The sequence below is a fragment of the Cricetulus griseus genome, chromosome 6 (assembly GCF_003668045.3).
Source record: "Cricetulus griseus strain 17A/GY chromosome 6, alternate assembly CriGri-PICRH-1.0, whole genome shotgun sequence".
NCBI lineage: Eukaryota > Metazoa > Chordata > Mammalia > Rodentia > Cricetidae > Cricetulus > Cricetulus griseus.
The window spans coordinates 115501386-116654818 of NC_048599.1; the positions used below are offsets into that span (position 1 = coordinate 115501386).

General features: G+C 41.0%; 5 protein-coding genes and 1 pseudogene across 27 annotated transcripts; 4 read left to right on the forward strand and 2 right to left on the reverse strand.

Moving 5' to 3' along the window:
• Positions 1 to 53923: 53923 nt before the first annotated feature.
• On the reverse strand, positions 53924 to 269029 carry Pkp4 (plakophilin 4). 18 transcript variants are annotated; one of them, XM_035446069.1, is made up of 22 exons: positions 268869 to 269029; positions 201652 to 201788; positions 147098 to 147210; positions 123229 to 123263; positions 105375 to 105500; positions 105073 to 105260; positions 101959 to 102508; positions 97249 to 97437; positions 95560 to 95776; positions 88763 to 88895; positions 87332 to 87545; positions 74529 to 74712; positions 71661 to 71778; positions 70314 to 70505; positions 69982 to 70155; positions 67142 to 67292; positions 64048 to 64243; positions 60688 to 60772; positions 60462 to 60579; positions 58019 to 58147; positions 56326 to 56399; positions 53924 to 54921 (listed from the first exon to the last, which is right to left on the reverse strand). In XM_035446069.1, the coding sequence occupies exons 2-22, from the start codon at positions 201781 to 201783 to the stop codon at positions 54676 to 54678; spliced, it is 3564 nt and encodes a 1187-aa protein (XP_035301960.1). In that variant the 5' UTR covers positions 201784 to 201788; positions 268869 to 269029; the 3' UTR covers positions 53924 to 54675. The 18 variants fall into 18 exon arrangements, with proteins under 18 accessions (XP_035301960.1, XP_027276183.1, XP_027276191.1 ...); XM_027420382.2 differs by having other exon boundaries at positions 53924 to 54924; XM_027420390.2 differs by having other exon boundaries at positions 95560 to 95779.
• Positions 269030 to 269145: 116 nt separating this feature from the next.
• Ccdc148 (coiled-coil domain containing 148) lies at positions 269146 to 551090 on the forward strand. The gene is made up of 15 exons (XM_027420392.2): positions 269146 to 269650; positions 342248 to 342310; positions 343190 to 343308; positions 352357 to 352460; positions 357058 to 357140; positions 357333 to 357481; positions 358492 to 358587; positions 358667 to 358848; positions 381228 to 381366; positions 385149 to 385355; positions 447467 to 447607; positions 472989 to 473107; positions 542867 to 542984; positions 546237 to 546377; positions 550882 to 551090. The coding sequence occupies exons 2-15, from the start codon at positions 342259 to 342261 to the stop codon at positions 551026 to 551028; spliced, it is 1797 nt and encodes a 598-aa protein (XP_027276193.1). The 5' UTR covers positions 269146 to 269650; positions 342248 to 342258; the 3' UTR covers positions 551029 to 551090.
• Positions 551091 to 575007: 23917 nt separating this feature from the next.
• LOC100759430 lies at positions 575008 to 575424 on the forward strand (annotated as a pseudogene).
• Positions 575425 to 579052: 3628 nt separating this feature from the next.
• On the reverse strand, positions 579053 to 615554 carry Upp2 (uridine phosphorylase 2). Of its 2 annotated transcripts, none has more exons than XM_027420393.2 (7): positions 615490 to 615554; positions 606655 to 606772; positions 599073 to 599231; positions 596565 to 596679; positions 591812 to 592021; positions 589486 to 589632; positions 579053 to 579204 (listed from the first exon to the last, which is right to left on the reverse strand). In XM_027420393.2, exons 1-7 carry the CDS (start codon positions 615549 to 615551, stop codon positions 579053 to 579055), a joined length of 963 nt encoding a protein of 320 aa, XP_027276194.1. In that variant the 5' UTR covers positions 615552 to 615554. The 2 variants fall into 2 exon arrangements, with proteins under 2 accessions (XP_027276194.1, XP_035301908.1); XM_035446017.1 differs by having other exon boundaries at positions 606661 to 606772; positions 615490 to 615551.
• A 194867-nt stretch (positions 615555 to 810421) lies between these two features.
• On the forward strand, positions 810422 to 929661 carry Acvr1 (activin A receptor type 1). 3 transcript variants are annotated; one of them, XM_035446227.1, is made up of 11 exons: positions 810422 to 810553; positions 859901 to 860135; positions 876251 to 876324; positions 896484 to 896747; positions 898631 to 898842; positions 902161 to 902260; positions 907544 to 907690; positions 913153 to 913428; positions 917560 to 917757; positions 927631 to 927761; positions 928449 to 929661. In XM_035446227.1, exons 3-11 carry the CDS (start codon positions 876258 to 876260, stop codon positions 928581 to 928583), a joined length of 1530 nt encoding a protein of 509 aa, XP_035302118.1. In that variant the 5' UTR covers positions 810422 to 810553; positions 859901 to 860135; positions 876251 to 876257; the 3' UTR covers positions 928584 to 929661. The 3 variants fall into 3 exon arrangements, with proteins under 3 accessions (XP_035302118.1, XP_027276195.1, XP_035302119.1); XM_035446228.1 differs by lacking the exon at positions 859901 to 860135 and adding an exon at positions 831757 to 831834 and having other exon boundaries at positions 810481 to 810553; XM_027420394.2 differs by lacking the exon at positions 859901 to 860135 and having other exon boundaries at positions 810439 to 810553.
• Positions 929662 to 1058137: 128476 nt separating this feature from the next.
• Positions 1058138 to 1100665, forward strand: Acvr1c (activin A receptor type 1C). Of its 3 annotated transcripts, XM_027420398.2 has the most exons (8): positions 1058138 to 1058366; positions 1078993 to 1079232; positions 1085790 to 1086020; positions 1089327 to 1089494; positions 1090773 to 1090929; positions 1093040 to 1093164; positions 1094579 to 1094709; positions 1100540 to 1100665. In XM_027420398.2, the coding sequence occupies exons 1-8, from the start codon at positions 1058213 to 1058215 to the stop codon at positions 1100663 to 1100665; spliced, it is 1332 nt and encodes a 443-aa protein (XP_027276199.1). In that variant the 5' UTR covers positions 1058138 to 1058212. The 3 variants fall into 3 exon arrangements, with proteins under 3 accessions (XP_027276199.1, XP_035302649.1, XP_035302650.1); XM_035446758.1 differs by lacking the exon at positions 1078993 to 1079232; XM_035446759.1 differs by lacking the exons at positions 1078993 to 1079232; positions 1085790 to 1086020.
• Positions 1100666 to 1153433: the final 52768 nt, after the last annotated feature.

Sequence of the window (1153433 nt, forward strand, 5' to 3'; positions counted from 1 at the left end):
ATTTCCTAAAAGGAACCTAGTGCCTCCACAGAGTGGTGCCAGAGAGGGCCACCCAGGGAGCAAGGGTATTTGCCCTTGATATCTGGCAAAGGGACACTTTCACTCCATAGTGTGAATGGAAATTATACAGGAAGTCTGGACTCTGACCCCACCCAAGAGTGATAATGTGTCCTCCGACCCTTTGCCTAGTGGACAGTCAGGACTTTTGTCCTCCCCCAGTGGTAATGAGAAAAGTGGAGGGAAAATCAAGATACTCAGAGAGAAAGGGAAATTGACAGAATTTATTGCAGGCAGATGTAGTCCAAAAACATGGCCAGAAGAAGCTTTCTACACAGAAAGGGTCTCATTTTTTTTTAAAGAATAAATTTTGGACTATTAAGGAGGAAAGAATATGATTGGGAAGATGTAGATAATTACAAAAGGCTTTGCCTGTTTTCATAGTTTTTTAAACTATGATGCTTGAAGTAAAAACCACAACCGTTTAATGTGATTCTAAATGTATATAGATAAAGCATTTAAAGCAATAATATTTTATAAGAGGTAGTCATAAAGAAATGTAAGAGGGTATGATAGTTCTAAACTTTATTCACATTGCTAAAATGATACCAATAACCATAATAAATCATGTATATGTAATGCAATGCCTACAGTAACTGCTAAAATGCTATACCAAGAGATAAATATACTGAAAATGATACATAAATCTCAGTGGAATTCTACAAAATGTTCAAAGAATCTGCTAGGAGGTGGGAAAAAAAACTGAGGGTCAATGAAATGGCTCAGCAGGTAACATCACTTGACACCAGGCCTGATGACCCAGGTTTGTCCCTGAAGATCACATAGAAGAAGAGAATCAGTTCCTGAAAATTGTCCTCTGATCTCCATGCATGCATGATGGAATGTGTACACCCACACCCATACCCAAAGGAATGAGTAAATAAAAATATTTTAAAGAAAAGAAATTGAAAACATGAGAACAAATAGAAAAGAAATAAAATGGCAGGCTAAGTCCTGGCATATTAATAACTGTAAGTGATCTAAAATACCACTTAAAGAAAGAGGTTGGATGAATGTATTAGTTACTTTTCTGTTGCTGTGGTCAAACACCATGGCCAAAGGCAATTTTTAGAAGATACAGTTTATTTTGGCTTTTGGTTCTAGAGGGATAGAGCCTCTCATGGCAGCCATGGTGGCAGGAGCAGAAAGACCAAGAGCTCCCATCATTAGAAGCAAGCAGGCAATAGAAAGAAAAACCTAAAAGCAGGACAAGGATATATCATCTCAATCCCAACCAGTGATTTACTTCCTCCAGTAATGCTACATCTCCCAAACCTTGCCCAATAGCTCTACAACTAAGAACCAAGTGTTCAAATACCTGTGCCTTGGCAGCATTTCTTATTCTAAACATCAAAATGAGTGAATAAAAGATATCACCTATATTCAGCCTACAAAATTTCTTTAAATAACACAGTAAAGGCTATTTAAAAGCAAAAGGATAGAAACATTCTACACTCATTAGGATGGCCATTGCTAACACACACACACACACACACACACACAACAACAACAACAACAACAACAACAACACACAAATAGTACTGGCAAAGATACAGAGAGAAAACTTGGAACTCTGTGTGCTGATATAAAATGGTGAAAATACACTTATAATGGAAGACTTTAGCACCTCACTCTCACCACTAGACAGGACCACCAGACAGAAATTTAACAAAGAAACAAAGGAACTAACAGAAGTTATGGCCCAATTGTGATTAACAGACATCTATAGAACATTTCATCCAAACACAAAAGAATATACCTTCTCAGCGCCACATGGAACCTTCTCTAAAATTGACCACATACCCAGCAACATAGCAAACCTCAACAGCTACAAAAAAATTGGAATAACCCACTGTATCTTATCAGACCACCATGATTTAAAGATAGAATTCAACAACACAAATTGCAGAAACCCTATGAATCATGGAAATTGAACAATGCACAATTGCATCATTCCTAGGTCAAGGAAGAAATAAAAAAAGAAATTAAAGACTTCTTAGAATTCAATGAGAATGAAGACACAACACACTCAAAGTTATGGAACATTTTGAAAGCAGTGCTAAGAGGAAAGTTCATAGCACTAAGTGTCTACATGAAGAAACTGGAGAATAGTCACACTAGAGAATTAACAGCACAACTGAACTGAAAGCTCTAGAACAAAAAGAAGCAAACTCACTCTGGAGGAGAACTGAGGGCTGAAATCAAGAAACTGGGAAAACAATACAAAGAAGCAATGTAATGAAGAGTTGGTTCTTCAAGAAAATGAGCAAGAAGAAAAACCTTTATTCAAACTAACCAAAAAGCAGAGAGAGAACCTGCAAATTAACAAAGTCAGAAATGAAAAGGGGGACATAACAATGGACACTGAAGAAATCCAGAGAATCATCAGGTCATACTTTAAAAACCTGTACTCCACAAAATTTAAAAATTTAAAGGAAATGGACAATTTTCTGGATAGATATCACTTACCAATGTTAAATCAAGAACAGATAAGCAATTTAAACAGACCTATAAACCCCAAGGAAATAGAAGCAGTCACCAAAAGACTCCCCCTCAAAAAACAAAACAAAACAAAAACAAAAACAAACAAACAAACAAACAAAAAACCCCCAAACCCAGGATTAGATAGTTTCAGTGCAAAATTATACCAGAAATTCGAAGAACAGCTAATACCAATACTCCTCAAAGTGTTCCACAAAACAGAAGCAGAAGGGTCCTTGCCAAACTCTTTACAAGGCTACAATTACTTTGGTACCCAAGCCACACAAAGACACACTAAGAAAGAGAACTACAGACCAGTATCCCTCATGAACATTGATGCAAAAATGATAAAATACTGGCTAATTGAATCCAAGAACACATCAGAAAAATCATCCACTATGATCAAGTAGGCTTCATCCCAGGGATGCAGGGATGGTTCAACAGACAAAAATCCATCATTGTAATCCACCAATAAGCAAACTGAAAAAGGGAAACCACATGGTCATCTCACTAGATGCTGAAAAAGCGTTTGACAAAAATCCAACACCCCTTCACGATAAAGGTTTTGGAGGACTCAGGGATAACAGGAACATACCTAAACATAACAAAGGCAATATACAGCAAACCAACAGCCAACATCAAAATAAATGGAGAGAAACTCAAAGCAATTCCTCTAAAATCAGGAATGAGACAAGGCTGCCCACCCTCTCCATATCTCTTCAATATTGTACTTGAAGTTCTAGCTAGAGCAATAAGACAATGAAAGGAGATCAAGGGCATACAAATTGGAAAGGAAGAAGTCAAACTTTCACTATTTTCTGATGATATGATGTGGTATGATAGTTTACATAAGTGACCTGAAAACTATACGAGGGAACTCCTACAGCTGATAAACACCTTCAGCAAAGTGGCAGGATGCAAGATTAACTCAAAAAAATCAGTAGCCCTGCTATATACAGATGATAAATGGGTTGCGAAAGAAATCAGAGAAACATCACCCTTTACATAGCCACAGACAACATAAAATATCTTGGAGTAATGCTAACCAAACAAGTGAAAGACCTGTTATAACAAGTACTTTGAGTCTTTAAAGAAAGAAATTAAAGAATATACCATAAAATGGAAAGATCTCCCATGCTCTGGGATATGTAGGATCAACATGGTAAAAATGGCAATCTTGCCAAAAGCAATCTACAGATTCAATTCAATCCCCATTAAAATCCCAGCACAATTCTTCACAGACCTTGAAAGAAAAATACTCAACTTTATATGGAAAAACAAAAGACCAGGATAGCCAAAACAACCCTGGAGGCATCTATCCCTGACTTCAAGCTCTATTATAGAGCCATAGTCCTGAAAACAGCTTGGAATTGGCACAAAAATAGACAGGTAGACAGACCAATGAAATTGAATTGAAAACCCTGATATTAAGCCACACACCTACAAACACATGATTTTTGACAAAGAAGCTAAAATTATACAATGGAAAAAAGAAAGCATCTTCAACAAATGGTGCTGGCATAACTGGATGCTAGTATGTAGAAGACTACAGATAGATCCATATCTATCACCATGCATAAAACTTAACTACAAATGGATCAAAGACCTCAACATAAATCCAGCCACACTGAGCCTCTTAAAAGAGAAAGTGGGAAGTACCCTTGAATGAATTGGTATAGGAGGCCACTTCTAAACATAACACTAGTAGCACAGACACTGATATTGACAATTAATAAATGGGACCTCCTGAAACTGAGAAGCTTCTGTAAGGCAAAGGACACAGTCAACAAGACAAAATGACAGCCCACAGAATGGGAAAAATATTCACTAACCCCACATCAGACAGAGGGCTGATGTCCAAAATATACAATGAACTCAAGAAACTAGTCAGCCAAACACCAATTAAAAAGTGGGGTACAGAACTAAATAGACAATTCTCAATAGAGGAATCTAAAATGGCTGAAAGGCTCTTAAGAAAGTGCTCAACATCCTTAGCCATCAGGGAAATGCAAATCGAAACAACTCTTGTGATACCATCTTACTCCTGTCAGAATGGCTAAAAAAAAAAAAAAAAAAAAAAAAAACTCCAATGACAGTTTATGCTGGAGAGTATGTGGAGAAAGGGGAACACTCCTTCACTGCTGGTGGGAGTACAAACTTGTACAGCCACTTTGGAAATCAGAATGGTGGTTCCTCAGGAAAGTGTGAATCAGTTTATCACAAGATCCAGCAATTCCACTCTTAGGCATGTACTCCAAAGATGCACATTCATATAACAAGGACGTCTGTTCAACTATGTTCATAGCAGCATTATTTGTAATAGCCAGAACCTGGAAGCAACCTAGATGCCCTCAACTGAAGAATGGATAAAGAAAACGTGGTACATTTACACAATGATGTATTACTCATCAAAAAAACAAAACAAAACAAAAACAAAAACAAAAATAAAACAATGGAATCTTGAAATTCTCAGGCAAATGCATGGAACTAGAAGAAACCATTCTGAGTGAAGTAACCCAGTCACAAAAAGACAAACATGGTATGTACTCATTCACATATGGATATTAGACATAGAGCAAATTATTACCAGACTACAGTCCACACCACCAGAGAAGCTAGGAAACAAGGAGGACCCTAAAAGAGTCATGCATGGTCCCCTGGAGAAGGGGAAAGGGACAAGATCTCCTGAGCAAACTGGGAACATGGGGGGAGGGGTGAGGGAATTAGGAGAAAGATAAGGGGAGAAGAGTACACGAGGGAGCAGGAAGATTGAGTTCGGGGAAGAATAGAGGAGGGCAAGAAAAGAGACACTATAATAGAGGGAGCTGTTATAGGTTTAAGGAGAAACCTGGCACTAGGGAAATTTCCAGAGATCTACAAGGATGACACCAGCTAACAATCTAAGAAATAGTGGAGAGGCTACCTTAAATGCCCTTCCCCAATAATGAGATTGATGACTACCTTATATGCCGTCCTAGAGCCTTCGTCCAGTAGCTGATGGAAGCAGAAGCAGACACCCACAGCTAAACACTGAACTGAACTCTGGAACCCAGTAGTAGAGAGGGAGGAGTGAAGAACAAAGGGGTAAAGACCAGGCTGGAGAAACCCACAGAAACAGCTAACCTGAACAAGGGGGAGCTCATAGCCCCCAGACTGATAGCTGGGAAACCAGCATAGGTCTGAACCAGACTCCCTAATCGTGGGTATCAGTTAGGAGGCCTAGGCAATCTATGGGGCCTCTGGTAGTGGATCAGTATTTATGCCTAGTATACAAATGGACTTTGAGAGCCCATTCCATATAGAGGGATACTCTCTCAGCCTAGACACATGGGGGAGGACCTAGGCCCTGCTCCAAATGATATGACAGACTTTGAAGATCCCACATGGAAGGCCTCACCCTCCCTGGTGAGCAGAAAGGGGATGGAACAGGGGGTTGGTGGGAGGCAGGGGAGGAGGGGAGGGAGAGGGAACTGGGATTGACATGTAAAACAAGATTGTTTCTAATTTAACTTAAAAAAAGAAAAACAATGGTGAAAGTAATACAAGAGGCCTTTAGATAAGCATGAAATTACTACAAACAACAGTTTTACCCCTGGGAATCCATGCAAAAAACTGAGAACAGGAACTGGAAGAGATCCTTGTACACCCGTGTTCCTAGCAGCTTTATTCCTGATACAAAAAGAGAGAAGCAACTATCTGTCCCCATTTGTTCATCAATGGATGAAGGTGTAAACAGCACGCGCGCGTGCGCGCGCGCGCACACACACACACACACACACACACACACACACACACACACGGGGGGGGGTAGTCAACTGTAGGAAGAAATTCTGACCTCCTACAGCATGGATGGGACTTAAGGGCAGGACGCTAAGTGAAACAAGCCACTAACAAAAGGGCAAGTTCCATGTACTTTCACTTCCCTGAGTTGCCTACAACAAATTCCTAGAAATGGAAAGTGGTTGCCAGGGGCTGGGGAGAGAATCAAAGGGCAGTTGTTGTTTAATGGGTTCAGAGTTTCAATTTGGAAACATGGGAGAGTTTCTCAGAGGTAGTTTGTGGTGATATGATCAAAGCGGCCAACAAGGAAGCAGACAGAAAGTATGTGTTATATGAACATGGACAAAGGAAAACTATAGAGTGACTCTATTAATAGGAAACAATTCAGATGTCAGAGAAAGTAAATACCAGAGAAACATAAGGGCACTATAATGTAGCCAGTTTTCCAATACAACGTGATGATTTTAATCATGTGTATACCAAACAACAGAGACACACATACATAAAACAGTCACTGATTGAATAGAAATAGAAAAGTCCACAGTTAAAGGTGGAAACGTCAACACCCCTCTCTCAGGAATTTGTTTAGATACCCAAAGAGAAAATTAGCAAGGGTATAAAAGCAATACGAATCAACAGGTGGTAGCCAAACGTAGAAGAAACCTCCACTCAACAAGAGCAGAATGCATGCAGCTGCCCACAGGCCTTACAACAAAATACACCACAGCCCAGGCTGAAAATAAAACTTAACAAATGTAAAAGAACTGAAATCATTCAGAGAGTAACTACAGTGGAGCACAATTAGAAATCAATAACAGGAAGACAACCGAGAGTCCTCAACATGTGGAAACTAAGCAACACATTTCAAAGTAACCCATGGGCCAGAGCAAAGGGCTTGAAGGAAAGAAAAATACCTCAAACAAAGACAATGTCTCAGTTACTGTTCTATTTCTGTGACAAGGTAGTATGACCAAAGCAACTTACAGAAGGAAGAAGAAAGAGTTTTGGGGGTGGGAGCTTACAGTGACCATCACCGTGGGGAGGATGGCACTGGAGACACAAGCATGAGGGTGTCTGTGCGTGAGTGAGAGAGAGAGGGGGGGGAGAGGGAGGGAGGGAGGGAGGGGGGAAAATACAAGCTAACTGGGATTGGTGTGGGCTTTGGAAACCTTAAAGCCCACTGCTAGAGACAAGCCTCCCTCAACAGGTCACACCTCCTAATTCTTCCCAAACAGTTCCACCAACTGAAGACCAAGAATTGGCTGTTCTCATTTAAACCACCACAAATAGACAAAGCTGTGCTGATAGGAGGTTTAGAACACTGAATGCACACATTAGAAACAAAGCTAAGTCTGGCTGGCAAGATTGCTAAGTGGGTAAAGGCACCCCATGTGCAAGCCTAGTGACCCAAGTTCAATCCCGTGAGTACATATAAAGGTGGAAAGAGAGAACTGACCCCACAAAGTTGTCACCTGGCCTCCACAGTATGCCATAGGGCACATCCCTCCGTAATAATGTATTTAAAAAATAAGTGAAGATGTCTGCAATTAATGGTCTTAGCTGTTGTAGAGAAACTTCAGTAATCTAGATGAGGAAAACAAGCCAACCAACAAAACCCAAAGAAAAAAGAAGGAAACAGTCAAGTAACATCTGAAATTCATGAAATTAAAACACAAAACAATCCAGAAAAATCACTGAAATGGAGCTTGTTTTTTCAAAGAGTAATAAAATTGCTATTTTAAAAGCAAAATTTGCAAGAGCTCAGTGGTTAATAGTACTGGCCACTTTTGCAGAGCACCTTGGTTTGGTTTGGTTCCCAGCACCACCAAAAAGGGACTCATAACCACCCATAACTCTGGTTCCAGGGAATGCAGTGCTCTCTTCTGGCTTCCATGGGCCCCAGCCATGTATGTGGTACACATACATACATGGAGGCAAACATGCATACACAGAAAGTTAAAACCATATTTTTTAAAAAGTAAAACAAGGCAAAACACAAGCTCAATATCAGAAATCTTAAAAAAAGCAATTACTCAGATCTTGCAAGTGTCAGAAGGTTAATAAAGGGTTGCATGATCAACTCTATTCATGTTTGACAGCACAAGCAAAACAAACCACTTCTTAAAAAAATATCCAAACCACTATCATCCACCAAACAGGGTGTTTATAGTCTGAATAGCCCTGTAATATTGAGAGACTTGAATGTATAATCGTACCTGCCCCCCAAAAAAGATATCCCCCAGCCCAGATGATTTTGCTGGAAAAGTCTATCAAATATTTAAGGAATTATTAACAGCAATTCTATACACTCTCTCTGCTAGAAAGCAAAGGGGAGGAGAGGTCTGAGAAACTCATTTTATGAAGTGGGTATTACTTGGATACCATGCTGTAAGGAGACACACACCGAGTAGAACATTTAACTTCAAAGATACTGACAGTATCTGTGACTGGAGACAGTGTAGAGAAATGAGGTCTCCCCTGGATTGCTGGTGGGAACACAATGTGGTAGAGCCTCATGAAAAGCAGTTCGCATCTTAAAGATATGCAAACACAGGGCTGGAGAGATGGTTCAGTGGTTGGGAGCATTGGCTGCTCTTCTAGAGGACCTGAGTTCAGTTCCCAGAACCCACATGGCAGCTCACAACTGTCTATAATTCAAGTTCCAAAGGTTCCAGCTCCCTCACACAAACATGCAGGTCAAACACCAATGCACATAAAAATAAAAATTAAGCCAGGCAGTGGTGGCACATGCCTTTAATCCCGGCACTTAGGAGGCAGAGGCAGGCAGATCTCTGAGTTCAAGGCCAGCCTGGTCTACAGAGCTAGTTCCAGGACAGCCAAAGCTGTGACACAGAGAAATCCTGCCTCAAAAAACAAACAAAAAATGAAAAAGAAATTTAAAAATTACCTTAAAGGTATGTAAACACACAGCTCCATCCAAGCCAGCAATTGCACTTGTGTTTACCCCAGAGGGGGTTAACAATTTATATCCACACCAATAACTGTAACATATCAATTCATAGAAGCTCTTTTGTTTTTTTCACTTGTTCTGACTTTTTTAGAAATGGTTCTGATTCTTAAGATGGAGTCAGACTGGTCCACCAGTACCTTATGTTCTTTAACCATTCATCTCTGATGGACACCGAGGGTATTTCCAATTTCTTGTACTTATGAATAGAGAAGCATGAACATGGTTGATCAAGAGTCCTTGTAATAGTATGAAGAATTCATTTGATCTATGTCCAAGAGTGGCATAGTTGAATCTTTTTTTTTTTTGCAGATTTTTTTTATTTGAATTAGAAACAAAATTGTTTTACATGACAATCCCAGTTCCCTCTCCCTCCCATCCTTCCCTACCCCGCCCCAACTAAAAACCTACCTATCACATATTTTCTGCTCCCCCTGGATGGTGAGGCCTTCCATAGGATGTTATCAGAGTCTATCGTATCCTTTGGGATAGCATAGAAGCTCTTTTGTAATTGGAAACAAACTATATGTACAATGGATGAATAATTAAAATGTGGTATATATATATAATGGGGTGCTATTCAGCAATAAAGAGGAATGAATGATTGATAAAAATGGCAACCTATATTATCTCCAGTCAATTATGATGAGTAAGGAAAAGCAAGTTATATACTCAAAGGACCCTTTTATATGAAATGATACAATTACAAAAATAGATATGTTAATGGATGCTTAGAATTAAAAGGGAATGAGATTGGTACAGAATGGACAGCTTCAAAGGGCAGGTTGTAGGCATCCCCTGGTCAAGATACAAATTGTGTCAGTGTTCTGGTGATGGGACTTTAGTAAAGTTTCATTTTAGTTTTCCATTGAGGCAACTGGGTAAAGGATATATGATGTGTCTGTACATTTAGGTCAAAAATATTCAATGTAAAAAATCTAATCAAAGAAATCTATTCTGAGTTGATCATCAAATCATATATACATGTATGAAAAACATCACCCCATAAATATGTACAACCATATGTATCAATTGAGAATAAAGTAAAACTTAAAATCATCCCACATGGTTATTAGAAGAGCAGATTAAATTAAAATTCTCCATCTGCTTAGCATGATTGGCACTCACTCAGGGCTGGTGATTGTCTCCAAGGCAACTTGCAGTGAGAAGCTGGCCATTCTAGATGGCTTAGTAGAGGAGGCAGAGCATATAGAGAAGCAATGGTCTTGAAGTTGAAAACCCAGCTGTGAGGCTCAGTTGCTTAGTTATTATTACTAGCTTGCGATCATGGGAAGTTCATGAATGTTGTTGTTGACACAGGTCAAGTGGAGACAGCCACATCCTCCAAGATACTGGGAATTGCAGGTGAAACCTCCAACACAAACATCACCAGCCATTAGTCTGGGAAGCCCAGATTCAGGCAGACTCCACACTCTGACATTGCTTGGACAATGTGTATTTGGAACCTCTGCAACATAAAGTTAAAACAGTTATGAATTTAATGCAATAGCAAAGTTCTATCCCACCATGAAGAATTATGTCTCTCTAAATGACCCAGGTATCTTTTTGGCTCAGTGATTCCCAGAAATAGTGAAAATTTGGGTGTCTCAGAAACCAGATCTCCTTCAGAACAGGCAAATAAAGGGCTGGTGCTGTGTGTGTGTTGCTATTTTCAGATGGAATCTTGCTATGTACCCCAGGCTAGCCTTGAACTCACTTTATAATTCAAGTGAGTCTCATACTCACAGAAATCTTCCTGCCTCAGTCTTCCAAGAGCTGGGAGTAGAGACATGCATCACCATACCCAGGTCTATTTTTAATTTTATTTTTGCAGTGTTCAGAATTGAACTTAGGGTCTCACATGTTTGGCAATTGCTCTACCCCTGAGACATATCCCTAATCCCTTCAATCATTTAAAAAAAGTTGACTGTACATGATTTGGCTGAGAAAATTAAGATACACCAATTTAATGGAATATTAAAGATGTTTCTGAAGACTTTTGATGCCTATAAATGCACCCTTATTTTAATGAATGAGAATGCAGATTTTCCAAGAGTAAATTAACAAGCTTCATGGTATAGGAGCAGTCTTAGCTTTATAGAGCATTGAATAGATGTACACAGCATTTGTGCGCCCTTCTCCCCTGTTGCCACGGTTATTATATCCTTCATCGCTGTTCACCGATGAACCAACAACACCTATCAACTAAAGCCCATAGTTCATACCAGCGGTCCTTCATGCTATTCTATGGCTTTTGAACACTGTGTACTGTCACATAGCCATGATTACAGCAGTGTGCAGAATACCTTTGCTCTCAAAATCACCACAAGTTTTCAACTCATTTGGATAGAAATCTGGGTGGGTGATCCCTGGATATCAGGGGAAGAATATTTTAGCTTTGTAAGAAACCACCAAGCCATCTTCCAGACGGCCAGCACCATTTTATACTTCCATCAGTGGGCCATGAACATCAGCAGCAGCAGTTGGTGTTGATTTGCTTGGTTCTTTTTTTGGGGGTGGGGTGGGGTTTCATTCTGATGGGTATGAAGTGGTATTTAACTGCAATTATTCTCCCATGTTAGCAGGAGGAAATTCTGGAAAGTTAACCACCCAAATGCTGCCAGCAATTATGGCTGGGCAGGAGTTTTCCAACCTTACTTTTGTTCTTACTCTTAAATGTATCCACAATGGTATTTACTGTACATTTAGTTGTAAAGGGTTGCTTCCTTATCTTTGGTTTTTGACGATTTGAACATGGTGTTTTTGAGTGTAATTTTTGGAATTATTTTTCTTAGTGTTCTCTGAGTTTCCTGGTTCACTGATATTAATTTTTAGGAAATCCTATTACTTCTGCTTCTGCTGCTCTTTCTCCACCTCCTCTTCCACCCCTCCTTTCCCTCTTTTTTTCCTTCCTCCCTCTTTCTTTATCTCATTATGTATTGTTGTTCCTTTCTTATTTGCCCTATATAGGTCTTGTATATTCTGCTCAGTATTTTCTCAAGTTTTTATAGGCATATCATCAAATATACCATTTTTTCCCTGTAGCAGTGTTTGTCAAAAACATCTTTATCTCTGTTACAGTATTTTTAGAAGTCCCTGGTCTTCCCATTTTATTCTTTAACATTCATCTGCCGGCGTACATTACCCACCTATCCCGTGTGTGTTGACAGCTTCTTCACTAAGGGCTTTATGACAGAATGGGCTTTAGCTTCTTGGCCTGACTCAATGAGCTAGGCTTGGCTGCTTCTTTAGTCTTCTTTAGCTGTACCATTTGTGTTTAGGATGCCTTGTAATTTTTGGTTAAAAAGCTAGACATGAGGCGCTTGCTAGAAGAAATGTGAACTGAGTAATGAGATAGTGAGGTGTGAGGGGAGAATCCAAAACAGGAGTTGTGAGGCAGAATCTGAATCCTAAAGTTGGTCTTGACCTTCGGCTGAGCCAGTGGCTCTGGCCTGACCTTCCGGAGTGCTTTACAGAATCTGCTTCCCTGAAGCACACTTTGGTGGGACAGGACAAGAGGCAAGAGCACCCCCATTAGACATTTCCTTTCTTCCTTGTGGAGCTGGAGTTGACTTTCCCTTTCTCCCAGCAGGCTGGCCTCTGGGAAAGTCTGTTTTCTAGAAGGTGGGTCTTGCTAAGGGCATGCTGTTGGGTGTTTCAGAAACAGCTCTGAGCAGGGAGCATGAGGGGATTTTAGCAGCTAAACTCCTAGAAATAAGCCTTCCAAAGCACAGAGGCCTAGCCATCTAGGGCCCCCTGGAGTTTATAATTCTCAGCTTTGTCTACCTTTAGGCTGCAACAATCCAAGACCACAGCTAGCAGCTCTACTGCAGAGACAGCTCCCCATTAAGCTTCTCTCGGGTCTTACTGTAAACGGTGATGCCCAGATCTTCACTTCTGCCCTTCAGAATGAGGAACTGCTCATTTGTCCTGTCACTTCTGTTCATTCTGTTTCTTCAACTTTTTACTAGTTAGGATGGGGCAGCAGAATCATGGCTCCTCAAGTGACAATGCCATCGGAGGCCCAAAGGGCTGTTTGTGAAGGCTGTGGACTTGCTGTTTCTTCAGCTCTCTGTTTCATAGGCCACATGACAAACAAGCTTCTTAGACTTTCCTTTTGGACAGCTGCCACCAGGGCATCTGAACAGAAAACCTCCTAAGGGTGGGTCTCTTGGAGCAGTGGAAGGACTTGCTAAAAGCAGCAGTCACTAGGTTTCTCTTTCTTTGTTCAGTCTGCTGCCAGCCTGCTTTCCACAGGGAACAGACTTGGGAACAGTCCCCTGTCCCTTGCAAACTCTTTCACTGTCAAAGAAGATATTTGCCGTGAGCTTAAAAACCAAACAATCTCGAAAGAGAAGTAAATGAGCAGTCTGTGCTGTCTTGGGGAAAACATGCCTAGGGATGTTTTGACATGTTTAATCCTCCCGAGTTGCCGTGGCTCTTTCAACAGTACTTTAATTTCATTTTCTTAAGAACACAGACTTGGAGAAAATTTAATTTAAACAAAGACTGTCTAGGTGCTAACTCTGAATACCCTGTGTTCAGGAGTACCACAGAAGGGGCTGGGGATAAGGGCTGAGCTTCTTACCCAACCAGCTCTCTGGCTTGTGGTGTCAAATCTTCTAAGCCGAGGTTTCCTGCTCTCTAAATTAGGGAGAATAGCAGCCACCTCCTTGGGCAACACTGTATAAATGACATGATGCAGGAAGCTGAGGGCATGGGAGAGGATTAGTTAAAGCTGCTGTCGTAGAGCTTCTTTGCCTTCTCTGGGGCTGTTTTCTAACACCAAGATCCAAAGGGAGACTGGGAAAGAGGAACAAGGAATTACAAGGTGAAACTTCCTTTCTCCTTTACAGGTTCAGTTCTCTACTGTTGTCTGACAAACCACCCCACAAGCTGTGCTGCAAAGCCATCTCATGATGCCTACCAGTCAAGAATGAGAGTAGGTTATGGTAGGTAGGCCTGCTCCCTGCTCCGTGGTGTTTGGGCCCAGGGTGAAACTAACTGAAGGTTTCTCCACTCAAACATCTTGGCCTTTGGGCTGAGATTGCTTGAATGAAGGCTGAGAGGTTTGTGATCATTTTTCCCTCCCTGCTCTCTCAATGGTCCTTCCCTTGATCTCTCCACCATAATGACCTCAAGATGGTTGGGGCTCCTGGCACTATGCCCCTGTGGACAATGCGGAAGACCATGTGACCTGGCATCATTCCTTCTAGTCTACTGACAGCAGTCATACAAACGTATTGAGGTTTAAGGGAAGGAAACATCTGGTTTACCTCTTGGTGGGAGGTGTACATGAGCTTGTGGCCGTGCTTTAAATGAAAACCACCACTGAAGTCCCCCTGGGGGCTCACATAATCCTAACACTGGAAAGCCAGGAGGATGGCAAATTTGAGGCCAGCTTGGGCTACATATCAAGGTCACATCTCAGAACAGCCGTCACCAACCAAAACCATGAAGAAAACAAAACACTGTCACCAAAAATCCTGCCTCGGGTACCATGGACTCCTGATAGACCCTGGCATTCCTCTTAGTTTCATGCGTCTGTGCACTTTATGAGGGGAAAGGCTCTGTGTGGGAGGAACGTGGGAGGGGAAGGAAGGCCCTAGTTTCTGGAATCTAAACTCAGCAACAGAGAGCTGGGAGGGGTAGGTTCATCTTTGTTGTTTTCGATTCCCTGCAGGGCTGCTTGGCTATTTAGGAGTTAAGAGTGGACACTATGTCGGGGGTGAGGGGAGGGAGAGGGAGAAGGGACTTACATGTGAAACAAGCCTTTTCCCTAACTTGAATTAGTAAAAAAAAATATAAAAAAAAAGAGTGGACACTATGTCTTGTATTCCAAAACATCTATAGCCACCACTCCCAGTCGAAAGGCATTCCTTCCTAGGGTGTGGTGGGCTGAAAAATCACACTCAGAGGAGACCTTATTTCCTTATTAAGGAGAAAGTAGAATCTCCTTTCTTTCCTTCTTTCTTTCTTTCATTCTTTCTTTTTTTTCTTCCTTTCTTTCTTTCCCATTTTGCATTTGTGTGTGGTGTGGGTTTTTGTAGATGTAATTAGCGAGAGAAATGAAATTAAAACTGACTTATAGCTGTTCCGAATCTGGGAGAGGGTCTTCAGAGGAAGAGGTGAGAACACAGGAGAAGGTCATTGAGTGAAATCATCAGGGGGCGGGGCACTTGATTAGCATGTGGAAAGGACAGGGGCAGGTGTTGATTTTTAATGCCATAAGCCAAGGAAAGCCTAGAGCCACTAAAATTTGTGAGAGGCAGGAAAGGGTCCTCTCCTACATCTTTGATAGGATGTTGGCCTAGTGGCACTGCTGGGCTCTGTGGCTATGATAAATAGATTCCTGCCTCAGGTTCCCTGGCACTCATGACACCCCTAAAGCTGATGTGCTGGGCATGCAGAAGAACTTTCTGACAGGACCTGCAGGTCCACAGAAGCATGAAAGGGAAGATGGTCACCTTGGTTGGGTCACCACTGCTATTTGGGGCCTGCTAAATTTTTTTGTGACAGCTAGCCCAGCATGTAGGATGTTCAACAATACCCCTGGCATCTTCTATCTAGATGACAGTACCCTGCCACTCCAGGTGTCACCCTAAGACACTATCTAGCTTTGTCAGATGTCCCCTAGGGAGGCAAAACAGCTCCCTGGTGGAGAGCTGCTGCAGGAGATAGGCAAGCTGTGACCATGGAGACAACTGGTCTGAAGAAGTGGAAACAGAAAAACAATTACGTGTCTGCCTCTCAGGTTGCGGGCAAGCTGGTGGGTCAGGTAATAGATTGATGGGATGGTGCGTCGTTCGACCTTTCTCCTGCAGATTGGTTTCTCCCTTGTCCTGGACACATTCAAGGATCATCTCCAGAGGGACCACAGGCTAGTTCAGAGGAAGACTGAGCAATCAGGAGAGGTTAACAAGCAGGTGCAGAAGTCAGAGGCCTTTTGCTGTGGTGCCTGCAGGGGCTGGGCTGGGGGACTTTGGAATTCAGTCCCTGGAGCTTGGCTTCTAGGGCTGGGACAGGGAGTACCACAGGCCTGATCTGGTTCTTGAGTATGCCGATGGCAGGCAGGGAGACAGAGGAGAGCAGAATTGAGCACAGGGAGACAGGGGAGAGCAGGGCTGAGTGAGCACTGGGAGACAGGAGAGGAGGGTTGAGCACAGGTCTAGCTCATAGTACTTAGTACAGGTTCAACATAGCCATAGGTTTCTTTCTCCCTTTAATCCTTTTTATTATTTTATTTTATTTTGTGTGCATATGTGCAGAGGTCAGAGGACAGCTTGTGGCAGTCAGTTCTCTTTGCATGATGTGGTAACAGAGCTGGGATTCAGGTGGTCAGGCATTGTTGCTGACAGTGCTTCCTGAGCCATCTCACTGCCTCCTCCCCTTTTCATCGTGACTTCACCATTCCTTTCAGAAGGAGTCGACACAGTCATTAATTGTTCTGTGCAGCAGTCTCTTCTATTAGCTGTGTGTGGCTATTAGATGATGTGTGGCTATTAGAAACCAGGAGTGAGCTCAGGGCCCACTGGATGCCATGCCATTGCTATGTACTTCTCAGAGATCCCCAAGGAGAAAGAAGAGAGACACCAGGGAGAGCCACAAAAATGACCGTGTCAAGCTAACAGAGATGTTTGTTTTATTTTTCTTGTGTCCTCGCTTCTTTGAATTTGTGCACCTGAGTCAGCAAGGGCTGACAGCACTACCCTGCCCCATCTCACCACCTGGCCGTGCTCAGTGTATGTCAGCCGTTTCTCAGGGTCCTGGTAGCTGAGCGACAGTGAAGAACATTTCACTCTAGACTTTACAGTCCTGGCTTTAGTGCTGGGCCCATGCATCTCACACATACAGGCACATTTGTACTCCCTGTTTACTAAAAATGCACAAGAGCCCAAGTCACGTAGGACCTCAAGTCCTAAACAACTGTACCCCCAGCCAGCTCTGCTCAGGTCCAGGGAGAAGCTGCTCCACATTTGTTGCCATAGAATGTTCAGATCCCTGGAACTGAGACTGAAAATCACAACTGTGTACAGGGCTGTGGCAGGAGAAAGGCAGGCACGAGGATGCTCAGCCAAGAAGTGGCATCCCACCATCTCCAGAATAGCAATGCAACAAGTTGTGCATCCTAAAAGGGATCAGATTCCAACTGTGACAGGTTCTCATTCTGCATGTCCTGCTTTTCTTTGCAATTTTGTTTTTATTGGATAGGTCAGCACTTTATTCTGGATTGAGCATTAGCCTAGTGCAAACACAGTTTTGGAAGGTGCTGGTAAGGGAGCCCCTCTCATGAGCTGAACTTGTGATGTGGTGGTCCACATTCTATGAGAGGAGAGATACCTAAAATAAAAATCTACCCTGCCATTGTCTTAATGTGGGACCGCTGTCTACTCACTTGAAAACCTCATTTGTATCTTTCATCTTCCTGCTTTCTCTGGGCAATTTCTTACTACTCACTTCACTATCTTTCCCTTCAATTGACTTAGATGTCACAACAGGGTTAATCTTTGTATCTAAGAAATCTCTTTGTGTATTTTTTAAGCATGATTGGTCATTTTTAAAGTGGCTCACTCTGTTAAATATTGCTTTGGAATTTTACCTAATAGTGGCATTGGGCGCAGTGTTGTGTGTGGTTTCCCCCTTTACCTACACCTTCCCAGTGCTTATCTATCATCTTTGTTTTGTTCATAGGCGTCCTCACTGGGGCAAGGTGCTATTTCATTGTGCTTTTGATCAGAATTTTCCCAATGATTACAATAAAAGCAGTCAATGTGGGACATCTCTCACAGAATGTCTGTTTAGATTTAGTGGTCATTCAAAAAGCTGGCTTATTTATTTTTATGTTGTGAGATTTTGGAGTTCCTTATATGCCAGAAATACACATCACAAATATTTTCTCCCATCTGTAGGCTGTTTCCTACTCCGCTAATTGCTTCTTTTCCTGTGCAAAAGCATTTAAGTGTGATGTGTTCATGTTTTCTGTTTGTGCTTTCATTTCCTTGCTTTGGGGTCTGTCCAAAGAACCCTTGCCTATTCCAGTGTCCTGAAGCATCCCTGTGCTTTTTCTCCTACTAATTTAATAATTCTTAGTGTAAGTCTTTGAGTTCAACATGGAGTTGAATTTTTTTTAACTCTCTAGAGTCCTGTTTTACTCTTCCTCACATGGGTACTTAGCTTTTCCAGCAGTGTTTATCTGTTGGAAAGATCGTTCTTTTGTCAAAAAATGTTCTTAGCACCCTTGTTGGCCGTGGATATGTGGATTTACTTGTAGGGTTTTATTCTGTTTCATTGGTTTAGTCTGTTTTTATGTTTATTACAATTTGTAGTATGTTCTAAAGTCAGCTAGTACAATGTTTCTTACATTGATCTTTTTATTAAAGATTTATTTATTTATTTATTTATTTACTATTTATTTAGTTGTGTATGTATTTGTATGTGTGGTCCCATGTAAATTTTAGTTTTTTCCTAGTTCTGTGAAGAATTCAACTGGTATTTTGGTATGAATTGCATTGAATATGTACATCTCTTGGGATAGTGTGGTCATCTGGACAATGTTGATTCTTCCATCCATGAACATGGACCATCTTTCTGCTGTTTTGTGTCCTGTTCAATTACTTTTATCAATGTTTTATAATTCTCATGATAGAGAGCTTTTACCATTTCTTTTTTTTAATGAATTGGTATTCCTTTATTCTATATCTAAAATCCACATATGCGTGAGTGCATACAATGTTTGTCTTTTTGTGATTGGGTTACCTCGCTCAGAATGGTTTCTTCTAGTTCCATCCATTTGCCTACTAATTTTTTTGGTAGAAATGCAATGTTACCATTTATTAAAGATAAAAAGCAAATTTTCATGCTAATGCGATGCATATGCATTTCTTTTAAATTTAGTCCTAACTTTGTTTTTGCAGCTGTTGTGTGATTGCTTTCTTGGTTTGTGTTTCAGAAAGTTTATTGACACAGCAATGTTACTGATTTTGTATATTGATTTTGGTCCCAAAATTTTGCTGGATTCCTGTATCAGTTCTAATATTCTTTAGTGGAGTTTTGTGGGTATTCTACATATTAACCCATGTCATCTGTGACAGATTGACTTCTGGTTTTTCAGGTTGAATGCCCTGATATCTTCCTCTTACCTACTTGCCCTGGGTGAGGATTTCAGAGACCATGTTGAGTGAAAGTAGAGAAAGTGATCCCTGTCTTCTAGAGCTAATCTCTCAGCTTCCCCATTCAGTATGATACTAACTGTTGACCTATTATGAATGAACTTTATATGGAGAAGTATATTTTTCCATATCTCATTTGTTCAGTATTTTTCATCTCAAAGGAATGTTGAATTTTATCCAACATTTTTTCTGGATCTATTGAGATGAGACCATGGTTTTTGCATTTCATTCTGTTCATGTATATTATGCTTATTGATTTGTAAACATTGAAGTATCCCTCATTTCTGGGATGAATCTCGTGATCCTCCTCCTCTGCCTCCTTCAGCAAATCCTACCAGAGTGCCCCACCACAACCAGCTCTAGGATAAATCTCATTAGGTCATGGCAAATATCTTTTCAATGTGTTAATGGGTTTTGTTTGCAAATATTTTATGAAGGGTTTCTGTAGTTATGTTCATCAAGGTCACTGGCTTGTATTTTTCTTCTCTGTGTGTTTTGTTATCTTGTTTTTGACATCAGGGTCAGGTTAACCTCATAGAATGGTTTGGGATAATTTTTTATTCTTATTAGAAGGAATTCTTTTTTAGAATTCATTACTTGTTTTTATTACTTCGTTACTTGTTGGTTTCTTTCAGTTCTCTCTCTTTGTTTTGTCTTTTTTTTTTTTGATAATTCACACCATGTAATCAAAGTTGACCTTGAACTTACTATGTAATATAGGCTGACTTTGAACTCAATTTTTCTCCTGCCTCAGCTTCCCAAATGCTAGGATTCTAGGCCTGAGCCACCATGGCTGACCCAGGTTTTCTATTTCTTTATGATTCTGTTTGGAAAGGTGTGTGTATCTAGTTTATCCTTTCTCTCCTGTAGTTGCTAACCATCTCTGATGATCCTAAGGGTTCCTGTGGTCAGCCATAACATCTCCCTGTAGCATTCTGTCTCTGATTCTTAGTTTAGACAAGATTTTTTCTCTTTTGTTTATGAACCAGCTCTTCATTGTATTCATTGATTTTCCAGTTTTGGGCACAGAGTCTTGATGTATTTAGTTCAGACTGGCCAGGAATTCATAATAGTTTTTCTGCCTCAGCCTCCCAAATGCTGAGATTGCAGACATGAGGTACTGACTAGCTGATGGATTTTTTTTTTCCTGCAACAATATCTTACTATGTAGTTCTGGCCAGCCTGAACTTGTGTAGATCAGGCTGACCTTGAACTCATAGAGATCTTCTTTGTTGCATAATATTTGTTTATACTGTGTGAAGCTATGTTATTGTGATTGGTTTAGTAAAGAGATGAATGGCCAATAGCTAGGCAGGAGAGTATAAGTGGGACTTCCAGGCAGAGAGAGGTAGAGGGGGAGGAATCTAGTTACGGGGGTTCTGGCAGCAGTCTTGGAGCAAGTTGAATGTGCCCTGCTGAGGAGAGGTAACCAAGCCATATGGCAAAAATGTAGATTTTAAAATATGGGTTAATTAAATTGTAAGAGCTAGTTGAAAATAAGCCTAAGCTAAAGGCAAATATTTCACAATTAATATTAAGTCTCTGGTCATTATTTGGGGGCTGGAGATCTAAAGACACTCTGACAAGAAAGCTTGCTATACTGCCTGCCTAGGCATGTGTCACCATTGTGTGTGTGTGTGTGTGTGTGTGTGTGTGTGTGAGAGAGAGAGAGAGAGAGAGAGAGAGAGAGAGAGAGAGAGAGAGAGAGAGAGAGAGGGAGGTTATGTAGTTGAGGCTGGCCTTGAAACTACAAGCCTCAAGCTTCATCTTCCAAGTTCTAGAATTACAGGCATGTACCACCATGGCTGACATTTTGCGCTATTATTTTTAAATCCTCATTTAACTTAGTTCTGCTGTGATCTTTATTTACTTTTCCTGCTGCTCATTTGGCACTTGGTTCGTTTCTGGTTTTCTACTTTCTTAAGCTGCAGTGACTATTTATTTAAGCTCATTCCACTCTTCGGATGTGAGCTCTGACCACTATTCCCTTCCATCTTAGAGTCACTTTTGCTGTTCTCTCTAGGTTTCAGTAATTATGTTTCTTTCATTGTTTTAAGAAATTAATTTTTTGAAACAACCTAGATGCCCCTCAACCAAAGAATGGATAAGGAAAATGTGGTACATTTACACAATGGAGTACTACTCAGAGGTAAAAAATGATGACCTCATGAAATTTTCAGGCTAATGAATGGAACTAGAAAAAATAATCCTGAGTGAGGTAACACAGACTCAGAAAGACAAACATGGTATGTATTCACTTGTAAGTGGATATTATATGTAAAGCAAAGGATAACCAGACTAAAGTCCACAGCTCCAGAGAAGCTAGGTAACAAGGAGGACACTAAGAGGGCCATATGAATCACCTTGGGAAGAGAAATTAGATGACATTGGGGCAAACTGGGGATGGGGATGGTAAGGGGAGGGGAGGAGGATGAGAACAGGAGGGAATGAGATGGCCTAGGTGGGAAGGGATGCAGTGGAAGAGCGATGAAAAATGTATTGTAATAGAGAGAGCCACTATGGGCTTAGGGAGAAACCTGGTGTTAGGGTAACTCCCAAGAATCCAATATCAGAAAGATATTTGGTGTGAGTTCATTTTTTAAAAAATAGGTTGAGTCTTGGTTTGTGGCCTGTAGAATGTTCCACCTTCTGATGAGGGACCCCAGCTAAGACTCCTAGCAATAGTGGAGAAAATGCCTGAACTGGCCTTCCCCTGAAATCAAATTGAGGAATACCCCAACTATCGTCATAGAGCTCTCATCCAGTAATTGATGGAACCAGATGTAGAGATCCACAACCAAGATCCAGGTTGAACTCTGGGAATCCAAGCAAAGAGTGGGAGGAGGGAATATATGAACAAGGGAGGTCAAGATCATGATGGAGAAATCTACAGAGACAGCTGAACTAAGCTTGTGGAAACTCATGGACTCTAGACCTACAACTGTGGAGACTCCAGGGAACTGAACTAGGCCCTCCATATATGGGAGACTGTTGTGAAACTTGGACTATCAGAGGGGCCCCTCGCAGTAGGACCATGTTACAAGCCTGGTACATTAGCGAGCTTGTTGGAGCCTATTCCTTATGGTGGGATGCCATGCTCAGTCTTAATGCATGGGAGGGGGGCTGGGCCATGCCCTAACCTATTGTACCACACTATGTTGACTCCTCCTGGGAGCCCTTACCCATGAGGAGGAGTGGACTAGGGGTGGGCTACGGGAAGGTATGGAAAGGTGGGAAGAGGTGAGGGGGTGGGAGGAGGGATGGGAGGGAGAACTGTGGTTGGAATGGAAAATGAAATCAAAAAATAAAAAATGGAAAAAAAGGAATTAAAATTTTTCATTATATATATCTGGGTGTTTTGTTTGAATGTATATCTGTGCACCATGTGTGGAGGCCAGAAGATGGCGTTGGATTCACTGCAGCTGGAGTTATAGACCGCTGTGAGCTGCCATGTGGGTGCTGGGAATTGAACCCAGGTCCTCTAGAAAAGCATTAAATTCTCTTAGCCACTGTGGCATGTCTCCAGCCCTTAAGAGAATTTTATTTTATTTTCTCTTCATCTTTTCCTTAATACACCCACTGCTTGTTCAAAAGAAAGTTGTTTTACTTCCTCGTACTTATGATTTCCACGGTTTCTCTTGCTCTTATTCTGCTTTGCGTTATTGTCAGAAAGATATTTGGTGTGATTTCATTTTAAAAAAAAATTGGTTGAGTCTTGTTTTGTGGCCTGTAGAATGTTCCACCTTCTGATGAGGGAAAAAAAGTGTATTTGGTAGCTGTTGTCTGGAACGTTCTTCAGATTTAGTGTAGGGAGCTATTTAACCCTGCTATTTCTTTGTTTGGCTTTCTTTACTGGAAGTGCCCTGTTAAAGCCCCCCGATGATGAATGAGTTGGCATCTGTCTCTCCCAGTTCTTATTCATGTTCTCTTTCCATATGTGGATGCTTTGATGTTAGCTGCATCCCTATGTAGGACTGCTATTCTACTTGCTGAATTTACTCTTTTAGCTCTGCAATGGCTTTCCTTGTTTCTTTTAATGCTTTTGACTTGAAGTGTGTTTCATCTAATGCAAGTATAGCTACTACTATTTCCTTTTGGGTTCCATGAGCAGGTGATTTATTATTCCATCTTTCATTTTCAGTCTATGTGTGTCCTTAGAGGTGAGATCATGTAATCAATCTATATTAATAATGTAAATAGTCTTGTCCTTTTAGCCTTTCAGTCATGATGTCTGGAAATTCCTTCTTCCCTCCCTCCCTACCTTCCTTCCTAATCTTTTTTTTAATTGATGGAGTCTTGTTGTGTAGCCCAGGCTGGCCTCCAACTTTATACCATTCTTTTTGTTCAGGCTTCTGAGTCTTGGGATCACAGGTGGGGACCAGCATGTCTGCCTTTCTCCTTCATCCTTTGTTTCTCAGGTGAAAATCTCGTTCACTCTCTAGTGCTGTCTGGTTTCTCCTGAGATGTCCACAGTTAGTATCGGGACACCCCTGTTGTTTGCTCTAGTCTCTTGAAGACTTGGGAGTGCTCTCCAGCTATTCACTCTTTTAAGGCTATTTCAAAATTTCCATGAGTGTTCTTTCTTCCTTTTCATTTATTTACCCTTCCCCTTTCTCCTGTTACTATATTTTCAAATAGCATGTCTTTGAGCTCACAGCTCTTTCTGTTTGATGTCTCCAACAACATTTAAACTTTCCTTGACTAAAGTTTGCAGCTTATAATCTTCTAGTCCTTCTATTCCATATCTTTGTTAAAATTTTCAATTACAGTGTTGAAACATTTCCCTGTGTTTTGCTGAAGCTTCGATAAGTTACCTTAAAACAGTTGCTTTAACTTCTTTGTGAGTTTTTCTAGAATGAGCAGTCTGGCCAATTTCTGGTCTATTCCTCCATTAGCTGGAGTAGAAGTTGAATAGACAGGGGCTACCACCCAGCACTGGAGCTGCTCCAGAAGTCTGGTTAGAATTGATGCAGCTGGAACCCAGGTCTATCCCAACAGCACACCAGCCTCCACCTGATGCTGGGTTCTGAGAGAGACAGAGGATGTTCTCAGCCTTCTGGCTTATACATAGTGTTGGTCTGGGGAGAGGGACTGTGGAGCTTTGCCTAGGACTGGATTTCATTGTGGTGGGTCTGGTACTATGTTTCAAATCTCAAGCCTGGACTTTCTTCTCTTTGCCCTCTCCAAGTGACAGGTGTGTCTCTGCTCCAAAAGATTAAAGATTTGGGCATTTCTTTCCCCAGCCTTCTTCAGTACATCTATTTACTTTGTTATACTAAAATCAGGCACTGTGGTCTCTTGCCTGATTTCCTTAGTTCATATCAGTGAACAGTTGTGTTACCTGAGTCTTTGGAAGACTATCCCTCATTTACCATCTTTCCTGGTTCCTATTTTTGTTTCACAAGAAACCACCAAACTATTATTTTTACATTTTTGTATCTTCTTTGTGTATGTGTGTGTGTGTGTGTGTGTGTGTGTGTGTGTGTGTGTGTGTGTGTGTGTGTGCAGGCATGCCGTGGAACATATGTGGAGATCAGCAGACCCTTTGTGAAAGTCAATTCTCTCCTTCTACCATGTGGTGTCAGGGATGGGACCCAAGCATAGTGGCAAGTGTCCTTGCTCACCAAGTCATCTCACCAGCTCCTAAACTAACTTAGAAAACCACTGTAGCATTCTGTATTGACACTAGCAGTGAACAGGCATTCCTATTTCCTCCACACCCTTATCAGCATTTGGTGTCATCAGTGTGGTCCTGGTTACTCTAACAACTGTGGAGTAGTATCTCTCTGTTATTGTAATTTGAAATTCCCAGATGACATATAATGTCTTATTTTCATACACTTACCAACTATCCCCATATCTCCACCCCCCCACACACACACATACATGTGAGGTGTATGGAGTTTTTCCCATTTTAAAATCATTTAAACTATTGATGAGTTTTAAGAATTCTTTTTGATAACTCTTCCTAATCAGCTGTGTTGTTTACAGATATTTCTCCTCATCTGTGGCTGGTCTTTTGTTCTCTTGATAGTATCTTTTTTTTTTTTTTTTTTTGGTTTTTCGAGACAGGGTTTCTCTGTGTAGCTTTGGAGCCTATCCTGGCACTTGCTCTGGAGACCAGGCAGGCGAACTCACAGAGCCGCCTGCCTCTGCCTCCTGAGTGCTGGGATTAAAGGTGTGTGCCACCAATGCCTGGCCGCCTGGTGATAGTATCTTTTTTTAAGAATACAAGTTTTTAATTTTAGGTCAACACATGACATGCACTAGCTTGGCAAATTCACCAATCAACTCATTGTAGAGGGGAGTAAAACTGACTCAGATGGCCATATCCTGTGTCCCAGGCCACCCTGTTAGACACTGACCAAGTCAGGATCTATATTCTAACCACTTAATTTCAAAAATCAAACTTTGTTTTCTCCACGTGAGAGGTGTTTCTGTTTCAGGAGAGATCTGGACAATTACCTTTCCAGCCTTCTTTGTCGCATCTTGTCACATTATTACACTAAAAGCAACTCTACAAACTCCAGCCTCACAAACACAGAGTCTTCCAAAGGGACCAGAGATCTAGCTATAACTATGGCATGAAGCAGGGTCCTTAGGGACTCCTTTTCTCTTATTTTGGCCCAAGGGAGGAAATTTGCTTGCTGTGTCTGGGAGTTTGCCTTAAGTCTCTGCTATGCTCTCTGCTCCCCTAGACCCTTCCATCAGTGACTCTCAGGGATCTGGTGAAGGGAAAGGGGCTCTGCATTGGAGAACAGGCAGCATATGGTTTTTACACTCAGGTCTGTTGTTTTTCTTTCCCTGGGTTCAGGTTCTCTTTTGTGTCTAGGCTTCAAACCTCCACGGGGCAAAGATAAAAGACTGTTTCATCTTCTCCTATGTGTGAAGAGGAACAAAAGATGAATCTTCTTGGCTGCCTCATATCATGGAGCCATGGGAACCCTGCAGGAGAACAGAGCATGGATTATAGATAAAGCTTAAATCCATTTTGTGCAGGAATTAGGCGGCTTACAAATGAAAGCAATATCTGTGTTTGGACAATGACTGTCTTGGGGCCCTATGGCTTTAATGAAATTCTATAGATCAAAAATCTTTAAAATCCTCTGAGGCAAGAATGTACAAGCTGACCTCTGCTCTGCTGGATCCTAGGAGCCACAGTGGACAGTGACTGCAAGCATGGAGGAAGGAGCGCTAGCTGGGGGTTGATGGGCAGGCTGAGCTCACAAGAGGTGCATCCCCATCTTGGGGAATTTATTAGTCTTAGGAGTAGGGAGACATCTTTGTCTCTACTTCTCTCATGTGTATGCAAAGAAGGAAGGTGAGCCAGTTATCCAAAGCAGTTGTTCTTGAAGGGTAGTATAGATCCCTGGGGTCCAGAGACCCTTTCAGGGAGTCTCCAAAGTCAAAACTATTACACTCTTGCCATTTCCTTTTTTACTTTATTCTTTCATGAGCACATAACGGTGTTGAGTGGAGTCTCCATGACCTGCAATGTCACAATAGATAGCTGAAGTTGGAGAGAGAATCTAGCTAGACACAAATGAGATGCATAAAACTAAAGCAAATAAAATCTAAATTACATTTTTGTTTTCTGTTTCTTTCTGTAAAATGAGTAATTACTGTGGCAATTTATTACAGTGGTGATTTATATACTGGGTTTAGTTTTGTAAATTTTTTTTTAAGTTTAAGAGTTTTAACTTTCTTCCGTTCTCAAATGCTTGTTTTGCTGAGAATCAAATCCAATACCTTGCGTGTGCCAGGCAACCGGTCTCCTAGTGAGCGATGCCACCAGTCCCAGAGTTTTATGTCTAATATCATAAATATAAATACAGAGAACACTCACCCACAAATGTTCTCTAGGGTACTACTGAAGTTACCTTGTGTACAGCACACATGTCATTAGTGTCTCTGGGCTACATTATGTATCCACACTTGACTGCTACAGAATAAATAAATGGGTCTAGATGTTTAGTTAGACTATTTAAAATTTAGTCTAAGAAGGTATATTTTAATTAAATGCACACACTTGTAAGTGAAAAAAAAGAGTTTTGAGTCACTTATGAGCCAGGGGAAATAACTTTTATGTACTCAAATTTCAGGAATACTGTATTTCTGAATCTGGTATTTACTGTATGTCTTCTTGAAGCCTCCAATATGAACTTTAAGGCACTGTGAATCTCTGTAGGAAATACACCACACTGCACTTCCAGACTTATTTAGTCATAAAGTTTCTGTTAGTGATATTGGATAGATCCAAGGGCGAAAGGAGCACACTTTGGGAAAATGCTGAACTTGGCAGAAGAACGAACTGGTCTGCTGAGGCACCGGCCACTGATAGTATCCAGGAGTATATAGAAAAGTCTTGGTAGTTACTTTTCTATTGCTGTGATAAAATCATGGCCAAATTATAGAAGAAAGCATTTCATTTGGGGCTCATGGTTCCAGAGGGTTAGAGTGTCCATGACCATCATGGTGGCAGAGACTATGGTAGCAGGCAGGCATGAGGCTGGAGCAGTAGCTGAGAGCTTATATATAACCCAAAAACATGAGGCAGAGAGAGAGAGAGAGAGAGAGAGAGAGAGAGAGAGAGAGAGAGAGAGCTCAATAACTGAATGTCAAGGGCTTTTGAAACCCCAAAGCCCACCTCCAATGACACACCTCCTCAAACAAGGCCACACTTCCTAATCCTTTCTAAACAGTTCTACCAACTAGGACAAAGCATTCAGATATATGAACCTATGGGAGTCATTCTCATTTAAGCCACCACAGCAAGGAGCCAGCAGGGCTGGATGTACCCTGTAGTGTGGGAATGTGCAAGTGTGATTTCAGTGGGGAGTGATATAGACTGGGAAAAATCCACCCCAACCTGATGGTGAGTAGTGAGGCAGGGGGATGGAGAAGAGATTGTGAAACTTTGAAGGGGGAAGCAGACATGGAGGCTTTCTGGATTTGGTCAGAAGCACAGGATCCTGGGGATGGTAAAATAGAACTATTCATGGGACATCATGCTGTAAGGGTTGGGAAGCTCTGGTTGACCTATCACATTGGAGTGAGCATCAGTGGCAATCCCACCTTGGTCAGAAGAGCATGGAGCACCATAAAGCTGCTGACAGGACTCCTAGGCCCTCCTTTTTGGTGCTCCCCAGCAGGCTGGCAGTTGCTAACTTGGTAGGTAACACCCTGACACCAGGCCACTGGGATAGGTTTCTTAAATTCCCTTTGGTGATCTTTCTCACCTCTGAATGAAGTCAAGGCAGTAGATTTTTCTTCTCAACATTCTGTTGAGGTAATCTATGTGAGGACTTTATTTATTGTGTCTTGTGAGCCACCAGGCTAAGGAGAACTCACTCTTTTGTGTTTTATGCCCATGAATAGAACTGATAGGCTGTGGGAAATTCTCCACTGTTGGGTCCCAGACCCCATGGGGTCTCTGTGAGTTGCTTGTCAGCCAATAACCACAGGTGCATCCTGTGTCTAGTACTGGCTTACAGCCCTGGCCTCACCCCACTACACCTGGGAAAACATGAGCTCTTACACCTGGGGTTTTTCCACTGTGCTGTAAGTGTGTAAAAGGCTGTTCTCTCCCTGGAAAACAACAAACGAATAAAGATGGAAAGACACACATAGCACACGTGGCTGGATGTCTCTGTGTTTAACTAAATCTCCAGGCTTTTGCTCGATACTCAGACTTAGTGACAGCACAGACACCACAAGTGGAGATCCCCCCGAGATCAGGAAAGAAAGGGGACCCTGAGAGATTGACCTTGGAAGGCTGGCCAGCAAGTAAGGTTTATGAGGGTGGATTAATGAAGGTACCAGATGAGTGCCTCAGCTCCTGAGAGAGCTGGATTGTAAAGGTACTGGAAAATGGGTGCCTCAACTTCTGGAAGAGTTGGATTGGAAATAGAGAAGTGCTATCTCAAAAAGAAAACTACAGTTAGTGGAATTGTTATGAAAAGTAAAAATAATAGAAAAATAGAAAATGAAAAGTAAAGTTTTAAAAAGAAAATAAAAAGTAAAAAATACACAGAGTTTTAAAAAAGAAAATGAAAAGTAAAGTTTTAAAGAGAAAATGAAAAGTAAAATATACAGAAAGTCCAGTTACTGTATGCTTTTGTGCTGTCTTTGAATTGTTCAGTTGCTAAGGAAAGAGCAAAAGCTTCTAACAGATATTTGATTACAAATGCTGCTGAATTAATCCAGCTTATATATTTTAAAAATGCTTTGACTTCAAAATTTAAATATAAGGGCAGGTTCCTTTGGAAAAGGATTTCTGCTTTTGTTTTCACAGAAAATAAAAAGCTGTAGATTCCTTTCAGACTAACATGGTTTGATGAAACAAGATCCCCTGAAGCAATGGCCAGGTGATCCAACATTGAAGACACCTGGGATGATGCAGTCACAGACCACTACAGTCAGGATTTCTGGATTTTCTTAGGATCCCCATGGCATTTCAGCGACCCCAATCAGCAAGAAGCAGTTTGGAAAGAATGATGCCCACATTCCCAAATATTGTATATGAATGTATATTTTCATTTAAATGGGGTTGTTTATAAATGGTGATGACCAGGGATATTAGCCAGATGGTAAAGACTAATAAATTGACCTTGAGAGTAAATATGTATTTAGAGATATGAGACAGAGAACTGTTAGTCAGATGATTGTATATTTACTTAGATATATTTTAATAGCCAGAAGAGCTGAAGTAAAGCAAAAAGCAAGTACAGAAAATTTTAGAGTTTAAAAGTTTGAACGGATCCTTCCCTCTTGCTATATCAGAGCTGCCCCGGGACTTGGGGAAATGAAGGTGCCACCAAGCATATGAACAGGACAGAAGGAAATAATTTGCTCTTGAACTGGTTAGCAATGTAATAGAGACCAGAGACCTACTGAGGAGCAGCTAGATGAAAAAGAATACACAGGGCAGAGTGATTGGGATGAGTATAAAGTGAGAGTTGCTAAATATCAGGATGGAGAGTCTTCTTTGCCTCCTTCATTTTAAACTGGGAATACAGAGAGACAAAAACCCAGTGGTAAAATTTAGCAGCAGCTAAGAGGCTTGAAAGATTTAGTGAAATCTCTCTCATAGGAGATAAGAAATTTGCAGGTTTCCTCAGATCAGAGAAATGTTCCTTTGTCTGGGAAAGCAACAAGCATGGGTCAGACTAAGGTATAGACACCCTTCAAGTCATGGAGGGCAGCCATAGCAGATCAGGACTCCAATGCAAGCTAATATTAGACAAGCAGTGGATAGAAAGAGATGCTCAGGGATTTCAGACATTTCCTCTATAGGAACATAGAGGTACTCAGAGAAACATAAGCAAGATGTAGACGTTGATACCATTTAAGCAGCTCAAGGAACTAAGAATGGCTTATATTCATTATAAATCAACAGTGATTTTCACCCAGACTCTGATAGGAAATATTGCTGTAGAAGCCTTACCCCTAGGAATTTGGAAGCAGATAGCCAAGGCCTGCCGGTAAGGGGGAGATTATTTGTTATAGAGAGCAGGCAGGGACCTAGGGAGTTATTTCAGAATTTGTCTCCTGGCCATTGTGGACATTATCCAAAAAAGTTAGAAACACAGGTATTGAACCTTTGATTTTGAAACAGCTAGCTAATGAGAATGCTATTACAGCATGCCAGGCCACGCCAATGCCTCACAGGAAGAAGGCCGACATAGACAAGTTTATTAAGATTTGTTTAGATATCAGACCGGCTTACAATCAGGGATTATTGATGGTGGCTGCCTTGCAGGAACTTCAGTTAAAATATGTTATGACTTCAGAGAAAGCAAGGAATAAGGAGAAAGAAAGGCACAAACCCTTCTAGAGGTCGCTTTGGATGTGGTCAAAGAGGACACCAGGTCGGAAATCAGACTTATGCCGGAGATTCAGGACAGAAAGGCAGCCACAGATGACCAACAGCAGGCCAGAGGGCAAAAGGCAGGGAAGCCCAAGGCCAAAGCCTAGGAAGCTCAAAGTATTGACAGCTGCCGCCTCGGCAGACGCCCAGCCAAATGTTTAGAAAATGCTATTAACACAGCCAGTCAGAAACTGTTTTACGACCTTGTGGAAAAAAAGAAAGGCAACGTAGAAAAATTTGGATTTATTCAAATTTTGGATGCTCATAATTCAAGGATTGGCTATAGCTGCTATGTTACAAGAGATTTCAATTAAGGATTTTTCATTTCAACAAACTAATCATAATCTAGGCAAAAAAGAGAGATGAGAGATGTATGTATGTTCTGTGTGTATGGTATGGCCACACCAGTATATATGAAATGTGATTGTGAATGTGTGAATGTTGACAAAAGGAACTGCTTGAATTGCTTTGGATATGATTAAAAGGATACTTGAATTGCTTCAGATAGAGTTAAAAGGTCTTAACTAGAAAAGATTGGCAATTTGAGCCCTCAGAGCCAGTCAGTGAAAAAATAGCAAGCACCTATGGCATTGACTTCAGAGCAAAAGAAATCTATATAGATGATTCTATAGGGTTTAACAAAGGAGAGGTTACAAAAATCCTCCTAAATTTTTATGGTTAAAAAAGAAAATCTAGGTCCAGACTCACCTCACCCTTGTCTGCTCTCCACCTGCTGTCTGAGTGAGTCTGGGAGCTGCTCTGCCTCCAACCTCTCCCATCACCCCCAGCTCGCTTTTGCCTGAGCACCCCCTGGACAAGAGTAGACTTGCTCAGACCTAAAGGCCCACCCGGAGTCCAGACATACCTCACCCTTGTCCACCTATTGCCCTCTGCCCTCCGGTTGCCACTTGAGCCTGGGCCTGCTGCCTGAGCCTGAACCCTCTGCCTGCCACCTGGGAGAGGGAAAGACCCCACCAGCACCCACTGGAAGAAGGGATGGGAAGATGACAGAGTAAGAACACACTCAATAACAGAAAGACCAATATGACACCACCAGAATATAGGGACTCCACACCAGCAAGAACTGAAAAGCCCAATGCAGGGGATGAAGAAGGGATGGACCTTAAAAATTGTCTTATGAAGATAATAGAGACCATTAAAGACAAAATAAGAAAATCCCTTAAAGAAATAGAAGAAAAAACAAGCAAAAAAATAACATGAAATGGAGGAAAAGACAAACCAAAAAATTCAAGAAATAAATCTCTTAAAGAATCTAAAGAAAGCCAAGAAACAACAACCAAACAAGTGAAGGAACAATTCAAACCGTGAACTGTTTGAAAGCACAATTAGAAACAATAAAGAAAACACAGATTTGGGGATGCTGGAAATAGAAAAGCTGGATAAAAGATCAGGAACCACTGATGTAAGCATAACCAATAGAATACAAGAGATGGAAGACTCATTAGAGGATATGCAGTCATCGACCAAAGAAAATCTCAAGTCCAACAAATCCCTAACACAAAATATCCAGGAAATATGGGACACCATGAAAAGACCAAACCTAAGAATAATAGATATAGAAGAAGGTGAAGAAATTCAGCTTAAAGGTACAGAAAACTTATTCAACAAAATCATAGAAGAAAACTTCTCCAACCTAAAGAAGGATATGACTATGAAAGTACAAGAAGCTTACAGAACACCCAATAGATTGGACTGCAAAAAGAAGTCCCCTTGCCACATAATAATCAAAACACCAAACTTACAGAATAAAGAAAAAATATTAAGAGCAGCAAAAGAAAAGGGCCAAATAACATCCAAAGGCAGACCTATCCGAATTACACCCTACTACTCAATGGAAACTTTGAAAGCCAGAAGATCATGGATAGATGTTCTACAAACTCTAAGGAAACATGGATGTCAGCCCAGACTACTGTATCCAGCAAAGCTTTCAATCACTATAGATGGAGAAAACAAGATGTTCCATATCAAAAGCAGATTTAAGCAATACATATCCACAAATCCAGCCCTACAGAAATTAATGGAAGGAAAACTCCAAGGTAATGAACATAACTACACTCAAAAAACCATAGGCAATAGATAATCCCACTTTACCAAACACACTCACATACACATACACACACACACCTCAAAAAAAAAAAAAACCAAAAAACAAGCAAAAAAAAAAAAAAACCTGGAGAAATCCACACACAATAACACCACCACCACCAAATCCAAACAAACAAGAATCAACAATCAATGGTCATTAATATCCCTCAATGTCAATGGCCTTAACTTTCCTATAAAAAGATACAGGCTAACAGATTGGATACAGAGACAGAATCCCTCCTTCTGCTGCATACAAGAAACACATCTCAACTTCAAAGACAGACGGTACCTCTGAATAAAGGGTTGGGAAAAGATTTTCCAATCAAATGGACCCAAGAAACAAGCTGGTGTAGCAATCCTAATATCAAATTAGACTTCAAACTAAAGTCAATCAAAAGAGATGAAGAAGACATTTTATGCTTTTCACAGGAAAAGTCTATCAAGATGAAGTCTCAATCCTGAACATCTATGTCCCAAATACAAAGGCAGCCACATTCATAAAAGAAACATTACTAAAGCTCAAATCACACATAAAACATCACACACTTATAGTAGGAGACTTCAACAACCCTCTATCACCAATAGATAGGACCAATAGATAGGACCACCAGACAGAAACTAAACAGAAACAAAAGAACTAACAGATGTTATGACCCAATTGGGTTTAACAGATATCTATAGAACATTCCACCTGAACACAAAAGAATATACTTCTTCTCAGCACCACATGGAACCTTCTCCAAAACTGACCACATACTCGGCAACATAGCAAACCTACACAGATACAAAAAAATTGGAATAACACCCTGTATCTTATCAGACCACCATGCTTTAAAGTTAGAATTCAACAACAACACAAATTGCAGAGACCCTAAAAACTCACAGAAATTGAATAATGTGCAATTGCAACATTCCTGGGTCAAGGAAGATATAAAGAAATTAAAGACTTCCTGGAATTTAATGAGAATGAAGACACAACATACCCAAACCTATGGGACACTTTGAAAGCAGTGCTAAGAGGAAAGTTCATAGCACTAAATGCCCACATGAAGAAACTGGAGAATAGTCATACTAGAGAATTTACAGTGCAACTGAAAGCTCTAGAACAAAAGGAAGCAAACTCTCTCGGAGGAGTAGATGCCAGGAAATAATCAAACTGAGGGCTGAAATCAATAAAGTAGAACACTACAAAGACTCAATGAAACAGAGTTGGTTCTTTGAGAAAGTCAACAATATAGACAAATCTTTATCCAAACTAACCAAAAGGCAGAGAGAGAGAGCATGCTGATTAACAAAATCAGAAATGAAAAGGGGGACATAACAACAGACTCTGAGGAAATCCAGAGAATCATCAGGTCATACTTTGAAAACCTGAACTCCACAAAATTCGAAAATCTAAATGAAATGGACAATTTTCTGGATAGATATCACTTACCAAAATTAAATTAAGAACAGATAAGCAATTTAAGCAGACCTACAATCCCTACTGAAATAGAAGCAGTCATCAAAAATTTACCAACCAAAATAAGCCCAGGACCAGATAGATTCACTGCAGAATTCTACCAGAAATTCAAAGAAGATCTAATATCAGTACTCCTCAATTTGTTCCACACAATAGCAGCAGAAGGGACATTGCCAACCTCTTTTTATAAGGCTACAATTACCTTGGTACCCAAGCCACAGAAAGACAAAACAAAAAAAGAGAATTACAGGCTAATATCCCTTATGATCATTGATGCAAAAATATTCAACAAAATACTGGCAAATCGAATCCAAAAACACATCAGAGAAATCATCCACCATGATCAAGTTAGCTTTATCCCAGGAATGCAGTGATAGTTCAACATACGAAAATTCATCAATGTAATCCACCATATAACCAAAATGAAAAAGAAAACCACATGATCATCTCGCTAGATGCTGAAAAAGCCTTTGACAAAATCCAACATCCCTTTGTGATAAAGGTCTTGGAGAGATCAGGAATAACAGGAACATATTTAAACATGATAAAAGCAATAAACAGCAAACCAGCAGCCAACATCAAACTAAATGGAGAGATACTCAAGGCAATTCCTCTACAATCAGGAACAAGACAAGGCTGTCCACTCTCTCCATATCTCTTCAATATTGTACTTGAAGTCCTAGCTAGAGCAATAAGACAACAAAAAGGAGATCAAGGGGATACAAACTGGAAAGGAAGAAGTCAAAGTTTCACTGTTCGCAGATGATATGATAGTTTACATAAGTGACCTGAAAAACTCTACCAAGGAACTACAACAGCTGATAAACACCTTCATCAAAGTGGCAGGATACAAGATTAACTAAAAAAAAAATCAGTAGCCCTACTATATAGAGAAGATAAATGTGCTGAGAAAGAAATCAGAGAAACATCACCCTTTACAATAGCAACTAACAACATAAAATATCTTGGGGTAACACTAACCAAAACTGAGAAAGGCCTGTATAGTAAGAACTTTGAGTCTTTAAAGAAAGAAATTAAAGAATATACCAGAAAATGGAAAGATCTCCCATGCTCTTGGATAGGTAGGATCAACATAGTAAAAATTGCAATGCAATTGCCAAAAAGAAATCTACAGATTCAATGCAATTCCCATCAAAATCCCAACACAATTCTTCACAGACCTTGAAAGAACAGTAATCAACTTCATATGGAAAAACAAAAAACCCAGGATAGCCAAAACAACCCTGTACATTAAAGAAACTTCCGGAGGCATCACCAACCCTGACTTCAAGCTCTATTATAGAGCCATAGTCCTGAAAACAGCTTGGTATTGGCACAAAAATAGCCAGGTTGACCAATGGAATCTAATTGAAAACCATGATATTAACCCACACACCTTTGAATGCTTGATTTTTGATAAAGAAGCTAAATTTATACAATGGACAAAAGAAAGCATCTTCAACAAATGGTGCTGCCATAATTGGATTGGGACTTGTAGAAGATTGCAGATTGATCCATATCTATCACCATGCACAAAACTTAAGTCTAAATGGATCAAAGACCTCAACATAATTTCAGCCATGCTGAACCTCCTAGAAGAGAAAAGGTAGGTGGCATCCTTGAACAAATTTGTACAGGAGACTGCTTTCTGAACATAACACCAGTAGCTCAAACATTGAGATTGACAATTAATAAATGAGACCTCCTGAAACTGAGAAGCTTCTGTAAAGCAAAGGATACCAGAGTCAGCAAGACAAAACACCAGCTCACAGAATGGGAAAAGATATTCACCAACCCCACATCTGACAGAGGGATGATCACCAAAATATACAATGAACTCAAGAAGCTTGCCTCCAAAACACCAAACAATGCAATTAAAAGATGTAGTGCAGAACTAAATAGAGAATTCTCAACAGAGAAATCCAAAATGGCTGAAAGACACTTGAGAAAGTGCTCAACATCCTTAGCCATCAGGGAAATGCAACTCAAAACCACTCTGAGATACCATCTTACTCCTGTCAGAATGGCTAAAATCAATAAGACCAAATGACAATCTGTGCTGGAGAGGATGTGGAGAAAGAGGAACTCTCCTCCATTGCTGGTGGGAGTGCAAACTTGTACAACCACTTTGGAAATCAGCATGGCGGTTTCTCAGGAAAATGGGAATGAGTCTACCACAAGATCCAGCAATCCCTCTCTTGGGCATAAAACCAAAGAATGCAAACTCATACAATAAGGACATATGTTCGACTATGTTCATAGCAGCATTATTTGTAATAGCCTGAACCTGGAAACAACCTATATGCCTCTCACCTGAAGAATGGGTAGAGAAAATGTGGTATATTTACACAATGGAGTACTACTCAGCAGAAAAAAAAACAATGGAATCTTGAAATTCTCAGGCAAATGGATGGAACTAGAAGAAACGTTCCTCAGTGAGGTAAGCCAATCACAAAAGATAAACATGGTATGTACTCACTCATTTTTGATTTTTAGACATAGAGCAAAGGATCACTAGCCTGGATCACATTCCATACTGACAGAGGAGCTAGGAAACAAGGAGGACCCCAAGAGAAAATTGCATAGTCCCTTGAAGAAGGGGATGGGGACAAGAACCCCTGACCAAATTGTAGCCCTTCAGGGAGAGGAAGGGGAGTCTATCCAGTTGCTGTTGGAAGCAGAGACAGACACCCATAGCTAAGCACTGAACCACACTACTGGAATTCAGTTGTGGAGAGGGAGGAGGGTTGAGCAAAGGAGCCAAGACAGGGATGGAGAGACCTGTAGAAACAGTGGACCTGACCTACTGATAGAATGGAGAACCTAGTCATAAAGCTGGGGAAGCAGCACTGTACCAAACCAAACCCTCTGAATGTGGGTATCAGCTCGGAGGCCAAGACAGTCTATGGGTCCTCTATCAGCAGAGCCAGTCTTTATCCCTAGAGCACAAATGGACTTTGGAAGCCCATTCCCTATGGAGGGATACTATTGCAGCCTGGATACCACAAGGAGGGTCTAGACCCTCCCCCTAACAATATGATAGACTTTGAAGGTCCTTGGCAAAGGGCCTCACTATCCATGGGGAGGAGTTGGGGGATGGGTTGGGGTGGGTTGTGGTGGGTTGGGTGGGGAACGTGGGAGGATGGAAAGGTGAGGGAATGGGGGGGATGGATATGTAAGTATGAGTAATTAAAAATAATAAAAAATGAAAAGAAAAAGTAAAGAAAATTTAGAGAATAAAATTAATCGCTGCCCTGTTAGACCCCCCACCTGGGAAGGAGTCAATATAGATACAAATTAGGCCGTGTCAGCTAAGATGCAAATGAGGCATTGGCAGCTAATGAGAGCTTTACAGGTTAGATTAGAAAAGACTACTCACAAACTTCAAGTGATTTTCAAAAGTAGTTTGGGACATATATTATAGCCTAAAGAAATTAAGCCTCCAAAATTAGAGATTAGAATGGATAGTTTGCAATCTTTGAGTGATTTTCAGAAGTTGTTGGGAAATATTCAATCCTTTTTAAGGGCATCTACTAATGATTTAAAACCTTTAAGTAAGATTCTAATTCAATTCACCTAGACCGTTAACTAAAGAAGAAAGTTGCCCTGTTTGGTGGGTGACACAAGAGCTCATTCAGACCTTCCTGGCCCATTGGCTGGAGGGAACGCATCAATATATTAACAAAGTTGGTTGCTTTATCTCAGGTACAGAGAGCTCTGCAGTCTCATGACTTTCATAATCAGAATAGCAAAAGAAAGCAATTTGGCTTAACCAGAGAGACTGCTCACCAAATCGTCAAACAATTCGAAGTGTGTCCACAGTATCTCCCTGTGGCTGATTTAGGAGTGAACCCTTGAAGCTTACTTCCTAATCATTTATGACTAGGTAATGGATGTTACTCACATTACAGAATTTGGCAAGTTAAAATATGTGCACATGGCCGTTGATAGGTATTCAGGTTTCTAACCATATAAATAATTGTTTAAAATGTTTTGCTTACATGGGAGTTTCAAAACTGATAAAAAACAGACAATGGATCTAGATATTCTTGTAAGGCATTTCAGCTATTTTGTACTCAATAGAAGATTGATCACAGGGCAGGTGTTCCTTGTAATCCTCGGGAACAAGGAGTTGTGGAGCGTGCTTATAGCTGCTTGAAAATGTAACTTCAAAAGATTAAACAAGGGGGGAAGTAATGTCTCCAGTCTCCACATAATGCCTTAGACAGTGGAGAAGACCTGGTCCTGCCCTAATTTGGGGTCGAGGGCATTTTGTTCTTTCTTGCCGGAAAAGAATAAAGCGAGATAGCTGCCAGAACGTTTGGTGAGATGCATGGAGCAGAGAAAAACCAGACCTGAGACCGTGGGAGCCTGCCCAAGTCAGTTCTAGTGAAACACACTGAACCAGTGTTCCTGACTCTTAATGTCATCGAATCTATAGTTCATGAAAGAAAGGAGGCAGTGGGTTCTAGAGTTCCAGTTTCTCAACAGGCGGGCCCTCTTGCAAGTTGATGGACAAAAAAGAGACTTTGGCACTACTGTTGGGGTGATTGCAGCTATTGCTAATACAGCAGCCATTATATCTAGGATTGCCATCTCACAGTCTGTAACTACAGCCAGCACAGTAGATAAACTGACAGGGGAAGTAACAGAGGCTTTTAACACTCAGAGTCCATAGGTAGGAAGTTTAAATCTTAACCAACAAATTATACTCATTAATTGGCCAATCAAATTATTAGGATAAATGAGACCCTGGTTCCTCCATCCTCTGGAGAGATCATCCTTAGGGGATTGCAGATGGCAGGCTGTTTAGTCAAAGAATGGGCTGGGTCCTTATCTCTGGGCCTTGCAGCCATAGGACTTATTATCATATGCTTCATTTAGTTAAGGCGCCTTAGTGCTAGAGAAGCCTAGGCTCATATTTGTCATTCCAAGACCCAAGAGAATCCTTCAGCTCAACTATGGTTGAGCCTCCAGAAAAATTAGGCAGCCAATGATGGGTGAGACCAAGGGGATGCCAGCCAACCTAAGACAGGAGGGTCTTTCTCCATTGGGTGATGGAGTGATTTCTCCATTAACGGGTGATTTGTCCATTAACGGGTAAGGTTGGCGTCAACGTCCTGGTCACCTAACACAGGCGCTAATTTATATATAAAGAAGGGGGAGATGATGGGTCCCAGCCCCCATGGGGTCTCTGAGTTGCTTGTCAGCCAATAACCACAGGTGCATCCTGGGTCTAGTCCTGGCTTACAGCCCCAGATTCACCCCACTACACCTGGGAAAACATGAGCTCTTACACCTGGGGTTTTCCCACTGTGCTGTAAGTGTATATAAGGCTGTTCTCTTGCTGGAAAACAGCTGACTAATAAAGATGGAAAGACACACATAGCACAAGCGGCCAGACATCTCTGTGTTTAACTAAATCTCCAGGCTTTTGCCCGATACTTGGCCTTAGTCGCGGCATGGATGCCACACTCCACTCTGGTTTCTCTGGTCTCTCTTGTGGATTCTGCTCAGTTGGGAAGTGTACCAGCTAGTTTTATGTCAGTTTGACACAAACTATAGTCTTCAGAGCAAGAGAACTTCAATTGAAAACAATGCCTCTGTAAGGTCAGGCTGTTGGCAAACCTGTAGGGCATTTTTTTAGTTATTGATGGAAGGGGGCCCAACACAATGTGAGTGAAGCTGCCCCTGGGCTGGTGGTCCTGGATGAGTATATATACATATGTGTATATGTATAAAAAAAAAGCAGACTGAGCAAGCCAGGAGGAGCAAGTCAGTAAACAGCACCCCTTCGTGGCATCTGCATCAGCTCCTGCCTCTAGGTTCCTGCCAAATTTGAGTTCCTGCCTTGGTTCCCTCAGTGGACTGTGATTCAGGATATGTAAACCAAATAAACCCTTTCTTCCCCAAGTTGCTTTTGGTCATGGTGTTTCATCATAGCAATAATAACTCTAAGCAGAAGTTGGAATACTGCCGTGACACACCTGACCAGATGGTTTTGAGAGGACTGTGGAAGGACTTTGGAACTTGGGGCCGTGTGCTGGTTTGAATGTACCTGGCCTCCATAAGCTTATAGGGAGTGTTACTATTAACAGGTGTGACCTTGTTGGAGTAGGTTTGGCCTTGTTGGAGGAAGTGTGTCTCTGTGGGGGTGGGCTTTGAGGTCTCCTGTGCTCAAGCTAAACACAGTGCCACATTTTACTTCCTGTTGCCTGTGGCTCAAGATGCAGAACTCTCAAGCTCTTTCTCCAGCACCATGTCTGCCTGCCATGATGATAATGAACTAAACCTCTGAAACTGTAAGTCACCCAAATTAAATATTTTCATTTATAAAAGTTGCTATGGTCAAGGTGTCTCTTCAAAGCAATTGAAACCTTACTTAACTAAGACAGGCTGGGAAAGCCAGTGAGTGTTAGTGAGCTGCTGTGAGAACTTGGAAGATTAGCGGATAGTTCTGAGAGCAGTATAGATGATAGAGGCTTCGCTTGTGAAGTTTCAGAGGGAAGCAAAGACTCTACAGGGACCATTTAATATTTCTAAGAATCTGTGGTTCTAGTCTGCTGGGGCTGAAGAATCAACTATAATTAACAAGAAAGCAGAACCAACTGGTGATTTTTTTTCTGGGACAATGAATGCTGGAACTGAGAAATTAGCAGTGATTCAGCATCAACAAGTTGAAATTTGGGAAGTGTGTCTTCAGGGTCAGGCACAGAAGCTGTGTGCCAGAGGCTGCCAAGGGTTATACATTGCGCTGCAGCTGAACTCAGTATTGTGAATCACCCATGTGGTACTGGTTTTGAAGGCATGAAGGCCATGGAGAGCAGCTGGGGCTTGGCACTGTGTGGCAGGACTGGAGTCCCTGAAGAGTGCCCAGGAGAGACTGTTGGTAAAGTGAAATCCAGTTGCGGCAGAAGACCCCAGCATTTTGGAGATGCCGGTAGTAAAGGATGACCGCCAAGGACACCATCAGAAGTGGAGTAGAGCATCCTGAGCCTAGAAGACAGTGGATTGCAGAGGATAGAGCCGAAGAATTGACCTAGGGCCTTTGGAGGAGCCCATAGATGTGAGTGAAACAGAGTTGTTTTTACACTGTTGCAGTTTGGTTTACTTTGGATTGTGACTGTGCCTTGGTTCTTCTATCTTGCCATAAGGAAATGTTTAACTTATTTTGATTTTACAGGAGCCCACAGTTGAGAGACTCTGAACCTTTAAAGAGCTTTTGAATATTTTAAAGAGATTTTGAACTTTTAAGAGTTTGAATTTTTTTTTTTTTTTGGTTTTTCGAGACAGGGTTTCTCTGTGTAGCTTTGGAGCCTATGCTGGCACTCGCTCTGGAGACCAGGCTGGCCTCGAACTCACAGAGATCCACCTGCTTCTGCCTCCCTAGTGCTGGGATTAAAGGTGTGTGCCACCAACGCCCGGCTTAAGAGTTTGAATTTTTAAAGTGTGTTTTATACATTGGTGTTATTAAGGTGTGGTTTTCTTTGAATAAGAAAGGGAAGGTTATAGCTTAATAGCGATGTATTTGCATGTCTAGTTGAAAGGGGTCAGTTGTGCTGGATAGTTTCATGTCAAATTGACACAAGCTGTAATCATCTGAGAGGAGGGAATCTCAATTAAGAAAATGCCTTCATAAGATCAGCAAGCTTGTAGAGCATTTTCTTAGTGATTGACAGGGAGGGCCCAATGAGAACAAGTCATTAAGCATAACTCTTCCATGGCCTCTGTGTCAGCTCCCGCCTCCAGATTCCTGCCCTGTTTGAGTTCTTGCCTTGGCTTTTCTTAGTGGACTGTGATTCAGGGTATGTAAGTCTAACCCTTCCCTCTCCCAGTTGCTTTTGGTCATGGTGTTTCATGACAGCAGTAATAACCTAAGACAGCGAGGTCAGCTTAGACCCACATTATGGGTTTTGTTGTCTCAGAGTCCATGTGGGGTTGGGAAGATAGAAGTAGGAAATCCACTTTCAATCTTGAGCTCAGTCATTCATTCCAGAATGAGGTCTCTGGAAGCTTTGCCTTGTGTGTCCCTTGTGTCTAGAGTATTGTAGGAGAAAGAGTTGAAGGGATTCTTTCTCACTTGGGTTTTTTTGAGGATCAAGACTCTTGTGAGTCAGAATATACATACCCACAGGCTTTAATCCTTTAATCTTTCAATTCTTTGGCCCAGGTTAGCAAGGTGGGATTTTTCCTTGGTTCATGCTAGCCCTGAGGCACTAGAGACAAACCTCCCCCTTCTTTCCCTCTTAGGCTTTGGCTTTGACTCTCAGGGAAGAAGACTGCTTTCTCTTTTAGACATCAGTTTGGTCTGTGTGCACTAAAGATGCAGGCCACAGGTTTGAGGGTGTTGAGCTTTCTGAAGGCTCAGGTACAACCCTATTTTTGTCATGTGCGGGTGGGAGTGGGATGCTGAGGGGATGCGTGTTGGAAGATGTATTGACTTTCTCTGTTTTCAGGTGCCTTAGGAATGATAGCTTCATTCAAAACAAAAATCAGGCTTTTGTAGATAGCAGGGTGAGCCGAACTCACACAACCAAGACGTCCAGTCTCCCCCAAGTGCAGAATGGCTTGAAGATCCCACCTTGAGAGATGGGTGTCAAATGCTCTGGACTTCACCTGGCCAGCTGAGCCCTTGCACTTTTCTCACCTCATCATCTGGCCTCTTCTGGAATGTGACATGTCCCCACAGTTTCATGCTGAGTGATGGTCGGTGGGGGCTGCCTCTATCTGGGGAGTTGTGGCCAAGCTGCAGGAATTAGATCTCTGAGAGTGCGGCTTTGACTGTTAATACCTGGTCCCTGGTCCCACGTGCCACCCTCACCCTCTGCTTTCACCATGAGGTGGAAGGCTTCCTCTGCCACATTCATCTCACTCCCACAGTGTTTTCCCCAAGTGTATGGGGGCCAAGGATCAAGGGCTAGAGATAAAAGAAACCCTCCTTCCTGATGTTGCTGTTGAAGACATTGTTTACCCAAGCAGACGCTTGTCTAGCCCACCTTTATTGCTTTTGAAAAGCAATGAAGGTTAAAGATGTCTATAAAGAAGATAAGAGAATGTTTCTACATCTTCCAGAATGTCTGTAATGCCAGAAATCCCTCTTTGGTGAATGATCTGTTGCCAGGGATGATCTTTTCCCATAACTAGGCAGGTTAACCACACTTGTCTCAGTTGAGGCTGATAGCCCCATTTCCAGGCCAACTGTCCTCAGGTGAGCTGCTTCTGGAGGCTGAAGAGGGTCAGTGGAATTGGACAGAGAGAGGTCTCTCTCTTTTAGAAGTCTTACACTACAGATCTGCTTCACTCAGGTCACTTGCTGATTTTCTTTTTAAAACCTGTAACTGTTGACATGAGTCAATATAATGTTTTCCTAGTTAGCTTTACTAAGGCAATGTTCAAACTGGTTTGCATTCTTGAAGCCTCAGTAGTTTGGGAAGCTATTGGAGACTCCTGTCTGATAAGAGGGGTGGCCACGGGTTTAAGTGGGCATTAATTTAGAAAACACGGGGCCCAAAGGTGACACTTTTCAGCTTTCCCCGGGGAAAGGCTAGGCAGACAGAAAGTCCAGGCTTCAAACCCCAGTTGGTGTGACCCTGAGCCACCTGTTACACTTCTGAGGGCAACTTTCTCTTCTCTTGTAACCGTGTTGGGATTTTTATGAGTGAAATAATGTGGGTGAAGCTCATGACACAGTCCTTGACACCCAAGAGCCTAGAAGATGCTCAGTGTATGGGCGTTACTGTTTTTATTAGGAGAGGTCAGATGTCTGCCATGTATTTCACCCTCACCCTCCGGCAGTAGCTGGAACCCAGTGTAGCTCCTCACTTCTTCTCACTCTTTACCCTTTTCCTGAGCTCAGTTCCCTGGGTTCTCATTCGTGCAGACCCCGCCATTCTCACAGGTTCCTTAGTGCCTTTGCTTTAAATAAAACCAAAGTTTAGTTCAAGCCCCCTGGTTCTCTGAGGCTGTCTTTGATGGCACATCCCAGACATGACAGTAGGTCAAGGTGTCCATAGTCTTGGGGCAAAGGTAAATTCATCAGTCTCCCAAGCTCCCTACAGGGTCTAGAATATTGTAGGAGGACGTGCCAGAAACAGAAATGAAGTGACTCCCCTGGGAGGCTCAGGATGCAGTAACACAGCCACAGGCTTGAGGGAGCTAGTCATGAGGTTAGGCACTGGCCGCACATGATCGACAATTATTTTGAGACAAGATCTCTCTGTATAGCCCTCTCTACTCCATATATAGACCAGGCTGGCCTCAAACTCACGGAAATCCATTTGCCTCTACCTCGTGAGTGCTTGGATTAAAGGCATGAGCCACAATGACCTGCTGCACCATTATTTTTGTTTTTTAGCTATAGAACCCTTGCTAAGATGATCTTTTATAGAAGATTCTGCATGATGCAATGGATGAGGGATCCAGAACCTTAACATCTGTGAGATTCACCATGGTCAGAGACTGTATACTGCCATCAGGTGGGGTTCCAAGTATAGATCTCTGATGGTCACTCATTTTCCTCTATTAACCTTTAAGCTATGAATTGTCTGAGGTTCTTACCTAAAGTTGGGATTTTTAAAATCTAGCTTTGTTGACTTTCATGTTTAGGAGAGATGGGTACAATGCCTTCTGCTCAACTATGGATTAATATAACACAGTTTGGATGTTCCATTTATAGGAATATGTGGATAGAAGTTTCTGTTCCATCTGTCCTGCTGCCCTTCAGCCCCAAATAAATACATGGAGAATTATATTACTTATAAACTGTTTGGCTAATGGCTTAGGCTTCTTACTGGCTATCTCTTTCTTAATTATTGACCCATTTCTATTAATCTAAGTATTTCTACATGGTCTTATTTTACTGGAGAAGGCTCCAGCATGTTACTCCTTCAGCGACTACATGGCTTGTCCCTCGAAACCTCTCTCTGTATCCTCTCCCCAGAATTCTCCTCGTCTGATAGCCCTACCAATACTTCCTGCCTGGCCAACCAGTGTTTTATTCATCAACAAATAAGAGAAACATATATGCAGGAGGACAACCCCCATCAGGAATAGAATAATAGCAGTATAGAAATCACCTTATCACACCATTGGTAATCTTGGACAGAGACTAAGAATACTTTTTCTATCCATCCCTTATTTCCCTCACTAACAGAACCCCCTACATGAGTAGAACTGGCAAGGGGTCAGGTCAACAGCTTTCCAGTTTCCCTTGTAGGTAGGGTGTCCAGTGAGATACATGGGTAGGGATTCTAGGCAGCTTTCTTAAGAGACTGATTCACCTGGCAAACTTTACTTTCTCAATTTTTTTTTACTTGATACAGAATGTGTCTGTGTTAGTTGGAGTTCCAGAAGCCAGAAGGGAAGCCATGAGAGTGAGGGCACACCCAAAGGGATAAAAGGACAGAACTTTGGTCTATGCAGACATTGGTGGAACCACCATATTAATTTTAGAAGACCTTGTTTTGGTCACCTCTGAATGCAGTGAAGAAGAGATACAAACAAAACATTTTACAACTTGTTTTGTAGAATCAACCACAATTGCTGGGACTTTGTTCTTCCCAGCCAAACATAGTTCCGCAGTTGAGTTAGCTTTCCACCATTGTGGCATAGCTGTTATAAATCAAGTTGAAAGGAGGAAAAAGGATCTGGAGTGAGCTCCAGAGGACCTGAGTTTGGATCTCAGCACCCATGTCTGCTAGCTCAAAACTGCCCATAACGTTAGCTCCAGGGGTTCTGATGCCCTCTTTTGGCCTCTGAGAGTAACTCTCTCTCTCTCTCTCTCTCTCTCTCTCTCTCTCTCTCTCTCTCTCTCTCTCTCTCATACATAAAAACAAAAATATAAAAGATTTATTTTGTTTTATTTTTCAAGAAAGAAAGATTTATTTTAATTTATAGTTCCAAAGTTTTCTGTCCATGGTCAGTTGGCTTTGTTGTGTAGTTTCTGTTGGCCTGGTGGCAATGCAGAACATCTTGGGAGAGCCTGCAAACTCTTTACCTCATAGTGAACAAGCAGCAGAAAGACAGGGGCTCTGGGCTCTCAATACCAGCTTCAAGGGCACTCCCCCAGTGACCTAACTTCCTCCTACTAGGTCTGCTATTGAAGTTTTATCACTCAGTAGGACCACAGGCTGGTGATCCTTCCCCCCCTCCCCCGAATGGGCTTTTGGGGGAACGTTGAAGGGTTAGAACATAGCATTCTTTTTCTGACCTACAAAAGTGCAATCCTGTCTTACAATGAAACACGCATTTATCCCATCCCTGAGAGTCCCCAAAGTCTTAACTGTTTCAGTATTATTGAAAAGCCCAAGTCTGAATTCTCTCCTGAAACTCAAAGTAAACGAGCTGTGAGCACCCATAACAAACACTAGTAACACATTTAAATATACAAAGGCACAGGGTGGGAAGAATAGGAAGATATACCAATCCAAGACCAAACCCAGCAGGTCAAACATGAGGTCCTGTAACAAAGTGGGACCCATGATGTGAGCAACAAATGGCTTTCACAGGCCTATCCCCACAGCCCTCCTGGCTGAAGCCATTATGACCTGTTTCTTGGGTCCCTTTTCCTGGTTGAGGCTTCTCTGGTCAGGTGGTCCACACTGCTTGTAACTTCCAGAGATCTCTAATGCTTTCACTTCAGGTTCAGACATTCCACTCTTGGGGCCTGCATGCGGCAACTCTGAACCTGGGACATGTTGCTTAGCTTCCAAGTCTTTCCTTTGAAGTCTGGTAAGCCTCCTACCCACAGCTCCTGTATTCTGCAAGCCTGTAGCTCAACATCATTTGCATGCTGCCTAAGTCTGCTCCTCCAGTGAGCCACAGGGCTGTAGTGGCTCCAGAGTAACTTAATGACTGAACATGGGGAAAAGAAATCCCAGGGAAACTATATCCAGGTAGCTCCATGCAGCGGGCTGCTGCAGGGGTTTCTTTCAAGCTAATTCCTGAGATACCCTTAGGCATGCATCCTGTTCTCTAAATTCAGTGTTTTACATCTTTCTCTTTTTAACATCATGCCACCTCCCCTTTCCATCCCCTCCAAGGTTGTCTGCCCTCAAATTCCTGGTCTTTTTTCATTCATTTTTATTGACTGTTGTTATTTAGGGGGTGAATATTATATGGATACCTTGCTGAGTCTGTGGAGGGCTGCCTGTATGTATATGTCTCTCTGGCTGACTGCTTTGTGTTAGATAAGCTTAGGCTCATCCCCGAGGAAGACTTCCCCCACCCCCAGCAGTCTTTAATGAAGAGCCTGTAGCTCTTCATCTAGGGGTAGAGCCCTGTGAGATTCCCCCCATGTGCACTGGGTGTCTCCCTTCCTGTTAGCACAGACTTCAGGCCCAGCAGAATTCCCTGTTCTTCTTTAGTCCTCAGAAACCTGTAGATCTACAATGATGACACCAACTAATCTAAGCAACAGAGGAGAGGCTACCTTAAATGCCCTCCCCTGATAATGAGAGTGATGACTGACTTAGATGCCATCTTATAGCCTTCACCCAGCAGCTGGTGGAAGTAGAAGCAGACACCCATAGCTAAACACTGAACTGAACTGGAATCCTGTTGCAGAGAAGCAGGAGTGATGAGCAAAGGGGTCAAGACCAGGCTGGTGAAACCCACAGAAACAGCTGACATGAACAAGGGGGAACTCTTGGTTTTCAGACTGATAGCTGGGAAAACAGCATGGGACTGATCCAGACCCCATGGGTGTCAGTGGTGTCAGTGATGAGCCCTTGGAAATCTATGGGGCCTTTTGTAGTAGATCGGTACTTATCCCTAGCATAGGAATAGACTTTAGGAGCTCATTCCATATAGAGGGATACTCCCTGAGCCAAGACACACGGGGGAGGGCCTAGGTCCTATCCCAAAGGATATGACAGACTCTGAAGACCTTGTATTGGAAGGCCTCATCCTCCCTGGGGAGCAGAAAGGGTAAGGGATAGGTAGGGTGTTAGTTGGGGGGCTGGAGCATGGGAGGAGGGGAAGCAGAGGGAACTGGGATTGACATGTAAAATAATCTTGTTTCTAATTTAAATAAAAAATGGAGAGAAAGAAAAAAACCTGGGCATACCTTAATGCCATCTTTCTCACTCCTGGAAAGGAGTAACAGTTCACTGGGATTGGTCTGGGACAGCTCCAGGCCCTGAAGAATCCCAAGAAGAGCCCCTAGAGGGCCTGCTTCCTCCCTGAAGTCATTTTATTAGATTAGCACTGAGTGGATATGGCAGACTATTAAGGCACCAGGAGCCAAACACATTACATTTCATTGCCAGCAGACAACAGCACATTTCAGGGTGCTGCCTTCTGGGGAGTAAACAGTTACAGGAGATTTGTGAAGGGAGAATTGGATACTTCCCCTCTGATTTCAGAATTATACCTTTGACCCTGCATAAGCTGTGATTAATTTTATTTTCTGAGCCAATGCATTGGTCAGCACTGGCATGAGCTCTCCATCTATGAATAGAGAGCAAAATAGTGCATCATATCATTAAGTCTTTATCAAAATTCCCCTAAATGGTGGATGGGAGTTTAATAATGAAAAAGCTAGTTATGGCTTATGCAAATGATTATGACAGTACAGAATGTTTTTCAGTGATTTCAAGTTAGAATTAGGCAACAGCAATAGGCACAAACAGCCACTTAGGGGACATGCCAGCTGCTCCTAGAGAAGCTGCTGACATAAAAACAAGGAAAGGCACTAAAACAGACACAATTCAAGTCATAATTTGCTTGCTAAAAATTTCCTTTTTGTGTCTGCAGCCTTTGAGGAGGGTCCTCAATGAGGGCATTCATAGTGACAGCCAATCAGATTGAGCTACCATGTGAATGAGCAGTAGACTGCTGTTACAGGGTAAATCAAGATGGAGGTAAAGCCAAGGGCTAGAGGGAGATTAAAGTGTGCCAGACTCAGCTGAGCCGTGTTCTCCAGGCTCTGAGGCCCAGTTCAGCTCTGGGCATGGATCGGCAAAGGGAAGTCAAAATCTCTGTCAAAGCTGCTCTGGAATCCCCAAGCTCCTCTACCGTCCATGTTCTCTAAATTCGCCTCCAGCTGCACATGAATTAACAGTTAAGTTTGCTTCCTCCCCAACAAGGGTCTCCTTGACTGGAAGCAAAGCTCTCCTTTGGTTTCCAAGTGCCTGAGAGTCCAAGACCCTGTTCTGTTTGCTTTCTGATGAAGCCTCTCTGCAACTTGGCCGAAAGGGCTCTGGTCCCGCACTCCTTCCCTGTGTAGTGGGGGGAGCTCTGAGGTGGATGGGGTGTTTATTTACACATCTCTTTGGATCATTAGGTAAAAGGGTTCCATGGTTCTTTCTCTTGGCAATGCTTTTAAACACAAGGAAGCCTGAGCCTTCTTAAATTACTCTCTTGTCAACACACATAAATCTGTACAACCGCAGCTTGTCCGAAAGCTGCCCGAGTGGTGCATTACACATATATTTTCCAGGATTCTTTTTAAGCGCCCAGAAAGTAGCTGTTTTTTTTTTTTTTTTAATGGGCTAGTGTATATAACTAAGGCATTCTTTTTCTAGAACCTTTGCATGAGAAACTAAGTGGCTATTTTGTTAACGTTTGTAATAAATTGCATTTTTCTTAACTCAAATAACTATAACTTTAATGCTAGGTCAATGATTATGTCTCAGGCTATGTTATTTCTTTACTATTATTAATGTATTGGGGTAGCTTTATTAGCATTTATTAATTATACATAACAGATTTTACTATAATGTTTTCATACATATACACATTTTGATCATACTCACCTTTCATTATTCTATCTTGTCCCTTCCCCCTCTGCAGACCCTTCTCCCAACTCCTCTCCCTTTTCTGTTGAAGTTCTTTTGGGGTGATTATTGATATAATTTGATACAGTGAAATGTAGATCTGATGTGTATATTTGGAAGCCTTGCTGCATGTATGCACTTATGTCATTTCCATTCCAAGCAAGACAGAGGACATTTCCATCATCCAGAATAGTTCTTGCCCATGCCCCTCTCTGTGGACAATGTGGTCCTCACTGCTATTATTTTAAGGGAGTCTTCCTGCTATTGCATGAGAATCATTCGGCATGTACACTCTGCCAATCTCTTCCTTCTTTTGAACATGTTTTTTTTGGTATTTGTCCAGGTCATATTTGTGGCTCATTGTTTATTGTTGACTAATATTTTAAGATACAGATACATGTTGCAATTTTTCCCATTCTTGGATAAAATTTTTGTTTATCCATTCTGCTGGAGGATAGCTGTGCTGCCTCCAGTTTTTGGCTATTAGGAATAATGTTACTATAAACAGTAGTATTCAAAATAAAGGGAATAAATGAATAGTAATGGCCAAGTTTTCAAATGTTTTTCTTTGTAGTTCAGTTTGATCATGGAAACAAAGCCACAAACAATCTGAGGGATTGACAACAGTGTTGATTTAAGGGTATTTTGAGGCCTCACGATGCTAGGATCCACATGGGGACAGATGCCTTTGTTAGTAGACATGGCTCACAGAGCGAGTTCCCATCACTCACAATGGAGTGATCAAGATTCACGCTTCTCTCAGTGAGGCTCATGTGACATCGTGGTGGACAAGATAGATTTGGGTACATTATTATTCTTAGTAGCTATTTCAAATATTTAAATATTGTTGTATGTGTTAATTGTATGTGTGTAATCACATGCACCATGGCATGCATGTGGCAGTCAGAAATCCTCTTCTATCTTCATGTGGGACTGAACTCAAGTTGTCAACTTGCCTAGTAAGCATTTTATGTGCTGAACTATCTTTCATGCCTTAAATATTCAATTTATGGTTGTTTTTAATTTATGGATAAGAATAGTTCCCTTTGGTAAATTTGAGGTTAGTGATGAACAATGTCTAATAGACAGTATGTAGTTGGAACTCAAATGACTGAATTTGCCCCCAGCATTCAGTTTTTAGACCACATGGCTACCCCTGCCTTGGTCACTAACTGGCTGTGACCTTTAGTAATTTAGTTTGTTTCAGTGTTTATAAAATGGAATATCATATATTGGCTATGAGGGTGAACTGATCATGTATGTGTAACCATCAGTACTTAGGAGGACTCAAACACTTAGTATTTCTGTACAAGAATCAGCAATAAAGTGGACAAACATTGTCCAGGGATTCATGATGGGAGTGCTATGTGGTCAAGATTTCCAGTACTTAGGAGGAGCTCATGATTTTCCAAGGATGTAACCTTAAACAAATGGGCATAGGCAAAAAATATGCTCTAGGGGGCTAGAGAGATGGCCCAGCAGTTAAAAGCACCTGTTGCTTTTGCAAAGGAGCTGGATTCTGTTCCTAGCATCCCCATGCTCCCAGCTACCTGCAACTCTAGTTCCAAGGCATCTAATGCCTTCTCCTCACCTCTGTAGGAATTAGGCACATATGTGGCACACATACATGTGTGGAGGCTAAACACACACACACACACACACACACACACACACACACACACACACACACACACACCACACACACCACACACTCCAGCAGAAAAAAAAAGTCTCATGGCTGTCTAAGTTTAAGATAGTGTTCTGTGACAATACTCCACACTAACTGCTCTCTCCTTGGCAAACTCCATATCCTGACATCGAAGTCTAATGCTTTGGCTGGAAGGCTGGATGGTATCCAGGAAATGAGAGGTCTGCACATGTCTGCACTGCACACTTAGTGAGGGCACTCTTCTGCAAGAAGGACTGAGGCTTGGGCCATACCATGTGTTCCACTGGTCATGGTGGGTGGCTGGAACCTCACCTAATGGAAGTTGTTCAGATGTCTTGAAGGTGGAGTCAGGGTGAATAAGCCTTGGTCTAGCTTTCTGACCTTGGCTCTGTTCAGGACTTATTCTCATCTGACCCTGGCTCTGCAGACCACACACTTCTTGCTGTGGGCTGATGCTATTTGGTACTATCAGGATCACAACAATGACTGAACAGTTTTAGCAGGTTGTGTTTGTTCTCACTACTGGAGCGGGGTGAGCCTATCTTTATGATCAATGATGCAATTCTGCCTACAATTTCTTTTCTCCAGTCACAAGTTAGGATATTTAAAGGCCTCAGATTTTCTGCTCTCTTCTCACCATGGCCCCTTTCTGGCTACATCAGGTCTTACAGGAGGCCCAAATGAGTTCTTCCCAACTGTGATCTGCATTAGTTGCAATAAACGCTGCCAAAACAGTCACTAAAAGAAACAGTTCCTGTCAGTCAGCTCTGGAGGTCCCAGTTTTTCTGCCTTTTAGCAAACAGCCTTTACTTAAACCTAGATACCAAGGAACCAGGTTCAGGAAGGTGAGATCAAATAGGTGTGAAGTCCAAAAGTCTGTGTCAGTTCCTCAGGAACATCCAGTGACTTGTCATATAGAAAGCTGTTTTCTCTGTCCTGCCAGGGCACATGTGGCAGAGAGCATGACCTGTCAGCCATCTTAGGTGGTCTTTGCAAATGGTGAGCTCAAAAAGGCTCACCATTTGTAGGATTCAGCTACTTTCCTGCCTACATTGGACCTATTTTACTTTGAATCCTAACCTCGGGCTGTTTTCAACCCAGGAAAGTACTGTTTCTTGGGTCTCTCTATAGTCACAATGCTGCATGCTGCAGAGTAACATTGGGACATGCCTATAGACCTCAAAATGCTGTCTATAATCCAACAAGTACTGAGCACAATAATTATTTAGAATCAGTGTTGGCTTCTAACATTGATGCCAAGCAAGCAAATGCCCAACTCTCCATATGTAATGATTTAGTTCCAAAAAAATGATGCTGTAAGTGGTCCTTACCAATGTAGTATGGCCAGGATGCCAGATGTAAATACCCTTCGGTGAAAAGAGATGTTAAATACATCTAGAAGGTTGGAACAAAGCAGAACCCACTAAAACTGGAGATAAAATTAAAACAAACAAAAACTCCAAGAAATACATAGACTAAGGGGCAGTAAGGTAGCAGCCACATCTTCACTGCCCAGTGTGGCCCACCTCATAAACAGACTTAATCTGTTTTCCATATCACACCCAGAAAAAGAGGACCAGACCACATTTCAAGGATGAAATTTCCACATTTATTATTCTTCCATGTGCATAGAAAATGGCAGTGAAGTGTCCTGTGAAAGAGGCGGGATGAGCATGGCGCTGCTGTCACACTGAGCTTTGTGCTTCCAGGGGTCACTACTCACTGAAAACAGGATGTCAGAGTTTGTTGTCAACTGGTAATAGTTCCTTGGGCTTCCCACTTGTGTTTTAGGCTGTCAGTTCTTCAAATCTCTTTTCAAACGACACACTGCATTACAAATGATGGCACTTAACCAATGTGGCATTTCCATATTTACACCAACAGAATAAATTTTTACAAGACATAATAGCATACAATCTTGACATTTAGTAATAGCAATAAAACATGAAGGGCATCCATTTTATTATTTTTTTTCTGTACAAACTATCTGAACATAACTTTATTCACATTAAAAAAATCATCTGTAATTTGATTTGACCTACACATACCCCATCTCATTTCACCCATTTCTCAAACCTCTCATCACATCACCCATACCTTCACCACTAGAATCTACAAGTAATTAGACCTAACACCTACACAGAGCTTAGAAAGTCCTCTCCCAAGGGTTTCCTCACTTCCCTGAAAATTCCTCAAAAAAAAAAAAAAAAAAAAATACACTTCACTCATTCCTTCCATTTCACTTTCCACATTTCATCATCAAATCAGCAAGACGGACTTTTCACCTCAATCCAAGCAAAAGTTAGCAAGAAAGAGTCCCTCGCCAGGCGTCTTGATGCTACACCCACGAGTCTGGGGACCCTGGGTACTGTTCGGCTCTGTAAGAAGGTCGTTTAGTGGAATAAAAGTCTACGTAATTTGTGGTTGATTTCAGTCCATACTGTGTTGAGTAATCAGTAGAAGCTGGAAAGTGAACTCGGTCATCAAAATAAGGGTCTTCATAGCTACGAGGAGACTGCAAGTACAACCTGTATGCATCCAAGGTCTTCCTGGTGGAGTCATCTTGATAGTACAGCTGTTGGTGCTGCTGGCAAAATGGAAAGTCGAGTAAGGGAGAGCATTTTAAAAACACACATTGAAAGAACACTGTACATCAGTTTCACATTTTACAGTTCTTTGTGGGCTAAGGGTGGTGGTGGGGGCAGCTATTTCAGGTGCACACCATGTTTACTCACAGTAGGGAGGATTTTAAATTATGTTTATAGGCAAGCTGGCTTTGTTTGTTCAAGTCTTGCCCTGAGGCCTCAGGAGAGTTTAGGCCCTCAATGGGAGGTGGCAAGGGATGTGGAGGAGCCTGTTATTTAGGGACCAAAAGAGGAGGCAGCTTTTGCACAGGAAAGTTAAGCATATCATGGACATTCCTGAGGGCCGGGGATTTGGTTTTAGATATTCAGATAACTATAGGATTGTATGTGAATCCACTGCTTAATTTTAAAAGACGTAACATAGTGTGATGAACTCTGCTGTACAGTTTATTATTAGAGGACGAGCAATCTCAAGGCAGGAAGGTAACAAAATTAGCAGACACATGAGCAAATAGCATTGTAGAGGCAAAGACTTCCAATAAGGTCCTTTGAAGAAAGTGAAGTACCACATGTTATCCACACAGGGAACCCGGACCCCATTTCCTTTTGTGCTGTCTTAGCTTTGACCTCACCACGATGCCCTCAAATTATCACAGCTCTTATGTCTGTCTGCATGCTGCCCAAATTCGCCCCCTGCCCCACAATCTTGGTAAGATTGAAGAATTTACCATATAGGTATTGGCATCTGACTTTAAACTCATTCTAACATCATGGTATTTCAGAGTTAAAAAATATACTTAGCTAACTATCTCCTCTTTTAAAAGCAGAGTTAGATTTCTCTTGACTTAAAGGTTATAGTGTCGATAGGGTCTTAGAACACTTATTTGGAAGGACACAATGCAGTTCTGACTGGGAAACCTTAGCTTTGTGGTTGAAAGGGGTGTGTGTGGCAGTACAGTTCCAGGGGCTAGCTCGGGAAGACCCTCTTAAGTGGGCTACAGACTCAGGGTTTTCAAAGCATGGAGCTTGGATGAGAAGGAAGCCATGGTGATGGAGGATGAAGTGTCCAAAGAGAACAGGAGGCTGCGAGGTTTGCTCACCAACTTTGTCTTACCCAGAGAATAGAAGAGACTTTCTAGGTTAATGGAAAACAAAAAAAAGTCAGAGAAGGAAACTACTGGACAAAGAGCATGCACTAGAGGTTTCTCGCATCCTCGTCAGAGGCATGCAGTCTCAGAAGCACTGATGGAAACAGTTTATCTGAACCACACGCAGTCTGAGAGGCAAAGCTCCTCAGGGGAAGCTCCTTTGGCCCTGCATCGAGGAGGCCCAGCTCTCACCGGTGGTCCCCTTACTGTGTGACTGCTAACCAGCCTTCTGTACAAATGACATTGCAAATTCACCTGTAGCCGTCTATTTTGTTCTCTTGCTGGTGAGGAATAGGAACTGATGTAAATTGGTGAAGGTTTGCTGGAGCCTGTAAGAAAATAGTTTATTAAATTAAAACTAATGATTATTACACTGGTCCACCAGGTTGTGTTGGTCCTGTGTCCCTAGTGTCAGCTCAGGCAGAAGGGCAGAAGCCTGGGCTCCCTGGATTTGGACAGCACATTCCTGGCCTGGGAGGCCAGCAGCAAAAACAGGCTGCGTGTGTGGTAGCAAGAAGCATGTAAATGCAGAGCCCATCCAGAGAGGGGCCGTCTCAAGCTCTGCTCAGTGTCGGGGGGTTTCTGCAGTTGGAGTTGAGCAGGGCACAGCTCCCTGTGCTGAGCTGAGCAACATCCCTCTTCCAGGGCCCTGAGCCACAGCATGAATCACAGAGATGGGAAATGCAACATTAGAATGCACCTCATGCCTTCAGAGCAGCTGTGATTCAGACCCTGGGTTGTACAAAGGGCAGGCATAGGCAAGCTCAAAGCAGCGAGTTACACAGAGGCACAGTCCTGGGTCTGCCACGGTTAAGTATGTAGTAAATGGAAAAGTACTTGGTTAATCGGCAAGTATCTTCAAGAGCCCAGAGCAGACTCCTGATGACATCACTAGGTGCCTTTCTATTACTGCTAAAACTAGGAAAGGTTTTAATTTTTTTTAATAAGGAAGCTAAAGCATACTCCAAGCAAATTAAGTTTATTGAAGCAAGCAAAGATAAAGGATGAGTGCTCAAGAGGCAGTCTTTACAGTGAAGCAGGCTGCTGCAGACCCGAGGTCTCCTGCTTTCAGCTTGTATGTGTGTTCCCTTCCACACAGAGCCTGGTATTTGAAATGGAGCATCTGCAATTTTCTGAGCTATTAATTGCCATGGTAACAATACTTGATTAGTAAATAGTCCTGTGAAATCACAATTTCAAAGACAACAGAATAGCTTAGACTCCTCCCCCAGCAGTAGTTAAGTTGCCATCAGCTTTCATTTATTTCTTTTTAATAAATAGGCATTTCCCCTTCCCTCCCTCCCTCTTTTTTTTTTTTTTTTTTTTGAGGAAATAGTACTTTTTGTTTTGCAGTAGCTCATGACTTGTTCTGGAGTAGTTTTAATTTGTTAAATATTTGAGAATGGACCAATTACCTTTTGGGCTGGCAACTGCAAATTACTTTTATACACATCTTTCTGAAGAGGATATAAAAGTATTAACACCATAAGATTATTTTTGTTCTTAAAAATAATCCCCCTTGAGGAAAATCATAGTCTATAATTCACTCAAACTCTTTTCCATGAAAATGTAAATGGACTCAATTGCTATTGATGAGTTTGAGTTTAGAAATGGGTCAGTCTAGAGGGTCTATGCAGCTCCTGCAGAGCTACATGCATTGGGCCCTTGGTTCTGATGCATAAGGGACTCTTGCTAGATCAGGAGGGGACAGGAGCTAAGAGAATGACACTCGGGGCAGCCAGAAGTGGCTGTCATATAACTATATTGGCTTGACTTATTTAAAATAAGCAGAAAAGGCAATAATCCTGACATTAGTAGAGAAGGGACAGGGATATGTTTGCTGCTGGGAGACCATCTCCATATAAGCATGGGCTACTTTTCAGGACACTGAGTACCCAGAAATGTGGTTCCTCCAGGCATTGCATCACACACCCAACTGACTTCTTACCAGGGTACAGGCCTTTATGTGTGGTGTCCCCTTGGCTATTGTAATACTGCATAGGTGGCTGGGTCCTATCGTATTCAGAGCGAGGCTCTCTGATTCCTAACAGTGCTGGTGAGGAAGAGGTGCTGCCAACTGAAGGGAGAGGCAAAGGAAGGAAAGGGGAAGAGAGAGAAATCAGATTGTCAGCTCCAGAAAACAAAGTGGTCATTAGCAATGCCAGTCAAATCAGCTCTTAGAGGTACTGAGGGTGAAGAACAGCCAGACCCCGAGGACCATGAACACATCCTACATTCCTGTACCAGCAAGGGGCCGAGAGTACAATGTGGCAGACAGCAGTGTGACTCAGAGCCGTGACGCACCCCTGGAAACCTAGTGGAGTAACTTATGAGCCACGCAAGAGTTAGTTCTACTTGACGATCACAGTTTAGCTGCTTATAAACTATCAGCATTTATGGCATGTTGCAATTTTTGATCGTTAAAAATTATCTATATGCATCTACAAGTGCCCAATCTATAACATGTACAGTTCTCTTCATGGTGCTCTAATGTCAGGAGATCATGTGACCCCTAGTCCAGGTGACTTCTGATCCTAGCCTAGGCCACATATCTGATAATGACTAGCCTTTTACCAAAAGGGTCCCCTTTTGGACAGTTTTTTTGGGGGGAGGGGGTCAGGAAGGAATAAACAGGTCAACAGGTCACATGAGTCCCCCCTCCTCCTTTTCCCCTCACTAACAGTCTGGTTTGTAAGAAAGCTAATTACAAATAAGTGGCCATGTCTTTACTGATTCACTTGAAAGTGGTGGTCCTCCAGCCTTAGCCCCTGTGGCTCGGCACAGCCATGCTTCAGAGGGCTCTGGCAGGGCAGTTCTTTTCATGTGCCATCACTTCACAGACACCAGGCTGCCTGTGTCGAATAAGGTGAGCATGTGCAGCTGTGTCTCTGTGCTACTTCAGCCCCCCTTTGGGAAGATGGCAGTACAGGAGAGACCGGCTTCCCTTTGGGATGACACTAACAAGGCAGCAGGTGTGTCCATAAGCAGATCCCTCAGCAGTGCTGAAGGATGATGATCAGCCCTCAGACAGCTGAGACAGGAGTGGCACACATTTTTTCCTCTGAATAGAATCCAAGGGCCACTTAGGGACTGAGGTGCGGGCCACTAGCACTTCTGCTTGTATGTTTAAGAGGTCCATGTAGCAAATCTATTGCAAAGTAGTTGTGTGCCAGTCTGTCTGAGATGATTCTGTGCTTGCTCAAAAGCCCCTTGTTTGGCAGCCACCTCTACTGGCTTCCCTGACACCCCTATTCCTGAGTCTTTGGATTCACTGAGCATCTTTTCTTTTTTTTTAAATAAAAGAACAGTAAGAGGGCTTATCAGGGGTGTCCAAAACAAGCAAAGTTCTTGTTGAATGAAACAGCTCATAATTTTAAAGCAAGACATATCTACCACACACAGTAAGTGTAGATAATGTCTTAAAAAAATAATAAAAAAAAACCCCAAAAAACAAAACACCAAACTAAACACGCAAGAAACTTCCAGCACAACCACAGACATTCAATTATGTGGCTAGATCCCCTGGGCATGGATATTAGTCTTTTTTTTTCACATTTGTCCACATGAGCGATAGGATTGTCAGAGGCAGCACAGCTGAGGACAACAGATAATATATGTGTGGGAATGTGTGATTGAAAGCCAAATCAAAGCAAGAAGCATCATTTTTCCTGTTTCAGTCAGGTAAGAATTAAATTCACAGCACTGGTTTGACTTCACAGTCACAAGGTTTCTTTACATGCAATTTAGTGTGAAACTCAAAACATTCTTTTCATTAAGCTAAACTCTGCAAACGGGTGGGCGGCACAGTTGCCAAGACTTCAGCTTAAAACTCCACAGGACTTTCTAGAAAGTCACACTGTGAGGTGGGGCTGGGTGGGTGTGGGTCTGCAAAGCAGCCAGGGCACGTGTTGCTACAAAGCTAGAAAGACCCCAGGTCAAGGAGCCTGTTCCTCAGGAAACTGAAAAAAACAAAACAAACCAAAACCTCTGCCCAAAGCAACAGCAGCAGCAGCAACAAGGAGACTTAACACTTATGCAAAGCTGGCAGAGGGCACAGACATTCCTAGTCAGCCAGTGGGTATTAAATTACCCTCCACCTCCCAGGACTCTACATGAGGTTACAGGTCTAGCTGGTCAGATGCAGATGCCAGGGTCCTGCCCCAAACCTGGTAAAGCAGCCACCTTCCAGGTCTGGCGACAGGTCCTTTTTTTCTTTTTCTTTTTTAAAATGTACTGCAGCTGATGTAAGCCGTATTTCAAATGGAAGAAAGGAGGCTGTTAACAGTGAGACTGTCAAAGCAGACTCTCGGGTTGATAGGCAGTGCTGAAGTGCCAGGCTGAAACAGCTCATGCTCTTAGAACAATGCTCTGTTACACAAATGCCCACTGACCTGACTGAATGATGGGTGACATCTGTTGGTTGGTGGTGGACAGAGAAGGGTGTGACTTGAATCGGTCTCGCTCTAGTGTGGACACAGGTGTAATGAAATGGTTCTGATTCCACCCATCCTAGGGAGTCAATGGAAAAAAAGAAACGTCTCAAAATGAGTAACAGTACTTCACTGACATAGTAATTAGGAATGTGTGCTAAGAGAAAGGTCGGTCTTGGATGTTTACCTTTTTGTAAATGCTCCGGAGGTCCCGATACTGCCACAATGTATTTAAGACCTGGGCTGCCGCCTTCACCACTTTCAGAGAGGATCTGGGGAGAGACAGTGGTTTAATGAAGATATGTAACAAGGCCACTCACTCTGTGAGACTCAGGCTGCAAACCAGCAGCCAAAGTCCTAGGATGGATTGTGTGCCGAAAGTGGAATCCTGAGAAAGATAAGGGTGCCTTTTCACCTTTGCAGCACAGGGGGAATCCCCTCAAAGCTGTTATCCACACCTCCAATTTCTTTCATCTCCTCTTAAACACAGGCCTCCATGCTATTGTATCCAATGATCAGGCTTCAACCTCATCCTCCCTGAGTAAGTAGGGGCCTGACTCTTGCCTGCCTTTTATCTCCTTTGACTGGGTCTCCGAGTTAGAGTTACCGCAAGCTCCTGGAGACTCAGTTCTGGTTACTTCTTTCTGGGCTCCTTTTGGGGTCCTCATCTCTCTGACACCTGTCAATCTTCTCTTCTATAAACAAGTCATTTAGATGCTGCTGACTCCCAAGTGTATTTTTCCAGCTTGAGTGTAGGCAGGGTACCTAGGCTGCTCCTCTCCCGCTGACCACACATTCACTAGATGTCTAATAGTGACATCCCAAGCATCCAAGTCCAGAGAAAATCCCTGGAGGCCCTCCTGCAGGCTTCCTGGCCTTGGGATACTACTTCTGACAAAAACTTAGGAGTCATTCACAACACTCCCCTCTCTTGCCACACACTTATCCATCAGTAAATCCTGTTGAGTGCCTTTCACTCCCACCAGAGATGCTGCTGCCTTCACCACGGTAGCTGCTGCACCCTTGTCTTTAGTCTGGCTGGGAGAATGAGGTCACGCTGGTCTTTCTGCAAAGGGAAAAGACCATACCATGTCCTTCCTCTGCTCACTGCTCTCCAATGGCTTTGGTTTTATTCAGAGGTTGAGACAAGTAACCTACAAGGTCCTATTGCTCTGTGACTCTACTTTTTTCTTCTCTCTCATGCTAGCTATGTCTCAGTTACACTGGGTTCTGCTGTCCTCCCTTGGCATAGCTCTCTTGCTGAACCTTCTGCTCCTGTGTCTCTGACCCCAAGAGCTGCCCTGGCCGTCCCTACTCCCCCGAGGTCTGCTCCCTTCGATCACCATGAGGCCTTCCCAGTACATTTCTTTGTCCTTGACACACTCTGTCACCTTCCCTGATTTTGTCGTTTGCCCCTGCAGGCACCATTACCAAGCTCTGGTGCTGTTACTCACTGGGCACCTCATCTGCCTTGGCCCTGGAATGCTGTTTTGTGATCTGATCACTGATGTAAGCTGGGCACTGAGAACAGCACCTGGACATCAAATAGGCAATAAATACGGGGGCAAACTGTGAGGGAAGTGAAATGCAGGGAAATCAATCACAACTTGATTTGGTTCAAGACTTCCTTCTTTCTTTTCCATTTTTAAAGGGATTTATTTATTTTTATTTATGTGCATGAGAGTTTTGCATATATGTATATGTACCATGTACATGCCTGGTGTTCTCAGAGCCCAGAAGAGGGTGCTAGAGACCAAACTCAGGACCTCTGCAAGAGCAGAGAGTGCTGTTAACTAAGCCATCTTATCAACTCTGCTGGGTCCAAGAAGTCCTGAGTTTTTGGCTTTGAATAAGAGATTAGACTTAAATACATACTTATGTGTATATTGCACACAAGCACAAATGCATGCATTCATGCACGCCTTGTCATTGGCTCAGCATTTCTACAAGGCGAATTTTTTAAGAGTGCATAGGTGATCATATGACTGTGTGTGTGTGTGTGTGTGTGTGTGTAGGCTGCAGAGGGAGCCAATGGAATGAGATCTTAACTGTCTTAAAAGTTTCATTTTCTTAAAAGAAAAGGCAGAGTGTGGTGGCTTACTTTTGTAATCCTAGAACTCAGAAGACTAATGCAGGAAGATTGGACCACATAGTGAGTTCAAGGCCAGCCTGAACTACAGGGTAGAGCCTTATTTGAATGAAAAAAAAATAATCAAAACAAACAAACATATTATATGCATTTGTTACTAATGACATTTTAAAAATGCAAGAAATAAGGCTGAAAGGCAATGCTGTTTCTGCTGACAGATGTGGCTTCTATCAGGTAAGGCTATGGTTTCCTGCATTATTCTGACATTTTAAGAATTTCTTCAGAGGTATCAACTGTAAGACTAGTTAAGCTGTAATGTGAATCCCAGCACTGCCATCCAGCTAATTAATAAAGCATCCCTATGTGCCACATGTTACCAGGGCCAAGTTTTGTTCTTGTTGTTAAGGATACAATAGCAGATAAAAGGACTAAGTCCCAGCCACTGCGGGATTGAGATGCTAGAGGAAGACTCAAATAACACACCTGGGGAGTGAGTCAGTGTCAGAGAGAATGGAGAGGGGAATGGGGTGGAGAGAGAGTGGTTGCTGACCTACTGTTGGGAGAAGGTACTGGAATTCCCACTTGCATTTGCTGATCTGACACTAAGACAAATTTAGTCACAGCTACAGCCCCACGACAAGAAGCCTCTATGTCGCTACTGATTCGTTCTGCCCACTTGTGCTGCTTCATCTGTTACTGTCATCCAAAAGCAAAGGGAGAAGTGTGACCAAGCCCAGAGCACACTCATGCAGTGGTGGTTTCATGCTTTCTGGGTACTTGGCAGCAGAATCAATCTCAAAAGCCACGATTTAAAAAGACATTCTTGCAGAATAGGCCTTAGGCTCCACAGAGTCCGAGGTGCAAATGAAATGGTGTCTCTGAAATTGTCCCCACCCTGTGCTTTTGGTTCTTCTGGGAGCTGACATGAACAAATGTGGCTTTAGAGATGGGTACAGCCTGGGGATCTGAATCTCCTGAAAGTTCCTATCCACAAATCCTAACTCTAAGTGTGACAGTGCTGGGAGGTGCAGTGTTTGGGAAGAGTTACCTGGAAGAAAGTCTTCCATGGGAGAACAAAGAGGTCACTCTCTATAAAACCAGAAAGGGGCTTGCACCAGACATCAATCTATTGGTGCCTTGATCCTGGATTTCACAGATGTCAGTATTATGGGAAATAAACTATTGTTCATAAGCTCCCTAGCCCACAGCATTTTGTTACAGCAACTTGAGTAGACTAAGTCAGAGAGCGAGGAGGAGTGAGGTACACTATAATAAAGGGAATGCTAATACATGTTAAAAAAGCACCCCCTTCCACCATTACCGGTCTTAAGTTGATGTAGACTGCTTAGCTATTCAGTAGCAAGTGAGAAATCCAGAAATAAATCCTTGAATTAGGTGTGGATCCTCCAAAGGCCCTCACCCCAAGACAGTCCAGGGACCAAGGCACCACACACTTGCCTGTCTCCTCTGCCTTTGGTTATGTTCACAAGCTTCTCTATACCTCCTGAGTCAGCCAGCGCTTTGGCATTCTCCATATTTTTGCTGGTGACCTCATGAAGAGCACAGCAGATTGCTGCCACGGTCTCATCGGACAGTATGCTGGGGCCGTTGCCGCCTGGAAGCCGGTTGACCAGGTCTCGCATGGCGTATTTACCTGCCGGGTGCACAAGACTAGGGTCAATTTTTCACAGGTTACTGTTGTTGAAAATCCTGATATCCAGAGGTTTTAAAAAAATGGATCTTCATTCAAAAGAGACAGGAACAGGAAAAAAAAATTCAAAGCCCACAGCAAAGAAGAAAAGCACATATGTGACTTTGAGGGAAAAGTTAACGTTTACTCTCCTGTCATTTGGACAAATGACTACTTTATAAAACATTACTGTCACTTGCTAAAAAAACATTAGTCAGTGCTTAGGAGTCCACTGGATGCCGTGCCACATTCTAAAGTAACGGCTGTAATGAAATATTAGGCCAGAAATTTTGTTCTTAGTTCCAGTGTATCAAAATACTTCAATTTCTGTTCAATGCTATTTAAAAAATGTTGAGTCTGAACTAACTAAGGTTGCCAAAAGTACTTTGCATTACTAAGTCTTTCTGGGGGAGTCTAGCGAGTTAACTGAGAGCAGTTAACAAAGGTGAGGGTTATGATGGCTGACCTGGCATCAGCAGTTAACCATACACTAGTTTATTTAAAAGACACCAGGAAAAAAATATCTTCTACTGGAATTCCAGGTATATTACCTCCTAGAGGTAACAAGTAATAATAGAGAAAATACATGAGAAGACAGGGCTGAGGGAGTCTCCGCCAGGGAAACAATTCTTTATAAACACCCAAACAGAGATTATCTCTAGTTTTTTTCAGTTTCAATTATCAACTGACAAACTGGGATAAATGCACTACAAACAGAAGAAATTAACTAAGGCGAAAGTAAATATTTTCTTAGGGTCGCTGCCATGCTAACTAGGGTTTTCATCAAGGGCCTGTTTATCTGCAGTGGTGGAGGCAGCAGGCGGGTCCTAACTGCATGCATGTCTTTTCTTGTGTATCACAGGCAAAGCTCGTCAGAACAGAGGCTGTTATGAGTGGGGAAACAGTGTCTCTGGAAGCCTAGAAGATCAATGTGGATCTTGAGGAGGGTGAGAAGTTAGCACTGGTGATTTCGGAATACTCACCAATGGCCAGCATGTATGATAACACGTGACTAGCCACGTTTCTTAGCAGTAGAAACAGTATATAATCTTCTCATAAGAAATTCAGGGAGTATAGATGTAACTTCTAAGTCTAAGTCTGAAGTAAGTGTGGGAATTGGGCAGGGTGAGGCCGTAGAGAGAGGCTCAGTGAGACCTCTCTGTGGGGCTGATCTGCCTCAAAGGAACGGAAACATTCATCTGGACATTAATCATTTAAAATGGCATTTCTGCCAGGCCATTCAATTTTCAGTTACGCTTTTTCTGGTAGGAGTAGGTTTGAACCTAGGGCTTTGTGCATGCCATGGAGCCTACCACGAAGCTACATTGCAGCCCTCTTTTTATGCTGAGATGGGTCTCACTACTGCAGATTGACTTAAACCTATTCTGTAGGCCGGGCTGGCTTTAAACTTGTCATCCTGTGCTTCTGCCTCCCAAGTAGCTGTGGTTTACTAATTTGCTGCACCAGGCCAGGATCCCAGCTAATCTCTTGTTGTTGTTGCTGTTTTTTGTTTTTCAAGAAAGGATTTCTCTCTGTAGTCCTGGAACTCTGAGCTCACACTTGGAGATCCACCTGCCTCTGCCTCCCGAGTGCTGGGATTAAAGGCCTGCACCACCACTGCTCCGCAAACACAGTTAATCTTAAAGCTAAATATTATTTTCATTCTCTTTTATGTTTTCTCTTACCCCCACCCATCCTGCCTCCCTTTCTATTATAGTATGTGTATCTTAATATATATTAGGTCTAAGTTCACAACAATGCTTAAAAAAAAAAAAATTTCCCCTTTCCCCATGTTACCAGCCACTGGGCTGGCATGAAGCTTGAGTGGATAGAGGGTACTGTCCTTACTTCTCACTTTCTCTAACAGTGACCCTGCAGGCATTGCCAATCTCCTTTCAGACATTGGCAGAGAGGGAGCGCCTACTGCTACCCAGAAGCAGGAACTGAGTAGCAGTTGGGCCCACAGGACTCCTGGGCTATGAGGCCAATGAGCTGCAGGTTCAGAAAGGAGGTTCTGGTCCATTGAGTTCTCCTCCTGTTTCAGTTACTCCTCAGACTGTTTGGGGTAGGGCAGAGCTTAGAGACCAGCAAGCTGCCTGGTGTGCAAAGGTGATGAAATTGCATTCTCCGTTCTAAATTTGTGGTGTTGTGCTTTCTCTCTGAGACCCAGGAGCAAAGGCCTCCTAAAATAGTGTCCTGGTGGCCTAGTCCTTACCTCCCCTCCATCCTGACCCTGCCTTGGGATGGGATGATAGTGGTTTGTCTCTGGGTGAGCATTCAAACAGACCCAGGAGGAAAAGCCACATAGTATTCACATGGTTTCTTATTAGAAGATGATAGTATTGGCAAGTTAGCAGGTATCAGCACAAATACTGGAAAAGGAAATTGAAATTTTTTTCTTGTTCTTGCTGTTCAGGATATAACTTCTCTTAGAGAATAGAGACAGCAAATTCATCAAGCAGTGCTGTTATGTACACCTGAAATTGCTGGAGATCTCTGACTTTTCTGGAAATTTACCTTCTCAGATCAATGTTTAATTAATGAGCCTGTCTATTGTTGAAAAAGAATAGCTGACAAGCAGGGACTCCAGATATGCCAGGAATGGAGGAGTAGACTCAGGTATAGTGTTTTTTTTTTTTTTTTTTGGTTTTTCGAGACAGGGTTTCTCTGTGTAGCTTTGGAGCCTATCCTGGCACTCTCTCTGGAGACCAGGCTGGCCTTGAACTCACAGAGATCCGCCTGCCTCTGCCTCCCGAGTGCTGGGATTAAAGGCGGGCGCCACCAACGCCTGGCAGGTATAGAGTTTTGTAACCACCACAGTTCGTACTTTCTTTCGCAGCGGATCCTGTCACCAGCACATACCTATGAGCTCCTTGTTTCGAACGTCCAGTGCCATGTTCCTCAAGGCAGTGGCCACAGAAGACACAACTCTGTCATTATCCATCCTCAAAAGCTCAACAAGGATGGGGAGCCCTTTTTCTTTCCGGACAGCTGCCCGGATGTATGCTGCGAACTGGTGAGCAGAATAAGGCATTAGTGAGTGAAACATGGAGATCCACTCTCACATGCTATAGCAATCTGAAAAGATAAACTAAAATGAAATGTTTTCTCTCCAGTGGAGATTAAATCAGTGCCACAGTTTGGGAGAGAGACAGGCTGGGATGGCTGATTTAAAAAGAAATCTCCCAAGATCTCAAACTACCATCTGTCAGTTCTGTATAGGACACAGAACTCTGTGTTTACTTTCCCTCACAGATATAGAAACACAGTTAAGGAAGAAGACCCTGTTTTCTTGGCAGTTGGTCCCATGCCAGGTCCAGAGGCTAGAAGTGGGATGGCAGAGCCAGTCCCTCAGCATCCGTTAGAGGGAAGCCTGGCTGGCTTCACTGGGCTAACTTATATTTTAGGACATGCTCCAACAATATTGGTAGCCAGTCAAAAAGATTGCTGGAAAAATTTCTATATGCAGAAGAAAAAGAATTCTCCAGACACCAGGCACCATAATTCATACCCATAGAAAAAAGCAGGTTAGGGTGCAAAAGACATTCTTACTCAACATTAACAGGCTACTTTTTGTGCTCCCTGTGAACTGGAAAGCAACACTAATCTGTTACGGAAGAAACAACAACAAAGCAATGTTACAAAATAGACTAGGAGAATTCAAAGAAGTTGTTCAAGTAATAGCTAATATTTTCCTGCTGTGGACAAAGCATGAAGGCAGAGATCCATTAGCTCATGAGGACTAAGAACCATTAGCTCTCTGCAATTACTGTTAATGTTAAAATATATGATTGACTGCCCAGTTTCTTGAATTCTAACAGAAGATTATCTAATAATATACATAGCAGGAAAAGATACCTTTCAAATATTCAATTAGCATTCATTGTATTAAATGATAACTTTTATTTTCCAAAATCAAATGAAATTTACAGGGAGGAAATAAGTACAAGGCTTGCTACTGCAGAAAGCACTGGGCCAGTGTGGTCAGCTCCCTGGAACTATAGGGCCCACTGCCTCATGTATCCTCTGGAGATTGCCTAGCCCAGCCCAGCCCAGCCCAGCCCAGCGAACCTTTCCCTAAGCAACTGTCCCTCGATTGTATATGCAGCCTTGGCTACATTGATATATATTTCTTAAGTTGTAATTATGTGCACATGAGTCTGTGTGCACAGAAGAGGGTATCAGCTTCCCTAGAGCTGCAGTTAAAGGCAGCTGTGAGCCTCTGATGTGCTGCTGGGAACCTGACTCCTGACCCCTCAACAAGCTTTCTTAACTACCCAAAAGGCCTGAGATTTTGAGTGACTACTTTTGATACTGAAAACCACTTAAATACAATGTTTGTATTTAAATAAGCTTGCAATATGACTTTTACTTACTGAATGATCCAAGAAATTAAATTCTACAAAACTCAATCACATGCATTTTAATTATTATAATTTTACCATCAAGCAATCGTTAATGGCAGGAGCTGCTCTTAGCCTTCATTTTTTATCATTTTGCTCAGTGCTCCCCACCACCTGATAAGGTGAGTACAATATTCATTTCATCCCACAGAGGAAGATGTGGAGGCTTGGGATCCTCCATCTCTGCTCTTAAGAACTGGGGTTCTTCAGAATCCAGTCAGCCCCTAGCACTAAGCTATAAGCACTTTAGGAACAGCAAATAACCACACAGGCTTGGATAACACCATACCACACATATTTGTATAGACTCTACAGAATTCAGTCATGGAGAATAGACTCTACAGAGTTCAGTCATGGAGAATAGAGTCCCAAGGGGCCTTGTTTTGGGTAGAGTGGGACAAGGAGCCAAAACAAGCATTATAATCACCCTTTCACACAAGGACTGCCTGGGAAGACAGGAGATGACATCTAAAGTTTTAAGGAATTGTGGTAACAAAAGGAAACCATTTCCATGTTCACAAGGTTGCACATGTGTAAAGACACTTCCTATGTTCTGGAGGAGTCTGGAAGATGGGTGCTCATACCAGCCCTGCCTGACCTCCGCTCGAATCAGGTACCCATCTTCTCTCACTGTGATGCATGTGGCAATGGATCCCATGAGGAGCCTCAGCCTCTACTTTTCCTTGACCTCACCCATTGCACAGCCATAGATGTGGCCCAACAGTGTCTGCATTAGGTTATTTTTGTCACTCTTCTGCTTAAAAGTTCAGTGCTCCCTTGTCTATGGCCAGGTCCCACTCCTGAAGCTCACCATCCAGTTCTGGATATGATGGCCAGCTCTGAGGCAGCCACTCCTTGGCCTGTCTGCTTTGCCTCAGAGCAGCCTGTAGTGTGAACCCACTGTCCTTTCCTCACAGACCTTTTTCCTACTGTCCCGTTAATCTCTCCATCACCTCCTCCTCTCCACCCGACCCTGCTAGCTTAGTTTGTTCAGCCTGCAGAAGCCTTCAACTTCTTTCTCCTCTCTTCCTCCCCTGCTCCCCACCAGGCCACCCTGGAAGTCTTTCCTGGCCACACAACATGGATCTTGTGGACACTATTCTATTTGCTCATCAGTCGGATCCCCAGGGAAGGGACTCTATCATACTCACTTTAGCCCAGAGTGATTTCTAGGCTCCTCCCCACACCCTCTTAACCCCTTTCTAAGGACAAACTCTATAATCAAGTGTCCCTTCCACCACTGTGGTTGACCTGACCACAAGGACAGAAACAAATGTGGACAAGGAGGAAACATCCCACCTTCCAGTTGCCAGCAGAGAGGTTCTGGAGAGATCCGGCAGAGCCTTCCAAGGTGGCTGGGTTGGAACTTTCTGCTAACAGAGTCAGGTACGGTTTTACCACTGACGGGTGCCACAGCATCTCCACCCCTTTGGGGGACTTGGACAGTCCAGGGATAGGCCCAACTCCATCCCACTGAAAGACAAATGGTACACACTAGGTGAAAAGGAAGTGGACAAGGTCTCTGACTGCTGAAACTATTCATTTTGATGGACTTAGCTAACTAGCAACAATCTTTTCTGCAAATTATATGACTTCTCACTGTCCAATGAATAGAGAAGTAAAATGCTAACTTGATCCTCTTGTGGAGTTCTCTTTTTCTTCTTCTTTTTCTTCCCCCAGCAGCTTGGTTCTGAGTCTTTGCTGGGAGACTCTTTTCCTAGTAAGTCATCCAGTTCATTTAGTCCGAGCAGTCGGGCCTGCGGGACTTCCAGCTCCAGCCGATATGACAGGTTCCTCAGGGTACACACACAGTTCTCCACTGTCTGAAACGCAACACAGTGTGTAATTAAAAACATCACCCCAAACACTCTGCCACCGAATATACCAACAGGAAATAAATGGAGAACATAAAGGAAGTGCAGCTGTATTTATGTAACTATGACACAATCTAAGGAAAGAAGTACAACTTGACAATGTTGTGGGCCAGGGTGCAGCTGTAGACCAAAGATCTGGCTTTATGCTGACTAGGACACATCAAGCCTGTTCATTGTCACACGGCACTCATGATGCTGTGGCCATACTCCGGCCCCTGTGCAGACCCTCAGCAGCACAGTAGTAACTCTACCTCCGCGTCTGGGACCAGTCCTATCACAGGTTTTACTTCTGCTGCCTCCTCAGTTTCTTATCTCCCATCTCTGAGGAATGCAATAATTTCTTTCAGTTGACATTTTGCCTTCTGCACCTGGTTTTTTGTACTTTAAATCTTTAATTAGTGGCCAATTGTTACTTCAACTCAGATGTCCAAAGTCAAGGTTAGAGTTGGCCCACCTGACAGTTCTCCTTCCCAACTTGCTGTTTCAATTTCATCTTCAGGGCTTGTTCAAAGAAGCTCAAATTAAAAACTTGGCTGTTACCTTGCCATCCCCCCCCACCCCGCCCCCCGCCCCATGGCTCATTATCCTCTTCTCTCTCTCAGATTCATCTTAGTGACCCAAGATCTACCAATGGTCTCTCCTCACCCAGCCCATGTCAACTCCACACAGCATGCACACCTCAGAACTCCTGGTATTCTAAATCTGTCTTCCTGTCTTCCAGAGCCCCTGGGGCAGAATGTACTAGAGTGTCACAGAGGAGACAGGAGGTCACGTAGAAGACTTGAGGTGGGGCTAGGGTGTATCCATGTCTAGAAGTGGGAAATGTGGCATGGAAGAGAGCACAGGGCTGTCACCTGAAAATGAGCACCTGGAACCACAGAAATCCTGGACCTGTGTGAGATCCTTCACCACAGTCACTCCATTTCTGTGGTCCTAGGCCTGCTTTGCTGCCACACCCATCTCAACTTGTCATGCTTAGAGGGGCTCATCCTTTGGTCCGGAGAACAGTTCCAAGCTCTAGAATTTCAGAGACTGGATTGAACGCAAGCAGTTAGGCAGCGGTTGTCACCTGCTACATGGAGTGTAGGTGGCTAGGACACTGACCTTGCTGTCATAATCAGAAGTGTTCACACATGTGTGGATCACATATAGCAATGAGTCCACCAGCCCTTCACAGGACCGCATTTGCTTTCGTGCTTCCTCTCCTGCAGAGCTGAGGTTCCTGAATGGACAGAGACATGGGAACTGTTGAGATCAACAACTTACCCTTCAGCCATGAAGCCTAACCTGAATGATCCCCACTCAAGAATGGCAGCAGAGAGCAGCCATTGCAAGGTGACTTGAGATACTTGAGATCCTCAACTTTAGCATCTGAAGCATTCTCAACATTGGCCAGAACCGCATTACCCCCACAGACAGAGAGCATGACAATTAACCTCACAATTCTCTGAGGCCATTATTTAGTGGCCATCTTCACCAGCTTCATCATAGGCAAGTGGAAGAAATAAAAATAATTGTCTTAGGGTTGAGATGAAGAAGCAATGAATTGTACATTAAAGCAAATAGAAAAGTGGCCAGCTACATAGAAGGCAGGATGTGTTGCCCACTGCAGCCATTGTTTTGGGGTCTGTTCTTCCTCTTATGTTAGCCATTAGTTCTATATTCACATTATATCAAATATGCTACATGAGATGCAACATTATACCACCAACAAGCAAACCCAATCAGTCCCAAGTTTTAATCCTTTCAATTCCAAAAAACCCAAACAAACCAAAAACCTCAAAATTATTTTGGGTCTCATTTATTTGAGGTCTTGTTTTTGTTTTCCCTTCTTTGCCTTCCTTCAAAGATGGATACCAGATTATAAGTCTCTATTTTTATGTTACATTTACAAGAGTTCTTAGATAATTAACAATGAAGTAAGGCAAACTGAGAATTTGTAAAACCAAACTGAATGGATCTCTGGTGCATTGCCCCACCAACATAGTCAGTCATTCAACAGCTGACCCCTCCCTCCCCTTTCACCTTCCAGCTTTCCTCTGGGGTCTCTCCTGAGAGCGAACTCCCTTGGCCTTAGCTTTGGTTCCTTTTGTCTTTATCTTTGTACTTTCCTGGGTGCCTTTTTTTTTTTTTTGGCTTGGTATCTTTATCACAACCTATGACCCATGATGACCAAATGTCTGTCTTTGCCCGACCCTTGAGAACACATATATCTGATTTATTGACATTACTACACAGATAGCTAATTCAGTTTCTCAAAATGGACATGGCCAAAACTCCTAGCAACTCCCCCACTTTCCTGATTCCAATAGTACATTCATCCAGGAAGCTGGTCAAAGATTGAGGTGTAACCCTTGCTCCATCCCCCATCTCTTATTTCAACCCATTAGCAAGCTCTGTTAGCTCTTCTTCAAAAAGAAGAGCTTCTTCTGTGGCATGCCTGGACCACTGTGGCAGTCTAATCTCCTTTCCATCTCTGCCTCCACTCAGTCCTCCCCATCACCCCTGCTTTCATCTCACATGGCTTTCCACAGTAGTTGAAATCAAGGACAAGCTCCTTCCATTTGACCGAGATTAGATGCCATCCATAGCCACTCTGCCCTTTGTTCCTGGAGCTAGCTCATTCCTTTACATCACCAGTGACTCGTCCTCTAGACCCTACTCCTCAGATGAGTAGCTTCTGTGGTGTGATGGCTAGTCTTGGTTGTCGGCTTGACTACATCTTGAATTAACTAAAACCCAAATCACTGGACACAGCTGGAAGGGATTTTTCCTTGATTACATCAATGAAGTGGGAAAACCCACTTCTAATCTGGATCTTGGAGGGGGGAAGTGAGCACCACAGGACTCACTAATAGTTCTTTCTTCACCATTATTTTTTATGGTGCCTACCGTCATCTTCCTGTTCTCTATTTGGGTCTTATTCCATACTGGTTTTACATAAGTGGCATTTACTGAGGATTACAGCAGGTCGTGCAAGAGCCAGCCAATGCTGTACCCTGATGTGGGTACTCACTGCCTAAGGGGTTGAGGAGTGGGGGGGGGGTGCGGTGGGGGCGGATCACACATCCCTGGATCTAGGGTGGGGGATGGAATGCTGTTTCCTGATGACCACAGGCTAAATATCCCACCCAGGACCAGTGACACAAGTGCCTTCTGTCACAGTGCAGAAGGCTTTGGAAGAGTAGCACAGGTCCTCTCCCTGTGGCTCCAACTCTCTGCCCCAGAGGTGCTTAGATGTTTTATTTTTGCTATTCCTTTCAGGGTTGGGACTTGAACTCAGGGCCCTGTGCCCTACAGTACTATCACCTCTATTTTGTAGATGAACACTAAAGCTCACAGTGGAACAGGAAAGCTGGGCTCTGCAGGTCCCCCTGCCATTCTGCCAAGGCTTCTGTTTCATGTGCCTAGAGCAACAGGAGGCTGGGGAACAGGGCCACATGTAAGTGGCTAAGCAAACAAGGAGCTGTTCTGAAAACATAAAAGAATCACAGATTTTATGTTAAAGGTAATGACTAATGAACAGCATTTGGGCTCGCTTATTTATAGAACTCAAAAGCAATAGCTGTTTAAGCCACACAACTCCACTTCTCTTTAAAAGTAACAAAACAAACCTGAACTTCAGTGACCATAATTGGAACTGAAACAAAAACCAGGCCATACCAGGTCTGTAATAAGTCTGTAATAGTCAGAAAAAAGGCAACTACAGTAGAAAATGCTGGATTGCTGCAGTGCCCTCAGACTAACAGACCTTCTAAAATAATTCACAGAAGAGTCACATGTGAGACAGTTGCCTTGGGCCACCAGCCTGTGCTCACTGTGTTTCCTCACACAGTGACAAATTCCACACTTTGCTATGAAGGAGAACCATCACTTTCTGGATGTGTAGCCAGAGAGCAGCACCGTCTATAGCCGATTTACTTATGACACACATTCTTTAATCACGTAACTAATTGGGAAGAAAGTACTCACCTCAGGCAACCTGTCGTGTTCCGCAGAACCAGCGAGGTCTGAAACTTAATTTTATGATCATCATCAAAGGAAGAGTTATTCCACCCAGAATGTGGAACGATCACAGTGTTCGTTAAGGTTGAGAGAGCATCTCGAATGATTGTCATCTTTACAGCATCGCATGACGATAAATTCCAAAGAACTCCTAAAAAAGAGAAATTTCAAGTAAAAATGATCAGATTCTGCAGCTTTAAGACTGAAACAATCACAGGAGCTCTAACCTCCGGGAGCCCAACCTGCTTCCCACATCTATGCTCCACATTTGCCACTGACCTGGGATGGACCTGTGCTAAGTGCTGGACACACACATGCTGGCTTTTACAGCGTATTTCAAAGTCTCAAGACTCAGCTTTCCAATTTTAGAGCCCCATTCATCTATTAGGCAACTGTGGGCAAAGTAACTATTCCCAGGGGGAGGGTGACACAGGGAAGTAACCCAAGTACAAGGGTCATAAATACAACATGCCTGTGAGCTTCATAGAGCTTGCTTGTCTTGCATTGTCCCTTACACTCAATGGCTGATATGACAAGCTTCCAGAATTTATGACTTAGACAAAATTTCTTTTCCCCAAAAGATTGGCATATTTCTCATTAAGCCTCCTTTCTAGTATTTTTTTTTTTTTCAATTTTCACTTCGTTAGTGGGAAGCCCAGCTTTAACAGAGTTCCTGGAAATACAGTGTAGTATAGCATCCTACAGTAACCAGGAGCATGAAGGGTCATTGTATTTGCCTCATTCTCCTCTTTAAAGAGTTTTATTGCCATGTGATTGAGAAGTGCAAGTACTGCCATTCCCTTTTTCATATAGGAGAAAGTAATAAATGAAGTGTGCTAATGCACTGCCATAACTCCTTATGATTCATAGAAAAATGGGAACGAATCTGAGAGGTGGCTTGTTTTGCCCAGAAGTCTCTCAGGGCCCCACACTCCTGATGCTTGTGACAAGCTTCTCCAAAGGCTTCACAGAACCGTCAGCACTGGACACTTGTGGGCCTGTGGAGAGAAGGGACTGACAATGTCTGCCTTTGTCTATGGGCCTCTGAACAGAACTCATCAAGCACTGGGCCAGACAAGACTGAACACTGCTGCTCCAAATGCTGTGACCCAAGGAGCCAGCCTGGAGCCAGCCTGAGCAGCCTTCTCTGGATGTAAATTACGAGGGGAGGTAGCAAGCAGACAGCAGCTTTTGTCTCTGTGGGAGGAGAGGAGAAAGCAAAGGACAGCAGAAGAGTAAAGAACAGACCCCGAATGTATGCCCAAGGGCTGCCTTCGCTGCAATCCCTATGCTATAAAGATGTGGTCAATAATGGAGACTGATGCTGTGTGTGTTTTGCTCTGCCTCTGTGCCTACTCCTCTCCTCTTTGATTTCTTGACCTCATTAATTTGGTTTCTCCTCCTACCTTCCCCAAAGACTTCATTCTGAGCACAGTCTCTCAGAACTTTATCTTGCATGGTGCCCATTTAGTTGGATCCTGGCTAGTTCTCCTTTAAGAAGGGTGGTTTGGTATAAAAGGGAGATTTAGACAATTCAGAATCTGGAAGATAAATGCCTTGCTTTGTTTCTGAAAGCTGATTCTTCTCACTATGACCTTTGTTCACATACATAACTGTATCAAGGCATACAGACACAAGGTTGTACTGAGAAATCTGCACAGATGTGCATGGGTGCTTAGGAATAGAAACTCAATTCCACTGTCAGAGTTACTTCTCTATGGAGTGTTTTGGGGCAGTGGTTGGGGTCTGGGGGCGGGGGTTTGGCCAGATTGTCATAGCTGGGAAAGAACTGACTCTGAATATGAATGATCACATTTATCTTTGCTCCATAGTGGCCTTCACTGTATTTCTTTTCCCATGTAAGACATTAGCTGGACATTTTCTTAGGGAGAATCATTAGAAGACAATGATAGATAAGAACTGAGAGTCAGTTCTTGGTTGGTCTGTGCTGACCAAGGAACAAGAGAAAAGGAAGGAGACAGAAGAGTGGCTTGAGGCATAGCAGGGTGGGGTAAAGGCTTTAACAGTCCCTGTTAATGAAATCATCATACCGAACCCAGAGTGCTAGTTGTGACTACCCAGGAACACGAGCCAGCCACAGTGGCAGCACACAGCTCCCTGGCTATTGATGGGGAAAATGGTATTACCCAGAAACCATCCCCGCTGACAATCTTGGAGCATGTGATTCCTAACATGACTGCTGCAATTCTCTTTCTGTCAAAGCCTTTCACATTCCTCATTTCACAAAGTACAAATCCTGGGACAGCTTCGTTTTCCAATAAGCTACTTCCTTCTTCACAGAATAAATGCAGTCTAGTCAAGTTAACTACAAGGCACAGTTTATGCAAAGCAACAGCCATCATATCAGAGGCTGTAAGTATGAAATCAGATGTACAGTTTGCCACTCACTATCTATGGGGGTGGGGAGTGGGGGTAGGACAGATGGACAATGACGATGACTGATTCTAGGTCCCCTCTGTGGTTAACAAAGTGGACAGAAGCTCAGGTTCTTTGCAATAAAGAGGTATTTGAAGTGTGTGCATATAATCTATGCTCACTGTCTACTGTAAATGCTGTATCTCTCAGCACATATACCCGATGCAATGTAAACTCTATGTAAATATTTGTTATACTATAATTTTTATTTGTATTTTTTTCTGTTGTATTGTTTTATTAATATTGTCCTGCTGTAGTTGACTCTGTGGGTGAGTCTTACAGACAGGAAGCTAGTTCTTTATCTCTACAAGGAACTAAACAGCCTCCTCCAGAAACTTCAGGTGAAATCACAACTGAAAAGGGGAGGAGGGTTCAGGATGAGAAATTACCTAATGCTGGCTCCAAATTCCCTTGTTTTTGTTCTTTCTGCCTTTGTTGATAGCTACTCCTAAGCTTTGTTTCTGGCAAGAGGGTATTTTTCATATGATGGGATCTCCTGACTTTTTTTTTGGGGGGGCGGGGAGAGTACTGAACTAGAATTTTCCTTCTTTTTCCCAGAATTCAGAATGGCCAGTAGACTTGTCAGCCAGGGATCTTGACATCAGATAGTATCTTCAAGTTAACAAGAACAAAACCTTCATCACCTGATTTATGGTGGCTTTATTTTCCATGTGCTTAGAGCCAAGATGTCCCCAACAAATTAACTTTCCCAGTCAATTACTTTGGAGATGTGCAATTCTAAATGTGGATTTTCTTAAAGAAAGATGAACACTTATACTTTTAAATTTATTTAGGCATGTGCGGGCAGCTACCTAACTTTCTGTTCCCTTCCATGTTTTGTTAAACATGTGTAGGGTAGTTGATAACCTGCACATACTTGTTGATGGATTCATCTTATGTCTTGTATTTGTTTATAAATGCCCCTTTTGTTTTCTGCCTATCAGGCATAGAGGGCCGATGGTGACTTTTCTTGAAACAATATTCAGGAGTGCCTTTAAGGTCCATAACTGCAGAGAAAGGGCCAGAACAGTGTCTGGAGATTCATCAGAATCTGCTGGTGGATATAGGCTACCTTTCACACTGACCCACTTTCTCCAGGTTCCACCTCCCATCCCTTAGACTGTGAGGCAGAAAGGAACAGGGCTGCCAAAATACAAAATGTCACATTGTTTAAAGACATGCAGCCCTCTAGTAGATGAGCTGATTATGCCATCTTTGGATCAGCTGGGGTTACTTAGTGCTCATAAAATTGACCTACCAGTGACATACATTCAGGCTTTCACTTCTGCAACCAAACAACTGGTCCTGTTTATTTACGACTTGAAAAAAAAAGGAGATTCTGGTTTGCCCAGTATGTGGTGTTGACACACACAGCAGTGGCTTTACTGTCCTTATAGTCCGTCTACACGCCATGCACCACACCACCCTCTCCTTCTGCCCTTTACAAGTCACCGGAGCCCATGGTTGGCCGGAACTAACCACTTCCAAGGCTGTAGTAAATTTTTAAGGCACTGGTTTTGATTCCTACTCCTCAACCCCACAGTACAGTTCAAAACAACTAGTTCTGGTCAACAAATACTAGAGGAAAAGGGCTCAATGAGACATAAAGGCCTGAGTTAGGGCATCGATGAATTTGGCTTTTCTATTCAAAGTCAAAGCACCATTCTTCCAGTTGGCTAATAATCCCTGAGTACACTCCACCCTGCTAGATTAGTAAGAAAGCCATGTTCTCTCTAGTTTCTCTAGGGATTCAGGACAACGTGCAGATTCTTACAAGGGCTGTGAGTGATGAGGAGAAAACACAGCAGCTCCCAGATGTAGCAAGACTGATGAGAACACAAGGAGCTGTGAGCCTGGCATTCTCCATCAACACTAGGAACCTCAGCTCTGACATCCTAATACAAAATCTCCAAAATTATGGAGTGACACATTCCATTACCTCCTTGCTCCCAAGGAAAAAGTTAAGAAGTTAAAAGTAAGCTATAACTTGATTTAGGAAGCTGGAGGTTTTATTTATTCAAACAATTAGCTTTGTTCTGAGGATTGAGAATATACACATACATACAAATGAACTTAGAAAGTATTAGGGATTTCCGGGTGTATTATAGAAAATGCTGCTTATTCTCTACCACAGAAAAAGTAGAGATAATCACGAGTAACCAATAAGCAAAATGAAATGCTGCCATGGGAGATGAAAGTTTGTTTTCTTCACAAAGAGCGAATAAAGTAATTAAAATACCATTTCACATCAATCCTACGCTGCAGAATTTTGAAAGTGCCTGTGTTTAAAGCTGGCTGTATAACTAATCTAATGCCCAACTGATAGTTTTATTATTCACATTAGAAGCTGATTTTGCTGATTAATTAAAATAATAACAACTACTTGAAAGTGCAATTTTAAAAGAACATTAAAAAGCAAATAACATTTGAAAAGTGCTTTCGCTGGCGGTCTGAATACACACCAGCCGACAAACTTGTTTCTTTCTCTGGCAGGAAGGATCATTTTAAGCCATTTATGTTTATATCGCATTCAGCTTGGGCTCTTTCCAAATTACCGGAAATCAAGCACCTGCAGACACTGCCAAAGGAAAAGCCTAAGAAGCACCAGTGCTCTTTATATACCCCTGGCTGTACCTTGTTCCTTCCCATGAGTCAGCATAATTTCTGCATCTGTCTGGAAAGTGAACATACAGTGTCATGCATGCTAGGCCATGCTCTGCCTCTGAGCCATAGTTCCAGCCCTGAAAGTCAGTTCTTGATGTTCTTTACTTCAGCACCTTTCTCAAGATGCCCACAAGGTAATCAAACTTCTCCAACCTCAGAGATGAGGATGAAGGTGACTTATCTTCCTGTCCAGTGTTCATGTGGTAGCTGAATAGGAATGGTGACCACAGGCTCAGAGATTTGAATGCTTGGTTCCCAGGGAGTGGTACTACTAGGAGGTGTAGCCTTGTTGGAGGAAGTGTGTCATTGCAGCTGGGATTTGATGTTTCAAATGCTTGAGCCTGGCCCAATGTCTCTTATCTCTTCCTGCTGTGTGCTGATCTGAATTTAGAACTCTCAGCTAACTTCTCCAGGACCATGTCTGCTTGCATACTTCCATGCTTCTCGCTGTGGCAATGGCCTAAACCTCTGACCTGTAAGCTAGCCCCAATTAAATGCTTTCCTTTTAACAGTTGCTGTGGTCATGTGTTTCTTCACAGCAACAGAACACTGATTAAGACAATGCCTTTGCTCCTGCTGCCTGGGGCAGCAACAATGCTCAGTATAGACCATGTTGCATCCATGGGCTCATGGGAACATGGTGCTGTCATGTACACCCATTCTACAAACATTCTTGAAAAGCAGTGGTGGAAGCATTATAGGGCAAATACAGTGATACAAGGGCTTCAGATTGTACGCAGGGAGGCTGTGCGGCATTGTGTACACCCACATGTTGTTGTTGTTGGTAACTGGGTAGGAAGGGGGTGTGTGTCTCTAATCCAGGACCACAGCCTGCTCTGAGAGTGTACTCACTATTATTTTCCAGCCAGCCTTTGGCTGAAATGCTCACAACCTGGGAAAGCCTCACCTCCTCTTCCCTGTGCTGCTCCCTGAAGTCTCCCCCTTGTTCCAGTGGGGCTCTTAACGAACCTCTGTGGCTTCTTGTTAGGGAAAAAGTAGTAACGGATGCTACGGAGAGTACACTCAGCCACAATATGGCCACCTGCTACTGCCTGCCAGTCTTAAACCTACAAACTGTAAATAACTTCTACCTTCTAAATTTATACCATCTCCACCCAACCGCCATACAGGCTAATATAAAATGCAAAATTTGAAATGCTTTAAAAGCTGATTTCAGAGTTTTAGATTAGGCATGCTAAAGTAAGGTCTATGTAAATATATTTAAAAACTAGGTAATTCTTTAGCTTGAAGCAGTTCTGACCCCTAGAATTCCATGGAAGGGATATTCAACTTGCATAGATCCGTGCTGTCTAGTAGGGTAGCTGCCAGCCACAAGAGGCTAAATAAACAACTGAAATGTGGCTAGTCCAGATTGATTTGTATAAAACACACATTAGAATATAAAGACTCGGTATAGAATCAATGCAAAGTATCTCACAATTGATTTTCATATTGTTTAAAATGGGCATATTCTAACTATTGGGTCAAATACAATACATTAAAATTAATTCTACTGTCTTTGGTTTTGTCCTTTCTTAAGATGGCCACTGGAACACTTTAGAAGGGCGTATGCAGCTCTGGCCACACTTCTATTGGGTGCTGGCAGGTCCCCCGTTGAGTTGCATGCTCTCAGGAGGCCTTATGACAATGTAGGAAGAACAAGGGGCACAACTTGACTATGCCATCTGCCAGGCGCTCCACACACCTCCTCACAAAACCACAGAACAAACACAGGTACCTTTTGTCACCAGGGAAGCAAGTATTCCAGAAAGGTGATATGGCTGGATGCTTGGGCCTATAAGGAAAGCTGTCCATGAAAGCTGCAATATGAAAGGTAGGGGTCAGAAAGAAAAGGGGTGGGAGCCCTTAGGAAGACTGCCAACAATGAGGAAGAGCAAGATTCAGAGGTCTCAGGGATAGCCTGGAAGGTGGGCAGACCAGACTGGGAATGACAGGTGGGAGGTCTGAATTAGTGACACTGAGTCAGATATGGCAGAGCCTGTGTCATGGGACAATGGTGTCTGGGTGAGGTGGTGAGGACCCAAAGGAGTGAGGAAGTGAGAAAAAGAATTACCTGTGACAAGTTAGGGCTTGATTCAAGCCGCTGGTGGTATTAAAGATGAGGTGATGGCTTGCATATGTGCAAAAATAGGGTGCTGTTGACAGAATAAGGAAGTCGAAGGGGTGCTGAGGAAAGTGCACTATCAAAACGCCTGCCATTTGCAGCTGCAGACTAATCACTCAAGCTTTCTACAGGACCACTATGCCATCAGCAAATTATAAAAAATGAAATGGAATTGGAATAATGGGAAAGCAATTATTATGAGAGGGACAAAAGTACTGTCTTCAATTATAAAAAAAAATTGCCTTTCTGTGGATAAATTCTGAGGAAAAAAAATACCATGGTGGCACACAATAATTTCCAGGGTTCCGAAGGTTTGACACCTATGGGGAGGGCCCAATGGCCCTAGAGCAGACTGTATACTGCTACTCTTGACTTAAAGGCATGGGCCATGGCGTCTTTCTTCCGGATAGGCCTTCTGGGTGGGAGGCCTTTTCTTGGCTCAACTGGCTTTGGCATGGCTCTGTCTGGCTCACCTCAGAGCTCCCTGGAATTTTCTATACATTTAGATGCATAGTCTCTGTCAGGTGTGGCAGAGAACTCCCTCAGGTGTGATTTTCATGGTGCAGGGGTGGCCTGAGTCTGAGGGAAGAAAGCTTCCTAGAAGACAGCTGTGGAGAATGGAACATGGGGGCTAGCTGCAGCTGCTGCCCAGGGAGGGCCCCGCCTATGTACTCAATCTGAAGGTACTTGCTTCTGCTGCCAAGAATTCTTCCCACATGAAGGTCATGAGAGGGTTAGCTCTTCAGTGTCTGTGTTTCTATGGCTTTCTAAGTCATAAGGGTTGGACTTCCAACACTAGGAATCCCTTTACAGGATCTCACTTGTATCTCAGCATGTTCTCTACTGAGGTAATTTTGCCACTTGGTAGGTGTTTTGAAACCACCACGTGGTTATGTAGTTCAATGTTCCTGGGCACAGTATTTCTTCAGGAGATATGCTTACAATCAGGAATGCTGAGAATTGCCCACAGGGGACAAAAAGCCAGCTCCTTCTGTTGGAGTCTGGAACATGGGAAACAAGGAAGGTTCTGAGGCAGGGCTGGCAGGAAATGCAGTGTCCCCACCTCCCACCCTTGTTCTGCTGCTGACACTTTCAGATTCTGACAGAGAGTTTGGTCATTTACATGAGCAAGGAGATTTATCCAGAAAGTCACTTAAGACATATATTCTACACCTGACTCTGTGTGCAGGGACAGTGTCTCACCTCTACCTGCACTAAATCGTCAATCTAGCAGTCTGGTGGCAGCAGCCCGAATCGGACTGATGGGGTGATATGGAATCTCCATGTGTGGGTCCCACTATCTTCGTATTTATAAGCTGTCTAGGCTACTGAGGGAGCATACCATCACAGGTCTTTCCTTTACTGGGAAATCTTACTCTGACCAATGTTGGCCAACCAAGTTCTCCAAGTGACTTCAGTTTCCCACTTGACTGCCTCATTTGCCTAGCACTGAGAAGTTCATACTGAGATATAAGGAACTATTCCAAGGGTGCATCGGAGTCAGATTGTCATTCCTGACTGACTTAGAAGACTAAACTCCCATTGCAGCAAGCTGAAACTTTAGTATGATGTCAGGTCACTAGCGTGGCATGACTATTGGTGGAGTTCAAGGAGAGTGGCATATAATGCTGGGTAAAAGTCAAGTAATTAGATACTGGGATTTCCATTTGTTGGTACCCAGGAAGAAGGGAAGTACTTTAAAAACAGGCATTTGCATGCCCAGAGTTTCTTCTGTTTAGCATTTCTCAGTAGCCTGCACTGGGGGACAGAGAACTTTTTAACCTGTATGTCAGGAACCAGAAGTTCTGTGTCCAAGTTTCTCATCTGTGACTCAGGGTGGGCAGCTGCTCCTCTGTGGAACAGATCTCTTTGGGGCATTTTCTTGTTCTAAGTTCTTTATGAACTAAGAGCTGGCCCATCTATAATGAACTATTTTTGGATATTAACAATTAAACATATTTTTTGGGTTATTTTCTCATTACAAATTTTTATGGCTTGAAATGAGATAGAGAAAGAGGGAGGTGGCCATAGACTAATGATGAATGATTTTGTTATTATTATTTTAAGTAGACCAGGTGGTAAGGATTCTTACTAATTTGGGCTGGGAAGTGGGAAGGGTTGTTGCTAGATTTCTGACAATAACACACAGCTCTTCATAGCTCAAGTGGTCCAGAAAAGCAAGACAGAAAGTAATGGACTGTCTCCTGTCTAGATCAGGTAACAAATGGCTTTATAAAAGGCTTATTAATGAGGTCATGGAAGCAAGAATAGAATTTTTCATCCAGCAGTAATGTGGCTCTTTATACTACTAATGATCACCTCTTGCCAGGACCTACTGCTTGCTAAACCTTTTCTTGGCTTATCTGGTTTTCCTTAGCCCAACACTATCTTTAAAAAAAAAAATTAATATCAGTTACTACACTTAAAGCAAATGCAAGACATCATTTCCAGAATAGTTAAAATTTCTTCACTTGTACAGTAAAAATTGTCAGACTGAAACAAAGGGGGCAAGAGGTGGGAAGACTTTAGACTTGATAAAATGATGAGGGAGCTGCAATGGGAATCACGTTCAGCATGGTGTCGGCAATGCATGGCTCCAATGTCAAATTTCAAGACCATCAGTGTGGAAATATTCTACTAGCCACATGAGTGAATAACTACTTGCTAAATTGGAAAGAGTGAATACAGGAGTTACATGAACTCAGTCTATTACTACTGAAGAACAAAGGCTACTTTCTGGTACTTAACACTGGCATTAATAGGGGGGAATAACAGTGTAACAGAGCTGGGACATCTAGTTCATTACACGGCAAGCTTCCAGATTCTTTATATGTCTTCTACTTCTATAGTTTTAAAGAGGATGTTTTCAGAATGCCCAATAACTATAAACTTGTATTTCCCAGCTCATCAATACAATTTAATAATCCTGAACAAATGAACTGATCACATTTTTTTTAGGGACAAGATGCTTCCAACTTGCCATCATAGTTGTGGCCCAGAAGACAGTGACTTTCTAGCCCAATGGAGAGACACTCAGATTTTGCAGTTTTTGTGTTGAAGCACAGTAACAGGCAAAGCCCCTCGGGGAAGGGAGGTCCACTCAAGGTACCCTGCACACAGCAGTAAGTACCTGCAAAGCATAGTCTATTCCATTATGGAAAATGCTCAACACAATGAAGAAAACATCAGAGTCATGTTACATGTTAGAGAACCATTTTAATTAGCAAAGACAGCCATACTGTCTTGGGAAAATAATCTTGGCAAAATGCTTTGGATTCCCTTGCAAATGCAAATGTGGCCAAAAAATACATGCCCCAGGCAGTTAATTCACTTAAAGCAAATGCAAGACATCTTTTTCAGAATAGTTAAAATTTCTTCACTGGTATAGTGAAACAAAGAGGATAAGGGGTTGAGGGTGGGGAGGATGACAACTTTAGACTTAATAACTAGGTTGAATTACTTACTTTTGTGAATAACAGAAGACCTACTTTCAAGTGAACAGTAATTTCTCCAATTTATTACAGTTTATTGGCCTTAAACATTTTGTGATTCTAAGTTGACTTTAATTATCACTGATGAACTCCTAGTCCACACCTGCACAGGCCAAACCCAAAGCCTGTAAAGCCATTGTCTTTGTGGATGGCACTGGCTGAATACTGAAAATCAGACAGATAATACTGTTTTCAGGGAGGGTTTTCTAGAACACTGGCAGCTGTGTTTCCCAACAGCTCCTGGTGAGGAGGGATCAAGGAGGCTGGTATAGGGCAGAATTGGTCTTTCAGGCTGTTGTTATGAGCTCCCCAGCTTTGTGTCCTTTGCCTCCTCAATCCTAACAAATGTGCTGTTGCTTTCAGAACAAGATTGATGTTCAAGCTTGTACTCAGAAGTTATACAAGTTTCCTGTCCCAGCACAAGCTGGTGGACGTGCGTGGTACAGAGACTCACGTCTTGCTTGGGTGTCGGATCAGGCAAGAGGAATTTGAGACCCCCTTCAACCTCCTGCAATTCTGCAGCTTAAAGAACTTGTAACTACTTGACTTGGAGAAGTGTTAATGAAAGAAGGATTTAAGATCTCTCTAATGCTTTCTGTTAGAAGACACATACATGATGGTTTGCTCTTCTTACATTTCTTGTGAATGAACATCAGGAAGTCTAGTACTACCAAATGTTCCGACCGAGAAATGGGACTAATTTTCTCCCTAGATCTTGGGCTTTAACATATGTGTACAAATATCATGCCCACCCCCCCCCCAAGGAAGTTTTCTGGACTCACAGTATCACTTGGTAGTTTCATATTAACCAGACAATGTTCACAAAGAAAGCAAGCTGAGAGCAATAGCTTTGGGGAACTGGAAATACATTTCTTATGTCTTCTACATATGAGATCTGAATGATATGTTTTCATATTGATCATTCACTTTCCAATATTTTGGAAGGACTATCTCATAAGAAATCATTCCTCTTAAAATTATTACTGGCTACAGTATATAGCTATAAAGTGAGTCTTGATTTCCTCTACTATATACATATGGTTGAAAAAAATGTTTCTTAAAAGTCAAAAAAGTTTCTGGCAGAGGGCTCCAGAAGAAATATCACAAGTTTGTAGTTTTACATTGGAAGAGTCCATGAAGATACAGGTGTCTTAAAATATACACTCACATTCTTCAAGGCCAGGGCCCATACTTAGAAAACATTGTGTTTTAAACAAATAGAAGAGGCCAACATGTAGGAGTGATGAAATGAGGGAACAAGTATCTAAGTGAGCAGTTGGCCTATGTGCCCCAGGATAGAGGACCTGAGTCCTTTGGAAGTCCATACTGTCTTTACTTCAAATCAGTTTGACTTTTTTTTCTTTCTTTCTTTCTTTTTTTTTTTTTTTTTTTTTGGTTTTTCCAGACAGGGTTTCTCTGTAGCTTTGGAGGCTGTCCTGGAACTAGCTCTTGTAGACCAGATGGTCTTGAACTTACAGATGTCTGCCTGCCTCTGCCTCCCAAGTGCTGGGACTAAAGGTGTGCGCCACCACCGCTGGGCTTGACTTATTTTTAAATAATAAAAAACAAAAAAAGGAAATCACTGAATTTTTAAGTACTTTTCTTCATGTTTAGCATTAAATATTATAAATCCTTTGAGGTTTGCTCAGGAAATACAACATAACAATTTCATACAAGGAACACCTTATCAGGGAAAAGTCCACCAAGGTCTTGTTTCCTCTATGAGAAATTATGAGAGAAGAACAGAAAAGAAACCACATATTAGGGATGTTAGGACCATGCCATGAAACATCTAGCTACTTAAACAAGGGAACCAAGTGTGAATGCCTAAGTACTGATATGCACATTAGATGCTATGGAGAGAACATTGCAAATATCTTCTGGTTGCATGGCCTCCTCCATAGTTGAGAGCAACAGCTAACCCCAGCCACCTGCCCAGCACATCATCTATCACTTACAACACTGCTTCCAATGGCTTCTCAAGGCCACCATGCAAGGGCACAGTCTAGAATGTTTCCAGCATTCCCTCTAGACAGAAACACATTTCTACCCACCTGTAACAAGCTCTCTTACTTCTGCATCAATAGATTTTCTCAACAGTCGCAGCAAGGCAGGGATCCCACCAACATTCTTCATTGCTATTTTATTTTCATCTGTAGACTTGCCAAACACAAGGTTTCGGAGGGCACCGCAAGCATTCTTCTGAACTTCCAAAACTCTGTGATCCAAAAGGTCAACCAAATGCTTGATTCCTCCTAGCTTGTACACCTGAAATGAAAACAAAAATTAGGTACCAGGCCTGAGGGATATGCAATAAATTGAGGCCTGGACAAGTCTGCTACGGTGAGATCATGGGACATACCTGCTGAAAATTCCAAGGCCACTATTTTCCTGTGCATAGGGCTTAAAGAGAAGGGAGATCTGGGGGACTGGCACCTGCATGTAGGCCACAGTCATATGCCAGGTGTCTGCATACACACCAGGCCCAACACTTTCACTGTAGCAATGTGTGGAGTGAATACACAAATGCAGCCCACAGACACTGAGATGCAATATGAGAAGGGATTTCTAGACCTGTTCTCCAGGCTCCTCTCTTCACATTCTTTTCATTTGGGAATTCTTTCACATTTTACTTACATGCTGCTAGGATTCACGTTCACCTTTAGGTCTGTAGCTATTATGTTGTTTTACATATTGAGCAGATAATAAATGTCACTGCAGGAGGATAAGGCCTGAAATATTAACAAAATCTGCATGCTACAGAACACTAGCCAATAACCAGTAACTCACTGTTTCCATAAACACCAAAATACTTGTCATGACCAGAATCTTGTGAGATATAGTATCTGCATAGTTCAGTGAATGCAGTAATTTTTTTTTAATCAATTCTTTGAAAATGTTTCTAAAGTTCAGATTACAGTGAGTTTTCCTTTATGTTTTATAAATATGCTAAGTGGGCGAGCTTTGACAAGGTCAAAAGCACTCCAGACTTTCCTGAGAGGCAATGAAATCACAGTCAAGAAGGAAAGGGGGTCTGGAATCACTTCAAAAAGAAATTTTATTTTTAGTATTTTTCATGGTGCTAAGAATTGAACTTTAGGGCTTTGCAAGCAAGTACTGTGCCATCAACAACACCCTCAAACCCTAGTCATTTTGTAATTATTTCTATTTTTCTAAAAACTGTTATTACTTTATGTGTATGGGTGTTTTGCCTGCATGGATGTATGTGCAACATGTGTGTGCAGTACTCATAAAAGCCTGAAGAGGGCATTGGGTTTTTGCTAAATGGTATTACATATGGCTGTGAGCTGCCATGTGGATGTTCAGAAACAAACCTGGGTCCTCTGGATGAGCAGGTAGTGCTGTTACCCACTGAACCATCTTTCCAGGCCCCCAAGTCCCCAGTTATTTTTAAATAGAAAGCAAGCAGCTGCTAAGTGGAAGTCACAGTGTGCCCACATCACAGTAGGCTCTGGGTCTAGTACCTCCATCTTCACTTTGTTGTCACCGAAGCACAAGTGTTGTAGGTAGGCTGCGGCATTTGCCTGGACGGATGGGAACTGGTGTTGCAGCATGTGAATAACTTCAGGCAGCTCAGGATCACGCCAGGCAAACTCCCTACATGGAAGAGATATGGCTTCAGAAAGGAAGCTCCAAGAGGCACAATACATTTCTGATAGAAGGGAAAAGTTTGGCAGAGGCAGAATTAGAAGTTACAAAAATCCTAACATATTTATTTGGAAATGATTTCTCCCAATCATGTATACAGAGGCCCAAATGCTTAAGATCCCAAAGAAATCATGGCACACAGACACAGAGTCAGGGGACCGAAGGGAATTTTCAATATGGACAGGTTTTCCATTTCAGTGTTTCTCCTCTGCACTTTAATCTTATGCCTTTCTACCCATCTGAGAATGCAGCAGATGCATCGCACAGGTAAACTCATGCAATTTAGCTAAGTGAGATGTCATGCCCAAGGAAAGAAAGGCCTGATGGGAAAGGACAGATCTGTAACCAGCTGCTAATCACAGATAAGGTGGGAAGTCACAGTGATTGTTCAGAAACTTAAATATTCATAGCTGCTTTTGATTATGAGACAGAAACACACAGGAGTTCAAAAAAAGAAAAAGTAACTTGTCAGGAGTGTTCTGTTCAGGGAAAAGCATTTCTGACACCCCTGGCCTTTATATTTTTAAGAAAGTATATTATTATTAAGCAGTCTTTAGTATGTCAAGAATCAGCAACATGAGTTCTGGGCCAGATACTATCCTGGGTGTGATGGCTTTGTTACCCCCAACACCATATGATGTGTACATATGAGAGTCCAGGGAGCTGCTTACACAGCCAGTGATTAGCAGAACAACACCTGTGCACCTCCACCAGAAAATACAATTTTTGTTGTTGTTCTATAATGATGTAATGAGCATATCACTTACTATAGGTTCTTTTATACTTTATTTTCAGGTAGCATCTTACTGTCAAAATATTCTGATGTCATCTGACTTGCCTATTGTTTGGAATCTTTGTAACATGTCTATTTTACATGAACTCTGGCTGGAGAGATGGCTCAGTGGTTAAGAGCACCAACTGCTCTTATAAAGGACCTGTGTTAAATTCCCAGCACCCACATGGCAGCTCACAACTGTCTGTAACTCCAGTTCCAGGGGATCTGATGCCCTTACATAGACATACATGCAGACATAACACCAATGCACATCATTAAAAAAAAATCACATAAAAAAGGGAATGATGAATTCCCACTAAGATATTAAAAATCACTTACAACAAATTGAGACTTCTATTGGTGAGGTTCGTTTTTTTTTTTTTTTTTTGTACATGGATTCTGATACACATCATTTGTGGTAGCCTATTTGGATGCATCCCAGTTGTCCATCAAAGGGGCCTAAATTACCTGTGATGTAGTTGTGTAATGGAGTAATACTTGCCAATGAAAAGGAGTTGACTGGTATGCTCAGTAGTGTATTGGCTACCACAGTATATGATGCAAGATGCCACTGAAATGAGCCAGCAAAGCCAATTGGTACCAACAGGGTACCAATTGTAGAAGTAACTGTCTACAGAGCAAGGGGTGAGGTTGCAGTTAACTAGAAAGTATAAGAAAAAACTTTCTAGAACAATGGGAATATTTTAAAACCAATTTTAAAATTTTTTTTTGTTGTTGTTTTATTTCTTGAGACAGGGTCTTACACTCTAGCTCAAGCTGGCCTTAAACTCACAGCAGTCCTCCTGCCTCTGCTTCCCTACCTGCTAGTTTATAGATCCCAGTGTCACTTGGATTGGGAAAGCTCCAGGCATTAATTTTTCAGTCCTCTTCAAAGGGCATCTGTACATATACCCCCCTATGCAAACAAATATTTGGTGTATCCCTATTGAGTTATAGGAATCACCAAGGCTGCTAAAGACACAAATGCCCATTAAGACATGGCCTTTAGACACAGGGCCCTGTGTGCCAAGCTCACAATGCTGTCCTTCATAGCAATGGCACAAGTTAGCATTTATCCAGTTTACCTGCATCAGGCCCTGCCATTTGCCTTTATTGCTCCCCTGAGGCAAATACTACTAAATACCATGGGATACAGACAAGGAATTGGAGTTAGTCAGTGGAGGTTAGGAAACCAACAGTCTATGTGTTCTTCCCTACAGGAAACAGAAAGTAAATGCAAACTATGAAGCAGGGAAATGCAGCTTGACCATGTTTACAGGGGAGATAACAATTCGAGAATGTGCTGGAATCAGAAAGGACTGGTGGTAAGGCTATCTACATAATTGCTCAAAACAGAGATGCCTGTGACTTAAGTCTTTCCCACATTCCCCACCCAATCTGCCAGTGGGCTCAGCTATCTGTCCTTTCTCTTTCCTAAACCAGTTCAAGACTCTTAGACTTTCTCTCTGCTTCAAATACCACCTTTCCTGGATTCAGTCTTTGTCTGGCAGCGAGATGACCTAAAAATTCTCCAGAACCCACAATGCTGGGTAGGTAGCTATACCATTCTGCTTGGACTCCAGCCTCAGAAGGTGCAGATGGGATCCCACAGCCAGCCGGCTAGCAGACACATCACTGATATGAAAACCTGCCTCCCTGAGCAAGTAAGTTCAAAGAGTCTCTGAAGAGGATTCTCAACGTCGACCTTCAGCCCTGCGCACACCCACACATATGCTTTGGCTGAAACTTTAGGGTTTCCAATCACTGTTATTTTGGAAATCAGCTGATTATTTATAGTACAGTTCCCTCATCTGTAAAGTGAGAAGAATAAAACTGTTCTCTACCTGCTTATGAGAATGGCTCTAACGACTAAGTGTGGTTTGCAAAGTCATTAACATTCACCTCTGAAAAACAAGGTCTTCCAAGAAGGGACATTTTTCTAATAGTCTCCTTTTTGTACATTTCTGATTAACCATGTAAAGTCTACTGTGTAAGGCTGTGTTGTAACTGACAGAGTGCCAGGAGTGTGGCCTAATCCTCCTTTCTGATAACTCACAATTTATTGTAAAAATAAGAGCGCTTCCAGTAGGAGCAGGGCAATGGTTGGTATCAACATCACCCTTGACTTAAGCTCAGCAGAAATTTACACTGTGAAAAGTGCTAACAGTTATCATGTTAACTGCATGGCATCACTGCAACAATTTGCTTAACTACAACCTAAGCCTAGACTTTTCTTTTTAGTTATGGTTCTGTATTTTGATGTTCCATAAACTAATAAAGAAAAGTGAGGTAAATGTGTGAGGGAACTGTTTATAAGCCCTGGATGGGTAACCTAAGAATGAAATCCTTGAGAGGAGGCAAATACCCAAGAAATCCCACGTCTACCTGGCTTTCTGCTTAGGGGCATTTTCTGCACCACAATACAGAAGGTTGAGGCTAAAAGAGTATAGGATGAGTTTGTTGCACTGGGTTGAGAGTAGGGATGAGGACTGACAGTAATGGTGGACTGGAATTTGCAAGTGCTAAATAGACAGGGTACTAGTGAGGTAAAGGCAGTGCAAGCACAGGGCACCCAAACAGTACTGGTCGGTGCAGTGAGTATTGTAAGACAGAGATGAATGCATAATAGGTGATACTGGACTCCAGACTTGTTGGAGTACAAATGTGAGTACCTCAGAATTTAAGTCATAAGCCCACAGAGGCCATATTTGAGCAGCTAGGACCATGCCACAGAATAAGGTTGATATTCTAGGGCTGAAACACATCTGAAACAGACTTTTCAAAGAGCAAAATGAGTGTTGGTGGTGTCAAAAGCATCTGCTGGTAACTTAGTTATCTGCAGCAAGAAACTTAGTGCTGTAGCGTTATCATCTAATCCGGGATCCCTTGTTCACAACAGCCAGCAGATAATCAAAAGTCACTGGAGATGATGTGGTAAAAAGCAACAGTAGAAAGAGGACCAGAGGCAGCCCTGACCCTGGGCTTTTCAGTGAGACCCTGTCACAAAAGCCAGACCACACCAAACAAACAAACAAACAAACAAAAAGATGATAATATAATGAGCAAGTAGAGGGGACTCTTAACAGAGAAATGGGAACCACAGAAAAAGAACCAGGTTGATTAAAAAAAAAAAAAAGTTCATGTATTTGAAATTAAAAACAAAACACCAATCAATGCATAGGCCAGACAGATATCAGGCTACAGTTAACAGCAGGCTATGTTTGAAGACAGACCACGAGAAGCTATGTGACTGAGGGAGCTTACTAACACTCATGATCACAATGTGACTGTACTGCTTGTAACTAGAATCCCAGAAGAGGGAGTTTAGTGCAGACAAGAATTTAAAGAACTAAAAGCTGATTTTTTTTTTCTAATTTTGGCAAAACCATCAATCTACATTCAAAGAATTTCAGTGAGCCCCAATCACATCAAATGCAGAGACCCACACTTTAGCTCATCACAGTAAAATGATGGAAGCAGAGGAGAGCAACAAAGGAGGCTGAGAGGAAGTATATTACACAATGAGAAAAATACAAATAATTTCTTATTTCTCACCAAAAAACAACAGATGTCTGAAGATAATGAATAACACCTTTTAAAGTACTGAAAGAAAAAAAATCACACTTGTAAATCTTGAATACCCTGAAATGTGAGACAAAAACATTGACGATAAACCGAGGCTGAAAGAAATCAAACCAAATTCTTCAAGCTGATGGATGTGAGACAGACAGAGACTTAAAATATCTGCTTTTATTTGTTTTCATTTCTTTCAAAGTGACCATTTTCAGTAATAATAATACTGTGTATTGTAGTTGTTCAAATGCACATGACAGTGACATAAGGTCAGGGGTAGACAAAGGGCCAGCTGCCAAGCATAGCCTGCACTGAAGGAGCATGCCTTCTGTCACCTTCTATAAGAGATGTTCCCACATTGGTCTGTGCAGAAAAACAAAAACAAAGCAAAATAAAACAAAACAAAAAAAAACATTTCTATATAGTTATAGTTAGTTAACTTTAGTTGCCAAATCTTTTTAAGCTACAGCTGGGCCTGGTGGTGGGCATCTGTAATCCTGGCATGACGCGGTAAAACGGAGGTAGGAAGATCAGGTAGCCAGCCTGAGCTTTACAGCAAGAGCCTGCCTCAGAAGACCAAACAACCAAGCAAAACCATAAAACAAAACAGAAAACCAAACCTAAAAAGCAAAGTTCTTTCAGATTTCCTTTTATATGGTAAACATCAGTAACTTCCAGCCTCACAGAGAATTTACCAGCTAATTATGTAGTAAGAGGAGAGTTTGAGGTGAATAGAACCGTGAAAGTTGTTATTTTCACAACTGAGTACTAGCAGTTGTTGTGATTCTCATATGGATATGCAGTCTTCATTCATCTGGATCAGGGTCAGCTATAGTAAATGTGCCTGTTACTGTAGGATGACCGTCTGTCTGCTCATCTTATGAATGCCATTATCGGTGAAGTCGCACATAATCAAAGCTCGCTGTAATAGTTTATGCATTAGACTATGAAATTACCATAGCATGAATAGCAAAAGTACATTACCATACATGAAATTCTTGTTTATAGTGAATCAATTTATATTAGAGGTCAAAGCTGAAGTCTTCAGGGGTACATCTTCAACTTGAAACTCTAATCACACTTCGTTGCTCTTATAGGCAGCTATTATTATCTTGCAGGTCCAGCTAGGGTATCAAATCACCTTGAATTCAGAATACCTTTGGGAAATTTTGCATGTGTTGGAGACCATAGAATTTTGTCATTCTGAAGACTTTAGAAAATGAAATAAGAATATTTCTGGCAATTATATAGTTCTTTTTGAAAAATCATGATAGCACCAAGTAGCAAACTAAGACTACAAAAACAAATTGTATGCCTAAGCCCCAAAGAATTTTAGGCATAAAAGCAAATTCATAAAATGGCTTCAATGCATCAGCGGCTTCCCATCCACCTAAAGCACCTACTTATTCTATTTAGTGACCTCACTAATTTTAGTTCATAATCATTAGAATAAGCTGGTGGGTTGTTAAATCCAAATAGATAATTATAACAACTTCCCAGTGAAACAACTGTGGGCGAAGAAGAGTGAATGAAATCTTGCTAATAATATACGGCTTAAAATAATACCAAAGTTGCTTAAAACTTAGTAATGATTCTATTCTTTCAGAAATGAGAATTCTCTAGTTTTGAAACATACTTTCTGAATATTTTAAATGGATTTCACTAAAGAGGAGGCCAATTTTTCAGACTCAATCAAGTACCAAGTGGCTCATATTTACCTTGGAAAATGTCATATATATGTGGCCAAACAAGATAAAACAAGAATACATGCCTATTATCTGTCAATGTGTTTTGCCCGTGAGATGCCAATTTCTTATATGCTATGTTCTCCTAAATGGCACAAAGCTTTGCAAGGGACCTCATTAATATAAGGTCTACCTAGCACTGGCTAATACAACTGGAGATGTATACATCTTATCTAATTCAGAATTACTATATGAACTTTCTAAATCAGGTAGGCAAAGCGGGGAGGGGGATGACCCTTCACAGTCTTTTGTCAGGGCCTTCCACATAGCTACCTGAGTAAAGTACCTATATGATGAATGCTTCATATATTCCAATACACCTGTGTGCTCTTTAAGTCAAATAAAGCATGGAAAGTGGCAACCCAGCTTTAAGACACAGTCACCCTCAATGAGTTACACAGGTGGACGTAACAGAGATAAGGAGTTGCTGATATCACCAGACTTGATAGATTAAAAAGACATAGCAGTGGACACCATTGGTGTGATATGGAGCATTCTGCAGAGTCCCCCTGGTACTTGCCTGGGGTCCTTCTGAATGCTGTCTATTGATGGGGATCTCGTGGCACCATCATCAGCTGGCCCTGTGTGCTGCAGCCTGTTGTAATTGCACTCTTGGACTCGGTACTGTATTGGCCTGTAGGGCTCCGCATAGGTAGCTGCTGTGTTCAGAGCATAATTGTTTCTTTGGTATGTAAGGGTGCTTCGTTGGCTGGATGTCCTTTGTAGATTTCCAATACCTACTACAAAATCAGCATTTTGAGAATGATAAATATGTTCTCCACAGAGTTGCACTTTTCAAACAGAGAATGCTTTTTACTTTTAAAACATTTAAACATTTGGCAATTACATCGACTGTTTATTTTTAGATTCATAAACCTAGCTTACTGGCACTAAAAGAGGTACCAAGAAAAGAGACAGTGGAACTAGGAGTCTGCTTATAGGCTTATATTAAGATTTAGGAACTTAAAACTTCAGTAAAAGTACATGAAATTCATCTCAGAAATGAATGGCATCATGTTTATTTTTAATTTAGTGATTAAAAACAAGATTTTTTACAAGTTTTTAAATATCCTACTTCTATACCTACGATTCTTGGTAAGACTAGAAAATAAAATTTATGTCACATGACAAGTCGATTTTATTTCTACAGCTTCTCCCAGAAATTCTTCCATGATGTTATTTATGCACACATCGACTGTGTGCTGCCCTGGACACTTCTCCCCTAATTATCAAAACAGGTGTCCTCCCATTGCTGTACCCGAAAGTCTTTCTGCAACCAGATGGCTATTTCCCTTTTCTCAGTCCTCTCATAGAATCCCTGCTTACAGAGCCTAAGAACAAATGACAATTTCTTCACTAACGCTAGCTATCAGAAGGAAAACTCTTCAGTAGGTCGAACTTTCCATTTCGGTGAAACAGTGCCTTTCCTTTCCTAATGATATGGGAGGGGTTTCCCTGCTGTGAGACTGTGAGGGATCATCACTGCTATCTGGACTTACGTGCACATATTATGAGTCTGTAAGATTTGGGGCTTTTACTACAAGCTGCCTTTGAGACTTTGCAAAAGCAGTCCAATGGCACCTTCTGACAGTGCACACCATAAGGACGGTAGCTTCTGGTTTAGCAGACCCTGAGGTGTAAGACATAGATAAGCATTGTGGTACATGGCTGTGAGGCTCAGTAAGCTGTCTATACAGGTTCTGACTGCATTCTGTTGGGTTTGAGTCTCTCATAGTGGGTGTCTCTGTCACAACATAGAAGTGAGTATTCTGAGGAAACCAACACTGGAAAATACAGTGAAGCCAAATCAACTTCACCTCCAGGCCAGCAAAATCAGCCATCAAGTCATTCATCTGGATCATTTTGACACCTGGTTCAGGCAACAAACATCACAAAGAAATACAGTTGCCTTTCTCTATCTGATATGTGTCTAACCCAAGGGAATCATATTTACAGCTTCCAAATTTATCCCTAAATTAACAGCACAATCACTACCTTCATTGATTAGTGTACACTGTGGTAAAAATATATTACACCTAAGTATTTGCTAAATGAACTTCTGTTTTACTGTTCATTGATTTGCTGTCACAGCCGCTTATCTGACAACTAAACGGGCAACACAATTTCCTTCTAATGGAGAACCCAACCTCAGTAAAATCCCTCTTTTGTTGGGCCAGGGAAATCAGGAAGGCAGCTGAGCAGGGCCCACCTGAGCCTGTGCGGTACAATGCCGTCTGCGATCCTTGCAGTTCCACAGTTCCATGGTTTGGGCTGCGGTACACTGGACTGTAGTAGGTCCTCCCTTCATAAATAGGAGTAATATGCAAGTCAGGAGACACAGCTGAACGAAGCTCTTGCCCAAGCTGACTGTGCTGGCTGGCATAGGAACTCCGTAAGCCTAGAGGTAGGAACATGGCATCATCAAAACTGAGAAAAATCACAGCAGAGGTTAAATCATATACCCCAGGCTAGAGAGATGGCTCAGTGGTTAAGAGCTCTTCCAGAGGACCCAGTTTTAATTCCCTGCACCCACACGACAGCTCACAACTGTCCTTAACTCTGGTTTCAGGGGGTCTGACACCCTCAGACATACATACATGCAGGAAAAACACCAATGCACATGAAATTAAAAAAAAAAATCATAAACCCCAATTCAAGTCTCAACCAACAGGACAAGTGTTAGGTCTGAAGATGAAAACTACTGGAGTTTAACAATAGTGATTCTCAACCTTCCTAATGCTGTTACCCTTTAATACAGTTCCTCATGTTGTAGTGACCCCAACTATGAAACTATTTTGTTACTACTTCATAACTGTAACTTTGCTACTGTTATGATTTGTAATGTAACTACCTGATATGTGACTCCCCCAAAGGGACCCTCATGTTGAGAGCTGCTGTTCTACAGGGAGAAGGACCTGGTGTGAAAGGGACTCTGGGCAAGGTGTGTGTTTTTCTTTGTTGTTGTTGTTTTTTAAAAAAACAAAACAAAACAACTTTCTTGGTAGCAAGAGAGAAATTAATATCCTAATAAAAGTTTATGGTTTGATTTGCTAAAACCCACTCTCCAACTGTGGATTACTTTATGACAGTGACCAAATAGAGAATGCCCCCATATGAAGATCTCAGTGTCAGGTACTGCATAATGACATTGTGATCAGTGATGGACTATCTGTCAGTGTTTCCATGCGACTATAGCACATGCTGACATCATCAGCTTTGTTTGTACAGAAACAACATAGGCCGGCACACATCTCTTGCTGTACCCTGCATGAAGGGAGCCACAGTGTGCTAGCAGCAGTGTGACCACTCTTCTGCTGCCTGCAGACATGTTCCATCTCACACCGCTATATCCCAAAGCCTGAGACACTACATAACATGCCTATCAGTAAAAGCTGATGTGTAAGAACTGTTTGAAATCTATTAATTCACATATGGTTTGTATGGGAGAAATACTGCAAAGTTAACAGCACTAAAATCTGAATACTATTAGCAAACGAGTAACATTATGAAATACTGTTTTACTATTTGTGATCGCTATGTTTTCCTTTCTTAAAAAACAAAATAAAGACCAAACTTCTTGTTACAGGAACTCAGCAGTCTCATTGACCATATTTCTAGTATAAAGGAAAATGTAAAGGTACTATTTAACATTATATGATTTAAAATATTTTGATTCAGATTGTAATGTTTACAGATGGGGCTCATGACAGAAAGGGGATTTCAGACATACATATTTTGTTTTTGTAAATTAAATCAGTGTATTTCATATTATGCTGATCACATGTTTGTGATACGTCACTATTAGTAAGTAAAACCTATCACTTCATTAGGAATATTAACTAAGATTACCTTCCAATTATAAGCGAACGAAGTCAGTATGTATATGCTTTATAAAAAAGATCATTCCCACCTCATTAGCTCAGTTAATCAAATCACAAGAAGAAGAAAGTGGAGTGGGCCATTGAGATTCAATGGATTCTCATTGAATCCTTACCATGCAGGATTCGATCTCTATAGTTTCTGCATGGTAAGAGAAGTGAATCCGATCACACGACAATGAGAATATATATACAGACACACACATACCCCAAATGAGCCTGAATACATGCTGCTCAGTGAGGACTGTTATAAGAGTTTATAAACACACAAAGCTCTACAGTGATTGCTGCCTATCCTAGTAGGTACCTACAACATAGCATGGAAAGAGGCAAAATGAACAACTGTGAGTGATACTGGGTCCCCCACCTACTAAAATAAAGTGCACAGGTTCAAACAGTATTTTAGCTGGGCTATCATCTAGCCAAGTGGTGTCACTGCAAAGCTAAGAGCCCAAAGATAAGTGTATATGCCCTACAATGGTGCTTCAAGGACCAATGATAGAAAGAGTAGATACTCTATAGTATCTTTTACTCAAAATCAAAAGTTTCTATTTGCAATCTCACAAACATCTTTATGTTTACTTATTGAAATGATGATTCCATGTGACTCAAAAATTTGTATTTAAAACATTTAAAATAAACAAAATTTATCTTTCAAGCATTGACTCTTTTTTTCAAAATTCTCCAGACATTACATAATTATACCAGAATGAGTGTTTTGGCCATATATATTTTTTCTGTGGTAGGAAATACGTTTTTATACATATTATGACATCAATTAACTTACATTCACAGCTAGACATGGTGGCACAAGCCTTTAATCCTAGCATTTGGGAGGCAGAGGCAGGTGGATCTCTGAGTTTGAGGTCAGCCTGGTCTACATGGTGAGTTCCAGGTTAACAAGTGCTATGTATCCAAAGCAAAACAACAACAAAAAATTTACAATCACCAAATGAATCCATAGGGTCAGGTAGACAGGAAACAAAATCTTCCTGAGAACCCTTTGTTTCACTCAAAAGTCTATAGGTATTTCCATCAAACTCAGCAATGAAAGGCTGATTCTTACATATGTGTTTTATGTATCCCCCCCAGAGAGAGAGAGAGAGAGAGAGAGAGAGAGAGAGAGAGAGAGAGAGACAGAGAGAGAGACAGAGAGAGAGAGAGAGACAGAGAGGAGGGGGAGAGGGAGAGGGAGGGAGAGAGAGACACCACTTTTCATAAGCTGGAAATTCTTCATGGCTCTTCTACACAAACACAGATGAGCACAAGTCCTCAGAGTCACTCATCCACTGGGGTTTTGGGGTGGGGGTGGGGCACTTCATAACTGCTTCCAACATGACTTGGTTGCATGCTTTTCAGAGGTCTGCAGAAAACCCTTAAGTCAACCATATCTCTCTGATGGCAGAATGATAAAACAGGTCATTTTACAACTAGGAATTTCTCTGAGTTCAATCCAGTTTCACCACAAATGCCTCATGAGAATGTGTTAAATGAGAAAAAGCTTAAAAAGGTTTCACATTTTCTAGAGGCCACATGGTAAAATATATTAATTTTATCCTCAAAAATATTTTAAAAATTTAATAAAAGGCCCCCAAAGCAAAATAGCAAGAAATACAATGGAGAAACAATGTAACTTATCTCAAGTGTAAAACTTCTTATACATTATAAAAATTACAGAAGACCCAAGACTGTGTTTTCATGATAAAATGGACAATAAACATAAACTTACTCATAACCTAGTAATGGCCCCAGTTACAGTGTCTTACCCACCAGATTGGCCCATTTGAGGTAAGAGTGACAGTATAAGGCAAACTCAAATTACAGGTCAAAAAATACAAATGCATGATGCTTTCTTGGAGGCCAACCTGACAGACTCTTTTAAGGTAAAAGTATGCACCTATTCTGATAGAGCAATTCAGCTTTGACCAATAGATCAATTCTGTACTTATTTACATGAAAGAATGTATCTCTGGTAGCTAAAGATAACAGACAATGTGGAAGCAGTTAAATAAACCATATCACATATATAAAAGGAGTGTTGTGCTTCTCTTAGAAAGAGTGTGAGCCCTCAGACACAGAAGACATATGACAGAATATTCCCCCTACAATACATTCTTTTCTCGGCCACACACATTCAGACTGAGCCAGTATATGTGACTTGGTGGGGGCAGAGAAGGACCTAGAGACTTCTGCTCTTCATCTCAACCTTTCCTGTATCATTTTAAATTTTACCACTCTGTATATAATTTGCATTTAAAAAATCTTTCTGGCAACACCTATGATCAAACTCAGGACTTTGCACATGACTAGGCAATCACTACCACCACCCACCACCCCCAGTCCTAAACATAGGTTTTTCAAAGAAAAATTTCTCTTTCCAAAAATAACAAAAATCATTATGGAATATAGAAAATCTTTATGAAAATCCCCTAAAGGGGATAGATATAATGCCAGGAACCCCGTGTCTTTCTAATTTAACCCAAATGGCATTTAAAAGAAATTCGTAAGGGCTTTGTGCATTTCCCATCAGGGTGCCCAAATCAAGACAGTAGGGTATGAGGTTCATATTCTAGTACACACAACTATAGCATTCCTCATGAAAAATTCAAACAGGTATTCTGATCCCACCTTTTAATACATCACCATATCATGATATATCAATATATCATGAGGGTGCATGCAGGTAATCCTAGATGTTCAAAACCAACCCTTCATTAGAGTATAATACTAATAAAGAGTTTAGGGATCCAGTCAGTTCTTTTAAAACTCAGTGCATGCGTGCACATACAAACACACACATATATACAATCACACTTTATATACCATAATATTTTGAGGGGAAAAATTAGATGCCTTACAAAGGAGTTCTGATATATTACACAATTTCATACAAAAAAGAATTAAAGCTTGAAAAATAAATTAACCTTAAATTTATAATAACTTTTCAAATAAAACTACCTTTCCCCAGTGACGATCATGTCTGGGTGAGCATGGGAGGACTCACACCCTGGGCTCTGTGCAATGCTGTCACCCATCCTCACCTGTCAGGCTGTCTGGCCGTGGTGGAACCATCCTCTCATATATGTCATACTGCTGCTGCCCGAATTGGTCCATGTCATGAACAGTCCTTTGCAATGAAGGTCCCAGATGCTGTGGTACGGCGGTCATCCCCGAGCGTTTGGGGGAGGACGACCCCACTTGGCCTTGGGATGGGGAAGCTACTCGAGTCTGGGCATCTGTCAGGGTCAGTGGGGACCCCACCCTGGTGGTGGTCTGGTACTGAGGGGCTGGTCCGTTAGGATTGGAGGTCTGTCGAGAGGTGACAGACCCCACCCGGCGCACAGCTGTTGGGGAGGCGGGTCTCTGTGAGTATGGAGAGGCGGCCCGCTGAGCAGGGAGCGTGGTGGAGGAATAAGCACTAGGGTTCAGAGGTCGGGAGTCGGTCACTGACGGAGAGCCAAATCCACTACCCAGAGAAGTTCTCAGTGACCCCCTTGAAGGAGACACGCCTGTGCTGGTGACATAAGAAGGAGACTGTGCTCTAGATGGAACTGAACTAACTCTTCGCATGGCCCGATTGGCTACTGATGGCTGATGAGAGGGGGAGAAAAGAGAACGGGTTTATCCAGGGTTTTGTGTCCATTGTCATCACAGAAATAAAAAACGCACATAGCTCACATAGAATGTGACTCTCATCTCAAGCACCAGAGCTTCGGCTCTGCATTGAGGGTTAGAGTAAGATCTTAGCTTTTGCTTCTGCTTTCTTTGGAGATGTAATTTGAACATTAAACTAGTCAGTAGAAGAATTCTGAAGACATTTAATAGCCCTTTTTTGGTATTTATGTTTTTCACTTGTTGCCTCTCTGCATTTTCCGACATATGAAATACTTTAACTCCAAGTGCTACAAATGACTTGTGAACACGAAGGACCCTGGGGCCATGTGCTTGCATCATTCACTGGAAGTCAAACTGTGGCCAAGGCAATGCATTTTGTAGAAAACAAAAAATGTATTTATTTCATCTCTCAGATTAAATGTAGCTGAGGAGTATTTATGGACACCTGGCCTTTATGGGTTGGCTCTGTTAACTCGTGGGATGTGTTTTTTTCCAGTGTCTAATACATGAATATTTGGATAGTGCCTGGGTCTAGCTCTTCCCTAATAATTTAGTTCAAGGAGAAGCCTGGCCAGGCATATGTCCTAGCCAAATCCTTAGCTCTACTTTTTTTTGACCTCGGCTGATAAATGAGCCCTTAGCTGTATGTTAGCTGGTGGATTTAAAGAGATGCCAGTGAGATACCCCAGGATCTGTCCCAGTAGAAGGAAGCTCTAAGCTTTTGTTGCCTTTCTTGGACTTAGCTAGCTGGAAAAGACCAAAAGGAAAATGAACATTTCTGCCATGGAATAGTGTGTGCTATGAATCTGTAGGCCTCTTCACACAAAGGGTATCAGGTACCTTTCTTGATGCTGTGCAACAATGAAGAACAGACTGGAGAAGTGGCAGAGGGGGGTGGGCACAGGGAAAAGGCAGGCAGGTCAAGGGATGAAAACAAGCCTTAGGCTCTGGACGACAGGCCCTGCTTAGTTATTTTTGGAGTGCAGCTACCATCTATCTCTACCCATGTGTAGTCGTGATGGTGAAAAAGGAAGCAGGGATGTGTGAGGCTTTCTGCAGCCTCATATACCACAAGCAAGCTGTCTGCTGAAACAGCTCAGGTGGGTTCAATTTCAACACTTTGGGGACAGTAGTGGTGGTGCTAAGGGGATGTGGGAAGGAGAGAATGTGGTAACTAAACAAGACAAGAGGATAGGGCTTACAAAGTTAGTGTTCAGGTGGAGAGGTTGAATGTGTGGTTGGGTGCTAAGTGTCAGCAATGCACTGACAAATGGAGTAACATCCAGCTTAGATGGTTAGACAGGGGTGCTGTCCAGACTCTATGCAAATTAAGTCTGGGAGACTTACTTTGAATACCGTCTTTCAGCATTAGGGACAAAATCAACTTGATACAAGCTTTTACTTTTTTAAAATGGCATGATCATGACTAAGGATAAAATTGTAGCTAAGGTTATTACACAAAAGAAGACTAGATGGCAGCTGGTGTGGAGACCCACCAGTGCAGATGGACATTCAGAGCTGCTCAGTGGAGAGTGCCTCAAATATCACCACATACCTCTACCAGTCAACAAGGACATGCATGGATACTGTGCAGGCTGGGAGCACAGCCTTGTATAGCTGTCTACAAGGCTAATATTTCTCTTTAAGCTTAAAAGTCACACGCTCAACTTTTCCTAAATTGATGAGCAAAAATGCCCATCACTATATCCCACCACTTTCCTGTAGCTCTGGAAAGTTGACCCTCTGTGGTGCGCCCTGCAGTGTTTCTGGGGCTGCCTTATGAGGAACACGGTAACCATCCAACTTTTATGACTTTTTTCAGCAATGAAAGGATTTCTATGGTGCTTGGACAGAGCGTTAGCCTCACTGGCTAGCTACTACAGCTCTTAATCCTTACATAGTCTGGTGGCATGATGTGAATTAAGTAGCAATAGGGAAGCAAATGAATGTTCAAAAATATGTATGCAATACTGTATTTTTGCCTATCAACTGAGTCCAAACTTAACAGCGTGGATATGCCTCCACACAAATGGTCCACACAATGGCTCTAGAAGCACGGGGATCCAGAAAGAGAAACACCCTTCCAGTGAATAGCTTTAGTGAAGGCGAACACTTTTGCTTAGAATAGACTAGATCTCATCTCATGGAGGTGGAGGATGGTTTTTTGTCCTCTGAGACTTTCTATAGCACATTTTCATGCTAATATTGCTAAGGATTAGGAGCCCCTCAGGAACTCTGTCATTCCATGCCATCCTGACACTTCCTCTGGACTGTTCGTATCAAATTTCTTGTTTGCAGAAGAATTGCTCTACTTCATCTAGGAACTTATAAAAATTGATTAGTAAGAGGAAATGAATTCAAACAAACATAATTTCAGGCTTTATGCACAAAATATCTTCAATATGGCAATGCAAACAGTAGGCAGTAAAATCTAAGTACAGTTTTTCATGCTTTCAATTACATATGTTAGTTCTGCTCTTAGTAAGCAATGCCTCTAACCATTACATAACTAAGAGGGTATAGCTAGATGTCTGGCTTACCTGAACCAGTGTTTGTCCTTCAGCTCTCGAATTCCTCACCACATGGTTACTTGTTGGTCCTGTGAATGGGTGCTGTCTACTATCTGCCTTGTTCACGGTTTGGTTGTTGTGGAAACTCCCTGCTTCCTGGTACCCACTGTCAGAATAAGAATTCATTTGTGTAGAACTTCTTGAGTTTCCCAACGATCCTGCAAGAATAAAACAGTGGGAACATCCTCAATATACATGTCTGAGGCTCACTTTCAAAGTGAAAATGTGAAAAGAAAATCTAATGTTTAAAATAGAATACAACAGACCCTCACTTTCATGGAGAGACGTCTGTTCTGGCGAGTAGAGTGTCCCTTGTTCCTGCTCTGTCCTGATGAGATAGTTGTTGGGGTGGACAGTGTCAGAAACTCTAGGTTTGCTTACACCAGTATTTGGCACATCTGTAAGAAAATAAGTTTATAGTTGAATTTAATGACATCACAGAAGCACTTGCTTGATAAAAGGTATAGACTTTGTCAATAGCATCTTATAATCCACAGGTTACTAGAAGGCTCTGCTCACTTTAATAGTATAGTTATTTTAACTTTATCTATGTGAATGTGTTCCCATACTCAATTTATCATTATACTTTCTTCAGTTTCAAAATGTTGTTTGTTCTGGTTACAAGTCCCAAGTTAACTTATGTATTACATTATGTCAAAATCTTTGGAAAATGCATCTCTCACAACTTCCTCCAAATACATTCAGAGGTAAGAATGATGGCCAAATATTAGGGGGCGGGGATATAGATCTCAAGTGTTTAAAGCAAAACCCGAGAGTACTCATGATAGACTCAGTGATGAAACTTGGAAGGTAAGATGGGTTGATGGTACAGTTTGTGTTGCTTTTGGTCAAAGGAGGTTTACAAAGTATTGATCCACAAGTAACAGAGGCACTAACATGTTACCTATCTGTTTCTTTGTCCCTTTAGTTTTCCCCAGAGGAACATATACAAATCTAACCTGATAACTGTTCCTTCTAATCAGCCTGTCTCTCCTATAGCTTGTTTTATTTTCTACAGTGTTATTTGCTACCTTGAACTTAAATAACAATCACCATCACCCAAACCAACTCATTAGCTTCTCCATCCCAACCTTTTTTTATGCTGTACTTAGCTCATGCTGTCCTTTGCACACCACTCAGATAGCCTCTTTTCTCTAAGACATAGAACATACATTTCTCTGTGTTTGGGCTATCACCATTTGATTTCCTTTTTCAGATTTAACTTTTATGGTGCTAATACACATTTCAGAAATCCTGCTTCACTTTCAAACATTTCAGCTAATTCCGAGTCCACTCTGAGCTCAGAATACAGCTCTAGGGATTTCAATGTCTTCATTTGGATTTCTTCCTCCTTTCCTGGGGACCTATTATATGCTACACTGTGGGAAACTCTTACTGTCTGTCTACTAAAATCTCTAACTTCAAGGAGGCAGGCTTTTGTCTCATTTGTGCTGTTGTCTCCCCAGTGCCTCGGGTAGTACCTTGTACTCAGTGGGTGCTCAGTAAAAGTCTGTTGAACAAACCTTCTGAGTAACACTAGCAGCTTTCCTTTCCTGGGTAAGATTCACACAGTACCATGCTCTACCTTTATTGTGTAGTCAATAAAGTTGACCTAGTTGAGCCGGTCTAAAGGTGCATATGAGGTGCAAGAGAGAACTTCGGAATCCTAGTGCATTCTGAGCCTTTAACTTGATGTCAGATTCTAGCCGAAGTTCTGTTTCCTAGCCTGTGGGAAAGGATGCTGACATTCTTCACAGGTGCTTCTAACAGTTGGAGTTCTTATCCATCATTTGACAGTACATCTCTAGGTGCTAGAAATCTGTGACAGCTCTGAATTCTCAAGTCTGGAATTTAAATGTAAGACTTCAGTTGTGTGTGGCCTCTCTGATAGATGGTAGAATACCGTCTAAGTCAGCGCTGCTGGGGATTTAACATTGAAGTAACATGCTTCATTTGTAAATCTTCTACTAGGAGTTTTTAGAGTTCTGCACATGTTATACAGGAATTCCTAAAGGATTCTGTCAAGACTTCCATAACACACAGAGAGTTACAGGGAACCAGAACAACTACAGGGGCGACAAGGGCCATTCACTCAGGCAGAGAATACTGGGCAGGCACAGGGAATAAGTAACAATGTTGCCAGAGAGACTGTTGCAGTCCCAGGCTATACACACACACACACACACACACACACACACACACACACACACACACACACACACACAGAAACACATGCCCATCTTTAAGAGAAACAGACTTTAAGACACCCCCCCCTCGTGTGTGTGTGTGTGTGTGTGTGTGTGTGTGTGTGTGTGTGTGTGTGTGTGTTAGTGTGTTACAAAGACTGAACTTAGGGCCCCACAGATGTTATTCAAGTACTTTACCACTGAGATATATCCTTAGCACTAGTTTTAGTTAAAGCCTAGAATGACAATACACCAAGGATTTGGGTTAGAAATACCAAGTGGTATCAAACGTCTCAGCAAGATGAAAAAGTTTCTTCACAGAAACCCAAAACACTCAAAGTTTGTATTTGGCACCCTTAGAAAACAGATAGAGAGCCAAACTTACAACTATACAGAGCTATTACCTAGAAAAAGAGAGAGCCACACCTTAAATTTTTATTGTACCTGGGCTACTCTGTCTTGTTAGCCAATGGAATATTATCTCAGAAACTATGAGACACATAGCTAAACCTTTCTTCATGAGAAACATACAGGGCTGGGATGTAGTTCAGTGGGCAAGCAATTGCCCAGCATGCACAAAGTCATAGGTTCATTTCCCAGTACTGAGGGGAGGAAAAAAGAATTGAATTCAATTGTAGACTGGGGAAACAGTCAGTTGGAAAAGTGTTTGCTTTGCAAGCTTGAGGGCCCGTTCAATCCCCTAAGCCACATAAAATGCCAGAATGGCAGCATGTACTTGTAACTGTAGCACTGGGAAGGTAGAGACAGGAGGGTCCTGGGGGTCCCCAGCCCGCCAGTTTATTAACTGGTGATCACCAGGCCAATGAAAGACTGCCTCCAAGGAGGTAGAGTTCCTGAGGATGATATCCAAGGCTGTGTCCTGGCCTCCACATACACACACAAACACATCTGCACATGTACAGGCACACACAAATACTCCTATATACCCACAGACATACACACATTAAAAACAAAACCTAAACAAATTGAGAGAAAATACAAATAGGTATAGTGATTCTACACTGGTCACACTAAAAAACGAAAACACACACACACACACACACACACACACACACACACACACACACACACAGACAAACAACAAAAACAAAAAACAAAAAAACCAGAAAAGTAAATCAAACAGTATTACCCTAAAGGCAACATTCTCTATGTGCCCTTGAAGTCTTACCATCTGACTAGTTCTTCTATTTTTTAATTCAGTACCTAGGAGCTTAGTACAGACAGAAAAAGGTACTAGTAAGACAATATTGCCAATACCACATTGCCACACTAGCAGAGTCTAAACAGGAGAGCCAAGTAATTGGCTGAAGAGAGGGAAGAGGTTTTGTATCCCTACTCTAAGCAAATACGACAGGTAGAGTTGTGACAACTTGATAGAAAGATCTATTTAAAATGATCTGTAAATCAATCAGGCTTTATACCATGCATAAGCTCCTCAGTCATTTTTCTCTTTCTGTGAAGTCCATCAGTAAGTATTCATTAAGACAAAAGGTGCTGAAATGCCTTCTCTGATTCATTACAACAGAGTTAAATGGCTTTCAAAAATAGTTTTGCTATTATTCACCGTGTTCCTTTGAACATTTATTCATTTACAAAGCATATACAGACACACAGAAATGCATGTACTCACGGTCACAATGCACCAGATAATCAGAACACCAGTTTCCTAATTAATTGGCAATTTTCCTGATTAGAGAATGGTGGGGGTTGTATGTATCAATTATGTATTACTTATGCAATCTTACTTGACAACATAGCTTACATGGAAGAAGGTACCAAGCTAATTCAGAAAAACCAGAGGTATAAAGAGCAGCGTGAACCATCTCATGACTAGTACTGTAACCTAGAATGGCATATTTGGTCAGGACAAGAAATCCAAACATTTCAAAGATGAAGAGCATTTGAGAGCTACTTTTAACTGCATCCTGAACAACATATTACTCAAAAGACATCACTAACATGTTTTCATGGGCATTTTCAAACATCAGTTAGCATCTTCCAAGAAAGCGTGTATCTAAAAATAGAGCCTGAACATTCTTTAAGGTACAATGAGATCTCCTTCTTCATCTAAGAATGGAAGATTACTGGAATCATGGTCCTTCCCACCTGTCAAATTTCATCTGAATGCTTAATTTTTTTTTAAAAAAGGTGATTAATTAAAAAAGTTTCATCTATGAAAAATACTAGCAGGCAAAGGATAACAATGAAAAGCTGACATGTTATTTATCTTAGGAAGTTCCTAGTCAAAGATGGAATACTACATAGATTGTTTTTATCTTTTTGGCAATATATACCTCCAAACATATAACACACAGAACATTTGCTTAGACAAAGTGTTCACTAAAGAATGGAGTCATTAAAATGGCTCTGCTTTGTTAAGCCACATGTCACGCTGTCAGACTGTATGAGGCGAGGGAGGTCTGCACTGTGTAAATCACCATGGAAACAGGAACCTATTGCTCAGTGGAGATTTCTGGCATATACAGCAATGTAACTAGTCTTTCATAGTCCAGTATGCTGGAACCTCAGGCTGGGTTCTCCTTGCTGTTCTCCCTGTCTTCCAAGTTATTATGAGGTTTAGGGGATGGAAATTTCTAAGGGTTCCTTCCAACTTAGGCCTGCAAACTGAGGAACAGCAACGACCTTCCTGACAGATTCTGAAGCTCTCACTCCTGAATCAATCTCAGATTCAGGAGGAGTCTATTTTCTCCAAGCAGATGTCTCAGAGGCCTCCAATGCTCAGATGCAAAGCTCCAGAACAAGTTCTGAAAGAGGACCTAGACTTGGTACTAAAATGATTCCTCCTATTTAGTACTTTGTGGTTTGTAAGATGTATCCCAACAGCAGACAACCAGAAACAGAGAGGGAAGGAGATCACATGGAAATACATTTGGGATGAAAGTTCTACACAGGGTGATAGAAACATGGAATGCAGAAATGTTTCCTGGTACATGGAAAGGAGGCAGGCTGATACATAGAAGTTTGCTGACTCAACTCAACTAAAAGTTACTGTGTACATATATTACACTTTCAAGGCTCGAATTTTAATGGAAGTGCAGACTTAAGAGAAATGGTTGAAGTCCATGTTTCTTGAAATTATTTCTAGTCTGGTTTTCTTCACTATGGCTAAGTACTAATGAATATTTATATCATTTTTAAATATTCATGATATCCCTGAAATTTTGCTCATTTAGAAAATGCTATATGAAAAGCTCTGGGAAATAGAAAACCATTGATGAAGTATCTTCTAATTCACCTCAAATTGCTCAAACTTAAGTTCACTCTAAAAGCTTGCCTGTCTGTGTCTCATTTCGTGGCTGAAGCAACCTTTTTGTTTGCTCACCGATACAACGATGCTTTGACTTCTAAAATAATAAACTCAAAAAGTACTCTAGTTCTATGCGACACCAGAGACACCTCTTGATAGATACTTTAAACTCCTGAATTTTATCCTAGAACATGAAACCATTAAAACAATTTCAGGGGGAAAAATGAGTAGGGATTCCATACATAGCCATGGCAAAATGAGTGTTTATTAGCTATTTTTAGTCTGTGCAGAAATTAAAACACAGGTGTTTAACCTGACAGAACACATGCTTTGTAACTATAAAAGGAAAGCCAGCAAAAAAAAAAAAAAAAAAATATAAAGTGTGGAATGAATGGACCAGACACAAAGTTTAACAGCTGAGTACTACTCTGCAATGGCCATGGGCCTTGGCTTCATTTTGGGAAAGTTGAAGGAAAAAATTAAGGAGCTGGGTATGGCAGTGCATAACTATAACCTTAGCCCTTAGGAAGCTGAGGCAGGAGTAACACAAGTTTGAGGCCAGGTGGCTACAGAACCAGATCATCTCCACACAAAGGTTAAGGGATTCATGGTGATGTAAAACGTTATTAACCCATGGGAAATACAGCTAAGTATTTGAAGTCACTCTCAAATAATTTTTCACAGACATATTTTATTTCTTTTGGAAAAATGCCACCAAATATAGAAATGAGACTATGGGGAGGCTGGTGAGATGGTTCAGTCATTGTGAGGGCTGGCTGCTCTTGCTGAGGACCCTGGTTTGGTTTCTGGCACCCATGTCAGGAGGCTCACAGTCACCTGCAAGTCCAGCTCCAGGGGATCTGACACCCCTTTCTGTTTTCTGTGGGCACCTGCATTCACATGCATACACATGTATTCAAAGAAAATGTCTTAAAATAAAGAAATGGGAGTGAGTATCTAAAATCAGAAAATGCAAAGATGCTACAAATTTCTTTAGAGAAAAGCAAAGCCAGGTAGGCATGGTGGTGTACCAGCGTAGACTACCTGAACCCTATATCTACAAATAGAACAAAGTAAACCCTGTCTCCACAGCAAGCTGTAAAGGATGACACTCCTTAGCAAAGAACACAGTCTTCTGAAATAAACTTTTCTACTCTTCTCCAGGATATCTGCATGGATAAACTCATCAAGGCTATGTCAAGTGTCGACTAGTGTACAGCAAGGAAATGGGGGATTCCAGGTGGTAAGTCCAAGTAACAACCACAAATAGGACCTTGGGCTCTACATTGAGGAAGGAGGGGAATGGTAAGTTCTCACACTTGGTTATTTTTATTACATTTTAGAAAATTAATGGAAGATTCTTCACATATCACAAAAGTAGGAGAAAATTTAAATATCTATATCAAATGGTAAATCTTTACACCCTGTGCTATCTCTATTTAAGCTTTGGGGATGCACTCATTTAACACATAGAAGTGTCTCAGAAACAACCAGACATGTGTCTGTTGAAGCAAAACTCCCCTATTCTTATTTGATGATGGCTCAAGCACAAACAATAATAACTCACAGTAGAAAGTCTGATTTTTTTTTCATTATACAGCTCCAGGATCCCCAGATACAAGAACTTGTGGACACTGAAGATGTTTATGTGTTTCTTTTTAGTGTGTGAGTGTGACTGTCAGTGTATGTGTATGTGTGTGTGTATGTGTGTGTGTGTGTGTGTGTGTGTGTGTGTGTGTGTGTGTGTGAGAGAGAGAGAGAGAGAGAGAGAGAGAGAGAGAGAGAGAGACTCATATAGCCATCCAAATCTGGACCTTTATATAAAATGAAGGGCAGTTGCATCTACCCACAACCTCCTATACACTTTATATCCAGATTACTTATCACAACCAATAAGATGTAAATGTTAATCAAATCATTGTACTGATTATTTAGAGAATGATAAGGTGAGGTCCACACAGACACAATCATCATAGCCTAAACATTACACATCTGAGCAACATGATTTCAAATATTTTCTGTCTGCAATGGGAGGACAGTGCAAGTGATTTTGCTTAATAAAAGTTCATTGGTTGCGCACGCCTTTAATCCCAGCACTCAGGAGGCAGAGGCAGGCGGATTTCTGTGAGTTCGAGACCAGCCTGGTCTACAAGACCTAGTTCCAGGACAGCCTCCAAAGCCACAGAGAAACCCTGTATCGAAAAACCAAAAACTCAACCATACAAAAATATATGAATTAAATAAAACTCACTTGTCGGAAAACCCATGTCATTTGTTCCATAGAAAGTTTCTTTCTGTGATTTATGGGTGAGAAAACCCTGAACAGCCAGGGCAGTGGTGGTGCATGCCTTTAATCCCAGCACTCAGGAGGCAGAGGCAGGAGGATCTCTATAAGTTCCAAGACAGCCTGGTCTACAAAGCAAGTTTCAGGACATCGAAGGCTACACAGAGAAGCCCTATCTCAAAAAACCAAACCAAACCAAACCAAAATCATACAAACAAACAAACAAACCCAAAACAAAACAAATTAAAACCCTCTACAACACAGCCAACCTTTTCTGTCTTTTATCCAGGTCACTCTGATGTGTCATTTTAACCAATATTTCAAGTGATTTATGTAAAGAATTTATATTTAAATTGATTAAAGTTCACACTTCTAATACTGTCCATTTATATTTTCCTTTCTTTGTTACAGAATCTTAATACCTCTTTTAGCAAATCATTAATCTCTAAATGCTTCCATGTCCTTTTATAAAACCAGGACACTGTACAACTGTTGTTACTTTAATGTCATATAATGACTTCACACTCAAATTTTTCTGGTGTTTTGAAAGTGTTAGTCAGCTCGACAGAAGACTCTGTCTTCTTAGTACAAGTGGTACTTAAGCCCCTTTAACATAGAAAGGGATGACCACTGCTAATTTTCATGTCTTGTTTCACTGAGGGAATCACAGCAATAAATTTGCTTCATAGCCTTAAGATTATGGGCACTTTGTTCTAAACACAAATTCTGAAGTTAATTCTGTGTGGTGAAGCCTGAGCACAGAGCTTAGATGCCCTACGGGTGATCTGATGTATAGAGAAGTTTGGGAACATCTCAGGTGAGGGCTGGAAGCCTAATTACTTCAATGAGGTTAAAGAAGGTTGCTTTCTGTTTGTTTGGGTAGTGGTTATCATATTAATTTTAAAAAGAAAAATATGTATGATTTTTTTCACCTGTATATGAATCCAGAAGGAAGTAGACCTGGCAGGATACATTACAGTAATTCAGTTATTCCAAGGTCATGATATTTTTCAGTGTCTGGAAGAACTAATCAAATAACGACTGTCAGTATGTATTGCAATTTCTATGGAACACTATGGTTTACCAATATTTAATAACGAGTTCTTTAAATGATTTTATTGTTTAGTGTGTCTATAAATTTAATGATATAAGTAAATTTAAAACCAATGACTTTTAAAAATCTTATTTAAAAACTTAATAACTTACTGAAAATTTAAATATGCATCAAGATTTCCATTCCGGTACTCTGGTAATACTGAGCACGTGGAGAAGGGAACTCTAGTTGGCATCCACAGTGGAAGAGACCATTAAGCATTTTCAATACGCAAAATACAATGTCAAAGTGTAGACAGGTGCTCTGCCCTAGCAGTCCCAGTTCTAAAAATCTATCTGACAGAGACACCTGGATATGCTAAGGAGATCGTCACCCATTTGTCTGAGTGAAAAACGGAAAAAGGATACCACTCAACTCTTAAAAAGACAAAAGCATATCTTTATATCCTTACATAGAAGCACAAGATTTTTACCAGGTTGAGAAGGAGGAGGAGGAAGAGAAAGTCAGAAGGCAACAAATAGCATGTGGTAATTTTTGTGACGCAAACTAAATTCACACCTGTGCTTATGTACAGACACAGTGCAGAAAAGAGTATCTGGCATAAAACACACCAGCTATTAGTCCTCCCTGTGTCGGTTGACAGAGGAGGTGTGGCTATGGTATGGGAAGGTGAAGAAATGAAGCGGAGTTTCTCTTTACTACGTTGTTCCTACACTTTTAAGTTCTAATAAACAAAAAGCATATTTTACTTTTGAACAGTCCCTTCTGTGTCTGTGCCTAAGTCAGGCCCACATAAATAAAGGTGGCTTCAAACTTGGACCCAAGTTTTGTTTTCACAGGAATCTCTTATCTTCCTGGCATTTAGAAGAGAAATAGGAAGTGAATGAATGTTAAATGTTGTCATTTGTACAGTTGATAGCCACAATAAATCATACCACCCAAGATCTTCAATAATACAGTAGTCATTTTACACATGAGTGCTGATTTAATAGTCTATTTGTTTCTATGTACAATGTAACACTGCTTCCTACTGTAGCCCCTTCATGAATTTGCCACATTTCTACTGAGGCATACCCTGCTCCCATTTAAGCTCCTGGCTTATCTCATGATGAACTAAAGCTTTTTTGTGTTGCAAATTACTTGTTCCAGATGGAGAAAAGACAGAAAGAAAAATCGTCTTAAGTCTAGTCCCTCATTTATCTTCAGCATTTGTGTCTGGGGGCTTACACCCACTCTTATGGCAGAACTTGTATCTATACATTTTAAAAAAAATTCTCTCTATAAATATAATGTAGATCCTACCTTTGTAGTCTTAAACTTGGCAGAATACATTAACTTCTAATACCACACAAGGCTGAAATTGGTGGACAACATTTATACACTGCATATACAGTAAATGTATAATATATAGTACTGTGAAAAAGTAAATAATTGCTTTAAAATTTCTATTTTATTACAATCCTTTCCTGTCCCTTCCACATTCATTATCAAATATCAAAAGTCCTTACTACATAGAACTAATGTTTTCTCCCCACTCATCTGAATCTACTGGGCACATGTAATGCCCCATGGGTCAACTACAAGTTTCCCTAATTTCTTATCTTGTGTCTTTTGTTGACTTATTTTTTTGTAATACCCTAATCTTTTGGTCTCTTGAATTTCTTACTTCTGAGTACCAATGCCCCCTCATTTACTTAATATTCATTAATTTTTTTGAATACTTTTTTCTAGGAACCATGATAGTATTAAAAACAATGGGCCTGGCCAGGCATGGTGATTCAGGCCTATAATCCTGGCTGAAGACTGAAGCAGGAAGATCCCAAGTTAAAGGCCTCTCTAGGTTACAGAGTAAGTCTGAGGTCAACCTTAGTACAAGGGGGCTGGGAATGTAACTAATGGTAGCTGGTAGAGGGCTTGTTTTGCAAGCACAAGGCCCTAGTTTCAATGCCCAATATCAAAGAAAAAAGGAAATCCCTTTGCCCCTAAACAAGAACAGTAAAACAATGGTTTTTATTGACTGTGTGGTGGGTGGAATGAACCAGGGCCTTTCAGCTTTGCAAGGTGTGTGCTTCTGGTCTAATCCAGTTTTCTGAGACTGACTCCTCATCCCCCGACTTCTCACAGAAACCACTCAAACTGGCAACTTCCCAGATTATAGTGATTTTTTTTCCTGGAACAGAAAAACTGTGAAATTGTGACTTGTAGCAACTTACATTTTACAAGCTCTGGCCAGAGCATGTAAGCAACAACCAGTGAACAGTGACAAGAGAACTAATCTTGTCATCTTGGCTTCCTAAGTTTCTTTCTGACCGCCAGACACTGTTCCAGTTGAAAAAAAAAAAAAAAAAAGAATTGATGTGTTTTACCCCTATAAAAAAAGCTACACCCAAATGTTTCTTTTCATAAAAGATACTCTACATGGTGCATTTATACTATGAAAGAATCTGTGCCTATTGAAAAGTTTAAATTTCAATAGACAGTAGTAATGCCACTGCTGATGTAATTAATCAGATCAGGCTGAATCTGTAAGTCCAAGTTTAATCTGAGCAGAGCAAAGCAACTCCTTGGTGACCCTTAGGAAGGCAGGGGAGGAATCACAAGGCAACCAAGGCTACCCGGTCTTATACAGCCTGTAGGTGTTGTCTTGAGCAGCCCCAGGGAGGGGCTCTTTTGGTGGGCTTTCTGGGGGGGGGGAGTTTGGAATGGGAGGAGTGAGATCACAGTGGGGAATGGGGCCCACAGCTGAAGATCCCCAACGCCTATGCTGCCATTCTTGCTCCCTTTGGCCCTTTATTATTTAGTACATGTTTTCTGGTATTCTGATATTATTTTCTATTTCATTATATACTGTCTTAAAAGTTACCTCAAGCTTTGAAGGGTCATAACCAATTGTACAAATATATGACATGTTAAGAGATATGCAAGGATAAATGATGAAAAATGATACACTTATCAAACAGAAACAGAAGGCAGCATGGGATGACACTCACTCTGAATTGTTTGAGCAGAACGCAGGTTACCAGAAATGTGAGACTAAGAAAAGCGTAGACACACAAAACAGTAAAATCTCCTCTCCACAAAAGAAAAAAAAAAGTGTACTGATGTTTTATAAAGTGATGTAGAAAATGCTGAGTAATGAAGAGGCCACAAAGAGCAGAGGAAGCTCAGTGCTCCAGAGTATGATCATCACTTTGTAGGCAAGTGATACAGACCCACAGGCTGCAGGAGTTAGTTGGTAAGTGCCATCTCTTCCTCATCCTTTGGGAAGTGTCTCTTTACAAAAAGTCTACCATTCTTAGTGCAGGGTAAATACCGTACATCGTCTACCAACCACCAAGCAAAACCAGACTTTCCTAGGCTGAATTACAAAGAAATGGAAGTCTTTGTGCTTAGTGCATCCCAAGTTCTTCCTTAGATCTAGCTGCTGTTAAGTTGGCTATTTAAAAACAAAGTCCAACAGCTGGGCTCAGTTTTGGCATTTCAACAGAAGGTAGCATCCTTAAGAGCTGTGCAGTGCTAACAATTCACCTTCTTCCTGTAGGGCTTTTAAGGAAATGAACTTTTCACATCAAATCTGCAAAATCTTATAGAGGGAGAAAAAGGCAGAGAAACTGTCTGTGAGAAAATGCAAAACATAAAGATGAGAACAGTATCAGACCTTCAGCAGCATTCCTTCCGTGTAGTCCTTTCTTACATAGGCAGCCAAGGAAAAGAATAAAGGTGTCTTTTGTTGAGACCAAGCCAAAGACACAGCATACTGAAGACCTTTGAAATATTTTCCACATTTAAGGCCATCCCTGCTCACTCCGGGAAAGATTTTCACAGGACATTCTGTCTGTGCTTCTACACACACAAATTAATACAACAAGGTTTACTACAGCAAAAAGAACATCAAAACTGTCATTTTATTCCAATTATTAATCTACACACGAACTTGTAAAGGGCATCTATTATGTGCTAGAAAAAGGAGGACAAAAGGAATTGGACTGTACTTTTATTCATAAAATCAATTTTCAGTTTTCCTGCTCTTGTAGCTGTAACTAACTGTCATGGCCACAGTACAGATGCCGTAAGCACAGCTAAAAGTAGGCTAATATTAGAAAAATATGATTAATTCAATGAGGCTAGGGAAAAGCACATACACTGTCATTTATGGCTGCTAGATCTGAAAGTGAAAGCCACCCTGAAAAGCACCCTGAATATAAGGCAGGGTGGAGTAGAAGTTTGGGCTATGGTGTTCTGAGAAAAATAAGGGGCCAGGTAACTTGGGGTGTGAAGAGGGATCTAGCTGTGGCGAGGGCAGCAGAACTGCTGAAGTTCTATCACGCTGCTGCTGCTGCTGCTGCTGCACTCAGGGGATATGTGGGCAGCATTTAATTGTTATGTATTTAATATAATGCTTACACATGTAAATATCTTATGTATTCTTCCATTTTACATATAAGGAGATGACTGCACAGCTTACTGGGGCGATGAAAAGCTAAAAAGGAAAACACGTACACACATACACACACATCCCTATGAAAAATGTCATGCACATTAATGGATATTTGCTACTTGTCCATGACACAAATCCTGAAGATGGTGACCTAAGTGTGGAGATGAGAGAAGAAGGGTCCAAGACGTCCTAGATACTCCATCTCTCATCGTGTGTCTTCATCTGTCTGTACTGTGCATTACCCCCACACAGGAATACCCAACACCTGCCTGGTGTTGGTAGCTAACACTCTCTAGCTGTCTGCCCTCTCTAGCTCAGGAAGCTATGCAGCAGCAGCTGGGTAGGAGAGAATGTCAGAGGAGACAGGTGCCACCCCATCTCAACTTCAGACATCATTTCTGCCACAGTGCATCTTCCTGATTCCAATGAATACTGAACAACTCCCACCCAACCCCTGTGCCAACTGTGTGAACTCCAAGACTCTAACAAAGCCGAGTACCCTGTTACCCCCAGCCCTTGGAATGGTGGCAGACATTCAGCAGCACCAGTCTCTAGGGTACTCTACTATCCAGCTGAATCTCTCGGCTCTTCCAACCTTGCTTTCATAACTGCAGGTTCTATCAAATTTCCTATATTGAACTAGCTAGCACAGATTCTGCTTTCCCAGCCAAAGTCTGAGGCAGACAGTGATACAGCTCTTGTAGCTGGACCATAAAGAACTCTTACCCATCAAACAGTAATCCTCCAACAGGAAAGAACAGTACTCATTCTTAGGGAAATTTATATTTTCCAGATACAAAAGTCATTAGGGAGAAAATGGAAGAGACTAATATCATAGACTTGGAGGGAGGGAAATTGAATACAATCTTCTGGGAAAGCAACTTGGTTACATACATCAAAGACCTTAACAGCATAAATATACCTTACATACTTTTCTTCCTAAAAACCTAGTAGATACATTTTATATACACTTATATATCATCACAGTTATTTATAGTAAAAGTCAGAACAAATTGTAATGTCCAATAATAGAGACATATGCAGATAAGGAACATATTTATAGTTCCCTTTTCTGGCAACTCCCTGTCAGTTATGGTAGTCACGGTCTCTGTTGTGAGTCTCCATTAAATCCTAAGATCTAAGAGGGCAAGGCTTCCTCTTTAAATGTTATCATTTGTATGCTACACCAGTTCAAGGCTCTCAAGAAATCCTTATTATGCAATACTAAAGATGAGTTCACAGAAGAATTTGAGACTCAATAATAGATACTAAGCATCTGGGGAGGCAGAGGCCAGACTGGTCTATATAGAGTTCCAGGCCAACTAGGGATGTACTGAGACCCAGCCTTAAACAAACAAACAAACACACAGCTTAGGTACAACATACAGAAAAACTGAGATGAGATTAATTATGAGTAATTATTTTATATTTTCCTATATTTTAAAACATCTTCTGATGGGTATGTGTATAGCACATTTAGAATCAGGAAGGATTTTTTTTATATAATGAAATAGATAGGAAAGCAGCTAGTAAGATTAAAGTACAAGCTTTGCCATTCGCCACTGCTTGAAAAACAGAAACCAGAAACTTACCCAGGAAAAAATGATGCTGGCCATCACCGAAGTGCAAATAAAAAATTAGGAGATGTTACATCATATCTGCTAAGGTAGCTATAGTAAAAAAAAAGTACCAAGTGTGGGAGGGGATGTGGAAAGCCCTATACTTTATTAGTAGGAATGTTATAGAGGTCCAACCACACTGGCAAAAACTCTGTTAATTGCTTTAAAGGTTCAACGCTGGTACCAACTGACTGGGTGATTCTGTTCTTAGTTACACGCCTAGGTAAAAACACATCTAGAGCCTTTCATAAATAATCATAGCAATAGTCAAAAGGAGAAACAAATGCCTATCAACTTATGAATGGATAAAGAAAATGTTCTCCAATAGCCCAGTGGAAGTTTATTTATCAGTAAAAAGGAACTGAGTACCGACACAAATAATGAACCTTGAAAAGATGATGTTATGCTAAAGAAGTCAATTGTGGTGGGCCATGTTACATAAACCCCCTAACTGAAATATTTGGAATAGGCAAATTTATAAAGAAAGAGAATGGGTCCTGCTCAAGATTAATAGTTTGGGGTAGAAAACAAAGCTGATGGATAAAACATATGTGGCATCTTTACAGGTAATGATAATGCTATGAAATTAATTATGGAGATGGGTGCCTAATTCTGAATATATAAAACATATTGACATGTGCAGTTTAAATGTGTAAATTGTAGTGCACGTGAATAATAGCTCAAGAAAGTTATTATATCAAGAAGATAGAAAGAGCTGCAAGAGGAACAATATGATCAGAGTCACATTATACATGTTAAATCTGCAGTAAAGAAAATCTCATAAACACTGGGCATGATGAATTCCAGCATGAAGGGGCTGAGCCAGGCCAGTCTGGGCTATGACTCAATGAGTTCCAGGACAGCCTGGGATGTACAGAAACTCTCAGTCTAAAAAAAAAAAAAAAAAAGAAGGAGGGGGGAAGCATGGCAGCAGCAGTTGTGTGTGGCTGGCAAGTACAAAATTTACAACACTGGTAATGTCCTGTTAGGCTATCAGGAGTGTCTAACCTTTTGTCATTGCAACATGACACTGTCATCTACCAAGTTCATGATCAAGAGTAGGCAACTGAGAGAGAGAAGCAAACAAACTCATAATTTCATAAAGTTTTAAGTAAATTTCCAATTTTCATGGCCATTCTGGAGTGCATGGTCTCATAGACTGCCTTCAGTGTAAGGGTTGCAAGAGCACTGAGGAAAGTAGGCAGGAATCAAAATAAGCTCTTCAGAGTTTTAAAAATTACAAGTATGTATTTTGTTTCTCAATTAACACATTTACCCTTTTACACAGAGGGTTATCTTCAATATTTGCTAAGGATCGGGCATTTTCTAGGTCCTGGCACAGAGAGGAAAAGGAAACTTTCCAAGGGCTCCAAATTAATTGTGAAGTTAATGTACATGCCCTTAAACCTTCCTGACATTTATTATTCATTCATGTATGCGTGTCTTCATTCACTCAGGTGAGCAGAGCAGACATGCTTCCTGACCTTTGTGATGACCTGACATACTGTGACAAAGTAGGGAAATAACACTAGTCCCAGCTGATGCCCTGGGGCTCCCCAGGTTTCAGATCATCTCTGATTATCTCCCAGGAACACCTGGCAGGGCTGTTCTCATGGTTCCAGTCTTGCTGTCACTCAGAAGGTCCCATTCACAGCATGATGAAATCTGGGTGTGTGGGGGCTATCTGCTCAACAGGAGTGTTTTCACACTAGACTGGGGCTTATATTCACATTTATACCTAGTTGCTGATTTTTCTCCTTTGCATCTATTACCATCAACTCCAGCATGCCCAACACCATAGTCCAAAGTGTCCCAAAGACTGGCTCTCCATCCTGACTTCCCCAGTTTTTCAACAAAGCCGTCCTCCTACTCAGCATAAGACCTCAAGGTTATCAGCGTCTTTTGTTCACACCAATTCAGTCTCCAAACCCTTAGCAATAGCCCAGTCCAGATCTACACCAAATTAGGCAGTAAGTTTCCAGCTGGTCTGTCTTTGCTACATTTTCTTCCCTCCAATCCATTACTATGCAGTTTCTAACACGGATGCTTAAAAGATTTGACTCTTCTTAAAGGATATTCAGGGTCTCCTCATAACTACTGGAAGATTTAACCTCCCTGCTGTTGGGCCCTCTAACAGCTACACATCTTCTCCCTTTCCAAACTAGTTTCAAATATTCCCACACAATGCTGTACTGTGTATTATGACTGGTGCAGACGTCTCCTCTACAGTCTGGTGGAGGTGAAGACCAAGTGGGCTTCGGGCTCACCTTCTTCAAATAGCACTGCCCCCTTTTTTCAAAGGTGGCCACATATACTTTCATGAAGGATCTTTCCTTTTACTAACAGGCTATATGTAGGTCTTGCAGGTAGGGAGCTTTTCCATTATCTTTGACATATCAACAGTTTGAACAAACAAACACTATAGAATCTACATGGATGGCATCGGAATTCTGTGGCAAACTCTAGATAAACTTAGATACCGGGCATCTGGTGCTCTGAGTTTTCTTTGAGGCCAACTCTTGCTCACCTTATAAAATCCCATATGGCTTGTAGTGGGAGGGCAGGTGTGCTGTGCTACTACTGTTGCTAAGCAGGGTTCACAGCATCCAGCATATGGCATAGGTGCTTGATTACCACATACTGAGTGAAGACTGAATATGACCCTTGTGATAGGGGCAGGTACTCTAAGCAATGAAACTCATCTTTTATGTGGCAAGTTTAGGGGAAAATATACACAAACTACATTAAAGCCTACTAGGCTACATTAGCAGATATTTTATATGTGAGTATATAAAATGAACATTTCATGCAACTCTAAGCACGAACAATAAAAATCTGATGGAGATGAGTAATTATCCTTTTTACAGTGACCTTCCTGGTGCCCCTCTGTTTCCTTATAATGAAAAGCTTCAGACACACAGTTGATAGTAGGGGAACTGGTGTACAATGCTGTAACTTTCAATTACATGAAAGGGTGAAGGATATTAGAACCACTAATCAGAGTGAAGTTCAGTCTCAATATTGCCAAAAGCTCTGCTTGGCTTATTCCACCAAGAGATAAGAAGTTAAAGAATAATAGGTAGGACTTAGGGAGTTAGCGCAGTGGTAGAGCATTAGCCTAGCATGAACAAGGCCCTGGGTCCAGTCCTAACTCAGGGTTTATGGGGTGGGTGCTAGCTAAATGCTTTTTTGGTATGTATCTAAAACACAAAACACTTTTTCATATGATAATAATAATTAATTAATAAAAACATACCTGTTGATCTCCAAGGAAATGACTTTTCAGTTGAGCTAGAGAAAAAGAAAAAAAAAAAAAAACATTGTTTTGTCATAAAATTTAACTGTGCAAGCACACCAACCCTCTATTTGTTACATCTAATTATATAAAAGTATAAAAATATCAAATAAAATTCAAAATTACCCTTCTAAATTATTTTTTAAACTGTATTTAACGTTCTACAGCAATTTGGAACAAATCGTATTTGTACTTAGAAATTAAGCAAATCATAATGAGATACAGAAAGATTGAGCATATTAACAGAGCTGGTATTTGTGACACTACAAAATCACATGTGTAGCACATACATTTAAAAAGACCAAAAGGCCACTAACATGCTCAAAGGAAGCCACGAGAGACTCCAGCAGACATGCGAGATAACAGCGGCATGCTTTGAATGAAAAGCTGCCTTATAAAAAGCTAAAACACATTCTTAGACCAGCACATTATAAATGAAGATTTACAGACCAGGACTATATTTGAGTTAGATAGTTTTCTTGACTTATAACAGCTGTTCTCAACCTGTGGGTCACAACCACTTTGGGGACTTACCAAGGGATTGCCTAAGGCCATCAGAAAACACAGATGTTTATATTATGAATCTTAACAGTAGCAACATTACAGCTATGAAGTAGCAATAATAATAATTTTATGGTTGGGGATTACCAATATATGAGGAACTGTGTTAAAGCCTCCTTGTCCTTCTCTGTCATGCACCAATTAACACAGGGCATTATGGCATTAGAGGACAGTAAGTGGAACATAGACTAGATAATTAAACATTTGTCAAATGTAAATTAAAGCCCTTAAGAGATTATTTCCATCTTGATTATATTATTTACTTTATCTTATACACAATAATTTTGTCAAAGGGCCATCAGTAATTTTATCTTTCAGATAAAACATGCTGGCAACTAGAAATACTAAGATCAAACCTAAGATGTTCTGACTCCAAAGTCAGTGCTCCTAAACAGTGACACAGACAGAACACACAGGCATATGAACACATGCATGTGTGCATAGGTGGGTGCGCGCGCGCGCACATACACACACACCACACGCCCATGCATGCATGTATGCTTGCAAGTACAAGCACACACACACAGAGAAAGAAGTCTAGAAAAGATAAAAAGTGAAGTTATTCCTTTGGGGTAAGACCACAGATTTTTTTCTTTCTCTTTTCAAAAATTTGTGCTTTTACCTTTTTTTTTTTTTTGAAAGTAGAAAAGCAACCCCAAATACTCTGGGGGAGTATTTAATCATTTATGAAAAAGAACTGTAACTCTAGGCTTAAATATACAAACACTTTAAAGAAGCAAAGATGTGGAGCTCGTGAAAGGTCCAGAGCTGTCTGCTGCAGTGCTGCCTTACTGTCGATGGGACTTTTGCTGGGTGAAAGTGTGTGTGATTTGCCCTTTCTCCACCACAGGCACAGCAGTTCACATTGCAGGACGTGGACTCCGTTTTAAGCAGGGTAACTGCTCCCATGAATGGAGGCAATCAGGAGTCCAAGCTCCAGGAGTTGCTCCAGCTAATGTGCTCTTATTCCACTTCAAAAGGGACAGCTGGGGGTGAAGTAGTGGTGAGCAAGTCTTAGGAAGGGCTGTTTGTCTTGTTCCTGGTAGCAGGTCACCGCACTGCCCTTGAGCTCAGAAAGTGGTTTCTTTCTTACAACAGATTTCAGTTTCTTTGTATTTTTGTTATTTAATTTTACTACCAAAATTAGTTTTTCAGATACTAGGACTGGTAATGCCACACTGTGTAACTGCCAAAACAATCACATTGTATGTCAATATGAATACACACTGCCAACCAAACTGCCATGCAGAACTGCTTAACAGAGCTCATGTATCTTGGGACTACCATGAAAGGTTATTAAGCTCTGAGTTTTAACCTGCATAACTTTAATGAAATGCCTTATAATGTTTCCCATCTTTACAATTATTAACCTTATTGTGTCACTCTGGGCTCCTGCTCAGAGTAGCAGAGGCTGTGGCTGTCTGGCTCCTCTCTGTTCCATGGGCCTAGCATCCTGCCTGCCTGGCACAACAGGGGATGCTTTACACATCACTTCTTCACAGAATGTGAAAAACACTAAGCAGCTCACTGTTGTGGGTAATGAGGTAAATCTTGATGGAGAGCTGTAACTTTGTTCAAGTGGATTAACAATAATCACCCTTTGTCACCAGTAGCTTTCTGGGGAAGGGCACAAAAATCAAATAGCATTTTGCTGCTATGCTGAAAAGGCCTCAGGTCCCCTAAATATAGCAGGGTATCTCCCAAGTCAGTGGGAATCTTCAGCTAAAGTTACCTTTTCTGTTTCAATTTAAAGTAATATACACAATTCATTAGGAAAACAAGCTAATAATGAGCATTAAAAATAAGCCAAATTGCCAGAGTGTATTTGGAAGTTCTCATATTACCGAATTAACTTGATGAGAAATTGCTGGTGCTGTGTAGGAACCATGGTATATGTTCTTGAAACACTGTCTTTTGAAAGCATTCACTTTAACCGAGTCTCAAACTGTTCATTGTCTATGACTCCAGGAATGAAGAACAAATACATGAAATCTGAAACGATGTTTAATACAACTCACTCTGTTTTAGAGCTAGTGGAGGCAGATCCATGTTAGAGACACCAGAGGCAGCTTCAGCCAAGAGGGAAAGGCCTGCTTCCTTCTTTTTCTCCTCTCTTCCCACCATCTATTCCTAGAAACACTTCCCAACCAATGCTGGCTGTCTACCATGTGTCTACAGGCACTGTGCCCACAAGACTCCACCCTGGCTCCCTTTCACGTCCCTTCTGAAGATGCCAAGCAGCATGTGTTCCAGGAGCTTCCACTGGAATGTGAAAGACATTCAAAACACAAGGACTGAATCATCAACAAGAGTTTTATGTCAATAGGAAGACATCGTCACAATTTCAAATAACTTGACTATCAACCATTTACAATGGTCCATTCATATGTTTAGAACGGTCTAGGTCAAGAGATAAACAACAAATAAAAAGAAAATCGCTGATAAATTAACCAATCAAAGGTTTGCATTTTAAGTAAAATATTAGTTTTTAAAATTTAGGCAGAGACTATGCATTTTGTTCTACATAGAATAGGTAGCAAATCACTATAAAATTCTATACATATGAAATTAGTTTTTATTCATAGATAAAAATGGCCACTCAGAGCTGTGTATTGTGTTTGAAAACCCTCCTGACTTTGGTCTTTTGTCAGGAGTTAGGAAACTTGCCTGCTCATACTCTACCAATGCCAGAGGACAGTCTAGTGAGCAGGCTACAAGAAGTCATGTGAGAGGAATGTGGTGGTGACCTGAGTACTTGCCATGGACACGGCCATTGCAGCAAGCACTGTTCCTGGCCACCACGATTCAGAATCTGGTTCATGTGCCTTCCTGTAGATTCTATGAATTGATATCTAGTCATCTCTTTCTGTTTATGCAAACCAAGGAGGAGGGTTGTTGGTAACTAAACAAACAAACAAAAAAAAAAAACCACACCTGGCTTATCATAAGACTAACATATATACACAGTCCTGTGAGATTTCCAACCATACTTCATGCTCAACATGTTACAGTTCTTTCTTGGAAAGTGAGTCCACTCTAGTTAGGACCATGGGGATCACTCAACCAGAAAAGCAGGAGTTATTTCACTGTCTAGGGGCCCTTGAGTCTTCTTCACTTACACAAATGCGGCAGAAACCGACACATGGACACATGGCTCTCACCCCACTACCAAGGACATAGGTTGGGCCTTCGTCCTTTTATCCCAGTTTGGCTGGAACATTCTCTCCATCTCTACTAACCAGTCTTCATGGTTTTGATTTCTTATCCTTTCAGACTCTCTTTTCTACTGTTGCTACAGAGTTTTACTGAATGACAATAAATGGATGTCATTCTCCCACTGCTAGTGGACAAACAGATCTACAGAAGACAAAATGCAAACATCTGAGGGCGGCACAGAAGGTCCTTGCCACCTGGGTCCTTTGGTTTGCCCTTTCCCACACAAACTTACATTCCAGGAACTTGCAAGTACTTGAACTTGCCTCATATGCCAAGCTGCTTCACACTTTGAATGCTATTTTGGGGGAAGAATGTGCAGAGCAGTCTAAAAATTCTTTTAAGAATTGTTCAAATGCCAGAGCTGCTGCGCAGGTGCCACGTAACTATGTATGTACGTACCATGTACAGGAAACTGAGCACTCTATGAAGTTTAACTTTACTGTGTGTCGCTTCCTATAACAGCAAGAACATTCTCAGAAAATGCTCTACCTCTCCTCCCTAATGGGAGCCAGCCTACTTGGACACTACAGGGTAAGCACTGGGAGGTCACAGTGAGAACAGAGTGCAGCCACCTAGTACCTCTACCATGCCACCTCCCTCCCTCCTTCTCAGGTTTGCATCTATCACTCAGAAGCAAAGAACTTTCATCAATGGCTAACAAAATTACCCACAGTTGCCCAATAGCAAATTCAATTTCACTCAGGTGAACTACTCCAAAAATTGTCTTATCTGTAAATCCAACATGGGTAGGTCCCACTGTCTAGACTGTCTGCCCACTCCTTGATGACCACCAAACTCCTTCAAGAATTATCTTGATGAGAGAGAATTTATTCCTGTGCCTTTGTGTCAAGGGAGTGTCCAATCACTCCCTTTAGTTTTGTACTTTTCATGGTGGTAGTTGTGGTATTTGTTACTGGTGTCTATCACCATATAGCAGCTCTTCTGGGTAAGTCTGTGCCTCAACTCTAACCAGAATTGAGTACGGCACTGGAGTGCTTGCCATCTGAATTCTTTTGGTTGTTAGGCGTTAAAGGTAAATTCTAATGGATTTTCAATCATCTGCTTATAAAAGAGGCATTATACTCATTGTATAATGCAGTAGGTTTCTTGAATGTGATTGGCTTTTTGCTGAGAATAGAACTTTTTAAATAGAACACCCGTAGAAAAGGAAAACCTCTACTGACAGGTGATTTTCCCTGTCCCTGAACTCCCATCAGACATGTCATGTGCTCACTTTATACTAATCCTTGACATGTTAAGAAGTAGGCCTCCCAATGCTATAAACCTCTGATGTTCCAAGAACTATTACCATCCACCAATAGGTAACTGTCCAGTTTAGCTAGTTTTGTTTTTCCTGTGCTTGGGAGACAGAGACCTTGTCTGTTGCTTTTAGGTAGACTGACTAGGAAATGCAGTCTCTACATTAGACTCATTCTTTGCCAGAGGGTCAGAACAAGTAAACATCAGACAAAATTAAACAATAAATCTTGATTGTTCATCCTCAAACAAGCACAGATAGCTTCCATTCTTACACTAGGCTAATGAGGAACAGAAAAGCCAGTAAGTAAAATAGATGACAAAGGAGCTGTGCTGTTCCTACTTGTAGAACAAGGAAGCTACAAGACAAACTGATATCATCAACCCCAAGGAACACTGATGACCCTGGTTTAAAAAATTCATTAGCCAAGGCAGAAGAAATTTTTAGCAACAGTCTGAGAGCAATTCTTGGCATTTGGGAATATCTTCCAAAGTTGCTTGGTGTACATCATCAGCCTCAACAAAGAGACTTTCCCTCTTCTCATGTCTTATCAGTAGGGCAGCCTTCTATCTGGAGCCATGTGATCTGCCTTCAATTCTGTTAGCTAGAGACCAAGAACCATTCTTCCTGGCTTTCATGTAGTTAGCCATTAGTCTTCTCTCTTCCAGAGGCAGTTCCCAACATCTCAGTAAGGAGAGAAAGTGAAAACATGACAACAGCAATAATTCAAGATTAGTTATGTTATATGTTGTGACTTTGAGAATGGTGCATGTTCAAAATCTCTGAGATGTAACAAGTAAGACAGGGCAAAGGGTCTCTTCATAATTATTTGTGTGATCTGAGAGTGATGCAGTTACGGAGAGACTGCACTCCAGAATAAGAATGATGCCACTCACATAGGACATAGCAATTCCTGACACGAGTCTTGAGCTAGCCCCACTTACAGACAGGCATCTGCTTTGGTCCATCTCCACTCCAAACCCAGTCATGAGTATGAACCACAGAGGGGCAATAAGGTGGCTGGAGAGGGGCAGACCAGATAAATACTTCAAGGATTGTAGGAAAGGGGCAAGGCCTGCCATCTAACTCAGGTGTTTCCCTTTCAGGTGCACTTGACCTGAAAAACCTGTCTGTGAGAATTTGAGTTGCCAGTTTCAATATTTAAAGAATCACAAATGGTAGGGGTAGCAAAGTGTAGTCTTGGTTTTCTTTGGCTAGTGGGTTTGGTAAACTTTGTGGTCATCCATTGTTTCATTTTTAATCCATGTTGCTTTTCTACTTCTTGATTTTTCATTCTACCTTAAACTCAACCTAAATATTCTACTGTAGTTTTAGAGCCCTTTACAACAGCTTTCTAAAGTACATTCCAGAAAAAGGTTAAGGTATTAATAAATAATATTATTACTAGTCTCTCAAAGAGAAAATGACTTTTTGATGCACAGTGCAAACATTAAAGGTGGAGGAAACACACCGAGCAACAGAGGCGAATACATTTTAGATGATGTTAAATATTCTTTGACAAAAGCATTTTGTGTGAGTGCTTTGAATCTATGAATAAAAGATTTAGAAGACCATATGGGAAGCGAGGATCAAAGAGGATGTGTTACTAGACAAAAATGAGACAAACAGTTCCCTGTGGCATCCCCATAAATTACACAGGAAGTGAGACTTCTGCTGAGGCCCACCCCACAACAGGTGTCCTGATTAGTCAAAGAAACCCAGAGAGAAGGGTTTTCTAACATCCCAGCTAACATCTGAAAAGCTGAAGCAAATGGAAGGAAAATAGTAAGACGGCTAACACAACACCAGACTTTTTTGCAATGGATTTAGTCATGACCCAAGATCCTTTTCAGGCAAAAGTGCAAGAATTTAGGCAAAAGTTCAGTTTAGGAATTGACAGGTGGATGGGAATTGTCCGCATTTATGGCCTGGAAAATGCTGTTGATTCCCTGCTTATCTATTCAAACTCTCCAAAGACGAAGACACAGAAAGAAAAACTATGTTCAAAGAAAAATGGTGTTTATATAAAAATGCCTTTTCTTTTGGAGTCAAGACAATCTCAATCTTACAATCTTAAATGAAGGTGGCAATGGTGAGGAGCAGCAAAAGGTCACACACCCCCACCAAAAAAAAAAAAAAAAAAGAAAGCAAAATTTTTCTATTTCTCTACATGGCATTAAATACAACACAATTCAGGAATGAACTGTACAGATTGAAGAAAAACATTGATATCCACAAACCTAGTTTATCAGTATAAAGCTTTGTTTTGATGCACACAATTTCATTTTATATAGTCCTTGGGGTTTAGAATGTGCAGGAGGGCTGGCGAGATTGCTTAATAGGTTAAGACACTGTTCTAGTCCAGGAACCCACAGAAGGTGGAATGAGAGAAAGCTGTTCTCTGATATCCAAGTATGCATGGCATGTGTGCCCACCCCACACACATACACAATAATCATAAAGAAAAGAAAAAATGCATTGGAAATTTTACTTAATGTACAGACGCCAATGGCTGATGTCTGGTGTCTTCCTCTACTGTTCTCAACCTCATCTTTTTTGAGACAAGGCTTCTTACTGATCCAAGTACCCTGGTTGGCCAATGCATCCTTGAGACCCTCATCTCCCTTAACAGTGCTGGGATTATAGATGTGGACTGCAACACTGGGGACCTAAACTTGGGTCCTCACAGTTGCACAGCAAACATTTTCACAAAATCTATAGTCTCCTCTTTTGAAAATTCATTTCTAAAAGAAACTTAAGGCTGCATTTGAAATAAAAACATTTATTTTGCTAACCAGACACCTCTAACTCCAATGATTGGAAGGCTACAGCAATATCATCCATGCAATGTATATCTAAAATAATTTCTGCCTACTGACTAGTCAGACCAATAATTTATTTTTAGATTATATAAAGAGCAAAGGTTCTTTAACTTATAAGAGAAATTTTGTTCCAGTTATGAAATTCTTAAATTTCTACCCTGTTCCCATTTCTCGCTGTAATCACATTCTCAACTCTTGATTTATAGACCAGGGCCGTAAGCAGCTATTTTTGTGCTGAGGGAAAAATGAATTCACATGTGGGAGAAGAATAGATCTAGCATCATCAATAACTGTCTAGGGGAAGAACAGAGCCTGGAGACAGTCAATATCCAGCCACTACTGCTCTACACAGCAGTGTCTAAAGCCCAGATGAGGGGCTTTGGAATGCTTAAAGCCCCTGGTTCATCCCACAGTCTCAAATCCACTTGCTGCCTTCTCTCTACTTAGCACTGCTTCCCACATTAAGTGCATAGGATTTCCAAGCTACAGAATAGGAATGGTGGCGGCAATGGGGGACATGAGAATGGATCAGAAGGGTCTCTCAAGACAACTTGAGAGATGATCTGTAAACACCCCTCAGGTGGCCAGGCCCTTCCAAAGTACATAAAGAGTGTATATAGTGCATGTTCAAGGATGCCTTATACCTCTAGTGGAAATCCATAAAGCCAATGCAGTGTACAATGTGACAGAGAAGAGAGCTGACTAGCTTAATCTTTCACGTATGCTAACATGATCCATAAGGAAGGCTTATGGAAGATACGGAATGAACTGTAAATTATAATCTATAAAATTTAAAACCAGGGCTGGTAAAGTTGCCAGGTAAAGGCACTTGCTGTCAAGCCTGATGACCTGAATTTGTTTCCCAGGGCCTACAAGGTAGGAGAGCACTGACACCTACATTCATGCTGTGGAATGTGTACATGCCCTCAAACAAATACATGTGGTAAAAAACTGAATTTAAGTTAGGCGGTGGTGGCACACACCTTTAATCCCAGCACTTGGGAGGCAAAGGCAGGCAGATCTCTGTGAGTTTGAGACCAGCCTGGTCTACAGAGTGAGTTTCAGGACAGCAGGGCTACACAGTGAAACCCTGACTCATAAAATCAATCAATCAATCAATCAATCAATCAATCAATAAAAGAAAGAAAGAAAAAAATTAAAAATCAGAGCTAATAAGCAATCTCCCTTTAAACTTTCAGAAGAATTTAAGTCCCGACTATGAAATTTTAAGTGTTAGGAAATTGCAATTTCTAATAAATATAACCATACTAATTTTATAAAAATGCAATGTGATATGAAACATATGTGATATGAAAGGAAGAATGGGGAAGGAGATTTGAGAAAAACAAGGAGGATGGGAGGGTGGTATGGAGAAAGGGTGGGGAATAATTAACAACACAGAGGTTTGAGAAAGCCATAGGAAACCTACTACTTTGTAAGTTACACACTTGTACACACGCATAAAAGATTTTAATTGGGTTACCCTTCACAGGGAATAATACTTCAGAAGACTGGGCTACCACATAAAAAGCCAGTTCCAGGTGTAGGATATATCTTTGTTTGAGATTAGAGTGTCCTAGAGAGCCCAAAACAATACTGGTTATGCAGCTGCTGGTGATTCCCCAGCAGAACTTGATGGTAAGGCCCTGTTGCTGAGAACATAACTTTGGTCTCAAGGCAATGATTTGGAAGCTTCTTCTATGTTGGCTAGCTTTCAGTGCACCAGAGGGTGTCATTCAGGTTGCTGGGGGAGGGGAGGATCTGATGGGGGATTGTTATTAACAGCCAAGCCCAGCTGTGGACCTGGTGAGCTACAATAATGACAAGCATAGCAAGATACACCCATGGGTGCAATAGTGGCAGTAGGGTCGCCAACAACTTTCTGATAGAATTTAGGGCCAGTTCTATGGTAGGAAACAAATGTCTTGTACTGTAAATCTGTCCAAGACTGGGGAGCTCATAGGCCCCACGGGTGAACCTACTATTATTATTTTGTAAATGGGCCTATATCAAACAGTCTTTTAACATCGTATCTCTATACCCAGAGGTTAGTGTAGCTCTGAGACGTCATCAGAGAAGTTTCTCTGTGTAATGGAAGGTGGTTAATGCAGAAACTCACAAGTGGCCAATCTGCAGAGGAAAGACATCTGTGAGGTGCTTAGCCACAAATGAGATGTCTACAGCACATCCCCTTCCCTCGAGTCCCAGGAATCACCAAGGATCTTGGAGGGGGCAGAAATACTGTAAGAGCCAGAAGTTAAGGAGGACCACAGCAAAATAATACCTTCTGCACATGATGGGTCTGCTGCACTCGACCAGCTGTGGTTGCTTGCAAAAAATAAAGCCTGTCAACTGTGCAGCATGGATGGTGGTGGGACATTTGAGTCTCCAACCTTGGTTGAGGAACTACAGACAGCTGGGGTTTGAGGGAAGGGAGAGTCTCTTTTCTTTAAGGTGTGGCTCCTGGCAAGCAACTGGTTGCTTTGTCTCTAAAAATTCCTGTCCTGTTTGAAATGATTTCACCTGATTGGTAGAATACCTGACAGCCTGAATCTAATCAGCTCACCAGCACACTGCCATTTACCATGCTCTTCTGTCTCCTGCATTTTGCAGATTGGTATTTACATGTAGGTGCTGGAGCAATTTTTGGCAAGCAGACACCATGACTACTCCGTACTTTACAATATGTCACATTGAACCATCAATTCCAGACTTTTAGCAGTCTCCCCTTCAATGTCAGTATATGATGGAGATGTGGTATCTCACACTGATGCTTTCACTGAGAAACATGCCACCTACCAGCTTCAGCAGACACCGACGATCATTAAGTGGCTTACTCTGTTTGTGGTTGAGAAGAATCACAAAAGGTTTTATTTATATGTGGACTTATTCAGAAGCTATCATTTTTAATAATACTATCTGCCTTTGTATTTATGTTTAGAAGACATACAGTGGCCGGGCGTTGGTGGCTCATGCCTTTAATCCCAGCACTTGGGAGGCAGAAGCAGGTGGATCTCTGTGAGTTTGAGGCCAGTCTGTTCTACAGAGCGAGTTCCAGGACAACCTCCAAAGCAATACAGAGAAACCCTGTCTCGAAAAACAAAACAAAACGAACAACAACAAAAAGACATACAGTGTGAGATTGTTTTATATCTTACTCAAAAATCTTCTGACTCAAGTATTTTGTCAGTGTTGTTCAGCAAGCAGATCAACAAATAATTGACCTAGCCTATAGCAAAGATCATAGCATCCTAAAACAGTAGATATTGTTTGTTTTTCAATTTAGGAAAAAGGCTGGAAGGTACATATACACATCATCATGAAAGATAGTTTTGGTTGCATTACAAGCCACCTACCCATGCAAACCAAATGTTGTACCAAAGATTTTGGTAGATGGTAAAATGTGCAACTGTTCAATGTAAGATTTTTAGCTATGAAAATCTGTAGCTTAGGGCTTTTCTCCCTGTCAGTTTTTAAGAGCATATTTCTCTCCATTTAATTGTGGAGGAACACAAGCTCAGGGTAGAAAAATCTATGCAAAACCAGATTAGATTGATTTGTTATTAAGTATATTGTGAAGCCCTGGGGAGGACAGCTACAGGAACAATTCAGACATTACCAAGCTGGCAAATAGATCAGGGTTTTTCTTTTCCCCCGGGCAGACATGCCATGTTCATCTTTATGGCAAGTTGACTAACTGCTGAAGATGCGCTAATGGATGGCCCTCACTTTTAGGAAGATAATCACACTTTCAATTTTCTTTTCCAAAAATCATTGCATTAGAGCAATGTTGAGCAGTTCTCTAAAGGGCTAAGGAAACATTTTGCCACACACATCACTCTGCTCTGACTGCTAAGTTTAATGGTAACCACCTTTTAGCTCATGAAGATCAAAGTAATTCAATGAAGGTATGGTAACATTTTCTCCCTAAAACAATCGACAGCATAGCTGCATTAAAGGTTTTCAAGGTTGTCTTCCAGAATTTCTGAGCTAGTACTTACACAGCTTCCTGTACTATGGCTGTGATTAAATAGCAGAAGCAACAATGGCTACTGCAGTTTCAGGTGGGTAAGCACAGTGATGGAGGCCAGGGATTTAAAAGCTTACGTCCTATATTGAGTGTATTTATACAACTCAAGTAGTATGAGGGGAGGGGCTTAAGTTTTGCCTAATTATTTATTGGTACCCCTGTGAAAAATACTATTGCTAAGGGGAAATGACATCTTAATGTTAGGTGTGCAATAATAATTAAAATCAAATCAAACCAAACCAGAAATCAAACTCTACTGAGCAATAATAAGATGAGTCCAAATATCTCCTAATGCAACTGCCAATCCCATAAGAGCAGCTGGATGGCTATTCTTTTCTCTACTGTGCTACTATAAATAAACACTTTTTACACCCAGGGATATAATAAGGAGGGTAGTTTGGGTAGCCAGTATAATCTGTTGAACACAGAACTCCCACGAAGTATATAGTGTCTGCAGCCATGTTAAGCACTGCAATATTTGCATGGTATTATACAGTGACAGCTCTACTAGAGTGGAAATTTCTAAGAAGAGACATACAAATTTGTTGCGTCAGGCTAGCCCCAGGTTTAGTGAGACACTGTCATAAGAGATAGCAGAATATCTGTGATGTTCTCCTCTGCCTTCTGTACACACACAATCAATTCCACATAAACTGGGAATGCAAATACGAAATATAAAACTTTATAAATATAGGGAACATCTTTTAAAAATACATTTGAGCTAGCAAGAAGTCTCAGGCAGTACTGCTGCCAAGCCTAAAGATTCCAGTTCAATGACTGCAGTGCGCAGAATGGAAGGAAAGAGCCGGTTCCTGAAAGATGTCCTGGGATGTGGGGAAGTTGTGCTTGAACGTGTGCATACGTGCATACGTGTGTTATGCACACACAACATAATAAACACACTAATGTATGGGGCAGGGTGGTACAAAGCAGTCAATGTACAGATGTGCAGAGCAGTGGGTAAGAGGGTAGCTGACTCTGGCTGACAAAAACTAATTGCATATGTAAACGGCTGGTAGAGAATATGTCCAATATGTCCCAAAATAAATGGTATGTTCCTAAGTGACAGACAACTATACCAATTAGTCTAATCTCATCATCTCTGAAACATACAAACATATGATATATTATATGTTAAGAATAAAAAATAAATTAAAAAGGAATGTTCATTTCAGCTTAAAAAAAGAGCTGACAGCTTAATATTGTGATATAGCAATATCAAAAATATAAGCAAAATCAAGCAAATATAAGCAAAATATAAGCAAAATATAGCAAAATCAAAAATCTATATGTACCAGTGTAGATACATCTCAGGAAGAAAAGGCAAATGCAGAATTACATAGAGTATATTATTTGTATTTGTTAATCAATTTTATATGTATGAGTGTTTAGGCTGCATGTACGTCTGGATACCATGAATGTCTAGTGCCTGAAGAGGTCAGAAGGTGATTTGGATCCCAAGAAAATGAAGTTACAAAGGCTGTAAGTTACCATGTGGGTGCTGGGAATTGAACAAGGGTCCTCTGGAAGAAGAGCCAGTGTTCTTAACCACTGAACCATCTCTCTACCTCCCTAAATGTGCATATTTAGAAAGTAACAGAAAATGCTATCCATATGTGAATATGAAGTATCTTCAATATAAAAGTACACAAAGTTCATTAGAAGACAACACACCAGTGGCTGGCTATAGGGAAAAGAGTGGGCAAAGGAAACTTGCTGTGCTCAGTATTTTTTCTGTTAAATAAAAAATGGATGCCAATATAAAAAAGTTCACAGTAATTTTGAGTTCTGGGTATAAATATTCACATTTGCCACATCACACTCTTGATTTGGGGCTATTGGTGTTTCTTAAAGATTACAAATATGGATAACTTTATAGTGAGATCCATAAAACAACAGAGGATGACTTTAGAGTACTCTCCTGTTGTGCTTCTGATATGGGAAAGTAATTACTTATTTTTTTTCCACGAAGCACCCTGATGTTCTACAGTTTCTATTTTGTAGTCTGTTTGAACATACTTTAAAAATATACATATAGATTTTAAAAAGCCTAATGATTACAAGGGAATGCTAACAATGTAATTCTTAGTTTGGTTCAATAACTCATTACTGTTAAATAATTTAGGACTAGTAATTATAGAATATGAATTATGAAAATTGCAGAAAATGAAATAATGTTATCTTAATTAAAACAGTTTCTTAAATTAGATAATAGCATGGTACATATACTTTACATGCATGGATTTCTGAATTTTTAACAGGTATTTTCCTCTTCATTAATTAGAAAAAATTAAAACAGCTGGGCTGCTTCCATATTTAATCAAAGACACTAGAACAATATTAGAATAATCTGAAACTTTGATGCTAACTACAAATAATTATATTTGTGGCTTCTCCCAGCTATCACCCACTCAACATTTTTAAATGCTCAGTGTCAGAGATGGTGAATTCATCTTACAATAGTTACACAGGCCAATTAAAATGCTTTGCTGTATAATGTTCTAGATCCATAACAGATTCTATCTCATATGAAAAATATTTGGCCTACCATTCCAATAATACTTCCTTGTGTTCTTAGTTAAAATGGGTATCTAGAAATACTGTCCACATGCCCTTGGGCTTGTGCCCTACAGAGTCTCCATGATCTAAGTTTAAATAAAATGTGTGCAACAGCCATCACTTAGATATGTATGTCCTAGATAAAATGTGCTTGTGGCTTAAGTGGCAATGAGAAGTAGTAATTAAAAATGCCTTCTGGAAAACTGGTGCTTAGCTAACTGCCCCAGAAAAAATGACTTCTGAAGAGCTGAGGCCAGCCAGACCAGGCAAACTTATTTTCTTCCAGTGTGAACTCCTGCTTAGAACAGGAGTTCTGCCATAAAAATTCAGTGTTACTCAATTTCCTCTTAAGAGTGTCTACATGATAAATATTCACTGTTCAAATCCCAAAGAGTGTTTCTGAATTATATTCAAATATTAAAGAGTTTGTTCTTCATTTAGTCTGATTTAGAAATGATCTCAGGGAGCTTTGACCTTTGACCATTAAGGGAGGCACCAGTGACTAGGAAATGTACTGTACTAAGTACAACACCGCTGAAATGGCCTGGCCTGGCCTACTAAGCACAAATGGCAATCAACAATAAAGAAGGACTGTCATTTCAGAAATTAGGGGAGGGAAAGAAGTCCAACAACCTCAGACAGCAGGAGGATGATTTACAGATAGGCCCAAAGGAATCTCCCTTGGGCTTGCCAGTGCCCCTGACTCAAGAACAGCTGAAGCAAATACCTTGGGCTTTCCCATAAAAGTCAAAGGCAGCACCCTTCACAATGTCCAATAATGAATGACAAGGACAAATTGGTATATTCACATAATCCAATATTATTTGTAAATGAAAAAGCAAGCTATATACAAAATGGATGAACTTTGAACATATGAAGTGAAAGGTGCCAGGTACAAAGGACCAAATGTATAACAGCATGTATATACAATAGCCAGAATGGAGTCATAGCAACAGGAAATAGCTCACAGCATTGAGAGAAGGAAAGAGAGGGGTAGTAACACTAACGGGTGAACACCTTTATGAATGTACTAAAACCCACTCATCTCTGTACTGTGAAAGTACAAATTTGAAGGTTATATAAAATTATCTCATTAAAACAATCATCTAGCAACAATAATAAAAATCCTCCAAGTTTTGAAGGCTAAAGCACTAAATGTCAAAGGGACAGAACACTTTCAAACATCTTCCCAAAGTGGTAAATTAAGTAAGTAATAAATGTCAAGGAACAGACAATCTTTTCAAAGACAATTTCAAAGAAGGCATTATTTGAGGCAGTTTATTTTTACAATGATTTAAAAAAATATTCACTGAAAAAGATCTGAACCATGAAGAAAGCTTTGCTGCTACTATCAGTCCCAAAACACTTTCAGAATTTTTAGTGTTATCAATGGAGGCCTGATGGGCACCCTGATGACCTATAAAATGCAAAACCACAAAACTTTTCCAAGGGCTTCAGTGGCTGTGAGGAATCAACTCTTTTCATTAAAAGCTAACAGTTCTTTCCCTAGGTGGCAAAAGAAGACAGTCAAGGCTGCACAACCTTTTGTGAAACCATCAAGAGTTCTTGACTGGGACTCTAAAGTAAGATGAGAGAGATAATCTTGGGGTGATTGTTATGTCAGTAATGTCAACCCTGCCACCCACACCTCCTTTTCCTGTATGCAGGTATAAGGACAGGGATTGTCTGTCTGCAGGCTTTAAGACAGTGAAGTGAAGAACACTGTGTTTTCTATAAGTGCATCTGACATCACATGAGAAAATAAAATTCAATAGTATGCAACTACTAGTTTCTTTTTTACTTCAATATAGATGCAAATTGAGTACTTTTATCTTCATCAATGAAAATGTTGTGATTTATAAGGTAAAGTATGAGAAACAGACCTATAGCTTGCAAAGAAATACACTTTCACCAATTAAAACTCATCAAGAATAGCCGGATGTTGGTGGCACACACCTTTAATCCAGCACTCGAGAGGCAGAGGCAGGCAGATCTCTGTGAGTTCGAGGCCAGCCTGGTCTCTAGAGCGAGTGCCAGGATAGGCTCCAAAGCTACACAGAGATGAACCTTGTTCACGCTGTCTCAAAAACAAAAAACAGAACAACAACAACAACAACAACAAAAAAAGCAACCAACCAACCAAACAAACAAAAAAACTCATCTAGAGTAACTGAGAAACAAAGACCAGCAGTTAAGGCAAGTTTCTGGACAACAGAAACTCATATCTCTTACCAGAAACAGTTATCAAATCCTGCACTAAAACTTAAAGAGTCCTAAGGATTTTTTTTTTTTTGGAGGGGGGGGGGTTCGAGACAGGGTTTCCCTGTGGCTATGGAGGCTGTCCTGGAACTACCTATTATAGCCCAAGCTGGTCTTGAACTCACAGAGATCTGCCTGCCTCTGCCTCTCGAGTGCTGGTATTAAAGGCGTGCACCACCACTGCCCAGTGGGGTCCTAAGGATTCTAAGACTCACATTTTCAATTACTAGCTTCTCTCCTAACTGTACTTCCTATTCTTGCCCAGTTTTGTGACCCAGTGAGATGAGCGACTAGTGCAATTTCCTTGACTGAATGAGATGTGAACACAGGCATACCTTGAGCACCTGAAGCCCGCTTTCTTCAGCTGATCGGCAGGATTTCCCCTGGCCACCTTTCCCTCACTGTGCACCTGTCATTGGAAGGCTGCAGAAATCTCAACCTGCTGCCAAATGAGCATCCCTGGGCTCCAGGCTATTGCTTCCCTGGGATTTCTTGGACAACTGGGGGACCATTAAAAGTTGTTCAACTAATAAGCCTGGCATATCAGAGTGTAACTTGAAGAATAAGATGAAAAGTTACTCATAGGAAATACCTTCGTTAAAAGAAAAAAAACTGAAGAGAAAGAAATGTAGTAAGGTTTTAAAAGTAGTTGTCTCATTTTGGGGAGGATGATGAAAATAATCTTGGTGGATTGTGGAGGTGGCCTTACAATTCCATACCAATTGTGTCAGCTAGAAATCATAAAGCTGTACTACAAAGGGGTGGATTGGCTGCGATTTATACTTCAATACACCTGACTTTAAAATATAGTAGTTATCTCTGAGTGGCAGAATTATGGATTTTTTTCTTGCACTTTACAAATTGTCTAAGGTGATCATTATTTAACTCCAGTCAATAAAATACACACTGAGAATATGGTCTTGGTTACCCAATTCCCTCCACCCCTTTCCATGCTCTTGGGAACAAAGGAGAGCAGGTTCCAGGGTGAGCAGATGGGCACAGAGTCCAGGTGGCAGAGTCCTGTGGTAAGTACCAGGTGTTTCTACTGCTACTTTAGTCAGTTAAACCTAAACTCGGCTACTATGAGCACAATCCTCCATTGATGCCACGGGAGAAATGGACCAAATCCCATGTTCCTCAAAATCTGGAAGTGAAAATTTACAGGACACTTTCTTTCTCCGTGTGGCTCCTGTGTGCTGTGAGGCTTTCTCACGGCATGCTGTGCTGAGAGACTGCAGTGCTTCCTGGGAGCTGTTTCTGTCAGTAAGGCACATATAACACACCTGTGCAATGAACTGCAACACAGGACACCTCACATCTCAGCATCCCTCATTGTCCATGACTCTCAAAAACTATGCAGACAGAAATAGTCATGGTAGGCTGCCTGCTTAGCGGACCTGAAAGCAATTCATCTATCTTCATGTGCTAAATATCACCCTGAGCCAAGCTTGATGTCAGAATTGGCCCCCAGGGGAATTACTTTTAGCAAAGGTGCCATTTCATCTATCTATAGTCCATTTAGCAATGAGGAATGGCCCTACAAGCTTGTTTGTGCAATTTCTTGGCAGAGACCACTGTGGGTCAAACAGTGCTCTCCTGATGCGATCACACAGGAGAAATCACTGAAGTCTTGGTACCCAGGACTGGAGGATGCTCCTGAGCAGCCTGGTTCATTTCCCTTACACGCTAACATTGTGACATTTGTTAGCCAGGTTTGTTTCCAATCCTGTGCACACTTAACATCAGGACTGCTTCTGTCTCCAGCATGGCTGCTGGGAAGCTCAGGGCAAAAGCATCTCTCAACCTCAGCAATGCAAAGTATGCTGCATGTACATTGTGTTGCTGTTGTTCCATTTTAATCTTGGCTTCATCTTATCTTTCTAAATTTTACCTCCACTTCCCCTAATCCTCACACTTTATTTTTAGCTTTTGTATTTTCAAAGATGCTTCAAATGTGTTTGGATGAGATGAAATATTAACTAGACAGCTACAGTGTACTCAGAATGAGTACCTTCACCCACTTTCAGGGCTTTTCACGGTTGCGGTGATGATGTCTAGTATCATAGATCATTTCTGCATATAGATGCCATAAAGTCCACACCAGGAGCATTATAAAGGTATCAATACTGCTAGTTTATATGTATTAGGATGCCAGAAATGAAGCAAGTGGAAAATCATATAAAATTAGCTTTTCGCTGCCTTATTTGGAACACTTCTGGGGTAACTAAGAGGAAAATCTGACCAATTTCACATGAGATTGTTTTAAAATCCTCAAAGGGGCACACAGCAGGTGAAACTCAGGTATGAGGGAACTCAGCTGTTCACTGTTAGAACAGTATCCCTAGGAAAGACCTTATTGTGCTAGCTCGTTTTTATGCAGAGAACAGAGATGGCAAAAAATGTGGGCAACTGAAAAGTCAATAAAACATGCTTTTTAAAAAATTTCCTTTTGCAGCATCTTTAGAAGACAAAATGTTAGACAATCTAACAGATTACTGTATCTTCACTGACAACTAAAAATCTTTGAACATATCCGGCGGCTGACAGCAAAAGGGGATGTGGGTCTCAGAACTAATTTCTACGTATATCTTTATGCTTTGGTTCCACAGTGGACAGGCAGTGAGGGGCCAGAAGGCAGCAGGAGTGTGTCTGACACGACAAACAGAATACAGCTATTCTCTTTCTTAGCAGCCTTCTTTAAATGGCTCCTGGCTGGTGTGCAGCAATGCTGGCCTTGGAGGTCAGCGGCTATGTCTACCACATTTGTGGTTCCTCTGGAAAGCACCCTTAAGATGTGCAGAAGGCAAAGGCCAAGGACACCATGCACGCAACTTGCAAAGCATTCTCTGATGAACTCCAAAGCTGCTATTCCTCAGGAAGGACCATTATGTGCTTAACAAGCATTTGGGTGGGAGCTGGCTTGCTGAGCCACTGCTGTGCAATGGTTGGGCCTCACACCTCAGTGAACTAACACAGGCACAAAGAAACAGCTATGAATTTGTTTGAAGGCAAATGGCTTGCCTCAGGAACCTGGGAAAGGCTGTGGAGAGGGGTGAGGCATTTAGTTGGGCCATCAGGAATACAAGGGAATCTGATCTAGGAAGAGACTGGAGTGAGTGTAGGGAATGGAGAACCTTGTCCCTAGTTGTAACTCTACAGATCGTGTAACACGTTTGTTTGGCTGCCTAGTTCCTTCTCATTCTGTTTTGAATCCACCATCACAGCATTCTATGGCTCTCTAAATGAGGTTCCCCACAACCAACGGCCAGCTTTACCTGTGTGACTGAATGAAGCCCTGGTGATATGATGTCTTTGACATTAGGCAGTAAGAAGCAAACATGAAACACACAGAAAATAGAAAATAAAAATAATTTATAGTAATTATACTATTACCCACAATATGTATTTTATAGATTTTAAAGCAAATCTATTTAATTATATCATTCAATTATATAGTCTTAATTAATACTTTAAAAATTAAACTTTACTAGCCATGCATATAACAAATACACCCTCACTCAACAGATGTTAGCATTTTGTCATGTTTGATCCAGATGGCTCTGTTAAACACAATTTTACAGATTTGGCCAAAGCTTAGCTCTTGGTAACTTCTTCCCTTCTTTAAAAAGGTATTGCTATCTTCAATTGGGGTTGTTCCAAAATACTGTTTATGATCTTTTCTCACATGAATTCAATAAAGAACAACTTCAAGTGTTAATCATTAGCATGGGGAAAGATTTTCTAAACAGAACACTAATAGCACAAGCACTAAGAACAACAATTAATAAATAGGACCTCACATAACTGAAAAACTTCTGCATTGCAAAGGACATGTCATTTGGACAAAGTGGCAGCCTACAGAATGGAAAAATTTTTACCAGCTACACATCCAACTGAGGACTAATACCCAAAAAATATAAAGAAGTAAAAAAAAAAAAACAACTAGATATCAAGAAAACAAATAACCCAATCTAAAAATGGGGTAAAAAGTTAAATGGAATTCTCAAAAGAAGAAACTCAAATGGTTGAGAAACACTTAAATGTTAAACATTTTTAGTCATCAGGGAAATGCAAGTCACAATTACTTTGAAATTTTATCTTATACACATCAGAATGGTTAAGATCAATAACACAAATGACAACTCATACTGGTGAGGATGTGAAGTAAGAACACTTCTCCACTGCTGGTGGGGGTGTGATCTTTGCACAGACACCATGCAAATCAGTTTGGTGGTTCCTCAGGAAGATGGGAATCGATCCACCTCCAGATCCAGCTATAACATTCTTGGTCATATAACCAAAGGATACTTCAAATCCTACCACAAAGACACTTGCTCAGGCTTGATCATTGCTGCTCTACTCATCCTAACCACAAAATGGAAACAACCTAGATGTCCATTAATAGATAAATGGGTAAGTAAAATGTGGTACACTTTTGCACAATGGTAAAATATTACTCTACCATTAAAAATTAAATTTGTGGGTAAATGCATGGAACTGGGAAAAAATCATTTTGAGTGAGATAACTCAGACCCAGAAAGACAAATACGGTATGTATTCCAGTATATGTGGGCATTAGCTGGTAAGCCATTGATAAGCAAGCTACAATCTGTATAACCACAGAGGTGAGGTAGAGAGTGAGGATCTCATAGGTGCTGGCCGTAGGAGGGGAGCAGGGGAGGCAGAGGGGAAATGGATCTCCCTTGGAAGGGGAAATAGAATAGATAGCTATGGATAGACAAAGAGGGGGGACGGTAATGAGAGAATCAGAGGGAGGGGGAGGGACACCTAAAACTAAGGTCCATTTGAGAGATTGTATGGAAACCTAATGCAGTGGCTTTGGGTTTGGAGAGCTGGGAACTGACTCTGTTTTTCTGCATGCTGATTTTTTAGCCATTGTCAAGTTTTTTTTTTCCCCCTCAAGAAAAATCTTAATGCAAACCTTTACCAAATCAGAATGTAGTGTAGCATGTAAAACTGCCCCTCCCCCATGCATCCCTTCTTGTGTCTGTGCTGCTTTTGTGTGCTGTGACCTCTCATCAGGGCTCCTATGCTCATATGAAGGGGATATCGCAAGTGGATGCTCCTGTGAACGGGTATACACTGGAAAATCACATTCTTCTGGGGGGTTTATGCTTTACAAAATCTGACTGTGAGCTCATCCCTAGAGGTGAACGTTACAAAGATGGGGATTCCTGAATAATGTGGGCAGTTTCACTACAATCCAAATCCACACACAGTATGAGTATGGTGTTTGCCTTGTGTGTAGCCCTTTAGGGTACAACTTAATGAGGTAATCCAATTCAAATGTACTAACTTGTTCATACCCAAGTCTTTATTCCTTGGTTCCAGCATGGAAATTAAACACAACTCCAGTTCTTATCTCAGGGTCTGATAATTCCCAAGCCTCCTACACAGGCAGCTCAAAACTTAGTGGTTTTATTTGTTTGTTTATTTTTCATTTTATTTAGACATCAACTTTTATTATTGATATGGAAATTATTTTTAGAAGTTTAGCAGGATAAATCTAATTTTTCTGAGTCTGCTATTGCCAGGACCACACATTCTGCCCAGTCCCTCTCATACTGGATTAATTTTCTTACTAATATAAAATCCTATTTTTCTATTCATCTGGCCCATCCTTTATGAACACACACAGAGCATCATATTCCTGAATCTGTAGATTTCCCTTTTTAATGCTAAAACTATTGACACTTAAAAAAAAAAAAAAACTATTGAGTAGAATCACAGATTATTTTTGCTTTTATAATGTCCCTTTCTTTGGTAAATTGTTTCACTAGTTACCAAAAGGCACAATTTATAATGTTGTAATATATACTGTATATCATATACCATATGAATATATATTATAGTTTTTATAATATTATACCTTGCTTATGTAGTCTTAGTATAAAAGACTTCCTAGGCTAACAAGATGGCTATTGGGTGACTAATGACCTGAATTTGACCCCTGGGACACACATGGAAGAGGGAGAGAACCAACTCCTGTGAACTGTTCTGACTTCTACATGTGCACTCCATGGCCTGAGCACTCACACACATACACACTCACATACACAAAATAAACAAGTTTTAAAAAGGGAAAAAGGAAAAAAAAAAACTTCCCAGATATTTACAAAAAAATATGACTAACTACATTTACACTTTCAGCAGTCCAACGGACTTTTTTGTATGCTTTATGTTTGAAACACAGCAGCATACACACCTGTCAAGGTTGAGCTTGAAACATTCATGTAAATGAAGTCTAAGAGTTTACAAATCACACCAACCGCTAACTAGAAAAGAAAAGCTGCAGGCAGCATCTTATTCAGCAAAAAGACGTCTCCAATGAGCTACAGAAGAAACTGAGGAGAGTAAGTCAGTAGTTAGAGATAACTGATGTGATGTGGGGTTGTAGTGTGCAGGTCCCATATACCAACCTTAAAAATGCAAACTTTAAAAAAAATAAATGTATGTGTCTAGCGATATGCAACTTTTAAGAAACAGATATACAAATAAGCAGTGATTAACACATGCAGTATAAGGTAGTAATTTACACAATAATGATCTTTTTAAAGAGTAGAAGTGGCCATTTAAATAAAAAAAATTGTGACCTTAAAAATATGACCATTTTATACTTACCATATTTGAACACTTTGGATTATTTCATTGTAATTGTTGTTTGGAGCAGTTTCACAGATTTTAGAAAAACTGAAATTGAAGGCATTTCTAAAAGCCAACTCGACCATACCACTTAGAAATATTTGTTAGTTTTAAGAGACAATGCCATGTTGCCCAAGCACCAGCCAACTCTTTACCAGACAGCTAGCCATTGACTGTGATGTGTCCATCAATGTTGTGCATGCAAGACGTCACGCCTTTGAAGGCAGCAGCCCTTTCTTGCTGCATGAGCTTACCAGTGCTGTATCACACACCTCAGCACAGGACTGAAGAACAATCAATACTGTCAGCAGCTTCCCACAAGCAAAATAAATACACGTTTGGTGTCAGATTCTGAATGGAAGTTAATAGGAACAGCATTCTCCAGGATTGGCCACTGCAGCCCCGCTAACTTACTGAGACAAGTAATTTGGGTGCATAAAGATAGAGCCACTGGCCCTGTACCTGGTGCTGGCGATGCTTGGCGATTCTGCTCCAAGCCTACATCTTTCTAGCTGACTGGCAACAATCTGCCTTTCCACTTCCAGTTCTCGGGTGAGTCGTTGAAACTGAAGCTCCTGTGATTCAAGGAGATAAAAGGCATATAAGGTGACCAGGTTTGCTGCTCAGAAAAATAAGAACTCATGTTTGTCACAGGAAACACAGGAACATACCCATCACATAGAGCTACAGTGAGGCATGTGCAGTTCGGGTCCTGAAGGGTATGAACAATTACCTATGGACATGTGGGTGTCTGCGTTATCAGCTCATTTGGAAATGAAAACATGTAGATACCTATGTGTCCTTTGTTTTCAATTCTAGTCAAAGTTTTAGCCAGTACTTTTACAGAGTGCTATATTAAACTAAGGGTGTGCAGACACCTTACCTGATGTTTACATGTAAATACACCAACCATCCAGAGCTCCTTCTCCTCAATGGCTAATTTTTATATCTCTCCTGCTTCCTGCATATCAGGACCGCACTAAAACCACAAATCTCCATGATGGGGATCACAGTACCATGTTCGATATAAGTCACTGCACCATGGAAATATATGAACCCCACTGTAAGTATCCAGCTGTATTCATTCTATAACATAACCAAAAAAGATTGCTTTCCTCAAAATGTATTTATATTGCTACTCTGCCAAAGGAAACAGCAAATAAAAAGGATATGCTGTACCATGGACTCTGAACTTATACGGGGAAGTGGGAAAGATATCTAGAGAAATATTCTTTATGCTACATCAGAAAAGCAAACCAGTTTGATTATTAAGTAATTGTATTTTATAAGTGCTTCTCTTTGTTAGCTTGAGTGGACTTGATGAACAGGGAGCATATCATGCTATCAGACACCGGAGATCAGACACATTACTTACTAAAACTTTAAAGTTACTGTTAGCGTCTGCAAAAATACACCAAGGTCTTGTGCACCATAATAACTTCTTCCCACATGTCTATCCAACTGCAAGCAGTTTAATTTGATGAAGAGTACTGATTTGAAATAGCAGGCACATGAACAGTAAGGGAATAGTTAGGACTATGTTAATATTTGTATGCCATAAAATTTACTTAAGTCTGTAAATTCTTTGCAATGACTACTGACTACTTGACAGCATTGGCTTTGTAAATTTCATGGACTATTCTCAAACTACTTATATGTACATTTAATTTTTGTAGCCTTTATTATAAAAACTTGAATATTAAACACACACACACACACACACACACACACACACACACACACACACAAATTAACCAGATCTAAGGTCTACATACAACTCACTGAATTTCTACACAGTTGGAACAGAAACTTAGAATGGTAGCTAGAGATTCTCATTCAAACTTTATTCAGTATTAAATATATTTATGCACTTATCCACCACTAAAATAAATCATGACAGAATTAGAACTAGAAAAACAATTATCTTTAATATTCTTTTATAACTTGTATCTATTGCCTGCTTTCAGCCCTTCCACATCCTCATATTTAGCGTTTTTTATTTTCCTTATTCATGTGTACAGTACCCACATGTGCATGCATTTATATATACATAGATTCTTGTCTACATTCTGCATGACAGAGAACATGCTAAGTTTTTTTTCCTTTTGCAATTGTGTGACCTTGCTTAATATGATATATTCTAAGCTCATCCATTTTCCTGGAAATTTTAAATTTCATTTTTATTTACAGCAGACTAGTACCAACACACAATTTTTTCATTATTCATTCATCTGTTAATGGACAACTAGGTAGTCTAATTCTTAGTTTTTTACGAATAAAACAGCAGTGAACAAGGGTACAAATATCTCTATAGTAGAGTATGGAGTTCCCTGGGTAGATGCCTGGCTGGGTCACACAGTAGTTCTATTTTTAGGAGTTTTTGTTTTGTTTTGGATGAAATCTCCAAATCAATTTCCACAATGGCTGTATTAATTTGCATTCCCACCAACACTGGATAAGGGTTCCTTTCTCTCCATATCCTCTCTAAGATTTGCTGTCAAATTTGCTGATGATGGCCATTTTGATAGGGGTGTATGAGGTAGAATCTAAAATAGTTTTAATTTGTATTTCCCTGATGGCTAGAAATACTGAACACGGTGGTCATTTTATTTTTAAAAACTGTCTATTTGGTTTTATTTTCTTGGTATTTAATTCCTGGAATCTTCGTAAATTTTGGATGTCAGCCCCTTGTCTGCAGTATAGCAGGTGAAGGTTTCTCCCGTCCTGTGGGCTGCCTGGTAACTATGCTCTTTGAACTTCCTCCAAAGTTTAGGGGTTTTGTGTGCATGCATGCATGTGTGTGTGTTAGGGGTGGGGTGGGGTAAAGTGGAGACACAGTTTCACTATCTCTTTAGGTGGCCTTGCTTGGCCTGGAACTCACAGAGATTCTACTCTTGCCTCAGACTCTCAAGTGCTGGGATTAAATTCAAGTGCCACCATAACCCAGTTAAAATTAAGTTCTTAAAAATATATCTAATCAAAGATGGGAAAGACCTTTTGAAATCACAGAAGATACCAGACAACAGAAAAAAAAAATCCATGTTTCTAGATAGGGGAAATTAATATTATGAAAATATCTGTGCTACCAAAATTAATTTACAGAATTAACACAATACCATTAAAATGTCCATGTCATATTTCAAAGGTTTAGAAAAAATGATATAAGAATTTATATAAAACCACAAAAGACCACAAACAACCAAAGTAACCCTAAGGAGTAAGAACAATACTGGTGACATCATAATTCCCACACTCAAATCATACTATAGAGCTATAGTGATGAAGACAGCCTGGTACTGGCATAAAAGTTGATGGGTAAACCAATGGGATAGAACAGAAGAACTGGAAATAAAACAGCAAAGCTATATCCATGTAATTTCTGACAAGATTTAAAAAAAATACACTTTGCGGAGGAGGGATAGACTAACAAATGGTGCTGGCAAAATGGGCTTTCTCCCTACAAAAGAACGAAGTTAGAGTCTTATCTTTCTCACCTTGTACAACAATCAATCTAAAAGGGATCAAAGATCCAAATTTAAATCCTGAAACACAGAAACTTGGCAAGAACTTTTTCAACAGAACACCAACAGCTCAGGAACCAACCCCAAGTATCAACAGATGCGCCCAAGGAAAATAATAGTTTCTGTGCGCAAAAGGACACAGCACTAGAATAGTTAAGAGGTGATGCTAAGTGCTCATCACTCTGATGCTAAGGTTCTTTCCCAGTGAACTCGGTGTTACAAGCTCATTGGATAAGGTAACATGAACAGCAGCTAGTTAACAGTGCAGCACAAGGACTACAATGGGGGTGTGGGGCAGTGAAGACCAGATGGGCACATGCCTTGCTACTCTGTATCAAGCTAAATAAGCTTAGGAATTGGCACCATGCTCACCTCACAATGTTTTGGGGTGTGTGTGTGTGTGTGTGTGTGTGTGTGTGTGTGTCTGTGTGTGTGTGTGTGTGTGTCTGTGTGTCTGTGTGTCTGTGTCTGTGTCGTGTCTATTCTCTTATATATTTTATTCCACTATTTATTAGATACACCTCTCTTCACAGTACTTGGCTAGTTGTATCAACTTAGTCCAGGAAGGGATCATTCCCAGATCCCCAAATATCTGTTAACATCGTTTTTTTTTTTTTTTTTTTTGTACCCTGCTCTTGATGACAAATAGGGATTGGGGGCTGGCATGCTGATTTCCATTTAGGGCCATCCAAGTTACCACACTGGAGTAAGATTTCAAATAAGAACACAGCCATGAAAAAAAGAAAGTTCCTTTTATAGAAAAACATTCCATCATGGTAGATTTTTAAATCATGTGTGTGGCATCTTCTATGACTTCTGAAACAACCTTTCAAGGGACTGTAGAGAAAATTTCTACTTGGAGTTAGGGACAAGACATAGTTTCTCATAATTCTGTACTCATAGCCAGAGGCAACTGACTTTGCCCTGGCCTAAGACATACTTGGGCCAGACAGTGACCCACAAGCTCACCTGCAGACTGGCTCCAGGAACCAGGAGTCTCCTCTTCTCCCTCGCCTTGCCTCCGCCTACCTGCAGTACTTCCTGAATCAGGTCTCAAGGTCAAGTTCCTCACACAGAAACCACCTCCATGCAAGCTGTGTGTCTAGGCCTGGGGGCTGCATCAACACTATGTGACCAAGTTTGTTGGGGGAGTTTATAAACTGTTCTGGAAGCTGTGCTCTCCAGTCGTTGCCATACGTGTGAAAAGTCATTAATAAACACTAACTGAACTCCTTTTCTGCTTAATTAGGAGCATTGGTATGGGTGTCACTAGGAATACCAAACCACCTCAGAAATGTCCACAGGTGTGAAGTGCTTGGGAGGCCCCTGTATCCCTGCTGGAACTCTGGGGTGTCAACGTAAAAGTTGGGATATTACTTTAACATCTTAATGAATAGAATAAAGTCTATATTATATCTCTACCAGTCCCAGAGTCCACACAATTACTCACTAATTTATCAAAACCACCCTACTTATGCGTCCATAGTTCTCATTAGCAGGACATCATCACAGTGCCAAAGGCAGAGTACCAGGGAGTTGGACAGCATGGATCAGCAACTGGTACCTAATAACTCTGGGTACTTTCAGATAAAGTATATACTTGTCTTATTTAACGATAAATATTATTTCTACAGAACACAAGTCAAGCACCATATGTAACTGGCACCCAAATGGACAAGCAGGTTATAAGTATTTGATAATTCTGTCCCTATTGCTTTCTGTGACTGAGTGATGAGGAAGATAGCCTTATGTAGTCATACAAAACACATCCAATGGAATCTAAAATAACACTCATTAAGATAATTAGGCTGTTATATCATTTAGTCCAGCCAATAAAGCCACAGCCTTATAAAGACAGTGAAGGGACCAATATGCTCTAAAAGCTAATCTGTGTATGCATTGCAAGGCTCTTTATCTTAACGTCATCACTGTCATAAATACATCGATAACGATGGAGAGAACATCAGACTCTTCAACTTAATGTCACTGCAGTCATAAATCCATCCATAAAGACTGAGGGAGCATCAGGACAATAGAAATGATGCTGCATCTCATGATGACAGTGGACAGGCCTGCCCAGTTCAAGGAGAAGGGTTCACTGCCCTAGCTCACTTAGGAGCTACCAAGACAACAAGAACCTCTCCTGCTCACAGTCACACCCTCTGGCTGGGCCTTCTGTGGCTGCTGACTATAAAGTCCTAGAAAGGCTGGAGCCAGAGAGGTTTCCTTCTGGGTGTGGCTACGGCTTTATCAATCTGCACAGAGGTGGATACCCTTCCTGTCTTTCCTGCTGCTCCTTCCCTCTGTACGGGCACTTGCCTATGATAAATCACTCCAGAAAACACTCCAGGGGCCCCACCTTGGCCGGTCTCATGTTGGCTCCTTTTTCACAGCGATAGAAGTTTCTTTCACTTAGTTTCTGAATATTGTGACATACTTCAGGTACATGGGGGAAAGTACAGATAATAAAGCAGTCAGCTACTGTGAAAGCAAGTAACAGGTCACTTATAGCAAGCCTCACTGTTATGCTATTATCTGTTTCAGGTGTCTTAAGAGGAAAAATGGTATCTTACATTAAAGTATAGCGACAGCCCTGGGTTTCCTTCTCCAGGATCCTACTCTTCTCTCTTCACCCCTCTTAGAAGAAATCAGTATCTTGGATCTGATGTATATTATTTTCATGAATATGTTATTGCTTCTACATATTTATATTTATGTAAATGGCATACTATACAGTCCCTTTGCAGATCGCTCTTAATGTAATAAGAGTCTGAGTTATCAATATCAGTGTGGGTAGCTCTTGCTCATTAATTTTCATTGATCAATAATACTCCACTTTATGATAACACACACATGTTTATGTTCTCATCATGATGGACCCACAAGTTGTTTCTAATTGCTTATGCTATTACAAGCATTCTGTAAAACAAACATTCTTGATTAAACCTTGTGCATACAAACCAGACTTCTCCAGAGCAGATAAGAAGGGTTATTTCTACATTTAAAGGTATACACATCATCAATTTTATTTCCTAATGGCTGCTGGATTATCCTTCAAAGTAGCTGAACTTCCACCTCAGCCATCATATAGGTAGTCTCAATACTCCCACTGACTGCATTGGATTTGGTATCTCTCATCCTTTTTGGGAGTCTACCTGGCTTATGCTCTAATTTTTATTTCCTCAATAACCAACATTTACTTCCTAAGTGTACTCGCCATTTAGGTTTTCCATATTCACAAGTACCAAACTCTCAGAGGAAAGATTTCCCTTATTGCTACCACAGTCCCGCTCGTCTTCTATGGAAAACAGGCCTCACATCACCCTGTGGTAAAGCTCTAGCCCTCAGACTCTCCACTCTGAGCAGCACAAATATGCAAACAGCAGACAGCAGACAGCAGACAGCAGATAGCAACAAGCTCATGATTTCAGGTGTCAGTCCATCACGGTGGGGAGGAGCAAGACAAAATAGTAGCCAGAAAGCAGAGAAAAGGAACAAAGGAGGGTCAAGGATAATACCAATGACCTATTTCCTGCTGTGAGGTTCCACCTCAACTTTCCAGAACCTCCCAATATAGCACCACCAGCAGGGGCACCAAGCCCTCAATGCACGGAGGAGGTCAGTTTTACTTCTCAGCGGAGGACTGTCATTTCAGTTTCTGTAATCCATCCTTCCTTTCTAGTTCAGCTCAACAATGCAGTGTAATAGCTTTATCCGGGCTATTTGTTCCATTCAGATGGAAAACTGATTCACATATTGGGTCTACAATATAGTTAAGATATCTCCCCCCCCCCCCCGTTTTGTTTTCCTGAGCTGTAGCCAAGAAGAATTCCTTAGTATTAAATCAACAGTGTCTTGTTTAGGTTTTAGTTCATGCACTGGGTTTGCCCTAAAGAAAATATTTTCTATTTCTGAGATTTCTAGCCCTGCCTCTTTTAAACGTATTCATCTGTTCTTAGAAGTTCATGTGGCCTGAAATCTCTTTCCTCCTGTTCCCCTTCCTCTTCAGGTTTGCACCTATGCCTAAACTTCCAGCTTTGAGTTCCTCCTCTTCCTCCTTAAAATGATTTTCGTGTTCCTTTCAAATGGCAACATCAGGAATTCTGTTCAACTGTGTACAAGGCTACCGTTCTTGCTCTGGCTTCCAGAAGTATACAGCATTAGAAGCCTCCACTCCCTCCTCTCCTGACAAGCAGGAATAGCTGCACTTGGTTGGGTCTCAGCTTCAAAGGCTGGTGCTGGTCCTAAAATCAGGGCAGACTTCACCTCCTGTGGGTGCCTACTCTCTCGCCCTCATTAAATCCTCTCTGATGGCCGGAGTGCCACGCCTCCCGACCCTTTCCAACTGTGCCCCATGGAAGTTTCATTGTGCTTTACAAACATTCTTTATGAGCTGTTCATCTGTTACCCAGAATACTCCCCACCTCTGGGTTACTAAGAATACTCACCAGGCTTCAACTGCAATGTAGTTCTTTCCTAAAAATACTTCTTTTTCCTACAACTCGCTCTGGTACAGACTATGCACTCCTCCACACCCGACACCGAGGTGCCTTCCAGAAGGGAGGGTGTTCTCTTGGCTCCTTCCAGGCTCTACTTATTAGCATAATGTGTTCATAGTATTCCTCATCCCCTGCGTGTTGCATAATCAGCCAGTCAGCAGGCCTGGAAACCATACTCTGTCTTACACTCTCTTCTTTCCCCTACTGGTACAGGCCGTGAATTCACCACGTGTGTGTGTCAAGGTTCACTGTGCTTTGAGGCAAGAGCCATTCGGCCTCATCTATACACCTGCATCTGTTGTGTGCTTACTCCTAGCTGCCTGCTTCATTACCACAGGAGAAGCTATATGACAGTTACTATGACGGTGGTGCTGACAGTGAAGAAAGAGCGGTCAGCCTTTCTGTTCAGCCAATGAAGTCTCCACATGCTGGTTTCACATTTGCAGGCACTGCAGGTTCTCTTCCAGGCTTAGTGGAGAGCATGGCCCCTCCTGTCCAATGCTTCCATCTCCAGGCCTCCTGGTCACCTCTAAGATCTTGCTCATCTCTCTGTGTGTTCTTTAATACGTCTTCTCATTTAATACTGAGATTGTTCTCATCTGAAGACATAGCACAGGCTTCCTCCGTCTGTTTCCTTCAATGACCTATACTAGTTTTTCACTAATGATACTTTACACTGTCTCCTATAACAACAGAGTATCATCCAAGGCACTAAAGTCATTAACACCCTGGGTCCTAATTGAATCAAGGCACTAGGCAAGATACCCCCATTCTGACGACATATTATATGAAGACACCCCCATCTTTCCTATAGTCAAAAGATGAGTGAATTAAAGAGTCATCTATCATTGCAGACCTTGAGGTAGGCACAGAGAACAGTACTAAGACTGATCTTGTGATACTACCCACCAGCAGACAGAAAATCCCTGGCTGGATTTCAAGTACTGCTCCCACCAAAACCACTAAGAAATTCTGTAAAATCTAAATATTATTTTCTAATCTAAGTGGCACTGAAATCAAAGCATCCACATTTACAAAGGGTCCTTGGATTTCTCAGTTTCAAGATCTTAGCTAGTAATGTAGAGATGATCCAGTGTCCGAATCATCTATCACAAGTTAATGTCTAGATGGTAGTCCCCCAATCAATGAACAGTTAATCACAGAAATAAGTAGGAACATCAGACTTACCCCCCCCCCCTTGTACTAGCCAGTTCCCTCTGAATAAAAAGAGACTTGAAAAACTAACACTGTCTTTCTCAAATGGAAACCATCAGTGTCCCCCAGGATATTAATAGATCTTCCCCTGGGATGGCACCTACATGAAACTATTCATGATTTCGGATACTTGTAAGACAATACTCTTCCTTATTTGTTCCACACTCCTGAAACATGACACTCCTGTGAACGCCTACCAACCTCCTTCATTCCACAGTAAAGTCCTGGCCATGGCATCTGTTCAATTTACTAACTCAAGAGTGAATCAAACACTTCATTCATTATTTTATGTAATATGTAAAACTGATTGCAAAATTTCTAAAATTTATTTGTAAATATTTTATGTAAAGGCCTGGATAATATCTTATAGACAATCCTTTTTGAGGTCCTTAAAGCATTTGAAACACAACTCCTTTAAAAGATAGCAAAGACATTTGGATGAAAATATCTGTATATAAAACTATGTTCCCCTTTTATCTGTCACAGAGAAACACAGACAGAGGTGGAGCTGGATCTTAGTTGCCCAACACTTCATTAACTCTTAACAAATTAGCTGTGAGGAGTCTCACAGAGATATGGTTTTGTGAATTTAATATTGAGTGCATATTTTTAGAGGCATTGTGCATTGTCCCTAATTTCAGAGGCACTGTTCATTGTCCCCTCTTCTGCCCACTGCAATTATTTTTCTTTAACCATCCAATTCCCTCATCTCTCAAGTCAGCTCTATACCCTTTGTAAATCAGTTTTGAAAATTGATTTAGCAGTCTAGGGGTATTGTCAAGTACTGAACTAGTAATGCCTTCTCATTTTCATTAGCTTCTCTCTTAAAAAGGTATATGTGTGCTATATGAGAAGTGCATGTATATATAAAAGAATCAGTAATTCTACTTAAATCTTTGACTACTTGAGGTTTTCCCAGCATGGTTAAAATTCTTTATATTTGCAAAAACCTGTTGTTAACTAAACACTGAGGCAACAGGATATGAGGACAGTGAGTACTTGGAGCCAGTGTGAGCTGACAACTGATATTTTCTTCCAATACTGTAGTGATTTGGTAGAATTGACATCTACACCATGCTGTTCTTTTCTTTAAAATGTAGTATCTTTGTTATTTATTTCTTTGACATACAATTAAGAAATTATGAACCACAGTAACTTTGACTGACTTCCTACTACATAAGTATTTTAAAACTATTAAGATTCAAGACATAGCAGCTGTGGTAGCTCACAACTTTAATTCTGGCATTTGGGATACAGAGGCAGCCTGGCCTCTAATTCATAGAGACCAACCAGCCTGGTCTACATAGTGATTTCCAGGCCAGCCAGAGTTACATGGTGAGACCCTGTCTCCAAATACAAACACATACACAAACAAAAAGATACATGATACATGTCCTCTAGTGTAAGGTGGTTATTTGGGAGTGAACTGATCTGCACAATCCAGGATAATAATGCACAGAGATCATCATTTGCTGAAATGGAAAACTATGGAGAATAAGTGCCTAATCTCTCATTTTCTCTATGCAGAGTATTTCTTGTATACACAGCCAAAAATATAAAAGTGGTAAGAGAAAACAATCTAAATCTAACCTTCCTTTATGAAATCTCACAAATAGCACCACAAAATAAGAAGCTAGTTTTTTTTTTTTTTTAAATGGGTTAGCAATGAAAAATTAATAGGAAAGGAAAATACCATCTACTTCAGGTATGTTTTCTTATGACCATGCTAAAGTTGCTTTTGTGGACAGTCCTTCTGCTCTAGCAGAATGTGGACACGCTAGTTCTGCTCTTACAGAATGTCCACACACTAGTTCCTCTCTAGTCATTGAAACCTTTGTAGAGGGTAAGTGATTAAAGAAGTGGGTTGTTTTTTCCTTTTTGTCTACTTAATTTTGTAAAATTTTCATTTCATGGATGTAACTTCATTAAGAGTATCATTCATTTTTAAACTTTTAGAACTTACCTTGGCTTCTTCAGAAATGTGATTAAGAAAGACCAATGATCTACCCATAGCTATAAAGCCAGTTACTCTTCAAGGACCATTAGAACGACAGGAGAGGCAGGCCATACCTAGTGATGACTTAAGTCTAGATGCCCATTTCAGTCTCGATATCCCTCGGCCTTTTTTCTAAACATGTGCTTTTCCCCCTGGCACTCACTCCTTGTTGCTGGTCAACTACATAAAAAAAGCCATTTGAGGATGGCATAAGTCAGTCATCAATCTCATCAGCGGAGGACCTCTTCTCTGTTGCTTAGATTGTTACTTGGTGTCATCTTTGTAGATCTCCAGACCTTTCCCTAGTGCCTGATTTCTCTGTAAACCTAAAATGTCTCCTTCTATTATGGTATCTTCTTTCTTGTTTTCTTCTATTATTTCTCCGACTCAACCTTTCTGCTCCCTCATGTCCTCCTCACCCCTCCTCTTCTTCCCTTCTCATTTTCCTAGTTCCCTCTCCCCTCCTCCCATGCTCCCAATTTGCTCAGGAGATCTTGTCCCTTTCCCCTTCTCCAGGGGACCATGTATGTTTCTCTTAGGGTCTTCCTTGTTTACTAGCTTCTCTGGCAGTGTGGACTATAGAATGGTCCATCTGTCTTATATGTCATCCTATAGCCTTCATCCAGCTACTGGTTGAAGTAGAAGCAGACACCCACAACTAATCACTAGACTGAACTAGAATCCAGTTGCAGAGAAGAACGAGTGATGAGCAAAGGAGTCAGACCAGGCTGGTGAAACCCACAGAAACAGCTGACCTGAACAATGGGGAGCTCTTGGTCCCAAGACTGATAGCTGGGAAACCAGCATGGGACTGATCTAGACCCCAGGAACATGGGTTTCAGTGAGGAGACCTCAGAAATCTATGGGACCTCCTGTAGTAGTTCAGTACTTATCCCTAGCATAGGTGTGGACTTTGGGAGCCCATTCCACATACAGGGATACTCCCTGAGCCAAGACACATAGGGGTGGGTCTAGGCCCTATCCCAAAGAATATGAGAGACTCTCATGACTCCCTATGGAAGGCCTCATGCTCTCTTGGGAGCAGAAAGGATATGTGATAGGTAGGGTATTAGTTGGGGGGCAGGTGGTAGGAGGAGGGGAGGGAGAGAGAACTGGGATTGACATGTAAAACAATCTTGTTTTTAATTCAAATAAAAAATAAAATAAAAATTATAAACAAACTAAAAAAAAAGCCAATTTAACTTAATCTTTTGTGGCCCTTATAGAACATCTTTCTGTTCCCTATTTATCTGATAAAGTAGTTGAGCAGGCACTAAGGATGTACTCAATGGCAGAACATACCCTAACCCTGACTTTGACTCACTGCAATCCTACCCCATGAATAAACATTCCTTTTTCTAAACTCGAGTTAGGTCTACATGGCTAGCACTGTGGAGGAAAAGAAAAAGAAGAAAAAAAATTCTTAGAAGTGGCAAATTTGACAAGATGCTGTCTGTTAATTTTTCAGATAAATTTACTTGTCTGAATCTCTAAATTAGCACACTGGATATTTTTTTCATCTCATATATAATATATGATCACTTTTGAAGACATTTATTTGCTTATGTCTGGTACAGATATAAGCTGCAGTCATGGGTCTATATTTTCTCTTATCACAACATTAAAAATAATGCTGGATGCTACGGAATGAGTGCTGACTGTAGGCCAGGCATTCTGCATATGCGTTTCTGTAATTCTTATTTATGTGTGCATGCCACATCACGTGTCAAGGTCAGAGGACAGTTTGTGAGAGTGAGTTCTTTACTTCCACCTTGCTGAGGTCTTCCTTGCTATTTCTGGCATGCTGCACACTTCAGACTAGCCGGCTTAGCAAGCCCCTGGCTGAGGTTCCTGTCTCCACTGTGCATCTTACCACAGGAGTACAAAGATTACAAACACATGGTACCTCATGTGGATTTGTATACAGCAGTTCTGGGGACTGAACTAAGGACATCAACTGAGCCATCTCTCTGGCCCTCATTTTCCTTTTGTTTTTAAGTTCTTAAAAAGGACAAGCTAGCTTTGAGTGGGGCAGCTGTGGGGGCAGTAGAAGTATGCTAAGCTACCTGTGGAAGGTTACAGGACTATGATGAGAGAAGGCAGAGTAGGAACTCTATACCCTGGCTTTCTCCACAGCAGAAGCTGAAAATTTTGAGCAAGAAGCTCATTTTCTGCTCTGTAAGGTTATATTTAGAACCGTAATTAACTTTATTACTTCAAAACCATCTCCCCAAATCAAATAAAGTCCTAGAACTTAATAATAAGTAAAGCACCAGATGCCAAGTATACCCGGGCAATTCCTAATGACAAGGTGCGATTGCAGAGTGGGAAAAGACTAGTGGCATAATGAGAGCACAAGCTACTTCAGAACCTTGGTCCACACACACACACATACATGAAAATAGCATGCAAGCATACACAATAAAAAACACATCCATTAAAAACATGACCTGGAGCACTTTTATAACCTTAATATAGGAAACCTCAAAACTGTAAGGGAAACACCTCTACACCTAGGAGAGCGTACAAAGAAAGTCAAATAAAGGCTAGAGATGCAGGTTAGTGGGGGATCACTTGGCCAGCACTACAGCTGTGCGACTTGGGGGTTCCACATCTAATACTACATAAGAAGTTCAAGGAAGAGAGTCTGAGGCAGGGAGAGACATGAGAACAGTGAGCAAGAGAGGACAGGAGAGCGGGTACAGAAGACAGCTAACCTAAAATAAAATGTGAAAGCTAATTAAAATATTGGGAAAACTGCTGTAATTTACTAGTAAGGAGAAATAAAATAACAACACTGTGCCATTTCTCATGACACTCGCAAACATTTTAAAGTGTAGTGCCATCCAGGGCTGGAGTGGAGCCAGGGTGCTGGGCACCTATACAAGCTGGTAGTCAGGGAAGTTTGCTATAAATCTTTGGAAAATCAATATGATAGTAACAATTCAAACAAACAACAAACAAACAAAAACACACATTTCTCATGACCCTGCAGTTGCAATTTTCAGTATTTTGTTCATGGAGGTAGAAGAAATACACACAGCATCACCTCTAGCATTGCTGGCAATAATGTCCCACACACCCACATAACAGCATTTTAACCACAGCACCTCACACGGCAGCACACTGCATAGTCATTAAACAGAATGAGTTTAATAGTTATTTCTGACCTCAGAAGGATCATTAAATGTGATTTTTAAAAGAGACAAATGAAGAGCTGACTAAAACACAATAAGTAAAGACCTAGAATCTGATTAGGTTTGTTTGAGTATGGAGACAACTGTTGGAGGGCCTCAGAGACAGATCAGCATTATTAGCTCAGGAGGGCAGGTCTGACAATGCGGAGAGGTATTATTTGGATTTCCATATTACTGTATCTGTTTCATTCATTACAGATAGCATTTGGCTCCTTTAAATTAAAAATTTTATTCATAAAAATAAAAAAATAACAAAGTGAACAAGCTAAAGAAATGAAGTAGTGTTATTTGCATCTACCAGAAGATTAGAAACAGAGAACACATAAAAAACACAACATCACACACATACACACGCACGCATGCACGCACGCACACCTTTGATCTTTAACCTCAGCACTCAGGAGGCAGAGGCAGGCATATCTCTGTGAGTTTAAGGCCAGCCTGGTCTATAGAGCTAGTTCAAGGAAAGCCAGGACTATACATAAGAAACTATGTCTCAAAACAAACAAACATGCGTTAGATGAAATCCCAGACAAAGAATTTGAAAGAACAAACACAAGACATCCACAGAAACAAAGGAAGCTACAAATAATCATGAATGTATTCCCAAGAGAACAGCTGATGAAAAGTGAATACACTATAGGATGTGGAAGTCAATAAGGAAATAGAACACCTGAAATAACAGAAATGAAAACTCAGTAAGTCAAACACAGAGTTCCATGGAAACACTTATAACAGAATGGATCACAAGGAGGACAGAATTGAACCTTGAAGATACAGTAGAGGAATTTAAATATTCAGACACAACAAAGATAAAAATTAACAAGCAGAAAAAGAACACTTAGGATCCTTGGGATACTATGAATATACCAAATTCATAATCATGAGCAAAGGAGAATGTCACACTAAAGCATAGAAAACAGTTTCAATAGAACCAGAGCAGATAATGTACAAGTCTAGGGAAGCAGACACTGATTTAGCTCCAGGAGGCATTCAGAACACCAGACAGGCCCAGAACTTTCGCAAGTAACACTATAGTCGAAACACTGAATAGACAGAACAAAGAATGTATATTGAAATCTGCGAGAGAAATGTCAAATAACACACAGGCCCATTAAAAAACATAAAACAAAAAACTGCTTATTTCTCAACAATTTGTTTAAATTTATTCATGTGAGTGTACGTGTGTGAGTGTACGTATGTGTGAATGCAGAGGATAGAGATAAGGAGATGGGGTTAGATATCCTGGAGCTAGATTCCAGGAAGCTGTCAACTGCCTGATGTGGGTGAGGGGGAACAGAATTCAAATCCTCTGGTAACTGGAATACTACAAACACACCCAATGCAAAAATAAGGGTAATTTAAAAGAAATTACACATAAACCTCCATGTACTCTTCCCAACTCAAAAAAAAAAAAAAAAAAGAAACCTAAAACATCAAATTTAAGTCTCTGATTAAGAACAGCAAGTGCTCTCTTAACCACTGAACCATCTCTCCAACCCCTTAACAGTTACTTTTAAAGTCAAGAGAGCTCTACAAGGCATATTTCAAATTCTGAAAGACAAATGCCACACAAGACTACTCACCCAGCAAAATTAGTTGTAAGTATATGAGAAAGAAAGACTTTCCATGATAAAATAAGCTAAAGAAATTCACAACCACTAAAGCAGCTCTGATGAGGAGGTCATCCAAAGGAATCATCTGGATGGAAGAGAGAGGCAAATACACCTGTAAGGCTACAGGAAACAAACCACACCCAGAAGCCAGTGAAGAATAGGAAAATAGTGAACATGATTCTCTCTCTCTCTACACACACACACACACACACACACACACACACACACACACACACACACACACACAAACCCAAACAAACAAATCAACAAAATGATAGGAAACAATATAACTCTGAATATTACTCAAAAGATAACCAGAGGAGATTGGATAAGGGAACAGGATGTTTGCTGCCTCTAAGAAACGCATTTCACTGTCAATGACAGATGCTATCTTACAGTGCAAGGGTGGAAAAAGATACTCCAAACAAATGGATCTAAGAAAGAAATGGGCTTCACAGTTCTAATGTCTGTCAAAACAGGATCTAAAACCAAAATTACAAGTGACAACGATATAGTGTGTATTATCTGACCACAGTGCAATAAAACAAGACATCAATAGCAAGAGAAACTATGGAAAAACACACAAACTCATGGAGATTGACCACCACAGTACTGATTGATAAAAAGAACAGCAAAGAAATCAAGACTTGGGGAGGGGGGTTGTTAAATTCTAGCATCAAATGAAAAAGAAAACACAATGTATCAAAGCCTATGAATGTCAGTTCTAAGAGGAAAGTTTATACTTACAAATGTGCACGTTACAAAATCAGAAAAATCTCAAATATGTTAACAATTGCCTGAGGCCTTGAAAAAAAAACAAAATAAACTTTCATCCTATACAAACATCAACTCCAAATGGATCAAAGATCTTAATGTAAGTCCTGAAAACTGAAATTGCCTGAGTAAAAAGTATGGTAAATATTTAAAGGCATAGGAAAAGATTGAGTTTATTCTTAATAACACACACACACACACACACACACACACAGACACGGATATGAGTTCAGGTACTCATAGAGACCAGAGTCTTCAGAACCTCTGGAGCTTGGGTTACAGCTGTGAGACATGTCATGTGGGTGCTGGGAAATGTACTTGGATCCTCTTCAAGGAGAGTATGGATTCTTAACCACTGTACCATCTCTTCAGCCCCCAAGAACTTAAGGACTCCAACCGTTCAGAGAATAATGCCAACAACTGACAAGAAGGGTCTTATGAAATAATTTGTTTCTTTTCAGCAAAGGAAACAATCAAATGAGGAAATAATCTAAGATAGGAGAAACTAAGCTGGATGGAAGAGTAACACCTATACTGTGTAAGAATTTAAAAATCTGAAAAGATGTTCAACATTAGGAGACAACAGAGAAATACAAACTAACAATGCATCCAAGATTCCATCTCAGTCAGAATTACAGTCGTTAACAAAACAAATACCAAATGCTCCTGAGAACTGAAGAAAAGGAAACATTATACACTCTGTTGGGGATGTGAATTAGTTCAGCCACTATGGAAATCAGGATGGGAGTTCATAACAAACAACAAACACCCTAAAACAGGTGGGTCATATATTTTTATATGACCCACCTATACCTCTCCTGGGTATTGACCCAAAGGACATCAAGTTGACACACCACAAAGGTAATTGCAGATCAGGGTTTACTGCAGCATGATTCATGATAGCTAAGAGATGGAACCAAGCCCAGAATCCAGGAACAGAAGAATGGATAATGAAAATGTAGTATGGAAGTACAATAGGATTTTTTTCATTCATAAAGAACAGAGTCCTATCATTTGCCAGAAAATAGGCACAACTGGAAATATTGTATTAAGTAAATCAAATCAGGCTCAAGGAGACAAATACTATGTTTTCTCTCATATGGTTCCTAGATTTTATGTAGGTGCATTAAATCATGTGCTCATAAGTCATGAAACTGTCTGGGGGAGCAAAGAAGACTAACACGGAGGGGTAAGAGGAGAGTCAAGAGAAAAGAGATGTATATGCTCAGCATGCAATATATACTTATACAAAACTGAATCTCATATAAGTGAATGTCTTATATGGGAATGTCTTTACATAACACAGGACCATGCGTAATGAATAATATATACAACAACTATTAGATTTGTAAATAAAATAGACCAAGAGTTATTCGCATCATGAAACCATAAGTTATCCCAACTTTTACTACTTAATTTTTTTACTTGCTTAAATTTTGACCTCTTAAAAAGTGTCTTAAGAATCAAGTTTCATAAAGGGCATGGAATATATAACAGTAATAAATACGTTATGTAGAAATATATGCTGGGTCAATGGACTGATTTAATAATAGGTTCCACTTCATATGTTTCTCTTGGTGCTCCATCAGATAAATTAGTAAAGGCAATCTTTATAAAGATGCTGTTTGGCTCACTGTTTAATTGTAATTAATTTTATTTCACATACTGTTAGAATGAAATTGCTGTAACCCTCACCATTTACCGTCTTTTGAAGTTCTTCATCTTCTCAAATTGAAACAACATTTTCATTAGAAAATAATGCTATTATTATCCCCACACCTTGCTAACAGGGAACCACCATTTTGCCTTTTATACAAAACTGAATCTCATATAAGTGAATTAATACATTATTTACAAGAGGGTGGAGAGATGGCTCATCAGTTAAGAGTACTAGCTGTTCTTCTAGAGGACTGGGGTTTGATTCCCAGTATTCACATAGCTGCTAAGGTCCATTCCTAACGCCAGTTCCAGGGGGAATCTGATAACCTGTTCTAGCATCCACAGGCAATGCACACATGTGATGCACAAACATACATGCAGGCAAAACACCCATTCATATAAAATAAAACAAGTCTCTTTTTAAAAAGGTATTCACATTTTGCAACTGGCTTATTTTACTTAGCACCAAATCCCTAAGGTTGATTTATTCAAAATTTATTTTCCTTTTAAGGACAATTAATATTTCCTTGTACATGGGGGAGAGGGAAACAAATACAAGAGAAGGATGGGAGGGTAAAATAAGGGAGAAAGTTTGAAAAAGTTATAAGGAATCATACTATTAACTACTTAAAAATATCTGTAATATACATTGGTCGGTGTAAAATATACAAGTAGTGTTGAAATTAACTTTTCACATCTGGGCTAACAATATTCTTCCCAGTAGCCATAAACCATCTAACAAAAACCTAACACCAGGCATGAGAAGCTCCATTTTGGATTGTCTCTTGGTTTTGTCATGCCCCACCTCCCCCTCCCCCACCCCTCACCCTGAGGAGAAAGGTAGGTATGTCTCTATTGTTGAAGATACCATGCACTTCAGACACAGGGCCCAGAGGTCACTAAGATGGAAGTGGCCTAAAACCATCCTCCCCAAGGACTTGTTTACATGATATCAGAAGGTGCCATAAAAGCTTCCTAAGGAGAGAAGCAACCAGCAATCCTAGCTAAAGAAATAATACTGGCATTCATACTTTGGTAGTAACCAACAGTTCTCTAATTGGACTTAAGATGTGCTCGAGAAGAGAGAAATCATGACTACTCAGGACTAGAGAAGTCATGGATTTTGGAGAATCTACAACCACCACTTTACTAAACTAAGATTTATACATGAATATGGGTGCTCCTCACCTTCTATTTACAATAGACAGAGATCATTAAAGAAAACCACAACCAATCAAAATACAGAGCTGTAGGGCAATTGATACACCTACAAGGCAACTCTCACATCTGAGGCAGAGAGCGTTGTGAAAGAGGAAGCAGAAAGAATCTAAGAGCCAGAGGACCAAGGAATTTGTTGTGAGAGTGCATCTACTAGTAATGGAAGAAGCAACAGTCATTAAATCTCACCAACGTGGCTGCCTAAACATGATGTGCACAAGGACAACAACAGGAAACATGCCAAAGTAGACAGTGAAAAAGTTGAGGAGACAGCAACCGTACACGAAGAGCTACAGACAGCCAAAGAAGGCTGAGAATGGGAGAAATAGTCCTTCCCAGGGAAGAGCACATCAATTAGTTATCTAGTACCAAATGGTTGGCCCTTGAAATATATGTACAAAATAACACTTTACAGACTGACCAGGATGCACTCACATATTTAGTAATTATATCTACACACACATATATGAATGTAACAATAATTTTTCTTTAAAAAACAGGTCATGAATTTGAAACAGAGCAAGAGGTAGGGAGTACAGGGGTGGCCTGGGAGAGAGAAAAGGGAACGGAGAAATGATATAATTATATTATAATCTCAAAAAATTAAATTAATTTAAAATACCTGCCATTTTTTATCCACTCATTTATCAATGGATACTTGGATTGCCTCTACATATTTTTAATAACCGAAATTCAATACAAAATTTAAGCCAAAACTACAATTAAATGTATTTTCAGATTCTATTTCTGTTTCTCTCCCAGACTACTATTTATATCAAAACACTATTACCTCTTGTCAACTTTAGTAGTGAAAGGTCTTACCCACCAGGATTAAGCCAGAGATAAGGCTTTCATCTCATCATTCACTTCTTTATGGTTCAAGTGCCTTTTAAGAGCCTGCAGCACAGTGAGCAGAGGAGCAGATGCAGAAAAGGCCACAGGAGAGTACAGGTGCTGTGACCTTCATCGTTCAAGTAAGTGCAGCAGAGCACCCCAGGAAGCCCAGCTGGGGCCCCCAGAAGCAGAGTGGTCTAGGCTGACAGGGCTCTTAAAGTGAGAAAATGACTCAAGATTGTAGAAAGAGAATTAAAACTGAAAGGTCCAGTCCAATTTTCAGGTGCCAAGCAGAATCAGCTGCCTGGAAAGTCAGAATACTCGAAGATACAGACAATGAGATAGATTCCAGGACATGACACCCATTTCCAAATGCCTCACTGGGGTGGACATTTAAGGACACAAGTTAGTGTGTGAAAACTTTGGTGGGCTTGCATCACAGAGGCTAGCCTTAATGTCCTAGGGTAAGAAGTAGCACATATTTTCTACAAAAGATGGGGAGTGGATACGTCAGGCACCCTGCACCATAGATCTCTGTCAGAGAGTCCTTCCTCACTGTCCTGAGAGTGGGAAAGCAGAGGGTCACACGGATGATTGTGACCATGCTACAAACGTTCTTTTGATTATTTTCATCCCTAAGAAAATGGGATCGAACAGTCTTAGTTTGAGGCCTGTAAAGTAACATGTGAAGTTTAGATCTGGTCTGTGGTCATAGTTTGCCAGCTCCAGTTTTTGAGTTTGAGACTATTTATTATCCAGAAGCATATAATTAGAGGAAAATTAGAATTAAGAATTGACGGAAACAACCAGGCTTGGACTTTGTCAGTAACTAACGGTATAATAATGGGCAAGTCACTTTAACATCTATCAACATGGGTTGTGTCATCTGTAAAATGGGTGCAAAATACACAGAAGAGTTGATGTGAAGGCTATAAGTACACTGTAAAGTTTAAATACTAGATACTTAAATATCTAAATACGAAAGCTGTTCTCAAAGAGGTGAGATTTGAACTAAAAAATAACTTTTCTTTCTTTTGTAGAATGACAGAATCAACCTGGGCTCTTTTAATTTTTTTATTGCATTTATTTATTTATTTGAGTGTGTGTGAGCATGTGTGCAGGTGGAGAGTGGAGAATAAGTTGCAAGAATAGCTTCTCTCTCTCAACCATGCACGTCCTGGGTATTGAACTCAGGTCATTAGGCTTGGGAATAAGCAACCTTACCTGATGAGCCATCTTGTCAGCCCAGAACGCAGGCAAACACTTCACATTGGGGCTACATCCCCAGCCCGTCAATTCATTATTTAAGTATCCTTCTTAAGAGGAATTTAGGGATAAATGCCAAGTCCTAAGCAGATAACACAATGAAGCAACTTGTGCCATAGACAGATGTCTTATATCACCTTTACTTGGCTCAGCACTGTACAGTATTAGACCAATCATCTTCTGATTATATTCTGCTTCCAATGGCCCTACTTTGTCATTTTTTGTTCTTTCCTCTGAGTACTCATAAAGAGGATCCAATTTTATCACAAAACCACAAGAAGAAAGTAATGTCTGAAGCACCACTCAAGACAAATGACTGAGACATGAGTGCTTGCTGCTCACCACCATTAACAATGCTCCACTTTGTAGTGGTTAAAGTACAAAACAAGTCATCTACATAAACTAGGTGTCCTCCTGACTCCCCTTCCCCAAGTTAAAACTATAATTTCTCTATCCAGTCGGCCTGAATATATGAAATGGCAGGCCAGGGATAGGGATTAAATTTTGAAGTTTTTCTTTTATTGTTCAGGTTTACTATTTTTCATTATTTTATTCTATTAAATTCTTTGTCTACTTTATAAAATGTTGGGAAACAACTTCTTTTGCATTTTCTTTGTGAAATTAACTCTAGTTTTCCTGTTGGCAGCTCCTACCTCCTGTTGAGGAATAGGAAAAAGTCGTTGACTTTCTTAACTGTCCTAGAAGCAGAAGTCAGCCTTGAACCTCATGCCCACTGTGAGTCTCATGGAGTGGTTCCTGAAGGTCAGAGTAGAGAGGCCAGCACATTGGCTGGAGCCTTCCTTTGAGGTACAGCATCCTTGGGTCTAGATGCCTGCACATGCAATTATGGAGAAGGCAGGCTCCTTTTGAAAAAAAAAAAGGGGGGGAAAAGGAAAAAAAAAGGGTAACAGAGTCTACTATGGAGACTTCCAAGCTTTGAATGAGAGAGAATACTGCATAGGGCAGGATACTGTGTCATCACAATTCACTCACGTCTCCAGGGGAGAACAGTGGATCTGTGAACGGCTACAAAAGCCATGAATTGATTAGGGATTCACAAGGCAACTTCTCCTTTTCATAGGAAATAGTCCAGGACATTTCTGCAGATCGCATTGGCACTCTAACTCTAGAATCAAGACAAGACATTCCATTCTTGAGGGTAGGCCTATGCTATTTCCCACAGAAGGTAAAGGGGAAACCAAGTTATCATCATATCAGGTGAAAATGTTCCCAGTATTCAGGAGGAGATTGCTTTTCTTCTACTGAAACACTGTGACTCTTAGCCATTTGCTGAAGACCTTCCAAACTGTTTCTAACTCATATAGCATCCACCTCCAGTATTCCAGCATCACTTGTTTTCTCTTTAAATGACCATCATCAGTTCTATCATCACAAGCCCTAACTGCCCAGTCTTCCGACTTCAAGATTGTTCTTGCTTCTCTTTCTAGACACACTTCTTGAAATGGCTCTTATTAAGTCTTATCTCCTCCCCAACTCTGCCATGTATCTGCTACTATAAGGTCTTCACTTACTGTTCTGTCCAGTTTCCAATGCTCTGTGTGTTAGTGCTGTAAACTAGTGGGCACTATTTACCTTGGCCACCTTGCATCCTTCAGAATGACTCACTTCTTGACATTCTCTTTTCCTTTCTGGGTTCATGGGAGCATGTCCCTCTTCCCCTGCCATTTTCTCTGGAAGTGCTGTTTCCCCTTTTAGGATCATATTTCTTCTCTACCCCTTGCAAACAGTGGTGCTTCTAGTATTCAGTGCATGCTAGGGTTTCTCCATGGGTGATTTTATTCAGAGAAACAGCATCACCTGATATTTACTGAACACATACTATATGTCATTTTATTTCAAAACTTTAAATTTCACCTAGGAAGGCAGTGGCTTTTCAGTAACTGTGCATTTGAGGAATGGTTATATTTATCCCTCAGAAGAGACAGCCACTCTGGGATTAAGTTACGTATCTCTGGTCACATGGCATACAGAGACTGCATTCCCAAAGATTCATGTCTGCACCTATGTTCTTCATGTTTCTGCTGCTCTGTGCCTCCGAGCAATCACTGTGTAGGAGCAAGCCTCTCAACTTAAGCCTAGTTCTTCCAGTGCATATTTGCATGTTCGGCTATCTAGTGGGACTCTAGGATGGCCTACCTGTAGGTTTTGACACTTTGAGTGGTCAAAGATCAGAACAGATCCTGCATATCAGATTCATTGCAATTCATAATAGAAGCAAATAACAGCTATGAAGTAGCAACTAAATCATTTTATGGTTGGAAGTCACTGCAACATGGGGAAATGTATTAAAGGGTCACAGTATTAGGAAGATTGAGAACCACTAGCCTACACAATCTCAAGCAAACACCTCTAGAATACTACTTATGTAGTATTTACTTCAGGGAAGTTGAGGACCACTGTCTAAGAAAATAATACAAGCCAAAGACATGCATTCAAAGTCTCCCCTTTGGCTTATTTGGCTCTGTCATGACTCATCTTTAACTTCATAACTGTGATTCATATCTAAATACAATGGTACTGAGAGAAGAAAAAACAAAAAACAGCAATGGTCTAAACAAACCACACAGGTTCCTAATCTCCAGGGATGCAGGTGTGGACATAGAGAATCCAGCTCGATGATATTAACTGTCTTCTCTGGAATTCCCATTAGATAGCACTGCCTTCTAAGACAACCAGCTCACTCTATGGTAAGACAGTAATGCTGGCAGTGGCTCTTTAGATGCTTGGGAACACAAATAAGACTTCATGAGAGCAAGCAAAATAGGAAGCGACTTATAGCTTTATTTATCTGGATTTCTCCATTCTAAAAATTCTCTGAGTTCTGTTTTTAAGTTCATTATTGTCAATGTATCTGATTGAGAAAGAAGCTAAACAAGTCTCAGGTGAGACTGCACCATAGCAACAGGCCTGCCATGAATTCTTTGGGGAGCAGAATTTCACAGAAGTATGTGATTGCCTATTCACACTCTTGATTACAACACATCGAGCCATTAAACTAAATTGTAAGCCATTAGTGTATTACAGGAACTTTGAAAAATAAGCTACCCTGCATGAAGGTATTTTTCACACATATATTCACATTGAGATGTGTTTAATTGTTTGTAGCCCTATTTCTCTTTTATTTAGAAAACAAGGGAACCATCTAAGCTATTTCAGAACTTGACAATGTCACAGTGCACTAATGTGATAAGTCTGGCACTGCCCTTTATCACTGGTAAAAAGCAAATCTTCCTCCAGCTCCCACTTTGGGACAAAATACAAATTGCATTCTTCTTAGAACTTGATCAGTGGTTGAAATGTATCTTGATTTAGGCGAACAGTGCCAGCACTGTTCCTGGACCATGTCTACTGACTTGGTGAAGACAGTAGAGAACAAGCACTAGATAGGAAAGGCGTCTCTGTCAGTGGGTTGACAATGCTGTCAGCTTCCACACAAGCTAACTACAATCAGGGGAGGGGGCTGTGTAAGGATACAGATGGCAGAGGCTACAGTCATCACAATTGTCAGTAAATCAACCTAAGGCAGATGTAAATTACTGTGGACCCTTAATATTACCCTTCCTCGCTCACTCAGCATTTTCCACAATTGTGAGGTAGACAGAGTAAAATGTTTTAGAGATATTTAGATCAAAGGACAAAAAAAATCATTTATGTGACATAATCTTTATGCAAGCAATTTTCTGTTAATTATACTAATAAACACAACCAATGGCGTGAATCTAATCCAAATGACTTACATTTGGATTTGTAATGCACGGTGTGGCATTCCAGTCGCAGATCTGCTTTCCTAATTACATTCTGCTTTGGTAGTGAAGTCAGTTTACATTTCTTTAATATTATATAAACAATATATGAAAGGTGGGGTTCCTAAAGCTTTCTGGGCCGGAGGACTGTATGTTCAGTTGAAAATCTAACTCTAGAGAAAAAAGCACAAAAGCAACAATAGCCTGAACAATCTCAATTTCTAGTCACGTTATGGGCATTTCATATTTACACAAGATTGGCATGGCTTGCTTGGTATAGGGTAATTTTGGCTGATACAGGAGTTGGCTATAGAAACTTGGGAAGCCCAGTATCACTTCACTGAATAAAAATGTGCTTGTGTTTATTTAACTGAATATGGCTTTTAAAAAGGGACATTCTCAAAATCTACTTATCCCATTATGGTATTCTGAACCGTACCGTGTATACTAGAAAAGTGCAAACTGCCATGATTAAGGGACGCAAGCAAAGCTGCAGGCATGATGTGAGGCACTGTTGTGGTTTTTGTAGCCTACTGTCATTTTACCATTCTACGACTCTGATTTTTCTCTGGGGATACCTACAAACCAGGTGAACTTAGTTTTTGGAGAATATCGTTGGCTGAGGTACAACGAAAGTGGTGAGACCAATAGGTAAGTTTATATTTAGTGAAGATGAAAAATAATTTTTGGATGGGTACTAAGAAAGTGAATATAAGAACAGGAGCATATGATCTGAAAATCCAAGTACAATGTTTAAAGAAGTCACTGGCATAGAAAGCCTCGGGACAAGATGAGCTACTTAGGTAGACTACTCAGTGACCCAGAGGTGAACTCCTGAAGACGGAAACCAGCTTAGTCTTCAGTACCGGAAAGTCTGGAGAGCGACAGCACAGAGGAGGAGAGTATAGTGGTACAACAAGCCATGGACATTTCAGGAAGCCAGGACTTGTGCTGGGTAAGCAGTTGTAACAACTGGGAAGCAAGAACGAATGTTGACTCTACACACTGTACCTGAGAGACCTGCAGGCTAAAAGAATCACCAGGTACCTCTACGAAGAGCTAAAGGGAAGATGGGTCATCTTAGGGGACAACTAGATTGCTATTAAGCCCACGAATGGGGAAGAGGGGAAATGCACAGAGGTTATGGATATGGGAATAACAGCTGACCACGGAGGGAGTGTTCCAGAGGATGTAGGAGCTGGAGAGGGTGATGGTGATGGTGATGGTGATGGCTCATCAGACTACTCATCAGACTATCTATTGGGAGGATGAGAGGTGGCAACTAACATGCTAACTGGACAGGTGTGGAAGTCTTGTTAATGGGATCCACATACTGTGAGAGGGGATAATTTTAGCCCTCACAGCCTCCAGAAATGTGTAGTTTTCTGAGAAGCAGCAGCTGTGCATAGTTGTGCACAGCTGTCCTGTTGGGCTTCAAGGGTAGGACACTCCTAGCTTTGGTCACTTGTCCCAGCTGTGTCTGACTTGATAGTATTAGGGGGATTTTACTCTGAATGTGAAAGCTGGAGGTGAGCGGGGTTTGGAGCCAAAGGAAAACTCCGATGGTACTGTTCCTGGCAGCCAGTGTCTATAGTTACTGTGCCCAATTATATCCCCCAGAGATTACCAAATAAATCACAACCAGGAGGAAGTGAAAAATCAAAGCAGGTAGAAATAGGGGAAGCACAGCCAAGGACAAGAAAGAGAAAGGGCACAAGCCATGCTTGGCCTGAGTTTATGAATGAAACCAGTGTGGCTGAAGAAGAAAGATGAGCGCACAGAGAAATCATGGGCCTGGTCATGAGACTGGCAGAGGTCAATGCAAGGACATTAGTCTCTGTTCAGAGAGGTCAAAGGATGATCTGGGTAGAAGAGGTACCCTGACTGACTTCCTGTGTACCAGGACCCCCATGCTGAGAGTAGATATGGAAACCAGAAAAGAAAAACAAAACAAATTAAACAAACAAACAAACAAAAAAAAAAACAGGACACCAAAAGAACAAAAACCAAAGGAACATTAGAAGCCTTCGATAGTCTGGGTAAGGCAAGCATGGAGACTGTGCAGGGATGGAGGATGATGCTGAGAGGTCCAGAGCAGATGGATTCTGGACAAGTCGGTAAGACAGAATCACACAGGCCTCTTTTTTTAATTCAAGGAAAATATTTATTCCTTTCCCTTCTGAACAGAAAGGCATTATTGTCCTCATGTTTTAGCTTCAGGATCTTACCTGTTTGAAAAAGATTTTTAACAGAACATCCAGTCCTAGTAGGATCCCTTCTTCTACAATATCATTCTTTTTCATGATGGTCCTTTCATAACTCATCCCTTTACCTGTTGGTTTAATGGCTGCCTCTCCTCACAAAACAATAAATCTATTGAGCTATGAAGGGAAACATGGGAAGGGAAACATTCTTCAGTCACCCCATGAGCCAGATCCTCAACTCTCAGCTTCCTGTATCTGTGAACACTACGGGACCAGGAGCATGACTTTAGGTCATGAATACAGGTCACGGGAGCATTTGTGAAATATCAGTTTATAGGTACATAAAAGGACATGTATTTCCTCAAACACCGTGAACCAAATGTGATGCTCCATGCCATCAGGTATCAGCTACTCAGTTGCTCGAAAAGCTGTGCTGGATCCAGTCACTGCAACACCAGGGTGTGGGAGCAGCCTGGCTAACACAGGTAGATGTAACTACAGGATGAAAAGCAAGAAAGCAGCAAAAGTCAATCCACTAAAAAATGTATACAACTTGTGCCGGGTGTAGGTGGCGCATGCCTTTAATCCCCGCACTCGGGAGGCAGGGGCAGGCAGATCTCTGTGAGTTCGAGGCCAGCCTGGTCTCCAGAGTGAGTGCCAGGATAGGCTCCAAAGCTACACAGAGAAACCCTGTCTCGAAAAAAGCCAAAAAAAAAAAAAAAAAAAAAAAGTATACAACTTGTATGATAAAACAATATCTAACATCAAAATCCAGGTATCAGATGTATAGAATGAATATCTATAAATTTACCATTTTTAAGAGAAGGAAACAGTATGTAAAAGTAGAGCCAACTGCTTCTTTGAAATAGTTTATGACTCCAATAAATAACATAGGATTCCCAAAAATCAAATGAAACAGAAAATAAAACATATTTAATAAAATTAAATGTAAAAGCTGGCTGTACTATAAAAAGGTCACCCAAAATCTTACTATAAACATGGTTCAAACTAAAAAACTTTATTATGTCAGTTCTGAAAGCCAGAAATTCAAAATCAACCTCACTGGGCAAAATTCCCACTGTTAGTTCCTTGCCTCTGGCAGCTTCTTGTGGCTGCCAGGTTGCTCACTGCCCCCCCCCATGCCATTTTCTGGGGGCATCTTCACACTGCTTTCTCTGCATGCATGCCAAATCTCTCTGACTCTCCCTTATGACACTTCTGATTACATTTGGGGCACACCTTAATAACTCAGGGGAATGTCCTAATCCAAGTATCCTTTTTCTAAGTAAGAGAATATTGCAAATGACCAGATGAGATGAGAGCCCAGTTTCCTTTATGTGAAGGAGGCATAGAATATTCTGGACACCACAATCTATTCTGTATGTTCCAAGGATTCCTATCCATCTTAAGTGCAAAACAGTGTGGACAATAACACCACCCAGAGAAGTTTCAGCACAATACAGCATTAGCTGTATATTCTAAATCTGATTTTTGCAAACCACAAAAAAAGTCATCTCTTTTGATAACATGACATCTTATTTCCTGAGCAAGTAATGTTCTATTGGCAAGTAGTGTATCTTTAAGTGTTCTCCTTTATCCTCTATTAGTTTGTGAGTTTCTTATCTTACATTAAAGACTTTGATCCAGTAGAAATTGATTTCTGTTTAGGGTGTAACCTAAACAGACTATTCTCCTATATATGGAAAGCCAGTAAACCTGTTGTGTGTCTGTGTCATGAAAGTAGAAGAGAAACTGCCTAGGAATGATGATCAAGAGAAGGCCAAGGCCAGGCAGTGATGGTGTATGCCTTTAATACCAGCACTCGAGAGGCAGAAGCAGGCGGATTTCTGTGAGTTTGAGACCAGCCTGGTCTACAAGAGCTAGTTCCAGGACAGCTTCCAAAACCACAGAGAAACCCTGTCTCGGAACCCATTCCCCCAAAAAAGAGAGGGCCAAGAAAATGGGGGGCAGGGAAGGATTAATTGAAAACGGTCAACAAACACCATATGTGCACAAAAGCTTGGAAACAAAACAAAACAAAACAAAATCCTAAACAATAAAACAAAAATCCCAGGTGTAAATTCAATATGGACAATGACCCTGGTAAGACCTAGGCTTAGATTATGCCTCCCCATCTGGTGATCTATAAATTCAAGGTAAATTATCTTCTTCCAAAAGATAATGTTGGGACAGTTATGGAGGTCTCATTCCTCAGAAAGACAATAGGAAAAAGAAAGGACTCACTCATCCTAGGTGGTCTCTAAACTAGACAGGAAGGATTTCAAGGTCTCAGGACAGCATTCTGACCTAGGTTTTATCCTGGAGTCGCCCTCCCCTTCCTCGTTTTTGCACAGGGTAATTTTTCATGAGCCCATCTTCTGCCTGTGGATTGTAGAAGCTCCACTTCTCTTGTCTGTGATGACAAACCATTCTCAACAATCCTATGAGGCTCTTGCAAATTGCTGCTATTAAAGGAGCAGGAGCCTCACAGATTTTCCTGGATAATGTGACTCTGCTTTCTGCTGAGATGGCTGAAGGATCTGTTTGCAGTATGCCTCTGGCTACCCTTTCTGCCTGAAACCTGTGCTTTCCCCACAGGGGATAAAATTTTAGCATCATTTGCAAACTGATAGGTTGAAGATTCCTCAAATCAACCTGTAGTGTATTTTTGCTTTAATTTTCCCCACAATCAATGTTTTTCTTCTTGTATTTTACTTAGGAACACCATGAAGGAGCCAGACCACACTTTGCTAGGAATCCAATAAATACTGGTCCATCTATTACATGCTTTCCATAAAAGTGCAACATTTCAGCTAATTTGATACTATGACATAGTACTATACTATTTCATTTGTCCAGTTTTCAGTTACATGTTCTTAATAGTGAGCCTTAACTGGGCTATTTTCAATATCCACATGTTCATAAACACTTGTTTAAAGCAATCTCAGCTTTTGTTGAATGGCTCTTAAAATTCTTTGTGACAACACCCATTATCCAGTTTCACCTTGAATTACACCTTTTTAGACATCTGTTACAGGAACATGACATCCCCTGGTCCTGAAGACTAGAAATTAGTCCAATGGGCCAAAACCAACTTTTAAACTCTGCTTACATTCACTCACTTTATCCCTGACATGTTCTTGTGGTACTTGTCTCTTGTAGCCTCTGGCCATACAACTGCAATCTTCGTATCCATCTGTATATTGCCTTCTTCCATGTGTGACAAATCCCCCTGATCTTGGCCATTGTATAGATTCTTTGTGGTGGCATTTCTATTCACTGGGGTAATCCAAGATAATCTCACTATCTCAAGGTTCTTAAATTAATTATACCCATAAAGATATCTCTGATAATATTTACTGGCCCCAGGCATTGAGAAGCCTATGTAGTTGGAGAAGCATCTTATTTTCGTAACGAAAACCATAGTACGGAAGTATAGTATATTGATTACTAACAGTTTATCATATCTATAAACAAATGTTGACACAGCTCTCTCAAAGTGACCATTTGAAATTTAATATTGCAATAAAATGCTGCAAAATTACTTTGCTTTCATGTTAATGCGACACATTCACTCTGAGTTTTCCATCTGCAAATAACTATACCTACAAACAATTTTGAAATGAGGCTGACAGTCCATTAAGTATAGTACGCACTAATGAGATATCATATGCAAGTAAGCACAAAGATTGAAATATACTTCTGCCACGAGTAAAGATATGTAGGACCAGTTACACCATGTCTTATAAAGCTATTCTTACATTCCTGATCCTCAGGGTAAGGAAGAGCAAGGTGACCCAATTTCTCAAGGAAGAGCACTGGCTGAGGTGGCTTCAGTAGCAGGCAGCTAAGATCCTGAAAGCAAGATCAGCTTTCCGAGAAGGGATGCACCCAAACTCTATTTACAAAGAAAGCACATTCAGACATTGGTGTTGCTGTGCAAATTAACGCACTTTCTCTAATAACCCAGAAGCTAATAACATAGTTTGGAGCCCTTTGCCTCCAGCTGAACACCTAGAGAAAAATCATACCCTTCACTACTTGAGTTGTTTTTTGCTCAGTTGACCCAGACCACAACCCCAATGAGGATCCTAGCACCAGGAAAGTTGAATGCTCTTTTCTATTTTCTCTTAGACAACAACCAGCACTGTATTATATAATCCAGTGTGTTAAACTAATACTTAATGATGAAAGTGAAAACAAAGTCCCTATTTGCAAAATCAAGTCTAAAAATGATAATTCACACTTCTCAGTTCGAATATAAAGCCACATTTTTATAAAAAGTTTGACTAAGTAACAAGGCTACTTAGTCTGGCTTGTTTTACACATGTTTAAAAGGCCAGGTATAGGCTATCTGAGATTTCCCTGGGAAACTCTCTATTTCCTCCAAGTTTATGTTTTTCCCCAAAGGGTTCATTTTACAAATCTGAACCACCAATGAGATAAGCACTAAATACTTAAGAGTGTCCAATCTTGCATGAATTCAGCCAGCTAGAGACTGTGTAAGTGATGATGCTGGGTTTAAATAGTTCCTTACTGCACATGGTTACAGCAGCTTTTCTGCTGGTCTAAAGAGAACATTAACTTCAAGAGTGGATGTCAACGAGGAGGCCTCTGCACCCTATGGGGCCCCTGGTAGTGGATCAGTATTTTTCCCTGGTGTAAGAAGGGACTTCGAGATATGAAGGGATGCTCTCTCGGCCTGGACACATGGGGGAGGGACACATGGCCCGGGCCAGGATGATGTTGTGGAATTTGGGGAGCCCCCGTGGAGGGCCCTACCCTCCATGGGGAGCAGAAGGGGGTAGGGGTGGGTGGGAGGCTGGGGGGTGAGGGGGAGAAGGAATTGACATGTGAAATTATAATTTTGTAAAAATTAAATAAAAAAAAAAACAGAAAAAAAAAGTCTGCCAGGTTGGAAAGAGTCCTATAAACATTAGACTCCAAATGGCCAGTGTTGTTTACTGCAGCCGATTTATCACAGGACCAGAGGTTATTCCACCATCACATCAGCCTGACTTGGAGGCCAAGTTTGTCTAAGGACTCACAGCCAATATTAGAAAACTCCTGTACAGAACCTTTTCTAGGGTGACAGAAAATTCTGATCTTGGGGGTGTGGGGAGTAGAGGAACAATGTTGGCACTGAAACCCTGCGCATGCCTGTTAAGTGCTCTATCACTAAGCTACATTCTCAGCTCAAGATAGTCTGTATCTGACCGCAGGTGGTGACATGACTAGGTTCATGCATGCCAAAACTTGTAGAACTATACATTTTAATGCAGAATTTTACTGAATGCCAATCAGAGCACTGTAAACTTGCCTAAAGAACATGCACCCCTGAAAGGATATGTGTGATAGGTAGGGTTTTAGTTGAGGGGGGGTGGTAGGGGAGGACGGGTGGGAGAAGGGAACTGGGATTGTCATGTAAATCAATCCTGTTTCTAGTTCAAATTTAAAAAAAAAAAAAGTTGAAAAAAAAAAAAAAAAAAAAGAACATGTACCCCTGTCTCTATGTGTTCTGTCCATTAAGTCATACCATTTTCTCCTTCTGGTGCTGCTCTAATCCTAACAGTGCTGCTACATACTCACTCACAAACTGTCCTCTGTATTTGCCATAATATTTTCCCCTATTAATATATCAAAAGTTGTCATTGACAGAATAAACTCATATTTCCTTGATGGCATATATATGCTTCGGCAGGTATACTTGTCTGCCTGGCATTTTGTGCCAGGTTAAACAGTATCTTTTATATCAGTGATACCACTATGAAGTAATGTGTTACTTACCTAAGGCTGAACATTTTAATATCATATATGTATGTATTATGTATGAACTTACAGTTTTCATAATCTAGTGGTTCTGTTTCTATAAATTCATAAAATGTTAGCAGTAAAGGAAACATGCTTTATTATAATAAACTTCTATATCTGTGTGTGTGTGTGTGTGTGTGTGTGTGTGTGTGTATGTGTGTGTGTAACAAATAACAACCAAAGAAAAAGAGGCTATGAATTTGAGTGGGGGCAAAGGAGTAGTAGGAGAGTTGGCAGGAGGAACAGGGAAAGATAAAAAATTATGTAATTATGTTTTAATTTTGAAAAATTGAAAAAAATAAGTAGATTTGTAACAATGGTAGCAACATTTATAGAGTTATGTAATATAAAGCAATTGCTTCAGTTAGTACACAGAAGCCAAATAAAAATATTTCTACAGAGTTAAGATTTCACATAAGTTTAAATTTAAACATGAATTCTGTTTTATATAAGTAAATATGAATACTACTGGTCAAATCTTAAAATACTCTTGAAGTACAAGACATTATTTTTACGATGATCTTGGTTATCAAAAAAAAAAAAAATGAGTCAGGCCTGGCTTCACTGAAACTCCCAACACAAGCTCCTCTAGAAAGTATAGCTAATCTGACAGCTAATCTGAATCTTGTCTGTGGTGCAAAAGACTTACATGTAATTCCAGCCATAGTACATTATGCCCTATACATTCCACATCAATAGAAAAACTCATGTCAAATTATTTGAATCTAATATGAAAATTATATTTCAATAGCTTCATCCAGCCTTCGAATAAACTTGAACTCTGCCCTTGTGCCTTGTCGTGTGAGCTGATGGGAACTCTTCCCTGGTTCCTGTATTTCTGACTTCAGTTAGATATTGCTTTGTAATGTAAGAATGCCTATGCTCCAGCCACTCCTGGGTTTTACCTCAGGAGTTTGCTGTCTTCAGATGTTTACACTCTGGTGCAAGCCAAGTTTTACCATGGGTTTCTCCCCACCCTCCTTTAAAGACATTTAAGTTATTTTTAGACCTAAAGTCAGCTTTATTAATATAGCTACAATAAACTGCACCCACAGTACGGGTGTTGAGTTTGATTAGTTTCCTAAACATCTACCACAACAAATCATAGCCAAATCCCATTAGGATATTCCCATCACTGTCATGCCTAACTGCCTTAGCTCTTCCCAAGGCCATCTCTCCCAAAGGTCACACCTTGGCAAACATTCACTTTCTCTTATTAGAGATTTATTTTTGCTAAAGTTTTATCTGTACAGAGTCATGTAGTAGGCATTCAAACACCTGACTTTTTTGACATTGAGTTTCTGAGACACATTCGAGTTTATCATGGCTGGCTCTCTGACGTGTTGAGTCTTGTGAGTATTGTGCACACAGTACTCACACAGGTGAGTGCACAGGTGAGGATGTGGTTTCTAGTATGGCTGACACTTGTGAACAATGCTGCTCTAAACATTCATATGAACATACTTTTTCATTCTTTCTTAGGTTATATCTAGGACAACTGTGTCATAAGGCTAAATCTATGTTTAACAGAAAACTTCCAAACTTTTCTCACATAGTTGTACATTTTATACTTATTACTAACAAAAGATGTTTAAACACATAGTTGTACATTTTATACTTATTACTAACAAAAGATGTTTAAAAAAAATCCTGAAACAAAACAATAGATGGTACAATGAATTGCATAGTGGGCTACAATTTACTGACTTCTGTTTTGGCCTCTGTATAAAAAACAAACAAGCAAAATAAAAACAAAAAGCAAAAAACCCCCAACAAAACAACACACTAGTTCTATTTTGCTTTAAACTCTATGTGCCTTCTATTTTGTTTTCTTATCTTACTGTACTGGCTAAAATCTCAAAGGGACAGCATCCCTCCAGCATTAAGTTTGGTGCGGGCATTTCCCAACACACTTCATCCTTATTTGCTAAGACATGAGGATGAATGGGTTTTGAATTGTATAAAATGCAAATTTCTTCATCTCCTGAAATAATGACATACATTTTCTCCTATTGATATGACGAGTTTACACTGCTTAATTTTTAATTGCTAACCCAACCTTCTATTCTTGGAAGTACCACACTTGATCTTGATCATATGGTGTATGCTCATTAAGTGATCATATGTCATAGAATCAAACTTGGTCATATGTCATCAACTCCTTTACAGGGAGTATTGACATATGCAGAGTTTTAGTTTTTTTTTTTTTTTTTTTTTTTTTTTCCCTTGTCTCAATGATTTTGGTTCAGGCGTTAAGAGCACTTGCTGCTCTTTCCTGTAGAGAACCAGAGTTCGCCCTCCAGCTCCCACATCAGGCAGCTCCCAACCTCCTAACTCCAGCTCTAGGGGACCCAGCATCCTTTTCTGACCTCCCTGGACACCTGCACACATGCACACACATACACATGACTAAAAATAATTTTAAAAATATAAGTCATGTTACATTTCTTATACACATTTATTTCATATGTTAAGATCTAGTTCATTTTTTTCCTTTCCTTTGTTAGGCTAATTTTCTATGTCCAAGTACCCAAAAGAAAGACCAATCTCATTTTTAAGATGGTTCTTTTGGTAATATTACTGAAACACACAATTCTTACTTAATACTTACCATTTAAGGATGAGTTCAAAGGTCAAACCAGAGAGGTGATGCGAAAGGCCATTTTCTGAACTGCACATCACACCACTCACTGTGGTTCTTGTGAGTGGGGCCACTGTCTGCTATGAATCAAGTTCATCTTCTAATGAAGGAAAGGAACCACCTGGCTCATGCTTGCCTTAGGCTTTGTCAGACCAGCTTGTGCCAGACCTTTCCCTCTCTGAATGCTAATCCTCTGCCACTCTGCGAAGCTCCAGGCCAAATCTTCTGTCTCTGTGGGTTTAAAGCAAACACCTGGCTCCACCAATAACCTGCACCTTCCTCAACGCTGCCCAGTTTACTGTGCTATATTTACCTCCTCTCCTGAACTGCACAGCTTGAAAGGAAATCTTTATCTCACAAGTGAAATTTGCCAGAATCGACACCTCACTCGGGCTGCCTACTGTGACGCTACATCATTTCTTGGCTCCTGCCCTAAGCTGTTACTTTCCTCAACCCAATCCCACATTTCTTTCCTGTAGACCTAGAAGGATAGCCAACTAAATTGCTTGTGATGACTTTGTGAAGAAAGAGCACCAAAGCTTGAGGTTTGGGGTGGACTGGTAAAGCCTACCCCTTTGGTATCGTCATCTGAGTACTTTCTCATACAAGCATCCCAAATGAGTTACACAAGACAGTGTTCACATCTTGCAAAAAGAATAATGCAAAATCTGAAGATATGCTGTATCTAAGCCACAGAAAAGCATGACAAAATAAATGGAGAAAGCAGCTCATATGGCCAAGGAATCTAAAAATTATTACTATTTGACATTTAACTTATTCTTATTTATACCATTCAAAATATATTACAAGCCAGGTATGGTGGCACCTACTCAGGAAGCTGAGGTAAGAGGGTCACTGATACCCAGGTAAGGGTCATCTTCAATGGGCACTGCAGCTATCCTCTGTTTCACAGTCACAGATTAAAAACAAAACAAAATAAAAAAGCCCTAGAAGTACATTATATAGAATCCTCTTCTGAAAATCCAATTCAAATAAAACATAGATGAGTAGCACAAATTCAGTATACAATTTAAAATAATCTGACAGTCTAATACAGAGAGTTTGATGGTTGGTATCCAAATGTTGACATCTATTTGCAGATATAATCTACTGAAGAGACACAATTTAAACTGAATTTAATTTTTTTCAAGATTCAAATCAGCGAAAACAAGCCAATGTCAGTATCTACCTCAGCTAAAAATATGATTCAAATTTTGCAGCAATGTCAAAGGTATTGCACATAAACTTTCTTTGACTGATTATGAGAAATTGAACACATAGAGTAAAAATTGGGCCGTGGGAATTAAATGAAGAAAGCAATCATAATTCTTGGCATTTATGTAGGGATTTTGCCTCCATAGAATTTTCATAAACATTAAACTAATTAAATTATGCAATGCACTTGTGGAATCTCATCATGAGAACGTAACTAGGGAAAAGTATGATGCCCAGGCTTGGGAAGAACACAGCCCTAGGGGGTATATTTGCATATATATGTATTTATGTGAGTGATTATAATTATTCACTGATATGACTAGAAAGTGCGAGTTTAATGCAGGTATGATGAGGAAAATCCATGCTTTTGCACCTGCTTAGACCCCATAATTGTTACACTCAGTTACACAAAAAAGCATTAGCCTAGGAAGGTTTTATTAGCACCCGGGAATACTTGACAAGGGTACATATCCTCCAGCAGTGTATAACATAACACAACAAAGTTACTTATCCACATATTAAAATTAAAAAAGCTCTTTTCTCTCTCCACTGCTCAGATAGAGTTCTTCTGGTGAGAGTGTATAAGGAGCATGGGGACATAGAGAAAACAGCTCCTGGGACTCGTGGGGACAGTGGGGGCATAGATGTCTGGCAAGGAAGCCATGTTCCCCATGGGAGGTGCCACTTCCCAAGCTTTAGAGCTGACTGGAAGTATTGCCCAACTGGCTAGGCTTTGATGCCTGCAGTATACATGTGGAAGACACAGTTTAGGCCCACTTTCCTTTGTACTCTGGGGATATAATAAGGGGTGAATGTGGGTACCAGTGGCACCATGCATTCCTGGGTGAAGGACAGAAGAACCAGATCCCAGTCCTGTGTATAAGAGGCCTTTGAGAGTAAAGGCTCCTGGTGGGACACTGACTTTCATTCACTCAGTCCAGCTTCTGTAAATGGAACTTCACTGCTATGACTCCCCATTTTAACCCAGAGGTCAAGAGGGCTGTGTACATGCAGCTTTCAGCCCCCTGAAGTCTCTGGAGGCTATGAATGCAAATCCCGAAACAGACAGTTCTGTGAGTGACAAGTGAGCTGAAGCAGTGGCAGGGGAACTTCCTGCATGGACCTCTTTGGAAACAAGACCTTCTGGCTTCTAATGGTGTGCTGGATTTGTGCCGCATTCACTCAACAGTGCCAAGAACACAATAATTAACTATTCTCCCAATTTCTTCATGTAGCCTACCTAACAACAGAATGAAGCAAATGTAAAATGAAATACGAAGGTAGCTTGGAGGGGTGAAGAAGAAAGAATATGTATGTGAAAGCAACAGAGATATCTAATTTGAAAGTATGAGGCCTAAATTACTCTGATCCTTATTTCTTAGTATGATACACCCCAAATGAAAATCACCATATTCTCATTTTGCTGTTTATAATAGCATAACAATGCTTTGGGTAACAGTTCTCACAAAATTATTTCTGGATTTATAAGTGCTTTACTTCTTGAGAGTCTCTGGATCCTCCTCTGTAATCAGCTATCTAAATTCCCTCTCCTTTATTTATTTGTTTGTTTTTCCAAGACAGGGTCTCTCTGTGTGGCCCTGGCTGTCCTAGACCTCGCTCTGTAGACCAGGTGGCTAAATACTCTTACCTGCCTTGTTGGACTGGCTTACAGACTCTGTACAGCTAGGAGAGGTTTGTTCCAATGAAGCAGTGACCATGGTCAACAAGACAGCTTTGTAACTAGTGGTGGATTGGAAAACCAAATCAGATCCTAATTATTTAAGCGTCCTGTAGCTCCCTACAGCTACTTAATCCTCTTATATCTCAGTTCTCTCATACTTAGAAGTGCATAATACTGAAGTTACAAGATGATGGGGAATTAGCAATATATAACCTCAACACTAACTAGTACAGTGATGACTGTTAGCACTGTCCCCCTAACTTCTCAGGACTGTTAACTATTGTACTTCAAAAGCATGGCTACCTTGAGCTGCCAAGATGTCTGCTCAGTGGGTAAAGGTGCCTTGCTTGCTGCTGAATCTGATAACCTGATTTGGATTCCCTAACCTATATGGCGGAAGAAGAGAACAGACTCCCAAGTAACTTATATTCTGTCCTCCACATGGTAAAGTCACGTGTATGCTCATGTGCGTGTACACACACACACACACACACACACACACACACACACACACACACACACACACACACACACACTATATCTTCAAAACCATAGGCAACTAAACTATAGTTTTTAAGCTGTGGTAATAAGGTGGAAGTGAGGGTCTGAAGAGCCCAGGTAGCATCTTTGTATCATTTGAAGAGTCCAATGGTACTGCATGCCTATGCATGTGTGAACACGTGGTGTGCTTCAGTGCATGTGTAAGTGGTACAGGTGAATGTATGACTATTGGAATGGAGTTAATAGTCAGATTTCAAGTTATTTTATAGTTTTGCTCATACCGAGTTTTACTCGTACTCGGTATGAGCAAAACTGGGCAATTTTTAAATTTGAAAACTTAAATATGATTTAGTCGACAGTATTTTCATACTTTGAATACACCAGGTGTTCTACTGGGTATTAAGAAAAATGCTGAAGAAGATGGATGAGTTTTCTGCTTAAAGATCAAAATGTTTCAGGTTCAAAACCTTTTTCTGTCTAACTAGAAGAGGAATATTTTAGTTTTGATTCAACTTTGAAATTTGCTCATTTTCCAGTTACAGAGGAAATAATTTTCAGGCAATGGGAAAAATTGTGCTCAACAAACTTACAAATGTAACTTGAGATTCTGAGAAGTTTAGAAAGAAAACTGATAGTTGTTATAAAAATAAATTGAAATTGAAAACCCAGGATTAGTATAACAATTTCCCCAAACACAGGAAGAAGAAAAAGAAACAAAACATTTAGGTTATCACAGAAATATTAATTACTTGGTATACTTAATAATTCCCGTTATTATTTTATAAGGTGGTGAGAACATAGAAGTTCAATAGAAAGACTTGGTTTGTGACATTTCATCAGTATTTATAAGATGCAGGAAATCAGTATTGTAAAGCCTAAAGATAAAGTTAATTAAATATTTCAAAAAAGAAATGTATAGGCAACACAGGAAACATCACATTGTATCCTCTGTAGTACTTTCTTACTATATATGTTTGAAGTAAGCAAAACTGTTCCAAGGAAAACAAGAATGAGAGTACTGATTCTGACTTTGGTTCTTTATGGTCTGCTAACCCAACACCACCAGTCCAGCCCAAATCAAAGGTAGAGATAGCAGCACCAGCAGGTACCAGAGCTCTTTCATCCTTTTGTGCCCAAAGCTGCTGGCTGGTGATGGTTATTTCTGCTGGGCCCACAGCTGCTCACGGGGGAGTTGTAATTCCCAGTTTAGGAGCAACCAGGAGCACGTTGCAATCATGTGAAAAGGGAGTCTCTTCCAGTCATGTTCTTCCAAGGAATGTTGTGTGTTGCCCACCAGGATGGCAATGACAGCAAAGCTCCCCAGATTCGCTGCTCCCTGGTCTGTTTTCATGACTGGTGAATGTATTTCCATATTGTTTAGTCAAAGTATCAGGAGGTCTCTCTGTTAACAGATGCAAAACCTGGCAGCTTTAGGACAGGGAGGACTGTTAGTGCTTGGCTGCCTCACTCCTATTCCAAACTGGGAACCACCTGAGTGAAACTCCTGCTGACACAGCAGACTTGACAGACCAGGCCTTCTGGACCGTGCCCTCTTGCACCACTTTGTTTCTCTGAAGTTGTCTACTGCCTGAGGGGCTGAAGGAGACAGGTTTGCGGCTCATGTGGTCTTCCTGGAACTGAGCACGTGGCCATGACTGGTTTCTAACCAGAACTGGAAGTTTAGGAGTCAACAAATACCAACTAAGTACTTATCATGTAGTAGATCCCATTTCAGGAAGAAATGTTTGTTGTGTGCAGGATAGTTTTGTCAACATGACACAAGCTAGTCATCTGAGAGATGGAAATCTTGATTTAAAAAAAAAAATGCCTCCATAAAATCAGGATGTGGGCAAGACTGTAGGGCATTTTCTTAATTAGTAATTGATGCAGAAGAGCCCATCCCATGGTGGGTGGTGACATCCCTGGGCTGGTGGTCCTGGGTTCTATAAGAAAGCAAGCTGAGCACGCCATGAGGAGCAAGCCAGTAAGCTGCTCCCCTCCATGGCTTCTGCATCAGCTCCTGCCTCCAGGTTCCTGGCCTGCTTGAGTTACTGTCGTGATCTGGAAGGGTCAAGCTTCCTCCCCAACTTGCTTTGGGCATGGTGTTTCAATGCAGCAACAACAACCCTAAGTAGGATATGTTGTGTTTGTGATTTGTGTGGTGGTGGATGAAACACCAAACTGGGAAAAAAAAAAAAAAGCTATAATATCAATACTCAGCAAGAAAAACAGGCCAGGGATTACTTTGCTGATCAGTTTGGTATATATTTTATTTGTAATGTCTTTCCTTCTTCTGAGAAAAGGTCTGGCTATGTAACTTAGGATGGCCTAACTTGTGAGGCTCCTGCTTTATCCTCTCCAGTCTGCCCCTAAAAGATCTTTCTTTTTTCCCACTGGCATGGAAGACATGCCATACAAATAGGAGCTTCCTAAGCACATGCTGGGAGCACCTTTGGGGCCTATATTAAAACTGAAAATATTCAAAACCACAAGAAATCATTCCTCCTTGTAAACTTATATAAGCAACTGAACAAACTGTTTTTAGTAAGGTATGCCAGGATGCTTAAAGCTCAAGGTAAATTATTAACTATTTGTGTGGGTTTAGTTAATGGGCCAGCAAGACTGTTGCAGCAATCCACCCCATGCCTGGCATGGCTCACAGTCATTAAACAATTAATGGCCTCTCAGAAAACCTGCAAAGCCTGCATGCATTTCAACTGAGGGCTTCTAGGGCAGGTTTGACAAGGGAAACAAGAACTATCTTAACTCAAAGACAAAATTGGGAGACTGGGAGAAAAGATCTTTCATAGACGGAGATGGAAATAAACTTAATGCTTAGCAGGAAGTAATGAGCAGCAGAATAAAAAACACTCCTCACTAGGGTGGAGGTGGCTTCCTTCTGCTCTAGCAATTTCAGGGACAATTGGAGTAACATCTTTATCACAAAAGCCCCCAATAAATGACAAAACTTCAGTGCTCATAAACACTCAATACATGTGACAGCCCTATTCCTGAATGGTGACTTGACTACCTAGTAAATACCCAGCATTTGACTAGCATTTCAAGTAGGGGATGTCAGTAGAGCCCATGAACTGGGTAACACTACTGTTGGTTTCACAGGAAGGATTCAACCTAGGAGAGGTGTGTGGCTTACCGGGAATCCTGAAGTGGTTTGCAGGAGTCTACATTAAATTTCAGGTTTGTTTGAAACCAGTGTCTATATTCTCTCCACTATATCATGATGTCCTTAAGCTCTCTCCTAAATTCGCTAGGAACAGACAGTGAAACACGAAGAGACTTTACTGATCAGGCACAACTATCCAATGATAAGTGTAAATAATAGTGAAAGCTGTACTGTGGTGTTCAGGGCTTCCTGAAAGCCCCTGGGTGCTAGGGGTAGAGGGCAATGGGAAGGTTCTGGCCCCTCAGAAACACCTACAAGAATTTTCAGCTCAAGGGTAGGAGCTACTTACTTGGCTCAGTTCTTGGTAGCCTCTCTCTGAATGGGTCTTAGGTAATTACCTGACATTAATTATTCTGGTCTTGCCTTTCCAACATGACAATTCTAATCTGGAAGGTGAATCAAAACTAACCGTAGTGGCAGACAAAGCTTTCTTGGGGTGTTTAAAAGCTTTATATAAAGCTCATTTGGGGCATTCAAGGCATTAGCTGACAGTAACAGAACAGCAAACAAGATTTTGCAACTTGCAATGTTTATGCCCCATATATTCTGCTATTGTACACTTCAAGTCTTCCTGGTCTAAATGATTCTGTAGCTAGACCTTTTTGTAGACAGAGCTGTATGCAAACTGGCTCCATATTTTTTCCATAATACTAGCAATAAAATAAGATACTCCTAATTACTATATTCACCTTCTTCTGGGTAGAAATATATCAAAAGGGAAGATTTCAAATCTACCAGTAAGAGTTCTGCCAGTACTAATAAAACAGCCTGAGTGATTTCACTTGGCTTGGAGTAGATCCAGGTTACAGACGGCAAGAATAGATTAAGGGCATGCGTGAACACAGCAGTGACAAACTCTCGCCTGCTTCATAAAAGCGCCAGTGTTTCTTCAGGCATATATGTGACTCATGCCATATTTTCAATGAAATATGGCTGGAAGCATTTAAAAGCTAGAAAATATACTTCTGTCAGCACCAATACCTTTTCCCTCCAAAAGAAAGTTGTGACATCATTTCAAAATATACCACAGTGTATGAACAGGTTGCTATATAGAACGGGCCAATGCCTGTACAAGCTGAAGCCTGTGTGGAGTGGCCCTAGCCAAGCTCCAGAGACCATCATTTTACTCAAAAGGTATCTATGGGTATCATTTTTGCCTCTTGAGACAGAGTCTCTGTAACCTAAGATGGACTCAAATTTGTAGCAGTCTTTTTTTGGGGGGGGGGGAGGGAGTTGAGACAAGGTTTCTCTGTATTGTTTTGGAAGCTGTCCTGGAAGTCACTCTGCTGACAAGGCTGGCCTCGAACTCACAGAGATCTGCGCCACCAACACCCACTGTGGCAGTCTTCCTGCTTCGGTTTCCCTGGTACTAGGGTTACAGGCAACAGCAACCACAGCCAGCAAATTATTATTTGAATAAATCTCTTTTGATGTTAACCTCATATAAATTGGTGTCTCTGGTAGCAAGGGAAAATGAACTATCAAGTACAAGTCATCAAAAGAGATGTCTCCAGGTAACCTTTTTCTTAACCTTGGTTATCTCCCCATTCCATTATTTTCTGGGTGAAGAAAACATCTCCCTTGCTTCTTTGTCTCTTCTAGGTGGCAAATAATATGATTAGTATATTTACCATTCATGTTTGGATTTTGTTCCAATCTATTTTCCATGAAACTTAAGCATTTACAACACATAAGTACTCAATAAATACTAAATAAAGTTCAGACACTATTCTAGTCTGTAAAATATAGCCAACGGTCCCCCTTACAGTTTATAACTTGAGGTAAAGATTTATCCAGGAGTGAGGTTTTATACACTTTACTGTTCCTTCCTTTCTGAATGATACCTTGTGTGCCTCCCTCCAAGGTAAAGAGTAGATATAGCCGAGGAGGCTCTTAATGGAACTGAATATTTACTACAAAAATTACAAAGGAGTCGAATGTGAAGAACTAGTTTACAGTTCATATCCCACAGGTCTTGAGTCACCTTGAGGACATGTGACTCCATGGGTCCACCTAGCATGTGACTAAACCTCTGCACCCCCATATCTGAAACCCTTTCCATTGCCCAGGTCAGCGGGTCTTGTTTCTGAGTCTCTCTCAGTCTGGATCCAGACCTTTTTTAAGGAATACAGCATGAATATGCTACTCCTACTACCTTTCTACCCCATTCCCCCTTTTTAAAGACAGGAAGGATCTGGTGTAGCCTGGTTGATTCCAAACACCATACTTAGGCAAGGGTGACCTAGAACTTCTGACCTTTCTGCTTCTATTTCCCGAGTGCTGCGATTACAAGCATAGACTACCACCTGGTTTGTGTACATGCCATGCTTGTCTGCCATCACATTTTCTATTTTTTAGGCAAGATAATCAAGCTCATAATCACAATTCATCCAACAAGGTCCCACATCTTGTAAATGTCATAAATTCATCTCTCTTTCCTTCTCTGTCAACTCTTACTTTAATAACATCTTTTATTCCTCGCCAGTCATCTTATTTTGTAGCTTTAGAATTTTATAAAAAGCAAAATGCTTTGTAATAAGTGTAGAAAACATAGGGAGAAAGCATCTTAAGATACGTTCTTATATCTCATTAATATATTCATGTAAAAGGCTATATACATGAATATGTATTTCTATACTAAAACTGGTAATTCTATATTTATGTTTCATTTTAACCCTAATTTTTCTCCCATACCATTAAAAATCTGTAATAATGTTTGCCAGTCATGTGCATGTAATACAATGCAATGTAATACAATTCCACATGTACAAAACAATCATATCATTAATTTTTAGGCATTATAAATGTCACTGTGATTAACATCTTTGTACTAATATTCAATAAATTATGAGAGGCATAACCATTTTTAAGGTCTTTAAAAATCACTACAGACCATTGAGTGCTCTCCAATGTTTGTGCGTTGACTTTCATAGGTACCCATGGAATTACCATCACTTCCCTGCTCTTTGACTGTACTGTTAGCATCACGATGGGTAGATATTATTTCAGAACTAAACAGAATCCCTGTGGTTACTACATTATGACATGTGCATCTTTCTCACCAAGGTCTTTGTTTCTATTAATTCCTTTTCTATGATTTCCTCTTGTCTACCACATGCCTTCTGTTCTCCAGTTTTCTGGAAGAGGTCTTCAAATATATTGTTGCCAATGAGTCACTGTTCCTGCCTACCCATTCTTCTGTCTCACCAAATCCACTGCAATCTTTAACTGATTCTTGTGCTGCATCCATGGAGCACGACATCCTGAAAACCAATCTCAGGTCCCTGTAGGTTTCTGTGAGTTACTGAGCTTTCCTGTGCATCCCTTTCCTTGTGTCTAAATGGTGGTAGTAATAATAACTGTCTAATTAAGTGTTTTTAGTAACATGCAATAGAAAACACCCTACCTAATTTAAGGGTAAATAAAAAAAGATATTGGATAGCTTAGGACTATGTGATTACCAACCAAATTTAGGAACATGGTCAATGCATGGAACAAAGAGATTGAATGGCTCTAAAATAGATGGATTTTTACTATAATAACTCAACAGGCATGTTGGGTGAGGTGGTACACGCCTTTAATCCCAGCACTCGGGAGGCAGAGGCAGACGGAACTCTGTGAGTTCAAAGCCAGCCTGGCCTACAGAGCAAGTTCCAGGACAGTCAGGGCTACACTCCTCCTGTACACAGCACATCCTCAGACTGGACCCCGATTCCAGAGACCATTTATTCTTATGCCACACTAACGTTGGTTAAAACTCTTTTCTAAATTTCTTTTCATTTGGCAATGACAGAGGTAACAGCAGTTCTAATAATAGTAGTGGTGGCAGTAGGGAGAGAAGAAACAGTCATTTATTTAGAAAGCAGGGGGCCAGTGAAACAATGCAGGGCTCTGTCCTCACCACAGCAGAGCTGGCTCAGATGGATGATCCACTGAGCCTTCTTTTTTTTCCATTCTTCTCTAGCAGTCACCTTGCACTAGAAACCAAGCCTCCAGCTCCTCTCATAGTAAATGCATTTGTGCACTTTCCCTTCTTCTTTCTCCCCTTACCAACAAGTGGTCAAAGGCTTTTTAGGGGAAAGTAGAAAGCCTTATCAAGTACTAAAAATTGTTTTCAGCCAGGCAATGGTGGTACACACCTTTAATCCCAGCACTCAGGAGGCAGAGACAGGTGGATCTTTGTGATGTCAAGGCCACCCTGGTCTATGGAGCAAGTTCCAGGACAGCCAGGGCTACAAAGAGAAGCCATGTCTTTGGGAGGGGGTGCATTTGTTTCCATAAGAAACAATATTCAAAATGATAAACAGTTCCACATGACAAAATACATTTTAAATATAAGGCACATTGGCCCAGTCTGTACTCTGCAGATGACTGTTCATATTCATCCTCCAGCCTTCAAGGCGTCTCATCAGTCACTCAGAATGGAGACAACATCAGTAATCATCAAAAATACTTTTCCACAATAATAAGAATTCACTACCCTGTGAATTCCATGAGCAAACTGTAATATAAGAAATCAAGATCCTGCAGTTAAAGAACTTATTCTATATACTTAAAAAAAAAACAATATTCTTATTAAAGAACAAGTAAAGAGAAATGTTACAAAGCACTGGGAAACAGTTACAGCTTTAAAGTAGGAGACGTGGGAGGTAGCCACAATCCAGAATGAAAAATGAAAGCGAGACTAATTTAATTTAGACCCTGGGGGGAAAAGAGACTTGATTTTTATTTTAAAAGAAGGCAACTTATGGCAATATTTAAGGAGATGAAAACTGTTTGTCACGTCAGCCATGAAGGAAAGGCACTCACAGAAGGAAGATGATCCCAAAGTGCCAAGCAAGCTCTGAGAGTCGGAGCAAATGCCTCCCGAATGCTCACCAGAAGGCTGGGGCAGAGGCCAGGAGCCCTGGCCAAGAAGGAAGGGCTTTAGGGAAATCGGCAGGTGAGGTATAGTGCTGCTCCCATAGATGATGTCCTATGGTGAACACTTCACTGATGGCATGCTGCTTTATGGGAAGTTGTCTAAGAAAACTCAACAAATGAACCAACCAATCTTAAGTTGGTTACTGGGAAGAGGACAGGGACAGGAGTATATTAGGGAGTAGAATATGATTGGAATATATTATATACATGTCTGAAAATACTGTAATAAAAGCCATTATTATATATAATTAATATTCTAGAGACATTTTAAAACTACCAGCTCAATAGTTTAAATATTGAAATTACTTAAACTATTATGTAAGTATCAAAGGAAAATTTATTTTTCAAGTGCCAAAAGATTCCAATACCAAATACACTATCCTATTTATAAATGTAATATGTATATCTTAAGTATGACTACTGAAGTATGATCATATTAGAAATAACTGTAATATGCATTTGTCTTCCAGTTTCAGTGAATCATTTCAATTTGTTTACAAGTTGTTCCTGTTATATGTAGCCCCTAAACCCTGAAGATTTGAAGAATAAATTCAAAGACACTACAAGTAAAGATAGATTTATCCTTTAGCTGCTTTAAAAGCCTTTATATTTTAAATGCTTTTTCTTAGGAATGCCTGAAACAAAATAATTATAACCTCAATTACTTTGCTAAGGTACAAGCAGATCTAATCACTCTGGAAAAACAACATATCCATAAAACACACACAAATGAAGTAAGACATATGGACTAATTTCTTCTGCAAAGTAGCAAAAATGGCAACCTAGAAAGCCAACATGTTAGCATGTAGCCAGGTACCATCAGAAAACATGCTTGCCAAAGCTCTGAGGCAGCTCTGGGGCTCTACATGAAAGGAAAGGATGTGTCTGAGATTTTTTTCCCCCAAAACAACAAATCCAATCACAGAGAATGAAATTCAGAGTTGAGTGATGTTGCTGTTCATCTATCTCACCAATGCAGCAGTCACTAACTGCAAATTTAGTAGTATAAAGTGTTCCCAGGCAGCAGGGAGGTTATCACCCAGATGTATTTGACTCTGAGAGGGAATTGTGGACTGGGTTATCAAACTGAACGGAAAATTATAATTTAAGCATGAAAAGTCAGGACAAGTTTTAAATATTAACAAAGGAAAAATATTCTATTACTTTCCAATGTAAATGAAAAGTATTGCTAAAAATTTAAAGTTAAAATACCTAAAGCAGTAGATACACAAATAACTGACATGGTGTGTGTGTGTGAGGGCATGGTGGGGGTGTTGTATGTTTGAACACAAGAGGAACCAGAGTGCATAAGATAGATCTGGGGTTTCACGTGTCAATTACTCGACACTAAAGTATACAATACTCTTTGTGCCTGCACATTCTTCTGAAAGGAATATATGAAACAGATCACCTTTACAGGGTTAGGCCTCCTTTACAGCACCCCCTTTTCCTTGACAAAGAACTTCTCCCAGTAGGCTTTTGATAAATATTTTTAACTAATTAGAAGAGTGTGCATGATCTCCTTTTTTTTTTTTTTTAGTTCACCTACAAGTAAGCATGTTCAGACACTTCTTATGAACTCCATTCTGTGTATGTGAACAGCTAGATGGACTCTACATAAACAAATCTCTACAGTCAAAGGGCACTGCCCCCCAAACCCTAGTGTCAGCATTCCTAAAAATGAGTTTTCAACATGTATGTATAACTCAGATCAGGTAGACCTGGGAATGTTACCAGGGATCCAGCCAATCACTTGCAGGACACCAGAAAATGGGTGTGCATGCTTGCTGCTAGCTAACTCACAGACACTGTTCTCATCTGCATCCATGGCACACACAAAATGTCCAACTTCCATTGCTGACATGCAACTTCAGACTGATCTCTACAGAGTCAAGGGAGTGTTCAGAATTCTTGAATATAAGCCAGATAATGTCATGAGAGTGCTATCATTTAACCTCATTTTTAACCTTACTTCTACATACTAAGAAAAGCTATGAATTTGATAGTGCTCACAACACACACACACACACACACACACACACACACACACACACGCCCCACTAAGAGAAATCCAGCCTTACCTTGAGCTTCATGATGCAGCTCAGACATGAGAAAAATAAATGTAAGTTACAATCATCACAACTGCCAGGATCAATTAGTTACCAATAGGAGAAATAAGCAAGTTCCAATAGGGAAAGTAAAAAGTCTGGGCATTGCACTTACAGTATAGTGCTTTTAGCTTAACCATAAACTGTGCCTGTTTACAGCCGGTATGAGAATGTTTTCTGCATATGGCTTAAGTGTGTCAAAGAAGACTATTCAGTGTAAATCAACTCAGGCTGCATAAAAGGAGGCTGCAAAGAGAGGCAGGTGCAGAGCAGTGCAGTTGTTTCAGTTTCAGAGGAATAAAGTAAATAATTGCACTAGAGTCTGTTGAGTTCTGGGCACTCTGCCATACAGGAAGGGTGTGCAATTAGTGAAGCTAAGATTGCCATGTAAAAATGAAGTAATATCAATAGGACACGCTTGGGCTCCAAATTCCCTGGTTTTATCTTTACATTTTAAGGATCCCTGGCCTCATTTCATTCTTTGATATTTAACTACCACTTAAATAAATATGGGTGTGATGAAGGTCTACTTGTAATTTCTACAAAGAGCCGGAACATGTTCTCTTGAAAGATGGCATCTTCCTTGAGAGCCTGACAAAGGAGAACACAGTAATCCTCACTCATCAAAAATGACAAAAGTACTGCACAGGGCAACTAACTTAGGAGCATACCAGAGCAAAGCTGCACACAGCACCTCAGCATATTTTACCAGAGCTACCCTTTGCATCCCATTTTGTGCCATCTGATTTCACCTCAATCTTAAATCTGGATTCCAAGTTTCTTAAATCATCAAAAAAAAGAAAAAAAAATTAAAGGATGTGGTTTATGGGTATAGTCCCCGAGGCAAGTTCAAATGGAGACCTCATTCATTCACACAATTTACAACAGAAGATGAATGCATCTAGTCAAAACACATACACACAAATTAATCTTGCATCCTATATAGAACTGTGGAATTTATTAGTTAATCCTACCCACGATTGGCCATATCGGCTTTTATTCTGAAGAATATTTCTAAAACCACGAGATAGTAGCTTATCTGTTATGAAAATACAGTGCACTCTGCCAATAGACTGAGCACATAGCCTGTTGCTCACTGCAGGGAGAGGAACAATGAGTAGTCATTGCCTTACCAAATTCCTATTTCAAGGCTGACTCTGTCATTTCAGTCTGGTTTTCACAGGATGCAAGGCCCACTGAGGGCACCATATTTGAACATATTTCTTCATCTACCGATTGTACACAGTACATTAAGCTAGGGACTCAGCAGTACAAAGGTTGCCAGAGACCTAAATACTATCATGATACAGTACAGTCCTCCTTGACTCGGAAGTCATCTTGGACTCTTGTATTCTTATCGAGCGATGAATTAAACAGCAGAACCAGTCAAAAGATCCTGATTATAGGCAACTGGTAGCCGTGGTTCAAATGACACTTCCTGTAAATTCAGATTCAAGTCCAAGGCCCTCACTGCTGTTATTTCTAGAAATTAGCTTGTATTTCTCATAGAACAGAAGCCCCAAATCAATACCATAACCCATCCTTTTATTATCTGTGCTTAATTATCCACTAATTTGGACATGTGGGAAATGGAAGCTGTATCATCTGTGTCAATGTCAGTAGATGTGGAATAAAAATGTATAGTCAACTATGTAGATGGATTTAATTCCTAGATCAATATGGGTACAGGACAATTAAAACTGTCTAAGAACAAGAATGTATACAGCTAAGTAAGGAGCTGTCTGGGAGATGAGACTCTTGCTTACCATGTTTCTGTGAATTTGACACCAGGTCCATGGTTTTCACAAAACAGCAAGTTGGTAATAAGGCTATCCAACAGTCCTGAGTGCCTTTTTGAACAATCATTTATTGCAAGACTGATATAGTAGGGGGTGCTGGGAAGAAAAACTTGTAACACATATAAAACACTACTCTGCCCTTAGGGAGCCAATTATGTAAGCCCAAAGCAGCATAGATTAGTCATGGTCGTGCTATAGAGCATGAGGGATTGGGAGAGACGTGATTTCAGGCCGGCAGAACACGTCTTCATAAAGGAGCTAGTCTTTGATCCAAAGCGCGTTCTTCCCATCTGCCAGAGGGAGGACTTTTCCTGGACCTTGCTGACATCTATGTTGAAAAGCTGTCATTTCATGAAAGGAGAATGTAAATTCCAACCTGTGCCAGGGAGCAGTCACGTGGCACCTGTTGCCAAGGACCCGAGAAAGCACAGCCATTTGAGAGAGAGGGTCTCTGTTTTTGTTACTATTGGAAGTCAATTCCAAGTATTTAACAGATTGGTGACTATTGAGACCACTACAGGCTGTTTACCTGTTTCCTGCCCTATCATGCCATGAACTGCCCAAAAGGAGGACATATGAGGTATTTTAGTGGCTTATGATCTCTGTTATTGAAGAAGAATCCAGACTTTTCCTCTAAAAGTCTACATGAGTGTTAGAGGCTCTCATTTTCCAACTCTTTCAGCAACTGCCTTGATGCTTTCAATGTTTGGGATTATAATAAAATCAACAAGTTAATAATTTACTTTTACATGACCAGATCTCATAATTTACACACAAAAGTGTTTTCATTTGTGAGGCTACCCTGGTGAAAATGAGCTTAAGGCCATCTGTTAAACAAGATACTAGCAGAGCATAAATACCATTTAATGCTCAGACAGAGTTTTAATCTGCTGATATCAGTGTCCAAAAGAAGGCTCATGGAGTCCCTAAATAAATGAAAAGCAAAGCCACCAGCTCCTTCTTGAAGCATTTTATACATGGTGGTGGTGGTGGTGGTGGTGGTGGTGTCAGCCCTTCCTGGGTACCAAGTACTGCTGTACACATTTTATATACATGAATACCATCACTGTCATTATACCCATTCTATAATTGTAGACACTGAGGTGTAAAGAGGCAAAATAAACACAAAAAACAAAAAAGCACAACCTCAAGATGATACAGCAGGCAGAGAAGCCAAGATAGAAGGTGGAGCCATCTACCCAACTGAACCTGGAAGTACACTTAACTTCCTATGCCCTAGTACCAGGGCCTTACTGAGATGTTGCCGCCATCAAACTAAGCCCATTCCTGGAGAACAGCAGGGATGGCCCCATCATCCACATCTAGGATCAGGGCAAGGCAGCAAAGCTTTCTAAGTAATTATATGTCCCATCTAAGAACACTGTTCTTTGACGCACAACATTATCAGCAGTAGTCATTTTGCTGGTATGTAACATGTAAGCTAAGAAGGTGATTCTTAGAATAAGAAGGCAATCAGCATTATTTATTCATATTTAGTTTTCCTGTGCTCTATTCCACTGGGTAGACAACAGGAAGGGGCATGTTTCATGATAGGATCAAGAAGCTTTTACTCAAGTATATGTTGCCTAGTTCTGAAAAAGCTTATGGAAGATAGAGTTAGCTATTTAAAACCAGGCATCTATCTTATGCATGAGACAGATCAGATTCTCTGAAGCAATGATTGAAATCCTGAATGCTGAGCACTGACAATTTTGAAAATAAACTATGTATGGAAACACAAATGTGTATTAATGAACTCAAGCTTCTCACGATATGAAAAGACACAAAGATAGAGTGTGTCTTCTATCTGCATGACAAATGACTATTCTTTCAATACACAGCATGTGCTACCCTTTGCTACCTCAAGAAATTGGAGACCTACTTGCAACATCACACAAATATTCATTCAGATACATTATATCACCAAAAGATAAATTTTAAAGAAAGCTGATGCGACTACAGAATTCCCTAGATGAAATAGATCACAGCACTTTCCCTATTATCTTCAACACACAGGCTCTCTAGTTTCCAGGTAAATGCAGTGTCTCTGCTGCTTTGTTTAGTGCACGTGGTTTCCAGTTTTAAGTCAGTTCTGTGTATTTTGATCAGTTTACCGTGGGATTCATCACAACAGTGTAAATGCCTCCTTAGGTCAGACCCTGACAGATACCAGGGCTACAGCAAGAGCCATTTCTCCTCAATGAATGACCCCAGGACTTACAGTCTAGAGTAAACAAAAACACCCTGATGACACTTTTCTCCTATCTTAATTTTTGGGAGCAATGGGAATTAATCTAGGGTATCATGCATGCCAAACAAACACCCTACCACTGCGCTGCTGCACTAGCCCTTCGAACTTTTATAGTGTTTTAAAATCCCCAATTTCAGTAAGGAAGATATTTTGACATTCTTACTTTAATAATTTCTAAAACTGTGGTTCGTAAAAGCATCGCTGTCATGCCAGGTAAGGAGTAATCCCATGCAGAGTTCCTAGTTAGGGCGAATGGTGAAGTAATGGTATGTTAGCGGTCCCTCATTCTTTGTCATCATTAGTCCTGTGTGCTGCAGAGGCAGCGTTTGGAAAACACTATGAAATTCAGTTTGCTTCTGTTGATATAAAAAACACCCTGTATTTTAATTGTAAGATTTTTTGAAAAGAACTAATATATTATTTGAGCAGAATAACCTTCAAGAAGGGCACATGAATTCTTTTGGAGGCAGGCAGAAAACTATTCCTAGAGGATACATCTGCATGTACCTTATTAAGCCTTCAAATATTAAAAATTAAATCTGAGAGCCCCAGTTTCTCTAAGCACTACAGATAAGACCTAACTTAGAAGGTCACTTGGGTTTAAAGGACAAAGCATTAGTGCCTTAAAAATTAACATAGACACGAGATGGAAGCAAGTATGCACATGTGACAAATTTTAGAACATTAGCTCACAAAATGAATTACTTGGATTTAGACAAACAAACATATACAACTTTTACCCCCCCCCAAACCACAGAGACAATCCTAGTACCTATATTAAAATGCTCAGAGTATCTAGACAGCACAGGCCAGAGTCCTGATGGACAGTCAGCATTGTGAAAGACGCCGTACACAGCTCTGCGCGCATGCACACACTCTGCAATGTGGGAGACAGACACCGATCACCATCAAGGTTGTCCTTACTTGCAGACGCACAAGTATCCTGCATGTTCCGATTCTGACTGGCAGCTGGAGCAGCTCTACATGCCAGTCATCCCAATGTACTCAGGGATGTAAACACCTTATAATTAGAAAACGTGAAGGCATCAAGGACGTTAGACAAATTGAAAACACATCCAAAGATTAATTTTTAAAGGCATTGAAGAAATGTCATTGCAAATTTGAATGAAAGGGTGTACCTGTTCCTTCACGGAAGCTAGAATAGTGGTGGCTGTGGTCTCGGGTTCCATGCCTGGGCCAGTAGAGACAGCTTCCTGGTGGGTCTGTGGTTGCCCCTCCTCCACCAGTGAGGCCTGTTCAGGGGCGGGCATTCCTCCTGCAATCAAGCAGGCAAAGGGTTAACACTGCTTCCTGAGTGCCTCAGGGGGCTGGGATTTGCTTATGATCACTATATATAGATGGTTCCTAAGAATTACAGTGGTCTTCTACAGAATGACCACAACTCTAATAACAAAATAACAAATACTTGATAATATCTAACATCATCATATAAAAAAAAGGGCTGGAGGAGGACTTTTTAAATGACTCAATTTTCTAGGAAAAATGTACACAAAAGACATCTACAAACATGAATTGACAGAAAAATACTTAATCAATTGTAGAAGCTTAGACAATAGGTTTATGAAAAGAATTTGAAACTCAAGAAAAGCTTGAAAGTTAACAAATAAAATGCTATGGCATTGAAAACAAACATTATGCCTTAACAACTTATAATGAGGACACCCTAGGTGGGGTTCTCATGACTTGGTTTCATTTACATAATCTTACCTCTCAAAGAGACAAGAACTTGGGAGATGTCAGAGCCCAAGGCCTGTGACAGAGTAGGTTCTTAGCACGAAATGCAATGCCTCTCCTAAGACAACTCTACCATGTTTACCAGAAGACTTGCTGACCTCTTACAGACATTCTACAAGTTTAAAAAATAGCAGGAAAGAAAAGATGCCATATTAAATCTGCAAATGCTCTAGTAACTTATTTATATGTCTACTTGAAAGAATGCTATATCACACCACAAGACAAGACCAATGCTACATAGAATTAACCATCCTGACCTCTGGGTTAGCAGAGAGGGGTCTGGCTTCTGGGTTTCAGCTGATGGCTGTTGCATTCTTAGGCACAGGAAAATTAACACTGCATCTCATAGGCGTATTCATGCCTCCTCCCAAGATGAAACCACACTCCTGAGGCTTTCTTATGCCTGCTCTAGCAGGTGAGCCCTTTGTTTCACAGTACATAAGCGTCAGGTTGACCCTAATCTACAAAATGATCTGCTCCCATAGGACTGGTGGGGGGGGAACTTAGTTCTTGGATCAAATGAGTCTAAGATGAAAACCCGGGAACACAGAGGCAAAGCACCACTAGTCAAGCCCCACATTCTTCAGTGATAAAAATGGACATGCTAATTTCTTACAATACAATTCAATGACTTTATGGCAATCTTTACCTTTTATAATGTGTTTATTGAGATGTAAAGCACATTCAAAACACTAGCTGGATAGAATTCTATTTTTTACCAAGTGCTTATCAAAAATAACATCACCAGGTCTATTGAAGAAAAAAATATCACACAGACAGCTTAGGGTAGCAGTCAAGCAAAGTAGAGAAATGAAAGCATTCTGGCCACTGAGGAGGGGAAAAAATCATACACCTTAAAATTAACAGATGGTTGTGAAGAACAAAAATGTTACTATGCAACAGTGAAACAAATAATGTCCAAACCCAAAAATTTTAAATGTCAAGAGTATAATATGAAACAACCAATGTGTCAGAAGGAAAAGATTTTAAAAAGTCAGCAAGAGAAGAGTTTAGAAAAAAGCAAAGAATTCATTCTATTACACACAGTACACACTGGATTTAAAGGAAGATACCAAATTACATTACTGTATCCCTGAGAGTGTATTGAACTTTATTTTATAATGTTTATTTTGGTGATCGTAACGACCCAGGCTTACTGAAACGTGATGAGCATCTTCAGAGTACAACTCTGAACTCACTCATATGCTATGCAGGGTGGAAAGGGATTGTAGGTGGGAGGCAGTTATGCCTCATCATCTCACTGATGCAGCAAATTATGAATCAGAGAAGGCAAATGATGACACAATACTGAAGTCAATAGAGGTTCAAAGAGCGTGTTCATGAAGGAAACTACTACAATGCTACAAGAGCTTTCTTGGCAAGGCCATTTTATTTTGATTCCTCAATAACCAGGAAACAATGTAAATGAACATGAACAGCTATTGGGTGGAGAGTGGAGACACTTAGTCTTCTCTCTATGACAAGGACTATTACCCAAAAGGAAATCTCACACTTAGTAAGGTTTCTTGTCCATTTTTTTATCATTCTTATAATCATTGTTATAATCATTCTTATAATATATAGAGTTGAAAATAAAGCTGAGTGAAGCTAAAGACAAAAGCTGACACCTGTTTTTGCCAAATCCAGAGATGAATATTTATAAAGACTAGGGTCAAAAAATGCTAATAACTCTTTCCATCGGTTGGGGAAAAAAAAACAAAACAATGAACATGCACAGCTAAAAGACAGTGAGAGAGTAAGCTATGTCTTCCTCAGCACAACTTGCCAGGTCTGAGTGATGATACTGCAGGCCTGAGAACACTGAATCATTTCAGGGGCTTTCCAAAGAACCATGGGGAATGGAAGTTGTGCCAGGAAAATGGAAGAAGGAAATGCCATGCCTACAATTTTTAGAAATGAGAAGGTAGGTTCCTCACATTAGAGATTAGAGAGAGTGTTGGGGGGGATTCTTCAAAGAATGTTCTCCAACAGTGACTTGTGAGAACTAAGAGGTTCATCAAAAGAAGTCAGGTTAAGCTTGTCTAATTTCCTTCCTTGGCAGTGTAACCATGGAAACGAAGTGTGTCTAAATTCTAGTGAGGCATGCACAATGTTAAAAGTCCCCTATGATATACTATAATTAACATAGAAATGGGGCTGAACTAAGGGTAACTGCTGACTTGAACAATCTATAAATACCTGAATGAAATTTATCAATCTATACAGGATTCTAATGTAATGTCAAAGTTCTGAACTTGACCCAATCCAACCCAAAACCTTCACCAATGACACAAATAATATGCAGAGCATGTTTAAAATCTTCAATAACTAAGATGAATATTGAATTTGCCAAATAACAAGTGCATTAATGAGCTGCCTCTAACTAGATAAAAACAGCAGGATAAGGTACTGTATGAAAGTCAGCTCAGCAACATGCTTCATGGAGGTGCAGATACTTTATTTAAGTTCAAGAGTGGTGCATAGACCAAAAGGCTAAGGTGATCTACATCGATTAGGAATTTAGGAAGACTGTAGAGGTGTCTGATGGAACACACACACACACACACACACACACACACACACACACACACACACACACACACACACTTACTTTAGGGGGCATATCTACTTCCAGTTATTGGTAACACATCCACAGGAATGAAGGGTAAATCCATTCAGGAAATGGTGAGTGGCGTACAAAAAGGATTCTGCCATTACTTACAGGCACAGGAAGTGATGTGATGAATGACACTAGTTTTGTTCCTTATGAACTCAAAACTTCATAGAAGATACAAAACTGACTCTCAGTGGAACAAGGAAAGGGAGGAAAAATGTTGACCCCAAGCTAAGGCCTGTGCAACAAGTAGATCTTCTGACCCTTGTGCAGGACTGTTATGGACAAACAAGGCTAAGCTCTACATGTGACAATCCTGGGAACTAAACTAAAAATGGCTTTGTAACAAAAGTGTATGAATCTATATTCTATTTTTACACATGGAATCAAATTTGAATAATGGTTATACTGCTATGAATTAATATTTGAAGACATGGGGAAACTCAGAAAGATCTTTCCTTTTGGAAGTGTGGTTCGAATGTGCAAAGTATCACACCCTGAAAGTGGTACTAACCCACCATGAGAGGTGCTGAGCCCAATATGGGTAACTGGGCAAGGATGATGGCTGGAAGTGTTGCAGTAGAAGCAAAAAACTGAAACTGGCACTAGAACGACTTCTATGTTCCCTGTTGTTAGGAAGTCCCTTATGAATCACCAGGCACTGTCAACTATACCGCATTGTCCCTTCCGAGAGATGCTGGAGACCAGGAAGCTTCTTTATGTGTCGGAATTAGCTTCCTGAATCCAGTGCTCTTCCTGCCTGTGCCTTCAAGTTCGGGATTATGGGTATGCACTGCCATGTGTGCCTTGCAAGCTACACTGTTAGACTCTACTCTTTTGAGCTGCCTAAAACATTTTTGGGGGGGAGGGGGAACAGCTGAGTAATTCTGGGTTTTCAAGGTAAGAGTTAGCAAAGACAAAGAAGTTTTACTGGGAAACTAATGGTTCAGTATTACATGTGTGTGCACGACTGAATTCCAACCAGTTAGTGGGCAATCATTTTTTTTTTTTTCCGAACTGACAGGTCTTATACACTGTGTGTGTGATAGGTCAAGGCATTCTTTGTAGTTTATAAATAAGATATATAGGCAATTTATGACCCAATACACATAATTACCTTTATCAGATATTAATGCATAAATCATCTCTGCTAAATTTATAAGATGCGACATCAGTTCAATACTAGATTTTCATATTTATTCCCTTCTAATTGCCTCCCTGACAACTCTTAGTCAAATATCCAAAGCATTCTTTTTTTTTTTTTAACAAAGCAGTAAAAAGCTGGACTCTGTATATTTTCCCTTCCTTTTTGAAATGGTAATGTGGAATATAAGCTGTATTTCCTGACTTCATTTAGAACATTCAGGAAAACATGTTGAAGAGAAGCACAATACATTTATGTGAACGTTTTTAAGACAAAATAGTGCTATTTAAGTAAAAAATTAAGAGAATTTAAGTTAAAAAAACATGTGAACATGAAAATCTGATTCAAATAAGTAAAGACACTAATGGCACAGGCTGATGAAAATATTTAAGGACGAAGGTGAAAAAATTATAGAATAAAAGAAAAAATAGTAATATTATGTAGTAAAGACAAGTTTCTTTTGCTCTGTTTATAATAAAACTAGGATAACATTGCAGAAGCAAGCACAGCCCTAGGAAAATGAGAATGTGTCTACTGAGGTGAGCAACTTCAGGCCCTATGATGGAATCTAAAGTACTAGATAACTAACTACTCAGTTACAATTTTAAAATATTCTGGAAATAGAAGCAGTACTAAAACCTCCAATGTTTTAGGAGGATTAAAGGGACATAATAATAATCCACAATCACCCAGTTCATCCAAAAATACATACTTTTTGGCAAAAAACTGTATAGCAGGGAGCTATATGCCAAGTCGTAGAGTAATCCTAGAGAATAATCTATGCACACTTAAGTGTTTTGATTTATGACTTTTATGATCAGAAGATCACTGCTAGGCATTTAAGTAAAAGACTTCAATGAGGCCTTGCAAAGAGATGATATTTAGATGGCTTGACAGTGAAACTCTCAATTCTATTAGTAACTGGAAAATGCAAATTAATAATGCAAGGAGCTATCAATACACAACTACCATAAGATCAAAACACTTAACTTCAAAGTTTGGCAAGGATGTGGGGAGGTAACTATGTGCTGTTGTTAAATATGTAAGAGGACTTACTATTTTGCAATACAGGTAAGCATTATTTAATAGAACTGCCTACACAGACATCCCATACTTCAATAATCCCATTCTCAATTAGGTAGAGACTCTCTTGCCCCCCAAGTACCTGGACATTCTAGTACTTGTCAAAAGTCATAAATTGCCAATAGTGAACAGAATCAGTAGGATAAATAAAAACATCACAGTATACTCATGTGATATATTTCAACCTAACCCAAAATAAATCACAGCTCTATAAAACAAAAATATCCTCCCAATTATAATGCTCAATGAAAGCAAAGTTGCAAAAGAATATACAGTGGAAATCAATTTCTGCGAAGTTTAAAACAAGTAAAAGAAAACCATATTACTTAGAGAATATAGTCACATGCATTCATAAATAGCAAACAACAACAACAACAACAACAACAAAAAAAAAAAAACCCACCAAGAATATCAGAGCAGCAGCTGTCTCTATGTGGATGAAGGGAGTGAAATTTCACGTGGGTCTGTGCTTTGCACTAGTGGCCTGACTGGAGAAATAATCATGTGGGATGCACTGGCTTTTAACTATTCTTTTAATTGTATTTTTTCCCTATTCACTCTTCTGTGGCCTTTAAAAAAAATTAAATGGAAAAGGTTAAAGACTATCAGATTGGGGCTGGGGAAAGGCTCAGCAGTTAAAAGTATGTGCTGTGTAAATACGAAGAATTTACAAAACCCATGTAAATGGCAGGTGAGCAAGATAGTCCACCTGTAACTCTAACCTTGGAAGGCACAGAGGGAAGTATTCCATAAGCAAGAAAACTAGTCAGGTTAGCCAGACTAGCTTAACTAGCAGCGAGATTTCTGGATTTATTGACAGATATTGCCTCGAAGTATAATGTATTGAATAGTACAGGGGCTAGTAGAAGAACGACCGAGGAAGATTCTTGACAGCAACTTCAGGCTTCCAACATGTGCATGCACACACATTTTTACCTGCATACACGTAAACACACACACTCACACACACTCACACACACACACACACACACATACAGAGAGAGAGAGAGAGAGAGAGAGAGAGAGAGAGAGAGAGAGAGAGAGAAAGAAGAGAGAGAGAGAAGACTAACAGGATTGAGCCTATGATACTAGGTAAGACCCTAAATTGAAACACTTAATAATTGCAAATTTATAAGCAACACAGAAACACTTCCCAGATTATAGCTACGTGTATCTATTTTTTTTTTTAACTCTTTTAAATAGTAAAAGAGAGGGCGTTGGTGGCACACACCCCAGCGCTCGGGAGGCAGAGCGCTGTGAGTTTGCGGCCAGCCTGGTCTACAAGAGCTAGTTCCTGGACAACCTCCAAAGCAATACAGAGAAATCCTGCCTCCAAAAAGCAAAATAATAATAATAATAATAATAATAATAATAATAATAATAATAAAGAGACCTAAGTTCCCTGCACTATTCAATAATGAGTAATTTCTGAAATGAAACACAGTTAATGCTCACACGCATCTGGCTATACACACTGTGTCCAGTGGGGATGGGGCCACCAGCTGACCAAGCACCTGTAACAGAACAATACTGTACAACTATTCATAACAAATAGGAATGTCGTCTTGATAAACATGGATCACACTTAGCTACTTTCAACTCTTCTCCAAAATATCTTACTTCTCATGAAGAGCAAAGAAGGAAAGAAAGGATATTTCCTTTGGAAGGCACTCCAGGCCCAGGGGGTTTGTTTTTAAGGACTCAAGGCAATTGTAGTCTACAGATGCCATATGGAGGGGAAAAAGAGAGGAAAGGGAGCCATAATAGTCCAGGATGATGCCTGGAATTTAATGTACACATACACATGATAATGTAATCACAGATCAAGAGTATGGTTGGAATTCTAGAGGGAATGAATGGGTGGCCTAAGGGGTAAGATGAACACACATTACCCTCTTCTCTAGCTCACAGCTCCATCAGATATCAAAGAGGCATTTTTTCTCTTTTACGATAAAACAAAACAAAACAAAACAAAACAAAACCCTACTCAGTCTAGAAATTTCAAAAATGCCATCAGTGTGCCAAAATTTCGGAAAGATAAGAGGTTCAGATCCATGGTAAAGCAACCAGAGGAAACCCTGCCACAGCAGAGGCAGGCTGGGCATCTGGTGGAAGTGAGTGGTGAAAACTTGGAGTCTGACAGACAGCTGTCTCTAGCAGCAGAGCTCGGAGGACCAGGAGGAAAGTTCATTCAGGTGGACAGCTACTGTAGAAAGTGCCCAAGCAGCTTCCGTACACAAAAGTAGACGGAAGCCTCAGCTGCTGGGGCCCAGGAAGAGCAATGTCCCTAAAAAGAAGACAGTAAAGGGCACATGGCACTAATACTAAGTGTTCATACTAAGAGCTGTGTGTCAAGGAGAAGCCACAAACATTGAAGGAAATAAAGCTACAGGTTAAAAGGAAGTAAATCTGGTTGAAAGAATGAAGAGCAAAATAATATCTGAGAGGTTTCCATGATGAGATCACAAAATTCCTGGATTCCGTAAAGAATCAAAATGTTATTTCAGAGGGGAAAAAGAATAAAAGAAAAAAGAAGGAAATGAGATCATTTGGTAACAAACTTGTTCTCAATTATAGAAAATACAACAAAAGCTTACAAATGCTACTAGATATCATGAAGGCAACAAAGGGGCTTTCTTTTGCTTGCTTTTTGTGTTTTAGGTAGGGCCTCACTATGTAATACAGGCTGTCTTCAAACTCAAGTTTGTTCAAATGTGATGTTGAACTCGAAATCTTCCTGCCTTGGCTTCCTGAGTACTAAGATTACAGATGTGCACCACCATACTCTGATAAAATAAAGGCCCTTTAGGAAACACCAGAACTCAGAATCTTTTAAGGGAATTCTTCAACCAAATCACAAATACAATGGAGGAAAACTCAGTATAAAAGAAATAGTACTGAGCAATACATAATTAAGGAAAACCAAATCTCAGGAAACCCAACTTCTCTGTGATAGCAATGTGAAAGGCGTGATAAGGTGACAAGAATAAAGTGTACCAATGTCCTTACTTGGGGAAAGAGTGAGAGTTGGATGAGCCTCTAAGGAGAGGCAACCTTCGCTCCACTCTCTGCATCAGGGACTTGTTGGGTGAGTTGTTGGGATAATCTTTCTGCATACTGTGTGAAGATTGTCTCTGTTTAACCTCAGCCACCTAAGGCACCTTCTGATTGGCTTAATAAAGAGCTAACCGGCCAATTGCTAGGCAGGAAGAGGATAGGCAGGACTTCCAGGGAGAGACAGGAACTCTGGAAAAGAATCTCAGGTGGGGGATTCATCAGTCAGACAAGGCAGAAGCTGTATGGTACTGAACAGAGGTAACAAGCTACATTATTAAGTTTTAAGAGCTAATTGGCAACAAGCCTAAGCTAAGGTCAAGCTTTCATAATTAATAAGAAGTGTCCGGTCATTATTTGGGCGATAACAGTCCGACTATATGAGCAAGCCCTCTACATCAGGGGCTTGTCCGTGGCTTGCTCTGACCACAAGCACAAATGGGACCTTATTGAAGTATCAGAGACTACAACTGAGGAGGCCTACTAGCTGCTTCTCTTGGAACTGTTCAGTCACTGTGCTGTGAGGAAGCTCTGATGCCATGGAAGGAGCCATCCCAGTCATCCCAGCCATAAAGACAGACATGAAAGACAATCCACCTCAGACCATCATGACTTGACCAATTCAATGGCTGACTGCAGCTGCCTGTTGAGCCGAGCTAGCCAAGACCTGCAGAGCAACCTCCTTGACAATGTGAGATGCTGAGAAAGAAAGGGTTGCTGATTAAGCCACTGTCAGACACTGAAGTGTGACAAGCTGATACACCCACGAGGACAGCAGAGAAGTAAACTATAATTTACATATTTTAAATATCAAAAGATTAAAAATTAACATTTTATGTGCTGATTTTTTTTCCCCGAAAATATCACTTATTTACATTTCAGATCTACTTTACATGTGACACTATCAATTAGGTATTATTTAAAATAATAGAGATAAGATTCTGGCTATCAATCTACCCCCAATCTACAAGGCAACACAAGACAAATTAGTAAATCACTATAATAAAATGCAGCTCCAGGAAATGGGGAACTTGGCGCACACAGTAGACAAGCAGGTACCAATGGGGCCCAGATAGGAAACCACCCACCTATTTTTAAAATCTTATTAAGCTTTTTTGCCAAAAAATTTGCCTTAGGTTTGGGTTTTCTAATCTCCATAGACTTTTGATTTCCTGTGACTCACAATTAAAGGCATCGTAAGTCATCTCAAACTCAATCTGTTCAAAGATCTGTGTCCTTCACCATTTTTCATTTCTAGTGACAGTGTTAGCGAAGACTGAAGTGTAATGAAATCACTGGTGGGGCACATATGGAGGCTTAGAGATACGGTGATTGATACCTGAATTACTCAAGGCAATTAAAAAGAAAGGCTGTTTAATTGAGGACTTGAACACTTAATAATATTTATACAGGCTTATGGAATGTAAAAAAGTTTGTAATGTAGTAGCAGCTTTTGTCTTCCTTAGTGGTTGTCTTTGTATTTGATGATATTGGCTTTTCTTCCCTTATAGACTACCTGAGTGACTTTTCAATGTCCTGCCTGTGATTCCAGATATTCTGCACTGGACTTCAGTTTGTTACAAATTAATTCATTTGTAATTTAAAATTCTCCAAGTGTGAACTGTTTCTTGCTTCTCAAAACCAGCTGCTACAGCTGGCAATCTGGGTAGCACTGTGGGCATCTCCAAACTCTCTGCTATTCCACACGATGCTCGATGCTCGATGCTCGGAAAGCCTCCTTTACTGGCAGCCCCTTGGAGCATGTGAGAAGTGCACAATGCCTGGGCTGTTCGAAGAGGCTTCATGTACATACAAGCTCTGGTGCTTGGTGTCTGAGAAAGTTTCAGTCATTAGTGTATAGCACCACAATGACCCTGAGAAATCACAAAACTGACTTAATCCCACACTCCTCCCACCCCCACTCCCACCCCCAAGAGTGGGGCTACATCTAGGAACTTGCACATCCAAGGCACATGATCCAAATCAAAATCCAGCCCCAAGTCCTTGATCTTGGTTTTTAATAGGACCCCCCGACCCCCCACCACTTTCTCCTGAAGATTGTTTTGTTAACACTTTGAGCCTGAGGAACATATGCTGGGAAACCCTTCCACACGACCATAAGCATCAGCAGTGAGTCAACGGCACTGGAAAGAAACAATGCTCTATCCCTTACAGCTCAACTCTGACTCCAACTTTTCAGTGTTGGCAGCATATTAAAGTAAAGACAGCCATTAAGTATGTGCCTGCTAGTTTTTATGTCAACTTGACACATACTAGGGTCATCTGGGAAGAAGGAATCTTCATTGAGGAAATGCCTCCATCAGATTGCCCTCACCAATTGTGGGGGGCGGTATTTTCTTGACTGAAGACTGATTTGGTGGGGCTCAGGTCACTGTGGGTGGTACCACTCCTGGGTTATTTGTCCTGGGGCATGTAAGAAAGCTGACTGAGCAAACCATGAGGAGCAAGCCCTAAGCAGCTTTTCTCCATGGCCCCTGCTTCAGTTCCTGCCTCCACATTCCTGCTTCGAGTTCCTGCCCTGACTTCCATTGATGATGTACTGGAGTTGTAAGATGAATAGACCTTTTCCTTCCCGAGTTGCTTTTGGTTATGGTGTTTATCTGAGCAATAGAAAGCAAACTAAGACAGTTCTTTAATAATGGCATAATAAAAGCTATACTTTTTAAATTAATAGTAAATGTTTCTGCCAACAGAATTAAGTGTGCATTTGTGTTTTGGCTCTAGGATGGGTCCTAAGTTTTTGAAAGCTTGGTTTATGGCTATAGGAATGAATGATTTTCTAGAAAGAGAACCCAGTCTGATCCAGGGCTGCTTCAAGTTTTAATTATTTTTTTCATGCACATTCATGTGGAGTTAGGCTGTGTATACAACAGATATTAGTATGCATTTAAGCAGATCAATTCTTCATCTGGGATACATTACAACCCGCTTTAAACCGTCCACTTTATGGCACTTCAGTAAATGTACAGGTAGAAAAGGAAGTTGACAGCTTTGAACTGGAAAATCATCAAACATTAATTACACATATGTTTAATGTCTCTTTTAATAAACACTGATTTAAGTAACGATGCTTTTAATAATTTACAGCTTTTAAAGTAGCCCTTGGGAGTAAAAAGAGAAAACTATTAAAACACACACACACAAGAAAAAAGCAGTGTAATATAATAGCGACAATGCCTTTGTTTTCTGCCCTGTCGTCAGCAGGCTGAATGAGGACAGACAGACAGACAGCTTTCAGTCTCTGCTACTGTGTGTTTAATACCAGTTTTCAAGGCACAAGCACATGCTCCCATTTAACATCTCCAAACAGCTTTTCGAAGGAAGAACAAGGGAAAGTATCAGTCTTTTAGACAGAACTTCTGGACTTTGATGCTCACAGGCAGAGAAAGCAACAGATTCAACAGCAATTACTTCCCAGTGACAGATACTCTGCAGGTTCTTGAGGGCAGGTGTTGCTGTTGTGGGGGTTACCACTGCGTTGCTAGCACCTGGAAAAAGTCTGAAGCAGAGGAAATGTTTAGTTAGCAAATGTAGATTCAAATGGAACAGGGAAAGAACAATACATTCATATCTTTATGAAAATATCACACTATATTAGGTGTCGTGATCATAAGGTGAGGAAGAGCCCCTGGTCTAGCAGGGAGGAAAGGAATAAATAATGAGACAAAGGGCAATGATAAAAATGTATGAAACACACCACAGCAGGAGGGAGATGAGACCAGTGTGACATGATGGAGAGAAGTCATTAGAAGATGAAAGTTACTTGAAAAACAGAGGTGTGAGTCTCCCAGTGTGTTTTGTAAAGAGAATGCCAGAGTCTAAAGTTGGTGGAGGAGGAAACAAGAAGGCAGCTCTGGAGATGAGAAAATGAAGGAGACAAGTGGACAAAGAAAGACATGAATCACCTACGGGCAGTTGAAGATGATACTGGGTGCTGAAGAGGAGTCAAATGAATATGTGCCAATAACTGGTGGAATGTGCCAATGTGACCTGGAAGTAGGTAGCATTAATAAGGACCTAGAAGAGTAAAACCCAAACAGCATCCTCTTGGGAAGGGATGGAGAAAAACCTGGAAGGCCTGTGAGAACTAAACAGCCACTGTGGGTAAAAAGCGTGGTTGACCAGAAAGCCAAAGCCTGCCCCAGAAAAAGAGTTATTCTGTGTCCATCCCACATTGAGTCCCCGAAAAACAATGACAGCTACAGTTCTTTGATTGTCTTAGAGCACACATAAGGAAATCACAACCATGTACACTGGTATTATCACCTAATGCATCCTGGCACAAGAGGCGGGCTGAAAAATCAGTAAAAAAAAAAAAAAAACGGCAGTCTCGGCTACATCAGTAAATGCATTCTCCTCAGGAGCCCCACACACTGTAAAACTAGAGTAAAGGAACAGACTATACCATCTAGACCAGAATCGGAACACAGCTATTATTCATAATGCATGGTTACCATCAGAATTCCAGAGTGAAGTGGTGAGTCTAACCTACAAGAAAAAAGTCTTGGGTTTCCATCCTGTCTAGGTAGATAAGAGATTACAAGAAAGATCTTGATGCTTAAAGGCAGTGATGGTCCTGAGAGATCTCCTGGCCTCCTCTATACCAACAGTCTAGGTTCACCAAGGCAACAGCTGCCTTCATTCCAAAGACGCCTGTCTAACCAACACAGTCATCACATGATCATGAATTTAGATTTTATATAGCACTCCCAGGTCTTAAATCTGTAACTGATGACAGCTTCAGTATTGTGGTTTCAGGGTGGCCTTGTTGCTACTTCTAGTTGGTCTCAGGATAGCATCAGGTTGACCATTTGTCCACTCCACTTCAGAAATTTCTAGGACTGCCATAAAACCAGTAAGTACAAAAAGGTTAGCATCCACGAGTAACACTTCTACTAGTCACACTAGAGTTCAAAGTGTTAAAAACTACATACATACTCAAAATGTACAAAGCTACAGTGGACAGAGAAAATGCTTAGACATACCATGGCTTGTCAGTCATAATCTGCCCATTCAGACAGCAGAGGCCTGATAACATTCTACACGCCAGCTGTCTCATGAACCTCGATACCTGCCTGATAATAGCTGTGTTCATGTATCAGTGTTACCACAAATACACTAAAGAAACTCTATCCTTTCTCAATTCACTGGCTTGAATCATCTTTTAGAGAATGATATTGTAATTTCACTCAGGTCTATTTTTAACTTTTGCTTTCCAAAAGTAACATTTAAGTTTTATGAAAAGTACAATTTCAAAACCAAGGGCCAGAATAATATGGGGTTTTGTTTGTTTTTCAAGACAGTCTTTTTCTGTGTAGCCCTGACTGTCCTGGAACTTACTATGTAGACCAGGCTGGCCCCAAATTCACAGAGATCTGTCTGCCTCTGCCTCCCAAGCACTGAGATTAAAGGTTTGGACCACTACATCTGGCTAGAGTTCCGTGTTTTATATACAATGAAAAGAGACCAGTTTTGTGCAGTATCCCTATTTTGTATAATTTAGCTGAATGCTTGTCCTCATCAACATAAAGTATTGTGGGTCTCATCTATACAATGTGTATGTAATAGGACACATATAACACTATCTACAAACTTGCATCAAGGACCAGAAACATCTCTATACAATGTGTACTGGAATATTCTTCAAAAACTAAGTTATAACTTAGACCATTTCTTCCTGGTTTTAATACAATGAATTTTAGCTATTTGTATCACTATGTATGATTTCCTGAGAAGTTATTTTTCCTAAACTTCCAATATTTGGTTTAGAGCATTTAAAGCAAGATGGACATTTTTGTGCAAAAGCTTCTGTGAAAATGACTGAAAAACAAAAATGTTTTGTTTTGGAAGTATTTTTCTAACTTGCTCTCTTCCATCCCTCCCTCCTCTCTCATATATACCTGTTTCCATTTGCCAGAAGGAATTTAGTCAGGTGACACAGTTGACTGCATAGATGCACATTTCTTCTAAAGGACACATTTATTTGAATACTGTAAATTACAGTATTGTGAATCCTAAACTAGTGAAAAGGCACTCTTTTGATCAACATAATACAACATACAGTGAAAACAAAGGGCCCTAGGAAGGAAAACACTGTGCTTACTGGTCATAGGGACTCAGTGGATTGCCATAGGGTCTGATGACCTCAGCATGTGAGCCCTGCCAATCTCTAGGACTGTCCCTTCACCTGGCTCTGGCTCACGGAGGCCCTTCTGTACCACTCTTCCACCTGAAGTTTGAAGAATAAAGAATGCTGTGGGAAAGCTGGACCTGTAGCTCTTTGGGGAGAGTACATGCTTACCAAGGTCCTGGATCATGGCATGTTGAAAAGACCCAGGACAAGGGGGGGGGGGGGTGTGGAGAGAATAAGGAAGCATGATGGAAGTAGAGAAACCACTAAAATAATCAAAGACAAAAATTAGGTAGTAATTCGGAAAGAATGTCTCTGCATCTCCTGGTCTCCAAGGTGGAATGCTCAATGCTCACTTCCCTTTCAAAATGGCTGCTCTGCGCAGGTCTGCTCTCAGAGTCTTCCACACTACAGCCCCCACCCAAGCTCCTGCTGTCATTTTAAAGTCCACACACAGGAGTAAATCCAAATGGACTTGTCACCAAGTCATCCTTTCTTCTATACACATCTCTAAGCCAGTCCTGCTTAAGAAGTCACCTTCCAGGCCACCAAAAACTGGCCTTTCATTTCTCGGTGGATGCCTTCCTCCCATCTAACCAACCCCATTTGCCTTTAAGCAGCACCCAACGTCCATCTTTACCCACTTGCTCCTGCTCTTAGAGTATTTCTTCATCTCCTCAGATTTAAGCTTGAGACCTGGATCCCTGTCTTCTGCCTGTGTCTAACATTTGTGCTGAGGCATGTAATGAAATGGCTGCTGACAGAAGCAGCTTTCCTATCTGAGGAACTGAAAATAGAAACTGGCACTCCACTGTCAAGCAGGGGAAAATGTTTAATATATTGGGTTGCTCATATCCAGACACACAGAACCACCGAACAACTTGCTGCCTTGAAGAAGTCTTTTGTTCATTACTTGGCACTAAAAATGTCAGAAAGAATCACATTTCACCTTTGATTATTCTAGCTGAGCAACTTGTCTCCTTTTAGATGAGAGTTTTGAGTTTCTTAAAAGAAGAATTCAGAGAAATAACCACAAGTCAAGGAAGCTGCATTCCATTACGAGGACATAATGCAACCATGGTACAATGGAGCCACACTAGTCTTGCTACATTTTCACCTGCACCGTGAAATGCTTTAATAGGACCCTGTCAATTCGAGCTATCCTCCTAGCAACAACTCAAAAAATGCTATAATCAGCGTCTTGAGTATGCCTCACAACCTAAAACATCCCTGACCAGGATGAGTAGGAAAATGAAATGACTCCATTATTTCACATTTGGAAGACTTCATTTGTTACCACCAATAAAAATACATCTGTACCCTGATTTAATGAAGAGATCAAAAGCAGTATTACATATTCTGAGAACATGGTAAAATACTCCAAAGACTTAATTATATTTATATCCTGTAACCTTGCTACTTTTAAATTTTTGCCTTACTGTATGCAAAGAAAATTTCAGGCTAGTAAACTGAACTTATTACAAACTCATAATTTGTCATTGCAAATTCTAAATTAACGATATAATCAGATCTCAAAAAATGTTTTGAGCTTAACATTATGAGGGTCCTCATGTTACTTCTGTGCCATTTTAAGTCTTGAGGGGAGGGGTGTTTAATAATGTGAAGATGATAAACTATAGTTCACTGAAAAGTAGATATTTTCCTTAAACAGTGAAGGAACTACATACAGTGCTCTCTGAAAGGAGAGGCATGCACAAGTTTACCTATGAGTTGCAGAGTGTAAATAAATGACAATTAGTAAATATTATGGTGCAAAGAAAGAAAACGTGTGTTAGATGGTTGTCCAAGCCACCTCAGAATCTCTCCACAATCAGGATAATAGAAAAAATATAAAAGTGTGATGCTCAATCAACCTTAGAATTACAAAGACAATCTCAAGTACCTTCTACCTTCACAGATGTATGTATGCTCACAACTCAGAACAACAACAGCAATGTACATAACTTGACCATCAAATACCATGATAAATAAGGCATTCAATTTACATTTGGTGGAAATGGAGCAATCTGGCACTTTGATGGGGCAGGAAAAGAAACTGAAAGGCAATCTGTTCACTTTATAGCCCAACAATTTCCTCTCCTGTCTGAATCACTACACTACCGAGAGTAGCTGGATCTCTCAGCATCAGTTTCCTACCTTCATGTCAACTATAAGCTGTTACAATTCCATGCTAGAATTGTCCTCAGGAATTAGGAATTGCTTCTAACTTTCCCTCACTGGCATCTTCATCTCCATTTTTAACATTTACAAAGACAGTCTCAGAGCTAAAATGCCCTTTGCATAGGGAAAACCAGACATCACTGTTAGGAAAGGCAATGGCCACCTTGGGGCAGAGCCACACAAAGCACAGGTGGAGCAAACCCATACAGCGGCAGGGCTAGGGATCCTTCAGTCATGGACAGGAACTTACCGCAGGCTCACACCACAAGGCTTACACCCAGTAACCCAAGTTTGGAGAGTCTTTTTCATACTGTGTGCCACATTCAAGGGCATTCTAAAGATCCAAACACTACTACCTTAATACAATGATTAAAGCAAGTCACCCACCAACTTTGCTCTTCCGATGGTGGTGATCTAAACAAAAGCTCAGGGGAGATACCAACACTTTCTTCACAAAGGTCACAATGAACTGGGGAACATGCCCTAACATAGGGAACCAAATCTATGCCTGTACCAAGAGCTGCAAGGGTTCCTCAAGCAGTTCTTTTTCAAACTGAGGAAACGAAGGCTGGCTGGGAAAGCATCAAATCAAACATGTCAGAGTTAGGTGGGTGTGCTCATGTGGTCATGATGGAGTCCCAGTTCCGTGGTACTCTGCTGATCTTCACTGCTGTGACAGCTAAACCTCCTGGTTTTTCCTTTGGCTAACAGCTGCCATCAGTGGCTACTAAAACTGCATCTTAAAAGCACCACCCCACTCCCACCTCAGATCTAGGCAGTGGTCAAGTCCCAGAGAGAAACAATGAGAAATAGTTGTGTTTCTAGACTTGAATTTCTACTTGATTTAGTATGTGAAACGGATTGATACACTGCCCCACGCAGAGAAGATGGTAAACTGTGAAAATGATGGGCATCTGACTTTGGATTTCAAAGTAAAAGAAACAGCAAAAGAGTATCAAGAGTGGACAGGTTTGATGCTGACCAGGGAAATAGCCTGCCTCTCCCCAGCCTTCGGATAGCCCCACACTGCTATTCTGAAGCAGGGTTGCAAATCAACAAGAGTGCACCTTCCAGTGAGGTGTAATTGTAAAGAATAACCGTAAAATAAATAGAGCTTTTAGAGAACACCTACAAAGTTCTGTTCTTGACCGCTTTTGATGTACCTTCCCTAGAGAAAAACCAAATATTTTTACCAGCAGTCATCTGGCTTATCTACCCTAAGAACATGCAAAGTGAAATTACATCCATGGAAACTTCTTGGCAAAATTTCACAGAAACACATTAGCTAGAGGGAAAAGTTCTACCCTAAAGTTCTTTCATACCCCCTTCAGGATGCTAGACTACTCCACATTTATAAAGTATTACTAAAGGGTTAATAAACAGGCATAAGAATAAAACTTCAAAAAATTTCTCAGATCAAAAAAATAAACAAAAACAAAAAAAACCCACAAAAACAAATAAACAAAAATCCCAAACCAAAGAAAGAGTATTTAAGTCCAGCAGACACCCACTCTATCACCAAAAAGGCCAGGTACTAAACACAGGAGTAATTAATAGGTGTAGACTTTGGGAGCCCATTCCACACAGAGGAACACTCCCTGAGCCAAGACACACAGGGGTGGGCCTAGGCCCTATCCCAAAGGATATGATAGACTCTGATGACACCCTATGGAAGGCTCACCCTCCCTGGAGAGCAGAAAAGGTAGGGTTTTAGCTGGGGGGTGGGGAGTGGTAGGGGAGGACAGGAGGGAGAGGGAACTAGAATTGACATGTAAAACAATCTTGTTTCTAATTCAAATTTTTAAAAAAAAGAAAGAAAAAAGAAACCTCAAGGTGTTGGGCGTTTATGGAAACACATCTGTGGCTAAATTACATGATAGTACCAAAGTAATGGCTGCAACTCTAGAAATGGAAATTCCTTGAATACTGAAGTGGGTAACTTTCCCCTCTCTTCCTTACTTTCTGACTCCTGTTACTAGACAGCACTGAGAAAAACACACACATAAATGCACAATAGAGAACTTATTCTTCCAAGGTCACCTTTACTCTGTTCAAAAACAATGAGCCCAGTCAGGGCAGCTTCCCAAAGCATTCAAGGCCATTCCAGGTCAAGGTCACACTGTAAAGGAAGGCAGCTGAGACTCAGAGCAGGGACACAACACAGCTGGTCCAGTCTCCTCAGCTGCTCTATCGGCACTCAAGGCAGGGTTCTTGACTACAGCGGGTAACCAAAGTAATAGGATTCAAAAGGAAATGTAAGTCTGTCCCCATCTGACTTAAAGCTCTTTATTCTTATAACCAGTCTTTCAAGATTCACACTTCATAGTGTAGCTTGAAGGGAAAAAAGTTCAGGCTGAAGCTGGGGACACCTGCACATTTGCTTAATCTTCAGGAGTAGTCTCTCTGGAGAGACAGCAACAGAGACCAAGCCAAGTCGGCTCCACACTATTACTTTCTCTGAATGTACCACACCCTGCTGTGCCCCACCCCAGCTCTGTGTCCCTGACCTTAGAAAGATGGGGAACATCACCTAAGCCCTCCCTCTCTTCCCCTGCACTCACTTCCTTTAGAATTGATTTACATGGATAGAAAGGAGGCTGTCTGGTGGTTTATCAAAACAACAGCAGTTTCAGGCACGGGATAAAACCTGGCCCAGGACTCAGGTTCAGGGTCCTGATTCTTCTTGCCCAAAGTCTAGGTATTTTTTAAGGCTGTCTGATTTTCCTTGAAAGTCCCCATTGGGAGCTGAGTGAACTATGACATACTAATGATGGTTTCTCATTAGACTAAGAATCTGACTCTGCAGCCAAGAGCTCAGTTTTCTGAAAGTATCCTAGACATGAACAGATCCTCAACAGACTCAGACTCAGGGTGCCCTAAGCTGCATTCAGTCTCCCCAAACATGCCTGTTTAGATAGGGGACCTTTCTTTTCTTATTTATTTGTTTGTTTGTTTGAGACAGGGTTTCTCTGAAGCTTTGAAGTGTGTCCTGGAACTAGTTCTGTAGACCAGGCTGGCCTGGAACTCACAGAGATCCACCTGCCTCTGCCTCCCCAGTGCAGGGATTAAAGTGCAGTGTGCCACCAACACCTGGCTTAGTGAACCTTTCTTAATCAGAATAGAAGGCAAGACTAAAAGTATCTAATTCAGTCTTGCAGTGGCCTGGTCAAGCAAACAGGAGCAATCTACCACTAAATCCGTGACATCATGCTGGTCAGTACCAGAAAGGGAATGAGCTTCTCTTCCCTTCTACTAGGAAATGCAGACTCTTCCCTCTATTTTCTGTTGTGAAAGTATTTTTGTGACATAAACAAGTCATTTGGTAATCTATAGGAACTCTTGTCTGCTATAATCAGCAGACCACCAAACAAAAAAATAAGAGATCACTCCCTTCCATCCTTCCTTCCTTCCTTCCTTCTTTCTTTCCTTCCTTTTTTTTAAAGACAGAGTCTCACTGTAGCTCTGCTGGTCTGAAACTCAAGATGAAGACCCAACTGGCTCAGCGATCCCCTGCCTCTACACCGAGAGTGACAGGATTTAAGATGTACACCACCATGCCCAGCAACTTTTGATATTATAGATGTTTTCCCCTCTGAAATAGCTGGGAAAGTAACATTTCCCATAGTGTGCTGCCTAGTTTTTATCAACTTGTCACAAACTAGAGATATATGTGGGAAGAGGGAATCTTCTCTTTTTTTCTTTTTTGAGACAGGGTTTCTCTGTATAGCTTTGGAGCCTTTTCTGTTACTCTGTAGACCAGGCTGGCCTTGAACTCACATAGATCCACCTGCCTCTGTCTCCCAAGTGCTGGGATTAAAGGTATGCTCCACCACTGCCCACCCAAGGAAGAGGGCTACCATTGCCCAGCCAAAGAAGAGGGAATCTTAGATGAGCAAATACCTCCATATGATTGGCATGTAGGCAAGTGTGTGGTGCATTTTCTTGCTTGGTGGTTGATAAGGAAGGGCTCAGCTCACTATGGGTGGTGGCACCCCTGGGCAGGTGGTCCTGGGTGCTATAAGAAAACAGAGTGAGCAAACCCGAGAAGTAAGCCAGTAAGCAGGCAGTCCTCTTCAGTTTTTGCCTCCAGGTTCCTGCCTTGAGTTCTCCCAGTGATGGACTGTGAAGTGGAACTGCTAGCTGAAATAAATCCCTTCCTTCCCAACTTTTGTTCATGGTGTTCTTGCACAATAGAACTAAGACATATTGCAGGAGACTTGTTTACACTGACATTCCAAGACTGCCAATAAAATTAAACCTTGAATCAGAGGGTGAAGTCAAGGTTTAGCTGACCAGAACTTGCCAGAGATGTTGGAGGGCCCAGGGAGCCAGATCTAGAGATGCACAGGTATTATTAGGGAGAGAGCTTTCCAATCTGGGAATTGTGGAGTGTAGGTAGGGCCAGCTGATTGTTTCTCAGCTTGCTCTTTGGATTTATCAGGTTTTATCACAATTTCTGACTCCTGGGTTTTTATTAATAATAGAATAACTTAGATAAAAAAGTTAAAGACATTGGTTGTTTTGGAATTCTAACAAATAATTACGAGTTCTTATGAATTTATAAGCAGAGCATGGAAATAATACCTACCATGCTATCGTCTGTATCCCTGATAACATAATAAGGGTTTGCACATCTATAACCCCAGTGTCTGGGGCAGGGATCGAGGCAACAACCAGGTAGAGTCCCAAAACTGATCAACCAGTCCAGTCAACCTGTGAATGCCAGGTCAGTAAGAGACCCTATCTTAAAAAATGTGGTAGCATGTGATCAAGGATGTATCTGTACACACACCAGAAAGGAGGGGAGGGAGAGGAGAGAGACAGAGAGAGACAAGGACAGAGGAGACAGAGACTGACTGGGAAGTTTACAAGGCCAGCTTGAAAAAAACGAACTCTAATCATCGCTAAAGGACCTTTAAGTTACTATACCTGAGTCTAATAAGTAATTAAGTGCTACTAGCAAGTAAGTCTGGCAAAAGCTTAGTTCAGCTTTAATTTCTCTCCAGTTCTTGCTGGCGAAGGGTTAAACCATCAGTCAGACATCTTTCTCAGGGCCACGAGCATGAAGAACATAGAAATGGCAACGATCGGTAAGTCTATACACTGCAGGAAAGGGGGCAACTTGCCATTTACTCACTGAATACCAATTATTTATCAGGCACTGGCCATATATCTTTCAGGAACCTGTTTATAATGACTTCCTAATTCTGATGCCAAATCCAATGACAAAAGTGACTGAGGATGTTCCATTCACCGTCTGTCAAGTTACCAAAGCAGTGAGTGTGCATTTCGGTGTTTACCATGTGACACCAGCCATTCTGTGAACATCATAGAGACTTTAAACATAGTTGAAATGACATTCAGAAAACAGCAAGAAGGAATGTGTGCTTGAAATGCAACCTAAAACTGGGTAAACATTAGGGTCTATGGGAAACCACATGGATCCAAAGTCAGAGATTCTCATAGAGTGTCTTGCAGCATCAGCAACAGCCCCGGGCAGCCGCAACAGAAACTTCAAGTTCATGGCAAAGAATTTATGAACCATCCAGTTGTCTCTGACAGACACTAATGGGGAGAGGCTCTCCTGAATTACAAGTCACAGGTAATATAATAAAGTGACATCATAACTGTAAATATGAAAATATGGTGTGATTTACACTAACAAAAGTTCTAACAAAAACATCAAAGATTATTTCTCTTTAGCTACAAAAATAATTCTGCATGTTGACATCTATGACAATTAACTAATGGACATATAGTTTATTTATCTTGGGATAATAATAGCTCTAGGAAAACAAGTAAGATAATCTTTATACAGCTGCTAAAATATTCTAATTAAAACTGTAATGTCCAAAATTTTGCATAAAATTTCAATGAGATTGGACTGGTCTTAATTTTTGGGAGTCCAATTTGGAAACTTAAACAGATAAATAAATAATAAATATAAATAAATAAAATAAGATTTTGGATTAGGGAGATGGCTCAGTCAGTAAAGCCCTTACCTTGAAAGTGTGACCACCTCAGTTTGGATCCCCGGGACACATGTAAAAAGTCAGGAGTCAGAGACAGCTATGTGGAAATCAGGGACAGACAGATCCCTGGAAGCTTAGGCCAACTATGATAGCCTGTGTTGTAAAGTTCCAGAACAATGAGAGAGAGGACAGATTGTCTCAAACAAAAAGGTAGAAGGTCCCTGAGAATTGAAACCCAAGGTTGTCCTTAGATCTCTATACTCACATGAAACATTCACAAGTGTATATACACATGGATACAATACACACAGAAAATTACTCAACAAAATACAAATTTAAGCTAATTCATTATAATTTCATTTTTTTGCTAAAATTACTCTTTATCTGATAAGATTATGCATTAGAGTCACCCACCACCCTAAGTTCTTCCGGGGGCATTAAAGCAGTTCTTTTTAAGTCCTTGGAGTTTTGAATCCCCAGAGAGCAAGGAAAATCAAGGTAAAAGGAGAAACAAGGGAATCTGCTCAGCTGAGGTGTTATCAGTCAAACTCCAATATTGAACAAGCTGAAGACAAAGCATTCCAAAGTTCCATCTACTGTGTCTTTTAGATGAGGTGACACACATTTAGAAAATACTAGAAGCAGAGCAAGAGTATAGTTAACTTGATACTGCTTGCATCATCTGACACATGTCACTTCCAGGAGTGTTTCCAAGTCTGCACATGTGCTATGGCTCAAACTTTTAATTAGGCTGAAGAATCCCTACAACAAGAGGTTCTAGCTAGATTTATGTAAAGCAGATGTGGCTAGCAAAGCTAAGCAAGTTATAAGAAAGGCCTAAAGACTGTAGCACTCCCCACCAAGAATTCCCACAGCATTCTTAAGTATATAAATAGCAGATCACAGAGCAGAAAGTCTCAAGGATTTGTGCCAAAAGTTTATTTTAAAACAGGTTGCTTACTATGTCTACTTTCATTCTTTTAGAGGAAGAAAAAAAAACACCTCTAGTACACTGTTGGTTTTGAACAAATATAAGCAAGCATTTTATTTTACATCACTACCTTCTACATCACTGTCTTATGGAATATTAGCTTTACTATGTAAAGATGTGTTGCATTTGTTTATGTTGTGGAATATTAGTTTAACTATGTAAATGTGTTGCATTTTTTAGGGAATATTTGTTTAACTATGTAAAGATGTGTTGCATGTGTTTATCTTGCCTGCCCAAGGCACCTGATTGGTTTAATTAAAAGCTAAATGGCCAATTGCTAGGCAGGAGGTGTAAGAGGGAGTACGAGCAGAGAGAGTAAGTAGGAGGGGGAATCTGAGAGACAGAAGGAAAGAAATGGGAAGAAAGAAAAAGAGATGCCAGGGACCAGTCATACATGGAGGAAGCAGGAAACACATACAGAATGAAAGTTTAAAAAGTCCTGAGGCAAAATGTGGATGAAGAGAAATAAGTTAAAAGAGCTAGTGGAACAAGGCTAAGCTAAGGCTGAACACACACAGTTAATAAGTCTCTGTGTCTTTATTTGGGAGCTGGTTGGTGGTCCAAAGAAAATTCCAACTACATCACTGTTAGCATGTGAGCTGGCACAACTCTGTGAAACACCATAGATATCCATCTGGGTATCCTCCTGAAGGATGGAGCTATGTGTTCTCCAGGAAGCTACTTGGGCTGTATGACTGGGATGGACCAGGAGGTAGTCAAAAGTAGTTGCAATGATCCACACAGAGTGGGACCTGGGGAAGGAGAGGGATAATCAGAAGCAAAGGGGTGGGGGGCTAATGGAGAATCTGTAATTGAATCTGAACACTCAAGGGATTTAACACACTATTCAAATGAAGGTTTCTAGACCAGGCACTACTGTGGGAACGAGGGCTCTACCTTATTTCTAGGAGCCTATTGAGATGTTCTCCCCATTGAGGAACAGGAAGATAGTGTCTAAGAATCTGAGAGTTCATACAGACTTAAAGCTGGTTGTTAATGAAACTGGCAATACCTACTGTGTCCAGCACCTTATTTCTAGAACACCATCAAGGTCCTTGCTTGGTCTCTAACATCAGCCAAGCCCAGTTATAATGGCGTCTAAAAGATGGTTCCTAATCTATACTTATTAAGTGTTTCAAATGTCATAATCATGTTATTTTAAATCTAAGTGAATGATCTATTCTTCACTAAATGCAGCAAGCCAAATAAATAGCTTTTGTTTTGAAGTTAAGTGTTTCCAGCCGCCGCCCCCCCCCAAAAAAAACCCTCAATTTCAAGTACATTTATTTAATGGAGCACATTTGATGCTGCTTAAATCTTATGCAGACACCGCCCAATGCCAGCACACAAGACTCCTAAAGTACATACTGAGGAAAGTCCCTGGGCTATTACAAATGACCCTTCATCTTTAACAATACTAGGCAGTAATGTGTCTTAGACAAGAAAGCCTTCCCTGGGCAAACATCTGCATGATGTCACTGTCTGCCAGAAGAAAATAATATAAAAACCATTCAAGTGCCAGCAAGGAGGCTCAGCAGCTAAAAGCACTTGCTCCTCTAGCCTGACCACTGAGTTCAAGCCCCAGAGCCTACAGTAGGAGAGAACCAACTCCTGAACACTGTCCTCTGACCCCCACACGTACACTGACATCATGTGTGTGTGACACAATAGCAGATGAAAAGACGTTTAGAAAATGACTCAAAATAGGCACAAGTAACAACCATGCATTCCTCATAAATCTATATGATTTTGTCCTGCCCTCAATGAAGTGTTTAAATTTCCCTCTTCAACAAAACACTCAACATCAGATGGCAACATAGGAGTATGGAAGTCCTGAGGCACAGCCTGTTTCACAGGCCCTGCAGCAATGCTTGAGGCTCGGGCTCAGTGGGCTGCACATGTGCCATAGATGGGTGTCAGCAGGGGGGATGAGCAGCTGCTACAGGAGAGCAAGCAGGAGGCTTCGAAGATGCACTAAAGCACAATTCTGAGTAATGTGGCATCTGTGGAATGCTGAGAAACAGAAGCACACAAACCAACTTGGCATGGGGCTATTAGAAATGAAATGGTTCATTTAAGTGACGTCAGTGGATGCCCAGAAGAGGACGGGAAAGCAGAGCTGCAGGGCAACAATTAATGTTGGGGTTTGTTGTTGTTTTGTTTTATTATGTAAAGGTTCTTGCTGGTAATATATCTCAGAAGTACAACAGCCCTGGGAGTTAGTCCAGCAAACAGTGAAGCCTGCTGAAGGTAGAGCAGTGTTCAAGGGGAGCTGCTGGGCTGGATTCTTCCTTAGGGCATTTCCAAGGTGTCTGATGTCCTTATCAAGTTCAGCCACAAATTCATCTGTGTCCAGGTCTAGAAGCCATTAGAAATACTGCTAGGTTTCTGAGGCCTCAGATTAAGCAACTGCCCTGCAAAACGGTTTCGAGCATCAGCAGCAGTAACCAATCAAGATGGTTGGGCATGAAAACTTGGGTCTATCATAACCCTTGGATCCAGGGACTAGAAGTTCCTAACAGTCCAGCTGTCCTGGGGGAATCTCCTTTGCCCTAGCCCACCTGCCCACCCAGAATCCTTTCCCATATTCAAAGCTCTTGCTCTGGGTCAACCGTGTAGGAGAGCTGTCACTGACTTGTTTAATGTCATAGACTTTGACTTGTAGGTACCTCCCCTGGAGACAAACAGAGGCCATTACCTATCTGAAGGCTTCTATGTTTCTGGGCATTGCTGTTATGTTAAATAAGCACAACATTTTCTGTTGCTCAGGGAAACAAAATATCTGTAAACATGGAAAGCTTTTGTGCTTTTTCTTCACAGAACTTGGGTTTTTAACGAGGATGGGTTTTCTTTATTTTTTCTATTATGCATGTTTGCCAAAGAACAAAAACATATTTTAAGGCAACAATAAAAAATTTCTGCATGCTTAATAATAATCTTGGCTGGTATAATTCTTCAAGGTTGTCACTGCTGCAGTTGTCTGGATAACCGCTCTCTACAGAAGCAACCAAACTGACGAAGGCCTTCATATTCACTGCTGTCATGAGTGTGTGCTGCACTGCGGTTAGGACGTCCCCGCTTCCCGAAGCAGAAACAGAAATGATGCCAGTGCTAAAAACAAGGTAATTAGAAAACAAACACCCGAGATTGGCCAGCACTGATTATTCATGAATGCAAAATGTACTAAATTACCTTACATACTGTCCATGAGACAGCCACCAACTTACTGCTCAAAATGGCTTTTTTTTTTTCCTGCTTTCCCTCCAGTTAGCACACTAATTAGAACAGCAGAATTTCTGGGAATTACCATCTTTCCTTCTGATATACACCGCTACCCATGGTTAACGAAATGACAGGTTGAAAAGTTGGGTCTGGAGGATGAGATGTCTAATTCATTCATCCCTCTTCCTTAACTCACTGTAGTCAGTAATTCTCCAATCACTCCTTTATTCAAGAAGTCTAAAACTAATTTACTCAATAAATTAAATTAATAATAAATTAAAATAATTTACTAATAAACTGAGGGCTGTTTTTGCTTGATCCAAGTATTTGCCAGTATTTTTTTCTTTCCAGAAATAATTGACCTAATTTTAACTGAGTAGAAAGAGTAGGTACAACACTATGATTTAGTACCTACTAAACTGTCACAAAGCCAAGCCATCACACTTCCAAACCACAGTAAGGGTCAGTGGAGCTCTGCTTGGCCACCCACACCAACACAAATATCCGTACAAACCAAGGACTCAGGCCCAACTATCCTTCGGGGCTGTCACAACACTGACCTCAGTTATTCTAACTCAAGAAGGTACACACATTAAATGTTATCTTCCCAAACTCAGCAGTTTCTCTCCAGATGGAGACAGAACTGGGCCTGTAAGGAACTACCCTCTACTAATGATCAGGAGACTGGGCAAGGTGGGCCACAGGTAGTACTGGACAACCCAGGGCTGAGCTGCAGGCTGTGCTCTGGATTTTGAGTGGGGGATTGCTCTGGGACACTGGGCACGTGGGTTGACTGATATATACCATGGGCAATGTTCCTGTACTTGCCAAGTCATTGAAAAATGGACCAGTTTTTCTATTTAAAAACACCAGTACTCTGATGGCTAATGCTGGAGGACTGTGAATCAATGTCAACTACAAGTTCCAAGTCAGCCTGGGCTAGTAAGATAGTCATCCCAAACACAAAACCAAACCAAAAAGGAATAAGTAGTTGTATGGATTTAAAATTAAGCTTCCTTAATTCCCAGTTGATAACCACTTGCAATGAAAATTTCGTTTTCTCCAAAGGAGTCTCACTGGGGGAAGCAAAGTACTCTGAACATTAAGCTACATGTGCAGCAGTAGGTGATCAACAGAAAACGAATTCAACAGAATCTTTGGAGGTTCCATGTCTCACAAAGTCATGTTAGGACTTATCCTTTTTTTAAAATTTTATCTTACTATTTTTCATTTTTATTTCATCTTTTTATTATATATCTTCATTTTATTATCTTTTTCTTCAGGTCCTTTTCATATAAATTAGGACTTCCAGTTTAGTGTTTTATGAGACTCCTGAATGTGTGCAAATGAGTGGATTTCTATTTCTTGTGCCATTTCTTGGGATCTTCTCCTTCTGTTTGTTTGTTTTGTCCAATTCCAATGTGTTAGCTTTTGTTTTAACTTACTATATAATTTTTTTTAATTATTATCCTTTAGAAGCCTCTTAGTTTTATAAGGAGGGACAGAAAGGGGTGAATCAGATGGGAATGTAGGTATGGGAAACTGGGAGGGATAGAGAAATGGGAAACCATAACCAGAATATATTATGTGAAGGGAAAAACTATTTTCAATAAAAGAGAAAGAATGGAGTTTCCTGAACTAGACATGCTGACATATCCCTATAATCCTATCTCTGCAGAGGAGGAGGCAGAAGATCAGGAGTTGAAGACCAATGTGGCTACATGATACCCTATCCAAAACTAAACTCACAAAGCTCCACCACCTTTCTCCGAACCACCACAGCATACGCTCAAATTGCAAGAAACCTAAAGTGATGCTGAGGTCCCGCCTAGAAGCACCACAACAAGGCTCCTTGACTGGAATACTTTGTACCACATGCTTCTAACCTACTGGGATTACAGAGCACTAGGCAGATACTCCAGTTCCACAGGCTATGCTAGGGAGTTCTCTGTGCTGACACCACCACAGGCTCTGTGGCACAAAGCTGTGCCTGGCACAACTTCATCAGCAAAAGTATTTCTACCCTCCCAGTCCTGGCAGAGTGCACTGTTTCATATGAAGGCCTGGAGCAGGAGTGTGTAACAGCAAAGCACAGACTCAAGGGTAGTAAGCAGTGAAGCTTCTCTGCCACCCACCTTGCCTCAATTGTTTAACAATGTAGCCCCCTCAGAAACATCCTATCAATGACTACCAGGTCACCATCAGCACAGTAAAACTAGATTCCATTCAACTTACCTGGCCCCATCCTCACTAAAAGCCCTCTCCCATTCATCATTTATGTCTTTTTGGCTCATATTCTGTCCTCACACTTTCTACCACAATCCAAATTAAATATATAATATTCAGAATGAACCCCCAAGCTCTCCCCTCCCTTCTGTTTCATTGGCTTATCTTTCCTGGCTGGGCTTTCAGTGAATAAGCACTGCTGACCGGGTATTTTGTCAAATGTAACTGTATTCTGTGTGAGATGCTGGCTTCCACCTTCATCACTGATATGTTAATGCTACAACAGCAACATCAGCAACTGTAGACTGAATGCTTCCTGTGAGTCCAGCAGCGCTAAGCACTGTGTTGCTTTTATGACTTAATACTCCAGGCAAACTCAGTTACATATTATCTTTATTGCACAGCTGAGAACTGAGTCAGAAATGTAAATAACTTGCTTAAGGTCACACAGCTAGGAAGTGTTAGGCTGATCCAAGGCTGTCTGCCTGATGCCCAAGCCTTAACCAACCTCCTAGCAGCTTCTAGGAAGATAAAGAGACATTAAAACAAAACAACAAAACAAAAACACACACTTAAAAAAAATAAAATGGGAGGGAAAAGATTTTAAGAGAACTTAACTCCTTGTTCAGTATTTATTCATTTTCTCTGTGTGACTTGTGATTTCTCTGCACTGGGCAACAAAACACAAAGAAACTAAAGAGGAAAAGGAAGAGCAAAGGGAAAGGGAAGTTGGACATGTAAACTATGCAAAAGGACAAGGGCAAAGCAAGGTCTTTCAAAAATACAGGGATACAAATGAGGCCTGACAGAACAGGAGCCACCACTGCGGCCCGCTAAAAGTTACTGCTTGAGCCAGGCTTGGGGGTGCTTGTGACCCAGTGGACACTGTCATAGGAGCAAGTTTGCAGCCAGTGAGTACCAGGCAGTCAGAGCTGCACAGCAAGAAAGAATAACTAAAAATGTAATTTAAGTTTTCATAGTGTTCAGAATCGAAGACGCAGCTCAATGATAGAGCACAGACTTTGCACACACAGGTTTGGCCCCTAGGATCCTCCAGCCAACATAAGATAAAATAAAAAAATTTAAATGGACTTATGCCAACACCACTGACTTGGTAAAACAGCAAAGACACTGACCCCCACACATACCCTCTTCTTTCAAGCACAGGGCTGTGACTAACCTAGAAGCACATGGGAATTGTAGTTCACAATACAATAGACTAGCAGAGACAATCTTAGTCCTTACAGTACATTGGCAGTGATGAGCCTAAAGCAAGTGTGTCTTCCCCAAGGTTTCTGGTGCTTTCTGAGAACTTCCTCTAGGAATTGAAGCAACCTTCAAGTTATCAAGCCTTCCAAGTTATCAAGTCCTTTATTCTTTCCACTCGCCATCAATCTGTGACAAATGGCACTCGTTTCAGTTTTTTTCTTTGACTACTATTAAGACAGAACATTTAAAGCAGCAATTTACTTTATCCCACTGGACATTTTCAAAACACCCACAGCAAAGCACTGTTCTTTCTTTATGGATTTGAAAAGAAAAATAGGCTCAAGGTATTTAATATATCTGCCCAAACTTACTTAACAAACAGCAAAATGATTTGCCTCTATGTTTTCAGAGGTATTGTTTATTTGCAAATTAAAATAGCTAGTAAGTTAATTTTCCTTATAATGAAAATATTTAATACCTTGAAATATCTTTGCAGTTGGTTTAAAAAATTACTATTAAAATCTAGATAAGAAATTAAATAATGAAAGTGATCTATTGCTATATTAAAGTGTTTTAGTACCTGTGATTGCCTAGGTCATACATTTTGCTCCAAAACAAATCATCCTAATGTTATTAATCATTACTTCAGACACACAGAGCCTATAATTTGCTCATCTGTTTTTACATAATTGAGACATTTTAAATTACTTTTCCATACTATTACAAATAACTATCATTTATGGAACATTTCTGGCACAGTTCACATGTCGACTAGACGTCAGGTAAGACTGTACAAGGGTCACATTTGTTAGTGTAAGTTAGTCTTTCTGGTTTTATGCAGTCACCCCGAGGTGAACTGGCTTTCACAATACACATAATGAAGATAATGGCATCTTGTCCTCAAGTGTTGAAGACAGGGAAATCTCAAGTGGTGTGACAGTGAACATCACCACTGAAGCATAATGAGAAACATGCCAAGTGTAAACAGCTTTTCCCTCTTCTCAGTGAATCATGTAAAATTCTGAACTTTTAAAAGGAAAATGATCCAATTTCTGTTATAGCAAGAATCTCCCTATATCCTGATAAGTCTGAAAATGTCAGCTGTTTTAGTGATTTGTATCTCTGGATTCTGTTCCTTTCTTCCTCAAAGACCATGAACTTAGCAATACAGTCAAGAATCCCACTGGAGAATGAAGGATTTCCTTAACTAGGGTTTTCACTGTTGTGATAAACACCATGACCAAAAGCAACTTGAGGGTTTATTTCAACTTACACATCCTGGTAACAGTCCATCACTGAAGGAAGTCTGGACAGGAACTCAAGCAGGGCAGAAACCTGGAAGCCTGAGCTGATGAAGAGGCCATGAAGGGGTGCTGCTTACTGGCTTGCTTGCCCTGCTTTCTCAAACATCCCAGGATCACCAGCCCAGGAGTGGCACCACAAGTGGGCAGGGCCCTTCCACATGCATCATTAATGAAGAAAATACCCTAAAGAATTGCATATAGGCAACCTGGTAGAGGCCTTTTCTCAATACAAATTCCTCTTCCCAGGTAACTCCAGTTTGTGTCAAAAAAAAAAAAAACAGGACAAATATAGAGGAAATGGGTCTGTCTAGGGAAGGGACATTCAGACAAGAGCAGTTTGCAAATGATAATCAAAAGGCTGGCCAAGGTTCACCACATCAACCACCAAGTGCTAGCTAGACATCTGGAGGGACCAGATATCCTGAGACCTTCTCAACCCAAATTTACTAACAGCATTGTATCCTAACACACAGAATGTCAGAGAACATTAGTTGTCAGCCAAAGGTTATGTAAGTACATAAGTACAATAGCATTGTGCAGCAGGCCCGGAGAGTCACTGTGACAGGCTAAAGCAGGAAAGCAGAGGGCCAGCCTTAAGGCAGGCACAAGTCAAAAGAAAGCATAGACCTCACTCAATAGCTGGTAGGTTGAGCTGTGGAAGTGGGTTCTAAGTGACTGAAGGAGGGTACAGGAAGATTTGGCCATAGAACAAAACAAAAGGAAGAAAATGTGAAAATGAGAAAAGTATTTCCACTAGGGGGAAAAACACTTGCACTAAAAATCAATTACTTAATCGATAAAAATCGAAAAAGATAAAAGATTGTCTAGCTTATTTTAAGTATTGGAAAATTCAATTGTATAGCACATGATCAAAAAAGAATGAAGCAAGGACTTAAAAATACATAAGTATTGTATACCTTTTGGTAGTATTTTAATTATATACTTCTCTGTTAAAATTTAAGCTTAATAACTGAAGTAATAGCCAATATTAAATGCTAACCATTCTGAAAATGTAGGTTATGCATAGAGAGAAAATAAAAGCTATGTATAAAGGTTATACCTATGCAGTTGATCTCATTTTCATGAGAAAAAAAAAAAACTACAAGGCTATTTTTAAGAAGCAAAATTGCAAGGGGTTCAACTTTCTCATTATTCCACATTTTCTGCTGTCAGCAATACAACATTTTTATAAACAGAAAAAAACGTACCCTATGGAAGTAAGCAGAAGAAAATGGGCCAGCTAGAAACACCATTAGGAGGAGTAGGAAAAATAAAAGGAAAGAGGAATTTCAGCAGGGAGTAGGTGGTCTGCTGGAGGCCTTATATAAGGGGGTGGCCTCAGAAACTCTTGGGCAAAGGCTGAGCCCTGAAAGAGGACTGAGGAGAGGGGCTGAGGACAGGGGAGGGACTCAGGGACCAGGACAATTCTATGAAGGTGAAAGTAGACTACTAATGTTAAAATCTGTGGAGACAGAAGATGTCTAAGAAGTAACCAACAGAGAAAAGTAACTAAGGATAAAGATGAGTTTCCAGTTGTGTTTTGTTGTTATAATTTTTGTTTTTGTTTATTGAAGCTAACTTGAAGTAGGCTATAGACTGGGAGAAAGTGTGAAAGCTTTGTAATTCAGAATTCTCCACTTAATACTTCCTACAGTTCTGTTTTGTAGGACTTCTGAAACAATGGCGATATGCCTCCCATGAAACTCCAATAGAAGCAATTATATTACCGAAAGGAAGGGTGGCAAAAATACTTTTAAATTATGTCACAATGCTTGTTTTTCTGTTCAAAGGTGCTTTTTGAAAAATAACAAATTCAGTATAGAATACACATAAAAGTAAACAGGGATTGGAGCAGGTTCATGAGTAAGTAGAACAGAACAGTGCAAGATAGAAATTGACAGGCTTGCTGGGCCCTGTGTGCATGCTGGCCTCATTTTAGACAACGGAGGCCATGGCAGACAGTGTAGTAATAATATGCCATAGACTGTAATGGCAGAGAGCTAAAAAGTAAAGAGGGAAGACTATAAAGTAAAGAGAAGAAAATTCTGATCAGGGATGAGTGATAGAGTGTGCCTAGCATGCCCTAGGCGGGAGGATATAGTCTGCAGCACTGCAAAATCAAAAGAAAGAAAAAGAAATCATGAAAAGCACCTCAGAAATTGAGGGGGATGGAAGAATATGAATTAAAACCTATTAGCCACCCCAAAAGAAGAGAACAAAAGGAAATAAGAAAAATCCATTAGTAAGTTTTCCATAGACGAAGGAGCAAAATGCCCTAAAAATACTCAGAATGCACAGACTTCTCTAACGTAGACACGAGACCCATGGAATCTATCAGAAAAGTGAGCAAGAGCCATGAACAAAATGTATAGAAGAGGACATCCAAAAGGTAACAAGCAGATAAAGAAATGTGGGACTTCATTAACAATCAAGGCAATAGAAATGGAAAATGAGACCATTATACTTAGCAGATCCCAAGGGCTGTTGAAGGGTACAGGAGCACACAGTCAGTGAACCCAGGAAGTACAAACATGAATTAAAGTATGCAAACTCTATGACCCAGCATATTTCCAATGAAACCATCACACAGGTACCAAGAGGACAAGCAGCCTTCTTATCAGTGATTGGATGTGGAAGCATACATGTATATCTGAGGAACTGAATTGCGGTCTGAAACAGCAAGTTAATATAGACACAAAACCAGGGATGCATTTTTGAAATAAATTTACTGAATGAATTACTGAATACTATCCATGTAGTAATTTACATGCTATGAAATACCTAACATACAAGAGTACACATTACTTCAGAAATGAAGACATTATTGATTATTCTAAAAATGTACTGAATGCATACCATCCAAGAGCATCCACTACAAAGAGAAACCCTAAACATCAGCAAGTACCTACAAAGCTACAGAAGATGCAGAGAAAAGGAGAAAAGAAGTTAATAGAGGAAACACTGACATAGCCCTAACAAAGGGCCATCAACAGGGCTGTGAAATACTACTTCCTTAAGTCCACCTAAACTGTTTACAAAATAAAGCTAACAACATGAACACAGTAGGGGGAACCAGACAAGGAGACAATTGGAGCTCATGTTTCCCTCAGGAAGGTTCCAGATGCTGGAAACCATTCCCCACATGTCACTCCTTTACCCCAACTTGCTATTTCCCATTCCTAAACTTCCGTTATCAGACAAATCAGCTATTTTTACCACTTTAAGTCCAAAACACATTTTAAAAATAGTATTAGAAATAGAAATTGCTAGAGACTTTCAGAACATATGAGAAAGATACACCATCTTCACTTACGTGAAGTCCAGTAAATATGGTTTTCCTTATAGCTGTTATATTTGTTTTCTCTCCAAAAGCTTGAAGCTCAATTTTGCACCTCTACTATCATGCGGGCACCAACCACAGCCTCATGGGAAGACAGAGGGTCATCGAAAATCCCACACATCAGTGTGTTCACATTTGTATATACTGATCTGCTGGCACAGGTATTGTTTAGTAGATAAATTTACACATTTTGGCTACAAACACCCCAATTTCACCCTTCAGAAAATCCTAGGTAGATGCCATCTGTTACCAAAGATCTGCACACCTTAAAACTGGATGAAAAATTTCAAATAATTGCCACTGTTTCACCTAGCATTCCTAATCTCTTTTTAAAGTCAATGTGAGATTAAGACTTGCCTATTTTCTTCTGAAGAAGACTGTCCACATTGGTAACTGTTTTCTCAAGGAGGAGACTGGGGACAGGGGAGGGAGGTGAGCAGGGGGGCTGTGCCCAGTGTTACTATGGAGCCTATTAGAAGATGAGTCACAAACTCCCTCTAGGCTACGATCTTCAACTATCTTAAGTTTCAGAGATTCTTTGTGTTTTAAACATATATACCCTTGTTTTGTTTGACAGACACAGCTTTTAAGATTATTCACACAGATCCCAAATGACAGGGGAAAACTGAAACCACACCAATCAAATGAGGCCTAAGTTCAGCAAATGAGCACCATTTAGCTTGTGATATAATGACAGTAAAAAGATGAAGTAATCTTTGGACCAGTGTGCAAAGGCACCAGCAAAAACCCACCGGTCTGTGCAGAGCTAAGCAGCTGCAGCAGGAAGAAGAGTTTGTGGAACACCTCCCATCAGTATTCTGTGTGCACTGTTAGACATGAAGAGCATTTCAGGGCACAGCAGATGCTCTCAGGTACCATGTCAATCTCACAGGAGGCACAAGATGCATGCAGCATACTCGCTTTCTCCAGCAGGAGTGTTGAAAGGAATTACTGACAGATTTTAGTTTCAGGAATCTCTTAATTAATAGGGACACAAATCCAAAATGTTGACAATAAAACTAGAACTTAAGTATGAAAAACAAAATTCTAGGAGGTTATCATTAATAGTATCTTTTAAAAAACTGCCCAAGTGTGCTGATATCCAGAGAAATAATATCAGAATGATTTAAATATTATATACATCATATCATATTGATAGCATGTGGTTTCTGAGAACCGGGATGGTTTTTTGTTTTTGTTTTAAATAAAACTTACACATCAAAATGCAAAATAGTAGGTCCCTCAAATTAGTGGATATGAAGAGTTTTATCAAAATCTTTAACCTCAACTCCATTCATGGTAGACATGAGAAGATAATGTTTCAGAAAGATAGTAGCCCTTTCACTGGCCAGAAATGAAGACAAGCCTTTTTCCAAAACCTCACTGCCTGGCTCATTCATTCCAGTTTGTTTCCACACACCCTGGACAGCTCCTTTTTGAGCCAGAGTGGCCTTCAGCCTTTCCTTGACTGACTGCTGGGAGTGATTCTAAGACCCTGCATCAGAAAACCATCAAAAACCATTGCTGGCATTGATTAACATTGACATATTCCAAAGGCTAGAAACATGGTCATTTTAAGTGGTATACCATCCAACTAAGGATATTCTAACCATCAGAACTGATCAATGGGGGATAGGAGTAGCTCATGGAAGAGAACTTGTCTAGCATGCCAGAGGCCCTGGATTCGGATCCTTGGTACCAAGTATTGCCAAACCCCAAAGTGACCAATAAATGTAGATAATGGTCTAGAGAAGAGACTTCAAAAGCATCTCAGGGGGTGGGACCCCTGTGAGGGTCTTAGAAGCAGCCTGGGCATTCTAGGGAAAAAGGACAACATAGGGATATGGCTAAAACAGTATGTGAATGGTAAATTAAATGTTGGGGACCTTCTTCGTGAGTGCTTCCTACACAATTTAGGAGTGATGGGATATTCATGACATAATAAAATGGGAAGGGCACATGAGTGAGATACACACAAACATGCATGTGAATACACACACATACACACACACACACACACACACACACACACACACACACACACACTGATATAGGGAGGCAGTGTTTCTAGAAAAGATTAAGTAAATGAGGCCAGTCTGGTCTACACAATGAGTCCCAGGACAGCCAGGGCTACACAGAGAAATCTTGTCTCAGAAAAGTAAAAGGAAGGGAGGGAGGGAGGGAGGGAAAGAAAATCCTACTAGAAACTTGTCTGGGAGTGCTGAAGGAGAGGGTGCTAATACTAGGAGCATCCAACAGCTCAACAAATCTTTGTTCAACTGTCATATCCTGAAACCCAGCCCCCATTATTTCTTACAGTGTCTCATGAAAATGATAAATTTAATTTTAGCAAATGCAGTATAGAACTTGGACTACACAGTGCCTAGAAATAAGTTAGCAGGTGGCAAAAACAAATTCTAGGTACAGAGAATCTGATTTTACTTGTAATAATTTCCTCACCATATTTATCCCACACAGATACTTACAAGACAGAGAAACCTACCAAGTCACTGTTTTCTGATCTTTAGTTCATTGGCTACCAAGAGAGCCATGTCTATGCTGTGCATCTTGAGAACAAAACAACCTCATGCAGAACTCAGAGTGGCCTGAAGCCAGCAGGAGCAGCATTTGCAGAGACAGTCTGAATGTTTGCTTTTCAGTGGAAGTCTACCTCAGCTTCACTTGAACAACTCTGTAAACACTGTGTCTAGCAAACTCAAACCTTAAATTCCCTGGTACTCTGTACACAGGGCCCCTCCCTAGCTTAGAGCAATGGCAGTGAAGCAGACTGTTTTCATAGAAGAAAGATTTGGAAGGTTTGGATTCTGACTCAGTTTACCCACTAGCTGCAAGAGTGCAAGTCACCATCTTTCATGCATAAAACACTATGATTATAATTTTAGCCACTTCCAAAGGGTATGGTGAAGGCAACCAGTAGATGAAGAAATACACAGAATCACTGTACAGTTCACACAGCTGTGCTCTTAAAAATAAAGTTTTGTGTCCATTCCAAACATTGTATTCAGGGTATGTCACATGCAATTGTTTCTGTCCCATAACCCACAAGACTGGTATGAAAATCACTACTGCAGGGAGAATCATAATATGACAAACCCCACATTCTGGCCACTTACTTCTGCCCCCTCTGTCTAACATCTGTATATCTTACATGAGCATGCTGACATCACATATTTCATAAGGATTATCTAGTTAAGATCTGGTAGAAGAATTTGAAGCTATATGGGAAACAATTTATGTTGAAAATGCTTCTGGAAGTTATTCTCCACATGCACAGCTATTTATTCAACCCATGGGGACTAACAATAGATTCATTCAACTAGATGGACCTCATGTTCATACTGATCAATATCCCAAGCCAATGGAATTATATTATCCTGTACTTCACGAACAATGGCCTATTGCCAGTGACACACATTAGTCTAGCTTTCAAGTAGCTTTCTAGACTGCTTTCCATATTTGGTTGCCATGGTACCAGCTCTAGTTTATCATACTGTATTTATCCATTCTCTGCCTCACAGTTTAGTCAGGAAGAGCTAGATTTGAAACATGGGTCAATATGTTCCGAATATTTCCCTCTCCTGTATGTCAGTCACTTGACCTTCCATGGCTTAAAGAACCAAAGTCTGCTCCAGAATCCGGCTGATAACTGTAGGTTTTGAGGGCCTCACAACCATTCAATGCTTTGTTCATTATTCTTTAGCTTCACTGAAACCTCAGAATCCCGTTGTCATTAATTAGCCTTCAAAAAAACACATTTGATTTGATACCTGGGAAACAGTCTGTTGAAATTTCTGTATTATATTGTAATTTATTACTGTTATAATAATTTCACAGGAAAAAAATTCTACCTTGAATAACACAGTTAATACTGCCCTGGTACTTTATATAATTTAATAAAATTTTCTCACATCTACATATATTCAAATAGAAAAAAACTACTTTTAATTGTAATTATGAAAAGAGGAAGTTAGAAATTGGATTACAAAGGTGTCTTCAAAGTAATTTTACTTAGATTGCAAATTACATAATGTTAGATAATCCAATTCTTATCAAATTTAATTTCTGTAATTCTTTCATTTGAACTCTATTATCCCACAATTATGGACTACAAAGACTTAAATAATAATAAAATATTCACTGTGGTCAAAACCACGATGTGCATTTCCTTTTATAAAAAAAAATACTTCTGCTATTAAAATTGCTTTGAAACAATTACAATAACTCATAATATAACTTTAATTAAGTTACATGTGCCAATGTACTTTATATTACTGACATTAAGAATGGATATCATTAAATATAAGTAACACCTCCCTGTAGGGAGACACCCTAGCCCCGCCCAATAGTCCTGGGACAGGTACCAGGTGGACCCGGGACTCGCCCATAAGGGTGTGGTGAAGGAAAGCCGGGGTGACGTAAGGGAGCTTCTTAAGGGGCTGCACGTGGGGACCCTGGCCCCTTTTGTTCTGGCCGCGCTTGCTGGGTTCTATAACCTAGCTCTGGCCTGTGTTTTGCCCTGGTGTTTTCTTGAATAAAGAGACTCTAATCCTTACACCTCCCTACTCTTAATTTTGTTCCTGATTAAAACAAATCTCTAGCTATGAAAGTTTTTCTGATAGCAAAACCCAAAATGTATATGTAAATTTTAATACTACTTCATCTTTTAACAATAAGTGAAATGTTTAAGTAGTTTGCCTACAAAACATGTCTTGAGCCAAGTGTGGTGGTTCAAGGCCTGTAACCCTAGCGCTGGGACTAAGTGGATGGGGAGATGGCAGCCTGTCATGCATGGCAAATTCCAAGCCAACCAGAGCTACATAGCATAGACATCTCAAAGACAGACAAACATGGGACTGGAGAGATGGCTCAGTGGTTAAGAGCACTCGTTGCTCTTCTAGGAGAACCAAGTTCAATTCCCAGCACCCACATGGCAACCCACAGCTGTTTGTAGTACCAGTTCCAAGAGATCCGGCACCCTCACATAGATATGCACTAAGGCAAAACAACAATGCACATAAGATAAAAACAAAAATTAATTATTTTTAAAGAGACAAACAAGTAAAAAAAAACAAAATGTCTTATTGTTAATTCATTTCCATTAACTGATTTAACAGATTAGACACTGGCCACCTAGACATGTCAGATGCTTGTAACTAAGCTCTAAAAATGCAATGACATAGTTCTCCCATGCAATTTAATCTTATAAGGAGACAGAGTTCAAATAATTCTGTAAACAAATCTGACATTATGAACAGTGGTATTATGAGCTACAGGAAAGCCTGTCTCAGGTAGTTAGTGGATAGCAAAGAGCATAGACTATAGAGTTAAGCAGAAGAGACTGAAATCCAAGGCTGTCACACTTCCTAGTTATGTATTCCTGGGTGACTTGCTTCTGTGGTTCTGTGTTGGTATCAAAAAACATGATTAATAACACCTGGGTCATGGGACTATTGTAGTTCACATAAAATATGCAGGGTAGTGCCTACTAACTAGCAGGCATTCACTAAACAGTGGCTATTATTTTAAGAGAAAATGGAATTCAAGCCAGGCTGTCATTTTGGAACCTCAGCTTAGAGAGGAAGGTGTCTCAAGGGTAGGAAAAGCCATGGTCAGCTGCTATGAGCCACTTAAACTCTTCTTTTTTAAAGATCTAACATTTGGAGAGAGGGTAGGTACATGGAAGCCCAACAAGATATGCTGGACTTGTCTTTATGTTCAGGATGGCCACCAGGAGATGTTCACTAATACACGTTCGTTCTTCTAACAAGTACATGTGGGCCAGCTGGTACCCTGCTGACAGTTTTAATGTTTCCAGGACCAGGTGATCACCTGTGTACCACATGAATACATCTCTAAAGAATAGATTCATGACTAGATAACCACTTACAGGGCAGAAAATCCACTCATTATAATTGTCTAAAATGCCATCTGGTACAGAGGTTGATTATCACCATCTCTGTCACAGAGGACACACCAGAGGGTTCTTTAGGTAAGGTCTACTGTGAGAAAGGCACTTGCACAAATTCAACAGGAACCTGGCATTTTAGTATCAGAAGTTTGGAGTGTGCAAGTGAAGGAGAAACACTCCCTGAGAACGCACTGTATGAATGATGGAAAGAAATCATCAACATCTCTCCGCTCACCACCTGAGAGCAGCCATGGATAGCTGGCTAGACTAGCCATGTCTGAGTTCTCTGAGACAATCGGAGTTGATGGTTATTGCTCAGGGTCAAGAGGCTGGCTTTATTTTAATGTCTGCAGATTCTCTCTACAGTGTCTCAGCCTGGCAATTAGACAGGTAATCAAATGGAAAAAAAACAAAAACAAAAAACAGAAATGCCAACAATATTTTTCACTGACAATTTTTAAGGTATTGGGCAAACTATAATGAAAACTAATACCTTTCAAATGACCTGGTTCTCTCTTGATGTTAACTGTATATTTAAACACAGCAGAACATAATTCCAGATCCAGTTGGGTTTTTGTTTGTTTGTTTGTTTGTTTTTTAAGGTGTTGCATGTCTTTAATCCCAGCACTTGGGAGGCAGAGGCAGGTGGATCTCCTGGTTTGAGTCCACCCTGGTCTATAGTACCAGTTCTAGGACAGCCAGGACTACACAGAGAAACCTTGTTTGAAAAGCTAAAGAACAAAATTACAAAACCTCAGAAGGGCATAAATCTTGGCCAGCATTGTGGGAGCAGACTTCTGTGCTGTCAGAGTGCACACTGGACTGCCATGTCCCCCACCCATCCCCACTGCCTCCGCCCTGTCCCATGTGTGGCTCCTGAGCGCTTGACATACTGCTCCTAGCTCTCAGGAAAAAAAAAAAAAAAAGGACTCTTTTTAAACTTTATTTTTGAAAGATTTGTTTTATTTATGGGTGGCTTGTATCTATGAATGTGGGTGCCCAGCAAAGCCAGGAATGGGCATGAGAGCCAGTAGAGCTGTCCTTACAGACAACTGAGCCACCCAACATGGGTGCTGAGAACTGAACGTGGGTCCTCCAAAAGAGCAGCATGAGCTTGCAACAGCTGAGCCATCTCTCCAGCCCCATGCTCTCTTAAAAGAGATATTTTAAATATCAGAATGCAACTCCTGGATATCCTAAATTATACAGAAAACAACAGTGAACAATTCCATAAGCTTTACTGATGTTACTCTAAGTATGGCACAGTAATATATGGCTAATTTTAACAACAGTGTTTTCAAATCTGACACCAGAGCTATCGGCTAATTTGGCACAGTCACAATAATATATATGGATGAATAATGTTCATTTGCATAACCAGCTTTTCTGTCTTTATGTGCTGTGTGGCAGTTAATTCTCTACATACATCTTACTTATATATTATCCTTCAGTCCTACAAAATTCACTCTCCAAAAGTAATCCTGGGGCTTGCAACAATACAAGCAGTTAAACACGAGCACAGAATTTGAATAGACCATCTCTAAAGAAGATAAACAAATGTCCAAAGAGCACATGAAAAGATATGCACGTCTCTAGTCATTAGGGAAACATGAATGGAAACCACATAGAACTATCACTTACCACCCATTAGCAAAGCTATAATTAAAGACCGATAATTAAGTGTTGTGAGAAGGGAGAGGACCCCAACTCAGCTGCTGCTAAAGTAAACTGTGCAATGGCTCTGAAACAATTTGGGAGTTCCTCAAAGTTGAAGTTACCATAAGAGCCAACTATTTCTCTGGCTCTGTGTCCAGAAAAACTGAATACAGTTTTCACGGTAAAACATATACAAATGTTCATGATGCCATTCCCCATGATAGTCGCAAACCAGAAATGAAATTTGGATTTGCTACAACACATATGAATCTTGGAAACACTGCTAGAAGCAGCCAGAGACATAGCCAGGCATGGTAGGGTATACACCTTTAGTCCCAATTCTCAGAAGGCAGAGGTGTCCTGGTCTACAGTGAATTCCAGGATAGCCAGAGCTACATAGGGAGACTATCTCAAAAACCAACCAGACAAAATTAAATAAATCATAAAAAAAAGAAAAGAAGCCATATTCAAAAGGTAATACACTACGTGGCTGTGTATATGAAATGTCTAAAACTAGAAAACCCACACACCAACTTGTACGTGGGCCCAGTTGCATTCTAGAATTACCTAGGGGTGATAATGATACAACTTCATGAACAAACGGAACCCTCTCAACTACACTTAAAAAGCAAATTTGGGGATGAATGGGTGTATTTTGATTGTAAACAGCAATTTCTCACTAAAATTCATTGTTCTGAAATTTTTACTAACTTCTTATTATATAATTTGTTGTTAAATGTCTTGAAGCAGGGATTATCTCTCAAAAGAAACTGGCCATTTTAGCAAGTGTTTTTTCTGTGAATATATGAAAACAAAGGTTCTATATGGGGAGTAAAACTTTGAGTTAATTATTATTTGAAACTAAGCGTAGAAGAGCCATGTGACTGTGTGAGCTGGCACTGACTTCTGAGCAGACAAAGGCAGGCATGTACAGAGCAGACCTGGGCTGCCCTCTGCAACGCAGCAGCTCAGACCTGGGGCTAATGAGAATCCAGGCTCTCTTCTCTCTGAGATCTGCAGCATTCAGTGATTGTAAGCAGGAGAAAAACTGAAATTTACATTTTTCTTTTAGAAGTTACAAATAGGAGTAAAGAAAGGAATAAGGGAAGAATACTGGTGTATAAAACTTAAACATCTCTCAAAGTGGAATCATAAATGCTTTGGGAAAACATTCCCATATCAATACTGGAAAAACATTTGCTTGTCTGGGTCGTATCTAAATCCAGAGACTTTGTTTGTTTGCTTTTCACAATGTGATTTCTCTGTGTCGTCCTGGCTGTCTTTGGCCTTGAACTCAGAGATCCGCCTGCCTCTGCCTCCTGAGTGCTGGGATTAAAGGACTATGCCACCACTGCCCAGGGAGATTCAGAGATTTTCTTAAACACATCCACATGGAATAGGTCTGGGGAGATGGATCAGTGGACAAGCATGAACAGGAACCTGATTTTGGATTCTCAGCACCAACAGAAAGGCTGAGTGGTGACTAGTGTCTGTAATCCCATGGCAAGGAAGAGGAGGACCGAGCCAAGCAGATCCCTGAAGCTGTCTAGCTAATTGGCCAGTATGTCTCAAAAAAGCAAGGCAGAAGGGCTGCTCAATCATGAGATGTGGAATTCAGATCCCAACACCGAGGTAGGGCATAAAGCCTGTAACTCCAGCTCTGAGAAATTGATGCCCTTTTCTGGCCTCTAGGGAGGTGAACACGCACACGCACATACACACACACACACACACACACACACACACACACACACACACACACACACACACACACACACACACACACTCTCTCTCTCTCTCTCTTTAAAAAAAAAAATAGTGAGCCAGACACTGGTGGCTCGTGCCTTTAATCCCAGCACTTGGGAGGCAGAGGCAGGCGGATCTCTGAGTTTTGGGCCAGCCTGGTCTACAGAGCCAGCGCCAGGATAGGCTCCAAAGCTACACAGAAAAACCCATCTCAAAAAAACCAAAAAAAAAAAAAAATTAAAAAAAATTAAAAAGGCAGTGATAGAGGAAGACACTGACATGTACTCCTGATCTTCACACACATAAACATGTATATACCACACAAGTTCCACAGAATATAATGCCGTGTGTTAAGCTAATAAAGCTTAACAGTTGTTATTAGATATACTCTTTTCTAAATTGATAAAGACATGAATCTCACTTGGGGTATGGAAATGACAATCTAGTTATGCACGCTTAATAGGAATACATCAAGGAAAAAATGAAAATTTAAAAACATGCTACACAAAGAAAGCAAGTATTTAATATTTAAATTGCAAGACACTAAAAAAGACAGAAAAAAAGGTGTGGCTTAAGTAATTCCTACTAATGGAAAAATAAAAATAGCAGAAACTTCCTGGAGAATGAGGGCTTGGCAGCCCAACCTAAGAAAGGAATGGGAGCAAGTCCCTGCCATGAAGCTCATTAATGGTGAGGAGGGTGGCTGATGAGAGCCAGGACCACAGCAAATGTTTTCTGAATCTAAAAGCCTGTGTTTATAGAAAAACACATGTGCGGCACACCCAGAACAAAATGAATATGATAAGCCTAACTTCAAAAATCATAGGCAACTATGCAAAAAAATCTTAAAATACAACACATATTTTCACAGGCATTCATGTACTGCTACTTTCCTGTTTAAAATATTCTTAAAAACTCAGACATTAATGTCTACCAATTGTACATGCTCTCCAATTCAAATATGGCTTTGAATACTCAACAAAATATCTGTGTAATACACATTTTGGTCACATAGATGTAGGTAAACTTAGTAATAACTAGGTGACCCTATCAAGATTATTTAGAAAACTATTGAAAAGAGAGAGGAAGAGCAAACCACTGCCAAAGTTAAATGCTGGGCAGTAGGTGGGTGGCAGTGGATGGGCCTGCTGATGACCCATTTATCCTGAATTAGTACAGCACCAAGGCCAGCACTGTGTTAGCATGTTAATGGCTTTCAGCACAGGGAGTTTAAAGACCTGGCACACTGCTGGCAGAGTTCAGAGTGTCTATTAAGTTCTGAGAGTCAAAGCCACAGCATGTCACCTGCTTTTGAATGTTTCACAACATTGTAACTCACCAGAGAGAAGGTCAGGCACCAGCTTAAAGTGATTATTGTTAAGATTCTGAAATAATTTTTCTCAATGATTCCCTAATTAAAAAAAAAAAAGATGGCATTGTCTACAAGAAACTATAATTTCTACTGTACAATTTGTCTTGTAACTAGCATGAAGTTGGTTTTAAGCTTCATACCACACCCTTAAAAAAAAATAAAATAAAACTGCAAATGTATGTTCTCCAAGGTTCCTGATCTATTTTAGGAGACTGGGAGCATTTCTAGCTTGAACTGTGAATTTTTCTTTAAAACACAAGAACTGAGTAGAATAAACTTCATCTCTCTCTTGGTTACATGTATGAATAATACTACCAGCTTATTTGCATCCCACAGGAGTCAGTCACTACAGCTGAGTATGTGTGAGGCTTTCCTTCAGGGACTCCTACATTTTTTGTTTGTTTGTTTGTTTGTTTAGGGTAGAAGTCAGAGGTTTTCTCCTTCTACCATGTGGGCCTGGGGATCAGACTCGGGTGGTCAGGTTTGGTGGCAGGCACCTTTTCCCACTCAACCATCTTGCCAGGCCTCTAATTTAGCAATTTTAAAATGCTAACTGTTCCTGGGAAATTGGACCTCTGCCTAGTCCCAGCTAGACAACGAAACTTCAGGGACCCTGCCTACGCCTGTGATTTCACTCTTGTGGCCTCTGCAGCTGACCTCCGAGAGAGAATCAGGTCATAATTCAGATAGGTGCTGCAGGAGCTGATATTTCTGCTCTGAGGAATTCCCTTTAGGATTAGCTTTTTCCTTATCTGCAAAAATCACACCTCTAATTGGACTAGCCTAGGTAATCTCCTGGGTTTGGGGGTGGAGCATGAGGGTGAAATGGATTCCTATACAGAGTAGCTGATAGACAACATATGTTGCCCAGGGAAGCGCTGTTCCATATTAATTCTAGACCCACTTTGAGAAAGTTTCCATTGGCCTTGAAAAAACTGGGATTAGCCTATTTACTATGGTCAGAAGAATTTCCTCCTTGACTAGGGCATTGATGAAGACATATTATAAATTCATTATATATATTCATTATATATATATATATATATGCGCATTGGCTCCCATATATGTCTTACTCATCAGGCATAGGGCTATGCAAGTAGACATTTACTTGGGGCACATTTTGCTCAAACTGTAATGTGCAAGGTTTGGACTTGAGAGCTAGGGTAGGTACTGCTACTTCAGAGGTTCCTAACTAGAGCACTTTAGGGGTTTTGGTGATGCAATTACTGATCTCAGATCTTACTTTACTGGATATATATAGTGACTGACAGACAACACCAAGTACTTTTTATTCTGAATTTGTTCCTATCCACTAACAAGTTCAGGATAGTTACCTAGAAGGGAAGACTTTGGGATGAACAAATTATAGCTAAACAGTAATATAGTGCTTGACAACTATACCTATCTGGACAGTGTGAATTCATATATAAGATATTTATATACAGTAAAAGCAATCTGACATGCAGGCTCTAGGAAGCAGTGGCTGGCTGGCTTATGTGAGTTCATTGTATTCCCAATGTAAGCAACTCAGCATTTCACAGGACCACTCTGTATTCTGTAAGACTGTAGCAGCAGAGCAGAACTACATTTTAACAGCCAAACCCTTTTCCGTCTCCATTTCCAACTTAGATTTAAGATACCATACTTGAAGCAGCAAACTACTTAGACCACATTAAAAGAAGATAAAACCTGACACAGATGATTTTCATTCACCTGTCACATCCCCTCAGCAAGTTCTTCTACATAACTCCTAGAGGCTCATTTTGCTGAAAGTCTGCCTACTTTAGCTCCTCACACTTGCTTGTTGACCCTCAATGCACACTACAGAGATGATGTAGTACTAAGGATAGCTACTTAAATGAATCAAAAAGATTTTCCTAGGTTAGAGCATTTCATCAAAAGTTCAAGGCCACAGCAAGACTCAGCCTCAAACAAGCAACAATAAAACAAGTAAAAAAAAATTAAGTTCAACACTGAGTTCGGGATCAATCACTTGATTCCTATTACACTGAATATTTAAGTCACCAGGCACACTATTGTCTACTGTTTGCTGTTTAGATAACAGTATATTTTAAATATGAAAAATTCTGTGCTTTGGCTATGGTGGTACACTCCTCTAATACCAACTCAGGAGGCATAGGCAGGTGGATCTCTGTGAACTAGAGGCCAGCCAGGACTAGAGAGAGAGGGAAGGAGGGAAAGAAATTGTTACCTTATTTTAAAAATGGTTTTAATATCAATTATTGGCTATATCTGGATTCCATAAAATTTGTAGATTGAGTTTATGGGGTTTTTGTTTTTCAATCCTTTAAAATTTAAAAATACAAAAGAAATTCACATAGCTAAATCTTAAAATGAAGCATAAAAATTAATCAGTAAAATGAAAGCTACAGTGCTGGAGAGATGGCTCAGTTGTTAAGAGTACTTTTTGTTTCTTTTAGAAGATTCAAGTTTTGTTCAAGAACCTACATCAGGCAGATCACAACCACCCATAACTCCAGGGGATCCTCCACCTTCTGGACTCTATAGTCCAGAAGGACACTTGTAACACACACACACACACACACACACACACACACACACACACACACACACACACACACACAAATTTTATATAAATAAACTCAACAAAATGAAATACAGCCCGGCAATGGTAGCACATACCTTTAATCCCCGCACTCAGAAGGCAAAAGCAGGCCCGTCTCTGTGAGTTTGAGGACAGCCTGGTCTACAGAGCGAGTTCCAGGACTGCCAGGGCTATACAGAGAAACCCTGTCTCAAAAAACAATAGATAGGTAGGTGGGTGGGTGGATGGATGGATGGATGGATGGATGGATGGATGGATGGATGGATAGATAGATAGATAGATAGATAGATAGATAGATAGATAGATAGATAGATAGATAGATAGGAAGTACTATCAAGAAGATCAATACATCCTTTATAACCTGAATGTTGGAGATATTAACACGCTAAGTGGCTTAAGACCCGCTATTTTCAACTTTAAGACTTGAAGCTGCTTGAAGAACCAGATGACACAGTGGTATGAATAGCCCAGACTACAAAGATAAATAACATGACTGTCATTATTTCTTGCCACTCAGCCTAAAGTTGTGTCTACCAATTAGCTTCTCCAGGGTAAGAACTAAGTCAGACAAAGTGATGAATGAAAAAATGTGCTCTTCAGAGAGTGACCTGGCTATCTTATCCCTTGAGTCCCTTGAAACCAAGGGACTCAGCTGACAAAACACATCATTCCTACAAAGAATGCCCATGTGTACATATATACAGACTGGATCTCTGAGAAAAACAGACCAAGCCTCCTGATAGAGCACTGCTGAAGAATCAGATCTCCTATTTGTGCCAAGCATTTGGCTGAGTACTAACAACTAAAACATAAGTCAGTTTTGTAATGTTTTAAGTTTAGATTTAGTGAGAAGACAGCCCATACCCAGTGTGAAAACAAACAAACGCTAATAGAAGGATTTAAAAATGAGGCCAGGAGTTCAAATGCAAAGATGAGCTTCTTCAAAGAGCTTTTAAAGGTACGCGCAGGGAGCTGGAAAACCAGTATTGTTCTAGTAGAGACTGATTACTAATACCCAAGTAAAGCAGTTCACAGTTGCCCCTGGCTCCTGCAGGATCCAACACTTCTGTCCTCCATGGGCAGCTGCACTTGCATGCACACTGCCCACCCCTACCCCCAACTAAAAATAAATCTTTTTAAAAAGGTATGTAACAGTTCTTCTAATAGGAAGAAAGATGGGCACAGCGGGGTAATGCTCATTTGTAACCCTCTTCTTGAGAGGCTAAGAGAGGAGGACCTCAGACTAGGCTAGGTTAGGTAGTACAGCAGGACTCTCCCTCAAAACAACAAAAACAGTTGGAGGAGGGAGAAGGGAGAGGGGTTGGTGGAATGCCTCAGGACATTAGTGAAAACCTAGGACATTGTCTATCAGCATTTCTAAGCCATCCCATTTTAAAAGCAATTTATCTAAGTGTTACAAAAACAACCTCAAGACTCTGCTCCACCCTCGGCAAGGTCACCAACCTACACCATTCCTCAAAGAATATTACCATGCATGGAGAAATCCCTGAGAGCCTTGAAGGCTAAGGAGAACTATGGCCAAGAAAGGCTTTGGTAGACAAAGTGGTAAACTAGAGAAGTTCTGGGCATGCTCCTGGACAGTGTGAGGATGGCCAAACAACAGGATAGCGGGGGGGGGGGGGGGGGGGGGTCAGAAGAGGATGGGTCACCAATCACATGAATTCTTTCTGAATGTTACATCAGTGTGGATGCTTAGGCATGCAAATTTAGGTTTTGCTTAAGATCAGGGGAAAACCCTACATGAATAGATTCCCTGGATTAAAGTTAGTATCAGATTTAATTTTTACAGTCAAGAACAATTAAATTGTCTGCTCGTATTTTCTGGATCATGAGAGCTATTCACATTGAAATGTCTAACATTTTGCTCGTTGTTAAAAAAAAAAAAAAAAAAGCCTTCAAGTGCTGACATGAAGTTATGTGCTTTATTTCAAAGTGTGCACACCACTGCAGTAGCGTGCCGGTGCACATGAGAGGAGACATGCTCTAAGTGAGGCTGCTCGCCTCCATTGCTTGATTTGACAGAGCAGGAGCACCCAACTTAAATATCAATGAATGCCTATGTGAGTCTTCTTATTCACTGCTACAGAACCAGGACAATGTCTTTCCTCCATTAACTGTCATTTATTGAACTACGTATTATTTTAAAGAAGAGAAGAACTAGTCACTGCAAAGTAATTCCTATTTTAGATACACCATTAAACTTAACAAAGGCACGAAACACTTTCTGATTATTGAAAAATTAAACATGCCTACATTATTCAGTCTCGTTCTACATGTAGGTAACTTTTAAAAATCCCTTACGAGATGCTCCTGAGGTGGACTGAAACACCCTCTTCCTCGGCTCTTTTCCTGCTTCTGAAAGCTTCAAGCAGCTCAGCATAAGAGTGGAAGGTAAAATGGACCAAAATAGGCAGAATAAGTCTTTTTTTTTTTTTTTTTTTTTAGGCTGATCCTATCAGTCCCAATCGCTTTATAATCCAACTGAGATAGGGAGGGACCTGGGCAATCTCAACCTGCACCTCCTATGGGAAAGGCCATCACCTCACATTTTGCAAAAGTAAAAAAATAAGACCATAAACTATGGCAGAGACTACTGTCACATTTTCCATGTTAGAAGCCTAAATTTTACAATCCAAGTATTTGAGGCAACTCATACTGTATTCTGCATATCTTTTGCCATGAACCAAGTTTATGGAAATTTTAAAACCAGATATTTGTGTTTCTTGTAAGGTCAGGATTAAAGAGAAAAGCCAAGAGGAAATGAAGTTCTGCCTTCCCTGTGGCTGTGAAGCAGGGTGGCCCTCCCTCCAAGTACTAAGTGAACTGTGTGGGGTACCTTGTTCTGTAGATAACGGCTTCCATGTGTGCTGGGGAGTGTTTTCATCTTGATTTCAAAAGTAAAGCTGAAAATTAAGAGTCAGGACAACATTTCCTCCTCCTTTTGTCCCCAGAATCTTGTTTAATTTTTAACCAAAGCTCCTTAAAGGCAAGAGCACTGCCATTTCTGTCCCTGCAGGTCTCAGCACAGAGACCTGTACTGGGATGGGAAGCAAGAAACCAGAAAACTCAAGTCTGCTACACAGTATTCAGTGGAAGAGGGCTGGAGAGAGTCCTCAGGTTAAGTAAGAGGCCTGATCTTGCAGAGGATGCAGGTTCTATTCCTAGCACAACCATCTCTAACTCCAGTTCTAGGAGATCCAATGCTCTCTTCTGATCTTCATGGGTATCAGACACGCACATGGTGCACATACATATGTGCAGGAAAACACACACAAATAATAAAACAAATGTTCTGGAGGGCCCAATGCTTGCTTACTTTTACCATCTTCAAGCCATTGTACCACCAATGACAAAGAGACAGGCCATGTTCACAGTTGCACCCTTTTCCCCACACCTAGCAAAGGGCTGTAAAAATCAATGGTTATTGGCTACAATTGACAGAGTTTACTGAAAGTGCCAAAGGTTCAATATAAAATAATAATAATAATAATAATAATAATAATAAAATACATTTAAAAGCTTGATATTGGAGGCTGGAGACTTGGCTCAGTGCTTAAGAGCACTGACTGCTCTCCTAAAAAACTGAGGTTCAATTCCCAGCACCAACATGGCACCTCACAACTGTCTCTAACTGCAGCTCCAAGCAATCTGACACCCTTACATGGACGTACATTCAGATAAAACACTAATGCACAAAATAACAATAAATTATATTAAAAAGCTTGATATCAGTGAAAACAAGTCCTCAATTTACTACTTGATTTAGAGTAAGAATATATGTATTTGGCCTCTGTCCCCAAGTTCCAGGCACAGGAACTTCTAAAATTCTTGTTGATTTTTCAGAGTCAGACAGGTGACAGAAAGGAGAATCTTTTGCTGTCATGGTCCCTCTGTCATGGCAGAGAGCTTCTAAGTCCCTTAGGACCTCCAGAATTAGTGTCTGTGATAATGTGTCCTAGAACTACAAAGCTATGCTACCTTGCTTAGTCTAATAAGCATCTATACATTTTTTACTGGTTTGTTTTGTTTTGGTTTTGGTTTTTCGAGACAGGGTTTCTCTGTGTAGCTTTGGAGCCTATCCTGGCACTCACACGGAGACTAGGCTGGCCTTGAACTCACAGAGATCCGCCTGCCTCTGCCTCCCGAGTGCTGGGATTAAAGGTGCGTGCCACCAACACCAGACTGCATCTATACTTTTATAATTTATTTGTAAATGGCCCCAGTTCCTCTGTATGCCACTTTCAATAGAACTTTCTGCAACGTGTGCCTGCGTAAGGCTTCCAATCTGGATGGTATGAATACAGGACCACATTTTCAATTTAAATAGCGCAGAAGGCCAGTGGTGCCATATGGAACAGCACAAGTTGGTAGCTTCAAAAACACTTATTTTTTTTTCTTTGTTAAAATTTAAATTTCAATAAATGTGATTTTTTATGGTTTATAGCTTTAATTCTTTGATATGAGATAGTATAGTATAAAAATAAAAGGTAACTCAGAAAAGCAAACCCTGCCTATGTTGTAACTATCTGTTGTGGGGTCTTTAAAATACCTCATCATACACCAAAGCTGGAACATAACAAGTACTTAGCAAATCCACAGATGAAGGTGAGGCCATGTTTTTCAGTCCATCTCAATTAGGTGCTAATCTTGCCCTCCAGACAAAACTATTCTCCAGCAACCTCAACATGAAATGTTTCACTTGGGATGGAAAAATGTGACAGCAGGAACCAAACCTTCCACTAAAACACATTCTATTTGAAGGAAACAGCCAAGAGAAGGGCAAACCAATAGAAACCAAAGTCCAATATAAGAACAAAATTATCATGGGAGAAAAGCCTGTCAACAAGAAAAAAATTGCTAAACTAAAGTAATGGCTCTGTAGGTAGAGGTGCTTGCCCAAGCCTGAGGACTTGAGTTCTGTCGGTAGGCCAAACAGAAGACGTGGGACTGCAATAAGGTGTTGAAGGACTCAGGGTTTGTGTAAACTTGGCGAGAAATGGAAAACAGTAAGTGGAAAGGAAGGTTCAAGATTAGAGTTTTGAGCCAGGTGTGGTGGCTCACAACTTTAGTCCCAGCACTAGGGAAGCAGAGGCCAGTGGATCTCTGAATTCTGGGCCAGCCTGGTCTACAGAGTGAGTTCCAGGACAGCCAGGGCTACATAGAGAGACCCTGTCTCAAACAACAAAATTAGATTTTGACAATGAAGGGTCTTAAATGGCGTTCTAGAAGTCTGCACATGATCCTTCAGGATCATCAATGAAGAGATACTGGAGCCAGAGGAAAGAGCAGTCTCTGAGGGTGTAAACAAAGTCTTCAATTATTCACTCACTCACCGCAAACATCTGGGGCTTACTAAGTGTCAGGAATACTGCTGGGTGAGAGAATTACAATGATGCCTGTGACATAGCCCTGACCCAGCGAGGCTAACAGAGTAGCCAGGAAACAGCAAAGAAAACAAGGACAACACCATGTGATGGACATTCATAAGGGAGCTGGGCACATGGCATTGACCAGTACAGAAGAAAGCCTTACATCTGGAGCAGAGTAGCAGGAAGGGCCAGGTAAGGTTTCATGTTGGCAGGATCATTGAAAGGGGAGGAAGAAAGATTACACTGAACAAATAAATGAAGAAAAAGCAATTAAAAAAAAAAAGGATTATATAGCTATAATTTAGGATTGCTTATGGAGTCAATGTATGTCTTTTCAGATCTGATTTCAGAAGGCTGAAATACTACTAACGAACAGAAGCAACACAGAACAAAGAATAAAACCAGCTAAATAATATGTATAATGTTACTTTAAATTATGAAATAAACATGTTTGACATCAAGGTAGAAAAGACATTAAGAAAAATTAATCAGATTAACATAACAACCATGAAGATTTTATTTAGGCCAGAAATGACATCAGCATTTTTCTCTAGCAGAAAGTGTACACAATAACCATGCAAAACAATAATGGGAGGGGGGAGGCAACAGAAACAATACTTTAGAAAATGTTTCAGGAAAAGGAAAGAGTCCCACCCAGCTTTGAAAGCTTGATATCCGAGGTCATTCCAAACACACAGGGTACCATCTTCATTTTACATCCACACTGGTCAGGCCTACTAGTCTGGTGCATGGAAATGTTTTTTCTTTCTTTCTCTCTCTCTCTCTCTCTCTCTCTCTCTCTCTCTCTCTCTCTCTCTCTTTCTTTCTTCTTTCTCTTCTCCCCATCCCCTCTCTCTATGTGTTTGTGTATGTACATGTTTTTGTGTGTATGTGGGTGTGAACATTTGTAAGTGTGTGGAAGCCCAGAGGGCAACCTCCAGTGTCATCCTAGAGACATGATACCCACTGCTTTTGAGGCAGGGTCTCTGAGTGGCCTGGAGCTCACAGAGAAGGTTGAGCTCCCTTTTAGACTCTGAGGGTCTAACCCAGGTCTTCATGCTGACCAGGCCATCAATTTACCGATTAGAATCTCTTTGAACTCTCAATAAAAATATTAAGCATCATCACACATAGTACAATTCTGAAGAGCCAAAATTAACAATTACATTTAAAAATATAACACTGTTATAGGAAATTAAATATAGCTGTTCTCTAAAATAATACACACTACAACAGAACCAACCAAACAACTATGAAACCAAGCAACTATGAATCCTACTTAAAATCAATTGATGACATCGTGATAAAGCACAACAAACTCACAGGAAATAAATTTACAAAATAATAGTGAAAGACATAATTTTATAGACAGGTATTTTTTTACTTTTCCAAAGTAATAAATTTAATTTTTAAAAAGCTTTCATCTTAACTTATCAAAATATCAGAGCTAGTATGTATGCTGTCTCATATAGCTGAGTGTATAATTCTGGAGAGAAAAATTCAAAAATATATAATTTGATGAGATGCATGTATTTGTGGGCTTTTTCTCAGATAATACATACTTGTTAGCACAAGAATATGGATACAAATATCAACAGAGCTGGAGCAGCTCATGGGCAGAGTTCTTGCCTAGCATACCTAAGGCCAGAAAGAAAGGAAGAGGGAATTCTGTGAGATCATCCTGTAACACCATCTATGACACTTGCCTTATAATTGCTGTAAATTAGAACCTGCAAGTGAATAGTTTAACAAGCTGCACATTTATATCATGATATCCAGTTACATGGGATAGAATATTGCTGAATGAAGCAACCTGAATAAAACTCCAAAGAATTACAAATGGGAAAAACAATCCAAAATTAAATGCCAATTTGACTGGACTTATAATAACATTCTTTTTTAAAAAAACTTTTTATTTCATGTGCACTGGTATTTTGCCTGCATGTATGTCTGTGTGAGGGTGTCAGATCTTGAAGTTATAGACAGTTGTGAGCTGCCATGTGGGTAATGGAAATTGAACCTGGGTGCTTTGGAAGACCAGCCAGTGTTCTTAACCCCTGAACCATCTCTTCAGCCCCATAATAACATTCTTAGCACGACAAAAATGATAGAAGAGAAAGCCTCCAGGTATTAAAGGGGTGGCACAGATGTGGGGTATACCTGTAAGAGGTATACCTCTAAGAGGCTTTATGGTGATGGGAATATGTGGTGTCTTGACTGGGTCTATGTCAGCACTGGACAACAGTTTACCAATGCTAGGCACTGAGGGAACCTGGGTAAAGGCTATATCAGATTTTCCTGTATTATTTCTCATAAATATATGTAAATTCACAATCATCTCACAACTGAAATTTCAATTAAGGGTTGGGGAGATGGTTTGGTGAGTTTGAATGCCCAGAACCCAAAGGAAAAACAAAACAAAAAACATGCTGCAGCAGGAGCCTCTGCAATCGTGGTGTGCCTCCGGGAAGACAGGAAGTGGGCACAGCACAATTCCCAGAAGCTCACAGGCCTGGCACGAACAGCTAAAAAGATGACACAGAGACCTCCTGTCAAACAAGGTGGAAGATGAGGACCAGCCAAAACCCGAGGGTGCCCTCTGACCCACCCCTTCCCCCACAATTTTTTTTTTCAATGTAATGAAAAGTATACTTGAGCTGGGTGGGGATGCATGACTATTACCAGCATCACAGAGGGTAAGACAGGAGAATATCAAGTTCAAGATTGACCTGGGCTATGCATCAAGACCTTGTAAAAATAGTAATTTGGGGAACAGATGCCAAATCTGTTGTGGTGGTGTACACCTTTAATCCCAGCACAGGAGTGAGAAGCAAGTGGATCTCTGAGTTCTATGCCAGCCTGATCTACAGAGTGAATATAGGGCAGCCAGGGCTACACAGAGAGAAACCCTGTGGGGGGGAGAGAGAGAGAGAGAGAGAGAGAGAGAGAGAGAGAGAGAGAGAGAGAGAGGGAGAGGGAGGGAGGGAGGAAGGGAGGGAGGGAGAAGTAGGAGGAGGAACTTATTGAAACTTTATTACATCAAACACTCGAGGAAAGACGGTAAGATATATAAGAATGTTTCTAATGACACTATTAAAGGTTTGGTCTGGTTTACTTTACCTTACAAGGTCAAAACAAGATTTGTAGATTCTCATTTGATTTGCATTATTTCAGTGCCAAAGATACTCTTAGGATTTAATAACATCTTCCCTTCCAAAAAACTCTGGACTTTATATGCATGTTTATCTTTAATCTGCTAGCTACACACACAAAAGGTATTACAGACTGAGCATTCCTTATCTAGAGATCTGAAATTAAATCCTCCAAACTGAATCCTTTGAGTATGATGTTAGCACCCAAATGTCCTAAATTAGAAAGCTGGAGAGATGGTACGCCAGTTAAGAGAACTTGCTGTTCTTGTAGAGTCTTGGGTTCATTTCACACTGGCTGGGTCAAAACCACTTGTAACTCCAGTCCAGGGGCTCCATCTCCCACTTCTGGACTGGAAAAGCACCTGTACACATTCAATACACATACATGCACTCAGGCACACACATACAAATAAAATGAATAAATTTTTTTTAAGTTCTAAGTTTCAAGACACATTGCATGTGCGGGTGAGACTGTCAAAGAATAAATTTAAAATATTCTTAATAATTTTTAAAAGTTGCAGATTTTGTGCCGGGCAGTGGTGGCGCATGCCTTTAGTCCCAGAACTTGGGAGGCAGAGGCAGGCGGATCTCTGTGAGTTCAAGACCAGCTCTTGAACAAGACCTAGTTCCAGGACAACCTCCAAAGCTACAGAGAAACCCTGCCTTGAGCCTCCCCCCCCCAAAAAAAAAAAGGTTGCAGATTTTGGAACAATTTTTAGTTTGCATTTTCAGGTGGGGAGGTTAACTAGTAAAGTCTATTCAGATATTACAAATTTAATGAGTAGCTCTGAAATCTAAACATTTCTGGTCCCAAGCATTTCAGTTAAGATACACAATCTTTACTAAGTCACAAGAGACAAGCTATCAAGTTTGCTCAGTATCAAATTTCCAAAACCTGACCAAGCTGGTCCTGGCACCTGACAGCTGCCTACTGATAGTTTCAGAAAGAGTACTGTATCTCTGTGGTTATATTCCAAACAATTAGGGTTGTATAAAGATGTATCAATCTGTTTGAATCTTTCTAATTCTGTAACCAGGGAATTTGACAAATGAATTCTTTATCTAGTAAATGGCTAGAAAAGAAATTTTTGAAAAAGGAAAAAAAATTAAGGGTTTCATTGAAGTACAATGTACTATAAACACAAGTCTCAGACCAGTTTACCAAAGCAACATGAAAAAGAAGGGATTGTTGAAAAGTGTAGGTAATGTTTCATAACTCATTCCTTCATTCTTCATCCCGTAGGGTTCAAGATTGGTCACAGGAAGACCTAAATCCTTGCTGCTGAATAGTTCAGGGGGAAAGAACCATTTGCCCACAAACTGACATATACCCACTGGATGCTACAATAGGTTTACAATTTTAATTCATCTATTGAAAATTGTTTTTTAAATTCTGAAGAATATTTTGGCAAACTGATACTTGACAACATGTGACAGATTTCAGATTGACAAAATTTTATCTGCAAATAGCTAAGCTAGGCATTTAGCAGCAAAGGTAGTTTTCATCAGTCTCAAATTAATAGCTGTCCTTTATAAAGTTCAGGTGGTGTTTCTGATTCCTTACTGTTGTGTTAAAATGATCTCTTGCTGCTTCCTCAGTTGTTGACAATAACTAGAAATTTTCCATCAGTGTTTGAGTCCAAAAGTCAAGGTAGGACTCAATGAGACCTTTCTAGCACACATCTTGGGAGATTTTAAATCATTCTTTTATTTGTAGCAATGGAAAAGACTATTATTAACAGCAAGTTCAGACTTATAAAGATTTATAAATTGCAAACAAGATGAAAGAAAACAAAAATACTCTAAATTGGGGTATTTTTTCAGAAAAATAATAACTTACTAAATGGCAAGTCTTGAGTCATCAATTACTGTCACAATTATGGTATTTTCATTTTGGTTAATTATTTTACAGAGCTATTAAGTAAGTTGTTTCAAGAGAAGTAAGTAATCAGATTCATGACGGCAGCTTATTTTGATGTCACTATCCTATTGTTGGAAGGGAGTGCCTTTTGCTTTTAAGTCTTTTACTAAAAATAAAGTCAATGACAGTGGTCAACACATCTGATTTGGATAATTTTTTCAAACATGTAATCAAGCCAAAAAGCTAAATTCTAGTCACTTTACAGTTCATCCTTAACAGTGATCAGACAATTTTACATGCCTGTTTATAAACAAGACTTCTAGGTTTGGTTCATGTGTGTTATCTTCCAGAACCAGGCTTGTGGATGATTCTTAAAGACAGATCCCACACAGCCCATGACACTCCCTTCTATTGCCACTCCCAAGGCCCAGCAAAATCTCACACAGCAGACAACTAATGGGTGTTGGCCAAAACAAAAGAAAACAAATCACTTTCAGTGAGAAGTACCTTTTTGAATATGAGTTTTTCAAATTACAGTAACAATATCTCAGAGATGGTAGGGCTCCAACAAATATCTGAACCATCATTTTTTTTGTACTCTCCTTACTTAGATCTCTGGCTGTGTGCAGGGTTAAAAAGTTACCTCTACCTCACCTTTGCCTCCTGCATGGTCAAGGATACAAGTGTCAGAAAACAAGGTTCTTTTCATTGCAAAGTAATTATTCTTAACTTCCATTTTATGAGTATTTATGTTTTCTGTAAAGGTACAGACACCAAATGGCCTGCCCAAATGTTTACTTCAGTTATGACACTAAGAATTCATTTAGTAGTGCATATATTACTGCATTATTCATTTTGCCCTTTGAAAATAACACATTAAGGGAAATGGCCAACTTCAGTGCTTTTAAGCTATTATTTTTAAAATATATATATCAGCTCTTTAGCCCCCACCCCTAACCCACCACACCTTTGTAAGAAAAGGAACAGGACATGGATAAGCTTTCTCCATTAAATTTTTTCTTCTTACTGAAGAACACAAGACTAAGTAACGCCAGCCAGTTGAAATCTACCTTAATTTCTGAGTGTTGATAATCAGGATATACCGTAGGGGTTAAGAGTTGAGTTTAAGAAGTCCACATTGTATATAAAATATGGAACAGTAAGACCCTATGATCATGGAGTATTCACAGAAAATATCTTTTCAGAGGAACAACTGTGTGTCCTGGCTGTTGAATTTCCTTGAGGGCTTAATCTAACCATCCAAGCAAATAATAAGAGGGACTTCCTCATGCCAGCAAGATTAGTTCACTCTAGCTACTACCCTTTGTTTCCCTAAGCTTCTATTGCATGTCTGGAGAATTCAGTCTTGAAGCTCCAGTGTCGATGTGGGACTGGTGGTTAACTAGTGAGTCCTCGGGGGTAGGGCTGTGACAGAGTGCAGCATCCTAAGAACTCTCTGCTCAGCTCCTGATGGCTGCTGCCTTGCTGAACCTCCATAGCCTCATTCCTTCTATACATCACCACTGCCACACAACACATAGCAATCCTAGATTCATGTACTCTGAACACCCATGTCACCAGGAGCTGAGAATTTCAGGTATACAACTTCAATATTGCCTCTATATCCCAAAGGATAAATTGTAATATAATAAATTCTTACGAAGACAATACCTTCTTGCTGAGGAAAACAATGTAACAGAAAGAAAATGTTTAATGCTCTAAGAGCTGTGCAAATAAGTAGCAGAAGTACTCAAGAGACCACAGTCCAACTCCCTGCTTTGCATAAATAAGAAAACTAATGCCCAGGGGAAATAGTGACTAGCTCAAGGGACATACTTGCCTGTTGGCAGAGCCACAACCAGAACTAGGGTCTCTTGTTATCTTTACAAATGACTGTTTGTTGATTTGCATAACCTATCTTTCAATTTTTTTTTAGTAGTTTACTTCCCCCCCCCCAATCTACTTTATGTTCATAGTCACTTGGCTACAGCACTGAAAGCCTGTCAGTCATTTGGTCCACATAGAATAGACGCTACACAGGGTCTTGGAAAGCAACACCATAAGAAGAAAAGTAATGCCATGTATTTATGTGCTGAGCCAGGCCTTGTTGTACAGACTTCACATGTATTAACAGATTTAATCCTTCCAATCACCATGAGGTGGGTACTTAGAGCACTCCACTTGACAGATGACCAAAACCAGACCAAAAGATTAACTGTAGTGCCAGAACTGAATGACCTGTGGCTGTTAATGATGGCGCATCACTTGGCGGTACTTTCAAGAGCATCACTCACTGTCAAGTACTACAGTTAACCTTGCACTAGCTGTGGGTTGTGGGTGAGACCTTAGAAACATTTATGATTTACCCTCTCTCCGCAATTCTCTAAATACTATTGAAAAATAAAAATCAAATGAAAACAAACAAAAAACCCTACCAAAACTAGGGCCAGCAAAAAAGGGAGATGGCTTAGCAAGTCAAGCCACCTGCCAGCTGACTACATTCAATGCCTAAACTTACATAGTAGAATATGAGAAATGATTCTTTCAAGATGCCCCCTGACCTTCACACATGTGCCATGGCACAATTCTGTATCTCTACACCCCTACACACACACACACACACACACACACACACACACACACACACACACACAATTTGTCATTAACATGAAGGAAATTCTAACTTCAAAAGCACCAGGCAGGCTGGGCATAGTGGTCCTGCCTTTAATCTCAGCACTTGGGAGGCAGAGGCAGGCTGATGTCTGTGAGTTTGAGGCCATTTTGCTGTACATAGTGAATTCAAGAACAGCCAGAACCGCATAGTGAGAACCTGTTTCAAGGGTGGGGAGCCAGACAGAGCTGGTGGGAGGCTGCGATCTCATTACTCTGAAGACAGGCGGACTGCCCTAAACTTGAGACCAGCCTGAACTATACAGTGAGTTCCAGGCCAGCCTAGGCGTCAGTGTAAGACCACAACTCAGAAAAACAATAACAAAAAATCCCAAAATGGAACCCCTGCTTGCCTGTTGTTACGATTTGAGATATTAGTGCTGGGCGTTGGTGGCGCATGCCTCTAATCCCAGCACTTGGGAGGCAGAGGCAGGCGGATCTCTGTGAGTTCGAGGCCAGCCTGGTCTCCATAGTGAGTGCCAGGACAGGCTCCAAAGTTACACAGAGAAACCCTGTCTCGAAAAACCAAAAAAAAAAAAAAAAAAAAAAAAAAAGATTTGAGATATGAAGGGAAACAAGATGATCTGTATGCATACTTAGGAAACTTGAATCTTGGATCATTGGTATTCAAGGAGGAGAATGGCTCCCAAATGTTAAGGAATTTGTCAAGGTGATAAAGTTTAATGCCATTATGCCTCCTAATTTATCTCTCCCAGTTTGGAAAATAAGAAAGAGCACATAATTGGTCAGATGGCCAGGTTCCATCCATCTAAGTGTTTCAAAGTTTGTTAGATGTACTGTTATGTTTCTACGAAAAATTGAATTCCAAGTTCCAAGACCAGGACCCAAAAGCCCTCAATGTACTTGGATAGCCCCAGATCAACTACAACCACACTTTACACAACAGCATTTTATGACAAAATACACACAACTCTAAATTCTATCCACCACATCAACTCTAGGTAAATGGCCTTAGTCCCTTAAAAGGGTTTCCCTTCTACCAACCAGACAATTGTGATGGTGTTGGTAGCATATGGTCACTGGGAGCCCAGATTAGGGAAACAGGATCCCTATCTAGGATATTAGCAATCATTGAATTCATATGTAATACATAAGATAACTGTGTTGGCTAGTCTTATGTCAACTTGACACACAATGTAGAGTTACCTAAAAGGAGGGACCCTCAATTGAGAACATGCCTCCATAATATCTGCCTGTAAGATATTTTCTTAACTAGTGATTGATGGTGAGGCAGGGCTGCCCATTGTGGATGGTGCCATTGCTTAGCTGGTAGTCCAGGTTTCTATAAGAAAGAAGGCTGGGCAAGCCAGTGGTAGCAAGTCATGGGCTCCGCATCAGCTCCTACCTCCAGGTTCCTGCCCAATTTGAGTTTCTGTCCTGACTTTCTTCAATCATGAATAGCAATATACAAGTATAAGTCAAATCAACCCTTTCCTCCCCAACTTATTTTTTGGCCACGGTGTTTTGTTGCTGCAACAGAAACCCTAATAACAGTAGAAATTATTCACACTGTGGTTGTCACAGAAAGAATTACTGGCTCCTCTGCTTTCCTTCTACATTGACAGCACTGAGCTCTGCGAAGGCTATCTGCACAACATCATCTATCCAACTAGGCACTTTTTAGTGCATGAAAATACTTCATATGATATGACTAGGGGTTCTGAGACTTCCATATTTTACATATTTTATACCATTAAAACCTTACAATCCAGCCCCTGTTGACAATTTATCATCAGTCATGAATCATCATGAGTCATATAATATGTTATCAAGGCTATGAATAATAGAATGATCAGCAATGTAGCCAACATTTATTAGCATATCAGGTAAAAGGAAATCTAAGCTATAGAAGGAAAACAAGAAAAGCAATTTAACCAATGCATATGTGAAGCACTTCTAGGTGTAACTGAGGAGTACCTTCTTGTTACACACCCCCAATTTAGTCACTGTAACATAGTCCCAAAAGATTAAGTAATTCCACTGAATTATTAAGTGGCAATGTGAGAAGCACTTCAGTGCTGTGAGACCATCACATACAGAGCTGTAGGTCTTGGCAACTTCAGGCCTGATCCCCTTACTCTTCTCTCTCCTGGCATAAAGATGGCCAGCTGATGGCCAGCTGATGACTAGCTTGTCACTTCTTGAACCTACATGAAGCTTGATATCCATGCGCCTTACAGTTTTACCTTTACAACTATCTGTGGTTAAAGTTTGGCTATGAAACCATTATTTAATTCTCCAGACACATCTTGTCCACTGGTGTTCTGTTTCAGAGCCATCTACGCCTTCTGTGCATAAAGGTGCTAGAGTTGATTTTCCGTATGGAAGAAGGAATCATCCCAGAAGGCTGAAGGCAACTTTCCAAAGTGACATACAACTCCGTGGATGTTTATGTTCTAGAACAACTCTACAGCAAACTCTATTTTTCATCAACTAAAAAAGAAAGTTGTTTTCCACTTAGATTTAATTTACTTCTCAAAGTAAATTAAAAACATTAGAATACAGACCATTCTCAAAATGTCTTGACTTTGAAAGCAGTCAGGTTCGGGTCACAATTTGCCAGGTGGTTGGCAAATGCCAGCTAGGAAAATCTATTTAAATAGATCTCTGGATAACTAACACGGGGGGGGGGGGGGTTGTTGTTTAAAAGATGACAACAACTAGATGTTTTAAAATCAACTTAAGGGCTGAAGAGATGGCTTAGTGGTTAAGAGCACTAACTGCTCTTCTGGAGGACCAGGGTTCAATTCTCAGCAGCCACAAGGCAGCTCACAACTGTCTGTAACTCCAGGATCCAACACCCTCACAGATATAGGCAAAACACCAATAAAATAAAATAAGTTTTAAAAAATCAACTTAAGTGGTTTAAAATTTTTAAATTTATTTTGCCAATTTGTACAGAAAATAAAATAGTAGCTATGATTTAAAGCAGACTTAATCTAAATACTCAGGTTTTTGTTAGATTGAAATCCGTAGTGGGTTCAAGTTTATATTATGTCAGATCCATTCATGGGATTATCTTGGTTAATGCAGTCTGTAAATGCAGCCTGAAAATGCAGCAACAATGTGTATGACTTTCTGGCTCAATAGCAGCTTCTTCCTTCTTTCAGGCTTGCCAGCATTATTTCCCTGCTATTCTACCTCCCTCCGTAAACATCCCTCCCATTTGAGTCTTCCATATGGTATTTACATGCCAAATGCAGCACCTTCTCCTTATATAAGAAGGTAAACACTTTGGCCAAAGCAGTTTGATATTCTCAATCATTATAGACTATGAGCTCCGTCTCCTTAAAGAACAGGATGTGTTTCCAATTGAAAGCCTGCTTTTATCTGAAGCAGGTGAAACTTATCTGCTCAATCATGCTCATATACACTCTGTATATTTGAACGAAATTTTCCATTTCTGATTCATCAGAGAAACTAAATTCCCTTTTACATTTTGGGGAGCAAGAGCAGGGCTTGGGGTCTCAAATTCAGCAGGTGCTGAGCAGCAGAATCTACCTTCCCCTTCTGCTTTAACTTTCTAATCTTGAAGTCAAGAGTTAAACTGTTATAATGTATTGTTACATAATAAAAGTTTCCCTTAGGCATTTACAAACACTTCCCCAAATCCTCCACATTGTTCCTGTAGGCGAATTAAACCTCTAAATTAGAAGGTTCTCTGATTACAGACATACCTGAAAAACAATGTAGCAACTAGAAGATACAACCTTTCATTTCATCTCCCTTGGGTCTCAGCTAAAATGCCTGCAGACTTTTCAATGCCCTTGGTGCATGCAAAATAGGGGTGGGAAGACAGGAGATTGGTTGGACAACTGACTTTTCATTTTACTGAATCCGATACAAAAATAACCAAATGCAGGTTTTTCTAGTACCTGCAACCCTCAAAGCAAACAGTGTGGAATGAAAGTACACAGGGCATGCTTAGAAACAGCCAGAAATACTTCCTTCAGACATTGTTCTTGCTTTCACGTTGCCTTTTTCCATAACACAACCGTTTCGCAGATATCAGAAATGAAGATACTTCCATGCAAAATACTACATCTAAAAAGGGATGAATTCTACTTTCTCAAAAACAAAACCTTAGCCTCGGTTCTGGGAAAACACATGTCAGAATTTTGCCTTTCTGTGTTAACTGACCAAAAAAAAAAATGTATACTAGCCATAATTAATTTTATACATATTTACCAAGCTTTAAAAGTTGTAGGAGTGTGCTTTTTATTCAGTAAAACTCGGTGACAAAGAGAAAAATGACCCCTTCCACAAATAAATTACATCTTGAAATATACATGACTGTGATGTCCCCGAGTTACTTGCAGTGGTAATTTACACGCCCCGAATTTCACTGTACCAGACAGTTCTATCTGTCCCATCGCTGGCCAAACACTGCTGCTCTGTTTCTATTCATTATACGAGGCCTAAACACAGCCCAGTATGACGAGGGAAAATACTCCGATCCTTATGACAGCAGTGATGCATTCAAGATTTCTAGCAGTACAACTCGGACCTGGAGCACTAAAAGGCATTTTCTGATACAGCTAAAATATGTTGGCTGCAAGCTCGTCACTCAAGAACATTCGGCCCTGTCTCTGCGGGTATTCAGAAAATCCTAGTTTAAAAAAAAAAAAAAAAAAAAAAAGCGCTACCCAAACCTTGCAAAACCAAACTTGCCAAGAACCTTGTGCAATGATCAATAACCTTGGCTACACTGACACCCAAATTCACGGTCCTGGAGACCAATGCAGCAAAAACCCAGAACCATTGCTGAGCCCCAAGAAACTACCGCGCTCCCCTCTCCGCCGCCCTCTGCCGCAAGGAGAGAAGCGGAGACAGGACAGTAAACGAGGCTCACCAGCTCTGAAGATGCTCCGTGACCTCTGGCTGCGCGGGGAAAGCAGGGCCGGGAAGGCGCTAGTGCGGCCGCGGCCCGCGCGGACTCTGTCCCTGGTGCATTCCTTGCATTCCAGCACAATCTGTCGCCAGCCTACGAGCTGGCAGCGCGCGTCGCCCGTTGGACACACACACACACACACACCTGCCTATCACGGCACCCGGAGCAACCGCGGCGCCTCCGCTGCCTGCGCTCGCGGGGTGTCGCACTCAGCCACCACACCGCTAAATCCCGGCCCCGCCGCTGGTCCCCTCGTTTCCCAAGGAGCAGGAGGGGACAGGGATCCCCCGATCCTCCAATGGGTGCAGCGGCCCCTCTCCAACTCCTGGCAGCCCGAGGAGGCAGGGCGGTGCGGGAGGGCGGCCCGTAGCCTTGGGGCTGGGGCGCCCGCGAGGGAGGAGCGTGCGGTTTGCAGCCGAGAGCTGGGAGCCCTGGACCTGCCGTGCGGTCGCCACGAGCACCAGTACGGCTCCAAGGGCCAGGGCGATACGCGGGGCGGGCGTGGGAGGCAGCGGTAAGCGGTTGCTTCTGAGGAACGAGGGACGGACCCACAGACGGCTGGCTCCTGGCGCGACGGCGCGCGGGAGCCGCGGGGCTCAAGTTCGGGAAGCGGTGCTGGAGGAGAAGCGGCCGCACGGAGCCGTGCGGGGCAAAGTTGTGCGCCGCCGGGGGGAGGGGAGAGGCGAGCGGGATGGCGGAGCACGCGGCGGGGACGGAGCGACTGGGGCCAGGGAGCCGCGGGGGGCGCCCGGCCGTCGCCAGGTCCCGGCTCGGCGCGCTCAGGGCAGCTCGCACCCCGGAGCCCCGCGCCCTCTCGCCAGCAGCGCGCACTTACTTTCCAGCTCAGGCGGAGGTCATCGTCGCTCCAGGAACCAGGGACATCCGCGCCGAAGGGTCGCCGCTGCGGCACCGGAGCAAACTGGCAGAAGTGCGGCAACCGCGCCGCTGCCCGCCCCTCCCTCCCACCCGCCCCCTCCCCGAAGAGGCTCTCCCACCACCCGGTGGCGGCGGCAGCTCGCCTCTACCCCGTGCCCATAGTGCCGCCGCCGCGGCCAGCGTCCACGCGCACTCAGCCCCGGAGCCACTCAGACTGCTCGGAGGCCGCCGCCCCGCCGCCAGCCCGCCCGCCCGCCCGGCCAGTCCAGGCACCCGGGAACGTCAGCACGCCGCCGTCCCCAGACAGGCTGCGCGCCCGCCCCATTGGGCGGAAGGAGAGGGCCGGCCCTCCCCATTGGCCCGGCCCTCATATTGAACGAGCCAATGGGAGCTGCGGTTTCAGGTCACCATGGAGACCGATGCTGTTAAGAGCGAGAGGGCCAGGAGAAGGTGGGGAGTGAAGATGAAGGTGTCTGTGGCCTCCGGCGCAGGAGGGGGCGTGGGGGAGGAGTATTAGGGGATTCCCAAACTAGAGCTCTGGAGTCGGGCGGGTCTTGCTTTTGACTGTTGCCAAGACTGTGCATGGTAGGGCTTGTCCCTGGCGTCAAAGGCAGAAACAACTGAGCCCCTGGACTTCTGCTTTACATTGAGAGTTCAGGAGTGGGCGTTTCATTTTTTTTTTCCTGCATCTGGGGAGCCTGCCAGGCTATGCCCTTTGACCTTTGACATCTGTGCAGCCCGGTGAGTTCCCCTCCATTCCTTAAACCTCTGCTTCTTCCTGACGTCACAGGGTCACTTGAATTCTTCCAACCACTCCCCCTTCCCTGAGCTGGATATTTCTTCGGATTTTTGGTTCCTCAAGCCTATCACCCCCCCTTCCCAAGAGAAAGAGGATTTCTTACCAGAGGTATTTTGGTAAAGCAACTGGATGGGATTGTGCCAAAGATCAACCCACAACAGAATGAGTTAGTTCTCTGCTTCCCAAAGCAGCAAGTCACTGATCTCCCCCACCCCTCTTGTTCTGTGTGTTTTCTGCACTGAGCTTGGCAGGTGCAGGTTCTTTCTAGTATTTCACGGACTGGAGCAGTGCCAGTTTCCATCCTGATGATTTTGCAAAAGAAAAGAAGAAAAAGATTACAAATGATGGATTATTTTTTGCTTTCTATTTTCCAGATTATTTCTAAATTTGATAAAGAAATGATTAATTGGGACATGGAATCAGTACTCACCCAAAATCTTGACCCTTTAGTGATGAGTGCTCTACTTCCACTTAAATCATTTTGTGCTAGTTTGCTTGTACTAATTATTTTTGATGAGTGATGATTCTAATTAGATACTACCCATTAATCTGGAACTTTTAGACATGATACTACTTTTAAGCATATATAACATGATACTACTTTTAAGCATAATAACAATCTAACATGATATATTTATCTTCCATCTTTTGGTGACTTTGTTATTTTCATAATATTCCCTTTAGTTAAAAAAAATCATGTTTATGCTACTTTCCCTAAAAATAAAGGACTATATTAATTTTTTCTTGTTATATTGTATGGGAAAATGATAGGAATTTTGAAATTACAAATATTTTGCTGAGAGAAACAGATTACTGTGTGTGCAAGCAACATGTATCTAACTTACATTACATTTTAATTGGATGGTATGTTTTACTGTTGGTTTTTGTTGTATAAAATATATCCTAAGAAATGTTAATATGGCGTCTTGCTTGGGAAAAAATATCACCTTAGTACTTATTGTAAACTTGAATTTGACTGTCCTATGCAGGGTTGGACTGTGGAACAAAATAGGTAAGCCTATGAATATATCACTTAAATATTTTAGAATTAGGGTGGAAGCAGAGAGCATTAAGGTTGGAGATATCTCATGGTTTGTCTTTTGGGAAATTAGCAGCTTTTGAGTTTTTCTTGGTTTTGTTGTTTTCTTAATGTGTGTTTCTTTATAGGAGAATAGAAAAACGTAAACTTTGAAGGTCTATAAATGTAAGACATTTTAAATGTATAGTCAAGATACCAATAATTTATTTTTTAATTTAAATAATACAGAATGATGGCAAAAATGGGTGTCTCACTTTTTCCTTTGTCAAAAGAAGAAAAACAGAACCAATTTTACTTCTAATGATCATTTTCTTTTGTATTTTTCTCGAAACATATATCTGAGAAGTATTTTCATATTGTTTTTATGTGTGCAATTTACATGTCATTTCCATTTTCAGTAATTAAAATGTTGCTGAAACCTAACAGGAGTAATGGATGTCCCTAAATCAGTTGCCATTCAACATTATTTTTTTCTTGTTATATTTAGTGGGAAAAAATTTGAACTTTTACTGCTAAGCAATGCTGGTTAAAGTAAGAAAACACTTTGTTCCACTAAGAGTTGATGCTACTCAGAACCTGTCTGGCTCCTACATTCCTTCCACCATCAGGATTGTGATAACTAGGACTGTCTCATACTCCAGAGGTGCTACTAAACACACAGAACTCTTGCGAACAGGATTTTTCTCTGTTGGGTTATACTTTCTCAGATTACCTTTTATACCCGCTCCTCCCAAGCTTCTCCCTTAGCCTCCCAATATCTGGCCTTTTATGGAACCGTGTTGCTTATCCTCCCTCTCTATCTGCTGGCCTTTCCTTTCACCAAGAAGCAGAACCAATGGGAGGCCACCATTTTTTCTTCCCAGATGCTTTGACTCTTGAAGTTGTTCTAAAGATGGTTCTGTCTCTCTGCAAAATCACAACTCATTTGGCTAAGTTCTCACATATAACAATGTCTTTTGGACCAGGAGTGGGGTACATGCCTATAGGTGCAACACTTGGGGGCCAGAGGTGGTAGTAGGATCCTTATGTACATAGTAAGTTTCAGGCCAGCCTTGGTGGCTACATGAGATCCTGTCTCAAAACATACAAATACAACTTTGCTTAAAACTTGGCAGGATTTGTAGTCACTGGAAAGGGGGGGGTCTTTTTTGAAAAGTTTTTATTTTTATGTGAATAAATTTATTCACTAGAAGACTTTCATATTCAGAGTCTTATCACATTTAAAATGAGAAACATGAGGCAATGAGAGCTAAACTGACCAATGATACATCATCAATAAGGGCTAAACTGACCAATGATACATCATCAATAAGGAATTAATTATAACTATCACTGATATGCTGATTATAGTGCTTAATTCATTTTTAAGAATTTTTTTTTGAGACAAGGTCTTTCTTTGTAACAGCTCTAGCTGTCCTGGAGCTCACTCTTGTAGACCAGGCTGGCCTCAAATTCACAGAGATTCTCCTGCCGCTGCCTCCCAAGTGCTGGGGTTACACCACCAGCAGCCAGCCAAAGTATTTTTTTTTATTTAAAACAATTTTTAAATTTAAATATATTTTGATTTTATTTTTCCCCTCCCCCAAGTCCTTCCAGATCCTCTCTTCCTCCCTACTCACCCAACTTTAACAACAAACCCTCCCAAACAAAGAAAATGAAACACCCCCTGCCAAACAAAAGACAAAAGCTCTACTAAACTGTAACTAAATAAAAGCATACAAAAATACTGTAGAAGCAGGGTATTATATGTTGGACAGCTACTCCTGGGCATGAGATCTACCCTGGAGTGGTTGATATACCCACTGTTACTCTATTGGAGAAAACTGATTTTCCTGTTCCTAGCAGGTATGACAGTTCAGCTGTTATCTTTACCCTAGTTGCTGGGTTTCCATTCATTCATTTTTTTAATATAACAAAATAAAATATAAAAAGATAAAACAAAAATTATCACATTGATGTTGGACAAGACAAAACAACAGAAGGCAAAGAGCCCAAGAAAAGGCACAAGAATCAGAGACCCACTCATTCACACACTCAGGAATCCCCAAAAATCATACTTGCTGTAGTTGGAAGTCAGTTTCTATAAGGATGTGGGAAGACCTATCTACCTGGATGTGATCTGTACCATGTGTCTGCTGGGCTCTGCAATAAATGAAACGGGGAGATAAGCATCCCTGTATTCTCTGCTCCTGGCTGCATGTCATGTCAGCTGTCTGGAGCACCTGCTGCTGTGACTTCCCTGGATTGGGGCTATAACCTGAAACTGTGAGCCAGAGTAACCCCCTTCCCCCCAGCTGCTTTTGTCAGATATTTTAGAACAGCAATAGAAAAGAAGCTGAGACACCCCCAATTCCAGGCTCTCCTAGAGGAAGGAACCTTTGTCAGCCAGCCCGAGGAGCCATAGAAATGCAAATGGGCTGCTTCAGCAGCGGGAGCTGTATGTTAAAGGTCTAGGTCTGGCTGCTGGCACTGGTAGAAAGAGGGGGCCTCTACTTCCGACTGATGGTGGACAAGATTTAAAAAGATTCAAGAGTCTGGATGACTTCACCTCAGGATCAGAAGTAAACAGCAGAACCCCAAGGAGCTTTCCAATACCAGTGCAGAAAGTGGACCCAAACCTAACGAAGGTCAAGAGACTTCAATGTTTACCATTTTCATATTAGTTCATGATAATTAGTGAAAGTTGTCCTTTTCAAATGCACCACAGGAAGGATAGAATAGAAGATGTCTCTGATATCTCTACAGTAGGTAGGAGCAGTGGAAACAAAAACTCGGAAAATACACCAGCGCCAGTAGCTTTTATTATTGAATGTTTAAACAAGCAGGCAGGTGGTGAATGAGGAAAAGAACAGCAGTGCTGAGCCTGGGGACAATGGCTAGGGCTTCAAAATAGCTCAGGTGGTTTCAGGATCTGCTGTGCCTCACCTTCAGCCACATTATATTAAATATGCAAATCCTTCAACACCCTAAAGACCCAACTGGATTTCCTAGCCTTGTCCCCAACCCCCAATCTCAGGCTGACTTCTGCCTGGCACTTGACCTTTTACCCCCTGGTGTAAAATGTGTTCCTGTGTGAACATTTTCCCCAAGAGTATCCTAGCATGTCCCAGACTATCCCTTGGAAGGTCTGGGGCCCCTGAGGTATGCCCCACAGTAAAAGAAGCCTATGTTCATTAATCATTATTGTCCTTACTGGAAGCCAATTTCCAACTATGACAAACAGGAATCAGTGTGTCCGGAGGTAGTTAGAAAAAAAAATTAAATAGTCAATGTGGAAAATAAGAATCTATGCAGAGTAGAGATTTCTCCTCTGTAGCCCTCAAGGACAGCAAGGCCTTGGAAACATGAGAACATGAGTGGAAACACGCGTGAGATGAAGTAGATTCCTGTGCCTTCTTCACAACTCAGGCTGTAGAACTCTGTTTATTAGAGAAAGCCATTGGAACTCAACTTTGCAAAGATGTTTAAATAAGAGGCACTTAATTTTTGTCTTCATATGAAACTCCGCAGTTGTGCTGTCTCTCAACACAAGATAAGATCATTAGAATTTAATAACTCCACAAAGTCAAAACACCATCAAACATTTGGTATGTATAACAGACATCTGTTGTGTGATGATCAGGTGTTCTAGACCTGTCCCCACAAACTTTGAAAGAGACAACCCACATGACTCATGATCCTCACCCCCTCCAAACAACCTGATTGGGGAGGGAGGGCTAATTGAATGTAGTCCAGCCACTGGCTGTTTACCAATGACTGTAAAAGCTTCAGCCAGAGTCTTCTGGCAATGTGGAACTTAGACAGCATGCCGTCTGCCTTGGTCCTGTTGTTGACTCAGCTGCTATTGAAGGAGACTCCAGTTTGTTACCTCAAAATACCACCTAGGGACTGGAGAGCTAGCTCAGTGGTTAAGAGCATTTATTAGTCTCACAGAGGACCTGAATTTGGTACCCAGCACCCATGCCTAACAGCTAACTACAAACAGTAACTCCAGACACCACTAGTCCCTTCAAGCATCAGAATTCAAATGCATATTCCAGCCCTGCCCCTGACACACACACACACACACACACACACACACACACACACACACACATAAATAAAAATAAAATACTTTTATTTTTTTATTATTTTTCAAGACAGAGTTTCTCTGTAAGAAGCCCTGGGTCTCCTGGAACTAGATTTGTAGACCAGGATGGCCTTGAATTTACAGAGATCTGCTTCTGGAGCCTCCACACCTGGCTCCAATTTTTTGTTTGTTCTTAAATAGGCCACTTGAACATAGCCTTTGCTCTAAGTTCTGGTTCTGTGAGCAAAGGTGGGGGTGGGGCACAGAATAACAGAGCCACCAGAAGACTAAGGTCCTCCTTTCCCCCTTAGAGATCTTCATGTAGGCAGCTAAACAAAACTGAACATGCCAGGCTTCTGAGATGGCTTGGCAGTTCAGGTACCTGCTGCCAAGTCTTATAGCCTTAGTTCAATCCCTGGAGCTCACAGTGGGAGGAGAGACCCAGTTCCTGGAAGGTATCTTCTGACCTCTGCACTTCTGCCATGGCACACAATGATAGTAAACAGGATATGTATTTTTAAATACTCAGACAAAAAAAAAATGGGAAGCAAGGATACTGTGTTTAACAAAACTATCCTTCAAAACTGACTGTGACAGTCCTCATAGATAGACCTATGTTGAGAATGCACACACAGCAACCAGCTTTGTGTGACACTTAGAGAAAGAACCATCAGACAAGGATGGGGAACCACACAGCAGCCCCCTTTGGGAAGCAGAGTGCTGAAGTTTTGATCTGGACTATTGCCCCAATCTGTTAAGGACTGTTCCCAGAGTGGAACTATTGCCCCGGGGTGGTAACATGCCTTTGAACAGGTTTGTAGAGTTGTGGGGTTCCAGTCTTCTAACTCTCTTAGCTTCCAGGCCTCCTCTTATGCTCCCTATCATGACACCGGCACAGGTCCCAAGGCAATGGGGCCAGACCACTGTGGATGGGAAAACATGGGCCAAAAAAAAAAAAAAAAAAAAAAAATCCTCTTTAGAAGCTGGTGATGTTAAGTATTCATTGTGGCAACTGAAAGCTGATTAACATATAGCCGTTTCCTAGGTGCCATCCTGGGATAGCAAATGATCATTAACAATGAGGTGGTTGCAGATGATTACTAAGTATGAATCTGCCATTATAAAAGGCTCTTGGAAGTTTTTCCTAAAGTAAATGATCAGAAAATAAGACCCCTCATATTCTTAACTCTAGGGTGCTCTCTCTCTCTCTCTCTCTCTCTCTCTCTCTCTCTCTCTCTCTCTCTCTCTCTCTCTCTTCCTTGTTCCTATTCTCTCCCTGGGCACCATTTCCTCTGCCTGCATACCTGCTCTCCTGACTTTGCCTTTACAAGGCCCTTGTGTAGCTTGTTACAGCTTTGCACACCTGAGAAGTTGGACAGGGAGAATGAGTGAGCAGCACTTGCTAGTACACTGTACTGCCATAAACCAGGAGTCAGAAACTGGTGTATGTGTGTGGTGTGTGTGGGGGGCACAGATGCAGAAAAGCCAGTGATAAGAAACAGCCATAAATGTATAATAAAAAGCTCAGTAAATTAGCAGTAGAAGGGAACTCCTCCATATCATAAGGAACACGTGTGAAAACCTGAAGCCAACGCTGTGTTCATGACAAAAGACACTTGATCCCCCTAAGACTGACAGTAGAGTCTATGGTCCCAATGAGAGAAAAATAAAAAAAGGCTTAGTAACAATTGGAGAATCGGATAAGGGCATCCAAAGGCATCCTTACTGTTCAGCACTGTGCTTCACATTCTAGCTACTGTAATAAGGAGGTAATAACAAATCTAAAGGCATACAGATTGGAAAGGAAAAGAAGCTAAATCTACCTACCTTTGTTTACATATGCCATGATCCTGTCTATAGAATATCCTAAAGAGTACACATGCATGCACTAGAACTAATAGATGAACTTAGTAAAGTTACAAAATATAATCATTTTATAAAACCAGTTACATTCCATATGCTTGGGATGAGCAATCTGAATATCAGCAAAAAAATTCTACTCATAACATTGTTATTCACAACAATAAAATGCAATATTTATGCATGCATTTTCAAAATAAAGCATAATACCTTTGATCTATACATTCAATATGATCACTCTCAAAATCCCAGCAAGCATTGTTGTAGCAATTGATCATCTTAAGATAGGAACACAGAGAAACAAGACTACCTAACCAATTTCTGTGGAAAGAACAAAGAGTAATTACAATATTTAATTGTAAATCTTACTATAAAGTTGCAACAATAAATGGCATATTGGCATGATAGCCCTGTAGATCAATGAGAAAGCAGGCCCAAAAATTAGCCTTTACATTGTGGTCAGTTCCTTTCAGCAAAGATGCCAAAACACATCAATGGGGAGAGTCTTTTCCTTTTTTCTTTTTGTATGTGTTTATCTATTCACATGTACATGTGGTTGTATATGCATATGTATGAACATGAATGTTGAGGCCAGAAGTCTATATATGATAACATCTTCTATTGTTATGTACCTTATGGTTTGTTTTTTTTTTTTGCTTTTTTTAATTTGAATTACAAACAAGATTGAATTACATGACAATCCCAGTTCCCTTCTCCCTCCCTTCCTCCCCTACCACCCCCCAACTAAAACCCTACCTATCACATATCCTTTCTTCTTCCCCTGACTCAACCTTTCTTCTCCCTCATGACCTCTGCATCCGTCCTCTTCTTCCCTTCTCATTCCCTCCCCCCTCTTCCCATGCTCTCAATTTGCTCAGGGGATCTTGACCCTTTCCCCTTCTCCAGGGGACCATGTATGTCTCTATTAGGGTCCTCCTTGTTTACTAGTTTCTCTGGCAGTGTGGATTGTAGGCTGGTAATCCCTTACTCTAATCTCTAAAATCCACATATGAGTGAGTACATATCATGTTTGTCTTTTTGTGATTGGGTTACCTTGCTCAGAATGGTTTCTTTGAGTTCCGTCCATTTTCCTGCAAATTTCAAGATTGCATTGTTTTTTTTTTCTGCTGAGTAGTACTCCATTGTGTAAATGTACCACATTTTCTCTATCCATTCTTTGGTTGAGGGGAATCTAGACTGCTTCCAGGTTCTGGCTATTACAAATAGTGCTGCTATGAACATCGTTGAACAGATGTCTTTGTTGTATGAATGTGCTTCTTTTGGGTATATGCCTAGGAGTGGAATTGCTGGATCTTGTAGTAGACTCATTCCCATTTTCTTGAGGAGTCACCATACTGATTTCCAAAGTGGCTGTACAAGTTGGCACTCCCACCAGCAGTGGAGAAGTGTTCCCCTTTCTCTACATCCGGGGAGAGTCTTTTCAAGAAATGCTGTTGGGATGATGATATTGAATATCCATATGCACAGCAATGAACTCAAACTCTTAACTCTCACCGCACAGAAAAGTGCTTATGGAATATCCAACACACACACACACACACACACACACACACTCTTAAAATAATATATATATATATATATATATATATACATATATATATATATACTTAAAATAATTGTTTAAGTAGAATATTTTAATAAACATATAACTAGTCTGTTCAAGTGACCAGTAAGCACCTGAAGATATTCTCTGCATCAATCATTGGGGAAATCATAATTAAAACCATAATGGAGTTCTAGAGAATGATTATAAGCTTCTTGTTGGAAAGTAAAATGACATAACTATTTCGAAAAATGATGTGACGATTTCTTGAAAACATAAATGAAAGTTTGCCATATGACCTTTCAATTCTTCTTCTTCAGGAAAATGCATGTTATATAGACTAGGACATGAAAAAAATAACAGTAGAAATTACTATAGTGAAAGCCTGAAAATAACCCAAGGTTCCTTCTACTGATTATTGGCATAGTAGAATACCATTTTGCTATAGTAAGTATGAGCTATGGATAAATGCTGGATGGATAAGCCTCTAAAGCATGTTAAGAGAAAACAAAGCCATGTACAAAGGGCACTGTGGTATGTCAGTTATGTAAAACTTTCACAAAGTTTAAAATATATCATCGGTGATCACCCTTAGCCTGAGATGGAAGGACTGAGCAGGAGTTAAGAATAAAGGTTTCCTAGGAAGAGAAAAATACTCAAACTGGAGAGTGGTGATGTTTGTACAGCATATTTTTTTCTTAAAAATAACTATATATCTATAATGGATTCAGTTTTGTTGAATAAAATTATGTCTCAATAAGGCTGTTATAAATAAAACCTTTTTTAATAATGGCAAACACATCCTTAAAGCTCTCGTATATGAACACAGTAAATCTGGAAGTAATTTTGTCATGATTGAAAAGCCTCCAAATGACATTTCATGGGATTTAGGCCTCATTTATTAAACATTAAAAAATACCAAAGAAAACTGGTTCACATCAGGAAATCCAGGAATTTACTAGAGAAAAATATTAAACTACAACCATTGCATAATTGGTGAATATAATTTAAATTCGGGTGCCTTAATTGGGAATATGAAGCCAATATTGTAACTTTCCCATGTCTGTTTCTGTTTTAGCTGTTTATATTCATTGAAGTAGGTATGGGGAAAGAATCTGATCTTGGGTTGAGAACCCTTCCATTACCTGATATCCTACCAAGATTTATAAGACAACAGTCTCTATCAAATAAGTCTCCCTAAAGTTTATGTGAATTGTCAACATTACTATACTTATCAGTAATATATATGTGTGTGTGTTTCAATATTTGCATTTACAATTTACATAATATTAGAATGGCATTAGATTTAAAGAATTTATATTAAGTACTTTAGAAATCACGTTATTGTGTTTAATAATGGGCTTGTGCAGTGAGTGGGTCATGTTCAGTGTTCTAGCTTGCTTCTTGTTGCTGTGAGAAAACACTGACCAAAATCAACTTGATGAGGCAAGACTTTATTTCAACTTAAAAGTTACGGTTTATCATCCAGAGAAGCCAAGGAAAGAGTTGAAGGTTGGTGCTTGAAGCAGAATCCAGGAAGGAGAGCTGCTTACTAGCTTTCTCCTTCTAGCTTGCTCAGTTACCCTTCTTATAAGCCTAGGCCCATCATGCATAGGGATGGTGCCGCCCACAGTGATCTGTACCCTCCTACATTTATTACCAATTAAAGAAGATGCCTCACAGACACAGACACAAATCAATCTGATCTAGGCATATTTTCATTTGAGGTTCCATCTTCATAGGTGACTGTGGGTTGTTTCAAGTTGACAGCTGAAGTTAACTAGGACATTTAAGCACCTCAGCTTTACTGGAATATTTGTATACAAACTTTTATTTTCTGGGTTTTGTTTTGTTTTGTTTTTCTGATGTTCTTTTTTGTGAGTCCCAGAAACTTGAAATAAGTCTCCAGTAAACTATACTCTGATGTTACTCTCTTGCTGTCTGTCTGTCTTGATGAAGCTTAGGTCTCTGCCTCCACACAGTCCCAGGTGAATCTCCAGCACACCCATCACTCAACATTACAGAGCATGTTCCCACCCAAGGACAGTCAAGGTGTCTGAGGTGCTGCTGGGGAAGTGGTCATCTTTGGACACATACTCGTTGTAAATGTGAATCAGAAACAACAAAAATACACAATAAAGCAAGGCAGGAAATTTCTACACAGTAGATGACAAAAGGAAAACACTAACCCCACACAAAACTAATGCATTTATGGCCAAATAGAAATTCTGATTGTAGGAATTCTCCTGGTAGCCCTGGAGCTTCCTTTTCCTGTAAGTGGCCTGAGGTGACTGTTGAAGACAGTCACTACTCTCTTGACCCAGAAAACCCTACAAAATCATACAAATCAAGAGATTCAAATCTTCATTTCACTTTAAGAACACACAAGGACTTGCCCATGCTATCAAGAGTACCATAATCAAAAAGCCAGCAAGTATCTGAAAGATGTCACTTTTAAGGAGCAATGTGTGCCTTTCCAGAGGTATAATGGTGGAGTTGGTAGGTATGCCCAGACAAAACAGTGAGGCTAGACACAGGGCTGGTGGCCAAAAAAAAAAAAAAAAAAAAAAGAGTGCTGAATTTTAGCTGCATGCTTAAAAATGCAGAGAGTAATACTGAACTTAAGGGTTCAGATGTAACCTTAAGCATCTTAGATGTGCCAATGACTTTACAGAGCACAGGGCAGGATTAGCCCATATATAAGATCCCCCTCATAAGGAACAAAATATTTGAAAGCCAGAAGGGGAGGGTGCACAGTAGAAAAAGATATTCCAGAAGAAACAAAAACTTATGGCACAGAAATAAATTCAGCATAAAATAAATGCAGATAAATAAATAAATAAATCCCTGGTTTTAAAATCTGTTTCCAATGACTTAGTGGGTGCTTTGGAAAAGTCATCTACCATGCCCTCTCTGTCACATGTCCACAGAATGAGGCTCTCTCAGCTGGTCCTCTTCTCCTAAGCATTAGTTATTAACTTTACAACATTGTATAACTTCTGAACACTAGCACAAGGATGCTGCTGTGCTTTGGGGGTGATGCTGGGGTCCCCACCTGACACCGATCGGTCCCTCTTCCTTCTGTTTGTTTGCAGTAGGCTTGACAATACTTCATCTCTACTTTGAAAGGTCACAGTAGCCTGATCAGCTTGCTCAGCTTCTCCTGAATCTCATGCTGAATTGAGGAGGATCAGCCTTGTCGGACCACGGTTGTCTTGGACACACATGCTTCCATTGAATATTCTGATTTAATATTATTTGACTACTTGGTTTTTAAAATTATACAACTTCAGGACTAGGAGAAATGTCAGGGATTATAAATGAGTATTAAAACTGCCCAAATAACCCGTACCTCAGACTTTCTGTCAATCTTGTTGAATTCTGTGATGGAAGAAATAAATATTAGCGACATTCCTGTTTGCTGCATGTTTATAGATGACTGGCTAAGTGTTCTGAGACTAAAATAATATAAAAATCTGAAATTTTTGTAAGAATTAAATTATTAGAGATGGTTCATCTCTATTACCCCAGCGCTCTGGGACAGTAAGTCAAGTGACAAGTTTGAGGCCAGCCTGGATTTAAGAAGAGGAGGAGGAGGAGGAGGAGGAGGAGGAGGAGGAGGAGGAGGAGAAGAAGAAGAAGAAGAAGAAGAAGAAGAAGAAGAAGAAGAAGAAGAAGAAGAAGAAGAAGAAGAAGAAGAAATGAAGAAGTACATTGGAAGACAATTATGGGAAGAGCCTAAGAATGCCCCTTCATGTATAACTAAATGACTACTTGGTGCATGCTTCTACACCTTACTATTCATTTCTTGAGAAGAGGATAAATTGTTACTTTTTACATTTGTTTTCTTCAGTGTAGGCACACTGTGATTATTATTCTGTCCTAGAAATTAAGTTGTAACCTAAGGAGTACTTTCGTGCTTAAAGCTGCTAAGTTGTGTTTTACTTGGCTGGTGAAAAGCACTGAACCCCAAACCAAGCAGTCTGGATAGGTTCTCATCCTCACTTTTTGGGATCCTAGACAAAGCATTTAATCTTTCTGACCCCTTATTTACTGATCTTTAATTGGATTGGTCAAACTAAAACCATTTCTGTGCCTAGGTACTGTAAGACCTTATTCTAAATGTGCGGTTTTTGCTTTTGTAAGCATGTTGATCAGGCTACTATAGCCCTAAAATCTACTTTCACCATCTTTGTTTTCCATTTTCTGTATAAGCTATCTTTGTTTAAACTCCTTCCTGTACTGTTTTTCTTTGTTCAAGATATGCCTTGCACTTTTGCCTGTGTCTTGCCTTCCTTCCTATAACTCTGTGGTCTAACCCTTACATAGGAGTATGTCTTACTGAAAACCAAACGGGCAGGACAGGGGGCTCAGTGATTAAGAACACTTGCTGCTCTTGCAGAAGACCCAAGTTTTCTTCCAAGCACCCATGTCAGGTGGCCCACAAATGTCTAGAGCTCCTGCTTCAAAGGATCTGACACCTTCTCTTGGCCACCGTGTACACATGCACACATGTGGCACACACATATATACATAAATGAAAAGAATAAAAATAAAGTTTTGTGGGGTCCCACAAAAGAACAAAGAACTACAGGCAACTGATGACTGCTGAGAGAGGGAGAAATAGCCTTTTTCCAGGGATAAGTCCCTTAACTGGTTATCCAAGACAAAGTAGAGAGCTCTAAAACCATATAAACACAAACAGCAACATCAAAACGTACTCAGCAGGTGTACTTGTATATTTGTGCATACATATATGCATATATAATGTATATAACAATAATAAAGAAAAAGTTATCAATTTGAGAGTGGATGGGGACAAGTGAGGGATTGGAGGAGGGAACCTGACAGAGGAAGGTAGAGAAGGAAGGGAGAAAGTATTGTAACTCAACTTTAATTAAAAATGTATAAAAATTTTAAAATACTAAATAATAACAACAAATCTTTAGTAAACAAAACTACACTAAAATTTGTGAACAAAGTTGGACAAACCTATAGTTCCCAGCACTGTGAAGGTTGAGGCAAGAAACACCTAAGTTTGAGGCTATAGTGAGTTATGGGCAGCCTATGCTACACAGAGAGACCCCATCTCAAAAAGGCAAAACAATGGGCAGTGGTGGCTCATGCCTTTAGTCCCAGCACTCAGGAGGTAGAGGCAGGCAGATTTCTGGGAGTTTGAGACCAGCCTGGTTTACAGAGTGAGTTCCAGGACAGGCTCCAAAGCTATACTAAGAAACCCTGTCTTGAAAAGCAAAACAACAACAAAAACAAAACAAAAATAAAAACAAACAGACAAAGCCAACCAACCAACCAAACTACTAGAGGTTGACAGATTAAAAGTACCCTGCCAGTTTCCTGTTCAGGCGCCACCACCTGTGAAGCATGTGCCCTCCAAGTGGGGCAGAGGCTGGGTATGGGGACTGTGGAGTAGACAGCCTAGGTTTGCCTCTGCTCTGTTCTCTCAGCACTTGTATCAACTCGGATCTGTTTCCTCACCTGCAAAGAGGAAGCAAGAATATCATGGAGGTGTCATTGTGCAGATGAAGTGAGGAGACTTCTGCAGCTCCCCATAGGACAAGTGATGGCTTTGGTATGTAACTGTCGTGAGGGAGCAGCCTCGGACAGAGGATGCTGTGGTAGTTCTGGGGCCTCTGAAACAGCACCCCGTGTCCTACTGCCCGCTGTTTCTCACCATGTTCTTACCCTGGGGTGTTCATATTGGGACAAACGTTGAAGAAGGAAATTACCATGATTTCTGGGTGATGTTCTTTTCATTTCATTTGAAGCTACCTACAGCAAAAAAGTTTTTCCCAAGTAACTTTTCTGTTGTTGTTTTTGGTTTTGTTTTCTACCATGCTTCCCAATTGGCATGCCATAATTATTATGCTCTAAGACATTAAGGCGGTAGGGTGGAGAGGCCCTGAAACAGTCCTTAGACAGCCATATCATCTATCATTCCATTTGAAAAGCAGCACATTCAAAAATTGTTCTCAGTAAATGTTAATTGATGAAAACATTTCTGCACTAACATCCGAGGAAAGCAATATGTTCTTAGCTCTTTCAGAGCACAGACTAATCTAGCCACTCAGGAGAATGCCAGTTATTTATTTTCTATACAACCATTAAAAACCTTTGTTTTTTTATACCAAGGCTTTTTCATTCTCTATCAAAGCAAGTCTTTAAAGATGTCCCCACCCCCACACACTGCTTTTTTTTTTTTATAAGGGAAAGCCAGCTGAATTATTTAATAGGGCACAAAGACTACTTTCCACTTCAATATTTAAATACACGTGGGCTTTAAGGGTAGTATTTACACATTTTCTAAAGTGTACCATTATACCTAATGTTCTAAAGAATGAGCAAAACAAGTCACACACAAAAATAAAGCACAGGAAAAGATCGTCACTGGTGTACTAAAGTTCTTTATTATTTATAGAATTATATGTTGCACAGACCTGCAACATGGGAGATACTAAATCTTGATGAATCAATGAGTCATTTACTTTTGTCAAACTCTCCCAGATGGAAACAAAAAAAATAAACACTATTGATAAAGGATCAGTTAGTACATAGATTTTATCAGATTTTAAATATTCACTTGAAACTATAAAACTAAACCCTACATTTCAACAAATGCAGAAATTATAATTCCCAGGCTCTAAGATGCCATACTGGAGTTTTGTCTTTTGAGGAAAAACTAGATCTGCATATTTTATTCAAATATAAATGTAAGGGAGAGATGTATTGCATAATAATAGTAAAAACAAGACTTCACAGAGGCAAATTTCTGTAGCTTAATGCTCAATCATTTAATTAGAGAAGCAGCTTTATATTTATTTAGTCTTGGTTTTTTAAGACAGGGTTAGCCCTGGCTGTCCTGGAACTCACTCTGTAGACTAGGCTGGCCTTGAACTCAGTGATCCTCCTGCCTCTGCCACCTGAGTGCTGGAATTATAGGCATGAACCATTATGCCTGGCAAGTATCATTTAGATGCCTGAGAAGTATCATTTATATTAAAATTTTTGATGTGATACTCAGTTAAGAAATGCTACTGCAGCCAGTCCTGAAGCTCTAAGAGTTTCTTTTCATGCTGATGGCCATTTAGATTTTTCATCTTTCACGTTGGTGCATTGGCACCAATAAAATAAATCCCCCATTTCCAAAGCCCGGAGGAGCCGTGCTGACAACTCCCCAGTGTGTTCAAACACAGGGCTGTATGTGGTCTACTCACTGGTACTATACTGGTACCTCAAGATTTTGCTTTGGAGAAGAGGAGGATAAGGGCATAAAGAGTATATAAATATAATTAAAGGATACTAGACATGTTTGGAACAATTCCACAATGCAACCCATTATTTTGTACAATTAATATACACAAGCATAAAAATGTTTCGCTTAGGTTCTATGAAGTCAGTGGACTCTGTTCACACAGCCTAGACAGGCGGTTCTCATCGGATATTTTGTACTTCTAAGATTCTTTTTGCCTCTAAAGATTGATAGAACTGACTAATGTAATTATCCGGGCCTGAAATGTCCTCCTTGAACTTCTAAATAATTGAGTAATTAATTGAACAGATAATTAGGCTAGTCAGATTTTCTATCCTTCCAGAGTCCCTTTTGGTAATTTGTGCCATCTAGGCATTTATACATTCCATTTACATTGCCTAATTTCTTGATGTGAGTTGTTTCTCTTTGGTGTTCGTATAGTTTACCTTGAATTATTTTTGCATTTTCAGCTGGTATTTGTGTTTGTACTTAAAGTGAGCTTTTTTTTAGATAGCTCATGGTTGGTCTTGCTTATATGTTGATTTGGCAGTGTTTATATAATTTATCTCTAATGTATTTATCAATATTGTTGCAGTTAATCCTACTTATTGAAACTTAAGTCAACTGTTTATTCTTTCTCTCTATTTTTACTTCTCTTTTGAGTTGAGTACCTTTCTTCTATTTTAGCTCTACACTAAAAGATTCATAATTATACTCTTGGTGATTCCTCTATAATTTGTAGTTTAATTCATCTCAGTCTACAATAATATTTACCATACCTAATCTTTATCTACATATGATGTATCAATATATAATTTTCTTTGTAATATTTTCCCTCTTGAATAACTTTTTTTTTTTTTTTTTTTTGGTTTTTTGAGACAGGGTTTCTCTGTGGCTTTGGGGGCTGTCCTGGAACTAGCTCTTGTAAACCAGCCTTGTCTTGAACTCACAAACATCCGCCTGTCTCTGCCTCCTGAGTGCTGAGATTAAAGGCATGTGCCACCAATGCCTGACTTGAATAACTTTTTTTTTAAAGATTTTATTTATTATGTATGCAACATTCTGCTTCCATGTATATCTGCACACCAGAAGAGGGCACCAGATCTCATAACTGATGGTTGTGAGGCACCATGTGGTTGCTGGGAATTGAACTCAGGACCTCTGGAAGAGCAGTCCGTGCTCTTAACCTCTGAGCCATCTCTCCAGCCCTTGAATAACTTTTAAAAAACATTTCCGCTGGGCGTTGGTGGCGCATGCCTTTAATCCAAGGACTCGGGAGGCAGAGGCAGGAGGATCTCTGGGAGTTTGAGGCCAGCCTGGTCTCCAGAGCAAGTGCCAGGATAGGCTCCAAAACTACACAGAGAAACCCTGTCTCGAAAAACCAAAAAAAAAAAAAAAAAAATTTCTATGGTTCAGGTCTCCTGTAACAGTTCATGTTTGTCTTGTTAACATTTTTATTATTTTTAAATTATATGTATATGCAAATGGATATGTACATGTGAGTTGAGATGCCCGAGGAAGCCAGAGGCTCCCTGTGCTCCTGGAGGTGGAGCTACAGGTGGCTATGAAGCTGTGACTGGGCACTGGAAGAGAACTTGGATCCTCTGCAAGATGGTACACCCTTAACCACCGAGCCTCTCCAGCTCCTGGGTAGCAGTCCTTTTGGTGCAGTTCACATAGTTTTGCTTTCACAACTCCTTTTTTTTTTAATTTTAATTTTCCATCTCATCTAATGAAATTCCCATTTCACAGACTGTAGTTTTTTAGTCTCTTAAAAACTTCAATGGTTATTTTTCTTTTTTCATTGTGTCCATATTTTTTAAACCTTGGAAAATATATCACTCATTAATCTGTTTTCAAGTCCTCTAGTACTAATCTTTTTAAAATATTTTTAAAAATTTATTATTTTTTGCATTCCAATCCCACTCCCTCCTCCCTCCTCTCCTCCTGCTCTCCCCACTTTTCCCCCACTCCACCCCCCACCTGCTCATAAGAAAGGATAAGTCCTCCCCGAAGAAGTCTAGTAAGTCTGTTCCATCATCTCGTTGAGGCAGGACCAAGGCATCCCCACCCCTCACCCCCACTTCCGCCCCCACGTCTAGGCTGAGCAAGGTTTCTCTCCATATAGAATTTGTTCCACTAAGTCAGTTTGTGCATTAGAGTTAGATCTTGTATCCACTGTCAATTTTGCGGCTGGGGCAATATATAAGGCTTCTAGTACTAATATTAAAGCTTTGTCTATTTTCTGTTTTTATCCAGTATATTGGTCAATATTTTCTGATTCTTGGAGTTTTGAATGTTTTTAAATTCATAAAAGACATCCAGAATGTTATATTTTGTGAATGTCTAGATATTTGCTGTGATTATTTTGGTTTTTCGAGACAGGGTTTCTCTGTGTGACCACCCTTGCTCTTCTGGAACTCACTCTGTAGACCAGGTTGGCCTATGTCTCACAGAAATCCACAACCACCTGGCAAGCAAATTCTGCATATTTTGATAGCTGAAGTTTTTCTTTTAGTTTTAAAGACTTTAATTTTATTTTATGTGAATAAGTGTTTTGCCTGTATTCATGTTTGTGTGATGGTGTTGGATTCCCTGCAACTGTAGTTACAGACAGTTGTGAGCTGTCTTGAAGACCAGCCAGTGCTCTTAACCACTTAGCTATCTCTCGAGCGCCTTATTCTTTTCCCTCCATGTATGTCTGTACACTATGTCTATGCCATTGTCCACAGTGGTCAGAAGATGATGTTGGATCTCCTGTGCACATGCTGTGGGAAGCTTTGTGGGAGCTGGGAATTGAATGCTGGGCCTCTGGAAGACTAGTCAGTCCTTTTAACTGCTCAGCCATCTCTCAGTCTCCTCTGCAGTCTTTCTAATTAACGTTGGGCCTGGCTTTAGTCAGCTGTCAAAACCTACAGACACAATTGTGTTTTGCTTTTATGATTTGATAGAATTGTCTGCCTGAGTAGTTTTTATTTTACTGCACTTTAGCCTTTTGGGTAAAGCATGAACTTCTGGGGTCTCCGCTGATTGGGTGGAGTGAATAACAAAAACTTGCCATGCTGACCAGTAAAGAAACGAAATATTTCCCATCCTGTATTAACTCAAATAACTGCTCACATCAGGGGGCATGTACTTTTTTCTTTATACACTCAACTACAGCAAAAGCTCATAAAGGACCTTCTGTAGGTAGTGAATATGATCAAAGTACATGCACATATGGTAATGCCATAATGAAGGAAAGGCAGACGAAAAAAGTAGGAGGAGAAGTAGGAGAAGGGACAGAAGGGAGGGGAGGTAGGAAGGAAGGAAGTCCCACAAGCCAAGTCTCAGAGCTGATACTCTGCCTTGCTCACAATACTAAAGTTTTCTCCACAGCTTCTGTCCGTAACCTTCTCAATTGCTCATCTCACTGCTGCCCCCAAGTCTATTAGGACTTGAAAAATTCCTCCCTGTAGCAGGGTCTAAACCCTCTCACTGCAGAAATCCATGGCAGCATGAGTCTCATCCAGCTTGTTTCTTTCTCTTCAGTGATCAGACATGTTCTGTCAGATCAGCAGTGTGTGAAAACATGGTTCATAGCGAGAGTGTGTGAATACGCACGCGCGCGCGCACGCGCGCGCACATACACACACACACACACACACACACACACACACACACACACACACACAGAGTTCTCTAGGTGTTTACAGTGGAAGGATTAAATTTGTCCTTGGTGTTCCATTGTGTCTAAAATCAGAACTCCAGTTTAAATTCTGAATGGTGTCTTTACTGCCTTCATCTGTGAGAAAGTCACTTCAGCAAACTGCTGCATTTGTGGGTGTGTACATGAGAGTGCACAGACACCCTTGCTTCCTTCTTTTTGAAGAGTTTCTTCCCTTCTACTGGTTTCTAGACTATCATACTAATATGATCTCTTTTGCTGTTTCTTTTTAAAAAACCCTTCTCAGCTCATCACCCTTTACCTGGGAATTATATCTTGGAAGTTTTCAAGACTTAGCTGTAAGTAAGCTGTGAGTACAATTTCTTTTTATTTCATAGTCTCTCCTGAGTAACACCACCTATAATGCTAATATCAACAAGGGCCAGCAAACCTCTGTCCTGTCCTGTTCCTGCCTGAGCACATGTCTCTGAGGAGACTCAAAAGCAAGGTAATGAAATAACAGGTTCTTCTCTGCTTCTCTGGCACCTGCTTCCAAAATTCATTCTCCTCTAGGGCTTTGTTTCAAGACAATTAGATGCTAGTGTCTTGTCCTTACATGGCTTGGGTCCTGGGACCCTGACAGAATGAAGAAATGATAAACACACAGAAAAGCTGGAATCGGGTGGCCTAGGCTCTCTGATGGAGAAGCTGCAGCACCCAGAAGCTTAGCATGTTTATTAAATACCACTGAAGGGGAAGGCAGGGCTATTGCTTACAGCTGAACAACAAAGTGGGGTTATTGCATACAGATAAACAAGGAGGCTGCGTTATTGTATACAGCTGGACAGGAGCCCAGTTAAGTTAATCCAAGTAGGAGCAGTCTCTGTAGGGAGTGGACTTCAGGCTGTACATATCTTTTTTTTTTTTTTTTAATGGTTACTCCTTTTCAGGTATATTGTAGGGAGTTCCTTTTTTTTAAGATTTTATTATTTATTTATTTATTTATTTATTTATTTATTTATTATGTATACAACATTCTGCTTCCATGTATATCTGCACACCAGAAGAGGGCACCAGATCTCATAACTGATGGTTGTGAGCCACCATGTGGTTGCTGGGAATTGAGCTCAGGACCTCTGGAAGAACAGTCAGTGCTCTTAACCTCTGAGCCATCTCTCCAGCCCCAGGCTGTACATATCTGAAGGGAGAAAGCCATGGATATTTTCTGTAGACACTGAAAACATTCCCATTTAGACCCAAGGAAGGCTTTGACATCCCTCTGAGCCTTACCCAGGGTGGCTTTGCCAATCCCGTGGCTCTGAGGCATTGGTACCTAACATCATGGTGCCCCTGTCAACCACACAGATTCACTCAGGACTTTACTGGCTCCCCACATCTTCCCCTTTCCTTTTCCTTAGATGTTCAGAATGGATCCTCACGTTTAGTCTCGACACTGGACTGCAAGGATGCAAGAGGGAAGATTCCAGTAGCCTCCATACCCAACAGAAATAGCAAATTCAAGGAATTAATGTCTCAAAAAGGACATTTATTCAGCATTAGCAAAAGAAGGGAGACTGCTGCTTTTCTAGGATATTTGGAATTGGGCACAGCCATGTGATCCTTAGTGTGGGACCAAATTAATTCCCCAATTGTCCTGTCTAAATTGAAGGGCTGTATTCCACCTGGAATAATTGAGCAGCGCCTACTGGGATTCCAGGAGGTTAAAGAAATGCACCTTCCCAATCAACAAAATAAAACAAAACAAAAATGGAGAGCCTCGATATAGACAGGTGTGGGAGGATGTGACCAAACCACTGGTGAAACAGTTTAGGCCAGGAGGTATTTCCCCCAGCGGGTCCTACCAGCATGGATACAATTACCAAGCCCATCAGAAAAGTAGACAGTGGATGTTTTTACACTGGGGTCTTCAAAAGCAAAACAAAAAGCAGCTAACATTTAAAGCCACCAAAATTTTTCCTGTCTTTGGCTGTGTGCCTCCTCCATCCAAACCATTCCACTCTGTGGCTATTGACCATTTTGTTGCCCTCAGTTCACCAAATCTGCTGTGGCACGCTGGTCTTCATTGCTTTTGGGCTTCCAGGCTCCAACTCTGACCAGATAGGCTCACAGTTCAGGCTTCTGGACAGGGTCACCTCACCCAGTGTCTGCTCCAGCACACACAGCTGGCCAAGCAGGCAGGCCCTCATCCCACCCTGGGCTTCTCCACTACACATCCCTCAACCATGTGCTGTTTGTTTTCTGGCAAATGTAACAGGAAAACAGTTCAATGGAAAGCAAAAATGTCAACGTGCTTAGGTCTCTTGGCCATGTATTGCCCCCTTGATTCTTTCTTCTTTAAATTTTTTTTTCAAGAAGCCAAATTCATCACCCTGCTCCCTGGAAACCAAGGGCACCCCTCCCTAACATAGGCCAAGATCTGCTGAAGCAGCAATGTTTCCACACATTTTGTAGTTTTCAATAATCTCCCCCAAAGCACCTCTGTTTGTCCCATATTTTACAGACACTTAGAATTTCACCCCCTCCTTTACCTTTACATTTATCTTTACCTTCATTTGTTTGCTTCTCTCAGGAGCCTCTCTTACTTGAATATTGGGAGTTCCCATCTTAGTTTCTTTTTGGGGGCCACATACTGTATGGCTTCAGGTACTGACCTAACCAGTTAGGGAGGAATCAAAGAGGACAGACTCACAGACAGACAGGCTGAGATCTGGGCTCTCTTATGGAGGAGCCACAGTATCCCAGGAGCCCAATGTGTTTATTATATACAGCAGAACTGGGCAGTGGGATTATGCAGAAAGCTAAAAGAGGCAGGATTATTGCATACAGCTGAACAAGGAGACAGGTTTAACTGATTGGATGGGTACAGCATCTGTACTGTGCAGCATCTTCAGGCTGTCAGCATTTGGGGAAGAAAGCTATGGCAATAGTTTCTGCATATACTGTTCACATATCTGCACTTGGATCCAAGGAAGGCTTTGCTGTCCCTCTGAGCCTTACCTGGGGAAAAGACTTTGTTCCTCCTAAGGAACTGAGGCATTTGTCCTTGATATGGTCATGCCCCTGTCAACAACACGAATTCACTCAGGACTCCACTCATCCCCTGCTTATTAGCTGTCTAGTTGTATTGCTAAGAAACCAGGGGAGATCTGGGACAGTTTCTTCTTACTCCTCTGACGCTCTTAGGAGTAGTATGTCCTGTAGATTTTCCTCTTTGAAGTCCTTGACTCTCTCCATTTCTCATCATTGTCACTAAAATGCAATCTCACATCTATCCCTTCTGATAATACCCAAATATGTTCTTTCCAATGTGAAGATCTGGACATGCTACTTTCTTCCTTAAATCTGCATGATGGAGTCTCTTGATTTTAGGCTAGACTTTAATCCTAAGGTCTAAAGGAATCTATGAGCTTGGCTCTTGACTACCCCTCTTGCTCTTCTGTGACCACAGTATCCCTTGACCCTTTCTCCAATCCTGCTAATGTACCTTCAGTTCAGTTTCAAATGCCGGTTTCTGCCTGCACACGAATCTCTGTAAATGCAATTTTGTTAGCATGAAATGTCATTTTTATCTTCAAGCCACGAATACCATTTCCAAGACTTAAACTAATCTCACATCTTCAAGAAATACACCATTGTATGTAATTGTGTAAAATTGTTAATGCTACTTTGTGTAGGTTTGTGTTAATGCTACTCTGTGTCCCTGTAGCTGCTCCCAAATAATCACACAGACACTTATAAATGCTTGGCCGATAGCTCAGGCTTGTTACTAACTAGCTCTTACATTTTAAATTAGCCCTTATTTTTATCTATGCTTTGCCACATGGCAGTACCCTTTTTTCAGAAAGTTCATCTTGCTTCTCTGCCAGTCTCCTTAAAACTCTCCTAGCATTCTCTTAGTCTGGTTCTCCCACCTAACCTTATCCTGCCTAGCTATAGGCCAGTCAGCTTCTTTATTAAACCAATCACTGTGACATATATTCACTCAGTGTAAAGGAATATTCCACAACTTTGTTCCCAGTAAAACTCAGACTTTTAGCACTATGAGTATACTGGTAATGTTTTTTGAATGCATGAATATGTAAAATACTCAATAATTACCTTAAAAAACAGAATCATGAGCATAATAGATTAAAATGAAAACATTTGACTACTTTATTAATGACCTAATGTGTATAATCATTTTATATATTCTAAATGACAGGTTTTTTATGCTCTCATTGTGAGAGAAAATTACTGTTTACTTTGAAAAAACATGACTAAAATATTCATCTTATGGTTTCTGTTTATAATTTCTCTTTTAGGTGAAAAAAGACTACTTTCAAAATATTTCAGTTTTAAAACATATATATATATTTTTTTCATAAAGGATAAAAATAGCAATCAGTGTCTAATAAGGGAAGGAGTTTGTAAAGGTGGTTGTAACAACTATCCCCTTTTAAGAACACACTTAAAGTCTGAGACTGTAATTTTCTACAAACATTAAAACAATCAAAATCAAGTCAATTATCATTTCTTACTACATTGTGGTAAAAGTAAATAATAATAAGAAAACTTTGTAAACTATATAACTTCATGAAAACAGGACAATATGCTCTGAGTAAATAGTATAAAAGTAAAAAGATGATAAAGAAAAATTTTAAATTTTCTTAAAATTAATGAAAATGGCTGTGCAGTGGTGGTGTATGCCTTTAATCCCAGCACTCAAGAGACAGAATGGATCTCTGAGACAGGCAGACCTCTGAGTTCAAGGCCAGCCTGGTCTACAGAGTGAGTTCCAGGACAGCAGGGCTACACAGAGAAACCCTGTCTCAAATATATATATTAATGAAAATGAAAACATTCAAACCTCCAGGGCAAGCCAAATCAGTAGTAGGAGAGATGCATACAGCAACCAATATGTAGACCACTAAAGCAGAATATCAATTATATGAACTGACATCTACCTCAGGTAACTAGAAGTGCAATAGAAATCACACCCAGAATAATAGGAGGGAAAATAAAGATCAGAGCACAAGTAGAAACCCTTAAAAGGGTAAATAGGTAATTAAATGAAGAGTTTGCTTTTCTAATAATATACAATTGACAAGCCCTTAGCTAAACTAGCTACAAAACTAAGTGACTCAAATAAAATGAGACAAAAATGTAATCAGTATAATTGACAATAAAGAAATTCAAAAGATTATAAAGGATTGTCATGAGCTGTATACCAAAATTTGAGGACATAAAATAAGCAAAATTTTAATGCATTAACCTTTAGGAAGACTGAATTTTTGGAGATACAGAGACTCTGACCAATAGTGAACAATGAGACAGAAGCAGCAATAAAGAGGGTCTCACTAAACAAAATTCTACTCACAATACATCATATACATGTGTGAAATTTCTAAATCAATAAACAAATCAATGTCTATGATGGCTCTACTACTGAGTTATACCAGAGATTCTTAAATGGTTTAGACTTATTTACAGAGAGAATTTTTTGGAATTCCTTCTAAAAAGCTAGTATTCAGCTGACAGTCGAATGCAGAATGACACACCGACAAAAGGAAACTATAGATGAATATCACCCATGAACCTGGATGCAAACCTGCTAGCAAATGGAGCCAGGGAGATGGCTCAGTGGTTAGGAATGCTTGCTGCTCTTGCAAAGGACCCAGGATTGTTTCCTGGAACACGTTTGGCAGCTCACAAGCACTTGTAACTCCTGTTCCAGGGATTCAACACTATCTTCTGGCTTCTGCAGGCACCAAACATGCATGTGGTGCACATACATACATGTAGGCAAAACACCCAAATACATAAAGCAAAATCAAATCTTAAAAAAAAAAATACTAGCAACTTCAATCCAATAGCACATTAGAAATAATACTATAGCATTTTCAAGCCAGGGATGCGAGGACGGTTCAATGTATAATGTCAATAAACATGCTATTCTGAACCTAAGGGATGTGTCTAAGATAGGGAATAAAGAAACGGTGCCCACTCTCACTCATCCCTCAATCAACATGGCCCTCAAAGTGTAAGCTGGAGCAATCAGGCAAAAGAAAAACAATAATCAAAGTTTTCCAACCTGTAAAGGAAGCATTCTAATGCTAGTTTGCCGATGACATGGTTGTATGTAGAGAAAATCCAAAAGCGCCTCCCCATACCTCTTGGAATAATAGTGAACCCAATAAAGTGACAGGAAAGAAGCTCACAGAAAAAATCAGTACCATTCGTATTTACTATACAGTGACAAATTATCCAGAAGAAATCACCAAAGTAATCCTACTTATAATAACTACAAAACTATAAAAAATATTACCTTGCAATGAATTTAAACCATTCTGGAAGTCTCCACAGTGAAAATACAGGGCATTTGTTCTAAGGGATTAGAGAAAATATCCACCAAATGAAATGATGTTCCATGTTCATGGGTCACAATAAATGCCATTAAAATAGCCAGATTACCCAAGGTGTTCTACAGATTGAAAACAGATCCATCAAAATACTGAAGAAAAAAAAAAGCCTTTCATCCCAGCACTCGAGAGGCAGAGGCAGAGGCAGAGGCAGAGGCAGAGGCAGAGGCAGAGGCAGAGGCAGAGGCAGAGGCAGAGAGCAGAGAGGCAGAGAGGCAGAGAGAGAGAGGCAGAGAGAGAGAGGCACAGAGAGAAGAGAGAGAGGCAGAGAGAGAGAGGCAGAGAGAGAGAGGCAGAGGAGGCAGAGGCAGAGGAGGCAGAGGCAGAGGCAGGCAGATGTCTGTGAATCTGAGGCCAGCCTGGTCTACACAGAGGGAGTTCCCGGACAGCCAGGGCTATACAAAGGAACTCTGTCTCAAATAACAAGAAACAAACAAACAAACAGGCTGGAATTTGTTCTAACACTAAATAGCCAAAGCGATCTTGAGACAATCCAACAAACAGGCCAGGAACATCGAATTGCTGATTTTAAAGTGTGATCCATGCTATGGTAAAGTAAAAAGTGTGTCATTGGCAGAAAACCAGCCTCACAGACCAGAGGAATGGAACCCCAAGTCCAGAACTCCACATATCTTTAGCTGATGGGTCTTTGGCAAAGGTGCCAAGAACACACACTGGGGGAAGGATGGCATCTGAAAAATGGTGCTGGGGAAACTGGGTTCATGCATGCAGAAGATTGAAACTACAGCCACATCTCTCATCTCATAAAAACATTCAAAACAGACAACTTCTTAAATATAGAACCCCAAACTAGAACCACTGGAGGAAGCGATGAGGATTTTTTAGGCAAGACTGAAGCACAGCCAATAAAGGCAAAGCAGACAAGAGATGCCATCACCTAAAATCATGCACCCCTAAGTAAACAACACCTCGATCATACACCTTCTGAGTAGGCAGAGCAGTTGCAGCCTGTATTGCAGTTGAAGAACAGATTGACGATGTAGTGCCTATACATGGTAGAATAATAGGTAGACTCTGCAAGAGCTCAGATAACTCTAGAAAAAACAAAACAAAACAAAACAAAACAGCAGCAGTAACAGCAACAAAAACCCAACCAAATAACCAGATTGAAAAAGAGGCAGTAGACCTAAACAGACAGAACTTCAGACACACAATAGGTATGTGGAGATGTTCAACATCACTAATCATGGAAACCCAAGTCAAAACCACAATGAGACATCACCTCATGCAGTTCACATGACTGGCCTCCAGACAAAAGGTGAGTGCTGCCGCAAATGCAAAGAAAAGGCAACTAGTAACACTTTGGGTAGAAATATAAAATTAGTGCAGCCATTATGGAAAACAGAGGAGCTTGGGGAAGTTTCTCACCAAATTAAAAATAAATCTACTGCATCATCCAGCAGCCTCAATAGTGGGTGGATATGTGGCCAAACAGAAATGAAATCAGCATGGTCAAAGAGGCTTCTACAACCGACACATTGACGACGGCACTGTTCACTATAGCCAAGTGCAGACAAGCAAGTGTTCATCAACTAATGAACAGCCTAAAAATGTGATCAAAGGAAAACGTTGAATGCTATAGTAATCAAGTAACTTGTCAGGATCTAGGAGATTCAAAACCTGTTTGCTTTCTGCTCATCTTCATGAGCAAATTCCTCATTTTATCTTGGAAAAGTGGAAGCTGACCATGTATTGGTCTTCCTATGCACTGTAATACATCACACTTAATTTCAGTGTTTTAGTACATTTGCAGCTGCAGCCAACATGTGGCATCAAATTCAAGCATGGGGTGCTCTTGCCTTTAAAAAAGGTCTCTTCAACATCAACGACCCATTCTTAATACAGCCATCCCATAGTAATTAAATTTTCTTAGAGCTGCTTGATAACTTTATTATTAGTTCTTTGGAAATCAATAGAATTATTTTGATCCTTGCTTATTTCCAAATATTAAAACCTAAGCAGTTTGCCCTGTTAGCTTAATTAGAACATGGTGGTGTTGTTGACCACCATGTGATTCTAGTGACTGCTTGTAGAAAATCCCCTATGAAAGCTCTACCTGATACTGCCCCTCGCTCATGTTTCAGTAGCTTCTCTAGTTATCAAGCAACACGAAAGTAGAATTTTTATGGTGCTTCTATAATCTCTCCAGAATGAAGAAAAAAATGTAAGAGGTGGTTTTCCTAGCTCCTTTCCATTTAACCTTCCATGAGTGTCTGGGTGGGTGGGTGCACGTGTATTGTGTTTGAGAGCTCAGGTACTCATGTGGAGGTCAGAGGACGACCTTGGGTGTTGGTGTTCCCCTTCTGCCTTCTGTTTATTTGAGACAGGGTCTGTTGTTTTATGGCTGCTTACACCATGCTTGCTGACCCACAGGCTTCTGCCCATTCTATGCCCACCTTCCATTTCTTTATAGGAACACTGGCATTTCAGGCACACACTACCACACTTAGCCTAATGTGGGCCCTGGAAGCCAAACTCGGGTCCTCTGGCTTCTGTGGTAATGACCTTACTCACTGAACCATCCTTAGGTTCCCCTTTAATTTTCTAACAGTTAAAAATGTGTTTTTTCCTTCCTTAGTATGCTTGTATGCATTCACTCAGTTGTTTGTTAGCAAGCATTTATTAAATACTTTCTACACGCAAGTCTTTCTGGAAGATATAATGAATAAACTAGACAGAATATCATATAATTTCTATTGTAGTGTGGAAAAGACAAAACAATAGATACTGAGAAATGCTTATAAAAGGTTTTTCCCATAAGCAGTTTGGAGATAGTTAATACTACTGGACAGGATTATCACATAAGGTTTTTTTGGTGGAAAGGACATTTGGACCAAGACTTTGTGAGACTTACTAGCCTTTTGGAAGCTGTTCTCTAGACACTTGCACCAGTTGTAGGGGCAAAAATGAATTCAGGAGCTTCCTGGGAAGAGTGAAGGCATGGAATAAGTGGGGCAAAAGGTAGAAGATTTCAGACAAGCTGAATGTCACCATTGATTTCTTTGAAATGCCATTGCTGACATTACAGTTGCCTTAGAGTTAATTGTAGCTCACTGATGCTATTTGGCCTCAGAGAAAAACCATGTATTATGAAATTGTAGAACTGAGAGATTCTTTGGAAATTACTGAACCCAACCCTTTCATTTTAGGGACAAAATGAGAATTTGAGCCTAGAATGGTTAAGTGGACTGTAGGAGGTTACTTAGGGCAGAACAGCTAGGGTTTGAGCTTGGCCTTTAATATTACAGGGTCCAGTGTTCTTCCTAGAAAACCAGCTCTTTGTTTTCTTTCTTTCTTTTCTTTCTTTTTTTTTTTTTTTTGTTTTTTCAAGACAGGGTTTCTCTGAGTAACAACCTGACTGTACTTGAACTGGCTTTGTAGACAGGCTGGCCTCAAACTCACAGAGATCTGCCTGCTTCTGCCTCTGGAGTGCTGGGATTAAAGGCATATACTACCACCATCTGGCTAGAAAACCAGTTTTTAAGAAACCATTTCCATTTTTTTAAATTCACAGTATTTGTATGGCATGCCTGCTTCTCATTTGATTTTTAAAGAAAACCAGATAATTATAATTTATCCAATATTTAAGAAGAATTAATTGTTTCTGATTTGGATTATGTATAGCCTTTCACTTTTTAAAAAATTTTATCTATTTGTTTTCCCCCTTCTACCCTGTGGTGCTGGGAATCAAACACAAGGTTGTGCAACTGATGAATACAAACAAACTAAGAATAAAATATAGACTGTAGACAGCATGAAGGCTCAAGCGTGCTGTAGAATCCCTCAAATGATGGGCTCTTCTAACACACTTGAAAAATAGTGCAAAGTTGTATCTGCCTGGGTCAGATTTGAGAGGATATTATTAGTTTTTCCTCCTTGTAATGTTTCCGATTTTGAAAAATGATTACGACTTATGCCTTATTTATATAATGAAATATTTTAGATGTATTCCTAACCCATTGACACTTTTTTTTTCTCAAAGCAAATTGGAATTTTTAACTGAGTTTTGTGAGGATGGATTGTTTCACATTACAACATCACTGTTGTCACTGTTATTACACAATGCTCTAGAAATTTCCAAGCTTCCTCTACAGAACTTGACCATATCAGCACTACCCTTTTAACAATCTCCTTTTTCTTGGCCAGTTTTTCACAATTCTTTTCACTAAGAATACTGTGAACATTTTGAATGAAACATCTTCAGTAAATATTTCAAAGAGCATACCAGCACTACAGTGAGCAATCACAGCCCAAAGCCAAATCTGGACAGCAGTCTGTTCATGAAAATAGAGTGTTTCTGGAACCTTGCTCTTTGGACCACCTATCATCTGGGGCTGCTTTGTTTTAAGACATGGTCTCATGGTGTAGTCCTGGCTGGCCTGAACTTGCTTTGTAGAACAGGCTGACCTAGAACTCATAGAAATCCACCTGCCTTTGTCTCCCAAGTTTTGGGACTAAAGATGTGTGCCACTACACCCTATCTGTATCAAGTTTTATGCTATACAACAGAGTTAAAATTCAGCAAAGACTGAATGAACAGCAAGGAATAAAATATTTATTCCCAAGCCCTGTACAGGAAAAGTTTACACACACCTCTTTATTTATACACACACATGAGGAAAGAAATATCTAGAGCAGAACAGCAACCTGAGGGAGACCTGTGCCTCACCTGTCTCTCCATGCTCACCCCTAACCTAGAACCGGGTATATAGTATATACTGGACAAATATTTGTAGAATTAAGCCAATTTTGTTACCTTAAAAAATTTAAAAAACGAAATAATGAAAATTAAGAAGAGATTTCTTCCCAGTATGTTTTCACTCAAGTGGCCCCATAAGCTAGCTGGACAACCCAGTAAAGTGACCAGCACAGACATCTCCCTGGAGTGATTTGTAACACATTAGAAAAAATCCTTCTCATGCAAAAGTGATTAGCTTAATAGGATACTATTTCTGACACCCCCGGCTACCTTTTTAATGGTTTTGCTTTTTTATGGGAAGGTCCCTTTAACAATTTCTTGACACTTTAGGCAAGATAGCTCATTAAATTCCTAGTCTTAAATTCATTTTCCACAAATATGTTCAGTAAATGTATTCTAGTTCCTGGCTTGGAAAGATTATTTGTACATATAATCTTGGAATCTGACATCTGAAATACAAAGTTAACTTTAATAATTCTTATATTGCTATAAAAGTGAAGCTGTTTTAGATATCATAGTTCATCAATTATTTTTATTACTCAAAATTTCATAAGGAAAGAAATCCAACTTTGGGTACATGACAGCCCTGTTAAAATTAGGGCAGATGTTTCTCCTTTTTAAAGAATTATTTTTGTTATCTTTTTATTGTGTGTTGGTCTGTGCTTATGCACATAAGTTTGCAGTTGTCTGTGAAGGCCAGAGGCATTAGATTCCCTAGACCTGGAGTTACAGGCAGTTGTGAACCACTTAGTATAGTTCTGGGAACTGAACTAAGGTTCTCAGCAAGAGCAGTATGTGCTCTTAACTGCTGAGCCATCCCTCTGACCCCAAGTATTTCTAATTTGTTCTCTTCCCTCCCACACTCCTCTCTTTCACTCCTTCCTTCCTTCCTTCCTTCTTTCCTTCCCTCCCTTCCTCCCTTTCTCTCTCCCTCCCTTCCTTCATTTACCCCCCTTTTTTATTCACTATGCAGTGTAGGCTGATCTCAAATATACTGTGTAGCCCAGGCTGGTCTTGGACTCACAGCTTTCTCACCATTTCCACTCAAATACTGAGACTATAGGTGTGCACCCCCAGCCCCACGCTTTCCAACAAAACAAAACAAAACACAAAGAACTTTTATTGCATTTTTATTTATTTATGTTTGTGCTGGGGGCGGGGCTTGTGGAGGTCAGGTGACACCTGTGGGGGGCTTGTAAACATTAGGTGACACCCTGGACCAGGGCTTGTGGAGATCAGGTGACACCCTATGTGAGTCAGTGCTTCTGTCTTTGCTGCAAGGGGTGGGAATTGAACTTGTTGCGGATTTGGAAGCTGGTGCTTTCACACGCTGAGGCGTTTCTTACTCTTCCCTTTGTAAGTCGTGTGTGTGTGTGTGTGTGTGTGTGGTGTGTGTGTGTGTGTGTGTGTGTGTGTGTGTGTTCACTGAGGCCATCAATGAGTAACAGCTTTAAAATTTAACAAAAAGTACCTGAAACTGTAAAGCTACCAGAAGAACAGGACAGAAACTTCTTGATGTTGTCCCGGGGAATGAATTGTTGGATATGACACCAAACAGTTTGAGGAAATCATTAACACAAGTTTTAAAAGTCCTGCATTCTTTATGTCTGAGAAGGTATAGCAAGATACGTGTGTGCGGAAGGGGACAGCCCAAAAGCCAACAAAGAACTCAGTTCAGAAATGTGCAAAGAACATGACAGACTTTTCAGTGGAGAAGATGTACCAATTGCTGCCAGGTATTTGGCAGAGAGCTCAACATGACTTCGCAGCAGAAAAGTGGGAGTCAAAATCTCAAGGAAAATCACATGTGATAGATTGGCCAAGAAAGTTTGTTGGTATCAAAAAAGCCAAGAGAGTAGTGTTGGTCATGATGTGGGAAAAAAAAAAAGAGCCCCTTGTAACACTGCTGATAGAATGTAAATTGTAAAGCTGTTACAGAAAATTAAAAATGAAACTACCCTATGATCCAGCAGCCATGTGGCATTGTTTACAATAGCAACATAATGCATGTGAGCAAGCTACATTTTAATCAGTGGTTGAAACAAAGTGCATGCGCTATCTTCCTATACTGCCATGTTCTCATCCTTGAGGAAGAAGGACTTTCTGCCATTTGTTGATACACAGAGAAGCCTGGGGACCAGTTACCAACATTAGCCAGGCACAGAAAGATAGATTCTAGAGAGCATGTTTCTATGTGTCTGAAATAGTCAAACTCATGGACTCACAGAGTATGGTGGTTGCCAGGACAAAACAGGGAGAGCTTGATAGAAAGGTACCAAGCTTCAGTTACATGTGATGGATAACTCTGGAGAGCTAATGTACAATGTGACTAAGGTTAGCAATGCTGCACAGCACATTTTAAGCGTGCACACACACACACATACACACACACACACACACACACACACACACACACACACACACACGTATATATATGTGGATATATGTATATATAATATCTAGTTTGATCATCATAAAAATGGAAAAGTGGTTATATATGAGGCATGGACTTACTAATTTGGTTGTGATTATTTCATGTTCTATACAAATAAAATATTCCATTGTACATCTCTAATATTTGCAGAATTTGTCAGTTATACTTCAGTAAAGCTATAAAAATGCTTTCACATCTTCTGAGTCGAGTAGCAAGTGGTCTGATTGGGGTCTGAGTACTTTGCTTGAGCCCATAATGTATGTGCTCCTACCAGTTACTTGAAGTGATGGTTTTTGTTTTTGTTATTTTAAGTTAACATTTCTTTTTCTGTGTCTTAGGTTTATTTGGGTCAGAGATTCCCTCTGAGAAGTTGATGAAATCTGTGTAATCTCTCACCAGGAAAAGTAACTAAAAAAATTGTTGCATATAATTACGAGGCTCTGCAAACCTCGACATATGACGATGGACTCCAGCCATGGACCAGTTTAAGATCTATTCTTCAATTTTGGCCTACTTAATTTTTAATATTGTTCTATATGTAGGCATCTTAACTTGCTCTAACTTTTTTCTATCAGATACTCCACTACCCAGAAGGTAGTGACTTCCTCACTGTCCTGACTTTGTGTATCTCTTTCCAGTGAACTGGGTCATATATTTCCAATTTCCTTGTTATGTTTATTTAAAATATTTTTTTCTCATGTATTTTGACACAGCTCTAGTATTAAGGGATGATGTTGATTGAAATATTTTTTAAAAAGTTTGTGTAACATCTGAGGGACAGAGATTGCTTGGATAGGTTGTCACCCCCCCCCACACACACACACACACATAACCTAAGAAGGAAGACACCTAGGGGAAGAAGGTGAGGTGACTAGAGGCCAGCAGTGAAATACTGAGGACAGACTGGAGTCAAGTGGGTGAGTACAGAGGAAGCTGGTGGCATTGCCACGATCTTTGCTTCCCTTGTTTTAGAAATGAAAATTCAAGAAGGGAGATGAACAGCTTGGGTGGCAGATGGCGGCAGAGAGAGCCATTCCAACCCAAATTTGAGGATTGTATCAAAATCCTAGGCAGAAAGAATCTTGTTTCCTTCAAGGTCTTAGGTGAGGTCAAAGGAGAGGAAAGAGAGAGATATTAAGAAGCATGGGGAGGGAAAGGAAAAGTTAGAGGGAAAGGGGAATGGGGGAGGAGGGAGGGCATGCTGGAGGAGGGAAACGGAGGTTGAGGAAATGTTTTTACTATCGGGCGAATGCATGCCTGCTGATTACTGTGACAGCATAGCCTGCCTGTCTGGGGCTTTCTCAACAATGTGTACCTAATGGTGTTTTTGTTTTACTTTGTTCTGGGTTTTTCTGTTGTCGTTGTTTGTTTATTATTTTTAGAGAGGTTATCATTTGAATTTGGGCTAGCCTATAACTCACTATATAGACCAAGTTGGCCTCAGTTTTATGTAGTCCTCCTGCCTCTGTCTCCTAAGTTGTGAAATAACAAACAGGCCTGTGCCACCATGTCTGCCTCTTGTGACTTTTCTAAATGTTCAGTTAACATTTTATGAATTACTATGCAGGGGTGGGGTGTATAAAATAAATGGACTAGTTTTGTACTAGTATGTCTTACCCTGCCTCAGTCTCATACTCCCCCACTGGGCGCTTTTGTTGGCGTTTGAAGCAGATAGGTCTTGCCCACTGTGCCCTAGTAATACAGCACAGTTGGCCTTTTAGCAACCACTTTTGTCTATCACCATCCCTGTGTTAGCCCTTGCTTTAGTTGGTCAAGTTTCCTGTAGAGGCCCCTGTGTTAAGGGTTGACTCCAAGGTGATGTGGTCTTGGAGGTGCAATGGACTTTTAATAGGCAGGGCCTCATGGTGGTTCTTATGGTGTTGACAGTATGACTTTGAAGGGGATTATGGGAAGTGGTCTTGCTCTCTCTTCCAGACTCAGTTGTGAATAGTTTACTCCACCAGGGGCCTCCTACAAAATTGGGTTTTGTGTCTATGATTCAGTTAGCCAAGGACATATGAGTCTGGATAAGGAGTTTATGGGTCAGGTATGTTTGTGAAATATGCATGTGGAGAGACAAGGATGCTGGTCCAGTTGGATGCATCACATAGAATCACCTTGCCAATTATTAAGGAAGTTTCTTTTTTGGAGAAACTACTCTCACATTCGGTACTAGTTTGTTTCTTTTCCCCCAAAGTTGTAAAACGAGTTTCAGAAATCACATTATGCACCTAATTAACATTCCCACTTTAATATATTTATTAATCCTAACGTTAAGTTGCCTAAACCTACTTTAAATATTATATCCAACCATTATACTTGTCCATTAAATGCCATGAATATAAACAATTAATTTTGATGGTTCTACTATAACCAAATGTCAAATAAATAAATGAGATAAATCATTAGCTTTGGGGGAATTTACAAACCATGATTCAAATTCATTAAGCTTTTTTTTTTAAGATTTAAAGACTAAATAGTCAGCCTTATAATATATTTTATTCACTTAATTAAGCAGAAAATATTACATGAGTATTTTTGTTCTTCCAGCTTTTGCTCTATTTGCTTTGGGAAATTCAGTGAAAACCTGGGCAAGAGGGACTTTTTGACCTGATATGAGCTGTGGGGTCTTTCTTTGTATCAGGGTAGATTGTCTTCAAATCTCACCCACTCTTTCATTTAGACAGACTGGACATTTTATCATTGTAACTAATGAAGTTTATAGCTGTAAAAAAGTACTGAAGTATGTACTTACCCTATGCTTAAACTTTTTTTTTTATTGTTTATAGGTTCAAAGCAGTGCAGAGGGCTCTTAATTTTCTAAAAGATGGACAATTTAAACATTCTTTAATTTTTAAAATGATTTCTTTATGCTGTTTTATGTATATGGGTGTTTTGCCTGCCTGCATGCGCAATGCATATATGCCTGGACCCTCAGAGGCCAGGAGAGGGAGTTGTTTCCCAGGAAACCGGAGTTACAGCTGCTTATGAGCCATCATGTGGGTGCTGGGTACTAAACTTGGGTCTTCTGCAAGAGCAACAAATGCTCTTAACCACTAAGCCATCTTTTCAGCCCCCAAATTCTTTAATTTTAAACTATATGCTATGATATAAACAAGTTTCATGATTAGATCTTCCTTGTTCCTTTCAGATTCAGTGGAATCGAGCTTAGTTGTACCTTCTTTATCCTTTCAGTATCTGCTAATGACAACAAACAAATATGTGTTCTTATTTCTCTTCCTTCCTTTACAGAACAGGCAAAGTTTAAAGAGTCTCCCCAGAGTTTTCTTCTTAATTTGACTTATTTCTCAGTTGGTAATTCTTTGCACAAAGAATTTATTAAATTATCTACACAGATTCAAGATCTCCTTAAAGTTGTTGAAATTAATAATATGGTTTTTCATTTAAATTTGTATTTAACTGATACATAAAAGCAACAATGTTATTTATTAATGGGGTGCCATTACTGTTTCGGCATATATAAATATTGTATGATGTTTATGCATCAAGATAAATATATCTATCTCCTCAAACATTTATTACTTCTTTGTGGTGAAACATTCAAGACCCTTTGTTCTGGCTTTTGAAATACACACCCGGCTTGCAGTAGCATACTAAACCTTTTTTTCTTTTCTGGAAACAGAGCCACAGTATATAGCCCAGGCTGGCCTGGAACTCACCATCCTCCTACCTCTGCCTCTGAGTGCTGGGGTTGCATTGCCACTATAGCTACACCAGAGCTTCTTAGTCCAATCCAACCCAGCTTTTCTCCTTGCCCCACTTCCCACCTGCCTGCAATGAGTGTTCTATTCCCTACGTTTATAATTTGTTTTTTTGAGGTAGAATGTCACTATGTAGTCCCAGCTGGCATGGAATCCACTGTATAGAAGAGGCTGACCTGAAACTCAGAGATCCACTTGCCTGTGTCTCCCAGTTGCTGGGATTAAAGGCATGTGCCACACCTGGTTCTTGAATTAGCTTTTTTATATGCCAAATTTGAATGAACTCATGTGGTACTTATTATTATCTTCCTGCACCTGCCTTATTTCATGTGACATGATGAATTCCAGTTCTGTTGTTGAAAATGGCAGTCGTTATATTTTCTGACTGAATAGTATTTTACTTTGTATATTTAGCATAGCAACGTGTTCTAGAGTTAACATTAATAGACAGCACTCTTTTTTTTTTGTTGGAAAGAAAATTATTTTACATGTCAATCTCAGATCCCTCTCCCTTCCCTCCTCCTCTGCCCTCTCCAACTAACACCCTACCTATCCCATACCCTTTCTGCTCCCCAGGGAGGATGAAGCATTCCATAGGGGGATCTTCAAAGTCTGTCATATTCTTTGGGATAGGGCCTAGGCCAACCCCCTTGTGTCTAGGTTCAGGGAGTATCCCTCCATGTGGGTTGGGCTCGCAAAGTCCATTCCTATGCTAGGGATAAGTACTGATCCACTACAAGAGGCCCCATAGATTTCCAAGGTCTCCTCACTGACACCCACTTTCAGGGGGTCTGGATCAGTTCCATGCTGGTTCCCCAGCTATCATTCTGGGGACCAAGAGCTCTCCCTTGTTCAGGTCAGCTGTTTCTGTGGGTTTCACCACTCTTACAAGATATCAGAATGATAATTTTCTGAAACACAGTGCTTAGGTTGAGGACATCAGAGAGGAACTCATTTTTGAGGTGACTAGAGTGTTCTGGTGTATTATTCACACTGTTAAATCTATCTGGTTTCTAGAATGTTCTGGTGTGTTACTCACTCTGCTGTATCTGCCTGGTTTGATGATATGGCTTCTCCCCATGCCATGTTTCTTCCCAATTTTCAAATTAATTTCTCACATAAAGTCTCACTAGGAAACTGTGAACTGACCTAAGAAATAATTAAGAGTGACTTATGATTAATGCAAATTTGAAAACTTGTCCTTCCAAAGTGTTAAAGTGGTGTTGCAAGAGTTTGAGTAGTTTGAATTTACTGTGCTAAATCAAGGCTGATGATGTTAATGCCGGTCTCTAGTATGGTCATGTGATTCGCTGACTCTGAAGCTATGAGGTTTTGAGCTGCTTAAGTCTTTCTGCCCCTCATTGCTCTTATTTCTCTGTGGTGATTATGAAGATCTCCCATCCCTGCCACTAATTGCTATGAGATCCACCTCAAAAGTGCCCAAGATTGCATGATAAATATGCAGTTAGTCTTGAATGGGATTTTCAGTGAAGATAATGACAATCTTACCTTGTCGGGCCTGTGGTCTGCACCATGCACTGTGCTAAGCTCCTTATATGTGCAGTTTATTTTATTCCTTATGTCTAGAAGAACTTCCAGGAGGCAGTAAGCATTCTGTAAATGACAACAGAAACTCAGAAGGTTGTTCTTCCAAAGCCACACAACTAGTAACTAGGTAACTTGAATTCAAGCTTTTTTGGATCCACACAGTTACTACTGTTCATTGCTGTGTCATGGGGACCAGTTTGCATTGATGCCCAAGCTATGTTAACAACATCTGGGTGAATCTTGACTCCTGACTTCCTTTGTATTAATTTTTTCAGCTTATTTATCTACTAAATACATTGTTTTATTTCTTAAAATAAATACTAAGATGAAATGGTGTGTGTGTGTGTGTGTGTGTGTGTGTGTGTGTGTGTGTGTGTTGACACAAGACCAATAATTTTGGCAGTGCTACTTTACAATGGCTTTTTAAATGCTAGTATTAAATGCCATTTTTAATTGTTTAGCTTGGTGGGTGCATTAGAGACAGTGGTTCTCTGTTTCACTTTTGAAAAGCTGCTCTCTGTCAGGTTTGTGAAGAGCTTCATTGTTTAGTTCACCCAGAGGTCAGTAGTTCTAAAAATACTTTTAATAGGTCATGCAATAGCTATTTTGTATGTGTTGTAGGGACTTGCCCTCAGTGGTTGAGATGAGCAGTTTTGTGCCTTCTTTGTGTGTGTGTGTGTGTGTGTGTGTGTGTGTTGCCTGTGTGGGGTGTATCTTGTTTGAAAGCCTGAGGCTTATAATCTTACAAAACTAAACTCTTAAATCTCTATTTTGTGAAATGTCTATTAGATATCATTGCATTTGACAGATATTTTGGCTGTAGAACTTCAACATATGGGCATTTGGTCAGAAATGAAAGAAAAAGGGGGTCTGCGGTCATTTTGTTTTATTAAAAAACATTGAGGCAATTGACTTCACTCAGGCTGACAGCCTTTGCAGGTGACTTCAGTTTCTGTGTTGTCAAACCTAGCCCAGCTTCTTGCTTGTCCTGGGAGACTGCCTCTTTGCTCTGGGTTTTCCTCTCAGTATGATGAAGTGTTAAGGTTTGTACATTTCAAAACAGACTATTTAAAAATGAAAAAGCCACATCGTTTAGCACGCTGGATTGGGAACCTTAGCAACCGAGTCCCCTCTCAGCCGGAGAAAAATCTCTTAAAGCAAAATCACATGACCCACAAGAAAACTATTACTTCAGTTTGAGGTGGTTTATTCTGCTTCTTAGTCAGTCCTGAAAGCAGGGCATTAACTGGAAGGAGCTTGGCAGAGCTGTTTAGCCAAAGGTTCAAGTTCTAAATCCTGGCAGAGAACATTCCTTTGAGTTACATTCTTCTATGACTTTTAAAAGGCTGCTTTTTACTATAACCCTCCATTTTCACCGGCAGAATTGAGATTAATACATCCTCTGAGAGAGAGAAAGTATTTTAGATGAAGTTGTTATAAACCCTATGGTCATGTTACCTCATCATTTCCCTCAATTGCAGCCATATGGAATTTGGGGTGGTGGAGGTAGAACTGGGGGTGCCTTGACTGACTTTTTTTTTTTTTTTTTTTTTTTTGCTATGCTGGTCTGGGTTTTCAAAAAAATTATTATTTTTTAAATTGTGTGTGTCTGTGTAGGAGTATGCACATGAGTGTAGATGCCCATGGAAGCCAGAGGCATCAGATCTCTAGAGCTGGAGCTACAGGCAGTTATTATCTGCCCCGAGTGGGTACAAGCAAACAAACTCGGGTCCTCTTCAAGAGTGATATGTGCTCTCAACCACTGAGCAGTCCCTCCAGTCCCAGGGCCAGGTTTTGACATACCTTTTAAGTTCAACCAAGACACCAAAAAGCAAACAACAACAAAAGAGAACCTTCCTTAATCAAACAATGAGAAATATACAACAAATACCCAACACAGCTGGAAACTGTTGTGAGCAGAGTGCAGTTTCTGGATGCATTGCAATGAACAGTGCCCCAATCTCTGAAGCTCTAGCAATCTCGATCACTTGATTAGTTTTATACCTTTTGGCAACTGACATAATCTTCTCATTTTTCTTTTTGTCTGTAAAATAGGACAATAACCCCAGTCTTGGGTCATGTGGTAACTATGAGAGTATTTTGTAAAAGACAGATTAAGTACATTTTGTGGGTTAGTGGACCCACCTTGAGTGACCTAGGGTATTAGCTACACTCTGTGGGGCCACAGAAGGTGGCATTCTCACCCCCTTCTGGCTCATCCCTTGCTTTCGGCCTTTGCATTGGTTTTGTACTTGGACCTGGGATGCCCTGTTCTAGCTTCAGTTCACACTGTCTGTATCCCTTCATGGCCTTTCCTATCTACACTCCCAGAGAAGATAGTCCTGCCTTTGCCTAGTCAGTTCCCCCTTGTAGCTACTTCTCTTTCACCCGGAAGTGTTCTCATGTCAAGTCTATAGATGCTTACCTTCTCTCTGTCCCATTCCTACTGCTGCCTGCCTTACCACAACAGTTTCTTGCAGGGATCTGGAGACCCATTTTTGCCCTTTTCACCTGGCCTTGGGTGTGGATCCACTTTGCTCATGGTCCTGTTGTCATGGACAATGGGAGCCTTCTTACTTCATCCTGTGGAGCACTTCCCCTGTGCCATTGCCAACAGGAGATGGAAACTTGCCACTTTTGGAAGGTTCCATGCAACTACAAGTCAACTTCAGTTTCTAGTTTGAGAAAGCAGAAATAGGACAGTCATGTTTTTACCAATAGCACTGTTCATTGCCATGACAGTTAAAATTTATTGCCACTTTTTGCAACCATGTAAAATATGATTTTTTTAAAAAAATACACACTGTATTATTCAAACCTTAAAGCAACCCTATGAGATTACTAAGTTACTATTTCCTATATTGACTTGATAAAACTGAGGCTGAAGCAGTGAAGACGCCAAACAACTAGAGACGCCACATTGAACGCGGGTGTGTCGGGTTTCACACTCTGCTGCTACATGTTCTGGATTACACTGATTAGCTTGGAGGGCTGAGGCCTCTGACTTGAATGCAGCCAGGACAGAAGTGAAAGGTGGTGGATGGGCAGGACTGGCAAGACAGCAGCCTGTGATGCTGGGGACCTTCTCCCCAGTGTTGGTTGCTGTCTACAAGAGCTAGTTCCAGGACAGGTTCCAAAGTTACACAGGGAAACCCTATCTCAAAAAACCAAAATAAATGAATAAAATAAAAAATAAATAATAAAAAATAAAAAAGGGTCACTGCTAGTCAGCTTCCAATCTTCTGAGGAAATGAGATTTTTTTGGAGGGGGCATAAATTTAAAAAGATGGAGCTTTGATTTTATAGTTATTAACTTCCTAGTAATTAAATATTGACATTTAATGGAAAACCTTTAGAAACCCAAGCAAAATACTGCAAAGGTTAGAGTAATTATGTCTGGGGACTGAGTTTGTTTTGGCTCATTCAGAGTTTGGGGTTAGGTCTTGCAATGTTTTACTATTTCACTGCATAGTAGCATGGGTTAGATGTCTTCTTTGCTTTTCACCAGCAGTTGTATCATGCTGAGTCACTCCATGAATTACTGCTTAGGCAAAGACTTTGAGCCAAGCCCATTTGGTTAATATTGCATAAAAAATGAAAAGAAGTAACAGCAAGAGAAATGACTAAGTACCTACTGTGTGCCATACACCTCACAAGTACCACTTTAGCTTAATCCCCTTAGCATTTCTATTTGACACATAAGTAAAGTAAGGGCAAGAGATCTGAGTGGTTACGAATGGCAGCAACAAGACATGTGTTGGACAGTGCAGGGCTCATGTCAAGAGGTACACTATTCTGAAGGCCTCATTTGGGCATGGGGCAGGCTCCCTGTGCTCAGGATGAGTTTTCAGTTTCAATGGAGATGTTCCCTTTAATCAAAATGCTGTCTGTACACTACCAGAAATCCTTCTCTTTTACACTGTCACCCTGCCTGAAATTCTAGCCTTGAGGGATTCCTTTGTGCTACTAATAATGCCCCTGGGAAGGTTCCACAGCAGGCATTCTTCTATCGCATGTGGACGTGGTTGCTCAGGTTACCTCCTTCCAGAATCTGGCTGAAAAGAATGGGAACTTTCCTGGACAGTGGGAGACAGGGACCATTCTGGGAATCATGAGTCATGGCTCAGTCATGGTGGCTGGACGGTGGAACACAGGAGTGCCCGAGCAGCTCTCCACCTGCTGCTGCTGGAGGAGGATGGCAGGCATGGCGCCTGTTACTTTGCCTTTGAAATTTTTTTTATCATATGATAACAAATTTATAAGAGGACAAATGACAGAGTTTTGTTGTTAGAGTACGATAAGTAAACCAATTTTAGTCATCAGATTGTGGCAGAAACAAGGTAGCATGTTTACAAAGTGAAAATCTGTGTGAGATGAGGCACTTGCAAGAAAGCAAGAGATGGCTGCCTGGCTCTCCAGGACCCCTCTGTGGAAGCTTTGCCTTGGTTTCTCGTATTCCTTAAGTGATGAGGAAGATGGGGTTTCTCAAGCTGTCTTCTGCAAAGGAGAGTGAGAGGCTAGAAGAGTGTGATTCATGGCAAGGATCCTCTGCCCTGTGTGAGGCCTCAGTACTGACTGCATTTTATTACACAGCTTTGGCCACAAACATCCCCTAAATGTTTACTGTGCCAAGTCTGATAGAATTTTCTCATGCCTATGTGCAATATGAATTGCTCCCATATTTTTGGAGATTCCAGGGAGTTCAATTTTCCTCTCCTTTCACTTTGGAAATACAGTATGAAAAATTTTGTTCTTTTGTTGTCATTCAGATGCAACTTGGCATCATGAACTCAGTCCCTTAATTATTGTTCAGTGGAAATTGTTGCTTTATTTAAACAGTAAATTGTCTTCCTGCAATTCTTGAATTTTCTAAAAATGTAAGAGTAACATTTGAATGTACTCATGCATTGGCATTTATAACCAGGATTTACCCTTGGAAAACAATCTCTAAGTTGTGGATACTGAGTGTGATCAGGCTCAATGATATGAGATCTGAGCGTGGCCATTTGTGCCCTCTTTGGTCAGTTCTCAGATTCCCTTGTGGGAACTGAAGTGTAAATTTTACAAAGAGGACTATCATTGCCTAGGAAATCTAGGAGGCTTTTTGGCTAAACTAGTGGCCAAATGGCAATGAGACCCTTTAAAAATCAAGTGTGTTATGTATTATGGTTTGAAATAGTTCCTCCAAAACTCCATGAGTTGAAAACCTGGTGCAACCTTGTTGACAGGTGAGACCCTTGGGTGGTAACTGAAGGCAGAATCCATACAAGAGCTTAATCCACACACAGATCAAAATTATGGATACAGTAAACTCTCTGGCAAGCTTGGGTGTGTCTCACCATGTGGTACCCTCTGCCATATCATTATCCATTCAGAAGACCCCACCAGTTGTTATCCAGATGTTGGAGCCATATGCTTAGATTTCCCGTCACCAGAACCGCCAGTTAAATAAACTTCAGTTCTTGACGAAGGACTCAGTTTGTAATATTCAGTGACAGTAGCAGAAAGATGAACAAAGCCATTGTGGGATTACTCCATTTGTCTAATCCACAGCCAGGTACTGGTAAAGGCTTTTACAGGAAAACTGCTTTACTCTTGGTGATATACTTGGAGAAAAGAACCATTTATTAGGTTCCCAAGAAAGCTGGTAGAGAGCAGTGCCTTTTAATATGACATGTCCTTCAGTGATTCCTCTTTAAAAGCTTGTCTACCTCTGTGATCTGTTCTCTCACCAGCTCGTCTATTTAACGTTGGCTGCCCCCTTTCTGAATTGAAGCCATCCATGTTCTTGGCATCAACATGTTTCTGTTGAGTCTCTTTTTATCCATTTTCTACTGTTTTTATCTAAGGCTTGGCCCCACTTGGCCCCCCTAGTCTGCAGTCACATGGGATACTATTCTAAACATATCATGTGTGGGCGTGTCCTGGGTGGGCGTGTCTATTTCCCAAGGCCTTCCCTCCCCAGACTGTACAATTCAAGGCTCACCTTACAAGGAAACTGCCCCTTCCTTTTCCAACTTGGTCTTCAACCAAAAGCAAAATTAGGCTGTCGACCTGGGGACTGCAATGGCACATTGTGTATCTCTTGAGAGTCATGACCCCTGGCTCACTCTGCAGGCCAGTGTTCTTCCTTGTGGAACAATCCAGGCACTGTTAGACTTTCTGTTTAACTCAAATCCACAGCAGTCTAAATACGTTTTTCTACTCTTTAATGAGTGAGTCATCCTGGCACTTTCTCAGACTTTCCCGGTTATTCAGACTTCTTTCTGCACAGTTACTCACACTCAGCATTTTAGGAAATGTTGTAATTACCTTTATCTGGCTGTAAGAGGATTTACAGATAGTGTTAACGTCTTTAAAAGCTGAAACTACCTCCACAAGATGGAGAGGTGCCCGGTGTGCATCTGGACAAAGACTCCCTGGATGGTAACTAATACCTGTGATGTGAGCCTGGAGAGTAAGGGAAAGCCAGAACAAGGTCCTGTTCTCGGAGGGGAGTGGGGGAGGGTTCATTGCCACAGTGTGGTATGTGGCTGTGGTAACCATATACAGTGAGCTGCCATCAGACCTCCACAGATAAAAACAGTAACAACTATAGTGTGGCGATGTCTTTTTTTTTTAATTTTTATTTTATTTTATTAGTTCAAATTAGGAACAAGCTTGCTTCAGATGTCAATCTCTTCTCCCTCCCCTCCCCCCAACATCCCACCTGCCCCTAGCCATCCCCCTCCAATCCCCAGGCAGGGTAAGGCCCTCAAAAGGGGCTCCCCAAAGTCTACCACATCATCCTGGGCCAGGCCTAGGCCCTTCCTCATGTGTCCAGGTCAAGAGAGCATCCCTTCATATGGGATGGGCTCTCAAAATTCCTTCTTCTTTTTTTTTAAGACCTTACATATTTAATACAGTGCATTACCCCTGTACAAATGGAAAAAAAATTAAGTTCAACATTTCTAGAACAATATGGGTGTTAATTTTTGTACAATGCCAACTGAACTTGGTAAACCTGTGGTGATGTCTTATGAGAGATTTAAAATCACCAAGTTCATTGGAAATGCAGATTGATACCAACTACTGCTACTTCAGAACATGGTTTTAAGGATTGAAGTGGTCCTGAGATAGCAGTGAAAGTAATATAGAAGTATAGAATATAAATTGTGGATGTTGTGACATAATGTGCTTAAACATGTCTTCTTGAGACTCTGTAATAACAATGCTGGGTAGCACTGGCTCAGCTGATGGTACATGGGGCCTGTGCTTCATTCAGCTCCAGCACAAGGACTGGGGCAGGCCATAAGCTCAGCACGGATTGGATGAGTGAAGAAACCAGTGGACAACCACAGTAGGAAGGGGATGCTCTGCAGAGAGACCCCCCCTGAAGTGACCTCATACTGTGGGTGAGGAATCAATTTGACCATAGCTACCAGTGAGTCAGCGGCAGGAAATAGATTTTGTCTGAGATGACATACAAATTATAGCCCCATACCATCAATGTGCATGATGAGGTCATCACTTCAGTCTTTCGGGTAAAGAATATCAGGTAAAGGGAAGAATCTGAAACCACCCTCCTTTTCTTTTACCCCTCCCCCCAAACACAGCCTGATCTTCAAGTCCTCATCCAGGTCTTGCCACTTCACACCTCTAGTTTTGTCTCTTTTGCTATGGAAATTCTGTTGCCTGAAAGTCTTACCTGGGTCAGTATCTGTGGCTGCTCACTGCCCCATAGTAACTGACTGCTACTTTATTTACATACATGACCCTGCAAGGCCATGTTTAATGTAGTTCGCCTAGCATCTTTTGAGTTTATGCCATGACAATTACACTAGGAAATTTCATGATAGACCATTTGGTGTCACACACCTTTAATCCCAGCACTGGGAGGCAGTGGCAGAGGCAGGTAGATCTCTGTGAGTTTAAGGTCAGCCTGGTCTACAGAATGAGGTTCAGGACATCTGGGGCTTAAACCCCCACAAAAATTTCATGCTCAATCTTATTTATCTTATTATTTAATGATCTTTGAAATTTCTAGGTTCCCAATAGAGGAAATCTCTATCATTTTATTCATGAGCAATAACATTAAGTGCTGAAATGAGCATTGTAGGGTAACAATAAACTGTGCTTTCATAAGTAAAGGAAGAGCTTGCTCAGTTTTTCCTGAGTGAAACCATTTAGATAAATAGTAGTATAGAATAAAGCCTCATTACTTTGGTAGTGAATGTTTAATTCATCTATGTCATTGTGATTTAATGTTCTCTAGGATTTTATAGTACTTAAAACTGACCTAATATATTTTAAGACTGTGAATATAGACATTTTACAAATAATATTGATCTTTTAATTAAAGTTCATGATAAACATAGACTATTCTTTTTAAACACAAACATTTTTATTGTATTTATTGGAGAAGAGCATAACAGTCATCAGTAACAAGGGGGAAGTTGCCATTAATGCCCCATGAAGGCAGGGGATGTGACCCTTGTATCCCCTTCTGCAGCTCTTGGAGCACCAGCAGGTAATAAGCACCCAATATATCATCGTCAAATGACACCATCCACATATTATAGTGCTGCCTGCCCAGAAAACAAGTTTTGAATAATGGCTATTACTTGAGCAATAGCTTTCAGTTTGTGATGTGGGAAGCCTCAGTGCTATATGGAGATGCTGAAGGATTCTGCAAACAGTAAATTACTTTCTGCCACATCTTACACATTGCCTGGGAATATTTGTAAGGATTCTTAGTTATAGCACAGTCCAGTGTAGGCAAAACAAGAATGCACTGGTTGAAGAATACCAAGAAGGTAGTGAAGATGGGAAGGAGAAAAGGAAGAGGAAGGTAGAAGAGGAGAAGGTGGTGGAGAAGTAGCAGCAGCCACAGCTGCCACTATCACCAAAGAAAGGACAGGGTGTCTAGGCACAGGGTACCTACCGGAAGGTCTTCACCCTAACTCTGGGTGGGAGGAACTCACTGCAGGTTAGTGTTAGTGGGAAGCATGCTTATGAAGCTGGAAGGTTTGGGTATTAGAACTGATCCAGGTAGACTGGCTCCAAGCTTTCTTGGGTCTTGACTTTAAAATCTTGGAGGAGAAATTCTGTTTATGATAGTTTCACTGTTAAAGATATCTGAAACCTGTTTTACTTCATTATTTTGCAGCTCACCACTCTCTCCTGATCCTACAAGCTTTTCCCTATCTGGTCCTGCTCAGCACCATTGCATCTATTCCAAACTTGGACTCTTTACCCAGCCTTTCCCCTATTAACTCTCCCCTCCTCCCACCAGGCCCAGTTGGCTCTGAGATTTCCCGGTCAGTGTGTTTGGTAGGCCTTCGATGCTTCTACTTGACCTTCACTGAATACTCCCCGATGAGAAAAATGCCCTTCCAACTTTGTGTCTGGGAGAAAAATGTGCTTTATAGTGTGTGAGTCTCAAGGCCATTAGATGAAAGATATTTTTAAATCTACTTTTTAAAAGGTTTTCATTTATGGACAAGAGGCAGTTATTCGATGTTTGTTGTGTTGTAAGCACTATGTGAATGCAGTAGAAGTTCCTAAATTAACTTCTTTCACAAAGCAAACACCTTTAATCACCAGATACCATTGAATGTTCTCTGATATAAAAGCTAAAATGCGATGTTGCTCAGTAAGAACACTCAGGGGTGTTGAAGTATGGGATGCTGGGTATGGTTCTTCCTTCCTTCCTCTGGACAGTCAATTAAGACTTTTGGTTCCTTGCCTGCAAAGGTGACCCCAGTCAGGTCAGACAGTAACATTGTGTTTCTGTAACCACAAGAGGTGCTAGCTCACTGTTCCTGCCTATAACTTCAGTGCTAAATTAGAACACGTGAGAAATTTTTGTGTCCCCCACCCAACACACACATGCCTTGAGATAGTCTTTCTAATTTTTATCCCCTGCCATAGCATCCTGAGCAGTTGCAATAAGGTTGGGAGCAGTTGCAGTCAGTTGCAATAAGGCTGGGAGCAGTTACAGTCAGTTGCAATAAGGTTGGGAGTATAATTTGAATCTTGGTCAAGGCCATGCCCAGAAAAGTCCAAGATGAGCCTGGGAGGTTATATGCTGTTCCAAGAAGCAAGGAGGAAATCAAGGAAGATTTCAAGTACACATGATTGTCCAAAACCATATATGTATTTTCATATTACTGATATATTTATGATTTGAATTAACTACCTAATGTTGATTATGATTAGCAAGAACTACAATAAGAATGTAGCAGATTGTTGGGGTAGAGATGGGTAGAAAGTAAAAATGCTCGAAGGTGGATTCCAACTGAACTTTACTGTGACTATTGGGAAACATAAAATATGTGGAAGGAGAAGGAGCATGTGTATGGCAATCCCAGAATGGACAATTCAGTATCTTTAGGGATTGTGTTAGTTACTTTTCTGTTGGTATGGTAGAACATCATGATTAAAAGTAACTTAAGGAAGAAAAAGTTGGCTTTGGCTTATAGTCCCAGAGGGGTAAGAGTCCATTATGGTGGGGAGGCATGGCAGCAAGCAGTTGCCATGGCAGCATGAGCAGGAGGCTGTAAGAACACATCTTCAATTTTTAGCATGAAGCAGAGAGAAAAAAAGATGATGTAAAGTGAGGCTATGAAATCTCAAAGCCTGCCCCTGGTGATACACTTCCTTCAGCAAGGAAAAACCTCCTGAACATCTCCAAACAGCATCACCAACTTAAGAACAAGTGCATATTTGAGCCTGTGGGGGACATTCTCATCTAAACCACCACATTCTACTCTCTGCCTCCCAGAGGTCCATGGCCATCTCACAATGAATGTAGTCCAACTTCAGAAGTCCACATAACCCTTCTCAGTTTCAACACTTTGAAGTTCTAAGTCTTTTCTGAGACTCAAGACAAAAATAAGCCCAGTAAAATCAAAAAGCAACATACGTAATCCCAACATACAATAGCAAAGAATATGCGCTCCCATTTCCAAGATGGGAATGAGGGCACAGTGAGGACATACTGGGCCAAAACAAGACTAAAATCCACTAGGGCAAATAAATCCTGTAGCTCCTTGACTGATGTCAAACCACTTACATGGCTCCCTCTACCCCAGCTTTGCTGCCTGCCACATATATCTCTTTATTGGGCTAGCTTCACCCCCTTAAGCAGCTCTCCTTGGCAGATATCTCATAGCTCTGGCATCTCCAACATCTTGGGGTCTCCACTGCAACTCAGGCTTTACTTTGTCAGTGTCACACAATGGCCTCTCAGGGCTTCCTGCTCTCTCAGAGCCTTCATGCAGGGACTCCCCTGACACACTTTTCCAGGCCTCAGTGACTTCCTAAACAACAGAGGAAGAGTCCATGACCCCTTCACTCTTGCATCTTTTGTGTCTCTAAAACTCAGACCCTTGAACTGCGTTTGGAATGACATTTTTATTCAGTTGCTTTCTAGGAGCAGAACACTCCTGAGGCCCCCTTTCCCAAGGTGGAAGCTCAGCTGGATGAGGTCTTGCCCTGAAGGCACTCTTTCAAGAGTTGTCTCAGTAACTGTGCCAATCTCTTAGACAGTTCCAGCCTCTCTTTCAACACAAGCCTTGGCTGCAACATTAAGCTTCCTGGTATTCTTTTCCTATCTAAATGATATGTTTGTATTTCCTTCTCTGACACTTGCTCTTTTTCATAGTTGACCCATATAATGGAAATCAGTTACAACCATGCCATAGACTCAATGTTACGCTGTCTCAAAATCTCATCTCGCCCCCAAATTAGTCAATTACCATTTAATTTAGCTCTATGCAAGTTTTTAAGGGCAAGGACAGAAGTAAGCCAGATTCTTTTTTTTTTTTTCAGATTTTTTATTTGAACTAGAAAAAAGATTGTTTTACATGACAATCCTAGTTCCCCTCTCCCTCCCCTCCTCCCCTACCACCCCCCCCAACTAAAACCCTACCTATCACATATCCTTTCTTCTTCCCCTGACTCAACCTTTCTTCTCCCTCATGACCTCTGCATCCTTCCTCTTCTTCCCTTCTCATTCCCTCCCCCCTCTTCCCATGCTCTCAATTTGCTCAGGGGATCTTGACCCTTTCCCCTTCTCCAGGGGACCATGTATGTCTCTCTTAGGGTCCTCCTTGTTTACTAGCTTCTCTGGCAGTGTGGATTGTAGGCTGGTAATCCTTTACTCTATGTCTAAAATCTGCATATGAGTGAGTACATACCATGTTTGTCTTTTTGTGATTGGGTTACCTTGCTCAGAATGGTTTCTTCTAGTTCCATCCATTTTCCTGCAAATTTCAAGATTCCATTGTTTTTTTCCGCTGAGTAGTACTCCATTGTGTAAATGTACCACATTTTCTCTATTCATTCTTCGGTTGAGGGGCATCTAGGCTGCTTCCAGTTTCTAAGCCAGATTTTTTAATGAGGTAGAACAGGAATGGCCTCTGGCCCAGCTACCACATCACTTTCAGCACTCCTGTTTTCTAGGCTCCTATTACAACAGACAGTGATGAAAGCTCTGTTTACTGCATTCAACTGTTTCTCTAGTCCAAAGTTACAGAGTCTCCCACTTTCTTCTGAAAACCAACTTGCTCAGGATCTTCACTGCAACAGTCCATTCTCAGGCCCCAGCTTCTCTGTTAGTTACTTTTATGTTGCTGGGACAAAATACCATAACCAAGACAACACAAGGAAGAGGGAGTTTATTTTAGCTTACACTTCCAGAGGGGTAAGAGTCTATCATGGTGTGATAGGTAGACATGGTAGCAAGCCGCAGGCATGGTGGCATAAGAAGGGAGCTGTAAGATCACGTCTTCAAGTGCAAGCACGAAACAGAGACAGCAAACTGGAAGCAGAGCAAGACTGTGAAATCTCAAAGTTCACCTCTGCCAATGAGCTTCCCCCAGCAAAGCCACACTCCTAAACCTTACTAGACAAGCTTTCATCTGGGGAGCAAGTGATCCAATGCATGAGCCTAGGAGGGACACATTTTATTCACACTCCCACAGGAACAGGGTATTGATATTTGTTAAGAATTGTGGCAGAAGTTGTAAAAGGAGTTATTAATTGGTTTATATAATAAAAGGACAGAGTCAGATATAGAGGGAAATGCTGAGAAATCAGAGAGAAGGGGAAAACCACAGCACACCTTACCTCCTAAGCATCTCGGCAGAGAAGAGAGTGATTTCCTGTTTCTTCCTGCTTGTATCCTGTTTCTGCCCAGCTATATCACTTCCTATCTGTCTATACAGACCTCCAGACCTCTATGGTTAGCTAGTGGCAATCTCCTTCTCTGACCCCCAGACAGGCTTTATTTTCACGAGAAAGATATCATCATAAGAAATAGTATGAGATAGAAAAAAAATGAGCTTGGGCACCAGGACCTATGAAGAGATGGACTTTCAAGCATCTCTTGGTGGGTTGAAGGGTTCATGAGAAAATTTCTTAACCTGATCATATATATGATTAATTTGCCTTCATGATGTATGTTGGTGGTGGACCTGAAGAGGGCCAACCATTTGTCTTTCTCCAGGATTTCTTCCTTTCATCCTTTCTCTTTTTCTTTCTTTAATAAAATAAGCATAGTAGGTAAAAAAAAAAAATCATTGATATGGTAACAAGAGTGAAGCCAGTAGTTTGAAAACCTATTTGTGGCTGATGAGTTGGCTCACTGGATAAAAGCATTTGCTAGCAAGCCTGATGACTTTAGTTCAAGGCCCAGATCCCAGATGGTGGTAGGAGAGAACCGACTCTCACAAGTTGTCCTCTCGGTACTATGTGTGTTCTGTGCCATATATGCTCCACCCCATGTACAAACTAACTAAAAGAAAACAAACAATCCAAACCCCAAACATGTAGTTTAACCCTTTTCTAAGTGTGAATGTTTAAATGAGTTATTTAAGCCCTCTGAGTGTTAGTTTTCTAATTGCAGTGGGTCTAATTGCAGCTCTTGTATGGTGTGATGTACACTATTGATGTTCTCTTTTAGTTTTCTTCTGCTTTTGCTCACTCCACCAATTTTTTTTTATATCAGATGAACATTTCTATTGTAGCTAGAGAAATAAAAGCTACCCTCTAAAATCTTGGCTGGGCGTACTTTAACCAGTTTTGTATAAATGGGACAGTAGAATTAGAGTGAAGAGCCAGCCATTAGTCCCTTAGGGTCTTTGGAAGATGCTGAAGCCAGGAAGGAAGCAGACAAAACAAGGCCTTCCTTTTCATGATGCCCTTGTTTGGCAGATGGACAGCGCCAGACAGATGGTGATGGGTCATGCTCCTTTTCTTTTCAAGTGGCCCCATCTTGCCAAAGGACACTTGGTGCTCCAGGAAGGATGCTGCACTCTCTAAAGAGATGCCAGAAGGCTTGTTTGACCTATGGAAGTGTGAAGAGATGAAAATTCTCTGCAGGTACCATAGAAGCTTGACTAAGATGCAGCCCAAGAGAGATAAAGGGAGGCTGCTATCTAGTCGGCATTTGGACAGACTGACTGAGCAATTTAGAAATGCATCACCTCATTTGCAGCACAAGTCTGTCTCAATCATTAAATGTTTTCAGATCATGTACTTTTATGGATTTTTTTCAGGTTTTCTGATAGTCTATGCCATCCTATTTAATCAATCCCTAAAAGGAAATTCTTTCTTTAAAAACAGTATTTATTATCCAGATGTGGTGCAGTCCCAGCACTTGGGAGACTAAGGCAGGAGTGATAACTGAGTGTTTTGGGTCAACCCAAACTAAAGATGAGAAATAGGGATCTTTAGTATATGTTACACCCATAATTAATATCCTGGTTCTTTTGTGTGTATACCTCTGATTATAAAATTAGTATGAATTCCTGGAAATGGAAGCACAGGCTTTCATTATACATCACCCAACTAGCTTCCAGAAGGTTCCACCAATGTGTATTTCCTGTCTGGTATCAACTGAATGTTATTTCAACTACTTTTGTCAATATCATGACATTGCTATTAAAAATTCTTTGCGTTTTCATATAATAAGCAGTAATATTAGCTAATGTATTTATATTTACAATGCCAAACACTATTCTAATACTTTCTGTATATGTAAGAGGCAGAATTCCAAGAGAACCTCCCACAGAAAACCTACCCCCAGTACATACCCCATGTAACTCTTGAGAATGTGAATATGTCACACTCTCTGTTCTGTGGTATTGCTATCTTTTATGTTACCAAAGAGACTAAAGAGATGCCATTAAGGTCCCTGGTAATTGACAATTAAGATAAAATGCTTCTGACCTTATCACTTGAGAAGAAATCAAAGGATTCTAAGTATGGCAAAGAGTTGATGAGGGGGCGACTTTGCCTGGTTGCCTTGAAGGTGTAGCCAGCCACCAGATAATGAAAGCAAGCAGCCCACTGTCCCCCATCCTGGCTTATAATAAGCAAGTACATGAGAACTTCTGTCCTAACACCTCAGGTAATTGCATCTGACATTGACAGTATTGCAAGTAGGTTTTTGCTCAAGAACAGTCTGGTTTCCACTTTGGTTTCAGCTGTGCCATACTCTGAGCAAAGAGCTCATCAGAGCTATGCCAGACTTCAGAACTGCAGCATCATGAGCTAAGACAGGGACACCGATTTCACAAAACCTGGGGCACAGAAGCCAGGTGGGAGGAGATTCATTGGCCAAATCTGAGGTGATTTGAGCATCAAAATAAATGTGGTAGTGTAACAGGTCCCCAGACCCTAGTAGGCACCCAGATCTTAGCACAACTGACATCATGATGGTAGTACCATTTGGGCCATAAAACTTACCACATAGGTAGCACCATCTGCCAAAACAGACAAAGAAAAGATCTAATCCACTGAAGTCCATAGTTCTGGAAAAGTCTCTAAATGTACTAATCTTGGTTTTTAGCTTATGTAGTTCTGCTTCTGGCTAACTGTTCTTGATAATTGAAGTATGTCACCCCAGGGTATGGTTTTGTGCTTAAAAGCTCACCCTAAGAAAAGTTTTGGTGTACACTGGGATCCCAAACACCCAGTGTAGTTGGCCACTGGCTAATAAGACTTTCTAATGGCTTAACCCCTATGTCCAAGAAACCTTCTCTGGTGGCTACCCCACAACAGTAGCTGATGATAACCGATTGGATACAGTGAGTCTCAGTAAACAAATGCATAGATTATATATCTAGCTAGTAAACTTCATTTCAGAGTTACCTCTATAAAACACTAATTGCAAGCAAAACGAGTAAGTTTTTGGTGGGATTTTTGATATAAACTGCTTTAATTAAACATTGGAAGTGACACCAGAGACAAGTGGGAGTCAGACTGCCCTATGAAGAGGACATCATTCCTGTCTCAGACCTAACACACATCTAATCATGAGGAAATACCAGACAAAACCAGCTTGAAGGACAATCCACAGAGAAAACTGGCATGTAATCTGCAAAGTGTCATGATCATCGGTGTCAAAGGCAGACAGAAGAGCAAGACTGACTGAAAGAGGTTAAAGAGACATGGCAACTAAACGCAGGGCTTGATTCTGAAAGGGGCCTCTTGCTGTGAAAGACATTGCTAGAACAATCAGCAAAACTTGAGTGACAATGGAGGACGAGTTGATAGCAATATTACCGATATTAGATCTTGCTGAGGGCTGTCTAGTGGCTACATAGAAGATTGTTTTGTTTGTAGGATGACACTCTCAAGAATGTAGGAGTGGTGGGTAATGAGGGCAGCAACTTCCATGAAATCGAAGTCTCCCTCAGAAAATAAATTTCTTTCCATAAAGTCAGTGGTGGTTTCAAAATAAAGAGTTAGTTCAAAATAAAACTTTAAGAGGAAACTTTCTTTTTCTTCTTTTAAAAAATATGATAAATACAGAGCAAAAATTATTGTATTTACATTGATTTTTTTTTCCCTGTGGCATTTTTATGTGTAGTTTTGCAATCATTTACAAAGCATGTATGTGTATATTTGTGTATACATAGTAAATATACACATGCATGTGTTGGGGTTCTCTAGAGGAACAGAACTTATAGAATGAATTTTTATATAAATGGGATTTATTAGAATGGGTTACAGGCTGTTGTCCAGCTAGTCCAACAATAGCTGTCTACCAATGGAAGTTTCAAGAATCCAGTAGTAGTTCAGTCCACAATACTAGATGTCTCAGCTGGTCTTTAGTATAAACTGGAATTCCAAAGAAGTATGCTGTAATGCCAGTGAAGGAATGGACTTGCTAGTGAGAGCAAGCAGGCAAACGAGAACAAGTTTCCTTCTTTCATGTCCTTTATATAGGCTGCCAGTAGAAGGTGTGGTTCAGATTAAAGATGGATTTTCCCACCTTAAAAGATTGGATTAAAAGTGGGTCTTCCCACTTCAAATGATTTAATTAAGAAAAAATTCCTCATAGGTATACTGAGACCCCTGAATTTTAGTTAATTCCAGATGTAGTTAAGTTGAAAACAAAGAACAGTCATCACAAGTCCATCCTTTGTCAACTAGACACACAATCATATCTTCTTATGTCATGCTTAATTTTTAAATGAAAACAATATCCAGATCATAATTACACCTAACATGATATAATTATCCTATGTACAATCACAAACACATTATATGTTTAATGAGGTCATAATTATGCACCATAATATATTTCATACCACCACAAATGCATGATAAATTTTAGAAGAGGTAGCAATGTCCCTGGAGGGACACTGTGTTAGTAACTCAAACTTAAATATGATAATCACTGATATTGTCTTAATACATTCCATGATAAAGAAATTGAGGAAAGACAATACAAATATCTGTACAAAAATATTCTTGTGGTTGGCTGTGTTGATTCACATGCCTAAAAGTAAGTCAATCATGATGTTCAAGCCAACATGAACTATAGCTGACTAGGCTGTTGACAGGCTCATCTCTGTGGCTGTTGTTACCAGATAAAGGGGGACTGGAATGCCTGCTGGGAACACAGAAAATACTCAGGAAGTCACTACAGGTGTTCTGATTTTTCACTAAGGCAACACTAGGTAGCCATTTTTTCCACATTAAAATCTTTAACAATTGGCTTGCAAAAAAAAAATCCTAAAAATAGGATTATCATGCATGGTGCCAAGGTGATAACTTACTGGAAACTGTGTGGCAGGGTTTTTCTTTTGATGCATGTGTGCATCCAATAATCTCTCCCTCTCCCTCACCTCTCCCCCTCTCTCCCCCTCCTCTCTCTCTCTCTCTCTCTCTCTCAAGTAACAGAGACAGTTCAGAAGTGACAGATCCACGTCTGGCTGTGGTGCATGTCCTTAATCTCAGCACTCAGGAGGAAGAAGGCAGGTGGATCTCTGTGAGTCCTAGGCCAGCCTGGTCTACAGAGTGAGTTCCAGGACAGGCTCCAAAGCTATAGAAAAACCCTGTCTCGAAAAACCAATAAAATAAATAAATAAATCTTTTAAAAAGTGACAGATCCAAGGACACACAGCAGACACAAAATATATGCTGGTGGTGTGAGGGATTTGATGAGTATCCTCTCTGTCCAGTTAAAGAAGGGAGCTTTATCTGCTCTCTTTCCCTGTGAGCAGCTGGGCCAGTTCCCTGATACAGGCTGGCAGCTCCTGCCTCTGAGCCCAGTGGAGCTCTGCAAGTCTTCTGCTTCTGCTGAGCCCGGCACCCTCCCAGTGGATAATACCACTATATCCTTTAATAGGCAGCCAGCGGAAGGTGTGGTCCAGATTAAAGGAAGATCTTCCCACCTCAAAAGACCTGGATTAAAGGTGGGTCTTCCTACTTTACAAGATCCAGATTAAAAGTGGGTTGATGGGCAGTGGGGGAGCACTTCTTTAATCCTAGCACTTGGGAGGCAGAGGCAGGAAGGTCTCTAAGCTCAAGCCCAGTCTGTTCTACAGAGCAAGTTCTAGGACAGTCAGGGCTACACAGAGAAACTCTGTCTCAAAAAAATGTATGTGTCCCACTTTGTATGATTTAAGAGGACACACACACACACACACACACACACACACACACACACACACACACACACACGGTGTATGGTTTTGTGTGTGTCTCTCTGTGTGTATCTGTGCTGGTGCCTGTGTTTGTGTGCATTCACCTGTGTGTGCATATGTGGAGGTCAGAGGTCTACCTGAGGTGTACTCCTGTATCTTTCCACCAATTTTTTTTGAGACAGGGTATCACTGTTTTGGCTAGAATGACTGGCCAGCAAGCTCCCAGGGGACCCACCTGTATCCAAGTAGTATTTGGAATGCCAATATTGAGTGATTTTTACCACTCACTCTTCCTCAAATCCCTAAGTGAATCTATGACTGCCTCACCTTGTTCTACCACTGCAGATAATGGAACAAATGGCATATACTTGCTGCTTACGTTTCTAGGGTGGTGAGCCAGCGTATCTGATGTCTGATGAAGGTGGGTTTTTCACTCTGAGAGGTAGCCAATAACGATGGTAAAAGAAATCACATCCTTTAGTCTCCTTGGGACTCTAGTTTCCATGAAGAGAGAGGAGTCTTTGCCACATCCTAACTTCCTATAAAATCCCTCCTACTAACATAATCCCTTTTGAGCTGATGTCAGCATTTAGACCATAGCATCGAGGTCATCTCTAATGGGCTATTAGGAGTATGCTTGCATGTGTGTTCTGATGATGACATGTGCATATTTCTAATGAATTTATGTAGGACTAGAATATCAACGCAAAACCAGCCCAACAATTTTCCCCTACTAATGATGTATTCAGTTCTTCTTCTTCTTCTTCTTCTTCTTCTTCTTCTTCTTCTTCTTCTTCTTCTTCTTCTTCTTCTTCTTCTTCTTCCTCCTCCTCCTCCTCCTCCTCCTCCTCCTCCTCCTTCTTCTTCTTCTTTTCCTTCTCCCTCTCTCCCTCCCTCTCTCTCTTCCTCCCCCTCCCCTCTGTCACTGAGCATTTTCTTTTCAGTTTTAGCTACAGTAGCATGCTGATGGTGCTCTCATGTTGTGACTTAAATTGGATTTTTTTAATGAGTGAAGTCAAATGCCTTTTAGTGTGTGAAGTTGTCTTATTTGTTGTGGACTGTCTGTTCAGCTTTTCTGCTCCATTTTTTATAGCTTGTCAGCTTTTTTCTTATTAATTTATATGTGTTTTAAAATATACTTCTGGACCCATGCTTTTATGAGGAAAATGCTTGAACAGCAAATACATTTCCCTAATGTACAGGTTGCCAGTTGCATTTTCATTTCCTTAAAGATGTTCTTAGTTTAATATTGTCCAACTTGCTACACTTTTACTTTGGGTTAACATTTGGTAAAGAATTATCTTCAGCTCCAGGGTTCTGGATGTATTTATTTATTTATTTGTGAGAGAGGGGAGTGGATCTCATCTTATGTATCCCAGGCTGGCCTCAAATTCACTGAGTATCTGATGAAGATCTTGAACTTCTGGTTCTCTTGCCTCCTCAGTGCTGGAATAATTCATACCATACTTAATTTTATGTGTGCCAGGGATTGAATACAGAGTTTTATGCATGCTAGGTAAACATTCAACTGAGATACATCTCTGGCCCTTTGCAAGCATGGGTGGTCCCCTCCTACACTCATCTCACTCTCTCTAGGTATATGATCCTGACCTTGGATTCCCTATCCCTCTCTCCCAAGTTTAGAGGTGTATACTACTGTGCTGATCTTTATCAATTTGATTGAGCATATTGTAGTTAATCATTTTAATTTATCTGTCATTGATTGCTACCAACAAGTAGTAGTTACATTAGATATTCATATTATTGACCATTACAGTTTTATTATTTATTTATTTAAGGCAGGAATGTATAGATATTTCTGGCCTCGAACTACAGAGACCCAGATGCATCTGTCTCCTGAGTACTGGGATTAAAGGTATACGTCACCATTCCTAGCTTGAATCAAAGTCTTTTGATGGTATATTCATTTTTCTTTTAGATTTTTTTTTCGTTTTTCAAGACAGTGTTTCTCTGTGGTTTTGGAGGCTGTCCTGGAACTAGCTCTTGTAGACCAGGCTGGTCTCAAACTGACAGATACCTGCCTGCCTGCCTCTGCCTCCCGAGAGCTGGGATTAAAGGCCTGCACCACCACTGCCCAGTTTAGATGTATTTTTTTTTTTCAGTTTAGATGTATTTTTATCTTATATGTATGAATGTTTTGGCTGCATGTATATCTGTGCTCCACATAAGTGCCTGATACCCTTGGAGACCAGAAAAGTGCATCAGATCACCTGACTGGAGCTACAGATCACTGTGAGTTGACTTGTTGGTGCTGCGTACGAAATCCAGGACCTCTGCAAGAGCAACAAATGCACTTACCCACCGGACACTTTCTCCAGCCCTTGAGAGCACATTTAAATTCAACAAGAAAATCCTATGTACCTAACTCCTCACTGTCCCTGAGTTGCATGATGACTGGTCCCTTTTACCTCCATTCCTACTCCACAGGCAAAGTCTAGACTAGAAACTTATACCTTTCCTCTCCCTCGCTTTAATGAAAACAGATTTTTTTTTTTTTTTCACAAAACAACTTTAAAATCACTGCTTGGATGACGTAACATGATTCTTTCACAAGAGGTTGTGAAGTCAGAGATTGTTGAAGCATTGCCACTTCCATCAAGGGTAGGTTGAAACTACCTTGGAAAGGGGTGGAGCCAGGCCGCCCCTAACTACCTCACCGAGGTACAGTACTACACTTCCACACATCAATCCATTTGTAAGGACCCGACTGGGGTGCACGGAATGTGTCCTACTGAAGATGATTATCTCAGTAGACCATCAACAGCTTCAGAGCCACCCCACTCTACCTTCTCCCAGCTGCAAATTTGCTATTAGAGAAGGAGGAGACAGAAGACACACACTCCCCACCACCCCATGACCCAAACTTGAGGTGCCTGGAAAAAGGAAACAGGAAGAAAGTGATTTTCTTTTTGTTCCTTCTTTGCTTTTCTGCCACCTTTTTTCTCTCTTTCCCTCTAAATATCATCTTAACACCTTTAATGGTGATAATATTTCTTTTCTTTTCCTTTTTACTTAATAGCATAGAAATCTTTTCAAATCCCAACCAGCAGTAACACAAAGTGAATAAACATTTCTTACCTATTATAAGTATTTCATTCATTCATGATGAATTAGTATCTACCATACTACGGCACAGTCACTGAGCAGTTTCATAGTCTTTGTTGCTAATAGATTGCTATTTTTTATCGAAATTAAAAAACTTTCATATAACATTTACAAGAAAATTGCTTCCTGTATAATTGATCCTTTGTGGGAAAACTATTCATTCTAGAGCATTACAAACCCACAGACATATTCTTTTGCCTTGCGTCTTTTTTTTCTTTTGTATTGCTTTTTAGCAGTTTAATTAAGTTGTGGAGTGTTTTTTTTTTTTCTTTCTTCTTCCAGAACCACCCACATACCCTTTTATGCACTTTCCTCCAAATATGTTGAAACTGAATGTTCTACTCTAGTGAAGTTTTTAAATGAAGGATTTTGCTAGATGGCAATCTCTTGTGCTACTTGTGAAGAGCAATGACAATGATAGTTTCTAATACATCCATCTATAGTGTTGTGTAGTTCTCTAAGCTGCTTTAAATGGATGGGCCCTGAAGGCTCTTTTGTTGCGGAGGGTACTTCATATTATCCGAGAATTTTACCAGTTGAGAGTTTTGTGTAGTTGGAAATTACAGAGCTTGACCACAGAAACTTGGGGATTTATTTTTCCTGTAATACCATGTCCAAAGGGAATAGTGCAGGGTAAGTACAGCAGAGTCTTGATGTCAATGGCCCAGCTTCCTCTAGGGTTACTTCTCCGTGGTTCTTGTCCATGCAAATAGTCCCTCTATAGTTGTTTCTCCATCTCTGGATTCACATTTGCATTTCAGGCAGGAAGAACAACGGGCATCAAAGGTGTGTGTGTGTGTGTGTGTGTGTGTGTGTGTGTGTGTGTGTGTGTGTGTGTAGGGGGGCTGTAAGAGAAAGCATATATGGCCCCTGATTTCTGACATCTCATTGCTTAAAACCCATTGGCTGGAGCTCTAGGATGGTCACATACAGCCTCAAAAGAACAATCTTCTATCCTTGAACAAACCCAGGATCTAATAGGAAGGAAGATGAAAGTGGAGAGTGGATATTAGCACATTACAGTCTCTGCCAGTTTCAAACTTCAGATGGTAAAATTTTCTCAGCAGTAATAGGGAAAAGCACACCAAAATTCCATTTAATTATTGAACTTCATAACCTTGCTTGTGGCCTTGGCATGAACAGTTTTCTTTTAATGAACAAGCTTGTAATCAAGAGCAATGCATTTGTGACAGCTAATCACAAGAAAAAGGACAGGGTTTTAATCATTCGGTTAAAGGAGGTGTCTGAAACAGTTTCTTTAGCAAATCACATCAAATCTATATGAAATTACATGAGTATATAAAATTAAAAGTAAAGTTAACTAGAAATTTCAGGCCGGTTGTCACGTCATTATTGCAATTTCGTAAGGCCATTATACTCCAGAAAGGGGCTGGAGAAATGTTTCAGTGGTTATGAACACTGGCTCTTCTTCCTGAGGACCCTGCTTCAATTCCCAGCACCCACATGGTGGCTTACAACCATCTGTAATTCCAGTTCCAGGTGATCTGATGCCCTCTTCTGGCCTCTACAGGCACCACACATACACACATACACAGTCACACAGTCAAAGCACCATTCACATCAAACATATGATGCTCTAGGAAGTGATCTGGGGCGGCGGTGGTGTTATGAAGTGATTGACAGATGACCAGGTTTGGGGGCCCTGCAAGTAGAAACCTAACAGAGTGATTGGGGTGGAAAGGGCTGGTTTAAATGAAGTGGTGAAGGAAGGAGTCTTTACAGAGACCTGGATACAAGCTTTTCCCCTTAATCTAGTATATGGTAGATGTTCAGTGAACATTGGAGTAAATGCATCAATAAAGGAAGCAATGGGGATATTCCCAAGGTGCCACCATAGGACAGGAGGGGAAAAATCATCTGTCTGAACTAGAAAAGTCCCCAGTAGCATGTTTTAGATGAAGGTTTAGAAGTACAGGTCAGAGAGGTAGCTTTGGGAAGGGCATTCCAAAGGCCAGTGATAGTGTGTGTGCAAAGGTAAGGGGAGCATGCAAAAGAGTTCTCAGATTCCTGGTGTGGAGAAAACAATTCCTAAAGAGCTAGTGACTTAAATAACACAAACTATTACCATACCACTCTGCAGGTCAGACCTCCAAAATAGGTTTCAGTCAACAATATCAGGTTACCAGCTAGGATTTGGGATTTCTGAGGGAAAGAGAATCTGTTTCCTTCCCCATTTGCAGCCTCTAGGTTACCAGCATTGGCCTCACCCCTCCATCTTCAAGTGATGTGTTGCATCACTCTTATTTCTGACCTATGCTTCTATCCTCATGTCTCCTTCTCTGGCCATGATGCACTGCCTCCCACATATAATGATCCTGTGATTATACCAGGCACCTGGACAATCCAGCATCCTAACTGCTCTCTGCTACCTTCATTTCCCTTGGCCATGCAGTGAGGCACAACACAGGTTCTGAGGGCTAGGTCCTATGTGGACATCTCTTGGGGTACCATCATTCTTTCATGCCATTGTGTGTTTAAGGATCTTCATATGGTTTAGTGTAAGATAACCAAGAGTCTAGATTATTGTCACCCATGCTGAATTTGCACTCTATCCTAGAAGGTAATAAGAATCTACTTGGTATGATGGATTTCTGGTCCATTTGGATTTTTGAGACATTACTCATTCAAGCAGTTGTCCGATGGAAGCTGCTGCTAGGAGAACAGATGAAAGGATATTGCAGAGTTCTATCCAGAAGACGAGAGCAGTAAGTGATGTGGCACCCATACTGCCAGAGACACCAGAAAGGATAAGAAGGAACAGGTGAAATTCTCACAGCAGGTCCTGGTGCTCTGGAAAGTCAATTTCCAAATGGCATCAGATGGTTGATAAAGTGTCAAATGTGAGGGTGTCCAAATGGCAAGTCAAGGAAGGAGGAGAGGTGGAGAGTCTCCATAAACAGCAGGGTCACAGACAGCTCCTGTCACATCAGCCCCGTGTTCAAGGGCAAAATTAGGAACAAAATTTTATTTTTGTATTTCAGGCTGCCCTTGAATGTATCATGCTCCTACCTCAGCCTCATGAGCGCTGGGATTATACCTATCACCATCGTCACATGAAATTGTAGGTTTTAGAAATGATTACTTTCTTTCCTCAAGCTGATTTACCCAAACTGAGACCCATCATGGTTTCTTGTCAGAACGCCTAAGACTATCAGCACAATCTGTGTAATCCCATCCATTCTTCTCTTCTACTGTGTAACGAAGAGTATATTGTCTTAAGATAGGTGTATATTCTTTTTATCTTAGGCTATTAAAATTATTGCAATAGCTTTGGGAGTTATAAAGGGAGAAAAGGGCCTGAGGGACCCCATTTTGGCTGCTCTCACTTCTTTTTTCTGTGGAATTCTAGAGATTTGCAGAGACGGGCCCATCTTGGCCCTTTCCCTTGGTTAACTGCCCTCTCTACCCAACTCTGCTCTCCAACCTGGAAAAGCATTGGGTTAATTAGGTTTGCATTTTAATCATTTTTAAAACAAAGTTTATTAAATCTCTTTGAACTATTGCAAACATAAAAATAGAGACATTTCCGAAAGGTTGAGTATATGTGGAGTTTGCTTCATCAGCCAATGTTTATGAATTACGAGAGGGGCAGAGATTTTATAGATTTCTTGTCTGATTATTGATTTTGCTTTGCAGTAAAAGGGCAGAATTAATTTTTTTCTAGAAACGTTTCTTTCTTGGGACAACACAATGGCTCATTGGGCAAAGGCACTCAGTCACCTGCAAGCCCGATGGCCTGAGTTCAATTTCTGGTACCCACATGAACACTGTCATTCTTGTGTATTACTCTCTGGCTTCCACATGTGCATGCTCTCAGCAGGCCCACATACCCCACATACAAAGTAAGTAAATTAATGCTTAAAAATTAAATTAATGCTTTTCTCACATGCCTGTTTTCAGTATATTGTTGAATATATGCATTGTATGGCCATTGAGGTCCATGTTGATTTATGTACAGTGGGTAAAGTCATAGAATGACAAGGAGACATGGTCAAGTTATATTATTAAATAAAAACAAATTCATACAACTGTGCATATGCCATTATTACATTATGATGCAGATTACACTAGTACTTGTATGCACATAGAAATGCTTTGGAAATAATTTCTAAGGCTAAATGTGACTGTGTATCAGGACTGAATAGAACCAGGCAATTAATGTTGTTGTTTTTTGAGACAGGGTTTCTCTGTGTAGTCCTGACAAACCTGGAACTCACTCTGTAGACCAGACTGGCCTTAAACAAACAGAAACCCACCTTCCTTTGTCTCCTGAATGCTGGGATTAAAGGTGTGCACCACCATTGTCTGGCCACCAGACAATATTTTAAAAAGTAATTTCCTATGCAATTTGACATTATTTTAAGTAATAATTTTATAATTGAAAAAATAAATTAAGCTGTTTATTTGTCATTACAGAACATTAAAACTGACCTCGAGAATTTTTTAATTGTAAGATTTGAAAACTATATTTTAGTATGTCCCATCTTTTAGAAAGATTGTAATAAATAGCTCAAATTTGTTTTAGTGTAATTATACTCACACATTTACAAGTTCATGTCTTAAAAGATTCTTGATATCATAAAATGTGGTTTCTTTTATATCTGCTAAAATGATAGAAACTGCAATAGAGTCTTCCAAATATATGGTGAAATGACTACTAGCAGCTGTTGTGGAACAATCTTTTTGTATACTGTGAAGATGTGCTGCGCTCATTGGTTTAATAAAGAACTAAATGGCCAATAGCTAGGCAGGGAGTGGTTAGGCGGGACATGCAGACAGGGAGAGAGCTTGATGAAAGGAGGGCAAAGTAGACAGGAGATGTGGGGAGAAGCAGGATGAACATGCCATGTTTGAAAAAAAGGTACTGAACCACATGGTAGTACATAGATAAAAATATGGGTTAATTTAAGTTATGAGAGCTAGGTAGTAACAAGCTTAAGCTACTGGCTGAACTTTTATAATTATAATAAGTCTCTGTATTGTTATTTGGGAGCAGGATGGTGGGACAGAATATTCCACCTACAAATGGCATCTAATGTGGATGTTTGAATATGCAAACATAGGGCCTGAGGAGGCAAAGACAAGTTCTGGACAAGGAGCTGGATGTGGATCCCTAGTTCTGCAGTTCCTCAGGATCAGTGCTTGCATCAGGAGATGCAGCTCCTGGGGAAACCGGCCAGTGATATGCAGCCGAGCTGAGCTGTGCCAGTGCCTGACATATAGCAGCTTAAGACTTGTATCATTCGATCAGACAACAATGCAGATGCTCAACTAAAGACAGATACAGACAAAAAAGAAACCTCTAAGCAGGCTACAGTTTGTTTAAAAATGTACATATGCTTAAGAAGAAAGGTGAAAGGTTATAGACAGTCATAGAAAAATATAGTTTAAGAATAATAAAGTCTTTAAAGAGAAGTAAAATAAAAAAAGCCATGTTGAGATGGAAAATACACAGGAAGTCTGGATCCTACATGGTGTTGTACTGAGTTTAAATTTTTTGATTGCTGATCAATGGGAGCTCCTAAGAGACATCCAATTTTAGAGGCAGCTGGATTAAACCAACCTATATGTTTTAAAAGGGTTTTGACTTCAAAATGGAAGTCAAAAGGTGTGCTACGGGGAAGAGGTTATGCTTTTGTTCCCACAGAAAACGAAAGACTGTGGATTTGTTCAGGGTTGAAGAAGATCAGGTTTGATTGACAAAGACCCATGAAAATCCTGGCTACAGACACAAATAAATAAGCCTAGAAAAAGTACAAGACAAGTGATGTATATTTTACATGCTCAGACATAAAACAAAAAATCATCTTTGGCTGACTTGTGTACAACATACAGTCTATACATGTATTAATACACACACACACACACACACACACACACACACACACACACATCCTTTGAAAGTTTATGTATTTTCAGAGCATGGGGACGAGACACCAATGAAAATGGATGGCCCAGGTGATCCAACACTTAACAGCTTCAAGGCTGCTGGCTGAGTTGGTCCAGCCTCAGGGACTTCTCCAGCCAGGACTTGGCCAATATCCTGATTTTCTTAGGGTCCCCCAAAGATTCAAGCACCCCAGACAGAAGGAAGTAGTCTAGAGGAAACAACACTCACATTCCCAAGAGATGAATTATGGATGCTTGTCATCATTTGGGGGGGGGCATTGGTTGCAAGTTGTTATTGGTAGTGGTCAAGAAAAAAATCAAAGGAAATTAGTTTTAGGGATCTCATTCTGAAGAGAAAATGGGGAGAGATATAGAAATGATAGGATAAAGGAGCATATTTTTGAATCTACATTTTTCCTTTTCTTTCTTTTTTATTTTAATTATTTAAATACCACTCATATTTACATATCCATCCCCCCATTCCCTAGTCCTCCCAGCCTCCCATATTCCCCACCAACCCATCCCCTAACTCCTCCCCAGGAACAGTGAGGCCCTCCACGAGAGACCTTCAAAGTCTGTCATTGTTTGGGGGAGGGCCCAGGCCCTCCTTGCTGTATCTGAGCTACAACAGTATCCCTCCACAGGAAATGGGCTCCCAAAGTCCATTTGTGCTCTAGGGTTGAAGACTGGCTCCACTGTTAGAGGTCCCATAGACTGCCCTGGCCTCCTAGCTGGCACCCACATTCAGAGAGCTTGGTTTGGTCCAATCCTGTTTCCCCAGCTTTATGACTAGGGTCTCCATGTTATCAGTAGGTCAGGTCAATGGTTTCTGCAGGTCTCTCCAGCCCTGACTTGGCTCCTTTGCTCATCCCTCCTCCCTCTCCACAACTGAATTCCAGTAGTTTGGTTCAGTGCTTAGCTGTGGGTGCTTGTTTCTGCTTCGAACAGCTACTGGATGAAGGCTCTAGGAATGGTAACCAAGGTAGACACCAATCTCATTATAGGGGAAGGGCATCAATGGCATTTTCACTGCCTGGAGTCTTAGTTGGGGTCATCCCTGTGGATCCCCTAACATTTCCCCTGTGCCAGCCCTCTCTCCATACCTGTACTGTCTCCCTTTATTAAGGCATCGTCTTTCTTGCCCTCCTCTATTCCTCCCCTGTCTCAGTCCTATTGTTTTTCTCCCCCCTTCCTGTCTCTTTTTTAAAACTTTCTTTTTACTTATTCTTTGTGTCTTTCACATCATGTATCTTGATCCTACTCATTTCCTGTCCCTTGTTATCCACTCTCTGACCTTGCAACCTCCATCCCTAATAAAATAAAATAAAATTTAAGAGAAAAAAGGGAAAAAATCTCATCATGGAAGCTGTAGTGTCACATAAGTGAGTCACACAGTAAACCCTTTATTCATATCTCTTTATTTGCAAGTGTTTATTGTAAAGGGTCATTGGTCTGGTTTGAGGCCTCTGGTTTCGGCTACGTTATTGATACTGGGCCTTCACTGGTACTCCTTTTGTTTATCCTGCTGTTGTCCTGTGTCATAGAGATCCTGCAACTTTGGGTCTGCAGGCCCAGCCCCTTCACATGTTCTACCAGATCATAGATGGGGTGGATGTTGGTGTGGACCAACTCAAAGTCCTGGTTCTGGGCCTGGGTAGTTGCAGGGTTGGTGAGCCTGCCAGCTGTCTCCCATCCACACCACCAGGGTAAGCTCTCCATCATTGGCCCTGCTAGTTCATCCTAGGCAGTAAGCAGCAAGGCAGGGTCAAGTCTCCAGTTTTCATACCCTCAGGGTTGGCTTTCCTACACCTACACCATCAGAGTCAGCTCTATTGTGCTACCCAGGCAAGGTGCAGGGGCTTTTCCTCTGAGTGCTGGGGCAGGGACAGTTCTCCCACTCTATGACCTCAGGTCTCCCACCTGCCATAGGCAGTGAGGGGTAGGGGTGGAGGCTGGGAGGGGGCATCTGAAGATCCTGAGTTAATTTGTCTCTTTTAACAAAAGTTCAGATTCTCTACAAGATCTGCAAAATGGAACTTTATGTTAAAATGGTTTTCAAACCTCTTGCCACTGAAAAGTTATCATTACATTGTATTTAAAAGTATCCGTCCTATATTCTAAGACACTTTTCCTAGATGCATTAATTTTACATGTTTTCAGTAATTAAGTCTATGTAGAAAGCTTATCATCTTGACAGCATTCAAGCACTTTCTTAGCTGTCACATAATGTTAGCTTGGGGTACTTTCTAAGAGCAAGCGTTCTAAATGATTTTGCGTGGGAGACCCAGTTCAAGCAATAGTTACTCACCCTAAAGCCTTAACCACAGGCTGAAACAGCCACTTTGGATATTAAATGGCCTGAGTATCATGCACTTGTTTTGAGGGTCGCTTGACAATCCTTTATCTGAAGTGCATGGGAACTGTGTATTTTGTTCTTCAGAGATTTTAAGAACTGTGTTATATAGCAAATAGTCTCTGGATTATTGAAAACCCTAATGGAGCTAGGACAGTTCCTTACAATGAAATATGCTGCAAGCTTTGCACAATATATGAAAGTTCACAGTGAACATGGCAAATTTGTTTAGTTTAGGCTTGCCACCAAACAATTTCATCTCAGATTGGGTTTGCTCACCATACTGACAATGAATTAAGCCTTATTTCCAAAAAGTTTTATTATGTGAAGTAGCTCTGCTAGTCACTGGCTGTCAGATCTTTGTTGTTCTCCTGAATCTCAGGCATCCCAAATGCTAAAAGGAGAAGCTGGACCAAGTCAATTTTTCTTACAATTTCTAAATTCTAAATCTGAATGTCTACTCAGTTCTTTGACATAAAAACACCACAAATGAATCCATTTTTTTTTGTAATGCCCAAATTTAATCATTCCTTAGAAATGTACAATAGTATTGAATAGCAAGTAATTATGTCAAAAGCTTCAAGAATGTATGAGTTCTGTATGGTTGGGCCAAGCTAGATTTCAAGTTCCTGAAAACAAATTAGCTTTTGCTTACAATATTGATTTCTAGAGGTCATTCTAGGGTGAGATTTTTATACTCATACTCAAAATTTGGGGCTGGTAAGATGGCTCAACAGGTAAGGACACTTGTTGTCAAGCCTATTGACCTAAGTTTTATCCTTGTAACTTATGTGGTAGAAGGAGAGAAGCAACTCTGCAAGTTATCCTCTGATTTCCCCATATGTATCATGGCACACACATGCTCACTAATGTGCGCGTGCACACACACACACACACACACACACACACACACACACACACACAAGCAAGTAAATAAATAAATGTAAAAGTTAATAAAACTCTGTGTAGATGGTAAGGAATACTGTTTATTCCTAGGAAAATCAGGAGACCAGATTATACAAAACCAGGTATTATACAAAACCAGGAACTCATAAACCTAAGTGGCTGAAAGGGAAATGGAAAGACTAATTTTGCTTAAGATCATGCAGTTTGAATCTCAATGCCAAGAAGAAGGAATTCCAAGTCTAAAGGGGCGAACTATCCATTGGGAAAAAACTAATCTGTGAACCAGAGGACTAGTGGGGTCTCCTAGATAAAGACTTAAGACAGGGTAGTTAGATGGAAGAATACAGTGAAAACATAGACAAGACATGGAAAGCCTGAGCTGAGAGCCTCAGGTAGGTGTAAAGAGGACACTGCTTCTTTAATGTGCCTGGCACCCGTATTATAACATGAAAAGAAGTATTGGTTTGTTGCTTGGCATAGAATTCTCTTCAGTATTTCTCCATTTCCTCTGGTCTTGCTCCTGGTTGCTTCTTTCACTTAAACTTACCCAATGGGCCTAAAGGACATCTATGCCTGTCATCTGTCTGTAAGATGCACTGTTTGAACACATTAAAAGAAATCAAAAGTCATGATTGGAAAAGGGGAGCTACTGTGCACTTAGAAATCATTAACATCCTTCTGAGTTTTGAAGACATCCAGAAACTTTTTAGTCATGTCCTCAAGTAGAACTTGTTGAAAACAGTATATTTTATGTAAGCTCTGTTAAGTTTTATTACTGTGATTAAGAGCATGACCAAAGGTTAAGCAGGAAGAGGTTAGGCAGGAAGAGGTTGATTTATCTTGCTGGACTATAGCCTGTCATCTAGGAAACTCAGGGCAGGAACTCAAGGCAGGAACCTAGAGACAAGAACTGTTTACTGTCTTACTCCCCCTGGCTTGCTCAGCTAGCTTTCTTATACCACTTGCCCAAAGGTGACACCATTCACAATGAGCTGGGCCCTCCCACATCAATCATTAATCACAATTTCTCAACAGAGTTTCCTCTTCCCAAATGACTCCAGCTTGTGTCAGGTTGACAAAAAATTAAGAAGGATGATTTGCATTTATTATTTCCTTGTTTCTGTGATAAAATGTCCCTTAAAAGCAACTAAAGGGTTTGTTTTGGCTCACCGTTTGTGGGGTATATTCCATCATGGAGGGAAGGCATGATAGTGGGAGGATGAGGCAGGTGGCTGGTCATCTTGTGTCTACAATCAGAAAGCAGACTGAAATGAATGCTGGTGCTCACACGCTGCCCTTTCCTGTTTAGTCAGTGTGGGAGTTTGGCCCATGGAACGGTGCTGCCCATATCTTCCCTTCTTAGTTAAACTTCTCTGTAAGCTTTCTCACAGATATGTCCAGAGGTGTGTCTCCTAGGTCATTCTAAATTCAACCAAGTTGCCAGTAAAGAGTGACCATTACAAGATGTAGGTGGAAAGATGATGTAGTGACCATGTTGATTGAGGGAGACAAACATCAAATTAGTAATTATGCAAGGGTGATGACAGATAGGCATTATCCTGGAAGAGACAAGAACAGGATGAGAGAAGCAAGAGGCGCTCTCTAATTCTGATGGAGAGATGTGGCTATGTCATTCAAGCAGGAGGTGGCTTGATTCTTACCATGATGGTGGAACTGAGCAGATAGGATGTGAATTTCAGAAGAAGCTTATTGGATAAGATGGGAGTGTGAACAGAGAGCAGCCTTAGCGAGGAGTGCTAGAGTTAATAAAGCCTTAAAAACACAATGTTTGTGGTCAAAGACGCATGAGAAATTACACATTAGAGTGTATAACCTTATTCACAAGGCCGGTGGGCAATTTACACATGATACGTTGGCAGGGTTTTCAGAAAGTCAGGGACCTTTGTTATTTTTAAGATTTAGGTTACTGTAAGCACCAGTAGATGTGAGTAGCTTTCCCTATTGTATGTGGAACAAAAATTTATGAAATGAGGGTGCAATAACTCAACCCCGTTTAATTAACCTGTCTGCCGTGGAGGTGAGTTTTTTTAGAGTTTTCAGTACTGCTGCAGATGAGTTCTCAGGAGGTTCTGAGGGAGATTTGGTTGTGCAAGGTGTTTATCAGGACCCACACCTGTGAAAGAAGTTGGGGGGCGGGGTGAGCCAGGATGGAACAAATGAAAAGTAAGGCAACAGGAAGCCATAAAGTACATTTTCCTCATGAGGGCATTAGGTGTTAGGTCAAGCTTGCTTAATAACCTGTGTTTCTTAGTCAGTGGTCAGGGGCTGTCTGTCCCCAGAAAGGTGTCCCTTTAGACGAGGCTGTTCTCTACAGCTAAGTCCAAGACTGAGGGAGGTGACAGCAGAGGCTGCCTGCAGACCAAGTTTCCACAGCAGTAAGTCACTCCTGGAAAGGGCTGAGGACCTGGCTGGTGCACTTCTACGTTCTCCACACTATTGCAGTAGAGGTGAAGAGTTCTGTCTTCAAGGTTGCCACCCCCCCCCAGAAATTCAAAACAAATGTCCCTCCCTAATCATCTGTCAGAGCAATCGCATGAAGGAGGATTAAGAGGGAAAAGAGTAGGGATGACCAAGAACAAGAATGACACAGAAGAGGGCCTAGGAAGAGGGGCTGGTCGATAGTGCTTGCCACATGAGTACAGTGACCCAGTTAGATCATTAGTTCTGTGTAAAAGCTTGCTATAGTCTCAGTACTGGGAAGGCAGAGACAGGCTGGTCAGTATGTGCCAGGCTCCCATGGGAGACTCTGTTTAAACAAAAACATGGAGGTTGACTATTAAGAAATGTTGCCCTCTGGCCACCACTTGTACGAGTACAAACATGTGTACCCCCCACTAGTGCACCCTCATTAGGTGCACACACACACACAGATGAATGGCATAGAAAAAATACCCTGGAATATAGGGTTATGACAGCCACTCCTGTTTTCACTTTTGAAAGTTATTAAGTCAACACATCTCTAAAAATATTAGAAAATCAGTCTGTGAAATGTCTCTTGTTCCTTGACAGATACAGAAAGCATGAATAAAAGAGATCGGCCGCTCATGATGATTCAGAGAAATGACAGCTCAGGTATTTTCCACCATCTTCCATCTGTCCCTTTTGATTTACAGTGTATTGTGCAGTTTAAAATGAAACAAAATTAGAATGCTGATTTCTAAAATTTTAATAAGAAAAACTGGTTTTGCCTACACTAAATGACTGGCCAGTTCTGTTTTATCACAGCTGTGGCCAGGACATCATTGCTTTCTTTTGATATGTTTTTCCCAAAGACATTTGGGATTCTCTTATAGCAGATATTAGTTATTCATATTGATGCAAACACGCACTTTTGTTAGAATTATTTGGGTTATTGTGATTTATGCCTTGGCCTTAGTGGACCTCTTCCTGTAATTTATCAAAAAAGGTTAATATACTAAATTAGGATATTTATGTCTTGGGTGGAGAGTACACAAATATTTTATGTGGTTAGAATCTTATTTGAGCTATTACATATTTAGTTTAGTGATCTTAAAAAGTCTTTTCTCAAATTTATCTATTTGAGTTAGAAATTCATTGATGCTTCAATATGTATTTGTGTAGTTTGCTTAGCAGAGATGTGGTGCTTAAATATTTACTGTTGATATGGAACATATTTTTTAAAAAATGTCTGAAATACAAGTAGACTGAGTAGCATTATAGTTTCTAGCACTGGCAACTTTCTATCTAGCACACAAAGAATTGACTTTCTATGTTCCTTGGGAAGCAATGCTCTACAAGGTCTGCAACAGCTATCTTCTCAGAGGCTCTAGACACAGAGTATTAAGTACATCATGACTGTTGTAACCATCTTTTATTTGCTTTTAAAAACAAAAGCATGATCTAACCTCAGTATTTTCCCACTATCTAAATTTTGAATTTGAATGATGTGACACTATTTCTCTGTCATTTTTATGTTTTTACAAAAACCAGATAACCTGGAGTATATGAAAAACAGGATGAGAATCTTCAGGTATAAGCCAGCAGACTACCAACAGTTACATGCCTTAACCAGAGCCAAGAAGTTAGCGTCTGCTTCCACAGAGAAGAAGGTTAGAGGTTCTTTTTTTTAAGTTTGGTAAATTGAGTTGCTAGGAGGGATGGTAGTATTTATATTGAAAATAGAAAACAAGTGACTGTGCAAGTAGTTTTTAGAACCTCCAACTACTAATGATAGTGAGCAGCCACTAACATCCATTGGATGTCCTGACAGTGATGTGTTGTAATTTAGATGTACTACAAATTCTTAGTAACATTATTATGAAGTCTGTATTCAACCTTATTTTTGGAAAGATGGTTATTCCCTTAGCTTTCAACAATTTTCAACTTGGTAGGAAAAGTAAAATATTCTGACAAGCCATGGCTTATTTCCCATTCTAGTGCTCTTTCTCCATATAAATATGCCCTTGGGGACCAGAGAGATGGCTCAGTGGGGAAAGGTGCTTGTTGCCAATCAGACAATCTGAGTTCAATCCCCAGGACCCATATGGGTGAAAGGAGAGAGCCAACTCTTTAAAGTTGTCCTCCGGCTTCATGTTCATGCTGTGGCACATGTGTCCTCACACATACACACTGAGTAAATGTGAAAAAATGCTCTTGTGTATTATCTATTCTAGAATTTTATTTATTTTCCCCCTGGAATATGTGTCCAGTGCCATGAAAAGGGTAACCTTGACTAAATCTGAGGGGGTCATATGCAAATGATCATGCATATACTTTGGAGCTATGAATCTCTGAGGATTACTCATGTGGTGTATTTCTCTTGTGCAAAGAATAGAGTTCATTAAAAATAGCATTTTGTGTTGTTGTTGCTTGGTTGCATTGAAAAACCTGGTTAAGCAATATACCAATTTACAAGTTTTCATTTATATTTAAAGTTTTAGGTTTTGGATAGTTTTGCATGTCTTTTATTATTAATATTAATCTTTTAAAAAGGCAATTCTTCCAAATGCAAAGCACATGTAATACCTTAGCTTAGAGAAATTGCATGTTTCCATCAGCTATATCACTGCAAACTAAGGCAGGTACTTAACAAAGTGGGGCATGGTTTGCTTGGCTCAGGTTCGAGTGTAAATTATTGTCATCATAAGAAGACAATTCTGGGTCTGGAGAGATGACTCAGTGGTTAAGAACAGTGACTGTACTTCCAGAGGACCTGGGCTTGATTCCCAACAGCTTACAACTGTCTATAACTCCTATTCCAAAGGATCCAATGCTCTCCACTGGTTCCACAGGCCTTGTACAAAAGTGATGCATAGACATGCATATAAGCAAAACACCCATACACACAAAATTGAAATAAATAAATCTTAAAAAAAAGAAGACAATTCCATTTAATTTCACAGAAAAGCCCCATGACTATCTTCCTGGAAGAACTACCTGTGGCTTGTGTTCTGAGACTTCACCGAGTTAAAATGTGCACATGCATGCATGCATGCATACATACATACATACATACATACACCCACCCCCACCCCCATCCATCCATCCATCCATCCATCCATATATCCATACATACATCTACAATCCATACTTACATATTTTACATGCATTTTATTATTGTCCACTACAAGAATGACTATGAAATCCCTTATTTATTTGTTTCCTCTTAATAGTTTATCACATTATCTTTTTATTATTTCCTATATTAGTTAATCACCTATTTAGCTTGCAGACACATGTGACTAACCTAGTCTACTCCCTTACCCTTGGTGGAAGGCACCGTTTACTGGGATAAAGAGGCAGTCTGTTAAATAAACCTGGCAATAAAGTAATATTAAATACAAACCACAATAAAAACATGTTTCTCATTGTATAGTAACTAGACCTGATCCTAAAGGAATGGCTATGAAAATTTATTTTTCATTTTACATACCAACCCCAGTTCCCCCTCCCTCCCCTTCTCCCACCTCCTCACCTCCCCCTGCTTCCCATCTCCCATCCACTCCTCAGAGCGGGTAAGGAGGAAAGACCTTTTTAAAAGGAAGTACCACTGGACTTGAGATTGCAAGGTCAGTTAAACATTAACTAAGCAGAGGCGGGGAGACACCCCAGAGTGTAAAGTGCTTGCCATACACACATGAGAACCTGCAGGAGTCCCAGCCTTCAGAAGCCACTTAGCAGCCAGATGTATCTCCTGTACTTGCAATCCCAGCCCTTTTACAGTGAGATGGTAGGCAAAGAAAGGAAAATTCTCTTTGTTGTTGTTGTTTTTATTATTATTATTACTACATTCCAACTTCAGTTTCCCGTCCCTCCGCTTCTCCCACCTCCCTACCTCCCCTCATCCCACCCTCCACCTACTCCTCAGAGGGGGGTAAGGCCTCCTTTGGGAGTCAACAAAGTCTGAGGTACCAAGTTGAGGCAGAACCAAGCCCCTCTTGCTGTATCAAGGCCAAGCAAGGTATCCCACCATAGGGAATGGGCTCCAAAAAGCCAGTTCATGTACCCGGAATAGGTCCTGGTCACACTGCCAGGCCCTGTCTCCCCAAACAGATCAAGGCACATTCAGATGGCCTAGTTCGGTCCCATGTAGGTTCCCCAGGTGTCAGTCCAGAGTCCATGAGTTACTGCTAGCTCAGGTCAGCAGTCTCTGTGGTTTTGACCCACCTTGCTCATCTGATCCTTCTTCCCACTCTTCAATTGAACTCCAGGAGCTAAGCCCAGTGCTTGCTTGGCTGTTGGATCACTGCATCTGCTTCCACCCATTACTGGATGTCAATTCTAGGACGGGAGTTAGGCTGGTCACTAATCTGATTACAGGGGAAGGCCAGTTCATGCATCCTCTCCACTATTGCTAGGAATCTTAACTGGGGTCATCTTTGCAGATTCCTAGGTGTTTCCCTAACACCAGGTTTCTCCCTAACCCCATAATGGCTTCCTGTATCAAGATATCTCTTTCTTTGCTTTCCCCCTCAATCTCTCCCTCATCTTGGCTATCTCTCTATCCCTTATAATACAAGGAAGTGTCCTTTTACATCTTCAGTGTCTTATCTGTTGTTTTGCATTTTTGGTTAGTAAAAACGAACGTGTTTTGAGAACTGCCTCATAGCTTTCTAATCCTTTGATTTTTCTTCATGTAATTTACATTTCTATTATATCTGGATTAAGGAATATGTATTATGAATTGTACATGAATTCTGAAACTTTTTCTTCTCATTCAACTTAGAGAATTTACATTGACATTTTGCTTTAATTTACTTTCTAAGACAAAAATAATTTCTAAATAGTGTGTCGTTAAAAGACTTGGGGCTTAAATAGAATTAAATAGCTGAGAATTAAATAAGGCTCTTAAAAATATTTTAGCCTTATAGATGTTTATATGCTAAACAGTCTGTACTAACTAGAATTACCAATGCTATCTCTGTTAATCTTGATTATATTATTACTTACATTTTTATAAAATATGTACAGGCTCAAAGAGCAATTCTATCTAATGTCATATAGAAAGCAATTCACTCTGCGTATTTTTATTAATTATGTCTATTTTCCTGTTCATTTCACGGCTATATGTGTTCAGTTTTTACAGATGAGATTAACAGTTTTAACAGCCATTGTTAATGGTCAAAGAACTTTGCTCTGGCAATATTAAATAGACACAGAATGGTAGGATGTTGACATGTAGACCCAAAATTAAGAATGGCACCTCAAGCTAGATCTGGACTTCTCAGCTGCTTGCCAAGATGTCGTTACTGACCTAGGGGTGTAGGGTAGATGTGATGCTGTTCTGTATTACCCCTGTGTTATTGAACATGAGTATCTGATACCAGGTGAGACTCTGAGGTAATTATCAAGCTTCCCAAAGCCCAATCTCTAGTCCAAAGCTGCAGAGTGGACCTGGAAACTGAGGCCAGTTTGTTGTACACTGTGTTTCCGTTTGCAATTTATTAAGTTTATAAAAGTCTTCATAATTATTTTGATTTGACTTTCTTTGCTTTGGGTGGGCGTATCTTCTTTTTTGTTGTTGTTTGTTTTTTGAGACAGGGTTTCTCTGTAGCTTTGGAGCCTGTCCTGGAACTCGCTCTGTAGACCAGGCTGGCCTCAAACTCACAAAGATCCACCTGCCTCTGCCTTTTGAGTGCTGGGATTAAAGGCGTGTGCCAACACTGCCCGTGGATATATCTTCTTGCTCAATTTAAATATTCTTCCATTAAATCTTTCTAATCATATAGAAAATTACACACATGAATACAATTAGTTTGAATGGAATGCTGAGTCACTATGTGACATCTTCCAGCTTCAAACAGGATCAGCTTTGGCCTTGGCTTTGTTTATGATGTTACCACACCTTCTCCCATATTAAACTATTCTGAAGCAAATCATTGATGTCATAATATTTCATGTATAAACATTTAGTATGTTATTCTAAAACATTAGAACTTAAAAACCCTGTCATACCATCACCATGTATGAAAATGTTAACTTCTTAATAATTTGATTTCCCTAGTTAGTATTATTAAATTTCCTTGACTGCTTCGGAAGATTATTTCAAAATTTACTCAAATAGGCATCTGAATACTATGCAGACATTGCAATTCATTTTGTAATTTTGCTTCATCTTGTTCCCTCCATCTTCTTGTAGTTTTATGATTTTATGTCTTGAGGAAGCTGCATTATTGGTTGTTTAGTTCCTTACAATTTGAATTATGCTGACTTCAGCAATATTCTGTCATTAAACATGGTTTTCTCTTTGCATTTCCTGTACATTGGTAGTAACATCTAGAGAACTGATCAGATTCAGGTTCCATTTACATCGGAAAGAACACTTCCTGATGGGATTTTTTTTTTTTTTTGGTTGTTGTTGTTCTCCAGTCTTTTTTTTTTTTTTATTGTATATGGTGCTGCTGTGAATAATTTTGTACAGTTTCTTTTTTTTTTTTTGAGACAGGGTTTATCTGCAGCTTTGGAGCTTGTCCTGGAGCTCTCTCTGTTGATCAGGCTGGTACACTTTTGCCAAGATTGTTTTCAAATCTATTTCTATAAGTGATGTTGTTGGTCCTAGTTAATCATACAAACATCTTATTCGTAGTCATATTCCCTTCGGTGGGGTTTGTATCATTTTCCATTCCCATTAGAATTTAAGAGGGCACTTGCTTCACCGGAGCCTTGTGCACTGCTTTGTTAAATGTCTGAGTCCCGCCAGCCTGACAGATGAGGAACTGCATCTTAGGGTAGTTTTGTCCTTTGTGCTACGTTGACAGTTCTTTATTGCTAGAGCTCATATCACATCCCAGTGAGTTTTGTCAAATGTGTAATCACATGCACTGTAGCTCCAGCTGCACACTGCCTACAGATGTTTAGTTCTGAACTCGGACTCTGACCTATATGCCTTTTGTAGTATTTCAAAAAGCTTAGTTGGGGTTTCAAATCTTAGATAATCAGAATGAACCAGATGCAGCAGACTTGTTTTCTGACCTTAAAATGAGTTCATTATTTTTGACATTTTTTTCTTCAAAGTATTTTAAAGCATCAGCATTCTGCATTAGCTATTGCCCACCTTAAAAATTTTTTACATGGCTTATTGCCCAGTAAAATAAATTAGTATCACCTAGCAATATCAGTTGATGAAGATACAACTTTAAATCTTTGAGTTCTTTTAAAGGCTTTGTTTTTCTTCACTTGTGGCCTGAGGATAAAAGTAGAGTCAAAGGCTGAATTTCCAAAAGAACAAAACAAAAACAAAAATTAAGATGTTGTACAAAGTATTGGAAGTGTCTACTGAAAATAGTAGCTTGATTTTTGACTTTTATAGTTTATTTAATTGGTCTTTCTCTGGGCCTAAAGGCAACAACATTGATTTTTTTCCTTAAGCTATAAAAAAATATGTTCACATCTTCCACCAATATGTTTTAATTTTTTGTACAACATGGACCAAATATGTCAAAGGAATCTAATTTTAAAGTTGTGTCTGTTGCAAGAAACTTTAGAGACTGTAGATGCTAAAAATTTGAAATAAGTTTTAGACATTCTTAACTCAAGTGCTAGTGTGTCAGAAAGTAGAAATACCCCATTCTTTTATTTTTCAATAGGTAGAAACTGTATGTTTTTACCAGTCTCTTACTGACGTTTTCCTTAAACTTCATAGTTATAACATTCTCAAGAACTTCTGTGGAAAAGGTTTGACTTCATCTTTTTTAAGTCATTCTTTGGATTAATTTGTTTGCTCATGTCCCTAATTTTGAATCAGAAACCAGAACAGCACAAAGATAAACTCAAGGTTAAAGTAATCAGTGAACAGCAGCTGGAAATAGCATGCATTATGAGATCCCTTTTTGGAACTTGTCTTCTCAAGTTTTTAATATCTTCATTATTGATATTTTACAGCTATTAAAGTACTGAAGTAGTTTAGTAGCAGAGAAATTATGAAGTATGCATATTTTTGTCCAGTTTCTGATCTGTACTTTCTGTTTTAAAGGTTTGCTTGTTTTATGCTGTAATTGTGTGTATATGTGTGTCTCTGTGGGTTTGTGCATACAAGGCCAGAAGAGGTTGTAAGATCCCCTGGAGCTGGAGTTACAGGAGATTGTGAGGGTCCATGTGGGTGCTGGGAATCAAACCCGAGTCCTCTGCAAGATCAGCCACTCTTAACGACTGAGCCATCTCTCCAGCTTTGATTTGTACTTTCATGCATTTCTAAAAGTGTCAACATGAAATACAAAGTTCAGAGTACACATGGCTGTACACAGAGTCTAAATAAGAATCAGGTACTGCTTGAGGGGTTGGAGTCCAGCAGCATTTAGTGTAGGAAGATGGTCATCCAGATGGTAGAGCTATAGAGCTAAGAAGCAGGGGACTGTGAGGCAACATAGAGGTGAACAGCTGCTGAAACCACTGCCACCCTCAGGTCAGAGGGGTGAAACAAAGCGGTGGGGTAGTACCACATCCCATGGGAGGAAACCTCTGAGCTCTTTGGTACCATGTCCAGGGAAAATTGGGTGCACTGGAGAACTCAAGAATCTACTTGTATCGATATCTTGTCTGTACTCTAACAAATAAAGCTTGCCCGAAGATCAGAGGGTGGAGCTAGCCACTAGCTAACCGTGGAGGTCTGGAGGTCTGTACAGACAGGAAGTGATATGGCTGGACAGAAAGAGAAAGTGATAAGGCAGGAGGAGACAGAAGCTCAGTGTCTTTTCTGCTGGGAAGTTGAGTAGGTAAAGAGGCTGTGGTTTTGCTCCTTCATCTCTCTGACCTCTCAGCATTAGCCCCCATATATCTGACTCTGGGAGTTTATTATTAAGACCTACTAGAACTCATGCTACACCTTCAGAAATGAGAGGGGTGGTCAGTGCTTTAGGAGGAGGGGGATGATATGTTGGCCTTGTCTTGTCTCCCTCCCTCCAAACTTCCATAGCTGGCATCTTTCTTTGTCTGAACACATCTAGAAGTCAAAAGGGGCATCCGAGGAAGAGACAGCGTTATGCCAGGGCACAGATCAGGGAGATGGCAACAGACTCACGCCTGATAGAAGTTGGCTTCAAAGTCCCCACGCACTTGTGTGCGGCCATGTTAAAAGGCCATGGAACTCGGAGAACACTACTTTTAGTTGAACAATTAAGTTTCCCTCTTCCATAGTCTTTCAATATTTCTTTGTTAAGTACCATATAATAACTATCTGCCTGAGTCTGAAAGGTTTATTTATAAAGCTGTGAAGCTGAATTATTGCAGTTGTATATTCCAGGTCCTGTTCTTGAGGACTGAAGCTGGGACTGAAGCCAGGTGATGTGGGATGTCTTTCTGTACATTTTGAATATGCGTTACTTTGATTCGTTGATGAATAAAGCTGATTTGGCCAATGGCCAGGCAGAGTAGATCCAGGCGGTAAATCCAAATAGATACAGAATGAGAGAAGTTGGAGTCAGGGACACCATGTATCCTCCGGGGAAGCAAGATATGGGGTAGCAAGCCATGAGCCATTGTGGTAAAATATAGAATATTAGAAAAGGATTAGTTTATATGCAGAGCTAGCCAGTAAGAAGCCTGAACCATCAGCCAAACAATTACTATTAGTATTTTTTCAGGAACTGGTGGGTGGGAGAAGAGCCTCCATTTACAGCCAGGTCCCCTACCAACAGTTTTAATGAACCTTTCCCATCTTACAATGAGGGTTCAGATTAAATCCAACCCAACCCCCAAGGGCCTACAGGTGTGATATTTACAGCTTTGACTAAATCTTTGAACCAAATCCTCTGTCCTTTGGGCATCCTTATGTATAAAATGGGAATAATGCTACCTAAAGACCTTGAGGGAACATGTGTTCAAAATGGGGACAAATGTATGGGAACTCCTGAAGGCTTCCTTGGGAATGAGGTGGGAATATAAATTATTTAATAAAAACAGAATGCAGAATGGCACTGCTGGAGAGAGTAGTCATCATTTAAGACCAGTCGCTGCTATGCCAGGTGACCTGGGTTTGGTTTACAGGATTCAAATGGTGGTGAACAACCATCAGTAATTCCAGTTCTAGGCGATCTGACACCCTCTTCAAGCCTCTGTGAACATGTGGTGCACAGACATAAATCCAGGCAAGACACACATACCCATAAAGTAACAATAAATAAATATTTAAAAAACAAGCAAAAAAGCAAGCAAGCAAGCAAGCAAACAAACAAAAACCCACAACAACTTCACCTTTTTTTGCATACCTTAAACAGGATTCTCAAATTGGCCGGCATCCAAAGCCATCTTATCTTCCTTTTCATTGATATTTTGCTTTTTGAGACAGTCTCAAACTCTCTGTTTAGCTAAGCTAGCCTCGAATTCATGGTTCTTCTGCCTCCATGGCCTGAGGGCTAGGATTATTGGCATGCACCACAGGTGTACAACTCTCTTCTCCCTGATATTAAATTCAGTACTTATTTTAGGTGGATTGTGTGTTAGAAGATGTACCGGTGATGACTGTAAAAACAGGAAACCTTTCTTTTCTGGAAATACGTTTTAAAAATATGGTATTTTTAGTACTTTTCTGAGAAGTTCATGCATGTATTTTGAGCATATTCACCACTTTACTCCCCCCCTCCAACTTTCCCCCGGATCTGAGAAAAAAAATTGTTTTTAAAAGCTCCAACATTGCTATTCCTTTGTTCGTCCTCTAAATGTAGATCAGAAAAGCTGTGGAGACTTCAAAGGCGGCTAAAGAACAAATGTTGATGAAACAACACAAGCAAGTGTGGTGGCAGGAACAGGAGCGGCTGAAGGGAATCAGGTGAGACTGGGGATCCCCCCCCCCCACACACAGGTCAATGGTCAGGGAGTGTGCTGATATGTGTTTGCTTCCTGATGTGGGGTAAAGACAGGCATCTCTGCTTGCTACTCTCTTTTTTGCATTTCAGTCCCTGGCTTGGCCATGTGTATGTACATATCACATGCTGCTGTTTGACTTACATGTTTCTTCCCTATAAAACAGAGGCTCCTTGGGGGCAAACATCACAGTCATCTTTTCCCAGTGGGTACCCCAGAGAGGATTAATAGATGCTCTCAACACAGAGGAGCTCTCCATGTTGGCTTGATATTGCACCAGGACTCACTCAGTTTTGATCTGGGGCCTATTGTTATTTGTAGCAGCCAAAGTTGAATTAAGACAAAATAATAATTTGATATTTGATCTTAATTATAAACTCTGCAAAAATAACTTCCTTTTCAAAAGTAAAGATCAAAAGAGAAAACAGACATCTTTCTCCCTGTTTAAGGCTAACCCATTTGCTTTGGACAATGTAATATTTATAAATTATGCTTTTAAAATGTTACTACATGTACTTGTTCTTGGAAAGATAGAGCATTGTGATCTTAGTCTAAGTCAAGTTGCCAAATTTCATTCTCTTTGCTTCAGACTTGTGTGCTTTCATGTCAATAAGAGTTTTGTACTCTGTGCAGTGATCCCTATATGAGAGGAGTAAGGTTCATGATTGACGAGGGTTTTAGATTATGATACAACTTAAAACAGAAAAATAAAATGCTACAAACTGTACAATATAGTTAAGCTATAAAAACCAAATCTGATAAACCAAATCCCTTCAAATATCACCTCTAATAGAGAAAAAAAAATATTCAAGGGCACTGAAAAAACGTTTTGAAAATTTTCATGACTTGAAGCACAATAAAAAGGAAAGCCAATTGTTAACTTTAAGCATAGTGGTCACCTATACAAGCACACACAAAGGAGGGCACTGGGAAGGGTTTCCTTTTTTTCTTCCATTTTGTACATTTCGGTCATTGTACATCCTCCCTAATGTGTGGACTGAGTTGATCTTGAGCCAGATAGATGAATCATATGCAGAGCATTATGGAAACTCATTCTGTTGGCTGAGATGGAAGGAGAGAGATGTTGGAAAGGGATGACCCCACTGTCTGCAAACTTATAAGGACTAAACACTGAACACAAATAAGAATCCTAAGATAATTTTCCATGTTCTTCTAGAATGTAAGGTAATTTAAATACATATTCAGTGACATTAAAAACTAATAGCACAAAGAAACTTCTCTAATGGTAGGGAAGTTTCTAGATGTATGGAGGATGTAGGGACATTGAACAAATAAGTAGTTTAAGTGCTGTATTTGTCTACCTCAGAAAATGTGACTGGCACGCTGGATGGCACCTGTAATCTCAGCAGTCAGGATGCGGAAGCAGGAGGATTACTACAACTTCAAGGCCAGTCTGGGCCAAATAGCAAGTTCCAGGCTAACCTGGGCTATAAAGTGAGACTGTGTCTCAAAAAGTTTTAAAAATGAACACACACACACACACACACACACACACACACACAAACACACATAATCTGTACTCCCTTAATAAGGAAAAGATTCTTATGCTTTACCCAAAGACCTCATTTAAGGACCTCAGACCTGTAGAAGATAAGGGGTACAATAGTGTTTAACCTCTACTTGGTAATGAGTATGTACCAGCCAACAAAGTTAATAGTTACTGTGATTAACCTCAATCTGGAAAAAAAAAAAAAAACAAGTAGGCCTCATTGTTCCCCTGCTGCTGCTCAGACTTCTGGCTGGGTTTAAAGTGCTAAAGTGTCTGCAAAAGGTAAACAAGCTAGCATGTGGGAAGCCGGAATTGAAATTGGTATTTGTTTCCTGTGTTCCATCATCTTGGAGCTGACAGGCTTTTCTTTTTCCCAAAAAGGGTCCATTCAAAAATCAAAGTAGATCTAGTTCTCCAGCCTTGTTAATAAAACCAAGGGAGGAAGGGCTGGAAGATAGTTTGGTTGGTAAAGAGCTTGGGAGGGAGCCACAAGGACCTGAATTCCATTTCTAGCACCCCAATGATAAAAAGCCTGGCAAGATGGCCCACATGTGTTCTGATGAGGTGGGGACAGGAGGATCCTTGGAGGTGACTGTCGAGCAAGTCTGGCTGACTTGGTGAGCTCCAGGTTGAGTGAGAAACCCTATCTCAAAAAATAAGGTGGAGGGCTAGAGAGTTGACTCGGGTATCCAGAGCATTTGTTGCTCTTGTTGGGACCCAGGTTAGAATCCCAGCACCCACAGGGAGCCTGGCAACTGTCTGTAACTCCAGGCCCAGGGGATCTGAAGCCCTCTTCTTATCTTCAGTGGCACCAGACATATATGTGGTACACCTATGTACGTGTATGCAGGGTGCACATACATACATGTAAGCAGAACACACAAACACATAAAATAAGTAAATTTTAAAAATTAAAAACAATAGGGTGGAGAGTGATTAAAGAAGACCCCTAATATCAACCTCTGACCCATGGCCTCTACTGTGCACATATACGCACACACAAAGAGGCACAAGTTAGGGCCCTGAAATCTGTGCTTAGCGAACTAGATAAAACTTCCAAATATCGAATTTGTTTAATATTTAAACTTGTAAATTTTTATTTGAAGTTTAGCCGGCTAACTCAAATCCTATTCCCCTTGGACTCTGCTACATGTTCCCAAGAGCACATGTTGTTATTTTTTTCCTTCCGTGACACAGACTGAGCTTTGGTGCAATCATTTGTAGACAATGAATTACTGTCTGCAATGCAACCGTTTGTAGATGGGTTGGCCTGGTGAAGCAGACCTCATCCTTGCCTGGGAGTTCAAAGTTCTGGGTGCAGACTTAGTTTCCCTCAGATCACAACTTCATTTTTCTGGTGGTATGTGGACTCTTGCTATTTCCTCAGTGCCCCTTCCCCCAAATAGAAGGAGTGGTTGTGTAAGTGCTACCTTTGTGAGCAAACAATGCTGCTTAAAGTGAATTCTGGTTTGTCTTCATGAAAATGCACCCACCGTACCTTCAAACCCAAAAAGAAAAAAAAAATGCCAGGTGGTGGTGGCACACACCCCTTTAATCCCAGCACTCAGGAGGCAAAGGCAGGTGGGTCTCTGTTTGTTCCAAACCAGCCTCTCTACAGAGTGAATTGCAGGACAGCCAGGGCTACACAGAGAAACTCTGTCTCAAAACAACAACAACTGAGGGAGGGAGGGAGAGAGAGACAGAGAAACAGAGACAGAAACAGAGACAGAGACAGCGACAGCGACAGAGAGAGAAGAAAAAGAAAAAGCACCCACTCTGCATTTAACAGTTGCAGATATGCTCTTAGAAACAAAGGCTGGAGAATGGCTCAGTTGGAAGAGTGCTTGGCTAAACACACACAAGAGGCTGAATTTGATCCCCATAAACAAGGTTTAAAAAATCTGGAAGTATAGCAGGTACTTGTGAACCCAGTGCTGCAGAGGTGAGGGTAGATGGATCCCTGGCTCACTGGCCAGCACGTCTAGCCACTGAGTGACTCCCAAACCAGTGAGAGACATTGTCTCCAAATGGAGAACAGTGACAAAGGAAAGATACTTAAGGTTGACCTCTGACCTCTTTGCACATACACCCAAACACAGGAACATCAGTACTCACATTTGAACATGTATGCACACCCTCCACCATTTCTGGAAAATCTACCTGCTGGGAAACGAAGAAGTATCATTTATAGTAGCCTCTCACCTTTATTCACATATGAATTAGCTTGGAAGGTGATGGCACATATGAATGTACATACTATCTAATATTACAATGTGAATTATGAAAAGCATTTGGAAATAGTGTAAAATATCAGTGAAAAACAAAGTAACCTCTCAAAACTACAGCATAAACTGTTAAATATGCTGTTATTCCAATTATATAAAATACAGGTAAAGAATAGAAACCTGTTTGTAAAAATGAAAATAATAATCATATTAAAATATTATAATTGCCACTATTTTCTCATGCCATTTTAATATTAAAGTATACATCAGCAATAAATCTCCGATTTAGCTGCATAAGCAAGGGGTACAAAAATTTTGGTTGAATGCCTGCTAGAGGTGAGAATGGTTTTACTCTAGAAATGACTTTATCTTTAAAAATGTAGTAAAAGATTATAGATTTATTGATCATTACTGGATAAAACCAAAATATGCTTTTGTTTCTGTTTGCCTGAGTCAGACTCCATCATCTCTGACCCTTAAGTGGCCTCCTTGTAGGTTCAGGCTGGCTTTCTCCTCTTCAGCTGTGGTTGCTACTACTCAGCCTCATCTCTAACCTGCTGCTTTGGGAGTCTTTCTGAGCTGAATCCTGAGCAGGTGGGATGGCTTCTCGATGCCCTGGTCTGATTAGTGTGGTATGTTGCCAAGACCTGCAGGGGCCACTTGCCCATGCTCATCCTGTTGTTTCTGTCCAGGTTAGGAACATGGCTTGAATAAATGAGCAGATGAACACAACCAAATTCGATGGACTATTCCTATCCCACTCACATTTAGACCTATATGCGTGATTATGACTATAAAGAAATTGATTGAGATCATGTCTGTTTCAGATGTAAATTGGAGTCTGAAATAAAATCTTGTCTCAATGAGGAGAGCATTGGAAATGAATGTTTTTGTGAACTTGTGAATTTTGGTGAGTTCTCTCTCTCTCTCTCTTTTTTACATATAGGGGGATTTTGTTTGGAACTATGAAGGTTGGCCACTCGCTTTGTGCTCTTTTAGTAATAACACCTGTCTGATTTTTTTGAAACAAATATGAAAAGTTTATAAACTATCAATTTGTTCTTTACTTTGTGTCTCCTTGATTCAATTTCAATTCACACAGAGGAAGAGCTGTCAGAACAATGGTGCACATGCCTTAAAGCTGTGATTGACCCTGTTCATCAGCTAAGAACAGACCTGAAAAGACTGCACCACACTTCCCAGGATGCAACCTGCCGTAAGAGGTCTAATTTAGCAACGGTCCTGAAAAAGGTCCGTATGTTTGAAAACATAATGTAATATTTTATCTTTCTTTGTCAAAGATAGAACAGTTTAAGCAAACACTTGCCTTGTGTGTTCAAGTAGAGGACACTACAACATCTTAAACATGGGCTTGGATATGTTTATCCAAGCCTGAAGTTTAACTCATCCTCCTGCTTTCATCCCTGCCTCTCCTCCCAGCACACTTGATGACCCTGCCAGTACAGACAGATCAAACTGTTGGAATACTGAAATTACCTAGGGCTCTTCTTATTCCTTAAACTCACCTGCAGCCCCCTACACTGAATCTTCTTCCTTCTCCAAGGAAATCTCTTACATGACACTGTCCCATCCCACATGAGCTTGGTCCCACAGAGGCTGGCCTTTGTGCTGTGCCCTTCACATTATATCAAACGTTACTCTTGTCTCAGAGCCCTTAGGTGAGCTGTTTTCTCTGTCAGGCTGTGGCACCTTCTGCCCTTTAGTTCTTTGTTGACCAGGTAAGTCTCAGTTGTTCCTAACTACCACTCTGTGCTCACACCTCTTTCCTCCTTTGCATGCCTTTGTTGACTAGTGTGTTGTGCTAGTAGGGACTGAACTTTCATCTCTCTACTTGTCAGCTCCTCTATAGTATTACACTGCATTCACAGATAATCAAAAGCTTTAGCTATGCCTATACTGGAAGCTATGTCTTGTACTGTAGACTAGCAGCAAGGATTCTTGAGAGCGAAGGTGTGATTGAAATCTTACCATCAACAATTACCATCACAACACAGGGCGTCTGTGACTATTAGGTGGCAAGCCCAATTTTGGTGATAGGTCTGGAATCCTCACTGAGGCTTGCTTGTTTGATGAACCTTGGCTGGCTGGCAGCTCTTTTTCTTCACAGATCTTCAAAAGAATTTTCCCTCCTCTAATTTTTCACTACCCACTGGCTTCTGAGACTGTGTCTTTCAATAGAAATAACCTTGAGTGAATTGCAGTAATTTACACACTTCCTGTCCACATGCTGCATCCTCTAGGTTGACTGTGTCAGGAAACAATCCAAGGCTGACTTTGAAAAACTTGATCAGGAGCAACAGAAAATAGAAAAAGACCTTTCGGACTTGAGTGTGAAGGTAAGTGTGATGCGACACGTGATTGGCTCTTTCAACCCATTTTTTCATCTTTGCTAAATATAATAATAATTCCTTTCAGTTACTAGATTGTTCTACAGATGAAAAGACTAACCTGCTCACTGAACAGCCTGCAGAGTTAGAGACTTTGGAGTGCCCATACCCTGATCTGAAATCGTCAATCCTTAATGAATTCTGGAACTTTACAGAGAAATATCAAAAGAAACTTGAAGACTTTGATCTGCAATTAGAAGACATAAGCAGGTGATCAAATATAACTCCTTGACTCCTGAATGCTGAATCTGAATTTGTGTTCAGGGTCACTATACTTCTGATTTAGTGTCTTCTATTTATATGTGATTGCAATATAACCAATACAGTTTTGACCTAGTTTGTTGAATAAAAAGAATGGGTTTTATTTTACTTTATTATCTTATTATTTTGATGCTGGGAATCTAACCTGGGGGCCTTGAACATATTTGGTAAGTCCTCTACCACGGCACCACACCTCTGCCTTTGGTTTTTGAGACAGGGTTTCAGTCTGTGTGGCTCGGTACTCACTTTGTAGTGCTCTCTGCTCTCATATCTATGATGTCCGTCCTTAGCCTTCCAAGTGCTGGAGTTACAGACATGCTCCATATATCCAACTGGAAAGACTGTTGTACTTTTACTTTGCTTTTTCTTGCTTTCAAAGTATTTCCTTGACATCAAGGCTTATAAGGATTTTATTGAGCCTGGTGGAGTGGCATACATTGTTAGTCCTGGCCTTTGGGAGGCAGAGGCAAGTGAATTTCTGTTCTGGAAAAACAGAGATGTCATAAATTCTAGTAACAGCCTGTATATTACCCACAATGCTTTTTAATATAAATGATGATGTGTTTTATTTGAAGAATATTTATTGAAAAATCCTTAATCGATAGTGGTCTCTGTTGAGCTTCTTTGAAAAGGTTCATAAAGGAGGTTCTAGATTAGTCTAGAAGATGGCCTTGCCTCTTAGAAGGCTGGCAATATTAGGGGAAGAAATGAATACCTGCTCCCTAACCAAATATGACTGATATACAGACATTAATTGGAGAAAAGAAGAACAGTAATGTCAAATGAATTTTCAGGGATGGCTTCTTAAAGGAGGAAAGATAACTTGAACCTAGAGGTGGTTTGCAGCAGTCATCTGCTGCTCTGTCCATAAAGGCATATGAATACACTCTAATCAGTACAGTGGATGACACACTTAATCATAGCACTAATGCAACTTCCAGTTTATCAGGATATCACTTAAATAGGACTGTTTTCCTTTTTGCTTGTAGTTGTTGGGTCTTGGAAGAATTCCCAGGGTCTGTGTATGTGTACATCTGTAGGAATGTGTGCATACTTTATTTATTCATATTTCATTTTATTTATTTGTTTTTTTTAAATCAGGGTTTCACTACATAGCTCTGGCTGTCCTGGAACTCACTCTGTAGACCAAGCTGGCCTTGAATTCACAGAGACCTACCTGCCTCTGCCTCCCAATTGCCGGGACTTAAAAGTCTCTGCTGATATGCATGTCTGAGTGTGTGCATACTTTATAAGGACTATTTGTTCACATTATCATCTTTAGCCAGTGTGACCTAGGTTTCTTGTTTGCAACTAAAAACCTTACTATTTGATACAATTATTACTCAAATTCCATGATTTATATTAAGGTCACAATCCTCTTAACCCTCCTTAATTCTTTGCTTTCAAACTTTGCATAATTATTATTAGATAATATATCTCTATATAGAAGCTTATTGTAACTTACTCAGTCACAAAATGAATCTCCTTCATCACAATAGTTTCTGTATCTCAAGAACACACCACACATTGTTTTAATAGTTATTTGTTGTAGCAATGAAAGACTGAGCAAAAACCTTAAAAGGACTGGCTAGTTTTGTAGATTATGTCCATAGAAGTTATTTTCTAGGTGGAAAAGCAGGAAAATGTACATTTATGAAATGGGACACTATCTAGGAGTTACTGAGATTATAAAGCCGAGAAAAGCAATATATAGTTCATCTCGTGTGAGGCAGGGAGGGGGAAGCTTCAACACAGTCACTCGCAGTTTTGCCTTTGTTTATGTGAAGCAATACACAAAACTCAAGAACATTTGTTGGCTCTGGGGGAGGGGGAGACTGCAGGTGAGCTTGCAAGTACACACTTGGCTAAAACAAGTAACTTTTTAAGACAAAAAAAAAGGTTAAAAAAAAAGCAACAAGTAGAAGAAACATTGGCAACACTTGAGAGGAAAGATATTAAACTACCTAATATAGAAAGATATTTCGCAAATTAATTGAATAATAACCATCAAATTAGAACAAATACAAAGGAGATGAAGAAGAAAATTATTCTCTTTCCCTGTAAATACTTATTTAGTGTCTACAAGCATAAACAAATAAAACTCTCAATACTTGTCATCTTAGTTCTCTAGTGCTATGAAGAGACACCATGACCACAGCAATTCTTATAAAGGCAAGCATTTAATTGGGGCTCGCTTACAGACTCAGAGGTTTAGTCATTATCATCAAGGGTGAGAAGCATGGAAGCATGCAGGCAGACATGGTGCTGGAGAGGTAGCTGATGTGGATATACCAACAATCTGTTAGTTTATCTGGATCTGCAGGCAGCAGGAAGAGAGAGCTAGTGACGTGACTTGAACTTCTGAATGCCCACTCCCAGTGACACACGTTCAGGAGCAAGGTCATACCTCCTAATCCCTGTCAAATGGAACTACTCCCTAATGAGCAATCATTCAAACATATGAGACATGGGGGGCCATTCCTATTCAAACCACCACACTTGTGATCAAGTTGGCAGCACACAGAGGTGTGGACATAGTTCATAAGGCAATTATGTTCTACAGTATTAGAAGCTGGTAAGTGCTACAAAGGCATAGATTAGAGTCAGAATGTGCTGGGATTTTAGAAGGTAGATTGCCGTTCTGTAATTTAAAATAACTTTGGGACTAACTCTTAGTTGGTGAGTTGGTGACATTGATGTGAAATCATGAAGTGTGTTGAGAGAGTTGGTCATGCAGACATTGGGCATGAGAGCAGTGTAGCCCATGTTCAGTATGTCTGACAAGGTTTCAGTGTCCAGGGAAAGATGAGCAGAATCATTGGATGATGTTCAAGAGGTAAGAGTGAATAGCAAATTATTATTATTATTATTATTATTATTATTATTATTATTATTAGTGTGTGTGTGTGTGTGTGTGTGTGTGTGTGTGTGTGTGTGTATTGCTGGGGGTTGAACTCAAGGCCCCTTGCATGCTTGGCCAGTGATGTACCATTGAGCCTATCCTTACTCAACAAGTGGGTTATTTAGTAGCAGGGCTGTGGTGGCACACTTGTGTGGCAGAGGCAGATGGATCTTTGTGAGTTCGAGGCTAGTCTGGTTTACAGAGCAAGTTCCACTCACTCGCTTATGTTTTAATTTCATTTAAAATGGGAGTGACAAAAATGTGTTTGATGCTCATGGGGATAATCTAGTAAGGGATAAACTTTAGGGGAGACAAAGGGTAGGAGAGAGGGAGACACAGAGAGAGAAAGAGAGGAGGGAGAGAAGAGAGAGGAGAGAAAGAAAGAGGAGAAAAGGAGAGAGAGAAAGGAGAAAAGGAGAGGGGGAGAGAAAGAGAGAGTGAGGAGGAGAGGAGAGAGAGGAGGAAGAGGAGAGACCGAGTTGTTCTGGGTTGTGAGGAGGCTTAGCACAGGTGATTTGTGTACCATAGTGACTCAGGTGGGGGCAGGAGTGGCAGAGCATATGATTCAGATGCTGGGTAATGAGATGTCACAGTGGCCTTGGACTTCTCAGTTGTCATTCTAAACACATTCTAAATGAGTCAGAAACCTATGAACCTCTCTACTTACCAAAGAAATGGAAAATAAAAAACCCAAATATTGACCTTGTAAGAATGGCCAAACATATCATAATTTTACTCAGGGTTAAAAATAGTATGGGTAAAATGGCTATTTACATATGATTGGCATATGGTATTTTTCAAAGCCGGAAGATAGTTTTCAAAGGTCACTATGGCACCAGAAATCTTTATATGGGGCCAGGAACAGTAAAGTGACTGTTACACAAGCATGAGAACCCAAGTTAGATACCAAGAACCACATAAATGGAAATGAGGTGACACATCTGAAATTCTTGTACTGAGGAGGAGGACACTGGAGGACCCCTGGAGCCCACTGACCGGCTAGTCTTAATAACTGGTGAGCTCACGCCTGCTCACAACACTATTAATATAAAGAGACTAATGTTTGTCTCTTCAGGAATAATAAAGACAAAACCATTAAAATGAAATAAATATTTGATTTCAAGTATTTTCACTATTAATTTTTCCCTTCCTACTGGTAGCAAAAACTTCAAGACTACCCGTGTGGGTTAGTGTTTTGTCATCTTGACATAAGTTAACATCATCCGGGGAAAGGAACTTTAATTGAGGTATTGGCACCATCACATTGGCCTATGGGCATGTCTCTGAGGCATTTTCTTGATTAATGATACATGTGGGGGGCTGCCTCACTGTGGGTAGTGCCACCCTTCAGCAGATGACTCTGGGTGGTATAAGAGAGAAAGCTGAGCAAGCCATGGGGAGCAAGCCAGTAAGCAGCACTCCTCCATGGCCTCTGCATCTGCTCCTGCCTCCGGGTTTTTGTCTGCCCTTATGATAGACTATAAATTGTGAGATGAAATAAACGTTTTCTTCCCCAAGTTGCTTTTGGCCATAGTATTAACCACAGCAATAGAAAGCAAACTAAGACACTACCTAAATAGTCAACCATTAGGCAGCGGTGACATCTGGCATGCTGAGTCCATACAGCACAGTACCACGCTGTTTCTAATCCATAGGGATTTTTAATGACACAAATAGCTGTAATATGTGCTAGCTCTAATATGTGTTATATAAGTAAAAAGCAGGTCACAAAGTAGTTTATATAATATAAATTCTCTTGGCGTTTCTTAAAGTTTGACATCTACACCTGTACACCCACAGAAAAAAGACTGGAAACCCTGTCATTCAAATAAACAACAACCACAGTCACCCCGGGTAGTGAAATTATAAACATTTTGTCATATTTTGTTCTTATTTTATAAGGCAAATTATGGGCTTAAAAATTTAAGGTAAAGGTTCAATAGATCATTGATATTTAATGAGTACCTATTGCATGATATGACAAGTACCCGTGATTTTAATCCTGAGTTTGTTTCATTTTAATAGCTGTGTTTTGTCAGGTGAGGCGCACCCCTTTGTAAACTCAGCACTCAGGAGGCAGAAATCAGAGGACTGTGAATGTGAGACCTGCCTGGACTACATAGCCAGACCATATCTCAAGCCATGAAAAAATCAAAGGAACAAACAAGAGAGCTGTTGTACTCATTAAGTAGCCACAGTTCAGAGGAAGGAGGGCCATTTCCCTAGTTTTGAGCCCTTTGTAATTCAGTGGATGAGGTACTTTCTGCCTATCTAAATAAGAAAGCGATTTACATATGCCTGAAAGCTGGTCAGCCTTGTGTCCTAGATCAGTGCTGCTTAATGGAAATATATGAGCCACATATGTAATTAAAATTTTAACCAGTTGTGTTAAAAAGTTAAAATGAAAAAGGTGAATCTTTCAAATATATTGTAACTAATATTTCCAAAATATTATAATTACAACAGACAACAAATATTTTAGAATTATTCATGAGCCTTCACACATGCTGTTTTTTTCATAGTTTTTGAAACATGCTCATAGGACAGATCATGCTAACATAACCATGACAAGCCACACACATGTCTGGTGGCTCAAATCTTGGACAGCATGGCTTTAAAGACTTGTCTCATTTACTACAACACAGTATAAAAACAATCTGAACACAATAGAGCCTCACCCTTCATTCATCATGCAGGCAAAGCTCTTTAGATTCTGCTTAGCCTGTGTGTCATTAAGAACACGGAGTTGAGTTTAATTGCTTGTTTTAGATTCCAAAGAGATTGTGGCTTTAATTTCCTCACATTTAGATGAATTAATCATATAGATGAGACATAATTGTGTGATGGTCCATTTAGCTGTGTCAGATCCAAAGTCAATATGTAGACTACGATAGCAAGATAACAAGTAATTTATAATTTTTTGTTGATGGGTATATTAAATTTTATACTGTTGGCTCATAATTAATACTCTGAGATCTGAATCTGAATGCTGTTTAACAACAGGCCCTCACAAATGCTCTAGTGTTCTGTTTTTCAAATTAATTATTTACTACATTTACCATTTTTGTTGGTACCATTCAAGACAGTGCTTGAAATAGTACTCTGTGAAAATTTTAGTTGGTGTATTCGTCTCTGAATTCAGAAATAATTTACATTACAGAAAAATATAAAAATAGAGATACATGAAGAAAAGAAATGATGTTAGCATAAATCTCAGAGTGACCTTAGAGTAAAAACTTTTGTGTATTCCAGATATATGAGTATTGTTTATGAAAAGGAAAACTATGCACATAGCTACCACTTCCCTATTTAATCTCCCTCTTGCTGTTCTTTTGTTCAGTGGTGTTTGCAGACTTTCTCCTGCATTCTAAGTCATCCACTAGATAGCCTTTGTAAGCAGTTTTTTTTTTAAATTAGATGCATGCTAGAATAATGTGTGATTATATCCTACAAATTCAACCAATTTTCCATTTTTGAGTAGTAGTTATTCTACATTTTGATGTTTGCTTTAGAAACTTGGAAATGGATTGGTTTGTCCAGTATTTTTTTTAATAATTCTGTGATTATTCTGTTTAGATGGATTTTAGAAATAGAGACTCTGAGTCAAAGGGTGTCAAGAATATTGTTACACTTCCAGAAAATCAACCAAAGTTCTGTTTTCTTTTTGTTTTCCTTTTAGTTTTTTGTTTGTTGATTTTTTTATTTTTAAGTTTTTGAGACAGAATCTCATGCAGTACAGGTTGGCTTCAAACTCATGTGAGCTTGAGCTTGAGCTTGTGCCATGCCCAGTCAAATTGTAGCAAGTTTCACTATTTGGTTCATCTTCTAGACTTAGTGATGAGGACTTAGATATTGCCATCCTGAGGAATATCACTAGGGTCCTGCTCATGGTCTTTGTGTCCCCATGTTTACCAACATGGTGTACCTCTTACAATGTCCTTAAGTCAAAAGAGGAGCACATACATTTCTCCTTGCATCAAAGCAAACCGTATACTTATACTCTATTGCTACTAAAGACAAACGGGGGAAAAGTCAGCATCAGAAAATATCATGGCCTCGTAAAAGTTTAAACAAACAGATGCTTGTGCATGTGTCTGTTGCTTGAAGAAGACATGAGAGACGAAAGCAAGGGGAGTAGCATAATGGAGATGACATGGGTTCACTGATAAATAAGACCACAAGCTAAAACATTGCAGCTTTCACACATATGCAGAGTGCCTAAGGTCAGTTCCATGCATGCTCCCCAGTTGTCTGGTCAGCAGGAGCTGTCTCTGACTCTTTTGCTGGCTTTGGGTTCCCTATTCCTCATACTTGGTTGTCTTGCCCAGCCTTAATACAAGGGGAGGTGCTTAGTCTTACTAAACTTGGTATGTCGTTTGGTTGATATCCACGGGAGGCCTTCCCTTTCTGAATAGAAATGGGTAAGGAGTGGAGTGGGGGTGAGGGAAGGCAGAGGGTTGGGGGGGGACTGGGAGGAGGGCAAGATGGGAAACTTTGGTCAAGATTTTAAATAAATAAATAATAGTTATAATAAAACATTCTAATTATATAAAACAACAACAAAACATTGCAGCTTAACCACCAGTGGGCATTTTGTCCTAAAAATGTACTGTCAGAACTGCTGGGAAGGTTCAGTGCCTAGGCACAACCAATAAGATCTGCATGTGGACCTGTGTTGGTTGTGGGCCAAGAGTGATTAATAAAGGGGGAAGTTCAGAGAGAGAGAGAGAGAGAGAGAGAGAGAGAGAGAGAGAGAGAGAGAGAGAGAGAGAGATTCTTTGACCTTCAAAGGTTTGGTTAGTCCCATTGGTTAGTGGACCCAGGCAGCCAACATTGGCCATTTCATTTCCCACTTTCCTTGCTGCAGTCCCAGGGGAAATTCCCACTCATTGTTGGCATTCACATCTGTTGAGGGATCAGTAGTCATGGTAGACAATTTTCTTTTAGTCATATAGCTTTAGTGGTATTGTTTTAAAAGAAAATTTTCATCAAAATTACTAGTTTATAATTCAATATTATCGCATACCAGAGACCACATTTGGCAGTTATTCAACCTACTTTGGCTTTGTTGCAAGAATAAAATATATTTTAAATTATCTTGCCTATGGCAGAATGTATCCTATCAAGAAAAATCATCAATCACATTTTTAAAGAAGATTAAACATGTTTTTATTTATATGCACACATATGTGTGTGTGTGTGTGTGTGTGTGTGTGTGTGTGTGTGTATTGTATGTGAATTTACTCATGCATATAATGCCTATGGAGGCCAGAAAATACCATCTGATCCCCAGAGCTGAGTTATAGGCAGTTGTGGGCCACTTGACCAGAATGCTTAAAGCTGAACTTGGGTCCTCTGCAAGAGCAGCAAATGCTCTCTTGCCATAGTGTCTAAGTTTTGTGGGATATGCCACAAAGTTCTCTTGGAATTTCCTTTGTTTAATTTTATTTACATGTTAGGAATTGTAAAATGTAAAAATAACATTTGTTATGTGCCAATGGCCATGTCAGACAGAGGATCAGCAGGTGGCAATTGAAGTTCAGGTATCAGCCTACCAGGAGGAAAATCACTGATTGGCGGATCTCAGATAAGCAAGGCCCTGAGACTACAGACTCCATATCTTTTGTTTCTTCTGTGCCTTTACATTTTTGCTGCTGCTATCGTTCTCTGGTATCTGACATGGTGGGAATGGGTGTAGGGAGAGCCCCACTGCCTGTAATGTAGTATGTTTAGCTCATGGAAATATACCATTCTACTGGGCATTTTTTTCTGTGTATTATTATGAGGATGATTTCTTCTTAAGCTGTATTGTCTAAATGATAATAATAATGTTAGTTTAAATAGAATTTTCATGATAAAAAAACAAACAAGGAGGTGTAACACAGCTAGAGCATGAGTTTCTATTGAGGAGCTGTAGAGACTGTGGCTTAGGTTAATGATTAAGAAAAAAAGTTGAGTCCAGTAGCCCAGCTAGTTTAAGTTCATTTAACCTTAATATTGGGAGATGTGTTCACAGGTTTCAGAGTGCATCACAGCTGAAACAAAGCTTTGAAAATAACTTAAAGTTAGACTAAGATGTTTTGTCAAATAGCTTTGAAATGAAAAACCCAAGCAGACAATCTAAAGTTTTAGAAAGGCACAGAATTGAATCAGGAATTCTTTAAGGTCAGGGAACAAGAACAAAGCAGCCCAGTTATCATTAGCTGACATGCCTTTCTTGCTAGCATTGGTTGATGACCAAAGGTGGTGCTTAATTTCTTATACCCATTTCTGCCTCAATCTCCTGATACAAGAAACTATTGATGCATGGGTATGCACCCTAAAGATTTAAAGTAGAGCTGTCTGATTGTTCTTCATATAAAAGTTTAGGTTTGTGATTCTCATAAGGTTCCTTTTAAGATTACCTTTTACGATAATAAAGTGATTGGTCCTTTCTTTGTAACTGGAAAACGCAGCCTGCCAGTAAAAGAATACCTTGCTTACTTACACTCTGTTAATCTATAACAAGTTGCTTGGGTATGAATGTGTGTGGGTTCTTGGGGATCATTTCTTTTACACCTGTAATATGTTAAATGTTTAATCATGTAAGGGATATGGGAAATGTTTTTTTACCTGTATTCATCACAATTATTCACTTGAAAATAGAATGTAACCAAACTGTAAGTTTTATATTGCCTGAAACATTTTGCTGGGTTATATAAGCTGTAAAGGAAAGAATAAAGATGGAGTTAGATAGAAGGAGAAGGAAAACATAAAGAATAAGAGAGTTAAAAGGAAAATATCAAGAATGAGAGAATAGAGTAAGAAGAAAAACATCAAGATAAACAGAAAAGACATTTCTGAATAGAGATAAGAAAAGTGAATATAGAATTCGGAATGGAGAATACAAAAGAATTAAAAAGGAAATCATCAAGAAAGAGTGTCTTAAATCGAAAGCTCACAGTATGGGGAAAGATATTCACCAACCCCACATCTGACAGAAGACTGGTCACCAAAATATACAATGAACTCAAGAAGCTAGCCACCAAAACACCAAACAATGAAATCAAAAAGTGGAGTGCAGAACTAAATAGAGAATTCTCAACAGAGGAATCTGAAATGGCTGAAAGACACTTAAGAAAGTGCTCAAAATTCTTGGCCATCAGAGAAATGCAACTCAAAACAACTCTGAGATACCATCTTACACCGGCCAAATGGCTAAAATCAAAAACACCAATGACAATCTATGCTGGAGAGGATGTGGAGAAAAAGGAACACTCCTCCATTGCTGGTTGGAGTGCAAGCTTGTAAGACCACTTTGGAAATCAGTATGGTGGTTGCTCAGAAAAATGAGTCTACCTCAAGATCCAGCAATTCCTCTCTTGGGCATATACCCTAATAATGCACGTTCATACAACAAGGACATATGTTCAACCATGTTCATAGCAGCATTGTTTGTAATAGCCAGAACCTGGAAGCAACCTAGATGGCCCTGACCTGAAGAATGGATAGAGAAAATGTGGTACATTTATGCAATGGAGTACTACTTAGCAGAAAAAAGCAATGGAATCTTGAAATTCACAGGCAAATTAGTGGAACTAGAAGAAACCATCCTGAGTGAGGTAAACCAGTCACAAAAAGACAAACATGGTATGTACTCACTCATATATGAATTTTAGACAAAGAGCAAAGGATTACCAGCCTACAATCCTCTTCACCAAAGAAACTAGTAAACAAGAAGGACTCTAAGTGAAAAATGCATGGACCCCAGGAATGGGAAGGGGCAGGATCTCCTGAGCTATTTGGGGGCATGAGGGTAGGGGAGAGGGAGCTGCCAGAATGAGAGGAGGGGAGAGGAGGAATTGGGGGAGCAGAAATGTTGAGTTGGGGAAGAATAGAGGAGAGCAGGATGAGAGACACCATATCAGAGGGAGCCATTATAGGTCCAAGGAGAGATCTGGCACTAGGGAGATTTCCTAGTGTACAAGCTCTACACAAACTGACAATCTAGGCAATGGTGGATAAGATAGCCTAAATGCCCTTCCCCTATGATGAGACTGATGACTACTTTTTATGCCATCCTAGAGCCCTCTTCTAGTGGCTGATGGAAGCAGAGGCAGACACCCATAGATATGCACTGAACTGAACTCTGGAACCTACTTTCAGAGAGGGAGGAATGGAGATCAAAGGGTTTGGTACCAGGCTGGTGAAACCCACAGAAACAGCTGGCCTGAACAAGGGGGAGCACACTGACCCCAGACTGCTGCTGTCTGGGAGGCCAGCAGGGAACTGATCCAGACCCCTGAACATGGATATCAATGAGGAGGCCTCTGCACTCTAGGGGGCCCCTGGTAGTGGATTAGTATTTTCTCCTTGTTTAAGAAGGGACTTTGAGAGCCCATCCTACATCTCGGCCTGGACACAGGGGGGAGGGCCTAGGCCCGGCCCAGGATGATGTGGTGGACTTTGGGGAGCCCCTGTTGAGGGCCCTACCCAGCCTGGGGAGTGGAGGATAGATAGGGTGGGGGTAGGTGGGAGGTTGGGGAGGGCTGGGGGAGGGGAGGGAGAGGGAGAAGGGATTGACATGTGAAGCAAGCTTGTTCCTAATTTCAACTAATAAAAAAATTATAAAAAAGAATGTCTTTTCTCTTAACCCTCTCAGATAAAAAACGTCATAGTATGTGCTGACTCTGTAGATTCCATCTGAGCCCTGTGCTGCTAGGCTCCCTCCCCTCAACCCCCCTCCCAGCAGTGACAATTATGTCTTTAATTTAACAATAGCCTTTAAAAATTGATTTTTATTATTTTTTGTGCATATGTGTGTGGGTGCACATGAGTGTAGGTATTTCAAGAGGACAGAAGAGGCATGCAGTCCCCTGGATTTGGGTTTTAGGTGGTTATTTACCTGATGTGGGTGCCCAGAACCAAACTTGGGCCCTCAGCAATAGTTACGCCTTAACCTCTGAGTCAGGTCTCCAGTCCCTCAGCAGGTTTTACTGTTAGCATCACTACTGTTTATACCTGTCTAACAAATCAAACCTAACCAAACTAAACCAAACCAAACCAAACTGACTAATGAACAAAGCCCCTTTCACTTTTAATTGACCTGTAGCAATTGTACATATTTATGCAGTGTGAAATATTAACACACACACACATATACACACTGTGTAAGGATTAGATCAGGGCAATCAGCATCTTTATCTCTACACATTTATTATTATTCTGAGTGTGGAGCAGTAAAATTTTCTCTCCTAGCCGTTTGAAATAATTTGATTAATTCTTGTCAATCATCACCGTCCCATGCTGTTCTAGATAATCAGAATTTATTCTTGTCCCAGTTCAACCTACAACTGTTGACCATCCTCTTTCTCTGTTTCATTTTCTCATAACCTCCCTGGCTGTGGTGACCACCGTTCTATGTGCTGCTTCCTTGAGACCAACTTTTAGCTTTCATATGTAAGTGATGTCATGCAATGTTGGTCCCTGTGTTTTAGCTATTTTGATCAATATCCTCCAGTTTCATCCACAGTGCTGACAATGATGGAGTTTCAGTGTTCAGTTTTGATAGGTGTAGTGCTGACCTTCAGCTGTCAACTTGATCACCTCAGAGTCACCTCAGAAGAGGGACCCCTCCTCTTCTGGAGAATTTCCTCAATCGACTTGGCCTCTGCCTATGTCTGTGAGTCATTTTCTTAATTGCTAGTTGACACAGAATGGCCCAGCCCACTGTGAGGGGGTCATCCCTAGGCAGGTGGGCCTCAGCTATGAGAAAGCTAGCTGAGCAAGCCAGAGGGAGTGAGCCGATAAGCAGCTGGTTCCTGTTTCTGTCTACGCTTGATCCTTGCTTTCCTCAAGGAAAGACTGTGGCTTAGAAGTGTGATCCAGGAAAACTCTGTTCTCCCCAAGCTGCTTCTAGTCATGATGTCTATGACAACCACAGAGAAGCAAACTAGGGTGATAGGTTTTACACATATACATATCCAGATATTTATCTATTACTCCCAGATTTCCAATTTATTTGTGCATAGTCTTTTATTAATTTTTATATTTCTGTAGAATCAGCTGTCACTTTTTTTGTGCTTGATATTTTGTTAGAATTTTTCTTTTTCCTATAAAGTAGTTTGTTAATTTTGCTTATCTTTGTTAATCATTTGTTGTTTTGGTTTGTCTCAGTTTCTTTTCTTTGCTTTTTCTTTTTTCTATCCTGGCCTTTGTAATGTCTTCCTTTGTAATATTTTTGGATTTGGTTTGATTTTACATTTCTTGTTCCTTGAGTGGGATCATTGGGTTATTTATCTGAAAGCTTTCTAATTTTCAATCTAATTATGTTTGTTTCACTCTAACTGAATGTTCTATCATTAGATGTCAATATAGTTACAATTGTTATTTCATTTTGTTGAAATTGTCCCTTTATCACTAAATTGTGACAGTATTTTTCCACAATATTTAACTCAAAGTATTTATTTTATCTATTACTTTGGACTTCTATTTGCATGATACTTTTCCTGTTCTTTTACATTCAATTTCTGCATTTCTTTATTGGCTGAGTTCAGTACAGCATGAGGCTAGGTCTTATTCATTTTTCCCAAGTAGCCAGTCTATGATGGTTTTAAAAAATATTTGCATGTGTATTTGTCACATCAGTATACATGTTCATGTGTGCAAACAGGTGTGTGTGTGTGTGTGTGTGTGTGTGTGTGTGTGTGTGTGTAGGCCAGAGGATGACATCCAGTGCCTTCCTCATTACTCTCCACAGTATTTCTTTGAGACAGTGTCTCTCACTGAACCCGATGCTCACTAATTTCACTAGTCTAGCTGGCCAGGAAGCTCCAAGAGTACGCTGTTCTCTATTTCCCCAGTGCACTCTCATGCCTGTTTTTTCTTTTTTCTTTTTTTTCTTTTTACATAGATGTTAGGGATCTGAACTCAGATCATCTCCCCATCCCCAATCCATGTTTTTTTTAATAAAGGATTTAAATTCATTTGCATTCAAGGTTATTTTTGAGAAATACTTTGTCCTGTGATTTTGATATTGTTTCCCCCCTCAGGTTCTTTTGAAAATTTCTTCCTTTCTCTCTTGTTCATCTGTGGGTCTCCTTCCATGCTGGTAGAGTTTGGCTTTCTTCTCCTTTTCTCCTGTGTATCTCCTCTATTATTGAGTCTTCAGCTTTCTATGTTTCCAAGATGGTAGGGAACATCCTTCATGTTTGTGTGGAGTAACCTTGAGTGTTCCTTGTAAGGCCCAGCCTGGCAGTGATGAATCTCCTGGTGTTTGTTTCTGAAACACCCCATTTCTCCTGTATCTCTGCAATTATCTTTACTGTGTACAGTGCTTCAAGTTAAACTGTGTTGTTTGATTAGGACTCTGAATACTCATGCAGTTCTCTCTTGGTTTGTAAAGTTTCTGTGGAGAGGCTTGCTCTTCGTTTAATAAAGTTCTCCTAAGACTTTTCATGTTTTTCTTGCCATTTTTAGAATCTTCTCTTTGTTATGTACTTAAAAAATGCATGTGTGTGTAAGGGTCCAAGAAAATGCTGAAGGAAGACCCAAGACTCAAATAGTATGCAAGAACAAAGAACATTTATTTCCCAGAATATACTGAGTTGGTCACCTGTACAAATGTCAATGACCCTGACAGGAGCATGCAGGCTCCTTTTAAGCACAGTTAGGAGAATTTCACTAACAGTTCATCTCAAAATGATCAAGCAAGCAGCAGTTACCCTAGTTTATTTTTGATTGGCTGAGGTTTTTGGTTTTTTATCTTTGGACATACTGGGTCAAGTCCCGGCCTGTTTTAGGGGGTTACAGGAACTGTTCTCTTTTGGTCACAGTCTTGTAATACTGTGCGGCCTGGCTCAGGCCTTGTAATGGCCCTTTGTTGAAAAGAACTTGTTTGCTTTAAAAAAAGGCAACATCTGAAGCCTAGATCTGGTTGTAAAATGGGGGGAATTTGGACCTCTCCTATGTGTGTGCAGGTTAAACGATGGCCTCAGTGTCGTCCTTAGGAACACTGACCACTTCTTTTGAAACAGACTCTCTTAATGGTGTTGAGCTTACAATTAAACAATACTTGTTGGTCATTGAGCCCCCAGAATCATCCTGTCTCCACCTGCCTCCGTCTTCTGTTGGAATTATAAATGAGTGTAATCATGCCTGGCTTTTCCTGTGCTGCTGGAGTCAAATTCAGATTGTCATGCTTGTGCAGCAGTCCCTTTACTGAGCAAGCCATCTCTCCAGCCCTGCCTTGAACTTCTGACACTCTGTCCAGAATATATTCTCAGAGAATGTGTCTCTTGGTCCCATCTAGTAGGGGCCTTCTGATCTTCCTGGATCTAAATGTCCATCTTTTGTAAGTTTCAGAAACGTTGGCAGTTATTTCACTGAGTAGTTCCTCTGTATCTTTTCCTCTCATCTTCTGGAATACCCATAATGCAAAGGTTTGCTCTCTTAATGGTGTCACATACATCTCAAAGGCCCTTTCCATTCTTTGTAATTTGTATTGCTTTTCTTCTTAAAGATGTGTCTGGATTATTTCAAACTATCTGTCTTTAAATTCAGAAGCATTTTCTTCTGCCTGATCTACTGCTGAGGATCTCAACTATATTTTAATTTTATTTATTGAGTCTTTAGTTCCAAAATTTCTAATTGATTCTCTTTTGTTTTTATTTGAATTAAAAATGGATAGATTTGATAGATATTGAATTCATATTTTCTACTGTACATTGTTTTAAAGTATATATACACTGTAGAGTACTTTAATGAAATTTATTAACAAATCTATTGCCTCATACAGTTGCTCTTTTTTTCCATTTAAAATTTTTTTATTTCATTTTACATTCCAATCACAGTTCTCCCTCCTACCCCTCCTCCTACCCCTTGCCTCCTCCCACCCTCCACACCCCTATCCCACCCCAATATACTTCTTCTCTTGGGTAAGGCCTCCCATGAGGAGTCAACATAGTCTGGCACAATAGTATGGGGCAGGGCCAGGCCCCTCTCCTATGCATCAAGACTGAGCATGACATCCCACCATGGGGAGAGGGCTCCAACAAGCTAGCTCATGTACAGGGATAATATTGTGTTCCTATCAACACCCTACGGAATAAGCTCCAATAAGCTAGCTCATGTACCAGGTTTGTATCATGGTCCTACTGCCAGGGACCCCTCAGCTAGTCCAAGCTTCACAACTGTCTCCCTAGTTCAGTCCCCTGGAGTCTCCCCAGTTGTAGGTCTAGAGTTCATGAGTTTCCATAAGCTTGGTTCAGCTGTCTCTCTAGATTTTTCCATCATGATCTTTACCTCCCTTGCTCATATGTTCCCTCCTCCCTCTCTTGGACTGGATTCCTGGAGATTTTCCTGGTTCTTGGTTATGGATCTCTTCATCTGGTTCCATCAATTACTGGATGAGGGCTCTATGCTGATAGTTGGGGTATTTATCAATCTGATTACAGGGGTAGGCCAGTTCAGGCATCCTCTCTACTACTGCTAGGAGTCTTAGCTAGGGTCCTCTTTGTGGATTCTTAGGAGTTTCCCTAGCACCAGGTTTCTCCCTAAGCCCATAGTAGCTCTTTCTATTAAGATATATCTTTCATTGCTCTTCCACTGTATCCCTTCCCACCTTGGTCATCTCATTCCCTTCTGTTCTTTCCCCCCTCCCCTTCTCCTTAACACCCCTGCCCTCCAGTTTACCCCATAGAGCTCATCTAATTTCCCTTCCCAGAGTGTTCCATGTGTCTCTCTTAAGGTCTTCTTTGTTACCCGGCTTCTCTGGAGATGTGGATACAGTTATGTAGCCTGGTTATCCATTGCTTTCCGTCTAATATCCACTTATGAGTGAATACATACCATGTTTGTCTTTCTGAGTCTGAGCTTCTGAAGATGGAATTTCTGTTCCTCCTGCTCCTGCAGTTGTTCAGTCCCAAACAAGCACACAGAGGCTCATATTAATTATAAACTGTTTGGCCAATGCCTCAGGCGTCTTATTGGTTAGCTCTCTCCTAATCATTAACCCATTTCTATTAAACTATGTATTGTCACGAGCTTACCCATAATGCTCCAGCATGTTATTCCTTCTGTAGCTACATGCTCTCCCTCCCTCTCTCTCTCTCTCTTTCTCTCTCTCTCTCTCTCTCTCTCTCATCTCCATGTTTCTCTTCCCTGATTTCTCCTAGTCTGGTAGATCCACTTACATTTCCTGCATGACTAGATCTTCCCTGTCCATAGGCTGAAACAGCTGTATTCATCAACCAATAAGAGAAGCATATATTCACAGCATACAGAAGGACATCCCCTATCAGGTTACCTCACTCAGGATGGTTTTTTCTAACTTCATCAATTTGCCTGAAAATTTCATGAGGTTATCAGCTGCTCTTTTTTTTAAAATTTATTTTTGTAACTAGTATATGAAGTGTAGATTTCATTGTGGCATTTTCCTTCCTGATTGTTTATTTCTTATGCTAATTCTTTGCTGAATGTCACACTCACATTACACAATACTTTTGTAGTTGAATTGTCTGTATTTTCAATTCCTTTTCAGATTGTTCTTTCATGTCTGTTGCTAATGAGTCATATGTTCCCTTGAGATATCCTGTGTGTCACTTTGTTGTGTCATAGTTCTGTGTCCCTACATTAACATTCGTGCATCTGACCAGTTGTCTCTACCAGTTGTATAGGGTAACTTTTATGGTAAGTCTTACTCCTGATGATGTTTTCTGGGTGTTGTTTGGACAGTCTTCATTGGCTGTGGTTTTAGTTGGGCGCTTTCCCATAGTGTCTGTGTAACTTCTTCAGTTCTTATCAATTTTGGTGATGACTACAGGTGTTTCAATGTTCAAACTTTCAGGATTTGTGGGATTTTATCACCAGCTGGGATATTCCTCTCTCTTAGTTGGGGTGGGTTTATTGCCTACACTGAGTACAATGGGTTTGGAGTACCTATCTGTTTCTGTGGGTTTTGGGGATGTCCTTAGTGTCCCCATGTGTGTTGCTTCATACCTAGTATTCAGTCAAGGTGTTGTCAGTATCTTAAGCCTTCACTATGGTGAGAAGTAGAAGCTTAGTGAATAGTGAGTCAAACAGGGCTTTTTGGAATGACTCAAGCACATGCAATTTAGAGAAAAATCAGCCAGGGTCAAACTGAATTTTCCCAGTTTAGATCTTTTGTTTTATGAATGATCAGTTTTGCCTCATCTTTTAGAAAATCATAATGAAATGGTGTGTGTGACCTCAATGTTTGGAGGTGGAGGAGGTGGGGGGGGACTGAGTGTCACGTGTCCCACTCTCTGCACACTGAAATCCTGACCTGCTAGAAGAGCTTGGTAAAATGCACACTGAGAAGTCTGGGTGTACTCTAAGGAAAACGAAGTTACAAAACACATTGAAGTATAAAATTTGGATAGACCAATAAAATAGAAATGGTAAATAGCTAACAAACTGTTTTTGGTCTGAGGTATTTTTTAATTAATTAATTTATTCTTACATGTATGGCTGTTTTGCCTGTACTTATGCCTGTGCACCATATTCTTGCCTGGTGCTTGAAGAGACTAGAAGGGGACATCAGATCCCCTGGGACTGGAGTTACATATTGTTGTGAGCTTCGATGTGGGTGCTAGGAATCGAACCTGGGTCTTCTGCAGTGCTCTTAAATCCTGGGTCATCCATCTCTTGAGCACCTGTATGCAGTAATTTTAATTGTAAAAATTTAGGATACTTTTAGTGTTTTCTTTAGAAAGGTTTAGAAATTAAACAAATATCTATTTCAGAAAGATAAGGAAATTTTTTTATTAGCCCTGTAACTTAGTGTGTTTTGTTGCCATAATCACCAGTGAGTTGGTTAACTTGAAAAGAACTTTGTAAGGTAGAAGCTAACTCTGTCTTAGTTATTTTACAAATTTGTTTTTGTAATAATAAAAATTCAAGGTTTGATTAGGAGAGATGAATGTTCAAGTTTTAGTTTAGAAACACCCTTATGTGGAATATCATTTTATTTTAGTGGCTAAAAGGCCATGTTTCTAAGAAATGGCTGCTTTGTTACTCTGAGGAAAGTTTTCTATAACACTCACTCCTTTTAGATTTTACTGTGCCAGCTCTCTCTGTCTCTGTCTCTGTCTGTCTCTGTCTCTGTCTGTCTCTGTCTGTCTGTCTCTCTCTCTCTCTCTCTCTCTCTCTCTCTCTCTCTCTCTCTGTGTGTGTGTGTGTGTGTATGTGTGTGTGCACATACACGTGTAGGTCTGTGTGCAGTGGCGAATCCTCTCCGTTTCCTCTCAAACAGCAATCTAATGGATATATGTGGTGGTGCTGTTATTATTGCCTGTGTATTTGCCTTAAGATTTAGGCCTGCTCCTCTGGAAACTGCTATAACTATTCTATAAATGATAATATTATGATATTTAACATGCTATTTCCTTTTAGCATGTTAGTTTTTTAATTTTACTTTTCATGTACAAGAAAAATGACTTACAACTCGTGTAATTTTAGTAAATAGAGAAAGACAGTTGAGATGTGAAGCTTCTCAAATCAATTGGAAGGTCAAAACGGATGTCATTGTTATACAGGGCATATTTAGTTGGAAATATCTGGTTGAAATGTTTTATAGTCCTCTCATACATTTAAGTGGCTTTTAATGTCATTAAAATAGCAACTAATTAATATATTCAAGCAATTTATAAAAGTGAACCAAATGCCACAAGTTCTTCTGCTGCTGTTGTGCTTATTTATAACAGTGTGTGCTGCTTAATGTGTGCTTGTATTTGAAAAGCATTTCAGGAAATGTTTGCTATTCACACTTTGTGGACAGCTACAATCTTGTGCCACTATTCAGTAGGCGAAGCCATCAAAGTAATTAGTTTAAATCTACTTCTCCATTTATCAAACCATTCAAACTGTTCTTGAAAATTATGCATAAGGTTGATTGTAGATTATGTTAGGCTGATTTCTGCAGAAACAAAACCAAGACGGGTTCCTAGAATGACAGAACTATTAGAAAAGGCTTGGAGGGAGGCAGATTAGTGGAGCAGATACCTTGGCAGGAGGGCATCTGGTGGAGGCTGACTCTGATGTCATTTGAACTAAACTGGTGTCAGCGTTGGCCCCATTGGAGGGAACTGGCTGGGAAAACCTTGTTGACCTATGTCTATCATTCAGCTACTATTTGTGCTTAGCCTTGGAAGCATCATGGAGGGAAGTCTCAGAGTGGGGTGTTTCCCCTGTGCCCAGGAAAACTTTCCACAGAAGAGAAGGGTCTCTAGATGTCACCAGCTCAGACTCAAGGCATCTTGGTAATGGGGTCTCCCCTAAGAAACAGTCACTATTGTATAGATGAACAATAGTTTAAAAGGACAGAAACTTGCTGGATAAAGGCTCTGTCCCTTTCCCCTCTGGAGAATATCCACAAACATAGGAATTAGATAAGGGTGGAAATTCAACTATGTTCAGGGCGCTTTGATTTTGGAAATAATTTAGAACATTAACAAGGGCATGGACTTTAGTTCTGTTCTTCTATTGCTTGTGGGATGATACTGAAGAATTTCTCCTGCTAAGTGCTGTTAAAATGCATCCATATTACAGTGAATGAAAATGGTCCTTGAAAGAGGACCTGAGGCATTGTCCTTGACAACTGGAGGGCATTTTAAATGCCAAGTGCACTCAGGAAAGCTTTTCTCCTGGGTTAATTTCCCTACTTGAGAAATTTATTTGCAGAAGATTTTGGCTGTCTGCACATGCAGAACCAATCCAGTTGGAACCAAAATACTTGGTGTGTTCATGAATGAATTCATTTTAATATCTCTCCTGCATTAGATTATTATGACATACTGAAAAATTTCCTGTTGGTGGGCTACCTCTCACCCTTTCTTTTCTTCCCTTTATGTAGTAGATATGGAGAATTTTCTCTTTTAAAATTTTTTTCTCATGCTCCTTATCAGTGTATTGAAGAAACTAAGTGACCTTGTATGAGGTGGTGGAATTCCCATTAATTCATTCACTCTCTTAAAGGGCATCTTATTTTCTTAAAATTGTCAAATATTTTTCAGAGGCAGAAAGATATCTGAAAAATTGAGTTGAATAATCTGAGTTGTAAGATCATTGATACAGTAGAAATAAACAATGGCAATCCATCTTAGATCAAAGAAGTATTCGTTACTATTAATACTTCCCCTGATTGCATCTGTATTTGATTATTCTAATTTACTTAACAGGAGTAATAATAACATGCAAATAAAATCGGAATATAAAGAGGCATTAATCAGTTTAGAGTTCAAATTGACAATGCAACTTTTTCACTTTGCATAGGACTTTGCCAATACTTTATGCAGATCATGAATCATCCCAGTGCTTAGAAGTGCTGGCAAGGAGGGGGCTGGAGAAATGGCTCAGCAATTAAGACTACTGCCTGTTCTTCTAGAGGACCAAGGTTCAATTCCCAGCACCCACATGGCAGCTTACAACTGTCTATAACTTTAGTTCCAGGGATTCTGATAGTGTCGCACCAATGCACATAAAATGAAGTTAAATAATTATATAAAACAGTGGTGGGAAGGGACTAGGCAGGTTGGAACAGACTGGACACATGACTAGGACAACTTGCACAGGTCCTTCCACCAAGTCACATGACTTTGATTTCAAACCCTGAAACCCAAATGGCAGAAGGAGAGAACCAACTCTGTGTAAGATTCCTATAACTTCCTGTGTACTCATGCACACATACACAAAATGAATGTTATGAAATCTCAATAAAAACCCAAGTTATTTATTTAATTATCAGAAATGTAGCATCATTGTTTTTCTTTTCATTATCAGTCTGTAGTATTATCCACAAAGCATGAGGTAAAGAGAATAAAGTAAAAGATTATTTGACTTGCCTTGGAGCTCAAACCTGTCATAACTGCCACTCTCAATCTGTCTTTATTCTCCTTTATGTAAAACTTTCATCTGTTTATATTTATGTTTTTCTCCAGTGTAGAAATGGGAACTTTGTTGAATAAGAATTTCTTTTTAATCTTTATCCCTAATAACTATTTTTCCAGTGTTTATCTATGTCATTCACTGGTGACGGTTTTGAAATATTGCTAAAGGCATAACACTAAGAGAGTATCGTGTCTCACCAACATCTTCAAGTTATGCCTGAAACTATGGCAAGATCAAACCAAGCACTGAAAAAATTCACTGTATGTGGGCTTAGTATTTCTCTGGAAAGTGTTCAGTGGTTACCACTGAGGAAAAATGCCTCAGTTTAGCATGTTGCTGCATTTCCACCATCCTTCCTCCTGGGGGTGGGGGGTGGGGGGTGGATCTGGGGGTTCTCTTGAGTCCAGTCTGAACAACATAGTGGGACCCTATCTTCAAAGAAAGCTTCATCTTCTGTGATTATCATGACTTGCTAATTTAAGAGTCCCTTAAATGCCATGATTGTTCACCTCTGCGTTGTGACAATTTTTATTGCTTCTAGAAACTTCCAACTAAGTGAAGAAGAGCAGTGGATTTACCAAGTTGTCATAGACCAGTACCCTGGAAATCTCCTTGGCAGAAGGACTCTGTACTTGGACATGTTACAAAGATACTTTCCTCGCAAATCTAGGCATGATTTGGTGAGTACATCCTGATGGTGACTATGTATATCCTATATGCCTGTGAATTGCAGTGTTTAGTGATCCATAATTAGTAAGACAAATGTTACATAGTTGTGGTTTGAAAGGAAATGGCCCCCGAAGGGAGCGGCACTATTAGGAGGTGTGGCCTTGTTAAAGGAATTGTGTCACTGTGGGGATGGGCTTTGAGGTCTCTTTTTCTCAAGCTTTCCTCAGTGTGACAGTCAGTTGACTTCCTGTTGCCTGCAATACATAGCACTCTCAGCTCCAACACCATGTCTGCTTGCACACTGCCATGCTCCCCTTCATTTTAATGGACTGAATCTCTGAAACTGTAAGTGAGCCACCCTCAATTAAATGTTTTCTTTATAAGAGTTGCAGTGATCATGGTGTCTCTTCACAGCAATGAAAATCCTAAGACACTAGTGCTCTGAGAATTCTTTATTCCCCTACTATAGAAGATACTACTACAGTTTGCAAACCTGTGTGGGTCCTGTTTTAAGTCTATAAAGTCTGGGGGAAGGTCAGGGCCGGTACACTGTACTCACCTGCCTAGAGACCTTCACCATAGTTTCCCAGCTACAGAGCAGCCCTTCCAACCCTGGAGTTCACAGCATCGCTTACTTGCTCACTATGGAGATTCTGTCATATCTGGCTCTTGCCCGAAAATGGAATGCCTGCCTTCTACCCACAGAGCCTTCTCCCCTTCAGTCCTAGGCCTAGGAAAACCAGGGTTTATCCTGGAAAATGTTACTAGCCTCCATCACCACAGCCTTGCCAGATTCCCACATGGTTCCAAAAACATACACTGCTTCAGGGACCAAAGGCACAATTGAAAGTTACCTGAAAAGAAATTGAGAAATTATTATTTCATTCTGAAGTGGGCATGACTACAAATGGCAAAAATCTAGAAGTTACCATGTCTCCATTAATTTAGTATAACTTACCTTATAATGCATATGTAACAAGCATGTGCAAATTTAACTTTTAAATGAGCTGTGCTATGAAATATCATGTTTCACTTTTGCAACTATTTCAAATTAATATCCTTCTCCATTCCATTCTGCAACCCCATGTAGTAAATATCTATTTTTGTTCATTTAATTTTTAGAGATTAAAAACAGTTTTATTTATTCTTTGTGTCTTTCATATCACTCATCTTGATCCCATTTATCTCCATCTCTTCCATCTGCCCTCTGACCTTGCAACCACCCCCCACCCAATACAATAAAATTTAAGAGAAAAAGAAAAATCTCATTGTGGAAGCTGTACTGTGACACACAGTATACCCTTTAGTCAATATGTCTTTACTCAAAAGTGTTCATTGTAAAGTCATTGGTCTGTTTTGAGCTACACCATTGATACTGGGCCCTCACTAGGTCTCCTCCTGGATATCTTGTTGTCTATGTTGTGGAGATCCTACATGTTTGGATCTGCAGGACTGGCCCATTCATGTGCTCCTCAAGATCATAGATGGGGTGAATGTCAGGGAAGGCCAACTCGTAGCCCTGGTTCTGAGCATGGGTAATTTCAGGGTTCGTCAGTCCTCCAGCTCTCCTCTATCTTTACCACCAAGGTGAGCTCTCCAGCATTGCCCTGGCCAATTCACCCTGTGCAGCAAGTAGCAAGGGGCAGGACCAGTTCTCCTGCTTTCATTCCCCCAGGGCTGGCTCACCAACCTACACCACCAGGGTCCACTGTGCAGGGGCCACTCTCCCAAGTGCTGAAACTGGTGAGGGGCAGAGACAGCTCTCCCACTCTCTTGACTGAGGGGCACAGGTAGTGAGGGGTAAGTGGGGCATTTCTTCCTTACTGATACTATTGTATGGCAGATGAGGGGCAGGGCCAGATCTTCTGTACCCACTTTCTTGGGTCTGGCTCACCCCACCGGTTGCCCACAGGGTCAGCTCTGCAGTTCTGCCCAGGTGAGGTGTAGGACTCACTCTCCAGGGTGAGGGGGGCAGGGTTAGCTCTTTCGCTTGCTGCAGGTGGCAAGGGGTGAGGGAGGGCATCTGCCCCTCACTTATGCCACCACATGGCAGATGAGGAGGATGGGACCAGCTCTCTCGCTCCCATGCCCTCAGGGCCAGCTCACCTGTTTTCCTCTGCAACTAGCATCAAGTGTAACCTGTGCCCCCTCAAACAGGGTTAGCTCTATTATGCTGCCCAGGCAAGGTGTAGGACCTGCTCTCCCTAGTGTTGTGGCCAGTGAGGGGCAGGACCAACTCTGTGCAGTCCTATCCTCTTGGTCTTCAGTATTATCAGGAGCCATGGACACACCAACACAGACTGGGGCTGCCAAGGGTTACAGACCCAGATTTAGACCTTGGGAGCAGGTCAGGCCCACACATCACCATGGCCCCGGGTGGCAAGCAGGCTACTCACCTCAGCCCACTCCTCACTGTCTTCATCTCTTCAGATCCACTTTTCTCCACAGGACATGAACATATGAAGCTGCCTTCCCTCTCTCTCCATACCCCACTATATATTTGCATACCATAACAGCGCTGGACTGTTGCAGGGCAGGCCCAGGAGGTGTTATCTCCTCCATACCCTGGGCAAGTCACTCAGAGACAGGCATGTGGGTCTCCTTCCCTCGATCAGTCTTAATGGTGCTGGGTCTGGTTCCCATGTAGTAAATATTTAATTTTGGTCTTTAAGTAACTCATTACAGATCTTTCAAAAGTGCTTAATTGATCAAGTTAGTGGTTTCTTTCCATTCCCTATTAGTTCTGTTTTCCTCTGCAACTAGCATCAAGTGTAACTGTAGAGTTTTATATCTTATTACTATTGATGTGATAAAGATTTACTTTCTACATTGGATTGATTACCATATATTTCTGCACCGAGTGTGCTTCATTTCCTTGATGCTTGACAAATGTTTAGTGTATTTTTAGCTTTATAGAATAAAGCTAAGAACTTTACAGAATGTGTTTTGCATCTGGTTAAAGTAAGACCCTGGTCTGTTTTATCATGATCCTAATTAATTCTTCCCAAAGCATTGCTTTACGTGGGGCATATATTACCTTGTTTTTGTCTCCCAATGCCTAGCCACTTAGGGACCAAATAATTCATCAGATTCAGAGGTGTGGGCCATACTAGAAAAGTCAAAACTCACTTCTAGCAGTGACTGTCATTTTTCCTAGACATGCCATATTTCCCCCTGTCTCTGCCCTTTCCCTGGGACTCTGTGCTCCCCACGGTTACCATTCATCATGGGAAGAAATGTCTGCTGTCTGTGTGAGAACCCATGTCCCTCATGGGGATTGGGGAGAAGGACGGTGCCATCACCCAAATTACTTGTAAGCAACCTAACAACTGGGTACTTTAGTGGTTAAAGCAAAACTGTGACTTTCTAAGATCATGATGGCACTAAAAACATGTTTCATCAAAGTATGTTGTTTAACTGAAATATAATGTAATCATTTAAAATACCAAAATTGATTTAAAAGTGGAATATTTGAAGTTACATATGGGAGACAGTTTGCTCTCTGTTGAAACATTACCATTTAGAATCAAGAGTCATTTCAGGGACCACCTGGCCTGCTACCATCCTATCAAGCAAATGGAGGACTTAGAAAATCAAGGGACATCATTAGTTACCAGTTAAGCACAGTCTCTGAAGACTCGAGCTTGTGTCTTGTTCCTGGTTATGGTGAGAATGTGTGTCCCTAGTTGTTCAAAATCATTGATTATAATGAAGCTTATCCACTTCATAACAGTGACATAAAATACAGGACCATTTCAGAGCAATAAGTAACTGTTGTCTGTTACCTTTGAAGGTAGAACATGAGAAATACTATGACCAGTATCACTTTGCTGGAGAGCAGAGAAGAATCCTGATTGACAGTTGGACTAAGAGTAGGAAAGACTTTATACAGAAAGCTATGCTGACCCTCCTTGAGGCCTGTGCAGCCCATGAAATGGAGAGCATCTTGGCCAAGGACAGGAAACGGCAGCAGGATCTGTGTGCTGATCTGAAAGCCAAGGTAAGGTGCCTTAATGGGTGCTTTGATACCAGGGTATACACTAAAAATCTACCAATGCCAGCTGATGGTGGGACACACCATTAATCCCAGCATTCAGGAGGCAGAGGCAGGCAGATCTCTGAGTTGAGGCCAGCCTGGTCTACAGAGTGTGTTCGAGGACAGCCAGGGCCACACAGAGAAACTCTGTCTCTAAAACCAAAAATGAAAACTAAAACAATAAACAAAAAAGTCTATGACTGTTCAAATTCTACCTGAAGCTCACTCTCTGGAAAGCACATCTTGATGAAAACTGTTGGTTTGAACAGTAAGATACTGCAATTCATTAAGGTAAAAAAAAAATGGTCTGCAATCAGCAATTTCATAAAACTCAACCCAAGGTTACTGTAACAGGGTATTAGTATTGGAATTTTGATGGTGACATCTAACACCTGCCATAGGTGCTGTCAGGTGTGGCTAGATGAAACTGTCTAACCTGAGCCAAACTCCATTCACATAGAAGAGTTGAAAAGGCCACGAAGATTCATATAGAACATGTGGAGGCAAGCTTGGTGGCCCTGTGTGACCCTCAGCAAGGTGTAGATGGGGCTTTGCTCCTCCTCTGACCCAGTGAGGGGGCTTCTGTATGTATGGAGAACTTGTGGTTGGAAGGGTGGAGTGTGGTTGTCTGCTGCACACAGGTAAATACAGAGATGCTGTCTCATGTGAGAACCAAAGGCATGCTCTGCTGGAGTGTCTGCACGTTCCTCTGCAGTCACAGGGGCCATAAAACAAATTGTGTTCATGCATGTAGCCATCTCGGTTTACTGCTAAGTAATATAGGAGGACACAACAAGAAATTTATTCTCTTAATAGAAAAAAAACCTGACAGATATTATGGCATAGTTTTTTTTGTAATTTTTTTTTGTTAGTTCAAATTAGGAACAAGCTTGCTTCACATGTCAATCCCTCCTCCCTCTCCCCCCCTCTCCCCCCCAACCCTGCCCCAACCTCCCATGTGTCCCCCACCCTATCCACCCTCCACTCCCCAGGCTGGGTAGGGCCCTCAACAGGGGCTCCCCAAAGTCCACCACATCATCCTGGTCCTAGGCCCTCCCCCCATGTGTCCAGGCCGAGATGTAGGATGGGCTCTCAAAGTCCCTTCTTAAACCAGGGAAAAATACTAATCCACTACCAGGGGCCCCCTAGAGTGCAGAGGCCTCCTCATTGACATCCATGTTCAGGGGTCTGGATCAGCCCCGTGCTGGCCTCCCAGACAATAGTCTGGGGTCGATGTGCTCCCCCTTGTTCAGGCCAGCTGTTTCTGTGGGTTTCACCAGCCTGGTACTGACCCCTTTGATCTTCATTCCTTCCTCTCTGAAACTAGATTCCAGAGTTCAGTTCAGTGCATATCTGTGGGTGTCTGCCTCTGCTTCCATCAGCCACTGGATGAGGGCTCTAGGATGGCATAAAAAATAGTCATCAGTCTCATGGTAGGGGAAGGGCATTTAGGTTATCCTCTCCACTATTGCCTAGATTGTCAGTTTGTGTCATCCTTGTAGATCTCTGGAAATCTCCCTAGTGCCAGATCTCTCCTTGGACCTATAATGGCTCCCTCTGATATGGTGTCTCTCATCCTGCTCTCCTCTATTCTTCCCCAACTCAACATTTCTGCTCCCCCATTTCCTCCTCTCCCCTCCTCTCATTCTGGCAGATCCCTCTCCCCTACCCTCATGCCCCCAAATAGCTCAGGAGATCCTGCCCCTTCCCATTCCTGGGATCCATGCATTTTTCACTTAGAGTCCTTCTTGTTTCCTAGTTTCTTTGGTGAAGAGGATTGTAGGCTGATAATCTAAAATTCATATATGAGTGAGTACATACCATGTTTGTCTTTTTGTGACTGGTTTACCTCACTCAGGATGGTTTCTTCTAGTTCCACTCATTTGCCTGTGAATTTCAAGATTCCATTGCTTTTTTTTTCTGCTGAGTAGTACTCCATTGCATAAATGTACCACATTTTCTCTATCCATTCTTCAGGTGAGGGCCATCTAGGTTGCTTCCAGTTCTGGCTATTGTAAACAATGCTGCTATGAACATGGTTGAACATATGTCCTTGTTGTATGAACGTTGCATTATTAGGGTATATGCCCAAGAGAGGAATTGCTGGATCTTGAGGTAGACTGATTCCCATTTTTCTGAGCAACCACCATACTGATTTCCAAAGCGGGCAAGTTCACACTCCCACCAGCAATGAAGGAGTGTTCCTTTTTCTCCACATCCTCTCCAGCATAGATTGTCATTGGTGTTTTTGATTTTAGCCATTCTGGCCAGTGTAAGATGGTATCTCAGAGTTGTTTTGAGTTGCATTTCTCTGATGGCCAAGGATTTTGAGCACTTTCTTAAGTGTCTTTCAGCCATTTCAGATTCCTTTGTTGAGAATTCTCTATTTAGTTCTGCACTCCACTTTTTAATTTCATTGTTTGGTGTTTCAGTGGCTAGCTTATTGAGTTCATTGTATATTTTGGAGATCAGCCCTCTGTCATATGCAGGGTTGGTGAAGATTTTTTCCCATTCTATGGGCTGTCAATTTGTCTTACTGACTGGGTCCTTTGCCTTACAGAAGCTTCTCAGTTTCAGGAGGTCCCATTTATTAATTATAGATCTCAATGTCTGTGCTACTGGTGCAATGTTCAGGAAGCGGTCTCCTGTGCCAATTTGTTCAAGGGTATCTCCCACTTTCTTTTCTAGAAGATTCAGTGTGACTGGATTATGTTGATATCTTTGATCCATTTGCACTTAAGTTTTGTGCATAGTGACAGATATGGATCTATCTGCAATCTTCTGCATGTCCGAATCTAGTTGTGCCAGCACCAATTGTTGAAGATGCTTTCTTTTTTCCATTGTATAGATGTAGCATCTTTGTCAAAAATAAGGTGTTCATAGGTGTGCGGGTTAATATCAGGGTTTTCAATTCGATTCCATTGGTTCTGTTTTCAGAACTATGGCTCTATAATAGAGCTTGAAGTCAGGGATGGTGATGCCTCCAGAAGATCCTATATTGTACAGAGTTGTTTTGGCTATCCTGGGTTTTTTGTTTCATATAAAGTTGAGTATTGTTCTTTCAAGGTCTGTGAAGAACTGTGTTGGGATTTTGATGGGGATTGCGTTGAATCTGTAGATTACTTTTGGCAAGATTGCCATTTTTACTATGTTGATTCTACCTATCCAAGAGCATGGGAGATCTTTCCATTTTCTGGTATCTTCTTTAACTTCATTCTTTAAAGACTCAAAGTTCTTACTGTACAGGTCTTTCCCTCTTTTGGTTAGTGTTACCCCAATATATTTTATGTTGCTTGTGGATATTGTGAAGGGTGATGTTTCTCTGATTTCTTTCTTATTGCATTTATCATCTGTATATAGTAGGGCTACTGATTTTTTTGAGTTAATCTTGTATCCTGCTACTTTGCTGAAGATGTTTATCCGCTGTAGGAGTTCCCTGGTAGAGTTTTTCGAGTCACTTATGTAGACGATCATATCATCTGCAAATACTGAAAGTTTGACTTCTTCCTTTCCAATTTGTATCCCTTTGATCTCCTTTTGTTGTCTTATTGCTCTAGCTAGAACTTCAAGTACAATATTGAAGAGATATGGAGAGAGTGGACAGCCTTGTCTTGTTCCTGATTTTAGAGGAATTGCTTTGAGTTTCTCTCCATTTAGTTTGATGTTGGCTGTTGGTTTCGTGTATTTTGCTTTTATCATGTGTAACATGATATGTTCTTGTTATTCCTGTTCTCTCCAAGATCTTTATCCTGAAGGGTTGTTGGATTTTGTCCAAGGCTTTTTCAGCATCTAGTGAGATGATCATGTGGTTTTTCTTTTTCAGTTTGTTTATATAGTGGATTACATTGATGGATTTTCATATGTTGAACCATCCTTGCATCCCTGGGTTGAAGCCTACTTGATCATGGTGGATGATTTTTCCGATGTGTTCTTGGATTCAATTCACCAATATTTTGTTGAGTATTTTTGCATCGATGTTCATGAGGGATATTGGTCTGTAGTTGTCTTTTTTAGTTGTATCTTTGTGTGGCTTGGGTATTAAAGTGATTGTAGCCTCATAAAAAGAGTTTGGCAATGTCCTTTCTGTTTCTATTGTGTGGAACAATTTGAGAAGTACTGGTATTAGCTCTTCTTTGAATTTCTGGTAGAATTCTGCAGTGAAGCCATGTGGCCCTGGGCTTTTTTTGGTTTGGAGGCTTTTGATGACTGCTTCTATTTCATTAGGGTTTATAGGTTGATTTAAACTGCTTATCTGTTCTTGGCTTAATTTTGGTAAGTGACATCTATCCAGAAAGTTGTCCATTTCCTTTAGATTTTCGAATTTTATGGAGTACAGGTTTTCAAAGTATGACCTGATGATTCTCTGGATTTCCTCAGTGTCCATTGTTATATCCCCCGCTTTCGTTTCTGATTTTGTTAAATAGCATGCTCTCTCTCTGCCTTTTGGTTAGTTTGGATATAGGTTTGTCTATCTTGTTCATCTTTTCAAAGAACCAACTCTTTGTTTCATTGATTCTTTGTAATGTTTTCCTAGTTTCTACTTTATTGAGTTCAGCCCTCAGTTTGATTATTTACTGGCTTCTACTCCCCTGTGGAGAGTTTGCTTCTTTTTGCTCTAAAGCTTTCAATTGTTCTGTCAATTCTCTCATGTGACTGTTTTCCAGTTTCTTCATATGAGCACTTAGTGCTATGAACTTTTCTCTTAGCACTGCTTTTAAAGTGTCCCATATGTTGGGTATGTTGTGTCTACATTCTTATTAAATTTTAGGAAGTCTTTAATTTCTTTTTTTTATTTCTTCCTCAACCCAGGAATGGTGTAATTGGGTGTTATTCAATTTCTTGAGTGTGTAGGTTTTCTGCAATTTGTATTGCTGTTGAATTCTAGCTTTAAAGCATGGTGATCTGATAAGATACAGGGGGTTATTTCAATTCTTTTGTATCTGTGGAGGTTTGCTTTGTTGCCAACTATGTGGTCAATTTTAGAGAAGGTTCCATGTGGCGCTGAGATGTGTTTAGATGGAATGTTCTATAAATATCTGTTAAACCCAGTTGGGTCATAAATTCTGTTAGATCCCTTGTTTCTTTGTTAAGTTTCTGCCTGGATGTCCTGTCTAGTGGTGAAAGTGGGGTGTTGAAGTCTCCTACTATAAGTGTCTGTGGTTTTTATGTGTGGTTTGAGCTTTAGTAATGTTTCTTTCACAAATATGGGTGCCTTCGTATGTGGGACATAGATGTTCAGGATTGAGACTTCATCTTGAGGCACTTTTCCTGTGATGAGTATGAAATGCCCTTCTTCATCTCTTTTGATTGATTTTGGTTTGAAGTCTAATTTGTTAGATATTAGGATTGCTACACCAGCTTGTTTCTTGGGTCCATTTGATAGGGAAATCCCTTTACTCTGAGGTAACGCCTGTCTTTGAAGTTGAGGTGTGTTTCTTGTGTACAGCAGAAGGATGGATTCTGTCTTCATATCCATTCGGTTAGCCTGTATCTTTTTATAGGCAGGTTAAGACCATTGACATTGAGGGATATTAATGTCAATTGATTGTTGTTCTGATTTGTTTTGGATTTATTGTTGGTGGTGTCATTGTTTGTGGATTTCGCCCTCCTGTTTCTTTTTGTGTTTGGTAAAATTGGATTATATATTGCCTATTTTTTTTTGTGAGTGTAGTTATCTTCATTGGGTTGGAGTTTTCCTTCCAGAACTTTCTGTAGTGCTGGATTTGTGGATATGAATTGTTTAAGTCTGGTTTTTGTCATGGAATATCTTGTTTTCTCCATCTACAGTGATTGAATGCTTTGCTGGGTACAGTAGTCTGTGTTGCCATCCATGCTCCCTTAGTGTTTTTTGTAGGATATCTACCCATGAACTTCTGGCTTTCACAGTTTCCATTGAGAAGTCGGGGGTGATTCTGATAGGTCTACCTTTATATGTTACTTGGCCTTTTTCCTTTGCTGCTCTTAATATTTTCTCTTCATTCTGTTGGTTTGGTGATTTGATTATTATGTGTCGAGGGGACTTCTTTGTGTGGTCCAGGCTGTTTGGTGTTCTGTAAGTTTCTTGTACTTTCATAGGCATATCCTTCTGTAGGTTGGGGAAGTTTTCGTCTATGATTTTGTTGAATATGTTTTCTGTACCTTTGAGATGTATTTCTTCACCTTCTTCTATACCTATTATTCTTAGGTTCTGCCTTTTCACAGTGTCCAATATTTCCTGGATATTTTGTGTTAGGGATTTGTCAGACTTGAGATTTTCTTTGGTTGATGACTGTATATCCTCTAGAGAGTCTTCAACAACTGAGATTCTCCCTTCCATCTCTTGAATTCTATTTGTTATACTTACATCTTTAGTTCCTGATCATTTATCCAGCCTTTCTATTTCCAGCATCGCCTCATTCTGTGTTTTCTTTATGGTTTCTATTTCAGCTTTCATGCCTTGAACTGTTTTGAGTGCTTCCTTCACTTGTTTGGTTGTTTTTTCTTGGCTTTCTTTAGATTCTTTAAGAGATTTGTTTATTTTATGAATTTTTTGGCTTGTCTTTTCCTCCACTTCATGTAATTTTTTGCTTGTTTTTTCTTCTATTTCTTTAAGGAATTTTCTTGTTTCCTCTTTAAACGTCTCTATCATCGTCCTAAGATAATTTTTGAGGTCCATCTCTTCTTCATCCTCTGTGTTGGGCTTTTCAGATCTTGCTGGTGTGGAGTCCCTAGATTCTGGTAGTGTCATATTGTTCTTTCTGTTGTTGAGTGTGTTCTTATTCAGTCTTCTTCCAGTGGGTGCAGGTGGGGTCTCTCTATATCCTCTTGTCACCCGGTGGTGTGTGTTGACCAGGACTTCAATGTCTGGAGCTCTGGATGGTCTTGCCTCTCCTGGTAGTCTCCTCACTTAATAAGAGTTGGGCCGGCAGTGGAAAGGGGAAGGAAGAGTGAGGTGTTTCCAGACTCAGGGAGCTCCTCCCTACCAGTGTGGGTCCACTCTAAGCTGGCACAGACCCAGAGAAATCCTGGGTAAATGGTAAGTTGGGTAGTAATAGGACAGGAATAGAGGATACACTCACCTAGTTAGGGGTCAGGCCGGCAGAAGAGGCGGAAGGAAGAGTGAGGTGTTTCCAGTCTCAGGGAGCTCCTCCCTGCCTGGGCCATGGTATAGTTTTAATATATCTAAAAACAAATGCTTGTTTGAAAACATTAGTGGAAATGCTTGCTTGGTATTTTTTTAAAGTAGGAAGATTTCCTTTTCACACAGCAGAAGTTTGGAACCTAAAAAAGTAGGAGTTGTCTCTTCTTGGCTGATCTACCCCAGGCTACGGAGCCAGCACGCATTTCTCATCCTTGGAGGTTGATAGGGAACACAGGCTCAGGGGCTGTGGCAAGTCCTTCAACTCCTTGCCTGCCTCTGCTATTAGCCCTTGTCTTGTGCTGGGAGTGGTGTGCTGCCCTGTAACTATATGTGCAGCCAAGCTCTTCCATGAGCTATGGAATGATGCTTACTTATTATACTCCATGCAAACATTGAGTACGATATAGTGCATATAAAACAAATTTCTGTGGCTCAGAGGCTTGCTCATGGCTCTCTTTAGTCAATCCTGCTCCCTCACTCCCTCTTCTGACTTCATCTCTGTGAACATGTTTGGTCTACTACAGTGGTTTGATGCACATCAAACCATTGAGGATTCAACCTTTACATTTCTTATGCCCATCATATCTGTTTGTTTCATGTTGGAAAAATTGCTCTTTTTAGTGTTGCATAGTATTTCGTATTTATACAATACAGTTTATTTCTATGGTTTCCTGATTTTTTTCTATTCTGAATGCAAGTGGGCTTGCCTTCCTGAACAGACATGCTGGTTTCTTTTGGGTCTGTGAGAGCAGAATGGGTAGATCACAAGGTTTCAGTGGATGTAGCTTGAGTAAACAATGCTAAATAGTTTCCCAAAGTGGCTATACAGATTTTCAGCCAACATCCTTCATGTCATGATTTCATGAGCATTGCCTCAGCAAGTCTTGAGTTCAAACTGGTAAATGAGGACCTCACTGTGGCTTTCACATACATTTAAAATAAGGACAGCATCTATGCTCACTGCCAGTGAACCTTCCACTCAAGTCTTAAACATTTCTCTCATAGATCCCTTTCTTTTCTGTTCCTCATTGTGTGCTCTTTGTGTTCTCTATACACATTCTGTTTCTTTTTATTTTCTCCCAATCCACTGTTTGTCTCTTTACTCTCTTAGCAATGTCCTTGGAGGAGAAAAACTGGTAATGGCATTTTGTCTCAGCAGTTCTTTCATTTTTATCCCCATTGCAGATGCTGTTCACTTGTGTTAGTCCTTTTGTGGCTGTTGTGATTTTGTTTGTTGTGTGGTAGGGAGCTTTAGGCTTTCTGGTTACTCTCTGCCTCTGAGAGAATCATTTAGCTCTCACTCTACCTCTTCCCCTGTACCTGTAAGGTTGTCACCATACATTGCACAGTACCTGTAGGGAAGAGGTACTCTGCCTTCCTCATTCATCCACAGTCCCTGGACTTTGGGGCTCAGCCTCCCCAGTGAGCCTGAGGACATTTTCCCCATGACAAACTGCCTGGTGCCTATAATGATGCTTGAGAAGGAGATACTTTCTTGTCATGCATAGATCTTTTCCACTTCTTTCCAGATCCAGGGGCTCTGTTCTCCTGCAATGTGGGAGTGCGGCTTTTCCCCATGTATCTGTAATAAGGCTCCCCCCCATTTTCAGTTGCTCCCTTGCACACCTGCCCTGCCATCAGAGGCTTCCTTTCCTTGGAGACCCTGACCCCAATATTCTTTTTGAGCACTCTGGGACCAGTGTGGCAGAGAGCAGGCACAAATTCCCCAGTGTCTGTCGCTTCTGCTGCCTCTAGGCTTTCATGCTCTGCTAAATCATCAAAATGTGAAAATCATTAAAATTTATCAATTCATTACAGAGGTCTAGCTGCTATCTTCCTGCTCCCATGTAGAGTGGCCTCATCTTCCCCGCGTACTCTGCCATAGGTGAGCCACCTCTCATGCATGTCATGTGTCCTAGAGGCCTCTGTCCTAACTGGATCATGGTACTGGATTACTAACCTGATGGGTTTGTAAAAAAATCTGTTGTAGGTGAACCAGCTTTTAAATTTTTTTTCTTTTTCTTTCTTTTTTTTTTTTTTTGCTGTGCAAGTAGGAGTGACGTTCTTTTCAATAGTCTATACCTAAATGGAAGCTGGAAGATCTTAGGAAACACTACTCATCAATTTATTTTTTTATGTGCCCTAGTTAGAGGGTTGGCGGTTGCAAGAGGTTGTTGTCAAGGGTAGCGTGCCTGGGCAGAATTTTTGTGCCTACCTGGATCCCCCACTAAAGGTGAATGGAACCCCCAAGTGGCAACCTGATAGGCTACTCAGATGAAAATGTGCATGGCCCAGCAGGGACATTTTTCTAGGGACAGTCCAGCTAGCAATCATGGTGATGGGATTGCTAGGGTAGAGTCAGCATTAGCCCCTGGCTGGGTTCAGTTGTAACATGTCAGTGACATCAAAGGCAGTGTTTGTCTCTCCTTGTCTTGCCCTTCCCTCTTCCTTTGCCTTCCTGTGGGTCCTGGAGGTCAAAGGTTCCAGGAAATGGAAAGAGAAGCCATTTTATGATCGTGGAGGAAAGGACCCTGGTCTACTGGACTGGAAACTGATTTCCAAGAGTGTGTTTTATGCCTGATCTACCAGAACTGGACACTGACTTCAGAGTGTTTTAAGATTTACAGCGCCTATTCTAATTTGGATCTGGTGATGGGAGGAATGGGGGCTCCGCAAGTCACAAAATAGGTCTATAAGTCATAAAGTGCTGCTTTGGTTATTTCCCACACATCACACTGTCCGCATGTCATCAGTCTACTGAGTGCCAACAGCTCTCTGAACAGTCTTTCTGACAGTCTGTTCAATCCTGAACTTCAGCTCTGTTTGAAGGTGATGCTGCAGTGCCTGGCTGACTAGGAGAGTTGGTTTGATGTGTCCCTGAAGGTTTGTGCATTGGGAATTTCCAGAGGAAGAAGACCCTTTTGGAGTTGGACGGTAGTTAGGTCTTGGGAACACTACCCAGGAGGGACCAATGCTGTTCCCACAGTGTTGATTTGCTCTTTTGAGAAGGTGCTGTTTAAAGCAAGCACATGCCCTCTGGAATGCAGTCAGCTCTCGTTCTGCTTTTCCATTATGAGTGAAGCCCCCAGACACCCTCACTAGGGTACCAGTACCATGCTACTTGGACCCTCTAGCCATTGGAATTGTGAAACAAACAAAATTCTTTAGGAGTTATTTAACCTTAGATGTTTTGTTATAACAACAGAAAACAGACATGGGCGAATGAATGCATCCTCCAACGGGTAAGTGGGATAAAAAGTAGAGAAATAGGAACACAAATTTGTGGTGAAGTAGATTTTATTGTCCTTCAGATATAGTGTTATCATCAGACTTTGCATTCCTAATGAGGGACAAAGATTCAGTAAATAGCTGGGATGAAAATATATTATGAAAGGAAAGAGATAAATCTGTACGTTGTACAGTAATTTACAATGTTCAATTATGCTTACAATTTTTGACATGGAAGAAACCATGAGATTTATTCCTTCACCATCAGTTTACAAAGCTGAAAGCTGAGTCCAGAGAGATGAAGGAACCGCCTAAGGTTCACACTAGCTCATTCGGCTTGAAATTCAACACTATCTGTCTTGGCCTCACACAGGTTTGCATACAAGAACACTACAGAATAATAGAAGATATTTATTATGCTGTTGGCCCCAGGTGTGCCATGTATTAGACTCGCAGAATGTGGGAAAAATATTACTTCATTGTATCATAAATTTGACCTTTCAAAAACTAATACACTAGCTATAATAAACATTAATTAAACATTTAACCATAATTTTGTTCTCAGACTTGAAATTTCAAAGGTCTTTGTGGGGGAGTGAATTAGATGATTTATGTCTTAAGAAAAGCATTAAAGAAATTTTGGAATGCCAAATACCTGCTCTTTTGTCTTCTTGATGGTTTGTCAGTAATGGTTGCTGTAGCAAAGTAGAGCTGGTTAGACCTCTCATTCTCAGGATGAGCTAGGGGAGAAGCATGTGCTCCTATTTCCTGCTCCCTCAAACCCTGCTGTCCTTGCACTGTGTCTAGCTCAGACCATCCTGTTCGTTCTACAGGCCATTCTTCCATTCTGTCTGCAGAACTCAACTGAGGAGGCTTCCCCGAGATGTCTAGCCAGTGACTTTCTCTGCTTCCACGCTGAGTGACCATTCACTGCTGTGGAGAAGACGATACCCACCAGACTCTGATGCCATCTGGGAGGCATGCCCTCTCCCTGCCCACTCCTTTGTGACTATTAGAATGGCTGCTTGCACTTGCTTAACACTATGTGCCCAGATGCCCAGACTCAATGACAGAAATCTCATAGCTGTCAAGAACATTGTATCATTGGGAAATAAAATCAGCCCTATTAATTTCTTCACACTGTGGGTCTTTCTGCTCTTGGTGGTGTCAACCTTCCTGGCCAGGCTTCCAGTGGATGCCCCCAACAGCACCACCTGCATGTTCAGGTCCAGTTTTCCCTAATGCTTCCTAGTTTCCCACCTGACACTGGAGCCTGACTTTCTGCTTTTTGTGTTTTCATGTTCCTTGATCTTTTTAGTGTTTTTCTCAACTTATAGACCCCTTCCTCTCCAAGGGAACCTCTTGTCTCAAAGTCATGCTCTGCACCTAGGGGGTCCATCTTTGCCTTCATGTGAAGTCAGCCTTCCTACATTATTCTTCCTGGTTCTAGGGAGTCCATCTCTGTCTTCATGTGAAGCCAGCCTTCCCACAGCACTCTTCCTGGTTCTTAGACCTCTATAGTTTTCTGTTCAAGGTTATAAGTGACCCAAGTGACCTAATCCATTAGAGGTTTTCATCCCCATGCTACTCCTCCCCATGTACTCTGTCCATCACCCACCTTCTCACTCTTTATTTTCTTGAGTTCAGTTAAGGGATTCCCATTGCTGAGTTATGTGTCCATGGCCACACAATTCTAAAACTGTAGTATCCTCTGGGTTTCTTCCTTGGCTCATTGTTCTTCTTGCTTTGTTTCATTGGCCACTCTTTCCTCTGATACTTTTCCAAACTCTGAATAACTCTCTCCTGACTTTGCCTAGTGACACACTGATTATATTAATTTTAGAAGTCTCCAGATGCTTCAAAGCCAACATCAAAAATGGAAATCTTGAGTTTCCTGTGGCAAATTGTACTTTTCTTCTGAAACTTAGCTTCTTATTACCCCTCCCTGTTCTATGCATGTGATGATGTTGGGAATATGCCTGATTTAACTCTATACCCCTCCTCTTTCCATCCTTGGGTCAATGGCTCGTTTCCTAAACTATGTACTCTGACACTTTGTCTTACTTTACAGCCTTTTCAAGTCTTTCCCTTAAACAGGAGGCAGAATTCTCTGTCTAAAATTCATTTCAGAGCCTGGAGTGATAACATAGACCTGTACGTTTTAGCAGTCAGAATTGGTGGCAGGACTGTGAGTGCTGGGTTACCTGGCCCTGGGCTATACAGCAAAACTTGTTCTCAGTTCTTAGTAACAAAGACAATTTAAAAATAGTAGTAGAATGGGGCGGGGGGGGGAAGGGGAGGATCATGGCGGGGAGAAAAGTAGATTTTTTTGTTTTTACAAAAAAGACTTTTTTCTACTTTTGCTAACTCCTTCTTAGCTTGCCTTGGCTTATAATAATGGGCAAACTTCTTGGCGTGTATCTGGGTTTTCAGTGAAATTGATGAGACTCCCGTCTTAGCCTCCTTTCTCAACACCCTCCACTCTACCTTTTGCAAGTGAGAAAGACGAAGTCACTGGAATCCACTTTCTTGCCTTCTGCTACTTCACTGAACACTGTTTTCTCTCCCAGTCCTGCACTTTGCCTGTTTGGCTTTGTTGGTGTGTTTCTCTGGTCTCCCTTTGCCTGGTCATATCTTGACTAACTTCAAGACTTAGTTCAAATGTTCACTGCAGAAAGAATTCATTGAGTCTATAATTAGATTTAATACATTCTTTGTTCTCTCTGGCTTCTGGTACCTGACTCTGGCTTGCCAGTAGTTATGATTATAGCATACTGAAAAATCCATGTCAACAACAAAACTGCAAACAATGCCCCATTTTCTTCATCTTGGTACTGTATAAACCTCCTCCCCCCAATACATTTTCTAGTGTTTAGACTATGATAGGTCCTCAGTAAATTCTGTTGAAGTGAAGTGTATAAGCTTCAGGCATTTCCCTCCCTTCTCAATACTTTCTGACATAGTGATGTTTCTATTACCTTCTTTCTACTTTATTTATGAGGAAGCTTGCTGTAAAAGCAAGTATATCATGTGCAAAGTCATTAGGAAGCAAAGTAAAAGGCTTAATTATCAACACTGAATATGCTAAGATGTTAGATGTAGTTTTAAAAATAAAACTTGGTTACCTTTAAAGCTGGAGTATGTATCAGGTTTGAATCAATCAAACCACCCAGCTCTTGATTTTCTTCTTGCTGTCTCATTTCTGTGACCCCTGTTCCTATTTGTAATTGACTGAATGACCTGGATATGAACCTCTAATAGTGATGGGCATGAGATAATGTGAGTTTGACAATGGCATTTTGAATAGGCATAATCTGAGTTCACTCCCATGATGGGGCCCCTCACAGCATCAGTTCTCTCCATCACTTTCTCTTGCTTCAGTTTCCTTTTGTGTTGGAGACAGTCTTGGAATTGGGTTCAACCAATCAGATATGAAGTACTCAAAGCCAGGGGCGATGAATGACTGCTATGGGACTGAATCTCACTTAAATTGTAAAGTCAAATTTGTGAGGTTTTTTTTTTTTTTTTGACAACAAGTGCATGGTTGTGAAATAAGAAATATTCATCCTGAATTTCTTCATAGACTATTTTGAGTGTGGAATGGGCAGGTATCACATGAGTAGAGAACAAAACATTGTTAGGATAATCTGAGCTGCAAAGGCAGCTGGGTTTGAGGTGGGGAGGATTTTAGAGATAACTTCCAAAACATATCTAGAGACAATCTTTAGACCCATTTCCATCCTGTAACCTCAGAATGTACAGGGAGGAATGCCAAGAGACCAACAAAGAATAGATGCTATATAGCTTGGAACTGATAGGGATCCTAGGTCAGAGAACAGTGCTGGACAGGTTCAGAATTGAAGTTCTAGCCCAGTCCAAGTTGGGGACCAGAAGAAGCCAGAATTGCTAGGCTGCAATTCTCAAAGAAACCTTCCTTCATGCCTTACTTTTTTCCAGATAGAACTCACCTTCTAACGGTTCCATAACTGTCTAAAGCAGGATCATTGCTTTGAGACCATGAATACAAACACATGTGTTTTCAGTGACAGTCACATTCAAACCATTGCATGGTATATGCAGGAATTGATCCTGCAGATACAAAAGACCCTCCTTTAGATTATCTTTGAGATTGAAGTGGTCCCTAAAGCTTAGTTATCAGCCACTTGCCTAAATGACCATATACAGGGAAAGGATGTGTTCATCACGTAGTAACCCTAGTGTCCATAGATGCTATTTACTTTTATTTATTACTTGCTGAGTAATAGAAGGCAGAAAAGTTGCATCTTAGATGTTAGTTATCCATAAATAATATACTTCCTTTGTTACAGAAGGGGTAAAAGACATTAACTGGAGAATTTAGTTGTCCAGAGTGCCACATGAATTAAAGCTTCAGCAGTTTTTGCCAACTTAAGGCATTTACTTATTGATGTCTTGGCATGAATAACTGTGCCATGTACCATTAGCATAATCTGTGTTATCATGGTGTTCCTCCTTGTAGGTTCTTCAATGGGGAGGCATTCATAGAGAAATTCCTGTGGGGAATACATATGTGTAACATTGAGAGAGGCAAGGGAGCTCCTAGGAACCCTAGGATCAATGCCAGGAAGTCTTTCTTGGGTCACAGCAGCAGATAACATTTCCTGTATGCAGCTGCTTTGCACTGTCAGTGGGTCTTGGCAGGTAGCTAATTAAAATTCCACAGGGTTTGAATACTTGATGAATCTACATACTATTTCCAAGTAAAATATTACAAGTAGTCCAACTCTTAAAATGCCTTAGTTTTAAAAGCTGATTTGTCTGCGTTGGGTCTAGTTTATACAATTTAAAAGAGGCTGTACCTTTTAATGTTCTTTATGATGAGAGCCTTATATCTCAGTGGCAAGTCATAACAATATCTCACAAGATGTTTTGCAAATGAAGATACTTGGTCTAGAATATAGATGTTTGCATCTTACTGTGACTGTGTGCAATAAAAAATAAGTCAGCCATAATATCAAGTTCTGGATAATTAAAGAGGGGAAGTCACAACTCAGAGTTGGAAAATCATGGTTTTAAAAATACCTGTGAAAAAATAAATGCATGGCAATTTAAAGAGAACCCTAAATGTGTCCAATGGAAAAGAATAAGATTTCCAAAAATAAATCCATATATCTTAGGCCAGTTGGCTTTCAGCAAAAATATAAAGCTAATTAATCCAAAATGAACAATTGCTGTGAACCATTGACTATCCACATTACACACAAATACCTCAATTCATATCTCATGCTCCTTACAATAAATGATTCAAGGATCATAGACCTCCATGTAAAGATAACCTGGAGGGAAATTTTTACAATCCTGAGTTGGAAAAAGATATCTTAGATATTATGTATTATGAAAATATGATAAACACCAGATGTATTATCTCCAAAAGAAAAAAAAATGATTAATTAGATATCCTCAAAATGATCAAAAGACACAAACAAGACAATAAAAAGACTGGTTAATCAACAGAAGAATGTATATTTATTGTATAATGAAAGAATTAGATACATTTTATAAAGAACTCTCAAATATTAATGATAAGAAAATAATTCATTTTTTATGTTTTTTCTTTTTTAAAATTCTTTAATTACTACTTATATTTACATATCCACCCCCCATTCCCTCATTCCCCCAACACACCCCCAACTCCTCCCCAGGGACAGTGAGGCCTCCCACCAGGGGCTTTTAAAGTACATCAAATCATTTGGGGGGAGGGCCTAGGCCCTCCTTGCTGTATCTGGGCTACAATAGTATCCCTCCATAGGGAATGGGCTCCCAAAGTCCACTGTGCTCTAGGGATAAAGACTGGCTCCACTGTTAGAGGTCCCTTAGACTGTTATGGCCTCCTAGCTGGCACCCACATTCAGAGGGCTTGGTTTGGTCCAATGCTGCTTCCCCAGCTTTTTGACAAGGGTCTCCATGCTATCAGTAGGTCAGGTCCACTGTTTCTGCCGGTCTCTCTAGCCCCATCTTGGCTCCTTTGCTCATCCCTCCTCCCTCTACACAACTGAATTCCAGTAGTGTGGTTCAGTGCTTAGCTGTGGCTGTCTGTTTTTGCTTCGAACAGCAAGAGGATGAGGGCTTTCCTTCCTTTCCCTGCCCCCGGGCTCCCACTTTGGTCAGGGGTTCTTGTCCCCATCCCCTTCATCGAGGGGCTATACAATCTTCTCTTGGGAAAATAATTCATTTTTAATGTGTGTGTATGTGTTCTGTTTGTGTAGTGTGAATGCATGTTTGCATGTATGGAGTATACAAGTGTGGATGAACATGTGTTTGCAGGCATGTAGAGGTCCGAGGCTGGTTCTGGGAGTCTTCCTTAATTGCTTTCTGTAATATTCAGTTGTGTCCACTGCTGGTTTCTCTCTAACCATCTGAAAGGAAGAACACATTTCAACTTTGGACCACTCATGACTGATCCCAATCCTAATCCAGAATACTCAGTAAATGCCACCATTAACCTGTGCTGTGGGAGGAATTTTGTTGTACTTATGTGTATTTTCTGATAATTTACTTGTGTTTCACATCACTCATGTCTTCAATGTTCACAATTAAGCAAATTGCACTGTTAAGTCTGTTGATAGTGTTAACTTCCCTGAACAGTTGCACATGAGATAGTTCCCACCATTTTTATAATGCCAGAGCTCTCTCTGTGTTACATAACACACACACACACACACACACACACACACACACACACACACACACACACACACACACACACACACACACACTTTTTGCCATTAGGATCTCAGAGGAGAGGTCTGCCTCTTGCAGTTGCCCTTTTCTTGGGCAGCATCATACTGGGCAATCATTCGGCACCAAGTAAAGGGAGAATTGTGTAGAAAGCTTCAAGTACCAACTCCTTGCTTTCACCCTAGACAACATGGGAAAGCATTCGTCAAAAGTCTTGAGATAGTGTTGATAATTTGCAAACATGCAGACAAAGATTATCTTTTAATGTATCGTTTATTTTCAAAGACCTCTTTGGGCAACAAAAAAAGAAAATAAGCCCATCATTTATTAGAGAAAATCTTTGTTTCTATGTCAATGATGTTCAAGTATATTCTACCTAGCAGAACATCCAGCACTCTGGGGAGTGTCTTCTTGGTGTTGGCTATCAGATTGTGTGTAGCCAAAATGAGTCCAGTTAGAGTATTTTCCAATGGACTACTCAACAACAATAAAAAAAAACATTATGAAAACATCTAAAGTAATCATTTGAGTCTTTCTTTTGTGTACTGTCCTGTAACCATTTGGCTGTAGTGCCTTTATGCAATGCAAATTCTTTGTTGAGTGAGAAAGGCAGACTAGGAAAGGAATAAAGTTAAATGACAACTGCAACAAAACCCTGAGAAAATGCTCTGTCAGTGCCTGAGGCGTTTGTGATAAAGAGAATCAAGTTTCCAGGCATGAAAGAGGCACACGAGATAGTTAAAATTATTCTTCTGGGCTCTTTGCCTAGTTCTTTACTTTCGCAGGAATGGGATTTGTAAAAGGTATGTCTTGAATGCCTGAGTATTTGAAAGCAGCTAAGTTGCTTATTACTGATAGTATACTTTCTGATTTTTACAAAATTATGTTTCTTTGACGCGATGTAAGTCATTCGTTTCCTCATTCAACAACAGGCTTTTGTACATGGTCCCCCATGTGTCAGGCACTGCTATAGGTGCATTCATTAAGAAATGAATACAACATCCTTACAAATCTCAGCTTCCTGTAGAAGAGACATGGACATAGATACAGTCAACTCGAAGTGTGGTTAATCCCATGGGAGAGAGCTGGTAAATAGGAGGGAGGAAAGAGTCTGTAGGAGGGGTGGGCTGTAGTGGTCAACATTAAGGGGGCTACCAATTAAGTAACATCCCAGAGAGTGGTGTGAGCTTTGTTAGTTTTTCTTTCAGATCTTTTTCTACATTTAAATTAGAAACAAGCTTGTTTTACACATCAATCCCAGTTCCCTCTCCCTCCCCTCCTCCCCTGCCCCCACTAACCCTCCATCCATCCCCTTTCTGCTTCCCAGGGAGGGTGAGGTCTTCCATGGGGGGGGATTTCAAAGTGTGTCATATCATTTGGAGTAGGGCTAGGCCCTCCCCTGTGTGTCTAGGCTAAGAGAGTATCCCTCTATGTGGAATGGGCTCCCAAAGTCCATTCGTATACTAGGGATAAATACTGATCCACTGCCAGAGGACCCATAGATTCCCCAGGCCTCCTAACTGACATCCACGATCAGGGGGTCTGGGTTGGTCCTATGCTGGTTTCCCAGCTATCAGTCCGGGGTCTATGAGCTCCCCCTTGTTCAAGTCAGCTGTTTCTGTGGGTTTCTCCAGCTGGTCTTGACCCCTTTGCTCATCACTCCTCCCTCTCTACAATTGGATTCCAGGAGTTCAGTCCAGTGTTTAGCTGCTTCTGCTTCCATCAGCTACTGGATGAAGGCTCTAGGATGGCATATAAGGTAGTCATCAATCTCATTATTGGGGAAGGGCACTTAAGGTAGCCTCTCTACTATTGCTTAGATTGTTAGTTGGGATCATCCTTGTAGATCTCTGGACATTTCCCTACTGCCAGATTTCTCTTTAGACCTATAATGGCTCCCTCTATTATGATACCTCTTATCTTGCTCTCCTCTATTCTTCCCCCTGCTCAACTTTCCTGCTCCCTCATGTTCGCCTCTTCCCTCCTCTTCTCCCCTTCTTTTTCTCCTAGCTCCCCCTCCTCTCCACCCATGCTCCCAGTTTGCTTAGGAGATCTTGTCTCTTCCCCCTTCTGTGGGCACCATGTATGTCTCTCTTAGGATCTTCCTTGTTCCCTAGCTTCTCTGCCGGTGTGGATTGTAGGTTGATAATTCTTTGCTCTATGTCTAAAATCCATGTATGAGTGAGTACATACCATGTTTGTCTTTTTATGACTGTGTTGTGGTGTGAGTTTTGTAAAGCAAGCACAGGAGGAGTTCTAGACACTGGGAATGTATAGTCAATATCTTTTTTTCCATTTTTTACCTTTTGATTTCATTACATTGCAACCACAGTTGTCCCTCCCACCCCTCATTCCATCCCCCCACTTCCTCCCCGCTTCACCTCTCCCAGCCCAACCCCAGTCCACTCCTCCTCACAGGTAAGGGCTCCCATGAAGAGTCAACATAGTCTGACACAATAGGTTGGAGCAGGGCTAGGCCCCCCACCTTGCATTAAGACTGAGCATCCCACCCCACCATGCACTCAACTCAAATCTACGTGTATCAAGGACCTCAACATAAATCCAGCTACATTGAACCTGATAGAAGAGAAAGTTGGAAGTAGCCTGGAACACATTAGCAGAGGAGACCACTTGCTAAATATAACACCAGTAGTACAGATACTGAAAGCAACAATCAATAAATGGGACCTCCTGAAATTGAAAAGCTTCTGTAAGGCAAAGGACACTGTCAATAAGACAAAACGTCAGCCTACAGAATGGGAACAGATCTTCACCAACCCCACGTCTAACAGATCTCCAAAATGTATAAAGAACTCAAGAAACTAGACTTCAAAATACAAAATAACCCAATTGAAAAATGGGGTACAGAGCTAAACAGAAAATTCTCACCAGAAGAATCTCAAATGGCCAAGAGAAATTTAAGGAAGTGTTCAACATCCTTAATTATCAAGGAGATGAAAATCCATTTTTCATAAACAGTATATCAGTGTACAAAATTTCTTCTTAATTTATAGGTCAGAGAGTAAAGAAAGACAAACAAAAGGGGTGCTAGATCTTTCAGGGCCTTGTGAACAATGTCAAGGAGATAGTGTTTTAGTGTATGTGTGTGATGGAGAGATGTTAGATTTTGGTAGAGGAGGGACATGCTTTCTGATATGTGATAACTGGAGTTGGTGAGAATAAAGATGAAAAGAGGTCTAAGGGCAGCTGAGCATCTATTGCTATAGTCTAAGTGAGGAGCGGTAGTCACCACAGTGACGATCATAGGGTATAAGGGGCAGAGGGCATTTAGGAAACTAAATGTACAGGACTGTGTAAGGAAGGAGAAGGAGACAAAGGTGCCATGTTTCTGATGTCATTACCGCATGGATGAAGCAGGTGCAAGGATGGGTGAATTTGTTCATTCAGTGAATAGTTCATGAGAGCTGGTTTCATGCTAGCACTCTACAAAGTTCATGGGAAAGAATCCAAAATCCCAAACCTTGTGGATCTCACCTTCTGGAAGTTTGAGTGACATATAAGACAAATGAGCAGTATCTATGCCTAAGAGTGGTGAGTGCTAAGAGCAAGGGAGAAATGTACTAAGCAAAGAAATGTACACAAAAACTGAGAGGGAAAGAAGTTTAGTCACTTCCAGACTGGGAAACCTTCTTTCGAAGGTGACAGCAGGAAAATCTTGGAAAAGATAAGAAGGAAACAGCTAGGGGAAATGTTGTCTACACAGGAGAGCTACAAACAGAAAGGTCTTGCCTGTGGTGTTTACGAAGTGTGTAGGCACCATTGTTCTTTACAGTTAGTGCTTTTATATTTTGTGCAAGAAATCCTTTCTTACCTTTAAGTCTGAGAGCCCCTGTTCTTTTTAATCTTCTAGAAGTCTTGCTACTTTGCCTGAGATACTCAGGCCTGTGATCTACTTGGACCATTTCCTTAGTGCAATAAAATAAAGGCATTATTTTATTTTTTTATCATAAGGATACCCAGTTGTCCTAGCAGTTTATTCTGTCCTTTCCCACTGCCCTGCTGTTCCATCTGCACCAAATGGAAATGACTATAAATGTGTGGATCTATTTCCAAACCCTTCATTCTGCTTCGTTTGTCTATATGTAATCATGGGCCAGAGTTATCCTGCCTTAATCCTCATAGCTTTATAGTTACTCTTAATTTATTGTAGAGCAAATCTTCCTGCCTTGTTAGTCTTACTAATCTTCCTATGTCTTTTTTTCTTTCTCTTCATTTTTTATTTAAATTAGAAACAAGATTATTTTACATGTCAATCCCAGTTCCCTCTGCCTCTCCTCCTACCCTCCCCTCTCCAACTAGCACCCTACCTATCCCACACCCTTTCTGCTCCCCAGGGAGAGTGAGGCCTTCCATAGGGTATCTTCAGAGTTTGTCATGTCCTTTGGGATAGGGCCTAGGCACATCCCCATGTGTCTAGACTCAGAGAGTGTCCCTTTATGTGGAATGGGCTCCCAAAGTCCAATCCTATGCTAGGGATAAGGACTGATCTACTATAAAAGGCCCCAATCTTCCTATGTGTTTGTGTTATAGGTCATGAGTTTCTTTTTAACTTTATTTTTATTTTAAAACATTTTATTAATTATTTGAGAATTTCACACAGTGTATTTTGATTATATCACTTCCTCTCCCAAGTCTTTTCAGATCTACTCTCATCCCCCCACCCAATTTTTTGTCTTCATGTTTGTTGTAAAACCCATCAAGTCCTGTTTGTGCTGATCATTATTCTCTCTGACATGTGGTCATCCAATGGACTATGGTTGACCTACCAGGGGCCACATCTTAAAGAAAACGGACTCTCTCTTGGAGCAGCAGCTATTACTTATCAATATATGCCCAGCTAGGGATGTTTCATGCTCACCTCCACCCTCCATGTTGGGATTTTGTCTGGCTTCAGTGTGAACAGGTCGTGTGTGCAGTCGCATCTACAGAGAGTTCATATGTGTAACTATTCATCTGTGTCCAGAAAATATAGTTTCCTTGTAAGTCATCCATTACTCTGGCTCTTATAGCCTTTCCATTTCCTCTTCCTCAATGATCCCTGACCCTTTGCAGAAGGGTGCATGCTAAACCATTTGGGGCTGAGCATTCCCCAATCTCCTATTCTCTGTACCATGACTAGCTGCAGGCCTCTGTGTTAATTGCCATCTACAGTAAAAGGAAGCTTCTCTGATGAGGGTTAAGAGATGAATTAATCTATGGATATGGTAAGTTGTTTATAATATAGTCTCCATTTATTAGAATAATAGTATGATCTCTCCTATGGTCCATGACATGTCTAGCCACAGGTAATTTGTTCTAATAATGGTGCCAGGTATGGGTTTTAAGCAGGACTTAAATACAGTCAGAAGTGGTTGATTACTGCTTTAACATTAGTACAGGCCACCAGTTCTTGTTTGTTGCTTTTATGTTCTTCAAGAGAGGGTTTCTCTGTGTAACAGCCCTGGCTGTCATTTATAGACCAGGCTGGCCTTGAACTCACAGAGATCTACCATCCTCTTGCCTCTGCCTCCTGATTGCTGGGATTAAAGGCATGCCCCACCACACCTGGCTCAGGCTGTCATTTTTTTTTTTATCACTTGCTTCTAGTCTGCTAATGAATTTATCTGCTTTATTTTTTTTTAAAAAAAGTTTTAAGCATTTCTATTACCATATACTAACCATACATGACAATGGGTTTCTTTATAACATATACACACATATATGTATATATAATGTATTTTTAGCATTTATTTTTGTATATGTGTACAGTATATGTGATGTGTCTGAGGGTGCACCTGTTCATGCTGGGAGTTAGAGAACAATCTCAGCTGTCAATCCTTATTCCCACTTTTGTGTGGATGCCAGGGATCTGGACACAGGCTTTCTAGCAAGTGCTTTTACCCACTAGCCATCTTTCAATAATTTTGATCATATTCACTCCCATGGCCTTCTGTTTCCCCCTTCCACTCTCACTAATTCTCTTCTCCCTAACTAGTGCCCTTTCTGCCACACCAGTCTTTGTTAGGGTTTCTATTGCTGTGAATAGGCACCATGACCATGACAGCTGTTATAAAGGAAAATATTTAATTGGGTGACTTACAGTTCAGTGGTTTAGTGTCGAGACCGCCTCGACCAGTAAGGAAGATGCAACGCTGAGACTCTTCCTTAAGCAGTTTATTTAGGAAACTTAAACAATCTTCTGACCCCAGAGAAAGCCAGCCCACAGCTTAAAAGCACTCTTGCCAGCCAACCCCAGAACGCCATGTGGCTAAGGCGGATAGGCTCGAATTTGTTGATGCAAGTTTGAATCTTAGACCAAGCCAAATAAGGAGTTGTTTATTCCAGAGAGCGCTCACCCTCGGGATGGTTGAAGGCAGAAACTGGCGTCATCTTTAAGGCGCTGTGCATCGCAGCTCTCCACAGTTGCCCCTTCTTTATTAAAAAAACAGAGCGGGTGAAGATAGAGGCCCGATCCCCAGTGTGTAAACATGGGATAATGTATTGTAAACAAACTCTATGCTTGCGGTGACCCAAACCCATCCCGTACCTATTTTCCCAGGGGAAGGATCTTGGGTACAACCTTTATGTAATTGGGCTTGTCTTCCGAGGGCAGCCTAGTCACATACAAGCAAACCCTCGTGCAGTGCTTAGCCTCGTATCCTGCTTAAGAGAGCATTTTAGTTCTTAATAGTGGCCAACCAGGCCTGGGGGGACTGCCCTGCCTCTATGGCAGTAAAGGCTTGAATAATCATAGCTGCATCGCGCTTTTGCGTAGCCCTAATCCTGTATATACACCACAGGCAGACCAGGGAGACGATAATCAAGAGGCCTGCTAATGCTCCCATGCCCGCCCACTCTTTCAAATGGTCCATGGCGGAGTTCAACTAGGAAGTCAGGCCACTCGAAAGGGATAGGTCTATTCAGGTGGAATTTACATGCATGATAGCCATCCTGAGTTTTCTCATGGTGTCTTTAAACTTGGATGACCAATTCTGTAATAGAAATTGAGATAATCTTTTAAACTTCGATTGGTGGTAAAAAGGCGTGGGATCGTATAACTGAATCGGGTATCCTGTTTGTTGATTAACAAAACGCCCTTGGCCGAGCAGCATATCTTTGTCCCAGGCTGCCGCTGGACCCCTGGCAACCCGGTTTGCTGTCGTTTGTTCGTCTGCAAACTCATTAAGGAATGCCTTCCATTCCAGGTATTGTCCTGGGCTGAGACAGGCGTGGACTAAGTTGGTCCAGTTGGTGGGCGTCATATAAAGCCTGGCAAGGGACTCAACCAGAGCCACAGTGAAGGATGCAGTAATGCCATAAGTCCTCACCGACTCTGCTAGGGCCTTGATAGTTTTAAAGTCTAAAGGCTCGTGATACCTCTGCCCCTGTGAGTCTAAAAATATCGGGCAAGCGAGGCACAACTCTGAGCGAACTTCCCGCCAGACCTGAGGGCAGTGTGAGGCTCCTTCGCCATCGCCTCTACCATCTCCTTTCATCATATTGTAAGGAGGTGGTGCGGACGGGGTTTCGGTTGGGGTTTCCCTTTCATTTTTAAGCGCGAGGGACCTTTTGAACTCGTGCTTCTCCCGTCTCCCTTTTATCCTTTTTACTTTGGTTTTTTTCTGGCTATTTTATCAGTGTTTGGAGCTTCTCTTTATCCTCTGTGTCCCCCTCGGAACTGGAGGACTCTGTCTCCTCCAATTCCTTAAGACTTGGGTAGATTTTCTCATTGTTAGCTTTCTCTGATCGATCCTCCTGAAGGGAGTCAAGAGCGGCCTGTCCCTGTTCAACTGCCTCACTGCATCTCTTGTCCTCCAGGCAGCCTCTCACTAATCTCCAGATAGAACGGACACCCGGCTTCAGCGTCCCCTGTTCCCAAGCAAAATCTAGGTCCCTTCCCAATTTTTCCCATGAAGGGACTGTAAGCTGTCCAGTGTTTGTAAACCAGGGTGTTATTATGTCCACCTGCTCTAAATAATTATCTAGAGTGCTTCGTTTTAGTTTTAAGCCCTTTGAGTGAAGCAACTCATTTAGGGCCATAAAAATTGGGTGCGAGATCGATGCGCCCATATTTAGCATAGCACAAATTTTCCCCCCTTTTCTCTTTATCTACGGAGAAAGGAAAACTTTATCATGGCTCTAGTTGTGGTCCGTAGATTCCCCCCCCCCCTTTCTCTTTACCTACAGAGAAAGGAAAACTTTATCACCACTCTAGTCACGGTCCGTAGATTTTCTGCCCTCTTCATGGGCCCTTAATTTTATCCCTCTTACCTGGGACTTACCAGTGCACTGCCCTGGCTGCAGAAGGTTCTGAGTCTCTTCAGAGAAGGAATTCCCCGTACGGGCCACCACTTGTCGCGACCGCCTCGACCAGCAAGGCAGACGCAACGCTGAGACTCTTCCTTAAGCAGTTTACTCAGAAAACTTAAACAATCTTCTGACCCCGGGGAAAGCTAGCCCACAGCTTAAAAGCACTCTTGCCAGGCAACCCCAGAACACCACGTGGCTAAGGCGGATAGGCTTGCATTTGTTGATGCAAGTTTGAATCTTAGACCAAGCCAAACAAGGAGTTGTTTATTCCAGAGAGCGCTCACCCTCGGGATGGTGGAAGGCAGAAACCAGCGCCATCTTTAAGGTGCGGTGCATCGCAGCTCTCCACAGTTTAGTCCATTATTATCATGGTGGGACATGGTGGCATGCAGGCAGGCAGACATTGTGCTGTAGAAGGAGCTGAGAGTCCTACATCTTGACCACCAGGCAACAGGACGTGTTCTGAGACACTGGGTGTGACTTGAACGTGTATGAGACCTTAAAACCCGCCTCCACAGTGACACACTTCCTCCAACAAGACCACACCTCCTAATAATGCCACTCCCTATGAGATTATGGGGGCCAATTACATTTACACTACCACATATCCTATCCTCTCTGTGTGTCCAATGATTTAAATTTAGATTGCTCATATGAACATAGTTGAAGGTCTATTTGTATGAGCTTGGGCAATTTACCAGTGGCTATACCATTAAGACACTGTTTCCCTTCCCACAGCAGCCATTAAATGTCCTAGTTTCTCAGAGAGAGGTGGTGCATCATGAGCACTCTTCCAGGCTGTCATTAACTACTTACAAATCCTAATGGAGGAGTGAGGCCTCATCAGTAACCCCCCAATCTATGATAAATGTTGATAGGCTCTGTAAAGCAATTGCATCTGTTGTGAGTTCATAGGTGGAACAGCCATGTCATGTCAGAAAATGTTACATAACATGCATCCCTACCTCTGGCTCTTACCTTCTTCCTGCCTCCTTTCCTTGTGGTATTCTCTTCCCTTAGCCATAGGGCAAGTGCTATAGATACCTCTTTATGGCTGAGCACTCAGCAAACGCTTTTCAGCACTTAGACTAGTTGTGAGTCCTTATAGTCACTGCCGCTCTGACATTAAAACTAACCGATAGCCATAAGCATAAACATTTAGAAGGCAGTTTAATGGGCACATTATGTTCATTTCACAAAAGAATAGTAGCTTGCCCACTAGAGCCTAGGACTTCTCCTGCCATGGCTTTTGACAAGGTTTATAGTACTAGGCGTGAATCACCTCCTATGGAACAGTTCTCAAATTTTATTAGAAAGAAATCAGTTATCTCTTGTGCTGGTTTGAATGAGAGTAGCTCCCTTAGGCTGTTTAGGGAGAATTAGGAAGTGCCATCTTGTTGGAGGAAGTGTGTCACAGAGGTGGGCTTTGAGCTTTCAAAAGTCTATGTCAGGCCTGGTTTGCTTTTTCTTTCTCTGCCTTCTACCTGTGGATCAGTTTATATGCTCTCAGCTATTGCTCCAGTGCTGTTGGGAGCCAAAGATCTCAGGGCTTGGCATGAGATCCTAGGCCATTCTTGGCCGGCCACATAGTTGTATATTAACCTTTACATAGCAGCTCCTTAGAACCTCAGCTCAAGAAAAGAAACAACTTGACCCAGTCCTCCACCCACAGTCTCTGTCACCTAGGCAACCCTTCCTGGACCTCTTACTCATGAACTCTTTACCCTGCCAAATATCCTCTTTATGGCTTCCTAATATCCTGCCTACACTAACACTTGCCTACACTAACACCTGCCTACAAACAACCCATTCTACCCCTCCCCATATTCTGCTCTGCTGACTATATAAGCTAGGCTGAGAAAAAAAAATAAAGTTTGCCACTGATAAGAATCCTGTCTGTGGACATTCTTTCTGTGTCACTTGTCCCCATTCTCTATTCCTGACTCTCTTACCTCAGGTTGACATCCTGCTGGTAGGGACACATTGCCAGGCTGGTCTGTCTGTCATGATTAGCCCTTTGAAAACTGCAAGCAAGTCCCCAATTAATGTTTTCTTTTATAAGTTGTCTTGGCTATTTTGGTGATTTGAATAGGTATGGCCCTCATAGACAAATGTGTTTGAATGCTTGGCTTTTAGGGAGTGGCACTGTTAAAAGGAGTGGCCTTGTTAGAGTAGGTCTGGCCTTGTTGAAGGAAGTATGTCACTGTGAGGGCAGACTTTGAGGTCTCATATGCTCAAGCTGTGCCCAGTTTTGAACACAGTTCACTTCCTGTTTCCTGTAGATCAAGATGTATAACTCTCAGCTCCTTCTGCAACACCATTTCAGCCTGCATGTCACCCTGATTCTCACCATGATAATAATGGACTAAACCTCTCAAACTATAACCCAGTCCTAATTAAATGTTTTCCTTTGTAAGAGTTGCCACAGCTATGATGTCTCTTTACATCAATAGAAATCCTAACTAAGACAGAAATTGGTCCCAGGGACTGAGTTATTGCTGTGATAGACCTGACCATGTTTTTGTTTGCAGGAATATAGCTTTTGGGCCTATGAATTAGAAAAGCAGTTGAATTCTTTAAATGGAGCTTAATGGACCATTCTAGTAGGAACTTGGAAGGCAGTGGTGCTGAGGGTGATTTGAACTGTGGGGACCTGGCCCACGAGGTTTCAGAGAAGAATATTACAATGTGGCCGAGAGATGGGTCTTGTGATATTTTGGTGAAGAAAGTGGCTGCTTTTTTTGCCCTTGTATGAAGAGTCTGCCGGAGGCTAAAGGGAAGAGATTTGGATTAAATCTATTCACAGAAGAAATCTCAAAACAACCTAGTATAGACTCTGTTGTGTGATTATTTGTGTTGATTATAATAAAGATTTATAATGAGAAGGAGAAAGCTGAGCAAAGAAAAACATAAAATATACAATTTGAAGAGATAATCAGATTAAGAAATGGAATAAAATGGGTGTTGACTTCAGGGCAAGATCCCATCCAGTTAAGTTTCCAACTTGCGAAAAGAAACTAAAGAAAAGCTAAGAGCCAGGAGTGGTGGTGCATGCTTTTAATCCCAACACTCCTGAAGCAGAGGCAGGTGGAGCTCTGAGTTTGATGCCAGCCTGGACTAGAGATCCAGTTTCGGGACACAAGCTTAGACAATTAAGGAAACCATTGAAAACAGAAAGCTGGTGAAGATGTAATTGAACCAGGGGTTCGTGTTCCAGAACCAGTAAGCAGCAGAACTTGGGAGCTTTGGCCATGTGGTTCTAGCTTTAGAGTCAAGGATAGAAGAAAGGGGTTTAGGACCTCTGTCATTAAGGAAAGCTTCTGAGGCTATGCATATGTCAGGGGTGTCTCTGAATGGAAGCCTAGAAAGGCCATTGTGTGAAGCTGTGAAGTTGAAGCCTGGATTGCCTTGAAGAACCCAAGATGCTAGAGATTCCAGAGTTGTAGAAGGAGAGCAGTTAAGGAAAGCTGTTAACACAGAGTGAAACCTACCCAATAGAAAGAAGTGTGTTGCACTCAACAAAGACGAATGGATTTGGAGTATCTCCATCAGATATGGAGATACAGAGTTTGGAGTTTCCCCAGCTGGTTTCCTCCTATCCTCCCTTCCCTAACTTTTGGAATGGTTATGTATATCCTGTGCATGTTGGAAGCATGTGATCTGCTTTTTTATTTTGTTTTTTTTTATAGGGAATTACAGTTAGGAGATTGCAAGAATCTCAGAAGAGACTTTGAGCTTTGGGCTTTTCAACATTCTTGAGACTGTGATAGACTATGTGGACTAAGTTGAACTAAACGCATTTTGCATTATGTTTTGGTTACAAGCCTATTGGGGTCAGGGAGTGGAATGTGGTGGTTTCAATAGGCATGGTCCCCATGGACTCATCTTTTTGAATGCTTGGCTTATAGAGAGTGGCACTGTTAGAAGGAGTGGCCTTGTTGGAGGAAGTATGTCACTGTGGGATCAGGCTTTGAGGTCTCATAGGCTCAAACTATGCCCAGTGGGGTTCACAGTTCATTTCCTGTTGCCTGTGGATCAAGATGTAGAACTCTCAGCTCCTTCTCCAGCACCATGTCTGCCTGCATGATGCCATGCTTCCCACCAAGATGATAATGGACTAAACATCTGAAACTGTAAGCTATCCCCAATTAAATGTTTTCCTTTGTAAGAATTGGCATTGGCCATGGTGTCTCTTCACAGCAATAGAAACCTTAACTAAGACAGTCATGGTGCCTCTTCACACCAATAAAACAGTAAATAAGACACCTGTCAACACTCATGCCACTATAGCATCAGTGGGTGCATCTTGCCTGGCAGGTCAGTGTTGTCCACAGCTTGGTAAGACTTGATGACTTTTCTTCCCAGCAGCACTACAAAAGCTACCCAGCAGGGAAGAAGTTTCCCAGTCAATTTTGGCCTGATTTATCTATGTCCTCCAACCAGCGTATGTGACATCTTTAGCAATAAGGCCTTATCTTTTTGTTCTGATGGACCACCAAGAGCAGTGGTAATATCCTGTATTGTTTTGCTGGCTTAAGAGGCCTCCCTGACTAATAACTCATAGGCATTAGCTCACCTCTGGCAATGAGATTTTTGTTTAACAACCCAGGTCTTCCAGGAGCAGCTTTATCTACTCACACAGAACACCTCTGTTAAAACGCTTAAAGCTTTTTATTAGTGTATATTCGTTGAGTAAAGTGATGAGTTTCATAATGGCATTTTCATACATCATGTGTACCTTTCCTTCCACAATTTTAAATGCCATGCTTAAAATTTCTAGTTCAACTCATATCTCTATGATCATAGTACATATTTTGGTTTTATATCTGCTTCTGGTAATTTTCACAGATAACTTTTTGTCCTTGCTGATTCTGTCTTATCGTGTGTATTTTTTATTTTATTTTATTTTATTTTATTTTTGCGTCTCATGCTCCGGCTATTGGATCAAATGCTCCTGGAAATAATGTTATACCAGATGACTTCATCCTGTTCCTAGGAACATATTCTCTCTTTCATATGCATGAAAACATTAAAAGCCCAGGACCAAAGCTTGAAAATAACTTTATTTTTTCAAGGTGGGGTCTCATTATGTTGCCTAGACTAGGCTTCAAGTGTCAAAGATTTCTGAATCACTTAAATTATTCAAGGCCCCATCCCTGAGGTCATTTTGATCAGACTTCTTCCTTCATGAAGGAAGAGCTCCATACCTTGTTCTAGGCTTGCTGATCTATAGCAGCTTCTAGCAGAAGTTCTTCTGTGGTAAACCAGGTTCTGCTGGAGCATCTATTCAAAACTTGGTCCTACCCAGTCATTCTGAGAGATGCTACTCCTGCTGTCAACAGGTGACTCATTGCTCACCTTTGACAAAACTTTGGAGCTTTGAGAAGCCATCAAATCTCAATTCCATTTATCACATATAACTGCCTAATATCTTGTTAGTGGTTGGTATTGCTAATTTAAAAAATCTGACTGGCTATTTTTTTAGCCATTCAGAAGAACATTCATCAATCATTATTGATTCCATTTTCAAATAAATTTAATTATATTTTAAGAAAGAAAATCTTTACTACCTGCAGACTGTCTGTGGATTCAGTCATGTAGGGATACCCTAGTGACTGAAGGTTATAACTGTTCAAGCATTGGCTAGACTACTGATGCTAGTTAGATTAACTTGGCTCCAGCTACCTGTAAGTTTGTTAACATTGAACAAGTTACACAACCCTCTAAGCCTCAGTTGCTTTTGAATAAAATAGAGAATAAGCATAAAAGCCTCATCTCACTGTATTGTATTAAATGAGGCCATGTGTATAAACAAAATGGTACCATCCCTGGCATTTAGAAAACTCCTCATAGCATTTGGTCATTACTTTGTCTATTTGAAAACCATTGGGGGGGATGTCAGTAGTAGGCAGTGGGTGAAGATTTGTCAGGTTATTGTGGCCAAAAGGAAGTTCATCCCTTTGTGACTTCTGACCAAAGCATTTCTTATTCTCCTCTTCCTTCTTCTTCTTCAGTTTATTATTATTTTTTATGTGTATTGGTGTTTTGCCTGCATATATGTCTGTCCCCTGGAACTGGAATTACAGTTGTGAGCCACCCTGTGGATGTTGGGAATTGACCCTGGATCCTCTGGAAGAGCAGTCAGTGCTCTTAATCACTGAGCCATCTCTCCAGCCTCCCTTTTTGGTTTGTTTGCTTTTGTTTTGAGGCAGGTTTCTCTGTGTAGCCTTGGTGTCCTGGCACTTGCTCTATAGACCAGTTTGGCTTCGAACTCACAGAGATCTGCTTGCCTCTGCCTCACCAGTACTGGGATTAAAGGTGTATACCACCACCACCTAGCTGCAAACAGCATTTCAACGCACCTTCTCACATTTGGAGGAAGATCATGTTTTCTCCTCTTTCCAAAGAGCTGAGATAGAGGTATAATGTTTGGTCTTTGTCCATTTGAAAGCATAATGAAGTTCAGGGTGACTGAGAACACTATAAAGGCAAAAATATTTGCAAAGTAGTCTCCAGGAGTACAGGAAGACATATGTCATCTCCACTGAATGGGTATAGGGAGAAAAGGCTAATGGGACAACTGTCCAGGTGGGCATTTATCCCAGCAAGGTGGACCCCACAAAAGAAAATACTGGAGAAGAAAGCCAAGTCTTGGCAAGCAGGAAAGATGGCCAGATATAAGAAAGAAACAATTGAGAAGATGCTGGAGTAGGGGAATATCAATCCATCATATACAACCTTCATTAGAGACCACTTAAGTCATTAAAAGGCATCAATAGTGTATTTAGGTAAATTATTATTCTCCTCGATTATGGGACATAGTTTTGGTAGATATGAGTCTATGAGTATCATGAATGTTAGTTATTACCTGAAAGAAATTGTGATTTAAAATACTTCACCAAATTGTTAAAAGGTCTTTCATAAAATGTTCAAGACCGCTGTGAACTGTCAGTCATTCAGCTTCTGATCTGCCCAGCTCTCACTTGCCCATGGTGTCACCTACCTGAGTTGTAGTGTGTATTCATCTGTCCTGAGTAGCTATGTGCAGTGGCCCTGGAAATATTCTTCAATTGTGACATATTTAATACATTTTCAATAATAAGTTGCAGGTCATAATTGGATTTAAAGCTATAATTAGTCTTAATTTTGTTTCGTAAGCGACTCTTGAATGGTAGTTTCTGCCGTAACATTAACTGTCTGTGTTGATGTGGCTAGATCACAATATCCCAGGGCCTCAACTTCTTCATCTGTCAAAGAAGAGAGTTGGACTAAATTATCTCCATCTTTAAAATTCTGTGATTTGCTTGTAAAAAGCCATTTTAGTATCTCTAGTAGATTTGCATGTGTGACTGAATTTCTAGTGTTAGCCGGGCAGTTTGCAATTTGTATTTATAGGCTGGCAATTAGCATGAAGCTTCATCCTTTTTCCATCTGTCGTACTAACAAAGAATACATATTCTCTAACAAACGTGACCTTTAAATAATGGTGCTCAGTATGACCTTACTGATACCTTCGCTGCCTGTCCCAGAGCCATTGTTATCTGTGTATAAATAACCACATCAGATGCCTTCTTAGTTCACAGCATTTCAGTTGACAGAAAGGAAAGTGCTCATCACTGATAATGGAAACGCCATTGTGGAGATCTGAATGGAGTCTCAGCTCACCTAACGTAACCCGTGTGCCCAGTGTTAAAGTTACCTTAGCAGTGAAATGAAACAGCCTAGAATGTGAACCCAATGAGCTTGTGTTGCCTCATCCCGACCTGGTCACATTCCTAAAAATGCTTCAGGTCAAATAGTTATTTTTGCAAATAAGTACCAGCATTTAAAGACAATTGATTAAATAAATTAGTTTTACTGTGGGGAGAGGAGAAATGATAGGGGGCAAAGAGAACAGGAAGAGTGAGACCAAGCAAGAGAAGTATTATGCCAATTCTTTCATTTCAGAGTGAATAGAGGTGCAGCCCACCAACTCCTTGGTTACTGACAGGTGCTGATGCAGATAGATGTCCACAGGGATGCTGCTCAGAGCTTCCGCTACAAGGAAGCCTTCATTACAATGAATAATTTTTTGGAGTCGTCATGACTGCTTATACTTTTCTGAAGCAATAATAGTTTCTCCAGGGATTTTCTTTTTTCAATTTAAAATTTCTCCCATCAAGAACCTTTTACAAAATATATTGAATAAATATAACCAACTGCAACCCCAACTTCCAGCTGTCATCAGAGATCTCCAAAGAATATACTTTGATTTTAAAATGAGATTGACAGGGACAGAAGAATAAAGAGAATTCCAATAAGCCACTGAACTGTTAAGTCCCTTTGTTCACACCAATTCCCTAGTGTGCAGTCACAGAAAAGTTACTATTAAAGGATTCTTTTTACTTTTTTTTTTTTTTGAGAAAGGAAAAACCTAATTGCTTCCTAGAAGCAAATGGCATAGTATCCACTTGTGCACATAGGCACTCTGGTTGCAAAATGATTATATTGTCCAAATCTAAACAATGCAGCAATCACAGTTATGTTAGGTTCCTTGACTTTGAAAAAATACTGTAACATATGTTTCTCTATCATTGATGCTATTGTAAGAGAGACGACAAATAATTATCTGTGAAAAACAGATGAGGTCACTGAGTCACAGAAAACTGACCAGCTGGAAACGCTGGAGCTCACTGGCAGTTTTCTTAGGAAGGAAATTCCTTTTGCAGGTTCTTGACAGTGACATTTCTCATAGGTACAGGATTGCTTGTGGGGTAGGATTAAAAGAAAACTACTGCCCAGATAAAAACGAGCAAAAGTGTTAATTTCTTCTCTCTCTTTTTTTCCCCCCTCTGGCACCTGCCAAGGTAAAATGAGTTGGCCTTGTTCATTCACACAGATTTGTGGCTAGCCTTTCTAATAACTTTTGTAGATCATGTAAATCCATTTGACTCTGATCTGGTCATTTCTTGAACCTCTCTCATCGTGGCTTTTTTGGAGCTTCCAAGACCCGCCCCTTTTCTAGTCTACGGCCACTTGTCTAATTTACTTGAACAACAGTCACATTCTCCTACGGTGAGTCCCCTAACATCATTCTTATGATCCAACATCCATATTCAAATAGCAACCTGACACCACCCCTCTGACCCTGTTGCTTCACAGATCAAAAGATTGGTAAATGACGTCTCATGATGTTGGCAGTGGTGGTCAATTCCTTCAGAACCCGTGTCCTTGACTTGTAACAAATACTCTGTAAAACTCTCGAAATGAAAGCCACAGGAAACATATGTAACCTATAGGTGTCACGTGAATATTAAGTCAATGTGATGTAAAAAAGAAATAAAACTTTAATACCAAGTATAAAATAATATGAATTTGATTGTGCAGATGTTGGATGTGTCACCATCAGAAAACATGCTTGCATCTATGTGTAGAGTGACAGTGACTGTGATGGCTGCAGCTATAGAAGGACTTAGGGGTTTATGTTCACAATTCAAACCACTGAGTAGTATCACTGTTAGTGACATAATTTTGTAAAATGGAAAATGCCAGGCACGTGATCTGTAACACTCTTTCCAAGCTTTAATGAAAACATGACTCTCTAGGAAATCTCTCTAAAGTACAGATTCTAGGGTGGAGCCAGAGATTATGCATTTCTTTCAAGCTCATAGCTGATGCATAGGTCCATATACTATGTGTTGAATTATCAAGCCCTAAACTAGAGAGGCTTGATAATTATTTGTATCTAGATACAACGGGATCAACTGCAAAGGATTAAAATCTCGATGTTCATGTAGTACCTGTGGCCTAGAGTTATCTGTTATTGAAGTAACCTCTCCCGGAACACTGTCATCGATATAGCAGCCGCAGCAGCCTGGGAACCTAGAATAGGGGCCAGAAACTGCCTGGGAGACACAACATCTTCTCTAAGGAGATGGTGGCTGAGGTTTGAATCTTCTTCAAGGGACTGATAGTCTTTTGAGGGAGTGCAATGGTCTTCAGAGGATGCTTTATAGCAAGGTCCATCCTGCCGAACTTAAACTGTGCCTACAACCCCATGCTGCTCACCTCTCAAGGTATTTGGGTACTTCAGACAGTAAAGAGGTAATGATAGAGGAACACTGACTCCTCAGTCTTTCAATCAGGAAGTTGAGTATGTATGACTCATGTGTGTAAGGAACCCAAACTCAGGGTGGCCAGGAGGGAATCCAGTACAGGCCTGTCTAGCTGTTCTAGTGTGGCCACTTCCTGAGAGAAGGGCATGGCATTCAGAGAGTTCTACGGAGAGATGCTGCAGATGTAGCTGATGTGAGAAGAGATGACAGGTGCTCCCAGGTCTTCTGAGAGAGAGAGACAAGGTCCTGTTAGACACACATTCATTATTATATCCCCTACTAAGCCCCAGAAGCACTTTGGCAACCCTTTATGTTGAAAGTAAGTGAGTGCGATAGAGGATACGTGATGCACAAAGCTAATGTGACTTCTTGTGTAGTCACAGGTTGAAGAAACCTGAGACATTGGGTGTAAGCTGGAGGAGCTGACCATAAAACACCTCCTCCGCTGCTGTCCCCTAACTCTGGCACCTGCCATCATCATAATGAACACATCTAACTCTTCCTCATCTTTCTTTTGACAGCATCTATAGCAGGTCTGTATGACTCCTATGAAAAATCTCCTGATCATGGCCAGGTGCACACCTTCAACCATAATTTGTGGCACAATTTTTATTTGACCTGTTTTTTTATAGTAGGTTATTCAATTCTCACATTTTCCACCCTCTTCTGAAGTCATGATGTCACATTAGAAGAAAAGTGAATCCACCTTTTAGGCCACTAAGGCTTTGAATCTTTATTTTAATTGACAAATAATTAGTGCTTACACTTAACGAGGTATAGTAGGCTGGTGTGGTGTTTATAGACATTGTAGAATGACTAAATTAACCTAATAAATACAATGGTTACTTCAGCTACTTGTTATAAGTCTAGTTTTTGAAGGTACTTTTTAAGATAAAGAGATACATTATGAATTCCATTGTTTCATGCCTTCCCATTGAGTGGGCAGAAGTATGAACGCTGACACAGTTGATTCTAGGCCAGCTCACCTTGAACTTCCACTGAATATTCCGAAAATATGTAATGCCCACATCAGGCTTCGTATCAGCTGCTGTGGCCTCTGCACTAAGATTGTATATTGACTCTGTCTGAAGCGGGGGAATCTGTGCCTTTGTTTGGAGTTCTGGGTCTACCCCACCCTCCAGAGAAGAGTGGCACCCGTGGTAGACAGTTAAGCTTATAGAGTTTCTACCAATGTCAAAGATAAGAATCACCAAAGTATAGGCAGGCATTGTGTCCATTTTCTTACATGTTTTCATTCAGATCCTTTATTCTACTTCCCCAGAACCATTCTTCACCTTCAATGAACGAGTGATGCAGAGAGGGAAGTCTGCCCCTCTGTTGAGGAGGCCAGTTTGCACAGCACCTGGGTATCAGTCCCTGTCCCTACTACTTTCTCTGCCTGTCCCTGAGATTGTCCCAAGATTATCATTCTATTTGAAATTGAGCTAGAGCCTTTCAACTTTTCTCCAGAAATGCCTGCTCTAAGTTTGAAACTATCTTTGAATACTGTTTTTAAACCTGCCTAGCTCCTTTCATCTCTTCTCAGTGATGGCTTGTAATTGGCCCTGATGTTAGCCAGCCAAGCTTCAGACTTGTGTTTTCACTGGAGGAGAAGGAGGGCAAACAAAGATCAATAAGTATAACTCGAGGTCCTGTAAAGAGGCACAGAGGATGCAAGATGCCTCAGATTTACAAGCTGATGTGGCAAGGGAAATGAAGAAAGCAGAAGAGGGATTTACTTTTGTAACAAAATAAGCACATTTGGTTTTTAAAGTTATTATTTAAATGATAGATATGCCCATAAATAAAAATATGAAACCTTTTCATCTCATTGGATTTCAGTATAATAAAAATGGATATATTGCCAGCTACTCAGATAATGGTGAATTATTATCTGAGAGATTTAGAGAATACAAATAAAATTCTCAGTGTAGCTAAAAATTGGCTTCATTAATCCCATTAGGTGGTGAAAGTGAAGGTGATATTGATTAAATTGAAACAATGAGTGGGTGTATTTCATGCAGGCAGCGGTGCTTAATCATTACAAACATTAAGAATATATTTGTATAATTTTCTCTTATGTATGTTTTGAAATCACATTCCACTTAGATTGCTCCTTTTCCTTGGGAGTGTTTTGCCAGCATTTACCTGTGAAGCCTCGTCGCAGTCCTCTGATAGGATGCACATAGGTGGCTCTGTCTACTCATCAGTTCTTAGAATAAGAAAAATATCCCCTTCTATAAAGTGCCTGTGCATATAATCAATATATATATATATATCAAAAGACATTATGTGCCTGAGTTGAGTTGGAAACTTGGGAAATGCATCATTTTGAATAGACCAGCTGTATTTATCAGGGTTCTCTAGAGGAACAGACTTATAGAATGAATCTTTATATATATATATATATATAATATTATATTATATATACATATATAAATATATATTATATATATATATATATATATATATATACATTATATATATATATATATATATATATATATATATATATGTGTGTGTGTGTGTGTGTGTGTGTGTGTGTGTGTGTGTGTGATTTATTAGAATGACTTACAGGCTGTGGTCCAGCTGAACCACTAATGGCTGTCTACCAATGGGAGGTTCAGGAATCCAGGAGTTGTTCAGTTCATAAGGCTACATATTTCAGCTGGTCTTCAGTATAAGCTATAGTCTTAAAGAAGCGGGCTCTAGTGCCAGTGAGAGTGAGAGCAAGCAGACAAAGAGCAAGCTCCAATCTGTTATCTCTTTTATATAGGATGCCGGTAGAAGGTGTGGCCCAGATTAAAGGTAGGTCTTCCCAACTCAAAAGATCTGGATTAAAGGTGTATCTTCTCACATCTAAGATCTGAATTAGAAGAGGGTCTTCCCACTTCAAATGATTTAATTAAGAAAAAATTCTTCACAGGTATGCCTGGTCACTTAGATTTTAGTTAATTCCACATATAGCCAAGTCAAGAAGAAGAATATCTGTCACACCAGTTTTCTTGTGCTTGCTAACAAAAGCTACAACATTGTGGTAAGCCAGAAATAGACTCTGCTGTCAAAGTGGCAACAAGCCAAACTTTTTACTGCAGATCACTCTTTCTGGACAGCTTTGGAGGGGGTAGACTTCATCTGTACGATCTGGCTACAGCTTCAGTGGCTGTAGTGATCAGGATTCTGGGAACAGGCTATCACTCTTGCTTGCTGTTTGCCCCCCTCCCCCTGAGTGACAAGATCATTGTTGCTCAGGTCCTCTCCCCAGGCCTGCTGTGGACCCTTGTGGAGAACAGCACTGCCTCCCATTAGAGATGACTTCTAGGCAAAGCTACCTCAGTCTTGTACCAATTCAATGAGGCTGCATTACAAAATGTACAAGCAAAATAAAGCAGTGTAGACACACAAATTACTTTAGTCCTCATTAACTTTTAAGCAGGTTGATCGTACTGCTTGTGATAAATCCAGAATATCATACTCCCATGTCTTCTTGTGATTCCAACTGAGGAAACATACCACCACATTAAAAAAAATCCCACAATTTAGCTTCACTGAAGATATGACTGAAAATGATAGTCACCATAGGGGAGAGGTAATATGTTCTTTTGTCCATTACAGAGTTAGTGTAGGCTCTGGGCTCTGTTAATTACTTTCCCTTAAAACTAAAGTGCCTCCAAAGGTGAATTCTGAATATTTCCTAAAACATAGTTCAGTTAAGGGCTTCCAAACAGGTGGTTGCATTTGGAAAATGATCTCAAGGAGGATAAGCAAGGCTTTGAAAGAGTCAGACAAAAGAGAAAAGGCCATTTCCCAAATGTGTTATTTGCTGGTCTTTTTTTGGGAGCAACACTGAGCCTCCTGTGCGGAGCCCCAGAGAGCATGCTCAAAAACTGTTCTTTCAAAGGATGAATGAGAAGGGGGTACTGTAGATGGAGTTTTTGTTCTGCCTGGTTCCACAGCTGTTTAGCCCCAAATAAACACACAGAGACTTATATTAACTATAAATTGTTTGACCAATAGTTCAGGCTTCTTATTGGCCACCTCTCTCTTAATTATTAACACATTTTTTATTAACCTAAATATTTCTACATAGTCTTGTATTGCCAGATAATGTTCCAGCCTGTTACTATTTCAACAGTTACATGATGTCTCCCTGGCTGCTTCTCTCTACCTTCCTCTCCCCAGAATTCTCCTTGTCTGGTGTCTGGTAGCCTCATACTTCCTGCCTGGCTACTGGCCAATCAGTGTTTTATTCATCAACCAATAAGAGAAACACACACACACACACACACACACACACACACACACACACACACACACACACACGGACATCCCCCATCAGGGTACCCTCCCATCCAACATCGGCCACAGGCTGTGCACCTCCCTTGTTTTTCTAAATGTGCACATTTGTTACATTGAACAGGCTCCCACAAATATTTCACATGGGGCAAGAGGATAGGAAACCCGGGAGCAGAATATGAGAGGTAGTAGGGTACAAGTGAGGTGAGAAGGAGCTGCTTCTGGGGCATGCCTGTGAGCATCTGGTTACCACAACACCTGCAGCCAGAAGTTTGGTCAAGGCCAAAAGGTGCAAGAAAAGGTATTCAGCTGGACAAAAGGAAGTCAAATGCCACCTTACATGAGTAGTAAGGTTTTTACCAAAAAGAAATGAGATGTTCTAGTTCCTTCACAATCTCAGGTCTGAGCTGCTGAACCAGCCATCTCCAATAGGCACAGTGATTGAAGGTTTAGAAACGACCTGACTTGTGTAGTTGACACGCAGTATCCCGCAGTTTCTGCCAGCTAGCATTCTTTCATTCACTCACGGGGATTTTCCAGAAGCACACTAGACATTGAACCGGTTGAAGTTAACACCTTGACTATTCATGAGGACTGAAAGGCAACTTCCAGATTGAATATCTATGTGTTTTACGTGAGGCATTCACTTTCCAGGATGTGAAGTAACTTTCTTGAACAAGAAAGCTTAGTTTGAATTCAGATTATTGAGTGGAAAGAGCAACAATGCAGCTAAACATGCTCTGTTAAGCAGTGGACTGCAGGCTGGAGACTCCTGTCTTAGGCATGCTTTGGCCTCATTTCCATACTGGAACAGACTCTACCTCTTCAGATCTGCACAGCTACCAGATCCTGAGTGATTCGCTGTTGAAGAGTCTCATTTGGTTATCATTCAGCCAGAGAATCTAGTCAACAGTTCTGAGATTTTATTTTTTGGTTTTTGTTGTAAACCTGAATATTTTTACGTGTTTCTTGAATTCCTAAGAAAAATGTTATAATACTTACTTTATAAATCAGGAGTCCAATTATAAGGTGCTTTAGAAATCTTAACATAATTGGAAAATATATTACTTAGGAAAATGTATTACCATAGTAGTTGCCAATGAAAACTCATTAATTAAAAATGAAGACACGAGGTAAGTGCTGGTGAGGATGCCAAGGGAAGGGGTTCTGTCAGCTGCTGGGAATGTAAATGACCCTAATGACAATGATATGGAGGTTCCTTAAAGAATTGAAAATAGTAGGCTGGTAATCCTTTGCTCTGTGTCTAATATCCATTTATGAGAGAGTACATACCATGTTTTGTCTTTCTGTGTCTGGGTTACCTCATTCAGGATGGCTTTTTCTAGTTACATCCACTTGCCTGTGAATTTCAAGATGTTATTGTTTTGTTTTGTTTTTTACTACTGAGTAGTATGCCATTGTGTAATATACCACATTTCTTTATCCATTCTTCAGTTGAGGGGCATCTAGGTTGCTTCCAGGTTCTGGCTATTACAAATAATGCTGCTATGAACATAGTTGAACAGATGTCCTTGTGGTATGAGCGTGCATTCTTTGGGTATATGCTCAAGAGTGGTACAATCCACAACCCCAGAGAATATAGGAAACAAGCAGGACCCTAAGAGAGAGACATACATAGACCGCCCTCAAGAAGGTGATAGGGACAAGATCTCCTGAGTAAATTGGGAGCATGGAGGGAGGAGAAAGAGGAGAGGAGAGGGAGAGTGGGAGGAAAACATGAGGGATCAGGAAGGAGAACAAAGAAACAGATACCCCAACTAGTGGAGAGGCTACCTTAAATGCCCTTCCCCTATAATGAGGTTGATGACTACCTTATATGCTATCCTAGAGCCTTCATCCAGTTGCTGATGGAAGCAGAAGCAGACACCCACAGCTAAACACTCAGCTGAACTCCTGGAATCTAGTTGTAGAGACAGAGGAGTGATGAGTGAAGGGGTCAAGAGAAACCCATAGAAACAGCTGATCTGAGCAAGTTGGAGCTCAAAGACTCCAGATTGACAGCTGGAGAACCTGCATAAGACTGAACTAGACCCCCTGAACATGGGTGTCAGTTGGGGGCCTTGGGCAGTCTATGGGGCTGCTGTCAGTGGAACCAGTATTTATCCCTAGTGCATGAACTAGCTTTTTGGAGCCCATTCCCTATGGAGGGACACCTTGCTCAGCCTAGATACAGGCTGATGTACACATACAAATGATGTGACAGAGTTTGATGATTTCCCATGGGAGGCCTTACCCTCTCTAAGGAGTGGATGAGGGATGGGATGGGGAGAGGGTGGGGAAAGTGGGGGAATGGGAGGGAGAAGGAAATGGGATTGGTATGTAAAATAAGATTGTTTTTAATTTAAATAAAAAGAATTAAAAATAGAACTACCATACCATCCAATAGTCCCTTTACTTCGTGTTTTCCCAAGGATGTGAAATCAAAGGCATTGGCATTTCCATGTTCATTTCGGCATTTTAAAAATAGCCCCGATATGTGTATGTGTAATGTAATCCAGACACAATGAAATATTCAGCAAAGAAAAGAAAGCAATCATATCATCTATGACAATGGGGATGAACCTTGTGGGCAGTGTAGTCAGTAAATTAAGTCAAACAGTGGGTTTCAAATACTATGCTAATACGGTTTGTAAGTAGGATTTAACACTGAAAAGGAAGCCAATGGTAGAAATGGGGTTAGTAGGTGGAGGAGGGATGTTTGGTTCAAGGCAAACCTTTCAGCTGTAGGATCAAGAAATTCAGATTTAATAAGCAGCATGGCGACCATAGTTAGTAAAGCTGAATTGTGTGCTTGAAATTGGCTTAAATGTTCTCTCTACAAAACCAGACCAAACCAGGGAACCACTATTTAACTAAAATCATTATGACCATTTCACACACTATTTCACTGACAAGTAATCACGGCGTGGGGCTGAAGAGATGGCTCGGAAGGTAAGTGCATTCTTGAAGAAGACCCAGGCTCTGTTCCTAGCACCATATGTCCATCCAAACTCCAGTTCCAGGGAGTCCAGTGCCTTCTTTTGACCTCCTTAGGCAGCAGGAACCCAGAAGGTGTACATACATACCTGCAGGCAAAGCACACAGACACATAAAATAAATAGATCTAATTAAAAAAATATAAGTACAATGCATACCTTAATAGCCTAATTTACTAATTATATGCCAGTAAAACTAGGAAAATAAAGGTACCCAAAATCATGTGAGGGGAACACAAAAATGTCTAACACATGTGTTCATGCAGAGTAGTAAAGAAAAATTTGATCTTATTTTATTTTATTTATTTGAGCTATGGTCTCTCTCTGTAGCTGTAGATAGCTTGGAACTCACTGTGTAGACGAGACTGACTTGGAACGCCCACGTCCACTTGCTTCTGTCTCCCTAATTCTGTGATTAAAGGCAGGTGCTACCATGCCTGATTTTTAAAATGCCGAGGAAACTAAAACCTCAGTTAAGATGCCACTGTATTGGCTAAGAGTGAGTTAAAACACTTATTTCCCTCCCAAATGACCTCTAACAAACTAGAACAAAGTCAAGTGCAGGTGAAGGAAAAAGCAACAGAGGTTTTGATGGTATGTGACACAGTTATACACTTTACACGTGACCCTGGAGTTCCATGGAGTATCAATCCAAGTGAAACAAAGACACGTTTACACAAAACTGTACATATGAGTGTTCCTAACAGCTTATTTGTGATCTCCACAACTGGAAGCAAATGAGGAATAGATAAAGCCTCCATAGTGTGTTCATGCAATGGGATACTTCCCAAGTTATTCTAAGAATCAGTACTCAAGCATGCAATAACTGGACGAACCACGAGTACATGCTGTGGGAACAACAAACCTAAGAATGCACCCAGATTTGTTCTTTTACATAATATTTGAAGCAGGCAAAGCAATATGTTACAGAGAACAAAGCTGAAGCTGTTGCAGTGTGAGGGAACAAGTGACTAGTCTGGGAGAAAGGCAGGGTAGAGGCTCCTCTCCCCCACCCCAACATTTCACATGTGTATGTGTGTGGGTCCATCCTGTGTGTGTGTCTGTGTATTTGAGTGCAGGTGCCCAGGGAGGTCCAAGATGTTCAATCCTTTGGAGCCAGAGTTACAAGGCAGTTGTGAACCACTTGATGTGAGTGCTGGGAACAGAACTGGGGTCCTAGGCAAAGTATGTACTCTTTGCTGCTGAAGCATCTCTTTGCCCCAAAGAGGCTTACAATTAAAACCAAAGGTTTATGTTCATAAGGGAGCAAAGTTAAATCCACACTTCAGATCTTTGATTCACAATTTTCCCTATTTTTTTAATAAAAAGAGGGAAAAATTGGGAAAATGGCATAGTCACATATCTTATTTAGTTGTAATACTGTTATGTGTATAAAGTATCTAAAATGTTTAGGATCCAAATTGGTTTCTTTTTCATTTTGATCACACACACACACACACACACACACACACACACACACACACACACACACACACACACACACACAGTGCTTGCTAGTTTTAAGTCAACTTGACCCAAGCTAGAGTCATTTTGGAAGAGAGAACCTCAACTGAGAAAAATGCCCCACTAGATTGTGGGCAAGTGTGTGGTGTATTTTCTTAATTGGTGATTGATATGGGAGGACCCAACCCATTGTAGTGGAGCTACCCTTGAGCAAGTGGATCTGGGTGCTATGAAAGGCTGAGCAATCCACCAGGAGCAAGCCAATAAGCAGCACTCTACCATGCCCTCTGCATTAGTTCCTGCCTCCAGGTTCCTATACTGCTTGAGTTCCTGTCCTGAATTCCTTAAGTGATAGACTGTTACCTGGAGGTACTTGCTGAAATAAATCCTTTTCTCTTCAAGTTGTTTTATCACAACAATAAAAAACCTAAATAAAACATATATGAGATATTTTGGGGATAAAACCTAAGTTTAAACATGAAATTCATGCATTTTGTAGATGCCTAGTACATATGGTCTGAAGATAATTTTACAAAACATTTTAAGCACATTTAGACTGTAAAGTGCTGCATGGGGTCAAGTGTACAATTTTCTATTTGAGGTATCACAAGCATGCTCAAAGGATCTCAGATTTGGGAGCATTTAAGATGGGGGGGTCAGATATACTTACTATGAAGTGTCTGCTAAGAAGTGACAGGTGGAGACAGTTGTAAAAAGCCAAGTAACTCACCTTCCGTGCCCTAAAACTCTCTAGTCCAATAGGAAAGTCTATTTTATTTTTAATAATTTTGATCCATTTTGGGGAAAGGCACCAAGGGCAAAATGATGGTCATATCTCTTTGGATCTGGCATAGTTTACAGAGAAAGACATACATGAGCTGAGTGTGGTGTAATAAATAATAAATACTTGGCTTTTACAAGAAGGGGTACATAGGTGTAGTGGGGCATTACCAAAGTAGGAGAGCTGCTAACAGTGGCAGGGCACATGTTGCATGGAGTTTGCCATGAGGAAAACCTAGGCTGCGTTTAGCATAAATAAAGAAATGCTCATTGATGGATAATGAAAGACCTGATGTCTCTTGCAGGGGCTGGGCTTCATCTACTAAAGGATAGGTTGAAACTTGGTAGCCTGAACATCAGAGTGGGGTTTTAATTGTTTGGCTTTTAAGAACGAGGGCACATTTGCTGCATTAAAATTTGGCAAGTTCTGCATACAAATTCAGCTGCTAAAAACTAGAATATCTAGTTTTGATCTCTTGATGCTTCTCTTTGTTCTCACATGGCAACCAACATCTGACCAGGAGCAAAGGTACCTAGGTGCCTTTAGGTGGGGCATGCTTGATTCTCATCTTGTCCTAGTCACTACTTACTGTCTTAATGCCTAGTTTCCTTCCTTTCCATTCGTGTATGTGAACCCCTGTAAAGGATGAGGACTGGATAATGATGTGATCTTATTTTTCACCATGGAAGGATTCAACATAAATTCTAGAGTGGGGAGCCTGTTGGGAAGCGATCATTAGATTAGGAAAGAGATGGTGAACATTTACTTGGATGCTATGCTTTTAGTAGATTATGGTCCATCTCTGGGGCACAGGATTGGCAGCCGTATGTAAAAGCCACCAGAAGAGGGAGCATCTAGGGTTGCTCTTGACTTGGGCAACTGGGTGGCCTGTGATGCCACCAACTTAGTTAGGTAATTCAGGTTTTTGGGGAGGGACTGTGGTTCTGTTATCAATTTGTGGTTTTTAGATGTCTGCTAGAGTCCTATAGTTAGCTGGATGTATGCAAGTAGTACCTCGGACCTGGGAGCTATGAGCCCATTTGTGGTACTGGAGGTCCTGTGTGCTGAGTGATAAGGAATGGGCAAATAAGAAGACACCATGGAGATGCCAGAGGATTCATGGAGAGTGTGGGTCTAGCTATCTAATGGAGTTGTACAGTTGGTATTAGATCTGTCATGTTCCTAAGTTTAAAAAATATGCTTCTAATTTGATTATGAGTTAGAATCACTTTCTTGTTAATTTTGCAGGCTATGCTTTACTTTATAAACAAATGACAATTCTTTCCAGGATTTAAACTCCTGCCTATGTGATCTATGAGTATAGAGGATTACATGCATGGGAAAACCAGAATACCACAACTCACTAGACTTGTTGGAAAATACAAAGTTATTTTCAATGTTAAAGAAAACCACAAGATTTTCACATAAAAATGTATAGAATTACTAGGCAGTTGCATTAGCTCTGTTATGACAGATAGCATCTTTTTTGTTTTTCTAGCTGAGAATAATCATGAGTAAGCAGATGCCTGCAATAGGGACAGCCTTGAAAGACAAAATTCAAATTTCTAAATCTCTCAACATAAGTGGCAATTAGAGTCGCACCATCATGCTTTATGTCTTCTGTTTAATATGGTTTTATGGATTAGGACAAAGTAGTCTCCTTGGCTGAATAGTATGGAATCTTCTGCACTGGCTCATATCTATTCCTCTGGGGAACATAAGCAGAGTGTTGGGGAGGTTGGAAGAATGCTCAAATGAGCTTCAGCGAGTTGTCATTAACAAGTAAAATTGTCTAAGTCTCGAACATAAAATGAATGGATTCCACATTGTTTAGTGTTTATCTACTCAGAACATTCATTTTAGAGGTTTACTGTGACTTTATGGGAAAGAATAAGATTCCTCATTTCTATGGATGTTTTGTAATACCACCATAGCCTCCTGCCTCTTTCTTAATGTCTTTTTGGAAGAATTTCAAGCTGGGGGAGTTTAGTTTCTCACGAATGCTCAGGTAATGGATGTGTTAAACTTCCATTATCATTTTTGGTGATACTCTGAGAGAGGCCTCTATGCATAATTATAATTGGTCCTTAATTTTGTGTTTTGAACTTCATCTTCCTGTCTTCTCCCCCTCCCCATGTGTTTGGAAGATACTGTCTTTTCCCCTCATTGTACTCTGCGTATGCTTTCTAGAAAGAGGTGTTCAGGCAGTGGACATATATCTAGTTTGAAATGTTTATTACTGAGTAAGACAAGTGAAAGGGGCTCTGCTGATGATAATGGAAGTCACTTTCTTTTATGATTTTCCCCAGTTAATCTTCTTGTGATCTCTGTTTGACTTCTCTGCTTGGCCTCCTGAGTAGGTGAGATGTAATGAGTTTCTCATGCAAAGAGTTTGTAAGTCCTGCTATGATCCTAAGATCATCTTTTGTTGATTCTGTGCTCTGTTTAGGAAGAAGTGGGTTCAAAGGGAAAGAATATTCTCACTGAAGGTGTTCTATTAGGGTCTTCAGAAGGTGGGAGTGCATAAAGTATAATCACTCTTACACACTCTAATTGTTTCCTTTAATCTCCGTTCTCAACGGTGTTCTCCATTTCACAGCTCCAAAATAGTCTTGCTTCCTAAAAAGAAGTGCTCCAGTGTTCAGTGACCTATGAGAACTTCTCTTGAGATCCTCTTCATTAAAATAATAACTGTAGTGAAAATCCAGACTGTTGGGGTTTATATTTATGTTAACATAGACCTGTAAATTTAAAATTGGTTACTGAATTACACAATAAGCTATAGGTATCTTCTCCTTTCCCTTTAGGCATTACAGTCCCCTAATTACAAGTAAAGATTTTTAAATAGCTTCTTCTCAACAGTCCATTTCTCTTGCATTAGTTAAGTGAATGCCTTGTTAGGCAAATATCCTAGGTATTTTATTTGTACTTCATTTTTAACTGTAGCCAGAATAAAGATCTCAGAGCCAAAGAGTTAAAGGGACCTTATAGTTTCTACGGTTGGGTTGCTTTGTCATACAATTATGATGCCAGAATTAAATTTAGAGCTAGGCAGAAAATTATCTTACTTTTCTTAAAAGATGTCTTTAGGGGTGAAGAAGACATGATGGGACAGGGAGGTTGAATTGAGGGAAGAACAGAAGAGAGCAATATAAGAGATAATATAATAGAGGGAGACATTGTAGGTTTAAAGAGAAATCAGGCACTAGGGGAATGTCTGGAGAGCTACAAAGATGACACCAACTAACAATATAAGCAACAGAGGAGAGGGTACCTTAAATACCCTCTCCTGATAATGAGATTGATGTAGTCATCTTACTAATTCATATGCCATTGTATAGCCTTCATCCAGCAGTTGGTGGAAGTAGAAACAGACACCCACAGCTAAACCTTGAACTGAACTGGAATCCAGTTGCAGAGAAGGAAGACTGATGAGCAAAGGGGTCCACACCAGGCTGACAGAAACCCACAGAAACAGCTGACCTGAAAAGGGAGAGCTCTTGGTCCCCAGACTGATATCTGGGAAACCAGCATGGGACTGATCCAGACCCCTTGAATGTGGGTGCCAGTGAGGAGACCTTGGAAATCTATGGGGCCTCTTGTAGTGGATCAGTACTTATCCCTAGCATAGGAATGGACTTTGGGAGCCCATCCCACATGAAAGGATACTCCCTGAGCATAGACACAAGGGGAATGGCCTAGGCCCTATCCCAAAGAATAATACAGACTTTGAAGACCCCCTATGGAATGCCTCATCCTCCCTGGGGGAGCAGAAAGGGTATGGGATAGGTAGGGTGTTTGTTGGGGGGGGGCAGGGGAGGAGGAGAGGGAAAGGGACCTGGGATTGACATATAAAATAATTTTCTTTCTAATTAAAATAAAAATTAAAATAAACCATAATAAAGGGTATCTTTAAGATCACAAATGTTTAAGAGTAAGTTTTATTGAGGTACATTTAAAAAATTCAGCATGATGGCTGTGTTTGTTAGGCTTTTGTCATCTTGAAACAAGCCAGGGTCTCCAGGGAAGAGGGAAGGCCATTTGAAAATGCCTTCCTCAGAATGCATGTAGGCAAGCATGTGGGGACATTTTCGTGATTAGTGATTAATGTGGGAGGACTCAATTCACTGTGGCTTGGGCCACCCTTGGAAAGGTGTTTTAGGGTGTATAAGAAAGCAACTGTACAAGCCATGGTGAACAAGTGGTTTTGGTGTCAGTTTATACCTTGACCACCCACAGTGAGGGAAGTGTTACCTGAAAGTGTAAGCTGAAATAAGCCTGTAGGAGAAACGGTGGCCAGCCTACCCAAGCCCAATCATCCTGCCCCTGGTGCCCAGGTCACCCCGCATGAGCATGCCCGTTCTTGGCAGGCACTTACTCCCTGAGCCAAGCCAGCTTTTACACCCAGAGACAGAGGGACACCAATGAGGAAAAGATAATGCAGCAGAGTCAGCTGCCTGAGCCAATAGGACCCTGGGAGAGGGTATAAAGCATGTTTAACTTCCTTAAGAAACTAGTCTGCATCATGCTTTGCTGCTGCTCACTGACTCCGGGGCCTGAGTCCTTGGTGCTGTGTCTTCTCACCCCCTCCCCCAAGGGGTATCTGAGAAGGGTAACCTGTAACATAAGCTCTTTCCTCTCCAACTTGCTTTTGGTCATGGTCTTTGATACAGCAATAGAGAGCTACATAAATATTGTCTTCTGAATACGGGGAATGGTTAATACGATTGTGAAGTATGCATATGAAGTCATTCACGAACAAACTTTTTATATAAGATAATTACTCATTGTACTTAAAGTACCTCCAGTAAATATTTGCTGATGTTAGGCATTGTGATAATTTCTTAGGGAAATATAAGACATACAAAACAGTGTCACCTCTCCATCAGGGATATGGCTTTACACATGTATACAATAAATGCACATATATATGGTATCAAGCACAAATGGAAGGTGGTATGCCCTTCAGAGAAGTGAGGCCTATTTGAAAATTTTAAGTCATTGGTCATACCTTAGACAGAGTGTGGCGCTCTGGTTTCTTACTCTGCTTACTTCCCGGTGGCCCTGAGATGAACCACTTACCTGAGCCATGCACTCTCCTCCATGACTTGTGGCTTTCACAGGAGCAATGGGATCAAGTGGACATTGACTGAAACTTCTGAGTCTGAGCAAAACAAATGTTCCTTCTTTCTTTCTTCATTATGTGAAAGATTGTGTTATAGTAACAGAAAGCTGATGAATGTGATCTCTATTCATAGAGTTTAGAACATAAACTAGAGTCTTAATGTGGAAACTATTGGACAAAGGAAAAGGGTGTGAAAAGGAATAAAATATGACTAAGTCTGTAGTTTGTAGTTTCTCTGGCCTCAGTAAAGAGGGAGTAGCAAGAATGGATTCAGGGATTTTCTCATACAGTAGGGCTGGTCTGAGATGGTCTGGGAGCTCAGTGGGTGTGGCCAGCAGGATTTGTGTATTTGTAAATTATGGATGCACGATGCTGAAGTAATTCCTGAGTTCTGGGCAGATGCAAATGGATGGTGTTTGTAAGTGTGCATTATTATTACCCCACTTTAGATTAACCTGCAGTTCAAGATAGTTAAACATAATGCTCCAGGGAACCCATTAATAAGTCACAAAGCAGAACTCAAACACTACTTTATGGCTTCAAATCCTCATTTCTCCAATCAGAATTGATTTCAGGAGGACTGTGCTCAATGCATGATAGCTTTTTCTTTAGACCATGGAGCTATAGCTTCTTAGCCTTGGGAAGCATTAGAGAGAGCTGCTAGGGTTTCCAAGCTCTTTTGACCGTGACCCATAGTGAGAGGAATATTACACCACAAATGGACACACACACAACGGAAACAAAATTTTCTTAGAAATACTACCACTGCATTACTTGAAGTGTGCTGTTTTCTTCTGTTCCCATTTATACAAAAATGCTAGTCACTATTCACAACATTGATTTTATAATACAAATTATATACATTGTTTGAAAAAACACTGAGCTAGAACTCTTACACTTTATAAGAACTGGAAAGTGGTTTTTAAAAAGAGAAACTATTACTGATTTCTCTCTTATTTTAAATTGAAATTATTTTTATTTCGTAAAATATGTTCTGATCATGGTTTTCCCTTCCTCCTCTCCTCCCCATCTCCCTACCCATCCAACTCCACATCTTCTTTCTCTCTCTCTATAAATCAAACAGGCAAATAAAACAAGAAAAAAAAACCAGAATAAAATAAAACAAACAACAAAAAACAAAACACGGACATGAGACACACACACACACACACACACACACACACACACACACACACACACAGAAAACCCATAAAAACACAAAATAAGACACCACAATATTCAGTCAAAAGCCCAGTAAGGAAAATAATTAGAAAACACAAAAAGCCCCTCCCAAAATACCATTGAGTTTGTTTTGTATTGGCCATCTGTGTCTGGGAATTGGGCCTTTCCGTAAGTATTGTTTGTATATCCAGTGAGACTCCATTAGAGAAACACTTGACATTTGGAAATAGCTTCTGGGTTAGGGATGGGGGGTTAATGTCCACTTCTCTCATCATGTGACCTTGGACCTATGCATGCTGCCACATTCTTTATGAGTTCAAATGCTTTGATCCTGTTGTATCTAGAAGGCACTGTTTCCTTGGTGTCTTCCACCTTCTCTGGATCTTACAGTCTTTCTGTCTCCTCTTCTGAACAGCTTCCTGAGCTCTGAGGGAAGGGGTTTGATGAAGACTTCCCATTTAAGACTGAGTGTTCCAAGTTCTCTGCACATTGTCCAGTTATAGATCTGTGTGTTAGTTCTCATATCCTCAAGGAGAAAGCTTCTCTGATGATGGCTCAGCAAGATTCTGATCTACGAGTGTAGTTAGGAGTCATTTTATTGCTATGTTCCTTTGGCAGAACAATTAATATTTGGTTTCCCCCTAGGCCTCAGGTTCTCAGACCTTAAATCCAATCAGAGAGATCCTTTGCTCCCATCACTTTTGTGTCAATATTGCACCAATGTATCAGGCAGGCAAGTCGCCATTGGAGATTGAGTTTTGTAGCTGGGTCAATGTTTATTTTTCTCCTCTGGTAACATGCAAAGTACCTTCCAGTACCAAGAACACTAGTCAGTATGGATGAAGGCTCTAGTTAGGCACTGATATAGCTTATCCTGTTCAATGAGCTATGTGGCTATTGTCTTCTTCAGTAGGGATTTATCATAAACTCGTGGAGAGCAACCAATAGCCTTGACAATCACCTGAGTTGTTTGGGGGTTTCTATGAGGCCCTTTGGCCAACAATTCAGATGTAACCCATTTCTGGAGGTTTCACTTGGTGGCAAAATATATCTTGTTGGTGCTTTGCCTCCTTCACCATGTGGTGATTTTATTTAGATTTTTTATCCATCTCCACCCATACAACGTGTGTGTGTGTGTGTGTGTGTGTGTGTGTGTGTGTGTGTGTGTGTGTAGAAGCTTCTACTATAGTGGCCTTCCAAATGATGCCTCAAATGGCCCTTAGTGTACCTCTCTGAATTCCCTTTCTTACTCCCCTCTTCTCTCCCCCTCTGTTTAATACTTTCATTCTAGTGCTCCCCGCCCCCCCATACCATCTCTCCATCTCTCCTTGTTTGGGAGATACTTCCCTCCTCCCTAGTCCCTTACTCTATGTCTAACCTTTGGTTACACAGCTTGTTAAATGCCTATCAAAAGTTTAAAAGCTAATGTCCACATTGGAAAGTGATTTTCTAAGACTTAGCAATTAATGAGCAAGCAAGTTTCTGATTCCTCTATCAGACAGCTTGGCTTTATCAGCTTCTTATATAAAACTGTCCTGAAGGCGTGTAAATTTTGTCCTTTACAATCAAAAAATGGACAAACAAACAAATAACCCTGCTGTTGATTGTGTTCTGCTTACTGGCATTTAGTTTGTTTCTGTTTTAGAAGTCTTGTTTTATACTAAGGTAAGGTCATCCAGTGTGCAATTAAGTCAAGCATTACATTTTGTTTGAAAAGTAATGGATATGGAACAGTCAAGATAATAAAGAGTGCACAATCTCTGAGAGTCTGAAAAAGACTAATAAAAAGCCATGGAAAATGGAAAGCACTTATCAAAGAGGGGTGATAAAAATGCACTTATGAAGTTACCCAAGAACCCAAAGGATAATTGTAAAGTAAGAGGAAAAGCCAAGTGGTGACTAGAAAACCTTAATAACATCCGCACAATCACAGGGGCTGTTTCTTGAGTGAAGTTAAACAGAAATGGGGCACATAAGATAGAAAAGCCTAAGCCTATAGGACTGAAAAATGGTGGGACATTTGGGGAAATTTTTAATGTAGCTTTCAAACTGTTAAAGGTTTAATAAAATGAAAATTTGACATTTATTCAGCCGAACTGAATTTGGAAGCTTATAGTAACATTAAAGGAAGAGAGAAAGGATTTCCTTATTGCTTTTTACATATATACTCTAACCTTTGTGGAAACATGAGATGGGTGTTAGAAATCCTGACAAAGGTTCTGGGTGTTTCCTCCATCAGGAAAGCACTGATAAAATCCAGGAAACACAGACACAGGCAGGACTCAGGACTAGGGGCCCTCCACAGTGGAGGCACCAGAAAATGGAGAATGAGGTAGAAAACTCTCTTTCTGTGGCCAATCCTGGGGCATACACATAAATGGCATCCTCTTGCTTCTAAGTATATCTCAAGAATATGGTCCGTGGGACAACACTCTAGGAGTTTACTGAACACTTACCAACTCCCCTCATGCATGTAAACTCCAGACAACACAAATATACAACAGCTCTTACAAAATTGGGAGCCCTTCCAAGGGTTTGATGCATGTTGTTTAGAAGAGTGACAAGATGGGGCTGGAGAAGTGGCTCAGTGGTTAAGAGCAACAAGATGGCAGGAGAATAGAGAACAAGCATCTGGTCTGGGTGTGGTGAGTTAGAGCCTCAGGAGAGAATGACTCCTGGCTTTGCCCCAAGTAGGGTAAGGAAAAGGTAGGCAGATGAAGGATTAAAGGCAGGCTTGGGAATTTTAAGATTATATCACATCAGTGCCCTAAAAAGCATAGCATAGGCCAAGCATACTATAAGCCCTGGCCAATGTAGCTTTTAATGTTTTATTATTGTCAGTTTTGGGCCCTGAACAGACAGGACATTTTTTATGTCTCCTGAAAATAACTACAGCTTACTTATGCTTCCATAAGTGTGGCTGATGTAACATTAATGTTTAATTATCTGTAATTGTTCAAAAGGCCTATAAAGTACTGATTTTTCTCATTGCTATTCATTATGCTTGCAAATTATACTGCAGAGTATGTCATGATTTGTGACCTTTCTATATAAGGGAACTGTGAAATAGAATCAGAATAACAGGCACTGTTGAGGCCACCCAACTCAGTCTTCCCTTTAATATGTGAAAACTTTGAGAAGCATTTGTTCAGAATAGGAGTATTGTTGATTAGTTTGTGTTCAATATTCATTTTCTTTATATAGTAGTGACATAATGGATCTGTTTTTTAAAGCCCACAATTTTGATGTAAAAATTGTTAATATTGTTACCTTGACATTAATTCTATTGACTGCCTTTGAAGTGTTCAGGGCTTTATTTTTTTAAATTCTTTCATTACATTTTTCTTTTGAGAATGTATGTACATATTAACTTCAATCTAACCATTCCTTTTGCTTTATGGCAAGAGCAAAGAGTACATGCTAAGCATCCATTCTAAGTCCTAAAGTTATTTGGAGCAGATGAACACACTCATGGTGTTCTTTGTCCTCTCTTGGGCTAATGCCTCATTCAGAGATGGCACACATGGCAGAAATATTAAAGCATTAACTAAAGACCTAGAAAAATGTCCTACAGTTAATAATCTGAGTAACACTTTTCTTAAAACATGCACCTGGCTACCAGGGAGGAAATGTTCTTTCATGGTTATTATTGTCACACGGTTATGTTCACATGCTCTGTTTAGAGCTGTGTAATTAGCAGAGCCTTTAAAATGAAATTGCCAGAATGTTCTTCCGAGCTATTCTTCCTTTCACTCAGCATCATTCAGAAGGCTTCTATGCTTTTTTAGCCTATTGTGCTGCTATTGATCCCTTTGCCCACCTGCCAGCTTTCTTATTATTAGACCTCTCAGAAAAAATATAGCAAAAAGCTGTCTTTCTCTCCGCATCCAAATCTCTTTTTTCTGAGGATCCACTGCGGAAGATTCCCCCCCCCCCATGCCACCCTTTCCCACCACTCTTCGCCTTATCCATTGTGTGATTTGAAAAGCCCCGTGGGACTGCGCCCATTGTTACAGAGCCTAACACTCACATCAAGATCATACATCTGGTTTCTATAATCATGTTTCTGGGTACAATTATAATCACAATCAATGTCATGAATTACTGACTTCAGGTTAACGTCAGAGGCCCCCAACTGTTGCAGCTGTTCCAATGGGAAACAGAAGCAGCTTGGCTTCTGAGGGCTCATGTCTTACTCTAGGTTCCCTGGCCCCATTGGTTCTTTTTGCTCTTGTTCATGTTATCTGACACATGTAACCAACTAATCTATCTTCAGCCTTTAAAAAAATCAACATATTTTATCTTTTCTGGAGAATAGAAGAGGAATGCTTTATACTTGCAAATACCAGGAAATGGCAACTTAGGAAAATAGTTGGGCAAACTGTTTAGTTTAGCTTGGTTAATTACATCTAAGGTCATTATTAAGAACCTATCATGTGCTGCTTGACAGTATAAGAAGGCAAATGTATGAAATGTGTTCTAAGTGGAAACAATATGTTTAGCATAATTAGTGAGCAATTATGGCATGGTACATGTGATGGAGAATGTGTTTTGAAAGGTGTGGGCCATGATTTGGGCCCAAGCTGAGGGATAAGCATCTTCTGAAATAGAGGGAAATCAAGGAAATTCCAAGGAGGGAGTGTTTCTATCTATCACTCCTTGAAGTTCAGAATAAGAATGATTAGGGCATAAGAGATGAGTCAGTGGTTAAAAGCAATGGCTACTCTTCTAAAGAACCTATGTTCGGCACCGCCAGAGAAGCTAGGAAACAAGGAGGACCCTAAGAGAGATATACATGGTCCCCTGGAGAAGGGGAAAGGGACAAGATCTCCTGAGCAAATTAGGAGCATGGGCAGAGGGGAGACGGAGCTAGGAGAAAGAGAATGGGAGAAGAGGAGGGAAGAGGAGGACATGAGGGAGCAGGAAAGTTGAGTAGGGGGAAGAATAGAAGAGAGCAAGATAAAAGATACCATGATAGAGGGATACATTATAGGTCTAAAGAGAAATCTGGCACTAGGGAAATGTCCAGAGATCTACAAGGATGACACCAACTAACAATCTAAGCAATAGTGGAGAGGCTACCTTAAATGTCCTTCCTCAATAATGAAATTGATGACTACCTTATATGCCATCCTAGAGCCTTCATCCAGTAGCTGATGGAAGCAGAAGCAGACACCCACAGCTAAGCACTGAGCTGAACTCCTGGAATCCAGTTGTAGAGAGGGAGGAGTGATGAGTAAAGGGGTCAAGGCCAGGCTGGTGAAACCCACAGAAACAGCTGACCTGAACAAGGGGGAGCTCATGGATCCCAGACAGATAACTGTGCTGGGAAACTAGCATAGGACTTATCCAGACCCCCTGAACTTTGGTGTCAGTGAGGAGGCCTCAGCAATCTATGGGGCCTCTGGTAGTAGATCAGTATTTATCCCTAACATAGGAATGGACTTTGGGAGCCCACTCCACATAGAGGGATACTCTCTCAGCCTAGACACACTGGGGAACACCTAGGCCCTGCTCCAAATGGTATGACAGACTTTGAAGATCCCCCATGGAAAAGCAGTGGGATAGAGGGTTAGTGGGGGGAAGGGGAGGAGGGGAGGGAGAGGGAACAGGGATTGACAAGTTAAACAAGCTTGTTTCTAATTTAAATAAAGAAAATAGAAAAAAAATGACCTGTGTTCATTTCCCAGGACGTACATAGTTTCTTATATCTGTCTGTAGTTCCAGTTTCAGGAGATCTAATTCCCTCTTTTAGCTGCTGTAGGCATCAGGCATGCACACGGTGTACATATACACATACAGGCAAAACACTCATACAGATTAAATAAAATAATTTAAAAGAGTTGGTGTCAGTGTACAGTTAAAAAGAATAAGAATAAGAATGGTTGTATGAAGCAGAGCCAAGAAACAAGCTTGCCTGGAGATTACATATGAGCAAGATTAATGTGAGTGAGAAAATCAACTTAATCAATTGACATCACCCTCATGAACCTTCCAGTCTTGTTCAATACATTTGGCCAAAAGATTTTGAGTGAACTAGAGAATTACAACCAATCTCAATGATTTTGAAATTGATTTATCATAAAGAAAAGCTCATCTAAGCTTAAATATATAATAGATATATAACCACCAAATATATATATATATATATATATATATATATATATATATATATATATATATATAAAATCGTGTTTTATATATCAACAAAGATTGTGAAATGCAAAGAAACAATTGTATTGTTGGGCTTACACAATGAAAACAATACATACTCTGGAGAGACTTGTGGTCCCACTGACAGAAGAAGGTATTTGAGAAGAGACATGTCCACTGGGCTTGGTGTGAAAACTGAGGCAAGACCTCAGGCCCCAAGTTTAACTTTGGAAGTCTGGATCCCAGAAATACTGGCAAATAGGAATGTCCTCAAGAACTTATGAAGAGCTGGATTACAGGTAGAAAGAGCTGATTACGTAGATTTTGCTGTTAGACTCCACAAAACAGTATTAGAAAATGAAACAGTAAAACTAGAGGTGAAAGAGGGTAAGGGAGAGAGAACCGTGCACACTGTTGAAGGTGCTGAAGAGAGCTATGTCATGGCACACAAAGGAAAGAATCTTCTCCTTGCCAGGATGGTCAACAGGTGGAGGAGAGAACAGAATTAGCCCTATGAGTGTTCAGGAGGGAGACTGTTGGCAACAGTTGTCAGGACACTTGATTTGGACTGTAGAAATTGCAGGTAAGAAAGAGATAGACTTAAAGGCAAGGTATGTAGCAGGATCCAGACACAGATGATGTGTTCTAGGTCCCAGGTCCAAAGAACTCAGCCATGCTGATTAGATGATGAGGTAAATGCTGTACCTGCAGGCCAGGAGGTGGCGTTTTCTTGCTTATTCTCATAGGTGTGGCAAAATAGACTTTTAGAAAATGAAAAATTTGAAGTCAATATAAAATATTTAAAGAGCTAAATGGTTTAGAGACACTTTAATCATATTTGGATGACATTTTTTTCAATTTTCAATTTTGTGTGTTATTAATGAATAATGCTTGAATCAAATACTTGCAAAAATTATTACTTTTTTTGATTTTTCGAGACAGGGTTTCTCTGTGGCTTTGGAAGCTGTCCTGGAACTAGCTCTTGTAGATCAGGCTGGTCTCGAACTCACAGAGATCTGCTTGCCTCTGCCTCCCGAGTGTTGGGATTAAAGGCATGCGCCACCAATGCTCAGCTGCAAAATTATTACTTTTTAAAAGAGGAGTTTTGCACTCTTCTGTATTTTTCCTCACTGCTTTGTCAGTCATGTGTGAACAAGGATCAGAAAAATGTTTGATTTCATTTTTCTTTAATCTCATTTGTTTATTGTTTATAAAACATATATGTTTAGGTAATCCAGACATAGAAAGACAAACATGTTATGTACTCACTCATATATGGTTATTAGACATAGGGCAAAAGGTCGAGTTGGGGGAAGAACAGAGAAAGAGAGCAAGGAAAGAGATACCTTAATAGAGGGAGCCATTAAGGGCTTAATGAGAAATCTGGCACTAGGGAAGTCTCCAGGAATCCACAAGAATGATCCAAACTGAGAATCTAAGCAATAGTCGAGAGGCTACCTTAAATCCCCTTCCCCTATAATGAGATTGATGACTACTTTAAATGCCATCCTAGAGCCTTCATCCAGTAGCTGATGGAGGCAGAAGCAGACACCCACAGCTAAGCACTGAGCTGAACTCCTGGAATCCAGTTGTAGAGAGGGAGGAGTGATGAGCAAAAAGGTCAAGACCATCCTGGGGAAACCCAGAGAAACAGCTGACCTGAGCAAGTGGGAGCTCATGGACCCCAGTCTGACAGCTGGGGAATCAGCATAGGACCGAATCAGGCCCCTTGAATGTGGGTGTCAGTTGTGGAGACTGGGCAGTCTGTGGGACCTCTGACAGTGGATCCAGTATTTATCCGTAGTGCACAAATGGACTTTGGGAGCCCATTCCACATGGGATACTCTCTCAGCTTAGATACACAGAGGAGGGCCTAGGCCCTGCCCCAAATGATGTGACAGACTTTGTAGATCCCCCATGGAAAGCCTCACTTTCCTTGGGGAGAGGATGGGGATGTCAGTGGGGGCATGGGAGTTTGGGAGAGTGAGGGAATTGGGATTGATATGTAAAATAAGGTCTTTCTAATTTAACTTTTAAAAAAGCATTGTTAAAATTTTGAATAAATGTCTTCCTGCCCTTAGCACACACACACACACACACACACACACACACACACAAAACATATATGTTTATTAAAAATGTATTCAGCTTAGAAAGGCTATATTAACTTTACCCAGCCTAGAAAGGTGAGAATAAATTTTTAAAACTCTTACAAAATAATGTTGTGAGGCTCTATTGTCATGTGGGCAAGCCTCCTTCCAAAAGTCTCTCTTTTCATAGATACACAGACACTTTATGCTAATGAGATCATAACGTGGTTTTATATTGTTTTCAACTAAAATATTATAGACATTTTCATAACAACAAATATAGAAATACAGTATTATTCATCAATCATAGATATTATATGGCTGTACCAAAATTGATTTAAGCCAACTTCTATTGCTGGGCATTTAGACTTTTCCCAAATTTTCTGTTTTAAACTACACTTCAGAGAGCATTGCTATGGTACATTTTTGTGCATTTGTCTAGTTAATGGTTGTTTTGTTTGTTTGATTTCTATTGCTGTGAAGAAACACAATGACCAAAAGCAACACAGGAGGGAAAGTGTTCACTTCAGCTTACAGCTTATAGTTCATCAGGAAGGGAAGCCAGATCAGAAACTCAAGCAGGAACATGGAGGCAGGAACTGAAGCAGAGGCCATGCAGGAATGCTGCTTACTAGCTTGCTTTCAATGGCTTTGCTCAGCCAGCTTTCTTAAAGAACCCAGAACCACCTGTCCAGGTGTGGCACTGCTGCTAGAGAGCTGGACCTCCCCACATCAATGTCCCACAGGTTTGCTCTCAGAAAATTTGATGGAGGCATTGTCTCAATTATGGTTCTCTCTTCCCTGATGACTCCAGTTTGTGCCAAGTTGACAACAAACAAACAAATGTAACAACAAAAAACCTCAATTGAAGAAACAAAAAACAAACAAACAAAAACCTTTCCAATACAATGATCTTTGGATAATTTCCTGGAGTCAAGGATATAAATTAACGACTATGTGTATTTTATATTATGATATATATTTACATATTGGCAGAAGCTATGAAAAGTATTTGTCTACCAATGGCACATATCCATCCCCAGGAAGTTCTTTTCTATGTTTTCATCTTAATGTATGCTCACTTTCCATGCTTATGAAGTAAGGAAGCTGAAATCTGTCAGTACTTCTTAAACCTTTTAAGGTCTTAGGACCAACTCCAGAATTTGGGTGGTAGTTGTATATGTGAATCGGTGAATGTGCCATGTGTACACATTTTTTATGTGGGTACATGTCCATATTTGTGTAGAGACCTGTGACCAATATTGGGTATCTTCCTTGATTGTTCTCTAACTTACTTTTTAATTTTTTTTCTTTTGTATGTTTGGATGAGTGGGTACACTTGTGCCACAGCATTTATATGGAGTCAGGGGAAAACTTATATGAATGGAAGATACTTTTCTGACCCATGTGGGGATTGATGTCAGGTCATCATGCTTGACAGCACATGCCTATAATATACATTTACATATACACACATGTACATATATACATATACACACATGTACTATATGTATGTATGTATGTATGTATGTATGTATATATCATCCTGGCTGCAGTTTCCCATCCCTCCTCTCCTCTCTTCCCAGTCCTTCCCCGAATCCCTCTCTTGTCCCCATTCCCAAATCTACACCTCCTCTGTTTCTGTTCGGGAAAAGGCAGCCCCCCTGCCCCATGGATATCCACAAAACATGATACATCAAGTTGCAGTAAGACTAAGCACCTCCCTATGCATTAAGGCTGCGCAAGGCAACCCAGTATGAGGGATAGGGTCCCAAAAGCAAGCAAAAGAGTCAGAGACAGCCCCTGCTCCCACTATTAAGAGTTCCACAAGAAGACCAAGCTATTATAAGTGTCACATATATGCAGAATGCCTAGGTAATTTCCATGCAGGTTCCCTGGTTGTTGATTCAGTCTCTGTGAGCCCCTATGAGCCTAGGTTAGTGGGTTTCGTTGTGGTGTCCTTGACCCCTCCTCCTTGCTCCCACAATCCTTTCTCCCGCTCTTCTACAGGATTTCCCAAGCTCTGCCTAATGTTTGGCTGTGGGTCTGCATCTATTTCCATCAGTTTCTGGATGATGCTTCTGTGATGACAATTGGGCTAGACACCAATCCATAAATATAGAAGAATATTGCTAGTTATTGTTACATTGACCTCTTTTATTTTTATCTCCAGATGTGTTTGGTTCTATCCTAGGTCTCGGGGTCATCAGCCTGTGGGTCCCGGTACTCCAGGCAATGTCACGGGTGGGCTTACTCTGTTGGCCTAGAATTTTTTGGAAGTCACAGATTCTTTGCAGGAACATCATACACTTATGACTGAGTCCAGCTAAAGAGGGTCTGAATGAGTTATCTTAAAGCTGCTGTTTTCTCGACGAGTTGCACACATATATCCTCATATGCACATAAAACTTATATGTATGTTTGGAAAAACTTGAGTCCTCCCCGACACGGACACTTGTCCCATGTGAATCATGGGATAGTGCATAGTTATTGAAATGAAGGGTTTCTATGTGTTTCAGGTTTCTCAATGGCGAGCCCACCAGGAAGAGCTAGCAAGACTGGAAATGGAAATTTCAGTCAGAAGAAGAGAAAGGGAAGAGGAGAAAGAGAAACTATGGAAAAAGAAGGAATTTCTACAAAGGGAAGAGACGAAGACAAAGGTAAAAAAATCAAACAAACAACAACAACAACAACAAAAACCTGTTTCTCTGGATCTGTGAGTGTCACTTATTGCTCAATTGAGCTTTGATTTTCCTTGGTGTTTGACGTAGAATTCCCCCGGGCTGTTCTGGGAACATTAGTGAGAATGGAGCAAAGTCTTGCTTTATCCTACATAAGTGTCGCAGACTGTGAGCATGGAAGAGAACCCATGTTGTTGCCTTGCCTGAACACAGGTATCTGTGACTAAGTTCATTCTATATTGGGGGGAAGAGGCAAGATTTGTGGCTATTGTTAAGGCTTGCGCTAAGAAGGGACATGGTAATACTTTCAGTGAACTGGGAGAGCCTTTTGGCTTATGGTAATATAGAGAATGACAGCCTGAAATGTACTTGCTGGCATAATACACTGTACCAGGGACAGTGTACAATTCATGGAATGCCATAAAGCTCTTACAGACTTTACTTCTTGACTTATTACTTGTTAGATTTTTTTTTTTTTTTTTTTTTTTTTTTTTTTTTTTTGGTTTTGGTTTTTCCAGACAGGGTTTCTCTGTGTAGCTTTGGAGCCTATCCTGGCACTCGAGAACAGGTTGGCCTCAAACTCACAGAGATCCACCTGCCTCTGCCTCCCGAGGCAAATGCTTGTTTCTAAATTTTAAAAATACTCACCAAGATCTTGTCCACACCCCTAACAAGTGCTGCCGGTTTACACAAGATAGATGTGCTGGAGCACTGGGTTCATTCTGTTACTATGGAATTTAGACTGTTGCTACAATAAAAATTTCAGAATTTGCAGTAAAGATATTTTAGTTGAAAATGTTATCAGAATTATCAAGCCACATTTTATGGATCTGATGACTCTGAAAATTGTTCACAAAAGGTAGCTACCTCGTGACCAGTGCAATGAAAGGAAATCGATTTGCTGGCAGAGCCCCTCCAGTCTTGGATACCACGACCCAGAAAGTTCACCTGTATTGACTTGATCTGCATGATGTGAAAAATGATTTGTTTTCAAAAGCTGCTTTTAATGCTAAGAATGACTGATTAACTCATGGCCACTGGTGGACTACCTTTTGTTCTTATGACCATGTTCACATTTTGGATTGTGTGATCAATGGAGTCTGTAAAGCCCCTGTTTAGGAGTTTTTCCTTCCAAGCGCAGTACTGTGGGATAAAGGAGCTATGAACTTCTAGTTTATAAGCCAGTTTTGCTGGATGTCTGACTCTTCACTTGTCATTATCTTGACGTGGGCCGTGCCCTTTCACCAGCAAGCTGAGTGAAGTGGGAAGCAGCATGTGTACAAAGCAACACATTGAAGGTTCTGTGACCACTTGGCAAAGTCAGCTGCTCCCAGAGTTTTTAATTAAAAATTGAATTCTGTTTATTCTCCGAAAGAAGTAGATTGGATGATTTTTATCAGGCTCTCATGAAAAAAGGTGATTTTTAAAAGGAATAACTGTACAAACATCAATAATTACTAAATATTGATCACATTTCAGATAATGTTAAGTGAGCTGTGTATCTTTTGGGGACAACTTAGCAATTATTTACTATCATGAAAGCACAGTATTTAAAGTATATTTCCCTAGTTTTGTCTTCTATCTAGGGTGCTCTCATAGCATTTCTTCATAAGTATGACCAGAGAAAGCACTGAATATCTAAGCTTTAGTTATACATAGTACCACCTTAAGTGTCATGTGAAGGGCCTTAAGTAAAGGCCCATGTTCGGAAGGTTTGCAAAGACCAAGACAAATGAAATAAGTCAACTATTAATAATGGGAGGGAGCACATTTAATTGTGGAAGTTAGATTCAAGTTGGGTAGTTGGCATGGACATTCAGGAGATGGTGTCAGGGCATGGCTCACTGTCTTCTTTGCAGTCACTACATTAGATTTCTAGAAGGGAAAGAAAGGATTTTTAAAAGGTGAGAAAGACTTTCTGAACTTTTAGAAAGGGATGACACTTGGCTTCAAACACCAAAGAAATCGAACAACCAAACACAAAAAGAGTAATGGATGGAATGATTGACAACTGTGGTGGCCAAGGTGATGGCAGGACTAGTAAAGCCTAAAACAAGAAGGCACCATGGAGATCAAGGAGAACTCCAGAGACATTAGTTGCAATATCCTTCCCACATCTTATTAGCAAGCTCTAATCTATACCTACGAGCATTAAGGAAGTAGATGCCGAAAAAATGGCAAGATGTCCATATGCCTAGTCCATATGGGGATCCAGCTGCATTTCACTAAGCTGCCTTCAGGGTCTTACTCTATTGTCTTGCATGGTGAGGAGGGGCATATAGGAAATGCAAGACCAAGATTTTATATGAGTGGAGTTGTGTCGACCTTGCTGTGTTTCTGATGTTCTGAGATTTTATTTCAACCCTGAGAAACTGTATAGGACCAAGGTATATGGTTTATTTCACTTATTTCTTTCTTATAATTTTTTATTTAGGAAATATTTTTAAAATACATAGATCAATATAATATTGGTACCCATCACCTAGCAGTGAAAATTTTAATATGCTTTACATTGTGTCACATTTTCAAAACAAACATGTAGAGTATTACAAATTTGAAGTAATTTCTTAAGGCCTTAGTCAGCATCTCCCTCACTTGTTTCTGTTATCCCAGAACAATTTATAGTTGTTAAAACATTTTAACATGTAGGCTATGATTTAATTTTTTTCACAAGCACCATTCTGTAACACTCCCTTTTCCCATTCCAGCTTGTATTTTAAATCAGTTCTGTGTTAACAGTATAGAGCAGAGATGATTTGTGTTTTTAATTGGTGGCTAGTATTCCATAGTAGACACAGCTGCCTATTTCTCTATTTTGCTTAGTGGTATCAGTTCAGCCTGCAAAGTTTTGCTGTTTTGCCTGATGTGTAGTTGTAGCAACCATGCAGATATCCTTTGACCTAACCAGAACTTTCTCTAGGTACTTCTAGGTGGAAAATAATTATGTTACAGGATCAATATATTGTTTTTTATTTTTATAATTGTAATTAGACCAATTTTAAATTATAAACAAGCTTCTTTTACATGTCAGTCCCTGTTCCCTCTCCCTCCCCTCCTCCCCTGCTCCCTCACCCTCTATTCCATCCCCTTTCTGCTCCCCAGGGAAGGTGAGACCTTCCATGGGGATCTTCAAAATCTGTCATATCATTTGGAGCAGGACCGAGACCCTCCCCTGTGTGTCTAGGCTGAGAGAGCATCCCTCTATGTGGCATGGGCTTCCAAAGTCCATTTGTGTACTAGGGATAAATATTGATCCACTACCAAAGGCCCCATAGATTGCCCAGACCTCCAAACTGACATCCTTGTTCAGGGGTCTGGGAGAGTCCTCTACTGGTTTCTCAGCTATCAGTCTGGGGTCCATGAACAACCTCTTGTTCAGGCTAGCTGAACATCTTATGTTTACTGGAAGATTTTCTCTTTTATTTGTACTTCTTATATGTCTTTCTATTTGCTTATTTGTTAATCTATAGCTGGGGCTTATAATTACAGAATGCTACTGTTATTCTTTTGTAAAAGTTTAAAAATATAAAAAGAAGTGCAAGGGAGAGACATGGGAATGAGAGATACATTAACCATAGTTTATTAAAGGGAAGGGGAGAGAGAGAAGAAGGCAAGAGAGAGTAAAAAAAGGGAGAGAAGAGAGAGAGGAAGACAGAAGAGGACGTGAGTGGGAGAAGAGGAGAAAAGAGCATAAGTGGGCAGGGGTCTGTCTTTTAAAGAGGCCCTTTACACCTGCATGCAGACTTAGTTACCATGGAACCAGGGTACTGCCTGAGTGGATTCTACCAGGTAACAGGGGCAGGCCCGCATAATGCCTGAACCTTTCATCTACATCTTAATCAACTCTTGGAGTTGCAGGTGCTTTGTTCCTTTGGTCATTTGCCTTTAGTATTGCCCGAAGTTCTACAGTTTTAAAGACATTTTAAACAATTAAAGAAGGAAGCTGTTTGGGTCTCCTTTATGACTTGCACCTTCCTTTCTGAACTAAGGCAACACCTCTGAAAAGAACTCTTATTTTTGCCTCTGCTGAGAACCACATACATTTTACTGGCTCACAACCAGCTTCTGTGTTATTGACTGGACCTGGGATACCATGCTGTGAGCCTGTGTGAATGTCAGAGTTCTCATGAATGACCCTAGCTTAGCATTCTTCAGTGACCCCTTTGATCCTCTCAAGCCACTTCCAGAGAGTGATCATGGTGTGATAATACCTGCTCTGTGTCTATTGAAGTCCTGTGCTATTTGTTGCTCTTTCCAGCTCCTAGAAAGGTGAAAGGCCAGTTGTGAGCTATTCCGACCCTTCTTAGGGTCTGGTCTTCTCTGACTTCAGTTGCATCTCCCTTGTCTGACTTAGGAGTCCATCTTTCAACCCTGGGCAGTACCTGTGTGTCTGTGTGTGCGTGAGGGCTTGAGTGCGTGTGTGATTTTGTTCAGCATTTCTACATATTTAAGGTTGGTGAGTTCCATTATCAACCGACACACTGATCAAAAGTTCTGGCTACCTTTATTAATTGCAAACTTACATTCTCTTTGTCTTAACTATTTTATATGCTAGAAGCAAACTTTGTTTTTACAGAGCATTATAGCAGCTTGGCAGATAATCCTCCACAGGTGATAATCCTTCAAACATGCCCCAGACTGAGACTCACTGCTTTCCTAGCCCTGCTGTTTCCCCTCCATTCTCCCACCTGCAGCTTTGCCCCTGACTCTCTCTCTACTTATAAAGAGGCAGCAGAGGAGACAGAGCTCTGCCATCCTCACTGGAGGATGTCTGGACAAGACACCCTCTTCTTCCTGGTGCTTCTTCCCTGCAATTTATCTTTCAGGGCTCATTTGCTAAGATAATGTTTTAGTTTGTGTCTAGTGTAAAGTTTACTATTGTAGGTGCCCAGCACCTTAGATTACCTTCATCTCAAGATTCAAGGAAGATGTTGATTAACTGAGATTAGCTAAATTGTTATCTGATTTTTCGAAATTCTATGAATGAGCATAGGACTATTGTAGACACAAATTTATTGTGCTAAATGGGCCTTAAACTGACTGATATGTAATATTGGTCTCTGCACCACCCCTTACTGTATGTTGCTCTTAGGATGGTGTGAAAATATCATAAGAGTTGTTCTATATCATAGGATTTTAGGAGGTTCTTGTTATGGGATGCCAAGTCTAGGGTTCCATGGGTTCCAAGGCAAAAGTAGTTTCAGCCTTTCTCCTAGGGTGGAGATGATGACCAGAGCTCATATGTTAGAGACATAATGTTAATCCCAAAGATATGGGAAGAATGACCATTGACTCAAATCATCAGAACCAAATTAATTAAAGCAAGCTTTTAAATTCACGTACATAGGCTTCTTCCCCCTAAGGCAGGATTTGAAAGGTCAGCATTGGTTGTGAGGAAGACAAAGCTTCCAAATGGGGGATTGAGTGGGAAAAATAGGTGGGGTTACCTGAGCAGAACATAAGCATAACAAGTTAATCCTACATGGGTGCCTGAAACAAAGACATTGAATGACAAGATAGTCATAAGAACAGGTAATCACAAGAAGGTAGTCATATAACCTTTTGAAACAAATGTAGGGTTACATGATAGTTATAAACTTAAAAAAACAAAAAACAAAGACAAGCCGGGCGTTGGTGGCACACGCCTTTAATACCTTTAGTACTAGGGAGGCAGAGGCAGCCTCCCTAGTGAGTTCGAGGCCAGCCTGGTCTCCAGAGCGAGTGCCAGGATAGGCTCCAAAGCTACACAGAGAAACCCTGTCTTGAAAAACCAAACAATAACAACAACAAAGACATAATTGTCATTGCTGGAACAGGCAGTACAAAACAATTTGTAGTTAAGATTACAGTTGGGGCAGAACCTACTCCTTGAGAAACAGGTCTAATCATAAACAGAAAGGACCTAGTTTGTCTTTACTATAAGATGACTCTTGAGCCTAAGATGGAAGGAAGCAGGCTGGTTATTCAACATGTCTTCCCTGGTTTAGTGTTTTGCAGTTCTCTGAAAACTTTTAGTCAACTCCTAACACAGCACTGCAAGCAACTGAATTGGGAGGCATCACTAGGGAAATCAGGGTTCCACCAGTGGGTCTTTAAACATCAGTTTTAGCTCAAAGATATTTTAGGGAGGGATCTGCCATTTTGTGAATTCTCAGGTTCATGTGACACCAATTCAGGAAATGCCCAAAGTCACAGCTATTCAATGGGATGTTGGCACTTGAATGTTCTGGCAAAGACCCAGAATTACGTGCATCCTGCAGACAACCACAGGGGAGGAGACGGTGTAAAACCAAAGGGCATAGGCTATCTAGTAATATCAGTGAAAATGGAGTGAAGACTCGATGGCTGGGACAGTTCTTTTGCTCAGAAGATTCCAGAAGCTGCGTTCTCCCCAGAGAATTTATAGTTCATGTCAAAGCTTTTCTACCAGTGTGGGACTTTGTGGGTTCATAAGAGAGAAAACTTTCATAAAAATGTTAAAGTCTCTTTATTATATAACTTGACAGTGTACTATTAAGTTTTTAGATGCTGATCTAAAAAGCTGTTGGTGGAGAAGAAAAGGTGGACACAGAATACCGATAAAGCCCAAAATCTTTAGATTTGAACCCTGCTTCTTTAGGACCAGTAGGATTTAGAGAAGCCAGCGAATACATCAGGCCAACCCCACTTGAAAGATGTACCCTGAGGTCATTCCCCAACCTACTTGCTATATGCTCTTCCTCACCAGAAGTGGAAATAACATGGAGTTTCCTCCCATGCTTAGCTTAGTTCAGAGAGCACAGACGATGGTGAAACAGAGCCATCATCAGAATGACCCAATCACAGGAGCACTGTCAAGAAGAGGGCTGCCTGGTTGCCCATTGTGGCTTGGCTAGAGATTTGAAGGGTAAGAAGGACACAACCTGCCATTGATGGCCAAAAGACTGAGGGAGCCATCAGGCAGGGAGCATGGGTAGCCTTGCAGAACCAAGCCAGTGAAGCAATGCAAAGCTCTAAGTCACAGTCCTGTGACCATAAGGGACTTAATTCTGTCAAAAAACAAGAATGAGGTTGAAAGAAAATTTTCCCCAGATAAGAAATCAGTTTTGCCCAAACCTTGGATTTCAGAATTATAACTTCAAAAGCAGAGAGCCCAGCTACTGTATGGGACTTCTGAATTACAGAATTCTGAGCTAATAAGAGAGTCTTGTTTCACACTGCCAAATCTGTGGAAATTTTTAAAGCAGTAATTAAAAAAACAAAACACTAAAGTGGGTTTTGGTATCTGGAACAACGAGCATGTAGAAGTGGGTTTGGAATTAGAAGAAGGGAAAAGCCAGAAGAATTTCGAGGATATCATTTTGAGGTTGATTAATATAAGAAAGACTAGATTACTTTCAACAAGCAATTAGTATGGGGGATTGAATTAAACAGTGTAGATATTAGAAGCTAAAGTTGGCATCCGAAGGCAAATCCCAAATACTTCCTTCTCAGCTCAAACTTCCTTCCAGGCTCAGAAGGCACTAAGATTCCTTAAATCTCCCTGTAAGAGGACAGGCTGGAGAGGGGACTGCAGACGGAGAAAGGCAAAGTGCATCCTGAAGACAAGTGGCATTTTAGGACTAAGTTGCACTCATGTCTTCCTTTTGACCTTGAACCATTTGGGGGGACAAAGGGATGAGTTCAAGCTACCAAGGCAGGCTCATGGCTCTGAAATAGAATTTAACTAAGGGTGGAGAGCAGTTCAAAGCCACTTCTATTTCCATCATATATTGGCTATAACTCTATATGGTACATTAGCAATCTCACTGAGAAAGGAGCCCAAATCTATACAGATTCAAAGATACTGAAGTGGGTCTAAGGAGATTCAGTTCCAAATGAAGATGAGATGAGCCATTGTGGAAAGAGAAATCAACAAACTGCAAACTGGGTAGCAAGTGTGAAGGGCCCCAAACTCAATGAGGCCATTAGAAGTGGGGCAAGTATGTTGAACACATAGGCATTCCCCTCCCCCTTTTTCCAGATCTAGCCAAAGTTCAGAGGTATCACTTGCTAACTGTGTGACCACGGAGAAAATCATTTTTTATCTCCTGAGTTTCAGAGTTTGTATCTATTTGTATAATATTGAAAAGGTTGAGACAAAATGTGGGAAGCAGGTAGCACACGACTGGAACAGTGGAAGAGCTCTATAAATAATACAGTAATTACTGATATTAATATTGTTGTAGCAGACTGGTAAAGCAGAAGGTATCAAGAAACACACCATGCATCAAATCAGACATTTCAAACAGAAATAAGCCAATAATAATTAGAGGCAATAGTATTAACCCAGATTCAGAAACCAGGGTCATGGACACAGTCCTTTTTATGTCTTCCTGGTTGTTCTTAGCTGGTGAGAGTACCCCTCACAGGGGCATTACTTGATCAACACTGGAGGCTGCACAACTGGTTTTTAGTACCAGTAAGATGAAGCATTCGAATCAGAACATAGAGCATGAAGCTAACTGTAGTGATTCACTCTAAACTGCAGGACCATTGATTCACTAGTGTATCCCCTGGGTCTAGGTGGCAATAAACTGCAAAATACAGACTCATTAGCACACAGTTCAAAAAGATAAAATGTACACCATTTCTCATAAGCTTTATGATTTGCTGACTTTATTGTAAATTACACACATAAGCCTTCTGCTGTGTGTTCTGTTTTGAAATCTCAAGGTCTCCTTTAAGGAAGTAGTGTGTCTCAAAGTAGTGCCTTTAGTTTTTCATTGAGCACTGACATCACTGCCCTTCCTCAGGTAGGAATGTGTAGGGCTGTGTTTGCTTCCTCTCCACCTATCTGCTTTCTATATAGAGTAGTGATATGGGCTCCTAGTCAGAGGGCAAAATTCCAGTGGTCCAGATGGGTTGATTTTCCATCCATTCACTTATTGTGCACCAAATACCTTTAAATGTGGTGTATCTTATACCCCAGTTCTTCACTGGCAAAATTAATGCCGTTGTAAGAGGATGCTCCAACATAAATTGTCCCTCTTCTGGTAGTTTTTAAAAGACTGTGTTTGCCAGTCCTGCCACAAAGATACTATACAATTCTTGCTATGTCAATAGAAGGTCTTAGTAGTAATACAGGAAAATTTGAGTTTCAAAGTTTATCGGGATGATAAAGTGTTAATCAAGAAAAGCAAAAAGTACTACAAAATGGGGAGAATTATACTGAGTTTGAAATTAGTTAACTTGAATATGACCACACACAACCAGTACGTTTCTCATATATATTATGCTCATAGTGACAGACACAATAATATCTATACACATGTATTTCTAGTGTAGCTTTAAGAGTAACTCCTGGATGGTAGACTGGTAATCCTTTGCTCTATGTCTAAAATCCATATGTGAGTGAGTACATACCATGTTTGTCTTTTTGTGACTGGGTTACCTCACTTAGGATGGTTTCTTCTAGTTCCATCCATTTGCCTGAGAATTTCAAGATTCCATTGTTTTTTTCCTCACTCATATATGTATTTTAGACACAGAGCAAAGGATTACCAGCCTACAATCCACACCGCCAGAGAAGCTAGGAAACAAGGAGGACCCTAAGAGATACATACATGGTCCCCCAGAGAAAGGGACAAGATTTCCTGAGCTAATTGGGGGCATTGGGGAAGGGGAAGGGAGCTGGGAGAAGGAGAAGGGGAGAAGAGGAGGGGAGAGGAGGACATGAGGGAACAGGAAGATCTAGTTAGGGGAAGAATAGAGGAGGCCAAGATAAGAGATACCATAATAGAGGGAGCCATTATATGTCTAAAGAGAAATCTGGCACTAGGGAAATGTCCAGAGATCTACAAGGATGATACCAACTAACTATCTAAGCAATAGTGGAGAGGCTACCTTAAAAGGCCTTCTCCAATAGTGAGATTGATGACTAGCTTATATGCCATCCTAGAGCCTTCATCCAGTAGCTGATGGAAGCAGAAGCAGATACTCACAGCTAAACATTGAGCTGAACTTGGGAAATCCAGTTCTAGAGAGGGAGGAGTGATGAGTAAAGGGGTCAAGACCAGGCTGGAGAAACCCACAGAAACAGCTGACCTGCATTAGGGGGAGCTCAAGGACCCGAGACTGATAGCTGGGAAACCAGCATAAGACTGATCCAGACTCCCTAATCGTGGGTGTCTGTTTGGAGGTCTGGTTAATCTATGGGGCCTCTGGTAGTGGATTAGTATTTATCCCTAGTGCACAAATGGACTTTTGGAGCCCATTCCACATTGAGGGTTACTCTCTCAGCCTAGACACACTGGGGCCCTGCTCCAAATGATATGACAGACTTTGTAGATCCCCGATGGAAGGCCTTCCCTTCCCTGGGGAGCAGAAACTGGGATGGGATGGGGCTTGGTGGGAGGCAGGGGAGAAGGGGAGGGAGAGGGAACTGGGATGGACATGTAAAACAAGCTTTTTTTTCTAATTTAAATAAAAAGGAGTAACTCCTGGCCCCTTCAAGGAGTACTGATGATTCATTCCCTAAGTTCAGGGTGTTACGAGGTGGGTTTGCTCTCATCAATGCCTACACTACTGCCTCTTCTTTTATTTATTGGCCTTGTATCATCAAGTCATGCCATGGGTTTCTGTGCCCCTCTCCCCCGGCCTCTGTTGGTCTGATTGCTTCCTGGTGCAAATGCCCCCATGTTAGCAGTGTTATTAGTTTAGCTGTAGTTGATCAAAGTTCAGGTCTTGAAATAAACTTTTTGCCCTGGCTGACTGCAGTTGGGCTCAGCAACTCTCTTCCTATTAATCTTCCTCTTTTAGTTTAGGCCCTTAATTGCTATCGCATGCATTTGTGCACCGCAGGAACTGCGGGATATGGAACTGTCCTCTGCAATTTCCTTCAAATGCCTGTGACTGATTGCCTCTCATCCCCATGAAGTGCTCTGATGTTGAGGAAGGAGGGGAAGGACGATTACAAGGCTTTAGGGATTGGGGAAAAAAGAACCTTTTGAAATCACAGTGATGCTTGGAAATCAGCCCTTTAGAGATGGTGCCTGCCCATCCAGGCCAGGGTCCTCTCTTTCCTCTGGATGCTTTCCCATTGTGACTGACACTCTCCCCCAACCTGTGTAACATAGGCTACTTTTGAGGAGGGAGGGAAAGATATCTAACTGGATTGCAGTTTCAATAAAATGATATAAAGTGAAAATACCATCAATTTTTGTAGTATTTCACTTGTGCTAGCTGAAACAGATACAGAATCACTATGGTGACACATAGCAATATGGTGACTTTCAGATGATTAAAACTGGCTTTCAGCACCTTTTATGATTTCATAAAAACAGACACTACAGTGTGAGCATAGACATAGCCTTTGGGGACCTTGGAAACATGTCTTTGATTCCCTCCAAACACAGAACTTGACCTCAATCTTATGAGTGATTCTTTACAAATGAACCATCTGACACTGAAACTAAGTCCTGTTCAAGCTGAGGAGCTGAGGACCAACCTCTAGAACTATTCCCATTGGCTGTTCTCCTGTCCTCTTAGCTGATAACTCCTAGGTGTGGAGTTTTTCACAGTTTGAGGGAGTGTTTTATTTATTCTTCTCCTGTAAAAAATAGTTTTGTTTGTGTGTATGTGTGCATTGGTGGGGGCGGGGGAGAATGTCACCTAGGTGTGAGTGCCCATGAAGGCCTGAAGAGAGCAGCAGATCCCCTAGAACTAGCCTTACAAGTGGTTGTGAGCTGCCTAGCATGGTGCTGAGAACTGAACTGAGATCTGCAAGAACAGTTATGTACACTTAACCACTTCTCCAGCCCCTTTTTATTATTCTTTTTAATTTTAGAATCTGACAAAGTAGCTGGAATATCAGAGTAAAAGAAACATAACGGGTAAATTGTCATCTAACAATGGTTAGATAAGGAGAAGATAGTAAATATTTTATGCAGAAAGAATTCAAAAATTAATCTGGGACTCTAACTTTCTCTTAAGAAAATTTAGTATCTGTCCTCTAGATCGAATTTTCTGGGTAAAGAAGTTAATGTTAAGCAGGACATTTAATTAACTGAAAGGAATGAATCAAGAATCACCTAATGTAAAAACGTTCCCAATATTCTTTGGTTTGTCATTAAAATTCAGAAATGAACCTAAGTAAGCTGATTAAGTGAACCAAGTCCGCTTTGTTTACATAAGACTGAATAAGTGGATATCAGTTCACAAGTGACAGGCATTGAAGGATGACAACCCGGAGATGACCAATGGTAAGCTTACCTGCTTGTTTTCAACTGTTTTTTTAAAAAATGAAAACTTCACAGTTTCAGAGATGCCTCATTGTTTAACAGTGCTTGTTATGCAAGCATGAGGACCCAAGTTTGAATCGATGACTCACACACTAAAAGCTGAGCATGGCTATGTGTAACTGTAACCCCAGCAGAAGTTTGCAGCAGATGCCTAGAGCTAGTTACCATCAGTTGGGGGCTAACTGGTGTGGGTGCTGAAAACCAAATTTAAGCAACAAGCTGTCTTAACCACTGAGCCATCTCTACAGACCCTACAGCTTTTTTCTAAGAAGAATAAACATGATGGGATGATGATAAAAATATATATAGTTCCAGAGATAAGGTTTCTCTGTGTAGCCTTGGCTGTCCTGGAACTCGATCTTTAGACCAAGATGGCCTCAGACTCAGAGATCTGCCTGCTTCTATCTCTTCAGTGCTGGGATTAAAGGCATGTGCCACCACCCCCCAGCAAGAGACCTTACTGTCTTTTGTGATGATATAATTTTAAGAAAAAGTCATACAAAAATGCTAGGATGACCAAGACCCAGATATATTTTGGGTTTTGCCCAAGATTTTCCAGTTAGCAACTTTAGAAAGAGAAATTTAAAAATTAACTCCAGTTACCATATTTGGCTATACTTTCTACTAAGTCTTGATTATTCTTAATGATCTGATATAATGAATGAACAGTTTACAATGTTCAGAGCAATGCCTGTGTTCATTTAATCTTCTTAACAACTCTGGGGGTCAGATAATCATGTGATCCTCACTTTGTAACTGAATATAGAAGTTACACAATTTCCCCAAAGTCACAGAGTTGTCAAGTGGTATGACTAGGATTTGGCCCTAGATGAGTTGATCCTGGTTTATTATTTAAATGCTGCTGTACTGTCTGTGTTGTCCTCATTGTGACTGCTATTTGTTATTAATTTTGGCATGAATCCAATTTGAGAAACCTCAGTTTCAAGAAACCTCAATATCAAAGTCTTTTCTACCTTTTCCAAACAGATCTGTATATCAGATAGGAAATAGGTAATAGCAAAACCCTTATTAGTAACTATTTGCTGCAGTATAGTTGCTTATATGTTTTAAAGGTGCCCAAAACTGACAGTCTGTTTCTATTCTTAATAGTTATGATTTTTCTGAGTTAATGAGGTACTGTAATCAAATGCGCCATAAAAAACCAGATAATCATGATAAGATTAAGTTACAAAGTGATTTTAAAAACACACCATTTTCACTTCTTCTTTGGTATCATTTTTTTTGAAGGGGTTAAGGAAGATGAATAAAGTTGCCATGTCTGCACTTTTCTTTTTAACATATTGACATTATTTTCTCAAGAGAGTTTCCACAGATTTCTAAGATCAAATCTACCAACCCATCAGAGTCCATACCCATGACTCTGACACCCCTCTTTTCTTTTCTTTTTTTTCTTTTTTTTTTTTTGTTTTGTTTTTTACGAGACAGGGTTTCTCTGTGTAGCTTTGGAGCCTATCCTGGCACTCGCTCTTGAGATCAGGCTGGCCTCGAACTCACAGAGATCCGACTGCCTCTGCCTCCCGAGTGCTGGGATTAAAGGCATACATACGCCACCAACGGCCGGCACACCCCTCTTTTCATAATGCCGAAGTGTCCAAGGCCACTCCTACTATTTGTGCATTGGATCTCATCTCATCACCTTTCCTACCCAGTCTTTTTCCCTGTCTTTGTCCTATCCCCTCCATTTTCCAGGTCTTTTCTAAATGCATGCCATAATGTCTTCCATCTAACAAATCCTCCATCTTGGTACCAACCCTCTTCAGACAATACAATCATTCCATAGCCTGAACTCAGTGTCCAACTTTCCCCCTCCAATTCTCTTCTTTCCCCCCCAATTCTCTTCTTAAACTTCATCCAATTCCCTTCTTAAATTTTATGTTAATTTTCTTCAACACATAAAAACACACATATTTATATTAGATTGTGTAAAATTTTGGTACATATGTACATTGTATGGTGCTTAAATCAGAGTAAGTGTATCTATATCCTGTAACAGTTATCTTTTTATGGTGAAGCTTTTAAAATTTTTCCTCAAGAATTTTTAAAAATACACAGCAAATCAGCATTGTTTGCAGTCATCCCTACTGTGTGGCAGTACATGAGAATTTCTTATGCCTCTCTAGCTATGGTTTAGCAGTCTCTGGTTACCTCTTCCATGTCAACATTTTCACTTCCACATGGGTGAGATCATGAGCTGCTTGACTTCCTGCCCTGGCTTGTGTAATTTGATGATGACCTAGAGTACCATGGTTAGCAAGAGTCCTTATTTCTTAACTGTTCATAAGTTGATGGGCACTAGGGTTGTTTCCATTTCTCCACTGATGTAAATAGTGCTTCAGCAAACATGTAAGTTAAGATGTCTCTTCAACATACTACTTTAATTTTCTCTGTCTACAGCCCCAATATTAGGATTGATGGATTATGGGTGGTTCTTTGTTAATTCTTAAAAGACTCTCCATACTGTCCTCTAAGATTTGCCTGCTCACCAAGTGTGCACATGTTCACTTTTCTATAATCCTCTCCATCACTTGTTGCCCTTTTCCTTTTTCCTAGTAATCATTCCAGCTAGAGTGAGGTCATGTGCAGGGTTATTAAGTTCTGCATTTCTCTGATGATTAGTGATGTGGAATACTTTTTTTCTTTACTCCGTGCTCTTGAACCATTGCAGCCTTTAACTTCAGCAACACTGCACTTGCCAAGATTGTGCTTGACCTCCGTGTTCCACTGACTAATCCCAGTGGTCAATTCTTACTTCTCATCTTTCTGGAACTATTATGACAGAACTGATTAGAGCCTTGTCTTTGGAAAATGATGTAATTTACTTCCAAGAGCCATTGTACCACAGAGGTACTTTATTCTCAGTCAACTTGGGTGTGTCTTCCTCATTCTTCTATTTCCTGAACTTCACATTGTGTTGGGGGCTTAGTGGTCTAAATTTGTGTATTATGTAGTGGATCTCAACTAACTTAACATAACTTCACATCATTTATATGCTGAGTAAGCACAGATTAATAGTTCTTTTGAAGTCTATTCTTAGATGCTCAACTATCTCAAATCTGAATGCCAAAACTATGGTTCTGCCTTTCCCTCCAGACATAACCCCATCCTTTCCTTCCTGTACTCAAATCAGACGGAATCTGCTTTCCCAGTGCTCAGCCCAGCAGTCTTGGAGTTGTTGTTGATTTGTATTTTCCCTTCATACATTCTGATATAGACAGAAGCTCTGTTTTTAAAATTAATTAGAAACACTGTGTCAACCTCCTGGTCTCCTAGGTGGCTCCTCTACTCCCTCTGTTCCTGTCTCAATGTTCCACCTCCGCATTCTTTTATACAAAGCAGCCATGCTTATTTTTGTAAAACTCACTTCAGATTGTATCATTCCCCTGCCAAAAATAACACCAATGGAGTTCCCATCCATTTGAAATAAAATCTGAAGTCTTGCCTGAACTTCCTCCCTGCACTGTTCCAGTGTGTGCCAGATCTCATATCCCACCCCTTCCATCTGCATCTGCTCCAGCTGAAACTATCTGCTTCCTCCTCCATGAGCATCCTAGCATCGGTCTCCCAGACTTTTTCACTGTGCCTAGAACCCTCTTCCTCCTCCTCCAAGATGTTTGCACAACATACTTCTCAGTTCGGTGAAGAACCCAAACAAGCTTCATGCTGGTGAGGATATCCTTCATTGACCCCCTTTCCCATCGTCATCTATCATCCTGCCCTAGATTTTCCTCAGCATTTATCACCCCTGGCATATATATTTTTAATACTGCTTTCACTCATTTTTCTAGAATGTACACTCATAAGAAATGGGAATTTTTTTCATTTCTTTATCTCTAGTGCATGGTGCCAGGAACTCATAGGATATGGGTTGAGTGAGTATGTTTGTTGCATCCACCACATACAGCCACTTAGCCGTACACAGCATATACCTTGATGTTGAAGCCGAGAGGAAGCCATGACAGTCCCAGAGGCCCCAGTACATTGGTTGACCTTGGGCACATTATTCGGGTGGTATTGGATTTTGCCCTATCAGTTGTAAAATGAAGTGTTCAGATTAAATGTTCACAAAAATCACCTGAGCTCTCAGAAGTCATGATTGAATGACTCTGAGGCCTGATTCCTTTTTAATCTCCCTGGCTCTTAGGTCTTGAAGTACAACATCCTTAGTATATTAACTCCCTTCCTAATGAATAGCGAAAAGAGAGAAATTAAACAAGATTATAGGCAAATTCATTTCAGCAATGTCAACATACGACATGATCATTATGTAATATTGCCCATCCAGAAAACAGACGTTTCTCCTAAAGAAGCCATGACAGTTATTTTTAAATCCACCTGGCATTTCAATTAAGAGTGAGATAACTAATGTGTTTACCCCAGAGCGCTTTCTTGGACATAGGATATATCACAACAGAGAGCAGCTTATTGCCAATTTGCGTGGGAAGCTCTGCTATGAAGAAGTGCTCACCAAGTGGCCAAAGTGAGCACCTCCTAAAATCTTACTTCTGCATTCATGTAGGTATCAACTACTTCTAAATACTTATAGTCAAAGAAATTAATATCTCCTCCCTTCATTCAGTGGCTCTTGGGTTTTCCTGTGTCTTTCTTGGCCTCTGGCTTTTGGCTACATTTAGCAAAAGAGTAAGATTGGAGACTGGAATGAAGTAGGTTGGTGATGCCCTCTCTCCCCACAACTTCTTGTCCTGTTGGGTTGTGCTTGACTATCATTCTTTCTATCAAAGGTCTCTGCTCCTGTCTGCTGCCCCTCCCACCAGGCTGTCTCTGGTCCACATGTAGCAAAGCAGCTCAGTGCTGCTCAACTCGTCACTGTCTGCATTTCATACCTCCTTCTTCCCTTCAACTTTCCCTTTAGCATATCTGTTTCAGTTTACCGTTTTTTTTTTTTTTGTGTGTGTGTGCCATATGTTATTAGTAAGAATCATTGATATGATAAATCAGTAAAAGAACAAGAGAAAAGAAATTTAAGGGATAGGAAATTAAAGGGATAGCAAACTAAAGGTAAAGAGAGATTTTGTAATTGAAACAGTTTTTTTTGTTTGTTTGTTTGTTTTTTAAAGAGCACTTAGTTCCCATTTGCTGCTTTTGGACATCATACAAATATATCAGGAATTTGAACATACATTGAAAGGAAGAATGACCTATCCTATAGGCAGCATTTTTAATAAACATTTTGTATGAGGCCTTTTAAAAGTCTATGGCATAAAGTTAAATCACTATTCCATGAAATGTTTCTAAAGAACATAAACATGAGGTCATATTTCCCCTACTTGTCAATATCTGTGTATTTCCCCTTTTTCCTATGTAGGATCTTTATTGCTTGTGCAGGATTTCCTCAAATAGTCCTTTGATCATCTTACAATTTGGGCTATTTCCCTTGTTGCCATTTAAGACTGTAATGAACATACCTATAGACTGATCTTTGTCAAGTTCCATGCTTGTTACACTTTAAAAGCTCATTTCTTAGTAATTAAAGTCTCTGCAAGTTTTCTTGTTACTAAAAAATATTTACTTATTTATGTGTGTATACGTACCTGCACACATCTATTCCATAGCACACACATATAGGTCACATGCATTCTGTGGCATACATGTAGAGGTCAGAGGACAACTTATGGGAATTGGCTCGCTGAGATCATCAGAATAGGTGGCAATTGCCCTTTTCTACTGAGCCATCTTGCTGCTCCTGTTTCTGTATTGATATCTCATACCATTATTCAGGAGAAAATGTATGGTAGTTTATTCTTTTGCTAGCCAGGGATGAGCATGTTCATTAGTGTAGCTTAGTGTCTGAAGTAGTTAAGTTTAGGTTAAAGGAACTTATCAGAAATACGAGCGATTTAAATTCTGACCTGAAAGAGATCCATGAAATTCAAATAACCAGGCAGTGTAGTTGTAAAATTGACTTCCTCTTTTGTATACCCAAGATCTGGTTTTGTGTTTCCTGCTCATGTGGAGAGTTTTGCACAATGAATGCCTTGTAAATTAATCACTGAAACCCCTTTAAAATTTAAATTCCATTTTAATAGGGTGTGTATGTGTGTGTTTGTGTGTGAGCCTGTACCTGGGTGAGCATAGGTATCTGGGGAATCCAGAAGAGGATGTCAGATACCCTGGTACCAGAGTTACAGGTGGTCATGAGCTACTTGGCATGAATGCTGGCAAGTAAACTAGGATCCTCTGTTAAGAACAGCAAGCAGTCTTAACTGCTGGGCCATCCCTCTCTCCAACCCGATGTTAGTTTTTTATATTCAGAAATTTTTGCCAGTCTTGGGTCAAATCACTCAGATGTTACTAAAGTACAAAGTATAGGAGAGATAACATTGAAAGATTTTGAGATTAAGAGTGGCTAAGTGTTCATTTCTAGCATAAAACAGCTTGATTCGGCTCTCCCAAGCAACTTGACTCAGAGAAATATCAGGTATTCATAGTCTTGGGATTAAATACCATGCCCCATGACATTATAAATCAGTTCAGTGATTGGTAAGGGCCTGTATCAAGCTCAATTACAAGATACTGCATAATGTATTATCTTGTCTATAGTTGTACAACACTATCCCTTTCAGCTATATTGAAATTTATATGAGCAAAACCCAGAACAGCATTTCCTTCAGTGATTCTTGACTGCATTAGTTTATTTTTATTTTATATTTCATTGCATTAGTTTAGCAGATGAGTTGTTTGTGCTGTGGAATATTACTTTAATTGTGTAAAGATGTGTTGCATTTGTTTTTGTTACATTTGCTTAATGATATAAAGGTGTGTTGCATTTATTTGCCCCGAATTTGTTAAATCATGTAAAGATGCGTTGCATTTATTTCACCTTGCTTGCCTAAGGCACCCTAATGGTCTAATAAAAAGCTGAATGGCCAATAGCTATTCAGGAGAGGCAGAGGTGGGGTTGGTGGGCAGAGAGAATAAGTAGGAGGAGAAATCTAGTCTCCATAGAAAAGAAAGAGGAGAGAACTAGGGGGAAAAAAAGAGGGAGATGCCTGTGGCCAGAAGCCAGAAGCCAGACAGCCACCAGTCAGCCAGACATAAGAACAGTGAAAATAGGATAGAAAAAAACGAGAGAGAGAGAGAGAGAGAGAGAGAGAGAGAGAGAGAGAGAGAGGAAGGAAGGAAGGGAGGGAGGGAGGGAGGAAGGAAGGAAGGAAAGAAGGAAAGAAGGAAAGAAGGAAGAAAGGAAGGAAAGTAAAAAGCACTAAGGCAAAAATGTAGATGAAGAGAATCAGGTTAAGTTGTAAGGGCTAATGGGATAAGCATAAGATAAGGACAAGTGTTCATAACTAATAAGAAATATCTGTGTCATGATTTGGGAGCTGTTTGGTGGCCCAAAAGAAAAAGCAAGCCTGGTACAATGAGTCTCTTTTATTTCCCTCCTGAAAGATGCTACTGATACAAAAAATGCCTCTGTGTAAGAAATGTCCCTTGCCTTCCAGGAGGTTATGAATTATGTGAAGATGCAGAGGTAGTTGTACTATATGGTTGTTAAATTAACAGAAAAAAATAGGGTAAAAGTGGATATGTTTATTGTGATGTCCAGCCATGTTTTTATATGTGATAATGTTACATTTTTGTATGGGGCTGCATTTTGCAGGTCAAAATGAGAAAGGATGGCTTTAAGTTGAAAGGAGCTATCTAAATAAATTAGACACCAGAATATGAAATCACAGTTTGCTTTGTCTTAATGCTTTGTTGGGAGAGAGACTGAATATTTTAACCTTTGTGTATCCTATCGTCGGTGTGTCTGGTTAAGTATTATGACCTCCAGATGCAAAGTTATTAAAGTTCTGGAAAATGATAACTTGGGAACACGGTGTGGAAGTCTGCTCAAAGATTCAGTATCACACACATAGCTTGAAATTAGAGGCCAGCCCTTTTCCTATGATAATGCCTTCCTTCTAAGCTTCTACTTTCTATCCGTAAGTAAGAAAGTCTTATTTCATGGTGGATTTTTTGAGGGTAAACTCTGATGTATGCTTAGAGCATAAATACTATGCTTTCTAGTTGGGTTGTTAATAAGAAACAAATTGTCTTGAAGAGTGCTAAAGGAAGATAGGACATAAAAATGATCAAGTGCTCTAGGAAAAATAGTATTACATTTGGGCACATAAATCTATACAGAGACTATTTCTCTTGGTTTGTTCGAGCTTTCATTGGCGTAGGTCTACTAAAATGATGGAGATGTGGGACTGTGGATCCAGATCTTGCATCCTGGACAAATTGGCATCCACAGGAGGAGAGCAGGGTAGTGAGAACTCATTTTATTTTGTTAGAAACTTCATGTCTGAGTAAGAACTTGACATGCAATTTTTCACTTATATTGTTATATTCACTGGAATGTTATAAAGATTACACAAGAAGTCTAAAACTCAGTGCATTTAGGTGTGTCTCAACAAGTATCTCAAAGGTCTAGTTAAACGTCCTTAGCCAGAATTTTAATTTGAAGCTTGCAGAGCCAATAATTCTTGATCCACACTTTCTGCTCCTATTAATTGATGAGAAGTGAATGGAACTCTCCTTGGGGAAGTGCTTAGTTCAGACTTCACCATCCTACAAATAAAACCACTGGCCCTGTTCCCATCCACAACCATTATTCTTGGGCCAGACAGCAGGAGAATTGTCCACTCATCTGACAGTGACCACCTAAACTCTAGTACATGCCAGACACGAGATAAGGTGCTAGGAATACAGTGCTAAATAATGAAGACTCATATAGGAAATATTATGCCAAGAAAACAAATAATGCTCTAGCAGGTACCTTGCCATATCTGGAAGAAGAGAAAGGTGCCAATAGGGGTTTCAAAATCAAAAAGGCAGGGCAGCACAATCCCAGGCATGCAAAGGCTTCCATAGGCCAGAAACAATCATGTAAAGTGCCATGAAAAAGAATCAAGGAGAGAGGCATAATAAGTACTAAGCAAAGGGTCCATGATACAGGGATGGAGCTAAGCTTGTCCTAGTCTTGACAGTATAATGACACACCACAGTGGAGGTGAGAAGGTTAGCCATTCTCCTAGGAAAATCTGTGAAAATGAAGTTGTAAATAAGGTTGGTACCTGTTCTCTTTAGTCTTGAATATCAAATATTTTCCAGCAAATAGATGCTTAATTTTGGCCTCCAGGTCTGAGTTCTCCCTGCAGCAGTTCACACCTTCAGATGCCTGTTGTCTCCACTTAGAGATGTTCTGGGTATATCAAGATATACATGCTCAAAAGTGACTGTCTACTTGTCCTCCTTTTCCAAGCCTGTTAAGAATCCACTCTTTAATCTCAGTTACTGAAGCTTCAATCTCACAGTTGCTAAAGCAAAATGCTAGGACTCATTGCTTGCTCTTTATTCCAGACCTTGAATATGCAAAACTCAACAAGCATGCTGATTCCACACACAAGCACACCTACACTGTACTCCAGCTCTTAATCCAAGTGACCATCTTAGCCTTACATTTCTATTTGATTTCCTCACTTCTCTGCTCTCCATTCTCCATTTAACAGGCAGAGCCATCCTTTTACATCCAGAGCCATACCTTGTCATTGCTTCATTGAAACTCCTCATTTCTGAGTCTTGGCCTACTTATCTAGACCCTACTCATCTAGACTCAGCTCTACAGTTTGGATTCTTGTATTGACTTACTTAACAATTCTAGTCTCCTAGATTTACCTGCCAATTCTAATTCAGTCTTCTCTCAATTCCCAGAACACAGAGAGTTCTTTCCTGGCCAATGCTATTGAACCCACAGCTTCCCCATCCTCCACTGGTCTCCAGCTCCTCCATGGCTGTCTCACGCTCATCTTTCAATCTTTCCTCCTAATGTCCTGTTGAAGATGTCTGAAAATGCCATCTGATAAAGCCACCTAAACTGTTCTGAGTCATCATCCTACTTATTTCCTTCTTAGGAATTAACAGGATATGTCATGACTTGTTCATTCATTTGTTTCTCTACTGTGTCTCTCCTTTACTAAGTCCCACTTTTATGACAATTGCTATAAATACCATATCCCAAGTTAATAATAGTACAGTGAATGGCTCCAGGCATGTCCTTAATAAATATTTACTGAACAAATGAGTGCCAAAGCCAATAATGTTTTAACAATGGACACAAAGGTTAATAGAAACTTATGGATATACCAATTACTTATGAAATAAGAATTGAAACGATTGTTTGATCTGATCCCTTGTAAGTCACCAGTGAAGGCAACAAGTTTGCCTGGACCATTACTGATATATTTGGATTTACTACTGGCCTAGAATTACTCTGCCTTTCCCCATTGCTTGGCCAATGCCTCTCCTGTAGAAGACAGAGGTAAGAATGCTGTGAGTGAGGAATAATGTAGATGTCCAAGTGGAAAACAGAAAACAGCCACAGATGCTCTAATGAAAAAGAACCTTGAATGGCACATCGCTGCCATCTTAGTGGTTTAAAAATAGCCTTTCTTAAAATTTTTAGCTGGACATATTGCAGTGAAGGAAGCAGCACAGAGAACTGATGTGGAGTTAAGAGAGGGCCAGATGGAGTAGGGAGATTTATGCTCCTGGGGGAAGGGTCTCTCAGAGTTTCTGGACCACATACTTACGGCCACTGAAGGAAGGGCAGCCCTTCCTCACCTTGGTGGGATATTAAGGAAGGTTAGAGCTTCCATGTGCCCTGTGAAAAGTGGGAAAGCCAGGTGGGGACAGAGCAGAACATAGAGAACATGTCTTGGAACGTTATGGAGACACTGGGAACTACTGGCCAAGAATTCATTAAGAAAATCATTGTCACTGGAGGTCCCATCAAAGCCATGAATTTGGTACTTGTTCATACAGTTGCACCATTAATCAAATGGCTATTAAGTACTGCTATGTTCTAGAAGACACTTGGAAGTGCCTAGTAAGTCACATGTTTGGCAGTCAAGTGGGAGAGAGGATATAGTAGTTAGCAAAGCCTCATGTTGAGATCCAAACTAAACTTTACTGAGCTAGAACCCAGAGGACGGAGGCAGGGAGGAGCCAGTTCTTTTCAAAGAGTCTTTTGCTATGTAATTTAAGATTTTAGGGGTAGAACACCAATGATAATCGAATCCTGAAGGAAGACACAGTTCTTTAGAAGTCTTGAAACTGTAAGAATAACGGGTTGAAAGGAAATTCAGATTGTAGACAGGCAGAGGTTATGACTCTGAGGATGTCTGAATTCTTGACAAGTGCCTGAAGGTGACCTGGACAAGAACAGGCAAAGGGTGCCTGTTTTGTATTCAGAATATACAAAAGTAGGAGGAATTATATTGTGAGGAAGATATGATAGTGTTCTTGACGTCATAGTTAATAACAAATGAAATCACCCCCCAGAATGCTGTGTCAAAGAGTGGGCATCTCTTCCAAGGATTCTAGTTAGAGCAGGAAGGGGTGCTCTGAAGTGGGAAGCTGTGAGGATTGTGCACTGGGAATGACTGCACTGAGAAGTGGAAGAAGGAAGAAAGGAGAGGAGAGGTGGAAAAAAGAGGACAAATGGAAGAGAAGGAAGAATAGAGGCTTGCAAGGAAGGAGGGGGAATGAAGGGAGGGAAGGGGGCATCATACTCTCTGATCTGCACAAAGCAACGGACAACATAGTGTGGGAGATCAGAGCACTTTAGAGCCAATCCGCAGGAGGAGCTCTGCTCTTCCTTCCAGGCCAATGCCAAGAGCAAGCAAGCACATGCTCAACATAACTCAGGAGGAAGTTCTCTTTCTTCTCAAATATGTGCTTTTTCAAACTTGGTTTTGAAGTAGCAGCACCACCCTGATAATGAAAGACATTTATTGCAAAACAAAACCCCAAGATAATGCAGAAAAGTATAAAGATCCCTTATACTCACAATGGAGATGATATAACTATTATCCTGCCTGGCACTTGGGGATTTCTGGCATTTATTACAAAGACTATACTGGTTTTCTTCCCACCCCCACTTTCTCCCTCTCCCTCTCCTTCTCCTCCCTCCATCTTTGTTGTTGGCATCTTTCTGGTTTCTCTCTTTAAACTCCAACTTGAGTTATGTTGAGTGGGTACCACCTTATACCATGTTCCCCTGAGGCTGCAGCAATGCTCTAGCTGTGGCCAGGAGCTTCAGCTGCCTCTCCAGAGGCTCCCAGGGCAGAGACCATGCTGCTAGAGCCTGTAGGGAAACCACTTCACTTTCCATATCCAAACTGGGAGGTGAGGCTAGCTAGCCACCCTACAGACTGCTGCCTGTCCCTACTGAGGTGCCACTCTGTCTTTCACTGGCAGGACCCAGTATCTTGAGCCAGCAATATGACAGCCTAGAGTAGTAGAAGGGACTTCCATTGACTCGAGTTACCTAAGCATGCTGTGGAACCCTGAAATGGTTTGGCTCCCTGCAAATTGCACTTACATCTCGCTTCCTTTGAGAGAAGCAAAGCCGGCTCAGGAAGAACACTGCTCTCCACCTTTGTGAACACAAGAAGCACGACCTTTGTTTTACCGCATAGGTCGAGGCTACTCTTTACCACAACCGTGTTAATTCGTTCTTTCCCTCCTTCCTCCCACCCACCTCCTGCCACTTCCCCAGGAGCATAAAGCTCTCAGCATCCTGCTGTCCATTAGCATAAATAAACCCATGCTTTTACGGTAAAAATAGTTTTTAATGCTATATTTGTTAAAGACTGCATTACCATAAGAGGATAAAAATACTCCTGGATAACAGGTAGGTTGTATTCTTCAGAGGCAGTAACATGCTTTTTTTTTTATTTTTTATTTTTTGTGGTTCCCTGAGAGTTGATGAATTCAGCCATAGATTAAAACCTAGGTCTAGGTCTCAGCACACATTACATTTCTACTTCAGAAGCCGTTAAGCTAGGAGCTTTCCACAGACTTGTGCCTTTACATTTCCATTTTTTTTTTCTGTTGCCAATATTTTATAGGCAGTTCTAACGCACAACCAAAAAACAAAAAAAGAAAAACAAACAAACAATGAAATACCATTTCAATCCGATCTTTGCTGTATCAACAACTGGGTTATGTTATCGCCCCCCCACCTCCATTTTATCTAACGTTAATTTAAATTTGGTCTAACATTTATCCAACAGATAAAGAAATACTGGGCCAAGAAACAGCAGAAGTGGGAAGAAATGGAAATGAGAGATCTCCAGCGTCTCGAAGAACTGAAGACATTAATGGCTGAACAGTCAGTGAAAGACAGAGAAAGGTAAGGGAGGGGTTCGAGACCGAACGGTGAGCAGGGAAAGCACCTTCTGCAGTACGTTCGGAAAATGAGAGCCAGAGTCTTTCACACTGAATGTTGCCATTCAGTATTTATATCTACAAATGGATAAAATGATTTCTATAATATAGTTTAAACTCTCACTTTCATACTTAAACCTCCAGCTTTCCATTTTGTTCCTTTGATAGCTTCCTAGTTAAAGATCTCACAGAGAATTTTATGGCAACCGATTGCCCACTGTGTGCATGAAATGATACTGGTGGCTGCTGTGACTTAATATTTTGACCCAGGAGGAGGAAGCCATTATTTTAATAAGAAAGGGGTCCACTTACTGTGACTGAGGCTGTGAAAGACAATCCACAATTATATAGAGCTGCCTGGATGTTCCAAGGAACTCACCAACCCCATATATGAAAAACATGCCCTAGAATTTCCTACAATTATGTAACTGCAGAGCTGGGAAGGACATTTGAGATAATGAACTCAGTCTTCTTATTTTATGAGTTACACCAAGAGATTAAAACAATGTTTTTTAAAGATTACTGTATCAGGGCCAAAAAGAAAACAATAAAACCCCTAGTAATCTGGAAAGGAAATAATAACTTAACTAATAGGAGCTATATTATCTATCACGAAGCCCCTGTTACATAAAGGGATCAAGGTGACACTAAGGAAGATCCTAGGGCTGAAGGCCAGTTCCTATGGAAGAGGAAGTTAGAATCAGAGGCTGTCTCTGGAGTCAACGATGCTCCTTGTCCTAACTGTCTCCTGGGTCATCAACACATTGTCCTCAGTTATCTTGGCACTTAAGAGTTGAGTACAGAACCAAGAATATAGCAAAGCCTGAGCTCAAGGTTAGGAGGTCAAACAACCAAAAGGCAAACAGAAAGTGAAGGCCAAGGTGGCTACCACAGGACCAGGCCGTGGCTCAGAATGAAGTTAATGGGAGCCTCCAAACAGAGGTGCACCAAAGGGCAGTCAATGCAAAGGCAGTGGTCAGGAGGCTGGCCAGGCCATTTAAGCTCTCCCAGGAAAAGAAAGAGAACTACAGGAATGTAAGGGGTGTGAAAAGCAGAACAGATGTGGCGTTCCAACATTTGGGACACGCTTCTAATAGAACATCTCTCATAGCAGGGAGCTTCTCTGATTACAGAGCCATTTGCAGTCTTCCTGTCCTAGTAATTATCAAGATTAGCTGATTCAGAGCTTCAGTTGAAAAGAAGAAAAAGAAAATCAGATTAGTGCGTATTACATAACAGGAAAAAATAGCCATGTTACAGCATAGCAAAAGGATAGAGGACCAGGAACTGTAACTCCGAATTTTATTCTTAACTCAGCTTTAAAGAGTGTACGACCTTGGGAACATTAGTTGTTTACCTTCCACACGGCTCCGTCTTATCTACTGGAAAACATTCAAAGGCTGAAAAGCTGATCACTTTTAATATGTGTGTGTGCATGTATGTATACATGTATGTATACATGTATATATATCAACTCCTTTGATGGAATAATGCAGATTTAAATAATTGCATACCAATGGTAAATCACCAAGGAAGGGCTTCCAAATATGATATATCCAAGCTATAATTCTCGGCAAAAAACAAAAACAAAAACAAAAATCCTGTATGTTGCTTTGTGGGCTGGGGACATAGCAGCACTGGAAGAAGGCTTGAATGGCATCCACAGAGCCTTGAGTTCGGCCCCAAACACCACAAAAAGCCGGTGGCACATGCCAGTAATCTTAGCACTTGAGATGGAGACAAGAGGATCAGAAGTTCAAGGTTATCCTTAGCTACATAGCGATTGCAAGACCAGCCTAGGATATGGTTCCCTGCCTCAAAAAAAGAGTGATGTAGATAGAAATATAATTGTCATTCTATGTTTTGAAATGTAGTCTAACCCATAAAAATCTTTCACTTCTGACAATGATCAGAAGCTATATTCATCTGTAACCATTCTGGCACTAAGAAATTTGGTAGATAGGTTAAATTATTTTTTGCTAATTATATAACACAATAAAATTTTGTTTGATATTTTAACCTAAAGAACTTTGTTCACACTACATTAAGAAGGCCTAAATATTAGCTTCTAGACTTGCCAGCGTGGTTTGCAGATGTGGCCTCAAGAGTTTGAAAACTGCTCATTTACTTATTTCTGCTTTGGAGATGGAAGATGAAGGTTCATGAAAATAGCTCATTCATCAACAAATTGATGGGTGGAGAACATGAAACATTCATTTTGTGGTTAAAAATAGTGGCATGCTGAAGGTTTCATGTGGCTTGACATAGCAAAAAGACAATCACACCCACATCTCATCTCATTCAAACTATTTTGTCAAGGTTTCCACCAGCCTTCTGTGTTCCAAATTCCCCATTTTCAACAAATTCTTGAGCTTGAGAGAGACGACTCCAGAACTAGGGTGTTGCCAGGAGAACCTTGACTTTGTCTTTCACAACTAGTGTCTCTGTGCTTTAGTTGGTCATTTGTACAATGAATAAATAAATAGTACCTACTTCAAATGATCAAAAGTATCAAATCACTATTGACTGTAACTCACTGCCTGGAACATAGAACATAAAGGCATTCATTGTAAGTGATTTGCAGAAACTGACTTTTTTTTTTTTTAATGACAAGCTGCTTCTATTGCACTTTTGTCAAAATATTTAAATTTTAAACTATTTTTAAAACATGTAGTAATAAAGCCATTCTTACAGAAATGAAACCATTTATATTAATGCAAGCTGCTTCTTGAGGCCTGTCCTCATGTAATGTCTTATCTTGAATCCATTGCTATTGTCAGCTGTTTAACAAAGTACATACATATTATCTATATGTATCCAGGCAAAAATACAAGTGGAAGAGAACCAAACAAACCTTCAGTGTACTGCCAAATGTAGTACCATTTTATTAGTCAGCTAGAGCTGTCATGAAAAAAATGTGTTCACTGGGAGGTTTGAAAATCTGAGGTTTCTTTTCTTAGTTCCAGAGGCTAGAAACCCAAAGCTGGAATAGGATTCTCATGAGGACACTCCCCCCCAACCTCCCCGCGCTTGCACCTCCAGAAAGCAGTCCTCTCATGAAGACTCCCTTCACTGGCTAGGAAAGACAAGTTGTCTGATGTCTTTCCCTGGAAGGGCACCCATGCCCTTGTAAAAGGCTCCGCCCTTTCCCAAAGCCAGTGGAAATGAAAGTGTGCACATATGAATTCGGGACAGACATGTTCAATGTAACCATCTGGAAAAAAACAAAATGTGTTTGTCTAACTGAAGATTGTCTGTTAACTTAGCTATGTTTGGTTGCTGCTAGCAAATGATATCATTGGAGCAATTAGAAAAGGTGCCCGGTCTGGCAGTGAAGTGTCATCAGGCCCTGCTGCAGAAGGACAAAGTAGAAAAAGGTTGTCCTCCTGAACCACAGCACACAAAGGCAAAACACGGAGCAACCTTCACATGTTCCATGGTAGTAATCCTCAAACCAAACCCACCTAATCTTTAAAAAAAGAGAATATGCTATTCATACCTCTTCTAAAAATTAGCCATGTAGCCATCTGGGATTTATATTCATGAATGATATGAGCTAGCTGTCTGGCTTCCTTTCCCCCCCCTAATTTGATGGCTAACTATTTCAGAACCAATTGATCATGATTCATTCTTACCCTTTGATTGGATATGCCACTTTTATTATATATTGCATTTCTAATTATACTTTTACATCCATATGTACTCTTAATTAGATTAAATAAAAGCTGATCTCTATTTATGCTTCTGCAGGGACACCATACTGTTCAATCATTCTCTTGCACTGTCTAGTAGGAAAGTATTCTCAAAAATAACTACTCTTAGACTGGAAAAGATATTCACCAACCCCACATCTGACAGAGGGCTGATCTCCAAAATATACAAAGAACTCAAGAAGCTAGTCTCCAAAGCACCAAACAACCCAATTAAAAAGTGGGATAAAGAACTAAACAGACAATTCTCAATAGAGGAATCTAAAATGGCTGAAAGACACATAAGAAAGTGTTCAACATCCTTAGCCATCAGGGAAATGAAAATCAAAACAACTCTGAGATATCAGCTTACTCCTGTCAGAATGGCCAAAATCAAAAACACCAATGACAGTTCATGTTGGAGAGGATGTGGAGAAAGTGGAACACTCCTCCACTGCTGGTGGGAGTGCCAACTTGTATAACCACTTTGGAAATCAGTATGGCGACTCCTCAAGAAAATGGGAATGAGTCTACCACAAGATCCAGCAATTCAACTCTTAGGCATATACCCAAAAGAAGCACATTCATACAACAAAGACAGCTGTTCAACGATGTTCATAGCAGCACTATTTGTAATAGCCAGAAATTGGAAGCAGCCTAGATGCCCCTCAACGGAAGAATGGATAGAGAAAATGTGGTACATTTACACAATGGAGTACTACTCAGCAGAAAAAAGCAATGGAATCTTGAAATTTGCAGGAAAATGGATGGATCTAGAAGAAACCATTCTGAGTGAGGTAACCCAATCTCAAAAAGACAAACATGGTACGTACTCACTGATATGAGGATTTTAGACATAGAGTAAGGATTGCCAGCCTACAATCCACACTGCCAATGAAGCTAATAAACATGGAGGTCCCTAAGAGAGACATACATGGTCCCCTGGAGAAGGGGGGAGGCTCAAGATCTGCTGAGCAAATTGGGAGCACGGGAAGAGGGGGAGGGAGCTAGGAGAATGAGAAGGAGGGAGGAAGAGGGATGCCAAGGACATGAGGGAGCAGAAAATATGAGTCAGGGGAAGAATACACGATAACAAAAATGGAGATATCATAATAGAGGGAGACACTTTTGGTTTACAGAGAAATCAGGCACTAGGGAAATGTCTGGAGATCTACAAAGATGACAACAGCTAACTATCTCAGCAACGGAGGAGAGGCTACCTCAAATGCTCTCCCCTGATTATGAGATTGATGACAGACTTATATGCCCTCATCCAGCAGCTGGTGGAAGTAGAAGCAGACACCCATAACCAATCACTGATCTGAAGTGGAATCCTGATGCAGATAGCTGGAATACCAGCATGGGACTGATCTAGACCCAAGGAACATGGGTTTCTGCGAGGAAACCTTGGAAATCTATAGGACCTCCTGTAGAAGCCCAGTATTTATCCCTAGCATAGGTGTGGACTTTGGGAGCTCAGTCCATACAGAGGAATACTCCCTGAGCCAAGACACACGGGGGTGGGCCTAGGCCCTACCCCAAAGGAAATGTAAGACTCTGATGACACCCTATGGAAGGCCTCACCATCCAGGGGGAGCAGAGAAGATATGTGACAGATAAGGTTTTAGTGGGGGGGAGGGGGCGGGTAGGGGAGGACGGGTGGGAGAAGGGAAATGGGATTGTCATGTAAAACAATCCTGTTCCTAATTCAAATAAAAAAAGTTGAAAAAAATTACTCTTATGCCAATTTTCTTTACAAATTCTGTTGACTTTTTGCATTAAAATAATATCAAGGAAAGCTGATATATACAAAAAATGTAATCTCCAATCTAGAAGCATGCTGACAAATAGCTTTCTGTTCCTTGCTTTTCTCAGGTTCTCATAGATTTTTTTTCCAGTAAAAATTTAGAAATTACCTTCATTGAGGGAGACACTTGTGACCAAGAAGGTAATTTCAAGTTCCTTTTAAGTGAGAAGAGAAAGTCTGCCTTAAGACAGCAGCCGAGGTATGAAGACTAGGATGTTTATGAGGTGTTGAAATTAATTAACTTTGGGAACTCATATCATTGAAGATGAAGTCAGAGAAAGAAACCCGACCTTGAATATAGTTGACATTGTTTTGTTGTGGTGTTAATATCTTTTATTTATACATCTTAATCCAATCTGCCTTTGACATACCCAGCCCAACTCTCTTCTCACTCTCCACTCCTCAACATGTTCTCTTTATCTGTTTGTGTGTGTGTATTGTATCTCAATAAGTGTGGTTTGTGTGCCTGCTAAGACTACTGACTGACCTTGTCAAGTGGCTAAAAGGTTTCGTTTATTTGGTTTTTGTTTATTGGTTTCTCTCTTTCACTGAAGCAGCCTTTAATGAGAGCTGTGTATGACACACCCCTATTCCTGCATCTTCTCAATCATTTCTTCCTTGTATCTGCCCTTCTCCTTTCCTACTTGTCGAGACTTGACTTTCCTTCCCAGGATCAGCTTTAGCCTGGTGATAACCACCCTGCTGGGGTGAATGGCCACATGGACAGTTGTTTATTGGTTTTTGCTTTATTTTGGTTTTGTCCCTTGGGTTGAAAGCTTTAGTTCTTTTGTTTTTAATTTCTTATTTTGCAATGTATTTTTTTGCCTGTAATTTTTCATGTGTATCTTTGGCCAACACTCTGTAAAATTTGAAATGATATTTTTCACTGTTATTTCTAAGTAGCTTTCATTTTGTTTTGACTGTCCTGACAATAAATCAGTGGCTATTGGGATACTTTTGTACTTTCCATGGCCTTTCATAAAAAAGTGCCAAATTCTGGAATACTTTATTGGAAGCCAATAAACCCATATATATATATATATATATATATATATATATATATATATATGTATATGGCATTTACCTGAAGAACAATTTATGTACCCGAAAAGCCCACTGTTTTAAGTGTATGCCTCAGTGGTCTCTTCTGTTTATAGAGTCATGCCATCATGGTGACAGTTAGCTTGTCAGTAATTTCCATCACATCATCAAGATCTCCCTCATCACTTGCTTTAGAGTCTGTCCCACTTGTGGCTACAAACAACCACTAATCTATTTCTGCCACAATAAACTTGCCTTTCCTGGATACTTTAGACAAATGGAACACATCTGGGTTCTTTGCCTTCGTTCGCATAATGTTTTTGAGGTTCATCTGTCTGTCAATCGATTTCTTCTTTTTAATGCTGATGATTATTTTACTTTGATTTTACCGTCTGTTTTTCAGAGCAATATATTTTTCTGCTGATAACAAAAAGATATTAACATAAGTATTATTTTTAAAATCATTGCTCAAAGCTTATATGTAATACATCAGCTCCTAAAGATCAGTTGCTCACTGTATCCTCCCCAACCCCATTTGAAGAGTAGGGGGTCCTTGATTTTTCACTAACTCATCTCAGTTTCTTCATTAGACCCCCGAATACAGGGTAGGAAAGAGAAAAGGAAACTCTTCCATTAACGCTACCTCCAGGGCTGGGAGGTTGCTCAGTGCGTAGGGTGTCAGCTGCAGGAGTGTGGACACTTGAGGTTTGATCTCTCTCTCTGGAACCCCCTTTCAGGCCAAACACTTTACATCTGCAAAACCCTGAACAAGATAGAGGCAGGACACAAGAGCTGATGCTGTTGTCAGGGTCACAGGTGAACCAGCCCTGAGAGCCTGAGAGCAGAACTGACTCTGGTCCTTGCTGCCTGGAGCAACTAGGGGAGGCAGTGCCAGAGAACTCATCCCAGTAGTGACAGAGAGGGAAAGCTGTCAAGACAACCAACTTACCTACCACCCAGACCCAGAACCAGGGTTATGAGCTTGCTTACACCAACATCCACCGAATCTATGAAATGTTGGAGCTTGTGCAGGGGATGAATCTGTGGATCCAAAACAACAGGATATCTAAGAGGAGCCCCAGTGAGAGCCCATTATTGATGGTGTAGTAGAAACCAGAGGTCTAGAGCCAGACCAATGAGTCACGGTAATGAACACTTACAAGAAAAGATGAATGGACTAAAGGGTAAACTGTGTTTCAATACTCCACACTATAGCTGCTTCTTTGTCTTCTTCTTCTTCTTCTTCTTCTTCTTCTTCTTCTTCTTCTTCTTCTTCTTCTTCTTCTTCTTCTTCTTCTTCTTCTCCCTCCTCCTCCTTCTATTTTGTTTCTTTGTTTTGCTTGGTTTTTGATTTTTCCTTTAGATTTGATTTGTTGGTGGGGAGGTTGCAAGGACAGAAGGTTGCAAGTAGCTAAGTGGGAAAGGAATGCATGATGTGAAATCCAAAAAGAATCTATAAAAGTTAAAAAAAAAGCTAGAGGGAGGAGAGTTTCTGGAAGATCACAGACTAGCCTGCCTGGAATAAACAGTGAACAAAAGACCCAGTCTAAACAACGTGAGAGGAGAGGACCAGTATTCAAGGTTTCCCCTCTGAAGTCCACAAGTGCACCTACACATCTGCATCCAGGTACAGGCATGCACACACATGCATATTTTTAAAAAGTGTCCCAAATTCTCATTGCAAACAATGCCATTTCAGATGATATCTTTTGGGGAATACAAATTGCAATATCTATTAGTAATGAAATGGCCTCCTCCAAATGGAGGGTTGGGTGGGATGACTGATTGACGTATGTTCTGACTCTCCTAATTACCTCAGTGTCCAACCTCTTTCCAGGGTGCAAAACAGTGGTGTATATGTAATCATAACATTCTGGTATTCACCTAAAATATGAAAAGCATGTGGAATTGATTTTAATAATATATTCTACTTAATTTAATAACTACCTCCAAACATTGTAGTTTCAATATATCACCAATATAAAAATCACTAATGAGATATTTTACAATCTTTTCCTCATCTTAAGTATTTAACATCTGGAATGCATTTTAGACTTTGAGCATACTTAAATTAAAACCAGTCATATTTCAGCTGCAGAATAGCCTCTGTCATCAGTGACTGCCATTGGATCAGAAAATGACATGTGCAGTCAAACCTGGTGGTCTCCTGGTGGAGGAGAGCTGGGTGGCAGCTGCCGGTAGACTGCCTGCCTTAGAGAATTGACAATGGATTTGGTACACACTTTAAACCTTGTTTTTGTTTGCTCATCCTCCTGCATCTTTCTAGGTCTTCACTGCCCTAGTCATGATGCCCTTTGTGTCTATTGTTCCTATGGGATAATCTGTTGACATAACCAATCTCACTCATCCTTAATGTTCAGACTCATACCTATTTCCACAGTCAATGCATGGGCATCACCTGTGTTCCTGATAGTCCCTCTTGGTTCTTTCTCTTTCCAGAACCAGCCAGCTCCTGGTTTTTGCAGAAACTGGCTTGTGCTAATAAGATCTTCAAACCGTGAGAAATAAATGTTTCCCCGCACTTCTGGACAATTCACTCTGTTCCTGTGTCACGTAGGGCATGCTGCATGTTAAATGCAGGGCTTCCCTGGAGTCACTTTGTTCTAGAGCAGTGAGGAATGAGTCTTGTGCTGTTGAGCTTTCCATGCCTGTCTCAGCACTTTTTTTTCAGCCCCACCTTCCCAGCCAGGTTCACTAAGGAGCAGAATGTATTGGATCTGGTGTGGAAACTGTTCGACATTGGTCTTTCTACCAGTGGAATGGCTGACAGGAAATGTTGTTTCCAGGAAAAATAAATACGTGTAGTTAATATTTTCAAAATGTTTAATATATAACTAAATAAAGTACTTCAGATACTTTCTTGGGGATACCCCAAGACCCTTGTCTTTCTGGGACTCCCCAGCTGCCCATGTATCTGGCAAGATCCCTGCTCCTCTTGGCTCCTTTCCTTCAGATACCACAAACCTGGGACTCCTCACAACCCCATAGCTAGAAACAGCCCTGCTCCCCCATGGAATACCCCAGGCCCACCATTTTCCCAGGACTCCTCTCCTACTTTGATTTTGAGGTAGAGCCCTCACTCTCTCCTCCTCAGGGTGCTCTATCACCACCACCACAGGACTTGCTCCCCTCTCTTTGTGGGAATCTGCCTCTCACTTTGCAGGTGGAACCGAAATCATCCTTTCCCTCTGAAGCTTACCATCTGAGAACCCGTATCCACTGTCTACTTACTTTGCAGAGGGAGCCATTACCTACCCTGCCCTATAGCATCTAATCCATATCATCTAAATACCTATGCTGGACCTGTATCCATTGCCTATATCATCTAAGGACCTCTATCCATTGTCTGCTCTCCCTGCAGAGGGAGTGCTCACCTACTCTGCCCTTCAGCACACCATCCACACCATTGGAAAAATCCATGCTCTCAGAAGCTACACTTTCCCTAGATGAGCTGGAGGCAACCCAGAGAGAGACTCAATCTGTGAATCAGAACAGAGTAGCCACAGCCTGAGTTTCAAGCATCTCCTAGCTGATCCAAAACCAATTAAATCAAGGTAACGGCAGATACAGATCCACACTCCCACCCAATACAGGTGAACTAGAAACACTTGTTAAATTTACAGTCACCAGCTTAATTCTAGTTGCTCAAGTCATCACAAAAAGACAAGGAATGCAAAAAACACCAAGACCATGCATTCTCCCAGATTGCAAGTTCTATAATAACTTTGAGAACAACTTAGATGAAACATAGGACACAGAATTCAAAAGAACAATTACAAACATAGTCAAAGAGATTGAGCATGAATAAATGCCCGAGTGAACTTAAAGAGGACAGGGAGAAAATCCTGATTGAAGCCCAAGAAAACAAAACACAAAGAGCAGCTGAATGAAATAAGGAGGGCAATTCAGGATATGAAAATATAATGCAAAAGAGAGATAGAAGGGCTAAAGGAAACCCAAAGTGAAATGCAGCTGGAAATGAAAAATTCAACAAGTATAATAAAAAGATCAGTGAAAATATCAGAGATAACCTTATCAACAGAATGGATCACATTAAAAATAGGAATATGGGCAGATAGGGCCTGACGATAAGGTAAAGAATTGAATCATTCAATGAAAGAAAAATGATACATTTTTTAATGCACACATAGACTACACAGTATCTATGAGACACCATGAAAATACCAATGCTATGAATTTATAGGCATAGAAAGTGGAAAAGAAACCCAAGTCAAAGGCATAGAAAACAAATGTTTTCAAAAGAAATCATAGAAGAAAATTTCTCAAATCTAGAGAAAGAGATGCTCATCCAGGTCTAAGAGGCATGGAGAATGCCAAATAGACAGGAACAGAAAGCAACTCTTCATGTGATATTATACATAAAACAGCAAAAAGGTGTTGGAAGTTACAAAAGATAGGTCTAAGTCATACATAAAGGTGGGTTCGTCCAAATAATAGTTTATTTCTCAATTGAGACTTTAATTATAAACCAGAAGGTTTTAAAGCTTGGAGCAATGTGCTTCAAATTCTGAAAGGCCACAGAGACCATCCTGTAGTATTTTACCTGGCAAAACTATCTGTTATAAGTGAAGGCAAAAGAAAAACCTTTCCATGATAAACAGACTAAAGAAACTTTTGACCACTATGCCAACCCCACAGTGGATACTAGAAGGGGTACTTTAGACTGAAGAGAAAGACGGTCATATATGTCATATGTAAGAGGTTATAGGAAAAAATGATACCAGGAAGCTGCTATGCAAAGTGCAGCAAAACAAACAAATACCACAAATAAAAATGACAGCCATTAATTCACATCTCTCAATAATAACTTTGCATATTAATGGCCTCAATTCTGCCATCCAAAGACACAGACTATCCTACTAGAATAGGAAAAAGAGTCCAACTTTTTGTCATTCACAAAAAAGTACACCTCACTTTCAAGGCTAAACACTACCTTAAAGTGAGTAGATGGGAAAGAGTATTGTAAGCAAAGAATGCCATGGCAGGAGTTGCCTTTCTAATAACTGACAAAACAGGCTTCAAGACAAAATTAATTAGAAGAGTAAAAAAGGGTGTCTTAGTTTGCCATGGACCACCTCTCGTGGAGACCGCCGACCGAGGGAGAACAAGGGAGAAGGCTCAAGGAGAAATCAGGAATCGGCGAGGAAATGACAGACAGACACACTCAATGTAGTTGAATATGCTGCTGCAACTTTACTTCATCTCAAGCAGTGCTTATATACTATTACAATCAGGGAACTTGGCAAGGGGGATTAGGGAACTTGGCAAGGGGGCTACATCACCAGATCATACAACAGAAAGAAAAAGAACAGCAAAATTGTTTATAGATGATCTATTCTAAGCTTCAGATTGTGGTCATTGCCCAAGGACATGATCTAAGAGTTCTCCAAAATCTGTCTCATACCACCAACCACGTCTCTACCCATTTCCTGATTTTCTGGCCCTAGATATCTTTAGGTCCCAGGGTCTAAGTCTCCTGTAAAATAAGCCTCATAAAATTCTTCTACATCACGAAATCTATCAAATTCTTTCCATAAAGTCACCCAGTATTTTAGTGCTGGCTTCATGTTTTCTAATACTTCTTTTCTCTCTTCTTTATCCAATATACACCAGGGCTTTCTAGATCTAGCTATTCTTTCCCAGGAAAGGCAAGTCTTTCCAAAGCTATCTTTTTTCCTCATGATTCACCCATCTATTCCCTAAACTGACCACTTCAGCAAAGGCTTTAATAAACGGTGGGACAGAGTTCAGCATGTCCCCAGATGTTCCTTTAACATCAGCGCAGTTTGCTGGCAAGATACAAGAAATACACAGAACAAAAAGACAAGGAAGAAGAGGCTGCAGTGGCGCCAAGGACAGCGGCTTCGAGTCGGCTCATCAGGCATCATGATCGCAGCTGATTGCCAGGGAACCGCCTGGGGCTCATCTCCAGGGAGCGCAGACCCCAACCCATCAGCCTTAGCCCACCTTAGTGGCATCTTCTGCTACACCGGCGTGACCGCCGTGGGCGTAGCATTAGTTAGGGTTTCTATTGCTGTGAAGAGACACCATGACCAATGCAACTCATATAAAGAAAATCTTTAATTGAGCCGGCTTGTTTATACTTTCAGAGGTCTAGTTCATTGTCGTCATAACAGGGGGCAGGCAGATTTGGTGCTGGAGGAATAGCTGAGAGAACTCCATCTTGCAGGCAACAGGAAATCAGCTGACACCCTGGGCAGTATCCCACCCATCAAAGCCCACCTCATAGTGACACAAGTCCTCCAACAAGGCCATTTCCATTCCAACAAAGCCACACCTCCTAATAGTGCCACTCCATAGGAAATTATGGGGCCCAATTACATTCAAACTACTGCAGAGGGACACTTGATTCTGGTCAAGGGAACCACCCCCCAGGTGGACATTGCTATTCTAAACATATACATACCAAACTCAGGTGCACTGATATTCATAAAACAAATACTACTTGGCATGAAACCACAGATTAAATCTGAAACTCTAAAAGCAGGTGATTTCAATACTCCACTAACTAGGGCAGATCATCCAAGCAATAAACAGAGAAACATCAGAGTTAAATGACATCATAGACAAATGCACCCAACAGAAATCCACAGAATATTTTACCCAAAACACGACAGAAGTCACATCATTCTCAGCAGCCCATGGAAGTGTCCCTAAAATAGGCTGCACACTGGCTTACAAAGGCAATCTCATCAAATTTAGGAAAATGAAGTATGTCTATGAATTACATCTGACTACGGGGGAATAGAGCCGGAGATCCTTAGCCACAGAAACTGCACAGACTCATGAAAATGCCCAGACTCATGGAGACTATAATCAACACACTGTTGCCTGACAAATGGGTCCTTGAATATATGAAGAAGGAAATTTTAAAAATCTTGGAGGAAAATGAAAATATAATATACGAAAAAGCTCCGAGACACAATAAAAGCAGTCGTAAACAGGACTTTCATAGCTGTAGGAGCTCACATTCGATGGTCTGAAAGAACTCAGATAACAGTGGAGCACAGAAAAGTGTGGGGGGAAACCTGAACAAACCAAGGAGCAAAGCAGTAGACGTAAAAAAAAAAATAACAAAGACCAGGGCAGAGATGAATGTGAAATAGAAGTTCTAAGAATCAATGAAACAAGCCTGGTGGTGGTGGAACACACCTTTAATCCCAGCCCCAGGGAGGCAGAGGCAGATCTCTATGAATTCCAGGCTGGCCTGATCTGCAGAGTGAGTTCCAGGACATCCAGAATTACACAGTGAGACCCTGTCTCAACCAAGCAACCAAGCAACCAAACAAGAAAAGCAGTGAAACAAAGAGTTGGTACTTTGAAAAGATAAATGGTTGATAAATCCTTAACCAAATTAACCAAAAAAGGAAGACCCAAATTAACAAAATTAGAAATGAAGAGAGACATCCCACAGGTGCCAATCATAATTAGCCATATGCTTTGTTTGAGATGTGATGCACGCAGAAACCTGAAAACATATCTCCCAACATTAAGATGAAAAGAACTTGAGTTAGCTGGGCTTCTGGGACTCAATTGTTTCTCTTAATCATTAATCTAAGTAAGCCACAGTTTATATGACTCCTCAATAGAAATTCATGTGTCCCAACTGTGTGATACTTCCTTGCTTTATTTTTCTGTACTTTGTAATCCCTCTTTTATCAGGGGCAGGGAGCAATATTTTATCCTATCTGTACCTACATTAATTTTTCCACTAAGTTATTCTCTATCATAATCTCTTACTGTATATAGTAAAGACCCTCAATCATCAAAATTCTATTTAAACTAACACTATTATTGTATAAAATCATTGCTTCGGTTAAACAGTACAGCTTAGGAGGAAATCATCTTCATAGTAATCCATAGGTAAAAATACCCAGTAGAACAGGATATTTCCATGAGATAATCACACTACACTAAAGGCAGTGGGGATCCCCCCACCCATTCACACCATGCCAGATACCAGAGAAAAATGGCAGTGGTAAACATGCAAAGACACAGCGGTAGCAAGAGATATTCCAGTGCTGAGGCTATTAGGACCTTGTCTATCCAAGATTCACCCATTAGAGCTTTGCTTCCATCTGGGCCAATCCCCTGAAGTCTGTTGCCACCTGCTGCTCTCCCGACATGGCCACTGGCATAACTTTACTTTCCAGACCCTGTTCTGTCCATCTCAGTCCTTGCCGTTTGGCTTTCTAATAGTTTTCCCCAAAATCATCTTTCTCACTCACTGCTGGAAGCTCCCTCCAGCCTCCTTTCCATGAAGTGGTCCTTTCCCTTTTTCCATGTGAGTCTCTGAGTGTAATGTCCCCTCATCTTTCCTAGGTAACTTTGGGAGGTCACTGCCATAACCCTTGTTACCTCAGTGTGTAGCTTTATGTGGCTGAGGTGGCCCTTTGTTACTTCTGTCTTTGCTATTTGAGACAATCTTCTGTTTGTTCTGTCTTCAGAACGTCACCGTGGAGTCTCTGTGTTAAATAGGGAGGAGGAGGAGGAGGGAGTGAGCATACCTAAGAGGCACACCTCGTTTGTTACATTTCCTAAGCATCACTACTTCCTGTTGTTATTAAAAATGGCAGCGTAAACAAAATTAGACTCCCCTTCCATACAGAAGGGCTTCTGTCCCTTGTCATTATAAATCTTGTAGATGCTTGGTAAAATCTTCAGTCTGTGGCTGGCTCAGCAGTTAAAGGTACTTGCTGCCAAATCTGACATCCCCACACACCCCCATCGCGGAAGGCAGGAACTGGCTCTCACAAATTGTCCTCTGATCTCTGAAAAAGTGCTGTGGTGTACATGCCCCTCCCCCAAATGTAAAAAAACAAAAATTAACCGCTGTGTTGATTAGTCTTCAACTCGACACAGTCTGAAGTCATCCTAGAGGAGAGAACTCAATTAAGAAAATGAGGCGCCAAGACAGTGCTGCAGAAACCCGCAGAAACAGTTGGCTTGACCTAGTGAGAGCATGGAGACCCTAGTCATAAAGCTGGGGAAACAGCGTTGGACCAAACCAAACCCTCTGAATGTGAGTGCCAGCTAGGAGGCAAAGACAGTCTATAGGACCTCTAACAGTGGAGCCAGTCTTTAACCCTAGAGCACAAATTGACTTTGGGAGCCCATTCCCTATGGAGGGATACTATTGCAGCCCAGATACAGCAAGGAGGGCCTAGGCCTTCCCCCAAATGATATGACAGACTTTGAAGGTCCCCGGTGGAGGGCCTCACTATCCCTGGGGAGGAGTTGGGGGATAGGTTGGGGATGGTGGGGAACATGGGAGGCCAAGGGAATGGGGGAATGGATATGTAAATATGAGTAGTAATTAAAGAATTTAAATAAAATAAAAATTAAAAAAAAGAAAATGCCTCCATAAGATCAGGCTGTAGTCAAGCCTGGAAGGCATTTTTTTTTAATTGGTCATTGATGGGGGAGGGCCCAGCCCATTGTGGGTGGTGCCTTTTCCAGGCTGGGGGTCCTGGATTCTACAAGAGAGAAGGCTGAGGAAGACATGAGGAGCAAGTCAGTAAGCAGCATTCCTTGGCCTCTGCATCAGCTCCTGCCTCCAGGTTTCTGCTCTGTCTGAGTTCCTGTCCTGGCTTCCTTCAATAACAGACTACAGTATAGAAGGATAAGCCAAATAGACCCTTTCCTCCCCAAGTTGTTTTGGCTGTGGTGTTTCATCACATCGATAGAAACACTAAGACAACCCCTCCAATATTTCTTGAGCCCCTTTCTATTGTAGCTATCATAGATTTCCTTTCTTAATATTTTTCAATTACTTTTTAGAATTTAAATAAGAAACAAGCTTGTTTTACATGTCAATCCCAGTTCCCTCTCCCCCCCATCCTCCCCTGTCCCCCATTGACCCCCGATCCCATCCCCTTTCTGCTCACCAGGGAGGGTGAGACCTTTCATGTGGTATCTTCAAAGTCTGTCATATCATTTGGAGCAGGGCCTAGGCCCTCCCCCCATGTGTCTAGCCTGAGAGAATATCCCTCTATGTGGAATGGGCTCCCAAAGTGCATTTGTGTACTAGGGATAAATATTGATTGCCATAGATTGCCCAAACCTCCAAACTGACATCCACATTCAGGGGGCTGGATCAGTCCAATGCTGGTTTCCCAGTTATCAGTCTGGGGTCCATGAGCTTCCCCATGTTCAGGTCATCTGATTCTGTGGGTTTCTCCAGCCTGGTCTTGACCCCTTTGCTGATCATTCCTCCCTTATTGCAACTGGATTCCAGGAATTCAGCTCAGTGTTTAGCTGTGGGTGTCTGTGTCTGCTTCCATCAGCTACTGGATGAAGGTTCTAGGATAGCATATAAGCTAGTCATCAATCTCTTATTGGAAAAGGGCATTTAAGGTAGCCTCTCTACTATTGCTTAGATTGTTATCTGGGGTCATCCTTATAGATCTCTGGACATTTCCCTAGTGCTAGGTTTCTCTTTAAACCTATAATGGCTCCCTCTATTATGGTATCTCTTTGCTTGCTCACCTCTATTCTTCCACTGACTCAATATTCCTGCTTCCTCCTGTCCTTCTCTCCCCTCCTTTTCTCCCTTTTTCTTCTAACTCCCTCTCCCCTCCTCCCATGCTCCCAATTAGCTCAGGAGATCTTGTCTTTTTCTACTTTTCTGAGGCACTATGTATGCCTCTCTTAGGGTCTTCCTTGTTTCCTAGCTATCTGGCAGTGTAGACTGTAGGCTGGTAATTCTTTGCTCTATGTCTAAAATCCATATATGAGTGAGTACATACTATATTTGTCTTTTTTTGTGACTGGGTTGCCTCACTCAAGATGGTTTCTTCAAGTTCCATCCATTTGCTTGCAAAGTTCAAGATTCCATTGTTTTTTTTTTTCCCCCACTGAGTAGTACTCCATTGTGTAAATGTACCACATTTTCTTTATCCATTCTTAGGTTGAGGGACATCTAGGTTGCTTCCAGGTTCTGGCTATTACAAATAATGCTGCTATGAACATAGTTGAATGGATGTCCTTGTTGTATATGTGCATCTTTTGGGTCTATGCCTAAGAGTAAAATTGCTGGATCTTGTAGTAGACTGATACCCATTTTCCTGAGGAACCACCATACAGATTTCCAAAGTGGCTGTATGAGTTGGCACTCCCACCAGCAGTGGAGTAGTGTTCCCCTTTCTACAATCCTGTCCAGCATAAACTGTCATTGGTGTTTTTGATTTTAGCTATTCTGACAGGAGCAAGATGGTATCTCAGAGTTTTTTGATTTACATTTCCCTGATGACTAAGGATGTTGAGCACTATAGTGTCTTTCAGTCATTTTAGATTCCTCTGTTGAGAATTCTCTATTTTGTTTTGTACTCCACTTTTCAATTGCATTGTTTGGTGTTTTGGTGGCTAGCTTCTTGAGTTCATTGTATATTTTGGAAATAAGCCCTCTGTCAGATGTGGGCTTGGTAAATATCTATTCCCATTCTGTGGGCTTTCATTTTGTCTTGTTGACTATGTCCTTTGCTTCTCAGTATCAGGAGGTCCCATTTATTAATTGTTGGTCTCAGTGTCTGTGCTACTGGAGTTATATTCAGGAAGCTGTCTCCTATACCAATTTGTTTGAGGGTACCACCTACTTTCTCTTCTAAGAAGTTCAGTGTAGCTGGTTTTATGTTGAGGTCTTTGATCCATTTTGACTTAAGTTTTGTGCATGGTGATAGGTATGGATCTATCTGCAGTCTTCTGCATGCCAACATCCAGTCATGCCAGCACCATTTGTTGAAGATGCTTTCTTTTTTTCCATCATATGATTTTAGTTTCTTTGTCAAAAATCAGGTGTTTGTAGGTGTCTGGGTCCATATCAGGGTTTTCAATTTGATTCCATTGGTCTACCTGTCTATTTTTGTGCCAATAACAAGCTGTTTTCAGGACTATAGCTGTGTAATAGAGGTTAAAGTCAGGGATGGTGATGCCTCCGGAAGTTCCTTTATTGTACAGGGTTGTTTTGGCTATCCTGGGTCTTTTGTTTTTCTATATAAAGTGAAGAACTGTTCTTTCAAGGTCTGTGAAGAATTGTGCTGGGATTTTGATGGGGATTGCATTGAATCTGTAGATTGCTTTCAGCAAGATTGCTAGTTTTACTACATTGATCCTACCTCTCCAAGAGCATGGGAGATATTTACATTTTTCTGGTATCTTCTTTAATTTCTTTCTTTAAAGACTCAAAGTTCTTGTTATACAGGTCTTTCACTTGTTTGGTTAGCATTACCCCAAGGTATTTTATGTTGTTTGTGCCACCTGTAAAGGGTGATATTTCTCTAGATTTCTTTCTCAGCCCATTTATTGCCTGTATATAGTAGGGCTACTGATTTTTTAAATTAATCTTGTATCCTGCCACTTTGCTGAAGATGTTTATCAGCTGTAGGAGTACCCTGGTATAATTTTCATCTCACTTATGTGAATTATCATATCATCTGCAAATAGTGAAAGTTTGACTTCTTGTTTTTCCAATTTTTATCCCCTTGATCTCCTTCTGTTGTCTTATTGCTCCAGCTAGAACTTCAAGTACAATATTGAAGAGATAAGGAGAGAGTGGGCAGCCTTGTCTTGTCCCTGATTTTAGAGGAATCTCATTGAATTTCTCTCCACTTAGACTGATGTTGGCTGTTGGTTTGCTGTATATTGCTTTTGTTATATTTAGGTATGTTCCTGTTATCCCTGATCTCGACAAGACCTTATCATAAAGTGTTGTTGGATTTTGTCAAAGGATTTTTCAGCAACTAGTGATATGATCATGTCATTTTTCTTTTTCAGTTTGTTAATTATATTGATGGATTTTTGTATGTTGATCCATCCCTGCATCCCTGGGATGAAGCCTACTTGATCATGGTAGATGATTTTTCTCATGTGTTCTTGGATTCGATTTGCCAGTATTTTATTGACTATTTTTACATCAATATTCATGAGAGATATTGTCTGTAGTTCTCTTTCTTAGTTGTGTCTTTGTGTGGCTTGGGTACCAAGCTAATGGAAGCCTCATACAAAGAGTTTGACAATGCTTGTATTGTGTGGAATACTTTGAGGAGAATTGGTATTAGCTCCTCTTTGAATTTCTGGTAGAATTCTGTCATGAAGCCATCTGGTACTGGACTTTTTTTGGTTGGAAGACTTTTGATGACTACTTCTATGTCATTAGGGGTTATAGGTCTATTTAAGTTGCTTATCTGTTCTTGATTTAATTTTGGTAAGTGGTATCTATCCAGAAAATTGTCCATATCCTTTAGTTTTTCAAATTTTGTGGAGTACAGTTTTTCAAAGTATGACAGTCTCCGTTGTTATGTCCCCCATTTCATTTCTGAGTTTGTTAATTTTCATGTTCTCTCTCTGCCTTTTGGTTAGTTTGGAAAAAGGTTTGTCTTTCTTGTTGATTTTCTCAAAGAACCAACTCTTTGTTACATAGATTTTTTGTATTGTTTTCCTAGTTTATATTTTATTGATTTCAGCCCTCAATTTCATTATTTCCTGCTGTCTACTCCTCCAGGGTGAGTTTGCTTCCTTTTGTTCTAGAGCTTTCAGTTGTGCTGTCAATTCTCTGGTGTGACTATTCTCCAGTTTCTTCATGTGGGCACTTAGTGCTATGAACTTTCCTCTTAGCAATGCTTTCAAAGTGTTCCATAAGTTTGGGTATGTTGTGTCTTCATTCTCATTAATGTCTAGAAAGTCTGTAATTTCTCTTTTTATTTCTTCCTTGACCCAGGAATGGTGCAATTGGGCATTATTCAGTTTCCATGAGTTTTTAGGTTCTGCAATTTGTGTTGTTGTTGAATGCTAACTTTAAAACATGGTGGTCTGATAAGATACAGGGGGTTATTCCATTTTTTTGTACTTGTTGAGGTTTGTTATATTGGTGATTAAGGGGTCAATTTTAGAGAAGGTTCCATGTGGCCCTGAGAAGAATGTATATTCTTTTGTGTTTGGCTGCAACATCCTATAGATGTCTATTAAACCCAAATGGGTCATAATATCTGTTAGATCCTTGGTTTCTTTGTTATGTTTCTGCCTGGTGGTCCTATCTAGTGGTGAGAGTGGGGTGTTGAAGTCTCCCACTATAAGCATGTGAGGTTTTGTGTGTGTTTTGCATTTTAGTAATGTTTCTTTTACGAATGTGGATGCCTTTACATTTTATTTGGCCTTTTCCCTTAGCTGTTCTTAATATTCTTTCTTTATTCTGTATGTTTGGGGTTTTGGTTATCATGTGCTGAGGGGACTTTTCTGTGGTCCACTCTATTTGGTGTTTCGTAAACTTCTTGTATTTTCATTGGCATGTCCTTCTTTAGGTTGGGAAAGTTTGCTTCTATGATTTTGTTGAATATTTTGTTTTCTGCACCTTTGAGTTGGATTTCTTCACCTTCTTCTATACCTATTATTCTTAGGTTTGGTCTTTTCACGGTATCCTTATTTCCTGGATATTTTGTGTTAGGGATTTGTTGGACTTAAGATTTTCTTTGGTTGATGAATCTATTTCTCCTAGTTTGTCTTCAACGCCTGAGATTCTCTCTTCCATCTCTTGTATTCTGTTGGTTATGCTTACATCTGTAGTTCCTGATCATTTACCCAGCTTTCTATTTCTAGCATTCCCTCAGTTTGTGTTTTCTTTATTGTCTCTATTTCAATTTTCATGTCTTGAACTGTTTGAATTGTTTCCTTCAGCTGCTTGGCTTTCCTTGCTTTCTTTAAGAGATTTGTTGATTTCTTGTAGTTTTTGGTTTGTTTTTTCTTCCCTTTCTTTAAGGGATTTTTCTCATATCCTCTTTGAGGGTCTCTATCATTTTTATGAAGTTGTTTTTAAGGTCATTTTCTTCTGCTTCATCTGTGTTGGGATGTTCAGGTCTTGCTGGTGTAGAGTCGCTAGACTGTGTTGGTGTCATATTGGTTTTTCTGTTGTTGAATGTGTTTTTATATTGTCTTCTTCCCATCCCTTCTTCCAATGGATGAAGGTAGAGTCTCTTCCTCTCCTGGTGGGTAGGGGTCCAAGGTTCTCTTCCAGTTGGTGCAAGCAGGTCCAATACTCTGATGACTCTTCTCTTCCAGTGGGTGGATGTGGGACTCCTCCCATTGGTGGAGGCTGGACTAGGATGCTGGCAGTCCAGATGGGCTGGAGTGCAGGGATGTGTTCCCCAGTGCACAGGCCCCAGGCCTCAGGAGGCTCTGAGCAGGGCACTGGAAGGCCTCAATTACTTTTTATGGAGGTAAATGTAATTTCAAATTTATTTTCTATGTGTCTGTATGTGTGCAAAAACATGCACATATGTGTCAAAGTCAGAGGACAATTAACAGGAGTCAGTTCTCTCCTTCCAACATGTGGCTCCTGGGACTTGGGCTTAGGTCTTCAGATTGCTGGTAAGCATCTTTACCTACAGAAAGAGCCATCTTTCTGATAAATGTAATTTCAACCTTTTCTTTATGTGTTTTCATTGCTATCTATTATGTTTTCATAAATAAGCAGCCTTTCTCATCTTACTTCCTTTGCAGTAATTTTATGTGTTAGTGTTTAGTTGTATATTTATAAGGTAATTTAAAAAATTTCCAGAAGCAGGTTCACTTAGCTAAACAGCTCCTCTGTATGTCATTGCTTAAGCAGAAACTGAAGCTGAGCAAGATAACAAATGGATGATGAGATTCTAAGACCTTTATTAGCTGGGAATAATGTTAACAGAACAACAGTAATTTCATTTGCAGTATTAGAATCACCTGGGAGCTCCTGAAGGAACTGATGCTGCTGCCAGACACAAACCAACTAAATCAATAACACTTTTTTCTTTGTGTGTGTGCCCTGATGTGTGTGCAGGTGAGCACACATGTGAGTGCTTATTTGTGTAGAGGCCAGAGGACAAACTTTATTGTTGCTCCTCAGGCATTCTATGCATCTTCTCCTGACTGTTTTGAGACAGGTCTCAATACCTGAAATTCCCCAGTAGGCTAGGCTAGCTGGCCAGTGAGCCCCAGGGATCTGCCTGTCTCTGCCTTTTCGACGTTGGGATGGCAAGTGCACACCATTGCGCCTGACATTGTTTTTACATGGATTCTGGGAATTGAACTCAAATCCTCACACTTAAAGGCAAGCATTTTAGTAACTGAGCTGTCTCCCCAGCCCCCAATCAATAATTCTGAGAGAAGGGTTTTGACACCAGTACAGAAAAGAAACCTCGGAGGATGTATTAGTTACTGTTCTATTGCTGCAATACAACACCATGGCCAAGGCAACATTTAGAAAGGTTTATTTGGACTTATGGTTCTAGAGGGTTAGAGTCTATGACGTGGAGCAAAGGCAGCATGTCGTGGGCAGCAGGCAGCAGGCAGGCAGCAGGCAGCAGGCAGCAGGCAGCAGGCAGCAGGCAGCAGGCAGCAGGCAGCAGGCAGCAGGCAGCAGGCTTGAGGGCTGGAGCAGCAGAAGTTGGGACTCACATCTTGAAACTAAAGCAGGAAACAGAGAAAATTAGAAAGGGGGTAAGTTTTTAAACTCTTGAAGCCCACCTCTAATGATATACTTCTTCCAACAAAGTCACAGGTCCCAATCCTTCCCAAACAGTGCCACCAACTGGGGACCAAGCATTCAAATGCCCCAGACTATGGAGGACATTCTTTGCCAAACTGTTGCATGTGGAATTCTGAAGTCTTAATGAATTTTGTCCACACTTCTAGTGTGGATCCTAAATTATCTATTGGTTTCATTTTAAACAGTAAAACACTATGTGTGCATATGCATGTCTGTGTGCATGTGAGTGCAGACGCCACAGGAGGGCGGAAGGGAGCATCAGACCCCGTCAAGTTGGAGTTGCAAGAAGTTGTGAGCCACTGCTGTGCATGACTGGAACTGAACTTCAGTCCTCTACAAGATTAGCAAGTGTTCTTAACCACCGAGCCATTTCTTCAGAGCCTCTATGGAAGAGGTTTTCAATATCCTACATCTCAGATATTGTTTTTAATTTAAATTAGAAACAAGCTTGCTTTATTTGTCAATCCCAGTTTCCTCTCCCTCCCATCCTCCCCTGTCCCCCACCGACCCCCTATCCCATTCCCGTTCAGCTCCACAGGAAGGGTGAGACCTTCCATGGGGGATCTTCAAAGTCTGTCATATCATTTGGAGCAGGGCCTACACCGTCCCCAGTGTGTCTAGGCTGAGAGAGTATTCCTCTATGTGGAGAGGGCTTCCAAAGTTCATTTGTGTACTGTGGGTAAATACTGATCCACTACCAGTGGCCCCATAGATTGTCCAGACATCCAAATTGGCTTCCTCCTTCAGGGGGTCTGGAACAGCCCTATGCTGGTTTCCCAGCTATCAGTCTGGGGTCCCTGAGCAACCCCTTGTTCAGGTCAGCTGTTTCTGTGGGTTTCTCCAGCCTGGTCTTGATCCCTTTGTTCATCGATCCTCCCTCTCTGCAACTGGATTCCAGAGTTCAGCTCAGTGTTTAGCTGTGGGTGTCTGCTTCTGCTTCCATCAGCTACTGGATGAAGGCTCTAGGATGGCATATAAGCTAGTCATCAATCTCATTATCTCAGAAGGGCATTTAAGGTAGCCTCTCCACTATTGCTTAGATTGTTAGGTGTGGTCAACCTTGTAGATCTCTGGCTATTTCCCTAGTGCCAGATTTCTCTTTAAACCTATAATGGCTCCCTCTATGATGGTATCGCTCTTTTTTTATTTTTTGATCCCTCATGTCCTCCTCTCCCCTCCTTTTCTCCCCTTCTCTTTCTCCTAGCTCCCTCTCCCCTCCCCCATGCTTTCCATTAGCTTAGGAGATCTTGTCCCTTTCCCCTTCTCTGGGAAACCATGTATGTCTCTCTTAGGGTCCTCTATGTTTCCTAGCTTCTCTGGTGTTGTGGGTTGTAGGCTGCTGCTTCTTTACTCTAGATGTAAAATCCTTATATGAGTGGGTACATACCATTTTTGTCTTTTTGCGACTGGGTTACCTCACTCAGGATGGTTTCTTCTAGTTCCATCTATTTGCCTGAGAATTTCAAGATTCCATTGTTTTTTTTTTCCACTGAGTAGTACTCCATTGTATAAATGTACCACATTTTCTCCTTCCATTCTTCAGTCGAGGGGCATCTAGGCTGCTTCCAGTTTCCGGATATTACAAACAATGCTGCTATGAACATGGTTGAACAGATGTCCTTGTTGTATGAATGTGCATCTTTTGGGTATATGCCTAAGAGTAAAATTGCTGGATCTTGTGGTAAAATGATTCCCATATTCCTGAGGAACCGCCATACTGATTCTAAAGTGGCTATATAAGTTGGCACTCCCACCAGCAGTGGAGGAGTGTTCTCCTTTCTCCACATCCTCTCCAGCATAAACTGCCATATGTGTTTTTGATTTTAGCCATTCTGACAGGAGTAAGATGGTATCTCAGAGTTGTTTTGATTTGCATTTCCCTGATGGCTAAGGATGTTGAACACTTTCTTATGTGTCTTTCAGCCATTTTAGATTCCTCTATTGAGAATTCTCTATTTAGTTCTGTACCAGGCTTTTTAATTGGATTAGTTGGTGTTTTGGAGACTAGCTTCTTGAGTTCATTGTATATTTTGGAAACAAGCCCTCTGCCAGATGTGGAGTTGGTAAATATCTTTTCCTATTCTGTGGGCTGCCGTTTTGTCTTGTGCATCTCAGATATTTTTATTACGATTCATAACAGTAGCAACATTACAGTTATGAAGTAGCAACAAACACAATTTTATGGTTGGGGGTCACTACAGCATGAGGAGCTGTATTAAAGAGTTGCGGCAATTGGGAGGTTGAGAACTATCGCTCTTCTGGGTCCTTGAGGAGATCCTGTTCTGTGTGTGTACTGAGAACACCAAGAATGTCTCTCTTAGATACTCTCACTGAAATATTTTAGGCAAGTTAGTATTTAAAACTCTCAACTCTAGAGATTTGCTTTAGCACAAGAGTCGTAGGCTGTCCTTTACATACCCAGATGTGTATGTCCGTATGTCTGTGTGTCTGTGTCTGAGTGTGTTAAGTGTTTAAAAAAGAAATGTTGCTTTCTACAGTTTGAAAGATAGTTGGTAGTCATCCCCCCCCATAGTAGCATTTTCCTGTTGTAAAACAGAAAACATTTGAAGTTCAACATGTCAGTGACCATTTGGGGAGAAAGCCCAGCACCAGCTGCAGTCCCCACACTAAATTGGCTTTGCTAATCCAGTGTGTGTTTTGGGGTGCTTGCCAACATCAGGGAATTAACAGTTGTTGCATTTTCTAAGTGGGAAAAAGCAGATGGTTCTCTCTATATTCTACATTTCTTCTTTATAATGTGCACATTTGGGCATGTGGTATTGGTTGGTATTGAGGCCCGTGTCTAGGCTTCTTAAAAATGTGTTTAGCAAAGTGACTTAGCCCCAAACTTGGCAAACATTTGTTATGTTTTTTTTTTTCTTTTGATTCTCAGCAAGAGATTCCCCCAATTTAGTGGAAATGCTCTTGTCATTAAATCTCTGTCAAGCAAATCCCCATTCTAAGTGGATGTGCTAAATGATGACTACCAGGGATCTCTGGGAACAGTAAACAAAATGCACTTCTTAGTAAAGCTATCTGCTTTGCCTTTAAATAAATACAGGAAATGCTTTGCAAGTTAGCATTAGTTTAGAAGACTGATAGCACTTCTTGAACTTTTGGTTCAGTAATTCTCATTATTCCTAACATTTCAACCCTTTAATACAGTTCCTCGTATTTGTGACCCTAACCATAAAATTATGGGTTTTTTTTTTTGCTACTTCATAACTGTAATTTTGCTAATGTTATTAATTTTAATGTAAATATTTTTGGAGATTTGCCAAAGGGGTCTCAACCTACTTTGAATCAGTGAACTAGTTACAGAAGCCTGAAAGAGGCCCCATTGATAGCCAACATGTCTCCTATCCATTGAGGAAATTTGAAAGAGATGGTGGTGGAGTTGGAGGTGGAGGTGGAGGTGGTGGTGGAGGGAGTGGAGGTGGAGGAGGAGGAGGTGGGTGATACAATTCTTGTATCCTGTTCATAAGGATAAGGTCTCCACTCATGAGCTGTGTGCAAGTATTCAGATATTGTGGCAAGGACAGAGGGACAGGGATGAACTTGACTTAACTGTAGTGATTCCATAATGCAGCTTAACTGAGCAAGCATGATTGACAGAAGTAAGACATTGATGAACAAATTAAAGTATGGCCATTCTAATGGGAAAATCAAGCAAGCGAGGGCCAGTGGGCAGACGGAGCACCAGCTGGGAAAGATGGCACAGCTGAGGGTCATTCTAAAGGTCTGAAACCAGGATTTATTTTGTAAAATATGCAAGTCCAGCTGCTTATCTGTAGTCCCTTTTGAATTACAGGCAACTGAGAGTATCTTTTGTTTAGCCATTTGGGCTGCTTTTACTTTATTGTTTATATCTTTCACCTAGGATTTTAGAAATCATAGCCATTAAAAAGTCAACTGGGTTTCTACTGCATGTTACAGTAAGTTGTTCAGAGCATAAAGTGGAATATTACTAGGTACATGTTTGGTAGAGGGTTGACAATATCCGGAAATGTTTTATAATGTGTTTTAATATAAAACAAGCATCACTGCATTTCCTTAACAGCCATTGATTTGCTTCATATGGACACCTTGATGACATTTCCAAAGACTCTCTCATATCAAACAGAACATCTGGGTGCTGTCATCCTTTTGAGAGTCATTTATCCTAAATTCTTTTGTCTAGAAACAGCAACAACAACAAAATTTGAGTCTTGTTCTGTAATTCAGGCTGGCCTCAACCTTTCTGTCCCCCTGCCTCAGCTTCTAAAGTGCTAGATAAACAGCCATTCACTAGCACTCCTAGCTCAAAACTTTAAAACAATGTTTTTTTTTTATGAATTTTTAAAAAATGTCATACAATGTATTTTGATAATATTCATTCCCCTTCCCCAACTCCTCCCTCCCCCTCCCCCTATCCCTGATGACTTACCCCATTCCCAACCTGAGTCCAGTTTGTGTTAGCCAGCTACTTATGAGCATGGATTCTGCCCTGGAGTGCAGTTGATAGACAGAGTTTCACACCATTAAAGAGAATCACCTCTCCCAGCACCAATCACATGTCAATAGTTCCTTAGCTCAGGGTGGGGACATCACCAACACTAACTCTTTTACCCTAGTTCATAATTTGTGACACAGATACTTGAAAGTTTCCCTTTGTACTGTGCTTATTTGAAACTGTATTTCCTTTCTCCCCCTCAATGTTATACCAGTATGGAGAGACACTTTGCTGGCCCTCCCCTGAAGCAAAGGGATCCTGTACCCTGCAGTGCCCCACAGTATTAAACATGAGAGAAGTGCAGGCAACCATCATATACCTTATTGATGTCTTTATCATCAAACCCTTAACTCAGGAATGTCACTAAGCACATAGGGAATGAACATCTGACCTTGTAGACATAGACTTTAGGGGCATTTTTAACAAAGCTGCAGCACCAGGTAGGCAGAAACTTAGCAGGTGTAATTAAATTATAAAGCCTGAGTTTGGAAAACAACAGTTTTCACCAAATGTCACTGCTGTGCTGGATACAAGTTTATAGCACCACACACTCGATGTTAATCTCTTTGAACTATCACTGCCCTCCACCCACAAAGTAATTTTTGGAATTAAATGGTCCAGCTGGAGAGATGGCTTAGAGGTTAAGAGCACTGACTGCTCTTCCAGAGGTCTGAGTTCAATTCCCAGCAACCACATGGTGGTTCACAACCATCTGTTATGAGATCTGGTGCCCTCTTCTGGTGTGCAAGTGAAAGTGTGCTTGCAATCTGACTTACTGTCTTCATGTACTCTATTGAGTATTCTATAGAGTCATATAGAAAGCATCCTACAAAACATGCAGTCGAACCTCTTTGCATTAACCAGGGTCCAGGTATGGAAACGACAAATTATTTCTACTTGAAATTTGTGATAAAAATGTTGAATATAAGGCCATTTGGTTAGCTCTCAGATTCATCAGGCAGGCTGCAGAGCTAGGCTAGAAAGCTGTTGAGAATACAGATTGGGACGGTGACAGGAATAACTCAACTCCCTCTGCAGATTATCCCAAATAGTGTAGCCACCGATCATGGAATGTCAACTGTCTCCCAACTCTGGGTACATAGGCAGCTTTACCTCTTTTGTTCATCATCTTGCCAGGCAGCCATGCTCGGGGGGCTTAACAAACTTCCCATAGGCACTGCTTCCTTGGGTAATGGACCTCCAAGTTGTGATGGTTAATATTAATGGTAGGATGTAGAATCAATTAGGAGACAGAGCTCTGGGAATGTCTTAGAGGGTTGTGTTAAGGAAAGTGGCATGTCCTGCTCTAAAGTTGAATAGCACCCTTCCATGCACTGTAGTCTTGAGTGGATAAAAAGGAGACAATGACCTGCACATTAAGATTCAGCCCTCTCTGCTTCTGGAGTGTGAACTCAGATGTCCAGCTGCCTCACACTTCTGCCACCAAGGCTCCCCCATCATGATGTTTGATTATAGCCTCAAACTGTGACCAAAATCAACACTTCCTTAAAGAATATACATTCTACTCTGCTGGTCCATAGAAGTTTCTCCAAAAGAGACCACATCCTGGGACACAAACTCTATCTAAACAAATACAGAAAGTTTGAAAAAATTCCATGTATCCTGTCTGACCACAATGCAATGAAGCTTGAAATCAAACACAAAAGAATCTCTAGAAATTACATAAGCTCATTGTTCTGGCCAGTTTTTTTGTCGACTTGACACAAGCTAAAGTCATCTGAGACAAGGGACCCTCAATTACAAAAATGCCTCCATAAGATCAGCTGGAGCCAAGCCTACATGTGGAACATTTTCTCAATTAGTGATTGATGAGGGGGAATCTAGCCCATTGTGGGTGATGTCATCTCAGGGCTGGTGGCTCTGGGTTCTATAAGTGCTAATAAGCAGCACTTGTCCATGGCCTTTGCATCGGCTCCTGCTTCTAGGTTTCAGCCCTGCTTGAGGTCCTGCCCTGACTTCTTTTGATGATAAACTATGATGGGGATGTGTAAGCTGAATAAACTCTTTCCTCCCCCAACTTTTCTTTTGGTAATGGTGTTTCATTGCAGCAAGAGAAACCCTCACTAAGACACTCAGATTAAACAACACATTGTTGAATGATGAACGAGTCAAAAATCAAGAAGAAGAAAAGAAAAAAATCCCAGCTATAATTGAAAATTAAAGTATGACACCCCAAAACCACTGAGACACACTGAAAGTAGCCCAAAGAAGGAAATGTATAGCTCTAAGCATCTACATTAAAAATCAGAAAGAGAATAGATTCTGCAGCTAACTATTAGGTCCATTTGATGTATGATGCCATTTAACTCTGATGTTTCTTTGCTTATAGTTTTTGTTTAGATGGTCTGCCTATTGGAGAAAGTGGCATGTTGAAATCACCTACTGATATCAGGTCAGGGTCAATCTATGTCTTGAAGTCCAGTTGTTGGCTTTTTATGAAATTGAGTGCACCAGAGTTTGGTGCATTTATGTTTAGAATGGTAATTTCTTCTTGTTTAATTGTTCCCCTGGTCAGAATGAAGTATCCTCCTTTGGCTCTTTGATTAGTTTTGGTTTGAGGTCTATTTTGTCAGATACTAAGGTATCGATATCTGTTGTTCCCTGGGCTCATTTGCTTGGAATATTTTTTAAATTTTTCCAGTCAAAGGTTTTGCCTGTCTTTTAAGGAAAGATGAGTTTCTTGTAGACAACCTAAAGATGAATTTGTTTCTTTTTTTTTAAAATTTTTTTTATTAGTTCAAGTTAGGGAACAAGCTTGTTTCACATATAAGTCCCTTCTCCCTCTCCCTCCCCTCACCCCCATCCCTCCTCCCCCACCCCCAACCTACCCCCTACCCCATCCACCCACCACTCCCCAGGCAGGGTAGGGCCCTCAACCTGATCTCTGCAAAGTCCACCAAATCTTCCAGGATTTTGTTTCTTAATCCATTCGACTAACCTGTGTTTTGGTTGGAGAGTTGAAACTATTGATATTTAAAATCATCATTGAGTGGTATGTATTGGGTTTTTTTATTTTGTGTAATTATAGTTTCATTGTTTTCTTTCTGTAATTCCTGGCTATCCTTCAGCCTAAAATGCTTTTAAAGCCCAATAGTAAGCCTGTAATTATTTAGTAAAAGAAATACCGCACCTTGCAAAGAGGACATGTGTATGCTGTACATCAGAGGGGTTTAAAAAACAAACATAAAGATTTTGACATGCTCTAGAGAACATTCAGGTCACCCAGAATACATGTGGAGTTGGCACTATGGTGTGCTTTGTGGGACTGTGCACAGGTTCTATGATTACTCTCACTCCTGTTCAAAACTGTTGGGTTGTTCAAGTCACACACTGAGCTGATGGGCAAGATGTTAACAAAGGCTGATTTTGCTGCCTCCCAATATAAACACTGTCACCCAGTGTTGTGACTGTCTTTAAGCTCTGCTTCCCACCCTCTGACTTGGTCCTAGTTGCTCCTTCTGGGATACACCCTATGGCTGTTATCAGTGTGAATGAGAAGGAACCAGGAAGAGCTAAGGTGAAGCTCACACTTCTCAGACCTTCCCAGTCCTCCTTATCTACATGTCTTGTTAACCATCTGCCTCCTAGGCTTCCCACATGGCTTATCAACCACTTTAAACTCTGCCCTAGATGCTACTATTCATCCCCCCACCCCCTCCAGCCTGTTCACCTGTGTTTCTTTCCCTCTAAATCAGTCAGAAGCCTGGGAGGAGGCCAGGCCTCCTCTTCCTTCCTCCCTGTACCATGGCCCTGGCCTTGTTAAATTCAGAGAATTTGTATTGTAAATGTTCATCTTCTTCACTTTACACCTGACCACTCACTGTCCTGCCTCACCTGAACACAGCTGCCTTGCCTCAGTCTTGTTCCGGTGCAAACACATCCAGTTGTGTCACTCTTCATGCTCCTGCTGAATGCGCTGAAGTGAATTTTCCTCTTCCTTTGGTTATGTTCAGATTCTTAATGAGATGGTCATGACTGAACTTAGCTTAGATCATTGACCCCATGTCCTGCTGCTTCTGTGCTCTGCTGGATCCCTGGAGGTTCTCAGGGCTTTCTTGCCTCTGCTGGGTCTTCTTCCATTGTGTGAGTCCTGAGAATGGCACTATCAGACTTGAATGCAAGTGCCTTCACCCACCAAGCCATGGCAGCAGACTTCGGATAGGTCTTCTATTGGGAGCACTGCTAACTCCTAGGGGATTTATCACATCCCTCCTGCTTTGATAGATCCTCTGCTAAGGACTTGTTGAGATAAACTCTTGTCACATTGCAAATCATCATTTGACTCACTAGCAAAAACAGTAATGATGTTCTTATGTTCACAGGTTCAGTGGGTAGTACATTTAGACTAGGCATGGAAAGGATGCCTACTCTGTTCTACGTTGCTTGGCATTTCACCCGGGAAGATGTACATGGCTGGAAATAACTTTTAATTGCACCGTTAGTCTTAAAAACAGAGTGTAACTGGTGTTACAGTTTGCATTTTGGAATTTTCTCCATAATCCCATGTATTAAAGGCCTGGTTCCCAGCTCATGCACTATTGGGGGATGAGGCCTGACAGAGATGGGGCCTAACAGAAGGAAGTCAGGCAATTGGGTCATTCACTCTCTCTCTCTCTCTCTCTCTCTCTCTCTCTCTCTCTCTCTCTCTCTCCCTCTTCCTCTCCCTCTCCCCCTCCCCCCTCTCTCTCTCTGTGTATGTGTGTGTGTGTGTGTGTGTGTGTGTGTGTGTGTGTGTGTTTGTCTCATCCACCACATTTCCCTGTCACAATGTTCTGTCTCACCCCAGACTTAAAGCAACAGGGCTGGACTGAAGCCCCAGGAGCCGTAAACCAGAATAAACCTGTACTTCCTTTAAAATTGATTGCCTTGGGTATTTTATCATGTGACAGATCATTGACTAACATAGGCAGGAACTGTCACCTTGAGTAATGTATAGCCTCTCTGAAGATGTAAGGCTTCTTCAAAGCAAGCTAACCTCAGGGAAGCTGGACTTTCTCCATGATGCCTCAAGGTTCCATGGGCCCATTTTCCATGAGGGTATGTAGAACCTGTGGCTTTCATGGGCCTAGCTTTAGAAACCTCATAGTGTAACTTCTATTTTTTCTAGTTAAAAAAGCCCATTCAAAGATAAGGTAAAGAGATTTTGAAGCAAACTTTCAAAAGGTGGAAGATGAAAGAATTTGTGAACATCTTTAAACATAACCACAGTATGTTTAAAGTTAAGAGTGCACTTGACCTGTGCACTCTTAACACACTTTTTAAAATTATTTGATAAACTTTTAACTCCAATAAATTCTATGAAAATGGTTTTGTGTCTGTCTTTGTCCCCATACTTTTCTGTCTGGCATGGCATAGGGAGCCCATTCTGAGTATACAGTTAGTTGTTAAGGAAGAACCATGTAACTAGGATATGCCACTGTAGCCAAATAGCTGAGCCTGACTTGTTGCTGTTGAATGAAACACACTTGTCTTCAATCTGGTTGATTTGGAGGAATAAGAAATTGCCTTACTCCTTGGTTGTGTGCGTTTGCCATTTACTCTTAACAAAGCAAGTCATGTCCAAATACTTGAGTTGAAGCATGCAAGGTTCTAGTACTCAAAAGTCAATGGTTTTCATGCTTCAATCCCCTCTCCTTCCTCTCCAGTTTGTACTCATCCTTCCTAGGCATGTGCACGTTACCAAGGAAAATCTCAGATAGATTTTTCCTTTCCTTTTCTTATTTCTTTCCTTTTTGGTAATAAGCCCAAGTCTGTCTCCAGTAGTTTAATACATCAATCTTCCTTCTATTGCCTGATACCACATAAAGCAAATTTGAACCTTTTTTCCTTTGGAAACCATTTAAATGTTGAGGGTGGTTATACACTCCCACCCCCATCTATGTAAGAAATTCTCATAGAAGAAAGGCGTTATAGAGATGGGGAGGGATGCTTTCACAGAATATGCTTGATCTTGTTTGCTATTTATCATGGAGAAGGTTTAGGAGGAAAACCATCACTGACCAAAGCAGCCCACCATGATGACTCACAGACCTTATGACTCATGAGCTTCGGGGAAGCTTTATTACAGGAAGTAGATTATTGCAAGTAAAATGTATTAAGCAATTTGTATCAGCATGCAATCTATGTTTATTCAAATAAGGCAAGTTTACATGTAAAAGCAAGTCAATTTTCTTATATAGAAGTATAAATATTAGCTTGACCTGTCAAGGTAAAGGTACCAAACTCCAGGCAGTGGGTACAGTGGCTTCCCTACAGCTCTCTGGTTGGTTGGTTGTTGGGCTCACAGACCAAGGTTCTGATTATTGTCTATGTTACAACTCCTGTCCACCACCCTAATAGCAGACTGGGAGTCAGCCTCTCTGTATAGAACAGCTCAGGAGCTTATTTAAGCTTGGGATTCCAGGATGCATGTGTGTTTAGTGACTTAAGAGCATAGTGCTGCTCAGATCTGTCGCCCCATCCAATGGAGCTGCAATCCTTCATGAGAGTTAACTGAGGCCTCCAGTGTCAAAGTTCAGCCATGTTTCCCTTATTCTCTGGTTGGGCTGTATCCTACCCTTTGTCTTACTTTCGTATTGCTTGCAAGCTAAGAATTGTTTTAACATTTTTAAGTAATTGAAGATTTTTTATTATGAAGTTCAGATTTCTGTCATAACTCAAGTGCTATTGCTGCAGATTCAAGCTTAATCATTTGTCACCAGCTCCTTTTATGTGTTAAAATGACTGATTTTAATTTATGTTCCAGAGATTGTATAACCCACAAGCCAGAAGTGTTTATTGTTTGGCCCTTTACAGCACAAGTTTATAGACCCCATGATCTATCAAAATGGCAGAAAAGGTAGCAGTTTGATACTGCCGCCTAAAGCAAAGTATTCCCTCTTTTCCTGTGGTCTAAATTTTATTTTGTTTTTGTTTTGTTTCATTTTCATTTGTGTATCTTCTTGTACATGGCACTGGGTTACAATGTTAGACCCCCGGAAAACTCAGGCCTCCGGAGTCCCAGCCCAGGACCGCAGTCACCCCACTCACCAGGCAGATTCGAAAACTTGCTGCAAACTGCAGGAGGCTTTATTGTTGTTTAATGAGCTAAACCCATGTTAGTTCAGGTCTTTCACCCACCCGCCATGGCAGATGGCTAGCAAAGACAGCTCAAACCAACTGCCGAGCGATCTTGTAGGGCAGCGTAAGGGGAGTGTCTAGGGGTCCGCACAGGCTTGGGATTGGTGTGCCTCCAGGCTTGGAGGGCTTGCCCTGTGTTGATTGGCCAATTGGTTGTTATGGCCCATACATAGGCCCTCCCAGGGTGGTTGCTATGCTCTGCGAGTCATTGCTGTGCACTTGTCCATAAAGCACACCCAGAGCTGTAAAGCATAGCGCTACCAGCTAACTTCTGATTGGTTCCTTGCCATGAGTCAGGGATCTGACTTTCTAGTGACCAGGACAAGGTCAGACAAGCTGTTATGGCTGCCGAAATGGGGAGCTGGTCCCTTCAACATAAGAACACTTTCTCAGAAGTACTTGGTATAGTTTGAGCATATTCACCCCAACTCTCTCCCTTCCTCTTTATCATCCCCCCTCCAAATAGTCCCCCTTTCTCCCTGAGGTAATGTTCACTCCTGCTTTCGTGTCATACATGATTGTATGTGTCTCTATAAAATCTAGGGGCCACAAAGGAGGGCAAACATGGTATTTGTCTTTCTGAGATTGAGTTAACTCATTTAGCATGATAATCTCTAGTTGCATTCATTTTCTTGCAAGTGACATAACATTATTCTTCCATATGGTCAAAAAGAAATCCATTGTACATATGTATACCATGTTCATTCCTCTGTTGGTGGACATTTATGTCAGTCACATGACTTAGAAAAGCTAATTTTTCTTTGTGTTTTTCCTGTTATTGAAAATAGATTTTTTTCTCACATACATATCCTGATTATGGGTTTCCCTCCATCTACACTTCCCGGTTCCTCCTCATCTCACCTCCCATTCAGATCCACCCCTTATCTGTCTCTATTTTTTTTAAAAAAAAAAACAGGCTTCTAAGGATAGTAATTAAATAAAATGTAACATAATAAGAGAAAACAAAAACTAGCACATTGGGCTAGGACACAACAAACAAACAAGGAATAAAAACCCAAGAAAAGGCACAAGAAATAGATAGAGACTGTTTGCTCAGGAATCCCATAAAAACACTAAGCTATATAAAGTCATAATAAATATATCCAAAGGACCTGCAGTGGTGGTGGGAGGAGGGAGAAGCCCTGACATGACAGTATGAGATAGAACCTCCAGTGAAGCCATTGAGTTAGATTTCTCTAGGTCATCTAGAGCTGGGCATGCAACCTACCCTTAAGGATAGTGTTTCCCTAGTGAGACTCCTTTGGAGAAAACTTAAATTTTTATTTGCAAGTGGTTGTCAATTCGAGATAGCTTCTGGGTTAGGGTTGAGGACATGTGTATACTTGTCCCTTCAGCTCTAGGACCCCATCTGTTGCAGATTCATGCAGACCTGTGCTTGTTGCCTCCATCTTTGTGAGCTCAGTCATATGTGCATTGATCATATTGATATGGAGGGCCTTGTTTCCTTGGTGCTTTCTACACTCTCTAGCTCTTCCACTCTTCCTGCCTTTTTTTTCTCAGGGTTTCCAGAGCCTGGGGTTGGGTAGAGTTGATGAAGAACATCGTATTTAGAGATGAAGTTCTGAGATCTCTCACTCTCTGTAAATCCCCTGTATTTGTTCCAATCTGCTTCAGGAGGAAGCTTCTCTGATGATGGCTCAGCAAGACACTGATCTATGGGTATAGCAGAACATCATTAGGAGTCATTTTATTGCTACATACTTTTTAGGACAGTAATATTTGGTCTTATTTTAGGTCCTTGGGCTATCTAGTCTCAGCTTCTGGTTACCCAAGCTGTGTCATGTATGAATTTCATCCTGTGGAGTGTGCCTTAAGGCAAGTCAGAGATTGGTTGATTACTCCCACAAGTGTTATGCCACCATTGCATTGGTATGTCTTGCAGACAGGACACCATTGTATGTTAAAGGGTTTATAGCTGGTTTATTAGTGTTTATGTTTCCCTTTTGGTAGTGTGCAGAGTAAAACTTCCTGTACCAAATATCCTATGACATAGGGTGGAGACTTTTTATAGGCACTAGCCTTGAGCTCTCTGTTCAGTGAGTTATGGAGGTGTTATATTCAGCAATAAGGCCTTATCATCAGTTTGTGGAGAGCAACCTATAATGATGGCAACACCCTGGTTTGTTTGTCCCATGGGACTCCTTTGGCCAACAACTCAATTAGATGTAACCCATTCCTGTACTGGAAGCTCCATTTGGTGACAAGAGATGTCCAGCTGGGACTCTGTCTCCTCCATTACTTAGAAATTTCATTTAGATCACCTACACACACACACACACACACACACACACACACACACACACACACACACACGTGCACTTACATACATACATACATATATCTATTATGAAGCTTCTATTATATTAGGCTTTCATATTACCCCTCAAATGACCCTTAATTTTAGGTGTCTCTCCCCATATTCTTCCCTTATCTCTCACTCTTTTCCACTTGATCCTCTCATTCCAGTCCTCCCTTGTCTATCCATACTTATCTATTCTATTTCCATTTCCTAAGGAGATCTATCTGTCCCCCACAACACACAAAGTCCCTTACTCAATAACTAAACTCTGTGGTTCTACAGATGGTAACTTGGTTATCATTGACCTAAGAGCTAATAGCTACATACAAGCAAATACATACCATATTTGTCTTCCTAGGTCTGGGTTACTTCACTTGGAATGATTTTTTTCTAGTACTATCCATTTACCCATGATTTCATTCTTTTTTTTTTATGGATGAGTAATACTTCATTGCATAACTGTACCACATTTTCTTTATCTATTTATCTGTTGAAGGACATCGAGGTTGTTTCCAGTTTCTGACTATTACGAGTAGAGCAGCAATTAACATGGTTGAGCAAGTGTCTCTGTGGTAGGATGAAGCATCCTTTGGGTATATGCTCAAGACTTGTATAAGTGGATCTTGATTAAGTCCCATCTTCTTGACATATCACCACATTCATTTCCAGTGACTGTATGAAGTTTGCACTTCCTCTAGCAATGGAGGCGTGGTCCTCTTACTCCACATCCTTATCATCATGAGTTGTCACTTGTTTTACTGATCTTAGTAGTTCTGATGACAGTGAGATAAAATTCCAAAGTAGTTTTGATCTGCTTTTCCCTGATGGCTAAGGATGTTGAACACTTCTTTAAGTGGTTCTCAGCCATTTGGGTTTCCTCTATTGAGAATTCTCTGTTTAGACATGCACCCCATTTTTTAATTAAATTTTTTCTCGATATCTAGTTCTTTAGTTCTTTATTTATTTTGGGTATTAGACCTCTATTGAATGTGAAGTTGCTAAAAAAAATCTTTTCCAATTCTGCAGGCTGCTACTTTGTCTGACTGACAGTGTCTTTTGCCTTATAGAATATTTTCAGTTTCATGAAGTACCATTTATTAATTGTTACTCCCAGTGCCTGTGCTAACAGTGTTCTGTTCAGAAAGCCTTTTCCTAGTGTAATGAGTTCAAGGATATTCTCCACTTTCTCTTCTATCAGGTTCAGTGCATCTGGTTTTATGTTGAGGTTTTAGATCAGTAGTTCTCAAACTATGGGTCTCAACCCTGTTGGAGGTGGCTAACACCATTGCAAAATGCAGATATTTATATTATGATTCATAACAGTAGCAAAATTACTGTTAAGAGGTAGCAACAAAAATAATTTATGGTTAGGGGTCACCACAACATGAGGAATTGTATTAAAGGCTTGACATTAGGAAGGGTGCGAATCACTGTTTTAGATTCATTTGGAGTTCAGTTTTGTACAGAGTCGTAAGTATAGATCTGCTTGCATTCTTCTACATGCAGCTAACCAATTTGATCAGCCAACCATTTGTTAAATGTACTGTATTTTTTCCAGCCTGTATTTCTGGCTTTTTTAAAAAATCCAAACTGAGGTGTCCAGAGGTATGTGGATTTATGTCTGGGCCTTCAATTCTATTCTATTGATCAACATATCTGTTCTTATGCCAACACCAGCTGTTTTTTTATTACTATAGCTCTCTAGTACAACTTGAGATCAGGGCTGGTGATATCTCCAACAGTTCTTTTATTATTCACAATTATTTTAGCAATCCTCATTTTGTCTGTGTGTGTGTTTCCATCTGAAACTGAAAATTGTCTTTTTAAAATCTGCAAATTGTGTAGGAATTTTGATGGGAATTGCATTGAATCTGTAGATTACTTTTGGTAGGAAGGTCATCATTTTTACTATATAAATCCTACTGTTCCATGAGCACAGGAGATATTTCCATCTTTGATATCTCTTTCCATTTCTTTCTTCAGTATCTTCACGTTTTTATCATACATGTCTTTAATTTGCTTGCTTAGGGTTATCTCAAGATATATTATACTAAAGGCTATTGTGAAAAGTGTTGTTTCCCTGATTTTTTTCTCATACATTTGTATATGGGAGGGCTACTGTTTTGTGAGTTAATATTTTATCTAGCTACTTTGCTAAAAGTGTTTAGCTATGGGAGTTTACTGGTGGAAATTTTAGGGTCACTTATGTATATTATCATATCCTCTTCAAATAAAGATACTTTGACTTCTTCCTTTCCAATTTGTATCCCTTGATCTTCAGTTGTCCTATTGCTCTAGCTAAGAGTTCAAGTACTATGTTGAATAGCTATGGAGAGAACGGACAACCTTGTCTTGTTCCTGATTTTAGTGGAATTGCTTTGAATTTCTCTCCATTTAATCTGATATTGGCTAGAATGTCCCTTATATCCCTAATCTCTCCAGGATTTATATCCTGGAAGGGCATTGGATTTTGTCAAAGTCCTTTTTTGCATCTAATGGGATGATCATGTATTTTTTTTCTATCACTTTGTTTATAGGGTGGATTATATTTATTGATTTATGTAGGTTAAACCATTCCTGTATCTCTAGGAAGAAACCTTCATGGTCATGGTGAATGATCTTTTTGATGTGTTGTTGGATTTGGTTAGCAAACATTTTACTGAGTAACTTTGCATTTAAGTTTATATGGAAATTGGTCTGTAATTCTCTTTCTTTGTTGGACCTTTATGTGTTTTGGGTTTCAGGGTAACTGTGGCTTCAAAAAATGAACTGAGCAATGTTCCTTCTGTTTCTATTTTGTAGAACACTTTGAGGAGTGTTGGTGTTAACTCTTCTTTGAAAGTCTGGTAGGATTTTGTGCCAAAACCATCTGGCCCCAGGCTTTTTTTGGTTGGTATACTTGTAACTGCTGCTTCTATTTCATTAGGAGATGCAGGTCTGTTTAAATTGCTTCTCTCGTCTTGATTTAACTTTAGTAAGTGGTATATATTGGGAAAATTATCCATTTTTATAGATATTCAATTATGTGAAATATAACTCTTAAAATTATGTCCTTATGATTCTCTGGACTTCCTTGGTGTCTGTTTTTAATGCCCCCCTTTTCATCTCTAATTTTGATAATTTGGATATTATCTCTCTCCATTTTAATTAATTTGGCTTAGGGTTTTTCACCTTACTGATTTCCTTGAATCGTCTCTTTGTTTCACTGATTCTTTATATTGTTTTGTTTGTTTGTTTCTATGTTATTCCTTTCAGCCCTGAGTTTGGTTATTTCTCATCTAGTACTCTTTTTGGGTATGATTTCTTCATTGTGTTCTGGAGTTTTCAGATGTACTGTTAAGTTACTAAAATGAGAGCTCTTTAATTTTTTTCTTGTTTTTTTTTTCCAATAAAAGGTTTCTCTGTGTAGCTTTGGAGCCTGTCCTGGAACTAGTTGTTGTAGACCAGGATGGTCTTGAACTCAGAGATCTGCCTGCCTCTGCCTCCCTCCCGAGTGCTGGATTTAAAGGTATGTGCCACCACTGCCCGGAACTAGAGCGCTGCAATTTTTTTTTTCATTGGTACTTAGTGCTATGGACTTGTCTCAGAACTGCCTTCATTGTGTCCCATAAGTTTGGGGATGTTGTGTGTTCATTTTCACTCGATTCTAGAAAGTCTTTGATTTCTTTCTTAATTACTGTCTTGGCCCATTTTTTGTTCAGTTGTGGGCTGTGCAGTTTTCATAACTTTTTGGGTTTTTTTTCCTGTTGTTTCTGTTGTTGTTGATATCCAGATTTAATCCATGATAGTCTAATAGGATTCAGGAGTTATTTCAGTTTTCTTGTATCTATTGAGACTTGCTTTGTGTCTGAGTATGTGGTCAATTCTTGAGTAAGTTCCATGAGGTTCAGAGAAGAAAGTATATTCTTTCATGTTTGGGTGAAATGTTCTGTAAGTACTTGTTAGGTCCATTTGCTTTGCAATGTCAGTAGCTCTAGCATTTCTCTGTTTAGTTTTCATCTGAATAACCTGTCTGTTGGCAAGACCTGGGTATTAAAGTTTCCCACTATCAATGTGTGAAGCTCAATATGTGCTTTAAGTTATAGTAGTGTTCCTTTTATGAACTTAAGTGTCCTTGTATTTGATGCATAGATGATTACAATGTCCTCTGGGTAGATTTTTCCTTTGATATGTATGTAGTGTCCTTCCGTTATTCTTCTGATTAATTTTGGTTTGAAGTCTATTTTGTCAGATATTAAAATGGATATACCAGCTTTCTTCTCAGGTACGTTTGCTTGGAATATCTTTTTCCAACCCTTTACTCTAAGGTGATGTCTATCCTTGATGTTAAGATGTGTTTCTTGAATGCATCAGAAGGATGGTTCCTGCTTTTTCATCCATTCACTTAGTCTGTGTCTTTTTATTGGGGAATTGCGATCATTGATGTTGAGAGATAGCAACAAGCAGTATTTGTTGATGCCTATAATTTTTGTTGTGGTGTGTATGTGTGCATGTCCCCTGTTTTGATTTGTTGGTCTGGGATTATTTATTCCTTGTGTTTTCTTGAATGTAGTTAACCTCTTTAGGTTGGAAATTTACCTTTTAGAACCTTGTGTAGACCTGGATTGGTAGGTACTCTGCTTAAATTTGGTTTTAATTATTTGTCTTATTTTCTTGATCTATGGTGCTTGAAAGTTTTTCTGGGTATAGTAGATAGTCTCTTGGAGTCTGTAGAACATCTGTGCAGGCCCTTCTGGCCTTTAGTGTCCCCACTGAGAAGTAGGGTGTTATTTAAATAGGTCTGTCTCTGTGTACTTGGTCTTTTTCCCTTGCAGCTTTTAATATTATTTCTTTGTCCTGTAAGCTTAGTGTTTGATTATTAAGTGCTGAGGGACCTTTCTGGCCCAGTCTATTTGGTATTCTGTATGTTTCTTTTATGTTGATAATCATCTCCTTCTTTAGGGTAGAGAAATTTTATTCTGTGATTTCATTGAAAATACATTCTGTGCCTTTGATCCATGTTTCTTTTTTTCTTCCTCTATTCCTATTTTTCTTAGATTTGTTTTTTTTTTCATTATATCTCAGATTTCCTGGATGTTGTGTATCAGGATTTTTGGATTTAACTTTTTTTTTTTTTTTTTTGACCAAGGTCACAGAGATTTTGTCATTAGCCTATATGCTTTCCTGTCTGTCATGGCCGGTGGGTTTCCAGGGAATGCTAATTATTTTTACATTCTTAGACTCAATCATCCACTGGATTATTTGGAAGGAAGGGAAACTTGGAATTCTTGGCATCCCATTAAAGCCAGTGCATAGTCAATTCCACTGAATCCCTTGCCTGTTCTTTCCACAGTGAAGTTCACAGAACAAAGTTCTCTGGGTATGATTTGACCCTTCTACCAAGCATGACAGAGTTAGAAGCTTTGGGCCCAAATGCAAGTGTTAACTAGTTAAAAGTAAAGCTTCATGTGGGCATGGAGGACTTTTAGAAATTCAAGTCAAATTAGTGACCATATTTTTCTTTTTTTCTTTTCATCTTTCCATTCACATTTTTTTTGGATAAACTTTAAGAAGAGTCCTAAGCACAGTACAAGAATTTCTAACCATATTCACTATTTGTTAATATGGTTGCCCTATACCACTACTTTGATGGGAGTTAGCTAAGAAAAGGACAACTATCTATTCAGTAGGGCATTATGAGGATGTGCAGAACACTCTTGGTTTTTTTTTGTGTGTGTTAATAACTATACATGTGTGAGTACAGTGTACATATACATGCCTGTTTGGATATGCAGAGGCTAGAGCAGGGGGTTGACTGCCTCGGTGTGTCACACTCTGCCTTCCTTTGAGATGGGGTCTCTCACTGTAGCAGCCCCTAGCACTGGAGTTACAGGCACATTTATAAGCATGCCTGACTTTTTAGGCAGGTAATTAGATCTGAAAGCAGGTTGTCATGCTTGCACCATAAGCATTTTTACCCATAGAGTCAGCTCATGTTATTAGTTAGAGAGGACTAGGTAATTAGTTAGGTTAGTTGAGAGTGTTAGATTTCAAACCTGAGGCGGATGACCAGGTGCCCACTTAACATAGAAAAGCAAACACTGATAGCCAGGCTCTCCCTGCATCGCTCTGGCCCTACCTGTTACAGGGTCCTCCTGTCTGGCATACCCCATCCCCTGCCCTAAACTACTCCAGCCCAGGGACTAGGCTGACCTTCTCCCAGGTTCTTTTCTCTATATTAGCCATCATTTTGGTTACCTTGCCTTTTTGTCTATTCTTTGGGTCTCCTGAGGGTTAAGTTACATCTGATTCTTCTCTCCCTTCCCCTCCCCCTCTCCTCACATGGCTCAGGGTCAAGTCCACTCTGGGCTTTCCCAGATGTCCCTGCCTCTCACTGTGCTCTCCCATATATCTACAACCTTCCCCTCCTCATACCTAGGAGCAGTCATGTCCTTTTCTTTTTATTTCTTTTTTTTCATTCAGAGAGGAATTAAAAGAAACATTGTTATGACAATAGAAATTTTTGTTTTTTGTCCTTTTTTTTTTTGAGAAAGAGATTCTCTGTGTATCTCTAACTGTCCTAGAACTAGCTCTGTAGACCAGGCTGGGCTCGAACTAACAAAGATCCACCTGCCTCTGCCTCTGCCTCTGCCTCTGCCTCCTGCCTCTGCCTCTGCCTCTGCCTCTGCCTCTGCCTCTGCCTCTGCCTCTGCCTCTGCCTCTGTCTCTGCCTCTGCCTCTCAAGTGCTGAGGTTAAAGTCATGCACCATCGTTGCTTGGCAAGAAAACTTTTATTATGGAGCTTGCATAATGGTTCAGCAGGTAAAGGCTCTTGTCACTAAGAATGACCACACTAAGAATGACCACCAGACCTGGTATCTACCTGGTGGATGGATAGAACTAATGTCCTCTGACCTTCACATACTCACAGTGTCATGCCTGTGACCAATATATACTCATAAACAATATAATTAAATACATGTAATTCTAAAAAGAGAAAAACTTAAATATGGACTGCTAAGATATACTAGATAGAAATCCTAAGCTTTGCTCATTAAATAACACTAGTTTTTGTACATTCCAATAATTTATCCCTGAAGGAAAATAAAACATAGAAATGAACATATTACTGCTAACAAGATGAGCATTAAGTATAAAGGAACAGACACCAATGTTAAATAGAATTTTAAAAGTAATATGTAATGAAAATATCAATATAAACTTGGGTTTTTCCTTTAACTATTTTTTCTCTAGAAAGTGATACTGTAGAGACCTTAAAATAGTGACACCCTAGTAGCAATGGGTACATTTAGTGTCTAGAGACGGATTTCTAATTATTACCTAATAAATGTTGAAGAGTGAGTAGTAAATCTAGAAAATGACAACTTATAGTTTTTAAACATGTTTCAATTTGTGTTTGGTGTGTGTGTGTGTGTGTGTGTGTGTGTGTGTGTGTGTGTGTTCATATGTAAATGTCAGAGGACAGCTTCTCACATCTATCTTTTACTTCTACCTCTTTTGAGGCAGAGTCTCTCTGTTTGTCACTGTGCTGTGGACTCCAGACTAGCTGGCCCTCCAGCTATAGCATCCTCCTATTTCTACCTTCCATTTCTTTGTAGCAGCCCTTGGATTACAGACATGCTTTTACATTGGGTTCTGGGGATCTAAACTTGGGTACAGCAAGCTCTTTTACCTGCAGGGACATCTTACCAGCCCCAGTATTCAGTTCTTAATGTGACAATTCAGACAAATACCAGTGGATGACTGACACGTTAAATGAAGAATTTGGGGGAGACATGGGATATTTATATAGAGCCAACTATGACTATGAAATACCAAGCAAAAAGGAAAACAATGGACCTAAACAAACAACAAACAGCATCAGCAGTAGTGGCCAGCCTGACACTGTGTCTTGTGATGCAGTACACTCCAAAGCACATTACCTTTGGGCCAAACTGTTCTACTCTAATCTAAACAACCTTCTAGTATACTAGTTGACAATGTTTTGGTTTGGTTTAGGCCTTATGGGTGATACTTTATTACAATTTGGTCAATTTGCTGTTATAGGGCAAAGGCAGATGTGACAATTTGTAAGTAAATGGCTGTGGTTTTGCTACAGTAAAACCTTGTTTACAAAAGTTATCATTGGATTAGCTCTGGCCCCTAGGTTAGATTTATTTATTAATTTATCAGTCCTGGCTTGGTAGTTAAAAGGAAAGGGGATCTGAAGAAACTGAACACTAAGGAAATACTGCACGTACTTAAGAAAAAAACCAATGTCCTTGGAGAAATGTGGTCCTGTTCAGATTCAAAGTAGGTGGTGCAGGAGCCCAGTTGCTTACAGGTCACACTAACCACCACCTCCCCAGCCATGTCCTAACCCCTCCCCCACAGTGATGTGCCATCCCTACCAGAATCTCCAGTCCTCTTGAGCTGCTCTTCAAAACCTCATAAAGTCAACTGTGTTTTCCTCTGAACTTTTGATGAAAATCATATAGAAGATAGCTTTAGGAAAAGAGGTTCAGAGAAAGATGCCTGTGTTTAATCACAACTTTTAGCTGAAGAAGGGGGTTATGTCGTTTGACCCTTTTACTTTCCAAAACCATACACTGTTCCTCATAACAGTATATGTTAGCTTTATTTTTACTAATAACTGTCATAAGATAATCTTTGTTATTTGACCCACAGTTTTTCTGTGACTTGAAGTTAAAACACAAATCTCCGGGGGGGGGGCAGGTTGTAGGGGAGGAAGGGAGAGAAAAGGGAACTGGGATTGTCATGTAAATCAATTTTGTTTCTAATTCAAATAAAAAAATGATAAATAAAACCCCACAAATCTCAATTTATTTCAGGAAATGACATGTAGAAGCACCTAATGTCTGTTATAGGGAAGCAGTTTAAGGGGTGGGGCTACAGCTTGGTGATATAGCACTTACCTAGAAAAAAATAGTGTAAAAGAACTTATAATGTAACAACCTATTTTAACTTAATATCAGCATATGTCTTTAAAAGTTATAAGGCAGTTCCTTTCCACACTTAAAGTTTCATCCTATACCATAGAGCAAGTGAATCAGAGCTCTTCAAGAACCTGACATTTTTCTGAATCTGTACCTCACTGCTGCATCCCCATGCTGCTCTCAGAAATCCTATGTACAACCATAGCCCTCCAAGGCCAGATAACCTACTGGCTTCCGGGTTCTGCCTCTGGTCTCTTCTCTTAAGAAGTCATTTTTTTGTGAGGATAAAGCTGTTTCAAAATCAAGGTTTCTTTGATTTTTTTTTCTCATTGCAATGAAAGTTTTCGCCTACTCTTATTCCTTAGGGAGGAGATGGCCTTGAACTTTAAGGCTTTTCTGTTCTCTTCAACAATAAAAATAACCATAAACATAAAGTTTGCATTGCCGGTGAAATGCAAAAGGAACCTACGATAAATTAAAACCAAGTTTATGCTTAATCCCTCAGACTATGCTTACAGGATCGTAGTTCTAAATGGTCATTTGTAATTGGAAGTAAAAACTCAAAATCATAGCAAGTATTACTTTCTGAAGCTATCATCCAAAAAGTTGGTGATGCTCTTCTCTCTCTTCAGATTGTAAAAATTTTAGTCTTTTACCCAAAGTCTGATAAAATTCCAGGCACCACTAGGAGATAAAGCGAAGGCGATGACTAGCACCTGTCTAAAACAATCACTAGTGTACATCTGATTCCTAGCATGACTCAGAAAACAATGACTATAATGGCCGAAGAGTAGGGCCATTTCTTTAGAGGATCAGAATTGATTGACCACCTCTATAAGGGAATAGAGTGGTGGTTAATTTCTAGATCCACCAACCTATTTAATTTATAAAACTTGGTAATTATTACTGAGATTATTATTACTTGGGATACATCCATGAACAAAAACATATATCCCTGTCCTCAAGAGCCTCTTGGCCTAGTGGGAGGTTAAGATAAACTTGGTAAGGACAACCATCAGATGCTGTGGGGATGGCAGAGATGAGTCAGAAGACTAAAGGAATGGCAAATGTCCTTCTGACTAGAGGTCCATGGCACTTTAGAGAAAATTTTACAAACAACAACAAAAAACTAGTTTGGAGAAAGACTTGTTGAGAGAGAAGAAACTGGTAAGTAAAGACCACGTTATGGAAGTCCCTTGGAAGCCTGAAATCTGGGTGAATTCCAATGACTTTGACTAGTTGCATATAACTAGTTTGCTTAAGCAATTAATGGATAAACATAGTAGCTTATACTTTTATATTTTAAAGGCAATAACTTATTTATGGTGCATTATAGAGATGGCACTGATTCTGATACTAGAAGAAACTTGTGTGAAAATTGTATTGACCATTGGAGTGTGTTGTAGAATTTAGTTGTGTGTTTAGATGTGTTACATTCCATTATGCTGTGGAACATTTGTTTAATGATGCAAAGATGTGTTGCATTCTTTTATGTTGCATTTGTTTAACTCTGTGAAGCTGTGTTACTTTGCCTGTCTAAAACACCTGATTGGTCTAATAAAAAACTGAATGGCCTATAGCCAGGCAGGGCTGGCAGGCAGAGAGAATAAATAGGAGAAATCTGTGAAGAGAGAGCAATTGGGGAGTGAGAAAAGGAGAAGGAGAGGAGGATATCAGGGGCCAGCCACACAGCCAGCCACAGAGTAAGAAGTAAAGAAAGGTATGTAGAATAGAGAAAAATAAAAGCTCAGAGGCAAAAGAGACTGGATAATTTAAGAAAAGCTGGCTGGAAATGAGTCAAGCTAAGGCTGGGCATTCATAAGTAAGAATAAGATCACATGTGTTTATTTGGGAGCTGGGTGGTGGGTCCTCCAAAGAGTAAAGAGTAAAAACAACCAACAACAGGATTACAATTGCTATATGAAGATCTACATGTTAATACTGAAACAGATTCAAATGGGATTAGACATACTGATGGATGAGTAAGTTGTCAGGGGAAGCAGTTTATGTGAGGCCCTGGGGCGTTCTGCAGTCTAAGGAACTCAGGAGCATCACTTGGATAGAATTTTAAGTATCATGAATCTGGGGGTATTTTATCCTTATCCTGTGGTTATATAAACTCGCTGCTTTGGGTAGCCTCAATAAAGACGATCTACAATTGAATATACAACTTTGACTCCAGGGCTAGGGAGTTGGCTCAGTTGGCAAAGTGCTTGTTACACAAGTTCAGGGACCTGTGAGCTAAGAGCCTCAGCAACCCCACAAAAAGCCAGGCACAGTGGCTCATGTATACAAAAAAATCCCAGAGCTGGGGAGACAGAGATGAGAGGATCTCCGGAGCCCACTGGCCAGGCAGTATAGCTGACTCGGTAAGTTCCAAGTTCAGTGAGAGACCCTGATTCAGAAAATAAGATGGAGAATGAGGGAGGCCCCCGGTGTTGTCCTGTGATCTACAAATGCAAAAGCGCACATATGCGTGCACACCCAAACACACACACACACACAAACACACACACACACACACACACACTCTTAAATAATGTGCATGCATGTATACTAACAAAGAAAGAAAGAAATATAGTCTTTATATCTATTTGTAGAGAAAATTTAACTACCCTACATCCTACTGACTATCTGGGGGTTAATTTTTAGCAATAAGACTCTCTACCTTCAAACTAAGATTCTAGGCACCACTGATTAAAATAGTTGATTAAAAATGTAAGAGAAAAAAATCTGAAGACAATTTCTTTTACTAAAGTCCTAAGTTCTTTTGATGAAGTGCTGTAGGTTGAATCCCTTTTGGCTTACTCATGCCAGAAACAGAACAATGATTCCTCTGTAGAAAGTTCCCAATCACTCTCCAGGATCTCGAAGTGTGCCATTAGCCTTATCACTGCTTCGTAAGGAGTCCTACTTTCTTTAGATTTCCTGAGTCAGTTTTCTGCTCCTGTAATAAAGTCTGCTGACCTCCTCTGGAATTCCTTCTTCAGAACTCAAGTATCAATTCCAAGACATACAAGGATTGCCCTCTCTCAAGTTTTAGTGGATACTAAGCTGGACTTGTCAACGGAAAGTAACAATGCAGCTACTGTTTAGAACATAGAGGTGCACACATATGCAAACACTTGTGCAGATGTACACATAGTTGACACAGATGCAAACACCTGCAGATACACACATATCTGAAATACAAAATTCCTCTAAGAGGATTAGAAAGTATTTTCTGTTATTTCTACTTTGTGTGTATGGGTGCTGTGCCTGAGTGTATGTTTGTGCAACACAAGCGTACAATGCCCATGGTGTTCATAAGAAGGTGTTGAATCCCCTGGTACAGGAGGTACAGATAGTTGTGAGTTTCCATGTGGGTGCTGAGAATCAAACCCTGGTCCTCTGGAAGAAGTTTTCTTAACTAATGAGCAGCTGTAAAAGAAAATAAAGATGCAAAAGCCCCTGTAGAAGGTTTTTTAACATCAGCTTCAAGAGGAAGTCCAGTAAGTAAGTCAGTGTGAACTTTATTTAGGTCAGGTTCTTGGATATAGGTCACATTTCCACAGGCCTTGGCTTGAGGCAGGTTGAACTACATAGAAGGAAAGCAGGTTGTGAGAAGTGGACAAGTTTGAAGTAAGAATGGGAAGTTTAACCCCCAACTTTAGTATGCTTTCGTGATTTTCTGTCTTAGTGCTAAGTCAGTTCATAGGTAATAATGTACTGGTAATATATAATACATAATATTTGCCAACTGGCCGGGCCTAAAAGGAGTGAAAGTAAGTCCTAATTTGTATTTTGCACCAATTTCAGCAGTGTAGATACCTCTGTCATAGCCTATTTTAAATGAATAACGTTGTCACTGAACTCAGAGTTTGTAAGAGGTGTGCAATCGTATACTGTTATATTTTATTTTCACCATACTGATTAAATAATAGGCATCATTAACCTCAGACATGGATAATTTGAAAATTTTTAAAAGAATCAGGAAGTGATGGGTTTTTAGTTTTTAATATCCTTTTTAAAATATAGTTTATTTCATTGTAAGTTTATATAATTTAATGTGTATCAATGGGCATGTTTAAGAACTGGCTTGTATTTGTCCTAACATTTAAGAGTTGGTTTCCCCTAGCTGATGTGGGGCTCTTACAAATGTCTGTGTCCCTAGGCTCCCTAGTAAAAGGAAGAAATCACACAGCTAAGCCCCCCCCCCCGTCCCCCCTCCACACACAGGAGAGCCTGGTGAGTTCCTGTGCATTGCCATGGAAGGCCTAGTGTCAAGCCCCAGTGTGCCATTATCAGCTGTGCTCTCTCCCCAGGGCACTTTCCCAAAATGCCAAAGTTAAGTTGTGCTCAGCAGATAATTTATACTTGTCCAGGCTTGTGGGGACCAATTTGAAGAAAAAATGGGTGACATCTGGAGAACTTTGAGGTCTTGAGTAGTACACTAAAGGGGCTGGGAATGGAGGGGATGTTTCTTCTGTGGTTGCTTCCTAACGCAGATGACTTTGGAAGCCTAGTAAATCCCGAGATGTGCCGAGCATGACCTTTAAAAAGTGATTTACTGGGTAATCTACGACCAAAAGGAGAGGCTCTGAGCTGGGGATGAGAGGCACTTCTCAAGGATGTAGCACATATTTTGACAAGTGTTTTACAGTCTCCAGGAGAATCTTGGCAATAGACACTGTCCTCAATTTTAAGAGACAGGCAGGAGCTCCCAGGAAGCAATAACAAGTAGGAAGGACAGAACTACTTGGTGTTTATATCAGTTACTTTTCTTGTCACTGTCACCAAATGCTTTACAAGAAGCAACCTAAGGAAGGAAGGATTTGGTTTGTTTATGCTTTGAGAGACTGTAAGTCCATCATGGTGAGGAGGGCATGGTGGGGCTAGATCTCCTGGATCATAGGAGTGTGAGGTTGCTTGCTCATCTCTCAACAAATGTGGGGCAGAGAAAGAATGCCAGTTTTGCCTTTTCTCCCTTTGTATTTCAGTTAAGGACCCCTTCATAAACAATGGTGCTACCCACATTCAGGCTGAATCTTAACCCAAAGGTATACTTTACTTAATGCTCTAGGTGTTTCTTAATCCAGCCAGGTTGACAATCATCTTTAACCATCACAGTGCTAAATTAATGTTAAATGATGGTGAATCTCCAGAGCTATAACTGGCGGATAGACATGGTGTAGGATTTAGGGCTGTATCGTCATATAAAATTATCCAATGTGGGCAGTACATTGTGAAGACAATTAGTCAATAAATATTTTAGAGAGTAGAAAGTAACAAGGGTTACAGTAGACAGAATTTGGGGGGGGGAACATGCCATTCATAAAGCTATACCTCAAATATGGAGAATAAGCCAGTAAATATCAATCAATTGTAAATAGCAGCAATGAACAAAGAACAGATCATTCTTCCTAGTGGGTCCATGTGAAACATGGTAGAAGGAGGGTTTCACATGTACCCAGGACCAGCAATAGAATGGATCCCAATCAAAACAAATTGAAACCTGAGCACAGGCAAACCTATCAGTGTGAGCCTAGGGGGATCAAGCAGCCTTGGGGACACATAACAGCTACCTGGAGTGTATTGCAGGAACTAGCACAGTGGATGACAATGGGTGTGTATTAGTTACACACCTTTGCTGTGATACAACACCATGACCAAGGTGTTTGGGCTCACACATCCAAAAGGTTTGTGTCCATCATTGTCAAGGCAGGCAGTGTGGTGGCGGACAGGCATGGAGGCTGGAGCAGAAGCTGAGGGCTCATATCTTGAACCACAAGCCGGAAGCAGAGACAGCAAACTAGAAATGGTACTGTAAACTCTTAATGCCTGCCTCCAGTGACACGCTTTTTCTAGCAAAGTACCACCTCCTAAGCCTCCCCAAACAGTGCCACCAACCGGGGACCAAGCATTCAAATGCTGCAGACTATGGGGGACATCACAGTCAAACTACCACAGGATGCTAGAGGAAGAATAGCTGCTTTCAGAAGAGGGCAAACACTTGTGGCCACTATTGAGTGTGCTGTGGCCCAGGAATCCGAAAGGATGCCCACACAGGGAAACACAGCAAGGGATAGCGCAGTATCCAAGGCACTAGTCATTAGAATAATTTCTAACTCTCTGGTGCCAAGTGTCCTTGCGTTTCTCATACAACAACCTGCAATCCCAGCAAGGCAAAAGATTCTACACTCACATTACAGCACATGGCAGGGCCCTCCCCGCAGAGAGCACAGGGTAGACCCAAGGGACTGCATTTTACAAAGAGATTTTAGTGAAGTTGGCTTACCGCCCACTTCTGAGAAATTACAATATAATTAAGTTCAGTCCCCTGCTGATGAGACAGATCTGGAAACACTGTTGAACAGGCATAGTTTTGACAGTCCCACCTGGAGAGCAAGTGCTGACCCCTGTGAGGAGCAAACTTAGGCCTCGCTATGACAATTAACTTGTGGCAGTTGCCTAGAAACGTCTCTTCCTTTTACTTGGTTCTCATAACTTTGATTTTTAATTCTGCCTTGTTCCCTTATGCTTAATACTATATATATCATTCCAAATATTTCTTGGAAATAATTAAAAATAACATCTAAAGAGAAGGAAAATGGCACTGCTGAAATATTAGTTGAATGGTAAGTTATTTTATAGCAAATATATGTATGTATATGAATACATACATACATATATACCTATATAGAGATACATATGTATACATAAGGTATCTTTAAAATTAAGTTTTTAACACAAATAGGTGATTTTAAAACACTGGAGACTTTTTATATACTTAACAAGCATGCACATTTGTGGCATTCCTGAAAACACTCAGCTGTCTGCATTTCTAATGTGCTTTATTAATTGAAGAGGGAGCAGTCTTAAGTGCCCATCAAATGCACAGAGAATTCTTCTCTTTGTTAAGCTTTTGTCCCTCTTTAATCTGACAGCATTTTCAAATCCCACAAACAGAAAAGGGTTATCATCGCAGGGCGAACATGCGTGGGCTTGAAAGCCATAAATGTTCTCAAAGACCTGGGCTTTTTGAGGCTTGTTTTTCCCTCTCACTCAGAGGTTTTGGTTAATCAAAGCCTCCCTTCCAGGACATCCATAAGTGACCTCACGTCGGAGTAGGCTCAGATAGGGTTTCCTCCAGTCATGGGGGTGAGTGGTCTATTTTCGGAAAGACTTGTTTCTGTCCACTTTGATGCCACTTTGGCATGTGATCACTCTAAAGTGTAGAGCTGGAGCTGTCTATACAGGATGTTTCTGTCTAAAGAACACACGCAAGGAGGAAATATTGTCTGTGTCTGGCTACAGTGATAAAATTATTTTCTAAGCCTAGGATCTCAGCAGAGGACAGATTTGTTGATGACAATCTTTGGGAAACCTGGGGTGTGGTATCAGAAAGGTATAGTTTCCAAAGGAGGCCCTCAGGGAATATTCTTGTTGAAATAACAGGGTATATGATTTACTTTCTTGAGATGGCTGCTCACATTGTATTCACCACCAGGAAGCAAGCAGATAGTAGAGAGAAAGGGGGCTAGGCTATCACATCTCAAGACCCATGCTCCCCATCACAGACTCCTTCAGCAAAGCTCCACAGCCTTCCCCAAAAGCACCTTTGTCTGGGGACAAAATGTTCAAACACGTGAGCCTATAGGAGGTCATGTTACATTTCAGACCACAGCAATGAAGTTTGACAGGTATGAACTGTGACATCTGAAAGAGGACAATTAATATTATAATGCAGGGCCAGCAAGATGGCTCAGTGGGTAATGATGCTTGCTGTGCAAGACTGGCAATCAAGTTCAGTCGGTGGAACCCATATAAAGGTAGAAGGGGAAAACCAACTTCACAGGGTTGTCCTCTGTCTCCTCACATGTACCATGGCCTGTGCACCCACACACAAATAATAAGAATACACAGGCGTTTTCTGAAAGAAAGATCATACTGCAGAGTCTGGGGAGAGCCTCTGACAACCTGTCACGCCTGCCACAATGTTGTTACACCTCCAGAATCATAGCCATTACCTTCTCTCCGTTCCAGGCAATGGGGCCGATGGCCCAGCACCTTAGGTTAGAGCCCCCCCCCCCTTTAAAGTGCAGCACTGGTACCGCCTTTTCAGCTTAATATGGAGCCAGGAGACCTCACTGTTTACAGGGGTCATGTTTAAGCTCCATGGGGGTGGAGTGAGGAGCCAGGTCTGTGTTCTCTGGTCCTGGTCACTGTGTCTTTGGAAAGGGAGATGACCTTCTTCTCTAAGGAGCCTTTCTAGTTGTTCCTCTACTCTGTGAAGAATGTGGACAACGAGGCATAAGCCTATTTCCAGCCTTTTGCCAGCTGTATCAAAATAGACTGATGTTTGGCTATTTATTAAAATAAATTTTGTTAGCATAAATTGTCTTTTTTATACCAGCAACTTGCATGAGTTTCCTCTATGTGTTTCCCAGGTTTCCCTTTCCCTATTTACTCCCCACTTAGGGTTTGAATAAAATTCTGGCATAGCATTAAATTTTACAAACTGTGTATTATTTATTGGAAGGCAGTTTCACTATATTCTTCTGGTCTGTGATGCTCCTTCCTCCAGAAGCTCCTCCGTTTCCTCAGAGATATCCCAAGAGATGCCCTGTGGAAGATGGGTGAAGACGTATCTCACTTCATGTAGGAAAGAAAATCATGGAGTTTCTGCAGCCTCAATTCTGCTCATACCCACACGTGCTTAGTGCTGGGGTTACCTTGACAGGAAGCCAGGGGCACAGCTTTTGTCTTTTGCTAAAGAAAAAAAATGACCATTTATCTCAGGGCTTGGTCTAGAAGGCTGGGTCCTCAGTCAGAAAAAAAAGCCTATTCAGGGAGGCACAGTGGTGGCAGGGCCACTGAAGAAGCTGACTGACATTCTAGTGGTAGCAAGAGTAAGTCAGCTTTGAAGGTGCTAATCGAAAAGTGCCCTAGAAAAGCCACAACCAGTATTAATTTATTTCATTGTTTTCTTTCTTTTCTTTTCTTTTCTTTTCTTTTTTTTTTTTTTTTTTTTTGGTTTTTTGAGACAGGGTTTCTCTGTGTAGCTTTGGAGCCTATCCTGGCACTCGCTCTGGAGACCAGGCTGGCCTCGAACTCACAGAGATCCACCTGCCTCTGCCTCCCGAGTGCTGGGATTAAAGGTGTGTGCCACCAATGCACCAACGCCAAGCATTTTTTTCTAAAAGTGTATTTCAAATAGCTAAACAAAAAGGTGTGTGTGTGTGTGTGTGTGTGTGTGTGTGTGTGTGTGTGTGTGTGCGCGCGCGCGCGCACGCATGCATTCTTGTGCAGACCTGAGGGTAACCTCAGATGTTATTCCTCAAGTGCCAACCACAAATGTGTGTGTATGATTTATATGTATATGTTCATGTGTGTGTGAATGTTTATATGATGTTGTTAGGTTTCTTCCTCTATATCCACCTTTATTTTTGGAGGCAATGTCTCTCACTAAATCTAGAGGCTACCAGTTAAGCTAGACTGGTTGGCAGTGACCACCAAGGATCTTCCAGTGCCTTCCACACACATCCCAGAACTAGGACACTAGGGTTATAAGTGCATGCCACCATGCACAGCTTTTTTTTTGCATGGGTCCATGGACACCTAAATCTAGGCCCTCATGTTTGCAAGGCAAGCACTTTACCAAATGAGCTGTCTTCCCAACCCTCACCAAAGAGTTCTGATGACATAAACATATATTCTTTGCAATTTGATAGCATGGTAGAATATTTTATTAGCATAGTTTGTATAAGTTCTATGCTTACAAAGCATAATATTCTTACAGTGGAAATAAGAAAGGCTACTTTAAAAAAATAAAGAAAAAACAAAAGCATAAAGGAGGAAAAGACAGCAACCTTCCCCAAAGGTGTTTATGATTTTTTATGCATTTTTTTTTGTCTCAAATGTTAAAGTTGTTTGTTGGGTCTCTTTGCTGATCATTTCCTAGGCTGAAAGAAAATCAAGGTTGACTGCATTGCCGTGGGCAGCTGAATCACTATAAAAAATCTCTGGTGCTTTTGATGTTTGCCGTTCTGAGAGACATGGGAAGGAAGAAAGAGAAGGGTGAGGGGGGTTTGAAGCTGCATTGAGAAGCCAGGCTTTACCACTCTTGTTTACTTAAATAGTTTGTTGGAGGGCAGGGTTGGGCTGCTTTTGTTGTCTTGGGGCTGCATCTTCTAACAGACCTGTGAAGTCTGGACACCAGCTCCAGCCTCAAGTGTCAGTGTCTACCTTAGAAACACAGTGACCCGATAAAGCCTGTTATCACAAGGAGTTAAAGGAGATAAGATCCATTGAGCCACTAGAATTTGATAGCATGGTAGAATATTTTATTAGCATAGTTTGTATAAGTTCTATGCTTACAAAACATATCTTTTGGATCTTTGGTCATCAAAAACCTTATGGGTCTTTTGAGGATTCTTCTAAAGCAGTGGTTCTCAACCTTTCTAATGCTGCAATCCTTTAATATAGTTCCCCATGTTATGGTGACCCCAACCATTAAATTACTTTGTTACTTCTTCATAACTGTAATTTTGCTATTATGAATTGTAATGTAAATATTTGACATGCAGGATGTCTGATATGGTTGTGACCCACAGGTTTAGAATCATGGTTCTAAGGTTCTATCCAGTGAACTTTAACTACTCATGTTTATACTACTCATGTTTATACTTTTCTTGCAACATTGCAACATTGTTGATTTTGTTTTTCATTTTACAAATGAAAGTCGGAGAACTTAAGAAAATCTTCTATTTTGTTAAGCAAGCCTGAACCATTCATAAGCCTCTTATACAGCCATTAAAATGGCCATTTATCATCTTAAAAATTTTTAAAAACTCAAATGAATGTTAATCATGGAGCTAAACCAAGCCTGTCATCAAGCCATTCACGAGTTCGAGACCCACTGTTCAAATTTCCTCATGATGCCAGGGCTCATATGGCAAGTGCTAGCTCCTGTGCATATGTTTCAAAATCCAGTGTTAGGCATCACTACTGTCCACCTGGTGGGTATTTCTCATTGTTCTGTCACAGCAGTGTGCTTTCTCATGGCTGTGACCAAATACCTGGCAGGAAGAAACTTAAGAAGGATTTACTTGGTTTACTGCACCAAGCCTTCTTTTGGGCCACCAACCAGTTCTCAAGTCATGACACAGAGACTTATATAAGCTTTGAATGTTTGGCTTAGTTTAGGCATGTTTTCTAGCTACCTCTTTTAGCTTAAATTAACCTGTTTCTCTTATACATTTTTTAAAAGAATTTATTTATTTATTTATTTATTTATTATGTATACAATATTCTGCTTCCATGTATATCTGAACACAAGAAGAGGGCACCAGATCTCATAATGGATGATTGTGAGCCACCATGTGGTTGCTGAGAATTAACTCAGGACCTCTGGAAGAACAGCTGGTGCCCTTAACCTCTGAGCCATCTCTCCAACTCCTCTTCTACATTTTGTCTTGGGGCTTATTCCCTTTCTTTATTCTGTATACCTTACTTTCACTGCCTGGCTTCTTGTGCTGGGTGTGTACTCTTTGTCTCCTCTTTCTTCCTTTTCCTCCTTTGAGCCTAGATTTCTCCTCCTATTTATTTTCTCTCCCTGCTAACCCCACCTATCCTTTCTCTGTGTAGTTATTGGCCATTCAGCTGTTTATTAGATCAATCAGGCAGACAATCTAAAACAGACGCAAATACATCTTTACATAATTAAACACATATCCTTATGCTGTTAAACAAATGCAGCATAAACAAAAGTAACACATCTTTACAGTTAAAGTAATATTTCGCAGCATAAAGAAATGTAACACATCTTTGCCTAGTTAAAATAATATACCACAACAGTTTACAGCTCGAGAGGCTTCAGGTCAGGGCAGAACAGGTAATATTGGCAGTATGGGCTCTTGACTGTAGTAGCAGGAGAGTGAAGCTACTTGTTCACATATAAGTGGATCAGGCAGCAGAGAGATGGAAATGCTAGCCCTTAGTTCATTTCCCTTTTGTCCCATTTTATTCAGTTAGGGACTCCAGCTCTGGAATAATGTCACCGCTATGTCAGAAGGCTTTTACCTCTTCAGTTTATCCTCTCTGGAAACACACTCACGGACATACCCAAAGGCATGCCTCACTAGTGCCATAGGCATTACCTAATTCAGTTGAGTTGGAGATGAAAAAAAAAATGAACCATCCCTTCAGGGTTTTTTATTTGCTTTGCAGAAATATAGTTGTTTCACATTTGTGCACATAGTGCTTTCATACGAAGAGTTTAGTAAATGAACTTGTATTGGCAATAAGGCCAACAGTGGTCTGCCTGGATGGTCTTTCAGCTTCCAGTTTATGATAAAGGAAAAACATTGTGTCACTGATAGCTGCAATACTCCTCCCTAGTCTCAGTCTTAGTAAGTCTGTCAAGTTTGGCTTTAAACTTTGCTGCTTGTTCAAGGAAGTCAGATGTGAGGTTTGTTCTCCTTCAATCCCTCTTCTCTTCCAAGTCCTCAGGTGATTAAATAACCAACAAAAGAATACTTATTTAATAGGTATAATGGGAGGTGTGTGTATTGATAATTTTTTTTGTCATTTCCTGTTTGGGGTAGTTGGTAGATGTTTTGCTAGTTCTCCTCATTTCCCATTCCTTCTGTCTTTCATTCAGTGGTGTTTATCTTTTATGTTCTGTGCACTTTGTTACTTGTACCAAGGAATTTAAGCCATCACCACTGTGTGAAGGAAATGCAATACAGTAATGAAGAAAGGCATCCAAAACTGTAGTGCATGCCAGCAAGTGGATATGTGAAAAGTCTTGCTGGCTCATAAAAGGCAAGTAAGGCTCCCCAAACTGGATTCTACTGAAAAATTTTCTGTTATCAAATAAATTTGGACAATAAGCACATTAAGCCTTCCTCTTGAAGTTTCCTTATATGCACCACTGAAGTGATATAAATGATATGAGCAACTCTTCTGTGAAGACACCATTTGTACTTCATTTTAGGTTTTCCAAAACTTACTTGTACACATATATCATCCTCCACTGTGGGATATTTACATTCTATGAGCCATCAGACTGGGAAGTGAACCAGTAGGTGCTACATCCTTGCATAGCGGGTTCTGGAAACCCTGACTTCGTCCAATAAGGAGATGAAGAAATGACAGACATGTAGACACAGAAAAGGGGACCAGGTGGTCTGGACTCTGATGGAGAAGTCACAGCACCCTGGAAACTCAACATGTTTGTTATATACAGTTAAATAGGGAGGTGGGGTTGTATACGGCTCTACAAGGAGATGGCATCACTAACAGAAATAACAGGGTTATTCCATATGACTGAACTAGGAGGCAGGTTTAGCTGATCTTGTAGAAGCAATCTCTGCAGGAGAAGAGTTCTCAGACCATAAGCATCCGGGGAGAACACTAGGGCAGACATTTTCTCCATACACTCAATATGGACACACAGACCAGAAAACAGCTTTGCCATCATCCCTCTCAGCTTCACTGGGGGAAGGCTCTGCCACACCCATGGGACTGAGATATTGGGGTCTTTGACGTGGTCATGCCCATGTAAAACAAAACACATTCACTCAGGACTTAACTTACTCCCTAAGAGTTACCACCTAGCACATCTGGTGCTATGTTATTCTATTATAGAGATTAAAAAAATACTTGTTCTCTTTTTTCATAGATGAAATGTTTATTAGTCAGGTCCCTCCCTCCAACAACTGTCAGAGCCTAACATAAACTAGCAAAGGCAGAAAAGCATGGCAGTCAGGATTGGGTAGTACTTTACAGAGTCATCACGTGTCTTAGGTCCCTCCCACCCTCTGCTTCCTTTTCCAACATCTGGCTGGGCATTGATATAGATTTCCTCCATGAGGATGGAATGGCTATTAGGAAGAAGAGGAGGCATGGTTACAAGCAGCTCCAGGCTCAGATCTTTCTAGCATAGTGACCTCAGAGAGCAAAGATTTCCTTTTTTGGTATCCATAGCATAAATCACAAAGATTCTGATTGCCTCAGCTGAAGTCATATGCTTACTCAGAGTCAACCACAGTAGTCATCTATATATCATTATTATCATTATTATTATATTGCTGCTGCTACTACTATTACCATCCCCATATGATCACAGGAAATCCTTTTTCTCAGGAAGGGGAGTAATTCTCTGAATTAATCCCTCACAACTATACATGGGATAAGGAGATGCAATTCATCAGGAGAGAACTGACAGTAGTTGGCTAGAGTGTTGGTTACTTTTCTGTTGTTCTGATAAGACACTCTAACCAAGGCAACTTATAGAAGAAAAAGTTTATTATTTTGGGCTTACAGTTGCAGAGAGTTAGAGTCCATGATGGAAAAGTAGAATTAGTAGGTGGCAGGCAGCTGGAGTAGCATATGAGGGCTCACATCTTGAACCACAAGCATGAGGCAGAAAACACAACTGGGAATGGCACAGGGAATTTTTGAAGTCACAAATCCCACCCCCTCCCAGCAACATGCCTCCTCCAACAAGGTCACACCTCCTAATCCTTCCCAAACAGTTCTACCAACTGGGGACCATGTATTTAAACATATTTGTCTATGTGGAGCATTCTCATTGAAACCATCACAATGACCAACATGACTTAAGGACTAAATAGTTTATTTTGCCTTTTGGTTCCAGAAGGAGAAGGGTCCATCATGGTGGGAAAGCATGGCAGCAAGCAGCAGGCACGGCAGCTATCACAGGGGAAGCTAGCTCAGAGCTCACATCCTCAAGTGCAAGCACGAAACAAGGAAAACAAATGGGAAATAGGGCCAGGCTTTATGCTCTCAAAGATATCGCTCCCCCAGTCAGTGACAATTTTCCTCCAGTAAGACTGTTTCTTCTAAACCTCTCCAAATAGCTCCACCAACTGGGGACCCCATATTCCAATACAGGAGTTTCTGGGAGACAGTTCTCAACCACCACAGTAAATGGAGAGAGATTCAAAACAGCAGATGTCTACCACAGTTCGGTTTAATTATTAACTTCTAGATTTGGCATTAATAGACAGTTGGCTCTGATTTTCAATTTCTGTTCAAAGGAAAGGACTAAAAAGTCAACTATTTTAATATTTAAGTCATTATTTTTAGAAGACATTTCTAGTAGTTTCTAGTTAATAAATCCAAAAAGGAAGTCACTGCAGCCATTTCCCTAAACATATAAGAGACTTTCTTGACCCCAAGATGTCACATTACTAAAAGTAATACATTCTATGGGTTATTTTCCTAGGTTTTTAAGTAGCTACAATGACTCTATGAATATTTTAGGTTGAAAGTTTTTACATACTGTTATAAAGTATTATTAGCAATACAGCATTAACTGTCTGTCCTTAGCTATAGTGATCCCCAAATAACTGATTGGACAGAACATTGGCTCTACCCAATATGCATGTGGCTCACCTCTATGGGGCTGCAAAGAGGCCTTTTGGGTTTTGGTTTAGGCTTGTCATGAGTTTGTGCCTAAGTTTTTACAAGGTGATGTCAGTTATATCAACTCTGCTCACTGCCTGTAAGTCGGTAGCTCTGCATTTAGCCCACCCCTACCCCCACCCCCACCCCATGTGGCACAGTTGTTTTCGAGGGATTTGTCTGAGAGTAATCCTGAACTTACAGGGAGAAAGATTTTTTTTTTTAAAAAAAAGATCAAAGGATTTGTAGCTTCTAAGGAGAGGGAGATTCAAGGCTTTTGGTGAGCTGGCTACATTTGGAGTCCAGTTTCTGAGATTTTTTTTTTTTAATTGAGAAAATAAGAAGATTTGTGTTGGGGTCTTGGATGAACAAATGCAAAGGAACTAGTGATCTAGTGATAGAGTTTTGAGGGAGTATCCAGAAAGAGGGGACATATTCCAAGAGAGAGGTAGTCATCAGTATGGACACTGATAACAGGTCTCACAGGAAGGGGCTGTGAAAGAGAGTACAATTTAGAGCCTGTAGTAACATTGAAGAGATCATTTCCAGGGCTTCCAGTGAGCAGAGGCCAGACTGCAGCCAGCATGGACCAAATGAAGAAAGAACCACACACAGGGAGTCAGCTTCTTCAATTACAACATGATTCTGTAGGAAGAATAAAGAAAGGAAGATAGCGTTTGACAAGAGAGCCATACCCAATAGATACATTTCTCACCCCAAAACTTGTGTGTACAGGAGAAGACCATGAATGGGGCAGTTAAAGATAGAGACCAAAACAAAAGCAAGAAAGAGGTCCATTTCTGGAGCATGATACTAGCGCAACAGCTAAGCTCACGGCAATGAGACCCTGGGCTCATGGGGAAGATGAGAGAAGACGAACCTTGGCAAGCCCATCAGGACAAGGCATGAGAAAGGAATGCCAAGGGCCTTTCCAGTGAAGGAGGGGGTGAGGCTCTCTCTGCTCAGGAGGGGAATTACTTACATATGATAAGGAAAGTGCAAGCCAAAATAGATGGAGTAAAGAAAATGTTCGTGGGATGTGTTGACTATCCTGTAAAGCTTTGAGTCAATGTAGAATATATTCAGCAAAGAGTTAGGGTTGGGAATTGACAGGGTAGATGTGCAAAGAAAAGAAAGCAAGACAATAGAGGGATTTTGGTGACTGTGGGGCTTTGGTTCCAAAGCTAAGGAGAAAATAAAACATGATGATGTATTGGAGAAAGGGCAGAGGGAGAATTTAATACTGTAAATTTTAGGAGAGAGAGGCTTTGCCCATTTCTGGTACACAGTAAGTACCCAATGAACAATGCTGAGAAATGCAAAATGTGCTGAGCTAAAGCTACAGGTATGGTAAGACTAGTTGAGAGCAATCGCGAAGCTCCTAGGTAGTCCATAAGAATGGGTCCCCAGAGCTGTGCAGTATACAGCCATGAATACTCAGCAGATACAGTGAGTAGAGAGACTGGCGTTATCAACAGCATCTCCCATGGCAACAGTTATAACTGATGCTTAGCTCCATTAGTTGGTCTAATGAAGTAGGTTGTGGAAGAGGTAAGGCCATTGGGAAAGAAAGGGCTGTTGGTTACAGTTTCAAATAACTGTCATTCAGTGGTGGATGTGACCTATACAGCTAGTATGTGAGCCCAAGGACCATGGTAGAGAGACAGCAATGTGACTGTAAAGTCAGTGGGGAAATCTCTGTGATTGTGACTGGGGATCAAAGCAATCAACTCCCCTAGGTAGCCTCTATTTCAGGGGCTGCTACAGAAGTACTGTCACCTGGAAGCACTGGTGACAACTGAGGATAACTGTAGATAGGAGCAAGTAAGAGTAGGGTCATGGAGTGTACCCCAGGAGAGGGGTATTTTATTGTCAACTGTGTTAAGATTTCTGGTACATGATTACTGGGAAAAATCATTTTGTAAGTTTTATTATTGTTTTAAAATCTCTGCAGATACCACAGTTTATATTCCCTACTCCCACTTAAAATATTATTGGCAGTGAATTGTGTAGGAAAAATTTTGAGGATATGCAAAGATGTAAAACAGATTGCAGAAAGTCAGGTGAAAACAGGAATGGTTTTAGAAATGGGTAAATAAACAGAGGTAAAGAAAAGTGGCTTGTTGGATTAACATGGGGGAAAAGGCCAGTAGGACATTTTTTCATCCTGCTTCCTTCCTATGTCCCTCCAGTCACACCCATGTCCTACTTGCTCTCAACCCTACATTCCCAGGTCCAGTCCATATTCCATCTCAAGGGGATTTGGGTATTTAGCTTAGAACTGATGACAACCAACAGGGAATTGACTTCACTTTCATTTGTGGGTTTTGCTGGTGGCGATAAAATAGCCATCTTTTCGAGGCTCAGAGGGCAATTCCCAGGGAGAGCAAATCATGCCTCCTCTTTCAGGTAAATATGCGTTGAGTTTCTTCCTTCTGCCTTGGAGTTCACTGAACAGAGGATAAATACAAGCCTGAGGTTTTCATCAAGATATGTTTCTTTCATCTGAGGGGAAAAACAACCTTTGTAACAGCCATTGTTAAAACTGCCCATCAATGACACCAATCCAAACCTGAGAAGGCTGTGGTCATCCAGGGAGCCTACCATCCGTATGTTTTGGGGATACAGGCAGGTAGGAGAGGGCAGGGTCGAATGCCAACAGCACCATCAGAAATTTCTAGTTTGGATTGGACCCGAAGCATATAACTGTGATGTGTAGCACACAGACAGAAATAAGCCCTGCCTAGGTAGTAATTTGTAGCTGGTTTTGTCCTGATAACAATAGTCAGGTAAAGTCCCTTTAATGTATATATTTATCTATGTTGTAGTCTGCAGAATGTGGTCCCCAGGCCAACAGCATTCATGTCATTCAGAAATGTGCTAAAAATGCTGATTGCAGGCTCCATTCACTGTCTTTGAATCAGAGGCCCAGAGGCAGAGGTAGCCACTTGCCCGGCCTCCAGATGACTATTCTAGATTCAGGCTGAGCTGCCTGGCGTTGTCCTCAGCCTGGACTCTTGTTCATTAGCATTGTTGGGAGAATGTCTAACCAAGTGTTAGTCCTTGGGCCCCACCAGTAGGATTTGATGGAATTGGTAGTGTCCTGGCATCCGTTTTTGATAAGTTCCAGTGGTTTTAATTTAATGGTCAGAGCTAAGAATCATTGCCCCATAGTGATCCAAGAAATGGTTCTCCAACCCAGCATGTGATCACCCAAAACTAACTTATTGAGAACAACTTGGCCCTTACCAGAGTGGTGACTTAGCCATCTGTATACAAAGCAAACCACAAATGATGCATTTCTTTTCGTTTTCTCCACTGTTGTGTCCCGAGCACCTGAAGTATTGTTTGGCACTGAGGATATGAGGCAACAGCAGTGTTGATGAATTGCATCGATACTCAGCCGGGAACTGGGTTCCAGGAGTCTCACAAAGGAACAAGCTGAAGAAGGGCCTCTGTTTGGGAATGGCCTGATTCATTGGTTCCTGGTTCTTACAGACGCGTTGTTCTTGTCTCATGCACATCTTCACCAGGATGTCACCGCCTGGAATCAGGACTCACATAACCGTTTGTGGGAATCCATCTCTGCCGATTCTCTTCCCAGAGTTGAGTGGAGCCGGAGGAGTGAAGCACGGTGGTGTGGTCCGGAATTTCAGCGCTTGCTTTGGACAGACTCCTATTGGGAAGGAGTTAGCTCCTGACTCACCTCCATTTTGATTTACACATTGTTCTCTGGGTACCCTAGGGCTAACGGGAGGCTCTCCTCCATTTGGTGGGAAGAATAACCTTCTGAGAGAGGTTTGAACCCAGATGGATGTCCCAACAGGTAAAACCCCATCCCCAAGATGGTGTTGCTAAAGTTCCTTTGTTGGGAAGACCACGGCAGGTACCTGTTTAACACTGTCATGTTGAATGTTCAAGTCCATGGCTTCAACTCTATGGAGGAAGTTTGTTTATAAACAGAGTTTACTTCAGTGGAGCAAATCGTTTCCCCGGTACATGGGAATGGGGAAGTTCAGTGGTGGTTACTGTACCCTCACTAAAACTCTGCCTCTCTGCTCTTTTTTACCTACTGCTTATGTTGTCCTATGATAATATTCTTGTTTCTTAATTGAAGTGCTTGCCCCTGTGTGCCCTTCTTGGCAAGCCTTCTCCCCCTTGCTTGCCATAGCTGTTTAGACTGCAGTTCCCCCTATGATTCCAGATAGGAGGAAGACCTAGATTTGCATACAGAAGCTTGCCTAGGTCTCACTGAGGGCTCCCTGATACCAGGCCTTGCTGCAGCACCTTGAGGCCCACTCACTTGTTAGAGGGCAGTACGTATTCATGTCTCCTCAGTGATACACAGGTTCTCGACCTCTGCCCGAAGGCCTACCATCCCTCCAACCTCCCAAAGGCCTGCCAGTTTACAGTCCTCCTCAGATTATTGTGAATGGCTGGCCTGACTTGGCAGCAGCTGTTGCTTGTGAACAATATATGATGCCTCTCCTCCCCAAGAGAAGTTGCAAATGCCTCTCCTGCAGCACTTTCCACCTTTGTAGACTCAGGGAGCGTAAAATAGAGTGAGAAATGAATGCAGGCCTCCTGTTTGGGGATTCAGTGCACAGCCTAAGAACTATTGAGTTTAGCCATTTCCTGACATTGACTTTCATAGCAACAGTTTAATTTGGAGAAAATCTGCTACCTCAAATGACTAAAAGTATTTATGTGGAAAATTTTCCAAATGATTGGCTTTACTGTGTTGCCATTTTCTTTCCCCATGAATATGTGAGTATTTGGCTCTCTCCCAAGAGTTCTTTTCTGCATCACTTCTCTTCAGGAAAAGACAGTTTTCTATCCAGAGCCGAAGTAGTGCCAGGAGTCTTCCTCGTTTAAGCAAACGAGGAAGTTGTTTGAGTTTAAGCCACAGCGTCTGTAAAAATTTAGAATCATTGTGTTGTCCATGCCCTTGAATTTTCTCAAAGGTTAAGGCTGTCTGGATAACCTTGAGTCCATTCCCTGTGGAGCTGGGCCTCCGAGGCCGGCTTGGGCTCTCTGCAGCCCCGCCCTGTGCCTGGCCAGCTCCCACCTGCATCAGTCTTACTAAAAGGTTTTCTCCTTCTTCCTTACCCCTCTAAGTCTTCAGTTACCTCACCACTGCCTGCTCTTGCCAGCATCACCAATGACTCCCCATAATTCAATGTAATAATAGCTTTGGATTATAGTCAATCTTTCTGTAGCATTTATTTTAGATCTCATTTTTCTTACTTTCTTGGGGCTGTTTATCCTCCTTATTTCCTAAAATCATTTTCTCTTCCCTTGTCCCTTACTTAAGTGTTGTTTTTTTTAATGAGTCCTACCCTATTTCTTTCTTTTTTAAAAAAGAAAATCTTTTTAACTTTTTTCATATGTATCTAATTACATATGAGTGCTCTGCATGTACCCCTGCCTTCCTGAAGAGGGCATCAGATCCTATTATAGAGGGTTGTGACCACCATGTGGCTGCTGATCCTGGACTCAGGACCTTCTGAAGATCAGCAGCCAGTGTTCTCTGCTGCTGACAAAGCCCCACAGTGTGGCTAGCTTACCCTTCAGCCTGAGTCCATATCACCCTTCATCTTCCCATATTTGTGTTTGGTCTTACTGGATCTCTCTTCAAGTCCTCAAACCTAACATGGTCTCTCATCTCTGGTCTTCCATATGATACTTGCTTCTTCCTAGTGCATTCCTTCTGTTTTCTCCTCGCTTGGCGGGAAGGGATCCCTCTTTTGAATCTTAGGTTCACAATACCTCTCAGACATGCTCCCAAGTCTGGCAAAGGTACTTCCCCCAATGGCTTCTGCCTAGTTGTCCCATCAAAGCACCCCCAAGCCCAATCTCACAGTTGCCCCATCTCGAAACTTCTGTTGGAGTGGCTGCTGTTCAAAGATGAGAGCATATCACCCATGTTGACTGATCCCTGCACATGCCTGATACAATATTTGATTCATGGCTAGCACTGAGATCAATAAATATCTATTAAGTGGAAAATGAGTCTCAAACATGAAGTGTCACAGCCTTCTCCATGACACAGGTCTAAATAAATGCAACAGTCTCATTTGCAGTTTCATCCTCACTAGTCAAGCTCCCCTGGCAGGAATGACTATTACTTTCCCACAAAGCAGACAAAAACTTTGTTGCAGACAAAGCAACCTATAGATCCCACAGGAAGAGAAACTTTCCAAGGTTCTGAGAATTAGCATATGGTAATTGACAAGTCCCAGGGTATCTTTTAATTGAACCTTCGCAGAAGTTCACTTAGCTTGTACTCAGTGCTTAAATTGAGTAGAACCTCATTAAGGAGGTTGTGTTGTGTCATGCCTTAGTGAAGAGAATGGAGAGAATGGGAAATACAGCTTCCCACAAGGAGGCAGGGGAGGCAGGAGCCTGCTGATCTGTGACGCTTGGATTCACAGGTTGGGTTGGTACTCACTCCTGACAGAGAAGAGTGTAATAGTATGGCTGTGGCCTTCAAAGAGCGCTGAGATTGCCCTTCTCAGATCTTGTTGTGACTTTTCTGTTTTACATGTTTTCCTTCTGTCCCCTCCCCATGCTTCTCCTTTATTGCCAATTCATGAGCAAGCAGAATGCTCAGAGCATCTCTCCCAGAAGGACATCTGAGGAAGCAGTATGACTGGCAGGCTCAGCCTACCACGGCTTTCCTGTACCTCCCTGCCGCCATTTGCTTACTCTGTCCCATGCTATCTTTGACTAGGTTGAGACAAGAAAGGTGCCCACTCTCCGGTGGCAATCCCACACTGATTGGCCCATCCTCTCTGCTCCTACACTCCTTGCCTCCCCAAATCCTCATCCTTAGGACCCAGATCAAATGTTCCTCCTCCATGAAGCTTTTTTTCCGCCTAAACTGTGCCCCCAACAAAGCAACAGGTGGTCATCCCACTTTTCTCTAACTCCAGGGGATCGTATTTGTACTTCCCTGCAAACGCCTTGTTTGGTTCTTAGGGACATCTTGCTTCTATGTTAAGTTATAGACGTCCAAGAAGGATTTTTTCTCCACATGCCCACACTGTCTAGCACAGTAGGTGTTTAGGGGCAATTGGTGTAGGAGGAGAGATCCAGGAAGGAGGACTGCACAGAGGTTAATTGCAGGGGGTGGGAGGGTGGAGACTAAGCTTGTGTGCTGAGAACAGTCATTCTGGGTTATGTTTCTACTCTGCTACTTAATGAACAGGAGGCTCTGGACAAATTACACCATTTGTCTGAGCCTCCGTTCTGTATCTTTAAAAGACAAAATTATATATACAAAATTATACCCCTACCTGATTGTTGTGAAGCCTAAAAAAGAAATCATAAAGCACTTAGCACAAGACCTTTGCCTCATGAGCACTCAGCAAATATCAGAACCTACAGCACAGAAGGTCTAGCGGAAATGCCGCCATAGCAAATACTGTTGTGTATACTAAGGGCAAAGGGCATCACTTGTGACTAATGTGACAAAGAGAATTAAAGCTAAGCTGTCACTGAGAGAAGACCAGCATAGCTGAATCCTCCTGAGAGCTCAGGCACCTGCTTTTGTAAAATGGTGCCTCTCATCTCTGTAAGTCAATAGAATCATTTTGACATGAAGACAGCAATAATCAAGGCTATTCCAATACAGGCAGCAGAGAGGGCTAGGTGAGCTCATACTGGATAAAACTGCACCACCACATTTTCATACCTGATGATTTGAAAGGAGATGGAAAACAGAATGCTGAAGGGGAAAAGTCATGTTTTTGCTGCCATCTACAGATGTCAGAGTGCAATTTTTAAAGTGTCTTGCCATGCCCACAAGCCTTCTTCACTGAGCCATGCTACGTTTGAAGCATAGTTAAAGTAATAGTAACCTAAATAATTTAAGCACGTTATTACAGTAATTTATTTGGGCCTGCTTCCTAAAAGTATGTACATTTAGTCAGGGATGCAATCTTTATAACTGCCCAAGTTGTGTTCAAGCTTGTCATCAGAAGGCTGTGTCATAACTCAAGGTTGGGTGGTTGTTGCTTAGGGCACAGTAGCTGTAGCTTTAGCAGCTCTATGACAGGGTCAGAGTTTAAAATGGTGGCAGCGAACACAGAGCTCAGATGGATTTCACTCCAGACTTTCCTGTATCTCTCCAGTTACTAGAATTACTGTAAATTGTCTCTCATTGTTTGGATATGAGAAATCAAAACAAGTCAAATCAAACCGGTGGGGGTGAGGTTCCCTCTGAGATGTCTCCTGTTGCACTCTTATCTGTGTTCTGTGTGAGTTAATTATGGCATACTTACCTGTCCTGTGTCTCTTTTCCCAAGGGTTAAATATAGACAAGAGTTATTGGAGAAGCGTTTGAAGGAGAGAAAAAACATTGCCCTTCAAGAAGTTCAGGAAGAAAAAGAAAGACAGAGGCGCCTGGAAGCCCTTCGAAAACAGGTGTTTCCAATTTGAAATTTTTATTTTTTTAATCTTTCTATTTGTGCTAATGATGTAATTATTGGGACTAAGTTCATGACATCTGCTATATAAAATGTGACTCTTTCAAACTAGGACATGGTTTCCATTCCCAGGAGCCAGTTAGGTTTATGTTGAACCAGGTCCAGCTTCTTAATATATTTAAAGAAGTTTATCAGCAGCATTTGAAAAGCTCTCCCAAGTTCTAAATGTGTCCATATCTCCACAATTTGTTATCTAAACAGTATCTGTTTGCAGCAGTGAAACTGTTTCCAGTCAAAGGACTGTCCTCAAAAATGTGGTAGAGCAAGATAATCCACTCTAGAGTGGGAACTTTGCTTGGAACAATCCCACAGTCAACAGGCCTGTTAGATACTGCTTTACAAATACCCCTTTTGTATAGAAAGAAAAGCCTCCCATTGCCTTGCCTAATAAAAGTAGGCAAAAGTAGATGAAAGTAGACAGTACATGGCAAACGCAGGGGTTTAAAAGATTGGGAAATGAGAGATGGTTCCTCTGATAATTTTTCTAAACTCTGACTCTCCAGTGATTTCTTGAACTAATAACAGCACAACCTAGCCAATGGGAAGAGGCTGTGTAGTTTCCTTTCTAAGTGAACAGAGATCCTACAGAGTCATGTATGAGACTTGACCTTGGATGCCCTTCAAGTCTTCAACAGCAGGCAGTACTCAATGTCAGGAAAACTTGAGTCATTTACTTCACCTGCCTTGGCTCCATTTCCTCATCTGGAAAATGGGAATAATAATGGTAGTATGTGCCCCATTGGTTACAGTAACTGGAGACCAAATTTGTGAGCACTTACTAACTGCAAAGCCCTGTTCCAATGCTCCTCAGCATCCCTACAAGGGAAGTATTTTCAATGCTCCCATGTTGTAAAAGTGGAAACCAAGAGGTCAGATGCTTTCTCCAAAGTCACATAACTACTAAGTGTCAACTGGAACTCCTATGAGATGGCTCTCACATCATCATCCTGTGCAGTAAAATGGGTTGTAGAGATGACTTCAAGGCATAAGAACATAGATTCTGTTTGTGATAGATCTTTAAAAAAAAAAAAGACAAATTATTCAATCAGCAAAGAATTACATATGGCTTTCTGGAGACAAACTTACATCACAATTACTGAATACATTCTTGTTATAATATGACTGGTAACTACAGAGTCCATGTGACTAGAATTCCTTCTGTCTACCAGTCATTTGTAGGAAGAAGTTTTCTTCTTCCATCATCTGTAATCAGTATTTAGAACTGAAGTATAAGGCCTTTGAACTAGGAAAGCTATAATAATTAAATTACATTTGACCCCAGTCATTTTATTACAGTTTTGAAATGGCATTAACATACCATTTACTTCATGAGAATCCTTGACTTGACTTGCAGAATTAACAAGCCAGTGTTAGTAATGGTGCATATGATTGACAAAATTAGTGGCTTCTTTTCATTAAGATTTGGGTCAGAGCTGTTATTACTAGATAGGGCAATGACTTTGTGTTAAAAACGACCATGCAATTTTACAGTAGAAAGGTAACTCTTTGTCTCTAATAGTCCCAGGGAGTCTACTTGCCTACTACAATTGAAGTTCACCCAGCTTGTCCGGTAATGAGGGCACAATTGACTTCACCAGAAAGCCTCACAGTCTTATTACTTAAAACCCTAGATCGATAGCTGCTGAAATGAATTTTTGTTACTTTTTGTCATTTTCAAGGTGATGGAATATACCAGTTTTCTGTGTAGCATTCCATTTGACTTTTATCAGACAAATAAGTTTATATCTGAAATCAATCATAATCAGGACTATTTAATTAGCGAATGATCATGATATTTAAATGCCACGTTTGCCATGTGTTTTATCTCCTTTGTAAAGCTCCAGGACTGGCCTGGATTTAACATCCCTGCCTCTTTCCTCCACAGTTTTATATTTCATAACACTTTTTTTATAATACTTTTAACTTTTTTGTTTTTGTTTTTTTATTATTTTTTTAATTTTATTAGTTCAAATTAGGAACAAGCTTGCTTCACATGTCAATCCCTTCTCCCTCTCCCTCCCCTCCCCCCCAACATCCCACCTGCCCCTAGCCATAAATCCCTTCTTTTTTTTTAAGACCTTACATATTTAATATAGTGCGTTATCCCTGTACAAATGGGAAAAAAATTAAGTTCAACATTTCTAGAACAATATGGCTGTTAATTTTTGTACAATGCCAACTGAACACTGTAAACTGGGATACTTTTTTCCAAAGTGGACAGCACAGCTAAAGTTTCCAAAAATTCAAGCTATATATGTATATATATAATATATATTTATATTTATATTTATATAAAAAGACCAAAAATGGCAGTATGTTATGCATCAATAGCAGCAACAGCTTTTCCAGGTTCTGCAGTCATTTAAACAAAATTGTAGAGACATCCAGCACTCTCCATTAAAAAAAAAAAGTAAAAAATAAAATCCCATTAAAACAGCACAGTTCTGTTACCCTTGTGGTACCTGGCACCATTTTTTTTTAAGTACCTTCTCAATCATCATCTGGAAGGAAACCATTCTGAGCAACATCATTTAAAACAGCTCTGATAAAGCATGGTCACTACTATGTATCATAAAGCAGGTCCACATATGAGTGAGTACATATCATGTTTGTCTTTTTGTGATTGTGTTACCTCGCTCAGAATGGTTTCTTCGAGTTCCACCCATTTTCCTACAAATTTCAAAAATTCCATTGTTTGTTTTCTGCTGAGTAGTACTCCATTGTGTAAATGTACCACATTTTCTCTATCCATTCTTCAGTTGAGGGGCATCTAGGCTGCTTCCAGTTTCTGGCTATTACAAATAATGCTGCTATGAACATGGTTGAACATATGTCCTTGTTATATGAATGTGCTTCTTTTGGGTATATGCCTAGGAGTGGAATTGCTGGATCTTGTGGTAGACTCATTCCCATTTTCTTGAGGAGTCGCTACACTGATTTCCACAGTGGCTGTACAAAGTTGGCACTCCCACCAGCAGTGGAGGAGTGTTCATCTTTCTCTGCATCCTCTCCAGCATAAACTGTCATTGGTATTTTTGATTTTAGCCATTCTAACAGGTGTAAGATGGTATCTCAGAATTATTTTGATTCATAACACTTTTTTAAATGATCATTAAACAAACCTATAATCTTACCCAGAAGCATTTAGCTTGTACCCTCTTCTGAGTGCCCATGCTTTCTCTTCTCTCAGGTTGCTGTTGTTGTTCAATCTGATCCAGTTAGAATGATGTCAGATACAATGGCATGGAAAGCTAGGATGGGCACTGAAAGTGAAAATGAATTTATCCTTCAAAAGCCACTCTTCACATTGACTACATACAATGAGCAGCAGGTAATTGGGAATTAGCAGGATTGGTGTAAAATCCACTCTGGGAGTAGGAAGAACTGCTGAAGTGTGTGCCTTGAGTTACAAATTATTTTCCAGATTTACGCTTAAATACCTTATATATTAGCAGATTTTTACTTCTAAATGATAATGCATAATTACTGCATGGATTTAAATATTATAGAATTGTGACATAAAACAGTTTAAAATCATGTCTATCACTGAAAAAAAATAGAATGTTTTGTTCAAAAGTCATTGATATAAAAAGGTTATTGATATTATTTTACAGTTCAAAGATTTCTCTATTGTTGTGTTAGGGATTTATATCTAAATTCACGATGTAAATCCCATTAAATAAGCAACCAATGAGACTGACTGGCAGGATTAAAGACAGCTGACTCAGGTTATGTTTTTAGAGCTAAGGAGAGAACATCTGTGGAAACGCCCTTTAGGGATGATGAAGCTGTTGGTAGGAGCTTGGACTTCATGTAAGACTTGGCTGGACCTGAGAAGGGAGGTTCTAAAGAACTTTTAGTGTGTGTGTGTGTGTGTGTGTGTGTGTGTGTGTGTGTGTGTGTGTGTGTGTGTTATTTATTTTTTATTTCTTTTTTTTTATTTGAATTAGAAACAAGATTGTTTTACATGTCAATCCCAGTTCCCACTCCCTCCCCAGGAGGAGGATGAGAAAGAGGACATGGGTGAATGGATATCACCAAAATTAATGGAGAAAACAGTCATGAATTTACTGACCTAGGGAGAAAAAAGCCAAAATCTCCAGAAACCAGTTGCCAAATGAGTCTATAGCATCTCTCCTGTGTGCTGAATATGGGACAGTGAATAGCAAGGTGAAATTTTCATTCGTTAATAGTCAAACAGGTACTTATGAAATAGACAGCTATATTCTGGTTCTGTGTGAGAGTGTAGCTCTTGGCTCTATCCCAAATGGGCCAGTCTGGTCCTTCTTGGAGGATGAGAGTAGAGGGACCAGGTCAAGAAGGAGAGTATTGTATACAGAATTAACACACAGGGGTAAGGCTAGTTCTGTGCTGCATGTGGAGAGAGATTGAATGGTTAACTCTGCTGGCAGGCTAGAGAGATGGAGATCTGAGCTTGAAGATTTGGGGCAGTAGCTGCTAAATTCATTCAAGGTGATTGACAGTTTAAAGGCAAAACCGGTTTAGTGTGCAAAGGGGGAATTCCTTAGAAGAAGGTGTGGATAGATCTCCAGAACCAGCTGCCGAAGTGGAGAGCAACTGCACCCTAGAGGGCTAAATTCAGAGGAGGGCAAAGTCCTAAATGGCTGGACCAAGCCACTGTGGTTTCCCAGGCAGAAGGAAGGGAGGCTCTTCCGTGAATGTCTACACTGTGAGGCAGGGGCAGGGGCACAGGCTGTGCTGAAACATGAGAGTAGATTCGGGATAGGGTCCAACGGGCAAGGCACAATAAGTCTTTCTATCAGACATCTGACCTTGATCCTGTGTGTAGACAGAATATTTTAAAAAATTAAGTTAAGTAATAACATTTTTCCCCCAGGGGGCAGGAGTTCAAGACAGGGTTTCTCTGTGTAACAATTTTGACTGTTCTGGAAATAGCTCTGTAGTCCAGGCTGACCTCAAACTCACAGAGATCCACCTGCCTCTGCTTGCCCAGTGCAGGGATTAAAGACGTGCACTACTACCACCCAGCAACATTTGTATTTTATCCTTGTATTCTGAATAGAAAATTGATGGATGTTGGGGTAGAGTAGTGGTGGTGAAAGAGTGATGAACAACTCTGACTGGAGAGAGGGGAAGGATGAGGAAAATGAGCATGATTCCAACCTAGACAAGTACCACTGTGAAGAGCATGCATTGTGAATTCAAGGCCACAACCTCGATTTATTAGTTATGTGCACTCGCCTAAACTATTAACATTTTTATGTTTGTTTTCTTCATCTTTAAAATAATTACTTGCAAAGTTTTTGTGGGAATTAGAAATAATAAATACCAACTGCCTAGTATATTGCCTGGTGTTCCACAGTAATTCATCAGATTATTGCCATTATTCGGATCTGCCGTTACCCGCGTATGAATACAGAAGGGAAACAAAGTCTGGGGAGAATTAATTTTGTTCATGTCATGTTTAGGGTGAAGGGGTATAAAGCATGCTTTTGAGAAACTGATTACTGGCCTCTGAGGAGGAGAAACCTTCCCTCTTCATTTACTTTTTACTAAGAAAAATGAATAATGGAAAATATTAAAGCTTCACAGCCCTGGAGCTGAAGAAAAAGGTGAATCCTGGGCAGAATTTGAGAGGTAGTGGCACATAGATCATACAGAGAGGTGACTCCTTGGAAGCAGGAGAGAATAAATGGGGACAGCAAAGGAAAAGCCTGGATCCGAGGCTCAAATGGTGGTTTCTCCAACAAGGACCTTTGGGCTATTCCTGGCCTCACAGGCATCACTACTCCAGCCCTTCTTCCAATGCATCACTACCCCAGCCTTGCATGACTACCCTGGCCCTGATTCCAATGCATCGATACTCCAGCCCTGCTTCTGATTGGTTGCCATTGCATCTTCCTTTTGGAGTATTTGTAACAGTTGGTTCTTGTCTACTTCCGGACACAATTAGCTATTTATTACTTCATGTCTAGACAGTCACAGTAGACTCCTGACTGCTCCCGCTTCCACATCTCTTCTTTCCCTGCCACCTTAGTTTATTCTGACTTTATAATCAGATCCATCTTCTTAGGCAGCCACACTTTCATGCTAAAAGCAGAAACAAACACCACAGCATTAGCTAGGACAGATGTCCAGATTTTGAACCCTCCGACACACACACACCAGTCTAAGTGTCATTTCTTGACAGAGCTCCTCAGTGGCACAGCATTCTGCCCCAAATCCCCAGCCCAAAATCAGCCTGTTTCATCTCAGCATTTGTATGTGAAGCCTCCCTGTCTGATTAGATCTCTCTTCCTCCCTCTCCGATTCAATGAAGAGTAAGTCAGATTTCAAGTCGTACCCAACGCCACCCTCCTGGAAGCAGCGCCCCACACACCCCTGTGTTTTACCATGTAAGGCACAGCCACAGGTCATCTGCACTCATCTTATTACTTCTACTCACTCAGACCACACTGAGGAAGCTGTCTTCAAAAGCTTATGTACGACCTTATCTTTTCATGGGGTTGGACTTCAAATTCAGGTAAAATGGCTCATTGAGTATAAATCCATATGCGGTCACCTCTTATTGTGACACAGTGTGGTGACATTTAAGATTTGCAGGAAGGGGACTAAGGTCCAATCAAGTATAAATGAGAAGAGAAGTTGAACTATTTGTGTGTCTCCTCCCACTTAGCATGACAAGGAAGGGTAGGGCATTTTCCAGTTCTGTTTGAAATATAAATCTGGCCTCAGATTCTCTTTTTCAAGGAGTAACCCATGTGATTATATATAACGTACACATTACTAAATAACAGTGAAATTAAAGTGGCTGTTTGAAGATGTTCAGGGGGCTGGAGAGATGGCTTAGTGGTTTAGAGTACTTGGGGCTCTTGAAAATGGCTGAGAATTTAGCTTCCAACATCTACCTAGAAACTTAACTCTGTGCAGCTCTTGTTCTATGAGTTAATATTGCCAAATTCACCAATATCATGGGGTGTCTGTTACCTATGCTACCCACTTGGGAAGCTGTATTTTGGAGGTTGTTTTCCCCATAAATACCATCTGCAAGAATTATGAATTCCATAGCCACATTCTTTCAGCTTGTTATTTTACAATTTGACTTTTAATTATGGAAGTTCCTTAACTAAATTACCACTCCCTCTTCTAGCCTCTGTAAGTAATACATACCCATATGGTGCATATATGTGCATGAAGACACACACTCATACACTTAATATATTTTTTAGTGATCTCTTCTTAAAATATATTCTAAAGATTAATTTTATTTATTAATGAGACTTATTTCTTAGTACTTTCTGTATATTATTCTAGCCAGCAATAAATAATCATAGTACTGGAAGAAAGGTTCTTTTATTTCATCATTTAATAATCTTAATATATTGTATTTGGTTAAAGTACTATATAATATTTAATGCAACCTATGTTGGAAATAAGTAATGCACTGGAAATTGATAATGTTAAAAATGGTTTGGACATTTTTAGTAAAAACTCTGCAACAACCACCACAAAAACAAACCCTCTGCAATCACAGATCTAAGAAGTTTTACTATCATCTAACCATCTACCTTAAAAAAAAAATACACAACTTGGGCCTTTCTATTCCACTGTGGGAACACTGCAGAATCTTTTCCTCCAGGGACCTCTTTAATGATGACTTTAATTGAATTTGTAATCAAAGGTTTTGTTTCAAGATATATTTGTGTTCTGATAACTTTATAATCCTATAGAATTGACTTAAAAAGTTTTCTGATCCAAAAAAATACACAATTTGGGAAAATATGAATATTAGTGATAGGTTTATTTCAGCTAAATGAGTTGTTGTTTATTTAAATTGCACTTTATGTCTGCAGATAACTTCTGATCCTAGACTTCGATTTGAGTTAGCACTTCGAGAAGCTGGACTCCACAAGACACTGTATGCCAAAGAGATGCTACCAAAAATCAAACCTCAGAAGCCTCCAAGGAAGGACACAAAGTCAACTGTATTCAAAATCTAGAGGACATAGGCAAACTTCATATGTATATGGATAATGATGATAACTACTTCTAAATGTTTAAAAACCACCAGATTTATTAAACAACTTTGCCTTTTTTTAAATCTTCAGCATTTTGTGCTCTATTCGTTTTTTTTTTTTTTCTGTAAGTATCATGTGCTATTACCAAATTTACCAAATCTATGGGACATTGGTATACATGCTGCCATTTGGTAGCTTGTTATTTTGGAGGTGTTGTTTTCTTATAAAGAGGAGCTCAAAATAACCATTTACAGAAATTACATATTCCACAGCTACATCATTTTCTGCTTGTTATTTCACCATTTGACTTTTAATTATGGACGCTTCAGTATCACTAATACTTCTATTGTTTTTTTAGTTTATTGTAATGGAGGAGAGTCAACCTTTCTCTATATTTAGAAACCAGTTGGTACATCATGCTCACTGCAAGCCAGTCATCTGAACAAACTCCATTTGCAAATTTGCCTTAAGAAGACAATAGAAGTGGTGTCTCATTCATGGGAATACCGATTTTGTCTGGGAAGACATGGCTGTGTGATGGTTTAGAGGGAAAAACTGAAATTTTATGATGCTTTAAATATTAAAGTTCCAAAGTGTGTAAGAAATATCTAGATGACTTTTCTGCAGAGAAGTAGTTCATATGAAACTGATAAATTTTTGGCTATTTCTAAAAAGCAGTGATTTAGGCAAGAAAATGTCTTGTTAAAACTTCCAGTTGCTGATAATAGTAGGAAGACTAAGCTTTTTTTCCTCCCCTCTTTATTGCCATTCCCTGTATTTTGTGTCCACCTCTAACCACGGGGTTTTTGTCTCTAGGTATTTATGAGAATGCATTGAAAACCACAAAATCCAGGGCTGAGGATGAGGCTCAGTTAGTAGAGAGCTGACCTATAGTGCCCAAAGCCCTGACTTTGATTTCCTGCATCCTATAAACTGGGTGTGGTAGCACACACCTGTAATCTCAGCACTCAGGAGATGGGAAGCAGGAGCATCTGAGGTTCAAGGTCATCCTTGGCTATATGGTGAGTTTACAGCCAGCCTGTAATACAGGAGACCCTGTTGAAAAAAAGAAAGCAGAAGAGAGGGAAGTGCAGGAGAGGCAAGGGGGAGGGGAATGCAGGAGAGAAAAAAGAACAGCATAAAAAAAAAAAAAAGTCTGATTGGAAATCTTCATGACCACCCATGAGTGTAAGTAAAATCAGCCCAGTCTGTCTGTATACACTGTGTTATTTATAAGAGGTTCCACAGGGGAAATAAGTCTTATCCACACCCCACCATTCATCCCAATGCTCTTTGCATCATTATAATATCTCATCAAAAAGTGTTGAGATCATTAGAAAGAGGTGGAGAGTGGTGGGCATGGATTTGTCTTGGGGGATTTTCTGGGGGTCAACATGTCAGTTTACAGGGCTCTGACTATAAACCCATGGGAACCTGCTGCAACAAAAACATCCTGTGCAAACAGCCAGATTCGGATGCTGCTAAGCCTGTGTATCCTTACAGGCGTGGACAACCATGCTGGAGTCCTGGGAGCACATCCAAACACTACTTTTTAAACTCTCTGGATAGCAAAAGACTCCTAGTTGTTGCTACATTGTCAGAATGTACCACTACCATTCTGAGATAAAGGAAGACATCCTATGTTGTTGTGATGTGATCTGGGCAGCAGTGTAGCCGTTGGTTGTGCCCAGACCCAGATGTTAATAGTTTTCTCTACTTTTAAAAATTGTATTAATAGTAGCTATTAATCACTGAGAGCACACTGAAGGTTTAGCATTAGTGTGTGCTTTCCACATATCTGATCCTCCTTGAAGCCTTCTGATACGGCACTTGTCGTTTTATTTTTTATTTTATTTATTTATTTATTTTGCAGATTTTTTATTTGAATTAGAAACCAGATTGTTTTACATGTCAATCCCAGTTCCCTCTTCCTCCCCTCCTCCCCTACCATCACCCCCCAACTAAAACCCTGCCTATCACATATCCTTTCTGCTCCCCCTGGAGGGTGAGTCCTTCCATGGGGTGTCATCAGAGTCTATCGTATCCTTTGGGATAGGGCCTAGGCCCACCCCCATGTGTGTCTTGGCTCAGGGAGTATCCTTCTATGTGGAATGGGCTCCGAAAGTCCACACCTATGCTAGTAATAAGTACTGAACTACTACGGGAGGTCCCATAGATTCCCAAGGTTTCCTCATTGAAACCCATGTTCCTGGGGTCTGGATCAGTCCCATGCTTGTATCCCAGCATTCAGTCAGGGGACCAAGAGCTCACCGATGTTCAGGTCAGCAGTTTCTGTGGGTTTCACCAGCCTGGTCTGGACCCCTTTGCCCATCACTGGTCCTTCTCTGCAACTGGATTTCAATTCAGTGATTAGTTGTGGCTGTCTGCTTCTACTTCACCAGCTGCTGGATGAGGGCTATGGAGTGGCATATAAATCAGTCATCAATCTCATTATCAGGGGAGAGCATTTAAGGTAGCCTCTCATCTGTTGCTTAGATTGTTAGCTGGTGTCATCTTTGTAGATCTCCAGACATTTCCCTAGTGCCTGATTTTTCTGTAAACCTAAAATGTCTCCCTCTATTATGGAATCTCCATTCTTTTCTTCTATTCTTCCCCCGACTCAAACTTTCTGCTCCCTAATGTCCTTCTCACCCCTCTTCTTCTCCCCTTCTCATTCTCCCGCCTCTTCCCGTGCTCCCAATTTGCTCAGGAGATCTTGTCCCTTTCCCCTTCTCTAGGGGACCATATATGTCTCTCTTAGGGTCCTCCTTGTTTACTAGCTTCTCTGGCAGTGTGGATTGTAGGCTGGTAATCCTTTACTCTATGTCTAAAATCCACATATGAGTGAGTACATACCATGATTGTCTTTTTGTGATTGGGTTACCTCTCTTAGAATGGTTTCTTCTAGTTCCATCCATTTTCCTGCAAATTTCAAGATTTAATTTGTTTTTTGTTTGTTTGTTTTGTTTTGTTTTGTTTTGTTTTTTGTCTGCTGAGTAGTACTCCATTGTGTAAATGTACCACATTTTCTCTATCATTCTTCAGTTGAGGGCATCTAGTGCTTCCAGTTCCAGGCTGTTACAAATAGTGCTGTTATGAACATAGTTGAACAGATGTCCTTGTTGTATGAATGTGCTTCTTTTGGGTATATGCCTAAGAGTGGAATTGCTGGATCCTGTGGTAGACTGATTCCCATTTTCCTGAGGAGTCGCCATACTGATTTCCAAAGTGACTGTACAAGTTGGCACTCCCACCAGCAGTGAAGGAGTGTTCCCCTTTCTCCACTTCCTCTTCAGCATAAACTGTCATTGGTGTTTTTAATTTTAACCATTCTGACAGGAGTAAGATGGTATCTCAGAGTTGTTTTGATTTGCATTTCCCTGATGGCTAAGGATGTTGAACACTTTCTTATGTGTCTTTCAGCCATTTTAGATTCCTCTATTGAAAATTGTCTATTTAGTTCTGTACCCCACTTTTTAATTGGATTGTTTGGTGTTTTGGAGACTAGCTTCTTGAGTTCTTTGTATATTTTGAAGATCAGCCCCCTCTCAGATGTGGGGTTGGTGAATATCTTTTCCCAGTCTGTGGGCTACCGTTTTGTCTTGCTGACTGTGTCCTTTGCCTTACAGAAGCTTCTCAGTTTCAGGAGGTCCCATTTATCAATTGTTGATCTCAATGTCTGTGCTACTGGTTTATGAGGCTTCAATAACCTTGAGACCCAAGCCACACAAAGACACAACTAAGAAAGAAAACTACAAACCAATATCCTTCATGAACATTGATGCAAAACTACTCAATAAAATACTAGCAAATCTAATCCAAGAACATATCAGAGAAATTATCCACCATGATCAAGTAGGCTTCATCCCAGGGATGCAAGGATGGTTCAACATACGAAAATCCATCAACGTAATCCACCATATATACAGACTGAGGAAAAAAAACACATGATCATCTCACTAGATGTGGAAAAAGCCTTTGACAAAATCCAACACCCTTTCATGATAAAGGTCTTGGAGAAATCAGGGACATCAGGAACATACCTTAAAATAATAAAATCAATACACAGCAAGCCGACAGCCAACATCAAATTAAATGGAGAGAAACTCAATGAATTTCCTCTAAAATCAGGGACAAGACAAGGCTGTCCACTCTCTCCATACCTCTTCAATATTGTCCTTGAAGTTCTAGCTACAGCAATAAGACAACAAAAGGAGATCAAGGGCATACAAATCAGAAAGGAAGAAGTCAAACTTTCACTATTTGCAGATGATATGATAGTCTACATAAGTGACCCGGAAAACTCTACCAGATAACTCCTACAGCTGATAAACACCTTCAGCAAAGTGGCAGAATATAAGATTAACTCAAAAAAACCTGTAGCCCTACTATATACAGATGACACATTCGTGGAGAAAGAAATCAGAGAAACATCACCCTTTACAATTGCCACAAACAACATAAAATACCTTGGGGTAACACTAACCAAAAAAATGAAAGACCTGTACCATAAGAATTTTGAGTCTCCAAAGATAGAAATTAAAGAAGATACCAGAAAATGGAAAGATCTCCTATGCTCTTGGATAGGTAAGATCAACCTAGTAAAAATGGCAATCTTGCCAAAAGCAATCTACAGATTCAATGCAATCCCCATCAAAATCCCAATACAATTCTTCACAGACCTTGAAAGAACAATTGTCAACTTTATATGGAAAAACAAAATTCCCAGGATAGCCAAAACAACCCTGTACAATAAAGGAACTTCTGGAGGCATCACCATCCCTGACTTCAAGCTGTATTACAGAGCTATAGTCCTGAAAACAGCTTGGTATTGGCACAAAAATAGACAGGTAGACCAATGGAATAGAATTGAAAACTCTGATATTAACCCACATACCTACGAACACCTGATGTTTTACAAACAAGCTAAATTTATACGATGGAATAAAGAGAGTATCTTCAACAAATGGTGCTGGCACAACTGGATGCTGGCATGTAGAAGACTGCAGATAGATCCAAGTCTATCGCCATGCACAAAATTTAAGTCCAAATGGATCAAAGAACCCAACATAAATCCAGCCACACTGAACCTATTAGAAGACAAAGTGGGAAATACCCTTGAATTTATTGGTACAGGAGACTGATTCTTGTCGTTTTAAACTTCCAGAAATAAATCCAAAGAGATGAAATAATATACATCTTATCAGTTGTCTTCAAACAGAGACATTATGTTAACGTAGTGAATCCTGACCATTTTAAGGTAAAATGAAAGAGAATAATCTGAATTCTGGATGGTTAATAAACACACAAAAAGATAAAAATGCTTATTCAGACCCCCAATGAACGACCAGTACCCACCCACCCGAAGGTCAGCACTGCCCATGGATGTGGTAGCCACAGCAAAATGGGAAGACTGCCTGTGGTGGCACAGGCTTTAATCGCAGCATTTGGAAAGGGGAGGCAGGAGGATCAGAAATTCCAGGTCACCCTCAACTATGTATAGGTAGAAGTTAACCTGGGCAACGTGACACAATATCTCCAAGGCCAAAAGGGCACAAAACAGCTGTGTGGTGGAACACACCTGTAAAGGAGCAGTGGGGAGGTAGAAGCAAGAGGATTAGAGGATCAAGGCCAGTCTCAGGTATACAGAAGTATATCAGACACTGTCTCAACTAAGAAAGAAAAGGGAAATAGGGTGCTCGCATGAAAATAATAAGCATTTTATCTTTCTGCATGTTTATTAATCATATTTCAGATTATTTTCTTTCACTTTACTTAAAAATGGTCAGGACTCACTACATTAATTTAATATCTGCTTGAAGGCAACTTATAAATGTGTATTATTCCATCTTTCTGAACTTATTTCTGGATCTTTAAAGTGAGAAAGCACACCCATGCCTGCTGAGGTGGTGATTTTTACCACCTTCTGATTCAGCAACTCTCTCCTAGCTGTGTGCTATCGAGTGGCCCTTGTTGGCATTAGTGTGTGGGCAGCAGAAACTGAGGTTCATAAAAGAAATCAAACTAAATTTCATTGGTAGCAAACTGGACAGACATAAAAATGATGATGTATTTGTTTATGGAATTATATATCACAAAGGAAATGGGGAGATTTTATTGATATGGACATTATATTTACCCAAAGGAGTGAAGTGTCATATTTCATTTACCTAAAAGAACAAAAATCTTCCAAGATAAGCAGTATTACTTTTGGCTACATGGAAGGCAAAACAATAGAGAGAAGCAAGAAAATGAAAATCAAGGTGAGGATTACCTTAGGTGGCCAGGCAGTATGGAAGATCTACAAGTTTCTGAAAGTGCTGTATTGCTTAACCAGGGATGTGATTACAGAATATTTCTGATCATTTTCAGGTCAATGTATGTATTTTACATACTGTTACCAGCAAAATAAAAAAAAAAGGATATAAGAAAGCAAATAGTTAAAAGCACAATTTGCTAATGTCCATGTGTTTCAACAATAGTCTTTTAAGTTAAGTTCTGGTATAATAGCCCCAGTTTGCATACATTTCTGAAGTAAGAAGACCTGTCCCTTCCTGGAAGTCTTCCTTCTCCTTGCATATTATAGAATTCCCTTGATATTCTTACTCCCCAGTACCCTGTTTACACTTTGGTTCTTGCTGGTCTAGTTTTCCTGGATGGCTTGAAAAAGAAAGGAAGGAATACATAACTAAGAACACCAAACATTATATTTATGTGTGCTCACTCTGTGAGTGTGTGTGTGTGTGTGTGTGTGTGTGTGTGTGTGTGTGTGTGTGTGTGTGTGTGTGTGTGTGTTGGGTTATAACACTAACAAAAATGATGCATTTCTCGGTAGTGTCCCAAAACTAATTGAAACTGTGCTGGAGAGATGGTTCATCAGTGACAAACATGTGCTGCTCTTGCAGAGGACCCTAGCTTGTTTCCCAGCACCCACGATGGGCAGTTCCCAACTCCAGCTCCAGGAGATGTAATCTGTACTCAAATTTGTGCATGAAGGCACACATGCTCTTGTGCACTCTCTCTCTCTCTCTCTCTCTCTCTCTCTCTCTCTCACACACACACACACACACACACACACACGTATAATTTAAATAAATAAATCTTGAGTGAAGAGAGAGAGAGAGAGAGAGAGAGAGAGAGAGAGAGAGAGAGAGAGAGGGAGAGAGAACTACCTTCTATCTCATTGCTACTAAATGACACTATCTGATTCATCCCCCAGTCTTTGAGGGCAGAGGGCTGCCCCCATCTGGAGGAAGACTGTGTTATCAGTCTTGTTGGAAGCCCTCTCACCCACAGTTTAGGTTCCTTTCTTATTTCCTCTTGTGGAGGAAGTTGCTCTCATGTGAGTTTTGTGCTTCCTTTCTTCTCAATGCTACAAGAACTTTATTGTTGCTACTCATTTTCTTTCTTTTATCTTTAAGCTTTCCTTGAATATACAAATATGGTAGAACAAATTCCATCATTTGAATAAATGTCTGTCATCCCATACTGTCTTTTAACTATCCAGCTATTTCTTTCTTCTCCTCAAGGTACACCTTTGAGAAGTTGCCTGTACACACTCAATGTCTCTCCTGTCTTCTACTGCTGTCTCTCATTTTGATTCAGCATTGTCATGTTCTGGTACTGTTCTTAGCAAGGTCACCAACAAGCTCCATGCTGGCACATGATGGTCTTTAATCTCTGTCTCACTGACTTGGTAGCAGCTTTGGGTCTAGGTGACAGCAGCCCCACCTTGGAACAAGTTCTCCTGGTTTCTGTTATTCCTTCCATTTTACTTCCTGTTGCTTTGGCCACATCTCACTTTCCCTAGCCAACTTCCGCATCTCTATCCAGCTCTACATGTGGGAATATTCCAGGATTGCGCCCCTTACATCTATTGCTCATTATTCTTGTTACCCAAGGGGTCATACCTAAACCTTACAGGTTTACTTTTAATTCATTTTGGAGTATCTTTTAATGTCCAGTCTTTATCTTCTTGTCTTTTTCACCCCTTGCAAATTATTTATTAAAGAACAGACATTTGCATATAGTGCTTCCTATACCAGACTTTGTCCCTCACCCTCCTAGCTCCCCTGCCCTTCCTGCCCTTTGTATTTGCTATGGGTTGTTGGGTGCATCTAACGTTATCAGATAAGATTCTGATTCTTCTTTATTTCCCTCCACACTCCTTCCTCTGGAGTTGAGTTGTTGAGTTGTTGAGTTGAGCACTTGGATGTATTGGGAAATTTTTACTACCGCTTATTCTCTGTTCTTAGAGTCTTAACTAAGAACCACGTGGTTAATACACTGTGGTGGTAAGTTTCTTGTCAACCCAACACAAATCTAGACACCCCCGGGAAAATGGAACCTCAAGCTGAGAAATGGCCTCCATCAGATCGGCCTGTGGGTATGTTTTTTAATTGCTAGTTGATGTAGAAGGGCCCCTCCCACTGTGGACAAGGTGTGGGCCTGCTCTGTGTGAGAAAGGTACCTGAGAAGACCAGAGGGAACAAGCCAGTAAGCAGCTTTTCTCTGTGGATTCTGCTTCAGGCTCCTCCCTTGAGTTTCAGATGATGGACTGTGACCTGTATGATGAAATACACCCTCCCATTCCCAATTTGCTTTTGGTCACAACAACATAAAGCACAGTGGACCACACCCTCCAGTATGACTAGGCCTTATTCCTTTATTACTAAGACCTTTAGGTAAAGAAAGTTTTTTTTCCTCTTCTGTTATTTAGTGGTGTAAGAGAAGCCAAACTGCCAAACTGTTTGTTTGCTTCTTTTTTTTTTTTTTTTTTTTTTGGTTTTCGAGGCAGGGTCTCTCTGTGTAGCTTTGGAGCCTGTTCTGGCACTGGTTCTGGAGACCAGGCAGGCCTCGAACTCACAGAGATCCGCCTGCCTTTGCCTCCCGAGTGCTGGGATTAAAGGCGTGTGCCACCAAGGCCCGGCTCTTTTTTTTTTTTTTTTTAAAGAATTGGTTTTCTGACAGCCTCCAAAGATGAATAGCTTTATTTTTATCTCTATGGTCATGGATTTTAGTATGTTTAGTCATATATAGTCTGTTGAAGAGTCATTCTTTCTCATGCTCCAATTATCTTCTTCTTGAGCTCAGTAAGTCTGACTAAACAATCTAGTAGATTCAATTCCCTGTGCTGTTCCAGTTTCTAGTGCTCTATACAGTTTCTGTGCTCAAAACTAGTGGATCTTTATCTTTCATCACCCCATTGGTTTGAATTGTTACAGACTCCAGAGTCCGTAGTAATCCCTTAGTCACTCTTATAGCAAATTACCATAAAGTTGGCTCATGCAATCCAGTGTAGTCACAGTTTTGAATATCAGATCAGAATTGGAGCTGTAATCTAAAATCGAACTGTGAGCAGAGCAATGCTGCTCTCTGGTTTAGAATCTGTCTTTTTGGAGCTTCTAGAGCCTTCCCATCATCCTTAGTTTGGGGTCCCTTCATTTGTCTTCAAACTAGAAATGATAGATGTAGTTTTCCCACATTTCATGTTTTACACTCCTCTTTTACCTCTCTCTGCCACTAGTAAGGATTTAAGGTCAAATGATTGGTAATCTTGATGTCATTTGCTGTGTAACCCAGTCACAGATTCTGGACTTAGGAGATGGGATCTCTGTAGTCATTTTTACCTGTCACAAGATGTTTGATACTCTGCAGGAATTGCTAACTGAGTCCATAGTCATCTCAAGGCTCCAGTTGGTTAGTTGATCACTCACTGGCACAGCTGTCTCGGAGCTCATCTGAGCCTGACACTGGACCCGATACACATGCTTTCCTTATGAACTGGGTTCCTGGAAGAGACAGAGATGCAAGTATCTCAAAGCTCCAAGGCCTGTGAAGTGCTGCTAGAACTGGCCTGATGTGTATCTCTGCACTCCTCAAAGCAGTCATAGCACTTGCCCAGATGCAGGGGGCTGAGAAAAGAGCTCCATTTATCCATGATGCGTGGCAATGGCTATTATGTGAAGTAGAAGATGTATCATGGCCATCTTTCAAAATCTGTCACATTTGTCATCTGGCATATCAGAATGAACTGGGCTCCTTCACACTTACTCTTCGGACCTGGAGTTGGAATTTTCTCTAACAAGCTCAGCATCCCAGTGTCCCAGGGATAGGAAATAGCATGCCACAACACCAGTTTAGATGCCAGGGTTCAATGTTTCTACTGGATTTACTTTCTTTTCTAGGCCCTTTCCATGAGCATTACTAGAATACACATTTGTGTGCATACATGTACATCCACATATGCATATATATGTGTATATATATACATATATACACACAAAATAAACCCATATGTAAAGATCCCATATATTAGTCCATTCTATTATTTCTCATTCAAATTCTATGTGGTTTTTACTTCAGGTCTTCCACTTTCATTTGTATTTTCTTTATTCCTTACTGACGATTCTGTTGCTCCTTGACAAGAACTCAAAATATGACATCATTATTCATTGTATTATCCCACACTTTATGCACATAACAGTCAAGATAAAATATTAATATGACAAAAACAATAATAAATTCTTTAGCTATGTACATCATACTCTTTACCCTTTTGCTACAAATCCATTGTATCTTTGTTGTCAGGGATCATGTAAATATTATATATTTCACTAGCCCCTAATTTTTTTCTAAAATTGTTTCTTTGCAAATTCATGTGTGAATACAATGAAATATGAGCATATACCTCCATTTCTCCCTCCACCTCCACCTCCTGCTTTCCCAGACCTACATACTTCTTCTATCTTCATTTCCGCTCTTTTTGCTAAATAACCTGCTAAGTGGCTGGAGAGAAGTGGCTAGGTTTGATACCCAGCTCCCACATGGCAGGTCATAACTATCTACAACTCCAGTTCCAGGGGTTCTGATTCCCTTTTCTGACTTTTGATGACACCAGACACACAAGTTTTGCACAGATATACATGCAGGCAAAACATCCATACACATAAAATACAATTTTTAAAAATTATTTAAAAGCTCCGGGCATTGGTGGTGCACGTCTTTAATCCCAGCTCTTGGGAGGCAGAGGCAGGCAGATCTCTGTGAGTTCGAGGCCAGCCTGGTCTCCAGAGAGAGTGCCAGGATAGGCTCCAAAGCTACACAGAGAAACCCTGTCTCAAAAAACCAAAAAAAAAAAATTATTAAGAAAATAACTGAGTCCAACTAGTGCTGACCATATGTATGTTGTGTGGGGCATTCTCTGGAGCAACCCATAAATGGTCATATATCCCAAAAAAGTGATTCTCCTTGACTGTCCATAACTCCTCAGTTAGGGACAGAAAATCACAGTTCCTTTTCCATCCACACTACAGTTTTAGCTGACTAGCTCTTGTGCAGGTCACCATAGCAACTGTGAGTTCATTAGTACAATGGCCAATTCATGATGGCAGAACTCCACAGCATTCCCTATCCTTCAGCTCTCACAATCTTTCCATCTTTTCTTCAGTGTTCCATGAGCTTCGGCACCGAGGTTGACCAGGTGTCCCATTTAGGCTGACTGCTCCCAGTTACTTATTCTCAGCACTATAACCAGTTCTGCATCTCAGCACTGACTGATGCCCTCTGCACAAATGGGCTTCTCTGATGAAGGTTGAGAGCAGCTCAAGTCAATAGGTACAAATATGGATATTCAGGAGGCTGAGAGCAGCTCAAGTCAATAGGTACAAATATAGATATTCAGGAGGTAATTTGAGAACAGGGCCGTTTAACAAAACAGTGGTGGTAAATTTCCTGGGGCCGAGGCTGTACTTTCATCTCACTTTGTAAGTCAGCATGTTTTGCTGATGTCCCTGGACTCTGTATCAGCTTTCCACTTGTCATTTTGGTGGCCTGTATCCTGTCTTAGGGAAGATCCCTTAGGAGTTGCATGTGGAAACCATATTTTGAGTGTGTTAATAACACTGTTGGAGGCCTTTATAGTTGCAAATTGGTTTTTCCGGGGAATAAAATGCCATATTTACATTTTCTCCCCTTAGCATAAATGTCAGGAGGCCAGTTGTAAATGGTTTCTTTCCCTGACAATTTCCTTCCTTTTTTTTGCCTGACTGCACAAAGCATTTCCCTGCCTTCCTTATGATGTAATAGTCACTGAAATTTTGCTGATGCCAGTCACTCTGGCTGTCTACAGTCAGCAAAATCAGTTCCCTCTTATGACACAGTTTCGAATTTATTCCAGAGATTGTTTATAAATTCTACTTCTTTAGTATTTGTTGTATTATTGAATTCTTTGTGTCCCATCGACACACCCCCAGTACCACTTACTAGACTATTCTGATCAGTTTTCTCTTAGTTTCCTCAGTCCTTTGATCTCATTTCTTGATGCTTTGTCAGGTTTAAGACCTTTTGCTTGGAAATAGTTTCAACTCTATAAAGAAGCTAAAATCTAAGAAGTAATACCTTTATTCAAGAGTCATGCACTGTTTCATATTCAAGGTGCTTTATCATTTTTGTGTTCTTTCTACACACATATGTGTGGATACACATATACACACATGCATACATACACTCATGTACCCACATATGAACATATATTCATATACACACATTTTCTCTCTGTGTGTCACTCTGTCTCTGTCTCTCTGTCTCTGTCTCTGTCTCTGTCTGTCTCTCTCTCTCTCTCTCTCTCTCTCTCTCTCTCTCTCTCTCTCTCACACACACACACACACACACACACACACACACACACACACACACATTTTCCCTGACCATTTGAGAATATTCTGTTCTATCAGTCTATGTCTGCTTACTAAGGGTCAAAATGCTAGCTTCTCTAAGCACAGAAGAGCCACACACAGTGAGATGTATCACTGCTATAATACCTCCCACTCTACTCTCCCTGTTTCAGCTTTGCCCTCTGAGCCACTTACAGCCTCAATAGCATCTCACATCAGGATCTAGTCAGAAATTGGCTATTGAGTTTCACTGTTGGCTCTTTATAAGCTCCTTTAATCTGGTCCATCTCTGTGGTTTTGTATTTTATGACATTGGCTTTTTATTTGCCATAAATATGTGTAACTGTAATGTAAAGGTTACCGTGTTAGCCAATTGTAAATGTACACTTGAGGGCTTTGGGTTTATTCACATTATTACCCAAACACCATTGCCATCCCTCTCTGGAACTGAGTCATTTTATCCTGAAACTCTGTACCCATAACCAAATCTACCCTCCTTCCCCTCTTCTGCCACTGACAGCCAATGCTCTAGATTTCAGCTCTGTGAACTTGTGTACTGTAAGTACATCATGTAAGTGAATCATGAATAATTTATTTGTGTGAGGAGGGTATTCGGCATGAAAGACCCCCGAAGAGGTACTTTCGTAGAAGGAGACCCGTACCCAGGAATCAGCGAAACCAACGAACTGGATGCAAACAGCAAGAGGCTTTATTGGAGACACGGGTACCCGGGGAAACTTAGCTTCTGTGAGGCCAAGCGCGCCGAGCCAAGGGAGAGGGGTCCTTATATAGCAAAAAGTGCAAGCGAGAAGCAGGGATTCTATTGGATAATTCAAATGAGGCGCAGTACAGAGCTATTCCCATTGGTCAATGTAAATGAGGCGCTACACAGGGTTATTCAAATGAGGCGAAGTACAGAGTCATTCAAATGAGGTGAAATACAGAGTCATTTCTATTGGACGGTTCAAGTGAGGCACAGAGCCATTCCAGACCAGCATATTCTCAAGGTCTGGTGTCTGGTACAACAGACTCAGTTCCCCCCTCCGCGCCCAGATGGCTGACCTTGGGGCCAAGGGCCTTGGGACGGAGTGTTCCCCATCGGGCGGGGGTGTGGGGGGCGGGGCCCCGGGCCGGCCCACCTGGTGTTTGCCCTCGGGCCGCCTCGCAGGCTCCTCGCTCGGCCCCAGCCCCGGGGCACGGTGCCAGGTGGACGGGCCGGGGGGCGCGGGCCCCGCCGGGGTGGACCAGCTTTGGAGGGAACCGCGGCCAGACGTGCGGCGGCGGGGGAAGTGGAGGCCGGCGGGGGTGGGGATCGGGGAGGCGCAGGAGCGAGGCATCCGCCGCGTGCCCCATCAGCTGCCGACCGGAGGAGGAGGCAAACTTAAGAGCTAAGGGGCAGGGGTCTTTCAGGCAGACTTATTTTACTTACCACAATGCTTTCATAATTCATCTGTATCATGCATAAATCAGAATTTTATTCTTTTTAAAGGCTGAATAATATTCTAGCGCATGTATATTATATTTTGTATAGAGCTATTATAAATATTGATATATAGCTAGTTATCTGTTTGAATCTCTGCTTTCAATTCTTTTGAGACTATACCCATGAGTGGTGTTTGTAGATGATGAACTACTTCTACATTTAATGTCTGAGAAACTTACATGTTTCTTTCCCACAGTGCCCTCAACATATTACAGTTCCAGCAACCATGCTCAGACGTTCCATTTTCTTCATATCCTTCAAATCGCATGTTATTCTGCCCACTCCCCACTCCTTTTTAAACAATAGTCATCCTGGTGGGTATTCATTGATGTATAGATGCTTCATTGTGATTTCAACTTGCATTTCCCTGATTGATAACACCAAGAATCTTTTCAGGTACTTCTTGTTCATTTGTAAATCATTGAAGAAACACATATTCAAGTCATTTGCACATTTTAAAATTAGGTCATTTATTTGTCATTATTGTCCTTACGTAGTAGGAGATATTTCTATTTTCCGAACATAAATCCTTCATCAGATAAATGGTCTGCAAACATTTTCTCCATTTCCTTGGGTATTAGATTTTTGCCTTGCTGGTTTTATCTTGTGGAGTATCTAACAGTTTTTTTTTTTTATGATAGTCAACTTTGTTTCGTTTTTCCTTCCTTCCTTCCTTCCTTCCTTTCTTTCTTTCTTTCTTTCTTTCTTTCTTTCCCTCTCTCCCTCTTTTCTCTCTCCTCTTCCCTCCCCTCCTCCTCCCTCATTCCCTCTCTTCCTTTTTTGTTGCTTGTAATTTTTGTGTCACATATAAGAAACCATTACCAAATTCAATGTCACAATGCTGTCTCCATATTTTCTTCTAAGGGTTGTATAGTTTCAGCACATTTATTTCTTTAGTTTAGAGTTGTTATTTTTATATGCAGTAAGATGAGAGTGCATTGTTTTACAGGTGACTGCCCAGTTTTTCCAGAATTATTTGTTGAGAACATTTTTCTTATTCCATTGATTTGTCTGAGCTCCCTTGTCAAAACTCATCTGTGCATATATGTAAGGATAATTTTTTCTAGGCTAATTATATATTTTTTTAACTTGTTTCATGGGTCTATCTGTATGCCAGCATCACATGTGTTTTGGGATCAGGGGATGGGAAGCTTCCAACATTGTTCATTTTTAAGGTTGTTTTGACTGTTAGTGGTAAGTTTTTTTCCACATATAGCCTTTATTATATTATAAAAGTTCCCTTATAATCTTACTTTGTTGTTTTTTTATTATGAAACATTGTTAACATTGTCAAATGCCATTTCTGCATCAATTTAGTTACGTATTTTTCTTCTTTTTAAAAAATATGATGTATTAAATTGATTGTTTTTCATGTCCATAAAGAAATCCTGCTTTTGATGGCTTACAACACTTTTAATATACTGATAAATTCAGTTTGCTGGTTTTTTTTTTTTGTAAAAACTAGAAGTATCATTTTTTAAATGTCCATTTGGTTGCAGGGAGTATCTCCAATTTTTTTTTTTTTTTTGAAATTTTTTAGTTCTGACCTACTGCTATTACCTGGACACTCCAATAGAACCTTGTCGAGGGCCCAGCTTCCCTCCTTCCTGTGGACATTCTCAGCTCTCCCTTCTAGCCCACCCCATAATTTTGTGTTAGCCCCCACATCTAGAGATGGTGTCTACCTGAGACCCCCAGTGGCCACACTGGGCTGGGGTTTTCACTCAGGTAGGTGATTTTCTCTTTCATTCCAGTCCTCCATCACTACCTCATCTGTCTTACCCTAAGTCCTGTAGCAACTGCTTGCAGGTGACCTCCCCCTACTCTATGTCCTTTCCCTGGGGACTCTGCCAAAACTTACTGTTTGTTGCGCTTTTTTTTTCACTTAGCTGTTACTCCTAGATTAGTCTTCTTTTCAGAAACATAACCCTTTTGTTTATAATAGTGGCCAAGTTATTTCACTAATTTCTTAATTCTGATTAATGTTCACTCACGTCTGCTGTAACTTTTCTTAATACTTTTAAAACTATACTTTATTTGGGTATTTTGTTGGTGATATCATTTTAATTCTTGTAATGTCTTTCTTGTGCATACTCATATTAAGGGTAGTATTCTGCATCTGGATTTGTTTCCTAGTACTAATGTTAAGATTTGATCCATTTCTTTCCTCGCCTGTCTTGGTGTTGACTTCCTTTATTTTCGAAGTAGTTCTGGCTTAATACAGCTCTAATGGCACTGCTCCAGAACTCTCCATTTGGGTATCTTGTACAATTTTCAAACCTTTGGCTGTTTTGAATGTGAACTTGGGATGTGCCACTCCCTACTTTTATTCTGCTCATCTTCCTTCCTTGTACCAGTCTTGTCCCTGTGCTGCCCAGCTGGCAGTTTTTCAGACCCCCTTGTTTGGGATGTTGTTCTCGAGAAGTTCCAAGGGTTTGGTTTTGGCTCATAGGAACCAGGTATTCACCGTTCCTCCAGGCTTTACTGCAAGGGCAAGGCAGAGACTGTGAAACTCCTCTAACCTGCATAAATCTCCAGTGCCTTTGGCTACTTACCATTCTCTGGTTCTCTGGTACTGTAATGAGCCTTGTGCCTTCCTCTGGGAGTCACAGAGGTGTTGACACAGCTAAAGGTGCCAATGGTTTCCTCACTTATATTCTATCTTCAATGGTAAGTCATTGTCACTCAATTTTCAAGATCACTCCCACAGGGCATGATTTTTTTTTTTTGCCTTCTTTTCCTTGTTCTAGAGTTGAGGATTTTTAAAAACCCTTTTCTGCTGCCATCTTCCTATAATTTGATCAAAGCTAACTTTTAGATAAAAATGCATTTCTTCCACAAAACCTTGTCCATCTCAGTGATGGCTCCATTGTCTCAGCATTATGCTAACATGAAATCTAGTAGTCTGCCATATTGACTCCTTTCTCTCACTCACAACATGTCATGTAGGCTATCAGAACTTTTTAGGGCCCACATGGGAATCATAACACTAATAGATGGTATTTGTCTGCCTAGCCAAACCATTCTCACATTCAATAAATATCTCACACAAAACATCTGTGTCTCTGAATGACAGGCTCAGTTTCCACAGTAGGTTGTGATATAGTGTCTGATTTTCAGAAACACTAACTGGGACTTCATAAAAAGACCTACTTGACAAAGCGAGGATGTCTTTTTGATAGGCATGGAGATTGACGCCTTCAGCTTTGGAGGGTAATAATTCTCCAGTCTATGGAACCTAATATTCAGATCAGTGGGTGTAAGCAAAGGTTCATAGGACTAGCAGGGGAACAGTGGGGCTTCACTGATGCAGTCTCCTGATGCAGGCTGAGCATCTTTCTTTTTGGAAAGTCCTAAACACTGACTCTGTGATCTTCACAGAAATTCTTGAAACTTTCACACCTTTAAAGATTGCCTTCCTGTTCACAGGAACTCAAGTGAGCTTCACTGTTTGCTGCCATTGATGCAATGAACTCAGGGTCTTTTTCTAGCTTTTCTAACATATTGAACACAACCTGTAACCTCCATAGATAACCCCTCCATCTTGATAGCTCATCTACTTAATTGCCAATTCCACTGTCTTCATAAAACAGGAGAAGGGAACATTCCAGTTTTTCTGAGCATCACCGTAACTGCCAAGTACTGATTTTCATAGTAGTAATTTCTACTGCAAGAAGCACCAACTATAAGATTTATTTTACTCTCCATTAATGAACGCAGCTCCCTTTCCAGCATCAAAACTTCTATTATTGGTATATAGCCCTGATGTGATAAAAATCATAGAACCAGCACAACTTCTATCTGGTGTGTACTTGGATAGTTCTCTCTCATGGGTTCATACTTCCTTGGGTTTTACGTCAGTCTCACCAGCTCATCAGTAAAACAGCTCTATCATTTCTTTTACTCGAAGGCAAAACAGAAAGCCAATGAAAATAAAGAAAATTTTAAGGAAATTTGAGGAAAACTGGAAACATTTTGCCAAATAAGTGATGGAAGAAAATTTAAGAAACAGACATTTGAAAAGACCTCAAACACCAGAAATAATGATATTTGATTAACCAAGAGCAAAAGACATAGAATTCTGCTGTTTCTGACCTCTGGTGTGTTGTGGGGAAGATGCCTGCAAGGTTGTAGGTGCATTTAATGATGAACAGTGAATGGATGACTGCCAAACGCTGCAGAGGTCCCCAGGGAGAAATTCACAAGGACTATGACAGTAGGTGCTGAGTGACTAGACCACTTTGGACTTAACAAAGGACGTCAGTGTGTCCACATACTGCAGGACTCTGTAGACTCAAGGGTACCCTTCCGTCTTTAGGAGGAACACAACATCAACCCTACTGCTGTTACACGTTTTAATCTGCAGGAAGGTAATTTCAGACTTTCGCATCAATTCTTCCTGAACTAATAAATAACCACATTTACCTTCAACAGTATTTATGACTAAGCTGATTCATAATTCTATTTAAATTTCCATTTTAACCATTTTGTTTATAGTTTATTGAAGTTAGGCATTATTTATGTCTGTTTAAATTTTTCATGTATTTTTCAGATATTTGTCACTATCTGGTTTTGTCAATTTTAAGTTCTGATTTTATGTTACTTTGTGAGCATTATTTCTTTCTGAATCCTTGAACATTTGTGACTGTCAGTGGTATGTGTGTGTCCAGGGCATACCAGTGGAGCTTGTGGGCTCTTGTACCTCTCAGGGCTCATGCTGGTGTTGAGCCTGTCAAGGGTCCAATGCCCACCAGCACTATCTATAGTTCATGTTTCCCTTCTCTGAGTACCAGGGCCTTCTGGCCACTCCTACCTTTGCAGCCTGTGGGCTTGGCAATTTCTCTTACCCTCACATGCTCCCCAGATTGTACCTCTGGACTGTCTAGTGTTGTAGCTGTGGGTCCTCCTGATTGTGTGTGACTGTGGGAAGCAACTAGAGCACTGACATATGCCTACACAGGTAGAGGGCTGGTCTCCATCCTTTCAAGAAATTGGAAGTATTACTCACCCTGCTAGAGGGATGCAGCTGGGAATGTCGTGTGACCATTGCTATTTGTTTCAGGCTCTACAACACTTAACTGTGGGCGTGTATTCAGATGTTGATCTGTCCAATCACAGGGTGCCAGGGCCAACAAACTCAGTTCATCTCAGTTGGTAAGATTTGTTCTGGGTGTGCACCAATGGGGTAACTTTTACCAGTGCACTTTAGTGCCTGGGATAAACCACCTGTCACCTGCACCTTTTGGGCTTGTTGGCATCCATGGGCCTGTCTTCCAGTACTTCCTCTTGCAGCCTGGAGCTTTTGGAAAATTAAATTCAGGATTACAGTTTTGTGATTTCTCCCTGTTCTTAGGTCCCCAGGACAGTTCAGTTTCAGACAATACCTTGTCTTTCAAGATGGTGCCCAGCCTCTGCATATCAAGTCAGAGAGAGAGAGAGAACGGGATTGCTCTCCACTGCTGGATGACACAGCTGCTGCAAGAAGTGCTGTTTTGGCAAAACCTGCCAACTGACTTTAAGGCTGTGGAGGTTGGTGGCTTGTCCTGTGGATAGGACTGCCAGTCTCTTTGCACCAGTCTCCTGGCTTACTTCCTGGGGGAATCTTTGTTTCCTTCCCCACTGGGGTGCTACACAGCGGGAACTGTGTTCATCTGAGTTTCCTGTGCATGCTTTTCCAGTCTGTTGCCCCTCCTTTTCTGTTAGCATCGCTATTGTGAATTGCTGAAACTCTTCCTCTCATCTTGATTTGGGCTGGATTTTCATGGGTGCTGGGGACCTGAACTCAGTTCCTCAGGCTTACACAATGAGCACTTTACCCACCAAGCCATATCCCAGTCCTCTGTTGTTTTTATAACGACCAATATTGTAGTTCTCTATGGCCACGATTGGTGTTTCAATGCACAATGACATCGTGCAATGTTCAAATTAGGGTAAGGATTGCTATGTCCTCAGACATGATCAATTTGGTCATGACAACACTAAAAGTACTTTTTTCTTTCTTGTGTCTTTGTAATACACAGTCCATAGTCATGGTCTCAAGTCAGCCCACTGAGATAAATGAATGTTTCTAATGATACCATAGTCCTTGCCAATTTTACCAAATATCCTTTTTTTTTCAGAGAATTTATGATTTTATATGTAGCAAAGTTTAGTTGTCTTATTTTCCTTCTATTTTACACATTTCCTCTGATATGCCAATATTGCTTAGCACCACATATGCTTAAAATTCTTAATATTTATAAACAATTTCAGAAACAATTTGCATTCACTTCTTTGACATTTTATAAACACTGTGTAAATCTAAAATGCTAACCTTCACAGTATATTTAAAGCAAAGCATTGCCCAAGCTGCCTTGTTATTGAACTATTCCATACTTAGTTTGGAAAGACAATTTTAAAATCACTCTCCTTTTGTGGCTTAATAAAATGAAATAATACTTTACTTGGAAGTGAAAATTAACAGCTGTCAGAGGGACACCCAGTAAAATTTGAACCTCGTCTCTATTTCAGGAGCTGCTGGTCCTTGTCATTCTATTCTGGTTCTTGCTATTTGCTTCTCTCTGGACCTCAGATTTTTCCAGCTCTATTATACCCTTAGCCAATTCTTGTTTTGGTTGTGCCTAAAATGATTTTTAGCTTACTTGCCAATTAGTCTTTAAGATTACAATTTTATTATAATAGTGGCATTTCATTTAGAAGTGAAGTTTGGTTCTTGGATTAGTGTAATACTTACTTAAGACCCTCTGTGACGGGTTTAAAAAAAACAACAAAACACGGAAACCCACGTTCCTGGTGTCTGGATCAATCTCATGCTGGTATCCCAGCTATCAGTCTGGGGACCAAGAGATCCCCATTGTTCACGTCAGATGTTTCTGTGGGTTTCACCAGCCTCGTCTGGACCCCTGTGTTCATTACTCATCTTTCTCTGCAACTGGATTCCAGTTCAGTTCAGTGATTAGTTGTCAGTGAGGAGACCTCGGAATCTACGGGACCTCCTGTAGTAGTTCAGTACTTATCCCTAACATAGGTGTGGATTTTGGGAGCCTATTCCACATAGAGGGATACTCCCTGAGCCAAGAAACACGGGGGTGGGCCTAGGCCCTATCCCAAAGGATACGATAGACTCTGATGACACCCTATGGAAGGCCTCACCCTCCCTGGGGAGCAAAACGGATATGTGATAAGAAGGGTTATGGTTGGGGGAAAGGGTGGTAGGGGAGGAGGGGAGGGAGAGGGAATTGGGATTGACATGTAAAACAATTGTGTTTCTAATTCAAATAAAAAAATCTGGAAAAAAAAAAAAACACCCTGTGCTGATGATAATTTTGTGAGTGAAGGTAAGTTTCCTGACCTCTCTGGTCCCGTTTCTTCATCTACATGAGGAAATAATGTCTCATGTACACAAGGAATCAAGTGGTTGTGAGGATTAGATGTGTTCATCTGTCCAGTGTGTGTGGAAGACTCTTCAGCACACAGCCAGTGCTGGGCTGTGGGGACCAGCACAGTCCATTGTGGCAGCCTTGTGCTTTTCCATCTCCTATTCTGTGCTTCAGTTGCTTTAGCCATGTGAAAGCTCTTCTCTGGCAGTCACTTTCTACGTCCCATTTTAGAACCCCAGCCTGTCTCTCCTTCAGTGTGGCCTCTGGTATTGTGGGGATCCCCTTACACTTCAGTGTGTCTGCTCCCTGATGCGCTTTTGCAATTATTGTACCAAGAAAGCCGTGGTTGTTTCTGCCTTAAAACTACATTTTCTGTCTGTTTTACAGCGGGCGCTCCTGAAGTGTACATTCAAACCCCAAGCCTGACTTAAGCCACTGAGCTGGGTTTTCTTAGGGAATACCCTCAGGCCTCAGTTCTGTCTGTAAATCTCCCCCATTTTCCTTGCATACTTTGATTCACTTCCAAAAAACATTTTTTGTGGCATTTGTACATGTTCTTAGTCTCCACCTTGCAGGACCGGGGTAAGCTTCGTCCTTCTAGTGATGCCATTTCATAACCATCTTCTTCCCTAGTGACCCCCCTTCCTCTCAGTACCATCCCGCCCCCATCCTTTTCTTCATGCTAGTGTCTTTCCTCCTCTGGCAGTGCTTTTCGCCCCACTGAGTTTCATATGAAATGACAACCCGAGAAGAAAAAGAAATAGTATTATTAGGTGGCTTTCTACCGTCATTGAGACCAAAAGCATTTATACCAAGGACAATATATATTGGGCTGGTGCGGGGAAATCTTGTTTTAAACTGAAGACTTTGATCCTGTAGAAAGAGTCTCCAATACCTTTCTTCTTGTGTTTTCTCCAGTGAGTCATTTAGATTTAATCATCCCCTCTGATAGTTGCTGATGTGGTAGTCATATCGTCTCACAGAATTCCTGACTCTGATGAATTGTGCCTTGAAAAATGACTTTGGGCAGATACATTATATTAAGTCAGGGTGCTGGGGGTGTCTGATGCAAAGCTTAAAGTTCTTTGCAGACGTCTTTCAGGCATAGAACTTTTCCTGTTTCACTCTTGCCATCTGTTCCCAAGATCTTGAACAGAATGCTCACCAAATTCAGCCTTAAGTAAACCTCAGGTGTCCACTTTGTCCAAGAAGCCCCCCTCAAATCTTCCTATTGTACATGGTGACCCCTTTCGTTGACCCCTCAAAACATGTTTGTTTCTATTTCTCCTTTGGAGTCTATGGTATTTTCCTCTGAATTGCAGTGGCTCACATGTCAGTCTTGGTGCTTCAAGTATACAAGGCTGTGAATTGCTTGAGGAAGAGATTGTCTTGTTGTCTCATGGCACCTAACCTTGTGACTTACATGAAGTGTGTTCTTTATAATTGTGTTTGTTTGTTCTGCCCTTTTGCTTGCTTGGAGTCCATGCCCTTGAAACTTTGGAACAATCATAGAAACCATTCTCTTTGCCACGAGCCATCTGGGATCTCAAAGAAAGGAAGAAGGCAGATAGCTAGCCCTGGCAGCAGACCTATCTGTGAGATGCAGGAACAGGCTGGGCAGGTGGGCGGGGCACACTGCTGACCATTTACCTGAAGTGAGCCCTGCCTAACAGTCCTGTTCCTTTGATTTTTATTGTTGTTTTGTGGGTTTTAATGGTGGTAGGGAGTGATGTAGGGATGAACTGTACCTCCAAAGGGGCTTTTCTCTTGGGTGAAAAATAAAGTGATTTTTTGAAATGCAAAGCGTAACCTATATTTTTAAAGATCTGTTCTTTCTGGTCTAATGGGAGATGGGGCAAAATTGGAGGACTTAGATAATTTTGATAACTCTGAAATAGCCACAGTGCTTCAAATTGTTGACAATTAATCTCCTATAGAAGACAACATGCTTTCCTAGACATTTTAAATTCTGGGAAAAAAAAAAAAAACAGGCACAACCCTAAATTACTACCTTTTGGCAGTGTAATTGTAGGCCAATTCTCCACAAAATATATGATCGTGGTTTCAAGGTTGTTCATCTAATGAATTTTAAAGCTACTTTATGCTCATAAGGTATTATTAATACCACATTTAGTGTTTCAGAAGGAAAAGCAGTTAAATGGTGGGGTTTGTTCTCAAGGGAAAATTGCTATGCTCGGTTTGTAGAAAAATAAATGTTAAATCGATTCTATATTGAATGACACCTATTGGGAGGAGTACATCAGAAATGGAGAAAGCACTAGGGAGTGAATAATGAAGCAGATTGCAAATTATAAAATTTTCCAGATATTCATTTTAGGAGACGTTCTGATGAGGACCCTATTATTATTTTAGAATTCTTAAAAGATGGAAAAGAGCTCCTCCCTCTTTCCTTTCTGCCGCCGCCATGCCATCCAGACTGAGGAAGACCCAGAAACTCCCGGGGCCACGTGAGCCATGGCCACGGTCGCATTGGTAAACACCGCAAGCATCCAGAAGGCCACGGGAATCAACTTCGACAAATACCATCCAGGTTACTTTGGGAAAGTTGGTATGAGGCATTACCACTTAAAGAGGAACCAGAGTTTCTGCCCGATCGCCAACCTGGATAAGTTGTGGACACTGGTCAGTGAGCAGACACGAGCCAACGCTGCCAAGAACAAGACTGGAAGCTGCTCCCATCACTGATGTTGTGCGATCGGGTTACTACAAAGTTCTGGGGAAAGGAAAGCTCCCTAAGCAACCTGCCATAGTGAAAGCCAAATTTTTCAGCAGAAGAGCTGAAGAGAAGATAAAGGGTGTTGGCGGTGCTCAGGAAGGTTAATTAAATGCTAACATTAAAAAAAAAACATGGAGAAAGTCCTAAAGGACTGAAGGATGTGTGTGTGTGTGTGTGTGTGTGTGTGTGTGTGTGTAAACATATATATATATATATATATATATATATATATATATATATATATAATTTTTTTAAAGGGAACCTGATCATCAAGATTAGTTTGTTTAGCTCTAAATCTAATACATAGATTACAGACCAGATCTTCACACTACTTATGGTATGTCCAGAGGCATTCTGGATCCTGCAGAGGAACAGTGTGGCACTCAGTATGTGTTGAACAATTTTAATCTCCTTCCATGACAAAAGACAGGATCTATGGCTTGGAGGCAAGCAGTAGAGTCCATTTATCTTATACTCCAGTTTTTATTTCTACCCCACATGTGATGCCTGTTAGCAAATTAAGTTGAACACCGTGTTTCTAAAGCTGCAGTCCTTGTAGAGATCATGAGGCTTATTAAATGTGGGTGTACATTCTTACTATGTCTTCAGGTAGTTCAGCTATTTAAAACCATTAACTTAAAGTTGTGTATAATTCTTTTTTATTTAAATTCTTTAATTACTACTCATATATACATATCCATCCCCCCATTCCCTCGTCCCATCCTCCCATGCTCCCCACCAACCCCCCAACCCATCCCCCAACTAGTTCCCAGGGATAGTGAGGCCCTCCACCAGGGACCCTCAAAGTCTGTCCTATTGTTTGCAGGAGGGCCTAAGCCTTCCTTGCTGTATCTGGCTGCAATAGCATCCCTCCACAGGGAATGGGCTCCCAAAGTCCATCTGTGCTCCAGGGTTAAAGACTGGCTCCACTATTAGAGGTCCAACAGACTGTCCCGACCTCCTAGCTGGCACCTACATCCACTTTGGTCCAGTGCTGTTTCCGAAGCTTTATGATCAGGGTCTCCATGCTCTAACTAGGTCAGGCCAACTGTTCCTGCCGGTTTCTGCAGCACCATCTTGGCTTCTTTGCTCATCCCTCCTCCCTCTCCACAATTGGATTCCAGGGGTATGGTTCAGTGCTTAGCTGTGGGTGCCTGTTTCTGCCTCGAACAGCTACAGGATGAAGGCTCTAGGAATGGTTATTAATATATTACGCATATACAATAACAAACATATATGCTTAATCTAGCCAGCCTTCTGTGAACCTGTCAGTGGCTAGAATAGAGAATGATTAACATACTACTCCTGGCATCGAGAAGTTGCTCTTCTGGCAACTACTCCATTGGAGAATGGTCTAAAGGTGTTTAATAGTTCCCTGGAGGGGCACCTTCAGGACATAGTCTTCTAAATCAGTGAAAGTCTTCCCAGCTACAATTTACCATAGACCTGCCCAGTCCTACTCTCAATGAGTCCTATTGAGCTGGTCTGAAGCAAGGCCTCAGGCAGTGTAATGAAGGGTTTTTCTGGCAACCTTAATATGCCCCAGTGTTGAGAACCACAAGACAATGTCCTGGAGCAAATCAAATGATGCCCATACTCTGCTCAGTACAGTGAGAGATTTTAAGGGTAGTGTTCTGGCACAAAACAGTCCTCATTTAACAAACATTCATTTGTGCACCTAGCATTGCTAGGCATTGTTTTAGGTGCTTGGAGACAGACAGTACAGAAGTAAATAAAGTAGATAGAGACTTGGTTCTCAAGAGTCTTTCTGTCTAGGCATGAAGTATTCGTTAAACAGTGACCCAAAGCACAACAAAATCTCAAGCTGTGATGAGTACTTGGAAGTAGTAGAGGGTGCTATGGGAAGCAATGCTGCATGGATTTGACTGGAGGCTCAGGGGAAAGGGAACAGTGAATTCTGATTTAAACCAGGAGCAGGAGTTGAAGTAGAGGCATTTCAGAGATCTAGAAGGCATAAAGTGGTATCTGGATTTGAGGTAATGTGGGGAGAGTTGGGAGGGGGGCAGATTGAAGAATGATGCAGGAGAGTCCATTCATCTGACTCCTTGACTGTTTGAACAACAGAATAAGGAAGGCAGACTCCTCAGCGTAGTTTTGCAGGTATTTGGCCAAACACTATTTGCTGACATAGGAACTACTGGTGAGGAAAACATTAGCACACACTTGGTCAGGAAGTGCCAGGAAGATTAGTGGTAACTATTGCATCCATCTCTTTCATAGAATCTCACCTTCTTGCATCAAGGCAGAGAGCAAACAAGATTTTCAAGGGCAGCCAGATAAAAATTCAAACCAAGTGCTCATTGAACTGCCTCGAAGTGGTTTCTACTTAATGAAATAGGAAGGAAAGGAAAAATGTGGCTAGGGAGTAGATGCTCTCTGCCTCGCCTTTCCCTTTTGTAGTTCAGATGTTTGTGTTTGGTGATCAATTATTGGGAGTCCTGGAAAGTTGCATTCCAAACATTTCTGCTTCCAAAAGAAGTTCACAACCTAAGCACCTCTGAGGAGACCCTTTACTGTTGCTGTAAAGAGAAATCCATTCTTGTCACAGGCCAGTTCAGACTCAGATAGTCTGGAGCCTGCTGATTCCAGCAGGGTATCCTGCCTTGAGTGGTCCAGGATGCAAATACTCTGCAGCATGGTGGGAGTTAAATTTTATTTGTTCCACAACCATATAAATATATATATATATACACACACACAACATTACACACTATACACATTTGCAAGGCAACATCCATTCTTAGCCCATTCGGTCTCTCCAGTTCCTAAATGTTCAGAAGAATCTTGAGGTGGGATAAATTTGTGGAGTCTCTGCTGCACGCTGCCTCTCGTGGTCAACCAGGGGAGGTGTATGTGTAAACTCCAACAAAACCTGCCTCAAAGTTACACAGAGGGATTTGTTCGACATCTTGATTTCAAGTTTAAATTTGGTCAACTAATTCTTCAGTTATCCAGTTCTTATTGAAGCAGCAACAACAATAAATACAGCTTTCTCATGACATATTTCCTTATAAGAAAAAAATAAGAGATAGCTAGAAGGCAATTTAGTCACTTCTGATTTCTGAAGAGAAAAGGTCTTTGCATTACTAAGGGTTTCATTTGAAAAAAAGTGTGATCTCAAACCATTACATTTTGTGAAAATCACAAATGGATACATTAAAAATATCTAATTTCATTCTGTGTGCACTGAAATTGTGCAGGGATAGAAAAAAAAGCATGGCCATATTTCCCTGAGGATATTTTTTTCCATACAGACCAATATTACAATGACACATTTTTGTAAATATTTTGAATGTGCATGATCGATTTTTGTCACTTGTCCAACACCTAGAAGTGCTGACAACATCCTAACACGCACTTCTAAATCTGTTTCAGCAAGCAACTGGTAACCATCTACAAAAGGCTCCTCTATTTTGACATATGCTTAATTAATGCTACATATGACACCCCAAATGTCACAATTCATGAGTTTAAAATATTAATTCTTAGATGACTTTGGTTAACTGGTTCTAAAGTGGAATTTGAACTTAATTTCACATGAGTATTAGATTCTCCTACAATAATTTCAACTTTTAGATAAAGGATTTCATAAAATCTTTTATGATTTTAGCCCAAGGATGAAAATTACATAAGAATGTTATAGACCAAATGCATGGCTTTTCAGCATTTCAGCTCTATCTGCAAACCCACAGGGGATGGGTGGGATTCTGAGTTATGACATCTGGCCGCAAAGTCCAAGCTGTTTTTTGATGAAATTGGAGATTAGTAGCTGTGGCCGTTGCTGGTACTCCACCAGGACATCATGCGACAAATTGATTTGGTCACTCTCAAGTCTGTCAAGTAGTGTCACACAGACCACGGCAGCTAGGAAAACAAGCAATATGGTTAGTGATACAAACAGGCTTATCTGTTCTACAGGATATTAGCCTAAAGTGCTAACATTCACAACATGTGTATTTTAAATTGTTCTTCTGTAACATAGATGTAATCTCCTGGATCCTCTAGTTTTCTCTTCCTTCCTTCCTTCCTTCCTTCCTTCCTTCCTTCCTTCCTTCCTTCCTTCCTTGCAAGACTCATCTAAATTAGTCAGTTGAAAATATTAAAAACCCTCTTTCCTCTGAAGTGTACTAGGCTAAGGAAAGCATTTTGCTCAGAAGAGAGCAAGAAAAAGATAAAAAACAAAAACAAAAAATCCTTTGTATCCAAGGCACACAAACCTCTGGACTTTCAGTTGTTCTTGCCAGTGCCAAGAGGAGGCTCTTCCCCCTCTGGAATGACATTTGAGTGCTGGGTGCAGTATATGAATGTGCTTGAGGCAAGTCCAATGAACTAACTATGGGATGCTGGCCAGAAAATACCCATGAAGGTGAACACAGATCCCGATGAAATGTAAGATCTCAAGTCGAGTGTTTGAACATTAGACTTAAGAGCACAAAAGAGCAAACACATAGCATTTAATTTACAAAGCGTTAGGGAGATCATGTGTTGGAAAACAAAATAACAACAATGTCTGGGAAAGAATACAGTAAGTTTTAGAAAGCAAAATTTGCATTTCTTTTGACCCAAGGGAAGTATCTTTGACTTGTCCTATTAGGAAAATCTAAACAGAAAAAAATGGGTACTTTATTATCAGTTTCATATTAAGTCTCTGATTCCAAGGAATGTGCTTACTTATATTGGAACCAGTGTTGAGCATTTAGGATTGACAACAGTGCACTAGTCTCCGTCAGCATCTAAAAGAACATAACTGCAAAGGGGGTCAACTCCTTCGACATAGGCAACCTGTGCGAGCACAAAAATAGAATTGGGTAATATACGTTTATTGACTCCCTGCTTCAGGCTTCATTGGAAGATATGGATTTAGGAATAAGCATTCTGTAATCACAAGAGTTTGTGCTATCTTTTAAATATTTACTTTTCATTGATAAATGATACTTAGATATATTTAGGGGTACAATGAAATATTTCAATAGGTATATGCATTATAGAAAGACTTAATCTAACATGCACCCTCTCACACACTTTTCATAACAACAATTAAAGTTTACTCCTTTAGATATTTAGACAGACACATTATTATCAACAATACTCTTTAGGACATTAAAATTTATTCCTCATCTTACTACAACCTTGTGCCCTTTGGCCAACATGTCTGCACCCCCATCCTGCCAACCCTTCCAAGTCTCTTATAGCCATGACTCTAATCTCTATTCCTATGACTTTTTTAGATTCCACACATGAATGGGATTGTACAGGATCACTTTCCGTGCCTGGCTTATTTCACTTAGCACGATGTCTGCACTGTTTATCTGTGTCATCACAACTCCCCAGATCTCCTTTATAAGACAAAAGTGTTCCATTTTATGTGCATTTATGTGCAGTTTGTTCATGCAGTCATGTATCCAGTCATTACTGGTGACCAATTTTGTTGCTTTTGTGATGGTGGCTGTTGTGAGTGATGCTGTAGTGAATACTAGTGATGGAATCTCTTCCACATACTGATTTCAGTTCTTTAACTTATATATTTGAGGTGAGATTTTTCAGACACCATGGTAGTTCTGAGATACCTCTATCCAGTTTCCCAGGATGGTGGTGCTGATGTGTATTTCCATCACTAGCATACTAGTTTCCTTTATTTTTTTTTTAACCTCCTCACTAACACTTGTAATTGTTTGCCTTTTCTAGTCATTGTAACTGGTGATCAATGATCATTGGGCTACTTGTTTCCCTGCAATTAAATTATACAAATTCCTCCTGTATTTTGGGTATAAACATCTTACTATTCAACTTGCAAATATTTTCCAATTCATGTATCTTTTTCTTTGGTTCAGTTATTGTTGTGTGCCAGGCATTGTGATGTCGTAATTCAGGCAGCCATGTCATGAAGGAGGTAATATTTTGTTTCCTTAGACAGATGATGAAATGAAGGCTTAGAAAAGTTAAACAAATGGCTCATTATGATGTAACTGCTAAGGAAGTAACCAGTTAATCCCCACTTCCTAAACAGCTGCATCCACTCCTGACCAGGTATGTGATGAATTATTCTGACTTGCCGTGGCCTGCCCATCAAAATGAGGCTTACAATCAAGTAAAAAAGCATGAAAATATTCAACTAGGGAAGAGTTGAATATTTCATCACCTAGGATCCTATTTACTCAAAAATCACTCACTTTGGTTGTAAAGCAACTTGACTGAGCAGATAAACAAAGTGGGAGAGCTAAAGACTGCCCAGGCTTTGCAAGTTAATGAGCAGTAGGTCTGTGAAGTGCAGCATGGCTGGCAGATGCAGGGAACCTTGCAAGTCCAGCTCCAATCCCCTCACTTGGCAGGATAAAAGGAAACTGGTGCTCTCTGCTCTTCACAGAGCGCGCACTGAGCAGACTGTTTCCCTTGGATTTCAAGGGTAAGGTTAAATCCAGAGAGAACAAGTAACAGCAATTTTGGCTTTGCTTTCTCCACCCTGGGGAGCTCTAACAAGCATCATGTAATGATCTCGTCACCTAACTATTTCCATGAACAAATAAAAGGGACTAATTACCCAGAACAACCTGTCAAAATGAAGCCTGTAGCTTTTCTGCTGTAATCCTTAGATTAGGCATGAAGGGGAGTTCCTGGGGCCAGAGGGACACTTAGTGACCTGCCTGTCACCAAGAACATTGCCAGATACCTGACCCAGGCAGAATGTAATAGGAACATACAGGTCTAAGGCAGAGCTTACTGTGTTCAGAGCCTTGTCATAATGCCTAGCAATTCTCAGCCCTTTGGCATCGTTTATGGCTGCCCAGAGAAGCTAATGAAAGTCATCCTCTTGTCTTTTTTACATTGAAAAAAAAAAGACGTGTCTTTCTATGCACACAAAATATCTGCAGATAATCTTAGGGGAGCTAGGGCCTCTAGAGCTCATATACCAAATCCTTTAGATTCCACACCGCTCTCTGGTCTACTGTGTTTGCAGCCTGTCTCTGATTCAGATCAAACCTCCAGCAAGGTTTTTGCATTAATGGGGTGGGGGTGGGGGCTAAAGCTAACAGGGCTGGGAGCCAACACCCATGTACACAGCAGAAACCAAATGAGCTGGCTGTTGGAAAACAGCAAAGGTTTGTGTTGCAGCTCCCTATCTGTTCCTCTTATCCATTCTTCCCTCCTACCCCCACTTCTGCCGCTCGATCTTCTGTTGTTCCTCAATGTTTGAGTTTATAAAGCCAACACCCTTTTGTCCTGGCCTGCCTGCTGTGGAAGGCTCTAGAATCATGTCACCATCAGCCTGAACCTTTCACTTCCTGTGTCTTCTTTGTGACCTTGACCTCAGGCTCTCGGTGGCCTATCACAAAACAAGTGGAGAAGTTCAGAGGGGCCAGCAGGGCCAGAGACATACAAATAACCAATTCTTATAGGTTCATGTTTCTCAAAACTTGGTCTACTGACCACCTGTATCTAGGCACCAATATTTCAGATTCTCATGCTACATACCAGATCCCCCTGGAACCAGAGGGGTGGCAAGGGAGCACAGTAAATACTTGTAGAAAGCATATCTTTTTCATTGAATTCTCTGAAAACTATTTGAAAGACTTTCAACTCCATTCCAGAATCAACCCAAGTTACCATGAACATACATACCTACAACCTACTCCTTTAGGTCAATAAAGGCATGCTGGACTAACTGGATGCGAGCTTTCACATTACATCCTCTGATTGTCCAGTGGCTCTTATGAAAGTGCTATTAAAGATGCTTCCTGTTACAGCAGAGCTGACGATTTCACTTATTTAGTTTTTGGATAAAGTTTAACATTTTAATAAAGTTTTGTCAAAACAAACCAAAAAAATCTCAAATACTTTTATTATATAATGAGAGTGGAATAACACAACTTGTTTTCATTTTCACCTAAGAAACCCAGAGCTCAGTCCATGTATTCGCATTTACCTTTGAACTTCTGAGGAGTGTCTTTGATATTGAGGCCCCTAGGAATATGTCCACTCACTTACATAAGCACCTCTTATTCTTTCCCCCTTGTTTTAAATACCATTTAAACATCCCTGATCCACTGAAAGCTGTTGCTAGTGTTTTCTCCAGTACCGGTGTGCACACAACATTTTGCAGTAGTAACTACACTTTGTGACACCATATGAAGAATGCAACAGCCAGGAGGCAGTGGTGTTGGATCTGTTCCATCCTTGTTCTTGCTTAGCTGTGCTTCCTTGGGCTGCTCAATTATTCCCTCTAGACCTGGCTTCATCCTCCCAGAAAAGGATGTTTTTCAGGGTCTCCCAGGCCTTCTAGTTTCCACCTCGGACCTCACATCATCTCATCAGTAGAAAGACCATGTTGTCTTCCCTGAGGAGGCCTAGCAACCATGCTGGGTCCTTGATCTGCTGGATGCTGGGCCATGAAACAAGATGACTTGGGATGACAGGCAATAGAGTTAGTCCTGGTCCCTGGTCCTGAGAGGCCAGTACAGGCTGTGCCAGTCACACAAAGGGTGTGTTGGCAGTGGCAAGAGAAGGTTAGGATTAGAACTAGTCAGTCAACCAAAAGTACACTGGCTTAAATTCAAAATATGCTAAAGTGTTTCAAAGTAAGTTATTTTTTCTTAATCTTGTCTTTGTCAAATTTACAAGCCGAACAATAGCTAAATGTTAGAATTTTAAATGTTTCGTCTCAAGGAAAAGAAAATGTTTGAGATGATGGATCTACTAATTATCCCAATTTGATCATTATACAGGCCCTACACATATTGAAACTTGAACAGTCATTATTCAGCAAGAAAAAAAAGTACCACAAGGTGTGGTGTGGTGACACACATCTGTAACCACAGAATTCTGGAGTTTGAGGCAAGTGATCAAGACCAGCCTGAATCATAGACAATGCCTCACCAACACCCCAGGCAAACAAAGTAATAAGTTAACTACTTATTTACTTCCAAGTTTTCAGATTTGAAAGCTGAGTTGTCATGGTAAAATTATGGTGATATAATATTATAATATAATATTACTTGGTGTCTGCTTAACTTTTTATTTGACCCCAGCACTAACTCTTGGGACCACCAGGTCCTTATGGTTTGTTGCCCAAGGTAAGACAATTATCTGTTCACAGTCGTTACAACACTAAGCTGGCCTCTGATTTTGAATAGTGCACATTTGGCTTCTTTGGTCCAGAGCCCCCCACCCCTACCCTCCAACCCCCCATGGAAAGGATGTGTTTCCATGGAAAGGCTGTTGGAAGAAGCAACAGTGTTCCTAGAGCAAATGGCCTGAGTCACATAGAGCTGAGGTCAAGTTCCAGAGACGGTGAGAAAGTTAATAGACCCGATCTACTATTTCTCTTGTGAAGGCATGAAAAGCAGCAAGTGGTTGCCAAATATCCTTGTGGAACAATTTTTCAAAAACCTGACTTACTTCTATTCAGGGATTAAGAAATACTCCAGCTACAAACCTAAAAAAACACATTAATTTTGTGGTAACATCTTTTGGGCTTTATCGATGGTCACCATGCAGGTCCTAGACACCACGATCCTTCATTGTTGGGCAACACCCACCAGAAGAATTAAAAAAATTGAATTGAAGTATAGTTTCTGTTTCCTTCTATTGAACAGTTTCAATGTAATTCTCTAAAGAATGAATGCCTCCCTAAGTTACGAGTAGCTGTCAAAAGAAATAACATGAAATTATTCCTGTACTCTAAAGAAAAGCCACTGTGAGTTGCAGACAACTAAAGGCATTGAGAAGAACTTGAGCTGGGCCTAATCTTAGACAAATATTAGGTTTTATATATTGCTGTGCAAGTTTGTGTCAAAGGCAGCTCTGTCTAAAAAAAAAAAAAAAAAAAAAACTAGATACAGGCTGAATATATTTATAGCAAGTTCACAGCCCAAGAGGGTTATCATCTTTAATTAGAAGTGAATTTGACTTTCAGAGAGGGACAGATATGTCACAGATGTGTCTATTCAGTATTATGTTGCTTTCGTGTTGTCCCCTTTTGCATTATTCTGAAGGTACAGCTTGCTGATGCTGGGTGATTTGAAGTCCACTATCTCCAAACCCAAATCTTTGTTAAGGTGGCACTGGATCCCTATTATGTTTGTCTAGGACAATGAGCAAAAGAGCAGCAGTGACAGATGGGTGTTGGTGGCCTTATTCTAGGCAGTTTGTCTACCTAAAAATAACAGCAGACTCTGGGACTGCAGGTTTGCATAAATCTAACAGCAAAGGGAAATCCTGGCTCCCATCCTTCAAACAACTCTGCACCACTAATGTGGCCCGAGAATGGAGGATCTGGTTTTCTATGGCCATTTTCCAGGGTCAAGTAGAGTCTCATTGTCATTTTTTATATTCATTCACTCAGCAAATATTTATTGAGTTCCCATATGGCAGACATTATTCTAGGTGTTGGGCATGGAGCAATGACTAAGTCCCTGTTCTTTTGGTGCTACATCACAATGGAGAGATAATGAATGTCACCTTTATGCACTGTGCTGATTTGTTTTGTCTAATTTGAAACAAATTAGAGTCAGCTGGGAAGAGGGACCCTCTGTTGTGTCGTCTCCATCACATTGGCCTATCGTATGCTTGTGGGGTATTCTCTTGATTGACTGTTGATGTGGGAGGATCCAGCTCCCTGTGGGCAGTACCATCCATAAGCAGGTGGACCTGGGTTGTCTAAGAAAGCAAGCTGAGCAAGCCATGGGGAGCCAGTCAGTAAGCATCATAGGGTCTGACTTCCCTCAGTGATGAACTGTGACATGGAGGTGTAAAACAAATAAACCTTTCCCTCCCCAAGTTGCTTTTCATCAGAGTATGTATCACAGCAACAGAAAGCAAACAAAGCATGCATTCATCTAAAGCAGTGCACAAGTTAATATAGAAGAAAAACCAGAAATACAGCTAATAGTGTTGAATATGCAACAGAGAAGCAGAATAAGTGATATAAACATGAGTGATTGGGCTTGGGCACTCATACAGTGGTCCCCTGAGAGGTCAAGTCTCCCATTAATTGTGAAGATAAGTGGTGAGCTACATGGACACAAGCCCTCCCCGGGGCCAGCAGATGCAGAAATGATCTGTTTCTGTCAGGGTTCCAACTCTACGACAGTCTTCTGAGTTAGAACTGTGCTTCCTAAAAGAGCCGTGTTAATGCACAGTGTTTTCCCAAGGCAGAAACTCTCATCAGTTCTCAGATTGCTGTGAATTCATGTTGGTTCTTCAGCTGTCTTGTCATATAAAAAGACAGAAAGGACCATATAAAAAGACAGAGAAGGCAGCCAGGAGAGTAGGGTGGTATGGGTCGGTAGTAACTGTGGAGGGGAGTCAGAATCTTGAGAGCCGAAAGCCCAAGGGTCCTGATCTCTGGGGTCAGGTGAGACTTCTCCATGTTGCTTGCCATTCATGTCCTTCCTGATTTTCTGCTAGAGCAGCAACGAGTGAATGCACCCTCAGCCCTTCCCCCAAGGCTTTCCTGGCTCACAGAGTGGGTTGGTAAATTGACTTAAGTAAAAAAAGGGCTGTGTGGCAGTATTCAAGCCTTCCCACTGGGAAGGAGTGAGGGAGAAAATGGTTTGAAGTGACAATGAAACATGGGGACATGATAGCAACCTGTGCATGGGTCTTTTGTCTAGCCCTTGATAGTTGATCTTCCATGGACAACATACCAGAAATCCGCTTTTAAAAACAATGATGTCTTGGGGAGATAAGCAGCCCCTGTGACTGTGAAGAAATTTGGATAGTAATACTTGGCTGAATTACAGAGTTGAAGAGCTGCAGAGCTGTGTGGATGGAGTGTGTTGGCTGCCGAAAGAGGTCTGTATGATGAAAAGGAGATTGCTGCAGTGGCTAGGAAGAGGGAGACCTGCAGGGATGCTGAAACCAGAAGCCAGAAGCTGCCCCAGCAGCAGAGAGGATGGAATGATGCATACGGATAGAGGAAGGCAAGTTATGATGGAGGGGTATCTGCAGGTGGAGGTGAGAGCAAGGTCATGAACCTGCTGCAAGGACAAAGAGCTCTCTTAAAAGAAGAACTTTCCTCAGGTTTCTGCAGGCTTCTCAAAAGACAAAGACAGATACCCAGGATTCACAAGACTACATTGTTCCCCGAGGGCCAATAGATAGATGCCTTTTGCAAAATGAACTCATGGTCTTCACCACACTTACACCTGGCAGCCTGTTGGCTCAGCATTTTACACTTGACTATATTGATTACCCAATTCTGCTCATTTACATGTTTGCAGTGATACTCGTTAAGTGGTCACTTGTTTCCATATTAAAGAAACCCAGAAGGTCTTTCCTGGTGAAGAGATCTTCTGCATTGCTGCTCAAGTGAGGCCAAGTTGCCCTGCTCTTGCTAACTTGCTTAGGGGAAAGCAGAGTCTATGGTTTCTCTGAAAGTGAGCATTTGAGATGGGGTGGGGTAGAGTCTGGGAAGATGGCTCCGGTTAAAACACTTGCCGTGCAAACCTAACTAAATGCCTGGTAAATGTGGAGAGCTGCCTGTAATTGTAGTCTCAGAAAGCAGAGAAAATGTTTTTCCAGGAGCATTCTGGTCAACAGAACTAGCCATGTCAGTGAGCTCAGGGTGTGACTGAAATAGAGCGGCAACTGAGGCAAATCCCTGATCTCCGGCTTCCGCATGACAGGCACACTCCTACACATGTGCCCATATATATGCTAACATGCTACATATATACACATCACACACATACATATGAAAGGGGAACAATTAAACAGCATGAGGAAGAACTTGTAGTTAGTTGTTCAGCCGTGTAGTAGAGGGATTGTCATGTACATGTATCCCAAGTAAGACTAGCTAAGGAGAGTGTCTTTCAACTAATCTCCTTATAAAATCTCTTTACTCCAAAGTCCATTCTCAGAAATGTTTCCATGTGTGCAAACATTTATAACATACTAAATGTATTGGCTATAAGGACAAATGTTAGACTTCAAGGTTCTTTTGGGAAGTTTTTTCCCCTCTCTGGGCAGCAGAGAATACTCTCCTGGTGTTCTGCCAACATCACTGATCACACCTCTTTGGAGTCTTCTCTAACTTTTAACTTTGGTCTCAGCCTGTCTATGTCTATGCTCGCACATCTCATCTACTGTATTCACTTTCAATGCCATCTTTACACCATCAACTTATAAGGTTACTCTTACAATCCAAACCCTCCATCTGAGCCCCAGTCAAAAGTCCACCTGCTTACCTGACCTCCATTTGCATGTCACTGCCACCAAATCGTCTCCTGAACATATTCTGTCCCTGTTGTGACAAGCTCACTCTTCCCAGTATCCTTGGGGCCCCGCCTCTACCCTAAAACTCACACTGAATTGTCAGCAGTTCTGCTGGGGTTTCTCTTTTGAACCCTTGCAGAGCCTGACTGCATCTCACTACCCTCTGCTATCACCTTGGCCCTTCATACTTTGCTAGAAGCTATCCTGGCCTTTTTCATTCTTCTTCTCGCTTCTGCTCTGGCCCCATTAGTTTCTTCCCAGCTCAGAATCCAGAGAAAGTCCATTGAAACCTCTCTACTCTGAGCTCTCTGGTGCCTCCCTGTTTCTAGACAGAAAGTCAAAGTTTTAACAGTGCTGCACGCAACCTGCCCATCTCTCCGACACCTCACACCTCTCACCATTCCTCCCAGCACCTGCCTCCACCTGTTCCTGCAGCACACCTGTGTGCTCCTGATATATTTAGCTCTACCTTTACACTTTCCGGAACGTGCTTCCCAGGTTCCCATGTGGCCTTTCCCAAATGGCACCTTCTCCTCCTACCTTTTCCTGACCATGCTAATTAAAATTACGACTCATTGACTATTTTAGGAACCTCTCATTTGCATCCTGTCTCAACAAATTCCATTATGGTAGAAATAGCAGTCACTACAAAGATAGAGAACAATGAACTTGCAGTTGAGTGCTAGCTACATCATCGACCAGCACGTGCCGCCCGTGGATTTTTGATCCTTGAGCTATTTCCTCATACCCATGATAAGAACAATGTGCTACCTGCTCATAAAACACTATAGATAATGTATCCTAGGAATAATCTTATGGCATGCATTCAACACAAAACAAAATTTATCTGGGCCCCCTTTCCTTCTCCTGAAGAATGAACATAAGATGCCTTTGTGAAAGAGTGGGGGCCCTTGGCAATTGCAAGAAGTTTACCTCTCAGACCACACAGTCCACACATGGCAGCGAACACCGTCGACTCCATCTCGATGTTCCTGACTCCAGCTTTGTATGCTCTCTTCAAGTAGTCTAGCTTTTTTTCTCTTGAAAAGGAACATAATGCTCCATCGAGGTGGCCCTGGCCTGAAAGAGGATGGAGGAATTTAGTGGCTGGTGTCTCACCACCATGGCAGCAGCCTCATCAGAAGACTGTCCAGTGATGCAGTGCTGAGCACTTCCCTACCTCTTAAGTGAGTCTCCTCTCTGGAATTAACCTGGCTGCTGAATCTTTCTTCCCAAGGACTGTAGAGCATGGCAGCACCTGGCTCAAATCTCATATAAAGGGTAGAATTCTGTACAGGAAGGAGTGCCCAGTTCTAAGGGGCAGGGGGAAACTCAGGAATAGGGCAAGGGGGTCACAGATAAAGTGGTCCTTTGAGGAGAAACTTAGGTTGCTGCAGTAACAGGTGAGACAGACCAGGTGGAGACAGGGGGTGGTGAGGGGCTTCATATTTCAGTGATGCTCCTGAGTCAAATGGTTTGGACACTGCCACTCTCCATAGGACCACCACAGCCAGACATAGGCAGCTGGTGTGTCCTTTGTCCCTTACACACTTCCCAGACTTCATACTAACCCTTCACTCAAGTTTTCCCTTCCGGAGTGTTCCTGTTATTTCTGGTTTATTTAATTTCACCAGGTTTACCAGTAGTGACAGAAGGAGGTGGAGAACAACAGTCTGATGTTACCTCCTCGTCTCCCACCCCTGCCCTGTGTGTATCCCAACTTTTCCCACCCAGCAGTCCCTGGGTGGAAGCCAGTTGCCATCCATTGCTTGTACAGTCCTTCCTGAAGTCTTTCCCCTCCTTAGGCCCTGTTCTCTGTGGCTTCTGTCCTGGCAGTCAACCTTTGCCTGTTCCTTCTCTCCTCCTTGCTCCTGCCTGCCAACACTTCTACCGGCATTATTTAGGCTGAGTCAAACCCACAGGGCCCAGTGGGTAATGAGAATGTGAGGTCGGCCTAGGCAGATCTGTGTTGCCTCACTTCACCTACCATAAGTAGCCCTAGATTGAGCCAGGGCTTTCCAGGGCTGTTATGAATATAGCATTTTTTTCTTTTTTCCATTTTTTTTTGATTTGTGAGTTTAAGGGTTTTATTATCAAAGTCCTGTCCCTCCAGGTGTGGGCAGAGGTCTGGTGGTCACTGGTGAGGCGGCACTAATAGTTCAATTTTTTACTTTTAACCCTACTTTATGTCATGTCAAGAAGCCAAAAATATGAATTCTCATATGAAAAGTTCCAGAAATTACAAATGTTGGCAAAATAATTCACAGTTGGAACAGTATCTCACAGGCCAATGGAAACACTGACTCCGCCAGGCTTCTGTTTATGAGCTGTGACTCGAATGCATGGGTGGTGGCCCTCTAAATGAAGGGCCTAAGAGTCAACATCCTAGAACAGGGTCTCTCAATCTGTCCACCTACTTCCCTGCCTATGATATCAATACCTCAGACATCTTTACTAACCTGAACACACACAAACAGAATGCAACCTATCTCCATGTGTAGCTTTTAGATTCTTAAAGCAATACATATACTTCAATCTAGAGAAAAGTAAAAGAAATTGCTAGTGAAATCTTCAGATTAACTATGGTTATTCTACGAACGCAACTACAGTGCCAGGGTTGCTGAAAGCCAGTACTATGACATCAAGGCAGTGTAGATTCTTCTGTAGTGAACAGAGTTTGTCCTTGGGGCTTGTTTCATCTTGTTTTTCTTTTGCCTTTGCCCCTCATCCCTTGGAACAAGAGCTGCTGTATGGCAAATGACCTTCAGCTTAACTCTACTCTAGGTGTGGAGACCCTATACTCTTGGCTGTGGGATAAAGGCTCCACCTAGAGACCATCACCTCCCCACAGGATCTGTTTAATGAAATTCTTCTCCCCATTTCCTGGTCTTACTTCTCACCTGGGGTTCAGGGGAATGACAGAAACACAGAACCAGCATATTTCTCTGTCTTAGACTCAGCAATCTAAGTAAAAGTCACAAGCAGAGAGCAGATGCTGTCAATGCCACTAATTGCATTTTAGTATTCAAACTGATAGAGGATTAAACCCATTCTCAGTACCAACTCATTCTGTGTGTTTCTCAGCTGCTTATTAAGCCCTCATGTTGCTACGCTTTAGTAAGTAAAAAAGGCTATTTGCTTCCCCTTGAAACTCTGCACTATTAATTTGCTGGTATGCAGTTTTAATATAAATCATGGGTTTGGATAACAAACTGCTGGTGTTTTTCTACTGCCTTCGTGGTGTGTAAAGGATTCTCACCTTCATAAAAATCATAGGTACACATCGTGTGTCCAATGAGGGTTGGGAAGTTGGGGATCTCTCTGCTACAGTTGAGCAAATCCGTAGCCAGTTCCTTGTCAAGTTCAGTGCTTCGGGTGACCACGTTGTCCAAGATGACCTGCTCAAACCGAGGCTTGAAGAAGGAGTCTACAGCTATATCTGTTATTACGACAGACCCTGGGGCAATTCCTGCAATATGGAATAAATAAGTGATCCCAGAAGATTGCTCAGAGTTGACTTCTGTGACATGTAGTATATAACCTATTCTGTCAGCATTAATTAATGCTGTTTGTTAAAGTTTCCCCTGCTTTCATCTTTAAGAATTTTTTTTTCTGTGTGCAATCAAATAACCTTTAGAACAGGCATTTTCATTGGCTGTCTGTCCAGATTCGCATTTACAGTGTGGTGGGGTTTAGATTTCAAGACAAACATGACTCTTGGACATGCAAATTAGTGCCAGCCTTCAGGCTCAAATTTGAATAAATTAGGTCAGGAATAAACTAAATGAGCCTGCCAGCAAGCAGCTTTCACAAAGTGATGTGACTACTTGATATTTAATCTTCCTGCAGACTCCTGGATTACTATAATTTCTTGGCAGCTCTCTCCACTCTTCCTTCAGACTCTCATCACATACCCTCCTTTTTCTCCCTGACTCCATGCAAATTAGGTCTCTTGGCTGACCTTCCATTGCTGCAAAGTCTGGCTTGCTCGAGGGGCCTGGGCCCACTGAGATGCCATTTTCTGTCAACTCCTCCTCTCCCTGCCTGGATGTATTCTTGTTCTCCCGACTCCCTTTCATTTCACTGATGCCAGCATTCTTCAGCTGTCATCTGGAGTCACTCCTTTCCAAAAGTCTGAGCCATAGAGGGAGAACCAACGACATAAGCATAAATAAGTAAAAGGTAATAGATAGATAGGTTACAGTGAGTTTCCTGGGATGTTCCAGGACCCACCTTTTGATTTGTCCTGATTTCTACTGAAAGCCCGAGAAAGAAGGTGTATCTAGATGGTTCCCTAGGCAGTCTGTCTCCGAACACTCATCACACATTTTACAGTCATTTCTTTGTCTAATTTTCTACTGGAATACAAGTTGTATCAGGTTAAGAGCAGTGTCCTTCATAGCTCTCTCCCCGGGTCTGGTGCTGTGCCTATCACATCATGAGGATTCAGTAGAAATATGGTCAGTGAGTACATGGTTCTATAAAGATGTCGCACGACACAGGCCTGCAAACTCTGTCTTAGTAAATGAAGCTTTGTTGCAACGTGATCATGCATTCATTTTCATACTGTCCTTGCTATATCTGAACTATGATGTGGCATTAAGAAGTAGCAACATGGGAAACAAGGAGGACTCTACGAGAGACATAAATGGTCCCCCAGAGAAGGGGAAAGGGACAAGATCTCCTGAGCAAATTGGGAGCATGGGGGGAGGGGAGAGGGAGCTAGGAGAATGAGAAGGGGAGAAGAGGAGGGGAAAGGAGGATATGAGGAAGCAGGAAGGTTGAGTTGGGGGAAGAATAGAGGAGAGCAAGATGAGAGATACCATTATAGAGGGAGACATTATAGGTTTAAAGAGAAATCAGGCACTAAGGAAATGTCTGGAGATCTACAAGAATGACACCAACTAACAAGCTAAGCAACAGAGAAGAGGCTACCTTAAATACCCTTCCCTGATAATGAGATTGATGACTAACTTATCTGCCATCCTTTAGCCTTCATCCAGCAGCTGGTGGAAGTAGAAGCAGACACCCACAGCTAATCACTGAACTGAAATCCAGTTGTAGAGAAGGAGTGATGAGCAAAGGAATCAAGACCAGGCTGGTGAAACTCACAGAAACAGCTGACCTGAACAAGGGGGAGCTCTTGGTCCCCAGACTGATAGCTAGGAAACCAGGATGAGACTGATCCAGACACCATGAACGTGGGTGTCAGTGAGGAGACCTCGGAAATCTATGGGGCCTTTTGTAGGTAGATCAGTACTTATCCTTAGCATAGGAATGGACTTAGGGAACCCATTTCACATAGAGGGATAATCCCTGAGCCAAGACACATGGGAGAGGGCCTAGGCCCTATCTCAAAGGACATGACAGACTCTGAAGACCCCCCTATAGAAGGACTCACCCTCCCTGGGGAGCAGAAAGGGTATGGGATAGGTAGGGTGTTAGTTGAGGGGGGGCAGTGGAAGAGGGGAGGCATGTAAAAATAATCTTGTTTCTAATTTAAAAAAAATGGAGGAAAAAAAGTAGCAACAGAAAGTGCATAGTTTGCAAAGCCCAGAACTTTTACTACCTGGAACTTCACAGAAAATGTTTTAACAACCCTGGATATGGAGTACAGACTCATCCTGTTTGGTATAAATTCCAATATGCCAAACTAGAGTTAGCTACAGAACACTTTAAATTTTTAGCTAGAGACCTGAGGCAGCTGTTCTAGTTTAATTTATGTTGTTGTAATAAAACACCCAGACAAAATCAGGGAGGCTAGGTTTATGGGGTTTACAATAGCAGGTTATAATACATCAGTATGGGGAAGATAAGGCAAGAATTAGAAGCAGCCAGTCTCATCCACAGTCAAGAACAGAGAAAAAAATACATGTACATGTACTTGTTTGCTTGCTTGTGTTCAACTCTTTTCCTCTACTCCTGCATGATTCAGGACCCCCTGCCTATGGTCACACCACATCAGTGAATTTAATCAAGATATTCTCCAAACAGATACACCCACAGGCCAACCCAATCCCTCTCTGCAACTATTGCCAATGGATGCTAGATTGTGTCAAACTGACAGTTGAAGCTAAACATCACAGTAGCCTCTGAAGACACAGCTCTGGTTAGTCAGAGGCATCTTAAGGAAGTCAATCAAGGGACTTCTTATCTTGGTCAGAGTGTCCCAAGACATTGAAAAGGAAGTTGAAAACGTGCTTTCCTCTAACTGTCTTAACATGTGGATACATCCAAGAAACATTTATAGAATTTTTGTCCAAAAATGTTATTTAGCTGTGTATCTTTCCCTTACCAAGTTATTTTCTTAGTTAAGAAATAATCATGTCAGTAAAAGAATAAGTAATATCTGTATTTTCCATCTTCATATACAGTGTTGCTTCAAACAAAGCAAATGAACCTGTCTTAGTTACAGCATTAGCAATGAAGATGCAGCTCTGAAATGAAGCTGTTTGCATCGACACAATGGTTAATTTGCCTCTGTTTATAGGCCTCCATCATGCTGTTAGTACTATCTTATTGTTGTCTGCACCATGTTATCATGAAACACACGACCATTTGGGATCATTTGGAAGGTCACTAGAGCGACTTGCAGAAGACTTGTTTCATATCAAGTGACAATTGCAGCAGTCAGGAGGACCGAATGTATAGCTATGAGCTCAGAAGGCAAATCATTGTATCCCACAAACCAAGAATTACAAGCAGCCTTAATTATGGTATCCATGTCTTTCCCAGGCACGTTGTTCCTTGAAATTGATTATTTGGGAAGCTGTTGGATAAACCGCAGTCCAGAAGGATGTCTGATCAACACTGATTGCATATCTCCATTTCTATTTGGAAGAACATTCACAATTTTTTTGTCCACATACGAGGGGTTTTGACTGACTTTGTTCTTGGATTATAGCTCTAGAGAGGCTCTGGTCCTTTTTAACTTGCTTGATCTTCGTGAAGAGCCATCTGTGACTCATGTCCTTTGAGGATTTTTGAGATCTCCTCTCACTCTAAAATGGTTACTTGATCAATGCTAAGGAGCTTGTCTTTTAAAAGCTCACTCCCTATTGTGTAACCATGTAGTCCTGTCACTCTGTCAATCAAACTTTTCCACTTAGAATGGTGTGTCTGCATTTTCCTACACTGTCATGGTAAAATGACACCTTGACAAGATTTGATCCTTAAGGAATGATAGAAGTGAGGCAGGAGGCTCTTGGATGAACTTAGGTAGTCCCAGACCTTCCCTAAATGCCCGTATAGTCCTTTTACTATGCAGTTGAGTGAAAGACACAGGGAAGAGAAGGGCAGTGATAACCACTAAGAAGAGCCCAAAGCAACATTTTGCTAGTTGCTATAAGGTCTGATACTTAGTAGATAAGACAGGCAAATTCTTGTAATTTTCTTTACCCAAACACCCTCATTCCCTTCACATAAAACTTTTCAGGCCCAAAACCTGCTCTTATCATGTGCTGGTAAGTTTTTATCAACTTGATTCAAACTAAAGTCACCTGGGAAGAGGGAGCCTCAACTGAGGAACGGCCTCCATAAGAATAGCCTATTTATTCCACCATGGCCTTAGCTTCAGTTTTTGCCTCCAGATTCCTGTTTGATTATTTGCCTTGTATTTCCTCAATGATGGACTGTAAAGCCATATATAAGTCCTGTCCTGCCCATGTTGATTTTGGTCAGTCTTTTATGATAACAACAAAGAAACAAGCTATACCATAAAACCATACTTTCTAATAATTCTTCTTTATATGAACAAAAGTAGAATTGCACACACACACACACACACACACACACACACACACACACACACACACACACACACACACACACACGTGAGAGAGAGAGAGAGAAAGAGAGAGAGAGAGAGGAGCTAAATCCTTAAGTCCCGCCTCCCAGTACTTTGCAGCCCATCTGGATTCTGTTGGCTTCTATACATGTTGGTGTGCTGTGGATTAACACCAAGATGTATGACGAATTAGTCAGCTTTAATGGTAGAAAACAATCCATCTCACCAATTCCCCCTGACGTTCCGATTCTGATGATGGTAACGTCACAGCAGCGTGCATGGTGGAGTAATTTGATGAGTTCATGGAGCATAATAGAAATGGAAGGGATGCCCATCCCATGCTGTTGAGAGAGGAGAGAGTCATTACACATCTCACACATGCATAAGTGAGCAGGACGTATTTTTTCTTCTTTACAAGTTAACAGCCCTTGTATAAATTTACATAATCATAAGAGTGTGCCCATGCTTGGGAAAACATAAGTCATCTCTAAGTGATGCTTTCATGGCATGCTGATAGCTGTGTCCATCTGTGAGGACTAGAGAGAGGCATCCTACTGCCAGTTAAACTGAGCCCCTCACTGTCAAGAACAGAGGTGGGATGGCAGAGTTCAGGTGTGCCAGGGTGGTGTCAGCTCTTGTCTCCCGTGAGGCTCTTTTCAATGAGCTTATGTGAGGAGGCTGCCTCCCCTATACACAATTGACATACAACTGAAAAAACATAATTTTGGATGCCCTTTCACCAGTCTTATTTCACTCCAATGAGTTTAAAACTTATGCTGAATATGTGAATTGCCATAGATCATGACCACAGCCTGGTTTAATTCAGCATTTATGTCAAAACAGTCAGTCACCAGACTAGGGGGCAATCAACACAGGCCAGAGGATTTAGCCATTTCTGGTATTTCTGTTACGTCTAACAAAGCTTCAGAAAGATCTTCCATGCTGTAACTTGTAGGAACTGGAGCTGAGTTTTATTAGTAGCTACTTCACTTCTAACATGGTGGAAGAATATTGATCCACGGCCGTAGAGACTTTGGAAAACCACTAGAGCTTTGGTAATGATGTCAACCTGAGCTCCCTCTCCTTCCCATTATCAAGAATATTAATCTGTGGAAACTGAGGGCCTCTAGGGTCACCATTTTCCCCCATTCAATAAGCCCCGATTTCTGAAAGCTTTGTAAACCTCCTGGATCCAGGAATCAAATCTGTATTGATTTGTGTGTCCAAGATTAACAAGTTTGGGGCCTTGGCGCTGGCTCTGCAATGAATTAATAAATATTTGCTTCAACTGTAAATTAGAGGATGAGATATTATTTTATCTCTTAGGTTCCTTCCAAATGAGCCATTTGTTAACTCTAGGATCAGCACTTATTTTTCAGTCTGAAGATAAAATTATAAATAGACTCATGTTTCTCTTAAAATTCTCTCTGTGTGTCTCTGTGTCTCTTTCTCTCTATGTCTCTCTCTGTGTGTCTGTCTCTCTCTCTACAGTAGCTACTGTAGATTTGCAGAGGTCTCTACTGGGAATCCCATGCCTATCTAGTATTGTGTGTGTGTGTGTGTGTGTGTGTGTGTGTGTGTGTGTGTGTGTGTGTGTGTGTGTATTCAGTTTATGGACATTGATTCAGTTACTTTTGACTCTGCCTTATGATGAATCATTTCTAATCATTTGGAGTAGTTTCACTTTTTAGATAAATTTTACTTTTTTCTTTCTCCATTTACTGTGCAAAATGGAGCAAATAATATAGTTCAAAGGATTTTAACTGAAAATTAATAGGACAATATCAGTGAATATTTAGCTTCTTCTAAGGCAGATAGTCTATAATTTTTTATGGAATGAACAAATTAATGAATGAATGGATTCTGCTTTGAGAAGCCAAAACAGGTTTCAGACACTCTTGGTCTAGAGAGAGGATCAACTTCACCACCACAATCGTATTATATATGTTTTCTTCTGTTACCCTTCCCAGCTCACATTACATTCCATCACTGAGTAATATGAGTAATCTGAGGGATCAATGAATCATGACTGTCCCCTGAGATAGAGGGCATTTACAACTGAGGTCTTCAGAATTGCCTCATCTATGCAGGTCTTACTATCCCCATCGGACTACCGTATCTCTTAAGCCGACTACCATATCCAAATACACAACAGACTCGGAGTTTTGCTTCAGAACACAGTCGTGTGTGGAGAGCTGAGACAGGCAGAGAGGGTGACTGTGTACAGACACCCTTCTGAATCCTTGCCACTGCTGGGAGAAGCATTTGGCTTTCAATTCGTCTTTAGACACACTGTGTCCAGGACATCTATTGGGCTCTAAAGAGAGGCTAGAATGTCACAAGAGCTCCATGGAAAGACACTTGAAGCTTTTAAGCAAGCTTACTCATGTTAAATTCTAATGATGCCAGGGACTGGCCTTTACTAAAGCTGGATAAAGGACAGAGAAAGAAAATGGCTGGGGAGGGAAGCATGTTAATCAGTTAAGAATAGAAAGATGGGTGGACTGTGAAGAGTGTTGTTCTTCTTCAAATAGTTAAATAGTAAGTGTAAAGGCAGGTGGTGACCCTGCATACTCTGCCCTGACCTGAAAACCTTCTCCAGTTGTGTCAATTTCTTCACTTGGATGCCTAGTGTAAGGCAGAGGTGGGAGGTGGGGGAGTACTGTGTTCAGATGGTCCCGGTTTGGAGTCCAGCCTGCAAAAGGTAGCTGGCCTGCAGCTTTCCCATACTTACACTGATGGAGAGCACAGGGCCTGTTTTGAACATGCAATATCTGTCTGTCCCCGCACAGATGTCTTCAATGCCTTCCCCATCTCCCTCCAACTGGAGTTCCTTGTGCATAAACTGTGCAAATGCTTTCATTCTGTTGGGACTCCCACCAACGCAGACGAACTGTCAATAAGAAGAAACAGGTGCCTCACTATTATAAGAGCAAGGGTCAGCATTCGATTCTATTGTTTTTATTTTTGTTGTACAGTTAATTTACTTCTGAGCATGTGTAGATGTCCTGGTTGGGGTCAGAATTTGGCTCATTTACATCATTAACCTGAAAGAAGTCAACTAAGTGCAATGAGTTATGTACTAATCTAGTGAAGAAAATCCTAAGTGTTGACATTGTTCAAGGAGGTATTTCCTGGTGATTTTGCTTATAGTAGCATCAGCCAACATCATTATTGATATAATTCCCCTAGTGGTGTGCACTCATAGGACAGATGGTTGGTGTCGAGTCCAGAGGATGTGGAATATAAGCGAGGGAAAAACAAAGGGACAGCTATCAATTTTACTGTGTTTTCTGATCATCCACCCTAACAATAAGCTTTTACTTTAACTGTGCTGGGATAACTTCAAGCTTGACAGGATTCATCTCAAGATTTTTCTGCTCTTTACTGAGAAAAACTCATCATGGAGCAGGGCTTGTTATTGTAAGTTCAGAACTTGAATGCAGTGTTTCATCTACCCCACTAATTTGTTTTTGTTATCTTATTATCTGACTTTAAGGTAGATATTTCTGTAAAATGTTGTCATATCTAATAAAATATGGTGATCATTGGCAGTTAGGCATGGTAAGACATGCCTACAAGCAACATTCTGAGGTTAGAGAATTGTGGGTTTGAGAACAACCTTGACTGCATAGTGCATTTGGACTGCACCACACAGTAAGAACCTGTCTCAAAAGAAAATTATAATTGCTGATGTCACAACTTGTTAGGGATACATCAACCCCAAGGATAAGAGAATATTCCAGAGAGAGGGGAGCAGAGTGGCCTGTTGCTAGCCTACATGAGTGAGCACCAGGCAGGGGTCAGAAACAGAGAACAAGCAAAGCGTTTGAAGCCAGGAGCACACAGAAAGTGGTCTGGCAGACAGCTGCTCAGAAACAGAAGCCACACGGTATGGGGCAAGTGTGGTGCCATGTAGTGTAAGAGATGTGGTGTGTGTGTGTGTGTGTGTGTGTGTGTGTGTGTGTGTGTGTGTAGCATACAGTGTGGTGTATGTGGTGTGGTGTATGCCGTGTGGTGTAAGGGGTGTGGTGTATGGAGTGAAGCCCAGAAAGCAAATGCCAAGGAATACTGGAAAGCCGCCATTTGAACGTAGCAGGCAAACCTGGCTCATCACTGGTTAAGTAACTTGCTCAGTGGTACATGAAACCTTTATATTCCCCAGACCACCATCTTCAGTGCTCTCGGGTTTAATCAGGATGAAGTGAGATTGAACATGAAAAAGGAGCATGCATGGATGCAGGTACCTTCTAATTGACCACAAAATGAAGAATTTTCATATCAGGCAACACTGCCCTGGCCTGCCTTTTGAGCTCACATCTCTCTATTGCAGAATTCAGTAGAAATGAAGCTGAATCAAGTTTCCTGTTTAGTGGTGCCTGGCTGATGTGGACAGCACTGAGCAGAGGATCCAAAGAAGGCTAGCAAGGACATTCACAGGGATGTCTGGAGAATTCCTGAGGTTGTAGAGTGGGTACCCCTGGTGCAAAAGATAACAGAAGTGGTGGGTGGTCTGATTGCATAATGCATCCTGTTTCCATTTAACAATAATTCCTGGGGAGCAGACAGTCAATCTCAATCACAGGACATAATTATTCTTTTTGTCTGGGCACTCTTCATGTCATCTACCCTCACAGTTGTCTTTTCTGCAATGTCTTAACAGATATTCTGATAGGGTGTTAAGGTAGTAATGAACCATGGGAGTCAGTCACCATGGTTAGAGCCAAGAGAGCCAGGCTAGGGCCATTGTTTAAGGTGAGCTTTGGTTACTATTAATTATTCATGGATTTCCTCCTTGGTTGCTATAAGTAGTTAAGCACTTTCTTGCTATGAGTAAGTCAAGTCTAAGTACAAAGAGGACCCTTTTTATACACAAAATACAGTAGTTTGAAAATAACTTCAGTGTGTGGTGCCAGTCCATCTAAATGACAACAATTCGGATTGACCATAAAACCAAAACAGATGTTAAAATAGTTTTCAGTCTGTGTTCTGCTTTGAACTTAGGTATATACGCAGTCAAGAGTAACTTCTGCATATTTCTGGAGGCATAAAGATGATGGGCCTGTCCAGAAGCAGGCTAGTTCCTGACAATTCCTGCTAAATCAGACTAACCAAGTATCACTTGCAGACACAATTGCAATCTGGCTGCTTTAATGAGAGTAACATCCCACTGACGACCACCAGCCAACATCGGCCTTCAGTGCCACTGGCTGTGATTTACATTCCAAACAAAATGATCTTTGTCCAGGATTTATCAAAGGAAGTAGAAATACATTGGGCAGGAAGAAGAAGCATTATATAAGTATGTTCAAGACTTTGCCTGATGATTTCCAGAATAAATTCACTTTCCAATGTCTCCAGTAGCTTAAATAATTTTGCTATGTTGCATTAATTTAGAGCATAAATGCAGTTTATGTGTCTTGTGCATTAAGAAGGACTATAAACATTTTGAATGCATATTATTAAGTCTTAGGAAGCAATGATTTTCCATGTAACTTAAAATTCTGAAGACAACATGCATTTCAGAAGCATGGCCCAGAGCATCCTGAGCTGGTGCTGAATGGCCCCTACCTGAAGATGAGCTTTCATGGTACCAGAAGACAGCATGCAAATGTCTAAAGGAGGGGGAAACCCACAACCCTATCTAGCTATGATGCCTGTGAATCGCATCAATGACCGCTATGGCATAGTTACCTTAAGGGTGCAGTAGTGGCACACATGCCTTGGCAGTAACCACTAGCTCTCTAATTGGACTTAAGACCCATCCAACAAGAGGGAAAACATTTGTACTGGAAACCTAGCCAACTACTCAGAGCTAGGAAAGTCATGGTTACTGGAGGAGAATCTACAGCCACTAATTTACTAAGCCAGCATAACCCTGACAACAATCTACAAACATTAGTCCTTATAGCCACAGATAAATGTAGTTTTTACCCCTTGTCAAAGCAATTCTCTTTGCAGCATACTGGGAACACTATAGAGAACCACAACTAGTCAAAATGCAGAGTTGTGGGGCACAGTCCCAGTGGCTACATCTAAAACAATTCCTACACCTAAGGTTCAGGGAATATTGTGGAATAAGTAGTGGAAATATTGCAAGATCCAGAGGATGAGGGAGTTTGCTGGGAAACTGTATCGCCTAGTAACATCAGAAGCTGTACTCATAAAGTCTTACGGACATTACTACCCAAACGTGAGGTGAACAAGGACAACAGCAAAGGGCATGTAAAAGAAGATTATAGGGGAAGCTGTAGCCACGCCTACTTAGGGGCTGGCTACAGGTGTGCCTACAGAAGATGGAGAAAAGCCCATGAGGCCTCAATCCAATACAAAGAACAGTAGGCAACTGAGGGAACCTGGGAGCCAGAGCGGTGTTTTTCCCCAGTTATCATATATATATATATATATATATATATATATATATATATATATGTTAGTGATTTTATAATAGATACCTGTTAAAGACATGATAAGTATATATTTGAATATTGAATTTGAAAACTATCTTTCTAGCACCTCTACCATATTTTTCAATTGTTTCTATCGCCAATGACTATGGCAGACACTGACAAGTTATATGCCAAGACTCTTTCCTCTTTCTGGGTTCACAGTCAATGTTGATTTCCCAGGTGGAAAGGCCATATGCCCGAGTCCCAGCCACTAGAATATGAGCAGAAGTGAAGTGCTCCACTTCCAGCCTAGTGCACTGATGCACCCCCTCTCCAATCTCTCAAGGAGGATGGATATATTGTACCTAACTTCTGCTGTCTGCTGGATGGAAGTCGACACCCAGGGACCGGGTCTTGGGACCTCCACTCCACCTGGCCAGTCATCAGCCAGGTGCACCTGCTTTAGGCTTGTTATGAATTGAAGATCAACTTACATTGTATTAGGCCTCTGAGACTATGTAATACCATGTAGGAAAATCCTTCAAAATATAGGAAAGATACAAAGGAATAAAGGTGACTGTCAAGAGTTCTTTAGATTTGCTTTCTTTTCCCTGTACATTTATTTGTTTAAGACAAGATCCCATTTAATCCAAGTTGGTTTTGGACTCACTATGTAGGCTTGAATTCCTGATCCCCATGCCTACATCTCCCATGGGCTTTGACTGAGGGCGTGCACCACCATATTTAAATGCTCTTCCATATTTAAATGGTATGCCCTACTATCTTATCTCCCTTTGAAGTTAGTATTGATAATAATTATCACCATCTTGTGTGGAGTAAGGTTGAATTTTTAGGTATTGGTGAGTTATGTCCTTGCTTTGTAATCAGAATTGCTGATCTGAGACTTATGGTTGAGTCAAGAAATCAAACCTACAATGTTCTCACTCTGGGACAAGAGAGTGCAGGATGAAGGTACATTTCTGAGCATGGAATCTATAACAAGACTGACGATTTTATCTTCCTCTCCCCAAATTCTGTTTCTGTTCTGATCCTAAACTAAACACACTTTTGCCTCCTATCCGTCAAATTGGGTCTGTGACTGGGGCTGCTCTCTAAAGAGACAAACTATTCTAATTTAAAATGTGTGTTACCCAACTGACTGTATTGGTGGGTGGGAGCAGCTAAGCAGTTCTGAGAAACAGAGTGTGGCAAAAGTGTTGATGAAAATTCAGTCAGGTAGAGAAGTAAAAACATCAAGTTCCAATTTCAGGTGATGAGACCAACAGAGATGAGACCATACGCATTCTTGTGTTTCTGCACATAACATGTATGAGTCTCATCCCTAAAACAAAGCCATTGATCCCATGATTTATCAATAACTAGGGGAGTCACAAATGCAGTGTTGAAAAAAAATATATCGTAAGAACCAGAAACTGTTTCATCAGGGAAACCTGGGTTTAACTTCAGCTTTTTCACTTGCTGGCTGCCTTATGCCTCCCTCAAATATATATATATATATATATATATATATATATATATATACCGGTGGGGTTTTTTAATTTTCATTTTATTTATTTATTTATTTATTTATTTATTTATTTACTGCTTGTTGTCTGAAACAGGGTTTCTCTGTTTAACAGTCCTATTGTGGAACTTGGCTCTGTAGACCAGACTGGTCTTGAATGCACAGAGATAACAGTTGTGTTTTAACACTATATATTCATTGGACCCTAGTGTCCTCCTTTGTATATGGAAGATAATATGTAGTTTCTAATGTAACCAAAGCCAGACTTCAACTCCTGACCCTCCTGCCTACACATCCCATGTGCTTTGATTACAGGAACATAGGTAGAAGAAAAGAAGGAAGAGTCTCCATTGTGGGGACTGGGTAGGATCATATACAAAGCAGGCAGTCCATGGACAGTAGGGGAGACACACATACACACACACACACACACACACACACACACACACACACACACACATAGTCACCGTGTATCAAAACATCTATCTTTTTGATGTTTTAATGTATTAAATAGAGTGCACCTTCGTTTGTTAGTATGGCAATCCTCTGTTCCAAACAGCCATCCTTAAATAAAGGTCTCGGGGAAGTCACTGTGAGGCATGAACCTCACACCTAGCATTTGAACTCAGTCCAGTCCAGTTAATGAGTACCAAAGTTGACTTGTTCAAAGATTCCTAGAACCTCAAAATTAGACTCAGTCAAAGTGACAGAGGTTACATAAAAAAGGTAAAGCAGAAAAGGTAGCTGGTACACAAGGGCAGGGAGCTGCAGTCTGGAGAGCAGTGGGGACACAGGCTGTGCTGCTGCCTGGAAACCCTCCCACACTCACATGCTCCTTCAGAGATGGAGGGAGGGGGCTGCCGAGCACAGACAATGGGCATCCCTGATGCACTTGCTTCTGTCCTTCTTCTTTGCCTTCCTCTCTTCTTCTACCTAAACTCACCCTCTTTAGCTTCTTTTTCACATGTTCCCCATTTAAACTTTGGGGAATTCTGATTTCCTGCAACTCAGAATTCACCCCGCACAATGAATAACATCCCTGGGAAACTGGGATCTGTTCTTAGAAGAACCTGGTCTGGTACCAGCGCTGCCACACAGGAGTAACTTTAACTCTTTCTAACTACTGTGAGTTCATTCCCTTCGACCATATCTGTGAATCATTCTAAAGTAATATACCTATATGTGAAAAATCCTTACAAGAAATACTATCCACTGGAGTCCTGTTTCTAATGGGAAACATTTGCTACAAAAGCTAGAAATAGTATATATAAATTATGAAACACCTCTTGACCCCATGAGCAATGGATTTCAAACAAAATGGAATAAATGGGAAAGTAGTAATAACATAATGTTAAACAAAAGGATACAGCGTGGCAAGTTATATCATTAAACCTTTTTTTTTTTTTTTTAAGGTGGCTTATCCCAGGCTGACCCTGAACTTGCTATGTAACTAAAGATGACCTTGAGTGTGAACTTCTGATCTTCCTGCCTCAACCTCCCAAATTTTGGGAATACAGGCTTTCACCACTACACCAGTCTATTCCCTCAGTCTCATTATAAATATTTTAATATTTTTTCATTAAAAAGGAATGGAAGAAGCAGTGTGAAGTTGATATGCTCAAAGCACATTATGTGTTTGTAAGAAAGTGTCCTTATTGTACATGTCTTTTCCATGTAGAATAAATATATGCTGATAGAAAAAAGCAAAGGAATGAATAAATGAAATGGAAGAAAAGAAAGTGGGCAGATGATGTCCAGGTCTAAGAAGTAGGACAAAAAAAGTAGGACTATAAGGTATATTTTTAAAAGCAGAATGCTCTTTTCTATGTTTTCCTAATTTGAAATAAGGAGTAAAAATTGCTTTTACAATTTATGTATAATATAAAAATAAGTAACAAAGTAATATGATTCTCTCATTATCCTATAAACAATTTTCTCATGAAATATTTCTTATAACATAATAAAATCTTAACGATACAAAGTATGGACAATGGCCATTTTTGAGAAGAGAATAGAGCACTATTAGTCTTGAATTCTTTCACAATTTAATAAGATGAGAATTAGGTTCAGCAATAAATGTATATGTTGTGACCTGAATCTGTTAAGACATAATAAATTCTGAATACCCAACAGCATTGTCAATAAAATTATATTTATCTCTAGGGAACACAGCGGCCAAGTAATCATGTTTGCATTGGATTTAGTTTGGAAATCTTTCTGTCTTGTTGGGAAGAAAAATGATTGCTCATGATGCCTCATTCTAAATTAGAGTGGCTTCCCGTGCTTTTGGGGCCTCTGACATGTTTCTTGGCAAGGTTGTGAAGTTTGCTTTGGGAAAAATGGGAAGGAAAAATCAGCAAAGGAAATACAGTCATTTTCCTGACATTCAAAATATTTTTTACCTTTACATCCCCAAACATTGCTGGAAGGTTGTGTGTTTTGGTTCCTAAATCCAAGTGGTAGAGAATATCTTCATCCATAGCATCCAGGTAAGGATTCTTAACATATACAGACCTTTTTCTGGGGAAAAACCACATAAAAACACAAAGAGGGTGTCAAGACATTTGGAGAGAAAGCACACCTGAGATGGGATAACAGGCTACAGCTGTGATCATCAATAACACAAGGAATGCACAGGAATTTCTCAATTAAATATTATGAATAATATTTGTTTTATAATTACTGTGTATCACACTTAGAATTAAGCATAAAAACTATACCATACCAAGATACTGATGAAATAAATACGCTAATCATATAACCACCCCACTAGACGTGTTGTGGAATAATCTTTTTGTTCACTGTGAAGATTTGTCACTCTGATTGGTTTAATAAAAAGCCGAATGGCCAATAGGTAGGCAGGATTCTTCAGGCACACAGGACAATGAGAAGAAGGAGAGTCAATAGACAAGACAGAGGGAGCAAGACATGCAGGAGGACAGGTAAATGCCACGAGTCACATGGCAACACACAGATAATAGAAATGGGTTAATTTAAGTTATAAGAGTTAGTTAGAAACAAATCTATCAACTGAGTTTTCATAATTAATAATAAGTCTCTGTGTCATGATGTGGGAGCTGGCTGTCAGGACAGAAAAATCCACTTACAAGATGAGTAACATTAATAATCCAACTTACAAATGACAATACTGAGGCTCTTAGAAGTTGAGCACTCCCATGTAACCAGGAAATCTACCGGCATCTCTACTGAGTTCACTATGTCCCTATCGTCATCCTCTTACTATGAGGCTGCATAATATAGGGACATGTCTCTCAGACTACATTTGTTCTGATGCTAAATCAACTGGACATACACCTATTGTGCAAGCAAGCTAAATTTGTCCTTCTGTTCCCTCATCTGTGAAGTTAGAATGGTGAAAACTGCCACTTGGCAAGTTTGTGAGCCCTGAATTTCATAATTATAAGGCATTGGGGTGTGCACTTAACCTTCACGCATGAGACCCAGCACCTCCCCACACACTCAGAGAGACAAACAGACAGAGACAGAGAGGCAAAGAGACTGAGGCAGAGAGACACAGGGAGAGCTTATTTAAAAAATGCCTTATGTACAGTGATAGAGTAAGTCACCCTCATCGCAATATTTTGAGGCTTTATTGAGATCAACCAGAGAAAGCAGAGTGTGGCTCCAAGTGCTATGTGTTTGTGACCCTCCAATTCTTTTTCCTTTGGTGTACACTGCTAGGCTAACCCCTTCCCCTATGAGATAATGTCATATGGCTGAGTTTGTTCCAAGGGGATGTAGGAAAGTGACTCATCTGCTTGTACTCCTTGGCTTTGGGATACATTTTCTCAGTGGCTATATGGAGTCCATACTCTTCACCCATCAACATAGTTTGCAATGAGCACGAAGCCACTGAGCTCAGATGGTATTAGTGTCTGGCCATGGAGAGGTTGCTGCTTGTGAACAGTGAACTTGGAAATGATCCCTGTTCCATTAGAAGGTTTAAATGAGAAATAGACCTCAGAGGATAGTGAGGTAGATGCAAGGAGATCAACAGGCTCCTAGGGAATGTGAGTTGGGGTACATCACATAAAAAAAGGAGGACTAGGTACCAGCCTGGAGAAACAAAGTTAGCTAACCAAGAAAAGAAATGCTTAAGATGAAACCTAAAGAATGGCTAAGGGGCTTGAGGGAGGTGGAGATAACAGGGGAAAAGAGCTCATCTTAATAAACACATAAAACAAAAAATTCAAATCTGTTGTTACAAGAAATATGAAATATAGAAGCAGAAGGTGAGAGAAGATGAACCCTTTAGCCAAGCATGGTGATGCAAACACTTACTCCCAGCACTCTGGAGGCAGAGGCAGGTTGTTATCTGTGAATTTGAGGCTAGTTTGATCTGTATTGTGAGTCACAAGCTAGCCAGGTCTACATCGTGAAACAATGTCTCAAAAACAAACAAATTTTTCTTTTATTTTTAAGAAAGCCCTTTAATCCCGTGTTGGTGGCATATGCCTTTAATCCCAGCACTTGGGATGCAGAGGCAGGCACATCACTGTGAGTTTGAGGCCAGCCTGGTCTCCAGAACGAGTGCCAGGATAGACTCCAAAGCTACACAGAGAAACCCCGTTTGGAAAAAAACAAAACAAAACAAAACAAAACAAAAAAGAAAGGCCCTTTAATGCAGAAAATGTCCAGTAGCATTCTTCCATTGGCACGAGAAGAGCATGAGAGGGGTACGAAATGGAAAGACAAACTTGCCCCAGAGAGGGAAGAATGATGATAGACTTAGAAGCTTCGCTTGGCATCAACCCATCGCTCCATTACCCAGGATGTTCCAGTAGCTTCTCATTTACCTCGCATTCTGGAGCCAACATCCCACTCAAGGCCTGAACACAGCACCCATCCTAGTCGTGCATGGCTGCCAAACCCCTGCCCTTCCTCCACTGCACCCTGCACTGGCAGCAAGGGAAGCTTCCATAGCTTCCATAGCAGTTTCCCACGTGTTCCAATGAGGAGACATCTATCAGCATCCCATCTCCATCTCTGCGTACTTCTTGGCTTCCTTCTCAACTTTTCTGGTGCGTACGTGTGAGTCTGGATGTACTTAGGTAAACAATTTATGAATCTTGTGGTCTTTTTCTTATGCCAGCATTTCATATAAGCAACCAGGAAGAATTGCCTGGGTGGATCTTCTTTCAAAAATCCAGATTTAGTTCTCTTTCTCTCCTCCCTTTTCCCATCTCTATCTCTCCCTGTGCGTGTACACAGCTTTATGATACTGGTCTATGGAAACACTTTGAGTATCTTTGCCGTTGAGAACCCCACCAACCATGCTAAACATATGACTTCCTTTCTACCTAAGGCCACTGACCCAACCAACCCCCATCACCAGCTGGGTGGCCAGTCCTTCCTTTCTCATTCAGTAAATCGATGTAATACAAGGCAGTGAGCTGCCCCTGCAGGTGGGAGACTAATTCAATCTAACCCTATACTTACAAAGCACAGTCCTTACAACCTTCATTCACTTTGTCATAATATACTCCTTTGGTGATAACAAAGTACCTGTCCCATGCTGCAGTGGATCAAGATGTCTTACCAAGAATCCTCCCCCCCCCCCCGGCCCTATAAACACTTTAAACCATCTCAACAAGCCTCATGACCTCACATATCTCCAGTGACTCTAATCTGATGCGAGCTATGCTTTAAAAACCACCAAGGGGGAAACATTGGTGACTGGACCGAAATTGGGATGCTCAGAAAGTGTTTCTTTTTTAATTTTGCCAACAAATGCTTTGCCAATGGTGAGAGCTCCTGCTGGAAGCCTTTGTTCACGAACTGTTCTTTACCCTTCCTGTTCACTTATCAAATTCCTATTCATTCATTCGGGCCAGCTCGAACACATCTTCCAGGAGAGTTTTCTAAGCAGTCTTTATCCCTAATCGATGTCTTTCCCTCCATGTGTTCCTTACACATCTATTTTGTGCTAATGCTGTTAATTTTCTGTCTCCTCAGAAAGAGTGTAAATTCCTTGATGCAAACTGTCTAGTGCATCTTTCTTTAATCTCTAAGACTTAACAAATCCTATTTGTTAACCTAAATTTAACTGTTCAGAAAGTGGAACAAAATACTATTGTTTTTTTTTTCCCCTTAAAGACATTAGAAGTAAAAGGTTCTCAATTGGTTTGTGAGTCATACCTCATTCGGAAAAAAGAGAGAGAGAGAAGTTACTCCATGGTGTTGCTGTACTGTCACTTCAGAACAAGCTCCTGTGTCAGAAGCAGGACAGATAACCTTGCTGCAGCTAGGAGAAGCTGCAGCCAGGAAGAGCAAGTCGGACTCCCTTCTCCACCACCACCCCATCTCCCACCACCCTATGCAGAATGTGCTGAGTGAAGCATGGGGGCATCACAGCCTGCCTCAGGAAGCCGGTTAGAAAGACAAACCATTGACTCAAAGCCTGCATTTTAATAAGCCCAACTAATTCATATGCACACTAGAGTTCGAGAAACACTGCCACTCACTTTCCCTTCCAAATTCAATTTTTACTTTTTATTTCATTCTGCCAAAGCTGATTTCATGACCATGAGACTTTCCTTTGGATTTCCTGCCGTGTCAACAAACCATAGCACTAAGAAACACACTCATTCATCTCCAGCCACTCTTTGACTGCTTATCAGAACCACTGGGGGAATTTTAAAGCCTCCTGGAGTCTGATATTGGCAGATTCTTGTCTCCTGGGCCATGGAAAAGCACTTGGAAGACAACCAAAGAAGGCTTTGGGCTGTTTGAATCTTTTTTGTTTCCGTACAAATTTTAGGGTTCTATTTCTCTGAAGAAGGCCATTAGAATCTTGATTGGAATTATATTGAATCTTAGGCCACTTTGTATAGTATTGACATTTCAGCAGTATCAAGTCTCCCTGTCCACAAACATGAGATATCCATTCACCTATTTACATCTTCTTTGTTGTCTTGAGTTTCTTTTGTTGGTACTTTATGGTTTTCAGTATACAGATCTTTCCAGTATATAATATTGTACTCTGTTTAGTTGGGATTGTTTTATTAAGCTCATTTCCAGGTAGTTTCTTGTTAGTTTATAGAAACAATGTTAATCTTTACTTGCTGAGTTTATAACCTACAAATTTTATCAGTTCTAGTAGGTGTTTGGGTTTTTGGTGGTGGTGGTGGTGGTGATGGTGGTAGTGGTGTGTGTGTGTGTGTGTGTGTGTGTGTGTGTTTAAAATAACAAAGCTAGAGACATCACAGTCCTTATCACAGACTTTAAAGAGTGTTGATACCTAGGTCCCTTCTCAACATTTTTGATTCAAGTGGTAAAGGACACCTGGAGCTTCTAAACCTACTGATCCCCACCTTTTCTGTGTTTAAGAAGAAAATCTCAAGAAAGCCTAGTCATTACTTACATTCTCTTGTATGATATTTGTTATAATAGTCCCTTAACCAGTGGTTCTCAACTTGTGGGTCACGACACCCATGGGTTGCATATTAGATATTTACATTATGATTTATGACAGTGGCAAAATTACAGTTCTGAAGTAGCAATGATATGATTTTATGATTGGGGGTCACTACAACATGAGGATCTGTATTAAAGGGTCACAGCATTAGGAAGGCTGAGGACTACTGCCCTTAACACACTTGGGAGAAACCCTTTGATTTTCTTGATGTCTGATTGCTCATTAGAGAAGCTGACCCAGAATGATCCTAAATTCAAGGCCAGATTAGGCTGTACAAAAGGTTTCAAGCCAGTGAGTGCCAAACAAGGGGACACTGCCTAAAAATAAAGAAGCAAACTAAAACCCACAAGTGATTGCAATCAAAACAGTGTGACACTGGCATATCACTGAAGGAAATAAAATAGTAGATCCAGAAATAGATCCAGTTATTAATGGACAGTTGGCATTTGACAAAGCTGCCAAGCACACACAATGAAGAAAGGAAAAGGTTCTCAATAAATGGTGTTATGAAAACCTGATATCTACCTACAAAAGAATGAAATTGAACATGATCATGCACCATGTCCAAATGTCAACTCAGAGTAGACAGCAGCTGCACCTGAATCGGTGTCAAGAGAAAAGCACAGACAAAAAACTCCACTGCATTTGTTTGGAAAGTAGTCACTCAAGTAGGATTCCATAAGAAAAAGCAAGCAAACAAACAAACACATGAAATTATACCTAACTAAAAAAAATCTGCATAGCACAGAAAACAGCCATAGAGTGAAGAGACAGCCCATGGGTTTGGAGAAAGTATTTGCAAAGTACACCTGTGACAGGACCCTATTATCCAAGGTTAATGACTCAATAGCAAAGAAGTAATAGCATAGCCCAACGATTTGGACATTCATTCTCTGTTGTGGAGTATTATTTTAAGGTGTGTTACATTTGTTTATGCTGTGGAATATTTGTTTAATATTTGTTTAATATGTTGCATTCGTTTAACTCTGTAATGTTGTGTTACTTTGCCTGTCTAAAACACCTGATTGGTCTAATAAAAAGCTGAACGGCCAATAGCAAGGCAGAGGAAAGGATAGGCAGGGCTTTGGGCAGAAAGAATAAATAGAAAGAGAAAATTTGGAAGAAAAAGATCAATGAGCAAGAAAAGAAGGGGCCAGCCACACAGCCAGACACAGAATAAGAAGAAAAGAAAAGATATACAGAAATAGAGAAGACAAAAGCCCAGAGGCAAAAGATAGAAGGGATAATTTAAGTTAAGAAAAGCTGGCTAGAAACAAACAAAGATAAGGCTGGGAATTTATAAGTAAGAATAAGCCTCTTAGTCTGTGATTTGTTCATTTGAACTGGGTGGTGGACACCACCCCAAAAGAACAAAGAGCCAAACAAGTAAAGAGTAAAAAACAGCCAACAACAATTCTCAAAAGATTCAGATGGCTGACAAGTATATTTAAATTTATCAATATTCCTAATTATTAGGGAAATGAAAATTCAAAACAATTCAGCATGTCTTCACACCCATTAGAATTACTATCAAAGCCCACTAATAACAGATGTTGACAAGGAATAGAGGCAAGGAATAGAAACTTTGTATTCTATTGGTGGACACATAAACTAATATGGCTAGTCTGGGAAAATATTTTGGGGCGACAAAAAACTGAAATAGAAGTATCACATAATACGGAATTTTCACTTTTGTTATTTATGCAAAAGAACTGAGATTGGTGTGTCAGAGTGATCTCTGTACTCCCATGTTTATTATAGCACTATTTCCAATAGTGACATATATAGTTACTTAAATATTTATATATGTTATGAATATATTATAAATGTATTTATATGCTTATAAATATATTCAAGATGGAGTACTATTCAAACTTTTTTACAATTATTTATTTGTGGGTATGAGTGTGAATGTGCACACACAACAGAGTGTGTATGTAGGAAACCCAAGGACAACTTGTGGGAGTCGTTTCTATCTTTCCATGATGTGGGACCTAGGTACCCAACTCAGGCCATCAGGCTTGGTGTCAAGTGTTTATTTGCCCACTGAGCCATCTCACTGACCTCTCAGCTTTTATACAGAAGAACATCCTGTCATTTGTGACCTGGCTAGAACTGGAAGCATGTTAAGCTTAGCACCAGCCCAGAAAGACAAACACTTAGCAGCCTCTCTCTATGTGGGCTCTAAAACTGTTAATCTCACTAAAACAGAGGGAAGAGTGGTGGATATCAAAGGCTGGAGGCTAGGGAGGTATGGAAAGAGATGCTAAAAGGGAACACAGACACAGTGACATTGAAAGAAGCAGCTTAGTGATCTATACGTCTTGCCTGGTAACCACAGGGAATACATATATATTCTTACTACCAAACAATGGGAAATGGGTGAGGTGATGGATATATTGGCTAGATCAATAGAATTTTCTACAACACATGCATAGGTCAAACCTCTCTCTGGGCTGAGGATATAGAACAGTGACAAAGTACTTATCTAGTAGGCATAAGGTCTTGGTCAGTCCCTAACACTGCAAGCCAACTGAACAAACAAACAAAGGCCCATCAACACATTGTACCCATAAATATGTCAATTATCACTTTCAACTAAAAACAAATAAATGAATGTCTTTAAAAGCATTGAGGAAAGGCTTGCCTGAGACTTCACGCCAAATTCAAATCCATATGAAGCTGGCTCTTCCAATGCTTTGTTCTTTCTAAAATCTGTAGCTAACACCAAATAGACTCCCACGTACTGTTTCCTCCTCAAAACTTTTTTTAAAGCCTAACTTCACTCTTTTTCCTAACTCATGCTCTAAATATTGGTCACCAAATAAAAGTGCTAACTGGGAGGCTTTCCCTTGGCTTCCTTGGCTTCCATGAAGGAATGAAAGTGGCAAGAGAGGTCTGTTTGAGCTTGCGAATGGAGTGCTGTCTGTACGCTTACATCACGACATTTCCCACAATTCTCGGCAAGTCAGAGGGAACTTACAAAAATTCCTTAAGTGTCATGAAGACTAATGCTCTATTATGTTCTGTTAACCTGAGGCAGAAATTAGAGTTTAATTTTCAGGCAGCTTTGGCAGATTTATGCCTACCTATGTGATGAATAACATCCATGGTATTTCAGAAGTCGATTCTATGTCAAGTCTGTCTATCACAAAGCATATGAAATTATCCCATGACACACTCAACACAGTTTAAATGCCATAGGCACTACCAGGCCCTTTTATTATTTCTCATGTGTAGCCTTTGGTCCTGGAATTAAATTCTGAATTCAGGGCACAGTGAATTCCAAGCTGTACTTTGAATTTGTCTGTTCCTGTGGGTTGGTTAAACTTCTTACGGTTTTTGTATGTTCTTTTGACCTACTTTCTTTTCTATATGTTATTATTATGTGTATTATTTATTATTTTTTATAAAATTATGTGGCAGTGGACATGCTAGGAGGCACATGTGGAGGTCAGAGGACAACTCTGTGGAGTCGTTTCTCTTCTTCCACTGTTACATGGGTTCTGGGGGTGAACTCAGGTAGCCAGGCTTGCTCAACAGACACCTTTATCCACTAAGCCATCCCACCAGTCTCTACTCTATGTTCTCACATGAGCCAACTTGCCAACTCCACAGGTATCAAAGAAGAAAAATTTACAGTGCTTTTATGTCGATTTGTATTATGGACAGTATTCCAATTATTTAATGTCCAGTGTGAAAAGAAGTATAAAACTCTGAGGGTATGTCTATGAGCACTTAAAATAAAATACGAGGCACACTCACCTGGCTGAAACAAGAAAAGATCAAAATTACTCACCCCTCATATGTATTCTTGTCTGGTCTCATGCGTCTATTAGAAGCAGGTAAAATGGAAGCCATTCTCTGCAGTGCAAGATATCGGGGAAAAGCACTATTAGGGCCTGCTGTTAAATTACAGATCCAATAACAGCCACACAGCTCCAAGTTAGACTAGCACCGTCCCTTCAAACTTAGGTTTCCTTCTGAAGTTTTCTTCTAAAATTTTCTCTGTGCATTTTAAGCCACTTTATCAATTTCGAAACACCATCCCAGGATGGCCTTTTATATGACAGCCAAGCTCTCAGAGCATCATTCCCCCAAGAAGATAGGTTCCTTTGGAAGGTGTGGCATCCTTTCTCTTTGACCAGGTTGGTTAGCTTATCAGATTTGATCACTGAACCTTTCCATGGCATCTGACTTCGGTCCCAACGTAGGGCTGGCTTGACACACCGACTTATTTGCTTTGAAAACAACTGAATATGAACACAAGCCTGCTTTTGGCTTCCATGCCAACCTCATCAAAAATGTGTCCAGTACACGTGAGAACTTTCAGTTCTCAAATACTCCATTTTCCAATTCTTTCTCACTACTTGCCAATTGGTTTTTTGTTCTGTGTGATTACTAGTTAGGAAAACATCCAAAGTCAGGACCTAAGAAATCCTCCTAGTTGGAACTTTGCCCTCTCAGTTCATACAAAAGGTCCGATGGTTAAACAAAGCTGCTTTCCTAGGGCCTCTTCATTTAACTGAATACTAAGTTGATTCTACTGTCCACTAAAACATGTCTCTGGGTGTCAATGCAGGTAGAATAAAGAATTATAGCTTAGCATTTTCAGAAAAGAGAGTGTTTTTTTAAGTAATTTATTAATTGGTAGCCTGCTGTGATTGTGAAGACCTATAATCCCAGCACTTAGGAGTCAGGATAGGATAATTGCTGGAAGCCTGAGGGCAGTCTGATCTACAGAGTTCCACAACATATACAGGCATAAAGCAATCCCTGTTATAGAAAGAAAGAAGAAGGGATGAAGAGAAGGAAAAAGAAGGGTGAGAGGGAAGGAAAAAGAGAAGGAAGAAATAGGAGAAATATGAATTCACTGTTTGCTGGTGCATTTCATTCAGGAGTAAGGAAATCTACTTCATCATGGCCCTTTCTCTCATGGTTCCTATGGGATTCTGTATGGAGCACCAGTTCAAGAACCTCAGTGCCATGGGTTTTTAAGCAAATCAGAACTTAAAATATTTGCAAATGTCAAATAGAAGATATATGGCATTTCCTGATGTGTGTGGATTTCTCTTTAAGAATGTACATAATAGACAAGAAGCAAGTACCCTGGATCTTAACTTCTGCTGAAGACCATTTTTTTTTAAAACACTCAAATTTCTTCTTGTTTTTTCTTTTTTGACTTCTTTTGGTTCATAGTAGACAGTCAGCAAAGTTTTCAGAATGGGAAGGCAAACACATGTTGGGGAACAACCAAGGTAACCGAGCCCTGGTGTGGCCACTGCCCACCAGGCACTTGTAATTTTACGCAAATTATCTAAGAACCATTGCGAAAGTTATCTTAGGAAAGGTAATGATAGTCATGAGACAGAATAACCATGGACTTGGGTGTTGCCTTGGAACTTGGGACCTTGGCTCCTTCCTGTAGCTTATAATCATTCTTCTCAAACCTCTTGCCACTGCCGGCTAGTCTACTAGCTGCTCTTTCCCAACAGAAACTGACAACATCTAGACTCTAATGCCCACTGACTGACACCCTGCCCTTCATTTGGTTTTACATATGCCATATCTCTCTGTTTATCTTCAGGGGATAATGAGGAAGACCACCAAATTGTGTCTGGCATTAACCACTACTTCTGGCAGGTGAAAGTGTTAGCTAATTAGGCATTATGTAATTAATTACCTCTGTGAACAAACTAGGCAAATTAAGATGTCTGTCTCCAGTGCAGACTCTGCCAAACAGTGACCCCAGTCACTAATAATGTCAGATAGAACAAGCTAAAACATATGTACTCCATTATAATAACTCTCCCCTGCCCCTGGTCATTGAGGCCAGTAGTCATCATGTAAAGGATGTTTAGAATAGACTTGAACAGTTCCAACTGGTGTCTTTTGACAAATCTGAAGTTATTCTATCCTGATTTCTGTCTTCTATAGATTAATTCATACTTTTATAGTGGTCTGTTACCTAAAGGTCTCTTTAATCTAACAGGAACAGGGGAGAGTTTTGTTTTTGGAAAACATGCCAAAAGTCAACTCTGGTGAAGCCCCTGGTGTTTTACAAGCACAGACTGTGTTCCAGCAAAGCGCTGACTCCTTACAGCATGGATTAGGAAGATCCTGCATGAGCTCCACCAGAGTCCGGCTTTGTGGTGTCTGAGCTGCAATGAACACTTCTTTCCACCTTCCTCCACAGTGCAATTCCTTTGCTGGATATCCTACATCCTAGACTGATTTCTCCCAGGCTTAGTTCTGCCTCTGAACCCCCCCCCATGTTCAGCTGACTGACTTTAGATCTCTCTTCAGTGGCTGAAATATCTACTGAGTCCAGGAGACTTACACAAGTGGAGTTAAAATCCTGCCTACCCTTTTCCTAAGGCAGTGTTCTGTCACCCTGGAGAGGAGTTTGCTTTTCAAACTCTGGTAATACTAGTAGTGCTGTATGGTTTTATGTCCCAATATTTGTAACAGAGCAGTTCTGGTGACCTTTTTTTTTTTTTTTTTGAGTTCTGGTATTTTAAAAATCAAATGCCAAAACAGGGTTTCACTATAACACATTTTAAATATACACACCTAATAATGGTGGCCTTAATCTCTTTACTAATAGGTTTTTGGTGGGGTTTTTTGCATTCTTTTTTCATTTACTTTTTATTTTATGTGCATTAGTGTTTTGCCATGGGTGTTGGGACCTTAAATAGGAACAGGAAATATGGGCAGTTGTGAGCCACCATGTGGGCACTGGGAATCGAACCCCAGGTCCTCTGGAAGAGCAGTCAGTGCTCTTAACCACTGAGCTCTCTCTCCATCCCCTTACCGATATGAGTCACAACTGTTAGGCTGCTTCTCCTCAAGGTGTCCAGACTGGTTGTTCAGGTAGATAGTAGGCTTCTTCAGGACAAATGGTTAAGGTCAGGCATGGGGCAACAATGGGAAATTCCCCTTTCAAACCAGATTCCCCTCCTAGCCTGTGAGGGGCTAATGGAGGTCTAAAAATGTCTTAGTCTATGCGCTCAGGTGCTGCACAGTCTATTTATATCTTCCCCCTTTCATTCAGTAGTATTAACTGAGCACATACTCTGCCCAAGATGTCTAGGAAATGCTCCAGATAAAGGCATGAGTAAGGCAGTTTTTAAAATTATTTTTTATTTAAATTAAAACAATCTAGCCAGGAATTGGTGGTGCACGCCTTTAATCCCAGCACTTGGGAGACAGAGGTAGGCGGATCTATGTGAATTCGAGGCCAGCCTGGTCTGCAGAGCGAGTGTCAGGATAGGCTCCAAAGCTACACAGAAAAACCCTGTCGTGAAACTGCCCCCCCATCTTGTTTTCCATACCAATTCCAGTTCCCTCTCACTCCTATCTTTCCACTCCCCAACATCTCTTCATACCACCTCCCATCAACTCCCCACAGAGGGTGAGGCCTCCCATGGGAGATCATCAAAGTCTGTCAGTCACATCATTTGTGGCAGGACCACAGCCCTTCCCCCTGTATCTAGGTTGAAAGAGTATCCCTCCATAGGGAATGGGCTCCAAAAAGCCAGTTCAAGCACTAGGGATAAACACTGGTTCCACTGCAAGCAGCCCCATAGACTGCCCAAGCCCCCCAACTGACAACCAAGTTCAGAGGGCCTGGTTAGGTCTTATGCTGGTTCCCCAGTTGTCAGTATGGAATCTGTAAGCTCCCACTTGCTCAGGTGAGCTCTTTCTGTGGGTTTCCCCAGCATGGTCTTGACCCCTTTGCTCTTCACTCCTCCCTCTCTACAACTTGGTTCCAGGAGTTTGGCTCAGTGTTTAGCTGTGAATCTCTGCTTCTGCTTCCATCAGCTACTGAATGAAGGCTCTAGGATGGCATTTAAGGTAGTCATCAATCTCATTATAGTTGAAGAGCGTTTAAGGTAGCCTCTCCACTATTGCTTAGATTCTTAGTTGGGGGTCATCCTTGTAGGATGCACACTCATACCACAAGGACATCTGTTCAACTATGTTAATGGCAGCATTATTTGTAATAGCCAGAACCTGGAAGCAACCTAAATAATCCTCAACCAAAGAATGGATAAAGACAATGTGGTACATAGACACAATGAAGTACTACTCAGCAGTAAAAAACAGTAACAACTTGAAATTCTCAGGCAAATGGATGGAACTAGAAGAAACCATCCTGAGTGAGGTAACCCAGACACAGAAAGACAAACATGGTATGTACTCACTCATAAGTGGATATTAGACATAGAATAAAGGATAACCAGCCTACAATCCACACCGCCAGAGAAGCTAGGAAACAAGGAGGACCCCAAGAAAGATATACATGGACCCCCTGAGAAGGAGAAAGGGCCAAGGTCTTCTGAGTAAATAGGGAGCATGGCGGGAAGGGGGAGGGAGAGGAGGGAAGAAGGGGAGGGGGGAGGAGAACATGAGATATCAGGAAGATCAAGTTGGGGGAAAGACAGAGAAGGAGAGTAATGAAAGAGATGTCTTGGTAGAGGGAGCAGTTATAGGCTTAACCTGGCACTATGGAAATTCCCAGGAATCCACAGTAAGGCAGCTCTTACTTCTCTGGTTTCTTTGGGAAAATAAAGTTGCAATCTTCAAACTGAGAAGACAGGCGTTTCCACCCTTCTCCAGCTGGTCTTCCTGATGTCAAAACATCAGTGGTGACAGTGTCTGCAGCAGCTCCTCCCTGGGTCAAACACTAACAATTTCTTGATCTTTTCATCTTCCTTTCCTACTCCATCCACAGTCCTCTCCTGTATACTGTGGATGCATTGCAGCTGAGTGCTATGGCATTATTTTGTTTTAAAAACTCCAGAAACCCCATTAATAGTGCTACATGGTTTTCATGCCCAAGTGTTTGCAACAGAACAGCATTGGTGACCTTCTTTAAAAATCAAATTTCAAAAATTAAATGCCAAAACAAGGTCCCACTGATTATGACACACTTGCAATAGTCACACTTAATGAATATAGATACCTTAATTCCTTTAATAATGCATTTTATCTGTGAAACATAGAAAGCCTCCCAAAGATCCCTATCTTCTATTACCCATTTTGTCTTTCCCATACTCCTGGGAGTAGAGCAGTGGCTTTCAGCTTCCTGCTCTCTTCCTTTAAAACAAATGCTCAGTATACCCGTCTTCCTTCCTTCTGACATTACTCCATTATTAATGTCACTTCAAGGTGACAATAATTAAGTGATGTGGGGATGAAGGAGTTTCCTTGATTTCTTGGCAGTGAGGAAGAGGGCTCTTTTACCATTCTTTGGTTGTTTTGTCAGGTGTCAAGTCAAAGGTTGTTTGTGGCTTTTGTGAGGAATCTGGGGCTACTTGGATCCTTGCATTGAAGCCTCTCCAGAGGGATCAGGCCCCCTCCTCCAGGCTTCCCCAGCTGAGGTGTTCCTCCTTGGATGTGTAGTTGTTCCCTATCCCTTGATGTCTGTGAGCTTCTCCTGTTTGTTGTCTATCAAACTAGAAAGTGAGTTCTCCCTTGACATCTTTTTTCCTGCCTGTGTGAGTCTTCACTGTCATATCCTGAATTTTCTCTTGTTTCTAGTTAGTAATCTTCAGTTTCAAGTCTACCAGAGGTAGGTTTTGAAGTGCTGATAGAGCATAACGATGCTTCAAACCCTTGCTTCCTCTTACAGTGCCCCACTAGAGGCTCAAAAGTCCCACTCAAAGAATCCCAGTTCTCTCCAGTAACTCCCATACATGGAAATACGGACAGAAAAGGGAGCATTGATGTGGTTTGAGCAGAAAATGCCTTCTCCAACAGTTTTATGGTTTTGTTGCATGTTTTGGGAGGGTCTGGATGCAGACAGATGGGCTTCACTGGTGGAAGTAAACCCAACTCACACTCTGATTTTTTCTCAATCTCTGGATTTTCTGGGACATAAACAGGCCTCTATTACAAATTACAGTTGCTCACAATGCCTTCCAGGGACATGGACTCAAACTCTCTAAAACTCTAAGTCAAAATGAATCACTCCTCCTCTACGGTGCTTCTGTGCTATTGTAGTCACAGCCACACAAAGTCATCAATACAGCTATGCACACAGAAAGAAAAACAAAATGTTAATGATGTTTCAAGTTAATCACATCATCATAATTACTGTCAGACAAAGAATTACACACCAGGTAAACAAAAGTGTCATGTGACCATCCTTCAAGGTGCTTGTCTCTCTGCTGCTTTGTGACTAACAGGGCCTTTCAGAGTAGTAGTAGCTGAAACCTTTACCATGAGAAAGTTACTCTGAGGGCGGTCCTGTGGAGACTGAATCATGTTGAGACCATGGGGAGGATGCCAGCACCCCTCAAGCCTCACACAAGATTTCAGTCTTCTGTTCTCAGATCACGACGCTAGACTCATGGTTGTGTTGAAAAGTTGTTCATGATTCTGTATGTAATTAAGAAATATAAAGCAATGATGGGGCTGATAGCGGTGGTGCATACCTTCAATCCCAGAACTCGAGAGGCAGAGACAGATGGATTTCTGTGAGTTCAAGGCCAGCTGATCTACAGAGTGAGTTCCAGGACAGACAGGGCTACACAGAGAAACCTTGTCTCTGAAAAATAAGCAAACAAACAAACAAACAAAAAAGATAGATTTTTCCAAGACTCAAAGAACACTGACATTTGGAATCTTTATGAAGTTTTAAAGTACATAACTTTAGGACATAACTCTTCTTGATTTATAAAATTTCATTTTTCTAGAATTATATATATATATATATATATATATATATATAATATATATATTTCTAGAATGATCTTCTAGATCATTTCTATGAATGATCTTCCTTGGGGCAATCGTTTAAACTAGTAAATAAATGAACAAGAGGCTAGAGAGATGGCTCAATGATTGATATCACTGGCTGATCTTGCAGAGGACCCTAGTTCAGTTCTCAATGTCCACATGTTAGCCCACAAGCATCTGTAACTCCAGTTTCAGGAGATCCAATGTCCTTGTCTGACCTCTGTAGGCACAAGGCAAACATGGTGCTCATATATACATATGTACAGGCAAACATTACAGACTTTCCTAGTACTGGTCTATAATGATGGGAACAGCCTTCCAGTACTCTCTCCCACCACCATGAACTAAGTTTCTACTCCATGCCATTCCTGCCATGATACACTGAAACTCTTTAAAACCATGAACCTGCACAAATCTTTGTCCCTTTAGTTATTTTAGTCTGGTGTTGTGATCACAGTGACACAAAAGAGACAGATGTAGATATTTGGGACCAAAGAAGTGGTTTTTACTGTTGTGAGTAAGCCTGACCATGTGTGAATTTTAGATCTTTAGAACTAATTTATGAGAATCTGAAATTTGGAGATGCAAACTAGGGAACCCTTAGATTGCTATAAGCAACCATTAATGGGCAGTTATTGGATCTCGGACTTCCAGAATGCTGACCAAGAGATTGGGCAGAGAGGGCTAGGTTCAAGAGACTTCAGGTGCAAAGGACTCTATTGGAAACTGGACTAGTGGACATTTGCATTCCATTCTGGGAACTATTTATCTATAGTGCGTTCATGTTTTAATATTTTGAGTGAGGCTGAACTCAAGAGTAAATATTTTGGTGAAGGCAACCTCAAGGCAGCACAGAGTCCAGTGTGTGACCTGGGTATTTGCTTTTAAGTATATTTCCAGTGAAACTTTGGAACAAAATATGGAGGAGAAAAATATTTTTTAAAGAATTTGAGATATTAGGATTAACATCATTAAATAATCCAGGTGATTTGCACTGAAACAGTAGGAAACATGCTTTAAGAACATTTAAGGATGAGACAAAGCTACTCTTCAGGGACTCCAGGCAGCATAAAGCTGTTGGTCATTTCAAAGGTTCTTCTTTGAAGAGATTACTCCCAGGGCACCCTAATGGCAAAACCTGCCTATGGCCAAGTGTCCCTAGATGGAGCCACCTAGCCATTCAGTGACCCACTGCAGTCGTGGTTCAAGGGAGTCCTGCTGTTGTTCCAGCTGGTAGTGACTTAGTGTTGACCATGAGACTGTTTTCTTTTAATTGTCATTGTTTTTGTTTAACAGTCAAAGTTGAGAATTACTTGTTCATGGAGGCTTGCACCAAGATCTTTAAGGAAAGCCTAATCCAGACCTTGCACATAGGCTCAGATTCCCAGCCAGAAGAGCCTGGGAGACTGCTGCTGCCCAATGATGTGAGGGTGAAGCCCAGGTTGCAATGGAGATGCCAGTAAGTTGGAGGTGCCAGGAGGGTAGAACATCTGCTAAAGAACACTCCAGAAACTGAGTGGAGTCAGCCTAGAAGACAGGCCCTGTGGACTACAAGCAGCCAGGCTAGAGGGCCATTCTAGCCTCTTGGAGCTCATATCCTATGGTCACATTCCAAAGGATGATAGCCAGGATTTAATGTTTACCCTTTCAGGTTTTGGTCTTGTGTTGCTTGGTCCAACCTTTCCTTGCTATTTTCCTGTTCCTTCATTTTAGGATAGGAATATTTACTCCATGCCATTGTGTACTGGAAAAACACGTCTTACCTCTTTCTAGTTCACACAGGCTCACAGGTACAGTTTGCCTTGAGTCCCAGAAGTAAATTTGAACTTTGACATTTAAAAAATGCTGAACTGTTAAAATTGTAGAGACTCTTAAAGCTGCATTTAAGTGCTTTCTAAAAATCATAGTTATTATTAAATTTATTCACTTATTTTACATCCCAACTGCAGTTTCCCCTTCTCCCTCTCCTCCCATTCCCTCCCCCATCCCCCCTTGCCCTCCCCATCCACTCTTTGTTTGCCTCCATTCAGAAAGGGGCAGGCCTCCCATGTGCATCAACAAAGCATGGCATGTCAAGTTGAGGTAGGACCAAGCTCCTCCCCCTGTACTAAGGGGTTGGACAAGGCAATCCAGTATGAGGGATAGGTTCCTGAAGCCAGCCAAAGCATTAGGAACAGGCGTGCCTCAGCTACTAAGAATTCCACTAGTAGATCAAGCTAGACAACTGTCACACATATATAGAGGGCCTAGGTCAGTCCCATGCAGGTTCCCCAGCTGTCAGTCTAGAGTCTGTGAGCTTCTATGAGCCCAGGTTGTTTTTGAGGATTTCCTTGTGATGACCTTGATGCCCCCTTGCTTGTACAACCCTTCCTCCCTCTCTTCAACATGATTTCTGAGCTCGACCCAGTGCTTGGATCTGTTTCCATTCGTTACTGGATGAAGGCTCTCTGATAATAATTGGGTAGTTACCATCTGATTACAGGAGATGGCCAGTTCAGATTATGTATCCACTATTGCTAGGAGTTTTAGTAGGGTCATTCCTTTTATTGTGGGAGTCTTCGATGACTAGGAAAGGAATATTCTGGTTTGAACCTAAGATGTTCTTTACAGGATCATGTTTGTTAATTAATTAATTAATTTTTTTCATGCATGAATGTTCTGTCTGCATGTACACCTGCATGCCAAAAGAGGACATCAGATCCCATTATAGATGGTTGTGAGCCACCATGTGGTTGCTGGGAATTGAACTCAGGACATTTGGAAGAGCAATCAGTACTCTTAACCACTGAGCTATCTCACCAGTCCTCGACCCCCCACCCCTGTTACAATAAGTCTTTCTGCCAAAAGCCACCCGAGTTCTCCAGCCGTCCTAGTTCTCCCCGTTGCATGGATGGACAAAATAATACACAGACTTATATTAGGTACAAATGCTGCTTGGCCAATGACTAGGATTCTCATCTGTTAGCTCAGTCTTAATTATCATAAATCTATATATTTTATAAGACTTATCTTATTGGACACCTTCTATTGGTGTCCCCCCTTGCTGGTGGATCACATTGTGCTGCTGAAGGAAGAGCAGAGGGGAAAAGGGACACTTCCTGTTTCTCCTTGCTTAAATATGAGTCTCCTTGCTATATCACTTCCTGCCTGGATCACCACTTCTCTATTACATTTCCCAGAATCCTCTTTGACTCCTAGTACTGTCTAATTTGCTGTCTCATTGGCCAAACAGTACTTTATTCAATAATCAATAAGATGAACATACACAGTACATTCCCCATCACACCCCTCTCACATTTTTTGTTGCTGTTGTTTTTATTTATTTAAAAAATGTATTTGTTTTACATACCAACCACAGTTCCCCTTCCCTCTCCTCTTCCCACTCTCTCCCAACCTCCCCCAACCCATCCTCCATCCACTCCTCAGAAAGGATAAGGCCTCCCATGGGGAGTCAACTAAGCCTGACACATTAAGTTGAGGTAGTTCCCCCCCACCCCGTGCTCTCATCCCCATCAAAACTGAGCAAGGCATCCTACCATAGGGAATGGGTTCCAAAAAGCCAGCTCATGCAACGGGGATGGATCCTGGTCCCACTCCCAGGAGCCCCTCAAACAGACTAAGCTACAGAACTGTTGTCCACATGCAGAGCACCTAGTTCAGTCCCATGCAGGCTCCCCAGCTGTCAGTCTAGAGTCTGTGAACTTCCATGACCTCGGGTCAGCTGTTTCCCATCATGATCTTGACCCCCCCCATACACATACTTGTTCATATAATCCTTCCTCCCTCTCTTCAATTGGACTCTTGGAGCTCAGCCTGGTGCTTGGCTGTGGATCTCTGCATCTGCTTCCATTAACTACTGGATGGATGAAGGTTCTATGATGACAGTTAGGGTAGTCACCAATCTGAATACAGGGGAAGGCCAGTTCAGGTATCCTCTCCACTATTGCTAGGAGTCTTAGCTAGGGTCATCCTTGTGGATTCCTGGGAATTTCCCTAGCACCAGGTTTCTCCCAAATGCCATAATGGTTACCTCTATCAAGATATCTATTTCATTGCTCTCCCCCTATGCCCCTCCCCCAACTTAGTCTTCTTGATCCCTCATGTTCCCATCCCCTATTCCCTCCCCTCTAACCCCCACCCCCAATTTGCCTAGAAGATCTCATCTATTTCCCCTTCCCAGGGCAATCCATGCATTCCTCTTAGGGTCCTCCTTGTTACCTAGTTTCTCTGGAACTTTGGGTTGTAGTCTAGTTATCTTTTGCTTTACATCTAGTATCTACTTATGAGTGAGTACATACTGTTTTGTCATTCTGGGTCTGGGTTATCTCACTCAGGATGATTCAACATAAATCCAGTTACACTGAACCTGATAGAAGAGAAAGGGGAAGTAACCTTGACTGCACTGGCACAGGAGACCACTTCCTAAATATAGCACCAGTAGCACAGACACTGAGAGCAACAATTAATAAATGGGACTTCCTGAAACTGAAAGCCTCTGCAAGACAAAGGACAAGATAAATAAGACAAAACTGCAACCTACAGAATGAGAAAAGATCTTCACTAACCCCACATCTAACAGACAGAGCTGATCTCCAAAATATATAAAGAGCTCAAGAAACTAGACATCAAAATACTAAATAATCCAATAAAAAATGGGGTACAGATCTAAACAGAGAATTCTCAACAGAAGAATCTCAAATGATGGAAAGACACTTAAGGAAATGCTCAACATCCTTAGTCATCAGGGAAATGTAAATAAAAAAAAACCTCTGAGATGCCATCTCACACCTGTCAGAATGGCTAGGATCAAAAACAATGATGACAGCTTATGCTGGAGAGGATGTGGAGTAAGGAGAACACTCCTCCCTTACTTGTGGGAGTGCAAATTCGTACAGCCACTTTGGATATCAGTATGGTGATTTCTCAGAAAACTGGGAATCAGCCTCAAGACCCAGCTATACCAATCCTGAGCATGTACTCAAAGGATGCTTAATTATACCACTAAGATACTTGCTCAGCTATGTTCATAGCAGTATTATTAGTAATAGCCAGAACCTGGAAACAACCTGAGATTTCCCTCAACCAAAGAATGGATAAAGAAAATGTGGTACATTTATACAATGGAGTACTACCCAGCTCTAACAAAACAATGATATCATGAAATTTTCAGGCAAATGGATGGAAGTAGAACAAATAAGTCTCATGTTTCAAATGTTTGGTCTCCAACTGGTGCTGTTTTTTTCTTGTGTGGGGTGGAGTATGGAACTTTGAGTTGGGGAGGCCTAGCTGGTAGAAAGAGATCACTCAGGATGGACCTTTAAAGGTAACATAACCTGACCCCCAGTTCCTGCTTTACTTTCTGCTTCATGGATCATTTTGAGCAACCTGGGCAATATGCTCTCATCATCATGAACAGAGCTGATGTCCTTGCTTTTCCTGCCATAATTCATGGAAACTATGAGCAGAATAAACACTTCCTTTCTTAAGTTGTTTATATCAGATATTGTGGTCAGAGTGATGAAAATACAGTGATAATGCTTAGAGCCTACAAGGGAACGGAAAAGCCTGTTCTTCTAGTAGCATTCAAATGAACCTAGTGTAATTCACAACTACCTTGGCTCCTTTGGTGGCTTTCCTTACTAGAAATATGAGTATAAAATGTGGCCAAACTTGAAATACCCTGTGTTCAGGTTTGGAGAGATAGCTTAGCTGTTAAGAGCACTTGTTATGTTTGAAGAAGACCCAAATCCATTTCTCAGCATCCACATGGTAGCTCACAACCATCTGTAATTCCAGTTCCAGAAGATCTGATGCCCCCAGGTGGCCTCTGTGAGCACAAGGCGTGCACTTGCATTCGGTCAAACACTCATGCATAGAATATAAAAAATCTTTTTAAAAAAATTTTTGTGCTCTAAAGGATCACTTTAATGCAGTAGTACAGAAAGTAGTACAGTAGTACAGAAAGTCAGCAGACAACTCAAAAGCCGGTGACACCAGAAGCCCATCTAGCATGGTCAACAGAGTGCCGTTGAAAGACTGAAAATGCTGGCCTTTAGCATACACTGGCCTTTCCCATTTAGGATTGTTCTGTTCTCACATTCTGAGAAAGGAAGTATGAGGCACCAGGCACGAGAGATTAAAAAAAAATTAATCTGCCTGAAACAAGTGTGGTATTTGAAATCAATAGCAGTAGGGAATCAAATTTTAAAGCTTTTTACTAAGCTCAAAATAACCACTTTCAAAAATAATAACCACATTCACTTTAGAGTGGGAATCTGAAGGTTAAGGGAGCATGCCTGGGTTGGCTGGGCTAGGCTGGGGCCTGGCCAGTACCCATGCCACATCTCATTTAATCCTCATAACGACCCTGTGAAATGACCATTTATTATTTCTGCAACTTTCAGTTAGGAAGCTAAAGCTCAGAGGTGCTGAATGAGGTGATGGACTAATACTGGCTCACAGAAGCCCCACCCACTTAACCAGTAACACTGTACCATCTGTCAAGGACAAGAGGCCAAAGACGCTGCAAAAGAGGAATTTATTTACTCATGGTCTTCAAGGTGAAGTAGGATGTGAATGTTGGGTTAATCTCTGCAAAATTTTACTCTGGGAGTCACAAGAATTTATTCAACTCATTTACAGAAAAAGAAGCCATGGCTGGGCCATGATGGGTACGTGTTCTCCGGGCACTGACCAAGCAAACGATCCCATTAAAAGGAGGGCCTTGTGGGAAAGCTGAATTCACAATCAGCTTATTGCCAGATTTCAAATCGACCTTCGATTTAAAATTCAGGCACCTGGTGTTTTAACTCGCGTCAGGAGACACCTCCCTAAGTTTTTATGTCAAAAGCCAGGCCCGGTTCAATACACCACCCGCGGCATGTTCTGTTCTCCGTGGTACAAAGGTGAGTTAGAGACACACAGCCAGAGGCTGTTTCTGCGACCTCCTTGCCAGCAAGCTGGCTGTCCTCACCTTTCCAGTGACCTGAGCCCGTGTTTGTTTTCTGGGGTGCTTACAGGAACATTCGGTGTCCTGGGCAGGCAGCCTTGGGCTGGGAAGGAACCTGAGAGACCATATGGCTGGTAACTGAACTCAGCAAGGAGAGGGGGTGAATTTTCTTAGGACTCAAGTCTGTAGTAATCACAGATATACAATTCAGATTTGCACTGCTACTGCTCAGTGCCTCTAACACTGTGGGGTTATAGCATTCCAAAGCCAATTGATTCTAAATGGGGTTTGAGAACAGCGTGTTTTATGGCATTCCCTCACCACTAGTGAGTGCAACATGTTGGCTAAACATTAATTCTTTTCTAAGGTGGGAGAGCCCTTTGTTATACAACCATGGCTGATCTCCCATTTCTCCTGGCCACCTGCCTTAGTAATGTCATGACCTTACACAGCTGGCTTCTTGGCACTTCACCTTGGTTTACATTTTCCTTTCTGTTCTTTCAGTAGTTATCAGTGCTCCTATCATGGGTTCCCACACTGAAAACGTCCAGCTATAAAAGATTCAAAATACAAAGAAACACATATTTAATAGTTGTCTGTGTAGTTAACACACAATGTATATCTTGTTAACATTCTGCCATATGAAATGAAAGACATGTTTTTAAAAAGAGTTTGTTGCAGCTCTCACCAGATTCCCTACTCAAGATAAACTTTAGCACATTCCCTGAAAAAATGCTGTTCTGTAGGAAGTTGGTAGGCTTCTGTATGAGAGGAGACTGAAAATTACTTGCCAGTATTTACTTATAATTTCAGGAAGAGGCTGAAGATATATGTGTACATGTTACATATTAACTATAACATTCATACAGCAATACAGATGCTACTATATACTATATATTGTGTATAGCATTTATATCAAACTATAGAATGAGTAACTTTTGCCCCAAAGTCTAGAAAGCAGAAATACTTCAGAACTTGAACTTCTTTCATATTTTAATGTCTTTATATATGAATAATGAGGTATCCTGGGTGTGGGACCCAAGTACAAATACAAACCTGACTGATGTTTCATACACACCTAGCCAGAATCCACCTTAAGGCAACACTGTCAATAATTTACCCATGAAACAGAACAGGCATACATTAACCACCAGAGGTCAGATATGCAACTCAGCATCTGTGGACTGACATGTCAACGAGCAAAAGGTTACAGACTTTGGAACATTTCAGACTTAGTATCTTTGAGCTAGAGATGCATATATGGGCGTTTACATATATGAGTGCATGTGGGTATGAATATAGATATATATGTATATATGTACATATATATCTATATTCACATATATATTCCACTATTTCCTCTTTTTGTTGCATTAACTTTTTCCTCCAAACATGTGTATTTATACATCAGTGCATGAATATGTGTGTATATACACATATATATATATATTTTTGTATGCACATGAGTTTCTCTATTACATATGATCATAAATTGATATTCAATCAGTTAGAATTATATATTATGACACTACCCTACATTCTATTTGTACCAATCATGCATGATTTTCTACTTTCCAATATGCTTGCCACTAAATCTGGTGTTATTAGCCATATAATTTGTCTTGCCAATGTGCCTGTTGTAAATATTTTCTATTTCCTTGACTATTACTGAGGTTAAACATCTTTATAAATGTCTAGAATATAGTTGAGTTCCTTCTTCGATGATTTACCTACTCATAGTCTGTTTATCTTTTGGGTTTTCATCTTTGGCCTACTCATTTGTAATTCTTGGTGTAGCTGAATATTAATCTTTTGTAAGGTGTGTATTTTGTTCTTTACATTCAATTATTTCCTATCACTATGTTTTAGGAACTTATGCAATGAGCAATGTAGAAGTTGATTTTTAAAATACTACATGTGTGCTGGTGTGGTGGCACACACCTCTAATCCTAAGACTGAGGAGGCAGAAGGAAATGAATCTATGAGTTTGAGGCCACCTTGATCTTCATAGTGAATTCCAAGATAGCAGGGGCTAGGCTACATGGTAAGACTCTGTCACATAAAGACAAAAACTGTTTTTTATCTGCATTTAATACATTCAATAATAATATCATGCTAGTTGTAGTGGCACAGGCTGCCACAAGATCAAGACCAGCATTGGACATCTGTCTATCTATCTACCCATATATATATATATATATATATATATATATATATATATATATATATGGAGAGAGAGAGAGAGAGAGAGAGAGAGAGAGAGAGAGAGAGAGAGAGAAAGGAGGAAGAGAGATTTAGGGTGTGGAAATAGTAAATGCATGTTGTACAGAAATGAGCCAAGGAAGGGGAGATTTTAAAAATAAAAATATAAGACTAAATAGAAGAAAGGAAAACGAAGGAAAGTGGAGAATAGTCTTTGAAGGGGAAGAAAAAAAAGAAAGAGATTTTCTTTTGAAAAGAGGAAATATTTCACAGTAATGAATAAGTTCAAGAACAAAATTAGTAAATTCTACCAGGGAACTCCTACAGCTGATAAACATCTAGAACAAAGTGGCAGGATACAGGATTAACTCAAAAGAATTCAGTAGCTTTATCATATACAAATGATAAATGGGCTGAGAAAAAATCAGAGAAACATCATTCTTTACAATATCCTTAAATAACATGAAATACCTTGGGGTAATGTTAACCAAACAAGTGAAAGACCTATATAACAAGAACTTTGAGTATTTAAAGAAAGAAATTAAGGAAGAAACCAGAAAATGGAAAGATCTCCCATGCTCTTGGATAGGTAGGATTAACATAGTGAAAATGGCAATCTTGCCAAAAGCAATCTACAGATTCAATGCAATCCCCACCAAAATCCCAGCACAATTCTTTACAGACCTTGAAAGAACAGTTCTTCACTTTATATGGAAAAACAAAAGACCAAGGATATCCAAAACAACCCTGTACAATAAAGGAACTTCTGGAGGCATCACCATCCCTGACTTCAAGCTCTATTATAGAGCTATAGCTCTGAAAACAGTTTGGTATTGGCACAAAAATAGACAGGTAGACCAATGGAATCAAATTGAAAACCCTGATAACCCACACACCTATGAACACCTGATTTTTGACAAAGAAGCTAAAATTATACAATGAAAAAAAGAATCTTCAAAAAATGTTGCTGACATAACTGGATGCTGACATGTAGAAGATTGCAGATAGATCCATATCTGTCACCATGCACAAAGCTTAAGTCCCAATGGATCAAAGACCTCAACATAAATCTAGCCACACTGAACCTCTTAGAAGAGAAAGTGGGAATTACCCTTGAACGAATTGGTATAGGAGACCACTTCCTGAGCATAACACCATTAGCACAGACACTGAGAACAACAATTAATAAATGGGACCTCCTGAAACTGAGAAGCTTCTGTAAGGCAAAGGACACAGTCAACAAGACAAACCATCAACCCTCAGTAAGGGAAAACATCTTCCCCAACCCCACATCTAACAGAGGGCTGATTTCCAAAATATACAAAGAACTCAAAAAGCTAGTTACCAAAACACTAAACAATCCAATTAAAAAGTGGGGTGCAGAACTAAATACAGAATTCTCATTAGAGGAATCTAAAATGGCTGAAAGATACTTGAGAAAGTGCTCAACATCCCTAGCCATCAGGGAAATGCAAACCAAAAAACTCTGAGATACCCATCTTGCTCCTACCAGAAGGGCTAAAATCAAAAACACCAATGACAGTTTATGATGGACAGGATGGGGAGAAAAGGGAACACTCCTCCACTGATGGTGGGAGTGCAAACTTGTACAGCCACTTTGGAAATCAGTAAGGCAGTTCCCTAGGAAAATGAGAATCAGTCTACCTCAATATCCAACAATTACACTCTTAAGCATATACCCAAAGAATGAACATTCATACAACAAGGACATCTGTTCAACTATGTTCATAGCAGCATTATTTGTAATAGCAACCTAAATACCCTCAACCGAAAAATGGATAAAGAAAATGTGGTACATTGACATAATGGAATATTACTCAGCAGAAACAAAACAAAACAAAACAAAAAAACAATAGAATCTTGAAAATTGCAGGCAAATGGGTGGAACGAGAAGAAACCACCCTGAGTGAGGTAACCAAGTCACCCAGTCACAAAAAGACAAACATGCTATATACTCACTTATATATGGATATTATACATAGAGCAAAGGATTACGAGCCTACAAACCACACTTCCAGCTGGTAAACAAGGAGGACCCTAAGGGTGACATACATAATCCCCCAGAGAAGGGGAAAGGGACAAGATCTCCTGAGAAATTTGGGAGCATGGGGGGAAGGGAGAGGGAACTAGGAGAATAAGAAGGGGAGAAGATGCGAGGGGAGGAAGACATGAGGGCCCAGGAAGATTGAGTCAGGGGAAGAATAGAGGAGAGCAAGCAAAGAGATACCTTAATAGAGGGAGCCATTATAGGTTTTTGTTGTTGTTGTTGTTGTTGTTGTTGTTGTTTGAGACAGGGTTTCTCTGTGTAGCTTTGGAGCCTATCCTGGCACTCGCTCTGGAGACCAGGCTGGCCTCAAACTCACAGAGATCCACCTGCCTCTGCCTCTGCCTCTGCCTCCGGGTGCTGGGATTAAAGGTGTGCTCCAACAATGCCTGGCACCATTATAGGTTTAAAGAGAAAACTAGCACTAGGAAAATGTCTAGAGATATACAAGGATGACCCCAACAAAGATTCTAAGCAATAGTGAAGAGGATATCTTAAATGCCCTTCCCCTATATTGAGATTGATGACTACCTTATATGCCATGCTAGAGCCTTCATCTAGTAGCTGATAGAAACAGAAGCAGAGACCCACAGCTAAGCACTGAGCCGAATTCTTGGAATCCAGTTACAGAGAGGGTAGAATGATGAGCAAAGGGGTCAAGACCAGGCTGGTGAAACTCACAGAAACAGATGACCTGAACAAGGGGGAGCTCATGGACCCCAGACTAACAACTTGAAAACTAGCATAGGACAGAACCAGGCCCCCTGAACGTGGGTGTCAGTTAGGCGATCTGGGCAGTCTATGGGGTCTCTGGTAGTGGAACATTATTTATCCCTAGTGTATGAATGGACACTAGGAGTCCATTCCCCACAGAGGGTTACTCTCTCAGCCTAGACACATGGGGAAGGCCTAGGCCCTGCCCCAAATGACTTGACATACTTTGATGATCCCTCATAGAAGGCCTCACCGTTTCTATGGAGCAGAAGAGGGGTGGGATGGGGGTTGGTGGGAGGAAGGGAGGGAGAGGGAACTGGGATTGATATATAAAATAAGATTGTTTCTAATTTAAATTAAAAAATAATGTAACGTAGGGTAGGACAATTTGCAAAAGCTATTCCATGTTATGTGGCCATGTCAGCTGCAATAAATCTATTTTGTTTATATAAAAAAAGAACAAAATTAGTAAATGTCAGGAGTAAAATGAAAATGCAAATTTTTTAAAAACAAATAAGATCATATCAAAATATTACTAAATTTATAGGAGGCAAAAAGAAAACATATGGAAAAAAAGAAAAAAGAAACTAGTGAAAAGAAAACACACTGCCTAAAACATATAAGGAAATGCGTAAGCAGATTCAGTAAACACATGATGGTGAACTACAAAATCATAAAAGTTGTAAAAGTCAACACAGTAAAAACCCAGCTAAATATTTAGGGGGGAAAATGAAGTGGCATCTTTGCCCTGGAGAGTTGGAGGCTGGCAGCTGTATGCATGGAGCTGAGGGACCGCTGAACTTGAGGACCCTTCTCTCCTGTGGTTTTTGTTCTTGATGAGTCTGTGTCTGCCACAGCTGTCTTCACAGGTGCAGTTTTCCCTCTCTGTGTATCTGGTCATCTTCTGGCCACAGGCACCTTTGCCACCTGCAGCTAGACAGATTCTCTTGTGTTCCCGACACTGCCCATTCTCCTGGCTAATGTTTGGCTGAGTGATGTCTCCCAAGTGTGATGGGAATGAGAGAAGCAAGAGTAGCACTAAGAGCAGTAATGCTGGAGGACCTGCCTTCATACTTGGTGTTAGTCACTGGGCTGAGGTGGTAACATTGCGGGTATCTCTTTGGAATCCTTGAGCTTAACAGCAGTGAAGGACAGACAGACTGGAGAATTGATGTGCCTCCTGGCCTCAGGCTCAGAGCTATCAAACTCCAGGTTTATTCTCAGTTTATGAGAGCTATTCCCAGACACCAAGAGCAGGGATAGCTCTCCCTATGCACTTCCCAGCTTGACCTGCCAGCTCCTGAATAATGACATGGAGACTTTTTAATTATGAAAGCTTGGCCTTAGCTTAGGCTTGTTAACAACTCTTAAAGCTTAAATTAACACATTTGTATTAATCTACATTCTGCCACATGGCTCATTACCTCTACTCAGTATTGTACATCTGACTTCCCCCCACATTTGGCTGGTGAATCTCCCCTGCCTCTGCTTCTTTCCCAGAGTTCCTATCTCTCCCCAGAAGTCTTGCCTATCCTCTCCTGCTTAGCTATTGGGTACTCAGCTCTTTATTAAACCAATCAGAAAGTGCCTTAAGCAGGAGAGCGCTGACATCTTCACCAAGTGTGTAAAAAGATTGTCCCAACAACCACACTCTTGAGCTTATCAATAGCCAGCCCTCCTGACTCTCTACTTTGCCTCTCCAAGCCTTCACTCACAGCAGTACAAACTGAGGCTCTCAGACTTACCCAGTCCTGGAGTTCCTAGGTTTTTAACAATAGATTCTCGCTTAATATATTGCCCAGCAAGGGCTCACCATGTCATCTACTGTGACAGACTAAGTTTCTCTCTGCAGCTCACCTGTTTCCCAGGAGCTTTGCTCTCCCACCCAAACCCACAACTAGATTTGAGGCCAAAGAGGGCTTTGTGGCTTGTCCAGAGGGTCGGACTGCCTGGCTTTCATCTGACTTACCTTCTGGAATAAGCTTCTGAACCTCCCCCCCTGCCCCTTCCCCTATCAAAGAACTGAGGAACTGGAGCTGTGCTTGGCTTGTAGTTCTGTGCCCTGAGACCTTGTTTTTTCTGCTATTATCCAATGTTGCCTAGCTTCCTTTGTGGATTTTCAAAGATTCCCTTCCATTTTTGTCTTTGGGTTAAAGTCTGTATTTTCTCATTATGACTCTCTCTTTCTTCAGCTGACACGGTAGCAGCCCCTAGTCTGCCCTCTTTCTGGAGGGCTCCTGGCATTTGTAGTAGATACCTAGTTGGTCACTTCCATCTGTCCTTTTAGTGTCATATCTGTTGTGTATTCTATTTGTCTCTTTGTTACAAGCTGAGGAAATGCCTCAGATCCTTCATCTTCATCCTTGTTGTGATTAACCATGTCTGTAACCCAGCTGTGCCAAACTGGAGACATGTGCTCAATGACTCACTCTTCTGTTTGTCCACACTTTCTCCCAGTTAATTATGCAATGTCCTACAAAGCCCTCTTATAAGTGGGTGTCCTGCCCTGACCCTTTTGATTATGTCACCAATTTCATCAAGAAAATGGGGAAAAATAGACAGTGCCAGGTGTTCCTGCCCTTGCACTTTGAATTAGGCAGCACTCCTTCACAGTGGCAAAATACCCATGATAAACAGCTTAAAAGAAAATATTTATTTTGGCTCACAGCTTTGGAGGTTTTAATCCACAGTCATGTGACTGTGTTGCTTTGGACTGTAGGAGGAAGAAATGGTGGGGCTCTCAAAACAAAACCATTTATCTTGTGGTGGCTGGGAAGGAAAGAGAGAGGAGGGGACTTGTGTCCCCAAGCATTCTTGAAGAGTACTCCCTACTGTTATGGAATAGAGTATTTGTTTAACTATGTAAAGATGGTTTCCATTTGTTTATGCTGCATTTGCTTAACTATGTAAAGATACGTTGCTTTTGTTTAGGCTGTTCTTTCACTTTGCCTGCCAAAGGCACCTGATTGATTGGTCTAATAAAAAGCTGAACAGCCAATAGCCAGGCAGAGGAGAGATAGGCAGGGCTGACAGGCAGAGAGAAGGGGGGGAGCAGGCAGCTGGTCAGACACAGAAGAAGCAGGAAAGCAGGGTGGACAGTATACCAATGAAGTAATCGAACCTCAGGCAGCACACAGATGAATAAAAATGGGTAACTCTAAGTTAAGAAAGAAAGCAAGTTAGAAACAAGACTTCACTAAGGCTGAGTAATCATAATTAATAATAAGTCTTTGTGTTATGACTTGGGGGCTGGTGGTCTAAGAAAGCTGACTACACCCCTCTCTAGCCTACCTGTTGTTGCCACTATCTCCCAGTAGAGCCACAGGATAGTGGGGGGGGGGGGAGAAAAAAAACTTTAATCTGTGAGAATCTAAAGGATACTCCAAATCAAAACTACAGCACTGTGAGTTTGACTTCAGTTTGTTTTGTTTTGGTTTTGAAGTAGGACCTTGTTATGTATCCCCAGCTGGAATGTACTATGTAGATCTGGTTGATTGGAATTTACTATGTAGATCAGATTGGCTTAGCTCTCACAACTTTGCCTTTCACGGATGGTGACCCTGGTAGCATTGGGAACCACTTTTTTTTGACATCTCTACTGCCCTGATTTTGTAGGTTTCCTAGCAGGAGTCTTTTAACCCAGTTTGACTGGTGGGGTTTGAGACCCCACTTTGGTGCAGACAGCAACTGGTGGTGTTTATAATCGCAGCAGCAGGTCAGTCTGATGATGGAGAAAGCGGTGAGTCTGATGGTAGAAGAGGTTTGTTGGGGTGTTGACCTGGTCCATTCATGGATTAGAGAAGTAGCAGATGGAGTGACAAAATATGCCTGTTCCCTTTAGTTCTCTGACTGTCACCATCTAGCACACCATTTTACTGGAAGTCCCTTGTTTATAATTTAAACATAAATATTTTCTAACTTTTCACAGACTGTTTAATTCCCTCGATCTTAGTTGTGCTTGTTTCTCCCTCACCCCACTCCATCCCACCCCTACCGCTAGGGATTGCTTCCTGGTTTTAGCTGTAATTTTTGTATGAGTCGCATCTGTTTCCTTCATGGGGATCCAGTACACACTAGCTTGTGAAGTGTTCCTAGGCACTAGCTTTGCATTTGCTTTTGCCAAAGGCTGAGAACCTCTCTCCCTTGCAAAACCTGTTTTGCACTAATGTCATTGTCTGAAAACTTTAGCACAATGCAATACCATCAGTTGCCATATAACCACACAGGACAATTTATTCCAGGACAACACTGCAAACCATTTTTCTACCAATATCTGCTAACAAATTTTCTTTGTATTTCAAGACTTGTTATTGGGATGTTTAAGCCATTCTAGCTAAAATGTCCAAAATGTCCAAGAACTGAGTGTAATGAGGGTTTTCATGATCCACTACCACTTCTTGCTGGACAAAAGCAAGTAAGCACATCCTACAACCCCCAGAAACGTGGCATGAAGACTTGACTCAAGTCTACTCACCTCCCCTGAGTTACAGTAATATCAGCTCATATGACTAACTGGTCTTCCGGTCAGATAATGTCAGGTGGTGTTTTCATGCCCTCAAGCAGACTCCCATGAACCTCTCTCTCCTCAGGGGCACTCCTTAGATGTGTTAAGACACTTGACAGAGTGACTCATTTGTGCAATGCAGCTGCTATGCATGTTTTGTATGATAAGCAAAAACAATGCTGCAAAAGAATAGTAAAGTTTTAAACAGATTTGGTGCCCAGGAGAAGGAATGCTCTCCAAGATAAAGAATGTCATTTGGGGTACAACATTTTCTTCAAAATAGCCTTGACTCTTGTCAGGCATTAACTTGTTCTATCTTTGTTGGCCACTAATGAATTGATGTGAGGAGTTTTTGGCATGTATTAGCATCATATTCCAAAACCAAGTATCTGGCATGTTTCTGCTGTGTTGAAGGATACAGAATTTAAGTTCGTTTACAGAGTGTAACCATGTCTAACTGTCCTGGCCACCCTTGAACCTTTTCTGTAGCTCATGAGGAGGGTGACAGCAATGTAAACAACCTTCAGAACAAACACAGGTACAGCCCTTCATATTTTTCCTTTTTTTAATTTAAATTAGAAACAAGATTCTTTTACATGTCAATCCCCGTTCCCTTCACCCTTCCCTCTTCCCCTGCCCCACCACTAACACACTATCTATTCAATACAATTTCTGCTCCCCAGGGAGAGTGAGGCCTTCCATGGGAGGGGGTCTTTAGAGTCTGTTATATCCTTTGGGATAGGGCCTAGGCCCTCCCCTCTGTGTCTAGGCTGAGGGAGTATCCCTCTATGTGAAATGGGCTCCCCAAACCCATTCCTATGCTAGGGATAAGTTCTGATCTACTACAAGAGGCCCCATATATTTCCAAGGCCTCCTCACTGACACCCACATTCATGGGGTCTGGATCAGTTCCATGCTGGTTTCCCAGTCATCAGTCTGGGGGCCAAGAGCTCCCCCTTGTTCAGGTCAACTGCTTTTGTGGGTTTCACCAGCCTGGCCTTGACCCCTTTGCTCATCACTTCTCCTTCTCTGCAGCTGGATTCCAGTTCAGTTCAGTTTCTAGCTGTGGTTATCTGCTTCTGCTACCATCAGCTGCTGGATGAAAGCTCTGGGATGGTATATAAGTTAGTCATCAATCTTGTTATCAGGGGAGGGCATTTAACATAACCTCTCCACTGTTACTTAGATGGTTAGTTGGTGTCATCCTTGTAGATCTCTGAACATTTCCCTAGTGCCTGATTTCGCTTTAAACCTATACTGGCTCCCTCTTTGATGGTATCTCTTATTTTGCTCTCCTCTATTCTTTCCCCTACACAACCTTCCTGCTCCCTTATGTCCTTCTCACCCCTCCTCTCCTCCCCTTCTCACTCTTCTAGCTCCCTCTCTCCCCTGCCCCCATGCTCCCAATTTGCTCAGGAGATCTTGTCCCTTTCCCCTTTTCCAGGAGACCATGTATGTTTCTTTTAGAGTCCTCCTTGTTGCCTAGATTCTCTGGTGGTGTGGATCGTAGGCTGGTAACCCTGTGCTCTATGTGTAAAAACCATATATCAGTGAGGGCATACCATGTTTGTCTTTTTGTGACTGGGTTACCTTGCTTAGAATGGTTTCATCTAGTTCCATCCATTTTCCTGCAAATTTAAAGATTCCATTGTTTTTTTCTGCTGAGTAGTACTCCATTGTGTAAATGTACCACATTTTCTCCATCCATTCTTCAGTTGAGAGGCATCTAGGTTGCTTCCAGTTTCTGGCTATTATACATAATGCTGCTGTGAACATAGTTGAACAGATGTCCTTGTTGTGTGAATGTGCTTATTTTGGGTATATGCCTAAGAGTGGAATTGCTGGATCTTGTGGTAGGCTGATTCCCATTTTCCTGAGGAGTCGCCATACTGATTTCCCAAGTGGCTGTACAAGTTGGCACTCCCACCAGCAGTGGAGGAGTGTTCCCCTTTCTCTGCATCCTCTCCAGCATAAGTTATCATTGGTGTTTTTGATTTTAGCCATTCTGACAGGAGTAAGATAGTATCTCAGAGTTGTTTTGATTTGCATTTCCCTGATGGCTAAGGATGTTGAATAGTTTCTTATGTGTCTTTCAGCCAATTTAGATTCCTCTGTTGAGAATTCTCTATTTAGTTCTGTACCCCACTTTTTAATTGTATTATTAGGTGTTTTGGAAACTAGCTTCTTGGGTGCTTTGTAAATAATATTTTTTCTTACAAGTTTTACTGGAAAAATGCTTTAAAATAAATGTCTTTAAGACATTATTTTAAAATGCTACAAAATATGTTTATAACAAATTGAGGGAAACAACTTGAATGTTTTGAGCAACTCTTGTCTCCTCCCCTTCCTTCCCCGGAGCCTTCTGTGCTAAGAAGAGGGCCAGGGGCACAAAGACTAGAGGTGCTTCTTCTAACCATCTACTTGTTTGCCTCAGTCCCTTCATCATTCCCATATAGTCTGATGGATAAAACACAAGACAGCTAGCATTATGGTAAAAGTCATAATTCTGTTTTAAGGCAGAAAAATTATTGCCAAGCTTTAGTCAGCCCAGATTTGAGCTGAGCCAGCTAGGAAAGAGAACTATAGATTCAATAAACTCAAAGAGAGTAGAGAACATCAAGACATAAAATTGGGCTGACAATGTAGCAAATGATGCATTGTTCTTGAGTATAATCTGCATATGAATGAATGGAAGGCAATTGTGTTCAGAAGCCTGGGAAACAGCAAGCACAACTCTAACACAAATCTGAATGTTGTGTCATTTCACAATGATAGACAAATCGCACGTAAAGAAGCAGTGTGGTCAACTGAAAAGATAATTCCTTTTAAGGCAAATGGACCCATGTGTTATTGGGCAATTTCATCATTGCTTCACACTTTATTTTTTTCTCTAAAGTGAAAATAATAGCAATTACTACACAGTAAAAAATATATCTTAAATATCTGGTTTATAAAAACAAAATAAAGTATATCAACTTTTACCTCAGTGTCATTTACTATCTTTTATTAAGATTTATTTTCAATTGTGTCTGTGTGCATATGCACATGTGTGCATGCAAATGCCCATGGGATATAGAAGATGGAGTAAGATCCCCTGAAGCTCGAGTTACAGATAGTTGTGAGCCTTCTGTTATGGGTGCTGAAAACTGAACTCAATCCCTTTGGGAGAGCAGCAAGAGCTCTTAGCCACTAAGCCACCAGTCCTTCCCATCATTTAGGGTCTCAACATAGGCTTTTATTTTAAATGATAGAACATGCAAAAGAAGAAATGTGAGCCTTTCTGTGCTTCCCCGAACCCAAATCTCTTCAATAAGACTTCCCTGCAAGAGGGATTCCCAGACTGTTGAGGGGTTCAGGGGATGCTTGTAGGGTTGTGTGGAACTTAGCCCCAGAGTCAGTTAGCACCTTCACAGAAGGTGATTGCGCAGGGCAGCCTATGAGTCTCTGTGCCAGTAGTGCTGCTATACAGGAAAGATGCTCTGATGATACAGGACTCCAACTACAGCTAACTTTCTGTTATCCACAAGGACCATGCAAAGGAATCTTGAAGGTGATAGCATGAAGCCCATCTTCTCTAGACTCCTTCATACACATCCCACACTATGCTGCAAGACACAATCACCAACGATCAGGGAGCAACACCAGAAAAGGATTTTTAAATCCTTCTTTCTTAAACTGAATGTGGGAAAATGTGTGAGAAAAGAAATTAAATGACAAGGGATGCATTTACCGTGGGTCTTGTTTTGAGCAACTCTTGTCTCCTCCCCTTCCTTCCAGAATCTTGTTGTTTTGAGGAAGAATCTGGGTAGAAGTCCTAAAGTGCCCTCAAACTTGACATCTTCATGCCTCTGCCTCCCACGTGCTGGAATTACAGCTGTGTGCTCTTCTGCTCATGTGGCTTGTTATGATTTAATGATCTTTTCCTTTACCTTGTTTCCTTAAGTCTGGTGATAATGACAGGAGCATCATGTAGGCGAGACTCCATCCCCTTAACAAATAACCCTATAAAGTAGATATTTTAAATTTACAACAATGTCCACTTACCTTCCAGGTCAGGTGGATGGTACATAGTCCATGTCATGACTCGCTATGGTTGAATTTGCCCAACCTCTGCCCCTCCTAGCCAAGAAGCATACGCAAGATCTAACAGGAATATCTAATGAGGCCCTATGCAAATAATTACTAAATAATCTTTTTCTAAATCAATTCAATGTAGCAGCAAGGAGAGATCATTGGATTAGAGTGAGAATACCGGGGTTCTGGCCCCATCTCCATAGTTACCTCACCCATGTTTAACTTGATGCTCGATTATGAGGAAATCATATACTTCTTTCATGTCCCCAGATATCTCCTCTATTGAATGAAGGAAGATAATTAATACTTCATTCAAGCCAAGAGACCTGAACATATATTTTAAATCCTGTCTGATTTCCATGTGGGCAGAGGCAGAGGTGTCTTGTTTGACTGGGCATGAAGGCTCTAGATAAATGATATCAACATTAGTAGTTGGGGCTGCTGGCAGCTCTGGATGGTTCTGTTTGAATCCTTTTGAGCCAGTCATGAATAAGTTTACTGCCCAGACTCGGCTGTAAGGAGAGACTGGAGTGCTGAGAACTTGGCTAGTGAGAAGTATGGAGCACCCTAAACATGGAAATGGTAGATTTCTCAGCACTAGCTCAGGCTGAGAGTGTGCATCCGAGACACCTACCTCTCCTTCTACCTGACCCTGAGATCCAGACTATAGGGGACTGGGTCATGAGGGTGGAGCCTTCGTGATCAAGATCAATACCCTTGTCAAGGAAGCTCAGACAGCTTTCTTAGCATGTCTGCCATTTGAAGGTACAAGAAGTCAGCAGTGTGCCACCTGGCATTGGGTGAGTCCACTGGAACCCAGGTATGCTGGCATACTGATCCCAGACTTCAAGACCTAAGACCTGTAAGAAACAAATTCCTGTTGATTATAGCCTACCGATTCTGTGGCACTTTATTATAACACCCTGAACTGATGGAGCCATTGCTGAAGGGTGCAACTGTGGTTAACGAAGTGACAATGAAGTCATCAGCGACTCACCAGTAGGACTTGCTGGGAAGTTCTAGCTTGTCAAGGGAACTACCCAAAGGGAGATGTCTCAATAGAGAGATTTTTTTTTTCTGTAAAAGTTCCCCAGGTGTTCCTGGGAAAGTACCTGGCCTTGGTGCACTCCAGGAGCTGGGCATAAGAAACCCAATACACTGCAGGAGTGTGGCTTCCTGAAAAGTGACTAATGCTAAGCGAGCCTTAGTGAGAAGCCCTGTGCCTAGAGGGCAGAAAAAAAAAAGGGAGGAAAGCCCTTCTCTTATAATATCTCTAGCACCCTCTACTGGCAAACTCAATGTACCAGGAAAAACCAAAGGGCCCAACTACATGTTGCAAAGAGCACAAAAAAGGGTCAATTTGGAATTGAGAGGCAATGAAGTGCTAACATGTGTAGAAGGATCTCGAGAGCTGTCCCCTAAAAGGAAAGATCGAAAATCTTAGACAGGATCGTTCTATCATTCATCTCAGAGGCAACCACCCAAAACCTGCCGACTATACCCAGCCTGGATGAACAGCTGTGTAAGTTGGAATATGATTGGCTTAAGGGAAGCCATTCATGTCCGTTCACCACAACGAACAGTAGGCAAGCTTCTCCCACATAGATGTCTGGTCCTTGTAAAGTAAGCTTCTGAGGCTCTGGTCTCTCCATTTCTCAACCTAATATTTTAGAAATGATATGCTTAAACTGGCCAATTCGGTTCCTACACCATCTCTGCTAGTCAAATAAAACACAAGGTGAAGGTAACAGTGTTGTCTTTTCTGCTGATTTCTCTCAAATTTTGCTTTGGGTTTGGACTGCTTGTATTGCAGAGGCTCTGCTCATTTGAATACAATCAGGAGTTTATTGGAAGAAATACCTTCAGGTAATCCTCCATGGCAAGAAAATAACTCAGAGCTTATCAAGTCTCGCTTGTCCTCGGGTTAACTACCCTGATGTTTAGTGTGCCCTAAATTAAAATCCCATTCAAAATCCCTTCAACACAACCAGAACCTCACCATCTGTAATTACTAACAAAAAACCATTTACTTGATTCGGCTTCTCTCCCTCCGTATCTTCAGGGCCATTACTTTCCATGTGATGAGGTTGTAGAGATTTCTATCACTTCCCCAGAATAGGAAATCTATGCTACTGCCATTAAGTAACTAAATGTTAGCCCATTTCCAATTCTTAAATAATTTCTTAAGGAAGAGAATTTGATCTCAAAGGCTTCGCAGCATTACTGACAGTGTTGATAGTAACAATCGATGCTTTGGCAAGGTTAATAATGTGCATTTATGTGTCGTGCTTCACTTAAAACCAATATCTGGGCATTTTACCCACTATCGCCTCTTTGTTTCTAAGAGGGAAGCCTGATTTAAGACACACTACAATTTAAAGAGGCCATGGTAAAACATATTTTGAAAACATTGCAATTAATTACAAACATAACTTGATCCCAAGTATTTATTCAAAAAAATGAAGATACAAAAATTTAAAAAGGCGAAGTAAAAGGAAGTTTGGGGGGTTGTTTGTTTAAGTAGGTAATACAAGCTGATGACAGTGGCATATAGCTCCACCTAGCTGCTTAGGAGGCTCAATCAGGAAGATGGCTTGGTCCTGGAGTTCAAGAATGGCTGGGCAAAACAGGAAGATGGTGTAGGGAGCAGAGGAAGCCCTGAATGAGTGAATCACAGTCAAGTGTGTATCGTTGACATGGACACACCATGGTAGGCCTCCAAGGCCTCGGCCCAGTGGTGACAAGTCTCACCTGGGTGAGGGATGGTAGAGCTTTCCTAGGAGTCTATGTGAGTGTGTACAGATGATTGATCAGTATGTGAGAACTTACACTACCGGGTGTAACCTGGTTCTCTCATCCACTCCAAAACAGCTGAATACCCGTTTTCTGTCAGGTGTGCAGTGACAAGACGGGCCATTAACTAATGAAGTCGTCATCGAGTGTGGCTTATGGAAAACTTGTAGAGACAGATGGAGCAGCGAAGAGGATATAAGGCAGGTGCAGGAGGCCATCAGGAAAGTGTTCCACAAAATGCGGTGGTACAGAGAAGGCGCAAGTTATCCAAGAGAAAGCTCTGCTTCCTTCGCCAGCTCTCTGATCTGGAACCTCTGAAAGCAGATTCAAACACACGACTGTGAAGGGAGGCTGGTTGGCTTGTGGGTGGAAAGGAAGAAACAGAAGGGGGGGGGGCTTTCTTACAATGGATTGAGCACTTGAAATGTGTCCAGCACCCGACAAATGTGTGTTGAATCAGAGCATAGTCAAGCTTTTAACCACATATAAATCGAGTTAATGCAGCAATTCTATCAAGAATAGTATTCGAGAATGCCAGTATGATGGACCTCCCTTATAGTCAAGCTGCTTTCTATCTCCGTGCCTCATCCATCTGAGAGTCCTCAGAAGGGAAAGGGATCGATGCTATCCAGGGAAGAGGAAGGAAGATGCAGCAGATTATGAGGGGAGTCCCGGCTGCATGAGGGAGGAGGGGGTGCCTACCCACCCACAGATAATGGCCTATGAGAAAAAGAAGAGTTTGCTTCTTCTGTGCTACCCCCTGGTCTGTAAACCCCTGATAGAGACGGAGAATCTGGGTCCTCTGACACCATTGCATGTTTTCCCATCTGCCTCAGAAACGCTATGCACTCACAGGTCAGAATTGGCTCACTGGGACAATACACAAATACCATGAAGGATGAGGGCATTTTTTAGACAGATCAAGAAAGAAGGGAAAGGAATTCAGAAAATCAACCCCAAAGCTGAGGAGAGTGACATAGGCTTATAATCCCAGTACTCGGGACACTGAGGCAAGTGGATAACCCATGGGTTACAATCCAGACTGGGCCCCTTGTTAGACCCTGTATCAAAACAAAACCATTCCCAAAGAAACCGCCCCCCAAATAGACTATTTAAACAGAAGAGACAATGACAGCTTTGGGGACTGTAGGTGATCCCAACCCCTGTACTCACTATGCTCCCAATACCTCAGTGAGGTAGTAAACGCAGAAGTTCAAAGCCATTGCTTAAAAAAGAGAGTCATAATTTCTTTGTGCCCCTAAGCCATGGTGAACATAAGCAGATACTATGGTGCAGTACTTCCTCGGACATGAAGGCAGGGGAAAGAAATGTTCACACTCTTCCTTTCCAGTTCAGTTGTGGCTAATTCACCCCTACCATGCCAGCCAACCCTGTGACTGAAACTGCACTGAGACACTGCAGGTAGAGGACTCAGAGGAAAAACCCAGGCTCCAACTATGTGGTTTCTGTTAAACCTTTGGTCCCAGTGACATCAACTGCCACAGGATAAGATGAATCATGTGACCCTACTTGCTTATCCAGCTCAGAGACAATCACTTGACAACTCATCTAAAAGACATCTAGTTTGAACATATCCTGAAAGGATAATTAATATAGTGAACCCAATTGCATGCCAATGAATAAAGTGTCACCTTAATCAAAAGAACCAGTTAGGACCAGGACAGGAAATACAGAATGTGAGCCCCAAGCCTTGCATAGTACTAAAAATCAGGACCCACTCCAAAAACATCAATGGTTTGCATTCATTTACTAGAGCCACCAGGAAAAAATACTGCAGACTCTGTGACAAACAGAAATGTCCTTCTGCACAGCTCAGGAGGCTAGAAGTCCAAGAATAGGTGCCTTCATGGTGATAGCCACCTGCTCATTATATTCTCACAGGCCTTCCCTCTATGCCCACATACAGACACAAGGGCTGGGGAGAGCCAGGCGGGAGCATGTGCTCATGTTTCCTCCTGAGGAGAAGACACCAACCAGTCCTAGCATATTAAAGCGCACTCTTACAAGCCCACTTTGCCTTCATTATCTGCTAAAGGCTTTTTCTTTAACTGTAGTTCCACTGGGTTTAAAACTTTAGCACATAGCAGCATTGTTTGTAATAGCCAGAACCTGGAAACAACCTAGATGCCCCTCAACTGAAGAATGGAAAGAGAAAATGTGGTACATTTATACAATGGAGTACTACTCAGCAGAAAAAAGCAATGGAATCTTGAAATTCGCAGGCAAATGGATGGAACTAGAAGAAACCATCCTGAGTGAGGTAACCCAATCACAAAAAGACAAACATGGTATGTACTCACTCATATATGATTTTTAGACATAGAGCAAAGGTTTACCAGCCTATAATCCTCTACCCCAAGGAAACTAGAAATCATGAATGACTCTAAGGGATAAATGGACCCCAGGAATGGGAAATGGCATGAACTCCCGAGCTAATTGAGAGCATGAGGGTAGGGAAGTGGGTGCTGCCACAATAAGAGCACAAGATGAAGAGTAGAGGAGAAGAAATGGAGGAGCAGATATATTGAGTTGGGGGAAGAATAGAGGAGAGAGAGCAGGATGAGAGATACCATATCAGAGGGAGTCACTATAGGTCCGAGAAGAGATCTGGAACTAGGAAGATCTCCAGAGACCTATAAGGATGACACGATCTGACAGTCTGGGCAGTGGAGGAGAAGTTGGCCTAGAAACCCTTCCCCTAGAATGAGATTGATGAATACTCTCTATGCTATTCTAGAGTCCTCATCCAGTGGCTGATGAGAGCAGAGACAGACATCCACAGAAATACACTGAGCTGAAATCTGGAACTCAGTTGAAGAGAGGGAGGAATGAAGAACGAAGGGGTCTGTACCTGGTTGGAGAAACCCACAGAAACAGTTGGCCTGAAAAAGGGAAAGCATATCGACCCCAGATGTTCTTTGGGAGGACAGTACAGGACTAATCCAGCCCCCTGATCATGGATGCCAATGGGGAGGCCCCTGCACTCCTGGGATTTTTAGACATAGAGCAAAGGTTTACCAGCCTATAATCCTCTACCCCAAGGAAACTAGAAATCATGAATGACTCCAGAGGGAGGTGGACTGGCGTTTTGCCCTGGTGGGTGGGAGGGACTTCGAGAGCCCATCCCACTTGAAGGGATTCGCTCTGTCTCTGAACACATGGGGAGGGGCCTAGGCCCAGCACAGGAAGATTTGGTGGACTTGGTGGAACCCTGGTTGGGGGCCCTACCCTGCCTGGGGAGTGGCGGGTGGATGGGGTGGGGGGTAGGTTGGAGGTGGGGGAGAAGGAATAGGGGTGGGGGGAGGGAGAGGGAGAGGGAAAGTATATGTGAAAATATTAATAATTTAATAAAAAAAGAAAAAAAAAACTAAAGACTAAAAACGAAAAATACAAAAAAAAAAAAAAGAAAACTTTAGCACATGACTTTCAGAACATTTATGCCTATAACATGACTATAGCAAAGGGACACAAGGCATGACTGAAAGAACTCCCAATGACAAAGCCAGAATGATTTGCTAACAGCATGAATAAATATAATGGATGATAACCCAAATATAAAATAAAAACCCTACTAGTTCATACTGATACACACAATTGATTAGATAATTTATTAATAGGTATAAGAGACAGATCTTCATTCAAAAGAATTCCGAGTAACTTATATAATAACATATTGCAGGGACCAACCCCCTGCTTTGGCACCCATGACAGGCTAACATATGCTTGCCTGACGTTGCTGGGCTTTCCCTGGTCACTAGGAGGTCAGATGCCCTCCTCGTGGCAAGGAACCAATCAGAAGTTAGCTAAGCAGGGCTATGCTTTATGGCTCTGGGTGTGCTTTATGACAAGTGCACAACAGTGATGTGCAGAGCATAGCAACCACCCTGGGAGGGCCTATGGGACATAACAACCAGTTGACCAATCAACACAGGACGGGTCATCCAAGCCTAGAATCCTGAGACTGTTTCATACCCCTAGACACTCCCCTTATGCTGCCCTACAAGATCCCTGTCTTGTGGTTTCTAGGAGTCTTTCTCCAGCCATCTGCCATGGTGGATGGATGAAAGGCCGAGCTAATAGGGTTAGCTCTTTAAACAGCTGCAATAAAAGACTCTTTGTTTTTGCATTGAAATGGACCTCCTGGTGATTTTGAGGTTCAGAATTTGGGCACAAAATATAAGCGCACTATTCCCCCAGTCCTCCTCTGCTTCAGTGGGCTGTATATGTTAACTTCCTTCTAACTTGCACAATGTGAAAAGAAAGAAAAAGATAACTCCCCAGCATAGAAATATGACATGCACATCATCAGATGACCAAGGTTAAGGTCTACAGAGATAAATCATATTATAGCCTAAAATATGCTGAATCTATCACCTTGGTGACATTCCTTCAAGTGACACATTGCCTTAGATGGATCATAAGTAAAACACTTAGTTGTGGTGTGTTCTCCAAAACACCTGGCCAAAAAGTTTGTGGAGTCATCGAAAAACATAGTCTAAGAAATCACAAAGCCAAGAACAGCATAAGGACACATGGCATCTAAACAAAATGTGGTATACTGAGCAAGATCTGTTATGAATTCAGTCATGTTTCTTTAAGAAAAAAATAGATCCGTTTAAAAATAGTCCTAACTGTCAAAACTTCAGAAAATGATCTTAATAGAAATAAAGTTCCTGTAATGTCATTGATTAATGTGAGATCAGACCAGAGTAGGATGGATTCCCCCAGTTTGCTATGACTGGTCTCCTTACAAGAAGATGGCCATGGAAGATGACTCAGTGGGTAAAGTGCTTGCTAAGCTACCCAAGCATGAGAACCTGAGTTCAAATCCCCAGAGCCTGCATGAAAGCTAGGTGCGGTGTCACACATCTGCAACCCCAGTGCTAGTAGAGCCTAGACAGGCAGATCCACTGGGCTTGCTGGCCAGTCAATGATGCCTAAATAGCTAAAACCTGGAGCCTAAACTCAAAACAATTATGTGGAGAGCCATAAAGGAAGTGTTAATCCCAAATATGCAAGAAGAAAAACCACAGACCCAAATCATCATGGTCACTGTCTGTTTCTTCATAAAAGTAGAGTTCAAGAGATTAGCATTGGATATCAGGAAGATAAAAGTTTTACAGCTCTGGGGCACAGGGTTTCCAAATGGATGATTTGAAGGGCAAAATAGGCTGGGTTATAGGAGCAGATCATAAGCATAGCAAGTTAGTCATAAAGACCTCCTGAAACAAAGACATGATTGCAAAGTGGTCATAACAAGGTAGTCATAACAACCTTTTGAAGCAAAGTCATGGTTGCAGTATGGTTATAACAACAAAGATAAGGTTGTCATTTACTGGATTAGGCAGTTCAAAACCATTTGTAGTTAAGGTTACAGGTGGAGCACAGCCCAATCCTTGAGAAACAAGTTAAGTCATGAACAGGAATGAACCTAGTTATGATTTGGCTTTACTATAAGATAGATGTCTTTTAAGCCTAAAATGGAAGTAGGCTGGTTCATCAGAAAACACCTGATATTGACCTCCAATCTTCACACATGTGTACACATGAACAAGCACACCTGTCCACATATACACAAGCACCCCCATACTTAATAAATAGGGGAACAGCAGGAAACATTTCAGTGAGGGTCCAGTGATGATGGTGTGCCAGAGGTCTTGAACCAGACCGATGACTCACAGCAATGCACATTTTTAGAGTGGGGCTGATGGGACAAAAGGGTATACTGTGTGACACACCATAGCATCCAATGCCACGAGGATGACTGAAGAGTTGTTGGAAAGACAGGAGAGCAGGAGAGAGTTTATTTCTGTTTGTTTACTTTGTATTGTTTTTAATTAATTTTGGGAGTTCTTTTGGTGGCAGAGGTGAAGGGCAAATATGGAGGGACTGGGAGGTAAGCAGGATTGGTGGGGCATGATATGAAATTCCCAAAGAATGAATAAAGAATTATGTTTAAAAATAAAAATAAATAAATAAGTTGACATCCACTGCCTTTTAGCAGTGAAGGTGAAGGATTTAAGTTGTGCAGTTTGTAAGTTAAGACCACCAAAACTACCAGCAAAGCACCAGAAGGGGAGGGAGAGAAAAACAATGTTTCCCTGCAGGTTTTAGCGGAAGTACCCCCTTAATGAACCTTAGATTTCAGGCTTTTGCTCTCCCGCTATAATGCAAGACATTTCTGGTATTTGAAAAGACCTAGTTTATGGGATTTTTTTTATGGCAGCTGTAGGAAACTAATACATGATTCCGGAACAGGAGAAAAGCAGACATTAAGTAAATTCATGCATAAAGGAAAAGTATGGCAATCTGTGAGCTGTAGATATTCAATTGTGTCACTATTTGTGTGTGAGTTGTAACAAGTGTGTCATAGTATCTCTAGAGCTGCAAATGGGAAAGTTCAGTGTGACATATGGGAACTTTATTGTCTTCTTGAGTTTTTAACAATTACAGTGTACCCATATAAAATTATTCTAGTGGGAGATGGGCCTGTGGGCAAGGCACTTGCTGCCAAACCTGTACATCTGAGTTCAATCCCTAGGACTCATATAGTGGAAGGAGGAAACAGACTCCTGAAAATTGTCCTCTAGCTATCACACATGATCCAGGGCATGCACACACGTGCACATGCATACACACAATGTAAAAACTTATAATAAATTACTCTTGTTCTAAAAATATTTTAAAGAGAACTGTTTCATTACTGAGCAAAGTGGCTCATACCTGCACTTCCAACACTGAGAAGGCTAAAGCAGTAAGATGAAGAGTTCAAGGTTGACCTGAGCTATATAGCAAACCCTTGTCTCAAAACAAAACAAAACAAAACAAAACAAAACAAAAAACAACCAGACCTTGATGGTCTGCACTTTTAATCCCAGCACTTCAGAGGCAGAGGCATATGGATCTCTGAGTTCAAGGGCAGCCTGATCTACACAGCTAGGGATACACAGAGAAACCCTGCCTCAAAAAATCAAACATACATACAAAAATCAATCAACAAAACAAAGAGAATCCTTTATATATACTCCTCAACATTTGTCTTGTTTTTGTTATGGTTTTTTTTTCCCCCAAGACAGGTTTTCTCTGTGTAACCCTATCTATTCTGGAACTCACTCTATAGACCATGCTGGCCTTGAACTCACAGAGATCCTCCTGCTTCTGCCTCCAGAATGCTGGCACTAAAGGCCTGCACCACCATTCATGGCTTTCCTCCACATTTCACACTCCATATTTCAGCAACTGTTGAAGTAATTTGCTTAACTTCTCCAAACTTTTATTTTAATCATCCGTCTTCATATGGTTTATATCAAGTGTACCCCAATTTAAATAATTCAGGAACCAGAGGAAGGAAACAAAGATGGTCATGACCAGTGGTGCTGTTGTGGAGCTCTGAGGAGTCTGAGAACCACGGAGGTTCCAAGGAATGATGAGGTGTTGAAAGCTGTGTTTGCGGGGCTGCAGTCAGAGCCAGCTGAGCAGCCAGAGGTTTGTACCTGAGAGGGTGAGGGAGAGAAAGGTTAGATAAAGGGGTTAAGAATCCAAGACAGAGACACAGGTTAGCTGTAGGGAGGACCATTCCATCCATCTTGAATGAGTTTAGTTTATTCTTTCATGATTTTATATATTCAGCCAACAGTGAGGACAAAATGGCAGAAGATTTCTATTATCATATATAAGGGGCAAAGAGATTTACTTCCCTTAATCCTACAGGTATTTGGTAGCCACACCTGCCGTCTTTCAGGGTGGAGGGTAAATACACCTGGGCCCAAGTCTATTGTTATTTAGATAAGAGGCATCCACTACCAAGGCCGAAAGATCCTGTAGCTGCCAAACTAATGTCTTATGGAATAATAAGACATATTTGAGCTCTCTGAACTTGAGGCAAGTTGGAATGGACTCCTTTTCATGGGTCCTGACAATGAGGCAATGGGAAAGGAGTCTGCAGAGCCTCCAATAGCTCCAGAACAACTAAAAAGAAAGAAGACAAGTATAGATGATTGCAAAGTGGAGTCAGAGATAGATTGACAAACGGTAGTTTATTGGGAGAAAGTACTCACGAAAAGGAGCCAGTGACCAGGTTTGCACCTGAGCAGGATGGACCCAGAAATGTTGCCCAGTCAGCTCAGCCAGGGGAAAGAGAGCCTCATTCGAGCCTGTCTCCTTAAACCCTTGTTACATAACTCTGATGATGCCCAAACAGGCGTAGTCAGTGGTACCTCTAATCAGGATTTCTCCCTACAGACAAGTCTTACAGGGAGATACTTTTTAAAAGTAGACTCATGAAATTGTTAAGAAAGATGGCAGAATAGAGGTGTTCAATCTATACCATTCACGAAGGTCATGCACAACAAGCCGTGGAGCTGCTGGCACAGGGAGATGTGTGGCAGCCCAGAGAGTCTGTGGAAAAATGTTGTTACTGAATAGAGTTAGCCCTAGGCTAACCCACTGGCTGGTTGGCAACATGGAGGTGATGCAGGGCAGCAGCCTGTGTTGTTTACCCTGCTGGGAGACAGAGACTTCAGGGCAATGGCGCTGCTACAAGAACAAAGGTTGAGACTGGGAACCTCAGGGACATTGACCTCCGGAGGTGTGCAGCAGCCAAAAGCTGGCAGAGAACCTGCCTCCCAAAGTCCAGGCAGCCTGCAAAGTTGCAACATCACCCTGACTCTAGGCAACAGCCAGATATCGGAGTCAAGTCTTGGTAATGGCAAAGTACTTATGGTGCTTCAGAAACCAGAAACCTTGAATCAGACCAAAGACTCATTGCAATGAATATTTGCATGTAAAGCTGTTTGGGCAAAAGTATATACTCTGTGACACACTGCAGTTTCCAATGCCACTACTAAAAAATTAATATGTAATGGAAATGTGGGAAAGACGAAGGATTGTGAGGTAGACAAAGGTAGAACTAGAGACACAACAGTAGTGAGAAAAGGTTCTTGGTAATGGGAAACATGTTCTCACTGAGTAGAGCCAACAGGTGGTGTGCAGCAGCCTGGAACCTGCCCAGATTTGGCTCCCAGCCACACAATTGCCCTGGTTCTGAGCAGTGGTAAGATGTCTGAGATGAAGAACAGTATATTTTCTGGATTGGACCTTCTCAAAAGAGCTCTCTGGTCCATATTGCTCCTGGAGGCATCATTAATATCCATGATCCACTGCCCTGGGTCTTGTTGAAGCCCGAGTTTCCTGTGGACTTCTGCATTTCTGGAGCAGCTAAGGACCATGTTGATCTGAGTAGTTTGCCAGGGCCACCATGTTGATGTCCTTGGCCCAGTGGAGCAGAGGCCTGAGCCCAGTGAGTGCTATGGTGGTGTCTGTGGCCCATGCTGTAGCAGAGAGAGTGTTAAGGTCTGCGGGATGTGCTGTCACCAGAAACCATCTGGTGAAAGGGAAAATTTAATAAAAGTCTAAAACTCGGACTCAAAAAATCAAATAGAAAGCTTCTCTGAGTTCCCAAAAGGCAGCCCAACAGACAATTTAAACAAAGGTCCACATGACTCAAGGTCTTAGACCAGATATCACACCCTTGAGCTATGTCGACATTGCTCTAGTCCAAAGAGGATCACATAGCTATCAGTTGTAGAAGTCCGAAGCCCAGGAGATAATTAACAAACTCATTTCCTCTGCAGCATCCTGCTAAGCATACAATCATTGTCCCATCCTATGTAACCACGAAAGTTTTATAATCTTAGGGCTTCCAGCCCTACAATTTTCCCTTATAAAAGCTCCCCTCAGGTGAAAGTGGGTACTCCATTTGTTCCCGAATGAATGGGGTCCTTGCTGCAGCTAGTATCCTCGAGTCAATAAAGAAAACTTTGTCCTTGCATTCAGTGAGTCCTCTCCTTGTTGGCGGGTTCTTTTGGGTTCCACAATCTGGGCACAATACTAGAAGTCCTTGATCCGTGCTCCTGATGACTGTAAAGGGCAAGGAAGCAGTTGAGAAAGAGGAGCATTGAAGGCTTCTGTGACAACCCCCTACCACAGCCCCACCTTGAAAGGAGACAGCCTCGACAGAAAGCTCCTGGAACTAGCTCTTGTAGACCAGGCTGGTCTTGAACTCACAGAGATCCTCCTGCTTCTGCCTCCCGAGTGCTGGGACTAAAGGTGTGCGCCACTCTTAAGAAGTGTGATAAGGATGTTGACATGTACTCTCCACAACTGAGGGCTTCTGGCCGGGTTGTGCAGGTGGGGAAGGACTTAGTGTTCTTGAAGGGGCTGACACTGGGAGTTTGACCATTTTCCAGTGAGTATATAAGCAATGCAAATTGGACTTTTTTTTTTTCTCTTCTTTTTTATTTAGTGTGAGTGAGCCACAAGGGTGGGGAGCAGACCTGGGAAGACTGGGAAGTACATGTGTGTGACTGAAGTGCATGATGTAAAATTCCTGAATAATCAATAAAAATACTGTGTTAAAAAAAAAAATCAGGAACCCGTCCACAGAAAGCTGTTCTGAAGGCTTCCCTCCTCTTGATTCAGTCTCATTCTGTCTTTCCTTTCTTCTCTGAGCACATATATTTAATCATAATCTATTCACACTCTCTGGGCCAGAAAATGTAGCAGGGATGTAGAGGACAAAGTGACCTTGCTGTCCAGGGAAGGGGACAGACATTGGCAATATCATCACACCAATCAATGTCAAATCGCCCTGTGAGATTTTTAAGCTGGGATTGCTGGCTGGAAGGGCTATGCAGTCTTAGCCACATACAAAGATCTTAGCTAGGAAAAAAAGCTAACATAGAGGACAGCCTGGAAAACACAGCTGGGTACTCTGGAGTACATTGTGCCTCAACTTACTGTCCCCCTTTGATGTAATAACAGAAATGTTCAGGCTTTAATGCTGATCAGCTCTATCTCTTTAAGAGACAGACCCCTGCTCTCTGACAACAGTCAGGGCACGCACAGGGATGTGCCATCAACACATCACCCACCATGCATTTACAGCCTGCGTGAGGACTCTGGGCATGCATGGAACCTCAGTGCACATGCTCAGTCTTCCCTTTAAAAGTTCCAACTTCCCTGCTTTGCTCTCTCTCTGCTTCTTCTGCTTCTTCTTCTTCTTCTTCTTCTTCTTCTTCTTCTTCTTCTTCTTCTTCTTCTTCTCTCTCTCTCTCTCTCTCTCTCTCTCTCTCTCTCTCTCTCTCTCTCTCTCTCTCTCACAACCGGCCATGGTGGTCAGCCATTAACTTTGTTTCTCTTCTCTCTTAGTCTCCCTACTCTGCCGGGCCTATAATAAAATGGTTAATATGTCTCATCTTGAGCTCCTCTTCTTCTTTATCTTTAATTTAAACAAAAATCTAACAATAACTAGAAACAGCAAATACTCATGTTAACATCAAGTCACAACTTAACAGAAATTCTTCACAAGAGCAGTTCCCAGCACCATGAGAGTACCTTTACAAGTGTGTTTCTGTTCAGAAGTTAGAGGAGGCAGCTTTGAGGGCATCTAACCTGAGCTGGGGTGTGAGGACAGTGTGCCAAGTGGACAAGGAATAGAGAAGACAAAATCCTGGGTGGAGGAAAGTGTATGAGCCAAGACCTTGTGTTGGTAATTGTTATGGTGGAAGCTTCACCCCAGCCCCTGGCATCCATATACCCAGAGCCTGGAATGTTCGGGTGGGAGTTCTATCCCAACCCCCCTCCCCTATCTCTCTCTGAACCCTACTGCATCTCAGAAAGCCCACCAAATGATTCCCCCCAGAGATGCTCAAGACCACTCCCACAGGGCATTTAAACTTCTCCCCAGAAAACAGACAAGTGGTTTTCCATTCTCTCTTTTCTCTCTCCTCTCTGCAGGGCTGGAAGGCCATCCAAGAGCATTGTATCCATTAAACATGGGCTTTTTCTAATTTGGTTTGATTTTGTCTGATTTGAATTGTTGTGTTGGCAGAGAGGCTTGCCAGGGTGCAGAAACTTTTCAGCTATGTACACAGAGGGCAAGAGACTAGACACTTGCCATGACTAGGGCAGAATGAGTATGCTGTACTGTGTAAGATGTTAAAGAGAGATACAAAGGCTAGGTGTTACAGTGCCTGGAATTCAGGCCTACAAGGACTTTGTTTCTCCCTAATAACAATGGGAAACTTTTCCTCTCTTTCTCTTTCTCCCTCCCTCTCTTTTTCTAGTTTGTGGGAAGGATAAAGTGACAAGATTGTCAGCTCTGAATTTTTAAAATGTCTTTCTGACTGCAATGTGGAAAGGGAATTGGCAGGCTGCTAAGAAGGCTGCTGGAGTGGGATGCTGATGGTTGCTGGACACAGTGGGGATGGTGGAGGACATGGGGAGGAGTAGTTAGACTTGAGACATTCTGAAGGCAAAACTGGGTTATGATGGGTTATGATGATGAATAGTTCATGCAGATTATGGAAATGAAACAGAAATCAGTGAAAACTCCTGGATGGTGGATTTGACAAACTGGATGGATAGAGATGTCATTCACTGAGAAACATGAGAAACTTAAAAGAATGGCTGGGCCAGACTTCTTGTCATTTCTGTTTGGTGTTTTCTGTTTGTTTCTGGAGGCAGGGTCTCAAAAATATGGTGTCCCTTTGCCTCCTTCCCTTCAAATATGGCACACACAGCAGGTCTTGCCATTTCTGCAGTACACTATGGTCTCTCACACCTTGATATCTTCTGGCATTCTGAAGGAAGCATGTGGAACCTTACCTCTTACCATATGTTGGGGGGTTGTGTTGTATTTAATAGCACAATGCCCAATGCAAGCAGTGAGGACAACTATGAAGTTAGAGGGTTTGATCCTTAAGACTGGCCTGACATCTAATATCAACTTCAGGTTCAGGAGGTTCCCAGTACTACCCTCTGTTTTCTCTGGTTTAGCTTTCATTGGGAGGCACAGGATGTGGTAACAGTGGCAGTGTTTATGATTACTTCATGGCAGGTGAAGTATACAGAATACAGACAGTAAAAAGTCCATCATCAGAGTCTAGAAAACCCAGTACATAGCTTCTGTAGTCTGCTCCATGTGGCTCAGACCATAGAGCTTCACACCTCAGGACACACAGGAAATTGCCAAGCAGACATCTCATCTGAGCCTGCATGCTTCATGGGGCCCATTACATAGGCCTGGTTAATTGACCTAGCTTAGTCTTTAGGTCCACGGCTATCTTGTGACGAAAAGCTTTCATTCTAAGGCACTTTGTTGGTCTTTCTGGCATGTTCAGGCCTGCTCTGAGCATCTCTGAATATAGCCACCCTCTTTAAATCACATTGTCTGACTACCCAGCATGAGCAAAGTTCCAGGCAAACAAAGACACCACCATCAGGAACAGCATTCAGAAAACCCAGAGACTACTTCCAGAAGGTAGTTCAAAGGCCAAATCTTTAATTTAGTCAAGACCAAATTCTGTCTCATTCACTGGTGTAGGTTCTCAAAACATCAATAAAACAGAGTGAAGAAATGAGAGATTGACTGGAATACCACAATTGCTGGCCACTCTTAACTACAAACTCCTAGAGAGTTGCCTCTGTTTCCTCTACCTGAGGTCCAGCATGGTGTCACATAAAATGCATTATCCAGAGCTATGTCTACAACATCAAGATTCACAAGGACCGAAATGGCCAGCAGCAATCTAAGTGTCCCTTGACTGACAAAGAGATGAGTAACTGTAATTTACGTCACAATGGAACCCTATTTAGGCTTAAAAGGTAAGGCTATTCCAACACACACTACAACATGGATGGATGGGTGTCTTCAAGAAATATTCTTTGAAAACAGTATATAAGTGAAATAAACCAACCACAAAAAGGAAAAATATTTAAAAGTCTATTTCTGTATGTCCTGTCAGTAGTACAATTAATGGGAAGTGGAATGGTAACTGTCAAGGGCCACAGATAGCCAATGTTTCATGGATACAAAGTCAGATTTACATGATACAATGGGTTCTAGAAGAAGGTGGTGGTGATTTGTCCACAGCAGGTACTTAAGGATACATTTAAGTGGATAAGAAGGGCTGGGCAAGATGGCTCAGTGAGTCAAGGCACTTTGCACCAAACCTGCCCACCCAAATTCCATCCCAGGAGTCCACATGGTGGATGGGAAGGCAACTCCTACAAGTTGCCCTCTGACCTTCATCTCCACCCCATGGTATGCACATATGCCCTACCATGACTAATCAATCAATTAACAAGATAAATCTAATTTTTACAATTGCAGTACATTTTTATGGTTTTATATTAGAGTTTAGATTTTTTATTGGAAAACTTCATTCAACATAACTAATTTACAATTCTGTGCCTTCATATACAAATCATTGATACTTATGAGGATGAGAACTGATTAAGATATAGGGATGTTTGTGGAGAAGAGTGTGAGCACTACATGGAAGACAGGAGCGATTCTGAACATTGAGCAGCAGGCTACCCAGGGAGCCCATCCCACTCGATTCTCTCACCAGTCACTGCATCTGAGGTGGTACTGCTGTTTTTTATCAGTCAAGCTCTTCCCTGTGGCCCGAGACAGCAATTTCAGCACAATCTTATAATACCAGAGGGAAATGACTTTCAATATACCAAGCCCATGATTCTTCAGAATAGAACCAAAAGATACATTATTTCATTCCCAGCAACCCTTGTGCTCCAACATAGTGTGAAGACTGTATTTGAAAGAAAGAAGAAAGGAAAGAAAGAAAGCAAAGAGAGAACAGATCCTTATTGTTGGCAAGCCTGCATTTTCCCTTTTTGCTCCTTTGGCAGATATATAGATTTTTAACTCACAGAAGTTATAACTGCTTCTCTGTCAAAGCGAATTGTGAAAATGTTTGCAACAGTTAGTTATGCTATCCTGCCTATTAAACAAAACCTTTTCCTTGAAATAATCCTGCATTGTTTTCTGTACTGTTTTGACCTCTGATTAAGAAGGTCTAGATAATCTGCCAATTATTTCTGTGGTGATTTACATGAGAACTGTCCCATAGGCTGTCTGGTCTCCATGCCTTGCTTCTGTGATGGACTCTTACTCTTTGGAATCATTAGCCCCAGTAAACTCCTCCTTCTCTAAGTTGCCTTGGTCATGACAACAAAAATGTAACTAACACACCCTCTTTCTGTTGCTGAATTGCAAAAGATAAAAGTCCCATCTGGCAACTAAGTAATGTGAATAGCTAGGGCAATCTGGGGCAAAATGCTCTGATTTCTGGAAAAGTTGCTTTGGAGCATCTCTGGCTGGCTCTTGAATGTGCTGATAGTTGTAGCAAAGGTCAAATACTCACTGTAGGGCGATGTGTTACCAAAAACAAAAACCACATTTATTTATTTATTCATTCTTTTGTTGTGCAAATGGCTATGGGATGGAACTTGTATTAGTTAAGTTCCTCTAGAGAAACAGAACCAAGGAAAGAAATATGTTTATATGAATGTATTAAGTCAGCTTACATTAAAATAATTATGACAGCTGAGTCACATCTGAGAGGCTGACAAGCTGCTGGTTGATCAGTGCTTGAAGCTGGGTAGCTCAGCAGTCAGAGTGGGTCCCACAGTGGTTGTCTCGCAATGGGGAGGCTGACAGCTCAGTAGTCACTCAAGGCTCTGCATCTCAGCAGTCCCAATCTGATGCCAGAAACCTGGAAGTTTCTGGGATGCCACTGGTCCTTAATCCACAATGGAAGCTTGGAAACAATGGTTCTGTATCCTTGAAGGAATTAGCAGCAGCAGCAAGAGGGTAAGTCAGCTCAGCAGCAAGAGGGAAGGCCAGCAGCAATCTAAGTGTCCCTTGACTGACAAAGACATGAGTGAGGTACCTTTGTTCTGCCATGCTCTGTTTCATCAGGGCTGCTACCAGAAGGTGCCATCCACAACCGGTGAGGGTCATCCCACACCAACTCAGGCAATCAGGACAGTTCTTCAGTTGAGGCTCCCTACACAGATAATTCTAATTTGTGGCTAGTTGATGCTAAAACCAATCCATAATAGTACTGAAAAAGGCATGGGAGCCTTCTATGAAAAGTCAGATTCTTGAGTTTGAACTCTCGGTACCTGTGGACCCTGGTTGTTTCTAAATCTGTTCCTTTACCTATGAAGAGGGGGGGAGTCAAATACTAGTTCTTAGAGAATTGGGGATATGCCAAATGAGATAAAGTAAAACACTTAGCAAACTGAGCAATACATGAGTCCTCATATATACTAGATAATGCTATAAAAATACATACTGTATAGCCCTTGCTCTCTGGATGCTGTCAGAGAGCACATCTTTCTCATATGTTCCGAGAATCAGAGACTTTCAAAAGGTTGTTGGAAATTGGAGTGATGGCTCACCACATAAGAGCACTTGCAGCTCTTCCAGAGCATTGGGGTTCCCAGAACCTATGTTGGATGGTTCACAATGGCCTGTAACTGAAGCTCCAGGAGATCTCATGTCTACTTCAATCCTCTGCATGGACACACACACACACACACACACACACACACACACACACACACACACACGATTGACACAGACACATGGGACATATACACACAGAAATATAAATTTAAAATATGTTTCCTCCTATTCTACTTTCTTGTATCTCCCCTTTCTTGGATAATCTGGAGAGGGGAGGGCAGGAGGAAATATGGAGAAGGACAACTAATTCTAAAAGCCTTTTGAAAAACCATGTGGAAACCTACTATTGTAGACACTTCCTAAAACATTTACATATATATGAATTTAAATGGAATTACCATATAATGGGGAAGGCAATGCCCCAACTAGACATCCAAGTAAATACCCCAGTACCAGGAATGGATTACATCTTTGAGTTGTCAGTCAAAGGGATCCCACAGACAATACCCCCAATTGCAAGCTTTTGCTAATTATAGTGGCGACACTCCACAGTTGAAAGTATATAGTTGAAAACTATACTTACATTATTATCAAATATGAAGAAGTTGAGCTGGTACCCAACTAGAAGATTCAACCCTACTGACTAGCATTCATGTGCTAGAAGGTATTCTGTGTGCTACTAGAGGATAAATGTAATCATAAATATCATCCACATATAAATTCTGTGATGTACAGCAAACAACCTGCCTGATAGATTTGCTGATATAATAGTGGCATACATGTTATGGGAGTAACCAACCACTTTTTAAAAATTGGATTAAGGCACACTCCCTAAGACAAAACCAATACAGGAGCACTTCTAAAGTAGCCAAGAATCTGTGAACAGATAGGTCATGGCCATGGCCTATTATTATCCTACTATATGCTCATAATGATAAAATGATTCCATAGATCATGGCATCACTCAGTCATTAGCAAAGAAGCTCTTGCTTAGAGTAGATGGTAATTAACACAGAGACCACAGCTGGGCAATGTACAGAGAGTGAGAGACTTTGGAGCACTCAGGCCTAACTAGATGTCTTTATTAAGTCTCTCCCCTAAAGACTCAGTTATCTTTGTGGAAGAGAAGGTAGAAAGATTATAAAAGCTAGAGGTGGTGGATGACCCCAAGGAAATGCCATCTTGCAGACACATATATCTAATACACATATGAACTCACAGAAACTGTGTCCTCTCCTTTCCCTACCCCATCCATCTTCTACTGAAGATTCCTGCTTATTCACCAGTTCTGGGCACCATGGTCCTAATTCCCCCACTGTTCCCCAGGGTAGAGTTTGAGGAAGTGCTTTTGGAACCTTCCTTTCACTCAAGGACCATCATACCACAGTTCTAAGAATGAATATGACCCATTGTTTGTCTTGTGTAGACAAGACCATTCCTTAGTACATTTTAACGGCTGCCTTTATATGGAAGTGGCAGAATTCAGAGTTCAAAGACTTTAAGCCACCATACTTGAAAATATTAACTATTTAGAACTCTCTAGAAAACACCAGTTATTGTTCTTGATGAGACTAATATTGATGGTTGAGCTCAGTTGATAGAACACTTGCCTAGTATGCACAGCGCCCTGGGTTCAGTCCCCTGTAGTGTGAAATAATGACAGCAAAATGATGATGAGAATATAACAATCAGACATTTATTAAGCACAATAATTCTTATAAACATTAGTCAACACTGTGAAGCATTCAGATAAAGGCATTGAGGTACAAAGATATAAGTGACCTGATGAAAGTAACAGAGCTAATACAGACACTTAAGTTGTTCCCATGTGTGTTCTTAGGAACCCACATAATGAGTATCCAGGACTGTTCATTAAAAACATAAGATCCACCTTCACTAGGAAATGGTCAGTACAGATAAGAGTAATTCTCAACACTGCCCATATTTATTGAAAGTTCATCACATATATGCTTTTCCCTGGTTTACCAATGTTATCTAGATTGTCACACTTTGTACTATGATGTCATACAATAAAAGGAGTGAGAAGTTTTATTTCCCCATTAGGAGTCCTCACACTTCATTAGATTCTAGATTTATTGATGGATTCCAGTTTCTTCCTCCATTTTTGCATGCATCCATTATCACTCCTCTAGGGTTGCTGAATAAAATAGAGAATACTAATTTTTAGGATACTAGATACACAATGACCATGTTTTATTATAGTTGTGTCCTACATAATATTTGGGGTATATACGGACTGTATATTTTTTTGTTCACTAATTCTGGATACCTTGCCTCCAGTCTAGTATGTATATGGCTTGATGCAATTTCCACAGTGGAGTGACAAGACATTTACTTAGAAGGCCTCATGGACTAGGTAAAAGGTCACCAGATTTATCATAATGGAGTGTATGCCGTGGCATCTCTACAGTGTACTACATCTTATAATTCTCGTTTTATCTCCATGAAATAGACACAATAGGCTCACCATCTCTGGAAGAGGGTTGCTCGCTCAATGAAATGTACATGAATAGCCTTGGATTGGTATAGTGTAATAGTTTCTTTAGTTTCTCTTAAGTAAAATTAAACAATTTCATTTTTATAGTAATTCATTTTTTAAATATTCCCTCTAATAGTTGAGTCTAATAGTTTAGACTCAAAGATGTGTTCCTCAATATGCCTTCAGTCCAACACTATCAGGTTTTGTTCCCCAACTACTTTATTCCCTACAGTTTGACTGATAATGTAAATGGTCAGTAAAGTTTGTTTCATCACAAAGCATATAAAATCCTCTCCTGACTTGTAATTCCTTAAAGCAAAATCAACAGATCTGGCTGCTAATAAAATGAAAGATTGCCTATATCCCTGGAGTGTCTCTCAGTGGATGTTCCTAATTTGCCATTGGTTATGTTGTCTACTCTTAACTCCCACCTGCTACAAAGTCCACAGTCACTCTTGTTAGAAGCAAACAAAGGTTCATTTTAAAACTACCTTGAATAATAAGTTTTGTTCTAGTTGCCCACTCAGTAAATACCAGACCCTTCTGAGGGGGGAAGTACTTCTGAGTGTGTTTATCTTATTGATTGTTTAATAAAGTTCTGTTTGGCCAATGAAACAGCAAGTTAGACAGGACTAGGAGTCAAAGAGGATTCTGGGAAATGTAGTAGAGAAGTGGTGATCCAGCAGGAAGTGACAAAGCAAGGAGACTCATATAGAGCAAGGAGAAACAGGAAGGGTCCCTTTTCCCCTTCCTCCTCCAGCGGCAGGATATGAGCGACCAGCAAGAGAGGGTGCCAGCAAAAGGCATCCTCTATAAAGATAAGTCTTATAAAATATATGGGTTTATGATAGTTAAGACTGAGCTAACAGATGAGAAATCTAGTCATTGGCCAAGCAGCATTTGGGCCCTAACTCCGGCGGGCGGTTGGCGTAAAGCACACATGTGGCGGTGGGGTTCGGCGGCTTTTGGCGGAAAGATTTATCGTAACACCCTTCTTATTCTAAATCCTCTTTTGGAGACATAAATTTGACTGTTAGAGTTGATGGAGGTGTCCATCTCTTACTACATTATGAAAAAACACAAACAATCCAGAGCTGTGCATGAGAAAGACACTAAGCTAAATAACAATCTATTGAGAACTACCAGGCCCTGCTCAGACATCAGACCCCCTTTGTGTCTGTGCTTTTACCAAATGGTTCAATGCATCCCATAGTGCCTTTAAAAATGCAGAAAGGAAAGTATAATATGTCTACTACATCTTGTCAAAATCTATGCATAGAAAACCTCAGTCCATAAAGGTGCTTCTTATTTCTCATGAATATCTTTAACCAAACAACATGCTAAATGTCTGCATCTAGAATGAGGCATAAAACCCTTCCCACTCTACTGGTGCCTTTTATTCTTAATATTTTAAGTAAAAGAATGAAAGAAAAATAAAACCGAGAAAACCAGTGAGATTGACTATTAGAAATCAAACAATGAATCACTGGGGTGACAGAAAAAGCTGAGAACCAAGGGGACTTTTCTTTCAAATTGCAATAGGCCAACAGGCAATAGTTAAAAAAAACAAAAACAAAAAAACCCCAAAATCACATAGAGTCATTTTGTTGAAGCCTTTTCCCAAGGAAAATTGTCAGCAGGATTTGGGCTTTAAACAAATATTAAATTTGAATTCTAATGTGTGTTCATAAGAAACTAATGTGAAACATTTACAAAAGTCCTCTCCCTAGGTAATACTCCCCATTCCTCTTAGAATTCCAAATGAAAGCTGACTAACTCTTCTACTGCAGACTAAAGTCTTTTAAGTGGTCTTTGATCCAAAACCCATGATGTCATTAAATCGCCTACACTGCTGCCACCCATGGAGAATATTTGCCTGATTTCTACAGCCTGTTCTCCTCCAATGTGATTTCCATGCACCTGTCATTTACAAAAGAGAAACAGGCATTACTCCCAAAAGGAAGGGAGGCTGAAAGCTCACTGTCAGCTGCTAATAAATGCTGATCCACAACAGATGATGAGGGTTACAAAAACAAATCAGGAGAAAGCATGTCATAAGACCCAGTGTTCTCTGGTTTGCTATGCAACTTCGATTAAAAGAGAGACTGTGGCAAGAACAGAGAAGTTTTTGTTTACTTCTGGGTACTTGGGCTTTGCGAATGCCATCCCCAGATACTCAAATCCCTAGTCTTTCTATTTCTGTCCCAGAGCCCATCATCAAAGAGATGGATGTTGAATCAGTCTCCCATGTTTTGCTTTTATTTCTCTCTCTCTCTCTCTCTCTCTCTCTCTCTCTCTCTCTCTCTCTCTCTCTCTCTCCTCTCCTCTCCCTCTCCCTCTCCCTCTCCCTCTCCTCTCCCTCTCCCTCTCCCTCTCTCTCCCCCCCAGACATGGGCCCAGAATCAATCATTATTTTCAAATATAGTTCCTACGCTAAAAGCATCTGCTGAGGCCCCAGTAGACTCAAGCAGTTAAGAAACAGTGTTGTTGTAGGTGAGTATGCTGTCCTGAGCTGCACTGGAGACCCCTTAAGTGTCAGAGTTCATGGCAAAAATGTGACTGCTTGGAGATATTACAGTGGACACGGGAGAGAGAGCCAAGAATAAATCCATTCTCTCTTTGCTTAACTGGGAGAGGGGTATGGTGGGTGTGGCATTAACTTTTCTTGGGGAGATAGTAAAAAATAGCTATTCACATGAAAGAGCATCAGCCACAGGTCAGTCAAGCTTGGTGAATCAGTGGGTTTAATGGGGCTACAGGAGAAGCACCGGCAGCTTACAGTTGGCTACACTACCAAAGAAAATTTCCTTCCTTATACTATGTTCCCCACCCACCCTCAGCAATGGCTAAACACTTGTATATATTGGAGAGAGTTAAGGATTAGGGTGTGGCTTGTGAGCTCCTCTTTCTTGCACTCCCCTCGGTCCTCTATAATAAAATGTTAGTCAACCCAGTTTGTGTACCTTTGTGTTCATACTCAGAGCTGCAGAGTGTTCTAGAGGACAGAGTTCCACAACAGGTTGAGACTGGAAAACTGGACTGTGTGTCTTTTGACTTCTTCCTTTTCCAGCCACACAAATGGTAGGTCTCAGAAAAGCAAAAATACAGTTAAAGACAGAAGCAGTCCTCTTATAGGGTTAGTGATTTGTGATTCCTTTTTTTTTTTTTTTTTGTTGTTGCTATTGTTGTTATTTTTCAAGACAGGTATTCTCTGTGTAACCATCTGGCTTGTCCTGGAACTTGTTTTGAAGAGATCCGCCTGCCCCTGCTTCCCTAGTGCTGGTATTAAAGGTGTGTGCCACTACTGCCCGGCGATTTGTGACTCTTTTGGTCCTGGCATTTACAACCAGGCTAACCTCGAACTCACAGATATCCACCTGTCTCTGCCTCCCCAGTGTAGGGAGACACCCTAGCCCTGCCCCAGGTAACCCGGACAGGTGTGCCGGGACATGCCCGTGAGGGCGGGGTGAGGGGAAGTCTGAGGTGACGTAAAAGGAGGTTCTTAAAGTGCTGGAGACATGTGGGGACCCATGTCTGGCCTCCCTGCCTTGCTGCCTCTGGGCGCGCTCTGGCTTGTGCTTGCCTGGTGTATCTGAATAAAGAAAACCTATACCCTATTGGTTGCTGGTCGATCTCTAACACAGAACCCTTTAATATAGTTACTGGTTCCCAATGTGCAGAGAGAGTCGTCTTGCACATAAAGACTGCAGAATTCGTCACTGATAATACTGAACTAACCTCGTTGTTCTTGCAGTTACAGGAAACAATCAGAAACAGAAGTAATCCACTGTACATTACGCATATCAGATCATGTACGGGTCTGCCAGGCCCACTGGCACAAGGCAATGACGAGATTGATCATTTATTGATTGGTACTGTGCTAGAAGCCTCAGAATTTCGTAAAAGGCATCATGTAAATATCAAGGGTTTAAAGAAGGACTTCTCAATCACTTGGCTACAAGCCAAGGAGATAGTGAGAAACTGTCCTACTTGTTCCTTTTATAACCAAACTCCAGAAAGTTTAGTGTTCCTTTTATAACCAAGCTGCCAGCAGGCTATAATCCTAAAGGCATTCAGAGGAATGAGATCTGGCAAATGGATGTCTTTCACTTTACAGAATTTGGAAATTTGAAATATGTGTATCATACCATTGACACATTCTCAGGTTTCCAATGGGCTACTGCGCTCAACTCTGAAAAAGCTGATTCCATTATTACACACCTACTGGAGGTGATGGAAATTATGGGCATACCAGCGCAAATAAAAACTGACAATGCTCCAGCATATGTCTCCACAAAAATGGAACAGTTCTTCAAATATTATAACATTAAGCATGTCACAGGTATACCACACAACCCTACAGAACAAGCAGTTGTTGAAAGGTCTAACAGGACACTTAAGGAGATGCTCCATAGTCAAGCTGGTAAGTCGAAACCCCCCAAACATAGCTTGCATAATGCTTTATTAACACTAAACTTTCTTAATGACAATGACAATGGACAAACATCTGCGGAAAGACGCTGGACTACGGAAAAAACTGCTGAACTGAACCAACCAGTGTATTTCAAAGATGTACTGACCTCAGTATGGAAACCAGGACATGTGTTACGTTTGTTTCCACAGGAGAAGAAAATCTTTGGATACCATCAAAATTGATCAAGATTCGAGTTGAAAAAGACAACCCTCTCAACAAGGACGACTGACAGGTATTTACTGAGGTATATCTCATGAACTAAATAAAAGCCTCCCAAAGGATGGGAAATGCTTTGTTTTTATCCTCATAGGAAAACCCACCTCGGGAAGTCAAAGGACACTACATGTGTAGATACTTAAGGAAAGAACGTAGCTATAACCATCAAACAAAAAGAATGTGCCATACGGTAAAATTTACAGCTGTCTCAAATAACTCTATTTCTCTTCATTTCCTAGTCCCTATTCAATTAAATCGATGCTGGATTTAGGGTTGGATTTGGCTTTCCTACCCTAAAATACAAGCACGTTATTTAACAAAATTTTAAAGTTTCTGTGTTATATCAAGAAACCAATTGCTGTAATACAGAATAAATGAAGAACTAGAGGATTATCTTTGTCTTTTCTTGGCTCTTTCTTTCAAAGCCTACACCCTCTCATAATTGTCGTTTTTCAAGGATTGCCTTTCCCAGTACACATACATGTACAAGCGAACATTTCTCTGATGACACTTATGTTTGAGTCCCATACAGCCAATGAGGACCAGCCTGACAACAATCCCTGCATGCTCCGGAAAAAGAATTGGACCACACCTCACCGACTGCACTAGATTCAACTCACTCCGTTCTTAAAGGGCTGGAGACACGTGGGGACCCTTTCTCTCTGGCCTCCCTGCCTTGCTGCCACTGGGTACGCTCTGGTTTGTGATTGGCTGGTGTATCTGAATAAAGAAAACCTATGCCCTATTGGTTGCTGGTCGATCTCTAACACCTTAGTGCTGGAATTAAAGGCATGCACCACCATTGTCACCACTGCCTGGTAACTCTTTAAAACGATATTAAGCACTTGTTTCGCTCAGAAGGCAGGCTGGGCTACATGTGGAAACTCTCAGACTTTTATTTTCTTGAGAAACACCCTTCTTCCCATGCCCATATGTGTCACACTCAACACATGAAAATTCACCCTAAAAACTCGTTGTTCCTAAGGTCTGCCCAATGGTCAGCCAGCCATGGGTCTAACCCAGATAACTCCCCAAGCCTACATATTCCCTCCAGCCCATGAGAAGATCATGCAAACCTGCACTCCTCCTTATTCTTTGTCTATTTCTTTGTGTCCTGTATAGACCCTGTGTTAAGGAGCTGCCAAGTAACCTGACCTAACCCCTCTCTGGCCAAGCATCTAGCTATGGTTCTCAGAGGCCCCAGCCTTTCATTTATCCCTAACTCAACTCTACTGGTTACCCCATGTACCTCCTCTCCATTTAGCTTAAGGTGTTCTGGGAGCATAAATCCTACAAAGAATAAAAAGCTGGGGCTGAGGTAGGAGAGGCCTTTGCTAGAATTTTACTAAGGAAGGTTTATACCTGAGAAGAGCAGGCTGGGCCTGCACTGTGTCACTCGTTCAATCCCACAGCAGTTGCCAGCTATGCCTGGCCTATAGTTATTCCATCTTAGATAGCAACAGGGGTTTTAGCCTTCCCAAATCCCTACCAATGGTCCCATTCCTCCCCACAACTAGTACCCATCATGTTTTTGTGATGTATATGTGTGTGTGTGTGTGTGTGTGTGTGTGTGTGTGTGTGTGTGTGTGTCATATGTGGCATGTATCATATGTACAATATACATGCATGCAGGTATGTATGTATTATGTGAGAGAAAACATGATTTTTTATTTTAACTCTTTCCCACCTCATTACTCTCTCTTGTTCCCTCCACTGTACCTTTAGACTGCTTCCTTTTTGTTCATAATTCTTCTTCCACTTTAATATTATATATATATATATATATATATATATATATACCTAGATTCTGCATGCAAGAGAAAAATGTGATTGCTTAACATGATGGTCTTCAGTTCCATCAGTTTTCTTGTGAAACACATCATTTCATTCATTATTGGCTGGAGGCAACTTTATGTATATGTATCACATTGCGTTTATTCACTCATCTATTGGTGAACAGCTAGGCTAGAACAGTATCCTGCAATTTTGAATTACATAACAATAAATATGGATGTGAAATTTCCCTTTTGCGTGTTGATTTAGAATCTTTCGATTATATACTCAAAAATGATGTAGCTGGGTCACAGGGTAGATCTATTTTTAATCTTTGGGCTCTGTGTTCTGATTTTCATAGTAGCTGTACCACTTTATATTCCCACCCACAGTGTAAAGGTTCTTTTTTCCCCACATCCTCATCAACATTTGTTATCATTTATTGTTTTTGATGATAATCATTCTGACAGGGTTAAGATGGGATCTCTGATGTGGTTTTAATTTGCATTTCTCTGATAGCTAAGGGTGTTGGCTATTTTTTTCAAATAATTGTTGACATCTTTATTTCTTCTGTTGAGAACTGTCTGTTCAATTAATCACTCTACTTATTGATTAGATAATTTGCGGGTTTGACGTTTAATTTCTTTTGCATTCTTCATAGAATTTCAGATAGCAATCAGATGTATACTTAACAGAGTTTCTCCCGTTTTGAAGGCTTTCTTGTCACACAATTGTTTCCTTTGTTGTGGAGAAGCCTTTTAATTTCATGTAATTCCATTTTTCAATTCTAAGCTCCCAGGATCCCTTTGAAAAAGCCCTTCCCTGTGCCTATAACTCTAAAGTATTTTGTCTGTTTCCTCTTGCACATTCAGAGTTTTAGTTCTTAAATAAAGGTCTTTGACCCATCAGATTTTATACAGAATGAGTTCCCTTACTTTCATTTTTTCTACCTGTAGAATTCCTGTTTTTCTCAGTACCATTATTGAAGGTCTCTTCTCCAATGTATGTGTGAGGAAGCTTTGTCAAAGATTAAGGTGACTATAGCTGTGTGGGTTTCTTTTGGGGTCCTCTATTCTATTTCATTGGTTCATGAGTCTGGCTGTACAGCTAATACCATGCTGATTTTGGTACTATGGCACTGTAATGTAACTTGTGATTGGTGGTTGTAATATTTCCAGTATTTCTCTGTGTGGAGATGCTTTGGTTATTCAAGGTCTTTTGCATTTTCATACAAATTTCAGCATTTTTGTGATGGGGAAATGTTATTCTGTATATATGTTTATCTTATTGGTTGTTGAATAAAGCACTGTTGGCCAATAGGGAAGTAATATAGTGGGGACTAGGAATCGAGGAGGATTCTGGGAAATGTAGTAAAGAAAAGTTGCCATGTGACCCAGGCAGGAAGTGACATAGCAGGCAGTAACAGTATTTAAGCAAGATCAAACAGGAAATCATGCTCTTCTCTTCTCCTCTCTGCAGAGATGCTGAGCAGATGCGATGTAGACCTCAACAGAGTAAGAGGCCCGGACCTTATCTCCAGTAAGATAAGGCCACGTGGAAATACCTACATTATTAGAAATGGGTTAATAATTTAGACAGAACTAGCCAGTAAGAAACCATAAACAATGGCAAGCAGCATAGTAACTAATGAAAGGTTCAGGCTTTGACACTAATCGGCTCTACTTCTTTAAGGGACAGACCCTGCCCCCTGACAAGTACAGATTTTATTACAAAAAGGGATTTTTCTCTAATTAAAGGCAAATTTTTAACTGCTGAGATATTAAACAGACAGCCCTCAAATGCTCAGAGATCTAGAGAATATGGCATTTAAAATGTTTTGTTAAAAAGCTTTTTTATAACAGAGAAATAGGCGCTGCTGGCCCCACCCCATTTCCTCCAAGAAGACTGATGGGCATCGAAGAAACTTCATCTCGAGTCAGTGACAACATTAATCACTGAGCAACCCTGCCCTTCACCTCAACTGCTACAAGGTACTCCAGACCGTGGACAAGATGACAGTGGAATCGACTTTACCTGTGTTGCTTGGGCCAACGGTAGGCAAGTCTTCCTATAGTCTGTAATCCACAGGTCACATGCTATCAGCAAGAAGGCAGGTGTCCTGCAAACCACTACTATGGATGGAGGACCTTGGGGTGGCTGTCCATGCAGCCTACTGGCAAGTCTCTGTTATTCTTTAATCATTGATTCAAGTAAAATCTTATCCTTCTCAAGAACTCTGATGCTTTTGATGACTGGTAGTCTTGCCAGCTTAAAGCAAAACAGATTCCAGGAACAGGTATTTTTAGGGTTTATCTATGTGAAGATAGGAAAGTGTAAGATGTATGAAGGTCTGAGAATGGAAAGTTCTAACATGGTGGATAAATGCAAGTTATGAAGGTCTGAGAATGTAGTTACGAAGGTCTGAGAATGTATTCCTCTGGAGACCAGGCTGGCCTGGCCTCAAACTCAGAGAGAGCCACCTGCCTCTGCCTCCCGAGTGCTGGGATTAAAGGCGTGCACCACCAACGCCCTGCTTTTTTTAAATTTTATGATCATGTTACCTCCAAATAGCAATAAATTGACATAATTTGTATGTGTGTCAGCACATACACTCACATACACACACCAATTAAATTAAACTATTTTTAAATGGCTTATTCATCATCTACTAAAATGATCATGAAATTTCTGTCCTTAAGTCTAAGTACTAGAACAAGAGTTTTGGCCTGACACACACCACTATCGCCATAAGTGCCAAGGCAGTGTGCCTCTACATGTTGTTTACAAATAAACAATGGTCCACACACCATGAGGCAAAAACATAATTTATTTGTCCCAATAAATAATTATGTAAGAAAACGTATCAAATCCTTCCAGACAGGACAATTGCCAACTGCTCCTGAGCTCAAGCTCACACACAGTGACCTAGTATGGAGGCCTGTGGGTCCCAACCACAGTGTGCTAACCTGTATGTGCAGAAGGGAAGGAGGAGGCCCCTGGGGTCTGGAGAACAAGGTGAACCAATGAGACATAGTATCGGGGCTATAGACCATGGAAGCAAAGACTGTAGGCAGGAGGGTAATGAGGAACACAAGGAAATGGGTGCTGGCTGAGGGCCCAGTGGGTAAAGCACTTACTGCACCTCATGAAGTAGCAGGGAGATAATGTGATCAAAACCCAGAGAACATGAGCATGAAAGCATCATAATAAAGCCATTGCTCTATGATTGCGTATAAATAATGCATGCCAATAAAAATAAATAAATAGCCTAAAAGTAAAGGCTGAGCTTTTTAAAAGGAAGGGCTGGTTTTACTGGTTATACCCTTAAAGATTTTAACATTATTTTACATCTGCTTAAGCTGAGATTTCTAAGGACCTCATTTCTAATCGTTGACGTCTACCTGGTTGTTGGTATTTGCCCCTGAAAGTCAACAGATTATGAACACCTGTTAATATTCCTACTAAGAGAGGGAGGGTGGATTCTGTGCCTTCCTATTTTCACTAGAACTGTCACACCCATGTGCCATCGGCTTTGAGTAAAGAAAAGGAGTGAAGTTAAAATTGAGGCCAGAGTCATATCCAAGAAGCAAAGTGATCCTCTTGCTACTGGCATGTGTGTGAGAAAAGGCAGGTTTAAACCCATGCTCGGTTAGATGAAAAAACAAGCCTGAAGCTGCCTCTGTCACACTGTGGTTTGGGGCTGGCTTGTAGACACACATAGATTGCCTAAAAAGGGCTTTGCCATTGATTCTTCACAAGAGAAACACAACACCCCCGCTTGTGATGGTATGGAGCACAGTTCTAAGGTGAAAGGTGCAACAGTGGCTTTTAGCTGGGGTGTAGCTTGGAATAAGTGCACCATTGTAAACCAACTTACACCATCAACCAGAGCTCTCAGAGGCCCACGAGAACAAGGCTCATCACCCAAAGAGACCACAAAATGCTGAACCATCTTCTGAGTCTTCAGAGGAGAGCGAGACTTTTCATTGCTGTGTTTTAATACATTTGAATTCCTTGGGAAAACAAATTCTACTCATTTGTAATACATCCTGGCAAGATTTTATTAACTATGATGTTTTAGTGGCTTTATAAATGAAATTATGGTTAAGAAAAAGTGACTCATCCCTTATTCCTTATACTTCTCATGTCAGATGGAAGAAAATCACAATTTCAGAATGGTTCCAGGCAAGGACTACATCAAAATAGAATATTTTCAGCCAGGCAGTGGTGGTGCACACCTTTAATCCCAGCACTCAGGAGGCAGAGGCAGGCAGATCTCTCTGAGTTGGAGACCAGCCTGGTCTACAAGAGCTATTTCCAGAAAAGGCTCCAAATCTACAGAGAAACCCTGTCCAACAACAACAACAACAAAAATTTCAGATTGAAAGACCCCGCCCCTTGGCTCGTTCTCTCTCTCGGTGACACTCCCGTACGCGCGCGCACCCACACGCCTGGCGGCTGGCTCCCTCCCAAGCAGGTTCACCCAGGCGGGGCGACCCAGGCCCGCCCGCCTGGCGCCGCGCCCCGGGGCTGGGGCCGAGCAACGAGCACCAGGTGGGCCGGCACGAGAACAAACACCAAGTGAGCCGGCCTGGAGCCCTGCCCCTGAGCCCCGCCCGATGAGAAACACTCCGTCCCAAGGTCTCCGCCCCCAAGGTCAGCCATCTGGACGCGGAGGGGGGGGGAATTGAGTCTGTTGTACCAGACACCAGACCTTGAGAATATGCTGATCTGGAATGGCTCTGTGTCTTATTTGAACCATCCAATAGAAATGATTCTGTATTTCGCCTCATTTGAAAGACTCTGTGTTTCACCTCATTTGAATAACTCTGTACTTTGCCTCATTTGAATAACCCTGTATAGCGCCTCATATACATTGACCAATGGGAATAGCTCTGTACAATGCCTCATTAGAATTATCCAATAGAATCCCTGCTCCTAGCTTGCGCCTTTTTCCCTATATAAGGACCCCTTTCCCTTGGCTCGGGGCGCTTAGCCACACAGAAGCTAAGTCGCCCCGGGTACCCGCGTCTCCAATAAAGCCTCTTGCTTTTGCATCCAAGTTCGTGGCCTCGCTGATTCCTGGGTGCGGGTCTCCTTCTACGAAAGTACCTCTTCGGGGGTCTTTCAAGATATTTACAAGGAACTTTTCTTAGCTCTCATTTGGCTGTGACTTCATAAAACTAGTAAAGAATTGATTGTTCTATCAATGTATATACACCTCAAAATCTTTCCTAAAACTCCCTGTACAGAACCCTATTCCACTGTAAAGTTAAATTCCAATCCAAACCAGACAGGGGAAACAAAAGAAAACAAACACAATTGGGGCAGTGTGACTCTGTGATGTTCCAGACAGGGGAGATCTGAAGCAGACTAACCAAGAGCAAGTTTGATGTTTAACAATGTGAAATGTAGTTACAGGTGGACTTTTTTCAGAACAGTCAGAAAGTTGGCTGGGAAGTCGTGCTGGCTTCTATCCAAGTGTGGTTATTAAAGAGTGGAAACTCTGAGCAAGTACACACTGTGACACTGGCATGGGGAAAGTAGTTAAGATGAAATTCCAGCACTCAGAGAAATATAGACTCTTCGTTTGATTGACTGTTCCTTTGATCTTCATCCTGTCCACTGAGTAACAAAAAAACAAAAAACAAAACAAAACAAAAAGACAGCAAAACAGCATAAAACAAAACACAGGCCCATTTTTAGTTTGAAGCAATATTTTTACATTCTTTGGGATATGATTACTCGTGTTTTAGACTTTTTTTTCCTCTGTTACAACATAGCATCTGAGACTTTAGAAAGGCAAATGGGACTGATGTGTTCTTGTGTTTTGAGAGGCAAGAATCTCAAAATGAAACAGTAGCCTGTCTCCTCAGTTCTCCACAACCATCTGCCCTTGAAATCCAGGTCACAGCTGGCCCCATGGACACAGCTGTTACTGGCAACTGGTATCACTCCATCTGGCCACTTACAACATAGACAGTGGCTGGTGGCTCTCCTTGACTCATGCAGCTCCATACCATTTGGCTGATTGAATAGATATCTCCTAAGGGTCTGGGACCTTCATTTTCCTCAGCATCAGAATCCCCATGTCCCCAAGACTTTGAGGTGCCTTCACTCTGAATATTCATCACTGGAGGACCAAAAGCAGTATGGAAAAACTAAGGCACCAGGAGGGCTGTGTCTTATCTCCCCATGATACCAGGCTACTATGGTAAGGAGAACTTCATAGACCTAGATGAGAAATGATCACTTTCTGAATCAGTCCTGTGTTTCTGAGTCCTCTCTGTAGAATACAGAACATCTCTGTGCTCCTTAAGGATGCAAAGCACCTGAATGTTACTGAAGCTACCTGCTGCCCTTGAAGTGTGAACTTGGGGTGGCCTGGGAAAACACAATATGTCCTTTCATGACTGCCTCTCTTTCAAAAGTCATTCTGTATGAAAGGGGGACTTTCCCCTGAAATATAGTATCCTTCTACCAGCACTAGCTAAACCATGTGACTTTACCATGCTGGATATGTCACCTCTGCTCCTCATGAACCTGTCATCTGATCCATCCACGTTAGTTTCTGCAAACCTAAGATGGATTTAGAAATCTCTCTTGCTAAAGCCCTTTTTTCCATGCTAATTATTTTCTCATAGGACAAGGTGTAAAAGGCCCCTAGACCTGTGTAGGCCCCCCCAGACCTTAGCACAACCAATGCCATAATAGAAGCACCATTCTATAGGGCCTTGGAACCTAGTATGTAGACAGCAATGCTTGCCAAATTCTGGGAAAGCCCCTACGTGTACTAACCTTGCTTTTTGGCTTCTGTAGTTCTGCTTCTGGCTAACTGTTCTTATCAGCTGAGGTGTGTCAACTCAGAATGTGCCTGAGAAAGACCCAGAACTGCAATGGGGTCCCAAACACTCAGTGTAGTCACTGCCAATCTAATAAAGACTTTCTATTGGCTTGAACCAGGTCTAAGTAGTCTTCTCCTGTACCTCACAACAAAGGTATTTCATGGCTTAGCCTCAGAGTTAAAGGCTTCAGAGAATATTCTTTGAGAGGGAAGCAAAACAGATTAGTCTAATATTTGCAAAATATTCTCGGTATACCCTAGAAAATAGAAGGAATATTTACAAAGGGGGCGCAGGGCATCAGCAGGAGAGGACAGGATGCAGACACATGTTACACAGTGAAAGCTGTGATTGATGGGGCACCAAAGGCAACACACATGCCCAGGCCTCCACTTGGTAGTTTCTTTGGCTTGTCCTCAATTCCCAGGCTTCTGTACAGTCTTTAATTACTGGATTATGTTAAGTGCATTTCTTTTCCTTAAAGCCAAAATGTGAGAGTGAACAGACACACTCAATTAAGACATCCCATAATGGGCTCTTTGTGCACATGCACATAACTAATGCTTATTTCTTGTTCCTGTAATCCCACTCTAAACAACCTTTCACTCTTCTGAAGTTCCCAGTTGCCACACCTCAGACTACCAGTGTCTTTAGTCTTCCCAAAAGCCTGTCCACTGCATTCCCTCCTGCTCCTATACCCATTCTCCTTCTCCCCTCGCCTGTCAGTTTGGACTGTTGTCAGTGCATTTTCTGAGCCTGCCTGTTCAAGGAAATCTAATTTCTCTGCTGTATGAAGCAGGCCTCTTCTCCGGGGAAGTTGCCATCCAAACTGGCTTATGGACAGTCCCCATATCCCAAGCCTGCACTGGGATCATTTGCGTTGTGCCCACTCTCCACTGGTAGTCTTAATCCAATACCCTTTTCCAAATGTACCTCAAATCCTACTGATTTTATTTTCTTCTGAATCCCTGGTCACTCAAGGCCACACCACACTACTTCAGAACTTCTGAATCCTCCAAGTTTGAAAAAAAAAAAAAAAAAGGTAACATCAGTGCTGATATTTATTGAAATCATCCCAGTGCTTGACTGGGATAACCCATTTGATCTTCATTCTGTCCCTACAAAGCACACTGGATATGAAGACTTCGAACTTCCAAGTCACTGGCAACTCTGCTCAGAATTCAGGCTGAGAAGCAAAACTTGAAGTAAATGTGGTTCACAACTTCTTGTAAAGCAGTGTTCTCAGTCTTCCTAACGCTGAGACCCTTTAATACAGTTCCTCATGCTGTAGTGACCCCAACCATAACATCATTTTCACTGCTGTAATTTTGCTACAGTAATGAATAAGTAATGTATATATTGTCGGTGATGGAGGTTTGTCAAAGGGCTGAGACCCACAGGTTGAGAACCAGTGTTCTAGTGTCAAGGCTCCTGCCTGCAGGGCAAATCCATATAAGGCCAGGGTTGTGACTTTGTGTTCTCTGCACACTCTCCTAAGCAAGCACACAACCCTTGAGTGATGCTTCCCTGCCTTGAGTGCCCTTTCCCATGGAACTGTTCTTTTGTCAGATGTCCAGCATCATGGGTCTTGCAATCACGTTTACTCACTCAGCATCCACAGCTGCACTTGTCTCTCCTCCCAGGAATCTTCAGTGAATGCTTAGATAGCTAAAATGCCACCAGCCTGAGGCAGGAGGTGTGGGGAAGCCTCCAGGGCAACCTGACATCTTTGTCACACTGCCCATCTGCAGGACTTGATTACATGTCCTATTTCCTGACACCCGGATGCAAAGCTAGGGGTGCACAAAGTTCCTAAGTTCACCGTCAAGCTACTACAGAGGATCATGGCTTGTTGGAGGCATTCTCTGGGCCAGCTCTTGGAAAGCTGGTTATTTTGGCAGCATGGAAAAGAGAACCCTAAGATTTCTCACTAAATGCTCTTCAGCCCTGTGATTTATTCAGAAAGAAGGCAGTTGTCCTGACCTGAACAGAGAAATGTGTACTTTGGAAGCAGATGTTAAACATCAGAGCTTATGCATTCAAAGAGGGTGTGCCCAAGGGGATCTCTCTGCCTGGTCCTAAATGAGAAGCCATGAGCATTTAGCACTGCCTTCAGAAGTGGTTAGAAATGAGGCTTTGTGGCAGATTTCTGGGAGCTTTGCAGACACAGGCCTGGCAAGGAAGGCTCTGCAGGGCTGCACTGCTGTGAAAGGACTTCCGCTGAAAGCGACTCATTTCCTTCAAAGGCCTTCTCTCTACAAACAGCATGACACCCCTCTCCCCCATGTCAACACACACACACACACACACACACACACACACACACACACACACACACACACACTCACACACACACGCTGTTTCTCATTTTGCTTCCCTTCCCTTTCCTCTATTTTTCTAGGTAAGAAGAAAAGGACAGAGTACCTTCAGAGTGTCCCCTGCATTTCTCACAGCTCAAGCTTCCTGTCGTACCACAGTCGGCTTGGCTCGATGGAGTCATTTGAGGATCCCCTGAAAAGCGCTGCTGGTTCCCCTGCTTCTTTGTGCACACTGCTGGTAAAGGAAACCTAACAGAAGCACTGTGAAGTTCCACTTGAGCCTACCTCTCCTTCACTGGTAAGTGGAGCTTGTTCAAGACGGGGGAAGGTGGCTTTTGTGATGGTGACAAATACCGCACACTTCCCATTCCAAACATGTTAAGGCATACTATACTGTGGGTTGTGATTAGCAATCAGGAAAAGAACGGTCACTCTGTCCCAGCTTGCTGATGTCTTTACACTGATCATGCACCTCTCCTGCCTGTGTCGGCTTCGAAGAGCTGCACACATCTGCAGCTGTCATCAGGAGAGGGCATTACACACACAGCAGATAACTCCTCCTGCAAGAGGGGAAACTATTCCCACGACTGACCCACGTGAGCCAATTTCAAAGTGCTGCTGGACCTGGGCTGCTGTCTGATGAGAGAGGGAGTGGGAAGGGAGGCTGCATCACTCTTCTTGAAGAAAGTGTGGTTCCTGAAAATTCAGATATAAAGTCAGATTAAATCAGGATTAGCTAGGCTTTTCATCTTACTTAAGAAAAAAAGCAAAGGAAGCCTTTAAAATGGTATCTCCTCTCCAAGGGCAGGCAAAAGGTGGCTGGATTCATAAGGACTTCATTCCTATTAATTTCTTGGGAATCAGATCATAGTCAGCTTCAACAGAAATGGTGGGGAAGGCCCTTTTACATGTCTATACTGTTCCAAGATGATCCACTGGGTATGCGGTAATTCTCAGGACAGAAAAAGACTCACTGAGTGCCTGACCATTCATATAATTAGTTCCCATTCAGTCATAAGTTCTTAAATATTGGCAGCAAGAGCTTTGCGGGATACTCCCATTAGGTGACTAACACAATGCAAATGAAATGCAGATGGCCTGAAACCCAGTGAAATTGCCTGCCCTGCAATAGATGCAGGCTTTCATCTAAATGAGATATGACATAATTTAAGCTTCTAAAAAGAGTGCTTTAAATATCAGAGAACTAAAAGAAATCAATGGAGAAATGAGCAACAGTATTTTTAGGACATTTCCCCCCACAATGACCGTCTCAATGTCTATACATCAAAGGTAAAAGGGTCTTTGCTAAAGTCACCTGTGCCCTCCTCTAAGTTACTCCATGTTGTGTAAAATATTGGTTTTCTAGGCCACGAGACACTCCATTTTTCAAGCATCTTTGGCTCCATTTTGAGCGCCCACTGAGAGGCAGGAGGACTATGCACTTGGTGGGCCTGTAAACACCAGCACCACCCACAAGGACTGGACCAGCATACAAACTATTTCTAAAGGTTGAAAAGGATACTGTCATGTAGGGAGAGGATGGAGTCCTGAGTAAATGTGTATTATTGGCAAGAGATGGCCATGTCAAGGACCCTGATGCCTAAGACGCATGGGAATAGCAAGACCCACCGCAGCTTAGGCTCTGAGGAAAATACAAAAGCCTTCCCCTGGATGAACAGATGGCCTTTAGCATGTGCTGAAGATACCAACTGCAGCTTTCTCGTCCAGGGTAACAGCCACCTGTTACCTAGGTAGGTACTTCCTACCTAGATTAGCTAATCTGCCTCCTCCTACCCTGATTTGTTTTTAGACAATGAACTTGCTGCATTTCTAGGCTGCTGTTAGTGTATCTGGATCAGAGTGCATGGCCCACTCGAGCCCAGCTTTGTCTGTCTGTCTGTCTATCTGTTTGTCTGTCTGTCTGTCTGTCTGTCTATCATTTCATTTTCTTGATCTCATATAGAGGCTTCAGTGCAGCCCACTGTACACAGCTGCAGCCTTCACAACCCCAGACCTGGATTCTGCAGCTCAGCTGGACCCCGAGGCTTGACGCTTCAGCACCTCCAGCAGGCTTCCTTACCTCATTCCCACACAGGCTCTTTTCCTACCAGCCTTCCTTCCTGCCTCTCAGGACTCTGTGCAACTTCTTGAACTCTATCCTGGCTACGCTAACCTCTGTAACCATCCTGTAGCCTACACAGATACATGCAGATAAGTGCATTTACTTGGTTATGTGTAGTGTAAGGTCTGAGAGTTAATATATTAATAATGAAATAGGAATAAAATAACCTGTAGAGGAGAGCAGGATGAGAGATACCATAACAGAGTGAGCTATTATAGGTCTGAAGAGATCTTGCACTAGGGAGATTTCCAGAGATCTACAAGGATGACACCAGTTGACAATCTAGGCAATGGTGGAGAGGCTACCCTAAATGCCCTTGCCCTATAATGAGACTGATGACTGCCTTATATGCCATCCTAGAGCCCTCATCCAGTGGCTGATGGAAGCAGAGGCAGACACCCACAGCTATACACTGAACTGAACTCTGGAACCTAATTGCAGAGAGGGAGGAATGAAGAACAAAGGGATCAGGACCAGGCTGGTGAAACCCACAGAAACAGCTGACCTGAACAAGGGGGAGCACATGGACCCCAGACTGATGTCTGGGAGGCCAGCATGGGACTCATCCCCGAACGTGGATGTCAATGAGGAGGCCTCTGTACTCTATGGGGCCCCTGGTAGTGGATCAGTATTTATCCCTGGTGTATGAAGGGATTTTGAGAGCCCATCCCACATGGAGGAATGCTCTCTCAGTCTCGACACATGGGGGAGGGCCTAGGCCCTACCCAGGATGATATGACAGACTTTGGGGAACCCCCATGGAGGGTTTTACCCTCCCTGGGGAGCAGAAGGAGGATAAGGTGAGGGGATGGTGGGGAGCTGAGGGGAGGGGAGGGAGAAGAAGAGGGAGAAGGGATTGACATGTGAAGCCAGCTTGTTTCTAATTTGAACCGATGAAAAATAAATTAAAAAATAAAAATAAAAATAAATAAAATAACCTGTGTTTGCCTTAGCCAGCTATCAGGACAAATTGCTGCCAGTGAAAACTCGTTTTATGAATTAGAAAATATGTTGCTAAGTAATTTAGTGACTAACCCTTGGCTATATGTCTAAGAATGTTAATATGCTTTAATGAAGACTTTGTAACCTCCCGTCCCCCACCACCACACTAAGGTTTATCTTACTGCATGGACTAAGTCTCTTCATAGATAAAAATAGTAAAGCACAATATAGCCAATGTTCCCAGCACTAAAAATGTCTAAGGGGATTTCAGGAATCAGGTTCTGTGGCACCTTCCTTGGGAAGAGGGTGGGATCATGCCTGATAGATTAAAGAATATGTTTAATTCATTCTAGACTGAGTGTCATTGGCCCTTCACCTCTGAGTACTGCAGGGCATGTATTTGTCTTCAGTGACCCATTTAACAAAGTTTCACAGTGATTTAATGTGAAGCAAATACAGACACAGGTAAGATAGAAGTAGCTCTCAAATATGGGAAGCCTAGACATACCCACAGTGAAGCCAAGCAGAGCACCCGGCCCTGTATGCTGTCTATTTTTATCAGCCTATGTCTATTTCTGGCTTCCTTTTTTCCCTCCTTGCCTTGGCAATGCTAGATGTATGCACAAAAATGTAGATATTTATCCAGAAATTGGTACTTTACTACTGATGAGTTGATACAAACAATATAACTAGGACCATTATAATGTTAAGTGAGTTTTGAACAAATAGAGTTAGAAATCCAATTATCTTTCCATAGAAAGCTTTTGTGTGCAGCCATTGTTAAATAAAGAAGGGAAGCCAGAGGGAGAGTTAGAACAGCAATTTCTCCTGCCTGTAAAAGGACATCAGAGAGTTTCGCCCTGCACATACATTAATCCGCTCATAATGGCCACCCCCCTGCTGTCAGCCAACAAAGATCATTTTTAACTCCTGCTATACTTTGGTTACTGGAGGCTTCCTTTTGGGAGAGGAGCTGAAAGCCAGGAGCATGTGACATGAGTGAAACATGAAACAGCACACACAGAGGCCTGTATACAAAACTAACTTCCAGAACCAAGCTTCAGCAGCTCTCCCTTGGAACCCCTGGTGAGGACCCTCTGGGTTTACTAGTGATGAGAAAAACCAGGAATTATTGCACTCATCCCAATTTGACTGCCATTTAATTGGCCTTAGACCAGTGACTCTCAAAAGTTTTAGAGGGGCCTGGGTTACATTGGGCTCTGGTTTAAAACTTCAAATGGTGGCTCATAGATTGGTAGTGGGGTCTAAGGGTCTGCCTCTCCTAAGACACGTGGGACTCACGTGCCCTTGCTGAGTCCATGCACTTGGAGTGACATGGGTCTCAACCTGAACATTGGTGGGTTAACCATCTACAGCTTGGTTTTCAAGGACAGCCATTAAAATTCCAGACAGAAGGAAGTTTAGAAATCCCCTGCCCTTTGAATAACAAACACTAGCTGTGTGACCTTGGGGGAAAGGAACTAGTTATCCTTTAAAAGCTAGTTATGGGAGCTAAATGAAATAGTGTTTACTTTGGTGCTATGTAGTCATCATTTGCTCCATCAACACCAGCTAAACTCATCTGGCTTCCTCTTTCATTTTCCAAATGTGAAGTCACTATGAGTCAAAGAATCCAATTCAGTGTGGTACAGCTTGGCCACAGCCACACTTAACCAAAAATATGATCTCCTGAGAACCTGCAGACAACTTGCTTGGTTACATCATGGCCCATTACTAACTGGGAAGCTGACCCCAGCATTCACCTAGCCCCCTTTCCCGCCTGAGTCTCTGGAATCCACAGAGCACCAGTGGCTTAAACCATATACCCAAATATTTTTGCTACAGCTGGTCCTGACAGGTCAGGCCCGCTCCTGTTAATTATGACAATTACCCACATAATTGATATAATTGGGGACACAGAGTATCTGAGCGAAACCAGCAAGAATGGATTAGATTCCCCTGGTACAGCCTGAGATTCCTGCAGTTCTCAAGGGAAAAATTCCCTCCCCTGGGGAAAATTATGGATGGCTCAGTAGAACCTTTGATGTGGTCTACAAATAACACTAGTTCTGATGACCTAGTCCCCAAGGACAAAACTAAATCTTGTCAAAAAGTTGCACACACACAGCCGTCTCTTTTTTTTTCTGTCATATTTTATAGACACCCTCAATAAAGTTTTTAATGTCCACAGTTAACTGTGGTGTCTTTGGGGGAGGTCAGAAAGAAAAAGTAAATAGAAAATGCCCTCCTGAGGTGCTTTGCAAATGGGCATTAGCTACAGGCTCCTCCAGCTCAAGGGTGAAGAGCAGAGCAAACTCCTTCCTTTCTCTGCAGAAGGAACGAAATGACTGCTTTTTACCGAGATATGAATAACTGAACTGGAAAAAAAATATCTGCTGCCTGTCTACTGCTGCTGCATAATACAAAATATATATCATTCCAGTATCTGCCTGGTGAAAACCTACAAACCACTAGCAACTGCCTGCAAAGCATCCCTGCTGTGGTACAGGTGGTCCTTGTTGGTGCAATCAGAAGGGGGCTGTCCATGCAGTTCTTTAAAATTGCCAGTGTTAGCATCTTCTCATTCTCAAGACAAAGACATCCCCACATTCTGTTAATACAAGTGGGATATTTCTTTTGTTTCTACACATACTGGAGCCATTTTGACTATCTGGTAGGTAAAAGTCAGGAAGCAGAGCTGCCTGAGAAAAGCACAAAAAGCGGATAGTGTTGATACCAACTCGAAATTACGTGTTCTGGGCAGCTTCAAATTGGGGAATCTGGAGACTGGTGATGGATCACAAAGCCTTTTTCTTTTAAGTGGCTACTGACACTCTAATCTGAGCTGAGACTGAAAAGAAACAAAGCAAAAACACGTTTAGCCCTTGTGGGTACATTCTTGGATGCCTTAGTTAAATGTGAACTTTAGGTCATGTGAACTTGCAATCCCAACATTTAAGGTGTTACTGGAGCATGCTTTGGGTACATTTGCTGTGTGTTGGGATCAGATATTTTCTCGTCCTTTCTTGTAGATTCAATTATATCCCCAACTCCTCACCAAAATTGAAAGTGTCAAAGTCCCAGCCCTTCAGTATTTGGAAACAGGGCCATCGCATAGTAATCATCCATCCCTTGGGTAATCAACATGAGGTCATACTGAATATGGTGTGCTCTGATTCTAATGCAACTGAAATCCCTATTGAAAAGATGGCCATATGAAGGACACACACACACACACACACACACACACACACACACACAGAGAGAGAGAGAGACAGACAGACACACACACACACACACACACACACACACACACACACACACAGAGGCCACCATTTAAAAACATGGGCAGAGACTGAAATGTTTGGACTATAAGCCAAGGGATTGCTGGCTATCACAGAAGCTAGGAGAGAAACAAAGGACGGTGCTACCTCAAAAAGAACCCAGAGTTGCTCTTCTTATCTTGAGAATGGTAGGAGCACACACTCCTGTTTTTGATGCTACCCTGTTTGTGGTACCTTATTACCATATTCCTAGTGATACTGTGGCCACCTTATAAAGGGCACCACATTTCTATTCTTGTGTCAGGTCAGAGCCCTCAGATATGAGAAAGAATATGGGATGCAAGGAAATAAATGAGCTTGAAAATGGAAAGCATTTCCAGCTCCAGATAGACTTTAGACAAAGCCAATGTTTTGCTTGAGATGTGTCATATTTTTTAAAGATCATACTAGAGACCTTGGAGTCTCCTTGACTGCCTATCTGCTGCCCATCAGGCATAACGCAAAGCACATTTGGAAGCACCTCCTTCAACCACTCACCATTCTTTGATTCATTCAATGAATATTTATCTTCTGCCCAGGGATAGGACACTGGCATGTTGAGAACTTAAAAATAACTGGTCTTATCTCCCTTTGCCTTCCCACAAGCGTTTATATTCACAGTATCAGTGTCAAAAATCTATAGCTGATTGATTTTGAAGCTGTGTGTTTCTCTAAGCCTTCCCCATACCTGCTTATGAACAGAGGAGCTGGTAACACTGCTGCTCAGAGTCTTTACATAGAACTCAACCTTGGCAATAGTTTATGCTGGAACGTAGCTTTTGCCTGGCATAGAACAGTTTAACAACTGCTTTCATTGTTAAAGAACAACACCTCTGGGCCCATCCATCCCATTCCTGGACTACTAAAGGGTGGGCTTGAGATGTTTAGCAGATCACGTATCATCAATAGATGTATTGGTTACACTCCTTTGGTTATAAGACACCCATAATTCTCCTAGTATTGCCCAGGTGCCCACATGGTGTCAGAGGAACGACCCATCATGAGCCTATGTACAGGGGAAGAGTCCTCTGATTGGAGCCAACACAGTAGGGAAGGGTTGCACACTGATCAACAGCTAAAAATCAGAGCTCCATCAAGATCCTGATCACCTTAAATTCAGGTCTTCAGTTTTATTATATCTCTGTGCATCTTCTAATGTTTCTTGCACGGCCTTCTGATAAATGCTGATCAAAGAGACATCACTAAGCAAACAGCCCTTCTCCAAATCTTTGCATCTCATCCTCCTGATCACCATCAATGTGAGACCAGAAGAGGGTCCCCTGTGAAAGCACAGGTGACTCCTGGCTTCCAGTGTGCACAGTGTTAACTGGTGGACAACCGCATCTGTGCAGAAAATGGAGTTTTTCAAGAGGGACCAGACAGTGTGGGGCTCTCTACAGTGACCTCAGTTTGAGATGTCCATCAGGTGGAGGGAAAAATCTTAAGGCTGGTTTGAACAAGCTTCTCCTTGAGAAGGGCAGAAGTGAACAGTGCCCATGGCAAAGGAACAGACTTACCAGCCTCTGTCACTTCCCCATTCTCATCCATCACTGTGCACTTTGAAACCCGGGTTTGTAATGATTGGGTTCATGATAAATCTCAGATTTCTTTATGAAGAAGAAAACTTTAGTTCAGCTTCCATATCTCTTCTGTGGCAGCCTCACCACTCAAGACCCTTCCTTCTGTGAGACACATACAGGCCCTCAGGCTGTTTACACTGAGCTGGTTTGGGAAGCACACACAGTATCATCCAGTCAGGCTTCTTGGAATGCACTGACCCCTGCTGGACACCTTCTCCCCTGGAAGCAGCTGAGCTGAAGACAGGCTCTCCCTTGAGGTAGATGGAGGCAGGACTTGGCATCTGCTCTGGGTTGGTCTGCTGGGCAGATAGGTCTCCTCTCCATGGAGAAAAGAATTGTGTTCGTGCCAAGTTCAAATACAAAGGCCCTCAAGGTGCAGGCAGGAGTGCCAGGCAGAGCAGCTCTGCCCTGGAGGCTGGAACTGGAGACCTTGGTCAAGCTTCTGTGTTGCTATGTTGTATTATTTTTTCCCTTCATAAAGGCACAGCAACATATACAACAGCCTAAGTCTGGACTGAAAAAGCATCCACTTCGGAGCCTGAAGCTGATCTGGGTCTCCAGTTCCCAGGGCTGGGAGCTGCTGCATGACAGGGTCTGTGTTGGATTGGGTAAATCCTGGTGGAAGGAAAGGCAGCCCTTGTATTCATTCTCTGCTTTCTCTGCTTAAACATCGGTTGCCTTCGGCTGCCTTCTACAGCTCCTCCTGCTTTCCGGGTGGTACACTGCTATCAATAGGTTGGGATGAAGCAGTGGATGGAATCGATTGCATCCTGGAGAAAATGCATTTTGAAAGAGAAGCTCCAAGGTGAGATTTATGCTAAAATCCAGCAAATTCACCCTAGCAGTATCATTTTTAATACTGCTAACAGGCTCATGAGGAAGCTACTTCAGAAGGGGGCTTCTAAGCCCTCTTAGACAATGTATAGAAGAGCTGTACCGAGCAAGTTGGTTATTGCTGCCATCTTATCCAAGAGTTTGCCCTTCACGGGGAACATCTGCCAGACAGCCCATACCCAGCTTCCACCCATTTTCAGGAAGAAGGTGCTATGAGGCTCTGTGCTGCTTTGTGCTGCTCTGAGGCTCGTTTCAGACTCCAGTTGCTGAATCTGCTGTCCAGCACCCCATGTCTATACCACACATCCCATTCCAGCTTCCCTTCCAGGAGGCCCTGCTAAGGTCAGGAGAAAGTGCTCTGGAGGAGGCAGCTGCAGAGATCAGCCTGCACTGTGGCCAATGCTGAGACAAGAAGGCCTAGCTGGGGAGGGTGAGCTGTCCTCCTCCACATAGGCCCCTCCACAGCCTGCCTAGGCTCCCTTCATTTCAGGCAAGAACTACCAACCTCACAGACCCCACTACTACTAACCCTGGGCCCCCTTCCCTTCTGCACACTGCTTCAGGCCAGAATTTAGGGAGAGCACTGAAATTTAATCTCTAATCACCAGATGTTGCCTGTACTTGCTATTCTAAATGACCTCTGGCCTGCTGGAGGTAATTACACAGTAGACTTTATGGGCTTAGGGATGGGGAGGTTGATACTGGCAAATACCAAAAAGAATGTGCTATTTCCCTTACAAGCCTGTTAGGATAGGAGCCTGCAGAAGGGAGAAAGGTCAGGATACTCGGCCCTGCTCCATCTCGTGGTCTCTCTGCGGCTCTCCATAAAGCATGTGTGCTGACTGCCCAGTATAAAGGACACTAACTTGAAGCTGGATCAGACTTTTCTTCACTAACCTAAAGTTGAAAGATTCTGGAATCCGGCCTTCATGCGATCTCTAATCTCCGTAAGCCCCTTCTACATGCACCCCCTCTCTTCCTAGGCATGCTCGTGCTAGCACCGCCCCGGCTGCAGCCCAAGAAGCATGGCTGTCTGGTCTGCCAGTCTTAGTCACATCCTTGCTTGGCCCCAACCACGACCCCCTGCTGAGGAAGCCTTCCCTCCTCTGCCACCCCCGTTCTCAAGGACTGCTCCAGGCACCTCCCCTATTCTGTGCCATGTAGTTCCTTAAATTGATGGTTATATTTTTATATCCTTTCTTGAAAAGGAAGCATCTTCATCAACCACAGACCTCTCATTCCAAGGAAGTAAAAACGGGGCAAGCGATAGAGCTTAGTGGTAGAACATTTGCTAGAATGCTCAAGGCTCTAGGATTGATCCCCAGCACCAACAAACTCCAAAAATAAAAACAGAGCCAGAGAGATGGCCTGGTGGGGAAAGCACCTGCCATTAAACCTCACTACCTGAAGCTCATTCCCAGGGCCTATATGGTGGGAGGAGAAAACTCCAGCAGGTTGTCCTCCAGCCTCCACACACCATCACACTTGTGCACATGTACACACACACACACACACACACACACACACACACACAAATAATGCAATCTTATGTTTCTTTTCTTCTGGGGGAAGGTAGGACCCTCCAAGGTTAGCACTTTGTCCTGTGCCAATTAGTTATCAAAGCCACAGCTGGGTAAGCTTACATCTGGTGGAGACTCCCAGGTGACCTTCCTGAATGTTCCTCATTCACACCTTCCATAAACACTCCTGTCATTTTATCCCAGCCAGCTCCAATACGGAATGACTCTATATTGTTTCTCCCTTTTCTCCCTGTACTAGGACAAATAAGCAGCTTCTAGTTTTTAAGTTTTAAATTAGCATTGCCTTTTCGAAGCTGAAGATTCTTTCCCCCATTCCACATTATTAGCTTCTGTATTGGAACCTTGCCAGCAGTGCTTCTCCTAGGCACTGTATGGTTTCCAATTTCATTCTTAAGGAGTGCTGGTAGGGCCAGCTGTGGTGGCACACACCTTTAATCCCACCACTTGGAAGGCAGAAGCAGGCAGATCTCTGTGAGTTCGAGGCCAGCACACAAAATGCAGCTGCCTAGAAAATGGTACCTTTGGCTGGTATAGACAGGATCGAGCAAGTTCTACAAATAATAGTCCATGTAAACAATAACTTGATTTAAAATGGTATCAACCAGAAAGATCACTAGGCCAAGTAGAAGAGGAAGTGTGCCAAAGCCACAGCCTTGAACCTGCACTGCACACTTCTGTTGAATCCCCCTAGGGAAGAGCCAAGGCACTCTGGTCACTGTGGCTGCCTCCAACATCCCCGTCCTGTTCCTAGTGCCTCAGCATCTCCGGCTTCTTGTTGTTGGTTTCGGTTTTATTTTAAAGGACAAACTTAGAGGACAGAGACCTGACACTGAAGAGGAAGGCTTCCAAGGAGAGATGCCTCCTCTCTGCACCCCTCCACAAGTCTGAAAATGCCTGACACAGGCTCAGGGCTCTGGAAGCCTGTCTCCTGTGGTCCCTGAAGCTTTCCCTGTTGCATAACGAGCTAACATGAGTGAACTCCTCTCCCTGGCCCTCAGTAGACTTCTAACTCCCAAATCTAGGAACCTGTGCTCTCCAGCTAAGGAAAAGAGATGGTCTGGCTTCCTTTGCAAGTGAGTCCCCCATTCCTCCAGACTACACCAACCTTTTGTTTCCTTTTATTGTTGGATGAATAACACTTTTCTGTGTCATTCATTTTGTTGTAAGATTTTTACCGTCCCTTTACTTTAGGATTAATAGACAGAAGTCAGTTGTCTTTGAGAGGAAACTCAAAGGGCCTCCTGCAAGGTGTGGAGCTAGTTAGCATGTGGATGTTTTTAGTTCTCTCAGATGAGGCAGAGTCCCTGAGCGGCCAGCAGAGCAGTCTGACTTGATTGCTAAATGACTTGCTTTTAATAAATGCTTTGTCCTGGCTAATGTATTGTCAACACGACACAAGTTAGAGTCATTTGGGAAGAGGGATTCTCGATTGAGGAAATTCTTCCATAAGATTTGCCTGTAAGCAAGTCGGTAGTGCATTTTCTTAATTGGTGATTGGTCTGAGAGGGCCCCTGCTCACTGTTGCCATCCCTGAGCTGGTGATCCTGAGTGCTATGAGAAGACAAGTTGAACAAGCCATGGGCAGCAATCTAGTAAGCAGCATCCCTCTATGGCTTCTGCATCAGGTCCTGGCTCTATAGCCCATCTGGAATTCCTGCCCTGACTTCCCTGGATGGTGGACTATAAGCTGTAAGATGAAATAAACCATTTCCTCCCCACATCCTTTTGCTCATAGTATTGTAACACAACAATAGAAAAGTACCTAAAACATGCCTCTACAGTACCTCAGCATCAGGTGAGACCAGGTCCTGGGCTTCCTCTGAAGGCTTCATGGAGACAAAGAAAAAGGAACTGGTTTGTTGTAGCCATAAGAGACTTTTGAGTGTGGAGATCTTAGATTGGCTTGTATTTCTATCTTGTATTTGTATCATCCACACATGAGACATATTTATATGAGACCATACCTGAGCTAGTGATAAGGAAGCCCTAATGCACAGGGTTTTTGCCCTTCTCTATTGCCTCAAGTCCTACTGACCTGTAAGCTCCATCAGAAGTTGGGAGAATACCTCATCCCCGGAACCTGCCTGGATAAGCCCAAACCTATGGAGTAATACCAACATATTCTCAGCATCTCCATTTGGATGCTTTATCTACATAAAACTTAATGTCAAAACTTCATGACCAATGGATGACATGGAGTCCAGAGAATTCCATCTGAGTCAATGAGGTTGAAATAACTTGATGGGAAATATTTGTCCTTTTGGTTCCAAGTGCTCATGTGCTCTGGAGAACACAATATTCAAGAAACTGTAAGAACTGAGACCAGGCCTGGCTCATTTAAACTATTTTTTTTCTATGACTCTTTATACCTATTTTCATTTCTTTCTTCAGCACCTAAGCACATTTCCAAGCATACTGTATCCATTCAGAGGTTTTCTTGGTCTGGATCTGGCTTTCAGTAGCTCCTCTCTGATTGCATGAGCCAATCCTTAGAGGACCAGGCTACCCAACCAACAGGAAGGACCAATCACACTCAGAAAACATTCACAAGCCCGCCAGAGAGACTGTGGCATCTGCCCACTGAGGTTCTGGGAAAATGTTTCTTTTGCCTTCTGTGCATATGCAGGCTCCTTATACAGCTCCAGTTAGCACGTGGTGCTGATGGCTGATTCTGCCACCCCTCTCCCACCTCGGGTTGGTCCAGCAGGCTACCTCACTGGTTCTGGGCTGCAGCTGCTTCTTTCTCTTCCATGAGAGCCTAGCCTCAAGCACATGGGGACCTGCCAAGAGCTGTGTCTACCTACCCCAGTTCTGGGAAGTTGCTGGGCCCGCACTGCCGCAGGCCCTTCTATCTTGTCTCCCACCGAGTAGCAGACTAGCTTTTTACAGGCCCCACTTGAGTGCTTGGCTGCACAGCAGGGCCTCTTAAAAGAGCCACACCTCTGCATACCACCAGGACTGCCTGAGAGACTTTACTCAGCTTTCTCAGGCCCTATACTTGTGTATATGTGCCTCCACACTGGGCATTTTTATTAAGCTATGCTCTGCCACATGGCTCGATACCTGTCCTCAGAACCATAGTCTGACTTCTCCGTGTTTGCCTGGTGAATCTCCCACCTCAGATTGTTTTTTCCCCAGTGTTTCTATCTCACTTCCGAAGTCCTGACTAGCCTCTCTTTATTAAACCAATCAGGAGATGCCTTAGGCAAGTGAAGAAGGACAAAAATACAGCTTCACAGAGTGTACAAAAGGATTATCCCAACATAGAGCAGGACTTGGTGGGTCAGGTCCACGCCAGATGCATTCACAGGTGCATGGCAAGCAGTTGAGAGAGCATTATCAACAGGAGGGGACAGAGCTGAATCGCGTAGTCCTTGACACGAATCATGTTGGTGTGTGACCATGCTAATGCAGTGTTAGGTGTCTGTCACTTTATGGGGTCCAGAAGAGGGAGTCACACCCTTCTGACTTCTTGTCTCTGCGTTAAATTCTTGGGTCTGGTTTTCCTGATACAATTCTATATGTCCATGTGCCCCCACAGTTTCAATTCCTCCCAATAGATTGATAATCTGCCTGCCTTTCTATTCAGAAGACAAAGTCATTTATTAGTCTGTGTTGGATTGAAAGGCCCGCTGCCTCTCTGTCTCCCCCCGCCTATGCTGATGCTGGGTGTTCTCTCTGGAGCAGGGCAGAGCCAGGATACGGCCAGGGGCTGGAGAGTGCAGCGCGGGGCGATAATTGTCCGGGAGCTGCGAGCTGCCGCAGAGCCGCCCTGCTTCACCTTCATCCTGCTGTCCCTGCCCCCGCCGGCCTCCACTTCCCCCGGCTGCCGTTTTCCCTCCCAAGCCGGTTCACCCAGGCGGGGCTGCCCTGGCACCGCGCCCCGGGGCTGGGGCCGAGCGGGAAAAGGGCACCCCTCGCCCCCACGCCCCCCCGTTGGGGAACCTTCGTCCCAAGGTCAGCCACCTGGGCGCGGAGGGAGGAATCAAGTCTGTTGTACCAGACACCAGACCTTGAGAATATGCTGATCTGGAATGGCTCTGTGCCTCATTTGAACCATCAAATAGAATCCCTGCTCCTAGCTTGCGCCTTTTTCCCTATATAAGGACCCCTTTCCCTTGGCTCGGCGCGCTTGGCCTCAGAAAAGCTAAGTCGCCCCGGGTACCCGCGTCTCCAATAAAGCCTCTTGTTTTTTTGCATCCAGTTCGTGGCCTCGCTGATTCCTGGGTGTGGGTCTCCAGTCTCTTCGGGGGTCTTTCAGGATATGTGCTACCCAAGGGATGCTGCAATTTCTGGGTCCAGTCAAGGGCTGAAGTCATCTTTCTCCCTCAAAATGGTGTCATTTGGGGTTTTGGGTTTGTTTTGTTTTGTTTTGTTTTTGTAAAATGGAGTTAACAGGGCAATGCACAGCCTGAAATTCCACTGTTTGATACAGTATAAGGGTAACTTATAGGGGGAGGAGGGGAGAGAGAGGGAACTGGGATTGACTTGTAAAACAATCTTGTTTCTAATTCAAATAAAAAAAAGTAAAAAGTAAAAAAAAAAGTAACTTATAGTAGGCATAACCTGATCTCAACAGTGACCACTACCAAGTGGTTCAGACCACATCTTTCCTCTTCAGTGGCTTGACAGACAGTACTGTTGACCTCACATACTATAATGTATGAAATTTTAGCTCCAAACAATGTTTCCTAACAGTGCAAATGTCCACCAATATCCTATCAGTTGGAAAATGTGACCACTTATTTTCTCCTTTTTTTCTGTTTTGTAGTCCAGATTTAACAATTTGAGGCACCACTCTTAGGAATAATTACTAAATCTGTGCCAAATTTCTATACCTCTTTAAAAACTTGGTTCTGGGCTGGAGAGATGGCTCAGTGATTAAAAGCAGAGGATCCAGGTTCAACACCCAACACCCACATGGCTGCTCACAGCTATCTATAGCTCTAGTTCCAAGGGACCAGACACTCATGGAAAAACACTAATGCATATAAAAATAAAAATAAATAAACAAGAAAGACAAACAAAACAAATGGTAGTAAGATAACTCGGATCCAAAAAGACAAATATTGTATGTTTGCTCTTATGTGCAAATGTTAGCTTTTAAGCTTTAATATGTGTGTTACAATCTCAATAACCACAGGGTTAAATACCTAATAAGGGAGCAAGGTGGAAGAGGGAGCTCCCAAGGAAGGGAAATATAGTGCTATGGAGAGATAAAGGGGAACTAGAATAGGAGAATTAAATAGGGAGGTGGTGGTAGAATAGGGTAAATGAGGGAAGATGGGGAGGGACAACTAACACTAAAGGCCATTTGAAAAACCGTATGGAAATCTACTACTGCAGAAGCTTCCTGAAATACACACATATATAAAAGAAATCCAAATGGAGCCACCAAATAATGGAGGGTACAACACCTTAAGTAGACATCTTAAGTCACCAAGTACAATCTCCAGCGCTAGGAATTGGCCAAAGGTGTCCCATGGAACTCTCTAAACATCACAGGCTGTTGCCAAGGCTATTGGTTGTTTCCTACAACCTATGAGTTTAGTGTTCACATTGTAGCCAGATAGGGCTCTGGCATGGTAGCTGGAAATGAAAGCGGTGCAGCGAGGCATGCAATGGGGCCTTAAATGTTCAAGAGGTGCTGGAGTGACCGTTCGTGGTTAAGAGCACTGGCTGCTTTTCCAGGACTTGGGTTCAATTGCCAGCACCCACATGGCGGCTCACACCAGTTCCAGGGAATCCAATAGCTTCCTCGGGCAGTGTACACACATGGTGCACAGATACAAGCAGTCAAAATACCATACACATAAAATAAATGCATCTAAAAATTTTAAAAGCAACTAAGATTCTGCAAATTAGACTGTCTATCAACACAGTATCTGCTTCAAAGGAAGCATTATTGTAGAATAAGTCACTGTTGCTCTGAAGTCTAAACATAAGAAAATTAATTGCATTTGATCTGAGGATAGTGGGCTTAGTTTGAATTAAGTATGCAATTTAACGTTACTAAATGTTAGTTATTACTTCTTTTTAGGCTGAATTCATCTTCTTTAAGGCAGGATCACAGCTAATGTCTGAAGACAGGATTTCTGGCTCACAGAAAAGGGAGTTTCTTGCTGGAGAGGTGGTCCTGGGAAAGTACACACATTCATGCAAAGAAACAAAGCAACAATAACTTCCTTATAATTATATCATTTAATTAGTTTATTTATTTTGTTAGGTGATGTCTCGTAGTCCAGACTGATCTCAGCTCATTATGTAGCTGAGATTGGCCTTAATGTCCAAATCGTCCGTGCCCACCTCTTCAGTGCTGGGATGCCAGATGTGCTGCCTCAGATAGGGCTTCTATTGCTGTGAAGAGACACCGCGACCACAGCAACTCTTGTAAGGAAAACATTGAATGGGGGCTGGCTTACAGTTTCAGAGATTCAGTCCATTATCATGGCAGGGAGCATGATGGCATTCAGGCAGATATGGTGCTGGCTACATCTTGCAATAGGAAGTGCACTCAGACAGTGGCGCTATCTTGAGCACAGGAGACCACAAAGCCAGCCCCAACAGTGACACACTTCCTCCAAGAAGACCATACCTACTCCAACAAAGCCGTACCTCCTAACAGTGCCATTCCCTATGAGTTTATGAGGGCCAATTACATTCAAAGTAATCCACATGGCAAACTGGGATTAAGGAAGGTGCTGCCATGTTGAGCTTAAAAAAAAAAAAAGTTGCTTGTTACACACCAAGCCGCCTCTGTGTGTTTCTCCATCCCTGATTCTTAGAGTGGGGGGTCAACTGACCTAAGTCAGTGAGATATGTCCATGAAGAGAAGGCTTTTAGCCCACTCAGTGTAAGATACTGTTTTAATTTAGAAGTCAATAAATAAACTCTTGCCTTTATGCGACCTATGCATTTTACCTTAAGCTTGACTCAGCAGTGGCATGGCAATTGGCAAGGCGTGAAACCTCCGTGTGTCCACAGAGATGAAGCCACATCCTCAGAGCTATGGATAAAACAATGAAAATGCTTTGTCCATGGGCTGCCTATTGAGTATCCATGTTCCTCACCATGTAAGTATTTCTACCAATCACCTAGCAGCACAGGGCACTCACAGATAGGGCCAGGAGAGATTTGTTGCATAGGGATCCACAGCCTTGTTCACTGCCTGTGTTCTCCTCTGTGTTTCCTAGTGAGGTGAAATGATGGCTGGCCCTCAAAACAACCAGGACCTTGAGGTGGTTCCCAGGCTCCATGTTGCTCTGCTTCTCTGTAAAAGCTAAAGGCATCATCTAGACAGAAGGTAGTCTGCATGCCAAGGGCAAAGCCCCAAGAGCATGAGCCCAAATGTTGTTTTGTGATGGTGATTAAAAAAAGAAGAAGAAGAGTATCCCAGGAACCTCTGGAAACAAAGAAAGAAGAGTGTCCCAGGGACCTCTGTAAGCTCCCTCCATTGCCTAGAGGCAGTTCTCATGTCATTTCTCCCGACAGGAGCTGCCCCTCCCACCCTGTACAATTACCACTTCCAGACAAAAAACATGATGGGAAAACACAAAAACTGATAGAGATGAAGGCTTCAGCTCCAAAGGCCTCATGACCATCTTCAGCACTTTCCCTGACCCCATGACCCTCGCCTCCTTCTGTGAGGCCTTCTTCCCTTCCAGAAATCTTCCTCCTAGCTGAAGCTGAGATGAGAATGTAGGATATGAGCCAGCTTCCCATGTGCCCCAGGAAAGTGGTGATGTTCTTTTTATCACTCTACCTCCCTTTCTAATGACCTCTCTAGGCTTGCTTGTCTGACATTCCCAGCCTTTCCCCGTGCGATAGTGCCCTTGGCCTTACTGTCAACCCCAACTGCATTAGTCACACTTTCTAACACTATGACCTTAGAGAAACAGTTTACAACTGGGAAGGGTTATTTCAACTCACTGTTTCAAAGGCTTTCACCCACCATGGTGGGGAGGAGGGACTCAGCTCTTGGCAGTCAGGAAGAAGGCCTGTGAGGGTGGGCTATGGCCTGTGAGGGTGGGCTAAGGCCTATGAGGATGGGCTATGGCCTGTGCATGTGGGCTAAGGCCTGTGAGGTAGGCTATGGCCTGTGAGGGTGGGCTAAGTCCTGTGAGGGTGGGCTATGGCCTGTGAGGGTAGGCTATGGCCTGTGCATGTGGGGTAGGGCCTGTGAGGGTGGGCTAAGGCCTGTGAGGTGGGCTTTCTCCTTTTTCAATCAGTCTAAGCCCCAGCCTACGGATTGATGCCACCCACATTCAAGACTAAGTCACTTTCATTAAAACCCCTGGAAACACCTTCACAAGCCTGCTAAGAGGTGCACTTTACACATTGCCTCTTCAGAATCCAATCAGGTTGAGACCTGGCTGATTTCTCAGCCTCCCAGAGGCACAAAGCTGTGCCTAGCTGTGAGGATGCCCTATGATGTCCCAAGGGTCTCCCTCACCCCGTTCCCAGCCTGCTTGGCCTCCCTCAGCTGTCACTGCCCTTCCAGGACAACAGTGTATGTGTGGACTTCTGCCTCACAGTCTGTTGTTGTGCACACATGCCCTGGTGTTATTGTGGTCCACACATGCCCTGGTGTTATTGTGGTCCACACATGCCCTGGTGTTATTGTGGTCCACACATGCCCTGGTGTTATTGTGGTTCACACATGCCCTGGTATTATTGTAGCCCTTCGGAGCTTTGTGCCCTGCTGTTTCTTCTTTATTCTCTGGTTCTGACTACACACCAAAGGAAAGGGGAATTTTACCAGAGGCTGCTGCATTGTGTGTTAATGACCAGGTACACCTGCTGGTTCTCCAAAAAGTCAGACTTTTGGAATGCTTTTAAGACACTTCCTTTGAGTGACATTTTTCATTTTACAAAGACCTTTTCTCAAATTTTTATCTTCTCTCTGAATCTACTGTGGATATCTCGCTAAATTTCTCCCTCTAGACTCTGACATTTGATGGAAATTTAAGTTTGAAGTCTCTCCTATTAAACAATTTCCTTTCCCCTCCTCTTAAAATGAATGCATACTATTAAAACTAACAGCATTTATCTTGAGTCCCTAAATTGATGGGATCTGCAGTGCTTCAATTTTATGCAGAAGGGCGCCACCTCGTGGGAACTCTGGAAACTGCCACTAAGACATATTTTCCCCCTATAGGTTTTGGGACTCCATCTAATTAAGTCAAATGAATTCCAACATCATCTTTTCTTCCCATGTACTGCACATACCTTCCCTCCCCTCCACAGGTAAACCTGATAGATTTCCTGGAAGTTTCAGTAAAGGGACCCGAGTATCCTCAGTGGTTAGTCAAAGCTAGGACCTGGGTTGTGTATCGCTCAACCCTATATTCCTTTTCTCTGCTAAAAAATTTAAAACATGAATCAATGGAATGTTTCCATCAGCATTCCTGGGGAATTGTAAGTTTCTGTGGTTCCTTCCAAGACATAAGAAATGGAATATGTGAAGGGAGGCCCCGAGATTGGTAATTGAAACAAATTCCAAGATGATTTATCCCTCACATTAGCTTTCTAACAGTGCTGGGTTCCCATCCAGCAGTGGGAGAAATCAGAGTCCTAACATGTTAAGTGGGTTGGACACTGAGCAGTTTCCCCCGGATCCAGGGAGGGAAAGTCCAAAAAAGTCCTAAAAGAACACTGCAAACCCAAACATCTGCTGCTTCAGCAAGAGGGCAATCCAACAGGCCATGGTGACCCACTGCCTTTGGCTAAACCCCTTAAATAATAAGTCATCCTCTACTGAGAGAATGACCACCTGTGAGGGACACTTCTGTCCCACACAGAAAGAAGAAAGGGACAAACAGAGCCACCAGAGCAGGCATGCCCCTCTTTACCACCTCCCACCACCATCCAATGCCCTGCCTAGAAACTGAAGTCCTATAGCCATAGGCTAGTGCCCAGGCCTATGCAGGCAGGGCAGAAGGCCAGCTTCCAGCAGGATGTGCTTATAAAGTCAGTGAAGCAAGTGATCCATACTTAGCTCTCTTCCAAGACTAAAGCTCTGTGATTTCAACCCAAGCTACAGCTAGAGGAAAGGTCGGGACCTCATGAATCCTGTCTGTTCTAAGCTTAAGACTCTGTCTTTGCAGTTTGGCATTAACTCTTGAATGTCACGATAAGAAATGAGGTCCTTTGTCTCATATTTGGGCTGAGAGACCTCCAGTCCCTCTTCAACAGTCCCACACCCTCACCCACCATCCCCATCCTACCCCACTGTTCTCTGAAGACTCCAGTTCAGCTGTCATCACAGACCCCCGTACCCACCCCTCCCCTAACCAGGACCCTTTCCTATTCAAGTACCCATTCTGGCCAGGCAGTGGTAGCACACACCTTTAATCCCAACACTCAGGAGGCAGAAACAGGCAGATCTCTGTGAGTTCAAGGCCAGCCGGATCTACAGAGTGAGTTCCAGGACAGCCAGGGCTACACAGAAAAACCCTGTCTCAAAACATAAAAAAGTACCCATTCTGGAGAGTACTGAGATGGTCATGAGAACCTGTCTAGACCCAGAATACCCAGAACATTCTTCTTGCTACTCTAAGGTCATTGCCCCAGAGTATGATCCTTCTGTGACTCCATCGTTCCCTGTGCATACTGTGCTCAGTTATTAACAAGTGATATTAGAATCGTCTTGCTTTGTCTGCTTGGCCTTAGATATGACACCTGTGTCTGCTACCCAATGAATATCCAATACATGGTTCCTTGGGTGAATGACACTAGCATTGAAAGAACTGAGTGGCTGCAATAGCGTGAGTCCTCTAGAACACGGCTTTAGTGAAAGCAAGTACTAAGTCAAGAAACGTTTGTATACGAAGCTGTAATACAAAATATATCTCAAACACACACACACACACACACACACACACACACACACACACACACAATTCTTTACTGCACATAGTAGGCAAGCCATTTAGAAGCCACTTATCTAAATGTCATGCCTGGACACTTCATTGATTCCATTCAAAACAATAACTATTGTGGTATGACTTCCATTTATTGGGATGTGGAGAGGGACCATTTGTGAGCAGACAGCATGGCTGTTTCTTGAGATCAGTATGTTGTCTAGTTATCTGAAATGGTAATCACTGGATCTTATCTGTGTTAACTCTGTTCAGAACAGGCAAAAGCCTCCACAGAGATTTATTACTTAGGCATGTTTGTTCACACAGGACCTCTGTCTGCTTCCCAAGTTGTCCCCAACTATACACACATCCTCCCCTCTCTCTCTATCAAGCTGAGGAAGCCATTTTGTAAGAATTAGGAGGAAATACATGATAAAAGCAAATTGAAACTCTGGAGTTTCTAAGGCCAAGGTTAGCAAATGTATGAAAATATCTCTACGAATAAATACCTATATAAATATGAGAGTCACAGGATAAGGGGGACGATAACCCTTAAACACCAAAGGACAGAAAATGACAATATAACTCCAAGCACATGGGACACATGAACACATGTGTCTCCTTTGTCCTTTGTCCTTCTCCTTTGTCCTCTTCTGCTCAAATGAGAGTGAGGTGTTAGACGCCTGGTTTGGGAGGGTGGTGGCCCCAGTCTTTCTGTTGACAGCATCTGAGAGTGTGTCATTTCCTTTTTGGCATGGGTCCCCTTCAGTCTGTATTACTGGATTTCAGTGTTAGACCTGCTCAAACCAGAAAATACCTGTCCAGAACGGCTCAGTGTTTGCCTGAACCTGATGTTGATGCTTAAAAATAAGTAAACTTATTTCTGAAATTCGAGTGGCTGCATTTTCTTGGAAAATCGAAATAGTCAACAGTGCAAACCCATGTTGATACACAAAGACCATTGTTCTGAGCCTAGGCCTAGATGTATCTGTATTTTTATTCAAGTGGCTTCCTTTATAGACCTATTCATTTAAAACATCCTTCAGAGAAATGTTTCAAAGGTTTGACTGGACTGCTAAAGATATCCATAGCCCTTCCTAGTTAAGAATGCTTCCTCTCATTTGTCACATATTCTTTATTGTTGACATTTGTAGTGGTTTGAAAAAAAATGACCCCCAAAGGGAATGGCACTACTAGGAGGTGTGGCCTTGTAGGAGGAAGTGTGTCAATGTCGGGGGTGGGCTTTGAGGTTTCTTTTGTTCAAGCTTCCCTCAGTGTGACTGTCAGTCCACTTCCTGCTCTCAGCTACTAGCACCATGTCTATCTGCATGTTGTAGGACTCTCAGCTACTAGCACCATGTCTGTCTGCATACAGCCATGCTCCCTGCCATGATGATCATGGACTGAACCTCTGAAAAGCCTTCCAGCACCAAGGAGGTCTCCCCTTCTGTTCCTCCTCTGGAAGCCAGAGTACAGGCAACACACTGCCAGCTAGGATGTGAACCTGAGAGCACACTGACAGAGTTGGTCATGACAGCACCATCCTTGCAGGGAGTGGTGCCACTTACAGAGTGGCCCCCACTCAGGCCCAGTCCAGAGGTTCTCATGGTAGCCCTTCTGAGAAAAGAGCAATGATGAGCATAGTTCTGCAAAGGCAGCAGGTGGGGACCTGCCTGGGGGTCATCCAGACACCTGAAATCCCTCACTCTTCAACAGAGGGCAATTTCTGGGGCTTCTCCAGCAAGTGCTTAACAAGTTTGAGCTCACAAGGGTTGGTTAATGCACCAGTGGTTTAACAGAGCAAGCCCAGGCCTTTGAAGAAAGTGCCATTTCTAATCAGCAGTCTCCCCAGCCTTCATGCTCCCAGGAGGGAACACGTTCATGTATGCACTTGGATATTAGCAGGAAGCTGGGCGTTTTGTGGCAGCATATGCTTTATTTTAAGTCATTTAAAAAAATTATAATGCTGCAAAAATTAACTTCTTTCTTTTGGTACCTAGTTCTATGAATTTTAACACGTGCATGATTTGTACAACCGCCTGTAGGAATCAGATCCATCACGCCAAAAAGTTCCTTCATGCCCTTTGAAATGGTCTCAGAAATAATTAGAGTGGTGTACATATAAATTGAAAGCCACAGGAATGTTTACAAAATGAATTATGCATTTTATTCACAGGGCATTTGGATGGAATTTCTCTGTGTGTGTTACAGCATTGCTCTGTTCTAGTTTAGAGGGTATAAATTGTCATGAAACAAAATTCAAATTCACCCCACATACAATGTGTGTTAAACTGCAGGCTAATCTTTCTGGTCTTATTTGTATTTACTTAAAACATGTACATTTAATTCAAATGTTTTCAGAGTATGTACATTTAGGAAGAAGAAACAGAGAAAGGCAGACAGCGACTTGTTTGTGCTTTGTTGAGAAATGTCCAGGAACTTGACAGAATCGGAGAGTCACAAGTCTTGGATGAAATTTGGTAAGAAATTGCAAGCACCTCCCTATCTTGATTAGTTTCTATTCATGTGCATTTACTTCTCTATGGGAATGGCTCATCCCACAGGCCTAGGTCAGCTTGCAGAGTCATATGGATGGATATACGAAGGGGCTACATTTCTCTGTGTAATTGATGGCATCCACTTTCAAATACTTGTATCAGTCTGAGTGTGCTTACCTGAAGTTAGACTTGGTTATTTCTTGAGTTTTGGAGAAACAGCCAATTACAGATTCTCCTCTGCCCCCACTTCCAAAAAGGAGAGATGTATGTATCAGAAAGGCTTAGGTATTGTCCAAAGAGGCGACTTTAATAGCTTAAACACATTGCCCTATTATTCACAAGGTAGTTCTGAGTCACCTTTGCCATAAAAATGGAGCATATTTTTACAGTAAAGTTAGGGCACACTCCATAAAAGTTTTATGACTCTCTTATCAGGGAAGAGCCATATATTTCAAGATGAAGAAGTCCTGGTTATTCAGCATGAGAGGCAGGAATCCCTGTGCCGACTGATGTTGTGTTCTGCATTTCATTACTGTCTTTATGCTTTTTTAAATATCGAGAGAATCGTTTATTTAAAATGTCACACATTGCAAGCCATACATTACCTACAGAGAACATCCCAAGAACAAGTCATCATTCTCATTTATTGCTGTAGATTAGTTATAGACCCTCTGTCATGAAACCTCAACTCACTAACATACTGAAAAGCATAAAAGATAGCCACTCAATGAACAGTTACAAAGTCTAGTCATTCACTCCTCCTGGGCTCTTGTCTGTGTTCAGAGTGAACCATGGACGAGGATTGCACTTGGGAAGAAGGTGGTCTCAGTTTGGTTATTGGAAATTCCCCATTGCCTGAAGGAATTCCGAGTTCAGGAATGGCAAGAAGAGGGGGAATTCAGGCTGACCAAGATCTGGGCCCCAACATTTGGTTTTTGAACTCAGGCTTGTAAAACAAAATGTCAAGAGCACACCAACTACTTAAAGTTTGCAAGCATGTTCTTGTCAATGTGAATCACCAGTAAACTTGTGCACACAATGTAACATTTAAAAGACAACTTAATCCCTGAAGAATATTCCATAAAAACCAAAGATATTATCAGAGGGCTTTAGTTGAAGGATTCGGGGTGGGGGGAACTTTTTCTCAATTGAAATAAAGAAAAACAAGTATTTGTTGTTTTTAAATCTGTTTTTTAAAATAAAATACAACTGATAGTGAAAACGTGAGAAAAAAACTAGAATGCTCACACACCAATGGTGGGATAGTAAAATGGTAACCCTACTAAAAGAAGTGGGTAGCCATGTCTCAGAGTATTAGAAAGAGAATTGCCACAGGATCCAGCAATGACTAAAATGAATCTCTTTCTTGTTCGTAGCAACACTAGTCACTGTAGACAAGAGATGAGAGCGACACAATCCATAAATGAATACATAACTACAAGGTGGTGTGTGTGTGTGTGTGTGTGTGTGTGTGTGTGTGTGTGTGTGTGTTTTATGTGTGTATATGTGTGTGTGAAATAGTATTCAGTCTTGAAAAAGAAGGAAATTTTAGCACATACTGCAGCCCAATGAATCTTGAAGATACTATGTTAAGTGAAATAAAGCCACCATGAAAAGACAAATGTTGTATGATTATCGGGTAGTTACATAAATATCTAAAGGCATTAAATTCATAGAAATGTAAACTAGAATGAGTTTTGCCAACATCTGGACCTGCTGGGGAGGGCCTAATACAGAATTGTTTAACAGGTATAGAATTGTAGTTTTGTAAAATAAAAATGTATGGAGAATTTGGACATCGACATGAATACACTTACCAGAACTCTACACTTTAAGACAGTGTCTTAATTAATTTTTCATTCCTGTGAAGAGACATCATGACCAAGGCAACTCTTATAAAGAAAAAACATTTAAATGAGGTGGCAACTTAGAGTTCAGAGGTTCAGTCCATTATCACTATGGCAAGGAGCATGGCATCATGAAGGCAACAGGAAGTGGACTGTAGCGCTGGGCACGGCTTGTACATACGTGAGACCCCAAAGCACATTCCCACAGTGGCTTAATTCCTCCAACAAGGCCAAACTTACTCCAGCAAAACCACACTTCCTAATAGTGCCATGCCTTCTGAGTTTATGGGGGTCAATTGCATTCAAATTACCACAGATTAGAAGGTTTTTTTTAAGTTTCTAAAAAATTTTTACAAGTGTGAGTGCTTTGATTGCATGCATAAATGTGTACCATGCATATGCAATGTCCTCAGAGGTCAGAAGAGAGTGTAGAGTCCCCTGGAATTAGTTCTGGTTGGCTGTGAGCCACCACGTGGGTCTTGAGAACAGAACCTAGGTCCTCTGCAAGAGCAGCAAGTGTTCTTAACTGCTGAGCTATCTCTCCAGCATCAAGATGGCAAAATTTATATTGTGTTTTTCTTTAATCCAAGTTTTTAAAAGTTTTTGATGACTATAATGAAAATTAGTTAAACCAGACTCAGAAGATTCCTAAAGGGCATGAATGCAGGTACTTTTATTATCCACAGTGTCCATGGGCCATGGTTTCTACCCCTACAAGTCAACATGGTTGAATATTGAAAGTCAAGGTGTCAACAGAGAACTCAGGAATTCGTTTGAAATATAAATATGTCTAAAAGTAAAAGTAACTGGTGACCAAAGGGTCACCTGGAGCTAGTTTTTCCTAAAATCCTTAATGGTTTGAATGTGTGGGGTTAGGAGTGTGGTATGGTAGAAGTTAGTGAGATCTTTATGTATGTAGGGAGAGCTGGTTTGGACTTTCTTTCTTTCTCTTTCATTCTTTTTTCTTTTGTTTTTTTTTTTGAGACTTCTTTGTGAAACAGTTCTGGCTGTCCTGGAACTCACTCTGTAGACCAGGCTGGTCTCAAATTCACAGAGATACAACTGTCTCTGCCTCCCGAGGGCTGGGATTAAAGGCATGCATCACACCCGGAGCTGGTCTGGGTTTTCAATGATGGAGAAAACTGGTACTACTCAGTAGCAAATTAGAGAGGACTCATGTCTCCTCTGGTTTATGGGGTAGCAGCAATTTGCTCACCATAGTCATGATGAGACATAACTGTGTAGGGAATAGGAACATTATTATCAAAAACACATTTCTCCACTGTCATAGAAAGGTTCAGATTTAACTGTAGTTTCTAATAAGCGAGGGAGCTGTCAAGAACATATTAGGGAAGCTGTGGCTTTGCATGAATTCCAGCAAAGCCCTAACAAATGCACTACCTTCTAGGCTGTTCCCACAGCAAGGCGCCTCCTGCAGACTCATATCTTAGATGACTCTGTGGGGCAGTGGTAGGTGCCACTGCCGTAGGGAAGCTGCCATGGCCTCTCTATAGGCTCCCCTGCTTAACTTCCCCAATGAATTCTGCCAGTCCTACCTTGACTTGTTCTAGTCTGGTTCTAATGACAGCAGAGAGTCTGTGGAGGCCACTTGCCAGCCTGGAACTGGGCCGTGGAGCTGCAGCCCAGGCCTGTGAGGCAGATGTGTGGTAAATAGCACTGTCACCACAGCCAAGTGCACAGCACATTTTCCAGTGGAAATAGCATGCTGGAGACAGAACATTACTTAGCAGTGGGTGGGCAACTCATTCCTAACAGCTCAGTTCCTCCCTGTGAGGGACCCCGTGGAAGCTGGCTTCTGTTGCAGCTGTGGAGGGGTAGGCTCTCGGGGAGCTGCTGGGAGAAGACAGTGGGGGAAGTGAGATAGTCTCTTGCGAAGCCACTGTTTGTGACTTGACAGTGTAAACAACAGAAAACAAAACCCCTGGGTCTGTGTGTGCACAGCCAAGTTGTACAAGACTTTCTCATCTGTATAGGCTAGCTTGTTCATCATTCAGGCTTTACTAAATGCTTAAAGGTGGCTTTGTCTGTATATGTAGTGACAAGACTTAATGTTTGTCACATAAGTGCTTTTGCCATCTGGGAGCCCTTTATCTCTTCCTAGTGGATAGTTCAAGTGACACCAGGGGTGACACAGTCGGGGGTATATTTTTATTTTTTCCAAAGTGTGTGTGTATGTGTATGTGTAGGGGGGGAGAGGAGCCCCAGTGACATGCCATCTTCTTGCCTCACTGTCACCTTTCAGCCTGGTCTGTCTCTATTCACACTTGTCACAAAATGCACCTGCATTTCCTCAGCCAGACAGGCCTCACACTTCAGGGGACCCAGGAAAATGCTTGACTGCATGTCATACACATGTCAGTCTATGTAAAGATTATAATACCCCAGGAAGCATGGGTACCCTTTGTCCATGTCAGATTCTTGTGCCAAGATTTGTACATAAGAATTCCTTAAAATCGCATTGGCATGTCTGTAGTTTGGGATGTACTTTAAAACTGTCTTCATTTCTAACTGTAGTGGCTTAAATGAGAAGTGTCTACCATAGGCTCTATTGAGTATTTGAACACTTGATCTCCAGGTGGCGATTCTATTCGGGTTATGAAACTCAGGACAGGAGCCTTGCTGATGGTAGGCTTTGAGAATTTATTGCTTTGTCCTACTTCCAAACTTACCCATCTATGGTCTTTTGTGGAAAGTTTTGAGCCTATTCTTCACTCCTACACATTTCTGTTCAGCCTATAGGGAAAAATCAGAAGGGGGGGGGGGGCTGTTTGTGCCTAGAACTGTGAAAATGCAACGGGTGGCACATGGAAAATTGATAAATAACCACAAGATGGCGCTGTTATGCAGAAGACGTCCAAGTTAGTGTGGGTGGGGAAAAGATGCTGTGTTCCAACATACAGGGCAGAAAACTGACATCTCACTCAAAGATAAAGAAAATATTTTAGGAATATGTATGCTCCAAACTTTTCATGAAGTCCAAGTGGTGTTCATAACAGATTCCAAAATTGCTCTTTAACAATCTAGCAATTCCCTTCTGGGAAAATAACACAAAACTATGACATGAGAAATTTCCTTCTTAGGGACCCTGCCCACACTGAAGTAGCTTCCTTGTCTTTTTCTTCAGCTTTCAAATGCTCATTCCTTCATATTTTCAGTGAAATGTCATGATATAAAAGAGAAGTGCATTTATTTATTTACTTACAGACTTCTATGTCCTCTGTGTCCCTTTCAAAAACAAATGAGTAGCATTTGGTATTTTCCATCAGTGTGCCTTTGCTGTCTGGTTGCTTCCCTCTAGATCGAAACTAAATCACATTCACTGTCCTGTTGGACCCCTGCGGGGCATAGCTGGAAGATCTTGGCAATGCATGACTAATAGACAACCTAAGGTTGCCCAGCTCTTAGGAAATCCAGACGAGGCAACTAGAAGATGAGTCCAAATATGTATTTACCTTCCCCAAGACCACAATGTAGACTAGGGCCAGGTGACCACAGTGAGGTGGAGCGCTCCAGCCTCCTGGAGATGCACAGAGTAGCAGTCTGCTCCTTCCACCACACTAGGCAGCCTGCATGTCACTAACTCAAAACCCAACACATCCTGTTGAGAAATGGAAACCTAAAAATAGACCTGCAAAGAGTACAGTACTGTGCCCTTGGCTTGAAGATCAGCCCGGCACTGTGACAAGAAAGGCCTTTTCTAGGAAGATTGTGTTCATAAAAGCTGTATTTCATCTTCGTACTGACTCCAAGGAAAAGCAGGCTTAGAAAATGAGCATCTTGGCCGTCCTTCAACTGGGAGATCGTTGTGTTTGGCTCTGGTTGTCCTGGATGTCAGATATCTGTGGAAAGTTTGTTCCTGAAATCCCTAGAACAAAATGTTAAAGGTTAAAGATTAGATTAATAGTGACATTTAAGCAAATCTGCTATTACAGTATGTATCCAATGTTTGATGATATTTGGCAAGAATTCAAGGACAAGGTGGGAAAATACTGCATTCAATACTTCTAGAGAATGTATGTGCTTCCAAATCTACTTTAATAAATAATGACATTTCTAAGGAATTCTGACCCAGAAGGCCAACTATGTATATATATATATATATATATATATATATATATATATAATAATTTTTAGCAATTAAATCCAAATTTAATTGTCCATAATTTCATGACTATATTAGTTGTAATATTTAGTGTTTGTAATAGCAAAAACTGTTGGAGGAACTTCATATTATATATTTTGTACATATTGCAAGCCTAGACCTTGTACTGGCAAGAAGCTATTTTAAAGGCCCTTATAAACTTGGGTAACTTTTTAAGAACAGCTGCCTCAAATTAAATAACAAATACTTTTCAAAGACTCTTTCAGGTTCACTGTTCCTTCAGTGGACTGCAAAGTCCGGGAAAATGGACTTCATTAGGAAGCACAGAACCCCTGAAAGGAGGCTTGAAACGGTATTTAGTACCTGCAAAGAGAGGGACGATCATTGGCTTAAAGCTTCGCCATAAAGACTGGTAAATAACACTGATTGCAGGTCTCATTCAAACGGAGAATAATGAACACGGAATGAAGGGAGAATAATGATCCAAATTGCTCTTGATCTCTCAGAGCCGTGCCTATTGATTGGCCTGGAAGTAACAGTGCTAATCGTAGGTAAGAACTCCAAATGCTGTAGAAGGTCATTAGCCCTATGAGTGCAGGGTACCCATTTCTTTGTACTCGTATAGTATTTTATTGAGGAAATTCTTCAAACAACTGCGTATTTAAGATAAATTCCAGGGTTGACCCAAGTCAAATAAGATTCCCTCTCACATCTTCTTGGTAACTCATAAAAGGCCATTTATGTGCTCCTACTAATGCAGCAAGCGTGTTCTGAACACTTATTGTATGCCTGGCACACAAAAGAAACAAATAGAATTCAGCCTTCTTGGAGGTAATTACTGGCCTCACATCGACTCCTTTCTAATAAGCCCAAAAGGAACGACTTTTTGCTAAATGGTAAATTTACACTTTGAACTGGCTTTTCCAGAACATTCTGGCAAAGTTTCAAGAACAAAGTCATGAGGAAGAAATCCATTAAAAGCACACAAAGTCACCTCAAAAGCCACAAGGAAAACTTCTGACAGATTCTGAATTACGAGTGTTTTCACTTCCCATTAACTTCCGTTGAGAGAGACCCAAGAAGAGCTTACGTTCTTTTAAATTCGTTTTGAGGCTGCAAGTATATTCTTAGAAGTTGATCGCTCCTATTTTAGTTCCAACACCCTCACATAAGCATCTTATTAATGAAAATGAAAGAGTGCAAAACTCACACTCTAATCAATGTATTGGCCAAGAAATGAGTCAGTGGTATAGTTTGCCAGATGGGGGCAGCAGAGAGCCCTGGCTATGACAGCTGAGGACCTCAAGACCAGGTGGTTGCCAGGAAACCTTCAGGGCACCTGAGAACTGAGGACGCTCCATCTGTCTAGGGAAAGTTTGCTGAATGGAAAGGCTGGCAGTAGGAAGCACAAGCCAGAAGAAACAAGCAGAGGAGACAAGAAAAATGAACACCATGAGGAAAGAAGTCACAAACCCCGGCTGTAAATAGGTCACCTCACAGAAAGGACTTCATTACTCACACTCAGTGCCTTTCAAGTGTAAAGTGAATATAGTGATGTTAGCACCTCACAGAAACATCCTCACAAGGCCATGACGTTATGCATGTAAAGTGCTCAGTGCATTGCCCATCCGTTTCCCAGAAAGGATGGAACAAACACAATGAACTGTTATTGCTTCCTGCTACTGCGGAGAGGTTGGTAAAGGGAAGCTGAGTGCCAGCCTCAGAGAAGAAAGCAAACAAGAACCAATGACCACCATATACTGCCATAGTGGAGATGATGACAGCAGGACAAAGGGAGCTGCTCTGGTGAGGAATCTGATGGCTCTCCGTAGCTCAGATTCCATCTCCCAGGAGTAACCATCTACCGTCCTCTGTCTAAAAGATAAGCTGCCATGAATCCCGTCACTTGGAGGAGCTGAGGTGGAAAGCAACTCTGTGTTCTTTCAAAATAAGATCCAGTTGTCTGACTATCTTGGTTTCAGAGCAAGAGTGGGAATTTCGAAGGAGGGCCTCCCTCAGCTGCAGAATAGGGCGCCACCTGGAGGTCATCATCTTGTTGGCCGAACTCACCAGTTCTTGAGAGATTTTTGTTGTGGGTTTTCTTTGTTTATTTGCTTGTTTGGTTGGTTGGGGTTTTGTTTGTTTATTTGCCTGTTTGGTTGGGGCTTTGTTTGTTTGTTTTGGACCCTTTTGTTTGTAAAACTGTGGAGTAAATATCTCTTGTTCTTGAAGAAAATGGCAATGTTCCCATTGGTCTAACTACAGGCTTCATTCTGCAAGGGGTTAAGTGATCTCTGCTTTACAATGGGGACCTGAGACTTTTAAACAGACTAAGCTTTTAAAGAACTCAAGGCGGGAGGCTGGGGAAGTGTAAACTGCTTGTAAGCCAAGCACACACACACACACACACACACACACACACACACACACACACACACTGAAGAGCCTAGACACTAGGGAGAACTCTTTGGAGTCGAGGCTTTCACTGGGCATTATGGTGGCAGTCGTTTCCTGGGTGGAGTCTTCCTGAAGTAGAGATGAGTCCACTCTAGAAGCTGAGAGGTAGGGCTTCTTTGCACCATGAAGACGCATGGATTGTGCTTGAGCCTCAGGCTTGCCAAGCACTAGGAGTCTGTGGTAGAGCCTGAGGTGCTTTCCCCTGAAAGGTTCAGGCTTTAATGCTGATCGTTTCTACCTCTTTAAGAGACAGACCCCGCCCCCCTGACAACAGTCAGGGCATACACAGGGATGTGCCATCACCACATCACCCACCACACATTTGCAGCCTGCGTGAGGATTCTGGGCATGCTTGGAACCTCAGTGCGCATGCGCAGTCTTCCCTTTAAAAGTTCTAACTTCCCTGCTTCACTCTCTCTCTGCTTCTTCTTCGTTCTCTGCTCTTCTCTTCTCCCACCTACGCACTTTCTCTGCCTCCATGGCGGTTAGCCATTACCCCTGTTCCTCTTCTCTCTTAGTCTCCCTACTCTGCCAGGCTTATAATAAAATGGTTAATATGTCTCATCTTGAGTCTCCTCTTTTTCTTTATATCTAATTTAAACAAAAATTTAACAGCCCCCTGACCCTCCCGAAGAGGCCTTCCGAGCTTATGCTGGAAGCCTAAAGCTGTTTAGAGCTGCCTCAGAGTATGCCATCATCATCATCATCATCAGGTAGCATCAAACACTCAAAGTGATTCCTTTAGCTCTTAGTAGAGTTTTTATTAAGTTTTATGGTTACCCATTGCTAACAAATGGCACAGCTACAAAAATTCATGGAAATATTCATCCTGAAAAAGGTCACTCATTCACTTTACTTCTCCACTGACTCGGCTTCTCCAAACCACTTGACCCAGTGTGCACAGTTTCCTCCTTGGGAGACAGTTGGACCCGCCCTCCAGACTCGGTCCAACTACCCACTCCTTACAGAGATGCCTGAAAATATCAGTAAAGCCCAGGGGTTCCCCTGCCTGCTTCAGCATTTTCAGGACAAAGGCTGAAGTGAAAATACTAGCCAGGCATGGTGGCTCATAACCATAATCCCAGGACTCTGGGAGGCTGAGGCAGGAAGATTGACAGCCTGAGCTACATAGCAGGGTATTTCCCCAAAGTATGAGTTGTCAGGTAAAGGTGCTGTGGGGGGGGGGGCTGTGTTTTCTGGGCTGCAGTTGGAGCCAGCTGGGCAGCCCACGGTTCATACCTGAGAGGGGGAATGTGGACTGAAGAAAGCCTAACTAAAGACATTAAAGGAAAAGACAGAGACACAGAAAAAAAGCAGGAGGGCAGAGTCAGTTAATACTGAAGGCACCCCGAGTTTATTTCTCACCATTCTTACATACCTTAATCCAAAAGGGGAACATGGTATCATGTATACCGACCAAATAGCCTTTCTCCTTCATTTCTCCAAGGATTCAGTGACCACACCTTAGAGTCAACTTCTCATTACCTGGCCTTGAGGTCAGGAGTAACCACACCTCACATCAGGTCTGTTGTTACTTAGGTAAGGCACCTAAGGTCAAGATCGAACATCCTATCGTAGCCGCGCCTTTGACCTTTAGGTCTTATGGCTTACCCAGGATAGTTTTGAACTCTCTGCCCTTGAGCCAAGATGGAGTGTAGCCATCTTCATGGGCACCAACAAGGTGCTTGCTGCCAAGTATGAGGACTTGAGTTGGACCTCTGGAGCCATGTGATGGAAGGAGAGAACCAATTCCACACATTTGCCATGGTGCCCCTCTCAGCGCCAGTTAATAAGTAAATGTAATAAAATGTCTTACTGAAATATTCAGCAGCCTACACAGCCAAGTCTGTACTTAGTGGGCTGGGGAGAACTGAGTGAGAGCCTGACCCCTGGAAAGAGCTTTCTAGAAAATCCCGTGAGAGGCTGAGTGCCCATTCAAGTCATGAGCTTCTGTATAAAAGAAAAACAACAACGACGATATAATAAGTCAGGCATAGGACACACAGCTATAATCCCATCCCTTGGGATGCTGAGGGAGGAGGAACACAAGTTAAAGGCTAGTGTGAGCTGTGAGAAAGAGAACAATGACAGATTTGGGGGAGGGGTCATTCCGAGGAAATCCAATAGAAGAATGGACTTCCTGTTGCTACAGGTAAGATGACAGTAAAGGGCTTGTCACTTGGGTGTCAGAGCCTGGTGACAAGGTATCGGGATGCACCAGTGGCATCCCCAACCTAGTAAATGAAGCAGTTGCTGTGTAAACCAAAGCAACTGCCCTTATCCTACATTCTAAGATAGTAAAAACTGAGAACTGTCCTGCTTTCACATGAGAGTAGCTTCTCTTTCTCAGCACCTGCTAAAGGGCTAGCTTTACACTAGTTATCTTACAAGCTTCCTTACAATCACCTTGTAATTATGATCTTTAGTTTTGATATATGAAAACCAAAGCTCAAAAGGTTACTGAAAGTCAAATGACTATAAGGGCATAAACAAACAAACGAACAAAAAACCAGAATCAGAAAACCCATTTCTGTTCTTTATAGAGAAAGGGGCTAGATACGGTCCATGGTTGATCCTTAAGTCGGGCAGCAAATAAAGCAACACATTTGTTTATTTTCTGTCCCACACCATTCAGATGACAGAGCTCCCTACGGGGAGGGACTGTTTTGTTCATGACCAACTCAGTAGCATATCAAGTAGTGTCTGGCCATGGAAGACTTTAATCCAGGATTTTTTTTTTTTACATAAATGGAAGAAATAAACTTTGACAGCTGTTTTATTACTCTGTATTTTGATTTGGAGATTTACAAAAGTTGGAAAGATTAGTGTGGATACCCTTATGTCCATAGATTTGAGGTTGGATAGATTTTCTTATTCTATCCACTTCCAAGTGCTGCTACTAAAATACAACTATGCCTTACTCAACCAGAGGTTTCCATTAGCAACAAGAATTAATTAAATTATGAGTCATCAGCAGATGACACTAATGCAGATTATCCCCCTACGATTCTTTGTTTTTCTAATTATAAAAGTGATATAGTAAAAGACACATGCTAGATTTATTAATTTTGAAAAGCAAAGTGCGTAGTGTTGTGAAAAGACTTGTTTTTGGTGGAAACAACAAGATGTAGGATAGAACTTGGTGTGTTTTCTCCCAAGGGATAGTAATGCTATGCAGAGTTTATGCATACAGTATACCTGCCATACGTATTGTCTCAGTTCATTATTTTAACAATACCATCTGGTTATATTATACCTTCAATTAAATAGTATTATTTCTCCCATATTCTTTTTTGAGACAATCTGGAACTTAGAGAAATGTTACAACATGCAAATGTATGTTCACACACCCACACATACATGTGTGTGTGTGGTCTACAATTACTTCTGTATCTGTGTATGTTGAGAGCCTTGAGTTGCACCAATGACCTATATTGCCATTCCTATACCACTGAGTTTCAGCTGTCTCTTTTTACCTGGGCAATTTCCTCACCACTTCCTAGCTCTGGCTGTCAACATTTTTGCTTATGGGATTGGCCCCTGTAGTAACAAATCTCCAGTTGCCTCCACTGTCCTCCTCCCAGTAGAGATGTCTTTCTTCTCTGTCCAGTCCCAACAGTTCCCATCAGACACTCTGTTTCCCCGGCAGGCTCTGATACTCAATGCCAGGATAGAGCCCCTCCTTCCATTGCACCAAGACTTCCCTTTGCCCCTTGTGATGAGACCCTCCACCAACATGTACCAACACTTTCACAGGACAACTGTCCTGCCTTTCGGCAATGGTCACCAGAAGCAGCTCCTAGCTGGACCTGGTGGCACAGGCATGTGAATCTAGCTAAGTTCAAGGTCCACGTGTGCTACAGACTGATTTCAAAGTCAGCCTAGAGCACATCTTAAAAATAGAAAGTCAGGAGAACACTAGGGGTGTAACTCTGTGGTAGCATGCCTGTCTAGCATGCAAACGTTAAATGCAGTACAGAAAAGGAGAAAGGAAGGGGCTGCAGAGTTAGACCAGCATCAAGGTCAGTAGGGTAGCATCTTTGGATAGCCATGAAAAAGGACCAGCCAGTGAGATCAAAGGCGCTGATAGCCTTGCAGGCTGTCATTTGCCCGAGAAGGAAGAATCAAAGATGAAAGAAAAAGGAAAAAAAAAGGGAGCAGTGAACTTGAGGTGGGGGAGGCGGGGGGGGGGGGGGGGATGGGGGGGATGGGGGGTGTAACAAACTTGCAGCCTGAGGACTTGAGTTCTATCCCCAGGGCTCACATTGTAGGAGCGAATCAACTCCTGAAACTTGTCTTCTGACCTACACACACACACACACACACACACACACACACACACACACACACACAAATAAATAAATGAAAATTTTCTGAAAACAAAAAAGATCGCACAGGGAGGAAGCTGTTTCTGAACTGAACCCCAGGCTACAAAATCACCACTGATGTCACAACAGTGCTGCCGGCTAATAACCAGCTGCCCCGGAACTGTCGGGAAGTGCAAACAACTCAGCCGTTCAAATGCTTCTATTTTTTCCATCGTCTCAAAGCAGTGGAGCATAGAGTGCTGCTCTCCAAAGACAAAAGCATCGGAGAGACACTCGCACTGCAGCCCAGGAGGGAGAGGCGGCACGCACTTGCGCAGTGATCTCCCTTTTGGAGTGATATTAGCAAAGAGATCCAAAATACTCAAACCTCTGTGCCCATCACTTGAGATGCCTGTGCGAAATCCCACACCGCGTCTCTGGCTCAGCCAATCTCAAAGCTCTCCCTCTTCCTCATTTACCTTGGCCATCCACTTCCAAATGAAAACAAAAGGAGGTTTTAAAAAGAGCAGACACCTATTTTCCTCCAAATGTGTTGTTAATCAGAGGCTTGGCCCGGGTTCATTCACCTTGCCTCCTCTCTCCTCTCTCCTCTCTCCTCCCTCCTCCTCTTCCTCCTCCTCCTCCTCCTCCTCCTCCTCCTCCTCCTCCTCCTCCTCCTTCCTTCCTCCTCCTTCTCTTCATCCTCCTCTCTCTCTCTCTCTCTCTCTCTCTCTCTCTCTCTCTCTCTCTCTCCTGGAAGGCTTGCCTTAGGCTCCCAAGTTCAAAGTTTGTCTAGCACTCCTGGTGTTCTATTTTCTAATTGCTTCATTCTTCCTTTGTCCTCACTTTTTATCAGTCTATTTCTAGTTAACCCAGCAATTCTCAACCTGCAGGTCTTCACCCCTTGGGGGGGGGGAGACAAATACCCTTTTTACAGGGGTGGCATATCAGATATGTGCATTACTATTAATAACACTAGGAAAATGACAGCTATGAAGCAGCAATGAAAATAATTTCATGGTTGGCATCAGCACAACATGAGAAATTGTATTTTAAAGGGTTGCAACATTAGGAAGGTTGAGAACCATGCCTTAACCTAGTTTTACTTCCTCATCTTTCTCTTATTACTTACTGTCCATCTTCATCACCCTCACTCTGCTTTTCAGCTTTCGTCCTAAGTGCTTTGCCAAATGAGGTGCAGTTTTGTACCTATGAGAGTCACTACAGGCCCCACACCTTCTTTCCTTCCTACAAGAGAGAAAAGCTCCTCTTTCTTACTGTAGGTCTCTGCAATCAGCCAATAGTAAAGCTGTCCCTCCAGAATCCCACCAAATTTAAAACCCACTCAAGGGACACAAGGAAAAACCAAACCTTCCTATAACAAGCTGTAAATGTCCAGGCACAGCCATCTTTCTTAAACACAACACTGGAGCAACCATCTTTTTGGCCATTTCACTTAGTTTCTCCCTCCAAGAGTTGGCAGTTCTGAACAGACTCAGGGTTCAGTTCTCTGGTTCTAGGAAACACATCTAAAGGAGGCTTTATGCTATCGGTTCTGAGGAGAGTTTGGTACTTTCCATTTGTTTTTGGACTCCACTTTCTTCCTTTCACAGTTCATCAAGCTTCTTTGTTTTGCTGGCTTCCCACTGGAGTCATCTAGGGGGACACAGAAATGAGTGAGAACATAGGGTGGAGAGACCAAGGCATTTAAACAACTCTTTCTCCCTCTTTCTTTCTATGTCTATCTTCTCTATCTCTCAAGTCCCTATAGGTGGCCAGACATTCCAGTCCTGTCATGTGGCCCTCTTTTTTCACCTGCTGTCATCATTCTGTCCTTGATCCCATCAAACATTGTGCAATCACAGTACCTATCTATAGCCTGGGACACCTCACTCCCCTTGTGATGGCTCATAACTTGCCAGCACCTTCATCAATAATCCCATTTTTAAACCCTCCTCACATTACCCAACTCAAATGGACCATCTCTCCTGTTGCTTGTCTAAGTCTATATAAGATTCCTGCTTAACAGGTAAAGCAGAAGAATGTGTATTTGAGAAATTTCGATGGTGGGTGATCAAGAACTCAACTACAGGCTGAAGCCCATAGGTAGGAAATCTAGCAACTCTTGACACAGAAAGATGAATGAGAAATTTATTTATCGAGGATCAGTAATATAAAAGAGGTGGTTGGCCCTATCATGACATTTACTGCACTATTATTATGATCTGGACATCTAATGAAAACATTAGCACATTTTAGACTATTTTGCCTACTTTCCAGATGGAGAAACTAGGTGGTTTGGTTATTGGTTTTTGTCTATCCAACATTTCTCCCTCAAAATGGTCTTTTTCCTGTAAAATTCTCCTTTGACATACTTGATGGTGTCCAACCCTGGCATTGCCTGCTGTAACTCCTCTCACCCCCATCTACCATGTTTGGTCCTATGATGGACAAGTCATTTACTGCCAAACAGGCAGTAAATCTTTCATGGGTTTTGACATATGGATCTAGGGAACACTCTAGATGGATGATGACCTAAAATCTAAGGTTTCCTTCCATTCTGCCTGGAGGAAACCCTTTCCAGTAAGAAATTATATTGCCCAAACTAAAGAGGACCAGTGACAAGAGATGGGGACAAAGGTGGAAGGGAGTGAAAGCAAGATAACCCCATTCACTCCTGCACCTACTGTCTCCCAAATCAGCTCTGACCCTAGGATTTAGGGTCTTATGTCTTTCTTTCTTGTTTAATGTTAATTGCGATTCTGTCCATTTGTAATTTTTAGAAGTCTTGTAGATTTAAGCTTATTTACAGAAATTCTTCACCTGAGCAGCAATCAGCTCACACATGTAGAAAACCACCCCCAAGTTTTGGGGACAGAGCCATTATGAAAATGTATGCGTTCATTTGGTCTCCATCCCTTTCTCATTCAACTTGTGAAATCCCAGGAATCTGCAAAGAGACAATGGGGACTGACTAAATGGCAAGCAGCCCTGCATAACTTCAGATCAGGGTCTGGTCAGAGGAAAGACAAAGGCAGGATTAGGGGGTTGGGACTTTCTGTTATCCCCTTAGCCTCTGGGAGAGAAGAGCTGAAGTTTAAGTAAATTGCCAATGCCAATGATTTAATCAATGTGCCCCGGTAATGAAGTTTCCAATAAAGGGGAAAAAAAGACATGGGGCCTTCTACAGAATGAGAGCCCAGCTAGGCTAGATGTGCCATTATCATTACTGACATAGCAACTTGCCCACTTGCAAAACTTTTTTTTTTTTTTTAGTTTTATTTACTTCTATTTTACAAGTATGAGAGTTTGGCTTGCATGTATGTAAGTGCATGCAGTAACCTGGGAAGCCAGAAGATGCCTAGAATTGGAGTTACAGCTCATTGTGAGCCATCATGTGGGTGCTGGGAACTGAACTCTGATCCTCTGAAAGGTAAATGTGTCCCGAAGAGGTTTAGTAGCCACTCTAGCAAATTAATTTTCCTGAGGAGGGACCCATGTAAAAATCCTGAGTTTAGAGAGTAGTGTGAGGAGACAGAGCATTCAACCCCTGGGATCTGATACTGGGAAGATATTGTGGGGATTGAGTTAGAATGGGGTGTATCCAGTTGGTGTCCACTGCAGAACAGCTTGCTTGGTGTGTAGGAGAGAAATTTCCACACTTGTTGGGATAAGTGACGTGTGTTGTGATAATATATGGGGGAAATCCAGGTTATTCCCCCCACTTAATCATTGGAAAACAGCTTATAGGGTCTCTTTGGAGCTCACAGAGATCCATAGTCTATTGGTAATCCCAGTAACAAGAGTGAGGAAGTCCTGTAATCCATGGAATGCTGGGAAGAGTACCCAGAAATATGCTGTATTAGTAGCATGAAAGTGGAGGGCGGAATCAGTCTTATACTTTATAACCCTGGATAACATTTAAAAACCAATAATGAAAAAACGTTTCCAAGGAAATGAACTATATGACAAGAACAAAGTTCATTTATATGTATAGAAATAGAAAAATATGCAACACCTAAAAATGTAAAGTATGGAACTGTTGATATTTAATGAAAAATTACTAAGCATATATTGATGAATACAAATGGATTGGAGATTGGCTAATAAGCAGTAATTTATTAGGGGATATACTCACACAAGGGAACCAGTGGCTAGGTTGGCACCCCCAGAAGGTTGGAACCAGAATGCTTCCAAATGCCAGCTCAGCCTAGAGAGAGACCACGTGCTGGCTCCCCTGGCTCTTATCTACACCCTGCTATGTACCTGTGACCACGCCCAATCGGGCATGGTCAGCAGTACCTGTCATCAGGGTTTCTCCCTACGAGCATACATAAGGTAGGAAATATATGCCCTATAGTGATGTAGAAAAATACGTTAAAACTGACCTAGAATGATGCAATAATGAAACCAGCAGGCATGCTGATTAAAACACATGCTCAAGGGCTGGGAAGATAGTTCAGTTGATACAAGCCTGCCACCCAAGTGTGAAGACCTAAGAGTAAGACTCAGCACTCATGTGAAAAGATGGTGTGATGCCACATATTTGTAACCCCACTGTTAGGGAGGCAGAAATAGGTTTACTAGGACATGCTGGCCAAACTGACAAAATCCAGGTCCCAAACTGTAAATAATAAGATGGATATTTTCTGGGGAACAAAACCTAAGGTTGACCTCTGACCTCCAAATACATGTACACCTACATACATGTGAGTCCTCACACGTGTGACCATATCTGCACACACACACACACACACACACACACACACACACACACACACACTACATTCAAGAAAGTACAGAAAACTATAAGGATGTTAGGGACAGACAAAAGTGACCTAAATCAAATTTAGAAAGTTGGAAAATTTAATATGTACCATTATAAAACATAGTGGATCTGGTTAAGAGCAGATTGGAGTGGGGTGCAGACATACCTCAATGGTTAAGAGCACTGGCTGCTCTTGCAGAGGATCTGGATTCTTTTCCCATCATTTAAAATCACACACAACTTCAAATTCTGGCCTTCACAGGCACTAGTCATGTATGTGCTGCACATACATGTAAGCAAATACTCACACACATAAAATAAAAATAAAGGAATTTTCTTTGTGGAAGAGAACACAATCTTCTTTGGCATATATATTGGAAGTGTAACACTACAGAGAGGGTTAGCGTGCTCTTCCAAAGAATGATCTGCGAATTCAGGAGGCAGTCTGTATTTTGATACACTTATTTTACAACCCCTGTGCCTAAGGCTCAGAAAACATCTCCAAAGAGGCAACAGAATGATTGCAAAAGCCAGGAGACAGAGACATCTACTCCAAAAATAAATGTCTTCTATACACAGCAGGGAAGCTGCACCCATGAAATTTCAGCGATGTGGACAAGAACCTACAAAAGAGAATTTCCACACAAAGGCAGCACTAGTGGACATCCGAATGTGGATGGGGAAATCTCATCCTTCGATGGAGAACTACAGGCAATTATGGCTGCTGAGAATGGGAGAATCAGTCTTCTCCAAGGACAAGCCCCCGATTGGTTATCCTATCCCAAGTAGTCAGCAATGAACACATAAACACATGAGCAATGCTAAATGCACTCAGCAGCCTGTATTTGTGTGTGTGTGTGTGTGTGTGTGTGTGTGTGTGTGTGTGTATAACAATAATAAGAAGAGGTTAATAATTTTAGAGGAAGTAACAGGGGCACAGAAGGAGTTGGAGGGAGAAGAAAAAATGTTGTAAACTCCATGCATAAAGTTTTCAAAAAATTAAAATTATATTTTAATTAAATAAAATAGAAAAAGTCCTTTTTGAAAACACACACACACACACACACACACACACACACACACACACACACACGAGTAGAAAGTCATGTATACTGGTATACACATTAATCCTAGCACTGAAACTGAGAAGGCAGTGCAGACATATTTCTGTGAGTTTCAGGCCAGGCTGGTCTACATAGCAAGTTCAAGAACAGCCAATATAGTTTTTGTTGTTTTTTTCACTCTTTGCTCTGGCTTGTTTCTAGCTAGCTTTTCTTAAATTATCTCAACTCCCTTCAGCCTCTGAGCTTTTACCTTGATTCTATATACATTTCTTTACTTTTTACTCCATATCAGGCTGTGTGTCTGGCCCCTGATGCTCTCTCTCCTCCTTTTCTCACTCCTCCCTCTTCTCTCTCCTCCTATTTATTCTTTCTGCCTGAAAGTCCCACCTACCCCTCTCTTCTGCCTATGTGTTGACTGTTCAGCTCCTTACAAAACCAATCAGGTGTTTTAGGCAGGCAAAGTAACACAGCTTTACGGAGTTAAGCAAATGCAACATAAGTCCCAGCACTCGGGAGGCAGAGGCAGGTGGATCTCTGTAAGTTCAAAGCCAGCCTTGTCTTCAAAGAGAGTTCCAGGACAGTCTCCAAAACCTACAGAGAAACCCTGTCTGGAAAAACAAACAAACAAACAAACAAACAAACCACATACAACATAAAGGAATGCAACACATCTTTGCATCATTACACAAATATCCCACAGCATAAATGAATGTAAAACATCTTCAACTAATATTCCACAACAAGCCAAGGCTCATGTAGAAACCCTATCTCAAAAAATTCAAGTAGATAAATAAATAAAAGAAAATAGATAAGGTACTGCAGAAAAAGAAAAACAACCAACAAACAAAATATTAGTGAATTGGAAGGCATGTCAATAGAAACTATCCAAGATGAAAGACAGAGAAAAATACAAACAAACAAACAAACAAACAAAAAACACAGCAGAGCATGAGTGGAACTGTCATGAACCTTGAGTAGTCCAACTATATATGCAAAAGCTGTCACCATGAAGAGGGAAAACAGAAGATAGGAAACAAAACAAAGAAACAACAACTGAAATTTTTCTAAATGAGTTGAAGAGCATAAACAAGGATTTGGAAACTCAATAAACCCTCATAATAGTTTACATGAACAAACTACACCAAACACATGGTAACCAGACTTGGGAAGGGCTCATCTCTCTGGGCAGCATCACCACGGCCACACAACCTTCAAAGAAAAGGGAGCATGGGGCAGTTTAAGGATGCAAGTGTGCCCTTCACTATGCTTCCCAATATCTTCTGCACCTTTTAGTGGAGTGTTTGGGAGAGGAACGGGAGGTAGGCTGCACATGATAAACCCAGTACAACATCATTATTTCTCTAAGTCTATAAATTATGAATATAAAAGCAGGGAGTCTCTAGCATAACCAATCTTCATGACATGTGGGCCATCTTTAAATCTAAGTCTTAGTGAACGGTTGGTACCAAAGTTAAACATACAATCCAGAATTTCTAATGAGCATTTATAACCATGAATGCAGTCAAATCTAACAATGTTATGTCCCTGTTGGACAATTCGCCTTAAAAATTACTCCCACGTGTGTTCTCTATATTTCTGTGCTGTGTGTCATTACTAGGGTCTTGAAATTCTTGTGACATATGTGTAATTCATACCAGGTCATAATGTGCATTTATCTATCAGAAAAATCTGAAACTTTATGATTCTATCCAAGTGGCAAGAGGAAAAGAGGGTGGCTGTGGTGGTCTTAAGACCAAAAGATACAACTTTCAAGGTATTTTCCCCAGGTGAGGATCTTGCCAACAAGAAATGAAATTGTCATAAAGTACATATCATATCACATAACACATAAATGCCTGGGCTAAAGACTCAGTGACAAGTAGGAAACAACAGCCTGAATGAGTGGAGCTCTGTCTTGCAACATGTTACATGTGCTTTGAATTAGAGGTCATTATATGGTGCCATTCTTTTTATTACCAAAATATACGGGTTTATGAATGAGGAGTGGAAGAAAAGCTATCTTTAAAAATGGGAAAGCTATCTTTAAAAGTGAGTTCAGAGCTAGCTGTATGGCTCAGTGAGTGAAGGCACTTGCCACCAAACCTGGTAGCTTGGGTTCAATCCCCAGGATCCACACTGTAGGAGGAGACAAACAATTTGTACAAATTGTCCTCTGACTTCCACAGGTGCAGTGTAATAACCACACCCCTATATACAAAATGACAAATAAATGTAATAAAATATTTAAGCTAAATCAAAATTTTACCTCGAAAAAAAGGATCTTGCAGTTTAGAAATAACTATTTCCAGTCCTTAGTCTAATTTTCTCCCCACTTCTACTAGGTAATAGGACAGCTAAGACTATGGATATTCAATATTAAGTTCCTAAATGTTAGAACTTTTTACACGTGTTCTACAGCATCTTATAAAATGATAATCTTATGATAAAAGGAATGAGCAAAGGCTACCCAGATGAGGAGCAGAATGTCTGGTAGCAAAACCTTCACTCACATAAACCCAAGCCCACATATGCATACATACATAATACATAAATACATACATACATATATGTAAAATACTTTTTAATTAAGTTTTTTAATAAAATAAAGAGTGCTGGGGAGATGGTTCAGCAGTTAAGAACACTTGTTGCTCTCTCAGAGGACCCAAGTTCAATTCCAGTACGAATGCTCACAACCACCTGTAATTCCCTTTCCAAAGATGCCAAGGGCACCTCTGCAAACATATCATATACACTCACACAGACATATACACATAAATTAAAGTGTCTCTCTCTGTGTTTCAGTTAAGCAGAATATTTAGCTTAAGTATTCTTCAATTTAGCTTAAGAAAATAATCAGATATTTAAGTAACAGTGTAGCTAATAGAAAAAATAACTAAAAAACAAAACCAACAAAAAAGAAAATACTAAACTTTTTTTGAAACTACTAATGCTCAGCATAAGCAGGAAACTAAAATTCAGCATGCCCATTGTTTTATTCTTTCCATTTTGTAACTTTGCATGTATGTTATGGAAAGAGGGAACAAATTTAGAGCTCTCTTTTTTACCTATTTTCCTTTGTCTTCTCTCTGTTTTTAACAGTTTTCTTCTTTTGTGAGGCAGGATCTTGCAGTGTATCTCAGGCTGGTCTCTAGATAGTGACTGTCCCCTCTGCCTCCCAAGAGTTGGGTGAGGCATGCATTACCACACCCAAACATACATACATACATACACACACACACACACACACACACACACACACACACACACACACACACACACACACGTCTTTCTTAGAGGAATAGAGTATTGAACTACCCTCAAGCGTATTATGGAGAGGTGTGGGAGGAAGAACTGAGGTAGTAATGTAAAATGAAACAAAAAATAAATAAATTGCAAAAAAAGAGTATTATGGATTCATGGTAAAATAAGGTGACTGACAGGTCCCTTGCTGAGCTGTTCATATGGCATGCTCTACATTGCTGTCCTCAATAGTCTAGAGCAGCTGTTGGCCTGTCAGTGGATATATGGCTACAAAAAAGTTGGGAAATTGAACCAATATGTGTTCCATTATCCCTTATTTATTTGTGCCAATGGATGGGAGTTGAAATATGGAAAACATCAGCAAGATAATACCAGATTAATTTATTCTTGGACTTGGAATAGACTCAGACACATGTGCTTAGATGTGAATGTACCCACCCCCCACAAGCCTCCAGGCTTTATCCTCACTGCTTCTTGGCTTGGATGCTCTAAGCAGCCTGGGGCCATCATGGCAGTACTGGAGAAGTCCCTAGAAACCAAAGACCATCTGAGGCAAGAGTTTTTAGTGACAGGGACTTGGCTCTGAATCATGGATATGTATACATACAAATGCAGAACCAGCAGTAAATAATTAGCCGTATACTAGTAGTCTACCCAGAGAAGTCATTTTTTTTTTTTTTTGTGGCTCTTTGACTAAAGAGGGGGAAGTTTATTTGTGCAGAATCCTTCAGATTCAGTGAAAATAGTGACTTAGATCATGGAAAAAAAATCTTGCTCAACTGGCTACATGTTTTAAAGGACATGGGACAAAGTATGACTGTGGTTCAGAACTTGGATGGGGAGAGAGTGTGTTAATACTGAGGCTACCCAAGTGTCCCTGTACTGTCTGTAGTCACCTCCTTCAAAGCATATAACCATGACGTTTATACAGATAAGGAAGTGGAACAATCCAAATGGGTTTCCGTGCAGCCAAAGATGATGCCCTGAAAGGGTTCCATTTTGCTTCCACATCAAAGTCTAATAGTAAATGGATAAGAACATTCAAAATTTGGGTTGATGTTGAAAAGAAAGTTAACACAGTATTATATCCACTATACTTACATTCTGTTTGGCAGAGAAGTAAGCCAGGCTAAACTTAAACTCAACACATGCTGAATTTTATTTTAGGGAGAACAGGCTGCAACCATAATAAAGAACTGTATTTGCAGCTGACAGCAGTGGCCACGTGACTCCACAGATCTTACACTACAATCTGAAGAGTTCATTTTGTGATCTGCAAGATCAATGGAGAAGGTATTTCTAAAGGTTTCCAATCCAATGCCGCAGAAGCCGAAAATTTTATTGTTTCTACAGTGGGGTGTTACTCTGTAGCCTCGATGGGCCTGGAACTCACCACGTAGCACAGGCCGACCTCAAGCTGGGGGCAATCCTCCTGCTTCATCCTCCTGAGTGCTGGGATTGCAGGCTTGAGCTACCACACATAGCTGAAACTCTTAATTCTTTAAGATTGTTTTTTCATCTTCTCTCTGAATGTATAAAAGATCTCATTCAAAGTGAGTTTGTTCTGCTTTGAGCCCCTGAATATTTTCAACCTTCTGTGACTTCCTCGATGCTCTATCTTGGGAAGGTTTGACTTCCCTGTCCCCTTGGAGGAAAAGAACTTAGACGTATAAGAAATCTGACTGCTTATTCATGGGCACGTGAAGGATGAATTCTGCCTACCCTCCTGCCTTCATGGGAGTATGTAAATGAGGCATCAACCTTTAAAAAATGGCCGCCAAGCATGTGTAATCCTAGCATTCAGGAGGCTGAGAAAGGACAAACATGAGTTTGAAGCCAGCCCTGGTCATGTAGTAAGAGTCTTAAAAAAAAAAAAAAAATGTTGTTGAGGCTGGAGAAAGGGTTCACTGGTTAAAAGCACTGGCTACTCTTGCAGAGGACCCAGGTTTGATTCCCAGTACGCCCAGCACCCACATGGCTTCTTGAAACCATCTGTAACTCCAGTTCCAGGGTATTCAATGTCCTTTTTCAGCCTCCATGGGCACCAGGCACACAAGTGGTGCACAGACATTCCTACAGGCAAAACACCCATACATATAGAAAATCAATTTCTTTAAGTTGCTAAATCTTACATCCATGACTCAAATATTTCCCCTTATAACCCCAGTATTATCATTCTTATCCTCCATTAAAAACTCCTCCCACAACTTAATCCAAGCCACAAGAATGTCAGCATTGCATGGTGTTCTTTCTGTCATATCCAGGTCACTTTATACCCTAAGATATGCCTGTCATGTTTGCCTAAACCTGATTCAATACACCATGTCTCCACAAAGGAAAATACACACAAAATCATCAAAAGCATATAACTACTTTTTAATAACAGATTTATCATCCTTCCCAGCCATATTGCCCGACTTGTTTCAATATGATGATAAACATTCCTGATTAATTTACTTTTGAACATCCTATTCAAAACTGCAAGTTGGAACCCCAAGGAAATAGGGTGATAAATATGACTTATACTTCCTGTCACTCTTTTTCAAATATACATTCTTAAAACCACCTTAGTAGAACTTCAAGACAAACTTCATAGTACCTGTAAGCTCCTTTGTAGGCTGGGTGAATGATGGAAAGTATGAGCCATCTTGGTGTGGGAAAAACAATTGATATGGTTTTGACATCATTGTCTATCAGAGAAATTGCATTATCTTTTACTGGGGGCAACCCACAAGAAGTTCTAGAAAATGGTTATAAATTCTAACCACGGAGTTTAGCCAATGTGATGGCTAATCTTGGTTTCCAGTTTAGCTGCATCTGGAATTAACTAAAAACACAAGCTACTAGGCATTCCTGTGAAGGAGTCTCAAGATCAGGTTGTTTGAAGTGGACAGACCCACCCTAAATGTGGGTGGCACCTTCTGGTGGCAGCGCAGATGCAAGGCACAGAAGAAGGAAACTTTGCTTTCTGTCTGGTTACCCTCACCATCACCAGCAGGTTCATCACTTGTATTGTTGTGGCAGTCCTTCAATGATATTAGAACCAACTCTTTGGAATTCCAATAAAGACTGAAGACAGGCAGCTCCCCACGAATCCTTCAGGCATTCAGCATCAGATGGAGACTGATAGAACAACCAGCCTCATGGAATGAACAGCTACCATGTTCTTGTCCTCTCCGATGTGAGACAGCCATTGCTGGACTGCTGAAACTACAACACCCTGCAAGCCAATCTAATGCCCCCCATCTTAAAATACATCATTCTATCAGTTCTGTTCCTTTAGAGAAGTCTGGCCAATATTGTCAGCATGGGTTTAAAAAAAAAAAACAAAAAACAGTGTCTACACAACCTGGTGATAGAGATTATTCTGCCCATTTTCTAAAACTAAAAACTTGAGGATCAGAAAGGTCAACAATTGCTTCAAGGTCATGTTAAGTGTAATGGAGTCAGCTTTGAGACATAATCTTGAACCCAAGTTCTTCTTGGCAATGTGATAGTAAAAAAAGTGTTTAATTTCTAAATTTCCTAGAACATGTGATAAAGAGAATCCAGAAGGATGACACCAAATGCTTGTCTTGGGTCAGGGTCCCACATCTGACTCCAGGCTGACTCCCACATTCCAGGCTGCTTACTCTGTCCAGAGGACTTCCTACCTTCACCCCCACCCCCACCCCCACCACACACCAATGGCACCCTTCACCTGCTGCTTAGACAGTTAGAAGTAGACGGTGATGGTTGTGGTGATGACAGACACTTCTAAAGTAACTTCAACTGTCCCTTTAGAGAACACAATCTCAAGCATACTTGTGATTTTAAAAAAATCAGATCACAGACTTACCTATGAGGGCTTTTGTTTTAGGAAAATGTTTTTAAAATATGAAAGGAATGAGCAGCCAGCATTTGGGGAAGTGGGGCAAATGGGAGGGGCGGGGGCTGACTGCACAGCAGAAGTCCAATCAGAACCAATACAAATGAGAGCTGTGAGATTCCAAGAGCTCTGAAGAGATGCTCAGGATGTCTGCTCCTGAGGGTGGGGGCAATGAGATTGTTCAGGAGGAGGGGAACACAGGCAGGGAAGGCATGTCAAAGAGCTCATAACTCCTAGTTTATCTCTGAGGCAATTAAATACCTGCAATGATCTGTCTTTAATTTCTTCATTTCTGAAATCAGCAAACACTGCCACTGAGAGAGAACACAAGGAGCTAAAGTGAGGAATTTGTCACCACTGAATTTCATGGCAACCTCATTATCAACATATCCCAAGGACACACAGCATAGATGTCCCATAGATTGTTCTGTTAGTAACAATCTCTTCTTTGTGTCATCCGTTAAAATTTTCACTGAAGGATAAGTGGAATTAAGTACATGGCTAAACTATTACATGGAAATAAACACCTCATAATTACCTAGAGGAAGACAATGTCAGCCATCCTTGGTAAGTCTTGGTATAACAACAGCATGCCTCCTCTACAGGATAGCTAGAGTTCAGAGTCAGTTGAAGGCAAGAACGTACGGCTAAGAGCTTCCATGTACCCTGTAGGTAGGTGTCTTGCCAGGCTTCTAGGGGACCTACAGGAACTTCTCCCTGGTGCTCACAGAAAGCACCAGGGAACAGATGCGTTCCAGTTTGTGACAGGAGAACAGCCTGCGGATTCCGCCTACTCCCTCCAGTCCATCTGGGAGGTGGGTGAGACCCAGAGCCCACAGAGAGGGGGCTCTCCTGGGAATCCCTCGGGGTACCATGGCTATTGGTGCTCTATTTTCAGTAGATGGCACTGTGTCTGTGGGGATAAGCCTGGGGGAGCCGAGATGGGAAATCTAATTGTTTCTAGAGAAAGCGCATTCCATATGAGAACGCATGGTATTTTTGCCTCGGTAACATGATAACACAAATTCTATTCAGTATTCATGTTAGCACTCCCCTTTGAAGCACAAGGAACTTTGTGATTTATTATGCTGGCTCAGACTCGGGGCTGTGGTGATGCCCAGGGCCATCCTATGAGGGATGGAGTTGGGATAAGAATAAATCACTCTGAATGCTCACCTACTTTATCACCAGCACACACATCAGCACCTGTACTCCATCTGTGCCCTGGATCCCCACCTGGAGCAATTGCGCTCCCTCTCAATGCCAGGCAGAAAGGCCCAACACCCAGGAGTCCAGACTCCAGTCACGTGGCAGACAAAGCAGCTCTTGTATTGTGTTGGCTCTGTGGAGCAAACATTGTCAGCTGCCTGCCATCCCCTTTTCCTTGCTGAGAGATACCTTACTGTGTCCTCCCTTTTCTGAGTATTTGCAGAAAAATAAACTCCAGTTACAGAACAAATCTGTTTTATTTTGGACCACTGGTAAATTCTTAATCTGAATGAGAGAGTTCAGTCTTGGTATTAAGAAAATTATCAGTAAACATAGACTAGAGACCAGAGTAGTTGTGAGCCAAGGACGATGCTGCAGAACACATACTCATTTCTGTAGAGGTTTTTGTTTGATCCACTCTGAAATACTGCTTATGTTGCCTGCAGCCAAAACTAAAAGACAAAAGTGTGATGACAACCATTAATATCCATCACCACCACTTCAAGACACCTTTATTAGATCATGTCTATGAAGCCAGATCCTTCCTGGTTGTCTGAATAAGACACCACTTTCACCGAGTAGTGGTGGTGCACGCCTTTAATCCCAGCACTTGGGAGGCAGAGTGGGGAGGATCTCTGTGAGTTTGAAGTCAGCCTGGTCTACAGAGAAAGTGCCAGGATAGGCTCCAAAGCTACAGAGAAACCCTGTTTCAAATAATAAACAAACAAACAAACAAACAAAAAACAAAAAAAGACACCACTTTCTCCCATAGCTTCAGAAACCACACTGCATTGTGTGTTTTATTTCTTCAGTATTTTCTACTGAAATAGAAATTTTCTATTGCATCAGTAAAATACTAAGTATTTCCTATAAAAACTAACAAAGCATCTTTTGTTAACTACAATCTACTTTGTGTTAGATGCTACTTCATTGTTTGTATAGAGGGCTATGGGAAGTCCTAAAATCAACAGAAGGGAGTTCTTGAGATTGAACTTGGAAAAGTTGGATTGAGCTTGGTGACAGGAGCTGGAGGAGTTGAATGTCTTAGTTGATCAGTGACAGAGTATATAAGACAACTTTCCACACATCTTTAGGACAGAAAGATAGGCTGACAGACAGACAGATACATGCATGTACACACATACATACATACATACATACATACATACATACACACACACACACACACACACACACACACACACACACACACAGAGCAAGCTGCCCCCCATTGACTATCTTTCAAACACAACACAAAATAGCACTTACAACCAATAGTAACTACAAAACCACTACAGTATCTCTAGTTTGGTTCACGAACAAATAAAAAAAAATACAAATGAGTTCCTGGGACACACTTATGGGAAATTAATAGAATACTAGAAGAGAGTTACCAATACACATTGAAATAAGATTGGATGTTTCTAGAACCTAACAAGAAAGATGGATACGAGGTAGATACAAGAACAAAATAAGTTAAGACCATGAACTAATAAACTAAAATTGATATATTTGTGATGTAGGCATGGGGAAGAATTGTTGTACAACTCTTCAGAAGCACAAACTATAACCAAAAGGGACAAAAAGTAGGTCAGTTTCATTCTATGTAAATTGAGGCTTTCTACATACTTTGAAAAAGTTAGCAGATTGATGTGGTGATTTGAATGAGAATGGCTTCCATAAGCTCATGTTTGAATACTTGGTCCTCAGTTGGTGGAACTCTTTGGGAAGGATTAGGAGGTGTGGCCTTGTTGGAGTGGGTGTGTCAGGGTTTTTGTGCTACTGTGGAAGAAAGGGACCAACATCAGGGGAAGAGTCCACCAGTGGTATGGGTATGAGATGACCAGTGGAGCCAACGGCCTCGGGTCCACTGCTATCCCTTTTTTATAGTCCTACTTGGATACACTGTTCATTCTTGTTGGATGCCTCTGATCTTTGCAGGTGAGAAATGACTTAAGCTCATTAACTTGCCACTAAACCATTTTCTTGAGGATAGTACAAAATCAGGTCCTCAGCACTATATCAGCTTCTGGGAGGTTGATTTAGCTAAATTAATCTTAATGGGTAGAGCCATTCTACTTGGGCCAATGTACAATACCATTTCTCCTACTGTGGTCACCTATTCATTTACCCACTGAACAGGGCTGAGTTAGCAGATGGCACAGACTTGGTGAGGGAGAGGGGGAGACAGGATCTTAAGGGCTCATTATTACTCATGGGCTATATTTTATTATGTAGTCTATTGCCACATTGTATTTTTATGGAGATCTCTAACAGCACAGGACTGCAGTCTGCCTAGGCAGCAGAGCTATATGTGCTGACACTTACAAGGAGGGCTTCCTCTGTGACTGGTGTTCTGTGCCTCCAATCCTGGTATTCATTCACACATATGATAACAAAGATTTTGCTCACTTCCTTCCTTCCCATTCTCGTTTGCTTAACTGCCTCCTTGTTTCATTCTTCCAGTCTTCCTCTTCTATGACTTTTGCCCCTGAGGTTGGATTTATTCTAACACCAAGGTACTTATCTTATTTTAAAAATTTATTTTATATCCCTATCCTAGTTTCCCCTCCTTCCTCAACTCCCATCCCCTCCCCTTACTTCCTCTCTGCTACCCCCCAATCTATTCCTCCTCTGTTTCTGTTCAGGAGAAGACAGGCCTCCGTTGGGTATCAACAACAACAGCAGCAACAAAGTGGCCTATCAAGTTGCATTAAGACTAAGAACCGCAGGGTGTTGGTGGCGCTCACCTTTAATCCCAACACTCGGGAGGCAGAGGCAGGCAGATCTCTGTGAGTTCAAGGCCAGCCTGGTCTCCAGAGAGAGTGCCAGGATAGGCTCCAAAGCTACACAGAGAAACCCTGTCTCGGAAAAAAAAAAAAAAAAAAAGACTAAGAACCTCCCCTTGTATTAAGACTGGGCAAGGCAACCCAGTATGAGGACTGGATTCCCAAAATCTAGCAAAAGAGTCAGAGACAGATCACAGTCCCACAGTTATCAGTCCCACAAATAGACCATGCTACACAACTGTCACATATATGTAGAGGGCCTAGATTGGTCCCATGCAGAATCTCTGGTTGTTAATTCAGTCTCTGTGAAACCCTGTGAGCCCAGATTAGTTGTTTATGTGGATTTTCTTGTGATGTCCTTGACCCCTCTGGCTTGTACAATCATTCCTCTCTTCAGCAGGATTCCCCAAGTTTGGCCTAATGTTTGGCTGTGAGTTTCTGGATCTGTTTCCGTAGGTTGCTGGATGAGGCCTCTCTTCTGGGAGCCTTTATCATTTATTACAGAAGTAGCAATTAATATTTTAGGTATCAACCTACCAAAATTAACTTCTGATGTAGAAAATATACTGGGTGCTTTATATTCTCAAAAAGACCCCCAAAAAAGGAAACTCTTTCTCACTGGGGCATCAGTTATAAGAGCTGCAGCCACTGGATGTCATACTACATAGCCTTAGTTTTTCCCTTTGATATAGCATTGAGAAATCCCTTTTAATAAGTTAATAGCACAATTTACAAGTCACATCCCCTCTGAGACTTAAGTTTGCCTGGACGTTTTACAAGTCACATCTCCTCTCTGAGACACAAGGTTCCCCACTTTTGTCAAGACATCATCTTTCTTCCTGGCTTTGAGAGATATGTACGCCTGACATTCTTGCTATTATCAGAGAGTTGTATCTGTGGGTATATAAATTGGAAGCCTTATGGGAAGAAAAACTTTTAGAGAATTTTTAAGGAGGATAATTTTTAAAAAGAACTTATAAAGAGAACTTTAAGAGAGAGTCTTATAGGGAAAAATTTTAGGGAGAATTTTTGAGGAGAGATTTTTTTTTTCCGAGACAGGGTTTCTCTGGGTAGCTTTGGAGCCTATCCTGGCACTCGCCCTGGAGACCAGGCTGGCCTCGAACTCAAAAAGCCTCCTGAGTGCTGGGATTAAAGGCGTGCACCACTAACTCCCGGCTTGAGGAGAGGTCTTAAAGACAGCTTTTTGAGAGAGAACATTTGGGAAGAACATTTTTTGAAGAATAAAGAGCCATGAGAAGAATGATAAGTGTATGAACTGATTCACTGGCCCTCAGATCTTATTAGTTAGCCCAATCAGCCTGCTGTAAGCCTCTTGACTGAGCCCATGTTACCTCTCTGGTTACTATTTGGGCTAAGCACCAATATATGAGTGTAGCAGGATATCATTCATTGGGCATCATTACTTTGACATTTTTTTTCTTCCGTCATGTTTGGTTCTATCCTACGTCTCTGGGCCATCCAGCCTCTGGGTTCTGGTACTCCAGGCAGTATAAGGGGTGGGTTCACTCTTGTGATGTGGATCTCAGGCTGGACCAGTCATTGATTGGACACTCCCAAAATCTCTGTGCTGCCCTTATCCTCAGTATATCCCATAGGCAAAAAAAACTGTAGGTCAAAGGTTATGTGGCTGAGTTGGTGTTCCAATCCTTCCAAGGGAAGTCTTTCCTAATCATAGGAGATGACTACATATCCTATATTGCTGGTAGTCTTAGCTGGAGTCACCCTTGTAAATTTCTGGGAGTTTTCCTTGCACAGGGTTTCTACCTGACCCATTAATCCACCCCCCTTCCAGTCATCTCTTTCAGTAATCTCTTCCTCCATCCCTTATACCTGATTCCTCCTATTCCTATTCCCATCAGCCCTCAGTCTACCTTCAAAATCTATTTTGTTTCTCATTTCCAGGGAGATATATGAGTCCTCTCCTTGTTACTTAGCTTCTCTGAGGTCTGTGAATTGTAGTATGTTCATCCTTTACTTAGCAGCTAATATTCATTTATAGGTGAGTACATACCATGTTTGCCTTTCTGTGTCTGGGTTGCCTCCCCAAGGATGATTTTTTTCTAGTTTCATCTATTTTCCTGAAAATTTCATGACATTGTTTTTAACAGCTAATACTCCATTGTGTAAATGCACCACATTTTGATTATCCATCTTCAGTTAAGGGACATCTAGGTTGTTTCCAGGTTCTGGCTCTTATGAATAAATCTGCTAAGAACATAGTTTAGCAAGTGTCCTTGTGACTGGTAGAGTGTCCTTTAGGTATATGCTCAAAGTGGTATAGCTGGGTCTTGAGGTAGATCAATTACCAATTTTCTGAAAAACTGACATATTGATTTCCAAAGTGGAAGTTTGCCCTCCCACCTGAAGTAGAGAGGTCTTCCCCTTGCTCCACATCCTCTCCAGCATGAGCTGTTGCTTGTGTTTTTGTTGGTGGTAATGTGTGTTTATGTGTGTGTCTTTCCTTCTTTGTGTTATGCTGATGTAACATTATGTATTACCTGTGTTTTCATGGCTGTAGTTAATTTTCTTGGGTTGGGATTTTCCTTCTATTACCTTCTGTGGAGCTGGATTTGTGGGTTGATATCATCTAAATTTGACTTTGTCATGAAAACCTTGTTTTTTCCATGTATGATGATTAAATGTTTTGCTAGATATAGTAGTCTGAGCTGACATCCTTAGTCTCTTAGAGTCTGTAAGACATCCAGGTCCTTCTGGATTTTAGCGTCTCTATTAAGATGTTTGACATAATTCTGATAGCTCTACCTTTATATCTTACTCAGCCTTTTTCCTTTGCAGCTTTTGATATTCTTTCTTTACTTTTTATGTTTAGTTTTTGATTATTATGTGGTGAGGGAAGTTCTTTTCTGGTCCAATCTATTTAGTGTTCTGTAAGCTTCTTGTCATTCTTTCAGTTGGGAAATTTTTCTTCTATGATTTTGTTGAATGTATTTTCTGGCTTTGTGAGCTGGGATTCTTCTTCTACTATTCCTATTATTCTTAGGTTAGGTCTTTTCATGGTGTCCCAGATTTCCTGGATACTTTGTGTTAAGCATTTTTTAGAGTTAACATTTTCTTTGACCACTGAATCTATTTTCTCTGTTGTATCTTCAATGTCTCAGATTCTCTCTTCCATCTTTTGTACTCTGTTGGTGATGCTTGAATTTGTAGTTCTTGTTCACTTACCCAGATTTTACATTTCCAGAATTCCCTCAATTTATGTTTTCTTTATTGTTTCTATTCCTGTTTTCAGGTCTTGAACAGTTTCCTTCATCTGTTTGTTTTTTCTTAGTTTTCTTGGAATTTTTAAAGGATTTATTGATTTCCTTAAATCTTTTGTTTGTCTTTTCTTCAGTTTCTTTAAGGGATTTTTTTTCATTTCTTCTTTAAGGTCTTTTGTCATCTTCATAAAGTTATTTTCAAGGTTGTTTTCTTATGTTTAAGTTGCATTAGTTTTTCTTATGCTTAGAGCTCACACTTTGCTTTTCTGGTAATAACTCCTATAGGTCTCAAGCAACCTGTAAAAGTGGGATCTGCATAAACTCAGCACATGATCACAGCTTGTGATCAGGCCTTTCATGTCTACCATGGCCGGACAGTATGCCAACAGCTTAAGGATATATATAAGAAATTATATATACATAATCATATAATTCAGAATCATAGGAGCTTATATTGTTATTTGTACACACTGTATCTTCTCATATGAGCCATTGCTCCATTGTATCTCTAGTTAGTCTAGGACTTCAGTGTTAATATCTCTAGTAGTCTAGGACTTCAGTGTCTTATGGTCCAAGCAGCCAAGCTGTGAACATTGTAGCCAGAGTTTGCTGCAGAGCTCTCCTGCATTGGGGACTTTGTCAATGGCAGAAACATGTGTTGGCACCTGTTACATTCTATAGACAAATATTCCCAACACAGACTGTGCTGTGCCCAGAATTGATGCCAGACATAGGGCTTCATGAACTGGGGGGAAACTAGAAGAAGTGGTTTGTCTTTGACTTTTGAGGTACACCCTGGTACATTGTGACTTCAGAACTCTTAAAACAGCAAGGGAGTGTTAGAACTCAACAGCTTTAGTCCTTTAGAGCTCTGCTTCATCTCATCTGGTACATGTGTGTCTTAGGAAGCTCTCTAGTGCACTAGTCACTTTTTATTCATTAGCCCAATTATAGAATATCATTTATGTAATCGATCATTGTGAAATCCTGTGGGATAAGCAGATGGTTCAGAACTCTTTGGATTATATCATCACAGGGTGGGGGGGGTGAGGGAGAGGTGGGGGATGGGCAGGAGAGTTAGCATAGCTTTGGGACAAAAGTGTGTATCATCCCATGTGCGTGCAAATTCTTCCTCATCAGATTTTCTGGTCAAAGCATCAGTGCTTTTGTCAAATCAGTAACATGGATCATGCATTTGAGATTGTATTAGTTTACTTTAATGAAAACATTAATAATATCTAGCACTGTGGCTACAGGTCAGGCTCCTTGACTACTTCTAGTACTCTGTTAACCATTCAGATCATATCTAAGTGACTTCTGGCCATTCTATGTCATTATCTAGCTGATGTTGAGTCCAAATACCTATATTGAGACTATGTCTGTAATGGTCATGCCTACCATTAGTCTTGTCTTAAATAGGAAATCTTCTCCTAAACTTTCAAGTACACCTTTCACCCAAGAATTACTTAGTAACAACAAGCACTACATAGTAACCCAGTTTAGTAACAACAAGTCTATAGGTCCTTCCCTTGGATGTCCTGGCATACAATTATCCAGTGATGCTTCTAGCATTACACAGATATCCACTTCAGAAATTGCACTTCCCAGAGCCTTTGAAGCTGTTCTTCTACTCTGTACCACCAAAATTATGGCATCTCAACTTTATTTAGTTTGGGACATCACTTATTTCTGAGCCTCTCAGATCTACACTAGCTGTGCATTCACACCACCTCCTTGGATCCTTGAAAGGATGTCAATTGGTAGTTTGAGATACACACCACACACACACACACACACACACACACACACACACACACACACACACCACACACACACACACACACACACACACACACACACACACACACACACACACCCCAATCCTACCTAATATTGTTCTAGCCTGCTTAATGGGACACCCACAGACTCCAGTCTTAAACACTGCTTCATAGCTCCTGCTAATACATTTGAGTTAAGCTTGACAACTTCTTTGGGTCTAGACTGTCATTCCTTTCTTATCAAAGGTCCAAAATGTCCCCAGATGTGTTACATTGGAAATAACACCTAACTATAAGTCTACTAGCTGAGAAAATGAATGAAAGCAAATATTGCCTTATGGAGAAAAGCCTCTCCTAGGCCTTCAGGTAAGGAGTGTGTGTGTGTATTATTGATTTTGAGAAAAGATTTCATATATTCAGGCTGGGCTCAAACTTGCTAAGTGGATGAAGATTCTGATTCTTCTGCCTCTATACCTCAAATGCTGGGGTTATAGCTGTGTGCAACCCAAGTGCTGGGGTTGCAGTTGCGTGATTTGGATTATGTGGTGCTAGGGATTGAACCCATGGCCTTGTACATACTAAACTGAGCTCAATCACCAGTCCACATCCCAGCTCTTGGTGAGGAGATATGGTCACATCTTCAGACTGGGGCAATTCTGAGAAACCCGAATGATGTCAAAATATTAAAACACATTAGCACACTTCACCCCAACATTCCAGTGTCCTGGGGTCTGGGTCCTGCCTCTCCTAGCTCCAGCCATCACTTTACAAGACAGAGTTAGAGAATCTGTCTCCATCACTGTCATTGATGTATTTTAAAATCCAAGCATGAAAGGTGTTCAAAAGATAGAGGCATTTTATGCCAAGCCCGAGCCCCTGAGCATGGTACTCAGAATCCACATGGTAGAAGAGAGCACTTACTCCCACAGACTGTCCTCTGATCTACATACTCTTTCACATGCAATAAATGTAGCATTTTGAAAAATATATGTAAAATTCCTCTGTATCTGTATTATACAAGTGCACACACATATGAACCCTGTGAGCTATAATAATGACTAGACTGGTAAGACATGCCCCAGAGTACCATAGTGGCATGAACATCATGGAATAACCATACATCTTTTGGTTCAAGTTAAGTCCTACTCTATAAGATGGAATTCATATCAAGAATCTGTGGCTAGACAGGTCATGGGCTCTAGTGGAGGACCTACTGCTATTCTGCTGCTAAACTAACAGTATTAAACTGACTCCTAATGATTTATCTTTATACAGATATATATATATATATATATATATATATATATATATATATATATACATATAGATTAACGCAACCTCAGCCCTCATCAGATAAACTTCTTTCTGTAGTAGATTGTGATTAACAAAGATACTCACAACTGGTCAAGGTGCAAAGAATAAGAGTCCATGAAGTGTCAGCTCTAATGGAACATTTGTATCATGAATCTCCTTCCGAAGCTTGAGGATCATTGCAGAAGAGGGGCAGACTGATTGAAAGAGCCAGAGGTGATGGGTGATTTGTAAGGAAGCAGTGTTTTTGTAACAAAGCATAGCAGCTGCACATGTAAATACACAATATTTGTGTCAGCATGCACAAGACCTGTATGTCCAAGCTCTAGCTAGACAAAATCTCCCAAGGAGAGGGGAGATACATCTGAATTTCCACCCCTAGTTAAGGAGCTATTGGCAAATAATGGCTTCCAAGAATGTGAGAGTCAGGTTTTCTTTAAGAATATAGTCCCTGGTAGGCTGACCACACTCCAATGGAAAGCTACACATTTAAAGGTGGCTGAAGAGATGGCTCAGAGGTTAAGAGCACTGCCTGTTCTTCCAAAGGTCCTGAGTTCAATTCCCAGCAACCACATGGAGGCTCACAACCATCTGGAACAAGATCTGGTGCCCTCTTCTGTCCTGCAGGCGTACATGCAGACAGAACATAAATAATCTTAAAAAAAAAGAAAAGAAAATATAGGCATCACAAATTTAACTTGATGAGTTTGAGGGGCGGGGAGCATTAAGTTAAGTGCATAGGGAAAGGGAGTGGATGATTTGGGAGGAGTAGGGGGGAGAGGGTGAACATTATAAAAACATATTGTATGAAATTCTCAAATGACTAATTTTTTAAAATGAGACAAAATATAAATACATACATGGAAGTACAACTAATGAAGTTTCTAGAAGAAAATGTCAGACTTTTAACACTGATAAAGTATAGGAAAGGAAGAGAAATAAGGAAGTGCCCCAATAGCAACTGCTCCCAACATGGAAGAGGAAACAGACAAAATTGTATTTCCAGATACTTGTCTAGTACTTAAAAATATTGGAAAAAGAAGGGTTGTTGGGTCATCGGGAAAGAGGAAAAAGATATCAGCAGTGTCATTGATTGTCTCTTGAGAGTGACCTCACTTGACCCATCCCAAGGAGAGAAAGGAAATCCATGATGACCACTGAGTGCTTATGCTTCGAGACCCTCAGTCATCCATGAGAAGGGAGAGGGGAGGAGTTTTTACTATTGGTGACTACCTCAGTAGATGCTTTGTAGCTTTGGGAACTACAGCTCTTGAAGACGTATGAATCTGGGAACTTGTCCCAAAAGGGTCCTACGTGTTTAGAGTATGTGAGCAACAGTAGGAGCAGGTGATAATATACAGTAACAGCTCTTCTTGGCTTTTGGGAACATTAGCAAAGCAGGAAAGGGTTGAATAATCTATAAAAACCAAATTAAGTCTCTCTGTTCTAGCAGTTGGTTGTATGGATTTTCAATCCATGTGACAGAGTTGTTCAGGATAGTATGTGTGTATCCATTTCCTGTGACTGCTATAGCAAGTCACCGTGAACTTCATGGCTTCAAACAGTGGAAAGTTATTCACTCCAAGTTCTGAAGATCAGAGATCCAAGCACCTATTTGTGAGTAGGTCACAGCTTCTGTGGGTATTTTAGAGAAGTGTTCTCTGACTCTGTCGTTTCCTCATTGCTGTCAGTCTCCTCGAATGATGGCCACATAACACTAACTGTACTTTTTGTCTTCAATTCGTCTTCTCCATGTGGGAATAAATTTTTCTTTTCCCCATTTCTTTTTGATTTTTACATAGGGTGTCACTATGTATCCCAGGCCATGCTGCAGTTCACAATCCTCCTTGTTCACTTTCTATAAAGATACTTCTCAACTAGGCATGGTGTTGAACGTGTGTAATCTCAGCAGTTCAAAGTCTAAGACAGCAGGATTCCAAGCTTAAGAATAGCCAGGGGGTTAAATCGGAAGACATTATCTTAAGACAAACAGACAGACAGATGTCATCATCATCTGATTCTTACGCTCTCTGAAGATAGGAGGAAGCAACAGGCCACTCCATGCAGATGATTTCTCAGCAATAGAAAGGAATTTGCTTAGCTGTGTAAGACTCAAGTAAATAGTCAAAATGCAGTAATGACAACAGGGAGCACTGACTGACCATTTATTGGTTTTACTGGAATGTGCTCATTACTTCACATGTACTGTCTTGTCCAATTATCAGTGCAAGCTTCTGAGGTGGGGTTATTCATTCAGGTTCCTTGGTTGCATCTCACACAAACAAACAGAAGAGATTTATTGGAAGGCACCTGGGCTGACTCACCAATCAGAAGAGCTGTGCAAATAGGGCTAGGAAAGGCAAGAAGAGGTCAGTTCTGAGGAGAGCAGTAGCAGTTTTGGGTACTTTTCTAGGTCAATGGTATCATCTTTGGATAACTGTGGAAATTAGCCTTCCACAGTTATGCAGCCTCTTTCATCATTTTGATCACTGGATTTGTTTCAGATGGACACCTACCCTGTACCAGAAGGGACAACAGATGCAAATTACTTTAGAAGATGAGAAAGACAAATAACGTGGCAATTACTTCATAAATGATGCTAGCCTCATTTTATAGATAGGAGAGTTGGTTGTGAAAAATTTACAACTTAGCAAGTTATTAACTTTTTATTTTAGCCCAATCTTGCCCACCCAAGAGCCTGTATTTTTTTAAACTTTGTATTGATTCTTTGTGGGTTTCACATATGTATCTGGATACCACTCATCTCCCCATCCTTTTCAATCTGCCCTTTGCCCTTGCAACCTCTACACCCTCCAAGATAAAGCAAAATAATATTTAAAAGAAAAAGAAAAGAAATATCTCATTGTGGAGGCTGTAGTGTGACACAGGGAGTCCCTTTGGTCCATACATCTTTACTTGTAAGTGTTCATCTCAACGAGCCATTGGTCGGTTTGAGGCTTCTGGTTTCTTCTACACAATGGACACTGACCCCTAATTGGGACTCCTCTTGGATATTCTGTTGTTGTCCTGTGTCATAGAGATACCGTAACTTCAAGGCAGCTCTTCTTGTGCTCCAGAAGAACATAGATGGTCAACTCAGCCCTGATTCTGGGCCTAGGTAGTTGCTGGATTGGTCAGCCCATAGGCTCTACCTCATCCTCAACACCAGGGTGAGCTCTTCAGCACGGCCCAGGCTAGTTCACCCTATGCAATAAGCAGCAAGGGGTGTGGTGGTTTGCCTACACCACAAGGCCAGCTGTATTGTGTTGCCCAGGGGAGGTGCAGGGCCACTCTCCCGAGTGGGGCAGCTGGTGAGGGGCAGGGATAGCTCTCTCCAGGGATATATATATATATATATATTATATATATATATATATATATATATAATTTAAATTAGAAACTATCTTATTTTACATATCAATCTCAGTTCCTCTCCCTCCCGCCCTCCCATGCCCCCCACAAACACCCCCATCCCGTCCCCCATCAGTCCCCAGGGAGGGTGAGGCCTTCCATGAGGGATCATAAAATCTGTCATGTCATTTGGGGCAGGACTTAGGCCCTCCCTTGTCTATCTAGGGTAAGAGAGTATCCCTCCATGGGAAATGGTCTCCTGAAGTTCATTTGTGTACTAGGGAAACATCCTGGTTCCACTGTCAGAGACCCCATAGACTGCCAGTTCTCATAGCTGACACCCATGTTCAGGGGGCCTGGTTTGATCCTATGTTGGTTCCCCAGCTGTCAGACTGGGGTCCATGAGTTCCCACTTTCTCAGGTCAGATGTTTCTATGGGTTTTCTCAGTGTGGTCTTGACCCCTTTGTTGATCACTCCTCCCCAGAACATGTATTTTTTAAATAAATGTATCTATCTCTCTACCATCTACTATCTACTATCTATCTATCTATCTATCTATCTATCTATCTATCTATCTATCTTATTCTTAACCCATGCTGTCTGCTTCAACCTCAAAAGAGGTTTTGAAGCAGTTCTAGCATGAAGAACTGAGATACCTGAAGAGTTTCGAGTCTGGTATATTTAGTGGGAACTTGTTCTCTCTGAGCACAGCAGCTGAACATTGCACATGCAGAGTTCTACAAGAACTGCAACCTTTGTGGTGTCCGTGATACCCCAAGAAGCAAACTTGAAACAAGTTCATACCCAGCTTTATTGAGTCAAGGGTACCAATTGAGAGGTTAGGCTTCCACTAACCTGACAGCATCAAGACTTCAGTCTCTGTATTGATCTCTATGTTCAGTGTCTCTCTGAGCTTTTCCATTCTGGGGCACACAACTTCTGCCCACAGCACAGCAGCACTGGCTGGACCACACTAATTCAAAGACAGCACCTCTTTTTCCGTCATCCGTGGCAATTCTTTCAAAGGAATCTGACTGGTTCTTCACCGGCTGAATCACAAGCCTGGTCAGTTGCTGTGTCCGTGGAAAGTGTTCTGCTATTCTGTCTGTATCTCCTGGTTCTTGTGTTCAGTGGGGCCACATGATTGACAGATATGCTAGGATCCCAGAGTAGACTAAGAAGAATCTCCCAGCACCCCAAAAATAAAAGTGCTGTTCCAGACAAAGGCGGGGGGGGGGGGCTATCAGGTAGGAAATTTCTCAGATGACACAGAGCACACTGCATGACCGAGAGAATGGATCCTCATCCAAGCCTTTCTCTGCCAGCCAGAAGTGTAAGCAGAGCCTCCGTCTAGAGAAGTAAAAAGGCACAGGAAAACACTTTCTAGAAGCCAGTCTACAAAAAACCGTCCGAGACACTCATCTCCTAGTCTCCCTAGCAGCCTGAAACACCATTCCCCCCAAGCTTGTTTGATGTACAGTTTTGAACCTTGGTGAATAAAAAGCTTTCTGCCTGATTCTTATACACATTAAAACTTGGTCAATACTAGAGTCTATAGAATGAAAGCAATTTCAGAACACTAATACAAATAGATTTTGAAGTGGCAGAAATAAGACAGTCCTGTGGTCTATAAATTGGTCATGAGATACCATCCCCACCATATTTTTCTGGAGCTTAAGAGGGACCTTAGAAGTGAAATCTGTAGCACATCTTTATTAGTTGTATTTGATGCCTCTCGTTTCCTTTAACCCTGTCTGTGGAATTAGGATGAAGATCTAGAATGTAGGAAGAGACAGCTTTGAGCTTCTATGAAGAGCTACTCTAACAGTTTAAAACCTTCTCAGGTTTTAATGCCAGGTGGTGGCATATACCTTTAATCCCAGCACTCCGGAGGCAGAGAAAGGCAGATCTCTTGTCAATACGAGGCCAACCTGGTCAGGGCAGGCTCCAAAACTACAGAGAAATCTTGCCAAAAGAAAAAAAAAAGACAAAAAGCTTAAGCCACTCTACAGTCCCAGGAACTCTACCTGCCATAACAGAATACTTGTGTCACCCCCATATTCCTATGATTGGAACTTGTGGAGATGATTATAGTTAAAGGAGAACACACAGGGAGAGCTCTGAGGACTAGTGTATCTGAAGATAGAGAGAGCAGCAGAAAGACATTGGAAAGGCACTCAGCTGCCTCGAAGCAGGAGAACCCTTACCAGCAACTCACCTGTGGGAACTCTGCTCTTAAACTTCTCAGGGTTCAAAAGATTAAACAGTCCTGTCTTTGACTCTCCCCAGACCATGATATTAGGTCGAGGTGGCTGCAGCAGAAGGAAATCTTCCCTTCACTGTAGTCACGGATAAAAAGCTGACAGCCATCTCTCTCAGACAGATTTTCTTCAGGAAGAGAAAGAAAACTACCCCTCAACCAGGACCTCCCAAATTTCAAATCACCTGAGGTGTTCACACATACTGATGTCAAAACAAAACAATAAACCTATGCCTAAACTCCCTCTCAGAGCAATTGATTTGGTTCCCTGTGTGTGTTCTCTTTAGCAGTTGTGTACCAGGTTTTAATTTGTGGCAGAGGTAAAGTTGAGAACCACTTCCTTGGAAGATCTGAGGCCCTTATGGCTAGGCTATTAAGAATTTATGGGACTTTGTATCCAGTGACATAAGGGAGAATGCCTAGTTAATCCTGGATGTCTGACTGGATTGAGACACACCTCCAGATAGGGTGAAGCCTCCCTCGGGGTGTGTCTGTGGAATATTTCCAGAAACAATTAGCAAATGGGTGAGTGTTAAATCTGAGGGGAAAAACCTGTCCTGAGTGTGAGCAAACCTCTACCAGGTCTGGTGGCCAGGATGGGACAAAACAAAACAAAACAAAACAAAAAACAGAAAAGGGGGCAAGTCCACAAATAAGCTTGGCTCTGTCTCAGCAGTGGTTTTTGCTGGCATTTCCCAAGAACATTGAAGTCTAGATTCTTCAGCATTTGACTGTGAACTCACAGCAGCGGCTCTCTGGGGAGCTCCCAGGCGTTTGGCCATAAACGGGCTTGTGTAATTAGCTCCCTGGTTCTGGGGCTTCCAGCTTCTTGGGATGAGTGGCTACTGGTTTTCCCAGATCTACTGCCTACAGATGACCATTGAGGGACTCTTCAGCCTCAGGTTGTGAGAGACAACCTAATAAATCCTCTCTTATAATTATATGTGTTTTATTGTTTATGTTTCTCTGGAGAGCCCTGACTAAGACAGGGAGTGTTTGTCATGAGCCCACTCTTGGAAGTATGAAAGAGGGGAGATACACAGTGTGGAGTCAAGTTCCCACGATTAGATAAGAGAGCTAATCATTTAGCTCTAAAATCTATTTTGAGTGTGACCTTTGGAATTATAGAATTAGTTGTGCTCTGGACAGCTGATATATTTGATGACCCACTCCTATGGCTTGACACCCTAACCCTTCAGGAGATGTTATTTAGAAATGGGGCCTTTGGGAGGTAATTAGATTTAGAGGATGCTGTCAAGGTGGGGAACTTCTTGAAGGGACTAGTGTCCTTATGACAATTAGAAGAGACCCCAGAGCTCTCTTAGCTTTAAGGACACAACACCATAGCAACTGTCTATAAATCAGAAGATAGCCTTCAGCAGAATTCAGATAAGCTGGTATCTTTTGGACCTTGAAGTTGTGCATTGATGAGGAAAATCTTGGTTTAAACCACTCTGCCTATAGAATATTGTTGTGGCAGCTCAAGCCCACAAAATCAGCCAGCAAAATTGCCCCTTGTTTTAGAAGTATTTTTCTGGGAGACTTCTCCTTTAGATTTTAGGTAGTCTTAATAGGACTGCTAATCACATTCCTCTCCCCATATCACCTGAAACAAGCAGATAAAAACCAATCTCTCTAGAGAGAATGACACTACGTGTTGGAATGGGTTGTTTCATGAAATGACCAAAGAAAGAGGTATGCGTTTCTAAGATCCTCCAGCCTGTTCCTTCTTTTGCCCAAGACCTGGCTTTAGTGTTTTGTTTAATTCTGTGAGCTCTATAGTTTCCTTCCAATAAATTCCCCTTTCTGCCCAAATGAGTCAGAGCTTCCTTGAGCTGCTGGCAGAACTCGTTCAGAAATTGCTACCTGAAAGTGGACACTCCAAACTGAGGATGTAGCAGAATTAGGCAGGTGCAAGGCAACTAGAAGTCTGCAATTCATATGAGAAACCCGAAGCCAGCTGAAGCCAGCTGCTTTTCTAGAATGCCCGGTTTGTTTTGTTTGTTTGTTTACCATATTTTCCTTTTTTTTTTTTTTGCTTAACCTAGTTCTGATTAATATACTACTTATGCAAACGCAAGGTAGAACACAGGCAAGGCATTCTTTCCCTAGGAATTACTTATTGGATTGTTGGGCTGAGGTTCTTGTTGGGACCTTGTCTTGGAGCATTTTCTTTTTAACCCATCAGAGTAGCCTCAGTGAGCATCAATACCTGGCTGCAAACCAAGCCTTTTGTTTTTCCAGCCTTCATGCCAATAAATGAGAATTGGAAATTTAGGGTAGAGAAAAGTATCCAACCAAACCCCTCCTTTGCAAGACCATTGTACTAGAGTCTATAGGACTTGAAAAGAGAGAGTGCAAAAGGCGAGCATAATAATAGTAATGATTACCGTTTATTAAGCCCTTAGTATGTGCCAGACATTGGGCTATTATGTCATTTAATCCTAGAAAAGCAATAGTATTATGTTTGGTTTTCTTTATTTTGCTTCTAAGGTTGAGCTGCAGGCACAGAACTGAATTGATTCAATCAGTCATTCTTTTCTGTTACTGGCATGATATAATCATCTGTCTAGACATGACCCCTATTTTTTTTTTATCTTTAGCCATTATTCCTAGTGTAGCTACTGTGTCCTTCCTATCTATTTTCTATAGACTTACAGATCCATAAAAGTATGTAGTACAGTGTCTGCTTTGAAAGCATGTGTAAATGGATCATACTGCACTTCTCACTGTGCAATTTGCTTTTCTTTTTCTCTCATCAGACATTATCTTCTGAAGTCCATCCTTGCTGATATACAGAGAGCCAGTTCTTCAGTGAGGCTTCTCCCTGCACACTGCATATCAATTACTATACTCACTTGCATATTTTTTTTCCTGATGGATGTCTACACTGCTCCTAATTTTCTCTTATTGAAAAAGTGTTTCAGTGAATGATTGGATACTGACTCTCAGTGCATCACCCAAGAGCCTCTCTGAGATTTACCTAGGATTCTTGAGTCTCAGACAATATGTATTTTCAATTTTAATAAATTCTGCCAAATTGCTCTTCAGCGTCGCTTTTCTAATTTACCAACTTCCATCCACCGTCTATAAGAGTTCTTAAAATAGACACTATTATCTCCCTTTTGCAAATAAACTGACTCAGGAAATACATAAATGCTTGAAGTTAAACACCACCGCTATCTGAACTACATGTAAGTAACTTCAGAGCTACAGCATACAGCTCATTAGCAGTTGCAAAAACATTTGCAGCAGGAGAAACCAGCTGCCAATAGCTTCTGCAGTACAGGTTTCCGCATCTCTCCAGCCCACAGGTGGAGGAGGAGGAAGCTACCCAGAGCAGGCCAGCAGCTCCACTGTGTCTTTGGCAACAGATGAACAACTTTGTTTTCCACCCAGTCACCCAAAGTTTCTGGACACTTTCATGCTCTTCCAATAGAAGAGCTAGCACTCAAATGTGTCTGCTGCTCTACATCTCCATTACAACCCTGATCAAAATCTGTCAGTCAAGTATTTGCCTGTGGCCTTTGTTCATGGGCATCTGGGACTGTGTTCAAAATGCAGGATCTCGGGCTCCATCCAAGGCTCTACTAGCACAGAGTCTGCATTTGAACACAGTCCCCAGCAATTCACGGAATTTGAGAACGTTTCATTTTGGCTTTTGACAGAGCTTATTAACTGTTTTCCCTGGATCCACTGTTCTGGTGGAAGCTTCACCTCAGCCCCTGGTATCCATACACCCAAAGAGTATGGGATGTTCTGGTGGAAACCTCCGCCCCCCTCTCCAAACCCTGCCTTATCCCAGAAAGCCTGCCAAATGATGACCCCCCCTCCCACAGAGATGCTCAAGACCACTCCTACTAGGTATTTAAACTGTCCCCCAGAAAACAGACTTATGGTTTTCTGATCTCTCTTTGCCATCTCCTTTTTAGGGGTAGGCAGGGGTGGGGGGAGATGCTGGAAAGCCATTGAGGAGCATTGTATCCATTAAACTTGGGCTTTTTCTAATTTGGTTTGATTTGGATTGCTGCATCAGCTGAGAGGCTTATCAGGTGTAGACACTTTCCATCTACCCTTGCTTCTCTGTCTACAACTTTCTTTCCTTCTGCTATGCATATGAATGCAGGTGTGTGTGTGTGTGTGTGTGTGTGTGTGTGTGTGTGTGTGTGTGTGTGTGTCTGTGTACATGTGCATGTCAAAGGACAACTTCCCGGGATTTATCAGATTCAGGGATCAAGTTAAGGTCATCAAGCCTGTATGCGAGGGAAAGCCCAGCCCATAAGCCTTTTTCTTCTAAATAAAAGTGTGTGTGTGTGTATTCAGTTTATGGACATTGATTCTCTCCTATCATGAGGGTCTTGAACTCAGGTCCTTAGGCTTAGAGGCAGAACTTTTACCACTAGAATCATCTCTCTGGCCCTGAAACTCTTGAGGTTACAAACCTTTGAAGTGACCACACTCATTGAAGACCCCAGAAGCACAGGCTTACAAAAAGCAATTCATAAGACCCCAGCTGTCTGGCTCAGGCCCATTCTGTCCTCCCTATCCTTGGTATGCCTTTTCTAATTCCTAGGCCAGGCCAGGCTTTCCCCAAGGGCCTTTTTGTTTGTTTCCTTCTTCTTCACAAGTAGAATTATGGAATAAGATCAACCACCCTCCTGTTAGGCATTTGTCAAACACGGAGCACCATGTACCTTCTAACATTTCTCACAGTTGTCTTTAAATAACAATGTGAGTCTCCTTATTCAATATCAGTCTTTCCAATCGATCCAAAGGGTCTAGTTTCTATGTCTGGGCTGTCCAGTTACCTCCTTCCAGTACCTACCACAATGATGGATACACAGCAGTCCATCAATCTGTGTCCTTTGATTTAATGACTATGAATGTTGTCCTGGCTCAGAGTGGCCCTGCTGTCCAAGTTCAGCTGGAGCCAAGAACCTGAAAATACTGAAAAAGCTACAAGGAATTGGGATGAAAATGTCCAGTTCTGACAGCTGTAACCCTTGTACATGCCAGAAGGAAAACAGAAGCAGCCTGCCCTCCCTGGGTAATGCGCAACATTCTGTCCTTAGGCCAGTGCCCTCCTCCTCAATATACTCCCAAATTGACCTCTGGAAGGACTCTTATTTTGTGGGAGGTCTCAGGGTATGAGTGGTTTTGCTTTGTGCTCTTTGTTTTCTGGGCAGGAAAAGTCTGGAGGCTGCAGAATGAGGCTCAGTGATACAATTGCCTTCCCTTTCAAATGCTAAAAAGGGCTCTGCTCTTGGGTTAGTATAATCTGAGAGTTGTAGCAGCCTGGAAATGATCCATTCCCTTTTCTTTGGGTACCCCATATCCTACAGGCTAAGGGTAACTTTTGTAATGAAATGAAAGCCAGAACTATGCAAATGTGGTCAACAAGTCAACACTGCCCTCCAGGCATCTCCCCTAAGTGAGCCAATGTAGCTAAACAGGAGTGTGTGTGTGTGTGTGTGTGTGTGTGTGTGTGTGTGTGTGTGTGTGTGTGTGTGTGTCTGTGTGTGTGTGTGTGTCTGTGTGTGTGTGTCTGTGTCTGTGTTTCCAAGTGAAACACTGAATTATAGTAAATTTTATAGATCTAAAGCTGTCCAGAGACCCTAGCACTTCCAGCACTGGCAGACTGGGGAGACAGATGAATCCTACAGAATGAGTTGCTGGAGAAGGCATGCTATCAAATCAGAGAATCTGACTCCCTGCAGGCATGGATCTCCATGATGAAGGAGTGATCGCTTTTGTTTGTTTGTTTATTTGTTTGGATGGTTCTCCAAATTAAAGAAAACATAAACCTATGCATAAAATCAAGTATTAGACTTTTGGGAAGCTCTAGTGAAATTGAGACTGCACCTTGGCTGTGTGATCTATCCAAATCTATCCACTCTTACTTAACCAAAGGCACTGGAAAAGCACTTCAAAATCCTTGGGCATGTGACTTATCACCTAAAGCTTTAATTGGGCAATTTATAAAATGAGATCTTTAATCCCTCCCCTACACAGTTTAAAGTTGAACACATGAGGCAATGGTGGAGACAGGAGTATCGTTTGGGAGGAGTTCAGTAGAAACACTGTGTACAGCTGTCCTGGGAGTTGGCAGACCCACTCTGGGCTCCCTTTCCTTTGCAGGACTTTGCTGTTCTGGGCTTCTTATAGGTGTGTCTGCAATCCTTCTGGAATGTTTGTTATTACTTGGAAACTTAAAGAAGAGTTTCTCATGGGTACTGGAGCATACAAGTCTAGTCCTACCTACTCCATCTGGAGGCTGAGTTAGAGATCTATTACATCCACAAGTTCAAGGTCAGCCTGGGCAATAAAGCAAAACCTATTACAAAAGAAAAGAAAGGAAGGAAGGAAGGAAGGAAGGAAGGAAGGAAGGAAGGAAGGAAGGAAGGATAAGTAAAAGCTGGCCTCAGTATTTTTAAGACAAGCTTAATACATTTAAGTTTTTTTGTTTGTTTGTTTTGTTTTCTTGGATTTCCCCCCCCTGACATATATAGATTCTTTCTCATACAGTATAATATGAATACAGTTTCCTCTCCCTCTACTCCTCCCATTTTCCCCTCACTTCCTCTCCTATCCGGATCTACTCCCTTCTGTCCCATTAGAAAAGAACAGGCTTCTGGGAAATAACAACAAAATATACTAACAAAATATAATAAAAACAAAACCATCACATCAAAGTTGGACAAGGCAAGCCAGCATAAAAATGAAAGCGCCCCAAGAGAAGGCACAAGAATGAGAGGCCCACTTGTTTACACACACAGGAGTCCCAAAAAAGCACTAAACTGAAAGCTATAGTATATATGTATTGTGCCCAGAACACGGAGTCCCCCAAAAACCAATGTGGAGACCAAATCCCATATGTAAAGGACTCTTTGTCTGTTCAACTATCGGTTGAGAACAGAAAGTGCCCCACCCACATGGGGTAGGGTTTTTGTCATAGCAGAGGTTGGAGGTGAGGGTATTTTCAGGGTTCAAGACCCTGATTGGCTGACATTTGTCTGGGGGTGTCTTGGTGAAAGGGGATGGGTATGTGCTTAGGCTAAAGGATATCAGGTGATCCTATCTATAATGGTTGGCACTTGAATGGCCCAGATGGTGGTGGTGCCCAGATGGTTCCAGCTTGTGGTCTCTCCTGAAGACAGGTGTTGCCCCAGGGTAAACTGAAATTTCAGGCCTACTTTCTGGTTGGTGTCCATTGAGCCTTGGCATGGCAACAATGCAGTCAAGTGACAGGTGTATACCAAATTGCCCTGGGTCCTACATATGCAAAGGGTTGTGTGCCCTGTATGTGCTGCTTCAGCCTCTGTGAGTTCATGAGCTTTGCTCAGTGTTTTAAAGGCCCTTGTTCTCTTTATGTCCCCCTTCCTCTGTTTCCTCCATTCCATCTGCCTCCTCTTCTGCCGGGTTCCCTGAGACCTGAGGGGAAGGGTTTAATGGAGACACTCATTTAGAGTTGTGTGTTCCAAGGTGTGTGTGTGTGTGTGTGTGTGTGTGTGTGTGTGTGTGTGTAATGTCTGGCTGTGATGTCTGTATTTGTTCCCATTTGCTGTAGGAGGAAGCCTCTCTGATGATAATTGAATAAGGCACTGATCTGTGTATATAAGTATAGCAGAATATCATTAGGGGTCATTTTATTTATTATTTTATTTTATTTTATTTTTATTTTATGTGCCATGGGTGTTGGGTCCCCAGGAACTAGCTATGAGTTACCGTGTGGGTGTGGGGAATTGAACCAGGATCTTCTGGAACAGCAGTCAGCTTTCTCAACTGCCGAGCCATCTCTCCAGCTGTTTTGCTGCTGTTGTTTTGTTTTGTTTTTTGGACCAGTAGTACTTGGCTTTACCCTAGGTCTTTGGCCTATCTAGACCCTGGTTCTTGGTCACCCAAGGAGTGTCAGGGATTGGTTCCATCTCATGGAGTGGGCCTTAAGTCAAATCAGGCATCAGTTGGTTACTCCCCAAGGTTTGTGCTGCCATTGACCTAACATATTTTTCAGGTAGAACAGATTATAGATAAAAAGTTTTGTGATGAGGTTAATGTTTACTTTTCTCTTTTGGTGGCCTGCAGAGTACCTTTCCATGTCACAGACACTAGTGTTGTGCCCAGACTCTGAACTCACAAAACCACCAAGAGACAATGCAAAAGCAAAGCGTCTTTTTAATTAACAAGTTAACTGGGGTTAACTCAGGTCATCCCTCCTCCAACACAGCAGGTGGAACAGGAGGGACCCCAAGCAGCAGTGGGGCAGGGCATATATTGTGGTAGAGCAAGTGGACTGTCTAGGGGGTCTGCTAGTTGCATAGCAACAGTTTCAGGATTGGTGCACCTCTGGGCTTGAGCAACCTGTCCTGAGTTGATTGGTCAGTTGCAGCTACAGAAAGGTTGCTATGCCTATAGGCTCTCCCAGGACAGCTGCTGTGCCCTGCATCCCAATATTAAAAGAAAAGCATATCCAGAGCCTGCCAGCTAACTTCTGATTGGTTTCTTACCACATGGAGGGTATCTGGCTTCCTAGTGATTAGGGCAAGACTGGACAAGGTCAGGAAAGGTCAGGGGCTAAGCACATGTTGCTGAGTCAGGGGCCTATGTCTTGCTGGGTCTTTACTGCAGCCTGTCATGGCTGCCAAAGCAGGAAGCTGGGTGAGGGTCTGGACCCTTCAACTAGAACATGAGTATGAAGGTTCTATGTAGGCACCAGTTCGACCTCTCCATGGTCAATGAATAGTATGGGTGTTATCTTCAGCCATGAGGCCTTGCTGTCAGTTTGTGAAGAGCAACTTACATTCTTGGAAACAGCGTGGGTTATTTTGGGATTTGTTAATGTCACAGATGGAAGTAGAAAGACCACCAACCCAAACCATGGTCAAATTAATTAAGTAAAGCAAGCTTTTTATTCATGTACATGGCTATCTCTCCCTAAGGCAGGGTTTAAGAGATCAACATTGGACTTGGGGAAGATAAGGTATTTATAGCTCAGGAGTGGGGGTTTCCTAAATGGGGGCATTTGGTAGACAAAGATGTGGGGTTACAGATGAAGAACATAAGAAAAACAAGTTGGTTATAACAACCTCCTGAAGCAAAGACATAGTTGCAAAGTCATAAAAACTTTTTGAAACAAAGATGTGGTTGTTATTTTCTGGAACTGGTAATACAGAACCATCAGTAGTTAAGGTTACCGGTAGGACATAGCCTAAATCCTTGAAACAGATTTAATCATAAACAAGAATGAATCTAGTTTGTTTTTACAAGATGGGTTTCAAGCCCAAAATGGAGGCAGGCTAGTTTATCAATTTTCATAGGACTCCTTTTGGCTAGCAACTCAAATGGATGAAACCCAGTCCCAACCCTGTAAGCTTCATTTGGTGTCAAGAGATGGCCGGTAGGGGTTCTATCTCCCTCGTTACTTTTGAAGACTTCATTAGGATTGCCTTTGTATGTTATAGGATGTTGCCATTGAACTTGGTTTCTATATTGCCCCTCAAATGTTCCTTGCATGCTCTTTAATTCTGTCTCTCCCCCTCATTTCCTCCCTCAATCTCATCCCGCACACCTTACCACTTGGTCCTTCTGTTCTTGTTCCCTCCATGACCCTTCAGTCTACCCATAAAATCTATTCTATTTTCCCCTCTAAGGAGATCCATATGTCCTCCCATAGTCCATTCCTTTATGCCTAACCTCTCTGGGTCTATGATTGTAGCTTGGTTGTCATATATTTAATGGCCAATATCTAGATATAAATGAACACATACCATTATTTAATTTTCTGGATCTGGGTTACCTCACTGTTTCAGCAGAGATGTTTTTTTTTTTTTTGTTCCATCCATTTGCTTTCAAATTTCATGATGTCATTTTCTTTTTAAAGATCAGAGCAATACTCCATTGTATAAATGTTCCACATTTTCTTGAGGGAAATCTAGGTTGTTTCCAATTTCTGACTATTATGAATTGAGCAGCAATGAACATACTTGAACAACTGCCCCTCTGGTAGGATGAAGCATCCTTTGTATCTATGCCCAAGTATGGTATTGTTGGATCTTGAAGTAGATGGATTCCCATTTTTCTTAGGAACTGCCATTCTGATTTCCATAATGGCTTTACAAGTTTCCACTCCCACTGGCAGTGGAGAAGAGTTCCCCTACTCCACATCCTTGCCAGCATGATATAAGCCATTCTGACAGGTGCAAGATGGAATCTCAAAGTAGTTTTGATTTGCATTTTCCTGATGGCTAAGGATGTTAAACATTCTTCAAGTGTTTCTCAGCCATTTGAGTTTCCTCTATTACAAATTCTCTATTTAGGTCTGTATTCCATTTTTAAAATTGGGTTATTTGGATTTGTTTTTGATATCCAGTTTCTGGATTCTTTATATATTTTGGATATTAGTCCTCTCTGGGATGTGGAGTTGGTGAAAGTCTTTTCCCATTCTGTAGGCTGCCAATTTGTCCTAATGACAGTGTCCTTGGCCTTCAGTTTCATTGGGTCCCATTTATAAATTACTGATCTTAGTGCCTGTGTGCTATTGGTATTCTGTTCAGGAACTTGTCTCCTGTGCCAATGAGTTCAAGACTATTCCCTACTTTCATTTCTATCAGGTTCGGTGTACCTGATCTTATGTTGAGGTCTTTGATCCATTTGGAGTTGAGTTTTATGCAGGATGATAGGTATGGGTCTATTTGAATTCTTCTACATGTAGACATCCAGTTGACTTTCTTTTTAAACCAGTCCAAGACTTTTTTATTCTCCTTATTTGATTCACTTACCTTGATTTAATGTTTAATTTTCCACCACTGTGCAAAAGGCAGTGCAAAGATCAGTTTGTGAGGTGTAGAATGTGTCCTGAGCTTACAGTAAGTCAAAATCCCACCAAAATCCCAAGGATGAGCAGGAAAGGAGGGAAGAACGGGGTGCCAGGATGTAGCTCTAAGCTAGGGGGTGCTGTGTTTTGCTGGGAGACCTTGGAATACAGAGTTCTACTTTCAGTTTTATCAGCAGAGATGTTTAACCCACAGCTATATTCACTTGAACTTCCTAAATCTCCACTTGGCTCATCTATAAAAACTTGGATATTTATAGGGCTTTCCTGAGTTTCACTGTGAACATTAAATGAGAGGCACCCTCAAAGCGTTAAGAGGAGTCATGGAGTTCAGTGAACCCTTGATAAATGTTCGTTATTACTAAGACCTCCCCACTGTAAAGTAAGCAGTGAGTTTTATATGTGGCATCTCATGTTCATGGGGCTTTAAATGACCTGCCTAAGATGGAGAAATGGGAGCAGACAGGAAGCTAGTTTTATTGAGTCTCTATGTACTGCTTCTATCAAGGATTTGGAAGATAAGTGCCTATGTCTAGGTAATGAACCACGTAGGGAAAAAGTGTGTCAGACACTAAATGTAATGTACTAAATGTACTCTTTTCAGCATAATAGAGCTTGCATATGCCCTAGTTTATTACTGTGTTATCCAGTAGTGGATGTGCCCATGTTAGCTTTGCTTGTTTATGATGATAAGGACTGAACACAGCTGTGCACCTGTTAGGCAAGTGCTCTACCACCATGCTTTCCCTACCCCCAGCCCACTAGCATTTGCAATATTAGCTGGGCTATATAAAGACATTAACTATGAAGTTTTTGTTGTAGTTTCCATTGTCATCACTTAAGATGTGATCTAGATATTTAACAAATCAAGCTGAGAAGGCCACCTTATTTCCAACAGAAGAGTCACCAGGCATGGTTATATTCAGTTGTATCTAATCCAAGTTTTGAGTGGACATACTTTGTAGAACATCTTACAGAGAGACTAAGAGACCTGCTTTGGGTCATCCCCTGTTCTGAAATAGAGTAAAAGTGGGTCCTTTACCCTAAGAGAGACATACATGTTCCCCCAGAGAAGGGGAAAGGGACAAGATCTCCTAAGCTAATTGGGAGCATGGGGGAGGGGAGAGGGAGTTAGAAGAAAGAAAAGGGGAGAAGAGGACATGAGGGAGCAGGAAGATCTAGTCAGGAGAAGAATAGAGGAGAGCAAGAAAACAGATACCATAATAAAGGGAGCCATTATAGGTTTAAAGAGAAATCTGGCACTAGGGATATGTCCAGAGATCTATAAGGTTGACCCCAACTGACAATCTAAGCAATAGTGGAGAGGCTACCTTAAGTGTCCTTCTCTGATAATGAGATTGATGACTATCTTATATGCCATCCGAGTGCTTCATCTAGTTGCTGATGGAAGCAGAAGCAGACATCCACAGCTCAACAGTGAGCAGAACTCTGGAATCCAGTTTCAGAGGGGAGGAGTGATGAAGCAAAGGGGTCAGAATCAGACTGGAGAAATCCACAGGGACAGCTAACCTGAACAAAGGGTTGCTCATGGACCCAAGACTGACAGCTGGGAAAACAGCATAGGACTGTTCCAGACCCCCTGAACGAAGAGGTCAGTTTGGAGGTCTGGACAATCTATGGAGCCACTGGTAGTAGATCAGTATTTATCCCTAGTATATGAATGGACTTAGGGAGCCCTCTCCACGTCAAGGGATACTCTTGCAGCCTAGACACACCGGGGAGGGTCTAAGCCCTGCTCCAAATGATATGACAGACTTTGAAGATGCCCCCTTGGAAAGCCTCCCCCTCCCTGGGAAGCAGAAAGGGGATAGGATAGGGGGTCAGTGGGGTTGGAGGAGGAGGGGAGGGAGAGGGAACTAAGACTGACATGTAAAAGAAGCTTGTTTCTAATTTAAATAAAAATGTTGGTCCTTCCTTTGGTATGCTGGACCTCATGCGGATGCAGCTTCAGCACAGCAGCTATGAGACATTAGACAAGTGACCCCTCTATGATATATTGTCCATATGAACACTGTCTTTAGTAATGTTGGTAATGTTGTTCCTTGGGGTTTGAAGGTTTATTTTATTTTTAATTGTGTATTTATGGGGAGGTAGGGTATATGCACATGAGTTCAGGTACTTGTGGAGGCCAGAGGCATCAGATTCCCTTGGAGTTGGAGTTACAGGTAATTGTGATTCACACAGCTAGGGTGAATTCTTCTGTAAAAGCAGTATATGTTCTCTTATGCAATGAGCCATTTCTCCAGACTCTCATTATTTTGGTGGGAAATAGAAAATACAATAGTTTAAGCTGGGAAAATCACAAAAAAGTTACATGCCTGAGTGTGTGTGTGTGTGTGTGTGTGTGTGTGTGTGTGTGTGTATTCTGAAAGTCTAGAAGGTAGTTGGTATTTGATTACAAGCAGTATGTCATAATAGGGCTTTTGTATTTATTCCCACGTCTGTGAATTTTAAAAATTATTTTTAACCTTAATGTATTTGTTTATTTGTGTGTGGGAGAGGTGGACAAATATGGCATGGAGTGCATTCGACTCAGAGGACAACTTCTAAATGTTGGTTCTCTCCTTCTATCATGTGGGTCCCAAAGATTGAACTTCAGCTGTCAGACTTGGCATCAGATGCCTTTATCTACTGAGGCATCTTTCTGGCTCTTTGTATTATTTTTATTATAAGTATATGTCACATAATTTTACTTTGATAAGTTTCTGTAGGAACAGCAAGGAATCCCTGTGCTAGAGCAGTTTTTTATTTTATTTTTTTCAGTTTTTCTTTTCAGAAGTGGTGGGTATGTCAGGTTGAATGCATTTTAAACGCATCCTATTCTTAATTCAGAATTTATCTCTAATATATTGCAAGAGCATTTGGAAACCCCGAATACTCATTCCTTTCAAAAATTGATTGATTGGGTCAGGCATGGTAGCTCATGCTGTAATCTCAGCATTTGTGGGAGCTGAGGCAGGAAGATTGCTGTGAGCATGAAGTCAGCTTGGACTGCAGAGTGAGACCCTGTCTCAAAAAAAAAAAAATAACAGTAACAAATATTATGGCCTGGACTGAAAGTAGTACTTGATAGTAGAGGGTATGCTATTATGCTGTCTCCAGCACTAACATCTTTTTTTCTAATTTAAGCAAAGGGAACACAGACATGTGTCCCTGAACACAGATATGCCTAATACCATATGAGGTGAGGAGTGTCTGTAACTCCTGTTCCAGAGGCTCTGACACCCACAAACTGACATACATGCAGGTAAAACACCAATGCACACAAAAATAAACTGAGGATTGAGTGAGGCCTGTGTGTTGTATGTGGGAACTCCCACTGGACTGGCAAGATTTGACAAGGGGTAAGTTTGCTTGCCACCAAGCCTGATGACCTTAGTTCCATCTAGAAACCCACACAGGAGATAGAAACTGATCAGGAGATAGAAACTAATCAGCTAGGATGGGGATCGCAAAGCAGCAGCCCCGAGAGTCCTTGCTGGAGGCCAGGAATTGCAAAGAGAGTTTTGTCTCCCAGTTCTTGGTTATCTCAGAAATGGTACCTCTCTGTCTAAAGGCTGGATGTGGCCATGTGACAGAAAGTAGCAAGAGGCACCTGGACACTTGGCGGGGTTCATTGGACTAACCAGTTCACCCCCTCCCAATGCCCTTCCCCAGCTTCTGGCAGAAGTCCTTTTAAAAGGCCCCAGACTAGCATCTCAGTGGTACCCAATTTCCTGGGGCCCCTCCTAATACACAGGGTCTCTTCCTCCCACAACTATGGATCTGTAATAGACTTCTTCAAACTCAGCCTCTGTGGTCCATACATTTCATTCTTCAAATTTGAATGAAAAGAATTCAAAAGCCACAGCCGGGCATTGGTAGTGCATGCCTTTAATCCCAGCACTCGGGAGGCAGAGTCAGGAGTATCTCTGTGAGTTCGAGGCCAGCCTGGTCTATAGAGTGAGTTCCAGGACAGCCTCCAAAACAATACAGAGAAACAATGCCTCAAAGAACCAAATAAATAAATAGATAAATAAATAAATAAATAAATAAATAAATATAGAATTCAAAAGGCACTGGATCAGGGGCCTACATTCCCCAAGAATGACTATGTGAGTGACTCCCACAAATTATCCTCTGACCTCCACTTGTGTACCATGAACAAATGTGGATCCCCCTCCTCCCAGAGATTAGTTTTCATAGTTCTGTCCATCCTGAGATGACTTTGAGTTCCATTCTCTAACACTTAAATACAAAGAAACTGTCACAAACCTATCATGCGAACCAATCAAGGAAATATTAGTTATGATAACAGAACCCAAGCTCTCAGAACCCAGTGCCTCAGTAACCAGCTGTCTGTGGGAGGAGAAGACAGTGACATGAGCTGCCAGAGGTGACTGAGTTTTGTAGCCCTGGTATCAGGAAGCTTGGAGAACCATAAAGAAAGTGGGAGTCAGTATGTATTGGAGAATGACAGTACATTGCACCTGAGGCATGGGAGGTGATGTGTCCAAAACACACCATTATTTCTGTGAAGAGGCTCCCCTGGGAACATATCCCTAGCTCCTTGTTGGATAATGTGGCTTTTATTTATCAATTACACAGTAGTAGCATGAAGACAATTTGCCTAGCGTGCTACCCTGCCACAGTCTACCTTCACCTTGTCACTCCCCCATTAAGTATGATAACATTTTTGTTTCCCAGGTCCAGGGTCCAGGCCTTGTCCATTTCCTGTACTCTTAAAAGAGCATCTGAGTAGACAGTAGCACACAGCAGCAGTGAAGGGGAGAATGGGAACATAAGGGCTACAGTATCTGGAGAGAGGGAACAGAAGACAATAAGGATGAAGAGGAAGGGAAGAGGGATAAAAACCACTAAGGAAACTTGAAAAGACCATGGAGAGACATTATTTTATGTTAACTTAAAAGTATATATACTATATATAAGCATATATAGCTAATAATATAAAAGTAATTTAAAATTATGCCACTCAGGATGATGTTACTTCCCTCAAGAGCCATAGACTAACAAAACCTCTAGTACCAGGCATTGGAAATCTTCTAGTTGTTGATCAGGGAAATCTAAGAGACTCCAGAAATGATATAAGCTATTGCCTTGTCCTTGGTTGCCTTTGGAACTTGAAGGTAAGATCCTATTACTGAAGATTCCATGCACGTAGACACAGGACTTGGAGGAATCAAGCTGGTGCTGACATGAGAGTCTCCTCTCTGAGGATTAGGTCTCACTGTATCCGAAGGTGCTATGAAATCTGCCAAGACAAAACAAGCAATCAATATTCTATCCAACAATAAATCCTATGAACCACAACAATAACCAGTCTGGCAAGGTATACTCAAGGATGCAATAGTAACACTTGTATTTTGGTGATAACCAAAAGCCACCTAATCGGACTTAAGGCCTGCCTGCTCAACAAGAGGGAAATCATCCCGTGTTCTATAAACCTAGCCACCTACCCATGGCTGGTGAGGTCATGGACCCTAGAGGAACCTACTAATGTCATTTCTCTGAACCAGTGTAATTCCAACTGTTTTCTAGATACCTATTCTTTTTTTTTTTTCAAATGATGCTTAATTTTTATGTCAGTTTGTCCAGGTTATACTTTCTGAAGTGTCATTCTTTATTTTCTTTTCAGATTTTTTATTTGAATTAGAAATAAGATTGTTTTACATGCCAATCCCAGTTCCCTTCTCCCTCCCATCCTCCCCTACCACCCTCCCCAACTAAAACACTACCTATCACAAATCCTTTCTTCTATTCTTCCCCTGTCTCAACCTTTCTGCTCCCTCATGACCTCTGCATCCTTCCTCTTCTTCCCTTCTTATTCTCGTAGCTCCCTCCCCCCTCTTCCCGTGCTCTCAATTTGCTCAGGGGCTAGATACCTATTCTTGTATCCACAGATACAAGTGTAGTTCTTTCCCTTCATCAAAGAAGCTTCTTTCCACAGCCGACAGAAACAGACATCTACAATTGGTCAAAATGCAATTGACCAGGGTTCAGCCCATTTGATACATCTCCAACACAACCCCTGCACTTAAGACTAAGGGAACATTGCAGCAAATGGCAGAAAGATTGTAAGAGCCAGAGGTTGGATGTGAGACAGTGTCTTCTGTAAGTGCTCATGAAATCTTAATATGGTTACCTAAGTAAGAACTGTACAGTGACAGCACCAGTTGACATCAAAACATGGGTGGAGGATATCTCACAAGGACCCATATAGATATAGAACTAGAGGCAGTTAATGGCTGTCAAGAGAAGGAGAATCCAGGGCCAAGTCCCCTGATAAGTTATCTGATTCCAAGTGGTCAGCCTTAAGCCAATAGACATATAATCAACACTAAGTGGACTCAGCAGGTTGATTTGTATATACATATACATATACATATACATATACATATACATATACATATACATATACATAAGAATAATACTAAAAGAAGAAAAAGTCATGAATTTAATGGGGGTCAGGAGTATATGAGAGGAGATGGAAGCGGGGAGAGGATGAGGAGGAAATTATGTAAATTTAATACTTAAGTATTGTATGAAATTCTCAAAATCACAAATTTAAAACAAAGGAATAAGAGTATCTGGAGAGTAAAAGATAAGTTTACAGCTATTTCTTGAAACGAAAGAGGAGAGGTGTAACATGAAAAACAAAAACCCAGAGATAGATATTGGGATGCAATAAGTAAAGCAGCCAAGCCAGTAGATCTTACCTCTACCAAGCTGAAATGGTTGACCCTGTATCCACGAGCTCTCTTCCAAGCCTCAGTCTCCAGCCACATTGAGGAGAGGCTTCTCCTCAATGTGGCTGGAGACTAAATCTCAGAATGCAGCCTGAGACACTGGGCTCCTGTCATTAAATACCTCTTTAAGCTGGGATTAAAGGCATGAGCCCTAATTCTCTTTTGGATTGATTCACTCTAATGTAGCCCTAGGTGGCCTTGAACTCACAGAGATCCATTTGCCTTTATCTCCCGAGTCCTGGGATTAAAGGTGTGTGCCACCACTGCCCAGTTTCTATAGCTAACTAGTGTGTCTGGTTTTGCATTTTGATCCTCAGAGGCTTTATTAGATCATAAACAGTATATCACCACACAGCTCTGAATGGGAGGGACTTCACAGTACACACCCACCCTGCCTTGTTAGTGGGATAGAAGCACAGACCTAAAGACCCTATAGGTGAAATAAAAAAGAACCAGAGAAAGTGGGGAGGAAAAGGAAGGGAAGGGAAGGGAGGGGAAGAAGGGAAGGGAAGGGAAGGGAAGGGAAGGGAAGGGAAGGGAAGGGAAGGGAAGGGAAGGGAAGGGAAGGGAAGGGAAGGGAAGGGAAGGGAAAGGAAAGGAAGGTGTGTAGAATTAGCCACAAATGATAACTTCAGGGACCCAGGCTTTATAAATGTACAAGGAATTGTCTCTGAGCACAAGCCCCAAATCTTGTAGTGGTTTCCCTTTGTTTCCAAGAACCCAGTGCAAAGGCTGGCGCATAAACAGCGCTCAGCAAACGATTCCTAAATGAATTGCTGGCAATCGACTTTCTGGTTTTTAGGTTTTTGTTTTTTGTTTTGTTGTTATTATTATTATTTTTTAACAGAGTCTTACACTGTAGCTCAGGCTGGCCTGAACTCACTGTGTCACTATGTGGTTGGTCCAGGCTGGCCTCAAACTCATGGCAGTACTCCTGCCTTAGCTTCCCAAGTTAAGTGGTGGGATTATGAGAGTGAGAGCCACCATGCTCATCTTGGACACTTTCTTAGATAAGGAAGGGCATCACGTTACACCTTGCAGCCACAGAGACTGCTTTCTGCATGCCTTTTTCTAAGATGTTGAGAACTAAAGGACACACATACACGCACACACATTGTTTTAAGACTATAGTGTATGATGGGGGGAAATTTGAGTGTATCCCATGTAGTCCTATGTGCTAGAACATTTCCAGAATTCTACTTGGCTCTCTGTCTCCTTTCCGGTTATGAACTACTCCCACCATGGGCTCCCCAGCCAGAATCCTTCACTGGCGGCCATGGCCCTTACATACCAGGGAGATCATCTTCTTGGCCCTCTCTAGAAGCTATTACTCTGTGCTAGCTGCTAATGAAGTTCATTCTCTCTGCCTCCACCTCTTCTCCATCTTGCCAGACCATTTGGAATTCTAATCCTGTCCTGGATGCTCGCCTTCTGAGCTGACGATGGGTGTCATCTGCTAGCAGCATGTATCATCTGTCATCGCTAGCAGCCTATTTTCTGTTCTACCCATGGAAATCATTGATGAAATATCAAAGAATCTGCCCCCAGAATGGCATCCAGAGGACAGTTTCTAACAACCCCCACACTGACATGGATGTCAGTGATAATGAACACATAAGCCCACTGACCCCAAGGCCACTTTGCCCAAGCATGGTGCTAGTGTGGTGTGAGGAATATAATTAGAAGTCTTTGTGGGGCCAAGTGGCACTGGAAAAGTTTTAGAGAAAACTGATTCCCCAATTGCCCATTTTCCTGCCGGGCATTTTGCATATGTTCAGTAGTAGACCCTCCCACACCTCTCCAAAGCAGCATGGTACGTGCCACAGGTCCTGAGGCTGGATCCACTTAAGTGGAACTTCCACTTTCTGGCTATGAACTTGGCAAGAGACTGAGTGTCTGTGCCTTAGTTATAGAACAAAATTCGCTTCAGAGGATGGTCTGGAAGGTTCTAATGCACAGAAGTCCTTACCCTGGGCCTGGTACACACTGGCTGTTAGCAGTACACATTAAAGTAAAGGAAGTCGAGTCTAGAGAGATGGTGAAGAATTAGGACCAGAGTTCCATTCCAGAGGATCCAATGCTCTCTTCAGACCTCCAAGAACACACACACACACACACACACACACACACACACACACACAGTATTTTTAGATATTTTATTTATTTATTTATTTATTTATTTATTTATTTATTTATTTATTATTTTTACCAGTTTGGGTGTTTTGCCTGCATGTACATCTGTGTACCATGTGCAGGCAGTGACCCCAGAGGTCAAAAGAGGGTGTTGAATACCCTGGGACTAGAATCACAGGTATCTGTGAGCCCCCATGTGGGTCCTCTGACAGAGTAGTCAAGTACTCTTAACTGCTGAGTTATTTCTCCAGCCCCCAAATAAATAAAAATAAAGTGGAGGAAGGTGGAGCTGGTATGTGGTAGAATTTAGAGACCCAGTGATATACAACTTTGGCTGTTATGCTCTTTCCTATTCACTCGGCAGTCTTGGTGTGCACACTTGTTCATGCAGGACACCCACGAACACACACAGCATATATAAGCAGAAGTCTGGAGGATTGAACTAGGGCCCTCTGCATATTAAACACACACTTGATCAATCTCTGAGCCATGTGCCCAGCACCTACTCCACGGATCGTTAATGCTATATTTCACATAGTTTCAGAGACTTCAGATGACAATGACCCTCAGAACTGGAAACTTGTTCCATTGCAAGCAAACATAATTGAAGGCAGTGTTTCTTTGTTGATGGATATTTATATTTTACCATTAAAAAGTCAACCTGTGTTTCAAATAAAAATCATAGGCTGGCCTGTGGTAGTGCATGCCTTTATTCTCAGCACTTACGAGGCAGAGGCAGGCAGATCTCTGAGTTCTGAGGCTAGCCTGGTCTACAGAGTGAGTTCCAGGAAAGCCAGGACTACACAGAGAAACCCTGCCTTGAAAAACAAAAACAAACAAAAAAAATCATAATATATTGGGTTTTAAAGCTCTGGTACCGACTGATAATGAAGGACTTTTGAAAACTTGTTTCTGGTTTTGTGGGATTCTTTTGTTGTATTTGTTTGGGGAGGGTTTTTTGTTTGTTTTTGGTATTTTGAGAGAGGTCTAGAAAAACTGGGTATGTAGAGTAGACTAAACTCAAAGTGACAGGTATCTGCCTGCCTCTGTCTACCCAGAGATCTCATGGCCTCTGTCCATGAGATTAAGGGCCTGTGCCACCCTGCCTGGGTGTTTCTGCTTTTATCAGCTTTATTCATCTTAATGAAGTAAGTTTTAAGTGCCCAAAGTGGAAAATATAGACAACCCTGTAAAAAGTGGAGGAGTAAAGTCACCTGTCCCTAACAGCTGGGGATGGCCACTGTTCATTGATATCACTGTTCTCTTAGTGGCATCTGTCTATGTCACATGTCTGCATATATGCCTTTCTGCAGCCTGCTTTTCTCATTTAGTAACAGAGGATCAGCAGCTTCTCCCATATCATTGTTTAATAAGTTTTTAATATCTGCAAAAACTGAAAAAAAAATCAAAAAGTGCCATAAATAACGAATCCCCTATTGTTGGACCTTTAGGTTGATTCTATCTTTTCTGTGACTATTATAAATAAAACTGTCATGAAGAGCCTTGTATCACGCTGTTGCATAATTCTCCCGCTCTGCACATATCCTTCTCATCCCTGACAGATGGCCGGCCAGCCTCTGTTTGATCACTTCCAGTAACAGGGGGCTCACTTCTTTGCCAGACAGCTCATTCCATTTATGGACAACCCTAATTGTTAGAAAGTTCTTTATTTTTAACCCAAATCTGTTCCTCTTAACTTACACTCATTGATTCTAGTTCTGCGATCTGGAATTACCCAAAGCAATCTTTTCCTTTTTGCACTTGGCATCCCATCAAATACTTGAAGAAAACCATAATGAAACTCCCTAAATAGTTTCTTCTTGAAGATAAATACCCGTGCTTATGAGCCTTAAGATTAAAAAAAAAAAGTTGAAGAATTTGTAATGGGAGGTGGTCCCTGAGCAAGATGTAAATCTTTTCATACTATATTTCTTTTTTGCTTTGGCCACCTGGAAGCTCGGTCTAATGGGTCTCTCTCTCCTATGTATGCTTGTTTTTTGCCCTCTGAAGCTGTTTTCAGTTCCTGCCCCTGTTTCCAGGTTGATAAGCTAAAGGGAGGGCTGGTACTGGAAAATGTCTTAGTCATCTGGGGGCAGCTGAGGCAGGAGGGTGGAGAGTTCGAGGCCAACTTGGGCAAAGCCTGTCTCAACAAAACAAATCAAAAGGCTTAGTACTTTTGAATCACTTAGCACTTTTATCATACATTTGGTGTTGTCTCTGTCCCCAGAGGCCTTGTCTTCTGTCCTTTGAAGACATTAGAGCTCACATCTCCACGATGGTACCAAATCTCCCCTTCCCTGTAAGAGGTTGGTATTCCCCACACAGTATCTGTAAGAGGCGGGGTAATCCCCACACAAACCTAGACGACCGGCTCCCTCCCTGCAAGACAGGAGATCAAAAAGGAGATATTGAACCCAGGACCGCAGGTGTAGAATGGAGGTCCCAAAGGGAGCTGGACAGAATCTGGGTGGCCAAGGCTGCTTGCTCCTGAGACAGAGCTTGCAGCAGCCTCGGAGCCACTAGCCATTCAAAAGTACCCATGGGTGGGCAGTCCTTCAGGATAACACTAGTTCACAGCCTGAAGTTGAGACTGCAATTTAATTCATGGATGAAGGGGCAAAGGGCACTGCAGAAAGGCTTCATCTCTGACTCCCAGGGTTGCCAGTCTTGCACAGCCTGGCCAGGGAAGGAAGAGTAGCCGCCATGCTTGCTCTAGGGCTGCAGAGGCTGAGAGAAGCCAGAAGTCCTTGGCTTGGGTCTTTTCCAGATGGATACCAATCATATGCTTCAGGTACATCCTTGTCCCACTGAACGCATTAGGGATTCTTTCTCAGCTGTTAGTTACCAAGATGTCCTCCATCCTCCCAGAGGTCTCTGGGAGTGGATCTACACAAAGGAAAACAAACGGAATCCCTGAAAACTGCATTGTCTTAAGACCGGAAGTATATGCCTTTCTCACAGACGTTGTGGCCACTGCTAAGAAAGCCATGTCAGAACCAGCTTTGCTCCAGGCAGTCACTTGGGGTATCTGGGCCCTTCCCTCATAGAGTCCTGCCTCATTTCCCTGCACTGGGTCTGAAAAGGGATTGGAGGTGCACACCTGAGGTTCTCTTTAATGGTCAGACCTCAAAATGGTAGGCATGACTTCAGCCATAGTTAGTGATTCAGGGTCAGTTTTATCACTCCATGTGGATCCAAAGGTATTGACAGAAAGCAAATATAACAGGAGGAAAAAATAGTCAATGATGGAACTTGGCAGTTTTTGTCAAAGTGCTGCTCTTAAGGCCACATTTTTATTTATTTTTTTCTGTTCTCTTTATTGACCAAACATAGTCAACAGAAGCCTAACTAGAGCTCCCCCACCCCCCTACCCCCCATATCCAGAGAGAACCATGACCTCTGAGGTCTTGTTCATTCCATAGAAAGCCGTGGTAGAAAGGCATTTTGTAGAAGGGCATGTCTGATTCATTAAACTCTTGTCTCAGGGGAGAATTAAGGCCCCTTCTTTGTTTCTCTTAGTTCATCTTTTCACGCAAGATAAGCCAGATTATCTCAAAAGGCTTCAGGCTCAGCCAAAAAATGGAAGGGATAAACGGTTTGTCTTAGTGAAGGTTACTTTGCTATGATGAAGCCTAATTACCAAAGTAACTTGGGGAAGAAAGGGTTTGTTTGGCTTATACTTCCATTTCACAGTTCATCATCAAACTCAGGACAGAAACTCAAATATGGCAGAAACCCAGAGGCAGGAGCTGATGCAGAGGTCATGGAGGGGTGCTGTTGACTGGTTTGCTCCTCAAACCTTGCTCAGCCTTCTTTCTTATACAACTGAGGACCAGAACTGAGGACCACTAGCCCAGTAGTGGCTCCACCCACGATGGGCTGGGCCTTTCATATCTATCATTAATTAAGAAAATGCCCTACAGGCTTGCTACAGCCCAATCTTATGAAGATATTTTCTCAACTAAGGCTTCCTCCTCTCCAATGATTCTCTCCTGTGTCAAATTGACATAAAACTAGCCAGCATACAACTAATATATAATATATATAATCAAAAGTGTTTACTAACACACACACACACACACAGAGTCTACAGTACAGATCTTGAGGTTTCTCAAGCCCATGGATTACCTGGTAATCATGAGCATTTAACTCAAGACTGCCAGAAATTAAAAGGTTTGAAAATGACATGATTTTAGAACTTTTTTGTGGTGAAATTTTTTTTATTCTAAATATTTTTCACATGTCAATCCCTTCTCCCTCTCCCTCCCCTCCCCCCCATTTTAGAACTTTTAAAATACCTTTGAATTCCAAATCCTCCTGCTTTGCTTCCAGTTTCTGTGATTACAGGTATGTGCCACCATACTCAGCCTTTCCAAAATGGTTTTTATTTTCATTGTGTTTGGAAATAACCTTTTCAACATCATTTTCATCATGAGATAAACCATCCTCACTCTAATGAGATTAAGGGGAAGTACACAAAACACACAGCTGAGATGGGGGTTGCTGGGCTGGGCTGAATCATATTCCTTAGAAGGAACAGTGGTTCAGTCAAATACCTCAGGAGAATTGTGAATTATTTCCTACCACATGTCTCTGAATCTCTCCCAGATAGTTGAAAAGTTTAAGCTATCAATGTCATGGTTTGTTTTAGTTGCCGGGTATTGGATAGATTTAGTAAGCATCCACCTGCTGCTTTTCTATGAGTTCAAGTCTTAGGACCTTGAGAGTCACATGATGTTAGGCTGAATGAAAATCAAGTTCCATTTTACCACTACAGGAAGCAGTTCAGTGCTTTGGTTGGTTACACCACCATCATCGAGGTGAAATCTTCTGAGAATTATTTCCTCAGGGCCAGCACGCTGAAGAGGTCCAAGGCTCTATCTCAAGTTATAAGCTGAACTTGGTGATGTGTTAGAGTCTCCCACATGGTACTGGTTTGGCAGCATGAAAGCTATAGAATTGAATGGGTCCTGGAGAGCGACTGAAGCCTCTGGTGAAGATGCAACCTCAGTTGTAGTAGGAACTGCAGCAGATTGGAGATGCCAGGACCATGGGCTGACCACGACAAACAGCATCAGTTGTAGAGTGGAGCTTACCTGAGACTGCCAGACAAGCAGTGTGTGCTGTGGTTCGCAGAGTCAGAGGAGTGGAGCTGCCTACGAGCTTTGGAACCCAGAAGAGCACGATCCCCAGATGATAGACAATGAGTACAGGATTTATTTGACATCTATATATACTGGTTTTGCATATATATATATATGCAGTATATATATATATATATATATATATTTACTGTGCCCTTGTTCTTCCCTCTTGGAATAAGAAAGTATGTCACTTTTTTTTTAAAAAGTTTCCAGACGTCCACAGTTAAAAAACTTCAGACATTTAAAGAGAGATGAAACTTTAGAGTGTTGAAAATTTTAGACTGTGTAAAGTTATAGTATGTTTAACATTGTGATACTAGCATGAGGTCTTGGGGATAAACAAGAAAAGAAAGATTATGGTTTAATAGTGACTTTATTTGTTTTTTGAGACAGGGTTATGTAGGGGAAGCTGTAGCCACGCCTTCTTAGGGGCTGGCTACAAGAGTACCTGAGGGCTTGTGAGGGCGTGGTCAGAGTGAGTAGGGGGACTGCGTTTTCGGTTTCGGTTTCTCTTTGCTGCTTGCTGTACAGACTACCACCGGCTGGCTGGTTCGCTCTGTAAGTAAGGCTTTTCCCTATTAAATACCCTTATATTTCTACCTGACTCCGTATTGGTAATTTCTTACTATAGGGTTACTCTGTGTAGTCTTGGCTGTCCTGCAACTTTCTCTGTAGACCTGGTTGGCCTTGTACTCAGAGCGCTGCCTTCCTCTCCCTACTGAGTGCTGGGATTAAAGGTATGCACCACCACCACCTGGCCTAATAGTGATATTTTGGGGTGTCAAATTAAGAAAGGGTCAGTTGTATTGGTTGGTTTTTGTCAGTTTGACACAAATTAGAGTCACCTGTGAAGAGGGAGCCTCGTTTGAGGGATTGCCTCTATAATTGTCCTATACTTGTGTGGGGGACATTTTATTAGTTATTGATTAATGATTGATATAAGAGGACAAAGTCCACTATGGGTGGTCACTTCTGGACAGGTATCCTGGGCTGTGTAAGAAAACAAACTGAACAAGTTATGGATAGTAATCCAGTAAATAACATTCCTCCATGGTTTCTACTTGAGTTCTGGCCTTGGATTCCCTTTGTGATAGACTATAACCTGTGAGACAAATAAATCCTTTCCTCTCCATGATGATCCCTAGTAATGGTGTCTATCACAACAACAAGGCAAAGTAGGACATTAAGAAAAATTGGAGCTCAGAGGAGTGTTTTCAAAGGAGTTGAGAAGGGGCCTAACAACCCAAGTTGATCCCCCAGGCTACAGAAAAGCCAGATGTGGTTGCTTGGGTCTGTAGTCAAAGACCCAGAACTGCTATAGGGAAAGGGAAAACAGGGCTGGGAGAATGGGCTGGGATGACGAAAACACAGTGCAGTTGCAGAAATAACTGGAGGGATCTTGCTTCAAAAACAATGTGGAAGAGAACCAACTCCCAAAACATTGTCTCTTGACCTCCACACACCTGCTGTGGTTCAAGTACACACACACACACACACACACACACACACACACACACACAAACACTGAACTCTCTGAATCCTTTGTTGTTTTAAAAATTGAACAGAATCAAATTTTTTAAAAGGATGGGAAATAAGTGGGAATAATGGAAACTACAAATGTGTAACTTGGATATCAATTCTTTTCAGTACTGGTCTAGACTTTTCTAATCAACAGATAATTGATAACTTTTTAAAAAGAACATAATAACCATTTTATAGTATGAAGAATTTGCTTAAAATAAGTCATATTTTTGAGCCAAATGAGTCCAGCTCATTTTGTTTCTTCCTTTCCTTGGACTATTAAGCTGGCATGTGAGAGAACTGTCATAGAACTACTTTATCTGGAATATATTGAAGGTCTCAATAACAACATATTTTGATAGAGTTGAAGCTTTTGAACAATCAAACTTAGCATGTTGATTAAGATGATGCTTTAGGAAGTATCAATTAATGACAAATTGCTCTTCACTGTCTAACTTCTGATGTAATGGATAAATAAAGTTGGGTGTTAGCTAAATAAAAAAACAAACAAACAAACAAAAACATTTTCTTTGTTTTTCCAAAACTGATGGAGAACCTTAGGTTGTTCTGTGTCCACAGTCTGGCCCCTAATATTTGCTCTGTCTCCAGTCACAGGCACAGTGGGACACCAATGGCCTCAGGGGCAGCCTGGTGCGTGGTAGACAGAGAAAATTGCAGAGAAGAATGCTATGAGACTTTGCCTGGGCTTTTTTGTCCCTTGTCTAAAATTTACTTGCCATCAAGCACAGTTTCCAGTGGAAGGAGTATCTCCGAAGGGGCTGAAGTTAAAATCCTGACATTTCTGAAAAGGTAGAAGTTATTATAGGTCAAATTTGAAATACACGGAGGTGAGTGCAGGGATTGCTTCTAGCAGTGACGTTACCTGAAGTCTTCTATTCTTGGTGTTCTTTAGTCATTTGGTGCACAGAAAATGGTAGGGGTATGTGCATCTGTGTGTGTGTGTGTGTGTGTGTGTGTGTGTGTGTGTGTGTGTGTATTCCTTTGAGATAGTCTCATTAATGACAACCGACACAATAAATGATGGAACAAAATTTGAACAGATTCCAACTAAACTGGTGTAGGGAAACCTGCCTGTGCTCCTAGCACTTGACTTGTTGAGTCAGGAGGATTAGGAGTTCAAAGTCATCCCCACCTACATAGAAAATTAGAGGCCCACATGTGGGCTACATGACACCCTATCTTAAAATTTTAAAGCAAGCTTGAGATATAGCTTAGTGGCAGGGTGCTTGCTTGACTTATACAAGCCTTGAGTTCAAACGCTAGCTCCGCAAAGAGGAAAATAAGAAAATAAAATAACATTTAAACTCAGGGCAACCTAAGGCTAGTATCTCCTAGATACAACTGAACAACATCAAATATCACCTTATTTAGGTTAAAATTTAAAAAAGAACAGCTCTATATACCACACAGTTGCAGGATACAGGGTGGAAAAAAACAGCCTTGGCAACAATGTACATTAAAGTATTCCAGGGGTTTCAATTACCAGAACTTGGTGAAAGTCAACTGTTGTGCAGCAGTTGTTAAAAATATTAATGCAAGCCAGGCGTTGGTGGAGCACGCCTTTAATCCCAGCACTCGGGAGGCAGAGGCAGGCGGATCGCTGTGAGTTCGAGGCCAGCCTGGTCTCTAGAGCGAGTGCCAGGATAGGCACCAAAGCTACACAGAGAAACCCTGTCTCGAAAACCCAATATATATATATTATATATATATATATATATATATATATATATAAATGCAGTGTCTGGTTATGTGTGCTCAACTATTGTTCAGCATGCACTTTTCTGGCAGATCCTGTGCTGGGTGCTGTAGTTAATGGTGGACAATGGCTGGTATAATCTGCCCAGTTAAAGGCACTTACTTTAGGAGGAACATTGGCTGGATATGGTGGAGCATATCTGTAATGGCAGCCCTCGTGGGCTCAGACAGAAAGACCGATATGAGGTGAAGACCAGCAAAAGCCACATAGCAATACCCTGTCTTAAAAAATATATTCAAAACTAAAGTAAGAACAATCTTATTAAATTAGAGAATTGGCAACTGGGGACTGAGTCCAGTTTTCTCTGGTTTCATAAAACAGCTCATTCTAACCAGTAGGGACAGTATTTGAGTGCTTTATTGGTAAAGGTTATTTTATCTGGATTTGAAAGATGAATAATAACTAACACAAACAACAGGAAAACTAGGATCTAATATGGCAATAAGGAAAAATACAGCTAAGCTAAGACAATTGGGGTCAAGAGGCTATCTCTTTGCTCTTCTTTGCATTCTTCTTCGCTCTAGGACCTAGAGTCTAGGTAGACCTTTTCTTCAGTCTGGTTCCTTTGTGCTTATGAGGTGACTGCTACTAACACTAGAAACATCACCCTTCCTTATCAGGAAATCTTCCCTGCATGGCGCATGATAGTAATCCCAACATTTGGGAGGCAGAGGAAAGAGGACTGGGGCTATTGGGTCAGTCCAAGCTTCACAACAAGACCATCTTCCCTTCAACTTTTGAACAGGATTGACACTGAGATAACTAGGTTAGTTCTTAGCTGTAAAGTAATGCAGGGGACAGATTGGCTAGAGCCTAACTGGTCCAACCAGTCTCTTGCAAGGAGATTGCCACTAGGGTGATTGAGGTGTCTTGAGTTGAGAATTTAGTTGGATTCCTGAGGGTTTAGGCAGTGTGGAAGAGTAGAGGACTTGTAGGTAACATTTGGGCTCTGTTTGAAGGTAAGAAACCAGTGGGGATGGATGCTGAGTTGACAATGCTGAGAGAAGAAAGGCCCTCTTTTGCAGGTGGCTGTGAGGGAAGAGACACTGGGCACATTCCCTTTTACCTCTCTCAGGGGTGCCTCTAAGTAACAGGAAAAAATGCATTCCTTTAACTTTGCACAGTGGTCAAAAGTCATTTGTCTTGTTTCTGCATTTGTGACTATGCCACATACGTTCTGTTAGGTTGGGGACAATAAGAAGGTACAATAGGAAGTCAAGGTCCACACTGTACTCTTCAGCCTATGTTTACTGGAAATGGAGCTGACCTTTCTTTAGCTTTTCATTTGTTGGGTTCCTGTGTCTAATTGATCTGTAGTTGATGATGGACAAAACTACCACCACTAAAAACTCAACAACAATGCCCTGCCTTTGGAAGTCTTCATGACCATACTAGACTGACTCTTTCAAGTATGCTTTCATATGGAATTCTGGCTGAGCATGATGGTCCAAGTTTGTAGTCTCAGCTTCTGGGGAGGCTGAAGCATATGATTGCCAGATGCCGGGAGCTTGAATTCAGCCTCAGCAAGAAAGTGAGAGGGAATAGGGTTGGGATTCTGTGTCTCCTGGGTGCTCAGACAGGATCAATGCTCTCCAATAGGCATCCCATTATGATGGGAGCATTTTTATATATCACCACCTCATAAAGACATTATTAGCCACATGAAGCTATTAAACATTTTAAACATGGCTTGCCTGACTGAAGAGTGGTTTGAATAGTTTTTATTCAGTACGGAAAATTTTAAAGTAAGAATGAAATAGGCATATTTCACAGTGTGGGTTACATTTCCTATATTCTGGACTCAACACTGTGCTTTGAAAAGCTTGTGGGGCTTTCAACTTTTGTTTATCTGAATACTCAACAATTTTGTAGCCAAGTTTGGTGGAGTACCCTGTGCAAGACTATGTGTTCTTGTAGCACATTAGGAGCTTCTGGGGAACATAAAATAAATAGATTGCAGGGTCTTAGCCCTTAAGGAACTTCCTGTGTAGTAACCAGCTTTTGCTGTGTATCTTACAGTTTCTGCCAAGCCTGAAAGTGTTAGTTCCATGTTAAAGGGGGGAAATTAAGCAATAATTAGGAGAGATGATGCTTGGCAGGGGCTTTTTATCTCAAGGCTACCAGATTTTGTTCATGGAATTTGAGAACATGAGTGATTTGCATATGTTGCATAAATTTGCATCTTGTATTCAAGAGACCTGACTCCAAGTCTATGAAGTACAATTTAATTAATTAGTGGAACCTACTGTAGTTGTATTCAAAGCAGGATTCAGGGCTCCACACACACACGAACTAGCCAGCTCTTGACAACAATTCAGAAAACTCCAGACCAAGGCAGGATCAGGACACACAGACAGACAGACAGACAGACACACCCCAGAGGAAGAGAGGGACATAGCCGATGGGGAAGAATAGGTACCAGGAGGTTGTGTCACTCCAAACCCCTGTTTTCTATGCATTTTTTGTGAATTAGATGTGTGATTTTCAGCAAACAACACTGGGTAAAACTCAATAGTATTCATTGGTGCTTTTTGCTACTGTCTGCCTTTGGTATCTTCCATCCCACTTCTTGCCTTGCTCCTTTGTAGACTGCTGAAACCTGAATGGGTGTTAACAGATAGTTTGAAAGAGGAAAGATGAGTAAAAGAAATGGTACCTCGTAAGAAAAGGATGATGCACTTCTACCTCCCAACCCCTACTGCCTCACCCCTTTTTCCTCTACTAAAAACCCTCCTTAAATCTATCCTGGTCTCCTTTCAAGGCTCTGACATAATGTGCAGTAGCACAGTCCCTTGTTTGGAAGGAGCACAATACTGGAGCTGGAGAATTGAGCATACTGGAAGTGAAGGAAATGGAGCTCGTCTGAGAAGAGAGGCACAGTATGCTCCTGTGGAGGGATGCAAGAGTTCATATGAGGCAGTGCAGCAGCAGGTGAGAACAGGGAAGGCAGGAAGCGATCTCTTGGACAGCATAGTCCAAATAGTAACCAGTATGTTGGGGTGCCACATACTGGGGTGGGGGACAGGTAGAGTCACAAAATGAGACCAGCCCATAGGTGCCTATTAAGTTGCCCAAAGAGAATATGGTACTTGAAAACTGTATTTTCTGTCACCTAACCCAGAAATGAAAACATGACAGAGACTCCAGCAGAAGGGCAGGTTGGCCTTTCTGTTAGAACAAAGGCATCTGTTCTGAGCATCTGCTGTCCTGGTTAGCTACAGGCCTGTTCCCAGCACTTCCTACTTTCTAGAACATGGGTTCTGTTCTGTTGTTTTTAAAGACAGGGTTTCTCTATGTGGCCTTGACTGTTCTGGAACTCATGCTATAGATGAGGTTGGCCTCAAACTCTGCCTTTGCCTCCTGAGTGCTGGGATTAAAGGTGTTTGCTACCTTGCCTGTCTTAGAATATGGGTTCTTTATGGACCCACACTTAGACACTTGTACCGCATGTGCCATGTTGCTGCCTCTAACCAAAAGCAGTGTCAGCTTTCGGGACAACCCAAAGAACTGAGACTGAGTTGGAGAGTTGCTGCAAATGGTGGAGCTAGCCATGGTAAAGTTTCCTCCCACACACTCTTGAGTCTATTGGAGAACCACAGAAGCAAATGTGGAACCTACTGCAGGGATGCAGGTCATTCAGCTGGAAGCCCCAGTGTGGCTTATATACATGCAGGCTCTATGGAGGTCAGGCTCTTCTGATTCTGGAGGTCGAGTCAGAAGGATCCCAAGTTTGACTCCTTGCCTACAGAGTGATTCAAGGGCACCCTAGGGGATTTAGTGAGACCTCATATAAAAATAAAAAGTAAAAAACGAGAGTTAGGCATATAAATAGTGGTAGAGCACTTACCTAGTAAGCACAAGGTTCAATTCCGCATACCAACAACAACAACAAAACCCATAATTGTCTGATATGAATTATATGGTATATTACAGCTTTAAAATATTTTCATGTTCATTAAAATGTTATTGAGTGATGCCCTAGTAAACAACTAACAATTTCTCCAGAGAAGAAAAAGGACTTAATTTAAATCATCTGCCAATTTCCATGGTGTAAGTACTCCTACTGTGGTCACTTCCAGCTACCATGCAAATCCAAAGAACAGGAGCTAGAAAAATCAGACCAGAGCAGGGCGTTGGTGGCGCACGCCTTTAATCCCAGCACTCGGGAGGCAGAGTGCCAGGATAGGCTCCAAAGCTACACAGAGAAACCCTGTCTCGAAAAACCAAAGAAAAAAAAAAAATTCAGACCAGTAGGTTTGAGCAAGTTGGGGAGCACGGTCATTGTCATGTACTATATGCTTCTCATTTGTTTGATCCCCTCTCCCCTCAACATTATGGTCTTTGAGATTCCCTCATATTGATACACACATTTCTAGTTGTTTTGTTTGTTTTCACTTCCATGACTGCCTTGAGCTGATTATATGAAGGAACTACAATTTATTTTTCCTCCCTTTTTGATGGATATTTTGATGTCCCCAACTGGTTTACCCTTTAAAATTATATGAGAGAGTGGAGTGTTATGATAAATCTTTCCGCCAACAGCTGCCTGAGCCCCACGGCCACATGTGAGCTTTCAGCCAGCCGCCTGTCCAAGTTAGGCCCAAATGAATACACAGAAACTTGTATTAGGTTCAAAGCTGTTTGACCAATGACTAGGACTTCTCATCTGTTAGCTCAGTCTTAATTATCATAAATCTATATATGTTATAAGACTTATCGGACGCCTTAATGGTGTCCCTCCTTGTCAGTGGATCACATTGTGCTGCAAGAGCGAAGGGGAAAGAGGGCACTTCCTGTTGCTCCTTCGCTTAAATATGAGTCTCCTTGCTATGTCACTTCCTGCCTGGATCATCACTTCTCTACTACATTTCCCAGAATCCTCTTTGACTCCTAGTCCTGTCTAACTTGCTGTCTCATTGGCCAAACAGTATTTTATTTAACTATCAATAAGATAAACATACACAGTACATTCCCCATCAGTGGAGACATGGCTCATCAGTTAAGAGCATTAGCTGCTCTTTCAGAGGATAGGGATTCAGTTTGTAGCACCCACATGTTGACTCACATCCATCTGTAACTACGGTCTTCGGGGATCTGGTATAACTCAAGTCCTGGGGGGATCTGGTGTAATTCCAGTCCTAGGAGATCTGGTATCCTTTTCCATGCTTCTAGAGCCATGTCTTCAGATACAGACAGTTGAAACACCCATACACACAAAATAAAATGTAAAAAGAAAGTTGGGTTGTCGTTGTTGTTGTTTTTGTTTTTTGTTTTGTTTTGTTTGTGGACTGGGGATGTAGCTCAGTTGGTAGAGTTCATGCACATTATTCACAGATCCTTGAGTTCATTCCCTAAAGACCAAGGTCATCCTTGATGATATAGTGAATTTGAGAACAGATAAGTCTCTGTTTAAAACAAAACAAAACAAAATAAAACAAAACAGACAGTAACCATCATTTTCAATGTTTCTTGGTGCTCAGGTAGAAAAGACATTTCAATTTAAGGGAATTTCTTGGTGTTTAATATGACAGTTTCATCAGGATTACATTTTGATTTATTCTAAGTGGTTGTGCTGTTCGTATGCTCACTATTTATATATGTGTGTTGCCATTACCACTATTTCCCACCTCTCTTAGTTTTTAAAATTGCATTTTTATTTATTCTTTGAAAAGTCCATACATTTATGCATCGTATACATATACCACTTCTTCCCTTAGTTGTTCTCTGTAGGGGAAATGCCAACCATGCCCGTTTGAGGCTGGCACAGGTGACGCTGTCCACGCCCAATTGGAGGCTGGCATGGTCAGAGTGACGTAGCAAAGCTTTAAATATGAGGGTAGCATGAAAGCTGCTCTCTCGATGTTCTCTCTCCCGTCTGGTTGTACAGGCTAGCCTCAAACTCGTGATCCTCCTGCCTCTGCCTACTTTAGCAAACCCACCATTGTGCATCACCACAACCAGCTGGCACCTGAACAGGGACCTGAACCCTGGACCCTCAGCAGACGAAGCCCCGGCGGTGGTGGCACACACCTTTAATCCCAGCACTCGGGAGGCAGAGGCAAGTGGATCTCTGTCTGGAACTCACAGAGATCCACCTGCCTTTGGTGTCAGAAGTGGGCTGGACAGCGTCACCTGTGCCAGGCCTCCAGTGGGTGTGGTCAGCATTTCCCCTACAGTTCTCCACTCCATCATCCTCTTAACTTCATGGTCTTCTTTTTTATTAGTAGTAACTTTTTGAATCCAATTAGTGGCTCCTGTATGTGTATGGGTGTGGAACCCATCTACTGGGGCATAGGAAGCCCACCAGTCACCGTGTCCTTAAAGGAGGATGACTCTCCATCCCTCAGCAGTCATCACCTGCCAATAGCTCCTTGCAAAGGGTGGTACATGGGGGTCCCCTCTCTGACCCATGCTGAAAGTTTTACTGGCTTGATCTTGTTGTGTGATATTTTGATTGTGTTCTGGCAAATAAAGCTTGCTTGGAATCAGAGGATAGAGCTAGTTACTAGTTGACCAAATTAACCACAGAGGTTTTGGAGAATGGTAGACAGATTGGACAGGAAGTAGTAAGGTGGGGCAGAGAGGGGTCTTGTCCTTTTTGGAGGAAAGATCAGGGCAGGTAGGAGAGGACTGGTGGAATCTCTGCTTCTCTGATCCTTCAGGTTCTTGCCCTGAAGTCTGACTACTGAATTTTCATTGATAAAGACTATTTAGATCAATGTTTCATGATCTTGTGTAGGTAACTACAACTGCTTTGAAGTGATGTGTGTAACAGCCCTGTCATGTCCTGAAGTCAGTATTTCTCAGCTCTCCTCTCCATCTGCCAGCTTTTGCATTCCTTTTGTCCCATCATCCCTGTGCTGGGGGCAGGAGCAAGTTCATATAGAATTGCCATTCACAAATGAGTGCCCAGAGCTACTTAAATTCAGCATCTTCACCAATTACGAGTCTCTGAATTAACTACTACCCACTACAAAATGAAGCTTCTCTGACCAAAGCTGAGTGGCACAAATCTGTGGGTATAATCATACAAATTAGAAAGTAGTTTGACAGCATAACCATTTAGCTAAACAACAACAGTCGGCTCCTCCTTGGAGCCTATGATCTCCCCTGTATTTGGTTTTGACCAGAATTACAATACCAGACATGAAACTTCACTTGTGGAGCAGGCTTCATTTCCAATTAGAGAGCAGTTGGTTGCTCTTATAACTGTCATGTCACTATTGCACCAGTGAACACATACTGCTAGGCAAGGTCAGCATTGGGTGAAACATTGATTTATTTTCTGCCCCAGGAGCCTGTATAGCACCTGCTGATCCTTGGTAAGCTAGACAGCAGGGAGAGAGGGTCCTAGTCAATTGAGGTTGATTTCTTTATGCCCTACTTTATTGTTGTTTTGTTTTGTTTTTTGAGTCAGGGTTTCTCAGTGTAGTGCTGGGTGGAACTCTCTCTGTAGTTGAGGCTAGTCTCAAACTCTCCCGTACTAGCCTCTTTCTCAATTTCCTACCTAATCTAGCTTAGTTCTACCCTATTTCTTTTATGGTTGCTCTCTTCAGGTTACTTTCTAAGATTCTCCCAAACTCACAAGGTTCCTCAAGACTTCCATTCAAGGAGCTCTACTTGTTCAGAATAATCCGACTTCTTCCTTGGGGATGACAAAATCCTACCCATTAAAAGAAATATAACTCAAATCCTAATCTGTAAGATTTAAGACTCCTAGTTCAAATCAAAGGACACCCAAACCAAACTTCTGCAGACAGGACAAAACACTTGCCTTGGAAGTCACAGATCCAAACAATGCCATTAGATCCCCAGCTCAAGACCAGTGTCACTCCCAGGTATTTCATTTTTGTGCCTTCCTACAGACATCCTTCCTAAAGGTCCTGCCATATGGCCACAGAAAACTCTGTCCTTAAAAAAAAAATCCCCGGTGTGCTTATTTCTCCTGCCGTCTACTTTCTGCGTCTGGCAGAAGAATGTCGGATGGACTGATTTGAGTAAGTGCCCTGCTTAGGTCAATTATTCTAGCAGAAAGTACTGGGTACTGGCACAGCCAAGCTTAGAGAACCCACAGACAGCAGAGGAAGGAAGGCTGAGTCTTAGGACTATATAACTCATTAAAATACATGGAGCACAAAAGTTAAATTCCCTTCACTACAACCTGAAGGTAGGCATTTCCCCATGATTCATACATTGAATCCTGATCCTAACATGATAGTGTGAAGATGTGTGTGCTTTGAAAGATGATTTGGTTATGAGGTCTTTACCCTCATAGATAGAATTTGTTCTTGTTACTAAAGAAGGCAGAGGGTACTCAGCTGCCACCTCTACCATGTGAGAACACAGCTAGAGGGTACCATTTTATGAAGCAGACAGCAAGCTCTGCCCAAGCATCAAATTTGCTGGGTTCTTGACCCTAGGATTCCTAGCCATTAAAACTTTAAGATCTATCTGCATGCTGCTTATAAATTTCCCAGTCAGAAGTATTTTGCTAAGTCACTCCCAAACAAACTAAAACACCTGAAAGAAAGACTAGATAGAGACAACAGCATCTCTCATACACACTGTGTATGTATGAAGTTGCCCTTTCTCTAGTCTTCAAGGCTCCTCTCCACAAGTGACCTGTCTCTAGAACCTCTCACCCCATTTCCAAGGTACTTGTGTTTGGTGCTATTCTCCTTAAAGTCAGAGAGCCTGTCTTCATTCACCATGTGTCTTTCACAGTTACCAGTCCCAAAGCCCTCCCCTATTAAGGTACTTCCTACAGCAAGGCTGCACCTTTCCATACACCACCAACAAGTGGGGACCAAGTGTTCAAGTGCCTGAGTCTGTTAGTGTAGTATCCCATTTAAACCACCACAGGGTCTCATTATGTAATCCTGGCTGGCCTGGGACTCACTAATTTAGCCCATGCTGTCCTGTGACTCATAGAGTTTTGTCTGACTCCGGCTCCCCAGTACTAGAATCAAAAGATGCATCACCATGCCCAGCTTGATTGTGGTCTTAAACCAGATGACATGTTTCTGGTAATCTCTTGAACATGAAACCATGGTTTATAACATGTTCACAGTACATTGCATATTTACAACATATTTTCACATTGTGTGGTTTTTATATGTGGAAAAGAGAAAGGTACTATTTCTATTTTGTAGATAAGGAAATGGAAATTAGGTATGGTTCCTTGGCTTAACCAAGGCTGGCTGCAAAGTAGTAGAGATTAGCCCAAACCTTTGGAGTTTTGCTTTTTCATCTTGACCCAATGAGAGGGGCTGAGTGTTAAGGAAAGAGTGGTGAGACACTTTTCTGGAAACAGTGCCCTGGGGAGCTGCCTCCATGAAGCTCTGGTATCTCCACCATGGGACAGGGTTCCATTCATGCCTGTAGAATCTCTACCTACATGCCTGGAACACGTGTTTGAAGCCTGGAACCAAAACATCTTTGTGGCCCTGAATGTTACTGAGAGATTCAGCCTACATTTAAATGCCAGATGATAGAAGCAAGTGGCCAAGCAGTGCAGGCATCTCTGCCAAGTTGGAATGGGAGCAAGTGTGACTAAGCCAATGGGACTAGAGGTGGCAAACAATCCATGTCTGGTTGGAATCATGCACTGTGTTGGCAATAACACTTCCAGAACAAGCAAGGGTGACCATGAGCCCCCATTCCAAGGAGCCCTGTAAAGGAATGAGCTGTACGCTTAGCTGTTACTTCATGGGATTTCACCAAGGGAACCTCCCTTGAGCAATCATGACAATGATGGCAGTGTCACAGCCTGGCCTCCCTGCCTGCTGCTAGCCCAGCAAAAGCTTGTAAAGGCAGAACTTCAGGGCCCAGACGTCTTGTTTCTGTTGCTTTTGCCAGAGCGTTGCTCCAGAGGAGGTTTGCATTGTGTTATAATCACACGGTTTGCAAAGTGATAGTTACAAGTCTGTTAGCATTTCCACCCCAAACCTCGCATTTTCAGCTGCTCACAGTGACTCAAATATAAGAATTCTCTTTAGGCTGAAATTTGGCACACAGGGTCTCAGGCCCAGCTGGGGAGCAATTTCAACCTTTTTTTGGGACCGGATTTCAATAACACCCATTTGGCTGTTTTTGAATAACAGCAAAAGTACAACAGAAGAGAAGTTAGTGGGTTTTTTTAGTGCAAAATGTCACCATTATGTGCTTGCAGAAGTGGTATGGGGTGGGGTCCACCCTATCTACTCCTAGCAACCTAGCAGGTGATTAGCCTCTGAGTGGCCTGAGTATATACACTATTTTCTTGAATATACATTGGAAAAAAAAAAAACACAACCTCTAGTCTGTTATTGAGAACAGAGGAGAGATTTTGTTTAATAACATATTGTGTTTTTGAAAAGCAAAGTTGACTTGGGAACAATGACATACACTAGTGGATATTGAATGTCTCCTACACTCACTCCACAGTGCTACCCAGGCGATGGCAAATTGTAGGATGCAACTGAGTTCCCAAATGGAAAGGAAAGACTGGCAAACAAGCAGAGGAACAGGAGTGTGAGGGTGGGGTGGGGGAGACATTCCCATGACAGCAAAGAGGGCAGGAGGCCAGGGACCTGAGATCTTGTGCTTTCTTCTAGTCAGAAGAAGATACCAGAACTCGGATCCTTTCTCCACATCCTCACTCACTTATAACAAAGAATCAAGTTACAAACTAGATTCCTGAAAGACAAAATGATAAAAAAAATGTTTGGTCTGATTTTGTAAATGAAATATTTCAGCTGGGGGCAGACATAGAAAACTTGTGGTAATACCAGCACTCAGAAGGCTGGTCCGGGAGGATCACAAGTTTGAGATCCTGCTTCAAAAAACAAAACAATAATGAGTCATAGAAAATAATATCACCCTTGTGTATTCACTACACAGAATACAAAACAAAACATTTCGAACACAATTGAAGTCCTTGTGTATCAACTTTGTTCCTTGTCTTTTCGTGTAAAGATTTATCACTGTTTTCTCAATGTAAGACATTATTCTAATTTTATTTCATGGAAGTTATGATTCCTCCTCTTCCTTCTATATTATTAAAGTTTATCTACATCCTGTGTGAATTTGTGCCTTTTCTTGCCAGTAGCCCCCAGGTTCCTCTCTGAAGTCATCACCTAACGCCACAGCTGCAGCCAAAGACTGAACAGCACATTTCCTGTCTGAAGGCAGATTAAGACAATTTTCCTCAACCACTGTCAAAATGATATTCCAAAATGCCTTAGGGACTTCTGTCTATTACATTATAGTGATTGCTACCAAGAGTATCTGCCATCCAGTTTTAGTATGCTTTCAGCCACATCAAACTGTCTCTGCAGCTTAGGAAGTCATCCACAGCTGATCACCCTTCAATGACCTCCAGGTCCCTTTGAAAATAGAAGGCAAGACATAAGATTTACAGTCACCTCAACTCCCTGTGAGTCACCATCAGTCTGTTCTGGTGTCTTAGTAATGGTCTCAGGGACTGCTACTAACTAGACTGTAAATAGAGTGGTTTGCAGGCTCGAGATGGCTTGGCGCTTGTTATACAAGCATGAGGATTAAAATTCAAATCCCCAGGACTCATGTAAATACTTGGTGGGCATGAAGGCTCACCTGTAATTCCAGTATTCCAGTGCTCAGAAGGGCAGACAGGCCATCTTTGGAACAAACTGACTAGTTAATCTGAAAGCTGTGGGTTCAACTAAGAGACCCTGCCTCAAAGAATAAAGTGGAGTGTGATCAAGGAAGACTGCTAATCCTCAACCCAGGGCCACACGTGTGTACACACATGCATTTGTACCCTAATATACACATACACCTACACACTTGCCAACACATATCATGTGCATGCATACTGCACATGAATACACAGGAAAGAAAAGGGGTTGGGGGTTTTGTTTGTTTGTTTTGTTTTGTTAACAACTTCATCAATTCCAGTGTTTAGAGTTATATCTGACTGAAAAACAAACCATCCTCATGTCTTCCTAGATCACAGACCTATAGGCCTTTCTTTTCTTTTCTTTTTCTTTTTTCTTTTCTTTCTTTTTTTTTTTTGGGGGGGGGGCTCATGTGCTTTTAGGAAATCAGGGCCTTTTTCTAAGGCCCAGGGCTACAAGCAGTACTTCATAGTAATTAAAAGCCTAGGTTCAAAAGTCAAGGTGCTGTGACTCATACCTGTAATCTCAGCACTTGAGAAGTCGAGGCAAGACTATTGTGAGTTCAAGGCCAGTCTGACCTATATGATGAGTCTAGTTGCAAGACTGCTTTATTCTGATCAGTGTGGTACTGCATGACCAATCCTAGCACTTAGGAGGTGGAGGCAGGAAGACCAACAGCTCAAGGTTATCCTCAGCTATTTAGGTATTTAGTAAATTTGAGGTATTTAGTAAGTTTGAGGTCAGCCCATGCCACATACGACCCAATCTGAAAAATATTTTCCCCCAAGGGCTGGAGTGACAGCTCAGGGAAGAGCCAAGAGCACATACTGATCCTACAGAGGACCTTATTTTAGTTCCCAATATACACAATCAAATGGCTCACAACTGCCTGTATCTCTAGTTCCAGGAAATCTAACATCCTCTTCCAGGCTCTGTAGGCACCTGGATCTATGTGTTACACACAAACTCATTCAGGCACACACTTATATACATAACTAAAAAATATTTTAAAAGCTTTTTTAAAGTTTCTTTTGTTTAGAGCTTGTACAACCTTAGATGAATCACTAAAACAGTCTTCATCAGTTTCCTAGTTATAGCTAAATAATGTGTAAGGTGCCCCAGAGATGAGTTAGAGGCAGTTGTGAGCCACCCAGTATACATGCTGGGAAATGAACTCAGGACCAGTGGAGGAGACTGAGGGCTCTTAACAGTGTCAAGCCACCTCTCCACCTCAATGGGGTTATTTTAATGTTTCTGAGTAACTGAATTCACCAGTATAGGATATAAACCTCATGAAGGCAGTGAGTATCATCCGCTTCATTCACACAAACACCCCTAGCATATTACAGGGCACTTGGCTTGGCACACACCAGTGTGGTCAATGTGGGTTTAGCCTGAATTTCAGACTCATAAAATTTCAGGCATCTCTCTCTCTCTCTCTCTCTCTCTCTCTCTCTCTCTCTCTCTCTCTCTCTCTCTCTTCTCTCTGTGTGTGTGTGTGTGTGTGTGTGTGTGTATGTGTGTGTGTGTGTGTGTGTGTGTGTGTGTGTGTGTGTGTGTGTGTAGGGGTGTTCTTTGTTACTTGTCACCAAAATCACCTTGACAGACAAAATTTTTGGGGGGTGGGGGTTTCAAGGCAGGGTTTCTTTGTGGCTTTGGAGGCTGTCCTGGAACTAGCTCTTGTAGACCAGGCTGGCCTCCAACTCACAGAGATCTGCCTGCCTCTGTGTCCTGAGTGCTGGGATTAAAGGCATGCACCACCTCTGCCCATCTTAGACAAAACTTCCTAAACTGCCCCCTGCCCACACACCCAAGCATTGTTGTGACAGGAGTTAGCACAACGGGGTCCATGGCTCCAGTTAACTTTTTGAGAGGTGGGCTCCTGGCACGAACCAAGCCAATCTTAGTATTTTGAGGAGTTGGGACTGGGTTTAAGATAGGTTAAATGTGACCTCATGGCTACATGACAGCTATGCCGGGTGTCCTTGTGAGCTGCACCCACAGCAGGTGAGAGAGGGGACAATGAAGCCGAATGACTGCAGGGCAAGCCCCAGTGGCAGCAGAGTGTGAGCAGCTGCTATTTGCCAGTTCTCAGCCACTGCAGAATGAGAATTTTCTTGTAATAAAGTCTCTTTCTTCCTTACATGGTTCTGAGTGAGGAGGAAAGATCCTTGGAGTCCTTTTGTTTGTGTGTTGGTTTTAATTATAGCCGTGTATTCTAGGCAAACCACACCTTACTTGCAATAAGTATAACATGTATCCATAAAAACAAGCACTTTCAATAAGGAAAAAGAACACCCAGGGACAAATCCAACCAAATACACAGCTATGAAAGCTTTGGACGCTTATGTGGGGAACAGACTGCATGAGCCTAGGGGTCTCCAGTCTACCTTTCTCCTGCTCTTGGCAGCCATTCTAATCCCATCCTCGTCTGGCTTCTCCTGAATCAGCTTCCAAATGACCTCCTAGTTGGCTTTTTGCTTCTCTTTGAGGTTTTCATGTACAACTCTAAGAATTAGTTATCCCTATCAACCTAAAGCTGGCTGGACTCCACGTCTAAAAGGTTTTAGTAGCACATGGGGACCAGCTGGTTTAAGGCCATGTCTGTTGGCCATTGTACAACTGCCTGCACATCTGCAGGTTCTGGCATGCCCTTCTATTACTGTCTGCTTTCTATTGCATGCTGTCAAAGGTCTGGTGACTACATCTGCTTGAAGTTTGCCTGTAGGACTCTGAACACAGATCTGCATGTGGCTTGGAACAAGGAAACAGTTGGGTTCAGCAAAGTGTACTCACGAAGTACCGATGGATGGAAATGTTTGAAGAGACGTGCACTCAGGTAAAGGGACTGCTTCCATATTTACCTCTTAGCTAAGGATTATTTCAAATGTTTCCACACCCAACTGCCTTCTCAGTGCTCTGAGAAGAGACCTGCTCCTAATGGTAAATTCCTTGTACCTGTCACTCAATTGAGTTAGCTGTTTCCATATTAATAGGATTTTGTGCTGGCTATTAAGAATTGTTCACTGTGCATTCGTATTCTAACATGTCTTCCTCTACTTCTTTGCTGGTCCCTGCCACTGTGCGCTCCCGTGCGCGCACACATGCACACACATACACACACATACACACACATACACACACACACACACACACACACACACACACACACACTCATTTAAAACATTGAGCCCGGAGGCTTCTGTATACTTGGCCAGCATCTTCAAGGTCACTGGTGTTACTTCTTGTCTCCGCTGTGTGGGAGCCAGGGAGTGAGTCATCAGGGTGAATACTGCCTCTGTAATACTACCAGATTGTGTTTGTCTCCTCTTCAAAGTGCCTCGCTTTAACAGAATAGTATTTCTCCATCCCGCCCACCCAAACAGCAGTCTGGATGCTGAGAAGCAGCAGTTACATGAACAACACTGTTCTTTCCTTAGGACTTCCCTTCCTCCACCTCAGAACACTAGCAAGACCTTTAGGGAAACCATGAGGTCTCAAACAGGTTTCGCCAAAACTAGAGAGCATAGCTTGACATCTTGTTTAACTCTTCCTCTCTTCCTTCCCCCCTCCCTTTCTTCTCCTTTCCTCTTCCAGGTTTATCGCCCAATATTATAATTATGCCCTTCCTGATCAGTCTTATCTTTTCTTACCTCTTTAGGTCTCAACTATCTTCTTTTCCATTCACAAAAGAGTTTGAGTTTTCTGAGATACAGGAGACAGCCTGGGCCCAGGGTGGTAGTGGAGGGGGGGAGGCTTTAGACCCAGAATCCAGAGAGAAAGAGGGAGAGAACAAGACAGACAGACAGACAGACAGACAGACAGACAGACAGAATCTTTCCCACTTCAACAGTGTCATCATAAGCTCATATGACCTTGGCGTATCTAGCATACCTGCTGCAGATTGGCTACCATGGAAGGGACAGTCAAGAGTACCATTCACATATATGTAGTCGCTGTACTAAGCCCCATGTATTTATATTTCAACTCCCTATGACTAAAAAGAAGCAGCATTAATTTGGTTTTAAGACAAGGTTTTGCTATGGGATGGTATATAACTCAGGTTGGCCTTGAACCTATGATCTTCCTGCCTTAGTGTCTTGGTCACAGAGATTACAGTTGTGAACTATCAGCTAGTCTTACCTACGAGTAAGGTGAGAGTCAAAGATTTGGAATAGCTTTCCCAAGATGACAGGCAGTGGTAAAAATAAGGAAACTGATTATGTAGGTGCCAAGATCATGCGTTTTGCTGCTGTTATTGTTGTTAGTGCTAACAGAGCAATAAGACACCCATCAGTCTTTATTTCCCAGGGTTTCCATGCCCTGAATTCTTGATTTCAATTTATGAGTACATTGAAAGGGTATAATTTTCTCTGATCATTCTTATGTTACTTTAGCCCAGAGCGACTTCTGGTTGTTGCCAGCGGTATTTGGACTTAATTTCCCTGCACTAACACAGCACATCTTAAAATCTTCTGCCAATCCCCATTCACATCCTGTGTGTGTTAATCAAGTGTCATCCAGGCCTAGAATAATGATGTAACTTTTACCATCCATGCTGGGGCACATGGGGAGAGAAAGGAACATTATTAATAACCATGCTGGGCATACCAGGATGCACGGCCATATTCTTTGGACAAAGTGTAATGAAGCTAATGTTTCCTGTGGACTAGGAGGTGGCTTATAATCCCATCCCAACTAACTGCTGCAAAACAACAGAACAGAGCTTGTAGGGAACAGAAGTGCCACCTGCCAGACTCCATCCCTTTTCTCTCTGGCCACTGCTACATCAGCAGGCCTGGTTGAATGTGGTGAAAGGAAGGTAGAAAATCCAGGCATCATTAGAATATTTTTCATTCCATTCCTAAAGAAAGCAGCAATCACACATCAATGGCTTAATAGTCGCCCATCAAGCTGGGTGTCACTGTGCATGCCTGTAATCCTAATATTCCTCAAGCTGGAACAGGAGAGTTGCTAGTTAGAGGCCAGCCTGGGCTACATAGCAAAACCATGATCACCAGCAGCCTCCCCTCCAAAATAAAAGAAGAAGAAAAGAATCACCTTTTTTTATTTTTAAAAAATGTTTTAAGTAATAATTTAAATTTTTATTTATTATTAATGAGGTGGGAGCGTGTCATGGCATGACTGTGGAGGTCAAAAGGCAACTTATGAACTTGGAGGTGCTTCTCCCCTTCTACCTTTACACAAGGCTTTGGGGTCAAACTCTGCTCACCATGCCTGTAAAGCAAGTGCCTTGCCTGCTGAGTCATTTCGTCATCCCTCAACAGTCTAAAACTACATTTATTTATTTATTGGGGGCATGTGCACACATGTGTAGAGAACAACTTGCAGAAGCCAATTCTCTCTTCCCACCCAGTGGGTTCTGAGGATTGAACTCAGGTTGTCAGGCTTGATGGCAGCCACTTCTACCGGCTCAGCCATCTTGCTGGCCAAATCATTTTTAACTTAACTGTGGATCCCAGCTCTACTCTAGATATGCTGAAAATATACTCTGAGGCAGGCTTGGGTAACTAACTGCATTTTAAGTGCTCCAGTTAAAAAAAAATCGTCTCTTCATCAAAGTGACACCAAATATTTGTACACTCACTCTACACTGAGAGGTGCAGTTTCAAAGGAGGTCCCTGCTGGAGTCGATTGCCTGACTGTTTGCAACATTAGGGTTTCTTCAGAGATGCCATCTCTGTGGCCTGCATCACTCATGAATCAAATCATTTAAACTACATGAACCCCACCACCACCACTTTTTTTTTTGAAGCAGTTGCTGTGGATTGAGCCAGAGATGATACATGTTAAATGTGTGCTTCGCCATAGACACTCTAGTACCTTAAACTATGTTAACCTTGTAATTACTCCTAGCATAAATTTTTAGAGATTTGTAGTCATGAATATATACATATATGCATAAACATATACATATATATACACATATGGCTAGGAATATATTCTTAGCATTTTACATTAGATTAAGAAAAGAGAACATTTCAGTGCTTTCTGGTCATCTCGGGGATAACATTTGCCATAAACTGAGCAATATACATGTCAGTGATTTGCATACAATACTCCAAATATCTAAAGCCTATAAGAAGGTAAGCAACCTCTGCATTACATATGGGGGATCAGAAGTTCAGAGAAGTTGGGGGACCTGCCTGGTGGCCTTTCAGCTTGTGCCTGGCAGAGATTGAAATATTTGGAGAACTCATTAGAGAACTCTGTGAATATGGAACAATACTTATAGGAGGGCTCCACGTGCATGTGAGCCAGTATGACCTTTTGAGAACAAGTCCTAGACACAGAGAGACCTGAGTGGCCATGTAGAGACACGCAGAGGCATTTCTTTGATATAGACAGGCTGCATAGCACCGATTACCAGTTCCCATTTGGGATAGCGTGGGGTGCAGCTAAGCATTTTCCAGGCTAGCCTTGGGATTTATTTCTCTTTTGTTGGCTGAGCTGCCACACCGCTCTTTATTCATATTTTCAAGGCAGCACAAGCGCAGCGAATGTTCTCTAATTGCACTCCCTTCCTGCAGTACGCCTGCGCCTTCTGAGCTCCACGGGCTGGTTCCATACGCAGCTCGTGTGGGGAAGGGCTGGTGGCAGCTGCAAGTTGGTGTGTGACACATTGAGTAGTCATATTTCTCTTCTCTGTGGCCCTCCAAAGCCCTTTCCAACATAACTTTTCCCCATCTGTTCTCGTTTGCACTGCATAATAGGGGACAGGTTTTGGAACTTGGGATTCAGAAAAAAAATTAAGAGAAAATAAAAATGAGATGGAATTTGAGTAGAAAGAAACTTACTGGTTTCCCACCCCCTTCAATTGCTGGTATCATTACCATAGTATTAAATTGATCAAGTTTTTGTCTAGTTGATTCCTTTTACATGGTAGTGAGGAGAGAGAGAGAGAGAGAGAGAGAGAGAGAGAGAGAGAGAGAGAGAGAGAGAGAGTTCTCAAATTGCCTTCAATTGTCTGCATAGCAATACGACAGGCAAGCAGGGCCGAGCCGGGACACATTCAGCCTTGAACATAACCTGGCTTAACTTTCTTCATATTTGTTCAGCTTGTTTAATAAGTGCATTAATTGTCTCATGCCCCAGGTTCCTCCTTTGATCAATGGATGCCAGATGGGGAGCTTAGAATATCTACAGCCATTTTCGGAAGCACCAAAGACCACCTCTGTGTTCTGCAGGATCTGGGAAACAATACAAACACCACATTTCCACATTTCGCCACAATACATTTTTCTTCTGTAAACCAGGACACACACACACACACACACACACACACACACACACACACACACACACACACACACACACACGACACTGCCAGGAGTACAATCTACTCCCAGTTTCACAGATATCTTGCTTAGGCTGTAGCTAACATAGGCATTTAACTTTGAAGAGTGAACACATTTAAGGAAGAATATTCAGTAAACAATAAACATGAACATGACAAAACAAAAAGAGCACAAGAAAGTCTGCTTAGGAAGCAGTTAGGGGCTGCGGCTGTAGCTCAGTTGATAGAGTGCTTGTCTTATGCACAAAGTTCATCCCCAGTACTATAATGAAATAAAATAACCGTGCATGCTGGTGATGCCCATAATCCGTTTGGGGTGTAGAGGTAGGGGAGTCAGAAACGAAAGGTCATTTTGGATGCCATAGCAAGTTGGAGGCTAGCCTGGGCTACACAAGCAGAGTGGTATTTCTTTCATCCTTTTCTTATGGTCTTTGGGAAAGTTTTATTACTGAATCAGCCGTAAGTAAGTTCCCAGTGTGACATTAGTCACAGACCTTAGGTAACTGGCTCAGCAGGAGTTTATAGTCCTTTGGAGGAGTGCAGCCCTCCTTTTAATCTGATGAAAGGTCATAGATTTCCTTGGGAAAATAAATATTATCATGCTCCCACAAACTTGCATAGAATTTCTGGGTCCCCAAGATAATTTAGCACCCACCCACAGACTCTTCGGGGACCAGGGAGCATGCATTCATAGTTGTGTCTGCGTGCTTCTCTATTTTCTTGGGTTTGTGTGTGGGTCAGTAGTTGAGGCTTCCTGCCTTGTTTTTCATATTTCTGCAAGAATGCCATCTTCCCTCTTTACAGATGCAGGGAAAAACAACCCAGCTTGTTGTCAGTGCTGATGAGACAGTACACACCATGTTTACTTCCCAGCTTCCTCCATGCCCGCTTTCCTCAAAACCCAGACATACTACAAAAATATCTGTAGCCCAGACCTGTTGTTAGGTTTTTTCCAGGTCAACTCCTTATTGCTTGGGATGGGCATATCCCTACTCTGTTAATGTAGAAACTCTGAACACCGCCCTTTCTCGGTGCCTGTTGCTGATCCACCAGAGACTGGCACCTGCCATAGACAGACCAGTTAGCATCCCTGTATTGTGTATTAGGACTTCAGAAAAGATATATGAGATGTGAGCCAGAATAGGCTCCTCATTTGCTAATTCTTTACAGAAGAGCCAGGCACACGCAGCATTCAACCATACAGATCCCCCTCTGCACCCCCAGCAATTTCTCAGGAGGTAAATATTATTTTTATAATCTCTTCTCATCCTTTCTCCATATTTCCAATAATTCTCAACCTCTTTTTCCCCAGTACTCTTTTATTTATGAGAGAATGGTGATGATAGAATAATTATCTTTCATTAACCTCAGGCCTTATGATTACTAAATGAAAGAATTTTTGTTGTTGGTGGTGGTCATTGAGATAGGAGCTCAGACTCAATTGTGTAGCTGAGAACACACTTAAACTCCAGAGCCTTCTGTCCTCCCAAGTGCCAGGCTTATAGCACTACACCCAGCACAAAAGGATAATGATAAACAGATGCATTTACTGAAAATATTCTAGGCACTGGACTGTATTGCTGGAGGTTAGATGCATGTTCTCATTTCATAATCCCACATCCTCCCTCTTGAGGCAGGTAGAATGATCGACTTCTCTGTGCAGATAAGGAAATTGTTGCATAAATAGAAAGTTCTGGAACCAGCTGCAGCTTCACTACCTATCCCTTTTTAATCTCTAAAAAATCTGGTTTACTTGAGTTATTTTTTGGCTATTGATTCTGGGACAGGGGTTTTCTATGTCATTCATGTGGCCTCACTTGACACCATTGTGTCTTAGCCTCAGCCTCCCGAATGCTAGGGTTAGAAGAGGCCAAGTGTAGCCTCTTCAATTTTGAAGAGCTAATTTGTCACATAGTCTGTATCTCTACCCAAAACATTAAAATGAGGACCCAGAGAGATAGCTTAGAGGTTAAAAGCACTTGCTCCTCTTTCAGGAGACCCAGGTTTGGTTTGGTTCCCAGCACACACGTGGCAGCTCACAACCACCTGTAGTTCCAGCTCTAGGGACTCCAACTTTTGTGGGCTCTGCAGGCACCAGAATCTATGTGGTGCACACAACTTCATTCAGGCACACAGCCCAGTTCCAGGGGAGATGCTTCCCTCCTCTGACTTCTGCTGGCACTACACACAAAATGTGATGTACTTACATACATGTAGACAGGAAAACACTCACATATATAAAATATATTAAATAAATACTTTTCTTTCGAGACAGTTTCTCTGTGTATCCTTAGTTGTCCTGGAACTCACTCTGTAGACCAGGCTGGCCTCTGACTCACAGAGATCTGCCTGCCTCTGCCTCCCAAGTGTGGGATTAAAGGTGTGGGCCACTGCTGCTGCCAGGCTTAAATAAATACCTTTTAAAAGCATTAAAACATATTGCCTTCCTCTTTCTTTTCCATTGTTTCCATGTTCCTACCCTATGGCTGAGGATTTCTGTACAGTAACAACAGACAGTATAGATGTGCACACTATACTGTCTGAAAGGGTAGTAATCTTTTCTTTTTGGCTGAAATTATGTGGCTTAGTATTTTCTTGTCCCTTACAGGGATCTTTTTGTTTCATTTGTCAATATATTGAGAAGCTCACCTTGTATAATGTGTTACAACCTTCTCTATTGCAGTTTTCAAATACTCTGGTGCTCAGTGTAGGGATGTATCATAATTTACTGGCAAAGCATGTCATACTGCTGAGCATTTAGGTAATTTCCATCTTTTTGCTTTTCTGTTTAGTGCTGGAACAAGAACTTTGCACACACTGTCTTACAATTAAATGTCTGTAGACATTTAAATATATTTAACAGATGCGGAGTGTCTACAGAATAGAGCTACAAGGTTAATTGTGTAAGCATTTATAATTTTGCAAGAACATTTAAGGTTGCCCTCCACAGACTTTGGGCCCCCTTCCACACTGACCATAACATGCGAGAGCAATGCAGTATTCTTTGTTACTTCAGGCTCTCCTATTCACACCTAAAAGATTTATCTTCTCAAAAATATCTCAGAGATCATTTATAAAAAAGAAATACAGAAGCTGGGGATATAGCTCATAGGTGGGGCACTTGCCTAGCAAAACCCAAGGCTCCTTAGTTCAGTACCAATCACTCTCTCTCTCTCTCTCTCCCTCTCTCTCTCTCTCTCTCTCTCTCTCTCTCTCTCTCTCTCTCTCACACACACACACACACACACTGTAACACAGTTCGCTCTCTCCCTCCGTCTTTCTCTCCCTCCCTCCCTGAATGCATAATTTTATTTTCCCCATTGTGTATTTTCCCCCTCCTTTGCTTAGAGTGCCCCCTACCTTCCAAAGGAAGCTGAGGTTTATGAGCTTGGATCATTGAGTAAAACTGCCCTGCTTAAGAGCTCAAACAGCAGATGGTTGACCTCTAAACCATGCACACTAAGCCTTTCTATGGAGCTTTTAATAACACCTCCCTGTTCCCCATTGCAGCAGCCCACTGCTGAACAGCCCCACCACAAAGTTCCCTGCCTCCAACCTTCCTAATAGGACCCACATATAGCCTCCCCTTTACAAATTATCCACTCCCTCCCTTCCTCCTTCCTTCCTTCCTTCCTTTCTTTTCTTTCTCTCTATTTTTGACAAAGGGTATCACCATGTAGTCTGCTGGCTGTCCTGGAACTCACTGGGTAGACCAGGCTGGCCTGGGACTCAGAGATCCTCCTGTCTCTACTTTAGCAGTGCTGGGATTAAAGGCATGCACCACCACACCTGCCTTTTTCTTTCTTTAAAGACAGGGTCTCTCCATGTAGCCCTGGATTTTCTGGAAACTCCTATGGAGACCAGACTGGCCTTGAAGTCAAAGTGATATGCATGCTTCTATGAGTCACCATGTTCTTTGGGAGGCTTATGAGGGGCTAAAACAGGCCCTCCTCCACTCATGGTAGAAGTCTCCAGGTCAACAGAAACAAGTCTTGGAGAACCCTTGTGTTCATGTGCATTTCAGATTTATAAAACACCCAAAGGTGTTTAAAAATCAACATGGCCCGGCAGTTGGTAGCACAGGCCTTTAATCTCAGCCTCAGAAAGCAGTGGCAGAAAGATGTCTGTGAGTTCCAGTCCAGTGGAGAAGGGGAGGGGTCTGCAAAATGAAACCTTGTCTCAAAAGAGGGGACAGACAAGATGATGTTATTAGCAGTGACCAAAATTTGGTAAATCTGCCTGAATGTTATCTTTTATGATTAATTCCATAAAAAAATCTAAAGGACAAACAGAGACATCCCTCACTCCTTCACATTCTTCTCTTGGTGGTTTCCATGCCAATCAGTCAGGAAGAACCAGGAGCGATCTCCTCTTTGTAATGACAAAGCTTTGTCTTCAAGGCAACTTAAGTTCAGTCCTGAAACTTTCAAATGTGGTTTTGCAGGCTTCTCTGAGTCAACTGCTCCTGAATCACACAAAGGGGGCCTTTATTAATAAGCATATCCTGTTCATTGCAGAGAAAATGAATGCCTCAGAATACTTAGACAAATATTTAAAGAGAAAACAAAAAAACAATGCGGTAAACAGACGAGGACGTGATGAGCTGTCTAGGTAATTGGTTGTTTCTGTGCACCTGGTTCCAAAGACAATATTTAATGTGTAATCTGTTTCATCTGCTCAGGGAAGTGAGTGTAACTCTACCCTCTGGATCACATCTGCATTAAAATGAGAGGAGGCAGAGTCTCATTGCAGTGCGTGGAAATTTATGCACATGAGTTGCCTTTTACATGGAGACAGCAATTATACCCCTAGAAATGCAGTCTGTGGGAGAAAATGACACATTCAAGGCTGGGGAACAAAAGCCTAATGCTAAGGGGACATTAACAAGGTTGGGAACCCCCTCTCAACAATTAACATGATCATTTACAAAATCTGCAGTCTATAAAATTATTTTTAAAACATGTTTTTCAAAACAATGTGGGTTTTTTTCTTTCCTAAAAAAATTCATTAGCAATCATAGAGAATCTACTTAACTACTCCACAGCAACAAATATATTAAATTCTCATCAAATATATCTAATGATTAAAAACATCAAGAAGTGGTACATGACCATTGGTTTAACAGGCCTGAGTGGACATGGGGAGTGTGTGTGAGGGGCGTGAGGGGTGGGAGTATGCCCAAGAATCATTCACCCTCATGTCAGAAAGTTGTGTTTGAAAACAGCAGTCCTGCAGGGCGGTGGTGGTGCACACCCTTAATCCCAACACTCAAGAGGCAGAGGCAGGAGGATCTCTGTGAGTTCTAGGCCAGCCTGGTCTACTGAGTGAGTTCCAAGACAGCCTCCAAAACAATCCTTGGGCAGATTTATATAGAAAGGAGGGAGGAAAGAAGTGTGGAAGGAAAAAGTAGGTAAGAAAGAAATGAAAACTCTCAGATAATTAAAAAAAAAAAAAAAGATTTGCTGGGTGATTCTGTTAAAGTTATAAAAAAAAAAAGCCATTGAAGTGGGTTCAAGTTTCTGCTTCTCGCATCCTATCTGGAGACTTTCCAGGATGGCAAGAAAGGTTATTCCATCTGCCCTCACTTCCCAGCTTCCTACAGCAGCAGGGTAGGGAAGTGGAGTGAGACAGGAGAGTTAATACATGAAAGAACCCCATCAACAACAACAAAAAACTGGGAGTTCTTTTCCACTTGTACCACCTATAACAAACAGAGCATGCATAAGGAAGAGCAGAAATAAATGGATGGGAAAGGTGGATGCTGTGTAAATGACCTATAAAAGGTCTTGTGATTATTGGTCCAGCACTTTTTTGGGGGGACAGGGTTTCTCTGTGTAGCTTTGGCTATCCTGGAACTTACTCTGTAGACCAGGCTGATCTGCCTGCCTCTGCCTCTGGAGTGCTGGGATTAAAAGCAGCGCCACCACGCAGCTGGCCCCAGCACTTCTGAGCTGTCTTGTCCCAGCTCACTAGCCCACTTTCATTCTCTAGAGTATTGTTTCCTTCCTTGATAACCTTTTTCTGATACCTCATCATGTGTTCTGCTCTTCTTTTTCTCAGAACACAAGAACCTGGACATCTCAGCAGGTGCCCTTCCCCACTGTGACTGGACCTAAAACATCCCTAACATACTGCTTTCTGGGCACACAGAAAAAACACATTTCACATACCACCTGTTTGTAGGTATGGCTTTTAATCACTAGCGAACTACATTCCTGCTAGACTAGGGTAGAGTATCATGAGTCAGCACAGCCTACCAATTGTTTTACAAGTTCTCAGGTTTTTAATGCTTGGCCTCAATATTTAATGCATTTGTATGTACTAGTAATCTGTAGTAATTTGTATGTACATAATTTTTATTAATCTTTTTTCAAAATGTGAGTGAACATGCTACTTTTATTGCTTTCATATGGCATTTATCATATTAATTTAAGAAAGCTTGATTTAAAACCAATATTCCTACATTTACATATGTAGACTTTGTGTGAATAGTTGAAACTTTTATTAAACAGAAATATAAACACTACCAATTTATTTTCTTTTTTTTCTTTCCTTCCTTCTTCTGAGACAATCTCACTATGTAGCCCTGGCTGGAGTTCATTATACAGATCAAGCTGGTCTAGAACTCTTGAACATCTAGCCAATTCTGCTGGACTACACTGGCACCACCATGCCCAGCTTCTTCTTTTCTAATCATCAATTTCTTGAAAAGAAAAAATGTAGAGGTTATATTAAATTAATTCTAATTATAAGTTTGTCATTATTTTGTTCCAAGGGTCTCATAGTGATGATGATAAAACTTTTGCTTTATTCTGAAAAATCAAGTATCTAATTAAGACTGTTCTGAATAGCCCAACACCTAAGTAGATGAGAGCTACATGGAAGCAGACAATTCTTTGTGAAAAATCTTCTTTTTTTTTAATAGTTTCTGAGACAGGGTCTCACACAGTCCAGTGAACCTCTGACTAGCTATGTAACTTAGAAAGGAGACCTTGAGTTCCTCATCCTCTTGCCACCACCTCCCAGGTCCTGGGAGCTCAGGCATGTGTCACTACTGTAGGTTCTGGACACTTACTTGGCTTGTCACCAAATCTGCCCTTAATTTGTCAAGAGGGAATCACAAGCCCCTCTTGACAGCAAGGTAGCTTCTCCAATGGAACACACATCAGAGCATGTGAGAGGTACCAGGGATGGTTGTTTTCTTTAGTAAATTACTTTTTCCTTTCCTCTTTCACCAAATATTCTGGACTAATCATGGCTTCCCCTTTGCTGTGAGGCCATTCCTTTTCCATCCCCAGCCTCTTCTCCAATATAAAGAGAATTAGGTGCTTTTAGAGTTCACACCTTGAAACTCAGGATTCTTACAAGTCAATAACATCTTCAGCTGTTAGAGTGTGATGCTTGCTTCCTCCATTCCAGACTGGCTCCCTGTTTTAGATGCTAGAGTACCTGGGCTGTTTGTGGAGTGCTAGAAGGAACTGACTCAACACACCTTATCAGTTTAAAGCCTCAGATTTGTCAAAGAGAAGGTGGAATTGAGATTGGTGCATTTTCTACTTGGGCACTATTTGGCTCCAGACTGGGGTTATATAGAGATGACTGAATTTAAGTTAATACAATTTATCTAGCTGCTTAAGAAAACCAAAGATCATTTTTTCTATTATTAGCAGCAGATAATATTTTAGGAATTTGCAATGATGTAAGTATACAGTTGCTTTATCCAAATGTAAGGAACTTTGCAACTGGTCCTCTTCTGTATTCCTTGAAGTTTCTTCAACAATAGAAAATATTCCTCCAAAGAAGATGAGCAGTCCCTCTCTGAGGATAGAGGGCTAATATTGAAAAGTTATTGATAGATTAGAGTCTCTACCTTGTTCTTACTTAGTAAGTAAAAACCCTCAATATTCTTTTTGCAATATTCTTAATAAATTCTTAACAAAAGACCACAACAGAATAAGCAAAGGGCATTCATTGAAAGAAAACTACAAAATGATGCACAGACAATTTCCAGCATCATTAATATTAACCAAATGAGTTCAAACTAAAACCAACTTTGGGGGGATTGAATCTCAGGCTTTGCATGAGGCAGGCAGGTGCTCCACCACTCTGCTACAAAACCAGATCAAAACAGTTAACTTTAAAAATTCCCTACTGGATTGGGCTAGGATGGCAAATGCCTTTAATCTCAGCACTCAGGAGGCAGAAGCAGGTGGATCTCTGTGAGTTTGATGCCAGCCTGGTCTACAGAGTAAGTTCCAGGATAGGTTCCAAAGCTACAGAGAAACCGTGTCTTGAAAAATCAACTACCTCACGTCACCCCCAAAAAAACTAAAACCAAAGCCAAACCAAACCAACCAAACAACCAAACAACAACAAAACAAAACAAAACAAACAAACAAACAAAAAAACCCAAGAAATTCCCAATTGGCAAGGACAGGAGAGGGTTGGAGACAATATAACAAAGCATGGTAGAAGACACCTGTAATTCCCACATTTCTGAGTCAGACACAGAAAGATTACTGTAAGTTTGAGTCCAGCTTGTTCTACATAGTGAGTAACAAGCCAACCAAGGATATATAGTGAGATCCTGTCTCAAAAGGAAAGAAAAGAAAACCCAAACACATTAATGGAAAGGGCTCAGATACTTAGCAATCAGAAATATGATCAGAATTTCTTCTCTTGGGATTCTATCCTAAAGAAACAATGAGAGTGCCCAAATGTCGTGTGTAGCCACAGATCTTAGTCACTCTCTCAGAGAATACCTAATGACTTGAAAAATACTCCGAACACAACCAAGAAACTATGTGTCCTTCTACATAATATGTGAATATTAATCCAAAAGACTCAGGTAAAATGATTCCAAATATTTACTTACACTGTATGTAGCAAGATAATCCTACCTTCTTTGAAATACTCTTCTTTGATGCTGGAGAAATGGGTTGGTGGTTTAGAGCCAAGTTGCTTCTCTGGTTGCTTTCCCAGAGAACCCAGGTTTGATTCCCCAGTACCCACATGCTGGCTTATAAGCAACTATAATGCCAGTTCCAGAGGAATCTGACACCCTCTTTTGGCCTCTGCAGGCATGTAGGCATGAGGTATATAGACATACATGCAGACAAAACACCTATACATACAAATTAAATAATAATAAAAAACACTTTATTTTTAAAGCGCGTATGACATTATTTTTACTTTTAATTTCCAACAAATTTGTTTATTCTTATGCATACCTATTGTGCAAAAATAGAGATATAAACCAAGAATACAAGGAATACAGTAGGATACCACTGGTATATGCATGCTTTCACTTTGAGGCAATGAAGATGGTTTAAAATTGATCTGCAGTGATGATTGCTCAAGACTGTGAAAGAAACCTTTAAATTGTACTCTTGAAATGGGTAATGTGTATAGTATGAAAACTGTACATTCCCAGCATCCATGCCAGGCAGCTCACAATCCCTGTAACTCCAGATAAAGGGAATCCAATGTTTCTGGCTTCTGTGGACATCTGTACATATGTACATATGCCTACATACAAACACACATATACATGGTTTAAAATACAATAAATCTTAAAAAGGGAACTACAGCTCAAGAAAATTTCTATTAAAAAGTGGTTTGGGGCTGGGTGTGGAGGCACATGCCTTTAATCCCAGCCCTTGGGAGGCTGTGAATTTGAGGCCAGCCTGGTCTATAGTGAATAGATGCTGAAGACATAGGGAGTCCTTGTCATAACAAAAAACAAACAAACAAAAAGTACAGGTTGGGGTGTATGTGGCTCTGCAGTTGAGTGCTTGCCAGCACGCTTAAGGGTTCAATCTGTAGTGCATATACTTGTATGCATATACCCAAACATGAGTACCCCTCTGTGCACACACACAAGGTACAAAGATTACCTGCACTGACATAATCTCAAGATTATCATTGTTAGCATCTTTGTGCATAGCCCTCTAAAGTAATTTCTACACAGCATCTATGGTAGTCTAAAAAAAAATTAAAAAATTGGGTCATAGAATACATACCACTTAAAAGGCATTTTTAATTACAACATGTTTAATTTCATAATCAGAAAGTAAAATTGGACAAAAAGGGTGGTTAGGAGAACCAAATTCTAGTCCCAGCCTTGCCTTAAGTAGTTATGAAACTTTGAAAAACTGTGTGTTGTGGGGATTAACTTTTCCAAGGATAATGGGCAGGGATGGGACCCGAGTGAGATCTCAGATCTCGGGCAGCTCCCAAGCCCTGTAACAGGATGACAGAGTGAAAATAATCTGGGGAGTAACAATTTTATTGCAACAGAAAAGACTGTTTATCAAAGGGTGACTAGTGAGCATCCAGATACATTGTGACATTAACTAAAAATAAAAAGCGTAGAAGAGCATATACTATGTTACCAGTTGTGACAAAGCAAAAGAAAACACATGTAATTGTTCCTATTTCTAGAACATTTCTGAAAGAATACATGGCATCTGGCAATAAGAGGAGACTGGTTCTTTGTGCTTGCTTCACTATAGTCTGTCCTTTTGTCCTTGTATACTGCATTTCATTCATTTGTCCATGTGTTTTAGTGTTGGGATTGAACCCAAGGCTTTGAACAAATGCAAGGCAAGCACGGTGGTATATCCCAGCCCCCTGAATAATCTTTTAAAAAACCACCAGCAAAAACACATTAAGATGAAAACCTTGATAACAAAGGAATATGAATGTCTCGTGTCTCTTTAAAGAACTTGCTTCCTGGTGCTAACCCACTTTATCCTTTTCCTTCTCATGACTGGTGAGCACCACATGATTTGGACTTGGTCAGGTTACCTAGACCTGTCCTATGGTCATTTTCATGAGCCTTCATCCTACTGGGTCCAAAAGGCTTTTTGTGAGTTCCTGGAAATCTTGAATTCTTTACTCTCAGGTCAATTGTAGGAATTGAACTAAAGTCTGAGATTTCAGAACTGACAGGTCTCCAAGATGCAGCTGTGGCTCTCCACCAGAGGAGAAGAACAGAGACTCTGAAATCTGAAGTTACTTGCATAAGGTCACGCGGCTAGTTCTCCACTATATGTAATTAACCTCAGTAGCTGCTCTCTAGAGTTTCATTCAAAAAAAAAAAAAGTAGGTTAATAAAAAGGAAGTGCCTGCATTTTAGATATGGTTAGAATTGGGGCCACATTAGGCCTTGGAAAATTAATTTGATTTCTTATCTATGACAATGTCTTCACAGTGCAAATGCTCAGAGAAAAATCAGGGGAAGAAATATTCTCTAAAAATGGAAAGCTACCTTGACTCAGAGTTCTACCACAGTGAAATTTGAAATGTATTTGTTTAATTTGATGAAGAAATTGATTTGATCTTCTTAACTGCATTTACCCTAGGGACTAAAGGGACTGGCTTTTGTAGCCCACATCTAGACAATGAAGCGACATTAACCATACTGAAGTAAGTTAAAAAAAAAAAAACAAAACTCTAGGAACTTCAGACTTAGGACCTCAGAAAAGACTGAGTGAATCTAGCCTTCATGGATGCAAGGAGGTCAGTAAGGAGAGTCTGAAATGCTAGCAAAGGCGGCAGAGCCCTGATAAACAATCTCCATCTCAAAGGAAAAGACCTATAAGCAGACTGCACATGCATGTGCGTGTACACACACACACACAGACACACACACACAGACACACACACACACTTTAAATCCATCTCATTGCCGCACCTCCCACTTCACAAATACAATCCATATGCATTCCTCATCAGTGAGATTCTGTTCCATGACTGTCAGATCCTTTGAAAATATGTGCATTTCTTATTTTTATAATGTTTATTATTTCTGCTTATTAAAGTAATGCTATAGAATGATTGGAACACAGAGATCTGGAAACAAAGATAAGAGAGCACATTTCTGATGTGTGGAAGCTGTTGTCTTCACATTGAGACAGGGCCTCTATAGCCCAGGCTTACCTGCCACTCACTAGGTAGTCCAAACTAACCTCAAAGTTGCAGCAATTCTTCTGCTTCAGAGAGAAAGACACACAGAGAGAAGGAGGAGGAAGGAGGAAGGGAAGAGGAAGAGAGAGGGGGGGCACTCAATTTTCTGAAATACTTTTTCTAAAATTGTGTGTGTGTGTGTGTGTGTGTGTGTGTGTGTGTGTGTGTGTGTGTGTGTGAGCGTGTGTTTTCATTATCTTTCCCTGTTACCCTCCACTGTAATTATTATTGAGACAGGGCCCGTCTGTAATACTGGCTGTCCTGAAGCTCACTAAGTAGACCAGGCTAGCCTCAGATTCACAGAGAATGGCCTGCCTCTGCCTCCCTAGTGCTGGGATTAAAGGTATGTGCTACCACCTACAACACACATAATTTTTGAACTGGGATTTCCCTGAATCTGAAACTCACATATTGGCTAGACTGACTGGCCAATGAGCTTCAGTGATCTTCCTATCTCTGCTGGACCAGGCTCTTGATGGAGTGCTGGGATCTGAGCTTAGGTCCTTATGCTTGCTCACTGTCGGTTGGGCCATCTCCCCCTTGCTCTTTTGTCCTTTGGGTCTCTGTGAGAGGGAGAAACAGTTATGGAGTGATGGAGTCAAAAATGCTAGCTCTGCTGTGTATTTTCAATTTAGAACTTATTGTTGGCATCTTCAACATTATAAGATGATGGTTATACTTTTATGCAAATTATTTTGGGTCTGATGCTTATTATTTTCCTAGCATAAATTCTTCAGGTATAACTATAGTGTCAAGGGGTATAAATAATCTTAAGATATTGATATGTATAACTTAATTATCTTTTATAAGGTGTTTTTCAGTTTGCAATTTCCTCAGCAACTGTGTCCTTTATTAAATCAATTTTGTCAACAGAAACATGCTTAATTACTGACAAAGGCTGTAAAATAATTGCAAGAACGATTTTATCTATATTATCTTTTCTTCAGTACTTATTTGCTCACTAACTCATTCGTTTTCATTTATTTATTTTGAGACAGAGTCTGTCTATGTAGTCCTGGAACTCCTTATGCAGACCAGCCTGGCCTAGAACTCACAGAGATCCTATCTCTGTCTCTCAAGTGATGGGATTAAATGTATGCATCACTATGCCCAGATTACCTTTTCTTCACTTTCTCCAGCTCTTGAAGGATAAACATTTCTAGTTCTCACATATAATCATTTTGATTTTCATCAAATTTGATTTTTAATTACAGGGTCCATTTTATTGATTTTAAATTTTTTGTACTTTAACATTTTTAATCCTTTTGAATATGTGTTGTGAGCAATTTCATTCTATTTCCCCCTTATTTGATTATTCTTTGAACATTTTTGGGAAAAGTTTTACATAGTCAATTCAAATAAATTATTCTAGTCTTCTATTTGGAAAGTAATTTTATTTCTAAAATAAGAATTTGTTTACTCTTGCTTTCAATTAATTTATGATTTAAAGAAATTTAACTCTTATCTTGGTGGTGCTATGCACCTATAGTCCAAGTGACTGGGAAAAAAGGTGAGGTTGTGGGTCCCCTGAGTACAGGGGTTCTAGACCAGCCCCCGCCCCACCCCCTCTCTCTTACACACCGTATTTATTCCTTGTATAAATATTTCAGGACTAATGTGAGTGGGCACTAACAGATCTTTTCCAAAGTTTATTAAACATGGTTTAATAAACCATCTTTCTTCTAAGACTTTGCAACACCTTTTACCACAGCAGTCAGCTCATGTTATACATGGGTGTGTCAGTAGGGACTGTATCAATGCCCGACTTGAACAATGGACAGCTTCAGGACGTCCTGTGTGGTACCCACACTTCATTGAGTACAGTAGCTGGCCAATAAACTCATGAAATACACAACTAATGAGTCATAGCTATACCTGGAAAATTTAAATAAAAAAACAATGTTCTCAACAATTTTCTCTGTTTGCAATGTTCTTGACTATTTTCACTGTTTCCATTTGGGAAGGAAGGTGCTAAGTCTGCCATTTTTAGTGGTCATTTTAGCTTGAGTTTCTCTTCTGTCTTCCACTATCACAATCAAGTAATTTCCATCTATAGATCATAGTATTAGTCTTGTGAAGTTTTTAGTCATAACATCAGGACTAAATTTCCTAAATCTCAAGTCTTTTAGTCTTTTTAGTTCTCCAAAAATAGTTATGATGAACTGGGTCAGTTTTTCCTCACACTTCAATGATGTACAGACACCTTTAAAAGGCAAGAAAATTCCTATGGATTGCCAATTATACTATTTTTATTAAAATGTCACTGCCATTAGAGGTACATAACAAAATGGTCATGATCCAGAGTATGCACGACACTAATTAATTTCTTTAATATGACTTTCTTTTCAAGTATTGTAATTACAGCAAAGGCACAAATCTCCTAGATTAGGAGAACCTGGGGTTGGTGCAGAAGAACATGTGCCCTCATTCATTCTGACAACAGACGCTGGACTCATTTCTCCTCAAACTACATGGAACCCTCAACCCTCTTTCCCTAGGCCACCTGAAAGCTAACCCAGACTCAGGGCTCAACTTAAATGGGAATGGTCACTAGCCCAGATATCAGCTCATCTGCATACTTTCCCGACCATCACATGCCTATGAAATCAAACACAACATGGACAAATTATCAACCCAACATTTAAAATCACTCTCTTTAATGAGAACATTTTGTTGAGCAGAGATGTCTATCCCCATCACAAACATGATACCTGAGAGGAGGAGGTGGGTTTTGGTTGTTTGTTTTTCTTTTCAGTTGCCTACCAGGATTTTAGATGTCCACTCCTGATTGAACAGACTATCAGAATCTGTTCATTGCTTCAACCATTAGCCTTTATTTTTCTCCCAGAACCCTTTAGAAGTTGAGCTGCAGCAGTGTCAGGATCGTTACCAACACTTCCAGTCCTGGAGCACCTTGCCAATACTATTTGAGAGAATTTGTTTTGGGAAGTTGGTAAGCCTAACAAAACTGATGTCTGCTTGATGCGTTTAAATAAAACATGTTCTTCTATCCCATCCTAAAATGTAAACTCTGGAACCAACAGGAAATGGCTTCAAGATACAAATGACTCAATTCAGATATCTAAATATTTTAAAAGAGAAGAACTAAAAACATTACAATTTCTGGCATACATTCCTTACAACCTTGAGTGTAGAAAGGATGTGGTTCTTATTTGTAGGATTAAAAGCTTAACTACAAAAGTGAAGCTGCCTGTAAAATCTTATGGGATAAACTACCCACATTTTATAGAAAAATAGCATACAGGACTCTTGGGTTGCTCAAGACCCTATTTCCTAATAGTTTTTGAAATCTGTTGACTTTTAGAAATGAACATGTTGATCTGGGCGTAAAGAAGGAGGATACGCAGAAAACAGAAAAGATGCCAATTCACAATGCAGCAGGCAGTTAATTAAGAGGAGTCGGGCTCCCTGAAACATATGACTGAGATTGGAGAAGCTTAGACTGACAGAAGATGTATTTCCTCCAAGTTACTTTAAGGGTGTGATTTTTTTTTTCCCACCAGGGTTAAATCAGTGGGTTGGCTCTTAGGGTGGAGGTAGTGATTCTCAACAGGGCAATTTTGTACTCAGGAGACATCTGGTTGTCACTATTGTGATTCGAGAGTTGTCCTATGAAATCTAGTGAGTACCAGTCAAGGATGCTGCTAAATATATTTCAACATATAGAATGGCAAACCAATTATCAAGCTCTAAGTACCAGTAGTGCCAAAGTTGAGAAATCCTGGAATAAGGTTCCTAAACCCGAGGGCTGCACCCTGTCTGTGTGCACAGGGCTGGTGTGAAAAGCTGTATCCAAGTCTGTCCTCTTACTTTACACAAAGGCATGCACACACAGAGTTACAGCGCAAGGCCACAAGTACTACACAGAGTCCTCCCTTCCATACATTCTCTTAGAACACCGAGTAGTCACAGGAGAGCTGTCAGATGGTCTTTTGCACTGAGCTAGCCACAGTAAGAATACATGTGAGTAGTTGTCCAAAGCAGGTCAAGCTTCCTCAATTCACCTCTCTACCTTACTGGAAGCCTTTATTAAACATTCACACATGATATATGACAAACATAATCAAACCTGGTGCCTGACCTCATGGAGGGGGTTGTGAACGTTTGAAGGGCTAAAAGCATACAACAGCTTGAAGAGGTAGCTGCACTGGCACCTTACAACCACTGCCTGCTATTTTTCCCTCTTAGGTTAAAAGTGTGTCCAAGGTCAAAAACAGTGAGCAGCAAAGGATGACACTTCAGGTTAAGTGTCACCGAGGGCTCTGTTGTATTGTTTTATTGAGCAGGATACAGATTGGTACTCTTGCCTTGATCTGACCTGAACTTTCCTCTCCTGATCTCCACCAAATATAACTCAAGGCTCTTCTAATGAACGATCCAAACACAAAAGAACCAACAAGCTTCTTGTCTTTTTGCTTCTACAACACCTGAAGGCTAATTTTTAGCTGTTCCTTGTACATATGCCTGTGTTACTAGCCCGACTGCAAACTCCTGCAAAGGCCAGATCTTCCATTTCCTTTGCAACCATCTGCAGTGCTGCAGCCAGCGACCCAATAAATGCCCTCTGCATGAAGGGACCTGTAGGGATAAAAAACACTTTATGTTTTTTCCCATTTATCGGTGTCACGATTTTACTTTGCTTTGTGATAAGCTTGTACATTATAAGCTTGTAGAGGGCAGAGAAAATGGCTTGGTGCTTCCACACACTAAGCGGGCACCATGCAAAATTTGATCCTTGCATGCCTTTTTTTGATGCCCCGGATAATATTAGCACACTGGGGTGTTTTTGTGTATCCAAGGACCGAGGTTGTCAGCCTCTCTGCGGCGGGGAATGTTCCTTCCTTCCCACTGTAAGCTCCCATGGCGCCTAGGACAGGGCGGGATTATTGCAGAAGCCCCCTCCCCCCGACTTGCTTATTTTTATTACCAAGGAAGCAGACTGCGAAAATGGCAAACGCTTGCATAACCCCAGACCCTGCGAAGAAATGAGCAGAGTGGAAGGGGATCAGCAGGCAGGGCAGCGATGCCTGGCCAAGGCGGAGCATTGAAAAACCACCCCTCCGCCTGACACGCAGAATTGGAGATGAGTGCATGAGCCCCAGTAGTCCCTGGCCAGTCTGCTTGAGGCTCGCCCGCCCCGCGCCCCGGGAGCTGTCCAGACGTCCCCGCCCGCGCCTACCTGGCCGCTCCCCGCGCCGCTCCGCGCTCCTCCCTACCCCCCCCCCCCACCGCGTCCCGCCAGCCCTGCTCTAGCAGCCCGCAGCCCGGCGGCCCGAGGGTCGGGGGTCGGGGCACGGGCGGGCACGGCTAGGCTGGCGGGCTCCCCGGGGCCCGGCGCCTGCAGGGGGCGAGGAGCGCCCCGCCCCGCCGCCGGCCCTCTCCTCCCGGCTCCCTGGATCCGCGCCGGGAGGAAATGATGTGTTGCTGCCTGGTTAATCACAGCTCCCAGACACTCATTGGCCGAGCGCTCCGCAGCCACTTCCTCCTCCTCCTCCTCCCGCCTCCTCCCGGCCTCCAGCTCCGGTCGCCGCCGCCGCCGCGCCCCCAAGCGCTGGGGGAACTTTGCCGCCGCCGGCTCCCCTCCGCCCCGGCCGAACCCCCGCGTCGCCGCAAGTTTCCTCCGCCCTCCTCCCCGCCCTCCGCCTCCCTCCCTGCGCCAGTCGTCTTCCCGGCTCTAGCCGGGTGCCTGCCGCCAGCCTGCGTGCGCCCGGGCCCCGTGGCCGCCAGTCTCCCGCTCTGTGCCGAGCTGCGCTGCGCTCTGCGCCGCCGCCGCCGCCGCCGCCGTTGCCGCCGGGGACGCCCGCCCGCGCCCGCGGAGTTCCGGGCTCCTCGCCGGCTGCAGCGCCCGCCCCGCCCCGCGCCTCCCGCGCCGCCCTGCAGCGCCCCGCCGCCTCGCGCTCTCCGCCTCCCCGGGTTCAGCACCCGGCCGCCGCTGGACCAGAGGTGAGGACAGGTCGCCCGCAGCGCCGCCGGAACCGGGAAGACCGAGGGAGGAGGGAACCTAGTCGGAGGAGAAGCCGGGATCGGGGGTGGAGGGTGGGCGTCTCGGTGCCTCCCCCTCGCTTTCATTCTTTCTCCGGCAAGCTGCGTGCCCTCTCGACAGGGGGAAGCAGCGGCAGAACGAAACTGTCTTGCTTAGGGCCTCGGTTGCGGGTGGGATCCGGGGAGGGCAAAGACTTGGAGCTGGGGGCTCGGGTGTGCGTAGGGTGAACTACTGCAGGGTGTGCGCTTCGGACTTATAAATCGATCTGGCCTCTCGGCCCCGGGCTCACCTTCCAAGCTGAGCTTGGCAGACTAAAGGGATTGGCGAGTCACCCCCACCCTCAAAATATCCATCTCTTCCAAGAGGAATTTTCTGCTGGAGAGACAGCCAATAAACTCTGTTCAACTCCCTCCCTCCCTCCGTCCCTCCCTCTGTCCTTCCTAGCTGCAGTTTCAAACAGCTTCAAAGCCAGGAATGTGGGATTCATCTTCCCATCCCCAGAAGGCAGATGTGGTTACAGATGTTGTACGGTACTTTGCCAAGTTTAAAACCCTTCCTTCCACACTAACCAAAACAGTGAGGCTAGAACCTTGGGCGCACTGGGGAGAATTGTGGGCCTCTGGGGCCACTGCATGCATGGACTTCCGTCTGGTTTAGAGACTGGCTTGGCTCTGTCCAGTTTGTGCCAGATACTTCTCCCACCCTTTCCTACCTCCTTTTACCCCTGGAGTTCTGAACAACCCTTGTGTGGCATGGAGGAAGCTACTTGGGGGGGGGGGTACACAAACAAAACAAAAAGAACAAAACCCAACCATTTTGTAGCAGAAGAAAAGTGTTGGTTAAAAAGTTGTCATTAATTTGGTGTTTGGAGAGAAGCAGACTGTAATGCAGTGGATTTGTTGTTCCCTTTATTGGCTTTTCTTCTTTGTGGTTTTTGTGAATGGTGTGAGATGATGGGAAATGTCTCCGATCCCATACATGTTTAATGTAATTGCATATATATGTATTTGTGTTTGCATAGATATATAATTTTTGGGAAAAAATCCCCAAATTGAGACTTAACCCAATGATTTGAAACAATCCTGTTCCTGAGAGGCAGACTGCTCTGACAGCCCAAGGGAAGGCGGTGGCAAAAATAGACACCACCTCCTTTTTCCCCAAAAAATTCTTCCTGGAAAGGTGGTGTTAAGAAACTTCAGAGATGGGCTGATCCAAGTGGCGGGCCTTAAATGGAAACACTATAGTATGTCCTGGCACTAGTCTCTGGAGGTGGGTTGCTGGCCAGGGGCCCAGGCTTGGGCAGGCGGCAGACACTAGACTTGTGCTGACCTCAGAGGCTGCCTTGCCATGCAGCTCTACAGTTGGCACACTGCTTAAGTATGAAACCCAGGCCTCACCCATGTCACTCATGGAGACAGTGCGGTCACAAGGTTATTTTAAGTCTGGATAGGATCTGGATTACCATCCTAAGATCAAATCCCTTGTTTTGTGGTGGTTACTTTTGTTTTCTGTCCTGGGGTTGATGAATGGAAGTGTTTCGAGGCTGAACTGTGAGCCTCAGGTTGCTGTCATTTTGTGATGGGTCATAGCATTTCAGCTGCCATGCTGTATGTGAATCCTCAAAGGCAATGAGTGATGGTGAGATAAACTCCGGCTAGACGGCAAAGATCAAGGACCAGCATGGGCATGCACTGGGTTTGCCTTCTCTCTTCAACTGTGTTGCTGAGTTTTGCTTGAAACAGAGAGTGGTTTTAGATCAAACTTGATTGAGATAATAGTCTTACAACTTTTGCACGTTGGACTAGAAGTGATCACTTGAATCTGAATAAATTTCTTGTAATTGCTAAGTAATTACAGAGAATATTAAGGATGCAGAGTTAAAATGCCATATTCAGGAGTGTAATGCGTTTCAGGAGTGAGGAACTTAATTTGATTAATAGCATTGTAATGAGTGCCCTCCCCTCCAAACTGGTAATTTACCAAGTTTTCTTCCTGTACTCATGCAACCGGTGACAGTGACTGAGGTGGTAAACAGAGGATATCTTACAGAAGCTTCTTGTCTTCCCAAGGTTGGACTGTGACTTGGTCACAATAAGCTTCTAGGTATTTCTTAAGGTTGGATGGAGTAGTCAGCAAAGCCAAGGGAGAGACAAGACAGAAATGGATTTGAAAAATGATCTTGCTCTCCAAGGTCACAAAGTAAAGAAGGGATCAATGCTGGGACTGATCGCTCCTCTGTGGCTTGCTTGGCATGTTGGATCCTTCTATCATGATTCATTTTCGTGTGATCAGATCTCATGTCCAGCTCATTAGGAATTATGGAGAAGCAAAGCATCAGTGGGGGGCAAACCCTTTGATGTGCTCATGTAGAGTTAATAGTTGGATGATGGGATGTGCTGAGTATGAGCCACACAGCATGCCCACCTCTGTATGAACACTTTGCACACTTTAACATGTGCTCGTCTCCAGTAGGAACCTGAGGCTCAGCAAACTAAGGCTGTGGAGTTAGTATGTGAATTAGGATTCAGTGGGACTCCAGAACACGTCCCAAGCTGTCGCTACCAGTGATCGACAAACTTGTTTGCATCAGCTCAGTCTCACTTATCTCTAATTATTTAATATTGTGCTTCTTTTGTTTGAGGTTTATTTATTTTTATTTTGTGTTTAGGGGTGCTTTGCCTGCATGTATGCCTGTATACCTTATGCAGTGTCTGTGCAGGCCGGAAGAGGGTATTGAATTCCCTGGAACTGCAGTTATAGACCCTTGATAGCTGCCATGTAGATGCTGGGAATCGAACCTGGGGGCTCTGGGAGAGCAGCCCATGCTCTTAACCTCTAAGTCATCTCTGCAGCCTCTTTTAATATTTTTCTTAAGAAAAAACCCCCGGTATTTTAAAAACACTGTCTTTTAAGAAGCATCCATCTCATTGGTTAGGAAACCACAAAGATAGAATCCTACTTGTACTGAACCCTCAAGTGCAGGGTGGTGATTACCTGGTATGCTTGTGCTGCTGGGATTTGGGGTAAGGACGAAGAAGGTCACACTATGGGTGACATTCAGATTTTTTGATTAGGTATTGAGTTCATGGGTGCTGATTTTAGTTTTACACTTTGTACGCTACAGACACGATACAATTTTTTTTTATGAAACGATAAAGAAAATTAAACATAGTAATTAGCATAATGATTACTTGGGGGAATATTTCACTGCACTTTGCTGACTGTAGCCCATAGCTTGTTGCCTTGCATGAAGGAGACACCTTTACTATTGGCTCGTTGACAAAACCATGGGTAATCATTTCAAAGCTGATTGTTATACTGAGTAAGGTTGAGGTATTGCCCCTTTCAATTTTCTGCTTCTTACACCTCATTCCTCATATCATGAGTGTAGGGACAGCTTGAGCTTTGTGGGGGTTTCTCCTGAGAGTCATGGACTGTGCTGCAGCTGGCACTTTTCAGTGTCACCTTGTTTTGTGTATCTAGTCCCTGGGATGGGGGCACAGAATGCAGTTGTGAAGCCTTTCTATGCTTTTGTGTTTTTAATGCAGTGGCGAAGTGACCACTCAGGAATGGAGGTGCTGTTTAAGTTAGAGCAGTCCTTGGGTAAAGTGTTAACAACATTAAGCTGGGGAGGCTGGGAAATGAAGCCATCTGAGATTTTAGTTGGAATCCAGAGTCTCCTGTGTTATTTTCCAAAGCAAGTTTTGGGCGCTGTGGCTTTATTCCTGGAAATAAGGATTTGGAATTAGGTTTCCTGGTACAAAATGCCTTCTTTGATCTTTTGGAATGAAAAGTTGGTGCTTTTTTTTTTTTTTTTCTCCTCCTCCCTGTGGCCAGTTCTAGCTCAGAAGATCCAAAGGGAAGATTGACCTGTTTTTTAGAAAGCCATTGGTGATATACTGCACTTGCTTGTCCCGCTAGTTTAAGAATCAGAAGCCCTGAGGACTAGAGGACTGGAGAGATGGCTCAGTGCTTAAAAGCACTGATTGCTTTTCCAGAGGACCTGGGTTCAATTTCCAGCATGGCAGCTCACAACTTTCTGTCACTCCTGTTTCAGGGGACCCAATACCAATGCACATTTTTTTTTAAAAAAAAATCAAAACCCCAAAACTAGGATTTGTGTTTTGGAAAGGGCAGTCTAATGAGTCAGTTGGAAAGAACTTCATGGAATTGGTTTGGCTGGTGAATCCTGGCTTTTAGTTGAGAAGGAAGGTGGTTTTATGCACCTCACTCCCAAACTAACTAATAGGAGACCCACCAGGTAAAAAAGAAAAAGGGAGACAGTGGATGTAGCCTAGTGGTTCAAGCTCCTGTATTGACACTGTGGGGGAGCAGGTAGCTAAGGAGAAGAAAACTCAGATTCCTTGATAAAAATGAGCACACACATTCACCCTTCGCTAATATTCAAAACCACTCTCCCAGGCAGCGCTGGGAATCTGAGCTTGTTTGTGAGTATCTTCCCTGATCCTGAGAGCTTTGTTTGCCAAAGTTTCCACTGCTTCATTGTTTGACTTTGGGGTTTTCGGTCTCAGACCAACATTCCACTTTGCCCATTCGGGTTGCTTCACTGTTTACTCTGGGTGTTTGGCCTTTATTTCAGTGACTGGGAAAGTCATTTCAGATTTCACTCTTTCTAAGTTCTGTAGAGATACATGCAGTAGCTGAAGGGTATTTGGGGGTGGAGTGAAATAAAGCCACAGTAGCACAGATGTCCTGATGGGTCTCAGAGGCCAGCACACACCCTAAGGCCTGACCTTGACTTATCTGGCCCTCTCCCACCTTGCCCTTTGTTTGGAAAAAGCCAGACCTCTTAGGGGTCAGAGAAATCTCATTGTAAAGGAGAATGCATCCTGCTTTTCTTATCCCTACCATGATTGTATCAGCATTGTATCAGCTTCATCTTCCTCTTGGGCCTCAATTCATCTCAAGATATAGGACCGAAAGTTATTCATTTTTCCTTTTATTCTTTCCATGTGATCATTCCCTTTCACTGACTTCAAACCTTTCCTGTTGTCTCACTGGCTGCTCTGGAGGCAAGGACTGTGTCTTACTTGTCTTTTGTGGATCTTGCATATTTAACCCAATACTAGACCATAAAACCAATACCTTTTTGGCATAAATTTTAAAGAAGATTTATTTTAGTTTTAATTCTGTATGTGGTGTGTGTGTGTGTGTGTGTGTGTGTGTGTGTGTGTGTGTGTGTGTGTGTGTGTGTGTGTGCCCATGAGTGCAGGTGCCTGCAAATCCAGCAGAGGGCATCAGATCCACTGGAGCTGGATTCTAGGTGGTTGTGGGCTGTCTAATATGAATATTAGGAACCAAATTTGGGTCCTGTGTAAACACACTATATGCTCTTAACTGAAGAGCCCTCTCTCCAGCAACAGGGAATGTTTTTTAATTCTGAGAGACTGAATGGATGACTGCATGTTATGGATGTAAAGGGACCCTGCCCTTTAAGAGAGGGCGACAGCATGGAGAAGTTGACAATCTTGATACCAGGCCTCTAAACATGGATAGGAAACAGGTGGAAGACATATTAGGCGAGGAAACTGTATTTGGTACCCCCTACCCTGTTTTTATCTCTGATAATTGAACTCAGTGCCTCACTCCCCTTTTTACACTTGGTTGTGGCTTGTACTTAATAAACTCAGCAAATATTTATTTATAAATTTTGAAAAAAATTTATGTGCATTGATGTTTTTCCTGCATTTATGTCTATATGAGGGTGTCAGATCCCCTGGAACTAGAGTTACAGACAGTTGTGAGCTGCCATGTGGGTGTTGGGAATTGAACCCAGGTCCTCTGGAAGAACAGCCAATGCTCTTAACTACTGAGTAGTCTCTCCAGCCCCCTCAGCAAATATTTGTTGCATTCTTTTCAGTGTACATTTTCTTTCTCCTTTGTGAGTAGGTAAGGGAGATACTTCTATTCTGGGGAAGAATATTTTAACTCTTTTTTTTTTTTTTTTTGTTTCCATCACAGTGAAGAATCCTGCATTAATGTGGGACTCAATCGCTTGTTTAATTGAGCCCTTTATTCCAATTTTCTCTTGTGGCAAGTGTGCCTTCCTAAGAAAAATGACAGTGAAAACAGAATACTAGGCAGTTCTTATGTCAGAGGCATATACCTTTAATCCCAACACTCAGGAGGCAGAGGCAGGTGGATCTCTATGAGTTCCACATCAGCCTGGTCTACAGAGTGAGTTCCAGAACAGCCACAGCTGTTACACAGAGAAACTCTGTCTCAAGAAACCAAAAGGAAAAAAAGGGGGGGGGGAGAAAGAAAAGAAAAAAAATTGGCAATGAAAAGAATGTGGACAGACTTTTTGGAAAATGTATAGAGTCCAAAGTAAGCTTTTTTTTTCTCCCCCACCCCCAATTTTCAGGGATGAATTTGAGTGGCCATAACCACAAGGAACTGTTCAGCCTGAACACTTGTTGACTGGGCAGTTTGGTGACCTATGAAAGCCAGTATTGGCCATTCGTGGTTACAATGCTGCATAGCTGCCATTGAAAAACAAGATTGCTCTAGATTTTGCTTCTGCTTTCGCTGACAGAAGAATTATTGATCGAACCACTAAAAACATAACCTTGAGTTTTAAAGAAACAGACTGAAGGAATAAAGGAAGGTGTGGGGGTTGGTGCTGCTCAGGCAGGCATGGGAGAGGTGATGCTGTTTGGAGTATGCAGCCTATGGGGAATGTGTGAGGGGAAGAGCTTCAGAACAGAGGGACGGTTAAGATGACACTGAAACCCAGGTGCTGAGTTTTATTCACTTGTGGCTCTTTCAGTGAAAATATGATGCAGTCAGCTACTGCCCTAAGTTAGTGCTGTTTATCAGTGGATGTCACCAAGAATGCCAGAGCACTTGAATTGTGTCTCTTTTCTTGGTTCCAGGGACTTAGACAAGACAGTTAGGCCTTGGAATAGAGGGTAGGGAGAAAAAGGACAGGTGGTTATCCAGAGTAACTCTTACCGTCTTTTTCAAAGAGGAAAAATGGTGAGGGACAAGTGGATTCAATGGTGTTTTTCATGTGGTTCTTCAAAGGGAAGGATCTGAGCCATTGTGGACAACAGGGCTGGAATAAGTATCTTCCGAGTGTGGTCCAGAGAGAATTGGAGCATCTGGCTCTGGAGATAGAACATTAGGTAAACATAAATACCAGTGTCAGTGTTTTCAAAAGACTCTTGACTCACAGACAGACATTTCCCATTGTGGTCTGCTACACACACTTACACACATGCAGGTCAGAAATGAAGCTGAATTACAGGTTTCCCTAGACTATACTGTAATGCTTTTTAATTTCTATTCAATTTTTATTTAAAAATTCTGATCTCTATCTACTAAATTGATTTCAAAACTTGCTAATGGTTCCTAATCAGCAGTTAGAAAAAAAAAAAAAAAAAAAGAAGTGTTCTGTTCCAGGTATTGTAGAAATTACCCTTAATTTGTTTATTGAATAGTTGCTAATGTCAATGAGTATTTGTCAGTTTTTTTTTTTCTTTTTTGGCATGAATTTTAGTTATTCTACAGAAAGCCTCCACCTCTATCCTTCTCCCACCAATTTCTTTTCTTAGTACAAGAATTTTTTGCCTTTTCTCAAATCATATTAAAAAGACTAATGTGGGCTTTCCTGAACCCCACCAACATCAAAGGTGGGGCTGACTAATTTGAATTAATTAAGGAGCCCTCAGCTCTCTTTGTGGAGATTATATTTTAATAAGGTGGCTGCTTTCAGTTGAAGAGGCAAGCAGGAGTACCTATCTACCAGCTCACACCCAAAACATGGGAATAAAGTTCAGACAGTGACTCCATGTAGTATCTAAAAATGGAAAATGAAAGGTTAAGAGGGGTAGCTATTGGCATAAACAGTTCACCTGTTGTCTTTATCCTTATTAGTAAAAATCTCCTGCATCCCTGCTCTTTTATGTTGTGCTTCTTTGCTCTTCATTTACTGAATGTTCATCAAGTCTTCCTGTCCTTGGACTGAGCAAGAAACTTGGGAAAACCAATCAGATGTGAAGGTGTTCCTGAGGGGAATCACACATCTGCTGTAAGAAAAGCGCTAACTATCTCGGTCAGAAGGTCTAGAGAGATAAGATCAACCCAACACCATTGAGGAGGTGGCTGTTTGGCTGGCCTTGGAAAGAGGTGTCATTTTGATGTTATCATATGACAGATCGTGTTTAGTAGTGAGATGGACAGCATTCTGGAAATAGGGAGTGGTGCTAGTAAAGAGGAGGTAGTAGGTTTTCTGTAGGAGCCGGGTTGAATACAGTGTTGACTGGACACATTTGCAATCACTGGATCAGACTTTGTATCTTGAGATGCTGTGTTTCAGGAGAACATCAAAAACCTGGGAAAACAGGGAGGTCAGTCCCAGTAGCGTACCTTGACTGTTTGGAGTATGCAAGGTGAGAACCAGAGAAAGAAATAAGATAGGGTAATGTGGTACCTTGTGGTTTCCTGGGATGCTGGGGTGAAGGCTAAGATAATGCATGGTTAGCAGGCCTTGGGCTGTGGGTATGGTAGAGTTGATAGTGTTGTTTAACATGTGCAAAACCCTGGGTTTGATCCCTAGCATTGCTCAAGTGAGATGTGTTAGTCGACACTTTTAATTCCAGTCCTTGAGAGATGGAGGAAGACCACAAGTTCAGAGTCATCCTCAACTACAAAGGGAGTTTGATGCCAGCCTAGGATACATGAGACCCTGTCTTAAGAAGCTAAAAGGAATCTGGCCTTGAGCAAGCCATAGTGTGTCAGCTCATTTAATACTCATATCAACTTGAAGTACCTTCTCCTGCTAGCCCCACTCTGCAGAAGGAGAGACTGAAACCCACATGACAGCTTGAACCATTTTTTTTTTGTTGTTGTTGCAGGTAAAACTAGAAGTAGAAACTGGTAGTTCTCAGGCTAGTGTGCCTCAGAGTTACGCTTTGGTTGATACTGTATTTTAAACATCTCTTAAAAGGTTGCCATTATTGAAAATAAGGTTTCCCATTAAAATAGCTCAACTTTCATTCATTCTTATGACTGACAGTACTGGGGACATCTAGACCCTGTTCTTGGCGGAAGCTGTGAGAGCCACTTGTGGTTGTCTGAAGGGACATGGGTTCTGAGTTTGCCTCTGTTTTCTCCTAGACACTGACATCTGCTAAAAGTTGCTTCTCATACCCTATCCTTGTGCTGGGTTTTGAACCCTCCCTAACCTGCATTGTTCCTCCTACACACTAATCCCACTGTCTCTGTTGCTGTGTGAGCTTGAGACCCTTCCTCTGTCGGCCTCAAGGAGATTTGTTTAGTAATGAGGGTTTGTTTCCTAGAACTCAGGAGGAACAATAATACTAAATGGAACAGGCTTTTGGTTTTGGGTTGGAGACAGGGTTTGCTGAATAATTTACTTGGGGTGAAAAGGAGGGTGGGGTGTGAGTAAATGTATATCTGACTTGTGGAAATTGCATGGCTGGGGTAATGGTGTTGACCTTAAAAGCAAGGGTACAGTTGGCAAGAGGAGCTTGTCTGGAATGGGATGAGGTGCTGGTGGAGCAAAGGCATGGTAGAGGTTCTCCTGTAGTCCTGTGAGAACTTGGGGGATATAGCACTAGAATCCATAAGGCGAGGGCTTGGGGCTTTGGTTTTATTGTGTTTGGATCGGTATCCCTGCTTGGTGAGAGGATGAATTTGGGGGCCGTTACTTTTGGGAATGGGGAGAAGTTGCCCGAGGTGCCCGTGAGAAGTTGAACCCAGGGCAAACAGTACAGAGTTTCTTATTGACTTTTTGGGGTCAAGTGTCATGCCTCCCAGATGAATTAAATGTTTATTCTAAGGAAGGAATATACCCAACAGTTCTACTTTTCAACATGGGAACTGATAAGCATCTCTTCCTAGACTCAGAGGCAGGTGGCTGCTTTCTTTGATGGATGACACCTGTAAGTTACACACATGCTTTCCTTAGGCAAAACTGATTCTGTGACTTTGAAGTTTTAATGTAAAAATATTTGTTTATCTTTGTATCAAAGGTCATAGAAGAAGAGCTTATTGAGCCCCTAGATGGGGAAAAGCGCCAGAGGGTAGTGACTCTCGGCTGAGGTTTTATTCTGGCTTTTAGCTGGCTAAGAGTGGAATGTCCTTTGACAAATTCAGATGAATTCACATCTTCACCTTTGCCCATTTGCTTCAGGATCCATCCAGGTTCCCGTTTCTCAGTTATCTGGGTCCATCTCCACTACGTGGTCTTCTCCACCTGGTTGCCTTTTGATCCCCAAAGGTCTGGACGTTCCATCAACAAGTGGGTGACTCTTGCTCAGATGTGGCGCTGTTCATGGAAATCCTCCAGGAGTTCACTTCTTTCCTTCTCATAGACACTCAACTCCTTCTGGGGACCTACAACTCCCACTTTGAGAAAATTCAAGTTAGCCTTTGTATTTTAACTTATCTGCATCTTTATCTCACATGTGCACATTACAGACATTCCTGTACATGTGTTTCCTTGGGTTTGGTTAATACTTGTGTTTTTGGTAGTTTACTTCGTGAATGGAATGCGCAGCCATGTTCCAAAGCATGGAGGAAAAGAGAACCCAGTAAAAAGTAATTTCTGCACTTCCGCCTTCTGTTTTCCCTTATTAAAGGAAAGGCACCATTCAGAGGTGTTGTGGGGGGCGGGGGCAGTGCAGCTCAGGAGTGCTCGTCTAGCATAGGGAAGACCACCCCAGTTTCAATCCCCAGCACCAAAAAGAAGAAACAAAATCCAAGTCATCTATTCTCTTAGCAACAACATCTAATTACATTTACAGTCTTATACTAATGGTGGCTTGTTTTTTGGAGACAGAATCTTGCCATCAATCCCAGGATGGTTGGGAGTTCCTGGGCTCAAGTGGTCGTCATTTTGCCTTAGCTTCCCAGGAACTCTAGATGTCCACTGTTCTGACTGTGAATGCTTTTTTGTTTCTATGAATATTGTTTCTTGTACAAATTTCAGTTCTGTATCTGTTTTTTTTTTCCTTTTTTTTTTTTTACAGGTCTTTGAAAACTTCCTCTATTAGTACGAACAAAGTCTCCTCTTACTTATTTGTCTTTCGGCTTGTAGAACCAAGGACTGAACCCAGGGTCTTGATCACCCTGTCTGTGCTAGGTTAGCACACCTCTGCACTATGTCTCTCTCCTAGTCTCCTGCTTTGGAACACCTTGTATTATGCACTATAATTTTGCTAGACAACATTGTGCATTGTAGTGTTGCAGTGACTGAGTTTATATATACAGAACTGCAATGACCATGCTACTATGTATGCAATAGTCCCCCATTATCCATGGTTTTGCTTGCCACTTTCAGTTGTCAGTGCTCTGATGTGGTCTGAAAATATTTCATGGAAAGTCCCAGAAACAGTTTGTAAATTTAAAATAACTTTCATTATACTGTATTATTTTAATTATCTTGTTTTATTATTGCTGTTACTCTTTTCTTCTGTGTAGTTTGTAAATTGCACTTTATCACAGACATGTCCATACTAGGGAGAACTGGAGTTTATGTAGGTTTCAGTGATCTCCATTCAGAGTGCCCATTGGGTGTCTTGAGGGTGGGGAGCACCACTGTATCCTGACCATCTGTGCCTGGATAGCTTGATTTACTAATTCCTTTCCTGTACATCTGGGAATAAATACCAAAGATTGCTATTTGCTTTGTAAATTTCATGTAGCCTGTAGCACGAATCAGGCTTTTCATTTGTGTTTGTGAAGAGCAATGCATGGTGAGAATGAAGGGTCCAAGGACCCAGCCCTGTCTGCTTTTGCTGATAGCCAGTTATGTGGTCAAAGAAAATAATTTTATTTTCAGTGTCTTCCTGTCTGTCAAGGAAGGCAGAGGCTTCATTCTGCCTAGCGTTAAATAATTCTCTAGTCTCTCTTTTTTGGTCTTTCCAGTAAGTGAAGTCTGTTTTGTTTGTTTGTTTGTTTTGTTTTGTTTTGTTTTTATTTCCATGTAAGTTTGAGTCTGTGAATAACTGTGGGCTTTGGAAGCCTTGCAAACCACAGATTTACTTTGATTGTTTTAAAGTACCATGTCTGCCTATGCTTTATGGTAAAAGCAGAGTTTATATGGCTGATGGCTGAATTTAAAAACAAAACAAAACAAAACAAAAAAAAAACACTTCGAGTGATAAGTAAGCATTTAGTGACCAAGAAACTCATATAGTCAGCTTTTTATTATTGATCATGAATAGAGACAATGGATTTTTATACTTAAGGAAAAAGTTTTATTTTTAATAGCTTTAAAAAAAGCAATAGGCTAGTGATGGACAGTCTATAAGAAACAGCAAATTTTTATTTATGATTATGGAGCAGACTAGAGGAGACTGCTTTTGATCATTTTGTAATGAAGAAGGTAAAGTAAGGTTTATTTTTGAAGTATTTAGTCAGCTTTCTTTTCCTTGGTGGTGCTGGGACTAGAACACAGGGCCTGTATAAACCAGGACGAGCTCCATGCCTGCAGGACATCTATAGGCCTTTCTCACTAGGACATTCGCAGTGCGTAATGATGGCAGTGACCTCTTTACACTTACCAAACTAGATGTAGCTCAAGTTTTAAACACACATAACATCATGTAAAACTGACATTTGTTCTCTGTACTGCATTTTCCCTTTAGAATTGACTCCCATAGCCAAGCACTGTACTTGACTTTTTCATTTGATCCACTTGGAATTTTTGGATTGCTAATATAAGCCTTTTTTCTAGAACATTTTTTGGGGGGTGGCATTTACTAAACCTCTTTCCATATGCAGATTTATTTACTTACGTGTAAGACAGCAAAAACAAAGCAAAACAAAATGAAAAACTTAGATATTCTCTTGTAGACATTAAGTTTTATTTATATTCATAAAATTGAATCATATGTAGTCACTAAAACTATGACTTCAGATGACTATTCATGGATACATCATTCACTTTTTGCGGGGAGACAGGATCTCTTTTTGTACTCTTAGCAGGTGTGGAACTCGAAGTGATCCTCCTGTCTCTACATCTGTGCTGGGATTATATATAGGTGTTTGCCATCATGGCCAGCTCCAGATCACAGTTTGAATTTTCCTTAGTACCCTTTAGATTTATGGTTATGAAGGTATGGCATAAAGGGGAAAGGAGGTAGTAGGGCATACACAGTAATAGTGGCAGCAGCCATCTCAGTCATGTGGTTCAAGAGACAGTCTTTAAATACAAATGAGTGGGATAAATACCAGCACCTTGTGTCACCTCTATAATGTAGCATTAAAGGTGGCCACCTTCCTTATAATGACAAGCACTAAACTGTGGCTTTTGCTCCTCGTGAGTAAAATGTACCCTGTTTCTATAGGGTTTTATGCCTACTTTAGGATTAAACTTCGATCTGGAAGTTAAACCTTGGAGAGGCTGGCTGTAATTTCACATAGTGCAGGTGTATTAGATTGGTGCAAGTATCTAATTATAATTACCGGCGCATTTCTAATGCTGTTTTACGTGTGATGTATCACCGGTGATTTTGACAGCTCTGACTGCCTTGTGTCTTCCATGGTACTCTTCATAGAGCGTCGCTTAAACTTCACATCGTTGGGAGGATTCTCAGCGAAGCGATGCAGCGGGACTAGGAGGTGAAGGTGCTTCTCGTCCCACTTTGGCTGTTGATTTCCAGTCCGTTAAATGTTAACCTGACGGTTATCTGGGTTCGCTGTTCAAGAAGCCTGGAAGTTTCATCTTATTTTTTTGAATCGTGGGGGGAGGTAATGGAATGGAGTGATGATGTTCTGTTTTGATTTGACTTCTCAAAGGTGACAGAGACTCTACTGTTGAGGGTCCTACTCATAATACATCAGCAGACTTTTCTTATGTGATGGTCTTTTTTTCCCTTTTTGTTTTCCATTTATCTGTTATTGTTGTTTGAGACAGTGTCTCCCATGACCTAGGTTGGCCTCCAATTCTTCGTAGTCTAGGACCTTGAATGCCCAATCCTCCCAAATTTTGCCGGTCAGCCACTGAGCATGGTGGCACAAAGGCTGTTGGAAAGCTCAGCCTGGTAGAGGCAGACAGACAGACAGATAGAAAGACAAGTAGCAAGGAGACAACAGAGAAGTCAGTCTGGCTTGGGGCTGTAAATGGGAAGTAATGCTGGGGTGCACACTTCTGCTTAAGAGGGCTTCAGGGGTCATCTTCCAGGGCAGTGATGTTTGCCAGCTGATTGTGAAGGTTCAACTTCAAGTTCTTAGGTGGTCAAAGGCTTTCAGGGGGGCAGCGTCAGCATCACCCCTTGTCTCAGTGAGTACTAGTGGGACCAGAGAAAGCAGCAGTGATGTGGTTAGAAACACAGACCAGCGTCTACTGGGAATCCTGCTGAACTGGTGGCCCCAGCTTCTCACAATTCTCACCAGGTGACTTGAATGCTTTTAGAAAGCTGAGATCGAATGAGCAGACAGCAAGGGGTAAAAGATGAAAGCTGGGAAAGGACCAGCCACCTGCTAAGGAGTATTGATTTTGATTTTAAGTAAGGGTTGAAAATGCAGAAATAGTAGCAGACTCCTATTTTCTAAAATATTGACGTGTGTGTGTGTGTGTGTGTGTGTGTGTGTGTGTGTGTGTGTGTGTGTGTGTGTAAACCAGAGGTCAGTGTAGAGTACCTTTTTTCCATTACTCTCCACCTTTATTTTTTGTGACAGAGTCTCTCATTGAAACTAAAGCACTTTAGATTTGGCTGGCCAACGAGCTTCAGGGATCTTCCTTTCCCTGAGCGACAAAGCTGGGTTTAAGGGCATGTGTTACCGTGCCTCGTTTTGACATGGGTTCTGGGGATCTGAACTCAGGTCCCTGTGCTTGTGTAGCACGATTTACTGACTGAGCCATCTCGACAACACCCATAAATGTTTCTTGAAACCTAAATCAGGGGGCAAGCTGCCTCAGCAGGTAAAGGCAAGCATAGGGATTTGAGTTCTGTCCCTGGACCTCATGTGGAGCGAGGGAATCAACTCAATCAACATAGTTGTCCTCTGACTCCCGATGAGTGCATGCTGTGGTTTGCCCCACCTCCCTTGTGCACACACAGTAGTAATAATTTTTTTAAAAAAATTAAAGAAAAATCAGGAACTTAAATCACGCTGAGGGAGTTCCTTCCATAAAAGGTCCCCAAATAAGTGTGAGAAACACATTGTCTCCGATAGTGTAGAAGGTACTCGGAGAGTTCTGAAGTGTCTGTGATGAGGAAAACCATTAACTTAATCACTTTTACTGGGACATCCCTGGGGTCTTCCAAATTTATTCCACAGAGGAACCAGTGCAGCTGTTAACACCCCAGGCTTAGCGGACTGCCTTCTGCAGAGCACTTTCTGGGAAAGGCAGCCTTGCTTCCCAGGCTCTCAACACTGCTTTCTCTGTGCTGGGAGGCCAGCTGTCTGGACTTGCCTGGGAATCAGGGATGTCCTGGGATATAGGACTTTTAGTATTGAGGTTCCGAGCCAAAGCTGGAGCTCTGTTTGTTTACCATACATAGGAATTTTCCTTTTTCCTTAAATACCAGCCCCAACCACACTCTGATGGAGTGGTTCCCAGTCTTGTTTGCATCCCTGTGCCCCATCCCAGTTGCTGAGCCCGTGACTAAATTGGTCTGGGATACCATGGAATGTTTCAAAGGTCCCCCAAGTTATCCTATCATGTATGAAAGTTGTTCAAAGCAATTAAATGTGTGGAAATGTAGTCTTGATGTGCCACTTATGGATTGATTTTAATATGCAATAGAAAAGAACATTATCCATTAAAAAGAAAAGAGTCGAAATGCTATTTAGCAGAATGCCAGGGGACCAGCAGTCCTCCAGGCCCTCCACTGTGGGAACACTCAAGGAAGAATGACAGGCTGGAAGGACAGTGAGGAATACAGGCATCTATTTAGCAATGGGTGTGGCTTTAGAGGTTTTAAGGCTGTTTGGAATGCTGAATTGATGAGATGTGGCATCAGACAGGGAAGGTGGGATCTGGGAGGGGTCAGTGTCTGAGGTAATTAGCAGTAGGTGAACACTGGTAGGTGACTTGGACTGGTTGGCCTTGGGGCATATGGAAGAACTGTCTAGAATGGCCAGCCCAGACAGCACCTGGACAGGGTCAGATAAGCACTTATACCTAGTGCAGGCAGCAGCAGGGAAGTTGGAGTGGGGGTGGGGGGGAACCAGTCTGCAGGGAGATAGGTCAGAGAGTAGATCTGCCCTGGAGTCTGGTGTGAGTGTCTGGAGAAGAGCAGTGTGGGGACAGCTAGGAGGTGGCTGGTACACTAGGGAGAGTGCTTGCAGCAGATGACCTTCTAAGCCCATGCTTGAGCCATGAGGCTAGGTTTGTGTTGGTCATTTACAAGGTCTTTAGTGCTTTTTCTGTAGACTTAAAATGAAGTCAAGTTGTAATGGGTCCAGAAGGAGGAGGTAGTAGCTAGCTGAAACTAAGGACTTTTCTAGAAGTTTTTGCTAAAGAAAGGCCCAAAGTGATACTGGACCTTAGGAGATAAGCCCTGGCCTGATGATCAGACACTTGCTTATTCATGGAGGCTATCCACAGGGAGGGTTGGATATTCACAGGAGTCGACAGAGCCTCCCAGGGCTCCAGGAAACTGTTTTGGGACATGGCCAGCTAATATGCCCTCCCCCCTCCACTTTTTCACTGATGCTTCTCTTGTCATTTCCTGGACACAACAATTGAAAGGTCAGAATTCACGTGTTTTTAAATGTCTTTAAGGATTCTTTTTATGGTGGTGATAAGATAGTATGTGATAAGAGTCCAACCTTTGTTCCCCTCACTCACTTCTGAGCTTACATAGAGCATGACATTGGTGATCCTCTCAGGCACCTCATGCAGGAAGCAAGGCTGACAATAGGATTATTGCACTTTTCAGGAAAGGAATGCTTTGGAGTTTATATATAGTAAGAATAGGACTTGATGGTGATTAATGATTTTCAAGATGAATCCAGGATGCAAACACAACTTCTGGTGTGTTTTTTTTTTTTTTTCCCCATTATATTGATGGAGAGTATGTTTTAAATTTTTGTTTTCTGTTTCCAGTGTTCATAGTTGTTTTTGTTTGTTTGTTTTTAAACTGAATTATTCATTCACTCACTGCTACTCTAGGACCTTGGGTGGCAGTAGTAATGGTGGGTAGAGGGGGACTTCCCATTCATATGATGCTTCCCATTACCTTTGAGTGATAGAGTCACAGGAGTACACCAGCAGGATTGACAGAGGCGTGATGCATACATCATATAGCTTGAACTTGTGTCATAAGTAGACCATGCAATTATCTTGAGGTCAGTCCGATGTTATCATTTTGCATGTTTTTTGTAAACATTTAAAGTATGCCTGGCCTTTCTCAGCCTGTTTTGGCATTCCCTCTTCGATGTCTTTGATTTATGAGGAATCTGTGTCCTAATAAATCCAGTGTAAGTCGAAAACATCCAAAGTCAAAAGGCATTTTAACCTGGCAACAGCTTGGGTTAGCCACATATTATTCTATAGAATATAGGTGTTTGGCCTTAAGCCCAGCTGAGAAAGGAATGGATATCTTACCTATTATTAGTCTGGGGAAAGATCAAAATTCACATCGAAAACCAAAACAATAAAACCATTTATTTGTGTGTGTGTGTGTGTGTGTGTGTGTGTGTGTGTGTGTGTACGTGTACTTGCTTCCGTGGCACATTTGTAGAGATCAGAGGACAACTTTGGGGAGCTGGGTTTCTTCTTCAGCTGTGGGTTTCAGGGATTGAATTCAGGTCATCAGACTTTGCTGTTAGTGTCCTTACCCATTGGGCTGTTTTAATAATCTTCCAATTTCATCTCTTCTCTTCTCTTCTCTTCTCTTCTCTTCTCTTCTCTTCTCTTCTCTTCTCTTCTCCCTCTTCCTCTTTTCATCCCTCCATCCTTCCATCCTTCCATCTTTCCCTCCCATCCTCCAATTCTTCCTTTTCTTTTTTTCTGAGGCTGGTCTTTCTCTATGTAGTCCTAGCTGTCTTGGAGTTCACTATGTAGACCAGGCTAGCCTCAAACTCAGAGATCCACCTCTCGTGGCCTTTTTTGAGACAGGATGTCATTATATAGGTCTTTGTAGATCAGGCTGACCTTGAACAGACTGAAATCAGGCCGCCTCTGCTTCCCTAGTGCTGGATTAAAGTTGTGCATCACCATTCTTGACCTCACGTTGAAAGAAACATTTATTATTCTTTGTGTATGATGTATGGGTAGGTGTATGCATGCCATGGCAGGCATGTGGAGGTCAGAGGATAACTCTGTGGAGTCAACTGTCTCTTTCCACCTGTAATGTGGATTCCAGGCATGGAACCTGGATTACCAGGCTTATCAGGCAAGTAAGTGCCCTTACCTACTGGTTTCCAGATTCCCATTTCTAAGTATGGTTTATAGGATCTATTAAATGCTCATTCTCTTCAACCTACTGTAAGGGAAAAAGCAATGGATTATAGGATCTAGTAATGGCACACACATTTCCACCTATTATAAGGTTAAAAAAAAAAAGTCATTAAGTTGAGCCATCATAAACCAGACTGTGTGTGTGTGTGTGTGTGTGTGTGTGTGTGTGTGTGTGTGTTCTAATACCATCCTTTGTGTAGAGGCTGCCTCTGTATGAGAGCCTCTCATGAACTGTGGAGCAGGGACAAACACAGAGAATGGTCAAACCCCTTCAAGGAGCTAAAGATCTAGAAAAACCTATCTTGTTCAGTAACATGTTCAGTTACAGGGCATGTCATGCACATTCTGGTTACATGTTGAGAACCACGAGGGTCATTATAGTGCTATACTTTTTTCTTTTTAATCACAGTGAACCACTGTCAAGTATGCATATATGTATGTAGGTATATATTTTTTATGAGTCATTAAATCGACAATATTAGGATTTGGAGATTGGGAATGATTAGAGAATAAAGAAATGGAATTGGTGAATTAGAATAAGAGTCAGTGGTTTGGTTAGTGACGGGTTTTGGCTGAGCAGTAGACAGTTGAAAGTAGGAAAGAGCCACTCGGGAAGATGGGAAGACAGAGGGGAGCACACCTGTGGGGCCTGAGGATGAGGTGGGAGGGAGTCAGTCCACTGTCTTAGAAGGAAATACTGTAGGCTTTTTTCTTACCTAGATTACAGCTGCAGGATGACAAAAGCATACAGTATTTTTTTCCTGTCTCTACTAAGGGCTGGTAGAGTAGAGTCTCTTTTGTGAAATTCAGTTTGCATTGCAGTTTTTTTTTTCTTTTTCTTTTTTATTTCTTAGGGTATCCTGGGCTGAAGAAAAGTCATAAAAAATTGGACTCTTTTTTTTTCTTGTGTTTATATTAAAATCTCAGGCTGTTTCATTATGAAGGAAGGAACATTTTAGTCATCAGAGAGATGGAGGAGGATGAGTTAATGTTTGGTCATCAGAAGATGTAGCATTAAGAGCTTATTTCTTTTGGGAGGAGCAAAGGGCAAAATATGAGTCAGACAGACTATTAAGTCATTTCCCTCCACTTGATTCGGCTACCCTCCGGCTAAAAGACCACAGACCCAGCAAGTCCAAATCAGAAGGTAATGCATGCTGCTGTTAAGAGTGTGGACTTTGCCTTATGGGAAGACCTTCCTCCAACAGTACATATGGTGGTCTACCATAGCTATGATTCCTAAGAAGTTGGCATTTTATTTATTTATTCACACTGTAGCTCAGGCTGGTCTAAAACCCACAAAGTACCCCACATCAGCTTTGAACCTGAGCTGTACTCCTGCCTCAGTCTCCCCACTGATGGCATTCCAGGAGTCATGCCTTAAAGTTGACATGTCTGATGATGGAGGTACATGTGAGTTGTTCACTTAGGGAACATGCTCTAGTCATACATATTATAGTTGTTCATGCAATAGGGATCATACTGTAGTTGTTCATGTTTTAGGGATCATGCTATAGTTTTTTATGCTATAGGGATCATGTTATAGTTGTTCATGCTCTAGGGGACATGCTATAGTTGTACATACTGTAGTTTTTCATGCTCTAGGAGGCATGCTATAGTTGGTTGAAACCACCAAGTGCCATTTATGATTCCGACTAGACAGTTTTCTCTCTTGTGATGAGGCATTAAAAGGTACTGGACTAGTTTGTAACAGTGGGAGAGTGTAAGTGTATTTTGTGGATAAAGACACTTTTTGGTGCACTTGATATTTCTTAGTCCTGTGGCAGAATCATTGATCTCTTTGTGCCTGATGGTAAATTCTGTTATTTTATTTTTTAATTTTGGGTAGCTCAATCTGGCTCGGAACATACTATGTACATCAGGAGGCTGGCTTTGGAATGACAGAGATCTGACAGCTTCTACCTCCTTGGTGTTGGGATTCAAGTTATGTGTTACCATACCTGTCAATAAAATTCCACTTCGATGGAGATTGAAATGGTTACCCCAATATTTGTGTAAATCCAGGAAAGGTAACTAGATATATTTCTCTGAAAAAGGAGAATGGAATGATAGTAATTAAGAAATACCTCATTCTTTATTTTCAGATCTGTTTGATTCAAGTTCATGCTTTTTAAACTTTTTCTTTTGTCTTTGAATACTAACTTTTTTTTCAGGTTTTGTGCTAATGACACAAGGCCCAGAGGTGCTATTGCTGGCTTCAAGAGAATTCACAGCTTGGGGAGGGAGCCATGCATATAGGTGTCTGGATTCAGTTTCACAGGGGTAGAAGGTGTGCAGGGTACAGCAGAGATCCATGGGGGAAACACCCACTTGCTTTGGGGAAAGCATGTAGGCAAGGTCTTTACAAGGGGGTTATTAAGGTAGTAAGACTTTAGGTGACAAGTTTGCCTTATGATGTAAGGAAGGGTACTCCAGAATGGAGAACATTCCACACAGAGGTGGAGGGCCTAGCAGGAAAACATGGCGCATGCTGGGAACTTGAGATAGTTTAGTTAAACAATAGATTACAGTATGTGTGTCCTAATGGCGGTGCTGGGATGCAGGGCTGGAGAGGTGAGGAGGGGTTCCCTCCCCAAGACTGCTTACTGTTTGCTGAACAATTCAGACGCTCTCCAACTTTGTTCCTGTTGGAGAAGTGTAGTCAGGAAAGAGATTTGATTAGATTTGAATTTTGGAATGATCCCTAGCAACAGTTTTGAGGTTTGGCTGTTTAGGATTTTTTTTTTTTTTCTTTAGCAGGCACAGTATAACCCCAGCACACCTGTAGCCCCAGCACACAGGAGGTTGAGGCAGCAGGAGGATTGATGTCTGTAGGTGAGTCTGGTCTATTTAGAGAGACCCTGCTTCTTTTCACTTAAAGGAAGCTCTTCATGGCTTCTCTCAGCCGACCAAATTGGCAGTGTCTATTCCTGAGGTTTGAGCCCATTAGTAAGTAACAATGAAGGGCTACCTGAGCAGAACCCCATGATGACATCTGAAAGCTCTTCAGATGACAGAGATGGCTGGGCAGCCTAAGATGCCATCGAACTTCTCTGAGCTGCACGGAGTTGGAAGCTTATGAACTATTTCCGTATTGTCATTTTTTACATCCATGTTTGTTTTGTATAGTCCAAACTGCTATATTTGGGAGGGTCACATTGTTCTACTCACTGAGTCTGGCTATCAACAGAAATCTGAAATTGTTTCTTGGGTGCTACTGCTTGGTCCTTGTTCCCTTGTCCTCTGCTTGTTACTTGTCTTTTGTTCTCTGCCAGGTGTAGGACCTTATGATGATGATGATGATGATGATGATGATGATTATTGCTATTTTATTTCCTAGTTTGTCTGCTCCTGTTCATATCAATAGACTTTGTGTGTGTGTATGTATCATATCCATCATTTTTGGAAAGATTTGAGTTCTAATCATTACCCTTGTGATAGTTTTAATGTAATTGGCCCCCATAAGGCCACAGGAAGTGGCTCTATTGGGAGACATGGCTTTGTTGGAGTAGGTGTGACCTTACTGGAGGAAGTGTGTCACTGTGGGAGTGGGTTATGGTCTCGTATATGCCAGCTACTCCCAGTGAGAGAGACCATTTTCCTGTTGTCTGAAAGATGTCACCAGCACCATGTCTGCCTACATGCTGCCATGCTGTCTGCCATGATGATAATGGACTGAACCACTGAACTGGGAGGCACTACCTCAATTAAGTGTTTTCCTTCAAAGAGTTGCCGAGGTCATGGTGTCTCTTTATAGCAGTAGAAACCCAAACACAACCCTTTATATAGAAACTTAGTAGGTATGTTTCTTCAACTTTCTGTCTATGTTAAATCACAAATATTTCATAAGAGATTTTGTTATATGCTTTGCTAACTAGCCAGATGTGTGCATTCCCTTGACCTGACAATGTGGGGATCTTACTGGAGAAGGAAACTCTGTGACTCTTGTTTGACCTTATTGTTACTATTAAAGCTCTTAGGAGCCACTTTCTAAGTGTTTAAGATCTGCTCCCCAATCTTGCCTGGGACTTTGGTTTGTTGTCTAGAGAGTCTGGTGGAATTGTCATTGTAGTTGTTCTGAAGAAACATCTAAGTGTTAGATCAGTTTGGGTATTTCTTTGTTGACATATAGTTCTCCAAATTTTGGAATTTTCTGAAATTGCTTTTCTCTTATTTTTGAATTTCCGTTTTCAAAGATTCTCAGAACATTCATTGTCCAATAAGGTAGTTACTGACTCCAGTCTACATAGAGATGCTGCTGTCTCTAATGAATCTACCGACTTAAAATCAAGTTGAAAGTCATTGCAGGAAACGCTGACCCATGGAACAGAAGGTTAAGGTCAACTATTCTGGCAATTAAGAACAGAGCATGAAGGAGCAAAATGGTCACAATTCAAGCAGTTAGGCTTGCTCGTTATCCTTGCTGGTTTATACATGTATATTTGTGGCCTGTATCGTCTGCTAACAGTGAGTCACTTTTGAAAATGAAGTAAATGTGAATAAGTTCATGTGTAGAATACTTTGTATAATGGTGAGTAGTGTGCCAAGAGTTACTAAGCTTTGAAAAAAAAAAGTCCCTAAATTGGCTGCTTTGACACATGACTCTAGTGCTGCTAACCTTGGTAGGTTATTCAAATGCTGTACCATATTTGTTGGCTCTTCCTGGTGCTTGAGTATTCTGAACAAACACTACTTGTGTGGATACCACTAAAAAAGATAACCACACTAGTGAGTAAAGAGTATTTTCAAAGTGATTTATGATTTCCATGAGTTTCAATGCTTTGTTCCAGAAGATGACTGTCTTTGTGGAATCTAGAAGTGATGTTCTTAGTGCATTTTATTTGAAAGCACTGTTTGTTTCTCACCTATAAAACAATACGGTATTGAGATGTAAGTATTTTAGAGAATGTTACAGTAATTTGGCTACACCATAACTGAACAAGAGGTTAGTGGATTCTGGATTCTGTCACAGGACAAGGTGGTTTTTTTTGGGGGGGGGGTGTTTCGAGATAGGGAGACAGGGTTTCTCCTTGAAGCCTTGGCTGTCCTAGAACTCACTCTGAAAACCAGGCTGTCCTTGAAGTCACAGAGATTCACCTACCTCTGCCTCCCGAGTGCTGGGATTAAAGGTGTGTACTACCACTGCCTGGCTAGACAAGGTGTTTAAGAAAGCACTGGTCTATCTTGGGTAGAAAGTTTTAGTTGGACAATCTCTGGTGTAGGTGGGAGTAGTGATTACTCTGGTCTAGTCTGGTCTAGGTGGGATTGAGCTATGAGAAGAGACTCAGATTGCAGTCTGGATAGACTTGGATGGTAGTTCAGTGAGAAACCACTAAAGGAATAGATGTCAGATTATCTTTCTTTCCCCTCCTGTAATTTGTTTGTGAAGTAGTTAAGGTTAGGAAAACCAGAGGCGGTATTGTTTAGCTTGTCCAGACCTTTCTTCAGTTTGCTAGAAATGCTTCTTTTATACTGCTGTTCATGTAATCTTTCCAGTCAGCCCACACAACTCCTTGGCCAGTGTATGAGCTGGCCATTTTGTATCTAGAAAAACTTTTAAACTGCTTTTAAGATAGGGGGTGTTTCCTTTCAGACTCTCCACATCCTCTAACACTGAAGATACTGTCTCACCTGCTCATTTTTGTATAACATGCTCTACAAATCCAGGTAACATTCATTTGCTGATGCTCACTGTCAGTGAGACATCGCCTGTGTTGCACACAGCTAGGGGCATCTTTTCTCCAGCCCATGTCTGGGACAGCAGCTGGGAGCATTTGGAGACTGGATCCCTCTGACAGTTTATTCTTTCCATCCCCTCACGGCTGGCTGCCCATGCTGTCAAGCTGAAAGCTCAGCTGGGATTGTTGACTGAAACACCTACCTGTAGTACCTCCATACAGGCTGTTTGAGCTTCTTCAGAACATGGCATCCAAGAGCAGGTATCTCAAGAGACAGAAAATGGAAGTTGCAAGCTTTTTAAGACTTGGTCCTAGAAACTGTTGAGCTGTCATAGAGCCTGAATTCCAAGAGGGTGTAATCCCACCCTGACGGGAAGAGAGCAGAGAATTTTGGCACAGGCTTTACATGGTTGTAGCCAAGCTTCCTGCACTCTTTCGTACCTACATCGGTTCTCTCCCTCCTCACCTCATCTCTTGCCTAGTCCCAGTGCCATGTCTTTCTCCATGAAGATCCTGGCTAAAACCAGTTTATCCTTCTTATGCATCCTAAATCATTACTTGTCTAGTTCTTTTGTAGCTGTTTTTAGTAGACTCCCGAGTCTTTGAACGTAAGAACCAGGCCTCGTTTATCTTGCATACCTCATAGCAGGTTCATTCCTTGAATGGAGCATTCAATGTCAAAGCAGGTCTCAGAGTGAGAGCCAGATGGGTTGGGAGTTATCAGTGGTTGAGTAGGGAATTGTCATGAACAAATCAAAAGCTTCCCACTGGAATAGAGATTGTTTCTGATGTTGAATTTTAAAGCTTTAAAAAATTGTCTCTCCATTACAAAGCAGTTGTAAGGGGAAAGTTCTAAGCCTCCCCTCCCCCCACATTGTCACAGCATTAAAGGAGAATAGAGTAGGTTGGGGGTTTTTTGCTGTTAACCACCTTTTAGCCCAGGTCAGTCTTTGACCTGACACTCAGAAGTTTATTACTTTTTTAAAAATTTCTTGAAAACTACTCGTTTTAGTCCTCACTGGGTCAATTTAGTGAGTAACACCCAAGATTACAAATAAAAGGAAACAGAAGCTTTGGATAAAAATTCATGTCTTGCAAGGATAAGAATTATTTCATGCAATTTTCAATTTTAGTTTTATACATGCATTACTGGTAATGAGTTGAAATATAAAATACATTTTCTATTTTAATTAGAGATAAAAAGTTTACCAGAGGCCTTATGTATAAAATGCCTTGTAAACTCTGATCTTATGGTTTATTTCTTTTTCTTTAATTCTTTCAAAGCCCTTTCCTAGGGGTTTACCCACCATCCCCTCCCATGAGCCCACAGGCATGTTTTGTTTTTCTCAATCCTTTGTTTTTTTCTTTCTGTTTCAGCCATCCTTCCTTCCCCACATTTCTTCCTAGGTGTGGCAAGCACATGCCTATAATCCCAGTATTTGTAGAGACAGAAGAATCAGGAGTTCGAGGCTAGTTTGCATTATATGAGACCAAAAATGACCTAATTTTTCAGCATATGCTGCTGTTTTTCTTCCCTTTTGGAGACTTTCAACAGCCCCCTGCTCTCAAGAAAAAAAGGAAGATTTAGCTTGTTCCCTTTTTCTGCTGGTGTGTGTGTGTGTGTGTGTGTGTGTGTGTGTGTGTGTGTGTGTGTGTCTGTGTCTGTGTGTGTCCCCATCCAATGGAGCTTGTGGTAGTCAGAGGACATTGAAAGTTGGTTCTTCTCTTCCACCTTGTTGGAAGCTGTTGTTGGCTGCTGTGTATGCCAAGCTAGCTGGCTGGGGGTGGGGGGGTTCCTCCTCTCTCTGTCTTCCCTCATGCAGTGCAAGTACTGGAAATATGGGACTCAATGTCTGGTTTACATGGTTTCTGGGATCCAAACTGAGGTCCTGACATTTGATTTACATACTGAGCCATTCTTAGGAGCCATGCGGGATAGTGCTTAGTTTTACAAGGCAAAGAGTTCTCTCAAACAAGTAAGTTGGGAAGTGTTAGTCAGAGAGGCAGGGTGATGACTGGGAACTGGTGCAGAATTAACTGGGACCAGTAGAGCTAAGGGGTGGAGGAAATGGAGATCAGGAAGAATGGGGACGACAACGATGACAGAAATGGGGAAACATTTCAGGAAGAATTCAGAGAAGAAAAATTTACTTGAATTTCAGAACAGAAACATAAAAATTAATTTGCTATTGCTGCTATGCCAAGTTATGACATTTTTAATCTCAGGAACACAAGGGTTTATTCCCTTACAGTTTTGTAGACTCTCTGGGAGAATTTGCTTCCTGAGACTTGTGTCCTCTTCTGTCTGTGAAGAACATTTTTTTTTTTTTTTTCAGTCTCTGTTGTAGTCTCATCACTTTCTCTCTGGAGTTACAATCCTCCCTGCCTCCCTCTTTAAGGAAGCTTGTGGTTATATTTAGGGCCCACCAGGATAATCTAGGATAATCAGCTCACCTCCAAATCCTTATTTAATTGCATCTGCAGAGTCCCTTGTCATATATGGCAGCACTCACGGGTTCTGGAGATAAGGATGTGGACACTCCGGTTTTGTTTTTCAAGGATTTTTCTTGACAAAGAGAAGTACTATCAGGCATTCCAAGCTAGCCCCACTCTCCTTTTTAATATTATGTTAATATTCCTGCCACAGCACATTGTGGTTTTATTTTCTTGTAGGAGCTTGTCTACTGAGTCCCCATTCACTAATAAAACTAGTCGAGTCAAGATTGACTTGGGGCTGCTGTTTAGCCCAAGAACACATTGAGCTTTTGTGTCTTTTCGTGTGTGGTGCAGCAAGCTGCTGGCTTTCCCCATTGTTTCTTCCCTGGCCAGCTTGGCTTTTCCTTTGCTGTTTCTTCCTCTGGCTTATAGGATCCTCTTCTTTCCCACTGGCTGTCTCTTACTGGTTTCCTAAGGCAAACTTGACGACTTCTGGTGACAGGAATGAATTCTATCACAGTTGGAGGAGTCTAAAGTGTGAAGTCAAGGTTATAGCAGGGCTCTGTGCTCTGGGTGCCTGGAGGGAGGGGAGATAGATTCCTTTCTTGTTCTTTCCAGTTCTATCCAGTTTCATTTGGTCTGTGACTGGATAACTCCAGTCCATGCCTCCCCCTCTTCACAGGATCTTTCTGTCTCTCTCTGTAAGGACACTGCCATTGGACTTAAGGCCCACACAGATAATCCAGGATGATCTGAGACTGATATCCTTAACCTAATTAGTGTAATTAATTTGTAAAGACCTTATTCCACATAAGCTCTGTGTAGGTCAGGCCTGTTGTGGCTGTGACAAATATCTGAGAGAAACAAGTTAAAGGAAGAATGGCTTACTTTGGCTCATGTTTCCAGAAGTTGATGACCAGTTAGGCTTAGTTTCTACCGTTTCAGGATAATGGCATCAAACTGTGAACCCCTCAATGAATGAATCCATTGAGACAATGAGAGTACTCATGATGCAGTCACATCTCAAAACTTTGAACCATCATTTGGGGCCAAGCCTTGAACACACGAACCTTTAGGGGGATTCTTCCACAAACCTTACTGAAGACATTACATGCTCTTGGAATAGGATATGGACATGACTGCTAGGTGACTCAGATTATTCTATCCACATCACCTTTGCCAGCAGCCATAGATTGTTTCTTTGATTGGCATACGACACAACTTGTTTTGGTTGTGTTTGTTATGATAAAGATCGAGGGGTACCTTGGTGGATTCCATGGCATGCAAGGATGACCAAGGTGCAGGGACAAACATGCCAGGCAGACAAAGCTTAAGTGAGAAGTTTTATTAGAAAGGGAAGGGCGAGGTTGGGGGGGGGGAGGTAAAGAGGCACCGAGACAGAGAGACAGAGAGGACAGAAGAGAAGAGGGAGACAGGAAAAGTCCTGTTTGCCCCAGGGGAACTGTGGGGAAAGAGAGCAGGGAGAGCATAAGTGGACGGGTCTGTCTTTTATAAAGGGGTCCTTTGCACCTGTATGCAGACTAGTAGTCTTGGAACCCTGGGCCGATCAGGGTACTGCCTGAGTGCATTTTGCCAGGTGACAGGAGCAGGCCAGCATAATGCCTGCATCCTTAGAGTTTTGTTTTGCTAATGTCATGTCTTGTTCCTTTCTCTTTGGAGCAAAGGAGCTGCCCTTTGTATCTCTGGGCCCTTCACTGAGTGTCTGGAAAGGGAACAGAGGTGACAGACAGCACAGTGGGTGAGCAGAGAAAAGCCTGGTAACCTGGTTGGGGCTGTGGCTTTGGAGGTCTGCTGAATGAAGCTAGCTTTGAGTGTCATTGGCAGAATGGGTGGTGTCACTGTTACTTGGGAATTTGTCATGCCTTCTCCTGGAAATCTATTTTCACTGGACTCATCCTTTTTAGTGGAATTTAGCTGCATCATCCTTTCTGCTGGGATTGTAGGAATTTGTCCTCCTTACTTACCATCCCCAGAAAATACTTGAAGGTACTCAAGGTGATCTCCTGTGGTGCAGTGGAGGCTGGAGTCAGGGAGGGCAGCTGGGCACCCACAGGAGATGGTTGCTTGGTGCCATCTACTTTGCCCCTCGGATAGCTTGCTTGTGAGTATGGGTCTTTGGCTGCATTTCTGATTATGCCCTGCTTTATTTGGTTCCATTTTAAGGTTATCAAGTAGCACTTTTTTTTCTTTTCCTTTTGTCTCAGTCTTACTTTGAATGAATGGATGCTGCCACCCTAATCCTCTTAAAGTGGTGCTGTGACTTTTTAGCACAAATCATTTGGGTGGTGATTAATTTTAGCCTTCCTTGTAATTTCAAGCTGGTATTTAATGGCCAACTTCATTTTAAGTTTTATTGTAATCCACAAATCCAGTGACTGCTGAAGTCCTTGTCATGTAACCATTACTTAGAGTGACAGTGTTCCATCACCACAGACACACCATAAGGTCCATGGTACTCCTGTGCTGTGGTATCACAGAGGAGAAAGGATGCAGAGGCTGTAATACAGTGGACAGTACACTAGTTTTTCTGTGTATTTTCAGCTCTAGCATCTCTGTAGTGTTGGGCAGTGTGGAGCTGGGTGTGCTGGTCTACCACATATTCGAGTGGTGATATTATAGAAGTTACATGAACTTCTGTGAACTTGAAGTGTTTTCCATCTGTAAAAAGAAGAAAACTCATATATCATGGTGCATATTGGGAGAATAAAGTATAATAATTTTCAGATAAATCCCTAGCACAGCAATGTTTGGTACCAGAAAATATTTAGAATATTGTGTTTACTAGTATTTACTATACGGGAGGAACTGAGGCAGGAGTAATGATTTAGGAATGTTACAAATTGCCTACAGTAAGACTCTGAGTTGGGTGGTGTTCTGTTGGACATGGCAATCATGATAGCTGTGACTGTAGGTATATATTTTGTTACTCTGCAGAAAGGGAATGGCATAACCAGCCCTCTCACTAATCTGACCCATTTGTTACACTGGAGCTCCTTGAAACTCCACTTGTCATTAGTGATGGCACCTCCAAACTATCCAGTTCAGAAGTGGTTTGATTAGCATTAAATTCCTCCCATCCCTCTGCTCTCATTTTTTTTGTAGTGCTGGAGCTCAAACTCAGGACACTGTGAGTACTAGACAAGTACACTGCCACTGACCTCAGCCCAAAATTCATGTTTTCAAGGAACGACTGTTGAAGCCTGAGATTTATTCTGTATTATGGGTCTTCTGTAACAGTGATCTGATTAAATATAGTATCCTTTGAACTAGGAAATCTGAAGTTCATACAGTGAGTCTCCAGTAATAGATGAAAGGTACAGTGGATCTCTGACCAAAGTGAATATTTTAATTAAAATGTTTCTGTGTATCATATCATTTCTTTGGAGTGGGATGAAAGTATGGACGAAGTTTATCATTGTCTGACCTTGACCATTGATGTTATTGGCTGTTGATGACATTGCCTGGCTTGTCAGTTGAGTCTATAAGTAGCCTTGTATGTTCTTATGTGGAAAGCGTATTCTCAGATATGGGGTCTTTCATAGGAGTAATGTGGTTAGATGGATGGACTACTTCTGTGTAGATGTTAATGCCCTGCACATTTGCTGTTACGACTCTAATGTCTGCTACCCAGCATGGGGGTGTATGTGGATGTGGGTAGGAAAGACAGTGAACTCAGTGGGCCCATGATATCCTCTGTACTTTCAAGTTTATTTCTAATATGAGCTTTGCAAGGGTTAGGAAGTTGATTGAATAGATCTGTCCACATTTTGGAGCACCGGCGTGTCTAGCACTTTGGTAGGTCCTTCCTTGTAAGGAGTGTTGCCTTTTGTTCTGTATTGTGTGGGTTCTATTTTTTCATTTCTTAAAACAATGTTCATAGTAAGGAATGTTTCTAGAGAATGGCTTCTTCTCAAATCAAGCCAACTCCGGGGCTCTGTGATTGTCTTAAAGAAGTAGGGCAAGGTTGGCCTTCTTCCCTTCCAGTGGCACTGCAATCTGTATATTTTAGTTTGTTTTCAGCCCCAAATTGATATTTAAAAACTCATTTTCAGCTCTAGCATATCTTGTTTTCAATCTTCAGGGATCAGAAGCCAAGGATGGACAAGATGGGGGTGAGACAGAAGGCCTACTGTGGTGCTGAGAAGCTGTGTGCACGTTTCCTATTTTTGTCATGCTTGGTTGCTTGTCCTGACTTTTCTGTGGGGTGGGGTGGGGTTGGTGGGTGGGGTGGGGGTGGGGGGGAATCCTGGCTGCATTTCTGTCACCAACAGGAGAGGGAGAATTGTGGCTCTGCCAGGTCTGCAGGCGGGAGGCTATTTATAGTTCGCTGTCAGTGGCTGGGAGTCCACCCTGGTTCTGCATATGCCCTCTGTCTGAAAGTGCTGGGTGTTCTTGACCTGGACACTGCCCTTGTTGGCCAGACAGTAGTTAATGATAAAGTGGATGACTGCAGGATGCTGCGAGTGATGGCCTTGGCAGCTCATGGCACGCAGGTGCTTGTGTTGTGACCAACCTACATGTTAAGTGAAGCAGAGTAGCCCTTTCTACTGCTCTGCTCCAGGATTCCATGAGTTCCTAGCCTTTCTTGTAGCTGGACTCACTGACATGGAATGTGTGATCAGTGATTGATTGTTTTTTTTTTTTTTTTTTTCTTTCTGAGACAGGATTTCATTTTGTAGCCTAGTCTAGCTTTAAAGTCATGACGTCTCTTCTTGCCTTAGCCACTGGAGTGCTGGGACTGCATACCTAAGCCACCACACTAGCTTCCAGTCGGTTTTCTCTCTGCCATTTGTGTCACACTAAAATTTATAACACCAAGAAAAATGCAAATCATGAGCTTACCTTGCTCATCTCTCCATGAATTCAGGTCAGACGTCTGGACCTGCTTTACAGAATGGCCTGAATTAGGCCACACTTCCCATTTCCAGCTTATAGCAGGTGTAAGGGCTACAAGGAAACATTTTATTTTTTCCTGGTTTTCATGGTAAGATAGATATTTGGATGCTGTTATAGGGAGTGAAGGTGTGCATGTTTAGTTGCATTTGTAAGCCCTAGAAAGCCCAGGGAAGGTGACATTGAATGGCTGCTTCAGATCTGGGCTGACTAGTGCTCCAGCAGTGTCCCTGGGAACTTGTTCCTGTCCCTTGTCACCCCCCCTCCCAGCCCCAGCAGGCACCCAAATTCTTCCTGTGTCAGCTCTATTCTCAGGCAAGATTTCCCTTTGCGATAGCATGATTGCTGTGGCGTATTCTCCCACATTCATGCATACTGCAAAAACCAAACTTTCTTTACTCGTTGTTCCCAGTAAAGATCCCAGCACCACTGTGGCTGAGTCAGTCTAGGTCACAGCTCACCCCCAATCCAATTCAATGTGCCACATGGTGCAGTCTGTCCACCCTCAGCGTGGATTTGGAAAAAGGGGCGCCTGGAATCTCAGGTCAGATTTCAGGGGTTGTTACTGGAAAAGCTGGGATGCAGGCTGGCGAGCTGGGCAGGAATGGTTCCATAAAGCACATGTCGAGGCTCTTCTTTATTATGAATGAGCACTATTTTTGGGTCACTTGCATTTTGTTGGCTTTTACGAAGTGGTAACTCTGTTATGTCTTCTGAGTAAGTCTAGCTTTTCCCAGAAGCAGAGAGCTGAGGCCTTACTGCAGTGGTGGGTCGATCACCTTAGGGTGGCTCCATGATATGACATAGCTTGGTGAGCTCTCACACCTTATCGGTCCATCACAGATTGCTGTGAGATGGCCATTCCCCACAGGTTTTTTTTTTTGTCTCTGAAAACACATGTTCCATTTCTATGTGGCCATTCAGATTCATGTTTGGTGACTGTCTTGTCAGCTTGGGACTGGGGATCGTGGAGGACAGGCTGTGTTTTGGCAGCACTTCAAGCCTGCGGCAGCATCCTGTAGCCAGCACCATAAGCTGTATAATTTGTCCACGGAGGCCTGTGCATTATAGAGATGAAAATTCCTTCCGTGACAGCATTCATTGCTTAGCATGCAGCAATTTGGCTGTCAGAAACAGCTGGCCCTGCAGGGTGGGACAATAGAAAGGCAAGACCAGGGAGAGGCCAGTGCTTACTCAAGTCTCCCACTGTGAGAGGATCAAGTTACCTTATGGAGACTGTCATTAGGCACAGCTTCTAGGGAGCACCAGCCTGTAGCTCAGTAGCTCAGACACTTTGTGACCCCCCCCCCCCAACCAATGGAACAATAACAAAACATTAAAAGTGATTGGTTAACTTTTGCTGACACTCAGTTGTTCAGTTTTGGGGTAATGAGCATTCCTGGGGAAGCAAACACTTCTGATCTTACATGGCTGTTAGTAGCTAGCCTGTTAGAGAAAACAGTGGCTTGGGGGAAGGGCAGGAGGGATTGCTTGGGCTTACATGTTTAGGTTCTGTTGATATAGCATCAGTGTCCAAGGGACCTTCACTTGGGTCCCCATGAGTCTTGTTTGAGTATTCAGTAAAGATCAGGGTGTGCACACTTTTCAGGGAGCAGGGTGAAGGAAAGGGGCCAGTGGCTGCATGGTGGAAGCTCCTTCACCAATGTGAACTGGATGTGTGGGTAGCTCTGTGGACTTGCTGTCTCAGAGCATGATCTAACCAAACATCGAACTTCGGCTGCAGAGGAGACAGTGTCTGTGACAAGAGGATGTGCTATATGGATTTAATGGTGCCAGGTTTCTCTGTTCGTTCCTACATTAGTGATGGGCTCACTGTGTCTTATAAATGGTCTTTGCATTTACCCTTTCTGAGAAAAAAAAAAAAAACTTTAAAAAGTGATCTTCTAAATATTATTATTTAAAATTGGACTCCCTAGCAAGGAAATTTCCCAAGATATCACTTTTATTTCCACTTCTTCTGTTTTCATTAGTTTTTAGAAGCTACATGTCAAAATGGCAACAATCTTGCTACAGTTTAAAGTGACAGGGTGGCTGGTCCCTTCCCTTTTTCAGACCAACAGCATTTCAGAGGTTCAGGGTGGCTCAAGAGAAGTTTGCCTGTTGGAATTTGTTGTTTTTTCAGTGTGACTAGAGCTGTACTTTTTCCACCTTTCCCTCTATATCCGTTTCCCTTTTTATAAGATAGAGGCGGGAGTTTCCCAGATGTTGTTGGATTTAAGAGCATGTGGGGGAGGGGATAAAGCTTTCTTAATGATAAACAGAGTCAGACTGGCTGGTTCTGCACTGACAGGAAAAAGGAGAGATAAAAACTCCATTAATGGTGTGTGCACTGCCTAAGTAGCCAATAAAACAATGCTGTTCTCCCTGGAAGCCAGTCCCAGATTGGCTGTGCTTCATACCAACTGCAGGAGACGACAGCTGCAAAGAGGGCCGAGGTATTCCCAGCCAGCAGCCACAGGCACTGATTGGCCGAGGGGCGGTTCTTTTCTTCCTCTCCTCCTCCTCTTCCCTTTCCTCCTCCTTCCTTTCCCCTTCATCCTCCTCAGCCCTCCCTCCATTCCCCCCTCCTTCTTTTGCACAATTTCCCTTAGTAATGTGCACTGTTCTAGAAACGGAACCACATATCATTAAAACTTAATGGCAGTTTCCAAACTATTTGTCTGGGTCAGTTCGGATTTGTGACCATAGAAATGGATATAAATACTATTGAAAAGTTACACTCCCAAAAGTTTGCTGGAAAAGTCGCCACAACACTGTGTACCTTGTGTCCCCTTCCCAGTATGCTTGAATTTCCCAGTTCAAAGCAAATAGTACACAAACCATTGTCTCAATGATGAGATGGTTAATAGGTAAAGACACTGATGACTTGAGTTGGATTCTGGGCTCCCACATGATGGAAGGAGAGAACTTGTCTCTTCCTCTGACCTCTCTATGTGTGATGTGGTATCACATAGGCCTGTGTACATGTGATATATGAACACACACACACACACACACACACACACACACACACACACACACACACAGAGAGAGAGAGAGAGAGAGAGAGAGAGAGAGAGAGAGAGAGAGAGAGAGGTAATAATTAAAACCCCAACAACACCTATTGTCTCATTCTAGAAGACAGCAGAATGATGTCAAAGGTTGGTCTCATCAGCACTCATTCTGTGTTCTTCCTTAGCCTCTTCTCAAATGAATCCCCCCTCCGCACCCCACCCCCCTCAATGCCTTGTCACACTGAGCTCTGGGCAGAGGGGAACATTCTTCCTCAAAAACCTTAGGTTTCCAAAGGAGGAAAGAAAAATTGTACTGAGTAGAGCAGACAGTTGTATCTCTTTAAAAGAGGCGACTGACTACCAGTTACCTGCAGGTTTCAAATCTAGGTTAATTTGCCCCCCCCCCCTTTTTAAGGAACTCAGGAAGTTGGCCCCCTTAGCCTCATTTTGTAGGTGAAAGAAACATAAAGTTCAAGGAACAAACGCCCTGTCACTGAGTCTCCTCTTCCTGTTCATGGCAACATCTGGAAGGAACCATGTTGTTGCTCGCGTTTGGATATTTATGACACAGTTACAGTGCACATCCGGAAGAGGTAAATGTCCCCCATTCAGTCTGAGGCTGGCAACCCAGGACCCAAGAGTTTAAGCCTTTCTGTTGTAGAAGGATGACAGTTCTTTCTTGATGGGCAGGGCCAGGAATAAGAAGAGTGGGTACCTAAGCACTCTCAGGGAGAAGAATCTGTTCTTGTAAATGTTTTTATTTATTTGGTGTGTGTGTGTGTGTGTGTGTGTGTGTGTGTGTGTGTGTGTGTGTGTGTGTGTGTAACTTGTGGAGGGAAGAGGACAGTTTGTGCCAGTTGGTTCTCTCCTTCCATCATGTGGGTCCCAGGGACTGAACTCTGGTTGTCAGGCTTGGTGACAAGCTCCCTTTACCTGATGAGCCTTCCGGCTAGCACTGGGGGAGGTGAATCTTGAAAAAAATAGCTTGTGATATGCTCGCCTACTAGTGAGGCTTATTCATTTATCCCCATGGAATATCAAGCAGAAGGCGATTTAGATAAGAGGGAGGGACAATTACAGAATACTTTCAGGTGTAGCCTGCCTTTCATTCTTGGAAACTGCTTTCTGACTTTGGGCTATTCCAAGGTTCCTTGCTGTAAATTTCTCACTCAAAGGCCACTCCCAGGCTGCACCAAGAAGCCTAGCATTGCCAAGCATGGTTTTGTTTATCTTTTGACTACAGATGGCAAAATAAGAGCTGTGAACAAACTGCTCTTTTAGACAGGACCTTTATGTTAGGCATCCTTGGGAAAGGGTGCAACTTTTTTCCTGCTGTAATTTTTATGTAGATGGCAAATGAAAGGGGCTGCTCTTGGGAAATGTGACCCCTAGGTGATTAATATTAGATAGTGAATGGACTTTGACATGTCTCAATAGCTCTTCAGTGCAGACTGGCTTTTTCTAAATGTCAGGATATCACTGTTTCCTATTGTTTAAAGGGCTTGGGTGAATTCTAGTTGTAACACTTTTTTTTTTTCCTTTTTATACTTCACAGAATTTTAAATGGGTAGGTGTGTCCATATTGATAAAGAATGGTAATGTGTGTGGAAGACCTGGTTAGCTGGGTGGCAGGGATATGGTTTTAGTTTTCTGTTTGCTAGCTGGTGCCAGGAACACACAGGCAGTGGCTATTAATCTGAAGGTTTGCCTTTATCCTTCCAGTAAATGCCCCTGGTGGAGGGATCATTGCTTTTACCATTGTTTTCAGCCCATGTGGGGCAGAGCTAGGTTGCAGTCCTTTGTGAGAATTGCCAGGTGATTTATTATTCATTGTGGAAGTAAAGATGATCCAGGAGGGCTGACTCAGCACCAGCTTCCTCATGCCTTCTGCCCTGTCTTTCAGAGTGGGAGAAGTCAGGAGATATGGGTTGAGGTTTAAGTTGGTGAAAGGAAAATCTGTAAGGAAAGGAAGGAAATGAGTGTTATAAAAGTCAGGGCTATGGTCACAAGAGTGTCAGTAACAGTGATCCCTCGCCTTGAAATGGTAGTTCCTTCTTTCAGACTCTGTTCTGAGTGCTTTATATGTATTAGCTCATGTAATTCTTCTAATAACTCTGCCAGGCAGGCACGGGTTTTAATTTAATTTTACAGACGAAGGAAATGAGGAGCATGTAGTTAGTGCCTATGGCCTTGAAGGTAGCAAATGGCAAGCCTGGAATTCTAACTCTGGCTGTCTGGTTCAGGCTGGGGTTGTTACCAGTGTCTGGGAGGAGACAGATTGTGACTGAGGAGTGTGCAGTGTGCTGGCCACTTCCTTGAAAAACAGAACAAAACAAGAGGATCTCTCTGTGTGCTCACATGGTGGCAATTGAAAGGCAACTCCAGGGAACCCAATGACATTGATCCCATAAGATCCTACACTCTGGCTCTGCTTGCTTTTCTCAGACCTGCCTCCTAATATCTCCATATTGGTGATTAGATTTTGGCATGTAAATTATCTGGAGGTCAGACCATGTGATTGACTGAAAAAAAATCCATATTTCAGTGTGTGTGTGTGTGTGTGTGTGTGTGTGTGTGTGTATGTGTGTGTGTAGTTATATCTGTATCCACAAATTCATGTTGTTTGTGATTGGCTGTATGAGATCCTAGGTTCTTTTACCATTCTTGTTATTTGATGAATGAACCCCATGGCTGGGAACCATTCACATGCATCTAGAGAATTTACTTATGTATTTTCAGTGCAGACTGGACCCTACTTCTGTGGAGTACTCATATTTATTTACATCTTTCTTTAGACATACTTAAAAAGTACAAAAGCAAAGTCGGAGAGACAAATGCTCATGGAATGGACTAGGGTTTAGTCATCTGGAACAGTGGAGTTTTCTAAGAATTATTGACAGTGTCAGTGATAGACATGGTGACTGCTAACGTTATTTCCTTCCTGTATCCATTGTATTTTCATGTCCTATCTTCTTTAAAGATGTAATTATGTGTATGTGTGTATGCCTGGGTATGTGTTTGGGTATGTGTATGTTCCTCCGGAACTGAGATTAATTACGGGAAGTTCTGAGCTGCCCAGCATGGATGTTGGGAACCAAACTCTCAGGTCCTCTGCCAGAGAAGTACAAGCTCTGAGCCACTGAACATCTCTCTCCAGCCCCTCATGTCCTGTCTCTCAATGGAAACAGCTCTGAAAGTGTTAGTTCTTTTTTGCCATTTGTATCTCAGTGATACTCCACTTTGGGTTTGCTGAAGTTACCCACCATATTCCCATATAGCCACAGGGAAGAACTAGTAGGCTCCATATGTCCCATGACCCCATTGTTTTCTATAATCCTTGCCTGAGCTCTCCTCTTCCACCTGCTAAATGCTGATATTCTCTGGACACCTGGAATTGGAGGATCTGCACAGCCAAATATGATGCTAGTTTAGTTTGTTGATATATACTCTCTGTTGGAACTTCATTGAGAGCATTAGCACCTGGGGAAATATTGGGTTGATAAGTTATTTCTAGCTTTTCTTGAATTAAAATGTTGTATTTTGTCCTATGGCTTTGGAGATTGAATGTGGGCCCTTGCATATGCTGGGCAAGTGCTGTCATTGAGCTACATCCCATCCTGTGAATTTCTTTTTAAACTCATGTGTAGCATAATGTACACACACACACACACACACACACACACATGCACACATACATGCGTGTATATACATATATGTTTGTGTCTTAAGGTTACTATTGCTGTGATGAAACACTTATAACCAAAAGTAACCTAGGGAGAGAAGGAATTTTTTGGCTTACATATCCTGAATCATAGTCAATTGAGGGAAGCCAAAGCAGGAACTCAAACTGGGTAAGAATCTAGAAGCACAGGCTGATGCAGAGGCCATAAAGGAGTGTGGCTTACAGGCTTGTTCCTAATTGCTTGCTCAGCCAGATTTCTTATAGAACCCAGGACCACCTGCCCAAGGGTGGCCCCACTCACAATGCAATGGCCCCTCCAATATCAATCACTCATTAAGAAAATGCTCAACAGGCTTGCCTTTAGCCAGATCTTAGAGAAGCATTTTCTCATTTGAGGTTCCCTCCTCTCAGATGACACTAGCTTGTGCAAAGTTGCTATAAAAACTAGCCAGTATATACAAAAATATATAGGTTTTTTTTTTTGTCTGTTTGTTTGCTTTTTTGTTTTTTTGTAAATGTTGGCTAAAGAGAGCACATTTCAATTAAGGATGGAGGTAGTAAACCATTGTGGTGATGTGTACCTGTAATCTCAGTATTTAGGAGGCTGTAGCAGGAGGATTGCATGTTCAAGGAGAACCCAAGATACGGAGTGAAACACTGTTCCTACCAACCAAGCGATCAGTCAAACTAAACAAAGCATTATGTGAATTAGTGTCTGAACTGGGTGTGCAGCACTTGCTTGGCATGCATGCATAAGGCCCTCAGTAAATTTCTAATTTACATTAGTGATTCTGTCACCTTTGGGAATTGGGTTATCGATGGTAAATATAGACTGCTCCTATTAATTGTCAGGTAAGATGTGTCTTCAGAGATGTGATATCGCAAATGACCAGAAAGCCAGTATTTCCGCTGGTGCTGATGTAAATTAGCCACAGGTGTGGAGGCTCATGATGAAGAGTGTGAATGTGATCAATGACAGGCCTGTTTCATTTTATAAAATGAATCTATCAAAATGAATCTGGGTGCAAAACTGCCCTAATTAATAATAACCCCAAATCAAGAGTCCCGTAATTCTGTTAGTGGACTGAATGCTTAATGATATGAGATTAAAGTGTAGAAAAAAAAATATCTGAGCTTTGTGGTTACTGTTATAAAATTGCCTGAGTTATGGAAGCTGGGTATTCAAGTAGCAGAGATAATGTAGTCTTGATAGTAGTGTGTAACTGGGAAATAGGCCCATTTCTTGTCTCTCACTCATGTCATTGTCATCTCCTCTCTGAAGTATCATTGACACTTAAAAGAGAACTCCTGAGGGGTTTCTCCCAATTCCTGTAGTTGAGTTACAGGCCTGACTCTTCACCATTCCACCCCTCTTTTTAGTTGTCTCCCAATAGCTCGTGAGTTCTTTCTTAGATGCTGTTCCATGTTAATTTTACCAGCCCACAGCTCTCCTCTGATGCACAGATACACACAGCGGGGATACACTCACGGTAGGGAGAAACTGTAATGAGTGCACCCTTGTTAATGTCATGTGTAGTCAGCTTTCCTCTGCTGTGATAAAATGCCCAAGACAATCAACTTCACAAGAGGAAAGGTTTAGATGGCTTAGTATCATTCTTGCTTGTTTAGACTTGTAGTGGCACAGTGCATTCTGGAGGGAACACAGGGAGTGGAAGAGGCCTCTTTGCCTCTGGTGTTGTGGGGAGGGGGAGTAAAGGTCTCAGTATCTCCTTCAAGGACATGCTCCAGTCACCCAATTTGTTGCACTTGGCCTATCCTACTGAAGATTACACCAACCCCCAGTAGGGCTACAGACGGACAACCAAGTTTTTAATCCATGGGTGTTGAGGAGCATAATAATATAATCAGAGGAAGAAGGAAGCCTTTCTCACTGCAGTCCCTTCACTCTGACTGCAAGTGTCTGGAAAGAGGCCAATGAGAAACAGCCTGGATGCTGGAACTGTATGGGGCATGGCTCCAAGTGACCGTCTCAAGAATAATTTTCTGGGAAAAAAATAGCATTTTTTTCTTGTAAGATGAAACATCTCCTTTTATAATTTTACTCACAGCATCTTAGTTTCCAGTAATAAAGCATTGTTAGCATGATGTCTGACTGTTGTTTGGCAGTCCTGCCTTCTTCGGTGATGTAGGAAACAGGTTATGTTCTACTAGAACGGTGTGAGTAAGAGGCCACGGGTGAGTGTATATGTGCAGTGTTCACACCTTTTTGTATAAAGTGAGGACAATTTGTGGCTCACTCTTAGTAACTTAGTAACAGAGTATGTATGTGTGTAGCTACCTATTGCTTTGGCTTCCAAGTGGATTCCAATAGACCTACCTCCTTGCCATTAACATATTTTTTTATTGTTTGTATTTTGGGAGTTTTCCTGATGCTTCGAATCAAGTATCAGGATATACCAGTTCATTCATCAGCATTTATCAGGGAGTGGTTGTTTAGAAGATGGTACCTGATGTTTCACTGGTAAAAACACTAACTTATCGTCGATGAGTCTACAAACCTACTGGGGAAATAGATGACAAAATTGAACACTTGAAAAACTTTATGGGTGCCATGGTAGTTGAGATCATCTGGTGAGAAGCATAGAGCTCAAATAGCATGTGCATTTGGGCTTCAGGGGATGATGCTGAAGCTGATTGTGAACCAGACGAATTTGCCCGATTTCCAGGAAAAAGTCATTTCAGGCAGACATTCGCCAAATTGGTTGAGAGAGTGATGACGTCTAGTTTTGGGGCACTACATGTATCCTTATACCCTGTGGGGTACTGTATCTGATAGGCACCCAATTTTTCTACTATGTTTCTCTGGATTTTGTTGTTTACTTATCCCCAGTTGGTAAACAACTTGAGTTTCAAGCAAATCTTTGAGTTAAGAACTGCTAAGTTACATGAAAAATGTTTTTATCTCTCTCTTTTTTAATGAGTAGGTTGAGTGCCATCCTAGTACAGGAGAGGATGGCAAAACCATCTTTAGCTAAAGAGTATCCCTTTTAAATGTAATTTTTAAGGAATCCTGCTAGCAGTAGTAAAAGAAATGTCTAGATAGACAAACTTTGAGCTAGTGGGGGATTTACTGACTGGGACTACTGCAGTTTTTAGTCAGGGGCAAAAGGTATCAGAGAAGAAGTGATTCCCCTGTATCACACAGGCTTGGAGGAACATTGGTTCATTGGTTCAGTGCTTTTTCTAGCCCATGTAATCTGATAGAGATGGAAGGCCCTCCTATGGAGAATTCTGGTGCTTACCAGCACCATCAGTGGGAGATACAGCATTGATTCTTGATGTTTATTTTGTGTAAACTCACTGTACAGAGGGCTGACAAGTGCTTGTGGATGATTGCATTGGAAAGGATATGACCCAATTATAAGAGCCTGTGATCGGTACATGAGCCAACACATCAGTAATCCTAGCACTTGGGAAGCTGGAGGAGCCAGGGAGTGAGGCCAACCTGGACAACATCATAGAACCCTATCTCAAATCAACAAACCAAACAAAATAATGTAGAAGAGCTTGTATTTCTCGTTATTTTATTTATTTTTGAGTGTTTCATTTTATATACCCAGCTAGGATGGGAGGTAACCCTTCTGCTTTTGTAACTAAAGTTTTGGGATCGTGAGTGTGTGCTACCACACCTGGCTTGGAGGCTGTGTCTTTCTCTCATCAAGAGGCTTGCAGCGTGGTTGTTTAGATTGTTTCTTGCAGGACTGGCAACGACTTAAAAAAGTACAGAGCTTGTGTGACACAGTTACAAAGTAGGGAACACACACCCGAAAGCAATGTTGTGTAAATCGTTGTTCATAATTTATTTTTAACTTGATTGGACTTCCTCCCTCCCCTCTTAGTCTCATGTTGTTGGCATAGGGTCAGTTGCCTTAGTAGCCTTGGGAATGTCTGTATGTCTGCGAGCAGATAATAGTTCCAATGAAACAAATAGGATAGAGTGTTGAACTGTTCTTGAGTTTATTTTTGTTGAAGCTGAGTCAGGGAAGTGACCTGATGAACATTTTATTTAGGTTAGTAACTGATATACATGTAATAGCTTTAGGAAGCCTTGGTTCTTTATGGCCTGGCTTGCTTAGGGTAGAAACATGCCACACAGTGGTTCTAAATATGAGTTTGCCATTTGTAGTGCATTTGGGTTTTCTATTTCCATATAGATTTCAATTTAGTGTGATGTTAGACTAGGTATTGGATTTACAAGCAAGATGTTGGTTGCTGAGTGCCTGCTTTCTGGAGTGTCTCCCTAGGAAGCTTTGCTAACAGGTCTGTGTAGTGAGGTGCATAGACCTTAGCACCCCAGAATAAAGTTGAGGAGATACAAAATGCCAGACACCTCATTATAAAACCAGAAAATCTGGTCGTGGCCCAGTGGGTGGCATCCCTTCGAACTCTGGAAAGGTGTTTTGAGATCAGGAGCTGATGAAAGCCTGGACGGTGTTCTGTGTGAAGGTAATCATCAGGGATTACCATCTTCCGGTGACTCAACAATTAAAACATGGCACCTTATGGGGGGGGGCATGGTGATGGGGTGGGATGTACACACTGAACCCGACAGTCTGAAGAGGAACAAGCTTACTGTTCATGTCTGGTTCTGTTCAGAGGTGGCGGGTTGGGAGAATACAGGTGTGTATGCCGACACATACACCCAAAATTAGACACCATCGGGCACAGCTCAAAGGAGAGGTCAGGGATAGGGGAGAATCGAAAAGGGAATTTTTCTGTCTTGGTAGAATACGCTTCTCTGAGGTCATGCCTCTTCACTAGTCAGGAGGTATTAGTGGAGTGGGGTGGGGTGGGGTTCCATTTTAGTTTCTAACCTTTGTTGTTAAGATTTACTTATTTATCCAGGCATTGGTGGCACATGCTTTTAATCCCAGCACTCAGAAGGCAGAGACAGGAAAATCTCTGTGATGCCAGCCTGGTCCACAGAGCGAGTTCCAGGACAGGCTCCAAATCAATACAGAGAGACCCTGCCTCGCAAAAAACAAAACAAAACAAAACAAAACAAAAAAACAAAAAACAAAACCAAAAAAGAGATTTACTTATTTAATTTATGATTTTGTATGTGTATGAGTGTTTTGCTTGCATGCATGTCTGTGTACCATGTATATGTCTGGTACACCTTGAGGCCAGAGTAGGTGTTCAATCCCCTGGAACTGAAGTTATGAATGGTTGTGAGCTGGGTGTGGGTGCTGGGAACTGAACCAAAGTCCTTTGGAAGACAGACAGTGCTCTTAACTACTGAGACATCCCTCCAGCCCTTATCTGTAGCCTTTTTATTTAAGGTCTTAAGAATTCTTTTGAGCTCCTGCCAGTGGACCTTGGGCTCTTAGTCCTTCATGTCCTTCATTTCTGGTTTGTATGTGGAATTCTTTAAAATACCTACTTATAAAATAGCAGTTGTGGATCAAAGTGGTCAGGTCTTAGGCTTTTTCATGATCATCTGCAATCATTCTCATTGTTATCTGTTTTCACTCCTTAAACATTGAGATAGTAATGAGCCACTGAATGTCATAGCGTTCAAATGTGGCCACTCTGCAGGGAAGTCACGATGCTGGTTTCGCCTGAAGAGATTGCTTCGTGAACTGTTGGGTCAGATCACGTGACAGATGGTTGGCAGGGCTGGGCTTCAATCCAGGGCTCTGGTGCAAGCCTGGAACTCTACTGTGGCCTGTTGCCTTTGTTCTCTCAAGTTTCATCCTTGAACCTCTTTATGTTTCTGGCACAAGTAAATGGGTCTTTGGTTGGACAAATAAAAAGGATCTTGATGGACCGCCAAACCACTTCAGTGAAGAGTTTTGAGGTTACAAAATATAAGCAGGTTATCTTCAGAAGTGTAGTCTGATACTTAATTACACTTAGTAATTAAGTAGTCCACCATGAGTCCGTCTCCTAGCCAAATTATACATTGAATTCTAGAGGAGAATCTCTCTGGTAGTTGGGCCTTCAATCAGGTTCCTGGGGGTGTATAATCTTCTTTATGTCTTTTCTTTGACTGGTCCTGAGGCTGGGGACAGACTTATGTGTTTTACCTTAAAACACCTTGGAGATTTTATTTTATTTTTTATATTGTGCCATCCCTCCCTGACACTTTCTTCTTTATCTCTCAGAAATCTAATGTATGCTTCCTACTTATATGTAGATGTATGCTGGAGGGAGGGTAGTGCTTCTGTGACTGAATTCTTTCCTAAGACTTCCTGGATAGTATGCTATATCTGTTATCCCAAAACCTATGAAGGGAGTGGAAAATATGTTATAATCTTCTATGAGAGGTAGAAGCGTCAACACAGAGGCATTAGTAGATAAAAGGAATCTGCTTATGACAATGGGAAAGCAAGACTGAAGGTGCCCTGTGGGTTGAAGGACAGGATAGATTGACATTTCTTGGAGTCAAAGCAGGAGAGGCATGTGGGAGAGAGTTGGTCACGATTGCTTGTAGCTGTTGCTATGTTATAAATGTGTGTTTGTGGCCCAGTCTGCTAGTCTTGGTGAGTCATCCTTGCAAATAAAATCAGTTTATATGCATAGCATACTGTATACAAATCCTAAGTGTGGCATTCCAAGAAATAAGTTTCAGAAGCAAAATACATCTTTAACTTGGCAGTTTCAACATTCAGTTATGCGCACTACTGTTAACATAGCTCGTGGATTTGAATGAAGGTTATTGTATGGGTCAACAAACTTTTTCTCTGAAGGCCTAAATAGTAAATATTTTAGGCCTCGGAAGCATACGGACTCTGTCACAACTATCATCTCTGCCATTTCAGTGTGAAGGCAGCCAACACACTATATGTAAAATGAACACATGTGTCTGTTCCAGTAAAACTCTTATTTATGAAAGCAGATTGTGGGCTGCATTTTGCTTGCCATTCCAATACTATTCAGTAATGTTTGCAGGTATCCTCCAGACTTTAATATTTGTTATAGGCTGTAATTCTTTGCAAATATCACCAAGTACATTGTCTTATTTAACAGTGTCTTTACCTGTCCACAAGAAAGGAGAGTTTGGATTCTTCTTCTCCTTCTCCTTCTCCTCCTCCCCCTCTTCCTCCTTCTTTGTCATCATCATTATTACTGAGATTGGCCTGTATTGTGTTTCTCAAGCTGGTCTTCAATCTCTGGGCTCAAGCTTGCCTTCTTTCTTAGCCTCTGAAGTAGCTGAGATGACACAGGAATGTGCAACCATATGTGGTTTGTTTGGAAGTACTTTAGGAATAATTTTTATTTCACTTCTAGAGAAGTTTTGAAAATAGCCATATTTCTTCCCCAAATCTGAAGATTAAAATTTTGTAGGAGTTTGAAAGCTTCCAGAGTCAGGGAGGCATTGTCCTGCACTGTACTATACTTCTGGATTCGTCCAGCAGTGGTGTTCCCAACCCTTTGTCACTCCCCTTACCCTTCTCAGTCCTCTAGGGCTGCTGATGTTCAGAACACGTGACTTCACTTTTCCTTTTCCATTGAGCTGTTGTCCTCCTTACATCTATCCAAATTTAATTCTACTAGTAAAGGTAGACCAGACCTGTCTTTCTGTCATATCCAAGTAGCTGGAATAGATTGTTTTTGAAGGATTCTTGAAGGCTATACTACTGAGCTATTTACCCAGCTCCACATTACCGTCATGCTGGAGCAAGAGAGAGGACATCACAGTGTCACGGAAATGATTGATGCTATTATTTGGGGTTGGTATGTTTTCTAGTTTCCTTACCATGATACTTTACCAAGTTAGGAAAGGGGACTGAAGAAACTCAACGTCAAACACTCATTTCTATACATCGAATCAAGAGACAGCTTAACTTAGTAGCAATTAAGGTCATAAATTTTTAGAGTCAGAAAAATATGGTTTCTGGTTTTACCACTTACTAAAATATGACCAACTTAGAGTTGTCTGTTTTTCATGTATAAAAGTATAACAGTACTCTTGTTCATGTCTGTTGTAGTTGATAGGATTAAGTTGGGTAACATAAATAGTGTGGTTAACTAGTGTCAGAGACATGATTCCTAGCAGCTCCCCAAGGTGAAAGCTATTTATATTTCATAGGGGTGGGGGACTGACAGAGGTTAAACGATGTATGAAGGTCACATGTAGTAAGTTGGGAAACTCAGTTTGCCTACTTCCAAGTCCATATTCTTCTGTGATACCTTGCTTCTTCAGGTAATTTCTTCAATGAATGCTGGGGTTTATTTGGGTAGTAAGGCTAGGTGGGTGGAATGCACAGGTACGACATTGTTTTAGGAAAGACAGAAATTCTGAATGTTTGCAAGCCACAATTACTAGAAGCCAAGAATACAGTTTTAACTAAAAAGTTGAGACTTGTCCTGACTTTGTTTTTCTGTTGCTTAGTTTCTGTATTGATGCTGATGAACTTGCTGAATTGTCAGTACTTTTTGTGTTGGCCTGTTTGTAGTTGCTGTTGTCCTACACGGACTTCTAAGAACATATCGTGCTCTTCTAAACTTCAATACAACAAACAGATGACTGTTACAAGTACCTAACACAGGAATTAGAGCATTGGACTGGATTTCTCTCTCTCCCTTCTCCTGGTTACCCTCCCCTCCTTCACAGGAACATGTCTTAGAATTTATGGGTTAGGTTAGCTGTCAATGGTTAAAGCTCTGTAGCCAAACAAATGTGTTGGCCAAACTTTTAAGAACAATATTTAGGTCTCAGTAAAAGGCTTGTTCAAGTTATTGCAGTTTGCTATGTAATTATCATATAGCACTGATTTTAATTAACATGTAAGTCTTCAGTTTGCATTATATTTTAAATGAATATAGCAGCTTGCCTTTCCTGTCCTTTATGCCCAGATTGCTTGCTTAATGACATGAAGATTATTTGTAGGCAAATAGGCTCTAAATGGGACATTTGAAGGGTTAGCTATTCAGAATTTGTTCAGCACTTGAACTCTTTTATCACCCCTTTTTAAAAATTTTTATTTATAGTTTTTTTTAGATGTACTTCTTTTATTTCATGTGTATGGATGTTTGGCCTGCCTGTATGTGTGTGTGCACCACCTGTGTGCCTGGTGTATGTGGAGGTCAGAAGAAGGCATTGGAGCCCCAGGAACAGGAGTTACAGGTGGTTATAAACCACCATGTGGGTGCTGGGAACTGAGCCCTCGTTTTCTACAAGAGCAACAAGTACTCTTAATCACTGAGCCATCTCTCTAACCCCCTTGCCAAATATTTTTCATATAGTACACCACAGATTTGATTACAAATCTACAGGTCTTTGGATAGCCCTGTATATTTGGCAATACATGTGCAATTATACTTAAATTTTAATTTGATTTTTATCCTGTAACTTTTGAGCACTAACAGCATACAACATATTGTGAAGGAAGCACAGAGAAGAAGAACAATATGTAATCTGCACCTGGTTTTAAATTGGATTTGGGACAGATCCACTCTACAGTACACAATTTATTGGGCACTAGATTGAGATGTATAGAATATATAAATACCAAGGAATTAGAATGAGAAAGACATGGGCCATGTAATAATAATAGTTGGAGAAGGCCTAACAAGGAATTCCATGTGGTAAAGATGACAGGTCATAGAGGTTGTAGTTCAAAAGGAGGCCAGGGACCGGGCAGTGGTGGTGCACAACTTTAATCCCAGCACTCAGGAGGCAGAGGCAGGTGGATCTCTGTGAGTTCTAGGCCGGCCTGGTCTATAGAGTGAGTTCCAGGACAGGCTCCAAAGTTACACAGAGAAACTCTGTCTTGAACTCCCCCACCACCTACCCTGCCCTCAGGGGTGGGGGGGTATAGGGGTTGGAGAAAAGGAGAGCAGGGAGCTCAGGGGAAGCACTTGGTAGCCCTGGTTTTTAAACAGAGAATTACAAGATAATTAAATAACTATCGGTATCAGTTTAGGTTTACTTCCTTGTTGATCTAAACCTCCCACTGATACAGCGGCACCCCTGCTTTTAGAAGTCTGACCAGCCAGACATTGGACAGTTTCGGCTACCCCACTCCTCCAACACAGCACAGGAAGCAAACCTTCTCAGCAACCCATCATGTTTCCCTGGCACCAGAAATCCAGGGAAGTACCAGCGTCTCAACGGTGGAAACTCAAGGGTCTGTGGAGCATTTTTAAGGTGTCCATTTGAAGAGCAACCATCACCCTGACTTTGCCACATGATTGCTGGGAATGGCCCATCTGCAGAGAGATCTTTACTGCTTCTCTTTTAGGTGTGCCATTTATGTGTGTAGACTTCCTTTTCAAGCTGATTGGGGTCCTCCGATTAAGCTGAAGTGAAGCATAGCGAGCTAGCAACTGTGAGACTTCTCTCTTGAATTCCAAAACCTTGAAAGGAAGGTTTTCCTTTCCACAGGGTTATTTAGGAATGCTTGTATTGTAGGTTTGTTTTCTACTGAGAGTTATTTACCCAAGAGCTTTCTTGGCAAAGTTATCCTTGAGGTTAAAACCTGAGACGGGTGTGGGGTCTGGTACTTTGACTAACGATTTGAATGGGAAAGTTTGATTCTAATAAAAATTTCCTCTTCCTTTAGCAAATGTTGATGTTTTTCATTTTTCAGGTCTTCCTAAAGGAAAAGGGAGTTTGGGTGGTTTTTGTTTTTTGTTAGTTATCAGGAGCCCCTTCCCTTCCGTTTTGTGCTCAGTCCCCACCATTGTTTTAGGAGTCTTTGAACTATATTATCTCCTACTAAGAATGTTGCTTGAATATGGACCAAACCCTGCAGTTTCTCAGTAGTTCTTCAAGAATTAGTTAGTCTGAACTGTTGTCTTTAGGAGGGACCATCATGCTGGGGAGGGAGACTTCATTTTATTCTTTATACTGCATAGAGTTTTTTTTTAAGTGCATAAAATAATATTCATAGCCCTTTTTTGTTTGAAATTTTCTCATGATGGTTTAGAGGATGTGGCATATGGGCTTTAAAGCAATTTGACTTTGAATCACTAACCTCTTACTGGGTTTGTGTCACTTATAAAAATATTTTAAGAGCAGTGCAGCTCTCTGACCTCAACACATGCGTATTAGCATTTCAGATTTTCCATTCTTGCTGCCCTTGCTAATGGGCTGTCACTTTATGGTTCCAATGGAGAAGCCTGTCAAGTATACTTCCTTTAGCCAACATAGTCAGAAATGCTGTGAATCTCTGCTTAGCAGGCTTCTTTCTTCTTTCTCTCTGCAGCCCTGACTGCTTGTGAGCTTGTCTGGCCATAGGGAGCCTGCTGTGGGGACATACAGTTTCAGAAGACTTCAGGAGCACTTCTCCCCACTGTCCTTTCCCTCTGTGGAGGAGGACCGGGGCTGGCTGTGCTTGAGTTGGGCTTTCCCTGGATCGCTCGGAGCGGTGTTGCCAGCCGTGCAGCCTTTCCAACAAATCGCCTCTTTTAATGCTGTTTGGCACAGATCAGATCTACAGGGTAAGCTCTCTGCCACAATGTTGATTTAGTTGTTTTACACAAATCTAATACAAGAATGTTTGAGGCAGCTGGCTAGTTCTTAGTTCTCTCATGGCCTCAATGGCAAGGGTTTTATTGGGTCACATCTCCACATTCCTTAACTTTGGACAAGCTGTTCAAATGCTACCAGCTTGTCCCTACTTAGAAAATGCTTCCACTTCCTTTTCCCACTAGGGCCAAAATATTTACTTTTTTCTTTCTCACCTTTTCCACACATGAACCTATTTATTCAGATACATGTTTTATGTACAAAACACACGTATCAACTGTTTTAAAACTGATGAAACATAATTAGAAATTATGGCTTGCAATTTGCTTCTCCCTGCACTTGCTATATTATGGGACCTCATTTCAGTGTAAGTAATCCTTCCTTAGTGTCCTTTATATGCCAGTAACACGGTTATAAGCGGCCCTCCTCCAGTGAGGAGTTATCCTATAATTTAAACGGGGCAAGGGAAGACAGACCTCTCACCTTAGGGAACTCAAACAACCCTTGGTTGCAGATATTGGGCTCTTAAGACTGTGACTTTGTATTTTCAGGCCACATGAGGCTCCTTTGGACTGCTATGAAAATATTAGTTGTATCCGTTTTTCATTTTCTGGCAGCTCGTAGTTTGCAAATTCTGGCTTCCAGCCCTTGAGGGTCTTGCGATATTCTTCTGCCCAGGCAAGGCGGTGTGAGGCTGACTTAGTTTTAAAAGGTAGTAATGAATAACAGGGGTGGCGGTGAGACTTTGTTTTGTTTATTTATTTATTTGCAGGGTGGAAGAGATGGTGGCTAGAGTTAATCACTAACTCTGTCAGTCTCAGTTATGAAACCGTGTGAAAATGATTGGGCTCAGGTGTTTCTCAGTGTGGTCAGAAGTGAGAACCATTAGACAAGTTTTCAGATACCTTTCTTTGGGAATGAATGTTTGTATTTTTTATTAGTGTATCAAGTATTTTTTTTAGAAATGTAGTATAATTGATGCATACAGGTTTTTCTTTTAATTTTTTAAATGATTTATTTATTTTTGTTTTATATGCATTGGTGTTTTGCCTGCATGTCTGTATGAGGGTGTCAGATCTCCTGGAACTGGAAGTACAGACAGGTGTGAACTGCTATGTGGTTCCTGGGAATTGAACCTGGGTCCTCTGGGAGAGCAGCCAGTGCTCTTAACCACTGAGCCATCGCTCCAGCCCCTGATGTGTACAGGTTTTAAAAGGCACAAAAGAAGTGTGGGTTGAGAAATAAGTCTCTTCTGGTTTGCAAAAACCCCACTTAATCTTCTAGCTCCCTACTGTTACTGTCTTATGAAATTTTCTTTCAGTACATGTATAACACACATATATGTAAACTGTAGGCTTTTTCTCACAATGGTAATGATGTATGAGTTTTGCATTGAAGTGATGGCTCTTAAAGTTCTTCCATATGTGTTAGTGTATGGTAGTCCATTGGATGAGGGCCATCATGTACTTAGCCAGTCATATGTTAATGTACACACAGATTATGTCCAGTTTTTATGCTCATGAACAAGGCTGCAGGGAACGGCTTCATGCATGGTCTCAGACATGAGTAAGTGCCGCTGTAGCATCCATTTCTAGCAAAACTGCTGGGTCAAACAGCATGCACCATTTTAATTTTGGATAGCCATTTGTTGCCAGTAATTCTGCTCATATTAGGAAGTTTTAGATTTCTCCACAGAGGTGCGAACACTGCTTCCCTACACCTTTGCCAGTCACAGTGTAACTGACAAACTGATAGGTGCAAATGTCAGTTTAGCATCTCTGTGGTTTCCATTCTTCTTATTTCAATTAACACCAAGCATCGTTCCCTAGGTTTAAAAGCCATTTATGTTTCTGGTGCTGTTTCCTTCAAATTTGTGTCTTTTGTCCATTATCCAGTTATGCTCTTGATTTTTATTATCAAAATGCTGGTTTCTTACAAAAGTACACATTTTCACGACCAGTTCATGGTTTCCCTTTATTCCCTTTTTGCAGTTTGTACTGTCTGTATATTTCTTTGGTCATTTGTATAAAGTTCAATTGTTTTGTTTTGCCGATTACTAAACATTCCATAGTTAAATGCATTCATTCAACAAATATTTATCAAATGCCTTTCACATATTATGAACTTATTCCAAGTGCCCAGCTGTACAGTAGAAGAGAAAGCAGACTCCGGTTTTGCTCCATTAAACTTGGAGCAAGGTGGAGGAGGTGGTTGATAAAACACAAAGAGATTTGTAGAAAAAACTATATAGTCAGTTGTTTTGTGGCTCCAGACATCTGAAGACAGATGAGAAGAACTCTGTTTTGGTTCCAGCTGGTGTGATGTGGTTCTATTTTTAAGAGCTAAATCTTTGTTCCAACTGGAATGCTAGGTATAATTCAACTTAATCTTCCTCTAGGTGCTCCATTAATTAGTGTAAGGCTGACCTGCTGTAACCAAGGGACTGAAATACACTATGGTTCAAAGAACACAGACATTGACTTTTTTCTCACTTAACAGTCCCAGTGAGAGCAAAGCAGCTAGGCAGAACAGCCCATTTCCACCTGATGTTGTGTAACCAGGGTTCTGTCTGTCTCACTGGCCAGGAGTGTCACTTCGGTTGTTATCTGTATGGTCTTATCAGGTCCTGTCAGTGACAAAGTTCAGGGTAAGTGTTAGGGCTTAGAGGCATCACTGCAGCTAGTGTGGTCAGTGAGAAGAGCTTAGTCCTGTGGGCACATCCAGCTGCAGGGAGCCTGAGAAGCCAGTCATTTGCTACCCAAGGACTAGGGAAGGAAAGATTTTAGATGAAAACCAGCACCTGCCTCATTGGCTTCATTATCCCAGTGCCCTCCTGCTGTCACTACTTGGCTTTCTGATGGAGTAGCATTGTAGTAAATTTATTAAATAGTTCCAATCATTTTTTTCATTGTTTATTTTCTCTGAAATTTTACCCTCCTCCCTTCTTTAACATAGTCTAACAGTAGTGGTTCCAGGCTGCCCTTGAACTTGAGACCTTTAAGCCTCAGCCTCCTTTCTCTTAGGAATGTAGGCCCTTATCACCAGCCCTGGTTTCCCTTTGCAATATGAGTTTCCCTAGATATTCTGGCCTATTTATGAGATTCCGCATAGTTTCATTTATTTGTCTGTCTGTGCAAATATGAGACCTCAAAACCATAATGTACTTTCATGGGTATGGAGTCTCACTGTCTTGTTTCATTTTACAGGATTTTCATATTTATTCTTTCCTTTGGCTTATGCGTTTTAAAACTATAAACACCCAGGAGAATCACATCTAATCACCATTTCACCGAAGCAGGAACTAAAGGTGCTGGTATCATTGGGAATGGGTATAAACTTTGTCAGCGAGGGCTCACACATCCCGGGTATTAATTTTGATGATCGTGTTGCATAGCCCCTTCTGGAAACACTGATCTGGATGCAGTTCCTTCTGTGTCCTCTGACACCAGACACTGACTTCACTGAAGTAAGTAAGGACCAACTTACGAGACGTGGTGTTAATTTTTCTTTGATAAGTGATTTCTAGTTATTACAAGGAAACTGGTACTTTTTTTCTATTGAAGATAAACTCAGATTTTTCGAAAAAGAAAAACAGAGACACACACACACACACACACAGAGAGAGAGAGAGAGAGAGAGAGAGAGAGAGAGAGAGAGAGGGAGAGGGAGAGCAAACAAACAACCCAGATACCTTTCGGTTGAAGGTAAAGAAAATATGATGTTTTAGAAGCATAGACTTGATTGGAACACACAAGTCTGGGCAGAGGTTTGCATACTAAATATGATACATCTTGCTTGCTATTGTGTGTATATGAATTTGGGGGATGTGTATAAGACAGCACATGCTCAACTCTGATCTTGACTTTTTTTTTTAAACAATAAAATCGTTTTTTACTATTGAAGCATTGTTATGTGACGAAACTTTCTCTGGTGAGAGGAAAACATACGTCTCCCCACCCGAGTCAGGGATCTTACAACAGAATAATGTATGGATACCACCAAAGTCCAGCTTGGTGAACCAATGCTTTTTATTGGGGTTACTTCAGGAGTATAGGTGAGGGGTTGCTCACAGGAGCAGGAATGACTCAAAGATAGCTGCATTACCAAGGTTCACACCAGCATGGAAAGCTGGAGCACACTGTACAACCTGCAGGCAGCTCAACAGGTTTGAGAGTGTAATTTCCAAGGGACTCTCTAGTCTAAACCTTTTCCAGACAGCTGTGCTGGTTTCTGCTCTCCAGGAAGCCGGTCTGGTCTCAGTGTCATCTGTGCAGTTCTGCTTGTCTGAGAGTTGTCTTTGCAGCCCTGCTTCCTTCTGGCTGAGAGGCAATCTCCTCTTTTATTGCTTATTCTTTGAGGAAGGGGCCTAGTGAGTCTGGTCAGTTTCAGGGACTTCCTGAGCTGTTTTGAGTCCTTTACTTGCCTGCTTAAGAAACTTCCCCCAAAGGATGGAATGTTTCAATCTCAGAGGAAACTGTTACACCACAGGTGTATCTAATTTAGTCACTTCTGATACAGGGAGACTTTTGTGACCTCCACATAGGCCACACTCATTAGGTGGTTAATGTGTATTAATTGTTTACTTGGCTTTCATTATGGTTTTTATCATGGAGTTGTCTGTACCTAATAGTATGGTTTAGTTTGATCCCCTCCTTCTCCTGTCTAGTAAGGCTCTCAAACTTCAGGTTTCCCCTACAAGCCGGTTCTTTCTCTATATATCCGTTAAAGAGCTCAGGCATTGGACTTCTACTTTCTTTCTGGATAGGATTTGGTGAACGTATCTTCTTGCTTTGATTTTCTTTGGTGGGAAATGGCATCTTAGTATCACAATCTGGGCGCAATGATGCCTGTTGCTATGGGATGGCCTTGTTTTGAAGCTATTTTTTTGGGGGGGGGGCAGGACCTGGGATCATGAATAAAATACTTCTCACAAATATTTCCAATTTAAATTCAATTTCAGAGGTTTTCCTATTTGTGTTACATAGAGAAGATTCTGGTCTATAGGAATACTGAGGAGAGACAATATCAGCCACTTACTCATTTGGTCAGCACTAGGCATATGATATTGCCTGTATACCTAAATGCTATCACTGCCCAACTATTTTCCATTCTAAAAAAAAAAACCAATAGCCCCCTTTTTATGTATGCTGTTCCCAGTCTTCCTCCATTCCTCAGGGAGAGATTGTTTATCACTGACAATTTACCAGAATGAAACACTGATTTGATTTTAGATGATATTGGACTAATTTCAACTCTGTTAGATGAGATGCTGGGCTTGTAAATATATTTAGAAGCAGCTGTAACTATTAGGGCACTAGGGGAGATGATATAATGCTTGGGGTTCTCATTTGAACACCCCAAGAAGAAAATGGAAGAACAGAGGAAGTCAGTTTACATATCTTTGGAACTGGAGAGTAGGCTGATGCTTTTTTGTTTTTGAATTTTATTATTTATTTTTGTGTGTGTTTGTGGGAGCGTCGTCAGGAGGTAGCCATTTTTTTTTTTTATAACAAATAGACATATAGAATTGTTTTCTATCTTGCAGGCTTTCTGTCTCTATGTGCTTGGGTCATCATCTATTTTTAACAATTCTTTTCATTGAATACAGTGCCCTTAATTAATTTTATTTTGAACATTGCTCTGTTTAGGTCAGTGAGTGGTTTTGGTTGGGTGGCCAGTCTTTTGGTTATATCTGCTTTCTAGTTCCCCCCACCTCCTCTTTTCCAGTGCCTCCTTGTTTTCTGTTGTGGTTACTTGGATGCTAACTGGTTCAGCTTGTGCTCTGACCCTGGTGCATGGCTCCCTTGCTTTCTCATGACCGTATTTATACTTTTGACGGATATATTTAAATGAACAGCTGTGCATTTGTTGAGTCATACCACAATTATCTGATTCTGCGGTAGCTGCTTGACTGGCAAAAGCATATTTCAAGCTAAATTGTGAGAAAATTCCATTAATCACTGCCTCTTGGGGGGAGGGGAAAGGAGAAAGACCACTGTGAAAAGTCCTTTTAAAGATTAATTAGCGATTCTGTTATTTAGAGTGCGTTGATCTAGTTGCAACTTAATGTGTCACTTACAGAAACTGTACAAAGGTGTAAATAACTATCAAAGGCTTAGCGATATCAGCCTTGTAGGCAAACTTCTCTGAAATAACTGTCATGCAGGCAACTCCTTGCCCCTGCTGATCTCTTCAAACAGATGAGTCCTTAGGGGCTCCTCTTCTGTGGTGACCAGGGCTCACCACTCAGTGCTTGAATCCAGTGGCTGAGTGTTCTGCTTTAAGCTTCCTAAACAGATTACCAATTGCGACTGTAACCTCCATTCCGAGTCTTTGGCTCCCACCAACCAGATCTGTTTTCACCTTGACACCTCCTGAGGTTCTTTCTGAGGTTATTAATAGGCGTGGGAGCATGGCTTTCTGAATAGTGTCAATAACCGTTGTGTTAGAAGACTTGGTGGAGATAACATGTCAATTTCTGACTTGTAAGAGCTGAGCTGTGTTTTCAGGCTACCAAAGTTGTCCTAGAGTCACTAGGCATGGCTCTGGGGCATATCAGCTGCTGTCTGCAGTGAGAGATCCAAGCAGGCTTTCCAAATGGGCTATTGTCCGCCAGGAGCTGTCTGGTGCTCCCAGAGTCTGCCAGTGCCTTTCTGTCTGGCCGCTTCTCTTGGATGGCAGTCTGGAAAGCTGGAATCCAACTTAGAAGTGATCTCTTTTAATTTATCTCAAATACTCAGTAGCTTCTCGACTAAATTGAGGTCACAGAGCCCCTTGCCCTCCTAAGTCACTTCCTTGCCAAACAGTATCAGATTGGCATGTCACCTTTCTTTCCCCACCCAAATGAAATGCCACATAGACTAATGATTAAAACTAATGTTTCAGTTGATCTCGAGTGGTTACTGCCGGGGGATGTCACTGTGTAGGCTTGGAGTCAAATGACTTACTGGTGTTTGTGTGTGTTGGGGTGGGGGTATACAGTGAAAATAAAATAATAAGTACATGACAAATTTTGCTTCAAATTAAGTGCTTTGAGGCAGGTATGGCTGGGGCATGCAACATTTAGGGCTGAGCAGGAAGGGCCAACACAGGAATGGGTTTGGAGGGTGAGGGACCCAAGTGTGAGAGAGTAGGTGGGGCCAAAAGACTATAAAAGGTGTCTTTTTTTTTTTTCTCACCTCCACAGAGATATACTGTAGTGAGAGAGGAGGGAGAGGACAAAAAGGAGGAGGAAGAAAGGGATGGCAAAGGATGGATATGGAGGGGAATGGTGGGGATGGAGAGAGAGAGAGGGAGAGAGAGAGAGAGAGAGAGAGAGAGAGAGAGAGAGAGAGAGAGAGAAAGAGAATGAAAATATGACTTTGAATTGTGTCAGTTGACCCTATTAGCCTTAAAATTTCTCTAGGTTCTTGGCTTATGTCTGCTACAAGCACTTAGGAAGCTGAGTCATGAGGACCACAAGTTCAAGGACAGCCTCAGCTACAAAATAAGTACCAGGTCATCTTAGACCATTAGATCTTGTCTCACAAGACCAAGTAAGAATCAGGACAGTTGTGTGTGGCAGTAGGTACACAGAATACCATTTGTCCGGTTGTTGGTAGGATAGACAGGCCTGCACATGAGAAATAAGAAACTGGAGACCTCGTCTAATGGAGAACTAGGAGTGGAGATGGTATTTCAAATGGACCTAGAGATCCAAATGTAAAAGTTTTAATGGAGGAAATAAGGAAGCCCCTCTTACCTTTAGATAACAGAAGAAAATTTCCAATATACTGTTCCGACCAAATGGAGAGGGGGTGGGACCCTAGAAAGCAGTGAGGACGACATTGAACAGGTTGGAGGTGATGGCACTCTGCCCACTGAAACAAAGTTGGAGAGCTGTGGCTGTGTGATCCAGAAGGAGGGAAAAAGAGGGTAGGAAATATTCTCTATGACCACAGAAAACGTTGGAAGCCTAAGACCTCAGCTTGAAATCCCTGTGCCACATAGAAAGCCAGGAGCAGTGGTGCTGTCTCTGAGCCCAGCCCTAAGGTGGGGCTGAGGCAGGCAGATCCCTGGGGCTTGCTAGCCAGCCTAACCTGAGCTTCAGGTTCCAAGAACTCATCTCAGAAAATCACATGGGGAGTTATCAAGGAAGATAGCCAGTGCTGGTATCTGGCTTCCACATGCATATGCACACGTGAATGTTCTGGTTTCCCCACATACATGCCCTCACACAGCCATGTGGCCATGTCCATATGTGTTACATACAAATAAAATTGGAAAGAAAAAGGTAATACTTAGGCTTGAGCTATCAGGAAGGCACGCAGCAGGAAACCAAAATGCTTGCATCTCAGCGAAGGTTGAGTTTTCATTTGTGTCAGGGAGAGCAAAGTCAGTTTTGCCCTGTATACAGGTAAAGAAAAGTGGTAAAGTAAAAGCTAATTCTTGGTTGCATGGCAGCCTAGGCTAAACCCTTCATTTACCTTCCTTCAATTACCACCCCTCCCCCAATTTACAGATGATATTTTATCCCCCTTTTTCCTTCCTCATAGCTGTATCTGGTGTGCATCTGTTGAAGCTGGAATGTTCAAAGGGGAACTCCTTCAAAACCCTTTCTTTCCTGAAATGATCCATAATTATTTCCTCTTACCACAGGATGAACGGATCCGGGATCTGGTTTTCAGTTCTATTATAAGACTTGTCCAAGGAGCCATTTGTATTCATCTATGGCAAAAGATCAAGTTACATGCTAATATTGTGAAGGTAACACCCTACCAGAAAGCCTCCAGCAGCAGTGAAGTCTATATAAAATGAAGCCCTGGCAGCGTGCACATTGCCAGGTCAGAGTGTGGTGTTAAAAATATTTAACAGGTCATTTGTGAACTGAAGAAAAGACCACAGCTTAACTTATATGGTATGATATCTTCAGTTTTGCCTCTCTTTGCAGCCACTACTGACAGCTCATGTCTCTTTCACCCCTCCCAAAGGCCCAAGTGTTTGGAGTAAGTTGCCCTTGGCTAGCTCCTTCTCTATTGGGATATGGTGTCTATTTTTACATTATCCAATTGGCCAGAATGGCTGGATTTTATCCTAGATGGAGGTTGTTATAAGTATGCCTTCCTTCAAAGTTTCATTTAAAAATATGTATTACTAGATTTACTTTGTCCTCAAATAAACCTTATACTAATTTCCATATTTATTTTGAGGTGTGAATTACGAGAGAATTGATGAATGAATTAAGGGTGGACAGGGAACATGAACACACTTGCAAGAAAGTCTTGTTTTTCCCAAATAGCTTCTTTGACATTGAGATTTTTCTTCTGGGAGTCAGGGTGCTGAGGGGTGATTATTGGAGGTTGCAGAGTATTCGAAACTAATTCTGACTATAGAGAAATAGAAAGAGGACATAATTGAAGGGTGGCTCAAAGCACCGTGAGTAGAAGATTGTTCTCCAAGGGAAAGGTGAAGGTGGATGAAGCTCGAATGGATTAGTTTAGATCAAATGTTGATGGTAAGATTGGACTGATGATTAGTTTCTGACAGGTTAGCCATTTCAGGAAAGTGATAGTTTCAAGTATCAAGTCAGGATAGTTATTGGTCAAATGGTCTTAGGTTTGAGCTCATGTGCTTGGGATAGTCACTGGTACCCATCCATTTTCTTATTTGTCAAAGAAGATCCTAAGTGTTTTAGGAAGAAATTCATGCATATTTATCCCTAGACACAGTGCCAGGCATATTACCTGGGTGCACTACTACTGTAGGGACATTGACATGATGTTGACTTATCAGTATCTTTCTTTGCTCTGCCCCAGCCCTTTGTGTTAAGTAGATTTTATTTTAATTAATTAATTAATTCTTATATTGTAGAAAACAAAAAATCCTTCACATGTCATGGTGGAAAAATTCATCAATGAATAGTAGTGAAAGAGCCCTTAAGAGTGAACAGGGTTAGAGTAAAGATGACTTCACTTGGATGATATAAAAGTCATTCAAAGCAGGATGAATGATTATTGACTGTCTTTCAAGATCTTTTTTTTTTTTAACTCGAAGATTGTTAAAAATAAAATAGTGTCAAGAAATTCCCTTTTCAGGAAGGTTCAATACATGGGCCAACCAAATGAATTTGGGTAGGCCGACCAGCTAGACAAAGGAAACTTTCCTTGAATTGTATGATTATTTTCCTCTTATGGAAAGCAGATTGCATGCTATGTAGAAGTCTAGATTGTAGGAACACCCATCCGTTAATGCCTTCCATAGTTTTACATTATGTTGCCTAATATGAGTTCTGAAAGTTGAACACAGAGGTCTATTATGCATTGATTATTCTGTGGTCAGTATCAAAATGATATTTTTGGTAGCAAACTTCAGAGGATTTGTGGTTTTTCTCCCCCAACCCCAGATATAACATTTTGATGAACAAAATAACTATTGAACTTGATCTGAACCCACACATATCATATTAGAAACTGGGGGAAATAGTAACTCTTCAGCTGGCCTCACCCAGATCTAGAAATGGGAGTGTGAAAAGTACCATGGTGTTTGGAAAGTAGTTCTCTTCTGCCCTGAGGATGGGCCTGAGACATTGAAAGAGATGGTGCTGATTTCCTTGCTTGTGTCTGAAGCATTACCAGTAGTTGCTAGAGATTGCGGAACCGTGGGTAGTGTCATTTTTCGCTCAGGGATTTTGGCAGTTGAACCAAAAGGAGATGAGCTGTGTTAGTACCTTCTTAGCATTATAACACTCAACATGTTCTTATAAGCTTTTAATTGTCTGTACAAAACATTATTCATATGTTAAAAGATGTCCAATGTAGCCCTCCTAGACTTTTAGAGTTCTCTGATGTTGGACTGGCTCCAGGCGTTTTTGACACTCTGTCAGGTGTTGGGCAGGTGCTTAGTCCAAAATACCTGGAGCCCTTGCTGATGCAGTGGCAAAGGACAGATCTTTTACAGAGACAGACAGTGACTGTTGAAGTGCTGCCGCAGAATCCCTGGGGACCCTGAGACATTTTTCAGCGTTCTGAAAGGCTCTCTAGATCCGGTGTTGTGTTCAGGCTGAGTTTTCTGTATGTATGTTAGCCAGCAACATGCTCTAACAGATGGACTGTAGTAGAATCATAGATAGATCAAGGCTTCTTCCAAGCCAAACGTAGAGACCTGTTCAATGTAAATTAATGCCACTTTCTTTCTGTATACATGTTCTGTAAAAATAAAATAATATTTTTTTCAAATTTGCTTTTTTTATCCGGTGAAATTTTTTAAAATGTTAATATGCTTTATAAATTATGTTTTACTTTATTCTTTTTTTGTTGTTTGTTTGTTTGTTTTTTTGAGACAGGCTTTCTCTGTGTAGCCCTGGCTGTCCTGGAACGTGTTCTGTAGACCAGGCTGGCCTTAACTCACAAAGATCTGCCTGCCTCTGTGTCCTAAGTGCTGGACTAAAGGAATGCACCACCATTGCCCAGAGTGTTTTACTTTTAACATAGTAAATATCAGTGGATAAAGCCCACATACCAGTTACTCAGCAGTTTTCAAGAAGCATGAGGAAGCCTGATATCAGTAAACTCGAAAAGTACTTGAGGAATCCCTGAGCTCAGGATTATTGAATTATTACCACTTCCATTCTCTATGACCAAGAGCAAAAGAATCTAAAGTTTACTTTGAGGAAAAAAAAAAAAAAAACAAACCCCAAACCCAAACAAAAAAACAGCATGTTCTTTTCTGTATGTTTTAAAACTAGAAATAGATACTTTGTGTTTTAGGTCAGTACTTTAGCAAATTGATCTTTTGTTTGTTTGTTTTGAGATAAGCCTAGTCTGGCCTGGAATTTGCTGGGTAGCCCAGGCTGGTGCCGCTGTCTCAACCTAGTGCATGCTGGTAGTGCCAGGATTCTATACTCGTACATCCAGGCTTGATGTTTCTCATCACTAAAACATGATCAGGAAATCCCAACTCATTTCTCTCTCCTCATGCTTCCTCCCTTCTTTGGAGGGCAATTTTTAGTAGCCAATTAGTAGGCAGGTGAAGCAAATGGTAGCCAGCAAGTGTTGCTGACTCTTTTTCTTCTCCAGTGGGTTTTTTAGGGGGGGAAGGGGGGCACGGGTAAGTGTGATTTGAGTTGCTCTTAATTTATAGATTAGCTTGAGGGACTAAAATTATAAATTATTATTTTGTTTTTTTATAAGTTTAAATCAGCTTATAATAATGATGGTAATTGGTATATTGGGGCACATAGGCTTTTGTTGGGTTTTGACACAGGAAATATGGCAGAGATGATTTGTTCTGACTTTATAAATTATCAAAGCATTGTTTATGTTGAAGTGTGCACTGTTGACTTTTATTATTACCTGAACTAGGCTCTTAACAGAGATGAAACTTTTTTTTTTTTTTTTTTTTTAATTTTCCTGCCCTTTGTAGGTGTGTATGATGGGGGTGGTGCTAATTCTTTATAATTCAAAGTTAAATTGAGTGTTAAGCCCGGGAGAATTTTAAGTAGTAAACGAGCGAGCACCCACTTGGCTGAGCTCTAATGAACACGATGCAACTGTACATTCTGCTGCTGGAGTTTGGTAAGAGAGACTTGGTTGAAAAGTACAGTAGGTAAGAATATATCACTTTTCATTGTGTTTCATAGGGATGGAAACCAACAGTATGAGAACAGAGTGTTGGAGGGTTTTAGGTCAGGAAATGATGTTTCTGTGGAGAGTTGAAGAATGAGCAGGAATTCAGCCAGGTTGGGCCTTGAACGAAGAGCTTCACCCCAGGGAGTATGATAATGTAGCAAGCTCAAGAGATGGGCAGTAGAACTTGGAAGAATAGGATGGGAGTGCTGAGGGGGCCAAGGGTGATGGGGGAGTACAGAAGGTTTGGTGACAGTGTGACTGAAGAGGGACTCAGGGGACTTAGTGTCTTAGCTTGGTTCTCATTCTTGCCTTGCTTTCCAGACTTCCCAGGAGTTCTCAAACTTTGTTCTAGTGTGTAGCTTAAGTCCTCAAGACATACCACACTTTATACCCCCCAATGTGTGTTAATATAAACTGTAAAATATGCGATATAGAGTATGTATATCAATCAACTTTCTGTCTTGGGGATAACCTACCTGAGATGAGAAAATGAAGGGGTTTATGGGGGAGGGGGAATGTATTGCTTTTATGCCTCCAATGGCAGTGCTGGACGGCAGTGGCAGAAAGGTGGTAGAGGGAACAGTTCTCCTCGTGGCCAAAAAACAGAGGACAGGGAAGTGTTGGGGCCGTATATAACCACCTTTGAGGGCATGCCCACAGTGATCTTAGGACACCTCCTAGGCCCTACCTCTTAAAAGGACCATTGTCGGGTGGCTGGAGAGGTGGCTCAGAGGTTAAGGGCACTGGCTGTTCTTCCAGAGGTCCTGAGTTCAATTCCCAGCAACCACATGATGGCTCACAACCATCTGTAATGAGATCTGGTGCCCCCTTCTGGTGTGCAGATATACATGAAGCAAGATGTTATATATATAATAAATAAGTAAAATCTTTTTTTTTTAAAAAAGGACCATTGTCTTCCAGTAGTGCTAGCCCGAGGGAGCCTGAGGACCAAGCCTACACTATAGCAATATGTAAAACAAAAACTTGAAGAGATTAAAGATTTGCTAATAGTAGAATCATATTACTAATGAAAATCTCAAGATACTAAATCTAATGTTTATTACATAAGACAGGGGACACAAAGTCTAACTTTCAAATATCTTAAAATTCTGTGTTTGAGGAGCCTACCTTATGTCAGGGTGACCCGAATTCTGTTGCTCTTCTCCAGTAAAGTGGTGAAGGAGGAACCGCTAGGAATATGTGATGCCAGGGTCTGTGTTCTCGTGCTCTTCTCTGGTGCTTGTATCATTGATGCAATTAATCTCTAGTTTCTTCACTGTTGCTCTAGTCCTTGCCGTTTGGGGAGGGTTCATTTCATTATAGCAAGCTAGTGTCACCCTTGAGTTCACTAGAAGAGCTCCGGAAGCCAGTTATGACTACCCTTTCATTAGCAGTCTCTCTGAAAGGTACCCCATTGGCTCCCTGCACTGTCACAGGGAAAAGAGAAGGATGCCAAGTAACACTGTCAGTTATTTACGACTTTAGTATGTGAGAATAATGTCATGAAAGCAAGCTTTGAGTGTTTTTGTTCTCCAGTTTAAGGAGTTCCTTTGTGTGGCTCTCAGATGCATGTAACCATGTTGGAATTGAATGTCTACTGCTGGGGACTGCCAGAAAAACAATTCTGGGTATTAGACCACTAATGGGGAGTTGAATCACTTCAGGTGGAGAGGACTTGCAAGCATTGATCTCTTTCCTGTTGTTATAGCACAGTAACTTAGGTCACATAATCTTCAAGAAAAATCAAATTGATGTATATATGTATGCATGTATGTATATATGTATGTATAAGTTTTAGTTTGATCTTGTATATAACCCAGACTAACTTTGAACTTGCCATTCTTCTGCCTCTGCCTCCCAAATAATTCCTCCTGTGTACCCCATACCTAAGACATGTACTGTTAGGTTGGTCATACTGCTGGTTGCCTCTAAGCTTAATTTCAGGAGGTGGAAACACACTCCTTGCCCCTAGTCTGCAGAGCCCAATGGCATGTTAAAGCATGTGTTCAGCTCCTGCAGGTCTTCCTTCATACTGCTTCATAATGCAGCAGAGAACATTCCGGTGAGTTAGAGTGGTTACTTAGGTTTCTGTTCCTTTTCTGAGAAAGTCAATGATGCCATCCTTGGGACTCCAACACCACCTGCTCTTTTAATCTTTGTGTGTGTGTGTGTGTGTGTGTGTGTGTGTGTGTGTGTGTGTGTGTGTGTGTGTGTGTGTGTGTGTGTGTGTGTGTGTGTGTGTAGACCCACCTGTCTTTGAACTCACTGTGTGGACCACGCTGGCCTTGAACTCAAGAGACTTGCCTGGCTCTGCCTCACAAGTGCTTGGACTAAAGGCGTGCACCTCCATGCTTGGCTCCTCATTTAATCTTAACTGCCACCCTACCCCAAGCCTTTCTCTGAACATAGTTAACTGGGAGTATGGTAAATAAACAGATCACCAAGAAGAATGTTGACGTAGGATGAGCTCAGTCAGTAAAGTGTTTGTTGTATCAACATGAAGAAACTGGGCATGGTGGGGTTTTGTTTTCTTTCTTTGTTTCTTTGTTTGTTTGTTTGTTTGTTTCTTCCTTTCTTTCTCTCTTTCTTTTTCTTCAGAGACAGGGTTTTTCTGTGTAGTCTTGGCTATCCTGGAACTTACTCTACAGACCAGGCTGGCCTTTAACTCACAGAGATCCGCCTGCCTCTGCCTCCTGAGTGGTGGGATTAAAGGCGTGCGCCACCACTGCTTAGCTGGGCATGGTGGTTTATGCTTGTAATCACAGTGCTGGGAAGCCAGAGATGGTTGTGTCCATGGACTCATTGGTTAGATAGTTTAAATAAATCAGTGAGCCTCACGTCTCAGTCAGTATTCCTGTCTTGTATCTAGCCTCTTAAAATGCTAGCCTTTTAAAATTCAAGGTTGATGTAGAAATGCAGTGTTTTGCAGCAGATTCACTGTAAGAGACACTACTTGTTTTCTTCTTGGATTTTCTGATGGCCTAGGTTCAACCTCCAAACCTTTAAAGGAGAAGTGAGGCTCACTCACAGTGATCTGCCTTGAATTATCTGATTTTGTATTTTTAACATCATATTAGAGTCATGATCTTGGGCCCCCCTGTCTTTTTTTACTATAATGCCAATGTCAAGCTCAATAAGGTAGGTTAAAATTCAAACCTACAGCCCTTCAGAATATTTTATCTTCAACTTTGTTCCTTTTATTTTCTTATTGGGTTTTTCATTGTGGGGAGTGGGTAGCCTCAGAAACATAGCCTAGAAGAAGTCACCGACCAGAGGGAAATCTTAAGTCCTTTGAAGATTTGTTCACATCCATGAAAAGAGAATATTCAAATGTGCTATAAACACAAAGGCATTTTCTGTTGGGTTTATTTGAAGGGCCCTCAATGGCATTTGGAGATGGTAGGTCTGATTTACTGTCATCCTATGGTTGATTTTCTTTCTTTTTTTTGTCTGAGTTACATTTCTTCTTGTTCCTTCCACAGTTATACAATGGTAGATGGAGTAATGATCCTTCCTGTGCTAATGGTGATGGCTTTTCCCTCCCCGAGTTTGGAAGGTACGTGACACACAGCTGTTTGGTTAGGATATTGTGCTGTGTATTCTTTGGCTTACTGTAAAACATTTGGTCCTTAATCCTGCCATACTTAACACACCCTTTGTATAATAAGTAACAGGCAGTGTCCCTTGACTGCGTTAATGTGCAGTTCTGATACATATTGTGTCTTGATTTTGTGTGTGTGCACTTGCGTGCAGGTTTTAAAGATAACATGTAATACCCCACCAGAAATAAGTGTGGAGGTGAAATAGTCAATTGTGTAATTAACAATAAAGGAATGTGTGTAAACAAATGTGCTCTATGCTGTCAGTCATGCCCAAGCACATTAGATATTGTGAAGTACCTTAGTCTCTATCATCTGTGCATTTACTTCCCACTGTTTTGATGCTCATGATAAATGTGATCAAAATGTTAACTGGAAGTTGCAGAATAAACAATTCCTAAGTTTTACATAACCATCAGAATATATTTATTATAGTATAGTATTATGCTTATTCTGTTTTATCATGTACTGTGCCTAATTTTAAAATGTATTTGTTTATTTTTTGTGTGTGAAGGTGTATGGAGGTAAGCCTGCAGTGGCAAGGGTGGCAGTCAGAGGATAGCTGTCAGGAGTCAGATCTCTTTTCCACCCATTGTTTCTCAAGTTGTTTGGCTTTGCCTTTACCCACAGAGTCACTTTTCTAGTCCTCACTGTGACTAATGAAACATATTACAAATAAAACATCACAGAATATGGTTGTGATGGGGGAAGTAGTATGTTTAGAATTTGGTGCTATCCACACTTTCAGGTATGGTGTAAGGAAAAGGGGGGTACTCTACTGTTAACACATACCTGTGTGTATTCAGCTGTCTATCTCAAAAACTAGTGACTACTGTTATATTGTGTTGTATTGGTATTGGAATTACATATGCTCTATTCTCAGTGATTGTATTTTCTGAATAATGAAGAATTTTGGTAGAATGTCAACAAAACAGAGACCTATGTCCCTTTGATAGTTTTATTTGTCTACAACAAACCACAGTGTGTTAAAGGCTCAGTGCTGTGGCAGAAGGGGAGGGGTCTAGCAAGAGGCCTTCTGATTATTGGGGGGTTGCTCTCCAAGAGGTTTGTGGGCCCTACCCTTTCTCTTTCTTTCACACCTGGTTGTGAGATAACTGGTCATCTTCTGCTCCCTGTTCCCAAGACACTGCTGTATATTGTGTTCATGTTTTGCAAAACCCTGGTGGCAATGATTCATGGACTGTAACCTCCATAATTGCCAACCCCAATAGCCCTTTTCTGTTATTAATTTGATTATCTCAGGGATTTGTTGCAGTTATGGAAAGCTGACCAGAACACCTGCAGTTTATACAGTAGTTTTATTTGGGGGAAATTTTGTTGCGGGTGGTTTTTCTTTGTCCTGCCAGGTCCCGCCACCCTTCTCACCCCTAAATAAACACACGAACACTGTATTAATTATTAAACTGTTGGATGATGGCTAGGGCTTCTTATTGGATAGCTCTGTCTTAATTATTAACTCATTTCTGTTAATCTATATATTTCCAAGTGGTCTTATCTTACTGGAGAAGGCCTGGTGTGCCCTTTCCTCCTGGTCTCCATATGGCGACTCTTTCTGGCACTTCTCTGCCTATCTTTCCGAGAATTCTCCTTGTCTCCTAGCCCTGCTTATCTTCCTGCCTCTACTGGCCAAACAACCAATAAGAGAAACATATACACAGAAGGACGTCTCCCATCAAAATTTAATATATATTAAGACAGTATATGACATACTTTGTGTTTTTATGTGTAAAACAGGTAGATAATTAGGTTCAGCTAATTATGAAGATTATTTAGGTAAATGAATAAGACATAATCATAATTTGTCAGGATAAAACAAGTATGGGGCACAAGCATATACTCCCAGCAATTAGTAGGTGAAGGCAGGAGGATTAGAAGTTGAAGGTTGCCATTGACCACATAGTGAATTTGAGACCAGCCCAGGCTACAGAAAACTATGCCTCAAAACCACAACAAGCTTGCTATGAGTTAGAGTATGGCTTTGTCTTTGTCTGTTTGGGCTTCTGTAACAACATACCACAGACTGGATACCTTATAAGCAACAGACGTTTATTGTTTATAGTTCTCAATCTGGGAAGGCCAAGTTCAAGGTGCTGCTGGGTGGGAGATTTGCTGTCAACTGAGGACATATTACTCATAGGTGGTGCCTTTTCACTGTGTCCTATGATGGAAAGGCTAGCTATCTCTTTTATGAGGGCACTGTCCCAGTTTCGTTTCTGCTGCTGAGATAAAATACCTTGACAAAAGCAACTTTAAAGTAAGGAAGGGTTTGTATTCATGTACAATTCCAGGTTAGAGTCCACCACAGTAGGAAAGTGAAGACAGCAGGAACTTAAAACAGCTGGTTGCATCTCCTCCACAGTTAAGAGCAGAGAAAAAAAAATGAATGCATGAATGCTCCCTTGCTTGCCTGCTCTGCTCTAGTTTTCTCCTTTCACACAATTCAGATTTCCCTGTCCAGGGAATGGCGATGCCCACAGTAGCCTTAAAATAGTTCCCCACAGACATGCTGCTCAGAGGCTAACCCAATGGAGACAGCTCTTCACCGAGACTCTACCTGAGCAACTAGCTAACCATCACAGGTACACAGTGAGGGTCTTTGCTCATTCACCATGCATTTTGAGGGGCTACAAACATGCACACACAGCAGGAAAATTTTAGCTCATGACATAATCAGGCATTTTAAAGCCTTGGGCTTCTCTGGTCCTTTCTTACTTTTATTGCTTCCTCCTTTCCCTACCTTGTTTCATGGAAAGCTGCTTTGGAGTGGAACTTCTCTTTTTGAAAGCCACCAAACAGCTGTCTAAGAAAGGAAGGGAGAAAGAAGGCAGGCAGGCAGGCAGGCAGGCAGGCAGGCAGGGGAGGGAGGGAGGGAGGGAGGGAGGGAGGGAGGGAGGGAAGGAAGGAAGGAAGGAAGGAAGGAAGGAAGGAAGGAAGGAAGGAAGGAAGGAAGGTAGGAAGGCAAAGTCAATCCTAATTCTGTACAATTATGAATCCTGCCTTTCCATGTTGTTATGTAAATGTATTCCAACTCCAAATCATAAACCCTAGCTCAGTGTGCATTAGAATATGTCTGTTTTGTACAGGTTCCTCAAGGAAGAGCAATGCTTAGAGTGGCTCCCCGTCTTGTTATAATCACAGGAGACATAAGGCTCATGCCCTGTAGTGAGTTCTTTGGGATACAGGGGTCTGCTTTATATAATTGATGAACTTCCAAGGAGGCAAATAATTAAACTGGTGAGTGTAGCCAACTCTGCAGAAAAGTCAGTACTATGTGTCCTAGGAGTTATTTTGTTGAACTTTAGACTTACCTTTTGGATCTGTTCCTATTCTATTGTCTGTCTGTCTGTCTGTCTGTCTGTCTGTCTGTCTGTCTGTCTCTAACCCCTCTCTCTGTCTCACTTTCTGTCTCTGTCTCTGTCTCTGTCTCTCTGTCTCTGTCTCTCTCTCTCTCTCTCTCTCTCTCTCTCTCTCTCTCTTTCTCTCTCTCTGTGTGTGTGCCATGCCTATCCCTCACTCCTTCCCTTCCTCCCTCCATTATCCTCCTTGGGAGTCATACATGTAGCATTGAATGTAGGTAACAGTCAAGGAGGTCTCTGAGTATAAGATACAAGCTGGGTTTTGAAGACAATGAAAACAAAAGTTTTACTGCTTCTTGTTACTGTGAGAACATTTAGATGAGAATTACTCAGGTGGCTCTTATTTTGCTTCTGTTGAACAGTGCTGGTACAGCCTAGTCTGTATATCTAGAGTCTGTCTAGACAGCTCTCAGCAATGAATGTTGTTAAAGATAGTGCAATTCTTTGGATCCTGTCCTGCTAGTGCTGAAGGTGATCAGAGGAGGAAGCGGACTCTTGTTAGGGCTGGAAGGAATGGTTGAGTTAGCATTACTTTTCAGCTGGACAGTTCTTTTTTGTTTGTTTGTTTGGTTTTTGTTTTTTAGAGACAGGGTTTCTCTTTGTAGCCTTGGCTGTCCTGGAACTCACTTTGTAGACCAGGCTGGCCTCGACCTCCCATAGATTATCCTGCTTCTGCCTCTGGAATGCTAGGATTAAAGTTCGTGTGCCACCACTTACCTGGCTTCTGCTGGACATTTCTGAGGACCCATTTCTTGGACCTCCTTTAAAATTACTTACTTAATGCTTTAATGCTCATTACTAAAAAAAGTCTTAAGAATCTTAGAAACTAAGTTCTCTACAAACTCTTCCTCTCCATATGCTATTAAGCAGTGCTTTCTGGTTTCAGTTAATATCATGGTGGATCTGTGATGGAATCAAGATAGGAGAGAAAAGAAGAATGGAATAGGGATAGAGTTGGAAAGAGCCAGGAGAAGGGGGAAGACAAACATAGCAAAGAGGGAGGGCGGAAATGAACACTTGTGCAGCAGGGTTAAGAACCTTGTTTGGATTTTTTTCTCTTCCTGTTTCTAGCACTTAAGCTGTGTAGGGTACACAGACCTCTTTATTTTTTATATTTAGTGAAATTTATCATACTATTTAGGATTTTCTGTATGGTGTACTTTCTGAACTCTGTACACATTTATTTATATTTCCCTAAATGACTCATCTCACATTTCTTTCTTTCTTTACTGGCATTTATACATAGTGATCAGTTTCACAAAGATATCTCCATGGAAGTATATCACGTGGTTTGACCGTATTCACCTCCCCATCTCTCTTTTCTTCCCCATCTTATTCATTCCCCCAGATAGGTATATGATTGAATACTGGAAACAGATAATAAAACCCATTATTCTGAGCTGATAGAGAAATGGATTGCCATTAAGATTTTACTCACCAACAGACCACCACTACTATAATTCAGATATTGACCTGAATGTGAGATGCTGTCCTTCCCCCCATAACATTCTATAAGGTCATAACGTACCCTGAGTTGGAGTATTCTTATCACATCATGGCTGACGTGGGTGCTGATCACCAACTTCCTATTTATGACTTAATTGTGTTACCTGCCAACGGTATAGTTTATAAAAGGCATTTTTGCTTTGTATATATTTACTAAGAGTTAAAAAAAAATAACTGCTTGCAATACACTCAACAATTGTAAAGTAAAATCTAGGTACAAAATGCCTAATTGAAAGAGATAAATAATAGGAAAGATAATAAAAATCTGGTGCTGAGCATTACAGATTATAAATCAAAAAGAAAATAGACTCCTTAGACTCCTATTTAACATATATCGAGCAGTAGAAGCCATCTAGTAACTATGCCCAGCTGAGGCCACCTGGTATTTTTGGGGCACACACAAAAGTCATAGATATTTTGATGTAATAGATTTTGATGTATAGACTTAGTCCATGAAACAAAGGCCACTTGGTAGCATGCACCTGTGCTCCTACTCAGGACACTAAGATGAGAGGAAGGCTTGAGCCCAAGAGTTCAAGACCAGCCAGACAGCACAGGGAGACACTGCTACAAGCAAGCAAGCAAGCCAGCCAAAATAGGGAAGGATTGGTCAGTGGACCATGTATTACAGTTAGACAGGAGATGTAAATTCTGGTGTGCCATTGGAAAACAGGAGGGTGGTTGATAATGATAATAGAGTGTACATTTCAAACCTAGGAAAAAGAATTTGAATGCTGCATATTTTTAACCACAAAGAAATAATTATTTGAGGCATTAGATATACTTAGTCTGATTTGAACACTATGTAGTGTTCAAATGTACCAAAACAGCACTCAGTCCTAGTAAATAGGTACGTTTTTCATATGCCAACTCTCCTCTTATCTCTTTGCTACTTAAATGTTTTTATTTTTCCTATCTCACTTCTTTCCACTCCCTCCCTCCATGGTGCTGGAGACCAAATGTTTATGTTTCTTAAACACTGATTAGAAATTGTGTTAACAGTTCAGTAATAGGTCGAAAGCAGTGATTGAGATAGCATTTGAATACACTTCAGAATACTTCTTGAGTTCTGTGGAACTAATCAGCATACAACAAAACGAGGATTCCTTTTCTGATCCAAATATGGAAACTTAGAGATGACCACTACCACAATTTAAAGCCAAATCTGAAGCAAACTTTAATTAAATACTGACCAGGTGGATGGGATCTGACTACGTCCATACCCAGCTTCTTGAGTAATGGCCCTGACTCAAGTTTTTCCAGGGCTTAAAAAGAAAAACCATAATTCATTGCATTTCCCATCAGGTTCAATAAGGGGTAAGCATACATCCCATCCTACCTCCAGCCTACATTCAATCAGGGACAAGCATATATCCTGATGTCTTTCCTGCCTGTGAGCCTCCTGCCCACATGCAATCAATCATCCAGTGCAGATGAGTCAAACAAACTTGTTTAGGGGAGTGAAAACATGTGGCTTGTTATCTCCCACAAACAACAGCCTCCAGCATTTCAGGAACTGCCTGTCTTGGAGTGAGAGGATTATTATTTGTTTTTCATAACCCTACCCCAATAAGACAGGAGTAATTTTTTGGCTGTACCTTTAGATTGGATAAAGCTCTTGATGGTATATGGCCAACAAAGGCCTACTATGGCGAAATGATGCACACAAGCTTCAGACATTAATCCTCATCAAAATTTTAGATTTTTGCTGTGAGTTAGTAGTTTTCATCCACATTCATCTCTCATGTGGTCCCTGCTCAGATTCAGGAGAGGGTGAGAAGGGAGCCTGGGCAAATGATGAAGCCCCTTCACCTGGTTTCTGTTTTCCAGGTCTCTTGTCTGTCCTCCGGGTAATCATCTCTCATTTTCATTATCTGTACAACTCTAGCTGCAGGAAGAGTTTTGTTTGCTCTCACAGAGAAGAGCACTCGAGTCCTAATTACCTGTATATTCTTGCCTTTCCTTCCCACTAATAAGACTAATCATGCTCAAACACTGCTATTATGCCACCAGGGAGAAGGTGGAGTCTCCGAGTTTGGCTCTCCTTTTGTCTCTGTGTGCGTTTGCAGGTGGAGACCATGACATGAAGATTAAAACGGTGCACTGCAGTTTTGGAAGTATTTCAAAGCTGAGACAACCCCCCAGTTTATTGAATCCACAAACCACAGTTAGATTTGAAGACAGCAAGGGAGTGTGGATGTAGGCACTGTTTGGTTGCAGAATTTGGCCTTAAATGATTTTCTGTGTTGACTGGATTGTAGACCTTCCAGAGCCATCACCACTCAGACTTTCCAGCCCAATTCCCCAATGGAGGGAAGTGGGTAAGTTCAATAGACTTTTGTTAGGGTCCACAAAGGTGCCCCTCTTTGCCAGTGGGGGGAAGAATAGAATGAACCTTTCTTTGAGTTTCTTGTTATTGAGGCCTCAGGAAGTTCTTGAAAGGGGTGAATGAATGTGAAAGAAACGTCTCAGTGTTGAATTTGTTGCTCTCATTTCTTGTTACTGTCATTTATCCCTTTTGATCAGAATAAAGTCTTTTGCTTCGACATATCATGACATTAGTTTCTTAAAGGAAAGATGTGAGTGGCACTGGGCCTTTTGCCATTAGTGGGACCTAAAATGCAGCTCTCTGATGAAGCCGCACCTTGCCCCAATATTGCTCCTGTTTTTATCAAGTTTTCTTTTGTAACAACATGATTGTAGATGAACTGCTGCAAGGTGAGCGGCTTAACAAAGGTTTCTTTCAGCCACTCTTTCCTGGGAAGTGTTTGCTTCTGCCATAAACTAGAGCCACGTCTGTTTATTTTAAGTGGAGAATTTAAGAACAGAGTGGGTAGGGAAGTACTCACCCAAACCAAAGATCAAACAAAATTTAGAATTCAACAAATGGGGCAACCAAGTTCACTCTGCAGGCTAATGAGGCGATTTTGCTTGTGGTCAACTGTGGTATATAGAGCAAAAGTGACCAAACTTTGTCTTTTGTGAAGGTGACCCATGGAGTGAGAGGAGACATACCATTTTCTCTATAGAAAAGCTAGTGACACAGAAGGCCTGTCAGGTGTTAGGTCTACAACTTTCACTTTTGTGGAAAAACCTACAGAAAAGAAAACCCATTTAGAAATTAATTTACAACTCTTGAAGCACTTCTAACTGCCTTCTGGAACTTCCCTCTGCAGCCTGGGCTGACCCCAGGCAAGCTCCATAGATAGTGATTATTCCTAATAGTCTTAATTACCCAGAACTCAAGTCATTCCAAGATCCTGCAGGACATAAGGCCATGTTCTCCAAATTCTTACTATGACTCATGGCAAGAAACATTTGGAGAAGGACCCAGGGCGAGCATAAGGACCCACACATCTGAAAAGATGGCATCAGGAAACAGTGGTTGCCTTTATTCTTCTCCTCCCTTAATTCAATCCATTTTTTTCTTTCGCAGAAAAAACAAAAAACAAAAAAACAAAGAACCTAGTTTGCCTTTGCTACCGGGTAATGGGTCAAAGCTATAGTGTTAGAGGGGGAAAGCCCAGTGAGCTCCACCAAATTTCCCTGTCCAGTTCTGCTGAACCTTGGGTGGAAGCCTTGACTCCCAACCTTAGCCACCAGCTGTTCTAGAAGCTTCTATTTATTACTTATTTATTTATTTTTACAACTTCCTCCTCTGCCTCTAAGCCACTGACTTGCAGGGAAGAGGGAAGTTTACATTCACACCTTTCCAGCCTAGGTCACAGCACTGGGACAGCTGTGGCCTGATTCTAATCTGTTGTACCTGAGCCTAGGAGCACAGTGTCTGTCCCGTCCGTGACCCCCTCCCCCACCCACCAGTGCTGCAGCTAATACTTTTGTGAGCCAGTGCAGAGCTTGGGCTTGCCAGGATATGTATATTTTTGGGGTGTAGGAGGGAGAGAAGGAATAAGATGGGGAGATGTCTCTCTTGGGAATGTGGCAATGAAATTCACCTTAAACAGCAGTGGCTCTCCTGTAGCTTTTATTCTAATGATGGTGTTGGTGGGAGGGAGAGTGGAGATGCCTCTTCCCTCCTCCCTCACTTGTTTTGTCTTCTGAATTCTGGTACCTACTCTAGGACAGATTGAAAAGCACTGAGACCCACAGATTTATTCAGAGAAGTTATGAAGAATAGAAAGTGACAGCAACCCACAGTTGGGTTTTGAATTTGCCTCTTGTGAAATGTATGACACTGTAGAATGCCCTGTAGCATTCTGGTGATGTCTTCTCTTGCTCTTGACTTCATGTCCTAGTTAAATGTACATTTTCAGTTTTGCAGGCTAGGATAATGTTTGATGGTTGGGTGGTGTCAGTTAAAATAAATCTGAAGGGAAGGTTCTTGACTGGATGTAGAAATCAGGAAAGAAGCGCAGCCAATCATCATCACTAAGCCATCTTCCTTTTTGCTGTGCATCTGTGTGAGTCTTTTACCTTTCTGTGTTCTTTATCTCACTGTACAATGGAGGAGTCCCTGTTTACACCTTGTTGCAAGGAGCCATAGGAAATACATACAACAGAGTAAGCCTTAGACCAAGAGGCTAAGAGTTGGTAATGTTCACTGTGTTATCTCTAGTGTCTAAGACATTGGCCCATCTATTGTGGTGGTTTGAATAAGAATGCCCCCCCCCCCCCCCCCCCGCCATAGGCTCATATTCTTGAATGCTCAGTCACCGGGAGTGGCAGTATTTGAGAAGGATTGGGAGGTGTGGCCTTGTTAGAGGAAGTTTGTCTTTGATGAAGGGCTTTGAGATTTTGAAAGCTTATGCCCAGCTCATTCTCTGTTTACATCTATGGATTAGGATGTGACTTTCAGCTATGGCTTCAGCACAACCAAATGCTACCCCGCTCCCACCGTGCCCTCAACACAATGATCATGGACTATGTAAGCAAGCCCCCAATTTAATGCTTTCGTTTATAAGAGTTGCCTTGGTTGTTGCGCCTCTTCACAGCAATAGAACAGTGACCAAGACATCTATCATTAGTGCTCAGTAAATATTTGACAAATGAATAAATACTGTTGGCTACAGTAATAGCTTCTGTAATATAAAAAATCAGTAGCATGATAAGAGCCAGAGGGACTGATCTGAGCTGTGGAGATTGTAGAAGGACACACACGCCCTCTCAAGGCCTTTATTTTACGTTTAGAACAAGAGTTGGTTAAGATCCTTCAGTCTGTGAGTTACTGTATGCATCAAATACGAACACAGCCACATCTGTGATGCAGACACAGGGAAGATGTTGATTGTGGTGTTCAGGAGTCGCAACCCAGTTGTGCAAACCTGAGGCTATAACACAATCCTAGTACCCTGCTTACGGGGGTTTTCGCTTCACAGGCCTTGTGGTTGGCAGTGTGGGGAGGAAGTGCTATAAGAATGAACAGGCATTGAACCAGCAAGGAAGGGATTAAAGAGGGCATTTTAGGCAGGAGATGGGTGGAACCCAGAGAATTGAGAGCATGGGGGAGGAGAGAGGAATGGGGGGGGCGCACTGAAAGTCAGGAGAGGTATTACTCAGGATTGAGAGCCAGAGACCTGCAAGAATGCAGAGCCCCATGCCCAAGGTGTTTGCCATATTCTCTGAAGGCAGAGGTGAGTTACAGAACAGGTCGATGCAGTAGAGCATGAGCCACGCACGGCAAGGTGAGGAAAAGAAGGAATAAGCAAAACTAGCCCTCTCACAGTTAATACAATTATTCTCCTATTTATTATTTTGTGTATGTGCTTATACATGTGTGTGCATGTGACCTTACATGCCATGGTGCACATATGGAGATCAGAGGACAACGTTGGGCAGTAAGTTCTCTCCTTCCACCTTTATGTAGGTTCTGGGACTTGAACTCAGGTCATTAGTCTCCTGCCACCCCTGCAGTTTTGAAGCAAGCTGATCCCATGCTGTACTTTTAAAGGCATTCCCAACTAACACAACCAAGTAGGGGCAACTGAAAAAGACTTAAATTCAAAGCATAAAGTGTCAGTATAGGTAGCTCGTAGATAATAGAATGGCTGCAGCACAACAACAGTCATCTAATCATCCCACAGTCTTTTTTTTTTTTTTTTTTGAGAACAAGTCTGGACTGCTGACTTTTCTAGCAACTCTTGCAGGACATTTAAACCCTTCTTAGCTGGCCCTTTGTTCCCAGGTTGCCATGGAGTGTCAATAAGCGGAGCTCAGAATAACCCAGACAGTGAACTGAGAGGTACAGCTTGCTCAATGGCATGCTGGCTGGCCAGGTTACACTGTTTTCCTTGCTCTCGTCTTGGGAGGAGCACTGGGCAGCTGGTCAGCTTGGCAGCTGGGCAAGGTGCATGTCTGATGGCTGCCTAGAGTTTGAAACGCAACCAAGACTGCCTCCCTCCTGAGCATGTGCAGGACCCGGCAGCTGATAGCGTCTGAAAATAGTTCACTGAGCACCTGTCCCTTGAACACCAGCACCTGGCTGGCTGCCATTTAGGACAGTGTGGACTCACTTGGTAGGCAGGTGAGGTGCTGAGCTGATTTTAATGGTTTGTAGGAAGATCTGGGGACTATGGATCTACTTAAAGAATGAAAAGAACAAAACAAAACACAACAAAAAAGCCGGCAAGTAAGCAATGAGTTTTGAGCAGGCTCATGTTGTACTTGTGGTTGTCAGGTCTCGGTGGGCATCTGTGTCAAGTGTGCTTCTGAAGCTTCTTTATCACTCTTTTTGCTCAGCTAAATAGTGATGAGTAGACTTCGGTGTAAGCTTTTCTTAGAAGGAAAAACAGGCATAATTTCTGCTTTAGAAAGCGAAACATTGAGTTAACCTGTTCTATTTCATCTCATACCTGCCCTTCAGGTTCTAGTGATTGCCAGTGGATGGCTCCTAAGAGGTGTTACCCTTGTTAAGCCTTGTTATTTCTCAGCAGTGGGATTGTGGGATCATGCATTTACAGAATGGAATTGCAGTATGCTGAGCACTGTTTACCTTCCAAAGTTCTTTGCAGTTCCTTCTGGGCTTTCATTTCTTCAGTGACTTTGGCACACTGGCAAGCTCTGCAAGGAAATACTTCTGAAATGACTGGTGGTGTTAGCGCTACTATTTAAAAGTGACCCTTCATAGATACCTGGGTTATCTTTAGGCTGTCAGTGATCTGGGGCTGCAAGAGCCAAAGGGAGTCTGCGGAAACTCTTGCCTGTAGTGTTTAGATATTCTTGCTCCTTAGCCAGAGGCCTCGTGACACATCTCAGATTTAGCTGTTGTTCTGCCAAGGGCCAAGATGATTGTAGACACTAGGAATGGCTCAGTGTGCTGCAGAGACTGAGGTGGGAGAGTGAAAGAGCAATCCCCCTGCACAGCCATGAGAAAGGCTTTCTGTTTCCACATTGTATGTAGGTACCTGGAACTTTTCTGTGGGCTAGCGCTAAAAAAGAGGCTTAAAATGGCCTAAACTCCACCTTCTCATGGTGACTGTAGTGTCTTTAGTCCGTGGCTAATAAGACAGTTTTCTCCAATGGGCTAATTCTTTTTGATCATTTGAATTAGACTGATAGGGAGGGAGTTTCTGAGGTTGCAAAGGTCCACACACTGATGTACAAGGCACACTTATGTAACCAGCCACATGGGATCCTGGCTCCATCAACAGGCAATGGAACACTGAATGGGAAATTGGTGGGATGTGGAAGCAACAGTGTCAGAAGTTTGGACTGTGTCCCAATTCTTTCTCCTTTTCCTAACTGTTAACCAGAAGGAAGTTTTGAATTAATTGTTTCCTTTACTTCTTTGGGATGGGGCAGGGTAGGGAGCAAGGGAGGATAACTGAGTCATTCAAGACATTTTACTTTTACCTTGGTCATCAGCAGGCCTCCTCTGGGACTGTTGTTAGGCAAACAGGAGCCCCATGCAATGTTGGGAGGGTTTATCTCTGGTTAAAACATCCCTGAAAGATGGAAGGAGGGGCTAGAAGTTGTCTGTGATTCCTAGACCCCAATTTGACAATCCTGGAGGAGATCTGCCTCTGGAGTCCCCTGGTGGAGAAGGTTAGTGCAGGACAGAGAGAGGAGAGCTCAGAGATATCACTGGGGCAGAGAGCAGGAGAGCGAAGGGTTGGCACTGGAGCAGTTACTCCTTCATTGGCTAGTTCATGTAGCATTCCTTGCTTAAGATTTTCTCTCAGTCTGAAAATTTCAGTCTAGATCCTGGGTGGGACACCTCAAAGCAAGTCTCCAGAAGCAGGAGAAGCAACAGAAGTGGCCAGCACCTCTCCCTGTACTACCACAGCATCCAGGCTGAGCTACAGGCATCCCCAGGCGCTGTTTCTCCTCCTTCCTTCCAAATACAAAGAGAACAACTCCTCTGAAGCATTCATAATTCACCAGGACTGTGGCCCTCTTCCTCCAGGCTCTGTCATGCCCTCTAGACTGGAGCCTTGTTCAGTCCCAGGCATTCGCTTGTGCGCAACAACACTGTTATATTTGGCCTGTAAAAATATCCCTCCAAACGTAATTCCCTTCAGGTCTGTAACCCTTTGTTCTGTGAAGCATTGCTTCAAGAGACTTGCAGACAAAGTGAAGAGGTCATTATTCTGTTATTTTCCTCCAGGTTGTAGAGTTGCCTCCTAGACTGAGCACCTATGCTAAAGCTGAGTCTGCTGCTCTCAGAGGATCGTAAGAAAAGGAAAAGCCCGGGCGATGCTGTCTATGGTTACCACCCATAGAGTGGTAACTAAGAGTATTCCTTAATCTCTTAGTTGATGGAACACAGGCCGAGCTTCTGGCTCTGGAGCAGAAGGTGTAGGCTTAATTTGTGGGGATTATTTCAGAGTCAGCCCAGGCATAAAATAAACAGATGGCACCCCTACCTCCAGCTTCAGCAGTTCAAAGGCAGCATGACCTAGGGATCTATATTACCTGCAGCAAAGCATAAAGGGCAAAGGGAGAACTCACTCTTCCTTCCCCCTTCTCTACTGAACTTACCATCGGAAAAATGGCAGCAAAAATCCGGGGCAACTTTGCTCTGCTGAGCAGACATGGCCTGTATGGATTGCTCCAAACTCATTGTCCGTGAAGGTGCTGACTGTGTGGTAATGACCTTGATCAGGGGACCATCTTAGCAGCCAGAGTCCATAGAGCAGCCAGCCAAAGGAAGACCACCCACAAAGCCCAGCTGTTTTATGAGGGTTCCTTATTTAAGGAACGCTTACAGTTTACTTGTGGTCTTTGATAAATAAACAGGCTCACACACACACAAAAAAAAAAGCAAAAATAAGAGCTTACATTCCCATAGAAAGTACTGATTTTTCCATACATTGGGAGCCCCAAGTATGAACAGATGTGATGGTGCCATGGGCCCCTTCTAGAAGAAATGATTTGCATGGACATGCTGGCAGGTGACTAAGCCTTGCCTGAGGATCAGTGCTGACATTTGAAGACTTTATGGGCTCAGTCTGGTCTGAAACCCAGCATCAGGTCTCTTCCCATCCCTGAAAGTTTTCTGTGAATGGAAAATTCATGCTGAAGCAAATACCCATCAGGTTGATACTGCCAGGTACAGAGGCTGCTGCTGGTAGGAATAGGTCCTATCCTCATGTTGTTGACCATCAGAACAAAGGACAGGGGAACCATCAGTTCTGGAAGATTCAAGTGCTAGGCTCTGACAGGCAAGGTGAGATCCACTAAGTAGACTCAGTGCTGTCAGGGAAGGAATAAATATCCAATATGGAGGGGTTCCATAAAGAAAGGGTCTGAGAGCCTGTAGCAAGAAGAGGCCTCCTGAGGACTCCCAAGTTCTGAAGAGGGCAGGGTGAAGAGCTGCATGAGTCAGGCTATAGTCTGTCTTGCAAGTGATGGGAGCCAGAGACCAGCAGCCTGTGTGGTTGCATGAATGGGCACGCCACTCCCTGAGTTAGAGAACACTAGGGAGGAATGCATTTGGAGTAGCTACATCCTGAGTTCAAAAGTCTTGGGCTTTCTAGTTGCCATTCTGTTTTATAGTCTTTTTTGACTTCCTCTCTTCTCTCAAAGCTCTTGAAATGTATTTGTTTCTTGGCTTTACAACTTTCTTAAGATCAGTGTCTCTGTTTTAAAGAAGAGTAAGACGTCTATTTCCTATAGGAGTGTGTAGACTGCGAGAGCATTTGCACCCCTGGTGTATTTTAGCCTCAAACATATACAGCCTGCCTTCTTGCCAAAGGATCAAGTGCCCTTCAGTAGGCATTCCAGATAGACCTTTGTGTTTCTGTCTGAAGAGCAAGCTTGCTGGCAGTGAAACCTGGCATTGCAAAATCCTTCCTTAAGCCTTTGTTTAATGCCAGAGATCTCAAATGCTTGCAAATTCTGGAGAGGTGCCAAACAGTGCTCCCAGATTAGGAGACGGGTGGAAGGACTCCCATAATCTATAAACCTAATATAAACTGCCACTTCAAATGAATGAATCGTTTGGACTGCTGGAAGGAGGCCAAGGATGTTTGGAGTTCCCTTTTTAGCTTATACAAGTTCTGCACTATTGGGCTTTTATAATCACCTTCTAATTACTACATTATTATTATACCGTTTTGAGGAGATCCTGTCAAAAACCCAGCCTGTCCCCTTTTGCTGACCCTTAGCATGGCTCCTGGCTCCAGGACAGTTTACTCGCAGCATTTTCTCATCTGTTACGTATCAAAGATCTTAGTGGGAAACATGGGTTTTTATGCCTCATATGGAATGAAAAAATCTGTTTGAATACTGTAAACATTATACAGTACACCACTAGGCAGGTGGAGACAGGAGAGTCTGCAGTATCGTGCCTCAATTGCTGAAGTCCTAGTTCAGCATCAATGTGAATAGTTTTACTATGAAGCCCAAGATTGTCCCAAGCTATCAACAGTCTGAAAAAGTCGGAGCCGCTTTTTGCTTTGTCTCTTCCATTTGCCAGCCTGGAGCCATCTCCTAGTGGGTGTGTCCAGACTGTGAGCTGAGCCTTGCCCAGAACAAGAGAAATCTTTTAAAGAGTTGGCTGCTGTGAACTCTTGGGGACTCCCAGCTCATGCCTCTGGCTTGCAAACAGTCCCATCCTCTCCCACTCCGGTGGCTTCTCCCTTGATAGGAAGCAGCCATCCTTTGTGGTCAGAGTTCTCCAGTCTGTTCCCAGCCAGCCCCAGCTGTGAGCATTTTCACACGGCCCTGGTTCTAGTGATGCAAAGAGCAAATGGAGCCAGCCATAACACTGAGTAATGCCGGGAGGTGCCTTCTAGAACAAACAATGTGGGTGAGCTGTGCAGAGAGGGAATACCTCTGGCTTGACATTTAAATTACTGAATTATTTAAATGAATGTCAACTAGGTGGAGTAGGCTTGCTGCCTTCTGCCAGGGCACTTCCTGGTTATTCTGGCAGGCAGGTGTAAAGACTTTATTCACTTTAGATATCACACTTCCTGTAGCACCATGGAGGAGCAGTGTTATGACACAGTTATCCTGCATTGATATCATGGTCTGAGAGGTTAGGAACCCACACATTCTTATATGTAGCTCTTACAGATATTCCCTAGCTCAACACCCAGCCCAAGTAAAATATTACAGGCCCACACATGTCATGGTGAATGTTAAATTTGACCAGACTGAAAAAGTGAGTCATGGGCATTTTGAGGCTTGCTGTATTCCTAAGAATTGTGGATATTAACATCTAAGTATGTTCTGCCTTCCTTTTAGCCTTTGTTGAATTAGTAATCCTAATTTAGAAGATCACTTTGACTTCTCTTTAAACTAACTCAGACTGCTATCTTCTATTGTGAATTTTAGGTCCTCATTTATATTTGTGTGTGTGTGTGTGTGTGTGTGTGTGTGTGTGTGTGTGTGTGTGTGTGTGTGTATCTCTGTGTGTTTGAGTGTATATGTGTATGTGTATAAAATAAGTACATAAAGGATTTACTAATTAGTTTTATGGGAATGTACCAATTAAATAAATGAAATGTTGGGAGGAAAGCATAAGAGAACCAGATTTGATGAAGGTTGAGTACTCGTGCTTGACTCCTGGTTTCATATCAAAGATGGAGTTAATTATTATATACCATTAAAAGCTATTCTCCATTTGTATTTGTTTCTTTGTCCTGAGTGTGGAGAACAAGGATATGTAAAACATGCATTTTGACATTTGTTTGGAAAGAGCCATCAACAGAAAAGCAGTCAGCAGCTTAGTTCTGTCTGTACAACTACAAGACATCTGTAGAAGGTTGAAGGAGACCTAACTGAGACTGCAGAGTCAGAGCTGACTAAGGTTAATGCTGCTTTTTGCCTGTGTACACAGCACAAGTGGGTTCAGTGAGTTGAATTTCACTAAATGTTAAAATTATTTGAGGTTCTGGCTTTTGATGAAACTCTTTAGTTATAGTTCAAACATCTGTCATACTATATATCCTGTCAAAGAGTCCTGGGAAAGTGGTATTTCTTCCTCTGTCTGTGACTACAGAGTTTACTTTAGGATACAACTTTGAAAACAGCTCACACTAGAAACATACTATTGTGAATATTTGCTGTCTTGGACTATACATTTATTTATGTTTGTTGGTTTTACTTATTTGTTTATTGCTGTAGATCAGTGGTTCTCCAATTAGTGGGTTTCAGTCCCTTTGGGGGGTCAAACAACCCTTTCACAGGGGTCACCTAAGACCATCAGAAAACACGGATGTTTATATTATTCATAACAGTAGAAAAATTACAGTTATGAAGTAGCAACAAAAATAATTTTATTCTTGGGGGTCACCACAACACGAGGAGCCAGATTAAAGGGTAGCAGCATTAAGAGGGTTGAGGACCACTGCCATAGATAAATCTGGGCACCTTACCCATCTATCACACCCTTCTCTGTGAGCTATAGCCCCATTCTCTGACCATCCATTCTGTAGGCTCAGTGATGAATGCTTTTATTTATGGTGTGGTACATTGACTAAATGATATTTGATTTTCCATCATCAGTCTGTGAATAGCCACCCCTTTATTCTGTTTTCATTTTATCTGCTCATCACAACACTAACTCTTCATCCCCAGCCCTGTATCAGCAGATATACTTTAAAATGTATTAGGTATATTCTTTGATAAATATGATTAAAAAATGATCTACAACTCAAATATTTGTGTTTTAAATTTGTATCAGTTGCTTTATTTCAGTCATTAAAATACAGTCATTTAATTCCTGTTTCAGGTCATACACAAATCAATATGATGCCATCAACATCCATATAACTCCCTTCCCCCATTCAGCTCCTCCTCAAGAACCATCACCTGTTGGGCAGTATAGTTGGCAGTTCTCAGCACAGCTTCATGCCATTCAAGAGTGGCAAGCATGTCTAGACTCCTTAGAAATATTATGTTTCAGCTTTCTTTTGGCAAGTGTAAACTTATAGCTGGATTGTGTCAATATATACATACATACATACATACATACATACATACATACATACATATGATTTTTATTGTCATAGAAATAGATAAGTGCAGAAATATCCCTTGGATCTCTCCAGGCAGGGAAAATAAAGACCATCTCTTTGCTCATTAAAGCTTTTACTCATTAAAAATGTCTGAAGGCTCTTGATTCTCAGGGGTTAGACTGGTGACATACATAGCATTGACAGTGGCTATTTTGGATTTTCTGCTTTCAGGCATGTCTTTGCTTTTGGATGAGCCCCTTGTGGTTTTCAAAAGAATGAGCAAGTCAATTATAAACAGAAGGACGTGTCTATGTGTCTGCATGTACTTATGCTGTGGGATGCAGCACCCACATGACAGTGGGCAGTGAACTATATTTCTACTTCTTTGAAGAGGGAAGAAGAAAGATTAAAAACACATTTTTCTTTTGGAGATAACCCACATCTTTATACACACCCACACAAATCTGTGTAAATGAACTTGACATTTTCAAAGACCTAACTTTAAGGTCTTCTCTTAAAAGCACAGCCACCCGACCTCCTCTTTTTCCTTTTCTTTTCTCCCTTCCTCTCTCTCTCTCTCTCCTTCTCTCTCTCGTCTCTCTCTCTCTCTCTTCTCTCTCTCTCTTTTCTCCCCTCTCTCTCCTTTCTTTCTTTTTTTTTTCAAGGCAGTTATTTCACAGACCTCCCTCCCTCCCTCCTCCCTCCCTCCCTCTCCCCCTCTCTTTCTTTCTTTCTTTCTTTCTTTCTTTCTTTCTTTCTTTCTTTCTTTCTTTCTTTCTTTCAAGGCAGTTATTTCACAGACCTGCTGCTGACAGTGCAAGGATCAGAGGGGAGCCTCTCTGTGTCACAGACCTTGGGAGAAACTTGCTCCGGAGGCCAGATTTCCTTGAACAGGGCTTTGGTGACAGTAGCCTTGGCTAACTAAGGAATAGCCATTAGGACTGGACTGTGCAAGTTCTGTCTTCACTTTGCTCCCTGGCTGGCTTGAAAGTGTCGGAGGCAGCAAGTCTGAACTAATCATCCTGATGAGGGGGGAAGAAAGAGAGTTGTGAAAATGGAACTGCAAATAAGTGTTTTCAGAAAGGCAGTTGGGAGGTCTGATGAAGTGTGCCTCCCCTGTGAAATGCTTCTGTCTCACTTTGCTTTGCATCTCGGCATCACCGGGAACTGCCTGGTCCCTGGTCATGACTGTTACCTAATTGTTTAAATATAGTTTTCCTCCCTTTGTTTGTGCCCTCAGCTTGAGTATTTGATGCTGGTGTTTTTCCCCCTTGTTCCCTACCAGTAGACAGTTCTTATGAGCTACTAATTACAATTTTAACCATTGTACAGACTCCAGTGTTATAATCACATGTAGCCTAGCATCTAGCTGAAGATGTTGAGAATTTGTAGCTAGAGACTCTTTTACAAGTGTGCTCTGAAGCCCTCAAGACCCGAAGCAGTCGCTTGCTGACAGGGCTGGAGCTGGCAGGAACTGGTGCTAACAGTTGCTATATATTTATTTAGGAGCCCTTTTTGGGAGGTATGAAATAAAGGTTTTGAATAGAATGTTCCCATCAATATTTTGTTTAGATGCAGGAACTGGGGCTATGAGACTAGGTTCTATATCGGGAGTCTGGACAGCCCATTGCCAGTCTCTGTCCTAGCATGTTCTTAAGGAGGCTTACACAGCATAGACTGAGGTACTCTTAGATTGAGATGCGATTATTATTTGGTTGAGTGAGTATCATGTGGAGTGTAGACATGGGTCAGTGGTGATGACTCTGTGATTGGGGTGACCACAGGGAAACTTGATTTTTTTTTCCCCCTCGGAGAGAGATGAAGCTCACACGAGTGAATTGTTTTTCCTTCTTATCCTCTCCTTTGCAGATGAGAAGCCCAAAGTCAATTCGAAACTTTACATGTGTGTTTGCGAGGGCCTTTCCTGTGGGAATGAGGACCATTGCGAAGGCCAGCAGTGTTTTTCTTCTCTGAGCATCAACGATGGCTTCCACGTCTACCAGAAGGGCTGCTTTCAGGTTTATGAGCAGGGGAAGATGACTTGTAAGACCCCTCCATCACCTGGCCAAGCTGTGGAATGCTGCCAAGGGGACTGGTGTAACAGGAACATCACAGCCCAGCTGCCCACTAAAGGTTCCCATGGCTTCTTCTATTTCTAGATCAAGGGGTTTTGTTAGTGTTGCCCCAAGTCTGTGTGGGTTAAGGATTTGTGTGGCCAGAAGCTTTCCTCCTACACCCTGAACTAGAGCTGATGGGCCATGGAAGGTCAGTCTGGGTGAGGAAGAGAAAGGCCTTTGGGATCTAAAAGGAGAATATGCATTTTGGGGAAAGTGAGTAATGTGACATTCATTGAGAGGACAAATTTAGGGGATGGATTTGCTGGCCAGAGGTCACCACGAACAGCTGTATGGCTCCCCACAGCACTTTCTGATAAGGGGTGATAGTGATTTTCATGATACTCTAAGTAATTCTGCGTAGTAAGCATTCATCTCTAGGCCACATGTGTTGCCTGGTTTCCCTTGTTAAGAAGAAGACAAAGGAAAGTCTTCCAAATCTGATTCCCAGCCATCTGAATGGAAGTCAAAGGCAATTGTACATGAGCCCTCTAGTTACAGAATTTCCCCTCATGCATTTCCTATGGATTCTGTGTCCTTTGGAAATTGGTCTCCCTCCAAAACCGTTTGCTTACATAGTGAACTATCAGTGACTATCTGGAGTTGTTGTCAAGATTAATATAGGCCCACTCCAAAAGCCAAATTTATTCTCTTAATATAGAGTACCTCTTAGTAGGTTTAATTATATGATTTTGTACCTGTGGAAGAAGGAAAATACAAATGGCATAAGAGAGGCCACTCAGATCCTTCACTGCCAGGACTGTCACTAGGTAGGAGTGAGGCAGAAGGCAGAAAACAAAAAAGCTGATAGGTCACAAAGGCAGTTTTTAAGTTACTGTGACCCACTTAGGGCTGGTAGAAAAGACTCCATTCTGATATGAAAATAGGGTTGAATAACAAGGGTTTGGAAATAAAGGATCAAATATTGAAGTAGTTAAACCCAAGGGTTATTTTTCTTATGTTCAGTATGTTAATTTTTTACTAACAGAAGGGATGGGCTAGAAGAAATCTCTGTATTCACACAAAAATTATGTCAACTAGGTGAAGATCCTGATAAGCACATACTGCTACACAATAAGTTTTAAACATTTATTTATATACTTACTTGTGTGCGTGTTTGTGTGTGCACACAAGCACACATGCATCTGCATTTGCATGCGTGTGCTGGGTAGATCAGAGGACAACTTGTAAGAGTTGGTTCTCTTACTGTGTAGGTTCCAGGGATCAAACTCAGGCTGTCAGGCTTTGTCGAAGGCACACTTTCCCTCCAAGCCATTTCGCTCTCCCAACAGCCTGTGTTTTAACAGAAGGCATTTCCTGTAAGGAATTTCTATTTTGAGAGATCACAGTATCTGTCATTTCATTTATACATTATCATGCAGATGACATGTACTATGGAGTATTATGTATAGCAAGCTGATTCTCAGGACTTGGGGCATTAAAGAAACTTAAAGGATCTCTGAGTAGAGAGTGGATTGGGTTGCTGAAGGGAACCCTGAGACAGGGAAAGCTTAGGGAAGATCTCAATACTTTTTCGATGGGATATTACAGTGGAAGGACTGTCCTTCAGGGCTTGGTTATAAAGCATTTTTACATATGAAATCCACGTCAATAAGAGGAATATCAAGGCTTCTATGGCTCTTGTATTTTAGAAACTCCTCAATAGCTGCACATTAATACAGTTGATTCTTGGTGGAATCCTTTCTAAACTCCAGGTCTGTTTAATTGAATGTTCGCTTAAATAAATGGCTGGGCCATTGGCCAGATGCTAGGAAGTATTTTAGTTATAAATTGATTTGTGAGATTATTTGGTCAGGGTCAGGAGCCACTTCTTAGGATATTGGTAAGTAACAAGGAGACAGTGGTCCCTAAACCCACTTACCATTTTCTCCCATTCTTCAGGGAAGTCCTTCACTGGATCACAGAATTTCCACTTGGAAGTAGGCCTTATTATCCTCTCCGTGGTGTTTGCAGTATGTCTTTTAGCTTGCCTCCTGGGAGTTGCTCTAAGGAAGTTTAAAAGACAAAACCAAGAACGCCTCAATCCCAGAGATGTGGAATATGGTACCATTGAGGGGCTCATCACCACCAATGTCGGAGACAGCACTCTAGCGGTGAGTTTGTGACCCCAGAGGGATGTCCAAGGACAACTGAGATGGATGTGGATACTTTATTTTGAGTGTGGAAAGCCAACAGTGAACTTGACAGGTCAGATATGCACTGTGACTTAACTAGTCACTGGACCCCTGTCCAAGCATTTGTGAGCACCTGGTTGGCTCCTGTAAATAAGAATATCCATTTCAGACAGACACTTAAAGGATGGGCATGGAGATTTTACTTTAGTACATTCTTGGTGGTGACTTTTCTTTAGGGAATATGAGAAAAAGGGAGAAAGAGTGGTTGATGGACTGGAGTTTTGGAGGGCTTAGAATGGCGATACTCAGTTACTCAGTTTGTAACAACAAAAGTCTATGTGTTTCTTTTCATTAATATTTTAAAAATCTTTTTTCTTTTAGATGATTTGAATAATTTAGAAACTTGTCATCTCCAGAAGTAGCCATTAAATTTCTGATGCTCCAGTACTGCCCCCTGGTGGACTGTAGTCAGCTGATTGAACCAACATCCTCCAGTAGAAATATGTATCACATACGGAACTTGAAATGCTTTAGTAGCCTCCTTTCAAGTAAAGAGAGGGGGGAAAAAGCAAAACATTTTTAATTCTTATCATTTCAATGCATAGTAAAATTATTGCTATTTTACATAACTTTTCAAAGTCATTTACCGGATGCATCATTCCAGCCCTTTTGTAGTTTACTTCTTCCACATAGAAGACACTATATTTATACATTTGAAAATTTCTTCCTGGCCAGTGTGCTAAAGTGTGGCCCAGAGGCTGAAGATGTTCACTGCTGAGCTTAATAACCTAAATTCAATCCCCAGAACTCACATGGTAGAAGGAGAAAACCGACTCCCATAAGCTGCCCCCTGACTTCCAAACATGCGCTGTGGCAAGGCTGCCCCGCCAACAAACAAATAAACAAATAAATAAATGCAGAAAAAATTAAAGTTACCCCTATATTTTAAAGCTATCTTATCACATTAGAAGTGAATGTCTTCCTTTAGTTACTCTTCTAACTTTTAGTTAAGTCAGGGAAGTAGGTCACTTACCATAAACAGACTACTATAGAGTGCAAAAGAATAAAGTAACAGCATTCTCCATGGATACTACATGGATTTTCTGAAAAAGACATAGATTCGTGGGTGTTAGGTGCAAATGACACAACCAAATCAGCTCCCTCCTTGTCATAATCCAACGAGTTGCAAGTCAATCAAGTTATCTTTGTAATGTGACTCAGAGCTGTTTAATGCTACACTCCTGTCACATACCAGATCGTCATGCATGAGAGCTGGTTCCACTACATGACAAGTCTATAAGTGCTTGGGAGTTCTGTAATTAGGCTTGCTCTACACTTTTCTTTTTTCTGTTTCCTGGAAAAGATGTACCCTAGGCAGTGGCCATCTTTAGCTCATGGGCTACATTTGGAGAAGCCGTAGGACCTACCTGTAGTCAGGTGTCAGAACATTGCTAATGCTGGATACAGCCTGGGGATCACCATGTCCTGCTGCCTGGACCATCAGTGTTCTGTATACAAAAGGAACAAGTTATCTTTGTGTACCTCCTTTTACTCACCTATTTGAGTTATGGTGCAGTGGGACTGGAAGAGGGTACTTTGTTTTCATTAAATATTTGCTCTGAAATGTGTTCCGGGGTTTAGGGGAGAACACATGGGTTTATGGGGTTTGTACCCGGAAGATGTGAGGATTCCCGACCAAGCTTCAACAAAGCAAGATGCTACCGTAGATCAGTCAGAACTTTGTTGCTCAGAGCTGCTAACATGTCTAATTACCAGGGGCAGTAATTGGAATGTCTACTGTAAATTACTGTTTAAATAGCTTTTAAGATTTTGAAATAGGAATGAAAGCCTGTGCCAAAACAGTCTTCTTAACACAACCCAGCCTTGTCAGCTGACAGAATGTCATGATATAATGACATAGCAAGGAATAACCAGTTGTCCTTAATTGCTTATTTAAACGATGCGTTCATTTCTGTGAACTGACAAAGTGTAACCTTGCTGAAGCTCACCCATGGCTGGGGCTCCAGGAGTTGAGATGGGTCTTTCTTCGTCTTTGGTTGACCCACCCACTTTTCTGAAATCTGTGAACTTAATTATAGCCAAAACTATGCATCATGAAAAAGCAATAGCTTAATATTCAGGGTTGTTTTTCTCAAAAAAAAAATTGAACAAATGGGGACAAACAAAGAAGGCAAAAGAGATTCCTTGGGGAGGCACAAACCCTATTCCATCTACATTCATTGTCTTCTTGATGATCCTTTGGTGGCTTTTCAGGATTCTGAATTTCTTCTGTTGACTGTTCATCTTTTGGTAATTTTACTGATCAACAGTATTTTTCAGTAGTGCTCCACAGGAGAGAGAGAAGATGAAAGTCATGGAAGTCTATGTGTTGTTTGGTAGGCTGCTTGTGTGTTGGGAAAGTAAGAGCTTTAGGCAGGGTTAGCTGGACAATACTGCAGCCTTCCCACCACCTCCAAGGCTGTCACTCTGTGTATTAGATGTGATCCAGGCCTTTGTTGAGAGTAGGAAGGAAAACTTCATGAATGAACTGACAATCTTTTGCCAGCGTGCTCATTGGGAGAAATCAATTTGCAACTCTGGTTTTATGTTTTAAATGGAATATTATTTCACTTTGTTCCTTTCTAATTTGCAATCCACATTAAGAAGTGACATAAGTAGGTGTCAATTTAGTGACCCTTTTGTTCATTTATTACCTGAAAAGAAGAGCCTTCATTCAGAGAAACACCTACCTAGGCACCTATAAGTACCAATTTAATGATCTACATATTCTTAGAATCTTTTCATTTCAGATATTACACTTGGATGTTCATATTCCTAACTTGTTTGCTTCCAATCAGACATCTTTAACTTGTTTGGTAACTAAAGTAGATCATTTGATAGATATTTAGGAAGCACAGCAGAATATAGTTGATAATACATGGCTCTTAATGCTGACCGCCCCTCCTCCCATTCTTCTTACTGCTTTCTCAGGCTCAGTCCTGTGAGCTTTCTAATGTGCTCATTAGCTTTGCTCAGCTTCCTTTCTCATGTATTTGATTAAAAACCTCTAGGGCTTAGGGAAGAATGACTTATCCACCAGGAAAATCTGCCTTCAGCTTACCTTTTAATTTTCCTGAGATATCCAACCTTTCAGGGGAGATTTTCAGACATTATAATGGGTCACATGACCAGAGTTGCTGGAAACCATCCATGTTGGTTACTCCGGCATACATCCTAAGACTCTGAAGCAGGAACTGTAGCTCATGAATTTCTATTTCTCCTTGTTTTCCACTACAGGAATTACTGGATCACTCATGTACATCAGGAAGCGGCTCTGGGCTTCCCTTTCTGGTGCAGAGAACCGTGGCTCGCCAGATTACCCTGTTGGAGTGTGTTGGTAATTCTTTGTTTCCCTTCCTTTTGGGAAATAGACAGCGTCCGTTGTGATTCTAGAAGTAGGATAGGGCTTGGAAAAGTCTGCTTCTTGTTGTTTTATTATGCGTCCTCATTAAACGAAGGAGATGCCAAGCAACCAGGTGGTTATTCAACTTGCTGGGGGTCGTGGATAGTCATGGGGGTCTCTGTTCTTTGTGACTCATGATTGAGAACTTGTTGAAGTCCTGGTAATGGGGTCCTCACTCACTAGTACAGACAGTGCTTAGTCAGAGTGAATCGAAGAGGCTGTGTCACCCAAGGACTGAATGATTGGAGGTACCAGGCTTCTCTTAGTAAGGTTTCCCCAATCCTATTGTCTCCTCCCTCTAAAAATAGTGATGAGTATATCTAGTTACTGTGTATCAATTAGAAACAAAAAAACCTTAATAAAATATACTTTTAAAAACTAGAGTGATTTTATTAAAGTATTTCCATATTAAGCCCCTATTACCAATATATATATATATATATATATACATATATATATATATATATATTCATTTTCCATGTCCTACAACATATATTAGGTTAGTGATTGTTTCTAGAAGAATTGTGGTCCTTTATTCATTAATACGTTTTGATCTGTTGTTATTGCATGTGAGTGCATGATGCATGTGTGTGCATGCCCCAGCACATGTGTGTATATGGGTATATGGTGTGTGTGTGTGTGTGTGTGTGTGTGTGTGTGTGTGCGTGTGCTACATACAGCACATGTGTGTATATGTTGTGTGTGTGTGTGTGTGTGTGCGTGCCACAGCACATGTGTGTATATGGATATATGGTGTGTGTGTGTGTGTGTGTGTGTGTGTGTGTGTGCATGCCACAGCACATGTGTGTAACATGTGTGTATATGGGTGTATGTGTGTGCATGCCACAGCACATGTGTGTATATGGTTGTGTGTGTGTGTGTGTGTGTGTGTGTGTGTGTGTGTGTGTGTGTGTGTGTGTGTGAGTGCGCGCGCACGTGCCACAGCACATGTGGAAGTTAGAGGACAGTGTTGTGGAGTTGGTTGTCACCTTATACTTTGCATGGGTCCTGGGGATTGAACTCAGATCCTTAGGCTTGGGTGGCAGGTGTTTTAGTCATTGAGCCATCTCACTGTCCCACCATCCTTCATTTTATAAGGATATGTACCTTATCTAGTATTGGGACTTCTCAGAAGTCCTTTAAAAGCTGTACAATGGTTGGTTTGCCTGGCAGGTTATCGAAAATGCTTGTGAAGGACTTAGTACACATTCTTCTGCTTTCTGAATTCCTAAATGATTGTGGATTTCTGAGAGAAGCATGATATAATAGTAGTAATAATAATAGTAATAATGACCTTCACCTTTTGACCCTCTCGCCTCTATCTCTTGAGTACTGGGATTATTATAGGCATATATCTTCTATGGCCAAATGCATTTTCAGGGCTGAGGGGATGGTTCAGTCAATAACTGCTTGTTGTTCAAGCATGAAGACTTGATTTTGATCCCTAGCGCCCATATAAGGAAGCTGGCACAGTGGTATGTGGCTGTAGTCCCAGCACTGGGTATGCAGAAACAGGAAGGTGTGTGGACTTTGCTGGCCAGTCTAACTGGATCTGTGAGCTTTGGATTTAGTGAGATACACTGTCTCAAAAAAAGTGATAGCAGAAAACACCCCGTGTGACCTTGTGTACACATGTGTACCTGTTCCCTCCTCCATCCTTGCTGCACACATGTGGGATTCACTTTATTTTAAATAAAATCTGTGGTTTTTACTTATTTCATTTGGACAGTGGATATTTGTGGTTAGCATGATAGGTTTTGTCTGCTCGTCACTGAGATGGTGTGCAGGAATGCTTGGCATTGTCTACACTCCTTGTGTTCAGGCTCTTGGGGTGGATGCTGCACTTCTGCCTTCTGACAGTTTGTTTGGGGGAGGTATCTGACCATTATGAGCTGCCCCCACCACTTGCTGCTATATGAAGGAGGAATGCTCTCAAGTCTTGTGGTAAGATCTGGGGTGGGTAGCACTGCTTCCCTAAGACACACAGACGGCAGTATAGAGCTGCCTGCCTGCAACTACAGTGTCTATTTCCACTGTATGCAGCTGCACCGCAGCTGACCAAGACTAGAAAAAGATGGGGGGAAAAACCCAGATGTACTCATTTCCAACAACCAGCATTGTCTTTTACTACCTAGCATCCAGTTTGTTTCTGAGCAAGGAGGCCTGGGTAGTGGTGGGAGGCAGAGAAGGGACCATGCACCTGCCTCTCCTGCCTTTTTACTCTTGCTCTGATTCCCATCACTCACAGGTAGTCCCATGTGCCAAGCTTGGTCTTCAGAGATTGGCTCCAGAGTCCAGTTTCTCCTCTGAACTGGATACAGTTTCCAATTCTATCAATGTTCCTTAGCAGTTTTGAACTAATGTAGATTCATTTATTGCACTTTGTTGGTTGACACTGAAGACTGATGGATACAGTGTCTCTTCAGGGGTTTGGAGATTGTGTTTGTATGGTGTAGCTTTGAGGAGAAAAATACATAGATGGTCACTTTAATTCAAGATCAAGGGGAGTTGACCATGATCCATATTGGGCTCTCCAGATTTGAAGGCCCTGGGTATCCTCTTTGTGGGGCTTCCTGGCCAGAAACTTTTGGGAAACTTATTTTAACACTTCTGAATCATATTGCATTAGCAAAAAGCATTTGACAGCTACTAAAATAAATTTGTTTTGATTTTATCCACTTACCATGCCATATATGCAATATATTTTATTTTCTTAATTAAAAAAAGAAAAGATTCATGACAGCAAACAACTTTGTGTCAACAGCTCTTTGGGATATTTTTCTTTCCTTTCCAATAAAACAGTGACTACAAAGAGAAACTAAGGATACCACATGGAGCAAAGGCAGGAAAGGCTTAGCATTCATCTTCCACTTTCATAGCTTCTGGCTTTGTAGCATCTCAACACTAGTCTTCATGTTGAACAGGAATGCTAAGTCATGCCTATGGTTTGATTAAGATGACTGATAAACTAAATAGACCATGTGATTCCTGACAGTAGTCCACAAAGCACACTAACGAATCTTAACATCCCTTTAGATTAGTCATTGCTATTGGATAGGGTTATTAGTTCTTCTCAGGGAAACTCAATTTGGTTGCCATCCATGTTGCCATACCTCGACTGGAGCTGAATGGTACCCCATATGTCACACCTGTGAAGCAGGCACTCTGTCATCACGCTACACCCCCAGGCATCAGTGATTTTGTGGATGTTTCAGGGTGACTTGGACACACATGGTTTCTTTCTATGTTGAGGTTCTTATTGGCTTAGTTTTCCATCAGAGCAGAGCACAGTATTCGTGCACATGCAGGGGCCATGGCAGGTGCCTACTACACCCCTGTGATCATGCAGATATCACATGCCTAGGCCGAGAGGCTCATGGCACTTGTGGTGCTGTCACCACATGCCTGGGCTCATGGCCTTGTAGTTTCATCTCCCACTTCACTGCCTGCCGTCTCGACTATTACACTCTGTGTTGACCCCCATAGTTTTGAGATAATGACCTCCTGTTTTCCTAACTCTTTGATCATCTTTACCTATAATTAAAGAGATGATTGGAAAGAGAATATGTCCTTGATAAGCACGTGGCTACTGCATGGAGGTAGGGGGCAGCCGTCAGACCAGTCAGATCCCAGCTAAGTCACCCCATTTCCTAAAATATGCTCCTCAAGTGACTTTAAAAGAATACTCTATTGCTTTATATGTATGGGTGTTTTGCCTGCATGTATGTCTGTGTATCACAAGTATGCCTAGTGTTGGAGGAGGTAAGAAGTGGGCAATGGATTCCCAGGAACTGAAGTTTTAGATGGTTGTGTGCCACCCTGTGGGTTCTGGGTATCAAATCTGGGTCCTCTGGAAGATCATCCAGTAGTTTTGATCACAGAGCCGTTTCTCCAGCCCCCAGGTGACTTTATAAAAAGATTTCACATATTAGTGTTGTATGTATATGTTTATGGTGCACATATGTGAGTGAGTGTGTATGCCAGAGACTACTTTGTGGAGTCAGTTCTCTAGCTCCACTTTCATATAGATTCCAGGGATCAAACTCAGGCTTTAACTCAGCAAGCACATTTACCTGCTGAGCCATCTCTCTGGCTACCAAATATTCTTTCTAGTGTAATTCACCTGTGACATCACTGACATCACCGGGACCCATCTAAACCAACACCCACGACCAGAGTCAGAAATCAGAGGTGTTCTGGAATTGTGTGTTTATGATTTTGAAATACATCTTCCTCCAAGAAAGCCTTTAGCGGTGGTGGTCATGGTGCAGACAACCTCCTGCCAATGCCATAGTTTGTTATTAGTCTCCAGGAGCTCAAACTGCCCTTCTGTGGGGGAAAATGGCAAAAGCACATTGAGATATTTGTGCTTAGAGATGCCTCTGAGGGTCCAATGTAAAGGAAGGCAACTGGAGAAGTCATTCAGTTATTTAGCTACATATTCCTACCCCTTTGGCATTTGATACCATATTGACATCTAAGAATTAGTATTGTTTTCTAAATTGTGCTACCTTTCATGTTTTCAAAAACTATATGCCAAAGGTGTCTAGCCTTTTGACATTGTGACTTTACACCAACATTTACAAATATGCTGGGCTGCCTGAAGGGCTAGGCTAGGACAAGTTAGACACCCTTCAGGAAAGCAATTTAAATATACTTGTGCAGCTACTTAGGTATAGCTAATTGTGTTGCACTGTTTGGAAGGCATGTTTCTGTCACAATAGGGTAGAGAGGAAAGGAAGGTTCTGCCTTATTTTTGTACATCTTTGTAGGTAAAGTATTTACACTCCCAAAATGAGTTTACTGAGACATGTTAAGAGTTTCAGGCCTTGGGCTCAGTTCTTACTACTAGGAGTTGTTTGGTCTGCCTGTGTGTCCTGTATTTACCCTTCTGTATATCAGAAACCAATAATCATCTCAGCATCACACGAAGAAACATGTGATCAAGGCCAAAGTTATCGGCAAGACAATCTTTTTGCCAACAGGGTCTACCAACTAGTGAATGCATGTGCCAAAATGGCCTCCATGATGGAGGTGATGACTTTGTTTCATCCCATTGGTAGGGGCTCAGCTTTCACAGTCTGACATGACTGGCTAGTCTACAGAGAGTAAGGGGAAGGTTCAAAATATAAGTGCACTGTCAAGTTGACTATGTTTGCTGGGACAAACAAAAGCAAAAGTATTTCTCATATACTTCATCTGTTTTACCATCCACAGGGAAGGGCCGGTATGGAGAGGTGTGGAGGGGCAGCTGGCAAGGCGAAAATGTTGCTGTAAAGATCTTCTCCTCCAGAGATGAGAAGTCATGGTTCAGGGAAACAGAATTGTACAACACTGTGATGCTGAGGCATGAAAATATTTTAGGTAAGTATGGATTAGCTTTCATTAGCTAGTGTTGACAGAGATAATTGCCCCCCCCCCCCCCCGCTCCCCTTGCTCTCTCCCACTTATCACATCACCAGGTTAGTCTCTTCCAGAAAACCGACATAGTGACCCTCAGCATTTATAGACTGTTTAATTTTTAACAGGTATTTTTTATTTAAATCTGCACATAGGTTATAAATTTCCTGCACCATGAAAAGGAAGTCTGTTGCTGGGCCTTCTTACTCCTATGTCTGCAGATGTATTTAAACAACAGAAACTTGATCTACATTGTTCATTTCAAGGCTTCTTGGGTGGTTCTACTTGCCCCACCCTTCCTGAATATTTATTACTGGTATCAAGCTAAGAAAGGTCTTTGGATTTTTTCCTAGAGATTCACAGCTCCCAGGGACGCCGTAATTAGATGCATATTCCCTTAAACTAGGCATCATTTTTAAAGACCAGATTTACAGAGGGATTCAGCATACATTTTAATTTGAAAACTCCTCGCATACTTCTGGGACTCACAAAGTATAGATGAATTTTCATCATCTTATCACTAAAGCTTAGCAACACTGAAGAAATATGTGAAGTGCCCACTACAATCCTGCTATTTGGGCCCACTGGCTTCTGTAGTTTCAAAAGGCTTGAAGTGTGTTTCCATTAATACACACATATGGTGAAAGCTGCCTAGAGTGAGTCTTCAAAAATAGCAGAGAAATCTGTGTAGAATTTAACTGTATGCTATAGTGTTGGTCACTGTATGGCTATTGGATTATGTCTGGGCATTGTACATTGCACATTGTATTTCTATCCTGTTCTATTAATTTAGTATTCAGATGTGACCTAAGTTGTTGGTGACTGATGATTGGGTGACTGTCCAGAGCTCTGCTTCAACAGCGTGATGACGTCCAGTCTCAGGAACACTTAAAAGTGTCTGAGGGGCTGGAGAGACAGCTCGGCATTTAAAGGCACTGGTTGCTCTTGCACAGGACCTGGGTTCTATTCCCCACCCCCACACGGCAACAGTTTGTTAACTCTTGTTCCTGGGGATCTGATGATCTCTTCTGGCTTCTGTGGACACTGCTTGCACATGGTGCACACACATGTGAGCAACACACACACACACACTAAAATGGGTCTTTGGTTGCTCCCAAATTGGCCTATAGTGTTGGTGACTTCTAGGCCTGAATTAGGTCCTACCTCCCTAATTGTCAGTTGCAAGGAGTCTTTTAAGCTTCAGTTACAAATGTGTCTTCATCTGGCTATATCTAGTGTTTTCCTTTCTGCAGGACTGTGACAAACAGGTAGCTTTGACCTTGTTTGCATTGTTTTTGTCCCACTAGCTCCTTTCTATCCTCTAAACCCCCTTTTCTCCATGTCTCAGGCTCAGCCAGTTTCTCTGAATGGGCTCCCCTGTGCATTGCTGCACCCCCCCCAACCTACCACTCACGGCCTGTGCCGCATTGCAGGGTCTGTGTGTATACTAGCTGGCATGGCAGCTCTGACAACACTGCCAGGGATAATAGTGGACGGTTACTATGCTGTGAGTTCTTCTGTAAGCGCTTCATGTGTGGCCTCTTGGGGAATCCTCCCTGCAGCCTTAGAGAGTAGGTATTCTTATTTTCCCAGTTTTAACTAACAAAACTACTGATGAGAGACGAAATACTAGAGCTGCTAATCATGCTGAGCTGCTTAGTCCTTCACCGTAGTTCCCTGCTGTGCCCCGCAGCCTACAGGATAGTCATATCACATTGCACTTGAGTTGTGTCTTACATTACAGAGTCAGGGTAGGAGGTGGACATTCATCTAGAGTCAAATTTGCCTCACAGCTCCCAATCTTCCTTCAGCCCCTGGAACAGACCCAGATTGAGCAACAGTCAGAGTTGGTTGTGTTAGAAGCTATGGTGTGCAGCAAAGGCTTATCTTCAGTAGTGGAGTCATTATTAATGGGAAGGTGCATGTCCTCCTAAGTGGCATCTGAGGTCTGAAACCTTCTGAAGGAAGTGCGCAGCCACACATCCAGTCTCATGCTTCCGGTGCGCACACACTCATAAGTCTCTAGGATACTGTGCTTTCCGGATAGTGTCTTAGCCGCTGCGTTGCATGCTGAGGGTGGGAGTCCTTCCCATAGTGCTTACCTCCATTCCCAGTACTGAGCAGTATCCATCACATGGTAATACCCAGGGAATATTGACTAAATTGGGATTAATCTCAAGAGAAACTTGAAAGGTGTGTTTGCAATATGATTCGTACATATGAGGTAGTAGAGACCCTTACTGTGAGTACATTGTCTGTTTTTCTTCCCATGTTATATGTGGAAATTCTGGAATTCTAAACCCCTGAGCTTGCTCTCCCTCACCCTAGTCACACGCCTGAGCACTCGCGCACGTACACACACACACACACACACACACACACACACACACACACACACACACACAATTTCCCCCTTGCCCTACCAGTTTTCTAGGCATACTCTATTTTCTATGATTGTTTCATTTTCTGTCAAAAGAGTATGCTATGTTTCAGCTGGGTACCCATTCCTATCATATTTTACTTTAGTTATTTTGTTTCCAGAATATGGCTACATTGCCCAGGACTGTCTTGAACTCCCTGGTTCATGCAGTTCTCAGTCCTTGGCTTCCCTGAGTCAGAGGGAGGAGAGGTTTGTGCCACATCAGGTCTGGCTTGCATATTTTGTCTCCAGTTTCTGATTATGACCCTCTTTCCCAGAAGTATTGCTCAGTCTAGATCCTCAAAGCACATAGTTCAAGTTATTATTTGTGTATATATATACCCACACACTCCCATGTAAAAGTATGGCCCTGTTTGTCCCCTTAGTTAACCCTGTGGACTAGCTTGAATTTCAAGCCTTTGTTCTACTGCATCTGGTGAGGAAGAGAACAGGTGTAGCTAATGCAGCTTGCCACATGATGGCGGGAAACTGGCTTTTACTCTGGGGAGTAAAACTCTACCCTAACCTAAGGACTGTTAGAGGCTCATGCGCCTGCCAGTCAATGTTGCATCTTTCTGAGCATTGACTGCCTTATTTCTATAATGAAGGAGGTTGATTGGTGTGGAGATCTGCTCCAAGTCTTACACCACACACTCCTTTAAAAAGATACATGATGTTCACCACTTTATGCCCTGTTTCTGAGACAGGGTCCAATGCATCTCAGGCTAGCTTCAAACTCACTATATAGCCAAGGAAGATCTTGAATTTCTGGTCCCCCTGCTTCTACCTCTCAAGAGCTAGAAGTACCATCATGCCTGGTTTATGTGGAGCTGGGGACTAGTCCAGGGTTTCTTGTGTGCTAGGCAAGGCCTGTACCAAGTACATCCGAAGTCCTGCTTTATGTATTTTTAAACATAAAGTTGAATAGAATTAAAGCTGGCATGGCTGTGAAGTGATCACCTTTATCTTACTCCATAACTGTCTTGCACTCTTGTGTCTTAAGTGATGAGCTGGTGAGATGGCTCAGTTCTGGCTGTCAAACTTGAGTTTGCCTCAAGTTCAAACCTGGGATCCCCATGGTAGGAGAGAGCAGACTTCCACGTGTTATCTTTCGACTGTCTCCATATGTCATGGTGCATATGTACATGTGCATGCACTCACAAAATAAATAATAAAAATATAATAAAAGTAAATGTAATTTGAAATTTAAAGCACTACTAAGGGACTGGGGAGATGTCTCATTAGGTAAAGTGGTTATTTTTCAGGACTGACAGCCTGAGTCTGGATAACCAAAACCCATGTAAAAGCTAGGCTGTAGGGCAGGCAGTTTATAATCTCAGCACACCCCTACTTGGAGACTAAAGATGGAGATAGGAGAATAGAATTTCGAGAAGCCCATGGGCCAGCTAGCATTGTATACATGTCAAGGGAAATCAGGTCTCAAAGAAGGTGAAAAGCAAGGACTGCCACCTGACATTTTTTTGTGACCTGTACACATGAATTTTCACATACATATATGTCCTCACACCATGAACACATACATGCATGTGTGCACATATGTGCATAAAAACCCACACAAGAGTACTGTTGACTACTTAATGTCAGTTTCTTGAAAGTACTGGGGAGTGGGGAAGCAAATTATTCCTGAAAATATAAAAATTTAAAATGTTCTTTGTAAACACTACGTGCTCAGCATTGTATTAAGCATTTTGAGTGCACTACCTTTCGTTGTCATATCCGCTCACCCTATCACCAAGGAGAGCAAGGTGGAGATTTTATGTGACTTGATCATGATCGCCCAGCTCAGGATGGTAGAGCCAGTATGTAAAGCAGTGATACAGTGTTAGAGCCCAGTGGTCTCAACACCCCACATCCCAGCACCTTTGCTGGTTCCTTAAGAGCATTGCCACTGAAAACTTCACAGATACTAGATCACTTTTTGATCATGTTTGTCTAAAGAGCCTGGGAGGATGGCTCTGACGGAAGTATTTTGTCTAACCATCCTCTCCCCGTGTTATGAACACATCCAGTAAATGTACCTGAGTCCCCACCACCGGGCACCTGCTCAGCTTTCATTAATAATGGACAGATCTGGACTCCAAGCACAAGCATCCCATAACAGTGCCCAGCACTGAGAATTGAATGTGCTAACATAAACCTGGGAGGTAAATAGTTGAAAAAATCCTGCTCATTTCAGTTATTTTTCCTGGTTTAGGACATAATGAATGGACAAACAAAATCCTCCTTTAAGATCTAAGCATCACAGGGATGGTGAGAGCAAAAGAGTTTGCTTAGCATATAAGATAATTCCTTTCCCACGGGAAGAAGTCAGTATGGGCTACTGCACAGGTCACAGTTTACTTTCTTTGGAATTGGACTTTGCAGCTTGGGATTTGGTACACATTAAGAGTTCCTCAAGTGTGTTTAGAATGTGAGCAAAAGCAGCTTCATGTCTCTCTGAGTCTGCTAGGGCCTTATTTCCCTTCAAGACATCTTCACCTCTGGATGTAAGCCTATTCCAGTGTCTGCTCTGAATTTTTTTTAAAATTATTTATTTTAGAAAAAAATTTATTTCGGTACTGCAGTGGGTACAGCAGGCATGGCAATAATAGTGGCTGCCTGCCCTGAGCTATTAGGATTCTGGGTGCTGGACTCATGCTGCCAGGTCAGGACTAGAAGGCAAGCATCCAGGTTCCAGGTTTGTAGAACTATTTGGGATATCTACATAGCAAAGAGTTCAAAATTTTTATTGTGGGCAAGCACCAAAGTTTAAATGTCATGCGATTCTGTACACTGTGTATTATTTTTTAAAAGGATTTTTTACAGTGGAAACTGGCTGGATATTTTGCTGCTCAGTAACACTGTCCTTTCAGGAGTAAATGCTATTTTTTGTTGCTCTTGTAATTGTTAATTATTCTTTGTTTTAAATTGGATCTGCTCTGTGACTGTTTTGGGTCCTCAGAGTTACAAGGAGGAGATCTCACTGTGAAAATTCTGTCCTTTGCAGGTTTCATTGCTTCAGATATGACATCTAGACACTCCAGTACCCAGCTGTGGCTAATCACACATTACCATGAAATGGGATCGTTGTACGATTACCTTCAGCTCACCACGCTGGATACAGTTAGCTGCCTTCGGATAGTGCTGTCCATAGCTAGCGGTCTTGCACATTTGCACATAGAGATATTTGGGACTCAAGGGAAGTCGGCCATTGCCCACCGAGATCTAAAGAGCAAAAACATCCTGGTGAAGAAGAACGGACAGTGCTGCATAGCAGATTTGGGTAAGATTTTCAAAACATTCTTAATGACCTCATTCACTAGTGTTGTCCTCCAGTGTTTAGCCAGATTGTACCTATTTCTCTCCCTCACATGTTGTACCGAAAATTTCAAACTTTAAGGAAAGCTGTCGTTGTAACCAGCAGCTGTGTGTGTACCACTTGCATCTCCCCATTAACATCTCACAGTTCTTTCAGTCCGAACCATGCATTCATCTATTCGTGTTCATCTTCCAGCATTTTAAAGCAAGTTGCAGACAAAAGAATTCTTTTCTCTGACAACTTCAACATTCAAACGAATATACCGTTAAGCAAAGTGCCTTATTTTTTGTTCATTCAGTTTTTTCCTTTCAGGAACAATTCACACATCCTGAAACACACACACCTTGTATTTTCAGAGTTTTGACAGAAGCTGTAAACCCCAAGTCTCCACTGAGACTTTCCTATTGTTTTTCAGAGTAGGCCCCATCCCTGTCCCGCCACCCTGAGCAGCAGCGACTACTATTGCATTCTCATTTCACGAACTTTTGCATGAAAGTAGTTGTAGAGCTAAATATTTTATGGAGTGGTTTGTCTTAGAAAAATGGTTTATGAAGTCATTCTTCTGTAGCCAAAGCAAACTTATCAAGTGGAGGAAGTAATCCGTGAGGTAACTCACCTTTCGTGGACTTGGAGCCCTGCCACCCTCCAGGGTTTCGGCTCTGCTGACTGGAGCCTCAGTTGTTCTACAGATGAGACTATCGTCACAGATAGTGGCAAGTCTGCAAAATATTAGCTACCCTAAACCCCTAGAATTTCAGCTGTGTAATTGTGCTAATAAGAACTGAATGATGTTCACTCATTCTAATAGACTATTGAGATTCATCATTCCGATAAAGGTTTAGACAGAATTAGCTTTAATTGTGTAATAAGATTAATTTACTTTTGTTTGATTTTAAAAACAGAGAATTTGACTTGTTAGGAAAATCTATTTCCTTTGATTCATTCTAGAATCTCAGCTTGCATGTTGAAGCATTATCATACAGTGTAGTGTAGTCCCGAAGCTACAGTCAACCATTTGAATCTCGATGAAGGAAACTTGCACAGCTTATGTTTTGGCTCTTGGAGCCAGGGTGATTTGTGTGCAAATTCTGCAATTTACTTTGTATTTTTGCATGTCTATTTACTTACAAACCTCAAGTGCTGACACTTCTTACATTCTATCCAAGGGCCAAAGGGTCTTAGCCAAAGGGAGTGGGTCGTCTAGTGCTTAATGCCATGCTCTGAACTTCTACAGCACCTTCACAAGAATTGTTTCTGCTTTACTCATGTAACTCACCACAGACATGTCCACCTCACAGGATTGTAATAGGGCTCAGGCATTGCTAGAAATAACCATAGAACAAAGGACTCAGTGAGGGCTGCTGTTATACTACAGTAGGGCAACTCTTGGCTTTGGTTTATGGGACTTGGTCAAGAAAGAGATGTCGGATTTTGTCCAGCTAATTAATGGTTAGCCACATTTCTTTTGGTATGAAGCCTTCCAATTAGGTACATTAGTTGTTGTAAAAACCCATGCTACTGAGTCACTGCAGGAGACCCATAATGTTGTGTAGGAAACAGCCCTTTTAAGGCTTTAGATTGCATTTATTTCTTCATGGTTTACCCTGAAATTAAGGATCACTCATCAGGAACAGTGTTCTGTTATCAGTGCTGCTCAAAGGACTGTATATGATTGATTTTTCTAACTTTTTATTATTAACAACACTTAAGCATATACATTTTTAATTAAATTTATCTTTTTAAAAATTAACTTCATTATTAAAAAATACTTGCAAATAAGTGAAAGCGTCACATAAAAGGTTTGAAGGAATATTATTTTTGTTTTGTCTTGTTTTGTTTTTTGAGACAGTGTTTCTTTGTGTAGCCCTGGCTGTCCTGTCCTGGAACTTGCTCTATAGACCAGGCTGGCCTCAAACTCAGAGATCTTTCTGCCTCTGCTTTCCAAGTGCTGGAATTAAAGGTGTGCACCACTACCACTCCCCTTGAAAGAATATTGTAATGACTCTTAGGTTCAAAATTAGAATTTTTATCACATTTTTCTTCTGTGCTTAAGTAGTTTTACTAATTTTGGGGTATGTGACAGATACCACAGCACTTTATTACTAAATATCTCAATTTGTTGTCCCATATCAAAATATATCTTCCAAGACCACAGTTTAATCTCATCTAAAAATCACTGAAGTCTAACCATGTCTCCCAGACTGGCCTGGAACCTCATTTAGCCTAGGCTGGATCTTCCTGCCTCAGCACCTGAATGCTGAATGTATTACAAGTGTGTGCCACCATCCTTGACTTTCCCAAGTAACAATTTAGTCAAGGTTTACAGGTTGCATTTTTTTTTTTTAAATTGTGATAATACTCTAGTGGGTAAAGGATTTTCTGTGAAGCTTATCACCTAACATCTTCTGGATGGTTTTTATTTCCTTCCTTCCTTCCTTCCTTCCTTCCTTCCTTCCTTCCTTCCTTCCTTCCTTTCTTCCTTCCTTCCTTCCTCCCTTCCTTCCTCCCTCTCTACCTCCTTCTTTCTTTCTTTCTTTCTTTCTTTCTTTCTTTCTTTCTTTCTTTCTTTCTTTCTTTCTTTCTTTCTTTCTGGTAGTGTCTTACTATTTAGGCCTAACTGACCTGGAACTCACTGGCCTTGAAACTTGTAGAAATTCTCCTGCCTCTGCCTTCCAAGTGCTAGGATTGCAGGTGTACACTGATAAAATGTTGCTCCAGGATCTAGTCATTGGAAGCCTTTGCTTTGGCCAAAGGAGCCAGTTCCAATATAGTTTGGTCACATGGCTCTTGGCAGCAAGCTTCAGTGCCTTGCATGTAGGTCTCTCCATGGGGCTATTTACTGGCCTTTAGCATACTGAATAAGTCAAAGAAAAACAATCAGGAAAAAAACTTTTGTTCTGTCTTTTGGACCCTCGTTCTAAAGATACACATGGTCACTTTTGTCATTATTAATCCAGCCCAAACTTCTGGACAAAACTAAAGCCAGCATCACAACTGGTGTGGCAGGTGTGTTTCAGCTGCACCTTCACGGCATGCTAATGGTTCAACTAGTGGTTCTAGGAATGGCAGAGGAGCACATATGATTTGGGGAATGCTCAAAATGGCCACAACAGAGAAAGAGGAGCCACTCTGCTTTAGATGAAGGCAGTTGCTAAAATCTTAGCTAATTGTGAAGGGTAAGATGGCGTGCTCTCTGGCCTTGTATGGAGTCATGTCTTCAAAGCTATGGGCCTGAAGAATTCACTCACTGCAGATAGCTGGAGGGATTTCCAAGGCATCTTAGGATTGCAAAGTTTCCCAGGGCATCTTGATCCTGTTTGGCACTTCTCATAATATTGAGTGTTATAGCAATCATTTTTAAGATGGTCTATTTATGCATCAATAAATAATTCCACCCTCAAATAAGCCGTGCACAAATCTGTCTTTCCCCAGTGGCTAGAAGGGAATGGCAGGTCTCTCTAATTGATGGAGGAATTCAGAAACAGAGCCATGGCTTAAGTGCTTTGGAACCATTTAACAAGAGAGATGCACTTTGAGTCAAGGTTCAGCTTATTGCCGTCTGTTCCCAGGATTTCAGGGGAAGGCCCATGGGCTCAGCCAGCCTGATTGCTCTGATAAGAGGCTGCCCCTTTGGGGATACACCAGAACCAGTCATAGTTTGCCCTTTGTGGAGCAATAAATTACCGAAGGTTTTTGGCCTCACACTGTCAAAATTTGTGTTTGGAGATAAGTGGGAGTAGTGATGGCGTTTGGGAGTTTACTTTGCTGATTTTTAAGCCACCTTGAGGTTTACCTAGAATGTGTATGAACCTGTTTTTCCATGGGCTTCAAATGTGGCCTCATAGTGCTTTAGTGTTTTGGTCTGCATTTACAAAAATCTATATCTCCTAGAGCTTCATATATTAACTTGATAGTCTCATAATCTTCCTGTTCTCACACCCAAAGTTACAATTAATCTGGGGACATCCAGGATATTCTAGATGTAACATCAGTGACATGTACCACCAGAGGGCGCTTTTGATTGGGGCTGTTTTAAGTTCTTGCAGCTGCCCAGTAGGAGAAAGGCTAATTACACTGTTGTCTTTTTCCTTTTAGGCCTAGCAGTCATGCATTCCCAGAGCACCAATCAGCTTGACGTGGGAAACAACCCCCGTGTGGGGACCAAGCGCTACATGGCTCCTGAAGTTCTAGATGAAACCATCCAAGTGGATTGCTTTGATTCTTACAAGAGGGTCGATATTTGGGCCTTTGGCCTTGTCCTGTGGGAAGTGGCCAGGCGGATGGTGAGCAATGGTAAGTGTGTGACATTGTCCTTGTCCGTGGTCTTTTGATGCAGTGTGGTCAAAAGGCATAGGGCAATCTGGAAGCCACATTGTTCCTCAAATCAAATCATACTTGCCTGACTTATGGTGGGTTAAGTGTGTAATGGCATTGTGTCTGAAATTCAAGAGAAAAAATGACAACCGAAGAGCTATTTTTGGAGCAGGGTAATGTTTTTCTTGGTTTTCGCTTGGGTCTCTCACTCTTTATTTCCTTTCCTTTTCTGGCTTTCTGTCTGTCTGTCCTCTCACTGTCCTTCCCTCTTTATTGCTCCATAAGCTAGATTTTACTTAAGAGGAGTGAGTGTTCAGCCCTTATGTAAGAACCTTGCTATTGAGGAATTCTTTTTCTTCTTATCACTGGATTATTGAGAGAAGTCTGCTTCCACATTTGGTAAGCATTCCTTATCAGAAGCATTCAGTACTTTCTCAAAATGAATCAGATTTAAGTTCAAGGACCATGGATGGGTGGCTTTTATTGATCTGTTTGATTTTATAAAATGGTTTTGTCTTAGCAGATAGGAAAGCATTTGCTTCCCTCCCTCCCTCCCTCCTTCTCTCCTTCCTTCCTTCCTTCCTTCCTTCCTTCCTTCCTTCCTTCCTTCCTTCCTTCCTTCTCTTTTCTCCTTACCTCCCTTCCTTCCTGCAGGGACTCATTATGCAGATCTGACCGCCTCTACTCCCAGGTGCTAGGATAAAGGCCTGCACCACTACACTTGGCCTGTTTGTCACTGTGTTTTGGCCTGTGTCTCCCACAGCTGGCTCTCTCTCATGGCCACTTAGGTACTTAGGTGAACCTCACATAATGAAGCATCATTGATTTAGGAGGCACTGATTTTTATTCTGTCCGCTTAGGCATGCCCCAACAATAGAGTGGTTTTCATGGCAGAATCCCTTGAATCAACTTGATGAACTCAATATATCTGGAAGATATATATCAGAAATTATCCCCTTAAAAAGAGAAGAAAGTAATGTTTAAAGTTTTATTTAATTTTCAAAAGCCATTTTACCTTCCTGTGAACCACTACGATCCCAGTTCTGAAGCCTGCTAGAAATAAGACACGAAATCTAAATCTATGGTACATCCACCATCCACTGACAGTTTTTTCTAATGGTGAAGATTTGTGGAATAATTATAATTTTTGTGAGTGACAGGACCAGAGATTAAGAAGTTCTGTAAAGGAAATGGAGTTGAGTGATTTGATAGCTTCAGTGGACAATAGCTGAAGTAATCGTGCCTTCACAATAGCGTTTTCTGTGACAGGGGTGTCCATTTTTAACATACCCTCTAAGGACATTATGGCAAGTGTTTCAGATTAAACATCCGTGGACTGTCTGTCATTTGACAGTTCTTTTTTATGGAGCCACGGGCATTTTCTGGTAATTATTTCTCAACCTACCGCCTTTCAGTTAGTGCCATCAAAGCACTTGAGACTAGTTTGCGACAGAGAGATTGCCTAGCTGGTTTGTAAAGTTCTGAACTTTGCCCAAAATTGGACTTCATTTCCTCACCTTTCCCCAGTCATTTTTGAGTGCCTTAGAACTGGTGTGTGTGTGTGTGTGTGTGTGTGTGTGTGTGTGTGTGTGTGTGTGTGTGTGTGTGTGTAGAGTCAGACTCTGCTTAGGCTATCTTTGTGTTTGTTTGCTTGTTTTTGTTTTGAGACGTGGTTTCTCTGTGTAGTCCTGGCTGTGATAAGATAAGACCACATGGAAATATTTAGATTAAGAGAAATGGGTTAATAATTAAGACAGAGCTAGCCAATAAGAAACCCTAGTCACCAACCAACAGTTTTTTTAATTAATATAAGCCTCTGTGTGCTTATTTGGGACTGAGAAAGGCAGCAGGAAATGGCAAGAAAGAAACCATCCAGCTAGACCAGGCTGGCCTCAAAAGCACAGAGATCCACCTGCCTCTGTCTCCCAACTGCTGGGATTAAAAGAATGTGCCACTACCACCAGCTGGCTTAGTCTGTCTGAACAAGAGCTTTTAGAAGATTGATACCAAAATAAGCAGTATGATGGGAAACTTCCCCCGGTGAAGAGGAAGTTGGTGTCCTGTAGGCCAGCACAGTAGCTAGTTCCCAGCTTTGGGTGTGCAGCCCGGAGCCAGTCAGGCTGCTAGGCAAGAATGTGTGGTGTGGGCTTTGTAAGTATGTGTCACAGATGTGCCTTGTGTCAGTGTCATAGGCAGCAACACAAATGGCTTGAAAGATCAGTGATTAATAGTAGTCACTTTGAAGTTAGAGTCACTGCTTAAAATTCAGCCAAACAAATGTTAGTTTCCTTGCTAGATCCTGTGATTAAGGTTATTTTGGGAAGAAAAAAAAAAAAAAAGCAAAATACTGTGGCTGGGAGGGGAAGGAAAAATGTTTTGGTTGTTTCATGATTTATTGGCCTCTTCTTTGCATCATGGCTTAGGTGTCTAGCTATTTCCCAAGATGCCGTGGGTTGAGCTTCTGTTCTGTGATGTGTGTGTGTGTGTGTGTGTGTGTGTTTTCTTTTTAAAAGGGGAGATAAGGGTATCTTGTGTCTCATTTTAAAGCAAGTATTACATTCTGAAAATGACTCACTTGCTCTTTTTCCCTTTCTCTAATTCCTCTTCTCCCATGAGCATTCACATGCACACACACACAACACAAACACAGGCAGGCGCGCGCGCACACACAAATTAGTTTATCTAAACTCACACCTGAAACTCATCAATGCTTCTTGAAAACATGTTTTATTTTAACTGCTACTAGCCCCAGCCAGGAAAAGTGGGACGAGAAACATCTTACCCACGTTCCTACGTTAATGTCCCCCATTCCCCTCTCTGTTCTGTTTAAAGGCACTTGTTATCATCTTTCTTGTATGCAACTCTTCAGTTAATCCCCGCTCTTATTTTAAATGGTCACATGATATTTAATTAATGTAATCATTCCCGGATTGTTAGATATCCTGTGTCTCCCATTTGAGGTCTATTGTAGACATTTTTGTGCATGTAACTTTTCATTTGGGGGATTTAATTCCTCATCTTAAAAGACGTAGACTTAATAGGTCAGAATGTGGATGTTTTTATGACTTGGCACACATTTCCAAATTACTTTCCATAAGGGTTGTCCTAATTTACAATATTCCCTTCACCCCAGGGTACAGTGTACCCATTTCACTTTCTTACCACCTTTAAGAACTGTCATTAAAATAATATATATTTTTGAAATTATTGTGTATAAAATGTACCTCATTGAAGTATATGAACATCTCATAATAAGAAGGGTTATTATAATTATATGTCCTTTGAATTTCAGAGTCTATTATAGAAATTGATGGCCAGATAGTTCTGTTGGAGCAGTGATCCTCAAGTGAACCATAAGCATAAAAATATGTCATATTCTGTACTTTTATTGGGATTTTACATTCATTTCCTACTAGTAATAAACCTCATGCTGTTTCTGCACAGGAAATGAGACTCCAGTCCATTTTCACGGTCAAGAATTTCTCAGTAGGCTCTTTTGGAATTTACTGGAGGTGTTACCTTGACACTGAATTTGGAATTGTTAGGGAAGAACAGGGCTTCCCATCTTTCCTGTGTGGATTTCTGTAGGAACTAAAGCAGGAGCTTGCTTGAGGAAGCAGGGAAAGACAGAGTAGGCATCCAAATCAGTGCCAGCTCATGCTGAGATGCTGCTGGGCTTTATCCCCAGAATTCCAAATTAGGACTTCTGAGTTGGAAAAATGTGATGTCCAGGGTTTCAGTATGCACATTTGACTAGAGGCATCCTGAGAAGGCAGAGGAGACAATGCCAGCAAGTGTCTATAAGCTAAAGGGCAAAGCTGTGTGCCTCTGTGGCATCTGGTGGCTTCATAGCTTCCTGTTGTGTGTTTCTGTTTTCCAATGTCTAGAACCAGGACTCTGAGGCGATACACAGAGGCCTGTGTTGTTGGAGCCCCTGGAGCTGTATCTCTGGTTCTGGGCCTGCTGGGACAGGAGAATCAATAACATCCTAGGCTCTCATATTCTACTATGACACTATTATTTAGACTTGTCTCAACATTGGAAAAATATTGATAGTGCCAACTTGAAAAGGTCATGGGGGTTAAATGAGATCATGTCAATGAAGCAGCTATTCTTTGCCTGCTGTGTAGGGAGTACACTGGCTGCCTTTTCTGCCTCCTTTCCAGTAGCTTCCAGATCTTTCCCACCGTCTACCTCATCTGCTCCCCTCTGTTACATGTGTTTCCCCATTTTCCTGCCTGTAGGAAGACTCTGGAGGAACATTCTTATTTTCCTGACTTTAATTATTTTGTGATAAAATCCATGTTCAGATGTGCCAAAAAGTATTGTATCACAGGAAAAACAAACCAAACAAACAAACAAAAATATCCTTGCTGGCCAAGCTGCATCCCTCATGGGGTGGGGACTAGGAAACACTTGTTATAGTAAACGTATGTTTGGCACATGCAGTTTGGGAAGCCTGTTCTAATGAACCCATGAGTTCGCCAGAGAGCTGCATGTGCTTCTGTTCCCAAGCACAATGGCTTGTGTACGGAAGCCATGACAACGCTGGATGTCCGGCATGCTTCATGTTGTGAATTCACTGCCTTAGTACATACTAAGGTGTGAACAGATGGATCTGCCCAGGGACAATGTCCGTATTCATTAAAGTAACTTGAAAGTTCTTACTCAGTCATTCATTTTAACCTTTGGGGAGGTGGGGGTGACTGGGGACAGGAATGTGGAGTCGAGGTTGGGGGAAGGATTATTTTTGTTCCTGTGATTTCCTGTAATTCCACGTCCCTGATTTGGAGTTACTAAACAGAAGAAGACCATCAGCTGAAATAACATGGAAGCATCATAGCTTTATGGGAAGCTGTTTGGTTGGTGGTCTTCTTGCTTCCTCTAAGACAAATATATGTGTCTTTTGTAGCAGTCCCAGCCTTTAGTACGTGACCCCTGTACTCAAGAGGCCTCCACAGTTCCCAGATGCTCCAGCCCTGTGGTGCTTTTGTGTCGATAGGTATGGGAGTGGGAGATGCAGCTCTGTTTGGGGAGTGGCCATGAAGCTATAGTCTCCCATCTCTCCCCTCTGACATCTTAAGATAATATTGCTTAATATTTTAGCCATGCCTGACTTCGAAGTACTTTATTATAGGCTGTTGACTTTTGCTTCTGACCTCCATGAGACTGGGTTTTGACTTTGATGCATATGGTTCCATATACCATGAATTACAGTGGAGGCAATCCTTTACCTAGACTGGAGCAGAGCTGTGCTTCCACCACCTACCTTCAGAATTGTCAGCTGTGGTTCCTGGTCTCCTGTCTCCAGGACTCAGGTCCACAGTCCCTCAACCACAACTCAGACTGAGAGATCCTTGGAGCTCTGGAATCCAAACTTCTTCCTTGCTTATTTGGCATGAGGAAGGGCTGAGAGGGCCAGGGCCTTCTGGGTGGCATCCTTCTGCACGACTCCATTTATGCCTTAGTCATCTTTTATATGTGCCATGGTATTAATTTTTTTTGACATTGTGCTATGAGGCATAGTAAATAAAGTAACACAAATACTGAATGTCCTATTGTGAACCCATCACACGAGGATTCACCCATACACATATTCCTACATGATTTCTTTGCCTATCCAAATGCAACTTCTACCAATGTCCTGTAATTTATTTACTTATTTATTTATTTGCTTCATATTGGCTCTTGGATCCAATCCTCTTCTCTCCTTTCCTCTCCCCTCCTGTCCCTCCTCTCCTCCCCTCTTCCTCCCCTCCCTTCCCCTACCCCTCCTTCCTTTTCCCTTCCTCTTTCCCTCCCTTCTCCCTCCCTGTCTCCGTCCCTCTGCTCTCTCTCTCCCTCTCCTCTCTCTCTCCCTTCCTTCCTCCCTCCCTCCTTCTTTCCCTCCCTCCCTTCCATCCTCCTTCCCCACTTTGGTATCCCAGACTGACCAGGAACTGGCTATGTGAAGCTGATAAACTATGCAAACTACCCTTTGTGTGGGTGTGGTCTAAGGCCTCCACCATGACAGAATCTCCAGGGAGCTCTTATTTCTGGACACAGCTGTTCTTAGTACTTCCTGGAGTGGGTGTTGTTGATTTGCACATGATCTTTGTAATGTATATTTTAAAGATTTGGAAAACTGTGGCATGAGAGCTCAGGGCCTTCCTCGGAGCCATGCAGCGTATTAGAGCTAGGGCTGTTGGGAAAGACAGATTTGCCTCAAAGAACAGAAAACTTTCCATTAGAGGTATGTGGCACCCCCAGGGGGCAGGGGCACAATACATGGACACCAGTTATACAAATTAACTGAACATGCCCAAAACTGTGGGGGAAGAAGTTATGAATAATCTACTTGTCCATGTCCTTTTGAGTCACCAGCAGCCTTAATGGGAAGGCCAGGGCTGACTGTTTCATCTTTGACAACTGTCTAATGTCACCTCTTCTCTGAATCCCTCTTATCATTTGTTGTCTGTACCACCCACTTGGCACTTGTGTATCTATCTGTTCTTTTGTTTGTTATTTTGAGACAGTGTCTCACGATGTTGCCCTGGCTAGCTATGGCACCTAGCCTTGGACATGGCTAGCCTCAGACATGGAGCTTGGCCTGCCTCTGCCTCCAGAATGCTGAGATTAGAGGTGTGTATTTTTAGTTGTTTTCCTTCATTCTTGGTATCTTCTCAGCTGGTTCAGGGTGTGGCAAAGCTCATCCAGTGCTGCATCCTTGGGACTCATGCTTCACTTTTTTGCTTAGCCAAACAGATTGTCACATTCATGCAGAAGGTGAGGAGCAGTTGTTAAGTCAGTCAGTCTTTATCTAGCACACTCTAAATGCTCAGTCCACCCTCCACCCTAGCCTTCCCGATTCTGTCTACCACATACACCAGTTTCACTCACAGGGGACTTCTCTCATCTTTTCTGGGGTCTGTAAACACCTTACACCTGGAAAATACCCTCTCTCTAGTGGTTTTTCTTTTCCTGGCCTCTTTTCTGCATCCCATATTTACTTATCTTTGCCCCCCTGCCTGGAACATCTTCGCTTCCATGACACCACCCAGTTTCTAGAAACTACTTAGGAAACCACACATGTCCCTTTCTCTGAGCTCTATCCCATTGCTCCTGTCTGTAATACTAGTTGATGTTCCTCTTTTCATCTGTTTGCCATTATTTTGTTTTGTTGTTCATCACCAATACTCCATCTTCCTCATTTCTGTATCCCTGCTGCCAGGCTCAGCCTCTAATACACAGTTAATGGATCAAATGACTATTGAATCTATATAGGAGCTAACACATAAACATAAGATTTCTCCCTTCCAAGTAAAAGCAAATAGTGCTGTGAAAAGGTGTTGAGGGAGCTGGGGAGCAAGTACAGCACTTGCATGAGGATGTGAGTTCAATCCCAGGACACTACATAGATGTACAAGCATGATGGTGCATGCTTGTAGTCCCTGTGCTGGGGAGGCAGGGACAGGGATGTCTCCAGAGCCTGCTGCTATCCAGCCAGCCTAGTCTACCGGTCAAGCTTCTGACCAGTGAGAGAGACTGTCTCAAATAAAACAAGACATAACAGAAAAAGCAAAACAAAAAAGTAGATGGCACTCAAATAACATTACCTGGATTTGACTTCTAGCTCTATACAACCCCCTCCCAAGTATGAACACATACCAGCAAGCAACATTTTTCAGATACTTTTGTACAAGATTTATATTGTCTAAAGGAAAAAGAGATACTTGTGCTATCTTCCACTAGATGGTGATTTCTCTCAGCATGTAACATATTTAATATGACATTTCATTCATAATAGATACAAAGCATTTTTGACCAATAGGGGAAAAATGGCATTCTGTACCAAAGTGAGTTTCCTGAAGAAGACCGTTGCAGTTTAATCCCAGAGTATTTTTTTTTATGTTAGTTAATCTTTTTGAGGAGCATAGCCAGAGTCAGATGGAAATCATGAGTCTGAGCCAATGACTGAAGAAAGAGAGACATGACTGAGGTTTCCATTCACATTGAATTAAGTAGTCTTTGTTTGAAAATCTCAGTTCCTTTTGTTAACACATGACAACATTTAATAAGCTCAAAATATGAAAAATAGAAACACAAGTAGACTAGGGTTTTGTATGGCAGTGTGCATTGTTGGACTCACTAAGTCTTATGTTTTAAATATACACCTATGTTTGATTTGTGTCTGTGTGTGTGTGTGTGTGTGTGTGTGTGTGTGTGTGTGTGTGTGTGTGTTGCATTACTGCGCAAATTCACATAACCCTTTTGGTGCTAACTGAATAAGTTACCCTCAAATAGCCAGTGATTATGCTACATTTTTAAAGAATTAGGCCAGTCTATGTAGTGTATCCCAGTGTATAAATGGAGAGATGGTGAATAGCACTTTGGCTGTCCATTTCCTGTGAACATATCCAGCTCCACAAAAGATGGAATAGCTTGATGTTCAGTTGTGTTTGGGGTGATTTCTCTAAGAAGTGAAAACGGAAGACATTTTTGTTTGAAAGTATTCCGGGATCTTTACAAGAGAAATAGGTAAGGTTTGGAGAAAATGTAGCCACCTCCTGTGAGCCATGGTTTATGCAATTGATGTTTGCCAAGAAAGGTTTAATTTGCATCCATATCCCAGATGCAACTAAATAACATGGCTACATTATTTAGAATTAACAAAGTGTCAACTAGAATTTTTAAGATACAATTTAGACTACTTTCCATTTTAAAAATAAACTCTGTGAGGTTTAGAAACCCTGTAGTATTTCTAGAGCAGCTGCTCCTTATTTCTGAGCTTCTGCATAAGTGGTTTGTATTTATGTGAAATTGGTCCGAGTGGATTCTCACTAACCTCTGTGACAAACGAAAAGGGGATTAAAGCTCTTTTAAGGGGCTTGCAAGAACTGCAAAAGCTTAGTTATACCTTTTACTCACAGTTTCCCTCTGTCCCCTGCAGCCGCGCCTGTGTGTCTAGGAATAGAAGTGAGTTATGCGCAAGAAGGAAAAGGGCCAGCCGCTGAGTTAGTCACTGACCGCATTGTTGATGAAGAAAACCAAGTAGTAATTTCCCTGGTTCTTGAATGTAAGAGGGCGGTCACTTTGATAATTCCATATGGTGAAATTTTAAATTGATTTGTGGAATTCATCTTCTTTGTTAAAAGATAGGTACTGATAATGACTGCAGGAATCACCAAACAGACACTTAAGCTTAGTAGTTTGAGGACATGCCTGTGTGCAGAGTGAGTGATGGGGAAATGAGGACCTCACATCATATTATTTGCATGCCCCTCATGGCATTATTTGAAAGCGATGACTTTTTGGACAAAATAACTTCCTAGCAAAAAAAGTGGTTTGGATGATGGTCTTGATTTGTTTTTTGCCTTCTTGATGCTGGCAGATACTTTTTAAAAAGTTTTTTTTTTTTAACTGTAACTTTATGTGCATGAGTATTTTGCCCATGTGTGCCTGTGCAACATGTGGAGTGTGTGTGTGTGTGTGTGTGTGTGTGTGTGTGTGTGTGTGTGTGTGGTGTGTGTGTGTGTGATGCCCATGGAGGTCAGAAGAGGGTGTGGGATCCCCAGGAACCGAAATTACAGACAGCTGTGAGCTCTATGTTAGTACTTGTGATTTCATGAGAGGATTTTCTGTCTTCGTCTCATACTTCCGATTTCCTGCAGGGTATATATTTATTGCCTTGCTCTCAACTTATTTTTGGGCCTGTCTGTGGCTTCCAAAGCTGCCTTGACATAGGAAAAAGATGAATGGTACTTTATCCTGTCCCATTGTAACTCCTGACAATGATACACAGCAGTGAAACCCTGGGGAGGGGATTGTAAACTCTCCTGCTAACCCACATAATTCTCATCTTGGTCTACACAGGTATAGTGGAAGATTACAAGCCACCATTCTATGATGTTGTTCCCAATGATCCAAGTTTTGAAGATATGAGGAAAGTTGTCTGTGTGGATCAACAGAGGCCAAACATACCCAACAGATGGTTCTCAGACCCGGTAAGCACACTGTTATTAGTTCATCCCTGCAATTATTAGCTTCCTGGAGCTTACATGGTGTGCACTATGCAGCTACCCTTCTACATGTCTTTATGTAGGTTCCTAGAGCCTAGTTGCATGGGTTTGGAAAGTGGTATAGTTCTTGAAGAAGCCCAATCGGTTGCTAATGAGTGACAGTAGTCACATGAGTGTCCATGTGTGACCAGTGTTGAGAACGAGATCACTCACTGCCATTGCCTAAAGTTGCAGCTGTATGTGTAAACCAAGAGACTGCGTGATGGTAATTAACTCTTGACCATCTCTGCTTACCTGAGATTCTAAAAGCAGGCTGCTTGATGCTGAGGAGCCTGAATTGGTGCTCATAGTAGTAGCATATCCAAGACCACTTCTACAATTTCACTCTTATCTCTGAGTTAGTGGTGTTACTTTTAGCAGCCATAAAATCCAAGGGCTGTGAGTTGGCCCATGGCATTTATCTGATAAAGTAAGTTCCAAAAGAAGTTCAGAGAACACTGCATGGCTTCTCCATTGGTGCTAAGGCCTTGAGTACTTGCTTAAAGAAGACGGCTATATTGTGGCCAGCTTCTCAAGACCTTCAGGGTTCTTTAAAACAATTGACACAACATCTGCCCGGTCTCCAGCACCACTAAAAAGCCAGTGTGTGTGATGTTTCTTTTGTCTCCCCAGACATTAACTTCCCTGGCGAAGCTTATGAAAGAATGCTGGTATCAGAACCCATCTGCAAGACTCACAGCTCTGCGTATCAAAAAGACTTTGACCAAAATTGATAATTCCCTAGACAAATTAAAAACTGACTGTTGACATTTTCACGGTGTCAAGAAGGAAGAGTCAACACTGTCGTTGTCCAGCTGGGACCTAATGCTGGCCTGACCAGTAGTCAGAACAGAACTGTGGTCGCCCTCTCGACAGCCGTCTCTCCCAGCCATGTTCTGTTCCAGGGAGACACCGAAATCACCCTAACCTCGCTCAAAAACTGTGACCTGGGCACTTGGTGAAATGTTCCCACCACAGAGACTAATGGTGGGCAGATACGGTTGCAAAGGGAGGGGACTGGAGGAACACAGAGAGATCCTGCAAGAGATCTGGGCATTAAGACAGTGGCTTTGCATATCTTTCACGGGTCTCCTAGACACTCCCCACGGGAAACTCAAGGAGGTGGTGAATTCTTAATCAGCAATATTGGCTGCACTACTCTTCTTTGTTGCACTAGGAATTCTGTGCATTCCTTACTTGCACTGTTACCCTTAATTTTAAAGACCCAACTTGCCAAAACATCGGCTGCGTACTCCACTGGTCTATCTTTGGATAATAGGAATTCAATTTGGCAAAACAAAAAATGTAATGTTAGACTCTGCTGCATTTTACACACGTGCTGATGTTTACAACGATGCGAACATTAGGAATTGTTTATACACAACTTTGCAAATTATTTATTACTTGTGCACTTAGCAGTTTTTACAAAACTGCTTCATGCATATGTTAAAGCTTATTTTTATGTGGTCTTATGATTTTATTACCGAAATGTTTTTAACACTAGACTCTGAAATGGACATTTTCTTTTATTATCAGTTAAATTCACATTTTAAGTGCTTCACATTTTTTTTTATGTGTGTAGACTGTAACTTTCTTTTCAGTTCGTATGCAGAACGTATTTAGTCATTACCCATACGACACCACCCAATATATTACTGATTTAGAAGCAAAGATTTCAGTAGAATTTTAGTCCCAAACGCTGTGGGGGAAAAAATGCATCTTCTTCAGAATTATCCATTATGTGCATTTAAACTCTGCCAGAAAAAAAAATAACTATTTTGTTTTAATCTACTTTTTGTATTTCGTAGTTATTTGTATAAATTAAATAAACTGTTTTCAAGTCAAATGGTGTTTTTTTTTTAATGTGTAAAAAAGGTCTGTGTAATCTAATGTGCTATCTTTGAGGAGGAGTAGAGACAAAAAAACTAATTTGAAAATTGAATTTGCTTTTCAAGGGGAGTAAGGAGCCCGGGGATCTAAGGAGCTAGCTCACAGTTTGAATTGGAGACCACCCCCCCCATTCTTTTGTACTAGGGTTTTTTCCCTTGGCCTCCCTCATTTAAAGTCTATGTGCAGATTCTCTGCTTGTTACCCACCCTGGGCTGTGATCCTGAAAAGGAGGACAGCTGTTGTCTAGTGCTGGGTCCCAGTGAGTGCAGAGCCTGTTACCCCATAGGGCTCAGGAGTCTGCCCTTCACTTTTTTTTTCTTTCTGTCTACAACAGCATGGAAGGTGGGATTTAGAGTAAGCAACCAAAAAGGGGGGGGGGGGGCAGGGACTCCTGAAGGTCTTCTGTAGGTGGCTAGTAAGTTCCTTAGTGTACATTTACATGGCATAGAGTAGAATCATATTCAACTTGTTTTAGGTGAAAATGGGCCTATTAATTCAGGTTATACACTGCGTAAAATTTACTATTTTAACAAACTTAACATATGCAGATCAGAGGCATTAAGCACATCTACAGTTAGGTCATCATTTCCACATTCCGTCCATAGACCTTGGACCTCATAAAACCGAACTCTGTATCTATTAAATGCTAACTTCCTCATTCTCCTCTCCGTCTTCCCCGACATCATCATGCAGCTTTCTCTCTCCATGAATTTGACCTCTCCGGGTTCTTCACATTGAGTGGGACAATGCAGTGTTTGTTCTTTAAGTGAAAGTTGACTTACTTTAACTATCACAGCGAATTCAAGTTTTATCCATGTTGCAGCATATGTCTGAACTGCTTTTTTTCAGGGTGGATAATATTCCACGTGTCCATATACAGTATCTTGTTTATGTGTGCATCTGTGGATGGACCCTCCCAATTTTGGGCTATTGAATGGCTAAAAAAATGGCAGCCATGAATACCCAGTCCACATGTATCTCTCTGAGTTCTTGCTTTCAATTCTGTTATACTCAAAAGTTAAATAGAATCATTTTATTTTTTATTAATATTTTGACTACTTAAAAAGTATGCAGTTTAATGAACTTAAATAAATGTTTATGAATTGTTCGAATCCATGGAAACACAACCCCATTAAGCAGCGAATATTGTCAGCTCCAGGGAGGCATTTTCCTGCTCACATCTTGTTCCTCAGCCACAGGATGCTCTTCTCATTATCAGCAGCAAATGCTATATTCAGTTGTTGTGAACACATTACAAGTAGAAGGATACTGCACGAGTGTGGGAAGGAGTGGGGTCACCAGGCGATGGGTCTGGTGAATAGACACTCGAGATCATTTACAGGACTGTTCAGTGTGTGTCCCAATCAGGGTTCTGCTTGTTCTACATCTTCCCTAGTTCCTTAGGATTTTCTTTTCCATTTCAGTCATTCTGGTAGGTGTTGCACATGTATTTCAGGAAAACAAAGAGACAAAGGGGGAGAGAATGAGTAAATGATGGTTTAAATGTTTCTTGCCATTCTCCTGGAGCAGAAAGGGTCTCAGTTCACACCAGCTAAGTGTGAGCTATGGATGTACATTGCTTACATTGCTGCCTGGACTTGGATGTTCAACAGTGATGTCATTTGGTACCCACCCACTGAACCTGACTGCTTCTGATCTAGTTTAGTATATGAGTATATTATATTCAGGTTTCAGAATGGTCTTATTTGGAAGCAGTTTTTGACCCCATCTGAGTTTCCTTTAGGTGGTTTTGAATTTTCTTTTAAAATACATAATTTAAAAATTTCATCTGTGTATTTATCTATGTATCTATGTGTCTCTGTATGTATCTATCATCTGTTTGGCTGCCATATTTGTATTTGTTTCAGGGGTATGTATGTGCCATATAGTACTTGAATGTAGGTCAGAGGGCAATCTGTGGGAAACACATCTCTCCTGCTTTGTGGGTATCGAAGATGAATCTCTCTAGTTGTCAGTCTTTGTAGCAGACACCTTTGCTTTCTGAGCCAACTTACTGGCCCCTGAACTTGAATTTTAACCTGTAGATTAAAAAAAATTTTAAGATTTATTTTTTATTTTATGCATATGGGGTGTTTTGTTTGCATGTATGTCTGTACCACAGGTATGCAGTAACTGTGGAGACCGGAAGAGGATGTCTGATTCCCTGTGAGTGGAGTTTCAAAGGGTTGAGAGTCAGCATTTGCATGCTGGGATTTAAACCCAGGTTGTCTGGAAGAGCAGCCAGTGCTCTTAGCCATCTCTCCAGCCTGAGATTTTTATTTGGTTACTGACTCATCGATGCCTGAGGTGAGAAGAAACCTAGCAGCCCTCTGGGCAAGCAGGTTAGTGTGGATTCCCCTCCATGTCAAAGCAGGAAGCTGAGGTCCTAAGAGGTCAGTTGCTGAACCAGGACTGAATATTTAATTCTTAGATCAGAGTTGACCACAAGTCAGTCTGCCAGGGTCACTTCTCCCCTCACTGACACTGGGCAACATTCCCTAGCTGCAGAGCTCTGGAGTGAGGACATTTGTTTTCCTCATCCCTTCAAGACAGGATCAAGGAGACATTTTTAAAAATGTGTGTGTGTGTGGGGGGGGGGGCGTGTATTGCATGGATGGCCATGTGTCACCATGTGCATGTGGAGGTCTGAGGACAACCTGCAGCAGTTGGCTCTCTTACCATGTGAATCTTAGGTATCACCTCACACTCAGATTGTCAGACTTGGTGGGCAAGCACAAGTGAGTGCCGTCTCACCAGCCCTGGGGAAATGTTTCATTTAACAAGGTATGTAAGAAGACTCAGGGGGATTGCTGCCATGTTAGCTTCCATGGGCATTGGATCTGATCAGAACGTACTGTTGCCTACCCCTTTTATATGCCTATTTGTGAGGTATGGGCTATAGTTAAGTCCACCTACTTAGCTATGACATGAGAGGCAATTAGAGGAAGTCTGCAGAGCAGGAGAAAGCCATGATGTCTGCTGTTTAGTCAGCAGCCCCAAGCCCTACCTACTTCATGGTGGCAACCCTTTTCCAGAACACCACTGTTTCTTGCTTCAGCCTGCAGTTGTCTTATTTGTAGAAACAGCCTTCTGTGTCCCCGACTCTCTCTATATTGCCAAGAAGCCAGGGCTGCTCCTCAGAAGGCCTGACCCTCTGCAGGGGCATCAGATGTCAGTTCCCTCTCTGGTGTCCTCTTTTAAACTTGGATACTCTAGAACAACCTCCTACCTTTGTTCTGCTGCCTCCCCTGGGTGCTTCCTACATGTGAACTTTAATGTATTTTTGGCCTTTCCCCAATTCTAGCTGCCAGACCTAGCTAACCATTCTCCAAATACGATGAAAAAGAATAAAGAACCATGAAGTCCCTGACTCTCCATTAGACTGATACTGCCATTGTCCTGTGGCCTCTTTCTAGTAACTATGAGGCAACAGCATAGGTTTTATGGTCCCAATTGGCAGGTTAGAAAACTGAGGCAGTAATCTTATTATTCAACTGATTAGTGCTAGAATTAGGATTCGATTCTAAAGCTTTTAAGCCAGAGCCATCTCAGTTACTCCGTGTCTGCTCCCATTCTCACCTCACAGTTTACATCCCTCCTTCCCTAGGGGAAGGACTAAGAAAAAATCACTTGTGTGGTGTTATCTCTCCATGTGTTTATATTCCACAGGAAGATCAACTTGTTGGACTATCCATTTTATTTCTAGAATGCTAATATCTCCACTGTGGGTCTAGTTTTCCTCTTCTCTCTCACCTGTTTGTCTAAATCAGTAATATTTTTCCTACATAAACTGGAGACCCTCTGAGGGACTCCTAGTCACTATACATCTATATTGTATTGAGCACTTTGGCCTCAGAGTCTCCTCCATCCCACCAAAATATAAAAGGTTCCCACATCATAGCCTGTCCCTGTCAAGGATCATGGAAACAGTGTTTCAAAACCTAAGTAATTTACATTTCAGGAAGTCACTCGCCATGCAGTACCATCCTTCTCTATGGAGAGTTCATGTTCAAGTGTCCACTATGTGAATGTCTTAAGTCCCTGTTACTCTCCAGCAAATATTTAAGTCTCCTGAGTAGTCACTGTGTGTGCAGTCCTTTGCTCTCAGGTGAGCAGCTATGCCTCACAGACACAGTAGCAGGGAGGTGCATTATATTTTTATCTGCTACTTGGAGGTCCTCAGGCTAATGGAGGTTGTGACTCTGCTTACCCTTGTTTAGTATCAACATTTTAAGAATTAAATTAAAATCTACATGCCAGTTAAAAAAAAATCCGAAAAAACTCTCTCCAATTATGCTTAAGTATTTCACGTGATTATCTTTCCGGAGTTGTGTTCTGAGTTATTTTGCATACATTTTTTGTAGTATACATGTGCAAATATGTGCATGTATGTGTGCATGTGGATGCCTGTGGATATGGGTCTGTATGTGTGGCAACCAAAGTTAATGTCAGGTGTCTTCTCAGTCACTCTCCACTTTAGTTTTAGAGGCAGGGTCTCTCACAGCCTGGAGCTCATTTATTAGGAGGACTGGCCAGTAAGCTCCAGGCATCTACCTGTATATGGCCCTGCTCCATCACTGGGGTTACAGACACACACCAGCTTTTATGTGGGTGCTAGGGATCAGACTCAGGTCCTTATGCTTGCACACTGAGCACTCCCCACTGAGCCATCTTCTCCCAGGGTATCTTTATGTAATGAGAAACTTCTTTGAAATGTTAAAGACAAAGCAGTTTTGTTCTGGTTTGGGAGGCCAGGACAGTCTGTTAATTACCAACTGACTTGGTGGGATAACTACTTTTGTCAATTTACAATTTTAATACTTTCTGAGTTATTGTCTAAAACGGCAGCTAGCTGCAGTAACAATAGGAAGCAGAAGTCCCAGGATATTTCTGTCTCGATTCCTCCTCTCTCGTGGCAACCCCTTTTACTTTTTTGAAGTCTTTCCCTTTGTTTTGAAACATCATAATTATCTATTTCTTGTTTTTGTTTTTAGTTCCAGACATTATTAATTCACTTCTATTCAGGAAGAGAATGTAGCTTTCACCAGTTTTCTTCCTCACCCTCAACTTACACGTGTTAATACCTCTTTCCTCTTTGTACTCATTCATTGATGTAATACATATTGATTGAGTGCCTACTTTGTGCCTAGTTGATTGCCATGCAAGTAAGTGTGTGTGTGTGTGTGTGTGTGTGTGTGTGTGTGTGTGTGTGTGTGTAATCAATGAATCAACAAACAGAAAACTTTTCATTCAGAGAGTATGTTAGGGTATAATTTTGGAGGAAGTCAGTGCCCAATGCCTGATTTTGTTACTAATGTTATCCACCAATGATTGCATTTCTCTCCCTGTTCAGAGTTTGCTTTCCCTAAAGTAAACAGTGTGTGTGTGTATGTGTGTGTGTGTGTGTGTGTATGTGTGTTTACGAGAATGCATGGGGTTTGATCCTAAGTTTCCATACATGTTAGTCAAGTACTCTATTGCTAACCCACATCCGTAGATGTGGATTGATTCCTTCTCTCTTCTCATTTATGAAGTTTTGGCACACTGTCATTCGCTCCTCTCTATCCATCCACTCAAGTCAACTTTCCGCTTTTCCAGAAAGCTGAAATTCTCTTACATCATGCTGTTGTGCATCAGGGTGCACTGGTTGCTGTGTACACCCGTTATTGCTCTCCTCCGGGGTCTCCCTTCTTAACCACCTGATGAACCCCTGCCCCTTTCTTGTATAGGAACCTTGGTTACTAATACCTTCTTTATCATAAATGTATCATTCAGTGATTTCCTGGTATGTGGGGAGTGACTTAGAAATCTCTGTTCTACATACATATCTGATTAATTGTTCAGGAATACAGCACTCCAGGCTGGACCTTTAGAATTTGGGGGTAGAAATATACTATATCACCCTACCTTGGCTATTGATTCTGGGAAGCTGTGTGTCATCTGAGTATAAATCCTTTGCATAGTTTTTCCTCAGTAAACTTTTTAAAGATTTTTCTCTTTGTCTCAATGTTTTTTTCTACCTTGAGTTCTGATTATTTAGGTGATGAATCTTCTTAGCAAATCTTCTGACTTAAAAACATTTTTTCCTGCTCATTTCTGGATCTGTGCCTGCAATATGACATTAAGAACATTGAGTCGGCCGGGCGTTGGTGGCACACGCCTTTAATCCCAGCACTCGGGAGGCAGAGGCAGGCGGATCTCTGTGAGTTCGAGAACAGCCTGGTCTACAAGAGCTAGTTCCAGGACAGCCTCCAAAGCCACAGAGAAATCCTGTCTTGAAAAACCAAAAAAAAAAAAAAAACAAAAACAAAAAAACCAAACCAAAACAAACAAACAAACAAAACAACATTGAGTCTAAGAACAGACACCCTGGTGATGAGCCCAGGCCTGCAACTTTGCAGCTGTTTAACTTAGGACAAGTCACTTTCTCCTACTCCAGTTTCTCCTGTGTAGTGGACATGTTTTGTTATGATAATTAAACAAATGGGTACCTACTGTTTCCTCACTCATACTTTCCAACATTTGTATTGCATTTCCCATTTCTCAGCAATATATTCCACATTCAGAAAGTGGGAAGCTCCTTAAAAGTCAATTCAAGTGTAAAAATATATAGTATGCCTTTTCAAGTATGGCCCTTGTTGGGTTGGTCAGAATAATTCTAAACATGATATATTTGTGCTACCCATGAGTCTTTCCAAGGCCCGTTTTCTGTTTGGTCTGATGTGATACACTGAGGGAAGGGGCTCATCTGGGTAATCCCCTGCTATCTAGAGGAAACTGAGGACAAATTTCAAACATTTGGTAGTAATTTTATACATGAGCAGAGGTGCTCTTCCCATTGTATTGGTCGATATTTTTTACATGGTGTCCCTTTTTGCCTTTCACGTTTGTTGTAGTGTGGATCTTTTGATAATGAATTTCTTCAGTGTTTGTGTATCTGGAGAACTCTTTGCTTCTCTGAGTTTAGAGCTCTCAGTTGGCAATTTTAAGGACTTTTAAGATCTCATTTTGCTATTTTCCTACTTGTATTATTCCCTGTGAGAGACTTACTGTGATCTTACCCTCCTTGCACTGTGTGTAATGTGCCTTTCATTCCTCTCGACACTCCAGCTGTTCATACGTTATTTAGGCTGCTGAAGTCCCACAGTTCATTGGTGAATACCATTTTCTTATCTTCTGTGTTTTATTTTGGATGGTTTCTATTCTGGGGTCCTGAAATTCATTAATATTTTCTACAATGCTGGTGTGCCTTTCATCCCTCAAATACATTTTTCATCTCATATATTGAAAAGTTTTAACCTGTATAGCTCAATGTAAGCATTTTGAAAGATAGCTGTCTTTAATTAAGGTGATTGGCAATACTTAATATAACTAGGATAATTGCTTTAATGTTCTTACCTGCTGATCTTTACATCTGTGTCAGTTATAGATTCATTTCAGCTCATTTTTTTTCTCATTGGAGGTCATAGTTCCTTGGTTTTTCATAAACCTGGTAGTTTTTATTTTTTATTAGATTCCATGCATTGTAAAATTTATCTTACTGGCTGTCAGATATTTTTGTGTTCCTGTAAATACCCTTGAACGGTGTTCTAGGATACGGTCACTTGAAAACAGTTTCTTCCTTGTGGTTCTTCATTTTTATAGTTTTGGGTGGGGCTGGAGCAGGCACAGCCTAGTCCTGGTTAATCCTCATTACCAATAAAGGTTTCTACACACTTTTCCAAACAGCCGTGATTTATGCATTTTTCCAACTTGTTTGGGAGAAACAGACACTTTATCGTCCCAGTGTAAAGATCAAAACAATAAGATTTCTTTTTTTTAATTTTACTTTATTCTTTCTCCATGTTCAGGTGGCTTCTTCACAGTAAATATTATTCATACATTCACAGGCTTTTGCTTCCTGAAGCTCTTGTTTGAAACCCCTCTACTGCTTCATGTGGCTTGGAGTTTTTCCTCTTTTATTGCTAAGTGATTAATTTTCAGATGGTGAGTTGATGCTTTAAGGCAGTGGTTCTCAAACTGTGGTCTTCACCCCAGTGACACCAACATGAACTGGGAGCTTGTTACACATAGAGTTTATCAGTGTAGACCTCAGACCTATAGAATTAGACACTCTGAGTGAGGGAATACTATAAAGGGCAGTAAACTGTATTTTAACAAGCCCCCAGAGTAAATCCAATAAGTGTTAATTTTTGAAAACTCAATACCTTAGAACCCACAGATTGAGAATAAAGGAGATGGAACCAAAGGAAACACTGCAAGTGTTCTAAGCCGGGACCTGGCAATCTCACTGATGTAGGTTAGCCTAATCCAGTGAAGATGAGCTACTCAAGATGAAGACCATATAGGGAGTCATTTGTGCTTTTCCTCTGGAACCCTTCAGGGTTGGAAAAATTCACTACAAATCCATTCTTCCCTTATAGTGGTGAGAGTTTGGGAGTTGAGACTAAGCTGTGAGCTGGCAGTAACTAATCTTAATGTGTACAAGACCATGTCCCCAGCTTTTGGGATCTCTTGGTCCCTGATGCCCTGTCTGGTAAACAAGCTGTTGGCTCCAGAGGGGAAACTTGGCAATATCAAAAAGGAGGAAAGGAGTTCCAGGCCATAGGGCAGTATGCATCAGAGGAGAGTTGCAACAGTATTGGGCAAATGCATTTATTTTGAGAAAAATACCCTTTCAACAGCAGTGGGTCAGGCTCCCCAAAGGGCAGATTTTTCCAAAGGAGTCAATCTGGCTGGCTGCTTTGTAGCCCACCTCTTCTGTCTGTCCCTCAGCAATAGGACATAGAAAAGGAGACAAAAGTTGTTGCTTGCTATGTTTCTTTAAGTAGATTTTCTTACCACAGTCCAAACTCACTCAAATTTAAGAAATTGGTCTTTTCCTGAATACACTTCAATTTGAAAAGCATACAGATCGGTAGTCTGAGAAATCCATTCAGTAGTATAAAACTGTAATGCGGTTTGTTGATGATCTGAGGCAAGCAGGTGCTATCAAAACACATATAATTGAATTTTTTTTGTTTTGTTTTTCGAGACAGGGTTTCTCTGTGTAGCTTTGGAGCCTATCCTGGCTCTGGAGACCAGGCTGACCTCAAACTCACAGAGATCCGCTTGCCTCTGTCTCCCAAGTGATTGGATTAAAGGCGTGCGCCACCAATGCCCAGCATAATTGAATTTTTTTAAAAAAAGATGATTTTGTGCTGGCAAGACAGTAGATAGAATTAGTACATGGTAGAATATTATTAATACAGCTGGATGCTGGCACATTCATACAATTTCTCCAAGGTTATGAGTACTCGGGATAAATGGGTTCTGTGTTTTCTTTGTCTGTATCTCTTCCTTGACCCAGCTGAAACTGATCCATACTCCTCTTCTTTTAGTACTATTTGCAGCTGATTCACCTGAGTCAAGCCTGTAGTAAGTGCTAAGAAACATCATATGAAGCTTTTCAAAGACTGCTATACCAAGATGTAGTGTGACTTCCAAATTTTAGGAGTCTTGGGACAGGACCCTCACCCAGGTCCAGGTGCATGCAGTCTCTTGCATCTCCGCATAGTCAGTGCTTTGGACTTCTGTCTCCACCCTCCCTCACTATACCATCACCAATACCAAGTTCCATGGAATGAGTCCTGTTTAAAAAGTCATTCTAGTCCATTTCAAAAGTCATTTGCTCTATGCTGACACCTTTAAGAGCCTAATACTGACTCTAGCTCTCCCATGGAGTCTTTTCTGATCCCACCTGCTGATAAGGGCATTGGGATGTTGACACAGGGATGCTCTGTATCCTTAGCTCCATGCCAGTCTCCTCTAGCTTTGGAGCTTTGTCCTGTGTGTGTACTCCCATAACATGGCTGGGTTTATCGTTCCCATGCTGGAATCACTTTCACTGCCTGTCAAGCAGAGAAGCTACCCCTACCTGTTGTGAGCCTTTTTTGCCCATGGGCTGCTTGTTTCCTCTGTGGCTTTTTTCTACTAGAATGTGTTCTTCTTCATAGCAGGTATCACTTCACACATATTTGATAGTTAATAAATAGTGGTGCTTTTCCCTCCCTTCATAGTGCACACAGAATGGTAATGCCGTAAATGTGGCTTGTCCTTCCTTGGAGCTGCTTCTTAGGGGTTCGTCCATTCAGCCATGTTTTTGTTGTCATCGTTGGTGGTGTTTTTGGTGCTGAGAATTAACCCCAGAGCCTTGCACAAAGCTGGCAGTCTTACTATTCTCATCCCAAACCACCAGGGTTTTTCCAGCTTTGGAAGCCTTGAGCTGAGCCCACATGCGGTAGAACACTCACAAATGCATTCTAGCTTATTGAAGAATAATGACCCTGGCTTGGAAAAATTTCCTGTTTTTCAAACCATATGAGGACTCTGGGTTACTGTGTAAAACTGATCAAATTTTAAAACGGTATACAGACCCCAGAAAACATGAAGTTGAGGATTTCTACATGAATTTAGCACGGTTTGCTTTAGAGGGAACTGAGTAAAATTTTATTTAGCATCCAGAGACACTCAGATTATATATGAGTACTCAAAAGATTGTGGTCCAGAAAGATGCCCAGTCAAATGAAGTTTAAGCAAAGGTTTCAAAAGGAAGTGGGAGGCGAGATGGAGACAAGGAAAACAAACAACCCTAGGATAAAAGGGAAGGTGTCAACCCAAATTCGTGGCATTACCCAAAGATGTCTCTTATTAAATTTGTTCTCCCATGAAAATGGCATCTCCTAAGATAGATCTAAGGGGTTGGGTGCCTTTGTCATCATGGCATCAAAATGACAGGTTGATAACATCATCAGCTTGGAGTGTGATAAATGCCTTGAGAGCTTTTTGGAGAATCTGCTGAGTCACGGAAGTGTTTTCTAGAGACTCCTTCTGCTTGCAGTCACACCCATAATCTCTATTAATGTTTGCCATGAGCCAAAATATCACACACAGTCTGAAAGTACTTTTCTTTTCATAAAAGTAAGACTTCGGAAATACTATATATATATATATATATATATATATATATATATATATATATTTTTTTGGTGGATGGCACTATTTCAGGAACACGAGTAGCAATTATTGACTTGCTGACCATTTCTCCAATTCATAAGTATATTGTTCACAAGCAATTTTTTGTTGAGAAATAGTGGATCCACTGGAGTAAAAACTGTGAGGTCTACCTTTTCAGAAACGTTTCACTGACTTGAGAAGAAAACAGCCAGCTACAAGGGAGCACATTGAAGGAGTTGCAAAATGAGAAGAGGAGTGGAGAGAAACTGGAGAAGTGTGCAAGCATGCTGACATTTGAGTGTCTTTGCCAATGTCTCCCCGCACAGGAAGGCTTACTGTTCACTTGATGTTTTTCATATTGCAAAACGTAAAGGAAGACTTCTCCCCTCACATTTTAATATTCAATAGGAGAGAAGCTTTGCTCCCATCTACTAGCTATAAGCCTTGAGGTGACCATGAAGCATTAGTCTCAGGCTGCATCCCCAACCGGGATCATAACACTTAAGGGCAAGACATTTGATGTTGACACATATGAAAAATGAATATTAGAACCAAATAAAACCCAGAATGACTCCACACCTTTGGAAAGGGGGTGTGCATTCATGCGACCATGTGACAGATAATATGTAGTAATTTTTCTGTATCTATAGCTATTTATATAGTTAATATAACTTGTGACTACATAGGAAACATAAAAACATGTGGGAATTTTAAATTTTTCTTCCCATCTATATTCTAGCTCACAAAAATATAAGTGGAAGCTAATTTTTATGTTTTGACAGCCTCTTGCCAATGTTATCCTTAAGGCTTTATACAGCAGGGATTTAAAGTTGCCTAAGAACTTATTTTGGATTTAGATTCAAAGCCAAGTCCAGTATGAAAATATATGGATATGGTGGTGAATTGTTTATTTGCCCCATGTGGCTGGTGAACAGTCCCTCAATGTCCTAATCTACAGAACTGTGGACAGCACTGGGGTGCATGGCCAAGAGACCTGGCTGATGCAGGTGGACTTATAGCAGCTAATCAACTGAATTTAAAACTGGGAGCTGGTCATGCCTTATATAATCACTGAGTGCTTCACGAAGTTAAAGAGAGATGGAAGAGATGAGCTGATGGAAAAGATGACAGAAGGGGTCCATTGTGACTAGCTTGGAAGATGGGAGGTAGGGAAGGACTGCTGGAAATTGTTACAGGCAGAGGAAAACTCCCTGTGACAGAGCCTCCAGGGAGGAATAAAAGATGTCCAACACTTCATTAACTAGATTTGGGCTTCTGAACCCTTGTTTAAGGGTGTGTGAGCATGTGCCTGTTCACCCCCCCCTCTCTCTCTGTGTGTGTGTGTGTGTGTGTGTGTGTGTGTGTGTGAGAGAGAGAGAGAGAGAGAGAGAGAGAGAGAGAGAGAGAGAGAGGGAGAGAGAGAGAGAGAGAGATAGTTTAGGTGCCCTGGGAGACCAGAAAAGTGTTGGATCTCTCATAGCTGGAGTTAGAGACAGTTGTCAGCTTCTGATGAAGGTGCTGGAAGCTGAACTTGGGTTCTCTGAGAAGTCCTTGACCACCTCCCTAGCTCCTCTACCCCATTTTTGTTAGATTTTTATTTATTGGGGGGTGTTGAGCCACAGCTCACATACAGGGAAGAGTCAGTTATCTCCTGTTATGTGGGTGCCAGGGATTAAACCCAAGACATTGGGCTTGGTGGCAGGCATCTTTCTACATTGAGCCATCTCACTGGCCCCATCTTTGGAATTTTCTAGCACATTTATGTTATTTAAGCCCTTAAGGTTGTTGTAACTTGTTATGACAATAAATAGGAAACCAGTTTACCTTGAAATTAGTCAATTTTTTTCAAATTAATCTTGTTTCCATTTTCTAATAAAATTTATTTAAGAATGTTAAGGCTTCTGCTTCTGACTATGAGAGTTGCCCTGTCCATAATTACTCTCCATCAATAGTCATCCTAAAACAGGGTACAGTATCTAAAGCCAGTTTTCTACCCACACACTGAGTAGTGGTTAGGAGAAGGAAAGCCGTCCCCCCTCTAGGCACAGCAGCTTCCTGGGAGAGAGCAAGTCAAGTGAGTAAGCCTCCAAATGAGGCAAGCCATATACGCTAGACCTATGTGATGCACAGATGGAGACCCCACCTGCCCCCAGTTCTCCATCTGTGCATCACAGATATTTTTCATATATTGCTTAGTTGAAGAGGCTGGAGAAACCAGAAATCTACAGTGAGGATTTATGAAGCCAGGTAACAGAGAGAAGAAAACTAGATAAGGGGCACTGGAGATATATATGTACACAGAAATGTACTTGAGTCGCTGGCTGAATAATGATTTGCAAATGGACAGAATAAAATTCTGAGAATATCTCAGGAATAAGCATTCTTAAAGGATGAAATGGTTAAGGTCTTGGTTGGTGATGAGACCTTGAGACAAGGCTTAATGGGAAGTGTTAAGATCACTAGAGGTGCGACCTCAGGTGAGCCCTTAGTTGTTATTAGTCTTCCTGTCTTGTGGTATGATTGTGATGCCATTCTCAATGAGGTCCTTCCTACAGCTGAACTGATGCTGCTGTCATGCTTTTGAGCCTCCAAAAATGTGAACAAAATATACACCTTTCCATTGTAAAGTTGCTAGCCTCGGATATTTGCAATAATACAGTAATTTTTGAAGCCTATACGGGGATGGAAGTTGTTACTGAGTGATGGAACCTCAGTGAATACACGGAACATTTCAAAGCAACTTGAGACAGGTTATACCATAGTACTGAGGCTGTAACAACCTTAGAACAATGGTTCTCATAGGTCTACTCTAAATAACAACAACAACAACATAAAAAAAACCAAGTTCCCTAAATAACAGTGATTCACAAAAAAATTCATTTAAAATATAGATCAAGATCCAAAATGATTTAAACTAATGTAATGAAATTGCCTTTTCAGTTATGTAACATCTACAATATCCAGTATGTAATAAAAATAGAAATGTCTATACACCGAGATAAATAGAAATACAACCATCAAAAGGAGTCAGGAGGAGGAAGCAGTGAGTCAAGTTTCCTCATATATTTGCTTTAAATATGATTAGTATGTTCATGGACTTAAAAGAAAATATAGATTCAGTGTAAACATGGAGGCAAGATATGGTAAGAACTAAATTAAAATTCTTAGAGTTGGAAGTTGCAGTTTGTAATGGAAATTCTCTCTGCCTAAAATGTCAGTAGATTAAGGACTGCAATTAAAAAAATGTCAATGATCTTGAAGACCCAGCAATAAAAATTACTCAAAATGAATACCGGAAGGGGGAAAAGTAGAATCAGTGAGAAAACTACAGTAATTTATGGACAGTATTCCCAGCTATTACACAGGAAAAACTGGAGTCTCAGTGAAAGAGGAATGACAGAAATGTACTTGAAGGGGCTGAAGAGATGGCTCAGAGGTTAAGAGCACTGGTTGCTCTTCCAGAGGTCCTGAGTTCAATTCCCAGCAACCACATGGTGGCTCACAGCTATCTGTAATGAGATCTGGTGCCCTCTTCTGGCATACAGGCATACATGGAGGCAGAATGTTGTATACGTAATAAAGAAATAAAATCTTTAAAAAAGAAAGAAAGAAAAAGAAATGTACTTGAAGGACTGTGCAAAAGCTTTCCAAAACAAGGGATGCCATTTCCACATATATTTAAGGATTCTACCCCACAAAATTCAAGAAACTATCAAGAATAAAGCCCTATAAACATTCACAAATATGACACACAGGTTATCATTAGCAAGTTACCAAGATTTGGTAATAGGAGAATATATCCAGAGTGGTCAGGGAGAAAATACATATGTATTGAGCAGTGACGATAGGAAAATAGTCTTCTTATTAGAAATGATGAGAACCAGAAGCCATGGGAATGGCATTTTAAAGTATGGAAAATAAAGCTGTCAACCTAATTTTTTTTTACCTCATTCCTAAACACAAACTGCTAGATAGCAGGTAAAACTAGCCACAGCATTTTACCTATTCATAACTATTTTTAGAAAATGTATCATCATATACCCACTTTCAATATTTATAATAAAATATTCTTAGGTTATTATGAACAAATAGGATGCCATCCAGGAATCCATTCTCATTCACTCAGCCAAAACTTTGCAGTCAGAAACCAGGCCTTGTGCAAGCACTGTACCACATGACAATCTCATCCATAGTTCTACTCAAAGACTGAATGACAGCAGTCATGGGACAACATTCCAGTTCCTTAAATATCAATTTCACTGTATTAACTTGAATCCCTGGAAACAACTCTTGACTCTCCATTATGTATATTAACAAGTTCCACATCCAGCCAACATAAAATTATTCTGATTCTAATATTCAGTTCCGCTCTACACCCAGCTAGAAAAATCACAAATAATTAATTGCTATCAGATGCAGTGTTTTATGGATATAAGGCTTGGAAATTAGTGTAACAATTGTTCAATTTAAGAAAAACCTCGATCACTACTCCAAATTGTAGTTTAATTTGAATAGACTTTAGCTCAATATTACATGTCAACCTAAAATTTTATGTTCTGTGAAAATATCCTGTAAAAATGAGGTTAAAAATTTTTAAAAATGAGGTTAAAATAAGGCTTTTTCAAATTAACCAAAGCTGAAAGAATTCACCCTAAACGATTCCTACTGTGGAGAAAAAAGAGTTAAAGGAATTTCAGACCAAAGGAAATCATACCTAATGCAAACTCAGACCTACATAGGGATGAAAGCTGAAAAAGTAAGTATGTTCATAAATGTAAATGACTTCTTTCTCATTTCTCATTATAGTTTTATGACTATTTAAAAGGGTAAGTTTCAGGATGAGAAATTTATCCAGAGCTCAAGAGACACTCTTTATAGAGTCAATTCATCAGGAAGACAAAATCTCCAAAATGCTTATGCATGGACCTAATAACAGTGGCTGAAGTGACTGAAAGAAGATATAAAATCACCTACAGTTATAGCTGAGAATTTCAATATATTTCCCCATACAGGTGGGGTTAGACGCTAGTAACTCACGAATGTTAAGCACATTATCAATTGATCTCTGACATCCTCTATGTAATTTCAAGGACAAATATGAGGTAAACATGATTTAAGCAAATATATAAGAAACAAAGCAAACAACCAAAACAAAAACATTTGACATAGGGTTTGGGGCAGTAGCTCAGTAGTACAGTACGTGCTTAACACATCAAGGTTCTGGGTTCAACTCCAGAACTACAATTAAACAACCAAAAAAACCTTCATTTACAAAGATAGATAATATGCTGGGTTGTAAAAGAGGCTAAAATAATTACACAAGGTAATCCAAATGAAGGTAGGAAAAGAGAACCAAGAACAAATAAAACAAATAGAAAAATAGTATAATGCATTAAATATAAATGGTCTAAATATTTCAATTAAAAAGCATAACTGAACTACAATGCCTGTAAGAAACTTATTTTGAATAAGATAGGCAAAAGCACAGAAAAAGATAAATCTTCCAAACTGGAAGATTTGGAATGGTGAGATGGGTAAACACCAGCTGCCAAGCCTGACAACCTGAATTTAATATCAGGAAACTATATTGTAGATGGAGGAACTGATTCTTGTAAAGTATCTCTGACATCCATGAATTCATTGTGGTAACACACATACACATTTACACACACACACACACACACATGCACAGGTGGTAACAAGACAAAACAGAACACAATACAACACTTAATTAGAAGAATCCTGATATGGTCAATGTGTATGTCTAGCTAAAGCATTCATTGAAATTCACTTTAAAATTAGGGTGCTAGAGAGATGACTAAGCAATTAAGAATACTTACTGTTCTTCCAGATGACCTGAGTTATGTTCTTAACACCTAACTTAAGACGTTCAGCATTGCCTGTAGGTCTAGCTCCAGGGAATCCAACAACTTTTGTGGGCACTTGCATACACTTGGCATACATTCAAATACACATATACATACATGCACATGCACATACACCATATATCTATTTAAACATTATTTTGAGTTTGGATAATGCATAAACAAATAAATTCATTTTTCTCTTTACTGTCCAGCTTTGAGGAAGCTTTCCTCCTCAGTTTATTAAGGAATGCGAGGGGCTACACATCAACTCCTTTGTAACTTCAAGATCAGATCATAGAATACTATTATTTGCAGCATTTCTTCAAATATTTAGAAATATTTGGGGACCTATTTCAATCAAAGGGTGAAATTAATCCAGGCAGAACCACTAGGAGCTTCCATTTGCTGGATGGTGGTGGTGCATGCCTTTAAACCCAGTACTCAGGAGGCAGAGACAGGCAGATCTCTGTGAGTTTGAGGTCAGGCTGGTCCTCAGAGTGAGTTCCAGGACAGGTTCCAAAGCTACAAAGAGAAACCCTATGTCAAAAAACCCAATTTAAAAAAAAATATCGTTACATTTTCTCTTGCAACATGTTCTTTTTTTATGTACAGATTTTCATTCTAGTGTATTTTCTTTTATAACTTAATTCTTTAAAAATTGAATTTATTTTACTATATGTAATCATGATAAGAAATAAAGCTGAATCCAAAATGTGATGTGTAGATGAATAAGATTTTCATCTGCATGGAAATGTTAAAAAATGTAAATGACGTTGACATTAAGAAGCCATGACTCAGCTGGTGGTCATTGTCTATCTTCCTTCTAAGTAAGACCTTTGTGGGTGGAGTAGGTTAAAAATAAATGTTTCCTTTTTGCTTGATGAATATGAGACAGTACCTTAAAATGCAGGTGAAGATACTTAAATATTTTTATTATATGATTTAAACTGGTCCCATAATCATATTTGTTAGATTACATAATACAAATACAAGAGAAGTGAATAAAAAGCAGTAAGTCTTTGGCATCCATCATCTCTTTCCCTTTCTCTGACGGCCTTATAGTCTAGGAGGTATCATGTGAGGAAACAGTGCAAAAAGAATTCTGAACAGTGAGAGGAACCAGAGCCACTCAAACTTAGCCAGGTTTGACCAGGGAAGTTCGAGCTCTTTGGAAGAATGGAGTGGTGGCTTTTTCTGGCCTGGTGTCATGTAGTTAAGTTAGAATTAGTGGCAATGTCTAAAGGCAGCACCTGCCAGACTCTGTAGCATTTAACCAGCCTCCAGCTTAGTGAGTGGTGTGTAAATTGATGTTGTCTCTGAAGACCCAAGATTGTGGCATTTTCTCATTTTTATGACGTGAATCCTCCTACCGAAGCTGGTTTCAAAATTCCAGTGAAAGAACAGACACCAAACTTGGGAGGAAATGTTTACAGAGGATTCTAGCACAGGACTGGCTCTAGGTAACAGCTGTGGATGGAAATGCTGGCCCAAAGGCCTTTTGATGGAATGGCTCATTGGGCAGATCTCTCCAGAGAGATATGTCTAGTGTCAGATATGAACAGCAGTGCAATGAAGAAGTCTTAAACTGGGGCAAGAGACATTTCTAGAACTAGTCTTGGGTGCTAAAAAGTTCAGCTCTTTTTAAATTTGTATTTCTAATTCATAGAGGCTTATGAGTTAGAAGTTCTAAATTCACCAGAACACTTTCTTTTGTACTTGCAATGAGTACTTTTGATTTAAAATATGCTTCTTGATCTATGATTCCCCTAGCTCAAGCCCTGAAATAATGGCTGAAATACACAGATGACAAGGTCTCTCTGCTCTTGCACAGCTTAGAATCTAGTAGGGGAAATCTTTTATATTTATGATTGGAAATAGCACTATACAAGAGAGGGACACAATTTATCAAGTACAGGACTGTCTCCTCTGATGAAGGAGTGGCCAGAAGATGTGAACTAAGTCTTTCTTCTAACCAAGCTTGCTTTTCTCCACTGTCTGTGGCTCTTGCTTTGTGAAGGGAATTCTAAGCACATTTGGAAGTAGCTTCACACAGAATCTCTTGGCTCAGATTTTTCCTAGTTTGCAAGAGCCTAGTTGCTGTTTGGGACTATAAGTGAGTTTCTTGGAAGTAATCTAATATACTTTAAAAAAGAATGGCACACTCCACTTGAACCTTTAGGCTTCTCCAGTGAGGTGCCCCGAGGACACGTTTGGATAAGCCATTTGTTGGCAAATGACTCCTCTTAGATGGAAAATTCGGTTGGCGATGATGTTTATTCTGCCATTAGTGGGCTAAACTGAAGAAGGACAGTGGAGATATAGCTTGCAAAATTCAAGCCTATCAGGGGAATGAATGGGAAAAAAAAAAGAGGACTTCGGGCACAGCATGATCCAGAAAGACTAGAGTTTCAGGGATGTGGAATTTATTTGTGCCTGTGCCATGCTGCGCTGTGTGTGTGTTGTGTGTGCTGTTCTGTGTGTGCAGTGCTGTGTGTTCTGTGTGTGCTGTGCTGTGTGTGCTGTGCTGTGTGTGCTGTGTATGCAGTGCTGTGTGTGCTGTGTGTTCTGTTGTGTGCTGTGCTGTATGCACTATGTTGTGCTGTGTGTTCTGTGTATGCTGTGCTGTGTGTGCTGTGTGTTCTGTGTGTCCAGTGCTGTGTGTGCTGTGTGTGCTAAGCTGTGCTGTGTGTTCTGTGTGTACTGAGCTGTGTGCACTATGCTGTGCAGAGCTGTGTGTGCTGTGTTTGTTGTGTTGTGTGTTTATTAACAGGTGTGAGTACATATATGGTGGAGGGATCCAGAGCAGGAGTGAGTAGGAAGATATTTGAGTGGAGGAATAGAAGGAAGGAAAACAATGATGATGGTTTAGCAGGGGCCAGTATTTATCTCTGAATCATCAACTTTTGGTGTTCATCATTAAACAGTTACACACCTCTTGGCAAATTACAAAGCACTGTTCAGTAAGTTACATAATTTCATCCTAGGTATGATTTTAGCATCCTTGTAAGTTAGTTAATGTGGTGGTTGTAAGCTCTTATTTACTGAGGAGGAGAGTGAGGTTCAGAGTCTTCAAATGTCTTCTTTCAGAATCACAAAGCTGTTCAGATACAAAGGTTAGACCAGAAGTAGACGAGCTACAGATTGCCAGCCTAGTGTAGCTCATTGTCTCATTTTTCCCTCAACTGGTGGTGGCATACTCACTCCTTAACTCTATTCCTCCTCACTATAGTACAAACTAACCCAAATCCCCTGTGCGCAAACACAGTATCCTAGAGCCTTCTTTGGCTGGAAAAATGAATTTAGCTATGGAATTTCAAGAGTTGTGTATGTGGACATGCAGGAAATAAAAATCATCTACCCATGTTACCTAGGTACAGAAATCACTATTAGGTATGATCCTTTAGTACAAGGTAAGAAAAGTTAAACAAACTAAATTAATGAAATATTCAACAGTGAATTTCTACCATATACAAATTTCTTAAGCACCCAATGTAGGAAGACCACTGGACTTCAGAAAGTGGACAGGACCCTGACACATGTCAGTCCTTTGTCTCTTATGGCAGCATCTCTCTGTGCTTTTTTTCTTCGAGTCACTCTCTTACTTCATCTGACCACAGAGAGGGAGGTGAGACCTTAGCACCTGCACTGAGAGATTATCATCTTACCCACTTGTCATGTTACCTTGCTGCTTTAGTCACACATTGGCTCTCCAGGAGACAGCATCAGATGTGTCCCTGTCTCGCGCAATTGACAACAACCAGTATCTTGTGTCCCTCTGAACAAACGTGACTGCAGTTCAAGTCAAGGAGATTTCTCAGGACAGTGTGGCATAATGCAGTTTGTGAGCTGGGACTATAACCCAAATGGCGTGCTATTCAAATGATCTTACATAAAAAATGAGATTCGTCAACTGGGCAGTATGTGTTCCCCACAGTTAGATTTCTGCTTCCTATCCTATCATAGTTTCCCCCACTTTAAACTACTGATTATCACATTGAATATATTTTTACATGAAATTTAAAGATACATGTTATTCTATATCTTAAGCAATTTCCCAAAGTCACAGGTTTACTGGTTTTATTTTTATAATTATCTGTCTGTCTGTCTGTCTGTCTGTCTGTCTGTCTGTCATCTATCTGTCTATCTATCCCTAAATGAAATGGAGAAAATATGAGTAAGTTTACAAATGGCCCATTAATGGACATATTGCTGCATAAACTGCACAGCGTTTAACTGAATCTCTTCTTCACCCTGTCTGTCTCTAGCCCTTTCATTATATTACAACCACAGTTATCGTTTAGACACACAAATGTGATCATATCACATTCCCCAGATTAAATCGTGTTAGTGAGTGTTCCATGTTCAGCAAATGGCAAATGCATACAGTCAGGGTTCAGGCAAGACCTTGGAGCTATCCTGGACTCATTTTCTTCTTTCACCTGAGTCACTTATTTCTACCTTTGAGACACACCAAACACCTGACTACTTCTCACTACTGCTGTCACCTATCCAAGCCACTGTCATTTTTACCTGGCTTATTATAATAGCTTCCTGTGCATGTCCCCTCTTTCTGTACCTTCCTGTAGTCTGTACTTACAGAACAGGGATGGGGAGCAATAATCTTGAAGTGTAAGTCAGGTTTTTTTATCCATTATATTCTAACAGTTTGATGACTTCCCTGCCTCTCCAGAGTGAATGTCTTCAAGCTCCCAAGTCCTTCTGTACTGCTTCATCTAAAATCCTTACAGATTATTTTTTTGGAAAAATAAATGAACACAGACTCATGTCTTAGTAATAGATCTTTATCCAATTGATTTTCTAACTCTAGTATTTTTCTCTGTATGTGTTTGAACTGTGAGCTAGGGCATGCAACACCTATTTCAGATTTTCCTTTTAGTTGTTTTAACTTTTGTTTGAGGAAAATGTAGCCATTCTCAATGCTTGCTTTCTGGTTTAAGTGAATGAATCTAGGGAACTCAGAATGAATCCTACACACTCGGTAAACTAAACTTTCTGCTTTGTTCTTGAGCTTGGGTAATCTTATCAGCAATGTTTACTCTCTGGGTCCTTTATCTCCTCTCTTCTTGTTCTCTGAGTGCTTCTCCGAGAACGGTAGCACCTGTGAATCTGGCTCACCAAGGAGGAAGGCAGGATGAGTTCTAGCAGCGCCATTCCACTCCACGCCACGCCACACCACGGTTCTTGTCTAGCCCATCTCTTCCTGTGCGACTGTACTGCCTCCTGATCACATGTTGGTCCCTCCCCGGCTTGTTTCTTTCCTCATCCATTTCAACAGAGGAATATTGAGTTCACTGCTTTAAGCGGCTCATGGGGCCGAGGAAAGAACTGTGCTGCCATGTTAGCAGCACAGGCTCCAGAAAAACATTTTAGAGATGACTGTTCCAATTAACTCTCCTAGTGACTTTATGACAGTCTTTGCTTCAGTTTCATTTCTAAGCAGTACAGAATTAGCTGAAAGGGATTTTACCCATTCCAAGTCTCAAAGCCTGTGTTCATAGGGACTGAAACCCCGAGTACTGATGGAAGATCACAGAACTACAACAGAGAGCTGGGACTAAAATCCTAGTCTGACTCCTCATCTACAGTGCTCACAGGCCCACATAGGCTCCTAGGAGACTCTAGGGACCTAACATCAGTTATCTAAGTTGACGAGGTGGGCATGACTAAGTTAATGCAAATTAGCCCTCCCACCACTGAATTCAGTACTGAGTTTCAAGGCCCCACATCGCAGCGTGGGGTGTTCAATTATCTCTATTTTTAAGCATTCTAGAGTCAGGTTGTGTTATAGACCAATCTAGGATAGTGGAGGCAGGGGATCTGCACCCCGAACCTGAGCATCTCACATAGACACTAAACTCATACAGTTGTCCTTCCCAGTCACTCTTTTAAGATTGTTTTCCCTCTTAGAGTTTAAAGCCACTCAACAGTATTCCCATGTGCAAGGTGACTGGTTTGGAGTCCAAGTGGGTCAGAACAGATTGCCTGAGGAAAAATATGTGTTTAGTCAGAAGGTTCTTGTTTCGAAGAGAAGAGTAACCTGAGGACTTTGGTGGGTGGTTTTAGTTTAGTACTCGAGGTGGCACTTGATCAAGCATATTTATAGCATGTCACTGAAACCTCGTTGGTGTCTTTTTGATGTGGAGGGAGCCACAGTGTGCGGGTTAAGACACCGGGTCCTTCTGAAACTACTAGCTATGTGTTTTTAGGCTAGAAGCCAAATAGCTCTCAGCCTTCCCTGCTGAGATGCCAAATGACGGTTTAAAGATGGCAACTGCCTCAATTGTCATTGTGAGTTTTGAGTGAGTTATAACATGTGCTGAACCTTTGACCACACCAGCATGTAAAACATTGGCAATAACTTCGTCATTTTTCTCCTGATGGGATGTTGTTTTCTTCTCTTGGTACAACTTGTTTCTGTGATAGGTGGGTGATTTGATGAAAAGGACTCCTCTGACCAAGACTGACCAGACAGCAGTTGCCAGGGTGGATGGAGGAGAGGAAGTCTGTGCCTCCACAGTCCATTCCTTTTCATGCTGGGAAAATGACTGTTTTTCCATTCAAATAGTTTTCTGTAGGCTTAGTATCATAATAGGCAAAGTGGTGGGTCATCTACCTCCTTCTTCAAGGAAGGATTTGTTATCCCACTATAAGAAATTGGCTTCCAGATGTCAATCTCAGGCTGGGGCCGTCCAAACAAGACCATGCTTTCTAGGGATCCCATATTTAGAGATCAAAGAACTGACAGTAAGACCCAAACTCTGTGCTCAACACAGGGCTCCAAAAGTCTCATCCTTTTCAGCGATTCCTTCAGCATTGGGGGTGACGTGGTGAGCCTGCACTGCCATTTCATTTCTCTCTCTTTTCTTCCTTCCTTCAAGTGGAACTTGCAAAAGATGGTTCTAGCATGCGGAAATAGTTTGGGAGAGACTTGGAGGCTGGGCTGGAAGGTTCTTCCATCTTTCAATGACTCAGTTTCAATGAAGTGAAGATGACTATCTTGAATTTGCAACTGGGATGTAGAAGTTAAAGGAAATTGTGATATGCCGTGGTCACCAGCGAGCATGCAATGGTGCAAAGCTGTCTCCATTTGAACTCCATGTCTTCAAGTTTTGTGAACCTTTTCCTGTGCTTAACTTGTTCACAAGTTCCCTTATGTCCCGAGTTCCTTTCCCTCTTCCCTTCCTGTCTTTTTTGTTTGCTTGTTTATTTTTTATTTTTTTGTTTTTGAAGCAGGGTGTCACTCTGTAGTCTTCACTGGTTTGGTGCTCTCTATGTAGACCAGGCTGGCCTTTAACTCACAGAGATACACCTACAAGGTATGTTTAAAAGGAGGAGCTATGTGTTCCTTTTAAACACCACACCTGGAGGTTCTCATCTTTCTTTTTAATCACTTTTTTAAAAGTTGCATACACTGTGTTTGAATGGGCAATGAGCTTTGATAAATACATACACATGTGAATCTATCACTGTTAAGATACAGATCAGTAGCTTCAGCCGAAAAGAAGAAGAAGAAGAAGAAGAAGAAGAAGAAGAAGAAGAAGAAGAAGAAGAAGAAGAAGAAGAAGAAGAAGAAAAAGAAGAAGAAGAAGAAGAAGAAGAAGAAGAAGAAGAAGAAGAAGAAGAAGAAGAAGAAGAAGAAGAAGAAGAAGAAGAGGGCTGCAGTACCTCTGCCCAGTCAAACCCTGCCTCACCCCACCCCACTCCTGCCCCACTACCCCAGCAGAGGTAACTACTGATATACTTTCTATCACAGTGGGTTGGATTTGTCTTAGTAGAATTTCATATGAATGTAGTCTTGAAGGGTGCTCCTGCTTTCTGCCTGGCTTCTTTCTCTCACCAGAATTATCCAGGTTATCCAGGTTGCTACTCCCTTTCATTGCTTTGCAATATCCTATTGTATGAATGTATTATAAATTTGTTTCTTCATTTACCAGGTGTTAAGACATTTGATTGCTTCCAATTTGGGGCTATTATGAATAAATCCACTATGAACATGTATGCATAAGTCCTTGTGTGGCTACACATCTTGTTTTTGGTAGGGGGACTAAAGGTGTAGGTGTGTAATTATTGAGTCATGTGTTAAACATATGTTTAACTTTGTAAGAAAATGCCAATATATGTTACTTTGCACCACAAAGTATCCATGTTTCAGTTTCTCCAGGCCTTTCCCACATTCCACACTGTTAGTCTTTCTCATCTTAACCAGCCCAGTAGGTACAAAAAAGTGAAACTATCTCATAGTGATTAGAATTTCCCTTTACCTCAAGAAAACTAATGTCACACATATTTTACTCTTCTCTTTCTCTCTCTCTTTTTTTCCAGACAGGGTCTCCCAGTGTAGTCCAGGCTGACCTCAAACTCTCAATCCTGCTGTTCAGTCCACCAAGTACTGGGGGTATAGGCATTCAGCACTACATCTGGCCCATTGTTTCCGTCCTTAACGGACTCCAGTACATCTTTTGTGCAAGTTTTAAAATAACTTGCCCATTTTAAATCGTGTGACTTTCTTCTCATTGTGTGGTACGAGCTTGATACATATTTTAGGGACTATTCTCAAGTGTACATATTGTGAATATTTTCTCCTGATTTGCATCTTGCCTTACTTTCTTTCTCAGAAAGAAGTAAATTGTTGGTAAGGATAAGTTCCTTATATTTGCTGTCTTCCCCACTCTTGGTATCCTACTTCCAAAATCAGTGTCTAAAACTGCACAGAGGTCCTCGTAGATGGTTTTTTTTTTCCTTAGAGATGCTTTTAGTTTGAAATTTTGTATTTAGGTATATAGTCCACTTAAATTAATCTTCCAAAGGCTGTGACGTGAGTCTCATTTTCCCATAAGCATCCCAGTCCTGCATTACGATACTAATACCTTTCCCTGCCTAGGATTACCTTGGTACCTTTTTCAAAGTCAAATCTGACTTATTTGTACTTTCATATGAAATGTAGATCCTTATGTCCACAAAAATATTTTATTCTGTAACTTTGTAATAGGTCTCAACTTTTGTTTTTCCTTTTCAGAATTGTGCTTTCCCTACTATGGATCCATTACATTTCCACATGAATTTTCAATTCTGCTTGTTTTCTGCAAAAAATGCCTGTTGTGACTGAATCTAGTTGGAGAGAATTGACACCTTAAACATAATTGTGTCTTACTATCCATGACTATTATTGCCAACTTGGCTGGACTGATGAACGCCTAAAAGATTAATAAAACACACCTCTGGGCCCAGACAAAACTAAAAGGAAGAAAAGATAAAACAAGTGAGTTCAGGCCTTCTCTCTCTGTTTCCTGCCTGCCACGATGCATGCTTCCTATTCCAGCATGAACTAACTGCCCACAAGATGAACTGAAATCACATGGTAAAACGACCTTTTCCAGACCTACATAGCCTCATTTAAGAATTCTGTCACAGTAATAAAAATGCTGACAAATGCTATCCCTCTCTTAGCTAAACCTTAATTTTAAGTATAATTTAATCTTTAGCATAAATACCATATACATTTCTTGATAAAGTTATTTTTACATGTTTTATTTCCCATTTTAAAATATTTTTCTAAAACTCATGGTCCAGCTTTTCGGTTTTAGGAGGTCCCATTTATTAATTGTTGATCTCAGTGTCTGTGCTAATGTAATGGTGTTATGTTCAGGAAGAAGTCTCCTATACCACTTCATTCAAGGATATTTCCACTTTCTCTTCTAGGAGGATCAGTGTGGCTGAATTTATGTTGAGTAAACAGCTGACCTGAGTAAGTAGGAGCTCACAGACTCCAGTCTGACAGCTGGGAACTAGCGTAGGACCAAACAAGGACCCCTGACAAGGTGTCAGTTAGGAGGCCTGGGCAGTCTATGGGGCTTTTGGCAGTGGAACCAGTATTTATCCTTAGTGCATGGATGGGCTTTGGGAGCCCATTCCCTATGGAGGCATACTATCTTAGCCTAGATACACAAGGGAGGGCCTATGTCTTGCTCCAAACGATGTGTTACACTTTGATGATCCCTCATGGGAGGCCTCATCCTCACTGAGGAGCAGGTGGGGGTGGGATGGGGGGGTTGGAGGGAAGGATGGGAGGACTGGAGGTAGAGGGAACTGGGATTGGTATGTAAAATAAGATTGCTTTTAATTTATTTTAATTTAAATAAAAATTTATTTAAAAAATTCAGGATCCAATGATCTATTATAAATATATACAAATGCAATTGATTTTTGTATATTTCCTAAATGTAGTTGTAAGATTTTTTGTCATGTGCAAACAGGACATGTTTGCATCTTTCTAATACACATGTTTTAATATAGTTTTTCCTATAGACTCGTTTAAGGCCTTTAGTATAATTGAAGAGAACTGGTAGAAGTGTCCTTACTTATTCCTGATACTGATGGGAGAGCACTCATTCTCTCACTTTTAAATTACCTATTGTCATTTCTAAGTGCCTTTTATTAGACTTAGGAAATTCCTATTTCGTTTCTAATTTGCTTATAATTTTCTAAGTTATATCAAGAATTACTATTAAGATTTGTAAATATTAAGATTTGTAAATATTTGTAAATATTTTATGATCACAGCAAAAAAATTGTTGCTGTGATCATAAAATTTTCTCTTTATTTTATTAATATGAGTTACATCACTTGATTTTAAAAACTATTTTACATCTATTTTTATGTGAATGTGTACTTTCCCTTTATGTTTATTTGTGCATCACATGCATGCAGTGCCTATAGCGGCCAGAAGAGGGCACCTGGATCCCCTAGGCCTGGAGTTACCACATGGTTGCGAGTGCCATGAGGGAACTAGACCTAGGATCCAGGTCCTCTGAAAGAATAGCTGGCACTCTTAACCACTGAGGCACCTCTCCAACCCTACTCAACTCATATTTCAAATAGTGAAACAACTTTGCAATTCCACAGTAATGCCTTGTGCCCATGGTACATTATTCCATTTAAATATAGCTAGTTTCATGTTTTATAATATTTTGGTAAGGGTTACTTATTTATTTATGCTGAGGTCAAGCCCATATGTTTGGCAAGTTTCCTACCACTGAGTTATATGCCCATCACCATCTCTATAATCTCTAGATCTATTATTACACACTAACCTTCCTCCGGTTTTTCATTTTTGATATTTTTCTGTATTTGTGTGATAATCCATTATTGACTCTGAAATTCTAATAATGATTTTATTTAATGCTAGATTTTTGTGTTTCTCTTTGAAGAATATCTGTTGGGTTTAGTCTGGAAGTCATTTAGGTTATTAGAATAATTTGATTTATCTCTTAGGGCTATTAAAAAAAGATTTGTTATTTCAATTTCACCAAGGCCCAGTCAGGTAAAAGGGGGGCAATATTACATTAAGTGTGGTAACCCTGACTCAGAAAACTCCAGAGGACCTGAACTGGATCTGACTTGAAAGTCTCCTCCATGAGGCCTAGCTGTCATAGCGCTCAGGTGTCAGTCAAGCTTCCAAAGGAGGGTGATGTATGCCAGTCCTGTCTTTATGACATCTATGTATGCCAAGTTTCTTTTTCTTCTTACCCTTCTTCCCTTTCCTCCTGTTCATCCTGCCCCTTGCTTCCTCTTGAAACCATGGTCCCTCTTTCTTTAAATGTTATTGTTCATATAGATGTGCATAAATATATAAGCACAACCAGTTGAATTTGTTTAGTGTTACTTGTATGTATATGGTTTCAACTTCAGAATATATCTATATCTATATATATATATATATATATATATATATATATATATATATATATCTCAAACTTGCAAATTAGGGAAGCAACAGTAGTCTTACCCATATGTAATACCCATTAATCACAATGATGACCAGCATGGCACAATAAGCATAAGGGTGCAGTAGTGGGACCCATATAGTGGCAGCAACCAAGAACTATCTGATTGGACTGAAGCCTGTTCAATAGGTGAAAATTATGCATAGTACTGGAAACTTAACCCACTACCCAGGGCTAATGTGGTCATGGATCTTACAGAAGAGTCTACAACCATCACTTTACCAAATTAGCATAATTCTAACTGCAATTTATTTCTTTATTTTATAGCTATAGATATGTAGCTCTCACTTGTCATCAAAGAAACTTCTCTTTACAACAGGAGACCAGTACAAAAACCCATAACCAGTCAAAATTCAGAGAACAACTAATAATGGAGTGCTCAGTACAAAGTTGTATATCTTCAACACAACTCCTGCATCTAAGGCTTGGGGAACATCACCGAAGAAGGGAAGGAAGATTGTAAGAGCCAGAGAACACATCTGCTGAGAGATTGTGTCTCCTAGAAATGACAGAGAAGCTACATCCAAGATACCTCAACAATATGGCTGCCTGAAGAAGTCCACACACATAGACATGCTAACATGGAAGGGGAAAGTCTCATAGAGCCCCAATCATAGACAAAGTTCTACAGGCAACTAAGGAATGCTGAAAGCACAAACACTGGTCTTCCCCAGGAATGAGCCCCATCTTATCCAATACCAGTGGTTAGCCCTGAGATCATGTACATACAAGTAACAATAAACAGACTCAGCTGGTTGTGTGATGGTAGAAGTACTTGCATGTGTGTTTATCTTTTTGACTGTTAAATAAAATACTGTTTGGCCAATGAGACAGCAAATAGACGGGACTAGGAGTCAAAGAGGATTCTGGGAAATGTAGTAGAGAAGTGTGATCCAGGCAGGAAGTGACATAGCAAGGAGACTCATATTTAAGCGAAGGAGAAACAGGAAGTACCCCCTTTTCCCCTTCCTCCTCCAGCGGCAGGATGTGATCCACCGACAAGGAGGGACTCCAATAAGGTGTCCGATAAGATAAGTCTTATGACATATATAAATTTATGATAGTTAAGACTGAGCTAACAGATGAAGAATCCTAGTCATTGGCCAAGTAGCTTTAAACCTAATACAAGTTTCTATGTATTTATTTGGGCCTAACTCGGGCAGGCAGCTTGCGTAAAGCGTACACGTGGCGGCGGGGCTCGGTGGCTTTTGGTAGAAAGATTTATTGTAACAGTTGTGTTTATATATTTATGCATCTATATGAACAATAACATCTAAAGGAAGAGAAGCCATTGTCTCAAAGAGGGAGCAAGGGGCAGGATTTACAGAGGGAGCAAAGGGAGGAAAGGAAAGGGGGGGGAAAGAAAAAGAAATTTGGCAGACATAGATATAATACAGACAAAGCTGGCATACACTCTGTACTCTGTATCTTTTAAAAAAATTAAATAAATTATTTAAAGATGAAATTAAATACCTAATAGATGGAAGAGCAGGTCGTGTTTATAGATTTGTTGCATTGATAATTAAATACATGAGTCTGTGTGTGGGTAAACACATGTGAGCCTGTGAGTGCAGGTGCCCACAGGATCCAGAGGTATAAGATTACGTTGCAACTAGAGTTACAGGCAGTTGTGAGTTGCCAGGCCTGGGTGCTAGGAATGGAATTGAGATCTTCTGTAAGATCTATATGCTCAATCATCCCTTCATCCCTGTTCTAAAACAATGTCCAGTGAAAGCTTCAGTTTATGGCTAAAAGGGTGACCATTCTGTTTCCTCTTCTAAATGCCTTTGCTGTTTAAGAAGGAGTTTTCACTCTGGTGTGAGCTACAACTGTTCCCAGCCATGTGTGTGCTGCATGGGTTGTTTATCTTATGTTCTGTAAATTGTTCTAGCTTCAGAAGCTGGCTGTTGCTCAGACTTGTGCAAAAGTTTACCCAATATATATGCAGAATGATATTTGACTAAAGGTTATGGAGAAGCCCTATATTGCAGAAGCTCTTTGTCTTTTGCCCACTGTTCTTTGTACATTCTGTTTCTGAACCTTGAACTCTGAACCTGTACTATGTCGTTTCCACTCAGGGAGACCATTGAGATCTCTTAGATCCCTCCCTTTTCCCCACCCCAGATTATATATACAGTGTTCTGCCTGCATGTATCCCTGCAGGACAGAAGAGAAACTATCATTTCAGATAGTTGTGAGCTATCATGTGGTTGCTGGGAATTGAACTCAGGACCTCTGGAAGAGTAACCAGTGTTCTTAACCTCTGAACCATCTCTGCAGCCCACATCCCTCCTTTTTGCAAGGATTTTTGTAAAGAACCCTTGGGCAGAATTCCCTCACTTGCCCAGTACTTGCTGAATCTGCTTTCCATAGCTCAGGCCTGGTAGCTATCTGCTACCTGCCAGGTCTGGAAACTGTTGTTCCCTGTGTGTGTTCACTATCAGAGTTGCCTCTGGTCTGCCAGTGAGCTCAAACATTCTTTCTTCCCAATGGCCAGAAACAGAAGTCCTACCTTAATTTCTGTAAGTATACTGCTAATCCCACTGGTCGAGAATAAGAACACTACCACAGTTTAAAGTCAAATTTGAAGCAAGCTTTAATTAAATACTGGACAGGTGGATGGACTGCCTGGACAGGTCCATCTTTGGTTTCCAAGAAAATGACCCCAAGTCATGTTTTGCAGGGACTTAAAAAGGCAAAAACCACAACTCACTACATTTCCCACAAGGTTCAATCAGGAGCAAGCATACATCCTGACGTATTTTCTGCCTGCACACCTCCTGCCTGTATCCAGTCCATCCTGGTATTTCCTGCCCACGTACCTCCCTCCCACATGTGATCCAGCACATATGGTACTGATGGGTCAAACAAACTTGTTTAGGGGATGGCTTGTTATCTCTTATAAACAATAGCCTCTAGCATTTCAAGAACTCTCTGTCCTTGGGCAACAGGCTTGCAGATCAGAGGCATTTTTGTTTCTTGGATCTCTTAGGCATAGTAATTAAAACTTAAAATATAACTTTGGCCCTCACAATACATGCACATAATGTAGAGAGCCAAATAGTATCATTAAATTGTCACAAAATCAAAACCAGATCATACAACCCAATGACCTTATTAACCATATCTAAAGACAAACACTTTTTAAATTTTTTGAGTTTCATACATGAGTACTGTATTTACACCATTTCTGCTTTCTCTCTCTCTCACTCTACTCCTGCTGTGTCTCCTGATTCCTCTCAAATTCATACCAAATCTCTCTCTCTCTCCCTCTCTCTCTCTCTCTCTCTCTCTCTCTCTCTCTCTCTCTCTCTCTCTCTCTCTGTGTGTGTGTGTGTGTGTGTGTGTGTGTGTAAATGTACACATATATAAATACAACTGGCTGAGTCAACTTAGTGTTGTTTGTATGCATGTATTTTTAGGCTGACCACTTGGGATTGGAAAACTTTTCTTTTTTTTTTTTAAATTTATTTATTACTTCTAGTTAGGGAACAAGCTTGTTTCACATGTAAAGTCCCTCCTCCCTCTCCCTCCCCTCACCCCCATTCCTCCTCCCCCACCCCCAGCCTACCCCCCATCCACCCACCACTCCCCAGGCAGGGTAGGGCCCTCAACGGGGGCTCTGCAAAGTCCACCAAATCTTCCTGTGCTGGTCCTGGGCCCTTCCCCATGTGTCCAGGGCCAGAGTGTAACCCTTCACGTGGGATGGGCTCTCAAAGTCCCTTCTTGCACCAGGGAAAAATACTAATCCACCACCAGAGGCTCCCTGGAGTGCAGAGGCCTCCTTATTGACATCCATGTTCAGGGGTCTGGATCAGTACTGGCCTCCCCGACAGCATCTGGGGTCGATGTGCTCTCCCTTGTTCAGGCCAACTGTTCCTGTGGGTTTCTCCAACCTGGTACAGACCCCTTCACTCTTCATTCCTCCCTCTCTTCAACTAAATTCCTGATTTCAGCTCAGTGTATATCTGTGGATGTCTGTCTCTGCTTCCATCAGCTACTGGGTGAGGGCTCTACGATGGCATAAAGAGAAGTCATCAATCTCATTTTAGGGGAAGGGCTTTTAGGTTATCCTCTCCACCATTACCTGCATTGTCAGATCATGTCATCATTGTAGGTCTCTGGAGATCTCCCTGGTTCCAGATCTCTTCTCGAACCTATAGTGGCTCCCTCTGATTTGGTATCTCTCATCCTGCTCTTTCTCCTCTATTCTTCCCCCAACTCAATATTTCTGCCCCTCCATTTCCTCTCCTCTACTCTTCTATTGCTCTTATTATAGCAGCTCCCTCCCCCTACCCACATGCTCCCAATTAGTTCAGGAGTTCATGCCACTTCCATTCCTGGGGACCATTTATTCCTTAGAGTCCTTCATGTTTCCTAGTTTCTTTGGTGAAGAGGATTATAGGCTGGTAATCCTTTGCTCTATGTTGAAAATTCATATATGAGTGAGTACATACCATGTTTGTCTTTTTGTGACTGGGTTACCTCACTCAGGATGGTTTCTTCTAGTTCCACTTTCTTAAGTGTCTTTCAGCTGTTTCAGATTCCTCTGTTGAGAATTCTCTATTTAGTTCTGCACCCTACTTTTTAATTTCATTGTTTGGTGTTTTGGTGGCTAGCTTCTTGAGCTCCTTATATATTTTGGAAATCAGTCCTCTGTCTGGAAAACTTTTCTTAGCAGTCATTAATTGCCAGTAACTCTTCACTTTGCCTTTGGAAATTCTCCCAATTACATCTGTATATCAATTGGTGGTGTCATTGTGACCTTGTTTAGGTCTTGTCTATGTGACCATATTGTTGAGATTTTGTGGGTGCAGCTTCATTGTCACATATAGAAATCACTATCTTTTAGTTGAACCTTGTTGTCGGCATAGCCAGCTCCCCAATAAACACACAGAGACTTCTTATTAACTATAAAAGCTTGGTCATAGCTTAGGCTTGTTACTAACTAGCTCTTAAATCTACATATTGCCACATGGCTCATGGCTTTCCCTGTCCTCCAGCATGTCTTGCTCCCTCTGCATCTTCTGGCAAACCTGTCTTTCTTCTTCCCAGTGTCCCTGTGTCTGTCTATTCTGCATATACTTCCTGCCTAGCTAATGACCATTTAGCTTTTTATTAAACCAATAAGTAGGCACCTTCTCAAAAACACATCTTCATAGTGTACAAAAATACTATTCTACAACCCTATCTTGTAGAAGATGCCCTGGTTAAGGGCTCTTACAATCTCTCTGCTCTGTCCTCTGTGGTATTCCCTGAGCCGTAGATACAGAAACTGTAGACATTCTGTTGGGCACCCCAGAATCAGTTCTCTGTATTTTGACCAACGGTGGATTTCTGTAAAGGCACCACATGCTACAAAGAGAAGGCTCTTTGATGATGGACGAGCTACACTTAACTGTAGGTGTAAGGATAAACACTCAGAATGTAGTTAGGAATTACACTGTTTAGGAAGTATCCGTAGTAAGTTCTCCTCTAGAATTCATGACCTCTCCAGTCACCAGTAGCTGGCTTCTTTAATAAAACCAGGCATGAATTCCTTCCCTGTGAGGGAGCCTTAAATCCAATTAGATAGCTTCTGATTACCTGAAAGACACAAGTGCAAAAACAAACCACCTTCAACATAAATATTATGCTTGCATTATTGTAGCACATGAATGTTGTTCATACGTGGTTCTTAACATACACTATTATTTTTATTTATTGCATGTGTGCTCAAGCTTTGATTGAGTTAATAAGTTTCTTGTGTTTTTGTCAGTTTTTTATAGACAAGGTCTTACTATGTTGCTCAGACTGGCCTGGATTCTTCTATTGTACCTTCACAGTGCTAGGATTATAGGCAGGTTAATTTATTAAGTTTCTAGCCTTAGAATAGGTAGTCTCTGAACCTTCTTCTGGCTACTTATTTCTTCTTGGTAATATTCATATGCTGAAAGTATTTCATCTCTATGATCTTACTGAAGAAGTATCTAGAGCTTGAAACTCTTGAGCTGTTCTAACCTGGCCTTGTTCCCCGTGGTCATCTCTCTTTCTCAGGGAGATTGCTACTATTTCCAAGGGATTTTTATGTGAATGTATGTATATATATAAGTACATACTTGCACAATCCTGTTAACTTCCTGTAAACTATATTTCATTCTTGGCTTAGCACTTTATTTTTCTCTTTGAAATTCTCTAGTAACTGCCTGAGAAAGAATATGAGAAGCCATTTTGTCTTTTTCTGTTATTTACTTTTGGTGAAGCTGGGTGCTTTTGTTTCTTACTTTGAATCATTGTTTATTATGAATCTAAGGGAAAAAACAAGGGTGAGGTAGGGGTGGTATTAGCTCTCTTCAAGGTTTGACCTAAACTTCAGGAGGATATAGGTGTTGCCATTAAACAGGACTGGAGATATCCATTCCTCAACATCCTCAGGGTGTGCAGTGCTGGTGTGAGGTTGGATGCATACGAAGTAAAGGAAAGCCAGAGCTAGTTACCATTGCTGTGGCTGAAATAACAGAAGGTCTGGTTGGGGAGCTGGGAGGCAGAAGATCTGATGTGATGTTAGAGGCATCTGATACTTGCTTTCATCCAGCTAAGCTTCAGATAAGTCCTTTTATTCCAGGAAATGATGCTGTTCCATTTCATAAGACTTCTCTCCCTTCGTTTCTGTTTTCTCTTTCAGGAACACCAGTTAATCAGATTTTCAGATCACTCAGACTCTGAAGTATTCTTAACCATTTCTTCCGTGTTTCCATATGATACTATTTTGCTTTACTTGGGGGAAGATACTTTTTCTCAACTTTATCTTCTGATTCTTTTTAATTTTGATTACTATATAATTTTCCAAGGCATTTTTATGTGAATGTATATATATATATATATAAGTACATACTTGCACAATCCTGTTTTTGTCTAGTCATTGCAATATTGTCTTTAAATTCTGTAGATATTAATTATAGCTCCTGTGTTTTGCTGGATTGTTTTCTATGAACAATTCAGTTTCCTCTATATCTTTTCCTTGTCTTTTTATCTTTGAGCACTGTCCTCATCTTAGAATTGTCCTGCAGATAATTGCTGATTATTTGTGAGAATGGAATTGAAAGGAGAATTGAAAGTGTTTGGGTTAGTTATGTGATTAAAAAGTTTCCAAAGTCATTAGGTTGAAGAATTTCTTCTGGTCTTGTCTAATTCCTTGGAGAAAACTCTTACAGTCTTTGATCTAAAGGGTACAAACCAGGTTGCTAATGCTAAGGACTCAGAGTAGAGCCAATATGTAGGCGGATATTTAACACACCGATTTTTACAGTCTTCCTTGAGGGAGGAGGTAAGACATCTTGTGTCAATTATGTCTGTGGTCTCCCATCCAGAGACAATGTATTTTACCAACTCCAGAGAATGAACTCTAATTTCAAAAGAGATGGGAGGAATCATGGAGGTGAAGTATTTCCTAAACAGACTTAAAACCAAGCTTCCTGATATCACCCTATCTCCATGCCTCCATTGGTGCCTCTTGCCAACACTTCCTGAGGTTCAGGGGTTTCCACCACGTAAAATGAGTCATTGCTTAGCTCCTACCACTGCCAGTTTAGACTCTAGCTTCATTGGTTTGCTAAGTTACCCATCTGCTTTCCAACTTCCAAAAGCTTGTGCCTGGGATTGCTTCTGTTCTTTCTGCAGTATCTTTCTCCAAATCTCTTTTGCATGGAATGTAAACAGATACTTGAAGATCTGCTTTTCCTTCCAGCCTACCAAATATAGATATTGACCAAATTAAGGCTCCTGGCATCCTGCTATTCCCTGTGCTCTGAAAATTTCAGATCCCCTCAATGTGTGCATAGCATAATAACATTTGTGTCTCCTAATGTGTCAACTTTGGCTTACTGAGGGGTTATGAAACACTCCACAGTTAGTACAGCATAAAAGTACAATCTCATTCATAATTTTTACTTTATCCCAGTACAACTCTGGAGCTGGTTCAACTTTTCATTCCCAGTGAGCTCAATATGTAAGAAAAAGAAACAAGAACAAAACATTATCAGAAATTTATTTATACTTTGGAGCTGATGAAACAGGGGAATTGCTTTTTACACTTCCCAAATAAAAGTGGCCTGGAGAATTTATATTCCAAGTAGTTTTCTTAAGATATCACAGTAGATTGAATGAGAGTGGCACCAATAGACGCATAGGTTTGAATGCTTGTTCCCCAGTAGATGAAATTGGTTGGGAAGGATTAAGAGGTGTGGTCTTGTTGGAGGAGGTGTGTCACTAGGTGTGGGCTTTGATTTTCTAAAAGCCCATGCCATTCCCAGTTAGTTCTCTCTGCCTCATCCTTGTGGATCAAGGTATATGCTCTCAGCTACTACTCTGGTGCCATTGCTACGTGCCTGCTGCCATGCTTCCTGCCATGATGGTCTAGGACTCTAGTCCTATGATATTCTAAGCCCCAAATAACTTCTTTCTATAAGTTGCCTTAGTAATGGTATCTTATCACAGTAATAAAAAAGCAACCAAGACAGATACTAAAATAGATCATACACACACACACACACACACACACACACACACACACATACACCATTAGGTTCTATCTTTACTTAGGCGGAACTAGAGACATTTCTGGAAGGTTTTAGCATTTAGAGTGATATGAGGTGGACTATCAGATTAGGCATACATCATCCCCCAGAATACTCTACACCCCCAAAGTTATTTCAGCTTTGTGGCACAGAAGTGAATGTGTGAGCAATTGCCTAGAGTGGTTAAGAAGGATGTGTGCTGAGTCGGAAGAGCTGAGTCTAGAGAATTTTAGGCTGGAGCCCAGTGTTCCAACAGCAACAAACTATTTTCTACCCGGAATCTGTTTTAGTAATCACCCTGCAGTTGCTGCTTCTAATGAAACTCCAGAATCACAATGAATTGCCAAGGCAATCTACTGTGGAAAAATCAATACTTTACACAACAACTCAGAAACATTGGAGAAAAGACTTGTGAGACAGGCACGTGTTCTGAGCTTTGGGAGGCCCAGACAAGTGTGATCCAGAATCCCTTTTCTATAGAACTTAGCCAGAGAGAAAAGACATTGTCTGCCACTTTTTAGTTTGGAAGAGGAGGATACTTGCTGTGTCACTGGTAGTGATATTAATGACTTTAAAAGTGACACAGAGGAGGTGAAGGAGTTTATTTAAGGGGAAAATGGAGTCATCAAGGAGGAGGAGGAACCAAGAGAAGTAGTTCTTGCTCCTGTTTCTAGGTTCATCTTGGGACATAAGAACTTAGTAATTCAGAAGGAGGTGAGTTGGAAAACAGAGATAGTCATAGGGTCACAAATAGTTAGGTGTACATTATCCCATAACATTTTATTTATAATAGTAGTTTATGAGCAAGTCCATATTGTCCAGGTGTCCTTTGGTGAAAAAAGCCTATCTTCAGGTACTTTATGCAAGCAAACATCTATTAACCTCTGTGACTGACAACAACCATTGGTGAGTCAGATACAGATGGATCTAAAAGATGAGATGATCATCAGGAACTTTTGTCTGTCCTTTGAATCTGTTTTCTCCATTGTTGGTATTGCTTTGGCAGGCTCTATTCACGTGGTGGGAATTAACATCAGTTTAAGTTTTGTGTGGTCCATACAGCTTTTCATCTCAAAGAACCTCTGTCTTAGTGCCATAAGAAGTAGCTGAGAGACTTTGATTACCTACTTTGTGGGCAGGATATGACTGAATCACTTATTTTAATTACACTGGATAATGGAAGAGCAATTGTTTTTGGCAAAATGCATTGGTATAGGAGAGACAAGAAGTGTACTTACAGTTCTCAAAGAATTTATTTTAGCCAGAAACAAATACATCTGTTCTCTGAGTATCAGGTTATGGTAAGGACACTGACATGGGTAAAAAGACAGAGAGTTGAATTTGGAGGCATTGCTTGTGACATTAGAATTATCCCATCAACATTTCCCATCACCAACCACCCTACTCATGAGATACATTACTGTAGTTGGAATTTTCACTGGGCTGTCAACCAGCTCCCAAATAAAGACAGAGAGATTTATTAATTATGAATTCTTGGCCTTATCTTAAGCTTATTTGTTGATAGCTTTATTTTAAATTAAATTAACATATTTCTATTAATCTATATGCTACCCCAAGGCTTGTTTACCTCATCTATGTACTGTCAGTCCTGCTTTACTGCTTCTTCTGAGTCTGGTTGGCTGGTCCCCAGCTGACTGACCCCTGATTGGCTGGTCCTGTTTTCTCTCTGCCCACCAGCCCTGCCTATCCCACCGCTGCCTAACTATTGGTCATTCATTTTTTTATTAGACCAATCAGGTGCCTTAGCAGACAAGATGAAACAGCAACACATCTTTACATGTTAAACAATGTAGCATAAACAAATGCAATAAGCTTTCCATAGTCAAACAATTATTTTGCAGCATAAACAAATGTAACACATCTTTATTTACTTAAAAAATATTCTGTTCCACAACACAATACCATTTGGAGACTCAGTTCCAATTAAGAGAGTAAAAAATGCATGTGTGAAACAAGCTTGTTCCTAATTTAAACTAATAAAAAAAATCAAAGAGGTTTAATAGGACTTCAGAATTTTTCATGATTGGTTCTTCTACTGCTGAACTTTTTTCCCTGAAAAAAAAATCATGTTATGTTGGAATTACAAAATTTACAGATTAATTTGAGGAAATTTAAAATATTGTGTGTATGTGTTTGTGTGGTGGTTGAATAAGAATGGTATATTTGAATGCTTAGAAATCCAGGAGTGGCACTACTTAGGAAGTTTGGCCTTGTTAGAGTAGTTGTGGCCGCATTGGAGGAAGTGTGTCATTGGCGGTGGGCTTTGGGATTTCAGAAGCCCAAGCTAGGCCCAGAGTTTCTCTCTCTCTTCCTGTTGCCTGTGGATCTCTCAGCTACTTCTCCAGTACCATGTCTGCCTGCATGCCCACATACTTCCTACTTTGATGACAATGGACTAAACCTCTGAAACTGTAAGCAAATCCCATTTAAATGTTTTCCTTTATTAGAGTTGCTGTGGTCATGGTATCTTTTCATAGCAATAGAACACTGACTAAGACAGTGATTTACAGCAGAATCAAGAAGAGGGCACAAGATTAGTTAGAGTTGAAGTTACATGCAGTTGTGAGTCACCCAATATCGGTTCTGAGAATAGAACTCAGATACTCTTTAAGAGCAATGGGTGCTCTTAACTTCTGAGTCATATTTCCAGCCCCCCCAGGAGATTTTTTTATTTGTTTTTTTATATAACAGGCATAATGGCTATTTATTCAACTTTTTAAAAATATAGCCTTCAAAAACTTAAAATTTTTCATAAAATCTAATTCTTATTGATTAATTTTGTTATTTACAACTTCCTGTAAATATATAACATATTCTGACAACTCTCTCCCACAGGCTTTTCATATTTTCCTCCAGCCCTATCAAACTAACCTTATCACTGCCAATCTCTCAGAATCTTGACTTGGTTTTGATCACACATGACCATTGGATTGGAGCTATTCTTGAAGCCTGGTGGTGTTGTCAGTGAGGACACAACTGAAGGCAACAATTTTCCCTCTCCTTGAATCTATCAATACTAAAAAGTTCACCATTGAAAGACAGGCCCCCAACCCTCTTCTCTCATCTATACATGACTATACTTAGGCCCATTCTTGTGCAGATCTACTGTAGGAATCCACAGCTGCTGTGGAATTATGATTGTAATGTCCGTTGAAGAGAAGGCGTTTCTTCCTATCTTTTGGCTCTTAGAGGGGATAGTATAACTGTCTTGTTTAGGGCCGAGCATACCACAATTACATAACCACCTATCATTAGCACCTAGTGCAGCCACACATCTCTCTGCTTTCACCACCATTCACTGGAAATAAAGGTTTCTCTAAGGCCAAAATAGTGTTTATCTATTGGTATTTATGCTAATATTTAGAGTATGTCAATTCGTTAAACTTATAGGCACTCCCAGGGCCTATTATTTTCCCCGTATCATGGGTTTTTGATCAGATTTACAGTACTAGATATGGATTCCTTCCTGTGGATTGGGAGTCAAAACCAATCATATAGCAGTTGGTTACTCCAACATCAGTAACACCACTGTTGCACAGGCAGGCATACCTTATCTGGCAGATTGCTCTTAAAGATAGCAGCAGACACCACAACCGGCAAAAGTCATATGTAGGTTGAATTACTGTAGGCAGGTTGACAAAAAACGTGGCTTGTGTACTCTAGATAGATTTCTCTCTCCCTCTGCATGTGTGGTGGGTTGAATGAGAATTTGAATGCTTAGTTACCATGGAGTGGAATTTTTATAGGATTAGAAGGATTAGGAGGGTGTGGCCTTTTGGGAGGAAGTTGTCACTGAGGGTGGTCTTTGAGGTTTCCAAAGCCCATTCCAGGCCCAGTGTCTGTCCCTCTTGCCTGTGAGTCAGGTTGTGAAGCTTTTACCTCCAGAGTCATGTCTGCCTGCCTGCTGCCATGCTCCCTGATATGATAATGGACTGACCCCCTGAAACTGTAAGCAAGACTTCAATTAAATGCTTTCTTTTATAAGACTTGCTATGGTCCACAGTGCCTTATCACAGCAAAAGAACAGTGACTAAGACAGCATCTATCTATTCATTCATCCATTTATTTACTGTATGCGTGTGGTATGTGTGTATGTACTCACCCATGCATGGGTGTGTGGCAGTCAGAGGGTGATAATGACATTTTTCTCTACTCACTCTACACCCATTTTTTTTATTTTAAATTTTTTTGAGGTAATGTAATTGCACCATTTTGCCTTCCCTTTCCTCCCTCCAGCCATGTGCCCCATCTTGCACTGTGATTTAAATTCATGGCCTTCAATCTTATTATCAGGGAGGGCATTTAAGGTAGCTTCTCCACTGTGGTTTAGATGGTTAGTTGGTGTCATCCCTGTAGACCTCTGGACATTCCCTAGTGCCTGATTTCTCTTTAAACTTATAATGGCTCCCTCTATTATTCTATCTCTCATCCTGCTCTCCTCTATTCATCCCCCAACTCAACCTTCCTGCTCCTTTATGTCCTCCCCACCCCTTCTCTTCTCCCCTTCTCATTCTTCTAACTCCCTCTCCATCCCCCCATGCTCCCAATTTGCTCAGGAGATCTTGCCTCTTTCCCCCTCTCCGGGGGACCATGTATGTCTCTCTTAGAGTCCTCATTTCCTAGCAGTGTGGATGTAGGCTGGTAATCCTTTGCTCTTTGTCTAAAATCCATATATGAGTAAGTACATACCATGTTTGTCTTTTTGTGACTGGGTTACCTCACTCAGGTTGGTTTCTTCTAGTTACATTCATTAGCCTATGAATTTCAAGATTCCATTGTTTTTTCTAACTTATATACCATCCTAGAGCCTTCAGCCAGCAGCTGATGGAAGTAGAAGCAGACACCCGAAGCTAAACACTGAACTGAACTGGAACCCAGTTGTAGAGAGGGAGGAGTGATGAGCAAAGGGGTCCAGACCAGGCTGGTGAAACGCACAGAAACAGCTGACCTGAACAAGTGGGAGCTCATGGTCCCCAGACTGATAGCTGGGAAAACCAGCATAGGACTGATCTGGACCCCATGAACGTGGGTGTCAGTGAGGAGGCCTCGGAAATCTATGGGGCCCCTTGTAGTGGATCAGTACTTATCCTTAGCATAGAAATGGACTTTGGGAGCCCATTCCACATAGAGGGATACTCTCTCAGCCTACACACACAGGGGAGGGCCTAGGCCCTATCCCAAAGACTATGGCAGACTATGAAGATCCCCCATGGAAGGCCTCTCCCTCCCTGGGGAGCAGAAAGGGTATTGGAAGTGTGTTGGGGAGGGGAGGGTGTGGCAGGGGAGGAGGGGAGGGGAGAGGGAACTGGGATTGACATGTAAAACAATCTTGTTTCTAATTTAAATAAAAAATGGAGAAAAAAGAGAAAAAAGATAGTAGGAGAATGAGAAGGGAAGACGAGGAAGGATGCAGAGGTCATGAGGGAGCAGAAAGGTTGAGTCAGGTGAAGAATAGAAGAAAGGATATGTGATAGGTAGGGTTTTGGTTGGGGGGGTGGTAGCGGGGAAGGGAGGAAGAAGGGAACTGGGATTGTCAAGTAATTCAATCTTGTTTGTAATTCAAATTTAAAAAAAGTCAAAAAAAAAGATAGTAGGATTCACAGCTGGGTGGGACTGCTGAAGCATTTTCTTCCCCCAGAAGCCTTCCTAATAAGTGCTTGTTAAAAAAGGTGATCAACATCCTTAGCCATCAGGGAAATGTATATTAAAGCCACTTTGAGATTCCATTTTACTCTAGCTAGAATGGATACTATCAAGTAATCACATGGCAATGAATAATGATGAGGATATGGGGAAAGAATGTTATAAATGCAAACTAGTAGCCGCTAGACAAACCAATATGGAGTTTCCTCAAAAAGACAGAGATAGAACTACCATACACCCTGGAATTCCACTCAAGGTAAATGAATGGGATTGAAATGAGGTAACCTGGGCACAGAAAAACCAGATGTCACATTCTCTCCTTTATGGATAGATGCTAGTCTCAGATCTTGGAACACTCATTCTTAAATGTGCCGCCTCCATCAAATCCCTCCCCTTTGGGCTCAGATCTCTAATTTTGGGTGTTCATCTTGGAGTGTCTGCAGAAGCCAGGAAACTAGGAAGATGCTATTGGGAGGAGGGTTTTAGGGATGAGAGGCCAGTGTAACATAGGTAACAGGAAAGTGCAGAGGGAGAATAGTGGGGTTTAAGGAGGGAGAGGCTGGGGAATTAGGGAGATGAAGGGTAGGGAAGGGTTGACCAAATAAAAGGGTATAAAAAAGCTTTATGGGAAAACTACTATCTTATTACCAAATTAGAAAATATAATTCATGACAATAAAAGACTTCGAAGGGAGATACCATGCATGGCTGAAAAAAAGCTGTTACCCAAAGTTGTGAAAGAGGAATGAAGATGTCTAGGCAGAAAACCTAGGGTGGTGAAAACTTCATTGTCTGGGGAAAAAGAATGACCCTGGTAATGGAAGCAACTTTCTGGACTTAGCTTTAAGCTTTAGGTTATGAGACTGAAGGAGGGGGTGGTGAAGAATGAATGTGATTAGGAAAACATTAATTAGTTGGATAGGTACTGCCTGAGAAACTTCACACATCAAAAATACTGCTGAGGCACCTGCTTATTTAGCTGTGGCTGTCTGGGGCAATGCGGTGAGAAGGATCCAGAAGTTGCAGGGGTAACTAAGGACAAACTGCTTGCCACCTTAGTGTAAAGACTGGAGTTCTGACCCTCAGCACTGATTCCAGGCAGGCATGGTGTCCCTCTTGTAATCCCAGCACTCTCAGAGGAATTACCAGATCAAGCTGGCTGGCTAGATAGAGTAGCTGACCCAGTGAGCTCCTTCTGCAAGAAAGCCCAGTAAATAAAGTGGGAAGTAGTGGAGGAAGATACCTAATGTCAACCTTTGCCTACAAATTCACATGCCTACATGTACATGCAAACCTGCACCCTTGGATATAGCAAACATGCAAAACACACCACACAGTGTGTGTGTGTGTGTGTGTGTGTGTGTGTGTGTGTGTGTGTGTGTGTAAGAGTGAGTGTGTGTGTGTGTGTGTGTGTGTGTGAGAGAGAGAGAGAGAGAGAGAGAGAGAGAGAGAGAGAGAGAGAGAGAGAGAGTTGAAAAAGAAAAGATAACAAGACAGCTTTAGGCTCCATCCAGGGTAGTCCTAGACAGTGCTAGATGAACTCAGTATTTCTCCCAAAAGCATTTGGGGAACAGTCTGAGGAAACATCCAGAACTCATACTTGAACATAAATGTTTAGATTGCTGCATGAGGCAGGAAATAGGAGTTATGAAATATTTTGTTCCACCAAGTATCATGGGAATTAAATATTTGTGCATTATAAAATTGCTTAAGATAATTGTTTGGGGGGGGGTGAGAGCAGAATGTAGGGAGATGGATAGAAAATACACTCACCAGATGGATTATGATAGTGACCTCAGAAATTATCTGGGAGGTTTTTGTTTTGAAAAGGATTTGCATTTAGCAACCAAATGAATGCAAGGATCAAGAGAGGAGCCCGCTAATTAGCAATCAGCAGTCCTGATCTCAATGTGCATTCTGTGAGTTTCAGCTGCCACTCAATCAGTTTAAGGATGCTCCTTCATATATGAGATAACACAAAGTTTCCAAGCACCTCCAGCGGTGTTTTCCCCTTTCAGTAATCAAATCTTTATTGAGAATTTACTATGCACCAGGTGTGCCAGGCTGCAGGATACCAGGTTGGTCCTCTGTGTGTGGAATCAGGTGAAACAACAACTCTTACAATAAGACAATGTAATAAAACTGTTCTATGTACTTAAGCACCAAGGGGCAGGAGACAGTCACCCTGCCTCAGGGTTGGGTGGACTATCCAGGACTGTTTGAGGTCAACTTCCGGGGCTAACTAAATTTATCCCATAATTTCCCGTGACTTGGGGTGTTTAATTGGTGTCTAGTTACAGTATCTACCAAGTCTACAGTCTTAATGTAAAGAGAAACAAAAGATATGATTGTTCTTGTTTTCATGAAGATGAAAGTGGCCTGACTGGGAGACACACAGATCAAGGAGGGAGTGTTGAGCAGAGGATAAGGTTGCATATAAAGAATATGTCAGGACTTTCTTTAACAGCCTGGAGACAATGGTAATATGACAGCACACACATAATGAAAGACCCCTGTCCCTTAGCCCTTTCTTTCTCAAGTTTGTCTCCTCTTCCTCCTGTTGGCGGCTTCCCCGATCCCCACCCCCGTTGGCCTTTCCCCGCCACCTGCCGCATGCCCGGCCCGAGAACAAGCACCAGGTGGGCCGGCCCGAGAACGAGCACCAGGTGGGCCGGCACAAGATCGAGCACCGGGTGGGCCGGCCTGAGAACGAGCACCGGGTGGGCCGGCACGAGGGCGAGCACCAGGTGGGTCGGCACTAGAACAAACACCAAGTGAGCCGGCCTGGAGCCCTGCCCCTGAGCCTCCGCCCGAAGAGAAACACTCCGTCCCAAGGTCTCCGCCCCCAAGGTCAGCTATCAGGAAGCGGAGGGGGGGGAATTGAGTCTGCTGTACCAGACACCAGACCTTGAGAATATGCTGATCTGGAATGGCTCTGTGTCTCATTTGAACCATCCAATAGAAATGATTCTGTATTTCGCCTCATTTGAAAGACTCTATGTTTCACCTCATTTGAATAACCCTGTATAGCGCCTCATATACATTGACCAATGGGAATAGCTCTGTATAATGCCTCATTAGAATTATCCAATAGAATCCCTGCTCCTAGCTTGCGCCTTTTTCCCTATATAAGGACCCCTTTCCCTTGGCTTGGGGCGCTTAGCCACACAGAAGCTAAGTCGCCCCGGGTACCCGCGTCTCCAATAAAGCCTCTTGTTTTTGCATCCAAGTTCGTGGCCTTGCTGATTCCTGGGTGTGGGTCTCCCTCTACGAAAGTACCTCTTCGGGGGGTCTTTCAATATCTGTTCTATAAAACTGGATTCCAAAATAAACCTCCTTTTGTTTTGCACAATGGTAGAAGTGGAGTTTTGGGGCTAGCCTGCCTAAATTCAATATAAGATTGAACAGTATCTTAATTTTTTTGTCTATGTTATGGCAAGAGTATCCACTTCCTGGGTAACTGTAGGATGGACTGTATTTATCTGTGTTGAATTCTACATTCCCTGGCATACAGCAAGCATATCTCCTCTATCTCCCCCCCACCTCATCCCTTTGTTCCTCTTTCCTTCTGGAGATGGAACCCAGAGCTTCACACAACCTAAGTGGCTCCTCTCCCACTACACTCCCAGCCCATTCTTATTTTTTTGGAAGACTGAGAAATAAATCCTGTTACTATCCTTATTTAGGCTCTGTAAATGTAACAGGTTTCTAGTGAAAGGAAGTTAGGTTATTAGGAGCATGCCATTAGGGGATATGGGCAACCTGGGCTATTCTACCTCCCTTGCCTCTCTCCTATCCCTCCCATGTTCCTTATATGAGTGTTTTGTTTGCAAATATGACTGTGTATCACATGAGTGCCTGGTGCCTGTGGATACTGGAAGAGGGCATCAAATCTCCTGGATCTAAAGCAAAGGTTTTGAGATACAATGTGGATCCTGGGAACTGAACCAGGTAGAGCAACAAGTGCTTTTAACCATTGAGTCATTGTCACAGTAATGAGAAACTGAGTGACAACCTTATCACTGAGAAGTGGGCTCATTGCTTACTGCCTTTGAGGTTTACTGGAAGTATAGGTAGAAACTAAAACACTCACTAAGAGCTATTCTGATCAGTCCACTTTTCTTCTTTTTAAAAATAATATTGAGATAATGAAGCAAGATGCATTGCTCGCATGTGTACAGATTGAATTTTTAATATATATGGAAGAAACACTCTGATCAGAACATTTGTTCTACCCTAGAGAGTTTTGAGGCCATCCATAATGCTTTACGTCACCAACTCTGGGTCCCAATAAATCTAGAATTGTTCCTGTTGGCATTTATCTGAGTGCTCCCCTTAATATCTGCCTTTCAAGGCATGAATTTTACAAAGTGATAACTCTCTCAGGTATGATACATTCCCCAGCCATAGCATATTTTCTTGATGCATGCCTATTAAATCAATCCAACTGACTCCACACCCTGGCCTCACCCCTGTAGGGTGGCCCTGTCACATGTCTTAAATTTGAACTGTAGTGTATAGTAAGAGAACACAAGACTCAGTACTCCGAGGAGATGGTCCCCAACAACCAAATTTACATAATTCTAGGTAGTCTGTGCTGAGTTTCTCTGGTACCAAAAGTACCAAGAAGTCCTGTAGAAAAAAAAATCCTATCTACCAAATGTTACTCAAAGGAGCTCAACCCCAAAATGAAACAACAATCAAAAAAAAAAAAAAAAACTTTCATCTCCAGTTTAACTAGAAAGTTGTACTCATTATTTGTTCCCAAACTGTCGTTCCTCTCTCATATTTCCCAGCTTAGAAAATAATCTTTCCTAATTGTCTAAGTTCAATATCTAGAAACTTCTGTCTCATTCTTCCTGTGGTTTAGAGGGGGACTGTTCCCTAACGTTTGGGTTTCCAGATTGCCTTAACTGGGGAGAGAAGCCCAGTGGGAAGTCTTTTTATCAGTGGGAATGCAGGACCACAGTCTTTCTCTCTCTCTTTTTCACTTCCTGTTCAGTATGGTAAGCTGTTTTTTTTTTTTTTTTTTTTTTTTTTTTTTTTTTTTTTTTTGGTGCATTCCTGCCATGTCTAAAACAAGGAGGCTAATTGGTCATGTTTTGGAAGCTTTAAAACTGTGAACAAAAATTAACAAAAACTTTCTCTCTTTATAAATTGATTATCTCGGGCATTTTATCATAGTCATAAAATGGCAGTTGGCTTGAACAATATCCTAGATAAAAGCTCTCACAAAAATGCTATTGATCATCAAAATTCCTCAAAATGTTTCATGTCATCAAGTATTCTATTTACAACCAAAGCATTTTAAAACATTTTTGGGTCTCTCTTGAACCTCAGAAAGGGGCATGATTGTGAAGGTAAGACAGATATCAATGCTCTTCATTGCTTCCATGTGTTTGTTTGTATTTCTGCTTGTTGTATCAGTTATAACTTCTCAAGTGGGGGGATCATCAAGGAGATCCCTAGACTGTGGTAGATTAAATATAATTGCTATTTTATTCCCCTTTCCTGTAATCTGGTTACTTGATTATCAAAATCTTCTTTATGGAGTTATTCAGGGATTCATGTTTCTTTTCTTTGTTTCTCTGCCAGCTGCTGGGACGTGGTCCTCATCGGCATGGCTGCAGCAGAGTCATTACCACATGAGATTTCCAGCCTTGGAAAATGAGAAAATAAAAAACAGGGAAAACATTGTCATAGAAGTCTACCCGAACTTGGTCAGTCACACATTCCTGTCTGGCTATGATTAAAGCAATTAGGCACTATCGTGGCCAGCTTCTTGGCCAAGTGCCCAGAAAGAAGAGTCAATGGATCCCAAGGTGGCTAGTACTTTGCTTTGCCATCATATTTTCATTCTGGCCACAAAACATTTTCTCATTTACACATTCAGCCATGCAGTATTTATTGATTATAATTGTTTATTCAATCAGTACATGTTTTAGCACCTATTATGTCTTATTTGTAATGGACGTATCACTACAAAACTGAACAAATGGTGACTATTTTAAGACCCTAACAAATTTGAGAGAAATATTTGTGGAATGGAGACTATTTAGTAATTTCATCGGTGAAGTTATTTCTGTGGGAAAAGTTAACCTCTTAGCACACTGGAAAAGACAGCTCTACTGGTTTTCCAACACTCTTTAGGGTGAGCTTACTGGTTGGGTATATGGAGGTGGAGTCATTCCCTTATGTCTATTAGGGACTGGTTCCAGGACTGTCAGGAATACCAAATCCTTGATGAGCAATAATTCTCTTCTAAAAAAGAAACCAAACAGCATTTACATAGTGCCTTCTATTTATGAAATTGTTTCTAGCTCACTTCTACTAACTAATAAAAGTAAATAGTCATCATGCTGCATTGTTTATGGAATAGAGATGGGAAAACATATTCAGTGCAGACACATTTTTTTCAAATATTTTCTATCTGTGATTGGTTAAATATAATCTAGCACATGGACACAGAGGGCTGACTATGTTGAGGATGTATCTCTCATGTTATGAAATATGAGTGATTAGCAAAGAAGAAGGCAGGACAATATTTTAATCAACAGTATTACAGATGTTGTTCAAGTGTTCCTACCTAGAAAATTGCTACTTTAGTTGCTTACAGGACCTGTTTGCCTGTCACCCAGTCAATGGGAAGTTTGTCAATGGTTGGATGAATTTTATATGAACTCTTTGTCAAGGCAAACACCAAGATGCTTCTTAGTCACAGACTTAATAATTTGTCTCTCTCTTCCTCCTACTCTCCCTCCCTATCTCCCCCACCCCCAATAAGTGTATGTAGAGGTTGACACTGAGTGTCTTTCTTAATTACTTTTCCATCTCACTTTTGGTAACAGGATCTCATGAGGTTCTTGGATTCTATTATACTGTCTAGCCATTGGGGAATCCTCAGGGTTCCTTCTGTCTCCATCTCTCCAATACTGGGATCACAGGCATGTGCTGCCATGTCCAGTTTTTTCATATGTAGGTGCTGAGGGTTGAAATAAGTACCTCATGCTTGCATAGCAAGCACTTCACTGATGGAGTTGTCTCCCAAGCCACATTTTGTTCATTCTTGATGAGAATTTCTTCATAGACTAAGTACAAAAATCTCAAATTCTCTTTTCTAATTCCTTATCCCTAAAATAGATAGCTTTGTTTGTCTTCAAAAAATCTACCAACAGCTTAGAACCTACATTTCTGCATAAAGAACTGTTTATAGTCAGTTTTCTGGAGTATTTCAGAGAGTATTGGTAATCTGCTCTGAGCTCATTTTCCCTTCTCTATGCTTTCTTTGTCAAATTTTGGCAGTCAAGGTCCATTTCAGGAGCTCAGAACAACCTCCTGCTATTGCCCAAGTCACTATGTTTAATAACTCATATTTTAAAGCATTGCCCACACTAATGCTTACTGTTAATTAGGTTTCTGGTTTATATTTCATCTACAGTAGACCAGCATCAATATGAGCTTTACAGACAACTCTTCTGGGCCATTCCTACCACCTCAAGTGAGGATTTTCTTTTGTATGTCACAATTAAGAAACAAAACAAAACAAAAAACCCAAAATGGTGGCACTGAAAGTTAATTCAACCCATGAAGCTGGAAACCACACAAGCATGCTTGCAGGTTCTTGCTTTATGAGATCTGATACGACGACGTAGTTTTTTTTAATTGTTAGTATTTCTTTCCTGGTGGCACTTACCTTCAGTAGCAGTAAGCATATCCATTCTCAGTAGTTAATTTTTTTCTACCCAAACAAAATTTATCAGAGATCTCCATAGCAGGCATTATGATCAAAGCAGGTGAATTGTACAGTGGTCAGATTCCATATGCCTCTTTGACCTAGCATGGCCACTCATCTTCAAAAACAAGGATGTGATTAATAAAACCAAACCAAGAACAGAAGCAGAGAGGACAATATCATTAACACATCCTCTTCTCCATTTGGTCTTTATTTATTCAACAAATATTTAAAGAATATATAATACATATCAGGCACTGTGCTTTGCACTGGGTTACAGCAGGGAACATGGTACTGCTCTTACCATCAAAGTGTCCCCAGTGGGAATGAGGGTCAGGAAACTGATGACAAAAGTGGTAAGTGCTGGGATGTAAGTGTGTGTTGCTTTGGGGACACAAAAAGGGCACAGATCATTCAGACTTTGGAGAGGGAGAAATGTCCCCAGTGTGGGGATAGTATCAGAGATCAGTGCTTTGCCCTGATTTTGTTTTCAGTCTCTGTCTTAGGATGGAAAAGAATAACAAGTTATGGCCCAGTTCACTTCTAGGAATCATATACAATGGAGATACCTGTGGGAGCCATAGGAATAATAAAAAGCCCACCAGGGCCAGGTATCTAAGTATCTGGTGTCAAATATATACTTACTAAATAGCAACTATTGGGTCGAGGAATTAACCAAGAACGGGTTATTGGAGATGCAGTAAAAGTGAACCAGTTTCCTCACATAAAGGGAGTGAGCATTTTCACAGGCTGTATGCTGAGCCTAGGCAGTTCATGTCTTCTCTGGAGGCTGCTTTCTCTCTTCACACTGCATATTCTCCTTGGGCAATAATGGTTTCAACCACTGTCTATTGGGTAGTGCCCACTTACCCTCATCTCCAGCCTGAGCTTTCCTCAGGCGCTTCAGATCTACATACAATGCCAATTGCCTGCAGGCATTTCCTTTCTACCTGGCTAGTCTATAACCTGTCCAAATTAGTATCTACAAAGCTGTGTTTTCTATATTTATAATCTCTATTTTATAATTATAGAAATATAAGTATTCTGCCATAAAAACCCTGTGCTTCTCATCCGGTGGTGCCACCATCGATCCATTTACTCAGGGTAGCAATCTAGGATTGATTTTTCACTCACATGTGTCTTTCTTCTCATCCCATACCTCCATCATCCACTTTCACAAAGACTAAGCTCAAGTACCAAGTAACTCTTGACTCCATTAACATCTTTTGCTTTTGTTGTCAGGGTCTTAATTGAGACCCACATTGTCTCCCTCTAAGATATGGTTGCCCAATAATCTTCCTGCCTCTCGTTTCCTATGAAAACAAAGGCATAACCTCTTCCATAATGCAACATATTTTCTGACTTCCATGTTGAAGTTAAGAGATTCTTAAAATATACAGGTTAATTTAGCAATTTCCATAATCCAAAGTCTCTCAGTGGCTATTGTTTTTTGTCCATTAGCATTTAAAAAATTCAAAGCCAACAAAGCACCATACAGGATCCTGATGCCTTGTGTATTTCCCATCTTTATGTGACTTATTTTTTATTGTTTTACTCTCTCTTTAAAGACTTTACCATATTATTTTTAAAATATTTTTTCTATGACTATCTATACCCAATTTTTCTTTTAGCATTTAAACACACTTTTAAACATATAGTAACTTTTAAGAGGTTTTCTCTGTCTGGACCTGGCTTTACTAAGTGCCTGTAGCATTTTTTTTTTTTTTTTACCATGAGACACCTACAGCGTAGTGCATGGTGCTGGCTGGCTCTAGCCTGTAGGCACCAGTTGGGGGCCACATCTCTGAATGTTGAGCACCAGCTTGCCAGAGAGACTGCAGGACTAGAATTCTACATCCTGCCCCTTGTCCAGAACTTTTCTGACCTTTCTCAGGTCCTATGTGTGGATATTAGAACCTCCATGGTAGGCACCATTTGTAACAATTCTTTCTCTCCTGCCAGCCAGCTCTCAAATAATGACATGGAGATTTATTACTAATTATGAAAGCTCAGCCTTATCTTAGCCTTGCCCCACTAGCTCTTACAACTTAACCCATTTACTTTAATTTGCATTCTGTAGAATGGCTTGTTACCTCATCTCTCCATACTACCCACCCTGCTTCCAGGCTGGTGACTCCATCTTCTTCTCCCCAGAGTTCTCTCTCTGTCCAAAAGTCTCACCTATACCTCCTGATTAGCTATTGATCATTCAGTTTTTTAATACACCAATCACAGCAATACATTTTCTCACAACCACTGTTTTTCACTCTCTCTTTTCCCTCTGGCTCATCTTTTATCTCCTTTTAACTCTAGACAATAGCTAGTCTCTTTTCAAGTCACAGCTTGGTTGTATTGTATCTGTGTTCTATTATCACTTGGGACATTGGTACACACCAATATTTAAATATCACTCCAATGCCACAAATCTGAGGAAGATATGCTTTTACTATTTTATTTTTAAAGACTTAATGATTTTTTTATGAATGCATGAGTGTTTACCTACATGTATTTCTGGTACCATGTGTGTGCTGGGAGCATGTGGAAGTTAGAAGAAGGCACCATATCCCCTGAAACTGGAGTTACAGATGGTTGTTTACTATGTAGAGGCTGAGAACTGAGCCCAGGTCCTCTGTAATAGCAAGTTCTCGTAACATTTGAGCCACCTTTCCACCTACTGGAAACTATATTTCTTGTTCACATTTTCCCTAGGATTTCCTGCTTTTCCATCAAACAAACATAAAACCAAAAAGCCTAATTTCTGTGTCCCTTATAATTTTAGAGAAAACTTAAGATGAGCATAACAGAAGTTCTATGTGCAGCTGTGAAGTGGGGTATGTGACTGGTGCCCTCCCACCTCTGTGGCTGGTGCCCTTGAATTTCTATCTCTTATGTTCTGTCGGTCTAGGCATAAGCCTAACTTCTATAAATGATTCCAAATTTTTCACATATAGTTAAGCCAAGAGTTTGTTTCCTGGTTGCTCCCTAGGTTGGAATCTGAATATATTTTTCCATATATGGCATGATGTCTTAGTTAGGGTTTCTATTGCTGTGATATAATGACACGAAGAAAAGCAACTTAGAGAGAAAAGGCTTTAATCCAGCTTATGCTTTCACATCACAGTCCATCATGGAGGGAAGTCAGGACAAAAACTCAAGGCAGGAACCTGCAGGCAAGAACTGATGCGGAGACTGTGGATGAATGCTTCTTACTGGCTTGCTCCTCATGGCTTGCACAGCCTGTCTTCATATAGTATCCTGGCCCACCAGCCCAAGAGTGGCACTGCCCACAGTGAACTGGTTCCTCTGTAACCAAGACTCTGTGGCTCACAAAACCTAAACTATTTACAACCTTCACAGTAAAATTTGCTTACCATCTGGTGTTCACTACCAATGCACAAGACATTGGGAAGAATCTAGAAGCTTGCAGCTCCAAATGTGGTCAGTGGACCAACATCAGCAGCATTAAGGCATTTAGTATGGATACAGGAATCTTAAGCCTAGCCTAGAGCCTCTGATTTAGAACTGGTATTCTGATAAATCCCTGGGTGACCTGTGTGTATTGAAGTTGAGGAAACCATGATCTAGATAGATTTAGACTAGTGGTTCTCAACTTATAATGCCTCCCTTGGAGGTCACATATGAGATTTCCTGCATATCAGATATTTACACTGCAATTCATAACAGTAGCAAAAAATTATAGTTATGAAGTAGCAATGGGATGATTTTATGGTTGGGGCTCACCAGAACACGAGGAACTGTATTAAGTTTTTCAGCATTAGGAAGGCTAAGAACCACTGCTATAGAGGCTGAGAAAGACCCCCCATCATATTCACTCTGGTAACACAAGAGTGTACCCAGGAGAATTGATTGTGCTAACAAGCCATGTGTCTACATTCCAGTGAATAAAATCTTAATAATGATGCAACACGAGCTCTAATAGATCTTAACAATAAAAGCCCAAAATCAGATATAGGGGGAAATGCTGAGAGATCAGAGAGATGAAAGAGCAAAACCACAGCCACCTTACCTACTCAATCTCCCTGCAGAAGAGAGACTGAGCTCCTGTCTCCTGCCTTATCATTTCCTCTCTCCGCCAAGCTACCTCACTTCCTGTCTGTATATACAGACCTCCAGACCTCTACTGGCTAGCTCTACCCTCCGATCTTCAAGAAAGCCTTATGTGTTAGAGTATAAACATGACATCACTACATAATGGTATATTTTAACTCCAGAGAACACAGTCTAATGAAGAGTCACAGATTATGGGATTTTATGGGGTGGATATTTGGGAGCACAGACTCTAAGTACTGCTCAAATCACAATGTTTGAGAGTCATACACTTTGTGAATTCAGCAGATCTAGAGCTCTTTGGTTTTTTTTTTTTTTTCATTTTGCGAGTTTGAGAATGTATACAGGAGATTAAGCAAGGTAACATCAGCAGCTGCTGTTTTCTGACATGTTACAGTGGTTCATTTTATTGCAGGGGCAAAACTATCCCTCTTTCTTTGTCCACCTCCTTGTTTCTGAGTTATCTTCAAAAGCTACAGTTGGCACTAACAGCTTGGAGGAGGAGGGAAGATGAGATCAATTTTTTTTTAGAAACTGTCACTTGACATCTCTTGTTTTGTTTGGGGTGCTCTGAAATAAAAAGAAGTCACCCAAAACAATGCTATTTTTTATTTGCTTTTGAAACATCATACTGGGGATGGTTCCTGGAACCCTGTAAGAATATCTACTAAGTGGTGGATATTGTGAGAGTGTTGAAGATAAGAAATAAGTTGGTTGGTGTCATAGTTTGCCTGTAAATCCAACTATGGTCTGTTGAATTCTCTGTAGATTATTTAGGCACAGAAGTGGAGAAAGACTCCTGTAGCTCAGGATGTATCTCTTCAGAATAGCAGACGTATTTATCCTTCCCAAACAATCCACAATAAAGCCTGGAGTCAAGGCTATAGACTGCTTTCTTGTCGTGGCAAATACGCAAACATGATGTGTCAACCTGGAAAATTTAATAAATCTTGCTGCTGGCCTCTTCACTGTAACCTGTCACAGCTAAGAAGACACAGGAAGCTGGCTTGCTTGTCTCTTGTGTTGCTGTTGCCTGGCTCAGGATATTTATCCACTGACCTTGTTCTCAGAACTATTTCTATAGTGAACAAATAATAATTTTGATTGATATAATTTATCTTCCTTTTCCGTTTCACTGATACAAGCTCAAATGACTCAGTTACAAGAGAAATTAAAAGAAGAGAGAGAGAGGGTGACAGTCTCTTAGCTGGGCAGGATTTGAGATGCAGGCCCAGTGCAGTTTGTAGTACTGCCTTTCTCTCCCTCCCAAGTAACACAAATGATTGTGTGTCTCATAACTCAAGAGTGCAGGATGAAAGGAACAGTCAAATAGACTTAGGATTTTAGGTGCTGGAAGATGTTCTTATCCAATTCTTTGTCATCAGTGGTGCATTTGACAAGTGTAGAGAATGAAGACTATGAGTAAATGCTGTCCAGATGGAGAATGAGTTCCTCTTCCCCTTTTGTAGTGGGCTGTACTGATCTAAATAAGCTCTGTGAATTGAGAAAGGTATGCTCTCGGCTTGCCAACTTGCTCACTCTAAAGAATGAGGGATTCTTGGCCAGCGAGAGTTCCAGCACACCTTCCTAGGGCCATGTGCCACATTGTCATTTGTTTCTGTTTCTGCTTATCACCTTGAAGGTTGGCATCATTGCACATACAGATGAGGAAACTTGACAAGTGACAGGCTCATGTTCTGTCTTGTCACTGTGCCCTGCTGCATTGTTTTATAAGTGAGCTACGAAGATCTCATTTATCTACCCATTGTCATCAAGCAACCACTAAGATGATGAATACGTAATGAACCACACGCTGCATTCAGTTTTGAGGATACAGAGGTAAGTGAGTCACTGTTTCTGCTCTCGTGGGACTCTGCCAAAGAGGAAGAAACAGATTTTGCTTTTGTTATGAATTCAAATTGTCTTTTTCCCCAACACTTTCACTTGACCTTAAGAACGTACTCGTTTATGGCCTGTGCCAAGTTGGCTGTATATGAAGTTAGCTCAGGCAGAGCCTTTGCTCTTTGCATGTTTACACTTCTTGACAGACATAATAGACCTACAGAGATGACTAAATAACCAGATGGGTGATGACAAATGTGCTCATTAACTCCAACAACCCACTAATTCAAGAATTTCAAAATCTGAAAAACAACATCAATCCAGTAAGTAAAAATGAGCCTCTGAAATCTCAAAATAGTGACTGACTAGAGCAACTGAGGCTCATGTGCTTCCCTGCAGGAAGCCATCTCAGCCCTGGGTCTGAGCCAATGGACTCCTAGATCACATAGGGTTCTAACTCTGTTGGATATCTGCCGGACACTTACAACACATTTTAAAAGGGACCTGTTTGTTCTTTGGGCACTGCCCAAAGAAAGAGATTCAGTTTCCCATAAAGCCATATTAGTAAAAAAAAAAAAAAAAGTATCCGAACTGGGATGTAGGATAGGGAACATTGAGAACCACAAAGAATTCTTTTTAAAGTACTTGATTTAATTTGTTCTTGAAGAGCATGATTGAACTTAATATTATTAGTCTTTTCCCCACCATTCCTTTTCACTATGTCCCTCACCTTTTGTTCCCTTCCCTTTCACTCCCATGCCTCTGAGCTCTGACCATCTCTATAGTGCACTGATAATGGGTGGCTCCTATCAACTACCAATTTCCAAGTCCCTATAATCAAGAGAATGGCTTTTGATCCTGTGTTCCCCCAGTTTCATGAAGATGTGGACTAGAGGTGGCAAGCCTCGAGCAGAAATCTCTCCATTTTTCAGCAAGCCTGTTCTTCCTGAAGGCCTGCCTAAGGTGCTAATGTCCTTAGTCATTGCACTGGGTATATTTGGAAAACAGCTGTACTCACTGGAAAGCCAGCCCTGAGAACTGGAAGGGAGATCTGTATACACACTGAACCCAGGGATGGAACTACTGGCTACTGGAACTGATATTACCTTGGAGAACTACTTCCAGGTGACAGATGTCAAGAATTTCACAGACCAGAGAATGGACTTCAGAGAGGACTCCTGAAACAGTATTTGATGGGAGAGGGGCTGGGAGTAGGGGTAGAGCAACTACCAGAAAGACTTCATTTTGACACTTGGACGTTGAAAATAGTTACGATATACTCGTTATTTTAACAGGTGGATTTTGAAATCTAGAGGTGAGCTGTCAATTACACATCTTTGCTTTTCTTTGAATCAGTTAGGACAGGGTGTGTTGTGTTCTTGTAACTTTTCAAAGTGTCTTGATGAAGGGCTGAGGTTAGGGTTCAGTGATAGAATACTTGCCTCGCTGTGCAAGACCCTGAATTTTATGACCAGCACCAAAAAAGAAGAGGAACAGGAGAAGGGGGAGGAAGGAGGAGGGAGTAATAAAGAGAATCCAGACACAGAGAAATTCAGAAATGTACGAACAGTAACAAAATCAGATACAATATAGGAAACTGGATGTACAACGTAAACCTCTCTTCTAGGATGCCAGGAATTGAATCTAGACCCTGCTACACGCTAGCAAGCATCCTAACCATTCTGCTACACCCCCAGCCTAATGTAGATCTCCTGACTTGCTTTTCCATGTTCTACATGCTGGTCTTGTATTTTTGTAACTCATTTGAATGAGTGGGTCCCTATTCAAATATTAGCATTTTATAAGCAAATGACTGAGAATCATCCATCTGCAGGTCAGGATGTCACTGGGGACAGTCTCTTCAACACTCCTGTGGAGTGTTGTCTAATTCTGGTGAGATCTCAGGGCAGTTTTAATTTTGAAACAACAAAAAAGGGACTGGCTTTTGCTTGACACTCAGCCAGTTCCTGAAAGAGCTTTGATAGGGGTTCACATTTTGTGACTTCCAGACCAGTGATCTTTCTAATAGCTTATTCCTTCCTTTCTTGGCAACACACTCTTCACAAGAATGTCTACCTCAAAAGGAAAAAAAAAAGCAGTAGAAATGGAAAGTTTGTAATCCTATAAATGAAATATCAAGGATAGAGACACATTTCTTGATTAAATGTCATATGTAAAAATTGTAATATTTTATATTTATTGCAACTCATGAGATTCTGTCAGTTGCAATATTATATGAGTGACATGTGATAGTTGCCCCACATCTTCTAAGTCCATAGGTTGTCCTTATATCTATTATCTTAACATTCGTTGACAAGAGACTTGCTCAGCTCCATTTCAAAAAGTATGGACTTTTACTACTTAACACCAGTGTTGGCAGTACTTCATTAACTTTGCATAAGATTTGCTTTGCTTTCATCCATCTTGGGGGGGAATTCCGTTGTCATCCTTGACTAGTTTCTTAGACATATATCTGATAAATAAGTGGCTCTTTTGAATATTTAAAATGCTTTGTTAGTACAAATCTACTAAGTACAACTTTTATTTGTGTACATTTGAGAACACATGGATACATACATTTAATGGGCTCAAAATAGCTAGCATTCCAGTAAAGAAGAAAATAAAATATTCTAGCATTTTAGACTTTTCAATGATATTCAGTCGTGAAACTGTAGAAGATGGTCCTTCTTTATAAGCTCTCTTAATTACCAAACAGAATTTAGTTAGAATGAATTAATTTTAATCTTTCTCTGTGGTGAGGAATTTAGATTATGAAAGTACCCGTAGGAATTCATTATGAGGCAGTTTCGCTTGTAAGCAGGGCATCAATCTACCTATTTTGCTTTTGAGCAAGATTCAAACTTATGGGTAAAACATTCCCTTGGGTTAAGGCAGATGCCTTGAGAAGTTTCGTTAATAACTATTTAGAGTAACTGTTTATGATTCATGAGCTACACACGCTTGTTTTCCTGTGGCTCACTAGACCAGCTGTAAACTGGCCTGACACACGGATTCAAAAGAATAAATGCATAGGAAGAAAATCCCAAGTTAGAATTTGGTTTTCTTAAGTTGAAGTCTGTGCTGTTTTTAGAGTCAATCAAGTGTCTTTTATTTTAAGGTTTTGACCAATTATTTCTTTTCAATGGAGGTCTAACCACTGATTGTACATTAAAGTCAGCATATTAATTTGAACATATGGTAGACAGTAAGTATTTCTGTTATTTTGTATGTGTTTTTGGAATATTTGGCTATATTATTTTAAGGAGAAAGCATGCATCTCTGGAAAGCTGAGACAAAAATAGTAAAGTAATGCTGTGTAACCCAAAGTTCCTGACTCAGTGATGGACTCAATGACTCAAACATGAACACCTTGTGTCTTTATCATGAGTGTAGCATACAATCTTGAAAAATTTAATCAGCACAGAAGTGATTTTTTTTAAAAGAATGATTACACCCTTCACCCCTTTGGTCTTATCCTTACTATATTCCAGTGCCTATTTTACAAATCTACATACTTATGTACATATAAACACATACATGTACCTTTTGTTTTGAAGCATTGAGATGAAATTACATATATTGTATAGTAGTCAGTTTTCTTAATCTTGCCTGTGCATAACCATGTGGAAAGACTAAACAATATTTATTAGCTATTATTTATCCCAGGTGTCACGTAATGAATACTTTCTTTGTTGATTTATGTTGAAGCTGTGTTCAATATTTTTTCATAAGAAAGTGTGCTTCCTGGCTCAGTGGTTAATAGCATTTGTTGTGACTTGAGTTTTCAGCACATTCATCAGGTACTCAACAACATCCTGTAACTCCAGAGCCAGAGAATTTTCTATGAAAAAAATTCAGAGATTTTCATTATATAGTGTATGTTTTATGTATATAAATATACATATGGCTCTTTAGTATAACATGTATTAGTTCAATTAATTCTTATATTTCTTTTTCTTGATTATGTGGTATTCTCTATATGGGAGTAGCTTAAATTTTCTGTGGGGGTGTGTTTGGTACTAGGAATCAAATCAGGACTGTACTCTCTAGCCCATAATGAAATGTATTTAATATGTTAAGTCTTACAAAACTCTTTAGTGTATATTTACTCATATATCATTTTTGAAAATGATCCAGTTTGTATAGTATCATTTCTTTTTGTATTTTATGTATTTATTTATTCTTGGACATTTTATATATGTATACATCCTCATATCCACCAATAACACTCCACCTAGACAACCTCAACATACTACTCTTTCCTACCTTGATGCCTCTTTGTTTGTTCCAGTTAATGCTGACTGGTAAAATGCTTGGTCCTGTGTGGCCATCCCAAAGCTGCTGTGGGTAAGTGCAGCAGCCTTCAGATATCCAGAAGACAGTGTTTTACAGAACTTCTCTCCATCCTCTAGATATTACATTCTTTCTGTCCCTATTTCTGTCATTTTCCCTGAGACTTGAGCTGAGGGTTCTACAGGCATCATTTAGTGCTAAGAGCTCATCCATCACTTATTCACGCACTTTGACCAGTTATGAGTCTCTGCATTAGCTTCTGACAACTGCAGAGAAAAGCTTCTCTGGCTAAGGCTGAGAATGGCAATAATGTATGGGTAAACAGAATTTGACAACATGCCCCTTTAGTAACACAACAGTAGTGGGGTTCTCCATAGGGCCTATAGCCTCTCAAGTGGTGGATTGGCTTTGGACTAGGTTTATCCTGTCAGACATGGAATTCCTTCATGTGGAACAGGCTTCAGGTCTAACCTGAAAGTGTTTGGTTACCCACATAACCATCATACCACTATTGTACCAGAGGGCATATCTTGCCTGGCTGGTCATACTGTAACATTTAGAATTCACTGCTGGGTAACATCATTGATGACTTTTCTCCCCCAGTGGCCTGAATGGCACATTCTAGCACTATGAGAGGTAGGAAGAAGTTTCCAAGTCAGTTCCAGCTTGACTAGCTCTTGCAGATGGCATTGAGGCATATTGTGTCTTTCGCAACAGGGTCTTCTCTACTAGTTATGGGTAACCAAGAGCAACGCCAATAACCCGGTTTGCTTGAGAGTGGGGCTGTGGGCCTCTGTGACCAATAACTAATATTACATGCCTGATACTGAGATTTTCACTTAATTGTCCTTGTCTTCTGTGGGAAACATTGCCCACTATGTAAGATATCTGTGTCCAAACTCAATGTTTGCAATATTTTTTAGCAGTGCTTTTGGCATATGCAATACTTATATTGATAGGCATTCAAACGACATATTTTAAAAACATTTTTAAAAAGCCAATGTGTATTTTTGGTGGCTTTTTGAGAAAGGATCTCATGTGCTTGAAGGTGGCCTTGCACTCAATAAATAACATAGGCTAACCCTGAACTCCTGGTCCACTTTCTCCTCCCACCATATTTTTAAAAGTGTAGTAAAGTTTTTGTGTTTTTATTTCCTCCCTCTTATTGAAAATAGATTCTTTTTATACAATATATCCTGATTACCCTCCTTCTACTCCTCTCCAGTTTTCTAGTTCTTTAGATTATACTTTTTTGTTGTTATTTTTTCAAGACAGGGTTTCTCTGTGTAGCTTTGGAGCCTATCCTGGCACTCGCTCTGGAGACCAAGCTAGCCTTGAACTCACAGAGATCCACCTGCCTCTGCCTCCTGAGTGCTGGGATTAAAGGTGTGTGCCACCAATGCCTGGCTAGATTATACTTTTTAACTAGCTTAAAAGTAGTGGGTTTCTATGGGGTCTTTTACACATCCTTAATTTTGGCTAACCCCCTTTCCATTCTTTCTTTGTGTTGTCCTCCTCTGCTCATACATCCACTTAGACCTTTAAGCCTCAATAGCCCCCTCTTACTTCCATATAATATATGTTCTGCTCCCATTTCATTCCTTAAAGCCCTCTTCAGTCTCTCATGTGTCTTTTGCAGTTTTTTTAGACCTCTAGAGACAATCTGAATTAAACACATATCTAAAAAAATTGAAGAAAGGCTCCATGTATAAAGGGGAATATACTGTGTTTGTTTTTCTGAACCTGGGTTACCTTAATTAATATAATACTTTCCAGCTCCACCTATTTCCTTGCAATTTAAATTTTTCATTATAGCAGAATTTAATTCCATCATGGATATGCACCATAGTTATGCTGATTACATTTCTTAGCTATTGTGAAGCATCTGTGAAATTTCTAGCGTTAAAAATGTGTGTGATTTTATTTTGGAAAATTTCAAATTTCAGAGCTTTTGTATATGGTGTTTTTAAAAACTGTATTCTACTAGCAATTTGTGAAAGAGTACTTTCCTTCTATTTGTATGATATACTCTCAGTGTCTCTCTTTCTCAATCAAGGTTGAGCAGGTAGATGAAAATAGTACTTCATTATGATTTCGTTTTCTGTATTTTAAGATTATCATTGAGGCTGAACAATAATTCATGTGTTTAATAACTGTTTATATTATCTTTCCTATTAATATGCATCTTCCATTCCTTCCCAATTTGATTCTTGGATTTTTCTGAGTTGAGTGAATTCTTCACATTTAAAGCTATTGATTTTTTTGTTAGCAGTATCAATTACAAATCTGCTCCCTGACAATGTTTGTCATTTATCACTCCGATTTTGGGTCATTTTTCAGTGAGTTCATTTTATGTAGTAGAGTTTATGATGAATTTTGGTGGCTGTTGAATAAAGTTAAATTTCTCTTCTAAGTTGTTTTTAAAAAGCACTTTATCTTATTAATATTTCTGTGCCTTATTTTCACATTTGAATTGCATATATCTGAAGATTATTTCATTTTCTGTACCAAGGTTCAAATCTACTTATGTAGTTTAACACTCACTTGAGAAATTTGAAGATATCGACTACTCCATTAGTCCTCCTCAGTTCCTTTTTGCATGTTTCCAGCATTATTTCATAACACATTTGAGTGTGAGCTAAATCATTTCTTGATTATAATTGTAGCTTCTGGGGTCAGAAAGACAGACATGATATTTAGGTCCTGGCTCAGCTATTTACTGACTGCGACACCTCCATAAAGTATTGCTGGGATCTAGCTGTGATAGCACCTCCATATAGGCTGGATATAAGGATTCAATGAAAAACAAACAAACAAACAAACATGTCAGGGTCTTGTCACAGTAAGTACTGGGCCATGTTGAGTATTGTCATTATTGTCACCATTTTCAATGTTGCTATTGTTGTCATTTAATTTGGTAGATTTTTATTGAGATGGCTCCTTCTGATGCTCTAGAGAGGGTTCCAGTGGAGTTTATGGAGTGTCAGCATCCAAGGAGCTGCCTTCAGGCAGGCTACACTTCCAAATCAGGGACTTTAGTGATGCATAAAATAAAATAGGGACAGGACTCATTTTTCCCCAATGGTGTCCCTTTACCATGTTCATGCTATACCCATAAAGCTTTTTGAGAAACATGAAAATTCCCATTCATGTAATTCTGGGGTTTAAACCTGGAGTAGCAGGCCTGGTGGATTACTGGCATATAAAACAAAGAATAAGGATGAAAACCTTCTTAGTCATTCATAACATTCACAGATATTTCAAAATTTAGAATTAGTAAGCCATGTACATCACAACGCAAAGTGGAAAAAACCACTAGTCACCTGCTCATATAAAAAATTTAAGTTAATAACTGTAGTTGTTAAAGAGTTTATCAAAATTAAGAAAAAGATAATCCATAGCCAGTAAAAATATGAGAAATATTCAAATGCAAATTAAAACATTAAAAATATTTATAGTAGCCAAGATATATCACACTTAGTAGGTAGAATTCAGCATCAGAGTACCTAAAAATCTTAGACTCTACATACACTTTGGGTAGGGAAATGCTACATATGGGTATTTCTGCTACTTACCAATGTTTGTGCACTGAACTATGTGATCAGGAAATTATGACAGTATAAAGAAGTGGAGACAATCTGAGTCTTCACAAGGACATGAATGCTTGTGTGGAGTGTTACGTAAGGACTAAAAATCACATGGCTAATCTGACATGGAGATTTCCTAGAGACATTATTATATGAGGAAGCAGTTTCTGTAAGTGAAGAGAAAGCCTCCAGGCAAAAGCACACATGCATGTATAATCATGTTGGAGGAGGTCTAGGAAAATGGACACCTAAATGTGGTCTTAGTGTTTCTGATAAGGAGTGTAGTGCCCACAGGGAGGGGGAATGGCAGTGGGTGGCAAAGGAACTATCGGGGTTTGTTTCCTTTTCATTTCCTGCACCTCCTTGTTGTTCAAAATGTTTATAACTAGAATGTATTCATGAGTACTTTCATAACTAAAACTTAAAAAACCCCACAATAATATGGTTATTAGTACACAATCCTATTTGCTGTGAAGTTTAATGGTATGATCACTTTTAAAATCTTGCTCAGGATAATTTCCTTTCACAGGATACAACTGGAGAACCAATTATGAGATCACAGTTATTCAGAGTATGGTGTTGAATTCTTCACAACCACAACACACAGGACCAGCCCTGCAGCAACACATGTTTCAAGATGATGCCTAAATCCTCATTAGACTGGGAGCTGGGGGATAATGAGGTGATTTTGCTGACAAACTGCACCTTTCTCCATCACACTAAATTCTGCACTGCAGCAAGTACTGTCACGTTCTGGGATAGACTGCCTTTCTCTGCTGCAATCCTCCTGAACTTTTGCTCTTTAACATATAAGAAAAACTGTGGCAGAATGAAGCCTCCTGCTATCATTAATTGTGAAACTGACTTACAGTTGTTTGGCAAGGCTGTTGCACAAGGACATCATTAATCTTCCCTCTTGAAATTTCATGAGGAATAGATTGATGCCCTAATATCACTGCATTTTCTGCCTCCAAGACTGGCCTTTTGGGTCTGTAATTTGTTTTCTGCTCTTGACAGAGATCTGTGTAAGCATAGCAACACCGAGAATGCAAAGGTTGACATCAGTGAGCTGCAGCAGAGGTAGCTTACAATGAGAAAAGCTGGGCACACACACGACTGACCACACAACACTCAAAGAAGGCAAATACATTTGGTTTTCTTCCATGGTGGAAAGGAGGCTAGGGATTGTAAATTTTCTAATTTGTAAAGAGAAGTAAGAGGTCCTGATTTTATTTGCTTTTACTGTTAGCTTCCAAATATCTGGAAATACAAATACAAAGCAAAAGAATGCAAAATCCTATCATCACCTGTCAACCCTATAAAATACCACAACCAGATTTGGAATTTGGATATATACCATGTTGCAACATTACATTTATGACTTTTGTGGGGGGAAGGACAGTGTCTCAACCACTTTGTGTTACAGATTCCCAAACCTAGCAATATGTAAGGATTCTCTGCATAAGTTCTCAATAATGCAGCTATCAGGTCTTACTCACATGCATTGGAAGCTATATTTTTTACACGCTCCCCCATTGACTGCATATAGTTAGTTCAACAAGAGTTCCTGGCTAGATGCCAATCAGCTATAATTGGAATGGCAGATGGGATCTATCTTAAATGCAAATTCTAATCCATTAATGGCGGTTGTCTGGAACACTGACTTGAGGAGAACTGACAGACTGTGTCCAGGTCTGTGGGGAAAGACTGGTGATCTTTTAATGATGTGTATCTTGGGCACAGGCCAGTGGAAAGAGATGGTACCTGTGAAATTCTTTTTCTGACCATAACTCATAGGGTAGTTATTGCTTTAAAAAATACTGTAAATCTCTTCATGATGATGTGTCCCTATCTTCTTTCCTAAGTTTGTGTGTTTCGAAAGAGGAGAGATTGGAGGCATGGAAGGAGAGAGAAATAGAGAAGGGAGGGGGATAGGGAGGGAGGGAGGAAAAGAAGATATGGAGAGAAGGAGAGAGAGAGAGAGAGAGAGAGAGAGGGGGACAGGGAGGGAGGGAGGGGGAGGGAGGGAGGGAGGGAGGGAGGGAGAGACTCTGAGCAAGCTACTGATTTTGAGTCAAGACTCAGGTCTATTATTTCTAGATTCCTGAACTTGGATTTCCAGGAAGAGTTGGGAAATTAATGAACTTCATTCAATCTTCATTTACTAGACATTAGTCTAATTGAGTTTGGTAAGCACAGAGAAGTTCCCCTGGGTAGCAGTTTTATTCCTAAGATGTCCTGTTTCTTCTGACCTATCCACCAGTTATCTGAATACTATCTTTTGACTCTCTTGTTGGTCATAATTTTGAGAACTGAGATGTCTTTGTGTATACTTGAAAATTGCTTATTATTATTTTGATCAGTTTAGATAGTTTTGGTTGAAATCAAGCCAATAAAACTATTTAACCATATATTTCTAGTATCAGTAAACTTCAATTGAGCAATCTCCAAGACTTTCTCTTCCTTTTGTTCTATCTCATTCACTGAATAAGCATTGTGTGTTTTTATAGTGAGACTAGCTGCTGGCTTCAAACATTCCTTACACAAGAGGGCAAAATGCAGGAGCAAAGGGGACCTTTCTCTGTGAGCACTGCTGTCACCTTGGGAAAAAAGACTCTTCCTGAAGATCCAGTTATCCTCTTCCCTTTTATATCGCCAGTCAAATGGTGGCTTAAATCCCTCACTAGACCAATTATTGGCAAAGGCAGATGAGTCAAACCAATGGTGATTCATTCCTTGGGCCGGACTTGTTACAAGCCGGAAATCAGACAGAAGTAATGAGTAATGAGTGGCAGGGGTTAATGAACAGTGTCATGAGTTTTATCCAGACAATAGTCCAGAGAGCTTGTTCTAGTGCTGGGATAATGAGAACCATCTCCTAGCATGGAGAAGGTTTCTTAGGACTGAGATCTATGTTCACTAGCTACTTGGAAGCTAGAAAGTGTGCCAAAATGATGACTTTAATTTAGTTATAGAGGTAAGATATGTTTTCTACAAACACTATCTGTGCACAAGTGAAACATATGTTGGAAAACTTTCATTATTTCAAACCAGTAAAGGGCAGTTGCTAATGAAGACATTTTAGTTAATAAATCAGACTGAGTACCATGCCAACATATCCAGTAAGTTCTAGCTTTTCTCAAACTGGCTGTGAATCTGAATCATGGGGCTTTAGAAATTCCTAGAGGCTTTGGGATAGATGAACAGCATTAATGTGAAGAACGGAATGACCCATGGTGTTTGTAAAAATCTCAGAGAAATTTTACAAACTATAGAGTTTGACTTTACAACATGCAAAACCAATATGCCTGCTCCAAGTGCAATGATGCTCTTAAATGATGACTGAGATGTAGTCAGATGTAAGAAGCAACCTTGACTTTAAAAAAAAATGGAGCAAACTAACTTTTGTTTGCTTCTATTCAGTGATTTTTAACCTTCTGGGTTTAAGGGCCTCATTGAGAATCTGAACAAAGTTGTGGAATGCTTCCCAGAGAGGCGTATTTGCATAGCTACACAATGTTTTGAATATTAATAACCTCTATTCCAATGTTCTTGGCCCTATTAGAAGAACTAAAGCAGCATAACTAATAACTAACGATAGACATCATTAACTGAGTCCTTTCTGGTCTTCTAGGTGCCACCGAGTTGTACTCGCTGTGAGCATCGGGGGCTCAGAACTACATAGTTTTATGAAGGCCCTTCATTGTTTCTGATGAAACTAATTAGATTCTTCCTGACTGGTGAGTGAAGCAAAGGGTCTAGAGAAAGATGAACTTGGGTTAAAAAAATCAAAATTTTGTACTCATTGAGCATTAGCAAACTGCTTCATCCCTGGGTCTTTATGTCACCTGTAACCCAAGGAGAGTAACTGTCCCCACATGAGCAGAGTGAAAACAATGGAAACTGTGTACAACTGCATCAGTGCATGCCCCTGCATACAGCCTGTACTATAAATGTTTAACTTTATTGTAGGCATGCATACGAGGCTGATTTATTTGCAGTGAAAATCTTGTTCAAATAGGAAATGATTACTTGGACTAAGAAGTTCATGGCCACAATATTTACATTGCACATTAAAAACAGGAATTCTGATACTGAAACAAAGTGAAAACAGCAATGGCACCAGAGGGAGACAGGCTTGTTTGAGCCACCCAGGACTCAACCACATTAGCAAAACAAAGCTCTTCAATCCCCTTGTCTCATCTTCACAATGACCCTGAATTTCCTAAGGATTTTGAAGGTTGCCAACTCCTAAAAATTTAACACTTTCTTCCTGACAATACAGTAGGCTCTTGGTAGTTTGGAAAGGGATTCTTTCAAGTGACCCACTTGTTCTGAAGTGGGAAAAGAGCAGGAAACAACAGCACCACCAACATGTTGTTTGTCTAGAGACACTAAAATAACAAAAACAAAACTCCACCATTTGAAGATAATGTAATATATAATCTGGGGAGGAGTAAAAATTTGAAGATGTTCTCTGTTTCTTTGGGCCACACAAAGATGTCTTAAATTGCAGCTATTTAAATTTTTTTTTCACTTTTAGTGTTCATTGGTGCCTGTTGCTTGCCTATAACCTCCCCCATACTGGTTGCTCTTAGGATATGTCTGTTACAGTGGAAGTTCCACCTCGGTCCCTTCCCCTACCTCTCTCCAAACCCTGCTGCATCTCACAAAGCCACAAATGTTGACTCCTCTCCCAGAGATGCTCAAGACCACTCCCACAGGGTATTTAAACTGCTTCCCAGAAAGTAGGCTCGTGTTTTCTCCAGTCTCCCTTTCTAGTCTCCTCTCTTGGGGGCCTAGAAGGCATTGTATCCATTAAACATGGACTTTTTCTAATTCAGTTTGATTTGGTCTGATTTGAATTTCTGCAGCAGTGAAGAGTCTTATCCAGGTGTAGAAAGTTTTTCATGTCCTTATTCACCTCTCAACAGTTCTATGAGGTGGCCTCTTCCTCCTATAGTCTAGCTTGAGGTCCCCGTGATCTGTCACCAGCTCACCCTGTTAGTGAGGGGTGAGAAGAAGTGAGCTCAGATCTCCTCTCCTTAACTACAACCCAAACTTGCTTCCAGTACCAGCTATTGAAGGACAATGTAGGCTGTAGCAGTTAGACAAAAGAAAGATAGCAAATGAATGGGTAAAACCGGTTACTCAGGAATTAGAGAAGAAATACAGATGGAGCAGGAGAAGCAGCCACACTGGTGAGATCTTCTGTCATTTCTAATGTTAACATTGCTTCTGACTCAGCCAATGGCCCAGTGACCCAATGACCTCAAGTGTGAGTCAGGAGCGTTAATGTGTAGAAGGCAGGTCCAGATAAAATATCAAGCCAATAAGAGCTCAGTGACATTTAACCATCTTTGAGGCCACAATTGTTTCTTATAGGAGCAACACACACAATAAGCATGAGTGCTGAGCCCATTCAAGTTCGGTCAAAATCGAAGAGTGGTGATCACTGTCTGTGAATTTGTCAGTGCAGCCCTGACTTTCACTGGTCTCTTTTAAAAAGACCATGGAAATTACCATCATTTACATATATGGGCAGTGTTTTGTGGATTCACTTTTAAATGGCAATATAAGGAAACAGTGTGGCACAAATGGTAACAGGAGACTAAAAACAGCCCAGATAAAATTGAGGACAGGGATTTTGAAAGCAGCAATTCCCATAGTCAGCAATGTCCTTCATACGATCCTAGACAGGTCAGAAATCTAGAGGTGTTTGGGATCCTAATTTCTGATATGGTTTCTTGTTACTTATCTATTTATTTTTTACATAGCCTGGAAACTATATGCAAAGGTGTGACTCAAACTCCAGACAAGACACCCATCCTCTTTGGGGAGCAGCTTTGGAACAGGAGACTTAAGTTTTCATGGTGGAAGTGGGTTATACTTACCATAATCTTGGCAGTTATGCTAATCATTGGTTCTTGTGTCTTAAACTATCTCCTTGTCTATAGTTGACCTATACACAAAATGATTCTCCTATGATCCAGATCCATCTCTCTGGGTGCCTTCATTTGTTTTTCAAAGCCTGAACATCACTAAGAATGGAGACCCTATGCCCTATTATGCCCCTGATTACAGCCCATCTCCTAAATTACATTATGGTCTCAGCTCTTGAGGGAGGAGTGTCATAGGCATTAGTGGTTTCTGAGGCCCCTGAGGATGGATCCCTCCCTCGTGATTTGCTTTGGATTCACCTTCTGTTCACTGGGGACACTAGAAGAGAAATGTCACAATTGCCCTTTCTTGGCATTTAAAATACATATTAAAAGGTAGAGAGGTAGAGAGATATTTTCATTTTTTTGAGGCTGCTTAAGGGAAAACTACTTCTCTTGGTCAAAATAATAAAATTTCAGTCTGCCTTTAGGACCAGTAGAAGAATGGTAACTTTACTCACTATTGGTTGGTGTCTCTTTCCTTCAGAGTTAATCCACAATTCTTCATAGACCTTGAAAGAATAATTCCCAACTTTATATGGAAAAACAAAAGACCCAGGATAGCCAAAACAACCCTGTACAATAAAGGAATTTTCAGAGGCATCACCATTCCTGACTTCAAGCTCTATTATAGAGCCACAGTCCTGAAAACAGCTTGGTATTGGCACAAAAATAGACAGACCAATGAAATCAAATTGAAAACCCTGAAATGGACCCACACACCCATGAACAACTCATTTTTGACAAAGAAGCTAGAATAATACAATAGAAAAAAGAAAGCATCTTCAACAAATGGTGCTGATATAACTGGATGATCCCAAGTAGAAGACTGCAGATAGATCCGTATCTATCACCATGCACAAAAGTCCAAATGGATCAAAGGCTTCAACATAAATCCAGCCACACTGAACCTATTAGAAGAGAAAGTAGGTGGTACCCTCCAACAAATTGGTACAGGAGACTAACAGACTAACAGACTAACTACTACCTAACAGGCAGTAGCACAGACACTGAGATTCACAATTAATAAATAAATGTACAGAAGGTCCATTTGCCTTCTGTAAGGCAAAGGACACAGTCAGCAAGACAAAATGGCAGCCCACAGAAAGGGAAAAGATATTCAGCAACCCCACATCTGACAGAGGACTGATATCCAAAATATACAAAGATCTCAAGAAGCTAGTCACCAAAACAACAACTAATGTAATTAAAATGTGGGGTACAGAACTAAATAGAGAATTCTCAATAGAGGAATCTAAAATGGCTGAAAGACCCATAAGAAAGTGTTCAACATCCTTAGCCATCAGGGAAATGCAAATCAAAACAACTCTGAGATATCATCTTGCTGCTGTCAAAATGACTAAAATCAAAAACATCAATGGCAATTTATGCTGGAGAGGACGTGGAGAAAGGGGAACACTCCTCCACGGCTGGTGGGAGTGCCAACTCGTACAGCTACTTTGGAAATAAGTATGGCGACTCCTCAGGAAAATAGGAATCAGTTTACCACAAGCTCCAGCAATTCCACTCTTAGGCATATATCCAAAAGATGCACATTCTTACAAGAGGACATCTGTTCAATGATGTTCATAGCAGCATTATTTGTAAAAGCCAGAACATGGAAGCAACCTAGATGACCCTCAACTGAAGAATGGGTGGAGAAAATGTGGTACATTTACACAATGGAGTACTACTCAGTGGGAAAAAAAGACAATGGAATCTTGAAATTTGCAGACAAATGGATGGAACTAGAAGAAACCATCATGAGTGAGATAACCCAGTCACAAAAAGACAAACATGGTATGTACTCACTCATATATGGATTTTAGACATAGAGCAAAGGATTACCAGCTTACAATCCACACCACCAGAGAAGCTAGGAAATGAGGACCCTAAGAGAGACATACATGGTCCCCCAGAGAAGGGGAAAGGGACAAGATCTCCTGAGCTAATTGGGAGCATGGTGGAAGGGGAGAGGGAGCTAGGAGAAAGAGAAGGGGAGAAGAGGAAGGGAGAAGAAGAGGTGAGAGGAAGACATGAGGGAGCAGGAAGATCGAGTTAGGGGAAGAGTAGAGGAAAGTAAAAAAGAGGTACCATAATAGGGGGAGCTATTATAGGTTTAAAGAGAAATCTGGCACTAGGGAAATGTCCAGAGTTGTACAAGGATGACCCCAACTAATAATCTAAGCAATAGTGAATAGGCTACCTTAAATGCCCTTCTCTAATAATGAGATTGATGACTACCTTATAAGCCATCCTAGAGCCTTCATCTAGTACCTGATGTAAGCAGAATCAGACACCCACAGCTAAACACTGAACTGAACTCCTGGAATCCAGTTGCAGAGAGGGAGGAGTAATGAGCAAAGGGGTCAAGACTAGGCTGGAGAAACCCGCAGAAACAGCTGATTGAACAAGGGAGTGCTTATGGAACCCATACTGATAGCTGGGAAACCAGCATAGGACTGTTCCAGACGCCATGAACGTGGATGCCAGTTTGATGGTCTGGTTAATCTATGGGGCCTCTGGTAGTACTATCACTGTTTGTCCCTAGTGCACAAATGGACTTTGGAAGCCCTCTCCACTTAGAGGGATACTCTCTCAGCCTAGAGACACTGGGGAGGGCCTAGGCCCTTTTCAAATGATATGACAGACTTTAAAGATCCCCCATGGAAGGCCTCAACCTCCCTGGGGAGCAGAAAGGGGATGGGATAGGGGGTCTGTGGAGGGCAGGGGAGAAGGGGAGGGAGAGGGAACTGGGATTGACATGTAAAACAAGGTTGTTTCTAATTTAAATTTAAAAAAGGAAAAAAAAAAAGGAGAGTTAATCCAGCTAGGACTGCCAATCACCTGTCAAGAAGACCACTCCATAGGAAAGTTGATTCACCTGAGTATGTGCTAAGAAGATGGGAAGAATAATTATCCCACCAATGAGATAAAGCCCTTGTATTCCTGGATGCCCCTCCCCAAAAGTAGTTGCTTAAAGATAGCCACCTGGGCTGTTAAACTTGTCCACTCCTCTGAGTTCTAACACAAAAGATGCAACTTTTCCTTTCCCTTTTCTGTCTGTTTTTCAGAGACTGGCCAAAAGCCTAGTCATACTTTTCCTGATAACTCTGGACAATCACTTTCCCCTTCTGCTTTGCAGCTATTTGCCAACTTCCATTAATGAGCGTGCCAGCTTTCTTGGACCCTGACTAAAGAAGGCATGCCTTTCTCTCTTCCTCTCTTCATCACCCTCCTTCTTGGAGATGCCAACATTTACAGCTTGCCCGTCTTGTTGTTTTTCTCTCAAACTCTAATTAAATTGTCTTTGAGCTTTTTTCTGAGTCTGTTTTCAAATTCTTTTGTTAACAAGATTGAGAATCCAAAAGGGAATCCCAATTTTCCTGGTAAGAGGAAGACTTTCAATTAATTATGAATTAATTAATCTAATAACTATTGGCTACTATTACTGATTAGGTCCTTACTAGGTTAAAGACATGCCCTTCATTTGAATTACTGTATTTAGTTATCATCTCTACCCTATGAGATAAACAATATTACTGTTCAGATTTTCATAAATGTGAAAATTGGGGCTTAGTGAAGCTAAGTAGCTTATTCACAGTCCTGTAGTTGGCCAAGGGGAAGAGCCAGAAATCAAACTGCTGACAGAGCATATACTCTGAGGCTCCTCAGTACATTATTTTTAATTCTTTTATTTTTTAATTCTTCTGTCTCAATAAGCCATCAGCATTTATTTTTCTGGTGTGTGTGTGTGTGTGTGTGTGTGTGTGTGTGTGTGTGTGTGACTTTTTGTTTTGTATTTTTTTTTGTGGTCTGGCATTTTCAGATTCCTATCTTAGTAGCTCCCATCTGAGCTGGACTGACTCTAGTCAGTCATCAATTTATTTCATGTCTTAGCTCTGGATTAAGCTCTGCTATCGAAGAGCCACATCCTGGGTCACACTGACCATTTCCTTCTACTTCTTCTACATCAGAGACTTGCTGTATTATGTTGTTTACAGAATTAAGGTTAAATATTGAGTTAAGGAACAGTACTAGAAATACAACAAAATATATGACAGTATTTACTTTAGGGATTTTTAAGTATATTTTCAATGTCTTCTAAACAAGATTTCAAGTAACCAACTGCCTTTGGACAAAGGAAAACATTTTTCTAGTATATATAAAGAATATAATGATGTTTCCTTTTACTTAAAAGTCAGAATTTCACCTGGGCAGTGGTGGTACACACATTTAATCCTAAAACTTGGGAGGCAGAGGCAAGTGGATCTCAGTGAGTTTGGGGCCAGCCTGGTCTACAAAGTAAGTTTCAGGAAAGCCAGAGCTGTACAGAGAAATCCTGTCTGGAAAAACTAAACAAACAAAAAGTCAGAATTTCAGACTCCTACCTGGAATCCAACTTCAGTCCCTCTGGAAGAATCTTGACTTGTACTTACATTTGCAATCCCCCTCAGCCATCTTAAAATTTAACTTGTTCCCTCTTTTTGTTTTCTGAACCCATGTTACAAAAAGACATAGATTTGAAAGGTGGCAGAAATCGGTTCTTTAGTATCTTGACCTTCAGGGATACAGTGAAGTGATTACCAGGTAGTGAGAAATAATAGTAAAACAATCAACCATGGCCAGCACTTCTTTTTCCTAATTATTTAACTTAATACTTAAGGGTACCATGAACTTTCCATTCCCCATAAAGACATATCTCGGGCAGAGAGAATTTCTTCCATTCCCATTGAATTCTCAATGAAGCAGCTGTATTATAATGGTTTTGAATAGAATGGGATTGTGTTTAAATGCACTGCAGTGTTTTGTTTAGTTGTTCATTTGTTTTTGTTGGTGTTTTGCCTGTTTTTGAGACAGTCTTGGCTGGCCTGTAACTTGCCATGTAGACTAGGCTACTTTCAAACTTAGAGATCTACCTGCCTCTGACTCCATCAATGTTTAAATCACAGTTTTGACTAAAAAACGTTTTTAAGTTATATACAGTTAAACATGTGAATTTGAAATCTACCATAGGCAAAAGATCAAGAGTAGGCCAGACCCCGCCAGCAGAGTGCTGCCTACAGAATCACCATTGTTCCCTGGGGAGAGTCTAAGGCAATTGCACTAATGACTTAGCAGTCTAGATCTTGGTGTTATACAGCATGAGCCTTGAAATTATTTAAATATGGTCAAACCAATCAAGAATATTGCTGAAAGAGTATTAAAAAAATATCAGGGGTTTTCCTGAAGCTGCTTCACTGAATGACTTGTTTGAACATAGATCAGAAATCTGTTCAGGCAAAAACACAGCTCTTACCTCAAAGGGAATGAAAGATAATTTATTCTGGGATACAGATTTGACTGAGCATGGCCTAGGTTACCCCAAATTCCATGTCTCAATGTGGAAGGAGTTTCCCAAAGTTTTCAAAGTAACTGGACAAGGAAAAGCCATAAGTCAAGGCTCTTTCAAACACACTAAGTAGGGGATACGGCACAGTAGGGAAATCTCACTTATCTGATCGTATCCTCAGTGCTTTTAGTGGTGGAGAAAAATCAATAATTTCCAAAGGATGTTCAGTTCAGCTTTGCCTGCCAGTTATAGAATGTTAGATCCAATACAAGGGTGGACAAGGAATGAGGCCAAAGAACATAGCCCAAGATGAATTAGGCTCTGGACTTGCAACATTCCAACTGTTCCATGTCCCTGAAATTCTAATCAATCAGCCTTTGCAGACATAGCTTCTTTCCAGAAATTTTCCTTCACAAATCTTACCCTTGGATTTAGCTTCATTTGCTCCTCTAACCCTGCCTTAGAACTTCAAATATTTACTTTCATCCAAGACTAATCATGGAAGCCTAGGCTTACACCTGACTACATTGGCTTCTCACCATTTCAAAGCCAAGGACTGACGTGGAACTCACACATACTCAACCTGACCCTTCTCTGTGCTGCCCTGTGTGAACAGCATCTTTGTTCACATAGTGCAGACTTCAGAAACTCTGGGGAATTCCTTGAACTAGTCTACCCTTTGCCTTTCTTCATCTCTAGCAATACAACCGACCTTTCCACAACTACTTCCAGCCTATATTCCTCACCCAAATTGGTGTCTGCTAATATTATTTTACCCCTAAAGAAGGAAGACTTGCCCAGCTACCAGCAAAGATTTCACTCCTGCCTAAGACATTCTCCATCCTTCAGGCTAGAGAGTCATTATAACATTTGTATATAATTCTATCATCTTCTTGCTTGAATTTCAATGGAGTCTCATTATATTAACAAATAGAACCCATCAAACCTAAACCCTTGACTACTGTGGCAAAAGGACATCTACTTATTAATTAACTGAGTTATGGCCTTCCTCTGCCCTGCTTGGGGATAACTGAACCCAATTCGGCAGGATCCAGCCCACCCAGAGACCGCCAAAGCCCCAATACCTGTGCAGCCTCCATCCATGGGACTGGGAAGAGGAGAGACATCTGAGTACTGGATCTTTTTGCACTTACCGGAAGGGAACATGATCCCATACCCACCAGGAGAGGAAGAGATTGCTTCTACTACAACCACCGGTAAAACAGATGGGAAGAAGACAATATAAAAACACATTCAACAACAGAAAAACCAATATGACACCACCGGGGTCTAGGGACCCTACACCAGCAAGACCTGAACATCACAACACAGATGAAGCAGAAGAGAATGACCTTAAAAACATCTTCATGAAAAGGATAGAGGGTTTCAAAGGGGATATGAAAAAATCCCTTAAAGAAATGGAAGAAAAAAACCAAAAAATACTAGACAACAACAAATCTCTTAAGGAAAGCCAAGAAAATACAATCAAAAAGCTGAAGGAAACAATTCAAACAGTTCAAGACCTGAAAACTGAAATAGAGACAATAAAGAAAACATAAACTGAGGGAATACTGGAAATAGAATAGCTGAGTAAATGATCAGGCACTACAGATGCAAGCATAACCAACAGAATACAAGAGATGGAATAGAGAATCTCAAGAGTTGAAGATACACTAGGAGAAATAGACTCATCAACCAAAGAAAATCATAAGTGCAACAAATCCCTAACACAAATTATCCAGGAAATATGGGACACCGTGAAAAGACCAAACCTAAGAATAATAGGTATAGAAGAAGGTGAAGAAACCCAACTCAAAGGTGCAGAAAACATATTCAACAAAATCATAGAAGAAAACTTTCCCAATCTAAAGAAAGGCATGCCAATTAAAGTACAAGAAGTCCACAGAACACCAAATAGAGTGGACCACAAAAAAGGTCTCCTCACCACATAATAATAAAAACCCCAAACATACAGAATAAAGAAATAATATTAAGAGCAGCAAAGGAAAAAGTCAAGTAACATATAAAGACAAATCTATCAGAATTACACCTGTATTTTCCATGGAAACTCTGAGAGCCAGAAGGTCCTGGATAGATATTCTATCTACACTAAGAGACCATGGATGCCAGCCCAGACTACTATACTCAGCAAAGCTTTCAATCAATATAGATGGGCAAAACAAGATATTTCATGACAAAACCAGATTTAAACAATACATATCCACTAATCCAGCCCTACTGAAAGATCAGGAAGGAAAACTCCAGCCCAACGAAATCAACTACAACCAGAAAATCATAAGCAATAGATAATCCCATTTTACCAACAGCCAAAAGAAAAATGGGGTGGAAATCCACAGACAATTCCACCACCACCAAAATAAAAACAAACAAAAATGAACATTGGTTGTTAATATCCCTCAATATTAATGGTCTTAACTCACCTATAAAAGACACAGGCTAGGAGAATGGATAACAAGACAGAATCCATCCTTCTGCTGCATACAAGAAACACACCTCAACTTCAAAGACAGACGGTATCTTAGAGTAAAGGGTTGGGAAAAGATTTTCCAATCAAATTGATCTAAGAAACAAGCGGGGGGGGGGGTAGCAATCTTAATTTCTAACAAAATAGACTTTAAACTAAAATCAATCAAAGAGATGAAGGAGGTCACTTCCTACTCATCACAGGAGAAATTCATCAAGATGAAGTCTCAATTCTGAACATCTATACCTCAAATACAAAGGCATCCACTTTCATAAAAGAAACACTACTAAAACTCAAATCACACATAAAACCTCACACACTTATGGTGGGAGACTTCTATACCCCATTCTCACCACTAGGCAGAAACACCAGACAGAAACTTAACAAAGAAACAAAGGAACTAATAGAAGTTATGGCCCATTTGGGTTTAACAGACATCTATAGAACATTCCATCCAGCACAAAAGAATATACCTTCTTTTAGCACCACATGGAACCTTCTCTAAAATAGACCACATACTTGTCAACATAGCAAACCTCAACAGGTACACAAACATTTAAATAACCCCCTTATCTTATCAGACCATCATGCTTTAAAGTTAGAATTCAACAACAACACAAATTGCAGAAAACCTACAAACTCATGGAAATTGAATAATGCAAAATTGCACCATTGCTGGGTTGAGGAGGAAATAAAAAAGAAATTAAAGATTTCCTAGAATTCAATGAGAATGAGGACATAACATACCCAAACTTATGGGACACTTTGAAAGCAGTGCTAAGAGGAAAACTCATAGCACTAAGTGCCCACATGAAGAAATTGGAGAATAGTCACACCAGAGAATTGACAGAACAACTGAAAGCTCTAGAACGCAAAGAAGCCAATGCACCCTGGAGGAGTAGACACCAGGAAATAATCAAATTGAAGGCTGAAATCAATAAAGTAGAATAAAGTAGGAAAACAATACAAAGAATTAATATAAGGTAGAGTTGGTTCTTTGAGAATCAACAAGATAGACAAACGTTTAACCAAACTTACAAAATGGCAGAGTGAACATGCAAATTAATAAAATCAGAAATGAAAAGGGGGGCATAACAACATACACTGAGGATATCCAGAGAATCATCAGGTCATAGTTTGAAAACCCGTATTCCTCAAAATTTGAAAATCCAAAGGAAATGGACAATTTTCTGGATACATTTCACTTAACCAAAATTAAATCAAGACCAGATAAGCAATTTAAATAAACCTATAACCCCTAATGAAATAGGAGTAGTCATCAAAAGTTTCACAACAAAAAAGCCCAGGGCCAGATGGCTTCAGTGCAGAATTCTACCAGAAATTCAAGGAACAGCTAATACCAATTCTCCTCAAAGTATTACACATGATAGACACAGAAGGGTCATTGCTGAACTCTTTATGAGGCTTCAATAACCTTGGTACCCAAGCCACACAAAGACACAAGTAAGAAAGAGAACTACAGACCAATATCCCTCATGAACATTGATGCAAAAATACTCAATAAAATGTTGGCAAATCATGGCAAATTTACAGATGTACTCACTCATATATGGATTTTAGACATATAGCAAAGAATTACCAGCCCACAATCTACACCGCCAGACAAGCTAGGAAACAAGGAGGACTCTAAGAGGACATACATGGTCCCCAGGAGAATCGGAAAGGGACAAGATCTCCTGAGGAAATTGGGAGCACGGGAAGAGGCAGGAGGGAGCTAGGAGAATGAGAAGGGGAGAAGAGGAGGGGTGAGGAGGACATGAGGGAGCAGGAAGTTTGAGCTGGGGGAAGAATAGAGGAGAGCAAGTTAAGAGATACCATAATACAGGGAGCCAGTATAGGTTTAAAGAGAAATCAGGTGCTAGGAAAATGTCTGGAGATCTACAAAGATGACGTCAACTAACAATCTAAGCAAAAGAGGAGAGGCTACCTTAAATGCCCTCCCCTGATAATGAGATTGATGACTGACTTGTATGTCATCCTATAGCCTTCATCCAGCAGCTGGTGGAAGTGGAAGCAGACACCCACAGCTAAAAAACTGAACTGAACTGGAATCCAGTTGCAGAGAAGGAGGAGTGATGAGCAAAGGGGTCAAGACCAGGCTGGTGAAACCCACAGAAACAGCTGACCTGAACAAGGGGGAACTCTTAGTTACCAGACTGATAGCTGGGAAACCATCATGGGACTGATCCAGACCCCATGAATGTGGGTGTCAGTGAGGAGACCTCAGAAATCTATGGGGCCTTTTGTAGTACATCAGTACTTATCCCTAGCATAGGAATGGATTTTGGAAGCCCATTCCACGTAGAGGGATACTCCCTGAGCCTAGAAACGGGGTGTTTCTAGGCCCTATTCCAAAAGATATGACAGACTATGAAGAGCCCCTATGGAAGGCCTTACCCTCCCTGTGGAGCAGAAAGAATATGGGATAAGTAGGGTGGTAGTTGGTGGGGGCAGGGGAGGAGGGGAGGCAGTGGGAACTGGTATTGACAAGTAAAATAATCTTGTTTCTAATTAAAATCAAAAATGGAGAGAAAAAATTATTGATTTATTAATTTACTGATTATGAATGTGTCTAATATGTACATACAGTTTGTGGAGGCTAGGGAACCATTGTGTTGTGTTCTACTGGTGCCATCAACCACCAATTAATTAATTAATAATTTCTGAGACAGGGTCTCTCGATGGCTTAGAACTTGCCTAGTAGGCTAGAATAACTGGCTAATTAGCTTTGGGAATTCACCCATCTCTATCTCCCCTATGGTGGAATTACAAGTATGCACTACCTCATCTGGGTTCTTTTTGTTTTTAAGCAGGTTTTGAGTTTGAACTCCTGTCCTTGTGCTTATAAGAAAGTACCTTATTTTCTGAACTATCTATCTATCTATCTATCTATCTATCTATCTATCTATCTATCTATCTATCTATCTATTGCTGTGTTAGTGATTGGATTTAGGACTTTCTACTTCTAAGGCAGTGGTTTATCACTGAACTATATCGCCAACCTAACCTGCCTGAACTGAATATTTCTTTGGATTTATCTCTAGAGCTTTCCATACCCTGCCACACCAAAGTCATTCTGGTTCCTCTAAACTTTACTGTTACTGTCACTGAGCCCTTCACACACACACAAACATGCACATAGAGCAAATTAATTTCAGTTTGGAGCTCTCTTCAACACTCACTTGGTTAAAAATAAAAATAAACTTTCTTGTCAATGCTGAAATATTAACTCCATTATGGTTTATGTATATTTTGTATTTATTTTCTCTAGTATTTATTATGATTTAATTAAATGAAATAACTTAATTAAAAGGTTATGATTAAATTTAACTTAATTACATAACTACTTGAGTATGAACTTTTTCTCTGTTCATAAACATAAAATTCATAAACAATGAATGACATCTTTCTTTCTCTCTCTCACTCTCTCTCGCTCTCTTTCTTTCTCTCTCTCCTCTCTCTCTCTCTCTCTCTCTTTCTTTCTCTCTCCAAGATAGGATTTCTCTTCATAGCCCCGACTGTCCTAGAAATTACTCTGTAGACCAAGCTGGCCCCAAACACACAGAAATTTGCCTGCCTCTGCCTCCCGAGTGCAATACTGCCCTCTAAAATCTTTCTTTTTCATACTATATATTCATTGTCTTTCACAAGTGTTTTATAATATTAAGGGTTGAATTAATTGTTATAAATACTAAATTATAAATAATATTTAATAAATAATAGGCGTGGTTCAACTGTATAAATTGGTTAGAAAGTTGTACTCGAAATAGTTATTGAATTTTGCCATGGGGAAATTATTAAATAAATTTACTTGGCTGGGCATTGTGGTGCACACCTTTAATCTCAGCATTAAGGAGACAGAGGCAGGCAGATCTCTGAGAGTTTGAGGCCAGCATGGTCTACAGAGCGACTTCCAGGACAGCCAAGGCTATACAGTGAAATCCTGTCTCAAAAAACCCAAAAAAGAAAAATTACTAACAATTCCTAGTTAATGTTGAGAAAATTAATTCTAGGCACACACATTAGTACAAAGTAGGAAAGAAGACAACGGACAAGTGCAAGGCCCTTAAATCCTTCATTTAAAACTGATTATGAAGTGGATACCACAGTTACCCTGCAAGAATTAATGTGCAGTGAAAAGAATCAAGGAGCAACTTGACCATAGTGAACAGCTGTCACATGGTGGAGGTGGTGTGGTGGTGACTTGATAATTTATCCAAACAACCATTCTCTCTTGCAACAGAGGACGAGAGGCCGGAAGAACACAGAGGTGTGATTACCCTGTCACTGTGGGAGGAGTTAATCATTAATTACATTTTGTTACCTCAGGAGACTTTGGCTTGGGATAGCTCCGTGAAACAATGCGCACCATCTCAGTGCCAGGCCCTAGGGACAATTTCAAATATAAAATAGAAGTGACTTAGACTTACATGTAACCTTTTGGGGATTTGTGAACTAGCCTTGATCAAAAGGAGATAGCAAATAGTGGTGAATTTCCTGTCTATTCCTATGCCATAGGTGTCTGAGGGATTTGAAAGCTTTTGAAGAACTCTCTTCTCCATTATCTTTTTCTTAAGGGCACAGGATCTGGCCAGAAATTTCTGTGCTACGATATAGTCTAAGACCTTGGCAAAGTAGATGACAAGTGATTGTACATTTCTGTAGCCTTGACTTTATTTTCTGGCCTTGACTATACTTCTGGGCTTAAGAGACAGTTGCAGCAGGATAATGGATAACTATCCTTGTCAGGAGAAACTCCTTTTTGGTATTTTTGACTGCAGACTTGACTGTCATGTAGGGGGTTGGAGATGGCTGTGTGTAGAGTGTGAGTATAGACCCATGCCTTCTTTGATGCTGTTTTCTTCTTGCTTCCTGACAGGGCTCTTTTGAGAAACGTCAGAGCCATATTGTGTGGCTGGTTGCAGAGCAAGGGATCTCACCAGAAAGTGAGCTGTTTCCATAGTCATTTGCTAGTGTGTGAGGATGATTAGTGGGACACCGTAACTATTTGGAAGGTGAGTGTGGGGAAGACAAGAGGGAGTACCTGCTGTTTTGGGGTATCAGCTTTTCCTTCTGGCTAAAGGGATCTCTGCCACAAGGTCCACAGAAAAATGAGCTGGGAGCTGGAGAACAGGTAAGTGCTTCTAGAAGTACACAAGATAAAGCACCAATAAATTACATTTTATGAGCCGGATTGCCTGGGTGTATGTTCCTTTTTTGTTGAGTCTCTTTTTATTATCTCAGATGGCAGTTTAAATGCCCAACTATTGTGTGGATGAATGTACTGGGAATTCTAGAACAGTTGTATTCCATGCTTGCTGTCTGGAATTGGAGGTGAACATTCTCTTCCATTCCTGTTTCCTTGTGTCCCTGGGCCCATGTCGTTGCAGGAGATTTGATTCCTAAGAGGCATTGCCCTCAACCTCTACCCCGTTGGATAATATTCTATCCACTGAAACCTCAGGAGATATTTGATTTGATTAAAGCAGATTGTAGTCACCTTACTAGTAGCTTTTAAATATTTTTGACAGAGATTTCATGTTTTTTCCACAGTCTTCAAATTTTCCCCAATGAGACAGCTATTTTCTGAAATTCTGAGTTTTAAGTGGTATTTGTAAGTGTAAGAACAAATTAGCTTTCTTGGAGAGGCCAGAAAGTAATTGTTGTTGAAAATTCCTTTAGGATTCATGTATTTTCTCGAGGGAAGATTTTAAAATATATAGAGCACTAAGCCTTTATAAGACTCTCCTACAAAAAGGTGGCAGCAATATAGATGAGAATTAACACAACTATGTGATTTAAGAGTAGGCCACTCAGGGCAATTTGTATTTGCACAAAGTTACTAACTGTAGTGGTTTAAAAGTGTCCCACAAACTTTATGTGCAGCAAATTTACCTCCCAAGGTCAAATTTAATAGCATGCAAAAATTCATTACTTATTTAAAGTTTGTGTGTATGTGTGTGTGTGCTCAAATGTCAATGGCATGTGAAAGTATTTATTTGTTCATGACTTGAGCTGGGAAGACTTGTTCACTGAGGATGACACTATTCCTCAGGCAGGGGATTCTGGAATGTGGGGAGAAAGTGAAGGGTGCTCTCCACTGAGGATGTGTGGTGAAGAGCTACTTCAAGTTCCCATTGCCTTGACTTCCCCTCTGTTATGAACTACAACCTGAACTTGTGAGCCAAAAACACCTTTCCTCCACTGGGTTGCTTGTGTGAGGGTATTTTATCACAGCAGTAGGATGCAGGGCTAAGCTTCTAACTGTGTTATGAAGTTATAGTCCTAGAAAATGGACAAAGACATCACCCTAGAAGAAAAGGACAACTCCAGTGTCTTCATTTTTAACTGAATACCCAAATATTTGCAAAATTTAATTATGCTTAGTAGTCTACTCTTTGCTCATATATATTATTGGAAATTTGTTCAATGCATTTGTTCAATGTCTGTTTTCTTTTTTAGTTTAAAAAGATTTCATTATGGAGCATGAATTTGAGCAAAGTAAGCATGACACATGTGTATGAAAACATCATAATGAAACCCATTACTTTGTATGCTAGGAGAAAAAAATAATAAACTAAGACTTCCATAATCTACCTAATTATCAAAGTTTTTGAGTGTGGCAAAATATTATTATCTCCATTTGTGATAGTTTAATAGTAACTAATTGTAATTGCTTAATAGTCTGAAAGCATTCCATTAAAAAACAAGGTACATTTTATCATTGAATACAAATTGTGGCAAAATTATGGTTAAGTAAGGGTTATAAGAGATGTGAACCCTCAGTTTCTGGCTGTAACTTGGAAGGATTCAATAACATTTTTAATTCTGGAGAAATGAGACTAGACTCCTGGGATTATAGATCCCAGTCTATCTTTTTGGATTAAACCCTTTGAACCTTCATTCTATTTTGAGAGAATTCACTGCTTCCTCCCTTCTGAATATTCCTGTAAAAGGCAGACATTTCAGTCTCTCATCTTTCCTTGCATCTCAGTGAGGGTGAACAAAGCCATATGTAGTCAACTGCAAAGGTCCTAGCATGAACACCCATGCAGGCTCATGTCCTTAAAGAATAAGTTGTGTTATTCGTATCAGTAAAGTACCAGGGCTGTCACATCCCAAAGACATTAAACATTTTAGCTACATTTATTTCTACTGGATGGGTATGGTTGCTTGTCTGTTTGTCTGTATGTGTACCCTGTTTGCACTCAGTGCTCACAGAGGTCAGAACAGCACACCTGAATCCTTGGGGCTGGAGTTACAGAATATGAGCTGCCATGTGGGTGCTGGCTCCTGAACCTGTGTACTCTTCAAGAGCAGTAAGTGCTCTTAATCACTGAGCCATGTCTCCAGGCCCTGCAGGGACCATTATATGGAAGAATGTTGCATTGTTTTTGTTCATGTATCTGACCTTTGGTCATTCTGGAGATGTGACCAAATCAGATTGTTTTATAAATTGAATTTCTGCTTTTACTTATGAAATTCTACTTCATCTGTACACAACTACAAGCCTTGACAGATGTGAACTTCAGTTTATAGTACTAGGATTCCTTAGGTGGGAGCCCGAGGATGCTCTGTTGTTACTGTGAGTTTACTCCTTCTCAACTTTACCATTCCCTCACGCTCCCTGTACTTCTTCATACAAATGCCTTAGGTTTGGCAATTTGGGGACAAAGTGGTTAATCTTTAGTTATAAAATGTTGATGCTGATGAATTAACTCCTTGGTTCAACACACACTGCACTCATGTGTGAGGAGCAGAGGGAACAGTAGACAAACTAGGAAGAGAAGGTGTGGGGTAATATGGATGACAAACCTAAATGTCATGTACTCATTCATTTAACAAACACTTATTAAGCCACTACTAAGTGCTGTTAATTAGATATGAAGCATGAGGCTAGGGGAAGAGGTAAAAGGCAAAGTCAGAGTGTCTGCCTTGTGTAGTCACATCTACTGAGGCCAAAGATTAAGGACAAAGATCTGACTGTGGGAGGGGGCAGCAGTCTCTTTATGCCTCATGATTTGGGTTGCATTGGCCTATTTAGGTAAATCTCTTATTAAGACTCACAAATTTGGAGTTTGGAGGCTGAACAGGCCTAGAGGCTGGAACACACAATATCTACAATGAGGGGAGTGGATGAACTGGGTGGGACTGCTGGAGCAGCAGTCCCCAAGAATGGCCAAGGAACTCCTGAGGGGGCTCTAGAACTTTGCAGTGTCCTCCAGGTGGAAATGACTTCTGTAAGTAGCACAAACAAGGCCTTTTCTTTTCTCACTTTCAGTCACCCAGACTTCCAGATGTGTGATGTTGTTCTTGATCTGAAGGCTAGTGGGATGCTTTCTCCTAAATGGTTGTGTTCCAGGAGTTTTTCTATTTTAATTTTCAGTATAGGCTAAGTGACGTAGCCCAGTTAAACATAAGCACTTTTAGCACCCTCTTGGAGATCATATCAGAAAGCTAGGAGTTGGTGGGCTAGAGAAGTTAAGTCTTGAGTCTATAGACAATGATGGCAACTGAAGATTCCAGGGCAATGGGGACACACTCCTAACTACACTGTTTTGGTTGTAGCCCTGAGGCTACTACTAAGATGGGCCTAATGTGAAGTGACAGACACGATTTAATAGCTAATTATGACAATTCAGGTATGAAATTACTTGGATCAGAATGTGGAAACAACAGCAGGAATGACAATGACAACACAAGAGAAATGTAACTGTGACTTGATTGTTGACTGCATGTGTGCCAGCATGGAGGAGGTAAAGGAGTCAAAGACCACCGGAGTTGGATCGATGTGCCCACACTATTTGCATGTATCAGCTATAGGAAAAGCAATCTTTGCTGTCCAATAGAGATTAGAGCAGCATTTTGCCATGAAAATAAAATGAAACTTATAAATGCAATTTGAATGTCTAGTTAGCTGCATTAAAATAGATGAAAATAATTTTAATACTTAATATAACCTAGTGTATAAAATACCAATTCAAGATGCAATGAAGGAAAAACTATTAACAAATTCCTAAGTTTCTTCTATGTTAGGTCTTTGAAGTCTGGTACGCATTTAACCTATACAGTGCATATCAATCAGACATCACAGGTCCAGTACTCAATAGCCATGAGTGATTGGTGGCTGCTACCTTTTCATGGAGGCTTTTAACCACTTCTTTGCTTGAGTCAATATAATCAGAATCCTAATGGTGTTTTTTCCTGGGATTTTAATAACTTTGTTCTTTTTCAGCTCATTTTCCAGAAAGTGGTGGGTATGTACTAAGTCATCTATCTCTTACCTCTTGGTGACCTGGCTTGTGTAGGGTGTCATTACAGATCCACTCTAAGGAAATGATCTAAGTGCTAGTGGTTTGCTTCTCAGGGACTGAATCTGTGACCTGCAGCTCACAGGGCTTCTACTGGGTGTACCTATTCAGCACAGTACACAGTACAAAGATTTGGTCTGTGGAAGTTCAAATGGTCTGAATGATTGGGAAAGAACACAGCTGATGTAATATGAGGGTATGGGAATGAATGAGGGAGCGTGGCCTATAGAAGGCAGGACAAACAGAAAATGGAAGTACTGAAGACAGACTTAATGCTCTGAGTAGCAGCCAAGCTAAGTGATTGTTTGATGTCTCTTTATCACCTATGTATTTTTCTTTTTTAAAAAAAATAAAATCTAGGCCATCTTGTGTGATACACTCTTTGAAGGTAGATATTGAGAATTTTTATAAAGCATGAATGAATAATTAAGAAACTATTTTTTTCAGTAGAGATTTCTGAGATTAAAATATGTGATAAATGCAGATGACCATGTCATACATTTCTGTCATGGACTTAGGGCTTTCAAGAAGAAAAATTGAAATAAACCAAAAGATTAGGCCTTCCTTCACAGTGCCCAGCAGGTTATGGTAGCGTGCTCTCACTCATGATAAGACAATGACTCAGAAAGAAATGAAAAATAAAGACACACAGTATTGGAGTTTCTGGAATGGATAATAATAAAGAGTGTATATGATAAATGCTTCTAAACAATATGCAAGTAAACTGTTTTCACATTCATGCATTACACCTGTTTGTCTTCCTTATCCATTTAGAATGATATGTGCTGTACTTTTGTGTTTTAACATCCTGATGCTTGCTTCTCTTGCTTACATAAGATTTACTCAAAGTCTGTTGAGTGAGGGGTTATGAACTCCTTAATTATTTGTTTTCTTTTGGCTATGAGAATTTGGGAGTTATAGTAGCGAGTTGCTATGGCAATGGATATGTACAACTAGATGATTAAAGGAGGGAAGATGTTAAATCTTGAGAAACATATTTGCATATAAATTTCTCTCTAGTGGAATTTAAAAGTCTTGCATGTGAAATATTTTCTGTTATGTACAAAAATATGAAAGACATGTTTATCACATGAATTATGGATTTCCATTGTTTATATTAAATTACAGTGGAAGCTCTTGTGCCATGAAGATGATTTGATTTTATTATTAATATCATTTAAGCTGGGTGTAATGGCATATGCCTATGATTGCAGTACCTAGGAGATGGAAGTAGGAGGATCAACTCAAGGCTAGCCTTAGCTAAACAGTGAGTCCCTGTCTCACAAAACAAAATGAAACAAAACAAAAGCTCATTTTAAAAGATTCAGACTAAATTTTTTCATAAAGGTGTGTGATAATGCATGTGTGAGTGTGAGTGTGAGTGTATATGTACATGTGTGCAGTCCCCATATATGTTGGGAAATGTCACAAGATTTTCTCTCAGTTCTCTGAAGACAGCATTAAGGACTCTAACATATTAAGAGCATTTGTCATTGCCAAATTTATTGGGGATTTAATACATTTACAGTGGTGAATTTTTTTATTTCAGATTTTTTATGGTATCAACATTTGATACTCAAAAAAGATATCGTCTTTGAAAACCTAGTTTATAATATTCTTAAAAATTAAGCCTTAGTTTTTTAAAGATTATGTTTTAAAAATTTTGTGGATATGTGTGTTGTGAGTGTGGGTCTGCCCGTGTGAAAACAGGTGCCTATGGTGTCCAAAAAGTGTGTCAGATCCCTTGGGGCTGGAGTTAGAGGTGGTTGTGAGCTGTCCCATGTAGGGAACCAAACCTAGGTCCTCTAAAGGATCACTATGTGTTTTCAACTGCTGAACCATGCCTCCAGCCCAAGAACTTAAATTCTTGACACATTAACCATAGATTGCATCACAAAACTTTGCATGCAAGATTCTAAAGTTTATGATTCTTCATTGGCTGACCATACACTGAGTGGAAACATATTTGCTGTTCTTTCAGCTTTAGTTTTAAATATATACTATTCTTAAGACAAGGTAAGCAACTCCACCATGTGATGAGAATTCTTTAAGTCAATACTGTCCAAAAGAGAGAATTGTGAGCCTAATAAGTCATTTTAAGGGCTGAGAAGTTTGCTTGGTGGGTAGCAATGCTTAGTTTTGCAATCATGAGGACTTGAGTTCGTGTCTCCAGCACCTAGCGAAAAAAGCAGGTTATGTCTGCACATGCCTGCAACTCTATCAAGCAAGCAGCTTGCTTGCTTTTGGGCTACCTACCAGCTCCCAAATAAAGACACGGAGACTTACTAGTTATGAATGCTTGGCCTTAGCTTATGCCTGTTCCACTAGCTCTTATAGCTTAATTTAAACTGTTTTTCTTCATCTACATTTTGCCTTGGGCTTTTTAACCTTTCTTCCATTATTTTTGTCTTACTCTGTGCCTGGCTGGCCTGTGACTGCCTGGCTGGCTGCCTCTGGGTATCTCCCTTTCTTTCTCCCTTCTTCTCTCTCAAGCCTAGATTTCTCCTCCTACTTATTCTCTCTGCCTGACTATCCTTCTACTGCCTATCTACTGGCCTTTCTGCTTTTTATTAGACCAATCAGTGCCTTAGGCAGCTAAAGCAATGTATCTTTACATTACTAAACAAATGCAGCATAAACAATTGTAACATACCTTTACATAGTTAAAGTAATACTCTGCAGCATAAACAAATGTAGTACACCTAGTTAAAGTAATATTCCACAACAGAAGAGACAGGAAGATTTCTGAGTTTGCTGGATACCAGTCTAATGGGGATTGGATGGGTGGTTGGAAGGCAAGCTTCACGTTCAGGAAGAGACATTGTATCAAGAGAATAAGGTATAACTTCAGAGAAAATGACATCTGGTGTCCTCCTCTGGACTATGCAAAATCACAATAAGGTACAGGCATATACCCCACTCCTCCACACAAATACACAATCACTTTTCTATCAAATACAGCAAAATCTGAGATAATTAAATTCTAAAGAGAGGCACCCCCCTCCGTGTGTGTGTGTGTGTGTGTGTGTGTGTGTGTGTGTGTGTGTGTGTGTGTGTGTGTGTGTGTGTAAGTGTGTAGGTATGGAAGCCAGAGTTCATTAACTCTGTTGGCCAAAGTGCTTCTGTGATCTACCCATGTGTCTTTTCAAAGTGCTGGGGTTATAGATGTGTGACTTATTGGGGTACTTGGGATCTGAAACAGGTCCTTGTTATTCCACGGCAAGCAATCTAGGTATCCCCTCAGCCCTGAGAAGATTTATTTTAACTCATGTGTTTAGAGGTATCAGAGTACTATCTGTTGGCTCTGTTGCTTTGGGCCTGTGGTACCACATTAAGTTGGAAGGAAGCAGTAGATTGAAACTGCTTATCTCATGAATGGGAGGTTAAAGAGAGGAAGAAGAAGGTCTTGGCTCTCACTTTGTTTCTCAGGGATATGTTCCCATGACCTAAAGGTCTTTAGACTCCTTTAGAAGCTGCACTTTTTAGACTCACTCCCATATGTCAGTAGGAGCATAGGTAACAGTCAAGTCTTTACCATACGAACCTGTAGGGAACACTTCTGCAAAACATAGCACAGATTAAAAAGCAAAAAGGGATAAATGACAACAATTTTTATAATATATAGTAATAGATCACCTTATGAAGGAGTAAGTTCTGAGGAATGAGTCACTGGGCAATTTCTTTGCTGTGGAGCCATCATAGTGTTTTTCCCTGAGTTAGGGAGTGTGGCCTCCTACACACCTACATTATATGGTATGACCTTTGCTCCTATGCTACAAATTGCACAGCGTGTTTCTGAACTGAATCTCTAGACAACTATGTCAGAATGCTAAGTGCTTTTGTGTCCAACTATATCGAAATATAGGAAAGCCACTGTGAAATACAGTGTGATTAAGTGCTTGGGGCACTCATCTAGCAGAAAATTTATCTCAGGCAACTTACAAGTGAGCACCGAGTGAACTAGAAGGCATCAAATTTCACTGTGTACTACCTTACTTGTAGATATTAAAAATATTGTTCTCCTTTAATAATAAATTTAGCTCAGTTTAGAATAACCTTGATTTTGGGGGGGAAATTTCTTGACTTGTTTGTAATGTCAATTAGCTTAAAACACAAATGTTACAGTCTTCCTTCATATCTCTATTATGTAAGCTTTAATCTATTTTAAAATTTTAGTCAGTTAAAATATTTTATCCCATCTATATATCTATCCATCCATCCATTCATGGAGGACAAGGGAGTGTATGTGGAGATCAGAGAACAAAAGTAGGGAGTTGATTCTCTTCTTCCACCATTTGGCAGTAAGTGCCTTTATCTTCAGAAACATCAAATTGGCCCACTTTTACTTTCTAATCTTTTGTTGTTGTTGTTGTTGTTAAAACTAAGATACAGAACATATATGGGGTCCATATTATCATCACTGTTAATGACAACCTTTAGTATATATAGTCAGTCCCTGGGGATGGTCTTCATGGTCAGTATGTTCACAAGGCTGCCATCTTCTGTCATAACAATGCTTTCTGGTTCCTACTTGAGCCTTTTAGTGGCAGCTAACTTACATATGGATCTAAATATATTTAAGTGGAAGGAATGCATTTTGAAAATAAAAATATAATATAGTAAATATGTAAACGAGGCACAATCATTTATTGTCATCAAGTATTATGCACTGTACACAACTGCATGTGACTTGTAGTACATTAGATTTTATTGTTCACACTAATACCCCATCCAAAGTAAGAGTCTTGGGGCTGCTGAGACAGCTCAGCATTCACCCTGCCAAGACTGATATAAGGCCTGAGTTAAATTTTTGGAGGGTGAAAACTGGCACCTTCAAGTTGTCCTCTGACCTCCACAGGCATGCTCTGGATCACACTCCCACCCCCACACACTAACCCATCCTCAATAAATAAAAGGACATGACAAAACATTTTAAAAGTGTAAGTTCTGTGCTGTGCTACTATTTTCTGATGCATTGATGTTATTAGGAAAACAGGATTTTTTGTTTGTTTCTCCTATAATCTTATGAGACTATTGCCACATAAATTCTGATGTATTTATTCCCACTTGCCCCAAATGTTATAGTTTTGACTTATAAAACAACAACATAAATTTATTTATTTATAATGTGTCTTACATTATGACCTTTGCACTAAGTCTTTGCATGGATTTTATACTTATGGCACATGTTGATTTGTTCTGGACACTTTGTGAGCTCTGGCTGCTCAATACCCCCCTGCTGTTTGTAGAGACCTTATTGACAATGCCTCACCAGACTGAGAGAAAACCACTGAATCCGTTTAGAGTGTTAAAGTTATTCAACATCAGACTTCCTGGCATAAAAACCTTGCTTTCTTAGAAAACAAGAGCATTCCAACTTGCAGAAGACAACCTGCAGAGAGGCTTTCTGTACTAAAGACAAACATTTGGGAATGAACACCTGGCTTCTGTGCCATGCCTGAGCTTCAGCGACAACTTCACACTGTCCTCCTCCTTCTCCTTCTCCTTCTCCTTCTCCTTCTCCTTCTCCTTCTCCTTCTCCTTCTCCTTCTCCTTCTCCTTCTCCTTCTCCTTCTCCTCTTCCTCCTCCTCCTCCTTCTCCTTCTCTTCTTCCTCCCCTTTCCATTTTTTCCTTCCTTCCTTTTTTTTTTTTTTTAAAATCTGGTCTATTCTAAAGCAGACCTAGACCCAGAGAGCACTCACTTCTGCTCAAGCCAACTCAGAATACAGCTGTGGGCCAAGACAGAGCCAAAAGATACTGTGCCCTGGCATTTTCTGGCCCATTTTAAAATGTGTCTGCCTGGAAGGACTCAGATGTGTACCACATCTCCATTTTCTTCTTTATTTTTTGTTTGTTTGGATGCAGGATGAAATGAGGACGAAGTCTTTTTATACCCGGGGATGTTTTGATTCATCCTCCGTGGTGGTGCAAAAGTTCTCCAGAGCTGCCACTATCGTGCTTCGAAGTCCATCACGCATCCCGCCTCCAACAGTATCATCATCCTTTAAGAGTGAAGCCTTCTTATCCCAGGGTTTTCCTAGGCTTCACAAAGAACATTTGTTTTTTAGTGCTAAGACGGGTGAAGAAGTATCTCTTACTCCACAGCAATTAATTTATATGACTCAATCACTCAAAGAGCCTTCTAACATCAGTGATAGCACTGAGCTGTAGTCTTGGTTTTGTGTGTTATTCCCATGAAAATAACCCCATTCACGTTTATGTTCAGGCTGCATGATAAAACAAAGTTTTATAAAAACAAAGTTTTCATAAACAAAGTTTAGCTTTGTTTCTATTTAACTGGTAATGGCTACCCTAATATTTTGAATCCTGATCTAGATGGGAAGTGCAGCCACGCTGACAGTCCTTGCAGGAGGGTGCCAGGGGTGGGGGTGGATGTGGGGGTTAAACAATGCTCAACTGACTTTCTATGATTTGAGCAATTCTTTTCCTCCTCTTTTGTGTTTACCCCCCTTCCCCCCCACCCGGTGTTGCTAAATACCTTCTACAATTCTGGTCCTTTACTCATTATAGATGGCCATATCAACTTGGTACAGTTGGCTCAGCTTTGTGCAGTCATTTTTAGGACACAGGAAGTTTTCTGAAGAAGACATGAATGAGTAAGTTTGGTGAAGCAGAGCTGTGGGTCGGAAGTTAATGGTGCAGGAGTCATTTCCAGGGATCTACAGAGGAGGTATGCTTTCACAGATGCGGTGGTGGGACAAGCCTGTAGGAATAGCCAGGGGCATTCTCAGGGCGCAGGCTAGTTACATTTAGGGACAAGGGACAAATGAATGTGGAAAGATCTATAAAGGTGGATTCTGTAGGAAAATGTAGAGAAAGCAGCTGCTGCCGTCCTACGTCTCTAAAGTCTCAACCGGGCTTTGCTCTCCTATCCCCCCACTCCCACCCTCTCAAGGAGAAGCTAATCTCAGGGACCTGGTGCGGCCCGCTCCTCTTCGCCCACGAGAGGTGTCACCTCCCCACCACCCCTCCGCCATCGGTCTCCTGCCCCGCCTTCGGGCGGGTGGCTGGCAGCGGTGCCCGCGGAGGCGCGGCAGGGGCGGGTCCTGTCCCTCGAGGCAGCCCGTGGGGCCAGTGGCAGGAGCGGCGCGTCGCCAGCCGCCGGGGGGGGGCGTGGGATGGGGGAGGCGGCGGAGGGGAGCGCCCGCTGCCACTAGAGCCAACCGCGCACTTCCGAAGGGTGTCGCGGCTGTGCTCCCCTCCCGTGCCCCGGGAACTTCAAAGCGGCCCATGAGGCCAGGTCACCCCGCTGAGCTCTGGGGCCCGGCAGCCCCGAGCGGCCGCCTGGTGGCCATGACCCCAGCGCGCAGCTCCGCACTGAGCCTGGCCCTCCTGGTGGTGGCCCTGGCCGCCGAGCCCGCCGCAGGTACTGTGGGTGTCTCTTCTTGGTGCTCTTGGGGGTGGTAGTGAGGGCCGACTGCGGGTGAGCATGGGTGACAGCAGGTACTTTGAGCCAGGTGGCCGTCTTGTAAGCCAAGGGGGAACCGGCAGTCGGGCTGAGGGGGCGCAGGACAGGGCGCAGCGTGGGCACCTGATGTCTGGCAGTTGGAGAGGTGGGTGTACAGGTGTTTGGGGGACCGAATCATGAGGGGTGAGAAAAAAAAGAGACAGGGGTGTGGGGTTTAGAGAGAGGGGACGAGGTGGATGATTAATTTGAGGGCAGTTTGCAGCAGAGGGAGTAGGGGAGCATTTGTAGGTGCGTGCTTGGCTGGGAGCTGGGCGGCACTACTTCACACTGCAGGGACTTGGAGGAGTGCAGGTGCGCTCTGGGGGTGGCTCCGAGTGGAGCCCCAGAGAGACGCACAAGGGTGGGCGCGAGGTGGAGGAGGAGGAGGTGGCAACTTACTCTTGAGTTTTAGGAGGTGAAATACATTCTGAAGGCCGTTGGTGCCAATCTAGGGAGGCAGGAAAGGGGGCCTAAGTCCTAAGTCTGCGTAGCTTGCAATGCACATTGCTTTCTAGGTATGGTTTTTACTCAGTTTCCGGAAGCGGGAGGGGGTTATGGCAAGCGTCCCAGCGTTTATAACAGGTCTGTGCGGCGATAGGCTAAATAGAGCCCTCGACCTGAGCTAGAATCCAAACGTTTCTTTTACAGAGTTTACTAGAAACTGGGCAAATACATCTTTGGTTTAAAACAAACCAACCAACCAACAAACAAAAATAATCATAGTCTGCTGTGACTAGAAATCTTTAGCTCTGAAACTATCTGTACGTTGCCCTGGATTACAGAAAACAGGGACAGATTCCTTCCTAACTCAGTCTTTAAAAATTTCAATCAGACACTAAAGACATTTGCACATAAAAAACTGGTGTTTTTGCAGAGAGCGGTACTTTGTCCGAAGCTGATTTTGATGCTTTTTTTTTTTCCTTGCAGATGACAATCTGTTTGACATTAATAGCTATACTCAGGGTGGGTAGTTTTCCTCGTGATGACATGTGCAAGAGAATGTTTTGAATAGTATGATTGCTGTCATGTACAGATTTCAGATGGCCTCAGAGAATTACCAAGTACAATATTCAAGTTAAAAAGCGATAATTGGAAAGAATTAAGTGATAAAATTGGAGGATGAAAATACTCTACCCATCTTTAGGAAAGCAGTTACTCTAATGTAGCCAGGAAGACAATGCAGGAAAGTTAGAGTTTAGAAAATACATTGATGGGAACAGAGCTGACTGGGAAAGTCTTCCTAGAAAATGAATGAACACTCTGTGAACTCCGGACATTACATGTGTGTTCTTGACAACTGAATAGAATTTAACCCTCAAGTTACAGAACCCCCAAAGCAGCCTTCCAAGTATCACAGTTTTGATTGGGTACCAGTGAACCCATCTCTCTAGGTTAACCAAGTTATCTTTTTTATTGGGAAACTATTTTTTAAGTCACAGAACCAGTTATCCTTTTTGTGTATGCTTGAGAGATATGTTTTGTTCTGTAACAGAATTTTTTAGAAGGTTTGAGAAACTAAGACACACCAAAATACTAATATATGTTCTATTATGTTCTTGACAAGGCATGGAAACTTGACACTAAAATGCAATATATATATATATATATATATATATATATATATATATGTTCCACTTAAAATTGATTATTTCCTTAAAAACTGAGATAACAGAAAAATGCATAAAATGGAACTAATGTGTCAAAATAGTGGCAAACTTGTTAAGGTTGAACTTTTGTAACCAACTTTTCTATCCAATGCAATTATTTTCAGATTTCTTTAGGAAACTTGAACCCTTTTGTGTCCCACATAAGTAATGCATATTGTTATCTTTTAATAATGGGACAAAACATCATTTGCTTCTGGTATTTTACAATTCTTTGATTAATTGTTTAGATTTGTTTATTTTTATTTTATGTGAATGAAAATTGACTGCATGTATATATATTTGTGTGTGTGTGTGTGTGTGTGTGTGTGTGTGTGTGTGTGTGTGTGTGTGTGTATAAAGACCATGTGTTTGCCTGGTGCCTGAGGAGGCCAGAAGAAGGTGTTTGAAACCCTGGAACTGGAGTAATAGATAGTTTCAAGCCATCTATTACTGGGAATGAACCTAGGTCCTCTGCAAGAGCAGCCTGTGCTTTTAGCCACTGAGCCAAGCTTCCAGGCCCTCTTCAGTGTTTTGATAACAGAATTCCATGTAGGGTTTCTCCCAAAATTAAATGGTGTTTCTCAAATGGTTTCTAGCCTCTTTTAGTAAGTTATGTCATTAGTTAATTCTACTGACTCTTTACAAACATTACTTGACATTTTTGGCACGTTTTATGGGAAGTTGTTCTTGGCATGATGATGTAGTGAAACTGTGTGACAGACAGCACCAGCTTCCAAGCTGGCTGTGCTGCATACCAGGTCTAGGACCCTGGTATTTGAAAGCATGGCAAAGTGGCTGACCCTTTCTACTTTGGCTGATCCTCTCCAGCATCCCTGTCATCTTTGAGGTGGCCTAAGTCACAGAAGTGATGACCATTTCTCTTTGAGAATACCAAAGTCATAACAGCTGGTAGAATCTTAGAAAAAGTACTCACTGGCCTGTACTTGATTGCTTAAAAGGACTTCTCTGGTCACATGACTCTTGATACCTTGTTGTTGATGAAGCCTCCCAGCATTTACAACACTCCTATTCATACCAAACAAAGAATGGGCAAGAAATGTCCTAGGATCCTGCAGGGTTACATACACCTGTGTATTCTCTTCTGATGTCATGCCATTTCATGTCCTTTGGTCATTAAATTTTTATTGAGAGCCCAGAAAGTTCCATGACATCACTCTACATGTACAGAGCTAAGTGTGTCCTTTACTAACAGGTATGGCGGAGGGTATCAGGTAGTGAGATGTTTCTGCCCCAGCAACAGTTAGTAGTTCACAAAACTCAGAGGCACTTCTGCAAGAGTAAGTGAAAACCCGGGGCTGAGCTTAGAAATGCAAAAGCTGTTACCACCTTTGCCCTCTTTAGGCACAGTCATTTATTGGTTGATGGCACAAATGTGGCAAGATCCTTCTGCTTCCAAGGGAGAGATATCTCTGACCTAGGAGAAACTGTGTAGACACCCTTGGGGCTTATTTCCTCATCATCTAAACTGCCCAAGGCTTTTCGTCTAGCCTCAAGCTTACAGGGATGCAAAATCATGAGCTCCTCTGACTCATTTAAGTTAAACAAAATTACAAAGAATTAGAAGTAGCAGAGCATAGTAAGCTAAAGAGGACATTATTTGACTCAAGCAATGGACATTTCAGGGGTGAGACAGATTGCAGGGGAATCCAGTTGAGGGAGAGGAGGGGACTGCTGGCAGATGGCAGGAACTAGGCTGTGGATTAAAGGAGTTGATTAATTCAGTTGAGTTTTAAATGCCCATTATACACTAAAGTAGAGATCTTAAGTAAGAAATTGATTTTAGGGGGTCTGGAGTTCAGAGGACATGTCTGGGATGATTGGTAAAAACAAAACAACAACAACAAAAAAATGAGTCAAGTCCATTTGCAGATAATTTTGAAAGACATGCCAAGTTCTCAAATTTAGTAAGCAAAACACAGACCCAGTTAAATTGAGTGTCAGGTAAATAATGAATAAAATTTTAGTCTTCATGTGTCACCAATACAACACTGGACATGTGTAAATTAAAAGTTCGCTGGGTAGTGGTGGCACATGCCTTTAATCCCAGCACTCCCAGGTAGATCTCTGTGAGTTTGAGGCCAGCCTGGTCTACAAATTGAGTTTCAGGACAAGGATTGTTATACAGAGAAACCCTATCTCAATACACACACACACACTCACACACACACACACACACACACACACACACACACACACACACACACACACACACACACACGCACGCAGGCACACCAGTTTCTGTGCAAATCTAAGTTAACTTAGAAATCTCTGGCAGACTGACATGAAAGAAATATTGTGATAACACAAATTCTTGCTGCATATATTCCTCACTTTTTATTGAAAGAACAGTGTGGGCCTATTTTCTGGGTCAGATCTCTTAGAACTTTTGTTCTGGCTCTGACTCTATCCCAAGTTGTGTCTCAGGATAGTTCACTGTGAGCTCTTTGAACAGGGAGTTTCCCTGCTTCTGTGTGGCCTAGAGGCAGTTCTAGGCTTTTCCAATGTGATTTTGAATATCTGACCATAAAAACCCACAAAAAGAAGACAAACATAATCCTCCGGGGTGACTGTTATATCAAAACAGTTGGCTTCACCTAAATTTGCAGCCTTTTGAAAACTACTGTTATTTATAGATGCCATTTGAAAGTATTTTCCTATTGAGTAATCTTTTTTGTTTGTTTGTTTTGTTTTTTCTCTTAAGGGAAATTCTTCCAGGTAGAAAAGACTCACCTGAGTTGCTTTTCTCAGTGGTATCTGTATTGATTATTGGAAATCAGTCGCTTCTTGCAAATCAGAAAGCTAGGGGTTGCGGAACCGGACAAGGAAGGTCATGATTAGTAAGTCTGCTTGCCATGTAGGACCTGTGCTGTCTAACACGTTTTGTGGCTTGGGGGCATGGTTTAAGAGAACGATTGCAAGCCTGTTGGAAAAGGAACCAGAGTATAAAAACAGAAGCCAAAGGCCTTTTAGCTTCTCCTCTAGCTTAGACTCCACCTGCAACTGCTGTCACCAGCTGATAGGCATCGTCTTCAAGAGTGGACTCATGGCTTCTTAAGTTCCTATGCTCTCCCACATAGAAATAGCTTATTGTAATAAATAACAAAGTCAACTTTCAAGTATCAGTGATAAGCTTAAAACAAGAAAGCAAAAATTTTAAGAACAAAGCGCATGGCATGTCACATCTTATGGCTTCATCTTTGAGGTTTCTTCTGGATTTTTCTGCTGCTTTGGCTTTCTACAGCTTGCTATATAGTAAGGTATTTTTTTTTTGTTTCTTTGTTTTGTTTTTTCAGACAGTTACCTAAACTTTAAGATTTATCTTAATTTTAAGATAGTGAGATACATTCTCAAGCAATATACAAGGGATACATTTATTAGCTAGGGATACCTAAACATCATCTTGGCTCCCATGCCTTCCTTTAAGTGTGGATACCTAGAAAGGGTCTGGGTGTGGCAGAGCAAAGGAAAACAACTCTCTGTTACCCGTCACCTTGACCTGCAACTGCATGGCAAAATTCCAATATACTCTACTTTTCTATACTTTTAATAACTCAATAGTTCATGAATCAATGGAGTCAGGTTGGAGCACTGATGAACCAGAATCTTAGGTCCGAAAGGGCGACAAATGTTTGACAAACAGGCACCAAGAAGGAGGCAGATCAAGGGCTCCCCATCACCCCACAGGTCAGTGCAGCTCTCATGGAAACACATGAGGGGTCCAGGTAACAATGATGTGATGGAAGGAATAGGCACTTGATCTGTGAGAGGAGATGTCAAGTTATATTCTATGCTGAAGCAGAGCTTACTTTTTCTGTACTCGAAAAGAGATAGAAGACAAAGCCATGATTGAATTCTGTACCTCTCTTGTTTTTCAGAGTTGGGTCACAAATCTGAGGGCAACCTGGTCTAGAATGTGAACAATCCAAGTGTCTACTTTCCCTTAAGGATGCAATAAGAAGCAAATGGGAAGAGGGAGATGGATGGGAATGTGGGACAGGCAGGAAGATGATTCCCCCAAGCCCACATGGCTCCTTCCTATCTTGCACCTCATTTCCCTGCTCTCATTGGCTAGAGAGGCTCCACTTGTTCTCATTCTTCACATTTCCCCTCTAAAATCACTTACCTTTTCTATTATTCTCTTCTGTTTCTGCCAGAGTAGGCATGCCAGGATATTGTCTCTTTGGAGCTGTTTTAAATTAATCCTCTCAAGAATTCATGGGTGAATCATTCTGGATGACTCAAGAGCTTGCTTATTATTTTTTAAAACAATTTAAATTTGCAATGACTTATACATCCCAAATTAGAGAAATCTACTTTTTCATTAAACTTTTCACACAGAAAATACCATCAGAATGTTCAAATTTTGAAAGTGAAACCCATCCCTTTCCCCTCCCCCACGTCGATTTTTGTCATCTTCATCTTATGGTGAGGCACAAGGACAGCCATAGGTGCCACATCTCTGTGTGATGATTAAAAGTTCTGAACAACTTCATGATTGATTTAAATAAAGATTTTTTTGTGGTCAAAAATAGGACAAGACAAAATCTAGTCCATCAGGACCTGGAAAATGGTAATTCTGCTGCAAAATGTTTCATACATGCATGCTTATCCAAGAGATGGTAATTGAGAGAGTGGTAATCCAGATTAGAATGGTTTTTAAGAAACAGGCTGTTTTAAAACAGAGCCAGAATATATTAAAAAGTATTAACTCATCACATCTCACAGTTCTATCTGATGACACTTTCCTGGCCTGCTCTGCTAGATGTGTATTTTTTTCTTCTTTTCTACCACCCCCATTATCACTCTTCAAGAGTAAAAATTCGGCTCTGAACATTTGCCTGCTCTCGGAGTTATAGTAAGACACTGTTCTCACTTAAACTCCACTTACAGCCTGCAGTATGTATTTCCAGGAAATAGACAATGCACTAACCCTGGAAGACTGAAAGAATAGCTGTAGAATGAGAAGATTCCTTGTAGGATAACAAATGCGTACTTGATTGAAATTATTTAAAAAAATCTTTCCTGGGTCTGGTCTCTAGCTGTATTTGACTATAAGGCATTACTTTTTTCATGGTGAAGAATGTTGACTTCAGCAAAACAATTGGAGCACTTTAAAAGAGTTGATAGTTGTGAATCAATCTCAAGATGCTTTGGGTTTTGTCAGCAGAGCATTGTGTGTGTGTGTGTGTGTGTGTGTGTGTGTGTGTGTGTGTGTGTGTGCTGTAATAACCCTTCATCTGTCACACATAATCAGGATGCTCCCAATTGTATTCTGACACAGGGAATTTGAACTCCATCTCTTTGTACTTTGGCAAATCTGACTAGAAGTTTATCAATTTATTTCACATTTATAGCTATTGGTTTATTGATTTGTTTTTCACTTTCTCCCAAGTTTATCTTCATTATTTCCCTCTGCTACTTCCTTTGGGTTTGATGTATTTATTTTGATCCTAGTTTCTACATGGCATCTTAGATCAAGTGTTGGCAGCTTTTCCCTAAAGGATCTAGTAGTACATACTTCTGGCTTCAGGATGGGTGTCCTAAAGTTTCTGTTGCAACTCTCTAATTCATGCTTTGTAGTAATGAAAACATCCACAGACAATACATGCTTGGATAGATGTTGCTGCATTTCAATAAAACTTTATTTATAAATGACCCAGACTATAGGGTCATAGTTTGCTGATGCTTTCTTCAGTCATTCAGTTATTATGACCTTTGTTCTTTTGTAACATAAATATCTAATGTTCTAAGTTTTCAGTTCCGAGGCCACTTCAGTTCACTCATGCAGTGCAATCTGCAGTGCTTCCATTTTGATTGAATTCAAAATATTTTCTTATTTTCTTGTTAATTTTGTGGGGCCAATATGGAATATAGATGTCTGTTTTTTAATTTGCAAAAGTTTTAAAAAGTTTTTTTAAAAATTAAATTCTAGTTTAACTCCAATGTTCACTAAAACGTCTGCAAATTGTATGATTTAAGTTATTTTGAATTTATATTTGTTTTATAGCTCAGCATGTGTTTGACCTAGCAGATATGCAGGAAAGGATTCATGGGCTTGATGTTCTATGAATATCTGTTAGCTTAGGCTGCTTGATAGTGCTAATCAAACCTTGTGTATCTTACTGAATTTTTGTCTCATGATCTCTGAGCTACAGAAGGAGAATTGATTAAATTCTCTAATTTACCTGTGGGTCTGTTTGTTTATATCTTTACCAATTTTGCTTTCTGGATTTCAAATTTTCTTATTAGATCCATGCACATATATGATTATTATGTCTCCTTTCCGAAAAGTTTTCTTTTCTTTTTTCTTTTTTAACAGTTTTAGGCATATGGGTGTTTCGATTGTGTTTGTGCCCATATAGCCCATATGTGCCTGGTGTCCATGGAGGTCAGAAGGGGGCATTAGATCCCTTGGACCTGGAGTTATGAATGGTTGTAAGCCACCATGTGGGTGTTGGCAATTGAACTCAGGTCGTCTGAAAGAGCAGTGTTATTAACCACTGAGCTGTCTCTCCAGACCACATTATATTTCTTTGATACACATTGGGAAATCTGATTTATCTATGGTGATTTTTTAAATGACACATTGCTCTTCATCACCAGTAGTAATATTGTTTGATTTGAAGTCTCTCCTGTCAATGTAGTCCTTCTAAGATTCTTATAGTCAGTATTTTTAATAGCCATTTTTAAACCTATTAAGATAGATATTATAACTTTCTAGGGCCAAGGGCTTTATATTTTATAGATTTTTCCATTTTCTTATTAGCTTACATATGGTTTTGTATTTAAGTTGACTTTTTATTTGTAGCAAGCATATAGGTGAGTCTTTCTTTTCAACTTTTACATACTTGACTTTTAACCAACATGTATAGAACATTCACATCAAATGAATTTATCAGTATGGCTGTGTTTAAAGCTGTCCCCTTTTTAACTGTTAATTTCCTCTTTACTCTTGCCTTCAACTGGTATTTTGGACCAAATACAGGTATTATATATTATTTTCACTATTAGTGTATAAGCCACATCTCTTTGTTTTGGTGTTGGCCTCAAAATTCTTATATCCATCTTTAAATTATAGTTTAAGAATGTCATCATGTACTTGATCTCTCTTTGTTTTTGTGCCATTAATAGCATCCATTCTCCTTTGAAATATCTTATAAATCATCAAGTACATTTGAGAATAGTATCTTTAAGCATTTTCTTGTGTTTAAATAAATTAACAAGTGATGAGTACTTTCCATTTACCTGTTTATTTTTTTATCAATCAATTGGATCATTTTCTTTAGTCTGAACAATTTCCTTCCCCATTATATTGTAGTGCATTTCATCATTCTGATGAAATGAATTATAGTTTGCTTTTATTTATATAAAGTTTTTATTTTACTTTCCCATCATCCTCCAATTTATTACCTAACTTTTTCATCTTAAAATGTCAAAATTAAATAGCTTTATGATTACTGGTCATCTATTTTCTAACTCCATTTTTCTTATTGTTTTATTGTTTTTGCCACATGTGGACCCGTTTGCTCACAACTCTTTTTGTTAATACTCAAAGTTCTTATGTGTTTCTAAGTAACTTACAGACAGCAGCCCACTTCCTTCTGAATACTTCAGCATGCATATTATACAGAGTTCAATATTTGTTCAAATTTTTCTCCTTTGATCAAATATTTATATATGATATTCCTGTGTATTCATTTTGAGAAATGCAGTCACCTAGTCTTTAAGAGATATTAATGATTAACTTCACTATGGTGGACTGACTCCCTTGTGTCCTACTCTAGTCATTCCTTAATGCCTCACTCCCAAAGACATCTGTTATTTCTTTTTTTTTCCTATAGATAAGCTTTGGTTATTTAAATTCTGTTTTGTAAGTGCTAATTAATTAGTTTGTTGGTAGTTTTGTTCAAATTGTGGATATTTTTGCTGACAGAATTGTGTTAAAACTTTTCCATTATGTTGAGTAATTATCTAATTTTTCTTTAGTACTTTCTTAAATGTTAGTACTATTATTTTTTATTTAGTTTTTGCTGATACTGTTGATTTTATTGTTCTCACATACATTATCCTAACCAAAGCCTCCCCACTCTTCTCTCCTTCCACTCTCCCCGCACCTCCCTTCTCCCCCAGATCCACTCCTCTTCCATTTTGTTTGTAAAAAAAAAGGGCAGGTCTCTCATGATTATCAGTCAAACATGGGATAAGAAATTACAGTAAGACTAGGCACAAACCCTCATATCAAGGTGGAATGGATGAGGCAACCCAATAGGAGGAAAAGGGTCCCAAGCTCAGTCAAAAGAGTCAGAGATAACCCCCACCTCCAAATCCCACTGTTAGGAGTCCTACAAGAACACCAAACTACGCAATCATAATATATATGCAGAGGACCTAGGTCAGACCCATGTAGTCTCCCTGATTGTCTATTCAGTATCTGTGAGTTCTGTGAGCCCTGCTTAGTTGATTCTGTGGGCCACATTCACTTGGTGTCCTTGATCTCTCTGGCTCCTACAATCTTTCCTCCTCCCTTCTGCAGGGTTCCTCTGGCTCTGCCTAGAGTTTGGCTGTGGGTCTGTGCATCTGCTCTCATCAGTTGCTGGCTGGATGGTACCTAACTGATTTCAATTGGACTAGGCACCAATCTGAGAGTTTATCATTAGGAATCATCTCATTGTGGGTTTATTTTTGTGCCTATCTTGTTTGGTTCTATCCTAGGTCTCTGGGTTGTGCAGTCTTTGGTTATTTGGTTGTTGGCCATCTAGGCAGTGTAAGGTGTGGGCTCCATCTCCTGGAATGGGCCTTAAGTTGGACCAGTTATTGGTTGACCACTCCTACAAGTCCTGCATCACCATTTCCTTAGCTTATTTTACAGGCATACAAAGTGTAGGTTGAAGGTTTTGTGGCTAAATTGGTGTCCCAGTCCTACCATTGGAAAGACTTGCCTGGTTACAGAAGATGGACAGTTTAGGCTCTGTATTCTAGTACTAGGAGTCTCTGCTAGGGTCATTTTCACAGATTCCAGGGTGTTTTCGCAGCAATAGGTTTCCACATCACCTCCTAAGTTCCTGCAGTTCTATTAGTCTCCCCTGTGCCTGATTCCTCTTGTTCTGATTCTCACCCACCCTGAGTCTATCCAAATAAATCCACTCTTTCCCATTCCCAAGGAAGTCTATGCACCCACTCCCTGTTACTTAGCCTTTCTCCATCTGCATATTATAGCATGACTATCCTATACTTAACAGCTAGTATTCACTAATGAGTGAGTACGTACCATGTTTGTCTTTCTGGGTCTTGATTACCTCACTCAGGATGATTTTTTTTAGTTACACCCATTTTTTAATGTAAATTTGAAGATGTCTTTTTTTAACAGATGAGTAATGCTGCATTGTGTAAATGTACATTTTCTTTATTCATTCTTCAGTTGAGGGACATCTAGGTTGTTTCCAGGTTTTGGCTATTACAAATAAAACTGCTATGAACATAGTTGAGTAAGTGTCCTTGTTGTATTTGTGTGCATCCTTTGGGTATATGCTCAAAAGTGTTATTTCTGGGTCTTGAGGTAGATTAATTCTCAATTTTCTGAGAAACCCCATATTGATTTCCATAGTGGCTGTACAAGTTTGTATTCCCACCAGCAATGGAGGAATGTTCCCCTTGCTCCACATCCTCTCCAGAATGAGCAGTTGTTATTATGATTTTACTATGTTAAAACCTTTCTTTTTAATTAGACAGAAAAGGGAAGATGGTATGGGATGTCCTTCTGTATGCTGCAAATATGTGTTGCTTTAATTGGGCGATGAATAAAGTTGTTTTGGCCCATGGCCAGACAGAATATAGCTAGACAGGAAATCCAAACAGAGTTATGGAGAGAAAGAATGCAGAGTGAGGGGGATGCCAGGGAGCTGCTAAAGAAGTAAGATGCCAGAACATTACTGGTAACCCACAGAAATGTGGTAATACACAGATTAGTAAATATGGATTAATTTAATTGTGAGAGCTAGTCAATAATATGCCTGAGCCATTGGCCAAACAATTATAATAAATTTTAGGCCTCAGAATTATTATTTAATAAGTGGCTGTGGGGACTGGTGAGCCAGAGAGAAACCAGTCCAGGGGGACTGGGTGGGATGAGAAACTTCTAGCCACAGATGTCACTTGTGTTTTTTGTCTTAGCCATTCTAACAGCTGTAAGATGGAATCTCAAAGTAGTTTTGATTTGCATTTCCCTGATGACCAAAGCTATTGAACATTTCTTTAAGTGTTTATCAGCCATTTGAGATTCCTCTGTTGATAATTCTCAGTTTAGATCTGCACTCCCATTTTTTAATTGGATTATTTGGTTTGTTGGTGTCTAGTTTCTTGAGTTCTTTATATATTTTGGATATTAGTTCTCTGTCAGATGTGGAGTTAGTGAAGACCTTTTCCCATTCTGTAGGCTAACTTTTTGTCCTATTGAAGGTGTCTTTTGTCTTACAGAAACTTTTCAGAAACACTAAAGGTGTTCAACCATTTAGTAATTGTTGATCTTAGTGCTGCACTATTGGTGTTTTGTTCAGGAAGTTGACTCCTGTGCCAATGAGTTCACGGCTATTCCCTGCTTTCAGCTCTATCAGGTTCAGTTTATCTAAGCTTATATTGAGGTCTTTGATCCACTTAGACTTGGGTTTTGTGCAGGTTGATAGATATGGATCCATTTGCATTCTTCTACTTGTGGACATCCAGTTAGAGCAATACCATTTGTTGAGGATGCTATATTTTTCTCAGTGTGTATTTCTGGCTTCTTTTTTTTTAAAAAATCAGGTATTCATAGGTGTGTAGGTTTATATCTTGGTCTTCAATTTGACTCTGTTGATCTCTATGTCTGTTTTCATTACAATGCCACATGTTTTTTTATTACTATAGCCCTGTAGTATACCTTGAAACCAGGGATGGTGATACATCCAGAAGTTCTTTTATTGTGCAAGATTATTTTTAGCTATCCTGGGTTTTGTTTTTTTCCATATGAAGTTGAAGGGACAGTGATATTATCCTCTCAAAGTTTGTAAAGAATTGTGTTGAAATTTTGATGGGGATTGCATTGAATCTGTAGATTGCTTTTGGTAAGATTGACATTTTACTATGTTAATCCTACTGTTATGTGAGCATGGGAGAGCTTTCTAGTCTGCCCTTGAACTCACAGAGATCTGCCTGCCTCTGCCTCCTGAGTGCTGGGATACCCCAAGATAGTTTACATTATTTGTGGCTATTGTTAAGGCTGTTTCTCTGATTTCTTCCCAAGCCTTTTTGTCATTTGTGTATAGGAGGGCTATTGTTTTTTTGTCTTGTTTGTTTTTTGGTTGATCTTGTGTTCAGTCACTTCACTAAAGGTGTTTATCAGCTGTAAGAGTTCCCAGGTAGAATTTATGGATTTGCTTATGTATACTATCATGTCATCTGCAAACAATAAGACTCTGACTTCTTTTCAAATTTGTAACCCTTTGATGTCCTTCAGTTGTTTTGTTGCTCTAGCTAGAACTTCAAGTACTATATTGAATAGATAGGGAGAGATTTGTTCTTGATTTTGGTGGAATTGCTTTGGGTTTCTCTCCATTTAATTTGATGCTGTCTGTGGACTTGCTGTAAATCACCTTTATTAGGTTTAAGTATGTCCTTTTTTATCCATAATCTCTCCAAGATTTTTATCATAGAAGGGTATTGAATTTTGTCAAAGACTTTTTAAGTTTCTAATGAAATGATGATGTGGTTTTTCTTTTTCAGTTTGCTTATATGTTGGATTACATTGCCTAATTTTCATATATTGAAACCATCCCTGCATCTCTGGGATGAAGTCTACTTGATCATGGTGGATGATTTTTTAGATGTGCTCTTGGATTTTGTTTGTGAGTATTTTATTGAGTATTTTTGTGTCAATGTTCATGAGGAAAATTAGTCTGTAATTCTCTTTCTTTGTTGAGTCTTTGTGTGGTTTGGGTATCAAGGTGACTGTGGCCTCATAAAATGAATTTGGTAATGTTCTTTCTGTTTCTATTTTGTGGAATAATTTGAGAAGCATTGGTGCTAGCTGTTCTTTGAAAGTCTGGTAGAATTCTGAAGTAAAACCATCTGACCCTGAACCTTTTTTGGTTGGGTGACTTTTGGGCCCTTTGAGCTGGAATTCTCCTACTTCTATATTTATATCAACTAAAATAATTTTGTGAAACAGGTTTAGATATGATGCTGATGTTGAAAATAGCATATAAATATTTAGGATAACTGCGATGAATGATAAAATGAATGAACTGATGTGCTAATTCAGCAGAAACAAATATTAGATACAAATAACCGGAAATAAAGAATATCTTTGATGTACTCATCAGCAGATTTGACACAGCCAAAGAAAGTAAAGTAAATTTCAAGATAGAAGTTACCCTAATTTTATACAATTATACAATTTTAAAGTTATTATACTAAAACAAAAAGTATCCGGGGTTAGAGAGGAAAAATGTACCAAAAAGCCAAACAGGACATCCAAGGTGCCAGGCAGTACTAAGTGTCATACATATGTAAGTAGGATAGAAGGAATATCAGTTACTGATTTTTCAGATGTAATGAAAGACTTCAAATTACTAATTGCGGAAATCCAGAAAACCAAACAGAATGACAAGTATCTTTCCTTCCTTAACCTACATTATTGGATACTTCATATTTTAGTTGATGAGATTCAGAAAAATCTGAATAAAATAGAAACGTAGAAAATTTATCATGCACTGTAATTAGAAACAACGAAAAGCATCAAACAAGTCACATACGATTTTAGCAAGTTGAAATCTTTTAACCTGTTATGGCTTAGATCATAGTGTACCCCCAAAACTTTGTTCCCAGCTGGTGGTGCTATTGCAAGGTGATTGGATGTTGAAGATACTGACCTACCGACTGGATTAAAGCCTTGATGGGTTCATAATGGAAACGATTATAGGAATGTGTTGAAACTGAAGGAAGATTATGGTTGGGTAAAGTGGATCACTACTGGGAGTGTGCCACTGAAAGGCTTAGGTTCTCCTGGATTTGTTCATTCTTTCTTCCTGGCTTCCAGGAAGGTTCTGTAGTGATTTTGCCTTGCAACAGACCTAAACAATGAATCCAGATGACCATGAACAAAAACCTCTGAAATGATGAGACAAGTAAATTGTTCCTCACTTAAGTGAGTTATGTTATTAGTAATCAATGCACATGTTACAAGGGCAAATTCCACAATAAGAAAAGCTGACATTCACCAAGAAGATATGATAATCATACATGCATATGCAGCCAATAGTGGAGCTTCCAATGCATGAAGCAACACTAATAGAACTGAAAGGGGAACACAAAGATCTAGGATTCTCAAAGTGTCAGCATGACTAAAACACCCAACTAAGCATAGTTCAGTATCAATAACACATGATGTTATATTCTAAAATAGAGAAAAACTCAAAAAATAAACAAAACTGAGCCTTAAGACATTTCTGTAAGTATTTTAAAGTCAAAATAAATATTATATCAGACAGAATATTGGCCATGCACCAGCAAACAAAGATCTATAGGGATGGTAAAAATGAAGAATGATATAAAATATATTTTCTCTTAAGAATAAACATTCAAAATGTCATTGAGTCTTTAATACAAAATAACAACAAGTTTCTGTGACTTTATAGCATATTCATAGGTAAGTGTATGATAGTCTTAGAACAGATTCAAAGGGGGACTAGGAGTTTACAAATTTAAATTCCCTAAACCACATGGAAAATATTGTAATATTATTTGAAGATATGCTAAGTATAGAATACTGTTTACACAGTGCAACTTAAAATATTTTAAAGGAAATATCAATAAAAATCCAGTAATACAAATAAATAAAATAAAAAATACTGAAGTAATCAAATGCTTGACAAACGAGGCAACTAAAGATTCCCAGACAAACTACTAATTGAAAATATATTCTGACTCATAAATCACTGATATAGTCATTATACTTAATTACTATTTTAGCAATTTTTAAGATCAAGTAGTCAATCTACAACTGTCAGACTAATAGACTTTAAATACCAGTAAGCTTTTCTTACTTTTTGCACTCATTATTAGCTAATAAATAAAGTTATATAATCAGAAATAAACAAAAAGACACCAAAACCAGATAGAAATTATAAACCAGATAGAAACCAAACAGAAAGCAATTAGTGAGATATTAGCTCTTAATTCAGTCATATCAACAACCTTTAAATGTAAATGGTTTAAATAAAACAATTAAAAACTGAGAGCATCAGAGTGTATAAAATGCAATACTCTGCTGTTTATTTTATATAAAAATCCACTTTGAGTATAAGAAATACACTTTAAATATAAAGAACAAATAGGTCAAAAGTTTGAAAAAAACTCATTTCATGTAAACACTAATCATAAGAAAGCTGAAGTAGCTACATTAGTAACAAATACTGCACATTTCATTAATTGGGATGTTACATGGGCTAATTCCATAAAATTAAGGCATATCTTTGTCAAGAATATGTAATAATCTTAAATGTGTGTGCACCCAGCTATGGAGCTTCAAAAACAGGATAAAACATTGGTAGAATTAAAAGGACATGCACACACACCCATGATGCTCAAAACCTTCTTTCAAAGAAGATTGCAACTCCCCCAATTTTAGGAAGACTTTTGTTCTCTATAAATGTTTCCAGTGTAGAAATGGAGAGAGCACTTTCTATTCATAGAACAAACATTACTAGCGTCTTAGTCAGGGTTTCTATTGCTATGATGGAACACCATTACCAAAAAGCAAGTTGTGGAGGAAAGGGCTTATTTTGGCTTACACTTCCAGATCACAGTCCATCATTGGAGGAAATCAGAATAGTAACTCAAGCAAGGCTGGGACCTGGAGGCCGGAGCTAATGCAGAGGCCATGGAGGAGTACTGCTTACTGACTTGCTCCCTATGGCTTGGTCAGTCTGCTTTCTTATACAACCCCGGGACCAACAGCCCAGGGATGGCACTAACCACAATGGGCTACCCCCTCATTGTTCACTAATTGAAATTATCTTACAGGTGTATCTCATGGAGACATTTCCTCAGCTGAGGCACCTTCTTCTCTGATGACTCTAGCTTGTGTCAAGTTGACACACAAAACCAGCCAGTAAAACTCAAGCCAAAACAAAAGAAAACGTCAGACAAATATTTCTCATAAAAATGCAGGATCGTAAAAAAGATACTATCAAGGTTAATGACAATATAATAATAGGGCAATAAATTATAATCAAATGAGATTTATCCTGGGAATGACATGTATGATACTACATTTAAAAACACAATCTTGCAAGACACCATTTCTATAGTCTATATTAGAATATAGAAGAAAACTATGTGAGATCAATAAATATCTAAAATCCAGATGACAATGCTCAGCTACTAAACACTGTTGAGAGAAGTTCAAGAGCTCAGTAAATGAAGTTATTTGTTGTATGCACATGATGGGAGGCTTGCTTAAAAAATGTTTTGATTTGTTTTGTTGAGTTTCTCTGTATGTAACCAAACTAGGCACCCTCTGTTTCAGTCTTCCAGGTGTTGGGATTATAGGCGTGAACCACTGTGCCTGGCTGTAAACACTGTTATTATTTTAGTTAACCCCAGACTGTTGTATAGATTTAACATAATGCCAGTCATATCCTAAACAAAATCATAGCAGAAATTATTTTTTTTAGAACTTGCCAGATTTACTTCATGTAGAAAGATAAAGGAGCTCCTCTTAGTGACTTTCTATTTCTTTGATAAGACATCATGACCAAAGCAACTTACAGAAGGAAGAGTTTCGGAGGGTGAGTAAATGGTCATTTTTCAGTGGGCATGGCAGCAGGCACGCATGGCATTGGAGCAGTGCTGTCATTTTCTGAGGTGTCCCCTGACAGCCAAGTCTGTGGGTTGGTTGGTAAAGGGCACAGAGATGAACCACCTGAGAGACAGTTTCAGGGAACAGTGTCTGTTTTATTACATGTGAACAACCACTTACATAGTGGAAGCCAGTATTTGTGACTGGTTAGCACATTACTTCATGTTGGACAATCAGTGCTCAGACCACCAGGAGCTCTGTGCTGAAGAAGCACATAAGGAGACTAGAGAGTGCAGACTTGACAGGCTGACTACCGGCTACCGGCTACTCACATCACTTTGGAATTCAGTGTGCTGGTTTCAGGCGCACAGTGGGCCATCCTTCTTATTTAGGAACTCACATGACCTGGCAGCCAGTCTACAAGGCTTTAAAATCTACAATAATGACTGGCCGAGCATGCTGCTCAGTAGTAGGTCACTTACCTATGTGTGGCCTATTACCCCAATACTGTAGCAACAAACAACAGCAAATTCCAGTATATAAGAATGTGTAATTGACTAGAGGAGACATAGATCCTAATACACATGTCAACTGCTTAATGATCAGAGTAGACACATAATTTAAAGGAGGACCAGCTCGGATGCCTCAGTGGATAGAACTTATATTAAGCCTATATGACTTGATTTGATTCTTGGGACCCACATGGTCAAAGTAGTGAGCAGATTCTGGCAAGTTGTCCTGTGACTTTATACACCCTGTATGCATATTCATACATAACACACACACACACACACACACACACACACACACACACACACACACACACACACTGGATATGTAAATTAATAAAATGTTTCTAAGAAAGATGATTGAATGAAAAAGGATTAAAAAAAAAACAATTGAAAAAACCCCACAATGATTCTGGACTATCTGGTCATCAATAAACCAAACCAAACCTCAAAGCCTAACTTCATGTTTGAAGTGTCACAAGGCATCATGGATTCACCAATCAAATCTATGCTACTAACAAGCTCTAAAAGAAAACACTGAGGTCTTCTGTTCTTAGCATAGGCAATATTTCTTAGTGAGAGCTCTAAAAGTGCCATCCATTAAAAAAATTATAACTTAGATGTCATCCAAACTAAAAGTGTAGTTACTTGGTAAAGCACTTGTATAGAGTATTTATAAAAAGTGCTCACAATCCAATAGTTTATAGCCCAATAAGAACTTTTCAAAAGGCGCAAATAGCTGGAATTTTCATCTAGTACTGATTAGAATGTCAAGTGTTACAACTATTTTGGGAAGCATTTTGGAAATTTATATAAACATTCACTTTCTACACAACATATCAATTCCACTGTCTTATATTTGGCAGAGAAAAAAAAACAAAACTTGTTTTTGTTGTACATCTTTTTCTTAATCCATAAAAACTGGGAGAAAATTAGATATCCTTTAACTATTGAGTGGATAAACATACTTGTACATCCATTCACAAAATAAACAAGGCCTTCAAAGATGTGGAACACCCTAGGCAAAGTCAAAGAGTCTTAGAAGGCTGCCTTTACTTGGCATTGTGGAGAAGGCAGACACACAGGACCAGAACACAGCCCTGCTTGCCAGAAGCTGGGTGGGAGGAGGCGTTATAGTAAAAGTCTGAGGCACTCTGTGAGAGATGACTGAAGTGTTTTAGCAAACCGTGTAAACTAGAAGGGATGAGTGTTCCAAATGTGAATTGCATCTCATTACACCTGAATTCCTTCCCAATTGAGGGGTGCATATAAACTTAGAATGTACACGAATCAGGAGTTTGTGGAGGATGCTTCAAATTGCTTAATCAGAAACGGCAGTATGTTCTTAATGTTAAGGTCCTGAGCTAAGATCTGAAAGAACAATAGCCAATTGGTCCAAATGATGTCTCTGACAAAGAGCCCAGAGAGATGTAATTTTCATTTTAATTCTTCTTATATTACTATTTTTGCCATGTGCATTTATAACATTAATTAAAAAGTAAAATATTTTTGAAATCATAAATAATTGATTTAATTTTGTCGTGTAAGTTTCTTTGTAAGTAAATAATTTCTGTACGTATTACTTTTTGCATGTGCCATCTTCACTCTGTAAAATTATGTAAAGTAGGAAAAAATAAAATCATATTTGGATACCTTATATTATGTTTAATTTGTTAGCATAGTGTAGCATGTTCCCTTAAGAAAGGACATTGCAAAGCTCTTTGTAACAGTGTTGTTGCTCATGTGTTCCTTTAAAAATGAAAGCATTTGGTTTAGCAGGAGAGGTCATTTGTCACTTACCAAGAAACACTTAGGAGTTCGTGGGTTCCCTTGCTTGGTTAACTATACCATTAAGGTTAGTTATGGGGAATTTTGCTTGTATCTGCAATCTCATGAATGCATTTAACAGACCTCGTTTTGCTGAGTCAGGTTACTGGTCCTCTTCTTCAGTATATTACCATGAATACAGTAGGCAGTCAGCATTTTCTTGATTATCCTCTATAGCCAGGTCTGTCTTAACCCTCCCCAAGACAATTAATCTCTCAGGTTATGTTGGCCTGCATTAGTAGAGACATTTCCACAGAGAAAAGGAGTAGTTGGGAACCATCATCTATCTGGATATTTCATGGACAGCCCTGCATTCAATATGCTAGTCTAATTTTGGAGTACAAATTCCAGTTTTTGGACTTGAAAACAGAGTTGCAATTATTGTGGGGTAGTGCACCATGGCAGCAGGGCCTGTGGGTGTTTACCCAGACTGCCATCAGTGCTATTTTAAAGGACTTTCAAAACAGCTGAGTGAAGACATCCCCATGACATCTTTAGCTACTCCATGTGAACTACATACTTTGGCAGATCAAGGGTTGACTTTAACACAATACTATTAATTTCTGATTATAGTGATGCTATGTGTCCATTAGAAGAGTGTGTTAAAAAATGTAAAGGTCATCTTCAGCTTCATACCTCACCAAGCACCACTATTTTGATGTATTTCCTCAGTCTTTGTTTCAGTGCATATACTTTATGATTCTACTTTTGAAACATTTGTAGTCAGCAAGTTCCATGATAACTAAATACTACTAAGAAGTATGATATATTTCAATATTTATACTTCAAAATCTTTTCAAATACTTTGACTTGGGAGTATTTCACCTATTTCCATGTTTTAGGCTCATACATAACAAGAAATTCTAAATGAACCTTGTGATTATTTCATCTAAAAAAAGAGATCTACATACAATGTCAAAATTAGCATATATTTTAGGACTCTGCAGTTTTCTGATCTGAGTTGGATATGAAGATTGAATTTTAGTAGTCATCCTGCTCACATTAAAAATTATATGTATATTAAAGTTATAATTAATTAACCCCCTTTTCTTTCCTCTTTCTAGTCTCTCCCATGTGACACCCACCTTGGTTTCTTTTCATGTCCTCTTTTTATGTAGTTGTTCTCTCTCTCTCTCTCTTTCTTTCTCTCTCTCTCTCTCTCTCTTATTCACACACACACACACACACACACACACACACACACACACACACACACACGCACACAAATACAACTTTCTTAGTCTGTAAAATGTTACTCATTGGTATGTTTTCAGGCCTGACCATTTAGTATTGGATAACCATTTGGTGTGCTCTTCCCTGGGGAAGACTGATTTTCTTGTTCTCAGCATTACTTGTTTCCTGTAGTTCTTTGTCTAGGGTGGAGTCCTCTTGAGCCCTCTCTATTCCACGTTTGCTTGTCTATTGGTGTTGTCATTGTTCAGGTCTGGCTTTGCCAGCCATGATGGTGAGACTTCATGGGTGTAGCTACTCTGATATGTCTAGGAAACATCATTTCACAGAAAACTTTGTCTTTCCAATCTCTCTGCCTTCCCTTTTGCAAAGATCCCTGAGCCTTAAGTTCCTACCAATTTATTATTACTAGGAATTTGACATTAAGTTATATCTTTTATTTATTTTTCTTGAATATTAATGAATGAATCATTTCCATATCTCTTTTTTGTTTATTATTTTGTGTAAATGTTTTTAAAACCTTAAAAATCATAATTAATTGAGAAATAAAAATTTTAGTATAGTAGTGAGTTAGAGAGTTAGTGTTCCAGATATTTCTACCATATGATTATTATATCAGGTATTACTGTTTTGCAGTATGCATGTTGTTTTGGAACCACTGGTTTTATCATATTTATGGTAGTGTGACACTAAAAGCAAGACTTAGTCAAACCTAGAAAGATCTGCCAGAATTCTGTGTTGTATTTTAAGGCATGAGGCATGGGCCTTGAGTGCAGAGCTGGGAGTCCATAATCTGCAATAGCTGGGGCAGGAGTAGTAGTTTTAATATTCTGAGACAAATTAAATTTGTTGTCTATATCTTTTAATCTTTTGACAAGCCTGTGAGATAAACAACCCCTTTATCAGCAGTTTGCAGACCTGTATAGAGAAGAGTGGTGCCCTCTCAGGCCACAGGGCTGCTCTAAGGATTTCAATTACAAGTGGAGGGTTTTTCAAAGCACATGATCTTTTTCATCATAAACCTGGTGACATTATGAACAAGTTGAACTCAATACAGCAGGAAGAGAGAAGTTTTTGTTTATTTCTTTGTTACAGCCTCTTCCTTTCTAATTACATTTGTTTTACATCAATTTATACCGAAGGAGCTAAACAACGCAGGACAAGCTGCCTTAGCCTTTCCATTTTCTCTGGCTAAGACAAAGCATGAGAATTCGCAGAGCCCCACTTTCCCTCCCTGTTCTCACTTATTTGTGCATCTCTAGGCAAGGGCAATTATTATGTTGAATGGGACTTTGATAGACAGAGGAACCAGGGAAAGCCATGTAACCTCATCTTCTAAAGCAACTGCCATCATCCCTAGAAGTCTGAGAATTACATTTTTAGAAGTATTTTTTCAAATTATGGATTTAAGAAGCTTACCTCCTACTCATCAGCTCCCACTCCTACCCATCTTCTTTGCAGATAGGGCCAGGTGCCACTCCCCATTTTCCTGAATAGTGCCAGTTCTTTTGAGTGTCCAGGCTAGATCTTTGAGTGTTGGGGGTTAACATAGGAAAGAGACACAGGATCAGCACACACACACACACACACACACACACACACACACACACACACACACACACACACACACACTTTTCCTTCCTAATCACTTGCCCTCCTCTTCCCCTTTCAACCCCTCCCTTGTCGCTATTTTTAGCTAGATCAACTTCTTACTTGAGGTAGCTCTCTTTTGTTTCTAGAATCTCTATTATTCACCACATCTGATCATTACAGAGGTGTACATGTGGATTGTGATGGCAACATTTTTGATAAGTGAGCCCTGAGAACTTTTGGGGACTTTACTTCCCCCAGCCCTGGAGTGTAACTATTAATTACCAACTGATGATTTTGCCTCTTACCATTTTAATTGCTTCTTTGAAGCAAGGCAGAGATTTGTTAGCTTCATACTGTCTTTTTCAGTATTTGATGCCAGCTTTCTCAAACCCACTGCATAAGCCATACACTCCTGTTCTCTTTTCAACACCACACTCTTTTGATCCTCTCCCATTTGGTTCTTGGGTTCTCTACTTCAGCGGAGGGAGAGAAAGCATCAGAGAGACCTCCATGACTTTAGAGGCTTCCAAATGATGAATTCTGACAATTGGCTTCAGCCTTATTAGGGTAACTCTTGGGAACACATCTCTTCCTACCCCGTGGTTCCAAGGCAGAAAGTCATTGTTTCTCTGGGTGTATCCCTCTCTCACACAGAGCTCTCATTATACAGTGGCTATTGAACCAGCCATCTCTTAGAGTTGCAGAATCTTAGATCTGAAGGGAACATTAATGATCATAATAGAATACTTTCTCAGAGTTATTGGTTGAGATATAATCCTCAAAGACCATGTGACTAAAACTAGGATTAGGATCTCAGATTTTCCTAACTTGGCTTTTAACTGCCTTGACTACCTCAGGACTCTGGAAATGTGGCTATTTTTATGCTTTCCCGTGCAACATCACATGGTATTGCTCAAAAGTGCATTCTGCCAAAGTTGCTGATTATTTTCCATGGAGGCAATATTAAAATTGAATATTGGTACATTCCTAATCAGCAATTTATCATCAGTTAAAGCAGATATGATGAAATTATTACTAGTCTGTAATCATTTTTATAAATGTATACCATCCTCCAAGTCCTGATAAAGTGACCTAAATGTGTAGGCTGATCAAAAACAGAATTTGTGTCTCATTTCTGACAGCAGCATCTATCATTAACTTGTATTGAAATAAATATAATTTTTGGCATTTGAAAAAATGTCAGATATAGTCCTTGATCTTGGAAGAGATCACCCTTAGTACTGAGATGCATGTCCCACCTTACCTGGTAGGGAGACAGAAGAGGGGGATTTTCCAACGAAGAAGCACCAGCGGCTCATACTGCAGTAGTAGGATTCTAGAGTTTCAGTCAAGGGAAAGCTAGGGGGGTCAGATTTTATTTTGTTCATGTTTAGGGAATATGGGTTTAAAGGACCCATGTTAAAAGACCCAGGGGCTGGGGCTCAGTTCAGTGACAGCACACTTACCTTGGGTTCGTGTTTCAGTAATGCTGCTGAACAAACTTAAAGCAATGAGGAAAACAAACTTGATGAATGAAGTCTGATCTGCTTAAGAGGTCACTGTGTAAAAAGTGACCCAGTGGCCTGCATACTGCCTCTGCAACCACTAGGTGGTATCCAGATGCCCCCACACTATCCTGTCCCCAGAGTGGGTCCCTCTGCCTTGGGTGACAAAACACAGCCTCCAGGATCTGGCTAGGTGAGGGCTAAGGAACGTTCTCCAGTGCCCTGCAGGGCTGGTGATCGGAGAGAACATGGAGGCGGCCCCGGTGTAGGAGACTCGGAACCCCTCCTGATTGCCAGAGGAAGGGACCGAACATTCCCTGGGGCCCTCGCGGGGGCTGGGACACCGGAGGTGAGATAGGGTGGGCGGTGGCTGGGAGTCTCTTCCAGCTGGAGAGTGGGAGTGACAGAAGCCGCTGACAGGGAGGGGGTAGGCGAGACACTCCATGCCGGTCTGGTGGGCGAGGGCTGCCGCGGTTTCCCCGGCTGCTGCTGTGGTTTTCCTGGCTGTCTGACAGTGGCAGGGCTGGCTGCAAAGAAGCCACTCCAGGTCCCTGCCCACTTGCCCAGAGTCTGTCCCCAGCCCTAGGGTGAAGCAATGCCCCACCTCAGTGTCCCAATATTCTGCATTCAAGCATGCTTGAACACCAAACCTTATACCTACTGGGCAAAAGTCCTCTAGGGCAAGCCATTAACCTCCCGCCTCCCCCACTCTCTTCCCTAACCCAAGGCTTAGCCAATGGTGAGCAAACATTTTAAAAACAGTTTAATACTTAAAGGTTTAAAGCAATTCACTCAAAATCTGCTAAAGAGAAATGTGTATTAGCAATATGTTCAAAACACATGTAAATTCCATATACATGTAAAATTTAACTGTCCCTGACTAGTAGTAGTAACTTGGGAAGAAAATACTGAATATTTAGAACACATTTAGATGGGCAATTTGCCAAGGTTTAAGACAAGGAAGAAATTTCAAAAAAATGAGTTGATATTTATAATACTGAAATTTTAAAGAGATCATTACAAGTATTCAGATATAAGCATTATAGATTTGGGGAAGCCAATAATGATAGTCATTTTGGGAATATGCCGACTATGGGTAATTTACTTTCATTTCAATAGTATCTATATTACTTGAATTCTTTTTGACAAGGAGGAAATAGCATTAAAAAAAAAAAAAAGCAAACTCATGCATTTGCCTAGAATTCATCAAGATGTGGCTTCAATCCCCAGCACAGCAAGAGACAACCAACCAAACAACGAAATGAAGACAATGGTTAAGAGAAAGCAGTAAGTATGAAAGTGGGGATCTGATAAAGGGCTTCCGTCTTTACAAAAAGCTTTTGCAAGTTAGAAGAGAAATTAAGATTCACACAGGAGATGAACACAGTAGACCAAAATCTCACCCGAGAGGAAAACCAAAGGAAGTATTAAAAAAGCAAAAAAGCAAAAAAAAAAAAAAAAAAAAAAAAAAAAAAAGAAAAGAAAAAAAAAGATTTAGCTACTTTTGCTAGGAAATGAAGATTAATATAAGTTACAACTGTCAAGTGTCACCTTATTTAGATTGCAGGGTTACCAAAGGCTGACATGTGGCCTGTGGTAGTTTCATACAACACCAGTGGGAATCTTAACTGGAGCAGCTCTGGGAAGTTCTTTCACAACAGCTGTCAAGAATGTCTGATGTTGTAATTACCTTCTGGGACCCTTGCTTAGGAAAGGCTGGGTGCCATGTTATTTATGTGCAAAAAACAAAAAACAATCAAAATACCCAGAAATAAGAAAATGCTGTTTACTGTCTATTTTCACTGAGGACAGTCCTGTGCACTCCATTAAATGGTTCTAACAAAGACAGTATGGTGTTCATGATATTATTCTTAAGGAATGAATGCAAAAGCAGCACCAAAATTGTGTTTTTGAACAAATATGAACAGCTCATTTGTAAGACTGCAAGAAAATAAACCCCAGCAAAGATGAGTGTAGGTTTGTATGTCTTCTAGCTTTGAATTCTGTAGTTTGCAGTTCTCTAAAATTTGTAGTCGAATCCACCTTTATTGTAGTTGTGTAACATGGAGAGGCCCTCATGTCAGTGCTGGGGATGTGCTTGGATGGAAACAGAGAAGGCCTCTCATTTGTAACATTTTCATTATATTGGGATAAATACAATAAACGAACTTATTGCAGATTTGTGGAAAGAAGCAAGAGAGATGAGGAGCAGATTCTTGACCAGGATGATTCTGTGGAGATTTACTGAGTTGGAGACATCTGAGCTGATTGATGTCTGAACAACTGGGATGGGGAGAGACTTGGGTGAATTGAAGCCAGGCAGGAATGCGAAAGAGTCATTTATGAGTCACAGAATGGAGATCATTGGTCTGGATTTAAAGACAACCTTCAAAAGGTCAGAAGAGCTCACACTTGCAGCCTGTGAGCCTCTAGAAATTGTTGATTTGCTTTGTGGAGTCTACGGAGTCTTGCTCATCTCCTAAGGACAGAGAGAGGAAGAATTTCTCAGGAGTGTGTTGGAGGAAATGTGGATGTGATAAGGATGCTATTGCTTTCAGATGACATACTCTAGGTCAGGTCATTTCCTGTACCACAAGAATAAAAATCAAGATTGGGTCAAGAGACTCAAGATAGTCTGTGCTGTCACTAAGGAGGAAAGAATTTAGATTACTCTGCACTGAGTCCCAAAGCAATCACGGCACAGGCCCCACCCTTGTTATGCAGTCTGGTGCCCATTGGTACCTAACTCTTAATGACCTAAAGGAGTGGAGTGCCATCTTCCCAGCTAACCTTTCTCCCATTTTCTCCTCTCATTCAAAGGAGTAGTTTAACAGACTCTACACAAAAAATTTGTCATAACTCAGCGAATTAAGCAATATTTTGCTGTATGTAGTATGCTGTAGGATCTATGAGACTAATACTGCAGTATTTTGGGGGGAAGATCTGTAAAAAGTGAATTATGCTGATAAGCAAAAATGTCCAAATGATAACTTTTCTGTTAAGCAGTTTTTTAACTGCACTAAGAACTTTATCATCTCATGACACTGTGATTATCCTTTCTGTGCTTTGTAACAACTTTGAGACTATAAGCAAACAAATAACAGATTTTTAGCTATATTTAAGCATTTAAAATTTTTATTTTATTTTTATATTTATTGATCCTTTGTAGATTTCATATCATGCATTCTGATCCCACTTATCTCTGTGTCCCCTCAAATCTGCCCTCTGCCCTTGTAACTGCTTTCCCAATCAAAACCTCTAGTGTGACCCATTGAGACACACAATTTACCCTTTAGATCATTCTTCTTTATCTGAAAGTGTTCATTGTCATTGGTTTGGCTAGAGGCCTCTGGCTACTGCTACACCACCGATAATGGGCTCTCACTGGGGCTCCTCTTGGATATCCTGTTGTCCTGTATCACAGTGATCCTGCTGTTTTGGATCTTAAGGTTTGTCCCCTTCACATGCTCCAACAGTTCATAGATTCAGTGGATGGGGCAACTCATAGGCCTGGTTCTGGGCCTGAGTGGTAGTGGGTTGGTCAGCCCACCAGTTTTCCCTCATTGTCACTACCCAGATGAGCTCTTCAGCATTGCCTCAGCTAACTCACCCAATTCAGCCTCCAGCAAGGAGCACGGCCAGTTCTCCTGTTCTCTGGACCTCAGATCCGTGTCCCCCTCACTCATATTGCCAGGGCCAGCTCCACTGTTTGCTAGTGGGGGAAAATGAGGGGTCGGATAAGCTCTCCTGCTTTAACCCCCTTAGGGCTGGCTCATGTGCACCCCAACAACAGGGTCAACTCATCAACTCTAATGTACTGCCCAGTCAGGGTGCAGGGCCTGCTCTCCTGTGTGCTGCAGTTGGTGTGGGGCTAGCTCTTCCACACTTGTCAAGCCAGGGCCAGCTCTCTCACTCACTGCAGGTGGTAACCGGTGGGTGAGGAAGGGCATCTTTCCCTCACCAATGCTACCATGTGTCAGACAAGGAGTGAGGTCAGCTCCCCTGCTCTCCTGCTTTCAGAATCAGTTCACCTGTATCCCTAGCCACAGGGTCATGTCTAGTGTGCTTCAAAGGTGAGGCATACGCCTATGGGGAGGTGTGGGGAAGGGGTACGCTCTTCTCTGAGGGGTATGGACACTATGCCTATTGGGGGAGGCTTAAACATTATTTGGAAACAGTTTTATTTCTTCCTGAAAGAATGTGGGGGTCTTCAGAGTGCTGAGCATGGAACTCTAGAGTTGCCTTTTGTCTTGTGTACCTATTTTTTGATGGTGGGTATACTGTGATTAAAGGATTAATCAATGGTCTCTGAACATCAAGTATCATTCACAGAGCCTGTGACACCTTCAGGTCTCCATTACTCTCTTTCATTCCCTTAAAATTTCCCAGTGTTGGAAATAACAGTGTCTTCTCATATGATGTTACCATTTGACTGGATAGATGGTCTTTAACACTGACTAGAGAAGTTTTGGGGGATGGTGAAGCACTAGGATTTTTCCCACTATCTGAAATATGAGCAGGTGATGATTTGATAGTGTCAACCTGTAGGCCAAGCACTTGGGAGGCTGAGGCAGGAGGATTTCCAAAGTCCAGGACCAGCTTGAGCTGTGTAGTGATATGGTAAGACCAGTCTGGAAGGGAGGCAGGAAGGGCAACAGGTCAAATGCTTTGAGGCTCTGGAGTCCCTTCTGATTCTCTAGTGCCATTTGTCATTGTGTTTTTCCCCGTTCACTTTCAGCTCTTTCATGAGCTTGGATTGTTCTCTTTGTTAACTCAGAAGCCTACAGATGATGAAAAGATTACAAATTCAGGGGTCCACACCCAAAATGATTTCCAATCTGAAAAATAAAATTGGACCTGATAGCCTTGTCTAGAAGTAGAGCTAGTGAACGAAACAAACTAATATCTGGGAAGAGGACCGAGCATGGAGTCCGATGTTTGACTTGATCACTACATAGTTAAGCACATGGCCTCAAGATGTAGGAAACAGGTAAGATAAAGCCAATATATTGAAAGCACTATCCCAAATTATTTGTCAACAGTATTTTTTTTTTTTTAGTGTCATAGGACCTAAAGATATACATGCATACATACACACTTTGTAGCCTGATAGCTTTTACACTTTGGTCAACAGGGTGTGCTGGTCATCATGTGTAAATATGGATAAAAATGTACTTTATGTTTGATTAGGAATGTGCACATCCTTTGGTAGATGTGGTAACAGATGTCTTTTGGGTAACAGATGTCTTGGCTTTTACAGACTAATTGGCAAAGAGGGAGAAAAGGGAGATAATTAAAGGGGTGGGAAGAGACACAAGAAAAGTGCAGTCTTCGTGTTGGGGAAAGATCTAATAGACCTCCTTATTATGGATAATTGCCTCTTTCTTCAACCTCATTTGCTGTCTTCTACCATATGACTTAAGGGTAAGTATAAGATAAAGAACCACAAAGAGGGACTGCTATCCGCTAACAACCAGATTTATCTTGCCACGGAGTATTCTAAAAAAAAAACTGACTCAACTAGCATCAGGTTTTAAAAAACAAAATAGAAAAGCATAAATCAAATCAATAATGGCAACTTCCATTTTAATTGGCAGCTTAAAGTTCTGTGTTGAGGATGGTTGTTGTAAATATTCTCTAATTATACAAATGCAACGACATAGTGGACTGGTGAGAAGTGAAAGATGAGAGATCGAATATGGCATGTGTTACTTTTACATTTTAGATTTCGTTTAGTTTGCTGCTCCTCGTCAGTGTGGGAGTCTGCCAATTGACCTGGAGTAGGAGGAGACACTGAACAGATGTTTGAGCCCATTACCATTAGCAAATCCTCATTTTGTCTGTGTTTTCTGTCCTGCAAGGTTTAAGGTGAGGTAGTATTTCCTGTGTCTTCTCTAAGGTCTACATTATCCTGCTGTGTGCCTTTTGCTTTAAACAGAAGGGGATTCTATAGCTCGTTAAGAAATTAGTGGAAAGTGCAAATCATTCTGTGCTTAGGAATACTATGTATCCATTTTTATGAAGATCCAGTTAGTATTTTGAAGAGAAATATAGGGGTTGTGGGTGGGAGGTGCTCAGAGGCTTACTCAGTGTAGAATTTAGATAAGCTGAAAAGGCAGTTTATTTGTTCTAGCTGCAAGGCACATGATACTGAGTTTTATTTGACCACCTGTCTTGTCAGTAAACTGGTAGGTAGAATTTGCCTGAAAATATCCACCTTGCCTTAAATTTCATTGAAATAACACAGACCAAAATTTCAGATATCAGTAATAATGACTAAATTGTTTCTGTTATCTTAATAATTGTATTTTATTTAGCCTCTAGAAACCAGTGTGGTTACCAAAATAGTTCTTAATACCATGGCAGCTTTGGCAGGATAGGAACAAGTTCACTAGTGTCATCTAGAGACTGGTACATCTAGTCAATTACTTGTTTCATGCCTCATTTCATATCTGTAAAATGCAGATACTGACAACCAAGTTGCCTTGGGAATTGGACACCATGGTAAGTGCACATGAAATTACCCTGTACTTAAATGTTGAGTGGTTGATGGCTGTTTTCACTCAGTGGGCCCATACATCCCTTAGGTGGTTTCCTTGACTTCCTAGCTTACTTCCTTCAGGAAGCAAACAATTAAGATTTGAAAATAAGATCTATTTATTTTTATTTCATATGTACAGTTCTTTTTTCTTGCATGTATGTCTGGGTGCCCCGTGGATGCAGTGCCTGGGATGGATACATTGGAACTGGAGCTACAGATAGATAATCGTGAGTTATCATTTGGGTGGTAGGAAGCAAGTCCAGGTCCTGTGTGACAGAACCAAGTGCCCGGAGCTGCTGACACAGCTATTCAGCCCAGAGAATAAAAGATTCTGATGACCACAGTGACAAAGGGCTTGGGATGGTATGTCAAAGGGCTAGTCTACCCACTTTCAGCCCTTTGCATATGAAGGTAGAGTCCAGCTATAGAGTGGCAAGTGTTTTTCATGCTTTATAATATCAGATTTCCCTGAACTGTCAATTTAGAGTCATCATATCTATAAAATGCAGACAGCGCTTTGCAGGGATGTCAAGATTTCTGGGCTTGGTGCTCTTACTTTGGCTCATTTGTAGAGGACACTATGACTCCCCAAAGTCAGCCAGCAAGTGAGGAACAAAGCCAGGCTAGAGACCCTCCTCTCCTCTCTCCTCTTTCTACTGGCTGTGGTAAAAGTTAAGACATGCATTAAAGCCTATCAAAACATTTAGATCAACCCAAGCTGCTATTCTTTCACTACTATATTTTTTCTATTATGTTAGCTTTACATTCTATTCTCAGTTGCTAAAAAGTAGTGGTATGAGAGAATAGCGAAGCCTGAACCTTGAAAAGCACTAAGATACTCAGTCCCTCTGGCAGAGCAGAGAGAGCCACATCTTTGTCAGGCCTTTTAAATTGCTGCTATGTCCTGTTTCATGCAGCTCTCCTTGCAAGGATTATGGAGGTCTGTTGATGGTTTCTGTAATAAAACTAGTTTTACTCTCTTGAATGTTAGAAGAGGCAGTTACTAATGCTTGTGTCATACTTCCTATGTACCAGAAGCGAGCACAAAAGATTTATATGATTAATTTACTCTCCATGGCAACACGATGAGGCAGCATGTTGTCATTGTAGTTATCACCTTTCAGAGGAGGCCCAGAGGGACTAAGTAATGTCCAAGATGACAAAGCATGAGTAATCAGGTGTTGAAGACACTTGACAGGTTGGAAATGCTATGATTTCACAGTCAGAGACACCTGGGTTAATGGCTGCTCTTTGTATGATCTCTCTTTCATATAAGGAAATGGACTTAATATGCTTTTGTTGTTGGTGTTCTTGACAGTCTCAAATATGTAGCTCCAGTTGGCTGGGAACTTGCAGAGATCCATCTGCCTCTGCCTCAAGAGTGCTGGTAGTAAAGGTATACTCCACCTTAACACATGTTTTAGTCTCTTTGGTTGTGAGCCTTAGCCTTTCATGGCTGCACCATCTCTCCAGCCTCCTTAACAGGTTTCTTAATCACTAGGTTTTGTATACCTGACTGTCTGGAATCTCAGCCAACCTAGAATATGTGATTCTACTACAGCTCATTACTATTGATAAAAAAATCTAAACTGATTATGCATTTATAAATTGAATATTTTGTTAATATAAAATTGGGTCTTGTTTTAGTAATTCGAAGTTTAAAGACTAATTTTATTAACTGATTATATGGCAAAGTTTTGGGTATTAATATAATTGGGGGTAGTTATGATTTAACAAAACATTCATTAAAATCATAAAAGAAATATTTAGAATTGTAGTATTTAGAAATGATATATTGAAATAAGAGTTTGAATAAAGTACAACCCCTAGACTCTAGGCTGATATCTCATATCAAGACAGAAATAACAAATCATGTGGACATATTTGTGAAGTTCTAAGTGTGAGTATCTAAGTGTGTGTATGGTAAGGGGAATGTTGAAATGATATGTTCATAAATAGATTAATTTATCAAAACCAAAGTTTTGAAAGTTTTTTGTCGTCATTATAATAAACTCTATTATCAATGTGCTTTCTTTTGTGGAATAGAGGTGCCCATTAAAAACTGAAGGTTAATGTCTACATTCAAATGGCTGTCGTTCTAACATATATTCCTTAGTGGAAGGGAAAGTAGAGTGGTTTATCAATGCCTTCATGGTACCTACAACAACAATATCAACCTTAAGGTGCAGAGACAATAAACACCTCTAGTCTTCGACCTATGTGTTTCTATAATTCATTTTGTGTTCACCACACGCATTTAAAAGTTTGGGGAAGTGTAAATGAACATAGCATGTTGGCTTGTTGGGTTGCAGTTGCCCTTGCCTCGTGTCATTGTTCTGCAAGCTGTGCCAGCCAGCTCCTTGTTGCTGAGTTACTGTTTCCTAGCATTTCATAGGTGCTATTGATTTAGGAGTAAACCGATTGAGCTTGAGAAGGATTTATAGTGTGAACCAGGAAAACATAGTAACTATAGGAACCACTGTATAAATTTTAATAACTATACAGAGGATAGTTGATTGAGTAGCCTGTTTAATGAAGCACGTTTAATGAAGCCTGTTTAATGGAGAGGGCATCGTCATCACATTTTAAAACTTGTCTTCATTATGTTAAGATTGAATTTCTGTTCTCAAGTTCCACAAAGTAACTGCATGCCATCTTCTGAATCTTTTTTTTTTTTTTTACAAGGATGACACGAACTGACAATTCAGGCAATGATGGAGAGGATAACCTAAATGCCCTTCCCCTAAAACGAGATTGATGACCATCTTCTGAAACTTAAGCTTCTTGCCTTACTTTTTCCAGGACTGAAGTGTGTGTGTCTTTTGTGTGACTCTTCAAACTTTACCTGCCAAACTGAAGGAGCGTGTTGGGCCTCTGTCATGTTAACCAATGGGAAAGAGCAGGTCATCAAATCCTGTGTGTCTCTCCCAGAATTAAATGCTCAAGTCTTCTGCCACAGTTCCAACAACGTGACCAAAACAGAATGTTGCTTCACAGACTTCTGCAACAACATCACACTACACCTTCCAACAGGTAAGGGGGGTGTGTAACCTCACTCACTCCTAATTATTATCACTCTTGGAAGATGATGAGCATGGCAGAAACCAAACCAGCTAATGTTTCCTGAGATAAAAATGTGTGTTTTACACCTCTTCTTATTTTTGGCTGGTGAAATTCTCCAGAGTCTAGCTGAGGTTGATGTTTTAATTTTTAAATTGCACATCATTGTCAAAACATTGGGATCAGTGTCGCAGTCTTGGAGAAATTTGACCACATGCATTACATTTTTTTGACATAACGAATGGACCTCAAGTAAAATGTAAATTTTCCTGGATTCTTTTTATCAAAGAAAGAAAAGAAAAAAAATCTAATCTCAAGTGATAGAAATAGATCATCAGCCTACAATACTAGAAAGGAAGGGACAAGAGAATGTCTTGGAATGATGAAAACAGTCATATGTATGCCAAGCTTCATTAAGCTGGTGTGTGCTGTATCATGTTAAAATCATACCTCCTTAACACTGATTTTTTTTTAAAAAAAAAAACAAAACAAAAACGAAAGACTGGTTTCTGATTGAATTTGCGGGTACTAGCAGATCTAGGAAGAATCAGAATTCTATCCCACCAAGACCCTTTGATTGCCTGGCTGCATACACAGTATCTTGTCCCAACAGAGATGTTATTGTCCAAGTCCTGTCCTCCACTCATGCTCACTGGAAGAGCATGGCCTTATCAAAAGCCACTGCTACAGCCAATGGGAAGTCCCTCTTCAACCCCTGCACCTTTTGTATCTTGTCACCAATAAAACAAACAATGAATATGAAGTCTTACTTCAGGATGCCCCTGGCTCTCAGGGGAGGACATCACCACGGCATTTCAGATCATCACTAAGTTCAAGAAGGATATGTATAAGACAGAGGGAAAAAGTGCTATCTAAACCAACATTGCAGATGGTTTTAGGCCATGAAATGGGCCGATTATAACTTGTCAGGTTGAATCATGTGAAGTAATACGTAGAACAGCATTTCCCAAAGGATGAAATAGGCCGCACAGTGGTACTTGAAAGGGTTTTGAGATTGCTTATATGACTATTGAAGTGGTATGATATTGGACTTCAAAAGCAGTTATAGATCTGTATTGAAAAATCACAATGAAATTTGTGTGTACAATTCACTTATTTGGATAAAAAATTCTAAATACTTCAAAGATGAATGTTATTAAATAATACTGAATTATATAATTAGCTTTCTTAATTCTCTTGCTGTTTTTCAAGATGTCTTTTTTGATGTTACTATGTCTTTAACACTTAGGGTGTTTTGTTTGTTTGCTTGCTTGCTTTTGTTTTTTGAGACAGGATTTCTCTGTGTAGCCTTGGCTGTCCTGGAACTTAAATGGTAGACCAGGTTGGCTTCAAACGCACAGAGATCTGCCTGCCTCTGTCTTCCAAGTGTTGGGATTACAGATGTGCCCTTTAATCATTACTGCCTGTTTAGATTTTACATTTGGGGTTATGTTCAGTTTAAATTTGTGTAAAATGACACAGTACATAATGGTGAGGTAAAGGAATAATTTTACTTTATTTTTTTCTCATGTGGGTAAGAAGTTGTTTCAATGTTCAACATCATTGGTTAAAAACTCTGGTCCTGGGGCTGGAGAGATGGCTCACTGGTTAAGAGTACTGGCTGCTCTTCCCAAGACCCAGGTTTGGTTCCCAGCATCCACATAGCATCCTATAAACCTCTGTAACTCCAGTTTGAGGGGATCTTCTGCCCACTTTTGGCTTCTGTGGGCTTGGCACTATCTGGTTCACAGATATACATGCAGGGAAAGCTCTCTATATAAAATAAATATAAATAAATCTTTAAAAAAGCGCTGGTTTTTCCATGTAGAGTTATTTTGATAATTTATTTGAAAATAAGGAAGGAAATACATGTGTGTGTATGTGTGTGTGTGTGTGTGTGTGTGTGTGTGTGTGTGTATGTACATATATGTTTAAATAGGTGCATTTATGGAAGCTTTGTGTTATGTAGTTTTTCTGTGCCTTAAGCTACTACTGAACTGTCTTCATTACTACAGATGTTTAATAAAAAATATTGAAATTAGAATGCGTGACCCTTCTAGCTTGTTTTAAAAAACTTATTTGAGTATTAAAAGTAATTTTCAACTTCATTTAAATTTAGCAGTTTGATTGTTTCTATAAAACACATGCTGAAATTTTGAGATCCCTGAGATGAATGCATAGAATAATCTGGAGAAAATAGTGATGTTAACAATATTGATCCATGAACATAGTATATTTTCTTATTTATTTCATTTTCCAGTTACTCTTAGTCGTGTTTGCAGGTGTCAGGGAACACATCTTAGGCATATTTCATGAAGTTTACTAAGCTTCTCAATGTAATTGTGAATGGCATTTTAGTATCTCAGTTTGTAAATCTTAATTACTCCTCTGTGAAAAAGCTAATTTTGTTCATGATTTCACATCAAGATTGTGAAGATAATGTATTAGTTCAAGTGGTTTTGTTTGTTTGTTTGTTTTTTTGTTTGTTTGTTTTGAAAGATTCTTTGGACTTCCCCATTATTTGTGAACATAGTCATTTCAAACATTTTAATTCTGGTCTGTGTTCATTTTGTTTCTCTTTCTTGTGTTTTTGCCCAACTGTGGACCTTTAATGTGCTGGTTACTGGAGGTCAGGGAAGCAAAGATTCTTGTGGTCCCAGGGAAAGTGCTTGGTTCCTTATTGCTTTTTTTCTTTTCTTTTATTTATTTGTTTATGTTTTTGTTTTGAGACAAGGCTTGATTTGTACTCGATGTGTAGCTCAGGCTGCTCTCAAATTCATGGCTATATTCTTGTCTCCAGTTGTCTAAGAACTAGGATTTATAGAACTGTGTCCACTAACCCTGGCCACCAGCCCCTTTACCATCAATTATTATGTTAACTGTAGGTACTGGGTACCTAGTATTGATTGGAAGAATTTTCTTTTATTTTTAATTTGGCGAAATTTGTTTTTGATCCAAAGTGGATATCCATTTTCAAACATTTTTTGTGACTTTATTAAGGTTATCTTGTGACAACTTGTATCATTTAGTGACACTGTATTCTAAATGGGCACAAAACTGAATAGGGCTACATATGGGACATGTGGTCTCCTTGTATGGAGTTGTTTTGGGTTGGAGCAGGGACCAGGAATAGTTCTTAGCTATTTGTGGAACAGTAGTATTTTGGAGAAAGGTTTGAAACTTTTTAGCTAAGCACAGACCATTACAACAATTACTGCATTTTCATGTCATCAGAGAGTGTGGTTGGTGACCCTGCTCTACCTATTATGGATCTGTCAGTTTTAAATGTGACATAGTGGAATATAGAAAAGCACACTGAAGAGTAGAGAGATATTTCTACAGTACTTGACAATGAGCTTCTTGTTCCTGGACAAAATTTCGGAAAGAAAGTCAGGAGATAATTAGGAGCTGTTATGTAGATGTGGAACTTCCTTTTAGGATTCTACAAGGACCCTTGCCCCCACGTTGCTGGTTTTAAATCCATCACCCTCCAGGCCATTTGTGGATACTGATTTGATGAAGGACCAAGTCTCTGCCTGCTTCATGTGGCCCTCTTCTGTCACTAGATCTTGTAGTAGTTGGTTTCTTAGTTTGTTTCTTTGTGAAAAAAATTTCTACCTTCAATAAAGCTTGTGTCTCCTCCACCACATCCGGTCCCAGCTGTGGCCCTAGAAACAGATGGACAACTACTGGCACTTACTTTCTTCCCTCCTCTAAATGCTTTAAAATGTTTGATGTTGATTTCTAATAGCTTAGTGGCTTTCATATGGGTTCCTATTGTAACGCAGAAAGAAACTCATTTTGTATAATTGTTTTTTAACCTCACATGGACACAAGACAAAGAATTTTACAAAACATATCTTTAAAATGTGTAAGGTACCTCAATCGTTGATATTTCCTTTTGTAAAAAGAAGTGCTGGTTGGATCCCACTGATGGGCTTAGTCACAGTTTAACTGATATTTAAAGGGTAGAATTTGTAAATGGATCAAGGGCATTTATTATTTTAATTCACTAGTGTAAAAAACTATTCAAAATGTTAGTTACTATTTTAATTTCACACATTTTCCTATTAAATGGCCTAAAATTGATTAGATTTAAGACAAATTAATTCACATCACTGAGACTGAAATTTAATTTAGATCATGTTTAAATTGAATAATTTTCTCTTAAAACGCACCTTCTGGTTTAATTTTACACATGGGTATACTTTTCAGGAGATAGTAGTTTTATTTGATAGAAGTAAGCTTATATTTTGGTAGAAATATAATACTAGAAAATCTTCTCTCGTCCCTGAAGGCTATCAAAACAGATATTATTGCGATGTCACTGAAGAAATAAGTAATTTTCCAAGTTCAATATGAACACACAGACGGGTTTTTATTTTCCTCCAAAATCTGGAAAGCAAAATCATTTCAAAGAATAGTTATTTATTTAACTAGTACTTAAATTTGTGTCTTTACAAACAGCAAACATATTAGTCCCATAGAACAAATATTGTATCATGTTTGAAATTTAATATAGATTATACAAATGAATTAAACTAGAGAAACACATGCTTTCTAGAGCTTGCTCTGTCTCATCTCTTCTTTCTACTTGTTCTTATAGCAGGAGAAAGCCTTTTTAGTAGCTGCCTCTTTTTGGAGGTGTGTGTCTCATCTGGGACCTGTTTCCTTTGACCTAGTCCTGACATTTGCCTGTTGTCCATTCTCTGCTTTCTCTGAGATAAGGAGAGAAGATACTTTGGCTAGAATATTTCATTTTCAGAAGTAAATGAAGTATCCCTAGCCCTTCAAGGGTATTTCCATTTCAAAAGGAATACACTGATTTGCATGTGTTAGGATGCACTGGGTTGCTGGGAGAGCATCTATATTAGAGCAAACAAATAATAAGGAAAAAATTTTTATACTCTTGAGTATATTTGTCCCAACAGTGGCTTCCATGAGTCCCATAGTCCATTTCCCTCAGTTTTTCTCACTTTTGTTTTTAAACAAATTATTATGTTTAAAAACGCAGCTCTCACCTCATAGGGAAAAAGCGGTAGTTTATTCTGAAATCAAATTTGAGTATACTATGGCCAATAAACACAGATTTAAGATATCCTAAACTTCATTTTCTAATATGGAAAAAGTTTCATGAAATTTGTTTCTTTTTTTGCAATTAAACAAAGAAAAGTCATAAATCAAGGAACCTTTCAAATACAGTAGGGGCAACATAAATTACTTACGGGGTTACCACACGGTGGAGAAATCTCAGCTGTAGTCTATGTGGTAGTATAACTGGTCCTGTGCTTGGTGGGGAATACTTTCCGAATGCTTTTTTTTTTTTTTTAATCTGTTCATCAGGATGTTCAGTTCAGCTTTATCTCCTAGTTACAGGATATTAGTTATGTCCATCACAGCGGTGAGCAGAGACTGGCTCTAAAGATAGTTCAAGACAAACTTGCTTTAGACTCTGGAGCTGCAACATTACAAACTTTTCTATGTCATTGATTTTCCTTCACTTTTGGTATAAATTGGATTCTATAAGCTCCCCCCTCCTCCATTTACTTAAAAATTTTGACCTTTAACCATTTCAAATTCTACATCTTCTGTGGGTTGAATTCTGCTATTTTCGCTTCTGCTGACTCATCCTTCCTGGCTTAAGGCCTTGTTTGTGATTTTTGAATGTGAGTTTGTTTGGGGGATCCTTATCTGTAGAAACTGTGGAAACCTAGCTTCAATTTGAGTCCTCAGAGAAGACTGACATTAATTTTTGCCAAGTGTCTGGGGGAGCAGTACACTCAAATCCATTCCATATTTTAATTATGTCTTTTGGGTAAACATAGAGGATATAGAGTTCTAAGTCTCCTTTCCTTCCTTTCCCTTCTTTCTTTCCTTTTCTTTACCCTTCCACTTTTCCTTATGTTTTCCCTTCTGTCACTTCCTTTTTTTTCTGCTCTACTGAAAGCAAGGCTTGAGATAGAAGTCTATATACCTGGTTTTCCTTTGGTGAATAGTTTTGTTTGATTTGTTTTCAAGGCAGTGTCATATATAGCTGCCTACTTTGCACAGGCATTTCTGATCTGGTTTTTCACTGTTTTAGGACCATGTTTTATCCTCTGTCTTTGTGTGTTAAGCACCTGGCCACCATGACCTGGCAAATACTCCCATGGTACACTGGCAGATACTGAAGTACTCAAGTGTGGTCTGGATTTTCACTACAACTGTGGCTGTTGAGAAACTCATTTATTTTTTTTCCTCACCTTCATCATAAAACAGAAGAAAATCATTTCTATTTTATTTAGCATTTCCATGTATTCTATACCAGGAAGGGTGTCTGTGGCCATCTAAAGTGGAACTTGGCAAAAATGGCAACTCTAGGATGGCTTATTTTTGAAATGATACTGGCATAAATATCTATCCATCTGGAAGAAAACAGGGTTGTATCACAGTGTCACATCATATACAAAAATAAATTACAGCTTGATTAAATATCTAATTGTGACATATAGAACAATTTAAATGTCGGAGGCAAATTTAGAAAAAAAAAAAAGATTGTGTGACTTTATAGTATGGAAACTGTTCCTAAATAAGACAGGAAACTCAGATCTATAAAAGGAAAAGACAAATATAATTGAGTACATGAAAACTAAAATAAAAATGAATGAGAAAAGAACATAAATAAAACCAAAATATAAATTAAATATTGGGTAGAACTATTTGTAGCATATATGACTGAGAAAAAAGTGACATATTTAGAAGATTGTGTGTGTGTGTGTGTGTGTGTGTGTGTGTGTGTGTGTGTGTGTGTGACTGGGGGAAAGGAAGAAGAGAGAACAGTTCTAAATGGAAAACCGAGGAACAAGCACGGAACAAAACTAGCGCACAGAGAAATTCCAAAGTCATCAAGTACTGAAATGGTGTTCAAACTCACTAATAGCTGAAGAGACACATTAATGTGGCCATATACAATTTTCCACCCATTAGATTAGTCAGAATGTTTTCAACTAAGAATCTCCAGGAAATTAGATAATAATGTCTTAAGTGATGAAAGGATGCACTGACAAAGATGACAAGAAATTGGGATGCACTATGGGAACTGAATGACATCACTGTGAGCACCTTTACCCGTCAGGGCATTCTCACTAGCCATTCTGATCATTGTAGCTGTTCCTTTCTGACTCTTATGGCCCGATCTGCCTTTGTTAAGAAAGCAAATGCTGTGTTTTGTTATTAAGGTGTTCAGGTTACAAGAGCATAGATGACAAGAAGCTTAGTTTGCCAAGTTAGTAACCTGATAGAAGCTGAATATGTTCAAATGAAATAGCAAGTCTCTGTCTTTGTTGTAAGTCTAAGACAACTGTATACTTTCATCTCCTTCTGACCCCAGGCAAGACCTTCAGCTTAGTCCCACACAGTGCAGAAAACAGAAATACTAACATTTCTGACACTCGTGAGCAGGGGCTGGCTATCTGGCAGACTCCAGGATCTGCTTACTATGCAGGGTGACATAGAACTCCATAGATTAAAAACTTACTTACATTTCAGAAAATGTCAGTCATTCCAGCTGCCCCCTGGACGGGAGTATACACGTGCTCAGGATGACACTTTCATATCAACCCTGGAGCAGAAAGAAAGCACATGATCAGTATGGAGTACAGAATAACCAATACAGGGGCACATAAGAAAGCAAAAGGAGGAACGAGGGGATGGAGAGATAGCTCAGCAGTTAAGAGACCTTATGCTCTTGCAGAGAACTGGGGTTCCATCCTCAGCACCTATATAGTGGCTTAAAACTGTCTATAATTCCAGTTCCGGATGATCTAATGCCCTCTTCTGGCACTCATGAGCACCAGGTATGTAGATGGCACAATACATACTTGCAGGAAAATACTCATATACATTATAAATTAAATAAATCTTAAAAGCATAGAAACCAGTATAAAGGAGCACACATGAAGGAAATTACCAGGAAGAAATTATAGAATCAGTGATTTCCTTCAATTAAGGAAACAAAGGTAAATTTGAAACTATTGGCAGAGAATAAGGAACCATAAAATAGTGATCTAGTAGATTTAAGCAGTAACAGAAACTAACAGTTTAATAAAAATATGAAACTGAAATTAAAACGTAAAGGGATAGCTGCTACAACTGAAGAGAAATTATGAATCTGAAATCTAGATGAAAAGGAGTTGTTTTATCTGTGTTGTGCAGAGAATAAATGATGAAAAATGTGCAGAGAGGGGTTGAAGACAACTATAAAAAGGATTAGCATGATGTCTTACATGATGATACAAAGAAGTAGAGAGAGAAAGACAAAACAAAAACCTTGGAAAAAAGAGCTGTCTACACAGCTAGTAGCTTACAACTGATAAAAGAGATGAGTCCACAAATCTCAGAAAGTCAGTAAGTATTACCAGGAAAAGTGGGAGGAAAGCTTGGACATATTATATAACTGTTAGACACCAACACAATGGAAAGTCTTCAATTTGGCAAAGAAAAAGAATAAACTAAACTCAAAAGAAGTATAGTAAAGTTGCATGTTCACCTCTCAATAGTGAAGAGTCGAGAGAGAGGGACTTGAAGCATATCATCAGTATTCTGAGAAAAAACCAGAAACACATACTCTATATTCAGAAAAATGGCCTTTAAAGAACAGGGGAATACATAGGAAAGTTTTACAGCAATGGATGAAGAATGAGCTGGCCATAAAAGAACCCTGAGGATATTCTGGCAGACTCACTCCAGTATACAAAGAGCAAAATCATAATTCTAACATACATGTAGGAAAGAAAGGTGAGGGGCATGTAACTGATTATGGATGCTATTGTTCATCGAAAGAAATAATGCTCATGGATCCTAAAGAACATTATAAATGCATTGTTACACATAGGGGGCACATGCTATGTAGACAGTACAAGCATCCATGTAGTTAATTTTCTGAAGATTTTGTTAGACCTAGACAGAACATGAAGTTACTAGTAAGCATGACTCAAATATGTTTTCAGATGATTGTTGTCACTTTCCCAAACATGTAAAAGAATAGAAGGACAATATTCTTTGTAATCTGTGAAAATGAAAAATAGAATAGGTAAAACAACATGGCAGATGTCAAGATAATGTTGCTGAAAATTCCTGTCCTGGCAGCCTGGTCCCACAGCCATTTCAGTCCCAAATAAATACACAGACTCTATATTAATAATAAAACAATTGGCCAGTGACTAGGACTTCTTATTGGCTAGCATATTAGCTCATTTCTATTAATCCAAGTATTTCCACATGGTCTTATTTTACTGGAGAAGGGTCTAGACCTATTACTCCTTTGGCAGCCTACATGATGACTGTTTCACGGTCTGCCTCTGCCTACATTTCTCAGAATTCTCATCTACTTGCCCCACCTATCTTCCTGCCTCATTGGCCAAGTGTTTTATTCATCAACCAATAAGAGAAACATATATACATAAGGACATCCCCCCACCCAAGATAAGAAAGAATATAACAGGTGGACAAATGTAAGCAAACAGGTGTGTTAATATTTTTAAAGCAAATAATTAGCGGTAAATAAGTATTCTTTTTAAAATAAAAGATTACCAAATTAGAGAAAAATTAACTCAATTAAATATTTAAAAATTTGCATCTGTGGGTTTGGTCTCAGTGTGAAATGGAACTTGCTGCCAAAGTCTACTGACCTGAGTTTGTATTCCTAGAACCCACATAAAGATAGAAGGATAGATGGCTGCAGAAAAATTTCCTCTGACACCACGGAAAGTGTGTGCTCCAGCCCCCACCATCAAATACACAAACAATAATAAAAATATAAACAATAGGAAACAAATAAAAATTTTAAGAATTTTAATTAAAATTTATTTATGTGGTGTGTGTGTGTGTGTGTGTGTGTGTGTGTGTGTGTGTGTGTGTGTGTGTGTGCCCCTCATTGCACCTAATACTCTGGAGGTCAGAGGACAACTTGTGAGAGTCAGTTTTCTCCTTCCACAACGTGGGTTGAACTCAGGTCATCAGACTTGGCCATAGATTCCTTTATAGCATAAGTCATTTTATCTGGCCCAACTTAGGTTAATAAAATGTGTTTATTTATTTATGTATGTACCTATGCATGTATGTTGGCAAATGTGTACTACAGTGCATATGTGGCGGTCAGAAGCCAACTTTTGGGAGTCTCTTCCTCCATTACATGGACTCCAGGGATGGCATTCACTTTGTTAGGTGTGCAAGTGATTTAGCTGCTGAGCCATCTCTCTGCCTCCTAATTAAAAAATGACACCTATAAAACTGTTTATAGAAACATTCAATTTAGTCTAACAGAAAAGATATAGCATATACATTAAATAAAGGTGACTTACTTTTGCTATTAGCAGACAGAACTTAGATACAAAAGATTTGCTGGAGTTAAAAATGGTCTGGTCAAAAGGGGTAGTCCTGTGGAAGAGCATGCACTTCACACACACACACACACACACACACACACACACAGGAATATACTTGAGAACATAATTTCTCTCTCCCATTCTTTCTTTCCTCCTTTCTCTCTCTCTCTCATATATGTGTATGTAAGTGCAGCACCAAGAATAAGAAAAGCAAGATCCATCCACAATCTCAGAGGGAGATTTTTAATTAATGTACCACAAAATAATAAATCAATTTTACTTAATAATTAATGAATATTAATTAATATGGCATGGTAATCAGCAGAAATTTTTCTATAAAATTATAGCTTACCAATGAGAATGGTCTTGTGATGTTAAAGAACTTGAGTCAATGATTTGAAAACATTCCTTTAAAGAAAGCTTCACCACCCTAGATGATCCACCAGCAAATCCTGCAGCACTTCCAAGAACAGGCAGCTCCTTCCTAGATTCTTGTAAGAGCACACACAGAGGACATATTCCATAACTCATGTTATGCATGTTTTAAGAGCCTAGTCTGATGGTGCTGTTATTGGGATATGGGGCTTTCTGTGGAGTCATCAGGAGTGGAATATCGGCCTTATAAACGATGTGTAAGGTAGCTTATGAAATCAGAGGATGGTGCCTGCATGAGCCGGAACACAGGCTGTCACCAAACACAGGATTAAATAGCACATTGCCTTCAGACTCTCTGGCCACCTGCACTACAAGAAATAATTTGTGCTGTTTATAAGCCATGTATAGTTCCCTAAATTAGCAGGTTAGTGTGATATATTTTAGTTTAGTATAGTTCAATTGTTCAGTTTAATGCAGTTTTCTACTTACTTTCCCCCTTAATATTAAATAAAATCATTTCCAATGTGAACAAATGTGCTTTGTTCTTTTGTGGTTAGCCTGCATTTTGGTATCTAACAAATATTTTTGGTGACTCTCAGTGATGATGTCAGGGCACACCTAGAGGAATAGTTATGCTATCAAACAGTATCAAAATCCATGGAAATTCATGTAGTACAAAGCAAGGAAGCTTAGGCTAGAGGAATCAGTGATTTATAGGGTTAATTGTGAAATGAATTGCTGTTTGGTGCAAGCTTACACTAATTACAGCTCTTCATATGGAAATAGACTATTCAACAACAACCTTCAAACTACACAATCTTTGTTTCTATTCTCCTACCAGAATGTATAGTGCAGGATAAGGGTAAGTGAGACTGCCGTTCTCATTTTTCCCCTTCTAGATTGCAACACATTCTTTTAAAACAACGATTTTATTTTTCACTAATTTAAATAGTCATTTTAAATAAAAAATGAAGCATAATGTTAAAAGGTGAGTGCTTTGCTAACTTTTGCATAATGTTTATTTTTTGTCTGTTCTCAATCGTGGGAAGGGAAAAAGGAAGATTCATTTATTTGTATCAGTTGTGTAAGGTGTGCAACACCCACTCATAGGTACAAGTCTAAATAAGACTTTCAATCAAATGAACAATTTTCTTCTTTTATTTTATTATATTTCTCACATTTACATATCCTTCCCCCCATTCCCTAGCCCTCCCACCCTCCCATGTTCCCCACCAACCCTCCCCAACCTACCCTCAACTCCTCCCCAGGGACAGTGAGGCCCTCCAGGGACCTTCAAAGTCTGTCATATTGTTTGGGGGAGGGTCTAGGCCCTCCTGGCTGTATCTGGGCTGCAATAGTATCCCTCAATAGGGAACGGGCTCCCAAAGTCCATTTGTGCTCTAGGGATAAAGACTGGCTCCACTGTTAGAGGTTCCATAGACTGCCTAGGCCTCCTAGCTGGCACCCACATTCAGAAGGGTTGGTTTGGTCCAATGCTGTTTCCACAGCTTTATAACTAGGGTCAAATAAACAATTTTCATCTGAAGAAAGAGAAACTGCCCCAAGGATTAAATTTCTCCAAGGATCAAATTTATCAAATACCAATAATTTGAAAATATACTATGATGTCTGAAAAATGAAGACTCCACTAAAGAGTGTATTCGTTATGGAGAGTAAACCTGTTTTCTTCATTTCTTTTAAAACACCCATCATTGTCTTCTGGTTTTGGCTTTTGGTTTGAGACACAAATGCATTGCTATAGTCAGATTGAGGTGACATTTGCATGCTGAAAAACTCTCCTGGCCCCTTGTGGAATTGCTCCTTCCTCACAGAAGCCAATCCATCCACAGCTCTCCTGAAGGACTCAGTGCACACCTGACAGGTGTGCCAGACAGGATCCCCCCCCCCCCACACACACCTCACCCCAGAAAGTGAAAGGGGTTGTATTTTTAAAACTTTTTTGTAAGTTCAATTAACTCGAACATTCAAAGAAATCAAACTTGTTTTGAAAGTTTAATAGAAGAAGCATCTCTAGTCTCCAGAAACAAGTTCACTGATTCAAATTAGAAAATCCTCTTCATAAGGATGTGATGGGAGATTGAACATAGAATTTATAACCAATTTTAATCTGAGCATTTTATATTATGCAAGGCTCTGTGCGTGTAAATGCCTATCTGCCTCACTCAAATCTATTTTGATGACTATGATGGGACCTTGAACAAGGTTAAAATGTGCTTATCCATCTTTTCCAAGTGAGCAAGCTGTTTTGTGGCATACATTAGACCGTAGACCAGTAAAGACTTTGGGACAAAGATGTGTGGCTTTTCCCTTGTCATCAATATTTTAAATACTTTTCACTGAGCAAGGCTCTCTGCTCTGAGTGATGGAGACTTTCATTTTTCCCATGGAAAGGATTTCCTTTAGTGGAAGAATGCCTAGACTATATTTTGAGTAACTGACATCTAATTTCCTGATAAACACGAACCATTGAGATATATGTCTTGATGGCAGACATAAGAGACTATTGCCCTTTGTTGTCCTGAAACTAAGGAAAATGAATTGTGAAACCCACTTGGGTTTTCTTTTAACATTTTGTGTTTATAATAATTAAAATTTGGTGTGTGTGTGTGTGTGTGTGTGTGTGTGTGTGTGTGTGTGTGTGTGTGTATCTGTGTGAGTGTATGCCATATGTGAGCAGGTACCCTTAGTGGCCAGAAGAGGGCATTGGCTTCCCTGGAGCTGGAGACATAGGTGTTGTGAGCTGTGCCTCCCCTGACCCCAACCCCCGGCACCTCCTTATGCTTGCTGGTTCTTTGGAATAGTAAGGAGTATTTTGAATCACTGAGCCAACTCTCTTTTTCTTTTACAACATTTTGTTACTTTCACCACTCCTTGAGTGAAGGGTTTGTTGTTGCTTTAATGCTCTTAGGTCAATAATTAAATTCTTCAGCCCATTAATGTTCCTTTAAAAAAAACATAAAAAGCATTTGTATTATTAAATTCAAATGTTAATGGTGAAAAGTTTGCAGCCTTTTTGTGCTGCATACATACTTTCCAAAGGTCAGAAGCACCAGGCTAAGCTCTTCAGGAAATATTTTTATGTGTGATACCACCTTCCTGCTCAAAAATTATGAAATTTGACCATATGACAATAGTGTATACAAAGGGCCTTTTCTAGAAAGAACACTGAGCAATGAAACTTGTGTCAACAGCTCACAGTTCCAGATCAAAGGCAGAAATACTTACTGTTAGTCTAGTTGTAGTTGGTTTTTTGACTCTTTGTTCTTTCTGGGCCCACCATCCAGCTCCAAAATAAGCACGTGGAGACTTACTTGGCTTGTTTCTAGCTAGCTTTTCTTAACTTAAATTATCCCTGGGCTTTTACCTTTCTTTATTCTACATACCTTTCTTTGTTTCTTACTCCTTACTTTCTTACTTACATGCTTGCTGTGTAGCTGGTGGCTGGCCCCTGGAATGCTCCTCCTTCTCTCCCTTCTACATTTCCCTCTCTCTTCCCCAGGTTTCTCCTATTTATTCTCCTTACCTTCCAGTCCCACCTATCTGTCTCCTGCCTAGCTCTTGGCCATTCAGCTCTTTATTAGACCAATCAGGTGTTTTAGACAGGCACAATCACGCAGCTTTACAAAGTCAAACACTTGCAACCTAAAAGGATACAACACATCTTTGCATCATTAAACAAATAATATTCCACAAAATAAAAGAATGAAGCATATCTTAAACTAATATTTCACAACATCTTGTCCCTGGCTAGGCTTAGCAGAATGTCTAGATTCATGGTTTAGTACATGAAGTGCCTGTTGATCACAGTACCTTTTTTTGTTTTTTGATACAAGTAGCAGTATGTGCAGAAGCAAGAACACTTGTTGTTGTGTATAGTGAAGCATTATGGAGGGATCTGGCCAAATGATGTTGAGTCTGGCTTATTCCTCCCGAATCTTATCATGGTCACTGCTATGACAAGGAGGATATGGGGAGTGGGGATGTGGGTAGTATCTTTGTGCCTCCAATCAAAGAGTACATGGTCCCAGAGAGGTCAGATGGAGGAGCCCCATTTTGTGAACTAGGCCCCCAGCTCCTACCACTTTACATGCCAGCCCAAATGCAGCTGCACTTAATAAAAGGAGCCTTTAATAAGTGGTGATTAACCTGGGTTCCTTTAATGATATTTGGGACTCTTTTAATTTTCTGTAACCACTCGTTATCATTATTTTTGGCAAGGAAGCACAAACCTTGAGAAGTTTTGTAAAAAATGCTCTTTGTGGAAGCCCTCTGGTTTGCTCTTGTTTGTCTGCCTCAATGAGTTTTAAAATAGCTGTTTAGTCAGTACATACCCCTTCAGTCTATCAAATATATTTAACCACACTAAGTTAACGGTAATTCCACTTCACCCTAACCAATCTCTATTCACTAACCAATCAATACGTACCAAGGTAATGTAAGTTTATTAAGCTGGAGACCAGGTAGATCTAATGAACGTCAATAACTTTTTCTCCCCTTGATAAAGAACAAGAGGTCAGCAGGGGTTGAGAAACATGGGAGCCATGACCATGCTTCCCCTTTGTCTGCCCCTTTTTATATAACTTGTTACATTTGCTTCCCAAAGCAAGAAACAGGAAGTGGTGGTGGTGTGGACTGGAGAGCAGTCCCAGGAGAGGATGACACATCTCAACTCTCTCTGCGCATAGGTTGGTGGTGACTGTCACCACCAGCTCCAACTAGGAATTGAGGGAAAGTTGCAAAATTCACAGGTTAAATATCTTCCTTCCTTCCTTCCTTCCTTCCTTCCTGCCTGCCTGCCTGCCTGCCTTCCTTCCTTCCTTCCTTCCTTCCTTCCTTCCTTCCTTCCTTCCTTCACTCCCTTTCTTCATTTTCTCTGCCTTTTATCCATTTTTCTACTGTGTTAATACACCCAGCCCTCCATATCTATGAGTCCTGCCTCCACAGAGCCAGTCAACTGCACCCTGAAAGTATTTAGGGGAAAAACATGTTTCTATACACCGCTATAGACCTTCCCTTTATCAAGATTGCTCATACTATGTGACCATGACATAGCATTTACATTGTATTAGTTTTTGGAAGTAATCTAGAGAGAAAGTAAAGTGTGTGGAGAAATGGTGAGTGGGTTCTATAAAAGTGCTATTCCATTTTATATAAGGGATGTGAGTGAGAATTTTAAATTAGTCCCCATAAATACCAAAGGACATTTGTATTTATTTTCCCAGTTCAGTGGATCCCAGGACTCTGTAGAGATGTGTGTGAGTTGGATTCCCACACAGCTGGGTGAGCACTTTTGTCTGTTCCATTCTCTTTCCTTTAATTGGCTTGGGAAGGAAATCTTTGAATTAGTGATGCTGTGCTTCCCAGACTTCACGTGTGGGCTGTCATATGTCTCCTCCTGCAGCTACCCTTTTCATGGTCACCACATCCCCAGAGACACCGAAAAATCACTCTCATTAGAGATCATCAAACAGTAAGTTCTGTGATGAAGAACCCAGAAGTTGCTTCAAAAGTAGTATTTGTGTCAAAGCTATCTTTTATTAAAAATGCAGCTACTGCTGTCTTCTATCCGGTCTCACTGGCTGTAGGCACACTTTTTCTTTGTTTCTTTCCTGTTATGATTACAAGGAACAAACTTTTACAAGTGTTTGCTTTTAGAATTGTTCAGTGTTTAAGGAGTCCTTTCTGGGTGGTGTTGCTAGCTTGTTTCTAGCTGAGTAATCTCTTTTTCTCCTTACTGACTTGTATCAGTACATCTGTTCACAAAGGGGAAACATTGGCCATCTACAGTAAACATCCCTGAGAGCAGTTGCTGGCGCCATGGCAGGTGACCCTGATTTCAGGTTTGCTGACCTTTTGTCTCTATTAGTTGCCATAGCAATGAGCCGAGCTCTGCTTAATAGAGCTTTACCAAAATGAAGGCAATCAATAGCTTTTTAAGGCTAATGCGTATGTTGGTGACTCCTAATAGGAGATACCAACATTAAATGCAGTTATATGAATGCCTCCCAGGATAGAATTGAAGTTGGAAGATGTTAACACGTGAAACGGGTATTAAAATAAAAAAGACCTAGTTGAGCAGATGAATATGCTCGGTAGAGTTTTTTGAACCTCAGATCTTTTGTGAGGATAAAGGAAAATAGAATGATCATTGTAGAATGGACGGGAGTGTTCTTTTACAACAGCAGACTTCAAAAGTCACAAGGACTTGGTTAAGGATTTCTGAAGCCAAGTTGTCTAAGAATACTTTTAGCATGTGTTGAAGAATACTCCAGGCCAAGCTCTCTCCTTCTACCAGTGTAACCACTAATGATGCCAGAGGAGTCTAGAAATACACAAGGTGTGTGGTGGCCAGTTACAGTTCACCGTGGAAGCAAAAGGGCCTGGCCTCTGCTTCAGAGCCCTTTCCTCACTGTTAGCTGACTGGCAGCTGCTGGGACTATGAAGAAACATCTAGGAATACGCTGGAGAGGAGTTTGATGTTTTTTCCTCTCAAAACTAATTATTTTCCAAGATTTTGATATAATTTTTGCGATATCACAAGTAAAATACAAGTATCATCAATGCATTAAGCTCTCCAGTTTTGAGAGTAAAATGGAAGACATCTGAGAGGCAGCATGATTCACAAGGCCCATTATCAGCCATTTATTTGGGCTCTAAATCCAAGGTGCTATGCTCTCAGTGGATGGTCTGTACCTTTCCTAGCCAGGATGGAGCCAACTCTGTGTGTGTAGGGTGCAGTTAGCACAAGGTTCAGCATGAGAAGGACGAGGCTCATAGCCAAGTAGAACTTCTCTGTCTCCAGAAATGTGGGATGATCTTCTTCATGTTTGAGAACTCCAATCTCCTAAATTCTGTTACAACAATCTGTCAAATACATCTCAAGGCTATTGAAAAACAAAAGCCAAGGCATGGAGAGGTTGCTCAGTGGTTAAGAGTACGTACTGCTTCGGCGGAGGACTTGGGTTCAAATCCCAGCACCTGCACTGGACAGTTGACAACTGTCTGTAACTCCAGTTCAGGTGTTCGTTCCTACACTCTTTTCTGGTCTCCACAGGCACCTGAATGCCTATGGAGCACATATAGACAAACGGGTACATACACATACACACATACATATAAATATACATAAATAAAACTTTTCAAAAGGAAAATAACAGAAATCAGCACTGCTGGAGGTGAGACACCACTATAAAATTGAGGAGGCAATCTTCGATGAGCCAAAAGGAAGCAAACAATACACCAGTTTCAAAAGGGAGGGCAAGCTAACTGCTTAACTACAGAAAGTGTCTGTCATCATGAGCTTTCTATGTGTCACCACTTTTGTTAATTTAAAAGAAAAATCTGAAGTGCAAGATGAACTTCCCATTAAAAAGATGACTGCAAATTGTATCTGTTTTTTTCTTATGTGTATATGTGTGTGTGATATATATGTGATATATATATATATATATATATATATATGTGTGTGTGTGTGTGTGTGTGTGTGTGTGTGTGTATGCTTATTCCAACGTGTGTGTGTGTGTGTGTGTGGTGTGTGTGTGTGTGTTGTGTGTGTGTGTGTGTGTGAAGGCCAGAGGTTGGTATCAGGTGTCTTCTTTGGTCGGTCTCCACTTTATATATTTAGGCAGGGTCTCTCACTGAACCTTGGTCATTTGGCTAGTCCAGTCAAGCAGCCTGCACTGAGGAGGATCCTGTCTGTGTCCCTTAATTCTGGGTTTACACACAGGCCTCCATGCCCTCTTACCTCTACATGGGTTCTGGAGATCTGAGCTCTGTTACTTACACTTGGCAGAGAGTGCTTAACCCACTAAGCCATCTCCTGTAGCCCTAATTACGTCTGTCTCCTATTTGGTTTCAGTGATGACATGGATGTTTCTAAGAGAGAGTCTCTTACCAGGAAGAAAACTGGTCAAACGTTCAGGGACCCTGTCTGTTGGTTAAGTCCTCCTTACTGAAGACCAGCTGTGTGTCCAGCGCTGGTGTAAACACTGGGGAGTCAAAAGGAATACTGCAGGAAGCTTCCTCCTTATCCTCAGAGAATCAGATAATAGATGAATGAGCAAATGACCTGACAGCCATGGGGTGATATTATCCCTGAATGGAAGCATAGCAAAGTCCCAGGGAGTGAGTGGAGACTGGGAAGAAATTCTTTGAAAACTTTAAAACTTTTTTATTATTCTTAAATTGTGAGATGATTAAATTATGTAGTCAATGCTGGCCTTGAGTTTTCTACCCTGCTGCGTCCAGGGGTATAGGTTTGTTGTTCTGGGCCCAGCTTAATGTAAGTACATTTTGGTGGTGGTGTTAGCTGAGGCGATTGCTTTCCACCAGGCTTGTTGACCTGGGCTTCTGGCTAGTCTCTGTTTTCATTCTTCTTGCTTCAGTGTCTATTGACACAGTAGCCACTCAGAATAAAAGTTTGACCATATCTCAAAACCCCCAACAGTTTCTGTGTAAAGCAAAACCCCGACTCCTTCCCATAGCCTGCATCATACCAAAGTTTCCCCTTAATTCCTTGATCCCACTTCCTGCCTCTTCCTTGTTTCCTGCAGTCTAGACATGTTTCCAAACAGACCAAATAGGTGCCCAACTCTGGGTCTATTGCACTGGTTTTGATGCCATGCTGGCACCATGCATCCCTGCCTGCCATTCAGTCTTGCTTTGTTTCAGGTTTTCCATGATACTTGCCCAGAGAGGCTTTCTAGGGCCACTCAGTCTAAAGTGACATCTTGGCATCACAATGTCCTCTCTGCTGATTCATCCTTGTAGCACTTACGCCCTCATCTGCTCAGGCTATACATCACCATGCTCAGCTGTCTGGATCTATGAGAGCTCATGTGCTCTGAGAGCAGGGATTGAACTCCCCACTCACCATTCTATTTCCACCACCTGGAATAATAGCAACGTATTCCAAAAGCCAGATGATTATTTGTGGAACAAATGAATGGATGGATAGATTTGCTGTAGGGATAGGACTGCTGATAAACAAGGAGAAAACAGTAAAAATAAAAGTATCAAATATTTGGGTTTTTTTTTAAAGCTCTGCAGAGCATATCCTTTTCATAATTCTACCCCTGCCTTCCACTGTCATTGTAGTAGCTGCATTCACCTCTTTACCTTTTTCTTATCTTCGCTTGTACTGTGATCTTTGCCAATGAACTTAATTCCACACTTGTATGGCTGCATATTATAGGTAAGGAATTTTCGTGACTGCATTTGGAAACTTGGAATGAATATATATTGGATTTTTGAGACAGAATTTCTCTGTGTAACAGCACTGACTGGCTGTCCTGGAATTCAATCAATAGACCAGGCTGGCCTGGAACTCACAAAGATCTGACTATCCTATCTCTGCCTCCCAAGTGCTGGGATTAAAGGCATGCACTACCACCACCCATCCCAAAATATTTTTTAATATTAGGACTTTTAAACTAATATTTTCAACTTACATACAAAGCAATGAATGGATTTTGTTGTGAAACTTCATACAAGTATGTTATTGTGCTTGTGGCACATACCTCTAATTCTAGTACTGGTGAGGTGGAAACAGGAGGATCAACAGCCCAAGGTCTTCTTTGGATACACAGTTTCAGGCTAATTTGGGCTACATGATACCCTGTCTCAAAAGTAAAATAAAATAGTCTTTGGTTTTAGAATTACTGAAAAACTGTCAAATATTCAATGCAAATTCTAACAACACATACACAAAAAATAATTTAAAAAATAAAATGTCAAAAGTATTTTACATGAGTTGATTTATGACTTTTTCTTTCTTTCTTTCTTTCTTTCTTTCTTTCTTTCTTTCTTTCTTTCTTTCTTTCTTTCTTTTTAAACCACAGTATCGCCCAACGCCCCCAGACTTGGCCCCACGGAGCTGACTGTTGTTATCACTGTGCCTGTTTGCCTCCTGTCCATAGCTGCCATGCTGACAATATGGGCATGCCAGGACCGCCAATGCACATACAGAAAGACCAAGAGACACAATGTGGAGGAACCTCTGGCAGAATACAGCCTGGTAAACGCCGGAAAATCACTCAAAGATCTGATTTATGATGCCACTGCCTCAGGTTCAGGCTCTGGTATGTGTATGTTTTCAGTAAGCAAGTTCTTGTTTAAAAACAAATGAACAATCTTTTTGATAAAAGTGTCCAATGTGAGCTCATCAATTAAAGTGCTCAATGAGGTACACAATAAATAAACTCATGAATAGAAATCTCTTTAAGGATTACATGCGAATCATCTACAATAGCAGGTTTCCATATAGTTTTTCAAAAGGCTTTTAGGATTAGTTGTACCCCCCACATATCCTCCTTCTCCCTGTTCCTTCCCCCATTTAATTGTTTTAGTTTCGCCTTTATCTCTTCATGACACTACATTCCATTTCCCCATACTCTTTTCTTTTTAAAGAGACAGACAGACATGCACCCATGCTTGAACCCCCCCCCCCACACACACACACAGACAAGCGGGGCATGGAGTTGGGTGGGAAGGAGTTAGAGGAGGAGAAAACATGATCAAAATATATTGTATGAATAATTTTTAAAAATCATACTTAAAAAAGTATTTTCATGATAGAGTCTTCTCTGAGGTCTCAAAAAGCTTTCTGAGGTCTGCTTTGGATTTTTTATACCTTAGGATTTGATTCTTTGTTTATTTGTTTTGGCTTTCATGTTGTCCTTTACCTCCTCCTGTTGTGATTTAAAAAGTCGCATGTGAGAGAAAGATACTATTTGACAGAGCTCATGTGGAGGGATTTTTTTTTATTAGGGGGAAAAAGGAAAAAGGGGAGAGGGGAGACCAGCTTCTGGGGACAGGAGCAGCAGAAGAGAAAAAAGAGTCAGGGAGGGGCAGAGAGACGAGAAGAGAAGTGGGGAGAGAGAGACAGAGAGAGAGAGAGAGAGAGAGAGAGAGAGAGAGAGAGAGAGAGAGAGAGAGAGAGAGACAGAGAGAGAGAGACAGAGAGAGAGAGACAGAGAGAGAGAGACAGAGAGAGAGAGAGAAAAAGACAGAGAACAAGAAAGAAAAAAGGATGGGAGGTGGGTAGAGCCCTTTGAAAAGGGAACATAGTGAATGTGCACAGGTGGCATGTTCTTTAGTGCCTATGGCTGAGGGCATCATATCCTGTCAGAACCCCAAGGGAAGGCCAATAAAGATGCCTGACACCTCCCATGAGGGTCAAAGCCATCACTGCTGCTTTCTTTGACTGTTTAATAGAAACAGCAGTTAGGGGTGTTGGGTTTAAGTCCATGAGATATGGGGAAATGTGTTAGTTAACAAAACAGTATTCCTTGTGAATATTTGTTTGTGGTCACCAAGGCCTTCTGGATCTGTAGGCATTCTCCACTCCCGGGATGTGTTTTGGAAGTTAACAAGTTGCTGCCCTGTAATTAACTCAACATGATGTTCTGGAAGCCCAGAAATTGGAATGTGAAGGAAGCTCACAGTATTCCTAGCTGGCTCCTGCAGCTCAAGGTTATCACAATGTTACATTTTCTTCTTTAATGGATTCAGATTGCTGTTGAAGAAATTCCAACGGCTAGACTGCATCATGGAATAAAAGAGCCTTTTTTTCATAGCACAAAACACTGCAGGGAGTAGGGTAGGGAAGGATTTTCCTGCAGTTACAAGGCCTCCTCTCTGCCCATCTGAATTTCTAGAAAGCCTTGGCCCTTGGCTTTGCATAAATATGATGAAGAGGACACCCAAACAAAGCCACTTCTGAAGCTCCTACATCTCTCCTTGTTTTAGAAGGGTTATTAGTGTCCTTTTTCTAGAAGTGGATGGGTACTGGTACTTGTCTGTAATCTCAGTATTAGGAATGCTATAGTTGGAGCCTCCCAAACAAGATGCCAATTCGGACTATGCAGCAAAATCTGCCTTGAACAAAATGAAATGCAAGGAAACAAAACAAAACACAAGGCTTTGAGGAACTCTCCTGCTGGTAGGTGTGAGTAGCATCCATCAAGACAGTTAATAGAGCAGGTGAGGAAGCAACATTCCGTTTATATGGGCACTTATATCTAACAGGAAGCACTCTGGATGCACCAGAAAGGAGCAAAATTTTGCTGATCAGAAGAGTCTAAAGGTCCAGGTTGTCACTGTAACATCAAGTGAGATGTTTTTACAAAGGAAACCAAGACAGAAAAATCCTGCAATTCCAAAGCATATAAAGCTGTAATCCAAATTGTGTCACTGTACAGAAGGCTTACATTTTCATCTTAAAACAATATTCCTCAGTACTTAACTCTGCTTCTTTGGACATTATATGTTGAGACCTACTATACTCTAAATGTTTAAGTCCTGCCAACATTCTGGGCACCAAGGACTCTTATTTAAGCTTAATTTCCAGATACACACTTCTTGATCATTTTCAAAGAACTGAAGAACCTTCTATTTATTACCTGCAGAAGTATTTTCATTTACTTGATGATATTAGGTCATGTTCTGCTTAGTTTTCATTATACACTAGACACACCCTACAGATCTCTGGAAGGAGAAGCTTCAGCTGAGTAATTGCCTGGGTCAGGTTGGCCTGTGGGTATGTTCATAGGGGAATTGTCTTGATTGCTAATTGATATAGGATGGCACAGCCCTCTGTAGGTGATACCATCCCTGGGAGATGGTCTTCAACTGTACAAGAAAGCTAGATGAGAATAGCCCAGGGAGCTAGCCAGCAAGAAATGTTTCTTCATAATTCCTGCCTCTGGGTTCCTGCTTTGAGTTTCTGCCCTAACTTCCTTTGATGATGTATTATTCTCTGCATGTATAAGCCAAATAAATCCTTTCTTCCCCCATGGTGCTTTTGGTCATGGTGTTTGTATATTTTCCTACTCTTTGAGTGTGCTGAATATGACCAAGGATTTCTCTTCCATGTAAAAATAATACAAATTAATATGCAGGAGACTAGATATCTAATTTAAGAAAGGAGTAATGAGCTAGCAAGAGGGATCACTGGGTAAAGGTGCTTGCCACCAAGCCTGAAAACCTGAGTTTATTTCCAAGGACCCACATGGTAGAAGGAGAGAGCCAATCTCTATGGGTTGTTCTTTGACCACACCCTCCTTATGGTACTCTCCCCCATATACAAACAAAAAATGCTACTATATTTTACACACACACACACACACACACACACACACACACACACACACACACATGAAGGAGTCTATGAATTGAACATGAAACCCCAAATTTTGACATGTAGCATAGACCCAGATTAGTATAGCTCTCATCCCTCATCAAGGATGCATTTTTTTTCAGCATATGGAGACCATCACAGAGAACCACAATTGTTCCAAATTCATAGAACACCTAATTCCGGGATGGTCAGCCTCAAGGCATACATCTACAACACAGCTCCTACACCTGAGGTTCAGGGAGCTTCACAGAAGATGGGGTGAAAGACTGTAAGAGTCAGAGGACCAAGAAGTCTTCTGTGAGATTGTGTGTCCTAGAAATGGCAGAGGAATTTCATCCATGATATCTCAACTATATGGCTGCCTGAGCAAGATCTGAATAAGGACAACACCAATAAACACGCTAATGTGCAAGGGGAAGTCTCATGGAGCCCAAAATCTCATGGGGCCCCATACTTAGACTAACACCAAATAGACTCATTGGATTGTATTTAGATATTTATATGCATTATGTGTGTAATAATAAAAATTAGAGAAAAATTCCTTCCTGGCAAATGTTTTTAAAGGTGTATCTTCAAGCATGAGTGTGACTCTGTTGGCTTCTGGGTTGAGTATACTAAGATATTTTATGGCAGGAAGAAGAATACATGGCCAAGCCTGGATAATTTCTTTTTGTTTTTGCAGTGAAGATTGAACCCAGGGTCTCACAAGCACCTGCTGGGCAAGTGTTCTTTCTCTGAGCTACATCCCTAGGCTTTGTGTATGTGTCGGGGAAAAGGTGGTGGTGAATACTGGTCACTAGCCCTACCTCAGCATCCCAAATAGTTGAGAATACAGGCCTGCATCACCTAGCTATGTGCTCATGGATACATTTCCTTAAGGACAAATTGGAACAAGCTTTGGACATTTTGTCTCTGTAAAGCCAGTTTGTTTGGTGGTGACCCCTAGCTAAAAGCACATGTCTTTAATCATCAGAGGACAGGCTTACCTTTTGCAAGGGTTCTGCCACAATAGCTTGCCCATGAGGAGGACACTGGACCAGCCTGCTTCCTTTCTGCCTTTCTCAATTGGTTGCTGACCTTGAATCTGAGGCAGCTTTTTCAGATATTGAAAAACCCTGATTACAAAGCTTATCCCTGACCAGGTCAGGGACAAATTTCAAAGAGATGGAGAGCCTACAAAGTGAAAATAAATGATGTTTTATTGGACTGTGCTTGAGAGTGGGCTTTGTCTCAGGCAGCTTTTATGGAAGTAGGAAGCTTGCTTCTTTGTCTTATGGTATAATGTTCTGACAGATGGTGACACAAGCCAGACATCAGCTTCTATAATCCCTGGTGAAAAGATTAAAATGAACTCATGGCAAGAGGCAAAGTTTCTGTTCAAATGGAGCCTGAAGCTGTGTAACACAAAAACTACCCAGACTCATTTTGTTATTTGCTTTAGAAGGTATTGAAACAACTGAAGCAGTGTCTCACCTGGCTCACCCTGCTGGTCCCCTTAAATGATGTGATGTTCTTTGTCCACCAATTGGGTGATGCCTTAACTGCAGTGTGAAAACACTCTCTTACTGATCTCTCTCTCTCTTTCTCTTTCTCTCTCTCTCTCTCTCTCTCTCTCTCTCTCTTTCTCTCTCTATTTGTCAGTGATGATGTGGGAAGGGAGATGCTGAGATTTGACTTAATAATTGTTAGTGTCACTTTGTGCTGAAAAACATTGACTGAAGCCTACAAAAATAACCCAAGCTATTTGTTGCTGTATATCTTCCTTCCCACAGAAAGGAACACAGGTCTGCCCTCCTATGAGGGACAAAGAATTCTGGGTCAGCCACCAGCAGCATCAGACTCTCTTCAAGTCTGATTACTGTCAGGCTCTAATTTTCTCACTGATAAATGATGAGGTTGAACCAGATGGTTCCAAAAGAACTTTCGGACTGTAGGGCTTGGTGACTAATTGTTGAGGCTCATACCAGTGAATTTATAGTCTGTGCCTATTTACCATCGTGGGTGGTTCTCCTGGAGATGAGAACATCTGTGTAAACACTGGCTCATTCTTGGATCAGGGGACAATGGCCACAAGGAGCTACATGGGCATTGTTTTCTCTAGCCACCTGAGGACAGTGATAATAACCAAGCTGACTGGCTAGAATACACTCTTCTTGTAGTCTCTTTAACTATTTGCTTTCTAACAATACAATTATAGGAATAATAAAACCTTCTCATGGACCCTATGTTGTAAATACAGCAAATGAAAAGGAAGAAAATTATAATTCACTCTGATTTCACCATGTGGTTCAGTCCCTTTTCTATGCGCAGTTTGAAAAGCTGCAAACTCAATATAGGTAGAATTTTCTATGCTGTTTTCATTTAACAGTGTAGCAGAGTATTCCAGGGTCACTGGAATATGCTTTATTAGTAGCAGCGTCAGTGTTAATCTTATGTGATCCATGCTGAGGTTGGTGTAAGATTGAGGGTAACCATTGTTGATTGTACATTTTGTTAGGTACACTGCAAGCTGCTTAGCCTCCTTATTAACTCTCATAATGTTTAGTTTCCCAGAGCATGGTGCTGAAGCTCACAGAAGTTAAGTTACCTGACCATGGTGACTAGATGCTGTAGCTGAAACTGGAACCCAGGTCTTTTCTTACCTGTGCTTGTGTGTCTTCTGCACAGTGTTTCACAAATGTCTTCTCACTTGAAAGGCTTCGTTTTTTGTTTAATATTAATGACAACAATGTATTCAATATTTTTTTACACAGATTCTCTACATTTTTACTTAATTCTATAGGATACTACTTAAGAAGTAGTGTTACTATTTTAAAAATTAGAAGCAGTCTGGGTATGGTGGTATGCATCTTTATTCCCAGCACTTGAGAGGCAGAGGCAGGCAGGTCTCTGAGTGTGAAGCCAGCTTTGTCTGTGTAGTGAGTTCCAGGACAGCCATGGATAAATAGTTAAGACCGTGTCTTAAAACAACCACAACAAAAAATTTATGAGCACCACACCTACCTGTAGAACATGTATTCCTTGAATTTATTTATTTTACAGACAACATGCTTATCTTATTTGTTATTAAATTTGATTCCTTTCATGCACATTTTAATTTTGTTTTGAAAAAAATCCACAAAAAATTCTTTTCCTTTCACAGTAGTACCCAGGGGCTATGCATTTTATTTTAAGTTATAGCCATGAATGTTTTCCTTTGAGTTCTTAGTAATCAGACTGGCTTTATGGGAAATTCAGGGGATTTGCCACAGTTCTTAGAAATCAGATATCTGCAGCAGCAGGCTGTGTTCAGAAAGCTTTGTTTGTGAATAAGAGAAGAGAATTAACAATTTAGGACATTTTATAGGTCATGCCTTAGCACTAAAGTTTTATGTAATCATGTTTATTTCTTCAAATTTAGTAAAGTTACTAGCGTGCTTAAGTATTTGCTTTTTATGTAACAGTGGCCATCATTGTTACTTTCACTTTGCATCATCAGTCTGCCTCTCCCTTGACTAGGTCTGCCTCTTCTGGTCCAAAGAACAATTGCGAGGACTATCGTACTACAAGAAATAGTAGGAAAAGGTCGATTTGGGGAAGTGTGGCATGGAAGATGGTGTGGGGAAGATGTGGCCGTGAAAATATTCTCCTCCAGGGATGAACGATCTTGGTTTCGTGAGGCAGAAATTTATCAGACAGTGATGCTGAGACACGAGAACATCCTTGGCTTCATTGCAGCTGACAACAAAGGTAAGGTGACTCTTGGTAGGCAAGAAAAATGTCAGCTTGCTTGTAAGACAGATGAGAGTCATCCCTTTGTCTCCAGAAAACACATTAAAAAAATCTATTTTCTTTACTAAGAAAATTCCCTTGTCTTTCCTACAAGTAAATGCCCATAACTCAGCAGGGAAGGGCATCAGCAGATGGTTAGTGTGGGGTCAGGATAACATGACGCTAATGTTTAAGTTATCAGCTAACTGGTCCTGTCAAGAACCAGCCATCTGCAACTGGAACCAGTCTTCAGAAAACCTACTAGCCTTGTTTCCTGTCTTTATTCACCCTGGGTCATAGAAACATCTAGAGGCATTTTGGACTGTGAAGGGGCATTTGGGTGTGCTGGCAGTGGGATGATATTAGAATTTTGAATGACTGTTGTTCATCACCTGGGGTGGGATCTATATCACATGCTTTGTGTGCAGGTGTACAGTTTTCAACACATGTCACCTCCAGACTGTGAGAATGGGGCAAGAGATTGCTAGTCGCATTTTCTATCTTTGTTAACTTGGCCATCCCTCAGAATTTGAAGTTTAACGCTGATAGATGACTAATTGTAAATTGTTTTAGTGTCCTGGAACAAAGAGGATCATCTATCTGGTAAAGTCAGTACTCTTAAAATATTGTCACACGTACAATAGTAGTGAGGGAGGGTTCTCCTCCTTCTTTTTCCTACAAAGCTTTGGTTTGTTTGCTGGACATCAAAGGGAAATGCAGACAGGAGTGAGAAAATTCAATCCAGTGAGGTTTGAAATTAGAACTTTAATCAGTATCTATGAAGAACTTTGATGGAGCCACAGTTGTAATCTCATTAAAAAGCCAAAAAAGAAAAGTTAAACTAAAGTAGCTGTCAATTTTACATATCTACTATTGCTTGGGAAATTAAAAAAATAGAGAAACATGATCATAATTTTATTTATTATTAACTGCATGGCAAAAGAGAGGCTCAGCATTTATTGTACATTTTGACCAGAATTATACTTCTTAGTTCTGGTTTTTAAGGAAGGAGAGTAAAACTGAGATGAGCTGAGAGGAAAAGTTCTTCACAAGTTCTTTTTATTATTATTTATTATTATTATTATTATATCATCATCATCATCATTTTATGTGTTTGGGTAGTTTATCTGCATGTATGTCTGCGCCCTAGTGCCCAGCAAGGCCAGAAGAGGGCAGTGGTTCCCCTGAAACTGGATGGAATTACAGATTATTGTGAGCTACCATGTGGATGCTGGGAATTGAACCCAGTTCCTCTGGAAGAGCAGCCAGTGTTCTTAACTGGTTAAGCCACCTATCCAGTCCCTCTTTCCAAGTTCTTAAGGACATATGCTTTAACACTATATCCAGAGTTTTGAAAAACAGACACTGTCCCAAGGTTAAGAAATCACTTCCCCCTGGTAATCTTGAGTTGAGTTATTCCTGGTAAGGTTAACCAGCACCCTGGTGTCAGCACACTGGTGACCAGCCACATTGCCCATCTTGATAAACTAGTTTAATCACAGTGCCTACTGGCTTCCATACACATCTGTCCCAAAGAGGTAATCTTTCATCTTTGTTTCTTCCTGCTTTTTTAAAAAAAATTATTTTATGTACATTGATGTTTTGTCTGCATAGATGTTTGTGTGAGGGTGTCAGATTACCTCGACCTGGAGTTATAGACATTTATGAGCTGCCTTGTGGGTGCTGGGAATTGAACCTGCATCCTCTGGAAGAACAGTCAGAGCTCTTACCGGTTGAATCATCTCTCCAGCCCCTGATTCTTTTTGTTTAACTGGCTTCTCTCAGTCATATCCTTACTTGTCAGTTACTTTGTACAGATAGCAAATGGTCTCTAATACCACTTTCATCTTCAAAAATTCTTTATTCATGTAACAGTTACAGTTTACATTGTAGCCGAGTGTTGAGCAGTGAGCTTGTTGTGAGAGAGTATAGCTAGGTACAGGTGACAGCAGGGCGGGTCTGAGGGTGAGGTCAGGGTGTGGCAGGTCATTAGTGAACTTTATAGTATATTTCCTTTTGTATGTCATGAAGCTTTCTCATTGCCTGGCTGTGGAAATGCAATTGGTGGATAGCATCCAGCTCCTGACTATACAGCACCCGTCAGGAAAGCATCTAAGCAAAATCCTCACCGTAGAGTCCATTTCCATCTGAGAACTGGCCAGGGCTGCCTATACTGTCATGGACATTTTGTTTAGAAAACTACAACTAATTGTTGAAGTGCTGCTACAAAGAGAAGTATCAGGCTAATTTCTCATCTGTTGAAAGTCTTTAAAAAATTCTGGATTACATAAAAACAAGGGGGAACTCATGGACCCCAGACTAATCACTGGGATGTCAGCGTGGGACTTATCCAGGCCTCCCCCCCCCAATGTGGGTGTCAGTGAGGAGACCTCAGCAATATATGGGACCTCTGGTAGTAGACCAGTATTTATCCCTGGTGTATCAATGGATTTTGGGAGCCCAATCCATGTGAAGGGATGTTCTCTAAGCCTGGACACACGAAGGAGAGCCTAGGCCCAGCCAGGGATGATATGACAGACTTTGGTGATTCCCCCATGGAGGGCCTCACCCTCCCTGGGTAGTGGAGGGGGAATGTGATGGTGGTGGGCTGATGGAGGGCGGGGGAGGAAGGGAGGGAGAAGGAGCTGGGATTGACATGTGAAGCAGGCTTGCTTCTAATTTAAATAAAAATGAATTTTAAAAATGCTGGGTTAGTTTTTGTTTGAATAGGTGTGTTATTGGAGAATATCTAGCAATCATATGATAGAATCTGGCTCTTTTGTAAAACTGGTGTAACTTCCTATTTTTAAAGGCCAACATCATGGACATTGTTAGAATGTCAGTATTCTTGTGGTAGTAACAGTAGATTCTTTAAATTTGTTATATTTCTTGTCGTTATTGGTTTAATCTTTCTTAAAAGCTTAAGAGTGCAGGACAAGGCTGAGGCCAAATGATCCTCTCAAAAGTGTCTCCCACAATGCATCTCTCCAAAGTTTCCCATACACTGTGGTAACTGTCACCAGCAACTACTGACAAAAGGAAGCAGAGAAAGAGTCGCCCACTTGTTAGAACCACCTTCCACAACTTTCTGTTTCCATGGAAGCTTCCTCTATAGAGATGTCTTCAATAACTCATTGAGAACTTTATACTTCCCTAAGTCCAGCTTCTCTGCTGAAAGAATTAAGCTTGTCATTCATAAATGGTACTGACAAACTTTAAATACTTGTGAAAAGTGATTGCTTGCTTTTTCAATGTTTACAATAGCAAATGATGTTTTCTCGTTAGATAATGGAACTTGGACTCAACTTTGGCTTGTATCAGAGTATCATGAACAGGGCTCCTTATTTGACTATTTGAATAGAAATATAGTGACTGTGGCTGGAATGATCAAGCTGGCACTTTCAATAGCCAGTGGTCTGGCTCACCTACACATGGAGATCGTTGGTACTCAAGGTATGTATGTCCTTTCAGAACGCTGGTCTTTGTATTGACTTTATTTTAGTTTTTTACAATCATCAAACTCAGAGGAACAATGGAGGTACTTCACAAAAGGAAGGTTCTTGTCATGTTGCAAACAACTTTCTCATATTTTCAGCCCCACACATGTTATTCATGATGTATTTTTATCCCCAGTGGCCCGTTCCATACATGCCACTAGCCTGTATATCTAGTGGTCTTATTTTGGTGGCAAGGGCTACATATTCACTTACTGCAGGTGGTATAAATGCTTTCTTTTGATAATGCAATGGGAAGGATAACATGACCGTAAAAGAATATTTGAAGTTGTGTGTGGGAAGTCGAGGCAGAAGAATGCCCACGTGTTTGAGGCCATCCTGGGTTACATGTGAGTTCCATACCAGGCTGGAACTGTCTCAAAAAGGTAGAACAAAATATTTGAATATAATACTTGAAGGTCAAATAATATCTTTGTCTTTGTTAATTAACTGAGTCTATATGAAACTGACTTTTGAAAGTCATTAGTCTAAATAGGCCACTAGGTTCACGACCCTTTTATACCCTTAAAAACTATAGAGTGCCCCAAGGTTTTGTTAAATGTAGATTATATTTATTAATACATTCCATATTAAAAACTCTTCATTGCAAACTTAAAAATTGTTTATTTCAAGGTCTGCAATTAGCCAATTAAATATTAATGTGAATAACAGCTTCCAAATGTTTTACAACTTTTTCCTAATGCAATGTAGTGAAAATAGTGGTTTTTTTCTACATTTTTAAAAATAATTTTAATATCTAGCTTATTTCACACATGCTGTTTATCTTATTTGTCCCTTGTATGGTTTTGATTGAAGTAAGTGGAGAAATGGTGACATGAGCCAGATAGGTAGATATATAGTAGTCTTAAGGACCCTCATGGATTCTCTGTTCTAATTTGGGAATTGCTAGTCTAGAGTAGTACAATTTGAAGATGTTTTTTCTTAGACCTGTTGTGGATCACACATTTATTGAGAATGTGGTTATTAATGCCCACAACGGTCACCTGGTGCTCTCTGCACATTAGAACTGCTTGAGTGTAAAGCAAGCAACTGCCCTCACTTAGCTTGGAGTTTGGCTAGGAGACTACATGCCTCTCCAAAGCAAACTGATGCCGTGCTGGACTTGGGGAAGATGGGTTTGTCAGGGAAACACACAAGCTAAGTCTTCCAAGTGATTTGATTCAGAAGCTTCTGTCTCCAATAGGGGAAAATTGAATACACTTTTCTTGTTTTGTAGGTAAGCCTGCTATTGCTCACCGAGATATTAAGTCAAAGAATATCTTAGTGAAAAAATGTGACACTTGTGCCATAGCTGACTTAGGGCTGGCTGTGAAACATGATTCAATCATGAACACTATAGACATACCTCAGAATCCAAAAGTGGGGACAAAGAGGTAAGATGACTTTTGTTGGTAGCCTACTAAAGTTTATATGATTGATCACCATGAGCGTCTGTGATGTGTGTTCAAATGTGAAAAAAGTTAGGCTTAAAAAAAGCAAGAAGTCTTTTAGGAGACATTGAGAAGCCATAATGATTGCAAAGTAGGAGAATTGACTTTTTGGCTTGGTGAAGCATCCACTTGAGTGCAGAGTCTACTACAGGGTAGTGGTGGAAGAGACGATGGCATGCCATGTTTATGTGACACATTTTCTGGATGTCTTTCCTGCAGAAAAGAAACCACCTCAGAATTATATAGGAGTGGAAGGGACTCTAGGCAGCTTGAACATGGCAAATGTGGCTCTGGCAGGCTTCAACCTTCTCTTCCATCTCCTCTTCCTTGCTAAAAACCATTAGATTACATTCCTAAAGCTTATTGGCTATGTCTTCCCCCTGAGGCTGACCACCATGAGCCAGCTATCAAAGTATTGAAATTCAGCAATCAAAAGCCCACTTTGGCTCACCTAATTAACATGCACAATTAAAATCAAACACCTCCTAACACAAGGTTTCCCTCTTTACATTTATAAACCATCATTTTTATATTAACCACATCTGTTTCCTCTCTATCTAGAGGCAGTCCTTTGTCCCCCAGGACAAATATCTTCCTTGTTCCCTTCCCATTTTCCTGTGTCTTCTATCTTCTGTTTTTGTCTCTTATTCCCTGCCCATTGTCCCTCTGGGGCATATTGAATAAATCTCATTTGTGCTGAAAACTTGGTCTTGGGGGGTCCCAAGCCACCACCGATCCTTTCAGGGAGTCAGCATCTTTATGCCTCGTCAATGTCCTACAAGCCAGGGCTTGCTGTACAGGCTCAGGTTTAAAGAACACGTGCAAAATGTGTGCATTGGAATAGGGACACTATATAACAAAACCATGTGTGTGATAGTCTATTCCATTAACACACGAAGACATGGTGTATCAATTTATGTCTTAGCTATAGTTGGACTTGTCCTTCGTGTCCCAGAATGATGTGCTTGGAGATAATACACATTTAAACGCAATTTCCACTTTCAAGGAACAGAATATAATAAGGCTAGGGGGAGGCATGAAGTAAGGAGCACACACAGCTGTGGCTGTGACAGGCTCATCAGTCATTGAACTTCTGGTGTGTTCATCGTTTTGACCAGCAGGTGGCTCCTCAGCTAGTCTTCTATCTCCTTTACCCAGGTTCCATGCTTCATGCTACGTTCTCATAAGTCCAGAGCTCTTGTCTTTGAAATCACAACTGTCAAAATATTTTCTTGAACTTGTTAAAGTGCTTGAGAATAGAGGAGTTCTAAGGAAGCAGAGCTGGCCTCTGTAAGGCAGTTGAAATTTCAGGACAGTGCGGACCAGCCATTTGTTGTCTGCTAATAGACATTATTGAGGTCACAGAGACATTCCAGGGAAGCATGTTCAGAACGTGCAGTTTTAACGGACCCCTCTTATTTTTCCAGTAAGGACGAATACCTTACTATTCCCACAGCAGGCGCCCTCCAGGAGGGCTTGGGTGCTGGTTTCCTTTGGAGGATCCCAACATGTTGAAAAGAACATGTTGGGAAATGCCCAACTCGGTATGGGCCAGTTAGGCTCAATCAGGTCCTGTGACTCCAGGCCCTCTACTATTAAATTTTGTGTAGCACAGTACATAGTCAAATTCTTTATTCTGAGAAGGTATTTGTGGAATATCATTTAGCCTTCCTTGTATTGGAGATTGACCCCCCCCCACTCCGTGGTGAGTGAATCCCACTGGTTGTAAGACTTTCTGTGATGACAAATTTTGGGGTGTTGAGCTCCATCACTGTGTTGGGTGCTTTGCTCATTGACCTTCCCAATGAATTTTTTCCAAGTACTAGGCTACTAGTTATCCTACTATAATGCAAAACTGTGTGACCTTTAGTTTCATTTAAAAGGTTTAAAAATGATGGTTGAGTCAATAACTGTGTTTTTTAAATTTCATCCTATTATGGTATCTGAGATGTACCTTTGAAATTGATGTAAGCGATCTTAATTTATGTTTTGTATCACGATGTGTTAAAATTGCGGTTTACTGGACCGGATCTCAATGTGCACATTTTTGAAGGTATATGGCTCCTGAAATGCTTGATGACACAATGAATGTGAGCATCTTTGAGTCCTTCAAGCGAGCTGACATCTATTCTGTGGGGCTGGTTTACTGGGAAATTGCTCGAAGGTGTTCAGTTGGAGGTAAGATTTTGGAAATATCCTTTTGTCCCTTTTTCCTTGACACTGAGTACAAGATGAGATTTTCTATATTTTCCCCTTAGGATACTGGATTGTGTCTGAATAGTTAAGAGAATTCCATTCAGTAATTTCTTTATGGGGACAAAAGTGGAATATCCTGCGGAGAGTGGGGGCTTTCTTCTTTTGATCAACCTGCTTAGATGTGGGGGACAGTTCTGATCATTCTGGTGCCTATTATGCTTGTTTTGAATCACTAGAAAATTATCTGATTGGCATTGGCAAGCAGCTGGTATCCCTACTCTTATCTCAAAGAAGCTAAGTGGCTTGCCAAGGTGGCAGTACCACCAGACTTCCTTTCCTCAGGCCTTTCTCTCTCCTGTGATGCAAAGACAGTGACAATACAGGGATGGGATAAAGTGCAGTGGGGATTTGAGTGACAGCTCACCTCTTGCCCTCTACTGCTCTCAGTAGCTTAGAAATTGGTGAGGGAACCCCTGCTAATGTACTCTAATGAGATTGTTGCATCCATGGAGAAAAAAGTTAATATAAAGCAGTTACTGAGTATTCTTTTGTGAGATACACTTAGGATGAAGCCTCGGTTTAGCTGTGTATGTGAGTGTGTGTGTGTGTGTGTGTGTGTGTGTGTGTGTGTGTGTGTGTATTCGAGTGTGTATGTGTGTGTGTACAGAGCTCATGTACAGGTCAGAGAACAGCTTGTGAGACTGGATTTTCTCTTTCTGCCCCTTGATATGTGGAGATTGGATCACTTTGTCAGGCTTGGAAGCTTTGTGTCACCAGCTGAGCCACCTACCTAAAAATTTCAAAACCCAAAATGCTGTTTTAATAAATAAATATACTTTATTTACAGTGCACTGATGTCATGTTATAAATATAGCAGTTAAGATTATGTTTGAACCATATAATGACAATATATGAAAATAAAATTCACAACATTTTTATTGGAGACATACGTGCTTTATTTTGTATTGTTATACATTTATATATGTTTATTCAGGATTTTATGGTTTTATATTTATCTTAATTACATTTTATAACATGTATCATATATTACAAAATGTTATAGCTTTATATAAGTATTCAGCTGAGTGAGTTGAACTGAATCCTGTTTTATATTTTTTTTAAGATTTATTTACTTATTATATATAGTGTTCTGCCTGAATGTATCCCTGCAGGCCACAAGAGGGCACCTGATCTCATTACAAATGGTTGTGAGTCACCATGTGGTTGCTGGGAATTGAACTCAGGACCTCTGGAAGAGCAGGCATATTTTAACAAAAGTGAGATTCCTCTTTTCCAGGATATCATGTTTGCCTGATAGAATCAAGTGCATGAGTTTGAAATACACATCATTATTGATTATATATGTAGGAAAACTTATTTTGCAAATTTCTTACAGGAATGGTTGAGGAGTACCAGTTGCCTTATTATGACATGGTGCCTTCAGACCCTTCGATAGAAGACATGAGGAAAGTTGTTTGTGACCAGAAGTTCCGACCAAATATCCCGAACCAGTGGCAAAGCTGTGAAGTAAGGCTATTAAGTTCCCACCTTCTGCATTCTCCTCTTCCTTCCTCTCCCCCTCCCTCTTTCTCCTCCCTCCTCTTCCCCCTGCATCCTCCTCCCCTTCTTCTCCTCTCTCCCCCTCCCTCCTTCTCCCCCTTCCTCATTTTCATACACTGGAGATCAACACAAGCTATGTTCTTATGTATTTCTTTATTCTTTACTCTTCAGATTATCATCAGTGAGGATTTTCAAAGTATGTAGTTCTTTCTTCACCCAGTTGCTTAATTCATTCTATATATGGAAGTTTGCCTTTTTCATGTCTTTAGAGGGATTTTATTCCCTTTAGCAGTATGAGTCCCCTGAAGGTCTGGAGGCTTCTGACAAGAGGGCGTTAGTGCATCTCTGAAGTCCTCTGTGACTTAAGTGTCTCTGAAGTCCTCTGTGACTTAAGTGATATAGTCTGTGACATGTCTTCACAGAGGTGGCTCAATTGTTATCCTCACTGCTCCTTGGTGATGCCATTCCCATGTAGGTTCCAGGTCTCTGTATCTGGCAGAGAGGAAACACATGTGCACACACTGGCTTTTCAGTGTTTGGCACAAGGGACACACAGTTTCCTCTTATGCCTCATAGAACCAGTCACGTGGTCCTCCCACACGTCAAGGGGCTGGGAACTGAGGGACATGAGCTTTTAAAATCAATGGCTCATTAATATAGTACTAGGTAACTTATGCCTAATCTCTAGCTGCCTGAAGCTTAACCTTCCTCTTCAGAAAAGCCCCCCTCCTACCTTAGATCCAGTTGTAATCTGTCTTGTCATCATAGGCAATCCAGGACTGTAACCAAAGCACGGTAGACACACAGTCTGCAGAACTTTTTCCCTGACTCCCATGAGCGCTGATGGAGGGAGGAAGGGCACTATTGTTCCCCTATGATGTGTTGCAACGTTCCCTTCCAATTGCTACACTTTATTTTCTGCTTTATTTGAATATAATAAATAAGGCCTTTTTATATGACACTGTCACTTTTTTATTTTGTTATAGGATTTTTTTTTATGTAGTTGCCTTTTTACCCCATTTGTTTCCCTCTTCCATGATTTTAGTTCTTTTGTTTAAGGCAAGTCTCACTATTTTTGTCTTTCGTGTAGTTATCTCAACTTTGTTATTTGAGAAGCAGGCTTTTAGGCTTGCATAATATAATTGAAATAATTAATTTTTCTAATATTATTTGTTTTGTTGTTTTTTTTTGTTGTTGTTGTTTTCAAGACAGTTTCTCAGTGTAGCCTTGGCCGTCCTGGAACTCACTCTGTAGACCAGGCTAGCCTCAAACTCACAGAGATCCACCTGCCTCTGCCTCCCTATCTCTGGTATTAAAGGCTTGCGGCAATACACCAAGCTGTTATTAATTTTAAGCATATGGGGATATAAACTGGTAAAATTTAAAAGAAAATAGTAAAGTGAAAACTTGTGACTACACAGATGAAAAGTAGGACATTCCAAAATCTTTGAGGAATTTTTCTGCATTGCTGAGTGGTTAATATTAATATTAATGATTTCTTATTATTCCCTGTTTTATTTAGATTTTTGCCATATGTGTGTGTGTAGCTTGAAAAATATTTGCATTTGTGTATTTATGAAAATTATAAGTAAAACTTATTTCAAATATGCTTTTTAATTTTTCATCATATATATGAGAAATCTATTTTCATTGCTGTGTGGATATAAGAGAATTTGTCTATTATAGTATTGATTATCATATGTGATTTATAGTTAGCATTATTAAAAATGATGTTGCTATATGTACTAGTGAATTTTATTCTCGCTGTGACAGAATACTAGACAAAAAGAACTTAAAGAAGGAATGGTTAGTTATAGCTCAAATTTGAAGGTGTCATGATGGTGTAAAAGGCATCAGGAACATGAGGCAGCTGGTTACATGCTGTCTTAGTTTCTTTCCCATTGCTGTGAGGTGGCAGCATGACCAAAGCAACATTAAAAAAGAAGGCATTTAATTGTGGTCTTCTGATCCCAGAGGATTAGAGTCCGTGACCATCAAGGTGGGATACATGGCAACAGGCAGGCAGATGTGGTGCTGGAGCAGTAGCTGAGAGCTTACATATGGTCCATCAGCATGAGCAGAGAGAGACAGAAATGGTGGAGCTTTCCAAACTTCAAAGCCCACTCTCAGTGACACATCTCCTCTAAGAAGGCCACACCTCCTTCTCCTCCCAAAGAGTTCCACTAACTGTGGACACACATTCAAACATAGGAGTCTCTAGGGTCCATTCTCATTCAAACCGCTATATGTTATGTCCAGGATTAGGAAGCACACAGGAGAATGGTCACCGGCAGCTGGTTCTCTCTTTTTCACTCAGCCCAGAAAGTCAGCCCAATGGAACATGTCACCTCCATTTAAGGTAGATCCTTTCTCTTAAAGCGTTCCAGAAATTAATGGGTTACCAAGGTGATGCTAAATTCTGCCCAATTGACAGATGATCCATTGCAGGGGCTGGTGAGATGTCTCAGTGGTTAAGACCACTTGACGTTTTGACATAGAACCAGAATTCAGTTCTCAGCAATCATATAGTGGTTCATGACTGTTGGTAACTGCAGCTCAAGGGGATTTGATGCTTTCTTCTGACACAGACAGACACACAGACAGACACACACATACACATGTTGGGAGACAAATCTCAGGGCTGGACATGAGATCCTAGGCCATTCTTGGCCAGCCACATGGTTGTATATTAACCTTCACTTAGGAACTTCTTAGACCCTCAGCTCAAGAAAAGAAACAACTTAACCCAGTCCTCCACCCACACACAGGCTCAGTCACCCAGGCAACCCTTCCAGGACCTCTTACTCATAAACTCTTTACCCTGCCAAACATCCTCTTTGTGGCTTCCTAATATTCTGCCTACACTAACACCTGGCTCACTAACAATTCTACCCCTCCCCATATCCTGCTCTGCCGACTATATATGTAGCCTGAGAAAAAAATAAAGTTTGCCACTTGATCAGAATCCTGTCTTGTGGTTGTTCTTTCTGCGTCTCTTGTCCCCATTCCCTATCCCTGACTCTCTTGCCCCAGGTTGACGTCCTGCAGGGGCACACACACACACACACACACACACACACACACACACACACACACACACACACACACACACACGCACACACGCACACACACACTTAAAAAATCTAAAAAGAGAGTTATTCATCATGGTATATAAACATGTATGTTCAAAAGCTTGGAAGACATGCAGCTCTTTATTCTTTTGAGGTATCCACTTAGGCGAAACTCTCTGCTCCTTTTTTCTTACTGTGGTTCTGGGATCTCTGATACAATGTTACTTGGAGGTGGTTGGTGGTGAGCAATACTTATGCTCCTTAAAACTTTTTCTTTTCACTCTTGAATATGCCAACTGCTACATACTCTTTTTCAGGTTAAATAAAAATGGGCTTTGATATGAATAAAGGTTTGCCTCTTGAATGCCTTTCTTTCTATTTGAAATTTGTTTTATTTTTATGTCAATGGATATTTGGTCTACATGTATGTATGCACAGCATGTGCATGGCTGGTGGTCAGAGAAGTCAAAAGAGAGCTTTGGATTCCTGGAGCTGTAGTAGTCATGGATGGCTGTGAGTCACCACGTGGGTGTTTGGAATTAAACCCAGGTGCTGTGCAATAGAAACAAGTACACTTAGTAGCTGCACCTTCTCTCCAGCCCCTCTAACTGCTTTTAAGAACTTCTCTCTTTACTACTCTGCAGTTTCTCTATGTCTCATGGGCAACCTTTTTGTTTGTAGGTACTGTAGGTCTTTCGAAGGGAGCTCTCACTATGTAGCCCAAACTTGTAGGAATGCTCCTGCCTCAGCCTCTCAATGCTAGTATCACAGCGTGTACCACCAAACAGCGTTTCAGTTAGCTTGTTTGGGACAAAAACTGTTCTCATTCAAAGGATTTGAGACATTCCTCTGTTCTAGAAAATCCTGCAATAATATGTCTTCAGATAATTTTTCTCTCATTGTCTCCATTTCTATTTTTGGAAAGCTCATTGGCTGCTATTAAACCTTTCAGATTCTACTTTGCTTCACAGGTATTTCCCATGTTGGCACCTGTATTCTTAATCCCTTAGATTTCTTTTCCACTTCTTTACTTCTGCCTCAGATGTGTCTAATCTGCCATTTAACTCATCCAGTGGATTCTTTATTTTCATACCAAGAACTTTTACTGTTTCTGAAAGTGTGGTGCCTCCCCTCCCCCAGGCTGTTCAAGTTTTATTTCTCTTTTAATGCACGTTTCTTATCGTTGAATTTTAATAACATATGTTTTATGGGTCTGATTCTGCTGGTTATTGTTTTGATTAATTCTTGCTTATTGGTGTCCTTCCCCTTCTCTGGGTGAGGAATTTCATTATGAGTTCAGGTTTACTAAAAGACATGGGCAGATTTTTTTTTCTTCATCCAAAGTCAAAGTAAGTGGTTTTCCTTACAAACTTCCTCTTGGAGGAAGATTGATCTACATACCTTAATTTTTATTATTTTTATTTTCTTATATGTAAGTCGGAATGCATGCATGTACCAGGGCCATGCACTCAACAGAGGCCAAAGAACAACTTGCAGGAGACAATTTTCTCTTTGTACCATGTGGGTCCGAAGATCAAAGTCAGGTTTCCAGGCTCGGTTGCAAGTGTCTTTACCATCTTGACAGTTCAGGATTCATGTTTACATTTAGGACCTTTTTTGGAGGGGGGGCGTTTAAATGTTTTCTTTGCTTTCCTGTTTTCAATGAGGTCCTCATTTCTGATTTTCTAGAACAGAAGATGAGCATATGCCACTGGAGCTCCCCCAGCTGCAGTGACTCCCTAGGTCTCTCATGTTTCATGCTTTCACGTCGATTGTTCCTCTAAGTACTGCCTTAGTTAGGGTTTCTATTACTGTGAAGAGATACCATGACCAGAGAAATTCGTATAAAGGAAAACATTTAGTTGGGGCTGTCTTACAGTTTCAGAGGTTCGGTCCGTTGTCATCATAGCCAAGGCGGGACATGACAATGTGCAGGCAGACATGGTGCTGGAGAAGGAGCTGAGAGTTCCACATCTTGATCTGCAGGCAACAGGAAGTGAACTGTCTCTCACTGGACTTAACTTGAGCATATGTGAGACCACAAAACCCACCCCCACAGCAGCATACTTCCACCAACAAGGCAACACCTACTCCAGCAAGACCACACCTCTTAACAGTGCCACTCACTACAGGCCAAACCCTCAAACACATGGGTCTATGAGGGCTCTACCACCACAGTGTCTGCATTCTTTCTTGGACAGTTCATTCATACTGACTTTTTATATTTATTCACAGTTCATCATTTGCAACATGCAATTATGAACGGTAAAATTGTAAATCTTAGTTTTCAGTTTGATGACTCTTTTCATGTGCACATCTGATAAAGTGTAACTGGGAATTCACAACATTGCCAAACCCTTCCATGATGGCTCATGTTGCTTTATAGCTGTTTTGTTTGAGACAGGTTCTCATCTAGCTGGCCTGGCCTTGAATTCCTTCTGCTGCTTCCTCTAACTGACTGACAAATACTGGGGCCATGCATGAGCTTGTACCACAGCACTTAGTTATCATTGCCCTTCTTAGAGGAGTTGGAAAATAGCCACCATGGTGTTTCAGAATCAATGATTTCATTTAAGCTAGTCTTTACAAGGTCAATGTTTGTGCCTTTTAAAAAGAGTTTGCAGAAATTTGGCTCAGGTTCCTCAATCACCCCCTGATTTTTGATTTCAGTTCTTTTATACTTGGCTGGTGCACCTTTAACCCTTTGGTGTCTTTCTCTCCCAAAGGCACTCCGGGTCATGGGAAGAATCATGCGGGAGTGCTGGTATGCCAATGGAGCAGCCCGCCTGACAGCCCTGCGAGTGAAAAAGACCATTTCTCAACTGTGTGTCAAGGAAGACTGCAAAGCCTAACACCAACAGGCAAAAAGAACTTCTCCCAGCTTCCTTTTGTGTCTCCTGCTTTGTGTAAATGTTATTGCTTCTTTTTGCTGTGTTTTGTTTTAGTTCTACCTCAATGATGATTCACTACAGTGTTTAAGTGTCCCAAAGGCAGCATGAAAAGATAACTTTAACGTTAAGCATGGGCAGGTCTTGACTTTTCCAATCTCCATGTTGTCATTAATTTTATTTTTAAAGGTGACACAACTCATTCTTTTTATTTAAGGAGGAAGATGTTATGAATGTAAAATAAGTTACATAAAATTGTAAAAAACAATCAAATTTTTGTTTACTTGAACCAAGAGCACATACAAATGAGATGAAAACATACTAAAAATGTGAACTAGAGCATATTATAGGGAACTAGACCTTTTGAAATTATCTGGACCCTTGAAAAGTAACTTTTGCTCAGAATTTTAGTGTCTTAAGCTTGAAACAGTGGAGATAGATCATCAGCAGGTCTGAGAGTGAGATCATGTTCTCCATGCTCGCTCTCTCCTCTCTCCTTGACATTCTCTTTATCACTACGGCGGTCCCCAAGTAGTTACAAAGCCACCAGAGCCATTGGTTCTGATGTATAAAAGAAGTCTCTGATGTCTTGAACACTGTGAAATGTTCCAGAGTCATAGAGTTCATGCCAGAGATGGTAAAACTTGTGACAATGAACACTGTGAAGTTAGCTGACCCACTACGTTCCCATAGTGCTTTTCTTCCTAAGTAGGGGTATCTTCACTTCTGGTATTTTTAATTTAGTCATATAGAGACTGTATTGAATATTTTGTGAGAGCATAATGGACCTGCTAAAATCTCAGAACCAATCCACTAGCATTTCCTCATAAAATTGTCATTGTTATCCCATTCATTGATGAGAAAAATGTTTTCTGAACGTTGCCAAAGACTGACCAATTATAAAAATACATTGTCTAGAGATGTATGTTTTAAGACATAATTACTCTGTGAGTACACATTTAGAAAGGAAATGACAGGAAGGTAAACAAGGAAAGATATTGAGAGAAGTTAAGAGAACTCTCTAGAAGAGTTTAACCACAGACTCACACAGAGAGGACCATGCTTGTTATGAGAAGACATTCCTGGCTTTTTAAGAGGAACTGTACACGGAGAGTTTGGAGGCTCTGCCCCTATTCTCCTTTTCCAATGTATGAAATATTTAACAGAACACCAGGTATTTCATACAAATGTACTACACTGCTGTAGTGAAGGTGATTTAACATGATCTCCTTCAGTGCTCCCAAACTCCATTCCCCAGAACACTCGCTGCTTCGACATGTTCACTGACAGTATCTTGAAGAGGGATGCCACACTCTAGCGCATCCTGTTCTTTGATGGTTCTGGCAGTAAAAACACATTTTGTGGATATTTTTGAAGCCAAATATTTGATCAAGTATAGTGCGAACCTTTCATTATAGGTACAGTGCACTTTTACTGTCCAGCCTTTAGGTGTTCTGCCAAATATAACACAGGGAGTAATGTTCTGAAGGGTTCACTGAAGTTTTCCACAAGAATACAACTTGATGTGTATATTTCACTGTGGTAATATGCTACCAGATCCATTTCATTTGACTAGGTTGAGATAAGAGAAACAGAATGCCTTGATGACTATGGAGCTTGCCTCTATTTCCAGTCTCAGTCATACATTCATCCATTTATAAGCACAGAGCACCCCATAACTCACTTGCCACAATATTGGGTACAAGAGGGAATAAAAAGATAGATAGGTCCTGCCCTCAGGGATTTTAAAGTCTAATTTGGGAGTGGGAAAAGGCATATGAGTATGAGGGAAGAAAGTAAATTGACAGATAAAATATGCAGTGGAATGTCTTGAGTTCTGGGTGACAATGCTTTCTGGAATAGGTCTCAAAATCACTTGCAATTTGCAGCACATTTAGGAAGGATCTTTATTTAGATATTGCAGTCTAATTATATTATCAGTATCGAAAGGTGCGCCTATGTGAATGGATGTTAAGAAGCACTGTGTGAAGGGGTGATCTGGCTTGTGTTTATTCCCTTATTTCACAGAGTTTCTGCATGAAGGAAATGAAATTATTTACTTAGAAGACTGTATTCAAATCTTCAATAAAAAACCCTAATATATCCTGTTCTATTTACCACCGTTTTGTGAATATACTTACTAGATTTTTAAAGAGAGGGTGTTTTAGCATCTTTATTTTTGTCATTGTGTTTTACAATTTATTTGAGAGTATACAAATGTAACTTGTATCTTATTGATTCAGATTTCACTGTGGAGAAATCTGCACATTGGTATGTTTTGAGACATTCTGATTGTTCTTCTGCTGTTGAACTGTAATTCCTACGTGAATACTCTTAAGGGACAGAGCAACAAAAGTGTAAGGGGAAACAACAGAAACCATAGTTTTTCCTTAACTCTCAACACAATTATACATAGAAACTGCTCACTTATAAAAATAGAGTAACAATTAGCGAATAAGGCAGATTTACTGTACATACCTATGCAGCTCAATTTTATACTATGTGTTTTTAATGGAATGTCATGTAATACTTGTTTCTTTTAAATATTGTTATGAGCAAAAATACCTTCTTAGGCTAGGTGCACAGTGACATCATTGTTTTGCTCCTTATGGATATTTTGGTTCTGGGTATAGCATAGAGCTTAGGAATGCTATTATGAATTTTAGTACTGTATGCAGAAGTGATGGGATTTATACACATTATCACATCTTGAAGTATGATAAACACTATTTGTTGTTGACATTTGAGCATGAAATTGTTGCCTTATAAGTCGTGCGTTTAAGTTTGTAATCAGTACCAATTCTGTTGTATGCATTCTTCCGTGTCTAAAATATTTGGCATGTCACATCTAGAATTCTTAATTTATGTTCTGCCTTGAGAGTTAAGTGAAACATGACTGTCGTACTCTATTTTAAGCATAGCACTTGCTTTTCATCTTTATACTTTCAATTAACTTTGCATTTTAAATTTCCATAATTGTATGAAAATAGTAACCTGATTGCAGTGTCTGAAGAATTTAAAATCAGTTTTTATTTTAAAATGAAAAATCTACAATACAGTCATTAGATCAGAAGTTCCACAATAACCTATCATTTAGAATGCTTCTACTATTGCAGAATGATTAAACAAAAGAGAAGTCTACTCTCCTGGAATCTATTGGGGCAGAGTATACTCAGGGCAGACTTGGAGTCTAAGCAAAAGTCACAGGGAACAACTTAATGCATTGCCTGAAGGCAGGGAGTGGGCATCTGCCATCATACAAGGATCAAGAGAACAACCTAAAATTACTTGACAGGGAATAGGTTTTTGATTGACTCTTGAGAGTAAACATGAAATCTTACATGGCTAAATAAATTCATTTAAAATGTGGAAACTTTGATTTTCTATTAAGCAGTTAGGGAACAATAACAAATGTATCAAAATTGGTAGCTGAGGTCTTCAATAATCATTTCCTTCATATAACTTTAAAACCAACATTTACCAACTACTTAGAAATGTTGATGCTTAGTGTCCTAAAATGATGTCATTGTAGTTTTTGAAGCTATTATCTTTTTTTGTTTGTGAAATGTGACACTTCAACAGCTAGTAACACTGTGTTCTAGTTTCAACTGCTGATACTCAATTGGATTTTATTCACTATCTTGGTGAAAACAGTTATAATTTTAAGGGCTTTTAGTTTTTTTTGCAAGATTCTATAAAACTAAACCAAAAAACTCTAGAATGCAAAATATTCATTAAAAAGATCTAATATTAAGCAGAATTTCTATAGTGTACACATTTTTTCAAAGAATTCTAATGCAAACTTTGAGGTGCTTTGCTTTCTTTTTGCCCTCTAAATTTTCTTTGTCTCATTATTTTACACCTACTTTTAAATTTAACGTTCTTTCACCATCTTCCAAAATTATAGTTACTTTTAATTATTTTTAAGCATAGCTATTATTTAACTTAATCATCGTAGAAATTTACATTTGTGATGGAAAAGAAATCCCTCAGTGATCAAATTATTTCATATGTGCCACAGTGCAAAATGAAAATGAAAAGTTTAAAGTTAAAGTGACTCTGAGCCTCATAAATTGATTCTAGTATTTTGCAGATGGAGAAACTGAAGATAGGACGGCTGCTAATTACCATAAAACACGGTGGTGACACCTACTTCTGCAGCCTGGCCAACTCTTACAAATTAAAAAGTTAATCAGCATGTATCCAAACCTGCTGTGCAAGGTGTATTAACATAACATGGCATTCAGTACCGACGGTCAAATCCTACTTCTTTGTGCATTTCCACTAAAATAAGTTGCTCAGATCTAAGTTGGTAGGAAAAGTGAAAATAGGCAAAAACAAGGACTTTAAAGTACTCATCAAGCTACATAGACAAGCCCTGGAGTGCTGATAAAATTGAAAATGCACCTGAAGAATCAGAAGTGTGCAGAGGTTCTTGTTGCAGGCTGAAGATACAGATGGGTGGCTGAGGGCTTGCTGAGCATGTCCAAGGATCTGGGTTGAGTCCTCAACACTGAAATGAGGAAGACAGGAAAGGAAGGAAGTGAAGGAGGGAGGGAAAAGAAAAGAAAAATTCTTAGTGTAGTAATGATTAGAGAAGTTTCCAGACTCTTCCCCCTGATTCCTTCATCTATCCGTTGGTCATCTACCTTGTGCTGGAAGGGGTGAAAGATGATTTGGTACATGAATTGGGGGCTGTATTTAGTGTAATTTATCTGTTCTTTCTCTCGAATTAACTTAATCTTTGGCATTGTTTTTCCCCAGTGGCAGATTTCCTAAAAACTGAATCATTCCACAGCTCTGTCCTTTGTGTATTTGAGCACTGTCCAGATTGTCACACATTGAACTTCTTAACAAGGTTTTAATTTTCCCACTGTGCCTAAGAGGTTTCGCCTCATGAATTCACTGGTGATTATTCTCTTGGCACTGGGAAGAGGGCTTTGTTAATGACAGGCATGACTTTCTCTTAAACTTTAGTCAGACTGTGTGGTTATGTTCTATCTTTTAGACAAGGCATACAGGAAGCCTGCTTCTGCTTTAATGCTGAATTCCACCTGAGCAATGACTTGAACAAAGACTGTGAAATACATGTCCCATAATGTGAGTCCTCAAGTTACTTCTGTGATAATTGGTGCCACTGGGTTGTTTTACTTCTGCCATCCTCTTAGAATTTTTATTTATTTATTTCTGTGTGCATGGGCTGTTTGGTTGAATGTGTGACTGTGCGCCATGTGCATGCCCAGTGCCTGGAGAGGCCAGAAGAAAGAGTCTAATCCCCTGGAACTAGAATTACAGTAGTTGTGAGCTGCCACATGGGTTCTGGAAACCAAACTTTGGTTCTCTGGAAGAGCAGCCAGTGTTCTTAACTGCTAAGCCATCTCTCCAGCCCTGTGTTTTTAGACTAAGCCATGTGCCATGCTCCATAGAACGTAGATTATACTGGAATTAGGTAACAGTGTCCACTTTAAATTTTGTTATTGATAACTGCAGGATTCTCCTCCAGTTAGTTGTAAAGGAACATAACATTTGTGAGAAAGTAATTTCCAGCTCATCCTCATTTCAATACTGCCAGAAATGCATTTTTTTCTTGGTGGTCTATGTTATACCACAAGAACTGTCTTCTTGGACCCAATACTTTCAGTGGAACACTTACTGCCATCCCTAGCTTAGGAATCTGACTATTAGCACATCCACTAAGAGCCTGAGTGTGGTAGGAAATCCACCTCCTTCCAGCATCCCACATATGAATTCTCCAAAGGGAATGAACAGCCAAGGCCAGCTGAGGACAGAGGCAAACACTGCAATGGGCTCTTCCCTCTAACATAATTCTGGAACTCATAGAAAGGGACATATTGTATTTCTGTATCAACATAAAATGCCTGGGTTATCTATCATTAAGAAATTGAAGCTATGTTTAAAAATGATTCTTGACATATGCAAACTGAACACATAATTTGGAAGAATAAATACTTTGACTCTTCATCTCAGTATTCCCATGAGACAGATGTTTATCCTGTTGATAGATTTTCCCTCCTACCCTAGGTCATCAGCAGCAAGGCACAGGGACCTCGATTTCTAGCCATCCATTGAGTTTTCATTCGGTAGATGAATCTATTTATTTGCTTCTCCTATAAAGGTAAGCTTGTATGTCAGGCTCTAGGAATGTCAAGCATAGAAAGAGATTACCAATATACTCAGTTTTCACTGGCAAAATTGTAGTAACTTAGCATTTTTAAAGACCTAGCAGTTTTCAGCTCTCTTTATCAGATGAGGGTACCTGAGTAAAATATTAGACTTAGCTCATCTCTAGAATGACATGTCAAGTGTGTACTCTCCTGACCCTAGGCCAGGTGAGATTATTCGCACTTGATTGGTGTTTCAGGTTTTAAAATGGCCTAAAAAGAGAAAATTAGATTCAGTTCTTTTAAAAAAGGATTTTGGATTGATTTTCAGAGCACTAATACTAATTACACTTTTCTTTGGGTAGTGTGACTCCTCTTATACCTAAGAACATATTACACATGTCAAAACCATTGCATTTGACATTGCAAAAACATGCCTTGAACTCTTGAACTACTGTGAACAGACCCACTGTTGTAAAGACCTTTTTTTGTAAGCAAGCTGATATGCTTAAGTATGTAAAAAGCTGTCGCTTTCCACAGACAGGCTCAAATGAATGTATATAAGGACTGTGAAAAAAATAAATTGAGTTTTAAAATAAGAACTGGGTGATAAATTGTATCCAAAACGTGCAGATGGGAATTGTAGTATGTAGCTGTGTTTTCATTGTTGAAGGTTGAACAGAGTTCCATGAAGTCATGGATGACATTCAGATGTTTCATGAATTTTGAATCTGTGAACATATGCATTTTATAGTAATATATACTTATATTGTTTAGAAATAATCATATTTTAGAATTTAGTAAGAGCTCAGTGATAGCCTTCATACCAAAATGTTTAACTTTGCCAACAGCGAGTCATAAAAGTATTTATTTTAAAGCTTTTTAATATTACTGCATAACTTCCTGCAGCCTCCAGGTGTACATACTTCTCTGCCTAAATGTTATATTTTTATGTATGCATTTTTGGAAAGCATATTGTTTTGTAAAGTGGCAAAGACAGTAAATTAAGCACTCCTTGCACTTGTTTCTGTAAAGCATAAAGAACTCTATTTTAAATAAAAGAAAATGTGTCATATGTTGGTGTCCATGTGCTCATATTCTATTTCACAACTGTGTTTATATTTGTATGCAGAGTGCAGACAGGGTACTGGGGATGAGTATTGGGTTCTGGTAGCACTGGAATTTCCCCCCTACCCTCCCTCCCTCTTTTCTTTCCTTCTTTCCCACCAAGTTATATAGAATTCCGGAATTTCAAAGCCAGAAGACACACTTATTTAAAGCTGTTTTTCTGAATGACATTTAGGACAATATGTTCTTAAGGGTTTTATCTTTTCAATATTTTGCATTAATTTCTTTGAGTTTTTAATTTTATGTGGTGTTTTGCCTACATGGATATATGTGCACGAAGCACATGCAGTGTTCACAGAGGCCAGAAAAGAGGGTTATATCCTCTGCAACTGGAGGTTCAGATGGTTGTGAGTCACCATGTGGGTGTTGAGAATTGAACCCAGGTCCTCTGGAAAAGAAGTCAGTGCTCTTAACCGCTGAGTAATCACTTCTTATCCTTGGCCCATTTTACCTTTTAAACATATATTTTTGAAGAACTACCAGCTTGACCTACTCTCAAGCTTACATGAGCTTCTGTCACACCTAAAAAGCATAACCACTCAAGTCATTGACAAACCTCTCCAATAGATGGAATAGGCACTTCATCTTCACTTCTGCTGTCCTCACCTTCTTCTCTAGATTCTGGCTTCTTGCTGTTTCTTGGACTTTTCAAACATATACCTGTCCTAGGTGTTTGCCTGGAATATCTTTTCCCTGTATGTGTGTGCACTGCAGGTGTCTGGCAGGGTGCCACCTTTCCTGTGCTCCCTTCATCAGCCATCGTGAACTTTGCCCTCCTTCCCATTTCCCTATTGTTTTAGGGTATTTGAAGATACTGTAATTTTGTGTGTGTGTGTGTGTTTGAGACAAGGTTTCTCTGTGTATCCCTGGTTGACCTGGAATTTGCTTTTTAGACTAGGCTATCCTTGAACTCAGACATCTGCCTGCCTCTGCCTCCTGAGCACTGGGATTAAAGGTGTGTGTCCCACACTGGGTGAAGATACAGTTTTAAAACCTTAAAAGCAGTGCATTGTTTGTGCCCTAAGACCTTATTATCCCCAACTGTCTGCAATAACCTGAAGAACATTCTACCTTAATTAATGATGATTATCTGGGAGCAATATCACAATTTTGATGCTTTGCAAAAGAGGCAGAATACAATGTTGGTTTTACTTTTGGTATAAGTCCCCGAATTCTTTTACTTCTTTTTAATTTTCTTTTGGGGGGAATAGCTTTGTTAATAAGCACCCCAGTGATCTTGTATTAAATTAGTACTAAAGAGATTCAAAAGCATTATTATTTTAAAACAATTCTTATTTTTATTTACTTATATATTAAAAAGAACTTGCAAATTAAAAAAACAAAACTAACTAAGCAAAAAATGATCGCACACCAAAATCAATGAGACCCGAAGTCTATAAAACTCAATGAACTTCTGTATGATTAGAATGGCCATCTGAATCTGTGGAGCTTCTTCATATATTTGACTTTCATTGACCTGGAACAGCAGGTTTTTCTTCTGCAACATGTTCCTGAAAGGGAGGACTAGGAGATGAGAAAAAAATGAAGATAGTAACACTGTGGACAGGAGGTCTTGTACAAGCTATGTCTCATGTCTAGCAAGTATATTAGGAAGTTCAGTATCTTATATACAGTTTGCAGGGGGGAAACGGAACAGAGTCAGCAGAAAACTGTAACACAGTGGGACAAAGTCAGCAGGAAGCTGACCAAGCAATGGTGCTCAAAGGGAATATGTGAAATTTCAACTGCTTCACTGGATGAGTGCTCCTAGCTCCTCAAGTGCTGGCCTTGAGACTGATAACCAATGGAGGGAGGGGGTGTAGATGAGTTCTTGGCATCCCAAACTGTAGCTCCCTCAAGGGTCTGCCACTTGGCCATTGTTAGCCTTTCAAAGCTAATTCCTTCTTTATATATAAGAAAATCAGGGAGAGTCCCAGCCATTTCACAACATTTCACTGGCCCCCAACACTTCACTATCAAATATATATTTTATGCAATTACTCTCCATAAAATACAAATAAAATGAAATACTTCTGATAAAAGGTTTCACTATGTATCTTAGGTTGGCCTTGAACTCACTGTGTTGCCCCAAAAGTGACAGCAATCCTCTAGCCTCAACCCTCCAAGTGCTTGGATAATAGATAGGGGCCATCATGCTTGGTAGATACCTTTGATTAACAACCTTTTAGTCAATTCTGAGCTGGTTTCAGTACTGGATATGTCTTGTGGTTGTAGAGAAAGGCAAGTTATTTACTTTAATTAATATCAACTGAGATGAGTGTGAAATAATTTAAATGAGTTGGTTTCTGAAGTTTAGTTGTGGCTTTTGTATTCTCAGGCTATTTTTTTTTCAATCTAGTGTATTAAGTTTTAAACAAAAATTTGTAGAAATTCATGTTAATGAAATAGATTGTCTAGAACATAAACTTGAAATTGTATACATGCTTTTTTCTCCATTCAGACACTCTTCTAGGCACTGGGGGACCCTAAATCTAGACAGGAAGTAAGATTTTCTAAAGGGCTGCTTGACTTCTAGGGGCAATAAGTGTTCTGAAATTTATTAGAGCTTGCTTTGGGTAGTTTCCTTAAAGTCATTTAATTACAAAGGTTTTTCACATACTACATGGTTGGTTGTTACTATTGTATCTAAGAACATAAAGATGATCACTCTGTAATTAAAATTTTTATTATTATTTTGTTATCATCTTTCAGTCAGTAAATATCAGATATTGTTGTTAAATACACAGCGATGTAAGAGTCATCCTCAGTGATATTTCATTTCTGATTGACTGACGAATTAAGTATGAAAGCCCACCCAGAAAGTATGTAGTTTTCTTTGTATTATGTAATCTGAAAAATTATATAACACCCACAAGAGACACCCAGCAAACATTTGCTTAAAGAGAATGGTTTTCAAGTAATTTCAGAGTAAATTAAATAACTCCTAAAATCTTTTTTCCATTTTTTATTTGAATTAGAAACAAGATGGTTTTACATGTCAATCCCAGTTCCATCTCCCTCCCCTCCTCCCCTATAACCCCCTCAGTCCCCCCTAAACTAAAACCCTACCTATCACATAACATTTCTGCTCCCCAAGGAGGGTGAGTCCTTCCAGGGGGTTCTTCAGGATCTGTCATATCCTTTGGGATAGGGCCTAGGCCCACCCCTGTGTATCTTGGCTCAGGGAGTATCCCTCTATGTGAAATGGACTCTCAAAGTCTGCACCTATGCTAGGGATAAGTACTGATCTACTACAGGAGACCCCTTGGATTTCTGCGGTCTCCTCACTAATACCTATGTTTCTGGGGTCTGGATCAGTCCCATGCTGGTTTCCCAGCTATCAGTCTGGGAACCAAGAGTTCCCCGTTGTTCAGGTCAGCTGTTTCTGTGGGTTTCACCAGCCTTGTCTAGACTCCTTTGCTCATCACTCATCCTTCTCTACAACTGGATTCCAGTTCAGTTCAGTGATTAGCCGTGGGTGTCTGCTTCTACTTCCACCAGCTGCTGGATGAAGGCTATATGGTGGCATATAAGTCAGTCATCAATCTCATTATCAGGGGAGGACATTTAAGGTAGCCTCTCCTCTGTTGCTTAGATTGTCAGTTGGTGTCATCTTTGTAGATATCCAGACATTTCCCTAGTGCTTGATTTCTCTTTAAACCTAAAATGTCTCCCTCTACTATGATATCTCAAATCTTGAAGTTGTAATCAATATTTAATAGCAAGGAAACAAGACTATGCTGTAGGGGAAGCTGTAGCTACACCTACTTAGGGACTGACTACAGGTGTGCCTGACCACGCTTGGGAGGGCGTGGTCAGGGTGACATAGAGCGATACTTGCACGGGACTGCGTCTCTCTTTTGGTTTCACTTTGGTACTTGCTGGACAGACTGCTGCCACACTGGCTGGCTAGGTTGCTCTGTAAGTAAGGCTTTTCCCTATTAAATACCCTTATATTTCTACCTGACTTTGTATTGGTAATTTCCACTATACTATGCATTTGAGGAGACAAGGCAGGAACACAGAAGGCAATCTTACTTTAGAGGATAGAAATAGAGCTATTTTAAACAACCAGAATCATAAACATGCTTGGTGTGGGTACAGATATCAAATGTCAGGGTTAGTGAAGCTGTAGGGCCTATGTGTCAATTCAGACAGAAGATCAAGGAAGTTGACAAGCTGAAGCTTCCAGGGCCGGAAATATTTGTGTGAGTCCAATGTGAGGAAAAACTCCCTGATAGAAATCCCCCAGATGGGCAGGAATGCCATTCATGGCCCTGAGTACCCTGCAGAATGAATGGACAAACTGTGTAAGGATCCCCTCTTCATGCTGGATGCTGTCCTTAAGGGAGGGGCTGAAGGTTTTAAGGCAGCACTAGTTGCAAGTGGTTAGCCTTTAAGGCAGTACTAGTAGCATCAACTTAGTATTTAGTAAAAGCAGGTGGAAACATTGCCTTAAGAGTCTTGGCAATGTAACATGAAGACTCTTGGTCTCCTATATCTGTCCATGGTAAATGTGTATAGAGGTTGTTACACTGGTCAAGGATTCCAGGACTGCCTGCTGTGTCTCAGAAGCAATGCAATGGAGTATCAGAAGTGGGGGGAAAGGAAATGAAATAGTTCTTCCTGAATCACTTAGCATAATAAATATGACCCAGGCATTTTTTAAAAGCACACACACACATCACTGAAAAAGGTCTACCTTGTCATTCTCTCTCTGCATGAAGAAATTTCCAGGTGCCACTGAACTGTGTGCATTAAATTTCAAATATAACCAAATCGGATTTAGAACTACTAATGGCTATTCCATAGAAGAACCCTTGCTTCAGCAACTTAGGAAATTACACTTGATTTTCTTTTGAGTGTAACTCAATTGTGCTTGAAATTGTTCATTTGAACCCTTCTAAACAAGAAGCAGGTGGTTAAACGCAGGGCCTATTTAACATTTACACAAAACGTTCCCAGCACAATGCACGGTTGCTCTTTGAATGTCAGCTGTCTTTCCCCTCCCTCTTACAGCCTGTCCTTCTCTGGTCATTTCATTTGACCTTGCTATACATCCCCAAAAGGAGAATTGGCTCCAATGTAGTTACCTGCTAGGGAGTATTAGACTGCTTTTATAGTCTTTCAGATAAAGCTTTTTATATGGCCAAGTGCTGGTTACTGAAGCAGTTTAAGGAAAAGAAATTGCTGAGTTTGTCTTATTTTAAATGGAGAAACACAGAGTGACATAATCATATAAAATAGTGAATGGCGAAATACAGTCTAGGTTTGCTAGACAACAGAAGCAAGGTTTTGCAAAAATTGGTTTCAACCTTATGCAGCTGCGTAGATCTTAGCTTTCACGAAATCCACGAGCTAGTTTGTGGAATGCACATTTCCATAGCTCAAGTTTTCTTTTGCCAGAATACATGGGTGATACCATAAACATCCACTGAGAAGCCGGTTGATCTGAGGCACTTATACACTGAGAGTTTATAACCATGTAGGAAGGTAATGTTTGGCAATGTAACTAGGGTGATTGTTCTTTTCTGTAGCAGGTTTTTATGGGAGCAGGATGCATTTTCTCTCCCACTTCTATCCACCCTTTGCCCCACTCTCTTGCATCATAGAACTCTTGCTCACTGTTGTGTAATCTTTCTCGATGCTCACTAAGGACCGTTCTGTGTCTGTAATATGTAATGTCTGTCCAGGATTCAGCTTGACACTTCCTCTCAAGCATACCTTCTTGGTCACTTCCTTTACTTTTTGCCTTTACTAAGGCAGGTAACTCCTGAACCTCTGTGTTTGTTCCAGACTTCCCTCCTAGGCTCCAGAACTGTTGATGCAAAACCCAGCACTCACTGCAAAGTCAATAAAGGAGAGCTGATTCAAATAAGAGTGACCATGGCTCAGAAACATGCAATTCTACTACCCAAAATAATGTTTCAAGTGTGGGAATGGTTTCCTGAAGTTTTTACAGTTATAGAACAAGACAAAGCATGCACCAAAACTCTTAGAATGTATCTATGGAAGAAAAATCAGGTGGACTGATCATAGCCAAGACAGAAATCTCTGCTACAGGATTCTGATACTACTTGATTTTTTTTTTTTAAATTTAGTTTAGTGGAAGCTATCAATATATCCCAAGTGGTTTCATGTGACAGTTACAAGGATGTTGGACAAACTATTGATGGATGTTTATCAAGGGAGTTAAACAAACCTAAGATGATTTGACTCTAGATCAGACACATCCAAATCTCTACAGTCATTAAGTCCCAATCAATTGGACTTGGAGAATCTTTAACCTGGGTGTATGAAACTCTCACTCATACTAAGGAATCCCAGTTCATAACTCTAATGTCTAACAGCTTCCTGATGCATCCACTCAAATGTGAAACCATCATTTCAGGGAATAGGGTGCCATTTGGTTTTCAGCTTTCTCCGCTCAGAGTATTGTTTTTGGATCCATCTTGGCTCTTGACTGTTTTGGCATCTCTTTCTTTGAGGTGGTTCCCATTCATCTGATGAATATTTAGATTGTTTCCAGTTGGGATGGGGTGGGGAGCTCTGAGGTTTCTTTGACTAATAACTTATAAGGAGTAATCCTGTGCTTAGTACTGAGGTTTCAGTTTAATGTCACATGTCTTTTGGGGAAGACATTCGTGTTCATTCAGGTAGGATATCTCTGTTCAAACTCAATTCTTTGGTTATATTTTAAACAAAGTTCTGGATTTTCACGGTGTTTTTTTTTCTTTTACTAATTTAATCTTCTTTCATACATTACATACCAACCATAGTTCCCCTTTCTCCACATCCTCTCCAGCAAGAGCTGTCACCTTTGTTTTTGATCTTCGCCATTCTGACAAGTGTTAGGTGGAATCTCAAAGCCATTTTAATTTGCATTTCCCTGATGACTAAAGATGTTGGACATTTCTTTAAGTGTAAACTCAACCATTCGAGATTCATCTTGAGAATTCTCTATTTAGATCTCTACCCCATTTTTTATTTGATTTGTTGATGTCTAGTTTCTTGAGTTCTTTATATAATTTGGATATTAGCCCTCTGTCAGATGTGGGTTTGGTGAAGATCTTTTCCCATTTGGTGGGCTGCCATTTTCTCCCTTTGACAGTGTCCTTTGCTTTACAGAAGCTTTTCAGTTTCATGGCGTCCCATTTGCTAATAGTTGATCTTAGTGCCTGCATGATTGGTGTTCTGTTCAGGAAGTTGTCTCCTACGACAATGAGTTCAAAGCTAATCCTTGCTTTCACTTCTATTAGGTTCAGTTTGTGTGGTTTTATGTTGAAATCTTTGATCCATTTGAACTTGAGTTTTGTGAAAGCTGAGGGATATATATCTATTTGCATTCTTCTGTATGTAGACATCCAGTTAGTCCAGAACTATTTGTTGAAGATGCTTTCTTTTTTGCATTGTATAATTTTGGCTTCTTTGACAAAAATCAAGAGTCCACAGGTGTGTGGATTTACTTCTGGGTCATCCACTTTCCATATGAAGTTGAGTCTGTGAAGAATTGTGCTGGACTTTTGATGGGTATTGCTATTAGTAAGATGGCCATTTTTACTATTTAATTCTACCATCCGTGAGCATGGGACATATTTTCATCTTCTGATATCATCTCTGATTTCTTCCTTCCAAGACTTCAAATTCTTGTCATATAGATCTTTTACTTGCTTGGTTAGAGTTACACCAAGATATTTTATATTAATTTGGCTATTGTCAAGGGTATTGTTTCCCTGATTTCTTTCTCAGACTGTTTATCATTTGTATAGAGGAGGGTTGCTAATTTTTTTGAGTTAATCTTATATCCAGACACTTAACTGAAGGTGTTTATCAGCTGGTAGAATGTTGGGGTTTGCTTATATATACTATCATATCATCTGCAAATAGCAAAAGTTTGATTATCCCTAGTTGTCTTATTGCTCTAGCTAGAACTTCAAGTATTATATTGAATAGATATGGAGAAAATGGACAAATTGATTTTAGTAGAATTGCTTTGAGTTTCTCTCCATTTAATTTGATGTTTGTTGTAAGTTAACTATATATTGCTTTTATTATGTTTAGGTATATTACCTGCATTTCTGATTTTCCAAGACTTTTATTATGATGGGGTGCTGGATTTTGCCAAAGGCTTTTTCATTATTTAATAAGATGATCATGTATTCTTCTTTTAGTTTGTTTATGTGGTGGATTACATTGAAATATTTTATTATGTTGAACCATCCCTACATGTGTTTTTGATGTGTTCTTGTATTCAGCTTGTAAGTATTTTATTCTGTATTTTTGCATTTATGTTCATGAGGGAAAGTGGTCTATAATTCTTTTTCTTTCTGTTGTCTTTGCATGGTTAGGCTATCAGAGTGATTGAGACCTTGTAAAATGTTTCTTTTGTTTCTATCTTGTGGAATAATTTGAGGATATTGGTATTAACTCTTCTTTGAAGGTCTGGTAGAATTCTGCACTAAAACTGTCTCTGGGCTTTTAGCTGTAAGACTTTTGGTGATTGCTTCTATTTCCTTAGTGGTTATGGTTCTATTAAAATTGTTTGTCTGATCTTGATTTAACTTTGGTAACTTGTATCTATTGAGAAAATTGTCCATTTTTAAAAAAAGATTTTTAAATTTTGTGGCGTACAGGTTTTTGAAGTATGACCTATTGATTCTTTGGATCTCCTTGGTGTCTATTGTTATGTCCCTCTTTTTGTTTCTGATTTTAATTTTCATATTTTCTATCTTTTAGTTAGTTTTGATAAGACTTTGTCCATTTTGTTGATTTTCTCAAAAACCCCCAACTCTTTGTTTCATTGATTCTTTGTATTATTCTCTTTGTTTCTATTTTATTGACTTCATCTCTGAGTTTGATTGCTCACTGATATAAGAATTCTTTAATTTCTTTATTCAGGCTCTTAGTGCTATGAACTTCCTTCTTAGCACTGCTTTCACTGTGTCTCATAAGTTTGGGTATGTTGTGTACTAATTTTCACTGAATTTTAGGAAGTCTTTAATTTCTTCCTTAACCCAGTTGTAATTCAGTAGAGAGCTGCTTGTTTTCCATGAGTCTGTAGGTAGGCTTTCTGTCCTATTGTTATTGAAATCCAACTTTAATCAATGATGGTCTCATAGGATTAAAATTGGATTTTCTTGTATCTGTTGAGACTTGCTTTGTGACTGAGTGTATTGTCAGTTTTGAAGAACGTTCCATGAGATGCTGAAAAGAAGGCATATTCTTTTGTGTTTGGGTGAAATGTTCTGTAGATATCTGCTAGGTCCATTTGAATCATAATGCCTTTTAATTACATTATTTTTCTCTTTAGTTTCTGTCTGGGTAGCCTGTAGGGTGGTGAACACAGGTTGTAGAAGTCTGTGTGTGGGGTTTTATTTGTGATTTAAACTTTAGTAATTTTTTTTTTTTTACAAATGAGTGTGCCCTTGTTTTGGGGGCATAGGTGTTTAGAATTGAGACTTCATCTTGATGGATTTTTCCTGTGATAAATATGAAGTGACCTTCTTTATTTCTTTTGATTTGAATTTTAGTTTGAATTCTATTTTATTAAGTATTAGGATAGCTATTCCAGATTTCTTGTTAGGTCCATTTGATTGGAAAATAATTTTCCAAACTTTTACTTTGAGGTAATATTTATCTTTGATGTTGAGATGTGTTTCTTATATGCAGCTGAAGGATGGATTCTGTCTTCATATCCATTCTGTTAGCCTGTGTCTTTTTATTGGCAAATTGATTTCATTGATATTGAGAGATATTAATGACCACTTACTGTTTATTCCTGTAATTATATTGTTGATGTAAGTAGTGGTAGTGTGTTGGGGGGTTGGGGGTTTCCTTCTTTGGATTTTGTTGGGGTGAAATTTTCTATTGCCTGTGTTTTTTTGTGTGTATTTAACTTCCTTGGGTTAGAGTTCTCCTTTTAGTACCTTCTGTAGGACTGGATTTGTAAATGGATATTGTTGAAATTTGACTTCTTAATGAAATATCTTGTTTTCTTCATCTATGGTGACTGAAAATTTGCTGGGTATATTAATCTGGACTGGCATCATGGTCTCTTAGTGTCTACAAGACATCTATCCAGGCCCTTCTGGCTTTAGATTCTCCATTGAGAAGTCAAATGTAATTCTTATAGGCATGCCTTTATACGTTACATGGCCTTTTACCTGTTTAGCTTTTAATATTTGTTGTTTGTCTTGCATGCTTAGTGTTTTAATTATTGTGTGACTTGGGGACATGCTTTTCTGATCCAATCTATTTGGTGTTCTGTAAGCTTTGTGTACCTTTATAAGCATGTCCTTCTTTAGGTTAGGAAATTTTCTTCTATGATTTTGTTAAATATATTTTCTGGGTTTTTGAGATTGAACTCTTCTCTTCTATTCCTATTATTGTTAGGTCTGGTCTTTCCATGGTGTCTGAGATTTCCTGGATATTTTGTGTAAGGAGTTTTTTAGATTTAAATTTTCCAGTTTTTAATTTCCTCTTTAAGGACCTCTAGCATCTTCATAAAGCTGTTTTTAAGGTCATTTTCTTGTCTTTCAGCTGTGTTGGAATATCCAGTTCTTGCTGTTTTAGGATATCTGGATTCTGGTGGTGCCATATTTCCCTGACTATTGTTGATTATATTTTTACACTTCTGACTGGTGACATTTACACCTGAGCAGCTGAAGTCTGTTAAAGCTTGTGTGACCTGTCCCTGTTCTGACTGGTGTGTCTTCCCTCTAAGTGGTTACGTCAACTGGGGTTGGGGACAGGACCCAGCAGTGGGACTAGGGATGAGTTACAGTAGTGGGTGTGGGCTGCAGGAAGAGTCCCAGGAAACAGAATCCAGGAAGGACAACACTTCTGCTGGCATGCAGGTCTCCCACCAATTCTGACTGGTGTGGCTGGCACTGAGTGGCAGAAGTCCTGTACCTCCTTTATTAGGTTAGAAAAATATTCTTCTATGATTCTGACTAAAATAATTTCTGAACTTTTGCCAACTTCACTATTGCTTTAATTTGAATTTTCTTTTAAAAACACACTTATTTTTGTTTTGATTGTATGTGAGTGCATGCACATGTGCCACCATGCTTTAATTTATGTACACAGAGGACAACTCTCAGGAGTTTGTTCTCCCCACCAAACAGTGCCTGGGAACTGAACTGGAGCTATCAGATTTAGCTACAAGCAGCCTTCACCCACTGAACCATATGACTGACTTTCTTTGTGTGTTAGCTAATCTAATATATCTTTCCAATAAAATTATATTCCAGATGTGAACATCCTGGAATAAAATTATACATGAAAGTATCAGTTGGTTCTTGTTTTTAATATTCTTGTTTTCTTGCTTTCCCATTTATTTTTATGCTCAAGCATATCCATAGGCTGTTTTCCAGCCCTGCTGACAATGAAAACTCTACATCATTGTCATTGTGTGTACAACTTTCATTGGCATCCTTCCTGAAGTGTTGAACTTTGGTTTGTAAGCATTTTAAGGGACATAGAGAATAGTTTCTTCCTTTCAAGCCTGTTGTTTCATGCCTTGTTGGGGAAGGTGTGGTGTAACCATGACTCCAGACCAGCTTAATCGAGCTGTATCACTGTATTCTGAGTGAAATTTCAACAGAATGACCAATTCTAATAAACATAAGAGTTGCTCTACCCACTCCTCCTCCTCACTGCAGTGTGAACTCCAGGAGTTGTCATGTCTATTTCTTCACAGTAATTGTCCTTTGCCATTGTCTGAATAGTAGCCTAAGTTTGTACCATGTAGCACTTAGGAAAAGACTGAAGGAGACTGCCAGATAGATTTTGGAAGCTGTTTTCTGTGAACCATTCTCATGTTCTTTAAATAGCAGGTGTCTCCATCTTCTCAATAGCTGTCCTTTCAATTCAGCAAGATATCCAAGGTCAGCATGCTTCTTCCTCTGTTGATTTAGTCTTCCAGGAGGTGCTTCTAGGAAAGGAAGCTGACAGTGCTTCATGTTGCCTTTATTTTAAGGACTATAACCCTGCACTGCCACCTGTCGTTGATGCATGAAGAAGTTTTAGATCCATATGTCTATCTATGCACACACACATACCACACACACTCACACACCACACACTCACAAGGCACTCACACACTCACATGCATACTCACACTGATATATTTACATATGTCTCACTGCTATATTTTACACATATGTGATATATGTATATCACAGGTTTTTGCCAAATTTTTTAGTTATTTATGATAGGTAGTTAATGATAGTACCAGGTAGTCTACCAGGGTAGAAGCAGAAGTCCCTGTTTTGGCTTTTACAGTTCTTAGTACATTGTATTTATTTTGTTCACTTAAATGATATTCCATCCCATTCCATTCTACTAGATTGTTTTTAGCCTATATCTGATTAAACGCTTCAGCTAAGTGCCTAAAATACAATTTGAACACATTCAAATCATTAAAGTGTGTTTATATTACTCAGAAAGAAGAGAAATAGGGGTGAGATTAAAACAGAATAAAAAAGATCATAAGGGCTTCAAAATTATTTCCTGATGTTATAGGGCTGGAATAGACAGATATTAGGCGATGGTGGATGGCCATTTTTGAGAATGGATCTCATATAAGCAGTGTAAGCATCATCAAAATTATCCTTGTCATGTTCACCTTCATTGTAGGCATTGTTAGAAGGTAATATCCTGTGCTGTGCCTGCATTACCTGGCTCTTTAAGCATCAATCCTTAATGAAATTTCCAGTTTTATAGCCCTCCAGAACAAAACCATTGATTATTATTCTAAAAGAATGTAGGTAATTATATATATGTTTGACACTTCCATCTTAATTCTGACAGCTACACCTTTCCTCTCTAGAAGGCTGGGGGCTGGAGTGGCAGGTGCCTGGCATGCCCTCCATGTGACATTTGTTCTCCTCTGCCTTACTCCTACTTCTTCTTTTTCTTTCCAATGTGGTATAGTCTTTCTTTCCTGGACTTTCTTGATTATTGCTTCCTTCTTCCTGTGGCCTACTCACCTCTGAATCTTTAGCCATACAAAACCTGGCATAAAGTCCTTTGAGTCTAACCTCATGAACCTCAGATTTCTTGTAGAAAGTCGAGGAAGACAGCTTGAGAGATGGTTTGACAGTGTCCAGCTGGATTTGAGTTCTATCACAATGTGCCCTTTTTGGTGCATAGGCTAAGATACTCTGAATGATTACAGATTGACTTTAATTTCCATGGGGATATCTAAAGGCAAAATGGATACAGCAACTATGTGCTTGCTGGTATATGCACAATCAGTATTTATTGACTAATAACAATTGATTACATGTTAACATTTTTGGTATCAATCCACCTCACCCTCCTGCTAAGTTCTCTGATACAAGCATCTTTAAAGTTGATCTTCAGCATCACAAAAACTAGGTACTCTTTCCAAAAATAAAAGTTTTAAAAATTGCGTTCTCAAAGATATAGATCCTAGCAATCATTATTTCCCCCTGGTTGCTGATATTTTTAAAAAGTCAAATGAGTCCTCTTAATATTACAAAATAAATTACATATGCATATCTTACCCCTTAACTTTCACATCCAATCCAAAGGTCTTTAAAGACCTTTAAAGACTTGTAGCATCTGTGTTAAAGAAATATCTGGAGAGAAGACATGCAAGTTTTTCTTGGGAAGGGAACAGATGTGCGCTATGCATCTATTTTGCTGTGTAAGCCATTTTCATTAACTTCTGTAGATGGAATGTATTTTCCCCAATTGGGGGCAACAATAATTTTAATTGCATGATCTTCTAGAACTGTGCCACTTGCCAACCCATGGAATCTATTTCCCTTAACTTGAATTCAGGGACTTGTACAAACTTCTAATTGAAAATCACAAAGGAAAAATGACGAATGATTTCTGAGGGCAACTCACGAGAGACATTGTATCTTGCTGGCTCACAGGCTTACTCTTAGAGTCTCTCTACCACATTGTAAGGAAGCCCAGTACACACAAAGATATTATAATGTGGGTATTCCATAAGACAGTATCACACAAGGTTCTCCCACAACATCCGGAATCAAGCAGTAGATGTGAGTGTGAGGAAGCAAGCCTTCAGAGGATTCTAAGCCAGAGTCAATGAATTATCTATAAACTTAGATCTATCAGCTGGCATTTCAAACATCATGAAGCAAACAATAAATGTGAATGTAGTCTTAGGTTTTGAGTTTTCTCTGCTAAGGGTGAGTGGAACATAGAAGCAGTTCTCACAGAATATTTCTGAAACTGCATGTTTTGAAGGAAAATCAATGGCATTCTTTTATGGCATCTGTTTTAGGTGGCTTTATGGGCAACAGTAGATAACTAGAACTGGATAACAGTAGATAACTGGATAATTTTGGTTCCAGGAATGAAGTGCAGTCAAACCAGATTAATCTATGTGGTAGTGAATCTATGGTTGAGGCAGGTAAGGATGGGCAGTTATCTTTATAAAAGCCAGAGAAAATTTGTTAACAAAAGCCCAGAGAAATTCAGAGAGAGAGTTAGGGGAAATATAATGGACCTTGAGAAGCCTGCTGCTGCTGATAGAAATGAGTGAGGAAGATGCTACAGGAAGGAGGGAAGGAGCTCTCATACACACTGGCACAAAGTTTAGCAACAATATCTCCTGCAGTGAGGTGAAAATAGGAAATGTACCTATTTTCCTAGCTAAGGAGCATTGCAGAGAGAGGCTTGAAAGTGGTTTGCCTACCGTCTGTTTCTAAGTGCCTGTAGTAAAATTCAAGGAAGAGAGATGAGCTAAAGAAAGAAATGTTATATATAAAGTCTCCAGGACTTGCTGGGTTGGAAAAGAAAACTGTATCTCATTCCCAGCCTCTCCAGATGGCAAATGATGCTAAATTAAGACATGGCTTCTGAGCAGAGATCAAATCCAGGGTGCTGTCAAGAAAACATGAACGGAAGAGAAATACCTTTTGTTAAAGGCTTCATAGAGTTCTGAGGTAGTGTGTTATAGGTTATTTTAAACAGACAAAAGACCACCATGTGACAATTTTGTGGTGTTTCTCCTAGTTCATTCTTCGAAAATAGGAGGTTTACGAGAATCTTAGTAGTGTTCTTAAAGGGAGCCCATTTTTTTTTTTACAGGTTTAACTCAATGAATTTCATGCATGTGGCTTTTGTCTAATTGAATAGATTATAAATTGTTTCATGAGGAATTCACCAATATTTAAAGGAATTCTATCACCTGGTATTGGCAAGAATGGACAAAGTGTCTCTTGAAGAGGGAAGCAAACCATAAGAAGGCTTCAACTACAGGGATGACCTACATCTTATGACACAGGAAGTGATTGATAGAGTCCAAATATAGAGCAAAAGGCCATGAAGAATTCCTTGGTAGTAGGTCTGAGCCATAATCAAGGAGCTGGGAATATGTGCCTGGCTCTGTTATAGAATGATTATGGACCAATGACAGCTATGTTTTATGTGCTGCCTCGTTTCAAATGCGCACACTGCATGCTCTTCCATCTACCTCATAATTGCATGTCAGGGATATATGGAGTTCAACTCACGTATCTTCAGACCAATGGGGTTAGCATCCAGGCTGGAAACCTCAGGGGAACCACACTCTAAGGACTTTAGCCATTTTGGAGACTAAGGTGCTGGACCTTAAGCCTAAGCTTGACAACATTGGGATGTGGTCAGTGTAGAGGAATGAGAGGAGTTTACTTGTTGAAAGATGGGAATCGTGGCCTGAAAGTGGGATTGTATCAGATTTTAGTTCCCCGCAGTAGGTTCCATAGTACTTTTGCGTCAAATGCTGGGCTAGAGCCTTGAGTCTTCTGTACCAATAAACCCTTGCCCATTCCATGAAACAGGATATGTTTTCACAATTACTGTAAGAGTAAAATCCTGCCAAAATGCAACTGTGTGTCTCTTGAGGCTATATCCTAGAAAGAAACAGATCCTCTACTCCTTTTCCTTGGAGTGCTCTGGAACCCAGGATCTGTAGTGTAAGGAAGTAGAAGAGGTCAAGTGTAGATTTTTGTTTGAGGGCACCAGCTAGGAATTCAGACAAGATCCAGAATCAATTTCAGGTATGTGAGTGGTATATGAGCCTTCTCAGAGTCTTTTAGTAGAGCAGAGATGAGCTACACCTAAGATGTTTTTGGAGGTTTGAGTGATAAATGTCCCCTACAGTCTTAGGCATTTGAATACTTGGTCCATAGTTAGTAGAACAGTTTTGGGAAGAATTAAGAGGTGTGGCCTTGTTGGAAAAGGCATTTGACCAGAGGCAGACATTGAGAGTTTGAGTTCACTCTTACTGCTTTTTATCTTCAGTTAAAAATATGAGCCCTCAGCTCCTGTCTGCCTCTACTCCACCATTGTAACTGTCATCCCTCCAGAATTGTAAGCCCAATACCTCTTTCCTCTCTAAGTCGCCTTGTTCATGGTATTCTGTCACAGTAATAGAAAAGCCACTAACATAAGCGCTCTTCAGATTCCAAGTGTGGTGATTTGAATGAGAATGACTCTAAAGGTTCATATATTTGAAAGCTTTCCCTAGTTGGTGAAACTGTTTTGGGACGGATTAGGAGGTAGAGGAGGTGTGTCACTTGGGGTATCACTTTGAGATTTTAAAGGCCACAGCATTCCTAGTTTCCCCTTCTTTCTGCTGTTGCTATGTAACCCCACCATGATGATCATAGACTCTAACCCACCGGAGGCCCAAGTAAATGCTTTCTTTTATAAGTTGCCTTGGTGGTGGTATCTCCTCGGAGTAATAGAAAAGTAACTAAGATATCAGGATTCTGAGCAAAATGATTGTTTTTATGAAACAGTATATGACCCATCTACTTTACTAATGAAGAAGTAGGCTTAGCTTAGATCACAATGTATATTGAGACTTGAGATTCTTCCACTGTTCAAACTACTCTTAATTTAGGGCATAGGATGTCTAGAAAGACACTGAATTGAACTAGAAATACCATGAAGCTCTAGCTTGAGAAAACTGAGCCTGATAGAGTAAAGACAAAGTTTGCATCTTTCCAAGGTGGACAACTCTCTTGAAAACAAGTGAAATGTGTTTTGTACCTTTTTTTTTAATGTGTGGCCATCAAGACTGTGAGATGGCCCTGTGGGTAAAAGACGCTTCCCAGTAATGTTGAGCTGAATTCAACCCTCTGGATCAATATGGCAGAAGGAGATCAGGCCCATGAGAACTTTCTTCTGATCTCCACAAGCATTCAGTGGCACCTGCACACACACACCCACACCTCCCCCCCACATACATACATACACCCACACACCACACCCCCACACCACATACATCCACGTACACCACACCCCCTTCACATACCACACGCACACACAGCCCCCAACCCCAACAGTATGCATGAATGTACACACTAAAATATTTTTAAAATGTGTATTCACTGTGATTATTTTACTTCTATATGAAGATGTGATGTCACAGCAGGGGTTTTACACTCAAATACAGAATATTTCTCTGTGCTGGTCCGGGGAAGATCTTGAAGTGGAAACTGCACAGAATAAGGCATAAAATTGGAAGGTCTGTGGGAAAGCCGTTTGGTTCACTTGTTGAGAAACATGCATGGGCGATTTTCACAGCTCAGAATTATCAGGGAGAGGAAGAAAGGGAACAGGACTGGATACAGCTTGTGTTGTATCACACATTTTTATTCATTAATATTGTTCCCAAAATATATGAAATAAAATATAAAATACATTGTAATTTAATAAAACTATAAACATGTTTTGTACAAAACAATATTGAACAGTTCTCACCCAAATTTTCTGGCTGCATTTATAGGCAATCTACAGTTGCCTGATTCATGACATCTTCTTGGGAGCAGTGTATCCATCTCACAATCTGTCATGGACCAGCACAGAGAAGCTCTTGTGTTTGGGTGAGGCACTACCTGCAATGAAGCTACTTCTTCAAATAGAAGGCAGATAATTAGGAGGACCTTCCTTTTGGTCAAGTTTCCTGTATTGTGGTAACTATCATCCCATTTTTTCTTGTCTTCCATCTCCTTCTCTTTTATCACCAATCTGTCCAGAGGTCAGGTCTTCATTATGTATGTGGTGTCAGCACCATGTCAGTCTCTAACTTTCCAGGTTGGGTTTTGTACCAGATATTTCTGGAAAGCTGTGGAAAGTTATAGATTTCATCAGCCCGTCCTTAGCTGGGATATAGAATTCTTTTCTTATCTGCCCCTTCTTTCCATGATCAGCAATACTGTTCAGTTCTAAAACTTCATTCTACAGGATTTTGCAATTATTTATTAATTGGTGACAAATCAGTCTCCCAAAAATATTTTTTGCCAAATTAATCTTTCTAAATTTCTGCATCATATATGTTGCTCCAGTGTTAAGTAATTGCTAATGTACCACCATTGTCCTTGATATATAACTAATTATCTGTAGTCTAGAATCTAGCAGTGCCACTACTTGTCATTGAGGACTTTCCCAACATATCTTAGTTATTCTCTAATATAAGCTCACACCAATATAGGTAGGCTTACAAACCTTTCTGTGTTGTTGCAGGGTGCTGTAGTAAAGCATTATGGACTGTACAGATCTAAACCAAACATTTATTTCTCATAGTTCCAGAGGCTGAGAAGTCTATAAAGAAATTACCAGGAGATGCATTTTCTAATTTGAATCCCTTTCCTGTTTTATATTAAATATAACAAAAGGCAAGCTGCAGAGATAGGCATGGACAGAAAGTTGACAAGGGACATGCTCTGAAGATACAGTGTGTTATAAGTAAAGGCATTGAGACCATGATTGGACCTTGGGGTGCAAGGAAGAACAGTAGAGAAATAATACAATCTATGGGAAACTAAACATGATACAGTGTTAAAGGAAGGAGAGTCTCCCCTTTAAAACCTGGAGAGAAGATTCATTAAGGACAAGGATAAGGTCAATGATGTTGGGGATTGTCTAGCTGCTATGACAGGATGCTGATAGCAGAGAAGCCAAAGGAGCTTCTTCAAAGAGCAGCCTTCAGGAAACCCCTATGAGAAGTCTCTGGACCAGACCTAAGAACAATGGAAAATTTGACTTTTTATAGCCTTTTTGGGATGGTGGCTGGAAATTTTATGTCACATGATTGGTTCAATATAGCCTATATGACAAAAAACATGAAAGAACAAGAGACTGCAAATTAAGGGCTGCTGATTCACGCAACAGACTCCTTGACTCTCCGCCTATACGGAACTGGAGGAAGGCATATGACTTAATTCTTTCAGGCTGTGAGATCTGAGGCCAGATCATGTCCAGAATATATATACAAGCCTGTGTTCTACCAGTTCACAGTCATTTTGCCTTCTTGCTGTATCTTCACTTAGTGTGGTGGTTTGAATGAAAATATTCCCCAAAGGCTCTGGCATTTGAATTCTTGGTCCCTAGTTAATGGCACACTTAGAAGACACTTGGGAGACATAACCCTGCTAGAGGAAATAAGTCACTGGAGTGGGGTGGGCTTTGAGAGTTTGGACTCCTGTCATTTTGACTTCACTCTCTCTGTTTCTAGCTTGTGGTTCAAGATGTGACCTCTCAGCTGATCTTGCTGCCATGCCTGGTGCTTGCTGCCATATTTCCCTGCTGTGACAGAGCCTTCTCCCTCTGGAACTGTAAACCAAATAAACCCTTCCTTTTATAAGCTGTCTAGTTCATAGGGTTTTTTCACACCTATAGAAATGGAATACTACTCGGCAAAAAAACAAAAACAAAAACAAAAACAAAACAAAACAATGGAATCTTAAAATTTGCAGGAAAATGGATGGAACTCAAAGAAACCATTCTGAGCGAGGTAACCCAATCACAAAAAGACAAATATGATATGTACTCACTCATATGTGGATTTTAAACATAGAGTAAGGGATTACCAGCCTACAATACACACTTCCAGAGAAACTAGTAAACAAGGAGGAGCCTAAAAGAGACAAACTTTGTCCCCTGGAGAAGGGGAAAGGGACATGATCCCCTGAGCAAATTGAGAGCACGGGAAGAGGGTGGAGGGAGCTAGGAGAATGAGAAGAGAAGAAGAGGAATGATGCAGAGGTCATGAGGGAGAAGAAAGGTTGAGTCAGGTGTAGATTAGAAGAAAGGATATGCAATAGGTAGGGTTTTAGTTGGGAGGAGTGGTAGGGGAGGAGGGGAGGGAGAAGGGAACTGGGATTGTCATGTAATTCAATCATGTTTGTAACTCAGATAAAAAAAAGAAAAAAAAAGAAAGAAATGGGATCTTAATGTCAGGCATATCTATTTGATATATCTTTGTATCTATAATTGATGTCTTCACCATGTTTTTTTTAAGTAAATAAATGAATGGTTGGATAAATGGAAACAGCCAAAGTTTCAGTGAGGTACGAAGATATAAATAGAAACTTGTGAATAGAAAAAAAAAGAAAATCAAATTAAGATAGTCAATGTTAGAAATGCAAGTGAAAACCAAAATGAGCAACCTATACATATTCAAGAAATAATTAAAATTATGAAGCAAAAATACAGAACAATTGGATATATCTGCACATTAACTAAAGAATATACAACAATTCAACCACTTTGAAAAACTCCTTACCTATTTCTTCTATTTTCTCTATAGCCCATTTAATTCCATTCTTTTTTAATCCTTCATATACTTTCACAGACTAATGCCATTTTCATAGATATAAACTAATAATTAGGCACAAATGTCCCTGGACTTGGAAATTGTTTACTTATTAAATATGGTATGCTTATACCATAAATACTTGCAGTAAAAGGAAACATTGCACAAGGAGTATTGTGTCATACATCTCAGAGACATGATTTCAAAAGAAGCAAGACACAAAGGAGTAGAAGTTGAAACTGGGTAAAAATATTTCATGTTTATAAAGTAACAATTCATGGTAATAAAAATCAGAACAGTATCTTAATTGGAATATGGGATTTCTAGGTCAGTGTATTGGCTGGTTCCTATTTAGGCCACATGTCAATTATACATTAATGATAAATGTAAAACAAAAAGTTGTGCATGGAGCACACTTCAACTGCAAGGATATATATGCTAGAACCTTAGTGTATCAGGATCTCAGTGTACTAGCTAACATCTCCAGACAGGAACTGTTCAGGTAGTAGGAAAAAGTCCCAAAATTTGGAAGGAAAGATGTGAGTCTACTGTGCATGCCTGTGAGCTGACTTCAGTTGGGGACAAAGACATTTTAAAAAATTTATTTATTTTTATTTTGTGTTCTGCATGCATACAGTGTCCTTGGAGGCCAGAGGAAAGCAATGGATCCCCTGGAACTAGAGTTCTGAGTTGCTAGCTGCAGTAGGTGATAGGGATAAACCTGGGTCCTCTGCAACAGCAAAAGCTCCTAATTACTGAGCTACCTCTTCAGCTCCACAGAGACAATTCTTTTTTGTTTGTTTGTTAGTTTCTTGAGACAGAGTCTCTCTTTATAGCCCTAGATGTCCTAGAATTTCCCATGTAGACCAGGTTGTACCCAAATTCATAGACCAGCCTGTCTCTGCTTCCCTAAGTGCTTAAAGGATTAAAGGTGTACATTGTCACACTGAACTACTGAAGACAACTCTTTTTTCTTTTCTTTAGACAGGGTTTCTCTGTGTAGCCGTGGATGTCCTGGAACTCACTCTGTAGACCAGGCTGGCCTCAATCTCACTGGGATCCACCTGCCTCTGCCTCTGAGGCACTGGGATTAAAGGCATGTGCCATACCACTGCCTGACCACTGAAGATAACTCTTAATGAAATTGTAAGGACAGAACTAGTGAAATAAATATTCAGAATTTTTCTCTTAGCATGTACTGGTATTTTTTTTTTTTTTTTTGTGTGTGTGTGTGTGTGTGTGTGTTCAGGAGTAGACTCACAGCCTTGTACTTGCTAGACAAGCACTCTGCTACTGACGCATACCCCAGAACTTTCCTTTTTGTATGTAACTCCCCGAAGTGCCATTTAACTATAATTATAATAATGGTGGCTTGGCTAAGAGAGTCTACACACTGAGAGTGATCTAAGTGAGTTGAGGACACAGGAAAGGAAACGAATATAATTATTGAATACAGTTTGTGCTGCCTAGTTGCAAATGAGGATATGATAGCAGGAAAGATTGTGCAATTTTGGTAGAATCAGTGAAACATCAGGCCTGGAAGAACCAAAGAATTGCTGGAGTTGGCCATTAGGAAAGGCGTTTTGCCATTAGATCACAGAAGGCTTTCAGTTAATAACAGCAAAATGTCAAAGGCATATCCAGTGGAATAAATGCTAAGTAGTCACAGTGTCCAAAATGACTGAAGAAGACAAACTCAAGGATCTAAACAACTAGGATGACTGAAGAATACACCTGCATGCATACATATACATATATATGTTACACATAATAATTATAATTATTATTATAATAATAATTTCCGGAAGTGGCTGAGGATGTAGCTCTCTAGCAGAGTGTTTGCCTAGTACCAGAAACACTGGCTTTAATCTCCTGTGCCACAACACCAACAATGGTCCAAAAAGAAATATGATGACGGATTCACATTCAGTAGTAAATTGGAATGCTGTATAACTATGATGAACTGAGTCTGGTCCCCAGCACCCACCTAAAAAGCCAGGGGTGTTGGCTTTGCTTGTAATCACAGTACTGGGGAAAGAGAGATGCAGGTCCCTGGGACATCCTGGCCAGTCAGTTCAGATCACCAGAGCTCCAGGTCCCAGGGACCAAGACAATGTTTCAAAAAGCAGGTTGAATGCCACTTGAGGAAGACACCTAAAGTTGACCTCTGGTCTTCACATATAATCATATATGCATGTGTATCCATACAGATAGACATGCATACAAACCTACACATGTATGGACCAAGAAAAAAATAGAAATTGTAACTTTGTGGAGAAAAGGAGAGACAGGTGAATTCTGAAATTACAAAACAAAGGTGGTAGAGTTTCCAGAGAGAGCCTTAGGGTATCTGCAAAGAGAAATGGATATTATAGCTTGCTGTTAGTGTAAACCGTCCTTGATGTTTTTATCTCTCTTGGCCCCTGGAATCAGAGAGTCTCCTAGTCTGTCAATCTACTCCTTTTCTCAACAATAGTTCCACCAGTTGCAGACAGTTTTTTTTTTAAATTCATTTCTCCCTGCTTTAGAACATTAGTTTTCTAATTAGCCTCTCAGTATCTATTCTTGTCACTCTAGAATCTTCATTGATGCTACTGAAATTTCCTCAGTAAATTTCATCACATTTCTTAGGTCCACTAGTCCTCCAAGCCACCACTTACAAAATCCCACAGCCTTAGAAGGATCTAGATGATCCTGCCTCAGCTCTACTATTTCAGTCCCATCCAACAGCAATACGACCCTCACAACACTGCATTCAAACCCAGAGTCTTCTTACTCTCTCTGCAGGGTCATTGTCTTTAGTATACTTCCCCTGGGACATCCTGCCTCCAATATCTTGCTTCCTACAGTTGAATTGATAGTCTTAATTAAAGCTCAGTTCAAAAACACCAGGTCCAACACTTCCCAGACTAGGTTTGTATGTACATGTGTATACACACACCCATATATAGATATTATGTGCATGCATATACATGCATATATATGAAGGACTTTCTTTGATTGGATTATACATGCAGAGGCTGGCTAGTCCCATAATGACCATCTACAGATCGGAGAGACAAGAAAATTAGGTTCTGCTTAGTTTATGGAGCTAGACATCTTAGAAAAAGAGGATCCAATGATTATGGAGCAGTAGAGGATAAATACTCAGAAGCCCCTGGAGAGCTTCTAGTGTAAGTCAAGGTCAAAGCTGAAGAGGTAGCAATCTGATGACTACAGGTTGTGGTAGTGGCAGGAAAAAAAAAACACCAAGAGCAAATAGCTCAAAAACATGTAACAAGTACATGAGTGAGAGCTTCTCTTTTCTGATTTTTGTTCCTTCTGGGTCCCCAGGCCTGTCTCTCTGTATCTATCTATCTATCTATCTATCTATCTATCTATCTATCTATCTATCTATCTATCTATCTTATCTTTCTCTCTCTCTGCAGATTATATCTTTAAGTGGAGAAAACATATAAGGTTATCTATAATATGGAACATGTGATAATATTAGATAAGAAATGAGATATAAGAAAATATACCTATTTTGCTTATCTATTAAAAAGGAACTATGGGAGTGATTAAACTATGAATTGATGTGATTGGTTACTGACAGGGATGAAAGGCATAAGGAAGAAAGAATGGAGGACTGAAGTGGTTGGAAGGAATAAATAGGGACAATTCTCTGATGTCTTGTGTCTTTCTTATATTTATAATTGGAAGGTGTTCACTTCTTACAAAATAATATTAATTGCTATATAGAAGAAATTCAAATAGGATGAAAACAATATCCAATGATATAACTGCACTAAAAATGAATACCCCAACCATGACAAATGGGCCAAAAAGAAAAGAATAAATATAAAAGCCAGTGGAAGATAGCATATTAATTTTGTGATGAGTAACTTTTTACTAAAGTGGTTTGGTCTTTGAAAGAAAAATGAATAAAAGAATAAACATTACTAATAAGCCTTCATGTTGGACACAAGCAATACATTGAATATATTAAGACCCAAACTTAGGCCAAGTAGTGATGGGGAATGTCCTTCTGTGTATGTTTATCTTATTAGCTGTTAAATAAAGTACGTGTTGGCCAATAGGAAAGCAAGATAAATGGGACTAGGATTCAAGGAAGATTCTGGGAAATGTAGTAAAGATAAGTCTTGTGACACAGGCAGGAAGTGACATAGCAGGTAGACTCAGAATATAAGCAGGAAATTGCTCTCTTGCTCTTCCTCTTCCTCCTGCTCTCTTCTCTACAGTGCTGCCATGTGATCCTGGGAAGAGAATGCCAGCAGCAGGCATCCTTGATAAGATAAGTCTTATAAAATATATAGATTTATGATAATTAAGACCAACCTAGCATATAAGAAATCCTAGTCAATTGGCCAGCAGCATTGCAAACTAATATAAGACTCTGTGTATTAATTGGGGCCCTAACGCGGCTGGTGGAAAGCGCCCATGTGGCAGGATGGAACTCAGGCGGAATGGAGTAAAGACTTATCCTTACAAAGTAGTATGTAGAGAAACATGACAGACACTGGTGTGATCCCATTAGCATCATCAAAAATGCACACACTGACATCCTACACTTCTGGTGTGATATACCAAGAAACTGTGGACCCATTTTTGTGATCTTTCCACAGATGTGCAACTCTCTTCTAACCATGAACAATCATTGAACAAACTCAAAGAGTGTTCAACACAACTGACTATGCTCTTTAAACTTGTCAAGGTCATTAAAGTCCAAGTGTGCCTGCAGCACTGTCCAGTATTTCAGCGGACTGTGGAGACCAGATAATCGGATGCGGTGTGGAGGACAGGTAGGACCAAAATGGCAAGGCTTTACTCTGGTTTTGGAGCAACAGATGGAGCTGTTAATTGAACATGTGCTGATGAGTAATCTGGGGGTCTTTATTGATTACAGAACTTAAGTGCCTCTCATAGTACTCTATTTATTTGACATGACAATTGTCAAGACATAATGTATGCCTGTTTTTCCTAGAATGTAAATTCTATGAACACAGTTAAGTATCATATCTATCTTGCTTACATCATGAAAGTACATTGTCTTGTACACAGTAGTATTCAATAAATACACTTGAGAGATACGACCATAACCTAATGCTGACCCAGCCTGTGGGGGCAGCATTGTGCCTTATTTTGCTCTGGAGAGATATGCTGATGGGCTGCTCTGTTCACAGGCTACCGAGTGCTCCATCTCTTTATTCAATGTGTCTCTCCCCTTTAGGCTGCATATAAGGTCAGTGTTTTAGCGACTATTTCTTAAAGGCTAACTAGGACCCTAAGTCCACTTCCTTCCCTTGCATGTCTGTATTCTAGACTTGTACTCCCTCCTCCTGAGGCTTGTTCTCCATAGTACAGATGGCAAATATGGCTAGATGAGGGATCTTTTGCTTTGTTTGGTGGATATCAAGGATAGGCAAGGTGGCAGTGTTCTTGCCTTTGATACTCCTAAGTTCTAGAAACTTGGATTTCCAAATCCAGGGGCCTGTGAGTCTAAGATTTGAGAAGTAAAGGCTTGTTGGTCTGAGCTTTCAGAGCCAGAGGCTTATTGATCCAGATGCACAATGCATCTGACTTATTTATTCAATTATTGTTTAATTTCAGTACAGACTCACATATATGTCTTCCTTGAATTATAATCCAATATTGTTAGCATTTTGTTGTCCCAAATTTCCCAGGTCTGGCAGTTGACAGGCCTTTCAGGTTGACTTCTAGTGTTTTCAGTGACACGCTGTTCTTGCCAGCAGCACAGTATGTAGCTTCTGAGCGTCTGGTGTTGGGACCCCTGGCTTTTGAAGCCCTCACAGCTCTTCTGAGCTCTTCCAGTGACTGAAGCTTGCAGTCCTTGCAGTATTGACTGTGATCTCTGGCTTGTCACAGCCTCTTCTCTCACAGACTCAGCTTCTTTTCAGATTCTGCTCTCATTCACAGCCATGGTCACAGTGGTCTGTGGTAGGAGCAGAGGCACTCATCATCTTATCCTTGTTGCCAGTGTCTGAACTGGATGCTAGAAGTCTTGACTTTGTAACCAGCTCAGCCTGATCTGTCTGTAAGATCCACAAATAGGCAAATGATCATTAGACTTTATTACTGCCACAAGATACAATATTGGAGACAGTACATATACGTATAGCCTCCAAGACCAATGAGAAAGGGCAGTAGGCTGTTTACAAAACCAGAAGAAGCAGGCTGGTGTGTGGATTACAATTTCACCATCATAGTAGGGTATCCACTTCCACCAATACAAACCTTATATCAGGACCAATCATAAGCTCCCATAGGTATAGCCTCTTCTGACAGTCACAAGTATCTGCTGAGCCACAAAGGGCAAGTGCCCTTCCTCTTTCTGACAGAATCAAAGTGTATGGCATGGTCTGGAGCAACCAGGGCTAGAGCCTTTTGGAACATCAACAGCTAGGAACACCTTTAAAAGGTTGATAAAGCTTGGTGCTAGCTGGGACCTCTGGGGGTGGATTAAGACCTTCTGTCACAGAGGTTGGTGGTTTGGGCAGCAGTTGTGATTATAGCTAAGGTGGCTTCTTTATGGCATCCAAGAAATGTTCAAAGCAGTCTGGAGGACATGCTGATAGTCAAGACAGTGGTCAGGGAGGTTGCTCAATGACTCCCTCCTTATTTAAAGCAGTTGGCCACAAAGGATGGCTTCTGACAGTTGTCAAAAGGCCACACAGTAGTCTGGCCCCCCAACAGTTTAGTTTATTTAAAGAAAGAGTGAAATTAAAATGTGCTAATAATAAGAACACAATAATAATGGAAAAATTCTTAACAGAATTTAATAAAGCTTTACTCGTTGCTATATCCTTGGGAGAGCTGGTGTCTCTGATTTTTCTCACAGACACATTTTAGGTCAAGGTTTTCAACTTAATATTTTTTTATTGTTGACATTGTGATTTTTAGTGGCTAGAGTGCTTATATTTTTGTGTGTCTTTTTCATTAAAGGAAATTTTCACTACCAAAACGTATACATAAATCATACAAAGTGCTTCATTTGGCTAAGGAGATGGAAGGGGATGGCTTGGGAGGATGTAAATCCTCTCCAACTACCTAGTCTTCCCCAGCCACCATGCTACCCAGGGAACTTTTGTAGTACTAATTTCTAGCTCATGGCTTGGCCTATTTGTTGTCTTGTATTTTGAATGTACCTGGCCTAGAAGAAATGGTAACTACCTCGTGAGACTCAAGGCCTGCCACAAAACTTTCACTTAGTGGTTTACATCACAAACATGGGGCAGGACATCCACACGTGTCCTCACACCCGAGTTGTGCTTATCGAGAGAGAGGTGTTTAAGTTAATGGAGCTCATGTCCTATCTAAGGGGGTTGTGTAAGGACCAAAGACAGGAAGCCAAATAGTGAGAAGCTTTTAGGGTTTCCAAGGACAGAGGGATAGTGACCCCAGGGTAAGTGGTGGGATCCATACAGGACATGAGAGTAGAGTAACTCAAGTGTGACCGAGACAACATCTAGTTTGAATCTCCTAAATTAATTCTCTAAGTACCTTCTTTAACAAAACTGGAATTGGCTACCTTTCCAAGTTTCTTAAAGATCAGATTCCCAAACAGAATATGAATATGCTCTAAAGCAAACCCCCTCATATCTCCCAGCCCGAGACCTTTGACTTCTGTTTCCCAGTTGGTGACAGACTGACTCAGATTCCTTTAAGAAATCCAGGAATGCCCTGACACAAGGACAATGCTCTCTCCTCTGCTAGAGTTGCAATGTTCTGACTAGAGGCTGTAGCCAGCTGGCCCTTGGTGGGAGCATCCTGCCCTCTGCTGGATCTGGCTAGAAAAAAAATGAATCTGCATTGCCTTGTAAAGAATTAATTAAGGCTGGAAGCATTTAGGTTATCTGAAAATAAATATTTGCTTGCATGTTGATGAGGTTTTAATTAAGCAGGGGATGTATTCCTTCTGGGATGTCTTCATTGTCAGAGGATTTCCAGGTATCCGAGACAAACATCTCTGTGCATCAAATGCATTCCCCCTGCATAATAAACACTCTATGCCATCATTCCAAAGAAATGTAAACAACCCAAACTGAATCTCTAATAGTTTTTCAAGTAGTCGCATAGAATTGTGATAGGAAAGGACAATCCCAGTAGAACCTGGGTTGATAGACTAATTCTTCCAGGTACTACAGGTCTCTTCGGCTCAGCCTGTCTGGACTAAGAGGTGGAGATGCATTAAAAGGCTGCTGTGGGGCCACACAAAGCATCTTAGCTTTCCCCATGCTCAAGACAAGTGTGGTGTTTAATTGTAGCACACCTAAGATGCACAGTTCACACAGGGAGCCACGTGCTCCATGTTAACAACACTGTGGAACTAGTGGTATCCTGAAATTCAGATTGGGTAAAACAGAGACTCAGATACTAATGTAATTCTAGAGAACAAAAACCACTCTTTCTGAACATATAGAAAGAAAGCAGGATGCCCTAAAAATATCTTTTTGGAGACGGTTGAGGAGACAGAAAGCCTTTCTATTGGGTATTAATCAACTACCACCTACCATGTTGTCCTGTACAATTTATACACACCTCTCTACTTCTCACTTTTATTAAAAATTCAAAGAATCATCTTTTTTACAGCAGCTGGTCTCTTCCAAGACTGTACTTTTCTTTTTCTTCTTGATCCTTCTTGGGCTTTCTCTCTGCTTTCCTTTTTGCTTTAAATCCAGAAAGAAGTGGTTTCAGCTGGCACTCCTAGTGCCGTGGGGGCACTTAGCTGTTCCTCACTTTCCAATACCAGCTCCACAGGTGTGTTTTCTTCAGTGCTGTTGTTATAATGACAGCAGATGGCCAAGCTCTTGAGCTGATGGCCACCTTAGGGGTGGTGAGCAACTGACTGTAATGATGATGTTAATGTAGTCATTCTTTGATAATAGAAACAGATCTGTTTGTAACTTAATTTGTTTAGTTGAGTTTATGATCTTCATTAGCCTCTGTGCTTAATAAAGGCTCTCTTAAAATCCCATCTGAATGTCCAGCTGAAGAGTAAGTACAATTGACCACCTTGCCAGCCTCAGCAAGTGCTATATTGATGTCTTCTAGAAAGTCCAAGGTCAACAAACTTTTGAGGGTAGTTTCTGAAGACACAGAGAAATGATATGATCTTAACACATGAAATATTGAGTCTCCAGGTAGGTATCTGTCTACATAACTATGCGATAAGAGAATTAGGGAGGAAAAAGTAGAAATTGTCTTCTGTCTTTTTCTTCTGAATTCTATATTTTACTAATTCTAATGTTTATATGTATACATATAGCTATGCAGAACATGTATTTATGAGATGTAGTGCAGGATTTTAATATATATTTTAACTTTAATGATCTGTTTAGAATAACTGACATGTTCATCTACTCATTTACCGTTTCTCTGGGTTGGAATATTCCAAATCTTTTTTATTATGAATTTTGAATGATGCAATTAGATGTCATCAACCAGTTTCCCTGCTGTGGTATTGAATGTTAGAATTTACTCCCCTTGTACAACTGAACCTCTGTACCCATTCACCTCCTGCCTCTCCCAGGCTCACTCCAATTTCCAGGCTTTAGTACCTACTTGAAATAAATTTTCTTTCTTCTTTCAGATCAGCTTGAGCTTTTACATATAAGTAAGAATATATTTATCATCTATCTCTGGCTTATTTCCCTTAATACAATGCCCCCTGGCTTCATCAGTGCTTTTGCAAATGGCAGAGCTTTGTTCTTTTTGTTGCTGTTGAATAGCACTTCATTGTGTGTACACACCACACTTTCTTTATTCATTCATCTGTTGGTGGCAACCGTGGCTGATTCCATTTCTTGGCTCCTTGGTATGCTGATTTCATTTCCTTATTTTCTTTGGATATATACCCAGTAGTGCTATTGCTGGGTCATGCGAGAGTTCTATTTCTGGCTTTTCTGAGGAAGTTCCGTAACATTTTCCACAATAGCTGTACAAATTTACATTCCCACTAGCAGTGCCGAAGAGTTCCCCTCTCTCCTCTTCCTGACCAGAATTTTGTTTGCAAAGTCTTTTTGGTATGTCAATTGAACTTCAAGGATGATGGTTTCTATGTCAACGAAGTGTGTGTGTGTGTGTGTGTGTGTGTGTGTGTGATCCTAAATGACAGATCAATATTTTATTACCATGGTATGGTATCTAGTCATACAATTACTTATCAGGGAGAAAAAAAAAGCACTTGTAAATGGTATTACACTATCTTTTGACTTTTAAAATACATCTAAGTTTCAACTGGAGACGTGCAGCAGCCTCTTTGAGTGCTGATAATTGAGCTGTGCTGTTGACTCCCTGGAATGCAAGAGAATCCTAGCCTGTGTCAATCAGTAGAAGACAGCAGGGTGAATCCTTTTTCATATATTAGAAAGTCATGTATTCTAAAAAGGAACCACCAGAACCCTTTATCTGTTCATCTCACATATCCGTATACTCTATGTGCAGTTCATTGTCCAAGGGAGATTTAGAAATGATCTCCATCATTTTCTATATGTGGCTTGCCATTTTATGACATAAAAGAGCTGGAAAAGTCCTGAGGACAAGGCTGTGCTTCACCAATCATGTTGGCTCATCTAGTTCAACAGAAATATAGATTATTTATATAAACAGCTCAGCATAGCAACAGCAACCTTAATTCTTCTTGTCTTCTATAGCAATCCTACAAGCATCGGAAGAGACTAAGATTATCCATACTAAACTTCACTTGTGGCTTCTTGAAAGGAAGCACTCAGAATTTATATTTCTCAGTTTCCACAGTTGTAATGTGATGTACAGACAATTTAAATACTTTTCTCTTAGACTTGCTCAGCATGTAGCATGTTAAGCACATTCTAAAGAATGGAGCACATTGCCTTAAAAGACTTGACCAAAACAAAATGGAAGTAAGTGTAATAAGTAGTTGCATCTTGGGACCCATGCAGACAAACAAAAGAACCAGGAGCTATGTGAAAGCCCCCAGGAGTCAATTTCCCACCCCCAGTACTCTGCACAAAGTAAGTGTTCAGTAAATATTTAGAAATAAGAAAACAAGACTTGTGGCCCTTTTAACGATTTGGCTGGCAGTTGTTATCTTAAGGGTGTATTCAAGTAACAGGTACTTCATGACTACTTAGCCTCGCGGGTTAATGTTTACAAAGTGCTTTGAACTTCTTGGAAAAAAAAAAGAATGTTTTTGTTGGCACTGTATCATACTTGCCAAGGTACACGAATTCCTTCCATTTCCATCCTCCAGCTGCCAGGGCTGTGCCCTCCCTCTATGCAAGGTTGGGCTCTCCGATTAGTCCAGTTTTTCCTGCCTCCCCTAGCCTGCTCCAGCACAGGTACACAGGGACGGGTGGGAATGGAACAAACCTTCAACAGATTTCTTTAAGGACTCTTGGGAAAGTCTGGAGAGGTGAAAATAGGGTCTTCATGAATGCTTCTTAGAGGGATTGGTGTTAAGAGGGGTGCAGAAGCACAGTCAGTCAGGGGATGCACACTCTTCAGTGAGGCAGCATCAAGTTCAATCCGGATGGGCTGAGAATACAGAGAGGTAGAGACAGAATACACCAACGTTGTCTCTGTGGATTTTAAGTGGATTGTACACATACCTTGACTAATGTCTGTCTTTTAGTTTTGTTAGAAAGTTCTTATAAGATAGATTTTTTTATATGAGCAAGACTTATATCTATTATAATTTCTTTCCTTGTAGTTTTTCTTCTTCACCTTTCATGATTGCAAACAGCAGTGTTCAAGTCCGCATATGGTCAGCTAAAGTGGTCATCGTTTCTAAACTCTGTGTCACTGTCCCCAAACACACTGTCTTCAGGTTTAGGAATGTGATGATTAAAAAGATGAAATGTGGTTTGAAGAACAAGGCTATGGTTCATATGGAGAACGGATGGCCGTCGGAGTAAATTCAAACAAAAGAGGGTTTTTAGTTTGGAGGCTGTGACATATTAACTTTCAACTAATAACACACAATAAAGCTTTCGAAGCAATACAGTTGCAGGCTGCAGATAAAAAGAACGGCTCCCCACGGAAGAACTTGCTTTAAAGGCAGCAACAACGCCTATTTTCTGCATTGAAGCAACTTGTTTTCTAACGCAGCCTGTGAGGTTCTCTGTGTGGGTGGAAATTTTCCATAATACATATTTATACCATAGCTGCTGTCCATGTGGCACATTTGCTCTCTCAAAACAGTTTCTAGGGGCTGGAAATGAATGTCATGTGGCCCAAAACTAACATGGTATTCTGTTAAAGCAACAGACCACCAAAAAATAAAAAAAAAAATGATGCCTGCTCTGCTTCAAAGAAAAACTCAGGTAAGTCCGGCTTTAACTGAATGCTGCTAAGTTAGCTAGAAGTAGGTCTTCAGATTTTAAAACAAAAATTATAGACAAGCTTCCTTCTAGTTGGGGTGCATTCATTATATACCTGAAGACAAAAACAAGTGGAGTGAAATTTGTCGTTAGAGGATAATGGGCGGCTTTGGCATTCTAAAGTGTCACAGTCCACATAAAAGAAAGCCACAAGAAAAACACCTGTTTGGGAGGGGCTCCAGATAAGAAATGTTTTCTCTCTGCTCTTGATTCCTTAGGGAATGAATTTCTCATTTCGACAGGGTTGGGGACTCACATAAGCAACATTGAATTTTATATTTATTTATTTTTCTGTCTATTTATGATGCTAGTCCCTGTTTTGAAAGAGATAAATGGTAGCCCCTTTAGGAAAATGGGTAGAAAAAGCTAGGGCCAGACTCTATTTCCTTTTCTCTCTGTTAAGTGTCTTGTGGCATTGCAGGGGGCGGTGAACTCCTGTGAATGGAGTAGATGAGGCCTCATTTGCTCTGGCTTGGAGAGCAGGAGGTGTTCTCACTGACATTCGCCCACTACAGTCCTATGGTAAGTTAGAGTGGGAAAAGTGGGGATTGATCCTCATTGTGCATTACTCTACCTGACAGGAAGAGGAGAACTTGAGGGAGTGTTGTATATTAAGATAAATAAATTATAGCTGTGCTTAGTGAGTGAGGTGACTTGCTCTTTGGGGCTTGTTTTCTAAATATTTTGGAGTTATCCACTTTCCTTGAAGATCTGTTTATATATATGAACATATATACACATATGTATATATAAAATAGCATATGGCCAGTGGATTTGCTTGTGGGTCTATCTTGTGTTAGGGGAAGTGATGAGCTTCTTACATGTAGGTATTTTTTTATCATGGTCAGAAACGTTTAATGAATATGAGAGTGTGTCATCATTGCAAGAAGGGCAAAGACAAGAGGAGGGTCTAGATAGGTGGTAAGGAGTCAAGTTAAAGCTGACTGCACATTAGAGCTCAAACACAAGGACAAGGCAGTGAGTGGGAATTTATTCTGTGTGCTTATGTGCACATGTACATATAGGTGTGTGTTCATGCATGTGTGTGTGCACGACTGTGCATGCATGCATGTGTGTGCACTTGTGTAGATTCGTGTGTGTGTGTGTGTGTGCATGCTCGTGTGTGTGTGTGTGTGTGTGTGTGTGTGTGTGTGTGTGTGTGTATTTGGGGAAATTGGAGCAGCTCTTATGGTCTTTTTACCTCTGTATCATCTGTAGAGGGCAATCACTTTTTGTGAGTGAATACAAAAACAAGTGAGTGAATTCCCTGCTTTTAGATGCTCTCTGTGAGACAGGCCTGACTGAGGTGCTCAGAGAGCAGCCAGGAACAGTAGACAGTCAAATTGCCAGCAAAACTTGTTTTCTTTAAGCCAGACACAAAATATTCCCTTAAACCCTGTTGTGTCTGAGTTACACTTTAGGGTTAGACCACCAGGGGTCAGGCTACTGTGTCCAGAGAGCCTTTGTTAAGGACTCGGTATCTTAGAAAGGTATCTTAGAAGAAAGACATAACCCAATGAATCCCAAATTGATGCCTGTAGGTCCCGGGAGAGCATGTATCTCAGCCCTAGTAATTCTGACACTGCAGATCTGAGGTGGAGGATATATGCCTCTGAGAATCTTTATTTTGTAATAGATCCAGTCATTGCTTCTTTTCCTTTGCAGTGCGTGTGTGCACACATGTGCATACACACGTGTCTGAATGTGCTTACATATGTAGAAACACGAGGAGGCCAGAGTTTGATGTGAGGATGTCTTTATCAATCATTTCTCTACCTTATTATGTTTGAGACGGAGTTTCTCACTGACCCTGGAATTTTCCATTTTGAATTAGACTGCTTGGCCAATGAATTGGTCCTAGGGATCTATCTGTCACTGCCCCCGCCCCCCCAGTATGAAGGCTACAAGCCTTAATTGCCATGCCCAGCTTTTATGTTGGTAGTGGGATCAGAACTCAGATCCTCTTACGTGCACAATGTGTCAATGAGTATTTTACACACTGAGCTGTCTGCCTAGGCTCCCTTGTTTTCTTTTCTTTTCTTTTCTTTTCTTTTCTTTTCTTTTCTTTTCTTTTCTTTTCTTTTCTTTAAAGATAGGTTCTTATTCTCCATTCCATGCTGGGCTGCCACTCCTGATCCTTATGATTCTGCTCCCAGGATACTGGAAATGAACCACCACACACTCAGTTAGACAGTCTTTCTCTTTGACAGAAAATTCTGCAGGTACTCTATTCATCATATAATAAAACAATGATCAAATGTCAGATGAGGGATGTCAGGTGTGCCCTATGTGGCAAGAAAATGGCACAGATAGGGTATCAACAACTAGGGGACTAGGTCTTAGGTCATGAAGGTCAATCGCCAATGTTTGTGGGTAGATCCTAGACAGTCGAGAAGCATAACCACTGAATGTGGTTCAGTGCTAGCATGCTTGCCTAGCATACTTGAGGTCCTTGGTTAGATCTATACCACTGTAAGCCATGATATAAACAGGAGACACATTTCCTCACCACCACATCATTTTTTCTCCTAAAACTAGTAGTAAGCAACCAAGATAGCACTGGTAGTTTCAATTATAATTGATCATGAAATGGTATTTCGGTCAATAGATTTTTCCTTGGGAAGATCATTTTGAAAGTCAGTAAAAGAGAACAAAATGAAGTGCATCCAATTCTGTGATATCAAAGGTGCTTTGCTTATAGTCAAAGGTGGAATTGGGGGAACTCATACTATCTGATCACATCACCAACAAACTTACACATACAGAACAGGAAGGATGGTGGGGTGCAGTGTTACATTGTCACAGCTTCTCATCATTCTGACTAATCTTCAGTTTTCTCCTTCAGTTTTCATCCACTGTAGCATGGTATGTTTTAAGTTTTTCCACTGACAGAACAGTTCTTGAATTATTAGCTAGCTATTTTGAGAAATTTTGTTTGAAATGCTATTTTTTGTTTTTTTTTCACAAACAAAAATTTTAATTTAAGAATAGTTTGTAAACAGCACATTACCAGTGCTGTTCTCTCTCTAGGTATTATTAGTGTATTCACATTTTCAAAATCACTGATGGTAATTAAGATGGAAGGGCTAACAAAAGTAGCCACCATTTTTGAACTTCTGTCACCTGCTGGATTACATTGCATTCGTAACCCCATGATAAGGTATCGCTATTGTTGTTTCCATGTGAATTATGAAGTGAAATGTCATACAGCTGGAAAATATTTCAGTATTTTTACATGAAAGAAATTAAATTCACCATTAATTTGCTCCAAAATATTTCTAGAGAAACTTCAAAACAATGAAGAGACAGTAAAATAGAAATTCTATCTATATTTGCCTCTGTGTATAATTTAAAGTAACTGATAAGCAAGACAATGCCATTTCTTCTTGCCTCAGTGACTTCTATAGTAAGAACAAGACTATGCCAATTATGTCATGCTATCTTCTTTGCTTATAATATTTATGAAAGCATTTGAAAATCGGGGTAATGATCTTCCAGTATCTTCAAGCCATCCTGTGTGTCTACTCCCTGAGTATTTCTAACATGGACACTTTACCAACCTAGTAAATACAAAACTGCAAAGTTCCTAGCTAGCAATTTCTTCATGCCACATCCTGCCTAACAAATTAGAAGCTTGCCACAGTGTTAGACATCATCAGGGCTTTCTAGAGCCTTTCTATTATGGGAATCACATTGTTGTACTAATTTGTATATTTATATATATATATATATATATATATATAGTCTATAAATTATTCCTCTCTACATCAAATTAGAGTCAAAATTTGAAAACATAGCTTTCCTATTCTATAATCTGTTTCTAATCCTACAGTACATTGCAAGTCTGATATTCTGAGCCCCATCATTTTTAATCCTGCTTAGCCTTCTCTTCGAGAGTTTCTGCTTCATCTTACTGTTTAAATGCAAAGTTAATAGCTAAGGGACTGATTCAGTGTACACTTGTGATCTCTTCAATGCAAGAGATGGATATTTCATGTTGTTTCTACTTTTATTAATGAGTTTACTGACTAGTCAACTTGCTAGGAGTTTAAGTATTAGAACTAATGTTTTCTTTTCCAATTACTTAAACTTTGCCAGGTTTCTCTTTTCCTTTGGCAGATACTTGGGGTTTTGTTTTTCTATAAAACCCAAAACACAACACAATTTAGTATTATGAAAGTTTCAGTCTCAGTTCATTTGAAGGTATTTTCTCCAATATGGCCAGTCAAACAGAGGCTTCTGAGTATGCACCCCTTCTGGGATGCAATCTCCTTTGCATCTTTAGGGTTTCTACAGCATGAGGCAACTGGAACAAAGATGAGGAGGGAGTAATTCATCACTCACAACTAATATTGTAGTTATAGTCTGTCCTCTGGAAAGTATGGCCTGGCCCCTGGGACCCTCTGCATAGAACATACCTACTTGAGAGTTCTCAGAAGGTCTTCTGAAGCCTCCCTCATTTACGGATCACAGATGTAGCTCTAGTAAGATCTAGTTCTTGTCATTCTTTGTCATCCTCTTGATGGGGTCCTTTTATTAGTAACCCACTCTCCTTGGTGAATTTCTCAAGATATCACAAGTTTATCTACTTTCCCGAGTTGCTTGGCTCAAGGACATAGGCATGTGGGTAGTCCAGGGCTGGTCCTGCTCATTTTCCTTCCTCTGAGATGGGGAGGAGGATGGTCCACATTATTTTAGGTACAGATTTAAAAGCTAGTGCTGACTCTTCCTTCCTACAGGCTTAAGAATGCTTCTCTGGTTGGTCCATGCCCTTGGCTCAGTGATGAGAGGCATGCCCTCTGGAGCAGATGGAAAAACTTGAGCATCACTTCCTGTTTCTTCCCATCCAGACTGCCTTGTTCCCCTCCACAGTCTTCTCTTAGATTTGACTAGTATGGCGGCCACTGTTTGGCAAGGAAGTTGAGAGCACAGAGTCATTTTTCCATCCTTTGGTAAACTTTGCAGAAGGTGCCTTGCTCCAGGTGCTATCAATTGTCTATCATTTTAATCCTGCTATTTGGCATCTGTCACTGCCAACTCTGGAAATAGGAAAATATGTACTCTATCACCTATTACAGTTATGAACTTTATGTGTGTGGGTATTGATTTGTGTAAAATTGAACATTTCTGATCTGTATAAAGCCCTGTTGAGAGAATGACAATGGGCTTGCTCATCTGTACTCCCAGCATGTGGAAACAGAACCAGGAGTATTAAAATGCTGAACCACACTTGATTATATAGTGAGAATATGCCCCCCCAATAAAACCAAAAACAAAAGAGGTAAAAGTTAAATTACAAGTTGAAATCTATCCCAAGAACCCATAGAACTCAACAGTAATATTATAACTCATTGTCCAAGAATATTGAAAACACATTCCCCAATGGGAGATTAATGGACAGCACTCAATACAACACAACTGCAGTTAAAACGTGGAGATAACACTACACCCTGCCTCAGTGGTAAAAATCCCCAGACACTGATCCAAATTATCCTCAGACAGTGAGTGAGAACAACAGAAACTTTCACTTATTGCTGGTTGCAATGCAGAATGACACAGTCACCTTGGAAGATAGACTGGCAGCTTCTGGCAAAGCTCGATATAATCTTAGAATTAGAATCTAGAAATTGTGTTACTCGGTGTTTTTCAAATAATTTGAAAACTATGCCTGCGCCCCCCCCCACACACACATTTTTAGTGGTTTTGTTCAGAATTCCCCAAAGAGAAGAAACCACAGCACCCTTCAGTAAGTGAATGTATAAACAAATGGTGATAGACACATGCTGTGAAATATTAGTTGGAGCTAAAAGGAATATCTCTTGTGCATTGGGGTGTGAAAAAACATAGAGGAGACATAAAGGCATATTACCAGATGAAACAAGCCAATTTGAAAAGGTTACACACACACAATCACAGCAATATGACATTGTGGTAGAGACAACAGGAAGGCACAGTAAAGGTCAGGGGGTTAGCAGGAAACAGAAATCAATGGGATGGATTACAGAGGAATTTAGGGTAGTTAAACCATTTTGTACAATGCTGCAATGCTGATTGTTCATAATTATATAATTGTCAAATGCATGGAATATAGAACAGCAGGAGCGAATGGGAACTATGAATTTTGGTGATGATGCTGTCTTGGGTGCAACCTCTATAACCCTGTGATGCAGAATGTTGCTAATGGTCAGGACCGTGAGCCTGTGGTGACTGGACACCTGAGAACTCTCTGAACGTTTCATTCAATTTTTTGTGAATCTAAGTCTGACTTTAAAAGTAAAAAATATTGAAGCTTCTTTTATATTAATAATACTATTATAGCCACATTTAGCCAGACATAGCAGACTTCATCATTTGTGTGGGACAAAATGATGTTATATGACTCCACTCCCTGGACAGAGGATATCTGTAAAATCATAGGCATAGTTTGATCCTCTACCTTCTGCCTATATTTTTTGTTCATTGGAGACAGGGTCTCAGAGTGTACACCACACTGGCTTTGTACTCACAGAGATCCTTCTGCCTCTGCCTGCTGAGTGCTGGGATTAAGGATGGCCACCATGGCATCTCATTCTGCCTGATTTCATCGTGAGGTGACTAGGGAGCAGCACCATAGGTACAAAAAGCCCATCCTTTCCTGGAAACCTGATTCTGGACAGTGATCAGGCTGTACTTTCAATGTTACAGAGAACTGTACATCACACTTAACATGTTCTGAGTGATGCAATTCTACAATGACTATTACTCAGAAAAATGGTAGTCCCTGGAATTCTGTGTTCTTAGAAAACTTCTGTGTTCATAACTTGAGTTGGCTTTTTAAAGTAGGTTAGAAGAACCAGAAGAGACCCAAAATTGAAACTAGCAAGTTAGACAGAGTTGGAATGGGGTCTCGTGTACTTCGCCAATTGTTTCTAGCAAACACAGATAACCATGGTAGGCAGGGCTTATTTACGATAAGGAGGCAGAGGAGAAACGCAAAAGTGATTCAGATGGAGAAGAAAGGTCAGATTGTTGGGCGTGGTGAGAGGTACAGCAGGTGGTCACACATCTGAACCCAAGGCTGAGTTGGACTGTGCTTAGAGTAAATATACATCTCAGAACAGTTGGTGCTGTTGTCTAGCTGGTTCAAAGCAGGGCAGAACAAGGAATGGCTGCAGGAAAGACCAGTGCTTCTGTGCTGGAGCATGTTGAGAAAAGACGAGTGCTTCTCAAACAAGTCAGTTCTCAGACAAACTTTTTAAAAATAGATCATATAAAATTTCAACTTTATCTCTGAAGTAGTCTAGGAATGAGTCTTGGGATTCAGCCTACCATTTTCTCTCTGTTTTCACCATTGACAAATTTTCTCATTTATGCTAAATTATAAATTAGGGGCAGAGGTAAAGAGCAAAAGCAAATGTAATTTGCCCATTTCCTATTGCTTTGCTTTCTGTGATCTAGATGTTTGGAAGTTTCCAGCCTTATTTTCAATTGGACTTTCTGAAACATCTTATAGGACTGTGAGTGCCTAGCTATTTCCTTCAGACATCCCCTTCCCCTGGAACCTGTATGTAGTTACCTCTGCCTGCCTGCAGGCATTACTCCATGCCTAGGAGAAGTTACCGGCTCTGACTTTCAGCTCTTACCTGCTTTTTGGTTCTCAGCAAACCTCCCAGAGCTCATTAAAACACATCCGTGGTTAACACATTAAAGTTTCCACCTTTGGATTTCACCTATCTTTTCAAATTACTTTTCAAAGGGCTCAACCTGGCTCCTTTATATGAACCTGATTGAAGCCACTAAAAACACAAAGTCCAACAGTGAGTGAATACGTATGTAAGTCATATGGTAAAGAATGTTGTTTTCTTTTTAGAAAATATCAATACATTTAAAAAATAAGCAACAAACAATAAAAACATAAACAATTATGCACACCTAATAATCCTGCATAGTAACAAAGTATTTAAATTCTATTTTCTATTGAGTCTTGAGTCATCACTGAATTATTTTTACTTAAAGAACATTTCTTGCGGCTCAGTCTCTGGAGACTGTATTGAGCTCCCCACCCAGGATGAGAAGTTGGTTCTTGGATCATACAAACAAGCTGTCGTTGTGTCCCAGGGCATTAATCATCATGGCACACACAAAATTGCTCTGCTTTGCTGTGCTGAGCCAAAGAGATGATGCATGTGGATTCACACTCCTCCACTCTCATCATCTTCTTCCATCTCCACCTTCTCTCTGAAGGCAGTTTGGCTGCTACCAAAAAACTACCCCAAATGCCAATTTTTCAAATGCCAATGGTGTTGTTCTCATTTCTGGGAACATCACATCTCCCAGGGTGGTCATTGGGGTGTATTTCTACAGGAATCATGACTGGGATTTTGGTTGCCATTTTGTCAATATCAAAAGGGACAGTCAGAATTACAAAATGCTAATTAAAACTAGAATGTGATCAGGTTGGACTGAGATGTTTCTGGAGTCATTAAGTATGTTTCAAGCCAGGAGCTGTATCAATCTCGTGTGTTCTTTTACCATGTCACATAAGCCCTATCTTCTCCTTTTGGGAATCCATGCTGCCATTAACTTCTGATGTATGTACTTCCAAAATTGCTTCTAGCTCCAGCATTAATACATTCATTTAGCTGAGAGCCAGAGGGCCAGCAAGCTGGGGGGAACTCTTAAACCATTGCTTCGCACTCTGTTTAGGCATTAGAGACTTGAGAGTCAAAACCAGCAGGAGATTTTTTGACCCTCAAATAATGTAAGGCTAGTGGAAATAGACAACCAGAAGGCCAGCCTGGCATGACAGGAGAACTTTGTGCTGTGACAGAACATAGCATATAAAAAGGACACTTCAAGGTGGACTTTGGAAAGGGTGGTTAGGGGAAGATCCTTGGAGCAGTGATCTAAAACCTGAAGTAGAAGGACTTCATGCAGAGAGTCATTCAGCTTCTAGGCCCTTCTCCATGGGATGTGCTGGGATTCCAGAAACACTAGGGCCATAGAATTGATGTCCTCCAAAGCAACCAGGCCAGGTGTTGACAAGCAATGGAGAAATGAGTACCTTCTGTTTCCTTTATCTTGCTGACAATGTGCAGCATTTTAATCCTCCTGCCTCAGAGAGCTTGCAGGAGAAAATGAAGTTAAGCAGGAATCCTATTGTCTCTCACCACAGACATGAAGAGTCAGCCAGGAAGCCCTGGTGATTTGGAAGGCTAAGAACATAAGGGTGTTTCACCACAGTGTAGGCCACTGGGGCTTTATTTCTTGGGTTTTCTGAAGTACTGCCACCCTCAGTGGCCTTCCTGTTGAAGCAGCTCTTGTACTGATGACTTATGATTAAAGGGTACTTCAAAGATATCAAAGTAGTTGGCTTTCTGTTGTCTGGCATGGTTTCCTTTTCTAAAATCAGAAGAAAATGATTGGGAAGACCAAGACTGACAGTGTATCATACAAATTCTACCAACAATTTATCTACTGGAGAAATTAACTGCTTTCCAAGTATCATAGAATCCTTGTAGGTGATTTTTCCCCCTTCAATAACTTCATATAGGGCTAATTAAGGACTCTTCATGACCCTAGGCAATCATTCCCCTGTGTCATTGAGAATGTTGAGTGTGTAATTTACATGACACTCTCATGGTTGTTATAATTCCTATACACATTCGTTTATATTCAATTCGCAGAGATGGGCCAGGGAGATTTTATTAGTCAGTCTCTTCATTTATTTAATATCACCTCCATTTTGTTCCAAAGGTAATTTCACTGGCTGAGTTCATGAAATACAGATTGTGATCCTTGACCTCACTTAGCACAATTCCTCCATTCTTCAGAAAGCTTTTACATGAAAACATTTAGGGTGATGATAGAGCTTTTTTTACAGCCGGGATATTGTATCAAATAAAGAAAGAAACACAGATATATTTTTTCCTGAAATGCTCAAAATTACATGAGATGAAACACTTGGTTCACAATGCAAAAAGTCAAGCCAGGCCACTCTGAAAGAACCAAAATATTTCTTGTGTTTCTAAGCTACGTGGGTAGGTTAAACCAACAGGAAAGAGCAGAAGAAGCCGAGTCATAGAAGAACTGCTCTCTACTCATTTGAGTTTACAAGCAGTGGTATGATGCTACTGTCCTGAAATAATGAAATGCAACAGGCCTAAAGTGATGCAGTTGCTATGGTTTCACTCTTATAACAGGGAATGTCCTGGGCAACTCCACTGTTTTTCTCTCCCTTAAACTCCAAACACTTCATACTTATAGACAGAATATGTTTTTACAAACTTTTAAGAAACAGAAGACACTTTGGATTAGAAGATAAATGATTCTACTCCCCCAGTCTTGTGAGTGACCTTCCCTACCCCTTAGAATTTGACTGGGAAAGCAAATGAGAAAATTTGTGCTCTTTTGACATACTTGATATGATACTGAGTTTCTTAAAACTTGGGGTGAGATACGTGTTAGGTGCAAAGCAGGAACCTTGGCCTGTGGTTGATCAGTCATCTGTAATACGCAGACAGCTTGTCACACCCAATGAAAACAGCAAAGAAAGGGAAGCAAGCAGGGGAAGTGGGAAAGGGTGTATAACCCTACAGGTCTTAGTGGTCTTTAGACATTTGGAAAATGCAGAAGTTATCATATTGTTTTCTTTCTCAAATTATTTTTTATTTAAATTAAAAACTATCTTATTTTGCATACCAATTCCAGTTCCCTCTCCCTCCCGCTCTCCCATTTCCCTCACCAATCCCCCATTCCACCCCCATCCACTCCTTAGGGAGGGCAAGGCTTCCCATGGGGCATCATCAAAGTCTGTCACATCATTTGGGGTAGGAACTAGGCCCTCCCCTGTGTGTGTAGGCTGAGAGAGTGTCCTTCCATAGGGACTGTGCTGGTAAAGCCCATAGTACTCTACGGATAAATACTAGTTCCACTGCTAACACCACCATAGACTGTCCAGGTTCCCCATCTGGCACCCACATTCAGGAGGTCTGGTTCGGTCCTACTCCTCATTAGCATAGTGGTTAGTGTCCCCTCCTATCATATTGTTTTCAAATCCTTAATTTTACTTTGCAATAACACACATGAATGCTATTGACTTTTAGATCAATAAGGATGCTTTTCTTCTCAAGACAAGCCTCTTTCTGTCCATGCCATGCCAATAGTCAACACCTCTGGGTTTCTTTGGTATTTTTAACTAACATCTATTGAGTGCTTACTATGGTGTCAAGAATTTCTTTAGTAATTTAATTAACAATATCTGGAAAGGTTATTATTTCTATAAAACCATGAACATGGAGTCATACAGTGACAAGATGCCCTTATGGGGGACTTGTAGCATCATTTAGTTCTTCCCTCTATCTCACCATACATTTCTGTGTGTCCCAGTGTCCACTTAACACACACACACACACACACACACACACACACACACACACACACACACACTTACTGCTTGTGGTTCTCTCAAGACACATAAGTGATTTCTTGCCATCCTGTGGTCATTTGCCTACATTTGAATTGACCATCAGCTGTTTTGACGTCTGAGAGATTTCTTTATGCTGTTCTGGTTATGTACTAAGTAACAAATGAACTCAAGGCTTACTGGCTTAAATGACTAACAGCATTCACTTTGTCCACAGACTTGCAGTTTGGTCAGGGCTCCGTGAAGATATATTGTCTTCCACCCACTTAGGGTTATCTAAGGTGGCTCAGAGGCTAAGGCTGGGTTGTATACAGCTCCATGGCTCACATATGCCATGTTTGATCTTGTTCTCAGATGGGATCTCAGGAAGGGCTATAGCTGGAATCTAAATGCAGTCTTTCTATGGAGTTGTCTGACTTCCTCAGAGCACAATGATTAGCTTTCAAATGTCCTAGAAGAACTGGGGGTAAACCTTTTATAATAATTTGCCTTCACAATACTTCATTTCTGTGTGCTTAGCCAGACTTCAGTAAAGAGAAAGTATCAAAACCTACAACGTAAGGATGCTGTGTGGGATGGGATTTAAGGATGATGCCATCTTTGAAATATGTATTATGGCCAAGTGTACTTTCATTTCAGGCTCATCTCTTCATGCTCTAGATTTTTCTCAGTTTTATCAACAGTACATTTTAAAATAAATGTCCAGGAAATATAACCCTTGAATCAGGAGGCAGCTTTCTTTACTGACCTAACACAGGTGGGAAGTATGTGTGTTGTTTACAAAAAGTCTTGTCCAGGGTATAAGGTCCCATTGAGGACAATTGGTGGGACTTGCTAGAAAAGGCACATACAGTTACATCTTTATCTCCAGGATTCTTAGCAGTGATATGTTGCTCGTTTGGGGGAATGAAACTGTGGTGCTAGGTTGAGCTTCTAAAGAACATACACCTTTAGAGTCCAGTCAGTGAGGAAATCAGATCTTACAGCCTATGTCAATGTCCTCTGCTTTCAGGAAATTGATAACAGTTACTCATTCCTGGCATTTATTCACTTAAAATGATAACCTGTACACTAGATTGGCCCCACTTCACGTGTGTGTGTGTGTGTGTGT

What these genes read in the sequence shown, in the direction of transcription:
- Pkp4 (XM_027420378.2), bottom strand. Translation starts at nt 201,783, where the DNA reads ATGCCCGCCCCTGAACAGGCCTCACTGGTGGAGGAGGGGCAACCACAG. An exon ending in AGTAAGAGAGCTTGTTACAG is followed by an intron (nt 74,713 to 87,331) that starts GTGGGTAGAAAT and finishes TCTCTTTTTTAG; the next exon opens with GAGTTCTTTGGAATTTATCG. An exon ending in ACCAAAGGCAGAGGAGACAG is followed by an intron (nt 60,773 to 64,047) that starts GCAAGTGTGTGG and finishes GTCTCTCCCCAG; the next exon opens with ATCCTCTCTGAAAGTGGTGA.
- Acvr1c (XM_027420398.2), top strand. Translation starts at nt 1,058,213, where the DNA reads ATGTTAACCAATGGGAAAGAGCAGGTCATCAAATCCTGTGTGTCTCTC. An exon ending in GGAGATCGTTGGTACTCAAG is followed by an intron (nt 1,089,495 to 1,090,772) that starts GTATGTATGTCC and finishes CTTGTTTTGTAG; the next exon opens with GTAAGCCTGCTATTGCTCAC. An exon ending in TCGAAGGTGTTCAGTTGGAG is followed by an intron (nt 1,093,165 to 1,094,578) that starts GTAAGATTTTGG and finishes AATTTCTTACAG; the next exon opens with GAATGGTTGAGGAGTACCAG.
- Ccdc148 (XM_027420392.2), top strand. Translation starts at nt 342,259, where the DNA reads ATGAATAAAAGAGATCGGCCGCTCATGATGATTCAGAGAAATGACAGC. An exon ending in CAATTAGAAGACATAAGCAG is followed by an intron (nt 358,849 to 381,227) that starts GTGATCAAATAT and finishes TATTGCTTCTAG; the next exon opens with AAACTTCCAACTAAGTGAAG. An exon ending in GGGAAGAGACGAAGACAAAG is followed by an intron (nt 447,608 to 472,988) that starts GTAAAAAAATCA and finishes TTTATCCAACAG; the next exon opens with ATAAAGAAATACTGGGCCAA.
- Acvr1 (XM_035446227.1), top strand. Translation starts at nt 876,258, where the DNA reads ATGGTAGATGGAGTAATGATCCTTCCTGTGCTAATGGTGATGGCTTTT. An exon ending in AGCCCAGCTGCCCACTAAAG is followed by an intron (nt 896,748 to 898,630) that starts GTTCCCATGGCT and finishes CCCATTCTTCAG; the next exon opens with GGAAGTCCTTCACTGGATCA. An exon ending in GAGGCATGAAAATATTTTAG is followed by an intron (nt 907,691 to 913,152) that starts GTAAGTATGGAT and finishes TGTCCTTTGCAG; the next exon opens with GTTTCATTGCTTCAGATATG.
- Upp2 (XM_027420393.2), bottom strand. Translation starts at nt 615,551, where the DNA reads ATGGCTTCCATTTTACCTGCTTCTAATAGACGCATGAGACCAGACAAG. An exon ending in GACAAGAATACATATGAGGG is followed by an intron (nt 606,773 to 615,489) that starts GTGAGTAATTTT and finishes GTTTTTCCCCAG; the next exon opens with AAAAAGGTCTGTATATGTTA. An exon ending in CGGAACGTCAGGGGGAATTG is followed by an intron (nt 592,022 to 596,564) that starts GTGAGATGGATT and finishes TCCATATTGCAG; the next exon opens with GAATTGCCCCAGGGTCTGTC.